We start from the raw sequence: 1,153,433 nt of genomic DNA, 5'->3' as shown, positions 1-1,153,433 counted from the left end.
ATCGTTATTCCACACTTCCTGACAATGAACAAGGAGCGAATTCATTTTTGTTTCCTTGTTTCCCAAAGCGGGACCTTGATCGTCCAATTAGTTCCTCTCAAGCTTAGGTCCGGTGACTTTGCAGGCCATTGTACCATTTAAATTATGGAGTGTCCGCTTGTCACACCTTGGTTGATCAGGATGTGTGGATAAATCTTAGCGCCATTTCCACTTAGTCATTCATAATGTAACATTCTGGAAGCTAATGATGAAAACAAACTCGTACGGTGTGCCAGTGCGTAGAGCACACAGTACATACAGCCTCTCGTACTAACTACCTGTAGCATATGATTTATATCATAGACTAAATGTTGTTGTTTGTTCTACTGCGAAAATTATTAGTTGGATTATTATTATTATTCCCTCCATAAACTTTTAGCATATTTCGTCACTGTACTCCATAATTAATTAATTTAAGAATTCTTTATTTCTGTTGGACAGTGCACGAAGTGTTAGTAAAAGACCAGTTTCAATCAGTACACTTTCTCTCTAGTGACTTAATTATTCAGCAAAGAAAACCAGTCAACGTGATGATAGGAATAGCCTAATTGCAGTGGTGCAGTGAACAGAGCCTGGTCCCTACTACCGTTATTGGGGATTGAACCTTGACCTTCCCAACTGACAAGATAACACTCTGCGTAAGTCCATTCAGTTGATATTCAAACCCAACAGTTCCTAGAAATTTATCGACTTGCTGTTATCACAGTATCTTCATGAATAGCAGTTACAAATAATAATCTAGAACATTCAAGAATAAAAGTAAGTGCAAACTTGAAGCTTTGCATGGCTGCCGATCATGTGGCCATAAGCTACGGGATATACAAGTTTACGTAGAATCCAAGACATGACTTCTCATCTCTAAAATCTCACATTAATTCAACGGGACTCATACCTCAGTTGCGTATTCTACAATATGCTACTGATAACTTCTAATGTTACAAAAAAAGAGGGAACTTTTATATAAATGTAAAAGTTTACATCCTTGTTTTACTGTAAGATTTAGTTTTGTTTCAACTACAACTACTACAAGTCCTTCCTCTCTTCTTACATTACACTTCTTCTTCTTCTTCTTCTTCTTCTTCTTCTTCTTTTCCTGCCGCTTTTTCCCACACCTGTGGGGTCGCGGGTGCGAACTGTGTCGCACATGTGGATTTGGCCCTGTTTTACGGCCGGATGCCCTTCCTGACGCCAACCCTCTATGGAGGGACGTAAGCACTATTGCGTGTTTCTGTGGTGGTTGGTAGTGTAGTGTGTTGTCTGAGAGTGTTGGGACGGACATATACACCCAGTCCCCGAGCCAGAAGAATTAATCAGAAGCGATTAAAATCCCCGACCCGGCCGGGAATCGAACCCGGGACCCTCTGAACCGAAGGCCAGTACGCTGACCATTCAGCCAACGAGTCGGACTCTTCTTACATTACACTAATCACGTGAATAAATTGTCTTCATTGTCCCAATCATTTTCTCTGACGTTTCCTTCTAGCTTATCAATCGGTCATTAACTGGGTCAAAAGCTATATCTAAATCTAACACACCACTTCAGTCGAAATATAACCGAACTTTCACCAGCTTTACCTTGATGTGCAGGCAATTTCTTAACTTTACCTGCGTGGAATATAGCCTATGACCCTAGGCGTAGGGAAAAGTTATACTCGAAGAGCATTCCAGAGAATGGTACACTTCGAATTTTTTCCTGAACATCGAACTGTCACTAAGTATACGTTTGTTGATATTCCTCGGTGTATCTATGATGCAGTGTGACGTAAATGGACTTACTTATGGCAAGGAGAGAATTGAGTTCTCCGTCATGTCAACACTGCAACACACCAGTCGCTCAGTAACATACCTCCCTTTCCTCATCCTCCGTACATCCAGATTCTGCTCCAGTGGATTACTACCTGTTTCCGAAAGTGAAAATCCCGCTCAAGTGGCAGAGCTTCGCGCCAGCCGAAGAGGTGAAGACGAATACAATGCGCTCTGTGGGAAATGAGCGATGATGAGCTGGAAGAGGGTTTCGAAAAGTGGTACAGACACTGGCAGAAATGTGTCACTGCCCAATGGGCTTTCTTTGAGATTGGTGTTTTGTAAATGATTCCATGTCCCGTGTAATAAATTTCTACAAATGATATGTTACTTTTTGACTCTACTGGTATAACGTTTATGTACTGGCGCCTCCCCCCCCCCCCCATCCCTTATTATTTTGTTTTATGAAATCCAACCAAGATTAAATCTCGATATTGTTCTGCATCCTGCCGGTGTATCAGCAATGTAAATGATCTATGGAACTAGGAAAGGAAAAACTACTATGCGCTATTTCCCCGCCCAGTCCAACGGACCATTGTACAAACGTGCGATTTATTGCTCCCTGAAACTGCACATGTACCTGTAATATGTTACCTCACGTGATCTATCACCGTAGAAACTCACTTGAACGCCGTAAACCACGACAGAAAACTCTGGCATGGATATTCATTTTTCGAGGCGGAAGAGTCCTATTATATTACTAAAGTTGCAGGAAACATTATATATGTTGTCTTTGTGGCTGAATTGGTGATGGTGATGTGCTGGTCGAATATGGTATCTGGGTATCTGGAGTGTAGCGGTTAGAATCCAACCTTATGCATTTCTATTTCGAAAGACTGATCATGCCCCATTGTAACGGTGGCACAATATTTATCCACACCTATCAGATCACATCACGGCATTTATTCATTCACTAACGAAATATTCCAGAGACGAGTACCATGATATATTGCTAATTTGTTTATTTGTTGATGTCTTTATTTGTGGCAACGTTAGGGCACTTGGCCCTCTCTTACACTTAACCAAATTATGCGGCTTGATACTGAATACATTATATATGTTTAAACTTAATATACAGTATATACTGGAATATAATAATATAACTTAATATAGACTAAAACTAAAAGATCTACATCCTAAGTCTAAAATAAGCAAAATGAATTCAATTTTAAATACTCTACGTGAAATTCATATAATATAACAGTAATTTATGAAAACATTTGGGAATAATTTACTCAAGATATTCACTCACATATTCACACATAACTACATAATGTAGCCTAGATATTCAAGAGGAAATCTTTAGACTGTCTTTTGAAGGTAATTAATGAGGAACAATTTCTAATTTCAAGCACCCGACACAAGGAAAGAATTACTGAAGGCAGATGGTGTGGATGTATTGCAATTATTGACCCAGCTCGCGTGTCACGGCCATGAAAGGAAGATAGAAAACGGAAATTACTGGAGATATATTCAGGTATATTTTCAGTCAACAGTCGATAGATAAGGGGTGATACATACTGATTTCTCTGCTGCACCGACACAGATATGTCTTATGGCGACGATGGGATGGGAAAGGCCTAGGAAGTGGAAGGAAGCGGCCGTGGCCTTAATTAAGGTACATCCCCGGCATTTGCCTGGTGTGAAAATGGGAAACCACGGAATACCATCTTCAGGGCTGCCGACAGTGGGGCCCGACAATAGTTAAAAATTGGATATATATAAATGTTTGAACCAGTCTTATTTTTAAGGTGAGAGGTAATACGGACTGGTGAATCTTAAGGGGATGAAGTGATGAATGAACTTTTCTGCATACATTAGTGACATGCTCATCCCAGTTTAAAGTTTCATTTATAGTAACTCCAAGGCTTTTTACCGATTTACTGAATGAGATAGCAACGCCATTCCGTTGAATGACTGGAAGTTGTAAACTGTGTAAATGGGCAAGCAGTTTTCTCTGCCCCAGTACGATAGCTTGTGTTTTCGTTGGGTTGATGGAGAGAGAATTCTCAACTGCATAACAGATGATCTGCTCTAAGTTTCGGTTCATATTTTCAATAGCTGTATTTATGCCATTCACTTTTGTGTGGCAGTAAATTTTAAAGTCGTCTGCATAGAGATGGTAGTTGCAGTTTGCCAACTTAGAAAAGATGTCATTCAAATACAAAATAAATAACAGGGGACCGAGTATAGAACCTTGTGACACACTATTAACTTTGTACTTCCACTCCGTTCTCTTTTCATTCACGACAACATACTCTCGTAGTTTAATGAGATAGGAAGCGAACAAATTGAGAGTAGCGTTGCTAAGATGGAAGAAATGCAATTTTGCTATTAATATTTCCGTATTGATAGTGACAAAATCACTGCTAAAGTCTAGGAGAATGAGCACGGTCATTTTACGTTCATTCATTGCTTTCCTTACGTCATCTGTAATTTTTAGAAGAGTAGTAGATGTATCATGTCCTTTCTTAAATTCAGATTGCAAGTGATCAAGTAATGAATGCTGCGTCAAATACTGGAGCAGTTGTTCATGCATGAGTTTTTCTAAAACTTTCGAAAGTGAGGAAAGTATACGGACAGGCCGATAGTCGGATGGAGAATTTGCTAGAGATTCTTCGATACTGGGAAAATTAAAGCATCTTCTCAAATAGTTGGGAAGTAGCCTTCTGAAAGACACAAGTTACATATGTGGGGTAGAATTGGCAATACTGCATCTGTCAAGGTAACGACGAAGGATATCGGGATGTCGTCCACTCCGATTGCTTGTGATTTGATTGATGTTATTTTTCTCCTTACATAAGTTTCATTTACTCCACGAAATGTTAACAAAGGCCGTCGTGGTAATGGAGTAGAGAACTTATTGTTGTTTGTATAGTTTGAGGGTGGGTACTAACTACTCGTATTTCTCTAGTAAAGCGGGCATTTCGTTCATCTGGATTTATGTCATGCATATTGGAGTTTGCCTCCCAATACCTACGGATCTGAGTTGTTGCCAGGTACATTTTTCATTCAAGTTACTGACTAACTGTTGAAAGTGCGCATATCTTTTGTTTCTGATTATTTGTTTAACTCTATTTCTAAGCACATGGTATTTTTCAAAATCGTGAATTGATAAAGTCTGCTTGTAACATCTGCGTAGTGCATCACGTTCAGCCATTACGGACTTAATGTCATTTGATAACCATGGAACAGCTTTGCGAGTCACGCTAGCAGTACGTTTAGGTACATGTTTGTTACACATTCACAACAACAATGTGTTAAACCTCTTTATTTTTCCGTCATTGTCAGTCAAGTGCAGTATCTCGTCTCACGGGCGGAGAATAGCGTCTTGTATTAATTGTTTAGGATTTAACGTTTTCATGTCTCTATAGATTATTTCGGCTTTGTTTTGGGAACTTTCAAAGAATAATGTAAATATATGAGATTGTGGTAAACCGGGGGAGTTGGCCGTGCGCGTAGAGGCGCGCGGCTGTGAGCTCGCATCCGGGAGATAGGACGTTCGAATCCCACTGTCGGCAGCCCTGAAGATGGTTTTCCGTGGTTTTCCATTTTCACACCGGGAAAATGCTGGGGCTGTACCTTAATTAATGCCACGGCCGCTTCCTTCCAACTCCTAGGCCTTTCCTATCCCATCGTCGCCATAAAACCTATCTGTGTCGGTGCGACGTAATGCCCCTAGCAAAAGAAAAAGATTGTGCTAAGATATACCAAGTACCGAAGTTTGTCCGTGTTTTAGTATTTTCTGAGGATTGTTTGTGATGTGTAAATCTATTAGAGTGTGTGAGGATCCGTTAGCTGACATACTGACATGTTACAAGAGGTAAATACGTTCTGTAAACGATTTTCTTCAATGAAGTCTATTAACCGGTTTGTGTTAAAGTCAACAAATATGAGTAGCTACGTGCTCGTAGGCAGTTATGAGTCTTAGTAAATTTTCTTAGAATTCGGTAAAGTTTCCTGCTTTTGGTGGTTTGTAAACAACTCCAATAAGTACTTTAGTCTTTTCAACAGATAGTTCAACAAACATATATTCAGTTAAGGTATCAGCATATAATGTCGAAGTTTGTATAATCTTCCTCGTTAAATTGTTTCTGTAGTATAAGGCTAATCCTCCCCCACGACGTTTCGGTCTCTTGTGAAACACTGAATCAAATCCTTATAGATTTACCATGTTTAGAGGGACCGAGTTCTTCATCTAACGCTCACTAATTGCTACAACCTTTACCACTCTTTCTTCAAAAATAGCTTTCAGTTCAGTGTGATGGGCAATTATAGACTGAGCATTGACATGAGCTCACAGTAGCGAGCGGGGAAATGACAAGAATTCTCTCACAAAACGACTGCGGGTGGGGTGAGAAGGAGTCACGGAAAGAGAGGGGTGGGAGGGCTCAGTATCAAGGTGAAAGTGGTTTGCTCTGCCCAGGGAGAAAGCTACATCACTACCTCTGTTAGTCATAATAAAAAATGAACAGAGAGCAAGTTACCATGGTTTCCTCTGGTATACGTAAGCCGCTAGAATCATTTAAACATTCACTCACACTAAACTCATAATAAAACTACTTATAATTAAAACGTAAATTCATGAGTCATGTACTCTACTAATCTCCTAGCCCTGAAATAGGAGCGTTTAGTTCCACTTTCGTGGTCACTCTAAATTTGTTTTTGCCTAGAAATACGATTCTCCCTTCCAAATGTTACGCACTCCGAGCTGGTTTCGGGTTCGATTTAACATATCTTTTCTTGTAGCAGTCAATGACTCCGTGACCAATAGTTTGGTGCGTTTGAAGAGCTTCTTAGCGCGCCAGACGCGGCTGCAAAAATGAAAACGGACGAATTTTACTGTAATCGGCCTGTTTCCCGATGTCACGACTTCCGCAGCTGATCTGGTTAAGGTCCCAGTCTATGACAGCGTAAATCCACATTTGCAGTTTAGTTTTTACTCTCCCTATCACTTTGACATAGATATTCTCAGTCGGTTCTTCTTTCACCCCGTGTATGAATGGACAGTTCCACCTATTGTATTGTTCGGCTTCGTGCTTGTCAAGACGCTGTTGCACAACTAATAGTTCCTCCTTTACACGAGAAATTTCCGCCGTGATGTACTAGCGGAAGTCTTTGAACTCAAAACAGAGGGAAGTCAGATTTTCATTTGCGTGGTCGTTAGTGTTGGCTGCCCTGCTGGCACTGGCTGATGTGAACTGTTCCAAGCGTTCCACCCATTTAACAAACTTTGTTTCGAAGTCCTACGTACGCTTATTTACGCTTTTTACGGACACATTTTTTCAAGAGCTAGATGTCAGTTGTCTGATGTAATTTTTGACACACATTCACCGGTCCTATCTGCTAATTATCTTGCTAATTTGGGCTGGTAACACGGAGCTCTCCTACACAACACACACAGCACGCGCCATCTTGTAAAACAAGGCAAAATGCACTAGAGTCGCTAAGCCTGTACCATGAGCGATTTTCTGACAGAAGACTACCGACTGTCAATATGTCTCGAAACTTTGAACGACGATTGCAGACAACTATATATAATTTCACCTTTTTTTTGCTAGGGGCTTTACGTCGCACCGACACAGATAGGTCTTATGGCGACGATGGGATAGGAAAGGCCTAGGAGTTGGAAGGAAGCGGCCGTGGCCTTAATTAAGGTACAGCCCCAGCATTTGCCTGGTGTGAAAATGGGAAACCACGGAAAACCATTTTCAGGGCTGCCGATAGTGGGATTCGAACCTACTGTCTCCCGGATGCAAGCTCACAGCCGCGCGCCTCTACGAGCACGGCCAACTGGCCCGGTTAATTTCACCTTATAAAACAGTATTCCTCTTATGACAACAGGGTTTCCATATAGAACAGCTTTGCTCACCAGTATAACGGGAAGATGGTGACACGTACATTTGTGAAACCCACTATTTAATTTTAAGATAAAAGGAAGAAGAAACTAAGATGAACATAAGTTTTATGAACTCAAGCGGTCTGGGGGTTTTAGAGGGGGCTTACATTGGTTTTCACATCAATACGAGAAAAAGGCGGTACTTATATTCCAGTGGCGGCTCGTGGATATCAGCAATGGGGGGCGCGCCTTAGTTTCATAATTCCACAAATATCTCAAGTTCTTCAAACCATGTTATCAAGATACACACTTCGACACTTACGGTAGCAATGCATATGCAATTATTATTATTATTATTATTATTATTATTATTATTATTATTATTATTATTATTATTATTATTATTATTATTATTATTATTATTATTATTATTTGCCTTTTCTTGTCCACGAGCGAATTATGTTTACGAATAGTTTCACTGTAGTGATCACTTAAACAAGACACGACATTGACTTCACCAAGCATTTCAAAGTCCATGGTACTATTGATATCACCCCTGTGGTGATCCATTTATCTCCTTTCCTAGAACGGGAGAATAGCAGGCAAGGAAAGCAGTAAAAGGTTTCTGAGATATCACTTCCACATATCCGCGGGTTCTTGTTATATACGTCAGGAGAATTAATTTGTCTTTGGAAAGCCCTATTTTCATTTTTCTTGGTCTCCGGTTTTTTCAACGAGAAGTCTGGTGTCCATCTACCACACTCCTTCAGTTCGACTTTCTTCTCGATAGAAAGAGAAGAAAACGTTAATTCTTTAATATGTTCGACGGTAATCATACTGTACGAAATGCAAACATAACACTATGCCTACATATAAATCACAACCTTTCTCCTAATTTCACTTTGTCACAGTCACCTCACGAGATCATTCATCAACACAAAGCAAAACATCGCGCTCTCCAGTGAGTATCGCCAACATGAATCAAGTGCGAGGAGACAGTAGTTACAGTCGTTACTCGTTTCGTTAGTTAATAATCCTAGAAATTACAAGACTGTTTTAAATATATACCGGCACATTTAACTCAGGTAAGTGCCTCAGTAAAATAGTTCCTAGTTTTAGGAGAGAAATGGCACAAACTGACCCCTGTTAAATAGAAATCAAATCACCAATGTTTCGGGTAGGTTGGCTGCAACGATAGGCCGCGGCAGGAACGCGCCGGAATCTCCGTTAGAACAGCACATTTCTACGGTGCCCCTGATTGGCTCCCTCAAGGCCAGTCAAGCGAGACTCGGAGTGTTTGGTCCGCTGTGAGAGAGCGCCCTCCTGCGCAGGGCCAGCAGCGTATCGGGCCGCAGTACAGTACAACTCGCGCCCTTGATAATAATCTTATAGTAAAATATTTCGCTTGTTAACATTTAAGATTAAAATTCCCTAATTTAATGGAACCCTGTGGGGGGCGCGCGCCTTAGCGCCTCCCAAACGAGCCGCCACTGTTATATTCATAAAACTCAGTATTAATGTTTAGACAAAATGTAAAAAAATCTAAGCTGAAATTATATTCATGAACTATAGGGGTTAAGCTTAGAGTGGCTTCATTTTGATGTTCACAGCATAACGAAAAAACGGCAAAATATGTGAAATTCAGTTTTTAAGTTAAAGATGAAAGGGGAAGAAAATAAGCTGCAAATTAAGTACAGTTTACTCGTGTTTCTTTTTCAGCTTCATCCATAAAGTAAACAAATCACAGTATTAGTGTTCAAGGAAGAAATCGCACACGTAGCCTAATTATTCACATAAAACTCACTCAACACAAGACAAGTACGGACCTATATAAAGGTTAAAAAAGATACTCAACACAGAAGTAGACGACTTCTCTACAACAGTAATAAGCTGCCAGTGTTCGTAGAGTAACGGATTACGCGTTACATTTCCCAGAGCGATACAGAAGGCTCTTGCCGCCATTGTGCTTCCTCCCTACGAATGTATTTATGAAATAGAAAAGCTCTAGTAGTTATTTTAATACCGCACGGGCAAAAATACTTTATCCTTTCTTCTTTGTTTCATAATACACTATAAAGTACATTATAATATTCCTTAATCACGAAGAATTATTGTTGTCTCAGAGGGGGTGTGTTCGCTTCTTCTAGGTCCATAAGGGCAATACGGTTTTCTTAACACGGAATGATCTATAGCACACTTGGAAGTGTACCTCCTGTTGGAGATGCTCCTAGAACGTCTGGTCCAAATTAAGAGGCTGTTTTGGACGCTGTCCGGAATAATCCTCACATTAGCATACGGACACTATTCTCCGGACCACCTTTTGAGCAGACTAAAGCGGAAGTGAGTGTATAGACCAGGGGATGGCGCGGGTGACAGGGGCAGCGCCATCGGTGTTGTCACACGGTAGGCGAGGGGGCAAGAGGGGTGCGCTACTCAGAGCGAGTTTTGGCAATGGTGCAGTCAATGCGGAGCTGCCATACTTACTCACTCAGTGGATGTCCTGAACACGTGTGCTTCGCTTTTACAAAAACAGTGCATGTGCGTATTGTGTGCTAATTCATAATTCTTGTAGTCTCTTGTACGTTTGTAGGTTTCTTCTTACTCGTTATTGGATATTATTGTGCGATGGATCCGAACAAAAATTCACCAGACTGCTATCAGTTGAAGAAGAAACGCAAGATTTTTACTTCCGGACAGAGAAATATGATTCTGTCTGTTTATAAGCATTTCCGAGCGAATAGTATTGACGGCGGGATTAGTTTACCTCGTGTGCTGATCCCGGTTCTGATTCTGACTTGGTTGTGCAGCCACTCGATAGTGAGACAGATAAACTACTGCGGCACAAGGTAAGCTAACGCTGAAACCTCCTGCATGATAATAATAATAATAATAATAATAATAATAATAATAATAATAATAATAATAATAATAATAATAATAATAATTTTATAAATATATATTTGTAATAACTAATTTATTGAAATTGTACTGGACAAAGCGGAGGTGGGACAGGGTTTTGCCTGGATCCCCAACTTCATCAGTCAGTTCCAAGTTAATTCCAGTACGAGTAGGCCCATATATAATCCTCACTTCACTCCCTTCTTCATAAATCGCTCGTGAGTAGCAACTCATTTCAATCAGAAATCAGGCCATATATTTAGATAATAATAGTGAATAATAAATAATAAAATATTATATATATACTGTATATTGATACTAATAATAATAATAATAATAATAATAATAATAATAATAATAATAATATGTCATAATACTTTTATAGTCCGCCTCTGTGGTGTAGTGGTTAGCGTGATTGCAGCTGAGTCCGAGGGAAAAGCCAACCCTGGAGGGTAAACAGATTAAGAAGAAGAAAAAGAATATTTTTATAAAAATATATTTTTAATAGCTAATTTATTGAAATTGTACTGTGAAATTGTAGTTAGTATATTGAAATTGTGAAAGCCTCCGTTTCTCAGGTGGCAGCGCGTCGGCCTCTCAACGCTGGGTTCCGTGGTTCAAATCCCGGTCACTCCATGTGAGATTTGTGCTGGACAAAACGGAGGCGGGACAGGTTTTTCTCCGGGTACTCCGGTTTTCCCTGTCATCTTTCATTCCAGCATCACTCTCCAGTATCATTTAATTTCATCTGTCAGTCATTAATCATTGCCCCAGAGGAGTGAAACCGGCTTCGGCAACCGGCTCAATTCCTGTCCTCGCCGCAAGATGGGGCTTCATTTATTCCATCCCTGACCCGGCCATTGACTGGAAAACAGATTGTAGGTTTTCACATTTAAAATCTAATTCAGTAAATTAATTGTTTAAAGTTGTAAGCCGTTAAAAAACTGTATGGGATTCTAACACGCATACGTTAGTCTATTAATTATTTTAAATTCTTAAATTCTTAAATTAAAAACTTTGAATCGCGCGCCGGGTCATTTGGCAACCACGGCGAGTGTGACGAGACAATGACGTCACTTCCGCTTTAGTCTGCTCAAAAGGTGGTCCGGAGAATAGCACGACAGGTCGTCCTTCATTCAAATATTTCATATCAATACATTTCTCCCGTACCATCTACAGGTACACCACCTGCTTCACGGACATGATTTAGATGCTCGAATAACATTTTGTCAATGGGCATTAAGCAGTGTGACCATTAATGCAAGAATCCTGGACCTGTTTTCAGATTAATCGCGATTTCACAACAACGGCACTGTGAATCGGTACAATATGCACTATTAGAGCACGGGGTGTCCCCGTTGGGTAAGATAGGGCGTATTTCAAGTGCAGTGGGGAGTAAATATCTGGTGTGGGATCATGGGCGACTACTTAATCAGACCATATTTCTTCGACGGGCATCTGATGGGACCGTGTTCTCTCCATATTCTTCAAAATGAACTCCTCACAGATGCTGGAGAGCGTGCTGCTGATCGGCCGATTACGAATGTGTGTGCTTCATCTATAGGCCTACATAGTATAAAATAAAGTCATCTATCCTGTCTGTCTGTCTGTCTGTCTGTCTGTCTGTCTGTCTGTCTGTCTGTCTGTCTGTCTGTCTGTCTGTCTGTCTGTGACGGCTATTCTCAAGAACCACTGGATGGATTTTGATGCTTTTTCCTCCATTCTATTAAATATTTCTCGAGAAAGGTTTATGTACAGAAAAATTAGTTTATGACTAAAGGGAGACGAACAGTAACGATTTCAGTGGAGCAAGTATAATAAAAATGGCCGTCCGTACGCCTTTTTAGTTTACACTAGCTAAACAGTTTAAGCAACATCTATACTATGCAGGTAAGAATTATGAAGTATAAAAAGTTCTACAAAGTAGTCCGCTACAGCATATATCTGTCTTTAACATATGGCCCAATTTAAGTGTTTTTATATTACGGTAACGATTTAAGTGAAGCAAGTCGAAAAGAAAACAGTCGTCCGTCAGCCTTTTTAGCTTACGCTGGCTAAACCGTTAAAGATACATCTATACTATACGGGTAACAATTGTTCAGCGTACTAAGTTCTACAAAATAATCCCCAACAGCTTATATCTATCTGTCTTTAAAACATAATCACTACAACTGTTTCTATGTTACATTTTTGCAGTAAGAAACATAAAATTGAAGAACAACTTCTTATATTAATCACTTAATCCTGATAAAAATAAATTATTTGCTCCCCTCAAGTAACTAATGTATATTAAAATGTCATTTACAGAGTGTAATTTTCATCTATAATTTCGGAGATATCGTCGTTCACATTTTTCGCTTAATCTCAATAGTGAAATATGGAAATGACCAGCTGCAGAGCGGGTAAGAAATTTGTTAGCCAGCGGGAGAACCTCTCGCCCATGCTATCAACGGCTTTGTCCAGCAGCTAACACTAACAGAGTAGAGTGGATTTTTCATGTAAAAATGAAACTGGCCCACAAAGATATTCTCTACTGTCACAAGACAAAAAATTAATTACTTCACAGAGACAAAGGGAGTCATATCTTCATCGTATTAACCGTCGTTCTTTACATAATTCAAAGAGAAATGCCGCATCATCTGTTGACCGAAATAACCTGATTTCGTGTGATAGAAACAGACATCATTTGCAAATGGAAAGAGAGCCTTCTGTTCAGAATAACATCGCAAATATCCTGACAGAACCAGACAAGTTCGTCTGAGATTGGGAAGAAATGATAGTTGTTTGTGGTCCGATAAATGGTATTCCGCTATGGATTATGATTCGTTCATAAATGATGGAAATGATGCTTCAGTTTCTTTAAGTACGACGTATTTTTCCAGTATTGTTGAGCTCTAAAATGGAAAGACGAATCAAAAGATATATTTTGTTTGCAGGGAAAAGTAGAACGAGAAGAAATCCTCACCTTCTCGAACCTTTGCGTTCGCTTCTTACAGCTGACCAACCGAAAAGAAAAGGATTTATGAAGCACATACATCATTATAATAATGCGTTTCAAATAACTTAATTTGAGAGTACACGTGTAATTGAACGTAACTTTATGCCGATATTTAAGGTAAAAGGATAAGTATACCATTTGGCCGGCATTCTGTATCCTTCTGAACCTAATGACGGCAAGTTCCTACGCATGTATTTCATTACGGATCCTTACACACAAGCTTCTACTCGATGTAACATCACAAGACAACCTCTCAATTATGCCTTAGTGAGGTATTTGCAGAAAATGTTACACTGCCGTAATAATTACGTTCAATTTTTCAAAACTGCGATAGTGTTTTCCACCAAATGTACTGTATTTCAATATTGTTACCCACGCCGCCGAAATGCCTGTTGGTGAACATCGCGGCGGGTTTTATGCCCCTAAAACGAGTGGTGTATCTGTTATAATCGCTGAGCAACAGTTGACAAGGAAGATAGTACTACGTAATCGAGTTAAAAACCTTCAGAAAATTCCAGAAATTCGTAGCTCTTAAGATATCTTGCTATATCCTTTAATATTATGTAGAGGCAAAGACGATTATCCCGTAAAAATTTCTCCACATGGCCCTATAACCAGGGAACCGCTACGTAAAACGCTGTCATGCGTGAATTATTACTGTTACCGAATAATACGGGACTCAGTGATTTCGTTACAATATATAGATTTGGAATCCAAGTAAACCAGTATCTGGTGAATCAGTGTGTTAAAATTGAATCGGAGCATTTAGCCTACATACGAAATAATACGAACGGAAAATTACATTCACTTGCAAGATGCTTTGCGGGAAAATGAACGTATTGGAATATTGGAAATACCGGGCAGTTGGTCATATTGCTATCATCATTTACACGAGCTCCAAGGTATCTTCATGGAAGAACACAAGATGCGAAGGCTTATGTCAGGACATATGGAAAACCAGATTCTTTCATTACATTTACCTGTAATTCTAACTGGACTGAAATTAAAGAAAAGTGTGGCTACTCCGACCACTACTCTTATACTTACATCTCCTTCACACAATATACATAACATTTGTTTGAGCGCCAGTTGCTTTTTTAAGAAAAACAACAAAATTCGGTAGAGCATACCTCTTATATCAATTATCTCAAGGCGTGAGGTGATAAACTCACATATCTGGCAATATACAGGGATATGGATCAGGACAATATTAAATTACTGTTGCATTTCCACAATTGAGGATTGTACATGGAACTGGAATCACTTATTATAATTAAAAATAAAACTGAGTTTATGACTACATTTACGTCACAATGAACAATCATTTACGTCTTTTAATTTAACAAAAGAAATATATTGTGAGATTTGCGGTACAAAGAAAAGGAAAATTTAATCTAAACAAAAAAGCTATTGGCATGAACTAGAAGTGCGATGTGATATCGCCGCTGATTACTCTCTTCTTCATGTTATGAATGCATAAAATGTCTGATGCTTTAATTACCTGTTGTCTGCATACACCGCTGTTGAACTTGAAATTCTTGGGAAAACCTGTGAGCTGAAGTCGGGAGCCGTCTGTTGTAATCTTCTTATATAACAAGGAGTTGGCCTACATACCATGTACGCGTGTAGGGAGCTCCAATGTAATTACGTCCACTCAATATATTTTAAATAATTGGAAAATATTATTGAGACATCTTGTGAAGTCCATCCTCACAAGAAGATGATGTTTCTTTATCAGCATAGTACCCGTCTCTGCTCGGATACAAGCACCACTTGTAGACTTCCTCGATGATTACCTCTTCAAACACAACTCTTAGCTCTGACCATCACACTAAGACCACTTCTTCCATTTGATACATCTGACTGTTACATATGATCTGCACGATATGAACTGAGTAAGAACAGAATAGATATGATGAACTGAGTACTATCAACTGATTGATATCATCTGCACTGAGTACCTCTCCCTACCGTAGCATCACCTTATAACACCTCGCGATGACGACTCCTCTCCCCACTCCCTGTTCATCCCTTCCACTTCCACATACAGTAGCTGGCGAATACTGACACTTGGTCGCAATCACGTGTCCACGCACTGATGTCATCAGTCATGTGTCGTCTAAGCGTACCCAAGCGGTCCGAGAATGACTAAGCCGAATGCGTCACCGGGAAATCTCCTTGCACAGTTAAACATAGCTTCGATTGCAAAATACTATGCCAGCTCATCTAGCCAAAGTTACAAGCCACAGCATGACAATATGAAACCAACAAATCTCACTTACTACAATACAGAATAATTACAAACATATTCACTTAACCTATGATGAAATACAATAATATACGTGATACCTAATTATTACAGTCTAAATGATCAGAAACAGAATATATAAAATCTAATGAATCAGGTTAATAATAATAATAATAATAATAATAATAATAATAATAATAAATACAGAATGGAGTCTGTAACCCTGTTGTACGGTTACAGAACGCCTCCCTCATGAAATAATCGATTAACTGAATCGATTAATTCATGAAATATCTACACAATCACCTGAAATCGAGTACACCATAGATACATGTATAAAAATGCCCTTTACAAATTTGGTACATAGTATCATCCATCTGGATGTTCGTTGTTACACATATAAAACATTGATCAATTATCATTTTCACTTTGATTATACAGTATTATTTACATACAGATTACATTTCTTTCTCACTTCTGTCGTTTCAAACGTTCATTGAGTGTTCAAAAGTAATTCTCGAAGACATTTCATTATATACACTGTCTCCAAGCACTGGAGTTTATTGCCCTGCCGTGCTTCACTTAATATCACAACACACGCTAATTTCACTGAAGTCCTGTTCGCAATGCCAGCTTCATAAAACATGGTGAATTAACATAATAATGAAAATTAATCAACAAACTCACATGATATATTTCTTAAGATTTCTTATATTGTATGTTCCTACGATATTTCCTTCCTTGTCTTCTAATGAATAAGCACATTTCCCAATCCGTTTCACTACGGTGAAGTATCCCTGATATAACAAGAAAAACTTAGAAAATTGACCAGCTTCTGCTGATGACGGGAGTGGCACTCTGAGTAAAACCTTGTCACCAAGTTCAAATTCATCCAATTTAGTCTTACAAAAATTATCATGCACAATCTTACCGTGTTATCCTTCTTAGGTATAATAATAAGTGGATTCAAATTAGGACTACATGATGGTTCAATTATATTATAATCTAGCATAATGTCAATCTGCTCTTCAACAGCGCTAGCGTATTTTAACGGAATGGGATATTTCGGTCCTACAAAAGTTGAGTTATCAATAACATTAAATTTGTGTTCGTAAAGATGTGTTCTACCAGGCCGATCGCTAAAAACATCACTATGTGATATCAATAATTCACACAATTCGTCCTTCTGACTTTCCGCTAAATTACATTTCTCCACTGTCTCATACAATTCATCTCTAGAATCTCTCTGTATAGACACATGGCAGACATCAATATTTTTCCTAATATTAGGAATTTCACAAGATCCTTCCGTACTAGAACACACTTTATTCGCACTAATTTCTGACAAAACATCATATGGTAAACTGACTTCCCTGCTACTCTTTCCCCAAATAAGATTGACATTACACAGATCAAAATTTAATTTAGCCTTGTGACACGTTAACCAGTCGGTACCTAAAATAACGGCATAAACTAAATTAGGCACTACTAAGCATGGTTGGAAAATACATTCTCCACTTATGCTAATGGGGACAGCTATTTGTTTATTCACTCTTTGAGACTTGTTTCCAACAGCTGTTACGATGAACGTATTCCTCACTGGAATTTCCGCTACCTCATACTTCTCTCTCAAAACTTCCTCATACAGCTTGGAATTTACACATGACTTCTCACTACCAGAGTCCAACAAAATCTTAACTTTTCTGCCCCATATCCGCAGTTCAATCGTCGGTGTAACAGTAACACTACTTAAATTATCCTCATTACATAATATAAGATCACTTAGCAAATCTTGCCTTATATCTAAATTTAAATTACACTTATAAAATTTATTGTCTACGATTAAGTCGTCACTTAAAACATTTGAATTATTGCTACTTAGGTCACAATCATGTTCACTTACAACTATAGGCTGGTCGACATTGACATGCTTATCTACCTTATACGTGAACTCACCATTTACGGACTGTCTCAGTGACCTGTTTATACAGTCCGTTGCGCGTTTAAAGTACTAGGTTCGGTTACGACTTGTTGGTTACACACCTCAGTCGGCCTCCCCTGTTGCCTATTTCCTCTAGCGTCATTATTATTATTATTATGGCCTGTATTCTCTCGCCTCCCAGCTTCTGGTTGATTACCATAATCACGCCTCCCAGTCCTGAAATTTTCCGAACTATTTTGATAATTTCTCTCCCTGTGGAAATTATTATTAGGTCTCTCCTGATATTCTCTTCTGTAGTTACGATTATTCATAGTCCTGTCCTGATTATTAGATTGGTTACCCCTTCCTTCTACATTCCTATTTAGTGTCCTACTATTATTCAAGCTACTACCTAAAGCATCAAAACTTTCCAACAAAATCTCCATTTCCTTAATAGTCTCCACTCTTTGCATACAAACAGCTTCTCTTATTCTATCGGGATAGTGCTTAGCCATAAGTCTAACTATATCAGCCTCAGGTCCAATACATTCTAAATTTCTCCACACCAAAACATGAGCCAAAAAGTATTCAGTCATTCTAACACCCTCGTTAGAATTATACCTGCCAAACATTACTCTCTCTCTCTCTCTCTACTCTGAACACCTTCACTCCAAAATTTAGCCACGAATTTCTCCTTAAATTCAGTTAGACTAGACATCGAGCTTTTATATACTTGAAACCAAGACTTAGTCTCTCCTACTAAAGCATTAGATAAGATCTCCAATACAGTTTCCCAGCTAATAATATTGTCTCTTAATTGAACAGCAAATTTCTTCTCTACTACTCTCATAAATTCCATCGGGTTAAATTCTTTCCCAGAAAACTTAGGTAAATCATGATCTCTAGTGATTAAACCATTATTTACAATTATCTCACGTACATTCTTACTATCACGCACTTCTTGCTGGAGTACTCTCTGGCAACTCAGAAATTTTTCTTCCACTGTTTCCTCAGTCTTTTCTTGAATTTTTCTTAATTCCTCCAACTTTTTTTCCGATTCTCTCACCTTCTGTGATAATGATTTCTGCTCACTCCCTAGATCACCTACTTCTCCAAGTTTTCTTTCCACCTGTTCTACCCTACTAATACATTTCCTAGTTTCTTGCCCCACTGTATTGGTTATCTTTTCAAACCTTTCTTCTACTAACTCATTGATTTCTCCTTTATTGGACTCGATCTTGGCGCCTAATTCATCAATCTGTTTGATGCATGTCTCACTAATTTGCTCTATTTCCGTATGGAGATTGCTCCGACCCAATTCCATCTCAGCTCTGATATCACTACACTCCTTATTTACTTTACTTTCTAAATTATTAATTTGCTTACTTATTTCTAACACCTTATGATCTATCTTATTACTAACATAATCTTCTTATTAATACTATTTATGGCATTACTCTGAGCTTCAATTTTCTCACTAATGACCGCTTCAATTTTCTCACTCATAATATTATTCTGAGATTCAATTTTCTCACTAATGACCGCTTCAATTTTCTCACTCATAATAATATTCTGAGATTCAATTTTCTCACTAATGATATTATTCTGCTCAGTCATTTTGGACATCAGCAAATTAAATAAACCCAGGTCAATCACCCCTTTACTTTGATCTTGCGTGACAGCGTTTTCCTCACTTTCTACTATTTTCTGACTTTCAGTAGGTCCCACCTTAGTCACCAACTTCCTATTTATGTTACCACCTTGGATTTCCTTGGACACAATAACCTCAGCTTCATCACCTGACTGCATATTGCTATCCTTGTCCATCTTCGGTTTCCTACTAATTTTTCGCGATCTCAAAGCTATTTCCCCTTGCAATTCCTCTGACATTACCCCTTAAATACAAACTTCAACAAAATGACCTTCCTAACATTACTCGGTGAATTTAACATGTGCGTACTCATTAAAAGAACTGATCCATGTATATTGCCATTCAGAAACACTTTTTCTGAACCTTTCGAGTCCCACGTTGCTGGCGACACGTTGTGGCTACTCCGACCACTACTCTTATACTTACATCTCCTTCACACAATATACATAACATTTGTTTGAGCGCCAGTTGCTTTTTTAAGAAAAACAACAAAATTCGGTAGAGCATACCTCTTATATCAATTATCTCAAGGCGTGAGGTGATAAACTCACATATCTGGCAATATACAGGGATATGGATCAGGACAATATTAAATTACTGTTGCATTTCCACAATTGAGGATTGTACATGGAACTGGAATCACTTATTATAATTAAAAATAAAACTGAGTTTATGACTACATTTACGTCACAATGAACAATCATTTACGTCTTTTAATTTAACAAAAGAAATATATTGTGAGATTTGCGGTACAAAGAAAAGGAAAATTTAATCTAAACAAAAAAGCTATTGGCATGAACTAGAAGTGCGATGTGATATCGCCGCTGATTACTCTCTTCTTCATGTTATGAATGCATAAAATGTCTGATGCTTTAATTACCTGTTGTCTGCATACACCGCTGTTGAACTTGAAATTCTTGGGAAAACCTGTGAGCTGAAGTCGGGAGCCGTCTGTTGTAATCTTCTTATATAACAAGGAGTTGGCCTACATACCATGTACGCGTGTAGGGAGCTCCAATGTAATTACGTCCACTCAATATATTTTAAATAATTGGAAAATATTATTGAGACATCTTGTGAAGTCCATCCTCACAAGAAGATGATGTTTCTTTATCAGCATAGTACCCGTCTCTGCTCGGATACAAGCACCACTTGTAGACTTCCTCGATGATTACCTCTTCAAACACAACTCTTAGCTCTGACCATCACACTAAGACCACTTCTTCCATTTGATACATCTGACTGTTACATATGATCTGCACGATATGAACTGAGTAAGAACAGAATAGATATGATGAACTGAGTACTATCAACTGATTGATATCATCTGCACTGAGTACCTCTCCCTACCGTAGCATCACCTTATAACACCTCGCGATGACGACTCCTCTCCCCACTCCCTGTTCATCCCTTCCACTTCCACATACAGTAGCTGGCGAATACTGACACTTGGTCGCAATCACGTGTCCACGCACTGATGTCATCAGTCATGTGTCGTCTAAGCGTACCCAAGCGGTCCGAGAATGACTAAGCCGAATGCGTCACCGGGAAATCTCCTTGCACAGTTAAACATAGCTTCGATTGCAAAATACTATGCCAGCTCATCTAGCCAAAGTTACAAGCCACAGCATGACAATATGAAACCAACAAATCTCACTTACTACAATACAGAATAATTACAAACATATTCACTTAACCTATGATGAAATACAATAATATACGTGATACCTAATTATTACAGTCTAAATGATCAGAAACAGAATATATAAAATCTAATGAATCAGGTTAATAATAATAATAATAATAATAATAATAATAATAATAATAAATACAGAATGGAGTCTGTAACCCTGTTGTACGGTTACAAAAGATCCCCGAATATACATCACCACAAAACCGATACGACATAGTGAATAGATCATTTCATTTGAAAATTCAAACATTAATGTTATCTATATAAATAAAATTGTAGGGGGTCCGCTGTCTGTAATTTCTTCTGTTTTGCCAATTTTTCAGATATTTATCCGTTTTAGGTCAACTCAAGACCGAATCGGTGGTTTTTACGTTTCGTGTCTGTTTGTTTGTCTGTTTGTCTGTTTGTCTGTCTGTCTGTTTGTCTGTTTGTCTGTTCCACCATCACGTCGAAACGGCTGGATAGATCTCAACCAAACTTCATATTTAGAGTATACGCATCCCGGGGAAGGTTTCGATATGCATATCGTTTTAAAATCTTTGAATACACGGGGGGTTTATAGGAAAACCAGAATGGTTTTTCCACCATCACGTCGAAACGGCTGGATAGATCTCAACCAAACTTCATATTTAGAGTATACTCATCCCGGGAAAGGTTTCGATATGCATATCATTTTAAAATCTTTGAATACACGGGGGATTATAAGAAAACCAGAATGGTTTTTCCACCATCACGTCGAAACGGCTGGATAGATCACAACCAAACTTCATATTTGGAGTACACTCATCCCGGGGAAGGTTTTCATATGCATATTATTTTAGAATCTTTGAATAGACGGGGGGTTTATAGGAAAACCTGAATGGTTTTTCCACCATCACTTCGAAACGGCTGGATAGATCTCAACGAAACTTCATATTTAGAGTATACTCATCCCGGGGAAGGTTTTGATATGCATATTATTTTAAAATCCTTGAATAGACGGGGGGTTTATAGGAAAACCATCCATTTTCTCTTATACTATTGATTTTCTGTAAACTTAGTTTACCGTACGTGAAACGTCTCTTCATTATAAACAACTTTCGTTATGTTCATAATTTACCTTACTCTTCACATGACGGAGAAATTTACAATTTTCCGCTGGTATCATGCTCTGCATGGAGTGACCGACAGACCGACAACGAACCTACAGGTTACCATGGCAACGTCTCTGACTGCATGCCAGCAGGGAAGTAACGTATTGCCATTTTCCTCATCATGCTTTTAAATTCGTGGTTGTTCCTTGGGTAGAAGGCAAGAGAGGCGTCAATCGGCCTATCTGCGGGATATTGGCGGAATATCGTTGGATGTTATAACCGCCCTCGAATAGATTAAGTAATAACACCATTAGTCATCTTCTTATTATTTGTTTACCTAAGAATCACTGGACCTAAATTTCTCCTCTCTTACCGCTTTATTATATCCATAACTCACACTAGCATAATTTATTGAGGGGCATTTGATTTTCCAATACATTCACTTGGCATTTACATATTTGTCGTTATCCGGCTGTCCTCAGTTATAATCCATTTTCTATTACTTTCAACTTTCTTAACTGTATTATTTTCTTCCTTAATTACGCCGTATGTACGCGTGTGCTACAAACTACTGGATGTATTTCCACCAAGACTCACATTTAGAATACACCTGTCCTTGATAGGTTTTGGGCAAATATTGTTTCTAAATCTCTGAACTGACTGGGGGTTTATACGAAACCGAAACAGTGATTTTGCACTTCCACAAATATACACAACCAACGTTAATTTAAATCTATCTACCTTGGTAGAAATTAATTTCTAAACTTTTTTCCTCATGTGCATCATTTCGATACGAGGATTAATAAGGGAGATATCATTAACGGACCGTTTTTCTGTACAAGTCCCATCGGACTTAACTCACGAGCGGGTGCGTGTAAAGCGTATTCCTTACAACTTGAAAACTACTGAAGACATTCGAACCAAACTTTGTATTTAGCATCCACCTGTCCAAAGGTAGGTTTTAAACTTAAATAACATTTCATGTTCCGGAATGGACTGGCGGTTTATAGGGAACCGAAATGGTTATTTTACTCTTCCACAATATATACAGAACAAGACCAACCTGACGAAATCGACCAAACGTGATAGAATTCCACCTCTAAACCCTTTTCTTCATATGCATTTTTTCGTCAGTAGGATTAATAAGGGAGATATCATGAATGGTCACTTTTGCATCTTAAGTCCAGCGCACATAGCCCGAAGGGTGTTTTACATGGAGCAGATTCCTTATCTATATAAATCAAATCGTAACGACTGTGTGCCTCTACACTGACTATTTTGGCGAAATTTTCGTACAGCTTTCCATTTAAGGGGTAATAATGACCATCTGCATAATTTTTGGTTTAGTTACCTGGAAGTCCTAATTTTTACCCGCCTCGCCCAAAATCCAGATTGTGGCATAATCTGCCAGAAGAAAAAGAAGATAATTGAAATTTGAAAAAAATTATGCGTTTTAGCCTGTAACGAACGGAAAACATCCTAGATTATTACATTTTTCACTTTTTATCCCCGAAGAATATCGAAATATGCAGGCAATTTTAATGATGGTGCAGACCTTCGGAAATTCCTATCACATAACAGATTGCACAATCTCCGTTCAATTTGGAATGATCTACAACCTTGGTCTTATGACTTTTTGCCGTATCTGTATCCCTTTTACGCTTGAGTTTTCTCTATTAATCGATGTTAAGTCAGTTTGGAATTTTCACAAGCATAATTCATACTTTCGATTACTTATATGAAATACAAAATCATCATACTCTTCACGAAAATTGGCCCACCCAGTAGCCATCTGTGAGCCAAATTCTATGTATGTAGCTGTCACATAATTATCCGAAAAGTAATGTAATGTGAGTAATCTTACAAAAACGTTACCCTGTTCCACGTTTCTAACTCAATCTGACCCTAGAATAGATGACATATCATAGGACCAGCCATTTAGGGCACTAAATCCGGCGTGTCTTATAGTATAATTCTTTGTCGATATGACGTACGTTTAGTAGCAGTTAATCTGTAAATGAAGGTCTTCAATATTGTAAACACGCATATACTTTCGTATGTCGATCTATATATATTCACTGATGTCGATTTGTAGCGATCGAGAAAGGGTGGGTCTGCTAATGTAATGAGTACTCCCCACACCGACTTTGACTGGCTGTATGAAAGGGCCCTTCTCCAACTCCTGTGTAACTGTCATTAGTAAGGAAGGTCTACAATTGTAATGAATAGTTCGCTTCTCGATTTGACTTGCAGAAGGCAAGTGAGCATGCAGTTTTGTGTAAAACTTCCCTACCCGATTGTGTTTGGCAGAAGGCAAGGGTGCCCGCCATTATAAACAAATGTCCTCATCTAAAATGTGACTGGCATTAGGCATAGTGGCCTGCTATTTTGATGGAAACTCACCAACTTGGTGTGACTGGCAGTAAGCTGGCTGGCAGTAGGAAAATCGGCCTGACATTATAATGATAACGGCACAACTCAATTTTTAATGGTGGTAGGGAATTTGCCTGCCATTATAAGAAAATCTCCTCGACTGTAATCTGTTTGGGAGTAGGAAATGGGGCCTGCCATTGTAACGAACACTCCCAACTTGATTGTGACCGCGCAGTAGGCAATGGGGCCTCCAATTATAATGTAAACTTCCCAACTCGATTGTGAATGGCAGTAGACAAGTGAGCCTGCCGTTATATCACAAATCCGTAACAAACACTTTACATTGGAAACAACGTATGGGGACATCCCCATGCTCTTTCTCTGATAACGCTAAGAGACATGCAATTTTAAAACAATCTTATTTACTGCATGTACACTGTTTACTTCGATATTCGAATACAATGTTGAACACCGTAGCGAAGCACGGGTACATTTGCTAGTGTATTAATAAAGAGAAAATATTTTGCCAACCTCGCTGCCACATGTACACTATCAGTTGACAGAAACTAGGATACCCTCGCATCCATCATCTACTATGCTACATAATAAGATCAGACCAGGCCGAATGGATAGTTTAATTTCAGCAGAGTTACCAAGTAAACATTCGGATCCAATATTACATGATATTGTACCAAAGCACGTGATTCGTGGTCCATGTGGTGCTATAAACGCAAATTCGCCTTGCATGCGTGAAGGAATTTGCACCATTTGATATCCAGAACATTTCCAAAGCTGCACATTTACTGGTGATGATGAGTATCCCAAGCACTGTATGATGACGGCGGGGAAACTGCAACTCTCAGGAGCAATGAAGTAGATAACCGATCGGTGGTTCCTTAAAACCCGGTTCTCCTTTAAAATTTTTACGTGCACATCCACGTCAAATTATTTAATTCCGTCACATCAATTAAATACGTCTGTAAGTACATACAAATGCAGCTATCAGGCTACATTCAGCATTCAACCTACAAATGAGGATCAACAATATCAATCTGGAAGATATATTTGCAATACCGAGGCAGTGTGGCGGAGTTTATAATACCGTGTTCATGAATGAGCACCTAAAATCACTCACTTTGAGGTCCGTTTAGAAAATGGGCAACGCATGTATTTCACTAAAAGTAATGCCTCTTATATTGCCCAATTTCCACGAGATACGACACTATCAGCATGTTTTAAAATATGTGCAAGAAATTGGTTTCCTTACTTATGACAATATTCGAAGTTATTGCATTTGGAATCAGACTAACAGAAAGTTTCAATGGAGGAAACAAGGTGAGCCGGTTAATGGTTACAATGACATTAAAATGACAGATGTGCCTGGTCGAGAGTATGTAGTCCTTCCCAACAACAGTGCATGTTTTCATCTAACTGTTTTACTTCATGTGGTTAAAGGTCCTACTTCATTTCAATCTATATAAATAAAATTGTAGGGGATCCGCTGTCTGTAATTTCTTTTGTTTTGCCAATTTTTCAGATATTTATCCGTTTTAGGTCAACTCAAGACCGAATCGGTGGTTTTTACCTTTCGTGTCTGTTTGTTTGTCTGTTTGTCTGTTTGTCTGTCTGTTTGTCTGTTCCACCATCACGTCGAAACGGCTGGATAGATCTCAACCAAACTTCATATTTAGCGTATACTCACCCCGGGGAAGGTTTTGATATGCATATCATTTTAAAATATTTGAATAGACGGGGGGTTTATAGGAAAACCAGAATGTTTTTTCCACCATCACGTCAAAACGGCTGGATAGATCTCAACCAAACTTCATATTTAGAGTATACTCATCCCGGGGAAGGTTTCGATATGCATATCATTTTAAAATCCTTGAATAGACGGGGGGTTTATAGGAAAACCAGAATGTTTTTTCCACCATCACGTCGAAACGGCTGGATAGATCTCAACCAAACTTCATATTTAGAGTATACTCATCCCGGGGAAGGTTTCGATATGCATATCATTTTAAAATCCTTGAATAGACGGGGGGTTTATAGGAAAACCAGAATGTTTTTTCCACCATCACGTCGAAACGGCTGGATAGATCTCAACCAAACTTCATATTTAGAGTATACTCATCCAGCGGAAGGTTTCGATATGCATATCATTTTAAAAAACTTTGAATAGACGGGGGGTTTATAGTTTCCACCATCACGTCGAAACGGCTGGATAGATCTCAACCAAACTTCATATTTAGAGTATACTCATACCGGGGAAGGTTTCAATATGCACATCATTTTAAAATCTTTGAATAGACGAGGGGTTTATAGGAAAACCATTCTGGTTTTCCTCCATTTTCTCTTATACTATCGATTTTCTGTAAACTTCGTTTACCGTACGTGAAACGTCTCTTCATTATAAACAACTTTCGTTATGTTCGTAATTTACCTTACGCTTCACATGACGGAGAAATTTAGAATTTTCCGCTGGTATAATGCTCTGCATTGAGTGACGGACAGACCGACAACGAACCTACAGGTTACCATGGCAACGTCTCTGACTGCATGCCAGCAGGGAAGTAACATATTGCCATTTTCCTCATCATGCTTTTAAATTCGTGGTTGTTCCTTGGGTAGAAGGCAAGAGAGGCGACAATCGGCCTATCTGCGGGATATTGGCGGAATATCGTTGGATGTTATAACCGCCCTCGAATAGATTAAATAATAACACCATTAGTCATCTTCTTATTATTTGTTTACCTAGGAATCACTGGACCTAAATTTCTCCTCTGTTACCGCTTTATTATATCCATAACTCACACTAGCATAATTTATTGAGGGGCATTTGCAGTGGCGTATCCTGGAATCTCCACTGAGGCATGCAACTAGTAACCATGCAGTTAACACAATGTATTAAGTAAATTTCAATTCTACTCACCCTAATTACATGTAGGTGAACTCGAGCCAAACAGTTTTACTGTAAGTTTCTGGATTGAACGTGCGTACACAATTCTTGTTTTCTCTTTTTAAATTTACGAGGGTCCGCCTCTGTGGTGTAGTAGTTAATGTAATTAGCTGCCACCCCCGGAGGCCCGGGTTCGCTTCCCGGCTCTGCCACGAAATTTGAAAAGTGGTACGAGGGCTGGAACGGGGTCCACTCAGCCTCGGGAGGTCAACTGAGTAGAGGTGGGTTCGATTCCCACCTCAGCCATCCTCGAAGTGGTTTTCCGTGGTTTCTCACTTCTCCTCCAGGCAAATGCCGGGATGGTACCTAACTTCAGGCCACGGCCGCTTCCGTTCCTCTTCCTTGTCTATCCCTTCCAATCTTCCCATCCCCCGCAAGGCCCCTGTTCAGCATAGCAGGTGAGGCAGCCTGGGCGAGGTACTGGTCATACTGTATCCCCGACCCAGAGTCTGAAGCCCCAGGACACTGCCCTTGAGGCGGTAGAGGAGGGATCCCTCACTGAGTCCGAGGGAAAAGCCAACCCTGGAGGGTAAGTAGATTAAGAAGAAGAAGAAATTTACGAGGGAAGGTAGAGGTCTCGCGGCTTTTACTATTTGCATCTTTTCATCAAACGAACGGCCGGTAAATGGCTTTTCAAACTGATTTACAATTATATCCGTTTTAGACTCATCCATCGTAAATACCACATTGCGCAAAATATAACAAAACTCCGAAAACGACGAATAGCACAGGAACAGCACACACAGAATGAACTCACTATCAGAACACATAATGAATTAACTCACTAGTTATCCACAACTCAAGCACTGGAGATAAGTCACCCCAGAGGCATTGGTCAGTTTCGTCACGTTGGGTTCTCGCTAGGGGGTAATCTGTGTGTCCCGTTCGCTGTAAACATGTCGACTTTCTCCAAGTTGCTAACAGATGGCAGAGGGTAGCACGGGTATGGGGTGACAAATTCTGACCAAGTTTCAATTGCAGCGACATCGTTCGGAGGGTTTCAGAACTACGTCTGCCACTGAATGCAATTTTAAGATTGAATGCCTTACGCCGTAAACTCCTCCATTTGCTGTCTCTTTCTTCCGAGAGTGGAGTAGACGGCGAGACTACACCAGCACCACATGTAATCAAGCAAGGGAACTAGTACAGTTGCGCGGACCTTTTGAACTTCTGAGAGATGAAATCGTTAATATTTGACCTGAAACAACCTAAAATCGTAAATCAGACAGTTCTTTGTGTTATCATAACGCATGCAATGAATGCCTTGCATTCAAGGAGAATACGCCCCTGGGCATTTGATTTTCCAATACATTCACTTGGCATTTGCATATTTGTCGTTATCCGGCTGTCCTCAGTTATAATCCATTTTCTATTAATTTCAACTTTAACTGTATTATTTTCTTCCTTAAATACGCCGTATGTACGCGAGTGCTACAAACTATTGGATGTATTTCCACCAAGACTCATATTTAGAATACACCTGTCCTTGATAGGTTTTAGGGCAAATATTGTTTCTAAATCCCTGAACTGACTGGGGGTTTATACGAAACCGAAACAGTGATTTTGCACTTCCACAAAATATACACAAACAACTTAATGGAAATCTACCTACCGTGGCAGAAATTAATTTCTAAACCTTTTTTCTCATGTGCATCACTTCGATACGAGGATTAATAAGGGAGATATCATTAACGGACCGTTTTTCTGTACAAGTCCCATCGGACTTAACTCACGAGCCCTTTGCGATTAAGCGTATTCCTTACAACTTGAAAACTATTGAAGACATTCGAACTAAAATTTATATTTAGCATCCACCTGTCCAAAGGTAGGTTTTAAACGTAAATAACATTTCATGTTCCGGAATGGACTGGCGGTTTATAGGGAACCGAAATGGTGATTTTACTCTTCGACAATATATACAGAACAAGACCAACCTGACTGGAAATCGACCAAACGTGATGGAATTCCACCTCTAAACGTTTTTTTCATGTGCATTTTTTCGTCAGGAGGATTAATAAGGGAGATATCACAAATGGCCACTTTTGCAGGTTAAGTCCAGCGGACATAGCCCAAAAGGTGTTTTTCATGGAGCAGATTCCTTATCTATATAAATCAAATCGTAACGACTGTGTGCCTCTACACTGACTATTTTGGCGAAATTTTCGTACAGCTTTCCGTTTAAGGGGTAATAATGACCATCTCCATAATTTTTGGTTTAGTTTCCTTAAAGTCCTAATTTTTACCCGCCTCGCCCAAAATCCAGATTGCGGCATAATCTGCCAGAAGAAAAAGAAGATAATTGAAATTTGACAAAATTATACGTTTTAGCCTGTAACGAACGGAAAACATCCTAGATCATTAAATGTTTCACTTTTTATCCCCGAAGAAAATCGAAATATGCAGGCAATTTTAATGATGGTGCAGACCTTCGGAAATTCCTATCCCATAACGGATTGCACAATCTCTGTTCAATTTGGAATGATCTACAACCTTGGTCTTATGACTTTTTGCCGTATCTGTATCCCTTTTACGTTTGATTTTTCTCTATTAATCGATGTTAAGTTAATTTGGAATTTTCACATGCATAATTCATACTTTCAATTACTTACATGAAATACAGAATCATCAAGCTCTTCACGAAAATTGGCCCACCCAGTAGCCATATGTGAGCCAAATGCTATGTATGTAGCTGTCACATAATTATCCGAAAAGTAATGTAATGTGAGATAATCTTACAAAACCTTTACCCTGTTCCACGTTTCTAAGTCAATCTGACCCATGAATAGATGACATATCATAGGGCCAGCCATTTAGGCCACTAAATCCGGCGTGTCTTATGGTGTAATCCTTTGTCGATATGACGTACGTTTAGTAGCAGTTAATCTGCAAATGAAGGTCTTCAATATTGTAAACACGCATATACTTTCGTATGTCGATCTATATATATTCACTGATGTCGATTTTTAGCGATCGAGAAAGGGTGGGTCTGCTATTGTAATCAGTACTCCCCACACCGACTTTGACTGGCAGTAGGAAAGGGTTCCTTCTCCAACTCCTGTGTAACTGTCATTAGTAACGAAGGTATACAATTATAATGGATAGTTCCCTTCTCTATTTGACTTGCAGAAGGCAAGTGAGTATGCAATTTTGTTTAAAACTCCCCTATCCGATTGTGTTTGGCAGTAGGCAAGGGTGCCCGCCATTATAAAGAAATGTCCTCATCTAAAATGTGACTGGCATTAGGCATAGTGGCCTGCTATTTTGATGGAAACTCACCAACTTGGTGTGACTGGCAGTAAGCTGGCTGGCAGTAGGAAAATGGGCCTGGCATTATAATGATGACTGCACAACTCAATTTCGAGTGATAGGGTAATTGCCTGTCATGATAATAGAAACCCCTCAACTGTAATCTGTCTGGAAGTAGGAAAGGGGGCTGCCATTTTAACGAAAACTCCCCAAATCGATTATGTCCGCGTAGTAGGCAATGGGGCCTGCAATTATAATGTAAACTTCGCAACTCGACTGTGAATGGCAGTAGGCAAGTGAGTCTGCCGTTATATCACAAATCCGTAACAAACACTTTACATTGGAAACAACGTACGGGGACCTCCCCATGCTCTTTCTCGGATAACGCTTAGAGACATGAAATTTTAAAACAATCTTATTTACTGCATGTACACTATTTACTTCGATATTCGAATACAGTGTAGAATACCGTAGCGAAGCACGGGTACATTCGCTAGTCTACCAATAAAGTTGAAGGGGGGTGTCTTTTTCATTCTTGAAAGGTCTCGAATTTTCCACGAGGGTATAAAAACTGCTAATTTTTTGGTCTCGGAGCCACTTCAGTAACATCTTTCGCAGTGTGTGAACGTATATAGCAAGGGGCGGGAAGCGCCTCTTTCTCCAAGCAGCGGTTCATCTACAAGGTAATGGCCTTTTAACATCTTTATGTCTTGCTAGCTCAGCAGTTTTAACCCGCGGGGGAAGGTTCGAATCCTTTTTAATGTAAACCTTACTGTATTCATGTAAATTAGCCGCAAGTTGGGATAGAGAGTGCTTAACCCTCTCGAACTCCCCTTCATTTTGAATTTGAGGTGACTATGTTTCCGTAACCATTTTTCTCTTCCTTCTTAAAGTCTTAAACTTATTTGCCAACTAGTCACCTCCCTAGTATGGGATTAGCCCCTGTATAACTGGCCGAGTGCCACCTAGGTTTTAAGAAGTTTCATGTAGGAGTGCAAGCTACGCCTCCAGTCAATTTGTTTTTGGGCCATTTAATTAACCCAGTGTTTGTTTTCTTCATGTGAAGGCCCTGTAGGTTGGGTACAAGATACCCCTGTTTCACGGTATGTGTGCCTTAAGGGCAGTTAGGAATAAAGGTTGTTGTAGCCTTTGACAGGCTGGTGAAATTGAGAGCGGGTCTGCTCTTTTCATCTTAACTTTGTAATTAGGAGCAAGTGCTCCTTGTACTTAGGGTTTTTCTGCCCTGTAACTATTGTGGTGGTGAGCTGAGAGCTCATAAATTAATCTTGGGGCTCGAAGCCCAAATCTTGTAACAATTGTAATTTCTTAAATTGTTTTCTGCTACTCGGTACCTGATACTCTGTTGTTGTTATCTGTTGATTTTGAAAAGAAAATATAACCTTTGTTAAAGTTTTAAATTAACTTTAATTTCATAAGTTGAGACCTATTCAAGCCAGCACCTTTTTTCACCTCTAACTACCACGGATAACTCCGTAACAAGTGGTAGCAGAGCGTGGTTGAATGGGTCTCAATTTAGCCCCTTTTGACGGCTAAAGATTGCTTTGATTTGAACTCTAACAATTTTCTCTGTCGCTGGCATTTTTCGATTTTTCCAAATTGGTATTCTTCTGTCATCATGCCCGGTCCTCGCGATGTCCTCCATCCCGGCTATTTGCGCAAGGAGGAGTTAATTTACGAATTAACCATTAGAAATGTTCAATCTGGAGGCACGGTTGCGGTAGATACTAATAAGCTAAAAGACTCCCTTGATTTGCCTATTACCATCCCGACCTTTGGAGAAAAGGAGATCGATGACGCTCTCTCCAAGATCACTGATAATGCTACTGAGCTAGCATCGGTAGTTAGTTTTTTTGAAGGGGGTGATCCATCACCTAATCAACTTAAACGTGTACAAGGTAGATTGTACCATTTTTCCAATAGGGTGAGTGATCTATTGTCTCTTAAATTGAATGATACTCAAGGGAAGGAGGCTAGTGCCGTCCTTGAAAACCTTTCCGATTTATCCAGTAAGGTTGGCCTACTGTTAACGGGGGCAGTGCCTCCCAAAACCGATAATCCCACTCTGGTAAACGTTGTCAGCAAGGAGCGTTCTCCCACCGGGGTAGAAGGTACTAAATCTGTTGGAGCTCAACAAACCTCTGCTCCATTAGACAACGAATCGGAACGACGCACCTCTTTGAATAATGCACGTTCTGAATTAGCTTCTTCGCCACTTAAACCTTTACCTACTATGTCACCAGGGTTCAGCAGTTTGCCTCATCCATTAGCAATGTTGCTCAGGGGTATTTCTAAGTTTTCGGTTAACTCCACCAGTGACGTAATTTCATTCTTAAGGTTTTTAGTTGAGTTTCAGGATCATGCCCTTTCTTTTTCTCTTTCTCCGTGTCAAATTCTGCAGATCATTTATCCCTATGCAATTGGTGTTCTCTCAGACAAGATAGTTAGGGCAATTGCTGAACAGTCATCCACAGAAGACTTCCACGCCCATTTATTGGCAAATTTAATTCCGGCTCGAGCTAGGTCATCTCTAATTCAGAAGTACTATTATAGAGTACAGCGTCTGGATGAAAATCTGGCGGACTTCATTCAAGATATCAAATTCTATACTAAGGTATTCGCCCTTCATTTTCCCGAAGATCAAATCGTTCAAGCCATTGTGGAAGGAATTTCACCACCTTACAGATCATACTTGTGTTTTGCGTCGCGTCCGCAAACTTTTGCCGAGTTAGAGGCAAAGGCTGTCTCAGCCGAAGGAGTAAGATATGCCGATACCTTGCGTGTCGCGAAAGAACCCCCTCCATCCTCTAGTAGTTTTCGGCCTTCACCTCGCCGACCTGTCACCCCCCGTAAATGTTATACTTGCGGGTCTCCTGAACATCTTCGCAATAAATGTCCCTTGATTAAATCTAGTGGGACGAGGAATGGAGCAGGGTCATCTCAAGGCTGTTTTAGATGCGGCGCGTTTTCCCATATGGCCAAGAATTGCCCAAATTCGAATAGCACCCCCTCCTGCTCAACTTCTGGTGCAACTTCCACCAATGTCAAAAATAACAAGTGACTAATGGCTTCGGCTGAGTCGACTAACTCCTCTTTCCGAGGCACAGCCCCAAGTAAAACCGCCGAAGTCCCAAGGAAACTCAGCCTTCGCATTCATCTTCTGAAGGCCCTAAAGAATGTCTTAGGATTGCGGCGGATACCCCCGCACCTGTTCCATTTCTTAAGATTGAATTGAATAATGAGCCTGTAACTGCTCTATTAGATTCTGGCAGTGTTTGTTCTATTATTTCGGCTGAATGGTACTCTAAATTGAAAACTGTTTGCAAACTCCCTGATTTTTGTTCGACTTTGGTTCAATATGTTTCGGCATATTCTTCTCCTTTAGAAATTTTAGGTTATTTAAATGCCAAAATTCGGATTTCTAAATTTACTTGGAAGGTTAAACTGTTTGTGGCAAAGCACTTGTCTTGCCCCATTATATTGGGAGCAGACTTCATGTCTCACTCTGGTCTAGTGCTCGACCTTCAGAGTAAGTCGTGCACATTCAAATTTGCTGCTAATTGTAAAATCCCCTTGTTGAAATGTAGTTCTGTGTCATGTTCATCTATTTCGCCTACCCAGGATGAGATGTTATTAGATCTTAGACATCTACCTGAGGAGCAGGCAGAGAGTATTCGTAAGCTGTGTCAGTCGTTTCCAGATGTTTTCTCCGATACTCTTGGCGTTACTGACCTTATCGAATATAAGATTGAGGTTACTGATTCGATCCCTGTGAGATTTCCACCGTATAGGCTATCTCCACCCAAAATGAAGGCTCTGAAAGAGATCATCGATCAAATGTTAAAAGATAGTGTTATTCGGCCCTCTTAGTCGGCGTATTCATCGCCTATTTTCCTTGTTCCGAAACCCCAAGGTGGCTTTAGGCCTGTGATTGATCATAGGGCTCTCAATCGGAAGGTGGTGTTACAATCTGTGCCCCTTCATGACCTTCATTCTTGCTTTTCCTGGTTTCGTAAAGCTAAGTTCTTCACCATCTTGGACTTCAACCAAGCTTATAACCAGATACCGTTAGCAGAGGAATCCAAGCACCTGACAGCGTTTGCCACGGATTGGAATTTGTATGAATACAACCGTGTGCCTTTCGGACTCCCCACGGGAGCAGCTGTGCTCACTAGACTGCTAGATAAGGTCTTCTCCGACATCAAATTTGAGTACTTGTGTCATTAACTCGATGATGTCGTCGTATTTTCGGAGACCTTCGAAGAACACCTAGATCATCTGAAAGAAGTTCTCAATCGCCTTCGTAAGGCTGGGTTAACTGTGAAGTTGTCCAAGGTAGCCTTCGCTAAGCCTTCCATGTCATTTCTAGGGCATATTGTATCGCCCGATGGTGTCGCTGTAGATCATTCTAGAACACAGACCATCCGTGATTTCAAACCTCCTAAGGACATCAAAGGTATTGCTAGGTTCATTGGCATGGTGAATTTCTTCAGGAAATTTATTCCTAACATCGCTAACAGAGCGGCGCCCTTGAAGCTTCTTCGTAGGAAAGGCGTCAAATTTGAGTGGGGACCTTCTCAACAAGCCGCTTTTGAAGATCTTAAATTAGCTCTCTCTAATGCCCCTGTTCTTGCTATGCTTGATTTCTCGAAGAAATTCATCGTCCAAACCGACACGTCGTCGTCCGCAGTAGCGGCAGTCCTTCTTCAAGAGACTGAACTAGGGAGGCGTCCCATCGCCTATGCCTCTAGGACTCTATCGGCTCAAGAAGCCAAGTATTCCATCTATGAGCTCGAAGGTTTGGCAGTCTTATTTGCTTTAGAAAAGTTCCGTCTCTATCTGGAACATGTCAAATTCGACTTGGAGACAGATAACCAAGCCTTTAGCTAGGCCGCGTCGTACGGGTCGTATAGCCCGCTGGGCCATTAGAATTTCTGCCTTCCAGTTTGACGTGAGGCATATTCGTGGTACTGAAAACGTGGTTGCTGACGGACTAAGCCGCATGTTTTCCAATGATGTAGAGACCCATGAACTGGTTGATAGTTCTTCACCTCCCGGGTCCATACTACCTGAGGTTTATGCTATTCTCACAGATGCTCCCATGTTGTTTAGGGATCTTGAGAAATATCAACGTGAAGATCCAACGCTGGCCCCTATCATGGAAACCCTTTCTTCTGGGGAACATGTTGTCCCTTATGTATTGAGGAATGGTGTTTTATGTTGCCCGTCGAGGCATGATCAAAAGACGAAAGTTGTAGTTCCAGCTGTTCTTGTACCTATGATCTTCAAATACTACCATGAGACCCCAGTGGGGGGCATTTAGGCATCTTCAAAACCCGTGAAAAGATCCGTGAAATGTTCATCTGGAAGGGTATGGACGGTGAGATTCGTGAACTAGTTAAAGCTTGTAAATCTTGTTGGCTTAGTAAACCCACCACGTCCACTAAGCAAGGGCTTTTGTCTTCTCATCAAGCGTCGCGCCCAATGGAACGCCTGTATATTGACTACGTTGGACCCTTCCCCCAGTCAAAGGGGAATGCCAATAAATTCATCCTTGTGTGTGTAGATGGTTTTACTAGATTTTCATGGTTATTTCCGACTAAGCTGACCACCGCTCAGTCCACCATTTCTTGTTTGAATTCCATTTTTGCTTCTTTTGGTCCTTGCCAATATATAGTGTCTGATAATGCTAAGGCTTTCACATCTAATCTATTTCGTAAATTCTGTTTTGATCTGTCCATCTCTCATGTAACTACTTCTGCTTACTATCCTCAACCTTCTCTTGCTGAACGGGTCAATCGTAACTTGAGGTCGGCTCTTATTGCCTATCATCATGAAGATCATTCTAGGTGGGACACGTCCCTGCATTGGTTAGCTTTTGCTTTGAATTCGGCGGTTCATGAATCTCATAAGTTTACTCCAGCTTCGTTGATGTTCAAGTTTGTTCCCAACTCGCCGCTCTCTAACCTTTGGTCTCTGAGTGATATTCTACCTGAGACAATAGATCCTGATGACATTAAAGATCTTTGGAAGAAAGCTAAGGCCAATCTTAAAGTGTCTCATGAAAAGGTTAGGGAAAGATATGATCGTGGACGGAGACCCACCAATTTGAAGGTAGGCGACCAGGTTATGGTCAAGAATTTTGTTCCCGCGGGCAAGCTTGCCCCCAGATTTCAAGGGCCGTGCATTATTTTAGATTTCCTTACCCCGGTGACGTTGTTAATAAGCAATCCAGCCACCGAGAGGATATTTAGGGTTCACCTGTCGCAGGTGAAACCTGTGTAACTTCCGTACTAATTTTGTCCTTATAATTTTGTGACAATCCTGAAGGTTATATTTTTGCTTCATTTTAAGGCCTTCTGCCCTTATATTTTTACATTTGGTTGAATCTGTTTTGTACAAACCTTGTAAAACCTTCCCCCATAGTTACTCTGCTGTCCTGCCTATTCGGCCATTACCACGCTCCCGTCTCCTGCTACTCCAGACCACACCAGTGGCAAATTAAAATGAAATAAAAACTTCCATGTCGCTGGCCCCTCAGCCTCACCACAAAGACTGTACCCTAAAATCATTATGGTCCAACAAAATTCTGCCGCCGAGATCTTAATGTTTCAGTGCCCCCGCAGCCGTGCGGCGCCGTACCGCCATTGTGGTGGAGTACGGGCCCGCTCTACTCCAGTGAGGTCAACCAGTGTTCGGCTAGTCGGAGCCCTCCTTCCGGCCAAGGCTGATGTGCGGCGCACCTCCCGCTAAGTGCCTGCGGACTGTAAACAATCGTCGCGTGTGCGGCGTGCTTCACCACCACTAGACCTCTCATAGTAGCGGGAGAAGTGTATCTCAGGGTACTTGTGGGGTCCGAGCGGCCACCTCTGAACACAAGCAGCGGCGATTGGTCTGGCCGTCACACTTAATCAACAATTAATGCACTTATTCAGCTACATGGACATTCCCTATCCACAATTACGGCGTTTTTGGATTCAACATCAACATCTGGTGGACTTAGAAAAAAAAATTTTCTTCTTCCAATAATTAATGTTTTCCTTTGGAATTCAATTACTACAACCATAGAGAACTTTTCATCATACTCTACTACAAAAGTTTAAAAACTGGACTTAATATCGTCGCACCCACCAATATCAAACCTATTAAGAGATCTCTGACTACTGAAAAAATTGGTATTTTCTCTGCTAAATTTTTCTTCATACAATCTGCAAAAAACTTGGACCTTTTTTTAAACATTTTTTTGTTTTCTCCTGTGTCACCCCTTGGAAGGACTTTGGGGGGGGGGAGGCCTGAACCGGGCGGTACACCTACACGCCGCGAATTCAAATATTGCGCCAGTTGAAATCCCTCTACAGGAGGAAGCCTGAACTTTAACAATCTGTATTAAATCAAAAGTTTCTCGGAAGATGTCTACTGTGAATTTTGAAGTGTTCTGAACTATGTCTGTTTCGATTTGTATTTGTTTGCTCTGTAGTAAGAATTGTGAACATTCTCTTCTAGATGGCACTACTTAAGAAGTATAATTGTGTACCCTAGTTCGAAGTGAAGGAACTTTTTTTTTTTTTGAAGAAATTTGGTATTCATAAGTTTGTTCTTTGTTAAATTTCTTTCAGTCATTTTTTGGGTTGGCAGTATAACCCTTCTCTTTCCGCCAGTTTTGAATTTAACCAATAGGTAATTTCTGTAATTAATTTTCCTCCAATCATACCTTTCTTCCTCAGGTTTCCATGTGTAATTCCTTGTCTACCAATAAAGTTGAAGGGGGTGTCTTTTTCATTCTTGAAAGGTCTCGAATTTTCCACGAGGGTATAAAAACTGCTGATTTTTTAGTCTCGTGGCCACTTCAGTAACATCTTTCGCAGTGTGTGAACATATATAGCAGGGGGCGGGAAGCGCCTCTTTCTCCAAGCAGCTGTTCATCTACAAGGTAATGGCCTGTTAACATCTTTATGTCTTGCTAGCTCAGCAGTTTTAACCCGCGGGGGAAGGTTCGAATCCTTTTTAATGTAAACCTTACTGTATTCATGTAAATTAGCCGCAAGTTGGGATAGAGAGTGCTTAACCCTCTCGAACTCCCCTTCATTTTGAATTTGAAGTGACTATGTTTTCGTAACCATTTTTCTCTTCCTTCTTAAAGTCTTAAACTTATTTGCCAACTAGTCACCTCCCTAGTATGGGATTAGCCCCTGTATAACTGGTCGAGTGCCACCTAGGTTTTAAGAAGTTTCATGTAGGAGTGCAAGCTACGCCTCCAGTCAATTTGTTTTTTGGGCCATTTAATTAACCCAGTGTTTGTTTTCTTCATGTGAAGGCCCTGTAGGTTGGGTACAAGATACCCCTGTTTCACGGTATGTGTGCCTTAAGGGCAGTTAGGAATAAAGGTTGTTGTAGCCTTTGACAGGCTGGTGAAATTGAGAGCGGGTCTGCTCTTTTCATCTTAACTTTGTAATTAGGAGCAAGTGCTCCTTGTACTTAGGGGCTTTCTGCCCTGTAACTATTGTGGTGGTGAGCTGAGAGCTCATAAATTAATCTTGGGGCTCGAAGCCCAAATCTTGCAACAATTGTAATTTCTTAAATTGTTTTCTGCTACTTGGTACCTGTTACTCTGTTGTTGTTATCTATTGATTTTGAAAAGAAAATATAACCTTTGTTAAAGTTTTAAATTAACTTTAATTTCGTAAGATGAGACCTATTCCAGCCAGCACCTTCTTTCACCTCTAACTACCACGGATAACTCTGTAACAATAATAACAACAACAACAATAATAATAATAATAATAATAATAATAATAATAATAATAATAATAATAATAATAATAATAATAATAATAATAATAATAATAAGTAGTAGTACTATATTTTCAAGTAAATGTGGCTAAAGAGCGAAATGAATAATTATCAATATGTAAGGAAAAAACATCTTCACCAAGGAATTCAGGTAAGAAGACATGCATATAAATTCATGCTTTTGACGTCAATCTGTTACATCGTATCAAATTAACATGGAAACTCTTTGTGTTGGACTGGACATATTTCTATTAAACTTACTTGAATAATCAATTAAACATATACCAAATGTAATTATAATAATCATTTTGCCTTGAAATGAACGGTAGTATTTTAATTAACTGCTGAAAAATAGCTCGGCGTGGTTCGGAGTAGATAGCTGATGATGATGTGTATACACAGTACAAATGCATACCGACAGTTCTAATTTAAAAGTACACAAAAGATAGTAGAACGAAAATGAGATTTTGATAAACCAAACAGAATATCATGCACTACAAATCTATTTTGCCAACACGTACACTAGGCCTATATGTATATATCAAAATATTAGGGTTTATGTATCGTTCTTTATATAAGCTGAATTACTATGCCGTATAAAATCTTGGTTATCTATGTATAAACGTACAGTACATGCCATTAATACAATTTTTATTATCACTAACGAGGAAGCTTCCAAATTTCCGCTCAAAAATCGCTCATTTTTTCATGCATTGGACAGCCTATTTAATAATGACAGACATGCAGCAATGTTCTCATGTCTTAGTTGATCATCCTACCAAGTTTCATTGCAATCCATACCTTCAATACACCACGTCCCTTTTAAAACTGCAGTAACAAATATTGTGAAGTGCGGTATGTAAATATTACTTCACGGCAGAATGACTATCACTATTAAGTTAATTATTTCATTGCAATTGGTCTCGATCAATACAAATAGTTCCCTTGTAAGTAGTGCACTCGGACAGATTTTGTCCTTGATTTTTTCAAAATGGCTGGTTCGACTCTGAGTGATGTTGGTGGCATTCGAGGGTATTTGATTTAGAAAACTCCGTGTCGTCTTCCGGTACCTATCAGGGGTAATCAACATACGGCCCGCGGGCCGCACTCGGCCTGCAAATGCATTTTGTGTGGCCATAGCCCAGATTTTATAATTTATGTTTTTCATAGATACCAGAAAAGCTAGATTAAAAAAATTTTGTTGTAATTTATGAAGAAAAATCTCTGAATTATTCGTAGATTTTTCTTGACATGATGTTTCTTTTACAGGGCTGTAGAAAAGTTCTAAGATGCATAATTATTCCCAACTTAAACGCAGATAATGGTTAAACTTGATCCAATCATTTCTTGGAATAGCAGCTGCAGAGTTGCCTGGAGAATGAAAGCCCACCAGCTTTCCACGGGGAATTAAATAGGTACAGTTATCTTGGGAGATCCACGGGAAATTGCCAGTTTATACCCGGAAAGTGCTTTTAAAGGTTCATAGTGGTTTACTACTTTACTGCGAATTACCGTTCTTACGAACTCATGTTATTCAAAGTAGTTTTAATAATTTATTAGTGAACAAAAATGTCCCTTTCCAAACGTAGAAAAGTGGATAGTGAGTGCCGTGTTTTTAAAGAAAAATGGACTGATGACTATTTTTGTATTGAGAATAGTGGGAAAGTAATGTGTCTCGTGAGCAAGGAAAATATCGCAGTTTTTAAAGAATACAACATCAGGCGGCATTATGATTCGAAGCACAAATCTGTATATTAAAAATACGATAAATAGGATGGGGTATTACAGAGGGAAGATGAGGAACAGGGAACTGTTGCTGAGATGTGTGGAAGTAGGAGGAAGTGAAAAGGTAGGAAAGAGAAATGTAGAATAGAGGATAGGAAAAGACAGGTGGAACAGGGTCATGGGGGGAGAAAACCGAGGAGGAAGTAGCTTCTGCGGCTATCAGGAAAGATAGGGTTGACCAGGAAGGGAGGGGATCAAAGGAGGTGGGTAGGGTTGAGGCTCTGGTCATGGGAGATTCCCTTGTTAAACACAAGGAGAAAGTGTGTGGAGGAAAGGGAACCAGGGTAGAGTGTTATCCAGGAATTAGGTTCAGGCAGATGCTGAGAAAAGTAGAAGAGAAGGAGGAGGGGAAGGAGAAGGTGGTAGTGTTTCACATTGGTACCAACAACGAAAGGCAATCTAATATAAGTACCAACGTAGTTGGGGATGTGTGGGATCTGGTAAATGCAGCACGGGTGAAGTTTAAGAAAGCGGAGATTGTTATCAGTGGAATACTGTGTAGGAGGGATACTGACTGAAGGGTGATTGGGGATTTAAATGAGACTATGGAGTGGGGTATGTGGGAAACTGGGAGTGAAATTTCTTGACCCTAATGGGTGGATAGGAGATAGGGGTCTGCGCTCAGATGGCCTTCACTTAAACCGCAGTGGTACGTATCAGTTAGGAAATTTGTTTAGAAGGGAAATAGGGAGGTACATTCAGGGAAACGGAGTTGTCTAGGGAGCAGTGATGAGGGTGCAGAAATCTGGAAGTCAAGTACGGATGACATAAAATGTTAGTGTTGAACTGTAGAAGTATTGTAAAGAAAGGAATAGAATTAAGTAATTTAATAGTTATATATTTACCAGATATTGTAATAGGAGTTGAATCATGGCTGAGAAATGATATAATGGATGCAGAAATTTTCTCACGGAACTGGAGTGTGTATCGTAGAGATAGGATAGGAATGGTAGGAGGGGGAGTATTCATTCTGGTGAAAGAAGAATTTGTAAGCTACGGAAAAGTTAAAGATGAGAAACATGAAATCCTAGGTGTAAGGCTCATTTCTAAAGATAATAGGCAACTTGATGTCTTTGGAGTGTACTGACCGGGAAAGGGTAGCGCTGACACGGATTCAGAATTATTTTATAAGATAATCAGCTATGTGGGAAACGACATGGAAAGGAATGTGATTGTAGCGGGAGATCTTAATTTACCAAATGTCAGTTGGGAAAGAAATGCAAACGACAGAAAGCATGACCAACAAATGGCAAATAAGTTAATATGGGAAGGACAGCTGATTCAGAAAGTGACGGAACCAACTAGAGGGAAAAATACCCTGGACGTGGTGCTGATAAAACCAGATTGGCTCTATACAGAAACCGAAGTAATAGATGGTATTAGTGATCACGAAGCTGTTTTTGTCGTAGTTAAAAATAAATGTGATAGAAAGGAAGGTTTTAGACGTAGGACTATTAGGCAGTACCATATGGCTGAAATGCAGGCATGAGGCAGTTTTTAAAAAGTAATTATGATCGATGGAAAACGGTAAATAAGAATGTAAACAGACTCTGGGATGTGTTTAAAGAAATTGTTGAGGAATGTGAAAACAGGTTTGTACCTTTAAAGGTGGTAAGGAATGGCAAAGACTCACCTCACCTTATTGAAAATTGACAACCTACAACCTGTTTTTCCAGTCATTGACCGGGTCAGGGATGTAATTAGTGAAACATATATAGGCTAGTATTACAATGGGGTCGCCACTCCCAAGGTGATTTATTAATGAGTGATAAATGCTATGAAAAGATAATGGAGAGTGTTGCTGGAATGAAAGATGACAGGGAAAACCGGAGTACCCGAAGAAAAACCTGTCCCGCCTCCGCTTTGTCCAGCACAAATCTCACATGGAGTCACCGGGATTTGAACCACGGTATCCAGCGGTACCTCACCTTATTATAATAGAGAAATAAAGAGACTAAGAAGGAGGTGCAGATTAGAAAGAAGTAGAGTTAGAAATGGCTGTGGAAGTAAGGAGAAATTGAAGGAACTTACTAGGAAATCGAATCTAGCAAAGGAGGCAGCTAAGCATAACATGATGGCAAGCACAATTGACAGTCATACAAATTTCAGTGAAAAATGGAAAGGTATATATAGGTACTTTAAGGCAGAAACAGGTTCCAAGAAGGACATTCCAGGAATAATTAATGAACAAGGAGAGTGTGTATGTGAGGATCTATAGGTGGATGGTCCGCCTAGTCAATACTAAATATTAATTATTTATATTTATTTACATAAGTCAAGTACATGCTTCGAGAATCTTAATACATTCCCTTCATCAGCTAGTCAAATTAAAATTAAAATTCCTGTACAGAAAAAGACCTAATTAAAAGGGGGGGCCCCATTAAGAAATCCAAAACTATTGCCAATACAATTTGACAATAGTCAAGGTGGTGAAGATTATTAATATTATGTGAGGATCTTCAAAAGGCAGAAGTATTCTGTCAACAGTATGTAAAGATTGTTAGTTACAAGGAAAATGTCCAGGTAGAGGAGGTGACTAATACTAAAGTACTGAAATCTACCTATGACAACAATGACATTTACAGTAAGATACAAACGTTAAAATCTAGAAAAGCAGATGGAATTGATGAGGCTTTGAAGGATATACTAAAGACAATGGGTTGGGATATATATCCATATCTGAAGTACTTATTTGATTATTGTTTGCATGAAGGAGCTATACCAAATGAATGGAGAGTTGCTATAGCAGCCCCTGTGTATAAATGAAGGGGTGATAGACATAAACCTGAAAATTATAGGCCAGTAAGTTTGACATGCGTTGCATGTAGCTTTGGGAAGGCATTCTTTCTGATTACATTAGACATGTTTCCGAAATTAATAACTGGTTCGATAGAAGGCAATTTGGTTTTAGGAAAGGTTATTCCACTGAAGCTCAACATGTAGGATTCCAGCAAGATATAGCAGATATTTTGGATTCAAGAGGTCAAATGGACTGTATCGCGTTTGAGCTGTTTAGAGCATTTGATTGGTGGATCATGGGAGACTACTGGCAAAAATGAGTGCAATTGGACTAGACAAAAGAGTGACTGAATAGGTTGCTATATTTCTAGAAAATAGATCTCAGAGAAATAGAATAGGCGAAGCTTTATCTGACCCTGTAATAATTAAGAGGGGAATTCCTCGAGGCAGTATTATTGGACCTTTATGTTTTCATATACTGTAAATATAAGTGATTTGAGTAAAGGAGTGGAATCAGAGGTAAGGCTTTTTGCGGATGATGTTATTCTCTATAGAGTAAAAAATAAGTTACAAGATTGTGAGCAACTGCAAAATGACCTCGATAATGTTGTGAGATGGACAGTAGGCAATGGTATGATGATAAACGGGGTTAAAAGTCAGGTTGTGAGTTTCACAAATAGGAAAAGTCCTCTGAGTTTTAATTACTGCGTTGATGGGGTGAAAGTTCCTTTTGGGGAGCATTGTAAGTGTCTGGGTGTTAATATAAGGAAAGATCTTCATTGGGGTAATCACATAAATGGAATTGTTAATAAAGGATACGGATCTCTGCACATGGTTATGAGGGTGTTTAGGGATTGTAATAGGATGTAAAGGAGAGGGCTTATAAGTCTCTGGTAAGACCCCAAGTAGAGTATGGTTCCCGTGTATGTGACCCTCAACAGGATTACTTGATTCAAGAACTGGAAAAAATCCAAAGAAAACAGCTCGATTTTTTCTTGGTAATTTCCGACAAAAGAGTAGCGTTACAAAAATTTTGCAAAGTTTTGGCTGGGAAGACTTTGGAGAAAGAATAATAAGTGATATGTTCCGAGCTGTCAGTGGGGTGATGGCGTGGAATGACATTAGTAGACGAATAAGTTTGAGTGGCGTCTTTAAAAGTAGGAAAGATCACAATATGAAGATATAGTTGTAATACAAGAGGAAAAATTGGGGCAAATATTCATTTATAGGGAGGGGAGTTAGGGATTGGAATAACTTACCAACGGGGATGTTCAATAAATTTCCAATGTCATTGAAATCATTTAAGAAAAGGCTAGGAAAACAACAGATAAGGAATCTGCCACCTGGGCGACTGCCCTAAATGTAGATCAGTATTGATTGATTGATTGATTGATTGATTGATTGATTGATTGATTGATTGATTGATTGATTGATTGATTGATTGATTGATTGATTGATTGATTGATTGATTGATTGATTGATTGATTGATTGATTGATTGATTGATTGATTGAAAGGAGAAGATTTCAAATTTAATGAAAGGCCTCAGCGCTCAAAAACAGATGTTCACGAAATAGATCGATAATGTATAGCTGCAGTTCACTCTAGTTATGAAGTCGCACATTTATTAGCCGCGAAAGGAAACCATTTTCTGATGGGGAGTTTGTGAAGAACTGTATACTTTATGTAATAGAAGAAATGTCTCCTGAAAAGAAACAACTGATAAATTCGGTCAGCTTATCGTGGAGCACAATGACGAGAAGGACAGAAGAACTCAGGGCTAATTAGTGCTCACAACTACGCGAAAAATCTAAATCATTCGTGTGCTTTTCGTTGGCTTTGGATGAAAGTAATGACTTTTAATCCTTATTCGTGGGATTGACAAAGCGTGTGAAATAACTGAGGAACTGGCATCTTTAAGAGGCATCCATGGAACTACAACAGGCGAGAATTTGTTTCTCCAACTGAGTGAAACATTGAAGGATCTCGATTTATGATGGGATAGATTGGCAGCTAAAACAACAGATGGAGCAAGGTATATGAGTGGTACAAAAACTGGATTGATTGGAAGAATAAGAAACGAATTTGCTAACAGAAATACTGATACGCCTCTTGAATTACACTGCATTATTCATCAAAAAGTGCTATGTGGAAAAGTATTAAATTTACAACATATGACGAACATAGTGACATCTACAATTAATAATATTCAATCACATGGACTCAATCATCGGCAGTTCCAATCATTCCTGGATGAAATTGATTGTGATTACGGCGATGTAATTTATCATAGCAAGGTGCGCTGGCTTAGTCGTGGTAATATATTGAAACGCTTCTTTCATCTTCGTGAAGAAATAAGCACATTTATGAACATGAAACAGAAAGAAGTGACAGAATTTGGGTACGAAAACTGGATGTGGAATTTAGCAATACTGACAGATTTAACGCAATATTTAAATATACGAATAAGGGATTACAAGGGAAAGACGTACTTTTAAATGAAGTGTATAGTTACGTGTTAGCGTTCCAAAGTAAACTGAAATTATTTCGATAGCAGTTAGAGAAGGGCACGTCCCCACGCGTTTCATGTTGTACTGAGCTTCAAACCGAGCTCGATAGCTGCAGTGTGGCCAGTATCCAGTATTCGGGAGATAGTAGGTTCGAACCCCACTGTCGGCAGCTCTAAAGATGGTTTTCCGTGGTTTCCCATTTTCACTACAGCCGCTTCCTTCCCAGTCCTAGCCCTTTCCTGTCCCATCGTCGCCATAAGACCTATCTGTGTCAGTGCGACGTAAAGCAAATAGCAAAAAAAACTGAGCTTCAAGATCGGTTTATTAAGTTGATTGACCTACTGAATAATGAGTTTGAACCAGATTTAAAGACTTTTCAGTCAATGCGGAGAAAATTAATTTGTTCGAAAATGCATTTGCAGTTGATGTCGGTGATGCACCTGTGCAAGTACAGATCGAATTAATTTAACTTCAGTGTTGCTGCCAATTAAGGGACAAGTTCGCGGAAGGAAATCTTATTACCTATTACAGGGTGCTTAGTAATGAAAAATTTCCGGCTTTCTTAAAATTTGCGAGAAAATTCTGGTGCGCGTTTGCGAGTACTTACATTTGTGAACAAACATTTACAAAAATGAAGTTTATAAAATCAAAATTACATTCCCGGATCGATGATGAGCACCTGAGGGTGGCTGTGCCAAATCTATCTCCAGACATTTCAACACTGTCACTTCAAGCCTCTTTGGTAAGTTTATCCCAACTTACAGAGTTTTGATTACTTTTCTCAGTTTGTTTTGTATTGTGGCTCAGGTTATTGTTTATGTTGTCGAATAGCCACGTGAGAGCTTGGTTGGTTAATTGGTTGGTGATTGAAGAGGGAGGCACCTGGGTGTGTGGATGTATTTGTGTTAGGGAATGTTGGGAGAGGGTGAACAATATGGCCCCCGGTGCGTTTAGGAATCTGCCAATCGGCCCGGCCGCTAATTAAGTTGAGCACCCCTGCCTTAAGAGTTCCTTGTCAGGCTGAGTAGTTTAGGCGGTAGTGTGTTGGCCTCAAGAGCTCAAGTTGGCGGATTCGATACCGGATCACTCCGGTGGTATTTGAAGGTGCTCAAACAGCCGGTCTCGTGTCGGTAGCTTTACCGGTACGTTAAAAAACTTCTGTGGGACAAAATTTCGGCACCCTCGGCTTCTTCGAAAACCGTAGTAGTAGTTAGTGGTGTGCTAAACAAATATTATTATTATTATTATTATTATTATTATTATTATTATTATTATTATTATTATTATTATTATTAGAGCTCCTCTGGGGAAATTCCGACATATCGGCACCTCTTATAATCTTTAACAATTGAAGTATCGTTAAACAACGAACTTTATTCTTATTTACATCGCACATACATTGGCATGAAGAAAACTAGCCAGGGACGCACGGGGCATTTCAGTGCTAGGCAGTATGGAACTAAAAAACAGGTGGTTTCGAGTCCCGCTGACAGCTAGACATTCTAGAATTGGTCTTACCATTGCTTTACTGTTAAACTGCAGGAAAATGGTGAATTGTACTTTTATTAAGGCCGCGGCCACTACATTTCCAAATTTAGTTGTACTTAATGATAACTTCACCCACAGGGCAGACTTCTCACTACAGCAGGCCATTAGGCTGAATTCTGCACGCAATGAGCTTTTTATAACGATGCTCTAAGCCACTAAATTTAGACAACAAGATATTCAGAGCAATAATAATATAAATAATTTACGAAAACACCTATAGTGTAACGTTAATTTGAATAACCCACCGGTTCCTTGGCTGAATGGTCAGTATAGAGCCCTTCAGTTCAAAGGGCCCAGGGTTCGATTCATGACCCTGTGGGGGACTTAAACTGCGTATGGTTAATTCCTACAGCTGGAGACTATATACTCACAAAACACCACACTATCAACCACCACAGAAATACGCAGTAGTGAAATCGAATTCCCCGAGCGAGTTGGTCGCGCGTTTCAGGTTTCGGGAGACAGTGGGTTCAAATCACACCGTCGGCTGCCCTGAAGAAGTTTTTCCGTTGTTTTCCATTTTCACACCAGGTGAATGCTGGGGCTGTATCTAAATTAAGGCCACGGTCACACAGCTTCCAATCCTAGCCTTTGCCATCCTGCTATCGCCGAATACCATTTTTGTGTTAGTGCGACGTTACACCATTAGTACAGAAAAAAATTAACATATTCCTCCACATACGGTTGGCGTCAGGGAAAGTATTCGGCCGTAGAACTGGGCCAAATTGGTATTAGATGCCAACGACAGTAACTTGGAAAAAGGGCCAGGAAGTAGCGAAGAAAAATTAATAGATCAACTCTTTCAAAACTCAATTCCTTTCCGCACATAATAATTTCGTGTGGCTGTTTCTAGCCGAATGCAGCCCTTGGAAAGCAGACCCTCCGATGAGGGTGGGCGGCATCTGCCATGGGTAGGTTACTGCGTGTTATTGTGGTGGAGGATAGTGTTATGTGTGGTGTGTGAGTTGCAGGGATGTTGGGGACAACACAAACACCCAGCCCCCGGGCCATTGGAATTAACCAATGAAGGTTAAAATCCCCGACCCGGCCGGGAATAGAACCCGGGACCCTCTGAACCGAAGGCCAGTACGCTGATCGTTCAGCCAACGAGTCGGACCCTTCCACAGGTGAAAAATTATTTTAAAGGAAACATATTCTCATTAGATGACATAAATTTAGTTCTAGGCTTCAAAATTACTTCTTCTTAAACTTTATGCTGATGTTCATGCTGTGTACAGCTTGCACTGATTCACTTAGTTTACACATTTTATTCAAGGTAAAGTATATATGCTCTCAGGGTTTAAAATAAGATTTATTTGCAAACGAATCGATACAATAATTAAATACAATAATTAATTAACGTCATGGTTACTATGTTTCCATCCTAGCGTTTGTCCATCTTGACGTAGCCGAAAACCATCTATGTGTTAGTGCAACGTTAAACCATTAGCATATCAAAAACAGATACGTTATCCACGTCAGGTCCGCGTCAGGAAAAGTGAGCCGTTATTTATTTGTTCGTCTGTTTTCACCAAATCTTGATGGATGGCACTATGTACGTAAGAGCCTTTCCAGTTACAACCATGGAACAACCAGTACAAAGAATCACAATAATCTGTGCACATTGTTGTGGAAACTGGGCATGACCATGTTAAATATCTGTCCTTATTGGTTATTAATATCATATTAAATTGTTAATAAGATAAAAACCAACAAAATATATGATTCTCGTTCGTAATGTGAATGCCACATTACGCGTATTGCTCGAAAGTAAAGAAAATATTGCTATTTATCTAGTTAGCCTGCTGCTATTTCCTGATGTATGCGGTATGCTATCATCTGTCTCTTGGTACAGAATCAGAGAAAAATGTAGCTTCCACCTAAGTCTCAGTCTCATTCATGGCACTGACAAAATGGAAGCGACTAAGGTATGGGCAGCATGACTAAGAAGTGGTTCAAAATTAGAAACTGATCCACCCATTTTCATGTGTTTCCTACAATATATTTTTTTGCTAGAGGCTTTACGTCGCACCGACACAGATAGGTCTTATGGCGACGATGGGATAGGAAAGGCCTAGGAGTTGGAAGGAAGCGGCCGTGGCCTTAATTAAGGTACAGCCCCAGCATTTGCCTGGTGTGAAAATGGGAAACCACGGAAAACCATCTTCAGGGCTGCCGATAGTGGGATTCGAACCTACTATCTCCCGGATGCAAGCTCACAGCCGCGCGCCTCTACGCGCACGGCCAACTCGTCTGGTACAATAATTTTTACTTCAGCACTGCAGAAGAAAAAGTGCTTTACAACAACACTGGACAAGTAGGCTGTCACTGATGTAGAAATAGTTACTTATATCTGGTACCAAAAATAATTAATATCATTCAGTCACATCTTCTGAGTGCCGGGCTGAGTGGCTCAGACGGTCGAGGCGCTGGCCTTCTGACCCCTACTTGGAAGGTTCCATCCTGGCTCAGTCCGGTGGTATTTGAAGGTGCTCAAATACGTCAGCCTCGTGTCGGTAGATTCATTGGCACGTAAAAGAACTCCTGTGGGACAAAATTCCGGCACCTCGGCGTCTCCAGAAACCGAGAAAGTAGTTAGTGGGACGTAAAGCAAATAACATTATTCACATGTTCTGAGTGGTCATTTAGACTTTTCAATAAAAGGATTAAGACTCATTCTTCATCTGTGAACTGAAGAAACTTTTAGTCCAAGAATTTTCCTGAAGAGAATATGATCGAAGGCGGAAAAGAACCTACACTCGGGATCCTCATTGAACGGTGCAGTAACCCAGAAGCGAACCCCTCGCCTTTGCCTTTAAGATGTGCAAGTAAAACGTGACTATAAAACAAGCGCCAATACTTAGAAGAACCAAATTCACTTATGAAGCAAACGGTCTCGGGCAAAGGAGATTTTCAGAGTTCAAACTGAAATTCCATCCCTGTCCTTAATTTCCTTCAACCACCCTCACTGCTGGTAAACCGGAGGATAATGCCCCATTTTTAATTTGAAGTCAATTTTCTCAAACTTAATAAACAGAAGAATTAACACACTAGTATGAAACTGACATCATAATAACACAAGTTACTGCACATGATTCACACTGAGGTGATAGAGCACTGGCCATCTGAGCTCTAGTTGGTGGGTTCGACCTGGGTTCAGTCCGGTATTATTTGAAGGTGCTTAAATACGCCAACCCCGTGTTGGTAGATTTACTAGCAAACAAAGGAACTCTTAGGAGACAAAATTCCGGCACCTCGGCGTGTCTGAGGAACATAAAGATAGTTAGGGTGACGTAAAACCAAAAACATGCTTCTTCTTCTTCTTCTTCTTCTTCAGCTTCTTAGGTCTATTATTATTATTAATTATTATTATTATTATTATTATTATTATTATTATTATTATCATCATTACGTGTTGCACGTACTTGTAAGTATAGGGTGTTGATGGACTCCTATTGCCTCTGAATGTAGCAACAGTGACAAATAAATACCACAAGTCCTACACTTTATATCTATGGAATAACAGCCAAGCATCAATAACGTCTCATACGTACGAAATGTTCCTATCTCAAATAGTAATCCAGTGTGTATTAGGCAGACTTTACTATTTATTGCGAGAAGAATTATCCCTTCATATTAGATCTTTTAGAGTAAGAATCGTCATCATCACCCTCATCATCGTCGTCGTTCGCACTCAGCGATGACGTGAACCACCACTTCACTGAACAAAATGTCTGGTTTCGTGGCTGGTTTCGTGGTTTCAGCGTTTCGACCTTCGGTTCTCGAGGCCTCGGTTTCGATTCCCGGTCGAATCGGGGGACTCTAATCGTGAACGTTTAATTCTCTTGGTTCGCGGACTGGGTATTTGTGCTGTCTTCAGAATTCCTGCAACTCATGTTCCACACGCAACATTATCCTCCACCACAATAACACGCAGATTCCTATACAACGCAGATGCCACCTACCTTCGTCGAAGGGTCCACCTTGCTAGGGCTGCACCGGGTTGCGGTAGCAACACGAAATTATTTTTGTTATTATTATTAATGAATGAAATAATTACTCTTAGATCAATTCCGTATATGTAAACCGCAGTGTAATTTTTGACATGGAATGACGTAAAGTGTGGCATATTGTAGGCTATTTATTGTATTTTTTTAATTAATCAACAGTACCAGTTCCAAATACTTTCTACTACGATGGACGCCTCCATCCTTCGCTAAGATTATCGCAGTCGATCCGTCATGTTATGTCTACCAGAATAACTTAAGCTACTTCACAGCTTCCGGTCGGCCTACGACTCCGCCAGAGCAACACACTAAAGCGTATCCCCTGAATAGTCTCGGTGCATTGTACCTTTTCTACTATTAGAAAGAGCTCCCCTGTCGAAGCCGTGGGGACCTCACGGGGAAGTTCTGACTTATAGTAAATATCTAAAGTAATATTTTGACACGAATAGTCCAATAATTGGAGTAGTCACTAGGCGTAGACGCTAGCCCGTTCTCTGCACCATCTAACACAAAGGATAGCAGTTGTTTATTCACAAAGGCCACAGCATCTCATGAAGCGGCTAGTCTAGCGACGAATATAAAACGGTGTGTGTGCCGTGGGCGTATCATCCCACGAAAATGGTGTAATAATTTCAAAAAAATATGTCTTTCGTGTGTGCAGAGCTTTGTGCACCAAACTGAATGCAATGAACAAAGGCAAAATGTGCTTACCGGAAAGAAAATGGATAAGAAATGGGTTGGAAGGAGAAGACATCTAGGAGCTTCCACACGCCTGTTAAAGGAATTAACTGTAGAAAACACAACTGCATATAAACATTTTTAGATTGACACCGGAGAATACTGAACATCGTGCCATACATCGTTACGACATAGTTTTTGAAGTTTCATTCACAGCCCGCAATAAAACTTGAGGTCACTCTCAACTTTCTTCCATCTGGAAACAGCTACAGGACTACAGGAATTAATAAAATACTTGTAAAGGGATGCTCTATTAATATTACTGTAAATAAATATATTAGATTATTTACTTAAGTTACAATGGTCCATGGTATTGCTTACTGTGATCACTTCCTAGTTCGCGAACGCGGGCAACGGCTGAGTAACCTAGCAAGTGGTCCAGAAAGTTGGGGTACCGGTTGCTATGAAATAGGATTGGGAATCTTAGACATATTCTGAGTCTTACCCCAACTTGTGCTGAGGCTCAGGCGGCTAGGACTATACAATCAACCAATCTCTAGCCAATTAGAGGTTAAATTCTCGCCGAAACTATGTGTACTTAGGGTAGCATCCTGCTTTATAGAATTTACCAAACTCGAAATATTTCATTTCAAGCAAGTCTTCCTATGGGTATGGGTGTAACGGAGTCCCAGTTCGATTACACAGACGAGGGACTCCTTGGAAATAACTTCGCGAACGAAGTGGAATTCCGTAGAGAGTATCAATATCAATGGGGTTTATGGAAGAAAGAAAGCAGAACTGGCTGAGTCAACAAAGTATATACATCTGGGTGTGTTACGAGTTAATGATATTCGGGTAAGGAGAGATAACGTTGAAGAGAGGAGACTATAAAGTTTTCTTAATAGGTGTTGAAAAGGGAAGGGCAGAGTGTCGAGTAAGACTATTTATCGGGAATAACCTACTATTGCATCCAACGTATTTTCTGTTGCATGGCCCTGAGGTTCACTCAGCCTACACCAAAAGTGAGCACCAGTTTAATTCCTGAGGGGAAAGGTGGCTGGGCCTAGAGTTGACAACTCTACTCCACCAAGTGCCGAGGTTGCGGATAGTGGAAGCCTGTACCTTCCACCATTCGAAGGTGCAGTGGCTTTATCGACGGTGCCATTAGCGACGGACGGCTTCCTGGAGAGAGGAGAACTAGTTTGGACATTTGATTCACAGTGCCAGTGGCGTACAAAGGAATGGCGCCAGCTACGATCTGAAGCTTTAATGAAGAGACGCTTAGCGATTAAACTTGATAGAATATCTGTGCGGCAGCGGCAGTGCGAGTGTGCAATTTCTTGTATGCAAGTGATAAAAGAGATCTAAGAAAAAAAGTGTTTAAAATACTGCAAAACTTCACAAGAAAAAAATTTAAAAGTTTAGCGCTAATCAGAACTGTGTGCTCCTTTTTTACCAGACCATATAATCACGACGTGACAGAGGTCAGAAGACCCGCGGACGCCGTTGACCCGCATGTTTTACCGTCTTCGGCCTTAAATGTTAGCCCTAGTTCCCTCAGCAATTGCTTTTTAATTTTTTTATCGCTTTGTCATTTATATATATGTGCGCTTCTAGCATCGTCGTTATATTTACATTGTCTTTCCCTTTACCTATAATCGCATTGTCATCGTTAATATAATTTATGCACCTCCAGCTTTTTCAACGTCATTCCCTCTTCATACTTAATCCAACATTAGTACACATTGCGTAACATCCAAAAACTTTGTAACGTCACCATCTGCTATGTACTTGAAGGCTGATCTTTCGATTCTTTCATCCAGTTCAGAATACTTCCGTTTCCTCTTCGGTCTTTCTGGATTAAGTTCGTGTCTTGCTATTACAAGAATTGCCGACTCCACCTCTTTTTTAAGGGCTTCAATAAGGCCCTTTACTCCCTTGGATATGATCTTCCAATAATTGCTTTGAGTATGCTGTGCTATCCCTCTACTCGGTTCATGATGTGACAGCTTCTCTCTAAACATTTCCGTATGTTGTGAGGTTCGGATTGTTCTCCAACCATTGTTAAGCGAAATAGTCCAAATAATGTGTGATCTGGAAAAAAATTCAGGTCAGTTTCATGATTCATCAAAATATTTTCATTCAGAAGAAATATAGTGAAACCTGAATACCGTTGATTCAAACGTTACGCTAGAAGAATCGCTCCCATCTTATGGGCCGTAAGCCAACAACCTGAAACCGTTGTTTTGTGAAAGTATTTTAAATGAAATAGGAATTTTCTTGACTTAAGACGCACTCTTCTCATAACTTTCGTTTGGAAATTCCACATAACGAAATAAGCCTTAAATGTTCGGTCTATCACTATAACTTTTTATTTGCAGCCAAATTATATAGGCTTACTTTAAAATGATTTCACATTTTGTCTATAAGTACATCCGCCTCCGTGGTGTAGTAGTTAATGTGATTAGCTGCCACCCCCGGAGGCCCGGGTTCGATTCCCGGCTCTACCACGAAATTTGAAAAGTGCTACGAGGGCTGGAACGTGTTCCACTCAGACTCGGGAGGTCAACTGAGTAGAGGTGGATTCGATTCCAACCTCAGCCATCCTGGAAGTGGTTTTCCATGGTTTTCCACTTCTCCTCCAGGCAAATGCCGGGATGTTACCTAACTCAAGGCCACGGCCGCTTCCTTCCCTGTTCGTTGTCTATTCCTTCCAATCCTCCCATCCCAACGCAAGGCCCCTGTTCAGCACAGCAGGTGAGGCCGCCTGGGCGAGGTACTGGTCATCCTCCCCAGTTGTATCCCCGACCCAGAGTCTGAAGCTCCAGGACACTGCCCTTAAGTCGGTAGAGGTGGGATCCCTCGCTGAGTCCGAGGGAAAAACCGACCCTAGAGGGTAAACAGATAAAGAAGACGAAGAGGTTTATAAATACCGGATGATTGAGCCGTGCCTGACGTTTTTTGCTGTTAGGCATTCCACCGAACGTCACTTGTGTCGTTATGGTCTATTCTCCTTTGTCGTATACTAAGCAAACTTTGGAACAACATTTACCACCGACAAGCTGGCCGTTTGGTCAGGGTCACGCAGCTGTGAGCTTGCTTCCGGGAGATAGTTGGTTCGAACCCCACTGTCGGCAGCTCTGAAGATGGTCTTCCGTGGTTTCCCATTTTCACACCAGATAAATGCTGGGGCTGTACCTTAATTATGGCCACGGCCGCCTACTTCCCACTCCTAGGCCCTTCCTACCCCATCTCCGCCATAGGACCTATCTGTGTCGGTGCGACGTAAAGCAAAGTAGAAAAAAAAGACATGTACCGTATGCGACAGGCATTTACACTATGCATCAGACTGTTATACGGTTATGTAAAAAGTACGTGCCAATTATGAGCTTTCAGTAGGGTATTAAATGAATGCTAAAAGCGATGGCATACTGGTATAAAACGTGTGTGAATTTGTGAAGCGGAAGTACTAGTCCATGTAGTAGGCTTTCTGGAAACCTACTTGGTGTCATAGGTTAAGTCTGGTGCTGTTAATACAGCTGCGTTTGGTAGGTGGGTTCGATTCCCATTTGAGCCTCTAAATTTCATTCGCATTTTGTACTTCGAGAATCATCCACAGAGCCAATGTATCCGAATGCCCTCACGTCGTAGGGTAATTAATTAAATTTACTTATTTATTTATTTATTTATTTATTTATTTATTTATTTATTTATTTATTTATTTATTTATTTGTTTATTTTGGCACTGTTCTAGGCCATTAGGGCTGCGTATGTGGATAATTTATAAGCAGGGCTGGACGAGGATAGAATGGTTGGAGTTTTGATTCCGCTTGACTGAGCAACAGCCTGTTAGTGCAGTAAGTGTTCGAATAGATGGCCTTCTGCAGTAATGCACGTTTCAGCACGCCGTTGAACTGCCATTCGGTCTCTTTGTAACATTGTAAGGTGTTACGGATTCACAGGCTTCAGTAATAAGTTTCCTAAGGCTTTCAGTATTTTCCGGCTGCTGAACGTACACCACATCCTTCAAATAGCCCCATAGGAAGAAGTCCAGTGGCGTCAAATCAGGCGATCTAGTAGGCCAGGTGACAGGTCCTCCCCTTCCTATCCATCGACCGGGATGTGTAACATTCAGGTAGTTGCGAACATCTGCTGACATGTGAGGGGGTACCCCGTCGTGTTGAAAGCACATGGATACACCAAGACCAATTACAATATCTCATACCTTAACCGACCTATCGAAACTGTCCAGTATGGCGGATATCGGTGTGCTACCATGTGTTTCTTTTGATTGTAGAAATCGTGTTGTTGCTAAATAATTGGGTGAAATTTGAATATTATTATTAGCTTTAAAGAAGCTATGGAGCCTCTTTCACTGTCGTAAGAATCTGTTTATTCTTAAAAAGCTTATTTATTTGAGCAATTTACGTGGTGATTAGATTATTGTTCTAGTGTTATTTTCTTTATATTTTCAGGTAACTGTGCAGTATGTGTCTAGTTTAATACGATGTGTCGTGTGTGCTGTGTGCCTGGATGTAAGTCCAATTATAGGGGTAGTGTACAAGTTTCGGTGTTCAGATTTCCGAAAGACCCAGTATTAAGGTGCTTTCACAGGGAAAACTTCGAACCAAATGATAATAGTGTTGGGCGCATTAATCATTTTGATCCTATATGTATTGTTAGGGAAGACATTATACCTATAGAAGGTGGTGATTCAGTTCGAGTGCCACGCAAAGTTCCAAAGTTAACTACTGATGCCTATCCTAGCATTTTCTCCAATCAGCCAACGTACCTGACTACAAAAGTTAGTCAGCTGCGGAAAGATCCCGAAATTCATAAGCAAGAGGTACGATTGAGAGATGAAAATAATTTTCAACAGTGGTGCAATATTGATATAATTGATAATTTCAACTGAGGTGCGTAAACGAAACCTAACCCTATTTCTTGTAAGTGAAAATGGGGAATATGCTCTCTTTTATGAATTACAAGAGGATTATGTGCCATCAATTCCGGTGAGTTTTAAGGTGACGAGTTCTTTGGATGTTCAAGTGAACCATAGAAACATCACTATACTTACTCAACAGTTCAGATGGAGTCCGACTCGTTGGCTGAACGGTGAGCGTACTGGCCTTCGGTTCAGAGGGTCCCGGGTTCGATTCCCGGCCGGGTCGGGGATTTTAACCTTAATTGGTTAATTCCAATGGCACGGGGGCTGGGTGTATGTGTTGCCTTCATCATCATTTCATCCTCATCACGACGCGCAGGTCGCCTACGGGAGTCAAATAGAAAGACCTGCACCTGGCGAGCCGAACCCGTCCTGGGATATCCCGGCACTAAAAGCCATACGACATTTCATTTCAGTTGAGGTGGAGTTTGGAGAGTGAAGGACAGGAAGGCCTGAAATTCAATAGATGCAGGAAGTTTGATTCATTGGTAAGTCACCTTGGAAATTTTTCAGGATGTAGTGTTACAGTCAGTGAAAGACTAATGATGTTAGTAAATTTTGTAAAAGATGCTTTCAAAGTGGACAGTGACTCCAACAAACTGAAGGTTAATAAAATAAAATTTGCTTTAGAGCAACTGGAATTATGTGAAACAAATCAGGTGCGTTATTCTGCAGAATTATTAGCATGGGGTGCAACTATTTCATTTTCATTCCCTGGTGCATATCATTTCCTCAGGTTTACAAATGTGATGACTTTGCCTCACCCCGTGTACTTGCGGAAATTTCTGACTAAAATAGGCCCAAACTGTCCTGGCATTGGACCTTAACAGAAAGCATTCTTGCAAGAAAAAGTAAAACTTCTTAAGGAATATGACAAAGTAGTAACAGTGATGTTGGATGAGATGTATGTAAATTCTAAGTTCTCGTACAAAGCAGGTAGGATTTATGGAGTGGCGAAAAACTGTTCGCAAGTAGACTCAGCAAGTACCATGCAGGTTTTCATGTACTCTTCCTTGTCTTCTGATATAAAGGCTGTGATAGGTCTTTTCCCTGTGAAGAATATGAATGCTGACAGCCTTTCAAATCTAACGAATGAAGTTATAAAAGTGATGCATGAAGTAGGAGTTGATGTTGTTTGCCTAATATGTAACAATCATAGGACCAACAGGAAAATGTTTGAACTTTTATATGGTGGTTCCTGGAAACCATGAATACTTAACCCGTACGATTAATCAAAGTGCTTATTTTGTTTGTTTGATAATGTACATTTACTAAAGTGTATTAGGGACAATTGGTTAAATAGACCTAATGAGACCTTTAATATCCCTAATGTTCAGGAAATATTTGATGCCGTTGCTGGCATGTCAAGTATTACTGATGGTGCAGCAGTTAACGGTGAAATATTTCGATTAAGTTATCTCTATTTTTCTGAACCTATTATTATGATTATTATTATTATTATCATTATTATTATTATTGTACCGGGCGGTACACCTCCACGCCGCTAGTTTAAAAATGTGCGCCACTTGAAACTCCTCTGCTGGAGGAAGTCTGAACTTTATCTACGGTATTAATTTTCTACTTTATCAGAAGATGTCACTACCTGGAAATTTTGGAGTTTTTGAACTGTGTCATTTTCGACGTATTTTTGTTTTGCTTGTAGTAAGAAGTGTGAACTTTCTCTTCTAGAGGACACTACTGAAAAACTACAATCGTGCACCCTAGTGCGACGTGAAAGAACTATTTTTTTGGAGAAACTTTTATTTCAAAAGTTTGTTTCTTGTTAAATTTCTTTCTGTTATTGTTTAAGTTGGCTGTATACCCCTCTCTTTCCCCTTGTTTTGTATTTAGCCAATTCCGAATTTCTTTTATTAATTTCTGACCAATCGGATGTATCTTCCCCCAACTTGAATATGTTGCTGTATCCTACCCAATAAAGAGTTTGTGGGAGGGTGTTCTCATTCCCCTAACGCCTCGAACTTTCCGCGAGAGTATATAAACTGCTGATTTTAGGGTCCCCGGGCCACTTCTGTTCCATCTTTTCGTGTGTAAAGTACATAGCTGGGGGCGGGAAGCGCCTATTTCTTCGGCGGCAGTCAACAACAAGGTAATGGCCGATTAATTACTTCTTTTCTTGCTTGCACAGCAGTTTAACTCTCGGGGCGGGTCCGAAGTTTTTCCATTATGTAACCTTCCTTAAATGTAAAGAAACTTGTATCTATTCTATCTTTTAAACTACATATTGGGATAGAGAGTGCTTAACCCTCTCGAGCTCCCACTCATATTGTTTTGAGGTGAACTTGTTTTCTCAACCTATTCTTCCTTAACATTATGTAAATTTGTCAATTTCTAAAGTCACCTCTTTAGTATGGGATTAGCCCTTGCATCAGTGGCCTAGAGCCAAATTAGGTTTTGAAACAAATACATTAGGAGTGCAAATCGCCTCCTCTCAAATTGTTGATTTAGAGGTCATGTAATTAACCTTCTTGTCATTTAACAGACCTCAGTAGGTTGGGTATTTTACCCCTGTGTATATGTCCTGAGAGGACAGCTTGAAAGTAGAATTAGGTGAAGCCTTTCACAGGCCTGAATTTTGAGAGCAAGTTGCTCTCTTCCCGAAAATTTTGTTTTCTGCGCGCCTCAAGGAGGCCTTACTGTGTATTTTGGAGCAAGTGCTCCTAGGTATGAATGGGGTTCTCCCCTCTCTGTTGACACTTGTGTTTGGGGTAAAACTGAGCTGATTGCTCAAGGATTATGATCGCGGGGCTCGAAGCCCAAATCCTGTAAATACTGTAATTGTACTTTTGTTGCCTTGCTACTCTGTACCTGCCATATTTGTTATTTCTTGATTTTGAAAAGAAAATATAACCTTGTTAAATTTTAAATTCACTTTAATTTCGTAGCCTGAGACCTATTCACCACCCCGCACCTTCTTTCACCTCTAACTACCACGGAAAACTCCGTAACAAGTGGTAGCAGAGCGTGGTTGAATGGGTCTCATTTTAGCCCCTTTTGACGGCTGAACATTGCTTTGATTACAACTTTAACTATTTTCTCAGTTGCTGGAATTTTTTGATTTTTTCTTTTTCAAAATTTTTCTGTCATCATGCCCGGCCCTCGCGATGTTCTCCATCTTAACTATTTGCGCAAGGAGGAGTTGATCTATGAGTTAACTATCAGAAATGTGCAATCTGGAGGCACGGTTGCGATAGACTCCAACAAGCTTAGAGAGTCCCTTGACTTGCCCATTTCCATCCCCGCTTTGGGAGAGAAAGAAATTGACGACTCTCTTTCCACGATTGTCGAGAATATTACTGGGCTAGCATCTGTAGTTAGTTTTTTATGATGAAAATGATCCTTCTCCTAATCAAATCAAACGTGTGCAAGCCAGGCTGTTTCATTTTTCAAATAGAGTTAACGATCTGTTGTCTCTAAAGTTGAATGACGTTCAGAGGAAGGAAGCTAGTACGCTGCTTGAAAATATTTCTGAATTATCTAGCAAGGTCACTCAATTGTTAACTGGGGAGGTTCCTCCCAAAACTGATCAACCCGTCACGATGAATGTAGGTAGCGAGGAAGAGCCTCCTAAGGGAGAAGTCAATAGGATAACCGTTGCTGCTCAAACTATCTCTGCCCCATTGGACAACGAGTCTGAACGCCGTAACTCATTGAATAATATACGTTCTGAATTAACTTCCTTGCCACTGAAACCTTTACCTACTATGTCACCCGGGTTCAGCAGCTTGCCTCATCCATTGGCAGTGTTGCTCAGAGGTATATCGAAGTTTTCCGTTAATACCACCAGTGAAGTAATTTCATTTTTAACATTTCTAGTTGAATTTCAGGATCATGCCCTTGTGTTTTCTCTTTCCCCATGTCAAATTTTGCAAATCATCTATCCTTATGCAATTGGTATTCTCTCCGACAAAATAGTAAGAGCCATAGCTGAACAGTCATCTATTGAAGATTTTCACGCACACTTGCTTGCAAATTTTATTCCTGATCGCGCGAGGTCATCTCTGATTCAGAAGTACTATTATCGTGTACAGCGCTTGGATGAAAACTTGGCTAATTTCATACAGGACATTAAGTTTTATACTAGGGTGTTTGCTCTTCACTTCCCTGAGGATCAGATTGTACAACCATTGTGGAAGGTATCTCACCATCCTATAGGTCATATTTGTGTTTCGCGGCGTGCCCGCAAACTTTCTCTGAACTTGAAGCATTGGCCGTCTCAGCGGAAGGAGTTAGATACGCCGATTCTTTGCGTGTCGCGAAAGAACCCCCTCCTTCTTTTAGTAATCCTCGGCCTCCACCTCGCCGACCAGTCAATCCCCGTAAATGTTATGCTTGCGGGTCGCCTGACCATCTTCGCAATAAGTGTCCACTGATCAAGTCGAGTGGGACAAGGAATGGGGCTGGTTCATCACAAGGCTGTTTTAAATGTGGGGCTTTCTCACATATCGCCAAAAATTGCCCAAATTCAAATAGCACCCCCTCCTGCTCAACTTCTGGTGCAACTTCCAACAAGAATCAAAAGTGACTAGTGGCTTCGGCTGAGTCAACTAATCCATCTTCCCGAGACTCAGCCCCGGGTAAACAGGTTGTAAATTCAGGGAACGATCAGTCTTCAAATTCGTCTTTTGAATGCCCTAAAGAGTGTCTTAGGACTGCGGCGGGTTCCCCCGCGCCTGTTCCTTTTCTTAAGATTGAGTTAAATAATGAACCTGTAACAGCTCTCTTAGATTCAGGCAGTGTTTGTTCGATTATTTCGGCTGAATGGTATTCTAAATTGAAATCTGTTTGTAAACTACCTGACTATGTCTCATCTCCTGTTCAATATGTTTCGGCTAATTCATCTCCATTAGAAATTCTAGGTTCTTTACATGTCAAAATTCGTATTTTTAAATTGACATGGCAAATTAAATTGTTTGTGGCCAAGCACTTGTCTTGCCCCATTATATTGGGAGCTGACTTCATTTCCTACACTGGTCTTGTGCTCGATCTCCAGAGCAGCTCGTGCACATTCAAATTTGCGTCCAATTGTAAAATTCCCTTGTTAAAGTGTAATTCTGTATCATGTTCATCTATTTCGCCTACCCAGGATGAGATGTTGTTAGACCTTAGACATCTACCTGAGGAGCAGGCTGATAGTATTCGTAAGTTGTGTCAGTCGTTTCCAGAGGTGTTCTCTGATACTCTTGGTGTTACTGACCTTATTGAATACAAAATTGAGGTCACGGATTCGATTCCTGTCCGTTTTCCACCTTATAGGCTATCTCCACCTAAAATGAAGGCTCTGAAAGAAATCATCGATCAGATGTTGAAGGATGGTATTATTAGGCCCTCTAAGTCGGCGTATTCGTCGCCTATTTTTCTAGTCCCGAAACCCCAGGGGGGCTTCAGGCCTGTCATTGATTATAGGGCTCTCAATCGGAAGGTGGTGTTGCAATCCGTGCCCCTTCCTGACCTTCATTCTTGTTTTTCATGGTTTCGTAAGGCCAAGTTCTTTACTATCTTGGACTTGAATCAGGCCTATAATCAAATTCCCCTTGCCGAAGAGTCTAAACATCTTACAGCGTTTGCCATGGACTGGAACTTATACGAATACAACCGCGTGTCTTTCGGGCTCCCCACGGGAGCAGCTGTACTCACTAGGCTACTAGATAGGGTCTTCTCCGACATCAAATTTGAGTACTTATATCACTACTTGGATGATGTCGTCGTATTTTCAGAGACTTTTGAAGAACATCTAGATCATCTGCGAGAAGTTCTCGATCGCCTTCGTAAGGCTGGGTTAACTGTCAAGTTGTCCAAGGTTGCCTTTGCTAAGCCCTCTATGTCATTCCTAGGGCATATTGTGTCACCTGATGGTGTAGCAGTCGATCATTCTAGAACACAGGCCATCCGTGATTTTAAACCTCCCAAGGACATTAAAGGTATCGCCAGGTTCATTGGTATGGTGAATTTCTTCAGGAAGTTTATTCCTAACTTCGCTAATAGAGCGGCGCCCTTAAACCTTCTTCGTAGGAAAGGCATCAAATTCGAGTGGGGACCTTCTCAACAAGCCGCTTTTGAAGATCTTAAATTACCTCTCTGTAATGCCCCTGTACTTGCTATGCCTGATTTCTCAAAGAAATTCATTGTCCAAACCGACGCGTCGTCGTCAGCAGTAGCTGCAGTCCTTCTTCAAGAGACTGAACTAGGGAGGCGACCCATCGCCTATGCATCTAGGACCTTGTCGGCTCAAGAAGCCAAGTATTCTATCTATGAGCTCGAAGGTTTGGCAGTCTTATTTGCCTTAGAAATGTTCCGTCTCTATCTTGAACATGTCAAATTCGACCTGGAGACAGATAATCAAGCCTTAAGCTGGGTCTTAGGTAGGCCGCGTCGTACTGGCCGTATAGCCCGTTGGGCCATCCGTATTTCTGCCTTCCAATTCGATGTCAGGCATATCAGAGGTACCGAAAATGTTGTTGCTGATGGACTCAGCCGTATGTTTTCCAACGACGTCGAGACCCATGAGCCGGTCGACAGTTCATCACCTTCCGAGTCCATACTATCTGATGTTAATGCCATCTTAACAGATGCTCCCATGCTCTTTAGGGATATCGAGAAATACCAACGTGAAGATCCGACGCTGGCTCCGATAATGGAAACCCTTTCTTCTGGGGAACATGTTGTCCCTTATGTTCTGAGGAATGGTGTTTTATGTTGCCCATCGAGGCATGATAAGATGATGAAGGTTGTCGTTCCAGCTGTTCTTGTGCCTATGATCTTCAAATACTATCATGAGACCCCATTAGGGGGGCATCTTGGAATCTTTAAAACTCGTGAAAAGATTCGTGAAAGGTTCATCTGGAAAGGTATGGACGGTGAAATCCGTGAACTAGTAAAAGCTTGTAAATCTTGTTTGCTTAGTAAACCAACCATGTCCACCAAGGTAGGCCTTTTGTCTTCGCATGAAGCGTCGCGCCCCATGGAACGCCTGTATATTGATTATGTAGGACCCTTCCCCCAGTCAAAGGGAAATGCCAACAAGTTCATCTTTGTATGCGTAGATGGTTTTACAATATTTTCCTGGTTATTTCCGACTAAGCTGGCTACCGCTCAGTCCACCATTACTTGCCTAAATTCTATTTTTGCTTCTTTTGGTCCGTGCCAGTATATTGTGTCTGATAATGCTAAGGCGTTCACATCAAATCTTTTTCGTAAATTCTGTTTTGACTTGTCCATCTCTCATGTAACTACTTCTGCTTATTACCCTCAACCATCTCTGGCTGAACGGGTTAACCGTAATTTCAGGTCCGCGCTTATTGCCTATCATCATGAAGATCATTCTAGGTGGGACACGTCCCTGCATTGGTTAGCTTTTGCTTTGAATTCGGCGGTTCATGAATCACATAAATTTACTCCAGCCTCTTTGATGTTCAAGTTTGTTCCCAACACGCCGCTCTCTAACCTCTGGTCTCTGAGTGACATTCTACCCGAGACAATAGATCCGGACAACATTAAAGATCTTTGGAAGAAGGCTAAAGCCAATCTTAAAGTGTCTCATGAAAAGGTTAGGGAAAGGTATGATCGTGGACGGAGACCCACCCCTTTGAAGGTAGGTGACCAAGTAATGGTCAAGAATTTTGTTCCTGCGGGCAAGCTTGCCCCCAGATTCCATGGGCCGTGCGTCATTCTCGATTTCCTTACGCCGGTTACGTTGTTATTAAGCAATCCAGCAACCGAGAGGATATTTAGGGTTCACTTGTCGCAGGTGAAACCTGTATAAATTCTGTGCTAACTTGCCTCATATTATCTTGAAAGGAATATGAAGGTTATATTTTTTTTGAGTTTCACTTTTAAGGCTTTCTGCCCCTTCTATAGTATTTTGTTTTATATGTAAGCATTTTTGTGAAACCTGCCCCGAACCGTTAAACTGCCATCCTGTCCTTGCCACGGCCATTACCACGCTCCCGTCTCCTGCTCCACTCTATACAGTGGCTTAATTAATGCCATGGATATTTGCACGCCGCTGGCCCCTCAACCTCTCCACTAGCCTGTGCCCTAGGAAAAAAAGATGATGGTCCAACAAATTCTGCCGCCTAGTTTTAATGTTTCAGTGCCCCCGCAGCCGCGCGGCGCCGTGCCGCGACTGGGTTAGAGGAAGGGCCCCCTCGGCCCCAGCGAGGACGACATGTGCACGGCGAGCCGGAGCCCTCCTCCCGGCCAAGGCTGATGTGCGGCGCACGACCTGCTACTTGCCCGCAGCCTGTATATGTTCACCGCGGGCGCGGCGTGCTTCAACACCACTGCTCCCCTCATAGTGCGGGCGAGCGGTATCTCAGGGTACTTGTGGGGTCCGAGCGGCCGCCTTTGGACGCAAGCTGCAACGGCCGGTCTGGCCATCCAACTTAATCAACATCAACTATATGGACATTCCAGATCAACTTTACTACCTTTTCTTGGGTATTCTACTGCAATATTTGGTGGACTTAGAAAATTTTCCTCAACTTTAAAAACTAAAGTTTTCCTTCTGAATTCAACTTCTACAAACATAAAGACTTTACTTCGCCTGTCACAACAAATTATTTTGAAACTGAATCAAACCACATTAAGAAAATCCTATAAATACTTCTGCAATTAATCTCCATATCAACATCAAAACTTGAAACTTGTTTCCAAACAAATTGCCAGTGTCACCCCTGGAGGAACTTTTGGGGGGGGAGGTCTGTACCGGGCGGTACACCTCCACGCCGCTAGTTTAAAAATGTGCGCCACTTGAAACTCCTCTGCTGGAGGAAGTCTGAACTTTATCTACGGTATTAATTTTCTACTTTATCAGAAGATGTCACTACCTGGAAATTTTGGAGTTTTTGAACTGTGTCATTTTCGACGTATTTCTGTTTTGCTTGTAGTAAGAATTGTGAACTTTCTCTTCTAGAGGACACTACTGAAAAACTACAATGGTGCACCCTAGTGCGACGTGAAAGAACTATTTTTTTGGAGAAATTTTTATTTCAAAAGTTTGTTTCTTGTTAAATTTCTTTCTGTTATTGTTTAAGTTGGCTGTATACCCCTCTCTTTCCCCTTGTTTTGTATTTAGCCAATTCCGAATTTCTTTTATTAATTTCTGACCAATCGGATGTATCTTCCCCCAACTTGAATATGTTGCTGTATCCTACCCAATAAAGAGTTTGTGGGAGGGTGTTCTCATTCCCCTAACGCCTCGAACTTTCCGCGAGAGTATATAAACTGCTGATTTTAGGGTCCCCGGGCCACTTCTGTTCCATCTTTTCGTGTGTAAAGTACATAGCTGGGGGCGGGAAGCGCCTATTTCTTCGGCGGCAGTCAACAACCAGGTAATAGCCGATTAATTACTTCTTTTCTTGCTTGCTCATCAGTTTAACTCTCGGGGCGGGTCCGAAGTTTTTCCATTATGTAACCTTCCTTAAATGTAAAGGAACTTGTATCTATTCTATCTTTTAAACTACATATTGGGATAGAGAGTGCTTAACCCTCTCGAGCTCCCACTCATATTGTTTTGAGGTGAACTTGTTTTCTCAACCTATTCTTCCTTAACATTATGTAAATTTGTCAATTTCTAAAGTCACCTCTTTAGTATGGGATTAGCCCTTGCATCAGTGGCCTAGAGCCAAATTAGGTTTTGAAACAAATACATTAGGAGTGCAAATCGCCTCCTCTCAAATTGTTGATTTAGAGGTCATGTAATTAACCTTCTTGTCATTTAACAGACCTCAGTAGGTTGGGTATTTTACCCCTGTGTATATGTCCTGAGAGGACAGCTTGAAAGTAGAATTAGGTGTGGCCTTTGACAGGCCTGAATTTTGAGAGCAAGTTGCTCTCTTCCCGAAAATTTTGTTTTCTGCGCGCCTCAAGGAGGCCTTACTGTGTATTTTGGAGCAAGTGCTCCTAGGTATGAATGGGGTTCTCCCCTCTCTGTTGACACTTGTGTTTGGGGTAAAACTGAGCTGATTGCTCAAGGATTATGATCGCGGGGCTCGGAGCCCAAATCCTGTAAATACTGTAATTGTACTTTTGTTGCCTTGCTACTCTGTACCTGCCATATTTGTTATTTCTTGATTTTGAAAAGAAAATATAACCTTGTTAAATTTTAAATTCACTTTAATTTCGTAGCCTGAGACCTATTCACCACTCCGCACCTTCTTTCACCTCTAACTACCACGGAAAACTCCGTAACAATTATTATTATTATTATTATTGACATTTTGTACAAGAAATGTATTTATTTGCATGTTTTTCTTACATAGTGGACTGTGGGTACTTGTGTTGTTGCATGGTTGTTAATGTAAGGTTAATAATGTTATTTGTAGACACCTGTTTATCTTATTTGCCACCCGGAGTTGCATATGTGAAAATATTATATGGTGTGTCTGTTTCAACCTGACGTGTATAAGGAAATTCTCCCACTGAAATTTAAATTGGATTTACAACAGAATTGTGCGATAACGCTACTTTTGGTGCATAATTATTGATATTTTGAGTTAGTTAATTGCATTTCATGACGTTCGACTTGTGACGTTTCCTTTAGATAACTAGGAATGAGCACGCATAACCTACTCCTCGCCCACCGATATCCACCACGTTTTTTCTGTGTTACTGTCGGATGTAATTATAGTTGGTCTTGGATACACGCTCACCCAGGGGCACATCCTCTAGCAGCAATGGTAGTTGGTCTTGAAGAAACTGTAGATACCGGGCTCCTCCCAAATGATCCTCAAAGAAATATGGTCGAATTAGGTGATCACCCAGTATACCTCACCAACCATTTACTCTCCATCGTGCCTGAAATTCTGCCTGCCTTACCCAGTGGGGATTTTTAACATTCCAGAGTACATATTATGGTAATTCACAAAGCCATTATTATGAAATCGTGCCTCGCCCGAAAATAAAATGTGAGATACTAACGCTGGATCATTTGCCACTTGCGTCAGTATCCACGCACAGGAGTCAACACGAGTTTCGAAATCTCGTCCGTGGAGTTCTTGATGTGGTTGCAGGTGATACGGACGAAAAAAACTAGGGTGCAATATCCTTAAAACAGACGACTGGCGGATGTTGGCTTGTTGGGCTACTGCCCGGGTATTCGTGTGAGGATTCTCCCGTAAAGTGTCCAAAACCATCTTATCAGTTTCTTTGGACGTAACTGGTGTCTCCCTAACAGGACATGTTCGGGAAATTGCCGAAGTTATACGCAAACGTCGCTCCATCCTCCTAAACGTATTTGCGTTTGGTTGTTGTTTGTGTGGAAATCTTTGCTGGTACAGGCGCTGTGCGTTCTGTCTTGCTTCGCCGCAGATGAGGAGCATGTCAACGTACTCATCTGTTGAACACATAGCGAAGAAATGACTAGAACTGCTAGGCTACACCAAGTGTCAGACCAGTACACATCCAACATTTATGCTATTGGTCGAATGTGGCACGAATGGCCTCTTATTTTATCCTCAAATTTTAAAATGTGAATATAAATATTCTTCATCATCTTTATATTGATATATTGATATATTGATACATCTATGTCCTGACCGTTCTCCACAGACATGGAGACATGTGGAAAAACAGCCCTGTGACTTTTCCGTCGGAAAGAATTCAATCAAAGCTTAAATAGTCTCAGTTTCGAAGGCAACATTCACTGTCTTAGGATTCCACCCAGGGACGTCTTGCACTACTCTTCTGAAGAGTCTCGCGTAAGTTTCTCTCTCCTTGTTCGGGAGCAGAACAAAGACAACTGGAACTACGTTGCTTTCTTCATGTGGGCAGCCTAGGTCGGCATGAGTGGTATAAATTTGCTGAAACTGCTTACTGGAAACTCATGAAGGTTCCATCTATGAAACATTATGTATTTCCTTTCAACATTCCTTTCCTCTGCTGCCAGCGAATATTATTGTTCTGTCCGGCTATCAGCCGAGAACATGGTATAGAGGTAGCGTGCATGCCTGTTACCTTGAGGCTCAGGTTTCAATTCCCAGCTAGGTCAGGATTTTTTACCACGATCTGTGCGCTGGTTCGAGGTCCACACAGACTACGTGATTAAAATTGAAGAGCTCTCTGGTGGCCACGGCTGGCCCGTGGTCCGACAGCTCTGCACTCCGACCAACCAAGCGAGCAGAGGACCGGTGACCACGACTCTACCGTGGCTCTACACCTCCACAATTGGTAGACGGAGAGGGGCTCTTCCCCAACTTTGGCTGTCCTGAGAATGGTTTTCCGTGGTTTTCCACTTCCCTGAACTAAGTCGAATGCCGGAAAATGTCCTAGTATAGGCCACAGCCGCCAAACCCCTCACCTTCTCCGAATATCTCCTTCAACGTATATCAAAATCCCCGACAGAGAAACAGCGTTACCGTCTAATAGGCCTACAGTTCCCTTGAAACTTGTGTAGATAGATATACACAGTCACCCTCACTATTTCATTGTTTTTAGTATCAAGGTTGCCACTACTTTTGCTTCCTCTTTTATCGTCGACACACAAACACATCACTACCCCGTCTTGGTTTTTCCTTAGCCTCCTACAGCTATATCCCTCTTACACATAAAGCTCTTAGTTCAAACAAACTCCATAATGAACCGGAATGAAACGAAGTTAGGTACAAAATGACGCGTTATCAAACCAGGGGTGACATTTATATCTCAAAAATGTGCACTTCATTCTCGAACAAGGGTTTTCCAGTGATCTGTCACGATTTATCAACATACCGTCGCTAATGGGAAACTCAGGACTATGACTATTCATACTTCGCCGCTAATGGGACACATAATGAACACTTATGATCCGCCGCTAACGGGAATCATCGCTAACGGGAAGACACGCACTCAAAGGCCCTTCGTGGCCTGTACGAGTATGACTTTGCTTTAATTTCTTATTTTATTGTATGTGTGTGTGTTTGTGTTAGGCATACAAACGGGCGAATGGTGTGGGTGTTTTGGCATTTGAAGGAATTGGACGAGAATTCTCTCGGTCTATTCACCATATGAGAGTTGAAATGGGGATGAAGATGGCACGTTTTATAAATTACGGAGTGATACCAGAGCCAGGGCCAACATCAAGGATAGTATAATGCTAATGGACGATTTCAATGCGAGAGTTGAAACAAGAACTGGAGGATACGAAAAAAGTGATCGAGAGTGACCTCAAACACACTGGTTGGACAAGGTGAGAGATGACATGCGGCTCAACAAACTCAGCCCTCGGGATGCTATGGATCGATTGCAAGAAGGCAGATGCAAAGATGATGATACGCAAAGGTGATGGGTAAATGTGGAAAAGATATGGAAGCTAATAGGAATGGGAAGTGTTTACTGGACTTCTGTGCTAGTATGGGATTAGCAGTTACGAATACATTTTTCAAGCATAGGGTTATTCCCCGCTACACATGAAATGGTAGGAGCACCGGATCCATAATAGACTATATTAAAACCGACTTTGAATTCAGGTAATTCGTTAGGAATGCGTGGGTATTCGGAGGAATTTTCGATTATACAGACCACTGTCTGACCTGTAGTGAACTAAGTGTCTCTAGGACTAGGATAGAGAAAGTGAAATCTGTCTGCAGACGAATAACGATAAGGAATCTCCAGAACGAGGAAATTAGACAGAAGTACATTTATATGTTTAGTAAACAATTATAAATAGTAGATATCAAGTCGGTTAAGCATACGGGGATTCTGGAGTATAAACGGAAAAGCAATGCCTAGGAGCAACTGTTTGATAATATGGGGAAGAAGCGAACATAAACATCTTGGTGGATTGATTAAGTGAAGGTAGCTTAAAATGTAAAGAGCAGGCGTATCAGAAATGGCTCCAAACAGGAACTAATGCTGACAGGGAGTCATATGTAGATGAAAGAAAGGGAGCGAAACAAATAATTGCTGAATCCAAGAATAAGTCATGGAAAGTTTTCGGTAATATCATGGAAAGCTTTTGTCAAGCGTCGGGGAAACCTTTCTGGAGAGTAATAAAGAATATTAGAAAGGGATGGAAAAAGGAAATAAATAGTGTTTCAGATCGATCATCTGAACTCATAGCAGATCACTGGACAGGTTGAAGGAATATTTTGGAAACCTTCTCAACATAAACGGAAATATTTCTGTTGGCGGCGTGAACAGCCAAACTCATGGGGAGGAGTACAACAATGTTAGTGAAATTACCTTTGAGGAAGTGGAAAAATGTTAAATAAACTATATTGTCATAAAGCAGTAGTAATAGATGATATTAGACCTGAAATGGGGGAATACAGGGATGGAATGGCGCCACAGAATAATAAGATAAGCAGGGAGTTTTAGTGAACCGGAAAGTAGTAATTGCACCTGTCTATAAGCAAGGGAACAGGAAGGGTTGCAACACTTATCGAGGTGTTTCACTGATCAGTATATCTGGCAAGGTGTTCACTAGCGTTTCGGAAGGGAAGTTGCGATCAATATTTGATACTAAGTTGGATGAATACCAGTGTGATTTTAGAGCACAGAGGGGCTGTCTGGATCAGATTTTCGTAATGCGCCAGGCAATTGAAAAATGCGAATATACTGTTATGTTTATTTTTCGTAGATCTAAATAAGACATATGACAGGGTATCGAAGGAAAACATATTAGCCGTACTGAGGTATTATGGGATTAAGAGTAAATTATTAAAAGCAATCAATCGCATTTATGTTGACATTTGAGCTGCAGCGAGAATTGATGTTAGGATGATTTCTTGGTACCATGCAGACACCCCAAGCGACGAAAAGTAGGTTTCGTTTCTCTGTACGCTATAGCTTCGAAACTAATCTTGTATGTTACGAGATCTAAACTAGAATGTGCAGATAGGTTCACTTGCTACAAACACCACAGTATGCTAACGGATGCAGTATGCTATCTTCCCAGATAGATGTAATCATTCCCTACGCGTGGAGTATGTACGTATTCTTCTTCTTAATCAGTTTAACCCCCATGGTTTGATTTTCCCTCGGACTCAGCGAGGAATCCCACCTCTACCGATTCAAGGGCAGTGTCCTGGAGCGTGAGACATTGGGTCGGGAATACAACTGGGGAGGATGACCGGTACCTCGCCCATATGGCCTCACCTGCTAGGTTGAACAGGGGCCTTGTGGGGGGAAGGGAAGATTGGAAGGGATAGATAAGGAAGAGGGAAGGAAGCGGCAGTGGCCTTAAGTTAGGTATCATCCCGGCATTTGCCTGGAGGAGAAGTGGGAAGCTGCGGAAAACCACTTCCAGGATGGCTGAGGTGGGAATCGAACCCACCTCTACTGAGTTAACCTTCCGAGACTGAGTGTACCCCATTCCAGCCCTCGTACCACTTTTCAAATTTCGTGGCAGAGCCCGGAATCGAACCCGGGCCTCCGGGGGTGGCAACTAATCACACTTACCACTACACCACAGAGGCGGACATGTACGTATTACTTGATTAAATCAGTTCAGCATAATGTTTCAGGTGGTATTCACAGGGGATTTGTCCGTAGTCGGTGTTTACATGGGGATAATTATTATGTCTGTTTATTATAGCTTCCTTAGAAGAATATCTCAGACTTCAAAAAAGTCAAGTCTTCGTAAAGGATGCTTAATGAAATAGCGTATGGATTTTAGTGCCGGGAGTGTCCAAGGACAAGTTCGACTCACCAGATATAGGTCTTTTGATTTAACGCCCGTAGGCGACCTGCGCGACGTAATGAGGATGAAATGATGATGAAGACGACACATACACCCAGCCCCCGTGCCAGCGAAATTAAACAATTAAGGTTAAAATTCCCTACTCTGCCGGGAATCGAACCCGGGACCCCTGTGACCAAAAGCCAGCACGCTAACCATTTAGCCATGGAGCCGGACAAGGATGCTTACAAGAGTACGAAATGAAAATGTAAAAAGGCATGAGTCAATAACTTTTCGAACCTTCACTGCTCCATGTAGCTTCTCCAGGTACATCTAACATGCCCGATTCTGCGAAGCTACTTCCTGCGTGAATGTCCAGCTCTTACAACTCTGTATTAAAGAGGGAAGCGAAATTTCTCGCTTCGTAAAGTTACTGATATGGTCCAGTTTTACGATTTTATTGAACGCTGTGAAATTAAAATCCACAGCCTGTTTCCAGTCATTCGACCGGGTCAGGAATGGAATGAATGAAGCCCCCATCTAGCGGTGAGGATAGGAAATATGCCGGCTGCCGAATCCTATTTCATTCCCCTGGGGCAATGATAAATGTCTGGCAGATGAAATGAAATGTTAATGAAGAGTGTTGCTGGAATGAAAGATGACAGGGAGAACTGGAGTACCTGGAAAAAAAACCTGTCTCGCCTCCGCTTTGTCCAGCACAAATCTCAAATGTAGTGACTGGGATTTGAACCACTGTATCCGGCGGTGAGAGGCCGGCGCGCTGCCGCCTGAGCCACGGGGACGCTGCAACGGTAGTAATTACATGTCGTAAGCTATCACATCTGATGAACAGCATTTGCTTACCATAGGTTATAAAGTACTATTAAAAACACGCTTCTATCAATTTCGATGTGATGAGACTATATCAAATGGCGGTAAATTGACATGTCTGTATTTGATCCTAACCTATCACGTTTTCTATGATACCGTGACCACCCTTTTCTATCAAAAGAAAATGGTCTCTTGAACCAATGAAGTGCTCAATTCTCTACCGACAGGCAAAGGATTGGCAATGGTTTGTACAGTGCAGTAACATTTCGTAAAAATGACTGGAGTATTGGACTCGGCTGTACATAAAATGGTACAGTGTTTTTAAGATGGGCCTCACTTACTGCCTCTTGTACCGTTTTTGCATTGTGCGGGGAAGTCTATATCGGGCTAACTTCACATAAAATTGCTGTAAGATGTTGCGCAAGATAGAACTAGATGCATTTAATTCCTAACTGGTTGCATATGTTCGGGAAAAAATAGGGGCAGCTGTACCACCCGGTATCATACACATTGTACGTACATAACAAACACATGAATGTTAAATTCGATTCGATGTAAACATTTAAGTGATATTCTAATTAAAAGAATGTATCAAAAAGAGATACAGTTTTCAAGAAGATGCCGAAATATCGCTTTCAATTTAGGGGTAAAGAAACGGAATAGTAGGAAAAGGAAGAAAATTACCTGTGAAAAGAATAGGGAAATAATGTTTAAGAGGATATAGGAGGAGCTGTTTTGAGGTCACAACTAGGTGGTTAATTTATTTTTTCTTAATATTTCGACTCAAACATATTTAAAGACTAAGTTGCCAGACTTGTTTCTTCCATCCATTGTCGAGAGATTCCATTGTCGCTATGCGGTAATGGTGAATGATTTAACGTACATTGTCGTTCTGTGTACTGGAAGGGATAAGCACATGGTGCTGCAGGATGTGGTATTTTTGCTATAGTCTGTGGAGAGGAGTTCGATTCGATCACGGAGATAGACTGCTTGAGATGTTTTCAGAATATTATGCAGAAAACAAAGAGTATGAAATGTGCGGCGCTCTTGCAAGCGAAGCCATCCAAGCCACGTGTACGGCAGTGTGTCATGATCAGCGTAACGAAGCCCACAGGTAAATCCCACACAAGCACTCTGAGTACACTGTAATTTCCTTTCCCATTCTACTCCTAGATTGTTGTAAACTATATCACAATAATCAATATGAGGTAGTATAATTGATTCAAAAAATGTATTTGGTTCATCTCAAGTTCCATTTATGGACAACTGTGGTAACGCTGTTCGATTTAGTTCGCATGATAATTTAGGGTAATCAATAATTGAAGTGCCTAGATCATAAACGGGACATGTCACTGAATAGCATTTTTGAGATATATCAATTTTTTATATATATATCTGTATTTAGGATGTGCTGTATATTCTCCCAGGATTTATATTATGCGAAATTGAATCAAGGTGCAGCAAAGTTATTTTTTTGAGATCGTTATTGTGTTGAATTGTATTTGGTTAGAAAGAAGTCAGCTGCCGGGGAAACTGTCTTTACATCGGTTGCTGTACGGGAGTGAAAGCTGGGTGGACTTAGGAGGGGGGGGGGGGGGAGAGAGAGATTATTCGTAAGTTGGAAGTAAGGGACATGATGATTATGCTTGTTGTTTAAAGGGACCTAACATCTAGGTCATCGGCCCCAGTAAGGGACGTGAAAGTAGTGAGAACTATTGCTGGTGCAAACAGATGGGAACAATGCAGGAGGGTAATAGGAATGAGGACGAAAAGGCTAAGTTAGGAATCAACTTGATAGATGAAGCTGTACGCAGAAACCGTCTTTGGTGATGGGGTCATATTAGGTAAATAGAGGAGGATAGGTTACGTAGGAGTATATGTTCAAGTCATATTTAAAAAATATCCAGTCTTGTTTAGTAAGAATGTGGTTACTTCACACTCGTAGCCTTTCTAGATGACAGGTGTCTATGTTTACTGTAGATTCAGAACTGATAAACAAAATCCGTCGGTGGAAACGAGCTCATACGGGGAAGGGAATCTAGGAAAAACACTGGTGCACAGTTATCAATAAAATAAAATTACTGAAATGCCAACGCAGTGTAGAAGCTCTCTATATCAGTTAGAGGTTATCGCAAAATGAAAAAAATATCTTTCTAAATTAGTGGGCCTACTAAATTATAATCCTAGGATTTCATTCATTTTATAAGTGACTTTAATACTGAAGATGTATGTCAGTGGGAGATCAGATTCCCATTGGCACTACACACATTGCATATTTGACATCAGTAGATCTTGTCGTTATATCAGAGAACTGGGTTATCAGCAATGGATCTTTATTTGTGGAAACCTCCAGTAGTGATATTAAATGTGTAGACATACGTGTATCCGTAATGATGCCGTATTTATTATTGGCTTAGGTTTTCGACGACTGCTGTGAGAATAAAAGTAATTTAATATCCCTGAAATTTCAATGTGTGACCGTAGAAAGCTGGAAAATGTGGGAGCTCGGGATCGGAGAACTCGGTACAAATATCTATCTATCTATCTATCTATCTATCTATCTATCTATCTATCTATCTATCTATCTATCTATCTATCTATCTATCTATCTATCTATCTTAGTGGGTGCCAGTCCCGTGGTGGACAGTAGGGCGTATCTGCTTGCCCCGGAAGGCTCAGCTTCGGTTCCGGCCTCCTCAAAGTATTTAATCCCTGGCGAATTCTGGTATGGGGAGACCAACTGAGGTGCTATAGACATGAGAGGCAACAGGCCCGGATATGAAAGCCAAGCAAGGTGACTGAGTATGTGGTACGCTGACCACGGCGCACTCCAATATCTGCAGATCTTCTGCGACTGGCTAGCAGTCTTCTTAACAAACTAAGGCCTTTAATGGGCTCTACGTGCCACAGAGTATCAATAGAGGGTTCGACCCGCATCAACAGCTGCCCTGAAGATGGGTTTTGCGGGTTTCCTGTCCGTTTTCTGATGATGATGCTTGTCGTTTTAAGGGGCCTAACATCGAAGGTCATCGGCCCCGTCCGTTTTCTACATCAGGCAAATGTCGGAGCTGTGCCTTAATTAAGGCCATGGATACGACCTTCCCAGTTCTGGCCCTTTCTTATCCCATTGTGGAAAACCTGCCTGTGTGCTACAAAAACAGAAAGATTTGTCTACCGTAGAGGTTATCTTGGTGCACTCGTCAAGGAAGGCGAATGCTATGTTGATGCAATTTTATTTTATAGAACTAATACATTATTCAAATTTCACAAACTACACCATATACAGGCTGTCCCACAAACCCAATTCACCTTGTTCTAATAGGCAACACGAATAACAACATAAGATATGGGCAAAGCTGCTGGTATAAGATCTCTACTGTTTTACCATTATATTAAGTAGAATTACTTGCCTCTGTTTCAGTTCTTTTAATTAAAACTTGCTTTCTAGTATTGCTAACACTGCCATCGCGTACAAGGCAAGTGTATTTGGTGTACTAACATTTAGCTTCGAATGTTACATCTATCTAACCGAGGTGTGTTTATTAATGTTGATTCCTATATTACTCTAATGTTAATAAAATAAATACTAATTAAATATTCCGTAATAATAACAACAACAAATGTAACATGAGAAGAAACCCTTCCCCCCGCCTGGTGTTAGGCAATCCCTTGAACAAGTCACCTTAGGGCAATCTAGTGAAGAAAGCTGGAACTCTGCCAAGATACATTTGCTGTAGATTTAGTTTTATAAGTCCGTCAATAGGCCTCGCTTTAACAACTTGGAATGCAACCTAGGACCTGTCTCTAAACTTTCACGAAAATTATACCTGTTAGGGGTTGGCAAACCATTACATTTTCGTTTGGTTTGTTGTTGTCACTCCCTGTGGCCAATCAACAACCAGTGCGCAGAAAATATTAGGGCACTAAAATTGCCTCCCAATGTCTTATTCATCCTCGTCGGCTGGAGTGAGGACCTGTTGAACCGGATGGCTGGCCGCTTGGATGGCAATAGTAAGGTAGATTGATTGTCTCCTAAAACTACTTTCTATCTGGTGGCAGAAGGAGATATTCATTACTAAACCATCATATAAATTCTTCAGTAGGGACCTGGTAACTCTCCGTTTGTAATTAATCTTGTGAGGTGTTTCTCCACAAATGTAGGTGCCAATCTATGGCCATATTCTTATGAAGGAAGCACGAGTGTGGACCATCGTTTCCCTTTGATATTTTTATTTTCTATAACTAGGATTTTTCTGAAGATTGCCTAATATTTTCGGCTGTAATTTTTCTCATTTTGCTAGTCACATCGCAGCATGTGATAAACCCTTGTGTCCTCGCGCTTTCGTGCCCCATTCTTTTTACCTTATTTCATGGGGATCATCTATGACACCTTCGATCTCCCCGTCATCGGCCTTTCCTTAATTTAATTGTTAACCTTGCTTGGTAACTTTCTTTTCTATGGCCTGTTTGTCGGGTGAGCTTATCTCCTGTTTAATCCTCCTGGAAAGTTCCTCTCCCGTTTGATTTTGTTCTACTTTGCTGTTTAAAATGGATAATGAAAGTTGACACGATGCTAAATCACTGCCTGAAGGCATCAAGGCGGATCGGGTAAATCTTTTGAAGAGATTAATACTAAATGGTTATGTGGAAGGTTCCATGCTTTCCGCGACGTCGTTTGCTTTCGCGCCATGTCTTGTGACGCACCAGACTTACTCATCAATCATCAATGATCCGCATTTAGGGCTATGTAACAGTTAAGCAATACTGGCAGCCATCTTGGTGGAAGGGTAACTGTTTCACTACACGGGAGCTGTGAGAGAATTCCCACCCACGTCGACACTAGAGGACGACGAGAGCGCCCCCAAATATTAACACCACCGAGCTCGATAGCTGCAGTCGCTTAAGTACGGCCACTATCCAGTGTTCGGGAGATAGTGGATTCAAACCCCACTGTCGGCAGCCCTGAAGATGGTTTTCCATGGTTGTCCATTTTCACACCAAGCAAATGCTGGGTCTGTAGCTTAAGTAAGGCCACGGACGCTTCCCTCCCACTCCTAGCCCTTCTCTGTCCCATCGTCGCCATAAGACCCATCTGTGTCTGTGCGACGTAAAGCAACTTGCAAAATGATAATAATAATAATAATAATAATAATAATAATAATAATAATAATAATAATAACACCACTGGTACAGTGAGAGGGGTACCGACTGCACTCAGTTACACAACACCGGGCGTGATCAATTTGGGATGGGTACCCGCGCACTCACTCACGTATTTACACACACACACAAGAGCACGGTGAGAGTGTCTCCCTTACAACCAATAACTCAATAACACGCACACACTTAAGTTATAAGTCCGATACTAAAAAATGTTGACCTCAAAATGTATTAAAGATAAATGTCTGCAATTGGAATGCACGCTGTGTCAGCACTGTCTGGAGCAGAAGTAACTTCTCCCCTAAACCCAAAATACTACATCAACTCAGATCTTACAGTGCAGACTCGAATTTTCGGCCGTATGAGACCACAAATTCTTACAGTCAAACACCGGAAGAGGAGAACACCAATACAGCGGGTCGAAAAATCAGCCTCCTCCTCCTCCTGTCCACGCTATAGGGGAAAGGCGGAGAAGGAGAAACACAGTTCACGTGGAAGAGGTGTTTTAATATCCCGGATACAAGGATTTAGGGGCGATAAGAAACTATGATGTCATTATCAGGAAGAATCATCTTCTAGTGCCCGAATCTCATGTTTTGGATATTACGAATTAGAATAAAAATTAACCCTCAGGGTTGTGACATTAGAAATTCCATGGAATACCAAACCAAAACCAAACCCCATGGCACTACAGCCCTTGAAAGGCCTTGGCCTACCAAGCGACCGCTGCTCAGCCCGAAGGCCTGCAGGTTACGAGGTGTCGTGTGGTCAGCATGACGAATCCTCTCGGCCCTTATTCTTGACTTTCTAGACCGGTTCCATGGAATACCCTTATACTAAATAACTATTTGCACCGAACGTAGTATACACCATATTCACTGAATTCAAAGAAATTTAACTTAACTTCATCAGTCGTTCAGGATCATCACAACTTATTTTGACGAAGACAAATTACTGTTCTAAGAGAGCCTAAACTCGTAATTGAAAGTATATAATAATTTCGTGTGGCTATTTCTAGCCGAGTGCAGCCCTTGTAAGGCAGACCCTCCGATGAGGGTGGGCGGCATCTACCATGTGTAGATATCTGCGTGTTATTGTGGTGGAGGATAGTGTTATGTGTGGTGTGTGAGTTGCAGGGATGTTGGGGACAGCACAAACACCCAGCCCCCGGGCCATTGGAATTAACCAATGAAGGTTAAAATCCCCGACCCCGCCGGGAATCGAACCCGGGACCCTCTGAACCGAAGGCCAGTACGCTGACCATTCAGCCAACGAGTCGGACGTAATTGAAAATATTTAATATTTACTACACCTGAAACCCCTGCGACATGCAACCAACATTACCGGTGCGCAACGTGCAACTGTGGGATATAACTCCAAGAAGTTCATGCGATTCGAAGACATTCTGCACACTCTATTTTACTCCTCTGAAATGGTAAAATGAAGTCTGATAACACTACGACCACACTTACCGGTACAAAAGGTGGTAACAGTTTTTATGGCGTCTGGCCTCTGGAGAGGCCTGGTGCAGGTCTTCTGAGTTGACGCCTTATAGGAGACCTGCGGGTCTGCGAGGATGGGGCCCTACCTAAGATGAATTCTAATGATGAAGACAATACTCTAACACCCAGTCCCCAAGCCAGAAGACTTGACCAATGGAAGTTAAAATCCCCAACTCAGCTGGTAATCGAACCCGGAACCCGGCACACTAACCATTTAGCCGTGGAGCTGGTCATAAAAGGTGGTAGTGTGTTGTGAGTTAACTAATAGGAAGACCAGCGTAATGATTAAGTTATTGTGTCTTTACATTAGTACATCACATCAGTAATATACCTAACAGTCCGACTCATTGGCTGAATGGTCAGCGTTGAGGTCTTTGGTTCAGAGGGTCCCGGGTTCGATTCCCGGCTGAGTCGGGGATCTTAATCGCCTCTGATTAATTCTTCTCGACTAGGGACTGGGTTTTTGTGTTTTTCCCAACACTTTCCTCTTCATATTCACACAACACATTACACTACCAACCACCACAGAAACACGCAATAGTGATTACATCACTCCATATAGGGTTGGCATTAAGAAGGGCATCCGGCCGTAAAACAGGGCCAAATACACAAGTGTGACAAAGTTCGCACCCGCGACCCCACATGTGTCGGAAAATCGGTAGAAAAAGCAGAAGAAGAAGAATCACTAATAAACACTTCTCATGTTACTCGAGCTTACTGATGAAAGCGTGATTGTAAAATGGAACGTGAAAGCACAACCATAACAAAACCCCGATCAGATGAACAGCGTTTAATCACAGACAGAGGCCGTCGATCGTTGAAGAAGTCATTTCGAGAAAATCGTCAGATACCGTATGAACACACATTGTCCAGCCAGCACCATGATTTAAAAAATATGGGTTTCAAGACCGTGTGGCTGTCAATGAACCAAACATTTATGTTGTGGTAGATGTAAAGAATCACACCAACGAAGAATGGACAATTAGAAATGTGTGTTTTGGAGTCATGAACACGCAATACCATCTGATAATCCGATGGAAGAATTTGCTTGGAGAGCATTAGCATCCAGCATGTGTAATGTTAAAAGTGAGATTTCTAGGCGGTGACATTCCAGAATGGGAATGTTTTTCATGTTTTGAACTTGGGTCTTTCGCACAGCAGTACTGAATCAAAATGTGGATGTGCACCCCATGAATGGGCAAACCCCGAACGACTTAATAAGCAACTCACAAAGATAGCAAACACTACGTAGTTCGGAACGAACCAGTAGATGGAGGCACAAACGGACGGTTGATTAGTACTTTATACTACAGTAAATAAATAATAAATTTTCAGATTTTACATTTATTATATATTTGCAATTATTTCACTAAAATCGGGGTTTATTTCATTTAAGACTATTTTCAGCTGCATCAGTAGATGTTCGTCAGTCAAATTGTACCTGTATTTTGACTGTAATTTTCGTTTGCGAAAATATTTGCTCACACAAACAATATAGCCAAAAACTCAAAAATATTCAGTACACTTATAGTCTACTAAATGTATTGTGCACAAATTTTCAAAAAACGTATCATGATGCAATGATATCGGTTCGAGCTGCTAATCCGGTCTTACCATTGCAGGTTGTATGTATATATGGCTTAGAAAAGAAAGGTGTGTATGTTGTATGTTGGGTATTCAGCCCGAAGGCTGGTTTGATCCTCTGCAGCTCCGCAAACACCTGTCATAAATAGCCTAGGCGTCAATGAAGAGGCGTACTAGGGAAATGAGGAGTGAGGTAGTTTCCCGTTGCTTTCCTCACCTCAGTCTGCCAAGCCCACTGAAATGCATGCACCAACCGACCCTATGAGCGATATTTTTACACCATTCATAACAGGGACTGGCTGCATAAGGAATGATATTACTAGCATCACTCATACCTGAGTCACTTTCATATTGTCAAAGTCAAGGATGAGACTGAGACAGGGCAATGAAAGTAACAATTTTGATATAGCCCATACCAGAAGACATAGTACACTGTAAACACTATATCTCACCAGAAAAGGCATAAAAGAAAGGATATAAATCATTTTCCATGATCTATTTTGGGAATGCTGAAAGACTTTTTCTCACAATCAACATGCCAGTTGCATTTAGGCGCTGATTTCATTGGCTTTGAATGTCCCATCTCGAATTAGCAACTAGAACAGTACCACTGCCCGCGACTGAGTGTTATTCAGGTTTAAAAAATAGTGATGGACAAAGAATGAACACTGATTACAGTGTCATCTTTTGTAGTTAGCACGAAGGTCAAGAATCTTTTTTGTGGTTCGTAAACCAGTGAATGGTACCGGGCGAGTTGGCCGTGCGGTTAGGGGCTAGCGGCTGTGAGCTTGCATCCGGGAGATAGTGGGTTCGAATCCCACTGTCGGCAGTCCTGAAGAATGTTTTCTGTGGTTTCTCATTTACATACCAGGCAAATGCTGGGGCTGTACCTTAATTAAGGCCACGGCCGCTCCTTCCAACTCCCAGGCCTTTCCTATCCCATCGTTGGCATAAGGCCTATATGTGTCGGTGCGACGTAAAGCCACTAGCAAAATAAACTGGAAATGCCGTTGCATGATCTACAAAAACATCTTGAACAGTTGGGTACTGTAGAAGTAAAATTCTCTGACTATTGACTGCATTAGCATGACAACGCTTCCTGCTATAAAGCAAGGTCTGTGCGAGAATGTTTTGTAAAGAGTAAGGTAACGTAAATGGACAGAAGAGCCTAGAATCCCTTCAAATATGTTTGGGGTGAATTTGAACGTCAACACCACAGCTCGCCAACTGCTCTGGTAAAACCTCTTCAAGAAGAATGGACTGGCACTTCTCTAGACACGTTCAGACATCCAGTGGAAAGTCTGTATGTGAGATTACAGGTCTCATAAGGGAAAAGGAGTTGGCCTTCCACTACTGGGAAGTTTGTTTGATGACAGCATCCATTCGGTATCCAGATACAGTATGTACTTCTGATCATATGGTATAAGTTATGGGACCAAAGTGCTGGTTGCAAATAGAGGATTGTGGAGGAGCGTAGTTCATTCACAGGGGCTTGCAGACCAAGTCCTAAAAAGCGTTGCTGACTACAAACAAAATGTATCCCTGCATCATTTCTTGTTTTATATTTCTTAACTTCTACTTGCCATGTTGCTCTTAGAATCTTGTCAAAATTATAATATCTTGTGTTAGGGTTTATATATCGAAAAACTGGAAGTGGTGGTGGTGCTGGTGGTAATGTTGATGGTTGTGGTGGTGATAAGGAAAGTGGGGTGGTGCAATAGGACATTATCTCAAGAGTGCCACTAATTGTATAGTTCGAATTACTCTTTTATTTCTACAACGTAGATTTGTCATAATTCGTTGCACCCAAAAGTGTTAACTGTAGATGCTAAATGAATCATTTTTGTTTTACAGAAACAGCGCTTTTCCACTTTTGTGGTTACAAATGTAAAAGCTACATGTTTTTCAGAAAGAACGCTTCAACCATATACTTCTGGCTTGCAGACTCGATTCAGTTTTTCAGTTCTGTGCAGGAACAACACTTCTCCTGGAGAGGTGCTATTTCTGCTTCAAACAGATAAGTGTTGTGGCTGTTCATGTCCTTTGTACAATTATAATGAATAGAATCGTGTTATTGGAAAGAATAATATCGATGGACTGATTGTTAATAACTTTAAATTGTTAATTTCTACAAGTAAGATTCCGGTGTTGGCAAATATTCTCGCCTATTCACAGGGGTATGTTGCAATACATGAAAATAAGTTATCTGATATAAAGAAATTGGATCCATATATTTTATCAGAATACCATGACTTTTATGATGAACAATTGGCTTGGCCAGCGACTTCAGCTGAGGAATCGTCACGGTGATACTAAAAAGTTCCATTCAGAGAAATAAAGAGTTTATTATTTCATGCTCCCATTCTTTAACTAATTACTGACCTTTGTTGAACTTTACGATGAAACGGGAACTTGGTAAGTTAACATTTTTGTTTGCAAGCAATGTAACCTGTATAAAAAGTCGTGATTTGTTTTTTCCTTAATCCCTTTACCGCCCAGGGTTTGAGTTTTCCCTCGGACTCAGCGTGGTATCCCATCTCTACCGCCTCAAGGGCAGTGTCCTGGAGCGTGAGACTTTGGATTGGGGATAAAACTGGGAAGGAGGGCCGGTACCTCGCCTAGGTGGCTTCTCTACGGTGTTGGGTTTGTGGTGAGATGAATCTGTCAAGGTGGGCTTTTATGACCTGCTATGCTGAACAGAACCTTATGGGGGAATGGTAAGATTGCAAGGTATAGACAAGGCAAAAGGAAGGAAGCGGCCATGGCCTTAAGTTAGGTACCATCCCGGCAGGTAGAAGAGCAAAGTATGTTCTAAAGCAATGGGTGCTGAGTCAGCATTTTCCCACGCTTTTTTTAGTAGTAAAGCTACGTAGATTCTAGGTCATTGACCTAGAAGTAAAGCTATGTAGGACCTTACCCCGGTTCAATATCCTCTCGGTGAGGTTAAGACGCGTAATAACGTCATAACTTAGCGTACGAGAGCACGCCTAACCTCACAGATTCCATTGGAGGGGCGTAACTAGTCAGGGAATGGTCTGGGGTGCTTTTTACCCCTAAGTGAGGTTATGACGTTATACCCATACGTACGAGAGCAATCCTAACCTCAAGGGCCACTTGGGAGGAAACGAATCGGATGGGCCCCCATGGAGCAGCCGAGTCCGAATGGCTACGGACCCCTTTGGAGGAGCCGAATCGATCGGGAGTCCTTGAAGGAACCATAAATCGGATTGCTGACCTGCAGATGAGGTTAAGACGTCATTATGACGTGTAAACATAACCTTGCGCACGAACGCTAACATAACCTCACACAGGCTCTTTATCGGCTCCCCTTCGATGAGTCCAATCGGTGACTGGTAGTTCAGGTTATGACGTCATGATGACATGTTAACCTAACCTCGCTACGAGGAACGCTAACCTAACCTCAGACAGGCTATTTACGGGCTCCCCTTGGAGGAGTCGAACTGGTGAAGTGACTTGTAGGTGTGGTTAACACATGTGTTAACCTAACCTTGGGCACGGTAACCTAACATCACACAGGCTCTTTGCTGTCTTCCCTTGGAGAAGTGACAGAGCTGTGACGTAATAAGCGCGGGCTATTTAAAATGCATGCTTATATTTACATAACCGAACTCGCAGACCTTCTCCAGACAGAGCTGCGATGTCACAGTGTGGGTGATTTGAAATGAGGACTGCTGGCTAAGGGTGCATGACATTATAACCTAACGTGTATCCATTCCTTGTCCCGCTTCTCTACGGTGTTGGGTTTGTAGTGAGATGAATCTGTCAAGACGGACTTTTATAGCCGGATACCCTTCCTGACGTCAACCTCATCAGGAGAGATAATAAGGTGAAATGAATTGCATGATATATGATAGTAGGAAGGGGGAGAGTAAAACCCGGTAGTGGCATATAGCCTTCTCCTATCGAATAGCATTGAGAGGTCTGTTCAAGGCTTTACGTCTCCATCCGACGGACAAATCACCATCAACAGCATTATATGCCCTCACTCCATATGAGCACTGCGGAGAGGATTGGAACTTAATCGAGGCTTTTTGGCTCACAGTCTAGTAATTAGAAATTGTATACCACCACCTCCCTTACCCTGCCAGGCTGAATGGTTCAGACGGTTGAGATACTGGCCTTCCATCGCAAAAATTGCAAATTAGATCCTGGCTCAGTTGTGTGTGAAGGGGGAGGGGAGACATATCAGCGCACACTCTCGGCGTCTTCGTGAGTTACTGTAAACCAATATCCCGCTAGGGACATAACAGTGCGCTCTTACGACGACTTTCGTGAGTTACTGTAAACAAATGACTATCAGATCCCGCTAGAGACACATCAGTGCGTTCTCGCAGCGACTTCGAGATTTACAGTAATGAAATGACTATCAGATCCTACTAGAGACATAACAGGGCGCTCTCGCGGCGACTTCGTGAGTTACTGTAAACAAATGACTATTAGATCCCGCTAGAGACATAACAGGGGGAAATAACTAGTGCGCATGTACATCAGCTTGAGGCACACTCTGATGGCGAGTTTGCAAGTTACTGTAAAATCGTGGAAAACCATTTCGAGGATTGTTGAGGTGGGAATCGAACCCCCTCTACTCAGTCGACCTCCCGTTTCAAATGTCGTGGCATAGCCGGAATTCGAACCCGCGCCTCAAAGGGTGGCAGCTAATCACAATAGCCACTGTATCACAGAAGCAGACTGAAATGTTGTGATTAATGGACAATATGTTACTATAGACCCTATATTAAATAAAAAGTTTAAAATATTTTCTGTAACAAAGATTATCAAATATATTAAATCAAGCGTTGAGACCTTCGGTTCAGAGGACCCCGAGTACGATTCTCGGCTGGGTTGGGGATTTTAATCACCTCTGATTAACTCTTCTGGCCCGGGGACTGGGAGTTTGTGTTTGTCCTAACACTTTTCTCTTCATATTCAGACAACACACTTCACTACCAACCATGACAGAAACACGCAATAGTGATTATATTCCTCCATATAGAGTTGGCGTCAGGAAGGGCATCCGGCCGTAAAACAGAGCCAAATCCACATGTGAGGACACAGTTCGCACCCGCGACCCCACAGGTGTGGGAAAAGCGGTAAAAATAGAATAAGTGTTCTCCTTTCAATCACAATTTCTAGAAAATTAAAAAGTACTGTTTCTGAAACAACAAATGTATTTATGGGTGGATCTAAATGACTGCTATTGCTTCTAGATACTTGCACTAAAACGCCATTTATTTAGCTAATGTGATCCTTTAAAGTTATTCTGGCATCTAAATGCTTCTGCTATTTAGATTGTTTATATTATAATGGGAGCCTTCGTGTTGTAATCAAGATCTTCCGTCAGATGTGACAATCGTGATTGACCATACTTTACTGATATATTGTGGCATCTAGTACGAAATGCGCGAAGTTTTGTCTCTTGTCACCTTGAAGGCTCTCCATTGTGCAACTCGCATGGCTGTACGCCAAACTACGCACGGACAACGAAACACATTCTAGTTTCTTCAAGCAGTTAATTTAGGCTTGTATTTCCTTCATTAAATCTCTGATTGTAAAATGATTGTTAAAAGAAGCTTACATTTTAAATTTTAAATATAGGTGAAGTATAATAATAATAATAATTTGGTGTGACTATTTCTAGCCGGGTGCAGCCCTTGTAAGACAGACCCTCCGATGAGGGTGGGCTGCATCTACTATGTGTAGGTAACTGCGTATTATTGTGGTGGAGGATAGCGTTATGTGTGATTTGTGAGTTGCAGGGATGTTGTGGACAGTACAAACAGCCAGACCCCAGGCCACTGGAAGTAACCAGTGAAGATTAAATTTCCCGACCCGGCCGAAAATCGAACCCGGGACCCTCTGAATCGAAGGCCAGTACGCTGACCATTCACCCAACGAGTCGGACATAGGTAATGTGCTCGTATGATCAACAATGTGTGTAGTGTAATTTACTTCATGCTTTGTCTTCTTAATTTGTAAAACATGAACCTTCCGCAGACCGGGCAAGTTGGCCGTGTGGTGAGGGGCGCACAGCTGTGAGCTTGCTTCCGGGAGATAGTGGGTTCGAACCCTGAAGATGGTTTTATGTGGTTTCCTATTTTCACACCAGGCAAATGCTGGGGCTGTACCTTAATGAAGGCCACGGTAACTTCCTTCCCACTCCTACGCCTTTAGCATCGCACGTCGCCATAAGACCTATCTATGTCGGTGCGACGTAAAGCAAATAGCAAAAAATAAAACACTTCCTCAGGTACACCATCTGCTATCGCTTCTTAATACTTTCAATAAAACAGCGTTCAAATAGCAAATGTACGCTCACTTTCTACGCTAACTGATTTACAAATTACTGTTAGGCTCACTAAGAAATCTTAATTAAGACTCAGTCAAAAAGTGAGCAAACAACAAGAATTAAAGTTTCAGAAAACAAAAAAGAGCTGTACTACATTCTCAAATTGTTTATTTAAAGATTAAAATACAGTGCCAGTTCTTGGCATGTTTACATGGATAAACTCGTTTCTTTTTATGGACACCGCGTTTATTAAAGAAATTATATTGTATTAACTCGGTCATTTACTGACTCTAGGTTGTCTCTTAACCATTTCTTGTATTAATCGCATTATATTTCCTTCATATAGGCTCATTTGCTTTGTGATTTTTTTGTTCCTAGTTAATGTTCTAAAAGATAATATAATTTAACCTTTTATCCTGTCCATCTGCGTAGTGTAACGGTTAGAGATACAGTCGAACCTCGATATATCGAACCTCCATTACTCGAAATTTCAGTATCTCGAAGTAACATAAATTTCCCGGCCTTTTGTTCTATTCTTCACGTGTACTTATTTCTCTATTACTCGAAATTCGGTTAGACGAATTTCTCTATTTATCGAAGCAAACATTTCCTCCCTTGAAGAAAAACATACTCTGTAACTCGAATTTTATGCGACATTAACTGTTCAGTACGGCATTTGTGGTTTGTGAGGAACAGTTAACAGGTAAGGACCTAATATGTCGGAAACCGAAAAATTAAAACTTCTGGTTATCGGAAAATCGGCGAAGCCTCTGTTTCTCGAGTGTGAATTAATTACCGGTCACGTACGAGAGCAACCCCCCGAAAACACGGATTACAAGCTCCATTTTCGACTCTCAGCTGCGTGGTATTGATGAAAAGTTTCAAAGGTTAACAGTAACGTACAGAAGAGACTAAAGACTTTTTTGCCAAAGGTGTTAACCGAGGTATGTTTCTTGTTTCACTACTGTATCTACTCTGTCCTGTCTTCTAAAACGTTACTATAATAAGGGTTATAATAAAAGTGATGCCGTAAATTAGAGTTTGTTTGTATATTTTAAATACTGTTAAAAATAATGTATTAATTGTAAGCCCGTAGATATGTGATATACTTGCTCAGAAACGGTATTCTCTATATCTCGAAATTTCGATAACTCGAAACAAATTCTAGCTCCCGAGATGATTCGAGACATCGAGGTTCCACTGTATTAGCTGTCGTTCCTGGAAGCGTGGGTTCGAATCACGGCATCGCTAGATTGGCATGAAGGCTGGTATGTTGTTAAAAATGCACACGCGGCTCCTCTCCACTGTAGTTGTGCCCTAAATAAGCTGCATCGCCTGAGGAACACGAGGGTGAGTGCTAGGCTATATCGTCCCTTAAGAAACAATACCACGCATCTGACAATGCTCTTTCTATCAATCATTCCCCTTAAGACCAGTGACGCCTCCAAGCAGTCCATCAGAACAATTTTCGTTCTGGTCATTTCCTAGGCTTTTGTGTAAAGGAAAATGAACCTTACCGTATTGTACTCTAGAAATGTGTGTTTTCATGACGTATTTGCTCAATCCTACAGTAGGAAAATGAACACAATGAAAATTATTCTGATCGACTGCATATCCTGTGGCTGGGAGGCGTGACCAGTCTTACAGAATATCATGAATAGGAATAACATTGTCCAATACGCGGTATTGTTTCTTAAGCGCCGATGTACTATTTGACTAGTAAACAATCGTATCAATATTAACGGGGCCAAAGCAGGCAATGTCGAATTTCTACATTGCATCGAAAAGCTGTTCATAACGAAATTGTATATAATATAAAATCTGGTCATTTATGTTTCACGCGTTTTTATTGTGTAAGGAGTAATAACGTAGATATTTACGATTGTTATATCTCTTACAAACATCCAACTATCTTCGGAAATATTAGTTGTATTGTGGCTACTCCAACCACTACTCTTATACCTTCATCTCCTTCACACCATATACATAACATTTGTTTGAGCGCCAGTTGCTTTTTAAATAAAAACAACAAAATTTGGTAGAGCATACCTCTTATATCAATTATCTCAAGGCGTGAGGTGATAAACTCACATATTTGGCAATATACAGGGATATGGATCAGGACAATATTAAATTACTGTTGCATTTCCACAATTGAGGATTGTACATGGAACTGGAATCACTTATTATAATTAAAATAAAACTGAGTTTATGACTATAATTTACGTCACAATGAACAAGCATTGACGTCTTTTAATTTAACAAAATAAATATATATAGTGAGATTTGCGGTACTAATAAAAGGAAAATTTAATCTAAACAAAAAAAAGCTATTGGCATGAACTTGAAGTGAGATGTGATATCGCCGCTGATTACATTCTTCTTCATGTTATGAATGCATAACATGTCTGATGCTTTAATTACCTGATGTCTGCTTACACCGCTGTTGAACTTGAAATTCTTGGGAAAACCTATGAGCTGAAGTCGGGAGCCGTCTGCTGTTATCTTCTTATATAACAAGGAGTTGGCCTACATACCATGTACGCGTGTAGGGAGCTCCAATGTAATTACGTCCACTAAATATATTATAAGTAATTGACAATATTATTGAAACATCTTGTGAAGTACATCCTCACAAGAAGATGATGTTTCTTTATCAGCATAGTACCCGTCTCTGCTCGGATACAACCACCACTTGTAGACCTCCTCGATTATTACTTCTTCAAACACTACTCTTAGCTCTGACCATCACTCTAAGACCACTTCTTCCATTTGATACATCTGACTGATACATATGATCTGAATGCCTCACACCACCGTTGCATCGACTTTTATAACCTCGCGATGACGACTCATCTCCCTACTCTCTGTTCATCCCTTCCCCTTCAACATACAGTAGCTGGCGAATACTGACACTTGGTCGCAATCACGTGCCCACGCACTGATGTCATCAGTCAAGTGTTGTCTAAGCGTGCCCAAGCGGATTGCAGATGACTAAGTTTCATGCGTCACCGGGAATTCTACTTGCACACAACATTCTCAGTTAAACATAGCCTCGATTGCAAAATACTATGCCAGCTCATCTAGCCAGAGTTACAAGCCATAGCATGACTATATGAAACCAACAAATCTCACTTACAGCAATACAGAATAATTACAAACAAATTTCACTTAACCTATGATTAAATACAATAATATGCGTGATGCCTAATTATTACAGTCTAAATGATGAGAAACAGAATATAAAATCTAATGAATCGGGTTAATAATGATAATAATAATAATAATAATAATAATTATTATTATTATTATTATAAATACTGAATGGAATCTGTAACCCTGTTGTACGGTTACAGTATCTACAATGTGCCACTAACAACAATTTTAGACATTCTAATTACCAGGCAATATATCTGATACATTTTACCGTACGAACTAGAATAATGTAGATATTCGCGAGTTTGTATTTGTATGACCAAGTCCATCAACGACGAGCATTGCTGACGTTGGAATATCGCTCAATCGTCATGGTAACGAACTAAATGGTAGTGGTAATTGTTGTCATGATTGTGATATATTTTGAAATGCGCACAGATATGCAAATACAGCACAACAGGTTTTTTTTACAATTGGCTTTACATACCACCAACACAGATAGGTTTTATGGCGACGATGGGACAGAAAAGGGCTAGGAGTGGGAAGGAAGCGGCCGTGGCCTTCATTAAGGTACAGCCCCAGCATTTGCCTAGCCTGAAAATGGGAAACCACGGAAAACCATCTTCAGGGCTACTGACACTGGGGTTCGAACTCACTATCTCCCTAATGCAACACAACCGTTTAAGTTTGATGTAGGCAACTATAGATTTTTCCTTTCACTACACAGAGTTACATTATGTTTATCACAACAAACACACCCACTAGGAATTTGGTAAATCATATTTTTCATTGTGATATATCTTATAATGATATCCATGAATTGCAAGTCTCCTTAGAACAGACTGCAGGGGTTGATTTTCATGTGTCCGTCTTCTGTCTATCAATTGATCCGTAGTATTCCTTTCTCGTTTTCAGCCTTAGTCCCCTATACGGTAGACGGTAACTCAGAGTAGAATGGTTCCCTCACTAGTTCGTTCACAAGGCGGGATTGGGCATCTGGCTACTCCCAGTGTTCGTTTTAAGCAGCGGGCTTTTAAATTCTCTAGGTTAGTCAGAGATAGTCTACCCCGGATCAGTTCTATGCCGTTTGCCAGGACCGAAGTTATTTTAGCGTAGAATAAGGTGTCTGTAAAGTGATTCCAAGGTACTTATAGAAATTTCCTATTTCAATCTCTTTCTCTCCTTATGTTACTTTTTCAGATGTTGACTCCCCCCCTCCCAACCCCCAACCCCGTTCTGGAACATGACTTGTCGTGATTTTGTCCTGGTTTTGGTTTGAAAAATCATGTGGTCATTACCCCCTATTCATTAAGAAGGTAGTGAAGATGACCACCGGCATGACAGGAGAAAAGTGAAGGAACAATCGTTCGAAGAATGTGAAGAAAAGGAATTACAAAAGCTGGAGAGTGGGCGGGGAGGGTTTGAAAATCGGAAGAAAATATGTGATGGCCTGCAACGTCCCAGTCTACTAAAACTTAACAAAAATAGCATAAGAGTGACTGACTATTACTGCTCATTCCGCTCCCACTTCCTCCGCTACATGGCACAACGGTTGCAATTACAATCAATTACAGGCTAATAATCATATAAATTACAAGAAATCTGCTGAAATAGTGTTATTAACGAATTTGAAAGTCGCAACATTTCAGTATGTATAGCTCAGTATTATTCTGTGCCAGCATTAATATTTACCTTTACACTTGAATATTGTCATTGCATTCGTTTGATTCCCCGCTCTAGGAAGCCAAGGATAACGCCTGAGAGGAATCGTCGTGCTGACCACACGACACCTCGTAATCTGCAGGCCTTCCGGCTGAGCAGCGGTCGCTTGGTAGGCCAAGGCCCTGCAAGGGCCGCAGTGCCGTGGGGTTAGTTGGTTTCATTTGATTCATCTCTTCCAGTTATCTATTACAAAGTTTCATTTAATTTGATGTGGGTACCTCCTTTCATATGTTGTTACCGTGGGCGTCTTCGTGTTCTCTTTAGTGTTCTAATTATTTTCTCAGTCGTTCCTTTTAAATATGGAACGCCACGTAAACCTTTGTATATAAAGGTACAGACTGATTTCTTAATATTGACACTGAAAGGCACAATGTTGAACGGTAAGGAGAATGAGTAAAAGATGAAAATAAACAAATCTAAAACAAAATTAATGGAATACAGTTTTATGAAGTTGAGTGGTGTAACAAATATCAGATTAGAAAATGAAGTGTTAAAGGAAGTAGAAGAATACTGTTACTTTGATAACCGAGCGAGTTTACCGTCCGGTTAGGGTCGCGTAGCTGTGAGCTTGCATTCAGGGGATAGTGGGTTCGTATCCCACCGTCGGTAGGCCTGATTTCCGTAGTTTCCCATTTTCACACCAGGCACATACTGGGGTTGCCTCCCTGAAAATCTTTGATGTGTTAGTGCGACGTTAAACCACCAACAACAAAATTTTACTTGGATAGTAGAATGAGCAGTGATGGGAGAACTAAGGAGGACATAACATGTAGACCAGACTTTGCAAGGACTACCTTCCTTAAGGACTTTTTTCACCTCAAATACGGATAAGTACTGTATAATAGAAATAAGTTTCAGAAGACTATTCATTGTAGCTTGGGACTGCATGGAAGTGAGACATGGATAATAACTGACGCAGACAGAATGCGAATAGACGCTTTTGGGGTGTTACATAAGAATTTAGAAGGTTAGATGGGTATATTGGATCATATGTAGTGGTAGTGGTGGTGATGATTATTGTCTTAATAGGAAGTACAACTGGGCAACCATCCTCTATTAACACTAATCAGAAGGAAAAAAATGTTGGGGTCCGACACTTCAAAAATTGAAGGCATCAGCCAAAGAAAGACAAGGGCCACGAAGTGCGTGAAAATTTAATACTCCCTAAGATTCGCAAACCTAATATCGTTGGGGTTGGAAAAGAACAAAGGTTGACCAAGGGGCGTCGGATAGGATAGATTAAAGTGAGGAGACTGGCACAAGTAAGTGGAAGCAATGCTGGGACGCAGCTAAGGGGTCCGTGGTTGCCAACCCACTCCCAAGTTAAGAGGCCTTTTAGTCGCCTGTAAATCTGTTGTGACTGCCGGTTGCCTCTCTCAAACCAGACTGACTGCTCCCTCCCGGGCGCGCTCTCCTTAAATAGAATCAGGCGAGCGCGTGTAGGGAAGTCAGCACTGCTCGGGAGGGAGCATCAGCCGGATTATCTTGAGAGCCAACCCGCAGCCACGAGAGGCGGATGCCTCTCCGTGCAGCTTTATTAATAATATATACAAAGATTGGCAATAGTGCCGTATACATGTACAACATCGGACCCCTTCCTGTGGTCAGGGTGTACAAAGTTACCATAGAATCTGTATAAACACATATGTCCGTACAACACAAGTTTCTTTCTTGCACTTCACGTAACACCGCAGCTGCCGCGTATAATGCGGCAGCCATTTCAGCACAATTAATGCGAGTGGGAGTGCGGAAGGCCTGTGCCCATGCTGTATTTAGGTCTGGGCTTAGGTAGGCTATGCTGTGCGGGGTGGCGTCCACAAACACACGTATTGGATGGTCTCGGATCTGCATCCTGCGTGACGTAGCAAGCGTGATCGGGGTTAACACTCGCCGTGGCCAGTACGTCTCGCGTGACAAAATATGGCGTATTATGAACATGGGAAGCCTGAGCATATACACCACCCAGGAAATGTAGCCGGCCACCCGGGGTATATCCGTATTCTGAATGCGAGGCAGGAGAGATACATATTGGAGAACACGTCGTTGCACGTCACGAGTGAGGGAAACTGTCTGGTGATTCGTATCTATGATGGCACCCAGGAAAGTTATGGTGGTAGTAGGAACCAATACAGATTTAGTGTAGTTGATTGTAATACTAAACACAAGCTCCAGGTAGCACAAAATGTCCGACACCGGTATCTGTTCACCATACAGCAACCAGTCATCGAGGTAACACACACTGGAAACATGAAACTGGTCTTGAAGCACTTCGGTGACTGCCGTTGCCCATCGTTGCATAATAGAGGGAGCCATTGGTAGACGAGTAAAGGCATACTTCCGGCCCCGGTAGTAGACTCCGTAGAAGCGTTGATGACTTGTTCTGAGCGGAATCTGGAATAAACCTGACTTCAGGTCTATTTTGATCATCACCGAGAATGGTGGGATGCGGGCGATGGCGTCGGCCGGAGACATCAGAGAGAAACGGGGAATGGTATAGAAGTCAGTCCAGCGGCTAATGTCGTGTATGATTCTCGCGGCCCCGTTGGCTTTACTGACAAGGAACATGGGATGCGCATGAGTGATGTCCCATGGTCGTAGAATCTGATGCTGGAGAAGGTCCTTAATTGTTTGATCCATAAGCGAAGAAGGTCTGGTGGGAATGAACACAGGTGGCGCCCCAGTAGGCTTGGGTAAGCTAGCGCCTTCCGTTGCAAGCTGGTAGGCGAAACGGCCCACGTCGGTGTCGTTGTAAGGTACGGGAGCCATGGGTGGTACAGCCACTGATTCATATCGCTGAGGGCGGTGAGTAGTCGGCTGGAATTCTGGAAGTGTTGGTACCACTGGTAGTTCCGGGTCAGGCGGCAGGAGAGGCTGCTGAATGGGCCGGTGGAAACTGCCGTCGTCTTGAATATCGGACCAATCGTCATCAGCGTAGTGAGAGTCGGGGTAGGAATCGCTGACTCTGTCGTCCTCAGGGGGTGAGGACCCACAGTCTCCGTAGTCGGCAATATCCCATGGTGCCGAGTCCCGGGGTATATCCCAGTTGTCGGCCACTATCGGGTGTGTTGAGATGTGAAGCTCGTGCTGTGCCGGGTAGTCTGGATCCTCGGGGTTGAAGGAAGCCCAAAATTGTTGCAGGGTTGTAGACAAAGATGCTTGCGGGCAGCCGGAGACTGTTTCTGCGAGGCGTGTAGGACCGTCCTTTCCCTGGTGTAGCCTGGCCTCCGACAACCTGGCTACTACTGCCCGCCGGTATCTATGAGTAGGTCGACACATCGTTGTTGTGACTGCCGGTTGCCTCTCTCAAACCAGACTGACTGCTCCCTCCCGGGCGCGCTCTCCTTAAATAGAATCAGGCGAGCGCGTGTGGTAGAAGATCGATTTAGAAAAATGTAACCCGAAGAAGATATAGACTGAGACACCTCTGACATTTTCATTTGGTTTTTAGGTAAGTGTAAGAGATAAAACTGGTAGAGAGACACCAAGGCTTGAATAAACAGATTACAGTACATAGAGGATGGTCCAGCTCCTTGGCTGAATGGTCGCTGTCACGGCCTTCGGTACCTAGGTTCTCGGGTTCGGTTCCTGTCCGAGTCTGATAGTTTACTGTAGTTGTGCCTGGTTAATTCCTCTGGTTCGAGGATTGGGTGTTCCTGTTCATCACAGTACATGCATCTTCATTTACACACAATACACTGCATCACCAGCTACCACAGTAACAGTAGCCTAACAGTGGTGTCAAGAAGGACATCCCACCGTAAAACAGAAACAAGTGCACATTGGCGACATTTCACCAGGTGTGGGAAACATGGTAGAAGAAATAGAAGAAGAAGAAGAAGAAGAAGAAGAATACAGTAGATGGAGATTGTAGTAGTTATATAATAATGAAGAATCAGTACAGAATTGGGGTGATATTGACAAATGCATAAAACCAGTCTATCGACAACAACAGCTTCAATGATCCTTTTTTAACTTGTATAATGTCTAATTTGGGTTCTTTACGTCATGGTTTTCAACTTCCTTCATATTGTCTCAAATTGTCATACCAAGTTTCCACTTTCTGCTTCGCAAAACAATCCATACGATACATGCAAATTATGACTGGATGAACGAATAAATATACAGAGTTAAGCGTTTTGTTTTAGACTGTACCATATACTCGTAGTTTACTACGACTTCCCGTTTTCACACCAGGCAGTTGCTGGGTCAGCGTTTTAATAAGGTTACTGGCTCTTCCTTCTGTACTCTGGGAGCGTTCAGTGGCACATCGTGAATACTGATTAATTTAGAAACGTAGGATATCTTTGTTCGTCATCCCCGTGTACAGGTATAGCTGTATGCTATATGTGATTACTTGCGCCTAGGGTTGGGATAGGAGGTGCTTTGGAATTTCAAGAAGTAATTTAGAGGCACTCCTTATTTGCACTCCGAAGTAAAGTAGTCTTTTTCTTAAATAGAAATCACTTAAACTTGACACCAAACCAAAGGATTTTTTTGGCAAAAATAGGATAGGGATAGGATAGGGCTGGAAAGTAAGTGGCCATGGCCCGGCACACGCCTGCTGTGAAAATAAAAAAAACTACGGAAGACCATATGGACGGCTGCCGATATTTGGGCTTGAACCCACCATCTTCTACACCGCTACAGGATCCTGAACTGTGAAGTCAACTCGTTCGTCTTCACCTTATGTGAATTTCTGTTTTTGTTAGTGGCTTTACGTCACACCGGCACAGATAGGTCTTATGGCGACGGTGGGATAGGAAAAGCCTAGGAGTTGGAAGGAAGCGGCCGTGGTCTTAATTAAGGTACATCCCCAGCATTTGCATGGTGGTGAAAATGGAGAAACCACGGAAAACCATCTTCAGGGCTGCAGACAGTGCGATTCGAACTCACTATCTCCCGGATGCAAGCTCACAGCCACGCGCCTCTAACCGCACGGCCAACTCGCCCGGTCACCTTATGTGAAAGGAGTTGTGAAAACATCCTCCACCTAGATATCATAGCCACTGAATTTATGTAAAAAGAGGTTTCAGGAATATGGTAAGCACTACAAAGAATCCTGAAGACTATCCTAGCAGTTTCACCTTGTAGAAGAGATAGAGAACGGGCTTCATGAGGAAGAAATGACGTAGGGAGCACTAGAACATCGTTCTGTCAGTATCCAGTGTGTGAGTGGAAGGAATGAAAGACCGAAACTACTTAAGAACAGAAAATAAGACGTGCAGAGTAAACGATGAATTAAATGATCAAGGAAGTGAGAGGTCAGTTTATTTTGGAAACGGATCATTTCCCCACACGCACGTTTTTCTAACAACTTGTACAACTGAATTTGATTTTGAAGACATTGCTAAATCACGCTTAATTCCATTTATAGCAACACTTTATTGTTATCACTTTTACGGACATAAAATGAATTAATACGCTTTATTGCTTCTCATGTAAAATTTGACTTGACCCCTTTTGAAAATGGCCTATTTAGTTGTTTCTCATATTCTAACGCGAAAAGGCTAAAGACGAAACGGCCATTGGGACTAGAACTCAAAATCCAAGAACTCCGGACTGCTGCGTTAACCAGTTCATCCACGACTGTCAACATACTCAGGCATTTGATGTTGAAGTGACTGTCTTTAAATATCTATTGTTTTAGCAAGATACAAACATCCAAAATATAAATCACGTTACCTTGAATTGGAGCCTTGGGTAGTTATAATTAATCATTTAAAATGAATAATAATAATAAATAAGTAATAATAACAACAACGCAGTGCTTGTTGAAAGAGGAGTCTCTCGCCATAGACGAGCAATCCGAAGATACATATTATGAAAGTTTCATAAAGGATAAAAGTGAGTTCTAACAGTTTAACTCCTCAGTTAACTAAATCTACTTGAACTAGTAAGAACACCACAATGGCACAGGTGAGCACAAGCACACTATTTATACGATGTTACTCCTATTGCGTAAGTTAAGCAAAGAAACATTATTCGGATAATGTGATTTTCAGATCTTTAAACTTGATTTTCAAGTCACGCAACCGTCTCGTAATTCTTGGAAAATTGAGGAGTGCAACATAATGCCTGAACCTCTCTGCAGAGCTTTTATTTAAGTTGCTTTACCTCACGTCGACACAGATATGTCTTATGGCGACGATGAAATAGGAAAGGACTAGGAGTGGGAAGGAAGCGACCATGGCATTAATAAAGGTACGGCCGCAGGATTTGCCTTGTGTGAAAATGGGAAACCACAAAAAATCATCTTCAGGGCTGCCGACAGTTGAGTTCGAACCCACTATCTCCCGAATGCAAACTGACAGCTACGGGATGCAAACCACGCAGCCACTCGCTCAGTCTCGGCACTCTTTACTACCTTGGCTTTTCCATACGAATTGTCAAGTGAGAATTTTCAAAATCTCTTCTCTTTTCTGGTATGACCGGGCGAGTTGGCCGTGTGGTTAGGGGCACGAATCTGTGAGCTTGCATCCGGGAGATAGTGGGTTCGAACCCCACTGTCGGCAGCCCTGAAGACGGTTTTCCGTGCTTTCAGATTTTCACACCAGGCAAATGCTGGGGCTGTACCTTACTTAAGGCCACAACTGCTTCCTTTCCACTCCTAGGCCTCTCCTATCCCATCGTCGCCGTAAGACCTATCTGTGTCGGTGTGACGTAAAGCAAATTGTTGTTGTTCTATTCTGGTGTGGCCTCCGGAGATTTCTAGTACAGATCTTTCAAGTTGATGCCCATGGGCGACCTTTATATCTGTGAGGATGGGGCTCTACCTGTGATGAATTCTAATACTGAAGGCGACACGCACACACACACCAAGCCCCGAGCAATAGGAATTAACCGATGAAAATTAAAATACCCCACACGGCCGGGAATCGAGCGCATAACCCCTTGCATCTGAGGCCAGCTATCCGCAGAGCCGGACGAAAATCTTCTAGAACATTCACTTACAGTAGATTTATGACGGTATTAGTCGTTTTCAGGGACCAGAGACTGTGATCGGTACCTGTACAGTAGGTTCAATGCAGAGAGAATGGAGGGCGAGAAACAAGTTCAGAGAGGGAGACTAGCGTCAAGGATTAACATTTTACTAGATTTTAAAACGTCCATTGTATCAGGAACATGTTCAATATATATCCAGACGTATGGAAATTGGTGCTGGATATAAGAGATGGTTTTGATTCAAGAAACTTTAAAAGTCAACACTCGCTTATTTCCGTTAAAATGTGAAGTGTTTACAGTTTGGAGTTTGGAGTAAAATAAAATAAATAAAATAAAAATAAAGGCGTATGGCCTCCGGAGAGGCCCGGTGCGGGTCTTTTTCCCGTAGACGGCCTATTAGGCGACCTGCATGTCTGCGAAGATGAGGGCCATACCTAAGATGATTTCTATTGCTGAATACACCATACACACCCAGCCCTCGAGCCATTGGAATTAACCCATTAAGATTAAAATCCCCGACCCGGCCGGGAATCGAACCCAGGACCCTCTGAACCGAAGGCCAATACGTTGACCATTCAGCCAACAAGTCGGACAATAAAATAAATAACTTAACAGAACAAATTGAAATGTCAGCCTTAGTAACATTTTAATACCGTTTGCAAATAATTTAAAATATTTATAAATAGTGTATGTATTGAATACAGCTACAGTAACGATTTTAGTTTCGTATGACAAATGTAGCCTATTTAAGCTACCGCACGGCCCAGAAATATCTCGTGTTCATGACTTCTTATCTCAGGGTACGAAATCGCGGGGGGAAGGGAGGGATTCCCCCCCCCCCCCCGCCGACGTATAGTTTATTACTGAAATTAATGATTTTTACTGTGCATTTTTTCATAGAAACGTCATCAATAAATCAAATGACTGCCAGACCTTGAGCAAGGAAAAAACACAACAGTGGCAATCCGCATCTGTAGGCTATTTTCTATGTTACATTCTGGCAAGTCCATCTGAAATGGGGGCAAAAATGTAAATTACGTACTTGAAGCTCTCCTCCCTTGTCGTTGCTGTAAGTAGCTCGAGCTTACACCACTCCTGTTCTTCTTGGAGAGGGCGTGTTTCCGATAGATAGCCAATAGGACAATATTCACTTAAGGTGTGTACAAACCAACGAATGTGTTCCCTCAGCACTCAGCCTGGTAGACGAAGGTTCCTCTAATAAAGCAGTAAATCAGGACAAATCGCGCCTCGTCTGGCTTTTCATAAGAAAAGGACAGTCTATCATAAACTTCTCAGCTGGTTGGAGTAAATTTCTAATGTTTATCATTCTTTTTATCACAACAAAATTCAAACAAAAAGATCTACAATTTACATTTTTCTGAGGGAGGAGGTATTTTATTTACAGGGGAATTTTATACCTCCCCCCCGCCGGATACTATCTGAAATAAACACCCGTATTTAGGCCTATGTTCCTTCTCCACCCCCACCCCCCGCCCACCATTTCTTTCTGATTTCGCACCCTGTTCTTATCTTGATGTCTCAAGTAATATACGAATGGCCTAATGAAAGAGGAAATGAAACTCGATCTATAAACGTGGAAATCATAAATATCGTGGTACCAGCTACCACTCAAGTACACTATTATAGTAGTGTGATGGATTGTGGTGTACAGAACAAACTACGGCACGGGAGAAGTGTATTGTGTCTAGTGGCTTTGTGAATTATTGACCCTAGTTATTTCAGTCTTCGTTAGCATATACCGAGTCTTTGTGAATAGATTAGGTACAGGTAGTTTCATAATACAGAGGTTAAAATTTGTATGACATTCTTGTGTTTATTTGTTCAATTCGTGTAAGAGGAGAAACATATTTGTTTTTTACTATTTACTGTACGTCGCCCCGACGCAGGTTGGTCTTAAGGCGACGATTGAATTCGAACCCACTGTCTCCCGAATCCAAGCTCACAGCTGCTCACCCCTTAACCGCACGGCCGACACGCTCGGTAGAAGAGAAATAACAAGGAAGAGACAGGAGATTATAAAATGTTCTTGACGGGTGTTAAAAGGGGAGGGGCAGAGTGTGGTGCAGGACCGTACGCAGCATACTTTCTGTTAGGCACATAAATGAGCGAATGATGTGGGTAGATTTGCCAGTTCGAGGAATTAAGACGAGAATTGTCTTAGTGTATTCACCACGTGAAGGTTCAGATGATGTGGAAATTGACAAGTGTTGTGAAGCATAGTGTGAAATTGTAGTCAGGGTCAACACCAAGGGTAGGATAGTGCTAATTGGCGATTTTAAATGCGAGAATTGGAAATAGAGCTGAAGGATATGGGAAGGTGATGGGTATATGTGGGCAACGTATAGAAGCTAATAGGAATGGGAAGCTAAATACTGGACTCCCGAGCTATATGGGATTAGCAGTTAGGAATACATTCTTCAAGCATAAGGCTATTCAAGACTACACATTGGAGGGTAGGGGAACCAGGTCCACAAGTTAATGGACTATAACATAACCGACTTGGAATTCAGGAAATCTGTTTGGAATGTAAGAGTTTTCCGGAGATTTTTCTATGATGCGGACCACTATCTGATCTATAGTGAACTAACTATCTCTAGACGTAGGACAGAGAAAGTGAAATCTGTCTGCAGAAGATTAAGTGCAGAAAATCTTCAGGACGAGGAAATTGGACGTACATGAATATAATCAGTGAAAAGTTTCTAGTTATAGACAGTAAGCAGGTTCAGAATATAGGGATCCCGTAGTAGAAATAACAAGGGAATGCCTAGCAACAACTGTGTGTAAAGATGGGAAAAGCGAACATCTTAGTGGATGAAGTAAGAACAGCTTGTAAACCTAAAAGAATCAAAACAAGGACTGATGGTGACAGGGAATTGTTGGTAGATGGAAGATACAGAGCGAAACAAATGGTTCTTGAATCCAAGAAGAAGTCGTGGGATGATCTCGGTAATAGCCTGGAAAGGTTAGGTCAGCTAGCGGAGAAAAATTTCTGGATGGTAATAAAGAATCTTAGAAAGGGAGGGATTTTGGGTAAACCACGTGAACTCAAAACACATCATAGGGAATCACTGGACATGTGGAAGGAATATTTTGAAACTCTTCTCATTGTGAAAGGAACTCTGTTTGGAGACGTCGTGAACAATCAAGCTCATGCGGAAGAGGACAGTGATGTTGGTGAAATTACGCTTGAGGAAGTGGAGAGGATGTTAAATAAATTCCATTGTCATAAAGCATCAAGAATACATGAAATTAGACCTGAAATGATGAAATATAATGGGAGGGCAGGAACTAAATGGCTTCATAGATTAATAATATTAACATGGAATGTTGGCTTCTTTTTTCCTACACTTTACGTTGTACCGACACAGATAGATTTTATGGCGACGATGAGATAGGAAAGGATTAGGAGTGGGAAGGAAGCGTCCGTGGCCTTAATTAAGGCACAGCCTCAGCATTTACCCGGTGTGAAAATGAGAAACCATGGAAAACTATTTTCAGGCCTGCCGATAGTGGTTTTCGAACCCACTATCCCCCGAATGTAAGCTCACGGGACGGCGAACTCGCTCGGTGAACGTTAGGAAGATTCATTCTGATTGGTGGAAAGCTGTAAGTGCACCTTTCTATAACGAAGGGAGTAGGAACGATTGCAACAACCATCGAAGTATTTCATTGATCATTATACCAGACAAGGTTTTCCCTGGTATCTTGGAAGGGAGGGTTCAATCAGTAGTTGAGAGTAAGTTGGGCGAAAACTAATGTCGTTTCAGACCACAGAGGGGCTGTCAGGATCAGATATTCGACATGCGCCAGGGAATTGAAAATTGTTAATAGACAGTCATGTTTATATTTCGTAGGTCTAGAGAGGGTATATAACGGACTTGCGAGGGAAAAGTTGTTCACCGTACTGGAGCGAGCAGGTTTTAGGATTAAGGGTAGATTATTAAAAGCAATCAAAGGAATTTAAGTGGACAATTGGGCTGCAATGAGAATTGGTAGAATGAGTTCTTGGAATGAGTTCTTGGTCCAACGTACTTACTGGGGTTAGACAAGGATGTAATATTTCACCTCTGCTGTTCATATCTTACATGGATCATCTACTGAAAGGTATGAAGTGGCAACGAGGCAGTTTGACCCATGCCGACGACTTGGTCTTAATAGCAGATTATACTTAAAGCCTGTAGTAACAGGAAAATAGGTCCAATATGTATGATATGAAAATTAGCCTTCCCAAGACTATAGTGATGTCAGTAGGTAAGAAACCTAAGAGAATGTCAGGTTGGGAATACAAATCTGAAAGAGGTAGATAATTTCAAGTATTTAGGATGTGTATTCTCCAAGAATGGTGGTATATTAAGTGAGATTAAATCAAGGTGCAAAAAAGCTTATGTAGTGAGTTCACATTTGTGATCAACATTATACTGTAAGAAGGAAGTCAGCCCCTGGATAAAGTTAGCTTTATACCGGTCTCTTTTCAGACCAACGTTGCTTTACGGAAGTTAAAACTGGGTGGAATCAGGATATCTTATTCAGAGGTTAGAACTAACACCCATGAAAGAAGCGAGAATGATTGCTGGTACAAGAAGGTGGGAACAATGGCAGGAGAGCACTCAGAATGAGGAGATAAAGGCTAAATTATGAATGAACTCGATGGATGAAGCTGTACGCATAAACCGGCTCCGGTGGTGAGGTCATGTGACGCGAATGAAGGCGGATAGGTTACCTAGGAAATTAATGGGCTCAGTTATGGAAGATAAGACAACTGGAGGGGGATCAAGACGACGATTGTTAGACTCATTTTCTAAGGATTTAGTGATAAGATTTGTAGAATTAACGAGGTCACAAAACTAATTACAAATAGAGGATTGTGGCTGTGGTTATTAAATTCATAGAGGCTTGCAGACTGAACCCTGAAAGACATAACAGTCTATAATGAAGATGTATGTATGTATGTATGTATGTATGTATGTATGTATGTATGTATGTATGTATGTATGTATGTAGTATGTATGTATGTATGTATGTATGTATGTATGTATGTATGTATGTATGTATGTATGTATGTATGTATGTATGTATGTATGTATTGCACCCATAATCGAATGAGCCTAATGAAAATGATAGTTAAATTATTGAAATTCGCATATGTGAACACTGCACAGGCAGGGAAAAGCTAGCAGTCTCACAAAGCACCACCCAGGAGCCGTGTTGGCTGGAAGTACATCCGTCAAATATGCTTTAAGTCACGAACAGGAAATAGCTAACTAAAAGCCTCCCTCTAATAAAGTTTTATTGCACCGGAGACCGCAGACCTTATATCTGGTTTCTCACGGGAAATCGGCAATATGGAATGTGCCCATCCCTAGTGTGCGACAAAGAAAAAGAAAATACCTGTCACCCCTCGGCAGAAAGTGGTTCAACCCAAGCCACGAGGAGCGGCAAAATTTCAACCAATCACAATTTACAAAATTTATGTGTCATGTCCTAGCGGGAATCTGTATCCAGTTTTCTGTGATATGGTGTCGAAAGTAATAGCGGAATACAGTGTCCTGACTTGCAAATAATATTTAACGAATATTTCACGCAAATACGTGGTTAATTATTTCTCAAAACATAAGTTTTCAACATTCTTTGGAAGAGTGGTTGCGCCCAGAGAGCGGAGTGTCATGGCGGCAAGGCGCCATGTTCCCAGTGTAAATAGGCCCTATGACGCTTTTCAATTTAAAAATTAAGCTATGATCATTCCTGATAACGCAGTACAACACTCAAAGCAAACCAAATTTTGGAGTATTTAGAGTGCATTTCCGAACATTTTAACCTACGGACAAGTCGAAAAATGATCCAAGGTACCGTATTACTACGCCACATCCCCTCCAATCGGACTATTTTGAAGTGGGGGTGTGAGAATTTACAAAAGCAGTAGCCGCAGTGTGGTGATATCTCAGTCCTACTTGAAATTTCAGTGCAGACAGGTGATTCTACAGTGAGTGCAGCGCCAAGAAACGACTTAACATTTGTGTGAGTAGAGGCTTAGGCAAGCAAAGAACACTTAGGGAGAACTCTAAAATAATATCAGACTTAGGAATCAATCAGACAATTATCCTAGCAAAAATGACAGCGGTAGTTGTTTTACGAACTTTTCATAAATGAACATTTAATGTAATGAGGCTGGCGGACAACAGAGACGGACAATAGGAGTTTGCATAATATGTACTTATACAACTTTTCTTAGCTCACAATTATCTTGCACGTTACGATTCTAGTGGAGAAGTGTTGTTTTGGAGGACGGTATTTTCATAAACATTTCTCCATATCTTACATGGGAACATTACAATTAAACGTGAGCAGTCTATAAAATGGTTATTTCATATGAGACATTTGGGAGCAAACATTAGATGAGCTAATTGCAGGGTTAGACTTTATTTACTACTGGAGCTTAACGGTACAAGGACTGGTATCCACTTTCGTTTGTCAGAGAGAGGTCGATTGCTGCTAAAATCCCTTGTGTAAACAAGCGGTAGAAGGAGGGTGCTGAACAGAGACGACCAGCAGCAGATCGCCAGGTAGACGTTTTTCTTCCAGTGCACGTCAACTCATCGAGAGCTATTGCAGTGTAATTTATGTTTTTCTTCATATGATTGTTAAAAGGCGTGTGAAATAATCTTACGTGTGCAACGCAAGCATGAGAATGGATCCAATTCGTGTGTATACAGTGTTGAATAGCCTCCGCAAGATGAAGAAGATGGAATAAAATCATGTAGCGGGGACTGTTCCAGCACAAAGGTAATGTGAGCATATTATAATCATGTAACAATTTACTTGAGGGCTATGAACAATCAGTGGTCAAATTTAGGGTAGCGATTTATGTAGGCTTAATAATTAAAAATTTTACGTACCGGATGGTGTAATTATATTCTTCGATGTTATTAGTAGTTAGAGTTCGATGTGAGACCAGGACGTGAATCTAAAAAGCTCGGTAGATATTTTATGTCCAGTACAAGTTCTGATTTTAACATATAATAATATGGTGTTTTGGTGATATTTTGATTTTGCGGACGCTGCCGAGTTTTTTTTGGATATTTTTAACTAACTGTAATTATAGCGCATCCAATTTAATTATTCATTTTGCACTATCACATTTTAGATGATCGTTTTCGTTGGACATTTTACCTGTTATTTGCGGTATTGTGTTTATTTCGTAAATAAATACTTATTTTTTTAGTTTTGTGTGTACGTGGATTCACATTTTAGATAACTGAGTATTTGACAGGCAAATCCTGTTGTTACAGTCAATAAATAAGGATAGGGAAACCATTGCAGGTCAAATCTGATAATCCATGGCATGTGAATGTGGAATAAGATGAAATAGATGAGCAATGAGATGGTAATACCCCTGATGATAACAATTGAAAAATGGAGAATATGAAGCTTGAGGACCATGTTGTATTATGGTGTCGTAATAAATGAATGCGTACGACACAATGTATTATTAATGATTGGCTCGTATTCAAATGAGCGAGGCTATATTGGCAAATAAATGCCACTTTGAGAATAATGAGATGAATGTGAATTGAGAGGTAAACAATTTAACTAGGATAGTTAAATCTTCGACGATATATGTGACATTTGTAGGTAGAAGGCTTACATATTTATAATTTTTCCAGGGATGAATATAACACTCGGAAATATGCAAATCAAAGACCGAGTTGAAACATGGAACGGACTGACCAAGCAATGTGTGAAATTTTGAAAATCAATTATAATCATAATTGACATGTAATATTCCTAGTTAGAATCCTTGAAAGTTGTGAGAGGTTATGCCCAGACATTTACGCCTGATATCACGAGATTGCCATCAAATTCATCCTATTGTTACTTTAAACCTGTTTGACTACAATTTTTCTGCATCTGGATCTGCGCGTATTTTTATTTAAATTCTGATAGGCAGTGATCACGTCCATTTTATTGTGATTATCCTTATACGGTTTCTTTTTGCTTTGCGCGGATATATTTTTGATCACCGTGTTTTAATATTTTTTAATGTAGTGCCAGAAGGTACGTGAAAGATTGTTCATGATTTAATTGATGTAAATAAGATAGGAGTAGTTAGGTTATTTTTGAATTTATTTGTTTTCTTTTGGAGCACTGTGATTACTCCATTGCCATGTACATTTTGTAAATAATAATTTCAATTGTGTTAGGTTAGCAAGACCACAGATCGTTCATAGCCAATGTCAAAGTAAACATTTATGCTCTAGGACATCGTAAATCACAAAACTTTGAACCACACTACAAAAGTTAAATTAGGTAAATGGTTCGACCTTTGATAAAAAGTTGTGTCATAAGTGCCGTAAAATGTGTAGTCAAGATGGAATCTGCCTCCATCGATGGTGATACCGTATAATTTTAATCATTTTCTGTGCAAATACAGACAGCGGCAAGGTAAATAAAATTTATTTGTAAAAGGGTCGAATTCATTTAATAAGGTAAAACTGAGGCACTTGGCCAAATTTGTTCTATTTCATTTGTAAAGTGTCCAGACTATCACAGCTGGTAATGTGTAAATTAACTAAATAAGTAACTATTCGTCATCAACGTTTGATTTGATAACTTTTCCTAGTTCAGCCAATCTTTATTCAATTTTGTGGTTAAGAAATAGAATGGTGGTGAGACACCGTGTTCATGGATTTTCCTTTTTTAACCAGGGTGATTGTACACAATTATATTTTACAGTTGGGCAGTTATCAACTTAATTGAACTTAGTGTCACAAAGTCTGGGACATCCACATTATGAAATCACCTAAGTAATTAATCATTTTAATGTCAGGCAAGTCCAGCTATTTGAGATATCATTTAAATGCATTTCATGTGCCTTATTTAAATGCTGGATATTAATGGACCCGTAGTCTGTTGTGGTTGTATCTCGTACATAAGAGGCACCAGTTCGATGGTAATGAGTATTATTAGAATTTATCGACCTTCAGTCGAATTCATTAAGGCAGATGTTTTAATATTTCGTTGAGGAGATTTTGTATTGTCATATTTTCATGTAACCTTATTAATTTTAATTTGATTTAACTTCATTTTATTCTACACATTTTTCCGATTTTGTTCAATAAACTATTTTATTATTCAAATTTAATTCAGTCTCTGGGTACCGTCATTTTAGTAGTTTAGTGACCCCTCGTCTTTCACTTCCTCAACCCCGATTGTGTGTGGCCTGTCAACCCCGAGGAAAGCTGAAGGACGTAACCATACCTGAGAAGATAAGAGTCTACATGAGCGGTAAGTATTATGTAATGTCACTTGTTCACAGGAGCAGCCGGCGCATCAATCGAGAAAGAAGACTACCGCATCGTTGGCCTTGGAAGGGGCACAGTATGTATGTATGTATGTTGTTTGTGTCTTTCAGTGCCACCCAACTGGAACATCCTGCATCCTATTCTTTTTGCCATACTGATTCCTAAGTCTCCCTCGGCCTTATTTATCCGAAACACCTCCCTCCAAAGCTAACTGAACTGGAGACAATTTCTGTGTTTGAAGGGTTTTGAGAAAGATCGTGTTATGTGATACTGAGGGGGAACAGTAAGAGGAGCGATGATGTTCGCAAATTCTTCCATGCACGATTGGGCTGCTAGAGGCAGTGGTGGTTTCTTTGTTAGTTTGTTTTTATGGTCCAAACTTTCGGGAAGGGGTGTCCTTGAAGGTAGTTTCACAAAATTGTTTCCAGCAATCCTTATCCCAGTCCTTTAGAAACCGTTTTGTTTCAGCATCTTTTTTCTTGAAGGCTAAGAAGTCGTCCAGGTATATATCTCCTGTAAGTACTGAAACAGAGCTGTCGTATAGCTACCATGTTTTAACATTCAAGGTTCCACCAAGATATCGTGTATCCCTGATGTTTGCGGATAGTTCTTTTCTAACGGATTGCAATCAAAGCGGCTAGATTAATGCTGTCAATCCAGTTATTGTGTTTGTCCAAGTTAGGAAGAGCGAATGAAACAGTGTACCAGTGGCGTGCATTGTTCGAACTTGAGACGGGTCACCAAGACGGAGCACTGTGTACCTTACTGCATATGCAACCGCTGTCACGCATGAGTGGAACGTGTAAGCTAAAATACCCGGTAAGGTAAGGCTGTATTCTGCCCGAAGGCAGGTCCGAACCACCGCAGAGGTATGCCTGAGCCAGAGTTTACGTACGGTAGGGTGGCCAGTTCCTTTCCGCTCCTCCATTCCCTTACCCCCCACCAACAGCGCGTGGCAACCCATCCAAATCTTGACCACGCCCAAGGTTGCTTAACTTCGGAGATCTCACGGGATCCCGTGTTTCAACACGGCTACGGCCGTTTAAAATACCCGAATTTGCTCCAATTTGTTCGGGCATGTTCGAAGCGAAGTTCTGACTATGGCGGATGACCTTGCTTGCTTTACTGACGACGCAAGCAATGTGGTTCATCCAGTTATTAGTAAGCCATTGTTTACAAAGAACATAGGTGGGGAATTCGAAAGCTCTGCCGTGGCTCTACGCCTCTGTATTCGGGAGACGGAGAGGAGCCGGTCCCCACTGTCGGCTGTCCTTAGAATGGTTTTTCGTGGTTTTCCATTCTCCTGCACTAAAGTGAATACCGGAACAGTTCCTGGTATATGCCACGGCCACTAATCCTCTCACCTTCCCCGCACACCTCCTTCCCCGATACAAATCTCCTGACCTGAGCGACGACATCACCGTCTAGGAAGGAATGAAAATATTTAGTAGAAATTGTAGTAGTAGTAGGTGGTGGTGGTGGAACTGAGCCCATTTGTATTGATTAGTTTATATTCACTGCTTCGAATTTTAGCCATAACGCTGGTAGTCGGTCCACGTGGCATGGTGAACTTCAGCTCAAAACTAATGGTCAATTCAACAACAACTACTACTACTACTACTACTACTACTACTACTACTACTACTACTACTTCTGCAGTTTCATGCCCAGTCATGAGTCCACCATTCTGGCAAAAGCATAGTGTTTCGAGGGATAAAGGTACGGGAGACAAACTTAGCCGAGTACGGCTAAGCAAGAACGGAGGGAATTGTGCACTTCTACCTGTAACTGAGAGAGCACATGAAGGAGCGAGTATCAAAAGGCAACGTCGAAGGAATATAGCTCGCCTCGCCTCTGAGAAGTTTTTTTCTTACTATTTGCTTTACGTCGCACCCACACAGATAGGTCTTACAGCGACGGTGGGACAGGAACGGCCTAGGAATGGGAAGGAAGCAGCCGTGGCCTTAATTAAGGCACAGCCCCAGCATTTGCCTGGTGTGAAAATGGGAAACCACGGAAAACCATCTTCAGGGCTGCCGATATTTGGATTCGAACGCGGATGCAAGCTAACAGCTGCACGCCCCTAACCGCACAGCCAACTCGGCCGGTTCCTCTGGAAAGTAACCTTCGGTCATGACCATACTCGACAAATATGAACCGAGCATAGAGAGTGTTTTGCATGACACTATTGTCTACCAGGTTTTCTACTGTCCGGTTATAGGATATCCAATCCGCATTTTTCACGTTCCATTTTGTTGTAGGATGATAAGTGACGCGAGTTGATGGATTAGTGAGAGTTATTTCATTGTGAAAGTGATTGTATCCCGTGGGGTAAGGGCGAACCGGCGAGATCAGTTTGTAGAAATTGATGGAGAACACAGCGTAAGATCAAGAGCTGATTTACGTGTTTTTGGAATAGGAATTAAAGTTTGGGAGCTTCATTTAATATGAATAGTTCAGAATCTTCAACGTGTGTTAGTAATTCTCTACAGCTTTCGTCAGCATACTTACAGCCCCACGTGGTATTATGATCGTTAAACCCTCCACACGATAAAATGGGTGCATTAAGCTGTACCATGAACGCCTGCGATTCTCGTGAAGTAATGTTTCTAGGCTGATAATATATTGACACTAGAGTAATTTCTTGACGATATAAGGTGACTCTCAGTGCTATAACCTGAAAACTTTATATTTCATTGTGGTCGATGTAGACTACAGTATGAGGTAAAATGCTTTTGATAATAATGGCAACTCCACCCAAGCTATCTTCACAGTCGTTGAGCCACACCAAATAGCTGGAAATCGATATATCTCTGTCTTGTTTTAACCGAGTTTCGGAAAATACAGCAATAGAGATACTTCGATGAGCTATTGCGCGCAGAAGCGAGACTCGATTTTCATTGAGAGAACAATGTTCTCCATGTTCCAAGGTGTATTCAACCGCCCGCCCGCTGTGCTTGTAGTATGAAAATGAGTCATAGCCGCCAAACATGAAGCAAGGTAATGAAGCTGTTGAAAGCCCCGACACTGATGCAGCGGAAATCGTCCAGGATCTACAGAACATTCAGCGGGATCTTCAACCCGCCGATGTAGAAGTGTGGCTACCTCAAGCAGACGTCACCGAGATTACCAATGAAAAGCTTAATGATGATCAAATCATTACCGCTGTTCTCCAAGCTGATGTTAGTGAAGGGGATACGAGCAATGAAAATAAAGAAGGAAACGAGAAGAATAGTCACTTTGTGGCCAAGGAAGCGTTCGAGGTCACACTGAAATACCTTCTGTATATTGAACAGAATCCAGCGGCAACGTGTTGTGGGTAATGAAGTGGAAGAATGCATCCACAGAATCAAGAATGTGCCTTTTGAAGCAAAAAACTTTACAAACTTGTTCAAGTGATGTCATTTCTGTCATTTTTATACAATACCGTATGTTTTCATATTTTATCAAGCATTAGGTCTCCTTTATAGTGTTCATTTCTTTAAACATACGAGAGAATCATGGTTAAGTTTGTACAATGTGTCGATAGGCTTTTATGAAGTTTTGTTTTAAATTACTGTAAGACTATTCTACACTCCTTTCTGTAATATAATAAATGTCCGATATGAGACCGAATAAGTGGTTACTTGGTTTGGGAAACGTAGCTGTCAGCTTGCGTTCAGAAGATAGTGGTTTCGAACCCCCATTTCGGCAGCTCTCAAGATGGTTTTCGGAGGTTTCCCATCTTCACACCAGGCTGTACCTAATTAAGGGCACGGTCACACCCTTCCGAGTCCTAGCCCTTTCCTACCCCATTGTCGCTATAGGACCTGTCTGTCCCGGTGCGACGTGAAAAAATTAAAAATATATAGATATGAGAGTTTCTACTCTAATACTTAACACAAAAATGGAAAAATATAGGTTCTTATTACATTAAGAAGTGGGTAAAGCTTACGTGGAGATTCAGTGAGAACGAGAAAATACGACAAAATAGTCATCACTTTCTAGGGAAGTTAGATGCTTAGTATTATTCCTGCAGACATAATTAATTACCGGGTACCTGGCGTTTTTTTTTCTTCGAGGTAACCGCTTCCTTTCTTTACCTGGTAACATTATGTGGCACTGGGCTTGTTATATCGTTAGGCTATATACTGGCCTTGAAAGCTCAAGATGCTGGTTTTAACCCCAACACGGCCTGATTCAGTGAAAGCGACAACCTCGTGTCTGTATATACTAGTACGTAAAAGAACTCTTTTGGTACAACGATTTTGTACCGAGCTTTTCTCATTAATCGCTAGTAGTTAGTAACCAAGTGTATGTTTATTGTTTTGTTTTCCTTTGCTACGTTCTGACTCTGGTGGGTTTTCGGTGACGAAGCGATAGGAAAGAGCTAGGACTGGAAGGCCTTCGCTAAGTTACAGCCTGATGTGACAATGGGAAATTACGGAGGGGGGGGGGGGAATTCGAGGCTGCCGATGGTGGGGTTCGAACCCACAATTTTCCGAATGGAAGTTTACAGCTACGTCACACGTATCACGAAGCCAACTCGCTCGGTATTGAGCATGCCCTATTATTATTATTATTATTATTATTATTATTATTATTATTATTATTATTATTATTATTATTATTATTATTATTATTATTATTATTATTATTATTATTGGGACATGCCCAACCGAGGCAGTAAAGGTATATTCTTACTCGGTTCACTTGGAAGGAGTTTGGTTCGATTATCTGTTCGAAATTCAAAAAATTGAAAGTGAAATAAATTTCAGTTTCGGGAGTGGCACAGTTCCTGGAGTTCCCTCAGCCAACAATAGAAATGATTACAAGGTCATTTTACAGTATGGCGTTAAAGATGGTAGAGCATAGGTCTGACCACTTTATTGTACTTAGTACTGATATTAGCATTAAACGAATGAGATGGCTACGCGGTTCGAGTCACGTAGCTGTGTGCTTCCATTCGGGAGATGATAGGTTCAAATCCCACGATCGGCAGACCTGAAGATGGTTTTCCGTTGTTTCTGAATTTCACAACGAGCAAATTCTGGAACCGCACTTTCCAATCCCGGACCTTTCTCTTCCTTGCGTCGCCGAATACCATCTCTGTGTTAGTGTGACATTGGTAAAGAAAGAGATACCACTTCTTCAGGGTTCTTCACGGCTTTACGTTACTTGGTTTTCATATTTACTACTACCATTACTATCATCATCACCGAGTGAGTTGGCCGTGCGGTTAAGGACGCGCAGCTGCGAACTCGCATTCGGGAGGATAGTGGGTTCAATCCCCGCTGTCAGCAGCCTTAGTGTGGGTTTCCGTGGTTTCCCATTTTCACACCACGCATGCTGGGACTGTACCCATCGTCGCCCTACGTAAAGCAACTCTCATCATGAACACCATTGACTCAAACAACAAATGTTTTGTAGAGATACGAACTGGTTAGTAAAATATCGAGTCCACTTACTTTTCTCTGTTGTAATACAATGCTCGGACTGCTTGTTGACTTTAGCGTACTCCAGCACGGTCAACGTTGATACCATACTCGCTTTCACTCATACTAGCCACACGCACTACACATTGTCACATTGTTGAACACAGAACACTCGCACACATCCGCACTTGTTGCGAACTTCATCATCAATACTTTGTACACTACAGCGAGAACAAATTGGGAGGTAAATTCGATCTAAACAAAGGACATTTACTTAAATGAAGATTATTTACGATCACGCGTGCAATATTTCTTCAAGAAAAGCACGTTTGTATATTTCTTCTGTTAGAATGTTATTTTTAGTTAGCACTAGTGTTGTCCAGCGGGAGCTTCTCACGACACTACATTAGCACATGCGTCACACGAAGACGCTCCACCGCGGCCGCCGTCGGACTATTTTCACCCACTCGCCCATCCGCGTCTCAAGCCTTCCTTCCTTCCCCTTCTCCCCCTAGCGGTATACCTTGCGAAACGACAATTAGCACGGAGCTGCTGTCCAACCGTGTGTTAAATAATGAAGACTAGGCTCTGTTCACGTGCACTCATATCGCTACAGAACAATGTCGACTTGGTTTACATCACTGCTAGTCACCAGTTCAACAAAAGCACATTCCCGTTAACTATTTGTTATTGCTTCATGTAAGGGGGTGGGGCATCGTGGTTAAAGTGGCTTAATGCCGCACTAACTTGGATAGGTTTCTTTATTTTTTCTATTTGCTTTACGACGCACCGACACAGATAGGTCTTATGGCGACGATGGAACAGGGAAGGGCTAGGAGTGGGAAGGAAGCGGCCGTGGCCTTAATTAAGGTACAGCCCCAGCATTTGCCTGGTGTGAAAATGGGAAACCACGGAAAACCATCTTCAGGGCTGCCGACAGTGGGATTCAAACCTACTATCTCCCGAATACTGGATACTGGCCGCACTTAAGCAACTGCAGCTATCGAGCTCGGTGGATAGGTTTCCGACGACGATGTGATAGGAAGGGGAGTGGCCGTTGCCTTAATTAAGGTATAGCCCCGGAATTTGTCTGGTACAAAAATGGGAAACCACGGAAAACCATCTTCAGGGCTGTCGATGGTGGGGTTCGAGCCCACCATATCCTGAATGAAAATTCACAGCTACGCGGTCCTTATCACTCAGTCGACTCGCTGTGTGAAATCTGTCTAACTGTGAAGATGTTATGTCTCTATTGATGAGTTCTTATTCTTGTTATTATTATTAGTTGTAGTGTTGTTGTTGTTGTTGTTTGAGTCCATACATAAATTTGATGCAGCTTTTCATGCCACCCTGTTCTGTCCTAAGTTCATCACCACGTAACTGGTGTATCCTGCAGGGCTGAGTGGCTCAGATATTAGGAGCGCTGGCTTTCCGACACTAAGTCGGTGGATTCAAATCCAGCCCAGTCCAGCCTCGTGTCGGTACAGTTACCGACACGTAGAACAAATACTACGAGATAAAATCCCGGCACCTCGATGTCTCCGAATGCCATGAATGTAGTTGGTGGGACATAAAACTATTATTATTTGGTTCCTTGCCTGAATGGTCAGCGTAGTGACCTTCAGCTTAAAGGGCCCCGGGTTCGATTCACGGCTGGGCCTTGTCTCGTCAATTCCTCTAGCTCGGTGATTGGGTATCGTCTTCATATACATATTCATTTACGTACAACACATCATACTACAAACTGCCAAAGAAACACGCAATATGGTGTACACCCCCCCATGTAGCGTTGCGCCAGAAAAGGCATCCTGCTTTAAAATTAGCCTTAATCCGCATTTAGTGCCAACCCCAGGTAAAGCAAGGCATATTATTATTATTATTATTATTATAAATTGAATCCCATCCGTGTCTTGTTTTCTCCTTATCTTTCCCATCCCGTACACTTCCCTCAAAATCCAACTGAATTCAACCTTGTCTGTCCTTCACTACTTCTGCTCAAATTTTGAAAAATATTTCTTCTCTCACCAACATGATCCATTACTTCCTTGCTGGTCGTTCCATTTACCCACGTTACCTTCAACATTCTTCTGTAACACAACAATTCAAAGGCTCTTTTTCTCTTTTTTCTGCATTAGTTATTGTGGACCTGCATGTTTCACTTCGATTCAGAGCTACGTTCCACACACAAGTCTTCAGTAACATCGTTCTCATCCTGAATCTATGTTCGCAGCAGTAGCGTAGCCAGGATCGGTCGAGGGGGGGGGGGGGTTGTAGTTACAAAATGATGGTAGAACACAATAAACTTGCATCACTGACTTCTCAATACAAGGACACTGATACAAGTGAATTACAGGTCTCTTGGTTCTACAATCATGTCCCTGAATGTTTATTTATTTTATTGTTTATCGTCAGTTTCTGTTTATTTTATTTTTTGAAAAAATTCGATGCTGGGTGGGGGTTTCTAATCCCCAGTAACCGCCCACCAGGCTACGCCCCTGACTTGCAGTGAGTAAATACGTTTTCTTAAGAAAAGAAAGACCGCCCTTGCTTGCGCTATTCTACACTTTCTCTTGGCAGTGCGTTTAGGTGTGCGCAGCTATGAGTTTGCATTTGGGCCATAATGGGTTCGAACCCCACTGTCGGCAGCCCTGAAGATGGTTTTCCATGGTTTCCCATTATCACACGAAGCAAACGCCACGGCCGCTTCCGTCCCACTCCTAGCCCTTTCCTGTCCCATCGTCGCCATAAGACCAAGCTGTGTCGGTGCGACGTAAAGCTAATAGGCTATATTTTCTCTCCTTACTTTCTTCATCATTGGTTATTCCTCCTCCAAAGTACCAATATTCATCAATATCCTTCAAGCATTTCAAAATCTAATATTTCTTCCATCACCGGACTTCATTAGATCCACATTCCATTTTGTCCTTATTATATTTATTCATTTATTTTCAATTTATATTCCATCTCCAAGACTGTGTCCGTAGCATTCATCACCTTTTCCAGTTCCTGTGCAAACTCATCACCCACAAATCTTAAGAGTTTCGATTTCATCTCCTCGCAGTATGGTTCCCATCTCAAATGTATCTCTTATTTCCTTTACTTCCTTTTATCTGATCACTGAACTTTGATGTTTGAACAAACTATAGAAAGCCCTTCAATTTCCGTACTTGGTTTCGATCACCTTGAGACCGAGCGAGTTGGCTGCGTGGTACGAGCCGCGTAGATGTGAGCTTGCATTCGGACATGGAGAGTTCGAGCTCCACCATCGGCAGCCTTGAAGATGGTCTCCCATGTTTTCCCGTTTTCACACCAGGCAAATGCTGGTATTGTACCTTAATTAAGACCATAGCGACTTCCTTCCCAGGCCAAGTCCTTTCCTGCTTCTCGTTGTCGAAAACCTAATTTAAATTACAGTGACTTTAAGCCAGTAGCAAGCAAATACTTCCAGAATTTCGAAGAATTTGGAAAGTTGAATGTTACGAAACGCTTTTCTTTTTTTCAGATCTACAAATGTGAAAGACGTGGGCACTGCTTTCTTTCTTCAGTCTGCTATGATCATACCTAGAGTCAATATTGTTTCACGTGTTTCTGCACTTCTTCGGGAGCCAAATTAAACTGCATGATATGCGCAAGTGAGGCTAGGATTGGGATGAATGTGACCTCTATGCTTGAAATCCTGGAGCCATTTATCTAGCGTTGAAGCACTGTATGGGTTGTAAACTAGCTCTCCTCTCACTTACGGTGCCTGAGACTACGTGCGCAATTCCTCAAAACGGTCCTGAATTCGTGACAGAGCAAGGAATCAAACCCAGAACGTTGCGGGAAGCACTAGCCTCCAAAGTGGCAGGCTGACATAAATTTGTGGTACCGTACTTCTCTCACCGTATACTGCATAGGTCATCAACATTTTGCTCTAAGGACCGGGCATCACTTGCTTCACTCGTGGCGACTGGATACCCCGGGAGACTGGCATACGGAGATGTTCCTTTTATTTTTTTATTATTATTATTATTATTATTATTATTATTATTATTATTATTATTATTAAATTAAATGGCGTATGGCTTTTAGCGCCGGGAGTGTCCAAGGACATGTTCGACTCGCCAGGTGCAGGTCTTTTGATTTGACGCCCGTAGGCCACCTGCACGTCGTGACGAGGATGAAATGATGAAGACGACACATACACCCAGCCCCCGTGCCAGCGAAATTAACCAATGATGGTTAAAATTCCAGACCCTGCCGGGAATCGAACCCGGGACCCCTGTCACCAAAGGCCAGCACGCTAACCATTTAGCCATGGAGCCGGACTATCATTATTATTCCGTCTGAGCTGAGCGCTAGCCGGCCTTCTGAGGCCAACTTGGCAGGTTCGATCCCCGGTGGTATTTTGGAGGTGCTCAAATACGTCAGCCTCGTGTCAGTAGATTTTAAATACGGATAGGAAATAATAAAGAACCCACATTTTCCGATATCGATTATTTAAACAACTAATTACGGTTTGACACACGTCTACAATATTTGTAATACCCTAGGCTATTCTCACTGTCATATACTACGATACGACTGTATAACAATTAGTATGAAGGCACATGCAGGTTACAAATGTAGAGCAGAGTAGCGGTTTATTGTCACAATACATTAACAGTATATGACTCAGTGCCGCAAACATGTGACTCGTCAAATTACCTAATAATTATCAATGACAGCATAGCTACAGCAGAGAATACAGTAATGTACATCTACCGTGATAAAATCCACAGCCTGTTTCCAGCCATCCGACCGGGTCAAAAATGGAATGAATAAAGCCCCCATCTAGCGGTGAGAATAGAAATTGTGCCGGTTGCCGAAACCTGTCGCTCTCGTCTGAGGCAATGATTAATGACTGATAGATGAAGTGAAATGGAATGATATTGGAGAGTGTTGCTGGAATGAAAGATGACAGGGAAAATCGGAGTACCCGGTGAAAAACCTGTCCGGCCTCCACTTTGTCCAGCAAAAAATCTCGCATGCAGAAACCGGGATTTGCACCACGGAACCCAGTGGTGAGATGCCGGCACTTTGCTACCTGTGCCACGGAGGCTACTAATGTACGGTACTGTGACCGTTCACGATAATCGTACATCTCCCGTACCACACACAAAATATTCTCGTTCAGACGACTATGCCTTCTGGACAAAAATAGTGTTATCCTTAAATAACGGCTGGTGTAGAGTAGCAGCGCGTGCTAACCCGCTACGGCTATGCAGCCAAGCTCTGGATTCGGGAGACGCATGAGTTCGAACCCCTGTCCTGAACACGGGTTGCTGTGGTTTAAATTTTCACTTCAAGGCAAATACCACAACAGTTCCTATTCATGGACCACAGTCGATTCAGATTCCTTCCATATCCATATTCAGTTTCATTTACCATTATTTATTTCATACTCATTAGATCCTCAAATGAGGTTGGAATCAGGAAGGTTATATGACCGTAAAAACATGCCATGTGAATACATCTCACCTCATCCCCGACCCCGTATCAGTAAAACTGCTGGTTGTTAATGCTTTTCTGTTGTATCAGCAATCCAGATCTATCTCTGGTGAGAAACAAGTGTCCAGACTGTGTGGTATCTCCTGGTATCAGCTAGATCAAGTTAATTTTATTTTTCTGTCTGAGTCTCATCCTTAGCTTTGACGATACCAAAGTGACTGAGGTATGAGCGATGCTAGTATTGCCATTCCTCATACAGAAGGTCCCTGTGATGAATGATGTGAAAGTGATCATCATAGGGTTAGTTGGTGAATGCAGTTCAGTGGCTACGCAGACTGACAGCAACTTCTGGCCCTGTGAAGACAGGAACGGGAAACTACCGCACTCCTCACTTTCCTGTAACACCTCTTTAGTGACACCTAGGCTATTTATGACAGCGGATTGTGGATCTGTTGAGGTTTCAACCAGCTTTGGGCTGAGAACATATTGCCATACGTTTCATACATCGACAGTATGTACATATTAATGTATTTTTATTCCTTGTGTTATAGCTGTGATCAGCCTGGCTGCTGGAATAGCTATCACGATTGTCATAGATATATGCCTACATATTTATGGCATACAGATACTGAGATGGAAAAGATATTTCAGCATCATTCCAGACGGCTTCAACCTCAAGAAGACGGCATCAATGCGATCTCCAGGTGTCGAGATGAAGACTGTTCAGCCCATATTCTGTGCAGAGATGTGCGGCTAACATAACATGACGTAACGGTCATGTGATTAATCGCTGATGGCAGTAGCTGCGAAAGTTAAGTTTCCTTTGTCTTTTTAGCACGCAAACGTAGTAATTGTATAATAGTTATTGGAAAATTTGATCAGTTATAAACTGAGTTAACGTAAGCCAGAGAGGCATTTGCTTTGTTTTATTTTAATTAATGTAAATGCTTTTCAGGGCTGAAATTGCATGATCGAGCCCAGAGGCAACTGTGTATAGGCTATATTTTAAATAGATGGGATGAGGGATAAATGTAGGATTAATTAGTTAGATGCATATTTTTCTTTGTGATTTTAGTGAACTTTTATTCCCATTTTTTTTTTTTTGGTATGATAGAGTTTGATAGAGTCTTAGCCATGGTAGTAGGCTACATGCCTTTCAGTGTTGCATGTTTAAGGGCAGATTAAGTATATGAGTAGAGCAGGTTGTATTTTTCTTTGCATGACGTCTGTGCAATTTCAGCTGTAAACTACGGTGCGACAAGGTTCCATCCGTCGTTATCATTAGAGTAAAATCTTCAATATTCAGGGCAGGCAGGTATGAGGAATGCTTGTATTGAAATAGCTCCGAATACAATGCACCATTTCCTGTCTCCAAATTGGGCTAAGCTCAGGGTAGAAGCGCGTCGTAATGTTCAACACGAAGCTACTGAATAATACACGGGTAATCGGGCATAATGGATTTATTATTCCAAAAACATGTATATAGCTAATAATAATTTATATGAAAATTTATGAAAAACTTGAAACGCCCTAAAACGGTTTGTAATGGTGACACTCACCCAAATAATTACATAAATCAAATAAAATCAAACAAAGCAACACGGGTACGTCCCGCATATTAAATCATAAATACATTATATTCATACTGGAAATTTGGATTCCCGCTACATTCGCTTATGGGGTAGACTGATCCGTTGTCAGTAGCCTTAAGGCGCGATATGATACCGTCTTTGTGAATTCGCACGTAATAATCGATATAACTAGTTATTGGTATGATTAAACATTATTTACAGTCCGACAATTCAGATACACAAGATATCAGCACTAATTCAGGGCTGTCCCTCATATATCCCTCCATATTACACAGATTATATTAACGGGCGCGATCCCATTGCAAATGGATGAGGACTGGAACCTGAACTTCCCTCAGTTTAGCCTTGCGGGCTAATAATCCCCTTATGCAACACGCAGACAATATGAAAACACACACATGACAAAGCAAAAATGAAAATACAAGACACAAACTATATACAGCACAAAAACACACACATGAAGATCACCTGAAATGAATACACATATAATTACACTGTCGAAGGTAGAGTCGTTGGAAGTCATCCTCGACTCTCACAGGTTCCATAGGCACGTATGTTTACTAGACAATACTTTGACATTTCTCCCCAAGTGGCTCGGGCAAATCAGTTGTAAGGGACAACAAGCAAGTAACTGTGTGAGGGAGCGATATTCCAGGAATCTAGCGGTCAACTTCACAGAATACTCTCTCTTTCAAATGGGCTCACAGTACAATCCGCTGTGACAAAACTACCTGCCTCTCTGGGAACTAACAAAATAAACCAAGTCGGGCCACGGCCGACTTCTTCTATTCTTTCACATAATATCACAGCCCAAAGCATAATAGAGCTCATTCGTAGGCTGGCTCTTTAACATATTCAAATTTATTATTTATTTAGCATATGGCATACGAATACGTTATTACAAATGAACAACAATAATCAATGAATTAAACTACAAACATTTTGGGGTTGCTAACAAGAAGTCTTCATATGGCCCCCCATATGCAAATACAACGGCTTCACGCCTATGTAACATACATTTAACCGAAAGAACATCTTATGGCCTTGCAAGCCTCGCATATGACTCCTCATTTGTTCGATGCCCTAGCATTCCTTATACCTGCCTGCCCTGAATATTGAAGATTTTACTCTAATAATAACGACGAATGGAACCTTGTCGCACCGTAGTTTACAGCTGAAATTGCACAGACGTCATGCAAAGAAAAATACAACCTGCTCTACTCATATACTTAATCTGCCCTTAAACATGCAACACTGAAAGGCATGTAGCCTACTACCATGGCTAAGACTCTATCAAACTCTATCATACCAAAAAAAAAATGGGAATAAAAGTTCACTAAAATCACAAAGAAAAATATGCATCTAACTAATTAATCCTACATTTATCCCTAATCCCATCTATTTAAAATATAGCCTATACACAGTTGCCTCTGGGCAACAGAACCTAAATTTAATTTTTTGAGAAACAACTTGGCCTTATTGTTTTTCAAATTAATATCGTCTGTCAAAATACGTAATCTCACTGAGAGAAACATAGAAACCTGTTATATTATGTTTACATGAAGTATTGAACTTAAAGTACTTAAAAACTGTTGTACTAAATTACCTTCAGCATTTCCTTTATTAAGAAAGTAGTTTCTAAAAGGTTTCCTCACCATGTTGACAAACATTAAATGTCTCGATGACTGCATTCAATTATTTTGCTAACTGTTGTTGTCCATTCAGGCCTATGTGGTTACTTTTTGGGTTCTGGGGCAAAAGTACTCTTCACATATAACACAAGAGTGGTGTTCTTAGGTACTCTAACTAGTTTGTGGATAACCCATGCAGTTAAATAGTACAAAGTGGTAGCGGTGGTGGTGGCGATTATTGTTTTAAGAGGAAGGACAACTGGACAACCATCCGCTGTTAACATTAAACTGAGAGAAAAATCGAAGGGATCCGATACTTCTAAAAATGAAGGTATCGGCCAATGAAAGACAAAGACAACGAAGTTCGTGAAAATGAAAGACTCCCTAGGCCACGAATGTAGCAATACCGTCGGGGTGGGAAAAGAACAAGAGTTGACCAAGGGAGATCGGATAGGATAGAGAAAAGCGAAGAGCCTGGCACAAGTAAGTGGAAGCAATGGCAGGATTCAGCTAAGGGCCTCGTGGTCGCCAACCTACGCTACCAAGTTTAAAAGTCTCTGCAGCTCCATATAGTCACAGACAGGGGATACCGTGGATGTATCCTGCCGGCCCCACAAAATGGTACAAAGCCGACATCTGGATAATGTTTATGTCAAAATCATTTAAAAACTACCAATTGAGTTGGCCGTGTAGGGCCGTGCAGCTGTGAGCTTGAATTCGGGAGATAATGGGTTCGAACCCCCCACTGTCGGCAGCCCTGAAGATTGTTTTCCGTGGTTTCTCATTTTCATACCACGCAAATGCTGGGGCTGCACCTTAATTAAGGCCACGACTGCTTCCTTCCCACTCGTAGCCCTTTACTATCCCATCGTCACCACAAGACCTATCTGTGTCCGTGCAACGTAAAGCATATTATAAAAAGAAAATGAAAACTGGTGATAATAATTTGTAGGGCTGCATTCATCAGTTGACTTTTGGCAAGAAAAAGATCAAGGTAATTCTCATCAGTCATCATCATCATCATCAGAAGAAGAAAAAGACCGAGCAAGTGGCTGTACGGTTTGGGTCACGTAGTTATCAACTTGCATTCGGGAGATTAGTGGGTTCGAACGCCACTGTCGGCAGCCTTGAAGATGGCCTTCCATGGTTTCCCATTTTCACACTAGGTAAACACTAAGGCCACGGTCGCTTCCGTCCAACTCCTAGCCCTTTCCCGTCTCATCGTTGCTATAAGACCTATCCGTGTCTGTGCGACGTAAAACAGATTGTAAAAATTCTAAAAGAAGAATATCTTTTTGGCAGTGGCTTTACCTGCGTTGCTTCTTCTTTTAATATCTTTGTTTGGGAAGTTTCCTAGAATATTTTAAAGACTTGAGCAGATTAGGAGAATTTTTGGGATGGAATTCCACTTGAGTGTTTCTTTCCATCTACCTTCTTCTGTTCAAATTGCCATTCATCAAAATTACATCAGAAGAAAATACGTAATGGAGCCCATAAATACAAAAATCGTTCATATAAACATATGATTCCTCAGGAATAATTTCAATTTAATAACTTATTAACCTCAAACAAGACGGAATTATATGTGGGTTGTCATTTATCACGTCTGCAATTTTGTACCGCACTCACTGAGCTCACTATTGCTTATCACTATAAAGCAAAACGTTCTAAACCCCTCCAGTTGACTTATTCTGAGACTCTGGTGTAGCGCAGTATCCCATTTTCCTTCAATTGTAAATATATTTCACATTATCACATCGGGCTTGCCCATATCAAAACATTGCTTAGGACTCAATATGACCGTCACCGCAAAGGATTGTGGTAACGTGTACAGATCTTCCTAGACTGACCTTGGTCCAGTGTAGTGACTGTATATATATATCGTGTGGCCAAGTCCAATCCATCCACCATGTTTTAGCCAGATACTCAATCAGCTGATAGATGAAAGAGAGTGATCAGTGATATGATTATTGTTTCAGTAAGGAATAGACTACAGAAGTTCATTGTTTTAAGATGTTATTTATTTTGCGTGTAGTGTGTGTATATATCAGCAAGTGTTATATTCAGAGTACTACCTGACGTAAGACTTCAAAATTTAGATTTATACGTGGTGTACAACAACAATTAAACTGACGGTGTTCAGAGTGACACAACACGGGCTGCGATGATCGTAGGAGTCTAAAATTTCGTACAGATGCTAACTAAGCAATTCACTCGTGAATAATGCCACAAAAATTATTATTTCCATGTCTTGCAGCCAGAAAATAAGGTGCTATAAGGGTCAGAATGTGCAATATTCCGTAACTCTGACGCAGAATGTTCTTCCGGTGGAATTGCCTTGTGTCAGTTCTTTGGTTGTTCTATGGCGACTATTGTTGCTTCCTTTCGTGAAGTGAATGTTCGTTGAAACTTAAGAAAGTTGAACTTTACCGTATGAAATGTAATGGCTGTTGAGAAAAAAGACCATGCACTGCTAGTGAAGTTCTTTTATCAGAATGGCAGCAATAGCAACACTGCGTTGCGGGAATATCGCTGGCAGAAACAGCTGAGAAGAGGTCCCAAGTCAATTAATGGGCTGAAAAACATGATTAAGAAATTCGACGACATAGGTGAATTATGCGTCGCACGAGAGAGAGGATGTTGTTGACGAAGTTACTGTAGCTATAGTTGACCGTGCAACACATGCCTACAATTAATTCTACAAACTGTGCTCGATCTGTGTCACGTGGATTTTGCCCCCCCCCCCCCCCCCCCAGGTCAACAATTTACAAGATTTTGGGAATGCATTGTACACTGGTATCCATACAAACTTCATACTGTTCACAAATTCAAACCCCAAGATGTTCCACAACGCCGTGGCTCTGACCTTCGGTTTTTGGCGCGCGTGGAAGTGGACAACATATGGTCGGGGAATATTCTGTGGACTGACGAGGCGAATTTTATTCTGGAGGGTGCAGTGAATGCACAGAACTGTCCACACGTTGTACAAAAACAACCATTCCATTCAGCTTACGTGACAGTTTGGTGTGGTTTTACAAGATCTTTCATTCTTGGTCCGTTTTTCTTTGAGGAGATGAGCCCTCGTGGGCCTGTTAGGTGTACAGTGACATCTGCATGTTATAGGGACCTCCTTGTGTAACACATTATTCCAGCCTTGCAAGAACGCAACTGTGACCACACCGTTATTTTCATGGAAGATGAGACAACACCACATGTCCCTCTCCAGGTGAAAAAATTGTTGCGAGAAACCTTCAGTAACAACCGCTTCATCTCTAGGCATTTTCCGCGTGGCGTTCAAGATCCCCCGACTTAAATCAGTGTGACTTCTGGTTGTGCGGATATTTTAAAGATCATACCCGGTGCCTGCCTGATCTGAAGGCTAACATAGAACGACATGTCGCTCTGATTTCATCCGATATGCTACTGGAAACTGTCGACCATGTCGTGTTGTGAGCTGGGAGGCCATACTGAACAGTGTTTGTAACCATAAATTGTAATAAACGTGACAAAACCACCGTTATCATGTGTTTGATCTTTCCTGCCTTTTTTTGCGACCATGCGATTGCTTACAGCGCCATATTTTTGCCTGGTGGAAAGACATTGAACTAATGATTTTTATGGCATAATATGCGATCGCATTGCTTAGTTTTTTTATCTACAAAATGTCAGAATCATATGATCATTACAACTCGTACTCTGCCGCACTGAACACCGTCAATTTAATTGTGTACATCCTATACATATGGCATATAATAGTATAGGTTGTCTTGAATAATGTATGTGATGACTATAAAGTTAGCCTACATTCAACAAAAAATAACAATGCCACCATATTCCTACCATATACCATATCAGAATATACAACGCAGTGTCATCAAACTGTACATAGAAATGTACATTTTTTTTAAGTATGACCTATCGATACATACAAGAACAGACTCAGGAGACAGAAAATAATTATGATTATTTAACCGATGGATAGACAAAATTACATTACCTAGCTTCATACTTATGTTAATATAAGTTAACATAATATACTGCACCATTCTACTCAAGGTACTAATATAATTAATAACCGAAACCTGCTATGGTACTATTTAGTGGTGAAAACAAGCAACTGCCGTGGTCCCACGCTAGTTGTGTATAGTGTTATGTTAATGATGGCTAAGGTTTGATCCCCGTAATGTACAATATAGTATACTGCGCCCTGGTGGGGGTGTGATAAGCGTCATGCAATTGTAATTATGATGAATTATTGAGGAATATATATTTCATTTTCAGAATAAATAGTATCTTACTGTACATACAGTAAGAACAGGCCAGGCCGAGATGGCAGGTTTCACCATACCACAGACTGTTGTCTCCATTGAGATTAACAAACACAATGAGTGACAGAATTAGAATTCTCAGAAATTGTGACAACGAGGAAAGAGAGAGGATAACTTGTTGCCAAAGTTTTCATAGCCTCGGGCAGTCTTGGTAGTAGCAACAGCGCAGAGAGCCGAGTGCGGGAGTTGAACGCGTGGTTGGCACTGGAAGAAAAAAATATGAGCCTTCCCGGTCACGTGGTTTAGGTGGACCAATGGAAAAATTCACTTGACCAAAGCAAGGCGACAACTTCGTATTGTAAGAAGCACTAGCGAGGCTAACTCCGTGGATTAAACTGATAGAAGGAAGTGAAGTATCGATTCAGAATAAAGTGGAATTTAGGAGCCTTACTATACCATAAAACTCATAAAATGTTAATAATTGCGGGAGATTGCATGGTGTAATTCTGAGAATTCATGGACGCTATTCGTTGATTGGCTGAAGGCAAAGGAAGCCACAAAAGCGCGCGAAATCCCGAGCCGGGATACGGCAGCTAAATTCGCGAATATGTCCATTACCAGCGAACGATAATAGTTGAGAATTGGTATAGAGCATCTGAGAACATAATTACATCATTGGATCATATATTAAAGCCACGGGCCAAACCGCAAAGTGTCGTATGAAGATATCGGGACTGCGCGTCCTAAGATGAACTCCGTTGAACTCGGAAGAGAGGGGATACAAGTTTAAATATGAGGTCGTAGACAAGGACTCGCAACTACTTTTGACAGAGTGTTCGGGCGGATACCACGCCAGTGGTGCGCAACTACTTTTGACAGAGTGTTCGGGCGGATACCACGCCAGTGGTGCGTAACTACTTTTGACAGTGCGTTCGAGCTGATAGCACGCCCAGGGTGCGTGACAACTGATGATATTTTGTTCGAGCCGTGATTACGCCAGGGGTGCGAGTGTGTACTTACTCGTGGAGTAGAGTTCGAAGTATTATATTGTTACATAGTACAGTGATTCATGACGTGATGTAGCTCATATTACAGTCTTGAGCAGTATACTAGTATGAAGTGTTTCAAATAGACAGGACTCAGTAAAGCATAACTTACGGAGTGTGAGATTCTACCAACAGATTAGGAAGTGCGTTACATGAGAACGGTCACGAGTGTTTATGTCACCTAGTAAACAGTCGATTCTAAACTGATACCTGGTCAGCTACACGAACGTGAGACGGGAAATTCAAGTGCGCGCACGGGCCGTTGTAAAGGGAATCCCGAGGTATCCCATGTTCCTAGTGTCCGGGAAAGGAATGAAGAATGTATATCTACATTAAGTGGGCTAGATACAAGGCCGAGAGTGTAAAATTTGTGAATAGAATTTAGGGTGGAAATTATTCCAAAGTGCAACAGTTAATTTATTTGTTTTTATTCAAAATGTGTAAAGTTGAGAAGGGTCAAGGATTAATTTTTCAAGCTGGCATGAATACCAGTGGAATGCATTGCTAAAAACCGGAGGGGCTATGGCTTCTCGTCCGGTTTTAGCAGACTACAATGGCAGAGTTGAGTAACCTTTTAACATATTTGTAGATTGCTATCGTTAGGGGGAGGAAATCATATTATATTATCATGTAACTTGATTGTGAAACGAGCCGTTCCGGCTCGTATAAATTCAAAGATAGATAGACAAAGGGACAAATTAATATGTAGATTAGATCGAGCACTCATCATAATTTTGATTATTAAATAGAGTATAGTAGGGTTGAGTTGTTCATGCAAGTGCTTGAGTTGTTTGATATGATATGGAGCATGTTTCACGTAAAGATAATGTTAATATTCATTCAGAAGTGCTTCCAAAGTGTTCTTCCTTTATCGGAACTTTTATACACTGACTGACAGAGCAAATGCAACACCAAGAAGGAGTGGTCAGAACTTCATGCCAATTGCAGGGTAGACTGGCGTCACTGAGGCATGCTCATGGTGTGAAATGCGCCGCTGTGCTGCGCACGTAGCGAACGATAAATGGGACACGGCGTTGGCGAATGGCCCACTTCGTACCGTGATTTCTCAGCCGACAGTCATTGTAGAACGTGTTGTCGTGTGCCACAGGACACGTGTATAGCTAAGAATGCCAGGCCGCCGTCAACGGAGGCATTTCCAGCAGACAGACGACTTTACGAGGGGTATGGTGATCGGGCTGAGAAGGGCAGGTTGGTCGCTTCGTCAAATCGCAGCCGATACCCATAGGGATGTGTCCACGGTGCAGCGCCTGTGGCGAAGATGGTTGGCGCAGGGACATGTGGCACGTGCGAGGGGTCCAGCCGCAGCCCGAGTGACGTCAGCACGCGAGGATCGGCGCATCCGCCGCCAAGCGGTGGCAGCCCCGCACGCCACGTCAACCGCCATTCTTCAGCATGTGCAAGACACCCTAGCTGTTCCAATATCGACCAGAACAATTTCCCGTCGATTGGTTGAAGGAGGCCTGCACTCCCGGCGCCCGCTCAGAAGACTACCATTGACTCCACAGCATAGACGTGCACGCCTGGCATGGTGCCGGGCTAGAGCGACTTGGATGAGGGAATGGCGGAACGTCGTGTTCTCCGATGAGTCACGCTTCTGTTCTGTCAGTGATAGTCACCGCAGACGAGTGTGGCGTCGGCGTGGAGAAAGGTCAAATCCGGCAGTAACTGTGGAGCGCCCTACCGCTAGACAACGCGGCATCATGGTTTGGGGCGCTATTGCGTATGATTCCACGTCACCTCTAGTGCGTATTCAAGGCACGTTAAATGCCCACCGTTACGTGCAGCATGTGCTGCGGCCGGTGGCACTCCCGTACCTTCAGGGGCTGCCCAATGCTCTGTTTCAGCAGGATAATGCCCGCCCACACACTGCTCGCATCTCCCAACAGGCTCCACGAGGTGTACAGATGCTTCCGTGGCCAGCGTACTCTCCGGATCTCTCACCAATCGAACACGTGTGAGATCTCATTGGACGCCGTTTGCAAACTCTGCCCCAGCCTCGTACGGACGACCAACTGTGGCAAATGGTTGACAGAGAATGGAGAACCATCCCTCAGGACACCATCCGCACTCTTATTGACTCTGTACCTCGACGTGTTTCTGCGTGCATCTCCGCTCGCGGTGGTCCTACATCCTACTGAGTCGATGCCGTGCGCATTGTGTAACCTCCATATCGGTTTGAAATAAACATCAATTATTCTTCCGTGCCGACTCTGTTTTTTCCCCAACTTTCATCCCTTTCGAACCACTCCTCCTTGGTGTTGCATTTGCTCTGTCAGTCAGTGTAGATATTAAGGCATGTTGTTAAGATAATCCAGAGGTAGGATTGCCAAGTGATTTAAATTGTTGTGGGACGGAATGAAGTCCATTGATTTGTTTGTAAATATCGCGAAGGTCGCCAGTGGACAAAATAATAATAATCTGTACAAGTGTCGAAGTTGTACATTAAAATTTGGTAATGTGTAAAGGCGTGTTGAATAATAGTCTTTGAGAATAAAGGCACGGGCCTAGTTGGATAGAATGATTGCAAATTAAAGTAATTTAAATGTGGAGATCACATGTGCCGTGAATAATTATAATTTGTGCAGTGAATCCGGTTTTAACACTAATTGTTGATTTAACGTTTTTGGACTCCATAATAATCATAAATAATTTTGGTAGAAACGAGATAGGCACTTTTATAATATGGTCACGCTATGTTTGAGATCCAGAGGGATTTGAGCCAAAAGTTGAGATTTGGAGTTTTGTGGGACAGAAATCCGGCCCAAAATGAAAGTGAATTGTACTGATGTTGATGAAGAAATAGATGGATCTTAAGGCCCACATAGAGGTTGTATTTATATACCGGTGTATTGAGTGGCAGAATAGAGTCCACACACCGAGGGTTAATAAGTGAAAATATTTTGAAGAGTTCCAGTGGATAAATGGACTTCAAAATGGAAAAGGGAGGAATAATTTAACACTTGCAGAGATTGGAGGTATTTGCCCAACTGCGAGGTGTTATGGGATTTGAGAATTGTCTTAGGAGCATATGGTCTCCATGAATTAACGACAGTACGAAAATAAGGTTGCGGGTTCGAACACTATTATATCCCGACCGATGTGAATTCGGATCTTGGTGATTTCTGTTTGGGAGAGAACGTATGTGACTAAATTATAAAGATGGGGAATAAAAATAAAGATTCTCGACAGAATAATAATACTATTAATAATAATAATAATATTCCAAGTAAATCATATCTGGATTGATTAGTGCCAAAATAAATCGGAATTGTAAAAGGGGTTATGCGTTAAACATATTAAGAGTGGACTACCGTGTAACAGGCGAAATTAATTTTTTAAATTAATAATAATAATTTTAAAAAACTACTTTTTTTGAAGAAGAATTTACTTTTTTTATATTTTGGACATAATAATGATGTTGGGAGTTGAAATGAAAAATTTGAGATTTTTAACAAATAATAATAATAATAATAATAATGAGAATATTTGAAGAAGGAGAAGAAGAATAACCAAAGAAGCTACTTTTATTTATTTCAGATGAAAATAAAAATCGCGAAAAGTTGAAATATTATTCCGAGGATGATTGCGGGTTACGATAATCATGATCCCCACAAAACATAATGATAATAATAATAATAATAATAATAATAATAATAATAATAATAATAATAATAATAATAACAATAATAATATTTAATAAAATATTTTTATTTTATTTATTTTTCTTATTATTTTGGATGCTGATGATGATGATACTAGGGAAGTCAGCTGGCGAATTAACGTAATAATGTCAATTGGTTGTAAATAATAAGTTAAGTTAATATGTGTAAAAAGACGGCAAATCCCTACATCTGGACCATTAGGTTAGAGTCCCTTTGTCGTATTCCTTCAACTAACGATTAGCATATCTTGGTTAGGAACCCGGGGAGAGTTTGTAGTTTCCCGGGTTGGTCTCATCTCAATCAAAGTGGAGGCGATAACATGGTCCATGTGATCGCGCCTACGTAGCCAACAGGTAATTGGTCCATGATCAAATATGGTCATGGTGTTAACGAAGGTAAATCTGATACCTACAGATATCAACGGTTCCGCCACCCAAATGGAAGGGTGGTCAAAAGTGATAAATATTATGTAATCAATTTTCAGGAATAATTTGCCAAATTACCGGCAAATGAAGGGTCAACAGATTTTGATTGTGTGTAAAATTTCATTTGTTTACTTAAATAAAATGCTCCTTTAGCATTTGCAAGGAAACAGTTCCAGGTTCTTGTTCTTGTAGAATAGTAAACCCTTGGTGACCGTTTAAATATCCGTCCCCATTCCTAGGACGGAGCCTTCATAATTTCCCTTTGATCTGAATATATATAATTTGTGTGTTTTATGATGAGCCTTAAAGATAAAGATTAGTGTCCCGTTCAACCCTGTAGTACTGATTGGATGGCGCCCTTACATTTAGTTTGAGATCTTATATCTCAAAATATTTTTTCTTATTGAGTATTAGTTGCGATGGATTCGGACCGTAACACTCCCTGAGATAAATGCTGTTTGGGACTGTTCCACAACGGCGTGGCTCTGACCTTCGGTTTTTGGCGCGCGTGGAAGTGGACAACATATGGTCGGGGAATATTCTGTAGACTGACGAGGCGAAATTTATTCTGGAGGGTGCAGTGAATGCACAGAACTGTCCACACGTTGTACAAAAACAACCATTCCATTCAGCTTACGTGACAGTTTGGTGTGGTTTTACAAGATCTTTCATTCTTGGTCCGTTTTTCTTTGAGGAGATGAGCCCTCGTGGGCCTGTTAGGTGTACAGTGACATCTGCATGTTATAGGGACCTCCTTGTGTAACACATTATTCCAGCCTTGCAAGAACGCAACTGTGACCACACCGTTATTTTCATGGAAGATGAGACAACACCACATGTCCCTCTCCAGGTGAAAAAATTGTTGCGAGAAACCTTCAGTAACAACCGCTTCATCTCTAGGCATTTTCCGCGTGGCGTTCAAGATCCCCCGACTTAAATCAGTGTGATTTCTGGTTGTGGGGATATTTTAAAGATCATACCCGGTGCCTGCCTGATCTGAAGGCTAACATAGAACGACATGTCGCTCTGATTTCATCCGATATGCTACTGGAAACTGTCGACCATGTCGTGTTGTGAGCTGGGAGGCCATACTGAACAGTGTTTGTAACCATAAATTGTAATAAACGTGACAAAACCACCGTTATCATGTGTTTGATCTTTCCTGCCTTTTTTCTGCGACCATGCGATTGCTTACAGCGCCATATTTTTGCCTGGTGGAAAGACATTGAACTAATGATTTTTATGGCATAATATGCGATCGCATTGCTTAGTTTTTTTATCTACAAAATGTCAGAATCATATGATCATTACAACTCGTACTCTGCCGCACTGAACACCGTCAATTTAATTGTGTACATCCTATACATATGGCATACAATAGTATAGGTTGTCTTGAATAATGTATGTGATGACTATAAAGTCAGCCTACATTCAAAAAAAATTAACATTGCCACCATATTCCTACCATATACCATATCAGAATATACAACGCAGTGTCATCAAACTGTACATAGAAATGTACATTTTTATGTATGACCTATCGGTACATACAAGAACAGACTCAGGAGACAGAAAATAATTATGATTATTTAACCGATGGATAGACAAAATTACATTACCTAGCTTCATACTTATGTTAATATAAGTTAACATAATATACTGCACCATTCTACTCAAGGTACTAATATAATTAATAACCGAAACCTGCTATGGTACTATTTAGTGGTGAAAACAAGCAACTGCCGTGGTCCCACGCTAGTTGTGTATAGTGTTATGTTAATGATGGCTAAGGTTTGATCCCCGTAATGTACAATATAGTATACGTATACCCTTCAAGGCGAAATGAAAGGATCAAACACATGAAACAATAGTGGGTTACATAATTTACATGATTACCTGTCCATAAAATAAATTACACCTGACTAGCTGCAACCGGCGAATAGGCGTTGCGGGTTCTTGTGAGGAGAATATAATTGGACAGGGATACTACTCTAATAATATTAATTTTGTAAATGAGGAACTCTATAATTATTTTAGCTATTTAATTGACAAAGCATAGTCAATTCATAAATCTTTGTTGTAACAATACTTCTTTACAATAGGCCACACTCGTGGTGTAAAGATAAAATGCCATAAACGGCTTACACTTATAATTTACAAGGATAAAAATAAAACGATGTCGACGTGCTGACGAATGGATGAATGAACCAATTAGAAATTCCTTCGGTGTACATCACCATTGGACCTACAAAAATAAAAACATGGTGCTAGGATTAGAGACGTTTCGCAGAAATAAATTTACTATTAAGGTTCCCTTATATTTGGGAGATATTTACATATAAACAAAAACACTGAACGCTATAAAAGACAACTAAAATAAAACCAAACATTAAAACTACTTGTTGCCCAATTTCACATAAAAATCATAGGAGTGTGAACTCATATCCTCTGGGTAAACTTCATAATTACCAGACAATCTAATAATCAACATCAACTCTACTAGTACACAAAGATGTCACATATCCAAATACATACCAATATGAACAAGCAAGTGGAAGAAGAGAAAGAAAAAATAATCGTTATCACGAATAACTCTCGGCCTGAAAGAAAGAATGCATTACAGGTTGCAGCTTTTAAAAATGGCCGACACTTCCTGGGGTGCAATATCTGTGCCAATGACCTGGCTGTCAGGACTGTGAGGGTCCCCCGCCACACAAAAAATCGTAAACAACGCTACCATTGACCTCGTGCCCATTGCATTTCTGGACTCGACATCACATAAGGGCTTTCATTTTCCTCTTCTCTCAACAAACATATGAGCCTGTACACAATTCTTACAACAAGTAGGGAGCCAATTCCCTTTCTAAAGATCAGGCTTGATTACCAGACCGCTTGTGGGTCTATTCATATAGTACTATCCCGTATTAATTTTTTTCATAACAACACAGCGCTCTTACACATGGCGCGGCTTCACGCTCTCTAGCCCTTGGTTCGAGTTATATCTTATGCAGTGCGAGACTTGGTCATAAATTTTGAAGACGTGGCAAACACCTGGGTTTCTATACACCCAACAGACTGTACTCGTAGTGAAACATGCAGATAAATCGTGCACATGCAGCATGCAACTGCAACGTTACATTAATCTTACTATCCTATCTGATATCAGAGTGTGACAAGTTTTCCTTAGATGACCCTTATTAATAGCAAAATATAAGTCACGAAACATAGAGAAATGCTGACCTAACACTAAGATAAACAACCTTAAATTACTCCTAGCTCCTGGATCACCCATAAAATAATACTACACACGGTGCAAATTCCCCAATGATAAGTTATGTACATTAAAAACATAAGTGACTTCAAATCATCTTAACAAAAGAGCCTGATAGACTCCTGCGTCATGACTACGTCTTGCTCTAATTGCCAAAGGGCTTAACTGACTACTATTTACATAATTAATTGCTAACTTTCTGCGTAACTGTCTCTAATCCTACCACATGCTTACAAGTTTGGTTCACTTATATCATATTCGGTGACCTTCTCCTCCCTCCTTCAGGACTCGGCTATACCATCTCAGCCAAGCATGGTGACGACGTTGTTCATAGATGCTGGTCCTCTCGTACTGATGTCTTCGAGTTGATCCGTTACCGGCATCATCTTGAGGCTCCGCCTTGGTGTGATGTTCACACGGTCTTGAAACTCGGTTCCTGAATTACTAGAATAAAATGTATAGTTACTCATCCGCACAGCACAGTCGTTATACAGACGCCGTTTCTTGCGTACACTAGGCAAGTCTGAAACGTTCTGAATTTAAAACATCATTTAGTGTAGTGTTAAAAATGAAACACGCACTGGGGTGTGTCTAGGCTTATTTATACACGAGTTCATAGCCTATTCGTTGAGTTAAACTGATTATTCTAACTCAACTATACACGTGCATTCTTCTGAAATACAGAAATAATTTCAGTTCGCAGATTACAGTCTACTGACGTTCTATACCATACTACGAGCTGACCCGTACCACATCTGTGACGAAGGCTATGCCATAGGCAAAGTTTCAAATAAAATTATTACACGCTCATGGCCACACTATGGCGAATCAAATCTTATCTCACTAGAAAAACTATTATTCACATATCTACAGTTCAAATGAAATTATCACGAGCACTCCATAAGTAATCTTAGTCTTTGTTTTAGACAGTGGCTTATGGCGCAATAACACTGACAGACCCGCGACACGCAGCAGCAGCTATCTTACCGTCGAATGAGATGCCTCCGTGCCAATCTCTCATCTCTCATAGGGAGCAAAAATCGAAGCCACGCTGGGTGAACTCTCTCCAAACACTCTTGAGTTTGGTATGCAGCTACTAAACAGCTTCCCACGGTGGTTGGATTAATGCGAAATTATAAATTTCGTCACTTATTAATGGCGTGACACATATTATTAGGTTCACAAAATTCCGGAGATAATTTTCATCATTTTATTATCCTGGAAAACCCTCAGGTAGAGGAGATATCACTCGATTCCCGTGACGTGGTGAAGAACCTGACTCTTCCCGCTTTAAATGTTGTTAAGGTGGCATGGTACTTCCCAAAACAAAATTATTATCCCTCTTTCCTTCTCCAACATATCTTCTGTTCCACTCATGCATGGTCACGCCCTTCCTAGGGAACCACCTCCAAGCTCCCGCGTTCTATACATCACGCCCTAATACTTGGCGTCGTGTTGCGCAATATTACAATTGCGTTAGATATCGCCTATTCAGTAATGAACAGAATGGTTCTATAGTTTGAGAAAATACTAGTTGTTGGTCGGTGAAAAACAAGCAGTTATCCTGGTACCGAAGTACTTGTATTTAGGACTTGGTTACCGACCACCTGCGGTTCAATCCCCGTCATGTGCGACTAACTCTGTACCCAGGTTTGGTTAGTACTAGTAGATATCCGCTGTACTTTAAACATTCTATTTGCTACTATCGGTTTTGCTAATACATTTTTGTTATTGTTATAATTATCTTCTCCTTCTACCGCTCTTACCACAACTATAGGGCTATGGGTGTGAACTGCGTCACAGATGTGGATATTTCCCTGTTATACGGCCGGATGCCCTTCCTGGCGCTAATCACGTACGAAGGGATGTAATCACTATTGCGTGTTTATGTGGTGGTTTTTAGTGTGGTGTGTAGTCTTAATATGAAGAGGAGAGTGCTGGGACAAACAATAACAGCCAGTTTCCGAGCCAGAAGAGTTAATCAGAAACTATTAAAATCCCTGACCCGGTGGGAATCGAACTCGGGACCCTCTGAATAGAAGGGCAATACGCTGAGCATTCAGCCAAGGTGTCGGATTTTTACTTTTATCATTATAACGTATGGGAAAACTGATCTTGATGCTTGGTGGCACTTATAACCTGGTCCTTTAAGAGATGAACAGTCAATTAAACAATTAAACTGACGGTGTTCAGTGCGGCACAGTACGGGCGGTAATGATCATAGAATTCTGAAATTTCGTAGATAAGCAAACTAAGCAATGCGATCGCATATTATGCCATAAATTAATTATTTACATACGGTGAAAATGAATGCGACATAAATGATCGGAAATGACATTTCCTGTAACTTTTGTTATGCACAGGTTTTATATAAAACAGATATTTTCGGGGATTTTTGGACATTTGTGAAAAATATTATAATTCTGAAAATCTCCGTTATGTTTCCTCACACGGTAAAATCGCACCAAACGTTAAAGTTCGGAAAATGTATACTAAAGAACTTTCGTTATGTACAGGTTTTCGATACAGATAAAATTAACGGAGAAATTTGACATTTATTGCCTTGATCTTGTAACTATTTTATGATAATACTGATAAATAAAGTCATGAATAAAATATGTAAATAAATAACATCACTCAAAACTTCATAAAATACTTGAAATAAATTAAATTAATAAAAATAGTTAATCGAAATGTCCGTAGTATGGGCGCCAGAGTTCACCAGAATGGATCCCTCGAATTTTGATAGAGCATGATAAACTTTATATCCCAGGGCGTGTACATAATGCTGCGTACTGGTACATCTGCTGCAGGCCTTACCTAACCTCCTGAAAACGACTAAATAGGTAGGAACTGCACCTAGGTTCATCAATAACTCCACTGATTCTAAAATAATAACTATATTCTTAACAAAATCCGTGCATGAGCACCTCATCAACACACAAAATTATACATATAATACACACATAAAATATTGCTGGAAGACTCCATATTTACAACAACAACAATGAAAACAGTGGGTAAACGAAAGCGAGAACTAAAGTACCATTCGTAGGTAGTCCGATGAACAATGTACATATATGTAGATAAATACCCTTCAATGTCTCTGTATCAATACTACTTGCCGATTCTCATAATCAGCACTTCTAACATCACACAGATACTGTACCTCGTAATACTGTGCTCACAGACTTTAACACTTGTTGTAAAGATATATACATTTGAGCAACACACGCTTATCTCTCCTCAACATAAATTATGGAAAGTCTGAGATAGCTTTCACCAACATATAATGCCAGGCCGCCACAAGTGCTAAAATAATACTTAATGCGCAAGCACTCCACAATCTGTCGATCAGCCACTTTCCACGAACATAACAAGACTACGCTCCACGAAGGTTTGAAGTCCAGTCCATTGCAGCCGTGTCACTCCAGCACCGTGTATCAGCACCATTTCCTTCCCGTACAGTGTGTCAGTTGTGGCTCCTTCTCGTACAGTCTCCCTGGTTCCCGCCGTACGATATACCTTTATAGACATCAGCATTCCCCTTCCTCTCACATAATACGTCTGGATTGGTCCCTGCCAGCCAATCATGAGTGATGCTCTCGTCAGGACCATGCTCTGAACTCATACTTGGTCCCAAGAAATAAACGAACGCTGGGGTATATCACATGACTCATAGAACTTTCCTAGTACTATAACATCAACAACCACATCTCATCAGACACTGGGATGTCCGCATGAGTCATCCAAATTACCAGAGTCCAAGATAGCAATGTTTTCCCAGTACAAAACAAATTCCTCATACCTACATATGTGGATATCTCCCAGCTTACAAATATAAATGACAAAATATACAAATGAAATACTAATAATAATAATAATAATAATAATAATAATAATAATAATAATAATAAATCGAATACTGACAATAATATCTCTAACTTCTGCATATAATTCGGGGGTGTGATATATGTACTATCACAATCTCCATATAATTACTTGCTACTTTCAGAGCTGAAAACAAGCAATGGTACAATTTCATTTTAAAAACCTTTCCGGATCTGTTTCTGTATCCATAAGCACATCAGGCTGGCGTAATTTTCTTCAAAACTAAGACATTAGAAATACGTAAATTCATACACATTTCAAGAATAAATAATCACCCGTGTTTAATAAAAATATATTTTCGCTAATATTATAATTAAATTTAAAACAGGTAGCCTACACTTCAGTGAAATTTCATTGAGAGTGATCTCACGCTGTGCGGAATACATACGTTTATATCAGCTAACGGGACATGTGGCTAAAAGATGGTGAAGCCTATCAGAATGAAGCACTCGTTGGCCACACTGTACATAGAGAGCCACTGTACTATCCTGCCAGTTTATGTAGTATAATATAGGTCGCTGACTGCTCCTGACCTAACAACGCGCCGAGCAGGCTTTCTCCGAAAGTACGAGGGCTGTAATTGGCAGTATTGTAAGTGGCAATATTGATAGAACGCAATTTGTAATGAATGCAAGGGCATTACATTCCTTCAATGTAGTCACACACAAAATCTATTACCTTTTGCCAAATGTCGGGAAGCCGTCGGGGACCGTTGGCAAGGCGTTCTCTGTTGATAACAGCGACGGAGTTCCCTACTACGCGGAGTACAGATGCCACATCAGGAAATCGGAAGCCTAGGAGGGGATTCCTTTAAATTAGGAAGCAGGTCGAAGTCACAAGGACTCCTGTCTGGTGAGTATGGAGAGTGTTCCAAGACCTCCCAATGCCACCGTTGTAATAAGAGCTTGACATTAGCGTTGTCATGCAACACGATAGGGCGATCATCTCGCAATACGCGTGGATGTTTGCACCGCATAGTCGGACGTAGATGTCGCTCCAGGAATCGGCAATAGTAGTCATTCTTCACGGTTTGTCCCTCAGGCACAGCATGCGTAATAATAAAACCCTCATACATGTTTGCCACAATCAGCATAAGCTTCATCCGACTGGGTTCCTATCGAAATTCCTATGGATGTGGCGAACCTGGATGACGCCATTCATTCGATTGACACTTTATTTCAGGCTCGTAGGCTCGTGCTCACATCACATCAATGGCGAAAATACGCTGCAGAAATGCGTCTCCTTCGTTGCAGTGTCTGTCCAGGTGGGTGCCAGCCAGTGCATACCGGTGGCATTTCTGTACGTCGGTGAGTTGATGTGGAACCCAACGGGACGCTATTTTCCTCATGCTGAGACATTTCGTCGGAATGTGCCACACCGTTTGATGACTGAGACCAACCTCTAAGGATAATTCCCACAACACTCACGATGTAAATCTGATCTTGAGGAACGCCCTCTGAGAATCCGCAGTCTCATTCTGACCCGCACGGAACGCCTTGACGCATCATGCAACCGTCCTATACGGTAACGCATTTACGCGACAGGCTTCACGTAATCCTCGATAACATTCCGATGAATTTTTCCCACGGGGAACCTCGATTTTAACCCACGAACGCTGATCACATTTTGAAAATATGCTTTAGAGCGGTGAAAACGATACTCATCACTTCAACGCCACACAGCAACAACATCCCCAACTGGATCCTCGTCAAGTGCACACCGCGCCACCTGACCGCTCCCATGCCCGATCTCATGCGAGTGTCTGGACTACGTTGCCACTACTTTATTTACAGCCCTCCTACTGCGCTCCAAGTTGACGGTACCTGATTACAGACACTCCACGGGCATTTGCTGGTTCACAAACACCACGTGGTTCTTGACCTTCGCACAAATTAGTGTTCATTCTTCGTCCGTCACTCTTTCACAATGATTGTAAACCTGAATAACAGTCAGTGGCGGACGGCGGTGCGGTTCCAGTTGCAAAGTCGACATGGAACATTCACAAAACTAATGAAATCAACGCCTTAACGCAAATTGAATGATAAATGGGACGAAAATTTTTTCTGCATTCTCAAGGGAGACAATGAAAAATGATTTTTTGACATTCTTATAAGTCGTGCTGTATGTACGTCCAACCTGCAAAAGTAAGATTGCATTTTCAGCTCAAACTTTAGCTCTTTTCTTCTACATATTTGTGGGAGCAACTACCGAGCGGAGTGGCCGAGCCAAGCTCTGAATTTGTGAGACGAGTGGTTTCGAATCCTACCGGTGGCTGTTCTGAGAATGTGATTTCCCATTTTCATTTCCAGGCAAATGCCGGGACAGTTCCTATTCATAGGGCACAGCCGTTTCCTTCCACCTCCTTACCCAGTTTCACTCGTCATCATTCATTTTATATTCATTAGCTCCTCAACTGAGGTTGGCGATAGGAAGGGCATCCGGCCACAAAAAGTAACATGCTATGTAAGTTCATCTCAACCCCGTACGAGTAAACGGGGCTAAGGGGTGGGTGAGCAACTGTATTCACAAATGAACTATAGATATCGATTCCATTTGACTAACGAATATCTGTAGTCCCGCGGAAGTTCTATTACGTGCCGATAAATCTACCGAAATGAGGGTGGAGTCTCCGAGGACCTTCAAATACCACCAGCCTGAACCACTATAGAACCTGCCAACTAACAATCAGAAGGCCAGTGCAAACATCTGAGGTACATACCCCGTCAGATGTTTGTGAAATAATTGCAAATATAAAAGACATGTAATTATTAAATATACAATCTCGTAATGTATTATTTGTTTACTATAGTCTTAGGTATATATAAACCTTAATCGGTATTTGTTTAAAATCAGCAACCGCCACTGCACTCATTGTCCGTTTGTGCCTCCATCTACGTGGTGTTTGCTGGCTTTTGGGGTTGCTTATCAAGTGGTTCGGGGTTCGCGCATACATGATATAGATTGTACTTATTGTAACATTTTCTTACAGATAATCTGAAGTTCTAGTAAAATGCAGTGGAAGTGTTGTAGTGGGTTATCGATCAAAAAGCTGTTCTAAGGTGACCAGACGTACCACTTACGTGGAACACTCCCAGTTTAGTTAGTTATGTCCCGCTGTTCCCAGGATTTCATAGGAGGGCGCCTAAACATCCCTCTATAACGGATGATTATATTTTTTCCAAAAATACGACCTTAATTTTGAGAGAAATACTCATCTCGCCCCTTCAGTCTTCACCTTGATCATCGCAATCATCTGCCTTACTGACTGTTTTAAAGGTCAACTCTCCACTCATGGCGCTACAGCCCTCATGATCCTTGGCCTACCAAGTGACTGATGCTCACCCGAAGGGCTGCAGATTACGAGGTGCGCGTGATCACTGCGACGAATCATCTCAATCATTATAGTTGATTTTCTAGACAGAGACCAGGGTTGTTGAAATGGTTTTTAGGTCTGGCCGATTTATGTAAAAATACGAGAAAACGGAGAAAAACATTTTTCTACCGATCAACATTCGCTCTTTGCTTAAAAATTGGATGGATATTTGCATAATGGCAAGGATACTGTTTTGAATATTGCGGTTAGTTTTTGTGGATGAGTTGCCGTAAGCCTTGCCATTTCAAGGTCCTGGTAAAAATTGTCTTAATTGACAATAAAGGACATTCCATATTTAGAAAACAGAATGTGTGGGATTTAAGTTCTCTCCAACAAATTCAACACCGATAGAGCCTACAATTGATGACTACAGATTTTTTGACGAAATTAACAATTTGGAAACATATATCACTGGAAACAAAATTAAAAATGGAGTGACCTCAAAACTCCTTTCGATCAACGATATTTGGAAGTATTTTGAACAAAGTCGCATTTCTCAGATTAATTCGAAAATTCTCACTCAATCAGTTCTTTTTTACTTTCTAGGACGACTGTACCTGTAGAACGAGTTGAAACGTTATGTCAGCTCAATTCGTAACATGCATCTTATTTAATAATAATAATAATAATAATAATAATAATAATAATAATAATAATAATAATAATAATAATAATAATAATAATAATAATAATAATAGGGCCTACAAATCACCTGAGAGGCGGAAATTTAATTTGATGAGGACAATTTATGGTTACGAAATCTTCATGACAAAATTTTCGCCGTGAAAATGCACTCTTATCTTTAATCAGCGGTATTAATCCAAATATCAAACAACACTTCGCTATGTCTGTCAGGCAGCAGGTTTTGTTCCCGTTACTTCTCGTGTCCGATTACCAGATGTTCTAGACATTAATCTTAAGAAATTAGGAAGCTGCAGTGTAGATAGCCTGTGATGAAAAATGCATTCATGCTGTGTTCCTGGTGCGACAATGTACATTGTATCGAAATTGTGTTCTTCAGCTACATCACCGTGAAGTTATTTAGGGTAAGCTTGTTTCTTGAAATCATTCCGAATAGTAAAACTTATGTTAAATGTGACCCGTGTTAGTCTCTTAGAAAAGTTAAGATAAGCTCAAATGCCACCAGATCACATCGAATGCAAGCATGAAAGTTCTGAACAGAGATTTTAACAGTAGTAGGTTCAGCTAGTAGAGAGGAACCATAGCAGTGCAGCAGGTACGGTTTTCATTGGTGACCACATTGCTATGTCCGAATATATAACTTCGCTCCCTTTGAAATATTTCAATTCAATAAATGCAATCATATGTTAACACGATAATGCTAGTGTTTGGTGTATTTAAGTATACGCTGTATTTCAATAATAATAATAATAATAATAATAATAATAATAATAATAATAATAATAATAATAATAATAATAATCATAATAATAATAATAATAATAATAATAATAATAATTTTATTATTATAATAATTATTATAATTAATTATAATTATTATAATTATTATTTATAATAATTTATTATTACTATAGAGAATTTGTCAGTACAGAGATCCCAATACGGTACCTTACACCATGTAAAAACTGGAGATCCTCTTCACCCATTTCAAAAAACACTTTTGACCACAAACCGACCCCAACTTGGACCAATCCGCGATATAATTCTACAACAATATTCTTTCCTCGCCCTCTCTCGCCCCCTCTCCAACTCACACTCCTCATTCTACAGTATCCCTCCCCCATCTCCACAACCCTAATAATGGATGTTATTTCCCACACCAGAAACACCCGCCATGAGACCAGAGCAAATCCAATACAAACACATCCGAGAAGCTCAACCCCCTACTCATGCTCCTAGTCACCCCATACACCTTCACCTTAACCGCTAGCTTCTACGGTTCCTCCTAGAAAAGAGCAACAATGCCCCTAATCCCCAAACCCGGTAAAGAACCCTCCAATCTCGACCCCTATCAACTATTTTGCCTCATAACCATAATAGCCAAAATCCTTGACAAAATCATCGTCCGTTGATTGATTGATTGATTGATTGATTGATTGATTGATTGATTGATTGATTGATTGATTGATTGATTGATTGATTGATTGATTGATTGATTGATTGATTGATTGATTGATTGATTGATTGATTGATTGATTGATTCATGTCTTTAGAAGAAGATGTTTCTATTTCCTTTTCGTTAAACCATATGTACTGAGAATATACTTCGTTTTTTCTCTGAATCATAGATAGTGAGGGAAAATATTACTGTCCAATCATGTACACAGCAGAAAATGTTTTTTGTAGAATCATATACGTTGAAAAAAATGTTTATGTTCAATGATGTATATGGCATATTTGTTTGTTGAACCATGTACAGTTTAGGAATAGCAATTTGCTTAGTCATGTATACGGCAGAATATTTGTTGAATCATGTATGGTTTATGTTCAGTCATATATTTGAAGGAAGATGCTTTTGTGGAATCAGTGAAATGGAGGAAAATGTTTGTAATCAACCATGTAAAATGCAAAAAATATGTCAGTTTCCGTATCTTTTATGTTTTAATTCAAATTTTTATGACGGAAAATGAATAACCATGTATGCATGTAAATTTATTCAGTCCATCAACAAAACAATCATTTTATACCAAATACGCAAATTAAATTAAATATCCTTTCTGTTACATCATATAGGCCTATAGTTATGATAACAGAATTTGTAACTAACTTCCAAATAAAATATAAAACAGCCCACATAGCCAAGAAGCCAACACCACCTACCTCACGAACTCCATAACACCTATCAACCACTTCAAATGTATATTTAGAACATCACCGCATCTCCTTACCAGAACGAGGGCGACATCCTCTAGGTGGCCTACCCCCACACACACTTAGCGGGGGAAGTGAAGCACCTTCAGCAGCAAAACGCATCACCAGCCTCCTACGCAAATAAATTGTAAACAATACTGTGAGAAACGATCCACAGCACTAATATCAGAAGCGAACCCCTGTGGTTTGATATCATGGAAAATGTATCTTAAAAACCATGTCTCTGTGCAAATTTTACTTTGATCCATTGACAGAACAACCATTTTATATCAAATAACCAAATTAGATTATATATCCTTTCTGTTACATTATATATAATTACGATAAGTTACAGTTTTGTAGCTAACTTCCAATTTAAATATAAACAGCCTGCTTAGCCAAAACATGATCAACATTAAACGTGCAACCACTCTAGCAGAATGCATATTGAATCACCGCGCTATGTAAATATGACGTAGTAGTACTTGGTTTCACATCTGATTCGACCTCAGTGGCGCAGTCGGTCGGTCGTTGATCTCTTCTTCTCACGATAGCGAAGTTGATCCTGGTTGAAGTCAATGGCATTTGAGGAGGTTTAAATGTAACAACTCGAAGTCATTCACTTCCGATATACTAATGAACTTCTGAGAGACAAACTTCTGATCCTCCAGCATCTCTTGAAAAAAATAGCAATTGATGGGACGTTAAAGAAATAGCATTATTGGTTCACATTCTGGAGCAACATTCACAATCATGTGTTTTTAAAAGAAGAAAACATCACAAAATGAAGGTAAAGTTGGAAATCAAGTGGACAAATTGGGCTGTTTATAGGTAGAGGAATTAGGGAGTGGAATAATTTACCATGGGAGATGTTCAATAAATTTCCAAATTATTTGCAATTATTTAAGGAAAGAGTAGGTAAACAACAGATAGGGAATCTACGACCTGGGCGACTGCCCTAAATGCAGATCAGTGGTGATTGATTGATTGATTGATTGATTGATTGATTGATTGATTGATTGATTGATTGATTGATTGATTGATTGATTGATTGATTGATTGATTGATTGATTGATTGATTGATTGATTGATTGATTGATTGATTGATTGATTGATTGATTGATTGATTGATTGATTGATTGATTGATTGATTGATTGATTGATTTGAAAGTGGGATGTTTAGCATTTTGGGGTGATTATTATACAGTATAATGAACAGGATTATGTTAATATAATGATAGATATAAAAATGAGCATTGTATAGCTTATAATCAATGTGATGTATGGTGAGAGGACATGCCCAATTTTACAGAAGCTTATGCAAATGTTTCCTGCTAATAACTATTTATATTAATATGTATATTTGTATTTATAACTGAACATATTCTCCTCTTGTTGAAAAAAGTGCAATCTTCATTTTCGTGGCACTGGTAGTATTGAGTGTGTTTTTCTTCTAAGTGGTAATGTGTTGTTTATGTTGATGTTTAAGAATTGTTTCTGGCTAAATTGTTAAAACTGGATAAATAAAATCATATGAGAAGAAGAGGAAGTTAACAGGAAGTCTGTTCACAAGAAAATTAAAGCCAGTAAATAGTGTAATTATTGGTACAATGGGTAACAATACAAATGTTTTGCTGAGGCAGGACCTGGTTTTGAACGAGGTGACAACATGTGCCCACTGTGTGATAACCATGTACCTGCAACTGCGGGTACAAAAAGCAGACTTAGTGGTGGAAGAGGTGCTTAAAAAGGTCTTAAAGAAGAAGGAACCGAAACCTCCAGAAAATCAAGGAGGACACACAAGGACAACACTATGGAGCTTGAATGTTCTAGATTTATCACTGAATAAGGTCATTCAGTCAAAAACTTTAACTCGATTTTTCTCAAAACTGCATTTGTTTGACTTTGGGTACACATTACTCAGAAACTAGCCCACCAAAGGCATAAAACTTTCCATGTGTAGTTTTATCTCATTGAGTAACTGAAATACCTGCAGAACGTGGCATGAGTAAAATAGGAAATAATATAGGCATTTTTATTTTAAAATAATTGGATCAAAAAATTGTTAAATATTTAAAAATCTCACAAAATTAAATCCATTTTGATTTTTTCTGAATACACTGGTATTATTGTTGTAAATAAAATATTAGTTAATAATACCGGAAATTTCCAGGAGCCTAGCATAAACAGGTTGTGTGTGACCTGTACCTGAATTCTTCCAATTTAACATGGGCAGGATAGGCAGTGTCATGTTTACACTAGGAGTGTCTGGCTGTTGTTATGGTGATCTTTGGAAAAAAAAACACGTAGGGCTGACGGACTGTAACGTGTGAAATTGTATTTTCGTAATATAGTGTTTCTTTTGTAGCAGTTGTGAGTGTTTATTATGTGATCAACTGGTTATACCTATACCGGGTAGGCATAGGTCCCTAACAAAATTGTGCCGACCCTGCCAGGATACGTATTAATTTATACAACTTGTAGATTGCGTTGAAATGGAGAAGTTAACGAAAGCTCGGAGGCCGGTTAGAGCGACTTTTACGAAAACGTGCAATTTGCTCTTGCAAAATTTAAGTCAAGAAATACAAGACGGCATTCATGAAGACACGTTGCAATCCTTGATAAATAAATTGGAAAGGTTAGGAAAGGAACTGGCACCGTTGGACGAAAAAGTATTAGATTTGTTGCTGGAAAGAGCAGGAGACGACGAGTATGACCGTGAGTACGAATCTATAGACAGTATTAGAGACAAATTAGATGATGCAAGACAAAAATATGCCCTGTGGTTACAAGCTAACAATGCCAATGTGTTGGAAGTAGTGTCAGGTAGATCAACTTTATCAGCCGAGAATAAAAACAAAAGTCAATTGAAATTACCAAAGATAGAACTCGTGAAATTCGATGGGGAGGTTAGGAATTGGTTGGAATTTTGGGGACAATTTTGACGCACCCATGAGGACTCTGAAATTGAGGATGAAGATAAATTTCAATACCTAATCCAGTCCACGAAGGTTGATAGCCGAGCTAGAGATTTAGTTACCAGTTCCCCCCCACCCCACTGCTGAAAATTACTCTAAGGCTGTAGAATCACTTACGGCTAGGTTTGGAAGAGAAGATTTATTGACAGAATTCTATATCAGGGAGCTCATAAGTCTTGTAGTAAAAAATGTTTCTAAGACAAGGGAGAAGCCTATGCTTGCTAGCTTATACGACAACTTAGAAGCACAGCTGAGAGCTTTCGAATCAATAGGCGTTACTTGAGATAAGTACGGCTCGATGCTCTTTCCGTTAGTAGAATCTTGCTTGCCTGAGGAAGTATTACGTGTCTGGATGAGGAGTTAACCAACGACTTAAACGGATCAGGATAATGGACATGCTGACAAACTGACCGAGTTACTTGGTTTTCTGAAGGGTGAAGTAGAGAGTGAAGAGAGAATTACATTCGCTCAAGCTGGTTTTGGACGCTCTAATAAATCTAGGAGTGCTAAGATTAAAGAACGGGAGCGGGAGGAGCAAGGTTTAGCTACTGCTAGTGTACTTTTCGCTGGAAAAGGAAACAGTTTGGAGTGTGTCTTCTGTTATAAATTGCATGACAGTAAAGGGTGTCATCTGGCTCAAGAATTGAACTTAAGGGATTAACTTAAAAGGTTTTCAGAGAATAAAGCTTCTTTTTCATATCTGAAGGTGGGACATAGGGCTGCTAATTGCATTAAGAAACTAAAATATCTCGTGTGCAGTGATAAACATGAGGCTATTATGTGTCACAAATTAGATGTAAATAAAGGGGGTTATAAGGGTGATGAGAAGAACGAAGAATGGGGTTCAAAGTTGTCAGGTGGCCCAACTGTAACCCTTAACACCCAAACCAAACCAGTGACGTTTCAGAAGTACTGTTACAAACTCTTGTAGTTAGGTTAAATCATCAAGGGAAAGAAAGAACTGTACAGGCATAGTTGGATACAGGCTCGCAGAGGTCCTGTCTATTGGAGAAAACTGCCGTGAAAATGGGGTATGTTCCATCAGAGACTGAAAAAATTGAACACAAGCTTTTTGGGGGTGCTTCAATCGGTGCAAACGATCATAACCTGTATGAGATAGCTATTGTCAACCTACGTCCTTCAATGTCTCAAAACATTAAGGTGCTGGGACAAAAGGTAATTTGTGGTACAATCCCACGTTTAAAAGGGGTCCTTCGATGGATGACATCAAAGAAAATAAAATTTGGCTCTCTGATTATGGTCCAGAGCCATCTGAGGTTGAGTTACTCGTTGGTGCAGACAACGCGGGAAGTTTATTGACCGGGGAAACAATCAAGTTGAGGTCTGGTTTGGTTGCTGTTAGGACCACATTTGGTTGGACAGTGATGGGACAGCTCTGGAAGACAACTGAGAACTCTAACACTGAGTCTATGGTGAACTCTCTGTTTGTGAGAACGGCTTCTTTGGGTGAACTATGGAACTTGGAAAGCATAGGAATTTGTGATCCGACCGAAACGTTGTCGAAGCAGGAAATTGAAATGGCAACGTTGAAACATTTCCATGAAAATGTTAAGATAGATGAAGAAGGACTATATGAAGTCGCGCTTCCGTGGAAAGAAGATCAGCAGCTATTGTCAGACAACAAGGATGTTGCCTTAAAAAGACTGGTTTCTGCAACACACTGCTTAATCAAGGAAGAAATTTTTGAGAAGTACCAGCAGGTGCTCCATGACTGGCAAGATGAAGGGATAATTGAAGAAGTTGGCCAAGAAAGCTCTCAGGATGCTGGGTACTTTTTACCGCACCGAGGAGTTTTTAAGGAAGGATCGACTACAGCAGTGAGGCCGGTGTTTGATGCTTCATGTAAATTGAAAGGAGGACTTTCACTCAACGACTGTTTGGAGAAGGGACCTAATCTATTAGAAGTAATTCCATCTATTTTGAACCGGTTCCGTTTAAACAGGATTGGCGTGATCTCAGATACAAAGAAGGCCTTTATTCAAATCGCAGTCTCCGAAAGGGATCGAAACTTTTTGAAATTCCTGTGGTGGGAGAATTTTGCTGAGGGAACTCTTAAAATATACCGCCAAAACGGGTTGTTTTTGGAGTTAACTTCAGTCCGTTTCTACTTGGAGCGGTATTGGATCTTCATTTTAAAAAACAATTCATGCTTCCGTTAAACCGCAGATAAACTGAGAACATCTCTGTATGTGGACAACTGCGTCACTTCCGTGAAGACAGAAGAAGAACTTAAACTATTTGTGGATGAGTCGAAGGAGCTACTGTTGCAAGGAAAATTTGACCTAAAAGGGTGGGAGTACACGAGGTTGACTCTGGAGGACGAAGTACCTAAAGTGACACCTGTTTTGGGTTTGTTGTGGGACCCCGTAGATGATGTTTTGTCATGTAGAATGGTGAAGTTGAATGACTCTGATGTTCTCACAAGGAGGACAGTTTTGTCAATGACTCAAAGTATTTTTGACCCAATTGGTTTTACTTGTCCGGTTTCCATTGTACCTAAGGTATTACTACAGGAAAGTTGGAGAGAGAAAGTAAGTTGGGATAGTCCGTTAAGTGAAGACATCCAAATCAAATTCAATAAGTGGTTGAATGAGTTGTCCTCTGTTGCTGAAATTAAAGTGCCTAGAAGATTTTCTAGTTGTGAGAACAAATCGTCATGGAGTATGCATGTATTTTGTGATGCCAGTCAAGTGGCTTATGCAGCCGTTATTTTCTTAAGATCTTTCAATGCAAAAGAGTTTGAAGTGCAACTTGTCGCAGCAAAATCAAGGGTAGCCCCCTTAAAGAACATAACGATACCGAGACTGGAGTTATTAGCCTGCACTATAGGCTCACGTCTCGCTTTTTCTGTGAAAGAAAGTTTGAATCTGACGGACATCCCGGAGTACTATTGGAGTGACTCTTCTTCTGTGCTATGTTGGATAAGAAGAGAGGAAGCTTGGGGAGTGTTCGTCACTAACAGAGTGAAAGCAGATTAGATTATTATCTAATCCTAAGCGTTGGTTTCATCTACAAGGCACAGACAACCCAGCAGACCTACCTTCGTGAGGTTGCTCTACTTCGCAGCCGATTTCTTCTCGTTGGTGGGAGGGACCCGCTTGGTTAAAGTTGGAAGAGAACAGTTGGCCATCGCGCGTTGTAGAAATTAATGAAGAGGAGGTCAGTGAAGAAAGAAAAGAAGGCCATGTTACGACTACTATGCTTGTCTCCCAGGAAAAGCAGTGGTATTTAAGATTCTTTTCTCAGTATTCAAGAATCGTCAGAATGGTGGCCTGGATGCTATGGTTCATCAACAATGCGAGAAAGGACGTAGAGCAGAATGTTCCTTCTGAATTGGATTGTTTTGAAATTTCAATGGTGGAGGGACGACTGTTGAAAATTGTTCAAGAAGAGAACTTTACTGAAAGGGACAACCCAACAAACATTGTGCCTTTTCAAAGACCAGCTGCGCCTCGTCAGGGTTAAGACAAAAATCACCAATAGAAAGGATGAATACGATTTCCGTACACCTGTATTACACTGACTGACAGAGCAAATGCAACACCAAGGAGGAGTGGTTCGAAAGGGATGAAAGTTGGGGAAAAAACAGAGTCGGCACGGAAGAATAATTGATGTTTATTTCAAACCGATATGCAGGTTACACAATGCGCACGGCATCGACTCAGTAGGATGTAGGACCACCGCGAGCGGCGATGCACGCAGAAACACGTCGAGGTACAGAGTCAATAAGAGTGCGGATGGTGTCCTGAGGGATGGTTCTCCATTCTCTGTCAACCATTTGCCACAGTTGGTCGTCCGTACGAGGCTGGGGCAGAGTTTGCAAACGGCGTCCAATGAGATCCCACACGTGTTCGATTGGTGAGAGATCCGGAGAGTACGCTGGCCACGGAAGCATCTGTACACCTCGTAGAGCCTGTTGGGAGATGCGAGCAGTGTGTGGGCGGGCATTATCCTGCTGAAACAGAGCATTGGGCAGCCCCTGAAGGTACGGGAGTGCCACCGGCCGCAGCACATGCTGCACGTAGCGGTGGGCATTTAACGTGCCTTGAATACGCACTAGAGGTGACGTGGAATCATACGCAATAGCGCCCCAAACCATGATGCCGCGTTGTCTAGCGGTAGGGCGCTCCACAGTTACTGCCGGATTTGACCTTTCTCCACGCCGACGCCACACTCGTCTGCGGTGACTATCACTGACAGAACAGAAGCGTGACTCATCGGAGAACACGACGTTCCGCCATTCCCTCATCCAAGTCGCTCTAGCCCGGCACCATGCCAGGCGTGCACGTCTATGCTGTGGAGTCAATGGTAGTCTTCTGAGCGGGCGCCGGGAGTGCAGGCCTCCTTCAACCAATCGACGGGAAATTGTTCTGGTCGATATTGGAACAGCCAGGGTGTCTTGCACATGCTGAAGAATGGCGGTTGACGTGGCGTGCGGGGCTGCCACCGCTTGGCGGCGGATGCGCCGATCCTCGCGTGCTGACGTCACTCGGGCTGCGGCTGGACCCCTCGCACGTGCCACATGTCCCTGCGCCAACCATCTTCGCCACAGGCGCTGCACCGTGGACACATCCCTATGGGTATCGGCTGCGATTTGACGAAGCGACCAACCTGCCCTTCTCAGCCCGATCACCATACCCCTCGTAAAGTCGTCTGTCTGCTGGAAATGCCTCCGTTGACGGCGGCCTGGCATTCTTAGCTATACACGTGTCCTGTGGCACACGACAACACGTTCTACAATGACTGTCGGCTGAGAAATCACGGTACGAAGTGGGCCATTCGCCAACGCCGTGTCCCATTTATCGTTCGCTACGTGCGCAGCACAGCGGCGCATTTCACATCATGAGCATACCTCAGTGACGTCAGTCTACCCTGCAATTGGCATAAAGTTCTGACCACTCCTTCTTGGTGTTGCATTTGCTCTGTCAGTCAGTGTATTGCCATCAAATCACCCTCTGACTGAGGTGATAATCAGAAAACACCATTTGAGAGCTTATCATGCTGGTGTTCAGATTCTACTCGCGGGAGCACTACTGGATACCAAAGAGAAGAAGAACAATTCGCAAAGTCATCAGGAAATGTATACAATGTAGAAGATTCGAAATGAAAAAACCGTTCCTGAAACGCTAGTCCTTCCAGAAGATCGTGTGAGAGATGCAGGTGTATTTGAAGTGGTAGGAGTCGATCTTGCTGGACCACTATTTCTAAAATCCAAAGACAAGGCTTGGATTGTGATTTTTACACGTGCAGTTGTTAGAGCAGTCCATTTTGAACTAGTAATGACTTTGTCGACTACAGGGTTTTTACTAGCCCTTAGGCGCTTCATAGCCCGACGAGGCAGGCCTCGTGTGATTTATAGTGACAATGGGACAAACTTTGCTGGGGCTAACAAATTGTTCGGCAACATTGATTGAAAAAATAGGTGCGGATACATCGGTTACTAGAATCGAGTGAAAGTTTAGTCCTCCTTCAGCTCCTTGGTGGGGTGGATTCTGGGAGCGCATTGTGCAAATGGTCAAGAAACTATTAAGGCGTGTTTTAGGCAAGGCTATCTTGACATATGAGGAACTTTTGACAGTTATTGCTGATTGTGAATCCGTAATTAACTCCAGACCTCTCACCTATATTTCAGAAAGTCGTGATGAATTGGTACCTCTAACTCCGTCAATGTTTCTCCAGGACATACTCGTGGTTTGTACTCCAGATTTAGACAAACTAGATCAGGCCAGCCTCCCAAGAAGGTTTCAGTACCTTCAACAGCTGATGAATGAACTGAGGAGAAGATTCCGACTGGAATATCTGGGTAGCCTTCTGTACTGCCCATCGGGCAAGGAGCCTGATCGGCATTGAAAGTTAGGAGATGTGGTCATCATTGGTAGTGATGACAAGAGAAGAATCGACTGGCCCCTGGGGAGAGTGACAGCTATATTTCCAGGTAAAGACAAAGTGATCAGGGTAGTTCGGGTGAAGACATCCTCAGGGGAACTCATAAGTCCTACGAGGCACCTTTATCCATTGGAGGTTGAAGGTGGGAGTGAGGAGATGGCCTTACCCAGTGATACGGTTCCTGAGACAGTAAGTCTTGGCAGCCGCAACTTCACCAGGAGCGGAAGAAGAGTTAAAATACCGTCTCGCCTCTGTCTGTAAACATTGTGTTTTGATTGGTATCAAAAGGTGGGAGTATGTCATGTTTACACTATGAGTGTTTGAATGTAGTTATGGTGATCTTTGGAACAAAAAAAAAAAGAAAACAAGTATGGCTGACGGACTGTAATGTGTGAAATTGTATTTTCGTAATATAGTGTTTCTTTTATAGCAGTTGTGAGTGTTTATTATATGATCAAATGATTATACCTATACCGCGTAGGCATAGGTCCCTAATAGGCAGGTCCTTACCTTCAGACCAAGTCATCAGCATAAGAAAAACTACTTACTATATTTCCATCCAACTGAATCCCTCCCTGCCACTTTATAACCTTCAGTAAATGAACCATGAACAGAACATTATGAACAACAGAGGTGAAATATTATATCCCTGACTAATCCCTGTGACTACTTTGAACCAAAAACTCATTCTACTATTATTTCTCACTGCAGCCCAATTGTCAATATAAATGCCTTAGATTGTACATGTTATCCTACCCATAATCCCATAATCGCCCAGTACAGCCAACGTATTTTTCCCTTGTCACTCTGTTGTATGTCTTCTCTAGATCTAGAAACCAGTAACCTAACTGTCTACACCTCTCATAGCGTTTTTCGATTCCTCCATGCATACTGAAAATCTGATCCTGTAATATCTTTATTATGAGTTATTCACATATAATATTTCTATACCAAACATCGTAATCGCTCAAAACTGTGTGTTAAAGTAAAACTTTTCCATCAATGAAGTACTTGGAAAGCTCTTAAGTAAGTATTACTTGGAGTCAGAACAGGAAGTGAAGGGCAGTTATTTTAAGAAATAAAATACAAATGAGGGACTAAAGAATTAACAAATAGCTCTATTTTCTTAACATAATTAACAGACAATAAAAAACAAAACAGAAACATTAGGTGCATAAATATTATGCCCTTTATACAGCTGTAATAATTTGGACAGAAGAGGCATTTCACATAATATTAACACTATTATTGTAGTGATTTCATTTCTTTCCGGAACAACACTGGAGCATCTTTTTATCTTCCTCAGTAACTCGCAAAGCCGACGTCTGCACTTCCACATCTTCACGAGTGAGCATTTCACTGAAACCAAATACAATATCAAAAGTCATGTAATTCCTCCCAAGAATTTTATTAATATAATATGTATAATATAAACAATGACACAGTAGCACCAATTTGGTAGGCTAGTTAAGATTTTGTGGAAAGGATATTGATTAATTCCATCATCTGTACTGCTGAAAGAATACCATTAGTGTGTCAATACATTCCTGCTGATACACGCATGAAATAAAGTTGCTGTAGATTCAGGGGAATTGTGTATCACAGCAGGAAAATGTTGACACCGTTACAAACATGGAAAGAGAAAGAGACTAATTTTTATCGAGCTAATAAGAGTCATGAAACCTACAACCTGTTTTCCAGTCTTTGACCGGGTCAGGGATATAATGAATGAATCATATATAGGCTAGTAGTACAATGTGTTCGCCATTCCCAAAGTGATTAATTGATGACTGATAGATGCTCCGCTTTGTCCAGCACAAATCTCACATGGAGTAACCGGGATTTAAACTACGGTATCTAGCGGTGAGAGGCCGACGCGCTGCCAGCTGAGCCAGGGAGGCATAATAAGAGTAAACTATTAAAATATCTCGAGAACCTATACTGTGTACCGTATTGACACAGATTGCAAAAATAATCCTACATATAATTTGAATGAGATACTTTAAAAAAATTAATATTCTACTAGAAGAAGTTTTTAAACACAATTTCAAACCACGTATCCCCTAACTCACTCTCCCTCTACCCTACCCTTTCCATAACCCGAACTCCTCCCTCTTACCCACCTCCTGTCTCCTCCTCCTTCCTCCCTACCTCTACACTGGGAGCACGCCGTCCAAAGACCTCAATATTAATTATTACTTACGCCGTCCACTCCAACTTGTTCTCAGCACTGGGATCTCCACCAGTTACATCACACATGCCACTCCGTTGAACCACGAGGTGAGACAACCCCTTCTCTATTTCATAATTTTACACCAAAATCTTAAGTTTCTCCACAATTTTAGCAGATTTTTTCCTTCTTATAGGTTCCACCTCATGGAACAGTAACTCTTATATTTCTTAGAACCTTGGTCCATATTTGACTAAAATATTAAGACTATTAGTCATATAAGGTCCAACAAACTTCTACTACTAACTTTTATGTTTGATTTCCTCAAGAACATAAACCAAAGAGCATTTTAATTGTGTTTAGATATCATAATAAGAGATACGCAAGAACTCTCCTAAAAGAAGATTGCGCTGAGAAAATATAATTTTCTAAAGAGACTTTCTCACACAAGTGTTTTCATATTTTAATGTCCCAAAAATTTGTATGTGCCGGTACTGATAATGGCCCAGAGGGTTGAAACATGTCTACATTTTAGATAATTATTTACTAATTTTAAAGTTTGTTTACAGTGTGCATTGAACAAGGTGGATTAAATCCTATTTTTAACTAGAAGTAGTCAATATGAACCAAAAGACAATTTTTATCACATGTAATAAAGGACTCCTCGAAGAACTGGAGAAAAGGAACTGCATAATAATTAGGGGAATCATGGGATCAATAAAAAAAATCCAACAAGGAAGTCTATAATAAAATAAAGAAAATTACAAACACAATCAACACAAAACAGGCACGATTTTATGGTCACCTCAAACAAATGGGCGGAAACAGATTAACCAAACAGATCTTTCACATATTTGATTTAAAACCTAAAACTATGATCCCGTGGTTTATAAACACCAACGAAGACCTTCAAGTGCTACAGATCAAACTGGAAAATGCCTTTGACAGAGGTCTTTTCCGAAAAATGATAGTGATGAATGGGCTAAACCAAGACCAACAACCAACAAGACAACGGTGTCCCTTGGACAGAGAATCACAAGCAGGCCCACTCAGAAAGATTGAGGAAATTCTGGGCTCAAAATAAAGCAAAGTTCACTGCCAAATGTGCCCAATGGCCATTGGTGGCCCCAGTGAATAAATAATAATATACACTGGTAGAAAATGAAATCCCAACACCAAGAAGACATCAGCTACCTGAACCAAGCAAGTGGCTGTATAGTTTGGTCAGATAGGTATTAGCTTGAATTTGGTAGATAGTGGGTTTGAGCCCCACTGTCGGCAGCCCTGAAGATGGATTTCGGTGTTTTCTCATTTTCACACCAGGCAAATGCTTGGGCTGTACGTTATTAAGGCCATGGTCAGTTCCTTCCCACTCCTAGCCCTTTCCTATACCATAATTGCCATAAGACCTTGGTGGCCACTGATTCATGAACTATTAAACTCCCTGACTAGTGTTGTTTGTTCCATACGGTATTTTCTCTGAGTTTTATATTCCATTATTCTTTTCTAACCTAACCAACATTTGGTATTGAATTTTGTATTATGTGGTTGCAGTAATACATAGTGTAGGCTATATTTAAAAACCAAATACTACATCTGGTGACCCCAACATGATCGAACGATGGTAACATGAGTACATACCGGTAATCAATTACAATGGCTGCAATTGTATTCACACATGTCCAAGTCAACCGTAAACAACGGAACAAGTGCCGGCGCGGAGGTTTCATGGGTAGCGGTAAAAATACCACCATTTTGGCTTAAAACATCAAAGTATGGTTTTTACAAGTTGAATTCCAGTTTGTCACCGCAAATATAACAAATGAGGTAACCAAATATCATTATAGCTTAGGATCTCTCAACAGTGCAATTGCAGAATTACTATAACAAAACCTTTGTCGACTACACTGTATAAGGACTTGAAAGCACGTCTTGTCGAAGAGTCAGAGACCAACAAGGCAAAAAGTTACTTACAGATGTGGAGTTAGGAGACAAAACCAACCTCCTTATTGAGAAATATGCATGCTCTTGAAGGTTCTCAAATAACCAATGATTTTTAAAAGCACTTTTTTACAATGACTTCCCGCCAATGCACAATATATTCTAGCTGCTAGCCAAGATGTAAGACTCATTGCCATGGCCTCCATAGCCGACAAAATTTTAGAAATAACACCGCCTAGCTAGTTCATGTATAGTATTCAAATAGTTGCGCAATCATCACATGATGAAAGATTTTCATGTCATGAAAAGCAACTTTCTGAGGTAACAAGTTATATCCAAGAGCTCCAAACCCAATCACCATCACGGAATACACCCGATTCACTTCAGCACATCCCCAAGTACTCCATCTGCTGGTACCACCACAAGTTCGAGCAGAATGCTAAAAATTGCACTCTACCATGCTCGTTTGTTCATCAACCATCTATGAGTAGTAACACATTGCCGGAAAACTTTTAGGGCCATCACCTGGTGTGGCACAAAGTGACGAGGCTGAATTATCCCACAACATGTTCATAACGGATCGCAACAAAGGGCTAAGATTTTTAGTGGATTCTGGAGCTGATGTCTCAGTTCTACCTGCAACCACACTAGAACACAAACACATTTAGAAGTGGCAACTACAGGCAGCAAACAGTTCCACAATACATAACTATAGTGAACGCCTACCTAACCTTGAAATAGGCTTTCAGAGAAAATTTCCATGGCCATTTCTTCTTACTGATGGGTGATTTTGGCCTCTCATTAGATGTTAAGTCAAAGCAATTGACTGACAGACAAACTGAAGTCTCAAGCACAGGCTTTATAAATTCAATAAGTCACAAATCAGTGCTCTTGATAGATCCACAGCACAAGTAGGCTATTGGGATTTATTGAAGAAATTTTCTAACCTCCTCAATGAGAAACCTAATTTCATCTCCCCTGAAGTTACTGTTCATCACATGGTCACCGCCACGGGACCTCCACTACATGAACGAGCCAGGCACCTACCACCAGATACCGTAAAATGTCCCAAGCGAAACTGGAATTCCAAGAGATGGTCAACCTCGGTATATATCAACCTCCTAAAGGCTGTTCGTCCAGTCCTCTCCATGTCGTCCCTAAAAGAGATGGAACTTGGCGCCCTTGTGGGGATTATCGTGCACTTAATGCCATCACAATACCCGACTGGTACCCAATTTCTCATCTACAGGGTTTTAACAGTCAGCTCCCAAACAAAACCAAAGAGCTTATCATCACATCCCTGTGGCACCAGAAGACACCCCCAAAGACAGCCATCATTATTCCATTTGGTCTTTCTGAATTTTAAAAAATGCCATCTCAGTGTTATATTCATAGTGTTTTGTAGGACTTGCCTTTTGCTTATTCTTATCTTAATGATATCCTGATAGCATCGTCATCAGAGGATGAACATATATGATCCACCTACAACAACTTTTTGAATGCCTAGATGAACATCACCTTAATATCAATGTAGGAAAGTGCATTTTTGGTGAAAAAGTCATTTCTGGGTTACCTTGTGCCAAAATGCAGAATTTCCCCTCTAGGAGATGGAGTGCAGGTCATCAAAGACTTCCCACGTCATACAACAGTAGCAGAAATTCGACAATTTTTGGTACTTGTGAATTTTTACAGACGCTCTTTACCACACACTGCAGAAACTCAATAAACCTTATTTGACCTTTGGAAAAATGCGAGGAAGAAGGATAACCGTCCAATTGCATGGAACCACATAGCAGTTGCATCGTTCACCAAGTTGAAAGAAGACCTAGCTAATGTTGCCCTTCTTGCTGACCCATCACCTGATCTGCCCCTAATCTTAATAGTTGATGCATCGGACTGTGCCATAGGAGCCTCACTACAGCAGCTGAGGGGGAAACGCCAGAACCACTCGCATTCTTTACCAAGTCTCTCACAGACATGCAACGCAGTTATAGCTATCTACGGTCTTGAATTGTTAGCTGCCTATTCTGCTGTGAAACATTTCAGATATCTGCTAGAGGGCAGGCAGTTCACAATATTTTCAGACCGCAAAGCATTATTATTTGCTTTCAAACAATACTTGGACAAAGCAACATCTAGACAACAGCGACACTTTGATTTTCTTTCACAGTTCACTACGGTTATTAGATATCGCCCAGGTGAAGAGAATGTCCCTGCTGACACATGCTCTAGGATTGCAGATATTATGTTGCCAACAAGTATTTCATATGAAGATATAGCTAAGTCACAACAGAATGATATAGAATTGGAAAATCTTAAAGAATCAGAATCCTTTTAATTGAAATTCACCACCATAACTTTATCTGATGGATCTAAGTTGGTTTGTGATAATTCTACAGAGAAACTCAGACCTTACATCCCGCCAATCTACAGAGAAAATGTTTTCCATGCATTGCATGACTTAGCTCACCCTGGCATCAAAGGAACAGTGGATTTAATATGTCAGTGCTTTGTTTGGCCTTCAGTGAAATGAATGAAAACCTACAACCTGTTTTCCAGTCATGGACCGGGTCAGGGATGGAATGAATGAAGCCTCCACCTTGCGGCGAGGATAGGAATTGTGCCGGCTGCCAAGGGCAGTCGCACTTCTCTGAGGCAATGCTTAATGACCGACAGATGAATTGAAATGATAATGGAGAGTGTTGCTGGCATGAAAGATGACAGGGAAAACCAGAGTACCCAGAGAGAAACCTGTCTCACTTCCACTTTGTCCCACACAAATCTCACATGGAATGACCAGGATTTGAACCACGGAACACAGCGGTGAGAGGCCGATGCGCTGCCGCCTGAACCACGGAGGCGTTGCCTTCAATGAAACAAGATGTAAAACTGTAAGCAAAGACGTGCATTCGTTGTCAAAGAGCAAAAGTTTTCAAACAAACAAATAGTGCCATCGGAACATTCAATCAAGTCAGTGTTCGCTTCGCTCCCGTCCATGAGAACACAGTAGGACAACTACCTTGTTCTCAAGGCTTCACATACCTACTTACGATGATAGACAGATTCACACATTGGCCAGAAGCAGAACTACTAAAGGACATTACCACAGAAACTGTTGCTAGTACTCTCTTGCCATCATGGACTGCACGTTTCGGTTTCCCTAAATTCATCACTACCATTGGAGAATGACAGTTCGATTGCCAGCTGCTCACTCACTTCACAAGAGCTTTGGGAACTCATCACATAAAAACTACTACTTACCATCCCATTTCCAATGGGAAAGTCAAACACTGGCATCGCAATCTCAAGGCTACCTTAAGGGCTCGCCCATCAGAGGACTGGGTCAACAACTTACCTACGATATTAATGGGACTCCATGCATATGTGATATAGAATACAATGTCACTCCAACAGAAATGACTCTCGGTGTTGCAATCAAACTTCCAGCTGATTACTTTGATTCAACACAATTGGCTTGCGACATTTCCTCTTTTGTCTTCAATCTGAGGCAGTACAGGGCCTCACTGAAGCCAATCAACATTCGACATCACTCTGAAAAATATATTTTAATCCACCCAGAACTTGTGACAACTTCTCATGTATTCTACAGACAAGATGCAGTTAGATAAACCTCTCCAAACTATTTACAATGGAACGTATCTTGTAATCAAACATTCTGAAAGAACTTCACTCTGGAAACGCCTCATGGTCAACAAACAGTCTCCATCGACATACTTAAACCAGTCTTCCTACCGGTACTGCACAACGTGGAACCTACACCACCCATTACTTGAACACCAGTGTAACCCAGCTCTATTATCAACCCTGAAGATAACCATCAGTTCAGCATGCGGATTACACATTCTGGTCGCAAAGTGCACTTCCCAAGTACACTTATCCATGTTGTCACTGGGGAGGGAGTAGTGCGTGGTAGCCAGTGATTCATGAGCTATTAATTCCTTGACTAGTGTTGTTTGTTCCATATTTTCTCCGAGTTTTATATTCGGTTACTTTTTTGTTCTAACCTAGCCAATATCTGGTATCGATCTTTGTTTATGTAGTTGTAGTAAAAATAGTGTATATTTAAAAACCAAATACTACAAGACTTGTCTGTGTCCATGCGATGTAAAGCAGATAGTTTTATATTAAAAAGAGCTACTATCTGATCCAAGCCATCATATTTAGCTTATTCCCAAAATATTTATTTTGAGTCTTTCCATTTCTCTGATGGTTTTGATTTTAATAAAATTATATCTTCAGTTCAAATACATTTAATCACTTACTCTAACATTCTAACACCAGGATTACTTGTTTCAAGACCTGGGAAAAATCCAAAGAAAAGCAGCTTGATTTGTTCTGGGTGATTTCTCACAAAAGAGTAGTGTTACAAAAATGTTGCAAAGTTTGGGCTGGGAAGACTTGGGAGAAAGGAGATGAGCTACTCATCTATGTGGTATGTTCCAACTTGTCAGTTGAGAGATGGCGTGGAATGACATCAGTAGACGAATAAGTTTGTGTGGTGTCTTTAAAAGTAGGAAAGATCACAATATGGAGATAAAGTTTGAATTCAAGAGGACAAATTGGGACAAATATTCATTTATGTGAAGGGTAGTTAGGGATTGGAATAACTTACCAAGGGAGATGTTCAATAAATTTCCAATTTCTTTGAAATAATTTAAGAAAAGGCTAGGAAAACAACAAATAGGGAATTTGCCACTTGGGCAACTGCCCTAAATGCAGATCAGTAGTGACTGATTGATACTGGGAAAAACTGGATTATGTATGTACTGTAAAACTTGGTTAATTAAAATGCTTTTCTTTCAAATTTGTTAATAATTCAAATTTTTCACGCTGTCCCTTGACATTCCTCCTGTGTTCACTTCAGACATTATATTGTTCAATTTGAGGTGAACATGTCCCATTAGAACTATCATATTTTCAAAACATTATGTTTAAGGATGATGGACCTGATTGGCTGAAGGAGAAAAGTAGCGTAGAATCATGCTGGTGATGGGACTGTGGTTTATGAAAGTTAAGAAAGGGTTCAAGCTCTTGGTTGCCCAAGGTAGCAAATTTCTCTTTTGCTAACTGGAAAAAGCCATTCATTTGGGCTCCATGTGGAGTTGGAGATGATTGACAACTCTAAGCAGATGAAATGAGACATTCCACTGCCTATTAAAGGCTTTGAAGGTGCAGCATAGGGACTCTTGGTACAATATCCATCATTAATCGCAGTTGGATGAAGTGACAACAGCCAGGCTTTGCTGCCAACCAAAAACTGATAAGGGACTGCTTTTATTTTTGAAGAGTTTGTTATGATAAAATGCCATGTACAGTTTTATGGTCTGTTATTACATTACATAAAATTTACCTAGGTATTATTGAACCACTGAGAAAGTAAGTAACAATTATTTTGAAGTCAATATTAAGGTAAGTACGCTGTGCAATATTGCTTAATTTGAATTTTCTACTGGAACTTTCATGTTCAAATTAACCAATTTCTACTCTAATAGAATGGTATATAAAATAATAATGAAATGAAAATAGAAGTGACTATCAGGTATGTACCTACCGACAAAGTGTTATCACAGCATCTATAACGTTCTTCCCAGTTTTAGAACTAGTCTCCACAAAAAGAGCACCACAGTCTCGAGCGAGTTTATCACCTTGAGATGACTCTACACAAGTAACTCCTTGAGCTCGGTATTCATTTCTGAGGTCCACTTTGTTCCCACACAAGACAATAGGAACCTGGTGATTTGTCACTTCCTACAAAGAAAACAAAGTTATATACTGAAGTTTTATGTGAACATTGTTTTGCTGTTTTTGAAAATATAACCTTAAATGCCATTTTAATCAATATCTCAGCTTTGTAGTTAGACCCATTCCAGCCCGCACCTTCTTTCACCTCTGCATTCCACGGGTAACCCCGTAATAATAATAATAATAATAATAATAATAATAATAATAATAATAATAATAATAATAATAATAATAATAATAATAATAATAATAATAATAATAATAATAATAATAATAATTCTCAGTACCTATTAATCAATACACTATTATTAATTAGTATTAATTAGCATTAATTATAATTAACAAGAACTGACATAACATAATAATCAAAACAAGTGTACCATGCAAAGACATTACAAGAAATGAAAATTGCAAGCTGTGTAGGGATGAGAAACTGAACGAGCATCGGACATGACAAAATGTTAAAGGTCGGGCTAAGAAACAACAAACAGGATAAGGAAGTTGTCCTGACTAGCATCTATTGCCAAATTGAAAAATACATTTACTTAATTTACCAAACAGTTCCCTATAATACCATCCAAATGATAATAAGTTGAAATCAGACTTACCAGCACTATTTTATATAAATCTTTTGGATCAGCTACAATCCCTATATAAGCTAAAAACATAGTTTTTAAATATTGATACACTGTTAAAGTACTTAAAAACCGGTAAACTGGCACGCTGCCCCAGCCTTCGCTTTATCAGAACTAGAAATTCTACAACGATATTGATATATTTATGTTTCTTGCTCTCATGTTCATTGCTTGAAAGTGACAGATCACTAAGATGCACTTGACCCATCATGCTTCATAAATGAGCTTTTATTAGCTTCAGTTTGGGGAAATTCCTCTCTGCATTGGCTGTTATGACAGGGACATTAGGTACAGCTGTAGCACAGCTACTTACAAGGTAGGTATTTGCAGTTAACAGGTCTGGACTTGACTGAGAAGACTTTCTGCCCCTGAGAGATATGAATGGAATTTGCTGGCAAATCTTTGCATTTTATTTCTCATTTTCTCCCAAGTAAGATTAATTAAATGTATGGGCAAGAGAATATAAAAACTTCCAGAATGGATCACAGGCTTGAAAGTCGATTGCCTAATAGCGTATAATTATATCCAGAGAACCGCTGATTACTTCATTTCGTGTCTATGAACAGTTTCCTAATAGCATTAGATAGAATAACAAATATACACATTACACACTATATTTTGATATTTAACAATGCTAATTGCAGGACAGAAAATAGAGATAGGAAGAACTAAATTTCAAAATACAAGGGAACAAAATGACCGTGCCCCCCACCATAATGCAGGGTCTGCAGGGTCCTTTTTGCTGCCACTGAATGTGAAACAGATGGTGATGAAGCTTCTTGCATGTATTGTAATGAAAAATACAGGATTACATAAGAAGAGTGCCGTATGTGCAACAGTGGGCATATGAACAATATACACAGATGTTGAAAATTAGAAGGTACATTTTACATATTATGATGTGTGGAGATTGCGGTATATTTGAGGCCCTATGAACTCATGTTGAGTTAAAATGTAACTTTTTTCAAGTGATATACTCTGACATACTTTCATTTCTGTCATATAGTTTTATATTACATGTTCATTAACATGAGTATGTTGGAATTTTGAAAAATATTAATTTGCTGCTGAACTTGCCCCTAGGTGTGCAGCATATTCATCAATTAGGACACTTTCTCAAAAACACATGCTTCACCAATATGACTGTTTTCCATAAATTTGATTATTTGCAATTAGTTTCAGTGTATCAAGGATAATACTGATACAGAAAATGTTATCTTTAGCCGTGTACCTTTTATTTAACCATCAGCAGATCAACAATGCTGTGTTTAGTTTATTAGTTATTATTAATTCTAACTCTTTTATTTCACTAAGAAATGACTCCGTAGAGCAGTTATTAATATATATTTGAAATATCATGTACCTAATATCTACTTTGATAAAGTATGTCAAAAGTATTCAAATGAACCTCTTAAAGACACTCAAAACATTTCTAAATGTGTTATCACAATATCAATAAAGGTCCCAACAATGAAATAATGAAATGATTTATTCAAAAACAAAGTTATGTGAAAACCAGCAGATCTTATATATTTTACGGTACGTAATATTTCACACAGTCATTTATACAAACACCTGAAAAATTAAAATATATATTACTCATAACACCAGAATGAAATGTATAAATCTGTTCTTTCCCCATTAACCTCAATCGAAAGCTAAAACATAGTTTAATTTGAAGATCATCTATAAGTCTGAACTTGAGCTGTGATCACTTTGTATGTAATCAGTATCATCACTGCCAGAATCCTCTACGCCACTGGTGCACTCGTACAACATCGCCAACACGTCTTCAAAAGAAGCAATGCCAATACGCAACAATGATGGTTCGGGTTTAGCCATAGTTTATAACTTCAAAACATTTTTTGGACAACAATAAAGAAAGTCGCATCAGAACAGAAAATTTATGTAACTGCCGTTGTAGGATCCAGCGGACTGCTCGAGTTATTTAGTTAGTACAACAGAGCACATTCTGATTTTATTGTAACAGTTCCCTGAAGCTGAGTAACTTGAAGGTACTGAGACTGCCAAGACCATTGCCCGAAAGAAATGGCATAGAGAAACAAATAAAAACTGCGGGAGGTTTCAGGGATCTCACAACGCAGGTTGAGGGTTAAAATAAGCTGTAAGGTATCCTTTATGTGCCTATGCTGTCCAGCCTTCTCGTATAATTGCTACTTTAGTCACCTGTAAAAGAATGTTTTTATCATCTTGTCACTTGTATATGCCATAGTAAGACACTGTCTTAATTTTGATTATGACTTGTCTGAAGGGGCCTAACATTTCAGTCATTAGGCCTGACTTAATTTTCAACATCAGCAAGCATTTCTATGCTCAGAAACCTTTGATATAAATATACTTACATCTATGTCTTGCACCCATTGCTGAACATTTAAGAAGGATCTTTCATTTGTCACATCATACAGAAGCAACACTCCATCTGCTCGTCGGAAGTATGCTTTTGTCATTGATCGAAAGCGCTCCTGGCCTATAAGGATAATGTCACAAATATAGTTCAAGTTTTCTATTACATTTCGCAGATAAAAGAGTAAAATGCTGATTTGTGATTTCTGCCACTTAATAATCATGACTCATGCTTGGAAAATGATACTGGTACATATAAGTTCATCTGACTCAACAGAAGGATTTCACAAATTTTCATATGTTAGGATACATGTTGAGAAACATCACAACACTTATTTGGGAAAGTATGGAGGGACATGTTAGCCAAGTGGTAATCACTGGCTTCTCACCATAACAGCCATGGTTAACCCAACCAATGAATTTGAGATTTTTGAAATAATAAGTCTTCATACCTGTGGTTCAGATTCTACATAAAAATGGAGATTCCATGACTATGATCACATCGTTTACAATATATAAAACTACAAGCTTGTATTTTAGCTTTTAAAAGTGTAAATAACTTACCTTGTTGGAGTACTTCTTGAATGATGTCTAGGGCAAGAACACTTGGTGTTGTATACCCTAGCCACCTCAGTTATAGTACGAAAGGCATTCATATATGGGTAGAACAAGGTCACATAATGGTTAGGATTTGAATTATATTTGTTAACTAAGAACACTGCTGCCGTGGGATATAGTGTGTTTGTTTCTTTCATACTATTCTCTTATGTTAATGATATGTTCACTGGGAGCGATGCGATAAATTTCCATTTTTGTGTTGAAAGTCCATGTATTTGTGCCTTATGCTTATTACGTGTTAGCAAAGACAGAATCTGTGTCCACATGTTTGTGTCCTATGTTTAATAAGTGTTTAGCAAAGACAGAATCTGTAAATCTGTTATTTAAAAAAATAAACAACAGAAACCCTAAAACATACAATGATAAAATCAAGGACTTTTTATATGGATCTGTCATACTGCTATATTTCACTGTCGTCATCAGGGGCGTATTCTCCTTGAATGCAAGGCATTCATTGCATGCGTTATGATAACACAAAGAACTGTCTGATTTACGATTTTAGGTTGTTTCAGGTCAAATATTAACGATTTCATCTCTCAGAAGTTCAAAAGGTCCGCGTAACTGTACTAGTTCCGTTGCTTGATTACGTGTGGTGCTGGTGTAGTCTCGCCGTCTACTCCATTCTCGGAAGAAAGAGACAGCAAATGGAGGAGTTAAGGATGTAAGGCATTCAATCTTAAAATTGCATTCAGTGGCAGACGTAGTTCTGAAACCCTCCGAATGATGTCGCTGCAATTCAAACTTGGTCAGAATTTGTCACCCCATACCCGTGCTACACTCTGCCATCTGTTAGCAACTTGGAGAAAGTCGACATGTTTACAGCGAACGGGACACACAGATTACCCCCCCCCCCCCCCCCAGCGAGAACCCAACGTGACGAAACTGACCAGTGCCACTGGGGTGACTTACCTCCCGTGCTTGAGTTGTGGCTAACTAGTGAGTTAATTCATTGCGTGTTTTGCTGATTAGTGAGTTCATTCTGTGTGTGCTGTTCCTGTGCTATTCGTCGTTTTCGGTGTTTTATTATATTTTGCGCACATGTGGTATTAACGATGGATGAGTCTAAAACGGATATAATTGTAAATCAGTTTGAAAAGCCATGTACTGGCCGTTAGTTTGATGAAAAGATTCAAATAGTTAAAGCCGCGAGACCTCTACCTTCCCTCGTAAATTTCTTCTTCTTCTTCTTCTTCTTCTTCTTCTTCTTCTTCTTAATCTGCTTACCCTCCAGGGTTGGCTTTTCCCTCGGACTCAGCGAGGGATCCCTCCTCTACCGCCTCAACGGCAGTGTCCTGGAGCTTCAGACTCTGGGTCGGGGATACAGTATGACCAGTACCTCGCCCAGGCTGCCTCACCTGCTATGCTGAACAGGGGCCTTGCGGGGGATGGGAAGATTGGAAGGGATAGACAAGGAAGAGGGAAGGAAGCGGCCGTGGCCTGAAGTTAGGTACCATCCCGGCATTTGCCTGGAGGAGAAGTGGGAAACCACGGAAAACCACTTCGAGGATGGCTGAGGTGGGAATCGAACCCACCTCTACTCAGTTGACCTGAGCGGACCCCGTTCCAGCCCTCGTACCACTTTTCAAATTTCGTGGCAGAGCCGGGAAGCGAACCCGGGCCTCCGGGGGTGGCAGCTAATTACACTAACTACTACACCACAGAGGCGGACCCTCGTAAATTTGAAAACAGAAAATAAGAATTGTGTACGCACGTTCAATCCAGAAACTTACAGTAAAACTGTTTGGCTCGAGTTCACCTACATGTAATCAGGGTGAGTAGAATTGAAATTTACTTAATACATTGTGTTAACTGCATGGTTACTAGTTGCATGCCTCAGTGGAGATTCCAGGATACGCCACTGGTCGTCATCATCACCATATCTGACTCTTTGGCTGAGTGGCCGCCATTTTACCTTTCGGTCCTCGAGTTTGATTCCTGACTGGGTCGAGGGGGTTTTAATCTAAAACAATTAATTTACTTCACTTGGTGTCTGGATATGTATGATGTTCTCAACATTCCTGCAACTCAGATGCTACAAACAAAACTATTCTCCACCATACTAACATGCAGTTTCCCATGCACAGCAGATGCTCCTCACCCTCACTAGTGAGTCTGCCTGACAAGGGCTGAACTAGGCTACAAATAGTTACACACATTTGTTATTTTTATTATTAATATTGTCATCATGTCCTCCTGTCCAGTTCATTCCAGGTTGGGGCTAATATGGTTCCTCTCTATTTTCCTGGGTTATTCCACCACTCTTCCTTCCATACTGTGATCCAGTTTGCATTGCACCTTTTTGAAGCTGTTCTTCATTAAATCCATGCATCTTTTTCCTGCTCTTCCTCAACCCCTCTTTCTCTTTTGCTGCATTTCCAAAACCAGTTTTGTCATCCTTTCATTCGTCACCGATTTGGTGTATTATCTCAACCTGTTCCTCCCTATCTTGTCATTCAGCTTTCCTACTTTAATTGATTTCCTTATGTCTTCATACTGAACTCTGTCCCTTTATGTCTCCTGAGCCATACTCCTCAAAAATATAATTTCATTTGCCTGAATATGGCTTTTTTTCTTTTGTCAAGTGCCAAGTGTCTGCCCCATACGTTATTATAGGGGTGATATATTTCTTGTACATTATTTTCTTAGCCCTTATTAGTACAAGGGTTGGAACTTGAATAGTGTTAACACTGCTGTGGAGACGCTATGCAATGGAATCTAATATTGTCACCGATAGCACACGTTGGTTACATACCTACCTTACCTCAGAGCAAATGGACTCGCCCTTCCCACATCACCTGCGTGCGCACAAGCGAGAGAAACACAGTCACTTGTGAGCTAGCGGTCTAACGTAACATTGTCACTGTGTTTTCCAAACAGGAACAACGGAGTTGGATCAAAATTGAATGTGCCAGAGGTCGTACAGCACGACAGTGTCATCAAGGTCTTCGAGAGGCTTGCGGGGAATCTGCATTGCCTTACAGAACAGTGGCACGTTGGGTAAAGGCCTTCAACGATGGTCGGCAAACTGTGGTGGACATTCATCGGGCAGGTCGTCCTACGAGTGAAGAAGAAGTGCATGCTCTCGCCGCGTTACTGGACAGTGATCGAATCCAGACGATTCGTGAGCATTCGCTTCAGAACTGTTGCAGAGATTCGACAAGCGAGTAGACCGCTCCATTCGCACCATCAACAGAACAGGCTCTGCTAAAAGTATACTACGACTTCCACATCGCTGGCAATGGGTTATACACAACGCTGGTGACTAAATTGAAGGACAGTAAAGGTTGCTAACATGTAACTCTTTTGTATCTATTGTAAATAAATAGTTGCCACTATTTAAGTTCCAACCTTCGTATATATTCCACAGCTGATATTTTACACTGCGCTATTCTCCTGCTGATTTCAACATCGAGTCTAGCATTTGCCATTAGTTCACTTACTAAGTAGGCTACTTAAAATGCTCTACAATTTGCCTCTAAATTTTATTCCTCCTCATCCTTCCCTTCGTTCCATCTTTCCTCCTGTCATTGCCATTGTTTAACACTCTTCTACACTGATTTTCACTTCCCAATGTTGAATCTTCCCACATAACATGTCTACCTGTTCCTGCACCTCACACTCATCCTATCTCCAGATCACAATATCATATGCAAACTGCATGACATTCATTTTTGTTCCTTCATACATACGTTTTATTACAAATGTAAACAGCAAAGGTGACAGAACACTTACTTATCTCAGTCCCGTTTCTATTTTATACTATCCTGCCTGGCTAGTAGCTCAAAGTTGCCAGATTTTATCATTATTCAGTGCGGTAATATATGAAGGTGCTCAAATACATCAGCCTCATGTCAGTAAATTTACAGGCGCATAAAAGAACTCCTGAGGGACAAAATTCTGGCTCATCAGCATCTTTGAAAACCATGAAAGTGGGACATAAAACCAATATTATTATTATTATTATTATTATTATTATTATTATTATTATTATTATTATTATTGTTGTTGTTGTACCTGCGACTGAGGAGGAGCCCTCCCTTTGGACGCCAGGTGAAGCCTTTGTATAGGAAATGACACTGGAAAGGAGAACATGGCCAATAGTTTAGATGGCAGAAGAGGACCCCAGTTACAACAGCAGATAAAGTGGAAGAACATTCTTCTGTCAGCAACGTCTGTACTCCGTCAAACGGTTGTAAAAGGTGTCTATACTCCTGAGGAGCGGCCTAAAGTTACACCTGGCAGTAGGTATAAAATGCCTTCATGAGTGGAGACTCCACCATAATAATAGCCTAAATAAAGTGTGAAATACTGGGTGAGTTGGCCGTGTGGTTAGGAGCATGCAGCTGAGAGCTTGCATCCAGGAGATAGTGGGTTCAAATCCCACTGTCGGCAGCCTTGAAGATGGTTTTCCGTGGTTTCCCATTTTCACACCAGGAAAATGCTGGGGCTATACCTTAATTAAGGCCACGGCCGCTTCCTTCCGAGTCCTAGGCCTATCCTCTCCCATTGTCGCCATAAGACCTATCTGTATCAGTGCGACGTAAAGCAAATTGTAAAAAAAAGAAAACAGTATGATATGGTACTTCTGAACTTGCCTCTGAAAAGGTTAGGGACAGAGGCATAACAAATATGATACGGGCCCACTTCAGGAAACAAAACTGGGCCGACCTCAAAATTGTTTTAAAGCCTATCAATAGAACATAGCTGATTTTAAAACAGCAGATACATTAATACAATCTATATCCATTTAATACATTGAATAGCCGAAAGTCATGGGATGACACTGAATGGGATGTTAATAATGAGTTCCTCCTCTGCGACCCCTCAAAATGGCCTCAATACATCGAGGCATCGAATCTACAAGGTGTTGGAATGATTCTGGAGGGATCTGGACCCACGCATCTTGCACTGGTACCCACAATATTGGTCTTGTGTAGTTGGTGTGGGGTTCACGGAGCATGCACCAGCATCGACAGTGTCCCACAAATGCTCGACTGGATTAAGATTAAGATTAAGATCGGAGGATCTGGAGGCCCAATCCATGGTCGTATCTTTACTGGAGTGCTCCTCCAACCACCCGCGTGCCACCACAGAGCGGTGACACAGCGTATTGTCCTGCTGAAGCATGGCATCTCCATCAGGGTACCCTAGGGCCAGAGCGGGATGCAGATGGTCTGAAAGGATGTCCAAATAACGTTCACCTATCAGTGCTCCCTGCATCCAGATAATAGGGCCTAATTTCAACCATAAGAACGCCACCCAGGCCAGAACTGAGGCACCTTCCACCTGGACACAACCGTGTTGACACGCAGGATCTGTAGCTTAATGGTGCAAACGCCATACTCACGCGCCCATCAGCTCGATAAAACTGGAACCGGGATTCACTGGACCATACCACACACCGCCACTGTTCCATGGTCCATTTCTGATGTTCAAGGGCCCATGCACGTCGTTGAGCTCTGTGTCGAGGTGTCAGCAAAGGGACATGAGTTGGTCGTCAGCTGGTAAAGCCTATGCGGTGCAGTTACCTTCTTACAGTCCTGGTAGAAATGGGTTCCTGACTCCAAACATTCAACTGGGCAGTGATCTGACTCGCAGTAGCCCGTCGAGCACCCAGTATGGTTCTGCGGAGGCGACGTGATGTCCGTGATGTCCGTTCGTTACACACCTGTGATCTTACTGTGCGGCGGTTTACGCGGGTGGTAGCATTCTCTCTGCGATATTGAAGATCAACCTTCACACTGTTGACCTCGGAAACCCGAATTCGCGTGTAATCTCCGCAATGCTATGACCCATGCACCGGGCGCCGATGATCATCCCACGTTCAAAGTCGGTTAACTGGCAACGTGTTGCCATTTTCACGACACTGGTGTCTGTGCCATACGCTGCAGCTAGCCGCAATGCTCAGGGGTTATACACGGCACATTTTCTAATGGGACACACCTTCCAGTGACTTTTGGCCACTCAATGTACATACAAAAGACTTACTATAAGATTACAAAACTAATAAATTCATTAATAGATCTTTATTTTGAAAGTTAAATATTTTACAGGGATTGAAATACAACATAAATAAATATGTTTCTAAATTTTGATTTACAGTTTTAAAACTTTACTGACCGAGCTCGATAGATGCAGTCGCTTAAGTGCGGCCAGTATCCAGTAATCGGGAGATAGTGGGTTCGAGCCCCACTGTCGGCAGCGCTGAAGATGGTTTTCCGTGATTTCCCATATTCACACCAGGCAAATGCCGGGGCTGTACCTTAATTAAGTCCACGGCCGCTTCCTTTCTTTCCTAGGCCTTTCCAATCAAATCGTCGCCATAAGACATATCTGTGTCGGTGCGACGTAAAGCAAGTAGCAAAAACTTTACTGGATCACACTTGATTCTACAGAAACTGGGCCATGCAACATATTTTCTGGGATGCAAAGGCATCGACTATTTCAATGATATCCATGGAAGATGCATTTGATGCTGAGAAGGCTGAGTTCAGAGAATCTGTCTTGGGTCATAACATTCGTAGGATTTCTTTTCTTGTTTGTTTGTTAATAACAAGAACATACTTTCCAATGTCAAATTAGTTAATGTAACTTAAAAGCCTTTCAGTCTGTCAAAACACAAGTTCAAAATAACACTATAAGATATCTGTAAAATATTCACACTGTTAAACAAAGAATGCAGTGGCAGCTCGTGAAAAAATTGACCTACATGCTACAAAAAAATACTAAATACGCTGTTTTAAATCTGCATATTGCCATAACATGATAAACAACTCATACTTCAAACTTGTTAACAACAACAATAATAACAGTAGTAATAAATATAAATAATTTTTAACAGCTTTTCTCACAATTTGTAACACAGAACGACAAAAAAACATTAATTTGGAAGCACATGCACACTTGGACAATTGTCTATGAGACAAATAATTCATTCGAGAAATATTGTTTTTACTCACTTAACGGCAAAATATGAAGTCCATACAGTGATCTTTCTTGCTGAAAAACTTGTCGATCACCTTTTGGTTGAAGTTCTTTATTTCCGAGATAGCTTTTCTCAATTGATAGCATCACTAATGCATTCAAACGTTCCTGACACATAGTATTTTGTTTTAATCCTTTTATGACTTGAAAAGAATCTGTGCGGATCTTAAGTGGTCATTGGAATCGTAATCAAAATCCTGAGCAATTCTGTTATTTGGGCAAAGGTATCTTGCAGTTAGTTCTTCAAGATCAGTTGAAGCGAAGGAACTGCACCATCAGTTTCCCTGAAATCATTTCTTTCATACAGAATGCTAGACTCTATCATTAGTCTGTTCATGTTTGGGAGTCTGTATACGTCACACACGGTGTTAACTCCTTTTACAGGGAACTGTTTTGAATATTCACTAAAATTCATTGAATTGAATAAATTTGCAACTTTTAAATAAGAAGTAGACTCAAATCTATGACCTATCTACTCAGTGATTTGATAACAAACATCCTTAGCATGAGCCGTCCTGTAGGATTCCGTTCTGCGTCTTTTGCTTTGTGGCATTTCTGAAAAAACTTCATTTGCTATTTTATCAACAGATTCCCTGACTGAACCAACAGTCTTAGTAAAAATGCCAAAGCATTTCCTATTTTGATTGCATCTGTTGCTCTGCTTGTAGCTGGGAATACAAAATATCCACATGAGGCATTATTCTGTGAAAGATGGACAGCCAAAATAAGAACTCTTCGTCCTCCAAATTGTGTTTGAGTCCACATTATAATTGAACTACCCTTATAGATTTGGACTTTTCCAGATCCAGAAAGCATTGCAAACAAATCATCTTTGTTTTTATACATAACACTGACAGTTCTAGACTTGAAGTTCCATCATGTTGATAAACATCCTGGAATTCCCTACTCCAATAAATTCACCATTATATTTGAAATCAGCCTTGTCAATACTTAAAACTACTTATTTATTTATTATCACATAATACACCATACATGTTTCAAGGAGCTTAGTGTACTCTTTCTCAGCAGTTTATTCAAACTACCAAATTTCTCTTTGACCTACTTACCTTTAATTATTATTAAAAACCAATCACATTCCAAACAAGTCCTCTTATAACCTGTACAACATATTTAATTCTAAAGATCTCTTAACTGATGTAAAATGTGTGTCATAAATAAACTCAAAACTACCCTCTTCTATTTACAATCTTATTAAGACATCAGCCTTGTCTATTACCTACAAATAATCAGTTTATTAAAATCAGCGTCTCTTAAAAGTTACTGAAAACTTCCAACACAGAGTTTACGTCTGCTAAATGTTGCGGCTACTTTGCGTATAATAACCATCTGTCACGAACACTCCCTAGAGTAGTAGCTTCTCACTCCACAATAAATGAATATTCTGTTGTACCCACATAAACATAGTTAGCCTTGGCCTTAGTTTCTTTATCATGTGTGGCAACATGCTAGCCATCTGAACATCGATACCAGGATCTATATCTTACTCCTCCACTTGCGTATTGGAAATTGATTTTTACCAACCAACGAAAGTAAAGGGCAAGGTGGATGCACAAACTTTAAAATAGAGCAACTGGTAGAATTTCCGATTTATTATTATTATTAATATTTCTAGCTGAAACCCATCAAGAAATGACGGTCAATTGGGTAAATATTTATTAAAAGATTTCCTTATGTACGACATTCCTTGTACTTTTTTTTACAATTTTCTTTATGTCACTTGGACACATATAAGTCTTACGGCAACTATGGGATAGGAAATGGCTAGAAGGCGGAAGGAAGTGACCGTGACCTTAATTAAGCTACAGCCCCAGAATTTGCCTGGTGTGAAAAGGTGAAACCACAGAAAACCATATTCCAGGCCGCCGACAGTGGAGTTCGATCCTACTATCTCCCGAATACAAGCTGACAGCCATGTGACACAAACCATGCAGCCCCTTGCTTGGTGCATTCCTTGTACCTCAAACTTTGCACCTTTCGGCACAATGGCAAATTTTAAATACTGGTCCCTTGACATTGCAGCATTTAACTGGCCATGGCTAAAAACTAGCTGAGGTAAACAGAGACCTTCATGTCCCTTGTGGTTTATTGATCATGATACAAAATGCCAAGCAAATTGGAAATTGATGCCTCTTGAAAGAAAATGAAAGTGTCTTATTGGACATTATTAAGTCAATTCGAGGATCAGAGCTCTCTGTCCAGCTTTATCTTCACTTGTTTTTTCCAAATCTAAACAATTTTCATACATACTTCTTGGAATTAGACCCTAACATGCTTCTGTTTAAGAGCCATTGGAAAACATTCCTATTTTTAAGGAGTGTAACTATAGCTCCAATTTTTAAAATAAGAATATGTGGAGGCAAACCATTAACTCCAAGGAACCCAAGAGTTATGTGGGAAACTGAAGTAGCTAGCTTTCATCTTCAGTATTAATTTGTTGATGCTAGTGTATGGTTTTGAACTGCCGGATATAAGCCCAATGACTTTAAAATTGTTTATTTAATTAATTAATTAAGGATAGCAACTTTTGAGAAAATGATACCTTTCCCAGAAGTGAACGTTTTGCTATAAATTACAATTATAATATCATCATGTGCTAGAATTCTGACTGGAAGTTCAATAATATTTGATCCATCACCATCTACAGAGGAGGGGTCACTATTACTGATTTCTTGCAAAACAAATTAGCGAATTCCATTTCTTTTGTGGTTTTGCCCCCACATTTTTATGCAAGTTAAGTGGCATATTTTGAAAAAGGTTCAAAGAGGAGATTATTTAATACAGTTATAAATATGGTCTAGAAAACTAAGAATAACAGCTGAGAGAATTTGGCGAGCTGACCACACAACACCTCGTTATCTGCAGGATTTCGGGCTGAGCAGTGGTCGCTTGGTAGTCCATGGGCCTTTGGGGTTGTTACACTCTGGGGTTTGGTTTTATAAAAAAATAATTGTTTGGTGATAGGCATATGGCAAAACAGACAAAACCTTTATGAAATCTCTCTCAGGAACAATAAATTTCCCACCAGAAGCAATGTCGTTACCTATGATATATTTTAAAAGCCAATTCACACACATTAATGAATAACTATTCGCAATTGGGGCTTTATCCCCTGAGCCGTGCTAATTGAATATTGCCAACTACTTTGGAATTTAATTTTAAACCAGACACTGAATTCTCAATTAAATTTAGAGGAATGTTGAATGTTATGTGCACTGTTCAACAGATGAGCAGCAAAATAGCAGTATTCCCTATCCGCGAATGGTAAGACAACGACTGTCCATGAGTGCCTACTCCCCTTCCACCTCCCCTATCGTGCCTGCTGCTCAGCGCTCTCACGGTTCAGGCGGGCTTGGGTTTGCCAATAGGCGAGCGCATTAGCCAATCAGAATGCTACATTTTTATTTAATCATTTAAAAATATATACCAAGAAATGTTTATGCTTTCAAAGACACTCTACAAATTTACAGGCCAAGAGCATTCGTCAGAATGCTTTATGATGTCCATCAGTTCATCCATTCTCTCAAAATCGATGTTTAAAAAATCAGCCTAGTTTTTTAAATATATAGATTATTATTGACACCTTGCCATTGTGCGTGTAAGTGGAAACATCGTTAAAACTCTCGGAAGGAAGCCCATTCTGAGCAGAGATGAATTGAAGGAATTGGTTGGTATATTGCTGGATACAGAAAATATATTTTCTGTGTAAATGTTGCAAACTTATGATCATATGTCTACCAGTACTTTGAGTTAAATAATATTAACCACTCTTTCAATAAAGATAAGAAAACAGCAGAAAAAGGCTGGGTACAGGCGTTTCTAAAATGCAATCTTGAGCTCTTGATGCGAATGCCCGAAGCTACATCTATTCACAATACAGTAGGTTTCAATGAAAGCAAAGTCAATATTTTCTTCAAGACTCTCAAATAAATTCTCTTTGATGAACATGGTAATAGAAAGTTATCCCCAGATCAAATTTTCAACGCAGATGAAAGTGTTTGCACAGTGGTTCACAAACCTGGGAAGATACTGGCTCAGACTTAGAGAGGTAGAATAACGGTTGGAGCCATACCAGCACCATGAAAGGGAAGACAGAAACGGTTCCTGTACTATGTTGTGTTGGTGCAAGTGGACAATATTTCCCACCTACGTTCATCTTTCCCTAAGTGTGAGTGAGGGAGGATTTTATGGATAAAACACCAACTTCCAGTATTGGCACTGTATCACCAACTGGGCAGATTTCAAAGGAATCTTTTGGCTTGTGTCTCAACCATTTTTTGGAAAATGTTTCTCCCAAATCTCGTCTTGCACTCACTTTGCTCATCATGGATGACCATACAAGTCATACCAGAAACTTATCAGTTATAATGAAGGCTCATGAGAATAATGTAAAACTCCTTTCTCTCCCATCACATTGCACCCATAGGCTACAGCCTTTAGATCCATCCATTTTCGGGAGTATCAATATGTTTTACAATCAGGCTGTCTCAACTTGGGTTTCCAATCATCTGGGTAGAATTGTAACAGAGAAAGCAATCCCAGAAATAGTTGCCATTACTTATGGGGATGGTGAAAGTGTCAGCAATGCCCAGTTTGGGTTCCGTAAGATGAATATACACCCCTTCACTCCCAACGTGTTTTCAGAGCAAGATTTTATCATCACAGTACTCACTGCTCAACCAACTAGCCACAGCCACAGGGATCTCCAAGCCAAGGATTCTCTTCCACATCCTAACCATAAGCCACTAGCACCATTCACAGAGAACAGGATAATGTCACCAATATCAGGCCAATATAAACAGCCAGAATCATCCTTGCATCATGCCCCAAAAATTCGAGACCTTTTTCTAGTTCCAGCTCATGGTATCAGAAGACTTTCAACAAGGTGAGTTGCACATGCTATTGTGCTTATGGACAGTCCTCATAATAATATTCTGGAGAATGCTCAGAAAAAGCAAATCCCAGGAAAACATGCAAGAAAGTCACTGTATAGTTTGTCTGTTAAGAAGACTGAATGTGCTGATGCTGACTACATGTACTGTGGTGAACTATTTTTCATTACTGGTGGCAAATGGGTGCAACGTCAGGTATGCAAAAGATGGGCTCAGGAAGGATGCAGTAGCATTAACAAGAGCCAAAAAACTACATCTGCAAATATTGATCTCAGTAAAATGTATGATTGGTACTGCACATGTCCGGGATTCCAGTGCATAATAATCTATATATATAAAGTAGCTTGTCCTGACTGACTGACTGACTGACTGACTGATTCATCATCGCCGAGCCAAAACTACTGGACATAATGAAATGAAATTTTGGGGATACATTCATATTAGGATGTAGGTGCTCGCTAAGAGAGGATTTTTGGATATTCTGTCGCTAAGGGGGTGAAAAGGGGGGTGAAATTTTAAAATGAGTGAATCTATATCTCAAAACTTTAAAAGTTTACAAATGTAAAAATTGGTATTTAGAATCTTCTTTAAAAATAAGGAAACACGTATTTTTTTATTTTCAGAAAATCCCAATAGGAGGGGTGAAAACGGTGAAAAAGGGGTTGAATGCCTTTAATCAGGATACTGGTACTTATATCTCAGAAACTGTAGGTATTAGAGACCTGAAAATTGGTACTTTTGATCTCTTTTAAAAATAAAGAAACACGTATTTTTTTGTTTTTGGAAAATCCAATTAATGGGAGTGTGAAAAGGGGGGTGAATTTTTAAAATCAGTGTATCTATATCTCAAAACTTTGAACGTTTACAGATGTAAAAATTGGTATTTAGAATCTTCATTAAAAATAAAGAAACATGTATTTTTTGTTTTCGGAAAATACCAATAGGAAAGGTGGAAAGGGGTGAAAAATGGGTTGAATGCATTTAATGAGGATACTTCTATCTCAGGAACTGAATATATTACAGACCTGAAAATTGGTGTTTTGGGTCTCCTTTAAAAATAAAGAAACACGTATTTTTTTGTTTTTGGAAAATGCAATTAATGGGGGGGTGAGAGGGTTGAATTTTTAAAATGAGTGTATCTATATCACAAAACTTTTAAAGTTTATAGATGTAAAAAATTAGTATTTAGAATTTCCTTTAAAAATAAAGAAACACGTATATTTTTGTTTTCGGAAAATCCCAATAGGAAGGGTGGGAAAGTGTGAAAATTTGTTGAATGCCTTTAATGAGGCTAATTATATTTCAGAACCTGAAGATATTACAGACCTGAAAATTGGTATTTATGATCTACTTTAAAATAATAAAGAAAGAGGCATTTTTTGTTTTTGGAAAATCCAAATAATGGGGGTGTAAAGGGGAGTGAATTTTTAAAATGAGTGTATCTACATCCTAAAATTTTAAACGTTTACAGATGTGAAAATTGGTATTTAGAATCTCCTTTAAAAATAAAGAAACATGTATTTTTTGTTTTCAGAAAATCACAATAGGAGGGGTGTAAAAGGGTGAATAATGGGTTGAATGCCTTTAATGAGGATACATATATCTCAGAAACTGAAGATATTACAGAACTGAAAATTTGTATATGGGATCTCCTTTAAAAATAAAGAAACACGTATTTTTTTGTTTTTTGGAAAATCCAATTAATGGCGATTAAACAGGAGTGACATATTTGGGTGAATTTTTTGAAAGACAGTATCTACAGAATATCTGAGAAACGTAGAATGTTACAGACGTAAAAAGTGATATTTGGAATCTCCTGCAAATGTAAAGAAACATAGGCGATTTGTTTTTGGAAACTCCTCTTAAGGGGAACTAAAATGGGGGTTAAATTTTTAAATGAGAATTTATACAGTATATCTCAAGAAACTTAACATGTGACAGAAGTGAAAAATGGTATTTTTATCTCTATAAAAATAAGGAAACGTGTATTTTTTGTTTTCGGATACAGCACTTGGGCGCAGGGGGGGGGGGGTAAAAGTGACTGAAAATGGTGTTGAATTCTTTTAATTAGGCTACTGTTATCTCAAAAATGAAGGTGTTACAGACGTGAAATTTGATATTTGGAATCTGCTTTAAAAGTAAAGAGCACGAATTCTCGTAAAATCCAATGAATGGGAGGGGGGGGGAAGGGGGTGAAAGAATTGAAAACTTAATTGACCTAATTGTATGAGAATACTTACATCTAATAAAAGCTAAAGTTGTTAGGGCCTACAGACGTGAAAATTGGTATTTGGATCTCCTTTAAAGACAAAGAAAAGCCCGTTTTGTGGGGGGGATCATCTTGGGAGGCTTGAGTGAAAAGGAGTTGAATTCCTTTCATGAGGACACATAAATCAAAAACTGAAGAAGTTAAAGTCGTGATAATTGGTATTTAGAAGATCCTTTACTATTAAAGAAACAAGTATTTTTGCCGGAAAATGCACTTGGGGGGGGATGGGAGGAGTGTGAATGTGAAAAAAAGTGAATTATTTTAATCTGAAAACTGAAGGTAATAGACGTAAACAATGGTGTTTGGAATCTCCTTTAAACATAAAGAAACACTCCTTCTTTTAGGTTTTTTTGGGGAGGGGGTAAATAAACTTAACGGCGGTGGGGTGTAAAAAGAGTTGAGACCAATTGATTTTACTGTTCATAATGTATTTATAAGGAGCCTCCGTTGCTCAGGCGGCAGCGCGGCGGCCTCTCACAGCTGGGTTCCGTGGTTCAAATCCTGGTCTCTCCATGTGACATTCGTGCTGGACAAAACGGAGGTGGGACAGGTTTTTCTCCGGATATTCTGGTTTTCCCTGTCATCATTCATTCCAGCAACACTGTCCAATATAATTTCATTTCATTCGTCATCCATTAATCATTGCCCCAGAGGAGTGCGACAGGTTTCGGCTGCCGGCACAATTCCTATTGTCGCCGCTATATGGGGGCTTTATTCATTCCATTCCTGACCCTGTCGAATGACTGGAAACAGGCTGTAGATTTTCGATGTACTTATTCTGATCATAAACCGATCATTTTTAATCTTTCCTGGGTTCGTTTTCAAGAGCCATCTTTCCCTTCGGAGAACGTTCTTAGATTACAGTACCTTCTCCTGGCATATAAATAAAATTTTAAACACATTTGAAATAAACGATAGGAATGAGATTGACCGTCCAGTTTTTCACCTCTATAATAAGGTCAATAATCCACTGAAGTATGTTATTCGTATGGCCAGAAATCCCCCACACTTGCCTACGCGCGACAATGGTGCTGGTCACATTCTCAACAATGACAATGGCAGCAGATGTAATTTACCGCCAAGTAGCGGTCTTGCATCTTGCTGTTGGGTCCAGAACATCTATAATAATAATAATAATAATAATAATAATAATAATAATAATAATAATAATAATAATAATAATAATAATAATAATAATAATAATAATGTTCTGGACCGTCGTCAAATGTGGGGACCGCGCTGGAAACGGGTCCTGGACGGGTAATGACTACTATTGCAGTCTGGCCGCGGGTTCAGTACCGCCAAGGCACCCAGGATCTCCTCAAGGATTTGATCCATATTAAAAATGCTTATAGGAAAAAATGGCAAAGTTTTAGGGAGCCAACTGATGGGTGGAATACCTGGACCTAGCCCGGGAAGTACGAAATCGATTGCTGGAAATAAAAATTGAAAATGGGAGGAACTTTGCCGTAATCTCTCAGAAAACGAGTCAGATTGCGAATTTCGGCGGATTATATATCAAAAACAATATGCATTCAATTATAAATTTCAGTATAATACCGTAGCGAAGCACGGGTATCTTGCTAGTCTATATATATAAAATAGCTTGTCCTGACTGACTGACTGACTGACTGATTTATCATCGCCGAGCCAAAACTACTGGACATAATGAAATGAAATTTTGGAAATACATTCATATTAAGATGTAGGTGCTCGCTAAGAGAGGATTTTTGGATATTCCGTCGCTAAGGGGGTGAAAAGGGGGGGTTAAATTTTAAAATGAGTGAGTCTATATCTCAAAACTTTAAAAGTTTACAAATGTAAACATTGGTATTTAGAAGCTTCTTGAAAAATAAGGAAACACGTATTTTTTTGTTTTCAGAAAATCCCAATAGGAGGGGTGGAAAAGGGTGAAAAAGGGGTTGAATGCCTTTAATCAGGATACCGGTACTTATATATCAGAAACTGAAGGTATTACAGACCTGAAAATTGGTGCTTTTGATCTCTATTAAAAATGAAGAAACACGTATTTTTTTGTTTTTGGAAAATCCAATTAATGGGAGTGTGAAAAGGGGGGTGAATTTTTAATATCAGTGTATCTGTATCTCAAAACTTTGAAAGTTTACAGATGTAAAAATTGGTATTTAGAATCTCCATTAAAAATAATGAAACACGTATTTTATTGTTTTCGGAAAATCCCAATAGGAAAGGTGGAAAGGGGTGAAAATGGGTTGAATGCATTTAATGAGGATACTTATACTGTATCTCAGAAACTGAATATATTACAGACCTGAACATTGGTGTTTTGGATCTCATTTAAAAATAAAGAAACACAAGTTTTTTGTTTTTGGAAAATATAATTAATGGGAGGAGGCTGAGAGGGGTGAATTTCAAAAATGAGTGTATCTATATCAAAAAGAATTTAAAGTTTAGAGATGTAAAAAATTTGTATTTGGAATCTCCTTTAAAAATAAAGAAACAAGTATATTTTTGTTTTCGGAAAATCCCAATAGGAAGGGTGGAAAAGGCTGAAAATATGTGGAATGCCTTTAGTGAGGCTAATTATATTTCAGAACCTGAAGATATTACATACCTGAAAAATTGGTATTTGGGATTTACTTTAAAATAATAAAGAAACAGGTATTTTTCGTTTTTGGAAAATCCAAATAATGGGGGGTGAAAAGGGGAGTGAATTTTTAAAATGAGTGTATCTACATCCTAAAATTTTAAACGTTTACAGATGTGAAAATTGGTATTTTGAAGCTCCTTTAAAAATAAAGGAAAATGCATTTTTTGTTTTCAAAAAATCCCAATAGGAGGGGTGTAAAAGGGTGAATAATGGGCTGAATGTCTTTAATGAGGATACATATATCTCAGAAACGGAAGATATTACAGAACTGAAAATTTGTATATGGGATCTCCTTTAAAAATAAAGAAACACGTATTTTTTTGTTTTTTGAAAATCCAATTATTGGCGGTTAAACAGGGGAGACATATTTGGGTGAATTTTTTGAAAGACAGTATCTAAAGAATACCTGAGAAACGTAGAATGTTACAGACGTAAAAAGTGATATTTGGAATCTCCTGTAAATGTAGAGAAACACAGGCGATTTGTTTTTGGAAACTCCTCTGAAGGGGAACTAAAAAGGGGGTTAAATTTTAAAATGAGAATTTATACAGTATATCTCAAGAAACATAACATGTGACAGAAGTGAAAAATGGTATTTTTATCTCTATAAAAATAAGGAAACGCGTATTTTTAGTTTTCGGATATAGCACCTGGGTGGAGGGGGGGGGGTAAAAGTGACTGAAAATGGTGTTGAATTCCTTTAATTAGGATACTGTTATCGCAAAAAGGAAGGTGTTACAGACGTGAAATTTGATATTTGGAATCTGCTTTAAAAGTAAAGAAGCACGAATTCTCGGAAAATCCAATGAATGGGGAGGGGGGGAGGTGAAAGTATTGAAAAATTAATTGACTTAATTGTATGAGAATACTCACATCTAATAAAAACTTAAGTTGTTAGGGCCTACAGACGTGAAAATTGGTATTTGGATCTCCTTTAAAGACAAAGAAAAGCCCGTTTTGTGGAGGGGGGGGGGGAAATCATTTTGGGAGGCGTGAGTGAAAAGGAGTTGAATTCCTTTCATGAGGACACATAAATCAAAAACTGAAGAAGTTACAGTCGTGATAATTGGTATTAAAGAAACAAGTATTTTTTGCCGGAAAATTCACTTGAGGGGGTGAGGAGTGTGAAAGTGAAAAAAGTGAATTATTTTAATCTGAAAACTGAAGGTAATAGACGTAAACAATGGTGTTTAGAATCTCCTTTAAACATAAAGAAACACGCCTTCTTTTAGTTTTTTTTTGGGGGGGGGGTGTAAATAAACTTAACGGCGGTGGGGTGTAAAAGGAGTTGAGACAAATTGATTTTACTGTTCATAATGTATTTATAAGGAGCCTCCTTTGCTCAGGCGGCAGCGTGGTGGCCTCCAACAGCTGGGTTCCGTGGTTCAAATCCCGGTCTCTCCATATGACATTCGTGCTGGACAAAACGGAGGTGGGACAGGTTTTTCTCCGGATACTCCGGTTTTCCCTGTCATGATTCATTCCAGCAACACTGTCCAATATAATTTCATTTCATTTGTCATCCATTAATCATTGCCCCAGAGGAGTGCGACAGGTTTCGGCTGCCGGCACAATTCCTATTGTCGCCGCTAGATGGGGGCTTTATTCATTCCATTCCTGACCCTGTCGAATGACTGGAAATAGGCTGTAGATTTTTGATGTACTTATTCTGATCATAAACCGATCATTTTTAATCTTTCCTGGGTTCGTTTTCAAGAGTCATCTCTCCCTTCGGAGAACGTTCTTAGTTTACAGTACCTTCTCCTGGCATATAAATAAAAATGTAAACACATTTGAAATAAACTATAGGAATGAGATTGACCGTCCAGTTTTTCACCTCTATAATAAGGTCAATAATGCACGGAAGTATGTCATTCGTATGGCCAGAAATCCCCCACACTTGCCTACGCGCGACAATGGTGCTGGTCACATTCTCAACAATGACAATGGCAGCAGATGTAATTTACCGCCAAGTAGCGGTCTTGCATCTTGCTGTTGGGTCCAGAACATCTATAATAATAATAATAATAATAATAATAATAATAATAATAATAATAATATTCTGGACCGTCGTCAAATGTGCGGGCCGCGCTGGAAACGGGTCCTGGACGGGTAATGACTAAGAATGCAGTCCGGCTGCGGGTTCAGAACCCCCAAGGCACCCAAGACGACACCACGCCGGATCCCCTGAAGGATTTCATCCATATTAAAAATGCTTATAGGAGAAGATGGCAAAGATTTAGGGACGCAACTGACCGGGTGGAATACCTGGACCTAGCCCGGGAAGTACGAAATCGATTGCTGGAAAGAAAGACTGAAAAATGGAGGGAGACTTGCCGTAATCAATTAGAAAACGAGTCAGATCGCGAATTTTGGCGGATTCTCGCAGAAAACGAGTCAGATCGCGAATTTCGGCGGATTATATATCTAAAACAATAAGCATTCAATTCTAAATTTCAGTATAATACCGTAGCGAAGCACGGGTACCTTGCTAGTTTATCATAATTAGCTTATGAAGTGGCTGAAAGGATTTCTTTGATGAGACCCTCGAATAGACCCTGGAATCGAAGTCCATCACCCCTACTTGAGTCTTTACTCGGCTGGCTCAAGAGCTTGGGTATGTGGTATTTCCGGAGAGGGGCATAAACTATTTAATTCTAAGTAGGGGGAGGAGTCTCAAATATCAGAGGAATACGAATATACTACTAAGTGAGAAGGACGATCATCTATTTTTTGCAAGTACACTTTTAATTAGCTAAGGAAACACATGCATAATACGCTACATAAAGGTATGCCGAGATATTTCCATATGCAACACATTAATTCATAAATTAGGTTTTGAGTTTCGGATGTCTCTTTTTGTCCATCATATTCGCATCTATCACTTCATATCCTTCTAAAATTATTGAATATACATCGAAAGGGCGTCCCCTTTCAGAACTACTTAACACACGGAAGACGTTATCTGACTGACTGACTGACTGACTGACTGACTGACTGACTGACTGACTGACTGACTGACTGACTGACTGACTGACTGACTGATTCATCATCGCCGAGCCAAAATTACTGGACATAAAGAAATGAAATTTCGGGGATATATTCATATTAAGATGTAGGTGCTCGCAATGAGAGGATTTTTGGATATTCCGTCGCTAAGGGGGTGAAAAGGGGGGGTGAAATTTTAAAATGTGTGTATCTATATTTCAAAACTTTAAAAGTTTACACATGTAAAAATTGGTATTTAGAATCTTCTTTAAAAATAAGGAAACACGTATTTTTTTGTTTTCAGAAAATCCCAATACGAGGGGTGAAATGGGTGAAAAGTGGGTTGAATGCCTTTAATGAGGAGACTTATATCTCGGAAACTGAAGATATTACATACCTGAAAATTGGTGTTTGGGATCTCCTTTAAAAATAAAGAAACGCGTATTTTTAGTTTTTGGAAAATCCAATTAATGGGGGGGGGGTGAAAAGGGGGTGAATTTTTAAAATGAGTGTATCTATATCTCAAAACTTTTAAAGTTTATAGATGTAAAAATTGGTATTTAGAATCTCCTTTAAAAATAAAGAAACATGTTTTTTTTTGTTTTCGGAAAATCCCAATAGGAAGGATGGACAAGGGTGAAAAATGGGTTGAATGCCTTTAGTGAGGCTACTTGTATTTCAGAACCTGAAGACATTACAGACCTGAAAATTGGTACTTGGGATCTACTTTAAAAATAAAGAAACAGGTATTTTTTCGTTTTTGGAAAATAATGGGGGGTGAAAAGGGGTTGAATTTTTAAATGAGTGTGTCTACATCTTAAAACATTAATTGTTTACAGATGTAAAAATTGGTATTTTGAATCTCCTGTAAAAATAAAGAAACACGTATTTTTTAGTTTTATGTAAATCCCAATAGGAGGGGTGTAAAAGGGTGAATAATGGTTTGAATGCCTTTAATGAGGATACATATATCTCAGAAACTGAAGATATTACACAACTGAAAATTTGTATGTGGAATCTCCTTTAAGAATAAAGAAACACGTATTTTTGGTTTTTGGAAAATCCAATTAATGGCGGTTAAACAGGAGTGACAAATTGGGGTGAATTTTTTGAAGGACTATATGTACAGAATATCTGAGAAATGTATAATGTCACAGACATAAAAACTGGGTACCTGGAGTCTCCTGTAAATGTAAAGAAACATAGGTGATTTGTTTTTGGAAACTCTACTTGGGGAACTAAAATGGGGTGATATTTTAAAATGAGAATTTCTACAGTATATCTCAAAACACTTAACATGCTACAGAAGTTAAAAATGGTATTTTTATCTCTATTAAAAATAAAGTAACGTGTATTTTTAGTTTTCGGATATACCACTTGGGTGAAGAGGGGGGGGGGGGTAAAAGTGACTGAAAATGGTGTTGAATTCTTTTAAGTAGGCTACTGATATCTCAAAAATGAAGATGTTACGGGCGTGAAATTTGGTATTTGTAATCTGCTTTAAATGTAAAGAAACACGTATTCTCGGAAGAATTAAAAAATTAATTGACTTAATTGTATGAGAATACTTACATCCAATAAAAACTAAAGTTGTTACAGACGTGAAAATTGGTATTTGTATCTCCTTTAAAAACAAAGAAAAACGCGTTCTGGGGGAAATCATCTTGGGGAGCGGAAGTGAAAAGGAGTTGAATTCCTTTCATGAGGACACATAAATCATAAACTGAAGAAGTTAGAGTCGTGATAATTGGTATTTAAAATAACCATGACTATTAAAGGAACAAGTATTTTTTGCCGTAAAATTCACTTAGTGGGGGGGGGAGTGTGAAAGGAAGTGCCAAAAAAAGTGAATAATTTTTATGGGGATACTTATATCTTAATACTGAAGGTAATAGATGTGAACATTGGTATTTGGAATCTCCTTTAAACACAAAGAAACACGCCTTCTTTTAATTTTTGTTTTGGTGGGGGGTGGGGGGGTAAATGAACTTAACGGCGGTGGGGTGTAAAAGGAGGTGAGACCAATTGATTTTACTGTTCATAATGTACTTATAAGGAGCCTCCGTTGCTCAGGCGGCAGCGCGCTGGCCTCTCACAGCTGGGTTCCGTGGTTCAAATCCCGGTCACTCCACGTGACATTCGTGCTGGTCAAAACGGAGCAGGACAGGTTTTTCTCCGGATACTCCGGTTTTCCCTGTCATCATTCATTCCAGCAGCACTGTACAATATCATTTCTTTTCATTTGTCATTCATTAATCATTACCCCAGAGGAGTGCAACAGGCTTCGGCAGCCGGCACAACTCCTATTTTCGCCGCTAGATGAGGGCTTTTTTCATTCCATTCCTGACCCTGTCGAATGACTGGAAACAGGCTGTAGATTTTCGATGTACTTATTCTGATCATAAATCGATCATTTTAATCTTTCCTGGGTTCGTTTTCAAGAGCCATCTTTTCCTTCGGAGAACGTTCTTAGATTACAGTAGATTCTCCTGGCATATAAATAAAAATTTTAACACATTTGAAATAAACGATAGGAATGAGATTGACCGTCCAATTGTTCACCTCTATAATAAGGTCAATAATGCACGGAAGTATGTCATTCGTATCGCCAGAAATCCCGCACACTTGCCTACGCGCTACAATGGAGCTGGTCACATTGTCAACAATAACAATGGCAGCAGATGTAATTTACCGCCAAGTAGCGGTCTTGCATCTTGCTGTTGGGTCCAGAACATCTATAATAATAATAATAATAATAATAATAATAATAATAATAATAATAATAATAATAATAATAATAATAATAATAATAATAATAATAATAATAATAATAATAATAATATTCTGGACCGTCGTCAAATGTGCGGACCGCGCTGGAAACGGGTCCTGGACGGGTAATGACATAGAATGTAGTCCGGCCGCGGGTTCAGTACCGCCAAGGCACCCAAGACGACACCACGCCGGATCTCCTGAAGGATTTGATTCATATTAAAAATGCTTATAGGAAAAGATGGCAAAGATTTAGGGACCCAACTGACCGGGTGAAATACCTGGACCTAGCCCGGGAAGTACGAAATCGATTGCTGGAAAGAAAGATTGAAAATGGGAGGAAACTTGCCGTAATCTATTAGAAAACCAGTCAGATCGCGAATTTTGGCGGATTCTCGCAGAAAACCAGTCAGATCGTGAATTTCGGCGGATTATATATCTAAAACAATAAGTATTCAATTATAAATTTCAGTATAATACCGTAGCGAATCACGGGTATCTTGTTAGTATATCATATTAAAACACTTTACACATATCTTTCACAAAGGCATATCTCCTTTACGGCATGAATTATTTCACTCTATTTATCCTTCAATTTATATATCACAATGCCCTGAGATCAAGTTAGCTGAGGGTTACTACAAAATTCCCTAAGCGCATTTTAAACGCATGATAGTTTTGTCACATTGTCTACGTTAATGACTTCGTCTAACTTATCGTACGGAGTATTAACTCAGTCATAACGCCTGCTTCAATGGGATTATCTATGCACTAATACTAACACTCGACATTTCAATTCAACGATGTCCCTATAAACGATAAACATAGCAATCGACAACCAATATCTTACATCATATGACACATGATAAACACTCAAATAACATAACACCCTGCATTGCATCTCATTGTAGAGAACAGGATCTGGCACGATCCATCTCATTTGCCACTGGTGGGCAACAATCCTTGCCAGAATCCGGGACTTGAACCCAAGGAATTCGACATGTGGGGGTGTAACAACCTGAAAATCCTCTAGCGGTTCTTACTTTAATAAAACTAAATAACAGAAAGGTGGGAGGATTTCATTCATTTATAAGATCAGGGATCTATGCGACGGTGTTGTTTTCTTAATTTATGCATGTCTCCGTTATACTCGACGAGGAAAAGAGCGAACTAAATGTATCTCCTTTCACGATGTGGTGAACAAACTTCGCTTGAGGTCTCCCCTCATAAAACTGTCAGACGGCTCGGCCGAGACAGCCCGCTCTTCTCCCCTGCAGGCAGAGCTTCAGAATTTACCTGCTATTCTTAAATATTCTCTTTCTCCGAACCATTAACGCTCTCAGCGTAACATCATATACCAGCCTACATTTGGCCTCAATTGTCTTATTCACGAGGCGGCATTCTACATCGCCATACATATATATTTAACAGTGGAATTCATATATTTAAACACCACTGTACTCTCAGAATACGAGCCTACAAATTAAGTTCCGTCTTCTCATCCCTCATGCCCCGAGAACATGCATATTTAAATAGAAGATCCTAGCCTTCAGAATTTAAAAAAATGTACGGTTAATCGCGATCTATATAATTCACTTACAGCCCCACAGTTGACCTTGTGTTGTCTGGAAGTTTCCAGTCTTAAAGTCTATACAGAAGGAATTTCTACCATTATGTGACGTGCAATCGAGAATGAATAATCGGAAAATCTTATGATGAATCGTAGCATTTAATTGTAGCTTTAGGACGACAGGATCATACTATGAAAATTTATCCCTTAACGTTACGTCACTTCACCTTATGTTATACTTGGGCCTTATAACTACCATGCAATATTCCCCCATAATGAAAGAAGTGGTTCAACACCACGAAGAGAATCTTACAGAAAAATCTTTAAAATAACTACAATCCCTCTGAAACGCCGTTATGGTCAAATAATATTCAACGTATTTACATGCAAGTTATTTATTTACATGAATGTGACCTTAACTGTCAAGCCTAAAATTTCAAAATGTACTCAGCACTCAGATATCTGCGATCAGCTTTCCTCGGGGAGTACAGCCATGGATTTAAGCTGCCATTAAGATGTCTTCACTTGCGATGGCCCCCAGAATCGTCCTCTGTCGGTTCACCTGCATGTTGGTTGGATATTCATCTGGTGTTGGAAGTTCTCGAATATCTCTGCTGTGTTGGAGTAACTGCACGGCGGATAGCTCACAGGCCGTCTTCAAACCCGACGCTCTCGGAGGTCAAATATGCAAATGAGGGAGAACTAATTTGTCATAAATGCACTAATTTTGTCATGCGTTATAACTCTGTTATGACTAAGCATACCTATAAACTCAGGCACCCTAGCCCTATATCGGTATTTGTCCTGTAGCCCGATATCGATACTTTCATTTGCATACTCCAGTTCTCCACAAGTAATTTAATCTCGGAACACCTCACACTAGCCGGTCATCATCACAGGATATGAATGTTAGATATTAATATTTTTTTACTGGTCATTAGTCGACCCACTCCATTTCACCAATCATTGATATGATACACAACTCACTACGTTTGAGAGAATACGGAGGGCACTGCCCGTTCTACAGAAATGGTAGCTAATAAGCCGCTCACTGTTATTCTAGGTTGAAGCCTCACTATAGCACTGTTACCGAACTATCTCTTTATTGGATCACTTCCTTCATTTAACCTCATTTATACGATAATTTATATAACTCGTATAATGCGGCACAATCCACTATATTCACTCAGATCAACTTCGTAACTGCACACGTAATAATTCACTTCAATCGACCACCTCTTTTTACAATCCCGCGCCGCTCTGACACATAATCAAAATGATGTTATCACATACAGATCATAGCAAACTGAATTAAAGACGTAACAAATATTTGGTACGCAGCGCACTGTCACTCACTATATATTACCATTTACCATTACACTAAGAACCTTCACAATGTGAAAACACTGAATATTGAAACCGAATGTTTACTAAAGTATGGGTCTGCTGATTAGACCGAATGCACTGGATATACTGCGTATACTGCAGTCTCGTCACCAGCCTTTATAGTGAGAAGCCTTATTTCACGGAGAGGGAGTCAGACCACGCCCCCTTGTCTAATAACCGTCCGCTGAAAGGTAGACTTAAAAGTTGAATTTGATATCAAATTGAAGCCTGTACATCCTTCTTTCCACTAATTAACTTTCGTTTCGAGTCCTTCGCGGGTTCGTCTGCAATCATCAAAGCGTCAGTATCAATTCTCAGTGGGTGGAGCCTCACTCCTGGGATTTTAAAGTTTTCCTGGTCCTGTCAGAGTCGAACGTCTGGTTTCAATCTCCTCATGCCATCAACTATCTGCGTACTTCCTGTTATTATTATGTAGAATGGTTCTTGGCATGATAAATCCTCATTAAATCTCTTCATTCACTGAAGTCGTAACTCGAAATTATCCATCAAGTATTTCTGAGTTATTACTGTTAATATCACTGAAACAGTTGAAAGCTACGCATTGCTACCAATGGATTTTTAGGGGAATACCTAAGGTGATATCATCTCATATGTTGAGACGACGTCTGCTTCGTGACCTCACTTCTCAGTCATGTGCCACTTCCCTCGTTCCAGCTCTCTCGCTCAGAGGAGGAGCGAACTTCTCGTATAAGCGCTTGTACTCTCTCTTTTTCCAGTTACGCGCAATGAGAAGAGGGGCACGCGACTCTACGGCGAGCAGTTCGAGTCCCGGAACCGTCAAGAATACCCTCGTTTGGTAGCTATTTAACGTAGAACTGCGCGGAAAACGGCATATTCTTTATGCAGGATGTCTCTATATACATATGACGATGTCGTGAACGGTTACAGTACACTGTACCATTTCTTCTTGTACCATACCAATTATTTATATTATTTTTCCAAAGATATTTTATATTTCACGCAATCAATCCTACCACATACATGACATTTCATTTTACTATATATTGACAATACTTTGCATCTTAGAAATGGGTATGCTGCTGTTAAAGGAAGTGCTTATATTACCCTAGAGTGCTCATATTTCCCACCCATGTTTCTAATATGAGCACTTGCAACAGTTTGCTAAAATCGTAATTTCTGCTTATTAACTCATTGCTTAAAATGTTCACTTTTGATTTTGTAAAGCTAAATAAATGGGATGAAGAATACATTAATCAGAATTTACTTAAAATTCATACGTCCCCTACAAAAATGAATTTTCCGTAAGGTGCTCACAATGACTCACTCTCCCCTACATGGAATGATAGGAACATGAACTGGTACACACAAAATATAATAAATAAATTGAGAGTTCAGGACTGAAGAGGGAGCATTAGCAAAGGAAATAAGTACAAATATGAAAATATAAAAGCATAAAGACTGACTCCACATCTGCTTACAATCCAAACCAAACCCTATGGCACAATAGCCTTGAAGGGCCTTAGCCTACCGAGTGACTACTGCTCAGCCCTCAGATTACGATGTTTCTTGTGGTCGGTGTGATAAATCCCCTCGGGCATTATTCTTGGCTTTTTAGCCCGGGATCTGCATACAATGCCATCTTCTCCTTCATCCACTTCTTCTTAGACCACGATGAGCTCATTTCTACTTCCCAGCTTCATTAAGATTACGTGCTTCAAGGCTCATTGAAAACTTCAGTTTTGTGGTGGGGATTGTAGCATGAGAAGAAAGCTGGATAGGCACAGGAGAATGGAAAAGGCAGAAAGATAAAGATGATTACAGATGGTAAAACACTGGGCTGTTGCTAAGATTGTGAGATGTTGATCAAGATACATGGAACAACAACAACAACAACAACAACAATAGGCACTAAAATATTCACTTGAATACTGTGATGTCTTTCTCTCTCATAGTACCCATATTTCTTAGTAAAAAGATCCAATTCAAATTCTGTACAAACTCTACAAACATATTGTACAAAAATACAATTCTGATTTCAGTAAGTATCTGTATTAATTGCCAAGATGGCAACATGATTATCAAAATAGCTGTAGCAATGTCAATATAATTAGTTGTATAAATGAATACTTTTATAATGTAATTCAATAATTTGTGAAATTGGTTTACATAAGTACTAGTATCTCTGACCCACAATTCCTCATGGATTTCAGAGTTTTAAAATTAAAAAGAGCTTTGAAGTCTGGGTTTAATGCAGATATATAACATATTTAGCATCATATCCACCCAAATACTGCATACTTTCTATTTTGAAGTCGTAAGTCTGAGATTTCTACATAATTTCTGCAGAATCAAAAGCGATAATGAACACTGATGCCCAACCCTTAGTCCTGTTTCCTGGTATAGGGTCGGGGATGAGGTGAGATGAAATTGTATGATATGACTTCACAGCCGGATGCCCTTCCAGTTGCCAACCTCAGTTAAGGAGCTGATGAAGATGAAATGAATGATGGTGAATGAAACTGGGTAAGGAAGTGGAATGCATTGGTTGTGACATATGAATGGGAACTGTCCAGCATTTACCTTGAAGTGAAAATAGGAAACCACAGATAACTACCGTCAGTACAGCTGATGATGGGATTCAAATCTAAACATATCTGTAGCTATAGCACATTAACATGTGTGGCCACTCTGGTCGTTAAAAGTAATAATGAAGACTATTGTGAATAATTGTCTATACAATATGCTGAAACTGGAGCAATGGCCTCAGTTTGTGATTTATGATAGGTACTGTAGTAGTCATTTTGAACCTAGTAAACTACTATGATAAATTATTCTGAAAAATATCAGGTTTGGCAATGAATACAGATACTTACTGAAGTCAGAATTGATCACCCATGAGAATTAACCAAAAAAATGTTTGTACCCACCTGCTGTGTCCCAGAGCTGAAGGGTAACATTCCTGTCATCCACTCTTATTGTTTTAACTTGGAAATCTACTCCTGAAAGTAAATAGAAAATACAATTTTACTCATGTTCTTACTAATAATCCATGCAACATAAAACTATTTAGTGATTGTCAACATTGTTATCTGAAGAGCTATTGTCTTTGTTTTGTTAAGTGTAAAATACAACCTTTTAGTTCAAGATAAAAATAAATCTCAATGTAAAACAAAGGTGTACTCTGTAAGTTTCTGTTACAAGTCTGACCATGACAATGTTTATAGATCCTGAAAACTGAGAGGAGGAGTTGTGTGTATCCATTCAAATGGAGAACATTGAACAAAAGCTCAGCACATTTTCAATATATCATTGCTTCTTTCTTTCCAAGCTTCTCCATTCTCTTTGAATATTCAATCTTAGTGTCCATTCCAGAACCATAATGCTGAAAGATAGAACCCAATTCTCGAATCTCTCTTTGACGGTGATGTTTTCAACACAATGCTTTTCCATACAGTGTCATGGTCACAGATTTTGAGCTTGCCGTTGTGGGAACAGCAAGGGGAAACTCTTAAAATTCCTTGAAAGCTGAGTGTAGTCTGCTTTCAAAGACTCTAGGGCCTAGTAACAGTGCATTTTCTGAGATTCTGAGATTCTCTGAACTCACAAACAATAGTGACATATCGACAGCATCCTTGACATAACTCTTGAGGGAATTGACACATTATGTAATATTAGCTGATCTGGAAGATGAACCATAAAGAGGTTCTTTAGTTTTAGTTCACTATAACTAATCTAAGACTGAGGCAACATATCATTGAGAAAACAGCAGATAACAGCACTGAATGAGGTGGAGCCTCATCTTTGGAAAATGAAGTCATCTGAATCATCATTCATTTCAGAAAATAACTAATTCTGCTGCATTTCCAAACAAAACACATGGCACATGAGGCAACTTAGGTGAATCATGCCTGAGTTTGACTGTTACATGTAGATTTTGCATTTACTATACTTTGTCATTTAATTGAAATACTGCATTGTCACAAGCATTAAGCAAAATCATCATTCCCCTTCCCAGATGGAACTGTCTAAAGTTGCTACCATTTAATTGTCCACTAGTCTCAAAATATTCAATGTGTCTTTTAAACATACCCAAGTTTTGTCTGATAACACTCATACCCTTTAATTCTTCCAATTTATTATTTGATATGCCTGCTTGTCTGGTGTCCTTTCCTTTATGTATTCTGAAAATGTGAATGAACTAAGCACACAGTAAATCTATTCTATATTGTCAATGAAACATGGTGCATGGTATTAGCAATACATGCTTAAAGAATTGGATCAAGAAGGAAGTATTTTATTGTTGCTTGCTATGTTTCTTTGACACTACATGCTGGAAGAGCTACATGCACAATGTTCCGGGTTGTATCTAGTAGTGTTATATGTATTTTCTAGTTTCTGTTTTGAAGTGAATAAGTCTTAGGGCTGGGGGTAATCCAAAAATTTGCATGACGTGACATGATGCGACAAAATGTGTAACAGAAGTGACATCATGAAATGTTACCTAGCAACAGTGACCTTGAGAGGTGTACAGGCTGTAGATTTGTATAGAGTGTGTTGAAATAGAAGGCACCAGTTTAAGATAATAGTGTAGTACCATGGCCAACTAGACCTACAGTCGGCTGTGATAGTAGTAACATTCAGATGAATGTCCTCCCTCTTATGGTACACACTGTAGAACTAATATGTAAATTCACAGCCTCCTGTTTAGGCTATGTCTTATGGCTGGCAGTTATCTTAATTTTTTAATTCCACTTTGGCAACTGCAAACCCAAATTATAAGGTCATTCAAAATTTGATGAATCATTTTTCAAAAGAAAAATAGCAATAGTACACCTCATCTTCCGTTAAGTATGTCTTCCACCTACCTTGCTACAAAGCGTTATTTGCTGGAGTACTGACTGACAAAACTGTTTAAAAATATTGTGTGAACATCATCAGCTGTGATGACAATTCTTGCTACCAGCACTTGTACACTTTCAACGGCATTGTATAAACAATGCTCTTCATGCATTCACAAAGGAATACATCAAGAATATTCAAGTCCTGAGATTGGGTTGACCAGGAAAGGCATCTGTTCTGGAAAGCAAAATTGATGTACAGGCACTCCAGAAGAGAGTAGTGACCTGGGGCCTCATTCGTCTGAGACCACAGTCACTGTCTTATTGCAAGAGTTCTCTAGGAGGAGTTCCTCAAGAAATATCCTGTACACTCTATCACCGAGGTGACTGGATGGTAGGTATGGTGCAATCAAGTAGTTTCCAACAACACCCCCGCCCCCCACATATTAACAGAGAATTTGTATTGGTTGCTACATTTAATAGTAGCCTGTTGATTCTCATAGGTTCAGATGTGATTATTATGAGAATTATGCATAACCTCCTGATTAAACATAACTCCATCAGTAAATAAAACAACTGATGCAAATTCATGTTCATTTAATGTGCACTGCAAAAAGGAGTAGCATTACAAAAATGTTGCAAAGTTTGGGCTGGGAAGATTGGGAGAAAGAAAATGAGCTGCTCGACTAAGTGGTATGTTCCTAGCTGTCAGTGGAGAGATGGTGTGGAATGACATTAGTAGACGAATAAGTTTGAGTGGTGTCTTTAAAAGTAGGAAAGATCACAATATAAAGATAAAGTTGGAATTCGAGAGGACAAATTGGGGCAAATATTCATTTATAGGAAGGGGAGCTAGGGATTACAATAACTTACCAAAGGCGATGTTTAATAAATTTCCACTTTCTTTGAAATCATGCAAGGAAAGGCTAGGAAAACAACAGATAGGGAATCTGCCACCTGGGTGACTGCCCTAAATGCAGATCAGGATTGATTGATTGATTGATTGATTGATTGATTGATTGATTGATTGATTGATTGATTGATTGATTGATTGATTGATTGATTGATTGATTGATTGATTGATTGATTGATTGATTGATTGATTGATTGATTGATTGATTGATTGATTGATTGATTGATTGATTGATTGATTGATTGATTGATTGATTGATTGATTGATTGATTGAACCACTCAACAAAGCATACGTGAGCATGATTTTCACTGTGGCCTCATAGCCTGACTGAATGGATGGCTTTCACAGAGAACCTTCCAAATGAATTGCTAGAAGCTCCCAGTTCTGTTGCAATCACTCACATGCTAGGTGAAGCATTTTATCCAATCATATCTAGCACAACCTCGTAAAAATGAACAGTACGTGCATCTCTGTCATGAGCATTGGCTTGTGAACTACACCTTTGGAAAAAGTGTATTCCCTTGCAGGGATATCACCTCCCCATATCTGCCATGAAGTGGCAGCCAAGAAAGAAAAGAGAAAGACGTTGACATCTGAAGCCCACCCTTTGGATATGAACCACCACGCCAGCACCTTAAGTCTAGGAAAATCTTCTCGAGAGTAACCAAAACACTTGCAGGAACAGTGCAGCAAGCAAGAATTCAAGAATGGTGTGCCAGGAGTCAACATATGAGTATCAGTCAATGGATGACCCCAAAATAGGAACTACCTCCTGGCCATGTTACAGATTAGGTGAATTGGAGAGTGCTGAATAAACGGCGTTCTGGTGTTACGCGGTACACGGTCAACCAGAAGAAATGGGGTTTCAAAGTGGACAGTACCTTGTGTGTATGTGTAGAAGAGCAGACCACAGCCCATATGCTGCAATGTAGTTCATACCCATTCAGCTGCACAACAGAAGACCTGGTTAAAGCGAAGCCAAATGGACTTGATGTCACAAGGTTTTGGGTTCACATAGTTTAATGTGGCTCTTCTTCACTGAGGAATTTATATTATGTTTAATGTTTTATGTTCTTTCCTCATATTTAATTTAAAACTTATGCATGTTTCTGACATTATATACATAACATATAGGTGTTTAAAAGTGAGCCAAGTTTTGCAAGGATATTTTTCACATATATGTTCAATGTGATCACTGAAATTCAGGGTATTTGTGAATAATAGACTAAAGTCATTTATTTGTTCAACAGTACTCATAAGAATTTTGGAATTTAATTGATAATCAAAGAAGATATTACATTTGCTTTTAGAAAAATGGATTATCTTACACTTCAAGTTGATTTAAGTCTTTTTGTAATCTAAGGCAATCACTATGTGAATTGGTTCTTGTAAAGAATTTTACATTGTCTGCAAACATTAGGAATTTAGAATTTGCAAAAACAACCTCCTTAATATCATTCAAATATTTCAAAAACATTGATGGAGCAAGGTGGGCACCCTGTGGGACACCACTAGTAGTATTATAAGGCATAGGAAGGTGATTGTGGATCTTAACTCTAAATGTACGACCTTGGAGATATGATCGAAACCATGATGAAGAGGTTTATGAATACTGTCTGCAGAAAGTTTATTTAGGAAAAACCTATGGTCAACTGTATCAAAAGCTTTGGAAAAATCTGTATAAACGCAGTCAACTTGTCCATGACTTTCCACAACATCAACAAGAAATTGATAATATAACATGAAATTAGTACAGGTTGAGTGTCCAGAAAGAAATTTATGTTGCTCTTCTATCACGACTTGTTTGTAAGGAGGTGTTATTTTATTAGTTACTAGCAAGATACCCGTGCTTCGCTACGGTATTATACTGAAATTTATAATTGAATGCATATTGTTTTTGATATATAATCCGCCGAAATTCGCAATCTGACTCGTTTTCTGAGAGATTACGGCAAAGTTCCTCCCATTTTCAATTTTTATTTCCAGCAATCGATTTCGTACTTCCCGGGCTAGGTCCAGGTATTCCACCCATCAGTTGGCTCCCTAAAACTTTGCCATTTTTTCCTATAAGCATTTTTAATATGGATCAAATCCTTGAGGAGATCCTGGGTGCCTTGGCGGTACTGAACCCGCGGCCAGACTGCAATAGTAGTCATTACCCGTCCAGGACCCGTTTCCAGCGCGGTCCCCACATTTGACGACGGTCCAGAACATTATTATTATTATTATTATTATTATTATTATTATTATTATTATTATTATTATTATTATTATTATTATTATTATTATTATTATTATTATTATAGATGTTCTGGACCCAACAGCAAGATGCAAGACCGCTACTTGGCGGTAAATTACATCTGCTGCCATTGTCATTGTTGAGAATGTGACCAGCACCATTGTCGCGCGTAGGCAAGTGTGGGGGATTTCTGGCCATACGAATAACATACTTCAGTGGATTATTGACCTTATTATAGAGGTGAAAAACTGGACGGTCAATCTCATTCCTATCGTTTATTTCAAATGTGTTTAAAATTTTATTTATATGCCAGGAGAAGGTACTGTAATCTAAGAACGTTCTCCGAAGGGAAAGATGGCTCTTGAAAACGAACCCAGGAAAGATTAAAAATGATCGGTTTATGATCAGAATAAGTACATCGAAAATCTACAGCCTGTTTCCAGTCATTCGACAGGGTCAGGAATGGAATGAATAAAGCCCCCATATAGCGGCGACAATAGGAATTGTGCCGGCAGCCGAAACCTGTCGCACTCCTCTGGGGCAATGATTAATGGATGACGAATGAAATGAAATTATATTGGACAGTGTTGCTGGAATGAATGATGACAGGGAAAACCAGAATATCCGGAGAAAAACCTGTCCCACCTCCGTTTTGTCCAGCACGAATGTCACATGGAGAGACCAGGATTTGAACCACGGAACCCAGCTGTGAGAGGCCGCCGCGCTGCCGCCTGAGCAACGGAGGCTCCTTATAAATACATTATGAACAGTAAAATCAATTGGTCTCAACTCTTTTTACACCCCACCGCCGTTAAGTTTATTTACCCCCTCCCAAAAAAAACCTAAAAGAAGGAGTGTTTCTTTATGTTTAAAGGAGATTCCAAACACCATTGTTTACGTCTATTACCTTCAGTTTTCAGATTAAAATAATTCACTTTTTTTCACATTCACACTCCTCCCATCCCCCCCCAAGTGCATTTTCCGGCAAAAATACTTGTTTCTTTAATAGTAAAGGATCTTCTAAATACCAATTATCACGACTTTAACTTCTTCAGTTTTTGATTTATGTGTCCTCATGAAAGGAATTCAACTCCTTTTCACTCAAGCCTCCCAAGATGATCCCCCCCACAAAACGGGCTTTTCTTTGTCTTTAAAGGAGATCCAAATACCAATTTTCACGTCTGTAGGCCCTAACAACTTTAGCTTTTATTAGATGTAAGTATTCTCATACAATTAGGTCAATTAAGTTTTCAATTCTTTCACCCCCTTCCCCCCCCCCTCCCATTCATTGGATTTTCCGAGAATTCGTGCTCTTTACTTTTAAAGCAGATTCCAAATATCAAATTTCACGTCTGTAACACCTTCATTTTTGAGATAACAGTAGCCTAATTAAAAGAATTCAACACCATTTTCAGTCACTTTTACCCCCCCCCCCTGCGCCCAAGTGCTGTATCCGAAAACAAAAAATACACGTTTCCTTATTTTTATAGAGATAAAAATACCATTTTTCACTTCTGTCACATGTTAAGTTTCTTGAGATATACTGTATAAATTCTCATTTAAAAATTTAACCCCCATTTTAGTTCCCCTTAAGAGGAGTTTCCAAAAACAAATCGCCTATGTTTCTTTACATTTGCAAGAGATTCCAAATATCACTTTTTACGTCTGTAACATTCTACGTTTCTCAGATATTCTGTAGATACTGTCTTTCAAAAAATTCACCCAAATATGTCACTCCTGTTTAATCGCCATTAATTGGATTTTCCAAAAAACAAAAAAATACGTGTTTCTTTATTTTTAAAGGAGATCCCATATACAAATTTTCAGTTCTGTAATATCTTCAGTTTCTGAGATATATGTATCCTCATTAAAGGCATTCAACCCATTATTCACCCTTTTACACCCCTCCTATTGTGATTTTCTGAAAACAAAAAATACATGTTTCTTTATTTTTAAAGGAGATTCTAAATACCAATTTTCACATCTGTAAACGTTTAAAATTTTAGGATGTAGATACACTCATTTTAAAAATTCACTCCCCTTTACACCCCCATTATTTGGATTTTCCAAAAACAAAAAATGCCTCTTTCTTTATTATTTTAAAGTAGATCATAAATACCAATTTTCAGGTCTGTAATATCTTCAGGTTCTGAAATATAATTAGCCTCATTAAAGGCATTCAACAAATTTTCACCCTTTCCCACCCTTCCTATTGGGATTTTCCGAAAACAAAAATATACGTGTTTCTTTATTTTTAAAGGAAATTCTAAATACTAATTTTTTACATCTATAAACTTTAAAAGTTTTGTGATATAGATACACTCATTTTAAAAATTCAACCCTCTCACCCCCCCATTAATTGCATTTTCCAAAAACAAAAAAATACGTGTTTCTTTATTTTTAAAGGAGACCCAAAACACCAATTTTCAGGTCTGTAATATATTCAGTTCCTGAGATAGAAGTATCCTCATTAAATGCATTCAACCCATTTTTCACCCCTTTCCACCTTTCCTATTGGTATTTTCCGAAAACAAAAAATACATGTTTCTTTATTTTTAATGAAGATTCTAAATACCAATTTTTACATCTGTAAACGTTCAAAGTTTTGAGATATAGATACACTGATTTTAAAAATTCACCCCCCTTTTCACACTCCCATTAATTGGATTTTCCAAAAACAAAAAAATACGTGTTTCTTTATTTTTAAAAGAGATCAAAAGTACCAATTTTCAGGTCTCTAATACCTACAGTTTCTGAGATATAAGTACCAGTATCCTGATTAAAGGCATTCAACCCCTTTTTCACCGTTTTCACCCCTCCTATTGGGATTTTCTGAAAATAAAAAAATACGTGTTTCCTTATTTTTAAAGAAGATTCTAAATACCAATTTTTACATTTGTAAACTTTTAAAGTTTTGAGATATAGATTCACTCATTTTAAAATTTCACCCCCCTTTTCACCCCCTTAGCGACAGAATATCCAAAAATCCTCTCTTAGCGAGCACCTACATCCTAATATGAATGTATCCCCAAAATTTCATTTCATTATGTCCAGTAGTTTTGGCTCGGCGATGATAAATCAGTCAGTCAGTCAGTCAGTCAGGACAAGCTATTTTATATATATAGACTAGCAAGATACCCGTGCTTCGCTACGGTATTATACTGAAATTTATAATTGAATGCATATTGTTTTTGATATATAATCCGCCGAAATTCGCAATCTGACTCGTTTTCTGAGAGATTACGGCAAAGTTCCTCCCATTTTCAATTTTTATTTCCAGCAATCGATTTCGTACTTCCCGGGCTAGGTCCAGGTATTCCACCCATCAGTTGGCTCCCTAAAACTTTGCCATTTTTTCCTATAAGCATTTTTAATATGGATCAAATCCTTGAGGAGATCCTGGGTGCCTTGGCGGTACTGAACCCGCGGCCAGACTGCAATAGTAGTCATTACCCGTCCAGGACCCGTTTCCAGCGCGGTCCCCACATTTGACGACGGTCCAGAACATTATTATTATTATTATTATTATTATTATTATTATTATTATTATTATTATTATTATTATTATTATTATTATTATTATTATTATTATTATTATTATAGATGTTCTGGACCCAACAGCAAGATGCAAGACCGCTACTTGGCGGTAAATTACATCTGCTGCCATTGTCATTGTTGAGAATGTGACCAGCACCATTGTCGCGCGTAGGCAAGTGTGGGGGATTTCTGGCCATACGAATAACATACTTCAGTGGATTATTGACCTTATTATAGAGGTGAAAAACTGGACGGTCAATCTCATTCCTATCGTTTATTTCAAATGTGTTTAAAATTTTATTTATATGCCAGGAGAAGGTACTGTAATCTAAGAACGTTCTCCGAAGGGAAAGATGGCTCTTGAAAACGAACCCAGGAAAGATTAAAAATGATCGGTTTATGATCAGAATAAGTACATCGAAAATCTACAGCCTGTTTCCAGTCATTCGACAGGGTCAGGAATGGAATGAATAAAGCCCCCATATAGCGGCGACAATAGGAATTGTGCCGGCAGCCGAAACCTGTCGCACTCCTCTGGGGCAATGATTAATGGATGACGAATGAAATGAAATTATATTGGACAGTGTTGCTGGAATGAATGATGACAGGGAAAACCAGAATATCCGGAGAAAAACCTGTCCCACCTCCGTTTTGTCCAGCACGAATGTCACATGGAGAGACCAGGATTTGAACCACGGAACCCAGCTGTGAGAGGCCGCCGCGCTGCCGCCTGAGCAACGGAGGCTCCTTATAAATACATTATGAACAGTAAAATCAATTGGTCTCAACTCTTTTTACACCCCACCGCCGTTAAGTTTATTTACCCCCTCCCAAAAAAAACCTAAAAGAAGGAGTGTTTCTTTATGTTTAAAGGAGATTCCAAACACCATTGTTTACGTCTATTACCTTCAGTTTTCAGATTAAAATAATTCACTTTTTTTCACATTCACACTCCTCCCATCCCCCCCCAAGTGCATTTTCCGGCAAAAATACTTGTTTCTTTAATAGTAAAGGATCTTCTAAATACCAATTATCACGACTTTAACTTCTTCAGTTTTTGATTTATGTGTCCTCATGAAAGGAATTCAACTCCTTTTCACTCAAGCCTCCCAAGATGATCCCCCCCACAAAACGGGCTTTTCTTTGTCTTTAAAGGAGATCCAAATACCAATTTTCACGTCTGTAGGCCCTAACAACTTTAGCTTTTATTAGATGTAAGTATTCTCATACAATTAGGTCAATTAAGTTTTCAATTCTTTCACCCCCTTCCCCCCCCCCCCTCCCATTCATTGGATTTTCCGAGAATTCGTGCTCTTTACTTTTAAAGCAGATTCCAAATATCAAATTTCACGTCTGTAACACCTTCATTTTTGAGATAACAGTAGCCTAATTAAAAGAATTCAACACCATTTTCAGTCACTTTTACCCCCCCCCTGCGCCCAAGTGCTGTATCCGAAAACAAAAAATACACGTTTCCTTATTTTTATAGAGATAAAAATACCATTTTTCACTTCTGTCACATGTTAAGTTTCTTGAGATATACTGTATAAATTCTCATTTAAAAATTTAACCCCCATTTTAGTTCCCCTTAAGAGGAGTTTCCAAAAACAAATCGCCTATGTTTCTTTACATTTGCAGGAGATTCCAAATATCACTTTTTACGTCTGTAACATTCTACGTTTCTCAGATATTCTGTAGATACTGTCTTTCAAAAAATTCACCCAAATATGTCACTCCTGTTTAATCGCCATTAATTGGATTTTCCAAAAAACAAAAAAATACGTGTTTCTTTATTTTTAAAGGAGATCCCATATACAAATTTTCAGTTCTGTAATATCTTCAGTTTCTGAGATATATGTATCCTCATTAAAGGCATTCAACCCATTATTCACCCTTTTACACCCCTCCTATTGTGATTTTCTGAAAACAAAAAATACATGTTTCTTTATTTTTAAAGGAGATTCTAAATACCAATTTTCACATCTGTAAACGTTTAAAATTTTAGGATGTAGATACACTCATTTTAAAAATTCACTCCCCTTTACACCCCCATTATTTGGATTTTCCAAAAACAAAAAATGCCTCTTTCTTTATTATTTTAAAGTAGATCATAAATACCAATTTTCAGGTCTGTAATATCTTCAGGTTCTGAAATATAATTAGCCTCATTAAAGGCATTCAACAAATTTTCACCCTTTCCCACCCTTCCTATTGGGATTTTCCGAAAACAAAAATATACGTGTTTCTTTATTTTTAAAGGAAATTCTAAATACTAATTTTTTACATCTATAAACTTTAAAAGTTTTGTGATATAGATACACTCATTTTAAAAATTCAACCCTCTCACCCCCCCATTAATTGCATTTTCCAAAAACAAAAAAATACGTGTTTCTTTATTTTTAAAGGAGACCCAAAACACCAATTTTCAGGTCTGTAATATATTCAGTTCCTGAGATAGAAGTATCCTCATTAAATGCATTCAACCCATTTTTCACCCCTTTCCACCTTTCCTATTGGTATTTTCCGAAAACAAAAAATACATGTTTCTTTATTTTTAATGAAGATTCTAAATACCAATTTTTACATCTGTAAACGTTCAAAGTTTTGAGATATAGATACACTGATTTTAAAAATTCACCCCCCTTTTCACACTCCCATTAATTGGATTTTCCAAAAACAAAAAAATACGTGTTTCTTTATTTTTAAAAGAGATCAAAAGTACCAATTTTCAGGTCTCTAATACCTACAGTTTCTGAGATATAAGTACCAGTATCCTGATTAAAGGCATTCAACCCCTTTTTCACCGTTTTCACCCCTCCTATTGGGATTTTCTGAAAATAAAAAAATACGTGTTTCCTTATTTTTAAAGAAGATTCTAAATACCAATTTTTACATTTGTAAACTTTTAAAGTTTTGAGATATAGATTCACTCATTTTAAAATTTCACCCCCCTTTTCACCCCCTTAGCGACAGAATATCCAAAAATCCTCTCTTAGCGAGCACCTACATCCTAATATGAATGTATCCCCAAAATTTCATTTCATTATGTCCAGTAGTTTTGGCTCGGCGATGATGAATCAGTCAGTCAGTCAGTCAGTCAGTCAGGACAAGCTACTTTATATATATAGATTATATCTTCAAGCAGTTTAGGTATTTGAGGCTTATTTGTGACAGGCTTGTACAGTTTTATTTCTGTTTTATCCACATTTTTAAACAGTGGAATAACAATGTGATCACCATCTTGGAAATCTGGCAGGCTGCCTGAACCAAATGCATGCACCTCATATGGACTTGGCAGTAAACCTCACCAACTCAATCTCCGGACTCTCACAAGCTGCCCAGTCATATAGAACCATCAAAAGAAGGCACACTGGATATTCCAGTATGTTTTATTTTTAAGATATCCCAAATGGATCATCCTGTATATTGTTTCATTATTATCTAGCAGTTACCCGCAGCTTCACTCGCGTGGATTTCGTAATCTGATAAAAGTAATCATGCCTCGGTACTGTACTAAGACATTATCTGAAAATCCCTAAAGTGTAAAAACTCACCGAAAAATTTATTTTCATTTACCCTAGAAACTCTTTGTAAACCACCTTTGTGGTATTGCCTTTCGAGCTAGGATGACCATGCGACATAGAACTGTACATGTGAGAAACAGTCTTCACTCAATAATAATGTTCATTTTTTAAAGGAGATTTCAAATATCTATTTTCACATCTGTAATATCTTCAGTTTTTGAGTGAATTTTCCGAAAACAAAAAATACGTGTTTCTTCATTTATAAAGGAGCTTCCAAGTACCAGTTATCATGACTGTAACATCTTCATTTCTTGAGATATGTGTCCTCATAAAAGGAATTTAAATCCTTTTCACTCCCCTCTCCCGAAGTTCATTTTCCCCAAAAAATGTGTGTTTCTTTATTTAAAAGGAGATTCCAAATACCAATTATCACATGTGCAACATTGTTAGTTTTTGAGGTACCGTGGAACCTTGGACTGAGAGCATAATTCGATCCGGCAACACGCTTGTAATCAAAAGTGCTTGTATATCAAAGCAAATTTTCCCATAAGAAACAATTGAAATGCAGATGTTTCATCCACAACAAAAAAATATTTACTCGCATAACATTTCTGAAACAAAATATAACGTAAAATAAATTAAACTGTACTTTACCTTACAATAGAATCATTGTTGATGTGAGGGAGATGAAAAATGACGTGAGAAGAGTTACTGTGTGGCACGAATTTCACTAACGGAATCACTCCTATCTGTTGGCTCACTGGAATTGTTTTCTTTTCATACAACTTTAACGAGGAACCTGTCCAATGACTCTTGCTTTTGCCTCTTTTTAAGGATTTCAAGAAAATGTGACATTGCATTGTCATTGATCAGATTCACTTCTCGCACTGCTACAGCCTTATTCGGGTGGTGTTTTTCTACAAAGTTTTGCACCGTTTCCCACATTTTGTACTTCTTCCGAATCTCAGTTGAAGTGCGAGATTCCATTGACTTTTCCTTCTCCTCTTCCCCGGACGAGATCTCCATAACCTCCTCCTGTTCTTCGAGATGCAGGTCCATCAGTTCGTTGGTGGTGAGTTCCTGGCTATGTTCTTCCACCAGCTCTTGAATGTCCACGTCGTTCACCTCCAGCTCCATGGTCTTCCCTAAGGACACAATTTCATTGACAATCAGTGGCTCATTTTCACCAACAATGCACTCAAAGTTACGTCCAGGAACTCAGTCAGGTGACAGCTTTCCCCAAGCGGAAGTGAGAGTTCTTTTAGTGACCCCATCCCAGGCTTTATCGATGATCTTCAGGCAGTTCACGGTGTGGAAATGATTTCTCCAAAACTCTCGGAGGGTAAGGTTTGTTCCTTCGGTCACTTCAAAGCATCACTGAAATAGAGCTTTGGTGTATAGCTTCCTGAAGTTCGAAATGACTTGCTGATCCATAGGCTGGAGAAGTGGAGTGGTGATGGGAGGAAGGAACTTAACCTTAATGAACTTGAATTCCTCCAGTAAGTTGTCCTTAAGGCCTGGAAGATGAGAAGGAGCATTGTCCATAACCAGCAAGACTTTGAGCGGCAGATCATTTTCTGAAGGGTATTTCTTCACTACAGGACCAAAGACCTCGTTCATCCATTCAACGAAGAAAATACGAGTGACCCAAGCCTTAGTGTTGGAGCTCCACATAACATTTAACTGGCTCTTCTGCACCTTTCATTTCTTGAAGGCTCATGGGTTCTCTGAATGATACACAGGCTTTACTTTTAACCCTCACAGCAACACGTCTATAAATATCGCTTTAGTTACACCACACGGCTCGAAGACGTGCCACTCAAAGCCTATTATTTAAAGTGACGTTAAAGTTACCAGACGGAATAACCAAGGAATATAGGTGCTGGAGGGGATAATTCTCCCCCCCCCCCCCCCTTATGAGGATTAGATGGTATTCATTCGCACAACACGTCAGAAAATCGTATGGTGTAAATGTCAGGGTTGAATCCCCGCTCGCATTAGCACACAATAACAGGGTTAAACGGACTTTCATGGGCTTGTGACCGGGCATTGAATTCTCTTCTGCTGTAATGTAGGTCCCCTTAGGCATCATTTTCCAAACAAAAAAAAAGTCCCGTTTCATCGCAGTAAAAAACTTGCTGTGGCAGGTAACACTCGTAACAATGAGCTTCTGGAACTCAGCAGTGAATGCCTCAGCTGCCTTAGCATCCAAACTGGAAGCCTCCCCAAGCCTAACAACACTATGGATGCCACTTCTCTTCATACCCAGCTGGCCTTGAAGATTTCTTCAACTTCTGTTGACGTACGTGAACTACGTGTACATGGTAATTTACTTACGAGGTCGGCGTACAACGTCTTTGCCTTCTCGCAGATTAAAATCTCGGTCACAGTTGCTTATCATTTTTATCCAAACGAGAAGCAACTTTTCTACATCTTCCAGAACACGTGGCCGTTACTTTGAGACTCTTGTGACTCCTTTTGCTGCATCTACTCCTTTTATTTCCTCTTTAACATGGTGCAAATCGTTGATGTAGACTTGTTATAAAATCTCGCGATGTCAGCCACTCGCATACCTTATTCGTGCTTTTCTATCATTTCTGATCTAACACTCATTTGAACCCCATAAGGAAGAATTTGAATTTTTTTAAACAACCACTGAAATTTTGATTTTGTACGTCGGACATTAACGGAGGAATGAATACATTTTTAAGGGAAGAATGCTTTTAAATATTTATTAACATCTAGGATATAGAAGACCACCCTTCATTTAAAAAAAAAAAGTTCGTGCCTGAAACGGTTTTTGAAGACTGGATATTGTGTTTCCGAGAGTTAACCACCATCTAAACCCATTAGGAGGGAAATATTTCGAAGTAGACAATATTTTACACCAAGGACGTAAAAGAAGACCTCTCTCATAAGATTACAACTTTGTACTTCCAACGGTTTTGGAGGGATGAACAATTGTGTTCACTCAGGTACTCTCATTTAACACTATAGGGGTGTAGCGTTAAAAATATTTCGTATTTCATACCTAGGATTTAAAATATATTTGGAATTTTGTCTTCGTGCGTTAAACCGTTTCGGAGGAAGGAATTAATATATTTCTTTTCGGATCTTAACCCCCATTTAACTCTCTGAGCGGTCAAATTTGTTTCAAACCTTCTGTTATGCAACACTTACTGTAGCATATCATTTGAAATTTTAACTTCATAATTCAAACGATTTCATTTAAATGCATATTTTTGTCATCATTTCCCACCCCCTAGTCAAAGCCCCCTTAGAAGTGTATTGTCTACTTCTTATTTGTATCCCCATAAAAAAGAACTCAACTCCTTTTACACCCCCTTAAGTTGATTCCAGCACCCCTCTCCTTCCAAAATATGTGTGTCTTTATTTTTAAAGCATATTGCAAATACCAATTTTCTGGACAGTAACGTCTTTTGTTTTTGAGATATAAGTATCCTTGAAGAAATAATTCAACTCATTTTTCAATTCATTTATTCTCCCCACCCCCCCTCAATTGGATTTTCCGAAAACAAAAGAATATTTGTTTCATTATTTTTAAAGGAGATTCCAAATACAAATTTCCATGTCTGTAACGTCTTTAGTTTTTGAAGTATAAGTATCTTCATAAAAAGAATTCAACCCCTTTTCAGGCCTTTTTACAACACCCACTCCTTAAGTATATTTTCCTAAACAAAAATACGTGTTGCTTTACTTTTAAAAGATATTATAAATACCAATTTTCACGTTTGTAATATGTTAAGTTTTGGAGTTATTTTAAAAATTCACTCTCTTTAGTACTTTCCCTTAAGTGGATTTTAAGAAAACAAATAATGCATATTCCTTTACTTTTACAGGAGATTCTAAATACCTATTTTCATGCCTGTAACATCTTCAGTATTAGATCTATAAGTATCCTCATAAAAGGAATTCAGTACTTTCTTCACTTCTTTTCACCCACTCCACCCCCTTTAAGTGAATTTTCCAAAAACTAAAAATACGTGTTTCTTTATTTTTAAATACGATTTCAAATACCAATTTTGACGTCTGTAATATCTCCACTTTTGTAGATACCAGTACCTGTCCTAATAAAAATAATCAACCCCCTTTTTCAGTCATTTCACCCCCCTTAAGTGTGTTTTCCAAAAACAAAAGAAATACGTGTTACTTTATTTTTAAAAGAGATTAAAAATACCGATTTTTACGTCTGTTACGTTTTTGAAATATACTGTAGATATGGTCATTTTAAACACTCAGCCCCTTTAATATTTCCCCTTAAGTGGATTTTCAGAAAATGAATTATGTGTGTTCCTTTGCTTTTACAGGAGATTCTAAATACCAATTTTCACGTCTGTAACGTGTTACTGTTTTGAGATGTACCGTAGATGTACTCGTTTTAAAAATTCACCCCCTTTGTCACCCCTGTTCACAACCTCCTTAAGTAGATTTTCCAAAAACAAAAAATACATGTTACTTTATTTTTAAAGGATATTCCGAATACCAGTTTTCATGACTGTAATATCTTCAGTTTTTGAGATATAAGTATCCTCATAAAAGGTATTCAACCCATTTTTGACCTTTTTGCACCCCACTTACGAGGACTTTGTGAAAACAGAAAATATATTCGTTTCCTTATTTTTAAATAAGATTCTAAATATCAATTTTCACATCTTTAAACTATTAAGTTTTTGAGATATAGATACACTCATTTTAAAAATTCACCCCCTTTTTCAACCCCTTAGCGACGGAATATCCAAAAATCCTCCTTTAGTAAGCACCTACAAAATTTCATTTCTTTATGCCCAGTATTTTTTTCTCACTGATGATGAGTCAGTCAGTCAGTCAGGACATGTTATTATATATATACCATATATATAGAGAGAGGTTATTGATATTACTTTCAAATTTTCCAACTCCCTGGTCTAAGAGTTAGTATTGAAAGCAGGAATCCAGGTGTAGCAAGGTTCAATACCCAGCACTGCATCATTTTAAAAGTAGGTTTGAGGGTCGGAATGAGAATGAGCATCATGAGGATGAGTGACAAACTATCTGATTCACAATGATGACCACAAACTTATAAGCTAATACTAAAAGAAGTGATATCTATTATCCAGATCAAACAACATCCAGTCTTGTCCCAACGGCGTTCAGGACTCGGTCAGTAGATGAATGGAACATGAGATATTTATTATCATAAGATAAGGCATAAATATCTTATCTATAACTGATGGACTGTTGTGTGAGCCTTTTTATTTTGCTTTTGTTAAAAAGGAAGCCATACTTTCCAGTGTTGACTTTGTTAACATAACTTTAAGGTGTGTATATTTCTACAGGTATGTTATAGTGTTATGTGTGTTATAAGTGTTTTCGACAGACTGAAAAACCTTAAAGTTTAATTCTGTTGTGTGAGTTAGTTGGGTCAGTTGTGTATTTGTATTTAAGTACTAGCATCATAATGCTGTGGAATATCCCCACTCCTGGAGACTCTCCATGAGTCATAAATATGGATAAATATATAGGGTCATAGCCGAGCATTGTGAGTGAAGACCTTAGCACAATAAAGACTTTTGTATGGTAAGTGAAGCAGAAGAGACAAAACACACTTATAGGTAGCATCTGTATTCCAGCAGATAGACTACAAAAGTTATCTATATTGCATGTTAAGAGTGGCCTAAATTCCTACTGATAGTAGTTTTGAATGCTTCCTGGCAGGGTGTATGACACACGAGCTGTAATAAAATTAATCGTTGCATTTCTAGGGAGTGTTGCTGAAATATTCTTGGTCTAAGTCTAGGGCATCCATCATAATTGATGAATGTCAGCAAAATCCAGTCAAACTGATAAATATTCAAGTGTTGCCATTGAATGGAACCAACAGTTAAAGAAGCTAGTCCCTACATCTTGTTTTTGGATACTCGACATTGGTACCATGCCTGGATGTTGACAAAAGCACCTGAGAAACTCTAGATTGAGACCTGTGTTGTGAAGGAAACCCACTGAAGCAGAAAGAAATTTTATGATGTTGGATGTTTTTAAAAAAATGATACACAACGATAGGCATAGAATGACAAAGAGCATTGACATTGTAGTATCAGACTGCCTAAAGAAGATCATCTGCATCACAGTTGTAAGAAAAATCCACTTCTCTAACACCTACACCCTGCAAACAAATCTACCTGCAATGACAAAAGATGCTTTCTAAGTAGTACTCAATGTGCAACTGCTGAAGTGCCTCCAGAGGGGTACCTCATTATTAATGGTGATGTCAACAGATACAGATATATCAATCAAAGAAAGAAAAATCAAAATTCATACAGTAGCATGGGTAAGGACAGAAGAATAACCTAAAAAAAATTACAAATTACTTTTACTTACATAACACAGTTATACAAAGGCAACACAAAATGAACACAGTTATACAAAGGCAACACAAAATTACTACTCCATCAGTGGGATAACAAAGGCATGCTAGACACAAAATTCATGCCATACAAAACATTCACAAAGCAGCATCGATCAAATGTCCGCAAGTTATACATCAAGTCACCAAAAAACCAAACACATAGCATCAAGAGGACCAGTGAGAATCAAATGGTAGCACTTTAAGGAGAAAGAGGATGACCTTATAGCATGAATAACACTGACACATATTGTAAGAGTCCAAGGCAATGATAGCTTTCCTAATTGCATTTGTGCTAGTAGCCAATACACCTATTCAATTAATTAACTACCAGATATTTCATTATTTTAATTAACAAGAAAGAAGAACTTGATTGGTATCCAGCCGATCATTTATTTGTATTTATAGTTAGAACTACAAAGTGACATGCTATGTTCTGTTGGCAGGTTTTGTTTATCTACTACATAAAGTCACAGGTTGCAATAGGTTGAATCTCAGCCACATGCTTTACTCTGAGTTTCACTTTCCTTCTTCATTCTTTAACGTACCTACCACATGGTGGTTTCTTTGTCTATGTCATCATCAGATCTACATAATGTGTATTCAGTCAGTTGTCATTTCTTTTTGGTAGTGTTTTGATGTTGCACTAATGCACAGACGGTTTTCAGTGATGCAAGGATAGGAAAGGTGTGAAAATGGAAAACCACAGAAAGCCATTTTCAGCACTGGCAATGTTGTGATTCAACCCCACTATTTCCTTTGTTTTGTTTTGTTTTTTGTTTTTTCAAGAAGGAAGCCATACTTCCCAGTGTTGACTCAGTTAATTGTAATTTTAAAGCTTTTCAGTCTGCCAAACATACAAGTTCAATATAAACATCAAACTAGAACATACCTGCAAAAAAAACACTGTTAAACAAGGAATAGTATGTATTTTAATTCCACATTATTAAACAAGGCACAGTGTGTATTTTAATTCCTTGTTTAATAATGTGTTTTTACAGGTATGTTAAAGTGTAATGTTTATATTGAACTGGTGTGTTCGACAGACTGAAAAGCTTTTAAATTATACCCACTATATCCTGAATGCAAGCTCACATCTACATAACACAAATCTCGTAGCCAAATTAATCTTTCTTTTTATTTTTCAACCTGCATGCAGATGATTGGTCATCATCAAAGATTCACAGGCATATAGGAACATTGAGTTTTCACTGGTGCCAATGGCCCAAAATTTTATTTGAAAAGTAAGTTCTTTAGACCTTCATTTGAAGCACCTTATCTATATAGCTGACTACACCCTTATCTGTAACTCTGCTAATTGTTATAATGCTTCCCAGAAAGCAAAAAAACTGAGCTCGATAGCTGTAGTCGCTTAAGTGCGGCCAGTGTCCAGTATTCGGGAGATAGTAGGTTCGAACCCCACTGTCGTCAGCCCTGAAAATGGTTTTCTGTGGTTTCCCATTTTCACACCAGACAAATGCCGGGGCTGTACCTTAATTAAGGCCACGGCCGCTTCCTTCCCACTCCTAGCCCTTCCCTGTCCCATCTTCGCCATAAGACCTATCCGTGTCGGAGCGACGTAAAGCAAGTAGCAAAAAAAAAAAAAAAAAAAAAAAAGTTCGCCTTCTCTATGAACTGGACACCAGTGCAATGGTGCATTGTTGTGATTTCTAAAGCTTACCTCCATTGATCCTTAGTCCAACCCTTCCTGCTTCAGCTTTCAGATCTCTAAGCTTGATTTCCATAGCCTTGCAACTATGAGTCCCCAATCATAAGTCTTTGGAAAAATTCCAGTCTTCAAGGAGATCTGCAAGATTTTAATGAATATCTAATCTGTAATTCATTCCTTCCCCTTCTTAATCGGAATCCATCAGCTAATGGCCCCGTAGTCGCCAACATTTGCTTCCAAGTCACCTCTTTTGACAGATATAGAATACTGCATGTGTTATTCTACCACCCCACCCACAGGGGGTAAAGATTATGAAAGGCTACTACAAACTGGTTCGCAGTTACCTACCACATGTGTTATACGACTCTTATAAAAGTGAGACGTAATTTGAATGATAAACGAAGCCCAATATTCACATAATGCCTAAGTATTCTTCTTCTTCTCTTTTTACAATCTGCTTTATTTCGCACTGACACACATAGGTCTTATGGAGACGATGGGAAAGGAGAGAGATAGGAGTGGGAAGAAAGCAACCGTGGCCTTAATTAAGGAACATCCACAGCATTTGCCGTGTGTGAAAATAGGACATTTGTCGCCATAAGACGTATCTGTGTCGGTGCGACGTAAAGCAGCTAGCAAAAAAAAAAAGTGGGGGGAAACAAGAGAAAAGCATCTTCAGGGCTGCCGACAATTGAGTTCGAACCCACTATCTCCCGAAATCAAGTTGATAGTGACGAGAACAGCACAGCCACTCGTCGGTATTCTTCTTCTTCTTCTTCTTCTTCTTCTGATGATGATGATGATGATGATGATGATGATGATGATGATTATGAGTATTACCTTGAATTTTTTCCTTGCTAAAAGTCAAATGAAGACTGTAGCCCTACAGATTATGATCACCAGTTTTCAAATGATGTTGACATAAACATAGTACAGATGCCAGCTTTGTACCATTTTGTAGGGGTAGTAGAATATATCCACGGTATCTCCTGCCTACCATAAGAGGTGATTAAAAGGGGCTCCAGGAACTCTGGGAACACAGGTAGATGACCACGAGGCCCTTAGTTGAGTCCTGGCATTGCTTCCACTTACTTGTGCGAGACTCCTCACAGTGGCGTATACTGAGGGCTACCAAGGCTATCAGTGAAGCCCAAGCCTCAAATGAGAACGATTGAAATCTGAGAGCAAGGCATTTCGGTCCGTCAAATCGCCACCGCTAACGAGGGAGACGGCGGTGGAAAGAGAAGGCCCAAAGACCCGAAGTTCTCCGGAAGTGTCCGAATTGATGGGATTACCCCATATGCTACAGTATCACGAGTTTGTTTTTGCATGTGCAGGACATCTTATGGATTGCTTATAGTTGGAAATTATTGGTATATTTCAGTTGATCTCAGAACAATTTTAGTTTATCTGAAGTTATAGTGTTTAACGTGACTGTGACCTTGTGATGTTACTTTTGTGAAATGGCTGAACCGTGTGTAAGTTGTTGGATAAACCATTCTCGCAACTGAAATATGAAAATTAATTGCTGATAATTAAAAATGGTAAGCCTACCCCACCTCTTACTCAGTTACAGTGTGAACAGGAGGAGAAAACAAGAATCCATACAAAGGGTATTTCAACGTAAAAAGTATAAAAAGTATTTGTCGTTATGTGGCTGATGCGAACTTCACAAACTTTATTGTTGGCCATGCTTATTGTTTGCAACTGAGATAATAATAATAATAATAATAAAAAAATAATAATAATAATAATAATAAACGCCTCTGCGGTGTAGTGGTTAGTGTGTTTACCTGCCACCCCCGGAGAGCCGGGTTCGAATCCCGACTCTGTCACGAAATTTGAAAAGTGGTACGAGGGCTGGAACGGGGTTCACTCAGCCTCGGGAGGTCAACTAAGTATGGAGGGTTCTATTCCTACCTCAGCCATCCTCGAAGTGGTTTTCCGTGGTTTCCCACTTCTCCTCCAGGCAAATGCCGGGTTGGTAACTAACTTAAGGCCACGGCCGCTTCCTTCCCTCGTCCTTGTCTATCCCTTTCGATCTTCCCACCACCCACAAGGTCCCTGTTCAGCATAGCATGTAAGGCCGCCTGGACGAGGTACTGGTCCTCCTTCCCAGTCGTACCCCCGACCCAAAGTCTCACATTCCAGGACACTGGCCTTGAGTGTAGAGGTGGGATCTCTCGCTGAGTCCGAGGGAAAAACCAACCCTGGAGGACAAACGGATTAAGAAAGAAAGAAAGAAATAATAATAATAATAATAATAATAATAATAATAATAATAATAATAATAATAATAATAATAATAATAATAATAATAATAATAATAATGCATAGCCCCTGGAGAGGCTTGATAGTGACCTGATGAAATGAATGGTGAAGACGTCATAAGCACCCAGTCTCCGAGCTAGGGGAATTAAGAGTACGAGGAGGCTGATTCTTTAGCTACTATCTACATTGATCAGGTGTTGAGTATTGGCAGTAGCAGAGGCTAGGGCTTGTGAACCATCCATAACACAGCAGGCTACTCTGATGGCTATAAGCTGCAGCTCAAAACCCTTAAGCCTTGACATTCACTAAACCAACTATCGGAAATGGGTAACCTAAGTCTAGTGATAGCCCATGTCTTGATTACAGCATACGCCACTGGGAGTCTTTTTCTATCCCATCCAATCTCCCTTGGTCAACTCTTGTTCTTTTCTAACACTGACGGTATTAGATCATTCAAGGCCTAGGGAGTTTTCTATCTTCACGAATTTTGAGGCCTTTGTCTTTCTTTCTCCGATACCTTCATTTTAAAAAGTGTCAGATCCCTTCCATTTTTTCCCTCTGATTACTGCGAATAGCAGATGGTTGTCCAGTTGTACTTCATCTTAAAACAATAATCACCACCACAACAACCACCACCACCACCTTGTACTATTTAGCAACATGAATTATCCATAAACTAGCCATAGCTCTGAACATCACTCTTGTTGTATATGTGAAGAGTATTTTTACCTCTGAATGCAAAGAAATTACTACATACATGGATAACAACAGCTGGCAAAAATAACTTAATGCACTAAACTCAAGAGGCATTCAATATTTGTCAACATGCTGGGGTAACCTTTCCGAAATTCAGTGCTGGTAACCTGGCCTACTTTCTTATTAAAGGAAATGCTGAAGGTAATTTGCTACAACTGTCTTTAAGTACTTTAGGCTAAGTTCAATATTTCATGTAATCATAATATAACAGAGGGTCCGTGCAGATTTTTGTGTTTCTGTCAATGAGATTACGTATTTTGACAGATTATATTAATAAGAAACACCGTAAGACCAAGTTTTATGGAAGTAAAATTGTATACCTCAATGAGCACTGCTGCTGATTCTTGTTTCTCAAAAAATGAAACTCATGTTCTGTTAATTATCTTCCTGTTCAAGTAGCTGAGGATGTATTCATGCAATTTAAGTGTTATACAGTTATACAACCTGTGACAATAAAATTCGGTGAATGAAGTCAGAACGGTCAATCCGGCAACACTGGCGACATGCAACGCTGCACCTGCGTAGCAGCAGTTTTTTACCATCTGCTCCCAATGTTGTTCAGTTGAGCATCGTGTGTGTGTGCAATGTAAGACCTGTGCGTGTTTAGTGCGTTGGTTTTGAACTGCGAACAGGAACATGAACGACCAAAAGATCAATGGTACAGTTTTGTTTTAAGCTTGGCAAGACACCGAAAGAAATGCATGCGATGCTGGTACGTGCATATGAAGATCAAGCACTGTCCTTGAAGTGTGTGTACGAGTGGTTCGCCCGTTTTTGAGGAGGCCGGGAAAGTGTTTCTGACAACCCCCGTAGCGGAAGACCGGCGACCGCCGTCAGTGACGAAAACATTGAGAAGGTGAGGACATTAATCATGAACAATCGGCGATTAACTGTGTGCATGATAGTGGATGTACTGCATATTAACCGGGAATCTGTGCGATAAATCGTTACCCAGAAGTTAGGGAAGATTAAAACATGTTCTTGTCTTGTGCCACATCACTTGACTGACGATCAGAAGCAGGCACGTTTAGAGGCTTGACAGGATTTTGTCGAAACGGCGGATGCAACATCAAATTTCTGGAACTGTATCGTCACTGAGGATGAAACCTGGTGTCTTAGGCACGACCCTGAAATGAAACGTCAAAGCATGGAATGACGTTTTCCGGGATCCCCTCGTAGGAAAAAGGTCAGAGCCGAAAGGTCACGCATCAAAACGATGCTCATCACCTTTTATTGACGATATTTCTGACATCCAACGAAACGTGACGAGGCTTTTGAACACCATTCCAAAGGAAGCCTTCTTGCAAAGTTTCCGGGACATGTATCGCCAACCTCAGCAGTGCATAGTTATGGGAGGGGACTATTTCGAAGGACAGTAAGGTCACTGTCGTCCATTGTTCATCTATGTTGATTGTACAGGACTATTCACCGAAGTTTATTGTCACAGGTTGTATATACATGAACAATAGATGCCCAATTAAATCCTACATGAAAAGTGACTGTTTGGTTGCTTTTATTTCAATATTTGGTACCTAAATCCTCCAAATTTCAATAGACTTGCCTTTGGTTACGCACACTTAAAGACTCAACATGGCAGCTCCATAAGTAACATTCATGTCTTGACCTCCCTAAACTGACCTTGCAACCGGAAAGTGACATTACCGTTTACTTATTCTCTTTGGTGACAGTCTTAACTCACCGATTGTGGAGCTTGTTAGTGAATATTTATCGTGGGGAAAGTTAAGAGTTACAAGGCTTCATTCAAACTGCAAGTGGTGAAATTCACAGAAGAAAACTGTAACGGAGCAGCGTGCTGTGAGTTTTCTGTTCATGAAAAACAAGTGAGAAATTGGAGAAAACAGCAAGCGGAATTGAAGAACACTAGTCCATCCAGGTGTGCATTTCGTGGACGAAAATAGGGCAAGTTCCCTGGTGTTGAGGAAGTATTAGTGGAATGGGTGAGAGAGATGTGGAACAACGATTGCAGCGTTTCCCATGGAGTGTTACAACTAAAAGCACGGGAAATTGCAAGATCCCGCGATATTCCAGAGAAGTTATTTAAGGCAAATCACGGTTGGGTACTTCAGTTATATTTTACTGGATATACTCAAAAGATTTAAACTTATTTACAAACTTACAAAACACAAAGAAGAATTAAAACTATAGACAACGCAAATGATTTAGGGAACAATATAACATCAAAAATAAGATTGTATGCAGATGACATAATTGTTTATAGGGAAATAAATAACATTGAGGATTGTTCAGAATTACAAAGGGACCTTGAGGGTATCCAACAATGGGTTGAAGAAAATAATATGAAAGTTAATGGAGGCAAATCAACTGTTACAACATTTACAGAAAGGAGCTTTAAAACTGAATTCGAATATACTGTACTTTGGATGGGGCAGTTATCCCAAAAGATTGCAAGTGCAAATACTTAGGTGTGAGATTTGAAAGTAATTTGCACTGGAGGGGTCATGTTAATGACATTGTTGGGAAAGCATACAGATCGATACATGTCATAATGAGGCTATTTAAAGAATGCAACAAAGAATTAAAAGAGAAAAGTTACTTAAGTATGGTTCGTCCATTATTGGAATATGCAAACAGTGTTTGGAATCCTCACCAAGAATACCTAATAAAAGAAATAGATAGTGTGCAGAGGAAAGCAGCAAGATTTGTAACAGGGGATTTCAGGAGAAACAGTAGTGTATCAGAATTGTTAGAGGAACTTGGGTGGGAATCTTTAAGTAAGAGAAGGGAGAAAACTAGACTTACAGGATTATATAGAGCCTATAAAGGAGAAGAAGCATGGGAAGATATCCGTGAGAGGCTTCAGTTGGAAAATAATTATATCGGCAGGACTGACCACAAATATAAAATTAGAAGGAATTTGGGGTAAATTGGGGTAAATTTTCATTCATTGGGAATGGCGTTAAAGAGTGGAACAGTTTACCAGGGGTAGTGTTTGATCCTTTTCCAAAATCTGTACAGATATTTAAGAAGAGAATAAACAGCAACAGGGAAAAAAATGAAATGTTAGAGGGCATTTGACCAGTGCAGGTTATTGTAAATAAAAAATGTGTGTGAATAAATTAATTCCATCCCCTGGTCTATGGAGTTTGGACAGCCAGTAGGGAACTGCCTGTAGGGGTGAAGTACAGTGGGGGACCTCTAGGGCCCTGGGACTGCTACGGTAGCTGTGAAGGCCCTTCAGGAACTCTGAAAAGTGGTGGCAAAGTGGCTCTGGTTAAGACGCAGCAGGTCGTTATGCTACTGAGCTTCCAAAATGGGTAAAAAAATAAACAAGTAAATAAATGCAATGTAAATTTTAATCTTATACCAGTTGTATAGTATTATTTGAAGTAATTCCACATACTGTATATGAGTTGACTATGTTTGTAAGTTCAGGAGATATTATAAATAGAATTTTGTAAACAATATAAATTTAATAGAAAAAATTGTTAGCGTAAGTTGTATAATATTGTATTCTAGGAAAATTTTCTTCTTCTCTTGTTAATTTAAAATTTAGTGATTGACAATACAGTAATGTATTTTAGTGTACAATTTGCCACCGAGATAAACACCTCATTTGCAAATAAAGAGATTTTGATTTTGATTTGATTTTGACTTTTTTGTCGTGATGATATGCAAGTAAACTGGTCAAAACACGTCCTTTGAACATGTTCCCTGAGTAACGTTTTAAGTTTAGGCTATTATCTCGGCATGTTGAGCATTTATTATCGTTGTTTTAAAGACACATGGTAATTTGTCCCAAATACTTGGTCTGGTCACATATGGTTGGATATTATAAACTTGCAATTAATTTCTCCATAGCATGTGATGTAAAAAGCTATAGAATCACCGTCTACTCCCAGTCTGACAACATCATACAGTACGTAATAATAGACCATTAAATTCCATCACGACATTCAGTGGAGTTATATTGGAATAACTGCTCGTTTTAACAAAATGTTCGCACAATATTTATCACGCTTGATTTAACAGTGGGTATATTGGTCTCAGTCTGCCTCCGTAGTGTAACGGTTAGCACTATTAGCTGCAATCCTCGGGGGCCCGGGTTCGATTCCCAGTACTGCCAAAAATTTAAGAACGGCAGGAGGGCTGGTATGTGGTTAAAATGGTGCATGCAGCTCACCTCCAATGAGGGTGTGCCTGAAAAGAGCTGCACCACCTTGAGATAAGGATATGAGTTTACTTAGTCCATTAATAGAATTGTACTGGCAACTGTACGCTATCTCTTTGGTATTAGGCCTACTCCGAAAACCATAAAAGTAGTTATTGGAACATAAAATCAATACAATTATTATCTTTTATTGTATAAAAACCTTTGTAATAATAGTTTCAATGGATACAATATGTCCCAGGGTTTTTAAATTTTTTATGATAATTGTTCGCATAATAGCCGCACTCCCTACTTTGGGACTTTAAAATTGACAACAAAATCAAAAGTACGACCGATATGCGAGTATATACAGTACCTAATCAATAACTACACTACACAGCTGGTTTTACAGGGTATTTCAGGAGGAACTGTAAATATTTCAGTAGGCAGTTGTATGAACTATTTCAAGTAAAAATACATCTGTCCAGTGTGCAATATGTGAGGAATCACAGCTGTTTGTAAGGTTTGCATAAAAACAACTGTATAAAAAAAATTATTACAAGTTGCTTTTCATCGCATTGACACAGGTAGGTCTTACAGCGACAATGCAGTAGGAAAGGGCTAAGAGTGGGAAGGAAGCTACCATGGCCTAAAATAAGGTACAGGTGCATGGTGTGAAAATGGGAAGCCACAGAAAACAACCTTCAGGGCTGCTGACTGTGGGATTCAAACCCACTATCTCCCAAATGCAAGCTGACAGCTTTGTGACCCAAACCGCACTACCATTTCCTCGCTACAAAAATATTAAAATCACTCTGATGACAAACCTACGTCCTTTAGAACAGTTCGCAATACATGTACACAAACTCCACCATTGCATTTTTCAGCTCTCTTGGCAATAGTATGTGTAGCTTGTCAGTGGTCGTTTAGTTGGGGGGTTTCTTAATCAAGGCAGAACTGTGCTTAATGTGGGCAATCAATTCATCTTAATTGTTTTCTTTTTCTTTGTAGACTTCTTTTACATCCATCCATTGAAAATTGTTCCAAAAGACATATTTTATGCATCAATAAATCACCTGAGTCCATTAAATCATTTTTGTAAGTTGTTCTTGATACACATAAACAGCTGTATTCCACCACATTGACACAAGTTTTTATTACCTTTCTTACTCAAAATAGACATACTACTGCCTCCCAACATATTTACTGTTCCTTCTGAAACACTTTTTATAACTTTAAATGACTTTATTTGACACTTGTTTACTGCTTTCCAGTACTTACATTATCCCATTGAGATCCTTTTCTTCTGTGGTGTTTTCCCAGTGTTCCTAATATTTTACCACCTGTATTTATCGTCGTCTTATGTTGCTTTCCTTTTCCTGTATTTATATGGCTTTCTTCTTATCGTACACTTCCCACATCAAAACTGGAGTCTGTCAGGACGGCCCCTCAATGAGTATTAATGCCTGCCCTCCTGATGAAGTTGGGAGGCAGAAATGAGCTTGTCAGGGGCTGAGAAGAACCGGGATTGGTGAGGAGAAAGCCAATCTATTTGTAGACGGCACTGTATGAAGATGTCGAGTTGTCTGTGTCATTTTGTGTCCTTGTCTCCAATTTCTCTTGCTTCTTCTTCCTACATTTACCTTCATTCTATTATGTGTCCCTTTCTTGTTCCTGTTCCTCTATACGGGTGTCTCAAAATAATTTGCTGAAAATTTATGGGCAATTATTCCCAATAATGAAAGAGAGGATCCGCTATGACTATTTTCCTAAACCGCCTGGTTAGTAGCCATTGGTAACTGCTTTATGTCTTTTATGTTCGCAAAAAACTTTAGCGGTGAAGAGCATTAATATTTGCATTAACAATTCCCAAGGTGAATGCATATGTTACTCAGAAATTACTAGTTATGTTAACTAGTTAAAAAATGCAGGCATGAGTGCATGACTTTAGACCGCACAGTACTGCTTGCTTACATGCCCCCTGCAGCTTGCAAGCAGCACAGTTGCGTGACTCAAGGCATGTAGAGGAGTGGGGTGTGACCTATCTAGCGCCGAGAAGGGAAAGTACAAACAGCATTTCCTTTTAAGCGACCTTCCTTGACAACATTTACAGTACAAGGCAAGGAGTTCTCACACACTTCACGCATTTGTATCGGATCGTGGCAAGTCGAGCGTTTGACGTCTACATTTTCAGGAGAGGAATATACCAACATGCACCTCCTGTATGGATGTGCCGAGAGGAATGCAGAAGATGTGTGGTGTTTGCTTACTGAACGTTTCCCACAGAGAAGGCTACCGAACACTCAAACTTTCTACAACACATACAGGAGACTGCAGGAATACGGACCATTTGTTTTCAGTGTCCATCGAGGTCATCAAACAACAAGTACTCAAAATGAGGAACGTGTTCTCTGTATGGTGAATGAAGACCAAGGACAAAGCATTTGCCAGATTGCTGCAGCTTTGAACATATCACGGGACATGGTGTGGAGCACTCTCCACACTGATAGATTTCATCCTAACATGTACAGCACATCCATGCGTTAATGCCTGGTGACTATCCTCGGCGGCAGGAATTTTTTGAATGGATATGCAAGAGATATTCCATAGACAAATGGTTTGTTAGACGAGTGTTATTTACTGATGCAGTCACTTTTTCTCGTAATAGCTTCATGAACATTCACAACGTGCATGTATGGGCAACAGAAAATCCACGTGTGTTGTAGAGAGACACCACCAGGTTCAGTTCAGTGTAAACATATGGTGTGGTATTGTGGGCAGTTATCTGATTGGTCCGTACATTCTCCCTCCATGACTATCCAGGAAAGATTATCACCAGTTTCTGCAACACAATCTACCCATTTTGCTTGAAGACATCTCCCTGGAGACAAGATTATAAATGTGGTTCATGCATGATGGGGCCCCTCCTCACTTCAGCCAACATGTAAGAGAAAATCTGAATGACACTTTTCCAAACAGGTGGATAGGTAGGGGTGGATGTGTCCCTTGGCCAGCACGGTCATCGAATATGAATCTCTAGGACTTCCTTTCATGGAGCCACGTAAAGAACATAGTGTACGCATCCATAGTTATGGATTGTGATGAGTTGGTTTGATGGATCAAAGAGGTATACAGTATGTTAATTACTATGCACAATGTACAGTATGTATTAATTGTAAAGGCACAGGAATATTGTTATTTGGTTGAATCATTTGGTTCAATGCCATAAATGCTTGGATGCATTCATCAATCATTCATACAGCAAGTGCAGATGTGTCTCACAGTTGGAGGGCGACAATTCCAACATTTATTATTAAGTATGTTGAATAATCAAGAATTCAGCCATGCAAACAATACTGAAGTGACCTCCACCAAACACATACAAACACAAAGGAAATGAAGTTAGTGCAAAGAGAAATGTGAATTTATAGACTGTATACTACAGTAGTGTGTTAATTTATTTCCAAATACAATGGAAAATGGCCATCATTTATGTTATTTCAAATTTACCTAGAATAAAGAATAAAGAATGGCTAAGCAGGCAGCAATTTTTAGTGATGAGACAAAGTCTCTTAGTGCATTGGCACTGCCGGTGGCTCCAGTTAGCCTACGCAGTGGCCTCCACGGTATGCACTGGCCAGCGTATTGGTGGGTGTGCTAGGTACCAACTGATGAGCCCACCCTAGCACACGAGGGCGAAACGCTGGCAACCAAGAATGAGTTAGCTGGAAAATTTATAATGTCCAATAACGGACCATTTATATTGGTATTAACATCATACATGCCACTCCACCGGTCCATGAGGCTTCACCTCACAGAACACTGGCTCTCAATGCTTTTAGAAAATTAGCCACTACATAGCTATGGTTCACATTTGACTTAGCAGTAAGAACAGTAGCCACAGAAAGAACATTAACTTCCACCATCATATTTCGATAATATTCATCACAATAATCTAAGCAACACTACACTCAAGTTTTATGACTTAGTCAATGAACGATTTTAAATTCATCCAATGCATTTCAACAATAGAAAAGCAAGAACTTTTACAACAGGAGATTATAATGATAAACTGTAGTTCTCTAAGGAGAAATTTCTTAACTTAATTTAATTTTAGTTTTAACTTACTTTTTTTTTATTTTATTGCGTTGAAACATGTATAACGAAACATGTATACTATCAGATAAGATTTTGTATCATTCCTAAAGATTGAAGAGCAGTGTACTGAACTAGATGGAATAAAACCCGCTTTTTAATTGTATTGATGCTATAGCCTTAAAAATATTGGCGTGTCAGATTTTTGTCCTAAAATGGGTTTTTTAAGGGGCAGTAAACATGATCGTATTGATCTCTTGCATTTAAGCATTCTTACAAAATTCTGACAAACTTTATCGGGACTCTATTCCAAAACCTTGGATGCAGGGGTAACCAACAGTGCCATACTACAATTATCTCTCTTAACTAGTCATGAATGAACAGTGAAATGATAATGCAACCATCTCCACCATATTATGATTTCAGGAAGAAAAATATTTTTAAAAGAAAATTCCAAGGTAAGAATCTATTTATTCTCACCTAATGTAGACCCAAGCTTGTTAAGAAAAACACCTTTGCAAAACCGAACAATGAAACAGCTCTTTCCCACTGCAGCATCTCCAGCAAATATGATTTTGAATGTTCTATCTGGAGGACCTGTTGGTTCTAGTTCACTGGCACGGATAGTACTCCTTGTAGCATCAGTATTGACCTAGAAATATCATGTAAAGGCATCAAATGTCTGTGAGCTTATTTTAGTTCATTTCATTTATTTTCATTCTCTTGGAAATTAAATCAAATTTTAGTAGATAAAACTAGGGAGGTTTGACCCATTTCCACTAAATATGTTTCTGCTTGAGCAAGTTTCCAAACTGAAGTAAACCTATATCATCTGTTAGATATCTTAACAAGCTTCACAAAGTGACTAGAGTAGATATGTTTACAATATTCTTCCTCTCTTTAAAGTACTATATTTACATGATAAAATAGCATAACAAGAGAAGTAATGCTTATTGTACAGAGGGACATAATTTGTTTTACTTAGTATGACATATGTACTGAAGTTATTACAGTGGTAATCAATTATTGGATGTGGAGTTGTTCAAATAGTAATGATAGTACTTATAATAGCCTGTAGTGTTTTCGAAGGAGTTATCGCACTATAAATTAAAAGACATTTAATACATTGATGCTGACTTAAATTTTACAGCTTTTGGATTTTTTTCTGTAAATGATAACAGATTAACAAATTAGAACTCATAACATGAAAAGCTTGATCAATAAATGTTAATATTTGCAAAATTTACTGGAAATTTTAATCTGGCTGCCATTCTCTCAGAACCTTCTTATGACAGAGGATGTGCATATTTCTATATAACACAGATTGGATTTTAAAAAACAGATTTAATTTTGCATTCATCATCCTTATCATAGGTATCATTCACTTTTTCTCCATAAGGGCAATCATTTGTCATTGTGGCAAACTAAACCAAAACAAAGTCTCCAATGTCAACTGAGATGACACCCCAGTCTGGCTTCTATACTGACGTCATAACAACATGTCTTCGTTATCTTGCCAATTGCCGTGGCCGTATTGAAACAACGGATCCTGTGAGATCTCTGAAGTTAAGCAACATTGGGCATGGTCAAGATTTGGATGGGTTGCCACGTGCTCTTGGTTGGGGGGCGGGTAAGGGAATGGAGGAGCGGAAAGAAACTGGCTACCCTACTGTATGTAAACTCTGGCTCGGGCATACCTCTGCAGAGGTTTAGACCTGCCTTCGGGCAGAATACATCCTTACCTTTTCTTTATCTTCAGATTCATTCACTTTTATGGAAATACTTTTTTGTAACTGCTTTTCATTTGGACAACAGAAGTCTTCCTCCCCTTTTAATGACAGTGTTCATATTCTAATTCAATTCAAGTGTGTGTCAGTTACCACTCTATTTTCTGCTCTTTTACCACCTCCTCGGATTAAAAGAATGAAGGAGGGTGCCCATGTAGGTTCAAATTTAGCTGAAACTGCAAAACCGACTTCATCTTCTTGTATGTGACTGATTGTCCCTAAAGAACTCATACAACTGCAATTGCAATTGCAAATGGTTTTTTGTTAAGCCTACAGGTAGGGGATGTGTTAGGCTGATCATCTGTCTGAATGGTGGAAGTTCCTGATAGGTCAATTGCAGTTGTATGAGTTCTTTAGGAACAATCAGTCACATACAACAAGATGAAGTCGGTTTGGCAGTTTCAGCTACATTTGAACCTACATGTGCACCCTCCTTCATTCTTTCATTGACTCTCCACTGAGGACAAACAAGAGGTGGTGGCACAGCTGTCCCAACAGCACTCAATGAACAACACAACGTCACTAATGTTTGAACTGAAGGACCACATATTCCTGTACATTTGAAACCTTCAATTATATATGAAGGATTGAAAGCAAGCATAAGTGCCACTCCAACCAGTATAAGATTGTTAAAAATTGTCACAGCCTCTGCTGGTTGAGCAGCTATAAAATCATCAATGGCTAGATTGTAAACAAACTTGTAGCTACCAAACACTGTGCGATCTAGGGACTGTAACTTATGGCAGGTATGGGTGGTAAAGTTAGCAGAGTTGTGCCATTATCCTGCATTTCTGCAAAGAATGTGGTGTTATATGGGATTCATGATTGTCGATAATGACCAAGACTAGGGGCTATTTCGAACATTTTATATGTTAAATGAAGTGATTGATCCCTATAAAGTTCAATTGTCTCTCCCATCATCCATCTATTTGCATTTGAAGCTACATTCAAATCTACAGGGGCACCCTCTGTCATTCTATCATCAACGTTCAACTGAGGACAATCAAGGGATGGTGGCACAGCTGTCCCCACATCGCTGAATGAACAGCACATGTTCACTAATGTTCCCCTTTCAGCAGAAGTCACTTTCAAACTTATTATTCTTCTCTTTCACTTATCACTTTCCTGGGTTTTTGCACAGTTATTACCCCAGTTTCATCCAGGATAAAATAGACTTGGGGACAAATTAATGTTTTTTTTTAACACAGACCTCAAATTGGAAAAATGTTCTGAAATTGTTCTCTTGTTGAATGCAGATGTTCTACTTAAACAAGTAGCCTGCAGATTTCTCAGCAATAACTTTTCATGCCTATACCAGGAGTCTAACCAACGGGCTTGCAGAGCCCACCGAGTGGTGGGACCCACAATGCTATTCTACAGGGTGTAACTTAATTATACCATCAAAAAAGTCAGGGAATCTCTTCGCATTATGTAAAGAATGATGTTACAATCGGAATGGCAGAGAAAAGTTTTCATTTCAAGAAAATGAAGTTAATTTGTTACTTCCAGGACCGCGATTCTAATTTTCAGTGCTAGCGCGCAAGCTGCTACCCACTGCTATGCTTCAGAGGAGGAAAGGGTAGAGAGGAGAAGTGGGGTGTATTATAGACGGAGACAGAGATAACGGTCAGTTCGAATGCACAAGTTTCTCATTCATTTCGCGCAGTCGCTTCCTAGCCCCAGTAGGCAGCATTTTTTCTGCATACAATGGCTATTACATTTGTAGCAGAAATTGGTGAGAATGGCTCCGTTTCGGTACACCAACAATGAATGATATGCACCTGGCCTATATGGCAGAAAATGGCAACGAAAGAGAAGCCGCAGGGATATATGGCATCCGGTACCCTAATCACCACCAACCTCATCTTTCAACCTTGGTTCCCTTGACAGGTAACTGTGTTCCATAGATCCTTGGCACTGCCAGAGTGGCGTTGGTACAGAATCCAGAGTTTGAAGAGGGTGCTTTAGAAGAAATAAATGATAATCCATCAACCCGTATGAGGTCTGCCATGAAGAATGTTGGCGCTTCTCATATGACAGTATTAAGGTTATGGAAGGACAAACAATTGTTCCACACTTACTATTATCAATTGGTGTAAGAACTAACACTGCTGGATTACCCACTGCACCTAACCTTTGCAAGGGGGGTCTTAAACAACTGCAGAAATATTCCACACTTATTTCCACGTATGAAGCCACATTTACAATAGAATATTTGGCAAACTCCGTAAATCATCATTTCCGGGTGGAAGAAAACCCTAATGTAACAGTAGTGAGCACATTTCAGCAGAAGGGTTTTTTTGGTGGTTTCCTATTTTAAGACCCTCCTTGGAAAGGTTAGGTGCAGTGGGTAATCCAGCAGTGTTAGTTCTTTCATCAATTGATATCAATAAGTGTGGAACAATTGTTGGTCCTTCCATACCCTTCACACCTTAATTAAGGCCATAGCTACTACCTTCCCAATCCTGGCCCTTTCCCATCGTTGCATGTCTGAAAGGCATTGTTGGTGGATATTTACTTCGGCAGTATGTCCTTCCTCTCCTGAATGATAAAATATACTACTGTTTCTTGGTAGAATCACTGCCTGGATTATTAGAAGTTCCTCTGGGTATTTGGCAGCAAATGTGGCTGTGCCTTGATGATGCTGTACCGCATTTTATTCGTCGTGTCATGCATCGCTTAATGATCATTATCCATGGAGATGGGTAGGCCGTGGTGGGCCAGCCAAATGGTCTCTATGGTCAGCCAGTTCAACTTCCATGATTATTTTTGTAGGGTTACGTGAAGACTTCACTGTATTCAAACACTTTTGAAAGAGAAGATGAACTTGTACCAAGATCCATGCAGCTTTTCAGGTTGTTCACGACACCACATATCCTGAACACAAGTCCAAAGGTCACTACTACGCCATTGTGATCTGTGCTTTGAAGTAGAAGGGGGGCATATTGAACATTCACTGCAATCAAACCATTCAGCATATTGTTTCTTTTGTTCAGTATTCATTCCATTTACAATGTGAGTAAAGGAACACATGTTTGTGGGGCAGTAGCGTAAAATTTTCATGCATGTTAAATGATGAAATGAAAATCCACAGCCTGTTTTCAGTCATTCGACTGGGTCAGGAATTAAATGAATGAAGCCCCCATCTAGCAGCGAGGATAGGAAATGTGCTGGCTGCCGAAGCCTGTCGCATTCCTCTGGAGCAATGCTAAATGACTGATAAATGAAATGTAAATGGAGAGTGTTGCTGGAATGAAAGACAACAAGGAAAACCGGAGTACCCGGAGAAAATCCTGTCCCGCCTCCGCTTTGTCCAGCACAAATCTCACATGGAGTGACCGGGTTTTGAACCATGGTATCCAGCGGTGAGAGGCCGGTGCGCAGCCGCCTGACCCATGGAGGGGTCATGCATGTTGAATGATAAAAATGTTATTCAGGCCAACAGACAAGAGAAGAAACAATCAGGTGCTTTCCTCGACTGACATATGCATCTTAATTACTGTGTACTTTTTTACTGTATTGTGCCCTGACAGCAATACCTGTGACCATTTTTGTAAATTTTAATTCTGTATCTCAGTGTTGGGTTAGGCCGCGGCGAAGCAATGCAGTCGGAGATCCATGAAGGCTCCACTCAAGGGACGTGCAAGTCCGACGAGTTGGGTCACAGTTTAATTAAGTGGACTGTTATCATCGTGGTTTTAGCGTAGAATGTAATCATCATTTCTGCCTAAATTACGTGAATATTCCGCAATAGAGTATTAAGAGATCGAGAATATTGGCATATTCGTTAAGATACATTGACCATCATTTAATCTTATCTTAAATTAAATAACTAATCTAGTGTTCCTACGCTACTTTAAATGAGAACTCCGTAAAATGTTTTATTTATGGAAGGATTCTCCGTTTAATGATTTTTAAATAACTTCAGAAGTATCAATTACATTAAGAGCAAATTAATGGCAACTCAAACGGATATAGGAAGGAAAATATTATGTTAAATAGAAAATAAACACCTAACTTCAAGCTCTTGTTACAAATAAGTTATAACATCGTCAATCGAAAAACAAAAAAAAGAGACAAAGTGTCCCTCTGCTGAAGGCTTACAGTGAAAGATCAGTTATCAACCTTGCATTTTTCTAAAATAAATCACTGGGAATTATAGAATCATCCACTTCAGAATGCTATTTTCTACCCAAATATCTCATAATATTCCGTCATTTCTCTTTTAAAAATCACCGCATTATATGTCGGTATCTGTCTATCTAGCAACTTGAAAAATACCGTTATTCTAACTTCATAAAATCACCATAAATGCAATAGAAATGTTTGAAAGACACAGGATCGTACAAATCATGCATTTAAAAGACAGACTCGATCCTCCCATACATTCATCGGTGACTGCGCCTAGATAAAAGACATCAAAAGACATTGCAACGTCTACAATACCCTTGTCTAACTACGTTGATTCTGCGCCTCCGGATACCACTGCGACGTTTGACCTGGAATACTACATTAGCACTAGGCGTCAACTCAAATGATCTACAAAATCCAACTAGCAAAGAAATGATTTACTTACCATAGAAGATCATATTTCCTTTACGACATGACCTCAATATCTTTACGTTACCGATTATCTTGCGAAGATCCTAAACATCCCTTTAATATCGTGCGCTCTGGTCAATCTTGTATTTAAATAGGATAAATGTGACGACCAACTACTAGTGTTCGTGAGTGCAACATCCTATAACATTATTCTAAAATACGGCCTCGTACCTAAATAAATTATTCATCACGACAACATCAAAATTCACGCATGACCGACATAGTTCCTACCATCAATACCATCATCAGGACCTTCACATAACATCATCATAAAATTCGCAATCCTAATGACACGTCTATAATCATCACATCTCTCTATCCACGTAAATACTTTCAAAGATCCTACCGTAACTAACACCTTATTACATCGCACAACTCGTCATGCACAGCGAATTCACAATACTAAAGAACAATCTATTCAGGCAATTACATAAAATTACTAAATACGTTGCCGCATTAACTCCATATCACCACAATAGTATCACACTTCTATTATCAAAACACTGTATTTCCACACAAGCACATAACATTTTCTGAAGACCACAGAATCGCACGTCGCAAAATACCGAGCTCCTCCGAGGTATTCTGAGCTACAAGTTAAATTAACGTTCAATACCATAACACCATTACGATACCAATAACATCCATGTCGAAAAATCTTTCCGTAAAACCTTGCTAACAAACATTAAAGAAATCTTTCACAACCATCGCATATTATCACAACGTAGTCTGGCTCACCACATTAGACGTGACGATCATAAGTATTACAACGCAATGTCCAACAAATAACGGTCGCTTTCAAGTTAAAATTGTTCATGTCAAATCGACAACAAAATAAGTACTACTCTACAACTACAATAAGCAATTACGTGGCGGAATATATAAGATATTCAAGTACTCATCCTGGGTTGTTGCTCCACGACGGTGTCACCTTCCGAGTTCAGCTCTCACTCAATAACATTATCAAGTATTGTCCATCACATTTCTGGACAGATCCTTTGAGGTATTCTATTTAGTTGTTCATGTTGATACGTGCATTCATTTCATCTGAATAATTAATTGCTGACGGTTCCATATTACCTGAAACTCAGAGATATCAATTAGAACAAGGTTATACACCTTAATACAATTTTTACAGTTCAAATGATACACTTGCCTTTTTCATTCAATAACAAGATATCTTGTTTTACAATATTATATGTTTATAATATGCCAATATCTCTCTAATATTTCCTTTCAATACAATCTTTTCCCTATGAACTCTTGCTTCCGATCTTTTTGAGATGCAGATTGAGAGTGTCAACTTCTTCAGAGACAAAACAGATTCTACCACAACATAATAATTGCAGACGGTTTGCTTTTCAGAATTCTTCTCAGCTTCTAGCTTCCATATGTTCCTGACAATTGGAAACATTTGACACATAATGCAAGACGATCTCGTACAAATCGGCTGTACTAGCAAAGGAACTTATTTAATAATTGCCGCCTCGTATTTAGGTTAGTAATCGACAGTTTCTTTTCTTCATCTCGATCGTCGGATCGTGCGAGACTAGATGTACAAGGTATGGCCCTCTCATATGAATTTATTATTTACATATTTCATGGCCCTCAGTAACATTTTGTCATAGATATTCTGCCGTTCATGCATTTCGGAAAGTTTACTTGAGGAATACGTATTATTCATTTAATCCTGCCCTATGTTTCCCGATGTTTAACTTTCTACTAATATTTCCGAGATACCACGGGGTTTAGAGCTTGTTATCAATCCGCTGATAACTTCAATTCAGCGATGCCGTTCACGTAATTAGACAAATCAACTGCCTTCTAATTCATCTGGAGATGTGATAACCGGACATAAGATTTCATTGACATTATTTCTCGACATAAACTTCCAATGTGTTCACCAATCTCATCCTGACATACATTGGAAGGTTATAGTATGTGTATTACGGCTGTTTAATAAACAAACTGTGGACATTGCCTGTAAGAGATAAGGACAACCCAGAGCAAATCAAACAAGGAAACTTGTGCATTCGCGTGGAGCATTATCTCTGTCTCTGTCTAACATCCACCTCAACTTCCCTTCTCTTCCCTTCCCATCACTGATGCACAGCAGTGGGCAGCGGCTTAAACTCTGGCACAGCAAATACAGCAAGTTCATCAATTTGAATCGTGTGGGCGGAAGTAACAAAGTAACCTCCTTTTCTCGAAATAAATATTCTCCACCAATCGTATTAGGCCATTGTTCTTTACATAACACACAGAGAGCCTCTGAAATTTTTGTTGGCATGATTTAGATACACTCTGTATAGTACAGTAGTACAGTATACCGGTACCTGAATTCGTAATTTCATTTATATTTGAAATTAAGCCAGTGAGCATATTTTGTTGCCAAATTAAATTATGCAATGTAAAAAATAATTCTCTTCTTTGTTCTTTTTTTAGATATTGATGTACCGTAACATCTAAACATTACCTTCTTACTTATGTGTTTCATGTTGCACATGATGATGCAATTGTGTATTAGAACATTGCATATACTGATGAAGCACAGGGTTGATACAATTTGGTGAATCCCCAAACTGTATATAACCAGACAGCTGGGCTAGGCTGGACTGGGATGGAAAATGCACACCAAAGCACAAAAATATCAACGCAGCGAACCTGAATTGTCAGGTGTCCCCAAGGTACTTCCAGCATTAATTGTAAGTTGCAGGCTCGGATTACATCATCTCCCCCCTCCTGTTGAATTTAAAACTCACACTCGGTTGCATTGCATCATTCAAAGGCAGGGTGACCAGGACAGTCCAGTTTTTTTTAATTGTCCCGGTGTCCCAAAACAATTTCTCAGGATGTCTAAATGTCCCAGTGTTCATTTTTAAATATCAATACAAATTCAGTTTCAGCAGCAACATTCTAATCTAATTGGAAAGTCGCTAGAACCACCTTGATTGTTTTCCTTCAAGAATTATCATTATGAAGACAGAGTCCCAAGTGTTGGCATGTTGGTTTGTTGATGACGGCATTTCTGGTTCTACTGTCCATAGCGAAACCAATAACTACAAAACGTAGAGCAAATGTGGAGTGAGTTTACAGCTCGTTAACAAGTGTAACACGTGCTCTATATTTTTTACTTGAAATTGAAAGAAATAACTGTGGAAAATTCAGGAAAGTAAAGTTTTTCCAACACACATAAAAGAAATTGTACATTCAGTGCAATGTTACCATCATCACCATAAAGACTGATGGATTTTTGCAAGCCCACTGTTGCTGGGAAAGAAGAACTGAAAGTTGCAGCAGACTTATCATGCCGTCAGACATAACCATAGCTTCCATTCTATGGATTGCACTTCTTCAATTGTAAGAAACGTTTTTAACTGACGCATTTTACATGCAGCCGTACCAAGCGTGAAAAGATTTTAGCGAAAGTATTGGAAACTTTTGCTTTCAAAGCAGTTGTAAAAGAGCTGGAAGCTACCAGGTTCATTTATGTGTTGATTGATTCCTCCCATCATATGCAAGTAACAAGATGGCGACTACTATGTGTGAGTCTGTGATATCCGTGGTGGATAATGGTGTAAGATGCAGTGAAAAATGTGGCAAATGCAGAAGAGTAGTTGAAAATGGGATTCTGTGTCGTAAGTGTGATGAATGGTACCATTTTCGTTGTGCAAATATTGGAAATAGGACTGATATTGAAGAAAGTGTGTGGCTGTGTCCCGAGTGTAAACAAACTGATAGTGAGGCAGAACAACAATCATATCATATCATATTCTTTATTCTTTCTCCAGATCTACATAATGTGTATATGATCCATTTATGTGGAGAAAAAATAACAAATCTTACCTAAACCAGCTCACAAAGGAAAAGGAAAATACTGTCACCTGATAAACAACAGACCCATGAACAAATCATAATTAATAATAATAATAATAATAATAATAATAATAATAATAATAATAATAATAATAATAATAATAATAATAATAATAATAATAATCATGGAAAAAAGCAATAGGCAGAATAAACACTGTTGCCTGACCCGAGATCCACCCCTATTGATAGTCTGTAGGCCATGGCAGAAATGTAGTCTGTGAGTACAATAATCAGAAACTAAAACAATAACGCATTGCTGCATATAGATATTAAACAATAACATACTGCTATGTAGAGTGCGAACTAAACATTGCTGTGGAGAGTGTCTACACAATAACATATTGCTATGTATGATGTAATAGTGTAAGCAGACGGTGTCTGTTCTTTAAACACGCGGCATGTCTCTTCCGGCCTGGTACGTTACTCAGCACAATCTTTTCTGAACACTGACCTTCCTGTATTTCTACTTACGTTGCGAACCCAGCTATCTTGTTGCCTCCATTGCCATGTCCTTGAGCACTCTTTCTCCTCCCGTTTCGTTGTTACCTCCACTGCCGTGTCGCTGTGCACTTTTCTCCTTACGTTTCATTACTATTGTCTGTTCTTGAATTCCACTGTCTCGCTACACTTGTTTTCTTTTGTCCACACACACTTCACCTCCTACTAATTTAATACTTGATCACTCTTATTTCCACTGCGAATAACACACATCCTCCACTGTTCCCTTTAGCTTAAACAATTTACTTGCTGCTACTGCTTGTATTTTTACTTCTTGTCATTACACCTACGTCCAGGTTACTCGTCTTCTCCCACATTTCTTTCAGGCTCAAGCTCCTCCCTTTTACCAAGCCACCTCGTGCTTCTGTCTTCTCCCTTTCACTCCGTTTATGTGCACTCGTCACGTCTTGTGGTTCCTCCCACCCCCCATTCACTCCGTGTTCCTTCCTTTCGTCTCTGGCACCGAACTCTGACCTCAGCTCCTCAATCCTCGTCTTGGACTCCCTCCTCATCTCTTCACTGATAACCTGTATGATCTCCTCTACCGTGGTGTCTCCTTCTCGTTGCGAGCCCTATTTTCCTTGGTTTTTCCTTTATTTCCATGCCCGTCTTCACCAACTATACTATCTGTAGTTCGCATTTCTTCTACCCTCTTCCCCATTACCACTTCCTTCTCATTCTGCTCCATTTCACGTAATTGCGTTACTGTCCAATATTTGGTCCATTGACCATTGGTTACCACTAATAATTGACCGTTGATGTAGGCTCCTAACCCTTGCAATTGCGCCCGGACCAAATGTCTTTTCAGGGTGTTTATATCCTTGATCCCATCTCTTCCCATATCTCTTTTAATCCAAATTTTTGCTCCCTGTATATTATCCGCTCCTCTTATCACTATTTGCGCCATCAGGGTGGAAAACAACTTCATTTTTATCGGTCTGTTTCCCCGTGCTTTACCTACCCTTCCCACATCGTCAATATCAGCTTCGCTAAAATTGATTTTCATCATTTTTTGGACGACTTCCACTACTTTGTATATAGTCAGCACTTTGTCCTCACCTTTTTCCTCCGGGACCCCATATATGAATAAGCATTTATTCCTGCGTTCTTGGTTACCATCTTCTACTACTGACTTCAGCTTTACCATCTCTTCCTCCATCTTCCTTATTTTCGTCTTGAGTGATGTAATTTCTCTCTCGTTAGTTTTCAATTTGGTCATTGTTTCCTCCGTTTTTCCCTGTATCCATCGCCTTATATTTTCAAGTTCTTTAACTTGTTCCTTCATCACATTTTTAATCTGTTCAAACGGACAAACTTCTTCTACAACTTCTTTGACCACTTTTCTTATAACCTCCACGTCTTCCCAGTTCATGTAGCCACTGTGAGTCGGACCTGGATTTGCTTCCACGCCCCCTATAATTAACAGTACCATAATCGCCGCTGCCACCTGTATTATCTCACCCATCATTCTCGTTTCTACTTTACCTCCTTCACTCCAGGCTGTTTCCATCTTCCGTCTTCCCTGCCATCTTCCAATAACCACCCGATATTGGTTCACACCAATCATCTTCCTCTTCCCTCCCGTCTTTCTTCCCACTCGCCGCACACACTGCGCTCCCGCTCTACCGGCACTGTCCGCTCCTAACGTCTGTTTCCGTCCGCTGCTTAGGTAAGACTGTGGCAGAACAACAAGAAAGAGAGACTTACGAATCTATGCTTAAGATTTTAGGAGTGCTACAAGAAGACTTATGTGCTCTGAAACTTGAAAGTGAAAGTTTAAAGGACAGAATAAAGAAACTGGAAGATAAAGAAGACTTTGGAGAAGAAAGAAGTGACGTGTAGCCATTTTAGGTCCAATGTTAAACATATGGGAGAAACTACGTTCAACTTAAAACCGGGAAAAAACTCTTTGCAGTGCCAAAATAGATTTCAATCATTGCAACAAATTCCAGAAGAAGACACATCAAGTTTTCCGAATAATTTTAAATCCAGTGGAGGTAACCTACAGAAGAAGAAAACCAACCAAAAGTCAAGATCGCCAAAAATTCATGTTTACGCAGACAGTCAAGGGCGTGGTATGGCAGAAGGTATCAAGGATGAGCTGCATAATCCAGAAACGGAGGTTTTAGGACTAATAAAACCAGGTACCAAAACTGAAGACGTCCTTTCAAGTTGTGATCCTGTGTTAGAAAAGGACAATTATGTGGTGATTGTGAGTGGTACAAATGACATTGCTGCAAATGAAGGTGAGGAACTAATTACAACCCTCAGAGGTAAGATTTCCAAACTACCTGACTCAAAAGTTATTGTAGGTAGTTAATGTGCCCAGTCGTCTGTGAGACAGTGAGCTGAGCGGATGTGCTGAGTAAAGCGCGGAACAGTGGGTATCACGTTGACACAATATAGGATAGCGACCGGCAGATGGAACTGGAAAAAGGGAAGCAGAATGGAAACAAGAATGGAGTTAAAGGGTGAAAAAAGGAAGATGGTGGCTACGTTACTGGTGGCGGCGGTGGTGATGGTGTTGCTGATAATAGGAGGAGTAGAGATTAATCCCGGCCCAGGTCCAGTAGGTTCCATTGGATGGGAAGAGTACGAGGCGATTAGAGAGATGATAAGAGAGGCTTGTCAGACGGAGCAAATAAAAGAAATGTTCCGAGAGTTATCCAGGGAATTTATGGACCTAAAATTGAGTGTTAAAGAAGATGTAAAGAAGATATTGGAAGAGGAAGGGTGTAATAAAGATGAATTAGACCTATTGAAGCAGAAGGTAAGAAGTCTGGAGTGGGACCTAAGAGAAACGAAGAGAGCAGTCGAGAAGAGTTTACAAGATAACGTAAGAAAAAATATCTTCGTATACGGTGTCCAAGAAGAAGAAAGAGAGTCTAAAGTTCAACCAGTGTACAAAGTGGTAGAAGTGATCCAGAACAGGATGAAGATCAACTTCAGTGAAGTTGATATTGACGATGTACAGCGTGTGGGGAGAGTGAAAGGAAAGAGACCAATTAGAGTGAAATTACTATCGACACTGATGGCGGACATTGTAATAAGAAATTCGAGTAATCTAAAAGGAGAGAAAGTGTGGATAAAACGGGAGATGGACAGGGAAGCCAGAGAGAAGAACAGAATTCTGAATAGACATTTAAGAGAGGCAAGAAAACAAGGTCTTAAGGCATATATTAGAGGGCAGCAGCTGGTGGTTGGAAACGGAAGGTGGAATCGAGTGTGGGGGTTGGGAAGGCTGAAGAAACTTGATGAACACCAACAGCAGCAGAACGTGTCTTTGGCAACAGTGGAAGTAGCAAGGAAGGTCAGTGACGTAGAAAGGAGTGATATTGCGGAAGTGAGCGAAGTCCACATCACATCAGGTGCGGGAAGTAGGGATGTGCTGAACAGCAGTGCCAGCAACCAGGTGGGCGGAAATGCAGAGACTTTGAAGAGTCAGCACAACACAGAGAAGGAGGAAGCAAGTAATGTGCCACAACTGGTAAGGAGTGCAGTGAAAATTGTGAATGAAGGTAACAGTTGGCAGGGTAAGAATGCATCCTCTCCGAGTAAAAGGAACACAGAAAATAAAATGGAAAAAAGACAGGCACTAAATAAGGAAAGATCATTAAGTTTGAAAGATTTGTGAGGAAAGAAAAAAGGCGTACGTATGGAGAAAGGGAAGGATGACGGGAAAAAAGAGGATGAGGAGAGATCTGGAGAGGACTCACAGGGAAGAGTGACAAGGAGTAGAGGTGGAAATGGAGAAGCACAGGTGCAAAGAGTGGGAGGGAATAAATAACTAGAGATGGCGATAGGGTTGTGGAATATTGAGGGGTTGATGGGGAAGATAGGGAATAAAGAATTGGAGAAAACAGTAAAGGAGTATGAGATTATTGCCCTAGTAGATACGTGGTTAGGGAAAGGGATAGAAATTGAATGGGATGGGTATAGAGTAGTCAACGTGATAAAGGAAAAAAGGGGGAGAATGGGAAGAAACCCGGGTGGGATAACAGTTTTAATAAAAATGAGATAGTAGAGAGAGTAGAGAGAATACAGAATGAGGTAGAAGGGGTGGTATGGCTGAGAATTAAAATGGGAAATGATGCGAAGGAGGCAATTTGCCTGGCTCTATTATACAACCATCCTAAAGACTCAACTTATGCGAATAAAACATTTTTTGAAGAACTGATTGAAGAAATAAACAAAATGAAAGGATTATATGTGGAAGATGGAATGATATTGTTAGGGGATTGGAATGCAAGAGTGAGTAACAGGGTACCCGATTATGGGAGAGAGGATAATGAAGTGAGAGAGTACAGAAGAAATAGTAAAGACAAAGATATAAATAGCTATGGGGTAAGATTATTAGAGTTATGTGCTATAGAAAAATTATATATTTTAAATGGATGGATGAAGGGAGATAGTAATGGTGAACTGACATTCATCACATCGAAGGGCGGGAGTGTAGTAGATATTGGAGTAAGCACGGAAATAGCTCTAAAGAAGATAATACGTTTTGAGGTGACAGAATGCGTGATAACAGAACATATGCCCATCAAGATTAAATTAAGAGGGGAGTATGATGGAGTGAAGAGAAGGGTAGGAAAAAGAGACAGGTATAAGGAGGGATGGAAGTACATTTGGAATGATACTACGATCGAGAGATTGAGAACAGAGTTAAAAGAGAGTGAAGAAAGCATAAGTGTTGAAAGTGAAAGGATGTTGAAAGGAGGGGATGTGGATGAAGTTTTAAAACTAATAGAACGCCCAGTATGGAAGGTGGGTAAGAAAGTGAGAATAAGGGAAGAGATAGACAGAAACATAGGCACGGAGTGGTTTGATGAAGAGTGTAAGAGGAAACGAGTGGTTGTAATGACAGCTCTAGCGGACTTCAAGAAAGGAGGGGAACAAGGGAAAAGAGAGGAATATTGTAAATTAAGAAGAGATTACAAGAAGTTACTAAATGAGAAAAAAAAGTGCTGGAAAGAGGCGGAAGCTGAGAGAGTGAACAGGTATTGTAAAGAGAAAAGATTTGATAGGGTTTGGGAAACTATAAATAAGATAAAGAGAACTAGATCGACAGGGGGAGGAACAATGATAACAGAAAATGAGTGGATAGGATATTTTGCAGAGCTTTTGGGTGGAAGGGGAGAAGGACAGGGGGGTATGGAAAAGACGTATATTGTAAAGGAAGTACAAATAGGAGTACAGTTACTAGATGAGGAGATAACAAGTCAGGAAATAGTTAGGGTGTTAAGTAAAGTAAAAACCAAAACGGCGGGTGGGGCAAATGGTATTACTAACAGGATATGGAAGGAAGTAGGAGCAAATGAAGTAATGTTGAAAGTGATGGTGAAATTTTTTAACAAGATATGGGAAACGAATAAATTCCCTAGAGAGTGGAGAAAAGGAGTACTTTGTCCTATATATAAGAACAAAGGAAGTCGAAGTGATCCAAACAACTATAGAGGAATAACACTCCTGGACTCGCTGTCGAAGGTATATACAGGAATTTTAGCTAATAGGATTATAAAATGGGCAGAGAAATATGGAAGGATTTCGGACTATCAAAATGGATTTCGAAAAGAGAAAAATACTGTGGATAATGTATGGATTTTGGATACTTTAATTACGAAGTATGTGAAAATAGCAGGGAAGAGATTATATGTAGCAGCAATAGATTTAGAGAAAGCCTTCGATGCAGTGAATAGAGAGGCGTTATTTACTAGATTAAGAGAGGTTGGGTTATCGAAATTAATGAGGCTGGCAATAGAAGGAAAATATGAGAATGTATTGGTGATGATTAAACTAGAAGGGGGTTGGTTGAGTAAGTGTATGGAATCGAAAAGGGGTGTGAGGCAGGGTTGTAAGCTATCACCGATATTATTTCTAATGTTTATAAATAAAATATTGGATAGACATGGAGGCGAGAGATGGCAATGCCCTTGGATTGGGAAGAGAGAGATACCGGGGCTGCTATTTGCAGACGATTTATTGATCTTGGCATTAACAGCAAAGGGGTTGCAAGAAGGGCTAAATGAGGTAGTGGAATATACTAGAAGATGGGCACTCAAGATAAATGTACGGAAGACGCAGATAATGATGTGTAGGAAGAGGAAAGCCAAAAAAGAAAAGAAATTTTGGACAGTCGAGCAGCAAGAAATCAGACCAGAAAAAAATGGAGTACTTAGGAGTTATAATTAGTAGTAACGGCACGTGGGAAAATCATATCAGAAGAGCCAGATATAAAGGGAGGGGAGCACTGGCAGTAGTGGGGATATTGGAAAATAAATTTCCGGATATAAAGTACAAAATACAGAGATTGGTGTTCCAATCAATGGTCAAAGGAAAAATGTTATATGGGGTAGAAATATGGGGATTAGAGGAAAATAGAAAAGAACTAAACCAGGTGGTGGCGAAATTTAGTAAGATTATTATGGGAGTCCCAAACTGTACTGCAAATGTGGGGGCTAGATTAGTATGTAAAGAATCGATAGACACTACTATAGCCAAGAGGGTGATGAAGTATTGGATGAGATTGGAAGAACGGAAGGGAGGGGATTTAGTACAAGACACATATAGGTTCCAGAAAAATATGGAGAACGAGAGGTATTGGGTAAATAAGTGCAAAAATAAATTACGAAAACTGGGGTTAGGAGATATAGGATATGAGAGGTGGAGAGAGAAGAAAGAATGGGTATGGAGAAGGGTTATAAGGAGAGTTGCCGATATAGAGAGACAGAGTTTAATAATGGAATGTAGAGAAAGAGCCTCACTATCAGTATTAAACAAATTGTTAGAAACCATGAACCCGAAAATCGAAGTTGAGGACCGGAAGGGCAAAAGAGATCTATACTGGTGGATTTTTGGAATTCCTAGAAACAGAGGGTGGATAGGTACAGAAAATGCGGGTAGATGTATTCTGTGTGGAGAAAGATGGTCGGACCTACATATATTCATCGAATGTGGGGAGTTAGAAGAGTTGAAAAAGAAAGCGTTGAGTAAAACAGAGATAGAAAAAGTAGAAAAATTGAAAAGATGACGGTATGGCTGGCCAGAGAATGGGGAAGAGGAACAAATATTTCCAAATATTTAAATATGGTTAGAATGAGATTTATAAAGAAATTAAGAGAATGAGGGGTAAAAGAGGGTTACAGAGGAAGGAGAGAAAGGAGGTAGACGAAACTGCTAGGTTATATAAAAATTTATGACAATAAGAGGAGTTCGGAGTACAATCTTATTGTATGATGAAAAGAAGATTTGTATATATTTGGAGAGGATTGCATATGTGAGAGAATGGAGGTGGTAGTTAATGTTAGGGAAAAAAGGGGATAATAAAGTAACGAGGGCTGTGAGTAAGAGGAACTGTTGGACTGTTTAGAAACGGAAATAAGCGGAAGAAAGAGAAGGAATAAGGGAAAGACAGGTTTGATTGTTGGCAATTCGATGGTTTAAGATGTAAGTTAAAAAAATTAGAGAGTAGTTTTTAGTTTTAGTCTAAGAGTCGTAAGAAGAGAAAAGAAATGTAAGGAATAAGGAGCTAGAGAATTGTCAACAAATACATTTGTAAACAGTGTTTGAATATTAACTATAGGGTTAGTGGACAAGAAAAGATGTTTGGATAACATAATAGTAGATAATTTTCAACACTGGTTTAAAATTTTAATAAGTAATGAGTGGCCGTGAGGAAGAGGAACTGTTGGACTGTTTAGAGATGGAACGGATTGATAAGTGATGTAAGGAACAAGGAAAAGTCAGATCTGATTTGTGTCAATTCGGTGGTTTAATATGTAAGTTCAACTATTAAAAAAAAATTAAAAATGCAATTAGGAAGTAGCTTTAGTCTAAGAGACGCAAGAATAAGAAAGAAAAGTGATGAACAAGGAACTGGAAATTGTCAACAAGTACGTTTGTATATAGTGTATAAATATTAACTATTCGGTATAGTGGATGATTATCTGTAAAAGTTAGCGAATAAGTATTATAAGAGAGATGGACAGAGGCAAGGAAGATTGGAGATGGAAGGGGGAGGGGTATAAGAGACAGACGGGTGGGATGGTACAGTCCCATCCCTAGGTGAAAGAGGAAACATGTCCGCTCACAGAATAACAAGTGAATCAAGATGGTGGCAGGAATGAAGTAAGACGACATGATTATAGGCGGAGCAGTAGATAAACGCGTGACGGATCGTATGATGGACCGGCAACCGCCTCTACGATTCGCCACGTAAAATGAGGAGAGAAGTACAAGTTATAGGTGGGGGTAATATCTAACCCGGGAGGAGTGGCTGATAGCGGTGCTGGGTGGGATGGGTCTCTCCTCACAGGGAATGCCGCGTGCAGCCAAAGTTTCTTTTTCTTTATGTTTAGTTAGCTGTAGAGAGTAGATATGGGTTAGTACATTAGAATTAAGGTAGGGGATGCCCTAACATGCGGAGGTGTTCCTCGCATACCAGAGGCATCTCAATAGTTTTAGACAAGTTGGTGCAGTGCTAGGCTGGAATCCGCTGGCACGGACACCACTAAATAAGTAGAGTAGATAGTAAATTGTTTTGTTTGGTTTATATTATTTTGTGTGGTTTTTTGGGTTCATAGTGAATAGTTTTAGTGTAGATAGTTAGAGCTTTACATTATATATAATAGTATGTTAGTTTATATTGTTTTGTTTGGTTTATATTGATTTGTTTGGTTTCTTTGGGTTCATTTTATATTCTTTATTGCCTGTAACCGATGGTGCAAACTAGGGTGGCAATAAAGAGTTATCTTATCTTATCTTACCTTATCTTAGTTAATGTGCCACCCAGGTATGACCTTTTAGAGGACTCGTGTGTGAACAAAGCTGTACATGATGTAAATATAAAAATCAAGAGATTATGTAAGAGTTTTAGAAATGTTTTTGTAGTAGACACTTTAGGTCTTGGCAGGCAAATGTTCACTAGGCATGGGCTACGTCTGAATGGTAATGGAAAAGCAACCCTCTGTAGACAAATTGCTACAATTATTAACAGAGATTTGCAAACTAATATGCACTTAAGAAAACCCATACCAGTACCACTAAACTGGCATATACAGGGAAACTTGCCAGGAAACTCAGATCCTTAAATCAAGATCTATGTACAAGGATCTGGGTTCCAGGGACGTTCTCAACTCATGAGTCAAATGTTACCCAATTGCAACAGTCAAGTTTTAGGGAGGAAGGGGGTCTGAGATTGCTCTTGGTGAACTGTCAGAGTGTAGTAAATAAACAATTAAAATTCGGTACATTGATGGAATCTTATGAGACTGATGTGGTGATAGGAGTGGAATCGTGGTTGAGAGAAGGGGTGGGTAATAGAGAAGTATTTCCAGAAGGGTATACAGTCTATCGTAGAGACCGAGGAGATAAAAAGGGAGGGGGGTGTTTATTCTGGTGAAGGAAACTTATTGTTCACATGAATGGTTTACCGATGAAAGGGATGAAATATCAGGGATAAAATTAGTTTGTGATAATATGAAGGAGGTGGGAATTATAGGAACATACAGGCCTGGAAGAGAGGAAAGAGACATGGATATATTTGACAAAATAATAGATAATACTCATAAAAACAATAATAATGATATGGTAATAATTGGGGAGATCTTAATTTGCCTGAAGTTGAATGGAATGGAGCTGCAAATGAAGCCCATGAACAGAAACTGGCAAATAAGTTAATTTGGGAGGGAGGATTTACACAAGTAGTACAAGAACCGACTCGTCTCAATAACTTACTAGATGTATTCTTGGTTAAACCATGGGAAATTGTTGATAAAAGTGAGGTAATTGAAGGAATAGGTGACCATAAGGTTGTAATAATGGATGTAGGACTCGTACCAAAAATGCTTAATAAGAGGGTCACACAAGACAAGAAATTATACAGAAAAAGTAAAGTTGATAAATTTGGGACTTACCTTAAATCACAACTCAGTTGTTGCATAAGTGAAGGGAGTAATGTGGATACACTTTGGGCTAAATTTAAAGGAATCATTTGGGAAGGAGAGAAGAGATTTGTACCTGTTAAGAAGGGTAAAATGACCTCAGACCCTGTTTATTATACAAGGGAAATAAGAAAATTGAAAAGAAAATGTAGAATAGTAAACAGGAAAATCAAAGAGGGTAGGGAGAACAGAGAAACAAGAAAACAGCTAATGAGGAAACTGAATAGAGTGAAAAAGGAAGCAAAAGAGAAATATATGAATGGCATACGTCAAGAGGGTAATGACCACAAAGGGAAATGGAAAAAGTTGTATTCATATATTAGGAATCAAAAAGGAAAAGTAATCCAATTTCCTACAGTGATGGAGGAAGGGGGTGAACACTATTTAACAGATACTGAGAAAGCTAATCTATTTAGTAGGGAATTCAGAGATTCAGTAGATGATTGTCAGGAGTAGGAAACAGTAACAGAAGATAGACAGGGAGAGAGACATAGGGAAGCAAGCAGCTTCTCATTTACAAATGAAGATATTTTCAGAGAAATCCAACTCCTTCAGCAAGGAAAAGCCACAGGAAGTGATCAAATTACTGGGGAGTTATTAAAGACAATGGGGTGGTACATAGTGACTTATTTAAAATTTCTCTTTGACTATGTCATAAATAATAGTGTAATACAAAACGAATGGAAGGAATCTATAATAATACCAATTTATAAAGGAAAGGGTGATAAAAGGAAACAAGAGAACTACAGACCAATCAGCCTGACTAGTATAGTGTGTAAAATACTGGAGAGTTTAATAGCAAAGTACATCAGAGGGATATGTGATGATAAAAATTGGTTCTTGAGGAGCCAGTATGGATTTAGAAAGAAATTTTCTTGTGAGGCACAACTGGTGGGATTCCAGCAGGACATATCAGATCAGTTGGATTCAGGAGGCCAGTTAGATTGCATAGCCATAGATCTTTCCAAAGCCTTTGATAGAGTGGAACATGGAATATTATTAAAGAAATTGGAGGGAATAGGATTGGACGTAAGGGTTATTTATACGTTGGATAAGATCATTTCTAAATACAAGGGTTCAGAAAGTCAAAGTAGTAAATAATATATCACAGGAAGAGAAAGTTTGGAAGGGAATTGCACAGGGTAGTATAATCGGTCTGTTACTTTTTTTAATATACACAAATGATTTGGGGAACAATATAACATCAAAAATAAGATTGTACGCAGATGACATAATTGTTTATAGGGAAATAAATAACATTGAGGATTGTTCAGAATTACAAACGGACCTTGAGAGTATCCAACAGTGGGTTGAAGAAAATAATATGAAGGTTAATGGAGGCAAATCAACTGTTACAACATTTACAAACAGGAGCTTTAAAACTGAATTTGAATATATGTTGGATGAGGTAGTTATCCCAAAAGATGGCAACTGCAAATACTTAGGTGTGAGATTTGAAAGTAATTTGCACTGGAAGGGTCATGTTGATGGCATTGTTGGGAAAGAATACAGATCGTTACTTGTCATAATTAGGCTACTTAAAGAATGCAACAAAGAAATAAAAGAAAAAGTTACTTAAGTATGGTTCGTCCATTATTGGAATATGCAAACAGTGTTTGGAATCCTCACCAAGAATACCTAATAAAAGAAATAGATAGTGTGCAGAGGAAAGCAGCAAGATTTGTAACAGGGGATTTCAGGAGAAACAGTAGTGTATCAGAAATGTTAGAGGAATTTGGGTGGAAAACTTTAAGTAAGACAAGGGAGAAAACTAGACTTATAAGATTATATAGAGCCTATAAAGGAGAAGAAGCATGGGGAGATATCCGTGAGAGGCTTCAGTTGGAAAATAATTATATTGGCGGAACTGACCACAAGTATAAAATTAGAAGGAATTTTAGCAGAAGCGATTGGGGTAAATTTTCATTCATTGGGAAGGGCGTGAAGGAGTGGAACAGTTTACCAGGGGTAGTATTTGATCCTTTTCCAAAATCTGTACAGATATTCAAGAAGAGAATAAACAGCAACAGAGAAAATAAATGAAATATTAGAGGGCATTCGACCAGTGCAGGCTATTGTAAAAAAAAATGTGTGTGAAAAAATTAAATCCATCCCCTGGTCCATGGAGTTTAAACAGCCAAAGTAAGGGACTGCCTGTAGGAATGAAGTACAGTGGGGACTTCGAGGGTCCCGGGACCACTACGGTAGCTGTGAAGGCCCTTCAGGAACTCTGAAAAGTGGTGGCAAAACGGGCTCTAGTTAAGACGCAGCAGGTCATTATGCTACTTAGGTTCCAAAATAGGTATTTAAAAAAATCAGTAAATAAATGTAATGTAAATTTTAATCTTATACCAGTTGCATAGTATTATTTGAAGTAAGTCCACATACTGTATATGAGTTGACTATGTTTGTAAGTACAGGAGATATTATAAGTAGAATTTTGTAAACAATATAAATTTATTAAGAATGATCTGTTTGTTTAACAGAAAAATTGTTAGCATAAATTGTATATTATTGTATTCTAGAAAAATTTTCTTCTTTTGTTAATTTAAAATTTAGTGCTTGACAATAATGTATTTTAGTGTACCATTTGCCACCGAGGTAGACACCTCATTTGCAAATAAAGTGATTTAGATTTGATTTGATTTGATCATAAACATTTAAATACTTTCCCCTGGTAGATATTTCATTTCTACCTTGGGGATCAAAGTCAAGATTATTGAACTTAGCAATCTTGTTAACGAAACTGCTGAAACTCAGATAGCATACTTGACTGAAATTTTGATGAAACATACTTGTTGCAATATTTGCTGATAACACTATTTCAGACTTCAGTGGCACAGAAAGGAAGAGAAGGAACAATGTTTACTGCAAATTAGGAAATAAAATTGATAAACAAATAATTGGAATAGCCTGCAGTGATGTACTTCACAATAGCATTCTGACAGGTGCAGATTCACTTCCAGTTGTGTTGGTTCCAGTATGGTTGTCTGACGAGAGGTTTTTTGGATGCATGGTAAGGGGTGCAAGGGGTAAGCATGGCTGCCATGCACATGCCAGTCTCAAGTCTCAAGGCCTGACTATAAACATACCTTCTGTCTGCAGTAACTCTTGCAAATTGAGATGTTCTTGTGAAGTTTTAAAATAATAAGACAATTGTGCTCTAGTTACACATTTTCTATAATATGTGTACTGCATAATGAACATGGATCTGTTTCTTCCATCACAACTAATGTTTGTAATGAGTGTAGTACTCGTGCCATACCCACAAACAGCTGCGACCTCTCGTCACACGCAGATACTAGTAGAAGGCGGATCTGTAACAGCGGCTGCAGTTCGAGAAAAATGCCAGTACAAGAAACATTCCCTTCAACTGTGATGCCTTTCAATGTCTCTCACTACTCAGTCATTGCTCTCTAACGTCCAGTTTCATGTGTGATTAGTTTCACTTTTCTGTATTGGTGGTTTACGACTCGCAATTATATTAGGTGGGAATGTCAGAAAACTCCGCAACTGTGAAATGTCCAGTTTGTTGTACTGTATAGCCTCTCACCAGTGGTGTAATGTTGGAGCCTGCAAGGCCTGCAATGCAGGTGGGCCTGGCTCTTAACAGGGCCCACAGAGACTTCCACTGAAAATATAAATACATTTTTAAAAATACATTTTTAGCTTAATGTCATTCTGCAATGGAAATGACGTTTTTGTTGAATGGATTGAAAAATGTTAATTTTACAGTTCATAAGTAGAGGAATTTTCATGTGGTTGCATTTAACTGCAGTTATTATTGTACTGGATTTAGCACATCCCTCTCTCACACCACGAGCTGTAAGGAAAGTCAGCTGTGACCGATTACAAATCCTTTAGTAGTAGAAATTCAATCATAGTTTTATCTATTTATAACTGTTCCTGTGACTGTTTCTTCCACAGAACAACCATTTTACGAACTGGAATATGTAAGGAACAATCTACAAAATTATGTGATCCAACACAGACTCGGTGAACTCAGCCTTCTCAACATCAATTATAATGGAGAAATCATTGATACATTTGCATTCCAGAAAGCACATCACATTGTCTAGTTTCATCAGAATCTGATGTGATTACAGTGAAGTTCTGAAAATATTAAAACCAAAAATAGAAGCAATCATTATTTCTGCTGTATTTCAATCCTATAAAATAAAATATAAAATATTTAATTTTTTAAAAAAATCCCTTGATTAGGTTTGTAATTTTACAGTACTTTTCTGTACATATATTAAAGGTATATAGACTACATTAAAGTTTTGCTTATATCTGCTGCTGTAAAATGTACATAGGTTATTGAATGGTTTTACACATTTTCTTTGAGGAAGCCCAATTTTATTTCCTGCAGGTGAGCCTGTACAATATTCATTACTCCTCTGTCTCTCACTAGCTGTTTATCTGTACAGAGCAGGTTGTTGTGATTTTGTTACTAATTACATACAGAGTCCTTCAGAAAAATGTATACACGATTTTGTTGGACGATATCGGGATATAGACAATGTCAACTGTTATCATTATTTTTAAATGTTGTAGTATGGTCTTTCGCTCAACAGATGTCGGTACTTGCATCACGATAGTGAGAAAAGAAAATGGCTGGAGCACGCTTGAGGTTCAAGCAATGAAAGTACATTCTGAAGTGGTTTATCAAGTTTGATAATGCCATTGAAGAGCAACGTCAGTAGAGGAGGGAGTTTGAAACAGAACCCCTAACATGCCTAACAATTAAACGCATTACTGGGAAGTTTGAGACGCATGGAACGAATTGTGATATTCACAAAGGAAAATCGGGAAGAACGCTCACAGCTACCAGTCCTGCTTCGTCGGCTCACGTGTTGGAAAGTTTTGCTATTTCTCCACAGAAGTCTGTTACGCAATGTGCATGGGAAGTGGGGATTAGCAGTACAAGTGTACGACGAATTTTGAAAACAGCTAAGTGGAAAGTTTACATCCCACGATTACTGCATGCGCTTAATGAGGACGATCCCGATCATCGAATGCAATTTTGCGAGTGGTATCAGCAAATGCTAACGCAAGATGAACAATTTCTGATGAAGTTAGTGTGGTCTGATGAAGCCCAATTGGAACAGTGAATCGACATAAATGTGTCTACTGGGTTCCGGAAAATCCGCATGTTCATGTGGACAAGGCGTCAATCTACCAGGGGTTAATGTCTGGTGTGGACTATCATCGAGGGGCTTACTAGGACCCTTTTTCTTTGATGGTACTCTCACTGGCGCAGTGTACTTGGAAGTGTTACTCACATTAATTTCACCAGCTGTACGTGCGCTTTATGGTGCCGATGATGAAGTCTTCTACCAACAGGACAGGGCACCACCACACTACCATGTAGCAGTACGAGCTTTCCTGGATGACAATCTGCCGGAACATTGGATTGGATGACGAGGGCCCATTGAGTTCCTCCCACGGTCGCCAGATCTTACCACTATGGACTTTTACTTTTGGGGAACTGTAAAAAATCAAGTCTGTCAACGTAAGCCATGCACGCTGGAGGCCCTTCGGCAGGAGATTACAGCGGCATGTGCAGAGATCCCCATTCAAACATTTACAGACGTAGTTTCAGCAACCGCTTGTTGTTCTGCTATGTGTCTGGCAGCCAACAGTGAACATTTTGAACATCTCATGTAACCATATGTTTAACTGAAGACAGTACTACATGTGTAATCAAATTTTAAATGTAACAAAAACACACAATAAATAGTTTTTGTTCCGTAAAGAGTGTATACATTTTTCTGGAGGACCCTGTGGGTATGTTGTAGTGTTATGACATTTTAGTATTTCTTCCACTTGTTTTATTCAGACTTAGAAATGCATGATTTAAGCACACCTGATCTTGCTGCCAGTTTATTAATTCAAGTGTTTTCCTAATTAACATATGAAGAGAAAAGTGAACTAAAAAATGAGAAACCTAATCTAATTTTAAGTCAGCACTGTGATAAAATACTCAAAAAATTGAAATTTCAATGGTATTTGAAATACAACTGGTTGATGAAAATCATTAAAAGAAACAAATTCTTCTGCTACTTCAGTCTTCTTTTCGCAGTGAAGCTGAATGGATCAAATGCGGTATTGTGACTCTAAAACTTTTGCAAAGAATGCAAACATGAGGCTTCACAAGAAACATCTCAGGAATACCAAAAGTTTTCAAGTGCTAGGCTGAGCTCAAATAGAGTATAGAATTTCTGCATGCTTGTGCCTTACTGCTATTCAGTATAATGGAAATATGGCTGCGAACGGAAAGATTCTAGACCGTCTTGTCCAGGTTATTTGTTTATCTTTTTATGTCACACTAATACATTTAAGGTTTTCAGCAACAGATAGATGGTAAAGAGCTAGGAATGGGAAGGTAGTGGCGATGAAATTTGCCTAGTGTTAAAATAGGAAACCATGGAAAACAATCCTCACGGCTGCCGATGGTGTGATTCGAACCCTGTATCTCCCAAATGCAAGCTCACAGCTGTGCGACACTTACCACATGGCCAGCTCAGTCAGTATTGTTATTATTATTTCCTGGATAAAGAGGAACTATCCCTTCATGATCTGGAGCTACTGGATTTACTCGCTCAAGAAGAACATGAACTCAGGGTAAATTACTTATAAGGTAATGTTGCAATTGTTTTTTGCCATTTGTTTTACGTCGCACCAAAACAGATAGGTCTTATGGCGACGATGAGATAGGAAAGGCCTAGGAATGGGGAGGAAGTGGCCATGGCCTTAATTAAGGTACAGCCTCAGCATTTGCCTCGTGTGAAAATGGGAAACCACAGAAAACCATCTTCAGGGCTGCCGACAGTGGGGTTCGAACCCACTATCTCCCGGAAGCAAGCTCACAGCTGTGCGCTCCTAACCGCATGGCCAACTCGCCCAGTAATGTTGCATTTAAAGGAATATCTAGTACCATTCAGAGTGACATAATTGAATGTATGACACAGGTATTGCAGGTAAATGCACGGCCAACTCGTTCAGTAGTTTTACTTTTGAATGAGGGAATATGATCTCTTGACAGGTGGAAATCTTTTCCATTAACTTGCACCCCTCTAATACTACATCCATATATGTGTGATTTGGCTGTTGAAGGAAAATATCGAAATACACTCTTTTCTTGTCACACAGGCTTTGAATTCAGAACCTTTCTCACTGCTCTGATAGCTCATTATTTTCAATCAATTGTTTGTGTAACTTCGCTGTATACTTGCTAATTTTAGTGTGGTATTGGTTATAACCTGAAGCAATGATGTGTTGTATGATTAGGAATTCTAAAACAAATACCACGATTTTATTTTTGGATGGATCTTTCAGTGTGGCCGTTCATTAATCAATGAAGCTACTTACTGTTAGTAGCTCTACATACCACATTCTGATCAAAATCTGGGTCAAACTGTATCATACTAGGTGGACTTCCAATGGAAGAAAGTTCTTCTAGAATGGACTTGTCACTCTCATTATCAACTTGATCACGGAGGGTAGATCTTCCAGAATCTGTAACATTCAAGTAAATTGTTGTATTTTATTATATTTTGGATACTTTACATAATAAATTTTATATATTCATTCTCTTATATTTCTTCTTTCTAAATGATAGTCTCAATAATCTGAAAGTTTGAAGAGAATTAAATAAGCAACTCCTTATAAAATGTGTCTAGTTAAAGTTATTTAATGGATGCAGAAATTTTCTCACAGAATTGGAGTGTGTATCGTAGAGATGGGATAAGAATAGTGGGAGGGGGAGTATTCATTCTGGTGAAAGAAGAATTTGTAAGCAACGAAAAAGTTAAAGATGAGAGACATGAAATTCTAGGTGTAAGGCTCATTTCTAAAGATAATAGTCAACTTGATATATTTGGAGTGTACAGACCGGGAAAGGGTAGCACTGACACGGATTCAGAATTATTTGGTAAGATAATCAGCTATGTAGGAAACGACATGGAAAGAAATGTGATTGTAGCAGGAGATCTGAATTTACCAGATGTCAATTGAGAAGGAAATGCAAACGACAGGAAACATGACCAACAAATGGCAAATAAGTTAATATGGGAAGGACAGCTGATTCAGAAAGTGATGGAACCGACCAGAGGGAAAAATATCCTGGATGTGGTGCTGATAAAACCAGATGAGCTCTATAGAGAAACGGAAGTAATAGATGGTACCCTATTAGTGATCATGAAGCTGTTTTTGTCGTAGTTAAAAATAAATGTGATAGAAAGGAAGGTCTTAAAGTAGGACTATTAGGCAGTACCATATGGCTGATAAAGCAGGCATGAGGCAGTTTCTAAAAAGTAACTATGATCGGTGGAAAACGGTAAATAAAAATGTAAACAGACTCTGGGATGGGTTTAAAGCAATTGTTGAGGAATTCAAAAACAGGTTTGTACCTTTAAGGGTGGTAAGGAATGGTAAAGACCCACCTTATTATAATAGAGAAATAAAGAGACTAAGAAGGAGGCGCAGACTGGAAAGAAATAGAGTTAGAAATGGCTGTGGAAGTAAGGAGAAATTGAAGGAACTTACTAAAAAATTGAATTTAGCAAAGAAGGCATCTAAGGATAACATGATGGCAAGCATAATTGGCAATCATACAAATTTTAGTGAAAAATGGAAAGGTATGCATAGGTATTCTAAGGCAGAAACAGGTTCCAAGAAGGACATTCCAGGAATAATTAATGAACAAAGGGAGTGTGTATGTGAGGATCTTCAAAAGGCAGAGGTATTCAGTCAGCAGTATGTAAAGATTGTTGGTTACAAGGATAATGTAAAGATAGAGGAGGAGACTAGGGCTAAAGAAGCATTAAAATTTACATATGATAACAATGACATTTACAATAAGATACAAAAGTTTAAAACTAGAAAAGCGGCTAGAACTGATAAGATTTCTGGGGATATACTAAAGACAATGGGTTGGGATATAGTACTATATCTGAAGTATTTATTTGATTACTGTTTGTTCGGAGGAGCTATACCAGATGAATGGAGAGTTGCTATAGTAGCCCCTGTGTATAAAGGAATGGGTGATAGACATAAAGTTGAAAATTACAGGCCAGTAAGTTTGGCATGCATTGTATGTAAGCTTTGGGAAGGCATTCTTTCTGATTATATTAGATATGTTTGTGAAATTAATAACTGGTTCGATAGAAGGCAGTTCGGTTTTAGGAAAGGTTATTCCACTGTAGCTCAACTTGTAGGATTCCAGCAAGATATAGCAGATATCTTGGATTCAGGAGGTCAAATGTCCTGTATCGCGATTGACCTGTCTAAAGAATTTGATAGGGTGGATCATGGGAGACTACCGGCAAAGATGAGTGCAATTGGACTAGACAAAAGAGTGACTGAATGGGTTGCTATATTCCTAGAAAATAGATCTCAGGGAATTAGAGTAGGTGAATCTTTAACTGACCCTGTAGTAATTAAGAGGGAAATTCCTCAAGGCAGTATTATAAGACCTTTATGTTTTCTTATATATATAACCGAGCTCGATAGCTGCAGTCACTTAAGTGCGGCCAGTATCCAGTAATCGGGAGATAGTGGGTTCGAGCCCCACTGTCGGCAGCCCTGAAGATGGTTTTCCGTGGTTTCCCATTTTCACACCAGACAAATGCCGGGGCTGTACATTAATTAAGGCCACGGCCGCTTCCTTCCATTTCCTAGGCCTTCCCTACCCCATCGTCGCCATAAGACATATCTGTGTCGATGCGATGTAAAGCAAATAGCAAAAAAAAAAAAAAAAAAAAATCTTATATATATAAATGATACGAGTAAAGAAGTGGAATCAGAGGTAAGGCTTTTTGCAGATGATGTTATTCTCTATAGAGTAATAAATAAGTTACAAGATTGTGAGCAACTGCAATGTGACCTCGATAATGTGAGATGGACAGCAGGCAATGGTATGTTGATAAACGGGGTTAAAAGTCAGGTTGTGAGTTTCACAAATAGGAAAAGTCCTCTCAGTTTTAATTACTGCATTGATGGGGTGAAAGTTCCTGTTGGGGATCATTGTAAGTATCTAGGTGTTATTATAAGAAAAGATCTTCATTGGAGTAACCACATAAATGGGATTGTAAATAAAGGGTCCAGATCTCTGCACATGGTTATGAGGGTGTTCAGGGGTTGTAGTAATGATGTAAAGGGGAGGGCATATAAGTCTCTGGTAAGACCCCAACTAGAGTATGGTTCCAGTGTATGGGACCCTCACCAGGATTACCTGATTCAAGAACTGGAAAAAAATCCAAAGAAAAGCAGCTCGATTTGTTCTGGGTGATTTCCAACAAAAGAGTAGCGTTACAAAAATGTTGCAAAGTTTGGGCTGGAAAGACTTGGGAGAAAGAAGAAGAGCTGCTCGACTAATTGGTATGTTCCAAGCTTTCAGCGGAGAGATGGCGTGGAATGTCATTAGTAGACGAATAAGTTTGAGTGGCATTTATAAAAGTAGGAAAGATCACAATATGAAGATAAAGTTGGAATTCAAGAGGACAAACTGGAGCAAATATTCATTTATAGGAAGGGGAGTTAGGGATTGGAATAACCTACCAAGAGTGTTGTTAGATAAATTTCCAATGTCTTTGAAATCATTTAGGAAAAGGCTAGGAAAACAACAGATAGGGAATCTGTCACCTGGGCGACTGCCCTAAATGCAGATCAGTATTGATTGATTGATTGATTGATTGATTGATTGATTGATTGATTGATTGATTGATTGATTGATTGATTGATTGATTGATTGATTGATTGATTGATTGATTGATTGATTGATTGATTGATTGATTGATTGATTGATTGATTGATTGATTGATTGATTGATTGATTGATTGATTGATTGATTATCTTAGTCTTTTCAGTAGGTTGATACTTAACTGATCAACTTAAAAAATATAAAATTGCTCATTGGATAGAATAAAACATAAAAGTGTTGACTAGAATCAAAAATGAAAGTCATAAAAGAGCATGACAGATTAAATAAATGAAATACAAATGATAAGTGCCTGGGAGAGAAAGTCATATGATATACACTATCATCTTATATTAGATGGGGTAAGATGAACAGGCATATTATGTCAGTCTGTTAGTCCTTTAAACTGGCTGAAAATGTAAACCTACCTACAGTCCGGCCCCGCGGTGTAGGGGGCAACCCAGCGGCCCTGAGTTCGATTCCCAGCTGGGTCAGGGGATTTTAATTGTAAATGATTAATATCCCTGGCCTGGGGACTGGGGATTTGTGTCATCTTTAATGTTCCTTTCCTCACATTCAACACTCTACACTTCCGCAATTCCAATCACACACAGGTTCATATCATATGATGCAAGTAGTGGCAAAAGATCCACAGGGGTCGATGCCACGAACAAACATACTTTTTTTTTAAGCATACCTGCATGTAACATTACGTCTTAAAAAAAAAAGTGAAATCAAATGATGGGAAGCTTATTATCTGAAGTCATACATTCAGGTAGGAAGCATTGCCATCCTGTTCTGAATACTATAGCCAGGCTGAGTAGCTCGGACGTTAGAGTGCTGGCCTTCTGAGCCCAACTTGGCTGGTTCAATCCTTTCTCAGTCCTGTAGTATTGGATAGTTCCTCAAATATGTGAAGAAAGCCAATACATTCAGTCCCGTGGTGTAAGGATAATGTGCCTGCCTCTTACCCGGAGTTCCAAGATTTAATATCCGGCTTGTTCAATGGTTGTAATCCCGTTTTAAAGGCTGAAATTGTGTTCATTCAGCCAATTAAGGATCTGCCTAATGTGAGAAGAAACAGCCCCATTTGAGAAAGTCAAGCAATACGTCTGCAGAACTTGTGAAGCTGACAATGTTGGCAATGTGACATTTTAATATCTGCCGGCTATCTGACTTGGCAGCATTTGTCTTGGCAAGCTAAGCTCCTCAATAGACCAAATGTGCCAAGGTAGGGGAAAATACTAATAGGCCTACTAAAATTTGATCATAACTGTATTGCCACTTTTTGCCATTAAAGACTATCAACAAAGGAAATTGTCAGATGTCTAAAAATGAATCAGAGTGATATGTCTCAAACATGGAATCACTACTAAAAAATCTTGTGTTGAGAACTTGGTTTGCATGAATCTGCTACAGTCAATGACCACTATGAATGAATGAATGATATTTATGCCCTAGCAATCTTCCTAAAGGAAAGCACCCTTCTTTTCACTTTTCACTTTAGCAACTCAGTGGTTCAATGTTTATTCTTTTGTTTACAAAACAGTTTATCATTATCGATGCAGTTATTTAGATATAGGTGGTTGCAGCAATATTATTAGGACGTAGAATAAAGCAAGCATTTTTTGAGAGTCTTTAGAATAAAAATATTTCTCTTATGTGTCAGAATGACTGACAGCTAAGTATATACTTGTTTGAGTGACATATTATTTAAATATTTCAATGATTTGTTCTCTGACGGAATAATTGAATTGCTCCCTAACTTGCTGTAGAAACAAAAGAGGCTTTGAAGACATTTCCAACTGTTTAAGGACATGAACTGCAGGATTTTGTAGGCATGTAAGATAGTGAAAAATTGCGATTGATTCAAATTGGATTAGTCATATATCAACCATTATCCCTTCATTAGAAATATGTTTGTGGCTCTTTGCAAACCACTATGGAACCCTAAAAGGAGGTATCAGCTTGAACATGCAGGTAGGGCCTAAGTGTATCTCTGAGAAACCTGAGGAAGAATTCAGGGATATGTGGGACATCAATACAAACACCCTATTATGTTTGCAAAGTTTATGATACAACAATTTTCATGGTATTTTTTATTGTTTATATTGTGATAATTTTTGCAAGAACAAGTAGAAATAATTGATTGACTAATGTCCTTTGTTGTGGAACCTTTCTGACCTGGGGTCCAATGCCACCTCATCTGCAAGCCACGTGGAAACCTATAGATGGGGTAGCAAATGCCCAACTGGCCATGTGAGGTTCGAATGCACATATCTCTACTCAACAATCTATTCTGGCAACCTGGGGCATGAATTGAATCTAACTTACAGGCTTAAAAGAGCAGAGGAAAACATAGGTATACTCAATTCTACTAAAATAAATGAATGAGTGAATTAATTAATCTTTGTAGAAAGAGAAAAAAATACATATGAAAAACCATTGAACATTACATGGCATTTTACATTTGGTCAATGGACCTTAGATTGGAGGCAAATCTCCAACCACAACTTAGTAAAGGCCTTTATCGAGATGATTTATCATTCACTTATATGAGTACACCTCATATTTATGAGTATTAAATTGAAGATAGCAAACGTGAATATGATGAGTAATTACAACTCTCTATCCACCACTTGGAGAAATTTAACACAAGAAAAATAAAGCTAACTTTGGGTGGTTCTACCTTAATTAACATTTAACCCAAAAAGGATAATACACTGACTGACAGAGCAAATGCAACACCAAGAAGGAGTGGTCAGAACTTTATGCCAATTGCAGGGTAGACTGACGTCACTGAGGTATGCTCATGGTGTGAAATGCGCCGCTGTGCTGCGCACGTAGCGAACGATAAATGGGACACGGCGTTGGCGAATGGCCCACTTCGTACCGTGATTTCTCAGCCGACAGTCATTGTAGAACGTGTTGTCGTGTGCCACAGGACACGTGTATAGCTAAGAATGCCAGGCCGCCGTCAACGGAGGCATTTCCAGCAGACAGACGACTTTACGAGGGGTATGGTGATCGGGCTGAGAAGGGCAGGTTGGTCGCTTCGTCAAATCGCAGCCGATACCCATAGGGATGTGTCCACGGTGCAGCGCCTGTGGCGAAGATGGTTGGCGCAGGGACATGTGGCACATGCGAGGGGTCCAGGCGCAGCCCGAGTGACGTCAGCACGCGAGGATCGGCGCATCCGCCGCCAAGCGGTGGCAGCCCCGCACGCCACGTCAACCGCCATTCTTCAGCATGTGCAAGACACCCTGGCTGTTCCAATATCGACCAGAACAATTTCCCGTCGATTGGTTGAAGGAGGCCTGCACTCCCGGCGTCCGCTCAGAAGACTACCATTGACTCCACAGCATAGACGTGCACGCCTGGCATGGTGCCGGGCTAGAGCGACTTGGATGAGGGAATGGCGGAACGTCGTGTTCTCCGATGAGTCACGCTTCTGTTCTGTCAGTGATAGTCACCGCAGACGAGTGTGGCGTCGGCGTGGAGAAAGGTCAAATCCGGCAGTAACTGTGGAGCGCCCTACCGCTAGACAACGCGGCATCATGGTTTGGGGCGCTATTGCGTATGATTCCACGTCACCTCTAGTGCGTATTCAAGGCACGTTAAATGCCCACCGCTACGTGCAGCATGTGCTGCGGCCGGTGGCACTCCCGTACCTTCAGGGGCTGCCCAATGCTCTGTTTCAGCAGGATAATGCCCGCCCACACACTGCTCGCATCTCCCAACAGGCTCTACGAGGTGTACAGATGCTTCCGTGGCCAGCGTACTCTCCGGATCTCTCACCAATCGAACACGTGTGGGATCTCATTGAACGCCGTTTGCAAACTCTGCCCCAGCCTCGTACGGACGACCAACTGTGGCAAATGGTTGACTGAGAATGGAGAACCATCCCTCAGGACACCATCCGTACTCTTATTGACTCTGTACCTCGACGTGTTTCTGCGTGCATCGCCGCTCGCGGTGGTCCTACATCCTACTGAGTCGATGCCGTGCGCATTGTGTAACCTGCATATCGGTTTGAAATAAACATCAATTATTCATCCGTGCCGTCTCTGTTTTTTCCCCAACTATCATCCCTTTCGAACCACTCCTCCTTGGTGTTGCATTGTCACTGTCAGTCAGTGTAATATAATTAAGATCTGGTATTGGCCAGATCAAGGATCATTTAGGATAGGAAGCAATTCTGAGTATATTATAATTTGTTTAGTTGTGTAGAGGTAGTTTCTTTGGATGTGTTGCCATACTGTATCTTGTTAATCCTCAATTAAGTTTAATTTGGGAGTTAAATGATATGCTTCTAAAGAGGGGCAGTTTAGCTAGAGACATCGTAAACTTTGAGAGTGCTTCAGATAGGTAAAAATAAGTTAGCTTTGTAAATATCATATCACTAGGGAGCTTAATGGATGATTCAGTAAGTTACCATTGTATGATGAACAGTGTCGTCACTAGATATACAAAATAAGATGTGTAGAATTTAGGGATAGGGAGGAACTAAGTCTGAAAGTAATTTGCATGCCTGGAATCTAGTTTCGTTGGTTATATGATTACTGAATAACATGTGGCATGCCTGGACTCGACTTCCATCCTCCAAATTAGCTAGCATTCCCATGAGGGGGGTATATTTGTGAACCATTCCCATGATAGGATATTCAGTAAGGGAAACAACAACAACAACAATAATAATAATAATAATAATAATAATAATAATAATAATAATAATAATAATAATAATAATAATAATAATAATAATAATAATAACGTTTTAGTGATTAGAGGGAAATCGCTATTCTTAAACGTTCAACAGATTTTAACTCAGGACTGGAGGTTGGAAGACTTAGAGGATTGGGTTGTTTTGAGAGATAACGTCATGACAAAGATGTAGCGATGTATAGAAAATGATCATGCTAGAGGAATTTGCACAAAAATCTATACTAAATGTTGTCCTTGAATCCTAATGAGATACGAGCAGCAACATATTTGGAAGTGATAGGCCTACTGAGTGTGTGTTAAAATGGGCTTTGAGTAGAGAAGAAATGTGAGAATCTGCAGACAGGCCTTGAGAGTGTGTGCCTGTCATATGTCAATGTCAAGCCACAGCCAGTTAAGACAAGGGGAAAATGTAGCCCTTTGAGTGAGAAGGTTGAGGCGAAAAAACTAAGCATCCACTACTAAGTATTCAAATATCTGTTTGGGGACAGAATGAAAACCTTTCATTTAATCCAAATATATATGCATGGTTTATTGTATTGTGATTTAAGAAATTAATGAATGCCAGTTGATAGGAGCCTTTTTCTCTGCCTTAATTTAATTATACAGGGGTTTCAGCATCCATGTTGGTGAGAGCAGAATGTTGTCAGTTCGCATCCATAACCTTGTCACACACAGTTTCTCCTGTTGAACAGCTGCAGTATGTTTGTTTTTCTTTTCAGCCAAGGATTTATGTGTTTGTGCTTTGTTTTATATTCATTTCATCATGTTTTAGTGAGGTTCTCCCAGCTATATTCGTCTTATATGTCATGGGTTTTATTTCCTATCCAATTTTGTTTGTCTTAACTTTTGTTTGGTTGATTTGGCATTTTTACACTGACTGACAGTGACAATGCAACACCAAGGAGGAGTGGTTCGAAAGGGATGAAAGTTGGGGAAAAAACAGAGACGGCACGGATGAATAATTGATGTTTATTTCAAACCGATATGCAGGTTACACAATGCGCACGGCATCGACTCAGTAGGATGTAGGACCACCGCGAGCGGCGATGCACGCAGAAACACGTCGAGGTACAGAGTCAATAAGAGTGCGGATGGTGTCCTGAGGGATGGTTCTCCATTCTCTGTCAACCATTTTCCACAGTTGGTCGTCCGTACGAGGCTGGGGCAGAGTTTGCAAACGGCGTCCAATGAGATCCCACACGTGTTCGATTGGTGAGAGATCCGGAGAGTACGCTGGCCACGGAAGCATCTGTACACCTCGTAGAGCCTGTTGGGAGATGCGAGCAGTGTGTGGGCGGGCATTATCCTGCTGAAACAGAGCATTGGGCAGCCCCTGAAGGTACGGGAGTGCCACCGGCCGCAGCACATGCTGCACGTAGCGGTGGGCATTTAACGTGCCTTGAATACGCACTAGAAGTGACGTGGAATCATACGCAATAGCGCCCCAAACCATGATGCCGCGTTGTCTAGCGGTAGGGCGCTCCACAGTTACTGCCGGATTTGACCTTTTTCCACGCCGACGCCACACTCGTCTGCGGTGACTATAACTGACAGAACAGAAGCGTGACTCATCGGAGAACACGACGTTCCGCCATTCCCTCATCCAAGTCGCTCTAGCCCGGCACCATGCCAGGCGTGCACGTCTATGCTGTGGAGTCAATGGTAGTCTTCTGAGCGGACGCCGGGAGTGCAGGCCTCCTTCAACCAATCGACGGGAAATTGTTCTGGTCGATATTGGAACAGCCAGGGTGTCTTGCACATGCTGAAGAATGGCGGTTGACGTGGCGTGCGGGGCTGCCACCGCTTGGTGGCGGATGCGCCGATCTTCGCGTGCTGACGTCACTCGGGCTGCGCCTGGACCCCTCGCACGTGCCACATGTCCCTGCGCCAACCATCTTCGCCACAGGCGCTGCACCGTGGACACATCGCTATGGGTATCGGCTGCGATTTGACGAAGCGACCAACCTGCCCTTCTCAGCCCGATCACCATACCCCTCGTAACGTCGTCTGTCTGCTGGAAATGCCTCCGTTGACGGCGGCCTGGCATTCTTAGCTATACACGTGTCCTGTGGCACACGACAACACGTTCTACAATGACTGTCGGCTGAGAAATCACGGTACGAAGTGGGCCATTCGGAAACGCCGTGTCCCATTTATCGTTCGCTACGTGCGCAGCACAGCGGCGCATTTCACATCATGAGCATACCCTAGTGACGTCAGTCTACCCTGCAATTGGCATAAAGTTCTGACCACTCCTTCTTGGTGTTGCATTTGCTCTGTCAGTCAGTGTATTTACATATGTATAAACCCCCGCATTCACTAGCCACATAATACTTTAAGGTGTTCTCATCGTATTCCTGTGTTGTACTTCACTCGAGCCTTGGAGGTTCATGGGATGATTTACGCTTCCACAATGGCTGCGCTAATCACTGGGAAGTCCAAATTTATGGCTTTGGTTAACATCTGCTGATCTATGTTGCTAGGCTGCTTCTCAATTGTAATACCTGTTGTAAAGGAACACTTCTTTAAACGCAACATCTCCTCTGGTCAGTCACGCCACTGGGATACACAATTATATGGGAGTAAACATTGCCAGCACTGAATGATGGCACCATTCATAGTTTGAAAAACTCCCGCACCTCTCTGTTCTAGCCTATCTAGCTTATTGGGGCTAGTCTTCTTACTCCCTTTTGCTCTTAAGCCCACAGCGTAAACTTTTCAGTATCTGTAATCAGTTTTTAAGAGGTACATGTCCTATTCACAACCAGGCTGCTAATAGTCATCTTGTCACTTACATGGTACACGTTTCTGAATTTGTTCAGACTTTCCGTTCATATCACAGAGTTCCTAGTAATAATAATCTGTACAGAAGTCTTGAAGAATTATCAAAGTTCATATTCAAGACACACAATTTTGACACAGGAACATTGTGAGTTCTCAAATTAGCTCATAAACATAGACAATTCTCTTCTGATGCCATACAACATGTCCCATCCATCTGAACAACTAGAGAGCATATTAGTCAATCTCTCTTGGTGTAGAGGGGTGCTGCCTTTAGTAACCTCAGCAAGAACAAATGAGGAGAGCTCTTTTTTTCCCACACAAACTGGTGTAATTCTTTATCTTGGGGTCTTATGACCCAGATGAAACAATCAACATGTAGCCGGTGGTCCTCAATGACGAATAGTACTTGGCAGGTTATAATTCAATCACTGATTAATCAAAGGCATTGTGTCCTTCACTTTCTGAGGGTATTCAACTCCTTGGGATGCCTGGGCACAAGGTTAGCATCTGGTCTGTGGAAATTCTTCAACCGCTGTTTTGTTTAGTTTCACTGTAGCTGAATTACGAGCACCAAACATTGTTAACTTTTGTGCAAAATTCAGATGTTGCCATTACAGACTTTTATGTTTATATGAAATATCAAACTTTCAAAATAATATTAATACTTGGCTGTATTTCAATGTTGGTACTGTGTTTTGGCACATCTTGTATGCTCTCTTTCTTCTCTGAGACTGCCAATATCCAGTTCAAACTGCTTTAAGAGGAATTCATTTCTGGCCTCAACCCTTGACTTCAGATGCTTTCCCTTGTCCTGTCTCTTGTCCTGACGCCTCGCTATTGTGGCTTTGAAACTCTCATGCACACTACCTCCTGTAAAGTGTGCAATGTTAAGAAATATATCTTGGGATACTAATTCATTACCCATAATCGTTTCAGTAGATGATAAGTATCTCATAAACCATAGTATATATGGAATCATTAACAGCCTTTTCCGGCAGGTGCACCATGACAAACAAAACACAGGTTGCCTAATTTACAACAAAGATATACAGTAACAGTATTTCCCATTTACTCCTACAGGATTTTCAGTGAAGGACACATACTGTATGCCGAAGTTTCAATGAGGATTAACACCTTTGCTCCTGTTGAGGAGTATGGTCATTTAAGCATACGTCTTCCTGGGCCCATAGAGGAGTTAAGTGGTTTAGCACCTGTTCAGTGTAGCACACTCTGATATGCTTGTGTTTTTGGAGACCAGAAGAGTTCTACCTAACAGTTTCTTTTTTTTCTGGTAGATGACTCGAGTGTCCTATTTTCTCGACACTGTACAAACCTACCTTTGTGTTCTTTTATCTCATTGTTTACAAGCCAATTTTGGTACTCCTCAAACTGATTGAAACTGCAAGTACAGTGATTGCGTAGTAAACAAAGCTTCAAACGAGTAAATTTTGTAGTAATAAGAGTGATTCCAGAAGAAGAAATATGTGATAGTTTGCAGAGTAATGATAAGTGATGCTTCCAATAGTGAAACTAAGTAATGTTATGCATGCAGTTAAAGCGATGGAAGGGTAAATAGTAATCTAACCAGGTACAATGAGCGAGTTTCCTTTCTATCATCCATTGGTTCCAATATTTGACATACAGTACATACGAGTGTAAATAGAAAAGTGGAAAACGATGTTGTGCCTTTTGTACCTTTTTTTCAATAATGATCTCTTTAATATGCACTAGTGTGGAACTCAACAGTCAAGTAAGTGGCTTCTTAAAAATGGCTGGGTCCCAACAGTGGCAGGCTGCTCAGGCAGTTGGTAGTGAAAATGTTAAAACCTTTCCTTAGTTTGGTCTGAGGGCGATAATCAGTTATTGCACATTCTGTTCAGCGATGTTAATCACTTACGTATTTCTATTTATTCTTAGCAAAATTATTATATTATAAACAATAAAAATGCAATGAATGTTGCTGTATTTAATTTTAAACTTAGCAGATATTACAGGATGTTTGTACTGATGTCCCTCATATCCCTGATATGTTGCAGAATTTTTTTATCTCAGGTTTTTCAGAGGTGTTCAACCTGATACTTACTTTTAGAGTACTGATACTGGTTTGCAAATTGGTGTGAATATTTCTCTAATTAAGGGGTATCAATTGGTTTACAACTTGTCTGATTTTGCTCAAGGAAAATGTTTTGCTATCATTCCTGGATATACAATTACTTCACACTACTACACAGTTCAAAATTATTAAAAGACAAGGAAGCAATTATGCAAAGGTAATGTAAATAAATGTATATGCATTCTACATAGTGTAACATAACACATTAGTTAAGTGGTGGATGGATTCAGATGACCCATATCCATGACGAGGCACACTGTAATTCAGTTGAGAATTGTCTGTTTGTCCGGAAATACTTGACATTCAAAATTTTACATGACATTTCTGTCATATTATTGTCAGGAAAAATCTTATCTCAATGTATGGTGTTTTCAGCTATAAGACTTTCTTCATAAACCTGTTCTCCACTTCATTTTATGAATATACATTCATAGAACAGGTATCTCAGATATTCTGTATCATTTTGCTTATGAGTAATATTATAGTACAATATGGGTCAGAAAAGGAGCAAGGGATATTGTATATTGGAAAGCTAGGTTCAGGATGGTTTATTTACCTACCAAGATCATCCATAAGTCTCTGAATTCCAAATCGAGTTTCACTCCTGTGGTCTAAGCGAAAAGGACCTAAGCTGCTTGGAGCAGAATCCACCACACTCCCAATGTCTGATGACGTCCCACTGGGAGCTTTATATGGTCTGAAAATTTATAAGATACTTTTACACATCAGAGAAAGCTAAACAGTATTGCCTTAGGTTTCATATCTAGTGGCTAGTGTACAGTATGTTACTAGATATTCGGTGTTCTGGCAGAAGTTGCTAAGTCCAAAAACATAGTTTTGAGATAAATGGGTTTTAAGAAATCAGTGATGTATGGTTCTATATTACAGCGAGGCTTTCGCACTGTTTGGGCTAGTTCTTTGTGCAATGCCTTCTACTACATTACATATTAAGTGATTAAGTCCACTTAGTCACTTTTGCCTGAACATCAATCTTCAAAAATGGTTTCCACATTAGAGGGTAGGGTACCCTTACCCCCAAAATGGTTCATTCTATTAAAATAACGACCACATCATCATGTAGAATGTTTTATTTACCCCAGTTGTGCAATTAACTCAAATTCATAAAAAAATGGTCTTAGTCACTTCTGCCTGAACGCCGATGAAATAAGGAACTTGCGTATTTTGGAATATTATAAGAAACATCAGACTATAGTGTACTTAACAGATAATGAAAGGCATATTAGGAGTATAAAATTACAAAACAAGGAAACCATTAGTTATAATGCTTTACTATCACTGAAGTTTCCAAGATACCTTCCTGCATGCACAAGTCGTAGTCGATGAAAGTAAAATTTCTAAGGAGAAATAATGTAAAAGAATTGATATTTTTGGAACCACTGTTCAGTTTGTAAGACTAGAATCTATCACTGAGATGCATCCTACTTTATGAATTGATTGCTCAATTGGTTTTCAACATTTCTTGATGTAAATCAATTTATGGACCTCAGTTCTGTTGAATATCTTAATTTAAAAACTGCTTGGCTCCATGGCTAAATGGTTGGCACGATGGCCTTTGGACCATGGAGTCCCAAGTTTGATTCCCAGCTTGGACAAGTATTTTAACCTTTGTTAGTTAATTACTTTGACTCAGGAGCTGGGTGTTTATGCCATCTTCAACATAATATTAGGGAAAGGAAGGGGGATAGATTACTTTTGTATTCTCATTATGAATCTCTCACAAGTTAAAGTCACATCCCTCTCACTGATCTACATGAAGCAACTCTTCAAATGGTCTTGAGAGAACTGATCAACTTAAGAGCTTACCTGTGATGCTTGGAACCTGAGCCAGCTGAACTTGCCCTACTACAGCAGCAAGGAGATGATGGACGAGGCGATGGTACATCCAAGACACTCAACAAGCTGTCATTTGTATCTTGCAGTTTGCTATTTGCTTCACTGTAATCATAAAAGGGATATGCTTAAACTGTTATACAAACATGCCATAATCTTTCCTTTCAGTCCCAATGTCTACATTTTACAGGCAGTTACCAGTTATGGAATATATACCAATGTGACTAGATGAATTGAATATTTGTTGATTACAACTTATGTTCCTGATTTCAACTCACGGTGACTTTATGTAGCCTTCTGTCATCAGCCTAAATTAAGTCAATAAATGTGACTTGATGTCTCAATGAAATTTTGTAAGAATTATATGTGATGATTTGATTGTAAAATGTAGAATGTAGGCAATGAACAAAGCTGGATAAGAAAAATTTAAAGAAGGAGGGCAACTTACCTTAGAGCATTTTAAAGCTTTATTTTGTAGCCTTTTTCATTAATAATCTCTCACAATTCTGCATATAGAATTTTATGTGCTTGACTCTACTCCAATTGGCTTTACTTTTAATTATTTAATATCCATCCCAGTACTATTGTTAAGCTAATTTCATTGAAGTGCCTTTTTGGAATTACGGTACATTGGATAGTAATATACAAAGTTTGAAATGAGTGTAGGAACTTGTATAAGACCAGGAAAAACATGATGACAAGTCAGTATGGGTAGATGGAGTAACAGAAAAAGTATACAAGGAAAAATACGATAACACAAAAATATAAGGCCAAACTTCACATCTTCATACAATGTCATACTTAAACAGATAGGCTGACTCCTCATTAAACCAAGTTTTTCTTCATTAATTTCTTCTCAGCCCCTGATGACATTGGTTCTATTACTCACACACTTTTTAGTGATAGATTTTGGTATAGGGGTGAAGAGTAAGGAAGGAGCTCTCCCGGTTCTGGTAATACCGCCAACTGAATGGAAATGAAATCTGAATTGGATCAATAACATGATCGATCGATATGAATTTTCCTAACCTTTATTATCTTAAGCCAACAACTGTCACACACACATTATATAATATTATATAACATTTCTCGATGTGAATCTTGTTTCTAGCATGAAATCTATAGTTTGGCTTTGATATGTAAACAACAACAGTACTAGTACGTAAAGTGTACACCAGATGTCGCGCAGTAATGCATAAGCGATTCATAGTTTGTATTTCAGAGGTTGCCAATACTAATCTCGAAGATATCCAAGGACGACCGATTCAACACTAGGATGTCCATCTGTCACGAAAAAGTGTGCGAGTAATACTACCCACTTTCATCAGGGGATAGGCATTCACAATCACTCAGGGAGTCGTTCTTGAAATATTTTTCCATGTTGTTGTGCAGTGTGTAGTGTAAGAAGGATGCCAGATAAACACAGAGAAGAGATTAAAAAGAAAATGTTTATGCAATTAGTAGAAGAACAAGAATGCAGGACAAACATAGAAAGAGAAAGAGGACCCAATAAGTGATGGGAAGTGAACAATTAAGAGACAAATAAAGTCAACTATGAAATACTAGGAACTTGGATAGGAATATATACCAAGATAACAAAACTAGGGCTTTATTTCTCCATTTTATTGTTCCATCTACCCACCCTGACCTATGTAGTTATCACCCAACCCACAATATACAGGAGTTGACCGTACTAGTTGAATTCCCATGACTCAGTCTGAAATCAAACCTGGAATCCTGTGTTCCAAGGAAAAGAACACTGACCATTCAGCCGTGGAGTGAGATGCAGTCTATATTTTTTTTCTAGAGGCTTTATGTCGTACCGACACAGACAGGCCCTATGGCGACAGTGGAATAGGAAAGGGCTAGGAGTGGGAAGGAAGTGGCCATGGCCTTAATTAAGGTACAGCCCCAACATTTGCCTGGTGTGAAAATGGGAAACCACAGAAAACCATCTTCAGAGCTGCCGATTGTGGGATTCGAACCCACTATCTCCCGGATGCAAGCTCACAGCTGTGCGCCCCTAACCGCATGGCCAACTCACCCGGTAGTCTATAATTACATTGAATGTATGTAATAATAATAATAATAATAATAATAATAATAATAATAATAATAATAATAATAATAATAATATAACAGTAATCGGTTTTACATCACACTAACTACTTTTATGGTTTTTGGACATATGGAGGTACCTGAATTTTGTCCCAAAAGAGTTACTTTATTAAGTGCCAGTAAATCTACCGACATCTGACTGACCAGGGATCGAAACCGCCAACTTGAGTGCAGGAGGCCAGTGCTTAACTGTCTGAGCTACTCCGGATTGCGGTATGTATGTATGTATGTATGTATATATGTATGTATGTATGTATGTATGTATGTATGTATGTATGTATGTATGTATGTATGTATGTATGTATGTATGTATGTATGTATGTATGTATGTATTGAAACCGTACACACCATCCATTGTGTACATGCTTGAGCCTGCACGTGGAATATCTGTGATATCCACAGTGCAAAACTTTCAAATGTACTGATGTGTTATATCTTTCTTAGCCAACTCTTATTGAGGTGAGTTCACACCTTTTGAATGGCAGGCAGGTAGAACCTATCAGAAATGCTTGCTGAATGAAATTTAAATTGCCTTTAATTCTCTAAATTATTCTACATGCTACGTAGGTGGATCAAAAGGTTAGTTGCACTAACGCGCTGCTGCAGTGCGCTGTGTGTCGCAAACATGGGCACAGCGGAGAAAGGGACAGACACTGCCCACACGTCTGTTAGGCAGGTCGCTGTGGTGTCTCGTCTAGTATTGTGTGAATAGCGGCCAAATGCAATGGCGCATCAACTGGACGTTCACTCCAAATATGAGGTGCGTGCGACAATCCGATTCCTATGGGCCAAAAGGTAGAATTGAATGGACATTCATCGTGAAATTAGTGCTTTGTATGGGGAGCGAGCCATTTCCCGGCAAGGTATCGTAAAGTGATGTCAGCAATTTGAAGCCGGATGCACGGATATCACAGACAACCATCGTGAAGCCAGGCCCGCAACGTCCAGGACCCGTGCAAAGGTCAACAGTGTGAATGCGATCATTAGACAGAACCGGCGCATTAAACTGAGAGAAATGGCGACGCAGCTGAACATGTCGTATGGCAGTGTGTTCGCCATTGTTCACAAGGACCTTGGATATCGTAAGCTGTGTCAAAGATGGGTCCCACGTCTTCTCATCGATGAGCACAAGGGACAACGTTACCAATCCTCCCTGGCATTTTTGCAACACTATGCCGCAGACGGCAACAGGTTTCTGCGGCGAATTGTCAGAGGCGACGAAACGTGGGTCCACCACATCACCCCCGAAACAAAGCAAACATCAATGGAATGGGTGCACCCCTCATCACCACAACAAAAGAAGGCCAAGGTTCCACCTTCAGCCGGTAAGGTTATGGCGACAGTGTTCTTTGACATGGAGGGTTTGCTGCATGTGGAATTCGCGCCGAAAGGAACGACAATCAATGCGTCGTCGTATTGTCAAACGTTGCACCGGTTGCGTAAAGCGATTAATGAGAAGCGCCGGGGGAAATTGAGCGCTGGTGTGATTTTCTTACATGATAACGCAACACCTCGTAAGTCCCGCCAAACGAGAGAACTGCTGCAGCGTTTCAAGTGGGAGGTCTGGCAACATCCACCATACAGTCCCGACTTAGTGCCATGTGACTTTCATCTCTTCGGTAAGCTCAAAACGGAGCTCGGTGGTCGACATTTCGAGACCGATGAGGAGGTGAAGGCCGCTGTCTCTGAGTGGTTGCAGAACACTGGAGGAAATTTCTATGCACCCAGCATTAACAAGTTGGTTGTGCGTTCGCAGAAACGTTTCGAGTCTCTTGGAAACTATGTGGAAAAGTGGCGTTTCAGTGTATGTCGTTATAGTCGTGTTGCTGTTGTATAGGTGGTATAATAAATGGCCATAACTGGGAAGTGCCACTTATTTTCTGATCTGCCCTCGTACCAGTTATAAATGCTACTTAATTAATCATCTGGATGTTGGATTATGAAATGTTAAGTGTTGTGTGGTCTACCATTGGTCAATCATGATGGAAAGCAACACCCCAAATGGACACATTATCACCCATTTTTAGAAAGTGGACACTACTCTAATACTGCATGACTACAGCAAGTCAGTCCTTCTACAGTACAACAAGCAGTGACAGGGTGTGAGGAGTATTAGGAACGACTGCTGCATCATCAAGAACTTATATGTATAAATCTTATTGTCTTAATAGACTGGTCTGTGTTACCTGGTATACTAAGGTTATAATAACTAGACTTGAAATTTGTCACACAGTGATTAACTGAATTTATACTGTATATGTGGACAAATAATACGCGTATCAGAACAGTTTGCGACATGTGTCTTCATTCCAACTTCGTCGTTAGGATTCAGTCCGGGATGGATATACGTGAATGTCATGAACAATGATAATTTTCACGATGTAGCAGCACACAGTGTTAGATCTCAGAATAGTGTTTGTGGTGATTTAACAGAACTTCCTATGGCAAGCCTCTGAGATAATAAAAATACAGCGTATTCCGTGTACAGTTATGATAATCACAGTACGGTCATAAAGTATATTTAAACAATTTAATGGAGTCAGAATTTTCAAACATATGGTGAACAGACTGTATGGACAGAGTTCTTTTCTAAGCAATGCTCAGTGTGACAGGTAGTAAATGAATCACTTCATGAGTTTTCTTTTCCTTTTAATTGTAGTTCTACAGGAATGGAATAAGTGAAGATGTTAGAATTGATTCCAAATCTAGTCTTATGCATTCACGGTTGTTGTGATGTGATTTAAATCTCACATACCATTTGGTTGTCTAATAGGTTATGTCATTATGTGCGTCACTACCACGTCATATTCAAATGTAGTCATGGTATCTAAACAGTGCATTTCACAAGGTCCTCGATTCATTCCAATGCTCATAGATTTATTTTGTGGATGTTTATGTTATTATATTTTGTAAACTGTCTGACAACTATGGTCTTCTTTATACAGAGTGTCCTAAGAAAGCACCGACAACACTTAGTATGTTGTGCAGTAAGGCCTACATCGGTGGTGCTGAGCCTCATGCACGTGACCAAATACGTGCGGTTGTCTTTGAAAAATTTCAAACGCTCTGTGGACTTGAGCAATAAGGCCCTCCACTGACGTTACGTGAGTGTCATACACGATACTCTTCATACTACCCCACAGAAAGCAGTCAAGTGGTATCAAACCTGGTGACCATGCTGGCCAAGGAACTGGTCAACCTCTACCAATCCATCAATTTGGATATGCGCCGTTGAGGTGGTTCTGCACATTTACATCAAAGTGTGCTGGAGCTCTGTCCTGTTGCAGCCACATTACCTGTCAAACATTTAGTGGCACCTCATTCAGTATGGCAGGCAAAACATCTCTAATAAATGTGAGGTAGATCTGTCCTGTCAATCATTTTGGCAGTAGATATGGTCACCAATTATCCCAGCCCTGATGTTAATACTGAACCTTTGTTGATCATTTCGAATCACCTCTCTGATCTCTTTGATCATTGTCAGCACGTCCTCCTCAAACTGTAGTGTTCGAGCCGAGTGTGGACGACCCACATCGCGTTTTGGCACCTAATACAGGACAAACAGTAGAATGGGGACAGTACATATTCACAAGTAACAAGGACAAAGTGCTACTACTTTACTGTACAATGGATACACCTCTGGCAGAAAGTACCCACGTGGAACTGTCCGGCTTCTCTTAGTCATCTCCTAATGGCCACGAACATGGAATGATTTGGGGTACGTCTGTTTGGAAAACGTTCCGCATAAATCTTGAAGCAACTCTACCATTGCGATCCGCTTTGCCGTATGCAAGCACCATGTTGGTCATTTCCACAGATGAGTACAGGTACATGTCGCACTGCTTTTAACAACATTACTGCACTGGTAGTAATGCAGTAGGATGCGCACCAAGGACTGTGGGAGGAATAAAGCGCATGTGCAGGAATGTTATTAGGCTGAGGTCGTCCATCTGCAGTACACAGATGGCTAAATGGTTGTATACCATCCGTATTAAAACACCAAATTGGAACGCATTGTCACAACCGTTCTCAGAATTCGACGCGCACCAGCGCCCAAAACATGCATTTCCGGGCAGGGGCTCCTTCTTGAAAACTGATCAGTCTGGCATTCCACACAACACACTAAGCCTTGTTGGTATTATTTGGGGACATCCTGTAAATTTATTGAACTAACTGTAATTAATTCATGTTGTGGTGCAAGCAATATATATTGAAGAGAGATGCGAAATGCCACAGTATTCAAGTATGGAATGAGCCTGTCATTGCTCATGATTGTTATTGGAAGTCATATGGAATAGGACGACATTCCCTTTATTAATTGGTGTCTTTAGACAGTGGCTGTTGTATGGAACAGGATAACATTTTCAGATGTAATATTTCTGAATGTGGCTCCAAAGTTGCGATTCATCATTGAAGAATTTCTTAGCATTATTATTACGATTTTGATATTCCATTTTTTATCATCTACTGACATGCTCACATGTATTGTGGCCACAATTAAATATCATTAACATAATTTTTGGAGCAGTGTGTCATGCTTGGAATCTTGAATGCATTTGATATTATGTTGCAATTTACCCGTTCATCCAAATTACTGTTAAGAACCCGGGATCTATGCCTTATTGAGTGGTATGCTTGTGCATTTTGCGGAGAAGACTATGAAATGAACAGGTTGGAATCTTCATATTCTACTTGATAACCTAGCATAATTCTTCACCTGTGGATCAATGTTATGTATATAATTGTTTTGTGTCTTTGACCTCAGCTCAGTATATAATGGCGTGTGACCTCCGAAGAGGCCGAGTGCAGGTCATTCGAGTTGACGGCGTATAGGCGACCTGCGCGTCTGTGAGAATGGGGCCCTATCTGTGATGAATTCTAATGCTGAAGACGACACACATACCCAGCCCCCGAGCCATTGGAATTAACCAATGAAGGTTAAAATCCCCGACCCGGCCGGGAATCGAACCCGGGGCCCTCTGGACCAAAGACCAGCACGCTAACCATTTAGACATGGAGCCGGACACCTCAGCTCAGTGATAGACCTATAGGACACTTTGTATATTTGTGCCTGTTTATGTTAGAAAGTGATATATTAAATAGTGAGACTAGATTTGTTTAAGTGAATTACTTCATATAATGTCTCCGAATATACACTGACTGACAGAGCAAATGCAACACCAAGAAGGAGTGGTCAGAACTTTATGCCAATTGCAGGGTAGACTGACGTCACTGAGGTATGCTCATGATGTGAAATGCGCCGCTGTGCTGCGCACGTAGCGAACGATAAATGGGACACGGCGTTGGCGAATGGCCCACTTCGTACCGTGATTTCTCAGCCGACAGTCATTGTAGAACGTGTTGTCGTGTGCCACAGGACACGTGTATAGCTAAGAATGCCAGGCCGCCGTCAACGGAGGCATTTCCAGCAGACAGACGACTTTACGAGGGGTATGGTGATCGGGCTGAGAAGGGCAGGTTGGTCGCTTCGTCAAATCGCAGCCGATACCCATAGGGATGTGTCCACGGTGCAGCGCCTGTGGCGAAGATGGTTGGCGCAGGGACATGTGGCACGTGCGAGGGGTCCAGGCGCAGCCCGAGTGACGTCAGCACGCGAGGATCGGCGCATCCGCCGCCAAGCGGTGGCAGCCCCGCACGCCACGTCATCCGCCATTCTTCAGCATGTGCAAGACACCCTGGCTGTTCCAATATCGACCAGAACAATTTCCCGTCGATTGGTTGAAGGAGGCCTGCACTCCCGGCGTCCGCTCAGAAGACTACCATTGACTCCACAGCATAGACGTGCACGCCTGGCATGGTGCCGGGCTAGAGCGACTTGGATGAGGGAATGGCGGAACGTCGTGTTCTCCGATGAGTCACGCTTCTGTTCTGTCAGTGATAGTCACCGCAGACGAGGGTGGCGTCGGCGTGGAGAAAGGTCAAATCCGGCAGTAACTGTGGAGCGCCCTACCGCTAGACAACGCGGCATCATGGTTTGGGGCGCTATTGCGTATGATTCCACGTCACCTCTAGTGCGTATTCAAGGCACGTTAAATGCCCACCGCTACGTGCAGCATGTGCTGCGGCCAGTGGCACTCCCGTACATTCAGGGGCTGCCCAATGCTCTGTTTCAGCAGGATAATGCCCGCCCACACACTGCTCGCATCTCCCAACAGGCTCTACGAGGTGTACAGATGCTTCCGTGGCCAGCGTACTCTCCGGATCTCTCACCAATCGAACACGAGTGGGATCTCATTGGACGCCGTTTGCAAACTCTGCCCCAGCCTCGTACGGACGACCAACTGTGGAAAATGGTTGACAGAGAATGGAGAACCATCCCTCAGGACACCATCCGTACTCTTATTGACTCTGTACCTCGACGTGTTTCTGCGTGCATCGCCGCTCGCGGTGGTCCTACATCCTACTGAGTCGATGCCGTGCGCATTGTGTAACCTGCATATCGGTTTGAAATAAACATCAATTATTCATCCGTGCCGTCTCTGTTTTTTCCCCAACTTTCATCCCTTTCGAACCACTCCTCCTTGGTGTTGCATTGTCACTGTCAGTCAGTGTACATACAAAATAGTACAGGTAATTTCTTGGATAGTAGCCCATCAGTTCATGTCACGATAGGCCTATCTGCTGTTTGGTTTTGGGGTAACAATAATAATCAAGATACTGTATAGGCTTTTGGGCTTATGCCATGTCAAGAAAATAAGGTGAATTTCTTTATGTTTCGCAGAGAACTGTGCTCTGTGTCATCAATGGAAAATCTCGACTGTGCATGAGAAAGGCTTTTTAAACCATGACTTTTTAAAATTTAAACTTTATAATAGAAGTGGAAATGGTACGTTCATTCATCACCAGATGGCTCCCCGGATGTGGCACAGCACTAGCGCTCGAAGTGGAAGCTGACCGAACCATCAGAATCCGTCCTAGAGGGTCACATAACATGTGTACGTAACATATGACATTGACAGGCGTATGACATTGATACAAGCCTGGAATGAAACATCTAGCGATGAGGAACATACGAATTTGGAAAACACTGAGACGAAATAACAATAGTGAAGGGTCAGGAAAGGGAACTACCTATGTAAATCCTTAATGGTTGGCAACCAGGTATTACTTAATTGATAGCCAGTGTCCCTGTTAAACTGTTAGGATTTCTACGTATTTCCCCAGCTTCCTGTATAATCATGGACCTGTAGTGTCTATTTTTTGTTTTTTGCTATTTTGCTTAACGTCGCACCGACACAGATATGCCTTATGGCGACGATGGGATGAAAAAGGTCTAGGAAGTGGAAGGAAACGGCCGTGGCCTTAATGAAGGTACAGCCCCGGCATTTGCCTGATGTGAAAATGGGAAACCACGGAAAACCATCTTCAGGGCTGCCGACAGTGGGGCTCGAACCCACTGTCTCCCGATTACTGGATACTGGCCGCACTTAAGCGACTGCAGCTATCGAGCTCGGTCCTGTAGTGTCTAGTATGGGCAAGAGCTCAAGCATCTTGGAACATGACATCATGACCCGAGGATAGAGCTATTGCCGGTTTGTCTGGCTGGTTGAGATGAATATTTCGTTCATGTTCCTTGATACGGGTACCAATGGACTGGTATGTTTGGTCGATATATACCTTACCGCAAGTACAGGGAATTTCGTATACCCCAGGATATAAAAGTGGGGACAATTTGTCCATGCTTTTACTCAGACTGTGAGCAATTTTAGTGGCAGTGCCAAATACAGTTTCTATGTGGTGTTTGCAGAGGACTTTGGCAATTTGATCTGTGGTGTTGTGAATGTAAGGCAAGTAGGCAGTTCCCTTCTCTTCTTCCTTCTGTGAGCTTTGCTTGGTCATTTCTGTGGGATGCAGGCCTATATGAATCTGCAAATCGCTGTAACCATTACCCTTGAACGTGACTTTGAGTGTGTCCATCTCCATCTGGATATTTGATGGCTCACAAATTCATCTCATCCTCTTGGCGAGTGTCATGAGAATGCCTTGTTTTTGTGCTGGATGGTGGTGAGAATCTGCATGAAGACAGCAATTTGTGTGGGTAGGCTTACGATAGATGGTATGTCCTAAGGAGCCATCCGGGTTCTTTCTTACTAGAACATCCAAGAAAGGAAGGCATCCGCCCGACTCCATCTCCATAGTGGACTTTATTGAAGAATGTTGCTGATTTGGGTGGTTTAGAAATAGATGAAGTTTCTCAGGACCTTCTGTCCACACCACAAACTCATCATCAACATATCTCCACCATATCATAGGTTTGACGGACGCCGAAGTAATAGCCTCCTATGGGCAAAAGTGAACTTCCGATAGCCACTCCGTCCGTCTGTTCATACAAATTTCCACCCCACAACAAATAGCTGGAAGTCATGCAGTGGTAATATAGGTTAGCAATGTCCTCAGGGAGCAGGTGTTCAATGAGAGAAATGACTGAGTCCATCGGCTCTTTAGTGAACAAGGACTCCACATCGAAACTCACCGAAAGTGCATTAGGTTGAAGGGTTACGGTTAACAGCTTGTTGATGAAATGCCGAGAGAGCCTGACATATGATTCAGTACGTCCTATGTGTGGTTGAAGGCTGACACCACAAACTCATCATCAACATACCTCCACCATATCATAGGTTTGACGGACGCCGAAGCAATAGCCTCCTATGGGAAAAAGTGAACTTCCGATAGCCACTCCGTCCGTCTGTTCATAAAAATTTCCACCCCACAACAAATAGCTGGAAGTCATGCAGTGGTAATATAGGTTAGCAATGTCCTCAGGGAGCAGGTGTTCAAAGAGAGACATGACTGAGTCAATCGGCTCTTTAGTGAAAAAGGACTCCACATCGAAACTCACCGAAAGTGCATTAGGTTGAAGGGTTACGGTTGACAGCTTGTTTATGAAATGCCGAGAGTGCCTGACATATGATTCAGTACGTCCTATGTGTGGTTGAAGGCTGAGTTACGATGTGGAGTCCTTGTTCACTAAAGTGCCAATTGACTCGGTCATGTCTCTCATTGAACACCTGCTCCCTGAGGACATTGCTAAGCTATTTCACCACTGCATGACTTCCAGCTATTTCTTGTGGGGTGGGAATTTTTACGAACAGATGGCCGGAGTGGCTATGGGAAGTCCACTTTCACCTGTAGTGGCTAAGTTCTTTATGGAGCATTTTGAGGAGTAGGCTATTGCTTCGGCACCCATCAAAACTATGATTGATGCGTTTGTGGTCTCGTCAGAATGTTCTGAGAAACTCCATCTATTCCTAAACCACCTAAATCAGCAACATCCTTCAATTAAATTCACTTTGGACATGGAGTCGGACAGATGTCTTCCTTTCTTGGATGTTCTAGTAAGAAAAAACCGGACAGCCCCTTAGGACATAAGTAAAATTCTTTCTTGAATAAAATGACTGTGTCCACCTATTCAATACAATTATATTTTGTCTATTGTAAGTCTACCCACACAAATCACCATCTTCATGCAGATTCTCACCACCATCCAGCACAAAAACAAGGCATTCTCATGACACTCACCAAGAGGGCAAGACAAATTTGTGAGCCATGAAATATCCAGGTGGAGATGGACACACTCAGAGTCACGTTCAAGGGTAATGATTACAGTGATTTGCAGATTCATAGATCCCTGCATCCCAGAGAAACAACCAAGCAAAGCTCACAGAAGGAAGAAGTGAAGGGAACTGCCTACTTGTCTTACATTCACAACACCACAGATCGAATTGCCGAAGTCCTCCGCAAACAAATATAGAAACCGTGTTTGGCACCGCCACTAAAATTGCTCACAGTCTGAGTAAAACCAAGGACAAATTGTACGCACTTTTACATCCTGGGGTATACGAAATTCCCGTACTTGCAGTAAGGTATACATCGACCAAACATGCCAGTCCATTGGTACCTGTATCAAGGAACATAAACGTAATATTCGTCTCAACCAGCCAGACAAATTGGCAATAGCTGAGCATGCTCTATTCTCAGGTCATGATGTCATGTTCGAAGATGTTCGAGCTCTTACCCACACTAGACACTACAGGTCCATGATTATACAGGAAGTTGTGGAAATACGTAGAAATCCTAACTATTTCAACAGGGACACTGGCTATCAATTAAGTAGTACCTGGTTGCCAGCCATTAAGGATTTACGTAGGTAGTTCCCTTCCCTGTTACTTCACTATTGTTATTTCGTCTTGGTGTTTTCCACATTCGTAATTTCCTCATTGCCAGATGTTTCATTCCAGGCTTGTATCAATATCGTACACCTGTCAATGTCATATGTTACGTACACATGTTATGTGACCCTCTTAGACTGATTCTGATGATTCGGTCAGCTTCCGCTTCAAGCACCAGCACGGTGCCGCATCTGGGGAGCCATCTGGTGATGAATGAACGTACCGTTTCCACAACTATTATAATGTCTAAATTTCAAAAAGTCATGGTTTAAGAAGCCTTTCTCGTGGAGAGTCGAGAATTTCTTCTGATGATGCAGAGCACAGTTCTCTGTGAAACGTAAAGAATTTCACCTTATTTTCTTGGCACGGCATAAGCCCGAAAGGGTATACAGTATCATGTCTATAAGTACGGGCCGTGAAAGCATCAATGGCAACAATAATAATCAACATTATAAAAATCAAATAGAATTTGAACTTGCTCAGTTTTGTTTTAGTGATAGTCAATTAGATTTAACAATTAGTTTATTTGAACTTTATAAGCTCATCCAAGTGAAAATCTAGCGGAGTAATGAAAGTTGTAATCCTAATTTCGATAGGGATTTGACTTTGTGTATTCAAACTTCATGTATAAGGTCAGTGATCATTTCATCATTAGCCACATTAAGGCTGGGATTAATATTTTGAATAAACTATATTAGTATTTTATTTCCCTCTATCTCCATTGAACCCATACACTTATTTGTATACCCATTATGCCCTGAACTTAAGAGTTCTGTACAACTAGGCAACCATCCTTTCTGAACACTAATAAGAAAAGAGAAAGGAAGAGGCCCAACCTCCCTTTGAAGAGTTAAGGTACCAACAGAAGAATGGGAAGGGGTAAAATAAATGTACAAAAATGAAGGGCTCCCTAAACGTTTGAAACCCAGTAACATTGTGGTTTGAAGAGAACAAGAGTTGACCATTGAAGGTTGGACAGGAAAGATGAAAGCAAGAAGGCTGATACAAGTAAAATGAAGCAATGCCAGACTCATCTAGCGAACTTGTGGCTGTCAGCACGTCATATGCCTCAGTTTTCCCCTTTTAGCCACCATTTACAAAATCACTCCATCACTCCGGCTACCCTTTAGAATCTCATCAAGCAGCTTGGCTAGCTGCTCAGTTTTGGTTTTCAACACTGGCCCACTAAGTGCAACCCCAGCAGATCTCTGAATAGTGAACCATTTCAGCAATGCTTGATCAACATCATCTCAATCAGCTGTACAAAATCTTTTTGTTTGCAGCTTGTTTGTATCCAAGGCACCAAGAACTTTGTCCTTGTTTTTAATGATGTTGCTTCCAGTAGATTTATTCAAGTAATACTCCCGTTTGATGAAGTCCATTCTCTGTGTCACTGATAATGTTTGTATTACCTTTCAATGAAAACACATAACGCTTCAACATTTTTTATGCTCAATTTTGAGAACTTTAATTAAACTGAGCCCCACATCACAGCTTGCTTTCAATTGCCTTCTATAAGCACATTCCTTCACCAAATTGGATGGGATTAATTACTCGGCGCTTGAGCTTGGACATTCCCTGGAATGACATTAGGCCCCTGCTGGTTCCATATTATCAGCCACTTACCAAAACAAGAACTTAAGAAGACAAAACACCTCTTGAACTCATCAAGTTTATGAAAGAAAATCTGCAAAGAAAAACTGTAGTCTTCTCGTTACAGTGACAATCTTCCTTAGATGTTATAGTTCGTAGGTCCATATAACTGACATCAAGGGTTCAATTTAAATGTTGTAATGTAAGCAAATTGGCTCCTATAATTTTAGTTCACTGTAGTCGATAGTTCACTACAGCCAAGTACACTAAAACTAGAATTGACATATTTACTTTAAGCTGAGTGTTAACGTCCAAAAATAATTTTTTTTCTGAATATCACGGACTTTGAGGGGGTACACAGTTTCACATTTTAGCCTCTCCACCCAGCCATAAAGTGTAGTGTGACACTGAAATTATATTCTCATTTGTTGCTATCATATTTTATGAATTGATACCAGTATTGTATGTCTTCATAAAAGAATTGAATTTTTTAAAACTTTTGTATGTACCTTTTAATGCAGTCCTGGTCAATGCTTCGAAGTTTAAAAAGTTGTTTATTATTTGATATTTAAAAACATGATTTCCTAATTTTATTTTTTAACTAAAAATAAGTTTCAGTTAAAAGAATAAAATAAAAATTTAAAATTAAGGAAGCAACTTAAGAGATTTTACTTGCTTACTGTAACAGCTGGAGCTGGCGGTGAATATGATCGTTCTTCTGTATGTATCCAGTCACAGTTTCCTGTTGCCTGGAATCAGACATAATTTTTTTTTTTTTTTTTAAGGCACTTGTATTAATTTATTTTCTAACCAATAAAAGGCATTTGCCTGAATCACTCCTCAGTGTTCTGCAATATTTTATTATAAGGAGTGATCAAAAAGTTTCCGTTTGAGCTGCAGCGGACATGCAACGTAGCACGACTCCGATGCAGGTATATAAGGACGGAATGTAGGCAAAGGGATTAGTGTGGCAGTCGTGTCATAATGGGGTGCGTGCATTAAATGCAGCCATTTGAACTATGGCGATGTTATTACCAAATGCATCCAAATAGGACCAACGTGCTGTTATTCTGTTCTTGGCTGCTGAAGGACAAACACCGGTGGACATCAATCGGAGAATGAAGACTGTATATGGGGCAGCATATCTATCGAAAGCACGGTAATGGAATGGTGCACCAAGTTCCGCGCGGGTCGTATTTTAACACAAGATACTAGTCTACCTGGGAGGCCAGCCTCATCCATTACCGACGACATCCATTAGCGTACAACACATTATCCCCAAGCAATTATCACGCCTTCGGTCCCCTCAAAAAGGCCTTGAAGTTTTGACATTTTCTGTCGGACAAGGATGTGTAGCAGGCGGTTACGGACTTCTTCGGGCAGCATGTCACGGTGTTTTACCACACGGGTGATCTCCAATGTGGTGCATCAGTGGGACGAGTGCCTCAATGCTCATGGCAATTTTTCCTGATTGGTATCCTGATTCAGGAATGTATGGCTATTGAACAGAAACTTTTTAATCTCCCCTTATATAATGAAATCTTGCTTTTCACACAGCATACTCTGTTAATAATTTGGGGGAATATTAACAACCATGTTTCTTAGTGATTTATCATAAGATATCTAATCACTAGAAACTGACATTTTTTGGTGACTTGACAACCTAAACAGTGGTATTTTAAAATATGAAATTTGGTGTTTTTATACAAACAATTCTGTATTTATATAATTCAAAAACAAATAATTACATCTAAAAGTACACAGAAATCACACCTAAAAGTACGCAGTTAAAAATATTTCATACATTAAGAGAAGGCTAAAGAAAATGACATTTTAATTTTCAAAATAAATCTCTGAAAAAATGTTTACGTTGTTCTCAGTAAGGTGATGGTGCTTATCTGAAAGAACATTACTGTAAACAGAACAAGAACAATCATAATCAACATTTGCTCATGGCATCCATAACAATTCAAGAATGCTGAGTGAAAAAATCAGCATAATTCATGGTCATCCTGATTAACTTTGAAATAATGTCCACCTTTTCCCTACAGTCAAATTTGATTACCATTATCCTTTGTAATTCTTTCCTGCCTATGGTAACTGTACTTTCACTCAGATGGAAACAAAGGTTTTTTGTTTTTTTCATCCCAAAGTCTTGATTAACTGCTTACTTAACAGTTTATGCAGGGTCAAACATACTCACCATTTTATAAAATTTACTTGCAGTATCACTGGAATTAATAAATTTCATTGAATTACTGTGAAAAGCAGCATTGGTATGGTAAGCATTGTTTCAGTCTTAAATCTGGTAGAGATGGGCAGTAGCAGCCATGACAGAAAGATGGAATGGAGTGCTTTCTCTTCATTAGAAAAACTTTTAACCACTGCAGACTCAGCAAGTGCTTTCTAAAATAATGTTTAAATCCTACAGCAGCTGTTTCAGCTAAAATGATTTTGAGATTAAAAATTTGCATGTTCACTTCTGAGTTTGCTCTTCATATTATTTTGCAGCAACATTAGCATTTTATTACTATGTATGAAATTCTTGATTTTTGCAAGTTTATTTTCAAGTTACAATACTAAAGTTGTTGTATAAACATGACTTGAACATAACAACTGATTTTATCACAATTTTCAAAATTCTAGGTCAGTAAAATTACAATTATAATGACAATTACAATTACTTTACAGAATGTTAGTCTTAATGAAATCACTGATTTCTCTTCACTTGAGGCTGAAATAATACAAAAGCTTGTGACAAAAGGAATATATTACTTCATTTTGTGTGGTTTTTTGGTATGGAGGCATTAAGCGGCTATTATCACTAGGTGAGACTAAACATGATACCTTGGAATTTTCGAAATGATCTTTTCCCATGGTTTTAGCATTTGAAATTAATTTACTTTTCAGTTAACTTAATTGGTTCTTAAAGTTCCCATTGCTAATACTCAATGTCTAAAGTGGAGAAGTACATCTTTGCATTTACCGAAAAGATGCTCTATCACGGCACTTGAAGGAATACCTGTGTTTAATTTCATGAACATCATTGGAATGTCTTTGAAAATACTGGAGAGGTAAGAAGTACCTCATCCAGAACTGGTGAAGCTACTTGTTCTGCAGTAGTAGAACTGAAAATGTTAGCTTCATCATAATTTATTTTTTCATATTTCTGCTTCTGTGCAATGTGTATTACTAGAATGTAACGATTACTAGAATATAACAATTACAATTTCATTTCAAGAAGTAAATTACACATAAAAAGTGCAATTTGTAAAAGGTAACAATTACAAGTAAAAATTACTAAGAGTGTAATCGTTGCAGGTAATCATTACTGTTACTCATTTACTTCCCAACTCTGATAATAATCATGATAATCAATAATCATGCTATGTATCATAATAAAGTGAAATTCTTAATGACACATTGCCTCTGGAAAAGTAGACTAAATGTAGTGCATACCATAGCTCTAAAACATTTGAGGAATAATAATAATAATAATAATAATAATAATAATAATAATAATAATAATAATAATAATAATAATACTAATAATAATAATAATAAGTCAGAGTATGAAATACATTCCTATGTTTCCTAGTGCATATATATGTCAGTGATAAAACAGCTGGATGAGAAAGATTATCCAAAAAGCATGAATGTGTCTGCACACGTACGGTGTTCCAATACAAAATTATTACTGCGAAGCAAACATAGCCTAAGAATCTTTTAAATGTTTTTCTAATATTGTCAAGTTTTTACTGCAGTAATGTTCACGTCCATAGTGTAACAGTTAGCACTATAAGCTTCCATCTTTGAGGGCCCGGGTTCTATTTCCGGAAAGCTGGAAATTTAAGATTGGCAAGAGTGTTGGTATGCGGTTAAAATGGTACAAGCAGCTCACCTCAAGCAGTGGTGTACTTGAAAAGAGCTGCACCCTATCAAAACGAGGACATGAATTTTTCTTAACTACTGTATAGTAATAACACTGTTAGAAGTATTGCTGTATTATGTTTAAAACTATTTTGGTTTCATCCTTGTTTAGCAAAAAGCTATGAAAATTCAAACATTTTAATAAATAAGCACAATTTAAAATTGCTCATCCAGCAAGTGTGTGTAAGCAATTTCAATGTCCATCGTTAAAAGGTAGTTAATAATAATCAATAATAATGATAAGAAGAAGAAGCACTGTTGTAGATGCTGTATAGCACAATAAATTTGTGTTCCACATAAAATATATCATGGAATTATATGAGATGTATGTGGTGACTTTAATAACTCCCCTTTTATAAATATAAAATTAACAGTTATTGTCGCACAATTTCAGATATTACGGATTTTCAACTGATATAGATGAACAGGTAATTAAAGCTTATTATATTGGAATTGGATGGATTTGCCCTTTATTATTGTATTAAGGCACCTTAAATTTATGCAAAACCACAGTACTTTTGTATCTCTTTAATAGCATTTGTTGAGGCTTCTAAAAGTGCTCCACAAGTGATGGATAGGAATCCCATACAGCATTAACAGTTCTTAGACATGAAACTTCCCATCTAATGGCAAAAATTTTACATAGCCCCTATTTTTTTAATTTGCTTGACATTGCACCAACACAGATAGTGGTAGGAAGGGCCTAGGAGTGAGAAGGAAGTAACCATGCCTTAATTAATGTACAGCCCCAGCATTTTCCTGGTGTGAAAATGGGAAACCATGGAAAACCATCTTCAGGGCTGCCAACAGTGGGGTTCAACGCACTATCTCCTAGATGCAAGCTCACAGCTGCACAACCCTAACTGCACAGCCAGCTTGCCTGGTAGTCCGTCATTTAACAAAGCAGCACACTAGTTAAGGTGACACTCTGGAGATAAAAATTGATATTTAGTAATTTTGGTGAATTTTTTATGACTAAAATTGAAAAGATTGAGTTTCTTTTTTCTTATCACAAAGTTATTCCACTGAATTCAAACAATTTATCACTGTAATAATGCTTTGTTTGCCAATTGTAATTTTACATTTAAACCCCACTTTTCTCCCATAATATTCTGTCAAATGTAACAAAATTTGAATGGTATATGTATCATAGCTATGTTAAGAAACCTGCATATGGAACTTTCAATTGCAGAATTTTTTCAAGTAGTAGGGATTTTTAAGTCCAAAATTTTAGAACATAAAAATTACTCAAACTTTAGTACGATATATCTCCCTATATGAATTACTAGCTGATGTACCCGTGGAGTGCTATGGAATTCTACATTGTATACATTATTCTTGGTTAGGTAGCGTACACGTTGTGAGCATGATTGTATTAAACTGCATAGCTCTTAACGTTACCCTAGAAACGCAATGAAGAAGTCACCAAATGTCTTTTCTCATATGAAGACTGGATTAGGAAATTTTCATTGTAATGATAGACCTGCTTGCCTACCATCAGTCACAATCAGGTTGGGGAGTTTTCATTATAATGGCAGACACTCACTCTCCATCTGTCTTTTTACATCCTCAGAAAAACTGTCTTAGTGGTTTTCCCAATTGAAATAAACATAGGTCATTACAATGATGTCAGTAGGAATGGTGCAATTAAAAGCAATGCTTTCATATGAAGTACCGGTACTCAATCAAATGAAAAAACACATTTTTTTTCACTTCTAACTAACAGTACTACACTGCTGATCTATCAGCCCAAAGTTCCAGAGCTGGAATAACGAAGCTGCAGACAGCTGTGATCCGTGAACACTCTTCCTCTTTTTTCGGTGGGAGGGGGGCATGGGGGGGTTGAATAGTGGAGAGTACCAGGGAAAAACTATGCCCTTTTACTAATCTGTTTTCTAGGAATACCTGATGAGTCTGAAAATCTCAATTCACACTGCAGGCGAAAAAATCTATCTTACTTGGAGGCAAATTTTTCCTCAAAGCCAGAGGAGAAACCCCCTCTCTACTGCTAATTTGGAATAAAATGAATGTAGAATTTTAATAAAAGTGAAGATGAAGAAGCTTTTTTTAAAAACACGGCTCTTTTCATAGTTTAATTTTGACTTATTTAGTGAATTGTGGTGCTATAATTTGGAATAGACCTAAATTGTAATTCGAGACCAGGTCATTCTACTACTACTAAGTCAGCATCTGCCTTAAGTGTGCACATTGCTCATTCAAAATAACGCATCAGAGTAGGGATCGAATAGCTGGAATAGTATGATGAACCAGTGTGTTACGTACCAGCAATATCAGAAAATGTATGAACCAGAGGGATGGCATGCTAAAGAAGAAAGTTTTCTAACTCCCCTGCTATTTCCCGCCAATATTCAGTCAGGCTGTTATACTCGGTACGCAGCAGTAATCCCATCTATCGGAGTAGAATGACAGCATAAGAGACAAAGAACATCACAACAAACAATGGTCAATGTAATGTTATTATTGATAATGTTATTATTGATCAGTGTTATGTACTTTCGATATTGTAGGCCTTCACATTTACTTTTCTTCCAACTCTGAACTACTGCTCTTATCATAGTCAGTACGGTAAAACTGAATAAAACATAAATGGTCGGAAATTGTATTCTCTATAACTTTTGTTATGTAATACTTTACGATAGGACCAATAACATAGGTATTTAAAGATTAAATTTTAGGCGCCTTCCCTTAAACTACAATTTCATCCAGGGTGAATAAAATGATTTATGGCCTAGATTGTAGTGATTCATTCCCCGACTTTACATACCAATTTTCATTAAATTCTGTTGAGCCGTTTTCTCGTGATGCGTTTGCATACACACATACATACATACATACAGACAAACAGACAGAAATTACAGAAAAGTAAAAAGGTGCATTTCCTTGTTACTGTGGATATGGCAGATACAGAAATACCATTCTTTACAAATTCTGAGCAATGTACAGATAAAACTCTGATTTTATATGTACAGAAAAATCAATGTGTAGTACTTTTAAAAGAAGTATTATCTACCTAATTGCGAATTTACATTAACATGTTAATTAAATTTCATGAAAAAATGGAATTAAAAAGTTCAAAAGAAAAAATTTATTTTGGAAAAACTATTAATTGGATATGAAAGAAATGTTTGTGATGTATCTACTGTACTTTTATGTAGGTGACATTCCCACAAAGTTTCGTGAAAATTCATGCATTAGGTACAAATAGTCTTTTATCTCCAGAGTGTTGCCATAAGTTCAGTTTGATTGTTGGGAGACATACTGTATAATGAATACAATTTGTCAAAAACTACAAAATTTGGCAACACCTGTAACCTCCGTGGTTTTCCATTTCACCTCTAGGCAAATGCTGGAACAGTTCATTCTTTAAAGGTCTTCCCAAATTCTTACTCAAAAATCCATTCTTTCTTCAACTAGACTAAAGTTAGTGATTGCCTCATGTATTAGAGGAATGAGAGGTCCACCTTGGTGATGGATAATGGTATGGCTCTCCATTGGAGGGTTACGGGAGGAATCCCTCTTGAGGCAAAACTGGAATTGACTCATTATTGTTCATCAATGTGTGGGATGGAAGGCACCATATCAAATTCTACCCTGAGCATCATAAACCTTAAACGTGGCCATGCCTACAGGTCATTTATGAAATTTTAATTTGAGAAATCACAAAGCCACATTCTTACACTGCACATGAATAAGATAAATTGGTGTTCCTCAGTACAAATTGTGTTTTAGTTTTGTTTATCATGACTGATGTGGACAATATGAGTACCACTCTGGTGATCACCATAAGGAAACAAGAACCTTAGGATCAGGAGCAGTGTTATTGCTATGATATTTAACTTTGAGTGCAAATTATAACAAACAAATTCCACAAATCAGGTCTTAAAGTTTTGAAAGATATCACTCATATCAGATATTCTTTCTATGTGTCTTTCTTTTACAGTGCTAGTCTCTTTATTTTTATCTCATTCTACTTTGTAGCTTGTATTTGCAAGTCCAACATGGAAATTACATTGCTGTCATTAGGCCATAGACTTTTATTTCTCATGTTATATGGTTCAGTTACTTGTTTATATAAATACAGTGAGAGCAGTTGGGCAAGAGCCAGCTGCACAGAGTTTTTCCTATTGACAAGCATGGCAGTCATTGCCAAATTCAGTGGGTAGATGGTGTGCATACATCTGTCCTGGCCTTGGATGTAAGGCAAGCTTGTTAGTTGGGGAGTGCCTATCAAAACACACATTTGTGAGCTGTGTTTTGTTCTGTTTTGTGTATTAAATGACAAAGTGTATTATGGCTTAGTGTACGTTTACTACTGCACACTGTCTGTGTATTTATGATTCACTTGTGTTCACTCAGACAGCCTGATTTCAAGAAAGATTCCAGGTATAAAAGTTCCTGATCATATTGCAGTCACTGCTCTTTATAATGAGTTTCATGCTATAGAAAGTGTTCAGCCTAAGAAACCAGACAGACATTGTAGAACTCTCACCAAAAAAAAAAAAAAAATTAAATAACACTGGTCATCACTTGGAAAATTCTCCAAAAATAATCCCTTCAACATCTTTCACAAGAAGTATGGATTTCTTATGGCTCTGCGTGAAAAGCTACTAATTGTTAAAGTTAAAACCATATAAAATATCCATTTTCCTTCAGTTCATGAGGCTTTCTTCATTACAAAGACTGTCCCACTGTACTGGTAGAGCAGATAAGTTGCCGACACATCAGGTGTTTGGACCCAAAATCTATTTTTCCAAATCACCTGTTTCTTTAGGCCATCCACTTGTGGAGCTTTATGTGTATGGAGCATGTAGTACATTAGAGAAAGAATAATGTGATTCAAACACTAGAGTCAAATTTTAGAAAAGAGCATTATTATTAAAAATGGTGAAAGCCTTTTTAACATTAATGTGAACCATTTACTTTGTCTTATATACAATTTAGACTTTCTAAGTGATAATAGGCAAAAAAAATAATGTTATACTTATGTTATAAATCATGTAACTTACTGGTTTAATTGGTGGCATTTCTCTTCATACGTTGATTTTAAATGGGCCATCTCTGAGCGTAATAGTGCAAGGTTGGTTTTAGTATCAGCAAGCATGTTTCTCAACTCTCTGTTCTCCATTTCTCTCTCCTGTCTAATGACTGAATTCCGCCTACCATGTTTCTCTGTTTGATGACGGCTTAGCACATTGTTCACCTAAATAAATAAGAAGATGAATTGTTTATATTTTAATGGGGAAACCAATATTATGTTTTAGAAGCTCAAGACAGTAGAGTTTCTAGCAGTGATGACACCATCCCTCTGCTGTATATCTGATGTGAAAGTACAAGAGATAGAAAATAAGATATTGTACAAAATCAAACAATTGCAACATATGAAATTGAAGTTGAATGTTATTAAACTGAATGTTATCAGGTTATCACTAAAATAAAATTTTCCATTTCCAGTTCTGTCTTCTAGTTCCCAAAATATCCTCAACTATGTGTGCATTGTATATTTCATACTCATTCTAAATGACTTTTTAGGTTTTAGTATTATTATTCTCGTATCAGAAACATACATGTTGTACACAGTTATAATTACTATATTACATTTGCCCAAAACTTGGCCACTTCCAATGCATTTTTTGATGCTTGATATAGTTCAACTTCTGTGCAGGAGGCTGGACATAGACAACACTGGAGCATATGTTGGATGGTCTGGTCTTCTCCGCAGTCACATTGGATTTTTTCTTGATCTATGTAGCCCCATCTTGCCAAAATAACCTTGGATCTGCCAACTCCAGATCTCAGTCTATTCAGGGACTTCCAGGTCATCCATTCTTCATCGTAGCCAGGAGGTAGAGTTTCAGAAAATCTTATCCAGCCAGGAGGAAGGTAGGATGTAGCCCTCCATAATTGCAACCTGGCTTTTTCAGTAGTGGTTCTAAGTTCCTTTGAAGTTCTGAGAAAACTCTTCCTTGACTTTAAACGTTGCAGATGCGGTTCATGCCCATATAGAGGATGGGTCCTTTCCTGTTCCACTGTCTTTCTTTCCTTGTTCGCAGCTATTTCTCTTCGAACAGAAGGAGGTGCTATTCCTGCAAGGTGGTAGAGCCATTCAACTGGAGTGGATTTCAAACAACCTGTTATAATTCTGCAAGTTTCATTGAGAGCTATATCCACCTGTTTGGCATATGTTGAATTATACCAGACAGGACACGCATACTCTGCCGCAGAATAGCATAGTGCCATTGCAGAAGTTCGGATGGTTTCAGGTTGGCTACCCCACTGTGATCCGGCCAGTTTCCGTAAAAGATTGTTCCTGGTGGAGACTTTCAATTTGTAGTTCATGCAGTGCTTCTTGAAAGTAAGAGATCTATCAAGTGTCACTCCTAGATATTTTGGAGACTCGCAGTGTTCCAGTTCGACTCCTGACCATACTATCTTTAACTTGCGAGTAGCTTCCCTGTTTCTCAGATGAAAAGCACACACTTGTGTCTTTGAGGGGTTCGGTTTAAGCTGGTTTGTGCCGTAATATCTAGAAGGATCATTAAGGGCATCCGTGAGGGTGATCTCCACTGTTTCAAAATCTCTTCTCTGAGTGGCTAGAGCGAGGTCATCAGCATACAAGAAGCTACTGCAATTGGGGGCTATGGGTTGGTCGTTTGTGTATATATTGAACAGAACTGGAGCCAGAGGTTTTAGTCTTTCTTATTTTATATTTTAGTACTCATGCTTTTTACACTGATTTTAATTTACATATGTTATATTAAATATTTATTAAATACACTGTGTATGAAAACTTAATATATGTTATAAACAGCAACAGCTCATGGATTTCTCTTTCAGTAGGGCTGCAGCTAACTTTGCCATATGATTAATCTCAAGAACATACTTAAATTATCCATACTATTTATTAAACTTTTGATGAATCAAACACTACTGATTTCTAATTTTAAAGTCTACATAAATTGTAACATTATTTAATCCACAGAAATAATATACACTTAATTTAACAAAGCTGTTTCTTTTTTCACTTTCACATCTACTTATACACAAAATCCATTCTTCTTTCTTTACAACAAGCAAATTTGTCTATCACTGTGTTGTTGAAATTGATAATTCTCTCCATCAGATTCTTTTCTACACTAAGGCCGCTATAAGCCGCGGGTGGCTAGTGGTGCAAATAGTTGCTCAGGTGAGTCAGGGATCATTGAATCAAATGGGACCTATTAGCCGTGGGTGACTAGTGGCGCAACTGACATCTAGTTGCCGGCTATCATCTGAGCCAGCAACTGCTCTGGCGACTTTTAGTTGCTCAAATGCTTGATGGGGCATTGCAGTAAATGTTGCCTATTAGCCGTGGGTGACTAGTGGCACAACTAGTCGCCTGGTGTACCTGCCCGCACATACGGAAACGTCACTCAGGTTTGTGTTCTCACACCAGCTTGACGTAATGTGGAAAATGGTATGCAATTAAGGCAGCGATCCGCCTAACCCATTATCTTTCTTCATTACCTTGTTTGGTCTCGTGCTGTGGTAGAGTGAATATTTTACTTATTGTGATAGTTTATTTATTGAACGTCGAGATATCAAATAAACTACAATAGCAAATGAAGGAGATGGCAAAATTATTTAAAAGTCGAATAAATACCGAGGACTTCATTTTTGAGGTAGAAAGAAAACCCACCATTTGGGATTCCAGAACTAAAGCTTGCGCTGACAAAATAAAAAAAACTGAATTCTCGGAACAGAAAATTTAAAGAACTTTATTCCAGAATTTGAAGCAAAACTTGTAGGCAAGATGAATACTCTAGCTGGGTATTATAAAATGTTTACTATTGTTATATGGAAATATGTAATACCCACAAAAATTCTTTAATTGTTTACATTTACAAGTACCATTGATCCATTATATGGCTATATTAGTGAATTACAGCTCAGCTGGGAAACACTTGTTTAGTCCTGTGTCATTCCCCGTTATTTCTTCTTTTACGTAGCTGAGCAATTCGTAAAATGGTGACTTTGACATGCGCAGGTAATTGAAAAATTTACTGTCATACTTATTTAGATCGCCAAACAATGTATAATATAATCCTCTAGTCAGTCGAGAAACAAATATAAGATATTTCCGCATTTTCCTAGCCCTTCGATTATTCTTTTTTAATTGAAGAGCAAGGAAAAGAGGTTCTTCATAGGATGCCATTCTCTCAACTGACTATTTCCCGGTGTGAACTGAGCAATTATTCACAAGTTGTGCCACTGATCGCCTGGTACTAAAATTATCTGGCAACTAGTGGCACAACTAGTCGCCCATGGCTAACAGCGGCCTAATCATTGCCAATGCTGAAAGTTGTTCTTCTGACATTGTACTCCTTAAAAATGTTTTCACACATTTTATAGTAGAGAAGCACCTTTCAGGTTCAGTCGTCATGGATGTGGTTAGTATTATTCGGAACATAGTAAATCCTTCTATGTAATTGTACCTCCGCGCCGCTAATTCAAACCTTGCGCCAGTTGAAACTCCTCTACTGGAGGAAGCCTGAACTCTAACAACCATGTTAATTCTAAAGGTTATCAGAAGATGTCGCTATCTGTAAATTTTGAAGAGTTCTGAACTGTGTCTTTTTCAATTTATTTTTGTTTTCTCTGTAGTGAGAAGTGTGAACATTCTCTTCTAGATGGCACTACTGAAGAAATACAACGGTGCACCCTAGTGCGAAGTGAAAGAACTTTTTTTTTTTTTTTTTTTTGAAGAATTTTAGTATGCATAAGTTTGTTCTTTGTTAAATTTCTTTCAGTCATTGTTTAGGTTGGCTGTATAACCCTTCTCTTTCCGCCAGTTTTGAATTCGACCAATGAGTAATTTTTGTAATTAATTTTCCACCAATCCTAGATGTCTTCTTCAGTTTTGACTTGTAATCTTTTGGCCGTCCAATAAAATGCTTGTGGGCGGGTGTTATCATTCATGAAAGGTCTCGAATGTTCCGCGAGGGTATATAAACTGCTGATTTTCGGGTCTCTGCGCCACTTCAGTAACATCTATCATAGTGTAAATTATGTAGCAGGGGCCGGGAAGCGCCTCTTTCTTCGGGCAGCGGTTCATCAATAAGGTAATGGCCTTTTAATAACTTATTTTCTTGCTAGCTCAGCAGTTTAACTCTCGGGGCAGGTTCGATACCTTTTATCATGTAACTTTCCTCTAAAATGTAATAGACTCTTGGTATAAATTCTATCTCTTTAAACTACAAATTGGGATAGAGAGTGCCTAACCCTCTCGAGCTCCCTTTCATATTGTTTTTGAGGTGACTACGTTTTCTCAACCATTTTTCTTCGTTTCGTAATGTAATAAGTTTTCCTATCGTGTCACCTCTTTAGTATGGGATTAGCCCTTGCATATGCGGCCTAGTGCCAAGTAGGTTTTAAAAAGGTGTATTAGGAGTGCAAGTACGCCTCCAGTCAAATTGGTATTTTGGGGCCATGTAATTGTCCTGTTTCTTTATTGAATAGGCCTCAGTAGGTTGGGTATTTTTACCCCTGTGTTATTGTACTTGGAGGACAGCTTGAATGTGGAGTTTGGTGTGGTCCTTGATGGGTTTGAACTGTGTGCCTCGAGCAGGCTTTACTGAGTAATAGGGAGCAAGTGCTCCTGGGCATGATTGGGGTTTTCTGCCCCTTTGTCAAACCTGGTATTTGGCTAATGTTGGGCTAGATGCTCAAGAATTGTGTGTCTGGCTCTCGGAGCCCAAATCCTGTAACAACTGTAATTGTACATTCTCGATTTGTTGCTAGGCTACTAAGTACCTGTTATATTTGTTATTTCTTGATCTTGAGAAGAAAATATAACCTTGTTAAATTTTAAATTAACTTTAATTTCGTATATTGAGACCTATTCATCCCAGCACCTTCTTTCACCTCTGCTAATCCATCAAACCACGGTAACAGTAATATTCACTAACTCCAGTACTCAACATTGTCTCATAGATCTTCATAAGTCCGGAGAGACTTCAGAACAGCTGTCCTTGATATAAAACAGTCAGTTCAGTCACTAGTCGCTCATTACACAAGAACGGGTAGGCTTCAATAGTGTCATAGAGTTCACTGGAGGAAAAGTTGTGTGTCAGTAGATCCTTCAAAAAGTGATGCACAAAACAACTTCACAGTGTACAAATGCTTAGTGAAAGCAAATCCTTCTTTTGTCTGACAGGGAACAGTGTCACACACCTCTTTTACAGGTATGTCCTCATTGTTTCCCTTCCTCTTCCTCAGGTTGATCGACTAATAAAGGGATCTTGTTTCGCTCTATATTGATAGCCTGGAGAAATTCATTCACTGCCTTATGAATACTCAATGAGTTAGCAAAAAATGTTGTAGCTGGCTATACAATATGTCCACATGAGGCATGATGCGGTGGAAAAAGGTAAGCCAGAAACTGAAGGCATGATCATTTATCATGTGTAAGAGCCCTGTGGTTGCTTGTACAGTTGTTTGAATCCTGCTATTTTGAAGTTCCTGGAAAGACTCTTGAAGAGACTCTTTATTTTCACAAACTGTGTTAACGTGTTGGCTGTTAAAATTCCATCTGATATTACATCCGCCCTTTTAATTATGTTCTTCAACATGGCTAACCGTGAAAGTGATTTGGAAAAAATGCTGGTATCGTGGCTAGACTGCTGAAGAAAATTCGGGCTTGTCAATTCTGTGATGCGGCTTTCTCCATAATTAAATTTAATTGGTGTGCAGGGCAATGCACAAAATGTGCATGTTGGTAGGACTTTTAAATTATTGTCTGTAACCACCTATATCACCACTCATTACTGCTGCCCCGTCGTATATTTGTGCGATAAGTTTATCAGTTTCACCATTCAAAACAACCTCTAACTGCTCTAAAATACACTGTGCAAGTCCTTCTGCATTCTGAGTTTCAGGATTAAAGAATCCCAAGAATCTCTCATACACAGCACCATCTATTACATGCCAGAAAACAATAATCCATTGACTAAGTTCAGAAACATCCATCACATCATCCGACCTTACAGCTAAAAATTATGTTTGTTTAATTTTACTTCGTATTTATTTTTTACACACTTCAAGAATACATTCTAGAAGCTCGTTCTGGATAACCTAACCTTGGATGTTCCCCTAAAGATGGTGGACTTCAATAAATGGGCTTTGAGAGAATCATCTAACTTCCCAGCAAATTCTAATAATCCTCGTAAAATGCTGGGATTTGATGAATGATCACTCTCATCATAGCTTTGTAGTGGAAGTTCAAATTTACCACAGAATTTTATACAGTCAATTATTTTTGAGAGTATTTCTCATTTTTTATGCACTTTCTCATGATATCTATTTGTTTCTTTTGTGTAGGCCTCGCTTAGTTGTGAAGCAATATTCACTGTTCCTAGCACAGCTAAGCCAACCTCATTCTTGAGGTGTTTAGCTGATTGTTCATGTTTTTTAGTCTTTTCACCTAAATGATCCAAATCTACCACTTCACTTTTTGCCCTTCATACAACAAACACGGAAAGCAAAGCAGAGCATTTCTCTCATCGCAACCAGTTAAACATTTCCAATTATTATACACTGAAGAATTAAACTTTCTCATGTACGGTAAGTTTGTTGTTTACTTGACGATAGTTGACATATAGACAAATCAGGTGTAGGACGACCAGCATTCTTCACCACATTCTTCTCAGTGAGCGTTAATTGTGAAAATGAAATGCTTGTAAATACCTAACACTATTCTTTTCATGTCTATTCATAAAATTTTAACTACAATATAACTGTCTCCTTGAGACTGGTAAGTGCACACTGTACAGTTTATAATAATTGACACTTTGTAAATACTGATTTTTAGAAGGCGCAACAAACACGACGCACTACCGCTCTTCAAGAATACTGCAACCGTTTAGCTAGGGACTGGTCAGGCTGCAGTCTGGCTGGCACACTGACGCGCTCGACTCCCTTTCCACTTCCTCCATGCGCAGAGTGAACTGCGCAGCATGCGGGTAAGGCACAGCCCGAACAGTGGGAATCCAGCCTTGCTACTTGCTAGTGACAGTGTGTCACATACTCTTTGGAGTGCCACTGCATGCAGCCTCTCTAGCCCTGGCAGATTTAGAATGAGTTACACTAGTTTAAATACTTCAAAGGAAGTAAACATTTCGGATATGCAATTATATTTTTGTTCGCCCTCGCCAAGCACTGGGAGGGACTGCAGCCCTGCAGCCCTTATGGACAAACCACACCTGGTTATAAACCTCTTATGATAGAAAAGCATTTCAAAGCATGCAACAATGTTCCTGACCTTAGCACTGAATAATTACATTTATATACACCACATCACAATAACACAGATATATCAGGCATGTTTCATACACATGCAGTTGGAGACTGGGGCATTGTAAGTACCTAACTGATCCAAAAATAATTATAACAGTACAAGATGATGACAGTCAAAGGTGTACAGTGGATGCCATGAGTTCCAGTAATAATATTATTGGTTTTATGTGCCTCTTACTGCTTCCCTTTGCTTACCAAGGAAGAAAGGAAAGGAAAGGAAGGAAATAATCTTGAAGGTATAATACTGTTGTATATAAAAACAAGAACAAACTAGCAAGCTTATAGATTTTTGTGTCTGTTAATATTGTGATTTTAGCCACACCAGTCAGGAAGGGCATCTGGCCATAAAAGCATGCCATGTAATTTCATCTCACCTCATCTGCATCGGGTAACAGAACTCGGGGGGGGGGGGTTGACATTCACATGTAGCCACACTATCTTATATGACAGAAGCAGTAAGCCTCTAGTGCAAAGCAATATTGTGTGAGATTTAATTTTCTTTCTCCTCCTGTTCTAATTAGCAGGCGAGATGGCCATGTGGTTAGGAGTGCGTAGCTGTGAGCTTGCAAGCGGGGGATATTGTGTTCAATCCCTACTCTTGGCAGCCTGAATATGGTTTTCCTTGGTTTCCCATTTTCACACCAGGCTGTACCTTAATTAAGGACATGGCCGCTCCCTTCCCATTCCTAGGCCTTTCCGATCCCATCATTACTGTAAGATCTATCTGTGTCGGTGCAATGTAAAGCCAATTCTAACAAAAAAGAAAGAAACCTGCCCTAAATCCTTCCAGAACACTCATTCTGCTGAATCAAAAGTACCTTTTTCTCAAGCATAAATATTGGCCATGCTACTCAATAGGTAGAGGTGAAAATGTTTGCCCAATTTTGTAATTTTCTAAAGGTTATTTGGATACATTTCTCGCTTTTTTTTTTCATCAATAATTGCGATAAATTTTCTTTCCTTTTCTCAGCAATAACAAATCTAAACTAAAAGATAGTTGATAGCCCATTTGCAGTAATTTTTTTACATATATGTAAGAAAAATGAGAGTTATGCTTTTGTTAAGAACACATATTATACGCATGGATGTTTTAAAAATTTCATCCTGCCACTTTAGTAAGCAGGGCTTAGCCTAGCCTACGTACAGTATATTATAATTTGTGCATCAGAGATACGCTGAGTTCCATATTTCTTGGAATCACAGCTGTTCTTCTGTCAGATATTTTATTACACTATCAACATTACTTACTACAGTTTACATATTCTGATTTCAGGGAAAGAAGAATGGCAATCTCGACAATATCTTTACCTGCTTTACATGATCCATGAACACTGTGGATGGTTCAAGATATTCTCATGTTTAAAGTTCTCGTAGGATGGGAAATTGCTCTATTAGATGAGATACTTCATTTTCTAAATCACCTCTCATTATGCTTCTCGGATCACAGAGTTATTCCACATAATTTCGTGATTTTGCTTAAAAGGTGAAAAGTTTCATTTTTTGAGCAGAATTTTTTGCAAATATTTTGCGATTTTGCACTTTGCAAAACACAGGTTCCTCTACTAATAGGCTATCAATTAAACTCTTCTACTTTTTACAGACTGCATGCCTAATCACAGTAAACCCATTGTTTTTTAGAATAATGTGATGAAGGTTTATAACCTGGGGGAGGAGGAAGCTCTACTTGACTCTCAACTTACCTGTAGCCTGAGGATGTTTACAGTGATAGAATGCTATAGTGTAAAGTTTGCTCAAGCAAGCAAAGATGATGTGATAGTTGCATTTAGTAGGTAATTTACCACTCATCTTCTATGCTCAAGGTTGGGGAGTTGAATGTCATTGCAGCTCGTTGACATTTAAGTGAATCAGTACACTTACTGGCACAGTAAGGATTCCTTAACAGGGTGGAATTCTGGCAATCCAACATCTCTTACGAATGTATGTTAAACACTCAGCATTATTGCTAACAAAATTTAGCATACTGTACCTTCTGGAATAAATGAAGCTGTGTCTGTAATTCAGCCATTTCTGCCTCCATTCGATCCGTGAGAGCCTTTTTGTCATTCTCATACTTCATGCGTGCTTCGTCCCGTGCCTGTTGCTCTACGCGTGCAACTTGAGCATCCAGTTCGTCTTCAAGGCTCCGCAAGTGTGCCAGATGTGCCTCCTTCTCTCTATGACAACCATAGAAACATTATGTAGTCTTGTCCAACTTACCTACCTAGTTGTCATATTTCGGTCTTTGTCTCATATAAACATAAGTAATTCCTATAACGTTAGTAGGCATGAGTTAAAAATGTTCAGCTCCCTCACAGTTTGGTTTACGATCCTCACAAGTTTCTGGACAGCAGTACAGACACGTGACTCAAATCTGGTTTGGGCTGTATGTGTGGCCAAAACAATTTTGTATTCTGAGTTACATGCAATCAATTATTAATACAATGAATTTTGTCAGCAAAACATATTTATATCACACCACTTTCTCATGGAAGAAATGGTGCTCAAACTTGCAATGTAAATATGAGTAAATTAGTGCAGTAAGCCTAACCACCATTTCCCCCAAGAGATGCTAGATTAATGTATGAAAAATATAAAAAAAATATATCCAAATATAACACTGTATCAAATAAGCTGCCACCTCATCAGTACAGACTTTTTATACAAACACAAAATCCATTCTCCTCTTCCTTAAATTTAATGGAAATTTCAATTACTCTGTCATCAAAATCCTGCCTTTTACTGATAAGATTCTTATTTATAAATAACATTTGCTAAGTAATTCACTTTATTTGTCACTGTATATCTTTAAAAAATTCTTCATCCTCTTCAAAGTTGAAAATGCAATGTTCCAGTTCCACAGTTGTCATCAGTGTGATTATATTATTGTCAAAAATGTTGTGAAGTCAATAAAAACTGATGAAAGATTGTTTTTGTTTACGAATTGCAAAATTTGCAATCGCCCTTTAATGTTAAAGTCATTTTACTTGTAAATTAGTTCCGACTCAGTACACAGTTTTCTCTACTCATATGAGAATTTCTGTGGGGAAACTTCGAGAACAGAAATTCTGTGGAGTATTCACCACTTGAGTGATGATAATAATCATATGGTCTCAGCTACCGTGTGCAAACATTTTGATTTGATACCATCTATGCTGCCTAAATGTCAATTTTGGCATTCAGTTTTATTCTACCAAACGGCAGGGAAATGGATCTCTGTTTGGCGATCTATGGCTGATTTTTAATTAATTTTATTGAGTGAGCACCTAATGTGCGATCCAAGGATTTTCCATGCCAACATCATAGAATATAGACTTTTCTCTACACTTCAAAAATCTGATCACCTCTCCATGTTTGAACCCACGATCTTGGGATCTGGAGGCTGACATTCTACCATCGATCTGCAGAGGGAGCTACTTGACTGGCTACTTGTGATTTATCTTATCCATTTTAATTCAGACTAAAAATTATTCTAGGCTTCATCATCATCTTAATTTCTCTTTTCCAGCTTCCTGGGTTGGGTTGTGAAGCAAGGACCTCCATTGCTGCCTATCTCTCCACAACTCTTCTCCTTTATTAAGTACATCTTCTGATTTTCCTCCCCTCTTCTCTATGCACTTCCACACAGAATCTGTCCACCTTTTTCAGGGTCTTCCTCATGGTCTCTTTCCTCTTAACTTCTCTGAAAAAGCTCTCTTTGGCACTCTCTCTTCTCCCATTCTCATCATATGCCCATACCACTTTACCTTTGTTGTTTCGATCCTATCTTGAAGTTTCAAGATTCCTGTCCTTTTCCTTATCTCTTCATTTCTAATTCTATCCTTTCTGGTCTTGTCCTCAACACCTATTAGGAATTTCATCTCCACTGCCTGTATTCTACTCTCCACTCATTTTGTTGTAGTCCACAATCAAGCTGCATAGGTTAGTATGGGTTCATAATAGGTTGAATATAATACTTTCTTACATTTCTTTGGGACATTTTGGTTCCACAAAATACCCCTTACACTCTGGTAGAAGTTGTTTGCTTGTTGTATTCTTTTCCCAATTTCCTTGGTTATCTTTCCATCTTCTGTGATCACACTTCTCAAGTACCGTACTTAAAACTTTTAACCACTTCCAGGATTTTACCATTCACTTTTATCTTTCCTCTTCCTTCCTCTTGTCATCACTATTGTTTTACTTTTCTCTGCACTTACTTTCATCCCAAATTTTTCTATCTCCTGATTCCATACATCTACTTGTTTTTGCACTTCCATTTCATCCTCACCCCCTATCACTATATCATCTGCAAACAACATGGCTTTTGTTGCCTGTCTTCCCAATCTCTGTTTAATGTTCTTATGAATTTCATCCATGACTATGATTTGAAGTGAGGAAGTGGAGAGACAGATAGAAGATAAGGAAGTGCTATTGATGGGAGATCTAAATGCACAAGTTGGAATGGAAAGACAAGGAAAGGAAGATGTTGTAGGGCCCTTTGGATATAGAAATGTAAATCCAGAAGGTGAGTTGTTGGTGGATTTTTGCATGAGGAATCAAATGATTGTTGGAAACACCTGGTTTAGGAAGAAGAACAGTCAGAAGATTACAAGGTATGGCTGGGGAGACAGACGGACAAAGACCATGATTGATTATATAATCAAAGAGAAAGAACACCGGAAGAACCTTGTAGATGTAACAGCCATGCCTGAAGAAGCCTTTGGTGGAGATCATAGAGTTGTGATAGGAAAATTGAAAGTTGGAAAGATTGAAAAACCCCAATTAAGAAGAGAGAAAAGAATTAAAGTATGGAAGTTGAAGGAGAAAAGCATACAAGAAGAATTTCAAAGGGAAATAATACCCTTGGTACCCAGGACAGAGGTGGGGAATGTTGAAGAGGAATGGAAATGATTTAAGGAAGCACTGGTTGGATGTGCAGAAAAGGTGTGTGGTAGAACATCAGGAAATGTGAAAGACAAAGAAACACACTGGTGGAATGATAGGGTAAAGATTAAAGTGAAGGAAAAGAAAATGGCATGGAAAGCATGGAAAACATCTAAGACTGAAGAAAGTAGAAGAAAATATGTGGAGGCAAAGAATTTGGCCAAGAAAGTAGTGGAGGAAGAAAAGAGGAAAAGCTGGGCCTTATTCACACAGACATTGAGAGATGATACACAGGGCAGCAAGAAATTACTGTATGGTATCTTAAGAAACAAAAAGAGAGATCAAGTAAACACCAGATTTGTGAAGGATGAAGGTGGCATAATTTTAACAAAGCCAGAAGAAATAAGAAATAGATGGAGAGAGTATTTTCAGAAGCTGCTGAACATAAGAACGGATGACAGTCATTCAATGGATGACCAGGAAAGGCAATTAGTTGACGAAGAAATGGATAAAGAAATTACAATGAATGAAATTGAAATGGCAGTAAGAAAGATGAAAAATGGAAGAACTGCTGGAATAGATGAAATTTCAGTGGAGATGATAAAGGCAGCTGGAGCTGTAGGCCTGCAGTGGACATATCGGGTTCTCAGGAATGTCTGGGAGAATAAGGAGGTCCCTGAGGATTGGCAAAAAGGAATAATCATCCCAATTTTCAAGAAAGGTGATAAGAAAGTTTTGAAGAACTACAGGGGAATTACTCTAATATCCCATGTTGCTAAGATAATGGAAAGGATACTGGAAAGTAGAATAAGGTTGAGGGTTGAGAAGCAGATACAGGAAAATCAGTTTGGTTTCAGAAGTGGAAGGTCAACAATAGAGCCCATTTTCATTATGAGACAACTAATGGAAAAGCATTGGGAGTACGGGAATGATATGGTGATGACATTCATTGATATTGAAAAGGCATATGACAGTGTCCCTAGGACGAAAGTTTGGGACAGTCTGGTGCGAAAAGGAATTGGACAGGGATTAATAAAAATGATCATGGCATTGTATAAGGAATGTTGTAGTTGCGTGCAAACACAAGTTGGCAGGACAAGTTGGTTCAAAATAACTAGTGGGCTGAGACAGGGAAGTGTTCTATCACCAATCCTGTTTACAATAGTAATGGATGACATCATGAGAATGGCAAAAGCAGCATATGGAGGAAGAGAAATGAACATGATGTTATTTGCAGATGATATTGTGATTTGGGGAGAAGACGACAGGAAGGTTCAAGAACAGTTGAATGTGGTGAATGGGAAGATTGAAGAATGTGGATTGAAAATAAGTGTAGAAAGGAGTAAAACTCTTGTTATGACTAGAGGGGAGAAAGAAGGGAAAGGTCAGATTAGACTTGCAGACAAGTCCCTGGAAGTAGTGGAAACGTTTAAATACTTGGGGAGTGAATTAATGGAGAATGCTCGACTGGATGCTGAGATTAGTAAAAGGATTCAAGCTGGAAGTTGTTTCTATCATAGTGTAAGAAATATGTTATGGGACAAAGATGTGCCAATGGAAGCAAAGGATACTATGTACAAGATGTATTACGTACCCATAACAACTTACGGAGCAGAAACTTGGACAATGACAAAGAAGGATGAGAGTCGAATACAGGCAGCCGAAATGAAATTCTTGAGGAGTATGATACAGAAGAGTAGAAGAGACAAAATAAGGAATGAGAAAATCCGGGAAGAAATTGGAGTGGAAAAAATTAATGATAGAATAGAGAAGAGCCGACTAAGATGGTTTGGGCACATAAAGCGAATGAGCGACGAAAGAATGCCAAAAAAGGTGATGGAAATGCAAATTCAAGGAAGGAGAGGCCGTGGACGACCACGATCGAGATGGAAGGATACCATCCAACGCAGCATTATAGAAAGAAACCTGGACTGGGACACAGTGTTAGAAGAGGAGTGGTGGAAAGACCGAAGAAAGTGGAGAGGAACCATATTTGCCCCTACCCGGCTACAGCTGGATAAAGGGAAATGATGATGATGATGATGATGATGACTATGATGAATAGAATGGGGGATAGTACACTTCCCTGTCGGAGACCAGTTTGAACTTTAAACCATTTTGTTTTCCCTTTACTAGTCTTCACACTACTAACACAATTTTTGTACATAGCTTTTATCATTTGCACTTCCACTCTGTTAACTTGTTTTTTCCTTAATGTGTCCTATACCAACTGTCTGGGCACACTGTCATAAGCTTTCTCAATGTCAATAAATGTCATCACTCTGTCTTTTCTGCATCACAGGTCAAACATTGATCTGTCTTTCCTAAAACCATAATGTTCTTCTTCCATTCAATACTCTCTCAAATATCTTAGCTACATGGGCAATAAGGGTGATCCCTCTGTAGTTATTACGTTTTTAAATATAGGGATAATTAAACCCTTGCCCCACTCTTCTGGGAGGGATCTCTTTCTTCCTCCAGCTTATTTTAAATAATCTATACTGCCACTGTAGCCCTATTGGTCTGCTGCTTTTATAATTTCCGTAGTTACCTCATCCACTCCTGCTGCTTTACCATTCTTCATCTTTTGTATGGCTTCCTCTATTCCTAACATTGATATCTTCTTTTCTTGTTCTTCTTTCTCCATTGTTTCTTCTTGCTCCTTCTCATCTACCAGTTCACTGTATTTAATATTTAGCAATTCTGAGAAGTATTCTTCCCCTTTTTTTAGTATGTCATCTCTTTGCATCAATATCTGCCCAGTTTCTGTTTTTACGAAATTTGTATCTTTCCTGTTTTGTAAACTATTCTTCACCAAACCATACAAAACCTTTTTACTTCCCTTTATATCTTCCTGTAAAGATTCTGTGAAACTTTCCCAGCTCTTCCATTTCTCTTCTTATATTATTTTCTTACATACCTTTTTGGCTTCTTTACATTTCTGCCAATTCTCTGTACTATTGCTGCCTATCCACTTCCTCCAAGCCATTTGTTGCACTTTAACTGCTTCCTTTACCTTGCTGTTCCACCAAGGAGTCTCCTTTTCCTTTCTCCTCCCCGGTAGTCTTCCACGGGCATTTAAACACCTATTTAAACACTTATTACCTATTTGTAAACACCTGTTGTAGACTTATATGCACAAAAATATCATTTTATTATACCAGGTGGATCAGTCAGATTTCTTTGAATTTATACAACCTGCAGTTTATAATTTAACGGGAAGGCATCTCCCCTGTCATTCGATAAAAGGTTCTTGTATAGGTGGCTTAAAATATATGTATTTGTTGCTGAAAAAACCAGCAGTAAGGAGATAATTATGAATGCATGCATAGAACCATAAAAGGAACCTGTGTTGACACTGAAATGTTAAGGTATGAGAACAGCTGCGAACAAATTCTCCATGGCCATGGTTGTTAACAGCCAGCATTTTGACATGTGTTCAGAGGTTCAAACACAGTGTTGGCTGAACATTTCCATGCATTTATTTCAATCTTATGTGAGCCTCAATAATTAAGACCATTGGTAATTATGATCACAGTTCGCATTTGACGTACACAATTTATTGTTATGCAATATGCGTGGTACAGATGTCTGACTGATATTCAGATCATGTGCTATGGTTCATGAGCTGATATGCAAGTGGATCTCTATTGCTTTTGCACAGCTTTTTTGTTACCAAAAGGCACCAATGGTGCATCCCAAGCAAGTCCCTTCCAAAGGATATCATTTCATGCAGACGTCTTACAACCCTTCAAAATGAATCTGAAGACTGTATTCTTCATGCAGGAAATTGTTCTTGGTACAAGTACCGTGCTTCTCATGCGTTACATCTTGCTTCTCCATAGAGTAACATCATATTCATGTACACATCACCTTACATATAGTGGTTGCCTGTACAAGAACAATGACTCGAGTGTGTAGACACTATCCTTACCCTTTCCCATCTTTGTGGAGCTGAAAACCTTCAATGTGTAAGTGTGGTATTCAACCACTAACAAATGTAAAATAGAATGCATAGCCAGACTTGTCTTGCACCAACAGCCACAGTGCATTTAATCATGCCTCTTTTAAGCCGTGACAGTTCTAACCATTCACAGTGAGTGACATATGACATTGTATCTGTTACTTGATTGACAGGGTCCAGCGTAATGTTGATGATGGTACACACAATGCGTTTGTCTGTAGTCAGTATTTTTTATGACTACCAGTAACTTATTTATTATAATTTCAATATAAGGATATTCAAGACTTAAGGAATGTCAAATTTTCATAAAGGACCACTTGAAAGAAGACAAATAAATAAATAAAGGGTGCATACCCAAATAATAAATGAAAATACAAAATTTGCGAGTGAAGAAAAATCTTAACTTATACTGCTCCAAGATGCCAGGTATTTAACCTGCATAATTCCACTTAGCTATCTGAAGCATGCAGATTTGCATATTACAGGTCTGCATCCACCAGGAGACTGAAGTTTTCACTTAAAAAATTGCAGTAATAATTGCAGTAGTAATTACATGGTGTAAGCTTCCACGTACCATTTTCTTGCCATAGTTTACACTAATATTTAATGGGCACTTTTCTAGCAATGTCAGTGTGACAGGACTGTACAAAATGGTGGTGAATTGACATGTCTGTAACTGGTCCTAGCCTGTCACATCTTCTATGATAATGTGACCATTCTTTTCCCTCAAAAGAAAACAGCCTCTGGATCAATCGGATATGCAAATCTCCAGCGCCAGCTTTAGGGGAGGTGTACAATTCCTACAGTACAGTAACATTCCATAAAAATGATTAGAGAAGTGGACTCTGCTCTTTACTGAAAGGGTATAGTATTTTTTAAAAGGGCCTCACTTACTTCCTCTTGTACAGTTTTTGCATTTTATTGTGAAGCCTATGTCAAGTTACATGTACTTGTACATATATTGCTGTAAAATGTCATGTAAGATATGACTATGAGAGATTTACTATTGTTGTTAGCAAGTTACATATGTTCAAGAAAATGAGGTAAAGCTGATCCACTCGGTATGACTGTATGCTTCTTCGAACACTCACCTTGAGGCAATATGCAGTCATACAATGTTTAGTCACTAAAAAAGGAATGAGTGCATGGTATTGTATTTTCCTCATATTTAATATTTTATCAGACTTAATTTTACTTATCAAAATACAGTATAATTTACTTCCCATGTACTGTAGATACAAACCTTGTGGACACCCACAACAAACATTATGTCTATAGATTTGCTTCTGATAGAGTGTACCTTTGAAGAACTTATACAATAAAATACACTTACCCTATTTTTAGTGAATGTACATGTCAAATAACCATACCTCGTAAACATTTCCTCCAAATTTTTGTTTTCTTCATGAAGTTTCTTAACATCCTGCATAAGGCTGCTGAATGCCCCTTCAAAATGCTGGACAAGCTCAGGACATGTTTCTGAAGCCTGCAGTTCCTCATACAAATCAGCTAGCTTTGGCGCGCTGGAAATAGAACACACAGAGTAGAATTAGCAGTAAGGAAAGTTCAGACCGACATGAATGCTGGGCTAATTCCTTTGGAGATTTCAAAACCAGCCAACTTACAGTCTGTACTGTTGTTATAATTGTCCAAGATCTAACTAATAGCGTACATCAGATCGCAGCGTGAGAAACTTAGGGAGATATTATTCCAGAGTACTGAAGTTCAGAGACCTCCCTTAAGTTTTCCATGCTCCCTTCTGGGAAGTGGTGGTCATTTACCTGAACATCCTTTTTAGTCTCAGTGTTTAATAACTGTAGCTGTACACACAACAAAAACACATAAAGATAGCACTGGAATGATGACTATATACCCCTGGGTGCTAAGCAAGAATTCTATACAAGCATTCAAAAGTCAACAACAGCAAATGAAAAAAACTGTTTCTTATTGCAAATAGAACTGGTGGAATGGCATGGTAGCTACAAAGTTCATCTTACTGTGTGTCATCTCATCTCCTGTGGAAATAAACCCTTGAAACGTGTGAAAGTTAAATCTGTGAAAAAGCCGGTAAGTAGATGGTTTAATAAATTTGGGGTGATGTCTGTCACCCATGAAGAGAACTGAAACTTCCACTTGAGTAAAAAAGAAATAATTTTGTGTGGCTATTGCTAGTTTGGTGCAGCCCTCCAACAAGGGTGGGCTGTGTCTGTCATATACAGAAAACTGCATGTTAGTGTGATGGAGGATAGTATTGTGTGTAGTGTATCAGTTGCAAGGCTCTTGTGGCCAGCACTAAATCCCAGTGATTGGGAATTAGAAGTAGGGGGGCAAAAAAAAAATATACAGACAACAGAAAGTAGCTGGGTTGAGGGATATAGCAGAGGGAGGGGGGGGGGGGGGGTTATAAACATCAAAACTGAACCAAAAAGCTACAAAATTATACATTTTTTATGCTCTTTGAGCGAATTTTGACAGAAAGGTAAAGGTTGACAGTTTACTAACTTAAGTGTTGCAATACTAGTTTTTTGAGATTTTGATTCAATACTGTACAATAAAACTTACACCAAAGAAATAATATTACACATGTATTACAATTAAATAGAAGTATGGCATGATTATAAAATTAAAAATCATTTAGTATTTGACTACACACTGAAATGAAATGTTGTATGGCTTTCATTGCCGGGAAATCCCAGGACGGGTTCGGCTCACCAGGTGCAGGTCTAAGAAACTAACAGACAATATTAAAGAGACTGCCAGACTGACGAATGCATGCAGCAAGCAGATGAATCATAGCTCAGTGTCCACGACCTTGGCAAAAAAAATATACCCCTGTTACCCTTCCTCACAGCATTTGCAAAGTCTCCACTACTTGCTGTGGTGCTATACAAATCGGTTAGCCATGAGAAATGACATTTTGTGCGTATTTTCAATAATAATTTTGTTAATAATTAAAAATTTGCACATATTGTTTTTTAATAATTCCTAGTTTCATCTTGCTAAAAAGGAATAAAAATGTAATGTTTTCTCCACAAAGTGGGGGGGGGGGCAACAGAATTTTACCCAAGTATCTTTCCTTTGTCACAATCTTGAACAGAGTAGTACCATACCTACTATATGAAATCATAACAATGAACCTTATCACCCATATGTTGGTACGTTTCACTTCAGAGCTTCAAATGACAGATGAATGCTCGTTGTTTCCAATCTCATCATATCCTGGCCGCAAGAAAGACCTCATTACAATTCTGCATTTCTGAACTGGGTAAATATGATGATGATGATGATTGTTGTTGTTTTAAGGGCCTAAAGTTTTGGTCATTGCCCCTTCTACTATGTAAATGGCTTCCCTTGTTAGTCAGATATATTTGTCTAGCATGCCCCTTTTGAATCAAACAATTGACGTAAAACTTCTATTGCTGCATAGTGTTCTAGCTGTTTAATTCAGTATGGTAATTTAGTTTACTAACCTATTTCTTTCTTTTTTTTGCTAGTTGCTTTATGTCACAAAGACACAGATAGGTCTTATGGCAACGATGGAACAGGAAAAGCCTAGGAATGGGAAGGAAGCGGCCATGGCCTTAATTAAAGTACAGCTCCCAGCCTGGTGTGAAAATGGGAAACCACGGAAAACCATATTCAGGGCTGCCGACAGTGGGATTCGAACTCACTATCTCCCGAATGCGTGCGAGCAGATAGCTGAGCACCCCTAACCTCACAGCCAACTTGCCCGGTAAACCTATTTCTAGGTTTTCAAGAATTTTACCCAAATATCATCCTTTTGTTACAATCATGAAGAGAGTAGTTCCATACCTATTATTTGAGATCATAACAATGGACATTACCACCCATTTGTTAATAATCTGCTTTTAAGGAAATGTTGAACAATCGACTCTCCTTATATTCCAATTATTATTATTATTATTATTATTATTATTATTATTATTATTATTATTATTATTATTATTATTATTATTGTACTGGGAAGTACACCCCAACGCCGCGCATTCAAATTCAGCGCCTAAACGAACCCCTCTTTTGGTAAAACAGTGAAACTGAAACTATACCAACTTAGAACTTTACTCAGAAGATGTCACCACAGAAATATGATGTAATTTTGTTATTGTGCAGTTGCCTAAACTGAGTGAATTTATCCTTGTTTTGTTTGCCATTCATCAAGAAGTTTGGACATTCTTCCACAGATGACACTACTAAACTATGATCATGCACCCTGGTGCGAGGTGTAAGAAGTTATCATTTAAAGAAGTTTTGTATTTCTAGGTTTTTTGTAACCGAATGATGTTCATTTATTTTTGGGTTGGCAATATTTCCTTTTTGTTTCCACCAGTTTTGAATCTAGCCAATCCCTAATTTCTGTATTTAATTTTCAACCTATCACAGGCTTCTTGTTCGATTCTAAGTGTAATTTTGAAATTCATCCTATAAAATTGAGAGGGTGTGGCTGGTTTAGTCTTGAATGATCTCGAACCTTCCCTGAGGGTTTATAAACTGCGTATTTTCTCGTTTCTTGGCCAATTGATCGTCATCTTACTGAGTGTGTGTGTGTCGAAGCAGGAGGTGGGCGGCCACTTTCATCGGTCAACAGAACATCTACAAGGTAATGGCCACATAACTTCTTTCTTTCTTGCTACCTCCGCAGTTTAACCCGAGGGAAAGGTCCAACTCTTTAGTTATGTAACAAGCTTTTCTAAAATGTAACTTTCTTCCGGCTAATGTAAAAACCTTCATAAAATCTTTAACTGTAAACTGAGGATAGAGAGTGATGTACCTTCTTGAGCTCCCATTCATCTTTGTTTGAGGTGACTACGTTTTGTAACTTTTCTTCTGTAAGGTGTTAAAGCAATTCCTATACAAGTCACCTCAGTAGTTTAGGAATAGCCCCTGTTTCATCGGCCTAGAGCCCTTTAGGTTTTTAGTGTTCATTATATTGGAACGCCGTATGCTTCCATTCACCTTGTTTTTGGGCCAGTTATTTAACCTGTTTACCAGTTAGGTAACTCAAGTTACAGTTACCAAGAGCACTATTGCTCCAATTAATTACAAGTCAGGAGACTGGGCTCCCAAACTTTACAACATTGGAAAGAGCATGTTTGGTATTAAATGTCCCTTTAAGTTCAATTTGTAAATGGTGTTTTGAGAGACCAGAGATTGATGTAATGTTGTCTTGAGTAGGCAGTAAGAAACTGAGAGCCTGTTAGCTCTTTTTGAAATTTTTTAATTGTAACGAGAGCCTCTGGAAGGCTAGGTATTGTATTTTGGAGAGCAAGTGCTCTTGAATTAGGGGATTTCTGCCATTGAATAATTTGTGCTCTTTTGTAAATTTGAGCTGGGGGCTCAAGAATTGTAAAGCGAGGGGCTTGAAGCCCAGGACCTGTTGAATTCACTAATATTGTATTTTCCTTGACTTGTTTCAAAATTGCTAATTGTATCTGTTATGTTGTTATTTGTTGATTTTTGAAATTCTAAAGAAATATAAACTTTGTTAAAGTTTTAAATTAATTTTGAGACTGTAGTTAGACCCATTCAAGCCCGCACCTTCTTTCATCACCTCTGCGTTCCACATATACCCCGAAACAATTATTATTATTATTATTATTATTATTATTATTATTATTATTATTATTATTATTATTATTATTATTATTATTATTTGTTGTTGTTGTTGTTGTTGTTGTTTTTGGATTCTCACTGATAATTGCTGCGTTAACTCTAACTAAAATTTTGGTATACCCTACATTATTCTGGGCCATACAGGGTGATCTGGAGTGGAAGACTACAAAGTGACATGAGTGATTCTGATTATTTCTTATTTGTAGAAGACTTTCTAAAGTTTCTGTCCACTGCTATTGAATTTTTGCCTGGGCTTAAGCACCCAGCAAGAAAATTTTACAAGGTGCATAAAAATATATTGTATGTTAATACGGAAGAAGAATATAAACTAAGTTGAAATCCGCAGAGGACGGCTAATAGGGATAGAGAAAAAGGATGGGGGGATATATTTATATCAATTAACATAATTCCAGTTCCATAATCAATGTAGGAAAGCCATTAGAATGATCCTACATGAAAACTGTTCCGGGGATTTTGTGGAACGCAGAGGTGTAAGAAGGTGTGAGCATGAATGGGTGGATAGAGAGAAGATCAAATTTAAATTTAAAACTTTAAAACACAAAATGTTATTGTTTCCTTTGATTTTTTCTTCAGAATTTAAACTTTGCTGGACAATAACAAATAACACTTTGATATACATAAGGGGAGCTATACTGCTCTAGAAACAATAGTTATTTGGCATTTAAGAGTAATCAGGTACATTAAAGAGAAGAGTTAGGTACCGGTAACTCAAAAGTTACAGTTACCAAGAGCACTATTGCTCCAATTAATTACAAGTCAGGAGACTGGGCTCCCAAACTTTACAACATTGGAAAGAGCATCTTTGCTCCACACAATTGTTTTCTAGGAGACTACTCTCCAAATTTTACAAGATTCCAGCCTTTCAAAGGCACAATTTACCTTTTACATTAGGTAAACAACAACCAATTTCCGCTGTCTTATTCGCTCAACAGTCTAAGTTACATTTAAATAGTTAAACATCAACAGAGGCAATAAATGTCTATACTGCATGGCCTTATTGAAAAAGAAAAGGTTAAAGTTATTGGCCAAACATCAAAATGTTAGGAGGTGAACACTTGCACTCCTTTGAAATTCACTAGAACATCATTAAAACCCTATGTGGGCTTATGGCCCGAAGTTACAGAAGCTAAGCCTTACAGAGGTGACTAGATGGAACGAAAATTTTAAATTACAAGAAGGGATAAATTTTAAATATTATGAAATCCTAGTTACTCTAAGGTCTTTAGGCTTGTTTGAAAAATTACAATTAAGATTACAGTACAAAAGAATTTGAAACCTTCCCCTCAAACTAGCTTTCTGAAGCCATTACATGATTACAAGGTGTCTGCCATTACCTTGAGCTGGTGGACCTTTCGAAGATGGATGAGGCAAGCCCTCCCCTGCGAACACACACTACTGCCGGACTGGAGCGATCAAAAGACAACATTGCCCAAAAGCATGGGCGCCCGCAAGGGGGGGCAAGGGGGGGCGCTTGCCCCCCCCCCTGGAATTCTAATAAGGTTGATGTTCAATTGTTTAATATCATACCATATTATACAGACAGTCATCTAAACATTTGTTATAACCGGAAATTTCTGTAAACAATTTAATGTTGCTGACGTTATATTGGTTTTTATATTCAAGAAAAATATTCTAATAATGTCATACAGTAGGCTACTAATGGAAATATTGCTTCAGTTTCCAATGTGGTTACGCCTACCCTAGTTTTAGGTACCGTATGTTTCCATTACACTAATCATCATCATGAGTGCCGACTAACTACTTTTGCCACCCCTCGTACGCTACCTTAGGAATTTGTCCTCGGCAGTGACCATAAGGGAAAGCACGTTCTGGAGATATTTTTATACATTACCACACCTCTAACGAAGTTCAACCCCGATAAACCAAGGTCGTGTTTGCTGACTGGTAAGACATTAGTCCAGTAAGGTCGTGCTTACAAAGCGGATTATTTATTGTGCTCTCGCCTAATTTTACGCTATTTCATCTTACCGCAATCTTTGTTCGTGCTGCGAAATTCTGTACATTGTTATTTTTAAGGCGTGCAATAATACGGTGGCTAATTTTTTGTGAACAAAGTGACGATTGCTATAAGAGAATGGCAGACTGTCATTGTTGTTGTACAGTATGTTCTTAACTTGTAGTGTTAAATCATCTACAATCGAATCATTGTATAATAGTTCATTGATTCTGGGATGTTTGTGTTGTTATCAAAGCGGCTATTATAGTGAGAAGTGATTTAGTAATTTTTATCTATTTGACTTAACGGTTATAAGTTATTGCTAATACAATCAAACGATTTAGCGACTTTTATGCATTAGAAATGGATATAAGACGGTTTTTCAAAAAGGCTAAACTTAGTAACTTAAGTGAAGGGGCCATGGGCGCCCGCAAGGGGGGGGCAAGGGGGGGCACTTGCCCCCCCCTGGAATTCTAAAGATGTTGATGTTCAATTGTTTAATATCATACCAGATTATTTCATAAACTGAAATTACTGACAGTCATCTAGCATATGTTATAACTGGAAGTTTCTGTAAACAATTTAATGTTGCTGACGTTATATTGGTTTTTATATTCAAGAAAATTGTTAATGTGCCCCCCCCCCTGGAAAAGATCCTGCGGGCGCCCATGGAAGGGGCTGTAAGTTCTGAGGAAATAAGTGCGTCAAGTGACAGTGTTGAACAGAACAAAGAGTGCAGTGTTCGCGAACTGGAATCTTCACAAGATATAGAACAATGCTGTGATAAAGCGGAACTTCAAGGGGGAATTATTAACGAAGTATTTCTGAAAGATAAAAAAATGACAGAAAAGACATTGGCATGTTCTTAATGCAGGAAAATATATGTGACACTCTTAAGTATGAATTATTGTTAAAACCATGGATCCCACAAGTAACCTATGATTTTAAAGGTGATTTGCGAGCTGGAACCAGCCGGGCTTTCAGACACCAGTGGTTGAAGGATTATTCTACGTGGCTATGCTATTCTCGTGAACTGAAGGGTGCTTTATGCCGAACGTGTGTTCTGTTTAAGCCGAGCGTTAAAAGAGGTCTTCAAGGTTCATTCATTACGAAACCTTTCACAAAATATAAGGACTTCAATGCCAGCGCCAAAGACCATATAAAATCAAACTGGCGTAGAGAATCATCAGAAAAGGCGAAAAACTTTGTGGACATCTACGAAGGAAGGCAACTCACGGTAGCTGATCAAATAAATAGTAGTCTCCACCATCAGATTGAACAAAATAGAAAGAAGCTGGAACCAATTTTGTCAACTATCATTTTCTGTGGCACCCATGATATCTCACTTCGAAGGAAAACGTCAGACAGCGGAATTTTCCATGATTTATTGGAATTCCGCCTGGAGGCGGGAGATGCTCAACTACAAGAACACCTCTCAAATTCTGCAAAAAATGCCAAGTACACTTCTCATCGAATTCAAAATGAAATGATGATGATTATTATTATTATTATTATCATCGTATGGCATTTACAAGCATAATCTGTAAAAATATACAATTAACATACACATTAAAATATAGAGGTAATTAAACTAGAATGTCCAGCTTCGACAACCAGTCCACTGCACTTGGTGTCAATTCATGCAGAGTCCGTAAACCGTCCTTAAATGCTGACAGTGGACAGCTCTCAACAACATGAAGCAATGTCTGCTTCTCAGCACCACACTCACACGCAGCACTTTCACAATATCCCCACTTTTTCATCATATATCGGCACCTGCCGTGGCCTGTTCTGAAACGGTTGAGTTTTGACCACTCATGTCGAGGAAGATCGAAACCTGGCACTTTCTTCGTTGGGTCTTTAATCAGAAAGGCGTTAGTGGGTGGACATTGTTCCCATCGCTGTCTCCATTCTGCTGTTACACTGAATTTTTCATAGGAGTGTAGATCAGTCCAGAGTGGATTCCTGGATTTTAACCTCATCACAGGTGGATCTCGTAAGGCATTGAACAAAAGTGAGTTCCTGTGTGCAAAGGTCTTCTTGAGCAACTGTACTTTTGCTGCTTTTCTCCTCAGATCTGGAGGAGCAATGTTTGCTAAAACAGGCAGCCACTGAGTAGGAGTCGACCTCACTGTACCAGTAACAACTCTCATGGTTTCATTGAGCTGTACGTCAATCTTGCTCGAATGTACGCTGTTTTTCCACACAGGAGCGCAGTACTCACCAGCCGAGTATACTAGAGAAAGTGAAGCAGTGCGAAGAGTGTTTGCATCTGCACCCCAGTTGCTGCCCGCTAGTTTATGCAGTAGATTTACTCTTGTACTCAGCTTCTTTGACAGATTCGAGCAATGCTGTCTGAACGACAAGGACCGATCCAGTGTGACACCCAGATATTTTGGGAAGAAGTTGTGGGAGACTTCTGTTCCGTTAAAAAGCACATGTAGCTTCCGATTAGCTTCCATGTTATGCAAGTGGAATGCGGGGAACACGGAAGGAGCCTCCCCGAAGAGTGCTAGATAAGGCATTCGGGCGTTCCCTGGGCAACGGTGATACACCGGCTGATTCTTCCACGAAGGCGCTGCTACACAGCAACAAGCAGATGATAGCAAGTACTATGTCCACTAACAGTCCTTTTCAGGACCAACCAGAACACTTGTCGATCAGACTTGGTAACAATCTCCGCATTTGTCACTTAAATATCGAATCCATATCACCACCAAAGAGTCAGTATCTGTCTCGCCTTATGCTGGAGAACAAAGTGGATTTGATAGCACTACAGGAAACACATACCAGTGACAGTGAAGATCTCTACAGAAGAGGAAAAATAGGTGGTTACAATCTTGCTGGAGCAATCAATGATGAACGTTATGGGATCGCAACTTACATCAGATCCCAGTTAACTGATTTTAAAGTTGTTTATGAAGACAACTCAACAGATATCTCTGTCCTGGCAGTGGAAATCTCAGGCATTACTGTTGTGAATATCTATAAACCACCAGCAGTCAGTTGGTCCAGCTGTTCATTAAAAGTTTTTGATCACCCTGTTTTGTACGTCGGAGATTTCAATAGTCATAGCCCAGCATGGGGATACGAATTTGAAGATGACATTGGGTCCAACCTAAATAACTGGATTGAAGCAAACTCCCTACAACTCGTCTACAATGCTAAACATCCTGGCACATTTCATTCTGGCAGGTGGCTAAAGGATTATTCTCCTGACCTGTGCATAGTGTCACAGTCAACTCCTGAGAAACATCACATGGTACAACGAAAGGTCATCAGTTCCTTTCCTCACAGTCAACACAGACCAGTTATTATTTACTATGGCACTGAGATCCCTCTTGTGTCTTCAGTACCACAACCTCGTTGGAATTTTCGACTAGCAAAGTGGGATAAATTTGCAGAAGGACTTGATAACACTGTACAGTGGATACGACCAGTTCCTGAAAATTACAATAGATTTGTCAACGCCATAAAAGCTAATGCTAGGAAGTTCATTCCCCGGGGATATCGCAAGACGTATATACCAGGATGGTCAGAAGAATGTAATCAGCTCTACACCGAATATCAGAACTCTCCTAATAAAACAACAGCTGATGAGTTGCTAAGGGCTCTAAATAAATCTAGGAGAGAGAAGTGGCACAGAAGTGGACACGAGAATAAGATGGCGACTACTGTGTGTGAGTCTGTGATATCCGTAGTAGATAATGGCGTAAGATGCAGTGAAAAATGTGGCAAATGCAGAAGAGTAGTTAAAAATGGGATTCTGTGTCGTAAGTGTGATGAATGGTACCATTTTCGTTGTGCAAATATTGTAAATAGGACTGATATTGAAGAAAGTGAGTGGCTGTGTCCCGAGTGTAAACAAACTGAGAGTGAGGCAGAACAACAAGAAAGAGAGACTTACAAAACTATAATTAAGATTTTAGGAGTGCTACAAGAGGACTTATGCGCTCTGAAACATGAAAATGAAAGCTTAAAGGACAGAATAAAGAAACTGGAAGATAAAGAAGACATTGGAGAAGAAAGATCGCCGTGGACGGAAGTGACGAGTGGCCATTTTAGGCCTAATGTTAAACATATGGGAGAAACTACGTACAACTTAAAACCGGGAAAAAACTCTTTGCAGTGCCAAAATAGATTTCAGTTATTGCAGCAAGTTCCAGAAGAAGACACACCAAGTTTTCCAAAAAATTTTAAATCCAGTGGAGGTAAGCTACAGAAGAAAACCAACCGAAAGTCAAGATCGCCAAAGATTCATCTCTACGCAGACAGTCAAGGGCGGGGTATGGCAGAAGGCATCAAGGATGAGCTGCAGAATCCAGAGACTGAGGTTTTAGGACTAATAAAACCAGGTGCCAAAACTGAAGACGTCCTTTCAAGTTGTGATCTTGTGTTAGAGAAGGACAATTATGTGGTGATTGTGAGTGGTACAAATGACATTGCTGCAAATGAAGGTGAGGAATTAATTACGACTCTCAGAGGTAAGATTTCTAAACTACCTGACTCAAAAGTAATTGTAGTAAATGTGCCACCCAGGTTTGACCTTTTAGAGGACTCATGTGTGAACAAAGCTGTAAATGATGTAAATATAAAAATTAAGAGATTAAGTAAGAGTTTTAGAAATGTCCATGTAGTAGATACTTTAGGTCTTGGCAGGCAAATGTTCACTAGACATGGGTTACATCTAAATGGTAATGGAAAAGCAACTCTCTGTAGACAAATTGCTACAATTATCAACAGAGATTTGCAAACTAATCTGTACTTAAGAAAACCCATACCACTAAACTGGCACATACAGGGAAACTTGCCAGAAAACCCAGACCCTTAAATCAAGATCTATGTACAAGGATCTGGGTTCCAGGGAAGTTCTCAACTCATGAGTCAAACATTACCCAATTGCAACAGTCAAGTTTTAGGGAGGAAGGAGGTCTGAGATTGCTCTTGGTAAACTGTCAGAGTGTAGTAAATAAACAATTAAAATTCGGTACATTGATGGAATCTTATGAGACGGATGTGGTGATAGGAGTGGAATCGTGGTTGAGAGAAGGGGTGGGTAATACAGAAGTATTTCCAGAATGGTATACAGTCTATCGTAGAGACCGAGGAGATAAAAAGGGAGGAGGGGTATTTATTCTGGTGAAGGAAACTTATTGTTCGCATGAATGGTTTACTGATGAAAGGGATGAAATATTAGGGATAAAATTAGTTTGTGATAATATGAAGGAGGTGGGAATTATAGGAACATATAGGCCTGGAAGAGAGGAAAGAGACATGGAAATATTTGAGAAAATAATAGATTATACTCATAAAAACAATAATGATACGGTAATAATTGGGGGAGATCTAAACTTGCCTGAAGATGAATGGAATGGAGCTGCAAGTGAAGCCCATGAACAGAAACTGGCAAATAAGTTAATTTGGGAGGGAGGATTTACACAAGTAGTACAAGAACCAACTCGTCTCAATAACTTACTAGATGTATTCTTGATTAAACCATGGGAAATTGTTGATAAAACTGAGGTAATTGAAGGAATAGGTGACCATAAGGCTGTAATAATGGATGTAGGACTGGTACCAAAAAGGCTTAATAAGAGGGTCACACAAGACAAGAAATTGTACAGAAAAACTAAAGTTGATGAATTTGGGACTTACCTTAAATCACAATTCAGTTGTTGGATAAGTGAAGGGAGTAATGTGGATACACTTTGGGCTAAATTCAAAGGAATCATTTGGGAAGGAGAGAAGAGATTTGTACCTGTTAAGAAGGGTAAAATGACCTCAGACCCTGTTTATTACACAAGGGAAATAAGAAAATTAAAAAGAAAATGTAGAATAGTAAACAGGAAAATCAAAGAAGGTAGGGAGAGTAGAGAAAGTAGAAAACAGCTAATGAGGGAACTGAATAGAGTGAAAAAGGAAGCAGAAGAGAATTATATGAATGGCATTCTTCAAGAGGGTAATGACCACAAAGGGAAATGGAAAAAGCTGTATTCATATATTAGGAATCAAAAAGGAAAAGGAATCCAAATTCCTACAATGGTGGGAGAAGGGGGTGAACACTATTTAACAGATACTGAGAAAGCAAACCTCTTTAGTAGGGAATTCCGAGATTCAGTAGAAGATTGTCAGGACTTGGAAACCGTAACAGAAGATAGAGAGGGAGAGACACAGAGGGAAACAAGAAGCTTCTCATTCACAAATGAAGATATTTTCAGAGAAATCCAACTGCTTCAACAAGGAAAAGCAGCAGGAAGTGATCAAATTACTGGGGAGGTTTTAAAGACAATGGGGTGGTATATAGTGCCTTATTTAAAATTTCTCTTTGACTATGTCGTAAATAATAGTGTGATACCAAAGGAATGGAAAGAATCTATAATAATACCAATTTATAAACGAAAGGGTGATAAAAGGAAACCAGAGAACTACAGACCAATCAGCCTGACCAGTATAGTTTGTAAAATACTGGAGAGTTTAATAGCAAAGTACATCAGAGGGATATGTGATGATAAAAATTGGTTCATGAGGAGCCAGTATGGATTTAGAAAGACATTTTCTTGTGAGGCACAACTGGTGGGATTTCAGCAGGACATATCAGACCAGTTAGATTCAGGAGGCCAGTTAGATTGCATAGCCATAGATCTTTCCAAAGCCTTTGATAGAGTGGAACATGGAATATTATTAAAGAAATTGGAGGGAATAGGATTGGATGTAAGGGTTATACGTTGGATAAGAACATTTCTAAATTCAAGGGTTCAGAAAGTCAAAGTTGGAAATAATATATACCAGGAAGAGAAAGTCTGGAAGGGAATTGCACAGGGTAGGATAGTCGGTCCGTTGCTTTTCTTAATATACGCAAATGATTTAGGGAACAATATAACATCGAAGATAAGATTGTATGCAGATGACATAATTGTTTATAGGGAAATAAATAACATTGAGGATTGTTCAGAATTACAAAGGGACCTTGACAGTATCCAAGAATGGGTTGAAGAAAATAATATGAAGATTAATGGAGGCAAATCAACTGTTACAACATTTACAAACAGGAGCTTTAAAACTGAATTTGAATATACTTTGGATGAGGTAGTTATCCCAAAAGCTGGCAAGTGCAAATACTTAGGTGTGAGATTTGAAAGTAATTTGCACTGGAAGGGTCATGTTGATGACATTGTTGGGAAAGCATACAGATCGTTACATGTCATAATGAGACTACTTAAAGGATGCAACAAAGAATTAAAAGAAAAAAGTTACTTAAGTATGGTTCGTCCATTATTGGAATATGCAAACAGTGTTTGGGATCCTCACCAAGAATACCTAATAAAAGAACTAGATGGTGTGCAGAGGAAAGCAGCAAGGTTTGTAACAGGGGATTTCAGGAGAAAGAGTAGTGTATCAGAAATGTTAAAGGAACTTGGGTGGGAAACTTTAAGTAAGAGAAGGGAGAAAACTAGACTTATAGGATTATATAGAGCCTATACAGGAGAAGAAGCATGGGGAGATATCCGTGAGAGGCTTCGGTTGGAAAATAATTATATTGGTAGAACTGACCACAAGTACAAAATTAGAAGGAATTTTAGCAGAAGCGATTGGGGTAAATTTTCTTTCATTGGGAAGGGCGTGAAGGAGTGGAACAGTTTACCAGGGGTAGTGTTTGATCCTTTTCCAAAATCTGTACAGATATTCAAGAAGAGAATAAACAACAACAGAGATAATAAATTAAATGTTAGAGGGCATTCGACCAGTGCAGGATATTGTAAATAATAAATGTGTGTGATTAAATTAATTCCATCCCCTGGTCTAAGGAGTTTGGACAGCCCAAGTAGGGGACTGCCTGTAGGGGTGAAGTACAGTGGGGACTTCGAGGGCCCTGGGACCGCTACGGTAGCTGTGAAGGCCCTTCAGGAACTCTGAAAAGTGGTGGCAAAAGGGGCTCTGGTTAAGACGCAGCAGGTCGTTATGCTACTTAGGTTCCAAAATGGGTAAAATATAAATATGTAAATAAATTCAGTGTTAATTTTAATCTTATACCAGTTGTATAGTATTATTAGAAGTAATTTCACATACCGTACTGTATGTGAGTTGACTATGTTCGTAAGATATTATAAGTAGAATTTTGTAAACAATATAAATTTATTAAGGATGATGTGTGTGTTTAATAGAAAAAATTATTAGCATAAATTGTATAATATTGTACTCTAGAAAAATTTTCTTCGTCTCCTGTTAATTTAAAATTTAGTGCTTGACAATAATGTATTTTAGTGTACCATTTGCCACCGAGGTAGACACCTCATTTGCAAATAAAGAGATTTTGATTTGATTTGAACTACAGCAGAGATAGACTTCACACACTCTAGTCGTAACGCCTGGAACCTCATAAGGAAACTTGGTAGTGACCCTACAATGAAACGCAGAAGTTTGCCAATGAACCCAAACACCATTGCCTCCAGACTGACACAAATCTCTAGAGCGAAGATGGACAAGGTACACGCAAGGAGTGTTAAGAAGCAACTAAGAACGGGAAGATCACAGTTGACATCCCATCCGGAGTATTCCTGTGACTTCAGTACTGAAGAACTGGACAAGGCTCTATCCAAGATAAAGATAAATAAAGCTGCTGGTCTGGATGAAATCTATCCGGAGTTTCTGAAGGCCATAGGCCCTGGTACAAAACAATGGCTAGTCAACTTCTTCAATGAAATTCTACGAACTGGTAAATTACCTAAGTTGTTAAAACAAGCCAAAGTAATTGCAGTCTTGAAACCAGGAAAGGAAGGAACTGATGCTTCACATTATCGACCAATTTCACTCCTTAGTGTAATCTACAGGATGCTTGAAAGAATGATACTTAACCGTATCCAGGAAGCAATAGAAAGAGTCATCCCAGTTGAGCAAGGGGGTTTCAGAAAGAATCGTAGTTGTGATCAGGTGTTAACACTGACAACAGAGATTGAAGCAGGATTCCCGAAAAGACTGAAGACTGCTGCAGCTTTTGTCGACCTTACATCAGCCTATGACACGGTCTGGAGAGAGGGACTGTTGCTCAAGTTTGTTCAGGTCATCCCTTGTCAGAAGCTAGCATGCTTACTAAACAACATGTTATCCAACCGTCGACTTGCTGCATTTCTGAATGAAATGATAAGATTTTGTGAACAGGAATTACGAGAGATACTGGTTACGGTAGCAAATTCATGCATTGCTTTCTCTGTTATTGCTGATGAGACAGCTGACATATCTGGAACCGAGCAGCTGTCTATTGGAATTCGGTTCGTCAAGAATACATCTAGTTATGATTTGAAAGTATGTGAAGAATTCCTTGGGTTTCAGCCTTTGGAAGAAATGAATGCCAAGTCAATCGCAAATTCAATTTTGAAATTTTTAACAAGCTCTGGTCTGGATTTAACCAAACTATGTGGTCAAGGATACGACGATTGTGCTACTATGGCAGGACGTGAAGGTGGAGTTGCAAAATTAATACAAGATAGGTATCAAAAGGCTATTTTCTGTCACTGTGCTAGTCATAAACTTAACCAGGTAATAAACGACCTCAATGAACTCTCTGTTGTGAATAATGCGGCAGGTACCATCAAGGAAATAATTCACTGTTTTCGTGAAAGTTCACTCCGAAGAAAGCAGATCTGTAACTTGCCTCTTTTCTGTGAAACAAGATGGTCCTCAAAGTACAAAAGCATTAGGCTCTTTTCAGAAAACCTTTCCAGTATCATGAAGGCTCTTGAAAATATTTCTAACTGCCCAAGTTTCAATTACAAGACTCGACAACGTGCACATAATCTTCATTGTTCAGCATCGAACTCGGCCTTTATTGTTGCAATTTACGTAATGGCAAAATACAGTGGCATTTTAGAACCCGTAACAAACTCCCTTCAAGCCGAAGGACTGGAGCTCTTCAAAGTTAGAAAACATATCTTGTTGCTACTGGACCTTTTTAAAAAGCAACGATCAGACGCAATTACCCACTTTCAAAAAATAATGATAGATGCTGAGGATACAGCTTCTAATAGTGGATTTGAAATAATGATCCCTCGCCTCGCTGCCAAGCAGCGTCACAGGGCGAACCACAATGAAACTATAACTCAGGACTATTACAGAGTTTCAATGTACATTCCCTACATGGACTCACTGATACAGTCTCTAGAGTTGCGTTTTGGAGAACAAAACAAAATCATACTGATGCTGTATTCTCTCCATCCTTGTGTTATGAAGACATTAAGAAAGGAAGATTTTTGCATTCCATGAAAGTTGTTTCTAATATCTACAAAATAGACAGGTTAATGGCGGACGCAGAGTTGTGGTATGACGTGTGGCAAACCAAGGACTGTAAACCAGATATGAATTTCCTGGAACTTTTAAAAGAAAGTAAGGATTTTTACCCAAGCGTAGGTGTTGTTTTAGAAATTTGTATTTCCCTGCCCGCGACAACTTGCACAGCGGAGAGGAGTTTCAGCACACTTCGTAGGCTGAAATCTTGGCTTAGATCAACAATGACAAACGATCGACTTAGTGGGCTTTGCATGCTGTCTTTGCACCATGAAAGAGTGGCAGAGGGCAAGCAGAAGTTTATTAAAAACGTTCTTACACGATTTTCCAGAGAAGCTCCTAGAAGAATGCAACTTCTCTTACCCGATTCTCTTGTTTAAGGACATATTACTTAAAAAAAGTAATTTAAACTATTAATGAGATTTAAGCGTGGTTTACGTCCATTTAAATAAAAATGATGGATAATATTTGTCATGTGATAGATAGGTTTTGATTGAATGAATGTGTATGCTGGAAATCGTATTACGAAACTAAGCCTTCATATTCCTAATGCTGCTAAATCAGTACAGATTTTTTGATTCGTACTTTTTTCTTCTCTATTAAAGTAGACAGAACATTTGCGTAGCTAGTGCTTTTTATCACTGCCGTGAAACTAAGTGCGTGAGGAAATAAAATGAACATTTCAAAGGTTGTCATTCCGTACAAGTGTTTCATTATTCTAACAAGAGCACTGCAAGATATTTATGATTGGCTGTGAAGAAGAGGAAAAACGTGATGATCCACTGTAACGGTGAGTACAAAACTAGATTTTTTTAAAAACATTTGGGAATATTATTTTTAAGTAACTGACAAATTATCCCATTGTGTGTGCTATTCGAATAATTAGTCAGGTTGAGTTTTAGAGATATTTCTACAGTTGAATTTAACATAGTGACTTGGTATTATCTCAAAATATATCCATTTGTTTAGAAAATCCGCCAACTTAGTTAACATTACCATTTTAAGAATTGCTTGATTTCTAATTTTTGGAAATACGAACTGATCCATTATATCATTTGTAACCATTTTAAGAACTCAACCTTTTGATAATGAATCACAGAAGAGGAAACACAAACTTTTGTGGTCAAAATCTCTGAACTAAAGGCTAAATATCCATTCATTTCGGCATAAAGTAGCCGACGGTTTCAGAGCAGCAAAGTGCTGCAACGAAAATGGGTGGGGGTGGGGCTGCTTGCGCATCATCGTCATCTAGGTAGGTAATGAAACGAAATAATTTATCTTCTTTATAACAGGAAAGTTGATCTAGAAAAGTGTTAATGTGCGCCCCCCCCCCTGGAAAAGATCCTGCGGGCGCCCATGCCCAAAAGGTCCCAGCTTTTAATGCGGAGAGGAAGGTTCCAGAGTTCTCTAGGCCAAAGTTCTGAATGCATCCATAATTTCTATTGGTTGATTAAATAAATTTCAAAATTTCCTTTCAATAACTTCTTTGTTAAGTAAAGTTAAGTAAAGTTGGAATTTGTTGGAATGCTGTGATTTCTCATAAAAATAAATAATATCATACCGTACATATATATCTTGTGTCAGTTGAAAGAAATCTACATTAAGGTTATGTGTTGGTCACTCAGGTGTATGATTTCTTGAAGAAATTAAGTCAATTGGTTTACCTTGTTTCTTATTCTTTGAAATGCTAGCTGTGTGTGATTTGTAGTTGTGGGCAACAGTTCGCAATAAAAGATGTGTGTGATGAAGCTGGCGTTTTTATCGTAAAATTTGCCTGTCTGAACTGGTGTTATGAGCTAAAAATGAAGAGATATTAACAGAATTCAGGAGGAAAAATTGGGGCAAACATTTATTTATAGGATGAGGAGTAAGGGAATGGAATAAATTATCAAGGAAAAGGTTCGATAAATTTCCAAGCTCTTTGAAAATGTTTGAGAAAAAGCTAGGTAAACAATTGATAGGGAATCTAACACCTGAGCAGCTGCGCTAAATGCAGGTTTTTTGATGACTGATTGAAGTGAGATGATGGATGCTGAAATTTTCTCACAGAACTGGAGTGTTTGTTATAGAGACAAGATTAGAACAGTAGGAAGGAGAGTATTCATACTGGTGAAAGAAGAATATGTAAGCTATGCAATAATTAAGAATGAGAAGCATGAAGTTCTAGATGTAAGGCTCACCTCTCTCACCTCTGAAGGTAATATGCAACTTGATGCTGTTGGAGTGTACAGCCCTGACAATGGTGGCACTGACACTGATGCAGAATTATTTGGTAAGATAACCAGCTATTTGGGGAAAGACACAGAAAGGAACGTTATTGTAGCAGGTGATCTCAATTTACCAAATGTTAACTGGGAAAGTAATGCAAATGACAGTAAGCATGATCAATAAATGGTAAATAAGTCAATCTGAATCAGAAAGTGATGGAACCAACTAGAGGTAAAAGCATTTTAGACATGGTGCTGATAAAACCAGCCGAGCTCTGTAGAGAAACTGAAATGATAGATGATACTCTATAAGCTGTTTTGCCATAATTAAAAATAAATGCAATAGAAGGAAAAGTTGTAAAATTAGGACTATTAGACAGTACCATATAGTTGATATGAGAAGCATAGGGGAGTTTTTAAAAAGTAATTATGATCAGTGGAACATGGTAAATGAAAATGTAAACAGTCTATGTGATGGGTTTAAAGCTGTTGTTAAGAAGTGAGAAAACAGATATGTACTATTAAAGATGGTAAGGAATGAGAAAAATCCACTATATCAGAACAGAGATTAAGAAGGAGGTAATGGTTAGAAAGAAACAAATTTAGGAATGATTGTGAAAGTTAGGAGAGATTAAAGGAACTTACTAGGAAATTGAAGTTAGCAAGAAAATCAACTAAGAATAACATGATGGCAAATATTATTGGCAGTCATATAAATTTTAGTGAAAATGGAAGGGAGAGTATAGGTACTTTAAGGCAGAAACCAGTATCAGGAAGGACATTCCAGGGATCATAAATCATTTGAAGATTTACAATGAAGTATTCAGTCAGCAGCATGTGAAGATAGTTGGATACAAGAATAATATCCAGGCAGAGGAGGTAACCAATACTGTTGAACTACTGAAGTTTACCTATGATTATAAAAATATTTACAAAATAAACTAAAGTTGAAAGCTAGAAAATAAGCTGGGATTGATAAGATTTCTAGGGATGTGCTAAGTCATAAAGGTAATGGGTTGGGATAGACAGTAGCAGCGACCAAGGGGGCGAAGGGGGGCAGTCGCCCCCCACTTTGTAGAGAAAACATTATATTTTTATTCCATTTTAGCCGGATGAAACTAGGAATTATTAAAAAATGTGCACATTTTTAATTATTAACAAAATAATTATCGAATATGCGCACAAAATGTCGTTTGTCGCGGCTAACCGATTTGTATAGCGCCACAGCAAGCAGTGGAGACTTTGCAGGTGCTATGAGGAAGGATAACAGGGGTATATTTTTGCCAAGGTCGTGGACACTGAGGTATGATTCACCTGCTTGCCGCGTGCATTCGTCAGTCTGGCAATCTCTTTAATATTGTCTGTTAGTTTCTTCAGAGTGTAGTCAAATACTAAATGATTTTTTAAAATGTTATAATCACGCCTTACTTCTATTTAATTGTAATACGTGTGCAATATGGTTTCTTTGGTGAAATTTTTATTGTATAGTATTGAATCAAAATCTCAAAGAACTATTATTGCCGCACTTAAGATAGCAAACTGTCAACCTTTACCTCTCTGTCGAAATTCGCTCAAAGAGCATTAAAAACTTACAATTTTGTAACTTTTTGTTCAGTTTTGATGTGTATACCGGCTACTTTCTGTTGTCTGTATATCCCCCCCCACCACTTCTAATTCCCAATTGCCGCTACTGGGGATAGAGTGCCACATCTGAAATATTTATTTGATTACTATTTGCATGAAGAAGCTACATCAAATGAATTGGGAGTTGCTACAGTAGCCTCAGTGTATAAAGAAAAGTGTGATAAATTACAGGCCAATCAGCTTGACATGTGTTGCATGTAAGCTCTGGAAAATCATTCTTTCTGATGATATTAGACACATTTGCAAAATTACTAACTTATATAATAAAAGGCAATTCAGGTTTAGGAAAGGTTATTCCAGTAAGGCTCAACTTGTAGGATTCCAGCAGGGTACATAAGATATTTTGGATTCAGAAGGTCATCGCTATCGCCCAATCCAAGGCTTTTGATAAGATAGATCATGGAAGACTAATGACAAATTACGAAAATGAAGGCTATTGGACTAGACAAAAGAGTGATTGCATGGGTAGCAAAATTTTTAGTATATAGAACTCAGAGAATTAGAGTGAGTGAAGCATTATCTGGTCCTATAGAAATTAATGGGGGAGGGGTTCCCACAGGGCAGTCTTATTTAGAAATTTAGGTTTCCTTAGGTATGTAATATCAGTAAAGAACTGTAATGACAGGTAAGGCATTTTGCAGACAATATTATACTGTATAGAGTAGTAAATAAGTTACAGGTTTGTGAGCGATTCCAAAAAGACTTCAACAATGTTGTGAGATGGACAGCAGAAAATGGTATGATGGTAAACAGGATGTAAAGTCAGATGGTAAGTTTCACAGAAATGAAAAGTCCTCTCAGTTTTAATTACTGTGTTGTTGGGTGGGTGTATCTCATGGGGGTCACTGTAAGTAGGGCATAGTTGGGTAATATAAGGAAAGATCTTCAATGGGGAAATCACACAAACAATGTTGCAAATAAAGATTACAGATCCCTTCATATGGTTATCAGAGTATTCAGGGTTAAAGGGACATAAAGGAAAGGGCATATAAATTTCTGGTAGGACCTTAGATAGAGCATGGTTCCAGTGTATGGGACCCACACCTGAATGACTCGATACAAGAACTGGAAATGATCCAAAGGAAAGCAGCATGATTCGTTGTGGGTGATTTCCGACAAAAGTGTACTGTTACGAAAATTTTGAAAGCTCGGGCTGGAAAGACTTGGAAGTAAGGATACGAGCTGCTTGACAAAGCAGGATGTTCCACACTGTTAGTAGAGAGATGACATGGAGTGACAGTAATAGATAAATAAGTGAGAGGAATTAGGGACTGGTGGTATTATTACCAAGAGAAATGTTTGATAAATTTCCAAAGGAAATCTTTTAAGAAAGGACGAAGTAAACAATCTATAGGGAATCTGCCACCTGGGCAACAGCCCTAAATGTAGATCAATGATGACTGATAAACACAGAACTCACGGAGTTTCCAAATTATCTCAAATTGTCAGTGGAATGAAAGTATGCTTATGTTCGCTGGACGGCAGCTGGAATGTCTTGTATTTACGAGGCCAAATTTTGATATTGCCAGATGATCTATAGCTTGTTGTTACCAAGTCTAACCCTTTCCTATGCCTTCTATGTGGGATGTCCCCAATAAATGAGTAGGGCCTACACAAAACAGTAACATTTTCATAATCTATATATATAAAGTAGCTTGTCCTGACTGACTGACTGACTGACTGACTGATTCATCATCGCCGAGCCAAAACTACTGGACATAATGAAATGAAATTTTGGGGATACATTCATATTAGGATGTAGGTGCTCGCTAAGAGAGGATTTTTGGATATTCTGTCGCTAAGGGGGTGAAAAGGGGGGTGAAATTTTAAAATGAGTGAATCTATATCTCAAAACTTTAAAAGTTTACAAATGTAAAAATTGGTATTTAGAATCTTCTTTAAAAATAAGGAAACACGTATTTTTTTATTTTCAGAAAATCCCAATAGGAGGGGTGAAAACGGTGAAAAAGGGGTTGAATGCCTTTAATCAGGATACTGGTACTTATATCTCAGAAACTGTAGGTATTAGAGACCTGAAAATTGGTACTTTTGATCTCTTTTAAAAATAAAGAAACACGTATTTTTTTGTTTTTGGAAAATCCAATTAATGGGAGTGTGAAAAGGGGGGTGAATTTTTAAAATCAGTGTATCTATATCTCAAAACTTTGAACGTTTACAGATGTAAAAATTGGTATTTAGAATCTTCATTAAAAATAAAGAAACATGTATTTTTTGTTTTCGGAAAATACCAATAGGAAAGGTGGAAAGGGGTGAAAAATGGGTTGAATGCATTTAATGAGGATACTTCTATCTCAGGAACTGAATATATTACAGACCTGAAAATTGGTGTTTTGGGTCTCCTTTAAAAATAAAGAAACACGTATTTTTTTGTTTTTGGAAAATGCAATTAATGGGGGGGGGTGAGAGGGTTGAATTTTTAAAATGAGTGTATCTATATCACAAAACTTTTAAAGTTTATAGATGTAAAAAATTAGTATTTAGAATTTCCTTTAAAAATAAAGAAACACGTATATTTTTGTTTTCGGAAAATCCCAATAGGAAGGGTGGGAAAGGGTGAAAATTTGTTGAATGCCTTTAATGAGGCTAATTATATTTCAGAACCTGAAGATATTACAGACCTGAAAATTGGTATTTATGATCTACTTTAAAATAATAAAGAAAGAGGCATTTTTTGTTTTTGGAAAATCCAAATAATGGGGGTGTAAAGGGGAGTGAATTTTTAAAATGAGTGTATCTACATCCTAAAATTTTAAACGTTTACAGATGTGAAAATTGGTATTTAGAATCTCCTTTAAAAATAAAGAAACATGTATTTTTTGTTTTCAGAAAATCACAATAGGAGGGGTGTAAAAGGGTGAATAATGGGTTGAATGCCTTTAATGAGGATACATATATCTCAGAAACTGAAGATATTACAGAACTGAAAATTTGTATATGGGATCTCCTTTAAAAATAAAGAAACACGTATTTTTTTGTTTTTTGGAAAATCCAATTAATGGCGATTAAACAGGAGTGACATATTTGGGTGAATTTTTTGAAAGACAGTATCTACAGAATATCTGAGAAACGTAGAATGTTACAGACGTAAAAAGTGATATTTGGAATCTCCTGCAAATGTAAAGAAACATAGGCGATTTGTTTTTGGAAACTCCTCTTAAGGGGAACTAAAATGGGGGTTAAATTTTTAAATGAGAATTTATACAGTATATCTCAAGAAACTTAACATGTGACAGAAGTGAAAAATGGTATTTTTATCTCTATAAAAATAAGGAAACGTGTATTTTTTGTTTTCGGATACAGCACTTGGGCGCAGGGGGGGGGGGGGGTAAAAGTGACTGAAAATGGTGTTGAATTCTTTTAATTAGGCTACTGTTATCTCAAAAATGAAGGTGTTACAGACGTGAAATTTGATATTTGGAATCTGCTTTAAAAGTAAAGAGCACGAATTCTCGGAAAATTCCATGAATGGGAGGGGGGGGGGGAAGGGGGTGAAAGAATTGAAAACTTAATTGACCTAATTGTATGAGAATACTTACATCTAATAAAAGCTAAAGTTGTTAGGGCCTACAGACGTGAAAATTGGTATTTGGATCTCCTTTAAAGACAAAGAAAAGCCCGTTTTGTGGGGAGGATCATCTTGGGAGGCTTGAGTGAAAAGGAGTTGAATTCCTTTCATGAGGACACATAAATCAAAAACTGAAGAAGTTAAAGTCGTGATAATTGGTATTTAGAAGATCCTTTACTATTAAAGAAACAAGTATTTTTGCCGGAAAATGCACTTGGGGGGGGATGGGAGGAGTGTGAATGTGAAAAAAAGTGAATTATTTTAATCTGAAAACTGAAGGTAATAGACGTAAACAATGGTGTTTGGAATCTCCTTTAAACATAAAGAAACACTCCTTCTTTTAGGTTTTTTTTGGGAGGGGGTAAATAAACTTAACGGCGGTGGGGTGTAAAAAGAGTTGAGACCAATTGATTTTACTGTTCATAATGTATTTATAAGGAGCCTCCGTTGCTCAGGCGGCAGCGCGGCGGCCTCTCACAGCTGGGTTCCGTGGTTCAAATCCTGGTCTCTCCATGTGACATTCGTGCTGGACAAAACGGAGGTGGGACAGGTTTTTCTCCGGATATTCTGGTTTTCCCTGTCATCATTCATTCCAGCAACACTGTCCAATATAATTTCATTTCATTCGTCATCCATTAATCATTGCCCCAGAGGAGTGCGACAGGTTTCGGCTGCCGGCACAATTCCTATTGTCGCCGCTATATGGGGGCTTTATTCATTCCATTCCTGACCCTGTCGAATGACTGGAAACAGGCTGTAGATTTTCGATGTACTTATTCTGATCATAAACCGATCATTTTTAATCTTTCCTGGGTTCGTTTTCAAGAGCCATCTTTCCCTTCGGAGAACGTTCTTAGATTACAGTACCTTCTCCTGGCATATAAATAAAATTTTAAACACATTTGAAATAAACGATAGGAATGAGATTGACCGTCCAGTTTTTCACCTCTATAATAAGGTCAATAATCCACTGAAGTATGTTATTCGTATGGCCAGAAATCCCCCACACTTGCCTACGCGCGACAATGGTGCTGGTCACATTCTCAACAATGACAATGGCAGCAGATGTAATTTACCGCCAAGTAGCGGTCTTGCATCTTGCTGTTGGGTCCAGAACATCTATAATAATAATAATAATAATAATAATAATAATAATAATAATAATAATAATAATAATAATAATAATAATAATAATAATAATGTTCTGGACCGTCGTCAAATGTGGGGACCGCGCTGGAAACGGGTCCTGGACGGGTAATGACTACTATTGCAGTCTGGCCGCGGGTTCAGTACCGCCAAGGCACCCAGGATCTCCTCAAGGATTTGATCCATATTAAAAATGCTTATAGGAAAAAATGGCAAAGTTTTAGGGAGCCAACTGATGGGTGGAATACCTGGACCTAGCCCGGGAAGTACGAAATCGATTGCTGGAAATAAAAATTGAAAATGGGAGGAACTTTGCCGTAATCTCTCAGAAAACGAGTCAGATTGCGAATTTCGGCGGATTATATATCAAAAACAATATGCATTCAATTATAAATTTCAGTATAATACCGTAGCGAAGCACGGGTATCTTGCTAGTAACCGTATATTTTATAGTCCTTAAAGACGACATGGCTAACACCGTATTGCAGTGTTTTAAATAGTCTTTCTCTAAATGAAATATCCTCGAAGAGATTCACGTTTCTTGCGTTAAGAGTGCATTAGTCTCCTCCGGACCGATGCAAGGGGACTTGGCAACCTAGGCAAACACTTCAATGGTGACGTCCCCACCCCTCTTCCACCATGTAAAATGAGGAAAACACACATTTAAAAATGTTAATTGTGGTTGTATTGTCTATATACAAAACATAAACACATTGCACGTATTATACATCCAACCCATGTCCCATTTCCCTACGGAGTCGCGTATGAAGTGAGATTAACCTTCATAGCGAGTCTTTACGACCGGATGCCCTTCCTGACGTCAACCTCATCACAGGAGTTAATGAGGTGAAATGAATGACGTGATATATGGGAGTAAGAAGGGATAAGGTTAAAAACGGCGCCGGTACATAGCCTTCTCCTGTGGAATAGAAACAAAGGGTCTGCTCAAGGCTTTATGTCTCCATCCGACAGACGAATCATCATCATCATCAACACCGATATATTCCCTCACTCCATTTGAGAACTGCGAATAAGTTTGGAATTAAATCCAGGCTTTTGGCATTAATTTTTTTTTTGTTAGGGGTTTTACGTCGCACCGACACAGATAGGTCTTATGGCGACGATGGGATAGGAAAGGCCTAGGAGTTGGAAGGAAGCGGCCGTGGCCTTAATTAAGGTACAGCCCCAGCATTTGCCTGGTGTGAAAGTGGGAAACCACGGAAAACCATTTTCAGGGCTGCCGATAGTGGGATTCGAACCTACTATCTCCCGGATGCAAGCTGACAGCCGCGCGCCTCTACACGCACGGCCAACTTACCCGGTGCCATGAAATCTAGTGATTATAAATTGTATACCGGTACCACCTGCTGCCGGCCAACATTCTGATGGTGAAAATATTTTCCACCAATAGGACACGAACCGGCTGACCGCGGTATCAGACCACGCCTTAACAATCATGGCCACCAGACAGGCTACATTGCAAATACATTATAAATAAACAACATAAAGTCATTAAATTGTATAGAATCAGAAAATGGTTGACGCAGTCCTGCTCATCGCATTGATGTCTTTCTGTGAAAGAAAATTAAAATAAAATTTGCTTTTATATTTACACATTATTTCATCGAGGTATAACAAATAATTCACTAACTGAATCAATTAGTTGTGCGAATGTATATTTTTGATATAATTCACTTAAACAATGACAAGTAATACTAAACGTATTTTTTGTCTTAAATAATTTCACCGCTGTGGCGCCCGTCCGTCGTTTTCGACGTCGTTGTCGTCCCCCTCTTCCCCCCAGATTCTGACACCCGACAAGGTCGCCTAGTTCGTGTACCGTATATGGGCGCACCTGAAATCTTTTTGTCTACAGATTTGAAGGAAAATCTACCTTCAGCAAAACATTTTTTCTCATTTCCGTTTTTATGGTCATTTCAATATTAATTTCAATATTTTAACAAGATCTTATTGGTGAATCTTCACAAACCCGACTGGTGGGATAAAGTGTGCACGTTTCTCATGTCAACCGGTAGGGTTGAGACAGATTTCTATTAAATTTTGTACAACATAATTATTGTTTCTAGCAGTAGCGGCGATTGGGGGGGGGGGGCGACGGGGGGCAGTTCTGTATTATTATTATTATTATTATTATTATTATTATTATTATTATTATTATTATTATTATTATTATTATTATTATAGTACATGACCTACTTCCATAAGTTTTATCATGTTTTCTTGTCAGTAGCTGCTTTCTACGATAAGTTTGAAGTAAACCTATTCCTTGACCCAGTTTGTTTATCAGGACACTAGCATTCAACAGACAAGTAAATGCATTAGTTAGTTTCAAAGGGGTCAGCTGCACTGAATAACATTCAGCTGCAGTATTTCACAAGAATAACTGTTTCGTACATATTCACCCCTGTTGTGTGCGAACATGGTTGGTCATGGCTGGAGAAACTCGGTGAGCGTTTCTTCTTGTACTCAGTGCATTAAGGAAATGATCACAATACCTTGAGTTATGTTTTACGATGCGACTTGGAGAGATTTTATCAAATCTTTGTTTACTTCTGAATTCTACCCACCCCTTGTCGTATTGCTGGAAGAATTTTGATCACGCATCGGGTAAATGTTCTTGTTTCATTGGGGACTACAACATGTTGGTACTGGAATAAGTTACTGTGCCACACACACACACAACTGCTATTGGTAGCAAGTAACAAAGGATGGACCTGTATCCGGTATCTGTGACTTGCAAGGAAAGTTTCTTGAACTCATTGTTCTCTTCTCTCTGGCTGAGAGATGGTATTCTCGAGGTTAAAAATGGCATTTCTCAGCTCCTACTGAATGCATTGAGATAAAACCAAGTGTATGGAAATTCTGAATGTCTCTTCTTTAATACCGGTAATTTCCATGAAGGTCCGCCTCTGCGGTTTAGTGGTTAGTGTGATTAGCTGCCATCCCCGGAGGCCCGGGTTTGATTCCCGGCTCTGCAACGAAATTTGAAAAGTGGTACGAGAGCTGGAACGGGGTCCACTCAGCCTTAGGAGGTCAACTGAGTAGAGGTGGGTTCGATTCCCAGCTAAGCCATCCTGGAAGTGGATTTCCGTGGTTTCCCACTTCTCCTTCAGGCAAATGCCGGGATGGTACCTAACTTAATGCCACGGTCGCTTCCTTCCCTCTTCCGTGTCTTTCCTTTCCAATCTTCCCATCCCCCACCAAGGCCCTTGTTCAGCATAGCAGGGGAGGCCGCATGGGCGAGGTACTGGTTTATCAGCAATCTGGTCGGTGGCATGTAGTTAAATATCAGTTTTAATTATTTTAGTGTAACATGGCGGCCCCGCAGTCTAGGGCTAGCGTGCCTACCTTTTATCCGGAGGCCCCGGGTTCGACTCCCGATCGCCCAGGAATTTTTATCTGGATCGGATGGCTAGTCCGAGGTTCACTCAGCCTACATGATTAGAACTGAGGCGCTATTTGACGGTGAGATATCAGCCTCGGTCTAGAAAGCCAAGCATTACGGCCGAGAATTATTCATCGCGCTGATCACATTGCACCACGGCAGTAGCGTAGCCAGGATTTCAGTTTGGGGGGGGGGGGGGCATTCATCCAGAATTTCATTTTGATAGGTGTCCAAACTTCCAGAATTTAGGTGGTGTAGAATACCTAAAAAGGAAATGAGTGTCCTTGGATCCAAGTAAGAGTGGCGGATTCCGGAAGCTAATAGTAATCTTCTTCTTCTTCTTCTTCTTCTTCTTCTTCTTCTTCTTCTTCCCCGCTTTTCCCACATCTGTAGGGTCGCGGGTGCGAACTGTGTCGCACATGTAGATTTGGCCCTGTTTTACGGCCGGATGTCCTTCCCGACGCCAACCCTATGTGGAGGGATGTAATCACTGTTGTGTCTTTCTTTGATGGTTGGTAGTGTAGGATGTTGTCTGAATAATAAGATAAAAGTGTTGGGACAAACATCCAGTCCCAGAGACAGAAGAATTAATCAGACGCGATTAAAATCCCCCACCCGGCCGGGAATCGAACCCGGGACTCTCTGAACCGAAGGCCTCAACACTGATCATTCAGCCATTGAGTCGGACTCCGGAAGCTAATATGAATACACATTATATATAAATTGCTTAATACAAGTACATTCGTTAAAACTCCTCGGTTGTCTGGACTCTTTGGACGACATGCCCGCCCCCCACGGCTACCTCTGTTACATCCCAACATAACTGCAGCATTTCATATATTTCAAGTACAAGTGAAATGAATGCAAGAATAAACAGTTTGAGTAAAAGTGCAATATTCTGGTTTAGAATAAATACGGTAATGCTATTATTATAATGGCCATGTGATAAACAATAAAGAAGTGACATTTTATACAAATAATGTGGCAAAGAAATACATACACACACACACACACACACACGTCGAAGACAGGTTTCTCGCCCTTCTTGTCCATGGCTAGATGATGATAGCCCACCGTGACTCGTTATTTCGACATTATAAACAAACCCTAGATGACACAGACTTCGAATCTTACCGCATCTTAAGAAATCGCGCAAAGCAGTTAATCAGAAATTAAAAAATGTATATATTTCCGGAATTTAGCTAACAACTTAAATTCTAATCGCGTATGGGACCAACTTAGAGCTCTGGGAATAGGAAAACATCAGCAGAGACAGACAACTCCTGACATTCCACTTGACGAACTGAACAATTACTTTAGTAGAATAAATATTCAACCTACCCCAATTAATTGCACCGACTCACCGCCCTCCCCTCCAGCCAATCCACCATTCACATTTCACAGTGTCACGGAAAATCAGATTAAAAAGCCCTTTGTACCGATTCAATTAAAGACTAAATGCGTAGATGATATTCCTATTACTTTTATACATGACATCATGGGTGCTGTCCTGCCTATACTGACGCACATACTGAACTACTGTTTACTAAGCGGAATTTTCCCTCCTGACTGTAAAACAGCCAATATTATACCGGTACCTACATAGACCCACCATCACCCTCTGACTATCGTCATATGTCCGTACTCCCTGCGCTTTCTAAGGCCTTTGAACGTTTAGTATACGAGCAAGTTCTGGAATACCTAAATAAAAATGCTCTTTTAGACCCTCTGCAATCAGGATTTAAGAAGGGTCACAATAAGGCGACAGCACTTTTTAAGATTACTGAAGACATTAGAAACGCTATGGACAAACGACTGCTCACTATACTTATCATTTTTTATTTCAGTAGCGCCTTTGACACTATAGTGAATCCGACAATGATGAAGAAAATGGAACTGCTAAATTTCGACCTGGCTGCGCTTAAGGTTATTAGTTCTTACTTCAGTAACCGTCAACAGCGTGTAACAGTAAACGACAAGGCCTCTAAATAGAAAATGAAACTTAGTGTTGCCCCACAGGGCAGTATTCCAGGGCCCCTAATTTTCTGCATTTGTATCAATGACATACCATCTGTGAGAGGAAATAACACACACCACCTCTATGCTGACGATCTTCAAATATATCGATACTGTAAGACGAGATATTAACAATGACCTCCGACGGCTCAGTGTATATGCACAACGAAACGCTGTTATACTAAACTGCACAAAATCTCAGGCAATCATAATGGGATCACGAAAATTACTGAGCTGCTCAAACAATGTCGTAATCCCGCCTATCCTACTGAATGGTAACTTTATTCCCTACAGTAAAACGGGTAAAAATCTCGGCGTAATGATGAATGAAACAGTTGATTGGTCTGATCACACGAAAGAAATACGTAAAAAGATTTTGAAGTTCTTCACCCTCCTAAACGGCAGAGAGATGTATTTCCATTTGAGCCACAGGCCAAACTCATACAGACACTCATTCTCCCTATTCTTGATTATTGTGACGTTGTTTTAGTTGACATGACGGGAGAAAAAACACTTAAACTTCAACAAGCACTGGATTCCTGACTGCGATTTATTTGCAATATCGGGTACGATGTTCACATTACCCCATACTATTAGGCTGTCTCATGGCTGATGTCTGATAAACGTCGGCAGATACACACTTTAACGATGGTATTTAGAGTGGTAGCTGAAAGTCAGCCACTGTACATTTCTTCAAAATTCATCTTTTTATCATCATTTCACAACTTAAATACACGTTCTAGATTCATTCTTTCTATTCCACTGCACCCCACAAATAAAGTTAACAGATCATTTGTGGCGGCTGTCGCCAGAATATGGAACACCCTGCCAGCTCAGGTCAGAGAAACTGGCTTTTTTTAAAATCACGATTTCAGGTCACCTGCCGAGACTACCTGCTGAGGACAGCTGACTTAATGGTTGAACTATGAATGTGTGCGTGCCTGAGGATTAGTCATTTTAAGAGTTTTTAATATTAATTATTTTTAATATTAATTTAGTTAGTAACATTTAAATTTACTATCAATTCTATTCATTTATGTAGTTTTAACTATTTTAAGTATCTCAGTATTTTATTTAAGATTCTGATTAGTATGTGGTTAAGTGTACGAGCGGGCCTGGAGCCCTAACTTTGCCACTGTACAGAAGGTACTAAATAAATAAATAAATAAATAAATAAATAAATAAATAAATAAATAAATAAATAAATAAATAAATAAATATAGAATGTAAAGCGTATGGGTATTGATATTTTGTTAGTTGGTAAAGAAAAATACACGTCACAACATATGCCAGGTAGGGTTTACCTTGCCGGATTAGTTTCCCTCGCGGTTAGGGCCACGCAGCTGTCAGCTTGCATCCGAGAGATAGTGGATTCGAACCCCACTGTCGGCAGCCCCGAAAATAGTTTGCCGTGGTTTCCCATTTTCACACCACGCAAATGCTGGGGCTGTACCTTAATAATTAAGGCCACGGCCGCTTCATTCCCACTCCTAGGCCTTTCCTATCCCACCGTCGCCATAAGCCCTATCTGTGTCGGTGCGACGTAAAGCAAACTGTTAATTACTTTCCCTCGCAAGCTTGGGATACAGAATATAGTACCGTAGTATAAAGTTATAGTTTTGTGACACTAATATTCGTGTGTATAATTTTTATTAACGTGCCAGAAACCAACGACATGGAGCTGTTGCCATTTCAACACCGTTTTAAGGGCCACCGACCCAAGCCAGGATTTGAACCTGCCAACTCGGACTCAGAAGAACAGTGTCTCAACCAACTGAGCCACATGAAAAGGATGCGTTTTTTATTATTGTTATACATAGATGCAGTTAGTATTTTTAGAAAGGTTTTATGAGGAGCATTTATCAAGGCGTACGTTTTCCAACTGTCCTAAATGCACGAGGCCGGACAGAAGAACTAGCTGGAAGCTAGAAGATCCATGCAGGGGTATCGCTTCCTTTTCTGTTCACTTTTCCAAACCGAACTCCATGGCGTAACAGCCCCGAAGGGCCATCGCCTACCAAGCGACCGCAGTTCAGCCCGGAGGCCTGCAGATTACGAGGTGTCGTGTGGTCAGCACGACGAATCCTCTCCGCCGTTATTCTAGGCTTTCTAGACTGGGGCCGCCATCTCACCGTCAGGCGTCAGATAGCTCCTCAATTATAAACACGTGGGCTAAGTGTACCTAGAACCAGCCCTCAGATCCAGGTAAAAATCCCTGACCTGGTCGGGAATCGAACCCGGCGCCCCCGGTAAGAGGCAGGCACGCTACCACTACACCGCGCGGCCGGCTGGTTACTTTTAGGTCTCCTTATTTTAGAATTTGAAGGCATCCTGCATTCGATTCCCGGCACTGACAGAGTTAAGAAAGACATGGGATTGGGAAGATACAGCCTTGTTTTTGGATGCAGTAGAGTTGACTTTCAGTCTCCCGTAATTGAAATATCTACGACCTGGAAGTTAGTCACCTTCACGGGGCGTAGTACCAAAGTGGTTCCTTTTTATAAGACAAATTAAATGAAAATTCTACTTCCTCACAAACGGAGAACGATATTATCAATTTTACGAAGAGTTTCAATAATGCAGCCGGTTTATGTTAAGAGTACGATAGGAAAGGAAATGGCTAAGCGTGGGAAGGAAGCGGCCGTGGCCTTAATTAAAGTACTGCCACAGCATTTGCCTGGTGTGAAAATGGAAACAATCAAAACCATCAATATCTACTGAAGATCCGTCACCGCACTACGTAAGGCCGGCTATCTTTTCATATCCACCGGGCGAGTTGGCCGTGCGGTTAGGGGCGCACAGCTGTGTGCTTGCATCCGGGAGATAGTGGGTTCAAACCCTACTGTCGGCAGTCCTAAAGATGGTTTTCCGTGGTTTCCCATTTTCACACCAGGCAAATGCTGTGGCAGTACTTTATTTAAGGCCATGGCCGCTTCTTTCCCACTCTTAACTATTTCCTTTCCTATCGTCGCCATAAGACCTACGGTGTGACGTAAAGCAAATTCTAAATAAAAATTAGAAAATCTTTTCACAACCCCTTCCAAGGAAAAGTTGTATCCGCGCTACTGGCCTGGACTTACACCCTATCCACTGAAATTATTTTGTGGGTACGCCACTGCATCCACTTTCCATTTAAGGTAAGCCGGAAAGATGGTTGGATACTCAAAATACACCACCATAAATGGCTAAAAAGTACAAAGAAAAGTAAGGGACGGGATCTTTTTTTAAAAGTAGAATCCGTAGCAATAGAACGTGGTTTCCCGTTTTAAAAACGTTTCATGCATCGATTGCGATTCAAGCCTGGGCCGTCCTGATGAGAAGATAGAAAGAACAATTGGAACCGAGTTATCACGCCCGCCAATTACAAAATAGTTTTGATGGTGCCATTTGAGGTTCCAATCAGTTCCCGGGCATTTGACAAAATATATAGGCCTACCTATCGAATTTAGGCACGCATCCACGATTGTCTTGCTACTGTTAGAATTTTTTTTTTAAACTTTTTCATAACTTACCGAGGATGCACATACTTTTGGCTTCTCAGTGACACAACGGTCCCTCTTCGAAAAAAAAGTTACTTCAATGGCACCAAATGGGGAACTAAGTGCAGCTCACAATCCTGTCAGTCTTCCCAACGCTGCAACTTAAACACAGCACATCCCTCAACCACGGTACAACCCGATGATCCCTAGGACATTGTTGTTTCCGGGAACCGATGTGCAAAACCTGACACGATGTTGTAAGCTTGCAACTGTTTCTGGCCGTGGCCTGCATTATTTCGGTAATCATGTTCCGGCCCCCTACTGAGTAATCCCTTGCTAATTGTCCCTTTCCTCGTGTCTTGACATTCGTCAACCCACGGTTACATTCCCAATACTGAGGCCTCTACAGGGAAATATCCCCACGCATCACAATCCTAAGTGTTTTCCTTTCATTCAGGCAGTACAAATATGGATAATTATGTATGGCCCCTTTGTCGCTACGTTAATTTAACATTTCGGTGTAAGATTTAAGTTGTTTGTACCGTACGTAAAACAACGGCTAATCCTCGCTCTTGTTTCAGAAAACATTTTGGTGGGGGCCCGGCCCCTCTGGGCCCCCTCCCCCCATTGGCTACGCCAGTGCACCACGTAACCTGCAGACCTTCGGACTGAACATCCGTCACTTGGTAGGCCTAGGCCATGGGGTGTGTTTGCCTTTTGTTTTTAGTATAATATACTGTTAGAACAATTAATTAAAGGAGGTAACTCTAATGCAGGGCCTCTCAGGGTGCATGCGCCGTGCAGTGCACGGGCGCAAGGTGCAGGAGACGACTACACTAGGTTGACCAGAGTGCAAACTCCCACTCCACTTCCCCTACACCTGTCTGACCCGTTCGGCCTGTCTTCACCTTCTCCACCTTTCCCGCTGATCCACCCCTCACTGCGAAATGTTTATGTGCGGTGAGCGGGGACACTGTTGTATGGGACAGCGTTACCGTTACTCTTCTTTCAATTTGGTTTGAACAGACAATTTATCTTCTGTAGCTCTTCTTTTCCTGTATCTTTGCAATGATACCAGTTATGCCTGGAACAAGGGACCGGCTGAGAGCAATTTGAGAGCCTTCTTTAAATTACAATCAGAAATAGGCCTACTCGCACGCAATCTAGTTTTCGTACAAGTCAAAGCAGGAAAAAATACCTTTCGCATATGCATGTGGAACCAAATATAGAAATAATCTTAGCTGCTTCTCGATGCAGCTTAGGAAAATCTTCCTTCGACAAATTCTCGTAGAATTTGAGCTAAGCCTTTGTATTGGAAAATCTTTTTGATTAACTTATCACATAATTATTGTCCCACGGATTAAGCATTTGGCTTTATCGTCACAACTGGCAAAGAAATACGAAAGTTCCCATTTCTATTGAAATGGACTTTCGGAAGTCTTTGCTTTCTTTGAAACAGGTCGCCCCATTATTATGTTGTTGTCCTGCGCTTACCTATTTCACTGATAAACAAGCCGTCTATCACCGAACGCTTCGTCGCTCTCAGCGGACTACACCATCCGAGTCAAGCCGAGTTGAGCCGAGACGGAACGATGCACAGTGCACGATGTTTCTGCTCCTCGATGTGCACGCGTGAGATTTTGAGCTTTTGAGAGGCCCTGCTCTAATGGCATAAGCCACTTCATTGTATTACATTAGTTTGGGATGACCGAGAAGTTCCTAGCGTTCACTGAGTGAAAATAAAGCAAATAGGCCTATCGTGTCTTGACGAAAATATCTTTATTTGTTAAAGATCCTCCTGTTTTTACGCCATTATACGTTATCTTTGAATTAGGGTGACCAGACGTCCTGCTTTTCGCAGGATACTCCTTTTTTAACACCCTGTCCTGCGGTCCTCGAAGAGCCTCGAAAATACATCCTGCATTTTAAAAAATACCCTACGAAAATACTGCGAAATAATATTGCATTATAAATCGTTTTATCCATTTTGCAGAATGTGGCATCTGCAGTAGCGTAGCCATTATCGACCGATAGTGGGGATTATTGTTACAAAAGGATGACAGAACACAGCGACGGTGCGCGCATGCTTGATATGGATACGAGTGAAATATGTTGATATTCAGATTGCAGTACCGGTACAGAACAAGAACAATATGATCAAGGTCAACAGTTTTACAGCGAATGGTATATTCACCTTTCGAGTCTTCTTAGAAACTAGATGCAAGAGATCTGTTGGTTTTACAATTGTCTCTGTGAATGTTCAAAAGAGCCAAACCCACTGAGTCAACTTTCACTTTTTTATTGTAAATTTCTGTTTATTTAATTTTCTAAAAATTCCATGGGGGTGGTTCTAACCCCCCCCCCCAGTAAACCCCCATCCCCCCGGCTACGCTCCTGGGCATCTGTAATAAATTGTTATTTAAAAGAATGAAAGGGAACTAGAAATAACGCACATTGAATTTAAGATGGTTACAGCTGAAAACATCCGATTTCGTGAAGAATTTCATAACAAGGCCTCTTAAGTCGGAAAGTGCTAAAAATTATGATTCACTGTGCTGCAGTAGAGTACTGAAATGTATTTGACGTTTATTATTAATACAATTATTTATTAAAATGCTAATTGAAAGATTTTGTTCCCAAAACTTTGTTGTATCTATTAATTTAATTCGAATATGATAAAACTAGCAAGATACCCGTGCTTCGCTACGGTATTATACTGAAATTTATAATTGAATGCATATTGTTTTTGATATATAATCCGCCGAAATTCGCAATCTGACTCGTTTTCTGAGAGATTACGGCAAAGTTCCTCCCATTTTCAATTTTTATTTCCAGCAATCGATTTCGTACTTCCCGGGCTAGGTCCAGGTATTCCACCCATCAGTTGGCTCCCTAAAACTTTGCCATTTTTTCCTATAAGCATTTTTAATATGGATCAAATCCTTGAGGAGATCCTGGGTGCCTTGGCGGTACTGAACCCGCGGCCAGACTGCAATAGTAGTCATTACCCGTCCAGGACCCGTTTCCAGCGCGGTCCCCACATTTGACGACGGTCCAGAACATTATTATTATTATTATTATTATTATTATTATTATTATTATTATTATTATTATTATTATTATTATTATTATTATTATTATTATTATTATTATAGATGTTCTGGACCCAACAGCAAGATGCAAGACCGCTACTTGGCGGTAAATTACATCTGCTGCCATTGTCATTGTTGAGAATGTGACCAGCACCATTGTCGCGCGTAGGCAAGTGTGGGGGATTTCTGGCCATACGAATAACATACTTCAGTGGATTATTGACCTTATTATAGAGGTGAAAAACTGGACGGTCAATCTCATTCCTATCGTTTATTTCAAATGTGTTTAAAATTTTATTTATATGCCAGGAGAAGGTACTGTAATCTAAGAACGTTCTCCGAAGGGAAAGATGGCTCTTGAAAACGAACCCAGGAAAGATTAAAAATGATCGGTTTATGATCAGAATAAGTACATCGAAAATCTACAGCCTGTTTCCAGTCATTCGACAGGGTCAGGAATGGAATGAATAAAGCCCCCATATAGCGGCGACAATAGGAATTGTGCCGGCAGCCGAAACCTGTCGCACTCCTCTGGGGCAATGATTAATGGATGACGAATGAAATGAAATTATATTGGACAGTGTTGCTGGAATGAATGATGACAGGGAAAACCAGAATATCCGGAGAAAAACCTGTCCCACCTCCGTTTTGTCCAGCACGAATGTCACATGGAGAGACCAGGATTTGAACCACGGAACCCAGCTGTGAGAGGCCGCCGCGCTGCCGCCTGAGCAACGGAGGCTCCTTATAAATACATTATGAACAGTAAAATCAATTGGTCTCAACTCTTTTTACACCCCACCGCCGTTAAGTTTATTTACCCCCTCCCAAAAAAAACCTAAAAGAAGGAGTGTTTCTTTATGTTTAAAGGAGATTCCAAACACCATTGTTTACGTCTATTACCTTCAGTTTTCAGATTAAAATAATTCACTTTTTTTCACATTCACACTCCTCCCATCCCCCCCCCCCAAGTGCATTTTCCGGCAAAAATACTTGTTTCTTTAATAGTAAAGGATCTTCTAAATACCAATTATCACGACTTTAACTTCTTCAGTTTTTGATTTATGTGTCCTCATGAAAGGAATTCAACTCCTTTTCACTCAAGCCTCCCAAGATGATCCCCCCCACAAAACGGGCTTTTCTTTGTCTTTAAAGGAGATCCAAATACCAATTTTCACGTCTGTAGGCCCTAACAACTTTAGCTTTTATTAGATGTAAGTATTCTCATACAATTAGGTCAATTAAGTTTTCAATTCTTTCACCCCCTTCCCCCCCCCCCCTCCCATTCATTGGATTTTCCGAGAATTCGTGCTCTTTACTTTTAAAGCAGATTCCAAATATCAAATTTCACGTCTGTAACACCTTCATTTTTGAGATAACAGTAGCCTAATTAAAAGAATTCAACACCATTTTCAGTCACTTTTACCCCCCCTCCTGCGCCCAAGTGCTGTATCCGAAAACAAAAAATACACGTTTCCTTATTTTTATAGAGATAAAAATACCATTTTTCACTTCTGTCACATGTTAAGTTTCTTGAGATATACTGTATAAATTCTCATTTAAAAATTTAACCCCCATTTTAGTTCCCCTTAAGAGGAGTTTCCAAAAACAAATCGCCTATGTTTCTTTACATTTGCAGGAGATTCCAAATATCACTTTTTACGTCTGTAACATTCTACGTTTCTCAGATATTCTGTAGATACTGTCTTTCAAAAAATTCACCCAAATATGTCACTCCTGTTTAATCGCCATTAATTGGATTTTCCAAAAAACAAAAAAATACGTGTTTCTTTATTTTTAAAGGAGATCCCATATACAAATTTTCAGTTCTGTAATATCTTCAGTTTCTGAGATATATGTATCCTCATTAAAGGCATTCAACCCATTATTCACCCTTTTACACCCCTCCTATTGTGATTTTCTGAAAACAAAAAATACATGTTTCTTTATTTTTAAAGGAGATTCTAAATACCAATTTTCACATCTGTAAACGTTTAAAATTTTAGGATGTAGATACACTCATTTTAAAAATTCACTCCCCTTTACACCCCCATTATTTGGATTTTCCAAAAACAAAAAATGCCTCTTTCTTTATTATTTTAAAGTAGATCATAAATACCAATTTTCAGGTCTGTAATATCTTCAGGTTCTGAAATATAATTAGCCTCATTAAAGGCATTCAACAAATTTTCACCCTTTCCCACCCTTCCTATTGGGATTTTCCGAAAACAAAAATATACGTGTTTCTTTATTTTTAAAGGAAATTCTAAATACTAATTTTTTACATCTATAAACTTTAAAAGTTTTGTGATATAGATACACTCATTTTAAAAATTCAACCCTCTCACCCCCCCATTAATTGCATTTTCCAAAAACAAAAAAATACGTGTTTCTTTATTTTTAAAGGAGACCCAAAACACCAATTTTCAGGTCTGTAATATATTCAGTTCCTGAGATAGAAGTATCCTCATTAAATGCATTCAACCCATTTTTCACCCCTTTCCACCTTTCCTATTGGTATTTTCCGAAAACAAAAAATACATGTTTCTTTATTTTTAATGAAGATTCTAAATACCAATTTTTACATCTGTAAACGTTCAAAGTTTTGAGATATAGATACACTGATTTTAAAAATTCACCCCCCTTTTCACACTCCCATTAATTGGATTTTCCAAAAACAAAAAAATACGTGTTTCTTTATTTTTAAAAGAGATCAAAAGTACCAATTTTCAGGTCTCTAATACCTACAGTTTCTGAGATATAAGTACCAGTATCCTGATTAAAGGCATTCAACCCCTTTTTCACCGTTTTCACCCCTCCTATTGGGATTTTCTGAAAATAAAAAAATACGTGTTTCCTTATTTTTAAAGAAGATTCTAAATACCAATTTTTACATTTGTAAACTTTTAAAGTTTTGAGATATAGATTCACTCATTTTAAAATTTCACCCCCCTTTTCACCCCCTTAGCGACAGAATATCCAAAAATCCTCTCTTAGCGAGCACCTACATCCTAATATGAATGTATCCCCAAAATTTCATTTCATTATGTCCAGTAGTTTTGGCTCGGCGATGATGAATCAGTCAGTCAGTCAGTCAGTCAGTCAGGACAAGCTACTTTATATATATAGATTATGTATCTCCGCCTAATAAAACCTTACGGCATAACAGGTCTAAACAGTGCGATCTAGTAGTGCGTACTCGAACAACGTTGAGCCGCTTCTCAGAACATCTCTTTCACGGCTTTGTGTATAACTTAGGAAACGGTACTGGTGGTTATCCAGATGACCAGATAGTGTGGTTAAAGCTGGGGCTGTACCTTTTCCCCCAGGAATTAACCTTGTACTCATTTTCGGTGCAGGCTGTGTGAACCTCATCGCCGGTGACTCTTCAGAAGTGGAAATTTCGTTCCTTAAATGTTTCGACTTTCTGACGTGGAATCAAACCCACGTTCTTCCGGATGAACCGAGCACGCCTTTACCACCTCGGCTCGGCAGCCTCTGTATCTGAATAACACTAGTGTACATAACGAGATGAAAGCCAGCTAAACTATATTATGTAAAGAAAACAGTTGCAGGTACATTGCTTGTGCAAACAAAACATTAGGAAATTATTCATTGTGTTCACGGTCCCTTTATAATTAACGCCAGTTGCCACTATTGGCACATGCTAATTGCTCTTAGAGCATGACGTCTTCGCCCACTTGCGAATTCTCACAGCATTGTACCCAAATTGATAATACAAAGACTAGATATCTGCGAATACTCAAAATAACCGGAGACGTGTATTATGGAATTTGGAGTATTCAACAGTCTTAAGCGGTGGAGATGATGAAGCTCCTCACTATCACCAATCGAATTACACTCACTCCTGCGTGACGATGAACACAATCTACGTCACCTGCGACATGCTGTTAATTCTAAGAAGAGAAAGAGACAGCAGGAAGGATTGGGAGTAAATGATACCGTACTCAAGGAGTATCGGCATGCTACCAGGCAGATAAGGTAAATAGTGGTGGAATCAGGTAGTAAGGGCCAGGGGAAAAACTAATAGGCAGATACAGAAAGATGCCTACATGTAAAACCTGACATTTTGTAGATAGCACATGCAAGGATGTGGTCTGGCATAAGTACAGGTAATGTTAGGTAGGAACAAATGGCCGCGCCGAACACAATCTTTATATTGACGCTAAGGAAGCAGTAACTTAGCGTACCGTACTGCAGTAATGTATGTTTGCATGGCGTATTTACGCATTCATACAGTTTGATGTACGATATTTAACATTCAGTTTCCTTTAAACATAAGCATAGGTAAATGAACAGAACGAAATATGTTCTGATGGACTACGTGTCCATACGTGGTTGAGAGGCGTGACCAGTCTTAAGGAATATAATGGGTACTGGTAGGAAGAGGCGGTATTGTTTCTTCGGCGACGATATAGACCTCCGGGCAATAGACTCGCCTCCCCATGAACAGATGGTATATCTCAATTTCCCAGTGTTGTCACTGATGATTTACTGAACATTCCGGGTTATAGCTAGAATTCATTTCCACATATTCTGTACAAATATACACAAGCAATATGTACTATGGACAGCTTTCCAACTTCTATATATTTAACATATGAACTGAATCATTTAACACAGGATAGACGTAATAATAAATATAATGTGGAGGTGTGATATACTCTATGTACTATCACAAGGACTGGAGAAACAAAATATATAAAATAGGTAGTCTAATTTCCTGTGCTTAAAGGTCTATGAGGCCCTTCAGAAACTTACAAAGGACTCAGTAGCGGCGCTAAGAAGCTCTCCCCCCACCCACCCACCCCGCAATAATTGAAAATGGGCTCCTCGTTTCCTGATGAGGAAAGGTACAAGTGTATTTCGTAGTACAAGGTTGTATATTATTGCAATGAACAGCAACGACAATAATAATAATCATTTACACAACTTAGTTTTCAAATCCGAAGAAATAAAAATAATACACGTATATGGTACGAACACACACACACACACACACACACACAAGAAATGCATATTCCAATATAGTAACCAAAACACGCTGACCGTCACAATATTAAGAAATAATCTCGATCCTAGGACCAAATTATTTACTACTATTTACAACTCAACCGTCCATCGTAGACCTACTTACCTACACTGATTGCTGAGAGTTATATACAGGCTCGAGTCTCCAGTATTTAAAGTTTAGGTAAGGAGGCTGTCCTTGTTATCCCATATTCGCTGACTACTGGATTCTCTTCTCAGAACTGGCTAATTACTTCAGAAGCCTTGTTCATTGTTGTGAGTGGCAGCAAGGGGTGGTTATTATTGGAACAGTTTGGAAAACTCACATTCTTTCAGAAATAACTACCGTACTCCTATTGACGAAAGAAGCTCTGCACTACGACGACCTACATTTGGAATAATCCTCTGTAAATACAAACAATACTGTGTTGTGTGCTGTAGTTTTATCAATATGTAAAATCACTCTTCAGCTACTGAATTAAGAAACAGTCAATGGCCCCTCACAAGTAGTAGGGCCCCCCGCCCTGCGGGGTCAGCGGGGTCCTTATCGCCGCCACTGAAAGGATTGCTTAACAATCGCTATCCTGTCGTACTTTAACGTAAACTATTTGTGAGAAGGATAAGCGATTTTAAAGTTAGTAGCCTACTTGTGACAAGGGAGCATTGCGTTCTCTTAAGCTGTCATAATTTATCTTAGTAACACCATTCAAAGCACGTACAACTGCCTCTTTTTTCTTCCGAGTTCCTCAGAATGTGCCTCAGAATGGTCCTTTCAGTACAAAGGCAATCGCAGAAGTGAGGATAGAAACTCTTTTACAACATGGACGAAAACTTTATTTGCCACTCTCACGTCACGATAGATGCTGGAGCGATCTGAAGAGCGCTCATGAAAACTGAACTGAAATGAAACAATATTCTTTCATCGATCACGCTGGATGTACTGCGAGTTCTCATTCTAACGAAAGTACTAGATGGCACCTGATAAACAGACGGAGTATCTCTTCTATCTCCTGAGGATAGGCGTGTTTTCATATACGATTCAGTACATACATATTAAAATTCCACAATTTTATCTGTAGTGCTCACGAAACATAGAGTTGAAGTGTTGACTGAATGACCACTTATCCATGAAATTCGTTGGGAGAACTTGACACAAGAGCATTTGACGTTATATTTAAACAGGGCAGTGTGTACAATGAATATTTAATTATTTTTATTTATTTATTTCTTCTTCTTTATCTGTTTACCCTCCAGGGTCGGTTTTTCCCTCGGACTCAAGGAGGGATCCTACCTCTACCGCCTCAAGGGCAGTGTCCTGGAGCTTCAAACTATGGGTCGGGGGTACAACTGGAGAGGATCGCCAGTACCTCGCCCAGGCGGCCTCACCTGCTATGCTGAACAGGGGCCTTGCGGGGGGATGGGAAGATTGGAAGGGAGAGACAAGGAAGAGGGAAGGAAGCGGCCGTGGCCTTAAGTTAGGTACCATCCCGGCATTTGCCTGGAGGAGAAGTGGGAAACCATGGAAAACCACTTCCAGGATGGCTGGGGTGGGAATTGAACCCACCTCTACTCAGTTGACCTCCCGAGGCTGAGTGAACCCCGTTCCAGCCCTCGTACCACTTTTCAAATGTCGTGGCAGAGCCGGGAATCGAACCCGGGCCTCTGGGGGTGGTAGCTAATCACACTAACCACTACACGACCGAGGCGGACATTTATTTATTTATTTATTTATTTATTTATTTATTTATTTATTTATTTATTTATTTATTTATTTATTTATTTATTTATTTATTTATTTATTTATTTACAAGACTCCACAATGTACTGCTTTATACCTTCTACACTTAACACATCAGACTGAATGAGAGGTTCTAGTACATTTCTAGGTAGAATACAGTAGGCTATATTTCATATGCTTGAGAAAAGTTTTTATTTACCAAAGAATCCTTCACTTTTTCATTACTTTATTTCCATCTTTCTGGCAATTTTTAAATTTCTTTAACATAGTTATATGAGCTAGCTCTGGAGACGAAATTCAGGTGCATTCTGACAGCGATGAAATCACCAAATCAAAGCCTTATGCTGAGGCTGAAACAGACAATAGTCGGGTAATGTGGTATCCGATCAATGTTGTGGGTGTGGCAAAATATTTCAACCAACCCTAACGCAACTTTCTGCGGGAGACTAACGTTGTCTGGTCGAATACAACACTCTCTTCTTACTTACAAATTCTGCACTCTGCTATCTCTTGACGTGCTTTTTTCTTAACTGTAATACGTGTACGAACTGACCACTTCTTTGTGGGATCGTGTCCACCTCCAGAGTGTAACGGTTATTTGCCGTCCTCGGGTGCCCGGGTCCGATTGCTGGTATTGCCAGAGATTTAAAATTGGCAGGACGACTGCTATGTGGTTTTAAAGGTACACGCAGCTCACCCCCATTGGAGGTGTGCTGGAAAATAGCCGCACCACCCCGGGTCCAGGATACGGATTTTTTGTTTGCTGGTAGTTTGTAATAAATTTCTACCAGGCACAGAGAAGGAATCTTATTATTATTTTTCTATTTCTTATTCTTCCTCCTCCTCTGTTCGCCAATTATCTGTGGTCAACACTAATATGGATTAAGCCTAGTGTTACGGCCGTACTGTAGCTCTGATGACGTCACACATTGGGTGGGACTTGGAGGCGATACGCATTCGCTCTGCTTGAATAACATACTTGTTTAAATTACTTAAGAAACGGTCAACACATTTTACAACCAAAAACTATCCACAAATATTTATTAATTCTGACATACAATTCACATCTTTCCCCGTAACGTTGTATTTCTCGCGTATATCCGTTCGTTTCCGTGAGTACAAGCTTATACTTTGCCGACATATTCTTGCGATTTCTATCCGTTTTCTAGTCAACTGAATATTCACATCATACACATTGATAAAAAAACATGCAACCAGTTACCAATACAATATACTACAAACGTAGCCCAAATGTAAATAATTTCTGTACTTCACTGTTTCCACTCCATGAACGTGCAACCTCCAACAATAACAAAAGAGAATGTTTACTGTCACTGCCATCAAAGTAAGTTATTGTTAAAAAATGTAGATTTTGAAACAGAAAATTACGCCTATACAAGTACGTTCATATTCAGTTCTAATGGAATAACGGAATACCGTAGCCTATGATATGCAGTCCAGACAGATGCAACGTACGACAAACAACACACGACTCATAAGAGTAGTACCGGTATTGAAAGAGCTTGCACTCACAGTCAAAATAGAAATAGTAGCCTACAGTATAATAATAAGAATGTTCCTTTGCTGGTATGGGCTAGATCAAATTAGTTATTTCCATTGACCTGTCTCAGTCTCATCCTTGGCATTGACGACATGAAAGTGACTGAGGTATGAGCTAGGCTAGTAATGCCATTCTTTATGCAGCCAGTTCCTGTTATGAATGGTGTGCACATATCACTCATAGGGTCGGTTGGTGCGCGGATTTCAGTGGGATTGGCTGACAGATATGCAATAGCAACTTCTGGCTCTGTGAGGAAAGCAACGGGAAAGTACATCACTTCTCCTTTGCCTGGAACGCCCCATCAGTCGCTACCAGTTCATCTGTGACAGCTGATGATGGATCTGTTAAGGATTAAAACAGCCTTTGGGCTGAATACCCAACATACATACTGTACCAAGAACGCACGGTAGCCTACATGCCGTATTTATTGAGAGCGATGTCGTATAATAATCACGCGCGCCGAGAACTCCAAATTCGATGTGTTTACATCTACCAGGACGAGCCGGCGTGTGAGCAAAACAGCTGTGAGTGACGTAGATGCAGGAGCGTCAACTTGCCTCGTGACAAGGACTGGATTTCTGGAACAATGAGTCAGGCATTCGAGAAATTTCGATTCAGAAATTTTCAAAACATTTTTACTAATGGTCGTATCGTCTTGGGAGACACGCCATTTTGTAACCAATTACAAGAACGTCTCCATTATCAAATATCAAGAAAATCCATCGAAGGATTTTCGAGTAAATCCCCTTTTAAATAATCACGTTGTCGTATGACGTGTAGGCCTTGGCCATATAAAAGGTGGAGCTACACAGCTATAGGAAGGCATTCTTCGACAAGGGCTCTGCATGGCCAGACCTCCTGTTATTTTGTCCGTCAACAGTAGAGTCGTCCGCCTCTGTGGTGTACTGGTTAGTGTGATTAGCTGCCGATCTCGGAGGGCCGGGTTCGATTCCCGGCTCTGCCACGAAATTTGAAAAGTGGTACGAGGGCTGGAACGGGGTCCACTCAGCCTCGGGAGGTCAACTGAGTAGAGGTGGGTTCGATTCCCACCTCAGCCATCCTGGATGTGGTTTTCCGTGCTTTCCCACTTCTCCTCCAGGCAAATGCCGGGATGGTACCTAAAGGCCACAGCCGCTTCCTTCCCTCTTCCTTGACTATCCCTTCCAATCTCCCATCCCCCTGCAAGGCCCCTGTTCAGCATAGCAGGTGAGGCCGCCTGGGCGAGTTATTGGTCATTCTCCCCAATTTTATCCCCCGACTCAGAGTCTGAAGCTCCAGGACACTGCCCTTGAGGCGGTAGAGGTGGGATCCCTCGCTGAGTCCGAGGGAAAAACCAATCCTGGAGGGTAAGCAGATTAAGAAAGAAAGAACAGTAGAGTCGAGTTACAACGTAGTGATTAATCAATGAATATTCAAGATAAACTTAAATATTATAATTGAGCGGTCCGCCTATTTAATACAATATATAATTTATTAATATCTAGGACATGTTTCGTCCCCTAAGGGACATCATCAGCTAATAACAAATTAACATTAATATATCAGTAATAAATATTAAAATTGGAAAGACACATTAAAATGTTTGACAATTTAAAATAAGATCTTCAAATTTTGTTAAAATTGTAAAATTTAAGTGCTTCAGAATTTAAAATCAAATCAAATTCTGAAGCACTTACATTTAAATATACCATCTAAGGAATGCTATTTAAATTTTTAACAAATCTTTCACCAAGGAATACAATCAAGTGTGCTTTTTACAACAAATGATATTTTAAGATTTTATAAGCAAAACTGGTATTTTCCAAGTACATCAACAAGAGAAATATGGACAATTTGACTGTTTTACCTGTCTTATGACTTACAATTTTAACAAAATTTGAAGATCTTATTTTAAATTGTCAAACATTTTAATGTGTCTTTCCAATTTTAATATTTATTACTGATATATTAATGTTAATTTGTTATTAGCTGATGATGTCCCTTAGGGGACGAAACATGTCCTAGATATTAATAAATTATATATTGTATTGAATAGGCGGACCGCTCAATTATAATATTTAAGTTTATCTTGAATATTCATTGATTGATTATAGTCAATACGGGATTAGTATTACTTGAAATGAAGCTGTTAAAGCTGATCACTTGTAACGTAGTGATTATCAAGCGCGACATGTAAGTTCTCACGCCGAGAACCGAACTCAGTATAATTCTCGATACCGCGGAACTTATTATTTCTTCGGTCAAAAACCAAGTGAAGTGTTTAACTTATTCCATTGCTACGCAAGTGTTAGAACATTATTTCAGTAACTGTGATATTTAAAAGTGTTTGACATATTTCATCGTGATAACACACGTGTTTGCCTATTTCTTGCTGTTCAGTCCGGCTCCATGGCTAAGTGGTTAGCGTGCTGGCCTTGGGTGACAGGGGTCCCGGGTTCGATTCTCGGCAGGGTAGGGAATGTTTAACCATAATTGGTTAATTTCGCTGACACGGGGGCTGGGTGTATGTGTCGTCTTCATCATCATTTCATCCTCATCATGACGCGCAGGTCGCCTACGGGAGTCAACTCAGAAGACCTTCATCTGGTGAGCCGAACTTGTCCTCGGACACTCCCGGCACTAAAAGCCATACGCCATTTCATTTCATTTCATTTCATTTCATTTCATTTCATTTCATTTCATTTCATTTTTTTCTTGCAATTCAACACTTAAGTGCTCCTTAACTAGTGATAAACTTCGAGTACGATAAAATGTGCCAGCCGCACCGTTAGAAGTGAGCGACGTAAACTGATAATCAATTATAGTGTTAATCTTAACCCTCAAATACACGCGTATGGGGTGGAATCCACCCCAGGTCATTTTATTTCCTAGTGATGTGTACAAATAACTTTTCTGTGCTCTCCCCGCTCTTTTACCTTTCTGGCTGGATCCCCGCAGAAAGAGTCATTCATACATAATCCATGTTAAAATCTCCAATTAATACAGTAATTCATATTTTACAATGCAATGATATGTGGGGTGGAAAGCACCCCTACGCGTGTGTCTGCGTCCTAAGATCTGGCGCGTGTGCTTGAGGGTTAACTGGATTCGAACTGAAATGTCGTATGGCTTTTAGTGCCGGGATATCCCAGGACGGGTTCGGCTCGCCAGGTGCAGGTCTTTCTATTTGACACCCGTAGGTGACCTGCGCGTCGTGATGAGGATGAAATGATGATGAAGACAGCACACACACCCAGCCCCCGTGCCATTGGAATCAACCAATTAAGGTTAAAATCCCCTACCCGGCCGGGAATCGAACCCGGGACCCTCTGAACCGAAGGCCAGTACGCTGACCGTTCAGCCAACGAGTCGGACGGATTCGAACTGATTTCTGCACATAGTTGTACATAATTGCTTCTAAATATTCTTCAGTGATTTTATCATTTTACGAGACTCACTGTGCTAAGAGTGATTGACAAGTTATTTATTTCATCGCTATTAGCAGTGTCTTACGGATAAACTCTTAAATAGCCATTTTTGTGTCAAGTGCGACAATATTATTTTACGTTGTGGCAAGTAACCGCAGGCAGTGCACTACAAGTGAAGGGTATTTAGTTTCATCATTTTCAGTGGTACATAACCATGAACTATGTTCCATCATTTCGTTTCTTAAATCAATGTTATCCGCATTTTCAACTTTTGAAGTAACATCCAATAATTTCTATCTGCAAATGTCAAGTGAAGTTTTTTTTTTCTTGGGCATATTTTAAACTACGGTACGTGTTGTTAGCCTACTTCAATTAAAGTCGGTTTTTGGTGTCAAGTGATTCTGAACCTGTCGGGGGACTGTACGACTGTGGACACTCGTATAAAGTTCAGTCACGAGTGATTACCCCGCATCGAGATCGCCGCAGACCTTCGAGAAATTCCAGACTTTCAGGTACGAGGTACGGGTTCGATTCCATGGTGGTGAGTGGACTTGGGGATACGAGTCCAATTCCATGGTGAACAAAGGATCCTGAAGTACGAGTCCAATTCCATGGTGACGAGAGGATCCTGGAGTACGCGTCCAACTCCACGGTGACGAGAGGACCCAGGAGTACGAGTTTGCCTGGTGAAGCATTCGGGAAGACGATTCGGGAGATGGCGGTTCACTGCACTAAGGTGATATGAATTTTAACTTGCCAATATTTTGAAGAAATTGAACATTCAAAATACATCTTCACTTAATGTAGATAGAACCTATCCTCCTGTACCAAGCCCTAGGGAGCGCCTTGAGTACTTTCATCCATGCTCTTTAAATAACAAGTTAGTACGGGCTACCTTTTACTGGTACAATACCTACATACATACAATAATCAGAATAAACTGATAACACATTTCCGTGTCCTCGCGAACAGGCATCACGCTTCGAATCAGAGTACGAATAAGAATGGGAATGAGCTTCTAATAAGACGTTATCTGATCACATGGTACCCACGAGTAACGACAGACCAGAATAGCTTCACTTCCTTATTCACACATTCTATGCCTAGTCCTCACCAAAATTAACATAAACGTTAACAAAACAAAGTTAATAAACGACGTCAATGAAAACATTTCTCAACATAGTTAATGAACTTTTGTTAACAAACTTCTTCAACATTATGTCCATACCAGAAAAGCTGCCTGTGAGGTTACGATACATAGGGTCAGAAAGAAGAAAATAGACGCACAGTGTGGCCAAAAAAATATATATATATTGGAGAGGCGTTTAGAGTTAAGTTTGGAGAGAACACTTATATCAGAACTTTTAATTCATGACGCAGCAGGCTTTCACAATGTTCTTGAGAATGCCTCTACATGACTTTCAGTTCTTGTTGACAGTAATTGGGCCTGAAATTGCAAGAAATGATACAGATTATCGGAAAGCCGGCTCCACAAATGACAGGCAATTTTTTTACACATATAACTTTAAGACTCCTAGTAACTGGTGGCTCGGACATCTCTCTTATATATTTGTCTAGAATATCAAAACAAGCAATTTCAGTTATCGTGCCTTTATACAACAATCTCAAGAAATTAGTAAAGGTACGAAGTAAAGAAAATCTGCATTTAACCTAGTTCTGACAGTATTATTTTGATGATATACAAGTGATTATGGAAGGCTAGGTAACTCAGCGAGGATTGAAGCTGGAAATGAAACTACATTAGAACACAGCTAAAAGAATGTCACACAGAATTAAAAAGACTGTATATTAGAATTTTCGCTTGCGATTTGACTGTCAATTTTTAGAAGAAATACGAAAGCATCGTTTTCCGCGCTTCGAATTTACGTGCTCTAATTGCGTCGTTGCGCATATGCGAACCGAAATATTAACGAAAACACGAACAGTTTCATTCACAAAAGTTAAAGATATTTTGTTTATCAACATACTCGAAACGTCAGCGAACACGCTATTTTTTTTTTTTGCTAGTTATTTTACGTCGCACCGACACAGATAGGTCTTATGGCGACGATGGGACAGGAGAAGCCTAGGAGTGGGAAGGAAGCGGCCGTGGCCTTAATTAAGGTACAGCCCCAGCATTTGCCTGGTGTGAAAATGGGAAACCACGGAAAACCATTTTCAGGGCTGCCGACAGTGGGGTTCGAACCTACTATCTCCCGAATACTGGATACTGGCCGCACTTAAGCGACTGCAGCTATCGAGCTCAGTATTTTGTTTATTAACAGTCAAAAATATTCATAAACAATGTAGGTTAACAGTCCTTATTAATGAAGTTAACGAAAACATCTTGGTGTGGACAACCTTTATGTGCATTCGCAATTCGAACCATATCCATTTACGTGCCTTTCTGTAACAACGGCTTGTAGATGGTATTTCAACTGACAATATTTCAACCTGACAATGCTTAAATTGTCCAAAAGCATCCCTTGTGACACAACTTTTAAATATTTTCAGTTAATACTAATTTCCTCAGGCATTTCCTGTACTTCAACGGCCGAGTACAAAATTGTTTAGTTACACAAATATGTCCCAATCTAACTTTTAAAATAATTTCTTTCTAATATTGAAATAACACTACTATCATTATATTTAAAATCGTAATATATTTACAACGTTAAATCTGAATGAATTTAAATTAGGCAGGCTTCATAAAATACAGAATATAAAAATATAATGTACAGTATATTATTAAAGAAATATTTCTTTCTTTCTTAATCTGCTTATCCTCCAAGGTTGGTTTTTCCCTCGGACTCAGCAAGGGATCCCACCTCTACCGCCTCAAGGGCAGTGACCTGGAGCTTCAGACTCTGGGTCGGGGGATACAACTGACCAGTACCTTGTCCAGGCAGCCTCACCTGCTATGTTGAACAGAGGCCTTGCGGGGGCATGGGAATATCGGTAGGGATAGACAAGGAATAGGGAAGGAAGTGGCCGTGGCCTTAAGTTAGATACCATCCCGGCATTTGCCTGGAGGAGAAGTGGGAAACCACGGAAAACCACTTCCAGAATCGCTGAGGTGGGAATCGAACCCACCTCTACTCAGTTGACCTCCCGAGGCTGAGTGGACCCCGTTCCAGCCTTCGTACTACTTTTCAAATGTCGTGGCAGAACCGGGAATCGAACCCGGGCCTCTGGGGGTTGCAGTTAATCACACTAACCACTACACCACAGAGGCGGACAAAGAAATATATAGGGAACAAATTGCTGTATAATATTTTGTAATATTGTACATGTTACAATAAACCAACACAGAAGTAATGCAAAAAAATAACTGATCTCTGACGGCAATTCACAACGAAAATACTATTCCTGAGACAGTTGACTAGTGTTGTCACTCTGTTTACAGCGAGTAGTTCCGCTCGCCGCCACCGGTAAACACTCTTCAGACGCCTAATAAATGAAGATGTATATTAAGACAATCATAAACACTCAGCCCCCGAGCTAGAGGAATTAACCAGATGCAGCTAAAATTCCCGACCCAGCCACGAATCCAACGCAAAGTCCTCTGAGAAGTACACTGATCTTTTAGCCAAGGAACCGTACATACACAGAGTAGGAATATTCAGCAGAATCACCTTCGAACACACTCTCCGTAGACTTCATAGAGGTGTTCTTTAAGAACAGCGCCACAATCAAGCTCGAAATATAATGTTTGTTTATTCCTATTCCATACTCAGTTAAAACGCACAACTTCTATCGAAGACAGTAGAACTTCCCTGACAGATGCAATCACCATTTATTTTACTTTTTCTGGTGGTTCGAGGTTGCACCAACTCAGTTAGGATTTTTTTGGCGACGATGAGGTAAGAAAAGTCTAGAATTGGGAAGGAAGCAACCGTGGCCTTAATGAAGGAACAGTCTCAGCATTTTCCTGGTGTGAAAATGAGAAATCACGTAAAACTATCTACAGGGCTAGGCCCTATCGACAAAGGAGTCCGACCTCACCATCTCCCGAATGGAAGCTCACAGCTACACGCCCCGGAGCACACAGTAAACTTGGTATGAGATGTTACCGGCACTATGTAAGTCCAAACAGCCTGCACACTGGACAACCGGAAGAACCGTTAAACATGGCTTAAGATGTGGAAATAATCGAAACGAAGAACAAGGGGGAACATAATAAACATGAAATCTGCGGGCATGTGCTACACTTAGGGTTGCCATACGTCTCGGAAAACCGGGATTGTCCCGGATTAGAGTGGTATAAATAATGTCCCGTCCGGCTGACTAAAAGTCCCGGATTTTTAAAAAGGAATCCCTTTACTCCTAAAGGAAATACAATTCAAACGCCCGCCCAATCTCTTAAAACTTCGAGTAAATTGAATGGCCGAGACTCAAGAAGTATCCAATAAATTTTACCTTATCGATCTTATCCATGAAGTAGTCAAAGTAAAGTATTGAATTATCGCTTCTTTCTACGTACTTCCGGCGTTACAGATTGTTTTCAATATGAATACTGGAAAGAATCTTGTTCTATTCTATGTTCGAAGAAGAAGAAGAATCTGTAGGAATCGATTAAATTCAGTGTGATATTCTGAGTGAGCCAATATTTAACATTTTTAAGCATGGCATCGAAACGGAAAACGAAATTGAAAGATGAATACGCCAAAGATTTTCCTTCAATAAAACGCCGTAGAAGTGAATATGAGGCGGAATGTAAACTATGCAAGTAAATTTCTTTTATTTTTTTATATAATAGAACAAATGACTGATGAAAGAATTTCGTTTACGGTTTACCGTTTACCTGAAGTCAGACTTGGTAATTTAAAAATAATATTTTTCTTTACAGTTGCTATTTTTCGATTGCACATGGGGGGAAAAGTGACATCAAAGATCACGTAGGTACAGTGAAGCACAGGAATTCCTTAAGTTCTGCGTCCTCCAGTAAGCAACTGGCGAATTATTTCAGTAACGATAAGTCAGAAGAAAGAAAAGTAGCTGCTGTAGAGGCGACGTTTGCTTTTCATTCAGTACGGTACCATCACTCATACAACTCCAACACGTGTACGAGCAAGTTATTCCCAACTATGTTCAACGATTCGAAAATTGCAAAAACATTTTCCAGTGCAAAGACAAAAACTAAAGCAGTAGTAAATAATGTAATTTCGCCTTTAATACAAGCGGAAGTGAAATAAAATATTTTCAAGTGTGATTTTATTAGCATTAGTACAGGGCTAGCAATCATAAGCATGATAAGATCTTTCCTGTAATTGTGCAATATTTTGACAAAGAGGAAGGTATCCAGTCAAAACTATTAGATCTTGTTGAGTGTAGCAGTGAAAATTCTGACACAATTTCTGAATTAATTCATAATGTTATAGGACACAATAACATCAGTGAGAAAATTAGTGCATATGGGGGCGATAATGCAAATACAAATTTTGGGGGTCTGGCTAGGAAAGGTGAAAACAATGTTTTCACAAAATTGAAGTGCAAATTAAGTAGACCAATTGTAGGGGTTGGGTGACAAGCCCATATTTTACATAATGGCCTACAAATTGGTGCCGACTGTCTCTCTGTAGATGTTCAGGCTTTAATAGTGAAAGTGTACAATTACTTTCTATATATTGTTAGATTTGCATCACTCATGGAGTTTTGTGAATTTCTTAATGTTACATATCAAGACCTCCAAAGGCATGTAAAAACAAGATGGTTAAGTTTATTTCCGGCAATTGAAAGAGTTTTACGTATGTTTTAGCCATTGAAATCTTATTTCATGTCACAAGACAAATGTCCAGTTCTCCTGAAGTCTTTTTCCTCAAATGAAGTTAGTGAGGCTTATTTCTGGTTTCTCATGGCACAGACGAAACTGTTTCAGAAGTCCATTGCCAGGACTGAAACGAAAGAGATTTCAGTAAATTAGGTTAGGATAGAAATACAGGCAGTAATTGACACTTTAACAGAAAGACAGAATGCAGGTTTTGTTAGTTCAAAAGTGAAGGATTTCCTACCTGACCTACCAAAAGCACAATGTCAGACGTTACAAGATGAATGTATGTCATTTTATGAAACAACTATTGAATATCTGTTGAAATGGAGCGAGTCTCTGTCACAATTGCAACATTTTGATTGCTTGCTTCTACACATTACAATTACATGGGATCAGGTAGAATATTCTTTCAAATGGCTACATGAGCATAGTAACTGAAAATTGAATGAGAGCATTTTGTTTGATCAGGTCATGAAATTAAAGTCTTTTATGAAAGAAAATAAATGAAATGAATAATTCAGTGGCTTCTTAGCAAGCAAGAAGTGTGGGTACTGTTCCTTAAAAGCTGTATGTCAGAAGAGCAATGCTCCGAATTGCTGAATATAGTCCAGTTTTACTTCTAACTTCCTGCACACAATGCTAATGTAGAGGAAGTATTCTCACTAATGAATGCTCACTGGACTGAAGAAAGAGATAGGTTACATTTGTTATCAATTAGGGCCATTCTTGACATAAAATATAATACGACAAATGTAATTTGTTCTGAATTCTATACATTAATCACCAGTGTCAAATTGTTGAAGTACCTTGACTCTGTACAGTCATCACAAAAGTACAAGTGCCATAATAAAACATAACTTTTGTAAAGAGTTTCACATTAAAAGTATGTCAAATACTAGCCTACATTTGAACTTATTTGCTAATATGTATTTGTCCCGGTTTTGTGGCAGACAATTATGGCAACCCTGGCTACACTGCATTGATGGGAACGAATTAATTACCAGTTAATTCTTGCAAAGGAACGTGTAGCAGGATACTTCTGTATTTCTTAGTTGTGGGATGGAGTACAACACCAGTGTGGGTGTAACACCACACGCCTCGAGGCTCTGTTATGTGGTTTCTGAGCCCGCATTTTCTTAGTAATGATAAAGCCTACCGTAAACTGGGGTTACTTTGTGACAGGTGCGCGCCAAATATTTATTTCATATTTCACGGGATGTGCAGCGATCGTCTGACGATGAACGGCATGTGTTTTCACTCCTCAATTACGCTGCTACCTGTGCGTACAATGCCAACTTCTTAAGTGTTGAATCGTAGCCGACAGAGAACATTTTGCTGTATTGTAGTGAGCGCGTTGTCTTGTGGATAGCGGGAAACTTTTGTTGACGGCATGAAACGTCAATGAGGTACACACATCAAGTTTAGTGGAAATCTTCATTTCATGCTTTCTGATAAACATGCACAATTCTCATGTCACGTGGAGCTTTCTTTCAGTTATTTCTGTTAAAATAATATCAAAACGAGAACTCTCTTCTTCTTCTTCTTCTTCTTCTTCTTCTTCTTCTTCTTCTTCTTCTTCATGTGTTTACCCTCCAGGGTCGGTTATTTCCCTCGGACTCAGCGAGGGATCCTACCTCTACCACCCCAAGGACAGTGTCCCGGGCTTCAGACTCTGGGTCGGGGATACAACTGGGGAGGATGACCAGTACCTCGCCCAGGCGGCCTCACCTGCTATGCTGAACAGGGGCCTTGCGGGGGGATGGGAAGATTGGAAGGGAGAGACAAGGAAGAGGGAAGGAAGCGGCCGTGGCCTTAAGTTAGGTACCATCCCGGCATTTGCCTGGAGGAGAAGTGGAAAACCACTTCGAGGATGGCTGAGGTGGGAATCGAACCCACCTCTACTCAGTTGACCTCCCGAGGCTGAGTGGACCCCGTTCCAGCCCTCGTACCACTTTTCAAATTTCGTGGCAGAGCCGGGAATCGAACCCGCGCCTCCGGGGGTGGCAGCTAATCACAATAACCACTACAACACAGAGGCGGACAACGAGAACTTAAGGGAGTAAATTGTGACAACAATGTCTCTCTCTGTGTCTAAAATTCCCTTTTTTATAAAAATCTGCAGTCGGATGATGTTTCACTATACCGAAACAAGAATGTCCATTTCTTTTTAAGATCTAATTGAACTAGATAAAAATCGTCCAATAATCTGCGTTATGGTTTCAGGAAATGTGGTACTTGCCCTCTGAACCGGGAAGAAGTGCTGAAGCACCTGTACAATAGGGCAATGGATGTAGAAGTTGATGCTGTGCTTTTCTAAATAAACACTACCTTTGTGCTCTCTTTTTGGACATATCCGCTGCGTATGACAATGTACGAATACCAATACTGATGGACAAACTGATTGCTCTTGGATTGCCTCCAACTTTTGTGTCTGGTATATATCAATTTATACATGTTAGATGGCTTTATTTTCGTTATAACCATAGACTTCTCGGGCCACGACGATCGACCCAAGAACTACCTCAAGGTGCAGTACTTAGTCCCCTACTGTATACCATTTATACCCGAGATTTGGAAAATATTCTGCCTCCTAGAGTTAGCCTTCTTCACTATGCTGATGACGTATGTATGTTTACCTCAGCGACGACAGTACCTGCTGCCAAGTGTCGTCTTGCAGATGCTATGCAGCATGTAAATCAGTGGTTACATCAACATGGGTTAGACCTCTCTGCAAGTAAATCCTCGGCAGTAATATTCACAAAAAGAAGAATTGAACCACCAACTTACAACTTCATCCTGGGATCACATAGCATCTTAGTTCAACCACAAACCAAATTCCTCGGACTTGTGTATGATTCCCGTCTCACGTGGACTGCTCATATGCAACATATTATTCCAAAATTGGAACAAGGGATCAATATCCTACGCACGTTAACTCGAACTTGGTGGGGAGCACACCCATCTGTCCTCTTAGTGCTATATCGCACGCTGATCCGATCGAAGATGGAATATGGAAGCATGTTTTATTACAGTGGCAATAAACGCCTACTAAATAAACTAGATAGTATTCAATTTCAGTGCATTCGCATTTGCCTTGGAGCTATGAAAACCACACCAACTAATGCTCTACTCTTGGAAGCCGCAGAGATGCCCTTGACTATCCGTGCACAGTTTCTTTCAGATAAGTTCATACTAAAGCAAACTCACACTAAAAATTCAACAGTTCTAATACCTCTTCGCAGATTACAACATTTAGCAGACGATCAAGTCCGGCTTTCTTTGAATCAAAGATATCTCCTGCTGCAAAGTGTCACATATATAGATTCACTACTGACCCAGAACTGTCAGAAGAGTGTGGCAGACGTATATGATATTCCATTTGAACACTGCATATGCCCTATGGAAGTGGACAGATCACTAACATATCTACAAAAGGATCACAGATTGGCGCAGTTATGTCAAGAGGATTTGACTCTCCGGTATCCTTCGTCTGTTAAAATTTATACTGATGGCTCAAAAATACCAATAAGTGGCGTAGGATGTGCATTCTATTGTCCTGATCAACATGAAGCTCAAGGTTTTCGTTTGCCAGAACATATTTCTATCTATGCAGCAGAAGCTATTGCCATTATAGAAGCGCTCAAATATGCCAGACGATTCTACCGTAAGAGTATCACTATCCTTACAGATTCATTGAGCGTCCTTTCCACACTATCTACACCGCTTATCCTCCAGAAACCCAATATCTACCATATCAGTATTATTCAAAAAACATATGAACTCCAAAGACGCGGTTCAAGGGTAAACTTCGTATGGGTACCAGCCCACATCGGGATACGACATAATGAATATGTAGATGACTTAGCGAAGAAAGCATGTGTCAGTGGACAGGTCCTGAATACTCCCAGCAACTTCATGGATTATACAGTGATTATGTTCCTACGAGCCCATAGTCAGTGGTCACAGAAGTGGGAAGAAACAAAGAGCCACAAAGGTAAATTTTACTCAACGATTGAACAGAATCCCCCGCGACGTCCTTGGTTTGCACAATGGAACACTCAACGACGATTCATCTCGACTATCACCCGAATGTGCTTCAACCATGGAAGTTTTAGAAGTCACCTTTATCGCATCAACGTAGTGGACACACCATACTGTTCCTGTGATGGTCAGTCGATTCAGGACTTAAACCATCTCTTTTTTGCATGTGCTCATTACCACCAACAACAAAATGTGTTTCTTACAGCTCTGCTTCACGCTAAGCAACAGTTACCAACCTGTGTAAATACACTACTGGCGACCAAAAACAGAAAAGTGTGTACTATTATTGGGAACTATTTAACAACAACTTGTCTACAAATTTGATTGATTTTTTGTGAAATTATGTGATTTCAATGTAATGATGTGCAACGTCTATGTCTTTTATATGTATATGTATATATTTCACACTGTGACAATTACTTGTCATGAATTGTAAAGTTCAAACCAGCGCACTGTAATATCCAGGTGGCTGTTTAGTCTGTAACTGATCTAAAGCCAAATAAATTTTTAAAAAAAGTTGATGCTGTGAAACAAGCTGTAAGTACAATAGGGCAATGGATGTAGAAGTTGATGCTGTGAAACAAGCTGTAAGTAAGGTTCATTGAGCACCTGAATCACAAAATAGGTGAGGTAACAACTATAGGCCGAAGAAAGGGGAGACGTATAGATGTGCCACCTAGAAGCAGCTTCAGATTTCGACATTGCAGATGGAATTCCTAGCTGTATTTTGGCACCAACGAGAACTGTTGCTCAAAGAACAGCTAAAACACCCCGACTGAGGATTCACGTAAAAAAGACGATGATATATGTACTAAATCAAAAGACAGTTCAGTGCATGAAGAAGAATCTAATTCTGACTCTGAAGAACTTCCTACTTGTGAAAATCGTACTTCCAATCCGAAAATAAGACTGTTGGAACACATGTAATCGTAATATTCGAAGGCAAGTACTATCCAGGCATCGTAAAAAAGTATACAAGCGGTGTGCAGGTGGCAGTGCAATGGACAGCATTGAAGTGGCTGGATATCAAGGAAGAAATCTAGTACGCACATGACAAAATATTTCTTTCCCTACCGCTTTTCCCACACCTGTGGGGTCGAGGACGCGAACTGCGGAGCACATATGGATTTGACCCTGTTTTACGACCGGTTGCCCTTCCTGACGCCAACCCTATACGGAGGGATGTAATCACTCTTGCGTGTTTTTGTGATGGTTGGTAGTGTGGTATCTTGTCTGAATATGATGAGGAGAGTTTTGGGACGGTCTAATATACCCAGTCCCCGAGCTAGAAGAATTAATCAGAAGCTATTACCCTGACCCGGCTGGAAATCGAACCCTGGACCCTCTGAACCAAAGGCAAGTACGCTGAACATTCAGCCAATGAGTCGGGCGCAGATGACAAAATATGGCGTAAAATTAATCCAACCACACAAAGTGGAAAACTTGTAATCTATGACATTCCAGAACTCTCAAATCACAGCCCTAAGTTAACAGTCCGTAAATTATTCTCCCTTGAATGATGCGAATATTTCAACTGTTTATATCTTTCTTTCTTTCTTTCTTTCTTTCTTAATCTGTTTTCCCTCCAGGGTTGGTTTTTCCCCGGACTCAGCGAGGAATCCCACCTCTACCGCCTCAAGGGCAGTGTCCTGGAGCTTCAGACTTTGGGTCGAAGATACAACTGTGGAGGAGGACCAGTATCTCGCTCAGGCTGCCTCACCTGCTATGCTGAACAGGGGCCTTGTTGGGGATGGTAAGATTGGAAGGGGTAGACAAGGAAGAGGGAAGGAAGCGGCCGTGGCCTTAAGTTAGGCATTTGCCTGGAGGAGAAGTGGGAAACCACGGAAAATCACTTCGAGGATGCTTGAGGTGGGAATCGAACCCCCTCTACTCAGGTGACCTCCCGAGGCTGAGTGGACCCCGTTCCAGCCCTCGTACCACTTTTCAAATTTCGTGGCAGAGCCGGGAATCTGAGGGTTAAAAAATATACTGTGTGTTGTATTATCATGGTTGTGAAAGAAATTCTCCTTTCATATTTAGCCGAAGTCTTCAGTAACCACTTAATGGGGGTACTTTTGTGACATTTGACCAAACGTGGAAATGCAATGTTAAAATGATGGTGTCACAAAGTTACCTAATGGCGTAACATTGTGACATATTTTTCTTGATATATTGAGTGATTAAAAACAAAAATACGCTAAAAAATTGTTTCAAAGCATGACCAAAGAATGGCCGCATACGATAATATAGGGAAAAAATTATATCTTAATTAATATCTTAATTTTAAGTCCTGCCGGGCAGAGTGGCTCAGACGGTTGAGGCGCTGGCCTTCTGACCTTCTGAAACCAACTTGTCAGGTTCGATCCTGGCTCAGTCCGGTGGTATTTGAAGGTGCTCAAATACGACAGCCTCGTGTCGGTAGATTCTCTGACAAGTAAAAGAACTCATGAGGGACTAAGTTCCGGCAGTTTGCCGTCTCCAAAAACCGTAAAAGTATTTAGTGGGACGAAAAGCAAATAACATTATTATTATTATACGAGCTGATGTACCCGTGCTTCGCTACGGAATTTTCCATTGTATACAGAATTCTAGGTCAGCTAGTGTACGCGTTGTGAGCAAGATTGTATTAAATTGCATAGCTCTTAACGTTACCCGACGCGACGGAGAAGACACCAAACGTCTTTTCTTATACGAAGATTGAGTTAGGGAATTTTCATTGTAATGGTAGGCCCGCTTGACTACCATCAGTCACAATCAGGTTAGGGAGTTTCCATTATAATGGTAGACACTCCCTCTCCACCTGCATTTTAACTCCTCAGAAAGACTGTCTTAGTGGTTTTCCTAACCGAAATGAACATACGTCATTACAATGACGTCGGTAGGAATGGCGAGAATAAATGCAATGCCTATATATGAAATACTAATTGAAATGAAAAATCACACATTTTCTCACTTTTAACGAACAGGAATACGCTGCCGATCTAGCAGTCCAAAGTTCCAGAGCTGCAACTTTTGCTATGTAGCTTAGTACTTTTCGATAGGACCAAAAACATAGGTATTTAAAAATTTAATTTTAGGCGCCTACCCCTAAACTACAATATCATCCAGGTTGAATAAATTTGTTTATAGCTTAGACGATTGTTTCTTATTCCACGACTCTATATACCGATTTTCATTAAATTCTGTCAACTCATTTTCTCGTGGATCGGCGTTGATATGGACTTAGCAACAAAATTACAAATCCATGAATATCTGTGTTATAGCCGGTACGGTAAAAATGTAGAAGACATAAATGGTCAAAAATTTAAATCTTTATAACTTTGGTTACGTACTATTTATCGATACGACCACTAATAATATAAATTTTTGAGCATAAAATTTTAAGCCTTCCCAACTACCATTTCAAGCAGAGTGAATACAATATTTCATAGCCTAGATTATAGTGGCTCATTCTCCAAGTATGCATACCAATTATGATTGAGATAGGAGCACTCATAACGTAAATATTTAAGAATTATATGTTTGACCTTTCCCTAAACTACCATTTCACTCAGCGTGAATAAAATTATTCATAGCCTAGATTGTAGTGACTTAATTCCCGATTTTGCACACCGATTTTCATTAAATTCTCTTTAGCCGTCTTCTAGTGATGCGTGTACATTCATACAGACAGACAGATAGACGGACACACAGACAGAAATTACGGAAAAGTGAGACATGCTAATATTTAAAGACAAGAACTTCATTAATATTTCCGTATTGAATTGAGATTAACGATAAGATATCTATTAGGTTCAACCTTTTCAATACTAATTAGGTACGTGTTTATGTTACAAATACCTTTTATTCAACTTTGGGACCGGTTTCGACATATATAATTTCATCATCAGCCATAAAAGGATCACAATATATAAGCAAGGACACAATCTGTAACTGACTATTCACACCACGTGTCATAACAGAAGAGTAACGGCTTAATAATTAAATCTGGCGCAGTGACACATTGAAGTAAACATAAAGTCTCTCATTATTCAAGGAATAAAAGAAGGTTCTTCGATATTTAGTCTTTGTGCATCCGTTCAATTGAAGGCTCCGATAGGCTTCGAAAGTAAAGAGTCGTTTAAAACACACACAAGTGATATGCGTCAACCAGAGTGTCGAGAACATATTTGAGTCACTTGTAATTTATACCTGATAAAAATTTAATACTGATGAATATGAAATCAGTCAGTGGTAAAAGACGTTCGTCGTGTGGGAAGGAGATATAAAACGTGGTAGGTCTGGAGGGGAGGAAGATGGTGGAAGAAAAACATCTTGTTAGGGGATTAGTAGGTTTAAGGTGGGTCTTGTGAACAATGTGGTGAGGGTTTGTTACATGATAGGTACTGTGTATCGCAGTAAATATTGACCTCCTATTCGGAATATTAAAATACTTAAATACTTTCATTAAATATCAAATAGGATATTAGTTTTTTCTGAGACTTCGTGCAGTTTCGAATTGGAGTTGAAGAACTGGTCTAAGTAAATGAAGCAATTTTCTGCGACGTCAAGAATAGGGCCTTTATCCATATTCATGAGCACCTCTATATCTTGTTGTATGTTGCTGAAGCTATGCTTTGAATCTTGAATGTGCTGGCCAACCGCCGTGTATCTATTATATTTTGTAGCATTAACATGTTCCATGTATCTAATTTTGAAGTTCCTCCCTGTTTGACCAATGTACGAGGATTGACAGTTTTGACATTGGAATCTGTAGACACCTGATTTTTGATAAATGTTAGTCTTGTTAATTGAGCTGGTATTATATAAGATATCCATATTTCTACTGTTAGTTCGATATGCAATTTTGGTGTTATGTTTCTTGAGAATATTTGTAACTACGTAAATATCTTCGTTGAATGTGAAGGTTGAAAAATAATCAGGTTTAATTTTCTCTCTAGTTAGAGTTGAATTTAGGCGAAATTTTCGTTTGTTGATAATGCGCTCTATAAATGCATTGTCATAACCGTTATATTTGGCTATGAAGCGGATTGTATTCAATTCTTTATTTAGATTTACTGCATTAAGTGTATACTGAATGCCCTGGCTACCATATTGTTGTAGGTAGCATACTTGTGTGCTTTAGGATGAAAAGAATTTTTCTTGATGGTAGTGGCTGTCTGTGTTGGTTTTCTGTAAATTTAGTATTCTATTGATGAATGAAGTCTGTTTAATGTGAGGTCCAGAAAATGGTATGCTTCTTTTGGTCTCAGATTCTAGAGTGAACTTTGTCTGCGGATCAATATTGTTTAAATTGCTAAGAGTGGTGGCTGCATCAGAAATTCCTTCGTCAAAAATAACGAGTGTATCATCCACAAATCTGGCCCAAAATTTTATGTTTGCAAAGTCACTGCTGTTGTTAATTGCTGTATGCTCTAAATGGTCAATATATATATATCAGCTAAAATTCCTGAAGCCGGTGATCCCATAGCTAAGCCATCTTGTTGGTATACGCAATTATTGGAACTGAAGAAATTATTCTTAACCACTAATTTCAAGATTTCAGTGAAATCCTGAACCTCAAGTTTACTGAGGTTGCTATACTTATTTAGATTGTTTTGGATTATAGGAAATTGTTTTAGTATTGATGCTTGGATACATATTTATGTCAAAAGAATGCATCGAGTAGAAAGGTTGCATTTCAAAGTCATCAAGTTTTTCGACTAACTCAGTGGTATTTTTCACTGATTTATTTGATAGAAAATAATAGTTATTTTTCAGAAATTTCTGGATGAATTGTGTTAGCTTATAAAATGGACTTGGCCTATAATTTATGATGGTTCGTATGGGGACGCCTGTTTTATGGATTTTGGGTAAAACTTTCGCTATTGGAAGTCCCAGGTTCCTGGTTATTAGTTTCGTCTTCTCCAGTTCTGTGAATAAAAATGACGTATTTTTAGGGTTGCTTTCAGGAGATGTTGTAATTTTTGGGTCGGGTCTTTTTTATCACTGAAAAAGAGCTATTGTCGAAAAATTCTTCCGTTTTTTCAATGTAATTAGTTTTATCCATTATTACTGTCATGTTCCCTTTATCTGCTCTAGTGACAATAAGATTCATATTTTTCATTTTCTTTTTGAGTTTAATTATCTGTTCCCTTTCTACAGAATAATCTTGGTTTCCAATGTTCAGTGGTGGTTTTGTTTTTGACGCATGGATTTTATTCAGTTTTCTCCTAATATCAAGTCTGATTTCATCCTGTATTTCCAGGGGCATTTTATTAACAGCTGCTTCTGATTCAATAATTAATTTGGTAGTGGCATTGATTATGTTAGTGTTCGGCCAATTCTGTTTCGGACCTTTTTCTAGAATCTTGTTGTCTTGTTCTTTTAGTAATGTTTTCGACAAATTAATTTTCTGGACCTCACATTAAGCAGACTTCATTCATCAATAGAATACGAAATTTACAGAAAACCAACACAAACAGCCACTACCACCAAGAAAAATTATTTTCATCCCAAAGCATACAAATATGCTACCTACAACAATATGGTAGACAGGGCTTTCAGTATACCACTTAATACAGTAAATCTAAATAAAGAATTGAATACAATCCGCTTCATAGCCAAATATAACGGTTATGACAATGCATTTATAGAGCGCATTATCAAGAAACGAAAATTTCGCCTAAATTCAACTCTAACTAGAGAGAAAATTAAACCTGATTATTTTTCAACCTTCACATTCAACGAAGATATTTACGTAGTTACAAATATTCTCAAGGAACACAACACCAAAATTGCATATCGAACTAACAGTAGAAATATGGATATCTTATATAATACCAGCTCAATTAACAAGACTAACATTTATCAAAAATCAGGTGTCTACAGATTCCAATGTCAAAACTGTCAATCCTCGTACATTGGTCAAAGAGGGAGGAACTTCAAAATCAGATACTTGGAACATGTTAATGCTACAAAATATAATAGTTACTCGGCGGTTGGCCAGCACATTCAAGATTCAAAGCATAGCTTCAGCAACATACAACAAGATATAGAGGTGCTCATGAATATGGACAAAGGCCCTATTCTTGACGTCGCAGAAAATTGCTTCATTTACTTAGACCAGTTCTTCAACTCCAATTTGAATCTGAACGAAGTCTCGGCAAAAACTAATATACTATTTGATTTTTAATTAAAGTATTTAAGTATTTTAATCTTCCGAATAGGAGGTTAATATTTACTACGATACACAGTACCCTATCATGTTACAAACCCCCACCACATTGTTCACAAGACCCACCTTAAACCTACTAATCCCCTAACAAGATGTTTTTCTTCCCCATCTTCCTCCCCTCCAGACCTACCACATTTTATATCTCCTTCCCACAAGACGAACGTCTTTTACCACTGACTGATTTCATATTCATCAGTATTAAATTTCTTTCAGGTATAAATTACAAGTGACTCAAATATGTTCTCGACACTCTGGTTGACGCATATCACGTGTGTGTGTTTTAAATGACTCTTTATTTCGAAGCCTATCGGAGCCTTCAATTGAACGGATGCACAAAGACTACATATCGAAGAACCTTCTTTTATCCCTTGAATAATGAGAGACTTTATGTTTACTTCAATGTGTCACTGCGCCAGATTTAATTATTAAGCCGTTACTCTTCTGTTATGACACATGGTGTGAATAGTCAGTTACAGATTGTGTCCTTGCTTATATATTGTGATCCTTTTATGGCTGATGATGAAATTATATATGTCGAAACCGGTCCCAAAGTTGAATAAAAGGTATTTGTAACATAAACACGTACCTAATTAGTATTGAAAAGGTTGAACCTAATAGATATCTTATCGTTAATCTCAATTCAATACGGAAACATTAATGAACTTCATATCTTTAAATAACGAAGCTTACCAGGCAAAACTCAAGGCCTATCATTATAGGAACCTTAGAATAAAATTTGCGAAAATAGGCAAAGACATTCATTTCTTAAAACAGTGCTTAGAACATAACCTGACTCCTAACTTCCTCAAAGCGAACACCAAAAGACACCAAAACTCGCCTCTACACAAGAGTACACAGAATAAAGTTAATAAGATATGGATTTAAAATGAAATTAAATTCTTATATAAGAAGAATTTTTTTTCTGAACAACCAGCTATACGCGGCACACCCTGAAACAGCATGCCCCCTTTCTAAAGCTCAATAGAACATTTTCCTTGACGAGATCGATAGTAAAATGTTTGAAGAGTTAGCTCAGAAACAACTCACATTAGACAGGAAGCTCAACACACATAACGCCAATGCGACGAAAAACCGGAGTACAAAAAGAGAAAAAAGCATATCCATTTAAACAACTCGATTGTAGAATTTCATCCTCCCGTTATAAATTTTTCGAAAACAGTACTAACAGAACAAGACAACAAGATTCTAGAAAAAGGTCCAAAACAGAATTGGCCGAACACTAACATAATCAATGCCACTAAAAAATTAATTATCGAATCAGAAGCAGCTGTTAATAAAATGCCCCTGGGAAAACAGGATGAAATCAGACTTGATATTAGGAGAAAACTGAATAAAATCCATGCGTCAAAAACAAAACCACCACTTAACATTGGAAACCAAGAATATTCTGTAGAAAGGGAACAGATAATTAACCACAAAAAGAAAGTTAAAAATATGAATCTTATTGTCACTAGAGCAGATAAAGGGAACACGACAGTAATCTATATATATAAAGTAGCTTGTCCTGACTGACTGACTGACTGACTGACTGACTGACTGACTGATTCATCATCGCCGAGCCAAAACTACTGGACATAATGAAATGAAATTTTGGGGATACATTCATATTAGGATGTAGGTGCTCGCTAAGAGAGGATTTTTGGATATTCTGTCGCTAAGGGGGTGAAAAGGGGGGTGAAATTTTAAAATGAGTGAATGTATATCTCAAAACTTTAAAGTTTACAAATGTAAAAATTGGTATTTTGAATCTTCTTTAAAAATAAGGAAACACGTATTTTTTATTTTCAGAAAATCCCAATAGGAGGGGTGAAAACGGTGAAAAAGGGGTTGAATGCCTTTAATCAGGATACTGGTACTTATATCTCAGAAACTGTAGGTATTACAGACCTGAAAATTGGTACTTTTGATCTCTTTTAAAAATAAAGAAACACGTAGTTTTTTTGTTTTTGGAAAATCCAATTAATGGGAGTGTGAAAAGGGGGGTGAATTTTTAAAATCAGTGTATCTATATCTCAAAACTTTGAACGTTTACAGATGTAAAAATTGGTATTTAGAATCTTCATCAAAAATAAAGAAACATGTATTTTTTTGTTTTCGGAAAATACCAATAGGAAAGGTGGAAAGGGGTGAAAAATGGGTTGAATGCATTTAATGAGGATACTTTTATCTCAGAAACTGAATATATTACAGACCTGAAAATTGGTGTTTTGGGTATGCTTTAAAAATAAAAAACCACGTATTTTTTTGTTTTTGGAAAATCCAATTAATGGGGGGTGAGAGGGTTGAATTTTTAAAATGAGTGTATCTATATCACAAAACTTTTAAAGTTTATAGATGTAAAAAAATTAGTATTTAGAATTACCTTTAAAACTAAAGAAACACGTATATTTTTGCTTTCGGAAAATCCCAATAGGAAGGGTGGGAAAGGGTGAAAATTTGTTGAATGCCTTTAATGAGGCTAATTATATTTCAGAACCTGAAGATATTACAGACCTGAAAATTGGTATTTATGATCTACTTTAAAATAATAAAGAAAGAGGCATTTTTTGTTTTTGGAAAATCCAAATAATGGGGGGTGTAAAGGGGAGTGAATTTTTAAAATGAGTGTATCTACATCCGAAAATTTTAAACGTTTACAGATGTGAAAATTGGTATTTAGAATCTCCTTTAAAAATAAAGAAACATGTATTTTTTGTTTTCAGAAAATCACAATAGGAGGGGTGTAAAAGGGGTGAATAATGGGTTGAATGCCTTTAATGAGGATACATATATCTCAGAAACTGAAGATATTACAGAACTGAAAATTTGTATATGGGATCTCCTTTAAAAATAAAGAAACACGTATTTTTTTGTTTTTGGAAAATCCAATTAATGGAGGTTAAACAGGAGTGACATATTTGGGTGAATTTTTTGAAAGACAGTATCTACAGAATATCTGAGAAACGTAGAATGTTACAGACGTAAAAAGTGATATTTGGAATCTCCTGCAAATGTAAAGAAACATAGGCGATTTGTTTTTGGAAACTCCTCTTAAGGGGAACTAAAATGGGGGTTAAATTTTTAAATGAGAATTTATACAGTATATCTCAAGAAACTTAACATGTGACAGAAGTGAAAAATGGTATTTTTATCTCTATAAAAATAAGGAAACGTGTATTTTTTGTTTTCGGATACAGCACTTGGGCGCAGGGGGGGGGGTAAAAGTGACTGAAAATGGTGTTGAATTCTTTTAATTAGGCTACTGTTATCTCAAAAATGAAGGTGTTACAGACGTGAAATTTGATATTTGGAATCTGCTTTAAAAGTAAAGAGCACGAATTCTCGGAAAATCCAATGAATGGGAGGGGGGGGGGGGGAAGGGGGTGAAAGAATTGAATACTTAATTGACCTAATTGTATGAGAATACTTACATCTAATAAAAACTAAAGTTGTTAGGGCCTACAGACGTGAAAATTGGTATTTGGATCTCCTTTAAAGACAAAGAAAAGCCCGTTTTGTGGGGGGGATCATGCACTTGAGGGGGGATGGGAGGAGTGTGAAAGTGAAAATGTGAATTATTTTAATCTGAAAACTGAAGGTAATAGACGTAAACAATGGTGTTTGGAATCTCCTTTAAACATAAAGAAACACGCCTTCTTTTAGTTTTTTTGGGAGGGGGTAAATAAACTTAACGGCGGTGGGCTGTAAAAGGAGTTGAGTCCAATTGATTTTACTGTTCATAATGTATTTATAAGGAGCCTCCGTTGCTCAGGCGGCAGCGCGGCGGCCTCTCACAGCTGGGTTCCGTGGTTCAAATCCTGGTCTCTCCATGTGACATTCGTGCTGGACAAAACGGAGGTGGGACAGGTTTTTCTCCGGATATTCTGGTTTTCCCTGTCATCATTCATTCCAGCAACACTGTCCAATATAATTTCATTTCATTCGTCATCCATTAATCATTGCCCCAGAGGAGTGCGACAGGTTTCGGCTGCCGGCACAATTCCTATTGTCGCCGCTATATGGGGGCTTTATTCATTCCATTCCTGACCCTGTCGAATGACTGGAAACAGGCTGTAGATTTTCGATGTACTTATTCTGATCATAAACCGATCATTTTTAATCTTTCCTGGGTTCGTTTTCAAGAGCCATCCTTCCCTTCGGAGAACGTTCTTAGATTACAGTACCTTCTCCTGGCATATAAATAAAATTTTAAACACATTTGAAATAAACGATAGGAATGAGATTGTCCGTCCAGTTTTTCACCTCTATAATAAGGTCAATAATCCACTGAAGTATGTCATTCGTATGGCAAGAAATCCTCCACACTTGCCTACGCGCGTCAATGGTGCTGGTCACATTCTCAACAATGACAATGGCAGCAGATGTAATTTACCGCCAAGTAGCGGTCTTGCATCTTGCTGTTGGGTCCAGAACATCTATAATAATAATAATAATAATAATAATAATAATAATAATAATAATAATAATAATAATAATAATAATAATAATAATAATAATAATAATGTTCTGGACCGTCGTCAAATGTGGGGACCGCGCTGGAAACGGGTCCTGGACGGGTAATGACTACTATTGCAGTCTGGCCGCGGGTTCAGTACCGCCAAGGCACCCAGGATCTCCTCAAGGATTTGATCCATATTAAAAATGCTTATAGGAAAAAATGGCAAAGTTTTAGGGAGCCAACTGATGGGTGGAATACCTGGACCTAGCCCGGGAAGTACGAAATCGATTGCTGGAAATAAAAATTGAAAATGGGAGGAACTTTGCCGTAATCTCTCAGAAAACGAGTCAGATTGCGAATTTCGGCGGATTATATATCAAAAACAATATGCATTCAATTATAAATTTCAGTATAATACCGTAGCGAAGCACGGGTATCTTGCTAGTAATGGATAAAACTGATTACATTGAAAAAACGGAAGAATTTTTCGACAATAGCTCTTTTTCAGTGATAAAAAAGACCCGACCCAAAAATTACAACATCTCCTGAAAGCAACCCTAAAAATACGTCATTTTTATTCACAGAACTGGAGAAGACGAAACTAATAACCAGGAACCTGGGACTTCCAATAGCGAAAGTTTTACCCAAAATCCATAAAGCAGGCGTCCCCATACGAACCATCATAAATTATAGGCCAAGTCCATTTTATAAGCTAACACAATTCATCCAGATATTTCTGAAAAATAACTATTATTTTCTATCAAATAAATCAGTGAAAAATACCACTGAGTTAGTCGAAAAACTTGATGACTTTGAAATGCAACCTTTCTACTCGATGCATTCTTTTGACATAAATATGTATCCAAGCATCAATACTAAAACAATTTTCTATAATCCAAAACAATCTAAATAAGTATAGCAACCTCAGTAAACTTGAGGTTCAGGATTTCATTGAAATCTTGAAATTAGTGGTTAAGAATAATTTCTTCAGTTCCAATAATTGCGTATACCAACAAGATGGCTTAGCTATGGGATCACCGGCTTCAGGAATTTTAGCTGATATATATATTGACCATTTAGAGCATACAGCAATTAACAACAGCAGTGACTTTGCAAACATAAAAATTTTGGGCCAGATTTGTGGATGATACACTCGTTATTTTTGACGAAGGAATTTCTGATGCAGCCACCACTCTTAGCAATTTAAACAATATTGATCCGCAGACAAAGTTCACTCTAGAATCTGAGACCAAAAGAAGCATACCATTTTCTGGACCTCACATTAAACAGACTTCATTCATCAATAGAATACGAAATTTACAGAAAACCAACACAGACAGCCACTACCATCAAGAAAAATTCTTTTCATCCTAAAGCACACAAGTATGCTACCTACAACAATATGGTAGCCAGGGCATTCAGTATACACTTAATGTAGTAAATCTAAATAAAGAATTGAATACAATCCGCTTCATAGCCAAATATAACGGTTATGACAATGCATTTATAGAGCGCATTATCAACAAACGAAAATTTCGCCTAAATTCAACTCTAACTAGAGAGAAAATTAAACCTGATTATTTTTCAACCTTCACATTCAACGAAGATATTTACGTAGTTACAAATATTCTCAAGAAACATAACACCAAAATTGCATATCGAACTAACAGTAGAAATATGGATATCTTATATAATACCAGCTCAATTAACAAGACTAACATTTATCAAAAATCAGGTGTCTACAGATTCAATGTCAAAACTGTCAATCCTCGTACATTGGTCAAACAGGGAGGAACTTCAAAATTAGATACATGGAACATGTTAATGCTACAAAATATAATAGATACTCGGCGGTTAGCCAGCACATTCAAGATTCAAAGCATAGCTTCAGCAACATACAACAAGATATAGAGGTGCTCATGAATATGAACAAAGGCCCTATTCTTGACGTCGCAGAAAATTGCTTCATTCACTTAGACCAGTTCTTCAACTCCAATTCGAATCTGAACGAAGTCTCGGAAAAAACTAATATCCTATTTTAAATAAAGTATTTAAATATTTTAATCTTCCGAATAGGAGGTCAATATTTACTACGATAAACAGTACCCTATCATGTTACAAACCTCCACCACATTGTTCACAAGACCCACCTTAAACCTACTAATCCCCTAACAAGATCTTTTTCTTCCCCATCTTCCTCCCCTCCAGACCTACCACATTTTATATCTCCTGCCCACAAGACGAACGTCTTTTACCACTGACTGATTTCATATTCATCAGTATTAAATTTTTATCAGGTATAAATTACAAGTGACTCAAATATGTTCTCGACATTCTGGTTGACGCTTATCACGTGTGTGTGTTTTTTAAATGATTCTTTACTTTCGAAGCCTATCGGAGCCTTCTATTGAACGGATGCACAAAGACTGCATATCGAAGAACCTTCTTTTATTCCTTGAATAATGAGAGACTTTATGTTACTTCAATGTGTCACTGCGCCAGATTTAATTATTAAGCCGTCACTCTTCTGTTATGACACATGGTGTGAATAGTCAGTTACAGATTGTGTCCTTGCTTATATATTGTGATCCTTTTATGGCTGATGACATTATATATGTCGAAACCGGTCCCAAAGTTGAATAAAAGGTATTTGTAACATAAACACGTACCTAATTAGTATTGAAAATGTTGAACCTAATAGATATGTTATCGTTACATGCTAATATAGCATGTCCGTAAAAAGCGATGTTTCCCTTATTGCTAAGAGCTTGTATCAGTTTTAGCTTGATTGACTTGACTATTTCCAAGGTTGTACTACAGAGGGCAGCCCCTCAGTTGTGAACACAGAGGGTCATTCTTTCCGGCGGGTCTGTAACTTTATCTCTTTGACTCGTATGTTTGTTGTGGTTATGAGAAAGGAATATAAAATGGACTCCCCGCAGATCGGAATGGCTTTTCTGAGCTACAGATGGGTATTTAGTCGATTTAAACTCAGCCTATACAGCCATCCTTCTTTTTAATTTGACGGCTGATATTGCAGGTATGGTGATCCTTGTATTTATATTGGTCGCATGGTTATCTCGTGGCTTTCTTGTGCCTTTAATTATAACTGATTGTCATGCATCCTTCTGCTCTGCGGCGTGAATGGACCGTGTGTTTGTGATTTTATTGTGATGGTGTGATATGAGTAACTGGGTCTCTGAACAATTCTATTTATGTGCACTGCATTCTAATGTATTTTGCCCTCAAATGAATGTATGCCCTGCGTGTCGACGCGGAGATCCATTCGTGTCGTACGGAGTGCGTATGCTGATGGGCCTATGCGTAACCAATGAGTACCTATTATCCTTCTGATGAAATATTTGCGTCGTGCACGTTACTCTGACACATGTGAGACCTTTGTTTGTGACCATGAGTGTCATACTACATGAGTTTGTGACCAACTTATTGAATGGAGCTACCGCTCGCATTGTTGCCCGATACCGGCAATGTCTAAATGCTTGGGGGTGTGTTCGTGAGTGTGGGGAGTAAAAAGATGACGTATCGGTCATTTTAATTTTTCCTTTTGATCTTGTTTCCGTACCTTGTGTTTGTTTTTTGGTACAGCGTTAATTATTTTGCCTTGGTCCCTGTTTTGACCGTTTGCCTCCGAGCGAGGCCACCATGTTTGTTTACTTAAATTCAGGTGATTCCTTCGAATTTTCTTTTTCCAAGGAGAGAGGAACATGTACCAGGAACCGCCAGCGGTCTGGAACATAATTTATTTCAGCCCGAGGTACTGCGAAGTAAACAAAGTCACTGCTGGAACTTTTGGTGAGAGAGCGAGTAACAACGTCACGAGCTCCACGCAAGGAAGTGACATTGCTGTAACGCGCCGATCACGTGTACAGCGCGTGATTGCATGGAAAGGAATGGAACTTATTTTTACGATATCTTGATCCGGATAAGCTGTCAAATAATGGAATATGTCATTTTATACCCCATCATTTGAAAGCAAGCATAACCAAATTTCAAGTGAATCGTCCCACAGATTTACGAGTATTTCCACCTCAAAGGAGATCAATCCTGCCTCGGCAGAATGATATAAAAGGACAGGGATTCGCCAAGTAAAAGTCAGTTCATAACTAGCAGCTGAAGGAACAACACAATGTTGTACGCGAATGACTGCGCCGAGGTTCGAACATAGCCGCCACGAGTGAGGTTCGCCGGTAAGAACTCTGCCGTAATTGTCGTCAAAAGACTTGTATTCAAAGTGCTACTTTTGGACTTACAAATTTTTCGAAAATTAAAATACGAACTATTTTTCACGAACTACTATTACTATTTTGAGAATGTGTGACAATAACTTAAAATGTGGAATAATGCCTTTGAACTTCAACTCAGTTGAAAGCGATTGTGCAGAACTTGTACTCACACCAGATTTATTTTTAACTTGAAACATTTGTAATTTAAAAGCGTGTGCATATTAACGCAATTGCCCAGTGAAATACTTAAATACTTAGTCTGTTGAAACCAATAACGCAATAAAAGTGCTTAATGATTGGTATTTAATTAAAGTGTGATTAACTCTAAACAGCATCAAAACATTCGTCGCGGGTGAACAAGACAGTGCCGCATTAGACGATCTCTTCTTTGTAACACTCCAACTATTTGAACATACAAACATTCATGAGTTTAAAACACTTCTACTGTTGTAAATAGAACTTTCCTTCTTGTGTCATACCAATGATTATATTGGGACTGTGTTTTCCTCTGAACAGTTCTTCCGATAAATGAGCTTTCATAATTTTGCTGCCAGTGTTAAGAACAGTGAACAAGTGTGCATTACAAAATACCATGCATACTTTTATGAAGCGCAAATACGAGTTATTTGAATAGGACACTACTAAGCAATCATAGTCAGTTGAACTTTCACGTGTTCGCTAACACTACACAATGACGCGTGAAATCGTGACAGGTGCCTATTTCTCGTAATCATGATATGCCTGCCGATACACAAGCTGAATCTCGAATCGACATAGGACATGTCAACAAGGGAATGGAACTGCGGTATCAACGTTGGATATAGAGCGTGGTGCTATGGTGATGACTTCACGACATCGGCTGCCTATGGTAACAACTTGCTGTTCGCTGACCAGCAGCTGTCTACATTCCAGTCCTGAGTTCCAGTAAAAACAGGTGATATGAAGTGCATTTTAAACCACTTTTAAAACAAGTGCATAAAATTCCACAAAAACTAACTTTCTTCTTGCCAAGTGGAATATAGTAAAATCAGTGACTTCGTTTAGCAGCTTTACGAACAATTATTACAATGCTCATTGGAAACTAGACTTTTACTAAATACTATTTTGCCTTATTTTCGAAGTGTTAAATTTTTCATACGTATAAAAACTTTCAGGGAGAACTTCACAAAGTTTGAAAGAGTATTTATTTTGAAGGAATAATTATTATTATTTAAAACGACTGTAGGAAACAAGTGAAATGTATTATTTAAAAAGACTGTAGGAAACAAGTGAAATTTATTATTTAAAAAGACTGTAGGGAAAACAATTCAGTATTTGGAATTTGATCTTCTGGCGAAAGATATTCATTTCAATTAATTTTTGGTGACTTACGTAAAATTAAATTATTTTCAAAACATCAAGATAAAGGCAATCTTTTGTGGATATCATGTTTTTAAATCAGGCAAACATTGCCTTACGAAAAGTTCGTAAAATAACTTGCTTTAATGTTTAAATAATTTGCCAACGAAACAAATATTTGGTGAAAATGAGCAGGAATAATACAGTAGGAAACATTGCCCATAAATACATGGTGGTGAATAAATTGATTTTTAATCCCCACTATTATTTAGCTCAGCGTACGCCTCTCTGTACCTGCTCCATAAGAGCCGTCCACCCCTACGTGAAGATTCTCATGCCCAGATCCCTGATCGTTTCCCGGTACAATATATATATATATATATATATATAGATAGATACTAGCTGATGTGCCCGTGCTTCGCTACGAAATTTTCCATTGTATACAGAATTCTAGGTCAGCTAGTGTACGCGTTGTGAGCAAGATTGTATTAAATTGTATAGCTCTTAACGTTACCCTAGAAACGCGACTGGGAAGTCACCAAACCTCTTTTCTCATATGAAGACTGCGTTAGGGAATTTTCATTGTAATGGTAGGCCCGCTTGACTACCATCAGTCACAATCAGGTTGGGGAGTTTCCATTATAATGGCAGGCACTCCCTCTCCAACTGCATTTTTAACTCCTCAGAAAGACTGTCTTAGTGGTTTTCCTAACCGAAAAGAACATACGTCATTACAATGACGTCGGTAGGAATGGCGCGATTAAATGCATTCCCTACATATGAAATACTCATTGAAATGAAAAAACACACATTTTCTCACTTTTAACGAACACGACTACGCTGCCGATCTAACAGTTCAAAGTTCCAGAGCTGGAATGATCAAAACCGCAGACAGCCCTGATCCGTGAACACCCTTCGTCTCTTTCGGCGGGGAGGGAGTCGAATGGTGGAGACGCCCAGGGCAAAACTATGCCCTTTTACTAATCTGTTTCCTAGGTGTACCCGATGAGTCGGAAAATCTTAATTCACTACACTGGCGGCGGAAGAATCTATCTGACTTGGAGGCATTTTTCTTCCAAGCCAGAGGAGAAACCCCCTTCTTCAGTGCTAATTTGGAATAAAATGAATATAGAATTTAATAAAAGTGAAGAGGAAGAAGAAACGGCTCTTTTCAATGTTGAATTTTGAGTTATTTAGTGAATCGTGGTGCTATAATTTGGAATAGGCCTACACTTTTATTCTAGATCAAGCCATACTACTACTACTACTACTACTAAGTGAGCGTCTGCCTTAGGCCAAAGTGTGCACACTGTTCATTCAAAACAGCGCGTCAGATTAGGGATCGAATAGCTGGAATGCTATGATGAACCAGTGAGTTACGTACCAGCTGTGTCACAAAATGTATGAACCAGAGGAATGGCATGCTAAAGAAGAAAGTTTTCTAACTCCCCAGCTATTTTTCGCCAATATTCAGTCGGACTGTTATACTCAGTACGCAGCAGTAATCCCATCTATCGGCAGCATAAGAGACAAAGAACATCACAACAAACAATGGTCAATGTAATGTTATTGTTGATCAATATTATGCGCTTTCGATATTGTAGGCCTTCACAATTAGTTTTCTTCCAACTCTGAAATACCACTCTTACCATAGTCGGTACGGTAAAACTAAAGAAAACATAAATGATCGGAAATTGTATTCTCTATAACATTTGTTATGTAATGCTTTTCGATAGGACCAATAACATAGGTATTTAAAAATGACATTTTAGGCGCCTTCCCCTAAACTACAATTTCATCCAGTTGAATAAATTTGTTTATAGCTTAGGCGGTTGTTTCTTATTCACCGACTCTATATACCGATTTTCATTAAATTCTGCCAACTCATTCTCTTGTGTCTCGTCGTTGATATGGACTTGGCAACAAAATTACAAATCCATGAATATCTGTGTTATCATAGCCGGTACGGTAAAAGTGTAGAAGACATAAATGGTCGAAAATTTAATTCTATATAACTTTGGTTACGTAGTATTTATCGATACGACCACTAATAATATAAATATTTTTTTGAGCATTAAATTTTAGGCCTTCCCTTAAACTACCATTTCACTCAGAGTGAATTAAATTATTCATAGCCTAGATTTTAGTGGCTCATTCTCCAACTATGCATACCAATTTTCATTGAGATAGGACCACTCATAACGCAGGTAAATATTTAAGAATTACATTTTTGACATTCCCCTAAACTACCATTTCACTCAGCGTGAATAAAATTATTCATAACCTAGATTGTAGCGACTTGATTCCCGACTTTGCACACCGATTTTCATTAAGATAGGGCCACTAATAACATAAATATTTGAAAATTAAATTTTATGCCTTTTTCTAAACTACCATTTCTAACAGCGTAAATAAAATTATTTATGGCCTAGATTGGAGCGACTTATACCCGACTTTGCTTACCGATTTCCATTAAATTCTCTTTAGCCGTTTTCTAGCGAGCGTGTACAGACAGACAGACAGACAGACAGACAGACAGACAGACAGACAGACAGACAGACAGACAGACAGACAGACAGACAGACAGACAGACAGACAGAAATTACGGAAAAGTAAAAATTGCATTTCCTTGTTACTGTGGACGCGACCGATTCTGAAATACCATTATTTTCAAATTGTGAGCAATGTACAGACAAAACTCTTATTTTATATATATAGATTACCGGTGGTACACTCGCTCCATGCATTTAAATTAACCGCTGTTTAGAAGGCCATCTATAACATGAACAATGAAACTCATTTCGGAAGGAGTTTGAACATTCATCGACAGATGTCTCTACTATCAACTAATGTGCTCCCTCTAATGAGAGGACGGACAATTAATTTTTAGGAGAATCTTATAAACATTGATTTCCTAAACTGTGTTGTTTGTAGATTGTTTTGGGGGTTCTAAGGTTATCGGCACTTCTATCTCTTCCCGCCAGCATAAAATTCTAGCCAATAGGAAATTTTGTACATTTATTTTAGTAACCAAACAGGGTTTTGGATATTTATTTGATTGTCCAATGGAAATAGTGGGTGTGTCAGGGCTTCGGCCCAGAGAAATCTGGAACCTTCCTCTCGGGTAAAAAAGCTGGGACCGTCCGGGCCATGTTGTCTTTTGATCGCTCCAGTCCTTAGTAGGGTGTGTTAGTAGTGGAGGAAGGGGAGGGCTTGCCTCGTCCACCTACGGAAGGTCTACCAGCTCAAGGTAATGGCAGACATATTTTAATCATGTATTAACCTCAGAAAGTTAACTCGCGGGGAAGGTTTCAAATATTCCTTCATAAGGTAATCCGGGCCATGTAAATTCTACATCTGGTTTAAGATCTTCATTTAAATTAAAGAATAAAGAGTGGGGAACCTCTTATATTCCCCTTCAACTTGGTCTTGAGGTGACTATGATTTCGTAAACTTTAAATTTATATTTCCCTTATAATTTAAACTTTCTCTCCATCTAGTCACCTTCAAAGGCTTAGCCTTTGTAACTTAGGGCCATCAGCCCAAATAAAGTTTTAAGTGTTTTTCAAGCGTATTTGAGAGAAGTGTAAGATTTCGCCTCCTAACATTTTGATTTTCCGCCAGAAACATTAATCTTTTCTTTTTTAACTAAAGGCATGTAAAATGGCTACTTGTTACCCTTGTTTAACTCCTATTATTCATTTCCTTTTAAATGTTAAACTGTTGAGCAGATAAGACAGTGAATACTGTTTGGTTTTGGTAAAATCTAGATTGTGTCATTAAGAGGCATGAACTTATAAAATTTGGAGAATAGTCTTCTAGAGAGTAATTGTGTGGAGAAAAGACACTCTTTCTACTGTTGTAAATGTTGGAGCTCAGTCTCCTTGAGGAGTTATTGAAGGGAGCAGTAGTGCTCTTGTTGAAATTGTAACTGGGGAAATTCAAGCCCATGTTTTTAAGTCACGGTGTCTGTTCTAGACTTTTCTCGAGCTCATGAGCTAAACTTTTGTACCTGACTATTTGTTATTGCTTAGCAAACTGTAAAACCCGAAAAGAAAAGAAAAAACCTAGGAAAGAAATATTTAATCTTTTCTCTATCCACCCATTCATGCCCACAAATTTCACCTCTGCGTTCCACAGAATCCCCGGAACAATCATTATTATTATTATTATTATTATTATTATTATTATTATTATTATTATTATTATTATTATTATTATTATTATTATTATTATTGAGGTATTGATGGCTGCAAGTAGCTTGGGTAGGCAGGGAATACGTTCGGGAAGGCATTCTCTCTCAGTCTCGGCCCGGATAAGTATGTATTATTCACTTGGTCAGGGTTGAAGTGCTCCGTAAAAATAACGCTATGAACACCAGTTGTCGAGTTCTTCCTCTTAACTGGCTTCGTCCACAGGGCCTGACGGTTTGGATTCGTAGGGAATCTACATCAATCCACAATTTAAAACAATGAAGTTCTCTCCAAAAAAAGAACAAACATGCGTGTCTTCGTTTGATACGTACTAGCCTACGAGAAGTTAAACGAAAAACTTACCGATGAAAAGCCATGCCGGATTTTCTGTTCCTGTCACTTCTATTGTTGCAACCATACACACGAAGTCCTATGATAAACAACGATTCCATTAGGCAACTTGTCACAGGTAAATTACTGGATGAATTATAAACTTATGTTTAGCAACTAGCTCACACTGCTCCCCAGCCGGCCGTGGTGCCGAACAATATGGCTGCCACTTTCAAGGAGTGGTCCCTTTTGGCCTGGCTAAGGGCCACTCCATTATTCTTCTCACCTCCCTGGGCTGCAAGAGGCAGCAGGTGTAGTGGATGTGCCTCCCAAAAGTTGACCTGCAACTTGTATTATGTTAATTTTACATAGTTATACTCCAACCTAATACTACACTGTAACGGATACACAGGAAAATGATACCGGAAAGTAACCGTTTGTCCCATCCCTACTTCTTACCCCGCATGACCTCTTTCATTGCATCTTGCGACGAGGGCTCCCAGTATGCTTCCACTCCACAGACTGGCGTTTCTTTTCTGGAGTCTCGTGGAAGAACCATGATTCGCCGACGGTGACTAGACGCTCAAAGAACTCCGCTGGATCTGCGCTGTACTGTTGCACCAACTGGTGGCATATCACCACACGCTTCTGTTTCTGAGCAATGGCGAGGGATTAGGGCACCCATTGTGCACACACCTTATTCACCTTCAAATCCTCATTGATGATGGTATGGAGGGTTCCTAGTGATAGACCTGTTGCCTTCTCTTGTTCATCAAATGTTATTCGCTTGTGCCCCATTATCAAGTAATTGACACGCTGGACATTGTTTGGTTTGCGTGCACTTGCTGGACGCCCAGTACTTTTGAGTTTTCAGCACAGTTCCTGCCGTCTCTGAACTCTGATACCCTACGAAACACGTACCTATGGCTTGATGCTGTTTTCCCATATATGTCTACTGATCTCTTATGGAAGTCTGAAGCAGTCACTTATTTCCTCCTGAGCAACCACACTGCCCACCGTTGCTAATGCTTGCCTGCTTTCATGTTGTCTTATCGATGTCCACCAACGTACTCGCAAGCCGAAACAAGTGGCATATGCTACATTGGACAAGCATTGACCACCGGACCTGCATCTCCAGCTCCTGTGTGCGCTGCTCCAACACCAAGCGTTGTTCTTTTGGTATTTATCCGGGGATTCTTTTATACCTGCCATGCCACCCCTTACCGTCGTCCAAAATAATGTGTGCACTTGAGTTTGGAGGTTGTTTATGAAATAATCAATAGGCCCACTGAAAATCAAATAAGACCATCATTTTCCTCGTTTCATTTCACGTTAGGTCATGTAGGTTTTGGAATTTTTAATTCATATTGTAATATTTTTATCGCAAGTGGAACGCAAAAAGTGCCCGTTTTTAAGCGTGTTTCAACCATGCGTCAAATTTAAGACATCCTTTCTCCAAAGCCCGTCATCTGATCGAATCCAAATTTTAACACAATATACAGTACATTAGGATTAGGATGTTTTAAATATAGTCTATAAATTTCAGAATTTTATGTTTCCAGGAAAAAATTATCAGTTTTCTAAGGTAAATTTTTCTCGGCTCGGGCTGGTTGAAAAATTGCGTTCTTGGTCGCGTTGTAATCTTTACGTATCCAATACTTATGTTGTATGACTGTTAAATACGTAAATTATTTCACTTTTTTATATCAGTTTGTATTTGTAGTGGGCAGGACAACATAAATGCGAAGCAGGCTTGTGCTGGGAAGACCAAGCGACGTTGCCGCGATAGTGTCAGACACCGCGCCACGCTGGAAGTTGTGTCTACTGATTACAGTTGGATGTACAATGGCATTTGCTTCGCCGTATGCTTATAAAGTTCCTCCGGCATTTAATAATTATCTGGAATTAGCTTGGAAGCAAATGGCGTTATGAGGTAATGAAAAACATTTTTCATCAGCTTTTCTCATGGGGGCACTGGACATCTAATGGCAGCTTTAAAATGCTTTTTGATACTTTTAATGTTATTTTGGTGTTTTATTTTTAATTCTTTTCGCAGTTTTATTTACGTATGTCTATGTATTTACAATATATACATTGATTTTATTTAGCTTACAGTTTATCGTCAACAATTGCTTTCAGAGTCAGAACTTTCAAGACTGGCTGCAACTGGCTGTATTTGAATCTCGTCAGGAAGGTGGTATTTTCCCAATAACATTTTTCTATTTCTATAGCATGTTTTATAGAATTTTTTCCTGGGCTCAGGCGTTACGAAACGTAAGGATTCTTGTCGCATTTATGCTTCGTCCCTTCTCTTCAGCGTTAGTTTTGCAATTTGGTTCTTCACAAAGGCACAAATCATTTCATTTCACAGGGAGCTACTGGCAGCCAGATAAGTTCAATATATTTCCTTATTTCTTTAGTGATTCGTTCAATTTTCTTTTGAGGCATTCAGGAGTAGGGGTTGGCATGATGGAGTAGTACTGCTTTTGTTAAGAAATTGAAATCAATAGCATCAGGCGGCAGTGGGGTGTTTCTTTTCTCAATACACGCAATAATGCCGGCATTTAACCATGGCTTGGTTGGGTTCTTAGTTTCTACGTGTGTGGTAAGGTGCTTGGTCTATCTCTACAGCAGAGTTTGGAGGGATTAGACTTAAAAACCTTCCTGAACCATTCTTCAAAGTGGAGTGAGTTCATTTCCTGGTGATAATCACCTGTTCCTTTCTTTTCCACGAAGCAAAGCTCGGCATCCCTGTTCACTGCCCATGTGTAGTATTATGACACGGTATCCAGCTCCTGTCGGAGTTTTAAAACCTCCCCTCTATCTGTATATTTCCTGCAGGTGACATCGATATTGTTCATAGTTATCATGCCTATTCAAATCTTCAATAACTTTTCTTGCCACGCGTACGTCATCGTATTATTTTGGGCGTACCTGTGTAGAAAATCTTGTAGCCTGCTTCGCGAAGTTGGCGAATTCGTCTTATAAACATGTGTCTGGAGGCTGCGAGTGATAACGATTCCATAAGAACAGGCTTTTTGTTCAGATTTTTAAAGCGAAATCCGATACTCTGAACAATTTGCCTAAGTTTTTCAAGGGACATTTCTGGAAAGTCGGTCATTGAATGCTGAAGCCTCTCTTTTAATTTTAAAATTGTCGGGAATGCTTTTTCAAAACAAAAAGTGGAGGGTACACCTGATAACTCCAATAGTGAACTGATCTAATACAATGCGCTATCGTCCTGCTGACAGTAGTTCCTCCTTAATGGGCGTTGGAGTACCTTGAATGTTTTCCTTGCTGTCGTTTTATTTTATTCTTCTTCACTGCGTATTTGACAGACCGATGTGATATTCCAAGGCAATCAGCTGTTCGTTGATGAATGGGAAACCGCTTTTCACCTATCTTCTTGCCCTCTGAGGCAAAAAATAGGCAGCTCAAATTCATTGAACGAGGTCTTAGAGGAATCTTATAGGAATATGCAATCGCCAACAAACTGAACAGGAGTGAACTGAAGTTAGTTAATACAAATACACCGGGCGAGTTGGCCGTGCGTGTAGAGGCGCGCGGCTGTGAGCTTGCATCCGGGAGATAGTAGGTTCGAATCCCACTATCGGCAGCCCTGAAAATGGTTTTCCGTGGTTTCCCATTTTCACACCAGGCAAATGCTGGGGCTGTGCCTTAATTAAGGCCACGGCCGCTTCCTTCCAACTCCTAGGCCTTTCCTATCCCATCGTCGCCATAAGACCTATCTGTGTCGGTGCGACGTAAAGCCCCTAGCAAAAAAAAAATACAAATACAGTAGAGACAATACGCGACACTCAGCGAGATATCGAGGGACAGCTATTAGAGCTCTCTCTAGCGGGTAGACCTGAGAACTACTGATACTGTCATAAGAGCACGTGTATTTGTGTGTGAAGTTTTTGGTGTTATTTATGCGTTTTCAGTGAGTTGGCATAATTAAATAGTAGCGTGTGTCATTCCTTCATATCTCCTCTCAACATGAGGGGAAAGGTATGTGCTGTGTTTGGCTGCAGTAACTATGAAGTAGAGAAGAAAGCGCGGTCTTCCTTTCGCTTCCCTCGTGACAAGAAAATGTAAGTAATATTGTGTTTGCATATTATATTCTTCCAGTGACAAAGAGATTTTTATAGTAGTTCATAATCTTCTGACCTGCTCGACCCATATTTTAACTGGCTTAAAATATAATACTCATATTTTATTATATAGTGCAGCAGTTAACCTTCAATACTGATGTGTTGTAGGTGTGATCTGTGGGTTTTGAAATGTCACAGAAGTGATTTGGATAAGGTGTACAAGAAAGAAGGGACGTTACGGTTATATAAGAATTTTTTTTTTTTTTTTTGCTAGGGGCTTTACGTCGCACCGACACAGATAGGTCTTATGGCGACGATGGGATGGGAAAGGCCTAGGAGTTGGAAGGAAGCGGCCGTGGCCTTAATTAAGGTACAGCCCCAGCATTTGCCTGGTGTGAAAATGGGAAACCACGGAAAACCATCTTCAGGGCTGCCGATAGTGGGATTCGAACCTCCTATCTCCCGGATGCAAGCTCACAGCCCCGCGCCTCTACGCGCACGGCCAACTCGCCCGGTATATAAGAATTATAAGATCTGTTCAGATCATTTCCAGGCCAGCGACTTTAAAAATCCTCGAATATACAGCCAAGGGTATATTACATTTTTACTCTAATTGTACGTAAAAAAGTATCACTATCAACAACATTTTCATAATTTTCTTTCTTTTATCCCTCTTCTCAGATTAAAACCGGGAATTTATAGATTTTCTTTCTGTTAGTAGGCTTCATGTTAAGAGGAAAACTGTCCAGCTTTTAAATGTTAATTCATTGCATCATGTGTGTAAGTAATGTGCCGATATTTTTATCGAGAATTGTCTTAATGTGATGATACACCATTTCAAAGTACTTAGACCACATACCTGAATCAGGCAACCTGATAATTTATGCGGTTGTTCCATCGGCCGATGACCACTCGGTAGAGTTCTAAGCCTATTCCCATTTCGCTTACGCAACAAACACTCGGCACTCCCGCACACACGTCTGCTTCGCTTGCAGGGCTCCAATCGACTCGGAAGAGATATATGAGTTCTCTCATTTAGTTATTTGTTCGTATAAAGTATAAATAACACAACACCGACAAAAGGAAACATGTAAATAAATAAATAAATAAATACATAAAAATGAAAAGGAAATGGCGTATGGCCGTGCGCGTAGAGGCGCGGGGCTGTGAGCTTGCATCCGGGAGATAGTAGGTTCGAATCCCACTATCGGCAGCCCTGAAGATGGTTTTCCGTGGTTTCCCATTTTCACACCAGGCAAATGCTGGGGCTGTACCTTAATTCGCATGCTTAGGATCATAAGGGCGTATCTACATTTCGGCCATTTTCAGAAAATCAGGAATATCACTACACAATTTATTTAAAAGTATATCACCAGTACAAGATAAGTACCAGCACATGATGATGCAATTAAATGGTTTCATTTAGGTTTGAATTAAGCAAAAAAGCAAGAAATTCAAAACAATTTCGAATAATATTGTTCCTAACTTTATTTTAAAATTATTTTCCCTGACATACGCCCTTTTGTTAATCACAGTTTTCAATGAGTCAGGTGGCGTAAGTACTTGTCTGATACTTTAAAACTTAAAATAAACGCAAGGCATAAGTCGAACTGTCCAAGATAAATGAGATAATAATAATAATAATATATTTATTGTTACGATACAGTAACGTGATCATTACATTATTAACACAACACTGACTGAAAACTTGCGTTTTACATGAAAAAATGCCTAATAAACTCAATATGTTTGTGATACAGAACACTCCAAAGTTACAACAGAACATCCATACAATATTATATCTAGACTATGCTAAATTCAGACTGATAATAAGACTAATAGTTACTACATTAAACTTTGATAAATATGTAGAGAATTGCTGATTTAAAGCATAACAAAACTACACTAAAGCAATATGCCTAATACAGTAGACCAATTTTGAATATTTTTCATATTGCTAATAAAAACGGCACTGAAATAACATTTATGAAATCCGTAAGCAATAATTGCAAGAATCAATAAAGTAAAAGGATACTCATTAATTGCCAACATCATCTAGATCATTGTCACTCTCTTGGCTTGTGGTGACTGACTTCAGGGACATATAAAATTTATGATACTGGGATTTAATAATACCTTGTTTGCAAAGTTCTTGTAAATCTTTTAACTTTCCAACCGAAATTGGAAGAGGTTGTGAATAGATCCTCTTTAAGACTGTTACAGTTCTGTTTCCTCCTAAGTAATGATCATTTGTTTCCTACAATATGCATTTTGTTGAATTTTTCATGCATGTTGTACTTGAAGTAAACATGTTTGGGATCCTCTTTCAAATACTTCAACCACACAATTTTCATCTATCTTAATTTTGACCACTAACATCTACTGTTGTATTGTTTATAGGGGCCTGCTTTACTTTTCTAAAATCAAAGAAATCATCTTGTGACGTAACTTCTACTTCGTAAGGTGATTTCCTTGCTAGGCGGGTGACTGTCTTCCAACCAGATGGCTCAAATATGTGAACACTCTTCTTCTTTTTTCGTTCATAGAATGTACCAAATCAACCTCCGTTTGTGTGTGGCCTGGAGTAAGATATTTGTGGTTGATTTCAGGTATATTTAATTGTTTTACAGCAAAGAGACACATTGCACAGATATACGCATTCCTATTTTGGCCACTGCATGTATCTGTATAAAAACAATCTCTTTGCCATTTGCATTTTGAGTAAGAATCTTATAAACACATGATACTATTTCAGATGACCCTCTCTTAGCTATAGTCTCATTCCACGTATAATAGACAGCACTATTTGCAACTGCATTTAACACTGTTAGGTTGTAGAAAGCAAGTCTTATTTTGTAAAACAATGCTTTGGGATTTGTATGTGGACAGTTCAGTACAGCTTGTAAATCGAATTCAATGAGTAGCCACTCACCTTTACATCATCATCATCACATTTCTTAAATCACCCATATTTTCTTCAGTGCTTGACAACGCATTACGGCATTCCAAATGGGGTAACTTGGAACAAAACCAGCCACACACATATGCATGTTCCTTAATTAAATCAAAACCCACAGATCACACCTACAACAATACATCAGTATTGAAGGTTAACTGTTGCGCTAATACAATAAAATAAGCTTATTATAATATTTTAAGCCAGTTAAAATATGGGGCGCGCAGGTCAGAAGTTTAGGAAGTAGGCCTTCTATAAAAATATCTTTGTAACTGGAAGGATATATATGCAAACACAGTATTCACTTACATTTTCATGTCACGAGGGAAGCGGAAGAAAGACCGCGAATCCTTCTGCACTTCATAGTTATTGCAGCCAAACGCAGCAAATATCCTTCCACTCATATTGACAGGAGATATAAAGGAATGACACACGCTACTATTTACTTATGTCATCTTAATACAAACGCATAAATAACCCCCAAAACTTCACAAACGAATACACGTGCTCTTATGACAGAATCAGTAACTCTCAGGTCACTCCGCTAGATTGAGATCTAATCGCTGTCCCTCGATATTTCGCAGTGTCGCATATTGTCTCTACTGTATTTGGTAATGTACTTTGCTGATTTGTGTGGCTCATATTTTAGACTCACCTTCTTCATTGATAGTATTATTCTAGTTTTAAAACACTATCAAGTATTTCATTACTCTTATAGTGCTCTAAAATAGAGAAACTAATTCACCCCACAAAACGGTGATATGTTTAACACACGCTAGTCACACAGGTTTCCATAGAGAATAAACGAAATAATAGTTAGAGTGAAAATGGCGTATCAGGTGTTACGCCATTTTGTTCCTAATGTATGTGCCTCATATCTTACGTGTTTGTGAGTAACAAATGGGCGTATACTGATACGCCCTTTTGTTATTTACTAAAACAAAACTCTTAATGACTTACGCCATGCAAAATTTAAAAACTAGCATAGTTAGAGATACGCCGTTCTGTTACTCAAATACAGCAATCTTTCCGCATTACAATGATATCATAACCTCAAAATGTCAAAAATTGTAGATACACCCTTATGATCCTAAGCATGCGAATTAAGGTACGCCGGGAGTGTCCGAGGATAAGTTCGGCTCGCCAGAAGCCAGAAGCAGGTCTTTTGATGTGACTCCCGTAGGCGACCTGCGCGTCGTGATGAGGATGAAATGATGATGTAGACGGCACATACACCCAGCCCCCGTGCCAGTGAAATTAACCAATTGTGGTTAAAATTCCCGACCCTGCCGGGAATCGTACCCGGGACCCCTGTGACTAAAGGCCAGCACGCTAACAATTTAGCCATGGAGCCGGACGATAAATAAATAAATAAATAAATAAATAAATAAATAAATAAATAAATATGCAATATATCATTTTTATAAATCAAACATCTATCCCTAAGCATGCAGTTGTTAGGACAAAATTGGTAATGAATAAAGGAATGTAAATAGCAGTTGAGCTTAAGATCCTTGCAAACATTTTGCTTCAAAGTACTCGGTAGTCTATTGCTCCTTTCCACCTGTTCACTGCACAGCATTTTAGCAATATCCTTGGAGATATGTTTGCCATGTAGAACTTCAGTGTTGTTATTGACGAAAATGTTGGGCAGGACTTTCATACATTTTTTTTTAAAAAATTAATTAATGGCACACGACACTTGCAAATATTTTGTATAATAGTTAGTGTGTTTTCAGCCATTTGGAGACCTAGTTTTACTACATCATCTTTGATGGTATAATTCAAAAATGTTCAAATGTAGCACTGATGAGAGTTTGAGAAAGGCAATAAATATCTAAAATAAGGGACAACGGGAAAGCCGAAGGACGCTTTAATCCACGTCTGTTTAGCTGCGTAAAGTAAGAATAAAGAAGTAGTGCTTCATCATAACTTGACAGTCCAAATACATCTCTCTTTTCCTTAGCTTTCCAGGGCAGTCATGCTCATACACAGGTTGATCAGATCCTCATTTTATGATCATGGATTTCAGCAGTGACCGTTTGCAACCTTGTGGTCATCGATTATTATTATACCGTTTCGTTGAAGTTATCTGAACACACCGACGGTTTAATTTCACGTCAATATTCTTTTAGGATTTAAGCTGGAGGTGATTGTTAACACTGATATTTTATTTTTCTTGGTCGTCAACAATGGTAGTCGTGAATAGGGCTCTCATTGAGTAATGTCATAGGTTAGTGCAAGGTCTCTCAAACGCCCAAAATCTTACGCGTGCAAATCGAGGCCCAAGAGCTCCGTGCACTGTGCATCGGTCCAGCTCGACTCGGCTCAGACCAACGCTTCGCCCCTGGGCTATTCGGCTAAGCTCGGCTACGCTCGGCTCTACTCGGCGCAACTCAGCTCGCATTTGAAGCGCTACGGAGCAAGTGTGGCAGAGGGAGACAGGGGGAGCGAGCGAGACAGGCGTGAGGAAAGAGAGAGTAAGCGCTATTGCTCCAAATCGGGGAGTGGGGGGTCTGCACTCTGGTCAACCAAGCCAAGTCGTCCTTGTCACCGTGCACCGTGCATGCACTCTGAGAGGCCCTGGGTTAGTGTTTGAGTTATGTCAAAGGAATAGCGTTAGTGGAGTACATTTAAGTCATGGTAGGTGCGATTACCGTTACAGCTAGGATGCTTATTCTGATCTAGTGTTGGGAGACCTATCTGACGTACAATGGTCGTAACCACAGGAAACCCCACACAACATTTGAGCAGTTCGCCACAAGTCTATGGATATTTCGAGTTTGTTGTACATACTTTTAATATTATTGTTGATGTTAATGTAGGATTATGGTGTATTCCCAGGATTTATATTGCGGATTAGTGAGTGTGGTTTGACTCTTTCAGTGGAGATATTTATTTAGGGGAAACTCATACATTATTAAGATTGATATTTTTAGCTGTGCTTTTGTTTAACGTTATGGAACGTCAGCACGATAAGATTTAGTAATCACGCAAATAATTTTTACAAACGCATCATCGAAGACACCTGTATTGTCTTAAACCGACCCAACCGACATAACCGCTTTGTAAATATTGGGAGTTAACCATTTCGACGAAAACCATTTTCGATATTTGAATGTTATTTTATTAGTCGTCCAGTGTTGAAATCAGACGTTTGTTCAGTGTTAGACTTACTCAGTTAAAACCGCGTGCATTTAATAAACTAAGCACAAGTGATGAACTTGGAATTAGCCTGAAAGTCAGTGATTTTCTTTGCTTAAGATTGTAGTTGGAAGTAAACTTGTGCTATTCTATTCTTGAAACATAGAGAGTGTGTTATATGCGTTGATGAGCATCATCAGTATTTTGCATTTTCACTGTGTCAGTTTATGACCCAAGTGGTGCAATCATAGCCGGCCCCGTGATGTAGGGGCTCCGGGTTCGATTCCCGGCCAGGACAGAGATTTTTCTCTCGACCTGAGCGCTGGTTCGAGGTCCACTTAGTCTACGTGATTAGAATTGAGGAGCTATCTGACGGTGAGATGGCGGCCCCGGTCTGACCACACGACCCCTCGTAATCTGCAGGCCTTCGGGCTGAGCTGCGGTCGCTGGGCAGGCCAAGGCCCTTTCAAGGGCGTTAAGTGCCGTGGAGTTTGGTTTGGTTTAGTTTGGTGCAATCATAATTTAATGACCTTCAATCATTTAACTTAACTTTTTGAATGCCATGTTTTTCCATAAGCACAATTAACTTCTTCAAATAATAATGATAATGAACAGTTAGTTCACAATAGAACAGGAGGTTACTCCGATTCAATTAAGGGTCCAGGTGACGGATTCTATGTTGGTATTACGTTAGTGGATAACCTTAATTTTAACGAACGTCTGGAGCTCGGTCCCCGAGAATTAAGGAATCAAGTTACAGATGTAAGCCGAGTCTGACGACTTTCAGGTTGTTATTTCATTGTTAAGGTTTACAAATGATGGTTTTCGATTCATGCAGCCTCTCAGGTAGTAAAATACAGACGTAATGAAGAAGCCGTGCGGCTGTCGAGTAAATTTGTCAATGAATGAATTATTGGTTCGATATTTGGTTTGTTAAACCTTCCTTCTTTCGTCGTTCAATGACATTTTCCTTTTGATCAATAAATCTGAGTCAGTACCATTCTTGCCTTTAATTTCAAGTAGTTAGGCCTTTATTGTTACCCACCGATCATGTCCGCAAGTGACGAAGAGCCCGTAAACACTCTGAGATCACAAGATTCTACGAATTCATGCCTCCGACTTAGCTGAGGTAATTGACTGCTGCTGGTCGTCCAAGGGTTCAATGGAAACAACTCTTAAACTAATTTTTGACAGTACGTAGACCATCCTATTGACCCATCTTTTCTATACCTTAGTCTCATTTCTGATTCTGCCAACTTGAGTTCAGAATCTAACATCTGAGCCATTCGGCCCGGCTGCTGCTACGTTAAATTATCAACGAATACACACTCTGCAGTAAATCTCATAAAGGACAGGTGTACGGCGAAGGCTCATCGGAATGCGGGCAGCTCGAATTTTGTAAACAGGTCATGGTTAGTAGTGCAATCATGTAGGGGTTATACTAAACACCACGAGTGAAATCGTTTCATATACGTAGATACTGATAAAAGGAATTTTCCGCCGATCGGCAGTTTCCATTAAAGAACAAAAAAGAAAAAAGGAATGGACAACGGGAAGGCCAATGAGTTCATACGTGAAAAGGAGTATACGTATTGGTGTATTTAACTTCCTAGAAAGTGGAGTGGCATTCGCATGATTTGTTCCGGAGGGCATGTTTGTAGAGGTCTTGGGATATTTTTCTTGCAGGTTTTGGGTTTATTGTGCTGACACTCTAATACTGTATCTTTCGAATTGAAACAATGGATGTGAATCAGTTCTCTCAAGTACTGTAGGCCTAATATGTTTGTGATTTGTGAGTGCAGATGCACTCGTTATAGTATACCACTCTATTCTACAAATGTTGAAGATTCTTCTTTAAGAAGTAAGTGATAGTCAACTTATTGTAAACATTGAACTGAAAGAAATTAGAAAATATGGTCTCTTAAGATTTTTCAGACCACAGGAGAAAGGGTCATGGTATCGCACGGGAACGAATGTACTATGCCAACATGAAAAAAAGGACAGCAGGTGCTGGCGATGACCGCAGGAGGGATGAGGTGTACGGTGACTCGCGCTGCCCTTCAACCCATGCTTGTCCACCCACTCATAGAATGGGATATCCCATGTATTGTTAACAGGAATTATCACCCTACCGCAGACCAGATTCTGCAAGTATAACGCTGATCTTTACTCAGTTATTCTGCTTGGTGTCATCGAGCAATGCACAACATGGAATTCAATACTTCGCAAAAAGGTAAACTAAATTTAGTGTAGGCCTACAACGGTTACAGGTTTTATAAGCAGCGAGAGAACAAGTAGGGAGAAACAGTATGGTTTTGCCATAAAAGACTGTCATCCGCGTGTACCGGAAAAATTTATAACTGCAATTGGCAATAGTGGTTTTAGTGAAACAGCCCACCACTGTGTACCTGATGAAGCAAACCTCGATGTGAACAAAACAGTCAGCCAGGCCAAAAAATCAGTTCACAAAGGACATGGAACATCAGTCACACAGATAAGTTAAACTTTTCTTTTACAAGTGGGTTTTTGTCGCTCCGAAATACACAGGTCTTATGGCGACGATGAGATAGGGAAGGACTAGGAGTAGGAAGGAAGCGGCCGTGGCCTTAATTAAAGTAAAGCCCCAGCATTTGCCTGGGGTGAAAATGAGAAACCACGAAAAAACATCTTCAGGGCTGCCGACATTGGGGTTCGAACCCAGCTGCGCGCCCCTTAACGCACGGCGAACTCACTCGGTTATTTTTCATTAGGGTCCGCAGACAAAACTAAAAACCGTTATAAAATCGCGCGCGTGTCTGTCGTGCATTTTAGGTAACTGTCTATTATCTGTGTCGTTTCAATTGAAACTGGGCCAATGACCTAGATGTTAGGCCCTTTCAAACAACAAGCATCAATATAAATTGTTTATAAGTTACATTCGTTCCGCGTCAGTGAGTACATAAGGCATATTGGTACTATTGAATATTACTATAAGTTAGGTACAAGATGGTAAACAATAATATTTTCTGTTGCAGGTCTACACAGAAGAATTTGAATCCTTGCAACAAAGAGGATATGAATTGATCACTAGGGTACCTCAATTGTTCAGTCTAAAAACAACACTCTACAGGCAAAGAAATAAAGCCCGGGCAGTCCAAAAAGAACCAACACATCGAAACGATATTAATTTAGACGAAAACACTCTACGCATGACCGATGGTAGTACATTTCTTCTTGCAGACAACAGGGATGGAGAAAGAATGTTAGTATTTTCAAGCGCAAAGGGAAGAGAATGTCTCAAAGCACATAGCACACTTATAATGGATGGTAATTCCGAAAGTTCCAGCAGCCAGTTTTCACAGCTATATACTATACATGCTGATCTCGGAAACACCAGTGAGGAAATAAACATAACAGCTGTGATATTTGCTTTTCCCTCTAATAAGACAACAAAGACATACACTAGATTATTTAATATCATAAAACATGAGATCCCAGAATGGAACCCAAATTAATTAAATGTCGACTTTGAGGCAGCCGCTATCGAAGCTGTAAAAGTAGTTCCTTCTGTCAAAGTGCAAGGATGCTTCTTCCATTTATTTCAAAGTCTCCGGCCAAAGATTCAGGAAGTCGGCATCACTTAAACCTACAAAACGAATCAGAAAATCCGACAAAGAATTACAATGTGCGCGGCACTTGCCTTCCTGCCACCTGAGGACGCAGACGAGGGGTTGATTTACATTCACAGTAACCCCCCCGAAGTCCAAATGTTGATAGTATTTTTTGACTGTTTTGTCGATCATTGGCTACAAAATCCACTAGTGCACCTGAAAATGTGGAACTGCTATAACAGAAGACACAGAACAAGCAATAATGTGGAAGGGTGGAATCACCAAATAAACAATGTTCTGGGAAGACCTCACCCTCGAATAAAAGACTTAATAAGAGGACTTAAGCAAGAAGCTGAGGAATTATATAAGAATATTATGAGGATGGAGTTGAACCCAGTGGGTTTATAAAGAAGAAACAAATACTATCAACTTGATAAGAGGATCGAACGAAATACAAAAATATATGTGGAGACAAGAGATATATGTGCATTTCTGAGAGTCACTTTCTTCACCCTTAAGATGGGTTAAACAGAAAGTAAATATTTCCTTGTTAAATTAATCGTGTAAATATGTAGATCAAAGTAATGGAAATAGTTAAAAAAAAAGACCAACTGAACCAAATTAAGCATACTAAACCAATTGACAGAAATACATAAATAGTAAAAAATTCTAAATATAATAATACATAAAAAATGCATTAAGAAAGACAAAGCCTTATAGAGGCTTAAGGGACTAGGCCTTAATTTGAAAGGTCGAGTGCGGTTATCCGCGCGGGTCCATGGCGTCCGTGGATTTCTCAACCCCTGTCGCATATACTTTGTGCAAGGCTACACGAGAGGTGATGAGAGGGGTACCAATTACTAGAGGGCACGCAGTTCCGGCTGGCGCTAACAATGGTCCTTGTCGCACAATTCCGATTAAATTTTTAAATATCTACAGTCGTTATGTGGGTACGTTGTAATGATTGGAAAATCGAATATGAATCAATCGCTTATTCGATTATTTCATTTGCTTATTTTTTCGGTTATTCAATTGTTTCTTCCATGCGATTATTTTTTCGATTATACATTTGAAATTCCATTCGCGTGACTGCGGCAAATGGATAGCGAATGCTTTTGAAATAAGGGAACGGAAAGCAATCCTAATGTTGTCATCAACACTCATCAGTCTCATCACTGGGAAGTTAAAATCACCTATCTCCACTCCCTTACAGGAAGTGCACGGGTAGGACGAACAGTCTCAGATAAGCTTTCCAAAAGTAAAACGAACTCATGCTGCACACGTATGAATGAGTCATGCACTCACATACCATTACTATTAGAGATTAAGATATTGCATCACGCGCCCACGCGGTTACGCGAAGTGCAGTGCTACAGAACTGGCTACTTGGCTCACCAAATTTATCAAGTCATAAATTAAGATTCGTCAGAATTTTCTTTAAAATACGGCGAACTCATTGGTTGCTATCTTCGAAACGATGTCGGTAAATGACTTCAATAAGGCTCCAGATCGATGATGATATTTTGTGATATTGGTTCTTTTCCCAGCCAGGAAAATGTGTAAATGGTGAATACAAATAAATAAGGGTTGAAAACAATGAAGGAAGTAATGATGGTGGTACTGCAAAAAGGAAGTGGCGTGTGGCTTTTAGTGCCGGGAGTGTCCGAGGACGTGTTCGGCTCGCCATATGCAGATCTTTTGATTTGACAACCGTTGACGACCTGCGCGTCTTGATGAGGATGAGATACTGATGAAGACAACACATAAACCCAGCCCCGTACCAGCGGAATTAACCAATGATGGTTAAAATTCCCGACGCTGCCGGGAATCGAACTCGGGACTCCTGTGACCAAAGGCCAGCACGGTAACCATTTAGGCATGGAGCCGGACTTGGTGGTGGTAGTTACTGTTTTCACGGGAAATCTAATACCGTCGGAGTCGGAAATAACAAGAGTTGACTAAAGATAGTTGAAAGCAAGGAGCCTGTCACAAGTGAATGGAAGCAATGCCTGGGCCCCGAGGTCGCCGACCCACGCTCTGTCGATCAATCAATCAATCAATCAATCAATCAATCAATCAATCAATCAATCAATCAATCAATCAATCAATCAATCAATCAATCACCACTGATATGCATTTAGGGCAGTCACCCAGGTAGCAGATTGCCTATTAGTTGTTTATCTAGGCTTTCCTTAAATAATTTAAGAGCCCCTGAGATCCCTTTTTAGTCGTACCTTACGACAGGCAGGGTATACTGTGGATGTTATTCTGCCACTCCAACCCACAGGGGAAAAGTAATGGTTAGTGAATGAAAGAGACCGAGGTGTATTATTATTATTTCTAAAATATTTTGCTGTTGTCTTAAAGCTAATATAATGTATGTTTTCCCTTTCACATAAATTTATAACAATGACGTGTGGTCTCCGGAGGGGACTGGTGCAGGTCTTTAGAGTTGACGCCGTATAGGCGACCTGCACGGCTGTGAGGATAAGGTTATATTTAAGATAAGTCTAGTGCTGAAGACGGCACGAGCACCCAGTCCCCAAGCCATAGGAATTTACTAATTAAAGTTAAAATCTCCGACCAAACCTGAAACCGAACCCGGGACACCCTGAACCCTTTGTTCCAAAGGCCAGCATGCTAACCATTTATGCATGCAGCCGGATGACATAAAATTAAAGTAGGTATATTGTCCGCTGATAGTTTAAAGAGACTGTCAGTTGGAAGTACTGGGGCTTTGTTCTATTATGCGGCCAGAAGGCGGCAGTTACTTGAATGAGGAATTTTATTTTGAGATATGGAAGATCAAGACAGTTAATTCACTCATTTAATTTTAACATTTGGAGATTCATTTGGAAAAATGCGTATTTCTATTTTTCATAAGAGTTCATCTATTCGCTTAGTTCAATCGATTATCTACCCGACGCACTTAAACCAAAAAATGTACTCATGACGCATCCGATTATTCTGCGCGATATAACTGAATGACATATGAAACTCATTCGATTATTTGATTTGATTATTCGCGGGTGGAAATTATTCTTTCTTCTTAATCTGTTTACCCTCCAGGGTTGGTTTTCCCTCGGACTCAGCGAAAGATCCCACCTCTACCGCCTCAAGGGCAGTGTCCTGGAGCGTCAGACATCGGGTCGGGGGATACAACTGGGGAGAAGGACCAGTACCTCGTGCAGGTGGCCTCACCTGCTATGTTGCACAGGGGCCTTGTGGGGGGGTGGGAAGATTGGAAGGGATAGAAAAGAAAGAAGCGGCCGTGGCCTTAAGCTAGGTACCATCCTGACATTTGCCTTGGGGAGAAGTGGGAAACCATGGAAAACCACTTTGAGGATGGCTGAGGTGAGAATCGAACCCACCTCCACTCATTTGACCTCCCGAGGCTGAGTGGACCCAGTTTCAGCCCTCGTACCACTTTTCAAATTTCGTGGCAGAGCCGGGAATCGAACCAGGGCCTCCGGGGGTAGCAGCTAATCACACCAACCACTACACCACAGAGGTGGACATGGAAGTTATTCGATTATTAAAATTATTCCATTATCAAATCATTGATAGGTTAGATATTTATCCCTCCAAAGAAGAACTGGCCCTGCTCGTGAGTTTTGAGACTGGCCCAGACAGAGAAACTTACTCTTCTTGGAATTCGTGAGTTTTGAGACTCATGGGTGCTTAGTGGATCTGGTCCTGTTTTACGGCCGGCTGCCCTTCTCGACCCCAGCCCTACTGTATATAATCAAACCCCATGCGCTACATCTCTGACGGGCCTTGGTCTACCAAGCCCTGTCCTATCTCCCGAATCCAGAGGCGTACAGCCACGTTAGAGCCGTGGCCACCCCTCCTCTGCACGGTTGGCCGATCAGAGTGCAGAGCTGTTGGACCACGGACCAGCCGTGGCCACTTATGGGCGAAGACCCACTCTGCATCTGCCGACCGTAATCGTTGTACAGGTTTTTTTTTTTTTTTTGGCTCCGTGTGTCATTGGAACATGCACTGAAGGCGATAGCGCGGCCGGGTGACTCATTTGCCGAGAGATACAGTATGTACCCATTCTATTCGTACGGGCTGTTTGATTTACTACTTCAACGCACTGCCAGAAAATAATAAACTAAAAAGGACTTTATTCACTCAATATACATTCAACAAAGCCTTCAGAAAACGTATATCTACTGTATCTGTCTGCAATCATCTTAACCAAACATGCAGATTCTAATAAAGAAAAACGCGCCCATGATCTTGTACCATTCCTATTCGTACAAGCAAACAGAACACTTGAAATAAACAAAACAAATAAAGGGTTCCTGGAACATGTTAGTATCTAATAGAATGTCCCCAAGACTTTTTAATTGCCTGACATCGTCGCCGCATAGAATACACTAATTTCTTGCACATATCGGGGCTGATTTTCTGCCATTCCTGAAGAATCACACTTTTAAGTTCCTGCTTCGTACGCATACGTTGCCTATGGAGATTTCTCTTCGACGTAGCTCAGAGATGTTCGATGAGATTTTAATCCGGAGACTGGGAAGGTGTTCTAAGCTGCTTAGGAATGTTCCAGATCAACCATGTCTTTTTAATATCAGCAGTGTGTTTTGGGTCATTATTATGCTGGGATATATAAACAGGGGGCATCCCTAAATTTTCGGCACTCTGCTTCACGTTTGCCCACGAGATTGCATTATAGCCCTCCTTTGTCATTATTCCGTCGATAAAATGTATCTTACGCACATCTCTGGCTGACATACAGCCCCAAAACCTTACAGACCCACTACCGTATTTTACAGTTGGGAGTGTATTCGCCACATCATTGCCCGTACCAATTATTTTCCCTATTCTGTGGATGCTATCTGACCCAAGAAAGGTTTATTTTTGTCTCATAAGACCAGATAACATCATTCCAGAATTCTTTCTCCTTATTTATACGCTCCTTAGCGAATGTCTGTATAAGCCGTCTGTTTTTTATAGTTACATATGGCCTTTTTCGAGGGATTCCTCCATAGTACCCATGCCGATACAGGATCCGACGGATGGTGGAGTTGCTGATCTTCTTTCCAGTTCATTCCTCCGTGAGTTGCCTCAATACTGGTGCACTTAATTTGGAATCCGACTTTATAAGCTGAACAACAAGCCGTTCTTTCCTTTCAGTTAAACACTTCCTCTCGGGTTTCCTTGGCGTGTTCTTAATAGTGTCTTTGTATTTACATATATCAACCACATATTGCACCGTAGAATGTGTTCTATTGACCAGCTGTTCAATCTTCCGTAATGAAAGTCCTTTAAGTGCCGGTTTAAGTATAGTGTTCTTGAGTTCCGTACTTAAATCTGCACTCCTATCAATGTCCACCACAGATACACTAGGAAGGAGACTATCGCACTTGACCAGTCGTATGCCCTCAATGAGACTTTTCCGTGCATCGCTACCAAACGGTGGGCATCATGCTGTCCATGTGTACGAATACAAGTGACACACCCGTTTGTCGATGCTGGCACATTAATATCAAATTTTCTTGCCTGTATGTAAATAAGTATGGTTTTCGCTAACGAATTGTCATTGACAAACCATGCTTTTACCCGTAATGTACGTTTTATTTCACTCATTCAATCGTTAATGTGAATATACGAGACTTGATAAGAAATTGAAGCCTGTACGAATAGCAGAGACATATACTGTATATTGCTTCATGACCGGCTAAGATGATCTAATGCAGTACGGTGCCGATAACCATTGCTTCACAGCAATAGTCTAGTTTAACATCTGTGGTATTGGTAGCGTGCCCAATGTGTTCGCTTTAAAATAGCGTCGCTTTCTGTAGGAATATTTTCTGGCATCCTCCCTCCCCATAGGAGTACGGTACGTAAATTATAAAGAGGTTCCGCATCACCGGGTCCATTCTTAACAAGAAATCACGCAGGAGACGAACCATTTTAACAGAGGAAAAGCTTGACGAAATAGGAGCTCTCTTGGAAAAAAACTCCAACAAAATCCCTGTCGCGTCTCGCCGTACAAGCTAATGTGTCATTATCTTCTGCCCACAAAGCAACAAAAGTGTTAAAATCAAAACCATACAAACCCATCCCTGCCCAGCATTTAAGAGGACCTGACAGTTTCGCTAGGGTTCGGTACTGTAACTGGTTGCTTCAGTCAGTTCACGATGGGCATGCTGACCAAGAACTTTTATTGTATGGTGATGAAGCATGGCTACACTTAAGTGGCTATGTAAATAGTCAAAACAATCGCTACTGGTGTGCAGAAAGTCCCCACCAGATGCATGTCCATCCACTTCATGATGTAAAGATAGGAGTTTGGTGCGCAATAAGTGCTCGCAGAATTATAGGGCCTATATTTTTCCGTGAAACAATAAATTTTGATCGATATATAGACCTCATTCTCAGACCAATCTTTCAAGAGCTGACGGAAGAAGAAAGGAGTAATGGTTACTTCATGCAAGATAATGTGACGGCACACACTGCTAATCGGTCTATAGAGGTAATACGGGAAGTTTTCGAAGATCGTGTGGTTTATTATCCCCCTAGATCTCCTGATTTAAATCCCTGTGATTATTACCTGTGGGGGAAGCTGAAGGGAAAAGTGTATGTGAACAACCCTCACACAAGAGAAGAACTATAAGAGAACATTACACAAATTACGTATTTCGAACATCACACGGGCTGAGATTCGCTGAGTGTCTGCAAACCTATGTACGAGGTGTCAGGCGTGTTTGACGGCTGAGGGACAACATTTTGAACATCAAATGTAATACCAGGTAGGTTTTAGACAAATAGTTTCACTAGAAATGGATTTCTATAAGTGTGAATTGCCGTGAGTAGTGGGGAGGAAAAGCGCGCATTATCCCGGCTAGCGACGGAGTGTCATTGCGCCAGCAGTGCCGTACTCTGAGTGGTGCTGCGGAGCGAGCCAAAAAACAGACCCTGTAGTATACCACTCTATTATACAAATGTTGAAGATTCTTCTTTAAGAAGTGATAGACTGTAAATACTGAAATGAAAGAAATTATAAATGATGTTGTCTTAAGATTTTCAGATCACAGGAGAAAGTGTAATTAGAAAACTCAGTGGTTAAGATTGTATTGACACAGAAGTATTATTTTACTATTTTATAATCCAGCAGGTCTGTGATAACCAAGTGGATGTAATGATTTATTTAATTCGGATGACGAGACACTTCGCGTGCGATTTCTTGGCTGAATGGTTGCGTACTGGCTTTGAATTCAGAAAATCTTGGGTTCGATTCTCGGCCAGGTTTTAATTGTTATGGTTAATTCCTCTGGCTCGGAGACTTGTATTTGTGTTCGTCTTAATGCACTTCTCTTCGTTTACATACAGAACATCACACTACTAACCACTACAGAAACACGCATTAATGAATAGCCTGCATACCTCCACGTATGGTTGGTGTCATAAAGGGGATCCGTTCGTAAAGACGGCGAAATCCATGTCAAGTGCCGATAACTCGGAAAAGGGCCAGGAGGAGGAAGAAGGACGATTGGACCCCTTTATGTGCCTGATGGTGATTCTTCGTAAAAGTTTGGAGTAGAAGGAAATATATCCTGGAACTACATCCATTAATTTCTACCGTGTTTCATAATTGTATGAAAATATACGCAAAGAAGACATGAAAGACCCCTGATACCACGCAAGAAATAGAACTTGGACACGATGTATTTCTTTCTTCTCCTGGCCTTTTCCCCATTTTATCGTGGTTGGCACTCGATGTATATTTTGTCCATTTTTACGGCCGGATGCCTTTCATAACGCACAGCCTATTTGGAAGGATATATTCGCTATTGCGTGTTTCTGTGGTAGTTAGTAGTGCGGCATGCTGTGTGTGTATATGAAGAAAAGTGTATTAACACAACACATAGCGGGTGAGTCATCCCTACGAACGTCAGTGGGGTGATGGTTGATTTACCTTTGTCGTATACCAAGTTGCAGTCGCCTTAAAACACTTACTGCGCCATCACTGCACGACTTTGGCAAAAACATGTATGCGACAAGTATTTACACAATACATCAAACTTTCATACGGTTATGCAAAATGTACATCCCAATTATAAGCTTTCGATCATCATCATCATCATCTGTTTACCCTCCAGGTTCGGTTTTTCCCTCGGACTGAGCGAGGGATCCCACCTCTACCGCCTCAAGGGCAGTGTCCCGGAGCTTCAGACTCTTGGTCGGGGATACAACTGGGGAGTATGACCAGTACCTCGCCCAGGCGGCCTCACCTGCTATGCTGAACAGGGGCCTTGTGGAGGGATGGGAATATTGGAAGGGATAGGCAAGGAAGAGGGAAGGAAGCGGCCGTGGCCTGAAGTTAGGTACCATCCCGGCATTCGCCTGGAGGAGAAGTGGGAAACCACGGAAAACCACTTCCAGGATGGCTGAGGTGGGAATCGAACCCACCTCTACTCAGTTGACCTCCCGAGGCTGAGTGGACCCCGTTCCAGCCCTCGTACCACTTTTCAAATTTCGTGGCAGAGCCGGGAATCGAACCCGGGCCTCCGGGGGTGGCAGCTAATCACGCTAACCACTACACCACAGAGGCGGACTAAGCTTTCGATTCGTTTTGAAATGATCGCTGAAAGCAATGGCGTACTGATAGGAAACGTGTATGAGTTTGTGAAGTGGAACGTAGTTTCACACCAAGTGAGTTTTATGATAACCTGGAGGCAACAGTTATCGTAGTCTAGTGGCCTAACCACAGACGCGTTGACGTATGTCGCGTTGGTAGGCGGGTTCGAATACCACGAGCGATAAATACCGTATTTTTATTCACATTTTACATTGGGGCTCAAATAAGAGGCCATTCGTGCCATATTCGACCAATATCATCCATGTTGTTGAATGTGTAGTGGCTTTACACTTGTAGCCTAGCAGTCCTGGTCATTTCTTCGCTATGTGTTCAGCAGATGGGTATGTTGACATGCTCCTCATCTGCGGTGAAGCAAGACAGAACGCACAGGAAGCACAGCGCCTGTACCAGGAAAGATTTCCGCACAACCAAGTCCGCCTCTGTGGTGTAGTGGTTAGCGTGATTAGCTGCCACCCCCACTTTGAAAAGTGGTACGAGGGCTGGAACGGGGTCCACTCAGCCTCGGTAGGTCAACTTAGTAGAGGTGGGTTCGATTCCCACCTCAGCCATCCTGGAAGTGGTTTTCCGTGGTTTCCCACTTCTCCTCCAGGCGAATGCCGGGATGGTACCTAACTTAAGGCCACGGCCGCTTCCTTCCCTCTTCCTTGCCTATCCCTTCCAACCTTCCCATCCCTCCACAAGGCCCCTGTTCAGCATAGCAGGTGAGGCCGCCTGGACGAGGTACTGGTCATACTCCCCAGTTGTATCCCCCGACCAAGAGTCCGAAGCTCCAGGACACTGCCCTTGAGGCGGTAGAGGTGGGATCCCTCGCCAAGTCCGAGGGAAAAACCGAACCTGGAGGGTAAACCGATGATGATGATGATGATGATGACAACAACCAAACGCAAATACGTTTAGGAGGGTGGAGCGACGTTTGCGTATAACTTCGTCACTTTCCTGAACAGGTCCTGTTAGAGAGGCGCCAGTTACGTCCGGCGAAACTGCTGAGATGGTTTTGGACACTTTCCAGGAGAAACCTCACACGAGTACCCGGGCAGTAGCACAACAGGCCAACATCAGCCAGTCGTCTGTTGTAAGGATATTACATTCCAGTTTTTTCGTCCGTATCATCAGCAACTACACCAAAAACTCCAGGGTCGAGATTTCGAGACTCGTGTTGATTTCTGTGCGTGGATATTGACACAATTAGCAAATGATCCAGCGTTTCTATCTCACATTTTATTTTCGGACGAGGCACGATTTCATAATAATGGCTCCGTGAATCGTCGTAATATGCACTACTAGAGTGTTGAAAATCCCCACTGGGTAAGGCAGGCAGCATTTCAGGCACGATGAGGAGTAAATGTCTGGTGTGTTATACTGGGTGATCACCTAATTAGACCAAATTTTTTTGAGGATCATTTGACAGGATCCCGGTATCTACAGTTTCTTCACCGGGCTAGTTGGCTGTTTGGTTAGGGGCGCGCAACTGTGAGCTTGCATCCTTGAGATAGTGGATTCGAACCCCACTATCGCCAGCCCTCAAGATGGATTTCCGTGGTTTTTCATTTTCACACCAGGCAAATGCTGGGGCTGTACCTTAATTAAGGCCACGGCCGCTTCCTCCCCACTCTTATGCCTTTTCTATCCCATCGTCGCCATAAGACCTATCTGTGTCGGTGCGACGTAAAACAAATTGTAAAAAAAGCAGTTTCTTCCTGACCAACTACAATTGCTGCTAGTTCTCTTCATCTACCTACAGCTCACAATACTACCAAACACCAGAGAAATAGGCTATAATGAATACAGGTGTTTTATGGCTGAAGCGCGTGCACACATACTGTTATATGAGCAAAAGTGTCTCTCTTAATTCTCCTAGCGACCTGAGTCCCGCGATCCAATACACGTTGTCCATGAGTTCGATCCCGACTGGGGTCGATGGCATTTGAGCACGATTAAATGCGATTACAACATATCGTTTGTCTTTAACATGTTATGAAACTTCTGACGGTCAAAATTGCAACATCTTGGCTATTTCAAATACTATATAAGTCGAAATTTTAATAATAATAATAATAATAATAATAATAATAATAATAATAATAATAATAATAATAATAATAATAATAACCTTTCTTTCCGTTCTTAATCTGTTTACCCTCCAGGGTCAGTTTTTCCCTGAGACTCAGAGAGAAATCCCACTTCTACCACCCCATTGGCAGTGTCTTGGAGCGTGAGACTTTGTGGCGGGGAATACAACTGGGGAGGAGGACAAGTGCCTCCCCAGGCGGCCTCACCTGCTATGCTGAACAGGGGTCTTGTGGGGAATGGGAAGATTGGAAGGAATAGACAAGGAAGAGGGAAGGAAGCGGCCGTGGCCATGTTAGGTACCATCCCGGCATTGCCTGGAGGAGAAGTGGGAAACCACGGAAAAGCACTTTGAGGATGGCTGTGGTAGGAATCGAACCCCTCTCTACTCAGTTGACCTCCTGAGGCTGAATGGAGCCTATGCCAGCCCTCGTACCACTTTTCAATTTTTTTTTTTTTTTTTTTTTGCTAGTTGCTTTACGTCGCACCGACACAGATACATCTTATGGCGACGATGGGACAGGGAAGGGCTAGGAGTTGGAAGGATGCGGCCGTGGCCTTAATTAAGGTACAGCCCCAGCATTTGCCTGGTGTGAAAATGGGAAACCACGGAAAACCATTTTCAGGGCTGCCGACAGTGGGGTTCGAACCTACTATCTCCCGAATACTGGATACTGGCCGCACTTAAGCGACTGCAGCTATCGAGCTCGGTACTTTTCAAATTTAGTGGCAGAGCCAGGAATCGAACCCGGGCCTCCTGGGGTAGCAACTAATCACGCTAATCACTACAACACAGAGGCGGATAATAATAATGTTATTAGTTTTACGTCCCACTAACCACTTTTACGGTTTCCAGAGACGCCGAGGTGCCAGAATTTCGTCTTGCGGAAGTTCCTTTACGTGATCATAATGGTGTATTAGAGCACCTGCAAATACAACCGGACTGAGCGGGGATCCAACCCGCCAAAGGCCAGCGTTTCATGATCTAAACCACTCAGCCCGGCCTAGAAATTGAAAGATCGTTAAACGATTGTTATTATTATTATTATTATTATTATTATTATTATTATTATTAGTATTAGTATTAGTATTAGTATTAGTATTATTATTAAATACAAGAACATACAGGTATTAATATTAATTTCATCACCCCCACTAAATACTTCCCGTATTTGAATGAAAATCTTTACTTATGCATGGCTGCTCTCTCTAGAAAACATTATGGAAATTGTGTCCAGTGCATGGCCTGTTTCCTCTGCAGTAGAACGATGGCTATTATGTGTACGAGTATTGTACAATGAGGGAGTAAGGTAACGTTCGCCTGAAGTGAAAAACTGTCGACCGTTGTAATTTTGTACTTGTCTGTCATGCTAGAAATCTACAGGCGCAAACAGTGCAATGGGAGCTCAATAATTGACCAATTTTAGCCTCAGTGAAAAGTCAGGTTACCTCGGAATCGTTCGCACTACCACAGTATAACATCGGCACATATCACTGGGTTATTAATGCTTTGATACATGATGTGTTATGCAGTACCTAATATTTTCTAGCCTTATACGCACACACGCATCATAAAAGAATTCTTCGATTCAGAGGCGGCTATCGAACAAATCGGTAGTGTCTCGATGAGCAAGTCTGGCCACAGGAATTTTGTCGCCCGGTGCGATTATATGCAGGTACCACCTCCCCCGACCCCCACCCCGCTCGTTTCACTTTTACACATACAATAATTTTTTTTTTTTTTTTTTTTTCCAAGCGCTTACGAACGAAGTAGACAGTTCTCTGGGGCAGCAAGAACAAGAACAACAGCGACAGTAACGATGACTACGGCGATGACGATAATATGAACTCATGCGGTCGTCCGCCTCTGTGGTGTAGTGGTTAGTGTGATTAGCTGCCACCCCCGGAGGCTCGGGTTCGATTCCCAGCTCTGCCACGAAATTTGAACAGTGGTACGAGGACTGGAACGGGGTCCACTCAGCCTCGGGAGGTCAACTGAGTAGATGTGGGTTCGATTCCCACCTCAGCCCTCCTAGCAGTGGTTTTCCGTGGTTTCCCACTCCTCCTCCAGGCAAATGAGCTCCAGGACAATGCCCTTGAGGCGGTAGAGGTGGGATCCCTCGCTGAGTTCGAGGGAAAACCCGATCCTGGAGGGTAAACAGATAAAGAAGAAGAATAAGAAGATTTTTCGCTAGTTGCTTTACGTCGCACCGACACAGATAGGTCTTATGGCGACGATGGGATAGGAAAGGCCTAGGAGTTGGAAGGAAGCGGCCGTGGCCTTAATTAAGGTACAATCCCAGCATTTTCCTGGTGTGAAATTGGGAAACCACGGAAAACCATCTTTAGGGCTGCCGACAGTGGGGTTCGAACCCACTATCTCCCGAATACTGGATACTGGTCGCAATTAAGCGACTGCTGCTATCGAGCTCGGTAGAAGGAGAAGAAGAAGGAAATGCTGGGGCTGTACCTCAGTTAAGGCCATAGCCACTTCCACTCCTAGGCCTTTCCTATTCTATCGTCGCCGGAAAACCTATGTGTGTCGGTGCGACGTAAATCAAAATTGTGCAGTTATTGTCGTAATGTTTACGTGACTTACTTCATACTTTTATGAAATATATGCGTTTGTCATTGCATGCGGGAGTCTGCTGCTATCGATGGCAATTAAATTGTGTGACAAGGAGATAATGGAATAAATAAATAACTAAGCAAACTTTTGGTGCGCCTCTGTAGTGGTTAGTGTGATTAGCTGCCACCCCCGGAGGCCCGGGTTCGATTCCCGGCTCTGCCACGAAATTTGAAAAGTGGTACGAGGCCTGGAACGGGGTACACTCAGCCTCGGGAGGTCAACTGAGTGGAGGTGGGTTCGATTCCCACTTCAGCCATCCTGGAAGTGGTTTTCCACTTCTCCTCCAGGCAAATGCCGGGACGGTACCTAACTTAAGGCCACGGCCGCTTCCTTCCTTCTTCCTTGTCTATTCGTTCCAATCATCCCATCCCCCACGAAGGCCCCTGTTCAGCATAGCAGGTGAGGCCGCCTGGGCGAGGTACTGGTCATCCTCCCCAGTTGTATCCTCCGAACCAATGTCTCACGCTCCAGGACACTGCCCTCAAGGCGGTAGAGGTAGGATCCCTCGCTTAGTCCGAAGGAAAAGCCAACCCTGGAGGGTAAGCAGATTAAGAAAGAAAGATGTTTTGTCTGATGCAAAAAATGTTCTCTCTTCACTTAATTAAAAAAAAATTATACCGAGTGAGTTGGCCGTACGATTGGGGTCGTGCAGCTGTGAGCTTGCATTCGGGAGACAGTGGATTCGGACTCCACTTTCGGCAACTCTGAATATGGTTTTCCGTGGTTTCCCATTTTAACACCAGGCACCTTAATTAAGACTATGGCCGCTTCCTTTCCACTCCAAGCTCTTTACTAACCCATCGTCGCCGTAAAACCTATCTGTGTGAGTGCGACGTAAAGCAGATTATAGAAAAAAAATAATTAAAAAACTTAATGACCCCAAAAGTGGAATTGTTTAACTGTAATAGTATCAGGGGTGAATTAAAATGTTTATCCAGGATTCTTTAATTCACTGCTACGAATAATCCCACTGGTTACATTGTTTTGAGCAACGAATTAAAGAATACCTTATAACGTGGTAAAGGAAAACTAAAATTTACTTTAACTTACATCAGACCGAAACTTGTAGCCAGGCTGAGTGGCTCAGGCGGCTGGGGCGCTGGCCTTCTGACCCCAACTTGGCAGGTTCGATCCTAGCTCAGTCCGGTGGTATTTGAAGGTGTTCAAGTACGATAGCCTCGTGTCGGTAGATTTACTGGCACGTGAAAGGACTCCTGCGGGACAACATTCCGGTACCCCAGCGTCTCCGAAAACCATAAAAGTAGTTAGCGGGACGTAAATTAAATAACATTGTTATTACTGACACTTGTAAATTTTTTTAAGTGGCCGTGGTTTTTTTCTGACGTATCATCGCGGCATTCACCTGACGTTGAAGAACAAGCCCACGAAATATCACTTCCAGAATGTCCAAGACACCGATTTCAAATACTCCCTCTGGAGACAGAGCGCACCTCTTTCCTATTCTTATACCTAACTCAGAAATTGGATCGGGGGCCTATAGGCCTACCCTAACGCTTGAATCACAGCGAGGGCAAATATAATCCCTGACATAATCCAAGGGTGATTTCAAACTTAGACACTAAAAGACTTGTACGAGTCCCGTTGGTCGAAAAAATTTTACCATCAGAATGTTGGCTGGTAGGGTAGGGGAGGTGGTGGTACACAATTTCTAATCATTAAATTACGAGCGAAAATCCTGGATGTAATTCCAAACTTTTCTGCACTGTTCAAATGGAGAGAGAACATATGACACTGTTATTGGTGATTCGTCCATCGGATGGAGACGTTAAGCCTTCAGCAGACCCCTTGATGCTATTCGACAGAAGCAGGCTATGTGCCGGCACTGGATTTCGCCATCTCCCTTCCTACTTTCACATATGACGTCACTGATGTCAGGAAGGGCATCCGGTCGTAAAAACTCGCTACAAACATTCATCTCACTTCATACACGACCCCATGGAGAAACGGGACAAGAGTTGTATAAGCATACAAAGATTTAAGAACACATTAGTTATTGGGTATTTGATCAAGATTAAAATGAATGTACGATAGTCTTCAAAACGCGCGTTCAGAAAGGTAGCTATAAAACCAAGCGATTTGGCTACTCGGTACGAGTCGTTTAATTGTGAGTTTGCATTCGAGAGTTGGTAGATTCGAATCTCACCTTCGGCAACCCTTAAGTAGATTATGTGTGATTTCACATTTGTATACCAGGCAAATGCCGGGGCCGTACATTATTAAGGCCACGTCTATTACCATCCCAGTCATAATCCTTCCCTTCCCACCGAAACGTCACCGAAAAGCCTTGTATGTTTGCCCCATGGCGATGATATGAAAAGTCGCTGTACTACAGGAATTTTGCCCTGAAAGAAGTAATCGAGTTTGTAGTTTTACATGACTGCTGATATCGTGATCACAGTCACGAACCTCTTGTTTTACGTCGAAACCGAGCCATAAGACGTGATTTTCTTTTTAATTTTTTTTTTGCTAGTTGCTTTCCGTCGCACCGACACATATAGGTCTTATGGCGACAACGGGAGGGGAAAGGGCTAGGAGTGGGAAGGAAGCGGCCGTGGCCTTAATTAAGGTACAGCCCCAGCATTTGCCTGGTGTGAAAATGGGAAACCACGGAAAACCATCTTCAGGGATGCCGATAGTGGGGTCCGAACCTACTATCTAACGAATAGGCCTACTGGATACTGGCCGCACTTAAGCGGCTGCAGCTATCGGCCTCGGTGATTTTCTTTTTAAAATCCCACGTGTATTGACCGGTATTCGAACCGCAACTATCGCCAGTGACTATGCCACTTAGGTATCACGCTCCACAATTTATTTTTTGTCCTTAAAGGGGTACTTAAGGAGTCAGTAAATCTAACGTCACCCGTAAATGCAAATCGACTGTGTAACAGCCGGTCAAAAGATTAGAGGATAGCCTATTAGAGGATTTAATGTTTAAGTATTTCAGGTGCAGTAAGTTACATCCTATTGTAGAAGATTACAGTAAATTAATCCTTAACTGTCTATCGATGCAAGGGTGAACAACTGTTTAATTATCTTTCAAGGAGATTTAATATAGTCTTCTTATAATAGAGGAGGGGGGGCATGCTCGAAAAGGATTAAGAGGGATTTAATTTTGAAGGAGCCTTATGATATGAGAATAAAGAATCAGCTCAGAGATTTTAAGATCTAATAGGATTTAAGGTGTAAGTAGATTGAAGATTCAAGACTTAGGCGCAAGTTTAGTACGCCTATACTCGCAAACCTTTATCCAAGAAGAGATTTAATAACTTTGTACAAGCCATATTATTGGGACATCTTAGTCTACAGTCCCGGGCACATTAAGTATGTAAACATACGTAAGTTTCAATGTGCAGCAGTTCAACATTGTATTATTTCCTAGACTACTATCAGTGTGAAAAATGCGATACGAATATAACTGGCCTACCTCGTATTTAGAAAGCGATTAATGGTGGTCAAACCAACGCTGGAGACCAAGTTGGACCATGCATGTTGTGCCAAGGAATGTCGCCTCTCTAATTCTTGCTGTTTTTGAAGTTCTTCAACAACGACGTCAACCGAGGGGCGTCTTGAACTGGTTGAGTCAGGATTTAAGAAATCACGGAATCCCCAAGCAAAGTCCTCTAAGCTGACTTTACCATCACCATCGTGGTCCAAGTCCACGAAAATAGCATCGGAATCTGCAGGTCCAATATCGAAACCTGTGCATAGCTCTCGAAATTCGTCTGGACCGATATGACCTGAGCCTTGTTTATCGCAGGCTCGAAACAATTGCTGCAGCTGTCGTTCTCCAGACGCCATCGTACTTGCGACTGCCAACACTTTACAAGTGACGGTACGCAGGTGGCACGCTTACGGCGGACAGCTGGCTGTTTGACGTCACAAGGTCGCCGGATGGGTAATGTGGAACATGGAAATTATTAGGTTATGGGAGGGGTATTGCCTTAAGTTCACTCAGACGTGTCAAATGAAATAGTATGATGTCAGAACAGATAATGTAGCACCGAACTGTTGAAAGCAATTAAGTAAATGGGTACCTGCATACCTTAGATGTTCTCATATAGTGAGAAAATGACTACAGAGATAAGTAATCTAAATATTTACTGTAATTGTCGGAAAAAAACATTACATGTTTAGTGTTTATTTAACTCGGCGGTTGGTATCTCGCCACACAGTTCTAGCGGAGCTACAAACTTCTGTCGTAATGATGGAAACCATGGGCGCCCGCAAGGGGGGTGGGGAAGGGGGCAAGGGGGGGCACTTGCCCCCTCCCCGCCTGGAAATCTAAAAATGTTGATGTTCAATTGTTTAATATCATACCAGATTATTTCATAAACTGAACTTACTGACAGTCATCCAGCATCTGTTATAACTGAAAATTTCTGTAAACTATTTAATGTTGCTGACGTTATAATGGTTTTATATTCAAGAAAATCTTGCGGGTGCCCATGATGGAAACTCATCGTGTATTCCATAGGAAAGTTAAGACGCAGCCCCCTCCACGAAATTTTGACGAAGGGTATCATCTCTAGCAGAACTACATACGTACCTTCACCGCCAGAGCAGCAGACATGACGGTGAGAATAATCCGCCTGTAAATTTTCGTTCAGCACGGTAATTGGCACTACTGATGTAATTTTCTTAGCCAGCAGTCTGGTGTATCTACGGTAATCAAATACTTCTTCTCCGTACCTATGATTACACCATTGCATTTCAGCACACTCCGTCGGTATTTACTATTTAGAAACCCTGAAATGCGAAAGGTTAAATGTAAAAGAACAACCACCGAACGAAGTGACAGCGCAGTTCAGGCCGTGTAGTTCTTAGCTTGCGACGTAAAGCCAATGACAAAAGAATCTTCCTTTCATGGCAAAAGTTCGGTAGCACGGGTTATTAGTCTATTATTATTATTATTATTATTATTATTATTATTATTATTATTATTATTATTATTATTATTATTATTATTATTATTATTATTAATTAATATTTATTATTATTTATTAATTATTATTTAATTAATTAATTACTAATGAATAATAATAACATGCATACATTTTCATAATCAATTTTAAATATCTTTCAATATTCAGTCTCCAGCCTCAATGAATGTACTAAGCGCTTCCAAAATTACTGTAGGCCTATCATATAATTATTTCTAAAAAAAATATAACTGTTCAATCAATGTAAAAATCAACCACGAGTTTCGCAGCGAATACGTATACTTTTGTATTTAAAATTTACTTTACGTCGCACCGACACGATGCCACATCTATATCCCTGCAGGTGCAGTAAATCTGAACACTTCTATGGGCGTGTCACTCCATTTCAGGCTTCCACCGGGAGGTCACGAAGTTCAGCATCTTTCTTTCTTCTTTTTCTATCACTTTTCCCACATCTGTCGGGTCACGGGTGCACACATGTGGGTTTGGCCCTGTTTTACGGCCGAATGACCTTCCTGACGCCAACCCTGTATGGAGGGATGTATTCACTATTGCGTGTTTCCATGGTGGGTGGTAGTGTAGTGTGTTGTCTGAATATGAAGAGGAAAGTGTTGGGACAAACACAAACACCCAGTCCCCATGCCAGAAGAATTAATCAGAGGCGATTAAAATCCCCGACCCGGCCGGAAATCGATCCCGGGACCCTCTGAACCGAAGGCCTCAACGCTGACCATTCAGCCAATGAGTCGGACTCACGAAGTATAGCATATTCATCCGAAATTCTTCTTTAGAAGGGTACGCACGCTTTACAACCGCCAAAGCCATCAGTGTTTTTTTTTCTATTTGCTTTACGTCGCACAGACACAGATAGGTCTTATGGCGACGATGGGATAGGAAAGGCCTAGGAATATGAAGAAAGCGGCCGTGGCCTTAATTAAGGTACAGCCCCGGCATTTGCCTGGTGTGAAAATGGGAAACCACGGAAAACCATCTTCAGGGCTGCCGACAGTGGGACTCGAACCCACTATCTCCCGATTACTGGATACCGGCCGCACTTAAGCAACTGCAGCTATCGAGCTCGATAAAGCCATCAGCGTAGCGACGAGCTTGAACAGTGAGAACAGTAGTGTTGTATTTCTATGAACATGTGCATGCGTTCATTTAATCTTATAAGTTCTATTAGCTGATGTACACGTGCTTCGCTACGGAATTCTCAGAAAGACTGCCTTCATGGTTTTCCCAACTGAAATAAACATAGGACATTACAATGACATCAGTACGAATGTAGCGATCAAAAGCAATGTTATCATACAAAATACTCGACCAAATGAAGAAATCAAGTCAAGAAATGAAGTGAAGAATCGCACATTTTCTCTCTTTTAACGAGCAGTACTACGCTGCCGATCTAACAGTCCAAAGTTCCAGTGCTAGAATGACCAGGCTGCAGACAGCCCGGGAACACTGCTCTGCCATTATTCCGTTAAATGTTCACACTACTCATTCTAATCAGTGCCTCAGAGTAGCGATTGAATAGCTGGAATGCTATGATGCGTAAAGTAGCAATAGTATTAGAAAATTTATGAATCAGAGGAATGGCATGCTAAAGAAAAGAGAGATGTAACTCCCCAGCTACTTCCCACCAACATTCAGAAAGGCAGTTATACTCGGTACGCAGCAGTAATCCCATCTATCGGAGATGAGTGGCAGCAGAAGACACAAAGCACATCACAACAAACAATGGTCAATGTAATGTAATTGTTGATCAGTTTTATGAGCTTTCTATATTGTAGGCCTTCACATTTAGTTTTCTTCTGACTCTGTGATATTAGAGCAGCTTATAAAATTATTTTTAGCGTAGACTGTAGTTCCTTATTTCCCGACTTTACATTTCGATTTTCATCGAAATCGGTTTACCCATTTTCTCATGACTCTGCGCTGATATGGACTTAGCAACAAAAATCCAAATTCATGAATATCCCTGTTATCATAGCCGGTAGGGTAAAATGTACAAGACATAAATGCTCGAAATTTAATACTGTATAACTTTAGTTATGTGGTATTTATCGATGGGACCACTAAGAACATAAATATTTGAGGATTCTTTTTGTTTGCTAGTGGCTTTACGTCGCACCGACACAGATAGGTCTTATGGCGACGATGGGATAGGAAAGGCCTAGGAGTTGGAAGGAAGCGACCGTAACCTTAATTAAGGTACAACATCCCCGTCAGAAAGTCGTAAAATTTAAAAAGTGAGTTTTCCACTTCCGGAGCTGCACATGGCCCTGAGGTTCACTCAGCCTACACCAAAAATGAGTACCGGGTTAATTTCTGGGGGCAGAGGTGGCCGGGCGTAGAGCTAACCACTCTACCCCATCAAGTGCCGAGCTTACGGATAGTGGAAGCCTTTACCTTCCACCCCTCCAAGGGCCTTCATGGCCTGTACGGAGATGGCTTGGCCCAGCATTTGTCTGGTGTGAAAGTGGGAAACCATGGAAAACGATCTTCCAAGGCTGCCGACAGTGGGGTTTGAACCCACTATATCCCGGATGCAAGCTCACAGACGCGCGCCCATAACCGCACGGCCAACTCGCCCTGTCCGGATTAAATTTTAAGACTTCCCCTGAACTACCATATCACTCAGCGTGAATAAAATTATTTATAGCATAGATTGTAGCGACTTATTCCCCGACTTTGCATACCGATTTTCATTAAATTCTCTTCAGACGTTTTCTCGTGATGCGCGTACAGACACACAGATAGACAGACAGAAAGAAATTACGGGAAATTAAAGAGTTCACCAGAATGGATCCCTCGAATTTAGATAGAGCATGATAATTCTTTATTTCTCAGGGCGTGTACATAATGCTGCGTACTGGTACATCTGCTACAGGCCTTACCTAACCTTCTGAAAACGACTAAATAGGTAGGAACTGCACCTAGGTTCATCAATAACACCACTGATTCTAAAATATCTAACAATATTCTCAATAAAATCCGTGCATGACCACCTCAACAACACACAAAATTATACATATAATACACACACAAAAGATTGCTGGAAGACTCCATATTTACAACAACAACAATAATGAAAACAGTGGGAAAACGAAAGCGAGAACTAAACCACCATTTGTAGTTAGTTCGTTGAACAATGTACATATATGTATATAAGAACCCTTCACTGTCTCTGTATCAATGACTTGCCAATTCTCATAATCAACATTTATAACATCACACAGATACTGTACCTCGTAATACTGTGTTCACAGACTGTAACACTTGTTGTAAAGATATATACATTTGAGCAACACACACTTGTCGATCCTGAACATAAATTATGGAAAGTCTGAGATAGCTTTCACCAACATATACTGCCAGGCCGCCACAAGTGCTACAATACCTAATGCGTAAGCACTCCACAATTTGTCGATCAGCCACATTCCACGAACATAACAACACTAAGTTCCACGAACGTTTGAAGTCCAGTCCAGTATATTGCAAGCGTGTCGCTACCGTACCGTATATCCAGTTTCACTTCCGTGTGTTAGCACTACTCCGTTCCCGTACCGTGTGTGGTCTCCTTCCTTCTCGTACAGTGTATCTGGTTGTGGTTATTACGCTGTGATGTCAAACTATATAAAGACCTCAGCATTCCCTTCCTCTCACATGATACGTCGAGATTGATCCTCGCCAGCCAATCATGGTAGATCCTCTTGTCAAGACCATGCCCTGAACTTCTCCTTGGTCCCAAGACATAAACAAACTCTGGGGTGTTTCACATTAGTCATAGAACTTTCCTAGTACAACAACAAGCTCATCTCATCAGACTGGGATATATACGTGACTCATGCAAAGTTTCCAAGTTCCAATATAGCAATGTTTTTCCACTCGTTGTTCAAAACAAATTACTCATACTACATATACGGAGACATCCCAGCTTACAAATATAAATGACAAAATATACAACTAAAATACAGATAATAATAATAATAATAATAATAATAATAATAATAATAATAATAATAATAATAAATCGAATACGTACTGACAACGATCTCTCTCACCTCTACATTAGAACTTCAGTCTATGTCACGCAAGATTAGTTCCGCGGTAGTACCATGGTTACCGCTTTCATCGGCAATATATACGCGCGGTATGACTGTTGTATGTTTATTTTTATCGTAGACGACTCGCACGATTCGCCGATGCTGCCAACTGCTGTACTTAGGAACTAGTCCATCTGTTAGCAAACGGGGTCTGGGGGCGTTAGCCCCCAGTGTAAAGTCGCGACCACGCCCCCAGACCCCCTTCTCTGGGTCATGACCCCCTAGTCCATCTGTTAGCAAAGGGGGTCTGGGGGCTTAAGCCCCCAATCTAAAGTCGCGACCCAGTGGAGGGGGTCTGGGGGCGTAAGCCCCCAGTCTGAGGCCGGTTAGCCCTGGACCACAATTACTTTTCTTTTCACATGTTACGGAAATTAGCCCTGGACCAAAATTACCCTCATTTTCAGATATTAGGATACTTAGCCCTGGACCAAAATTACGTTTCTTTAACCCTGGACCATAATTACATTTCTTTTTACATGTTACGGCATTCTATGTCGGTTACTGCTGACCAAATGATAGGATTGATAGTAGCAAAGCCTACTACTTCCTTCTTCGTACATAGCGCATCGAGTTCATTTGTTCATTGTTGATACGGAAAACATATATTAACATGGCATCGTGTGATGGATGTATTATTAATATAACGAGTTTTTCAGCAAATTATAAGAACAATTTGAAGGATTTAGTTCAATTCTACGTATCTCATAATTTGCTTACAAATAGCAGAGTATGTGAAAAGTGTGGTCGTGACGTTAAGTTACTTGTTAATGAAAAGTTCAATCGTGTTGCTTTTTCATGTCGTCGACGAGTACAAGGCGGTCACGAATGCGGTTGGTATGCCACTGCTAGAAAAAATACTTTCTTTGGTGAGTATGTTTTGAACTTGTACCAAATAAGTTGTTTTGCTGTACTTTGGTGTGTCTTACCTAAGCCTCTGGGACCTGTTATCAAGCTCGAATTGGGTCTTGCTCCGGCGACTATCGTCGACTGGTGCAACTTTTGTCGCGAAGTTTGTGTGGCATGGGTTGACGCCAATAAGAAAAAAATTGGTGGACCAGGAATTGTCGTTGAAATTGACGAATCTAAATTTGGGAAATCCAAGTACCACAGAGGGAGGCATGTTCAAGGCCAATGGTTGTTCGGAGGAGTTGAGGGAGATAACCATAAGAACTTTTTCGTTGTACCAGTCGAGAAAAGAGACAGAGAGACTTTGCTGGAAGTTATTAAAGAGTGGATTTCACCCGGAACAATTATCATTTCGGACTGTTGGAAGGCCTGCGACTGCCTTGAACACGAGGGATTTGTGCATCTTCGGGTAAACCACTCCATTCAGTTCGTGGACACCAGCAAGAGTGGTAAAGTTAATATGGCAAACAGAAGGGTTATGCCAGACAACAGAGCAGAAGTGCACACTCAAAATATCGAGAATAGGTGGAGACACCTCAAGCACGGCAGCTACTCAGTGCCAGGGTTCGGGAGGAGAAGGCATCATTTCGTCGGATACCTCGCCGAATGCCTATTTAAAACAACTTTTCCACTGGATACGAGGGTGCATGAATTCTTCAAGGCTGCCAGTGTACTGTATCCTCCACTACATTAAGGTTGGTTCCATTTACAAACATTCTTCTTGTTTATTATACATTGCATAACATCCACGTTACATTTCCTTGTGTTTTTTTTTCTTCCGCTACGTACTAGTAATAATCATGTCTCTATTCTCTTTTAATATTCAATCATAAGTTGCGCGGATTTAAGACTCTATTTCCTATTCATATTTCAGCGTAATTACCGCTATCTATGGTTTATAGTGTTTAGAATTGTAATTACTGCATTGAAACTTCTCAACTATTTCATCACATGCTTATTTAATCATCGATTTCATCACGTGCTTATTTAATCGTGGCCGGCGTTGGCACGAATAGACTCTCCATGGCCTGAAGATTTGCCCTATGAAATGTCACTACCATAGTTCAACATACCAAGATATAGTTACTCTTATTTGTTTCATATGCTCATTCTTTGACATTGCCTCACTCTTAGGTCTTTTCATCGCGTAAGTTGGTCATAACTTCTCTCTCTATTGAATTATGGGAACGACATTTTATTGGACTAGCCTTCAACCAATGAGAGTGTCCATTCGCCCACCGTCAGCCATGATTAATGTAATACAAACTTGCGTGACAAGGTCTGAAGTTTTACCACCTCTACATATAGTGCGAGGGTGTGATATATGTACTATCACAATACTGCCACTAATATGTGAGCCTCTGCCTTAAATGTGCGCACTACTCATTGAAAACAGCGCGTCAGAGTAGGGATCGAATAGCTGGAATACTATGATGTACCAGTGTGTTACGTACTAGCAGTATCAGGAAATGTATGAGCCAGAGGAATGGAATGCTAAAGAAGAAAGTTTTCTAACTCCCCAGCTATTTCCCGCCATTATTCAGTCAGGCTGTTATACTCTATACGCAGGAGTAATCCCATCTATCGGAGTTGAGTGGCAGCATAAGAGACAAAGAACATCACAACAAACAATGGTCAATATAATGTTATTGTTGATGAATGTTATGCGCTTTCGATATTGTAGGCCTTCGCATTTAGTTTTTTTCCCACTCTAAAATACCATTCTTACCATAGTCGGTACGGTTTCTTTAGGACCAATAACATAGGTATTTAAAAATGACATTTTAGGCGACCGTCCGCAGAGGTGTGCCTGGGCCAGAGTTTATGTGCGGTAGGGTGGCCAGTTCCTTTCCGCTCCTCCATACCCTTCCCCCCCCCAAACTGCGCTTGGCAACCCATCCAAACCTTGACCACGCCTAATGTTGCTTAACTTCGGAGATCTCACGGGATCCGGTGTTTCAACGCGGCTACGGCCGTTGGCAATAAAACATAAATGATCGGAAATTGTATTCTCTCTAACTTTTGTTATGCAGAACTTTTCGATAGGACCAATAACTTATTGTAGGTATTTAAAAAAGAAATTTTAGATGCCTTCCCCTAAACTGCAATTTCATCCAGGGTGAATAAAATTGTTTATAGCTTAGACTGTAGTTTCTTATTCCCCGACTCTATGTACCGATTTTCATTTTATTCTGTTAACCCATTTTCTCCTGGTTCGGCGTTGATATGGACTTAGCAACAAAAATACAAATTCATGAATGTCTCTGTTATCATAGCCGCTACGGTAAACGTATGAGACATAAATGATCGGAAATTTAATTCTATATAACATTAGTTATCTAATACAGTATTTATCGATAAGACCACTAATGATATAAATAATTGAGAATTAAATGTCAGGCCTTCCCCTAAACTACCATTTCACTTGTTTGGTGTCCGGCTCTATGGCTAAATGGTTAGCGTGCTGACCTTTGGCCATAGGGGTCCCTGGTTCGATTCCCGGCAGGGTCGGGAATTTTAACATTAATTGGTTAATTTCGTTGGCACGGGGGCTGGGTGTATGTGTCGTCTTCATCATCATTTCATCTTCATCATGACGCCCAGGTCGTCTACGGACGTCAAATCGAAAGACCTGCATCTGGCGAGCCGAACTTGTCCTCGGACACTTCCGGCACTAAAAGAAAGCCATACGCCATTTCATTTCATTTTTATTACTTGTTTGGAAATATACACCTTAATAAATTCAAACAGCTCATCGAATGAAGCACCTGACATTCTATAATATTGAAAAAGCATTTCCGGATAACTCCTGTGTTCGCAAAACGTTAAATGAAATTGTCCAGTGGTGAGCCGGTTCGAAAATGCAGGGTGAGTCTACCAACGTCTTTTGTTACTAGGTTTATTTTTTAATATTGCTAACAACTGTAGAACAGCTCCGACAACACAACCTATTTGTACGACATCCATCATTAGTATAGTATGGCAGGTTTATCGCTGGTGGAGAATGGCTGCGCGTGACGCCGGCGTTTTTGGCGCTGGTTACAGGCGTTAATTCAACCGCTCGTTTAGAATAGGCAAAAAGCTTTAGCGGTCAGGCGATCGAAGAGAGGCGTTTTACCTGCTCGTGGAGAATCAGCCTTTCACTACACTGGCGGCGGAAAAAATCTATCTGACATGGAGGCAATTTTTTCCTCCAAGCCAGAGGAGAAAACCCCTCTTCACTGCTAATTTGGAATAAAATGAATATAGAATTTAATAAAAGTGAAGAGGAAGAAGAAACGACTCTTTTCAGGGTTGAATTTTGAGTTATTTACTGAATTGTGGTGATATAATTTGGAATAGGCCTAAATTTTTATTCTAGATCAAGCCATACTACTACTACTACTAAGTGAGCGTCTGCCTTAGGCCAAAGTGTGCGCACTGTTCATTCAAAACAGCGCGTCAGAGTAGGGATCGAATAGCTGGAATGCTATGATGAACCAGTGTGTTACGTATCAGCTGTGTCACAAAATGTATGAACCAGAGGAATGGCATGCTAAAGAAGAAAGTTTTCTAACTCCCCAGCTACATTCCGCCAATATTCAGTCAGACTGTTATACTCAGTACGCAGCAGTAATCCCATCTATCGGCAGCATAAGAGACTAAGAACATCACAACAAACAATGGTAAATGTAATGTTATTGTTGATCAATGTCATGCGCTTTCGATATTATAGGGCTTCACATTTAGTTTTCTTCCAACTCTGAAATACCACTCTTACCATAGTCGGTACGGTAAAACTAAAGAAAACAAAAATGATCGGAAATTGTATTCTCTATAACTTTTGTTATGTAATGCTTTTCTTTAGGACCAATAACATAGGTAATTAAAAATGACAGTTTAGGCGACTTCCCCTAAACTACAGTGTCAACCAGGTTGAATAAATTTGTTTACAGCTTAGGCGGTTGTTTCTTATTCCCCGACTCTATATACCGATTTTCATTAAATTCTGTCAACTCATTTTCTCGTGGATCGGAGTTGATATGGACTTAGCAACAAAATTACAAATCCATGAATATCTGTGTCATCATAGCCGGTACGGTAAAAATGTAGAAGACATAAATGGTCAAAAATTTAATTCTATATAACTTTGGTTACGTAGTATTTATCGATACGACCACTAATAACATAAATATTTTTTTGAGCATTAAATTTTAGGCCTTCCCTTAAACTACCATTTCATTTAGAGTGAATGAAATTACTCATAGCCTGGATTATAGTGGCTCATTCTCCAACTATGCATACCAATTTTCATTGAAATAGGACCATTCATAACGTAAATATTTAGGAATTAAATTTTTGATCTCTCCCTAAACTACCATTTCACTCAGCGTGAATAAAATTATTCATAGCCTAGATTGTAGCGACTTAATTCCCGACTTTGCACACCGATTTTCATTAAGATAGGACCAATAATAACATAAATATTTGAAAATTAAATTTTATGCCTTCCTCTAAACTACCATTTCTATAAGCGTAAATGAAATTATTCATGGCCTAGATTGTAGCGACTTATTCCCCGACTTTGATTACCGATTTTCATTAAATGCTCTTTAGCCGTTTTCCAGTGATGCGTGTACATACATACATGCATACAAGTAGAGTAATAGGCGGATTCGGGGGCCGCCTCCTCCTCCGGCTCTCGGGAGAGGCCTCTGCCTCCCGCGGGAAATTTGAATTTTGGCGGGAAATTTGAAATTTGGCGCGAGATTTGAATTTGTAAACAAAGCCACGTGCTTTTTGACAGCTGTCATCGACAACAACGCATCGCTAACCTTACTGCTGCCATCTTGACGGGTCTAAACCTCAGTGGTACCAACTTAACCTAACTAGCGCGAGATTTGAATTGGTAAAAAAATCCACGTGTTTTTGGCAGCCACGTGCTTTTTGACAGACAACAACGCATCACTAACCTCAGTACTGCCATCTTGACGGGCCTAAACCTCAGTGGTACCAACTTAACCTAACTAGCGCAAGATTTGAATCGGTAAACAAAGCCACGTGTTTCTTGACAGCCACGTGCTTTTTGACAGACAACAACGTATCGCAAACCTCAGTGCAGCCATCTTGACGGGCCTAAACCTCAGTGCTACCAACTTAACCTCACTAGCGCAAGATTTGAATTTGTAAACAAATCCACGTGCTTTTTGACAGCTGTCATCCGCCATCTTTAAACTACAGAGCACCGTGCTGCCCTCTTTATCGCAGTAGCTGCAAATTCGTCACCTGTCATCCGCAGTGCTGCCATCTTAACGGGCCTAAACCTTAGTGCTACCAACTTAACCTCACTAGCGTGAGATAAACAAATCCACGTGCTTGTTTGACAGCTGTCATCCGCCATCTTCAATCTATAGAGCACAGTGCTGCCCTCTTTAGCTACTTACCTTTGAAATGTGGTGACGGATAATTTGAAAAATGCTTTTTGACAGCAGCCATCTTTGAGCACCGTGCTGCCCTCTTCAGCTAGATACCTGTGGTGGCAAACAATTCCACGTGACAGCAGCCATCTTTGAGCACAGTGCTGCCCTCTTTGTGGTGGCGGGAAATTCCACGTGCTTTACAAACTCACGTGCTTTTTTCTGACAGCTGTCATCCGCCATCTTGCATCACAAGCCTCAGTGCTGCACTCTTTAGCTAGATACCTTTGAAATGTGGTGGCGGCTATTTGAAAAATTCTACATTCTCTTGTTTGGAAACAAACCTATGCGCTTTTTTGACAGCTATCATCCGCCATCTTTAATCCAGAGAGCACCGTGCTGCCCTCTTTAGCTACTTACCTTTGAAATGTGGTGGCGGCAAATTCTACGTGCTTTACAAACCCATGTGCTTTTCTGACAGCTGTCATCCGCCATCTTTAATCCAGAGAGAACAGTGCTGCACTCTTTAGTTGAAATGTGGTGACGGCAAATTCCACGTGCTCTTGTTTGGAAACAAATTCTACGTGCTCTTCAGCTGTCATCCACCATCTTTAATCAAGAGAGCACCGTGCTGCCCTCTTTGTGGTGGCGGATAATTTGAAAAATTCTTTTTGACAAGCAGCCATCTTTAATCCAGAGAGAACAGTGCTGCCCTCTTTAGCTACTTACCTTTCAGGCGGTTAATTTGAAAAATTCTATTTGACAAGCTGCCATCTTTAATGAAAAGAGCATCGTGCTGCTATCTTGCGGGTAATTTTTACGTCACAGCTGTCATCCACCATCTTGCATTGCTAACCTTAGTGCTGCCCTCTTTAGCTACTTACCTTTGAGGCGGACTATTTAAAAAAAATCTATTTGACAAGCTGTCATCCGCCATCTTGCATTGCAAACCTCAGTGCTGCACTGTTTAGTTGAAATGTGGTAGCAGATAATTTAAAAAAATTCTTTTTGACAAGCAGATATCTATAAACTACAGTACACCGTGCTGCTATCTTGCAGGTAATTCAACCCGCTGTCATCCACCATCTTTAATCAACAGAACACCGTGCTGCTATCTTTATCGTAGTAGCGAGAAATTTAATATCTAGATGCTTTTCTAACAGCTGTCATCAGCCATCTTGCATCGCAAACCTCAGTGCTGCACTCTTTAGATGAAATGTGGTGGCGGATAATTCGAAAAAATATTTTGACAAGCAGCCATCTTTAATCAACAGAGCACCGTGCTGCCATCTTTAGCTACCGCCATCTTACATCGCTTGCCTCGCTGCTGCACTGTTTAGTTGAAATGTGGTGACGGTAAATTCGAACAAGTTTAATCATACATCGGGGGAGCTAGAGTAAGCACGTGCTGCAGTGATGGCGTCATCATGCATGTTTAGACTTGCCCGTTTTCTTAAAAGTAAGTCGGTGTAAAGGAATGTGGTGGCGGTAGATTCGAACAAGTTTAAACATGCATCGGGAAAGCTAGAGTAAGCACGTGCTGCAGTGATGACGTCATTGTGCATGTTTAGACCTGATCGTTTTTCTTAAGAGTAAGTCGGTGTAAAGCAATGCAATAAGTACAACATTTTGGAATGTGTTCAAATATTTATTTACAAATGTACTACAACAGTGTTCGTTTTTGCTGCTGACAAGGTTGGTATGCTTCTTAACAACGTATGCTTCTGAAATGCCTCCTGTAACATTCAAATTAAACAAAACATTTAGAAATATATTATACTAAGTATGTTATGCTTTACAGAGAAGATCATATACTTCTTACCTTGTTGTTATTCCTTTTCGGAATCATCATCATCATCATGAAGTACTAGAGAAAGTTCATTCATACACTGTGTACAGTGTTCAATCCTCGGATTTGGTCCATCCCAATCATCATCACCATTTTCTCCTCGATGCTTGTAATGTCGTTGACAAGTTCTGCATAAAGCTACTTCGATCGACATCTTACTGTGTAGAGGAAGGATGCCCCAAAAATTATGTACGTAAGAGGCAGCGTACGTAGATAAAAATCCTGGTGGTAAGTATTGAATAAGATGTTTCGGCATCGACGATCTATGTTTATAGAACATCTTAATAGCCTCACTTACTCGTGTAAGATAAATAAGATGTTGCGTATGAGCATGCAAACAGCACGCACATTTATAGTTTTGTTCCATAGCGTACGATGTCGAAGCACACACTAATGTTGATGATAAAGAGTTATCCTTATTTATAGTCTGATAACAATATTCGTTAGCGGATGGTAAGTAACATCACTTATATGAATAATAAGACAGTAGGCTGCTGTGTTAGCAGGAATGTTTTCAGATGTTTCAAATTCTAAACGAATATCAACTGGAGATTCTTTTATGGATTCTTCTTGATAAGAGCAGTCTATAACTACAATCGGTGCTTTATCTTTAAATTCTTGAGGTGTAAATAGCGGACGATCTTCTTTCTGATAATACGATGATTGAAATTTACAAAACATGTCATAGAGCATCCCAAATTTATTTTTCTCAAAGTTAATATCTGTGTTTTCGTAGGGATACGTAATTTCGTTGAGATATAGTCTCACGTGTCTTAATTTACAGTGACCAAACAGTGAGCTATCTTTTTCGTGATTGAATTTACGATTGGTTGAAATCCAAAAATAATATACAAGGGCTTCTCAGTAAAACGTGATGTTTTAACAGCCTAGCTATGCTCGTCTGTAGGTGGTAACACAAGATATTCATGCAGTTCCCAACTTCGAAAATGTATAGGTCATGGTGTATCACTTTCTACAATCTTGAGCAATCGAAGTTTTTCACGATCAGATAAGGTTACATGTGGAATCCTCCACAATATACGATGAAGTGTAATTTTCGATTCCACTGGTGTTTCTGCTGGTTTAAGAGAATTGTAATCACTTCGATCACGGATTAGAATAAGCTCTTGTTTTGCGTTGATTATAATACGTGTAAAGTCTTCTGCGAAGCCAAAAATATGTTTCAGTGATAACATACCCGTAAAAGTTCCATCCTCATTAATCATCCAGTTGTTAGTAGCTTTTGGAAACCATCCTGCCATCCGCAAAATATTACTTTCTTCGTCACCACAGTAAGAAGGGTAGAGTTTCATTGCACTTGTAATTCCAACATTCTTCGTTCGATCTATTTCAACATTATTTACTTCATATCGTGCTTCAGAAAAGAGAAAAGCTAGAGCATGGTTGTTTAGTTGTGAAGTGCTTGGTCCTCTTCCATCCGACTTTTCTAATCGTCCTTCAATATAGAGGTAGCTTTCGTGTGGTAAGGTGTATACATCTTGCTGATTAATAATAAAATGAATTTCATTATTGTTATTTAATCCAAACGTAAAAGGTTGATAGGAATGAAGCTCACTTCGTACTACACCTTCACGAGTTTCTACTGTATTCGTAATGTCTAGCATTTCTTCCATTCTGTTGTAGTAGTGTATATCCTAAATCTTGGAGTATCTGCTTATGGGTATCTGTTAACTCGATGAGTATCTGCACACATGTAGTATGTCTTCGGAATGTACACCGTGTTTTATAGATGGTTTTCATACTGGTTTAAGATGTAGTTTGTAAGCTACGTACGCGTGCTGATCTAAATGAATAAGCTGATTATGTTTATTTACAGGCCTAAGAGTAATGTTGCTAATGTGTTTTACAGACACAGGATGATAAAGAACTACTGCTGGTTTCTCACAAATAGTATATCCACGTTCCTCTGTAACAATAAAGTCGTGCAGGACGTGCGAAGGTTGTAGATTACTATTCAAGTCTGTAATAATATTACATGTAATGTTCACATTATAATCATCGAAGAGTTTTATAGGTTGATCAGACTCGTAACGTACGTTCGGTAGGAGCTCCCTCGATGAAAATCCAAGCAGTGGTCCAATCGAATCCGGTTGTGATTTGAAGTCAATCTTAAATGATGATTCAATAACACATTTATGTGTAATGTTGCTTATAGTGATTGAGAACTTGTAATTATGATTACTAAAACTATCTTCCCCAAACTGATCAATTAACGTACTTTCAATATAGTCGTGAATATCGACTACTGTATAACTACCTGAGGGTAGTGTTAGCACATACTCATCGTAATAGAACTTGTTTACACCATCACGTACATTATATATTTTATTGTAGCTTTCAAACGATACTAGTCCAAGAATATGCGGCCGATAACCAAGTTCGGTTGGAGGATTAAAATAGACGGTTGTTTCACGTCCTTCACCACGTACAGCAAACGTTCTTTCACTGTTCGTCATCACGTAGACACTAATGCACTTTCTCTACTGTCTGGGTTTGATATAAGAACATAAGACATAATCGTCCGCACATGCGTGTATTAAAGTTTTGCACACGGTTTTTATTGTAAACAATGTCTGCACTGCTTCCGAAATAACGTATGAGCTCAAAAGGAGGAGGTAAGTCTCCATAGCTATCAAAATACCATACTTTCGATTTACGTTTTACATAAGCAACGTAATGAGTTCCAGGTCCACGACTGTCGTCCAAGTTAATTACGGCACTTTCACGTTCACGTGGGCGCGCTGGTAGTTGATCGCGCATATACACTCCTCGAAAATAATGAATTCCTAGTTGTTTAGCAAACGTAAAAACTTCATCATGCGTTAGAGCTCGATGTGGCAGTGCATTCAGTAGACGTTTTTTGGAGAAATGTAGATACCAAGCCCTTTCTTGTATGGTGCTAGCTTCATGTTCACACCTTTGCCTCGTAACGCAATTGCCTCCATCGTCTTGTTATGACGTTCACTCTCTTTCAACTGTTGTTTCGCTTCTTCTACAGCTTTGACAGTCCTCGCTACAGCACAAGCACCACCTAGCAATGACCCTAAAGCTGCTAAGCCAGCAAACAGCGCAGGAAGAAATCCTCCTCGTTTTGGTACAGGAATAATTCGTGCACGTTTACTAAATTTTGCTCTGCACTTTGGAGAAATTCTCGCTCTTGCTGCGCGTACCGCCTTAGTAATAGCTACACGAGGATTGTATTCACCCTGAATAGCTTCTTGCGCAGCCTTTATAACATCTTTCCATCCAACAGTTTTTACTTTCTTCTTCATGTCGTTTGGATATCGTTGTTTGACCATGCTGTACACGACTTTACTAGTCAAGAGCAAATCATAAACTAACCGTTGCCTCTTGTTTTAGTTTAATATATATATTACTATTACCTACTTTATGATTCAGATATCATGAAGATTATAAAGCAGCAAGACACACTACCTGTTACCGACATTGTACCACATCTCTTACCTAGTTCTAGTACAACTACAAGAAAACGTCATGGAACGTTGTTTCCTTTTACTGTTCGATGTATTATTTCAGGTCCGTCGGGATGCGGGAAAACAAATCTTTTACTCACACTTATTACTTCTGTAAATGGTGTACGCTTCGAGAATATTTACGTTTTCGCAAAGTCACTCTATCATCCGCTATATACTATTCTACAAACTGTAATGCACGATCTAGTTAAAGATGGAATAAGATATTTTAAATTTAATTCGCATGAGCAAGTACCATCACCAGACGATGTGCTTCCTAATTCTCTTATGATCTTTGATGATGTCGCAACAGAACAGCAAAACCTTATTCGTGCATTCTTTAGTATGGGTCGGCATAAATATGTTGATTGCATCTATTTGTGGCAAACCTATTCTCGTGTGCCTAAGCAGTTGATACGCGACAACGCAAATGTTATTGTGCTTTTTCGGCAAGATGAGCGCAACATGCGACATGTGTATAACGATCATGTTAATACTGATATGACATTCGATGACTTTAAACGTATGTGTGCTAAATGTTGGTCATTACACCGTTACAGCTTTTTAGTTATTGATAAAGAAAGTGATGTACAGCATGGACGATATCGCATGGGTTTCGATCATTTTATATGCATTAACACAGAATTACAGTAACTACCTGATTAAAAACCATCATCATGTTAACATCTAGCAAGGAGATCACAAAACATATCATCCAAGCTCGAAACAATATTCGACGGAAATTTAAAGAGCTTAAATGTATTCAAGCAGACAGGGATTTATTTTTAAAAACACAACTAAGTACACCACTCAAAGAAATTTTTAATTCTACTTCATTACCGCAGTCTACTTCAAGTTTTGCTTCTATGCAAACATCATATCATAAAGAGAAGCATGAAGAAGAAGAAGAAGAAAAGCATGAACAAGATAAGGAAGAGATGAAGCAGGATGTAGATCAAGAAGAGGAAGATAAGGAAGAAGAAGAAGAACTTAATGATACATCACCATCTAAGCGTGTTGAGTTTTTAACTACAGATGTTATTGCTGAAACACCTACTACATCGACGCAAAATCTACCATCTTTGTCTGAGGTTATGATTACACCAGAGTATCGGAATCAGTTTAGAACTTTTATTCAAGATACCTATGGATCTCTCTTTGCACCTTATATAGAAAAACGTTTTACAGGACAAACTGACACTACCTACGGTATTCGCTACGAAGATGACTGTTTCTGGATAGGAAATTCAAATGTTAAGGTTAATAACAAGGAACTCATTGTAAAAGGTGCTACCTATAAACCTACGAAAAGACTCTTAGAACTTCTTTTCTCACGAATACCTGACAAGGATATAATTTTACAAGATGATCTCAAAAAATATAAAGCAATACTTTTTGCTACTGACGCAACACGACGTAATTACAAGAGAACAGAAGCTGTAAGTGCGAATAAGAGTTACAAGTATCGTGAGTTTATTTCTAAGCTGTTTCCGACTGCACGTGGTCTTGATGTTATCTACAAGCCTTTGTTGCCGTATGTGGATGTAAGATACTGGAATGATCCAAACTTACTCGTTGAACGATTACTACTTTTAAGAGCATCGCAAGAGGCTGGTCACACTGGTCACGGATCAGATATCCTAGAAATAGAAAGAGAACTACGTTATGCCGGTATTATTTTGTAATGGCTCGTCAAGAGAAAATCTCACCTGCAAAGGTAAACATCGCACATGAGTTACATAAACCAGCACGTTCGCCTACTGTCGCAGACGCGTTATTACACGAGAAAAAGATGATCTCTGGCAAGCAGACTTAGTAGAAATGATTCCATATGCCTCTAGTAATAAGGGGTATAAGTATCTACTTACTGTTATCGATGTGTACCCGAAGTTTGCTTTTGCACAACCCGTGCGTTCTAAAACAGCAGCTCAAGTTAAAGAAGCATTTAAACATATTGTTGAAGAATCGAAACGCTGCCCAAGACTTCTTCAAACTGATCAAGGTAAAGAGTTTTACAACAAGGATTTTTCTTCTTACCTCAAGTTACTTGGCATTCAACACTACTCTACGTTCAGAAATCTCAAAGCAAGTGTTGTAGAACGCTTTAATCGTACACTCAAAACAATGATGTGGCGAGAATTTACAGCGCAAGGTTCATATCGTTGGATTGATCTGCTACCTAGACTTTTATCTACCTACAACGATACACCTCATCGCACTATCGGAACAAAGCCACGTCTTGTTACAAAGAATACATCTCGTATAAATGCTATTCATCTTGTAGTTAAAACAGCTGATCCACGTCGCCATCGCTTTAAAGAAGGTGATTTTGTTCGCATCAGCAAACACAAGTCTATCTTTGCAAAAGGATACACACCTAACTGGAGCACTGAAATTTTTCAAATCAGAAGTGTTAAGCTTACTAATCCAGTTACGTATTTACTTCGCGATCTCAGAGGACAGCCTATTGAAGGAGGATTATACCTCGAAGAACTGCAGAAAACAAAATATCCTGATCACTATTTAGTTGAACGTGTTATTCGACGTCGTGGCAATAAACTGTATGTTAAATGGCTTGGTTTTAATAACAGCTTTAATTCATGGATTAATAAAGAGGATGTACTTTAAATCTTATGTGTGTTTTCATTTAATCCTCTACGTTTCCTTTCTTCTAAGTCACTAGGACATGCTGTAGGATTAAACAACACCTGTAATATGTTTTGACATTACATATTTATTTTAAAATATATATACATATTTATCCTTTGTCTATTTTACGGTCTTTTTCACTCAGTTTGCGTTTTATTGCACCAACAACGACAAGTGCTGCTATCTTCTGAGCAGCTAAAGCACTAGGTAATAACACACACACACACAGCATAACTTTACGAAGCAGATTTTAACAGCTACACGACATACTCTATGCAGGCAGCATGTAACTACGTGTCAGGCGAACGTGTTCTAGGGCCACAGGGGAGATGAAGCACGAAGAAAAGAAGATCAATCACTCTATTGATGAGTCCACGCCCAACATGCTTCCTTATTTTTTCCCAGCACGTTTCTTCACCTTTTCCTTGTTTACTCTCTCCACAGCCATGATAAGTGTTTATAAGCGAAGACAACTCGTTAGTATTAGGTCCGTGATACAGTTTAATTAGTTGACATGTACGGCACTGTCTCACAGAAGGTCTTCTACCTAAACTCACGTGTTCATGATGTAAACTACACGTTTGAAGCTCTGACAAGCCCATTCACGAGGCACCTTATCCCAAATCTTCTTTACAGCATTCGCAGCTACATTAACCAAAAATGCCTTCGGTAATGCATTTAACACTCCTTCAGTAAAAGTGTTTAGTTTCTTTTTGCATGCATAAAACTTTACGATCGCCTTTTGAACTGCGTTACACTTAGTATCTGTTAGAAATGACATGATGTCCTTACTCTACAAATGTTTCTTTTACACTAAGGTTATTTCGGCACTGCAGTTTACATATGTTGTTCACTTCCCGACATGCACTGCAACACAACCAATCAAAGAGCATGCATACATGTTGTAAAGACTGTTTACTTGTTTCTCTACTATGCTCCTTCGGAAGAGTTTTAAATGATGGGCACCCCAATTCATGCATGTCGATAATTTCACACGATGATGGTAGAAAATCACGCAACCATTCTTTCTTTTCACAACCCTATAAAAGAACAAGATCTGCTCTTGACAAATGTGCATTCATCATTAAAGGTAGAAAACGATAAGGTATTCCTTTTTCTTCCCCCTTCAAACCTAAATTGTTCTCAATCCACTGAGTCTGCTTTTTATCTTCATCTGTTTGCAAACAGTAAGGGAACGGCGGGCTAAATACTAAACTAACAAGTTTTGGTGCCCACAACACACTGCAATCTAACACAGCCACCTCTTTAAACACAAATTTGTTTCCGTTTACTTTAAAGCCTTGCACATCAACTATTAATGTTTTCGTCATGTCTGCACTCTACTCTCTAACACTGTTTCTTGAAGAATAAAGCTTTTAGTCAACGAACGGGTTTAAACATGCGCACCTACAATAACGTCATCGCTGCAGCACATGGAAACTCTTGTTTTTATGATGCATACTTACTGCATTCCTTTACACCGACTTACTCTTAAGAAAAACGATCAGGTCTAAACATGCACAATGACGTCATCACTGCAACACGTGCTTACTCAAGCTCCCCCGATGTATGATTAAACTTGTTCGAATTTACCGTCACCACATTTCAACTAAAGAGTGCAGCAGCGAGGTAAGCGATGTAAGATGGCGGTAGCTAAATATGGCAGCACGTTGCTCTGTTGATTAAAGATGGCTGCTTGTCAAAAAGATTTTTTCAAATTATCCGCCACCACATTTCAACTAAAGAGTGCAGCACTGAGGTTTGCGATGCAAGATGGCGGATGACAGCTGTTAGAAAAGCATCTAGATATTAAATTGCTCGCTACTACGATAAAGATAGCAGCACGGTGTTCTGTTGATTAAAGATGGTGGATGACAGCGGGTGGAATTACCTGCAAGATAGCAACACGGTGTACTGTAGTTTATAGATGGCTGCTTGTCAAAAAGAATTTTTTAAATTATCTGCTACCACATTTCAACTAAACAGTGCAGCACTGAGGTTTGCAATGCAAGATGGCGGATGACAGCTTGTCAAATAGATTTTTTCAAATAGTCCGCCTCAAAGGTAAGTAGCTAAAGAGGGCAGCACTAAGGTTAGCAATGCAAGATGGTGGATGACAGCTGTGACGTAAAAATTACCCGCAAGATAGCAGCACGATGCTCTTTTCATTAAAGATGGCAGCTTGTCAAATAGAATTTTTCAAATTAACCGCCTGAAAGGTAAGTAGCTGAAGAGGGCAGCACTGTTCTCTCTGGATTAAAGATGGCTGCTTGTCAAAAAGAATTTTTCAAATTATCCGCCACCACAAAGAGGGCAGCACGGTGCTCTCTTGATTAAAGATGGTGGATGACAGCTGAAGAGCACGTAGAATTTGTTTCCAAACAAGAGCACGTGGAATTTGCCGTCACCACATTTCAACTAAAGAGTGCAGCACTGTTCTCTCTGGATTAAAGATGGCGGATGACAGCTGTCAGAAAAGCACATGGGTTTGTAAAGCACGTAGAATTTGCCGCCACCACATTTCAAAGGTAAGTAGCTAAAGAGGGCAGCACGGTGCTCTCTGGATTAAAGATGGCGGATGATAGCTGTCAAAAAAGCGCATAGGTTTGTTTCCAAACAAGAGAATGTAGAATTTTTCAAATAGCCGCCACCACATTTCAAAGGTATCTAGCTAAAGAGTGCAGCACTGAGGCTTGTGATGCAAGATGGCGGATGACAGCTGTCAGAAAAAAGCACGTGAGTTTGTAAAGCACGTGGAATTTCCCGCCACCACAAAGAGGGCAGCACTGTGCTCAAAGATGGCTGCTGTCACGTGGAATTGTTTGCCACCACAGGTATCTAGCTGAAGAGGGCAGCACGGTGCTCAAAGATGGCTGCTGTCAAAAAGCATTTTTCAAATTATCCGTCACCACATTTCAAAGGTAAGTAGCTAAAGAGGGCAGCACTGTGCTCTATAGATTGAAGATGGCGGATGACAGCTGTCAAAAAAGCACGTGGATTTGTTTATCTCACGCTAGTGAGGTTAAGTTGGTAGCACTAAGGTTTAGGCCCGTTAAGATGGCAGCACTGCGGATGACAGGTGACGAATTTGCAGCTACTGCGATAAAGAGGGCAGCACGGTGCTCTGTAGTTTAAAGATGGCGGATGACAGCTGTCAAAAAGCACGTGGATTTGTTTACAAATTCAAATCTTGCGCTAGTGAGGTTAAGTTGGTAGCACTGAGGTTTAGGCCCGTCAAGATGGCTGCACTGAGGTTTGCGATACGTTGTTGTCTGTCAAAAAGCACGTGGCTGTCAAGAAACACGTGGCTTTGTTTACCGATTCAAATCTCGCGCTAGTTAGGTTAAGTTGGTACCACTGAGATTTAGGCCCGTCAAGATGGCAGTACTGAGGTTAGCGATGCGTTGTTGTCTGTCAAAAAGCACGTGGCTGTCAAAAAACACGTGGATTTGTTTACCAATTCAAATCTCGCGCTAGTTAGGTTAAGTTGGTACCACTGAGGTTTAGGCCCGTCAAGATGGCAGCAGTGAGGTTAGCGATGCGTTGTTGTCGATGACAGCTGTCAAAAAGCACGTGGCTTTGTTTACAAATTCAAATCTCGCGCCAAAATTCAAATTTCCCGCCAAAATTCAAATTTCCCGACAAAATTCAAATTTCCCACGGGAGGTGATGGCCTCTCCCGATAGCCGGAGGAGGAGGCGGCGCCACAATCCGCCTATTATACTACTCATACATACATACATACATACATACATACATACATACATACATACATACATACATACAGAAATTACGGAAAAGTAAAAAGTGCATTTCCTTGTTACTGTAGACATGACCGATACAGAAATAACATTATTTTCAAATTCTGAGCAATGTAGGCCTACAGACAAAACTCTTATTTTATATATATAGATACTAGCAAGATACCCGTTCTTCGCTACGGTATTATACTGAAATTTATAATTGAATGCATATTGTTTTTGATATATAATCCGCCGAAATTCGCAATCTGACTCGTTTTCTGAGAGATTACGGCAAAGTTCCTCCCATTTTCAATTTTTATTTCCAGCAATCGATTTCGTACTTCCCGGGCTAGGTCCAGGTATTCCACCCATCAGTTGGCTCCCTAAAACTTTGCCATTTTTTCCTATAAGCATTTTTAATATGGATCAAATCCTTGAGGAGATCCTGGGTGCCTTGGCGGTACTGAACCCGCGGCCAGACTGCAATAGTAGTCATTACCCGTCCAGGACCCGTTTCCAGCGCGGTCCCCACATTTGACGACGGTCCAGAACATTATTATTATTATTATTATTATTATTATTCTTATTATTATTATTATTATTATTATTATTATTATTATTATTATTATTATAGATGTTCTGGACCCAACAGCAAGATGCAAGAGCGCTACTTGGCGGTAAATTACATCTGCTGCCATTGTCATTGTTGAGAATGTGACCAGCACCATTGACGCGCGTAGGAGAGTGTGGAGGATTTCTGGCCATACGAATGACATACTTCAGTGGATTATTGACCTTATTATAGAGGTGAAAAACTGGACGGACAATCTCATTCCTATCGTTTATTTCAAATGTGTTTAAAATTTTATTTATATGCCAGGAGAAGGTACTGTAATCTAAGAACGTTCTCCGAAGGGAAGGATGGCTCTTGAAAACGAACCCAGGAAAGATTAAAAATGATCGGTTTATGATCAGAATAAGTACATCGAAAATCTACAGCCTGTTTCCAGTCATTCGACAGGGTCAGGAATGGAATGAATAAAGCCCCCTTATAGCGGCGACAATAGGAATTGTGCCGGCAGCCGAAACCTGTCGCACTCCTCTGGGGCAATGATTAATGGATGACGAATGAAATGAAATTATATTGGACAGTGTTGCTGGAATGAATGATGACAGGGAAAACCAGAATATCCGGAGAAAAACCTGTCCCACCTCCGTTTTGTCCAGCACGAATGTCACATGGAGAGACCAGGATTTGAACCACGGAACCCAGCTGTGAGGGGCCGCCGCGCTGCCGCCTGAGCAACGGAGGCTCCTTATAAATACATTATGAACAGTAAAATCAATTGGTCTCAACTCCTTTTACACCCCACCGCCGTTAAGTTTATTTACCCCCTCCCAAAAAAAAACTAAAAGAAGGCGTGTTTCTTTATGTTTAAAGGAGATTCCAAACACCATTGTTTACGTCTATTACCTTCAGTTTTCAGATTAAAATAATTCACTTTTTCACTTTCACACTCCACCCATCCCCCCTCAAGTGAATTTTCCGGCAAAAATACTTGTTTCTTTAATAGTAAAGGATCTTCTAAATACCAATTATCACGTCTTTAACTTCTTCAGTTTCTGATTTATGTGTCCTCATGAAAGGAATTCAACTCCTTTTCACTCAAGCCTCCCAAGATGATCCCCCCCACAAAACGGGCTTTTCTTTGTCTTTAAAGGAGATCCAAATACCAATTTTCACGTCTGTAGGCCCTAACAACTTTAGTTTTTATTAGATGTAAGTATTCTCATACAATTAGGTCAATTAAGTATTCAATTCTTTCACCCCCTTCCCCCCCCCCTCCCATTCATTGGATTTTCCGAGAATTCGTGCTCTTTACTTTTAAAGCAGATTCCAAATATCAAATTTCACGTCTGTAACACCTTCATTTTTGAGATAACAGTAGCCTAATTAAAAGAATTCAACACCATTTTCAGTCACTTTTACCCCCCCTGCGCCCAAGTGCTGTATCCGAAAACAAAAAATACACGTTTCCTTATTTTTATAGAGATAAAAATACCATTTTTCACTTCTGTCACATGTTAAGTTTCTTGAGATATACTGTATAAATTCTCATTTAAAAATTTAACCCCCATTTTAGTTCCCCTTAAGAGGAGTTTCCAAAAACAAATCGCCTATGTTTCTTTACATTTGCAGGAGATTCCAAATATCACTTTTTACGTCTGTAACATTCTACGTTTCTCAGATATTCTGTAGATACTGTCTTTCAAAAAATTCACCCAAATATGTCACTCCTGTTTAACCGCCATTAATTGGATTTTCCAAAAAACAAAAAAATACGTGTTTCTTTATTTTTAAAGGAGATCCCATATACAAATTTTCAGTTCTGTAATATCTTCAGTTTCTGAGATATATGTATCCTCATTAAAGGCATTCAACCCATTATTCACCCTTTTACACCCCTCCTATTGTGATTTTCTGAAAACAAAAAATACATGTTTCTTTATTTTTAAAGGAGATTCTAAATACCAATTTTCACATCTGTAAACGTTTAAAATTTTGGGATGTAGATACACTCATTTTAAAAATTCACTCCCCTTTACACCCCCATTATTTGGATTTTCCAAAAACAAAAAATGCCTCTTTCTTTATTATTTTAAAGTAGATCATAAATACCAATTTTCAGGTCTGTAATATCTTCAGGTTCTGAAATATAATTAGCCTCATTAAAGGCATTCAACAAATTTTCACCCTTTCCCACCCTTCCTATTGGGATTTTCCGAAAACAAAAATATACGTGTTTCTTTATTTTTAAAGGAAATTCTAAATACTAATTTTTTACATCTATGAACTTTAAAAGTTTTGTGATATAGATACACTCATTTTAAAAATTCAACCCTCTCACCCCCCCCCCCCATTAATTGCATTTTCCAAAAACAAAAAATACGTGTTTCTTTATTTTTAAAGGAGACCCAAAACACCAATTTTCAGGTCTGTAATATATTCAGTTTCTGAGATAAAAGTATCCTCATTAAATGCATTCTACCCATTTTTCACCCCTTTCCACCTTTCCTATTGGTATTTTCCGAAAACAAAAAATACATGTTTCTTTATTTTTAATGAAGATTCTAAATACCAATTTTTACATCTGTAAACGTTCAAAGTTTTGAGATATAGATACACTCATTTTAAAAATTCACCCCCCTTTTCACACTCCCATTAATTGGATTTTCCAAAAACAAAAATTACGTGTTTCTTTATTTTTAAAAGAGATCAAAAGTACCAATTTTCAGGTCTCTAATACCTACAGTTTCTGAGATATAAGTACCAGTATCCTGATTAAAGGCATTCAACCCCTTTTTCACCGTTTTCACCCCTCCTATTGGGATTTTCTGAAAATAAAAAAATACGTGTTTCCTTATTTTTAAAGAAGATTCTAAATACCAATTTTTACATTTGTAAACTTTTAAAGTTTTGAGATATAGATTCACTCATTTTAAAATTTCACCCCCCTTTTCACCCCCTTAGCGACAGAATATCCAAAAATCCTCTCTTAGCGAGCACCTACATCCTAATATGAATGTATCCCCAAAATTTCATTTCATTATGTCCAGTAGTTTTGGCTCGGCGATGATAAATCAGTCAGTCAGTCAGTCAGTCAGGACAAGCTATTTTATATATATAGACTAGCAAGATACCCGTGCTTCGCTACGGTATTATACTGAAATTTATAATTGAATGCATATTGTTTTTGATATATAATCCGCCGAAATTCGCAATCTGACTCGTTTTCTGAGAGATTACGGCAAAGTTCCTCCCATTTTCAATTTTTATTTCCAGCAATCGATTTCGTACTTCCCGGGCTAGGTCCAGGTATTCCACCCATCAGTTGGCTCCCTAAAACTTTGCCATTTTTTCCTATAAGCATTTTTAATATGGATCAAATCCTTGAGGAGATCCTGGGTGCCTTGGCGGTACTGAACCCGCGGCCAGACTGCAATAGTAGTCATTACCCGTCCAGGACCCGTTTCCAGCGCGGTCCCCACATTTGACGACGGTCCAGAACATTATTATTATTATTATTATTATTATTATTATTATTATTATTATTATTATTATTATTATTATTATTATTATTATTATTATTATTATTATTATTATTATTATAGATGTTCTGGACCCAACAGCAAGATGCAAGACCGCTACTTGGCGGTAAATTACATCTGCTGCCATTGTCATTGTTGAGAATGTGACCAGCACCATTGTCGCGCGTAGGCAAGTGTGGGGGATTTCTGGCCATACGAATAACATACTTCAGTGGATTATTGACCTTATTAAAGAGGTGAAAAACTGGACGGTCAATCTCATTCCTATCGTTTATTTCAAATGTGTTTAAAATTTTATTTATATGCCAGGAGAAGGTACTGTAATCTAAGAACGTTCTCCGAAGGGAAAGATGGCTCTTGAAAACGAACCCAGGAAAGATTAAAAATGATCGGTTTATGATCAGAATAAGTACATCGAAAATCTACAGCCTGTTTCCAGTCATTCGACAGGGTCAGGAATGGAATGAATAAAGCCCCCATATAGCGGCGACAATAGGAATTGTGCCGGCAGCCGAAACCTGTCGCACTCCTCTGGGGCAATGATTAATGGATGACGAATGAAATGAAATTATATTGGACAGTGTTGCTGGAATGAATGATGACAGGGAAAACCAGAATATCCGGAGAAAAACCTGTCCCACCTCCGTTTTGTCCAGCACGAATGTCACATGGAGAGACCAGGATTTGAACCACGGAACCCAGCTGTGAGAGGCCGCCGCGCTGCCGCCTGAGCAACGGAGGCTCCTTATAAATACATTATGAACAGTAAAATCAATTGGTCTCAACTCTTTTTACACCCCACCGCCGTTAAGTTTATTTACCCCCTCCCAAAAAAAACCTAAAAGAAGGAGTGTTTCTTTATGTTTAAAGGAGATTCCAAACACCATTGTTTACGTCTATTACCTTCAGTTTTCAGATTAAAATAATTCACTTTTTTTCACATTCACACTCCTCCCATCCCCACCCCAAGTGCATTTTCCGGCAAAAATACTTGTTTCTTTAATAGTAAAGGATCTTCTAAATACCAATTATCACGACTTTAACTTCTTCAGTTTTTGATTTATGTGTCCTCATGAAAGGAATTCAACTCCTTTTCACTCAAGCCTCCCAAGATGATCCCCCCCACAAAACGGGCTTTTCTTTGTCTTTAAAGGAGATCCAAATACCAATTTTCACGTCTGTAGGCCCTAACAACTTTAGCTTTTATTAGATGTAAGTATTCTCATACAATTAGGTCAATTAAGTTTTCAATTCTTTCACCCCCTTCCCCCCCCCCCCTCCCATTCATTGGATTTTCCGAGAATTCGTGCTCTTTACTTTTAAAGCAGATTCCAAATATCAAATTTCACGTCTGTAACACCTTCATTTTTGAGATAACAGTAGCCTAATTAAAAGAATTCAACACCATTTTCAGTCACTTTTACCCCCCCCCCCTGCGCCCAAGTGCTGTATCCGAAAACAAAAAATACACGTTTCCTTATTTTTATAGAGATAAAAATACCATTTTTCACTTCTGTCACATGTTAAGTTTCTTGAGATATACTGTATAAATTCTCATTTAAAAATTTAACCCCCATTTTAGTTCCCCTTAAGAGGAGTTTCCAAAAACAAATCGCCTATGTTTCTTTACATTTGCAGGAGATTCCAAATATCACTTTTTACGTCTGTAACATTCTACGTTTCTCAGATATTCTGTAGATACTGTCTTTCAAAAAATTCACCCAAATATGTCACTCCTGTTTAATCGCCATTAATTGGATTTTCCAAAAAACAAAAAAATACGTGTTTCTTTATTTTTAAAGGAGATCCCATATACAAATTTTCAGTTCTGTAATATCTTCAGTTTCTGAGATATATGTATCCTCATTAAAGGCATTCAACCCATTATTCACCCTTTTACACCCCTCCTATTGTGATTTTCTGAAAACAAAAAATACATGTTTCTTTATTTTTAAAGGAGATTCTAAATACCAATTTTCACATCTGTAAACGTTTAAAATTTTAGGATGTAGATACACTCATTTTAAAAATTCACTCCCCTTTACACCCCCATTATTTGGATTTTCCAAAAACAAAAAATGCCTCTTTCTTTATTATTTTAAAGTAGATCATAAATACCAATTTTCAGGTCTGTAATATCTTCAGGTTCTGAAATATAATTAGCCTCATTAAAGGCATTCAACAAATTTTCACCCTTTCCCACCCTTCCTATTGGGATTTTCCGAAAACAAAAATATACGTGTTTCTTTATTTTTAAAGGAAATTCTAAATACTAATTTTTTACATCTATAAACTTTAAAAGTTTTGTGATATAGATACACTCATTTTAAAAATTCAACCCTCTCACCCCCCCATTAATTGCATTTTCCAAAAACAAAAAAATACGTGTTTCTTTATTTTTAAAGGAGACCCAAAACACCAATTTTCAGGTCTGTAATATATTCAGTTCCTGAGATAGAAGTATCCTCATTAAATGCATTCAACCCATTTTTCACCCCTTTCCACCTTTCCTATTGGTATTTTCCGAAAACAAAAAATACATGTTTCTTTATTTTTAATGAAGATTCTAAATACCAATTTTTACATCTGTAAACGTTCAAAGTTTTGAGATATAGATACACTGATTTTAAAAATTCACCCCCCTTTTCACACTCCCATTAATTGGATTTTCCAAAAACAAAAAAATACGTGTTTCTTTATTTTTAAAAGAGATCAAAAGTACCAATTTTCAGGTCTCTAATACCTACAGTTTCTGAGATATAAGTACCAGTATCCTGATTAAAGGCATTCAACCCCTTTTTCACCGTTTTCACCCCTCCTATTGGGATTTTCTGAAAATAAAAAAATACGTGTTTCCTTATTTTTAAAGAAGATTCTAAATACCAATTTTTACATTTGTAAACTTTTAAAGTTTTGAGATATAGATTCACTCATTTTAAAATTTCACCCCCCTTTTCACCCCCTTAGCGACAGAATATCCAAAAATCCTCTCTTAGCGAGCACCTACATCCTAATATGAATGTATCCCCAAAATTTCATTTCATTATGTCCAGTAGTTTTGGCTCGGCGATGATGAATCAGTCAGTCAGTCAGTCAGTCAGTCAGGACAAGCTACTTTATATATATAGATAGACTGTATGTTGCAGTTTTGTGAACAGTTCTAACGCGTGTCTTTGGGCAATCAACGTATAAATAGGCCTATACATTGTGTGCTTCAGTTAATAATAATAATAATAATAATAATAATAATAATAATAATAATAATAATAATATTAATAATAATAATAATAATAATAATAATAATAATAATTCTTACCGTGTTTTGGTGGTAGTTATGCATGAAAGAAGGTGCTGGGTGGTGAATGGGTCTCAAGCTACTAAAGTGAAATTAATTTTAAAATTTAACAAGGTTATATTTTCTTTTCAAAATTAGGTAACAACAAATAGAACAGGTACTTAGTAGCCGAAACACGATTGACAAATACATTTACATAGGTACCCCATTTGGGGCTTCAAAAGTCAGAAACATAATTCTTGAGCAATGAGCCCAACCTTACAATGAACACCATACAACAAAGGGGCCGAAAACCCCCAAACATGCCAGAAACATCAGCTTCCAATTACATCCAAAAGCCTCCTTGAGGCAGAAACACAATTTTCAAAAAGGGCAACTTCCCCCTAAAATACAAGCCTATCATAGGCCACTCCGAACTCCACCTTTAAGCCGTCCTCAAAGGACATATACACAGGGGCAAAATACCCAACCTACTGAGGTCTGTTAAATAACAAGAAGATTAATACATGACCTCTAAAATACAATTTGAGAGGAGGCGAACTTGCACTCCTAATACACTTTGCTTAAGACCTACTTGGCACTAGGCCGTTAATACAAGGGCTAATCCCATACTACAGAGGTGACTTAATAGCAATTTACATTACATTACGGAAGAATTGGTTGAGAAAATAAGTTCACCTCAAGACAATGTGAGTGGGAGCTCGAGAGGGTTAGCACTCTCTATCCCAATATGTCGTTTTACAAGAGAATAGATGAAAAGAGAAGTTACATTTTAGGAAAAGGTTACATGGTTGAACGCTTAGAACCCGCCCCGAAAGTTAAACTGCTGAGCTAGCAAAGAAAGAAGTTATTAATCGGCCATTACCTTGTTGTTGACCGCTGCCGAAGAAAGAGGCGCTTCCCGCCCCCTGCTATGTACTTAACACACTGAAAGATGGAACACAAGTGGCCCGGAGACCCGAAAATCAGCAGTTTATATCCTCTCGCGGAAGTTTCTAGGCGTTAGGGGAATGAAAACACCCTCCCACAAACACTTTATTGGGTAGGACCCCGCAACAGATTCAAGTTGGGGGAAGATACATCTGATTGGATAGAAATTAATTGAAAAAATTCGGGATTGGATACATTCATAACAAGGGGAAGAAAGGGGTAAATATTGCCAACTTAAACAATGACAGAAAGAAATTTAACAAAGAACAAACTCTTGAAATTAAATTTTCTCCAAAAAAATAGTTCTTTGACTCCGCACTAGGTTGCACTATTGTAGATCTTCAGTAGTGTCCTCTAGAAGAGAAAGTTCACACTTCTTACTTCAAGCGAAACAAAAACACATCAAAAGTGACACAGTTCTAAAACTCCAAAATTTACAGGTAGTGACATCTTCTGAGAAGGTAGAAAATTAATAACGTCAATAAAGTTCAGACTTCCTCCAGCAGAGGAGTTTTAACTGGCGCGCATTTAAATTAGCGGCGTGGAGGTGTACCACCCGGTACAGACCTCCCCCCCCAAAAGTTCCTCCAAGGGGTAACACAGAAGAACATAAACTTTTGTTTGAAAATAAGGTCCAAGTTTTGATGTTGATATTAAAATAAATTGCAGAAGTATTTGAGAAATTTCTTAATTCAGTTCCAAAATTTTTGTTGTAATTGGTAACGTAAAGTATTTATGTTGGTAGAAGGCGAATTTCTGAAGATAATCTTTTAAACGGTGATGAAAAATTTTGCAATGTCCACCAAATTTGTTGTTGAATTCCCAAGTGTAGTCATCTCTTATAGTGACTGTCCATGTAGTTGATGTAGGCTAAGTTGGATGGCCAGACCGGCCGTTGCAGCTTGCGTCCAAAGGAGGCCGCTCGGACCCCTCAAGTACCCAGAGATACCGCTCGCCCGCACTATGAGGGGAGCAGAGGTGTTGAAGCACGCCGCGCCCGCGGTGAACATATACAGGCCGCGGGCAAGTAGCAGGTCGTGCGCCGCACATCAGCCTTGGCCGGGAGGAGAGTTCCGGCTCGCCGTGCACACGTCGTCCTCGCTGGGGCCGAGGGGGCCCGTCCTCTGCTCCAGTAGCTGCACGGCGTCGCGCGGCTGCGGGGGCACTGAAACATTAAAGCTTGGCGGCAGAATTGTGTTGGACTATCATCTTCTTTGATGGTACAGGCTTGTGGAGAGGTTGAGGGGCCAGCGGCGTGCAAATATCCATGGCATAAGTTAAGCCACTGTGTGTGTTGGAGCAGGAGACGGGAGCGTGGTAATGGCCGTGGCAAGGACAGGATGGCAGTTTAACAATCGGGGAGGTTTACAAGAAATGCTTACATATAAAATAAAATAGAAGGAGCAGAATGCCTTAAAGTTGAACTCAAAAAAAAAATATAACCTTCATATTCCTTTCAAATTATATGAAGCAAGTTGACACAAAATTTACACTGGTTTCACCTGTGACAGGTGAACCCTAAATATCCTCTCGGTGGCTGGATTGCTTAATAACAACGTAACCGGGGTGAGGAAATCGAGAATTATACAAGGCCCATGAAATCTGGGGGCAAGCTTGCCCGCGGGAACAAAATTTTTGACCATTACTTGGTCACCTACCTTTAAAGGGGTGGGTCTCCGTCCACGATCATACCTTTCCCTAACCTTTTCATGAGATACTTTAAGATTAGCTTTAGCCTTCTTCCAAAGATCTTTAATGTTGTCCGGATCTATTGTCTCGGGCAGAATGTCACTCAGAGACCAGAGGTTAGAGAGCGGCGTGTTGGGAACAAACTTAAACATCAAAGAAGCTGGAGTACACTTGTGAGATTCATGAACCGCTGAATTCAAAGCAAAAGCTAACCAATGCAGGGACGTGTCCCACCTGGAATGATCATCATGATGATAGGCAATCAGTGCGGACCTGAGATTACGATTAACCCGTTCAGCCAGAGATGGTTGAGGGTAATAAGCAGAAGTAGTTACATGAGAGATGGATAAGTCAAAACAGAATTTACGAAATAAATTAGATGTAAAAGCCTTAGCATTATCAGATACAATATATTGGCACGGACCAAAAGAAGCAAAAATAGAATTTAAGCAAGTAATTGTAGATTGAGCGGTAGCCAGCTTAGTCGGAAATAACCACGAAAATCTTGTAAAACCATCTACACATACAAAGATGAATTTGTTGGCATTTCCCTTTGACTGGGGGAAGGGTCCTACATAATCAATATACAGGCGTTCCATGGGGCGCGATGCTTGATGCGAAGACAAGAGGCCTACCTTGGTGGACATGGTTGGTTTACTGAGCAAACAAGATTTACAAGCTTTTACAAGTTCACGAATTTCGCCGTCCATACCTTTCCAGATGAACATTTCACGAATCTTTTCACGGGTTTTAAAGATTCCAAGATGCCCTCCTAATGGGGTCTCATGATAATACTTGAAGATCATAGGTACAAGAACCGCTGGAACAACAACTTTCATCAACTTATCATGCCTCGAAGGGCAACATAGAACACCATTCCTCAGAACATAAGGGACAGCATGTTCCCCAGAAGAAAGGGTTTCCATTATCGGAGCCAGCGTCGGATCTTCACGTTGGTATTTCTCAATATCCCTAAAAAGCATGGGAGCATCTGTTAAGATGGCATTAACACCAGATAGTATGGACTCGGAAGGTGATGAACTATCGACCGGTTCGTGGGTCTCGACGTCGTTATGAAACATACGGCTGAGTCCATCAGCAACAACATTTTCGGTACCTCTGATATGTCTAACATCAAACTGGAAGGCGGAAATACGAATAGCCCAGCGGGCTATACGACCAGTACGACGCGGCCTACCTAAGACCCAGCTTAAGGCTTGATTATCTGTCTCCAGGTCGAATTTGACATGTTCCAGATAGAGACGGAACTTCTCTAAGGCGAATAAGACTGCCAAACCTTCGAGCTCATAGATGGAATACTTGGCTTCTTGAGCCGACAAAGTCCTAGATGCATAGGCGATGGGTCGCCTCCCTAGTTCAGTCTCTTGAAGAAGGACTGCAGCTACTGCTGACGACGATGCGTCGGTTTGGACAATGAATTTCTTCGAGAAATCAGGCATAGCAAGTACAGGGGCATTACAAAGTGCTAATTTAAGGTCTTCAAAAGCGGCTTGTTGAGAAGGTCCCCACTCGAATTTGATGCCTTTCCTACGAAGAAGGTTTAAGGGCGCCGCTCTATTAGCGAAGTTAGGAATAAACTTTCTGAAGAAATTCACCATACCAATGAACCTGGCGATACCTTTAATGTCCTTGGGAGGTTTAAAATCACGGATGGCCTGTGTTCTAGAATGATCGACTGCTACACCATCGGGTGACACAATATGCCCTAGGAATGACATAGAGGGCTTAGCAAAGGCAACCTTGGACAACTTAACAGTTAACCCAGCCTTACGAAGGCGATCGAGAACTTCTCGCAGGTGATCTAGATGTTCTTCAAAAGTCTCTGAAAATACGACGACATCATCTAAATAGTGATATAAGTACTCGAATTTGATGTCGGAGAAAACCCTATCTAGTAGCCTAGTGAGCACAGCTGCTCCCGTAGGGAGCCCGAAAGGCACGCGGTTGTATTCATATAAATTCCAGTCCGTGGCAAACGCTGTAAGGTGTTTAGACTCTTCGGCAAGAGGAATTTGATTATAGGCCTGATTTAAGTCCAAGATGGTGAAGAACTTGGCCTTACGAAACCATGAAAAACAAGAATGAAGGTCAGGAAGGGGCACAGATTGCAACACCACCTTCCGATTGAGAGCCCTGTAATCAATGACAGGCCTGAAGCCTCCTTGGGGTTTCGGGACTAGAAAAATAGGCGATGAATACGCCGACTTAGAGGGCCTAATAATACCATCCTTCAACATCTGATCGATAATTTCTTTCAGAGCCTTCATTTTAGGTGGAGATAGCCTATACGGTGGAAAACGAACAGGAATCGAATCCGTGACCTCAATTTTGTATTCAATAAGGTCAGTAACACCAAGAGTATCAGAGAACACCTCGGGAAACGACTGACACAGTTTGCGAATACTATCAGCCTGCTCCTCAGGTAGATGTCTAAGGTCTAACAACATCTCATCCTGGGTAGGCGAAATAGAAGAACATGACACAGAATTACACTTTAATAGTGGTATTTTACAACTAGAAGCAAATTTGAATGTGCACGACCTAGACTGGAGATCGAGCACAAGACCAGTGTGAGAAATAAAGTCAGCTCCCAATATAATGGGGCAAGACAATTGCTTGGCCACAACCAATTTAATTTTCCATGTAAACTTAAAAATACGAATCTTGACCAGTAAGGAACCTAGAATTTCTAATGGAGATGAATTAGCCGAAATGTATTGAACAGGAGAAGAGACATAGTCAGGAAGTTTACAAACCGATTTCAATTTAGAATACCATTCAGCCGAAATAATCGAACAAACACTCCCTGAATCTAAGAGAGCTGTTATAGGCTCGTTATTTAACTCAATCTTAAGAAAAGGAACAGGTGCGGGGGTATCCGCCGCAATCCCAAGACATTCTTTAGGGCATTCAAAAGATGAATTTGAAGGCTGATCGTTCTCTGCATTTACAACCTGTTTACTAAGGGCTGAGTCTCGGGAAGATGGATTAGTCGACTCAGCCGGAGCCACTAGTCACTTTTTATTATTGGCATAGGTGGAATTTGCACCAGAAGTTGAGCAGGAGGGGGTGCTATTTGAGTTGGGACAATTCTTGGCAATATGTGAGAAAGCCCCACATTTAAAACAGCCTTGTGATGACCCGGCTCCATTCCTTGTCCCACTTGACTTGATCAGCGGACACTTGTTGCGCACATGGTCAGGCGACCCGCAAGCATAACATTTACGGGGATTGACTGGTCGGCGAGGAGGAGGCCGAGTGTTACTAAAGGAAGGCGGGGGTTCTTTCGCGACACGCAAAGAATCGGCGTATCTAACTCCTTCCGCTGAGACGGCCAATGCTTCAAGTTCAGAGAAGGTTTGCGGGCACGCCGCGAAACACAAATATGACCTATAGGGGGGTGAAATTCCCTCTACAATAGCCTGTATAATCTGATCTTCAGGAAAATGAAGGGCAAACACCCTAGTATAAAACTTAATGTCCTGTATGAAATCAGCCAAGTTTTCATCCAAGCGCTGTACACGATAATAGTACTTCTGAATAAGGGAGGACCTGGCCCTAGCCGGGATGAAGTTAGCTAGCAAATGGGCATGGAAATCCTCAATAGAAGATTGCTCGGCAATGGCTCTAACTATTTTGTCAGAGAGAATACCAATAGCATACGGATAGATAATTTGCAAGATTTGACATGGAGAAAGAGAAAAAACAAGGGCATGATCCTGAAATTCCACTAGAAATCTTAAAAATGAAATTACGTCACTGGTGGTATTAACGGAAAACTTAGAAATACCTCTGAGCAACATTGCCAATGGATGAGGCAAGCTACTAAACCCGGGTGACATAGTAGGTAAAGGTTTCAATGGCAAAGAAGTTAATTCAGAACGGATGTTACTCAGCGATGCGCGGCGTTCAGACTCGTTGTCCAATGGGGCAGAGATAGTTTGAGCAGCGATGGTTTTCCTATTTACTTCTCCCTTAGCAGGTTCTTCCTCGCTACCTACATTCACTATGGTGGGCTGATCAGATTTGGGAGGAACTTCCCCAGTTAACAATTGAGTGACCTTACTAGATAATTCGGAAATATTTTCCAGGAGCTTACTAGCTTCCTTCCTCTGAACGTCATTCAGTTTTAGAGACAACAGATCGTTAACCTTATTCGAAAAATGATATAGCCTGCCTTGCACACGCTTAATTTGAAGCTAGCCCAGTAATATTCTCCGTGATCGTGGAAAGAGAATCGTCAATTTCTTTCTCTCCCAAATTGGGGATGGAAATGGGCAAATCCAGGGACTCTCTAAGCTTGTTAGTGTCTATTGCAACCGTGCCTCCAGATTGCACATTTCTGATAGTTAATTCATAGATCAACTCCTCCTTGCGCAAATAGTTAAGAAGGAGAACATCGCGAGGGCCGGGCATGATGACAGACCAATTTTGAAAAGGTCAAAAAATTCCAGCAACTGAGAAAATGGTTAGAGTTCGGAACAAACAATATTTAGCCGTCAAAAGGGGCTAAATTGAGACCCATTCAACCACGCTCTGCTACCACTTGTTACCGTGTTTTGGTGGTAGTTATGCATGAAAGAAGGTGCTGGGTGGTGAATGGGTCTCAAGCTACTAAAGTGAAATTAATTTTAAAATTTAACAAGGTTATATTTTCTTTTCAAAATTAGGTAACAACAAATAGAACAGGTACTTAGTAGCCGAAACACGATTGACAAATACATTTACATAGGTACCCCATTTGGGGCTTCAAAAGTCAGAAACATAATTCTTGAGCAATGAGCCCAACCTTACAATGAACACCATACAACAAAGGGGCCGAAAACCCCCAAACATGCCAGAAACATCAGCTTCCAATTACATCCAAAAGCCTCCTTGAGGCAGAAACACAATTTTCAAAAAGGGCAACTTCCCCCTAAAATACAAGCCTATCATAGGCCACTCCGAACTCCACCTTTAAGCCGTCCTCAAAGGACATATACACAGGGGCAAAATACCCAACCTACTGAGGTCTGTTAAATAACAAGAAGATTAATACATGACCTCTAAAATACAATTTGAGAGGAGGCGAACTTGCACTCCTAATACACTTTGCTTAAGACCTACTTGGCACTAGGCCGTTAATACAAGGGCTAATCCCATACTACAGAGGTGACTTAATAGCAATTTACATTACATTACGGAAGAATTGGTTGAGAAAATAAGTTCACCTCAAGACAATGTGAGTGGGAGCTCGAGAGGGTTAGCACTCTCTATCCCAATATGTCGTTTTACAAGAGAATAGATGAAAAGAGAAGTTACATTTTAGGAAAAGGTTACATGGTTGAACGCTTAGAACCCGCCCCGAAAGTTAAACTTCTGAGCTAGCAAAGAAAGAAGTTATTAATCGGCCATTACCTTGTTGTTGACCGCTGCCGAAGAAAGAGGCGCTTCCCGCCCCCTGCTATGTACTTAACACACTGAAAGATGGAACACAAGTGGCCCGGAGACCCGAAAATCAGCAGTTTATATCCTCTCGCGGAAGTTTCTAGGCGTTAGGGGAATGAAAACACCCTCCCACAAACACTTTATTGGGTAGGACCCCGCAACAGATTCAAGTTGGGGGAAGATACATCTGATTGGATAGAAATTAATTGAAAAAATTCGGGATTGGATACATTCATAACAAGGGGAAGAAAGGGGTAAATATTGCCAACTTAAACAATGACAGAAAGAAATTTAACAAAGAACAAACTCTTGAAATTAAATTTTCTCCAAAAAAATAGTTCTTTGACTCCGCACTAGGTTGCACTATTGTAGATCTTCAGTAGTGTCCTCTAGAAGAGAAAGTTCACACTTCTTACTTCAAGCGAAACAAAAACACATCAAAATTGACACAGTTCTAAAACTCCAAAATTTACAGGTAGTGACATCTTCTGAGAAGGTAGAAAATTAATAACGTCAATAAAGTTCAGACTTCCTCCAGCAGAGGAGTTTTAACTGGCGCGCATTTAAATTAGCGGCGTGGAGGTGTACCACCCGGTACAATAATAATAATGTATATTGGGTATTCAGCCCGAAGGCTAGTTTGATCCTCTGCAGCTCCGCCAACAGCTGTCGTAAATAGTCTAGGCGTCACTGAAGAGGCGTACTAGGGAAATGAAGAGCGAGGTAGTTTCCCGTTGCTTTCCTCACCGAGCCAGCCGTTGCTATTACATATCAGTCTGCCAAGCCCACTTAAATGCATGCACCAATCGACCCTATGGGCGATATTTTCACACCATTCATAACAGGGTCTGGCTGCATAAGGAATGGTATTACTAGCATCACTCATACCTCTCACATTTATATTGTCAAAGCCAAGGATGAGACTGAGACAGGTCAATGAAAGTAACAAATTTGATATAGCCCATACCAGAAGACATAGTGCACTGTAAACACTACATCTCGCCAGCGCATAATAATAATAATAATAATAATAATAATAATAATAATAATAATAATAATAATAATAATAATAATAATGTTACGCACGTCTTTGGAACTGACGTCCATACTGCCATTCTAAGCGAATTCAACGTATGCGCAAATACTTGTTTTGAGATCATTGAGATTTTAAGCTATTTATATTTCCCTTACCTTATAGCATAATGTGTCATTTCCTTAACGCACTTACGGTATTTACTACCAGATACGTTGGTTAACCCAAGGAAATGCAAGATACTCCATTTCGGCTATTTTTTAAGTCATCGTAAACATCGATTTTGTAACATACGCCAGACGAAATACGTCTAATATCTCGAGTTTTGTTGTAAACATGTTAATTTGGCTGTAAAAAATCGTTGAAGACTACCTCCAAACCCACAGGGTTAAATTTTGCAAATATATTGAATTCGCTTAGGACGGTAGTGAAGGCGTCCTGCATGAGTGTGAGGGTAACTATGATGAATTCTAATCTTTAAGACGGTACAAAACATCCAGTCCCAAAACCAGAGTAATTAACCAGTTACAGTTAAAATCTTCGATCCGGTTGGGAATCGAATCCGGGACCCCTTGGACCACAGATCAACACGCTAACTATTTAGCCATGGAGCTGGGCAATCTCGTCTCATCGTCCCCAGGTTGTGCAGCACTTTTCAGGCGCAGCTCCAGTGGAGGTGAGTTGTATGTTCAATTTTAACCACATACCAGCCCTCCTGGCATTCTTAAATCTCTGGTAGTACTGAGAATCGAACCCAAGTCTTCGAGGACGGCAGCTAATAGTGGTAACCGTTACGCTACAGAAGTTTAATAACTGATATGAATGAAATTAAAAATATTCTTACTGAACAACCAACGTATAATGACATGAAGAAATAAAAAATAGGACCATCTAAACCAGTCCTTTCTATTCAACGCAAATATCACAATAAGAATGAAACATATAATAGACAATTTGACCATAATATTTACAATAAAAGTGAATGAATATGTGGCTGTACAGATCGCAGTACTTTATTTGGCTATCCGTGTACGCTGTTTGGAATTAGTGATGCTAACAGTAACAATGTAACTTTTTCTGCTTAGGGTTTCTGTATTTGACAAGTGAAAATTCGGAACACTTTACTTTCGTTCTTAGCACATGGAAAATAAAAAGTTTACTTCCTTGAATTATGGTGTAGGGAATATTAAAAATTAAAACCATGAAATATCAAAGTACTTTAAAATTGTTGTGGAGGGGTGGAAGTAAAGGCTTCCACTATCCGTAACCTCTGCACCTGATGGGGTAGAGTGGTTAGCTATATGCCCGGCCACCAATGCCCCGAGGAATTAGCCAGGTACTCATTTTGGTGAAGGCTGAGTGAACCTCATGGCCATATGCACCTCCGGAAGTGGAAAACTTGTTTCTTAAAATTTACCACTTCCTGACAGGGAATCGAACCCACGTCCTTCCGGACGAGCCCTGCACGCCTTTACCGTTTCGACCAGGCAGTCCCTTAAAATGTTTTACAAATATAAAAATATGTGTTATATACTAGCAGGTGGTCATAATAATGTGATTTGGCTGTATATATTGTCACTAGACAAACAATGATAGTGACATCCCTCTGGTCTAACAATTTGCGTACCAAGTTGCTGTTCATAAGGCCCTCAAGCTCTGTGCTCGAATTCTGACTTTGCCATGAATTTAAGACTGGCTTATGAATACGAGAATTCAATTTTCTTTAGGATAAAGTCATGTGATCCTAAAATAAAAGTGATCTGTGTTTATAAAATTTGTATTAACGGAGGTGGAATCTGTCGACCTGAGTTCATGAAACTCACGAGGAATCCATCTCACTTCGAAGTCGTCAAAGCACAATGTTGCTGATATCGTTGAAAGTATCATACACATCTAGTTAACTTACGCTATATTAGCTGCCTTCCCTGTGAACCATGTGAACTTGCCGTGGTGGGGACGCTTCCGTATAGGTTTAACCACATCAGATGTGTATCTGTCTATACCCAAGACTACCAATGGTTCATCGAAAGGGGGGCAGCAGCGTTTCGAATTTTTCAAGGGTGGCAGTCTGGATGATTGACTGATATCGTCTTGCAATTACATATTTAACATGACTTAGCTGTGTTGATACTGCTACATCGCAGAAAGCAGCGGAAAACTTCAGCTGTAACTAACTCCCGAGGACATGCAGCTCTCTGTATAAATGAATGATGTAATTATGATGGCTTCCTCCCGGGTAAAATATTCCCCCATTCGGATATGCGGGTGGGGATTGCACGGGAGTGGGCATTCTTCCGAAAGGTGAATACTGACATTCTGCGAGTTGGAGCGTGGAATGTTAGAAGTTTGAATCGTTGTGGTAGGTTAGAGAATCTGAAAAAGGCAATGGATATACTAAAATTAGATGTAGTTGGTTTCAGTGAAATACGTTGGCAGGAAGAGCAGGATTTATTGTCAGGTAACTACAGTTTTATCAACACAAAATCAAACATGGGAAATGCAGGAGTTGGTTAAATAATGAATAAGAGAATAGGGGAGCGGGTACGCTAATACGACCAGTATAGTGTACCAATTATTGTTGTAAAGATAGACAATAGTCACAGTAGTGAATAGTGCAGGTCTATATGCCTACTAGTTCAGCAGATGATGAAGGCATCGAAAGAATATATGAAGAGATAGGAGATTTAATGCAATATGTAAAAGAAGACGAGAATCTACATGTAATTGTGATGGGAGACTGGAATGCAGTGGTAGGCCAAGGAGAAGGTAATGCCGGAGGAGAATTAGGACTGGGACATGAAATGAAGGAGGAAGTCGGGTGGTTGAATTCTTCACCGACCATAATAAAGTCCTTGCTAATACTTGGTTCAAACACCACAAGTGACGGTTGTATACGAGGATGATATCTGGAGACACGGGAATATAAAAAATAGACTTCATTATATTTAGGCAGAGAGTCAGAAACCTGGTGTTGGATTGCAAGACATTCCTAAGAGCAAATATGGACTCTGACCAAAATTTGGTGGCCATGAAATGTCATCTGAAGTTGAAGAAATTGAAGAAAAGAATGCGAGAAGGTGAGGTCTAGATAAATTGAAAGAAAATGGTGTGAGGGAATGTTTTAAGGAACATGTTGCACATGGACTAAATGAAAAGGCTTAAGGAAACACGATAAACGTGTAGTGGGCAGTCGTGAAGGAGGAGATCAGTAGGGCTTGCGAAGAAAGGTAATATCAAGTAAGAATCAGATTGATTGACGAACGGTGAAATTACAGAAATTCAAAAAACGGGAGGGCAGAAAAGATCACGGGTGATTAAAGAATGAAGTGGATAGAAAGTGCACGTCAGCTAAGGAAGAGTGGCTGAAAGAGAAGTGCAAGGATGTTGAAGGTTGTATGGTTGTAGGAAAGGAAGATGCTGCACACAGAAAAACCAAGGAAACGTTTTAAGAAAGGAAAACTAGCTGTAAGAATATTAAGAGTTCAGATGGAAAACCACTTCTAGGGAAGGAATACAAGAAAGAAAGATGGCAGGAACATATTACCTGAAAAATTGTATGAAGGGAAAGAAGTAGATAATAAGGTTGTGGAACAAAAAGAAGCTGTTGATGCTGATGAAATGGGAGACCCAATTTTGAGGTCAAAATTTGACAGAGCTTTGAGAGATCTAAGTAGCAATAAGGCGCCTGGAATTGTTGACATACCCTCAGAATTACTGACCGCGTTAAGAGAAACCAACTACTACACCATTAGTTTAGAATCTCACGCTTGCAAAATTTTAACACGTATTCATGTTTGTGGGTTACTGTAGTCACGTCCTAGTTCGTGAACCATGGGCAACGGCTGAGTGGCCTAGTAAGTGGTCCTGAGAGTCGAGATACCAGTTGCTATGGAATGGGAGTGGACATATTCTGAGTCGTGGCCCTCCTTCTGCTCAGGCGGCTAGGACTATACAATTCACCGGTGGTCCAAAATCCGTTAGAGGAGAGATCCTCACATGGACTATGTGCAAGTAGGGCAGCATCCTGATTCATGAATTTACCGAGCTCAGAACACTTTAAGCAAGCCCCGGACCTATGGGAGTAATGGAGTCCCACTCCCATTTGACAGGCGAGGGACTCCTTGGAAACAACTTGGCGAACGAAATGGAATTCGATGGGGAGCTATCAATATTAACGGGGGCTTATGGAAGAAAGAAGGTAGAACTGGCTGAGTCAGCAAAGAGGATGCATCTGGATGTGCTAGGAGTAAGTGATATTCGGGTAAGGGGAGATAAGGAGGAAGAGATAGGAGATTATAAAGTGTACTTGACGGGTGTTAGAAAGGGAAGGGCAGAGTCTGGGGTAGGGCTCTTTGTCAGGAATACCATTGCACGCAACATAGTTTCGGTTAGGCACGTAAATGAGCGAATGATGTGGGTAGATTTGTCAGTGGGAGGAATTAGGACAAGAATTGTGTCTGTGTATTCACCATGTGAGGGTGCAGATGAGGATGAAGTTGACAAGTTTTATGAAGCATTGAGTGACATTGTGGTCAGGGTCAACAGCAAGGATAGAATAGTGCTAATGGGCGATTTCAATGCGAGAGTTGGGAATAGAACTGAAGGATACGAAAGGGTGATTGGTAAATGTGGGGAAGATATGGAAGCTAATGGGAATGGGAAGCGTTTGCTGGACTTCTGTGCTAGTATGGGTTTAGCTGTTACGAATACATTCTTCAAGCATAAGGCTATTCACCGCTACACATGGGAGGCTAGGGGTACCAGATCCATAATAGACTATATCTTAACAGACTTTGAATTCAGGAAATCTTTTAGGAATGTATGAGTTTTTCGGGGATTTTTCGATGATGCAGACCATTATCTGATCTGTAGTGAACTAAGTATCTCTAGGCCTAGGGTAGAGAAAGTGAAATCTGTCTGCAAACGTATAAGGGTAGAAAATCTCCAGGATGAGGAAATTAGACAGAAGTACATGGATGTGATTAGTGAGAAGTTTCGAACAGTAGACAGTAAGCAGGTTCGGGATATAGAAAGTGAATGGGTGGCATACAGGGATGCTGTAGCAGAAACAGCAAGGGAATGCCTAGGAACAACTGTGTGTAAAGATGGGAACAGGCGAACATCTTGGTGGAATGATGAAGTGAGAGCAGCCTGTAAACGTAAAAAGGCTTATCAGAAATGGCTCCAAACAAGGGCCGAGGCAGACAGGGATTTGTACGTAGATGAAAGAAACAGAGCGAAACAAATAGTTGTTGAATCCAAAAAGAAGTCATGGGAAGATTTTGGTAATAACCTGGAAAGGCTAGGTCAAGCAGCAGGGAAACCTTTCTGGACAGTAATAAAGAATCTTAGGAAGGGAGGGAAAAAGGAAATGAACAGTGTTTTGAGTAATTCAGGTGAACTCATAACAGATCCCAGGGAATCACTGGAGAGGTGGAGGGAATATTTTGAACATCTTCTCAATGTAAAAGGAAATCATCATGGTGGTGTTGCAAACAGTCAAGCTCATGGGGAGGAGGAAAATGATGTTGGTGAAATTATGCTTGAGGAAGTGGAAAGGATAGTAAATAAACTCCATTGTCATAAGGCAGCAGGAATAGATGAAATTAGACCTGAAATGGTGAAGTATAGTGGGAAGGCAGGGATGAAATGGCTTCATAGAGTAGTAAAATTAGCGTGGAGTGTTGGTAAGGTACCTTCAGATTGGACTAAAGCAGTAATTGCACCTATCTATAAGCAAGGGAACAGGAAGGATTGCAACAACTATCGAGGTATCTCATTGATTAGTATACCAGGCAAATTATTCACAGGCATCTTGGAAGGGAGGGTGCGATCAGTCATTGAGAGGAAGTTGGATGAAAACCAGTGTGGTTTCAGACCACAGAGAGGCTGTCAGGATCAGATTTTCAGTATGCGCCAGGTAATTGAAAAATGCTACGAGAGGAATAGGCAGTTGTGTTTATGTTTCGTAGATCTAGAGAAAGCATATGACAGGGTACCGAGGGAAAAGATGTTCGCTATACTGGGGGACTATTTAATTAAAGGTAGATTATTAAAATCAATCAAAGGCATTTATGTTGACAATTGGGCTTCAGTGAGAATTGATGGTAGAATGAATTCTTGGTTCAGGGTACTTACAGGAGTTAGACAAGGCTGTAATCTTTCACCTTTGCTGTTTGTAGTTTACATAGATCATATGCTGAAAGGTATAAAATGGCAGGGAGGGATTCAGTTAGGTGGAAATGTAGTAAATAGTTTGTCCTATGCTGACGACTTGGTCTTAATGGCAGACTGTGCCGAAAGCCTGCAGTCTAACATCTTGGAACTTGAAAATAGGTGGAATGAGTATGGTATGAAAATTAGCCTCTCGAAGACTAAATTGATGTCAGTAGGTAAGAAATTCAACAAAATTGAATGTCAGATTGGTGATACAAAGCTAGAACAGGTCGATAATTTCAAGTATTTAGGTTGTGTTTTTTCCCAGGATGGTAATATAGTAAGCGAGATTGAATCAAGATGTAGTAAAGCTAATACAGTGAGCTCGCAGTTGCGATCAGCAGTATTCTGTAAGAAGGAAGTCAGCTCCCAGACGAAACTATCTTTACATCGGTCTGTTTTCAGACCAACTTTGCTTTACGGGAGCGAAAGCTGGGTGGACTCAGGATATCTTATTCATAAGTTAGAAGTAACAGACATGAAAGTAGCAAGAATGATTGCTGGTACAAACAGATGGGAACAATGGCAGGAGGGCACTCGGTATGAGGAGATAAAGGCTAATTTAGGAATGAATTCGATGGATGAAGCTGTACGCATAAACCGCCTTCGGTGGTGGGGTCATGTGAGGCGAATGGAGGAGGATAGGTTACCTAGGAGAATAATGGACTCTGTTATGGAGGGTAAGAGAAATAGAGGGAGACCAAGACGACGATGGTTAGACTCTGTTTCTAACGATTTAAAGATAAGAGGTATAGAACTAAATGAGGCCACAACACTAGTTGCAAATCGAGGATTGTGGCGACGTTTAGTAAATTCTCAAATGCTTGCAGACTGAACGCTGAAAGGCATAACAGTCTATAATGATAATGTATGAATGCATGTTATTTACAGAAGAATGGAAAGACAATTTGAAACTGAGTTGGGAGAAGATCAGTTTGGCCTCAGACGAAATGTAGGCACACGTGAGGCAATCCTGACTTTACGTCTGATCTTAGAGGATCGAATTATGAAAGACGAGTCGACGTACATGATATTTCACACCAGTCAAATGCTGGGGCTGTACCTTAATTGGGGCCATGGCCGCTTCTTTCCCACTTTAGGCCTTTCCTAACCCATCGTCGCAATATGACCTAACTGTGTCGGTGTGACGTAAGGCAAATTGGAAACAAATATACATGACATTCGTAGATCTAGAAAAGACATTCGATGGTGTGGATTGGACCAAGCTATTTGAGATTCTGAAGGTGATCGAGATCAGATACCGAGGAAAATGGATTATCTATAGTCTATACAAAAATCAGTCTGCAGTGATACGAATCGAAGGCTATGAAAAAAGCAGTAATTCAGAAAGGAGTGAGACAAGGCTGCAGTCAAAGAGGCGTTCGGAAAATGAATCACAATCCAAGGAAATTAAATCTCTGAGATTTTCTTATTATATTTTTCTTTTTTTCCTGTGTCCGCAGAAGATCTGTAGAAATTGCTGAGTGGTATGGGCACAGTCTTGGAGCAGGAGTAAAAGATGAAAATAAATAAATCCAAAACAAAAGTAATGGAGTGCAGTCGAATGAAGTCAGGTGTTGAAGGAAATATTTGGTTAAGAAATGCAGTCTTAAAGTAAGTAGATGATTATTGTTACTTGGGTGGTAGAATTACTAATGGTGGCGGAAGTAAGGAGGACACAAAATTCAGATTAGCACAAGCAAGGAAGGGCTTTCTTAAGTTAAGAAATTTGTTCACTTCGAACGTCGATATAGGAATTAGAAAGACGTTTTTGAAGACATTCCTCTGGAGCATGACTTTGTATAGAAATGATGCACGGACGATAACTATCCCAGGGAGAATAGAAGCATTTGAAATGCGGTGGTAAAGAAGAATGCTGAAGGTGTGATGGGTTGATCGAGTCACGAATGAAGAGATACTGAATCGAACTGGTGAGAGAACGATTTGGAAAAAATTGACTAGAAAAAGAGACAGAGTGATAGGACACATATTGATACACTCAGGGTCCGGCTCCATGGCTAAGTAGTTAGCGTGCTGACCTTTGACCACAGGGGTCCCGGGTTCGATTCCCGGCAGGGTCGGAAAATTTTAACCATCATTGGTTAATTTCTCTGGCACGGGGGCTGGGTGTATGTGTTGTCTTCATCCTCATCATGACGCGCAGGTCGCCTACGGGAGTCAAATCAAAAGACCTGCATCTGGCGAGCCGAACATGCCCTCGGACACTCCTGGCACTAAATGCCATTCGCCATACTCAGGACTTTTTCAGTTAGTGTTTGAGGGAATTGTAGGTGGTAAAAACGACAGGATTAGACCAAGGTAGGAATACAAGAAACAGATTAGAGTAGATGTATGATGCAGTAGTTGCGTAGAAATGAAAAATTTATCACAGGATAAGATGGCATTGAGGAGAACTGCATCAATCCAGTCTATGGACTGATGACCCAAACAGCAACACATTAGCTGCTCATGGAACAAATTTTCCACAGGATAACGAAGGAAAATTTACCGTAGGGTAGAGCGGAAGGTATTTTATTCCGAACTGGAACATATTAATATGCGAGAGCGGAGTAATATTTCACAAAGTGGTCATCGTCAGAATTCACAAAATGACCAAAGCAGACTTTTACCTTGCACCATGAGCAGCGAATGAAGAATGAGACCCAACAACCATCACAAAAGTTAACTCTATCAAAATAATCAAGAACGAACTCCTTAGGAGTGGCAAACCATTCGGAACTATCGTATTTGTATACTGGTATTCCTCGACAATCACCAGTGCTCCTCGAGAACGCTTAATGTATCATCAGTGCTCCACGAGAACGCATAGTTTACCACGAGTACACTTCGAGAAGGCATATTGTGTCACCAGTAGGCAAACAAGACAAACAAACGTATTTGATGTTTTATGGAGCTTTCAATGATATCAAAATTACCCATGCCGATCTCAAAGCGATGTCCTATAGGTTCCTCGGCAGCCTTATCCCAAGGAAGACAGCCATTGGTTAGAAAGATAACAGCTCAGACGACCAATGGTACCAAGATAGTAGGGGAGCAGTGAGAGTTCTGAACCCACCACCGCCACCGGCTCTACGCAGAGGCCTCCTCCGCCACCTCCTCCTCACGCTCTCGGGAGAGTCTTCCTCCTCCACCACCGCCACACGCTCACGGGAGTGGCCTCCTCCTTACGCTGGCTAAGAACGCGACCCTAACCTCACACCCGCCATCTTGAAGGGGCTTAACCTAACTTTTTATGCGTAAGAGAGCTGGTCTAACCTCATGGAAGGGCCTAACCTCTGTATTACAGCCGGATTCCCTTCCTGACGCCTGAGAGCGCGACCCTAACCTCACACGCACTATCTTGGAGGGGCTTAACCTAACAAAGAGAGGTAGCCTAACCTCACGGAGGGGCTTAACCTCAGTTTTACGGCCGGCTACCCTTCCTGACGCCGAAGAGAGTGAGCTTAACCTTATATCTGCTATCTTGAGGGGGCTTAACCTAACAAAGACAGCAAGCCTAACCTTATGGAAGGGTCTAACCTCAGTTTCACGGCTGGATACCCTTCCCGACGCCAATTGCGCAAGATGGCGTCTATAAATGGCTCCTTATGAGACACCGCCTAACCTCACATCCGCTATCTTACAGGGGCTTAACCTAACACAAGGCAGCAAGCCTAACCTCATGGAGGGGCTTAACCCCAGTTTTACGGCTGAATGCTCTCCACGACGTCAATTGCATAAGATGGCGGCTATACATGACTCCTTATGAGACGCCTTAAAGGTGCTTGCGCAAGATGGCGGCTGCAAGATGGCTGCTATACATAGGTTCTTATGAGACGTCTTTGGGATGCTTGAGCAAGATGGTGGCTACAAGATGGGGGCTATACATGGCTCCTTATGAGACTCCTTAAGGGTGCTTGCGCAAGATGGCAGCTGCTCTTATGATACTCCCCTGGGATGCTTGCGCAAGATGGCGGACACAAGATGGCGGCTATACGTCTCTCTTTATGAGACTCCTTAAGGAGGCTTGCGCAAGATGGCGGTCGCAAGATGGCTGCTGATTTTATGAGACTCCCTTGGGATGCTTGCGCAAGACGGCGGACACAAGATGGCTCCTAATGAGATACCTTAAGGGTGCTTGCGCAAGATGGCGGCTGCAAGATGGCTGCTATACATAGCTTTTTATGGGACTTATTAAGGGTGCTTGCACAATCGTGCTGCTACATACCTTTGAAATGTGGTGGTGGCAATTTGAAAAATTCTGGTGCTTAACAAACCCACGTGCTTTTTTGACAGCTGTTATCCGCCATCTTGCACCGCAAACATTGGTGCTGCACTCTTTAGCTACTTACCTTGGAAATGTGGTGGTGGCAATTTGAAATATTCTATTTGACAGCAGCCATCTTTAATCAACAGAGCATCGTGGTGCTATACCTTTGAAATGTGCTGGCGGGAAATTTCCACGTGACAGCTGTCATCCGCCATCTTGCATCGCTAACCTTAGTGCTGCCTTCTTTACGGCACTGCTGGTAATTTAAAAAATTTCGTCAGCTGCCATCCTCTATCTTGCATCGCAAACCTCAGTGCTGCACTCTTTAGCTACTTACCTTTGAAATGTGTTGGCAGATAATTTGAAAAATTCTTTTTGACAGCAGCAATCTTTAATTAACAGAGCACCGTGCTGTCATCTGTAGCTACCGCTATCTTACATCGCTTACCTCGGTGCTGCTATCTTTAGCTACTTACCTTTGAAATGTAGCGGCGGACAATTTAAAATATTCTACGTGTTTATTTGACAGCAGCCATCTTTATTCAACAGAGTACCGTGCTGCTACCTTTACGGCTACCACCTCGCTAATTAGCACTTAGAGGCTACTACACAAGATGGCGGTGGCTGTTATAGCCTCCTCCTCTACCTCCTCTGCTAAAGGATAGCTTTATCGAACAAGTTTAAACATGCATCGGGATAGCTAGAGTAAGCACGTGCTGCAGTGATTACGTCATTGTGCATGTTTAGACTGCTTTTTTTAAGAGTAAATAGGTGTAAGGAATGTAATAAGTATGCATCATGAAAGCAAGAGTGTGCATGTACTGAAGCGATGACGTTATTATAGGTGTGCATGTTTAAACCTGTTCGTTATCTAAGAGCTTTAGTCTTCGAGATACAGTGATAGATAGTGGAGCGCAAACATGGCGAAAACATTAATAGTTGATGTGCAAGGCTTTAAAGTAAACGGCAACAAATTTGTGTTCAAAGAGGTGGCTGTGTTAGATTGCAGTGTGTTGTGGGCACCAAAACTTGTTAGTTTAGTATTTAGCCCACCTTCCCCTTACTGTTTGCAAACACATGAAGATAAAAAGCAGACTCAGTGGATCGAAAACAATTTGGGTTTGAAGTGGGAAGAAAAATTAATACCTTATCGTTTTCTATCTTTAATGATGAACGCACATTTGTCAAGAGCAGATCTTGTTCTTTTAAAGGGTTGTGAAAAAAAAGAATGGTTGCGTGAGTATCTACCATCATCGTGTGATATTATCGACATGCATGAATTAGGGTGTCCATCATTTAAAACTCTTCCGAAGGAGCATAGTAGAGAAACAAATAAACAGTCTTTACAACATGTATGCATGCTCTTTGATTGGTTGTGTTGCAGTGCATGCCGGGAGGTGAACAACATATATAAACTGAGTGTCGAAATAACCTTAGTGTAAAAGATACATTTGTAAAGACATCATGACATTTCTAACAGATACTAACAAGGGAACACATACATTATGTTTCACTCGGATTCGGTTGAAATTTGGTAGGAATATTCGTGGGAGGCAGTAGAATGCTAAGGTGAATACTGCATGTCCCCAGCGCAAGTTTAAACGCCAAAATAGAACAAATAAATAGTCGTAAAATTAGAAGTGCCACGGGAGTATCTGGGTGCGGCGGAGAGGGAGGGAGGAGCGAAGCAGCGGACGTGAGCAGCGTATAGTCGGGCTGCTCGCTCGAGTCGAATGAATGACCACCCACCCCCACCCTCCCGGCCACTCTTGTTTACTACACCGCACTTCGCACATACCTCGTATCTTCCCGATTAGAAACGTCAAAGCAGATCAAGAGGTGCACATTGATTAGTCGACCTATGAGACAACGTTCTTACAATGACAGGTAAAATCTGACGTTCTTATAGTCATTTTTATGAATGGTGACTGTATATTTACTTTAACCATGTATGGTAATAATTTATTTTTTACACCTAGATACAAAAAAATGCCCACTACAGAAGTCATTCAATCCGTGGAATGTACTAGTGTGCCTTCAGAATTGTTTTGCAGAGTGTGACAAAAAAGACACCCCATTTTCTGAAGATGAAAGGAATTTGGGATTGGAATTATATCGTAAGTAGATCAATGTATTTATATATACACTGACTGACAGTGACAATGCAACACCAAGGAGGAGCGGTTCGAAAGGGATCAAAGTTGGGGAAAAAACAGAGACGGCACGGATGAATAATTGATGTTTATTTCAAACCGATATGCAGGTTACACAATGCGCACGGCATCGACTCAGTAGGATGTAGGACCACCGCGAGCGGCGATGCACGCAGAAACACGTCGAGGTACAGAGTCAATAAGAGTGCGGATGGTGTCCTGAGGGATGGTTCTCCATTCTCTGTCAACCATTTGCCACAGTTGGTAGTCTGTACGAGGCTGGGGCAGAGTTTGCAAACGGCGTCCAATGAGATCCCACACGTGTTCGATTGGTGAGAGATCCGGAGAGTACGCTGGCCACGGAAGCATCTGTACACCTCGTAGAGCCTGTTGGGAGATGCGAGCAGTGTGTGGGCGGGCATTATCCTGCTGAAACAGAGCATTGGGCAGCCCCTGAAGGTACGGGAGTGCCCCCGGCCGCAGCACATGCTGCACGTAGCGGTGGGCATTTAACGTGCCTTGAATACGCACTAGAGGTGACGTGGAATCATACGCAATAGCGCCCCAAACCATGATGCCGCGTTGTCTAGCGGTAGGGCGCTCCACAGTTACTGCCGGATTTGACCTTTCTCCACGCCGACGCCACACTCGTCTGCGGTGACTATCACTGACAGAACAGAAGCGTGACTCATCGGAGAACACGACGTTCCACCATTCCCTCATCCAAGTCGCTCTAGCCCGGCACCATGCCAGGCGTGCACGTCTATGCTGTGGAATCAATGGTAGTCTTCTGAGCGGACGCCGGGAGTGCAGGCCTCCTTCAACCAATCGACGGGAAATTGTTCTGGTCGATATTGGAACAGCCAGGGTGTCTTGCACATGCTGAAGAATGGGGGTTGACGTGGCGTGCGGGGCTGCCACCGCTTGGCGGCGGATGCGCCGATCCTCGCGTGCTGACGTCACTCGGGCTGCGCCTGGACCCCTCGCACGTGCCACATGTCCCTGCGCCAACCATCTTCGCCACAGGCGCTGCACCGTGGACACATCCCTATGGGTATCGGCTGCGATTTGACGAAGCGACCAACCTGCCCTTCTCAGCCCGATCACCATACCCCTCGTAAAGTCGTCTGTCTGCTGGAAATGCCTCCGTTGACGGCGGCCTGGCATTCTTAGCTATACACGTGTCCTGTGGCACACGACAACACGTTCTACAATGACTGTCGGCTGAGAAATCACGGTACGAAGTGGGCCATTCGCCAACGCCGTGTCCCATTTATCGTTCGCTACGTGCGCAGCACAGCGGCGCATTTCACATCATGAGCATACCTTAGTGACGTCAGTCTACCCTGCAATTGGCATAAAGTTCTGACCAATCCTTCTTGGTGTTGCATTTGCTCTGTCAGTCAGTGTATTTACTTTTACGAGAAAAACAAGCGTTCACAGGAATTGCGTTCTTGTCTCCGTTTTACAGGTCTAATTGCCGACAGGGTTTTGGATACCGATATGACAGTGGAACTGGATGGCACATTGGATATGTCAGATGATGACTTTGATTTCGAGGAAGACAATATTGAAACACCGTCATTTGACCTCGTCTCCAAAAATGTTGCTCCTAACCCTGCATCCACAACAATGGCTGAACGATGCCTATTCCCAATAACTTAAAAGAAGAAGGTCGTCGAATATTGGCGAAACAAAGGTGGGAAACAGAGGAGCTTCGTATCAGTGAAACACAGGTTTTATAAATTAAAGATCCGGAAAGAGCTTTACACGTGGGAGCAACAACTGGAAAACGGTGGCACAATGGGAGAAAAAAATAAATTTGTTACGAAGAAGACTTATCAAAAGTTCAAAGAAAGTACACAACGAAACCAAATTGTTCACGATATAAATATTTAAAAATGGGCCTTAAAGTACGCTCGTCTAGTGAACTACGACACGTTTCGAGCGTCTCATTCCTGGGTAATGAGTTTTAAAACGAAATTCAAAATTGGATCAAGAAAAAAATGCAAATTCGTATCTAAAATGTACCAAATTGAACAAGAAGGTACTAATTGTAACGCGACACTGTTTGTTGAAGAAGTGTGGAAATTAATAGAAAATCATGGCATGATGTGCGTGTTTAATACAGATCAGTCTGGTTTTCATGAAGAGTTCCATTCTGGCAGGACCCATAATGAACGAGGAGAAAAAGTCGTATTAGCAGAAGCACAATCTATGAATTCACTAACTCATAGCTACACAATACAGCCAATCATTTCGGCAGATGGACAACTCCTGCCGAAGTTGCAAGTGGTGTTGAAAGAAAAAATGGCAAATTTTTTCCTAATATAGAAAAACTATTTACCGCACCAAATGTGTACACTTTGCCTTCAAAGTCTGGAAAACTGACCAAAGAACTTGTACAGAAATGGTTTAGTTCTCGATTCCTGGACCGGACAGAAAGAAGAAAATATTTTAAATGCTAAAATTGGGAGTAAAAAAATCATTAATGTTCAAACAATTCCGAAAGGAGCCACTGGACTTGTCAAGCCGTTAGACGTTTTGGGCTTCCGCATTTGAAAGCAATTTATACGTATTTTGTACGATTTAATTTTGATAAAAACTCGTTAGACATCAAGGTACATTTAAGGAACAACATTTTAAAAGAGCAATCTTTGACGCACAATCAGTTCTCCTCTCCGCGTTTTCATAGCATGTGGCAGTAAAGTTGGTACAAATGTGGCTATATTAACAAGAAACCTTCACAATTTGTTAATCCAGTCGATTATTGTTTCAAAGAGTCCTATAATCAATGTAATACTTGTGAAAGCGACAGCGCTGTAAGATGTGCATGGTGCACACAGTATCTGTGCCTTGTACACTTTTTTAAACAATCACTATTGCACTAATTACAACGAGTAACAAGAACTCGGGCGTGAATTCTTCAAACTTTATTGGCATCGTTGTTCAAACATCGTCCTTTGTACACTTGATTCATGTGCTGTTTTCATATTTATGTTTTGCACATCTAATCGGGAAGTTAAGGGGAACGCGCAAACTATACGCTGCCTGACTGCTGGCGCAGCTCGACACAGCCCGGTTGGCTCACGTCCGCTGCTTCGCTCCTCCCTACCTCTCCACCAAACCCCGATACTCCCGCGGCACCTCTAATTTTACGACTAATTATTTGTTCTATTTTGGCGTTTAAACTTGCGCTGGGGATGTTCAGTTTTCACCTTAGCATTCTACTGCCTCCCACGAATATTCCTACCAAATTTCAACCGAATCCGAGTGAAACACATGTATGTGTTCCCTAGTAAGTGTAACGCAGTTGAAAAGGCAATCGTAAAGTTATATGCATGCAAAAAGAAACTAAACACTTTTACCGGAGAAGAGTTAAATGCATTACCGAAGGCATTTTTTGGTTAATGTAGCTGCGAATGCTGTAAAGAAGATTTGGGATAAGTTGCCTCGTGAGTGTACTCAAGATCCTGTTTTGTCAGAGCTTCAAACGTGTAGTTTACACCATGAACACGTGAGTTTAGGTAGGAGCCCTTCTGTGAGACAGTGCAGTACATGTCAACTAATTAAACTGTATCATGGACCTAAAACTAATGAGTTGTCTTCGCTTATAAACACTTATCATGGCTGCGAAGAGAGTAAACAAGGAAAAGGTGAAGAAACTTGCTGGGAAAAGGATGAGGAAGCATGTTGGGCATGGGCTCATCAATAAAGTGATTGATCTTCTTTTCTTCGAGCTTTATCTTCCCTACGACCCTAGAACACGTTCGCCTGACACGTGGTTAGATGCTGCCTGCAAAGTGTATGTCGACAACACAATCCTAAACTAAGACGTGTACCTGATAAAAATCTGCTTCGTAAAGTTATGCTGTGTGTGTTTTATTACCTAGTGCTTCAGCTGCTCAGAAGATAGCAGCACTTATTGTTGTTGGTGCAATAAAACGAAAACTGAGTGACAAAGACAGTAAAATAAATAAAGGACAAAAATATATATTCTAAAATAAATATGAATTGTCAAAACATATTACAGGTGTTGTTTAATCCTACAGCATGTCCTAGTGACTTAGAAGAAAAGAGAGGTAGAGGATTAAAAAACACACACAAGATTTAAAGTACATCCTCTTTATTAATCCATGAATGAAAGTTGTTATTAAAACCAAGCCATTTAACGTACAGTTTATTCCCACGACGTTGAAAACACGTTCAACTAAATAGTGATCAGGATATTTTGTTTTCTGCAGTTCTTCGAGGTATAATCCTCCTTCAATAGGCTGTCCTCTGAGATCGCGAAGTAAATACGTAACTGGATTAGTAAGCTTAACACTTCTGCTTTGAAAAATTTCAATGCTCCAGTTAGGTGTGTATCCTTTTGCAAAGATAGACTTGTGTTTGCTGATGCGAACAAAATCACCTTCTTTAAAGCGATGGCGACGTGGATCAGCTGTTTTAATTACAAGATGAATAGCATCTGGACGAGGTGAATTCCTTGTAACAAGACGTGGCTTTTTTCCGATAGTGCGATGAGGTGCATCGTTGTAGGTAGATAAAAGTTTAGGTAGCAGATCAATTCAACGATATGAACCTTGTGCTGTAATATCTCGTCACAACATTGTTTTGAGTGTACGATTAAAGCGTTCTACAACAATTGCCTTGAGATTGCTGAACGTAGAGTAGTGTTGAATGCCAAGTAACTTGAGGTAAGAAGAAAAATCCTTGTTGTAAAACTCTTTACCTTGATCTGTTTGAAGAAGCCTTGGGCAGCGTTTCGATTCTTCAAAAATATGTTTAAGTGCTTCATTAACTTGAGCTGCTGTTTTAGAACGCACGGGTTGTGCAAAAGCAAACTTCAAGTACACATCGATGTCAGAAAGTAGATACTTATACCCCTTATTACTAGAGGCATATGGAATCATTTCCACTAAGTCTGCTTGCCAGAGATCATCTTTTCCTCGTGTAATAACGCGTCTGCGGTAGTAGGTGCGACGTGCTGGTTTATGTAACTCATGTGCGATGTTTACCTTTACAGGTGAGATCTTCTCTTGACGAGCCATTAACAAAATAATACCAGCATAACGTAATTCTCTTTCTATTTCTGGTATTTCTGATTCGTGACCTGTGTGGCCAGCATCTTGCGATGCTCTTAGAAGTCGTAATCGCTCAACGGGTAAGTTTGGGACATTCCAGTATCTTACGTCCACATACGGCAACAAAGGCTTGTAGATAACATCAAGACCACGTGCAGTCGGAAACAGCTTAGAAATGAACTCACGAAACTTGTAACTCTTATTTGCATTTGCAGCTTCTGCTCTCTTGTAATTACGTCGTGTTGCGTCAGTAGCAAAACGTATTGCTTTATATTTTTTAAGATTATCTTGTAAAATTATATCCTTGTCAGGTATTCGTGAGAAAAGAAGTTCTAAGAGTCCATTCGTAGGTTTATAGGTAACACCTTTTACAATAAGTTTGTTGTTATTAATCTTAACATTTGAATTTCCTATCCAGAAACAGTCATCTTCGTAGCGAATACCGTAGGTAGTGTCAGTTTTTCTTGTAAAAAGTTTTCTATATAAGGCGCAAAGAGAGATCCATAGGTATTTTGAATAAAAGTTCTAAACTGATTGCAATACTCTGGCGTAATCATAACCTCAAAGATGGTAGATCTTGCGTCGATGTAGTAGGTGTTTCAGCAATAACATCTGTAGGTAAAAACTCGACACGCTTAGATGGTGATGTATTATTAAGTTCTTCTTCCCTATCCTCCTCTTCCTCTTCTTGATCTACATCTTGCTTCTTCTCTTCCTTATCTTGTACATGCTTTTCCTCTTCTTCATGCTTCTCTTTATGATATGATGTTTGCATAGAAGCAAAACGTGAAGTAGACTGCGGTAATGAAGTAGAATTAAAAATTTCTTTGAGTGGTGTACTTAGTTGAGTTTTTAAAAATAAATCCGTGTCTGCTTGAATATGTTTAAGCTCTTTAAATTTCCGTCGAATATTGTTTCAAGCTTGGATGATATGTTTTGTAATCTCCTTGCTAGATGTTAACGTGATAATGGTTTTTAATCATTTAGTTACTGTAATTCTGTGTTAATGCATATAAAATAATCGAAACCCATGCGACATCGTCCATGCTGAACATCACTTTCTTTATCAATAACTAAAAAGCTGTAACGGTGTAATGACCAACATTTAGCACACATACGTTTAAAGTCATCGAATGTCATATCAGTGTTAACATGTTCGTTATACACATGTCGCATGTTGCGCTCATCTTGCCGAAAAAGAACAATGACATTTGCGTTACCGCGTATCAACTGCTTAGGCACACGAGAATAAGTTTGGCACAAATAGATGCAATCAACATATTTATGCCGCCCCATACTAAAGAATGCACGAATAACGTTTTGTTGTACTGTTGCGACATCATCAAAGATCATAAGAGAATTAGGAAGCACATCGTCTGGTGATGGTACTTGCTCATGCGAATTAAATTTAAAATATCTTATTCCATCTTTAACTAGATCATGCATTACAGTTCGTAGAATAGTATATAGCGGTTGATAGAGTGACTTTGCAAAAACGTAAATATTCTCGAAGCGTATACCATTTACAGAAGTAATAAGTGTAAGTAAAAGATTTGTTTTCACGCATCCCGATGGGCCTGATATAATACATCGAACAGTAAAAGGAAACAACGTTCCATGACGTTTTCGCGTAGTTGTACTAGAACTGTGTAAGAGATGTGGTACAATGTCGGTAACAGGTAGTGTGTCTTGCTGCTTTATAATCTTCATGATAACTGAAGCATAAAGTAGGTAATAGTAATATATATATTAAACTAAAACAAGAGGCAACGGTTAGTTTATGATTTGCTCTTGGCCAGTAAAGTCGTGCGCAGAATTGTAAAACAACGATATCCAATCGACATGAAGAAGAAGAAGAAAGCAAAAACTGTTGGATGGAAAGATGTTATAAAGGCTGTACAAAAGGCTATTCGAGGGGAATACAATCCTCGTGTAGCTATTACTAAGGCATTACGCTCAGCAAGAGCGAGAATTTCTCCAAAGTGCAGAGCAATATTTAGTAAACGTGCACGAATTATTCCTGTACCAAAACGAGGAGGATTTCTTCCTGCGCTGTTTGCTGGCCTAGCAGCTTTATGGTCATTGCTAGGGGGTGCTAGTGCTGTAGCGAGAACTGTCAAAGCTGTAGAAGTAGCGAAACAACAGTTGAAAGAGAGTTAACGTCATAACAAGACGATGGAGGCAATTGCATTACGAGGCAAAGGTGTGGACATGAAGCTAGCGCCATACAAGAAAGGGCTTGGTATCTACATTTCTCCAAAAAAAAGTCTACTGAATGCACTGCCACATCGAGCTCCAACGCATGATGAAGTTTTTACGTTTGCTAAACAACTAGGAATTCATTATTTTCGAGGTGTGTATATGTGCGATCAACTACCAGCGCGTCCACGTGAACGTGCCGTAATTAACTTGGACAACAGTCGTGGACCTGGAACTCATTACGTTGCTTATGTAAAACGTAAATCTAAAGTATGGTATTTCGATAGCTATGGAGACTTACCTCCTCCCTTTGTGCTTATACGTTATTTCGGAAGCAGTGAAGACATTGTTTACAATAAAAACCGTGTGCAAAACTTTAATACACGCATGTGCGGACGATTATGTCTTATGTTCTTATATCAAACGCAGACAGTAGAGAAAGAGCATAAGTGTTTACGTGATGACTAACAGTGAAAGAACGTTTGCTGTACGTGGTGAAGGACCTGCAACAACCGCCTATTTTTATCCGCCGACCGAACTTGGCTATCAGCCGCATAGTCTTGGACTAGTATCGTTTGAAAGCTACAATAAAATATATAATGTGCGTGATGGTGTAAACAAGTTATATTACGATGAGTATGTGCTAACGCTACCCTCAGGTAGTTATTCAGTAGACGATATTCATGATTACATTGAAAGTACGTTAATTGATCAGTTTGGAGAAGATAGTTTAAGCAACTGTGGTAGTACATATATCACACTCTCGCACTACATGCAGAAATGAGAGATATTATTGTCAGTATTCGATTTATTATTATTATTATTATTATTAGTAGTAGTAGTAGTAGTAGTAGTATTTAATTTGTATATTTTGTCATTTATATTTGTAAGGTGGGAGATATCCACATATGTAGGTATGAGTAATTTGTTTTGTACTGGGAAAACATTGCTATATTGGACTCTGGTAATTTGTATGACTCATACGGCCATTCCAGTCTGATGAGTTGAGCTTGTTGTTGTACTAGGAAAGTTCTATGACTCATGTGGAACACCCGAGAGTTTGTTTATGTCTTGGGACCAAGGAGAAGTTCAGGGCATGGTCTTGACAAGAGGATCTACCATGATTGGCTGGCGAAGATCTATCTCGGCGTATCATCTGAGAGGAAGGGAGAAGCGGATGCTTATATAAACTTCGACATCACAGCGGAAAGGAACGACAACTGACACACTGTACGGGAATGAAGTAGTGCTGATACACGATACTGGAGTGAGACTGCTGCAATATACTGGACTGGACTTCAAACGTTCATGGAACGTAGTCTTGTTATGTTCGTGGAATGTGGCTGATCGACAAATTAAATATTGTAGCACTTGTGGCGGCCTGGCAGTATATGTTGGTGAAAGCTATCTCAGACTTTCCATAATTTATGTTCAGGATCGACAAGCGTGTGTTGCTCAAATGTATATATCTTTAGAACAAGCGTTAAAGTCTGTGAACACAGTATTACGAGGTACAGTATCTGTGTGATGTTATAAATGTTGATTATGAGAATTGGCAAGTCGTATTGATACAGAGACAGTGAAGGGTTCTTATATACATATATGTACATTGTTCAACGAACTAACTACAAATGGTGGCTTAGTTCCCGCTTTCGTTTTCCCACTGTTTTCATTATTGTTGTTGTTGTAAATATGGAGTCTTCCAGCAATTTTTTGTATGTGTATTATATGTATAATTTTGTGTGTTGATGAGGTGCTCATGCACGGATTTTGTTAAGAATATAGTTAGCTATTTTAGAATCAGTGGAGTTATTGATGAACCTAGGTGCAGTTCCTACCTATTTAGTCGTTTTCAGAAGGTTAGGTAAGGCCTGCAGCAGATGTACCAGTACGCAGCATTATGTACACGCCCTGGAATGTAAAGTTTATCATGCTCTATCTAAATTCGAGGGATCCATTCTGGTGAACTCTGGCGCCCATACTACGGACATTTCGGTTAACTATTTTTATTAAGTTAATTTATTTCAAGTATTTTATGAAGTTTTTGAGTAATATCATTTATTTACATATTATTCATGATTTTATTCATTAGTATTCATCAAATTATTACACAACATTACACATAAATGTGTTATTGAATCATCATTTAAGATTGACTTCAAATCACAACCTGATACGATTGGACCATTGCTTGGATTTTCATCAAGGGAGCTCCTACCGAACGCACGTCACGGGTCTGATCAACCTATAACACTCTTCGTTGATTATCATGTGAACATTACTTGTAATATTATTACAGACTTGAATAGTAATCTACAACCTTCGCACGTCCTGCACGACTTTATTGTTACAGAGGAACGTGGATAAACTATTTGTGAGAAACCAGCAGTAGTTCTTTATCATCCTGTGTCTGTAAAACACATTAGTAACATTACTCTTAGGCCTGTAAATAAACATAATCAGCTTATTCATTTAGATCAGCACGCGTACGTAGCTTACAAACTACATCTTAAACCAGTATGAAAACCATCTATAAAACACGGTGTACAATCCGGAGACATACTACATGTGTGCAGAGACTCATCGAGTTAACATATATCCATAAGCAGATACTCCAAGGTTATACGCTACTACAACAGAATGGAAGAAATGCTAGACATTACGAATACAGTAGAAACTCGTGAAGGTGTAGTACGAAGTGAGCTTCATTCCTATCAACCTTTTACGTTTGAATTAAATAACAATGATGAAATTCATTTTATTATTAATCAGCAAGATGTATACACCTTACCACACGAAAGCTACCTCTATATTGAAGGACGACTAGAAAAGTCGGATGAAAGTGGACCAAGCACATCGCAACTAAACAACCATGCTCTAGCTTTTCTCTTTTCTGAAGCGCGATATGAAGTAAATAATGTTGAAATAGATCGAACGAAGAATGTTGGTATTACAAGTGCAATGAAACTCTACCCTTCTTACTGTGGTGACGAAGAAAGTAATATTTTGCGGATGGCAGGATGGTTTCCAAAAGCTACTAACAACTGGATGATTAATGAGGATGGAACTTTTACGGGTATGTTATCACTGAAACATATTTTTGGCTTCGCAGAAGACTTTACACGTATTATAATCAACGCAAAACAAGAGCTTATTCTAATCCGTGATCGAAGTGATTACAATTCTCTTAAACCAGCAGAAACACCAGTGGAATCGAAAATTGCACTTCATCGTATATTGTGGAGGATTCCACATGTAACCTTATCTGATCGTGAAAAACTTCGATTGCTCAAGATTGTAGAAAGTGATACACCATGACCTATACATTTTCGAAGTTGGGAACTGCATGAATATCTTGTGTTACCACCTACAGACGAGCATAGCTAGGCTGTTAAAACATCACGTTTTACTGAGAAGCCCTTGTATATTATTTTTGGATTTCAACCAATCGTAAATTCAATCACGAAAAAGATAGCTCACTGTTTGGTCACTGTAAATTAAGACACGTGAGACTATATCTCAACGCAATTACGTATCCCTACGAAAACATAGACATTAACTTTGAGAAAAATAAATTTGGGATGCTCTATGACATGTTTTGTAAATTTCAATCATCGTATTATCAGAAAGAAGATCGTCCGCTATTTACACCTCAAGAATTTAAAGATAAAGCACCGATTGTAGTTATAGACTGCTCTTATCATGAAGAATCCATAAAAGAATCTCCAGTTGATATTCGTTTAGAATTTGAAACATCTGAAAACATTCCTGCTAACACAGCAGCCTACTGTCTTATTATTCATATAAGTGATGTTACTTACCATCCGCTAACGAATATTGTTATCAGACTATAAATAAGGATAACTCTTTATCATCAACATTAGTGTGTGCTTCGACATCGTACGCTATGGAACAAAACTATAAATGTGCGTGCTGTTTGCATGCTCATACGCAACATCTTATTTATCTTACACGAGTAAGTGAGGCTATTAAGATATTCTATAAACATAGAACCTCGATGCCAAAACATCCTATTCAATACTTACCGCCAGGATTTTTATCTATGTACGCTGCCTCTTACGTACATAATTTTTGGGACATCCTTCCTCTACACAGTAAGATGTCGATCGATGTAGCTTTATGCAGAACCTGTCAACGACACTACAAGCATCGAGGAGAAAATGGTGATGATGACTGGGATGGACCAAATCTGAGGATTGAACACCGTACACAGTGTATGAATGAACTTTTTCTAGTACCTCATAATGATGATTATTCAGAAAAGGAATAACAAAAAGGTAAGAAGTGTATGATCATCTCTGTAAAGTATGTTACTAAGTATGTTATATACTTAGTATAATATATTTCTAAAGGTTTTGTTTAATTTGAATGTTGCAGGAGGCATTTCGGAAGCATACCGCAAAACGTTGTTAAGAAGCATACCAACCTTGTCAGCAGCAAAGCGAACACTGCTGTAGTACATCGTAAATAAATATTTGATCGCATTCAAAACGTTGTACATATTGCATTTCTTAAACCTACTTTCTCTTAAAAAAGATCATGTCTAAACATGCACAATGACGTCATCACTGCAGCACGTGCTTACTCTAGCTATCCCGATGCATGTTTAAACTTGTTCGATAGAGCTATGCCTTAACAGAGGAGGTAGAGGAGGAGGCTATAACAGCCACCGCCATCTTGTGTAGTGGCCTCTAAATGCTAATTAGCGAGGTAGTAGCCGTAAAGATAGCAGCACGGTACTCTGTTGGATAAAGATGGCTGCTGTCAAAAAAGCACGTAGAATATTTTAAATTGTCCGCCACCACATTTCAAAAGTATGTAGCTAAAGATAGCACCACCCTGGTAAGCGATGTAAGATAGCGGTAGCTAAAGATGACAGCACGGTGCTCCGTTGATTAAAGATGGCTGCTGTCAAAAAGAATTTTTCAAATTATCTCTCACCACATTTTAAAGGTAAGTAGCTAAAGAGTGCAGCACTGAGGTTTGCGATGCAAGATAGAGGATGACAGCTGACGAAATTTTTTAAATTACCAGCTTTGCTGTGAAGAAGGCAGCACTAAGGTTAGCGATGCAAGATGGCGGATGACAGCTGTCACGTGGAATTTTCCCGCCACCACACTTCAAAGGTATAGCACCACGATGCTCTGTTGATTAAAGATGGCTGCTGTCAAATAGAATATTTCAAATTGCCACCACCACATTTCCACGGTAAGTAGCTAAAGAGTGCAGCACTAAGGTTTGCGATGCAGGATGGTGGATAACAGCTGTCATAAAAGCACGTGGGTTTGTTAAGCACGTAGAATTTTTCAAATTGCCACCACCACATTTCAAAGGTATGTAGCAGCACGATTGTGCAAGCATCCTTAAGCAGTCCCATAAAAAGCTATGTATAGTAGCCATCTTTCAGCCGCCATCTTGCGCAAGCACACTTAAGTTGTCTCATAAGGAGCCATCTTGTGTCCGCCGTCTTGCGCAAGCATCCCAAGGGAGTCTCATAAAAGAAGCAGCCATCTTTCTACCGTCATCTTGCGCAAGCACCCTTAAGGATCTCATAAGGAGCCATGTATAGCCGCCATCTTGTGTCCACCATTTTGTGCAAGCATCCCAAGGCTGTATCATAAGAGCAGCAGCCATCTTGCGGCCAACATCTTGCGCAAGCACCCTTAAGGAGTCTTATAAGGAGCCATGTATAGCCACCATATTGTAGCCGCCATCTTGAGCAAGCACCTTTAAGGCGTCTCATAAGGAGTCATGTATAGCCGCCATCTTATGCAACTGACGTCGGGAAGGGCATTCAGCCGTAAAACTGGGGTTAAGCCCATCCATGAGGTTAGGGTTGCTGTCTTGTGTTAGGTTAAGCCCCTCTAAGATAGCGGATGTGAAGTTCGGCGTTGTCTCGTAAGGAGCCATTTATAGCCGCTATCTTGTGCAATTGGCGTCGGGAAGGGCATCCAGCTGTAAAACTGAGGTAGACCTTTCCATAAGGTTATGCTTGCTGTCTTTGTTAGGTTAAATCCCATCAAGATAACAGATATAAGGTTAAGCTCGCTCTCTTATGCGTCAGGAAGGGCAGCCGGCCGTAAAATTGTGGTTAAGCCCTTCCGTGTGGTTAGGCTAGCTCTCTTTGTTAGGTTAAGCCCCTCAAAGATAACGCGTGTGAGGTTACTGTCGCATTCTTAGCCAGCATGAGGAGGAGGCCGCTCCCGAGAGTGTGTGGCGGTGTTGGAGGAGGAGGGCTCTCCCGAGAGCGTGAGGACGAGGTGGTGGAGGAGGCCTCTGCGGAGAGCCGGTGGCGGTGGTGGGTTCAGAACTCTCACTGCTCCCCTACTCAAGATGTTTTATCCTGGACATACATACACATTCTCTACGTGCAATGAAGTCCGATGGAGAAGAGGAAGCTAGAAGCTTCGACTATTCGTAACTACGGCGCTTATGGAATAGAGTGATTTGTCTCAAGTAATTAAAGTAATTAACCTAAACATACGTATTGTTGACTGATTTAACCTCAGACACATGTGCCTTTCCAAAAGTGGAAATTCTAAATTGGATTTTTTAAATTTCCTAACGGGAAATCGTTCCCACTTCCTTCTGGGTGAACTGAGCACGTCTTTACCGCCTCGGATGGGCAGCATATATACTGTAGGTACTAAAATTAAACTGTTACGCGCTTCAAGTTTCTATGCCTAATCTCTTATGTCCATCTAGCATTGAAGCTGCTACTACACCTTTTCAACTTAATGATGATTTCGTGGGGCTAATCCTAGCCTGTTGCTAGATAGACCTTCCGCCTAGGGTGCGCGGCGTTTGCGTGTATCTGAAACTGCGTGACATGGTGGCAGAGGATAGTGTTGTGTGTGTTGCAGGGATGTTGGGTACGTCAACACCTAAACCCCGAACAAAGGGAATTAACCTCTGAACCTAAGGTCACTACGCTGACCATTCAGCCAAGGAGCACGACACCGTTCCAACTTGAAGCAATAGATAACTTTGCACGCTAGTTTCCTAGGCAAATTCTCATCACAGTGTTTTCTTCTGGTAGGTTATGGAGCAAATAATCTTCTGAGTTTGTTTTTATAACCGGGCTATTTTACAGGCCTAACTGCTCCACTTAACCGAATCCAAGTAGATCAATCCATTTGTTGAGTCGTCATCGTCGTAGAGAGGTAAAAATAGTAGCTCCCCACTCGGTTGCCGTGAGTTCCACTTCTGCCTCTGCTGTGAATTTAAGAATTAGGTTTGTAGGAACTTAGACAGTGTAAATGAGATGAAAAATGAGTTAAAATCCCACCTTTTACAATCCTAGAAGTAGTTTCCCACCTCATCAAGCAGTGTATGCCATGATGGTATCTATATTATTTGTTCAAGTGAAAATTAATGGTCTCTACTCAAACTTCTATGAACAGGATATTAAATAGTTTATGCCGGTATGTAGGTACTTCGTGATTTTTTTCTACACGTTGATTTACGTCGCACCGATGCAGATTGGTCTTATGGCGACGGTGGGATGGGAAAAGCTAATAGTGGGAAGAAAGCGGCTGTGGCCTTGATTAAGGTACAGCAGCAGTATTTGCCTGGTGTGAAAATGGGAAACGACGGAAAACGAACTTCAGGGCTGCCGACAGTGGGGTTCGAACCCACTGTCTCCTGGATGCAAGCTCACAGCTGAACGCCCCTAACCGCACGGCCAACTCGCCCAGAACCAAGAAAGTAACTTTATTTTCTCGAAATGAAAAATTTTCTCCGCCAGTCCGATTGCACCATCGTTCTTAACACGAAGAGCATCCCTGATTTAATGTTTTCTTGTCGGTATAGTTATGATACACCCTGTATACCTTTCATTCTCTAGAAAAATGAACCCGGACCATAGCCATAGCTCATTATGCTAACCAGTTAGCCATGGAGCTAGACGGATTCTAGAGAACCACAGACCGCACTTAACGTACCCATGAAGTAAGCACAGGACGAATCTTATGGGATATTTCTACCTGGAGACGCAATTTACGGTCTCTGGTTCCTCTCAGACACAAATTTAAGAAGGGGTTGAAAGGCAGGAAGGGTAAACCTCAGTCTCACTTATAAGAGACGTTTAGTAAAATCCCAGCTCCGACTATCCTGGCAGTACATTTTTCTATGACCTCCACCATCTTTAGGTATTTTCCTATTTCTTTCCAAAACAAGTTGATAATACCATTACTCCCCCCTCCCCGCTGACCTACCCCTAAGTTTACCTATCACCTCCAGTACTTACTCTATTAAAATTTCTTTATCAAGTTCATATATACTAACTTCTACGTTTGTACATGAGACCTTCTCCGTAATCCCATTTGTCCTTCCCTCCTGATAATTCGCTGAAATAGATCACCCACTGTTCATAATCAATTCTTGGTTTATCAAACCTCTTCCCTCCTTTATTCATTTTGTTTATTCTGTCCCATACTCTCTCATTTTGATTCATCCTACAGTCTCTATTTATTAACTCTGTTTGTTCCTTCATCAATAACTCCTTCCTCTCAACAATATTAAGTTTGTACTCTTTCCTTAATTTACGGAATGCTTCTCTTTGTTCATTCCCTCCGCTTTTTCTATAATCTTTTAACGCTTTCATAACTGTTCTCTTTAAGCCTCGCACTCCTTATTATACCACCCTCCCTCTCCTCTAGTTTTTCTTCTCTTGCCTTTGTCTATCCGTGCAACCCTTTTAATTAGATATTCAATCAATCCAACGCTCTGCCGATATTATTTTCCTTCAATACTACTTCCCATCCACAGCTCATTAATTGTAGCTCGTTTTCTGTACGGGCATCTAATTCCCGTTTTGTATTTTCTGACCATTTGTATTTAATGAAACTTCCACCCTTCTCAATATTCCTCTTTGTATCTCCATCATTTACCTCCTCCACACTTCTTTCTATCATCACCCAGACTGGTGCATAGCGAGAACCAACCCAGCCTCCTACCTCCAAAGTAGATGAGTTGTGGTGATTCAAACCCCGAGCCAATCAGAGGCCGCGGAGCGGGTCACGTGACTGCTCATCAGCAGGGCGGGAAATTTGAATTCGGTGTGCGCGAAATTTAAATTTGTAAAAGAAGCCACGTGCTCTTGTTTGTAAACAAAGCCACGTCCTTTCTTGACAGCTGATAGCTGTAATCCTTAAACAAGAGCGCATCACTTACTTCAGTGCTGACATCTTTACGGCACTAAACTTTACAGCTACCACCGTATGTACCTGGCGGCGGGCAATTTGAAATTCCACGTGCTTTTTGACAGCTGTCAAGGTGACAGCTGCCATCTTTAAACAAGACAGCATCGCTAACTTCAGTGCTGGCATTTGACGGGGCTAAAACTTAATGGCTGCCACCTTTTGCACGTGGGCGCGCGAAATTTGAAATTCCACGGCTGTCATCCTAGGCATGGTAGGCTAACCTAAGTAAATGGTTATGCTTTGTTGACTTGGGGGGAGTAGGGGCGGTTTAAAGTGGTAGTCTTCTTGCCCCTAACTCCCCTTACCAAAAGTAATTAATGATGAGTGAGGGATGTGCTCTCTCTCTGCCTAGAGGTCCACCGACGAAGCCATGTCTCCTCTACAAAAAAATATTGCCCTGGACCAGGGCACGGCCGCCTCTAACGAGGCAAGCGAGGAACACTTTGCCTTACACTCGTATTTATACTTACGTTGAGCGGGTGGGGGAGGAATGCAAAGATCAGCATACAGTGCGCGCGCAGATCGATGAGCAGTGGAGGTGCGTGTGCACATGCGATGTTTGCACACTCTGTCCGAAGAAGTTTAGTACGATAGTCGATGTGTACACATATCGATAGGTGCGCGTGCACACATGCGATCGTTGTACACTCTAGCGGAAGAAGTTAAGTACGATTGTCGATGTGTGTATACTTACCGATAGGTGCGTGCACAAACGTGATCATTATACACTCTAGCGGAAGAAGTTTAGTACGATAGTCGATACATGCACAATCGATAGGTAATGCGTACACGCTCTAGCGGTAGAAGATTAAAAACCTAATGCTGCTATGTCCGTGAGATTTTTAAACATCGCTATTCTTACTGCTGCTATGTTCACAAGATTTTTAAACATTGCTATTCTTAGTGCTGCTATCTTGACAGATTCTAACCTTATTGCTGCAGTGTTAACAAGACTAGAATCGAACACTATACTCGATGTTGTTACCTACAACACGTGTTCAGAACACTGATTGTTGTGTTCAGAACACAAAATAACTGATTAAAACATGTTTACTGCTTAGCAGGGGATACCTTTGTCGTAAGAAGATGGATTCGAACAGAAAAATTCTTACTGCTGCAATGTTCACAAGATTTTTAAACATAGTTATTCTTAGTGCTGCTTTGTTCACAAGATTTTTAAATAATAAAGATTTTACTGCAGCCGATGGCCATTAAAATATGTTTACATGACTAATTACATCAAACAGAATTTGGTTAGTCCCATCTGTCTTTTAGTACACGTCATCACATGATATAAGTCGCAAGTTTTCTCGCACAGAACACATATACATTCCTTTCTCGGGGTGTGGAAAGTTTTGTTATCACACACACGATGATGAAAACCGTGTGTTGCTAATCTAGTCACTATGTGCCTGAGTTCATAGTTTGCCTTCATCCAGTCCGTACTGGTCATAGCCTCTGTGGTGTAAAATGTTTCCCATATATCTCCCTTCTTGGTTTGCAGCTCTGTTTGTAACTGGTTGAATGCACCTATAGACGGCAATATTAGTTTGTGACGTAGTTCTTCTGTATAGAAGAGTTCTCTTGTCAGCTCGTAACATAGTCTTGAAGGAGTGAATTTGGACAAACATAATACCTTTTTCATGTAGATTGCTTTTACACTTTCAATGTCTCGAATATTTCCTTTAGTGAGATGTTCCCATATCAATTCTAGTCCATACGTCATTTTCGGAGATATTTTTGCATGGAACAATTTCATAGCGACTTCAACCGAAAGTTTGCGTAAGATCAAGATGTCATTCATTGCTATTACGGCCGCAGCCACTCTATCCTTGATATGTCTGGTATAAGTAGTTCCTGACGTCTGTAATGTAATGCCCAAATATTTAAAGTTGTTTACTATTGGTATAGTTTCTCCTCCATTTTCATACTGAATTTTCTCTTTTAATGCTGTTCTGCCTCCCTTGCGGAAGATCATCTGTACCGTCTTTTGTCGATTAATTCTGAATTTATTGTCCTCTGCCCAAATGTTCAGCTTGTTGAAAGCAGCCTGTAGTTTTTCGTGTGTTTTTGATACGAGTACCATGTCATCTGCATACATGTATATATGTACCTCGTCGCCCTCGACCTTTATAGTGGGTATTAGGTCGAAAGTGAACTTCTATTGGATATGTACGGAACTAGCGCACACTTCCCGGCCTTGTATATTGAAGTTGTAGTCAACTCGTAGTGTTTTGTGCTGTATAATTTTCTTATAATTTTCACAAGATTTTTAAACATAGCTATTCTTAGTGCTGCTATCTTTACAGAGTCTAACGTTTTTGCTGCTACTGTATGCTGCAATGTTAACAAGACTAGAATCCAACAATATACTCGATGTCGTTACCTACAATACGTGTTCAGAACACTGATTGTTGTGTTCAGAACACTAAATAACTGATTAAAACATGTTTACTGCTTAGCAGGGGATACCATTGTCGTAAGAAGATGGATTCGAGCAGAAAAAGATTCTTACTGCTGCTATGTTCACAAGGTTTTTAAACATAGCTATTCTTAGTGCTGCTATGTTCACAAGATTTTTAAACATAGCTACTCTTAGTGCTGCTATCTTGACAGATTCTAACCTTATTGCTGCAATGTTAACAAGACTAGAATCGAACACTATACTCGGAGTCGTTACCTACAACACGTGTTCAGAACACTGTTTGTTGTGTTCAGAATACAAAGTAACTGATTAAAACATGTTTACTGCTTAGCAGGGAACACTATAGTAGATGGCGACACACGCTCGGTGATCGCAAATTTACAAAATATAACTACAGCTGACGTACACCTTCCATCATTTGCTAAGTGCAAAAATCAGAAACCACGGAAACACATAGTGCACTAGCCGTGTGGCCAACTCGCTCGGTAAACGCTAATTTACAAAATATGAACACGGATAACGTACATTTTCCATCATTTGCCAAGTGCGAAGATTAGAAACCGCGGAAACAAATAGTGCACTAGCCGCGTAACCAACTCGCTCGGTAAACACTAATTTACAAAATATGAATACAGCTAACGTACAACTTCTATCATTTGCCTAGTGCGAAAATCAGAAACCACGGAAACACACACTGCTCTAAACGCGTATCTAACTCGCTCGGTAATCGATAATTTACAAAATATGAATACAGCTAACGTACATCTTCCATCATTTGCCAAGTGCGAAAATCGTAAACCGCGGAAACACATCGTGCACTAGCCGGGTAGCCAACTTGCTCGGTAAACTCTAAATTTTACAAAATATACCTCACTCCTTATATAATACACTAATATACGCACAACCATCACTCCTTTTTCGAAATACAGAACACACACGGACAAGAATGTTGCGAGGTGGCTCTTAAGGCCGGTCTCCACTGTTTAACATTTAACAACAACATGTTAAATTTAACATGTTACAGTTGACATGTATATTGTGATTGTGTCTTCCAATTGACTTTGCATGTTAACTCAGAATGTTGAGTTAACACTTTTAACATGTTGGCGTGTTTTCCGCTCCAAGTGGAAAACATGTCAAGTCAATTCGTTGTTCGTGCGATGTCGGCACAGCTTCGGCAACTTCCATGATGTTTCCATGCCAACACATAACCTAAACGACGCAAACGACGTGCTCCTCATATAGTAGGATTATAATTAAACACTCCGCAACACTCCTTCTCTTTGTTATAAGCTACAAATACAGTACACGCACGTGTGTCGTTCTCTCTGCACTATACTAAAATGTATAGTCAGAAATGGAGTAGAGCAAGGAGATTACTCTGGACTTAATTAATGATATAATAGAAAGGCCTTATTTGTGGGATGTTTCATCAGAGGAATACAGATATAAAGCGAAGAAAGCCGACAGTTTCCTGGAACTCGAAAATATCTATAATTGTTCCCGCGAGTAAATCGAAAAAAAAAAAACTAGCGTCCCTCCGCTCCCAGTACAGTCGAGAATTGCAGAAAGTTCAGAAAATTCGGTAGTCGGGAGCGGACGAAGCTTATACTTCAAAGTGGTTTGCTTTTGAAGCAATGAGCAGAGTGAGGGGAGAAAATGTGCCTAATAAAACTGCATTTCTAAATCATAACAAGAAGCAACAGTGGCAATAACAAAGGCCAATTCCTCTTCATCTGAGTCCATTGTCCTTATTTAAAAATACTAGACACCATCTAAATGTATTACCATAAACTGATATGATGAACTTCCTGTATATAAACAAACAATGTCAAGTTTAACATGTTTATTAAGTGTGGACACAATGTTAAATGAAGCAGTTTTTGACATTTAACATTTAACATGCTAATGGTGTCACCAGTTAACATTTAACACTTTTAACATTTAACATGTTGTTGTTAAATGTTAATCAGTGGAGACCGGCCTTAACACACACTTTATACCACTTACACATGTGTTTTAATTTACTCTACACACAGATATACGAATTACCTAAGATACTTACTGTATATGTAAAAAAGGGGGGAAAAGATCAAATCATAATTTGTTGTATGGATGCATGTAGTCTGCTCCAAGTCATAAGAGCAAATGAGAGCGATACTGTGAGATTCTGCTATTGCTCGCAAACGTGAACGGAAGTCACTTGACAACGCAGCAAAGTACTCTTGACTTTGTCTGGACATAGTTTAGTTTGAAATAAAATAGTGGATACCGTGCTTCAAATCCCGGTGATTTAATGTCCTGTTACGTGATATACCTAGTAGGTGCATTGTTCAGTCTGCAATGAACAGTCCTTAGTTTATTTGACAGTTAGTCTGCAATCATCAGTCAGACTTACCTGCGTAGCTTGTTCAGTCGCAATGAACAGTGCTCAGTTTATTTTTAGTAACTTTAGTTAGGAAAACGGCAAGGTCAGTCTTTCTGAGAATACCGTAGCGAAGCGCGGGTATATCAGCTAGTCTCAATATAAAGAAGAAAGTTTTGGAACAAACATGAACACCTACTCCTAGAGCCAGGAGACTTAATTACACAAGATTCATAATAATCATTCTACTACTTTTCTCTACATGTACAGGTCACGTGCGCGAACTGTGTCGCACATGTGGATTTGGTCCTGTAGAATCAAACTCGGCGCTTTCGAGTAAGAGGCATTAACAGACGTGTGTATATAACGTCGTATTTGAATAACAAACATATTGTGCCCCGTTTGTTGTAAGAGCTTTTAGTTTCCAAGCCAGAATCAAAGCTAGTGCTTTACCGCTCGATGCCCTTCCTGACGGCAACGCTAAGATGTAATTACTAGAAACCAGGTCTATCAAGTAACAGAGAACAGAAAGAAACACAAGAATCAAACTCTCTGTTTTACGGCCGGATGCCCTTCCTAACGCTAAGATGTAATTAGTAGGTCTATCAAGTGATAGTACATTAAGTCGCCGGGATTTGAACGGCGGTATCCACTATTTTATTTTAAAACTAAATGTGTGTGTCTTACTTGTCTATGTCAGGACATTCTCCTCTCCTTTTCTCATCCACTGACCCTGCATTATACTTTACCTCTATTTTCACCTGCCCCATACCTTTCGCTCTTTAACAATTAAATCGTCATACCATAACTTAACTAGTCGTTCTTCCTCAAGTGGCTTGCCTCAAGGAGATATATTAAGTGGCATCCTTTTTTCATTATATATTAGTGATCTGGAACATAATATTATTTCGCAGCATATTTGTATACTCATTTATGCGGATGGCATTCTTTTATACGCATCTCATAATTGTATTGATGAGGCACGCACACTTATGAGTAACGTCATGAGTGAGGTATATATGTGGTTTCATGATGATGGACTCCAGTTATCTCTCGACAAGTGCGCCGCAATGCTCTTTACACACAAGCGCTCATATGATCGCTCCCCTCTCACTTTCCAAGGACATAGTATTTCCTTTACCACCCATTACAAATACCTTGCAATAATCTTTGACCAAAAGCTTACTTGGCAACGACATCTTACATCATTATGTCAAAAAGCTGATAGATAGCTTCAAGTTCTACAAACGGTTATACGACACCAATGGGATGCGGATCCCTTCATCGCCCTCTCATTATATAAAGCAACTATTCGCTCATATTTTGACTATTGTTCTCATAGTAGGAGCCTTCGTGGCTCAGACGGCAGCGCGTCGGCCTCTCACCGCTGGATACCGTGGTTCAAATCCCGGTCACTCCATGTGAGATTTGTGCTGGACAAAGCGGAGGCGGGACAGGTTTTTCTCCGGGTACTCCGGTTTTCCCTGTCATCTTTCATTCCAGCAACACTCTCCATTCTCATTTCATAGCATCTATCAGTCATTAATATATATCACTTTGGGAGTGGCGACCCCATCGTACTAACAGCCTATATATGCTTCATTCATTACATCCCTGACCCGGTCAATGACTGGAAAACAGGTTGTAGGTTTTCATTCATTTTCATTCTCATAGTAGATACAACATCGCTTACATCCCTTACGCTACTTAACCCCTTAAGCGGGGAGCTCGGTACACACTAGCTCACTCTCAGGTGGGGGAGCGATTTCCCTGATTGAAGAAAATACTTAATTACTTGATTAAAACAATCTTAGACTAAAACGAACTATTGAAGGGCCAAAAGAGAAATATTTACTTGAATATAATGTATTTAATTGTTGAAAAATTCTATTACCTATTTTAATTTCTCAATACTCTGTGCAAAAACGTACTAAGTGCTTTCACACTGTGAAATCGAGATTGCTTCTTCCTAACAGCAAAGCATTAATTTTTGTTTATACAGAAACTTTTACCTGAATATTTTAGACAGTTTACTATCAATCTCTGCCTGTAAATAAATGTTTCTGTATATGTAAATTGTAGATTTATAAAGTTTACATGTACTTAAAAGATGTACAATGGAATAAATTATAATACTCACGAAATTTTCTGTTATGTTAGTTAGCACTTTCGAGGGATCACGTTTATATAGCCTCCCTACAATTCATAAGTGACATGAACGGACTATATTACACTACAATACAGGTAATACAGTATTTACAGTCTTCACAGTGTTATTTCTTTTACAGCTGTTTATTATGATACACACGGAAGCAGGTCATGTTATATAACCTGTCTCGCCTTCGCATAATTTATACAATTCCATTTCGAAACGCGATCGTTTCCTTGTTATATAAACTTTCGACCCTAGTCACCTTTTCCATAGCAACAGGTTCCCATCAATTGACATTTTGCCATCAGGGGTATAAGCTTCCAAAAATTTGGCTAACAGGTGGCCAACTACTGGATTTATCTCGTATATTTTGGGAGGAACTTGTGCATTATTCACCCCATTGTCAGAGATATGTAAAAAGCTGTGGAGGAAAATCTAATAATAATAATAATAATAATAATAATAATAATAATAATAATAATAATGTTATTGGCTTCACGTCCCACTAACTACTTTTACGGTTTTGGAGACACCGAGGTGCCGGAATTTAGTCCCGCAGGAGTTCTTTTGCATGCCAGTAAATGTACTGGCAAGAGGCCGACGTATTTGAGCACCTTCAAATACCACCTGTCTGAGCCAGAATCGAATACCTGCCACTCAATCTGGCGAGAAAATATATCTTCTTTGTCATCAGCTCATAGAAAATAGTCGTAGTGAACAAGCGATTGCGAGAAATGGTGTCCTAATTTAGGTTTCTGTAAAATCCCCTGCGGCAACAGTATGGCCATAAGAAGCTTTATTTCGTCCTTATTTGTCCGGACACGGTCTTGATCTCGATTCCTTCCTTTCGTCTTACGAAACGGGATTTTATGTGCAATTTCCTGCTCGGCATCTTTTGTCTGTTCAACTATGTTCTGGCATATCTCGTCATAAAAAGTAATTAAAATATTTCGCTGTTTTGTTTTCCATAAAAGCACTCTCTTTACATCACGATGGAAATTTGGATCAAGACGGGAATTTCTTTGTCCATTTTCACTATAAGCAATGGTTGGATTGTAATCAGTATTATCGTCACAACTGCCTCTGTCATGATCGCTACTTGAACTGGAATCGAACGCTTGTTATCTCTTTTGCGACTGCTGAACATTCACATCAGCTACACCCAAACCCTGTATATTCGAGCCTGCAGTACTTATTCCAGGTAATTTCTTGTCACTTACGAATTCCCCTTCGGCAGAACTTACTTCACTAATATCACAATTCTCCCCCCTAAATTACAACATTTCGTTTATCATGACCCGTAAATCATCTGCCTCTAACAGTGGGGGACGGTAATTCGTTATAGAAATTTTAGGGTCAAAAATGTAAGAAAAAGGATCGAATAGAACCCCAGTCTCAGCAGTTTGGACGGAAAATATGAAATATGACTGTGTTACGGATGCGTACGATAATGAAATGTTGTGTAACCAGCGATAAACACACACTCCACTCGTGAAGGAAGAACTCAAGACTGGGGATAATAAATCAGGTCACAGTTCTAAAATGTCATCAGAGAGGTCTGTTCAGTGTGATAATCTCTAGAAATCCCTTCTACAGCAATATTATTACATCCCAAGGACGATTAGGTGATGAGCTAGAGCTTCAGCGCGGAGCTATTGGGCCTTAGGTCGTTCTTGCCCGGACTCAGTAGCGTTCTTTATGTTGCAACTCATGGATGACACATTGGTATTGGGAGAACATAGTTGAAAAAAATTCACATCGGAGGGTAGAGTCATACATAATACGCTACTGAAAAGGAAATAAACCTCTGCAGGCAGGCAACTGAGAAAAAAATATAATTTGAATCGGCGGATCTATCCGCGTTCCCCACCGAGCAAGAGACTTGTAGCCGCGGATCACGCCGCATCGCCCACCGAACGGGTTAATACCCTTCAATTTCGTGCTTTACGACTTTGCCTTGGAGCTCTCAGGACTACATCAACCAATGCATTTTGGTAGAGGCAGGTGAATTTCCCCTAGTACTTAGACGGCGTATGCTTGCACAGAAATACCTGCTTAAACACCTTGCCTTTTCCTCCAGCCCCTTATTCCCGAAGCTATAGCTCTTATATGAATATTATCAATCAAGCCCTCCCCGCACTGGACGATTTCCCGCTATATACACAGCTTATATTACCGTTAATAATTTTCGACCTTCGCTTCTTAAAACACCTACGCTCCCTATTTTATATTTTCCCCTATATCCCTAATGTAATTTATTCTAATAATTCCCTATTTCCCGTATCCACGACTGTTTCCAGTCTACCTTGTCCATCCTTGAAATTGAAGCGCCTCACCACTTTCGTATGTGGCATGAATATATATACTGATGGTTCTAAAAATTCTCAGGGAGTTGGTGCTGCCTTTTACATTGCTCACTCCCACGCCATAGAGCGTTTTCATCTCCCAGCAACATTTTCCGTCTTCTCGGCCGAATTATTTGCTATCCAACAAGCCTTACTTTATACTCAACAACATTCCTTCCGCAAAGTCACCGTTTATACAGTTGCTCAGAGTGTTTTACATACCATGTTAAATCGTTACTTTTTCATCTTGAGCGTGATGGAGCATATTTAACGCTTGTATGGATCCCAGGGCATTTTAATATTGCAGGTAATGAACTCGCCGATTCCGCTGCCAAGAAGCCTGTCGACTTTGCACCTCTCCCCTCCCAGTAGCCTTGATTACTACCCCTGTTTACAGGAGCCTGCCTACCGGGCTTGGCAAGTACAATGGAGTCAATCCGCACGTTCCAAAGGCCACTACTATGACCAGCTTCAACCATCCATCCCCTCACAACCTTGGTTTTATAAGGGAACAACGTCATAACGACATATCACTAACAGTATTCACCTACGGTTCAATCATGCTCTTACACCCCAATATAAATATAGTTTTCGGCTCGCGACTTTACCTTATTGTGTGTGTGGTGATTCGGATGGCGACTATAACCATGTCTTTTTCCAATGTCCTGCCTATTCACCTACGGTTCAATCATGCTCTTACACCCCAATATAAATATAGTTTTCGGCTCGCGACTTTACCTTATTGTGTGTGTGGTGATTCGGATGGCGACTATAACCATGTCTTTTTCCAATGTCCTGCCTATTTACACTCTCGCCGTAAATTTCTCCATACCCTCATACGGATGAAAATTCCCTTTCCTACTAGTATTCCTTGTTTGTTATCTGAACCCTCTCCTGCCAAGATACAGGTTCTTAATCAATATCTCGATGTCGCCCAATTGACTCCGTAAATTTCATTCTCACTCCTGCTTCCATTCGAACTGTGTGTACAATCCCTTCCATACGAGGCTTATGTATCCCTTAGTAATACTGCTCATTACATAATAGTTTTTTGTATTTTACGTGTTAATCCGATTTATCCTATGTGTGACTTTATAGAACCATACAGTTTCTCGTGTATTTTTCTATATTAAAAGTGTAGTGACTGGGTAAAAGTACAAGAGCCCATAAGCATCAAGGAAGAGGAATACGAAGAGCTAGCTAGCGCTACGCATCAAGGCGGCCGTGCCTATGTCGTCACACTATTTCTATTTGTCCTGTATCGTTGCCTACGAGATATACAAGGCCGGGAAATACAGCATACTAGATTCGTCCTCGAGATACTTCCGGCGAGTGCCGCTAGAGTTCTCTTTACTGATCTGTCTCGCCCGCTCATTACAGCACGTTCGAATACGAAAAACTATTAAAATTCATTAAAACTAGTAATTTCAGAAGGCAGTAAAAGGATATGAGATCAAAGATAGACGAAGAGCAATTATTTGACTTATTTTCTACAACGTATTTCTTACAATATGCTTAAACGAAATAAGTACCGTCAACTGGGGATACTTTGTGCTCTCAGGGTATACTTTGTGCGATTGTGTCAACTTGGAAAGTTTTGGAATTTATTCACCTAAGCAGTAGTTCCCGAGAATTCTAAACTGCTCGAAATACTCGATATACTCGTAAGATTCTTTTACGATAGCAGGGAACTTACATAAATGTATGATGTAGATTCCCTGGAGTGAGAAATTCTGTGGTTCACAAACGCGGCAAGAAGTGTTTATTTTTGGTCATTTATTACAAACCTAGGAAGACAGCCGTAATCATTTGTAACTTTAGGTAAGTGTTAACCTAATCATAAATGTACTCTGTAATCGCATGGTGATGTTAGTTTGGTGGAATGTATGTCCCTTAATTTATTTTTCTATTGTAAATGAAAGAGGTTAGGTCGGTGTAACTTTGTGCCATCTTGTTTTTTCGTAGATATTGGTTTAAAATGGCAAGGATCCATAAAATGAATATTGGAAGTAGAAAATACAAAGACTATTCAACAGGAACATTACAGAAATGCATTAATTTAGTCCGTGAGGGTGCTATGACCCAGCGGCAAGCTGCCAATGCTTTCAGAATTCACCGGAATACCATAATGAACAAGCTTAAGATAAATCATGGCCTGGAACCTGGTAAATATTGCTCTATTTTGTCTTATAAAAGGTTATTTGTGTATTATTGACAATCATATTTGTAGGAACCAGTACTTACGTGATTAATAATACCTGTTACAGTATGTTGCTTTCTAGGTCGTCCTCCAGTTTTCACCAAAGCTGAGGAAGAAGCATTTGTCTATTACTGCATCACCATGGCAGGATGGGGGTATCCATTAGATCGCTTTGATTTGAGGTGTATTGTCAAATGTTACCTTGATCGGGAGGGAAGAACTGTTAGCAGGTTCAAGAATAATCTTCCAGGAGAAGACTGGGCAAAATCGTTCATTTCAAGGCAGTCGGAAATCCTCATAGAATGACTTGCCGCTAATATTAAAAGAAACCACGCTGCGGTGTCAAAAGTCACCATAAGTGAGTATTTCGACAACTTGGAAGCAGAAGTGGAAGAAGTACCTCCGACAAATAAATGGAACCTTGATGAAACCAATTTGTCAGATGATCCCGGAAGAAAGAGTGTGACAGTCAGACGCACATGTAAATATCCCGAGAGAGTCTTGAACTCGACTAAGGGCAATGTGTCAGTCATGTTCTGTGGTAGTGCTGCAGGCCAATGTTTACCACCATATGTGGTATACAAGGCGGAAAGTCTGTTTGACACATGGACAGCTGGTGGTCCACCAGGAGTGCACTACAATGCTACAAAATCTGGCTAGTTTGATGTCAGGTATTTTCGAGGACTGGTTCGAATGTACTTTCCTTCCAGCAGTGAGGAAGTTGGAAGGAAAGAGAATTTTGATAGCAGATGAAGATTAACATCAATTTCGTGTTTCTGCCACCCAATTCAACCCATATCTTGCAACCACTGGATGTGGCAGTTTTTGGCCCACTCAAAGAAGCATGGAGAAAGGTTCTGTCTGGATAGAAAATGACAAGCGAGGGTAGGCATTCATCATCCATTCCAAAATCTAAATTCCCAACCCTTTCGAAGAAGCTGATAACACAAATTTCTTGTAATTTGACTGAGAACTTAAAGTCAGGGTTCCGAGCAACAGGCATTTTTTCAATGGACAAGAAACATGTTTTAGATAAATTGCCACGTGATGATGTGCAAGCTATGAATAATTCAGTTTCTCAGGTGTTTATAGACCACATTAAGAAGATGAGATATCCAGAAGTGCATGGAAAAGCACAGAGGAAGAAGAGGATCAATGTTTCCCCAGGCAAAAGTGTGGCAGCAGAAGATTTGCAAACTGAAGGTGATAATGATGAGGATGACCATTACTCTAGCAGCATGAGAAAAGCGGATAAGGTGCAAGAATGTAGTGGCCTTTCTCGGTTAGAAGTTGATAAAGGAAATGAAAGACGATCTGCTGCTGCTGCTGCTGCTGTGAAATCCAATCTCCGAGCAGATGATTTATCAGTAGGGTGGCATGTTGTAATAGACTATGATGGCTCATTGTTTCTAGGAGTGGTTTTAAGTGTAAATGCAGCACAACAGGAAATAGAAGTGAAGTGCATGCAGAAGAGTGAGAAAAATTAGAAGTGGCCAGGAGTGGATGATTTAATTAAGGAATACCCTGTAGAGGACATTGTTATGAAAATTAATGATCCTGTCATGGTGAACAAAAGGGGCATTTTCAGAGTGAAGGAATTGGAGTACATGCGGGGAAAATAGACCTTTGCTATGTTCCATTATGTGTTGTCATTGTAAGAACTGCAAATGTGTAGTAAGGAGCACGTTTCTGAACATTGCTAACAAGTCTAAATTTATTATTATTATTATTATTGCTCATTGTTTCCCTTAGATGTTGTAATAAATGTTATTTGAAGACTGGAGTCACATGTAAATTATTTACATAAATAAAACTGGCACAAATTAAACCCATTCGCGGTTTACTTTGTTCAAACAGTGAAATGACATAGGCGGCCTAAAGTTACCCCAAACCGGGGTAACATTAGGCCGCTATCAAAATTCACCATAATGGGATATTTTTTTTTTTTGCTAGGGGCTTTACGTCGCACCGACACAGATAGGTCTTATGGCGACGATGGGATAGGAAAGGCCTAGGAGTTGGAAGGAAGCGGCCGTGGCCTTAATTAAGGTACAGCCCCAGCATTTGCCTGGTGTGAAAATGGGAAACCACGGAAAACCATCTTCAGGGCTGCCGATAGTGGGATTCGAACCTACTATCTCCCGGATGCAAGCTCACAGCCGCGCGCCTCTACGCGCGCGGCCAACTCGCCCGGTAATGGGATATTTCTAACAATTATGTGACAGATACTACTTGATATGGAAAGCACAATATCTAAGCTATATTTCAACATAAAATTAAGTTAACATATCATTTATCTCGGTGTACTAAAATTATGGCAAAAACAAAGATGTTAAATATATGGCACAAAGTATTCATGAAAGAAGCAGAGAAATCTGATAGCGAGTTTGTCACTACTTACCAATTCCTTTAATTGTGGCTCAGAGTATCCGATAAGCGGATCGAGATTGCGGTCATAAATAACTTTGGATTTAATCGCCCTTTCACCAATTATCAGCGATTCAATCTTTTCCTCCGCACATCTGATATTTTGACATTCGTATTGAAGCCGCTGTTTGGTGAGCGATGTTATGCCCGTTACGCAAATATTTAGCGTCGTTTCACCGTATTTCTCTTTTTTCTTCCCGTAAAATTAAATTTGTGTTCGCCTCTGTGGTGTAGTGGTTAGTATGATTAGTGGTCACCCCCGGAGGTCCGGGTTCGATTCCCGGCACTGCCACGAAATTTGAAAAGTAGTACGAGGGCTGGAACGGGGTCCACTTAGCCTCGGGAGGTCAACTGAGTAGAGGTGGGTTCGATTCCCACCTCAGCCATCCTCGAAGTGGTTTTTCGTGGTTTCTCACTTCTCCTCCAGGCAAATGCCAGGATAGTACCTAACTTAAGGCTACGGCCGCTTCCTTGCCTGTCCTTTCCAATCTTCCCATCCCTCCAAAAGGCCCCTGTTCAGCATAGCAGGTGAGGCTGCCTGGGCGAGGTACTGGTCATCCTCCCCAGCTGTATCCCCCGACCCAAAGTCTGGTGCTCCAGGACACTACCCTTGAGTGGTAGAGGTGGGATCCCTCGTTGAGTCCGAGGGAAACACCGACCCTGGAGTGTAAACGGATGAAGAATGAAGAAGAAAATTAAATTCGTTCCAACAAGAATAAAGCTCCTAAATTACCAATTTTAGCATGCTTTTCAATTTGGTTTGCTTTTGGGTCAAGTTCAGATACCATGAAGTTTTTTTTTTTCTGATTTCATTACCCGTATCATACTTCTCAATTTACAGGTTATTTTCTGTAATCTGGTATTTAATTTTCTCATCCGTTTATTTTTTAGATTTAACAGAGATACTCGTAGATACGTCACAGCGACACAGATAGGTCTTATTGCGACGATGGGACAGGAAAGGGCTAGGAGTAGGAAGGAAGCGGCCGTGGCCTTAATTAAGGTACAGCCCCAGCATTTGCCTGGTGTGAAAATGGGAAACCACGGAAAACCATTTTCAGGGCTGCCGACAGTGGGGTTCGAACCTACTATCACCCAAATACTGGATACTGGCCGCACATAAGCGACTGCAGCTATCGAGCTCGGTCCATCAAAATTTAGTAAAAGTTCCAATTCAGATAACGATGAACATTTGCCTGGTGTGAAAATGGGAAACTACGGAAAACCATCGTCAGGGCTGCCGACAATGGGGTTCGAACCCACTATCTCCCGAATACTGGATACTGGCGACTGCAGCTATCGAGCTCGGTGTTATGGAACGTCATGCTTTTTTAGTGTCATCCGAAATACATAGAGGTACACAACAGTACACCTTCTTCTCAACCTCACAGACACTCACCGACAGAAACAATATTTACAATAATTTACACAAAATCAACACAGCATCACAATGTTAAAGTCCGCCAAGAACCAAGGTCAGTCTAGGAAGGTCTGGTCACGCTAAAAAATCCTTTGCGGTGGCGGCCATATTGGGTCTTAAATATCGTTATGTGGGCGTGTCTGACGTGATGATGTGAGTTATTACTTGTATTTTGAAGGAAAATGGGATACTGTGCCGCACCAAATTGTCAAAATAAGACAACTGACGGAATTAAACCTCTTCGCTTCCCTAGAGATAAGCAATGGATAGCTCAGTGGGTACAGAACTGTAGGCGTGACAAATGGCAACCTACAGATAATTCCGCCTTGGGCGAGACTAATGAAGTTATACATTCTTATTATTTCTGAAGAATAATATGGTTATATGAACGATGTTTTATATTTATGGGTCTAATTATGTATTTGGTATTTCTAATGTTATAAATAAGTGGAAATTAATGAAAGCTTACTTGGAGTGCGTCTCAGAGGAGGGATGTGTTCATTGCGGTGTCCAGGAACACACCATCCCGTCCCAAGAAGTAAATTTACTTTTATAACCTAATGAAGAATATTACACGCCATTTTCATTTCTGAAGTAGCTACTTGCATTCCTATTGGCCAATGTAAGGTGGCACGTGATCTCGTTCCCGTCAGTAATGTTAATCATAATCCTACCAACCCCAGCACAATAAAAGCGCACAGATAGGGAATCTGTCACCTGGGCGACTGACCTAAATGCAGATCAGTAGTGACTGATTGATTGATTGATTGATTGATTGATTGATTGATTGATTGATAACAAGAGTTGACCAAGGGAGGTCGGATAGGATAGAGGCAAGTGAGGAGCATGGCACAAGTAAGTGGAAGCAATGCCGGGACTCGGCTAAGAGCCCCGTGGTCACCAAGTCACGCTCCCAAGTTAGGAGCTCCTGAGGCCCCTTTCAATCGCCTCTTATGACAGGAAGGAGGCACCGTGGGTGTTATACTACTGTCCCCACCTACAAGGGGAAATCTATTCTGAGTTTTGACCACGAGGCCCTTAGCTGAGTCTTGAAATTGCTTTCACTTACTTGTGTCAGGCTCTCACTTTCATCTATCCTATCCGACCTCCCCTGGTCAACACTTCTTCTTTTCCGACCGCGGCGGCATTAGCGCATTCGAGGCCTAGAAAGTTTTTCATTTCCACGCACTTTGTGGTCATCTTTTTTTTTGCTGATACCTTCATTTTTCGAATTGTTGAACCCCTTCCATTTGTTTTCTTCTGATTAGTGATTGCCCAGTTGTACTTTCTTTTAAAACAATCAGCACCACCACCACTTTGTACTATATAGCTGCTTAGGTTATCAATAAACTAGTTAAAAGTAGTTAGGAACATCACTCTTGTTGCATATGTGCAGAGTATTTTTGCCTTAGAACACAAAGAAATGACCATATGAATGGATAACAACAGTTATCATACATAATTGAATGCATTCAACTCAAGAGGCGTTCAGTGTTTGTTAACATATTGGGGTAACCTTTCAGAAACGCAGTACGGTAATTACTTTCTTAATAAAGAAAACGCTGAAGTTAATTTACTACAACTGCCTTTTAGTACTTTAAGTACAGTACTTCAAGTTCAGTATTTCATGTACCGGTAATCATAATATGGCACATGTACTGCACAGATTTCTATGTTCTGTCAATAAGATTATGTATTTGACAGATGATATTAGTAAGAATCAGAGTACGATCAAGTTGTAAGGAAGTAAAAGAGTAGGACATGAGCTTTCATGTTTATTCTTGTTTCTCAAAAAAGAATATATATATATATATATATATATATGAAATTCAATCTCTGTTCCTATTCAAATATCTGTGAATGAATTCAAGTCATTTAAGTGTTATACAGTTATATATACATAAACAGTAGATGCCCAATTAAATTCTATATGAAAAATAGTTGATATATTGTTTTTATTTCAATGTACGGTACAGAAATCCTCTAAATTCCAATACGCTTGTCTTTGGTTATGCTCGCTTAAAGACCCAATATGGCGGCTCCCTAAGTAGCATTCGTGACTTGACCTCTAGGGACAGACCTTGCCAAGAACAGAACGGAAACCTGACATCTAGCGGCCAAACAGTAAACACGGTCGGGCTGCTTTTGCAGCGACAAATTAGTAGCTATGTCACGGCCTTGTATATCTCGTAGGCAACACCTGTATATACCAAAGTTAGGTGAATTTATTGCGTGCTATTGGTCACAGTGTTAAAACGTGATGTTTATGTTTCTAATGATGAAAGTTCTATTAAAAATTTCGGATATGTTCATCGCATAACTAATATTATACTGTGCAAGATGGAGCATGACAGCACTTTTTGATTTTGCACACGATATTAAATATAAGTAAGTAACATTAAAAGACGGCGAGACAGATTTACTACTCATTTTTCTCTCTTGCTGCAGTAGTATCAAGGTTGTGGCACCATGCATTGAGCAGGCGTAAGAATTCTGTATATTTATTTGCTACTGAGTTTGAATGTTTGCATTCTCCTTGGTGCTTAATTCGTGAATATTTTCCTTATATGTTTGTCTGAAATGTATTTTGTCTAGGGCACAAACAACTAAAATGACTGTCTTAACCCTATATTTTAACTTTCAGCAATAAACCGGTATTCGAACGACAGACGATTTTTCTCTTAATACGGCAATGCGAGATTCCTTATTTTGAGTGAGTAAACAATTACATTTTTTTGCCGCATTGTATAACTGTAATCACGAAACTATATTACGATTTCGTGCGGTGTTCCCAGTATTATTTTTTTTAGTACTTTTGTATTTCATGTTTCGGAAAAGTAATGCATGAGAGTAAAGTATCATTTGTTAGATTAATAGAACTGAACCATGCTTCTATTTGTACAGCGTTATGCAATAAATCAGTAGGAAGTTGCAAACATTTCTCAAAATTTGCAAAGATTGTCAGAGCAGCACAGAAACATCATTCTGTACCACAACACTGCCTGATTCAAGATTAACCTACACAGTGGAATTCAACTCGTCATATGCTTCCCACCCTTTTGTTAAATCTTACAGTTTCACATTGGGAACATATTGATTTATTGATCAATACATTAAATATCTTCAATCCAACAACGCTTACTGTAAATTCTTCTACAGTGACAGTATTGGAGACAATCCCCATAGTGAACAGTGTCATATCCCATCTTCAGACACCATCACAAAATGGATCAGGAATTTTGACAGTAAGACCGTTATTGCTGGTTGAAATTAGTATGCAGTAGGCCTACATAGACATTGAAGAGAGTGAACTATGTTCTTTTGCAACACTGTTGGAGCTGTGCTTAAAAGAACAAGTTTTTTGGAGTTTCGGTACTCACTGCTGTAACTTGCTAATCAACCGGAGGGTCTGGAATCTACAACTGAAGATGCACCAAATCTTTGGCAAGAGTATAGGTTGCACTTAAATACTTGCTAAAAATAGTAGGCTTATATTAACCTTATTTTAGTTGACCCATTCTTGGTTATGTGAACAAATCCGATCCACAAAATGTCACTGTAATGTTTGCCCCAAATGGAAGGTAATAACTGCGTTTACTCAAATAAAGTGTAAAATCTGCGATAAATTAAGAAATACCATTGTTACTAGAGAAATATGTACTTACGGGCTGTAGACAGGACTCCCTTATGTTGCATTCTGCTGCTCGTGCCGGTTTTTGTTTCTTTTTTGTTCCAGGGCTATGTCTGTGAATTCTCATTATCTTTGTCCATATAACTAGTGCGGGCAGTTCAAGCAGCAAAATAACATTATCCATGTTGAAGGGACCAATAAATATATCACTTAATGAATGAGTTAGGGCACTAAACGAATGAAGAACATGAAGAAAAGACACCTAAATTCAAACAAATTCAGTGAGCAAAGACATCACACACGAAAGTGTTAGGCAAACAAAACACACACGGAAGCGCTGCGACGTAGCAGAAAAAATAGTTGTAAGGTAGTAAAGTATGTATCCTTATTATTCTCTACAAGTAATATATTCCATACTGTTTTTTAATTTACTGCAGATTTTACACTTTATTTGAGTAAAAGCAATTATCTTCCATTTGGGACAAGTATCACAGTGACATTTGGTGGATCGAATTTGTTCGCGTAACCCCATTCTTCATAGACAGCAACATTGCCTTGTATGTGGTGCTTGTACGGTAGCATTATGAAAAAATGACAACAAATTAATTGTCAGTCAACACTTCTGCAGATGAAATCAACCGCATACCCGAAAGACGACCTGTTTTATACTAGGCTGAGTGGCTCAGACGGTTGAGGCGCTGGTGTTCTGACCCCAGCTTAGCAGGTTCGATCCTGGCTCGGTCTGGTGGTATTTGAAGGTGCTCAAATCCGTCAGCCTCGTGTCAGTAGATTTACTGCCACGTAAAAGAACTCCTGCGGGACTAATTTCTGGCACTTTGGCGTCTCCGAAAACCATCAAAATAGTTAGTGGGACCTAAAAACAGTACCATTATTATTGAAGACATGTTTTACTTCCCCCCCCTTCAAGTGTTTACAATTATTGGAAAGCAAATACAAAGTTGCCAAAGCTGTGAAATATTTATGTATACCACAGCAACACATTTTCTGAGAGACTGTTTAGCTCAGCGGGACTCATGTGATAGAAAAATGAAGTAGGCTCGACACCGACAGAGTGAGAGCTCTTATATTTTGAACAAAATCGTATAACACTATTACCGGTAAGTTACTTTATCATTAATTTGATTTTGATTTTTTAAAACAGCATTCAAGACTTTTATTAACATTTGTTTTGTGGAAAGATGCGTGACTAACTACTAACTAGAACTACATGCCACGAACCTACTATGCTGGCGTAGTAGGGGGAGAGGTGATACTCCCACGTGGCGCGTCCCAGGTGGCAGATTGGGGGTTACTAACCGACTTGCCGGTGGACTTGAGCAAAATAAAATAGCTGTCGCGGGCCAAACACACATCCACCTGTGGCTGGGGGACGCAGGCGAAGAATACACCCACGGTACCCCTGCCTGTCGTAAGAGGCGACTAAAAGGGACGACCGAGGGATGATTGAATTAGAACCATGAGACTACTTATAATTGGTACCTCCACGCGGGGAACACCGTGGGTAGCTTTTACTTGTGCATAGTACCACTATGTTAGGTATACAATAGGTTTGTGATTATTAGCGACAGTGTGTGAATCGGTGAGTTTTACAGCACCTGTGATTAGCACTACTCTATGAGCGACACCCTGGGTCTGCCTTGCCTATGATTAATACCCAGTATGTGAGGAACACCAGGGATAGTAAGAGTCCCTGCGATTAGTACACCTATGTGAGGACCACTTTAGGATTGCGTTGACTGTAAATGGTGCCACAATGTGAGAAACACCATAGGTCTGTGTTACATGTGTGCATTACATTACCTGTGAGTTGTACCATAATGTGTGGAATACCGCGAGAGTACGCTACTTTTGACTAGTACCGCAACATGACAAATACCATGGTTCTACTTTCGTAGCGATAAGTACCATCATGAGGGGCCGATGACCTGGATTTTGGACATCTGTAGACTACAAGCATCATTGATTCAGGATTGTGCTTTAGCAGCAGTCCCTTGATCAGTAATACTATTGTTTAACGCTAGTTTCTGGGAATGTGGGGCATTGCGGGTCAGATCCACTGATTGTTTTAAATTGATTTGTTTTAAATTAATATCCATCCATTCATTCTTAGTCATCATGTTTTGAATTCTGCTCAGTAGATGATTTTGGACTTTTAAATTGTCATATTTAGTATCATTTCGTACCATGAGGGGCCGATGACCTAGATGTTAGGCCCCTTTAAACAAGCAGCAGCGTCATCATCATCAGAACTACATGCCACAATATAATTTAATTTACAGTTATACAAATATTGAAGTGTTCACATTAAAATTCCTACTTGGTAGGAAATAAATAGTAATGTATATGTATTATATTTACAGTATCAAAAATAATATTGTATTTAGAAATTAATGTTTTACTATTTTATTGCATGAATGAAAGTATCAGAGTATTGAGACAAAAATGCTCACGTTTGTATCAAGTATCGACAAAAACTGGTATCGACCCACCTGTGATAATAAACATCAGGTTAATTCCTAGAGCTAACTATTACTCTTTGCACAGGGATGAGGAGTAAGGTGGGAGCTAGCCCGGTTCTGGTAATACTGCCAACTGAATGGAAATGAAATCTGAATTGAATCGATAGTATGATCGATCAGTATTAATTTTCTAAACCCTTATTATCTTAAGCCTACAGCTGTGTCACACACACATTCTGTAACATTATATAACATTTCTCGATGCGACTCTTGTTCCTAGCATGAATTCTATCTTTTGGCTTTGCTGTGTAAACAACAACAGTACTAGTACATAAAGTGTATGCCAGATGTCTCACGGCGGCTCATAGTTTGTGTTGAAAGGTTGCCAATACGAATCTCGAAGATTGTTGAGGTCTACCGATTCAGCACTAGGGAGTCAAGGTATCCCTAAAAGTTTCGCGAGTAATACTCAGTTCCATTCAGTGTTTGTTACAGATGGTCTTTGCTAGGTGCTCCTGCAGAGGCTTACATGGCTGGTTTAGAAATGCTTTTCCTATTATTTTTTTATTTTGTTGTGTTTTCCATTATTTCCTCTGCTACTTGAAGATGTAATACAGTATTTTATGAAGATGAATTAAACTTGGGGTGTAGCTCCTTGGCTGAATGGTCAGCATTGGAAGTCTAGGCTTCAGAGGGTCCCCATTGGGGTTGGGGATTTCAATTGCATCTGGTTAATTCTCTGACTTGAGAGCAGGGTGTTTGTGCTTGCCCCAACAGACTCCTCATATATGCTTTATACTATCAACCACTGTAGAAACACAATAGTGAATGCATCCCTCCATATAGGATTGATGTCAGGAAGGACATCCAGCTGTAAAACAGGGCCAAGTCACATGCACCACAGTTCTTGCCCATTAACCAACCAGCGTGTGGAAAAACAGTGGCAGAATAATAATAATAATAATAATAATAATAATAATAATAATAATAATAATAATAAAAACTTGGGGCTGATTGCTCGGTAAGAACAGAAAACTCTTTTGTTTTCAGTTGCCTTTCCTCTTACTTGTAGGCTTTACTTTGTTTTTGTTATGTCTTTTCAAGAGCACTTTATTTTTGCCCATCTGTACCGGTATGTTCATTACATTTTTTAATATCTTTCTCAGCTGATGACTTAATGTCCTTAACTTCTAAATGAACCATATAATTAAATACCTGCAGGTATTTTGCTTACAGTTAGCAGGCTAGACAGGATAAATCTCATCTCTTTAATTATCTAGTAGGCCTATTTTTAATTTTTAGAGATTTTATTTTAGTTTCTGTCTGTAGTCTCATGAATCTGCTCTCCTTCTTGCTGTACATTTTGATACCTTATATCCTTCTTGTCATCCTTTAATAATCCCCTGTGTACAAAGAATACAAAAACAATTCAGTAAGGAGTTTCAAGAATGGGTCTACCGGGCGAGTTGGCCATGCGGTTAAGGGCGCGCAGCTGTGAGCTCGCATCCGGGAGATAGCGGGTTCGAATCCCACTGTCGGCAGCCCTGAAGATGGTTTTCCGTGGTTTCCCATTTTCACACCAGGCAAATGCTGGGGCTGTACCTTAATTAAGGCCACGGCTGCTTCTTTCCCATTCCTAGGCCTTTCCTGTCCCATCATCGCCATAAGAGCTATCTGTGTTGGTGCGACGTAAAGCAATTAGCAAGAACGGGTCTTGTCTTCAAAAAGCCTGAACATTTCCATTATCTTTGATCAACTGGAGTATTGAGGTCACTCCATTCATTAATTTTCTCATCAGTGACATCTTTTCAAGTAGTTCCAGGCATTACTTGTTCTCAAAATGAGACTTCATTTAATGCCTACAAAGACAGATTTTCTGCGTCCTAGACATGGAAAGACCATTGTTAAGGTAATTCATGCGAGTATATTAGAAACTAACTGCAGTGTTCAGAACAGTCTCTGTGTTCATATGTCTAGATTATTTATTTAAAAGACATAAACAGAGATGGGCAGAAAGCCATTTTACTCCCTTTTCTCGTATTTCTGACATAAATCGGTCAGAATTAAAGCCACTTCAACAATGCTGACACTTTGTTCTCCAATCTTGAAAACTATGTTCTGGCCTTGGAACGACAATGATCAAGGTGAGATTTTTTTTTCCTCTTAATTTTACGTTTTATGAAAAACAAAAAGGATAATCTTTAGGAAAAAATATTTTCACCTGTCAAAGCTAGAGACAGCAGCACATCTACGTGTCCCGCATACAATTTTGGGGACAGAACAAGCAAAAATGGGATTGGTCTGGTCACTTTAGGTATAAGTTACAATTAGGCTGAACTGTTGGCAGGTAGATTGTTTATTTTTTCGTATTTTGAAAATTATAATCCTGTACTCCAGGTTGGTCCCAGGAGTCAGTTGCCTGATTAACAGTAACAATGTTATTTGGTTTTACATTCCATTAGCTGCATTTTTGATTTTCGGAGATGCCAAGGTTCCAGACATTTTGTCTGGCAGGAGCCCTGTACTTATTGGTAAATTGACCTTAACGAGGCTGGCAGTGTCTCTAAATCTCTCCCTGTGTCCCTTTCACCATTGGACTCAGCCATGTTAACACCCACCAATTTGGCTCTAGCATTTGTCTCAGCCTGGGTATTCTCTTGTTGTTGAGACAAGTTTTTATCACATTGTGATGTCATTGAGACAAGATTTTATCACCTTGTGACATTGACTTTATTATAAAATGTTACTAGGCCTACCCCCCCCCCCCCCAAAAAAAAAAACTAAATCATTGCAGGAGTTTTGTATTGAAACTGTTTTCATCACGTTGTCACAGTGGTCATTTCATTTATAACTGTGAGGTACAGATGGGGCAAATCATTGCAGTGTATACGTTACATTGTAGTTCCAGGTCAACTTTTGGAAGGAACAGTCACCTCTTGCCTTCATTCGACTCCACACATTTTCGATGGGGTTCAGGTCGGGTGATTGTGGTGGAGTCTCCAAAACCTTCGGGCAGTTGTACAGCAGCCACTCCCTGCCAAGTTACGACTTGTGCTTGGTAGAAGTTGAAAGTACGCTATGTACCAGATTATTTTTGAGGATAGCCAAATAGTCCTCTTTTATCAAAATATGTTCAGTGAAACTCGGTGCACCAAGCACATTCGATGCAACACATCCCCACCCCATTGCACTTCCTTCACCATATTTTACTGTTTCTTGTAAATTGCTTGTTGTCAGTTCCTCATGACGTTTCTGCCACATCAATTGCTTTCCATCGGATCCGAAGACGTTGAACTTTGAGTCATCAACATAGAACACATCCTCCCACCAAGCACTGGGTTTGCTTACGTAGGTTTTTACGAACTCTAGCTACTTCTTTTTATTTGCCGCACTAATGTATGGTTTCCTCCTAGCTCTTCTCTCAAAGAACTTGTTCCTTCGCAGTGCTCTTCACACGGTTTCAGTGCCCACATTCTTTTCACTCTCCTCTAAAACAGCTGCTGCCAGTTTCAGGGCACTCGTTTTCGGATTTTGTTCCACGTTCCGAAGCACAAACCGCTCCTCTCGTTCTGTCCGCCTTCTCGGTCTGCCAGTCTGGGGAATTGAATCGTTCTGTCTTCATTTTGGAATCGTCTTAAGTGTATCTCCAACTGTTGCTCTGCTTATTTTAAGCATTTGCGATAACTTCCTATGCAATTTACCTCGAGCACGGTGAAATATCACAAGCTGGAGTTCTTCAAACGTGGTAGTTTGTTGTCTTTTGCACCCCATTTGATACCAGTCCGCAACATTGTAGCATATGACTTTGGCACGACATGTCTTGCGGCAACGTACTACTGAAATGAACGTTTTGCAACACTATGTGCCTCGTCGCTGTCAGTGAACAAAGTGGCAGTCCCGGCCTTTCTGAGTGATCAAATATATTTGAGGCGTGTCATTTCACCTATGTGCGCAATGTCCTTTTTTTTTTTTTTTAGGCCTATAGCATACTGTACATCAATGCTCCGTGATTCCTCTTCTGCATAAGCAACCACATGTAGTTCCATTATTTAGACACATTTGGTTTCACATTCTGCTCATGGTTACGTTATTGTCATCACTTTTCAGCAGAAATTTGAAATGTTATTATTGATGATGATGCTTGTTGTTTAAAGGGCCTAATGTCCAGGTCATCGGTCCATTATTATTATTATTATTATTATTATTATTATTATTATTATTATTACACAATATTGTGTGTATCTAAGGAGCGTGATTGAACTTAATTTAGCAAATGAATTTGCTTTCTTCTCTTCCCAGAATCTCTTCATACTCTATGATTTTTCTTCCATTCTTCTGTCCATGCGGTGTTGGTTCTCATCTTGGGTTTATCAGCAAAATGATGTTCACCAACGTTCTAAAGCTAGTCCTGTCCCATATAATTTAGTCTATTATGTTGATTTCTTGAAGGTCTTGTTCAATTTCAATTATCCAGTTATTCTCGACTTTTAGTGAGGAATATCCTTCTATAAGTCTTTCATTGTCCATTCTTTGATTATGGCCATAAAATTTCAATCATCCTTTTCTGATAGTGTCTTGATATTTTCTCAGAATGCTGGTATAACACAGGAGACCTTGTTTTCATCCACATTCCTTCTGTGCATGCTGGGCAAGAGAATTTCCTAAAGATTATCCTTTTTGTTTTTCTAAATCTTAGTTGCTGATCTGTCTTGTATGATCAGGTTTCTGATGCATATAATGCTTCAGGCTTATTTACCGCAATATGGATGTTTCGTTGTACGTGTTCCATGTTATTTTATAGGGTTTTTGTAATTCAGAAATTTCCTCTCTTTGAAGTACATGAAATTATTTACCTGAGGGATTTTGTCAAACTTAGTTACCAGAGGCATTTTGTACCAGTATCAAGGAGATCCTTCCAAGTGTCGGGTTACCTCATGAGATTGAGAGTCCAGTTTTAGATGTAACTTATATGAATTTTTAAATTATTATTATTTTTATTACTGGGTGCCTTCTTTCAACACCCCCACCTTTTTTTTTTTTTTTTCAAATTAGAAACAGTTTCCTTATAACTGAGTTCTTGTCCATATGAATCATATTGGGTCTTTTGCACATTGTCCACAACACAGTGTGAAACACGAAATGCAAAGTGGTAAGGCCATGTGGAACTGTTCCAGGAAGCTACCGTATGTATTAGCACTAATACAACTAATACAACATACAACTAATACAACATACTTCATATAACTAAAGAATATCTGGAACTGGCCAACAAATTAACAGAGTACAGTAGGAATGTCAATACTACCTCGTAAAGCTGTTACGAAATTATAACTTGCGCCTGCGCAGGAGTGCATGCTTAAGTGAGCTGGTGTGCTTCCTTATGGAGACTAATATCCGTTAGCCAATCAGAAACTCTCATCCCATCCCATGGTTTCGCTAAGACTTTTGTAACTTGATATTTTATAACATGATATTTCTGTAACAGCCTACTGTGGTGGAACAGGATACATGATCATGTTAAAATATTTAATTCCCAGCTCTATTATGAGGATCTTAAGTCTGTGAAACTAATAAATTTAGAAAATATGTGAAAAAGAAAAACTTTGCTAACAGATTAGGTATACTTTAAAATGATACTATCAGATAAAAACAGAATGACATGATTTGTTGTTAACTTTAAAGTTATAACTTACCTTAAGGAAATGCTCCAGCAATGCTTCCTCTTTATTTTCTAATCCAGCAAAGAATGCCTCAAGAACTTCAGTTATAAATTAAGTGGAAACTGAAGAAAAATGGCTTCCATTATAAAAAAAATCACAGTGATCATGCTTAATAATTTATCCATCTGTATATAATGAAACATGCAGAATTTTATCACTACCTAAATAAATAATTGCCAAAAGTGTAAACTAGAAAAATAGGATAAATCGTCAAATATAATGTAGGCTAATATGAATAGTCAGAGTTAAATCTGTCAGCCTATAAACACTAACTTAACTTTAAAAATAAACTGATTTTAATAGTAAGTTTTCAGAAGTTTTTATTTTCTGTTATTTGAGAGCTTTATTTGTGTGTCTCCAGGATGGTTAGATATGTATTGGTAGCGTGCGTTATGTGATGTATGGATGTATGGTGCTCTAATTAAACACAAAGCTAAAAATTAGAACTTTTTGCAAGTTGTTTAATGTAGCACTAACACATTGAGGTTTTCGGCGATGCAGGGGTGGGAAAGGGCTAGGATTGGGAAGAAAGCAGCTGTCGCCATCATTAAGGTACAGCCCCAGCATTCGCCTGGTGTGAAGATTGGAAACTACAGAAAAAAAATGTCATGGCTACCGAAGGTGGGATTCGAATCCACTATCTCCCAAATGCAAGTTCACAGCTATGGGATCCTAACCGCACGGCCAACTCACTCTGTAATAAGAAAATTACTTCAAGAATTTCAAAATTGAATAAAACTCTGTTAAATTTTAGAACTTGGATAATATCTGCAATAAACAACCAGCCTTGCTCTTGCACCTTTAGAATGTTACGTGCAAAATGGGGGGGGGGAGGTTTGGTTTCACAGAAAGCAATATAACAACTAACAAAGAAGTTTCACAGGGTTTTTTTTTTTTTCCAGATATTCCTTTAAAGAGTGATATATTTTAATGTTTTCACACTTGATGACTAAGGAAAAGTGGCACATTGAGAAGAGCACAGTGTGTCCTACCCTTCTGGGAACCTATTATTGGATGGTTCTTATTGATTAGGTGTGTTACACTTTTATTCATACTGTTGGGTGGCCAACATAATGTGTACATACAGTACGTATGGTTACACACACGTGCACGCACACACACACACACACACACACAGAGGGGGAGAGAGAGAGAACCTCATACACAAAGAAAAGGGCAAAATTGCAACACTGTTATCATTATCAAAATTCAGAACACAAAGATGCATGTCACATTAACATATTTCATTGCATGCACACATCAAAACTTGCCCAGTAGCTTAAGAAACAGCATAAAAATAAAATTTAGAAGAATGAACTGAACCCTTGACAGCTAGCACTGGTTAATACTTGAAGAATCTTCTCTCTGCTTCCACATATGAAACTTAATCACCATAGAGATGCAGTAAATGATTTAAATTCTATGTTGGGCAAACAGGTCAGAATTTCAAACAGAGGTATACATCAAAGTACTGTGATATAGAATCTGCATTTGCCAACTTGTTACTAGATACAGGACATGATATGCAGACATCAACATGAACATTTTGCATTACAGCAATAAAGGACACAGTCTTCATGCTCTAGAACAGTGATTCCTAAATCTAGGTCTGCAAGAAGACCCCAGGTGGTTTGGGAATAATCTTCTCCTTACTCTGCTACTTTTCTCATATCCTGGTAGGATTGCAAGTGTGGACTATGGCCCGGTTGTTTATGACCAAATAAAAAAAAAATTAAATTTATATTAAAATGATATTATTATTATTATTATTATTATTATTATTATTATTATTATTTCTGTTAAAATATTACTCACTAATCATACCTTAGTTAACATAGCAATACACCACCATTAGTCATCCTCAAGTTATCAGAAGTGGGGGATTGGTGGTTGACAACTAACACTGGTTAATACTTGAAGAATCTTTTCTCTGCTTCCACATATGAAATGGTACTATAAATTGTTTTCAAAATGTCCGTTCTGAATTAGTCTTCTGACAAAATACAGGCTATACCTTTTATTTTTATCCAACACAGTATATTTTCTAATCTGTGTCCCCAATTTCACCTTTTACATTTTGTATACAATCTTCAGTGTTTCTGACTTTATTGACTTGTCCAATACCATGCCACTTTCTTCTAGGTGGGTTATTGTTGTGGCTAAAAATACAAAATTTATTTTAATGCAAGCCAATTTACCTTCTATTTGAGGTCCTGTGCACTTGTAGCATCCTTAGTATCTGCCCTATCAAAACTATTCATTTAGAATAGAATGTCCCATATCTTGGTTCCAGTTCTCCTGAAACTGAGGAGAGGGTAATCATTTATTGCAGTTCAAATTATTTTAATACGTGCATTCTTTTCTTTTTAAATTATCTACTACTCCATGAAACATTATAATTACACCTAATCACTGTTTACACCCAATCTCTAAATTGTAGTATTCAAATTTTTATTTATTTTGTCTTAGACATTAACAGTGTTATAATCCTGGGACATGTATCTTACCCTCATTCTTAATTAGTGCAAGTATAATATTTGTTTTTGTTACGAGAGCAAATAGATTTCTCCTTAGCTTGTGATAGAAATGGTGAATTAACTGAATGACTGTACGAATTAATGACTGGATGGATGAGTTGCATGATTGGATTGTATTCTTGTATGCATGAATGAACAGACACTCCCCTCTCCCAGACAGCAACAACACAACCATAATACTAAACATTGACTTCGTGCTTGGTTTCTGTTCATTCTTTTAGTTAGTGCTTTCCTTTTTCATTTTTATTTGCCACATCTAAAAATATTAAAAAATCTATTCTTTGTGGTGTAATCCATTCTTTGTTTAACAATTTAAATAAAGTATAGAAGTCTTTCTCTTCTCCTATTTTTGATTTATATTCATCACTCAAATATTTCATTCTAATTGCATTAGTTCCCATATATACTCTCAATAGACGAGCCTCTTCCATTATTTCTCCACAGAGTAAACAATGATTTCCATTATATTACTCCTTTAGGCCCTTATTTATATATATAACCCCATTAGCCACCACACTACACCTTTTAGTTCTATATTTATCAAAACTATTCACTACTTCACTCACTATATGAACATTTTCTCTGTGGTATATACATGCAGTCAACCTTGTATCCTAGTGTGTTAAATCTGGCACTGGGGAAAAACTAGCTCAGGAGCCTTGTTTCTGAAATACTGTATTTTGTTCAGGACAAGCTTTCACAATTTTTCTCCACTGTGAAAATTTATCTAAATCTGAAAATTTTGATATGGCTTCCAATATTCGGAGAAGACATATAACACACATGCAGTTTCTCACATATGATATGTTGTTGAAAGGTGAACTGTTCATCTATGGCAACTTTCATTTTGCACATATTACGGAATAACACAGGGTGAGACATAAAGCAGTTAATTGAAAACGAATAGTGTAGCATTCATTGTTTATACAAAAACAGTTGTCTTGCAGAAATTGCTTAAAGTGACCTCCATTCTTATTTAAACATTAAAGACAGCATTCAAATACTGATTTACATATATTGTTACACAAGTCCATGCTACCAAACATGTTTTCAAATTCTTGTTAAATTAAATCCCTTAAATGCTGCGGGTATAGTAGCTTTGTAGCAGAATCTTCGCCCTTCAGTATCCACACAGTGAAGAATCACATGACCAGTCTCTATTTTACCCCGCTTTCCTGTCCATTCTTTAAAAAGGTCGTTAAAAAATGAATGAATATTTAATCCGTAGTGTGGTGGAGTATCATCTTGCTGCCAAGTAAGGTTGTTTTGTGCTGATTCAAATACAGGGCTATTGTCTAATTCTGTCATAACTTCTCTTAACAATCAAAGGTGTCTATTCTCAGTCATGGTCCCATTTAAAAGATAAGGACCTATCACTGCTGCATATACCTGCCCAAACTGTAACTGCAGGAGAATTTAATTCTTCTTCAGTTACAAACTGTGGATTTTCATAAGCCCATTATGTTTGTTAATTCTTCCATTTATATTAAACATGTACATATGACCAAAAAATTGTTTTGTAAAAGTTAGGATCATTTTCCCTTCAGATTACATATCAGTGACAGAATTCAAGTCTGCAACAGGATCATCCTTGTTTAGGGCGTGTAGCAATGTAGGCGTATAAAGCTTCAGATGTAATATTTCTTAACACTCTCCTTGCACATCTATCAGAGAGTTGTAGTTCCTTAGTTGCTGATTTCTTACGTGATTGAGTTAATGCCTGTGGAATGACCTGTAGGTATTTGTGTGGCCACTGCATGGTAAGTCACCCACAGGACCTATCTCCTGGGACCTTCGATTTAATTTGTAGATAGCTTACCTGCATGGCGGTTGAATATGTGGGAACTTGTCAGCAAAAGATTCTTACATCTTCATAAATTCGACTGTGTTGCCACCACATATGTAAAACAAATACACACTGTACTGTGGACAGTTTTCTATTCATAATGTAAGCTTCTCTCACTAACAATAAATGCACAAATGAAGCCAGCTTGTCACTTGTTACTAACAAGCCAGTCCTTCCATTACTCTTGAAACACCTGGAGATGGTTTTCCTTGGTTTCCCATTTTTGCACAGGCAAATGCAGGGGCTGTACCTCAATCAAGGCCACAGTTGATTCTTTCACACTCCTAGCCCTTTCCTCTCCCATTGTCGCTATAAGAGCTACTGTTCGTGCATTTTATATTTTAACTTGATAGAGTGCTGCAGACTGGTGGAGAAACTGCTAATTAACGATTGGCCAATCGACAGCGGCCATTTGCGTGTGCAGATGAGTTCCTTTACCCAGTGTTGCCTGGCTGCTGTCAGCCATTTTGAGTGATCAAGTGCTACTAGCCATGGTATTGTCTCCTGTTCTTTTGGGCGGTCTTAATGTTTTTATTTCACAGTATTTTTATTATTGTTTAGTGATAATATTACATATGTAGTATATTTTAATGTAGCATGATATATATAAGTGCCCAATTTAAACGCTTAATACATAGCTTTAGATTAGTATTTATTTCTTTGTCTTTAGGTTATTTTTAAGGCCCTTGATGTGCTCCTCAGGAGCCAAACGTGTGAAATGTTCAGTGTGAAGGAGAATTTTGAGAAGGAATTTTTTTTTCTATTTGTTTTACGTCGCACCGATACAGATAGGTCTTATGGCAATGATGGGATAGGAAAGGCCTAGGCGTGAGAAGGGAGCGGCCGTGGCCTTAATTAAGGTACAGCCCCAGCATTTGCCTGGTGTGAAAATGGGAAACCACGGAAAACCATCTTTAGGGCTGCCGACAGTGGGGTTCGAACCCACTATCTCCTGAATGCAAGCTCACAGCTGCGCGCCCCTAACCGTATGGCCAACTCGCCCGGTAGGAGAAAGATAACGGGGCTCCTCTCTTAATTGTTGCACAAGTGGTTCAGAGAACAGCTGAAGCCACAAAAGTCAACAAAAGTACTATAATTAACATTGCTATACAAAAATACCTTGCTGATGAACAAGCAGCAAGATCATCCAGATGACAATTTGGGCTGTACCAATTCGGATATATTCCTTTATAAAGGACTGCTAGGAAAACTATCAGGGTCTTGAGAACTGTCAATGGTTAAGAGGAAATTTCATCGATATTTCATACCCTTCAGCATTTGTTTATGCGGTATCTCGCCTTGATACCCACTGTGCATTATTATTCACGTTAGAATTCACCTTTTCATTCATTGTTTGATTGTTTTTATATTGTAGGCTACCTTATTATTCTTATCCTGTATACATAATTACTCAATAGTTGTACTATTTCAGGTTTTATAACATTCATTTTGTTTTCTGGGTATTTCATTTCTGAATAAATGTATTTGGTTCATCTCACAATCTCATCTGAAGTATGTTATTATTCGTGATAACTGTATTATCTTGGATTTGATTACATGAATTTTATTCTGAACACTAGGTCAGGTTAGTGTGGTTCTGTTCTAACATTTCATCAGCTGACTGTACTCTTTAACAACATGCCACCACTGTTCCGACCTCCGTTGAACTCAATATGGACCAATCGAGGACCAAAAATGATGAAATTGGTTGATTCCAATGAACTGTCGAGTTGAATGTGAGGGTGACCCAACTGTATCTGTGTTGGTGGATATAAAGCAAATTGTTGGCAAAAAAAAGAACCTCTTGAAACAATTTCCTTCACTGCACAGAGGTTCTGCCATTATTTAATTAGCTTAAATTTTACTATTGATAATAATGTGCAGCAGTTGACGGACTTACACCCCATCATGTGTTCATCAGTTGAAAAAAAAATTTCACCAAATTTTGACACACACACACACACACACACACCATCTTGAATGGCTTGCAGATAAGTGTTTGTTTTGGCACTTCAGTTGCACTCCACAGTAAAGTGGTACATACACTGTGATCTGGAATACTTCCTCCCTGAGGCTGACGTAATGCAGAGTAAGCGGTTACAAAACATTTCCATGTTAGTGAAACGGAAAGCCTGAATCTTGAGTGGAGGCACTACACTGTGGTTTCACATGGAGGTGTCCTACTTGGTTTCAGTTCTGCTAATACACAGGGTAGAGCTGAGTTTCTTTACTTGAAAATCCACAGCCTGTTTCCAGTCATTCGACCGGGTCGGGAATGGAATGAATGAAGCCCCCATGTAGCGGCGAGGATAAGAATTGGGCCGGCTGCCGAAGCCTGTCGCACTCCTCTGGGGCAATGATTAATGAATGACAGATGAAATGATATTGGAGAGTGTTGCTGGAATGAAATACGACAGGGATAGCCGGAATACCCGGAGAAAAACATGTCTTGCCTCCACTTTGTCCAGCACAAATCTCACATGGAGTGACTGGGATTTGAACCATGGAACCCACCAGTGATAGGCTGGCGTGCTGCCGCCTGAGCCACAGAGGCAGTTTAGTTACTTAAAGAGAAAAAAAAATTCCCACTGACTTGAGCACAAAAGAAACAAAATTTCACCCTAAAAGACATAATGAACATTTAAACACATGCCATTAAAAAAACCTATAAAAGTATGAAAAATGAAGATTACCCAAAACTACACCCACAATGTTAAAAGTGACAAAATAAAGTTCGAAGTTAGGAAATAATTAAAAAGCACGTGCAGAGAGCAACGTTCCACAAAGTCTGCCATTTCTAACAAACCCATTTCAGAATAGAAACAGAAGGTCAAGAACAACAATATAGTAATATAGTAATTCCAAAAGTTGAGAAAGAAAATACTGTTGTATTGACCAAGAATTATTGCATCAATAAAAACAAACAATTCTGTTCTGACAGCAGTTTCCCTAAAATTAACAAACATCCTACTAATGAAATTTTTAAAAATCTAAAAAAAATGAACAATGCATTCTCTATCTTCAATGCAAAACAAATCTCCAAATTCAAAAATATGAACCACAGACTTCCCACTGCTGAATGCTCTACCAAAAATTCATAAGATTGATGTCCCAGTCGGGCCAATCATGAACTTTAAAAACAGTCCTACCTACAATATTTCCTGCTTTATCAAAATATTCTCGACGAAACTTTATACCTTTCTTAATAGAACTGGCATAAAAAATTCAGTGAAATTCAGTAAAATTACCGTAAACTTACACCACACCATGCATTCTTTCAACATCACCAACATGTATGCCAACATCCATTTATCCAAAGCTATTAGTTTAGTCAAACAGTCATTTAAGCTGATTAGAAATAGAGAAATTTTAGTATTAGTTCTCAACAACTATTATTTCACCTATAATAACACCATTTACTAGCAAAAAGGGCTCCCTATGGGGTCTTCTACTTCCGGAATTTTAGCTGAAATCTTTATTAACATGTTAGACAAAAACAAATAATATAATCAATAACTTTAATGGAATATTTCACGTAGACAATGTTTTTATCTTCATCGATCAGCGCATTACCAACAGTAATACTCTACTTATGCAACTTAATACTTGGATTCCCACATAAAATTTATTGTTGAATCGGAAACCAACAAGGCGTTATGTTATATTCTCTCAACCTCAAAATCAAGTGGAAAAAAAGTTCTCTGTTTTGAAATTTGCAGAAAACCTACTTAACCAGTAAACTTAAACAAGATTCTCTCCACCCTGGCATGCACAAAAAAGCGATGGTACTTTCTACTGTATGATACACAGAGCCCTTAATATCGCCCTTTCCAAAAACATTTAAAAAAATAAAATTAATGTCATATACACATTAGCACATAGTAAGGGTTACAATCCAATGATAAAATCATCTATAAAATCACCACACTGAAAGAAAAGCTTGCTGGTGAGACAAGCTACGCACCGGTAGAAACTTCCTAACCCGATAGAATGAACACACAAACGGGGTAAAACACAATCATTATTCCTCAATAGGCCAACATGTCGTAGACTCTAAACACAGTTTCCCGAACATCGAGGACGACGTGCAAATCCTGAACATAAACCCCAAAGGCCCCCTGCTCAACATAACAGAAGAATTTTACATCACTCTAGATCAGTATACCAATCCAAATTACAACATAAATGAAATTACAGAAAAAACTTTTTTTTTTTTTTTTTTTTTTGCTAGGGGCTTTACGTCGCACCGACACAGATAGGTCTTATGGCGACGATGGGATAGGAAATGGCTAGGAGTTGGAAGGAAGCGGCCGTGGCCTTCATTAAGGTACAGCCCCAGCATTTGCCTGGTGTGAAAATGGGAAACCACGGAAAACCATTTTCAGGGCTGCCGATAGTGGGATTCGAACCTACTATCTCCCGGATGCAAGCTCACAGCCGCGCGCCTCTACGCGCACGGCCAACTCGCCCGGTACAGAAAAAACTAACATCATCTTCAATACAGTTATCCCCGCCCTAAAAAACTCTTACTTTAAGATAATTAATAAACAGAACACGACACGCGACAGAAAAACATCAAACAACACACCCAGCTCCATCCCCACAACAGCAACTCTCCCTACCCGTCCTTCCCTTCCTCTCACAGCAGCTAGTATGAGCCCAAGAAGAACACGAAGTAGTACACAACAAGCTCGCATATCAAACACAACTCAGCCACACCAACAACAGTAAGTACATATTCAAATTAGCACACACAACCCTTAGACATTCCTCCAACATAAATATCACTCATAGCTCAATCTTATCTTCCACAGATAAATATAACATCACTGCACAGCTACAAATGGGAAAGGAGCCACTACTTTGAACCCATTGTCACTCAAATTTTATGGACGTCACAGGACAACATGATTCGATTTTAACATAGCGCAACAGATTCAACACACAGCAGAGCTGAACATATTTTAGCCTAATTCTATCCATACGTCTGGCACCTTTTTAAAATTGGGAAGTGTTTTATTTTATATATATACATGAAGACAAAATTTTTTACTCACACAGTTTTACAAGCAAATCATATCATTTAAACTCCAGGAACAGCAACCAAGTGTACAACTATGTAAATAAGACTTGAACACAAAAGTCAACAGGTGAATTGAACATCACGCAAGACACGAACGTTCGTGTGCATGAAGTGTTCATATATATTATAAGTTAGTTTTAAGTAGAGATGTGTTTTATAAACTAATTTTAAGACCTTAAACATATTATTTTAGACATACAATCGCATTGTTGCACATATACGCCAGTTCATATTATGACATGCCCTATTTGGATGCGACCAAATGTTTATTATCATATGGCATTCCTTAGATAATACAATCTTAATCATAGCTTCATCGCATAGATATGAATGTATGGTTCAGCTGAAGATGACCTTATATAACGGGTCAAAACCGGTCCTGTAGGATAATAAGTGCAATAAACAAGTATTGATAGGTGGAAATCCTTTCCTATTTCTAATTACGCTACTCTTTTATCGGAAATCACCCAGAACAAATCGGGCTGCTTTTATTTGGATTTTTTCCAGTTCTTGAATCAAGTAATCCTGGAGAGGATCCCATGCACTGGAACCATACTCTAGTTGGGGTCTTACCAGAGACTTCTATGCCCTCTTCTTTACATCCTTACTACAACCCCTAAATACCCTCATAACCATGTGCAGAGATATGTACCCTTTATTTACAATCCCATATCTGTGATTACCCCAAATGAAGATCTTTCCTTATATTAACACCTAGGTACTTACAGTGAACCCAAAAGGAACTGTCACCCCACCAATGCAGTAATTAAAACTGAGGGGACTTTCCCTATTTGTGAAACTCACAACCTGACTTTTAACCCCGTTTGTCACCATACTATTGCATACTATCCATCTCACAACATTATCTGGGGCATTTTGCAGTTGCTCACAATCTTGTAACTTATTACTCTCTCTGTACAGAATAACATCATTTGCAAAAACATTATCTCTGATTCCACTTCTTTACTCATATCATTGATATATATAATGGTCCAATAATACTGCCTTGAGGAATTCCCTTTAATTATTACAGGGACAGATAAAGCTTTGCCTACTCTAATTCTCTGATTTATATTTTCTAGTAATATAGCCACCTATTCAGTCACTCTTTTGTCTAGTCCAATTGCACTCATTTTTGCCAGTAGTCTCCCGTGATGTACCTTATCAAATGCCTTAGATCCCTCAATCGCTGTACAGTCCATTTGACCTCCTGAATCAAGGATATCTGCTCTATCTTGGTGGAATCCTAAAAGTTGAGCTTCAGTGGAATAACCTTTCCTAAACATGGAACTGCCTTCTATCGAAGCAGTTATTAAAACATGTCTAATATAATCGGAAAGGATTCTTTCCCAAAGCTTACATGCAAAGCATGTCAAACTGACTAGCCTGTAATTATCAGCTTTATGTCTATCACCCTTTCCTTCATACACAGGGGCTGCTATAGCAACTCTCCATTCATTTGGTATAGCTCCTTCATGCAAACAATAATCAGATAAGTACTTCAGATATTGTACAATATGCCAACCAATTATTTTTAGTATATCCCCCAAAACCTTATCAATTCCAGCTGCTTTTCTGGTTTTTAACTTTTGTATCTTACTGTAAATGTCATTATCATAGGTAAATTTTAATACTTTTTTAGTATTAGTCACCTCCATCTGGACATTAACCTTGTAACCAACCATCTTTACATACTGCTGACTGAATACTTCGGACTTTTGAAAATCTCTGCATACACACTCTCCTTGTTCATTATTCCTGGAATGTCCTTGAAACCTGTTTCTGCCTTAAAGTACCTATACATACTCTTCCGTTTTAACTAAAATTTGTACTGTTACTGTATAATCCCGAATACCACCCGCCACCGAATAAGACCCACACCCTAAATTTAAGACGGCAGAATATGGAAAATAATAATAAATTAAATAACTTACATACCTATTTAATTTTCTTCAAGTATACCACAAATATAATTTCAAACAGCTTACAATTAATAAAATCAATCACAAAAATTGCAAATAAAATCGGTCCAGTGCTCATCATTCACAATTCACCGTCGTAATCTGAATCTTCACCAAGGGAACTTTCGTGGCTGGCATCTTTCCACAAATAGTCATCCTCACTACCATACACTGAATTTGTATTTCCACATTTCTTAAAGCTTTTGGACACCAGATCGTTGGGAATGCGCGCCCATGTGATCTTGATCCAGCTGCATATTAGTCCCACTTAAGGCCTCTTCACTCGTTTGGTTGGTGTTAACACGTGATCACCATCAGACATTCATTTGGTGTACAACTGTTTCATTGCAGTTTTGAAAGGCCGGTTCATGCATACATCCAACGGCTGTAGAATAGAAGTGAGTCCTCCAGGAATTATCCCAAGATCGTTTTTTCCTTTCCTCATCATATCTTTTACGGCGTCAGTTGTATGTCCTTGGTAAGTGTTCACCACAAGCATGTTTCGTTTTTGTAACAAAGCTCCCAGGCGATGTTGCCAAATCCTCAACTAACGCACTGCCAATCCAGTTGGCCTCGTGTGTTCTAACAATAACACTGGACGGCAGGTTTCCTTTTGGAAGTGTTTTCCTTTTCAGAACCACATGTGGAAGGAGTTTGGTTCCATCCGCTAATACGCAAAACATTACTGTGCATCGTTGCTTTTCATTACCACCTGTTCGGTATTAATTTACGCCGTGGGCCAACATTTTTCTAATGTTATAAGTAAATGGAAATTAATGCAATCTTACTTGGAGAGCGTCTCAGTGGGGAGATGTGTTCATTGCGATGTCCAGCAACCCATCATCCCGCCCTTAGAAGTACATTTACTTTTATAACCTAATTAAGATTATTACACACCATTTTCATTTCTGAAGTAGCTACTTGTAAATGTTGAGTGGCAGGTGATCTCCTTCCCGTGAAGAAAGTTAATCATAATCCGTTACCAACCCCAGCACAATAAAAGCGCCAATCATGTTTCGTCACAAAACTAGAGGCCTAGGGCTGCTTTGCGGCTTCTAACCGTCCAGACCAATGGTCTTGTCCAGATCCTATCCTAACCGTCCGCACGGCAAGAATCTTTTCCAGATCCTATCCTAACCATGTGTAAACATTAATCACCGCCACCAGGTATCGAAGCATACTTCCTAAGTACAGAGGTTGGCAGCACTGAGCAGTGCTGGAGAACATCCTTTCCGAGAAAGCCGCGAGCAAGTAAACAAACGACAGTCGTTACGCGTGTGTTGAAGTCTTGGCCCACGGGCTACACTAATGATACTTGTTTTGATGGTTACACTTTTAGAACCCTTCGTATCCACTGTATTTTCCAACGGCATATCAAAATAGACAGGTGTCTGGTCAGCATTCCCAATTTGCGACAGAAATAAGAATTTTGCTTCCTCAGATGAATAATGTGATGCTGAAAGGTCGTTAATTTTTCTTACTAAGCCCCAGGGAGACGTTGTGGAATAGACGTATGTCTCCGAATGCACAATATCTTTCTCCGATAAAAGTTTCGGATTCATCCGCAGCTTGCTCTAAAACCCTGTGTTTTGGGTTATTTTGAGATCTCTAGTGCTTTCAATTGACACATTTCACTAGAAACACCATATCCTATTACTCACGTTTTTCTATCACAAAGAGTCGTTCTTCAATTTCTGGAAACACTGCACTCCGCCCGCAGAACTTTCTGTGATCGCCCTCCGCCTGTGGAACTTTCTGCGGTCGATGTTACTTTTTAGAAGTTTTTCCTTCTTCTTTCGCCAGTCATGAATACATGATTCATCAATATTTTACTTTCTGCCAACGGCATGATTTCTGTACATTTCAGCTTCGCTTACAACTTTAAGTTTCTCACACACAGTAAATGACCGCAGATGCCGTTTTGAATCCATCACTTACTATCCAGACAGCACTTTCACGGGCAAATACGGAACTCGAATGTGAGCAAGGTAGATTTCCATAACCAACAATCTCGACTCTTGCAAAGTACGATATCCACCGGGCGAGTTGGCCGTGCGGTCAAGGGCATGCGGCTGTGAGCTTGCATCCGGGGGATAGTGGGTTCAAATCCCACTGTCGCCAGCCCTGAAGATGGTTTTCCATGGTTTCCCATCTTCACACCAGGCAAATGCTGGGGCTGTACCTTAATTAAGGCCACAGCCGCTTCCTTCCTACTCCTAGGCCTTTCCTATCCCATCATCACCATAAGACCTATATGTGTCGGTGCGATGTAAAGCAACTAGCAAAAAAAAAAGTACGATATCCCGTGAGATTAGCTATTCGCGCACCCATCATGCCAGCAACACTTGTGAAACAAATGACGATCGAGCATCCGCAGCAGCGACTTTCATATTTACGGCATATTTACCCATATTCTTTAATTTACCATATTTCATTACCTTACATTTCGCATTTACATGCCACTTTAACCGTATTGAGAAAAATAGATCTTGTTTTCTAGAACACAACTAAAACACAGAAAGACCTGAATGCCCGTTTACATGTGGTATATTGAGTATGGTAACCAAATTCAAATCTATTTTAATACTCCATGTAAACGTAGTAAATATTTACGAGAATGAGCGGCTTTAATACGACCTGCACCCAAGATTTAGAACCAATATTTTTGGGAGAAAAGTGCGGGTGGTATTCGGGATTATACGGTATGCTTGCCGTCATGTTATTCTTACCCGACTTCTTTGCAAGATTCAATTTTGTAGTAAGTTCCTTCAATTTCTCCTTACTTCCACAGCTGTTTTCGAACTATTTCTTTCCAACCTGCACCTCCTTCTCAGTCTCTTCACTTCTCTGTTGCCGGGCTGAGTGGCTCAGATGGTTGAGGCGCTGGCCCTCTGACCCTAACTTTGCAGGTTCGATCCTGGCTCAGTCTGGTGGTATTTGAAGGTGCTCAAATACGTCAGCCTCGTGTCAGTAGTTTTACTGGCACGTAAAAGAACTCCTGCGGGACAAAATTCCGGCACCTGGGCATCTCCGAAAACCGTAAAAGTAGTTAGTGGGACGTAAAGCAAATTAAAAAAAAAATCTTATCTGTTTTAATATAGTGGATCTTTACCAATCCTCACCACCTTTAAATTTACAGACCTGTTTTCACATTCCTCAACAATTGCTTTAAACCCATCCCAGAGTCTGTTTACATTTTTATTTACCATTTTCCACTGAACATAGTTATTTAAAGACTCCCCCATGCCTGTTTTATCAGCCATATGGTACTGGCGATTGTCCTAATTTTAATACCTTCCTTTGAATCACATTTATTTTTAACTATGACAAAACCAGCTTCATGATCTCTAATACCATCTATTACTTCGTTTTCTCTATAGAGCTCATCTGGTTTTATCAGCACCAGCATAATAAACAGACAGCTCCCAACCCTCGAATTCTCCTCCTGTACCTTTCTCCAATCTTTCCCCTCATAAACAACAGCTCTAAGTAATTGCCGATCAGCGCTCATTCAAACTTCAACACAACTTAAGGAGCCCACTCAAGGAGCTGGAGGAGAGAGAGTACTTGTCTTGTTAGTTTGACTAATTTTCGATAGCATAGTATTTTCTCATTCTCATTCTTCTTGTTTCTTATTCTTCTTTAGATTACATTTCACCTTTCATGGAAGAGGAATAGTGTCTTTGTGCATAAACATCATACTCTTGTTCCATATTGATGCCTCCACATTTTACCATATAATCTGTATGACAGAAGGTCCAACATATAACACAAACACCTCCTCCAGCCAGGCGTAGTTTATAATTAGCATTGGGCTGTAGCTTCCAATATGGACCATAAGGATCATCACTATCTCTTCGTTCTCATGTTAGAATTTTATTATGACTGTGAAAAACAATTCATGATGTTTAAAAAAACTTAACGTGTCAACACTAAACTTTTCCATTAATCATGTTTGTTTGTCCACATATTTCACTTTGGAAATTTTAAGATTTCTTTATTTCGTGTATACTAGTTGAAGATGATCCATAAAGTGTTGTTGAACCATGTCCTAGTGTTACTAGTTTTATGTGTGTATATACCATTTATTTTTAAATGGCTTGTATCAACATTGTATTGAACAGGTGGATCAATACAAATGTATTCTTTTAAAGAATTGTACCAAAAATATATACATATATCTTTATTGTAGACTGCTATACCTTTTAGCACTCAGCCTAGAGTAATCAGTGATTTAACTATGCCCCACAATCCTCTGTTTTCAGCTAGCTTTGTGGCCTTGTTTCGTTCCACGCCTCTAATCACTAAGTCATTAGTCCAACCGTCGGCGCCTTGGCCTCCCTCTGTTACTCTTGTCCTTCATAGCCAAGTCTATTATTCTCCAAGGTAACCTATCCTTTTCAATTTGCCTCAAGTGATCCCACCACTGAAGCTGGTTTATACATGCAGCATCATCCTCGGAGTTCATTCCTAATTTAGTCTCTGCCTCCTCGTTCTGTGCAGCCTCCTGCCATTGTTCCTACCAGTTTGTACTTATACTCATTCTCGCTCTTCCATGTCTGTTACTTAGAACAAACTTACCTCTTTCAACAGCAACAAGCCAGTTGACACACATTAAGGCTTTTGCAGTAGAGACCTGTAAGCAATGCATTTAAGAATAATAACTTTGTACCCTCTGTGGGGGCGGGGAGTCACAGACAAAGAATACACCCATGGTATCTCCTGCCTGTTGTAAGGGGCGACGTAGGCGTGGAAATGGATTGTGGCTTTAGTACCATGTGTTGGTCCCTCCTGTGGATCAGAGGGGCTGAATACATCCACGGGTAACGTCTGCCTGTCATAGAAGGCAACTGAAAGGGTTATGTGGCCATTGGTCCCATCCTTTTTTTTTTTTTCCTCGAGGGTTACTTGTAGACCGATTCAAAATTATGTGTGTGCTGCTTGGAGAGGGACCTCGTACGTGTGCAGTTATGCTCAAAAGCCTGATGGTATCCCCAAGACACTATTTAGGTGGTAGCGCCATGTACTGAGCAGTAGTATCCACCCGACAACGCATGTCACTGCACAGCCGAATGCCAGAAGGACATATTATTATTATTTTTTATGTATTCTTATCACTCTGTACACACTATGGGGTACATGCTATAGGTGATTTGGGGGAAGGGAGTCCTACTGTCCTTGGCCTCGGTCAGCCCATATTAGGCATCATCCAACATCAGACCCCGGGCAATACCTGCTATGACAAGGTGGGTATTGCCTTGGCAGCTTGGTTCAGCTGCAGAAGCCCCTGATCGGAGTGGGTGACATTCGGAGAGGATTTTTCTGGGCATGGCTGGAAATAAGCTTCTACAGTTTGCTCAGGGATGGTCAGCCACCTAAGTCTTTAACATTTAATTCCCTGAGGGAGGGCGATCCCCTTGGAACAAACACAGGGTGTGATTATGGAATCCAGTTTCCCTAGGTTCCTGGTTGCTATCAGATGGGCAAGATTTTAATTTAAGCTGGTGAAGTCTATCTAAATGCACAATGGTAGTTTGCTGATCATTTGCTCAAGTGCGACCACTTTGGCATAATCCCCGTCGAAGTGGAGGAGCACAAAACTTTGAATCTGGTCTGTGAAGTTATTTTCCACTGTGATGTCATTGTGAGCGCTTGACGATGAATTGATGGAAGACATCAAGCACTGTGGCTTGATACACATCCGGCGCATTATGCGCGAATTCAGTGGTGAATACGTTGCCACAGGTGCGTTCATTGTCGCATTCAAATCATCAGTGTTGCCAGAGAAAGTAAAGGTTACAACCTATCGTTGCGATGTGAGGCTGTACATCCTCCCTTCCACATGGTGCTATCATTGCCAAAGATTTGGGCACATAGTATCTTGCTTGAATCAGTCTGTGTGTGTTACATGTGGAAGAGGAGCTCATAGTGCAGAAGAGTGCACACCTCCTTACAGGCGCACTAACTGCCGTGGCCTTCATTCTCCCCAAGATCAAAACTGTCCGGTATATTATTACATGTAATAAATATCATTTTTGGTCCGTATTGATGATATTTGATTGAAATAATAACATTAAGTTATTTATTAGACCACCTAATCAATACAAAATCGTCTTGGATGATTTACATAAATTTGTTAGCTATTAGTGGTACATGTTTCGCCTTCCCTGAAGGCATCATCAGCCATAGTCTTAACCTTAAATTAAAAATAAGCGTCTAAATAACATGTAGTAATGAAATGAATTTTAAAATCTTGAAGAGATTTGAAGTAAAATAACATTAAAAATAACAATGATGGTTTGAAAATACAATGTGATGAGATATAATAGTGGAAGTATTAACAAAATTAACATTAGAAGGCTGCTAAAATAAGTACAATGGATAAAACAACAGATTGTTATACAACAAGTAGTAAGATTGCATAAAAGTAAAGTTGATAGTCTGGCGGTTATAATTAGACGATGGCGAAAAATCATATATAATCAAAGTAAAGAAGAGAGAATAAAAGTCACAGTTAGTCGAGAGATCCGAAGTTAATCATGATCTTGAAGATAAAAGACGAAAGTCAGATGCATATGGTGAAGTTGTAGAACACGTTGAGGATATGAAGTTGGTGAATAGAAGTTGAAGAACAGTTTCAAATAGGATCACTATGGACCATCTCAAAATTTGAAGTGATGTTCAAATGTTGTAAAATGTGAGTTTGTAGATATTCTAGTTGAAAAAGCATATGAAAGTGGAATCATTTGACGGTGACAAAGATAGCTTGTAACATTATGAGTTAGAAGTATTTGCAACAGTAGACTTCTTGCTACGTGTGTTATAACTGAAGTTTTAGAATTGAAGTTTGAAAATACAATGTGATGAGATGAAGTTTTTCTTCAGTTATAACACACGTAGCAAGAAGTCTACTGTTGCAAATACTTCTAACTCATAATGTTACAAGCTATCTTTGTCACCGTCAAATGATTCCACTTTCATATGCTTTTTCAACTAGAATATCTACAAACTCACATTTTACAACATTTGAACATCACTTCAAATTTTGAGATGGTCCATAGTGATCCTATTTGAAACTGTTCTTCAACTTCTATTCACCAACTTCATATCCTCAACGTGTTCTACAACTTCACCATATGCATCTGACTTTCGTCTTTTATCTTCAAGATCATGATTAACTTCAGATCTCTCGACTAACTGTGACTTTTATTCTCTCTTCTTTACTTTGATTATATATGATTTTTCGCCATCGTCTAATTATAACCGCCAGACTATCAACTTTACTTTCATGCAATCTTACTACTTGTTGTATAACAATCTGTTGTTTTATCCATTGTACTTATTTTAGCAGCCTTCTAATGTTAATTTTGTTAATACTTCCACTATTATATCTCATCACATTGTATTTTCAAACCATCATTGTTATTTTTAATGTTATTTTACTTCAAATCTCTTCAAGATTTTAAAATTCATTTCATTACTACATGTTATTTAGACGCTTATTTTTAATTTAAGGTTAAGACTATGGCTGATGATGCCTTCAGGGAAGGCGAAACATGTACCACTAATAGCTAACAAATTTATGTAAATCATCCAAGACGATTTTGTATTGATTAGGTGGTCTAATAAATAACTTAATGTTATTATTTCAATGTCCGGTATATCTCGGTGAGAAGAAGATCCAGGAGATAAAGACCCTGGATGGTCTTTCCTGCCAGGAAGCGCACTGTAAGTTCAATTCTAAAAATGCACCTGCCAAGAAGACTTCGGCATGATAGCAAAGAGTCTACCAGGTTTGTCATTAACTTCGGCAATACCTGTGAAGATTGCTGCGCCCAAGGCGGCTGCTGTTCCTGTGAGCAAAGCTGCAGAGAGTATAAGCTTGAAGGTTGGGATTACCCAACCTTTGACCACAAAGAAGCCTGTACTGCCTGGGAATCTTAAGCCAGCACAGCAGTGGGCGAAGGCCAACTCTCTCCTCCATGAGTTCGGCAAAAGCCATGCCCAAGCCAGCGGAGGCTGCATTGTCGACCGGGACTGGGAAAATATTTCCCAGCCCGTCTAAACAAGAAGAGACAGCAGGGAAGTAAGGAGCCCTTATCAGGCTCTCCCCCACTTCTCCTGTGAAAGGGGAATTGTGCCCTCCATCTGGAGGATATACATAAACGCCGGCAGATCCATCTGCTCCTAAACCTGTGCGCTTCCCTCGTAGGAGGAAACCCGCTCCTGAAAAGCGTCCAAAAAGCTCAAGGTGTGCATTATTATAGGTTAGAAAGTGTATTGCCGCTCAAAACCTAACACTCTTTCTCAAAAAATTCACACTGTGGCACTGTTACAATAGAATTATAATGGTTATGACAAGCATCTTACTGGACTGCATCAGCTAATCAGTCTGTTCATGGCGTGTATAGTCTGTAATCAAGAAACTAATCCCAGACCAGGTCATCAAATGGTCCTGTGAAATTGTAGACTATACCTGACACAATGGTATTATGCCAACCGGGATTCTGGTGGCGTTGGTGTTTTCACTTGTTCTGACATCTATAGCGAAGCAGTTCCATTAAGAACCCGGGTGGAGACAGTAGCGGCATGTGTTTTGTTACCTGTTATAACTACAGTTTGTAATGTTTATTTTCCACTAGACCTGCCCCTTAATATCATTGATGTAATTGGTTTTATAGATCACATCCCTTCTTAATGGGTGATTTTAACACCCATCATACTTTATAGGACTCTGAAATGCTTTGGATCAGAGGGAAGGAGTTGGAACAGTTAATACGTGTGCTGGATTTATGCATTTTCACTACAGGGGAACCAACACATTTCAGCGTAGCGCACGGTATGTTTTCCCGTATTGACGTTAGTCTCTGCAGCCATGCGCTCATTTCCCTGCTTCGGTGAGATGAACATGATGACCACTGTAACAGTGACTATTTCCCTATTACTCTTACTCTGTTGAAATGGAAATCCATTGAGGCTCCTCTTTGATAGATTCTTAAACGTGTTGATTAGCCAAAGTTCACATCAGTAGCCATCTTTACTGATGCAGAGGGCCAGAATGTAGACAGTGATATAACTTACATCATGCAAGTTATTGTTGCTGCTGCTGCTGCCGAGAAGTCCATTTCATCTTTTTCTGGGACTTCTCGACGAAAGCTCGTTCCTTGGTGGAAGGAAGAAATTGCAACAGCTATAAAACAATGCAGCCGTGCTCATAAATACTATCATAGGCAGCCTACTGTGGCCAACTTTGTAACCTTTACAAAACTCCATGCTACAGCGGCAGAGTATGAAAGCTTCACGGGACATGTCGTCCATGACGTCGCATTCACAGTCATCTCAAGTGTAGTCTAAACGTAGATACATTTCCTGTGTACAAGAATCATCCTCAGTACTGGGAATTTCAATTGCAGGCAGTATCGTCGCTGATCCACCCAGGGTTGCTAACCATCTAGCAAGCCATTTCGCTGATGTGTCTGGTTCTGGGAATTATCATAGTGATTTCCTGGCTCTGAAGTGGGAGGCAGAACGTCATCATCTTTGTTTTGCCATACAAACTTTGGAGGAATATAACGTGCCTTTGACAAAATGGGAATGCCGCAGCACCGTGGCACTTTGCAAGGACATGGCTCCCAAACCAGATAATATCCATAATGAGAAACGAGATGTTGAAGCACCTCAGTGAGATAGCCTCTTATATCTTTTTGAGGTGTTCAACCGAATCTGGGTAGAGGGTGAGTTTCAGTCACAATGGTGAGAGGGAATAGTAATTTCCCTTCTCAAACCTGACAAAGATCCCACGTATGCAGGAAGTTACAGACCTATTTTGCCTCGCTAACTGTCTGTGCAAACTCTTCGAGAGGATGGTGAATCGCAGACTTGTGTGGTGTTTGGAGGAGAGAGGACTTTTGTCCGAGTACCAATGTGGTTTTCGAGCCGCCCAATCTACTACTGACCACTTGATATTCCTGGAGAGTTCTATCCAGGATGCATTTCTCCAAAAACAGCATTTGGTGGCTGTTTTCTTTGACTTAGGAAAGGTGTATGACTCCACATGGCGATGTGGCAACCTTTCAGTTTTGCATCATTGGAGATTCCAAGGTAACTTACCAGTTTTTATTGAGAATTTTTTGTCCCTTGTCTATTTAGTGTCCGAGTAGGGAGGGCATATTCGCAATATCATTTGCAGGAAAATGTAGTCCCACAGTGATCGCTTCTCCGTGTCACTCTGTTTGCGATTGCCATAAATGATAGTTGCATTATATAGGTAGTCGCAGAGCAACAATTGCAGCAAGCTGTTAGGAGAGCAGAACAGTAGACCTTGGAATATGGCTTCAGTTTTCAACTACAAAGTCCTTTGTTCTTTTTGCCGGAAGCGCACTCTTCATCCCCATCCTGAGCTTTATTTAGATGTCGCCCTTTCTGTAGCTGACACAGATTTCTTGGGCTCCTTTTCAATAGTGTGTCATTTAAAATCCAAATGTACTAACTAACCGAATACTTTGAAGTTCCTTGGAGGCACTTCTTGTAGGGGGCAAACCGCACAGTGTTCCTACAATATTTTATCCAGGTTAGAATACGGCATTGCAGCATATAAGGTAAGGGGGGCATATAAGGCCCACTTACAGAGTGCCGTTTGCCCTTAAAGTAACAGAGATACAAGAATTTGTTTCAAATGAAAAATGTTCTTTGATATATCTTTTCACCAGATATCACAAATAAATAATTGTAAATATATCCGTGGTTCCCACATAGCTCACTTATGTAATTGGGCCTTATTTCCTGCTCTAACATATAATAAGACCCGCAGTGGAGAGTACCTTAACCTCATCTCTATGGGCAATTACGAGGTCAAATTTGAAGATGAAATGGCATGATTTGTAGATAAGAAGTTTTAAAAGACATGTTCATTAATTCAAAAGTATTTATGTTGAAATTTTAAAATTGAAAATATAATATGGAACATTTCACCATGCTAAGTTAGGAGATCTGAATTTTCCTCTTTAAAAGTTACAGGAAGCATCATTTCCTCTCATCTTACTCCAAGAAACTAAGCTAATGTATTTTAAAAAACTAATCATAACCACTAAATATAAAATACTTGAAATTTAAATCACACAAACATTCAAAAACACTTAATTTTCAAAAAAAAAAAAAATTTTTAACTTTTCTTTCACTTATTTAAAAAACTAATTTACTTTAAGGTAACATTTAATTTTGCATGAAATAAGAGTCTTTGATGTTTTGAAAACGAAGTCTGAAAACAATCATCCTTGTCGTTTATAGTCAGTCCAACACACACTTTCATCTCTTCCCTTGTTACTTCAGTAACCGTCACTGCGAGTGGCACAGCTGAAATCTCGAACAGCGAACAGGAGTGAGCGGCTCCTGACGCTCCGCTGGTGGTACGGCCACATGCATTTTTTAACGCAGGTTTGAGTTTCATCTATGCCTCCACACAACGCAACGCTCCGCTCGCCACTTGCACTGTGGCCAAAGCCTAATGCTTCCCTCGGTTTTTTGACCGAAGCCCCTACTCACAATTGTTCTCACAATGCTGGGATAACGCCACTCCAGATCTCCTGGCCTCCTCCCCCCGTGGGTGGGGGCGGTACAATAACACCCTCAGTATCCCCTGCCTGTCGTAAGAGGCGACTAAAAGGGGCCCCAGGGGCTCTGACCTTCGGAGCGTGGGATGGCGACCACGGGGCCTTTAGCTGAGTCCTGGCATTGCTTCCACTTACTTGTGTCAGTCTCCTCACTTTCATCTATCCTATCGGACCTCCTTTGGTCAACTCTTGTTCTTTTCCGGCCCCGACGGTATTAGGTTTGCGAGTCCTAGGGAGTCTTTAATTTTCATGCCCTTCGCGGCCTTTGTCTCCCTTTGACCGATACCTTCATTTTTTGAAGTGTCGGACCCCTTCCACTTTTTCTCTCTGATTAGTGTTATGTAGAGGATGGTTGCCTAGTTGTACTTCCTCTTAAAAGAATAATCACCACCATCTCCTGGCCTCCTGGCTTTTCTAAATTACATACCAATACTGGGAATCTAATCCAGGCCGAGGAGCTAGCATGCTACCCTGAGACCACCGCGGTAGTCTTTAATACAAAAGTCATGTGCAAGAACATGTCTTTGACTTCAAATTCAGATTAATACCAATCTGTACACTGGATAAAAAATATAAAATTGTTTGCATATTTAAAATAATCTTAGTCTATTTAGTATATTTGTAAAACTTTACAACCTAAAATAACATTGGGTTAGCATATTTTTGTATGAAAATGAAAATAAATCTTTCCTGCATCGTGACCTAGAGGGTTTTCGATTGCATCATCTTGTGTTCTTAACCAAATTCTATAAAATGTACACCGTTTCATTAATTATTTAATGCACTGATGAAAACCTACAACCCGTTTTCCAGTCATTGACCGGGTCAGGGATGACTAATTTACAAATATATATATAAAAGTGGATTAAACTGAAAAATCTGAATATCTGCATTTAACATGAAAATTATGAAAATTAACATTCATTAAATAAAATACACACTTGTTGGACCTTGTACTCACACTTACTTGTTACCTGCTTACTTACACATACGTTATTTGAAGGGCGCCAGCTGCCACTCAGTGCAGCAATAATAGAATGAGACTCTAGGGTGTGGGGTAATAAGCTTACTTTTGACAACATACCGTATAAGTTCTGGGAAAAGGAGATTGGCGTTCGGTTTCCCCATTAATTTTGAGGTTAAGATATTTTACTGTCAATGAAATGAAACTATGAATTCGTTTGATAGAACAATATATATTCTTTAAATAATATATCAAAAAATAGCGAGTCTTGTTGCGATAAAACAGATGAAAATATGAAATTATGACATTGCAACTGAAAGAAACTAGGCATGAATTTGAATTCTTCTTGACCGGACATTTAACAATTTATACGAAATATTTCCCTCACTGATTCACTTGACTGTACCTTCAACACTTTTAGTGTAATTACGACGTATTCCTTTGATCTGGTGTTTACTGTAGATGTGTCACGCCTAACTTGGTGATACATCCTTGTGACTGCTTCTTCTCCATCTCATCTGACTTCTTTGTAAGTCAATATGGTATTACCTCTTGGTAGGTCCTGGGTTGCCCTCTCTGACTTCATGGTAAGCCCTTGCGTCCGTGTCTTCCACTAAGTGACGGACGAACCATTTGGTCTCACTCTCTCAATGACCAATAATTAATGGCTCACTGAGTCTTCACCATCTCTCGTTCACACTGGTTGACTGACCAACTAAGGCCTCTTGATCTAGTAGACTTCTTCACTGTACTGCATCCGTATAACTAATGACTGACGCTACAATATGCACCCACCTTTTTTATAGACGTTGGTTGACACCGCTACGTAATCTCCAGAAATAACAATGACATACTCCCACAACGCGGCAAATATTACATACAGTGGTGAAATAGCCCGGAGGCGGCTGACTCTCTGAGCGCATATTCTAAATAAATACGATGACATAGCCATGGCGCGGCGTTGACTTGGCAGAATCGCCACTAATCTTGCACGATGTCCCAACGTCACACCCAATCTCTGATATATACAACAATTCTCACTGTTCAGGTATTGAGTGTTTTTCTACACATACGTATATATGCATACATCTAAGTACAATCTTGCAAGCAACAGGCAATTGCAAAATCGAATTAAATAAAACGGATAATTACAATAATAGTAACAATATCACAGATAAAATAATAATAATACTGACATAATAATAATAATAATAATAATAATAAAATACAGATAAAATCAAACAATAATAAAAATACAGATATCATCTTGTAACGGGATTTGAACCGTTACAGTCTATTTAGTATATTTGTAAAACTTTACAACCTAAAATAACATTGGGTTAGCATATTTTTGTATTAAAATGAAAATAAATCTTTCCTGCATCGTGACCTAGAGGGTTTTCGATTGCATCATCTTGTGTTCTTAACCAAATTCTATAACATGTACACCGTTTCATTAATTATTTAATGCACTGATGAAAACCTATAACCCGTTTTCCAGTCATTGACCGGGTCAGGGATGTAATGAAGGAAGCAGATATAGGCTGTTAGTACAATGGGGTCGCCACTCCCAAAGTGATTTATTAATGAATGATAGATGCTATGAAATGAGAATGGACAGTGTTGCTGGAATGACAGGGAAAAACGGAGTACCCGGAGAAAAACCTGTCCCGCCTCCGCTTTGTCCAGCACAAATCTCACATGGAGTGACCGGGATTTGAACCACGGTATCCGGCGGTGAGAGGCCGACGCGCTGCCGTCTGAGCCACGGAGGCTCATTTAATGCACTATTAAATACGTATATTATTTTAATGCTATCCTAGCACTAACATTCCTTTTTTTACTTCCCTTTCCAAAGAAAAGTTATTAAGATGAGATAAAGTCCCCTTCTCCAGTCTTGACTCTGGCCTAGCAACCAACTACTGAGGAGAGCCGAGTTCTCACTTTCTCCAACATGTAGCAGGCATAGACAATAAGCAGACGTGTAGGTTCAGTACCGACCAAAGAAGCGGAAAATACGAAAATCAAACAGTGGGCCTTAATACCTGCTGGGCCTTATTACCTCAGTCTACCTTAGATCAGCAAGGCAAAGCGTTCTTGCGAAACTGAATAGAAATTACCACAGCGGAATTTGGTTGTTAACCGAAGTATTCCGTACAAGCCTCATTGCTAGCCTGCTCGCTGAATCTGGTGTGCCGCGTTTACACCTAAGGCACCAATAAATATTATTGTCCTATGCTGCAAATTTGCGACAGATACCACTTCATCCAAACTGTCGCTGCATATTCCAAAATGGAAACTGTTGGCTGTGCGCTGCTTATCCACCAGCAACGTAGCCAGTTGGTGTACGTGACTGCTATCTACATGGATTGTTTGATGTACTTTTAGTTCCTTTTCTTGTCAGATGACCAAGTAAAGTGCCTCCGTGGTTAATATGACGATCTGAAATAAACCTGGATTTGCATACCGGCCCAAAAGAGAACACTGACCCCTCCGTATATCGGGGGCTCTTCTTGTCCGTTGGCCGGTATCCAGATTCAGAACATGTGTGGTTCGAAGGCAGAAGCTAAAGTAGGCTATGCGTTCGTTGTCGATAGTAACAGATTTCTGTTTCTTCTACCAGAAACCGGTAGTGTGTACACAGTAGAACTCTATGCTATCCTGGAAGCTCTGTGGTACATGCTGTCCAATGTACGCTGGCACTTTCTGCTGTGTACAGACTCCTTGAGCCCGCTAAAATCTATTGATGTATGTTTTTCTCGGCACCCTCTGGTGCAGCGGATCCAGGACAAGAGGGTCGGATGTTGGCGTTCTAGCACCAGAATCACGTTCTTGTGGCTCCCAAGCCACATGGGTGTAGAGGGAAATGAGTTAGCTGATAGGGCTGCCAAGGAGACGGTCACATTGCCCTTGTTGCCTTACAAGGTTCCAGCTAGTGATATTCGTTCACAGCGAGACATGTGGATATGTCCCATTGGAGTGGCAGGCCACCCCTCTTCCAAATAAGCTGAGAACAATAAAAGGAACTGTGAAAGTATGGAAGACTCCTTCAGGTTTCTTGGAAAGAAGCACTGATATTGTGTCTTCTTCGGATCGGCCACGGTATAGCAATGCACTTCTACTTACTGAAGGGAGAAGCCCCTCCCTGGTGTGTACTTGCGGCTGTCATCTTACCGTAGCATGTATCCTTTCGGAGGGTGTGGACCTGGCTGATGTGTGCCATAGTCGAAAACTTGCGAGCACCATCTTTCTCATTCTGCGAGATGATGAACAATCAGCAGACCTTGTCATCTGTTGTATGAGGGATAGTGGCCTATTTTATCCATATATAAAATAACATGTCCTGACGACTGACTGACTGATTCATCATCACCGAGCTAAAACTACTGGACGTAAAGAAATGATATTTTGGGGATACATTTATATTACAGTGTAGGTGCTCATTAAGGAAGGATTTTTTTGATATTCCATCGTTAAAAGGGGGAAAAGGCGGATGAATTTTTTGAATGAGTATATCTATATCTCAAAAACTTAACAGTTTAAAGACGTGGAAATTGGTATTTTTAATCGCCTTTATGAATAAATACGTATTATTTTGTTTTCAGGTGGGTAAAAGTGAAAAGGGGGTTGAATCCCTTGTATGAGGATACTTACGTCTCAAACACCGAAGATGTTACAGACGTAAAGATTGGTACATGGAATCTCCTTTAAAAATGAAGAAACACGTATCTTTTTGTTTTAGAAAAATCCACTTAAAGGGGTTTAAAAGAAGAAAAATGTGATGATTTTTAAAAATTAATATGTCTCAAAAACTTAACATGTTACAGACGTAAAATTGGTATTTAGAATCTCCTTTAAAAAAGAAGCATGTATTTTTTGTTTTCCGGAAAATCCACTAATTGAGGGTGGGGGGGGGGGGGGTGGAAAGAAGTGACGGAGGAGTTGAATAATTTTTATGAGGATACTCATATCTCAAAAAATGCAGATGTTACAGATGTGAAAATTGGTATTTGGAATCTCCTTTAAAAATAAAAGAAAACACATTTTTATTTTCGAATAGTCCACTTAATGGGGAGGGGGTGAAAAGCATTGAAGGAGTCTAATTCTTTTTATGAGGATACATATATCTGAGAAACTGAAGATGTTACAGACATGGAAATAGGTAATTGGAATCTGCTTTAAAAATAAAGAAAAACATATTTTTTTGCTTTTGACTTGAGAGAGGACCATTTCTCACATGTACAGTTCTACGTCGCATGTTCCAGAGTAGCTCTGCCAGTAGCTTGGATACCTTGGCCCTAAAAGGCAATACCACAAACATTGTTTACAACGAGTTTCTGGGGTAAAAGGAACTAAATTTTTCAGTGATTTTATATTTGAGGGATTTTCAGATAGTCTTGGTGCAGTACAGAGCAATGATTGCTTTGATCAAATTATGAAATTCACGCGAGTGAAGCTGTGGGTAACAGCTAGTTGTGTATAAAAGTGTATTTTCTGTTCATTCTGATTTTATTGTTAACTATGTTAACTATGTTATTTTATTGCTTCTGTTTTAGTTAGTCTTTGTGTATTTTAATGTGAAATTACCGGGCGAGTTGGGCACGCAGCTGTGAGCTTGCATCCGGGAGATAGTGAGTTCGATCCCCACTGTCGGCAGCCCTGAAGATAGTTTTCCGTGGTTTCCCATTTTCACACCAGGCAAATGCTGGGGCTGTACCTTAATTAAGGCCACGGCCGCTTCCTTCCCTCTCCTAGCTCTTCCCTATCCCATCGTCGCCGTAAGACCTATCTGCGTCGGTGCAACATAAAGCAACTAGCAAAAAAGAAATATGAAATTTTTAATTTGAATGATTTATGTGATATATCAAAGTCAATGCCTTTTCCTATTCAGTCTATTTTTATGTAATTTTATAAGGAAATAAGATATTGCAAATTAGATCCACACCGAGCTCGATAGCTGCAGTCGCTTAAGTGCAGCCAGAATCCAATATTCGGGAGATCGTGGTTTCGAACACCACTGTCACCAGCCCTGAAGATGGTTTTCCGTGGTTTCCCATTTTCACACTAGCCAAATGCTGGAGCTGTACCTTAATTAAGGCCACGGCCGCTTCCTTCCCACTCCTAGCCCTTTCCTGTCCCATCGTCACCATAGGACCTATCTGAGTCGGTGTGACGTAAAGCAACTTGCACAATTAGATCCACTGATTATTTTAAATGCATCATCATTCATTATCACTTTTTAAATTGTAGTCAGTGAATAAATTTTAAAACTTTAATTATCATTACATTTCATGACATACCATTAGAGGCCGATGGCCTAGATGTTAGGCCCCTTTAAACAACAATCATCATAATCATCAATAACCTTGTATTCGAAACTAAATAAATGTATTGTTACGTGTTGGTGGGGTAAATAAATGGGTACATATTCTAAGATTTATTAACTAGGCTTTAAACTGCACACATAACTTTCTCTCACACACACACACACTTACACAGTTCGGGTGTGCTCTCTCTCTCTCTCTCTCTCTGTTTCTCACTTGTTCTTACACTACACAGTTTTACATTCACACACAAGATAAACAGTTATGTCACCAAGTCACACGACCACACGCTCTCTCTTTCGCCATCACTCCGCACTATAGCACGCTAGTCTGACAATCACTGGCGGTCACTGGCTGACTGAGCTCACGACTGACTACAACTGCAACCCAGGGAAGTCACTGCTCCCTTATATATCTGCGCCAGTCCTTCCAGAACAGTCCGGATGTTGGATGTGTCCAGGGTCCTCGTGAAATGGAAGACTCCAGATTAATCATCTGGTAATTTCCATAGTTCATGCGGCGCTACTCGTGATTGGCGCGGTTGAAGCGTAAGCAGGTGGGCCGATACAGTGACGTCCCCCACCCATTGCAAGTTGGCATGGCAGACACCATAACCATTACATTGCCCCCTCCTTGAGACTGTTCGTCCCGAGCTGCTCCACGGTATGGGGCCGATGACCTAGATGTTAGGCCCCTTTAAACACAACAACATCCACGGTATGGTGCCAGACGGTTTGTTCAGTTGGCCACCACCTTCCCATGGGGGATCCGCTGGTTCCGGTCGAATGTGTCCTCGTTCCCAGTGATAACGATCCACAAGTGGCAGCCGGAACTTTGGTGGTTTTAATTTTGTCCACACCCGCATTTACTTTCAGGGCTTGAGCGCCTTCGTAGTCCTCCGGTGTGATGCACGGGACTGGTTTGCTTGTCCCAGATTTAGCCCTACTGAATTTCCTCTTCTTCTGGGGTGTGGAATTCGATGTTTGTACCGGCATGCAGTGTCCTGGTCAGGTGGCATCCTCGTTTGTTGGACATCGGTTCGTCTTCCATTGGTGCTCCGTCTCTTAGTAGGGTGTCCCTCCAGCCGCGTCGTTGCTATCGCTGCCTCCATCTCCTGGGACGTCGTCAGAGCCTCTTCGTAGTTCCGCTTCCTGCCGATCATCCTCTCTGGGTAGATCTCCGCGCCGGACAGCTTATCACAGGTGTCGGCCGACTCGAGCTTGGTGTCGCCTTGGGGTTACTCGTCTGAAATCACATCTCCTGTTCGCTTGATCTCTGCGCCGAATACCCGCAGCATTCTATCGGCGCGCTTAGCCCCTCTAGCAGCTGGACTCGGTAGGCGGCTCTCCATTGATGGACACCGCAGCACTTGTCGAACACTCCTACAACCTTCTCGTAGGTCGAACATGGCCTTGGGCTGCATCTTACCATCATCTTCTGTACACATAGTTCGGCTATCGCGTGTTTGGCTCTCTTCATGGACGTCGATCCGGTCTCGAACCGGGTCCGGCATGTTCTCTTGGAAGTAGCCCCATCATCCCATGGGGTTTCCACCTTCACGATGGTGGAGGTGCCACCGCTGCTAGCAGGATTCATCCGTGTCTCCACAGCCATCGTGTTCGCACGCGCAGGGCATTCGCTTCCTCCGCTGGGCCTCGAACTCTGAACTCCACAACCGCGAGCAACTCTTCGGACCGCTTCTCGTCCAGTTCGTTGTTCTGCACGATGTCATTGTCGACCTCAGTTTCAGGAGACCGCACTTTGTCTTCAACCTTTAACTGCTCGCTCTTTTGTTCACTTAAGTCTGTTTTCAGTTGGTCCGGGTTAGATCTCCGTTCAGATCTCACTTCACTAATGAGTTCGTCATAGCTGGATAAGATTTTATTTTCAAGTTCACTAAACTTAGAAAAATCTGGAGCTGTTTGGAATTCATTTCACTCGTAGAAGTTCCTGCGGACTACAAAATACATTACCAGATACTCGATTCGGGCACTAGTTTCAACGTAAGAGATTATCCACTAGTTCATCTCGCTTGTCGATCCCACTTTTGATGCCAGTTGTTACGTGTTGGCAGGGTAAATAAAAAGTACAGAACCTGGTAGCATCCTATTTCTAAGATTTATTAAATAAGCATTAAACTACATATTACTACACATAACTTTCGCTCATACACATACACAGTTCGCATGCGCTCTCTCTCTCTCTCTCTCTCTCTCTCTCTCTCTCTCTCTCTCTCTCTTAGTTTCTCACTTGTTCTCACACTACACAGTTTTACATTCACACAAGCTAAACAGTTATGTCAGTAAGTCATAAGTCATACGTCATATGGCCACACACTCTCTCCTTCGCCGTCAGTCTGCACCGTAGCACGCTAGTCCGACAATCGCTGGCAGTCACTCACTGACTGAGCTCATGACTGAACTACAACAACTGCAACCAAGGCAAGTCACTCCTTCCTTATATATCTGCGCTGGTCCTTCCAGAACAGTCCGGATGCTGGATGTGTCCAGAAACGTCGCGAGGTGGAAAACTCCAGATTAATCGTCTGGTAATTTCCATAGTCTCATGCGGCGCTACCACGGACGGAAGTGACGGGGGGCGGTCTAGCACTTAAGTCTTGCTCGTGATTGGCACGGTCGAAGCGTAAGCAAGTGGGCCGATACGGTGACGTCCCCACCCATAGCAAGTTCTCATGGCGGACGCTATAACCATTACAGCATATCTTTTCTATTTGTTCATGTTTTCCCCATGTGTAATTCTGTCATTTCTTTTACTGGTTTTAATGGTAATTCTAAATTCCCATGGAGGGAAATTGGTGGAAAAATATCTAATTCCCTCCATGGGAATTTAGAATTACCATTAGGAATTGCTAGGCGGGCATTAATTCCATTGTGGAGTTTTATCTCCTGTATTCAGTTATCAGACTGTGCCACATAAGAGGCTTCTGATAAGTTAACCTGCATACACCCCAGCATCAGTGGGTAGGGTCTGACACATCCCACTCTGACGAGTCTAGTGTCAGACCTAAGACAAAATGCTGGTTAATAGAGCAAACGCCTGAAAAGCCAACATCTAATTTTTGATCTGATTTACTGGTTTTCCCACATCCATGGGGTTGCGGCTGTGAACTGTGTTGCACGTGTGGATTTGACCGTTTTTCACACCTGGGTGTCCTTCCTGACGCCAACCTTATATGGAGGGTATAATCACTATTGCATGTTTCTGTGGTAGTTGGTTGTGTAGTTTGGTGTTTGAGTATAAAGAGGAAAGTTTTGGAACAAACACACCCCCAGTCCCCGAGCCAGAAGTATTCATGTTGCAATTAAAATTCCCGACCTGGCTGGAAATCGAACCTGGGGCCCTCTGAACCGAATGCCTCAATGCTGACCTTTCAGTCAAGTAGTTGGACAAGTGAACCTTCTGACTGATTCATCAAGAAAGTTGTTCTGCTTAAATATAACCTATGTGAGTTATATATTAGAGTGGTAGTCAACAATCATTCACATTTCACTGCATTCTTTTACATTTTAAAACTATTTTTTGTAAAGGAAATTCTTACAAAACCCCTTTCACTGGTGTTAACCTATCTCCTTGTTCTACTTAGCTTAGTTAAGAAAATATATCATATGCTGTAGAAGTTAGCCTTCGCATATCCGGTTTTTCCTTTACCTAGTACCGACGACGATATTAAAGGTTTTAAATCCTACATTATCATAGTGTGTTTATGTGCACATTAGAGTGAATACCGGTATCTAGCTTTCAGAAGAAGATGAAGGATCTCTGTATGTCAACAGGCCTGGGAGTCATTTGTTGGAAGTGCCTTGGCCTCCTTGTTAGTGTTTATAAAAAATTTAGCTAGCAAATGACGCATGTTTGAAGACATTCCATTTTCTCAAGATTTTTTCTTTTCTTGCGCTAATGGCTTTACGTCACATTGACACAGATGAGTATTATGGCGATGATGGGATAGGAAAGGCCTAGGAGTTGGAAGCGGCCATGGCCTTAAGTAAGGTACAGCCCCAGCATTTGCCTGGTGTGAAAATGGGAAACCACGGGAAACCATCTTCAGGGCTGCCGACAGTGGGATTCAAACCCACTATCTCCTGGATGCAAGCTCACAGCCGCGTGTCCCCAACCGCACGGCCAACTCGCCTGGTTTCTCAAGAATTACTTGCTAGATTTTGTAAATAATCACACCTCTGAATTTCCAATAGCCTGTTTATGGCTCTGATGCTAGATGTAGAAAGTGGTATAGTTCCATTTGAAAAGCAAAGTAAGTACCGTTATCTTGGCAGATATTGACATTTGGGACAAGTACTGCATATATTATTATGAGGCCTTTTCTAATATTACTATGAATGAAAACAGCTTTCTGATACCTTTAATAGTTTAAAAAGTATTTTAGGTGAACATTTCAGTTCAGTTCATGTTTGTGGGTTACTGTAGTCACGTCCTAGTTCGTGAACCATGGGCAACGGCTGAGTGGCCTAGTAAGTGGTCCTGAGAGTCGGGATACCAGTTGCTATGGAATGGGAGTGGGCATCTCGGACATATTCTGAGTCGTGGCCCTCCTTGTGCTCAGGTGGCTAGGACTACACAATTCACCGGTGGTCCATAACCCGTTAGAGGAGAGATCCTCACTTGGACTATGTGCAAGTAGGGCAGCATCCTGCTTCATGAATTTACCGAGCTCAGAACACTTTAAGCAAGCTTCGGACCTATGGGAGTAATGGAGTCCCACTCCCATTTGACAGGCGAGGGACTCCTTGGAAACAACTTGGCGAACAAAATGGAATTCGATGGGGACCTATCAATATTAATGGGGCTTATGGAAGAAAGAAGGTAGAACTTGCTGAGTCAGCAAAGAGGATGCATCTGGATGTGCTAGGAGTAAGTGATATTTGGGTAAGGGGAGATAAGGAGGAAGAGATAGGAGATTATAAAGTGTACTTGACGGGTGTTAGAAAGGGTAGGGCAGAGTCTGGGGTAGGGCTCTTTATCAGGAATACCATTGCACGCAACATAGTTTCTGTTAGGCACGTAAGTGAGCGAATGATGTGGGTAGATTTGTCAGTGAGAGGAATTAGGACAAGAATTGTGTCCGTGTATTCACCATGTGAGGGTGCAGATGAGGATGAAGTTGACAAGTTCTATGAAGCATTGAGTGACATCGTGGTCAGGGTCAACAGCAAGGATAGAATAGTGCTAATGGGCGATTTCAATGCGAGAGTTGGGAATAGAACTGAAGGATACGAAAGGGTGATTGGTAAATGTGGGGAAGATATGGAAGCTAATGGGAATGGGAAGCGTTTGCTGGACTTCTGTGCTAGTATGGGTTTAGCTGTTACGAATACATTCTTCAAGCATAAGGCTATTCACCGCTACACATGGGAGGCTAGGGGTACCAGATCCATAATAGACTATATCTTAACAGACTTTGAATTCAGGAAATCTTTTAGGAATGTATGAGTTTTTCGGGGATTTTTCGATGATGCAGACCATTATCTGATCTGTAGTGAACTAAGTATCTCTAGGCCTAGGGTAGAGAAAGTGAAATCTGTCTGCAAACGTATAAGGGTAGAAAATCTCCAGGATGAGGAAATTAGACAGAAGTACATGGATGTGATTAGTGAGAAGTTTCGAACAGTAGACAGTAAGCAGGTTCGGGATATAGAAAGTGAATGGGTGGCATACAGGGATGCTGTAGCAGAAACAGCAAGGGAATGCCTAGGAACAACTGTGTGTAAAGATGGGAACAGGCGAACATCTTGGTGGAATGATGAAGTGAGAGCAGCCTGTAAACGTAAAAAGGCTTATCAGAAATGGCTCCAAACAAGGGCCGAGGCAGACAGGGATTTGTACGTAGATGAAAGAAACAGAGCGAAACAAATAGTTGTTGAATCCAAAAAGAAGTCATGGGAAGATTTTGGTAATAACCTGGAAAGGCTAGGTCAAGCAGCAGGGAAACCTTTCTGGACAGTAATAAAGAATCTTAGGAAGGGAGGGAAAAAGGAAATGAACAGTGTTTTGAGTAATTCAGGTGAACTCATAACAGATCCCAGGGAATCACTGGAGAGGTGGAGGGAATATTTTGAACATCTTCTCAATGTAAAAGGAAATCATCATGGTGGTGTTGCAAACAGTCAAGCTCATGGGGAGGAGGAAAATGATGTTGGTGAAATTATGCTTGAGGAAGTGGAAAGGATAGTAAATAAACTCCATTGTCATAAGGCAGCAGGAATAGATGAAATTAGACCTGAAATGGTGAAGTATAGTGGGAAGGCAGGGATGAAATGGCTTCATAGAGTAGTAAAATTAGCGTGGAGTGTTGGTAAGGTACCTTCAGATTGGACTAAAGCAGTAATTGCACCTATCTATAAGCAAGGGAACAGGAAGGATTGCAACAACTATCGAGGTATCTCATTGATTAGTATACCAGGCAAATTATTCACAGGCATCTTGGAAGGGAGGGTGCGATCAGTCATTGAGAGGAAGTTGGATGAAAACCAGTGTGGTTTCAGACCACAGAGAGGCTGTCAGGATCAGATTTTCAGTATGCGCCAGGTAATTGAAAAATGCTACGAGAGGAATAGGCAGTTGTGTTTATGTTTCGTAGATCTAGAGAAAGCATATGACAGGGTACCGAGGGAAAAGATGTTCGCTATACTGGGGGACTATTTAATTAAAGGTAGATTATTAAAATCAATCAAAGGCATTTATGTTGACAATTGGGCTTCAGTGAGAATTGATGGTAGAATGAATTCTTGGTTCAGGGTACTTACAGGAGTTAGACAAGGCTGTAATCTTTCACCTTTGCTGTTTGTAGTTTACATGGATCATATGCTGAAAGGTATAAAATGGCAGGGAGGGATTCAGTTAGGTGGAAATGTAGTAAGCAGCTTGGCCTATGCTGACGACTTGGTCTTAATGGCAGACTGTGCCGAAAGCCTGCAGTCTAACATCTTGGAACTTGAAAATAGGTGCAATGAGTATGGTATGAAAATTAGCCTCTCGAAGACTAAATTGATGTCAGTAGGTAAGAAATCCAACAGAATTGAATGTCAGATTGGTGATACAAAGCTAGAACAGGTCGATAATTTCAAGTATTTAGGTTGTGTGTTTTCCCAGGATGGTAATATAGTAAGTGAGATTGAATCAAGGTGTAGTAAAGCTAATGCAGTGAGCTCGCAGTTGCGATCAGCAGTATTCTGTAAGGAGGAAGTCGGCTCCCAGACGAAACTATCTTTACATTGGTCTGTTTTCAGACCAACTTTGCTTTATGAGAGCGAAAGCTGGGTGGACTCAGGATATCTTATTCATAAGTTAGAAGTAACAGACATGAAAGTAGCAAGAATGATTGCTGGTACAAACAGGTGGGAACAATGGCTGGAGGGTACTCGGAATGAGGAGATAAAGGCTAATTTAGGAATGAACTCGATGGATGAAGCTGTACGCATAAACCGGCTTTGGTGGTGGGGTCATGTGAGGCGAATGGAGCAGGATAGGTTACCTAGGAGAATAATGGAGTCTGCTATGGAGGGTAAGAGAAGTAGAGGGAGACCAAGACGACGATGGTTAGACTCTGTTTCTAACGTTTTAAAGATAAGAGGTATAGAACTAAATGAGGCCACAACACTAGTTGCAAATCGAGGATTGTGGCGACGTTTAGTAAATTCTCAGAGGCTTGCAGACTGAACGATGAAAGGCATAACAGTCTATAATGATAATGTATGTATGTATGTATGTTTCAGTTGACTCGTCCTGTGTGTACAGTATATACACTGCTGTTTGAAGAAAGTGAAACACCAAGACCGAGAACTGTGATCACAATGCAATTTATTCCACATATTAGGGACATGACAAGACACAAACAATTACAATTACAGAACTGTTCCTGCACGGTGACCGTGGAAATTCAGTACAGCGTAGCGCCACCACGCGCTGCAGTCAGAGCCACTAGATGTCGTGGCATTTAATCACAGAGCGCCTGCATATGCTGCTGGGGAACACTCTGCCACGCGGTTTGTAGGCGCATCCATAAATCATCAACAGTGGCTGCAGGAGGATCTGAACGAACAATGTGCCGACCGACCATATCCCAGGCATGTTCATTGGGTGACATATCCAGCGAACGGGCAGGCCAGGGAAGCAGTGGTATCCGTTGTTCTTCGAAGAAGGCTTGCACATTTCTTGCCACATGCAGCTGGGCATTATCCTGGTGGAATATGGCGTCTGGAATGGCCTGTGGGAGGGGCAGTGCCTTGGGCTGTAAAACCTCCCCGATGTAGTGGTAGGTATTCATATTGCCCTCAAGACGTAGGAGGCGAGATCGCATGTTGACGCAGTCAGTGTTGACGTGCCCATTGCAATCTACGGTGTTGGTTGGGTCTGGTCGATGGAAGCCGGCGCAATGGCATGCATGCCACCAGTCCGGCCCTCAGGCATTGAACCGTCGACGCAGACATCCCCACACCTGTTGCAGTGCTCCAGTGCGCCCCAGACCATCGCACTTGGCGTTTGTCCGCTATGCCGTTCAACAATACAGTCTACCCGATGGCATTCAGCATGGCGGCGTCTAACGCATATGCGGCCATCACTGTAGGACAAGTTGAGGCGGGACTCGTCCGAAAACACTACATTTTGCCACTCAGCACACTAGTGTCAGTGTTGACGTGCCCATTGCAATCTACGGTGTTGGTTGGGTCTGGTCGTTGGAAGCCGGCGCAATGGCATGCATGCCACCAGTCCGGCCCTCAGGCATTGAACCGTCGACGCAGACATCCCCACACCTGTTGCAGTGCTGCAATGTCGAGCAAACACCGTGGACAAAGCTGTTCTGTCTGTTGCGGACAAGATGGCGGTCATCTCGCGCTGTGGTCACATTGTGTCGTCCAGTACCCTGTTGGCGCTGTGTATGGCCCTCTTCTCTCCACTGGTTCCACATATGCCTCACTGCTGAAACAAACCTGTACGAGCCGCAATGTCACGGAACGACAGACCCATCTCCCGGAGCCCTATCATTCTGCCCCGTTTGAACTCACTCGCATGCTGATATTCCCTCCTGTGATGTCGGCGAGGCATAGTGGCACTTGGGTACACGTTTCCATTTCATATGATGGCTCCGCACTGACTGAGCGTTGCGTAACACTGCCCTGGCCGGTTACACACAGAAGGGCACTGCTGGCTCTACGTGCACGCCATGTCTCTGCAATTTAAAACACTTCTTAAGGTTCCACTGTTCTACACGTCTTCTGATTTTGGCGAGTTTCAGACCATTGCTTCTGAGTGTTCCACTTTCTACAAACAGCAGTGTATAAAATCTTAGTATTTAACTGTGTTTTTACATTTCAGTTTAGTAATCAGCAGAAAATACCTGATCATGTGTTGTGGAATTTTTTTGATATTTTATTCAAAAGACATTAGCCAGGAAAGGTATAAAAGTGGGGAAGAAATTTATGAAACCCGTTCTGTTATTAACTATGTTAAAAGGAAGTGTCCCCTTTGTGTTTCTGTGTGTTCAATCATTTCAGTTATTTTTAGTTGCTCTGCCACAATTGAACTACAGTATGGTGTGCATTGCTATTTTCCTTAAGAGCACATCATTATTAGGGATGGAAGCTCTTTGAATGAGTTACCTGATTAGGTACTGAATTAGCATTTAACTAATTTCTTAATTCTGTTAGAAACAGGACGTACCATCTTGTATCTCACTTGGATGCCTTGAAATAAGAAAGTCCAAAACGTTTTACGCTAGTAATGAAAATAGGTGTATTATTGCTTATGTGAGAAATATGAGATATTATCAAAGGATTGTATTATTTGTGAATGCATTACTTTGGCTTCATTTTTAGTTTCTTCATTTACAGTGAGGAAAGCTAATGCCACTATAATTATTTCTCTCTTTTTCAGAAGTGTCTCCATGGTTTAGATGAAACCGAGAAGATGCCCCGAAATAAGCAGGTCCTTACTTGATCTCTCTCCTTGCTTATTGCTTGATATAAGTTGGTTCATAGATTGCAATTGTGGATATTAAAATGCTTCATCCTTTTATTTTGGGTGGATAAACTGTAACCTCTTATTTTGTTTAAGATTTATATTGTACCCTAGACTTTGAGAGTTTAATGTTGTTTCTGTTAGACTGCTCTCTTGTTCTTCTACTGCAAATTGTCATATACTTTTCCCATTCCTGGTTCCACAAACATACAAGTAAGCTTCAGTCATAGCATACGTAGTAAAAATACACCCCTTTAGACTGTAGAATGACTAATACAATGCCAGTAGTCTTGCTAGTACCTTCGTTTACCATTTATTTCTGTTGGACAAATATGGTATGTGTGTCAAATGGTCTGTTTGTACAATACCGTATAGTATAGTATCCATACAAAAGGAGCATTGCATTGTTGAGCCTTGTCCTTTCTTCCTTTCCAGACATCCTGGACTGAATCTGCTTGAATTTCTATGTCTTCTCCAATGTGTTTTTCCTTACTTGGATTTTAGCTTCACATTACCAGTCCTGAAGATTAGGGCTAGATTTTCTTGTATTGTTTGAGGCCTCCAAACCCAAATGAAAGTTTACTTTCAGACTGTTTCATATTACATGCATCTTTACAGTTATGTTTATTTCATTCAGTTTTATAAAAATATAAGCATTTTGGCATATTTTGAGATATAGCGTAGTATGTTTAAAAATTAGTACTTCGATTATTTTTGAAGGGTTCGAGATGGCATTCAAAACAAAACATGGATTTAACTCCAAAACATCATCTATCACACAAACAAGTATAACCCACCTGGCTCGAAATTTACTATGTAACGAGTTGTCTTAAACGTCTGATCTATTCCCTTGCTGCACTATACAAGACATGAGGAATATTGTTCATTACTACCGAACAAGTTGCCTGCATGGTATGGGCCGTGTAACTAGAAGCTTGCATTTGCAAGATGGTCCATTTGAACTGCACCATCGGTAGCCCCGAAGATTGTTTTTCTGTGGTTGCCCATTTTCACTCCAGGCAAATGTTCGGGCTGTTCCTTAATTGCCATGGCCACTTCCTTCCCAGTGCTGACACTTTCCTATCCTGTCATTGCCAAAAACTTACTGTTCTCTTGTTCTTCTACTGCAAATTGTCATATACCTTTCCCATTCCTGATTCCACATACATACAAGTAAGCTTCAATCATAGCATACGTAGTAAAAATACACCCCTCTAGACTGTAGAATGACTAATACGATACCTCTTGCAAGCAAAACGTGCCCACTACTACTCTCCCTATGCCGCTAGCTAATGTTAATTTCCTTCATTAGCGGGACTTTAAATATTCACCTTCAAAACTCATAATAACAGAAGCTTCTGAATGTATAATTTTTTTCCTACAGTACAAGTACCATTTTTGTTTGCCATTGAAATCTAATGTGGTTTAAAGTTGTCAATATTTTAACCGTTACTTTCTGGAAACCAAAACTGTGACTGTGTGGATAGTGAACTTCATCTCCTTGTGTAGAATTGGACTTTGCTTCAACTTAAGTGTGACTGACTCCTCTTTAATTTTTCCTGTCAGGGAACTTTTGGTAGTTCCTGTTTCATTCTAAACATAATACTGTTATTTTTCAATGGCAAACTCGCATTCATTTCCACCCTTCATAGCTGATCTACAAGGGCACTTTCATTCATTTGGGAATTGGTTGGATTTTAAACCTGATGGAAATCATTTCCTTACTTAAAAAGCACATTATTATTCCTGTTAGAACTATGACACATTGATGTGATTCATCTTATATAAATTACTAATTAAAGTACTCAAATAATCATTCCTTTTGTAACATTCTTCATCAGTCTTTTAAGCAGCCCATTTTCACTTGACTAGCCAGTTCTTTGCTTGGGTGAAACACATCAACTAATATTTCCAGTGTGATTCCTTGTAATCTTCGGGCATCGTAGATAATTAAATATTATGATCGTGAATTGAAACCTTTGTCATTATTTCCTTCTTTGGAGGGCCCATTTGGGCTTTCATATTTATATAGGAACTTCTTGAGAGATTTTTTTTTTTATTTTTTTTCAATTTCATTGTAGTTGTGCATTTCATGAGTACATTCAATGTACATTCGATTTTGTAATTATCTTTTTGATGGTAATATTTTCTAACCATACATACATAATACATAGACTGTTATGCCTTTCATTCTTCGCTCCACAAGCCTCTTATTTCTAGCTAGCTCCGTGGCCTCGTTTAGTTCCACATTTCTTTTCATAAAATATTGAAAAATAGTTTAACCATATTCTCCTTGCTCTCCCTCTGCTTCTCTTACCCTCCATGTCTGAGTCTATTATTCTCCTAGGTAACCTATTTCCTCCATTTGCTTCACATGATCCCACCACAAACTAGTTTATACTTACAAATTTTTCAATAGAATTCATTTCTAACGTAGCCTTTATCTCCCCCCCCCCAAATTCTAGGTACCCTCCTGTCATTGTTCCCACCATTTAGTACAAGCAATCGTTCACACTACTTTCATGTCTGTTACTTCCTACTTGATAACCAGAGTTGACACCGCTTTCACTTCCGTACAGAAAAGTGGTCTGAAAGTAGACTGATGTAAACTTAGTTTCATCCGAGAACTTGCTTCTTTCTTACAGAATATCAATTGCAACTGTAAGCTCACTGCATTATCTTTGTGGCACCTTGTTTTAATTCAACGTAATATACTACCATCCTGCAGCCTCCGTGGCTCAGGCGGCAGCACGCCGGCATCTCACCGCTGGGTTCCGTGGTTCAAATTCCGGTCACTCCGTGTGAGATTTGTGCTGGACAAAGCGGAGGCGGGACAGGTTTTTCTCCAGGTACTCCGGTTTTTCCTGTCATATTTCATTCCAGCAACACTCTCCAGTATCATTTTATTTCATCTGTCATTCATTAATCATTGCCCCAGAGGAGTGCGACAGGCTTTGGCAGCCGGCACAATTCCTATCCTCGCCGCTAGATGGGGGCTTCACTCATTCCATTCCTGACCCGGTCGTATGACAGGAAACAGCCTGTAGATTTTCATTTTCATACTACCATCCTGAGAAAATACACATTGTAAATGTCTGATATGATCCACCTGTTCCAGTTCCATATTCCATACCTGGCATTCAGTCCTCTCATGTTTCTTGATATCACTTTAGTCTTAGAAATGCTAATTTTTATATCATACTCCCTGCAGCTCTCTTCAGGCTCCAAATTATTAGACTGCAGGCTTTTAGCACATTCTGCCATTAAAGTCATCAGCATAGCCAAACTGCTTACTACATTTCCACCAAACTGAACCCTCTCTGACATTTTATGTCTTTCAGCAAATGATCCAGGTACACTATTAGCAACTGCTTTGAACCAAGAAATTGTCCTACCATCAATTCTCACTGCAGCCTAATTGTCAGCATATTTGCCTATTACATTGTACCTCTAATCCAATAATCCCCCAGTACAGCTAACATCTTTTCTCTGAGTACCTTGTCATATGTCTTCTCTACATCTATAAAATGTAAACGTAACTCTCTATTCTTTTCTTAGCATTTTTGAGTTACTGGATGCATTGAAAGTTAGAAACTTCATTTTGTTCCGTATTGAATGCATTTTGTTCCGTATTGAACTGGGATTACAGTAAAATGAAAATGTTAAAGGTCCACCTTTACAATACCATGAATGTTTATTGATGTGAATATATATCACATAACGTCTAGAGAAGGTTGGTACTAGTTTCGACCCTCATTGTGCGTCGTCATCAGCCAACAAATCAATTGAGCAAAATGCAACTTATCGAATAGCAATATATAACACATGATAGCACCTACAACACAAATGTTAAACTATGACTAGTTGAAATATAAAACACATGACAGCAAATACAAGGACTAATGTTGAAAGCTAAATTGTCAGCTCCCCTCCTTTCAACATCTATGCCATCACGCTACTGAAGGTGAGTTCGCCTCCTTTCCCTTATGTTTCTTTTGGCTATGTACATTTATATCACGCCTAATTTGGCTTTCAATCTTTTCGTCAGTTCTCCACATTTCCATACTGAACTGGGAATCGTGACGTTAATTCAAATTATGATCTTCCCAAGACCACATTGTTGGCTTCGAAACCACCTGAATTAAGCCTGTTAATTACCGCAACTTAAGAGAACAAGATTATTCTTCCCACTGGTAACATATGAGGTCTTATGATTTATGCACTTCAAGCTGGACTATTCTCTTGTTTATCAAGACTCAACAACTGGGATACTTTCTCAAAATTGTTATGTTTTACAGTCAGACACACCACATCATTTCAACTGGTTATAATCTAACAGTGACTTTATAGATGCTGTCATATGTTTTAGATGATTATATGCACCATACCCTCACCATTTTAATGTTACATTTAAAATTTGCCTTAGTTGGTGCATTTAAATGTTGTATATAGATACGCCTTATGTTCTACAAACCTCAAGCTGGACTACTTTCTCGTGTATCATACCCTAACTAATGTTACCTTCTCTGTTTTGATTTCATTGTTTTAATTTTTGACAATTTAGCTTTCAACATTAATCCTTGTATTTGCTGTCATGTGTTTTATATTTCAACTAGTCATAGTTTAACAATTGTCTTGTAGGTGCTATCATGTGTTATATATTGCTATTCGATAAGTTGCATTTTGCTCAATTGATTTGTTGGCTGATGATGACGCACAATGAGCGTCGAAACTAGTACCAACCTTCTCTAGACGTTATGTGATATATATTCGCATCAATAAACATTCATGGTATTGAAAAGGTGGACCTTTAACATTTTCATTTTACTGTTACTGGACGCATACTGAAACCTAGTCCTAACAGTCCCTCTGTGGTAAAACACACTCGTTTCATCAAACTTTCACTCTGCCACAGACTGCATTCTCCTTTCCAAAATGCCATTGTACACCTTGCCTGGTATACTAATCAATGAAATACCTTGATATATGAGTATAGGAAAGAAACAAGTGTCGAATCGAGTTAGAGAGGGGGGAAAGGGAAAAGAAAGGGATACATCCCTGCTCTTGTGATGAAGCTGGGAACAGAAACAAGCTCATCAGGGGCTGAAAAGAGATGAATGTAGAAGAACTAGGATTGATGAGTGAAAGAGCCTATCTGTTTGAAGACAGCAGTATATGAAAATGTGCTTCCTCTTCCCACACTAACCTGCCATTGTGTTTGTCCTATTATGTGTGTTCCTTTCTTATCCAATCCAACACCCCCTGCCCCTCCTCTGACTTGAAATACCTTGATCGTTGTTGCAATCCTTTGTTTCCTTGCTTAGGTGCAGTTACCACTTTTGTCCCATCTGAAGGTATTTTACTCACATTCCATGCTAATCCTATCGTTCTATGAAGCTATTTCATTCCTGCCTTCCCACTATATTTTCATATAAAGAGTTACTATTTTTTATAAAATTACATGTATAGTTGATATCTTCTCCCCTTCTGTCTCTTGTAATGGAATTCTGAAGGTATAATAATTGTATAGATGTATGATAAGTGGTTTTGGATCTTGCAATTTTGGGCCTACTGTTGTCACCACAGTGAACAAGTTGAAGCAGATTGTAACAGGTATTTTCACACTTTAGTTTTCCCTTCAATCATTGCAGTGAAGGTGGTATTCCTCTTGACTGAGGGTTGTTTACATTTATTTTGATTTTTTTTAAACGTTGAATAAGATGTTAAGCAGGTTTGTTATCTATTTTACGCTTTTATTTAAGACTTTTATAGATTATAAACTGCTTAATTCTTCCACCCAAAGACACGGTTAATTTCAGAAGTATAATGTATCCATCCTATGATAAGACAGAAAATTACTTAATGATTTTTACATGCCCAATATTCACTTTTAGTGAACGTGAGTAAGTTGACAGTTGATGGTAAATAAAATGGTACTTAAAACCCAATCCCATACTACACATTTTTCCTAATCTGATGGAGATATTTAGGAAAAACTGAAGAGAAAATCCCTCAACCACGAAGAGATCAAACCCATCTCATAAAAATAGTTCATTAGGGACAATTACATGCACACTTCAATAATGGCAAACCCAGATTAACTTATTGCAAACATCTCTGCTGTCTGTGAATGAATTAATTAAAAATAGATATTTAAACAGAAAATTACTATTATTAAACAAAATTGGGACCATAGTCAAAACAAGAATTATTACAGCCAAGGCTGGATTAACTTGTTTGAGAATTAAATGAAATTAAGAAACATAACGAGGGTTGTAAAAGTAGTTGACCGAGCTTGATAGCTGCAGTCTCTTAAGTGCGGCCAGTATCCAGTATTCGGAAGTTATCGGGTTCGAACCCCACTGTCAGCAGCCCTGAAGATGGTTTTCCATGGTTTCCCATTTTCACACCAGGCAAGTGCTGGGGCTGTACCAAAACTGAGGCCACGGCCGCTTTCCTCCCACTCCTAGCCCTTTCCTGTCACGTCGCCATAAGACCTCTCTGTGACGGTGTGACGTGAAGCAACCTGTAAAAAAATAAGTAGTTGAAGAATTCTGAGCAAAAAAGCAGGTTTGATAATACATGCAAGGATTAAAAATTGTCAGGTGATAGCTTTAATTTATTTTAGAAAAAGTAATTGCTTAAAATCTTTGAAAGCTTATAAGCATTGTTTAAAGCATAAACTTCTCTTTGAATTTTGTACTGTCCTACCTAAGAGCTGTGAAGTATTCATATTAATTTGGTAAGGATTTGGTGCAGTAAACTACACTAACAAAACTTAGGAAGAGAAATCAGTTCATGCTATCCAAGTGTTCATTGCATAATAATGGTAGGCATGGCTAGAAGCACTGGTTACCTTCCCCAAACACCCTCCTGACAAACACACAGAGACTGGCTATTAACCCAATGGACTGTCATTTAAATACCCCTGCGTGTTGCACCGACTCAGATTTAAATCCCAGTGGAAAAGCTGTTTGTGCAGCGCAACGGAAAATATATTGTTAAAAGAAAACTATACAAGATACTATCCTGAAATTTTGGCATAAGCTGAATGAATACATTCACTAACCTGAAATGATGTTCTTGTGTGCTAGATTTCAAAACATGTTTAAGTTTTGGAGGCCTGGCGCAAAGGTTTTGCTCATCATCACTCTCTACATTTTCTGACTCATTAACACTATTTACACTCAACACTTCTTCACACAAATTATCGTCTTCTAATTACTGAAGATGTTCACTTACACTATCGTTGGAATACCAACTAAAACTCTGTTAATTAACTTCACTAATTCTTCATGTTCAGAAACGCGCACGCTGCTAGTTGCCATATTGACTACTGGCTTGAAAGGAATTTGGAATATTTCCGAGTCACCCTACACGTGATGTGAAGGTCAAACAAGGGGAACTTCGACATGCCCTCGCCCCAACCATCTAGTATACGAAAATAGTAACGCAAGAGCCATTTCTCACAAACTGAGCGGACTATAGAAAGATATCGGAGCATTGGCAATGCGCGGGCCCATCTCGTCATCCGTGTTGTAGGACATGTGCTCGCAAGCGCGCGTGTCTCGTCATCCGAGTTCATTGGGTTAAGAAAGAACAAAGGAATGTCTTACAAAATTTAATGAATGAAATAAAGTACAATGCAGTAAAGTCCTAGATCACCCTCCTGATTTCATTATCCAGGGCCTCAGGAATTCGTGGTTGTTCCTGAAGATTTTGTTTGAGCTCTCCCTAGGTAGAAATGCACATACCGAGGTTGGAATGAGTGGGCAATAAGCGCATACTAATTACTCTGTCATTTCATTGGTTGCTTAGATCTGAGTAGTATGGTCCATTGTTCTTTCCTTACCCTGATGGTGTTAGGTTTGTGAGGCCTAGGGAGTCTTTCTTTTTCACACCCTTCATGGCCCTTCCCTTACTTTTAACAATATATTCATTCCTTCAAAATGTCTGACTTCTTCCATTTTTCCCCTCTGATTAGTGTTAATATAAGATGGTTGCCCAGTTGTACTTCCTCTTAAAACAAGAATCACAACCACCATCCCAATTTTTACTTCCAGGCAAATTCCGGGGCAGTTCGTATCCATAGGCCACAACCGATTCCTTCTGTCCCCTTGAGGGAAAGGTTCCATTTAAGATCCTAATGCTGACTGTACTGTATTTATCATGCAACATCGTAACATATTTGTGAAGAATGAGATTTGGTTCATTAACCCATTACCATACTTTGACAGAACCTTCCGTCCTGCGATCGTAAGGTGGTAACATACTTTGACGGACACTTCCGTCCTGGTGCACAGAACATTTATAAGTTCATTATTGTGGTTAGCTGGTCAGAGAGATTTATTCTGTTGGTTTTACAGCCTACCCGATAGATGTCACATGATACATGAAGCTATTTTCTCTGTGTAAATACATAGTAACTCTGAGCTGAAATACGTAAAATAAAAGGCGCCTCAGTTTGCCGCTAGTTGTAAACATCCAAGCGCGCAATGGATGAGGCTATTCATAATTGGCTTGAAAATAGTAATGTTGAAAGTGGAAATGTTTCTCTGGAAAGTGAAAATACTTCAACTGACAGTGATGAAAGTGATTCCAATTTCAGTTCCAAGGTAATAGTGCCAATCGAAACTATGGGACAAAACCAGAATGCAACAAGAGCGGGTGAGAACTCTAGTAATGATACTTGGAATCGGGATCTTGTTGACGATAAGACTGTTTCTGTAACATGCAAACCAGTTTCTGAAATTTACTCTATAGTGAGGAGGAGGTTGGGGAATGATCCAAAAGAAATGGACGTAGTGAATGAATTTCTAACCCCACAGTTCCGGGATCAAGTTACAAAGGAAACCTATGCCTATGCTTCTACATTTCTTGCTAATTTATCTGCTTCCTTGAAACCAGTAATACTTACGAACAAAAAAATTGGTTTCCTGTTACTATAGACAAACTAAAAGCTCACTTTGCTCTGTGTATTCTTATTCTTACTGTATGTATGTATGTGACTCTCTAAATTTATGTTAAAGTGACTGAAAAATAAATGGTATATAAGGGACTATTTCCTTTCACAAGTAATGGTAGGCCAAAGGGTTAAGTAACATCTCAAATTCTTACTTTCCCTAATCTAAAATGTGTTATTCTGTTATCGGAGTGATTATAAATATGGAAAATTAAATGTAGAGCACAAAGTGAAGAAATAAATTTATCTACAAAAAAAGAAAGTGGAATTAAAATATTCTCAGTTTTTGTTTTTTCATGAAAGAAATTTCAGCATTTATGTTGCCAATTGGGCTGCATTGAGAATTGATGGTAGAATAAGTTTTTGGGTGAAAGCTCTTACAGGGGTTAGAGAAGACTGTTATCTTGCACCTTCATTGTTCATAGTTTACTTGGATCATCTTGTGAAAGGTGTAAAGTGGCATGGAGGGATTCAGTTAGGTGGAAATTTAGTAAGCAGTTTGGCCTATGCCTACAACTTGGCCTTAATGGCAGATTATGCCAAAAGCCTGCAGTCTAATATCTTGAAGCCGTTCTGGGAAGCTCATGCGGTAGAGCGCTGGCCATCTGAGCTTAGTCGGGTGGTATTTGAAGGTGCTCAAATTTGTTAGCTTCATGTCTAGATTTACTGGCACGTTAAAGAACTCCTGCAGGACAAAATTCTGGCATTTCAACATTGGTGAGAACAGTAAAAAAGTATTTACATGGCCACCACCTTCCCAATCCTAGCCCTTCCCCATCCTTGCATCACCAGAAACCTTTCATTTGTTAGTGAGACTTTGAACTCAGTCATGGACGGTAAGAGAAGTAGAGGGAGACGAAAACGATGGTTATACGAAATTCCTAATTTTTTAAATATAAGAGGTATGGAACTAAACGAGACCACAGAGCTAGTCACAAATAGAGGTTTGTGAAGGCATTTAGTAATTCACATATGCTTGTAACCTGAATGCTGAAAGGTTTAACAGTGTGTAATGTATGTATGTATGTATTTATGTATGTATGTATGTGTGTGTGTATGTATGTATGTATTTATTGGAAAACAAGGACTCAAAATTCTGAAGTAAATAAAATATTCCTCTAGTTATATAAGGAGCAGTAAAATAAAAACCGAACACCCGCCATAACACACATTCTGCAAGCTGTCCACTTCATGGCCGTATCGATGAGTTTAATCAACAAATTAATCTAAAAAGCCACCTAATCGATACTTTATTTCTTTTGCCTTTGGCAAACTTAAAACTTGTTAATGTATTTTTAAGTTTGCCAAAGGCAAAAGAAATAAAGTATCGATTAGGTGGCTTTTTAGATTAATTTGTTGGATAACACACATTCCGTGTGAAATATGGCAACACTGTTGTTACGTATCGATACTGGCATCGCTGTGGTAAGAGAACTGCATATTGACAACACACAGCTGCATGAAGTTGTTGGGTTATGTCTTTCTTGGTACGTGGACTGGTCTAAGGTGTTCGTCCAGCTGTAGAAGTGGAGGCAAGCAAAGAAGAACAGAGAAGTGCGGTTCGTTTACCAGTGACGCAGCACTGTGAAGACAGTTTGCAGAAACTGAGACATGCCATAAAGTCAAAATGCCCTGGAATGCTTTCGTAGGGTGTCATCCTATCGCATGATAATGTTTGCCCCCATACTGCCAATCTGGTGAAGGGTACACTTTAGCGATTTGATTGGGAAACGCTTCAGCATCCTCCATATAACCTGGATATTTCCCCTTGTAATTTTCATGTTTTTGGTGACCTGAAGGAAGACATTCGTGGACATCGGTTTCATTCGGACGAGGAAGTGCAAGAGTGGGTGTGGTTGTGGATCCGTCGTCGATCTATCTCTTTCTACAAAACTGGAATTGGTCGTCTCGTCTCCCAGTGGGATAAGTGTATTAATGCTTTTGGTAATTACTTTTGAATAAAACCATCCCATGTTGAAGTTGTAGCGGGTGTTTGATTTTCATTTGACCGCCTATTATAGTTGCCAGAATGTTTAGAACATGAAAAGTCTAAGCGTGTTATTCAGTGCAAATATTCATTAGTAATAATGGCATATGGCCTGCGGAGAGAGCTGATCTAAGTCTTTTGAGGTGATGCCATGTAGGTTACCGTCTGCAAAGATGGAGACTTACTCAATAGTGGTGATTAGAAATTAGAAGGGAGGGGGGGGGGGGGCACTAGTGTAAAGACAACAAAAAGTACCTGGGTTTATGGGGTATAGCAGGTGGGGTATTACATCAAAACTGAGGGGAAAAATGAAGCTACATATTAGTAAGTTTTTTAATGCTCTCTGAGCGAATTTCGACAGAGAGGTAAAGGTTGACAGTTTACCAGCTTACATGCGGTAATAATAGTTTTTTGAGATTTTGGTTCAATACTATACAATAAAATTTTCATCAAAGGAACAATATTACACTTGTATAACAATTAAATACAATTAAGGTGTGATTATACAATAAAAAATAATTTAGTACGAAGGCTGTTCTATTTTTCTCTACCTCCGATGGGTCATAAATAAAGGACAAGTGTTACATAGCCAAATGAATTTATTACCAAATGTGGTTACTTTTCAACATAATCACCATGAAAATGGAGGCATTTACCATACCTGTGGACAAGCTTTTTGATCCGCTCTGTACGGTATGTTGCTGCCAGTGAATTAAGATAGGCACGACCGTTGGTTTGAAGATCTTCATCCTCCTCGAACTTCCGCCCTCCCAGCAATTTTTTCAGTCCTGGGAAGAGGTTGAAGTCGCTCTGTGCTAAATTGGGGCTGCACGGTGGGTGGTCAGAAACGTCCCATTCAAATTCCTCAAGAAGTTCTTGGGTGAGGGTGAGCGTTGTCATGAATCAAGGGGTCACCAGACGTCAGCACGCCTCTTCGTTTGTTCTGTATGGCTCTCCGCAGTCATCGTAAAGACTGGCAGTATACAGCTGAATTGATTGTAGACCCCCCATTCTATAAACTCAACAAGCAACACAACTTTTTTGGGCTCAAAAGATTTTAGCTATCATTTTCTTGTCGTTGAAGGCTTGCTTAAATTTTATCAGTTTGTTTGGTGAGTGTGATGTGATTGTTGTTTTGTTTTTGGGGGGACATAACGAACTCAAGTCTCATCGCCATTCACAATTTTCTTCAAAAAATCTCCACCTTCAGCCTCATAACGGGTGAGGAACGTCAACGCTGCTACCATCCGGTGACTTTTGTGGTCATCAGACAACATCTTTGGAACCCATCGAGCACACAATTTCCTGTAGTGCAGGTGTTCTGCTAGGATCTTGTAAACAGATAACCTTGTAGCTGCAGAAAATTTCTGACACAACTGGCTTACGGTAAATCTTTGGTTCTTGTAAACCTGTTGGTCATTTTGTTGACGAATGTCATCTGTAGTGACAGACTTGCGTCCTTGCCTGCTTCGTCGTGAACATCTGTCTGGCCTTCTTTACAGTTCCAGCACTATTCACGCACAACACTGTCACTCGTACAGTTTTGAACATATTCCCGACTCATTTGTCGGTGAATGTCAGCTGCACTATTCCATCTGCTTCAAGGAAACTAATCACACTACGCAACTCGCATTTGACAGGAGCATCAATCCTAGCGACCGTGTTTCTGTGCCAATAACTTGGCTCACAATGGCGTGATTAAGTTGACTCTGGCCACAGGTAGAGTGGAGGACATGCGCTGTCACCCTCCATGCGCAAACAGTTCCCACCACTTCTGTGGTTGTCTACCTGCGCGATCAGAGGTTAAACAAAAAAAATAAACAGCCCTCGTATTTGATGACACGCTAATAAACTAATGGACGCTAAAGAGACTGCCAGATTGACAAATGCACGCGTCAAGTGGGTGAATCATATCTTAGTGTCCCTGACCTTGGCAAATATACCCGTGCTACTCTTTCTGACAGCACGTGCAAAGTCTCTGCTGCATGCTGTGGTGCTATACAAATCATTTAGCTACGACAACATTTGCGTGTATTTCCGCTAATAATTAAAGAAATTAAAGGAAAGAATTAGCTGATAAGACAAAGGGGTTTGTACAAATTGCTTTTAAAAAAATAATTCTTAGTTTCAGGTGGCTAAAATGGAATTAAAATATGTTTTCTCCACAAAGTGAGGGGGCAGCTGCCCCCCGCCATTCCCCCCAATCGCTGCTACTCGCCCTACCTAAGATGAATTCTGATGTTGAGCAAGGTACAAACATTCAACTCCCTGACCAAAGGAATTGACCAGTGAAAATTAAAATCCTGGACCCAGCCTGGAATTAAACCTGTTATCTCTTGATTTCTCTAGCCATGGAGCTGTACAAAAGAAATATGAGTTTGCAAGGCATTCTGTTCCTGTTGTGGGTGATGGTTCATTGGAACTGGAACTGGTGGGCAAGTTGTATGCTGGGATGTTTGGCTCATTACTATCCTGTGAAAATGTATCTGACATTTCATCACTACTATAATTTCTGACATTCCAACATAACGTGTGTTTTGATAATCAACAGGCTTGTGTTTGAACTCAACTACAGGGAATGGCTGAGCAAAGAGACTGGTGCTTGTGTGGCAACGTCTTCATCAATTTGTTGCTCCAGAGGGCTATACGACTCCCATACTATTTTTCTCTCGGCATACATTAGAACCGTGTCGTCCGCTTGGTACTTCTATGTCACTTCAGTCACCAGTGTTTGTGATAATAGCAAGATTGTTATAAGCCATTAAACTAAATACACAGCTGTGCAGTTTGGAGCATGTAGCTGTGAGCATGCATTCAGGACAACCTGTTTCGAACCCCACTGTCAGCTGCCCTGAAGATAGTTTTACTCGGTTTCTGATTTTCACATCATGTGTATGCTGGGTCTGTACCTCAATTAAGGCCATGGTCGTTTCCTTTCCCGTTGTAGCCCTGCCGTATCCCATCGTTGCCATAAGACCTGTGTGTGTCATTGCAGAAAAAACAATAGAAAAACTAGTCCACACACAATTAGCATATGATCATGTCTATGCTGTATTTCATTATTGAAGCAGGAATAACTGCCAGACACAACGTAGGTCACCTGCATAATGCAAAGACATATCCTGCAGTTTTCATGTTTACATTAGTGTGTGATAGCTCGTGCCTATAAGCATTGTGGGCGTTCACCCAGCTTCATAAGCGTTGTTCTAGATGGAGATGGGGAAGTGTAATATTTCATGTGTTGTTTTGTTCACATGCCTTTTTACCTCCAAAAGGCTTGTGACAGTTGTCCTTGGGAGGTGTGATAACTTCTCTTATAAGCATGGTGATGTTTATTAAGTGGACATTCAATACAGGACACTTGTTCTTTGGCTCGATCCCAGTCCCCAGCATTATGATGGAGATATGGTTTCCTGTTTCTCATGATCTATTAGCTGAACATATTCTACAAGAGACGTCTGTTCTTTAGGTGTTTTGTAATCCTCAGCATCTTGAAAACCGAGTGGTTTACTATGTTTAAGGCTAGAAATATGAGGAAATATCAGTATTGCACGGAGAGAGATGATTCCTGCCTGATGTCTGAAACATGAACCATACTACTGACAAGGCTACTTTCATTTTATTGTGTTTGAGGCTAGAAATATGTCTGAGGATATTTAACACTATTACATGGAGAAAGAAAATTCTAGCCTTGGTCCTGGAACATAAACGATACTACTGACAAGGCTACTCTCATTTTTCATAGAATTAATCAATCAATACTGATCTGCATTTAGGACAGTCACCCAGGTGGCAGATTCCCTATCTGTTGTTTTCCTAGCCTTTTCTTAAATGATTTCAATGACATTGGAAATTTATTGAACATTGCCCTTGGTAAGTTATTCCTGTCCCTAACTCCCCTTCCTATAAATGAATACTTGCCCCAATTTGTCCTCTTGAATTCCAACTTTACCTTCATATTGTGATCTTTCTTACTTTTAAAGTCGCCACTCAAACTTGATTCGTCTACTAATGTCATTCCACGCCATTTCTCCGCTGACAACTCGGAACATACCACTTAATGCACATCCACCAAGACGCATGGCTAGTGCATTTAAAGTTAAGAACTTCATTTTGGTCCGTATTAAATTTAGATTTACACTATAAATTGAGGATAGTTATGTCCACCTTTTCAATACAAAAACAATGTGAGGTCATTAACACACCACATATTTATTACCTTTCAAACATTGGGACCGGTTTCGGCATTATTTGTATGCCATCATCAGCCATAGGAAACTTAGTGAAAAGGCCTAAGTACAATATTAACATAACTTACAACATACATATATGTATATATAAAAATGAACATATTATTACAATGACTATTAAGAAATTTTTGGTGTACACCATAAAACCTTATATTAAAATTGGTAGCATATTTTATGCGATATATTATGACTTTATACAATTATTTGACTAAAGTTAAAGCTTATTGTCAGTTTTTCTAAATGTTACAAAATGTTAAAAGAGCATCCAGATAACAATTTTCAATATTTAAAAACTTTTATAACTCCTAGGCGTTAAAGATAATAGTACATTTGTTTGGTCGATAGTACTAAATTGACATGCATTAAAATGAAATCGCCTACTGTCAGATGGGAAACAGTGACCTATTTGTACTAGGTATGGAGATAAGTTACATTATAAGTCTGTAGTAATTCTATAACTTGTGTTAATATAGTTTGGTTATTTAATAACAAGTCGAATAAAATGATAAATTCGGCTGATATTTTAAACTTTAAAATATTAATTGTCCATTGTAGAGGTCCCTTTTTCAGTGAAGATATATAGTGAGCAAAGCAGTTCCTCTTAGAATCTATTGCAGGTTCACTCTATTTTAGGTGGATTTTGGATTGAATAAATTTCTTATTTCGTAATGTAATGTCGTTGAGCAATGATCGTAATGTAATATTCCGTCATTTATGCTAATGTTCATAAAATGTAGATCGACTTGGTCGAAGTGGACTGGTGAACCAAATTTTCTTGGACCATAACATTCAAGGTCTTTGAGGTTCTAGAAATATCTCGATCCAAGACGGACCTAAGAAGAAAGAATATATATACTATGTATTAGCGTAAGAATAACTAAGTTTAATAGGCATTATTTTCGTTTAAGTAGAAACTCACCCTAAGCACTGTGTTGTCGAGAATGAAGCCGATGAGGAACTGTCTACCGGAAAGGCAGAAAGCAGACTATGAGTATTAGAAGAGGGGCGGAGCATGTTATGTAGGGGAAGGGGGATCGCGATAATGCGAGGTTATTGGTCGGGAGGGCGTGGATTACGGAGGGGATGGTATATGAGCATATTGCGCACCATTTTGTGTACTGGTTGATTTATTGGTCTTTTTAGACTGTTGATCACTGAAATGAGCGTATCAAACAATATCGTGGGTTTTTCGGATACCTCATTCAGATTATAATTCGGGTTAAAATACTGATCTAATGATATAAAACATTGTTCTGTTATGTCAAGTAAGGGCCCTTTTTCCATTATTTCTACAACGTCATTATCATGGTTGATGTCATGAAAACTGTGTTTATAGTCATTGATGTGTTGTCCTATAGCTGAAAATCTCCTGTATTTAATGGCGTTGACGTGCTCATTGTACCTAACCTTAAAGGATCTCCCTGTTTGTCCAATGTATGTACTATTACAGCTGTTACAGTGAAATCTGTATACGCCCGATTTATCATATGGGTTTGGTGCGTTGACCAGTTTAGCGTTATGAAATATGTCAAGATTTCTGTTGTTGGTTTTAAAAGAGATGCTAATCTTATTCTTCAAAATGTTTGTGATTCTATAGACATTAGGGTTAAATGTGAATGTTGAGTAGACTTTTGGTCTAATTATTTCTTTTTGTAGGTTTGATTTCGGTCTGTGCTTGAACTTATAAATTATTCGTTCTATGAAACTACGATTATAGCCGTTATGGGCTGCAATACTACGTATTGTTTTTAATTCTCTATTTAAGTCTGATTTTGACATGGGAATGCTAAAAGCTCGGTGTATCATACTATTATAGGTTGCTCGCTTTTGGCTGGGTGGGTGTATGGAGTCCTTATGAATGGTTGTAGCGGTGTGTGTTTGTTTTCTGTAGATCTTATATTTAAAGGAATGCGGGAGCCGAGTGATTGTTAGATCTAAGAAGTTAAGGGCTCTGTTGTCCTCGGATTCTATTGTAAACTTAATATCTGGATCAATATTATTAAGGTGTGCCAGGGTGGTAGGTGCGTCTGAAAGATGCTGGTCCATAACTATAAACGTATCATCAACAAACATTAACCCTAATGTCTATAGAATCACAAACATTTTGAAGAATAAGATTAGCATCTCTTTTAAAACCAACAACAGAAATCTTGACATATTTCATAACGCCAAACTGGTCAACGCACCAAACCCATATGATAAATCGGGCGTATACAGATTTCACTGTAACAGCTGTAATAGTACATACATTGGACAAACAGGGAGATCCTTTAAGGTTAGGTACAATGAGCACGTCAACGCCATTAAATGTAGGAGATTTTCAGCTATAGGACAACACATCAATGACTATAAACACAGTTTTCATGACATCAACCATGATATTGACGTCGTAGAAATAATGGAAAAAGGGCCCTTACTTGACATAACGGAACAATGTTTTATATCATTAGATCAGTATTTTAACCCGAATTATAATCTGAATGAGGTATCCGAAAAACCCACGATATTGTTTGATACGCTCATTTCAGTGATCAACAGTCTAAAAAGACCAATAAATCAACCAGTACACAAAATGGTGCGCAATATGCTCATATACCATCCCCTCCGTAATCCACGCCCTCCCGACCAATAACCTCGCATTATCGCGATCCCCCTTCCCCTACATAACATGCTCCGCCCCTCTTCTAATACTCGTAGTCTGCTTTCTGCCTTTCCGGTAGACAGTTCCTCATCGGCTTCATTCTCAACAACACAGTGCTTTGGGTGAGTTTCTACTTAAACGAAAATAATGCCTATTAAACTTAGTTATTCTTACGCTAATACATAGTATATATATTCTTTCTTCTTAGGTCCGTCTTGGATCGAGATATTTCTAGAACCTCAAAGACCTTGAATGTTATGGTCCAAGAAAATTTGGTTCACCAGTCCACTTCGACCAAGTTGATCTACATTTTATGAACATTAGCATAAATGACGGAATATTACATTACGATCATTGCTCAACGACATTACATTACGAAATAAGAAATTTATTCAATCCAAAATCCACCTAAAATAGAGTGAACCTGCAATAGATTCTAAGAGGAACTGCTTTGCTCACTATATATCTTCACTGAAAAAGGGACCTCTACAATGGACAATTAATATTTTAAAGTTTAAAATATCAGCCGAATTTATCATTTTATTCGACTTGTTATTAAATAACCAAACTATATTAACGCAAGTTATAGAATTACTACAGACTTATAATGTAACTTATCTCCATACCTAGTACAAATAGGTCACTGTTTCCCATCTGACAGTAGGCGATTTCATTTTAATGCATGTCAATTTAGTACTATCGACCAAACAAATGTACTATTATCTTTAACGCCTAGGAGTTATAAAAGTTTTTAAATATTGGAAATTGTTATCTGGATGCTCTTTTAACATTTTGTAACATTTAGAAAAACTGACAATAAGCTTTAACTTTAGTCAAATAATTGTATAAAGTCATAATATATCACATAAAATATGCTACCAATTTTAATATAAGGTTTTATGGTGTACACCAAAAATTTCTTAAGTCATTGTAATAATATGTTCATTTTTATATATACATATATGTATGTTGTAAGTTATGTTAATATTGTACTTAGGCCTTGTCACTAAGTTTCCTATGGCTGATGTTGGCATACAAATAATGCCGAAACCGGTCCCAATGTTTGAAAGGTAATAAATATGTGATGTGTTAATGACCTCACATTGTTTTTGTATTGAAAAGGTGGACATAACTATCCTCAATTTATAGTGGCTAGTGCATACCGTGGAGGTCACTGTGTAGGCTACTTGAAGCCACCGGCAGTGCCAATGCACTATGAGAGAATTTGTCTCCTTACCAAAAATTGATGCCTGCTTGGCCATCAGATGATATAGATGTTGATTCCCATAGGGAACCTGAAATATTTGTCCTGAATGAATAAATGTATAATACCAATATAAATGGTCTGTTATTAGACATTGTAAATGTTTCAGCTAACTCATTCCTGGTTGCCAGCGTTTTGCCCCCGTGTGCTAAGTTGGGCTCATTAGTTGGTACTTAGCACACCCACCAAGCCGCATGGCTGGTGCATACAGTGGAGGCCACTGCGTAGGCTACTTGAAGCCACCGGCAGTGCCAGTGCACTATGAGAGACTTTGTCTCTTTACCAAAAACTGAGGAATGAGTTAGCTGAAAAATTTATAATGTCCAATAACAGACCATTTATATTGGTGTTATAAATTTACTCATTTGGGACAAATATTTCAGGTTCCCTATGAAAATCAACATCTATATCACATACCACTTAGTCGAGCAGCTCGTCTTCTTTCTCCCATTTCTTCCCAGCACAAACTTGGCAACATTTTTGTAATGCTACTCTTTCATTGGAAATCACCCAGAATAAATTGAGCTGCTTTTCTTTGAATTGTTTCCAGTTCTCGAATCAAGTAATCCTGGTGAGGGTCCCATATACTGGAACCATACTCTAGTTGGGGTCTTACCAGAGACTTATATGCCCTCTCCTTTACATCCTTACTACAACCCCTAACCACCCTCATAACCATGTGCAGAGATGTGTATCCTTTATTTACAATCCCATTTATGTGATTACCCCAATGAAAATCTTATATTAACACCCAGATACTTACAATGATCCCCAAAAGGAACTTTCACCCCATCAACGCAGTAATTAAAACTGAGAGGACTTTTTGTATTTGTGAAACTCACAACCTGACTTTTAACCCCGTTTATCATCATACCATTGCCTACTGTCCATCTCACAACATTATTGAGGTCATTTTGCAGTTGCTCACAATCTTGTAACTTATATATTACTCAATACAGAATAACATCATCCGCAAAAAGCCTTTCCTCTGATTCCATTCCTTTACTCATATCATTTATATATATATATATGTAAGAAAACATAAAGGTCCAATAATACTGCCTTGAGGAATTCCCCTCTTAATTATTACAGGGTCAGATAAAGCTTTGCCTACTCTAATTCTCTGAGATCTATTTTCTAGAAATATAGCAACCCATTCAGTCACTCTTTTGTCTAGTCCAATTGCACTCATTTTTGCCAGTAGTCTCCCATGATCCACCCTATCAAATGCTTTAGACAGGTCAATTGCAATTCAGTCCATTTGACCTCTTGAATCCAAGATATCTGCTATATCTTGCTAGAATCCTACAAGTTGAGCTTCAGTGGACTAACACCCACCCTTGATTCTGGAGCAGTACAGTTCCTGTTTAATCAGACACAGTTTCAGTTTGTAAATACAGACTGGAAAAGAAAGAATGGATACAGTCCTTTAATTTACACATGATTGGTGATAACTGATATGTAGCATGCCATGTTCCTTTCAGAAGATTCTGAGTGAAAGAGCAACTTATCTGTGAGAACTGCATTTGCAGAAGTGTCTGGCCTCTGCTCTGAGCTGAGAGACTTGGACTCCTAGCACATTCAGGACACCCACGTGGAAAATTCATCCCTTCAACTCATGAATTTATGTTGGTTTCACTTTAATGTAAAGTAACACCTTACTTCTTGCTGCTTGTTGCTAAGATGATTTTGTTCTGGACATAGTGATCCCAAGCTTGAAAGGACTAATCTGATTGTTTGCATGCATTGATAATGCTTCCAGTTAGTTTTTTTAACATTAGAAGGATAATTGAATAGAATTACATCAAATAGTAGGTTGTTGAAATTGAAAAACTAATACTTTTCAAGTAAAAAATTCTTTTTCTGGGTACTTTAATACAGTACAGTGAAACATCTCCAGATGACCACCTCATTAACCAGGGCCAGGCTGAGTGGCTCAGACTGTTGATGCGCTGGCCTTTTGACCCCAACGTGGCAGGTTTGATCCTGGATCAGTCTCATGGTATTTGAAGGTGCTCAGATATGCCAGTCTCCTGTCGGTAGCTTTACTAGCACGGGGCAAAATTCTGCGTCTCCAAAAACTGTCAAATGTAGTTAGTGGGACGTAAACACAGTAATAATAATTATTGTTATTAACCAGACCCCTTCTTTCCACGGTGATTTTCTTCTGGAATGGGATTATTATTCCATTAGGCTAATGCATTTTTCATCTCTATCAGATGACTACCCCTTTTGATGACCATTAATTTGACACTTAAAATGTCTTGTGGAGCACCTTGAAGATGACCACCTTTGGCAAGTTACAAGCCTCTTGTATAGCATGAATTTTGTTTCCTCAGAAAGAATGGAATCTGCACGTACAACAATACGGTGGTGACAGTGGTTAAGTATACATAGTTGCAACAGCTTCACAGGAATACAAGACAGTGACAATAACAATGAGGCAGAATCGCTCTGTAAACGGGCCTGTAGTTGTTGTGAGTTGTTGCTTGTATCGTCTCGTGGCAGGCTGCTTTTTCGTACAGCACCCTTTAATTCCATTCATTCTAATGGTAGTGTACTTTCCCCTGTAGTCTGCCCTCTACAGACTCAAGGTCACTGGAAAACATCTCTGTTGTAAGAGTTAGCTGTAGGTCATTGCTCTTCTATTGTAAGAGTGTGGGAACAGGCAATAAACTACTGTACTTGTGTTAAGTTCTTATGAAATCCACTATCAATCAATCACTAGTGATTGTTCTGTCTTCAAAGTGAGGGCAAATTGTCAAATCACAGAGAAAAATTCATGTTCTTTCTCTAGAAGAAAGAATTTCCATTATTAATGAAAGTGAAAAAGGTGGTTGTGATTATCTTGGCAGCAATTTGACATTTCCCTTGAAGGAGACTACACCTCTAAAAGACCAATTTTGTAAGTTTTTTCATCTGATCTGTTCAAAGGGCTTTCATTTTGCATTGTTTATAGAGTAATGTGTAAGAAAACAAAAGAAGTTGAAGAATTTTTTTTTTTTTTTGCAAATATTGTTGATTTTGTGGACAGATTAGGTTTGATCTTTGTAATGACTGAGTTGTTCCATGTCTTTAAAATGAAAAAACTGCAAAGATTTGTTCAATCATATTTGTTGTAGAAATCCTTTATTCAACATAGCTCTACTGGTACATTATATATTATGGAAGGGATTTTTAATGTCCACAGTTGTGCAGAATCAGTCTTTGCATGCAATGTAATATTTTTAGCACTCATAGTAGACTATGCTTTAAGAAACATCAGCCTAATCGTAATGACGTATTATTCTGTAGCGAGTATTTGTGTTGAATGTGCCATTAATACTTGTAATTGCTTTGTTTTATTTTATGTTAATTTGTTGCTGCATTGCGGTAGATAATGAACCTACTGCTGAGATTAAACCCATTAGAAATGGAGAAAGAAGGCAAAGAAATGACTTAGATATGTTGTTTTGCCTGCTATGCTGTTATGTGATTTTTGAGATTTCTTTTGCATTACTTTTCTGTAATTGTTGCCTCTTTAAAGTTTTCAGTAATTAGACTTTCTTGTTGAAATTTATTTTACTTATTTTTTATGTTGCAATGGCTTGCTGGATTGGAGGATAGATGTTACTGAGGTGAGAATTTTTCAGGTAATTTTCATGTGAATGATTGAAAATAAGTGTTGTGAGTTATTACTCAAGCAGTCCTACATAATTTCAAATTTTCCACTACTTTGAAACCAACACTACAGTTTATGTGCCCTGTTTGTAAAGAATGTGATTCCATTTCTGTAACCAATTGTTGTCCTGAAATATTAGGCACAATCTGCATCTGACAAATAATTTATCCAACAATTTGAGGCATATATTCAACATGAGATTTCATTTTTTATTGTTCGAGCTGTTCAGTTATTTCTTGTGAATTTTCCTTTCCATACCAGGTGAATATGATAATATTCGTCTCAACCAGCCAGACAAATCAGCAATAGCTAAGCACGCTCTGTCGTCTGGTCATGATGTCATGTTCCAAGATGCTCGAGCTCTTACTCACACTAGACACTACAGATCCAGGATTATATGGGAAGCTTTGGAAATACATTGAAATCCTAACAGTTTCAACAGGGGCACTGGCTATCAATTAAGTAATACCTGGTTGCCAGCCATTAAGATTTACGTAGGTAGTTCCCTTCCCTGTCCCTTCACTATTGTTATTTTGTTTCGGTGTTTTTCCAAATTAGTACGTTCCTCATCGCCAGATGTTTCATTCCAGACTTGTGTCAATGTGATACCTTCATATGGGTGTACGCCTGTTATGTTATGTGACCCTCTTAGACTGATTCTGATGGTTCCGTCAGCTTCTGCTTCGTACGCTAGCACTGTACCACATCCGGGGAGCCATCTGGTGATGAATGACCACACTATTTCTACTTCTATTGGGTAACGTCTAAATTCAAACCTCATTGTTTTAGAAGCCTTTCTTGTGGACAGTCGAGATTTTCTTTTGATGATGCAAAGCAAAGTTTTCTGCGAAACTTAAAGAATTTCACCTTATTGTCTTGACACTGCATAAGCCCAAAAGCCTATATCATGTCTATAAGTGCGAGCCGTGAAAGCATCAATGGCAATATTAAAATGTTAATGACAATGCAATGGTCACATTTCAAATTTTGAAATTTTCCTATTGAAAATTAACTTCACACAATTGATCACTGAGTAAAATGTATTTAAAATGGTGAATCTTGAAAAGGTTTAAAAATACCATGTACTGTCGACTCGTGGTTAACCAAGGCTCTAGGTTAGCCAAGAGAGTTCTTGGAAAATAAACATACTCCTTTTTTTTTTTTTAATCCTTCATACTTGTACTATGTGCACTGCTTGGCAGTGTGTCAATGAAGCTGCATGGTAGCGTAGTGAATCGCACGTCCTGACCACTAATTAAATCAAGCAGTGGGTGCTGAAAGATCGAGTAGTGATGCACCGGCCCTCGCTGCTGCTAGATCAAGCAATGTTCTAAGAATTCACACCGCCCATATCCCTCCTCCTCACCACCTCGTGATTCATGGAACTCTGGTCATGTCTCGTCACTCTTCTAACATTGTGCTTCATTTATTTTTTACTGTTGGTTGGAGTAAAATCTCTGGTACATTGTCAGTGTATCAGATTGTTTCAGTAGTGTTTACATCATTGTAGTAACACCAGGGGAATGCTGGGGCTGTACCTTACTTAAAGTCACGGCCGCTTCTAACTCCTAGGCCTTTCCTATCCCATCGTCGCCATAAGACCTATCTGTGGCGGTGCAACGTAAAGCCACTAGCAAAAATTCTACGCAAGAGTAGTGCAGCATAAGTGACGAACAGAAAGAAAATTTTAATGCAATAAGAAGGTTCGATAAAGGCAACCCTATGAAAAATATTGCTGCTGAATGGAGTTGAGGAGGTGTGTGTTGGAGATTGGAGACTTAAGAGGAAGGACATTGAAAAGTGGGTGAGTCAAAGAGTGGAGCACGGAAAACAATGAAGAAAGATGAATATGAGCAGACGTCTAAAGTTTTATTTTTGTGGGTTTCACATTTGCAAAGCACGGAAAGTGCAGTAATTGGTCCTATGGTGCAAGCTAAGACAACAGAATTTAAAAACAAGTTTAAGGATGACGACGGAGGTTTTACCGCGAGGGATGGATGAGTGGATAGATGGAAGAAGAGATACAGCATTAGACGGCTTAACACTACTGGGGGAAAAAAAAAAAAAAATCATCTAATTCATCTGAAGTTGCTGAATTTCAAACAGAAATTAAAGTTGTTGTTCAATCATTGTCATCAATGATCTGCATTTAGGGTGGTCGCCCAGGGGGCAGGTTCCCTATCAGTTGTTTACCTCCTATTTACATTTATTTATAATTGTTTAACTAGCTTTTTCTTGAATATCTTCAATGAACTTGGACATTTCTCGAACATTTTCCTTGATAATTTATTCCAATACCTTATTCGTCGCCCTATAAATTAATGTTTGCCCCAATCTGTCCTCTTGAAATCCAACTTCATCTTTATATGATCTTTCTTACTTTTAAAAGCTCCACTCAGATTTATTCTTCTACTTACCAACTCACCACTGACAGCTCGAAACATACCGCATAGTTGAGCATCTCGTCTCCTTACTCCCAAGTCTTTCCAGCCCAAAGTTTGCAACATTTTAGTAACACTACTTATTCCTTTTTTGGATATCACCCAGAACAAATCGTTCTGCTTTCCTTTGAATTTTTTCTAGCTCTTGCATTAAGTAGGCCTGGTGAGGGTCCCATACACTGGAGCCAAACTCTAACGGCAGACTTGCCAGAGACTTACACGCCTTCTTCTTTACATCCCTACTACAGGCCTTCTGACTCCAACTTGGCAGGTTCGATCTTGGCTCAGTCTGGTGGTATTTGAAGGTGCTCAAATACATCAGTCTCGTGTCGTAGATTTACTGGTATGCAAAAGAACTCCTGCGGGACTAAATTCCGGCACCTCGGTGTCTCTGAAAACCGTAAAAGTAATTAGTGGGACATAGGCCAAATAACATAATTATTAAATATTCCCCATTCCCCTCTTATCAGCCATATAGTCCTAATAGTCCTACTTTTACAACATTTCTTTTGAACACATTTATTTTTAACTCTAAGACTGCTTCGTAATCACTTATACTATCAGTTTCCGTAAAAAACTCATCTGGTTTCATCAGCACCACATCTAGAATATTTTCTCCTCTAGTTGGTCCCATCACTTTCTGATTCAGCTCTCCTTCACATAATAACTTATTCACCATTTGTTGGTCATCCTTTCTGTCATTCGCATTCCCTTCCTAGTTAACATTTGGCAAGTTCAGATCACCTGCTACAATAACGTTTCTTTCTATATCTTTCCGCACATAGCTGATATCTTATCAAATAATTCTGCATAAACATCAGTGCCAGCCTTGCCAGGTCTGTACACGCCAAAAACATCAAGTTGCCTATTGTCTTTAGAGATGAGTCTTACACCTAGAATTTAATGTTCTTCATCTTTAGCACTTCGAAGACGATGTCACCCCATGTGGGGTGACAGACCCTCATACAAAATATAGTATGTCACTATGTCACCCCTCATGGGGTGACACGGTAGTGTGTCCAGGCCTCTCAACTTTAGGCTATCGCACGAAACTAGCGCTACCATTCGCTGTTGTATTGCATTGCTTGTTCACGTAAGGTGTTCATAGAGTGCAGCGCAGTGCCCATTTCTTTCTCAGCACGCTGTGCATTACGCAACAGACAGTGGAATTTCTCTGACATTTTGGGGTGACATACGCAATCATCAGAATTCGATTATTAATGGCAAGGAAAATAATGTGAAATGGAGTTTATTATTGCTTTATTCTTACATACTGGTTGAAATTTAGCACTCGGATGAAATTGTAAACCGGGGCTACGTGTGAATAAAAAATGTTTCTGCAAACCTGAGAATGTTCCCCAGTAATTGTCACTGGCTGGTGATTTGGTTGAATCATTGCCCGATGCAGCACCGGAATCTTTTCTATTGTCCTCACTACACAAACTACTGTTGAATTCTGACTCGGAAAAGGTGGCATCACATTGCAAATCCTAAATGTCGACCTCTCTTGATTGAACATTCGAACCCTTTTGAAGTTGTTCTTCTATCTCTCTATCGGTAATCATGGCTTACTCAACACAGAAACACATAACATGAATTAAATTCTTGTCACAAAACTGTAAATTACAAGGAACTCGTTGAAAGGCATGTAAATCAAGAGCTCACAACACAGAGCACAGTGTTCCACAACAACAAAGGTAAAAAGGACGTCACCCCTGTGCGCTTTCTCTGTTGCATGTCATCCCAATGGGGGGACATAAATTATGTCTTTGATTATCATCTACGAATGAAATTACGAACATCCGTAGCCCACAATAACCTGAAAAATGTATATCGCATTTCAGCAGTTTACCACAAAAAAAGCAAATGTACACGTCGACGCTAAAGTGTTAACTTTTTCGTAGCTTACAGATTCTTCATTCAGCTGTATAAATACTCCCCCTCCGATCGTTCTTAACCTGTCTCTACGATAAACACTCCAGTTTCGTGACAAAATTTCTGCATCTGTATCACGTCTCAGCATTAATTCAATTCCTTTTACAATGTCTGGTAAATCTATATCAAATTACTTAATTCTATTCCTTTCTTTACAATACTTCTACAATTTAACACTAACAATTTTATGTCTTCCTTACTCAACTTCATGCTTCCTATACTGCCTGGTCCATCCCGTTTCCCTGAATGTACCTCCCTATAACTCTTCCGAACAAACCACCTAACTTATATGTACTCTTGCAGTTCAAGTGAAGGCCACCAAGCTCGATAGCTGCAGTCGCTTAAGTGCGGCCAGTATTCAGTAATTGGGAGATAGTAGGTTCGAACCCCACTGTCGGCAGCCCCGAAAATGGTTTTCCGTGGTTTCCCATTTTCACACCAGGCAAATGCTGGGGCTGTACCTTAATTAAGGCCACGGCCGCTTCCTTCCCATTCCTTGGCCTTTCCTATCCCATCGTCACCATAAGACATATCTGTGTCGGTGCGACGTAAAGCAAATAGCAAAAAAGGCAAGTGAAGGCCATCTGAACGTAGATCCCTATCACCTACCCACCCATTAGGATCTAAAAATCTCACTCGCAGTTTCCCACATAATCATTCGATAGTCTCATTTAAATCCCCAATTACCCTCCATTCAGTATACCTCCTACACAGTATCCCACAGATAACAATTTCTGCTTCCGTAAACTTCTTCTGTACTTCCATAACCAGATCCCAAACATCTCCAACTATACTAGTACCAGTTCCTGCTTGCCTTACATTGTTGGTACCAACATGGAAAATTACCACCTCCTTACCCTCCTCCCTCCCTTATATTTACCTCAACATTTGCCTTAACCTAGTTCCTGGATAATACCGGGCGAGTCGGTCATGCGGTTAGGGGTGCGCAGCTGTGAGCTCGCATCCGGGAGATAGTGGGTTCGAACCCCACTGTCGGCAGCCCTGAAGATGGTTTTCTGTTGTTTCCCATTTTCACACCAGGCACATGCTGGGGATGTACTTTAATGGCCACTTCCTTCCTATTCCTTGACCTTTCCTGTCCCATCGTCGCCATAAGACCTATCTGTGTTGGTGCGACGTATAAGAAATAGCAAAAAAAATTCCTGGATAACACTCCACCCTGGTTCTCTTTCCTCCACATACTTGCCCCACATACCTGACAATTGAGTCTCTCATGACAAGAGCCTCAACCCAACAATCATTAGATCCCCACCACTCCTGGTCCCTTTATTTCCCTGATGCCTGCAGAACTCACTTCCTCTTCTCTTTTCTCCTTCTCGCTACCCAGTTCCACCTCCCTCTTCCTTTCCTGTGCTCAACATTTCCCTTATCTATTTGTCGCTTTCCTCTTGCCCCGCTCCACCTCTGTTCCTTCTTCCCTCTGATGTTCTGCCTGCAGTGATTCATACCAATTTCTCACTGATACCTCTCCTGGACCTACTTCCTGAGGAAAACCCTTTACTCTTTTTGTCCTTGACCTTAAGACATTAGCCCACCTATCTTCCCCGATATCTCCCCTTCTTCCCTTCCCACTTCCCTACCTACCATATCCTGTACATTGCTTGAGAGAGACCTGTCTTCATTCCTGTCCTCCATTACAAGTCTCATTATCTCCCTTAAGCTTGCTATCCCTTCCCTCATCCTCCTTAGTTCCCTCTTACATCCACAGTCCTTACACCTACCTCTCTCAGCCATTCTTTTATTTCTTCAAAGAAATGTGAAATAATATGGAAGTATCAACAGAAGTAAAATAGCGTATTCTATGATTAGAAGTAGGTATATGTGTCGGAGGAAGGAAATAATTTACACTACACAAAGGTTTCATGATGGTAATACAATCGGGAAACAAACTGCTAGAATAACTACACTACAGTTATACTAGTTAAAAGTATCCGGATTATAAAATACTAGGAATAAGAGGCTGACTGTAGAAATGTTCAAATACACGAAATATGTATAGTTATGGACATATTATTATTATTGTTATTATTATTATTATTATTATTATTACTACTTGCAAACAAAAAAGTCGAGCAAGATACTGTCTAATAAGAATAGTTACACTACAGTTTTAAAATGTCAATAGAATTTTAATAAGAGTAAAATTTCTACCTTGGTAGATATATTTCCCCTACTACTTACACAAATTTCCCGTACCTAGTACACAAATATTTTGCTATAATAAAATATGCACACTAATTTCTACTACTACACTACAATAATTGTAAAATATGTTCTAACGTATCCTAATTACAAAAGGTTATTAGGTCTACTACATGGAAACAGTAATTATAATTTCCGTTAAATGTTAAAATTTGGAAGAAATGAAATGGCATATGGCTTTTAGTGCCGGGAGTTTCCGAGGACATGTTTGGCTCGCCAGGTGCAGGTCTTTTGATTTGACGCCCGTAGGAGACCTGCGCATCGTGATGAGGATGAAATGATGATGAAGATGACATATACACCCAGCCCCTGTGCCAGCGAAATTAACCAATGATGTTTAAAATTCCTGAACCTGCCAGGAATCAAACCCAGGACCCCTTTGACCAAAGGCCGTAACGCTAACCGTTTTGCCGTGGATATGCTCAAGGATCACACAACAAAGCTAAATACATACACAGATTATTATAATTACTATTTTATCCTGTGCTATAATAGAAATGTAAACTGCTGTTAGTTAAATGCTGAAATATTGAAATTAGTTTCCATACATGAGAATAACACATGAATATAACAGGCAAGTTACTGTGTAATAAAATAACTGTTGGTTCATTTTAAACTTCGGTTTATCTGTTAGTCATGTTTTATAAAACTTAATATTAAGTTTAACTAGAGATTAATTTTACTGTCACTCATCTACCGTTTAAACTGAAGTTTAAGAATACATAACCTTACCACATGGCAGAACGAATCGATCTTGAATATATTTTTGAGGTGTTTGAAGAAATACTAAGCGATGACGAAGAAGTGGTTCAAATTATTGAACGACCGCGGGCACCACGTGTTTCTTCGAGCAAGGGCACGTCACCTTCATATACGGAGTGAAAAATAGTTTTTAAATAGGTTTAGGCTTTCAAAACAGACTGCCATAACCCTATTTCAGCAAATTGGTGCTAGAATAAAACATGCAACGAAAAGGTAAGAATGTAAAAATGACTTTTTGAACTGTTTGAAAATGTCAAAAGTGTAAATTTTAGAAAGTAAAGTAACTTCCTTCTTTTTCAGAAATCATGCTGTAGAACCCCTCGGTCAGCTACTAATAGCATTACGGATTTATGCCTCCCATAGTATGTTTATTACAATGGGAGATTTCGGAGGAATTCATAAGGCCACTGTTTCACGGACTATATAAATATTTCTGTACTAATTGCACAAGCAATTCTATTTCCTTACAAGTAAAATTAGGAAAATGTTTATTGCTTTTATCCATCCGCCATTTTACTTACAAGAAGTGAACAAACACTATCGATAGCATCTTTTCTTGCAAGTCACTACTACCAAGATCGTATTTCCTTCTTCACCTCAGTTTAACTTAGGCTGTCCATTATAAGACTCAACATCGGTTTAAAGTAAAGTTACAGTTTAACTCAATCTTCAGTTTAAAGCCTCATTAATAAGTGAAACAATACCGCTGGAATTAAAACTGCCTGATAGGTCCTGCTTATTCGGTTTATTTGTTGTACCTACGCGCTAACAGGAGAGAGATTTTTCCCTACTAGATAAATATTATGCAATGGTATGTCTACAGAAAGGGTGATAAGCACCATTGGTGCGGTATCCTAATTATAACAGTTTAACTGAAACAACAGGACTGGAGTTAAAACTAAATAATTGGTATGTGATACTAATTCTAAACTGAGTTTAGATTTTCCTAATTACAATTTGGATAATTGACACAACTGAAATGTAGTAAAAAGTAAAGGCTTTTGTTTTATTCCTACAAGCTAACTATTCTTAAATACTGGAAGATCGAGGGTGCAAAATATAAATTACGGAGACTTGAACTACCTACTCAGAACTACAAATGATCGAAATACAGGAATCAGCTAATTTTTATTTATATTTTCTTGACTACACTATACCTTTGTTCACAATTGTAGCCAACATTGCAATATTTGAATACGAAGAGGGACGATAATCAATAACAATACGTCGACTGTTAACTATTTCGCCAGTGAAATACTGTATATTCTGTTGAGCTCTTTTCTTTAAACAAAATTTACAACAGTATCATGTTATTTAAAGAAATTATTACCTTCATGAATAGTTGAACTGCTATTTGAAATACCCCGTCTATTTCCTGCACTAATATAACCACTGCGGAAGTTACAGTGCTTTTTAATATCCTGTCTTTGTAAGTATTCTATCAACAAACCTACTGATATTTAAATGATGATGATAATAATAATAAAGGATATATCTTCTTTCACGCAATCCTAACCTACAAATTGTAATCTAGCAAACGTCTACGGAACTACTCAGTGTAAAAATGTAAATAAAAACCACTAATCTCAGTTACTACAAACAAACTTGTTTTGCAGTAGTGGACTGACATCGAATCAAATCTTCATCTGTGACGAGACCGGGCTGAATTTCAGAATGCTACTTATCCGGACTTTCGCTGCAAAATCGAAAAAAAACTACTCATGTGGTCAAAAAGAGTAATGAATGAGTGATCACTTAAGCCTGTAGTAATGTATCCTCCAGCTGTCTTAAGTCAAGACCCTTCATGATTGGAAAGCTGGCGATTGTCATCCAGCAGTGTACAGTTTTGAAAACAATATCTGTTGATAAATCAAGTTTCCAGAAGGAAATGATAATTTAATTTCATTGAATGTGAATATTGAAGTAGCCAGTACTCTAGCCCTTTTCAGTCATGAAATTGCCATTTTTTTTTTTTCCCCAGTGTGGCAGTTGGATTACCACACCTTTCTATGACACTGGCAGCTACTGTATTTTGTTGAGACACCACTTCAAACTATTGCAGGACAGTGCAGTGACAGTATGCTAGGGGAGGGAAAAGTAATTCCATTTGTTTATATAAAGAATTGAAATGGAAACGGCGTATGGCTTTTAGTGCTGGGAGTGTCGGACGACAAGTTCAGCTCACCGGATGCAGGTCTTTTGATTCGACGCCCGTAGGCGACCTGCACGTCGTGTTGAGAATGAAATGATGATGAAGACAACACATACACCCAGCCTCCATGCCAGCAAATTTAACTAATTAAGGTTAAAATTCCCAACCCTGCCGGGAATCGAACCCGGGGCCCCTGCAACCAAAGGCCAGCACACTAACCATTTAGCCATAGAAACGGACTATAAAGAATTAAGTTCCCAGAAGGGAACCTTGAACATTGATTATGCTGTGTCAGCTGGTGCACAATCTTGTTAGAAGTATACGTTATGTTTTCCTTTCTCCATGAATATTTCAAAAATAGCCACAAAATGCAATTCACCTTCCACCTGGCCTTTTCCCAATTACTTGGGTTTGATGCTAAATGTGGATTAAGCTCATTTTACAGCCAGATGACTTTCCTGACGCCAACCCTATGTGGAGGGACATTCCCTATTGCCTGTTTCTGTGGGGGGGGTCTTATTGTGATGTGTAGAATGTAAATGGCAATGTGTATTAAGATGAAAAAGAAAAAAAAACACCTCGGCCCCAAGCTGCAAGAATTAATCATACATGCTAAAATCTCTGGCCTGAATATCAGTATGCTGACCATTCAGCCATGGAATCTAACACAAAATATCATTCACCTACTGTACGTCTATGAATTCTATTCATAAAAACTAATCCATCTCATATTATTATACATCATACCCCAATTTTTTTCCCTTAATAAAACTATGAATTGCAAGTGGGTTCTTGGGTGACCCTGTATTGTATAATCTCAGCATTGAGATAACAGTTACGATTGAACTAAGCTTCAGCACTCTTAACAAGAAGCATGTTAAATCCTCTTACGAAAATTAAGATTGATCAGCCAGATTAGTGGAATATGGCTTATGAACTGTTATCTTTTTGAGCAAAGTGCATGAGTTTAAATGCAGCTCATAAAGTTATGTTGACAAATGGCACTATTATCATTATTTTTTTTCTATTTATTTTACGTTGCACCAGCACAGATGGGTCTTATGGCGACGATGGGATAGGGAAGGCCTAGGAGTGGGAAGGAAGCAGCCATGGCCTTAATTAAGGTACAGCTCCAGCGTTTGTCTGGTGTGAAAATGGGAAACCACAGAAAACCATCTTCAGGGCTGCCGACAGTGGGGTGGGATTCGAACCCAGTATCTCCTGGATGCAAGCTCACAGCTGCGCGACTCTAACCACACAGCCAACTTGCCCGGTATTATCAGATTTATATGTACTTCTGTTCTTACTCAGAATATTTTGAATCATCTCATGAGTCAGAGCTTGCTCTTGGAATTGCCGTTTTAAAATAGGAAAAAGACCCTGTTTCTTGACACTTCTTGCAAGTGCACTACAGTAATTTTCAATGTGAAGTGGCCTCCAGATAGCATCATTGAAACTCATGTAAGCAATTTTTCATGTGCCTTTTTCTTTAACATATGTGACTTCAACAACAAATATCTATTTGTTACTGTCAAGTATATAGCAAAACACTTCTCTCATTCAGTTGTTGTTCTCAACTGGCTGACGTAGAGCGAAGGGTGTATCTCAAGTGTGCACTGGTTGCTTGGGTAAACCCTTTCCTGCCCTGCCTGAGAACCTATGTGGCTCATATTCACACATGAAAAACTGCTGTTAATACATTTCTGGGTCTTTACATTTGTCTGAAACCTGTATCACAAGAGCCCATTATGGGCCTTGGCTTGCCAAGACAGTTGCTGCCCACCACGTTTAGCATGATGACATCCTCAGCTGTATTGCTTGGGTTTTGTGACCGAGCCACAGCTTCTCATATCACACACCTCTTCAGTTGATCTCACAAGGTTGAATGAACTGCATTCCAGCCCTCAGTTCAGAATTGATTTTCCTGGACTGGCCGAAAATCAAATGGGGGGTCCTCCTGGTAAGAGGCAGGCACTCTACCTCTGTACTACTTGTCTTGCTCTGTATTATCGAAGGAAGTTAACCTGGATCCGCCCAAGATTGAATTTTTTGAGAATAAAGTTGTAACTTTTAGCGTTGGATTATGTGCATGTGAAGATCCCGGAAAAGCTTTCATTTTATTCATTTGGCGTGTAACTTCCAAGAAAAGGCCCGTGCCATATATGGCACGCTGGGCAGTAGTGCTGTCTTTTATTTCATATACGGGAGTTTATATGCTATTCTGCATTTTACTTATTCATCCAATACCTTCTTTGTAAATTATCAGTATACAAGTTTTTCTTCAATATTTGCACATATTACAAAAATAATATTCTTCCAGAACTTAAAAATACCTAGATATTTGATTTTTGGTGCTAGGGATGATTTTATAGGGGTTGTAAATGACCTGAGTTGTTAATGTTATGAGGAAATGAATTTATATTTTAAATAATAATGCTAGAATCTCATAAGCTATGCAGATCACTTATTACATTACTTATTACATTACATCATGAGGCAATCACTCTGTACGAAGAATTATATCAGCGGTATGTAGAAAGGAAAGTCACTTGTTCATATAAGTACGGCACTAACGGTGATATTCTGAAAGGCAAGTACACACTACTTATTTCCTTTGCGCATATGATAATTGGTAAAACAGTCTACACATAAACCTACATTGCACTTGGTGCACTGGGTTCTAGGACTAGCAAGGCAATTTTTTGACTCGCATCTTCTTCTCTTCGCTCCTGGAATTGTAGAAGGCCAGTGATGCATTCCATCGTACCGAAATTCCTGCACTGCATTATGCCCAAAACAATGAGATCTGCTGAAGAAGGGAGCAGCTTTGTAGCGTGTGAGGTAAGTCTGGACAATTGCTCATCGAAAATCAAGGAGAGAAATGCCTTCTCCAGACATGTTTTTCAGCTGCCATGCATTATGCATGCCTACATCGACGAGCCAGGAAAATATTGCCCACCACAATTTTTTTCCTCGTATTGCGATTCGCACATCTGTCAAGTTACGACCCATACGATCAGTACCTCCCATACCCACATTGTACTGAGAAATCATGTATGGCTGAGACACTCTTGACTTTTCCACCTCTAGCCAGTCCTTTTTCTTTCACATAACGAGATACCTGTTTTTCAGGGTGCACTCCATAGCATGTAGATGCTAGGGTTACTACTGAATTATCCACCCAACGGCAAACCTGAACACCTTCCTCCAAGCTCTTTAGGTAATCACAAGTACCCCGCTTTTCCTTCTTCACGGTAGTGGAAGATTTCAGATTACAATCCTTAGGAATGCGATTTTCTCGAAGTGTGCCTGTAGCACCATATCCCCGTGCACCAAGATGTGTTAGCAATCCCATTCCAGTGAAGAGATTGTCGAAGTATAATTTGAAGGGCAAATTTTTCAGGACCGCTCGAAGATTATCCAGCATTGTTACAAGGGGGGCTGCGCACTTCCCAAATTCTGCTTCATACTGGGCATTCGCTTTAGGATTTTTTCCTTGGTATACTTCAGAATCTACAAGATATCCATGACGAGTGTTTAGACACCATACCTTAAAACCAAAACGAAAGGGTTTTCCTCTTATAAATTGTTTGCAGGAATGCCTCCTGAAATATGGCACCATACACTCATCATATGACAAGTGCTCCTCAGCTGGAAAGTTTTCCGTGAAACTGGTACGTAGAAGGTCAATCAGAGGTTTCAGCTTCCACATTTTGTCATTGAAATTTGCTTTCATGTTATCAGCACAGTGAATGAAACGGCAAATTTCAAGAAACCTGTTTTGCCGCATAGCACTTGCCACCACAGAATGGTGCACAACACACGCGTCCTCCCAATATGATCTCTTCGATGGAACGGTATTGTATTCAGATAAAATCAAAATTGTAATGAAAACTTTCATTTCTTGCCTAGTAATATTCGGGGAAGGACAGTTCAAAAAGCTGGCATATTTGTTAGATTCAGAAACTAAGTGATCAAAAATGTCATCTGTAAAAATTGACTCGAACAGTTCAGCGCACGATTTTTCTCGAAGTTCGGTGAAGTCACTGTTGGGAAATATTCCTGAACGTGTGATAAGGTTTTGCTTTTCCCCCTCTTCAAAGTCTTGATAGTCAGTTGGAGTTTCACGGGTCACTAAATCTGCGTTCGCTAGAAGCTGGCTACCAGGTAAATTGTCGGCGAAGCCACCTCCATCTTCATTCCCGCTGTCTTTGTCCAACAAAACTGCAGCGTCTGGAGGCTCGATGAATACATTTTCTATGTCAGAAAGTTCATCATTTTCCAACAAGTCGAGTACTTCTTGTAATGAAATTCCCCTAGAAAAATGTACAAACCCATAAATGTGAAGCACGTGAAAAGACAGGATGAATAACTGCATAAAAGATACATTTAAACAAGAAAACCGCAGTGAAGTGTCAATTTTATGTGAAAATTTTACTCTGTGTGATTAAAGATGGTTTAATTTAACCATATAATTTATAGCCCGCACTATTATGCATTGCTAGGTTGATAATGAAGAATGAAATGAACGGAAAGTAACTGCAGAACTATAACAATTATAGCTGAGTTGTGCCGGACAGAAAGACAGCACTTCTGCCCAGCGTGCCAGATAAGTACCACCAAATTTCTACTTCAAATGAAAGGACACCAATCATCGTCAAGACGTGCCTAAGCTAATCCCCATACACATAACCACCTTAGAGAAAAATCTAGCACAACAGGGTCCATATAAATAACTATAGAAGGAAACAGGAATTACTAACTTCAAATGTGCAGCCATTACTGGCACTCGTGAAAACAAGTATTTTTTTATGTAACTATACCACACAAATGAGCACGATATACTAAAACCAAGCCATGTAAGATGTTAGGCGGGACTTCTATGAACACGACAATACCGTAGTAAACAATACAGTGCGCGCGGTTTCAATAATAAGAGTCCAAGAAGACTGTGTAGTTTGCCGTGCCATATATGGCACGCTGGGCGGATTCAGGTGAATTTTATGCAGAGTGGGTAAAATTATTCACATAAAATAGATATCATACTCTATGTATAAAGCCATAAGCTATAAACCAAATTTTCTAAAATCGATGAAAATTTCAATGACCAGACAAAAATCTGGTATTTTTAGGATATGAGGATATGACTGCATTGCTACTATAATAGTCCGATTACTAGAGCTTGGATTTCCATGCACTATCAAATCTCAAAATATGCATGCATTCATGCACTATCATATGGCGAATCATGCACAATAAACTGGAAAATATGCACTATCAAAATTCAATTCCTTTGGAACATTGTATAACTACCATAATTTCTCCAAATTATCCTGATTTAAGCTCATTCGTTTATCTGTCAGCATATTCTTAAACACAGAAAATGATCTTTTTACGTCACAAGAAGTGAAAAATGCATACATAAATGAAGACATTTGGGTAAAAGTCAAATTGTAGGTCTTTTGCATTTTCACCACGTCTTATATAAGCTTGAATTCAGAATCAGGATTCGGTTTACTTGGTTCCACCTATCTCTAGCTGCCGCAGCTCAATGCAGTGATTGAAGACACTTTTGAATGTCCTCAATAACTGGTAACGATTGCCTGCTGTGATAACGAAGACCTGTGTCGAGTGAGAGTTCCGGGTAGGAAATTCCAGGATAACAGCGGATGAGAGTTCATTGCAAAACCAAGATCTGTAAACTGCTATCTCAGTAACACAGCGCCACAGAACTGTGATACAAGTTCTGTTTTGTTTGTCTAACATAGATGAACAAATGAGCCGTCGATGAGTAATGGACAATATAAGGCTTGATTTATAACAATGTATAACTGGGACACCTTATTCCTAAGAATTGTAGAGATCGACGACAGGACTTCTGGCTTATGTCAGTGTTTACTCGAGCAACAGATAAGAAAGTGCTTGCTTAATTGGATTATAGGACCTCTACCATATGTACTAACATTGGTTGTAACATAGGCATAGGATGCCAGGAATACATACTCTCGGTCTCTCAGTAATAGATATGTGCAACTTGCAAAAAAGAAAAAAAAGTAATAGATATACCTACTGTATACATACATAATCATTATAGACTGTTATGCCTTTCAGCGTTCAGTCTGCAAGCCTCTGAGAATTTACTAAACGTCGCCACAATCCTCAATTTGCAACTAGTGTTGTGGCCTCATTTAGTTCTATACCTCTTATCTTTAAATCGTTAGAAACCGAGTCTAACCATCGTCGTCTTGGTCTCCCTCTACTTCTCTTACCCTCCATAGCAGACTCCATTATTCTCCTAGGTAACCTATCCTCCTCCATTCGCCTCACATGACCCCACCACCGAAGCCGGTTTATGCGTACAGCTTCATCCATCGAGTTCATTCCTAAATTAGCCTTTATCTCCTCATTCCGAGTACCCTCCAGCCATTGTTCCAACCTGTTTGTACCAGCAATCATTCTTCCTACTTTCATGTCTGTTACTTCTAACTTACGAATAAGATATCCTGAGCCCACCCAGCTTTCGCTCCCGTAAAGCAAAGTTGGTCTGAAAACAGACCGATGTAAAGATAGTTTCGTCTGGGAGCTGACTTCCTTCTTACAGAATACTGTTGATCGCAACTGCGAGCTCACTGCGTTAGCTGTACGACACCTTGATTCAATCTCGCTTACTATATTACCATCCTGGGAGAACACACAACCTAAATACTTGAAATTATTGACCTGTTCTAGCTTTGTATCACCAATCTGACATTCAATTCTGTTGAATTCCTTACCTACTGACATCACTTTAGTCTTCGAGAGGCTAATTTTCATACCATACTCATTGCACCTATTTTCAAGTTCCAAGATATTAGACTACAGGCTTTCGGCACAATCTGCCATTAAGACCAAGTCGTCAGCATAGGCCAAACTGCTTACTACATTTCCACCTAACTGAATCCCTCCCTGCCATTTTATACCTTTCAGCAGATGATCCATGTAAACTACGAACAGCAAAGGTGAAAGATTTCAGCCTTGTCTAAACCCTGTAAGTACCCTGAACCAAGAACTCATTCTACCATCAATTCTCACTGAAGCCCAATTGTCAACATAAATGCCTTTAATTGATTTTAATAATCTACCTTTAATTCCATAGTCCCCAAGTATAGTGAACATCTTTTCCCTCGGTACCCTGTCATATGCTTTCTCTAGATCTACAGTCCGGCTCCATGGCTAAATGGTTAGCGTGCTGGCCTTTGGTCACAGGGGTCCCGGGTTCGATTCCAGGGAGGGTCGGGAATTTTAACCTTAATTGGTTAATTTCGCTGGCACGGGGGCTGGATGTATGTGTCGTCTTCATCATAATTTCATCCTCATCATGATGCGCAGGTCACCTACGGGTGTCAAATCAAAAGACCTGCATCTGGCGACCCGAACATGTCCTCGGACACTCCCGGCACTAAAAGCCATACGCCATTTCATTTCATTTCATTTCGTTTCTAGATCAACGAAACATAAACACAACTGCCTATTCCTCTCGTAGCATTTTTCAATTACCTGGCGCATACTGTAAATCTGATCTTGACAGCCTCTCTGTGGTCTGAAACCACACTGGATTTCATCCAACTTCCTCTCAACGACTGATCGCACCCTCCCTTCCAAGATGCCAGTGAATACTTTGCCTGGTATACTAATCAATGAGATACCTCGATAGTTGTTGCAATCCTTCCTGTTCCCTTGCTTATAGATAGGTGCAATTACTGCTTTTGTCCAATCTGAAGGTACCTTACCAACAATCAACGCTAATTTTACTACTCTTTGAAGCCATTTCATCCCTGCGTTCCCACTATACTTCACCATTTCAGGTCTAATTTTATCTATTCCTGCTGCCTTATGACAATGGAGTTTATTTACCATTCTTTCCACTTCCTCAAGCATAATTTCACCAACATCATTTTCCTCCTCCCCATGGGCTTGGCTGTTTGAAACACCACCAGGATGATTTCCTTTTACATTGAGAAGTTGTTCAAAATATTCCCTCCACCTCTACCTCTCCAGTGATTCCCTGGGATCTATTATGAGTTCACCGTAATTATTCAAAACACTGTTCATTTCCTTTTTCCCTCACTTCCTAAGATTCTTTATTACTGTCCAGAAAGGTTTCCCTGCTGCTTGACCTAGCCTTTCCAGATTATTACTAAAATCTTCCCATGATTTCTTTGGATTCAACAACTATTTGTTTCGCTCTGTTTCTTTCATCTACATACAAATCCCTGTCTGCCTCGGCCCTTGTTTGGAGCCATTTCTGATAAGCCTTCCTTTTACGTTTACAGGCTGCTCTCACTTCATCATTCCACCAAGATGTTCGCCTTTTCCCATCTTTTTACACAGTTGTTCCTAGGCATTCCCTTGCTGTTTCTACTACAGCATCCCTGTATGCCACCCATTCACTTTCTATATCCTGAACCCGCTTACTGACTAGTGTTTGAAACTTCTCACTAATCAGATCCATGTACTTCTGTCCAATTTCCTCGTCCTGGAGATTTTCTACCCTTATTCGTTTGCAGACAGATTTCACTTTCTCTACCCTAGGCCTAGAGATACTTAGTTCACTACAGATCAGATAGTGGTCTGTATCACCGAAAAATCCACGAAAAACTCTTCCATTCCTAACAGATTTCCTGAATTCGAAGTTGGTTAAGATATAGTCTATTATTGATCTGGTACCCCTAGCCTCCCATGTGTAGCGGTGAATAGCCTTATGCTTGAAGAATGTATTCGTAACAGCTAAACCCATACTAGCACAGAAGTCCAGCAAACGCTTCGCATTCCCATTACCTTCCATATCTTCCCCACATTTACCAATCACCCTTTCGTATCCTTCAGTTCTATTCCCAACTCTCGCATTGAAATCACCCATTAGCACTATTCTGTCCTTGCTGTTGACCCTGACCACGATGTCACTCAATGCTTCATAAAACTTGTCAACTTCATCCTCATCTGCACCCTCACATGGTGAATACACGGACACAATTCTTGTCCTAATTCCTCCAACTGACAAATCTACCCACATCATTCGCTCATTTACATGCCTAACAGAAACTATGTTGCGTGCAATGGTATTCCTGATAAAGAGCCCTACCCCAGACTCTGCCCTTCCCTTTCTAACACCCGTCAAGTACACTTTATAATCTCCTATCTCTTCCTCGTTATCTCCCCTTACCCAAATATCACTTACTCCTAGCACATCTAGATGCATCCTCTTTGCTGACTAAGCCAGTTCTACCTTCTTTCTTCCATAAGCCCCATTAATATTGATAGCTCCCCATCGAATTCCATTTTGTTCGCCAAGTTGTTTCCAAGGAGTCCCTCGCCTGTCAAATGGGAGTGGGACTCCATTACTCCCATAGGTCCGAGGCTTGCTTAAAATGTTCTGAGCTTGGTAAATTCATGAAGCAGGATGCTACCCTACTTCCACATAGTCCAAGTGAGGATCTCTCCTCTAACGGGTTATAGACCACCGGTGGATTGTATAGTCCTAGCCGCCTGAACACAAAGAGGGCCATGACTCAGAATATGTCCGAGATGCCCACTCCCATTCCACAGCAACTGGTATCCCGACTTGCAGGATCACTTACTAGGCCACTCAGCCGTTGCCCATGGTTCACGAACTAGGACGTGACTATAGTAACCCACAAACATGAACCATACTGTATAACGTGGAAAAATGTTTCCAAATTCTGCACACCAACATTCATAAAAGGCACTATCATGGGTGAAACTCAGCGAAAAAAGTCATATTATGCAATATTAAACGTCCAAAATTCGCTATTAAATCCAAAATCTTCATAATATGCATTATGCATGAATTTTCACATAAAAAGGCCAATATATGCAAACATTCAGGGAAAGAGAACGGTTAATTGGAATCGTTAAGCCATAAAATGAATATTTGCAAAGTTTGAGAACTGTAACCAGCTTATTTAAAAACATGCATTTGCATGGAGATCCGGGCTCTAGTGATCACTAAATAAGTTTCCAGTCGGCATCAAAAAGAGCACCGTTCTTTTAAGGATTAAGTTAATGAACATTTTATGAATTGGTTGTTTTAGGTGTAGGTTTTATGGGAAAGCATATTGATAACCTATGTTAGGGTTGGTAACATAAGAACAGTGAAGTATACAACATGATTTTGTCTCTCCCGCTTTTCCTTGCTGTTTCAGGTAAACATATGTTGTCCATATTTCAACAACCTGATGGTTTTGCTCCCTCATTGAAACCTGAGTAGATCTTCAGAAGTGCTAATTTAATTTGACAAAGTGTGTTGTGAGTTAACTCGAGTTTTAATGTTATATTTTTGAAAACTCATTTAATTATGGAAAAGTGGCTTAGAGCAGACTTTGAAAAGAAAAGTAACTGATACAAGCAATACTAATTCTAACTGTGAAACATGTGTTGTAATGGCAAGTAAATTTGTTAAGTCTACTATCAAAGTTGAAGCAAGCAGTGACAGGTTCGTATTTGCAGTTAGGATTTACTTCTTACGCTGATGAAACCACAGTTTGTTTTGTGTTATGAAGTGTTGTTGAACGAGTGCATGAAACCTGCAAAGCTCTGATGACATTTAGAAATAAAGCATTAGGAAACATTTCCAGGGACACTAAGGAACACTAAGTTCTGTGAAAGGAGCGTGCGGCTGTGAGCTCGCGTCCGGGAGATAGTGGGTTCGAACCCCACTGTCGGCCGCCCTGAAAATGGTTTTCCGTGGTTTCCCATTTTCACACCAGGCAAATGTGGCTGGGGCTGTGCCTTAATTTAGGCCACGGCCGCTTCCTTCCCACTCCCAGGCCTCCCCTGTCCCATCATCACCATAAGACCTATCGTCGGTGCGACGTAAAGCAACTAGCAAAAAATTTTGGGAGAGATAAAGTTTCGGCCATGGATTTTATTAATAACAAAACACTGGAAATCCTACCTCTTAAGTTTGTGCATGGCTAGAAAAGGGAAACCTCATTCTGTTGGGGAACATTTACTATTTCCAGCAATAAAATATGTGGTGAAAACTACGTTTGGTAACAAGTTACTAACAGATATGGATTTGATTCCTCTTTCAAATGTTGCTGTCGATTGTGGAATTAACGTTATGGCAGGTAACGTAGAATCTCCATTAATTGTAAGAGTCCTTATTATGCATTACAAATAGACTAAACTACTGATGTTACTAATGTCGCACAGTTAATATGATACGTTAGATATGCACATGTTGATATTGATGATATTTTGTTTTGTGGAAATTGCTGACCCAAACAACTGAAGAAGAAATATTTCACTCTCTCAATACACTAGAGTCCCGCTTATCCGAACCCCATTAATCCGAAAGTCCAATTAATCTGAACTGAAATATTCAATTTTCTTAAAAAAATCTCCTTATTGAAATGAAAGAACATGTTATAGAATGAATATTTACTTGCATTTTATTGGCCACATTTTATGAGAATAACTTAATGTAAACATAATTACACATTATAAACCATCAATCACTGGTCGTTTATCTTTACAAAGTCTGTTAGTTTCTTTTGCCGCAGTGATTGGAACCCACTCGAAGATGCAGTGTTAAACCAGCGTCTCATAAATATCACATCAGTGGGTGTAGCAGCGGAGTGTTGCTCAGCGTAGTGTACGGCAAATTCTAAGGCGGCCGCGGCATCTGAATGTGACACTAGTTGTTCATTGTGGTCTTCTTCATCACTCTGTTCCTCATCAACTCCAGATTCTTTCTCCACCATACCTACAATTTCTTGTTGCTAATGTCATTGTCGTTTTCTCCTCTATGAGTTCTTAACTACCCTACTAATTTTATACAGTATTTTATTAATGTAAACTGCAAAAGAATGGACATTTCAAATTACAGTATCTACTGTACTGTATTGTAGAAACTATTTTCCTCAGACTGTTGAGGCGCTGGCCTTCTCACCCCAACTTAGCAGGTTCGATCCTGGCTCAGTCCGGTGGTATTTGAAGGTGCTCACATACATCAGCCTTTGTCGGTAGTTTTTCTGGCACGTAAAATAACTCCTGTTGAAAAAATCCCGGCACCTAGGCGTCTCCGGAAACCGTAAGAGTAGTTAGCGGGACGTAAAAACAAAACATTATTATTAGAAAATATTTTCCAGTTAATCCGAAAATTTCATAATCCGAACAGACTCCGGTCCCAATTAGTTCGGATTAATGAGACTCTACTGTAGTTACATAAGAGACAAAGGAATCCAATGGAGAAAATGTGTGGGCTTCTGTACGAATGGAGCTCATTCCTTATAGGCAGGTATTGTGGGGTTGTAGGAAATAGTTCCAGTTATGAATTAGGTGCATTCATTCATACACTGGGAAACAACCTATCCCAGTGCCAAATTCCAGGATATTGAGGGCTAGTTACAACTGCTGTAGGTCAATATGCCTCAGGAGGAGATACAACACCTGTATGACACTCTTCCTAACCAAATAACTCAATGCATCTTGGCTCAAGGGGGTGTGACATTTCAAAGCATTTTATTTAAAGATTATTTTCCATATTGTGCAATGAAATGTGCCATGAATACACACAACTTTTGCTTCATTCTGAAATTCACTGGCTTTCTTCATTCTGAAATTCACTGGCTTTCCAGGGGCAAAGTATTAGCAAGGTTATTTCAATTAAGGCATGAAGTTTTATTGTCTATAAATAAACTGTTCTGATTTTGCATCACTCAATGTTGACGGAACATGGTTACTAACATTATCCCAACTTTCAGATATTTTTCTAAATTAGATGAACTAACTCACTCTCTCCCTTCAGGGAAAAACTTCAACTCTTCTTGATGCCTCTGACAAAATAAAGACATTCAGGAAAAAACTGGTGTTGTGGATTAATTGCATAAAAAACAGCGAGTAATAACATTATTTTATCTTTCTTTCTTTATTTTCTGTAGTTTACTCTCTACCTTTGTAGGTTCATAATGTTCATTTGGTCAATAAATATTAAGGGTCTCTTCAATATACACTGTCACAAAAAAAGTTAAGCACCTGGAAGGAATGATCAGATGTTGTCATAATTTCGTACACGTTCATACCATCCGCAATTATGAAAATGATTAGACAGTGTCGTTAGGCCTGATGGGGAATATAAGTGGCATGCAAAGCATCAGATGTTCAGTGAGCACTGTGAAGAACAACGGAGAATGCCGCATGCTCGTGTAAGATGTTACCAGCACTTGCCAGATTTTGAAAAAGGCCTCATTGTGGGTGCATGTGGCTGGCTGGACTAGTCGTGCAATATCCAGGCATGTGGGGCATTCAGATGAAACAGTGGCCTGATGTTGGACTGGGAACGTGAGGGGAAATGTCATGCGTCATCAAGGTTCCAGTTGACCAACTCTGACCACACCAAGGGAGAATCACTGTATTGTGCATCAAGCACGTCGTAACCCCTTCACATCTGCGCCTGCCACCTGGGTGCAAGTAATGGACTCCCTACAACACTCCATATCATCCCGCACATTTGGTCGGAGACTAGCAGCTGCCTGATTACTGAATCACTGTCCAATGCATAGGCTGCCGTTAACACCACAACACATATGGCTGTGTTTGGAGTAGTTCTGTACCCAGGAAGCATGGACTGCTGACGTGTGACATTGCATCTTTTTCAGCAATGAATCTCGGTTCTGCACTACCTCAGATGGCCATCGCCTACAAGTACTGGGTGTCAAGGGGAGAGAACACATTCTGCCGATGTTTTGTAGAGACAAACTGGTGTTACACCTGGCGTCGTGGTGTGAGAAGCCATCGGGTGTTACTTCAAGTCGCCTCTGGTAGTGATTCAGGAAGACTGACGGCTAAACGGTATGTGACAGACATCCTGCTTCCTCTTGTGTTACCTCTTGTGAGACAGTATCCTGGTACAATTTTGAACAGGACAATACTCATCCACACATGGCACGTGTGTCTATGAACTGCCTGCACGATGTTGAAATACTCCCTTGGCTGTGAGCTTGCATCCGGGTGATAGTAGGTTCGAATCCCACTATCGGCAGCCCTGAAGATGGTTTTCCGTGGTTTCCCATTTTCACACCAGGCAAATGCTGGGGCTGTACCTTAATTAAGGCCACGGCCGCTTCCTTCCAACTCCCAGGCCTTTCCTATCCCATCGTCGCCATAAGACCTATCTGTGTCGGTGCGACGTAAAGCCCCTAGCAAAAAGAAAAAAAAAAAAAAAACTTTATGAAAGAATTATAGAGCGTAAAATCAGACCCCTTATTGAAGAGAACCTCTTCGAAGAACAGTATGGATTCAGGAAGGGGAGATCAACAACTGATTTAATCTTTACAGTCCATCAGTTAATGGAAAAATACTATGAACACAACCGAGATTTGTGGTTAGCCTTTCTGGATATCAAGAAAGCATTTGATGCAGTGAATAGACAGAAGGTATGGGAAGCACTGAAGAAAATTGAAATACAGGATGACATGATACACCGGATCAAGAATTTGTATGAAGATACCCGAAGTAAAGTCAAAACACCTGTAGGAATGACTGAAACCTTTGATATAAAATCTGGGTTAAGACAGAGTGGTATTCTGTCTCCTCTTCTTTTCATCACTGTGATGAACGAGATTCAGAGAAAAGTTCACCAAACCATTGGAGGTAAGAAAATGAAAGTTATATTGTTCGCGGATGATATATGCTTGTGGGGAGACTCTAAAGAAGATTTTTAAGGACAAATAAACTCCTGGGCAGAATCTGCTAAAGAATATGGACTCATCTTCAGCCAAGAAAAAAGTGAGGTTATGGTCATGAAGAGATACGGGCAACCAATGGGACACATTGAAATGGAGGGGAAGCAGTTACAGATGAACCGTCAATTCAAATATCTTGGAAGTGTTATCTCTGATACTGGTTCTATAGATAAGGAAATTTCTCACAGAATTCAGGCAGGTAGCAACTTTTACAAAATAATTTGACATAATATGGAACAAGAAAATACCAACCGAATGTAAGAGAGTCATATATGAAACTCATTACGTACCAATCCTGACCTATGGTTGCGAAACATGGACCATGAGAAACAAAGATGTTAGTAGAATCCAGGCAGCAGAAATGAAATTTGTCCGTAGCATGATCGGCAAAACACGGAGGGACAGAGTCCGTAATGAGGAAATCCGCAAGCAGGCTCAAGTTGTAAGACTGCAGGACAAAATAACAGTGCAGCGACTGAGATGGTATGGACATATGCGACGCGTGGGTGACAACAGATTACCAAAAAAAATGTACGATCTAAAACTTGAAGACAAAAGACCAAGAGGGCGACCAAAACTCAGGTACAAGGACATGGTGAAGATTGACATTCAACAGAGAGGATATACTTTGGAAAGCATTGAAGAAGGAGAGAAGTTCAGGGACCGCAACTGATGGAGAAGCCTTGTTTGCCGACCCATCGCTTAAGATGGAACAACGTGGGATATGTATGTACATTTGCTCTTAGTATAATAATTGGTTGTTTGGAGGAGAGGGGGGAGATCAATGAGGGCTCACTTGGTTTTTCTTTTTATGATTTGCATGGGGGGGGGGGGGGATAGTCAGGGAATTGTGGAGTTGGAGTGAGGGTTTGGTGTCACAGTTTTCATATTTTTCCTAGGTGGCACTACCTTCAGGTGGGGGAGGGGGAATGGAAAAGGTGTTTGGGTGAAGTGAGGGGAGGGTGTAGGGGGTCCGCAGAAGAGTTGGTTCAGGGTAGGATTATCGCGGTCTAGGGCTCGGAAGGCGCATTGGAATTGGTTGAGGCTGTAGTAGTCGAGTGGGGGAAGGGAAAGGTGTCGAGTAGGTTGGTCATGGGGTAGCGGAATGGGAGTCGTAGGGGGCGGTACAGTTTCAGGTTGGAGTTGGCACCGTCTACCCAGATGGTGAGCCCATAGGTGATAGGGGTGGGATGAAGGATTTATAAGTGTGAAGGAGGAGTGTGGGTTTAAGAGCCCACAGGTTCCCAGCTAGGCTACGCACTAGTTGGGCTCGGGCGGCAGTCTTGGTTTAAGGTACTGGAAGTGGGGGCGGAAGGTTAAGTGTTGGTCAAATAGGATACCTAGATATTTCAGGGTGGGTTGTGTTCGGATAAGGTAGTGGCAGATCTGGAGTTGGAGGTGGTCTGGATTGCAGGATATGCTAGTTTATCCACGTTTGCGTCGGAAGAGGATGGACTGGGTCTTGTGATTCAATTTTAGGTGCCACTGGTCGCACCAGGAGAGGAAGGTGTTGAGCTAGGGTTGGACGGAGCAGTTGATGGCTTGGACAGAGTGTAGGGGGGCTAGGCTGGCGGTGTCATCAGTAAATTGTAGGAGTTGGCCAGGGGGAAGGTGGTTGGGGGATATCGGCGAAGAAGAGGATAAATAGTATGGGAGGGATGGGGTGATCCCTGCGGGATGCCGGGTGTGAAGGGAAAGGAGGAGGACAGTTGGTTGTTGATGGAAATCTGGGTTGAGCGATTCGAGAGATAGGAAGAGATGAAGCGGACGTAGGAGGTGGTGAGGGCGAAGAACCTAAGTTTGAATAGTAGGGCGTCGTGCCAGACAGAGTCGAATGCAAGCTGGAAGTTGAAGGTGATTAGGAGTAGCAAATGATGGGATTGTAGGTGGGAGTGAAGGCGGCGGACTAGGATTTTGTCTAGGATTTTTGCCAGGACTGTAATGATGATAATGGGGCTGTAGGTGCTTAGTTCAGAAGGAAGTTTGCCTGGTTTGGGGAATAAGACCATTGTGGTGTGTTTCCAGGATGAGGGATAGAATCCATTGTGGAGGATGAAGGTGTAGATGTCTCCCAGTAGAGATAATAGGGTGGGAGGGGGCATGACTGATATGGAGGTAGTGGGTTTGTCTGGGCCAGGGGCTGTTTTGCAGGATTTGGAGAGTACGGACTGGATTTCGGTTGGAGTGATAGGCACGTCGAGGGTATGGTTTGAGAGAGTGTGGGTGTTAGCAGGGATGGGGGAGGGGGGGAGGCATGGTTTAGGTATAGAAAGGGAGGAGTTTTTTTTTTCAAAGTCATAGAGGGGCAATATTTATATTTATTATTTTTTTCAATATAGAAACTTTTGTATCCAGTAGATTTAGCTATATTACGAATGGTGTTCATATATTACGAACACCGAGCTCGATAGCTGCAGTCGCTTAAGTGCGGCCAGTATCCAGTAATTGGGAGAAGCCTTGAAGATGGTTTTCCGTGGTTTCCCATTTTCACACCAGGCAAATGCTGGGGCTGTATCTTAATTAAGGCCACGGCAGCTTCCTTCCAATTCTTAGGCCTTTCCTATCCCATCATCGCCATAAGACGTGTGTCAGTGCGACGTAAAGCAAATAGAAAAATATATATATTTATATATATTACGAATGGTGTTCATATAGCTAAATCTAATGGACACAACAGCTTATTTATTTAAAAAAAATAATCAAGAAATCTACCACTTTGAAAAAAGATAAACAAAATAAACAAGATAAACATGCTTTCTCTCTTTACGTTCGACGAACAAATTTACAAAGTCAGCAACATCTTTAGAAAGCACGATGTAAAAGTAGTTTTCAAAACCAACAATAGGAATGCACAAGTCTAACATAATGCCACATCCATAAACAAGTTCAATAGTTTTTCAAAATCAGGGGTATACAGGATTATTTGCAACAGTTGTAATTCTTCTTATGTCGGACAGACTGGGAGAAATTTTAATATATTGTACTCAGAACACGTCAATGCCCTGAAGTACAATAAATTTTCAGCTATAGGACAGCATATGCCCGACTATAATCACAAATTCACAGACATGAAACAAGATACAAAAATTCTCAAAATCATCAAAAAAGGACCTCTCCTTAACATTACTGAAAGCTGCTTCATACATATAGATCAATATTTTAACCCAAATCATAATCTCAATGACATTTCAGAAAAGCCAAATATCCTATATGACCTTCTAATCCCCATTTTTAGAAACGTCAAACCAACAAGTAATAATTCAGTTTTTAATAATTTTCCCAGCACCTTTCCTCAGCAGTCATCTCTTTTCCCACATACTTCGGCCCTGCCTTATCCCCCCCCTCCCGCTGGCTCCCCACCACCCCTATCACCTTTCCCCGATCTCTCCCCTTGCCCCACCACATAACCCCTTGCCGCGCCTCTCTCTCCTTGAACACATCCCTTCCTTTTCCTTTGAATCTCGCAACCGTTAGTATGAGGCACACAAGAATAGGCCATGCACCACGTGCCGCAATGAGAGGTAAGTCTCATATAACCTATGTCATTTGACTAACGCTTTCTCCTTCAATTCATTAATTTTATCTAATTTTATCCATCATTTATTTAGTTTAACTTCATGGACACCACAATGAATTGCGAATTTCTACCAGCCACAAATTAAGAATTATCAGTTTTAACCATGTCTTCATGTGCTGTCCTGACAATGTCCAACAGCATTTCAGCATAATTTTAAGAAGTACTACGGGAACATTTCATTTTATTTACGTTGGTTGATGTGGAAACACCATCTAGCAGTTCTGCGTCAGCTGGTGGTTATTTACAGTGGTGTCCAGGGGCTTGCATATTGCTAACACCACTCAAGTAGATTTGGTGATTGATGATCTGACGACAGAATCAACATTTACCAGTTCCCGTTTTACAATTGAAATTGTAATGATTAGCAGTGATGGAACTAACAATTCTATGAATATTATGCAAGAAAGAGTCTAGATGATGAGCATACTCCTGATGCTAAGAATTTAGAGCCTAATTTATTTATTTTTCAAATTTTACACATAGTTCTTCCCAGATTTTAATGTCAGTTGTATTTTTGTACATTTGTTTTTATGTCAATTGTGTGTTTGTACATTTGTTTAGTTATTAGATGTATTACATTAAGGCTGAAGATAGCCAGCCAAGGCCGAAACTAGTCCCTAGTTTAGTTGTTGTTGTTGTTTGAGTCATCAGTCCATAGACTGGTTTGATGCAGCCCTCCATGCCACCCTATCCTGTGCTAACCTTTTCATTTCTACGTAACTATTGCATCCTACATCTGCTCTAATCTGCTTGTCATATTCATACCTTGGTCTACCCCTACCGTTCTTACCACCTACACTTCCTTCAAAAACCAACTGAACAAGTCCTGGGTGTCTTAAGATGTGTCCTATCATTCTATCTCTTCTTCTCGTCAAATTTAGCCAAATCGATCTCCTCTCACCAATTCGATTCAGTATCTCTTCATTCGTGATTCGATCTACCCATCTCACCTTCAGCATTCTTCTGTAACACCACATTTCAAAAGCTTCTATTCTCTTTCTTTCTGAGCTAGTTACCGTCCATGTTTCACTTCCATACAATGCCACGCTCCACACGAACGTCTTCAAAAACATCTTTCTAATTCCGATATCAATATTTGAAGTGAGCAAATTTCTTTTCTTAAGAAAGCTCTTCCTTGCTTGTGCTAGTCTGCATTTTATGTCCTCCTTACTTCTGCCATCGTTAGTTATTTTACTACCCAAGTAACAATATTCATCTACTTCCTTTAAGACTTCATTCCCTAATCTAATATTTCCTGCATCACCTGCCTTCGTTCGACTGCACTCCATTACTTTTGTTTTGGACTTATTTATTTTCATCTTGTACTCCTTACCCAAGACTTCATCCATACCATTCAGCAACTTCTCGAGATCTTCTGCAGTCTCAGATAAAATAACAATATCATCGGCAAATCTCAAGGTTTTGATTTCCTCTCCTTGGACTGTGATTCCCTTTCCAAACTTCTCTTTGATTTCCTTTACTGCCTGTTCTATGTAAACATTGAAAAGGAGAGGGGACAAACTGCAGCCTTGCCTCACTCCTTTCTGGATTGCTGCTTCTTTTTCAAAGCCCTCGATTCTTATCACTGCAGATTGATTTTTATACAGATTGTAGATAATTCTTCGTTCTCGGTATCTGATCCCTATCATCTTCGGAATCATATATAGCTTGGTCCAATCAACATTATCGAATGCCTTTTCTAGATCTACGAACGCCATGTACGTGGGCTTGTCCTTCTTGATTCGATCCTCTAAGATCAGACGTAAAGTCAGGATTGCTTCACGTGTTCCTACATTTCTTCTGAAGCAGAATTGATCTTCTCCCAACTCAGCTTCAACTTGTTTTTCCATTCTTCTATAAATAATACGTGTTAAAATTTTGCAGGCATGAGATACTAAACTAATGTTGCGGTAGTTTTCACACCTGTCAGCACCGGCTTTCTTGGGAATAGGTATAACAACATTCTTCCGAAAATCGGATGGGACTTCTCCTGTCTCATACATCTTACGCACTAAATGTAATAACTTTGCCATGCTGGTTTCTCCTAAGGCAGTCAGTAATTCAGAGGGAATATCATCAATTCCAGGTGCCTTGTTCCTATTGAGGTCATTCACAGCTCTGTCAAACTCTGACCTCAAAATTGGGTCTCCCATTTCATCAGCATCAACAGCCTCTTCATGTTCCAGAACAAAATTATCTACATCTTTACCTTCATACAACTGTTGGATATACTCCTGCCATATTTCTGCTTTGTCTTCTTTCCCTAGAAGTGGCTTTCCATCTGAGCTCTTAATATTCATACACCTAGATTTCCTTTCTCCAAAGGTTTCCTTGATTTTCCTGTATGCAGCATCTACCTTTCCCAGGACCATACAGCCTTCGACATCCTTGCACTTCTCCTTCAGCCAATCTTCCTTAGCTACCTTGCACTTTCTATCCACTTCATTCTTTAATCGCCTGTATTCTTTACTGCCCTCTTCATTTCTAGCATTCTTGTATTTTCGTCGTTCATCAGTCAGGTCTAGTATCTCCTGAGTTATCCACTGATTCTTAGTTCATCTTTTCTTCCTTCCTAACATTTCTTCAGCAGCCCTACTGACTTCATTTTTCATGACTTTCCACTCTTCCTCTATAGTGTTTCCTTCGGCCTTTTCATTTAGTCGTTGTGCAACATGTTCCTTGAAACAATCCCTCACACTCTTTTCTTTCAACTTGTCTAGATCCCATCTTTTTGCATTCTTTCCTTTCTTCAATTTCTTCAACTTCAGATGGCATTTCATGACCAACAAGTTGTGGTCAGAATCCACGTCTGCTCCTGGGAAAGTTTTGCAATCCAACACCTGGTTTCTGAATCTCTGCCTAATCATAATGAAGTCTATTTGATACCTTCCAGTGTCTCCAGGTCTTGTCCACGTATACAGCCGTCGTTTGTGGTGTTTGAACCAAGTATTGGCAAGGACTAAATTATGATCAGTGCAGAATTCAACCAGCCGACTTCCTCTTTCGTTCCTTTGTCCCAATCCAAATTCTCCTACTGTACTACCTTCTCTTCCTTGGCCTACCACTGCATTCCAGTCTCCCATCACAATTAGATTCTCGTCACCTTTTACATATTGTATTAAATCTTCTATCTCCTCATATATTCTTTCGATTTCTTCATCATCCGCTGAACTAGTGGGCATATAGACCTGCACTATTGTGGTGGGCATAGGTTTGGTGTCTATCTTGACGACAATAATTCTTTCACTATGCTGGTCGTAGTAGCTTACCCGCTGCCCTATTTTCTTATTCATTATTAAACCAACTCCTGCAGTTCCCCTGTTTGATTTTGTGTTGATAATTCGGTAGTCGCCTAACCAAAAATCTTGTTCTTCCTGCCAACGTACTTCACTTATACCAACTACATCTAACTTTAGCCTATCCATCTCCCTTTTCAGATTCTCTAACCTACCACAACGATTCAAACTTCTAACATTCCACGCTCCGACTCGCGGAATGTCAGTATCCATCTTCCTGATGATCGCCCCCTCTCGTGTTGTCCCCACCCGGAGATCCGAATGGGGGACTAGTTGACCTCCGGAATATTTTACCCGGGAGGAAGCCATCATCAGTACATCATTCATACAGAGAGAGCTGCATGTCCTCGGGAGTTAGTTACGGCTGTAGTTTCCCGTTGCTTTCAGCCGTGTAGCAGTATCAACACAGCTAAGCCATGTTGAGTATTATTACAAGGCCGTATCAGTCAATCATCTAGACTGCCGCCCTTGCAACTACTGAAAGGCTGCTACCCCCCTTTCGATGACCCATTCGTTAGTCTGGTCTCTCAACAGATACCCATCCGGTATGGTTGCACCTGCGGCTCGGCTATCTGCATCATTGGGACATACAAGCTTCCCCACCACGGCAAGGTCACATGGTTCGCAGAGGAGGCCTAGTTTAGTAATGTAATTAAAAAATATTGCATATTATATAGTATTGAAAAGGTGGACCATTACGACATTAATTTAATAATTATTACTGTGATCACAATTCAGTACGGATCAAAACTATGAAGTTTATATCCCATTTATTAATGTGTAAGTAGTACCAATATCTCGAGCATACGTCTTGTATGGTGCATTCAGTCTTGAAAGAAATCATTTAAGAACAATGGAACTTGGGCAAAGTGGTATTGGATGTCATCGATTAACACTGTATATTTGTGATGCATTTCTTCGTTACTCTATATGAAGCTTTATCATCGGATTAATTGCCAGTGTTGCCAACAGTGCATATATTAGTTGTTCATTTGTTTTATTCCAAGGCTAGCATGCCAAACTGGACATTGTGTTGCCATCTATTGTGGGAAATTTAACTATTTGCGCTATCTCGTTCGTTCCTGGAAGTAATGAAGAGCCATCTGCCCTAAACCGCATGAACGAATGAATGAACCTGGAGGCGGAGAGCGGCCTGACTTCCTCAGCTCGCTCCAACCTTCCCGCTCCCAAGAGTCGACTCTTTTGAACGACTCTCATCTGCGAGCTAGCTCCCTCGAAAGTGGTGGTGAATGTGGCAGAAGTAGTGGCTGCAGTGGTGGTGATGGACATGGTGGAATGTTCCAGATCACAGTTCACTTGCTCAAAAATTTACACCACTGTTCACTAGGCACTTGCACTAATACTACGGCGGAACTTATATGTCCACTTGATTCTCTATAATTAGGTGGTGCTAAGCGAGGTTGGCACCCCTGAGGTTCCTTGGGTTGCAACCAGATGGTCCGGGGGCACCTCTAGCTGCCGTCTATAGGCACCTACACCAAACAATATTGTCCTGGGGTGAGACCCCCCGAGAGGCCACTCAGTCCACCTGTCTGAACGCATTTTTAAGCTCCTCTGGGGAGCTGCGCCAGCGTACGCTGTAGGTGCCCTCGCTGGACGGAGAGAGTAGTAGTAGAAGACAGCTTACCAGGCTTACCGGGAGTCCACGGTAGTGCTGGGATCCACTGCTTCGAGGCGTATCAGTACCGGCTGTCCAACTGGGTAGCGCTGGTTGGGGAGAGTAGTTCCGTGTAATCCGCTAGACCGCTCTAGCTGGCGAGGTCTTTTGAAAGCCATATCCCTAGAGGGCAACAAGGTATTGCTTCTAATCTGCATGAGCTTGTGATGAGAGTGGGAGGTATTATCACTGTAACAGGTACAAATTTACATTTAAGCCAGGTTGTTGGAGTGCACGAGTACCAGCATACGTATGCATGCTTATTAGTTTTGTTGTATGCAGTGCGAGTTTTATTTATTCGTGTATGACTCACTTCAAGTGATAGAATGTCAAAGGTAAAGCTTTAGTCGTCCATTGAAGGAAAATATTTCATAATTCGGCAAGTTCTTCAGATGGTCAGATACCTTTCCGAGAAATATGTGAAATGAAAGGGGCAACAGATAAAATATTCACCATTCAGCAACATGTGAGTCCCGACAGACATGTGGTATCCATAATATCAGTGGATGACATATAAATGCTCAGTCAAGCATTTTGGTTGTAAGAACTGCATTTAAAAAAAAGAGGACTAAAATACAATTGTCTTATTATTATTATTATTATTATTATTATTATTATTATTATTATTATTATTATTAGATATTTATTGTATTCACTCCATTATGAGTTAAATGTAATGTGGATAATGCACGTTTTTACTATTACTTTATTTTTGCTTGTTTTCAGTCATTTTTGAGGATTTTAGGCAATTTTATAGGTCATATTTTGGCATTTGTAAGGTCATCAAAATCTGGGTCCTGGCTGTAAGTGGGAAGATGAAAACATTGGAAACTATAGAAACTGGTAGACCTTGCAGAGACCAAGTGAGTTGACTTTGCGGTAGGGGCCATGTAGTTGTAATCTTGCATTTGGGGGGGAAGTATTATTCAATAAGTCTTGCAATTCTGCAGCGATGGTGCGAGTGGGTCACATGGATGTTATTCCCGACACTTGGATTCTTAGCATTTGGGGCAAGTTTTGTCATCATGCAAGTATTGCGTTCTTCATGCACACAGTGTAAACTGGAGGAGAGTTCTTCTTATTGTGTATTCATGTATAATATAAGCCCAGTTCATAACATCAAGGTATGAAGTTCCATAGGTTACAACTCGTGCTCATTTTTAGCGTTTGCAGATGGTACGTAGACCAGTTCCAGAAAAGTTCAGGAGCTTGTTCAATCTGTTTCACTGCTGATCCTGCCGCTGAAAAGGATGAAGTATTCCAGCAGAATATTTCCTATACTCGTAATTGCTCATGTCAGTAAACGTGTTCTTCGGAACATTCAGCATCACTGAGCAAGTTGACCATGCAGTTGGGGTCATGGAGCATGGAGCTGTGAGTTTGCATTCGGGAGATAGTAGGCCTGAACCCCACTGTCACCAGCCCTGAAGATGGTTTTCCATGTTTTCCCATTTTCACACCAGGCAAATGCTGGGGCTGTACTTTAATTAAGTCCACGAACACTTCCTTCCTACTCGTGATCCTTTCCTCTCCCATCATCGCCATAAGACCTATCTGTGTAGGTGCAATGTAAGTAAAATCTTAAAAATTCGCTATCTCCTAAGTTCCTATAGAAACTTATATTTGCATGAAGGTCTCTTCTCTAGTTATGAATGTGTTTAAGGGTTCTAGTAAAGATGTAAAGGCTTAAGTGCGGCCAGTATCCAGTAATCGGGAGATAGTGGGTTCGAGCCCCACTGTCGGCAGCCTTGAAGATTGTTTTCCGTGGTTTCCCATTTTCACACCAGGCAAATGCCAGGGCTGTACCTTAATTAAGGCCACGGCCGCTTCCTTCCACTTCCTAGACCTTTCCTATCTCATCGTCGCCATAAGACATATCTGTATCGGTGCGACGTAAAAGCAAAATAGAAAAAAAAAAGATGTAAAGGAGAGGCCATATAAGTCATTGGTATGAGCCTAGTTATAATTCCAGCGTATGAGTTGGTACGGGAGTACTCGATTTGAAGACTGGAAAAATCCAAAGGAAAGCAGCTCATTTTGTTCTGGGTGATTTCAGTCAAAAGAGTAGTGTTAGCAAAATGTTGCAAACATTATGCTGGCAAGACAGTAGTAAGGAAATGAGCTGCTGAACTAAGCAATATATTTTGAGCTGTCAGCGGAGAGGTGGTGTTGAATGATATTAGTAGATGAATAAGCTTGATTGGAGTTTTTAAAAGTAGGCAAGTTGACCGTATTCCTTTTAAGATTAAATGAACAATGAAGATAAATTTGTAATTCAAGAGCACAAACTGGGGCAAATAGAGGTTGGAATAATTTACCAAGGAAGTGTATGTTAAGACCCATTAGATGAGTGGTGATTGTATATTATTGTGTTGCATGCTTCAGACTATTGGTTTTCGGACTTTTCTTAATAATAATATAATGTTATTCGTTTTACGTCCCACTAACTACACTTTTACGGTTTTCGGAGATGCCGAGGTGCCGGAATTTAGTCCCGCAGGAGTGATTTTATGTGCCAGTAAATCTACCGACACGAGGCTGACGTATTTGAGCACCTTCAAATACCACCGGACTGAGCCAGGATCGAACCTGCCAAGTTGGGGTCAGAAGGCCAGCGCCTTAACCGTCTGAGCCACTCAGCCCGACCTGAACTTTTTTATATGCCTAATAATCTGGTTGGTTAACTCTTGTAGTTTGCCTGTTAGAATTTGTTAATGATGCTTAGTTACATGCTGTTCTTTGTTCTTCTCTCTCAGTATGAATCCCCGTTTTCTGTTTCTTATCAACGTATATTATTATGCCTGAGTTTTCAATTTTTCTGTGCATTCCGTTGTGGGATGTTAATCATGTTAGCGTTATAAATCTGTGGAATTGGCTGCTTGAGGAACTAATCATTGTTTGATTGAATAATTTAGCATATTTCTTATGATCTAAAGTATTACTTTTAAGATTAAATGAACAATAATAAGTAGCATGATAGATACCAAATATAGCTTAAGTTTGAAGGATTGTTGCAGAAGAAAGGACAGGACGACAAACACTAAATAGAAGAGAATAATGACTGAATTATTTGCAAATGCTTAGTTATTTTTGCAATGTTCTTCAATATGGAATATCATACCTGTCAACTCTTCCGATTTACCCGGAAACTTTCCGTTTTTAACTCGTCTTCCGATTTATTTTCAATTCTCCCTATTTTTGACCAATATAACCTCCAGTACAGTCAATACTCTTCCCCTAGGATAAAGGACAAATTTGTATGTGCTTGTGTAATTTACCCAACCTCATTTTAAAGCGTAATTTTTTTAATGCTTTATTTTGCGAGTGTATCGTCTGTCGCCTTCGTGTATCGTTTTACTTTATGAAGGTAAAATTAAGTGTGTCCTCCCAATTCAATACATCATATAATTCCATCATTAGATGGAGTAATCAAATTCAGACATGTTTCAGCCCGTTTGAGCCATCTTCAGTGAAAAAAGCGAGGGGTTGAACTAATTAACATAATACAAGCTAAAAATGTGCCAAAAAACATAATGAAGGAACAAATAAAAAAACAGAAGAGACATGATAGAAATAAAAACAACCCAGTATACAATATTTACATCATGTGGCTTGGTTTCTCAAACTTTTTCGCTCCTGCTTCCCCCCTAGCCATTTGATGTGATGGTGTTTCTACAAAGGCAGACTTTCAACCTGAGTTTTCGACACAGTGATTTCATCCTGTTTTGAATTGTTATAAAACCAAATTTTGTAAACTAAGAGGTCTGCAACCTTGCTATGTGCACTTACTGTTCGTTTCCATCTGTATCATTTGTTTTCATTTCTTTTCTTCTTAGGTAACACACTTTTTAGATTCAATTATGTTTTGTTTTAACCTCTGTTTTCACTGAATTTTAATGCAGCGAGCTGGTTGTACATTGCGTTGTTTTTATTTCCGTCATGTCTTTCTTTTGTTCTTTCATTTGTACCTTCATTATGTTAATTGGCACATTTTTAGTTTGTATTATGTAAATTAGTTCAACCCCTCCCTTTCTTCACTGAAGATGGCTCAAACGAGCCGAAACATGTTTGAATTTGATTACTGGAATTATATGATGTATTGAATTAGGAGGATATATTTAATTTTACCTTTGTAAAGTGAAAACCATCTATACGGAATGATTCTAATATCTTGTCATTCGTGTATCGTGTTTCCTGCTCGCTACAGCAGCATGTGTGCTTTACTTCTGGGGATTTGGGACAGCATTCATTTTACAAGCAAGAGAGGCTAACGCACGCTAGTGACTCAGTTAATCGGGTCGAAGGAATGAGTTATTATTGTGTGGTTCAAAGAGGTCAAAGAGCATCAGCAAACTGCTACTGATATTATCCTAACCAAGTTCGTAAGACCTCTATTAGGCCCTAAGTGATATTGAGTAGGCAAGAAAACAAAAAGTACGGTGCCACTCCAAGCCTTCGTTCAGGAAAATCTTTAAATTGTGCATGAAGAGGCCAAATGTGACTTCATACAGGTAATATTGCCGATATTTAATATTATTGATGTAATTTACGAGCTTCAGTGAACATATGACCATACTGCATACTGTTTTGTAGGCTGTCGTCATTAGAATAAGTTTGGAACATTGTGCGTCTATGCCTGCCATCTGGCGGAGAAATTTTGTCGCAGCCTAGTTGCAAAAAACCTCTCATAGAGCAGGCAGTAGGAGGATCGAGATGGCGGTATAGGGTTATCTTGAACTAGTACCAATAGGTAGCGAGCGTGTATTGCTCGGACTATGCCATTCCACCTTCATTTGTTTCAGGGCTTGAAGGTTAGATTATCTCTGTCATTTAATGCATGAAATGACTCATAAGTACTATTGTGGTGCCCTGAGATTCAGTAAAAATGCCGGATTACTGTTGTGTGCCACTGTGCAAAAACCGAGGCATGCTATTTTCGTTTTGTCAGGTTCCGAAAGATGTGGAACTTAGAAAACAATGGATACATTCTATCAGAAGGAAGAATCTGAAACTGAGCCAGATTACGAAGAATGATAGAGTCTGTTCAGCACATTTTAGGAGCGATGATTATAGAACGTTATTAGGTACATAGATAAGTATATAAATTATTACTAGTACGCCTATAGGTTATTTAACATTAAATGTGTTAAAGTGTGTGTAGAGGTACAGCAGAGATGCCACTTGCAGTTGAATTTGTAATCGTAATATTATCGTTCTTCTCGAAGTAGCAGTGCCAGCGCTCTCTTGCTTTCCTCCAATGTTTTTCAGATTCGCGCCTTCCTGTGTTAAACTATTAGTGGCATAGAGCAGGCACTATAAGAGGATCGAGACGGCGGTGCCCTATTAACATCGTTTCTGTACGTAATTTCGTTGGAGTTTTAGGTCACTTGTTTTTTCTAGCAGTTCTGTGCTTTTCCCCGTGTCAAAGTCGTATGTTAATAGTGTATGGGACATACCGATCAGTTTTCTATGTGGTAGTTTCGCGTATTTCAGTGCATTTTTGTTTATTCTTACTTCATAATTTTAATGGGTTGAATGTATTTCAGGGAGTTGTGTCGGTGACAGTTTTTGGTATTTTATATGGCCAAAAAACATAACATACGTTATCTCCAAGTGTTCAGAGATAAGTTACCTATAAAATTAAATTTCCGTTCATTTTACAGTCTAATAAAGGAAACTATTGTGCGAATCACTTCGGGAGATAAATATTATTTCGAGTTATGGAAATTCCGTTCATTTTACAGTCTAATAAAGGAAACTATTGTGCGAATCACCTCGGGAGATAAATATTATTTCGAGTTATCGAAATTTCGAGATATAGAGAATACCGTTTTTTGGCATGTATAGCATATAATTGAATCATATGTATCTACGGGCTTTTACGGAATACATTATACAAAGGAACTCTATTTTACGGCATCACTTCAATTATAACACTTAGTATACTAAATTTTTAGAAGACAGGATACAGTGCATACAGTAATGAAACAAGAAACATAGTTCCGTTAACACCTTTGGAAAAAAGTCCGTTAGTCTCTTCAGTTTGTTGCGGTTAATCTTTCCTCCCCTCACGTTGAAACTTCTCGTTAATACCTCGCAGCCGAATTTCATAAATGGAGCTTGTCATTCGCGACTTCTGGGCTTGCTTTCGTACGTGGCCGGTAATTGAACCCGAGAAACGGCGAGGCTTTGCCGATTTGCCGATCACTAGAAGTTCGAGTTTTCCGGTTCCCGTCATATTACCGTAGTTTCCAGCTTTACTGTAACCCTTTCTTTATTTGTTGACTGTTCCTCACAAACCGCAAATGCCGTATTGCACAGTTAATGTTGCACAAAATTCGAGTTACCGGTACAGAGTATTTTTTGCTTCAAGGGAAGAAATGTTTGCTTCGAGAAATCGAAAAATTCATGTAACCGAATTTCGAGAATAGAGAAATAAATACACGTGGAGAATAGGACAAACGGCCGGAAAATTTAAGTTACTTCGAGATACTGAAAATTCGAGTAATGGAGGTTCGATATATCGAGGTTCGACTGTATTATTATTCGTATGTATGTGTCATAAATGAGTGATAGGTACATTTTCTTGTAACCAATTTGTGTTTTTTAAGTTTAATATTTTAAATTTAATGGTCAATTCACATTGTAACTGTAGATATGTATGCTTTTTATCCTGTCCTTTTTTCACTTAGACCGTGGTGCAGTACATCTGATGAAATCCAAGAAATAAATAAACTTCCTATTTTTGATTTCTAAAAGTTGGCAGCTATGGAATATGGAATGTTTACTCTTTAAGTAATCTGAATATGGCAGATTAATATTAATTTCAAACTCTAAGGGTGAAATCAAAGTTCAGTAGGTATTATATAGGAAGAAGTAGGCCTACTGTAGTTTTAATATTCTTGCTAGTTGTGTTATCAGTGGTCATCAGGAGAGGAAGGTGAAGTTACTCCAGCTGATAGGTTTTCATTACCTCAGGCTAGTGTAGCCAGAGACAGAGAATAAATAAGTTTGGCCATTGATAGGGTGATTACTAAGCTTTAATTATTTGATTAAATTTTTGTACAGCTTCACTAGGATTTAATTTCTCTATTGTTTGTATTCAGTAATTAGATACACATCTGTTAATTGCATGTTTTAATCATCAGATGTGATCATAACTTCACAGATATATTCCACAAAGTGTTATTTTAATGACATTTTTCTTTTACATTGTTCCAGTGAGTATTGTAACTTGCCCTTCACTTGCTTCCATTGCCGAAATGTACCTACCATTTTGCTTTAGAATTGAAAAATGCTTGTCCAAGGCTCCTCCTCCCCCCCCCCCCCCTCTCTCTCTCTCTGCGCGCGCGTGTGTGTGAAGTATTTAGCACAATATTGTTGATTCATTGTTTTGGCTTCTTTTATGTGATTTTTGTTTTTTTGTTTTGTTATTTCAGTTTGCATTCCTGCATGAGCACAACTTAGTAGTGTTGTAATGGCTGCCTATGTAAACCGCACACTGATGGCTGGGGATGGTCCGGGGGTGCGAGTGTCCTCTTTATTGCCTGCTCCAGTTGATGCACGAAATTCACGTGATGCCTCTCCACTTCAGATCTTCGTCAAGGCTAAGAAGAAGATCAACGATATCTTCTTGGAGATTGAAGACTATGTGCGAGATACAGTTACTTTTGTGGAAAGTAAGTAATCTTTTAATGAGTAATAAGAATTTAATTAGCTTTCATTTAATTTTGGTAGTATAGCAGTGACTGAAATTTACTTCTGGTTTCATTCCCTTTCCCTCCTGCCATTAATTATCAGATTTTTATCAACATTTTATTTTTTTAATTTTAGAAGGGCTCCTTAACAGACTACAAAATTATGAAGTGGTTAGTGCGTTGAGAGTATAGAATGGGGTTCACTCTGCCATAGAGAAACTGAGAATTCAATATGAATGGTAGCCATCTTTTTCCCTTGAAAGTGTCTGTAGGATCCAACCTGCTATCCACATGAAATCCTGTCCTCTCTCTAAGGAAAGTAGCAGTCAGTAGCAGTACTAAATATTGAAGAGTACTCCGAGATATTCAGTTTCGATCTTAAAGTCCGAAGTGATTTTTATGTTTTTTTTATAAAAGTGAAACGTTTCTCAGTGCAGTAACAAGATAAGAGCATTATGTGATGGGTGGTTGATTCCAGAATATCCGGTACTCTATAAAGCAGATAATTTGAATGCTCCTTGCATTTGTTACTTGGATTAAGATTCCTTATTACATCATTACTGAACTTCTTACACTTCAATGCAAAAGTTGTGGCATTTCTGCTTGTCCTTTGGTTTTAGTGCATGGGGGTACAAACTTACAGGACTGCTGCTTCTGTAAGGCATGCCATTAAATGGGTTGGGTATGTACCTGTGCAGTTCCAAGTTAGCCTACATTGTCATTTTTTTCTCACTTTTAATACACCCTAGATCAGATTTGTGCAGCTGGGCACCTGTTGAGACCAACGCAGTGTGGCCAGGCTGGCTTGACTGAAATACAGGCAACTTAAATGCCAAGTGTAAGAGCACACACACACAATGTACAAATACATGGTTTGAGAGTGCAAGCTGTGACTTACAATTTCTTGGATATGAATGACACAATTTCCTTTAAGAAAAGTGAAATTTCTGTTATTCATTCACTAAAACATAATACAGTTACATAATTCAACAAGTTTAATGCTTGATTTTGCACAGTATTGTAGTGTTTTAAGACTTTCCCTTTTCATTGGGCTTCTGAAAAAAGTGTTTAAAACTTACTCAGATGTCTGATGATGATTATAGCTGGTCTCTAAATGGTGAGTTTCATCATGAGTGAAGACAGATATTTACTATCCAAGATTAAAGTACAATACTATAAATGCAATACCAAGTAGATTATACAGTATTATTCAATTAAATAAACTATACTTTTTCTTCCGTGTTTGTCTCTCCTGCTGGCGGGGTCTGCTACATGGATTCATTGTCTCAATTTAGTTCTGTCCTGGGCCATGTCAGGGTGGAGATTGATACTCTTCAGATCTTTGTGAAGGGTATCAGCCCATCGCTGTTTTGGTCATCCTTTTGGTCTCCTACCGGCGACTTCTAACATATAACAGGTCTTCGCGATAGTGTCGGCATCTGCCCTTAGTACATGTCCAAATCATCGTAGACTACTCTCGTGCATCTTTTCTTGATTCGGTGCAACGCCAAATCTCTGCCTGACGGATTCATTGGAGATGCGATCTAGTTTAGTGATGCCAGCTGTCCATCACAGCATCTTAGTTTCCATGACACCCAGTCGACGCTCTGTCTCAGTCGTAGTCGGCCAACATTCGCAACCATACAGTGCAACAGGGCGGATGACAGTATGTTAAATTTGTGATTTGAGATTATCTTTCCTTCTCTGGTGCAAGTGATACCGGTTGTTGTTGTTGTTGTTGTTGTTTTTCTCAATTTCATCCAGGTTACGGGTTGACCTCTTCGACAAGTCGGCCACCGTCAGTGATCATAGAGCCAAGATACTTGAATCTTGTTACTCACGGCTGGTCCTCGCAGTCTACCTGAATAGTTCCGATTGCTTGTGGATCTGATGTCAAATATTCAGTCTTCTTGATATTTAGGCACAGGCCGTATTGCACCAGCTGATTGCTTCATTCTTGGATTTAGCATTGCAGATTAACCTGGGTCTCAGAGGCCAACATAACATCATCTGTGTAGAGAAGCATCTATGGCAAAGAACGGTGCAGGCCTGCTGTTACAGTGTCCACCACTAGAATGAACAAGAGCGGTGATAGCGCTGAACCTTGGTGAGTGCCGACGGTGATGGGAAAGTCACTGAATGCTCCTGCGGCAGTCTGAACATAGCTCCGTGGATCTACATAAAGCAGTTGATAATGTATTTTGGTATGCCATGCTCTCGCAGTGCTAGCCATATGAGGTCATGCGGTGCGCATTCAAAGACCTTCTCAAGGTCCAGGAAAGCTGGATGTATGGGCTTGTTTATCTCATGACGCTTTTCAACCAAGAGCTTTGCAGCATGGATTGCATCGGTTGTGCCACAATTCTTCAAAAATCCAGTTTGGTTTCTGGAAGGCTTAATGATTTTGCATATCCTTTTATCGAGAACCCTTTCGAATACCTTAATCGCATGACACGAAAGTCGGATTGGTTAGTAATCAGCACATTCAGCTGGGCTCCCCTTCTTTTTGAAGATGGGTACAGTGATGCTCCGTTGCCAATCACTCGTTTGACCCTCTTAAATGATCTGCTTGAAGAGTCATGCTAACCATACTGCCGCATCCCACTGTTGAGAGTACCAGAGTTCTGCTGGAAGATCGTCTGTGCCAGTAGCTTTTCTGGCTTCATTTCTTTTAAAGCAGCTTTGACCTTTTCAATATCAGTGTCTCTGACAGGTCCTTCCACAGCAGCAGTGACTGGGATTGATAGATGGGGAAATTCCTCAGTTGAGATCTTCTCGAAGTAGCAGTGCCAGTGCTCTCTTGCTTTCCTCCAATCAACCAAGAAGTTTCCTGCTTCATCGTTGAACCATAGAAGCACTGGATGTTTCTTGTTTTGCGATGCCTTGTTTTGGTAATTCCCTTCCGTGTCCCATCATCGCCATAAGACCTGTCTGTGTCGGTGCGACGTAAAGCAACTACCAAGAGCCATGTATCTTTGACAAATTTTCGCCGTCCTTGCTTTGTTGATCCAAGAACAGTACATGCGGTGTCATGAGCAGCCTCCTTCAGTTTGATCCAACTCTCTTTGACTGTATTAATCGGTGGTAGCATTATTCATGTGAAGATATCGGCCTATTTTTCCTTGACTTGCCACCATTTGATTCTCGCTGGTCCTATATGAAAGGCGTGTTCGGGATTCGGTGATTTAATACGCAACTTGTAGATGACTGGTTGATATTGCGCCGCTACAGTTTCATATGGTACAACCTCAGTGTCTGACACGTCTTGAAGGTCTTGACGCCTGACGAGGATGTCCTCGATCTGCGTTCAAATAAATATCACATCATTTAAACTCAAACAACCACAAGCTACAGCTTATCCGCTTAACTCCTTAGTACGAGGGTTGGAACTTAAATAATGGCAACACTGCTGTGGAGACGCTGTGCATCATCATCATCATCATCATTTCCCTTTATACAGTGTTAGCCGGGTAGGGGCAAATTATGGTTCCTCTCCACTTTCTTTGGTCTTTCCACTACTCCTCCTCTAACACTGTGTCCCAGTCCAGGTTTCTTTCTATAATACTGCGTTGGATTGCATCCTTCCATCTCAGTCGTGGTCGTCCACGGCCTCTCCTTCCTTGGATGTGCGTTTCCATCACCTTTTTTGGCATTCTTTTGTCACTCATTCACTTTATGTGCCCAAACCATCTTAGTCGGCTCTTCTCTATTCTATCATTAATTTTTTCCACTCCAATTTCTTTCCGGATTTTCTCATTCCTTATTTTTTCTCTTCTACTCTTCTGTATCCTACTCCTCAAGAACTTCATTTTGGCTACCTGTATTCGACTCTCATCCTTCTTTGTCATTGTCCAAGTTTCTGCTCCGTAAGTTGTTATGGGTACGTAATACATCTTGTACATAGTATCCTTTGCTTCCATTGGCACATCTTTGTCCCATAGCATGTTTCTTACACTATGATAGAAACAACTTCCAGCTTGAATCCTCTTATTAATCTCAGCATCCAGTCGAGTATTCTCCATTAATTCATTCCCCAGGTATTTGAATGTTTCCACTACTTCGAGGGGCTTGTCTGCAAGTCTAATCTGACTTTTCTCTTCTTTCTCCCCTCTAGTCATAACAAGAGTTTTACTCTTTTCTACACTTATTTTCAATCCACATTCTTCGATCTTCCCATTCACCACATTCAACTGTTCTTGAACCTTCCTGTCGTCTTCTCTCCAAATCACAATATCATCTGCAAATAACATGTGCATTTCTCTTCCTCCATATGCTGCTTTTGCTGTTCTCATGATGTCATCCATTACTGTTGTAAACAGGATTGGTGATAGAACACTTCCCTGTCTCAGCCCACCAGTTATTTTGAACCAACTTGTCCTGTCAACTTGTGTTTGCACACAACTACAACATTCCTTGTACAATGCCATGATCATTTTTATTAATCCCTGTCCAATTCCTTTTTGCACCAGACTGTCCCAAACTTTAGTCCTGGGGACACTGTCATATGTCTTTTCACTGTCAATGAATGTCATCACCATATCATTCCTGTACTCCCATTGCTTGCTTTTCCATTAGTTGTCTCATAATGAAAATGGGCTCTATTGTTGACCTTCCCCTTCTGAAACCAAACTGTTTTTCCTGTATCTGATTCTCAACCGTCAACCTTATTCTGCTTTCCAGTATCCTTTCCATTATCTTAGCAACATGGGATATTAGAGTAATTCCCCTGTAGTTCTCCAAAACTTTCTTATCTCCTTTCTTGAAAATTGGGATGATTATTCCTTTTTGCCAATCTTCAGGGACCTCCTTATTCTCCCAGACATTCCTGAGAACCCGATATGTCCACTGCAGGCCTACAGCTCCTCCACTGAAATTTCATCTATTCCAGCAGTTTTTCCATTCTTCATCTTTCTTACTGCCATTTCAATTTCATTCATTGTAATTTCTTTATCCATTTCTTCATCTACTAATTGCCTTTCCTGGTCGTCCATTGAATGATTGTCATCCATTCATATGTTCAGCAGCTTCTGAAAATACTCTCTCCATCTGTTTCTTATTTCTTCTGGCTTTGTTAATATTATGCCACCTTCATCCATCACAAATCTGGTGTGTACTTGATCTCTCTTTTTGTTTCTTAGGATACCATACAGTAATTTCTTGCTGCCCTGCATATCATCTCTCAATTCCTCTTTTCTTCCTCCACTACTTTCTTGGCCAAATTCTTTGTCTCCACATATTTTCTTCTACTTTCTTCAGTCTTAGATGTTTTCCATGCTTTCCATGCCATTTTCTTTTCCTTCACTTTAATTTTTACCCTGTCATTCCACCAGTGTGTCTCTTTGTCTTTCACATTTCCTGATGTTCTACCACATACCTTTTCTGCACATCCAACCAGTGCTTCCTTAAATCTTTTCCACTCATCTTCAACATTCCCCACCTCCGTCCTGGGTACCAAGGGTATTATTTCCCTTTGAAATTCTTCATGCATGCTTTTCTCCTTCAACTTCCATACTTTAATTCTTTTCTCTCTTCTTAATGGGGGTTTTTCAGTCTTTCTGACTTTCAATTTTCCTGTCACAACTCTATGATCTCCACCAAAAGCTTCTTCAGGCATGGCTATGCAACGGAATCTAATATTGTCGCTGATAGCACATGTTGGTTACATACCTACCTAACCTCAGAGTAAATGGACTCACCCTTCCCACATCACCTGCGTGCGCACAAACAAGAGAAACACAGTCACTTGTGAGCTAGTGGTCTAACATAACGTTGTCACTATGTTTTCCAAACAGGAACACCGGAGTTGGTTCAAGATTGAATGTGCCAGAGGTCGTACAGCACGACAGTGTCATCAAGGTCTTCAAGATGCTTGCGGGGAATCTGCATTGCCTTACAGAACAGTGGCACGTTGGGTAAAAGCCTTCAACGATGGTCGGCAAATTGTGACGGACATTTATCGGGCGGGTCGTCCTACAAGTGAAGAAGTGCAGGCTCTTGACACGTTACTGGACAGTGATCAAAACCAGATGATTCGTGAGCTCAGAACTGTTGCAGAGATTCGACAGGCAGTAGACCGCTCCATTCGCACCATCAACAGAACAGGCTCTGTTAAAGTTACACTATGACTTCCACATCTCTGGCAATGGGTTATATACAACACTGGTGACTACATTGAAGGAAGTAAAGGTTGCTAACATGCAACTCTTTTGTATCTGTTGTAAATAAATAGTTGCCACTATTTAAATTCCAACCTTCGTATATTAGGAATGTTTCTTAAGCGTACCTCTCTTAAAATATAACTACAAAAATTGTAAGTTTTTGCATTCAGTACAAAGATCTTTTGAGGTTTTAACTGTTTATTGTATGCATCAATATGCATTAACTGCAATGAACAGAAATAACTAATTTCTTACAATAAATATTCTATTGAAAATTACCTGGGTTGCTGTCCGCTGGTTATTAAACTATTACTATTCCCTTAATACTTAAAAGAACATTCACCATTCATTGACTTCCACAGCTTGTGAACTAACCACATCATCACTATGGCTGAAGCACTCATACTGATTGCCCACCCACCCACCTACCACTTGTATGCCGAGTGCATACCTGCCAACTTTCCCGATTTAGGCGGGAGACTCCCGATTTTCGACAGTTTTTCCCGCCTCCCGATTATTCTATTATTTCTCCCGATTTTAGCTTATTTTTTGGTGAACTTCAGACATTTGTTTTCAAATCCCGCTGTTTCAGCTTTTTTTTTTTACGCCAGTGGCCGGAAGTCCTTCACTCATTGGCCGCTTTCAAACGAAATATCGACGTTTATTAATGCGCGAAATGTGCGCGAATGTGCGATGTTTATTGAAACCTGTATATCGCGACGCGTATATCGATTGTCAATCTCTCGTTCTTGCGTGCTATTTTCGTGTTCGTTCACATCAGTCTAGACGATTAGAGAGACTAGTCGTTATATACGGAGTCTTTTTTAGTAATTTAGTGACAGAATTTCAATGATAACGACTAGTGACTTTTCTAGGGATTTTAGGAGCCATTTGGAGAAAATTCTGACTAATTTTATCTCAATATAAATAGAGAGTTTTATCTGCACATTGCTCACAATTAAGAAAGAATATCTCCATACCAGCCGTGACCGCAGTAACAAGGGGAAATGCAAGTTTTAATTTTCCGTAATTTCTGTCTGTATGCATATATATATATGTATGTATGTATGTATGTACGTACATATGTACGCCCATCACGAGAAAACGGCCGAAGGGGATTTAATGAAAATCGGTATATAAAGTCGGGGAATAGGTTGCTACAATCTAGGCCATAAATAATTTTATTCACGCCAAGTGAAATGGTAGTTTAGGGGAAGGCCTAAGATGTAATTCTCAAATATTTATATTTTTTTATTGGCCCTGTTGATAAATACTATATAACTAAAGTTATATATTATTAAATTTCGTATCGTTTATGTCTTATACATTTTTACCGTACCGGCTATGATAAGAGAGATTAATGAATTTGGATTTTTGTTGCTAAGCCCATGTAAGCGCCGAGGTACGAGAAAATAGGAGAACAGAATTTAATGAAAATGGGTATGTTATGTCGGGGAATAAGGAACTACAGTCTATGCTATACATAATTTTTCACCCTGTTCGAAATGGTAGTTAGGGGAAGGTGCCAGAAATTTAATTTTTGATTACCTATCTTAGTCTATCGAAAATTACTACGTAATTAAGTAATAGAGAATACAATTTCCGATTATTTATGTCTTATTCAGTTTTAATGTACTGACTAAAATGAAATTAAATTGTGAAGATGATTATATGAATGAGAAAAAAGTCATGAAGGAACGATCGCTGGAATAATAACACAAGAGGGAGTCATGAAAGAAAGGACTCGCTTTACATTAGATGCTCTAATATCACAGAGTCAGAAGAAAACTAAATGTGAAGGCCTGCAGTATAGAAAGCTCATAAAATTGATCAACAATAACATTACATTGGCCATTTTTTGATGTAATGTGCTTTGTGTATTCTTCTGCCATTTATCTCTGATGGATGGGATTACTGCTGCGTACTGTTATTGAGTATAACAGCCTGCCTGAATATTGGCGGAAAGTAACAGGGAAGTTGGATGTCGCTCTTCTTTAGCATGCTATTCCTCTGGTTCATAAATTTCCTGATACTACTGGTACGTAACACACTGGATCAGCATAGTATTCCAGCTATTCAATCCCTACTCTGGGGTAGTGATTGGAATGAGCAGTGTGCACACTTAAAGGAGTGTTCACGGCTGTCTGCGTCCTGGTCATTCTAGCTCTGGAACTTTGAACTGTTAGATCGACACCGTGTTTTTTTTGGTTAAAAGTAAGAAAATGTGCTGTTTTTCATTTTTTCGAATATTTCATATGGCAGCGTTGCTTTTAATCGCAACATTCGTACTGACGTCATTGTAATGACCTATGTTGGCACTTCAGTTGGGAAAACTGTAAGGACAGTCTTTCTGAGAATTCCGTAGCAAAGCACGAGTACATCAGCTAGTTATTTGATACAGATAGTATTGCGCTTCGCATAATCGCACGGAAGCTGGATGCAATACTATATTAATCTATGCATTTGCTAAGTAATGGCATCTAAGTGCATGACTGATTCACACGTGTGGAGCATGAATTCATGCTATTTTGGGAAATATTATCAGAGACCGATCATCTCACTCACATACTTCCTGTGAGGGAATAGAGATGTGTAATTTTTAGCGTTGTAGCTTCGTATGGCAACAGTCGGGCTTTGAGACAATAAGTGTTATAAATATATCATAGTGCTGTACTGTGCTAGACGTAGAATAAGCAGTTTTGACCAATAATGTATCTCCTGATTTTTCCTGATTTTCATATCAAAATCTCCTGATTTTTGGTTTTGTAAAGTTGGCAGGTATGCGAGTGCCCTCAGGACGAAAATCTCAGCGTGAGCTAGACTGGTCTAGATCATCATCATTTTATTTGTTGTAGAAATAGCTAGTAGCTTTGCGATGCACATTTCGGAAACTGGTCTGAAAATCTCATTCCTCTGTCATAGCAGACCCTATTCCTGCCAAATTTATCACACAGAATGCCTTTTCCTACTTTAAACTCTTATCTTTGAATAAGGCATCTCTGTAGACAATTCTGATGACAAATGTTACTGTGCTCGGGGAAGATCTTTTTGTTATTCCTCTTGTTTCATCTGTGATTGCTCAGTAAGTTTTATACTGGACAAAGCAAATGCAGATCAGATTTTTCTGTTATTGTAATGCTCTTTATTTGTAGGATTACTCTATTCATGTTAACATGATATAAGTATATGCTATTACCTCATATACGCAAATAATCCCTGCGTATTTTTTACAAAATCTGGCGGTGAAAAGTCAGGGTGCAGATATTATTTGTGTCAAGATTAGTACAGTGCTCCTGACATACAGAAATCTGGAGGTTGGTATTTCTCTGCCCGCTTGATTGACAACTGTTTCTGCTACACCCAAGAAGTGTGCTGTGTTTATATTGCGTCATTTGCATGGCATCAGTTTAAGTAGTAGCACGTGATCTTTGTTCTCATTATAGGCCATTCATGGCTAAAGAAATGCTTCTCATTATTGAAGAGGCAGAGTAAATTGGTAATTGTTTTGCGGAAAGAATGTGCGATGAAGACGAGAGCTGTGGTACGGTACGTGATTGGGAGAAAAATAAAGTTTGTCATGAACAGACAAACAGTGTCTGTTAGGCATTTTGCAGACAAAAAGCATAGTGTGCAGAAATTGAGAACAGTATCTGCAAATATATGACTGAAAAGAGACATTTTTGAGGTGTAGTCACGAGTGAAATGTTTTGGTTGAAAGGTAAATTACGCAGTGTAAGGCATATGGATGTCTCATACATGTTTTTGAAAGGAATGACTTCAGTTTTCATGAGAAAACCAACATTGCATGTTTCCCAGCCAATTATAAAGGAAAGATAATTTTCACAGATTTGTTGTAGGTTTGCACAAGAAAAGTTCATGTGTGCTCTTGCACATTGGCAGTGCAGACTGGAAACCAATATATTTTGAAATACCACTGGACTAGAGTATTGGCTACTGACAAGGCATACAATGTGAGGAATACTTCTTTTTCTACTGCTTTCCCCACACCCTTGTTGGGTCAATAGTGTGAACGTTGTCGAACAGGTGGGCCTGGCCCTGTTTCGCAGCCGGCTGCACGTGCTCATGCCAACCCTGTTTGAAGGGCTGTATTCAATATTGCGTGTTTTTCATGTTTCTCTGGTGTGTTGTGTGTGTGTGTGTGTTTGGATTTGGTATTTCTCTGCCCATTCACTTGACAAACTCTCTTTCTGGCACACCCAACAAGTGTTCCTCTGGTGTGTTGTGTGTGTACGAAGAGGAAAATATCGGGGCAGTTCCCGAGCCAAAGGAATTAGATGCGATTAACATCCCTGACTCAGCCAGAAATCAATTCTGGGATCCTCTGAAACGAAGGCCTCTGTGTTGAACATTCATCCATATTGCTTCATAATTATATAGGGTAATTCATTGCTCTGTAGTATTTAATGTTTTCCATATACGGTAAGACATACCTGCCAACTTTCCCGATTTAGGCAGGAGACTCCCGATTTTAGACGTTTTTTCCCACCTCCCGATTATTCTATTATTTTTCCCGATTTTAGCTTCTTTTGGCTGCTTTCAAGTGAAATATCAACGTTTATTAATACGAGAAATGCGCGCAAATGTGCGATGTTTATTGAAACCTGTATTTCGATTATCAATCTCTCATTCTCACGTGCTATGTTCGTGTTCACATCAGTCTGGTCGGTTCTAGAGACTTGTTGCTAGATTTAGTCTTTTTTAGTAATTTAGTGACAGAATTTCAAAGATAGAGACACGTGACTTTTCTAGAGATTTTAGGAGCCATTTGGAGACAGTTCTGGCTAATTTTAATTTATTACTTCATATAAATAGCATTGCGCTTAGCATAATTGCGTGGGCGTGTGATGCAGTATATTAATATCTGCATTTGCTATGTAATGGCACCCAAGTGCATGACTCACACGTGTTGAGCATGAGTTCATACTATCTTCGGAAGGCTTATGGGAGACCAATCGTCTTACTCACATACTTCCTGTGAGGGAATAGAGATGTGTAATTTTAATTTTTTGCCATGTAGCCTCGTATAGCAATTGTTGGGTTTTGAGACAATAAGTATTATAATATATACCATAGTACTCCTTTATGTATAGCGCAAGACATAGAATAAGCAGTTTTGATCAATTGTATCTCCTGATTTTCATATCAGAATCTCTTGATTTTTGGTTTTGTAAAGTTGGCAGGTATGGGTGAATACTTAGCAAAGCTATACAAACACTCAAAACATATTTTTCAGAATTTTCTCTCTTAAAATTAGGGTGTGAGTGTTATTCGATTTGGGGATTATTTGCATATATACGGATTATACACTGACTGACAGAGCAAATGCAACACCAAGAAGGAGTGGTCAGAACTTTATGCCAATTGCAGGGTAGACTGACGTCACTGAGGTATGCTCATGATGTGAAATGCGCCGCTGTGCTGCGCACGTAGCAAACGATAAATGGGACACGGCGTTGGCGAATGGCCCACTTCGTACCGTGATTTCTCAGCCGACAGTCATTGTAGAACGTGTTGTCGTGTGCCACAGGACACGTGTATAGCTAAGAATGCCAGGCCGCCGTCAACGGAGGCATTTCCAGCAGACAGACGACTTTACGAGGGGTATGGTGATCGGGCTGAGAAGGGCAGGTTGGTCGCTTCGTCAAATCGCAGCCGATACCCATAGGGATGTGTCGGCGGTGCAGCGCCTGTGGCGAAGATGGTTGGCGCAGGGACATGTGGCACGTGCGAGGGGTCCAGGCGCAGCCCGAGTGACGTCAGCACGCGAGGATCGGCGCATCCGCCGCCAAGCGGTGGCAGCCCCGCACGCCACGTCAACCGCCATTCTTCAGCATGTGCAAGACACCCTGGCTGTTCCAATATCGACCAGAACAATTTCCCGTCGATTGGTTGAAGGAGGCCTGCACTCCCGGCGTCCGCTCAGAAGACTACCATTGACTCCACAGCATAGACGTGCACGCCTGGCATGGTGCCGGGCTAGAGCGACTTGGATGAGGGAATGGCGGAACGTCGTGTTCTCCGATGAGTCACGCTTCTGTTCTGTCAGTGATAGTCACTGCAGACGAGTGTGGCGTCGGCGTGGAGAAAGGTCAAATCCGGCAGTAACTGTGGAGCGCCCTACCGCTAGACAACGCGGCATCATGGTTTGGGGCGCTATTGCGTATGATTCCACGTCACCTCTAGTGCGTATTCAAGGCACGTTAAATGCCCACCGCTACGTGCAGCATGTGCTGCGGCCGGTGGCACTCCCGTACCTTCAGGGGCTGCCCAATGCTCTGTTTCAGGAGGATAATGCCCGCCCACACACTGCTCGCATCTCCCAACAGGCTCTACGAGGTGTACAGATGCTTCCGTGGTCAGCGTACTCTCCGGATCTCTCACCAATCGAACACGTGTGGGATCTCATTGGACGCCGTTTGCAAACTCTGCCCCAGCCTCGTACGGACGACCAACTGTGGCAAATGGTTGACAGAGAATGGAGAACCATACCTCAGGACACCATCCGCACTCTTATTGACTCTGTACCTCGACGTGTTTCTGCGTGCATCGCCGCTCGCGGTGGTCCTACATCCTACTGAGTCGATGCCGTGCGCATTGTGTAACCTGCATATCGGTTTGAAATAAACATCAATTATTCGTCCGTGCCGTCTCTGTTTTTTCCCCAACTTTCATCCCTTTCGAACCACTCCTCCTTGGTGTTGCATTGTCACTGTCAGTCAGTGTATAGTCTGAGTCTGTTTTTTCTCCTATAGTATTTCCTAAGAAAGGAAACCGAAGATTAAATAAGATGTTCTAATGTCAGGTATTGATTAAATTCTGTATAAAATAGTACATATTTGTTTATTTTTCTAAATACATATAGTTGATGTTGAGTAATTTTTCTGCTTCTTTGTTATGCAGAGAACGTAGTCAAAATTCAACAGACATTCTTGCATTATTGTTCTTGATGTTTTTCATGTGACTTGCATTATTGTCCTTGATGTTTTTCATGTATAAATGGATTACTTGGTGGTGACTGCTGTTCCAACAGGCAAAACAACTGGATTATCAGTTTATTTCTGTGATACCCAAGTGATATTTACTGTACTTTCTTGCGTAATTAACGCTCTTTTCTGATGAAAAATACAGGTGAAGTCTTTGGATGCATAAATTATTCAAGCAATTCAGATATTTAAAAATTATTTACAATTCATTTACACTTAAGAGGTACATCAAATATGATATAAACAGAATTGGTTCAGTTCATTTGTGGTTATCGTCATTTGGTGTAAAATACCGGTGTGAGATTTTTTTCTGGAAAGTCACATAGGGTACCAGTACATCAGGTAAGTTAGACACGTGGGTTTGAAGTACTGACATTGGAAAATATTCTACCCATTAGGAGCTGACAATACGACCTGAAGGGAAATAAACATCAACTAATAAAATTAAAATTCATGTAAGTACATAATAATGACATACTGGCAAAAAAGAAAACTGTCCAACACGAGAAGGGCTGGGCATCGAAGTAGGGACCCTGCTAGATTGCCCCAAACCGTTCGTATTCAATCTTGTATGAGTGGCATGTCCATCTAACCTTTTTCTTGTACACGAACGTGGATCCCTTACGGAAATTTTACTTTGGGCGTTGTTTTTCGTTTTAGACAAACGTAAGGCGCAAGATTCCTGCCATCAGCTGTTACTGCAAGCATTGCAGTACATCGTTGTTTTTCGCTTCCGGTAGTGCGTACGATAACACACTGTATTCCTTTCTTATCGATTGTTAGACTTTGTGGCTTATGGAAACTGATTGGCATTTGATCTGAGGTTCCTATTTGGGAGATCAAATATTCCCTCGCTTTACGCTTTTCAATCACAAAGCGATGAAAATCAATTACTTTTTGGTTGAAATAATTCAGCATTTTTTTGGCATAATGTTGTTCTTCGTCAAAGAGAAAGTCAATTTCTCTTCATAAAATTAATCATCCAGCCGCGGCTAACCGTCAAATCTGAGACACTGATTCCATGTGCTGCAGCGATTTCTCGTCCTTTAAAATACAGCATTTCGTGAGAAACAGCATGTCCAACATTGCGCAACGAAATCATACATTTATGATGTAGATGTTGATTCCCGTAGGGAACCTAAAATAATTGTCCTGAATGAGTAAATTTATAATACCAATATAATATAAAATTAAATTTAATTAGAATTTGGACTTAAAATCAGAATTAGAATTGGGGATTAGATCAGGAGATAAAATTCAATAGTTAAAACCTGAAAAACTCAGAATTGAACTAGGCCTTTTGCAAACATTGAGATAAAAGTTGGGGGAAATTTATTCAGAGAATTGGGGCCAAGTTCTACAAAAGGTGTAATATACAGTACAGTTTTCAACACACTGTACAGTGTTCTCCCTTGAAATTTTCAGCAGCTGGGTGGCAGGAATGAGTAGCCGGGTGGTGAATACTACATAAAAATGAATACGATAAAATTTAAATTTATTCCCCTCAGGGCATGATTATTATTATTATTATTATTATTATTATTATTATTATTATTATTATTATTATTATTATTATTATTATTATTATTATTATTATTATTATATGACCTCAGCTGCTGTGTGTAGACAGTTTAATTTGACGCCATCTGGCTGCTTGCTCATCAATTTCGGCGGTCCGTTTTAATCTAGGCCTACTAGATGACAGACAGAGTAAACCAAATCTCTTTTGGGCGTCTGAGGCTGAGTTTTAGTGAATTTTGTTGGGTAAACACCAAATATATCACCAGGGATCTTTTACATGCTGACATCGTACGACGTGGAATGTTGCCCTTCAAAAATCCGACTACCTCTGCCGGGTTTGAACGCATTATCTCTACTACAGTAATATCAGACAAGTAAACATAAACTACTTTAGTGTTATAATCACAAAGAAGGTGTTCTAGTGTTCTACTGCTTGTTCATAATCAAACACAGTGTCTTACTACTCGGTTGCTGTAGAGTGCCATACGGGTTTGTGACGTCATGAGGAATCGAGTATTCTCGTGCGATTCCACGCTAATCCAGACACTGCTCGCGCACAACACAACGTTGTAGTCAAGCTAAACATTTAAACTTCGATGTAATTAATGCGATCTGCTAATGATAATGATTTATCATTTAAATTAACAATTTTACAGTATTTACATTTAAACTTGGAGCATGCAAGGACTCGAATATGTATTAATATTACGTAACTAGCATGTATCTGGTTTACATTAGCCGGGCGGTCTGTAAGCATGGCAGGGCGGTGGGTGCGCCCACTAAAATGGTCATCGGGAGAACACTGCTGTATAAGTTTTTCAGAACAGTTTGTAATATCATTCATATATAAAATAAGTAACCAAATAATAAAAAAAGACTAGTAAATAGAAAACTACACTGAAAAAATTAGGTTAAGTACAGGAGGTATCAAACAAAGAATAGAAAATGGGAGGGAAGTACAGTGAGAGTTTGAATTCTGGGTAGGATGAGCTGAGCAGTATTGCCAACCCACATGCTTGCTGGCATACGTCTTCACCCATTATAGAGCCCACATACTACAAGAACTTCCTGACATACATTTATATTATTTTAGAGTATGATTTAAAAAATTAATATTTTTAAAATATTTAAAGTTGAATGAAAAATAACTTAAAATACTTTTACTAAGCATATTTTTAAAATGTCCTTTCTATTGAATATATTTTGTTACCTTTTGAGTTTTGCATACACATATTTCAATTAATATGGATATAGCCTACTCTTACTACAAAAATAGCTTTGCCCTCCCACATCTTTGTTGCTCATTTCCACTACCATAATAAAATTCGACCTCAGTTATCTTGGTATTTATTAAAAATTTAAAACACAAAACAAACAAAAGGTTTTATCCAATATTTTACTTTAGTTTAAGGAAAAAACACACTTTAGGAACTAAGAAAGACAAGGTTACAGTGCCAGAATATATAAATACCCAAAAATACCCAGCCGTCCATTTTCCTTTTTTTTTTAGTTTTGAAGGATCAATATTGTTCCTGATTTCAATTTAAGGCATCAGATAAATACCTGTGTTTCAGTCCCTGTTTGTCCATCACTTCATTAACGCATCAGAAAGTGTTGTACAAAGCTCAAAACTGAAAATACCCTCATTTTGGGTATTTAAATAACCACTGGGTATATACCCGGATAAATACCGAATTTATATTTACCTTCCCACTGGGTATTTACCTGGCCAACATCGCTAGCCTTGTACATTACTTCTTCAGCCTTCATTGGAACATCCTTTTTCAAGATTAATCTCTATACCTGGCAGTAAAAGGCTCTCCCCAGTTGTATCTTTCTACTAATTTCCATATCCAGTCTTCCATTTTCTGTCAGTTTACTTCCCAGGTATTTGAAGTGTTCCACTCTTTCCAGTTCTTTTCACCAGTTTTGGCAGCTCCTTTTCCCTTTTACTTCCTCTACTCATCACCGGTATTTCTCAGTATCATCCTTTAAATTCATTTAGAGGAGTAAAATAATTATAATTGAAACATTTTTTTCATTCATACATATATTTGTATATTATTCTTGTTACCTGTTTGCAGAGATTTCTAGGCACCATTTCTTTTGCAATGCTGTATTTCTAACGGGAAAGGAGAAATTCCGATTTTGTAGTTGTTCAGTTTGGCATTACACCTTCCAACGGAAAGTGGATTCCACATGTTTTGTGTGAACTTTTGCTGGGCTGAGTAGCTTGGACGGTAGAGCGCTGGCCTTCTGAGCCCAACTGGGCAGGTTCGATCCCGGCTCAATCTGGTGGTATTTGAAGGTTCTCAAATACATCCGTCTCGTGTTGGCAGATTTACTGGCACATTAAAGAACTCCTGCGGGACAAAAGTTTGGCACCTCAGAGTCTTCAAACACCATAAAAGTGGTTAGTGAGACATAAAATAATATTCATGTTTATTTGTTCCAGCTCTAGAACAAAACAAGAATGCTGCATTACCTGAGGAAGCTTTACAGGTTAACAGTTATGTCCAGAAAGTTAAAGGGATCAGGGATGTCCTTGCAAGAGATCACATGAAAGTGGCTTTCTTTGGCAGGTAAGGTTTATATCGAACTTGTATATTTTGTACCTTTACTTTTAGTCTCCCCACAGAATACAAATTTGTATAAAATATTATATGAAATTATTTGATATTATCCATAAATTGCTTATTGAATATCTGTGAAACCATGCCTTTTCTCTTTACCGGGATCTTCTCTGATGTTTCTGGAAAACTTGAAATGCAGAGAATAATCAAGCTAAAAGATAAAATTGTAAATATGGAATTATGATTTTTACAAAGCTAGTGTGCAAAAATGACATTAGTTCAGACCATGAAATAGAATTTATCTCTCTCATATTTGTTTAGAAAGAAACCGCTAGGAGAACGTATTCACATGCTTTGTTCAGATTGGTAGGATTGTGTAGTAGTTTTATGTAATCTCTCTACATATTCAATCTGCTGTACACATAAAATCTTCTTTCTGTCTGTACCTCTTGAATATTGACCTAGTACTTTGCTTTTACACCAGAGAGGACAAAAATAATAACCTGTGTCTGGTTCATTTTAATTTTTGTCCATTTGTTACGGTATCACGAAATAATGGATTGGTGGATTTTCATGATACTTTAAATTAATATCAGTTTAGGATAAGGGCAAGTAGGACCCTGGCTGTAATTTGTTCAGAAAAGTTAATCAGGAATGGGGGGGGGGGGAGGTGGGGCCTTCAGAGGGGGTGTTAAACGTAGAACTCTAATCTCTCTTGTGGTTGGTGGTTTTCCGGGAGTTCTGTACATTGTACTGATAAAGTGAAAAATAAGGGAAATAGTGCCTGTCATGTAAAAGTTGTAGTCCAAGAGCTGATAACTAATTCTATGGGGTGTTGCTATGGAAATCATTCAGCCAACATTTAAAAGGCTTTCTACATCTGTGTGTAGTTCACTTTCACTTTCTGATAGTTAGTTTTTATACCAGAAGGAAGATATCAAATAATGAGCAACAGTAATGCAATAATATGGTGAAAATGTGAAGGGCCACAGAGCCAGAAAATGAGTAGCCTCCATGGTGATAAGTCAATCAAAGACTCATGTCTACCTGTGTGCCTCAGAATCTCAAGAGCGACTTGAGGGGTCAGAAAAAAAAAGTAATCATCCACATGGTAAATGATTGTCTGGCCAACGACAGATACAACAGCTAGTGTTCAAATACAGTATAATATTTATTTTCAAGATGCCTGAAATACCCCTGCTCAATTCTAGGTATGGTAAATCAGCTGCCTCAGGTGGGTAAATATTGACCATACTGTATTTACTATTTTAATTAACGCACGTTTTTGACCAAAAATATTGGTGAAAAATTTGGCTGCATTAATTATTTGCATAATTCTAACATACAGAAAAAGTATTTACAAAGAAAGGATGATGCATTAAATATATACATAACCTTTAAAGAAAACTCAGATTGATCATCATTTGGCATAAAATTATCGCATCAGTTTTCTTCTGAACGGTCAAGAGCCGAAGCTGGCTAGTTGAACACAAAGATTTGAACTAGCCTATGGGTACTGCAAAATATATTCTTCCCCTTATGAGCTGATAATAGCACCTAAAGCATAATATATAAAAATTAACTAAGATTCCAGTCACAACTATATATAGACTGAAACCTCGATTATCCATATTTGGAGGGCCCACAGAAAAAAATTTCAGTTAAGGGAAAACAGAAAATCTGGGAATGAATTAAAACCATAACAAAGTTGACTGAACACCACAATAATGCAATATTATATGTAATTATAATCTTACAAAAGTTACAAGAGTTAAAAATCTCGATACTTTAAATTAAGTTTTACCGTAGAAGCTACGTCACTTTCCTGTGAAAACTTCTTTCAGGTCAGTAACTTTGATCAGCCAAGTTCATCAGAAAATATGCTACTAAATAACGCCAAGCCAAGCAACAACCGATCACAGGTAGTTTTTAAGTTCTCTAGTCTAATTAAATAAAACCATCAAGGATGAAAACATTCTGGGAGGGGAAGAAAAGACGAACCAGTAAGCAACTTGCTTCCTGGAGTACGAAGTAGGCCAAAATTGGAAAAGAAAGAAGATTCAATACAAAAGTCACACATGATGGGAAAATCCCTACTTTTTTGAAATTGCCCCTTGTTATTTGGCCACTGGTATATGTAGTAAGTTTTTGTATGGTAAATCTTGTTCCTCATAAATTATCATTAGGTCTCCTCAAATCTAAAGTGTGTTTTACTTGAGAATATGGTTTTGAATGAAAGTAACCATTCTCAAAAGTTCTTGAATGCATTATATTCAATTCTGCCCGTCACTAATCACAGGCCACAAAATTAGTTGAAAAACTAATCATAACTCAATAAATTTTAGTTTATTGGTGACCTTGAGCTCAGCTGCAAAGCGCATTGAGATACAGACCGCACAAGCCAGTAGGCTACGGGTGGGAAATGATACAAACATTTTTAAATGTTCGGCTGCATATATAAAACAAATGCACTTTTTATAAGGACATTTTAGCGTAACAGCCTCCTGTATGGTAATAACCCAAGACCTCCCATGGCTTTATGTATGTAAGGTGCAGCATCTGTTCAGATCCTTGATGGTTCTGGAAGATGGAGCGCATCATTGAAAACTGTAGCAACTCTGAAAGGTTCACCTTTGAGTAACGTGTAAAAATGAGTAAAAGTGTCAGGAAACTGCTTTTTGTAGTAGATTGTCCCACTTACTCAGAAATGAGCCATGACCAACCACAGTGGTAACAAAATCTTAAATGAAAAATCATCCAAGCATATTGCAAACTCTTAAGACATGATTCCTGTCTGAAAGCCCAGTGAGTAGTGCCCTGAGAGAAGTGCCGAAAACCTGTTCGGCGATACAGTAAAACTGAGAACAGTAGTAAAAAGTCAGTCAAAAATAAACATCTAACTCTGGATAAAACGTAGATTTTTTACAAATGTGAATATTTGACAAAAAAGTTGTCGGAATGCACTCTGTTTCCTTCCAACTGTTGCAGCCACTCTGCTTCATGGCTCCCATGGTTTCCCCAAAGAATACCAGGCAAATGCGATGTGAAGATGATCCTATAAGCAATTTCACCGCCAATCACTTTTCCGGCACATGCTGTAATTATCACAATGAGGGGACATTAACCAGATCCATAGGCATGATGTTGCTGCCCTTTCGATCTTATTTGATCACCGGCATATGTAGTAAGTTTTTGTAAGCCTGGCACCACATAAATTACCATTAGGCCTACTTGACTTTTATGTTGTACTCTTAGAATATGGTTCTGAGTGCAAGTATCAATTTTCAAAAGTCCTCGAATACATTAAATTTGATTCTGCCCTTTTTAAAAAATGCTTGATCGAGAATTTAGTGTTGATGTGAGCAAAATTTCTGGACGGAGGATATGGGAAATAGTTTCTTGGAAGAACGGAATGCAGGAATTTTAGAACATGATTCGATTAGGGTGTTCATGAGACCACGTAATTTGAAGGAATAATCTAGGAAAACTTTACTTCCAGGAATGGATAATCGAGGTTCCACTGTACAGGTATACCAGCAAAAGGAGAAAATCCTTGTCTTTATATCCTATTTGTCGTCACTATTGCAGGGAGAACTGACTGCTGCATCTTTCCAAAGCACGTCATCTTTGTTCCCATCTAATGTGTTCATGATTCTCATTTTTGTGAAACTGTTTTCTACCACCTCTGAAGAAATACTGTCCCAAGCTCACAGTATCCACTGGCAAAGAAGTTCTTCTGATGGAGTTTGTGCACACTTTGCACCATCTAGCCCTCATAGAACTTCTGTACATTACCAAATTGGTTTTCATCATTTCCAATAACTTCTTAGTATCGTCTGTCATGTTGCCATGGAAGTTGTCCAACAAGTTAGAGGAGAGCCAAGCATCGAAGGCAAGATCCATGTTGAGATCCAAAACATTCGTATCCGTTAATCTATTAAAAATGGGTCCACCTACCCTTTTTCTTGTACACGAATGTGGATTGCTCGTGTGTATTTAAATTCTGGCATGGAAGTTTTCTGTCGTGAGCTGTCACTGCAAGCATCATCATGCATCTTTGTTTCTCGCTTACAGTTGTTTGTACAATAATGCTTGTTTTACTTCTCATATCGATTGTTCAACTTCGTGGCATATCAAAGCTGATAGGCATCTGGTCTGCATTTCTGGGAAAGGAGGCAATTGTTCTCTTTACGTTTCCTTATCACATAACTATGAAAGCTGATCATCTTTGGCTGAAATCTTTTGTCATTCTTTGACACCGTGACATTCTTTGTCACAAAAAAAGATTATTTCTCCTCATAAAATTTACTATCCAGCCTCGGGTTACTTTAAATTTGAGACACTGATTTCATGTGCTGCAGCCATTTCATAGCCTTTAAAATATAGCAGTTCGTGAGAAATGTCCTATCTGTTATTATGCAACAATATCACTTATTCCAGAGGTTCCTTTTCTACTTGTGTAAACTGGCCCCTTTTTTGGCCACGAACACTCTACAGTGCTTGTTGATAGCTTGCTGTGCATTTTTCTGTTTCCACCAGTACTGCACATTACTCTCATACACTGAAAACTACGACCCACTGCCCTATTCCTTTTAACCTTGGCATAATTGATTACCACAAGTTTACGTGATTCACTACTGTAGAACCTCGTGAATTCGAAGTGCTTGGGACTCAATAATTGGATTTTGAATTATGTGACTTCTTATTAACCATCAATCTCAAATCCCCTATAAGGTCTATTCACACACATCCGTGACGTGTCAGTGCCGTGACATATCAGTTCCGTGACATACGCGACATCTCAGTGATGACTATCCACACCTTTCAGTATTGTTTCAGTTTCAGTTCAGTGATTGCCGAGACGTCAAAGTTTACGGATGTGGAATTGGCGGCTATTGCTATACTTCTAGATGAAGAGGAACGGTGTCAGTTTATAAAACGGAAGTGGGTACATGAGGCATGGCAAGATAGAGAACGTGATGGCGAATTCGCTACCCTGTTCAAGGAACTAATTGACGATGAAACTAAATTTTTTGAATATTTCAGAATGTCTGAAAATATTGTTTTAACATATTGCTGAGTAAACTGTAAGTTCATTTAAAATGACGAGAGACACGCTGGAGAAAGGCGATAACACCGAGAGAACGGTTAGTACTTTGTCTGAGGTAACTGAATAATACAGTACAAATACAATGAAACAAATATTTACTTAACCACACACATTGAACTTGCGTACAATAATTTGTAGTATGTAAGTTTATTGAAAATCTTGAAAATAATTAGTCAATAAGGAATTGTCTGTGCTGTTTGGAATTGCCATACATGGAGATGAGTTTTGTTGATGATCTTGAAATGAGAATGCATTTTCGTGGCGTAGAAGTTGACGAGGAGAACGAATCTTTCAAATGAGATGTTTTTTCATAGGAATGTCTCTCCATGAACATCTTCATCTCACACTTCTGTATTGAAGCAATTATTTCAGATTTCGCTAAATTTAAGTAATACGGCTTAGTCTTCAAATTTGGAGCCACACCAGCTAAAAATGCATCAACAGGATGTGGTATGATGAGGTAGTGGCTGCGTTTTGTTCTTTACTAATTAAGTATTCCAGTCATTTTGCAGAACCACTCTGTTGGAGAGCCACTTTCTTTCCTGATGATTTTCATGAAATTTCAGAATTCAGGTGGCGGGGTTTGAAACTTCTGATTCAAAACCGATTCGGTGGGTGCGTCTTTGTCATCCTGTCTGGTCTCCTGTATGTCTTTGTGTTGTTGTGTACCGGCATCACCTTCTTCTTCTTCTTCTTCTTCTTCTTCTTCTTCTTCTTCTACTTCTTCCTCTTCTTTGTCCTGTTGACTGTTAGGTTTCCTTTAGTTACCCTCTACTTGAAATATCTCTTCAAGAAGCTCAACTGTTCAGAATACTTGTAAAGTTTTATCTGTTTTGCCCTTTGTCTAGTTTTCATTATCGTAGATTTCCTATAATTGTCTCTTATGTTATTCCATCTGATTTTGCAAGATGTACCTAAAAAGATATTTGAGAGACATTAGTTTATTACCGTGTATATATATATATATATATATAAAACATACAGTATATATTGCACCCATAGTATGAATAAACTGTAATGAAGTGGGTTGTGTTTTTTTTTTTTAGGTACCTATCTACTGGAGATACCCTACAAACGATTTCGTTCAGTTACCGCTTGCGGCATAGCACAGTGCAAAAGATCGTCACAGATACTTGCCAAATCCTACAATAGCGTTGCGGAAATCTATTGCTAATGACTTTCGTACATGTTGGAATTTCCCAAATTGTTTGGGAGCCTTGGATGGCAAGCATATTACCATCCAAGCTCCCTCAAATAGTGGATCTCTGTACTTTAACTACAAGAAGACTGTCTTGTTGGCACTTGTTGACGCGCAGTACAATTTCATTGCTGTCGATGTCGGCGCATATGGAAAAAACAGTGATGGCGGAATTTTTGGAAATAGTAATCTAGGCAAAGCACTTCAACGAGGCACATAAAAGTATCTATACCAGGAAATGCTGCATTGCCAGGCACATCTATTAAGACTTCGCATGTCATTGTGGGTGACGAAGCATTTCCTATAAAAAAATATTCAGTGCGACCATACCCACAGCAAGACGTGAATCATTCTAAACGTATATTCAGTTACAGCCTATGTCGTGTCAGAAGGATTGTTGAGAATACATTTGGCATTTTGGCCCAAAAATTTAGAATTTATAACAGGCAAATTGAGGCCAAACCAGAAAACGTAGATTAGATAGTACTTTCAAACTTTACTCTACATAACTTCATCAAAAAATATAATCCAAATACGTTTACATGCGAACAAACAACTACAAGTGAATGTACAGAAGACACAAGACTTGAAAATTTGCCTATGCAGGGTGGAAATGCAACAAAAGACGCCTTTCATATACGAGAAATGTTCAAGGATTACTTCACTTCAGAGGCTGGATCTTTTCCATGGCAAGAAGAGAGAATCAGTGCATGATGGAAGGTTACCTAAGACGGTGATATAGGCCTATTGGGAGCCATACGTCTAAAAATATTGTGTATACGCTATTTGTAAGAACTGATTGGTTGAGAAAATGCACGGAAGTGTGCGAAACTCCAAGTAATGAATATTGATCAAATTGTATTTTGATATAGATTGTACTTTCAATACATGACCTACTCAATATATTATTTAATCGCTTCATTCAGTATGTTGATTGAAAATATAAATAGTTCATGCATATAACAATACTTAAATACAATAGGTACTTACCATCTGCATTCATTTCCTTTCCTATTTTATTCCAAATATCATTTTTGAAACCGCTATCCATGTATTTCGGTTGTGATAAATCGTAAAGAACAGGATGATTGTGAACCATTTCAATAAGTTGTTTGTCACTCATTTTATATTCACAAGCGCGTACAAACTTCACAGCAGAACACGTCCGTGAAACAGCAAAAATATCGTTGGCGACAATACCCAATATCACGGAATGGATACTGCACTGATACTGACGCAGAAAATACGGAACTGCGCCGGACAAGACAGTGTGGACATGACAGTCAGATTCAGAGGAATGATATGAATCATCACTGACACTGATGCAGTTTCACGGAACTGACACGTCACGGCACTGACACATCACGGATATGTGTGAATAGACCTATATTCTTTCACTGATCGCATAATAATGTAACAAAATTATTTTAACCCTATAGCAAACGATTGTGCACTGTTAAAAACAATATATAAAAAAGCCGCATGACACAGTATAAAGAACTGTTTCCACAACGCAGTTGGTAACAAATAAATTCAATAAAAGGATAGGTTAACTTTGTTACGTATGCCACCATATTAACCATTTTAAAAGAAAGGTTATCAAGGTATCTGTGTTCGTTATCGTGGCATTTCCCTACTATCCATAGCAGGAAAAGTTCTGGCAAGGAATTTGTTGAACTGTCTTCAGACTGTTTCTGAAATGGTACTGCCTGAGTCTCAGTGTGGGTTTCGTGCCTCAAGAGGTACCATTGACATGATCTTTTGTGCTAGACAAATGCAAGAGAAATGCAGAGAACAACAAATCCCGCTTCTTTTAGTATTTTACGATCTGGAAAAGGCCTTTGTGATTCTGTTCCTAGAGAAGCTATGTGGATGGTATTACAGCACTTTGGCTGTCCTGACCATTTTGTAGGCTTAATCCACGCTCTTCATGATAGATGGGTGGACAAGTTCTTCACATGAATGAGCTATCAGAAGAATTTTGTACCACAAATGGGCTTAAGCAAGGCTGCGTGCTTCCCCCATCCTTTTTGCCCTGTACTTGGCAGCCATGCTTCACGAGATTTCTACTATCAACCATGTAGGTGTGGAAATTGTTTTGGTATGATGGCAGACTGTTCAACCAAATCAGGCTCCGTTCTCAGAGATTGACTTGGATAATGGAGCTTCAATATGCTGATGACAATGCAACACCTGCCCATACACCTGAGGAACTTCAAACATACATCAACTGTTTTAAGGGAGCTTTCTGCGAACCATGTGACCTTGCCGCGGTGGGGAGGCTTGCGTGTCTCAATGATGCAGATAGCCGAGCCGCAGGTGCAACCATATCGGATGGGTATCTGTTGAGAGACCAGACTAACGAATGGTTCATTGAAAGGGGGGTAGCAGCCTTTCAGTAGTTGCAAGGGTGGCAGTCTAGATGATTGACTGATACAGCCTTGTAATAATACTCAACATGGCTTAGCTATGTTGATACTGCTACACGGCTGAAAGCAACGGTAAACTACAGCCGTAACTACCTCCCGAGGACATGCAGCTCTCTCTGTATGAATGATGTACTGATGATGGCTTCCTCCCGGGTAAAATATTCTGGAGGTAAACTAGTCCCCCATTCGGATCTCCGGGTGGGGACTGCATGAGAGGGGGCGATCATCAGGAAGATGAATACTGACATTCTGCGAGTCGGAGCAAGGAATGTTAGAAGTTTGAATCGTTGTGGGCTACTACGACCAGCATAGTGAAAGAATTATTGTCGTCAAGATAGACACCAAACCTATGCCCACCACAGTAGTGCAGGTCTATATGCCTACTAGTTCAGCGGATGATGAAGAAATTGAAAGAATATATGAGGAGATAGAAGATTTAATACAATATGTAAAAGGTGACGAGAATCTAAATGTGATGGGAGACTGGAATGCAGTGGTAGGCCAAGGAAGAGAAGGTAGTACAGTAGGAGAATTTGGATTGGGACAAAGGAGTGAAAGAGGCATTCGGCTGGTTGAATTCTGCACTGATCATAATTTAGTCCTTGCCAATACTTGGTTCAAACACCACAAACGACGGCTGTATACGTGGACGAGACCTGGAGACACTGGAAGGTATCAAATAGACTTCATTATGATTAGGCAGAGATTCAGAAACCAGGTGTTGGATTGCAAAACTTTCCCAGGAGCAGACGTGGACTCTGACCACAACTTGTTGGTCATGAAATGCCATCTGAAGTTGAAGAAATTGAAGAAAGGAAAGAATGCAAAAAGATGGGGTGTAGACAAGTTGAAATAAAAGAGTTTGAGGGATTGTTTCAAGGAACGTGTTGCACAAGGACTAAATGAAAAGGCTGAAGGAAACACTATAGAGGAAGAGTGGAGAGTCATGAAAAATGAAGTCAGTAGGGCTGCTGAAGAAATGTTAGGAAGGAAGAAAAGATCAACTAAGAATCAGTGGATAACTCAGGAGATACTAGACCTGATTGATGAACGACGAAAATACAAGAATGCTGGAAATGAAGAGGGCAGAAAAGAATACAGGCGATTAAAGAATGAAGTGGATAGAAAGTGCAAGGTAGCTAAGGAAGAATGGCTGAAGGAGAAGTGCAAGGATGTCGAAGGCTGTATGGTCCTGGGAAAGGTAGATGCTGCATACAGGAAAATCAAGAAAACCTTTGGAGAAAGGAAATCTAGGTGTATGAATATTAAGAGCTCAGATGGTAAGCCGCTTCTAGGGAAAGAAGACATAGCAGAAAGATGGCAGGAGCATATCCAACAGTTGTATGAAGGTAAAGATGTAGATAATTTTGTTCTGGAACATGAAGAGGCTGTTGATGCTGATGAAATGGGAGACCCAATTTTGAGGTCAGAGTTTGACAGAGCTGTGAGTGACCTCAATAGGAACAAGGCACCTGGAATTGATGATATTCCCTCTGAATTACTGACTGCCTTAGGAGAAACCAGCATGGCAAGGTTATTTCATTTAGTGTGCAAGATGTATGAGACAGGAGAAGTCCCATCCGATTTTCGGCAGAATGTTGTTATACCTATTCCCAAGAAAGCCGGTGCTGACAGGTGAGAAAACTACCGCACCATTAGTTTAGTATCTCATGGCTGTAAAATTTTAACACGTATTATTTACAGAAGAATGGAAAAACAAGTTGAAGCTGAGTTGGGAGAAGATCAATTTGGCTTCAGAAGAAATGTAGGAACACGTGAAGCGATCCTGACTTTACGTCTGATCTTAGAGGATCGGATCAAGAATGACAAGCCCATGTATATGGCATTCGTAGATCTAGATAAGGCATTCGATAATGTTGATTGGACCAAGCTATATATGATTCTGAAGATGATAGGGATCAGATACCGAGAACGAAGAATTATCTACAATCTGTATAAAAATCAGTCTGCAGTAATAAGAATCGAGGTCTTTGAAAAAGAAGCAGCAATCCAGAAAGGAGTGAGGCAAGGCTGCAGTTTGTCCCCTCTCCTTTTCAATGTTTACATAGAACAGGCAGTAAAGGAAATCAAAGAGAAATTTGGAAAGGGAATCACAGTCCAAGGAGAGGAAATCAAAACCTTGAGATTTGCCGATGATATTGTAATTTTATCTGAGACTGCAGAAGATCTCGAAGTTGCTGAATGGTATGGATGAAGTCTTGGGTAAGGAGTACAAGATGAAAATAAATAAGTCCAAAACAAAAGTAATGGAGTGCAGTCGAACGAAGGCAGGTAATGGAGGAAATATTAGATTAGGAAATGAAGTCTTAAAGGAAGTAGATGAATATTGTTACTTGGGTAGTAAAATAATTAACGATGGCAGAAGAAAGGAGGACATAAAATGCAGACTAGCACAAGCAAGCAAGAACTTTCTTAAGAAAAGAAATTTGCTCAATTCAAATATTGATATCGAAATTAGAAAGATGTTTTTGAAGACTTTGGTGTGGAGCGTGGCATTGTATGGAAGTGAAACATGGATGATAACTAGCTCAGAAAGAAAGAGAATAGAAGCTTTTGAAATGTGGTGTTACAGAAGAATGCTGAAGGTGAGATGGGTAGATCAAATCACGAATGAAGAGATACTGAATCGAATTGGTGAGAGGAGATCGATTTGGCTAAATTTGACGAGAAGAAGAGATAGAATGATAGGACACATCTTAAGACACCCAGGACTTGTTCAGTTGGATTTTGAAGGAAGTGTAGGTGGTAAGAACGGTAGGGGTAGACCAAGGTATGAATATGACAAGCAGATTAGAGCAGATGTAGGATGCAACAGTTACGTAGAAATGAAAAGGTTAGCATAGGATAGGGTGGCATGGAGGGCTGCTTCAAACCAGACTATGGACTGATGACTCAAACAACAACAACAATGAACGATTTGGTCTGACCATCAACACCCATAAACTAAAGTACTTGCACAGCCGGCACCAGGTGGTACTGTCCCTGAACTAAATGTCACTATAGCAGGAACACCTTGAACAAATAGACCAATCTACTTACCTCGGTAGTATTCTAACTACACTCTGCGACTCAGAAAAGGATGTGGAAAATAGAATATGCTCTGCCCATGCAACTTGCAGCTGCCTCTCCCACTGAGTTTTCTTGAATAAGGATTTCAAAAGATATACCAAACTAATGGTGTACAAAGCTGTGGTCATAACATCATTACTATATGGATGTGAAACCTGTACACTCGATCATCGTGACATAAATAAACTGGAATGCTTCCATCAGCAGAATCCATCATGAACATCAAATGGGCAACAGTTCTTGACAAGGCGCATATGAACAGCGTAGAAGCCTTCATTACATATCGACTTAGATGGTTTGGTCATATCCAGCGTATGAATGATAGCAGACTGCCTAAACAATTTCTCTTCGGTGAGATTGGTCATAGCAAAAGACCTCAACGTGCTCCTTTGAAACGTTATAAAGACCAGCTTAAGAAGACTATGAATAGCACCAACATAAATGCGTACACCTGGGCAACAACTGAACAAAACCTTGTTCTCTGGCGCAAAGCTACTGCAGAAGGTGTCGCACTGTTTGAGGAGGCACATCACGGACAAGAAATTGAAACACATGACATGCGGAAACTACGTCATATCCATCCGCGTCCTCCACCCACCTTTAGATGTGACTTGTGTGGCCGCATGTTTCATGCGAAGATTTTCTTGATCAGTCTTCAGCGACATCTCCACAGAGCCAACTGACTTTAAGAAGAATTGCAGGAGAAAAACGTATTCTCAGAAATGAGTAGCGGCCACCGCCACGGACCGTATAACACTCACGTGTGTACAAGTGTCATCACAAGTCGTTCTGATGAATGAATCAAAAGCAGCAACAACACAGGCAAAATTTGTAACCTTGTATGTGAGATCAAAATCAGAACACCCTGAAGAATTCGTAGATTCCCATGTTGAGTGCATTTACAGTGGTTGCATTAGGTGGTTGAAGTTTGTGCAGAGATATTTTCTTTGAATAATTTTCTTAAAATAGTAAAAATTTGCACTTGAAGATAACATTGTTAATCCATTGTACTTAGAAATATGTTCTCCAGCAATCTTAGAGCATCAATCAGCTTAGCACAGTTCAAATCTCTGTCTTTGATCTTGGCTCTCATGCTCCTGCAGACAACAGCACTATCTATAGCAGGCAGCTGTTTCTCCTTGATACAAGTTATGTAACACGTCTATGAAAGATGCTAAAAATCTCTAGTATTGCACCAGTGTATAGGCAAAAAATTCACAGTGATCTACAAAATGTAAAATAAAACTGGAAAACCAGCATAAAAATAAGTTTTTATAGGTGTAATCAGGGCAAGCTATGTGGAAACTAAGTCTTTCAGCCCAATTAATTTTTGAAAAGGTCACTATTGAAAGGTTGCATTAGCTGTTTCCTGTACACACTACGTACGAACTTTGGAATTTGATCCTTCGCTTTAATTACTCTATCATCAGTGTCACCATCTCTGACAACAGAGTTCAGCACAGAAAAGATTGCTGGGCAACAGCTACTTTCTTCGGCAGCAGGTCTTCTGTTCCGTCTTCCTGTTCTTCATTTTCTGCAGCAGTAACTTCTAACATTAGCTGATCCTCAGGTTGCCTGGAATCTGTTGGCATTGGTGGCTCTTTATGCTCTGACATCATTTTGAACTTGTCCAGTTTGACATACTCTTGCAAATTTGCTTCAACCACAGATATTTTGTTCAGTTGGAACTCTTTGTCATCATCGACATTAGTTACACTCATGTCTTGGGCATTTCCACATTTTACAACAGTTCCTGATGACTGAAGAAGAAATAGCATCCCATACGACAGCAGTTCTGCGAATAGCATCCGTAATATTCCATTTTCTTATTTCTCTTCATGGAATATTTCTTGAGATTACTGGCAGAAAGAAATATACCAGATGTTTCTTGTACAGAAATGGTGCTTTGGTCAGGAGGCAGAAGGTAGCTAGTCATATTTGTGGATAGATGAAAAACGTGCACATTGTTTAAAGTCAGGTTGTGTTGATGTGCGGTAAACTGGTCTAATGGAAGAAGAGTTTCTCTGTTTTGGCAGGCCATTTTCCTTTCCAAACAAATCAATTAGTCTAAATAATTTGCCTGTTACTTGCGCATTTTTGATGCCCTGTAAATGCAAACTCCACAAATTTTATAATCACAAGTGAAGTTTATTTTTTGCTTCCATCAGAATGCAGCACAGTAGGACAGTAATCCTATATGTATAAGACTTCCCACTGTGATGCTTATTCCCTTTAAAAGCAAAGGTCCTTGTAAGTTCTGCATTGAAGAATAATGCAGTTCTACCCATTTTGGAAACATTCTTCGCTGCACGAGTTTGATATGTACTCTGTTTTCCCGCCATAACTCAGTATCTACTATACTAACAGATTCCACTTGCCCATGCACAGCTTGTCACATTATATTACACCACTCTTTGAATCTCTGGAACCCTCCATTCGAATAATGAATTTCTAGCTCCAGCCTCAGTGTCAACTCAGGGCCATCCTATGGGTGAGGCAAGTGGGGCGATCACCTCAGACCCTGCACCATGCAAGGAAATGTTATGTCCTTTCAGGAAATGTGTACTGTTTCTACTTCATTCTTGGAATTCGAGATGTTCAACTGTCATTTTGTAAGACTTTTTTTATGACTGTACACTACGAGCTTTATGTTGTGAAGTGCACTCGAAGCATAACGACAGCTACAATAACTCCATAGTGGAAATCCAACTTAACCTTTAGTATGCAGAACTCTGTTGTAAATTTCACATGGAAAAGATATGAATTTGTTGATTATTAAACTCTAAACCTGGAAGTTCTATATTCAACAAAATATAAAGCTGGGCATCGAAGTATTTCCATATGTCAAAGGAGTGATAATTTATTCTGTGTTATGACTGGTGTGGTTGAACAAGCCATACAGTTTCAGGTATGCTGATACTAATGTACTGTGCCGTCACAATTTGACCTCGATCAAACTTGAAGAGATCACCCACTTTTCCCATTCTGATGCCAGAGACACAACTAAGAGAAAACCTGTAAATGTGCTAATTAATTGGAACCCGACAATGACATACACATTTTTTTTGCACTGATTCAGCTAATACATACCTTTAAACTTTGCTAATAGCTAATATACATCATCCTTTCTGTTTTATAATTTTCTTTACATGATTTGGCCTAGATTCCACAAAGCTTTGAGCACATACTTTTAAGTTCATTGTTATGAAACCTCACTGTAACTAGAGACTCTTTCATGCGTACTTTTATGGATTAGTCAAGATTTTTGAGTCTTGTTTTGCAAATAGCCCACAATTTTCTATTGGATTAATGCCAGGGGAGTTCTCTAGCCACTCTGAAGTTAATGTTGTTGTCACTGAAGTTTCCAGATGATGATGATGAAATTTCTTCACTTTCTTCGATGCTGAAAAATTTCATCATCATCTGGAAACTTTATCTTTAACTCACCCACTGACTAATTCTATTTATAGGGCCTACACTCACCAAATTTAGTAGCTAACCCTCCTTTTGTCATGGAAGTATTCTCATGTAATGCTGCAATCGCACTATGCTTCCTGGGAGTTGTATCCATTGAAGACATACATATTACTAATTGCACAGGGAAACCTCAAAATTCCTCGAAAGTGACACACATCAAAATAAATCCATTTTTATCCTAAAACATTTGTTACATTAATTACCAATGAATAACAGTGTAAAGAATGCATAGAGTTCGGGATCTAAGAATAAGTAATGTGTTGTACACTGTTGCCAACCATTGGGAAAATTATGAGAAAAATCATCTAGTTCCCATTAATTTTGCACGATACTGTATACTATGTTGTAAGTGTGATGCGTACCTATCCACACTTTAGGCACGGTAAATGTTTCCCGGGTTGGGGTGGTTATATTGTAGTGGCTTATTGGTGTATTTCTCATCACAAACAGTAGATCTTGTAATAACGGCCTACCACTACCTTAAGTAGACTTTTTGTTTTCTTTTTGCAATGGCACATTCTAATACACTGAAAATCTCATGGTATTGTAATCAGAACGTTTTGTATTTTTCAGATTTATCAGAACCTTTTGTTTTATTGCACAGACTTAACCGATAGAAAATAAGGCAGTCCAGTCACCTCTTGACTTTCTGAACACATTTTCTTGTTATACAATTATTAAATGACTTAATCACTTTCAATCATACAACTTATGCCATGAATTCAAAACAAATGTTTTCACACCTGAGCGTCAGTATCTGTAAAAAATATATATATATAATAAATTGTCCTGACTGACTGATTCATCATCGCTGAGCCAAAACTACTGGACATAAAGGAATGAAATTTTGGGGATACATTCATACTACAACGTAGGTGCTCTCTAAGGGGGTGAAAAGGGGGGTGAATTTTTAAAATAATGATATCTGTATCTCAGAAACTTAAAAAGTTTACAGACGTAAAAATTGGTATTTGGAATCACTTTTAAAAATAAAGATACACATATTTTTTTGTTTTTGGAAAATCTCATTAAGGGGAGGTGAAAAAGGGGGGGAAAAGGGGTTGAACACCTTTTATGAGGAGACACATCTCAAAAACTGAACATGTTACAGACATAAAAATTGGTATTTGGAATCTCCTTTGAAAATAAATATGTATTTTTGTGTTTTTGGATAATCTGATGAATAGGGGGTGAACAGGAGTGACAAACCCTGTAAAAGTAAAGAATCATTAATATTTTATTTCAGAAAATCCACTTAAGGGGAACTGAAAAGGGGGGTGAATTTTTAAAATTAGCATATCTACAGTATATCTCAAAAGCTTAACATGCTGCTGACGTGAAAATTGGTATTTGGAATCTTTTTTAAAGATAAAGAAACTCATATTCTTTGGTTTTCGAAAAGAAAAAAAAAAAAACGCTTAATGGGGGGGGGGGGTGAAAGAATTGGAAAATTAGTTGGTTTATTTGTATGAGAATGTATATACACCAAAAAATTTCAAAATGTCACAAACGTGATAATAGGGATTTGGAATCTCCTTTAAAAATAAAGAAACACGCTTTGGGGGGGGGGGGGGGGGTGAAAATGGAGATGAATTCCTTTTACGAAGATACATATCTAAAAAACTGAAGATGTTACAGTCGTGATAATTGGTATTTGGAAGCTCTTTTAAAGAAACGGGTACTGTTTGATTTGGAAAATTCACTTGAGTGGAGAATATGAAAGGAAGTGAAAAAAATTGAATTCTTTTTCTGGAGAAACTTATATCTAAAAACTAAAGGTTACAGATGTGGAAACTGGTATTTGGAATCTCCTTTAAAAATAAAGACACATTTTTTGGGTGGGGGGAACCAACTTAATGGGCGGGGGTGAAGTGAAAAAGGAGTTGAATTCTTTTCATGAGGATACTTTTATCTCAAAAACTGAACATGTTACAGGCATGAAATGTTGTATTTGGAATTTTCTTTCAAAGTAAAGAAACACATAATCTTTTGTCTTTGGAAAATCCACTTTAGGGAGGTGAATTAATTGAAAAATTAGTTGAATTTTTTTGTATGAGGATACTTAAATCTCAAAAGCTAAAAATGTTGCGTACGTGAAAATTAGTATTTGGAATCTCCTTTAGAAATAAACACGCATTTTGTGGGAGGGGAATCAACTTAAAACTTAAAATGAGCTTACTCAAAATTTCCTTGAAATATGCATCTCTCGCTTAATTTGTTCAATTTGTTTATAATCGTCTTTTCTTTTCATTGTTAGACCATTAGATGGGACCATACCACAATATTCCATCATAAGATGGTGGATTAGTGTCATAAAAGTGTCATAAATTTAGAATAAATTTCAGTTTTTGAAAGAAATTGAAGTGTTGCGTTTTTCATGCCTCTATATAGGTTACCATATTTCTCCGAATCTAAGGCAACATTCTTTTTCTCAGAATTGCATGTGAAAAATCAAGGGTAGTCTTGCATTTGTGACCTAACTGTAATGAACACCACTGGCAGCTACCATGATAACCACGCTGCTTCACTTCACCCCCTGAGCATGCTGAAGACTCTACCTTCAACGTCCGTGTGTTTATTATACATCGCTAGTTGCGGCAGTCGATTGTACAGTGCTTCTGTGTAATGTCCCCTGATCTCGGATAATAGTGATGACAGAATGATATTCTACCAGCCACTACAAACAATTTTCTCAGATCTGCAGAATGGCATCAAAACATTAGGCCTACTCTCATAGGCTAATTGCAAGGTCGACCATAATGTACAATACTTCCGAGCCCCATCTGCACAGGAAATGTCATTCGAATTGGGATAGCAAGGATGCGGCCCTTAGAAAGGCCACGGCTAGTCGGTGACAGAGTTATAACATGTCTGCTGTACTTGACGCTTAGTAAAAGTAACCCCTTTATAGACAGCAGAAATATATTCGCGATAGATCGTTGTATTGTAGAGACATGTTGGACAAATATTGCTGGCAAATTTTCAAAAGGTTCTCATCTATATTATGATGCCAAATTTAAGTTAATGGTTATAAAACATGTACAAATTAAGAATAATTGTGCAGCCACAAGAAAATACGGCATACTAAAGCCAATGTTTGGCATTAGCATGAAGCCAGAGATAGCTTAAAAAATGCGTACTGTTAAAAAAATGCATTCGGTGGACTTCTATAAAGTGTCCTTGTTGCGGTCCTAAAGTATAAAAACTCACCGAAAAATTGAGTTTCATTTACCCCAGAAATTCTTTGTAAACCAGGTTTGTTGTATTACCTTTTGGGGCTAAGACGACTATGCAACATAGACCTGTACATGTGAGAAACAGTTCTCTCAAGTCGAAAAAATAAATACATGTTTAAAGGAGATTCCCAATACCTATTCCCACATATGTAACATCTTCAGTTTTTGAGATATACATAATTATCCCCATAAAAAGAATTCAACCCCTTGATCAGTCCTTTCCTCACCCCCACCCCAATTCAAGTGCATTTTCTGAAAACAAAAATAAATGTTTCTTTATTTTTAAAGGAGATTCCAAACGCCAATTTTCACGTCTGTAACATCTTCAGTTTTTAAGATATAAGTATCCTCATAAAAATAAATAAACTATTTTTCACTTCTTTTCACCCCTCGTTAAGTGCCTTCTCCGAAAACAAAGAGGTACACGTTCCTGTATTTTTAAAGGACTTTCCAAATACCAAGTTTCTTGTCTCTAACAGGTTAAGTTTTTGACATATAATGTAGATATACCAGTACTCATCTTAAAAATTCACCTGCTTTTCCAATTCTTTTCAGCCCCTTAACTGGATTTTCCAAAAACAAAAAAATACGCATTCCATTATTTTTAAAGGAGATTCCAAATACCAGTTTTCATGTCCATACGTCCGTGCCAGTGGTGTTCATTACAGTTAGGTCACAGATGCAAGACTACCCTTGATTTTTTACATGAAATTCTGAGAAAAAGAATGTTTCCTTGGATTAGGTGAAATACGGTAGACTATATCTATATATAGATATATACTATACTAGGAATTAACCGCTTGCGTGGATTTCAAAATTTGGGCATCAATCTTTGAATCCGTCTGTTGGCACGATGGATGAACGTTGTCAAAGTTATTGTTTGTTCGTTTTTGTTAGAAGTTGGGTTTGCTGCCACTTGTTGTAATGCTTATATAATGGGCACCTCTCAAACTTAATGTTGGATGATGGAAAATTTTTGCTTCTGGTTTGCAGAATGTAGTTTATTCAGATGTACCCTCGTCTCTTGTGTGGCTGACTTGTTTTGTTATGTTGAGCATCACGGTTGACAGTTGTAATTGTCTTTTTTGTTACTCTCTGCGGAAGGTCCATATCAAAAGATATAAGTTGCTTGCAGGCCTTACCTTCAGAACTTGAGTAAAATTATGAAAAACTAATGACCTAGTGCTACATTTGTTGATGCTTATTGTAACAGAGCTATCCGTGGAAGTCAGAGGTGAAAGAAGGTGCGGGCTGGAATGGGTCTAACTACAAGTCCGAAAGATGAATTTAAAATTTAAATAAAGGTTATATTTTCAATAGACAACAAGAGTTAACCAAAGTTTACATAGAATTTGAAAACTTAACAAGTCAACAATAAGCCAAAATCAGGTACAAAGAAATTACAAGTGTTAGGGGATTATTACAAGATCTGGGCTTCGAGCCCCAAGTATAATTTCTGAGCTCTCAGCTCACAACCACAAATTACTAAAGGGCAGAAAACCCCTAATTGCATGGAGCACATGCTCCCAACTTTTAACCTCAAGCCTCCCAGGGGCACCTTTCATACACAAGAAAGAGCTGACCCGCTCTCAAATTTTCAAGCCTATTTAAGAGGCCATAAACTGACTTTACACTAACTGCCCTCAAGGCACACATATAATGGCACAGGGGTACCTCGTACCCAATCTACTGGGCCTTCTCAGGAAGGAAAACAAAACGGGTTAAATAAATGGCCCAAAATACAAAATTGAATGGAGGCGATTACTTGCACTCCTACACTAAAGTTTTTTAAAACCTATGTGGCGCTAGGCCGATAATACAGGGGCTAATCCCAAGCTAGGGAGGTGACTCGTATGAGAAACATTAAGGAAGAGAAGAAACGGTTATGAAAACGTAGTCACCTCAATTACAAGATGAAGGGGAGCTCGAGAGGGTAAAGCACTCTCTATCCCCGCTTTACAGTAAAAGAGATTTGTAGTTTTTACATAGACTGAAAAGGAATTTACATTTTAAAGAGATGGGTTACATATTAAAGGTTTCGAACCCTCCCCGAGAGTTAGACTGCTGAGCTAGCAAGATATAAAGATGTTAAAAGGCCATTACCTTGATGAAGAACTGCTGTCTGAAGAACGAGGCGCTTCCTGCCCCCTGCTACATATTCCCACACGGAGTTAGATGTTATACGAGTGGCGCAGAGACAAGAAAATCAGCAGTTTTTATACCCTCGTGGAAAATTCGAGACCTTTCAGGAATGAGTAGACACACCCCCTCAATTTTTATTGGTAGACAAAGAATTACACATGGAAATTTGAAGAAAGCTATGATTGGAGGAAAATAAATTACAGAAATTACTGATTGGTTAAATTCAAAACAGGCGGAAAGAAAGGATTAATGTTGCCAATCCACAAACCACAGAACAAAATTTAGTAAAGACAAAACTTATGAATACAACATTTCTCCAAGAAGGTTCATTCCTTTACACCAGAGTGCGTTATCATAGTTTTTGGTAGAGACATCTGTCAGAGAATGTCCACACTTCTTGATAATTGAAAAACAAAAGCAAATCAAAAACACTCGGTGACATCTTCTGATCAACCGTTGAGTTAGTTCAGTTTTTAAAGTTCCGGGTTTCTCCAGTAGAGAAGTTTCAATTGGCGCAAGATTTGAACTTGCGTCGTAGAGGTGTACCGCCCGGTACACTTATTATCAAATTCCTCTCTGTTTGTCCAACAAGAGTGGCATGTGGATTGCACAATTTTGTCTATAATTACCTGAGATATAGCTGTTGGATGTTTCAAGAACAAGGGATATATTTTTAAGTAAGAACCATTTTGGTATAAAATATGAAGTATTAAATTATTTTGGGGGGGGGGTAATTTATATTTTACCAGATTCTGCATACAAAGAGCTATGTTTCCACATATTTTCCATTGTAATTTAAATTATGGTATTTGTCATAGCACATGAAAAGTCTGCTGCCTGTAAGAGAAGCTTTTCCGTAACCTTCATTCACTTCTTGACTGATAATGAAGCAATTATTGGCTGGAACCTCTTTAGGTGCTCAAAAGATATGGTAGCCACCAGGCTCAAGGTTAGTGCTGTAAGGGAAGATGATCCAATTGCAGCCAGCTGAAGGATTCTATTCTAACTTGTGTTTAAGCATTAATGTGGGGCCTTGGATTGTCACAGAGCAAACAAAACTGATAGGTAGTAGGTTGCAGCATTTATTCTGGATTGTGCATCAAAGTACCTTCAAGTTCTGCCAAGAAGCAGCTGTATTTGTTGTCCATTACAGCATGAAATCCTTCAACAAAACACTATCTGTTTCAAAATGTGATTCCCATACTCTTGAGTTGAGGATGTCTGTTTGAATTTCACTCTCCTAGGGTGCTTGATCGTCTTCAACATTTCAGTCTCACTTTACAATGCACACATTACTAACATGGCTAAAAATGGTGTGTGCAAGGGATACACAAAATCAGTGTGAATATACAAAATTACATTGGACTTTTCTCTCATCTTTTTAGCTATGATCGTCGCCATAAGACCTATCTGTGTCAGTGCGACGTAAAGCCCATAGCAAAAAAAAAATATTTTTAGCTATGTTTCCCAATATTTTCTATGTGTAGAATGAGGATATGGACAGTAAAAGTGATTCTTTGTGTGACATTGTGTGGTTGTAATGCTGGCATAGTTTGCTTCCCAGCAGTAGCTGCCATTTTTTTGCAGTTAATTTTTAAGAAGTGTAAGAACTTCTCTTAATAATAAATATGCATTACTTTGTATGTTCGTATGTATACTGTATGTAAAGAATTCCTTTATTGAAGATCCACTAATTAATTATGAAATGAGCAGGATGTGGTAAAGTGAACCTCTTAGAAGCATAGTTTTCTTGAATGAAATAATTATTCTGTTGCCTATGGATTTACTTCAAAAGTTTCTTTAGACTATCACTTCCAAGTGAGCTGTTTGTTAGTTAACCTATACTTTCATAGAATGCTGAAATTTAAGTATAATGAGATATAAGAACTGTTGCCAGAATAACATTCTTGGATTTTGTTGCATGGTAAATATTAGATTTCATATTTATGGGCAATAATGGATGGTATAACAAACGTTACATTGTCACAAACTTTTGAAATTTTTAAATATGCCTTTGTCATGATATGTATACTGTAATAACTTTCATAGTTGTAAGGAGTAACAGTTGGAGGTGCAGCTGTAAAGGGAATCATCATTGAGGAATTTGTAGACATTTAATCATAATTATACAAGATTCAGGCAGAAGGATATAGCAAGGAGTTTTTAGTTTATGTTAAAAGATATTACATATAAGGAGATTAGAATAGGTTTAACGTGCCTAAGAGATAGACAGCAAACAAGCTAAGAAATATTGGTAATTTTTATACATCAGAATTTAAGTTTTAAATAATGAAACCTTTTGCAAATACAGTCATTTTTTTAGTAACTAGGCTCCTGGTGGTGATCTGTCATATTTGAATGGGATTTCATGCTAGAACTTGCATCACATTTCTTGCCGTTTATAGGAAACTACTAAAGCAAAAGTCTTATTTTCAGTGTTGTAAAGAATTCTTCCTAGTCGTATGCTGAAACATGTTTCTAGAAGCAGTGTTCAATTTTTTTCCTATCTTGTCCCTTTTCAGCTTTGCATTTATGTCTTGAGTTTCATGTGCATCTTCTGGTGCACATGGTTTTGTATGACGACATGAGTATTGAATAAAATTAATGATTTACAGGACGAGTAATGGGAAAAGTACTGTAATTAATGCCATGCTACATGACAAGATCCTTCCCAGTGGTATAGGACATACCACAAACTGCTTCCTGCAAGTAGAAGGATCAGATAATGGTGAATCATATTTGATCACAGAAGATTCTTCTGAGAAACAGAATGTTAAAGTAAGTTAAAAATGCACTTATCACTCATGAACCTCCATTAATTTTTGCAATGTATATTGAAGTGGTGACTTGCTTTGTTTTAACGTGATATCTGTCTTTAAATCTGAAATGTATTTGTTAATTTATGCCCTGTAAACTATGGCTCAAGAATCATTTTAAAGCCCATGTCAACAAATATACTGTACATATTTCCTGTATTTCACAGAAACCACATGAGTGATGTGATAGTTCAGAGATAGGGGAGAAAGGGGCAAGTGAGTCATACGGGGCATGTGCATGCACCTCATCTAATTTTCAAAACTCAGGGATATTGCCCCGTGTGAGGCTGCAGAAAACTTAGATGTTACACGTATTTCTTAATTTTAATTGTTTTTTCTCTAAAAACCAAGATATATTTTTTATTCATAAAAATATTAAGCTAATTTTAGTATGGTAGTTTGAAAACTCAATGTATTATGTCTCTCAGGGTGATTTTGTAGCAAAGCTGACTGGCTATCATCTAAGATGAGCCAATTTATTTGAAACTGTAGAGCGAGACAAGCGAGTCCAGAAGAATGATGAAATGAATTCGCTTTCTCCACTCTCAACTGAATCAAATAATAGAAGTGAAGCTTCCACGGTGTGAAGAATTATTTAATTTAATTTCCGGGTTGAACCGTGTAGTACTTGTACGCATATCACGTACAGTTTGCCGACGTTTCGAATACATTGCAGTATTCTTTGTCAAGGCGACTGAAATACCCCTACTCGATCCGAGGTAAACAGTCTCCCAGGCAGAAATTACACTACTAGAGTGGCCTTGATCTTGGCCTTTTATATCCTAGCCTTTCTGGCTGACGTAAGCCCTGGCTGTCTCGCGAGACTTCTCGAAAGTATTTGTCACAGCCAGGTAGTGGGGGCTTGCCCGCGCTGTTATGTAATGGGGTTGCGGCCCGTGTGTTGATGTTGTGGTCTGTATGTCCTAAACTATGAATGATAGGCATCCAGGAATTACTGATTTTGTATCCTTCTTCTAAATTTATGTTGTTCGGATGTTTCTTGATTTCGATAGCCTCGCGGATTTTCCTTTCCAGATTCCAAGGGATAGCTGCTAGGATCTTGGTCTTGTCAAATTATATTCCGTGCCTAGTTTCGTAGGAATGCTTGGCTACTGCTGAAATATCTGTGTTTTGGTTCTTGGTGTGACGGATATGTTCTTTTAGGCGGGTGGAGATCAGACGTTGTTATGTAGGTGAGACAAAACGTCTGATCTCCACCCGCCTAAAAGAACATATCCGTCACACCAAGAACCAAAACACAGATATTTCAGCAGTAGCCAAGCATTCCTACGAAACTAGGCACGGAATATCATTTGACAAGACCAAGATCCTAGCAGCTATCCCTTGGAATCTGGAAAGGAAAATCCGCGAGGCTATCGAAATCAAGAAACATCCGAACAACATAAATTTAGAAGAAGGATACAAAATCAGTAATTCCTGGATGCCTATCATTCATAGTTTAAGACATACAGACCACAACATAAACACACGGGCCGCAACCCCATTACATAACAGCGCGGGCAAGCCCCCACTACCTGGCTGTGACAGATACTTTCGAGAAGTCTCGCGAGACAGCCAGGGCTTACGTCAGCCAGAAAAGCTAGGATATAAAAGGCCAAGATCAAGGCCACTCTAGTAGTGTAATTTCTGCCTGGGAGACTGTTTACCTCGGATCGAGTAGGGGTATTTCAGTCGCCTTGACAAAGAATACTGCACTGTTTACCTCGGATCGAGTAGGGGTATTTCAGTCGCCTTGACAAAGAATACTGCAATGTATTCGAAACGTCGGCAAACTGTACGTGATATGCGTACAAGTACTACACGGTTCAACCCGGAAATTAAATTAAATGAATCAAATAATACTTTGAAAAAATATTCTAATATCCGAATTATAACGCTGGGATAGTGTTGTTCACCATTTTCTGCATCTTCTTTGCAGTAATGGTTAGGAATTATATAAAGAAGACAGATAGTGGAAAATCTGGCATTAAATATATTATACTGCAAACTACATTACTTTCCCGATTTAGTCAAGGCATTAAAAATAGAGTGGTAAATATGGGAAGATTTGAACAAGTTTTCACTTTAAGGATGGAGGAGGAATTGAGAGATCATTTGATTTTATTAGAAAAGCTGTTCTATGGTTTGTCATCTTCTGATCTGAGAAGGCTAGCATTAGAGTTTGCTTAAAGAAATGGAGTTATTCATCCTTTCAACAAGAACAAGAGGATGGCAAGTAAAGATTGACTTCAGGCATTTCTGAAAAGGTGTGGGAATCTTTCAATTTGGCAGCCTGAGGCTACTAGTATGGCAAGAGCTGTTGGTTTCTCTAAAGAGCCTGTGAGTCACTTCTTTAGTTTGTTAGTAGAAGTTACTAACATATTTGCATTTACAGCAGACAGAATTTTCAATTACGACGAGTGTGGAATTTCTACTGTGCAGAAGCCAGCAAAGATAATGGTGAAGAAGGGACGGAAACAAGTAGCGCGAGTGATCATTCTGGAGCGAGAGAAGAATATAACCCTTCTTGCTCGTGTGAGTGTGTTCGGATGTTTATCCTGTCATTTCTTATATCCCAAGAGTCAGAATGAGCCTCCAACTATTAACGGGCTCGCTTCCTGGTACCATTGTGTACGCTAATCCATCTGGGTGGATGGATTCAAATTTATTTGTTAAGTTTGTTTGCACGTTATAGGCTGCGCACATCCTAGTATTGAGAAGCCCATACTTCTTGACAGGCATTGTAGTCATAAGTCCATTAAAGCCATAGAACTTGCAAGGAAATTGGGCATCGTAATGCTCACATTGTCACTTCACACAACCCATAGGTTGAAGGTGCTTGACATTTCTGTGTTTGGGTCATTCAAGGCTTATATGGCTCAAGAAATGGACTTGTGGTTGACATACAACCAAGGATACGCTGACAGATAATGAACTCGGACCCATTGTGAAGTCAGCATTTATCAGCGTCTGCACTCCCAAGAATATTATTTCTGGTTTCCAGAAAACCGGTATAGTTCCCTGGAATCCAAATATATTTGAGGGAAGTAACATTGGGGCAGCAAAGGCTCTCACAAGTGCTCCAATAATGTCAGATAGCAATCAACAGGTTGGCAAGGTAAAGGAAGTAGGGAAAGTAGTCGTTGCACCAGTCCCTCTTTTTTTTTCAGCTAGGGATTTCAAGGTCAGAAAATGAGCAGCAGGCAGAGGGTTTGGCAGGGAACAATTCACCAGCTGTTTGTACGTTTCTGTTTCACAACTATCTCCTGTGCTGAAGCAAACAGAAAATGGTGGAGAGAGACAGATCTGTGAAAAGAGAAAAATCAGAAATTCTAACGAGATCCCTGTATGAAATGAAATTAAAGGAGAAACTTCAGAGCAGGACAAGCAAACATCCTCAGTACTCTGCCCCAAAGAGCAAAACTGTTGAAAAATCCTTCACCAGCCTTTTCAAAGAGTGACGAGGATAATACCATGTGCATCTATTGCTCCAAATGCTATGCAGGCACTTACATGGAGGAGTGGATCCATTCTATTAACTACAAATAGTGTATGTAAGAGGAATGCACAAACAATGAACCCGAAAATAATGAATTTCTGTGTGGCTCTTGTCGTTAGATACCTAGAGTAGTTTCTTGAGGAGATCACAGGAACAAACCTTGGATTTTATCATATACTAGCTGATATACCCGTGCTTCGCTACGGGATTCTCAGAAAGACTGACCTGGTGGTTTTCCTAACTGAATTCAACATAGGTCATTACAAAAACATCAGTAGGAATGTAGCGATTGAAAGCAATGTTATCATATAAAATACTCGATCAAATGAAAAACCGCACACTTTCAAGGAACAGTACTACGGTGCCGATCTAACAGTCCAAAATTCCAGAACTGGAACAACCAGGTAGCAGACTGCCATGAACACTCCTCTGCCATTATTCCATTAAATATGCACACTACTCATTCCAATCAGTGCCTCAGAGTAGGGATTGAATAGCTCGAATGCTATGATGAACCAGTGTGTTACGTTCCTGCAGTATCAGAAAATGTATGAACCAGAGGAGTGGCATGAAGAAAGTTTTCCAACTCCCTAGCTATTTCCCGCCAATGTTCACTCAGGCTGTTATACTCGGTACGCAGTAGTAATCCCATCTATCGGAGTTGAGCGGCACGAAGAACATCACAACAAACAATGGTCAATGTAAAGTTATTGTTCATCAGTGTTAAGCGCTTTGGATATTGTAGGCCTTCTGAAATACCACTCTTATCATAGTCGGTACAGTAAAACTGAATGAAACATAAATGATCGGAAATTGTATTGTCTATAACTTTTGTTATGTAGTACTTTCCGATAGCACCAATAACATAGATACCGGTATTTAAAAATTAAATTTCAGGCGCCTTCCCCTAAACTACCTTTTCATCTCGGGATAATAAAATTATTTACAGCTTAGGCTGTAGTTTCTTATTCTCCGACTCTATATAGCGGTTTTCATTAAATTCTGTTAACCCATTTTCTCGTGGCTTGGCGTTGATATGGACTTAGCAACAAAAATACAAATTCATTAATATCTGTGTTATCAGAGTCGGTACGGTAAAAATGTATAAGACATAAATGATTGGAAATTGAATTCTATTTAACTTTAGTTATATAGTATTTATCGATAGGACTGCTAATAATATAAATATTCGATAATTAAATTTAAGGCCTTCCCCTAAACTACCATTTCACTCAGCGTGAATAAAATGATTTATAGCCTAGATTGTAGCGGCTCATCCCCCGACTTTACATACCGATTTCCATTAAATTATATTCAGCCGTTTTCTCGTGATGCGTGTACATACATACATACATACATACATACATACATACATACATACATACATACAGACAGACAGACAGACAGACAGACAGAAATTACGGAAAAGTAAAAAGTACATTTTCTTGTTACTATGGACATGACCGATACAGAAATACCATTCTTTTCACATTCTGAGCAATGTACAGACAAAACTCTTATTTTATATATATAGATTTGCCTAGAGGAATGTTTTCTTTAACACCAAGTATTTTAGTCGTTAGTTGTAATATTCTTTATTTTATTGTGAAGTCAGCTGGGGCATATGGAGCATGACTTTACAACGTGAGCAAGGGATTTTAAAGTTTTTCCTGCCTGGCAGCGATAATGAATTTAATTAAAAACCTGAAATAATTTTCAGTCTACAATACTATACGTACTTTTCAAATACATAAGAGTTCAATTTTCTTTACATTTGACATATTAACGAAATAAAAATGAAAATCAAGTCCAGTGGGCCAAGTTGCCCCCAGATAATGGGGTAACTGGACCATTGGGGGATCTTGACTTCTTATATGCTATTGCATTTTGAAATGGGTCATTTGGGCCTGTAGGCACAGATTTGAGCTTTGTGAAAAAAATAAATAAATCCTTATCAATACAAAAATGATAAAAAACCAGTTACTTTAAAATTACTAATGGTTACACAAAACAAAATCATCTCTCTAATGTTTATAAGATTTCTTATTTAACTAAATACAACTTGACCGAACTTAAACACAGTTTCAGTTTAATAAATCTGGTCATCAGAGGTGAACTATCGTAAGTGAAATGTCACTAACTTCACGGGAGAGCAGAAAGAAGCTGCTGAGATGCATATTTTGTTCCCTTTAAGGCAGGTCGAATCGACAGTTCTGACCACAGTATACTATCGTAAGAGCCATACGATAAGGAGTGTGATGGATGGCATAAGGTTGAACTATTGTATGATCACTTACCATTCTTTACCCAGAAATGTTTGTCAAGTCACTTAGGTCAGTTGTGAAACTAATAATGCCCTTAAAGCTAGCCAAGCTGTTCTTTAGGGGCTTTGACAACTTTTTTACTACATCCTTCTTTCAAACATATTTGCGCTTACTTTTCGCACCTATGGCCCCAAAAACTTTAGTTTTTAATGGGTTATTACAAAAACGATGTTTCATCACGGTTATAGATTATTTCTGGTTTTCTGTTAAGATTCAGGTCTGTCACTGTTTTATCTAAAACTTCAAGAAAGTTGCACACAATCCATGGTTTGACTTGGTCACATCTTATGTCTTCAGTGCTTAGTGCTTTCTTGATTTACAAGCGATGCCTAGCTTCAGAAGATATAAACCGGTATACTCCAGGCCACTGGTCTTTAAACCTACATTTGTTGTAGTTTTTGACACCCTGTTGGTGGGGGACACAAAGAATACACCCAAGATATCCCGTGCATGTTGTAAGGGGCGACCAAGATATGATCAAATTAGAAGTACGAGACTACTTGTAATTAGTACCATTACGCGGGGAACACCATGGGTCACCTTTACTTGCGAGTAGTATCACTATTACAAACCATTATTCTCGTCATTGTTACATATTGAAAACAGCCATATCACTAAGTTTACACAAGGAGTACATTACATGTTGTTCAAGTTTTTTACAAAAAGGATCCATTTCAGAGTCAGACATGAATTATTTTTAAGGCATAATGTGACGCAAAATTCTTTTAGACGAACGTGTTAATTTAATGGTTTTTAGTATGTGTACATATGTTTTGTCTAATATCATTGTAATGCAAATATAATTCGTCCACAGTGTCAATACTATTTGAGATTGTCAATACAATTTATGTAAATTTAATAAGGTCTTCAGACCAAGTTTCGTTTTTAGGTTTAAATAAGGCTGTGGGGCAAAACATGTACCTTAAAAATCTGGTAGTTTCTATGTTCATTTGACCATGCAACAGTGGAATGAATTGTATTGAATAGGTAGTGTAATAAAGTACTCCTTGTGTTTAGTATCACTATGTTAGGTACACAATAGGTTTGTGATTAGTAGCAAGAGAGTGTGAATCAGGATGGGATTTACAGTAGTCTTGATTAGTACCACTACATGCGGGAACACCACGGGCTTACGTTGCCTGTAATTAGTGCCATTATGTTAGTAACACCACGGGTCTGGGCGTTGCTTGTGATTAGTACCACTATACGAGAGACACCGTGGGTCTGCGGTGCCTATGATTAGTACCCACTATGTGAGGAACACCACAGGATAGTACGAGTCCCTGTGATTAGTACACCTATGTGAGGAACACCATAGGTCTGCGTTGCATGCGCGTTTTACGTTACCTGTGAATAGTACCATAATGTGTGGAATACCGCGAGTCTATGCTACTTGACAAATACTTTGGTTCTATTTTACTAGTGATAGGTACCATTATGAGGGGCTGATGACCTGGATTTTGGACCCCTTTAACCAACAAGCACCATCGATTCAGGATTGTGCTTTAGAATTAGTCCCTTGGTCAGTGATACTATTGTTTTATGCTAGTTTCTGGGAATGGGGGGGGGGGGGGGCATTGCGGGTCGGATCCACTGATTGTTTTAAATTCATATTCACCCATTCATTCTTCATCATGTTTCGAATTCTGGTCAGTGGATGATTTTTTACTTTTAAATTGTCATTACATTTCATCTCATTTCGTACCATTAGGGGCCGATGACCTAGATGTTAGGCCCCTGTAAACAACAAGCATCATCATCATCATCATCATCATCATCATCATGTTGTTTTGTCTGATATGATGTTGAACTAGTATACATCCAAAACTTCATGTCTTGATAAACCAAACCCAATTTTTTTTTTTTTTTTTTTTTTTTTCATTACTTTTAAGCATTCCACAGTTTCTTCCTCTTCATCAGATGGGTAGGATTGAGCACCCCCACCCTTACCTTCTTTTGAAGTGTATCCTTTGCCATGTGTGCCCAAAATGCAATGTTTTAGTGTGAATCATGGGACATTATTTAGTATTAAAAACTTCATTTTTTGTCCGTATTGACTCAAGATTTTACAATGCTTAGTAAAGCTAAAGGTTCCACCTATTCAATACGTTATCGTAATGGTCTATTTAGAACATCACACATTTATTTAACTTATCATAAAATACATCTTTGGGACCGGTTTCGGCAATCCACTATGCCATCATCAGCCATTGAGTTTTTTTTATAGCAAGGAACATTCAAAAATTTAAAAATATGCAATAGCAAGTCCTATTCTTACATGAAAAACATTAAAAATATAGCTAAATAGCATAGGCCCATTGTACTATACAAATAACATGTCTTTTTTGAAAAATACAATATTATTTAGTGCATCTAAAATTATTTTTTATATATAATTGGCAAAGTCTATGATTTGGTATACCTTATGTACAATAGAATCATGTAAAATTGATAAAAGAATCTACTTTTTGCCATTTAACCCGTTTTTAAACCAACAAGTCCTATTTTACATGGAAAATATTAAAACTTGGCTAGTTAGTATTAACCCTTTTTTTATGTTATACAAGTAACATGTTTTGTTAAAAAATATAGTATCTTTTGGTGCGTCTAGAATTGTTTTTTAGGTGCTTAAAAAGACTATGGTTTGATATAGTTGATACACAGGAAATTTTCTATAAAATTGATGAATGTTTCTATAAAAACCTCTGTCATTTTTTAACACAGTTTCTTAGTTCCTCATAATATGCGACTTGTACTGTTTTAGATAATAAATACAGGTTCTTCTTCCTTAAAACTTATTGACACAACAGTCTGTTTGACTATGTAAGTTCTGATGTGTTTTTTTCTTGTTTGAGTATTTGAACCTTGCTTCTAGTATTTTCCAATGTAAATAACTGTGTGGCTGAGGCCGAAACTATGGTTAAGATCTTGAATATTATTTTATGTGCCAGATGGAAATGGGCCGTAAATAGTGTTAATCTCGAACCAGTACGGACCTCAGGTTGAATGTAACAGCGTGCAGAGAGAGTGAATCAGCAGTTGTTCCTCACTCTCTCTGCACGCTGTTACATTCAACCTGAGGTCCGTACTGGTTCGAGATTAACACTATTTACGGCCCATTTCCATCTGGCACATAAAATAATATTCAAGATCTTAACCATAGTTTCGGCCTCAGCCACACAGTTATTTACATTGGAAAATACTAGAAGCAAGGTTCAAATACTCAAACAAGAAAAAAACACATCAGAACTTACATAGTCAAACAGACTGTTGTGTCAATAAGTTTTAAGGAAGAAGAACCTGTATTTATTATCTAAAACAGTACAAGTCGCATATTATGAGGAACTAAGAAACTGTGTTAAAAAATGACAGAGGTTTTTATAGAAACATTCATCAATTTTATAGAAAATTTCCTGTGTATCAACTATATCAAACCATAGTCTTTTTAAGCACCTAAAAAACAATTCTAGACGCACCAAAAGATACTATATTTTTTAACAAAACATGTTACTTGTATAACATAAAAAAAGGGTTAATACTAACTAGCCAAGTTTTAATATTTTCCATGTAAAATAGGACTTGTTGTTTTAAAAACTGGTTAAATGGCAAAAAGTAGATTCTTTTATCAATTTTACATGATTCTATTGTACATAAGGTATACCAAATCATAGACTTTGCCAATTATATATAAAAAATAATTTTAGATGCACTAAATAATATTGTATTTTTCAAAAAAGACATGTTATTTGTATAGTACAATGGGCCTATGCTATTTAGCTATATTTTTAATGTTTTTCATGTAAGAATAGGACTTGCTATTGCATATTTTTAAATTTTTGAATGTTCCTTGCTATAAAAAAACTCAATGGCTGATGATGGCATAGTGGATTGCCGAAACCGGTCCCAAAGATGTATTTTATGATAAGTTAAATAAATATGTGATGTTCTAAATAGACCATTACGATAACGTATTGAATAGGTGGAACCTTTAGCTTTACTAAGCATTGTAAAATCATGGGACATTGCAAATTGCTGCTGTTCCACGGGTGGTCCTATTTCCATTCTTCACATCTGTTGTAATCAAGCTAGCGAAGTGAGAGGTCGTATTGAGTGAGAGTGCTGAGCTAGGAATTTGGATATTGCTGTTCAGCAGTATTGGGTGACTAAGTCAATGGCACAGATGTGTGAAGTGTGAGCATGCAGCATCTGTAAAGAATTGTAACATTGGATATGTTGTTGTTTAAGTCATCAGTCCATAGACTGGTTTGATGCAACTCTCCATGCCACCCTATCATGTGCTAACCTTTTCATTTCTACGTAACTATTGCATCCTACATCTGCTCTAATCTGCTTATCATATTCATACCTTGGTCTACCCCTACCGTTCTTACCACCTACACTTCCTTCGAAAACCAACTGAACAACTCCTGGGTGTCTTAAGATGTGTCCTATCATTCTATCTCTTGTTCTCGTCAAATTTAGCCAAATCGATCTCCTCTCACCAATTTGATTCAGTGTCTCTTCATTTGTGATTCGATCTATCCATTTCACCTTCAGCATTCTTCTGTAACACCACATTTCCAAAGCTTCTATTCTCTTTCTTTCTGAGCTAGTTATCGTCCATGTTTCACTTCCATACAATGCCAAGCTCCACACGAAAGTATTCAAAAACATCTTTCTAATTCCGATATCAATGTTTGAAGTGAGCAAATTTCTTTTCTTAAGAAAGCCCTTCCTTGTGCTAGTCTTCACTTTATGCCCTCCTTACTTCTGCCATCATTAGTTATTTTACTATCCAAGTAACAATATTTATCTATTTGGTTTAAGACTTCATTTCCTAATCTAATATTTCCTGCATCACCTGCCTTCGTTCGACTGCACTCCATTACTTTTGTTTTGGACTTATTTATTTTCATCTTGTACTCCTTACCCAAGACTTCATCCATACCATTCAGCAACTTCTCGAGATCTTCTGCAGTCTCAGATAAAATAACAATATCATCGGCAAATCTCAAGGTTTTGATTTCCTCTCCTTGGACTGTGATTCCCTTTCCAAATTTCTCTTTGATTTCCTTTACTGCCTGTTCTATGTAAACATTGAAAAGGAGAGGGGACAAACTGCAGCCTTGCCTCACTCCTTTCTGGATTGCTGCTTCTTTTTCAAAGCCCTCGATTCTTATCACTGCAGATTGATTTTTATACAGATTGTAGATAATTCTTCGTTCTCGGTATCTGATCCCTATCATCTTCGGAATCATATATAGCTTGGTCCAATCAACATTATCGAATGCCTTTTCTAGATCTACGAACGCCATGTACGTGGGCTTGTCCTTCTTGATTCGATCCTCTAAGATCAGACGTAAAGTCAGGATTGCTTCACGTGTTCCTACATTTCTTCTGAAGCCAAATTGATCTTCTCCCAACTCAGCTTCAACTTGTTTTTCCATTCTTCTGTAAATAATACGTGTTAAAATTTTACAGCCATGAGATACTAAACTAATGGTGCGGTAGTTTTCACACCTGTCAGCACCAGCTTTCTTGGGAATAGGTATAACAACATTCTGCCGAAAATCGGATGGGACTTCTCCTGTCTCATACATCTTGCACACTAAATGTCAGTAATTCAGAGGGAATGTCATAAATTCCAGGTGCCTTGTTCTTATTTAGGTCACTCACAGCTCTGTCAAACTCTGACCTCAAAATTGGGTCTCCCATTTCATCAGCATCAACAGCCTCTTCATGTTCCAGAACAAAATTATCTACATCTTTACCTTGATACAACTGTTGGATATGCTCCAGCCATCTTTCTGCTTTGTCTTCATTCCCTAGAAGTGGCTTTCCATCTGAGCTCTTAATATTCATACACCTAGATTTCCTTTCTCCAAAGGTTTTCTTGATTTTCCTGTGTGCAGCATCTACCTTTCCCAGGACCATACAGCCTTCGACATCCTTGCACTTCTCCTTCAGCCATTCTTCCGTAGCTACCTTGCACTTTCTATCCACTTGATTCTTTAGTCGCCTGTATTCTTTTCTGCCCTCTTCATTTCTAGCATTCTTGTATTTTTGTCATTCATCAATCAGGTCTAGTATCTCCTGAGTTATCCACTGATTCTTAGTTGATCTTTTCTTCCTTCCTAACATTTCTTCAGCAGCCCTACTGACTTCATTTTTCATGACTCTCCACTCTTCCTCTATAGTGTTTCTTTCAGCCTTTTCATTTAGTCCCTGTGCAACATGTTCCTTGAAACAATCCCTCACACTCTTTTCTTTCAACTTGTCTAGATCCCATCTTTTTGCATTCTTCCCTTTCTTCAATTTCTTCAACTTCAGATGGCATTTCATGACCAACAAGTTGTGGTCAGAGTCCACGTCTGCTCCTGGGAAAGTTTTGCAATCCAACACCTGGTTTCTGAATCTCTGCCTAATCATAATGAAGTCTATTTGATACCTTCCTGTGTCTCCGGGTCTCGTCCATGTATACAGCCGTCGTTTGTGGTGTTTGAACCAAGTATTGGCAAAGACTAAATTATGATCAGTGCAGAATTCAACCAGCCGACTTCCTCTTTCGTTCCTTTGTCCCAATCCAAATTCTCCTACTGTACTACCTTCTCTTCCTTGGCCTACCACTGCATTCCAGTCTCCCATCACAATTAGATTCTCGTCACCTTTTACATATTGTATTAAATCTTCTATCTCCTCATATATTCTTTCGATTTCATCATCCGCTGGACTAGTAGGCATATAGACCTGCACTATTGTGGTGGGCATAGGTTTGGTGTCTATCTTGACGACAATAATTCTTTCAATATGTTGGTCGTAGTAGCTTGCCCGCTGCCCTATTTTCTTATTCGTTATTAAACCAACTCCTGCATTTCCCCTGTTTGATTTTTTGTTGATAATTTGGTAGTCGCCTGACCAAAAATCTTGTTCTTCCTGCCAACGTACTTCACGTATACCAACTTTCTCTAACCTACCACAACGATTCAAACTTCTAACATTCCACGCTCCGACTCGCAGAATGTCAGTATCCATCTTCCTGATGGTCGCCCCCTCTCGTGTAGTCCCCACCTGGAGATCCAAATGGGGGACTAGTTTACCTCCGGAATATTTTACCCGGGAGGAAGCCATCATCAGTACATCATTCATACAGAGAGAGCTGCATGTCCTCGGAAGGTAGTTACGGCTGTAGTTTCCCGTTGCTTTCAGCCGTGTAGCAGTATCAACACAGCTAAGCCACGTTGAATATTATTACAAGGCCATATCAGTCAATCATCTAGACTGCCGCCCTTGCAACTACCGAAAGGCTGCTACCCCCCTTTTGATGAACCGTTCTTTAGTCTGGTCTCTCAACAGATACCCATCCGCTATGGTTGCACCTGCAGCTTGGCTATATGTATCATTGGGACACGCAAGCTTCCCCACTGTGGCAAGGTCACATGGTTCGCAGAGGAGGAACATTGGATATAGTTATAAATAAATTTGCCAAAATAATGACTGGGTTACCAAACTGTACTGCAAACAATGGAGTGAGAATGATGTGTGAAGGGATGATTATACAAGCCGATATTGTTAAAAAAGAACCAAACCCCATGGTGCAACAGCCCTGAAGGGCCATGGCCTACCAAGCGACTGCTGCTCAGCCCGATGGCCTACAGATTGCAAGGTGTTGTGTAGTCAGCACAACAGATCATCTCGGGCGTTATTCTTGGCTTTCTAGACCGTGGCCACTATCTCATCATCAGATATCTCCTCGGTTGTAATCACGTAGGCTGATTCAACCTCAAACCAGCCCTCAGATGCAGGTAAAAATCCTTGACCTGGCCAGGAATCTAACCCGTGGCCTCCGGGTAAGAGGCAGGCATGCTACCCCTACACCGGGGGGCCGGCTAGATGTTGTTTAAGGAATAATCAAATATTGGTTGAGCCAAAAGATGGGGGCGCGGGGTGAAATTCGAAGGATAACCTACCAGTTCCAAATGCAACATCAAAATGAGGGTTACTGGGTGGGTGGGGCGAAGAAAGTACTGGGTGACATAGGAATGGGAAACTGTTGGGAAATAATTGATCAAAGGATGGTACGTGATTGCGTTAAACCCTGGTCCAAAGGGTGACACTTGTTGAATTTTGTAAAGTAAGTAAAAATATGACGGTAAGGAATGAAATGCTAATAAAATGGGAAATGAGAGGGATAATTTGGTGACTGATGGGAGTCTGTGTCTGTCTGTCTGTCTGTCTGTCTGTCTGTCTGTCTGTCTGTCTGTCTGTCTGTCTGTCTGTCTGTCTGTCTGTCTGTCTGTCTGTCTGTCTGTCTGTCTGTCTGTTACGTCATCAGCCCAGAGGCTGGTTGGATCCTCAAATAGCACCACCAAAGGCTATGCAGTTACAGGAAAACCACAAAAACAAATGGCAGAGCCCAAATGAGGCATACTAGGCAAGATGAGGAGTGAGGTAATTTGCCATTGCTTTCCTCACTGGAACAGAAAGTGCTACTGCAGCACGACTGATCCTGTCATAAATCTGACCTTTCATAACGCTCAGACACTAGTCGTGCTCCAAATGTCATTACTCAGCCACACCCATACCCCAGCAGCTTCCATATTGTCACAGCCATGGATGAGACTGGGACTTCGGTGGAAGCTACACTTTGCTCTGGCCTGTGCCAAGAGACAGATACAAAAATACTGCATCCATCAACAAATGGCAACAGGTGGTAGTATATAAGAATAAATCTGTAAGACAAAAAATCGATGCATGTTATGCAATAAAGATATGGAAGTGACTCACGTACTAACATACTGTAAGGAAACAATGATAAGAGAGAAATATATCGATGGGAAGGAGATGGGTAAAATGAACCTGAACTTTACACTATTGTTAAATAATTAAACAGGGATTGGAAGACACCAGGGAGAACAGTAAAACTATGTAAGAGGGATTTGTGAAAATAATTTAAGAGGTTGATAGTGTTAAGAGGAATTTGAGAAAAGGTAGCCAGTAGTAAGAATATATATGTGGAGGTATCTTAGACTCTGACAAAGGGTTTCCGGGGTAAATGAAACTCAATTTGTCGGTGAATGTCTATACTTTAGGGATTTTAAGATAATAATCTTAGCACAGTACCAAGGAACAATTACTTTTTATTACTTAACGAAATCCACGCGAACGAAGCCGTGGGTTACTGCTAGTAATTATATAAACTTAGCGTTTAAGGTACTTCCTATAAACCACGTTTATGTTTTTGCCTTTTGGGGCTAAGAAGACCATGCATCATAGAACGGTACATATGAGAAACAGTCTTCTCTCAAAAATTTAAAAAAAATGTTTATTTTTAAAGCAGACTCCAAATATCTATATCCACTTCGTAACATTTTCAGTTTTTGTGATAGGCTATAGGAATCCCCATAAAAGGAATTTAACCCCTTTATCAGTCCATCCCATTTTCCGAAAAAAAAAAAAAAAAAAATACATGTTCCTTTACTTTTAAAGGAGATTCGAAACACTAATTTTCGTGTCTCTAACTTCTAACTAAGGGGAAGGAGATTGCAGGCTAAGGGCTCTATTCAGGATCAGAATTCAGGACAGGTGTCTGTGCGAAATCGGTACGAGTCACTCCAGGTAGAACAACAGAGGGAAGATGAGAGACAGGAAACTGTTGCTGAGATGTGTGGAAGTAGGAGGAAGGGAAAAGGTAGGAAAGGAAAATGTAGAGTAGAGCATAGGAAAAGACAGGTGGAACAGGGTCATGGGAAGGAGAAAAGGGAGGAGGAAGTAGCTTCTGCAGCTATCAGGAAAGATAGGGCTGACCAGGAGGGGTGGGGATCAAATGAGGTGGGTAGGGTTGAGTCTCTGGTCATGGGGGATTCCATCATTAGACACGTGGGGAAAGTGTGTGGAGGAAAGGGTACCAGGGTAGAGTGTTATCCAGGAATTAGGTTGAGGCAGATGTTGAGGAAAGTAGAAGAGAGGGAGGAGGGGAAGGAGAAGGTGGTAGTGTTTCACGTTGGTACCAACAACGTAAGGCAAGCTGATGTAAGTACCAACATAGTTGGAGATGTGTGGGATCTCTTAAATGCAGCACGGGTGAAGTTTAAGAAAGCGGAGATTGTTATTAGTGGAATACTGTGTAGAAGGGATACTGACTGGAGGGTGATTGGGGATTTAAATGAGACTATGGAGTGGGTATGTGGGAAACTGGGAGTGAAATTTCTAGATCCTAATGGGTGGGTAGGAGATAGGGATCTGCGCTCAGATGGCCTTCATTTAAACCGCAGTGGTACGTATAAGTTAGGAAATTTGTTTGGAAGGGTAATAGGGAGGTACATTCAGGGAAACGGAATGGCCTAGGGAGCGGTGATAAGGGAACAGGGAACTGGAAATCAAGTAGGGGTGACATAAAATTGTTAGTGTTGAACTGTAGAAGTATTGTAAGGAAAGGAATAGAATTAAGTAATTTCATAGATATATATTTAACAGATATTGTAATAGGAGTTGAATCATGGCTGAGAAATGATATAATGGATGCAGAAATTTTCTCACGGCACTGGAGTGTGTATCGTAGAGATAGGATAGGAAGGGCAGGAGGGGGAGTGTTCATTCTGGTGAAAGAAGAACTTGTAAGCTACGAAAAAGTTAAAGATGAGACACATGAAATTCTAGGTGTAAGGCTCATTTCTAAAGATAATAGGCAACTGGATATATTTAGAGTGTACAGATCGGGAAAGGGTAGCACTGACGCGGATTCGGAATTATTTGATAGGATAGTCAGCTATGTGGGAAACGACATGGAAAGAAATGCGATTGTAGCGGGAGATCTGAATTTGCCAGATGTCAGTTGGGAAGGAAATGGGAACGACAGGAAGCATGACCAACAAATGATGAATAAGTTAATATGGGAAGGACAGCTGATTCAGAAAGTGATGGAACCAACCAGAGGGAAAAATATCCTGGATGTGGTGCTGATAAAACCAGATGAGCTCTATAGGGAAACTGAAGTAATAGATGGTATTAGTGATCATGAAGCTGTTTTTGTGGTAGTTAAAAATAAATGTGATATAAAGGAAGGTCTTAAAAGTAGGACTGTTAGGCAGTACCATATGGCTGATAAAGCAGGCATGAGGCAGTTTCTAAAAAGTAACTATGATCGGTGGAAATTGGTAAATAAAAATGTAAACAGACTCTGGGATGGGTTTAAAGAAATTGTTGAGGAATGCGAAAACAGGTTTGTACCATTAAGGGTGGTAAGGAATGGTAAAGACCCACCTTATTATAATAAAGAAATAAAGAGACTAAGAAGGAGGTGCAGACTGGAAAGAAATAGAGTTAGAAATGGCTGTGGAAGTAAGGAGAAGTCGAAGCAAATTACTAGAAAATTGAATCTAGCAAAGAAGGCAGCTAAGGATAACATGATGGCAAGCATAATTGGCAGTCATACGAATTTTAGTGAAAAATGGAAGGGTATGTATAGGTATTTTAAGGCAGAAACAGGTTCCAAGAAGGACATTCCAGAAATAATTAATGAACAAGGGGAGTGTGTATGTGAGGATCTTCAAAAGGCAGAAGTATTCAGTCAGCAGTATGTAAAGATTGTTGGTTACAAGGATAATGTCGAGATAGAGGAGGAGACTAAGGCCAAAGAAGTAATAAAATTTACATATGATAACAATGACATTTACAATAAGATACAAAAGTTGAAAACTAGAAAAGCGGCTGGAATTGATCAGATTTCTCGGGATATATTAAAGACAATGGGTTGGGATATAGTACCATATCTGAAGTACTTATTTGATTATTGTTTGGTCGGAGGAGCTATACCAGATGAATGGAGAGTTGCTATAGTAGCCCCTGTGTACTGTATAAAGGGAAGGGTGATAGACATAAAGCTGAAAATTACAGGCCAGTAAGTTTGACATGCATTGTATGTAAGCTTTGGGAAGGCATTCTTTCTGATTATATTAGACATGTTTGTGAAATTAATAACTGGTTCGATAGTAGGCAATTCGGTTTTAGGAAAGGTTATTCCACTGAAGCTCAACTTGTAGTATTCCAGCAAGATATAGCAGATATCTTGGATTCTGGAGGTCAAATGGACTGTATCGCGATTGACCTGTCTAAAGCATTTGATAGGGTGGATCATGGGAGACTACTGGCAAAAATGAGTGCAGTTGGACTAGACAAAAGAGTGACTGAATGGGTTGCTATATTTCTAGAAAATAGATCTCAGAGAATTAGAGTAGGTGAAGCTTTATCTGACCCTGTAAAAATTAAGAGGGGAATTCCTCAAGGCAGTATTATTGAACCTTTATATTTTCTTATATATATAAATGATATGAGTAAAGGAGTGGAATCGGAGGTAAGGCTTTTTGCGGATGATATTATTCTCTATAGAGTGATAAATAAGTTAAAAGATTGTGAGCAACTGCAACGTGACCTCGAAAATGTTGTGAGATGGACAGCAGGCAATGGTATGTTGATAAACGGGGTTAAAAGTCAGGTTGTGATTTTCACAAATAGGAAAAGTCCTCTCAGTTTTAATTACTGCGTTGATGGTGTGAAAGTTCCTTTTGGGGATCATTGTAAGTATCTGGGTGTTAATATACGGAAAGATCTTCATTGGGGTAATCACATAAATGGGATTGTAAATAAAGGGTACAGATCTCTGCACATGGTTGTGAGGGTGTTTAGGGGTTGTAGTAAGGATGTAAAGGAGAGTGCATATAAGTCTCTGGTAAGACCCCAACTAGAGTATGGTTCCAGTGTATGGGACCCTCACCAGGATTACCTGATTCAAGAACTGGAAAAAATCCAAAGAAAAGCAGCTCGATTTGTTCTGGGTGATTTCCGACAAAAGAGTAGCGTTACAAAAATGTTGCAATGTTTGGGTTGGGAAGAATTGAGGGAAAGAAGAAGAGCTGCTCGACTAAGTGGTATGTTCCGAGCTGTCAGCGGAGAGATGGCGTGGAATGACATTAGTAGACGAATAAGTTTGAATGGCGTTTATAAAAGTAGGAAAGATCACAATATCAAGATAAAGTTGGAATTCAAGAGGACAAACTGGGGCAAATATTCATTTATAGGAAGGGGAGTTAGGGATTGGAATAACTTACCAAGGGAGATGTTCAATAAATTTCCAATTTCTTTGAAATCATTTAGGAAAAGGCTAGGAAAGCAACAGATAGGGAATCTGCCACCTGGGCAACTGCCCTAAATGCAGATCAGTATTGATTGATTGATTGATTTGATTGATTGATTGATTGATTGATTGATTGATTGATTGATTGATTGATTGATTGATTGATTGATTGATTGATTGATCCATAAGATTGTGAGATAAAACCATCCTCATTAAAAAGTATTCACCTTTTCCACTTTTTTTCAAACCCCCGTTAAGTGCCTTTTCTAAAAACAAAAAGTACGTGTTCCTGTATTTTTAAAGGACTTGCCAAATACCAAGTTTCATGTCTGTAAATAGTTAAGTTTTTTACATATAAAGTAGATATACTGGTACTAATTTTCTAAATTAACCCACTTTTTCAATTCTTTTCAACCCCTTAGCTGATTTTCCGAAAAAGTACGTGTTTCATTATTTTTGAAGGAGATTCAAAATACAGTACCAAATTTCACGTCTGAAACATCTTAAGTTTCGAGATATAAGTATCTTGCTATTGGCTTTACGTCGCACCGACACAGATAGGTCTTGTGGCGACGATGGGAAAGAAAAGGGCTAGGAGTGGGATGGAAGTGGCCGTGGCCTTAATTAAGGTACACCCCCAGCATTTGCCCGGTGCAAAAATGGGAAACCACGGAAGACTATCCTCAGGGCTGCCGACAGTGGTGTTTGAACCCACTATCTCCCGTATACTGGATACTGGTTGCACGTAAACGACTGCAGCTGTCGAGCTCGGTAGAAATATAAGTATCCTCATAAAATGAATTCAACTTCTCTTTCCCTTTTTTTGCCATCCGCTCTCAATTTCAGTGGACTTACTGAAAAAAAATAAAATATGTGTTTCATTATTTTTAAAGGAGATTCAAAATACCAACTTTCATGTCTGTTAACATCTTCAGTTTCTGAGATATAAGTAACCTCTTAAACAGAATTCAACTCCTTCTTTACCTATTTTCACCCCTCGCGACTCCCCCCCTCCCCCCAAGTCGATATTCCGAAAACAAAAAAATACGTGTTTATTTTTAAAGGAGATTCCAAATACCAAGTTTCACATCTCTAACATCTTTATCTTTTAGAGATATAAGTATCCTCATACAAATAATTAAACAAATATTAAAATTCTCTCCCCTGTAAGTGTATTTCCGAAAACAAAGGAAGATGCATTTCTTTTTTTTAAAAGAAGATTCCAAATACCAATTTTCACGTCTGTATCAACTTTAGTTTTCATAAGATATAAGTGTCCTCATAGAAATAATTTTAAAAAATTTTCAATTCTTTCACACCCCTTAATTGGAATTTCCGAAATCAAAGAAATGTGTGTTACTTTACTTTTAAAGGGGATTCCAATCACCAATTTTACGTTTGTAACGTCTTCAGTTTTTGAGATATCAGTATCCTAATACAAAGAATTCAACTCACTTTTCAGTCCTTTCTACCCGCCCCTCCCACCTTCCCCAAGTGGTTTTTCCGAAAACAAAAAATACGTGTTTCCTATTTTTGAAAGGGATTAAAAGTACCAATTTTCACTTCTGTAACATATTAAGTGACTGAGATATATTGTAGACCTAGATAGGCTATATACATTTTTTTAATTCCACCCCGTTTGTCACTCCCGTTCATCTCCTATTCATTGGGTTTTTCAAAAACAAATATATATGTGTTTCTTCATTTTCAAAAGACATTCCAAATTCTAATTTTCATGTCTGTAACATCTTCAGTTTTTGAGATATAAGTATCCTCATAAAAGGTATTCAACCAATTTTCCCCCCCTTTTCAACCCCTTATTAGTTGGATTTTGCGAAGAAAAAAAAAGAAAAAAAAACACGTATTTTCTTATTTTTAAAGGAGATTCCAAATACCAAGTTTTACATCTGTAAACGTAGAAGTTTTTGAGATATAGATATCCTCATTTGAAAATTTCACCCCCCTTTTCACTTCCTTAGCAACAAAAAGATATATGTTTCTATATTTTGAAAGGAGATTCTAAATAGCAGTTTTTACATCAGTAAACTTTTAAAGTTTTGAGATATACAGTTGATACTCATTTTAAAATATTTCAAAAATTCACCCCGATTGTCACTCCTGTTCATCCCCTGTTCATCGGATTATCCAAAAACACAAAAATACGTATTTCTTTATTTTCAAAGGAGATTCCAACTACCAATTTTCATGTCTGTAACATCTTCAGTTTTTGAGATACAAGTCTCTTCATAAAAGGTGTTCAACCCATTTTCACCCTTTTTCACCCCCTTAATGGGATTTTCTTAAAACAAAAAACTACGTGTTTCTTTATTTTTAAAGGAGATTCCAAATACCAAATTTCATGTCTTTAAACTGTTCAGTTTTCGAGATATAGATACAGTCATTTCAAAAATTCAGCCCCCCTTTAACCCCCTTAGCGACGGAATATCCAAAAATCCTCCCGTAGTGAACACCTACATTGTAATATGAATGTATTCCCAAAATTTTATTCCTTTATGTCCAGTAGTTTTGGCTCTGTGATGATGAATCAGTCAGTCAGGACAAGTTATTTTATATATATAGATTAATTTAAGATATGTCCAAGTACTATTTATGGGGAATACTGTGTATTAAAACAAATTTGTAATATTTTTCTTTAATATTGTACCGATATATTGTAAAAGAAAACTAACTGCATGTATCATTTTATGATTATAATAAATGAATACTTGCTCCCCAGTAGGTGTCCATGCGTGACTAGGAGAGAAGAGTATTCTATTAATTCATTCATTACATCACTGATGGCTTTTTCTTGGTCAGAGGAGATTGAATCAGCCCCCCTCTGAGTTTTTCTAACATAAGTTCTCACATTGTCAGAAAAAGAAAAAACAGCTTAAAATAAATTGAAGTTGGTTATTTGTAATATAGGTTTGACAAACTGGTTAAGTTATGGTTAGGTTAGACAGAGTAAGATGAACACATGTATGTTGGCTTTTTGTTGACATTTAGCCAAGATTATTTTTTGTAACACTTTTTAAAATAGTGAAAAAATCAGACATTGCTTTGGGCACCTTGGCCACTTTCAATTTTTAGGGGCCTTAAATGGACCCCCCCACCCCCAACCGACCAATAAACTAATCAAGAATACATGCTGGCGTTAGCATTTCATGTTTACATCATGCTCAGATTTTTTGCTGAACTAAGAGTTAAAATAACAACACTTATCATGACTTTGTAGATAATGTTTAAAATGAGAATTACAGTAAAACCTCGTTAATTCGAAGTCGTTGGGACTCAAAAATCGGACTTCGAATTACGTGATTTCGAATTAACCGCCAATTCGCAATTCAGAAATACCAACCCTTGCCGCGTTACGAAATATTCTAAGCCCGTTACTGCATGCGAGCAGTTAACCTTGATTTACAGTTTATACCTTTCAAATGCCATGAAAAAAGAACTATTTCCAAAATGTATGCAAAAAGGTGCATTTACAGTATTCAAATAATGCACTTGCATATCTCACTGGCAAATATAACCTCATGCAACGAAAGAAAGAAAAAAAAAAGCACGATTCAAAGACGAGGAGAAATCTATGCTGGCTCCCATGTGCAAGTGCTTTATTCATTGGAGTGCTATACTGTATGCATGCCTTGTATTTACACAGAAAGTACCCGATGCCCTTAAAATCAAACTTTCCTATGACTCTATCCTTGTACGATTTCCCGCCATGGCACTTTTCTCGTACTTCAGAAATGTAAACACTTGCCGCGTCACAAAGTATTCTAAAGGGCCCCATACACGCGCAGACTTAGTCGGAGGTAAATCTGCGCAAACCAGTCTCTTCAGACATGTCTATGTGTGTGTGGCCGATAAGTCTGCCGACAAAAAGTCTGCAGGCAAGTCTGACATTCTGGCGCCGCTTGAATTCAGCCGGAGACTTTGCGACGAAAGCGCCATGTCAGAGTTGCGGCAGATGTAAATGTGGTAACCTACAACACCGCCGTCTCGCACGGCGGTGACCTACAAATATAACTGATTTTTTTTTTTTTTTTGTATGTGTGTGTGTGTGTCTTCTTCGTGCAGAGCGCTATATTGTGTCCAAATAACAACTCATCTTCCATACCGAATATCTAATTAATTTCAATCCATATACATTTTTCAAGCATGCGAATCTCAAACAGAAAACAGCTGAGCGCGTCGTATTCAACTTACTCGGTAAATTATAATTTGGTCTGAGCGTGTGTGGGCAACTGCATACTTCCGACTTACCTTCCGGAGGCAAGTCTGTGCAGGTAAGTATTCCAGAAGTCAGCGCGTGTATGGGGCCCTTAAGACCCATTAATACATGCAATCACCTCGATTCACAGTTTAAACCTTTCCAATGCCATAGAAAAACTATTTCCGAAATGTATCCAACAAGGTGCATTTACAATGTTCAAATAATGCACTTGGATAAATCACTGACGAACATAACCTCACGCAACGAAAGAAAAAAGAATCACACAATTCAAAGACGAGGATAAATTATGCTGGTTCCCCTGTGCAAATGCATTATTTTTTTGGATATCTGTACTGTTTGCATTTTTAGATGCTTTGTACTGAGATGGAAAGTGCCCGACGCCCTTAAAACGTAGCTTATCGAACTTTTCTATGATGAGGGGATACTGGGTTTACATGCAGGATTCAGATCGATCTGAGTACACTTCCCGTATTGAAAACACCATGTAAACGGGGACTCAGTTCGGATTGAGTCTCAAGGTCGATACGGTAAAATTTGGGATCGTATCGTACTCAGTTCGAATTGAGTTCCATGTAAACGCGGATCGTACTGAGATCGAATTGAAAACGACTGCGCACACACTCCATGTTTGTTCTGACAAAATCATCATCATTATAGCTCTGTCGAAATGACAAATATAATAAGCCAATAAATATATTACCTATATAAATGATCAGCAACTGCAATCATATTTATAAGGCGGCCAGCCCTGGCGATTAAGAAAATCACGATAACCTTCTGTTGGGGGTCAAATTGGAATGTGCGTTCTATCTATTGCACATTTTGAATACCACACATACTTTTAAAACTGGAAGTTATCTCCTAGGCTTCTACTATTTATTTCTACTGTACTGCATTTGGCGTTTTTAAATTTTAAGAGGTGATATCGATTTTACTACAATTCTGCATCGTTCGTATACGTCGGCGGATTCAATACGATACTCAACTACTGTACATGTAAACGGGGATCGTATTCAATACGGTAAGTGTGCTCAAATCGATCTCAATCCCCATGTAAAGTTTCTCGCTTCCATGTGCATTGCAATTGCAACGCACTACAATTACCCCCATCCCCGACCCTTGTACGATTCTCCGGCTGGCACTTTCTCCTTTAAAACCATAAGACCGTTTGGGCTCGCATTAAAATAAAGCAATGCAGTTTCATCATCAAGGACAGTATTGTTCGGTGCCTACGAATTTATTATATGAGCCACGCTTTTTCGTCAACTGTCGGCATCGCCAGTGTTCGCGCATTCTGTTTTCCCGCACACTGCCTGTTGCGTGATATTACGGCGTTCCTGAAAAGGTTGAATACAAAAGAATTCCGATTTCATTCAACTTGGCAATCATGAAGCGCACTGTAGACCCACCGAAGTGAGTGTAAGTGCAGAAAGCTACCCCTCCACGTTCCGGAACACGCGTTCTATTATGACGCGGATAAATTTCGAGTTGAAATTACTCTGTAACATACTATTGTTTTAAAATGTAAAGGCAGTTTCGAATTAAAAGTCTGAATTTCGGTAATGGGGCCGACATTGTACTTCGAATTACGAATTATCCGTATTTCGAATTTAAATAACATGGTACCGTATCTCATGTTTCCGGGAACGAGAGCTTCTTCGAATTACGTGGGATTTTGAATTAACCGATTTCGAATTATCGAAGTTCTACTGTATACCATGTTGTTTATGGAATTCTCCAGCACAAAATTGAAAAATTCACTACATGTCATTACACACAGAGAGGTTACACCTGATGTTTGAGAAGGGTGGGATTGTCCTGCAGTGTGACCATCCACTACAAATGAAATTGCCCTCATCAGCTTACGAAAGAAAACATATGGCCCAGTTACCCTCTGGGCCCAGATACCCCAACTGACGTTACATAAGCCCAAAGTTGAGCGGAATATTGCGTTTCACAACCAGTAGTAAAGTGACGCACTTGCCCCAGCCTGGTGGACGCATTTGCCCCACTAGTAGGGGCAAGTGAGCCCAGGTTCACAGTCTTGTTGAGTTTATTACTTCAAGTTTACATATATTTTATTATCTACTTTTAATTGCTAGGTTGCATTAAGAAGGTCTTAAGCTATGTTTACTGTGTTTATTATTACTTTCAGATACAGTAATTATTCTGGTTGTTATGAGATATTTTGCCTTTAGGTGATTCACTTTCCCTCTCTCCCCTATTGGTTTAAATCTAGAGAATTGATTGTAAAATAACAACTCACATCCTTGAGATTTGGATCTTATATTGCATAAAATTCCAAATCTGCTTTTTAAGTAATTGAAGGAAATCAGTTACTTATTCAAAATTGACCTAGTATTGTGAAAACATAAAAGATTTTACACTTTTGATTGTATGTTTCATAAGTACAATTGCAGAAGTATTTTTTCTAGATTTAAATTTCAAATAATATTGCTCTCAGTCAGGAAAACACACAATTAAAATTTTAGTACTTAATTGTTCTTGTGTGTCTACAAGATTTTTTCAAACTAAATGTATTTGGGTTGTGTTTATGGATGCTGTAATAACTTCTTATAAACTTCTCTAATTAAGGAATACAGTATATTTCTGTGTTGTGTTTATGGATGCTACAGCATCTTTGAAAATAAAAATAGACATCCCATGTCTATGGTCTGATAATAAAAATGTTACATTTCATAAAACCACCAAACCTTCACCACAAACAGCATTTCTACAGATTCCTGAGAAGTGTAGGTTATTTGCAGTATTATGTTTATTTAATAGTAACATCTGCTCACAAAAGGAAACACAATTGAATGTGGATGTTACAATTTTGAGTGGTGTTGATTATTGTTTTGAGGGTAAGTACAAGGTGGCCGAAGAACATGTCATTTTCAGTTACTACTACTAATTCTCCTCTATCACATAACATAAATACAGTTTGGAATAAATAATTACAGTTCTTTAATACACCTTAAAAGTTATTAGGCCTACTCGGACATATTTGCTATTATTTATTCTCTGTTATGTACCTATACCGTACATAATTGATTTACCTTGTTTATACACAAAGAATGTTGCAGTCAATTGTTCAGCTCTCTTCAAACTGACTTATTTGTGTAGGCCAGTGGTTCGCTGTCTCGATTTCTCCAAGAGCAATTATACCTGTGGAAGTAATGCTGAGAGCATATTTTTCCTGTGAAACTGACACATGACAGCTCATGGTTGTTCTTACCTCTGCAGCCACTGGCGAGTATGCAGTGATTCAAAGTCAGGAATCATTAATATTATTAAAACTCGACCTGATATGTGTATGAACAACTCTTCTCAATGATGAAAATGAATGAGTCTAAACGTTAAAATAGATTCACAGATTCTAGCATGCTTCTTGCTATTATTTGTGACCATTCCTTGACACTAAATATTGAAAAACTGGTGAAGCAAATGGTCTTTTCTAGAGTAATATTTCTCTCTCTCCCCCCCAGATTTCAGTTGATGTTATGCATGGTGAATTTTATTATTAACTTACAGTCATTTACAGTCAGCCATGGAAGATCAGTAACGTTCTATGAGGCAACTATTCCTCAAGATTCAATGTTGATAATTTCTGTACATAACTTTTTGATGCCTTCTGCAATCCGTTTACTGTTCTTCTTGACATCATCTCACCATTCCACATTGATTTTACTGACTGTTGATTGTGTTCGGGAGTGATCTTTTTTACAAATTCTATGAAAAGTTTTTTCTGAAATATTGTGATTTTTAACTTGTACTCTTATCTTGTACAGAATTTCATTTCTGTTACATTCATATGATCGATGAAACTAATTTTGACGTTACTGGTATATCTCTCTTTTAGTCCAACCCTTCTTAAGGGTGCAGTGGCATCACGCGACGATCCTTTTGGTGATCTTCCTCCAGGAGTCTGCTTTGGGCATGGTGACTTGCTTGCTGTAAGCTCATACTGGTAAAGTTCTTGATCTGGTCCATCTATCGTGACGGTGCACGTCCTCTAGGTCTTCGGCCTTCGACTTTTCCCTCTATGATAAGTATTTCCATTGCCTCCTGTCTTCTGGCAATATGACCAAAATATCTGAGTTGTTTTTGGTTGATAAGGGTCGACAGTCTTGTTCTGATGCTGAGCTGTTGCAGGATCGATTCATTAGTACGGTGTGCTGTCCATGGTATTCGTAGTAATCTCCTATAGCACCACATTTCTAGAACATCAATCCTGCAGCGATCCGCCGTCTTCATCGTCCAAGTTTCTGCTGCATAGGGCGCGATAGGGAAGATCATAGTTCGAATGAGGGTGAGCTTTGTCTTGGAAGTGATGGTGTCCTTCCAGATGCGCGGAAGTTTTGCTGTTGAATTTCTCACAATCGCAATGCGCTTGCGGATCTCATGTTCACAGTCTCCAGTATTTGTGACAATAGATCCTAAATATTCGAAGCGACTGACAACCTCATAATGCGGAATTCTTGTTATGGCAGGTCTGTTGTTATTAAAACGGTCTACAATCATCACTTTGGTCTTTTTATTGATTTCAAGACCATATTCTCTGCTTCGCTCGTCTAACCTCCGCATGATGGCTTCTAGTTCAAGATCATCTGTTGCAATTATCACAGTGTCATCCGCATATCTGGGATTGTTAATTTTCCTGCCACCAACTGTGAATCCGTCACTCCAGTCTTCGAGAATCTCCCTCATAATGTACTCACTGTATACATTAAATAGGAGGGGGGAAAGAATGCAACCTTGTCACACTCCAGCACTAGCAGAAAAGATGTCTGAGAAGTCGCCGTTAACTCTTACTGTCACAGTGTTCGAAGAGTACAATTGGTGAATCAGGTACACTAAATGTCTCGGCGTCCCCATCTCAATGAGTATAGCCCAGAGCTTTGAACATTTTTACCTAGTCGAAGGCTTTTTTGTAGTCAACGAAGCACAGGAACATCTTGATATTGTACTCCCTTGCCTTCTCTATGAGCTGTCGGATGTTTAGGATTTGCTCACGAGTTTCTTTGCCTAGAACACACCCGGTTTGTTCCTCTGAGATTTGTGGAACTAAGAAGGTCTTCAGCCTCTCGTTCAACACCATGAGCATGATTGTACTGGAGATGAGAGCTATGGTTCGATAGTTGGCACAGTCAAGTGGAGAACCTTTCTTGAACAGTGGTACGAAGACGGAGTGGCACCACTGGTTTGGCCAATTTCCAGATGTCCATATCTTCTGACATAACTCATGGAGGATGTCGACACCTAAGTCACCCATGTTTTTTAGGATTTCAGCAGTAATTCCATCTTGGCCTGGTGCTTTCCGGTTCCGAAGCTTTTTTATTGCATGTTCCACTTCTCTAAGGACCATTGGTTCAAAGTCTGTTGGGTTCTGGTGACCTGGCATTGGTTGTGGGTCATCAGTGAACACCTTGATGCAGTATTCTCTCCATACTTTGGTGATGCCCACTGCATTTGTGATAATTTTCCCTTGGTCATCTTTAATAATCTGAGTCTTAGGCATAAACTCTCGTGCGAAGTATTTCACCTTGTACAGTTCTGCACTGTGATTTTTGGTCGGATGTGCCTCTGGTTCTGCACATAGTTTCTTAATGTGTTCAATCTTGTCTCTTCTACAAGCGTGTTTCATATCACTGTTCATTTTTTTCATTAGTCGTTCTTGTTGTTCTGGATCTGTAACTGTGAGCTGGTTGTTAAGTCTCATTTCAACCAATGTCAAAGTTTCGTCAGTCATCCAGTGTTGTCGCTTCACTACGGTGTTCATCTTTGGGACCTTGTTTGCTGCATCTGTGATCCATTCTTCAATTCTCTTCCAAGCCATGTCACAAACATAAGCATAATCTTACTGATTGTTCTCCTGATCAGTTTTCTGTTGGTGCAGAGTAACTCAGTGATGAATTATTTTGTTATTACCTGAAGTAGCTGCAATACAGAACAATATTTTATGCAGTCTGCATGGAGTTCAGAGGCAGTATGCCTAGCTGCACTCACTATTTGAGCAACATTGTCTGGCCCTTACACTATGTCCATTAACCTCCCCTCCTCTCTTCTCTTTTTCAAGCCCTGTTGTGCGCTCTGAGCCTCAGAGTAGTGCTCTGAAGTGTAAGACTGATGTAGGTGTTATGCAAAGAATACACAACAAAGCTTTATATCCTCCCCCTTCTTCGTAGGATTCTCAGTAAGCATTTTCTGCTGTTCTGTGTTCATTACTTTTAAGATATAAATCATGTGGCAAAACCTTGTAAAACTTTCCCCTGTGTTATGTCCCTAGTTCCTTGACTAGTTTTCAAGTCTTCACAAGTGTTTTCCAAACAATATTTTACCAAAATCCACTGTGTTATTCTACCTTCCTTTCTTATGATACTACAGAGTCTTTATTTTAAAACTGTGGGAGGTGCGCACGATGTTGGTCATATGGTTACCTCACTGCGTACAGCCTCAGTAGCAGAGTTATCTGCTGCGTGAGGTTGATAGCTAAGTGCAGTGATGTAATCATGTGAGACTGATAAATAAAGTCATCTTGTTGACAGCAAGAGTTTAGGATCATGGCTATTGCTCTTGTGTTAATATGATTGTTTTCGTAGTGTAGTTTCTATATGAATATTTTCAGTATAGTGTTGCTTAAAAAGCAACTTTTACGTTGAAATGTCTTTTTATTGTGGAGTGCTATGCAAATAATCTGTCAAGGAATACCAGTTTCAGTTCATTTGCAGATTTTCTGGTATCCATCCTACAAAAACGAATTTGGTAGGCTACATAATTTAGTGAGGAACACCATTCAACCAATCAGTCGGTCATCAGAGATCTGCTGTTGGCTTTTCTTAAATGTTTTCAAAAAAACTTGGAAATTTATTAAACATTTACCATGATAAATTATTCCAATCCCTTACTTCTCTTATAAATTAATATTTGCCCATATTTGTCCTCTTGAATTCAGACTTGATCTTCATATTTTGATCTTTCTTACTTTTAAAATCTCCACTCAAGCTTATTCATCCACTAATGCCATTCCCCACAATTTCTCCACTGTCAGCTCAGAACATACCACTGCTACTTAAAGTAACTTGTATAAAAAATAATATAAAAAAATAAACCACTTTGTCAAGCATCTCGTCTCCTTACTCCCAGGTCTTCCCAGCCCAAAATTTGCAACATTTTTGAAGCACTACTCCTTTGTCAGAATTCACCTAGAACAAATCGTGCTGCTTTTCTTTGGATCTTTTCCAGTTCTCATATCGAGCCGTCCTGGAGGGGGTCCCATACGCTGGGACCATTCTCTAATTGGGGTCTTACCAGAGACTTATATGACCTCTCCTGTAAATCTTTAATAAAACCCTAAATACTATAATAAACATGTCAAGTAATGTGTAATGTGTTAGTAGTTTGTACTACTGTTGGGTAGTAGTTTGCATTGTTTGGATACAACTTTGTATAACCAGGAATCATTGATGGATAGTTTGGATTAGATTTGTATAAACTTCACAAACTTCTGTAGCACTGTTTCGGTGATGCCAAGTGAATGTTAGCATTTTATTCTTTAAAGGAGAGATTTCATGAAATTCTGCACCCCCCCTCCCTTCCTATTCTTTGATTTTAAATCATTATCTTGTACCTAGCCACTCCATCATATTTTGTAATAGACTATATTATTTGCATGCTTCGTCTGTGCAACTGTTCTCTCACTGTTGATATCTTTTGTTTCTTTTCTTCAGTCTGTAGGACAGCTGGCCCATGCACTATGCAAAGAAAAACTTGGAGAAAGTCAACTGGTGCACATCCACTGGCCAAAAGACAAATGTCCTTTATTACGAGATGATGTAGTATTCGTGGATTCACCTGGGATTGATGTGTCGCCAAACTTAGATGAGTGGATTGATCGTCATTGTCTAGATGCAGATGTTTTTGTGTTGGTTGCCAATGCTGAATCAACACTCATGAGAACGGTAAAGTATATACCTTAAAAATGTTTGTTCCTTATTCCACAACAGGTCTGGGCACCTTCTCCGTTCTCCCTCAAACGTGCAGGTTTCTTTGCTCTTTTGTGCTAAATCCTAAAACTGCCTCAAGTATCAGTGTCAATATAGGAATACAGTAGAAGTCCGCTATAGCGAGTACAGCATATAACGAGAACTCCGTTATAGCGATGACTTTTTTCTGTCCCTTCAAAATTCCTATATTAAACTGTGTATCGTCCTTCGGTTACAGCGAGAACCCTATCACTGGCGCTTCCGTTATTACGAGCGATTAAGCGTGCGCGCGTTTTCCGTTACCGATATTTATGCACTCCAGCGACGATATTGCTTGCGATCGATTACGTTAGACATCGTTTCCTCGCTATGTGCACTAGCGATTTCTCTCGTCGACATTCGAAGGCGATGTCGGAGTCGATTAGTAATACCCATCGACAACTGTTCTGTAAAGAAAATTCGAAGTGAAAGAGAACATATTTTCGTAATAAATGCGTAAATAACGTGTCCGATAACGGTTGTTAACTCGTTAAAAATTAAGGCTGACTAAACCACCGCTTAATTTTGGGGCTAAATACTGCACTTAAGTAAGAATGGGATACACGTCGAGATATGACAGAGTGCTTAATTGATTTCAGAGGTTAGTTTATATTTTGTCGCGTCTGGTTAAATTATGGAAAGGCTATTATGAAAATTTATAGCGAGAAAGTTATAATTTCTCTACTGGCGCTTGAAGTGTGTTTTCATCATACGTATAGTACGGTTAAGTTAGGATACGTGACGCTGTTTGAATAAGAAAACTGAAACGTTTTCAACAAAATGCGATCAATCATCTTCGGTACGGTATAGTTTTTTCACTTTGTGTATTTGCGAGCTCTCTCGTTGACATTCAAAGGCGATGTTGGAGTCGATTAGTAATACCCATCGACTGCTGTTCTCTAAAGAAAACTCAAAATGAAAGAGGATAACATGTTTTAGTAATAAATGCGTAAATAACGTGGCCGATAGCAGTTATTAACTCGTTAAAAATAAAGACTGAAATAAACGATATCTTAATTTTAATGTTATATACGGAAATTAAGTAAGAATGTGATACACCTCAAGATATGGCAGAGTACATCACTGATTTCGGAGGATATTTCATATCTTCTCGCGTCTAGTTATGGCTATTTACATGTAAATTTTTCGCGAGGAGGTTATTTCTCTACATGCATTTCAAATATGTTTTTTATGATAGGCTACTTATACGGTTATGTTAAGTGACGCTGTTTGAAGAAGAAAGCTGAGGTGTTTGCCACATAAATCTCTGGAGTGATACCATATTTTTCCGAATCCAATACTTTTTTTCTCAGAATCTCATGCGAAAACTCAAGGGTTGTTGCATTCACGGCCTAACAGTAAGTTAATTGGATACCACTGGCAACTACCGCGGTAACCACGCTGCTTCTTTTCACACGCGCACAGAACTCGTTGACAATAAATGACCGCCTCTTTCCTACACATCGCTAGCCGCGACAACCGGTTTTGCAGTGCCTGTGTGTTTCTCAAATCTGCAGAATGGCATCAAAACGTGAGACCCTTCAAATTCTTAGAAAAGCCATGGCTACTCAGTGGCAGAGTCATAACGCGTCTATTGTACTTGACGCTTAGTAAAATTAAGATTTATACACAGCAGGAATATTTTCGTGATGGATATTGTAAAGATACGTGGAAAAGGTATTGCCGGCAAATTTTCAACGGGTTCTAGTCGATATTATGATGCCAGTTTTAAGTTAATGTTTATTAAACACTCGGAAATGTAGAATAATTGTACAGCCGCAAGAAAATACGGCATAGGCCTAACTAAAGCCAATATTTGGCGGTAGCGTGAAGACAAAGAGAAAAAAAAATGCGTACTGCACAAAAAATGCATTCAGTGGTCCGCAACAAGGATGCTTTAAAGAAGTCGAAGGTGAAATTGTGAGGTATGTGCACGAAAAACGCAAGGGCGGAATGGCCATACCGTGGCGCAATAAACTCGTTCGTTGACTTTCAACGTTCGCGATTAGGCCTGTACATCGCTAGCCGCTGAATTTGGCCGAACCCGACAAGCGAGACATGCGTGTAGCGGTAGCCGGTCATATCTGACGCTGCGTGAAGTAACAGTTTTATAGACAGCAAGAATAATTTCCTGATGGATCGTTGTATTGTAGAGACGCATGGAATAGTTATTTCCGGAAAATTTTCAACGAGTTCTCTTCGGTATTATGATGCCAATGTTAAGTTAATGGTCCTTAAACCCGCGGAAATACAGAATAAATGTGCAGCCGCAAAAAAAAAAAGCTGCGTGACGAAAGTGAATGTTCGGCATTTAAAAATAGTCTAAAAATGCGTAGGCCTACTGTACAACAAGGCATTCATATGATTTTACACACATCTTTTTGAGCCTGATTTAAATTTTTTGAAGGGAAAAGTGGGGTTCATCTTGGATTCGGAGAAATGCGCTACTTTTTTTTTTTTTTTTTTTTCAGAAATAAATTGAACATACACTTTCACCTAGTATCGAATTACGAAAAATAACAAACATGTAAGCCGTAGTGTGGATATCATCTGCGGAAACACAAGTTTTGGACAAACTGATTGCCGTTTCATACTGATTTTAGTGTACATGAAGGGTTTTCCGACTTTTATACAAAAATCGGATATAACGACAATCCGTTATAGCAAGTGAATTTTTCGCTGTTATGAATTCTCGCTATAACGGACTTCTATTGTACTTGTTTGTGGGGAGGGAAATACTTAATTTTATGGCCTTATTCACTGAGATAGTTACTATGAAGGAATCTGGAAGGTAAAGTTGAACAAGCAGACACATGGATAGCGTATTTTGAAGTCCCTGGATTTTTATACATTGTCCCAAATGCTGTATTTATATGAAGAATCCATAGGTTTTAATATTTTATCCTTTCATGGTGCTTATGAGGAAGAAATCAAATAGAAATGTCATCAGTTTAATCTGTTAGACATTAATCAAATGCCGCTAACTTATGGTAGTAACACAGTGAAATATCTGTGATGATGGATGGGTTGAGTACACACAAATTAATGTAGGAATTTGCACCTAAATTGTCCCAAATTTTCATCTTGTGATCTGTTGATTGCATCTGAAATGTTGCTTATCTGAAAGCTATTCACAATTATTGCACCTGCCAAAATCAATGGTGAAGAAGTCTTATATCTACTTGTACATCATCTTAATTGCTATTCATTTCATCCTTCATGAAGGCTTGTATTGAACATTCACCAGACCTTTTTTCCTGATAAAAATTTAACCCGTGCACACTTGACCCTTCCCAGACGTAGAATACTGGAGTCGCTGGCTACAGTTTCTATGGTATCATAAAATCATGTTGTGAAGAGTTGGTGGGGTAGTAAGATAAATTAACAGTAGACTGGTAGTTTCTATACTAAGATTTATTAACCATTTGAGCGCCGCGTGCTATTACGTTTTACCTACCGCTGAGCGCCAAGGCCAGTTTCCGTTTTTTGCAAGCTTTTGTTTGATCACTCACAGTTCAGCTGTTATTGTAGCTAGAAACTTGAAATTTTTGTTACTTTTTTTTTACTAATATGATTGCCTATATGAATAAAGCCTTACTCAGTTCATTTATGACCATTAGCAAACATTTGGCATCCAAAACCCAAAAATATTAATTAAAAATAAAACAAAACAAAAGTTTAGCAATAAAATTTAGGTAGAACAAACATTTTTTTATACATCGCGAACATATTTATTGAACAATACAACCTTTTGTGAAGCTATATTGAAAATTTCATCCATTTTGTGCCTAAAATAAATCTGTAGTAAAAATAATTAATTTATATACACAAATGAGCCAAAAATACAAGTCTAATTACAGTTATTTCATTTACATATCAAAACTTACTAAATACGGTACAAACGTCTTTTATATAACACTTACGTAACATACTACAAATACTAAATAATAATAATAATAATAATAATAATAATAAAATTCAGTACAAGTATATTTTCAAAGACCTCTCAAACACACTTATGTTTTGTCAAGCACAATGGATATACAGTAGAACCCCGCTTAACCGAACTTTCTCTTAACTGGAACCCGGCTTAACCGAAATGCTCTGGCAAAATTGTATTTGAATATTTTGTTTTTTCCCTCTCATTCTTAGCCGTCAATATTAGTAATTCTCTTGCTATATGTGCTGAGAGCTACTAGGCAAGCCCTATTTTTATGTTATGACTTATGCCAGAATGCATGTGTAGCATAAAACGAAACAGTTTCTCACCCTCTAGTTTGTTCCATGATACATATTTTCTTGAACAAGCAGGAATTATTATCATTATTATTATTACTGTATTATTATCATTATCATAATTATTATTACTGTACTATTAGTCATGAAGATTATGCAGACGACTCCGACCTTGACAATAGCAGTTCTGAGAATCGAGTTGCATTCGATGATGGATTTAATGCATGCCGGGCTGAGTGGCTCAGACGTTTGAGGTGCTGGCCTTCTGACCTCAACTTGGCAGGTTCGATCCTGGCTCAGTCCGGTGGTATTTGAAGGTGCTCAAATACGTCAACCTCGTGTTGGTAGGTTTACTGGCACGTAAAAGAACTCCTGCGGGACTAAATTCCGGCACCTCGGCGTCTCTGAAAACCATAAAATCTACTGGCTTTACGTTGCACCGACACAGATAGGTCTTATGGCGACGATGGGACAGGAAAGGGCTAGGACTGGGAAGGAAGCGGCCGTGGCCTTAATTAAGGTACAGCCCCAGCATTTGCCTGGTGTGAAAATGGGAAACCACGGAAAACCATATTCAGGGCTGCCAACAGTGGGGTTCGAACCCACTATCTCCCGAATACTGGATACTGGCCGCACTTAAGCGACTGCAGCTATCGAGCTCGGTAAACCATAAAAGAGTAGTTAGTGAGACGTAAAGCGAATAACATTATTATTATTATTATTATTTATTTAATGCATTGGAGGTGAGATTGATTTCAAATTTTTATTAAAATACAGAACCACACGCTTTAATTGCAGTGCTGTAATAAAATTACTGTATACAGTGTTCAATTCAGTAGTAATAAAAAAAGTTTCATTATTTCAGATTGCTTAGGGCTTTGTTGAACAAAGTGATGAACCTACACCAGCTGATGTATTGTTGATTAAACTGTGGCGCGACATAGCTGCACATCAGCGCTGCACCGAGAAAATTCAGAACAAAATCACTGATTTTATATGAGTGACATTATGTAAACATTTTAATGTTAATATACAGTATGTACCTTTGATTAACAGAGTTTATGCATTTTTATTTCAACATTTAATTTCCGAAAATATTTACGATGTGTCATCCGAAAAAGCGCGTCAACCGAAGTGGTTCCGTCCCCTTTATTTTGGATAAACGGGGTTCTACTGTATAATCATTTTCACAGCAATAAATGAACAAGTAAAAGATCAAGAGCAACTAGACACAGAGCCAACAAGGTGCACAGCTGCGCCAAGTAAAGCGCGCCAATAAATATGCCTGTTGATTGGACTAATATACTCAAAGAATGGCCTGTTTATTGCAAAAATAGTAAGTCTTTAACTAACTATATTGGGAAATGACTTAATTTTAATAATAAAATATAAATACTGAACGTCCTTTTGAAAGGACTTTGGCATTTTTCAGATGAATACCAAAGAGGCTTTCAAAAGGATGTTGGCGCTTAGAGGGTTAACTAAGCACTAAACTACACAAGACTACACATAACTTTCGCTCATAACACACACTTACATAGTTCGCGCTCTCTCTCTCTCTTTTAGTTTCTCACTTGTTGTCACACTACAGATTATTCTTACAAGCTAAACAGTTATGTCACAAAGTCACACATCGCATGCAGTTGCACCCCAGGGCAGTGTACTCTGCATTTCAAAAGCGGCCGCTCACTACACAGTTTGCGCTCGTCTACACACATTCACACACAAGGTCGCACGGCTACACGTTCTCTCCTTCACCGTCACTCCACACTGTAACACGCTAGTCCAACAATCACAACAGTTCACGCACTTCACAGTACTGGCAGTCACTCACTGACTGAGCTCACGACTGAACTACACCAATTCCAACTCCGGCAAGTCACTCCTGTCTTATATATCTGTGCCAGTCTTTCCAGAACAGTCCGGATGCTGGATGTATCCAGGAACCTCGTGAGATGGAAGACTTCAGGTTAATCGTCTTGTAATTTCCATAGTCCTATGCCGCGCTACCACAGACGGAAGCGAGAGGGGGCCGGTCTAGCACTTAAGCCTTGTTCGTGATTGGCGTGGTCGAAGCGTGAGTGGGCCGATACGGTGACACCCCCAGCCCATAGCAAGTTGGAATGCGGACCCTATAAACATTACACTTATTATACTACTACTGTAGCTAGCCAGTTGCAGTAAATTAGTTAAAAATTACTTTAAAACACATAATGTACTATAATGTCTGACCCCATTTATATGGCAAGACAAAACTTAACCTAATCTTTACATTGACATTCAGACTTCAGCGTAGGTAATTAATATGTCGGTAAAAATGAAGACATGATATTAGTACCTTTTCCATTACAGTAACTTTCAAATTGGAACCATGATGTTGGTGCTGCCATCTTCATGTGAATGTTCTTTGCTCTTTGCGTTGGTTGCAGGATATCTTCCTTTCAGGTACGGTACCAGGATTTGACATATGATAAAGTGCGAAAATCTCATAGAGGAATACCTACTAGCTTGATAAACATTAATGAACATACAGTTGTCAGGTGTAGAGAAGCCTTTGTTGGTGTCAGTATTAAGTTCATTTGTGAGAAACTGCATTCACATTTAGAAGTAAAAATAGGAATGCTGTTGATGGTGTTTTCACTCTCAACTGAATGTTCGGTAGCCACAATAATATGTTCAGCTTTTATAGGTCGAATGCAGCATTTTCTCCCAAACTTGTTTTCAGCGCACTACATTCACTCGATTCACACTCAAAAAAATTTCAGTTTCTTACCTGTCGGAGCGGAAGACAAGAACCGCATGATTTTCGGGTTCGTTGCGTTTGATAAAGACCCTAGGAAACAAACCAATTCACGTATAGAATGCACAACAGATGCAACCACAGCACACAAAGCAAAAATTGCTGATCACAGTCACACGAAGGAAGTTCCCAAATTTTACGCGGCAAGCATGTACAGTCGAAAGAGTAGTAATATCTAACCGGATCAATATCATATACTTATGATACGGTCAATAACAGTGGATGGGAGTTAATCTATCGAAATTTCCTGATGCCATAATTTGACATCAAGTGATAATGGCAGCACCTATGTGGAGACACACTTTTAAACAATAAATCCAAATCATCACAGTTTTTACAATCGAAAGTTTACCGGTATGCGTAGCCGAGCTTACTGGCAGAAAAAAAGCCCTGATGTTCACCATTTACAATCAATCCACTGAATATGCAGATGTATTGGATGTGAATAGAATATTAGTGCAAACATTTGGAAGTTAAAGCACAGATGTTAGATGTGACTGCAGTAGCAAATAAACAATTGTTAGCAAGAACAAGGTGGCACAGCAATAAATATGGGACATTACCAATTATAAGCTACTCACCAAGGTAAATTCATATCGGGAGACATTCAAAAGTAAACACGTAGAATGCATTATAGCCATGGTATTTGGCGTGATTAATGACCTTTTTACCCCTTAAATGTAATTGATTGATAAAAACCTTTAAAATTTAATATATATCAGATGTGATGAAATAATTTTAACAAATTAAAATACTGTATCTAGTTCCAGGTGCAGTATTATTGACTTCTTATAAAATTTATTCATTGTGGAATAAATTTCAAACAATGAAGGATTATTAATTGAAAAATAAATAAATAAATTATCAAGTTTTCTTGGTCTTCTTATAAACTAAAATTAATTCAGCAATGTCTATGAAAATGATAGTAATTAAATTTAAAAGTTTTCAAATAATAATTGAAAACAATATAATTACATAATATTTAAATAGTGGTTAAAATGATCAAATCTCATTATAATCAGGTGTTTAAGTCCACGGTCATGAAATATATAGGCAATGTATCTAATAAATAATCTGCTATGAACTAATTGATTTTTTCAAAAAATATCTTTCAGTGATAATTCTAATCACGACCCAGTCAATTAATCAATTGGGAACTAGTCAAAACTGATGGTGCTTCACACCACAAAATCATGAATTCAGTTCACAGGGAAATCTACAGCAACATGTCTATCTTCTACCAAGACCAAATACAGAATCCCCTTCGTCATGATAAAAACTAAAATATATTCTTATCATTAATAAGGGTAACTAAGATGACTGGATAACAAATAATAATGAGTGAATAATAACATGTGAATAATTACTCATTTAAAGCAAGGTCAATGTGAAATATGTTTCACTTGATAATGGCACACTTCTTTTCTTAAAATTATTATTACAGTACTTTTCTCACGAGGTTAGATATCTAAGGTGCAGTGTAATTAAAGGAACTATTTGTACTAATAACTAAGGATGAGCACAACTAAACGATTTTTGTTTAGAATAAGCCAGAGGAAGAGTGAGAACTTCTGATCTCGTTAATTATTTGTTGACCACTGGGCTAATTAATCAAAAGAGTGAAACCAATTTAGAAAACTGTCAAGATTAAAATCTTTTAAAATGGCATTTAGAAGCCTTCAAGGAGTGATATTGATGCTTTTAATACAATTGAAATTAACAGAATTCAGATTAGCTTAACACATAATCAGGTGTTTAAGCCCATGGTCATGAAATATGTAAGCAATGGATCTAATATATAATCTCCGAAAACATTGGGTTTCCGACCAATGTTTATAGGACCTTTTTCCTTCATTTATTGTGTGGTACCTCCTCTGTAAATATTGGAATCTTTTTCAAGGACATCCTGTATATGTAAAGGTCTGTTGTAAATATTGACCCTGTTGCTGCTCTGATCTTGTACTTTTTGTTTGCCTTTTGATCTGTCTATATCTTACATTAAGTCATTGTCTATGCCTATTGTAGTGATCATAGTTTTATCCACTGGCAGAAAAAAATATCCAAACACCATGAAATAAGGAATGTAGAATATGGAAATTTTGGCAATATATTTGTTGAGGTAACATATTTAATTGATTAATGTTACAAGACTACAGGTTAATATCGGCGTGAGAAAAGCCATCGCAAATGTGCCATGCTGGTCCATTAATAACCGGTGTAATCGCATGACTATTGAATGCAGGCCATGCAAACATGTATGCATTGTGTTATACAGGTGCCGGATGTCAGCTTGTGGGATGGAGTTCCATGCCCGTTGCTCTTGGTCGGTCAATACAGGGATGGTTAATGGCGGTTTTGGATGACACTGGAGTTGTCGTCCAATGATGTCCCATACGTCCTAGATTGGGGACAGATCGGGGATCAGGCACGCCAAGGCAACATGCCGACACTCGGTACAGCACGTTGGGTTACAACAGCGGCATGGGGGCGTGCATTATACTGTTGGAAAATACCCCCGGGAATGCTGTTCATGAATGGCAGCACAACAGGTCGAATCACCAGATGGACATACTCATCTCCAGTCAGGGTACATGGGATAACGAGAGTGTGCCTGCTGTCATAGGAAATAATTCCTCAGACCAGAACTCCCAGTGTAGGTCAAGTGTGTTGATGCCGTAGACAGGTGGAATGCAGGCGCTCACCTGCCAGCCTTCTAACCAACGCACGGCCATCACTGGCACCAAGGCAGAACCGGCTTTCACCGGAAAACACTGCGGACCTCCACTCCATCCTCCAATGAGCTCTCACTTGACACCACTTGAAGTTGCAGACAGCAGTGATTTGGGGTAATTGAAATCACACCGCAGGGTGTCTGGCTCGGAGCTCTCCTTCAAGTAACCGATTTTGAACAGTTTGTTGCGTCACTGTGATGCCAACTGCTGCTCAAATTGCTGCTGCAGACGCAGTCTGCTGCACCACAGCCATATGCCGAATACAGCGGTTCTGCCTCTCGGTTGTACCACTGGGACATCCGGTGCCTGGTCCTGCGAGCGTACCTTCTCGTGACTACTGCTGCTAGCACGCATGCACAGTAGAGACATTCCTGCCAAGTCGTTCTGCAGTAGCGCACAGAAGGGAAACCCACCATCATGTAGCTGTATTATACGGCCTCGTTCAACCGCAGTGAGCCATTGATACAGGCCTCTTCGTCATCATAAAGGCATTCTTGACCCACTCGCAGTCACTCCGTCCAATCTCACAGGTAACTAATGCTTTCGCACAGTACAGCCCGTATTTAAAGCAAACCTGATGTGCAACGTCATGCGGCCGCTACTAGCGCCACGCTAATACGATTTGTGGGAAAGTAGAATAAACGTCATCCTGCAGAAGTGTAAACACACCTACAAATTTTTGTTAACCTTGCAGAACCCCTTCTTGGTGTTTGGATATTTTTTTCTGCCAGTGTAGAATTCTTATCCCTCACATTTATGGGGGTATGATAGTTGTGCAGTAATTTCCCTGGCTCCTCACCAAAGAGGCTATGGTTTGAATTCTGGCCAGTGCATGTTGGATTTTTAAAATGAAAAGTCACATCGGTGTAGTTTGGATTCTATGTAAAACTGGAAGTTTTGTGGCTATAATCACGATATCAGCAGTCATGCAAAACTGCAAACTTGCTTGCTTCTGATCCACACAATATCTCTTTATCTACAGGAAAAGAACTTCTTCCATAAAGTATCCACCAGACTCTCAAAACCAAACATCTTCATCTTGAATAATCGGTGGGATGCCTCTGCTACAGAGCCTGAATTTTTGGACCAGGTAAACAGCTTCATTGTTCTATTTTTATATAGTTCTGTTTCATACTCTGTAGTTTTGTAAATTAAGAATATGATTGATTCGGGGCTTTCACAGTAGAAGCATAGAGTAAATTCATTGATCCTACTTAAGCACATTTTTATTAATTTTACACATATAACATTTATAGAATTACAGTATGCATATGAATAAACCACTCACCCAAATTTTAGGGGAGAGAATAATTAAAAACAAGAAAATTGGCCTTCAATTTGTGTTATTTACAAGAAATTAATCGTACATAATGATGTAATCCAAAACTGAATAAAATATAAATTTGTTTTAAGAAATGTCATAATCTTCACATGCTTTTGCAGAAGAATCCAGGAGTCTACGTACCATACAATATCAAAATTTTGTGAATTACAATTTTTATAAGTTTAATGTTGATATGTGCAATAAAATATTAAAGTCAATTGCATGCTTCCTTACCTCTCTTCGCCATCACTTACATCATCACTAGCAGAAGAAGTCATATTTGTCATCACTACCTTCCATCAAGTGAATTTGCTATATCACATTATTTGAAGGACTTTTCCACTAGTGATAGCGGAATGGAGCCCTATGCACGTGTTATCCACTCACAAATTTGAGTCGCATCCAGCCACTAGATTTTTTTCATATCTGCGTGAAACTAGTCTTTTTTATCAGCCGTCCACTGTGTAGGCTATATTGCTGTTTCAGTGCTGCTTTGAATGGTTGTTTATACACTTGTCTATTTTTTTTTTTTTTTTTTGCTAGTAGCTTTACGTCGCACCGACACAGATAGGTCTTATGGCGACGATGGGATAGGAAAGGCCTTGGAGTTGGAAGGAAGCGGCCGTGGCCTTAATTAAGGTACAGCCCCAACATTTGCCTGGTGTGAAAATGTGAAACCACGGAAAACCCATCTTCAGGGCTGCCGACAGTGGGATTCGAACCCACTATCTCCCGGATGTAAGCTCACAGCCGCGCGCCCCTTACCGCATGGCCAACTCGCACGGTACACACATCTACCTAGGTATAGGTTGGAGGACAGATGTTAGGCCTACAGGGATAATTAACAAACCAGTTTTCCCCTTTGTTGCAACTTTTGTTGCACTTCTTGAGTTGTGTGTCCACAGAAGCTGTGTAGGACCAACATGATACGTAAATTTAGCAGCGCGCCTGCACAATGTTGCCAAACATGTGCCACCCAGTCAACCACATGGTCACTGTCCATCTACCCTTTTGGATTCAATCTCACCAATGCGCCTTTCACTGATACTTTCAGAATGTATTTCCTTTTAAATATCATGTAAGGTGGTGGTGGTGTTGGCTTTTGTCCATTGCCAGTTACACATCTGACTGCACACCCTTATTTTTCATTGCCACTATTCTTTATCATTTCACTAGATTCCTTGTTAGTGTTGACAGCATTTCAAAATAGACAGGCATTTGATCTGCCTTGCTAATTTGTGTTGGTATATATGAATGTTCTTGGCACAAATTTATTACATAGTGTTGTTCTTAATCACCTGGAAGTTGTTCAGCAATGCTAGTTCTTCTCTGGAGGCCAAATCCACTGCAGTTAAAAGGTATTGTTAGGCAGCCCCAGTTAATAATAATAATAATAATAATAATAATAATAATAATAATAATAATAATAATAATAATAATAATGTTATTGGCTTTACGTCCCACGAACTACTTTTTCGGTTTTTGGAGACGCCAAGGTGACGGAGCTTTGTCCAGCAGGATTGTTTTTACGTGCCAGTAAATCTACTGGCAAGAACCAGTCCCAGTTAGTTTTGAATCCTGTGATGTGTAGTTCCTTGGATATAGCTAAAGTTTCAGTTGGCACATTTCACTTATAACTGAGTATCTGTATTATTTCTTAATCTACATAAAACACAGCGTTTTTTTTTTAAGGTCCCGATTTTTTTTTTTTTCAGCCATACTTTTACCATGCTGCATGGTATCCAAAGTTTTCTGCACCTTCAATAATGCTAAGCTTTTCTTTAGCCATGACCAACTGATAGCGAGAACTTGCGTCCATACTTAACACGTGGTTCACACTTCTGATGTGACCGACACCACAGACAGAGGCTGGACAGCACTATAGTATAATGGGATCCATGCAAAGCGGTACCAAACTTATTTCAAATCATGCACGCATCCCGGTTCCCATTGTTTTTATCGGTAAGCAAAGCTTCTTTTAGTTACCTTTTGCACCAGCTACTTTATATTTAGAATCTTCTTGTCAATAATAATAATAATAATAATAATAATAATAATAATATTGAAAAATGGGGACTAAAAGGAACAACATTTAGATTAAGTTATGAATTTTTCAACATCAATTCGATTTGTATTATCCATTTTACAGACTAAAAATCAGACGGCTCAACTTCAGTAATGCTAATATATATCAGCCCATGTCGGAACATATCAACTAAGCCAACAGTGTACAGATACCAGGTGAACCAACCACACACGCACACACATGCGCGCGCGCACACACACACACACACACACACACACATTGAAACAAAAAGACCTCCAGCTCAAGACTGTTTTATTTATTTATTTATTTATTTATTTATTTATTTATTTATTTATTTATTTATTTATTTATTTATTTAATAAATATGCCACCAACAGAGAAACGCTCCAATTATAGGTGGCTTTTACAAATTATTTGAACAAATAACATAGAAATACCAAAAAGAAGAAAATGTGAAAACGCTATGTAAATGAGATGACAATGCTCTGTATGAAATGGATGAAACAATATATCATATACAGAAGCCTGCTAATAAATCAAACAAAAAATTGTAGCAAAATCATGTAAATACACTAACTGACAGAGCAAATGCAACACCAAGAAGGAGTGGTCAGAACTTTATGCCAATTGCAGGGTAGACTGACGTCACTGAGGTATGCTCATGATGTGAAATGCACCGCTGTGCTGCGCACGTAGCGAACGATAAATGGGACACGGCGTTGGCGAATGGCCCACTTCGTACCGTGATTTCTCAGCCGACAGTCATTGTAGAACGTGTTGTCGTGTGCCACAGGACACGTGTATAGCTAAGAATGCCAGGCCGCCGTCAACGGAGGCATTTCCAGCAGACAGTCGACTTTACGAGGGGTATGGTGATCAGGCTGAGAAGGGCAGGTTGGTCGCTTCGTCAAATCGCAGCCGATACCCATAGGGATGTGTCCACTGTGCAGCGTCTGTGGCGAAGATGGTTGGCGCAGGGACATGTGGCACGTGCGAGGGGTCCAGGCGCAGCCCGAGTGCCGTCAGCACGCGAGGATCGGCGCATCCGCCGCCAAGCGGTGGCAGCCCCGCACGCCACGTCAACCGCCATCCTTCAGCATGTGCAAGACACCCTGGCTGTTCCAATATCGACCAGAACAATTTCCCGTCGATTGGTTGAAGGAGGCCTGCACTCCCGGCGTCCGCTCAGAAGACTACCATTGACTCCACAACATAGATGTGCACGCCTGGCATGGTGCCGGGCTAGAGCGACTTGGATGAGGGAATGGCGGAACGTCGTGTTCTCCGATGAGTCACGCTTCTGTTCTGTCAGTGATAGTCACCGCAGACGAGTGTGGCGTCGGCGTGGAGAAAGGTCAAATCCGGCAGTAACTGTGGAGCGCCCTACCGCTAGACAACGCGGCATCATGGTTTGGGGCGCTATTGCGTATGATTCCACGTCACCTCTAGTGCGTATTCAAGGCACGTTAAATGCCCACCGCTACGTGCAGCATGTGCTGCGGCCGGTGGCACTCCCGTACCTTCAGGGGCTGCCCAATGCTCTGTTTCAGCAGGATAATGCCCGCCCACACACTGCTCGCGTCTCCTAACAGGCTCTACGAGGTGTACAGATGCTTCCGTGGCCAGCGTACTCTCCGGATCTCTCACCAATCGAACACGTGTGGAATCTCATTGGACGCCGTTTGCAAACACTGCCCCAGCCTCGTACGGACGACCAACTGTGGCAAATGGTTGACAGGGAATGGAGAACCATCCCTCAGGACACCATCCGCACTCTTATTGACTCTGTACCTCGACGTGTTTCTGTGTGCATCGCCGCTCGCGGTGGTCCTACATCCTACTGGGTCGATGCCGTGCGCATTGTGTAACCTGCATATCGGTTTGAAATAAACATCAATTATTCATCCGTGCCGTCTCTGTTTTTTCCCCCAACTTTCATCCCTTTCGAACCACTCCTCCTTGGTGTTGCATTGTCACTGTCAGTCAGTGTATTATACATATAAACAAATCACTTCGACGAGAAAAATTCTTTTAATATATTTACATATGTGTCATATTCATAAGCAAAGTCAAGATCTATATGAAACTTATTAATTCAGTTATTGTATCTTTCACACATATTGATAAACGGAGAGTTCTTAGAAAATACAGTTTTGGAGACTGGAGTAATAAAACAATTGCCGAAATCTTAAATTTCCTTTTCTAACATTAAAGCATAACTCGTGAAGCGAACTATTATCATCAATTAATGCATTGACTATCTTATAGAGATAAATTTGTTGAGCTATTACACGCCTACTGGCTAGCGATACATATTTAAATTCATTCAACAAAAATCCATATGAAACATAATTTCTAAAGGGGAATATCTTATATTTTTTATAATAAATATATCTTAAAAAGCGTTTCTGCACCCTTTCAATTTGATTTTGATAAGATTTATAACATGGAGACCAAATTATACATGAATACTCAGGTTTTGACCGGACAATACTATTGAATAATAAGGCGAGTGCATACGTGTTAGAAAAATCTCTTGAATTTCTAATTATAAAATCCAATTTCTTATAGGAATCATTAACCATTGTATTAATATGCTCCTTGAAAGATAAATTTCTTGTAACTATTACCCCTAAGTCATTAACAGAGTGAACAACTTTGAGTTCTTCATTATTAATTTTATATTTATAATTCAATGTATTTTTCTTATTTGAAATCTGAAGGAAACAGCGTTTATTTATATTAAGTTGCAAACAGTTTTCAATACTCCATGCGTATAGGTAATTCAATTCATACTGTAATTTCAACATTTCATCAACATTTTTTATCTCTTTATAAAGTTTGACATCATCAGCATATAATAAACACTGAGAAAACCTAATTCTAGTGGGCAAATCATTAATATATAAAATAAAGAATAAAGGACCAAGGTTAGACCCTTGTGGTACACCAGAAGTAATATTGTATGCAAAAGACTCATGTTGATGATAGTAAACATATTGTTTCCATGCAATAAGATAAGATGCAAGCAGTTTTAACCAAGGAGGGGTCAGACCAAAGCATGACAATTTTTTCATTAAAATGCCGTGATCTAATTTGTCGAAGGCTTTGGAAAAATCTGTGTATATTACGTCGACCTGTCCTTGATTATTCAAAACGGCATACGCATATTGTATAAATTTTAATAGATTAGTCGTAGTTGATCCACCTGGCATAAAACCATGCTGATTGATATGTATACCGACCCTCACATGATTAAATATATGCGTGTACATTATTTGCTCAAATACTTTAGCCGGTGCACACAAAATACAAACAGGGCGATAGTTTTCAATATTTTTACTGTCCCCACATTTTAAAACTGGACATACTTTCGCTAACTTCCATACTTTTGGAAAGGTTTGCGTTTTTACCACAATGTTATATAAGGCTCGTAAGGGAAAATCCAGCACATTAGAACATGCTTTCAGTACGTACGGCGGTATTCCATCAACACCACATGACCTTTTAGGTTTTAATTTTTTAATAGCTAACATATATTCCTTTTCATCCACTAATTCTAAAGATAATGGATAATTAACATATACATCAGATGAATCAGGAATATCGTAGGTTGGTGGAGGTTTCGAATATACCGATCCAAAAAAGGTTGCAAAGCCATCAGCTATACTTTTATTATTATTAAGTAAGATATTGTTAAACTTCATGCCCTGTTGCAGACCCTCCTTGGTATTTCTTTTGCATTTCATATTGCTCCAGAACTGATTAACATCACTTTTGATATTCTCTTGAAGTCTAGAAATATAATTCTTATACGCTTTACTGATCATATGTTTCGTTTCTCTCCTTAACTGGTTAAATATTACCGTACTATACTCTGAATGTTTCCTTCGCTTTCTGTGGATTTCCTTCAGTTTCAAGTTATTTATTATGTCTTTAGTAAACCATGGAGGATACTTTTTCTTTGTGTGAAAATTCTTCATTGGTACCGTTTCACAAAATACAGAGTGTACCTGAGCATAAAAATACTCAACAGCCTGGTCAGCGTCTGTAAATTCTACAATCCTAGACCAATCCATTCGCTCGAACATTTTATACATTTGAAAGAAATTAGCCCTTCTAAAGTCAAATAACTGCTTAGGTTGTTCAGGTTGTTGTGAAACATGGCTACGTTCTCTGTTTAATAGTAGCGTGATTGCAATTGCAGGATGATAACTATCCTCCTTAATTAAGGGGCACTCATCTCTATATACTGTTAATGTGTTAACATTCGTAATAATAAGATCAAGTGTATTTCCATTTGCATTAAGAATATTATTGACCAAGTGCAACTGATAGAGTGACATAAACTCAGCTAAGGATCTATATGCAGGTCCAAAATTTACAAGATTACTTTGCTCACCAGTAATTAATGGCAAATTAAAGTCACCAGCTATAATAAGATCTAAATTGGAAAGGTCCTTATTAACTTCAAACAATCTATAGAAGTCCAAATATGCTTCCAATTTGGTTGCAGGTGGAAAATACACTGACATTATTACATAACTGTGACCATTAACTATAATTTTTACACAAACTGCTTCAGTATCACCAAAATCTAACGTTATTTGTCTTGATACTGTAGAACCTTTAACAGCTATTAATGCGCCTCCTCCTTTCCTTGTACCTCCACGATCTTTTCTATACACATTAAAATCCCTACTAAACAGTTCGCTGTTAGCAACATGAGATTGTAACCATGTTTCTGTAATCAACAGAATATCGTATTCTGATTCACTATTGTTAACATAAAACTCCGAAATTTTAGTGTTTAATCCTCTTACATTCTGGTAGTAAATATTAATTGCATTAAAAATCATTTTTCTCAAAACACAAAAGTTACACAGTCTCATTTAATCCATTCACATCGTCCAGGGTTTTTAGATTAAACACCTGCCGATCACCCTCTCTTTTTCGGAGTTTAATGTTACCTCCATGATCTACCCATAGAAAAGCATAATTTCTCTCCTTCTTAATTTTTCGAGCTTGGCCAAGGACCTTTCTTCGTAGGGACGTCAAACTGTGGTTTATATACACCGTCTCATACTCAGAAAATCCGAGATGAGACGCATTTAAATCCCTTTTAACCTTGCGTTTTTGAATGAGTTCATTCTTGACACTATGGTGTACAAACTTCACTACAATGGCACCTGAAGCTTGATGCAATTGCCTCTTCAACCTATGACATGCATCAATCGATTCATTCTTGATCTCCACATGTAATACTTGACCTACATGCTTAACAGTTTCATAAACATCCTCATTAACTCGTTCAGGTATGCCTAAAATTTCAACCGTGTTATGACGACCATACTGATCAAGTTCATCTAACTGTATTTGTGTCTCTTTTAGTTGCTTCTTAAGATTTAAATTTTCTTCTCTCAATTTTTCCATTTTCTCCATGCACTGATTTATTACTTCCGACTGCTTTTTAATAAATGTTGCATTCTCATCCAATCTTACGTGAGCTAACTCCAAACTTTTGCCTAACTCTCGCTCAGCCTCTATACTTGATTTCTTAACCTCTGCAATTTCCTTCTTCAACTCAAGTAAGAGCTGATAGATGTCGCCAATAGATGGTGCTGTTGCTAGTTCCAAGCCATGTACACTATTTCGTCTTTCCTTTTCACAACGAGCACACCTCCAAACTTGATTTTCAGATTATAAGAAATTTAATTCAACGTCTCCTATATTGACACATTTGCAATGGAACCAACCTTGACAGTTACTGCACTGAATCTTAGAATTTATATCTTGCCTAGAAACAGCCTTCTGACATGCTATACAAGAGCTCATGGTGGCGAAGAATGGTATCACGATCGATATAAGAATCGATTGTGTAAGTTGACGGTAACTGCTCTTCACTACTCTTTGGAAATATGTTCAAGTTGGTAGCACTTCACCTCAATGTTTACATTAACAGATTCTTCCTCTAATAACTTAAACTTGGCTCGTAATACATCACTAATTAAGATCTAATAAAAATGTAATACGTACATCAATTCTTCAAACCTTAGTAATCCAGAGGCACACGGTTTCACTTCGTTATTCAAGCTACGTACAACCAAAATCACAAGATATTGAGGACCACTACCGTCACACACCCACTACTCAGCCATGTTCAACCAAATTTTAACGATCAACATTTCACAGCTTTTTAACCTTTACATTGCTGCGCTCGCAATATTGCGAGCGCGGAGAGTAACTGCTGCTCTGCTGCGCCCTTAATATTGCGTGACATTCTTCTGACTTTATCAACGCAATACTCCCAATGTTGACATAAGTAGTCATTCAAACTCCGTGAGCGGATACACGCCTCTCTCTGCAGTAGATAGGAGCTTACGAAATGACAATCTGTTGATTCATTTGTGAGTTATTTAGATAAATACAACACTCTGCTTTATAAGCTACTCTGCGGTATGCCCGGCGTGCAAGCTAGCAGTGAGGCCCGCATCAGGGATGAGTAAGCTACAGTATGTCGACCGCCAGTAAAGCGCGTGATCTTACTGAATCCGAGGTTGTAAGAGTGCTATCCACATTAGAATCAGAAAATGAATATTCTGATTTTAGTGATTTCGAGAATAATGATGATAGTAATGACACCGATTATAATGAAAGTACAGAAGTTGTCCAACCAGCCGGGGACAAACAGCTTGGACTGACAGAGAGACATTTTCCTTCCCCTGTACCACCCACCCCGAAGAAGAGATTTCCTGCCAGGTACTGACATGTATGTTCAAACACCACACTTGATGAGAAAAAGAGGAAAGAAAGTAGATCTGTGTGAAAAATGCGACGTTGGGCTCTGTGTACACCCCTGCTTCAGAAACTACTATACCCTAGTAAGGTACTGAAGGAGATGAACTTGTTTTGTGCGAATGAACACAACACAACAAAGAAGACATGCGATTTGAAAAAATGTAGGCTACCCACAGTTTTGGAATTACCAGTTTTGTACAACCCTTGATTAACTGGTCTGGACCATTTTTTATTTTGATATCAAACCAAGATGTATAGGAATTTTTAATGCATTCTCAGTGTTTTATCTTGAATAATAATTTACCGTAAAATTTAGATACATTTTTAGTCATTGTAGACACCCCTGAAGTTATAGTCTTCAGTTTAGTTATATATTGGTGCTTGGAAGTGGACAGCTAGGACCACCTGTAGCCACTGAAACATGTAAGTTGAGCTTTTTACTGTTATTTTTAATTATTAGTTCGATTTTCTTTCAATTGTTGGCCTTTTATGTTGGACAAACTTGAATTTCCTGCGCAACGTATACTTAATTTTATGTTAGAAAAATCAGTTTAGGACCTTCCATATTTAGTATAAAAATATATGGCAAGCAGACAAGAACCCTCTGGTTTTTCCCATCTTATTTCCGACTTTTATGTATTGAAGTTAATTATTAAAAATAATTCAGCACAGGGCTTTTACAAAAGAGAATTTATCTCAGCAATGAAAAGGTTCACTTTCATCATGCTTTTTAAAAACTTTTTAACTAACATTTCATTTTGTGTGTTTCCTTTGTTTTTAATTCATCATACATGTCTTACTGAGGATGACCCAATGGCGGGTCGGAACATGTCTGTGTGTGAAGTTTCGTCTTAATTGGGCGTAAAATATATAGTATTGACTACAAGGATTAAAATAGTTTTGAATAAATTTGTAAGATACTTCTTTAACATCATTTCGCATACATTTTCTTAAGAATGCTGCTGTTTAATACTTACATTGTGTCTTAAGATAGTTACCAAGTTTCGCTAAGAAAGCTTGTTTAGTTCTTTTTAAATTGCTTGAAAGAAAGTTTTGATTTCCACCACTGTAGAGATGTATTGTGTTTTGGAAGTGTACTTGTTTATACAGCGTAGCTGGAATGAGCTAAGTTTAAAAAAAAAAGTCAGTGGGGATGTGGCTGGAGGCAAATTCAGAATCTAAGCTCAGTATTATGATCAGTTCACATTTTTTTACTTATTTCTTTTTTACTTGCTTAATGTAGAATTTCCTGGATAAATACATCTGTTTAACGTTAAGAATTTCATACTTAGGTTCCGTATTGAATCAAGATTTACATCAAAGAAAAGACGATAAGTGCCACCTTTTCAATACTATATATTGTGTGAAAGTTTTACATTTCTGTTAAAACATCACAATTTATGTATATTTGGTACCGGTTTCGACAGATTCTCTGTCATCATCAGCCAAGAACAATTATACAAAGACAAGTTACATTGATCATGACTCTTATGTTAAGATTACAATAGTAGTTATATACATGATATGGTTAAAATAGTATTTACATATATAGATTGGAGGTCAGTAAGATAAAAAAGTCTTATTTCTATAGGTGTACACCTTAATATTTCTAATTAAAAGGATTAACTTGTTGAAAGAAATTCTGTTCTTGTAATATAAAATTGTAGGGTGTGATTATTGGCTTAAGTCTATAATATTTTAACTGATGACCAGCCGGTTCATTTTTGAAGGCATGTAGCCATGTTTGACACATTGAAAAAGTGAACAAACATTTAGTCATGTATTGTTCCGCATAAAATATGCACAATAAAATTATATACAAAATTCGAATGGGGCTTCAACTTGGACTTGAGAAAGAAGATTTATATTAAAATGTTCAATGCAAACAAAAATAGATGCATTAATTTGTCACTGCATGTTGATGTTGACAGTCAAATAGTCCATTGAAAGTTCTATATATTGGCTTGTACTTGGTGTGTTTGTTTATGTTATATTGAGAGATGGATTGAACGTAGTAACTGAGGTTCTTGTTAAAGTGGTACTTGAAGATCTTATGATAAAAGTTGTAGATACATAAATTGATTTAGAAAGATCCTGAACCAAGCCGGAACCTATGAGAAATGAACGCGATTTAGAATTATATGAAAATCGATAAAAAGGGGTAATATTAGCGAAATGACTCACCTCAGGTGCCAAGTTGGTAGTAGATATATCGGAGAAGAACTAACAGACTGAATGTGGAGAGGCGGACATTCGGAGGGAGTAAGGTGGGGCGGAGTTACTAAGTAGGGGGAAGGGGAAGAGCGGTGGTGGCAGGACTACGATCGGGTGGGCGCGGACGGCGGTAGGGGTAATATGTAAGCGTGTTATGAGTTGTTTTGAAGATTGATCGATTTTTGGGTATTTTAAGATTATTCAATATTTTAATAAATGTATCAAACAAAATCGTAGGTTTTTCAGAGAGGTCATTGAGATTAAAATTTGGATTATGGTACTGATCGAGTGAAATGTAAAATTGTTCAGTTAAATCAAGTATAGGGCCTTTGTTTATTACTTCAATGATGTCTATATCGTGGTCTATGCCATAAAATTTGTGTTTATAGTCGTGCATATGTCGACCTACTGCGGGGAATTTTCTGTATTTAATTGCATTTACGTGTTCTGTGTATCTAATTTTGACTGATCTACCGGTCTGTCCAAGGTAAGTACTGAGACAGTCGTTACAATGAAATCTATAGACACCTGACTTTTCAAAAGGGTTGGAAGTGTCAATTGAGTTAGAGTTGTGTAAAATGTCTAGGTTTCTATTATTGGTTCTAAAGGAAATGTTGATGTTCTGCTTCTTAAATATGTTTGTAATTTTATGAATATTGCGGTCAAAGGTAAAAGTTGAAAAAGTTTTTAATTTAGTAGTTTCTTTAATTAGGTTTGATTTTGGGCGATGTCTGAATTTATGAATTATATTTTCTATAAAATTCTTATTGTAGCCATTATGAACTGCAATATTGCGTCTGTTAGTTCTTCTCCGATATATCTACTACCAACTTGGCACCTGAGGTGAGTCATTTCGCTATTATTATCCCCTTTTATCGATTTTCATATAATTCTAAATCACGTTTCATTTCTCATAGGTTCCGGCTTGGTTCAGGATCTTTCTAAATCAATTTATGTATCTACAACTTTCATCATAAGATCTTCAAGAACCACTTTAACAAGAACCTCAGTTACTACGTTCAATCCATCTCTCAATATAACATAAACAAACACACCAAGTACAAGCCAATATATAGAACTTTCAATGGACTATTTGACTGTCAACATCAACATGCAGTGACAAATTAATGCATCTATTTTTGTTTGCATTGAACATTTTAATATAAATCTTCTTTCTCAAGTCCAAGTTGAAGCCCCATTCGAATTTTGTATATAATTTTATTGTGCATATTTTATGCGGAACAATACATGACTAAATGTTTGTTCACTTTTTCAATGTGTCAAACATGGCTACATGCCTTCAAAAATGAACCAGCCGGTCATCAGTTAAAATATTATAGACTTAAGCCAATAATCACACCCTACAATTTTATATTACAAGAACAGAATTTCTTTCAACAAGTAAATCCTTTTAATTAGAAATATTAAGGTGTACACCTATAGAAATAAGACTTTTTTATCTTACTGACCTCCAATCTATATATGTAAATACTATTTTAACCATATCATGTATATAACTACTATTGTAATCTTAACATAAGAGTCATGATCAATGTAACTTGTCTTTGTATAATTGTTCTTGGCTGATGATGACAGAGAATCTGTCAAAACCGGTACCAAATATACATAAATTGTGATGTTTTAACAGAAATGTAAAACTTTCACACAATGTATAGTATTGAAAAGGTGGAACTTATCGTCCTTTCTTTGATGTAAATACATCTGTAATCTACACCTCATACTTGCTTGTTTAAAGCCCTCCATATTTGTTGTTATGAAGAGAAGGGCATTGGCATGTGGCTTGGTTGTAGATGTTTGAAACTGCCATTATTATGAATAAAAGTGACATGGAAAGTTAAATAGGAGTTTTAATCAAAGATAAAAGCGAGCTAATTTTAAAATTATTTTGTTGCAGAAGACTTTGTTTTACCTCTTGACAGAAGAGACAAATGTAGGGACAGAGTTTAAGTTTGTATGTTTATTGGACTCCTGTTTCCCAGTCACATATTACCAGCAACTGGGTAGAGAATTCAGTCATTGTAATATTTACTGATTCATTGAGTTGGTTGTTCCATACAACCTATTATCCAAATTTGCTGGAAATGATCACATGCCGGGCTGAGTGTTTCAGACAGTTGAGGCACTGGCTTTCTGACCCCAACTTAGCAGGTTCGATCCTGGCTCAGTCCGGTGGTATTTGAAGGTGCTCTTATACGTCCGCCTTGTTCCGGTAGATTCACTGGCATGTAAAAGAACTCCTCCTCCTCCTGTTTCCCAGGTGTGGTATATGAGCCCCTTTCATTTTGTTCGGTCCATGAACCATTCTTTGTTCACAATCTGCTCCCAATCCTGACCTCTCTTCTCTGCATCCTTCTTCACTAAGTCTCTCCATTTTTCTCTAGGCCTGCCCACTGGCCTCTTTCCCCTTATTTCTCTTTCATACTCCTTTCTTGTAGACCTGTTGGCACTCATTCTTTTCACATGACCAAACTACTTCAGTCTTGCCTTTTGGATCTTCTGGAATAAGGAGTCTTCTAGTCCTACGTCTTCTGACTTTTCCATTCCTGATTTCATCCCTCCTGGTCTTCTGGATCATTGTGCGAAGGAACTTCATTTCTGCTGCTTGGAGTTTTGAGTTGTCCTTTCTTGTTAATGTAGCAGCTTCCAGGCTGTGTGTGAGGATAAGGGTGTAGTTTGATTTATACAGTGTCATCTTGGTTTTGAGTGGTACTTGTTTATCCCATAATAGCTGTCTTACTTGGAGGTAAAAATATATTGCTTTGCTGATTCGACTGTTTACTTAATATTTAGCTAAGTTATCCTTGGACATTATACTACCCAAGTACTTAAATTCTAGCTTAGTGCCATTTAGCATGATTTCTGACTGATTGTCACCCTTCTGTACCTTCAACACCACCGTTTTAGCTTTGTTGATGTTTAATCCATACCTCTCGAACTCCTGACTCCACCCCTGCAGTCTCTCTTCCACATCTTTCTCTGAGTTACCCTGTGGGACTAATTTTCAGCACCTCGGCATCTCCGAAAACTGTAAAAAGTCGTAAGTGGGACGTAAAGAAAGTAACGTTGTTGTTATTATTGTTATTATTAATAATATTAATGTTGTTGTTATTATTATTATTATTATTATTATTATTATTATTATTATTATTATTATTATTATTATTATTATTGGAAAAAGCATACGAATGAGATACCCATCCTGAGTCAATCCTGCTTTCTCCCTTACAGCAAAGTTGGCTTGAAAACAGAGCACTGTAAACCTCTTGTGGCTTCAATGGCTATAGTTGAAGAAATGGTGAATCTAATACCGTAAATTGAAGCTGTTCGAATACATTCCCAAGCCTCTGTAAATGAACTGTGCACTTCTACGGTCCTCTATTTTTGACTAGCACTGTGACCTTATCTATTTCTATACCTCTTACATTGAAATCCTCTTAACCATTTACTGCTTAGTGTTGCCATGAGGCAACATATCACTGTTCACCTATGTAAGTGAGTACAGATTGTAGACAGAGGTAGTTTTACAGCACACCTTCAACTGTACAGTCACTCGAATGCAGATAGTAGTGATGCCTGTTTTTTATTTTTACATAAGACGACAAAACAGACCTGCAACCAAAAATGCTTCTTCCACCCCGCCAACATCCACGCGTATCAACCAACATTATTTTCCGGGGGCCCTCTCCGTCACATTACCACAGGCTTCAGGAGAACCTCTGACTCACCCTCAAAGACATTACCGATCTACGGTATATTTGCACCTTGCAATACATATCCATGGCCAATGGGCAGCAATGATCATTCTTTGTATGTTAAAAACTTAGCGTAAATTTGTATAAAGTCATATGTATACTCTATTATGGCAAACCACATCACATACGAGTGTTATGGTGTTAGCCCCAGTTAAGAATTGTTGGTAAATGTAAGACACTGAATGCTAGTTGAAGTTTAAAGCTTGAAATTTTCATCACCAAATGCAATAGAAAAATAATTAATGAAGTAGAGGGTTAAGGATTTTCTGGAAGTGATCACATAACTTGAAAAAAGCTTATGAATAAGATAGCCTGAGTTGATCCAGCTTTTGTTGTCTTGCAGCAAAGTTGGCCTCATTGTAGAGAAATGTAAAGATAATTTTGTCTGGGAGATCACTTCTTTCGTACACATACCTGCCAACCCTTCCGATTTATCCGGAAGTTTTCCGTTTTTTAACTCGTCTTCCGATTTTCCGATTTATTTTTATTTCTTCCTATTTTTGAACATATATAACCTGTACGGTCAATACTCTTCCCCTAGGATAACAAGGATAACAGGAGCCTTTTGGGGGAAGGAAGTGGCCGTGGCCTTAAGTTAGGTACCATCGCGGCAGCGCGGAGAAGTGCTGAGCAACCTCGTTTTCAAACGAATTTATTTGGCAAGTGTATCGCGTTTTCCGCTCACTACTGCAGCTTGTATACACCGCTGAGAATTCGAGACAAGTGTGAGGGTTTGGAGCGCGCTAGCGACTGCGTTAATCGGGACGAAAGAATGAGTTTGTTATTGTGTGGTTCGCGCGCTGTTAAAATCGTTTCTATGCGTAGTTTCGTCACGTTAGGCCACGTGTTTTTTCTTGCTGTTCTATGCTTTTTCCCCTGTCGAAGTCGTCTTCTTTTCCTACCGCTTTTTTCCACACACATGTAGGGTCGCGGGTGCAGACTGCGTCGCACATGTGGATTTGGCCCTGTTTTACGGCCGGATGCCTTTCTTGACGCCAACCCTATATGGAGGGATGTTATCATTATTGCGTGTTTCTGTGGTGGTTGTAAGTGTGGTATGTTGTCTGAATATGAAGAGTAGAGTGTTGAGACGGACACAAACACCCAGTCCCCGAACCAGAAGAATTAATTAGAAGCAATTAAAATCCCCGACCCGGCCGGGAATCGAACCCGGGACCCTCTGAAACGAAGGCCAATACGCTGACCATTCAGCCAATGAGTTGGGACTTTCTCCCTGTCGAAGTCGCATGTTAATAATGTATGAGACCTATTGATCTGATTTGTATGTGGTAGTTTCGCGTATTTCAGTGCATTTGTGTATATTCTTAGTTCTTAATTTTAATGCTTTGAATCTAATGCAGAGAGTTTTATCGGTGACAGTTTATGGTATTTTTTTCTTCGCGTTATGGCCACAAAATGTTATCTCCAGGTGTTCAGAGATAACTATAAAATTGAATTTCCGTTCATTTTACAGTCTAGTAAAGGAAACTATTATGCATTTTGTTCCGTGTTTTGTCACATTTTCTTGTAACAATTTTTGTTTTCTTAGTGCAAGTTTTTAAATTTAATGCGCAATTCGCATTGTAACTCTAGATAGGTATGCCTTTTATCTCGTCATTTTTCACCGAGACCGTGGCGCAATATACGTGATAAAATCTAAGAATTAAAAATCTTCCTATTTTTGGTCTCTAAAAGTTGGCAGGTATGCGTACAGAATGGCATTTATTACAAATGCAAGCTCACTGCATTATCTTCACCCGTTACCTTCAGTCCTCCAATTTTTCCTTCCCAATTGCAGGCTTCCAGCACAGTCTGCCATTAAGATCAAGTCATCAGCATAAGCTGGACTGATTCCCTCCCCCCTACCGGGCGAGTTGGCCGTGCGCGTAGAGGCGCGCGTCTGTGAGCTTGCATCCGGTAGATAGTAGGTTCGAATCCCACTATCGGCAGCCCTGAAGATGGTTTTCCGTGGTTTCCCATTTTCACACCAGGCAAACGCTGGGGCTGTACCTTAATTAAGGCCACGGCCACTTCCTTCCAACTCCTAGGCCTTTCCTATCCCATCGGCGCCATAAGACCTATCGGTGTCGGTGCGACGTAAAGCCCGTAGCAAAAAAAAAAAAAAAAAAAAAAGATTCCCTCCCTGTCATTTTATACCTTTCATTGAATTATCTGTGTGAACTAGGAACACTAAGGGTGATGAAATTTTATAGCCTCTTCTAACCATTGTAACTACTTTGAATGAAGAACTCATTCTACCATCAATTCTCACTGCGGCCAGATTGATGGCATTCTGAGCTGAAGTTGGCAGGTTTGATTCTAGGCTAAACTGGTGGTATTTGAAGTTGCTTATATACACCAGCCGTATGTCAGTAGGTTTACTGGCACATAAAAGAACTCATGCGGGACAAAATTCCAGCACCTCAGTGTCTCCAAAAATCATAAAAGTAGTTAGTGGGACATAAAACTAAAACGTTATTGTTGCTTTTGTCAACGTTAGTGCCGTGATTTATGAGTTTCATGTCCATATTGACAGGTTACACATATACAGATAAGAAAGGATTTCCACCTTATCAATACTGTTTGTTGTAAAAAAAAAATTATATCTTACAGTACCGGTTTCGACCTATCAGCTGAGCATAGTTTGTACCTTTACAGAATTTTTACAATAAACAGTATTGATAAGGTGGAAATCCTTTCTTATCTGTATATGTGTAAACGTTAGTGCCATCGATTGCTGTAATAACCTACCTTTGATCGTGTAATCTCTTTGTATAGTCTACATCTTTTCCCATGGTACTCTGTTAGTTGCCTTCTCTGGATTTACAAAAAGAAAGAATAATGGTCTCTTGCTCTCACAGAACTTTTCAGTTACTTCACACATACAGAAAATATGCTCTACAATCCCTCTATGGCCTGAATCCGCAGCGGTTTTCATCGAACATACTCTTCTGTACTGATCGCTGTCCTTTCTAAAATGCCTGTGAATACCTTGCCTGGTATACTGATCAGTTAAAGAGGATTAAGTAAGGATAAAATAAATCTTTTAGGGAGAGATAGCCAGCCCCATATTGTAGGGGTAGCATGCCTGCCTCTTACCCGGCGGCCCTGAGTTTGATCCTGGAAGGTCAGGGTTTTTTATCTGGATCTGAGGGCTGGTTCGAGGTCCACTCAGGCTGTGTGATTAAAAATGAGGAGCTAACTGATGGTCAGATAGTGACCCCGGTCTAGAAAGCCAAGAATAACAACTGAGAGGATTAGTCATGCCGACCACACGACACTTCATAATCTGCAGGCTTTCCTGCTGAGCAGTGGTCGCTTGGTACGCCGAGGCCCTTCAGGGCATCATGGGGTTTTGGTTTGGTGTACGTATAGAGATAGGAAAATGAAAAGAAACACATGGGCCTAATAGGACAAACATAATGACAGGTCATTGTGGGAAGAGTAAGCGGAGACGAGGACAAACCTGAAAACGGTTAAGGACAAGGACATTTTCGGCATCTTTATACACTGTCGTCTTCAAATAGATAGAGTCTCTCATGATCGATTCCATTTCTTCTACATCCATCTCTTCTCAGACCCCAACTAGTTCATTTGTGCTTCCTAGCTTCATCAGTAGTACGTGCATCAATGGTCACTGTGGGGCCTTCTCGACAGATCTTCAGTCTTGATGTGGGAAGTGTAGAATAAGTAATAAATACAGGAAAAGGGAAGAAATGCAAGATAAATACAAGTGGTAAAAGATTAGGAACAGAGGACAAACACAAAAGGGGAAAAAGGATCCCAACATATAAGTATTGGAAAGGAACAAACAAGTGCCAGATCAAGTCATATATAGAGGGACAGGAACATGAAAAGGAACACACAATAGGACAAATAATGGCAGATTAGTGTGGGAAGAGGGAGCAATAGAAAGAGAAGAGGAAAAACTTGAAAACACGAAAGGATAAGGACATTCTCCACATGTTCCCTCTTCGTACACTGACCTGCCATTATGTGTCCCGTTGTGTACTCCTTTTCATGTTCCTATTTCTCTTTATATGACTTGATTTGACACTCATCTGTTTACTTACAGATAAAGTAAAGTGTGCTTTTCCAAAGAGTTGTATTAAATGACTTGCACCAAACTCGTACGTTATTCCTGGCAACCATTTAGTGTCCATTGGACTGTCATAAAAATTTCACTTGCATCCTCATATAAAATATTTCCTATGTGTTTTGAGTCTAGGAACTAAACTGTTGCACAGGCTACCAGTGTTCTGCTGCTTGCATGCATATGTAAAACAACTGATAAATCATAAACCTTTCTAGAAGCCTATCAATCAGTACTTTTGTTCTTTTGTTCTTTGCTGGAAATGAATATCCAAGATTATAAAATTGTGCTGTAATTGTCTTACCACCTCTTAAAATTATGAATCTGAGATGTACAAAATAATCTGTGTTGCTTTCTGACTCTTAGAAGGTTTTGCTTATCTTCCTCCAGTATATTTGCATGACCTGAATGTATATTTCCCTCCTTCTGCTTGATTTCGATATTTAAAATATTTTACTGGGGTGAGTGACTCAGACAATTGAGGCACTGGCCTTCTGACTCCAACCAGGCAGGTTCGATCCTGGCTCAGTACGGTGGTATTTGAAGGTGCTCAGATACCTCTACCTCGTGTCAATAGATTTATTGGCACGTAAAAGAACTCCTGCAGGGCTAAATTCCAGCACCTTGGCATCTCCGAAAACTGTAAAAGTAGTTAATGGGACACCATCCTTTATTTCTCACTGGTTTAATAGGATGAATGATTACAAAAGTTAATATTGAGCATGGATTGGTGGTATGACTTGCTAGCCAATGAAACAGAGCAGGAAAGTTATAAGGTATACATAAAACACACTACTTTCTGCATGAATGTATATCATAGACTAAACTTGATATAATAATACACTAGAGTGGCATTAATGACTGAAAGACGATGTCATCCGTTCAGTCAGATCTGACCCTTGGCGATTCTATGAATTAGCTCTCTCCAAGTTGTCCTGCTCCACACTTCCTCCTTTAGTTCCAGGGTGAGGGTTATGTCTGTTTTAATGGTGTCTAATGAACGAGTCCTCTGATGACCTGTTCTTCTTGTACCGCTGATCATTCCTAGCATGATTGCTTTTTCCAATGCATCTGATTGCACAACGTGGCCAAAGTATGCTAGTTTCAGCTTCATAATCTTACCAACTAATGACATACGGGGCTTGATGCGCTCTAAAACTGCCTTATTGGTGATTTTTGCAGTCTGTGGTATTCATAAGATTCTTTGCCAACACCATAGTTCAAAAGCGTCGATCTTCCTTTTGTCTGCTTGTTTCAGCATCCAGCTCTCGCATCCGTACATGAACAGTGCGAATATAATCGCATTGACTAATCTGTACTTGGTAGCCAAACTGATATCTCTGCTCTTCCTGATCAGGGACATAGTCCCAGAGATGTTCATTTATGTTCACATCAGAGCTTTGCGCCAGCTGTTAGATTTCATTCACTCCCTATTCAACAAATAACTTGTTTATGGCCTTCACTTTATAAACAGATGAATTTTTATGTTAAAAAATGAACATGTTACAAATTGTTCTCACAAGGTGGATAGCATGGAAGTCCCTGATATAGCTGATAGGCTTCGGCATTCATAGTTCGAGGATCTAAAACCAGTAGACCAAGATCAGGCTATGAAAAGCAGGTTTATACACATCCATCAGATTGTTGTAGCATGTGACATAATTCTTCCATTATTCTAGAATCCACAAGGTGACATGTTTTACACCACTACAATCGGCAGTGATTTTGAGGTTTTTACCAGGTGTATGCATAAGTTTTTGCCAGTTTTTGTGGTAAAGGAAACATGTCATTTTCAAGGGAAATACATTTTTTGTTTATTCAAAATATTGGCCATCGGCTTCTACACACATTGTCCATCTTTTAGGTAAGTTATGAATACCATGCCAGGAAAACTGCTCGTCTTTTGGGGCAAACCATTCGTCAAGCCATTTTACAACTTCCTCGAAATTGCTGAAGTGCTGCTCTGCGAGCGCGTGCCCCATTGATGGAAAGAGGTGATAGTCAGATGGTGCCAGGTTGGGGCGATATGGCAGGTGCGGAAGAATATCCCATCCAAGCGATTTCAAGGTGTCTTTCATGGGTTTTGCTGTGCAAGATGGCACATTGTCGTGTAACAGAATCACTTTGCCATGTCTTCTGGCCCATTCCGGTCGTCTTTCGATCAGTGCGTGATTTAAATTAATCAGTTATAGACGATAGTGTTGTGCATTAACGGTTCAGCCAGGCTTCAAGAGTTCATAATATAAAATACTGCTCTGGTCCCACCAGACACAAAGCATGGTCTTCTTGCCGAAGCGATTTAGCCCTGGTGTTGAAGGACCGGCTTCGCCAGGTGACAGCCACGATTTTCTCCGCTTTGGGTTTTCAAAATAAATCCATTTTTTTTGTCACCCATCACAATTTGTTACACAAATGGTTTCTTTCGTGGAGTTGAAGCAGCATTTCACAAGTGACTTTGCAATTTTCAATTTGTTGTTCATTCAAATCGTGTGGGACCCATTTACCAAGTTTACTGATCCTTCCCACGCTCGTAAACGTCTGCTGTTTGTTTCTTGTGACACATTTAATGGTTGTGCCAATTCCTGTTGAGTTAGAGTTGGATCATCATCCTGAGCGTGCACTGTCTTTCATATTGAAATCATAAATTGTTGAAACCATGCCTCACATGTTCTAATCAATGGAGATTGTTCACCATATGTTTCTACCAGAAAACGATGACTTTCCACAGCCTCTTTCTTTTAATTAAATAAGAAAAGCAATCCATAGGTTATGAATTTCATTATGGTCCATATTGACAATTGATCACTATCGAAGGATAGAGGAAGGTCTACCTATTCATTAAAGTATGAAGGCTTTCACGGCCGGTGTCAATATAATAAAATTCTTCCGGGCTGTTATGCTGTGGTCCACTCCTCTCGCTTCTCCCAGACGTTTCGACTACTGCTGCGGTAGTCATCTTCTGTGGCGTCGTGTAGATACGCTCTCCTGTATCCCGCTGGCGACTGCAAAAGTTGTTTGGGAAGCAGCTGTATTTTATGTAAGTGTGTGGCCTCCAATTGGTTCGCGCTGTGCAAACCAACATCTGATTGACTAGAGGAGTGGACCACGGCATAACAGCCCGGAAGAATTTTATTATATCTACCTATTCAATTCCATTAGATCAATATAGTGTCCTATGATCGTAAGATAATAAGAAAAGTAATGCGTGCCACAAATGTTCTTTTTCAGGCACAAACATCGAAACGATCACCGAACGATACAACACAGACGCTAGTGTTTGGCAGACTCAACTTGTATTTGTTGGTCGGTTAATGTTAGATGAACAAAATTACGTATGTGTCAAATTCATATGCTGCGTACTGTTCACTGGTGCCATCTCTTAGTGAAGTCTGTGTTTTGTATACTTAAGAATGTCTGCCAGCGCAATGGTTAGCACAATTAGCTACATACGCATGGTATCATATGTGACTTGTTTTGGTTGAACCTTCTTATGGGTGTGCTACTGCATGTGTATGTTTCGCAGGAATGAAGATATGCTATGTGGTACTATCGTATGTGCAAGGAGAAACCAACATTAAACAATGATAAGTGATCATATGACAGTTCAGCCTTCATGTGCCATAGCTCATCTATGGAATCCAAGTCCAAACACCTCCTGGCGAATAGTAAAAGAACTAGCATCACTTCTAGATGCAGTCAAAAGTCTGTAGCCATGATTTCTGATGGAAGCTTGCCGGTTTGACCTTACCACATGTCGAATGCATCAGTGCTCACTATGTGTTAGTTGTTTGGCTTCCCTGGTCAAGGTGAGTTTTTTATAACTCCCTGGTATTTCCATTTCACCACTACATCATGTACTGTTGAATGTGGTATCTGAAACTTGCCAGAAACCTTATATGAAATGACTGAATTGGTGGACACCAATAATCAAATCGTGTCCCCATTACCGGATTTACTCGTGTATTAAGACCCCCCCGCTGGCTTTTCAAGACCGAGAAAATGAAAAAAATAAATAAAAAAAATAAAATTCACCAGAGAAGAACAAGGATTCCGCTTTGAAGCGGGTATAAGCTTTATTGCATCTCTGATGACATTGCACAGATTTGTGAATAGTTTCATCCATACGACCCACGCAATGAAAACATGTGTTGAAGTCACACAGTACATCTGTGTTTCATACTTAAGAAGTATCCACCTCTGTAGTGTAGGCCTACTGCAGCTCTGACGACGTCACACAAATAGGTGAATAGTTTCGTATCAGACCCGCGCATTGCAAGCATGCATCAGTCATGCTATATGTCTGTGTTTTGTACTTAAGAATGTCTGCCATCGCAATGGTTAGCACAATTAGCTGCGGTTCTTGGAAATCTCAGTTTGATTCCCGGTACCGTACTGTGCCATTTCCTGTCTTTGTTGCCGACTAGACTCAGGGTTCGGTGAAGCGGTGGTCCTGTTCGATGAATTTGGGCGACTCAAAAAACTAATCTAAACTTATTTGAATGAGTATATTGACAGGAACAATGGACATATTTCTTGGGGTAAAATGGATTTATCCATCCCGAGAAAAACATATAAATTGGTCCATGTTAAATGGAATAGTATAAACATAACTGAAAGTCGACCTCAAATCAGTCGTTAAAGTAAAATAAAGTACACTGCTTAAAGCGCTTACATAAAATATTACATTTTAAACAAGCAAACAAAAATCGGGTTCAGGCCCGTTAAATTACATTGAAACCTTGTGATTATACAGGGGAATTAGTCGTTAATATCGTTACAATGATTAATTAAAATTTTCACAATTGCAGGTTAATTGATTACAAGCTGTTGATCCAACAGCTGTCATACAAATGGTCTTCACAATCACAAAGAATGGGTACCGTCCACCTAATCAATACTTTATTAAGTCTAGTTACTATGCAGTACCGGTTTCGACCTTCACAGAGGTCATCCTCAGCTGGTCATGAGATCTAAAGTTAACTTAATATATAATTTTAAAACATTACTAAATCTAATGAATATCACATGATATGAGTGATAATATTAAAATATACAATACATAAAATATACATTGATATGATGTGTCTTCTGGTTTAAGAAACAAGCATCAATATTCTATGACATGTATATGTTACATAAAGTTCTGGTGTACTGTTCGTGAGTAATAGCTAATTTGGTGAAATACAATTTCTACACTTAAAATGTTTATAGTATCCTTGACGTACACTTTGAAGTTTAGTTCATATTGGTGAATCGTTGCATACATTCATTGGTATGTTTGTACTAAGCATTCTAGAACATTCTAGGATATGGATGTGATAAAAACTAATAACATATAATACATTAAAATATGATAAAATGTTCACTGTATTCTTGCGTATGCTTTGAAGTTATATTAATGTTGGTAAAGCATTATGTACGTTCACAGGCATGTTTGTACCAAGCATTCTGGAACGTTAAACGATGTGTATTGTTTATCTTGTAAGTTCATATAGTTAAAAATGTTGGATGATTTACATTTCCTTGGTACTAATCTCGTTAAAAGACATTGAGTAGGTGCAGATGTTCCCTCTTTGTAGTTTTGATGTTGGACATGCAGTAATATAGTACTGTTGACTGGTTGATTGTTTACAGTAAGGGAGACTGGTACCAGCCCTAGACGCACACAGAGCAGTGCCTCCTTAAACTCTTCATATGTGCTAAACGTATATCTGAACGCATTCATCCAATTTAGGGCGACGTCTCCTAGAAATTTCTCCACAGTTCTGGCCTTTCTCTCGGGAGGTATCTTCAAGTCTGACATATAGTCCTCAGGCTCACGTAAAAATGCCCGTTGTATCCTATCATCTATCCCCGTGAATATCTTAGGTTTGTCCTCAGGAGCACGAATAATATTATATACAGGCGTCCCTCCTGTCGCATTGGGAGTCAAGGTACGCTCTTCGGGTCTAGGGAGATGTAAAAGATGGCGGAATAATGCGGGCTCACTGTTCTGGCTTGCAGATCTCTCCATGCTTTGCTGCTGTATCGAGCATTTAATACGTCTGAACTCTTTATTAGTACAAAAATCAATCAGCTCAGTTTTATCCTTCATATGTGCTAGTTCCTGCTCCATCAAGCTCAGCTTGTTCTGATTCTTCTGTGTTACTTCACTCCAAGCCTCTATACTAGCACCTACTTCCTGATTGTTTGCCCTCACTAATTCACGGTGTGCCATTATCATTCTACTCACTTCCTTCCCTTTTTCAGCTATTTCATCCTCGATTTCATCCCTCAATTGTTTCTCCAAACTGCAACATCTTTTCCTCAGTTTCCCGTTGCTTTTGCTTAATCTTGACTTCTAATTTGTCTTCCGTCTTCTGCTGGGCGTTAGCAATTTTGATACTGATCTGGGCCAACATAGTCTCAAATCAAGTCTCGGTATCTGTAGATAATTTATTTATGGCACTGCGGTTTAAACCTATTTCCGTTCGAGCCTCATCCAAGCTTGATGTCATCTCATCTAAGCGCTTGTCTGTCTTAATAGCATTTTCCGCCACCTTGCCAGATAATTCCTCAACAGAATTCCTTATCTTTTCAACCTGCATTTGAGTCTTAATTTCTAACCTCGTCTAATCGCTTCTCTACTCTCTCTAACCCTTCAGGACAGCATTTTTGCACAGTGTCAATTCTCACTTCTAAATCTCCTGTCGCCTGTTTTAATTGCGCGCCCAGTTCCTCACATAATTTCTCACTAGTGTCCGCCACTTTATTAGATAACTCCTCTGCCTTTTTGCCCATCCTATTCAAAAGTTCCTCTCGTAGCTTTCCTACTGCCTCATCCATATGACGTGCACTCTCTTCCGCATTCAGTTCCAACTTCGCCAACAATTCCTCCAAGGTCATTGACATGATTATTTTTATACGAATGCGACGGCGCGGCTGGGTCGCCGAGACAAACGAACTATACGTACGGGTCAATTTTCCCTGTATTTCACTTTACTTTAAACTTTTAGAAAATTTAAGCTTCTAATATCTTACGTTAATTAGACAGCAATCAATGTGGCTCAATAACTGACCACTTAGAAGCCTCCTATCGGACCAAATTTGTTTTCCTAATATCGCGATAACGCAACGAAAATAAAATTGCGAGAAAATGATTATTTAGAAAAGATTACATAGATTGTAGCCCCAGATATCTTAGCCAAAATCTCTAAAAATCCTTCGGGCTCAGTGCTTAGTGCTAGACAACAGCACATGACCCTGCTTATAACACATCTCCGACTTGAGGCGAATATTCCAAACAGAGGTTTATCGGCCACAAACCTTTGATATAGATGCAAGCATTGTCATAATATTTCACATGGGACTGAGGTCATCCCATGTATCTAACTTTATTCTATTTAGAAAACTATATAAGGTACTTGCAATTAACATTTGTTATGCATAACAAATGTTCAAGCTATGTCTGTGTCGATCCATATCTGAAGGACATGTCATCGTCCAGCTTTACCTCATTGCGAAATAATTTTATTGTTCTCAGACTCGAATGGAGTCATTCAATTTGTCTGACATGCCTTGCTTATCGGCTCATGTTTCTCAGTTCCCCTAACATTAAATTTTAAATGCCGATTCACATCTAATGTTATCTGATGTATTTAGGCTGTACTGATTGTTCCTAAACACACGATTGCAATCGAAGCCTTGCCCTTATGTCTGCATATTACCATGTATACTCGAACATAGGACTGCTAGACTCAAGATGTCTAACGCTAGATTGCCAGTTTTTAGTGCGGCCCCTGTTCGAAGTTGACTACACCTATATTAAACTCTAAAATGCCTGACAAAATGTCTGGCATCAGGGTACCATCTATGGTCATTCCCTGACTTCGAACCATTGTCCTAACATGATCATGAAATAAATGTAATGAACTGCACTTGTGGGCGTCTTACATTATGGCACTATAGAAAAGTAGACACAGCTCAACTGGCAGTTGCCTCATGTTCGTATTCCATGGTATCCTCCGAACAAGATTATAAGCTCAGTCCAAATATTAATAATCATAATAATGCATCCATACTTAAGGTCATTCCATTAATATCTTCCCTAAAGATGCGCGCTATCAAATATGTCGCACAGTGGATACAATATTATGGCCACGCACATTAAAAATAATCCTAACATTACGTCACAAAAAAGATACGTCAGGTGCCGCCCAAATGACGATCGTCCCAACGTTGCACAGGCGCCAGAAAATATATGTGCCATTTCCCGTCTTCGTTGCCGACGAGACTCAGGGTTCGGTAAAGCAGTGGTCCTGTTCAGTGAATTTGGGCGACTCAAAAAACTAATCTGAACTTATACTGATGAGTATATTGACAGGAACAGTGGGCATATATCTTGAAATGAGAAACGTTTATGGGGTAAAATGGATTTATTAATCCCAAGAAAATCATAAATGGTCCATGCTAATGGAATAGTATAAACATAACTGAAAGTCGACCTCAAATCAGTCGTAAAACTAAAATAAATTACACTTTGTAAAGCGTTTACATGAAATATTACATTTTAAACAAGCAAACAAAAATCGGGTTCAGGCCCTTTAAATTACATTGAAACCTCGTGATTATGCAGGGGAATTAGTCGTCAATATTGTTACAATGATTAATTAAAATTTTAACAATTACAAATTAATTGATTACGAGCTGACAATCCAACAGCTGTCATACAAACGGTCAACGACCTAAAGGATAATGACTAAAATAACTGACGACATAAACAGCTACTCAAGATTTGGATAGAAGCCCCCCCCCCCTTTTAACTTCAACTACATTAATACAATCTGCTACCAATGGATATTCAAGTCGCAATAAACAAGAACTAATTATTCTAATACTTTCACTGATCAAATCACCAAACTGCAGCAAGCCTCGAAAATTCTAGAAGCTGGTCTCCAACGGTTCCAAGATTTTAATTTTTAGAATATAATTTTGATTCAAATTACACATGGAGTCAAATCATAGTTGTTTTTAAATAATTGTATTGGAGATCACAATTATTAACCAAAATTTTTAATATCTGAAGTTACTGGGTTCCAGAAATCAATGGATTTTAGAAAAAATGGCTCCTATATATTAACCTTCAGTTTATATTTATGACTGAAATTTAAAGCCATATTACAGTTGATTCAATCAACCACAGCATTGTGAAAACAGTTTTAGCCAAAATTTTTAAATTGTAGTTACTATGTTTTGGACGTCAATGTATTTTAGAATTAAGGGTTACTTCAATTCAGCATTGTAATTCATATTGTCATACTTTCAATGTGTACATAATTCCTATGTTTTTTACATATTATTACTAAACATGAATTTATACTCAAGCAAAAAATTTGTAAAAACAATCCAAATATGACAGGTCTTAACCTTGAGACAATTATGTAGGTTGAAGATGCTTGTAAATAAAGCGAAACATGTCCCTGTAAATTCGTATTGTAGTATTATGAACTGGCAACACAAAAGCAATTTGTATTGAATAGGTGGATTAAAATAATCACTATATTGTAAGCATTTATAGCAAATTTCAATACGGGTCTAATCATGAGATTAGTTACATTTAATAACATAAGTTTGGCGACTGAAATACTTGACGACTAAAATAATTGACCTATCGTATTTGAATGATCGTCTACTCCGGACGAGAACCATAAATCCAATATTATTGCCGTAGGTATCGTCAAAAAACAATGTCTCTATGATGAATCGGTAGGACTAATACATTCATAAAAAATAGCTAATACAAATAATTACAGTCCGTCTAATTGCGGATACAAACAAATAAAAACACTATTGCATAGGGTGGTTCCCTAATTAACACTTATATACTAACACAGACTCACCATGAGCTCGCGGGCTCACACAAACACAGTCCAGAGAGAACTGGATAATAAAGAAATCAGCTGACATGCCCCAAATTACACAAGACATAGAATATACAAAAAACACAAAATAGATCACACTTGTGGAAAGAAACACACAAATATATATACACACACTAATGATGATATCTGGGGAGTCGAAGTCGTCATCTGTAGGCTGCGTCAGATTTCGTGTCTTTACAGGCACAAAGTTGTCAGTATTCTCGGCTCTTTAACTATCCGCTGTAAAGGAATACAAATACTTGGCTGGCGAGGGAAGGCACCCTCAGGGCAACTTTCACTTTCACGGAGAAGGGGAGACATATTCTCTGTCAGTGGTTCACTGACTAACAGGATCGCAAGTAGTCAGGTCTTCTGCCTGCTACACAAAAACATTCTCGAGGCAAACAAATGAACAACACATTCTCTACTCAGCCGTTGCATTCTTTGCATCCCTCAGCTGACTAAATTAGCACTCACATATGTAAGGCTCCCTCAATTATCAATGGCATATCTTGCCTTAACACAAATATTAGGCCTCATTTCAACCCTCTGGCATATCAAGCCTCTCATTTCAAATATCCTGGGTTCATCCCCAAGTTGCATCCCTGACTTGCCTTCTCGCAATTTAAAATGAAACTAAACTTTCCCAACGATGGACAGACTCCCACAGCAACTCCTGTGACAGCTGAAATAATATTAATATAGCATGCATAGAAATACCTGACTAACATTACGCTGCTAATTACGTGAATTACCCAACCCTGATGGCAGGTGGCCTTTGTTCATAGCAATGACTCTCTTCCCCAAATAATTACAGAAAACGTGGAATAACATAAATTACACACAAGCAAAAGTAAAAAAATAAACAGACTAGATAATCCTCAGGCGCAACCCTCTCTCCCTTCTAACTAAAATAAAATATGTACAAATGGCCTGGGCATAAAGCATGCACTACGTGTTATCAGCACCACCAATTTCAGAAGAGTGAGGAAGCTTTCCCCACCAGGGTTCCTTAAATGAACTGCCTGTCTCTTTGTATCACAAGGTGCATCCCCGGCTAACAGCGGCTGGGTAATGGTTGACTGGCTTTCTCCTTCACAACGACTTTTCATTCAAATGAAATTATTAAATAGAGACTCAAGAAGACATTTTTGTGCTCCAGGAGTGAATGATAATTATATCTGCAGGTGATATTTAGTTTGGAACTGTAGAATTCTAGCTTAGTGAGGAAATAATCGCTGAAAATCTCGAGATGCATTACTGCGAATTTGAAGTTGGTCATCCTGGAATCTTGTTGTGGAGTTCCCTTTGTTTGAATCTAACCACTCCCACACACAAATCAGATGAATTTGAAAGTTTGAGCGCAGGTGGCGTGCTTAGTAACCATGGCAATAACTTGCTTTGAATTCAAACTGGAGAGCTTCGCTCTGGAAAATTCCACTCCGTACCGCTCCCAGCCTGCCTATAACGGAACTTAAGAGCTCGTACCCTGCTTCTTGCATGTGATTGATGCGTTGATAAGATTGCCATATTAAATATATTGAGGCATTCAGGGAATGGCTCAGTACTGCCTGAGATTTACGAATGGCAGGAAGGTTATATGCGGTAAAAATAGTACATGTATCTCTCCTCAAATGGGGGGTGTGTCTAAAGAGAGCTGTACCATGTCGGGATGACGAAACGAATTTACTTTAGTTGAGAAATATTCATGGTGGTTGTTATTAATATAGCAGGCGAGTTCATTAACAAAGTGATCATTTAATATCTTGTAACTCGGGCCAATATAGGTATTTTTTGGAGAGAAGCAAGTTTAAAACATGATAAAAACAGTCCGATCGTAACAATTGTTTTACTCGACAACATACCTAACAAATAATAATAATAATAATGATTTTATGTCCCCGCTTACTTTTAACGATTTTTGGAGACACCAAACAAAACATTCTATGAATTAATAAAAAAAATTGAGACAATGAGCATACGAAATTAAACATTATGATAATAAAAAGCATTTACAGCCACACCTGTAGATATCCATAAAATATGGCAGACTTTCCTGTTTGTTTTTGTTTTTTTTCCTACCATCATGGAATTTCTGGCACTATCCGGGCACTTGGTAGAATACCTAACCTAACTGTCCGGTCTCTCTTATCTCATTTACAGCTGTTTAGGTAAATCCTTATGTGGTAAATGTAGAGAACAAGCATGAAATATACTTAAAAATAAGGATCTGGCTTTCAACAGTTGCAGTTATGAAAAGAATATTCCTAGTCACTATGTATTACATTCGGAAGTACAACTCGTAACATACACTGGTTATCAGCTGGTGGTTCAGCACACTTTCTTGCAGAACGGCTTTATTTGGAATGTGTGGCTTATGCTACACATGCACCAACTGGGAATATCAGAGACCATCTCCAGAAACCATTTGTGATTAGATTGACATAAAGCAAATTGAAAACAAACAAAAGAATTAACAGAAATGCTCTTGATTTCAATTTCAGGTTCTTCGTAAGTCGTCCTGTGACTTTCTGTTGTTTGCTTCTATTCCTTTCCTCTAACAAGGGAAGGGTTTGAAATGTGACACATTGATTTTGAAAAGACTTGGTATGACCATGGTCATTTTCAGCTTAGTCCCATTGTGGAATAAGTTTTTGCAGACATGAAAGATAATCATGATACCTATCACCGTCCAGGTGAAAGTGTTTCCAAAGGTGATTACAATGCAAGATAAATTAAGGTGTGTTACGTATTGGAAAAGTGGCAAGCGAAAGAAAGAAAAAAATTAGGCTTTTAATAGTGTTTCCGATTTTGTACCATACAACCTCTTCTTTACTGATGGAAAGAGCAAATCGAACAGGCAACGAGTTAAAAAACAAGCTGCAGTTTGTCATGCAGGAGACTATAAGAAATAAATTGACCTTTGCAGTACAATATATTGTGGACCCTCTTGTGAATTGATTTCTAATAATTGCACTTCAACACGGAACAAGAATGAAATTTGTAGCTTATAATGCAGGAGACTGTTAAATGATGGATGATGATGATGATGATGGCACTGGAGGCTGCTGATCATGTAGCTCTCAATCACTGCACCTTCACTGCTTCCTTATTGTGGGTAAAGTAGTTGAAAAAAGTATTTTGGATCTTTTCACATAAGAATATGATAATTGTGATGATTAGACCTTGGATTTTCAGGTGCTAAAATTTGTATTTTAGGTGCCTAAAATAGGTTCTCAAGTATGTATAAATAGGTTCTAAAATTGTGTTTTAGGCAGCTTCAGTTTTACATATTTTAATAAGCACTTATCAATTAAAATACCATTTTTATTTTTCTAAATTGATAATAACTCTAAATGCATACAAGTAATAAGGCAATAACATGTTAAAACAATATTTATCGATCTGTTGAGGTGACAGACTCTAGTTCCCTCCATGTTACTGGCTATCCTTGGACCAAATGCCTCAGACTACATGTTATTACTCTTCCATGATTCCTGCCAAATTACAGTTGGAGAATTTAATGTCTACATACCCGAAACACACAAAAATTATTAACATCTAAAATTATTATTATTATTATTATTATTATTATTATTATTATTATTATTATTATTATTATTATTATTATTATTATTATTATTACAAGATATTAGAATCATTCCGTATTGACGGTTTTCACTTTACAATGGCGAAAAATGAGAGTATCCTCCTATTCAATACATCATATATTCCGTCATTAGACGGAGCAAACAAATTCAAACATGTTTCGGCTCACTTGAGCCATCTTCAGTGAAAAAAATTAGGGGTTTGGAATAATTTACATAATATAAGTTGAAAAAATGCTAAAAAACATAATGAAAGAGCAAATGAAGAAACAAACAAAAGAGAGCCTAGACGGAAACAAAATTAGCACAAATATACAATATTTACATCAATATGCAGAGCAAAAGCAACTTATTGTGACAAAATTCAGTGAAACAGGTGTTAATTTAAAATAATAATTGAAACTAAAAACTGCGTTAACATAAGAAACAAGGGAATGAGAAAACATAATTTGTAAAATAATAAACAAATAAACAAATAATTTGTAAACTATGAGGTCCACAACCTCACCATGTGCTATTATTATTCATTTCCATCTGCATCATTTGTTTTCTCATTCCCTTGTTTCTTAGGTTAACACAGTTTTTAGTTTCAATTATTATTTTAAATTAACACCTGTTTCACTGAATTTTGTCACAATAATTTGTTTTTTTGCTCTGCATATTGATGTAAATATTGTATATTTGTGCTAATTTTGTTTCCGTCTAGGCTCCCTTTTGTTTGTTTTTTCTTGAGCCGAAACATGTTTGAATTTGTTTGCTCCGTCTAATGACGGAATATATGATGTATTGAATAGGAGGATACTCTCATTTTTTGCCATTGTAAAGTGAAAATCTAAAATTATATTTTTTAACCTAGATATATTGTTAATAATTTATGGAATATCATTGTCCTTAAATATAGTGTAGGTTTATTCTCAGGCCTGACCAACACTAAATTTTGGAAATGTAGCTTCACTCCAACACTATACGACCACAAATCATAGGACTTTCCCCAATCTCACTTCTCGGATTTTTCTGTCTTAAATTATCTCCTTGGTTGGTGATCAATCTCCTCCTTTTGAGGATAATTTATAAAATACACAGTTATTTATCTGAAAGTACAACTATTTATTTGTTGATCTCCGATGACATTTTCAATCTTTCCGCTGATATTTCTTTTCTTCACTTTTCTGTATAATAATTAAGAGCACCTGTTTCTTTTTTTAAATAATTGTCGGCCATCTTGTACTTTTGTTAACTATCATGAAAGAGGATAGCTATCCTTTACACTATCAGTGTTAGTTAATCATAGCCTCCTAATATGTAATTCTCAGCCGCCATTCTGTTGACCGTATGAGATCGTACGTGATTATTACCTCACTACTGTGAGTGAAATAGCGCAGCATATGCTTTGTCCCTCCGAGCAGAGTAGGAGGTGCCTTTGTCTTCAGCATCATAGACAAGCTTCATGTTTTCCGTTTTCATCTAGCCGCAAAGTGCTGCTCCATTTTGGTAGTTTTTCTTGTATCTCCATAGAGTACTGTATAAATGGCTATTGAAGTCCCTACAATAACACATGGATGTTCTTGGGTTGGGAGTGGTAGAGTTGGCCAGTTGATAATATAAGTTTTGTAAAGGTTGACTGTTGTTACCACCAGTTTTTTAAATTTTATTTTATTTTATTTTTAAATTCTGCCTTACGTCACACTGATACAGATAAGTCTTATGCCGATGATGTGGTAGGAAAGGGCTAGGGGTGGGAAGGAACGCGACCATGACCATAATTAGGTACAGCCCCAGCATTTATCTGGTGTGAAAATGGGAAACCACGGAAAACCATCTTAAAAGCTGCCAGTAGTGGGGTTCAAACTCACTATCTCCCGAGTGCAAGCTGATAGTTATGTGACCTAAACCGCACAGCCACTTTGCTCTGTTCTTGATTGTGATGGAGAATACATTATTATTGGAACTCGAAGCCATCACTTTATAATTGCAGTTGTTATTCCTTACGTAACCGAGCTCAGTAGCTGCAGTCACTTAAGTGTGGCCATTATCTAGTATCCGGGAGATAGTGGGTTCGAACCTCACTGTCGGTAGCCCTGAAGATGGTTTTCCTTAGTTTCCCATTTTCACACCAGGCAAATGCTGGTGCTGTACCTTAAATTAAGGCCACACCGGCTTCCTTCCCACTCCTAGACTTTTCCTGTTCCATGGTCGCCATAAGATCTATCTGTGTTATCTGTGTCGGTGCGACATAAAACAACTTCTTAAAAAAAAAATACATTCCTTACGTAAGTTGTTTTTCATATCTTTCTTTATGAAGTTCTTAAATTCTTTGAAAATGTCTTGAACAGAAAACTACTCACTTTATTATTAAAACGCTCAGTGAAAATAAATACATTTGATGATCATCAAGAATGTCCAATTGGAATGCGACATTTGTAGGGAAAAAACCCACACCCACCCACTCCCTTGTTGACTACTTTTGTCCTCCGAGAAAAATCCTTTCAATATATGTGGTATTCTCATAGGCTAGAATATTTTTGCTTCTTTTCTTGTCAAACAGAAATAATTACAAAACAAGGCTTAGGATGTCTCCAGGTAGACTTGTAATAAATTTAACGGATAAATGCTACAGTTTAATTAAGTTTCCAAATACTTGATAAAGTAATTTCTATCGGTGGAAAGAAAAATAGTATTTCCCAAAATAGCATATTTAATTACTCGAGAAATAGAATATTGTAAATAAACTCCTCTTGGAATTTTCTGGAAATGTAAGAAAGAAAATGGCTAAAATCCTGAAGAAATTCCTTTCCTTATTTATCATCCTCTCCTCTAACTCAGAAGTGCTTGAAAGAACTTTTGCTATCCTCCTTGTTTGTGTTGATACATTATGTAGATTTTGCTTTGGGTACTGTATAGTGCAAAAACTTCATAACAGAGTGTTTAATTTTATACTTCAATTATGTGGATCAGAAACTGCACATCGTCCTATGGGAAATATTTCCATTTATGTTTTTATTTTAAAAGGTTTCATGTACTTAGCAAGTACATTTGTTAAAACAAGATTGGCTTGAGATTTTCCCATTAAAAGGAAACGAAAGTACCCTGCCTCAGTACGTTTTCTATAGTCCATTATTTAAGTTATATTTGAGATTATTTATGCTGATGGTAGTAGATCTACAGAGCATATAATGGTGCAGTTTTCATTGTAAATCCTATAGTTATTTATGAAATGGACTACAGTATATATACATATATATAATACAAGTTATTACAACATGTTAGACTATTATAAGTTGAATTAGACGTTAAAACCGTGTACTTTGCAACCTTTTCGCATTACTCGTAAGAGTACTTATGTAATGTTGTGACTGTCATGTATACTAGTATAGCAAACAAATAGGTTAATTTTTACGCTTCAGCATTATGCCAATTCAATAGAGTAGGAAAAGTGATATTTTATTCTTTTGTTTATTGTCTCCCTGTGCTGAAAGTCACTGCATTCCTAATGATCTTTTTCTCCCTTCTGCTCCCTGCTAAAGCCAAATGAACAGAGTGAGGTAAGACTATTCAGATTATAGTAGTTAATTGTTCTTGTGGTTTGCTTTCTTGCTTCTGTCTTGACCATCGGGTATCCTAAAATCCCTTTTACTCAGCTACATATTTCTGAAGAGACCAGAGTGGTTCTATTATTTCAGCCTCTGTATATTAGAGTATCAATCATATATCTTTATGTTCATTATCATATTTTCCTCGCTCTTTGTCTATCTCTCTTGCTCTGTCTTTGAAAATTTTGTCTCAGACAATTGAATCGATAGCTATGCACACTTTATCCACTGATTAGCTTTATTGCTGTGTGTTTTTTGTGGATTTTGTTTCATTTTGCATCTAAGTTCACTATCTTAGTAAATTTCATAGTACAATTGTTAGCTAATGTGCATACTTATATTTCGTGTTTACATTCTTGGAATTATCAGTGAAGTTTGTCGAATATGATTTGTGGTTCAGCTGCTGAAAGACATACATATTTTCTGTTTCGTATTTTATTGATCTGTGGTGTGTATTAAGTATATAACATATTCTCAGCTACCTTTTTTATCAGGTGCTTAGATCTGTAATTGTATAATCTGTCTGTGAATCGCATATCCATTGCTGTACACAGACTTAATCTGCCATTTGGACTATAACTTTGCTTGGACGTCATTAGCAAAATAACAGTTATAACAGACGGTTTTGTTACTGAAGCAGTCTTTTTTTAAGTAGATTAATGCTCATATTTAGTTTGGTATCCCTATGGATGCTTGCCTTCTGTTACAGTAAACATAAGTAGACTCTTGTCAATTGATGTTCAGTTTTCAACCATTTGGTACCTGAGTATATTGAGGAGCTGGCCAGTACTGCTAGGTAGTCATGAACTCAGGAGACAAGTGGATTTGAATCTGTCAGTGAGCCAAACATGTAATCATTCCTGTGTTTCACTATTTCAATTACAGAAAACTGCTGGGTTGATGCTGTTCCCAAAGCCAAAACAACTTTCATTTTAATCCCAGGCCCATGTAATTTCATACATGCACACAACATTAATTCACATTAACATATTCTCTGCCACCTTAATTAAACATATAAATCACCCCAGGTGCCAATAACATACATTCTTCAAAGCTGCCGTTCGAAACTATATGACAATTGCATTTGAAATTTATAGTAGATTCAGTATATATATATACTAGCAAGATACCCGTGCTTCGCTACGGTATTATACTGAAATTTATAATTGAATGCATATTGTTTTTGATATATAATCCGCCGAAATTCGCAATCTGACTCGTTTTCTGAGAGATTATGGCAAAGTTCCTCCCATTTTCAATTTTTATTTCCAGCAATCGATTTCGTACTTCCCGGGCTAGGTCCAGGTATTCCACCCATCAGTTGGCTCCCTAAAACTTTGCCATTTTTTCCTATAAGCATTTTTAATATGGATCAAATCCTTGAGGAGATCCTGGGTGCCTTGGCGGTACTGAACCCGCGGCCAGACTGCAATAGTAGTCATTACCCGTCCAGGACCCGTTTCCAGCGCGGTCCCCACATTTGACGACGGTCTAGAACATTATTATTATTATTATTATTATTATTATTATTATTATTATTATTATTATTATTATTATTATTATAGATGTTCTGGACCCAACAGCAAGATGCAAGACCGCTACTTGGCGGTAAATTACATCTGCTGCCATTGTCATTGTTGAGAATGTGACCAGCACCATTGTCGCGCGTAGGCAAGTGTGGGGGATTTCTGGCCATACGAATAACATACTTCAGTGGATTATTGACCAGTGGATTATTGACCTTATTATAGAGGTGAAAAACTGGACGGTCAATCTCATTCCTATCGTTTATTTCAAATGTGTTTAAAATTTTATTTATATGCCAGGAGAAGGTACTGTAATCTAAGAACGTTCTCCGAAGGGAAAGATGGCTCTTGAAAACGAACCCAGGAAAGATTAAAAATGATCGGTTTATGATCAGAATAAGTACATCGAAAATCTACAGCCTGTTTCCAGTCATTCGACAGGGTCAGGAATGGAATGAATAAAGCCCCCATATAGCGGCGACAATAGGAATTGTGCCGGCAGCCGAAACCTGTCGCACTCCTCTGGGGCAATGATTAATGGATGACGAATGAAATGAAATTATATTGGACAGTGTTGCTGGAATGAATGATGACAGGGAAAACCAGAATATCCGGAGAAAAACCTGTCCCACCTCCGTTTTGTCCAGCACGAATGTCACATGGAGAGACCAGGATTTGAACCACGGAACCCAGCTGTGAGAGGCCGCCGCGCTGCCGCCTGAGCAACGGAGGCTCCTTATAAATACATTATGAACAGTAAAATCAATTGGTCTCAACTCTTTTTACACCCCACCGCCGTTAAGTTTATTTACCCCCTCCCAAAAAAAACCTAAAAGAAGGAGTGTTTCTTTATGTTTAAAGGAGATTCCAAACACCATTGTTTACGTCTATTACCTTCAGTTTTCAGATTAAAATAATTCACTTTTTTTCACATTCACACTCCTCCCATCCCCCCCCAAGTGCATTTTCCGGCAAAAATACTTGTTTCTTTAATAGTAAAGGATCTTCTAAATACCAATTATCACGACTTTAACTTCTTCAGTTTTTGATTTATGTGTCCTCATGAAAGGAATTCAACTCCTTTTCACTCAAGCCTCCCAAGATGATCCCCCCCACAAAACGGGCTTTTCTTTGTCTTTAAAGGAGATCCAAATACCAATTTTCACGTCTGTAGGCCCTAACAACTTTAGTTTTTATTAGATGTAAGTATTCTCATACAATTAGGTCAATTAAGTTTTCAATTCTTTCACCCCCTTCCCCCCCCCCCTCCCATTCATTGGATTTTCCGAGAATTCGTGCTCTTTACTTTTAAAGCAGATTCCAAATATCAAATTTCACGTCTGTAACACCTTCATTTTTGAGATAACAGTAGCCTAATTAAAAGAATTCAACACCATTTTCAGTCACTTTTACCCCCCCCCCTGCGCCCAAGTGCTGTATCCGAAAACAAAAAATACACGTTTCCTTATTTTTATAGAGATAAAAATACCATTTTTCACTTCTGTCACATGTTAAGTTTCTTGAGATATACTGTATAAATTCTCATTTAAAAATTTAACCCCCATTTTAGTTCCCCTTAAGAGGAGTTTCCAAAAACAAATCGCCTATGTTTCTTTACATTTGCAGGAGATTCCAAATATCACTTTTTACGTCTGTAACATTCTACGTTTCTCAGATATTCTGTAGATACTGTCTTTCAAAAAATTCACCCAAATATGTCACTCCTGTTTAATCGCCATTAATTGGATTTTCCAAAAAACAAAAAAATACGTGTTTCTTTATTTTTAAAGGAGATCCCATATACAAATTTTCAGTTCTGTAATATCTTCAGTTTCTGAGATATATGTATCCTCATTAAAGGCATTCAACCCATTATTCACCCTTTTACACCCCTCCTATTGTGATTTTCTGAAAACAAAAAATACATGTTTCTTTATTTTTAAAGGAGATTCTAAATACCAATTTTCACATCTGTAAACGTTTAAAATTTTAGGATGTAGATACACTCATTTTAAAAATTCACTCCCCTTTACACCCCCATTATTTGGATTTTCCAAAAACAAAAAATGCCTCTTTCTTTATTATTTTAAAGTAGATCATAAATACCAATTTTCAGGTCTGTAATATCTTCAGGTTCTGAAATATAATTAGCCTCATTAAAGGCATTCAACAAATTTTCACCCTTTCCCACCCTTCCTATTGGGATTTTCCGAAAACAAAAATATACGTGTTTCTTTATTTTTAAAGGAAATTCTAAATACTAATTTTTTACATCTATAAACTTTAAAAGTTTTGTGATATAGATACACTCATTTTAAAAATTCAACCCTCTCACCCCCCCATTAATTGCATTTTCCAAAAACAAAAAAATACGTGTTTATTTTTAAAGGAGACCCAAAACACCAATTTTCAGGTCTGTAATATATTCAGTTCCTGAGATAGAAGTATCCTCATTAAATGCATTCAACCCATTTTTCACCCCTTTCCACCTTTCCTATTGGTATTTTCCGAAAACAAAAAATACATGTTTCTTTATTTTTAATGAAGATTCTAAATACCAATTTTTACATCTGTAAACGTTCAAAGTTTTGAGATATAGATACACTGATTTTAAAAATTCACCCCCCTTTTCACACTCCCATTAATTGGATTTTCCAAAAACAAAAAAATACGTGTTTCTTTATTTTTAAAAGAGATCAAAAGTACCAATTTTCAGGTCTCTAATACCTACAGTTTCTGAGATATAAGTACCAGTATCCTGATTAAAGGCATTCAACCCCTTTTTCACCGTTTTCACCCCTCCTATTGGGATTTTCTGAAAATAAAAAAATACGTGTTTCCTTATTTTTAAAGAAGATTCTAAATACCAATTTTTACATTTGTAAACTTTTAAAGTTTTGAGATATTGATTCACTCATTTTAAAATTTCACCCCCCTTTTCACCCCCTTAGCGACAGAATATCCAAAAATCCTCTCTTAGCGAGCACCTACATCCTAATATGAATGTATCCCCAAAATTTCATTTCATTATGTCCAGTAGTTTTGGCTTGGCGATGATGAATCAGTCAGTCAGTCAGTCAGTCAGTCAGGACAAGCTACTTTATATATAGATATTTTTTGGGGCAATTCAAGAGTGAATATTGTCAGCAGCTCACAATCAGTTCTTTACTTTTAATTCTTTTCTTTTAGTGAAAAAATATTCTTAAATTCTGAATCAATAATGTAAACGTGACCACATAACAGTGAAATAATCAACCTTGACAAAACATCTGCTACATTACGGTTTTTTGAAATTTAATTGTTCATAACAGCATTCCTTATGGTTTTCATTAATTTCAAAAGGTACTCACTAGATAGCAACCTTAGGCAAGTCACTCACTCTCTGTAGTAGGCTGTGAAATAATGAAAAACAAATTTGTGCCCATCACCGAATTGATCATGGTCAATTTGGGCAAGAATAACAATTCATAAACAGTAAATACCTGTACACTTTAAGAAGCAAAATAATGCATTACCACCCAAGCAAAGTAAAGCATCTGACTGTCTTGTTTTTTAAATTACAATTTTGGTTTTTCTATTGTATGTCTTTCAAAGAGCAGTTCGTCATTGAACAGGATCACTTTTGGGAATGTGAACCTTGAAGTAAACTTAACCTAACATTCAGAATGAGCTGGAAGTCAAGTGTATAATACAGTTCCGTGAAATGTGGAACTTGAAAAGAAGTGATCATTTCTTGTTTAAAAATATATATTTTTTCCTGTGAGGTTAGGTTAGGAGTATTTTATTTGTGATCTAGACTTTTAGTTTAGGTTAAATAAAGAATAACAGAGTCGTTCTTCACAAGTTGCCATTGGTTCAAAAATGGTGGATTCCCGATTTGGCGATATGAATCGGAACGAATCAAGGGAGGAGGAACCAAAGAACGAGTTGCGGCTGTCATCTCTCAATTCAGCTTTTGATTCACTAACGAGTCGATTCATTTCATACACTGAATCATAATTCAATCATTCAGTGCAATGATTCATTCATTATGAATCGCTCATTCAGAATCTCCCCGTCTCTACATCAGCGTGCATGTTATTAAAACAGCGTATTTATATTGTATTTAGAATAATGATGCTACATTGTTATGTAATAATCATTCGCCCAAGCATATCCTTCAGTAACTGATTTTTATGCAGTAGTGAATATTATTTTAGTCATTTGCATCATGTATAGCACTAGCAGTAAATCCTAAAGCAAGGCTCTAAGCAAAGTGCGGGATTTTCAGGGAACTGAAGACAATAATAAATTAAGAGAGTTCTTTTCCCTTTGTGGCACAATTTACATCACTTTCACATTGATTTGCCTTTCCCATTTACTTTTGGTGGTAGAATTTGATGGACCAGTAAAATTGTCATTGCCACTTTCATTCATTATTACACCACGTTTGAAAGCAACCAACCAATAACACAAACACAACCTCTGAGTGCCGTTGCAGATCAATGAAGCCCAATCATTGTGCCGACCAGTAAAGACAAGCAGAACAGAATCATGTACAATGATGCACATGTACATCAACGGTGTGTAACGTGAGAACGACATGACGCACATGCATTAGGCGGCAGCCACCGTGTTAATATAGGTTGTTATGCAGTTCACGTGTTTTAGTGCACAGGACTATTGGCTATGATGTTCCAAACCTTGAAAATAGAATAACAGAGACAAACTATAATTAATCACAATGCTGCAATTGAGACTTCATCTTAATCATTATGGTCTGTTACAGTTTTTGAACATGTAAGCAACGAGGTATTGTCTCATTTTTTGGCAGTAGAGAAATTGATTTTCAGCCTGTAGTATTAAACTGCAATTTCATTGTAGAATGCTGACTATAAAAAGTGTATCATCATGAATTTTGATAAGCAATTCTTTATTCAAGATATTTTTCAAAGCATTGCATACTCTGCAGTTTTCCTTATATATTGGGCATATGGAATACGAGAATAGAGGTTCTGGATACCTCATAGACGGAATCATTTAAATGTATTGTTTAATGATTGTGTAATACGGTAATTTTAGTTTCATGTTTGGGTATTAATTAGAAGTAGCTTAACATTAAAAATGCGTTTTTAGTCGTGACTGTTTACCGGGTGAGTTGGCCGTGCGGTTAGGGGCACGCGGCTGTGAGCTTGCATCCGGGAGATAGTGGATTCGAATCCCACTGTCGGCAGCTCTGAAAATGGTTTTCTGTGGCTTCCCATTTTCACACCAAGCTGTACCTTAAGGCCAAGGCCTCTTCCTTCCCACTCCTAGGCCTTTCCGATCCCATCATCGGCAAAAGACCTATCTGTGTTGGGTGACGTAAAGCCACTAGCAAAAAAAATAAATAAATAAATAAATAAAATAATTAATGACTGTTTAAAAGAACTGATAGGAAAGGAATCCCTTGAATTGATGCTGCTAGGCTGTGTGCAACAAATGGTAAAGCATGTACCTTCTGAGCCTAAGTTGGCTCAGTCTGGTAGTATCTGGAGGTACTCAGATTCACTAGCCTAATATCAGTCACGTTTAAGAACTCCCATGAGTTAAAACCTTGATATCTCCAAAAACCAGAAAAATTAGTTATGGTGATGTAAAACCAATAACATTATTACCACTTCTTAAATCAATAATGATGGTCGAAGCATGTATGCCAACTCATATGTTGCCTTATTATTGGCCAGTTTGTAGCATAATTATTCACTATGCACTTGCTACCTCTGCTCAAGGCAGCATAGTTGATTTCCATTTAAGTCAGTCATTTGGCATTCTAAGAGTGCCAGTAGATTTGCTGGTACAAATATCAACACTAAACCAATGCTAAAATGTGTGCACTACTGTCACATGTCTAATTTATGTAGTATTAAACTGCAATTTCTTTGTAGAACACAGAGAAATTTTCTCTGCCAGTCCGATTGTGCCATCGTTCTTTATATAACACGAGCACCCCTTATTTTTTTGTCCACCCTCCTTCACACAGTTACCTGCCAATGGACACGAAGGTTGAATGAGGAGATTGGCAGTGATTAGGGTGCCAGATGCCATAAATTAGTGCAGCTTCTCTCTAGTCATTTGCTATGCCATAGACTAGTTGCGTATCTGCCATTTATTCGTTGGTGTACTGAAATGGAGCCATTCTCACCAATTTATACCTCAAACTTAGTAGCCAATATGGACAGAAGAAACTATATACTGTCCATTGGGGCTGGGAAGCAACTGCGCTAAACAAAGGAGAAACTTGTGCATTCGCATCGAGCATTACCTCTGTTTCCGTCTATCATACACGCCACTTCCCCTCCCTTCACTGAAGCAAGCACAGCGGTGGGCAGCAGTTTGCGCTCTAGCATAGCAAATACGGCGAGTTCATCAGCTTGAATCATGTGACCGGAAGTAACAAAATATCTGTATTTTTTTTAAAAGGAAAATTTTTTCTGCCAATCCGATTGAGCCATCGTTCTTTATATAACATGAAGAGCATCCTTGATTTTTTGTCGGTATAATTTAGATATTGAACTATACATTGTGTTTAGGGATCTAGTTGGTAGTTCATGTAGAATGGGTAAAAATATTGATATGATTGCCATTCTTCTTTCGCTCACATCAGAATATGTGCACTTTGTGGAAGCTGCAGTGAATGCTTTATGGATCCCAGACAGTAATATTGATGGTGAGAGGTCATTTTCAACATATTGTAATATGACGAGAGAACAGCTCTTGATTTCCAGCAATATGGAACTTGCGGTATCTCTGTATTTTACAGACTCATGTGTAAATTATATACATAGGCATGGGCCTACTTAAAGTTGCAGGATGATTTTTTTACCCCAAACATTCATGCTTTAATATATAATATGAGTTTTCAGCAGAAGCATAACTCTAATTTTTCTTATACATATGTAAAAACAATATATGTTGTTTCACTGCAATTATGCTATCAACGAAAATGGAAATAAAATTGAGCAAAATTATCAACAAAATAAAAATAGCAAAAAATATAACAAAATAACTTTTTTTAAATGATTAAATTAGGCAACATTTTTCACCACAAACAGGAGGCTCTAACCATTATCATTGTACAGTACTTATCTCACTCTGTAGAGCAGTGGCAATGTGTTGGCCTCCCGATTCCAAGAATGCAGGTTCAAACCCAGCAGAGGTAGTTGGATTTTTGAAGGGTAAAAAGACAGTCCTTTTAATAGTCCATGTCTTACAATATCTGCATGCAGAAGATCTCTGATGACACATTTGGTGCTCACCAAATTAAATTAACTAAAAACTCAATCATAGGTCACCTGTGTTACTTTACAATCTGGTAGAGTAACATGGAATGTCAACATGGATGAGCAGGCAGTTTAGTTGTCATATTAAAATGCGTACACATGGTAGTTGAGGCTTTACTGTTGTTGTTGTTGTTGTTGTAGTAGTTGTTGTTGTTGTTGTTGTTTGCCGAAAGCCTGCAGTCTAATATCTCGGAAGTTGAAAAGAGGTGGCAATGAGTATGATATGAAAATTAGCCATTCCAAGACTAAAGTGATGTCAGTTAGTAAGAAACTGAATGTCAGGTTGGAAATAGAAAGCAGGAAGAGGTAGACCATTTCAAGTATTTAGGATGTATGAATTTTTGAAAAAGGACATTTACAGCACAACCTTCATTACAGTGACCTGTGAAATAAATATTTATTTTTTTCCTCTTCTGTCTCCATTGTGAAAAGTAATTTCAAGTAATTTTGAGATGCTAAGTTGAAGTCTGCTTTTCTCTATCAGTAAGGTCTTCTTGAAAATCACAAAAATAATGCTAAAATATGGATATTGGTGTAATAAAGAGCATTGAAATTGAATACAAAATTCAGAACTTTTGGTACTGAATATAACTGACTACACACCTTATAAAAAAAATATCTGTTGCTGAAGGTAAGAATTTTTTCTTTGCCTCGAAGGAGAACCGCTTCTGTTTACGTTTTTGTTGAGTATCATCTCTTTTTAAGCACCAACAATAGACCGCAAACAATGCTGTGTTCCATCTTTCCTGGCGCCTTCTCTCCATCTCTTTTATATCGTAGTAGAATTTACCACCCTGCTCGTCAGTCAGGGTTCCGCAATTATCATGAAAGTAGTCAGGGTGAAAGTGCAAAAAACAGAGTTTTAAACACATATTGCACCCAAGTACTTGCAGTCTTCTTAAAATTTCTCACAATTTCTTTGTACTGCACCAAGCGAGTTGGCCATGAGGTTAGGGGCGCGCAGCTGTGAGTTTGCATTCAGGAGATACTGTTCGAGCCCCACTGTCAGCAGCCCTGAATATGGTTTTCCGCAATTTCCCATTTTCACACCAGGCAAATGCTGGAACTGTACCTTAATTAAGGCCACGGCTGCTACCTTCACACAATTAGCCTTTCCTGTCCCATCATAGCTGTAAGACATGTCTGTGTTGGCGCAACGTAAAGCAACCTGTTAGAAAAAGGGTCTTGCTACTGCACATCTTTCTATTTTTACAATTTTGATTTACGTTGCCCCGACACAGATAGGTCCTATGGCAACGATGGGATAGGAAAGGCCTAGGAGTGGGAAGGAAGCGGCCGTGGCCTTAATGTACAGCCCCAGCATTTCAATGGTGTGAAACTCGGAGAACACGGAAAACCATCTTCAGGGCTGACGACAATGGGGTTCGAACCCACTATCTCCCGGATGCAAGCTCACAACTGCGTGCCTCTAACCACATGGCCAATCGCCCGGTACTGCACATCTTTTACAGTTGTAAGAAACTTACTGACTACGTCTGTAAAAGCACACTATGCTTGATGTTCTATGTTGTTCATAGTGTCCAAGAATGCAGTGTCCTTCATAGGCTGTCTACTCTGCGGTATGTTGAACACTGCTCCCTTAATCTAGGGCTTTCGTGAGTTGATTCATGATCCCAAGTTTTACATGCAAAAGTGGCAGTAATATTTTTTGGGGATCAGCTAGACTGGCACAAATGGCATTTTGTTTTTCCTAGGGTTAAACTTTTTCTCCTAGACCATTTACCATTTCTTTATTGTCCAATGTTTATCCGTTTTTTTTACCGGGCGAGTTGGCCATGCTGTTAGGGGCGCACAGCTGTGAGCTTGCATCCGGGAAATAGTGGATTCGAATCCCACTATCGGCAGCCCTGAAGATGGTTTTCCTTGGTTTCCCATTTTCACACTAGGCAGATGCAACGTTTGTTCCTTAATTAAGGCCATGGCCATTTCCTTCCCACTCCTAGGCCTTTCCTGTCCTATCGTCGCCATAAGACCTACCTGTGTCGGTGCAACATAAAGCAAAATTGTAACAAAAAAGAAAATTTTTCTGTTCCTTTTATGTAAAAAAAAAAAAAAAAGCAACATTTTGTATGCCTTTGTTGGCCTAGTAAAATACTGGGAACCTTATGTCTCCTCCACACAATAGCCACTGCTGTTCTTATATTTTCATTAACATGTTATCTAACACCAGTTGAAGATTTTCATATGATTCTTTCAGAAAAACAGAATGTGCAACTGGAATCAATGGAAATGTGCTTCTGTTATACTATAAAACTTGCTTTGAGACCTCTTTTTGAAGAGGTAATTAATAAACACCTATCATTACTATCATAACTTAGTTCTCCCAGCTGAAGAACGAAACCAGGTATGTCACGACAATAAACCAGCTGTTCTTCCATTTTAAAGAACTCGGTAAATTCTTGTTTTCAATTCATATACCAGTAAGATGTGACTTTTGGTGCACGGAAATTGTTTTCTTATGATCTAGAGCCCAGTATTTTGCTCTTATCCTTGGGAAGACCTAACTCCTGCACTATTTCATTCAACTTGGTTTGAATAAAAAGTTGGTGCTTACCTTCATGAGTGGGTGATGAGAAATCTTAATCTACATTAAGGTTTACTATAGACTCCTCTAGTTGAGCCGATGGGATAGGAACTGGGACGTCCAGTCCGTGTGACACAGGTTGTACAGCTCGTGCACGGCCTTCTGGTTATTTAAATTTAGACATTAATTTTGTTATACCCTGATACCTTACTCAAACAGAAGTAACAGCTACCATAGTATTTTTTATTCACACCATATCATAGGAATCCCAAACAACATGGATTTCCATTGTACCAGTGCGTTAGTCCTTTAACCCAAGATTTACATGCAGTATGTGGAGCTCGCTTCTTATTTCCAAGTTTAACTTTAAAATACGCAAAATCTACGAACCTACTATACTGGTGTAGCAGGGGGATAGGTGATACTCCCACGTGGCGCGTCCCAGGTGGCGGATAGGGGGGTCCTAACCGGCTTGCCGGCGGACTTGAGGGAAATAAATTACCTCTTGGAGACCAAACACACAAACGCCCTGTGGGTGGGGGATGCAGACGAAGAATACACCCACGGTATCCCCTGCCTGTCGTAAGAGGTGACTAAAAGGGGTGACCAAGGGATGATTGTCTTGGAACCATGAAACTACTTGTGATTAGTACCACCACACGGGGAACACCATGGGTCACTTTTACTTCACGTATTACCACTATATTAGGTACCAAATAGGTCTGTGATTAGTAGTACACAGGAGCACCGTGCGGTCGGCTTTTGCAGTACCTGTGATTAGTACCACCATATGAGCAGGACCATGGGATGATAGCTACCATAGTTCTCCCTTGCCTATGATTAGTACCCACTATACGAGGAACGCCACGGGATAGTGCAGGTCCCTGAGTTTAGTACTCTTATGTGATGAACACCATAGGGTTGCGTTGCCTGTAAATGGTGCCACAATGTGAGAAAATGCATAGGTCTGTATTATATGTCGAATTTCATAACCTGTGAGTAGTACCATAATGTGTGGAATACCGTGAGTCTCTGCTAATTTTGATTAGTACCGCAACATGACAAATACCATGGTTCTACTTTCCTAGCGATGTACCATTATGAGGGGCCGACAACTTGGATTTTGGACCCCTTTTAGACTGCAAGCATCATTGATTCAGTGTTATGCTATAGCAGCAGTCTCTTGGTGAATAATCCTGTTGTTTTGCCATCAGTTTCCGTGAATATAAGGCATTGCGGGTCACATCCATTGATTGTTTTAAATTCATATCCATCCATTCATTCTTCGTCCTCACGTTTTGTATTCTGGTCAGTGGAGAATTTTGGACTTTCAATTTATCATTCCATTTCGTCTCATTTCGTACCATTAGGGGCCAGTGACCTCGATGTTAGGCCCCTTATAAACAACAAGCATCATCATCAAAATACGCAAAATACTCTCTTAATCATCATCGTCAATGTCTCACTCCAGTCACCCGGGTGTGGTTAACAAGCTTCCTCCACTCCTTTCTGTCTTTCCACTTTTCTTGCTCCATTGCTTCCGCCACATCCAATCCAGCTTCTCTAATGTCCATCCAAATCTGATCCATCCACCTTCTTCTCGGTCTTCCAACTGGTTTCATTCCCTTAACTTCTCTTTCCAGTTCCCTTCTTGCTACCCGTTCGTTTCCCATTCTTTTTACATGTCATGACCATCTCAGTCCTGCTTTCTGTATCTTCTGTACTAATTTAGCTCTTCTCTGATTTTAATATTTTGAATTCTTTCTTGTCTTTTTAACTGATGTTCTTAATAAATGATGTAATATTATTTTCTGCCTTTGCAACAAGCATGAACCTATATATAACAGAAGTTATTGGAATTGTTTACACACTGTAGTACTGAATACAACACAAAGCAAGACTAAAAACTGCACTGAGTAATTAACATTTAACATGTTGAGTGCCAGACCGAAATTCACGGGATTGCCGTCTCGTGCTGTGAGCTAATAACGTCAAGTTACTCCCTGTTAGCAAAATGTGCACAGGCTTAACCAAGCAAGCGATCGCTCAAATGAGGATATATTTATGATATATTAGGTTAACTTATTATTTATATTATACTCTGCACGGCCATACTTCTAAATTGAAGTTTCGCAAAACAAATGAGCATCGCCTTTCCTCTGTTGCCAGCGCACTACTGCCGTGAGAACAGCTGATGCAATACGACCATGTTAAAACGCCCTTGTAAAATGTAATACCGTACTCTGAAAAATTAATGAATATGGATTGAAAACAAATTCACAATAACTACACTCACTAACAACATCTGACTCTAGAAGAGAATATATTGTTAAGAATAAAAGAGAATGAGGAAATAACACATTACTCACCGCAAATGGCTGGCACAGGAAGGAGATTATGGCCTACAAAGGGAACACTCTACTAATCTCAGAGTCACTGGAACCCTCCAACAATATGAAAAACACACTAATTACTGAAGGAAAACGCAAAAGATCGCGAACCGTACCGGATAGCATACACGCTGAGCGAGAGAGGTTAACCACGTGGTGAATGTAAATATTAGAGTTGGCAACTAAGTTTCGAGATCGTGCTCTGCCGATATAAATCGATATGAATGACAGCTTGGGATTGGTTGGATGTCTATGCTTCAGCGCATAACCACCAGGCAGAGCCAAAATCTGCCAAAACGTCAATTTAGAAGTAGAGCCGTACGGAGTATAGGTCAAATATTGCGACCCCATATGGGGTTGTATTGGTCATTACAAATTGTACACGTTCACTCGCCCCCATATAGGGTCGCTTTTATGCAGTAGTTAATGTCCTGGCGCTCAGCCATACTTACCTTTTCCTTTGCAGGGACGTGTTAGCTTGTTCATACTCCGTACAAAATTACGATCCCCAATTTTAGGTAGGAAATGTTTGTAAATGACGATCTTCTGGTTTTAGATTAGGAAATTTTCGTATACAATTTTGTTATGTAAAGTAGTGAAAATCGTGTGAATTTGGTAAATTAGGATGTAAGAGCATAATATTATAAGAAGAATTTATAGTTATGGAATATTGAATATGTAAATCATTATGCTTGTATAACTTTTAATTGGGGTAAGAGTCTGTACATATGGCCTAGCAGTGACGATTGTGCAACATGGGAAACAGTGACTGTCGCTGAAGATGGCTGAAGTCAGTTAAAATTCTTGAAACAGATGTATTTGAAACCAGTTATATGGGTAGCAAAAAGGGAATTGGAAAGAGAAGTTAAGGGAAAGAGACCAGTTGGAAGACCGAGAAGAAGGTGGATGGATGAGATTTAGAAGGATGTTAGAGAAGCTGGATTGGATGTGGATGTGGTACAGTGTACAATGTGGATGAATGTGCAAGATCGCTGTTTGCTCTGTACTGGGTGCAAAATCACTATAATTGTATTCTTCCTCTGCATCATTATTGTCTGACTTGTTCAGTAAATTGTCCAGACTATCTGCACTGAGTCTTTTACTGCTCGATTTACTCATAATGACTTAAAGATGGTAACGAACAAACTAACCACATAAAAGGAAACTCATAGCACTGCACACATACATAAATAATTCATGCACAAGATAGACAATGCCTTCGTTACCCTAAAAAAACACTCCTGACATACTCACATGGGGTCGCGCCAAAACAATGTTCCAATTTCTTTGCAATCACTTAAAAAAATGCTAGGAAAACAACAGATAGGGAGGGAATCTGCCACTTGAGCAACTGCCCTAAATGCAGATCAGGAGTGATTTAATTTATTTATTTATTTATTTATTTATTTATTTATTTATTTATTTATTTATTTATTTATTTATTTATTTATTTAATTTCATTGTGGAAATCAAGCTAAGGAAATTTTTCTACACTGAAACCTCGCGGTATCAATGAACAATTTATGTTTCGGACAATAACACTGTTTAAACAAATGGGTACAACTGTTCATCGTGTCAGATCATGCCGTCCTAGGTGTGTGTGCAGAAAAGAAGTCATGAATGCTGTTCTTGCAAGGATTCGGCACAATCCTTTGCGTAAACAAACAATTTTGTCTCATGAAGTGGATATATCTCCATGAACTATGTCACGTATTTTGAAGGATGATTTACGTTTTGGTGCATATAAAAAATACACACGGTATTTACTAACTGAAAAATTGAAGGAGGTACGCTGAGTTCGATCCAGCTTTGCTAACGACGTACGGGGCGAGGCAGTATTGGGACATCCTATTGACAGATGGAGAAGTATTCACTGTGGAAGAGTCATTTAACAAGCAAAACGATTGTGTGTGCATACAGTCCTCCGAGGAAGCAAGAGAGAAAGTTCCATATGTGCAGCGTGGACATCACCCTTCTGTCATGGTATGGTGGGCGGTTTCCTGGCGGGGAGCATCGGAGGTGCACTTTTGCAAAGGTGGAGTAAAGACTTCTGCAGCTGTCTACCAGACATTGTTGTAAAATATGATATCACATATCAATTCAAAGCTGTTTGAAGAGAAATCATGGATTTTTCAGCAGGACAGCACTCCTGCACACAAATAAAAAATGACACAGCGGTAGTTGGCAACCAATGTCCCACGATTCATTACTGTTTGTGACTGGCCTCGTGGAAGTCCGGACCTCAATCCATTGGATTATTCTCTTCGGCAGAAGCATGTCTAAAACGGCACCACAATATTGAGATGTTAAAAAAATCAATCGCGCCAGTTGTCAAAATTCCACTGGACACGATTCCTGGAGTTATTGATGAATGGCTTCAGAGTCTTCGCCGCTGTGTTGCCGCACAAGGGGATCATTTTGAATAAGAGTATGTTCATTCTGTAGCATTTTTTGTATTTTTTCAGAATATATGTGTATTAATGGGTTATTTTATTTAGTAGTTATATGCATTGAAAGTACTGACAGAACTTACGGCAGTATCATGTAATAAAGGCAGGAATGTTGGTGGACAGGGTTGTGACGTCTCTGGGCCACCTTTTAAGCAGACTAAAGCGAAAATGAGGGTGTAGCCCAGGGGAAGACACGGGTGAGAGGAGTTGCGCATACGGTGTTCTCACATGATAGGAGAGGGAAAAGGGGACGCGCGTTTCATGCCTTTTGTAAACGCTAGTTTCGGCAATGCTGTTGCCAAAGCAGAGCTGCCATACTTGCTCAGTAGATGTCTTGACCACGTTTGTGGAGTTACTATCATAGTCCGTTTAATATCAGTGTAATTCGCTATCAAAAAACAGTATGTCCATATTGTGTGCTAATTATTAATTCTTCGAGCCTCACGTACGTTTGTTGGTTTATTCTTTCTCGTTATTGTGTATTATTGCAAGAGCGAATACATGAAGTTACTTCAGAACAATGGCACAAGTATGTAGAACACATGAAACAGACAGGGAATGACTTGTGGGAATCTGATGGCCTCAATAGAACTTCTTCTCGACAAAATAGTGATCAACCTCAATTATGACAGCTCCAGCTCCAATGATGTTACTTCATGTGCTGACCCCGACATGAATGTGCAACCACTCAGTAGAGATAAGTTGATGCTTAAATATGCTGCATTATGATATAAACATATTTTATGTCAGTCTAATAGTCCGATGATAATAATAATAATAATAATAATAATAATAATAATAATTGGGGGTTTTGCCTGTTCCCCTATCGGGCGCGTCCCAGGTGGCGGATCGGGGGGCTCGCCGGACTTGTCCGGAGGGCTTGAGGGAAATAAAATACCTCTCGCGGACCAAAAACAGGCACAGCCAGAAAACATCTTGAGGCAACCTCTGAGGCTCAATACCTTAGTTGTAACTATGAGATTGACAAAGATCAATCTCCCCATTATCTTCAACTTACTACCATGATGGCAACGTCAGTTAATGATACTACTACCCCAGGCCCTAGTATTCATACTAGGTTTTCTCGGTCATCGGATTCTGGGGGACCGAGAACATCATGCGGGAATGTATCGGAGCTTCCCAAATCTCTTCGCCCAAAGGAAAAACATTTTATTGGCACTTTAAACATCAACACGCTTCGCAAAATTGGAAAGTTGAAGCACTTAACAGACACATTAGACCAACTCAACATCCAAATTCTGGCACTCCAAGAAACTAGGTACAGTGACGAAAATCATTTTGAATCAGGAAACTATAGAATTTATAAAGGTAAACCAGCTACCCTCCTCCCTAACAAAATATTACAATTTGGCACTGGTTTTGCAGTGAGAAAAAATATCACAAATTCGGTATTATACTTTGCATCTCCTTCTGAAAGAATTTCGCTAATGACAATCAAATCAGGAAACAAAGCTTATACACTAATCAATGCACATGCACCTACAAACAATTACAATCAAAAAGACCCACAGAAGGTAGATGACTTCTGGGAATTACTAGAAGAAACTACAGCCAAAGTTCCAAAACATCATGTCAAAATTCTGCTGGGGGACTTCAATGCACAAATTGGCAAAGAGAAGAAATTTAGGACCACTGTAGGACTTTACCCTGCTCACAAAAGAACCAATAAAAATGGAGAACGTTTAATTGGCTTCTGCGAGAATTTCGATCTAAAATTGATGTCAACTCATTTCCTGGCACTTCCACAAAAGAAAATGACATGGAGATCCCCGAACATGCATTTAGGAGAATTTCAACTAGACCATGTGGCTATTTCCAAGAAAAACCAAAAAGAAATTATGAACGTTAAAGTCAAAAAGGGAATTATTGACTCCGACCACCACCTATCTCTTGTTAAAGTAAAGTTTCAACCCAACAGGAAGAAAACCAAAACAATCAGAAACCCAAGAATCGACCCTGAATTTCTGAGACAGAACTCAGACAATTTCCTTGCGAATATCTCCAACGATGCTCCTTCAAACTGGCTAGAACTCAAGGACACACTCTTGAAAGCTTCACAAAACATCAGCAATCCCCCAAGGAAACGCAAACACAGGTGGTGGAATGACACCTGTGACAAGGCCATAGAAGTCAGAATTAGGTCCTGGCTAAACTGGAGTTCCCATAAAACTGATCAAAATCGTGATGGATTCTTCAAAACACAGAAACAAACCTCAAAAATCATCAGATCTGAAAAACGAAAATATGATCAAAACAGACTGGTAGAAATAGAAGAAGATTTCAAGAAAAACAATACACGGAACTTCTACAGAACATTCAGAGAAGAATTATCCAATTACCAGGCACCTAGTCTCTGTTTCAAACGTACAGATGGGACTTTAGAAACAAGTAATAAGGGAAATTGTGAACTCCTAGCAAACCATTTCATGGACCTTTTAAACTGTGAATCTCCAAAGGAACAATTCACCTATGAAAAACCAACACCTAATCCAGATTCAGAACCCCCCACATTACAAGAAGTCAAACAAATAATCAAAGATTTAAAAGACAACAAAGCACCAGGAGAAGATGGAATAATCGCTGAAATGTTGAAAATTGGTGGTGACAAACTGGCCCAGAGTATTCAAAAAATCTTACAGGACATTTGGTTTTCTGAAGAAATTCCGGAGGATTGGAAATGTGCATTGATTCACCCACTTCACAAGAAAGGAGACAAATCAGATATTAATAACTACAGAGGAATTTCTCTCCTCTCACTCGTATATAAAATCTTCTCTAAAGCTCTACTTAATAGATTAGAGAAACAAACAGACCACCTGATCGGAGATTATCAGGCTGGATTCCGAAAAGGGAGATCCTGCGCAGAACAAATCCTAAACCTAAAAACCATACTACAGATTCGCAAAACCAAACAAACAGTAATCACCTTTGTTGACTTCAAAAAAGCGTATGATTCCATAGATCGGCAGACCCTGTTCAACATACTAGAGGAATTTCAAGTCGACAGGAAAACGAGGGAATTGATTAAACAAACTCTGACCAACACAACATCAAAAGTTAAGTTCTTGGGAGAAATTTCTGAACCGTTCGAAATCAGAACTGGCGTCCGACAGGGAGATGGACTATCCCCACTACTATTCAATTTAGTTTTGGAAAAAGTGATTCGTGAATGGAGAAAAGAAACTAAAGGTATAAACATTGGCAGACTTCTTAAAGACAAAATTCACCTTGACTGCTTAGCTTTCGCAGATGACCTTGCGATCCTTTCGAACAACAGACAAGAAGCAATCCAATCCATAGAAAAATTGAATGAAATAGCCGCAAAAACCGGACTTCAAATTTCATTTGAAAAGACGCAGTTTATGGAAGGAACTAAATCAAGATTCGACAATCAACCATTAATCACCAATTGTGGAATAATTTCCCAAGTAGACAAATTCAAGTATCTAGGTGAAATTATTCAGCCAGCAGGGTTAAATCAGGAAGCTAACAAAGAAAGAACTGCTAAACTGCAAAGGGCTTACAAAATCACATGGAACAGATACAACAAAAGATGTATATCAAAAAATGCAAAATTACGACACTACAATACAGTCATCAAACCAGAGACACTTTATACATCTGAAACACTGATCATTGGCGGCAGGTCACAAATGAAAAGCATTGAGAAACAAGAGAGGAAAATTCTCAGAAAAATCCTAGGACCAAAGTTCGAAAATGGAATTTGGATGAAAAAGAAACCACACGAAATTTTTCAATTCACAGAAAAAATCACAGATACCATCAGAAAGAGACGACTAAAATTCTACGGACACCTACACAGAATGGATAACAACAGGCTGACAAAGAAAATTCTTAACCTAGCTCTAACCCTGAAAATCCGCAACAATTGGTTAGCAGAAATACATGAAGATCTACAAGAAATGGGTATCGAGGACGAAACCATTCAAGATAGAATGAAATTTAGAAGCTTAGTAAACAAACATAAATTTGCAGAGAAACCAACAAGAAAAAATACAGGCTGGACAGAAACACGCAGAAAGGAACACAGTGACAAAATGAAGAGATATTGGGAAGAAAAGAAGAAGAAACATTGTGCAAAATAAGTTCAAATGCGCTCCACAGCTGGGCACAACGAATCAAAAAAAAAAATAATAATAATAATAATAATAATAATTAAAAAAAACATTCTTCAGCTTATCCCAGCTATTTTTGGGGTCGCTGGAGGCACCCAGGCTCATTTTTTTGTTTTTGGCCAAGGGTTTAAGACTGGATGCCCTTCCTAACTCCACTTGATACTTGAAATGAAAATCTCGATGCAGAACTGACCGGTATTCAAACTCAGTCTTTCGGCTCTCCTCCCCTCCAATCAGATGATAATAACAATAATTTTTATTTATTTATAAAAATATATATGTTTTGTGAATTTGTGCTGGACAAAGTCAGTTTCAAAGTTCATTCCAATACTGGTACTTCATTACTTCTTTTGCTTACTCATCAATTATCACCTGTGAGTAGTGTGACAGACCTCTCCAACCAGCTCAATTCAAATACTTGGAATTAGGTGGAGCATCTTTCTGTTCCTGGCCCAGTCTTAGACTGGAATCATGTCACATATTTGTATAATAATAGTGATTGATAAATAGTATGCTGTGGGCCTAATATATATTATGATAATTATTCATTGAATGATGTGAAAAGAACTTGTTCGCAATGCTTTAAGCATTAAATTGTAGTTAATACATAGTTTATTTCAGTAAATTCATTGTTTTAAGACATAGCCGTTAAGTGGCGTTATGGTATTCCACTAGCACGAATTTGTTGATGCATTAATTCTTTTAAATGTACTCAAGTTTACAGTCGGTGATCTGTGCTGTGTTATAATGCCGAGTATAACTTTCTATCGCACGCCAGTTCATTTGGCAACAAAGTTGAGTGCGACGATTCAGTGCCATTACTTCCACTTTAGTCTGTTCAAAAGGTGACCTGGAGAATAGCCACTCTCCACTCATGCTCGGACAGCTGATCATCAGAACAAGTTTCAGCCGTATGCTGTGGTTTTAGCCTATACATATTTCTTTCTTGGAACTAAAATGCCAGGAAAATGTTGTGTACCAGGCTGTACGAGTAATTACGCTGTAAAAGGTGTTGTGAGTACGTATCATGTTTCAGTTCCCACAAAGAGCAAATGTTACATTAGCAGTAAGTACAGAATATTCCAAGAAAAAATGGGTTGCCTTTGTCCTAGAGTGTTGTATGTATTAAGCATTTTTAGTTGGAATGATTACAGCATGAAGTTTTGTATATGGATGCTAATGGTGAGGAAAGGTATTTGTGTATGACAGACCAAAATTGAAAGCAGGTTTTTACCAACTTTTTGTTGGATTGCCTACATGTCTGTCCAAAAAATGTCAGTTACAAGAAAGCATCCAGATGATAGAGCCTAGGAGATTGAAGAAAGGAAAAGGATGCTGAAGAAGGGATATTGAAAAAAGGCAACTACAGATGATAAAATCAGTGACTTTCAACAGTGTGTGCAAGAAATTTCGGGTTAAGTTAACAGATACAATGGAACTTTCATTATCCGTTCACGCTTTCCCGAATTATTTGTTTAAATTATGTGGTTCCGTGAGCAACTCGATTAATTTTTTAATTATTATATACTGTATATTATATAATATAGTATAATAAATAAATTGTATTGATTTGGAGGAACATCCACCAATCTTATTTTTATTTATTTACATTCTGATTAAATCAGGTTTAAAAATCCTGCATTATCCGTTCCTCAAAAAAAAAAATTCCCGCATCAACTGTCCAGAAATTTCAGTCCAATCAAATGCTCGATCAAGCATTTTGTTCAAGGAAAATCTCATGAATGGACAACTATGACATACCTAGGGATCTTGCAGGTTATAAACTTCATTTTCCTTGTCCATATTGAAGATCTACTTGTGATAAAATTCCTTTAGTTTTGTCAATTGCCACCTTTTCAATACAATAAAAATATAGTACAAACTTACACATTTATTATGATGTTTATATGGTACATGTTTCGCTCCTTTTCGTGAGCATCATCAGCCAAACTATCATTAATCTAAGATTGTATAAGATCGTAAAACAATTCTTTTGGTTCAAGATTGTTCCTATAAAACTAATGGATATTCTTATAACATTTTAAAAGTCACACAACAATAAAAATATGTCTTAAGCTAATACTTTTTTGTCTAAAATCTTCTTCAGTCTAACATTTTATTGCCGAAACTCATCTGGGTGAACATCTTTTAAAATTGTTTAAAAATAAGAATAAAATAAAAAACTTTTGAGATCTGGCTAGTTGAGTTGATTCCTGTTGCTTGTATAATTGTCATTAAAACTTCATAACTGTATTGAATATTTTCTGCAGTTGATAATTGTCATTATGGTCGATAGACTTGTTCTCGTAGCTGGAGTAACATTTATAAAATGTATTGGTATTAATTTATATTGTCAGTTGGGGTAAAATTGTTCGTGAACAAACTTGTTGATGAAACACTTTCTGATGTGATATTGGATTAAAAATGTTCTCAAACGTTCCATAATGGCTCGTTGGTATATCTGTAATGAAAGATAAAAATTATATGTTTATGTTTTTGATTGTATTTCTGTATAACATCTTATTGGAAGAATTGTCACTTACTTTCTTTTCTACTGCGTAATTGTTTGGTGTTACTCCTAGCCTCTTGAGAACTACTTGTTGTCCTGTTTGCACTTCTTGTGTTGTATGATGTATGAGTGAGTGTCACGTAAACTCATCCACACTCACTCATACAACACAAGAAGTGCAAACAGGACAACAAGTAGTTCTCAAGAGGCTAGGAGTAACACCAAACAGTTATGCAGTAGAAAAGAAAGTAAGTGACAATTCTTCCAATAAGATGTTATACAGAAATACAATCAAAACCATAAACATATAATTTTTATCTTTCATTATAGATATACCAACGAGCCATTATGGAACGTTCGAGAACATTTTAAATCCAATATCACATCAGAAAGTGTTTCATCAACAAGTTTGTTCACGAACAATTTTACCCCATTGATAATATAAATTAATACCAATACATTTTATAAATGTTACTCCAGCAACGAGAACAAGTCTATCGACCATAATGACAATTATCAACTGCAGAAAATATTCAATACAGTTATGAAGTTTTAATGACAATTATACAAGTTAAACAACAGTAATCAACTCGACTAGCTAGATCTCAAAAGTTTTTTATTTTATTCTTATTTTTAAACAATTTTAGAAGATGTTCACCCAGATGAGTTTCGGCAATAAAATGTTAGACTGAAGAAGATTTTAGACAAAAAAAGTGTTAGCTTAAGACATATTTTTATTGTTGTGTGACTTTTAAAATGTTATAAGATTATCAATTAGTTTTATAGGAACAATATTTAACCAAAAGAATTGTTTTACGATCTTATACAATCTCAGATTAATGATAGTTTGGCTGATGATGCTCACGAAAAGGAGCGAAACATGTACCATATAAACATCATAATAAATATGTTAGTTTGTACTATATTTTTATTGTATTGAAAAGGTGGCAATTGACAAAACTAAAGGAATTGTATCACATACCTAGGGATCTTCTTGTTAACATTTCATCATCGTTGTATTTACTGTAACTACTGTACTGGGAAAGTGATTGTTGATGAAATTGTGTAAAGACTATCTTCGCATCACATTGGGCTGGTATTAGTTAGTGATACCTCAGAAATTATAAAGCAGAGTGACCGCATTAGAACAGGACAGAGCACATTCCGACAGCTGTACTTGAAGACTGAACAAGTTTTGTCAAATGTTTGTAGTTGTAAAAATCTATATTATGTCCAGGGTTAGATGTTTATTTTAGATTTTTTTAACACTAGTCTAGTACTTTAATATGGTCAGATTCATTACTTTAGTCTTGATTGTTTGCAATATGTTTGGAAGCTTTGTCATATCTATTGACTTGAGATATTCTTACCGCTATGGTTGGCCAATGCTCACTGCATTCTTGGAATTTTTTACCAAGATGAACCTTTCACAGCTGCTGCAGGCATTATACTGTATATGGTACAATTGTGTTCTCAAGACCAGCATAGATGCTGTACCTTACAATTATGCCATGGGAGGCTTTGGGATAGCTTATTATTGTTCCAGTCTTAATATAAGACTGGGAATTTTATGTTGGTTTTTTTTTGTTAAAATGTCCTTATTATAACCTCAGTCATATTATATGCACACCGTAACATTTAAAAAGTTTCTGTCCCTCTCATATAAGCCTGTGCAGCGAGTGTCTCAGCGTGCTTTCCATCCAAGCTTAAGGTCACAAATAAACCAAAATTTCTGGACTTTTGATTTTTTTAAATTTTTTTTTTATTTTTTTATATATTTCCAATTTGCTTGTGATGTGCAATGGGCAGAATTGAATATAATGCATTTTAGTATTTTGAGAACCAATGCATTAGAAACCAGTTGAAAACCATATTCTCGAGTTCAACATAACCTTTAAAAATCAATGTAGGCCTAATTGTGTGTGGTACGAGACTTCCAAAACTTACTGAAAACCATGCATATATATAGACTAGCAGTGAAGTCGGAAACGTGCAGCTGCCGCAATATGTTTGCCGCCATCTTACGCCATTACCGATTTTTTCAGTGCAATAATATAAAATCCTAGCTGAAATAGGCATATTGGACGGAAAAAAAAACGAAAAAAACATCAAAATTATTATAATACTGATTATTTAGGTCTGTTATGGTTTTATATTAATGTACAAATGCTTAACAGCTTACCTGACCGGGCGAGTTGGCCATCCGGTTAGGGGCACGTGGCTGTAGGCTTGCATCCGGGAGATAATGGGTTCGAGCCCCACTGTCGGCAGCCCTGAAGAGGGTTTTCCGTTGTTTCCCATTTTAAACCAGGCAAATGCTGGGGCTGTACCTTAATTAAGGCCATGGCCACTTCCTTCCCACTCCTAGGCCTTTCCTATCCCATCGTCGCCATAAGACCTATCTGTGTCGGTGCGACGTTAAACAAATTGTAAAAAAAAAATATAAAAAAAAGCACACAGCTAACCTGTTGACCGATCTATTGTGAAATCCTGTCATCTCTCACAGTATGATTAGGGTTGCCAACTTTTTTTTTTTGAAAAATTACAGGAGATTAGGGACTCAACAAGATTTCACTAGAAAACTCTACTTTTGGAGTTGTGAACAGCACGTAAATCATTCTGTATGCACTCAGTAAAGACATACAAAGCACATACCTTACCAAGGTTTAAATTTGATACCAGTAGCATGAAAGGTGCTTATGGTATTGATACACGAAGAAAATAATCTACAATTTAATTACTGGAAATACTTTACTTCTTGAAATCATATTTCTATACTGATTTTGCCTCCCATCATTTCTAACAAACTAAAAGAAATCCCTACATGAATAATCAAAATGTGTTAAAATTTCCAGTTCACATTTGATCAGATGTGTTGTGCTTCTGTTTTGAACATCTGTCCACTTGTTACTGCCCGGTATGCTTGAGAACAAAACTCATAAGTTTTCCAAAGTTTTTAAGCATCTCTGGAACAACAAAATTCTCCATACAATTCATCCTCATTTACACATTCTACTGTAAATTAAGATGTTCAACAGTTTTTAGCAAATCAGTAAATTCTACTTCCTCTTTTCAGGCACATTAATAACAAACACTTAAATTTGTCAGATGTCCCAAAACTATTGACTAATTATGGATAGATGGAATCATAGAATTGAATGAAATTATTTTCAGTATTGCATTGAATGTCTGAACTTACAGAGAGTACCTGAAATTTGATCAGTGTAGCTACTAAAAATCTGTCTTCTTTTTGCTGCTTGACTTCACTAATTAATGGCTGCACATATTCCTGGGATTCCATAATACTGAGATCAGAATTCTTGAAGTATTTTGAGGAAACACAGAAAATATTACCAAAATGCACAAGAAAACTTAAGTAAGATTCAAAAACAGTTTCAATTTCTGGACATTCATCACCACTGAATTTATCTTTAATATTTTTGGACAGTCTTCCATACTTATAAAGTAACTTTTTATGGGCTCCCAGGTTTTCAACAGTCGTTCTACAGCAGGTGTAATAGAAAGCCACATAGTTCGAACATGGCGAAGGATTTCTGACCACTCGTCATTCACAAATTCAAATAATTATGTTAATGCATGTCTTCATTTGGTAGAACAGGAAAAGTGACTGTACATTTTCATGTACCTATAAACTATCAGATGCATGTTTCATGGCATTATGTACAACATGATTAGAACAGGGATGAGTTTGGAGTTTTGGTGTTAATTTCATACCTCTCGGCTTATTTAAATTCATTCTGTGAAAATTTAGTTACATATGCTACGATACAATAATAGTTTTCCTGCGATTTTTCATTAACTATATAAAATCTATGATAACCCATCATGCTTAGTGAATATAGGTTGTAGAACATTGCATTCAAAATAAGTAATCCACACCTGCCAAGATTATGTAATGGGGTGCGAATGATAGTGAAAACTTAAAAAATGGTTTGGTTGAAGCTACTAGTTTAGCAGGCTGTGGCACAGGAGAAATGGTCTTAATACTGAGAGTCCTAATGCTTCCTTCAAATTTGCATTTTGATTTCAAGAAAGTCCAATTCCCGGCAAGGCCTGCGTTGGCATGACAATAAACAAAACACAGGGTCAAACACTTAACATTGCTGGAGTTGATCTCAGTGGAGACACTCTTATTCATGGACAGCTTTACATGTCCCTTTCGCATATTACATCAGAACAAAATGTTTTAGTGTTCACTTCTGGAGGAAAAAGTAATAATGTCGTATACAAGGAAATCATGTATATGGCGCCAATTTACTGGAATTCCATTGCACCTAAAATCTAAAGTCTACCGCAAAGTGATTAAACCGGTGGCTCTATATTATAGATCTGAATGCTGGCCTACAACAGCGAAGCATGAACAGGGACTTCATGCAATGGAAATGAAGATGCTGCGGTGGTCTAATGGCTTGACTCAAATGGACAATATCAGGAACGATGCTGTGCGGAAGAAATTCAAGGTCGTCTCAATCACAGAGAAAATGAGTGCATCACATCTGCAATGATATGGGCATGTACTCCATAGCAGTGAAACCTCAGTTGCACAGACTGCCCTTCAACTGAACGTGGAAGGTCGCCGACCTCAAACATGCTGGGTGCATAGGGTGAGAGATGAGAAGTACCTCACCAGACTCAGACCACCGGACACTATGTATCGATTAAAGTGGAGAAAACATTGCAAGAAGGCAGATCCCACGTAAATGGGAAAATGCAAAGATGATTATGTCAAGGAAATTGTAAAATCTTCTCAAAAGTGGCCTATTGTCTTAAATTCATAACTGCCCCCATACGAAGCTGGGGTAGGTAGCTAGTTTCCCATGTAATCATTCATTTTCACCAAGACAGCAGAATCATCACAACCCATTGTTTTCTATTCTAAATAGACAGTACATTGTAACTGGTTAAACAAAGGACACGGATAACCCATATTCTCTACTGAAGGTTGACAGTGGTGAGTGTTGTGCAGGTCTCAGATTCTTGTCAGTTATTAATATAGTGATAGCAAGCAGTATACGCAAGCTTTTTGAAGTGCTGTAAGACTTCTTCCAAATGTTTTCCTCCACTGTGTCTTCTTAATAAACATTTTATCAAAATAGTCAGATATGGACTTGCGAAGTGATGTTATCTAATATTTGTCCAGTGAAGGTAAATGTAGTGGGCACATAATTCGGAACCTAGTGAATTAAGTTATTTCTTTAATCATTTAAAAAATACTTTAGTAAGTGAGGAATAGTTACTCAGATAAGAAAACTAGCAGAAGCAAAATATACAGGGTTATTCACCTAACATGTTACCCGCAAATAACTTCTAAACCATTAAAGATATCAGCATTCTGTTTTCATATTCGTAAATGGTATGCAGGATATTGTAAAATAACGTGCTACTTAGTCTCATGGGGTGATTAACAACCGAGATATTGATACTAACTCCATATTTTAAAATGGAATGGCACAAATTCATACAGCTGGCCTAAAAGATCAACTGCGTACAAGTTCAAATATGTAAGTATTTTCAAAATCGGACAATTACTTTTTGAGATATAAACAAGAACAGCATGCGCGGTTTTGCTGCCGCATCAGACGGCGTGAAGTCGGGCAAGGACATATTGATTTGCAAGCTGCTTCCTGGCCTTGATTCCAGCCACAGAACGGGTACCAGGCAAGTACTGTAAATTTTAAAGTAATAAACTTCATGGTTGGGTATTGAGTTAAGACACAACTTAAAATGAATACAAGATTTATTGCTCCACCTTCTCAATACTTAAAATCATTTAACGTTTATCAAAACATTACAATATGATAGTGTCAGGTAATAGTTTCGATCCGTGGTTTTTTTTTTTTTGTTTTTTTTTTTTCTTTTACCATCATCAGCCTAGCCAAAATTACAAGCAAAAGACATAATCTAAAATGATATGGATGAACAAGAGGATGGATGGTGATGGAATGACATACAGTTAAAACTTTATACATAAATTACACTGAATGTAACCAAAATATGTTAAAATTAACAGATGAATAAAATCATTGTGATGTTGCTTAAAATTTCTTGATGCCAAAGCCTTAGGTTGACGGTTGAACTCGTGTTGCACACTTAAATTCAAGTGAAATCTTAATTTTCTGGAAAATTCTGAGAGCGAGTTCCACTTTGGCGCAGAGGGAAATGTCCAATATGACCAATGTAAACTTGACGAATTGAGAAAGCTTGACTTGTTCTATGTAGCATGAACAATTGCTGTGTTTAAAGGAAATCTCAATTCAGTCGGAACCCGAAGAACCTGAAGAACAAAATTAGAATTAACTCAAAAAATCTAATAGAGAAAGTAGAAAGGGAGGGAGGAGGTTAAAATAACGAGTACTCACCTTGCGCTTTTTTTTAAACAAGCTGCTGGAAGGAGTGCAACAGGCTGAGCCCGATTCGAACACAACCAACTCAATCATCACAATGATAACAGAATCGGAACTGGCCATTCCCAAAAATCCTTCAGACACACAAAATGAATTAAGATACAAAATCAAAAGGAAGCTTAATAACATCCTCTCGTATAAGAACTCACCTAATCTTTCTAATTCTAACAACAAGAACACACAAACTGACCTGAAACTCTTACATGCCCTAAAAAACAAAAAGATAACGACTTAATTGTAACCAAGGCTGACAAAGGTAACACGACGGTCATCATAGATAAGAATGAATATATAAAAAAAAACCATCAGATTTCTTTAAGGATAGTTCTTTCTCCATAGTTAAAAAAGACCCCACACAAAAAATCCAGAGACTCCTAAAACAAACCTAAAAAAAATTCTTCCTTTCTGTTCACTGATCAAGAAAAAAGCCAGCTTATTAATATGAACCCCGGACTTCCTACGGCCAGGGCCCTCCCCAAAATTCATAAAGGTACCAATGCGGTATTTGCCTGGTGTTGAAGATGGGACACCATGAAAATCACTTTCAGTTTGGGCGAGGCAGGACTCGAACCTACGCTCTCCCGAATGCACGCTACTACAGTCGCACAATTATCAACTTTAGACAGAGTCCCCTGTATAAAACTATGCAATTTATTCAAAAGTTTATAAGTAAAAATTACCTTTTTTCATCTAAGAAGTCGGTTAGAAACTCCTTCGAATTAATAGACAAACTTAATAATTTCAACATGCGACCTGGCTATTCACTCTATTCTTTTGACTGTTAATTTTAACATATTTTGGTTATATTCAGTGTAATTTATGTATAAGGTTTTACTTGTATGTCATTCCATCACCATCCATCCTCTTGTTCATCCATATCATTTTAGATTATGTCTTTTGCTTGTAATTTTGGCTAAGTACTGTAAACATAATGTGATGTACCGTAACATATCCTGGGTGTGCAACGTTATTGTATGACTGGCGAACACACAACGGGGAAGGGAGTTTAAAGTTGTGTTGTTTTGTTTTGACATGTAATAGGAATGGGAATAGGAATGGGAAGGATTTGGAAAGGAAGTCGGCTGTGGCCTTTCACAAAGGTACCAATGCGGTATTTGCCTGGTGTTGAAGATGGGACACCATGAAAATCACTTTCAGTTTGGGCGAGGCAGGACTCGAACCTACGCTCTCCCGAATGCACGCTACTACAGTCGCACAGGAGCTCTGCGGAGATTAATGCGTGTAAAATAAAACAATAAATAATAGTGTTGCTGCCATCTCACCACGATCAGCTCTGACCATTTGCTTTTCTAGAAGGAGGTCTTCCGGTGTTTTGTGTTACGTTTATTTCTCAACTCATAGAGTAGTATGAACTGTACACTAAAGCCAGTGACAATTATAGCTTTCGTTATGTTCCTTTCAAGGCAAAGTACTTATTTTATTCCTTTTAAACACATCAACCCTTTCTGTCCTGTCATGTGTTTGTCATACACACTTTGCAAACCCATCACATGTGTACGAGGTGCTTACATGCCTGGTATCCATTCTGTGGCTGAACTCACTCCCAGGAAACTGCTTGCGCCTCAATATGTCCTTGCCCGACTTCACGCCGTCTAATGCGGCATGCAAACAAGCACATGCTGTTCTTACTTATATCTCAAAAAGTAATTGTCCGATTTTGAAAATACTTGTATATTTGAACCTGTACGCAGATGAACTTTTAAATCAGCTGTATGAATTTGTGCCATTCCATTAAAAAAATATGGAGTTAGTATCAATGTCTCGGTTGTTAATCACCCCATGAGACTAAGTAGCACGTTATTTTACAATACCCTGCGTACCATTTACGAATATGAAAACAGAATGCTGATATCTTTAATGGTTTAGAAGTTATTTGCATGTAACATGTTAGGTGAATAACCCTGTATATATATATATATATATATATATATATATATAATCTTGTAAACAGATCAAGAACAATAGCTTACCATGTAAGAACTCATGGGTAGAAGACACACACAAGAAAAACATGAGTCCAAAATTTTTGGCTGCAGCCTTCATCAGTGGAGGATAGAATAAGAATGGTAGTGGTCTTAATTGACAAGTAGACTCTTTTGTGAGGTAAAGGGAGTGAGGAGACAGACAGACAAAAGAACACTCCTCACCCTTCTTGCAATCATCAGAAACTGCATTATTTTGCCCATCTTGAATCATTTGAGCTACTTCATTGGAATGGGGTCTTTCTGCTTTCCTAGTCTTTCCTGTTGTGTCGGTGGTTGCAACTTTTCTTTGCACTTTGTTCTTTGTGTTCATTGAGATTTCTCTTTTGTTGGAAATATTCTCAGGAGTGGTTAACTCAGTGGCTGATAACTTTCTTTTTGTCACTTCTGGTGCCATCAGTTTTGGAATTGGGCTGAAGATCGACGTATACGTTTAGTTGGCATAGAAGGGATAACATTGTTTCAAAGAATATCGCGCCATCTCACCCAACGTTTTGGAACTGTGTTGGCCCAACATGGCGCATTTCACACCATCACAGTCGTTGACTAGCCTACTCACCCGTCTGTGACAATGCAAAGTTAATTTAGCCTGAATAACCCAGTCAGTGGGCTTTTATATTTTGCATTAGCAAAATTTCGAAGGTAGAGAAGACGTACCCACCAGAAATATCCACATTTCAAGTGAAATCAGTTGCACCGTGCGACATAGAACAAATAGCTTTAGTTCTCACGTACACACTGTACACACTGTACAAACTGTACACACGGGAAGCAATGGTCGTGGGATCTAGTGGGCAACTGCGGCACTGGTCTACCCTGCGCCTTCTCTCCCAGACTCAGTATAATAAGAGACCATATATATTACCGGTAAAATTTTTTTGGGAGGAGCATAGTTGCTTAGTGTGTAAAATTTTAAAAGATCAGTCAGAGAAAGAAGTTCTGCTTGTCTTGATGATAGCGATTTCTGCATTGAGAGTTAAAACAACCCCTTTAACATTATCTGCATTAGGAGGAAAGGGATTTCTGACAGAATGGCAGGAAAATAAGACAATGAAGGTCTTGCAACCTAAAGCTGTTGGGGTTGGAAGACAATTGTTGATCAAGATATAAGATAGTAAGAATGAAGTAAATGAAAGCAGCAACAGATTCAGTTGGTCTCCACATGTCTCACAACTTTAACCTTTGGTGGGGGAGGGATGGTATAATTTGAGTTTTATCTTTCATTCATTTTAAAATATTTTTATTTAGTTGTCGGGCCACGTGAAGTAGTGAAAGGACTGAGTTTATGTGGATGGCATTCGAAATGCCACTGATACTGTGAATATTGACTTTTTCTTCTAATTTTTAAGAAGCTGATTAACAGTAGAACTATTTATGCAAGGATTATGTACAAACAGTATATACAATGCTGTGATTCTTTGCAATATTTTCAGTTCAGAATGACTTTAACAAACATGGAACAGATATACCTGTGATATTATAGTCTGTATCAAATGGGAAACTGTAGACATGACAGAGGCTTTTGGGCTTATGCCGTGTCAAGAAAAAAAGGTAAAGCTCTTTATGTTTTGCAGTGAACTTTGCTCCACTTCTTCAGAAGGAAATGTCGAATGTTCACAATGAAGACTTCTACGATAATGAGGGTTTGAATTTAAGAATGCTATACCGTTGGACACTGTAGTGCTCGCTGTATGGTGGCACAGTGCTAGCATTCCAAGCAGAAGCTGATTACACATTAAGCTCCAAAAATATGTTCCTATCACACCGTGTTTGCGTTAAAGTAACAGAGAGATCATCAGATGAATAAGGGACAAATGTTGAGAAGAAATAGATAGAAAATAATAAAATAAAATGAAGTGAAATGAAAGAGACCCTCAGCCAGCCAGACAAGTCAGCAATAGGTGAGCACATCCTATCATGGGGTCATGTCGTGTTCCAGGATGTTTGAGCTCTTACCCACACTAAATATTACAGGTCGAGGATTATACAGGAAGCGGTGAAAATACATAAATATCCTAACAACTTCAACAGGGGTGCTGGCTATCAATTAAGTAATACATGGTTGCCAGCCAGTAAGGATCTCCTGTCCTTCCCTCTCCTTTCACTATTGTCATTTCGTCTTGGTGTTTTCCAAATTCGTGCGTTCCTCATTACCAGATGGTTCATTCTAGGCTGTGTGTTAAGTGTCATACTTACACAACATGTGGACATCGGTTATGCCCCTTCCCACACCGTCTCACATTATCATCCTCTAGTTTTCTCTGCACACTTTCTTTCCACTCTTCAGCTTGGTTATATTCTATCCAGGGTGTCTTTTGTTTCACTTTATTTCATTTTATTATTTTCTATTTATATCTTCTAGAAATTCTTCCCTTATTTGTCCGATGACCTCTGTTACTTTAATGTGCACACGGTGTGATAGGAACACCTTATTAGAGCTTAATGTTGTCATCAGCTCCCGCTCGGAATGCTAGCACTGCCATCATACAGCGAGCCATCTGGTCACGAATGAGCATACCACTACAGCAACCAATGGTAAAGCATTCTTAAATTCAAAGTTCAAACCCTTATTATTGTAGAAGTCTTCCTCTGAACATTCAGGATATTCTTCTGAAGATGCGGAGCAAAGTTCTGTGCGAAATAAAGAGTTTCACTTAGTTTCCTTGTCACGGCACAAGTACAGGGTATGAAAGCGTCGATGATAACAAATAGGAAACTGCTTCCGTTGTGGTAATTTTTATGAAGTAAACATATTTTGAATTAGTGCAAGTGATATTTAACAGAGAGGAAGTTTCTGCAGAGTGTACCGCATTGATTGGGTTGAATAATCCAACCACATTGCAGCTACTTGGTCGGACAATTTACTAGCCTCTCGAGGCCAAGACTGTTCAGATTTGACAGAGCTGTGAGCTTGCATCCGGGAGATAGTAGGTTCGAATCCCACTATCGGCAGCCCTGAAGATGGTTTTCCGTGGTTTCCCATTTTCACACCAGGCAAATGCTGGGTCTGTACCTTAATTAAGGCCACGGCCACTTCCTTCCAACTCCTAGGCCTTTCCTATCCCATCGTCGCCATAAGACCTATCTGTGTCGGTGCGACGTAAAACCCCTAGCAAAAAAAAAAAATTTGACAGAGGCTATAAAAACCATCCTATGTTTAAAAAAATGTGCGTATTGTGTGAGATGCACACTTACCTCAGTAGAAGTGAGTCCTTCTCTGCACATCGGGGCCAATAATAAGGAATAAAATTATATCCATTACCACAAAGAACTTTACCACTATGGCCCTGAGCTGACTTTAAATTCTGAAGCATTCAATATATTATACTATCAAAGGAATGCATATTAAAGTTTTAACAAATCTTTCATCAAGAGATACAAATCAAGTGTGCTATTTACAACAATTGATCATTTAAGATTTTATAAAGCAAAACTGGTATTTTCCAAGAATATCAACAAGAGTAAAATGGACAATGACACTGTTTAATCTATCATATGACTTATAATTTTAACAAAATTTCGAAGACCTTATTTTAAATGTCGTAACCATATATCAATATTTTTAATGTGTCTTTCCAATTTTAATAATATCCTATTTGCATTTCTGATATATAAATGTTAATTTATTATTAGCTGATGATGTCTCTTAGGGAACAAAACATGTACTAAATATAATAAATTATATATTGTATGAATAGGCGGACCACTTAGTTATAATATTTAAGTTTATCTTGAATATTCACTAATTGATTATAGTCAATACGGGATTAGTATTACTTAAAATGAAGCTGTTAAAGTTTATCACTTGTAACGTAATTTAAATGCATTAATACTTATGTCGTCAGCCCCACTGGCAGGGAATAGAGATATCATAGCACATGACTTAAAGCACTACATAATCACAACAACAGAATGTCTCCTTGTCTGACACTGATAAAACAACATCTCTAGTGAGTATCATCACAAGAAATTTCATCCATTCATGCATTTCGTACAATACTTCATTTTGAATATTTGTATAATTTCTTAATCTAGACATTGCAGTGCTTTATGTATTAGAACTGATCAGTGTGATGAGAGACATTACTTTTAAAATATAGAGCTGTCTTTTTTATTTTTCGAACCCCCTCAATCAATCAATACTGATACTGATCTGCATTTAGGGCAGTCGCCCAGGTGGCAGATTCCCTATCTGTTGCTTTCCTAGCCTTTTCAGAAATGATTTTAAAGAAATTGGAAATTTATTGAACATCTCCCTTGGTAAGTTATTCCAATCCCTAACTCCCCTTCCTATAAATGAATATTTGCCCCAGTTTGTCCTCTTGAATTCCAACTTTATCTTCATATTGTGATCTTTCCTACTTTTAAAAACGCCATTCAAACTTATTCGTCTACTAATGTCATTCCACGCCATCTCTCCACTGACAGCTCAGAACATACCACTTAGTCGAGCAGCTCGTCTTCTTTCTCCCAATTCTTCCCAGCCCAAACTTTGCAACATTTTTGTAACGCTACTCTTTTGTCGGAAATCACCCAGAACAAATCGAGCTGCTTTTCTTTGGATTTTTTCCAGTTCTTGAATCAGGTAATCCTGGTGAGGGTCCCATACACTGGAACCATACTCTAGTTGGGGTCTTACCAGAGACTTATATGCACTCTCCTTTACATCCTTACTACAACCCCTAAACACCCTCATAACCATGTGCAGAGATCGGTACCCTTTATTTACAATGCCATTTATGTGATTACCCCAGTGAAGATCTTTCCTTATATTAACACCTAGATACTTACAATGATCCCCAAAAGGAACTTTCACCCCATCAACGCAGTAATTAAAACTGAGAGGACATTTCCTATTTGTGAAACTCACAACCTGACTTTTAACCCCGTTTATCAACATACCATTGCCTGCTGTCCATCTCACATTTTTGAGGTCATGTTGCAGTTGCTCACAATCTTGTAACTTATTTATCACTCTGTAGAGAATAACATCATCCGCAAAAAGCCTTACCTCCGATTCCACTCCTTTACTCATATCATTTATATATATAAGAAAACATAAAGGTCCGATAACACTGCCCTGAGGAACTCCCCTCTCAACTATTACAGGGTCAGACAAAACTTCACCTACTCTAACTCTCTGAGATCTATTTTCTAGAAATATAGCAACCCATTCAGTCACTCTTTTGTCTAGTCCAATTGCACTCATTTTTGCCAGTAGTCTGCCATGATCCACCCTATCAAATGCTTTAGACAGGTCAATCGCGATACAGTCCATTTGACCTCCAGAATCCAAGATATCTGCTATATCTTGCTGGAATCCTACAAGTTGAGCTTCAGTGGAATAACCTTTCCTAAAACCGAATTGCCTTCTATCGAACCAGTTATTAATTTCACAAACATGTCTAATATAATCAGAAAGAATGCCTTCCCAAAGCTTACATACAATGCATGTCAAACTTACTGGCCTGTAATTTTCAGCTTTATGTCTATCACCCTTTCCTTTATACACAGGGGCTACTATAGCAACTCTCCATTCATCTGGTATAGCTACTTCGACCAGACAATAATCAAATAAGTACTTCAGATATGGTACTATATCCCAACCCATTGTCTTTAGTATATCCCCAGAAATCTGATCAATTCCACCCGCTTTTCTAGTTTTCAACTTTTGTATCTTATTGTAAATGTCATTGTTATCATATGTAAATTTTATTACTTCTTTGGCCTTAGTCTCCTCCTCTATCTCGACATTATCCTTGTAACCAACAATCTTTACATACTGCTGACTGAATACTTCTGCCTTTTGAAGATCCTCACATACACACTCCCCTTGTTCATTAATTATTCCTGGAATGTCCTTCTTGGAACCTGTTTCTGCCTTAAAATACCTATACATACCCTTCCATTTTTCACTAAAATTTTTATGACTGCTAATTATGCTTGCCATCATGTTATCCTTAGCTGCCTTCTTTGCTAGATTCAATTTTCTAGTAAGTTCCTTCAATTTCTCCTTACTTCCACAGCCATTTCTAACTCTATTTCTTTCCAGTCTGCACCTCCTTCTTAGTCTCTTTATTTCTCTATTATAATAAGGTGGGTCTTTACCATTCCTTACCACCCTTAAAGGTACAAACCTGTTTTCGCATTCCTCAACAATTTCTTTAAACCCATCCCAGAGTCTGTTTACATTTTTATTTACCGTTTTCCACCGATCATGGTTACTTTTTAGAAACTGCCTCAAGCCTGCTTTATCAGCCATATGGTACTGCCTATCAGTCCTACTTTTAAGACCTTCCTTTCTAACACATTTATTTTTAACTACCACAAAAACAGCTTCATGATCACTAATACCATCTATTACTTCAGTTTCCCTATAGAGCTCATCTGGTTTTATCAGCACGACATCCAGGATATTTTTCCCTCTGGTTGGTTCCATCACTTTCTGAATCAGCTGTCCTTCCTATATTAACTTATTTGCCATTTGTTGGTCATGCTTCCTGTTGTTCGCATTTCCTTCCCAATTTACATCTGGCAAATTTAGATCTCCCGCTACAATCACATTGCTTTCCATGTCGTTTCCCACGTAGCTGACTATCCTATCAAATAATTCCGAATCCGCATCAGTGCTACCCTTTCCCGATCTGTACACTCCAAATATATCAAGTTGCCTATTATCCCTTATTTATTTGTATTATTCATTCTCCTTTCAAAAACATACTCTTGATCCTTCGAAACTTCTACTTTGCTGAAGCACAGATTAAGTAGAAAATTGTGCTTCATTGCAAAAGAAAACTTGTATATTTTAATGAAAATTTGGTTACTCTAATTGCTTAGCAGTTTTCAGACCTTTTTCATGAATGGTCTCACTTGATATAATACATTAAAGCATTGCAACATCAATAACTTGTTAGTACCAAACCATTTCTGTATAGGTTATTGTAATCACATAGATGCACACAGGAGATGCTGTCAGTTGTGTGCACATTTTATTTACAAACTACACACACACTCTCTCTCTCTCTCTCTCTCTCTCTCTCTCTCTCTCTCTCTCAATACTTCACTCGAAAAGAAGAACAACAACTGCCACATTAACATGGCAACCAATTTCCAACACAACAAAATCACAACATGAGTGCACACACTCAGCTAAGGACTTGCACTCTCAACTCAACTCCCAAGACTGTCTTTTTATATACCTTGCCTGGCCAGGCTTCTAGTAAAGTATAACACAACATGTTTTCTCGTGTCTTCTCGAGTCTCCAATAACCTGTGTACAAATGGATAGAATATTCTGTAAAACTCCAGTGACAAAGATGCATTGTTCTGTTGCACAACATTACATTGGATTTATACATCATATTTACAGGTAATAATAAATGATGTACTATTAGTTATGTGTTCTTACATTAAATAAAGTCTCATTAATGTACATACAGCAGATGTATTGTGACATAACCTCACTTGTTTTGTTGACAGATCATACAGCACGCAAGTAATAAATGATACGACCACAATTTATACCAAATAAAGTCTGTACATAATAATATTTATAATACTAATAGACATATACAACTTCATAGTCACACCTCACAAGTAATAATAATAACAGCACAACCTACTAATTGAGCTCGATATTTCTACACTTTACCCTTTACCCATGGGTTTAGAGAATTGTTTCCAAGTTATACTAGTCCATTACACTTTCATCAATATCCCCACTATAACTCGAAACAATTTCAATAGTCTATGACACTCATCGACTTTGCCTTGGTCATAGATTATATCCTCTCTTCCTCGACGTTGCTGGATGTGCTCTCCTCATCTTGACCGGATCGTGCCGTGTCGGGGTTCGGTGTCTCCTCATTGCCAGCCTCCTCCTGGGTGATAGTCGATGCGTTCTTCTCCTCATGACTGGATTGTGCCATGTCATTAGTAGCCTCTCCTCCAGGTGGACCCGTGGCAGTACCAGGCTTAACCCCTGTGGGCGGGGGACGCAGACGAAGAATCCACCCACAGAATCCCATGCCTGTCGTAAGAGGAGATTGAAAGGGGCGACCAAGGGATGATCAGATTAAAACCATGAGACTACTTGTAATTAGTACCACTATGCGGGGAACACCGGGTCATTATAACTTGCGCGTAGTACCAATATGTTAGGTACATAATAGGTTTGTCATTAGTAGCGACTGTGTGCTTTCGGCTTTTACAGTACCTGTGATTAGAATCACTATATGAGCAACACCATGTGTGGGCGACACCATGGTTCTACCTAGCCTATGATTAGTACCCACTATGTGAAGAACATCATGGGATAGTATGAGTCCCTGTGGTTAGTACACTTATGTGATGAACATCATAGGTTTGCATTGCCTGTGAATGGCGCTACAATATGAGAAACACCATAGGTCTGTGTTACGTGCACATTACATATTACATTACCTGTTAGTAGTACCATAATGTGTGGAATACTGCGAGTCTACGCTACTTTTGATTAGTACCGCAACATGACAGATACCATGGTTCTACTTTTCTAGCGATAAGTACCATTATGAGGGCCGATGACCTGGATTTTGGACCCCTTTAGACTACAAGCATCATAGATTCAGTATTGTGCTTTAGAAGCAGTCCCTTGGTCAGTAATACTATTGTTTAATGTTAGTTTCTGGGAATGTGGTTCATTGTGGGTCAGATCCACTGATTGTTTTAAATTCATATCCGTCCATTCATTCTTCGTCCTCGCGTTTTGAATTCTGGTCAGTGGAGGATTTTGGTCTTTTAAATTGTCATTATATTTCATCTCATTTCATAACATTAGGGGCTGATGACCTAGACGTTAGGTCCCTTTAACAACAAGCATAATCATCAGTACCAGGCTTACTCTGTATGTGCAGTGGTTGGGTGACTTGCCGCAATTCCGATGCGTGGACCTTGACAGGAAGGTGGTCTTTAATAAGTACACTCCATGGCCCAGCTGCTTATCGAACTCGACAGGACCAACCCACTTAGGTGCTGAGACCTGTGTGAAACCCTCCAGTCTTATTACTGACTGGGTGGTTACGTCGCAGTACTTGTTGGCCTGGTAGGAAGATCTGTATTTCTTCGACATCTTGAGCCATGGCCTGGGTAAGGGATCTCTTCTCGGCCAATGCTTGCTTTTCCTTGATGTCCTGCTGCTGCTTATGCTGCCACTGTGCTAGGGAAACAGCTGCATCATCTAGATAAGAAGTGGGTGGTAGACGAATCTCCCAATCCCTTGTGCCATATAGCTGTCGACCAAGGAACAGCTCCGCAGGGAAGTAGTCAGTGACATGGTTGGTGCGTCGTCGCAGGGCTAAGAGTGACTGCGGTATCTGACGGTCCCACAGTCGATGTTCCTTGTCTATTAGGTGGACCCTTAGCATGCTTTTTAGCTCCTGGTTCTGTTGGATTGGCCCTTGGGTTGTAGATAGGGGTAGTCCAGTGTTCCACACCCCATTCGGTCATCATTTGCTGCCACTTCCTTGGCGTGAACTGACTCCCGTTGTCTGACAGAATGCACCGTGGATAACCATAGCATCTAAATACCTCATCCTGTAGAAGATTGGTGATGCATCCCGTCCTGGCTTCTGGTATCGGAAAGACTTCAATCCACCTTGTGAAGAGGTCTGTGATTACTAGGAGTCCTGTTTTACCCCTTGGTGTTCTAGGGTAAGAACCAATCAAGTCCAGGGCTATGACCTCCCAAGGGCACTGCAGCTGTCTTCTTCACTGACTGGAATCTGCCTTCCTGTTGCTCGCCTTGGTGCAGGCACAGATGTAGCACCCTTTCACATAGTTAAGGATGTCTTTTTGCATGTTGATCCAGAAGAATCTTTGTCGGATAGACAGATATGTCTCTTCACCTCCTGGACGTCCGGCTTCAGTGGTGTCTTGGAACTTCTCAAGGATGTCCGCCGTGTGCTGTCTAGGGATCACCACTACTGCAGGCATGTCGGAGAGGTGAGATCTGTACATTAAGTGACCTACGTCAAGCCGGAAGTTCTTGTAGCACCTCTTGAATTCCGTCAGGAGAAGTCGACTATTGGTGTTCTGTCTCCTTATCCACTGCGTCATGGTCCTACAAGGCTTGTCTTGATATTGCCATTGCTTGATTACTCCCAGATCAAGTTCCTTCTTGATGGTCATAAGAATAGGTTCATTGGGTTTGCTCTGGTGTTTTCATGGAAACTCCCTCTCGACAATGGTACTCCTAACTTGAGATTCCGTCGCCAGGTGCTGGGATAAATTGTCTGCTCCTATGTTCATTGATCGTGGGACGTGACACACATAAAAGTCTGCGATTAACAGATCCAAATCGCATCAGTTTAGATTTCGAGCCAGAGACAGAGTTCAACCATTTGAGAGCTGCATTATCAATGTACAGCTGGAACTTCCTTCCCTCCAAGTAGCCTCTGAATTTGGCCATGGCCTACACCACGGCTAAGGCTTCTTTCTCCGCAGTGCAGTAGCGTTGTTCGGTGGGAGTTAGCTTTCTGCTGGCGTACTCGATGATGTCCCTTCCGCCGTCACTCCTCTCCTGGAATAACACTGCTCCTAAGCTGGAGTTGCTGGTGTCCGTTTGCAGGCACATCTTCTGTTGAGGGTGATGGACTAGACCGGGAGCGTTGCATATCTCAGCCTTAATGCTTTGGAATTCTGCCTTTTCCTTGCTGGTCCATCGGAACGGGCGGTTGTTATGGAGTAGATCGGTAAGTGGTATTGCCTTCTCTTCAAAGTGTGGCACGAAGCTGCTATACCATCCACACAAGCCAAGGAACTGACGTAGTTGTCACTTGGTCTGCAGGCGTTCAGCTTCTCTGATAGCTCGATTCTTCTCCAGTTGCCTTTCTAAACCTTCAGATGTTAGGATATGGCCAAGATATTCTACGCGTGACTGGGCGAGATTACACTTCTCCAGTTGGCAACTCAGTCCATGAATATTCAGTCGTTCCAGCACAGTACAAGGTGTTCTTGAAAATTCTTGCTGTGGATTAAGATGTCATCAAGATACACTTGGCAGAAATCTCCAACGTATCCTGACAATACGTTATCCATCAGTCACATAAAGGTTGCAGGAGCATTCTTCAATCCAAAAGGCAGTATCTGGAGTTGAGATCCAGTTGAAAAATTAGTTGATTATTTGATGAGGATACTTATATCTAAAAAACTGAAGATGTTATAGACATAAAAATTGGTATTTGGAATCTCCTTTAAAATTAAAGGAACAGGTACTTTTTGTTTTTGGAAAATCGACATAGGTGGAGGGTGAAAATAAGTATAGATGGAGTTGAATTCTGTTTTTGAGGATACTTATATTTCAGAAACCGAAGATGTTACAGACGTGAAAGTTGGTATTTTGAATCTCCTTTAAAAATAAACCTTTTTTGGGAAGTCCACTTAAGAGAGGAGAGGTGTGTAAAGAAGTAAAGAAGAAGTTGAATTCTATTTATGACGATACTTACATCTCAAAAACTGAACATGTTACAGACGTGAAAACTGGTATTTGAAATCCCCTTTAAAAATTAAAGAATTTGTTTTTGGAAAATCCACTTAAGGGGGTGAAAGAATTTAAAAAGCAGGTGAATTTTTAAAATGAGTACCGGTATATGCACAGTATATGTCAAAAACTTAACATCTTACAGACGTGAAACTTGGTATTTGGAAAGTCCATTAAAATACAGGAACAAGTTTAATTTTTGTTTTTCGGAAATGCCACTTAACAGGAGTGAAAAGAAGTGAAATAGGAGTAAATTTTTTCTGTGAGGGTACATTTATCTCAAAAACTGAAGATGTTACAAAATCGGTATTTTGAATCTCCTTTAAAAACAAACATGTATTTTTTATTTTTGGAAAAATCCACTTATGTGGGGGTGGGGAAGGACTGAAAATTGGGTTGAATTCTTTTTATGGGGATGCTTATATCTCAAAAACTGAAAATGTTACAGGCATGGAAATAGGTATTTGTAATCTCTTTTAAAAATAAAGAAGCATAGATAATTTGTTTTTGGAAAATCCCTCTAAGGGGAGCTGAAAAAGGGGGTGAATTTTTTTAAAATGAGCATATCTACAGTGTAAAGAAACACTTATTTTTGTTTTTGGAACATCCAATTAGGTGGGGGTGGGAGAAGGATTGATAATGGGGTTGAATTCTTTTTATTCGTTCTACTTATATCTCAAAAACTGAAGATGTTACAGGCGTGAAAATAGGTACAGTATTTGGAATCTCCTTTAAAAATAAAGAAAGATTTTTTTAAGTTTATATTTTTTGACTTGAGAGAAGACTGTTTCTCGCATGTACAGTTCTATGTCGCATGGTCATCTTTTCGCCAAAAGGCAATACCACAAACGTGGTTTACAAAGAGTTCCTCGAGTAAATGAAACTCAGTTTTTTAGTGAGTTTTTATACTTTAGGGATTTTCAGATAATGTCTTAGTACAGTACCAAGGAATGATTACTTTTATCAAATTACTAAACCTTCGAGCAAAGCCGCTGGTAACTGCTAGTATAATATGTTTGTGGATACATGTGAGTCTCTTAAAATGATGTTGCTTGCATATGCGTCTGAAATTTATTGGGGTCACTTGTCCTTGTATGAAAAAATGTGGTCTTGATGTAAAACAGTACATATAGTGCAAACACTGCACAGTTAAAACGGGGGAGATTAAAATAACACATTAAAAATGTTCCTCTGATATACGTACTTCTTACGATGCCATTTGATGTAGTTCTAATCTTGCGTCAGTGTTGGTATTAAAAAGATGACCTATATGTGATGGTTACCTTTGGTCCTCAAGTTGTAATTATTGATAAGAACATGGAAACTACCATTTTTGTAATACTTATGGGGACATTCACAGTATGAAAATGTAGCCTTCTGATCTGGTGGAGCGATCCATCAATATTCCGTATAGAGTGAATGTCTGGAAAGGTAAAGTGAAGGATTGTTAAACCATTCTGGTCTGAGACTGAATATCCCTAACAAACATTATGGACTGGGGATTTTGAAGGGTTTAAAAAACTTGTATCTCTGTACCTATAAGAGATATTTACATGGTTCTTTTTTCTTTATGCTTGTTGGAGCATCTAGTGATGAATAATGTTGTTTGTTTCATGCCAGCTAACACTTGAGGTATTAAAATTGTTTATATATCGTGTTTTGCGAAGGAAAAGAGCTTTGACGGTCTACTAAATATGTACAGTTTTCTGAAATACTATTATATTTACCCTAGTTTGATCATGTAACATGCGCATTGCAATTACAAAACTACAACAATCTTGAAAATGATATAAAATAATAATTGTTCAAGGATATAAAATAATAATTGTTCAATAATATTAGTAATATGCCTTTGCTGGCGAGATGTAGTGTTTACAGTGCACTATGTCTTCTGGTATGGGATATATCAAATTTGTTACTTTCATTGACCTGTCTGTCTCATCCTTGGCTTTGACAATATGAAAGTGACTGAGGTATGAGTGATGCTGGTAATACCATTCCTTATGCAGCCAGTCCCTGTTATGAATGGTGTGAAATATTGCTCATAGGGTCGGTTGGTGCATGCATTTCAGTGGGCTTGGCAGACTGATATGTAATAGCAACTGCTGGCTCGGTGAGGAAAGCAACGGGAAACTACCTCACTCCTCATTTCCCTAGTACGCCTCTTCACTGACGCCTAGGTTATTTATGACAGCTGTTGGCGGAGCTGCGGAGGATCAAACCAGCCTTCGGGCTGAATACCCAACATACATACACACATACAATACTAGTTATAACAAAAACGCGACCTCTTATGAAATTTTCTTTATAAATATTTATGTAACAATAATGGCTCGGTAGGCGATGTTAGCAAAGATTCTCGGACTGAAGATGATATTGAAGGTATGTAATTATAATTTTATGCAGAAATGGAAATATATCATTGACATCCGAATGTGAATTTGAAAAGAACTCTTTCATTTCATTATGATTGGAATTAATTTTACAGCCTACCGCATCTTCCCATGTGTTTCATATTTGCGTTCATATGTAAGAATATCTACACGTTAGTAAAGTTTTCTGTTTTTTGTTAGATTATGAGGGATTACAATTACGTAAACTATCAAAAATATCACTTTCATCAAGCACTTGTTGTTTGCCGTGAAAAGCCATGATTTAGAGCACGTTCAGTGGCAGCATCTACTAATGCACACTTGTCGATAATATCATAAATTCTCCAATTTTGACAGATAATACTGTCATCTGTTGAAATAATCTTGTAACTAAAACATGAAGAAGCACAGTGTAGTCACCAGAATGTGAACATAGCTCGTTCTCGGTTTTTGGTGAATTGTCAAACCTTACTTCAGGCTATGCTCGCAGCACTGCCTGAGTGTAATTTTGGCCACTGCAAGCACTCGCAGTTAGGCCAGAAAGGGAAATGGATTATCAAGAAAAGAAGTATGAAACTGTATGGGACTTACCCCCAGTGTGTGGACACACAAAACCAACATTAGACTGACCAGCCTGTGGGATTAGAGGAATGGCTTATGTTGTTGAGGAAAGGGGAGGGTCATATGGATGGGGGTATATGAATTGGAGGGTTTAATGTTGTACTCATTTTAAAGTTTTTGTTTAACATAAATAGGAAGAATTATATCAACAAGGATGGGAAGGTCAACCCATTCAGTATAGTTATTTTGATGTTAAAATTTATTACATATCAGGACTAGTTTCAACCTCATTGTATTGAGTCATCTTCAGCCTTAATTTCATAAATAGAAAAGACATTACATGCAGATTGCAATCACTAATAACATAATATAGTATTACTAGCAAGATACCCGTGCTTCGCTACGGTATTATACTGAAATTTATAATTGAATGCATATTGTTTTTTATATATAATCCGCCGAAATTCGCAATCTGACTCGTTTTCTGAGAGATTACGGCAAAGTTCCTCCCATTTTCAATTTTTATTTCCAGCAATCGATTTCGTACTTCCCGGGCTAGGTCCAGGTATTCCACCCATCAGTTGGCTCCCTAAAACTTTGCCATTTTTTCCTATAAGCATTTTTAATATGGATCAAATCCTTGAGGAGATCCTGGGTGCCTTGGTGGTACTGAACCCGCGGCCAGACTGCAATAGTAGTCATTACCCGTCCAGGACCCGTTTCCAGTGCGGTCCCCCCATTTGACGACGGTCCAGAACATTATTATTATTATTATTATTATTATTATTATTATTATTATTATTATTATTATTATAATAGATGTTCTGGACCCAACAGCAAGATGCAAGACCGCTACTTGGCGGTAAATTACATCTGCTGCCATTGTCATTGTTGAGAATGTGACCAGCACCATTGTCGCGCGTAGGCAAGTGTGGGGGATTTCTGGCCATACGAATGACACTTCAGTGGATTATTGACCTTATTATAGAGGTGAAAAACTGGACGGTCAATCTCATTCCTATCGTTTATTTCAAATGTGTTTAAAATTTTATTTATACGCCAGGAGAAGGTACTGTAATCTAAGAACGTTCTCCGAAGGGAAAGATGGCTCTTGAAAACGAACCCAGGAAAGATTAAAAATGATCGGTTTATGATCAGAATAAGTACATCAAAAATCTACAGCCTGTTCCCAATCATTCGACAGGGTCAGGAATGGAATGAATAAAGCCCCCATATAGCGGCGACAATAGGAATTGTGCCGGCAGCCGAAACCTGTCGCACTCCTCTGGGGCAATGATTAATGGATGACGAATGAAATGAAATTATATTGGATAGTGTTGCTGGAATGAATGATGACAGGGAAAACCAGAATATCCGGAGAAAAACCTGTCCCACCTCCGTTTTGTCCAGCACGAATGTCACATGGAGAGACCAGGATTTGAACCACGGAACCCAGCTGTGAGAGGCCGCCGCGCTGCCGCCTGAGCAACGGAGGCTCCTTATAAATACATTATGAACAGTAAAATCAATTGGTCTCAACTCCTTTTACACCCCACCGCCGTTAAGTTTATTTACCCCCTCCCAAAAAAACTAAAAGAAGGCGTGTTTCTTTATGTTTAAAGGAGATTCCAAACACCATTGTTTACGTCTATTACCTTCAGTTTTCAGATTAAAATAATTCACTTTTTTCACTTTCACACTCCTCCCATTCCCCCTCAAGTGCATTTTCCGGCAAAAATACTTGTTTCTTTAATAGTAAAGGATCTTCTAAATACCAATTATCACGACTTCAACTTCTTCAGTTTTTGATTTATGTGTCCTCATGAAAGGAATTCAACTCCTTTTCACTCAAGCCTCCCAAGATGATCCCCCCCACAAAACGGGCTTTTCTTTGTCTTTAAAGGAGATCCAAATACCAATTTTCACGTCTGTAGGCCCTAACAACTTTAGTTTTTATTAGATGTAAGTATTCTCATACAATTAGGTCAATTAAGTTTTAAATTCTTTCACCCCCTTCCCCCCCCCCCCCATTCATTGGATTTTCCGAGAATTCGTGCTCTTTACTTTTAAAGCAGATTCCAAATATCAAATTTCACGTCTGTAACACCTTCATTTTTGAGATAACAGTAGCCTAATTAAAAGAATTCAACACCATTTTCAGTCACTTTTACCCCCCCCCCTGCGCCCAAGTGCTGTATCCGAAAACAAAAAATACACGTTTCCTTATTTTTATAGAGATAAAAATACCATTTTTCACTTCTGTCACATGTTAAGTTTCTTGAGATATACTGTATAAATTCTCATTTAAAAATTTAACCCCCTTTTTAGTTCCCCTTAAGAGGAGTTTCCAAAAACAAATCGCCTATGTTTCTTTACATTTGCAGGAGATTCCAAATATCACTTTTTACGTCTGTAACATTCTACGTTTCTCAGATATTCTGTAGATACTGTCTTTCAAAAAATTCACCCAAATATGTCACTCCTGTTTAACCGCCATTAATTGGATTTTCCAAAAACAAAAAAAATACGTGTTTCTTTATATTTAAAGGAGATCCCATATACAAATTTTCAGTTCTGTAATATCTTCAGTTTCTGAGATATATGTATCCTCATTAAAGGCATTCAACCCATTATTCACCCTTTTACACCCCTCCTATTGTGATTTTCTGAAAACAAAAAATACATGTTTCTTTATTTTTAAAGGAGATTCTAAATACCAATTTTCACATCTGTAAACGTTTAAAATTTTAGGATGTAGATACACTCATTTTAAAAATTCACTCCCCTTTACACCCCCCATTATTTGGATTTCCAAAAACAAAAAATGCCTCTTTCTTTATTATTTTAAAGTAGATCATAAATACCAATTTTCAGGTCTGTAATATCTTCAGGTTCTGAAATATAATTAGCCTCATTAAAGGCATTCAACAAATTTTCACCCTTTCCCACCCTTCCTATTGGGATTTTCCGAAAACAAAAATATACGTGTTTCTTTATTTTTAAAGGAAATTCTAAATACTAATTTTTTACATCTATGAACTTTAAAAGTTTTGTGATATAGATACACTCATTTTAAAAATTCAACCCTCTCACCCCCCCCCCCCCCCATTAATTGCATTTTCCAAAAACAAAAAAATACGTGTTTCTTTATTTTTAAAGGAGACCCAAAACACCAATTTTCAGGTCTGTAATATATTCAGTTCCTGAGATAGAAGTATCCTCATTAAATGCATTCAACCCATTTTTCACCCCTTTCCACCTTTCCTATTGGTATTTTCCGAAAACAAAAATATACATGTTTCTTTATTTTTAATGAAGATTCTAAATACCAATTTTTACATCTGTAAACGTTCAAAGTTTTGAGATATAGATACACTGATTTTTAAAATTCACCCCCCATTTTCACACTTCCATTAATTGGATTTTCCAAAAACAAAAAAATATGTGTTTCTTTATTTTTAAAAGAGATCAAAAGTACCAATTTTCAGGTCTGTAATACCTACAGTTTCTGAGATATAAGTACCAGTATCCTGATTAAAGGCATTCAACCCCTTTTTCACCGTTTTCACCCCTCCTATTGGGATTTTCTGAAAATAAAAAAATACGTGTTTCCTTATTTTTAAAGAAGATTCTAAATACCAATTTTTACATTTGTAAACTTTTAAAGTTTTGAGATATAGATTCACTCACATTAAAATTTCAATCCCCTTTTCACCCCCTTAGCGACAGAATATCCAAAAATCCTCTCTTAGCGAGCACCTACATCCTAATATGAATGTATCGCCAAAATTTCATTTCATTATGTCCAGTAGTTTTGGCTCGGCGATGATGAATCAGTCAGTCAGTCAGGACAAGCTACTTTATATATATAGATTGATGTTAGTATGCCTTGACTTATATGATAATATGTTTGTGGATACATATGAGTCTCTTTAAATTGATGTTGCTTGCACATGCATCTGAAATTTATTGGGGTCACTTGTCCTTGTAAGAAAAAATGTGATCTTGATGTAAAACTGTACATATAATCCAAACACTGCACAGTTAAAACGGGGAAGGTTAAAATAACTCATTAAAAATGTTCCTTTGATACATGTATTTGTTATGAGGTCCTTTGATGTGGTTCTAATCTTGCTTTAGTGTAGGTATTAAAAAGTTGCCCTATATGTGATGGACACCTTTGGTCCTTAAGTTGTAATTATTGATAAGAACATGCAAACTACCATTTTTGTAATACTTATGGGGACATTCACAGTATGAAAATGTGCCCTGCTGATCTGGTGGAGTGATCTGTCAATATTTCGTATAAAGTGGTTGTCTGGAAAAGAAATATGAAGGACATGTGTTATTTTAATCTTCCCCATTTTAACTGTGCAGTGTTTACGTTATATGTACCGTTTTACATCAAGACCACATTTTTTTCTTACAAGTACAAGTGACCCCAATAAATTTCGTATACCAGTGTGTGGACACACAAAACCAACACTAGACTGACCGTCCTGTGGGATTAGAGGAATGGCATATATTGTTGAGGAATTAGTTAGGAGGGAGTGAGTGGAGAGGGTCGTATGGTGGGCGGATGGGTGGTGGTATATGAATTGGAGGGTTTAATGTTGTACTTCTTTTATGTTTTCGTTTAACATGAATGGGAAGAATTATGTCAAAGGAACATTAGGTTTTTCATTAATTTCATCAATATTGTAATTAGGATTGAGGTACCCTCAATATGAATGTAAAGGTTCTCCAAAATGTTGAGCATTGGATTTTTCCTTTCTTAGAATGGTTAGATCTTGGTTGATAAGATGTAAAATTATTCTGGGAGTCTGCCGTAAGTTGTCCTATTGGTGAAAACTGAAGATACCTAGCATCATTAACGTGTTCCATATATCTTATTGAGAAACTGTGACCTGCTTGTCCCAAATGAGGTCTTGCTTTCTTGATAACATAGTTTGTAGACGCCTGATTGAGAAAATATGTTGCTTCAGTTTTATTGTGCGTGTATTGTAAAAAAAAATGGAAAAACTGTTGTTATGAGTTTTAAAAGCTATTCGTTGATTATACTTCTTGAAAATATTGGTAACTTGATAAATGTTTGGATGATGCTTTCTTATGAGATTAGGGGTGGAGGGGATCCCTTTGAATGTTGGTAACTGTTTGAGTGGATTTTCTGAAAATATGATAAGACAGCTGGTTTAAATGTCTTGTGATGTTTAAGTCCAGATAATTTAGACCCTGTTGAGATTGAGATTCTATTGTAAAAATGTTATGTGGGTCTATGTTATTTAAATTAGATAAAGTTGAGGTTGCATTTTCTAGATCTTCATTCAGTATTGCTAGCACATCATCCACATAACATGCCTAAAACAGACATTGTTAAACTTGGGATTGTTCAGAATTTTAGCATGTTCTAAGTTATCCAAATAAATTTCTGCTATAAGATCCCAGAGTCCAACGACCCCATGGCCAAACCATTCTGCTGATAAATAGTATTGTTAATGCAAAAATAGTTGTTGTTTAGGACTAATTTTAAAAGAGAAATAAATTTGTGGATTTCTTGTATGGACAAATGCAAATTACTATATATTATATCTATAGTTTCTCTAATGGGGATACTTGGATACATGATTTTGATATACATGATTGTATGGTGAGACTTTTTAAATTTAAAATTTTTAAGATTGTGAACTAATTCTAGTGATTTTGATGGATATTTTTAACTTGAAACTGATTTTTCTTTAAAAACATATAAATTGTGAAGTTTTTAGAGTGGGCTCTGTCTGCAGTTAATAATCAGTCTCAGGAGCACGTCAACCTTGTGGATCTTAAGTGATGCCCTTGCCTTAGGAAGTCCTGGGTTCATGTTTATTAATTTATTGCTTTCTTGTTCGTTCAAGAGGAAGGTTAAATTTTTAAGCAAATGTTTAAGGTCCTTTTGGAATTTTGCTGTGTGATCTTTTAATAATGGTGAAATAGTTTTCTGAAAAATAAAAGTGTTAGTTTTATTAATGTATTCCTTGTTACTTACAACAACAGTGTCATTGCCTTTGTTGGCTTTTGTTAGAATAAGGTTGTTATCTCTGATCGTCTTTTTAAGATTAGAAATATATTATTCCATTTCCCATTTAACAGTCCTTCAAATTTCTTTTCCATACGGAATATTGACGGATCACTCCGCAGGATCAAACAGCCACATATTCATACTGTGAATGTCCCTATAAATATTACAGAAATGATAGTTTGCATGTTCTTATCAATAATTACAACTTGAGTACCAAAGGTGTCCATAACATTTAGGTCAACTTATTAATACCAACACTAACGCAAGATAAGAACCACATCAAAGGACAATGTAGCAAATACATATATCAGAGGAACATTTTTAATGTGTTATTTTAATCTTCCCCATTTTAACTGTGCAGTGTTTACGTTATATGTACCATTTTACATCAAGACCACATTTTTTCTTACAAGTACGTGACCCCAATAAATTTCAGGTGCATGTGCAAGCAACGTCAATTGGAATAGACTTATATGTACCCACAAACAAGTAAGTCAAGACATAACAATACCAATTGTACTATATTATGTTATTGGTGATTGTAATTTGCATGTAATGTCTTTTTTATTTATGAAATTAAGGCTTAAGATGACCCAATACAATATGGTTGGAACTAGTTCCGGTATGTGATAAATAGTAATAATACCATCAAAATAATGGTATTGAATAGGTAGTACAAGAAGATGGTAATGATCTTTGAAGTCATGACTGCCAGTGAGAACAAACTCGGTATAAAAGTTAAAAGGGCTCTATGTACTGTACAGTCAAAGATACAAGAAGGGGCATGAAAGTTAAGAGATTTTGTAGCTCTCATTCAAAGCTGCTATTGTCACAATCTGGGTCAAGACTTGTAAACATTTTTGGAATGAAAGGACACATCCTTATAATATGAATTCCTCACATTATATCAGCACCTTTGGTTATGGATATCTGACTTTAATGTAAAATTTTGTCTTATCCGTGAGATTTGTAGGATGGTAAAATTGTACATTATTCAAAAACTCCAGTTTTGCCACAATTTTTTCTTTCCAAATACATCTAAACAACCTATACAGCCGTTGTAGCCCAACAGGTCCTGCTACTGTTATAATTTCCAAATGCAATTCAGCCAATCAAGCTGTTTTTCCTACTTTAATTGGTTTGGCAGCAGTTTCTACCTCTTCCATTGTGGATTTCACTCTCACTCGCACACTACATCTCATCATCTCCTCTACACCCATTTTCAACTTCAGGAATTCACCAAATTAATTCTTCCATTTTTTTCTCATCTCCACTGGTTTTGTTATTGTCTCTCCTTTTTACCCTTTCACCTGCTTTGTGTATACTCTTTACTTTCTCATCCTTCTTACAACTCCATGTAGCATCCTTTTACCACTATACACATCCCCTTCCAACTCTCGTATAAACCCTTCCCTTCTTTTCTACACTTATGACTTTCTTGCACCGTCTATTCATCCTGATAATTTCTTGTACTTCCATTTTATCCCTGTTCCATTGTTGCCATTCTTCTTATTTTTCACTGTTTCCTTTACCCTCTCATTTCATCATGAGTATCTTTATCTTTCATATTTTCTGCAACAAGCACTCTGCATAGCTTAAAAATTCAGTCTTGAACATGTCCCACTTCACTTTCCACACTCTCCACCTCAGTTCTGGGTATGTGTTTTTCAATTTATTTTGGTGGAATTTTTCTTTTACTTCTGTATTTTTTAATATCCATACTTTGTTTTCTTCCATCTTATTTGTTTCATTTTCACTATTTTTCCTTCTTTCATTTTTGCTACCACTACTCTATGGTCTCCCTCAAAGCAAACCTACTTCCGGCAAGGTTGTTACATCTAACGACTGTCTACAATTTGCTCTTGCCACCAACAAGTTACTGTCTTTTTCTTCTTTTTCCCCATCTGTATCTTCTGAACTTTCTACTATTCTTTGTCCTGAATGACGTATTGCCCACACTTAACCCATTTCTCACACAAAAATCTACCAACTTCTCTCCCTCTTCATTTCTCTTTCCATATTCAAAAGGTCCAATTACTTCTTCCACTCCTTTTTTGTTTTATCCCGCCTTTGCATTAAAGGCTCCCATGTCAGCCACTTCCACATCCTTTCTCTCTCTCCAATGTCTACAGGAATTAGGCCATATTTTCTTCTTTGCATCCAGTCTGGGGTGCATACACTTGGGTGAAATCCTTTATTCCATTCTCTGTTCTTAACTGTATCTTGATTATTCTATCATTTATGCAGTCCATCTCATCTACATGCTCATCTATGTTCTTGTTAGTTATTAACCCCACTCCATTCTTTGCTGTATGTTCTTCCTCAACTTGTTCTTTCCTTTTCCCCTCCACTTAATCTCACTCAATCCCATTGTATATTCTCGTTCTGCATGAAATCAGTCGCCTCTTCTTACCTTCCAGTCATTGACATGAGGTTAATTATTGCCATCTTCATAATATTCTCCACTTGTTGCCCACTTCTCACATTTTTCCCAACATGAGAACTGCGCTTCGCTTCTGGGGAATGCCCTAGCCATTTCTGAGCCTGACTTAAAAGTGCCATTTTCATTTTACGCTTTTATTATGAGGTGGTCGCCACTGTCAAAAGCATTTTGAGCTACTGCCAGTGGGTGATCAGGCCACTCCTAACATGGAGTACAGATGTCCTTTGCAGCTGCCCCTAACCTGAGGTCTCACTACTCGATGGGTTCCAGTACTATACGCTGAGGGGACCATCACCCTACTCAACAGAACTCATCTGCCTGGGGCTCTTGGTCACCTTAGAGGGTTCCCGCTGCCTGATACTTGGTGTTGAGTTGCTGGCTGTATGGTCTACTCATTACTGTAGTGGTGTAACCAGACAGACAATTTCATTCACTCGGATTCTGTCTCCTCACAACTACCTCTATTGTCTCATCTGCATCCCTTCTCATATTCAGGAGTTCATCAGAGTAGTCCTTCCATCTTTTATTTGTATCTGCTTGTTTTATTATCTCTTCTTTTTTACCTTCTATCTGCTTCACTAAAAACTTGCTCTAGAGATTAAAACAGAACATTATTTTCCCCATTTTAACAGAAATATCATGTTGAAGTATATAATGGTTTTTATTGGAATGATCTGATGGTTGGGTGTAACATTTTCCTGTACACATATAAAAAGTTGAATATTTACTACAGTTTCTCGGCATTTTTATCACCTATCAGATGAAATTTGAAGAGGAAAAAGTTTTGTTTATGATAATGTAATTTTCAGTGGATCTGACATCATCAAATATTATTGAAATTCTCTGAGCTAATCTAAGCCCGGATGAGTACACTTCTTTTTCTAAACGTATTCATCAAACAAAACTGAAGTAATTCAGAACTAAATGAAGTATAAATTTAGGAGTATTAAGACTGTAAATTTTATCATTACTAGACTTGATATATGGCAAGGAGCGTTAACAAGACTCCGCATTTAAATTAATTTCCTACAGACCAATTCTAGTGCAAAGTTTAGAGACCAAAAGATTTAGGTTTGTAGAATCCTACCATAAATTATTTTATTTATAGCTCTTTGTGTAACTTGATAAATCTTGGCATTATAGATAATAGCCTGATATTACTCATAATTACCAATGAAATTGTTTGATGTGATAAATATGCTGAATGCATCTTATTTCATCATATTTACTGGAAACTATGAATAGCTTGATGGTAAAAATAATAAATTATCCTGACGTGATATGTACCAGATTTTCTTAACAAACGAAGCACAATATTTTCTTAGCTGGGAAGTTAGTTGTCTGTTAGCAGTCAAGTTGTTCAATTTTTCTCTTGTTCACTATGGTGTACTGTAATTTTATTCTATCTAGTGAATTAGTAAGTGTTTTGAACACTATGGGTTGAGTTGATAGGGAAGTAATGATTCAATGTTTTAGCAACAAATTGCCTGATAATTTCTGTTTTAAAGGTGCAAAATCATGACATTTTGACAAAGGTAAAGCATACTGCGTTAAGTGATAATGTGAAAGGAAACAAATCCAAATCAAGTGGTAAATCTCCAGAAGAATATCAGAGACTGAAGAATTGATATTGTGAGAGTGGGCGAATATGATATGCTTATTTATCTGGTGAATAATTCAGTTTGTTAAAGAGTTACATTTCTCAGATACTTGTCATTTTTAAACATACTCTGTATTTTCACATATTTAGAATGTTAATTTGATTTTAAAGTTTAGATGTCTTTTTCATTTTCAAAAAACTATTTTTTTTTAATGAGCCAACCTATTTTGAAAATTGTTTAAAATGGCCGGTAAAAGTTTTTGGGTGTACTTATCAAGCTAAATATATTATTTGTGGTGAAATATTATTATGGCCTATTAAGCATAAGCATATTTGTCAACTAACTATACTTACTATTAACATACACATAGAATTCTAAACAGGAAATGTTTTGGCCCTAAAATGTTCAGGAGAGATCAGTGAATTGTAAATTAGTGAAAAAGGGAATATTGGATGGTGGAATGGTCTTTCATTTATGAGGATTACAGTTTTGTAATTGAGCAGATGATAGATATTGTATATGTTTTTAAGTATTTCTAGAGTGTCTTGAATGAACTGTGGACTGTTTTGTTCTAATTGTATCATTAGAAAGCTCTTTTTTTTTTCTTTTCTTTTTCTTAAATTCAGGTGCTCCAAGCTTCCTGAAAATGTTACTGCCACCTTCCAAATGAAGCAAGTGCTTAATGTAAAAGATCAGTTGATGGTTTTCATGTTCTGAACATTGGACAAGCACAGTACATGATGTATTTGTAGAATGTGTGGTGAATATTTTCTTGGCTCATTATCTGATTCTTGGCTTTATCAGCAGCGTACTGATTACCATTTGATCCTGACTTCATATTGCCTGATTTCTTTTGGACCTTGAGTTTGTCGTTTGAGAACATTGCATGCGACTGTTTTAATAAGCATGACCTAGTGATGTTTTTAAATTTTACTTTAAAAATTTACATTGTAAACATCATTACACAGGGTAAAATTCTGTGTGCTGTTGGTTTTCAGGTCCGTACTCAGCATATGGAACGTGCTGTGGACTTCCTGGTGAAAGAACTGAAGGTCTGCTCTCAAAAGGAAGCCACTGAAAGAATATTTTTTATATCAGCCAAGGAAGCTCTTCAGGCTCGCCTAAAGGAGCAGATAGGACAACCAGCCCATTGTAAGTTTTGATTGTGGTTTTATCATCTTATGGTTGGTTACCAGTAAACTGGCCAATCCGGTCTACACTGCATTAATAACTTGCTTGTTCATGATACCATTACAACTGCATGTTAAAGGAAAGTAAACAACCTTTTCAATTAAACACAGGCTGTCATTGCACCCTTTAGAGATAGCCCCACCTGAATTACCCAGTCATGGAAACTGGATTAGATTGTCTGCTCATTTATTAAGACCAATATTCATTGAAGGGATATTAAATACACAGAATTATTATTGGAAAAAAAAAACCATTGTATATATTTTTTGTACCATTTACTCCATACATACATACACTGTACATACATACATACACTATACATACATACATACATACATACATACATACATACATACATACATACATACATACATACATACATAGTCTAATTGAAAAGTATCAAGACTGATTTATTATTTCCAAGTATGAGAAATGGCAGCACTATTTATTTTGATGAACGTAGTACTTCGACACAAGTGCCCCTGCAGTTGAAGAGTCATGACCTTGAGTACTGTAGAAGGAAAGTAACCAGTCATGGCAGACGAGAAAGATGTGTCTTAAAAGTACAGCAGAGATGTGTTATTGAATTCTGTGTTAAGCTTGGAAAGAGTGGTGGTGAAAAAGTTTGCAATGCTACAAGAAATAAATGGTGGTGAAACACTAGCCATGCTGCAACATTTCATTGGTGGAGGCACTTCGAGGATGGCAACATGCAAGTGATTGACAATGCACGATCCGACAGGTCATCAACCCCTGTAGTTACGGAAGTCATTTTTGCCAATCATAATGAGTTGGTGGAAAGTGATTGAAGTGTAATATTATGCCAAGTTTCTGCTTCACTGAACATCTTTTTTTTTTTTTAACACACTCAACTCGTAATGCGACACGTACTGCAGAGGCATCATGTTTGTTCCATGCGAGTACCCAGGTGGCTCACAGACGAGCAGAAGCAATGACGAGTTCAGTTGTGCACGGAAATCTGAGACAGTACTTTCTTTCCTAACTACGATTGTGATGTGACAAATCATGGATTCGTCATTATGATTCACTAAGAAAACAACAGTCAAGTATGTAGAAACGTGGATTCTCCTCCACCCAAAAAATTTGGAATTACTTCTTTGATGAGTAAAGTCATAGTTTTGCTGTTCTTTGATACACAGGGGATAATCCTACAGCACTGTGTTCCCAATGGAATGACTGTAAACAGTGGATGTTACGCAGATGTGCTGTGGAACAGGCCTGTGCACTTGATACATTACGTTATCATGCCCCCTTCCTTCCTTCCTTCCTTCCTTCCTTCCTTCCTGCAGAAAACATGGTGGAGCTGCTTTCAAGTTTCTTCAAAGAAACTACCGATCAGTCTCTGTAGTATAATTTAAGCCTTTGTTGTTAAATGTCGATCCCCGTAACTGACTGTTCTACAAGCTGTAGTGATTTCATGGACAATCAATCAATCACTACTGATCTGCATATAGGGCAGTCGCGTAGGTGGCAGATTCCCTATCTGTTGTTTTCCTAGCTTTTTCTTCAATGATTTCAAAGAGATTTGAAATTTATTGAACATCTCCCTTGGTAAGTTATTCCAATCCCTAATTCCTGTTCCTATAAATGAATATTTGCCCCAATTGTCCTCTTGAATTCCAACTTTATCTTCATATTGTGATCTTTCCTACTTTTAAAGACACCACCCAAACTTATTTGTCTACTACTGTCATTCCACGCCATCTCTCCGCTGACAGCTCGGAACGTACCACTTATATTAAATTAATGACAATGTATGTTTATTGAGCGACCACATTTCAATACATTAAAGTCATAATATTAGGATTTTATCCTTAATAAATAGAAAGAATGATACAAGTTTCGCCTCTCTTAGTAGGCATCATCAGGCATTGTATGATCTAAAGTGACCAGACGTCCCGTTTTGAATGGGACAGTACAGTTTTTCAACCTGTTGTCCCGGTGTCCCGACAGATTTTGTCGAGGCGCCTCTTTGTCCCGCTTTGTTAGAAAATGAATTTTAATTTTAGGCTCTATTTTCGTCAACGTAATATTTTAAATTATTATAGATCCTGAAATTCGTATATGGCAAGGTAACTGTTTTTATGTCCATAACAACTAAGCTAGCTAAGAGTAAAGAGGGAATATAGGAGGCTGTGACAATATTCGTTACGAGCAACAACAAATATGGCAACCCTGCTACTCTGCCTGCATTTGTTTTCCTTGCTTGAAGAGAGTCCCTGGTTAATTCTCTCCACAACAGCAGTTGGAGTGTTTTATGATGCAGGATTAAAGATGCCGAAACGAAAATGTATGTTCACTACTGCGTTGCAAGAAAGGTAAGTGTCTTATTAACTTAGAATTTATAGCAAATTTAATGCAATTCAACTCCCAGTAATTATGTATAGATAAACAAATACTTTTTTTTTCTATCGTAGGTACACGTTCATAAAGAAAACACTGACCGATTGTGATTGTTATATTCATTGCACCATTTGTAACACCGAATTCTCTGTGTCCCATGGAGGGAAAAGCGACATTGAACAACATCTAAAATCAAGGAAGCATAAAAACGCAGAAATTGCGGCATTGTCATCCAAAAGTGTAACTTCATTTTTTCGGCCAACTTCAGCAACAGACCGTGAACTGCAGTTGGTTGCAATTGAAGGAGCCTGAACTTACCACATGGTTGAAGAAAATCATAGCTTTCGCTCAAATGACTGTGCTTCGAAACTAATAAGAAATTGGTTTGAACAGAAATTCTCTTGCGGTCGTACGAAGTGTGAAGCCATTGTTGTGAACGTACTTGCACCTCATTCTTATGAAATATTGCAGAAGGAATTGAATGATGCTTCTAATCATGGGGAGAAAAAGATATTTCCTGTTATGGTTAGGTACTTTTTACCACTATAGGGTGTCCGTGTTCCAATTTTGGAAATTGATGAACGTCCTGGCAAAACAGCAGATATTGGTACCGATTATCTGATTGACGTGTTTTCAAAAATCAATCTTAACAACAAGATAATTGCATTCTGTAGTGACAGTACTATTTTCCACAAACTTAGGATGTTATTACATCGTGAAATCCTTGGCGTTGGATGTGCAGCGCATATAGTGCACAACACAATTAAGACTGCTGTTTACCTATCAATGCAGAACTTGTTATTCACAAAATATATTACCATTTTCTCTCATACACTATTAGAGTAGAATCACTAAAGGATTTCTGCAATTTTGCTGAGATTTGATTACAGGAAATTGTTAGGTTATAGTAACACCAGGTGGTTAGCATTGATGCCAGCACTTGGAAGAGTTCTTGCAATTTTTGAAGGACTGAGGTCATACTTTCTGAGTCAGGAAAAATGTCCAATGATAATGAAAGATTTTTTTGAAAACCCATTGGCAAAAATTGTTCTTTTTCTGCACAACCAAGCTACAACTTTCCACCAGGCAGTTCTCCATGTAGAAGGTGAGTTAACAATAGGAGTTGAAGTAGCCATGGCACTTTCTATGTTGAAAGTAAATATGACTCAGAAAAAGGAGAACAATTTTATCCCAGATATTGTAAAATGTGCTTTGCATTTACTACAAGATGAGGGTAAGGTAAAAGTACAGGATTTCCAAAAAATTGCTAATACAGTGAAACCTCGATTCTCCGTTTTTCGAGGGACCATGAAAATAAAACGTACAATACGGGAAAACGGAAAATCCGGGAATGAATGAAAACCATCAACAATTTGGCTAAACATCACAAAAATGAAATATGTATAATTATAACCTTACAAAACTCCTAAACCAAACCAAACTATAGCCCCAGTGGGACTTTGCCTGCCAAGCGACCGCTGCTCAGCCCGAAGGACTCCAGATTACGAGGTGCGCATGGTCAGTGCGACGAATCCTCTCGGCCGATATTCCTGGCTCTGTAGATCGGGGTCGCCATCTCACCATTAGATAGCTCCACAATTAAAGGTAATCACGTAGGCTGAGTAGACCTGGAACCAGACTTATATCCAGGTAAAATTGTCTGACCTGGTCGCAATCGAACCCGGGCCTCTGGATGAGAGGCGGGCATGTTAGACCACGAAACCGCATTAATTACTGGTACGCGAGTTCAAAATCTCGATACTTTATATTCAGTTTTACAGGGGAATCTTCGTCAGTTTCCCGTGAAAACTTCTTTCAGTTCAGCGACTTTGATTAGGCTAGCCAAACTCTTCGAAAAATCTAATAACGCCAAGCCAAACGACAATCGACCACAAGTAGTTTTTAATTCTCTCATCTAATAAAATAAAGCACATTAGATACGAAAGCACCCAAAATGAATGTGAAATCCGTTCATTTCTTAATCTTTCATTGTAATTTGGTCTCCGGTATACTGTTCGTAGTCAGTTTCTGGAAATCTCGTACCGCGCAAATTAGGCCTACGTCGACTTTTAAAGGTTATGTTGAACTCGAAAACATGGTTTCGAATATAAGTATCGATTCTTGAAAGTTCTCGAATGCATTATATTCAATTCTGCGCGTCACAAAGCCAATCAAATTGGAAAGATAAAAGAAATATCAAAACTTCAGAAATTACGGTTATTCGTGACCTTGAGGTCATCTGGAAAGCGCGCTCGCTGCACATGTCAGTGCGAGTTTGAAATTATACCAACCATTTAAAATGTAACGTGCGCAAATAAAACGACTGCGGTTTTTGGTATTTTAACACGAAAACGTAAAATTCCCAGTCTTACATTAGGACCTAAACAGTAATAGGCAATTCCAAGACCTCCCATGGCTTTCTTTTTTTAAAATTACATGTAGGTGCAACTTGTGTTTTGGTCTCGCTAACATAATCATGTACGATAATATCAAAAATACTGAATTTGTGTTAAGAAGCAGTTTCGATTCCTGCCTGAAAGCCCAGTTACTCTGCAGTGCCCTGAGCAAAGTGCCAAAAACCTCTTCGGCAGTACGATCGAAAAAAGTAAAAATATAAACATCTAACCCTGGACGTAATATGGACGTTTTATAAGTGCGAACGTTTGACGAAACTCGTTCCGTCTTCAAGCAGAGCTGTCGAAATGCGCCGTGTCTCCTTGCAATTGTTGTCGCCACTCTCTGCTTTATGATTTTCCGAGATTCTCTAAACAATACCACCCGAATGCGATGCTAAGATGGTCCCTTATGCAAGTTCACCGCCGATCGCTTTTCCAGTACAGGTACAGTACTTGCTTTAATTATCGCAGTGACGGGGCGTTAACGCCAAGATCCATAAATATGCCATAGCCGTCCTTTTGTGAGATACAGTTTATTAAAAAACGATTGATCGAGGATTTAGCGTTGATGGGACTGGAATTTCTGGACGGTTGATCCGGGAAATCGTTTCTTCGAGGAACGGATAATGCGGGACTATTACAACGTGATTTAATTACGATGCTCGCGGGACCACGTAATTTGAACGCATATTCTGGGAAAACGTATTTTCCGGGAACGGATAATCGAGGTTCCACTGTAGTTTCTATGATTCATGTATTCAGTACTTAAAAGTCTGGACTGACAGATTTGAAGTATATAAGAAATTTGAATGGATCTTGCTTAACAATGTCCTGAAATGGAATGATGTTGAAATATGTATACCTACGATTAAAATTGTATCTGGAGAATCAAATGTTGATGATAATGCTATTTTCAGTGAATTTGTTTATGTTAAGCAATTTGCTACTGCAGACAAAATCACTCAGTGGAATAATGAAGGGAAAGAAGCCCATCTGAGATGGGTAGAAATGTTTCAGTATTTCTCTTCTCAAAACTATCATTCAGGCCCGGTTTCTTCAACCGTATGTTAAATTTTACTTAACAAATGTTAACTAACAATTGTTATTAATTTAACACTTTGTTTAAAAGTGCCCTGTTTCACGAACACATTTCAGTGAGGTTTCTGAACGCGTGACAGTGAGCGTCTTTTGTTTCTTTACATAAAGCGCTCCTAGTGGTGTGTCGAAATAGTATTTTGTCACACAGACACAGGGTTGACATTATTATAGGTTATGGTTAGCGGAGACCGATAAGACGTAAACATGTCAAGTAAGAGGCAACAAAAGCGTTGTGATGAATGCGAGTTTTAATTTCATTTAATTTAAAATTATGCGACTGTGCTTAAAAAATGAAAGAACAGACTGTTATATCACAACATTCGATATATGCTATTATTATATTCTTAACACCGGGAAAATGTGATAATTTATGTGTTTTGAATGGTTTTCAAGCATTATTTTATTGTGGGGAAAATAATGTAATGCTTTGTTAATGCTGCAGCGGCAGCAGAAATCCTTTGCAGGATTCTACACACTTTTTCTTGCACTTGTGAACATAGTCGCCTACAATTACATGAAAAGTGTCTCAAGCATAATATCTAATAAGTATAGCCCAGACCCTGCGATCAACCGATTTCACCGAGCTTCAATGTACCTGTGGGGAGACACTCAATGGTAACTCGTGTATGAGGGTTTAAGTCAAAACGCTTTCGTTTAAAAAAAAAAAAAAAATGAGGTCAGATGTCATTACACAGAATCCGCTTCGGACAAAGAGGAGGAGGTGGTGGAACACAAAAAGGCGAACAAAGTTTACTTAAACATGTCACGTCCGCAACCTAATAACTTCTGAAAAGTTGATGAATCCCCGATTCCTATGCAAGGCATATATACTTGGGAGTTACATCACAGTGGAACGGAGTGGTAGCCAAGGGGTCACCGTATTTGTCTGCGAACCTCGTAGACGTGAATTTGAGTCTCGTCGCAGTTATGATTTTTGCACAAAATAAATTAATATGTCCGGAGGCCCGGGGTGGATTCCCGGCTCTCACACGAAATTTGAAGAGAGGTACGAGGGCTGGAACGGGGTCCACTCAGCCTTCGGAGGTCAACTGATTAGAGGTGGATTCGATTCCCACCTCAGCCATCCCGGAAGTGGTTTTCTGTGGTTTCCCACTTCTCCTCCTAACTTAAGGCCACGGCCGCTTCCTTCCCTCTCCCTTGTCCATCCCTTCCAATCTTCCCATCCCCCAGCAAGGTCCCCGTTCAGCATAGCTGGTGAGGCCGCCTGGGCAAGGTACTGGTCATCCTTCCAAGTTGTATCCCCAACACAGAGTCTGAAGCTCCAGGACATTGGAGGGTAAACAGATAAATAAAAAGAATAAGAAGACAATTAAATTAATATTTGAGGGAACGTTAAGATAAAAATTGGAACAAAAATATTACAGAAGTTGCAGTGCAGTTTATTTTCTACCTGAAATTAATATAGGCCTAAACGTTCTCACAGTTACTGCTGGATCTCTTTCTATATATATATATATATATATATTTGGATCTCTTTCTATTAATTTTAGGTAGAAAATAAAGTTCCACTGAAATTTGATTATTCATTTTATTCACATTTTACCTTCACATTCCCTGAAACAGTGATTTAATTTGTATTAAAAAAAAGTACGTCTATGGCTGGACTTGAACTCGCGTCGTCCCGGTTAGGAGACAAGTACGATGACCACTCACCCACTGCTCCACTTGTCGGGGTTGCAACTCTTCAAGTATATAGATATTGTATTAGAATCGGGGAATTCATAAATTTTCGGAAATTATTAAGTTGCAGACCTGACAAGTTTGAGTAAAATGTGTTCGCATTTTAGTGTTCTATCACCTCCATGTGGTCCGAAGCGGATCCTGCCTCATGATATTTGTCCTCACTGTTGGAAACTCTATAACGTATTTTCAATATTGTCTAGTGCCTTGCTCATTATGACTTTGGTAATTAGAAATATATCATCCGACAACTCTAGAAAGTAGTTATTTCTTAGTATGGGTTGTCATTTGCCTTCTTCAGCTTATAAATAGTCTTCATACAGCAGTAAAGCTTCAAACGTATGTCTTCTACATGCCTCCATTTTGAAATTTTAGCAGTTGTTAAGAGGTTTAACTCAGGGCTGCTGCCAGTTTAATTTAACACAAGTATTAACATTTGTTAGAGTTAACAATTCTTGATGAGACGACCATTTTGTTAAATTGTGTGTTAGCTCTCCTTAACAGCTGAGTTAACACTTAACATTCGTTGAAGAAACCGGGCCTCAGTACTTTTTCTAAGGTTGTAGAATTTGGGTTTTCCTTGCCAGGTACTAATGCATCTGTAGAGAGAGTTTTTGCAAGTATGAACAAAATATGGACATCAGAAAAAAAAACAATTAAAAGTTGGAACGCTGAAAGCATTGTTGCTTACCAAAGTCAATCTAAAATACAGTTGCTTTGAGTTTTCCATTACTTGAAGCAAAATGAGAAACTTCTGAACCGGGCGAGTTGGCCGTGTGCGTAGAGGCGCGCGGCTGTGAGCTTGCATCCGGGAGATAGTAGGTTCGAATCCCACTATCGGCAGCCCTGAAGATGGTTTTCTGTGGTTTCCCATTTTCACACCAGGCAAATGCTGGGGCTGTACCTTAATTAAGGCCACGGCCGCTTCCTTCCAACTCCTAGGCCATTCCTATCCCATCGTCGCCATAAGACCTATCTGTGTCGGTGCGACGTAAAACCCCTAGCAAAAAAAAAAAAAGAAAAAGAAACTTCTGAAGATAATCCATTCTTCAGAAAAAATGTGTCCTCTAGGCTAACTGTATAACCTGATGTAAAATGTATGCGATTTTTAAAGTAATTGTAATGCTTTATGTTCTGCATTCATTAGGCCTATTGTAATAATTTTGCCTTATGTTTGTAATAAATAGATAAACAGGCTTATAGTTATCAATTTGCTTTAACTTATAGACCAAATAATACTTTTTTTAAAGTCAGTTGATAAATGTCCTGTTTTCAGCTTGAGAAAATATGGTCACGTATCATCTCAAGAATAAATCAGGTACCAGATTGAAATTAACATGTAAAATGCTAAAATGTACTTCCGTGGACTTAAACTAAATAAGCAGTCATATTACAAAAATTGAAATATTAGTTGTAGTACAAGAGCCTCCGTGGCTCAGACAGCAGCGCGTCGTCCTCTCACCGCTGGATACCGTGGTTCAAATCCCGGTCACTCCATGTGAGATTTGTGCTGGGCAAAGTGGAGGCGGGACTGGTTTTTCTCCGGGTACTCCGGTTTTCCCTGTCATCTTTCATTCCAGCAACACACTCCATTCTCATTTCATAGCATTTATCATTCATTAATAAATCACTTTGGGAGTGGCGATCCCATCGTACTAATAGCCTATATCTGCTTCATTCATTCCATCCCTGACCCGGTCAATGACTGGAAAACAGGTTGTAGGTTTTCACAGTTGTAGTACAATATAAAATTCACATAATGTGGTTTTATAGTGTAATGTAAAAAACTAATACATTTAATCAATTTGACGATAGGAAACACATTCCAACTAGGGTATCAATTATGTATTATTTAAAAAAATTAAAATCATCTGACTAAAGTCCTTGGTTCGAGGACTTGATGTGTGTTCTAAAGTTTAAATGCAAATGTGATTGAAATTCTTCTTATATGACATAGTCTTCATGTTACATATTTTAAGCAACATCATAATTGAAGTATATGGAGGACTTCATTGGGCCATCTTCTTTTAATGTGTGGTGTTTGTGAAGAAGTTTGATACGATTAGCATGATTTGTTGTTGTTAGAACATACTGAATAACAAGTAGGCTGGTCTAAAGGGAACGACAAATTGTAGCAGATGTTCTGAGAATGAGAAGCAGAGTGTATGTTGAAAGTCTGTAAAAAGGAAGAAGTTCTTATTTATTGAACGTTGAGTATTGAAAATGAAGGAATTGACAAGTGGAACTAATTCAATGATAGCACTTACCCCTTAGACCACTGAGATGTTAACTTCTCGTGTTGAGTGTTTTAAGACATATGCAACATACCACTTAGTCGAGAAGCTAGTCTTCTTTCTCCCAAGTCCTCCCAGTCTGCAGTTTTATAGAGTAGAAAGAACATAAGCTCCTGGCAGGGTCTCCCAAGCCATTGTTGTATGTTCACCATCCTACTCATAACCTAACTCTTGTAAAACCTTAAATTATTATGTTAATACATTTTAATTATCCTTTATTAAATGCTAAACCCTGTAAATATGTATTGTACATTTGTATAACCTCAAATATGTATTGTGAATACATCTGACCTCAAAAACTGTAGAAAAGTCTGTAATATTTGTATGTTGGGTATAATCCACTATCATCCTGATACATATGGAGGTTTCTGGAAACTTGCAGTAATGATTGGTTATCCAGATACATGTAGAAACATTTGTAAATGGTAATTCAAACATTCGAATTTGATCTACTCCAATCGAGAGGCCGGTCGATCGATTGTCCCTTGTATGTTTGGATGGGTTCAATTTAGTGTGTTGCAAGAACATTTCCAGAAATGGATATAGCTAGACTGTTTGTCGAACAGTATATATATCGAGCTGACAGGCTGAGAAGTCAGTCAGACAGAGTCAGTCAGTCAGTCAGTCAATGTTGGGTTCCGTGGTGGAGACAGTGGTGGTGCTGGCCTCGGGGTCAGTGTTGGACTCTGTGGTGAAATCAGTCAGTCAGTGAGACAGTGTAGTAAGAGAATGCAGAATGTGGGTTAGAGTGAGTTGATATCTGTATTTGTCAGAATCGACTTGAGTGGGAGGGTAGTCAGTTTTGCGTTGTGATGGTAAAGTGAATAACCAGTGTATAGACTTCTTGATATCTGTACTTTCAGAATCGACTGTGTGATGGTGAAGAGACTAACCAGAGTAAGAACTTGTTGATATCTGTACTTGACAGAGTAGAAAGTAAATTGATTCAGTGCCTTTCCCTTAATTGTGTAGTGTTGTGTATAATTGTGTGTTGTTAAGGAATAGATGTAGCAGCAATAAAGTAGTTTTATGCAAGAAAGTGAACGTACTTCATGTGATATTTACAGTGAAATGAAATTGCATTGAGAACGATACTAGACCGGTCAAAGATGATCGGCCAGACTATGAGGGATACCTGCATCCTTCAGGTTGTGGGTTGATCATGGGGTTAAAAACCCCATATCAGAAAAATAAATCGTTAAGGAACTTGACGATAGGAATGGCCAGACTTATGTTATTGGTAAATGACCCGTGTAAACAGAAATGATATGTATATAGTAACTTGGAATGTACAGAACCTTGAATAAACCAGGAGCTCTAGAGACAGTCTGAAACAAGAAATTAAATGTTGGAATAGCAGCGATTCAGGAAGTCGGGTGGAAACGAGAGGTTGTATTGTGGAGGAGCTAGAGGTACAATATGTGGCACAGGCTTTCTTGCGGATAACAGATATAAGTCAGTGGTTTTGAAAGAATATTTTGTAAAAATTGACACTTCGAGACAAGATTTTTCTAGCGTTATAAGTGGAAATTAATTAAATCTTACTCGGAATGCATCTCAGGGGAGAGATGTGTTCATTGCGATGTCCAGGAATCCACCATCCCACCCCCAGGAGTAAATTTACTTTTATAGCTTAATGAAGAGCATTACATGTCATTTTCAGTGCTGAAGAAGCTACTTGCATTCCTGTTGGCCAACGTAAAGTGGCATGTGATCTCATTCTCGTCAATTATGATAGTCGTATTCCGTTACCAACCCCAGCACAGTAAAAGCACAGGTAAATGTAACATGTTAAGGAACCAATGGTGTTTCCACAGGAAAGTAGAGGCCTAAGGCCACTTCGTGGCTCTAACCTTGGAGCTTACGCCCCCAGACCCCCTTTGCTTGTTCCTATATCACTGGTCTTGTCCAGGTCCTACCCTAACCATCCGCACGACCAGAATCAGTCCAGGCCAATGGTGTAACAATAACCACCACCACCACCACCACCACCACCAGTTAGTTCCTCAAGCACCAGCCATTAATTCCTAAGTATCCAGTATTCGGGAGATAGTAGGTTCGAACCCCACTGTTGGCAGCCCTGAAAATGGTTTTCCGTGGTTTCCCATTTTCACACCAGGCAAATGCTGGGGTTGTATCTTAATCAAGGCCACGGCCACTTCCTTCCCACTCCTAGCCCTTCCTTGTCCCATCGTTGCCATAAGACCTATCTGTGTCGGTGCGACGTAAAGCAACTAGCAAAAAAAAAAATTAATTCCTAAGTAGAGAGACTGGCAGCATTGTGCAACGCATGACAACACCCTTCGCGAGAAGTAAACAAATGGCAGTCGTTCCGCGCGTGTGAAAATCTTGTCTCAAGGGAGCAGGTATTGATGAATATTTACTTTTAAGGATGAAGGCCCATCTTTTTGTCAGTATCACCTTTGTGCATGCATGCGTGTGTATGCTGAGGATGAAGGAAAAAGATATGCTTTATGGTCAATTGGAGCAAGAAATAGAATGCATCCCAAGACAATATTTAAGAATCATACTTGGGAGCAATGCTAAGCTGGGGAAAGAATTTGAAGCCTACCGGGAGACAATTGGGGAGGAAAGCTTGCATAATAGTCAAATGATGATGGACAGAGGCCAATTGATTTTGCTATGGGAACTCAATGGTGGTGAAAAATACATGGTTTCAGGGAAAGAATATCAGGAATGCCACTTCATCCTCACCAGATAGTAGAGCTTTGATCAAAAAGACCATGTAGTAATTGATAGGAAAGACGCATGTGCTATCTTGCAAGTTGACAGTTGTAGAGGGGCTGAATGTGATTCGGAACATTATATGGTACGAGTGAAATCCAGGCAGTGTATTGCTGTCTGCAGTTCTTCCAAGAAAGTAAAACCTCGAATGAGATATGTGGTCTCAAAATTGAAAGATAGGATCTTCCATAGGAATTTTGTCTCTTTCATTTGGTTGCTCTCCATCTCACCATGATGTGCGAGGGCTGAGCATTCGGCAGGATAATAGGCTTCAGGACAAACTACTGTAGTGTAGTGTAGTGGTGGTATTTTTTCTGTCATGTAATAGACCTGAACTAATAAGTGAGTTTACAGAGGTGAAAAATGGTTTCCATGCATTTAGCCTGATATTTTAGAGCTTCTTTGTCTGATGCATTCAAGGAAATGATCTCGCCAAAATACTTCAAATGAATGCAATATTTGATTATTCCATATTTGGTATTGAGAAATGCAGTGTTGTTATGACAGTCAGACATCATTACTTCAGTTTCTTCAAAAGATATCTGGAGACCTACAGCTTCAGCTAGTTTTTGTAATGTTTCTACCTGATGTTGGTGATGGTGAGGTCTTCTGCCATTAGAACTGCACCATCTGCAAAAGCAAAGCAGGCAATGTTCACTGCTTTGGATTCAGTGCCCATCCTAATACCATTATTGTGTAGTCTATTTCCCCACTCACTCACAGATGACCTTTTCAGTAACACACTTGAAAAGAATGGGTGAAACCATGATGCATACTAGCCTTAATCACAAAGGATCTGCGAATTATCCCTGTGAATTTAACTTGTGAATACATGTTGGTCAGAGTTTCTTTGATGATGGAATGAGTCTTGTCATCTATGCCCATCTCCTTAAGGATATAGAGAAGACTGAATCGGTAGGTTGATTCATGGGCTTCTTGAATTCAACAGAAGTCAGTATAAGTGGTTTTTCACAAAGAAATCTGATTTTGATGATGCTCTTTGCCAAAAAGATTTGTTCGCTGCAGTAGCAGGTTTTACAGAAGCTGGCTTGATATTCACCAAAATATGGATCAAGGATAGGTTCGGTGCAACTTTGAAGTGCTTTTGACAGGTTTTTATGGGCAACTGAATGAAGAGATGTGCCTCTGTAGTTACATGTGCCTTATTGCCTTTTTTATGGAGAGGATATATAAGAGTTGATTACCACTCTTTGGAAATAGTTTCTGATTCCTATATATCATATGAAAGAGTTCTTCCATTTTGGCAACAAAATTGGGACCAGCCATTTTCAGAAGTTTGGCAACTATGGAATCCTTGCCTGATGGTCTTGTAGTTGGGGCGAGATGCAATGATTTGGATGATTTCTTCCCAGTCAAGAGGAAGAGAATCAGGTGAAATGAAGGATGGACCAAAAATTGTAATCTTTGATGCTGGAGGAGGGCTGTTGAGTAAGGACTCAAAATACTCAGTTAATCGTTAACAGTTGTCATGATTCTTCAGAATAGGATTGCCATTATTGTCCTGGAGACATAGTGAAGGGGCTTGGTAGCTGGTAAGTTCAGATTTAAAAGTAATGTAAAAGTCTTGAGTGTAGTTCCTCCTGAAGGTTTCTTCAGTGATCTTGAGCTGAGGCTTTTCATGAGCATGTTTTGCTGTATGGAACATTTCAGCAGTCTGTTAACATTATATGAAGAACTCTTCCATTTTTCCTATCTCATTCCAGTGATTGAGATCATTTTTTCAGAGCTTCACCACACTGTTCAGTCCACCTGGGATGTTTCCTTTTTCCTGCTAAATTGATCATTAGAGTAGCAACACCTTGAATCTTTGTGGAAAAATGTGTTCCTATGTGTATGATTTTACAGCCTTAAACTCTTTCTAATAATCATGAATAACATTTGATTTATCTTGAGTTCAATGATCCAAAATCTGTGGATCTTCTGCATTTGGGATCTGTGATTGGCCTGAGATACAAACCGCATTCTAACCTTGTTTAGATAGTGGTCCAAGTCAATATTAGCTCCTCTAAGCATTTTCACATTCCATATCTCATGGAAATTACAGTGGGAGATGGCAACATCTGACATACATCAATCAGTTCATTAGACGAGTGCCACATCATACATTTAGAAGAATTCTTTTTGAAGTGGGTGGACATAATTTTAAGGTTCATGTTCTTGCAAATGTCGATGAAGCGTTCCTCATTGTGACTGGTTCGGGCGTGAACTGGAATATAACCTATTGTGTACCTAAACTTCCGCTCCTTACCCAACTGGGCATTGAAGTCGTCTAAAAGAATGATTGGAGCTTCAATTCCAGATAGGACATTATCAAGTCAAGTCCAGAAGGTCTCAACTTTCTCAGGATTGCTGGAGTTGTCTTGATTGATGGAAACAAGAGCATTGATTAGGGTGTAATCCTTGTTAGTGCGCTTGATAGTAAGAGTTGACAGACAGGGAGGAATGGCTTTTAAGTCCACTACAGATTCCACCGTGGATGTGCCTGGAATAACTGAATTAACAGATGTGATCTTTGCCTTGGATTTGAATGTATGGTTCCATGTATAATTGAGATCTTCTGATAAGATGTATGTCTCTTGAATTGCAAGAATTTTGGCTGTGTTTGTCCAGATTTTTATAAGATTCCGTTTACAAACTTGAATAAGTGTGCAGATATTGCGAGTTCCTATATAAAACCTCTATTTATGCCTGATTGTTTGAGATGAGGGACTCTTTGACTGATCATTGGTGTTTACAGTAGGTGTAGTACCCCCAGAATCCAGTGTGCTACTTTTACCGCTCACTATACGACCCTGTGTTCTCTTGTAGACGTTGCCTGCTGGGATATCATTTCATTTTATACTTTATTAGTAATAATGTTTTTGGTCCCAAGAAATACTTGTACAGTTTCTTGTACAGTTTTGGGAGATGCTGAGGTGCTGGAAATTTTCCCCTCAGGAGTTCTTTTAGGTGCCAGTAAATCTACCAACACGAGACTGATGTATCCTTCAAATGCCACCGGACTAAGCCAGGATCGAACCTACCAAGTTGGACTCAGAATGTCAGCGCTCTACCATCTGAGCTACTCAGCCTGGCGTTTTTTTTGGTACTTTTTCAGTAGTGCTGGTGCAAGTGTTTAGAAGGTAATGGAGAGAACTACGTTCCCAAGGAGAACCATGATGGGTAGTCATGGAGCTGAGGTTCAATTTTTAAGTTCTATTCTCCTAGGCAAACTGCTTTCCCTACAACTTTCAGAGCTTTGCCTGCCCTGGATTTCATTCAGGTAGGTCTTCGGTCCCTGCTATGCTGTTAGGATATTATCCTCTTCTGCCTCCAGGTCATTGATTTAGGCACCATGTTGGACGTGCTAGTAGCACTGCTCAGCGTTACTGAGGCGAATTAAATATAAACCTTGCGTCTACTAAGGAGTTTTGGAGTGACATGAAATTATGGATCTGAGCATTGAATGCAGATTTGTACCCTTCAATAGTACAAAATTTGGCTGTGCATCATTTTATAAGGGTGAATATTTGTGCATAAGTAGACATGTGAATGAAGCGAAGGAAATAAGAAGAGATGATGTATCAGTTATTTCTGCAAATGTGATATGGCAAACGTTTGTGATACTAACTCTTGTGTCACACTATTGCACAGCAAAACTCCAGGTAACTGTATAATTGTGTATATTTTTGTTATCCATTCCACATGCTTGCACTAAGTGAATATGAAACTTCTAACTTTTATTCAGATTTGTTTAGATTGATTTGGAGCACAATGTTTTAAGTGAAGAATGCCCCTGTCATGTAGGAGGAGGAGGTTTATATAAACACATTGCAGGCATATTTTATTATATTGAAAATAAATATTCCAAGACTAGTCTGCCACAAAGTACTAGTGCTACCAAGATTCAGAAAGAAAAATATTCAAAGGGAAATTGAATGGAGAAGCTCTTCCTGAGAAAAAATTGAAGTGTACATTTCCTATCTCCCCTTTAACAAAATATTATCTTCAAGGTATCAATTGCGCCTTAACCCGAATAACACAAGAGGTAAATAAAAGAGAAATGGAGAGGACTTGCAAAAGTGTAGGGCGCAATACGCTAGAACAAGTCTGTAAAAGTGTTGTTTCTGATCGTATTATTTGGTGTGATTCCTATGAGAAATTTCAATGTGTAACATCCCTTGTAATGACCCTTTGCCATTCTGTGGTCAATTCTGCTTGGTTGTTCACCTCTTATTTCTGTGTAGTCCATATTACTCTGCAATGGGGATATTCATTTTGAAATTCTGAGGGCATAGTTTCTTTGACACTTTCTCTACTAGGCCAGAAAAAGTTTGCCTTCGTCACTTGCTGCAAGAGTCATAAATGTCACCATAAAAGTTCTAGATACTATTGTGCGATGAATACCAAACAAAACTCTCAAGAACTCCATTGTCGGGAACCCTGGAAATGGTTTTCCCTTTCCCATTTTCACACCAGGTAAATGCTAGGGCTGTACCTTAATTAAAGCTACGGCTGTTTCCTTCCCACTCCTATCCCATCATCATAAGGCCTTTCTGTGTTGGTGCAACATAAAACAACTTGCAAACATTTAAAAAGATCTCATTCTCTTCTTTTACTTTTCTTTCTATTCTATTTAATGACCCTTTGAAAATCTCAGCAGCCAAGTCATTTGAAATATTCCTTTTCTTATACCTCTTCAGTGACACCTAGGCTATCTATGACAGCTGTTGGTGGAGTTGTAGAGGATCAGACCAGCCTTTTAGCTGAATACCCAACATACATACATGCATACTTACATACATACATACATACATATATTCTTTTGAAAAGATCATAGGGACATATGGACGATTTTAAGGATGACCAGAACACCTATTACGAATGAAGTATACACTGTAAATTCTTGAGTGTGGTGTTGGTTCCCAGCATAAACCGTATGGGCTAAAAGAAAGAATGTATTTTAGTGTAGATCTGTAATTTCTGTCTAAAATATTTATACTATCAATGAGTGAAAAAAGACAAAAGTTACTTTTTACAATTCACTGCATGAATCATTTTTTGCTGCTTTTTGCCTCATTTATCCTCTTAGAAAAGGAATAGAATATCACATTAGTAGTATTTCCGTACCTATTGGAACACCCTGCAACACAGCACAGTACAAAACTTCCCCTTCCTTTTTCTTCCTGCATTTTGTTACACCCTACATTCATGATTCCATTTAACTTAATGAAGCAGCAAGTCCACATTTAATTCATCCGGTGGCCACAAAAGTGTTGCGCATGCAGCATATACAGTGTCTTTGCTGTTGTTACCCAAGTGATCACCCACCTTAGATATTCTCCTATACTGCTGCTGCCCCGTACAGGAGATGTAGCCACCCCTAACCTGAAGACTCGAGTGGCATTTCCTGCATCCAGCAGACCATCCCATCTGAAGGGGCTCATGCGCCCAAAGCCGTTAGTCCCCTTAGGGAATCTTTATTTACCACCGCTTAAAACACTCTGCATTTTTTTTTTTTTTTTTTTTTTTTTTGCTTTACGTCGCACCGACACAGATAGGTCTTATGGCGACGATAGGTCAGGAAAGGGCTAGGACTGGAAAGGAAGCGGCCGTGGCCTTAATTAAGGTACAGCCCCAGCATTTGCCTGGTGTGAAAATGGGAAACCACGGAAAACCATCTTCAGGGCTGCCGACAGTGGGGTTCGAACCCACTATCTCCCGAATACTGGATGCTGGCCGCACTTAAGCGACTGCAGCTATCGAGCTCGGTACTCTGCATTTAGACACTGGCTGTGCAGTCTACTCTTATTACCATAACAACCTAATCTGCCCAGTCAGTCATTGTTGTTGTTATTATTATTATTATTATTATTAATATAAATATATTAACTGTTCTCTAAAACTGCTGGTCCCGTGTTGTAGGGGTAGCATGCCTGCCTCTTACCCTGTGGCCCCGGGTTCGATTCCTGGCCAGGTCAATGATTTTTACCTGGATCCGAGGGCTGGTTCGTGGTCCACTCTGCCTGTGTGATTACAATCGAGGAGCTATCTGATGGTGAGATGGCGGCCCTGATCTAGGAAGCCAAAAATAATGGCCGAAGGGATTCATCGTGCTGACTACCTGACACCTCATAATCTGCAGGCCTTCGGGCTGTGCAGCGGTTGCTTGGTAGGCCATGGCCTTTTGGGGCTGTTGCACCATGGGGTTTGGTTTGGTTCCTTAAAACTTCAGTATTACTCTTGTTAAAGTAATAACTCATGTGAAATGTTAAGTTTTATTGAAATGATCCCTGTTTTGGGCTCACGTTTATTCATTTCCACTCTATATTATTTTAAATTTAACTTATTTTCATTATGATGAGATTATTTTCTTCAGGCTCAGGGGTGAGATATATTTTTAATTCATTTTTTATGGCTTGTTCAACATGATTTATTCTAATGACTTTTCTAGTTCTCTAATGATTTGGATTTGAACTAAGGGGCAGTCCATATCTTCATCCAGATTGAGCAGTGGGAAGTAAACTAGATTATTACCCACATTCAGAATGGCATTTGTATTTCCAAGAAATAAAGTTACACACAAGTTACTGCTCTTCATTTGATAAATTTCTTTTGTTGGATACATTGTTTTTTTTTTTTTTAAGGCAGTGATCCGCAAAGTGGGGGCCACAGGGATTACATGCAGGGATGCACAATGATAGTTTGTCATGTTGCAAATATCATATACTTTTGTGAACAATGATTTCTATTCTTGATTTCCTAGTACAGTGGATGCAGGCAGGAAATTCTACTGCTCCAATTCAAAACATCCAATTTAAAATCTGAGTGGCTCAGATGATGGAGTACTGGCTTCCTGAGTCCAAGGTGGCAGTTTCAGTCCCCAGCTCAGTCAGATAGGATTTGTAGGTGCTCAGACACGTCAGCCTCGTGTGGGTACATCTATTTGTAGGTAAAAGAACTCCCATGGGATAACATTTCTGGCATGTGAACATTTCAAAAACTATGGAAGAATAGTAGTTGGTGAGATTTTCATCACACTGTAACACTGAACTGAATCAGCCCTGAAGATGGTTTTCCATGGTTTCCTTATTTTTCATATCAGGCAAATGCTGGGGCTATATCTTAATATTAAGGCCACAGCTGCTTCCTTCCAACTCCTAGTCCTTTCCTGTCATCTTCATTATCTGCAACCCGACAAAGATAAAACAAGAAAGGTAATTAAAACCCATAAATATCACCAAATGAGCACAAGAAGCAAAATACTTACCATCGAGTAGCAGCAGCATTAACAAAACCTGCGTGGAGGGCACGGAAAATAAGGGAAGAGGACTGGATCTTACGTTAACGTTTGACAGGTTGCCGGGTCAAAACCACTAACTACTAAATGAAAGCAAAATTAAATTTCAATAATTTAAACTTACTTAAAGTTCAGGAAACCAAAAATAAAATTAATGAAAATTATAACTTTCTGAAATATGTTAAAAGGTGAACAAAATCAAGAACAATTAATTGAAAATTAAATAATCTCTCTGAATTATACATTTAAAGAACTATTTTTTTTATAATAAAATAGTGAGTGTACACTCAGATAACAGTGAAAAATAATTCTTATGCTGTAATAAATAAGTACGTCGAAGAACTTACACCCTAAAAAGAAAAATTTATTTTTAATTCATAAAAGAGGAGATGAATGTCCCTTATTTTTAAACAATAATAATAATTAATATCATGAAAACTCACTCAGACCGCACACTGGAGTAAATCTTACAGTACCAAGAAATGAGCGGAGTCTGCAGCTCGCATCAGAATTCATTCAATAACAAATTTTTAAACGGATCCGTGTATTAAATATTAATCATGTAACTGGCCAGGTTATCTTTCTAAGTAGGTAGAAAACAATCTCATTCCACTGAAATTTGTTCCCAGGACTTGTACACAAGGATATCAGTCATCTAGAAACTCGGAAGCACACTCAAAATTTAAGAGAACGATAGCCAACCAAATATTTCACACGAAAATAATTTAAATAACACAAGAGAACAGGCACGAACTCGAATAAAAATATGACTCAAATAGTTTACAATTTACAAAATGGAAACTCTTAAAATTCCACAGAAAACAAACAATGGTACACACGAAGCATCCAGCTTCCCAAAACCGAAGCCAACATCTCACTACAAGAGACAATAGGCAAGGCCCCCACAAAATTAGCGTACCTGAGATAAGATAAAAATACGACACGCAATAATGAAAGAAAGAAAGAAAGAAAACACGGATGCGAATAATCTGAGGAGGGTGAAAGTATCTTTAGGGAATAATTGGAACAAATTTCAGCTTCGAGCAACCACAATATTACAATATAATTATAATTTAAGATTACCTCCAACCAAAATTAAATAGGGAATATAAACGCCGGTTATTAAATATTAATTTTAGGAGGCCCTGGAAGACGGTTATGCCCGGACGAGACCGGAAATAAACCATCCCATTAAGCAGTTAAACAAAGATCCATCACGAAAACAATACAAGCACATAACGTCTTTCAAAACACTGATACCAGTGCAATAGATATCACAAATATGAACCAAGAAAAGTAGAAGGAAATGCACCAACAAAATAATAATAATAAAAATATTAGGAAACAGAAAACAGAATCATAACGATAATCACAATTAAATGAGGAGATGGAATAATTGGCCTTTCGCCCGTGCATCTACCGCGTTCCAGAATTACTCCATGATAATAATTTGAATATAGAACTTTACCAAAATCACGTTAAGTTACATTTGAATATTTAGCAAATACAATTTATATCATTAAAATATCCAACGAAGAAGTAATTCCAGCTTAATTTAATAAATAAACGGTGGTCGACATGTCCATAAACTGTAGGCCTAATTTCAAATTACCGGTACTAGGTTGGCAGATACGATTCAAATGGTGTTGCCGAAATACTTCACAAAATTAATGTCACACAGATACTTCTTTTCCAAATAATCCGGCAGTAGAACAGTTTTGAAACCACTAAGTAGATACTGTACTTACATCCTTGGGTATCCAATTTAATATAATCGCATAGCTTACGTTGTTAGGCCATCTTGCAAGAAGGCACACTCACTCAGATATTCGTATTCCATTAAAATAAAAGAACAGTAGGTAGGAAATACATTAAAACTCAAAGTACACTACAACTAGGGCAAATGCCCTGGTTACACAGCTATCAGCCAGGAGTATTGCACTCCATTCTACCAAAACTCAATTGGGTCTTATACGCTACACTTCTCCAGAAGCGTTCATCTTGGCGAGCTGCTGGTAACAGACTGGCGTTCAGTGCAGTCAAGCCGCGCGTCGCTCAGTTGAACATCGACACTGCGCACGCTCAAGTCAAAAATTTGCTTATTGAGCCAATCAGAATTTCGAAGCAACCGACGTAACAATGGCAAGAAGATGCATTTTAAATCGCCACAGTTTCAGGCATATAATTTAATGGCAATGCAACCAATAGCCAATATTTGCAGATAAAGTCCCCACACACAAATATACATGTCCAACAAATGAGGGTATCGTAAATTATTGTCTCATTATCATTTCATCTTCATCACGACGCGCAGATCGCCTACGGGTGTCAGATTAGAAGCAACCCAAACTTGTCCTCGGACACTTCCGGCTGAAAGCCATACACCATTTAATTTCATTGCCATAAGACCTACCTATGTTGGTGCAACGTAAAGCCAATGGTAAAAAAATGAAATGAATCACAAGCTTCTGGAATACGCTTATTTGTTTCCTACACAGATTGGTTATAACTGTTATTATTTTTCAGTTATTTATAATATTACATTTTCAGTCCCTCTGAGTAATACTGATTGACCATCATTTTACACATATTTATTTAATTGATGGTCATGTTCTCTTTCTTCTTTCCATTGTGAAGTGTATCATTTTATCCTATGATCAGGCATAACTGTAACATTCATCAGATAGGTTGTGCAGTAGATCTCATGGGCCGACTTTTTTTACAAAAAAGGTACGAGTAAAGGAGGCACTACATAAAAAGGTCTCATACCACTAGGCATAGGTGCAATATCTTATGCATGGAATTTTGCTGAATTGTTGGAATACACAAATAGATTTTTTTTAATTTTTTAGTTTACATAGTTTATATTTGTACTATACATGTTTTAATTTGTACTTTTTATTTTTGTTGATGTTTCAGCTGGTGCATTAGCAGAGGGGTTCCCTAATCGTTACTTTGAATTCTTGGACTTTGAGAGAAAGTTTGAAGAATGCATCTCAAAATCTGCTGTAAAGACAAAATTTGAACAACATTGTCACCGTGGGAAACTAATTGCATTAGAAATCCACTCCACAATGGATAGTATCTATGAACGTGCCCAGCAACTACGCAATGATAAAGCTATGGTGAAGAAGGAAGTATATGACAAGGTCAACTTCACTGAACAGCAGCTCCTGTTGTTGACTCAGGAAATGAAAGATAAAATTCACCAGATGGTGGAGGATGTTGAACAGAGGGTAAGTTTAGTTTATTTAACGTTGTTCAGAAAAATTGGATCCTTGGCTTCACATCATGGCTCGCAAAGATTCTTGCTCATTTACACTATCTACATGTGGTACTTCACAATGAAAACTTGAAATACAGTGAGTTTCTCTCATCGGTTGGCCGACAGGCGCGCCCAAGTTATCTGCCTCCCGTTGCCTCATCACTTCCCGTTACACATCGCAGCGACAGCACGGGAATGCCTGCACTTCGCAGTTCAGGTCTGTGCATAGAACGTGTATTAAGTGTTGTTCTGTCACTCATAATGCCTCCACATTTGTACACAGTAGAGGAAAGGGTATTTATGTATGATAATTGCAGTCTTGCAGGGAAGTCGTTAGGGTATTTGTAACACAATTTCCAGGTGTATGCCCTCCACATAGAGAGACCATGCAGAAACTTACAAACAAATTGAAAGGAACTGGTTCTTTACTTGATAAGAAGCAGTGTTAAAAAATGTGTACTTAACGAGGAAAAAGTAACTGAAATTGCAGAAAGATTAGAACATATGCGTACAAAATCCCTAAGACGATTTGGGCAGGAAGCTGGGGTTTTGAAGAGCTCAGCATGGTGGACTACGAAAATGTTAAAATTGTTATCATACAAGGTAACTAGCACACAAACTTAATTCTTATTTTCTTAATTTTAATTGTTATCTAATGTCATGCACAGATAAAGCGAGCAAAGTGCTGTCCTTGTTGCTGTGCCGCAGAGCGGGGAGTGATAAGTCAACAGGTGGCAGGTAAGCTGGGCGTACCTGCCGGCCAACCTTTGAGAGAAACTCACTGTACTTTCCTAAGGATGAGAGCAGTGTGATGTCTAATTGTACAAACCTGGATCCATGGATCATGCTTTTTACTTTTTTTATGCTGTTAATTTTTATGTCAAATAAACTTTGTACTAGAGACAACTGCTATGCGATATATTACGCTCGTATAATAGTAACCATAGCTGTTATATTTCATTTTATGAAACCAAGCAAGTAGGTTGCGTGAATGTGAGCTTCCATTGGAAGAAATGGTGGGTTCACGTCATACTGTCAACAGTCATGATAATAATTTTCTGTGGTTTCCTTTTACAGTACATTACATGTGATGAAAATCATCTTTTGGTCCGTATTGACTAGTTCTAGTTAAAAATAGGATTTAATCCACCTTGTTCAATACATACTGTTCAAAAACTTTAAAATTAATACATAATTTATCTAAAATGTAAACATGTTTCAACCCCGTGGGCCATCATCAGTACATAAAAATTTTTGGAACATAAAAATATAAAAGCACTTATGTGGGAAAGTGTCTTTAGAAAATTATAATTTCTCAGTGCAATCTTCTTGTAAGAGAGTTCTTGTGTATCTCTTATTACAATATAATTATTAAATTAACGTAGTAATGGTCCACCTTTCAATACTATAATCTATATATATAATATAAGAGTTTTGTCTGTACATTGCTCAGAATTTGAAAATAATGGTATTTCTGTATCGGTCATGTCCATAGTAACAAGAAAATGCACTTTTTACTTTTCCGTAATTTCTGTCTGTCTGTCTGTATGTATGTACATGCATCACGAGAAAACGGTTGAAAAGAATTTAATGAATATCGGTATGTGAAGTCGGGGGATGAGCCTCTACAATCTAGGCTATAAATCATTTTACTCACGCTGAGTGAAATGGTAGTTAGGGGAAGGCCTAAAATTGAATTCTCAACTATTTGTTATTAGTGGTCGTATTTTAAAGAAAATGGGTATGCAAAGTAGAGGAATAGGTTGCTACAATCTAGGCTATCAATAATTGTATTCACGCTGAGAAAAATGGTAGTTTAGGGGAAGGCCTAAAATTTAATTCTCAAATATTGTTGTTATTAGTAGTCCTATCTTGATGAAAATCGGTATGCAAAGTCAGGAAACAAGTCGCTATAGTCTAGGCTGTAAATTATTTTATTCACGCTGAGTGAAATGGTAGTTTAGGGGAAGGCCTAAAATGTAATTCTCAAATATTTCTTATTAGAGGTGTAATCGATGAATGCTACATAACTAAGTTTATATAGTATTAAATTTTCTATTATTCATGTCTTATACATTGTTACTGTACTGGCTATGATCACAAAGATATTACTGAATTTTTATTTTTGTTACAAAGTCCATATCAGCGCCGAGTAACGAGAAAATGGGTAAACAGTATTTAATGAAAATCGGTATGTAAAGTCGGAGAATAAGAAACTACAGTTTATGGTATAAAATATTTTACAAATCACAGAGTCGAAAGAAAACTAAATGTGAAGGCCTACAATATAGAAAGCTCATAACATTGATCAACAATATTACATTGACCATTGTTTGTCGTGATGTGCTTTGTGTCTTCTGTTGCCCCTCATCTCCGGTAGATAGGATTACTGCTGCATACAGAGTATTTTTATTTGATTTACGTCGCACCGACATAGATAGGTTTTATGGCGACGATGGGATAGGAAAGGGCTAGGAGTACCTTAGGCCTTAATTAAGATACAGGCCCAGCATTTGACTGGTGTAAAAGTGGGAAATCACGGAATACCATCTTCAGCGCTGCCGACAATGGGGTTCGAATTCACTATCTCTCGGATGCAAGCTCACAGCTGCGCACCGCTAACCACACGGTCAACTCTCCCAGTCGTACAGAGTGTAACAGCCTGCCTGAATATTGATGGAAAGTAGCTGGGGAGTTAGATAACTTTCTTCTTTAGCATGCCATTCCCCTGGTTTATAAACTTTCTGATACTACTGGTACGTAAGACACTGGATTATCATAGCATTCGGGCTATTCAGTCCCTATTCTGAGGCACTGATTGGAATGAACAGTGTGCATATTTAGCGGAATAATGGCAGATGAGTGTTCATGGCAATCTGCGGCCTGGTCATCCCAGCTCTGGAACTTTGGACTATTAGATTGGCACCGCAATCTAACCGCAGCACTGTTCGTTAAAAGTGATAAAACGCGCGGCTTTCCATTTGATCGAGTATTTTATATGATAGCATTGCTTTTAATCGCTACATTCATACTTACGTTTTTGCAATGACCTATGTTGATTTCAGGTTAGGAAAACCACAAAGTCAGTCTTTCTGAGAATCCCGTAGCGAAGCACGGGTACATCAGCTAGTATGCAATATTCTAAATTACATTAATTAATTAGGGACTAGTTTCGGCCGGGGCTGGCCATCTTCAGCCTTAATGTAAAACATCTAATAACTAAACAAATGTACATGCACACAATTGGTATAAAACAAATGAAACGAATATACACATTATATATCATATATAATATACGTATAATACATATATATATCGTATATATTGTATTGTATTGAACAGGTGGACTTAAAAACATTGTAATAATATTTGAGACAAACTTATATATGTAAAAATGTTCTCTGAAAGGAAGAAAATGTTACACAAATGCATATTATTAATTTATAAAATGTCACTGGTGGGAGACTTGGCTGCTCTTTGTTCCACAACCAACTCTTACACACTTCTTTCCTCAGCAGTTATAATCCACCCAAAGAAAGTCTTCAGTAGTGCAGTTTGACTGCAACCTTCCCCCTACACAAGGAAACAGACCACCTTCTTCTTATTCTTCTTCTTCTACTACTACTACTTCTTCTTCGGATGATTCTTGAAGAATCCTACTCTCAAGAAAGAATTTGAGATGGTAGTCTGCTTCGAAGCCTTCCAAGACTTTGCAATGAAGTGAAGCATATCCAGGATAGAAACTTTAAATAATGCTGGCTCTTCCTGTGAAGTGACTTAAAGGAGTGTATAACCCCTAAACCCATAGACTGCAGCTTGCTCGTGCATTTACCAGGCAGAAATTCTTACTGCACATTCCTCAAACATCCATGGGATGTACAGGACAGTGGTTGATAATCTTCCTATTTTGTGCATCCATTTTTCCATCCAGAGCAACTAACTGGTGTCAAAAAAGATCTGAGGTCATCCAAGTTTTACAGTTGGCATCGTCAGCAATGCTTTAAGCAGCAAGGTTTTTCTAGATTTTCCTATCACAAAGGGATGGAGGAGTTTCTCAGAGACATCAGCATTGGCTTCCAACAATGCTATGAGCCCCATTTTACTGTGTTTCCCACCATGGCATGTATCCACTTTGAATGCCAAAGTCTTCCTGGGCATCACACTGAAAAACAGTCCATTTTCATATACGTTAAAAATGTTCCTGGATTTGTACTTGTTGGTCAGCTCTGTTGATCCACTCCTCTGCTGTTTTGTCACTAACTGCATTTGTTTCCCCCACAAACAATATTATAGGTTGTGTTCCGTCTTTTCCTAAATCGGTCAATTCAGCCATTGGACCCGCTGAAATTTACAATACCAAGTATGTTTGCCACTTTCTGCGCATTTTCCCCTTATGTGCATACCACCAATTTGAATGCATGTGGCTCTTAAAGTTTCAAACCAACTTTTTACTTTATTTTCCAATTCCTTGTAGCTGAAATATGACTCTTTTCATCTGCATTCTGAAGCACTTTGTGATATGCTTCCTCTGTTTTCCGCCATTGTATTCACCATGGATGTGGATACAGAAAGCTGCAACTTGCGTGCCAGTGCAATATATGTTCCACGGAACTAATCAACTTTTTTCAATAGTGAAAGTTTTCCTTTCCATGCTTTTTTCCTCATTATTAACCAGAAAAGCAAACATAAATGATAAAGCAATAAGACAGAAGAATAAAACAAATGATGCAACAAGAAGATAGAGACAAATGACTTACCCAGTCAACTTAGATAAGGACAGAAAACATAACAAAAATTCTGTATATACGCGAATAATATGTGCTATCGAATAATCCACACACCTTACTTTTAGGAGAGAATTTAAAGAAGGCTTGGCCTTTCTCTGTGATTTATTTGCAAGAAATTATTCCTACATAATTGTACTCCAAAACAGAAATATAATTTTTTGGGAGGCAACCCATTTGTTAGAATTGTCATACAGTTTGCATAGCTTCCCGATATTTGTAATCGGCCGGTTTCACCCATATGTTGTAAATAAAGGTCTGCATTCCCCGTTTATGGTCAGTCGAATGAAATGAAATCCTGCTCCACTAGCGAGTGTGACCTGTCCAACCGCTTGGCGTTCGACAGTCTGAGCGAACGCACCAGATTCAGTCAGACTTATTCACTTTCTTGGTCACTACGACATTCAGTGCGAACGGGGCACGGGAGTCCAAAGATAGGGTGAAAGCAAAACATGAGAGAAAGCAATATGGATTACTAAATAAGAAAGAATTGAAGAGTGAAGTGTGGGAATACTTCTTACTAGTAACAACTGCGAATGGTCAACATGCGGGATATATTCCATGTAAATGTTGTGCTTCCTTATTGTTGTTTGCATCTGCTACCTCACATGTAAAAGCACATGTGTAATGTGTGGCTAAATACAGTGCGTCCATCAAGTATAGTACCGCATGATATCAAACAAAACCTTACACAGAAGTGAGTCAAAATGTGTGCAACCGATCTCAGTCTCTTTACGGTTGTTTCAGGAATAGGTTCCTAGATCTATGTCAAAAATGAGTGTATGGATGAATAAACATTGTTGACATTCTTTAGTATTTAGTAAAAGATCGCCTTTCTGATGATGATCCCCTTGCATAGTGGAGAAATAACAGCACAGAATATCCAAGGCTTGCTCTGCTAGAAAATATTGTCCATTCCAGCCTCCAATGAGCCAAATGAAAGGAATTTCAGTTCCTTGGTAACTTGATTAGTAACAAAAGGAGCTTGCTTAACCAAGATATATCAAATTATGTTCTCTTGATTCATTCTGTACTAAAACAGACAACACAGTAATGATGAATGTTTGTGAAGATGTGAAAGACAGTACAAGTTAATTTTCCAACATCACTTCAATGCATATTTCATTAAAATATTTGCAAGGTGTCCAACATTTCATAGTCAGCCACTCTTCTTTCTTCGCTCCTTTTAAGTTTATTCATACTGTCCATAAGGGCTTCAGCCATCTTTCCTCAGAATACGCGCTGCTAGCCAACCCACTCAAGGTCGACGGAGGCACGGTTGACTGTATGAGGTTCGAATGAGCGTGAACGAGGAACTGGTTCGTTTGCAGACCCCACGTTGTAAAGTGTATGCTGTCCGGCTTGTCATCATGCTGTGATTTCTCGAAACAGTATTGGTTAGTTGCAACCGTTGCAATGCCATTTTACTTTGATTTTCTTCCCATCATGAGCAGCCCTACATGGCATAAATGGTGGGAAGCATAAAATGTCCCAAACATTTTAATGCATTGTGAGCATTGGAAATCTGAAGGGACCAACAAAAAACTGTGTCAAACGACAGGAAAACATTGAATACGGGAATTTAAAAGCAGGGTAATACTGTATATTGAAGTAATTCAGCATGTCTCTTTATTCTCAAATATTTTCATTTAGTTTCCCTGAATGTTGTGCCCTTCATCTGATATCGAGGTGCTCTAAGGGTACGAACATGCCGAGTGGATTACTCCTCGCTCAGCGCTCATCACTCCTATCTCTTCACACAGGAAGCTGAGAGATGCAAAACAAACCCATACATTTCAATAGTAGCGTTCCTGCCGGCACTTCACTCATCCCTCTTCTCTCTGCTCCTCCTTCAAGAATCAAATCGGTTTGATTTTGGAGCGATGTGCTTCTTGAGCGCTGTTCTGTGATTGGTTGGCTCAAGGCCACGGCCGCCTACTCATAATATTATCGGCCTGCGTTCACTGAAGGTAAAATATCCATGTTGAATATTATCTTTATACTCGGTAAATTTAATCTTTCGATGAAGTACAGATTGCTTTATTGAAGTGGAGAATAATATTATATAATGCTTACGTTATTGTAATGACCAGTTCTTCTTCAATGCAAATATGACTAACATAGTTGCTGACGTCAACCCTATGTGGAGGGATGTAATTACTATTGCGTGTTTCGGTGGTAGTTTTTAGTATGGTGTGTTGTCTGAGTATGAAGAGGAGAGTGTTGGAACAAACGCAAATAACCAGTCCCCGAGCCAGAATAATTAATGTCGCCATTAAAATCTCTGACCCGGCCGGGAATCGAACCCGGGATTCACTGAACCGAAGGGATCAACGTTGGCCATTCAGCCAAGAAGTCGTATACTGAAATGTCTGCATTGACATTCTTCAATAGTCTTGACATTTCTGTGGGTCTTTCTTCACTTCTTGGTATAAATGATGGAATTCACCCAATCTCTGCCTTCTCTTATTAATTGGATGTGCGCTGTATCTTCTGTCAGAACTTGAAATCAAGTACAGTTTGCTTGCTATCATAAGTTCATCATCACTTCTGCTACTATACTTAACTATTATGTTTGCTATTTTGCTTTACGTCACACCGACACAGATAGGTCTTATGGCGACGATGGGATAGGAGAGGCCTAGGAATGGGAAGGAAGCGGTCGTGGCCTTAATTAAGGTACAGCCCCAGCATTTGCCTGGTGTGAAAATGGGAAACCACGGAAAACCATCTTCAGGGCTGCCGACAGTGGGATTCGAACCCACTATCTCCCGTATGCAAGCTCACAGCTGCTATCTTCTCGTGAATGTTGCACAATCATAACTGGATGGAGAAAGTTTCCTCATTAATGAAGAAAGAGCGAGGGTCTCCTACCCGGTATGTGCGCCTTTGAATGATGAGTGATGAGTGAGGAGCAGTGCTATGAGCACTGAGTGAGGAGTAATCCACTCGGCATGTTCGTACCCTAATACATTCACGTCTTGTTGGTAGATACACAGATGTAATAGAACTCTTATGGGACAATATTCCAGAACCTCAGCATGTCTGAAAATCAGAAAATGGATAAATGGGATGTATATAATTATTATTACTCATATTATTTCTTGATTATCTTTCCTTGATTAGAACATAGTTATGTGGCAAGATGATTCCAAAGATTAAACTTGCCAGTTCCGTAATGTAGTAAATGCTAGTAATGAACAGTAGACCCTGACCTGATTTTCTTGCCTCATGAATGTTTGCTATATTGTATTTTTTAAAGGCATTTATTTGCAGTGTATGAGGTGTTAGAAAACTAATTTTTTTTTATGTTACCTGCATTTGTTGCTGTATTCTAAACTGTATTATAACCAGTTTTGTATTTTAAAATAAAAGAAACTGGATATATGCAAATACTTGGTTTCCTCACCAATACAATCTTCAAGGTGTATGTTTTATTATAATATGATCGTAACCAAACCCAATAAATTATCCTGGTTGATAACTGATTGTCAGCTATTATTGTGTCTCGCTGCATGAACAATTTAAAGCAAAGTGGCACAGACACTGGAGCTTCTAAAGGTAGAAAAGCTTGTAATATGAAGATAAAGTTGGAATTCAAGAGGACAAATTGGGGCAAATATTCATTTATAGGAAGTAGGAAATAAAATAATTTACGAAGGGAAATTGAAGATAAACATCCAGGTTTTTTGAAATCATTTATGAAAAGAGTAGGTACACAGTTAATAATAATACTAATGTTATTGGTTTTTACATCCCCCTGACTACATTAATGGTTTTCAGAGATGTTGAGGTGCTGGAATTTAGTCCTGCAGGAGTTTTTATGTGCCAGTAAATCTGCATACACGAGGCTGACTTATTTGAGAACCTACAAATACCACCGGACTCAGCCAGGATTGAACCTGACAGGTTGGGGTCAGAAGGCCTGGTAAACAATTAATAGGGAATCTTCACCATGCGCAACAGTCCTTAATGCAGATCAACTATGATTATGTTGGTCGGTTGGTCGGTCGGTCGGTCGGTCAGTGAAGCTAGAAGATTTTGTACCCAAATAATGAGAGTAGATTTTCTTTTCATCTCCAGGCAGTAACTTCAAGCTGTTTCATAATTAATTCAGGGATGAGAAAGTGACCAGCGACTACACTGTGGTGCATATTTTTTAGTTTGAACCCAAAGATGTTCCTGTAAGAAACCTTTGTATCGCTGCCTTGCCTCTGTGTGTGCTGCTTTGATATTGTAGTTCATTAATAAGTGACATTCACAACTGTGCTTTAGTTTTCATCTTGATTAATTCTGAAGTCCTAAAGATGATCAGAAAGGTTTCTTTTCACCTTGAGCCGGTTTTAAAAATATCCTGACCGAGCTCGATAGCTGCAGTCGCTTAAGTGCGGCCAGTATCCAGTATTCGGGAGATCGTGGGTTCGAACCCCACTGTCGGCAGCCCTGAAGATGTTTTCCGTGGTTTCCCATTTTCACACCAGGCAAATGCTGGGGCTGTACCTTAATTAAGGCCACAGCCGCTTCCTTCCCACTCCTAGCCCCTTCCTCTCCCATCGTTGCCATAAGACCTATCTGTGTCAGTGCGACGTAAAGCAAATAACAAAAAAAAAATATCCTGTCCATTTGTCGTGCATTTCCCCAGAATCCTCTACTAGTTCACCCAACTTGCCCAAAATGCTGTTTGTTTCCCCCTTTCTTCTTCCTCATTTTTAAGTTTAACATACAGTACATACATACATATAAACAACTTCATTGAAGACTGATATGAGTTCAGCATTCTGTGTGCAAGTCTCTGTGAATTTACTAAACACTGCCACAATCCTCTATTTGTAACCAGTTTTTTGGCCTCGTTCAGTTCAATACCTGTTACCTTAAAATCATTAGAAACAGAGTCTAACCATCATCATCTGGCTCCCTCTAGTTCTCTTACCCTCCATGACCAAGTCCATTATTCTCCTAGGTAACCTGTCCTCCTCCATTCACCTCACAGGACCCCACACCAAAGCCAGGTTATGCGTACAGCTTCATCAGTCAAGTTCATTTCTAAATTACCCTTTATCTCCTCACTCCAAGTGCCCTCCTGCCATTGTCCCCATTTGTTCATACGGCACACATTCTCACTACCTTTATGTTTGTTACTTTATGAATAAGATATCCTAAGTACACCCAGATTTCATTCCTGTAAAACAAAGCTGGTCTGAAAACAGACCGGTGTAAAGGTAGTTTCTTCCTGGAGGTTAGTTACTTCTTACAGAATACTGTTGATTGTAACTGCAAACTCACTGCATTAGCACTATATTCCTGGGAGAATACACATCCTAAATGCTTGAAATTGTCTTCCTGTCCCAGTTTTGTATTCCCAACCTAACATCCAAATCTCTTAGGTTTCTTACCTACTGACATCACTTCAGTCTTGGAAAGGCTAATTTTCATATCATACTCTTTGCACCTATTTTCAAGTTCCAAGTTCTGCCATTAAGACCAAGTCGTCGGCATAGGCTAAACTGCTTACTACATTTCCACCTAATTGAATCCCTCCTTGCCACTTCATACCTTTCAGTACAGTAGAAGATCCATGTAAACTATGTACGACAAAGGTGTCTAACCCCTGTAAGGACCTTGAACCAAGAACTCATTTCATCATCAATTATCACTGTAGCCCAATTGTCTGCATGAATGCATTTGATTGCCTTTAATAATGTACACTTAATCCTGTAATACCTCAGTACGTTGAATATCTTTTCCCTCGGTACTTCTCTAGATCTACGAAACATAGCTGTCTATTCCTCTCATAGCATTTTTCAACTACCTGGCACATACTGAAAATCTTATAGAACCTCTGTGGTCTGAAACCACACTGGTTTTCATCCAACTTACTCTCAACCATTGATCATACTCTCCCTTCTAAAATGCCAGTGAACACCTGGCATGGTATACTGATCAATGAAATACCTCAATAACTGTTGCAATCCTTCCTGCTCCCTTGCTTATTGATAGGAGCAATTACTACTTTCATCCATCAGAAGGTAATCTTACTAAAATTCCCTGCTTATGTTATTATTCTATGAAGCCATTTCACCCTTGCATTCCCACTATATCTCATCATTTCAGGTCTAATTTAATCTATTCCTGCTGCTTTATGACAATGGAGTTTATTTACCATCCTTTCCATTTCCTCAAGTGTAATTTTACCAACATAATTTTCCTCCTCCTTGAGCTTGGTTGTTTGCTACATCACCAGAAAGATTTCCTTTCACATTGAGAGGAAATTTTCAAAATATTCCTTCCACGTGTTTAGTGGTATCCTGGGATCTATGAGTTCACATGATGTATGCAAAACACTATTCATTTCCTTTTTCCCTTCCTTTCTAAGATTCTTTATTACTGTCCAGAAGGGGTTCCCTGACACATGACCTTGCCTTTCATGGTTATTACTGAAATCTTCCCACGAGTTCTTCTTGGACTTGACAGTTAATTGTTTCCCTCTGTTTCCCCTCTGTTTCTTTCATCTAAGTACAATTCTCTGTTTATATCTGACTTTGCTTGGAGCCATTTCTAATATGCCTTCTTTTTACATTAACAAACTGCTCTCTTTTCATCATTCCACTATGAGATTTGCTTTTCCCTATCTTTACACAGTTGTTTAGGCATTCCCTTGCTGTTTCTATTGAGGCATCCCTATATGCCACCCATTCCATTTCTATATCCTGAACATGCTTACTGTCTATTATTTGGAGCTTTTCACTAATCATTTCCATGTACTTCTGTGTAATTTCCTCATGCTGGAGACTTTCTACCCTTATTTATCTGCAGGCAGATTTTACTTTCTGTTCCTAGGCCTAGAGATACTTATTTCACTACAGGTCAGATAATGGTCTGTATGATCAAAAAATCCCTAGAATATCCATACATTCCTGATAGATTTCCTGAATTCAAAGTTGGTTATGATAGTCTTATTATGGATCTGGGTTCCTCCCATGCATACCGGTCAATAGCCTTATGCTTTGAAGTATGTATTCAGAACTGCAAATCCCTTACTAGCACAGAAGTCCAGTAAATGCTTCCCATTCTATTACCTTCCATATTTTCCCCACATTTACTCATCACCTTTTTGTATCTTTCAGTTGTATACCCAACTCTTGCATGGAAATTCCCCATTAGCACTGTCCTATCCTTGCTGTTGATCATGACTACGATGTCACTTAGTACTTTATAAAATTTGTCAACTTCATCCTCATCTGCACCCTCGGACGGTGAGTAGACTGAGACAATTCTCGTCCTAATTCCTCTATTCGCTAAATCTGCCCACATCGTTCACTCAGTTACATGCCCAACAAAAACTATGTTGCATGCAATATATTCCTGATGAACAGTCCTACTCCCCACTCTGCCCATCCCTTTTTAACACATGTTAAGTATACTTATAATCTCCTATCTCTTCCTCGTTATCCCCCTTACCTAAATATCATTAACTCCTAAAACAACTTAGATAATAATTAAAATTAATTTTGGGATGGGTGATGCAGGCGAAGAATACACCCATGGTACCCCCTGCTTGCCATAAGACGTGACAAAATGGGCGACCTTAGAACCATGAGACTGTGTGATTAGTGCCATTATGTGAGGAACACCCTGGGTTGATGTTACTTGCGATTAACATCACCAGGTGAGGAACACCCTGGATCTATCTACGTTACCTAAGAGTAGTACCCTTATGTGAGGAACACCACAGGTCGGGGCATTGCCTGTGGTTAGTACCATTGTGTGTATCCCACCGAGGCGGGGGGCAGGCACTCGGTTTACAGATTTCTTGAATTTAAAATGGGAAAGCTATTTGTGAAGCAAGGTGCTGCCTTACACAGAGCCTAACAGTTTACACCAGAGGTGTTCGGCGCTGGGCATTTCGTCCTGCAGGCAAACAGTATTGTAAGCGGGCGGGCAGGTGATGGGCATATGTTATTCAGCTCCAGTAACTTTATGGTTAAGTCACAGGCTGTGATGATGAGTGCCAGGCGGAGGCCTGCTAGTCAGACTCCATCATTGGGGCGAGTCCCGAATTCAAAATGGTGGCAGAAACTAATGAATCTCACTGCAAAGAGCAGTGGAAAGAACTTTTTTTTTTGTGCTAGCAGTGGACCATGTAAAATGCCTACTATGAGGGCAGTCTGTTGTATCGAAAAGGTATAATGTACAATGCCACTACAAAGTGAAAGACGCTCATTCGCATGATGCTGTTGTAGGGGATGTCTATATAAAAAGACTGAAGATAGATTTTAAATACTACGGTATTTTAAGAAACTCAGCAAATAGGGAAAATCACAAAACACTGGAATACTGCGCAAAATCAAGCATTACATTTTCTGAATTATGCATTACATTTTACAAGTGCATAATAGTGATTTTACTTTTCTTAGTGAAAATTCTGTCATTCCCATCCAAGAAATTGTAAATCGTAGCTTTCACACTTCAACACTGTATCTTTGTACAGTCGATTTCAAAAGAAGTGCATAGATGTGATTGTTGTGGGTATTCACAGGGTTTTTATCTACATGGAAGGTGAATTATACTTAGATAATAATTAAAATTAATTTTGATAAAATATTAAATACGAGGAACATACATTACCATGTGCTCGTCCTCTTTGAGTGACTGTGCATTGTAACAAAAATTGTAGCATGTCAGTTTTCTTTGAATGTGAAAATGTAGAAAAATAAAACCATGTCTCCAATATCGAAGACAGTATAAATCAAACACACATATTTTAAGAAAATAGATTTTCTTTGCGATTGTAGTGTCTTTCTTTATGCTTTATTCCAGTCAACATTTAATTGAAAATGATGCTAGGAAAGTTTTGCAGTCACAATCAAACAGCACTCCTCCTTTACCATACCGAATGCGTTTGCTCTCTCGCTTGAATGTGAAATGTGCTTGACACGTAAGCTGCCCACAGTTAGTTGAGCCTGCCCTGCCACACTGGGCTAGTCTCAACGGGTGCCCAGCTGAGCAACCCTGGTTTACACTCTATGTAAGACTTTAGTGTTTAGGCTAGAATGAAACTAGTGTATCCAATTTATGTAACTTCCTTTCTCAAAATCTGAGTAGACTCTTGAATGGAAGAATTAACATCAAACTTTGTATACCTTGTCCTGTGTTATAGTCTTTCATAATAAATATTTCTTATCTCTCTGTTAAATAATTTGCTCAGTAGGCACTTTACCAATAAACATGGTTTTATTTTTCTACATTTACACAAACTCAAATAACGGCAAGTTGTACTGAACATTATCATTTAAACTTGTTCTAAAAGTGTAATGGCAGTACTGGGTATCCGGGCAACACATGTCCAGCGGGCCAGTACGGCCCACTTCTAATGCTTCGGACACATCGCCATGAGAAGTGATACTATGGAGATAATTGAGGTAAAGGGTATGATTAATAGCAAGAGACTCCAACAGAGGTATCCAGTTCAATGGGTAATTCATCTACTGCTTGTGAGAGAGAGAGAGAGAGAGAGAGAGAGAGAGAGAGAGAGAGAGAGAGAGAGATAACCAAGGCTAACCACATGGCACTAGATCACTAGGCCTGGCATATTTATACAATATAAGTCAACAACTGAGATGTCATCATGCCCTGTCATGGTGTAAGAATTGAGGAGGAGATAAACCTCTGGGTATTAAATATCCAAGAAATGTATAATGTGCTCCTTCCTTTTTGACATGTTTGTACTCGGGGATTTTCATTTCAGCTGATCACATACTAGATGCCTTTATAGAGGCATTTGTGATTAAATTCCACATAGTATGCACCTCCTCACTTAAGAGTCCTGTTCGCACCCACTATCATTTGTTTATACTTAGGTTGATTTTTCTTTAGTAGTGGCAACTATTTGTTTTCTAGATACATACAAGATTCTAGGTTCTACAGGCCTTCGATGTAGCCACCATCATTGCGTGCAATGTGTTCCCTGCAGCGCGGGAGCTTTTGGATACTGTCGGCACTGCCTAATCTCTGGATGGTACAAAGAGAGGAATTGATTTCCTACAGAACATCTTCAGCTGTTCGCGAGCGAATCCCATGCAGTGGTTTTTTCATTTTAGGTATTAGGTCGAAGTTGGAGGAACTTAAATCTGGAGAGTATGGGGGTTGGTAGAGAACTTCCCAGCCCCAGCGATTGCACGCATCCGTACATAGTCATGCAGAATGATGGGTGGGTTATGCTTTAAGCGTTGTCGTTTTCTTCTCAGTGCTGCTTGCAGATCATTTTGCAGAATAGAACGGTTGTACTCCAGATTAATGGTCTGCCTTGGAGGAATAATATGCTTTACGGGAACATTATCCCTATTGTAGGCAAGAATCGCCATGATTTTCACATTGGTGTGGGTTTGCCAGATTGCTCTTCGCGGTGACCCATAATGACTGTTCTTAGTCAATTGGCGTCTCAGCTTTGGTTCATAAGACCTGGGCCAGGTCGCATAACTGGTAATACAGTCCTTGGTGACAATGTCTTGCATTGTCACCTGTGGCTCATTCAGTTTTTTCCACCTCCTCTGCTGTTGCTTCAAAAACGTTGTGACTGTATACTGTGATGGTTTGTTCACAACTGCTCTGTTCCTGTTATCACTGAACACATGGATGGAGGGCAAAGGGCACGTTCGCTTGCTCTGAAGGAATGTAGACATTTAACCTTCCTGTGATACAAACGACATTACGTGGCTCAGTTTTATGGCAGCGCTACAGTATTGTTGTCTCTATTAAAAAATCAGTCTGTGTATTTGTTCGTATAGGCTTTCCTGCTTCTCGACTATCAACTATGTTAGGATTTCTTGTGTTGAGGTGCAATTAGTTCCTTCTGCGGTTTCTTCTAAAACAGTTGTATTTCTCATTAATATTCATTGCAGGTATCTAAAGCCCTCAGTGAAGAAATTCGCCGCCTAGCAGTTTTGGTCGATGAATTTAATGTGCCTTTTCATCCTGAACCCTTGGTATTAAATGTGTACAAGAAAGAGTTGCATTGTCATGTTGAGAATGGATTAGGCAGCAATCTCAGAGCACGCTTATCAACTGCATTGGCTATGAACATGGAAAATAGCCAACGAGAAATGACAGGTAAGCTGAACTAATTGCATCATTACCTGGTTAATAACTGCTGTTTGTAGAACATTAAACTTTCCAGGAGGGATAAATACTCCACCAGTGTTGTGGGAACTTTGGATCATAAAGTGTGTTGTGGGATCAAGAGATGTCACATAAAATTTTATGTATTTTTAAAGCTTTTCAGCCAGTTCTACCTTCTTTCTTCCATAAGCCCCTTAATTAAAACATATGCAGGGTGGTCAGAAATAACATGAACTGCGTATATGAGCGGCAGAGGGTTGGTCATGCTAATAAATAATTCGATACCTGGCACCGTTGTAATTTTATCAGCTGCTGAAATTAGCTAATCAGATCGCTACAAGGGCAAATTCAAATGTGCTTTGTAGACCAGTGTTGCTAAATCTGCACATGACTTTAGACTGGCTTGAGAGCCATGATGAGAAATCAGCATCAAACACACCGTTGGTTTCAGCCAGTGTTACCGTGTCAGCTTGAAGGTCTGTATTAAAACCTCTCCCCTGGCGAAGTCTTATTCTTTGACTGGTGCTCTCATGCCGATCTTAAGGCACGTACAGATTTATCAACACCGCCTCATAGAGCCCATTTGAATTCATCCACGAAGTGATCTGATTGGCTAATATCAGCAGCTGATAAAATGACAGACGCGAGACATTGAATTATTTCTTTCAAATTATTTATCAGCATGACCAACCCTCTAATGCTCATATACCCCGTTCATCTTGTTTCCGACCACCCTGTATAACAGTATAACATATCAGTAAAAGAAATACACACTGCTGAACCAAGAATGACATACCTTGCTGTACAGAAACATCCTCAGATCCCATCAAAACACTTTAAATCATGCGCAAAGATTTACAATATTGTTTGCATTGCATAAACTTGTCAGTGATTATGAATTGGTAACCGACCGAGTAAGCTGTGTGGTTAGAGGCACACAGCTGAGAGCTTGCATTTGGGAGATAGTGGGTTCGAACCTCACTGTCAGCAGCCCTGAAGATGGTTTTCCATGGTTTCCCATTTCCACACCAGCCACAGCCGCTTCCTTCCCACTTGTAGCCTTTTACTATCCCACCATTGCCATAAGACCTATCTGTTTGTGCGACGTAAAGCCAATTGAAAAAATATAAAAATATTGGAGATGTTATGAATAAGTACAAACAAATGATTATTGTAGTCCTCCATTGTCACTTTAGTAAATTTTGGAAATTTTTCTGTACCGAGGGCTCATCCGGTACCTTCAGCAACTGTGTTTGGACTGAAGCCTGTTTCTTTGCTCTGGTTTTGATCTTAATAGCTAAATAGGGTGGTGAAGGGAAAATTCTGTTGGTAAAAACCTTGCTTCGTGGAGAGGAGAGGGAAATGGGGTGAACATGGACTCTACGTTGGTGAGGGGAGGGGATAGTGTGTTTTTGTTTATTAGGGAGTAAATGTAAGTTAATGATTTTGATGGAGTAAAATTCATGTTTGCGGGTTACTGTAGTCACGTCCTATTCCGTGAGCCATGGGCAATGGCTGAGTGGCCTAGTAAGTGGTCCTGAGAGTCGGGATACCAGTTGCTATGGAATGGGAGTGGGCATCTCGGACATATTCTGAATCATGGCCCTCCTTGTGCTCAGGCTCCATAACCCGTTAGATGAGAGATCCTCACTTGAACTATGTGCAAGTAGGGTAGCGTCCTGCTTCATGAATTTACCGAGCTCAGAACATTTTAAGCAAGCCTCGGACCTATGGGAGTAATGGAGTCCCACTCCCATTTGACAGGCGAGGGACTCCTTGGAAACAACTTGGCGAACAAAATGGAATTCGATGGGGAGCTATCAATATTAATGGGGATTATGGAAGAAAGAAGGAAGAACTGGCTGAGTCAGCAAAGAGGATGCATTTGGATGTGCTAGGAGTAAGTGATATTGGGGTAAGGGGAGATAACGAGGAAGAGATAGGAGATTATAAAGGGTACTTGACGGGTGTTAGAAAGGGAAGGGCAGAGTCTGGGGTAGGGCTCTTTATCAGGAATACCATTGCACACAACATAGTTTCTGTTAGGCACATAAATGAGCAAATGATGTGGGGAGATTTGTCAGTTGAAGGAATTAGGACAGGAATTGTGTCCGTGTATTCACTGTGTGAGGGTGCAGATGAGGATTAAGTTGACAAGTTTTATGAAGCATTAAGTGACATCGTGGACAGGGTCAACAGCAAGGATAGAATAGTGCTAATGGGCGATTTCAATGCGAGAGTTGGGAATAGAACTGAAGGATACGAAAGGGTGATTGGTAAATGTGGGGAAGATATGGAAGCTAATGGGAATGGGAAGGGTTTGCTGGACTTCTGTGCTAGTATGGGTTTAGCTGTTAAGAATACATTCTTCAAGCGTAAGGCTATTCGCTACACATGGGAGGCTAGGGGTACCAGATCCATAATAGACTATATCTTAACAGACTTTGAATTCAGGAAATCTGTTAGGAATGTACTAGTTTTTCGCCGATTTTTCGATGATACAGACCACTATCTGATCTGTAGTGAACTAAGTATCTTTAGGCCTGGGGTAGAGAAAGTGAAATTTGTCTGCAAACTAATAAGGGTAGAAAATCTCCAGGATGAGGAAGTTAGACAGAAGTACATGGATATGATAAGTGAGAAGTTTCAAACAGTAGACAGTAAGCAGGTTCAGGATGTAGAAAGTGAATGGGTAGCATACAGGGATGCTGTAATAGAAACAGCAAGGGAATGCCTAAGAACAACTGTGTGTAAAGATGGGAAAAGGCGAACATCTTGGTGGAATGATGAAGTGAGAGCAGCCTGTAAACGTAAAATGGCTTATCAGAAATGGCTCCAAACAAGGACCGAGGCAGACAGGGATTTGTATGTAGATGAAAGAAACAGAGCGAAACAAATAGTCGTTGAATCCAAAAAGAGGTCGTGGGAAGATTTTGGTAAAAGGCTAGGTGAAGCAGCAGGGAAACCTTTCTGGACAGTAATAAGGAATCTTAGGAAGGGAGGGAAAAAGGAAATGAACAGTGTTTTGGGTAATTCAGGTGAACTCATAATAGATCCCAGGGAATCACTAGAGAGGTGGAGGGAATATTTTGAACATCTTCTCAATGTAAAAGGAAATCATCCTGGTGGTGTTGCAAACAGCCAAGCTCATGGGGAGGAGGAAAATGATGTTGGTGAATTTATGCTTGAGGAAGTGTAAAGGATGGTAAATAAACTCCATTGTCATAAGGCAACAGGAATAGATGAAATTAGACCTGAAATGGTGAAGTATAGTGGGAATGCAGGGATAAATTGGCTTCATAGAGTAGTAAAATTGGCGTGGAGTGTTGGTAAGGTACCTTGAGATTGGACAAAAGCAGTAATTGCACCTATCTATAAGCAAGGGAACAGGAAGGATTGCAACAACTATCGAGGTATCTCATTGATTAGTATACCAGGCAAAGTATTCACTGGCAGCTTGGAAGGGAGAGTGCGATCAGTTGTTGAGAGGAAGTTGGATGAAAACCAGTGTGGTTTCAGACCACAGAGAGGCTGCCAGGATCAGATTTTCAGTATGTGCCAGGTAATTGAAAAATGCTACGAGAGGAATAGGCAGTTGTGTTTATGTTTCGTAGATCTAGAGAAAGCATATGACAGGGTACCGAGGGAAAAGATGTTCACTATACTGGGGGACTTTGGAATTAAAGGTAGATTATTAAAATCAATTAAAGGCATTTATGTTGACAATTGGGCTTCAGTGAGAATTGATGGTAGAATGAGTTCTTGGTTCAGGGTAACTTACAGGGGTTAGACAAGGCTGTAATCTTCCACCTTTGTTGTTCATAGTTTACATGGATCATCTGTTGAAAGGTATAAAATGGCAGGGAGGGATTCAGTTAGGTGGAAATGTAGTAAGCAGTTTGGCCTATGCTGACTACTTGGTCTTAATGGCAGACTGTGCCGAAAGCCTGCAGTCTAATATCTTGGAACTTGAAAATAGGTGCAATGAGTATGGTATGAAAATTAGCTTCTCGAAGACTAAATTGATATTACATGTTATAAATCTCATTTTTGGTCCGTATTGAAAATTTACAGTTCAACAACAATAAAGGTGTTTTCATTTAATCCACCTATTCAATACTTTTATTTTCACTTATAGTGGTTACATAAATAGACTCACAGTTAAATGGGACATGTTTCGCCCTCAATTAAGGGCATCTTCAGCCTAAAAACAATCATCAAGAGTACAACTAAATACTAAAAGTGTAAGCGAAAAGTTTAGCCAGTTATTAAAATTCGGGACATAAAAATGTAAAGGAATGATACAATATATAAAGATGCTAATGGAAACACTGTCAGTGATTAAACTATAATCTTGTCGGAGACTAAAACTTCTTCCATTAAAATTCAAATTAAAACAGTTCATTTGAAATGTTAGTGGAAAACCAAAGTAGTAATAATATAAAGCCAATGACATGAGGGTGTGAACACAAGCATTAACATGATTGTCATAAATACAATATGTCCAAGGCCTCTGATGAAATTCGTCAGCATGAAGTGAGACAGAAGCATCAGTTGAAAAATTGTAAGTGGCCCTTAGCACCGGTAGGTAATACTATTGGCTGAAAGCTTGCCAGGAAATGTCAGTAGATACTGAAAATAATGTTTTCTGTAAGAGAAGGAAAAGATGAAATAAGAAGTTGAACGTAAGGAGAGAATTCGGATTACAAAAATTGAAACAGATGAGGACTTACATGTTAGTTGAAAGTTGTTATCTACTGTTGTGTTGGTTGCTGCCCTTCTGTTGGCTCTGAGTCTGGTGTTGTAACTGTGCTGCAGAGGCGGCAGTGAACTCAGAGGGGAAGGAATAGGGGAGTGTGAAAGGGAGGAGAGGATGGGTGGAGTCAATTGTGACGAGGCTGACAAAGGGGCGGAGTCAACCATATTGCTGGAAGTAGGCCTAATATCTGTAGGTATGGGAGGAGTATTAGAGTATGAAGAATTAAATATATTAGGTATCCTAAATTTATTCGAACTAACTGACTTTAACAATTTCGGTATTAATTCATATAACAATCTTTTACTGTTGCTTATTGTACGTCTGATCTAAATAGGTATATAAACTTTCTAATTCATTCAACATTCTTCCTTTTGCTATGATTCTAATTATCGCTAGGTCTTTCTCTATGGATTCAAATCTGTGACCAGTCTCCCTCATATGCAAACTCATCGCTGAGTATTTCCTATGTTTTTCTGCGTTAATATGTTCCATGTATCTTGTCATAAAACTTCTCCCAGTCTGTCCAACATATGAAAAATTACACTGAGTACATTTGAGTCTGTATACTTCTGATCCCAAATAACGATTTTTATCATAATTAACTTTTTTGTGATTAAAGAATATGGACTGGTTAGTATTAGTAGTTCTAAAAGCTATATTAAAATTATGTTTCTTGAATATGTTAGTAATCTGGTGTATAGCTGGATTATTAAAAGTGAATGTAGCATACACTTTTTTTTTTCTGGTATCAGATTTGTGGATAACTTGTTCTTAATTTTATTGATTAATTTGTTGACCATTTCTATTTTGAAACCATTTTGTTTAGCGAGGTACCTAATATAATTTAATTCTTTCTTCAAATTTTTGGGAGATATAAATCAGACTGTGAAAAGATGCTTGTTTATGTGAATTCGGGTGTAAAGAAAAATTGTTTATAGTTGTAGATGATTGTATCGGTTTTCTGAATATTTGGAAACCAAAAGTGTTAACCTTATACGTAATTGTTACATCTAGAAAATTCAATGAGTTATCGACTTCGTCCTCTTTCGTGAATTTCAAATTAGGTTTGATTTCATTTAACTTATTTAAGATTTCTTGACTATTAGCGACATCTTTGTTTATGATTACAAACGTATTATCTACATATATCAACCATAAATCAATTTCTTTAATTTTTGCTATTATTTCATTGTGTTTGATTGAATCCATAAATATGTCGGCAAGGATACCCAATATTGGGTCACCTATTGCTAATCCATTCTGTTTATAAATATTATTGATAAATGAGAAGTAATTATTGTCTAATACAAAATTTAACAATCTAGTGAATTCTTCTACTTCCATTTTACTAAGATTACTGTGTTTACAAATATTATCATGAATGATATTAACAGTTTTATCTGTCGGAATATTCGGGAACATATTCACTACGTCATACGAACACATCATCTGGTTTCGACGCACGCCAAATTTAAGCAAAATGTCACAAGTCAATGGAATTTCTTAATGGTTGTTTATTGATAAAAGTGTAATGTCTTTTCAAAAAACTATTAATGTATTTGGAGACCTTATACGTAGGAGAATTTCGGCAATTGATAATCGGATGAATCGGAATATCTTTTTTATGTATTTTGGGCAAAGCTTTAGTTTCTGGGAGCCTAGGATTCATATTGATAAGTTTTAATTGTTCTTGTTCGGTAAAGAGAGATGTGGATCTTTTAAGTAAGGCCTTAAAGTTGCGTTGAATTTTAGCTAATGGATCTTTAGTCACTAATGTGTATTTATTATTATCAAATAAACTTCAGTTTTCTTGATATATGTATCTTTATCCATCAAAACGATCGCACCCCCCTTGTCAGCCTTGGTTACTATAATATTGTTATCTTCAATTTTCAATTTCATGTTTTTTATTGTTTTCCGTGGTTTAGGATCAAAATTGGTATAAATCTCTTTAGCTAATCTGGGTAATCTCTTCTTTAACTCCAATCTTACTTTGTCTTGTAATTAAATAAAATGAAATCGAACCTAATCTGAAATTCACGAAAGAGGACGAAGTCGATAACTCATTGAATTTTCAAGATGTAACAATTACGCGTAAGGTTAACACTTTTGATTTCCAAATGTTTAGAAAACCGATACAATCATCTACAACTATAAACAATTTTTCTTTACACCCGAATTCACATAAACAAGCATCTTTTCACAGTCTGATTTATAGAGCACTTAGAATCCCTCTATCTCCCAAAAATTTGAAGAAAGAATTAAATTATATTAGGTACCTCGCTAAACAAAATGGTTTCAAAATAAATATGATCAACAAATTAATCAATAAAATTAAGAACAAATTATCCACAAATCTGATACCAGAAAGAAAAAGTGTATGCTACATTCACTTTTAATAATCCAGCTATACACCAAATTACTAACATATTCAAGAAACAAAATTTTAATATAGCTCTTAGAATTACTAATACTAACCAGTTCATATTCTTTAATGATAAAAAAGTTAATTATGATAAAAATCGTTATTTGGGATCAGAAGTATACAGATTCAAATGTACTCAGTGTAATTTTTCATATGTTGGACAGACTGGGAGAAGTTTTATGACAAGATACATGGAACATATTAATGCAGAAAAACATAGGAAATACTCAGCGATGAGTTTGCATATGAGGAAGACTGGTCACAGATTTTAATCCATAGAGAAAGACCTAGCGATAATTAGAATCATAGAAAAAGGAAGAATGTTGAACGAATTGGAAAGTTTATGTATCTATTTAGATCAGACGTACAATAAGCAACAGTAAAAGTATGTTATATGAATTAATACCAAAATTGTTAAAGTCAGTTAGTTCAAATAAATTTAGGATACCTGATATATTTAATTCTTCATACTCTAATACTCCTCCCATACCTACAGATATTAGGCCTACTTCCAGCAATACGGTTGACTCCGCCCCTTTGTCAGCCTCGTCACAATTGACTCCACCCATCCTCTCCTCCCTTCCACACTCCCCTATTCCTTCCCCTCCGAGTTCACTGCCGCCTCTGCAGCACAGTTACAACAGTAGAAAACAACTTTCAATTAACATGTAAGTCCTCATCTGTTTCAATTTTTGTAATCCGAATTCTCCCCTTACGTTCACCTTCTTATTTCATCTTTTCCTTCTCTTACAGAAAACATTATTTTCAGTATCTACTGACATTTCCTGGCAAGCTTTCAGCCAATAGTATTACCTACCGGTGCTAAGGGCCACTTACAATTTTTCAACTGATGCTTCTGTCTCACTTCATGCTGACGAATTTCATCAGCGGCCTTGGACATCTTGTATTTATGACAATCATGTTAATGCTTGTGTCCACGCCCTCATGTCGTTGGCTTTATATTATTACCACTTTGGTTTTCCACTAACATTTTTAATGAACTGTTTTAATTTGAATTTTAATGGAAGAAGTTTTAGTCTCCGACAAGATTATAGTTTAATCATCGACAGTGTTTCCATTAGCATCTTTATATATTGTATCATTCTTTTACATTTTTATGTCCTGAATTTTAATAACTGGCTAAACTTTTCGCTTCCACTTTTAGTATTTAGTTGTACTCTTGATGATTGCTTTTAGGCTGAAGATGCCCTTAATTGAGGGCTAAACATGTCCCGTTTAACTGTGAGTCTGTTTATGTAACCACTATAAGTGAAAATAAAAGTATTGAATAGGTGGATTAAATTAAAACACCTTTATTGTTGTTGGACTAAATTGATATCAGTAGGTAAGAAATTTAAATAGAATTGAATGTCAGATTGGTGATACAAAGCTAGAATAGGTCGATAATTTCAAGTATTTAGGTTGTGTGTTCTCCCAGGATGGTAATATAGTAAGTGAGATTGAATCAAGGTGTAGTAAAGCTAATGCCGTGAGCTCGCAGTTGCGATTAGCAGTATTCTGTAAGAAGGAAGTCAGCTCCAAGACGAAACTATCTTTATATCAGTCTGTTTTCAGACTAACTTTGCTTTACAGGAGCGAAAGCTGGGTGGACTCAGGATATCTTATTCATAAGTTAGAAGTAACAGACATGAAAGTAGCAAGAATGATTACTGGTACAAACAGGTGGGAACAATGGCAGGAGGGTACTCGGAATTAGGAGATAAAGGCTAATTTAGGAGTGAACTCGATGGATGAAGCTGTACGCATAAACCGGCTTCGGTGGTGGGGTCATGTGAGGCTAATGGAGGAGGATAGGTTACCTAGGAGAATAATGGACTGCTATGGAGGGTAAGAGAAGTAGAGGGAGACCAAGATGACGATGGTTAGACTCGGTTTCTAACGATTTAAAGATAAGAGGTATAGAACTAAATGAGGCCACAACACTAGTTGCAAATCGAGGATTGTGGCAACGTTTAGTAAATTCACAGAGGCTTGCGGACTGAACGCATAAAGGCATGACAGTCTATAATGATAATGTATGTATGTATGTATGTATGTATGTATGTATGTATGTAACCGTAATATTACCGCCAACAATTACTTGGTCTGTATTGAACTTGTGTTAGTACTGAAAAAATATACAAGGTAACCTACATAGGGACAATAAGGAAGAATAAAAAGGGAAATTCCTCCTGCATTTCAGCCGAACAGAAAGCATATGTGGGTCTCTACAGAATATGGCTTCACAAAAGACCTTACACTAATTTCTAAATGATCTTAACAGAAATGGTGTGATATTAGTGTCCAGACTGTAAAACATTGCAATGCTGTAGACTCTGACACTGGTAAAGAGGAAATCAAATATTTTTATAGTAGTACCAAAAGTGAAGTGAATACACTTAATCAGAAGTGTGTTACCTACAACACAAGTAGGACATACAGATGGCCTCTCGTGATTTTCTTTACCATCCTGAATATTACTGGAGTCAACTCTTTCATTACCCAGACATCACTTAAGAACTAATACACGCATGTGACCCGTTTTGAATAAGGAAATATTATTAATTTTTGCAAAATTGGAAAGTTATGCACTACTAGTACCGGTATTGATTTAGTGTTGCTGAAATTTTAAGAAAATCACACTTCAATGAGCTACCCTTAATGAAGCCAAACTTAAGCCTTTCATTTCTGTGAAACACGTTGAAGGTTACCTTAAAATATCATAGCTTACACAAAAAAATTAAAAATATCAAATTTCTCTGGCAACTATATCATTTTCACAAACACTACAAGGTAGGTTTGTATGTATGTATGTATGTATGTATGTATGTATGTGTGTATTGTGCCCTACATACTCCAATATCCATCAAGTGAATGCTGAGAATGAATCAGAAGTTCTGCAGTGACGTTAAATACCTTCCTGCGTGAGTCACTAAGTACAGGCACATCTTACCAACTATTCCTGTCCACTTCTGTCCCTGGCTGCACATCAGTGAGCGTGCGTGGTTGCTTCGGTGACCAATCAAATTAAGTTAAATCTTAAAGTTCTAATTGGATAGGACTTGCTGTTGTGTGAGTGAAAGAAGGATCACATTTTACAAACCAACCTTTAATTACGAAACATAAGGTTGGATAATAAACAATTAAACCCCTGAATCAAACAAGATGAATTAAACACAAATCATACAGCCATGGAGTGGCAATATCTAACTGCAATCTGCGGAATCTGTGTGATGTTTCACATGCACTGGAGGTGGTAACTAAGTTTGAGCAGGCTCGCTTCTAATCTCGTTGACTAAAATATCCAACAGAAAATGCATAAATCGGGGAGGGAATACTTGGCACATAAACTTACACTACACTGTTCCCATACATACGGGTAATATACACAAGTACACTGCAGGACTGTAGGTTTCCCCCAAAAGAAAAAAAATAGAACATACTGAAGTTAAATGATCCTGCGCAGATGAGATGTAAACTCATGACCCTGCTTCGCATACGTGCGACACCCCTAATGCGACAAAAACAAAGACAAGTACAGTAAACACAAATCCACTACACACACTCAGTACATATGCCTTCATCAGGACCTGAAATAAAATATACAAGTAAATGTGGTCATCTTGCAGCTTTGGGAAGAAACACTCCTCCTGGAGACTCAGAATTGTGGTTACGGTCACAACCTTGCCAGGAGGGGTGGCTGTCAAGGCCTTCTCACCCGCCAGGACAAACAAAACATTACGTCGTCAGAGCTTCCCCTTACAGTCAAGTTCTCAAGCATATGGCATCCATCACTCGCTCTCGCCCTCCTCATCAGCTGAGCGAACATTCTTTCATAAATACAGGCAACTAACAGGCTCGTCCTTGGCCTTCTCAAATCACAAACATTATTTCACTTCTTTCCTTGCATTCTCATGCTAACAATTGGCTCCAATGCTGGGCCATCTATAAGGCTATTCAGATATAAGTGAGTCATGTCTGTAAACTCTTATATCTTGACTCTTCAGTCCAGGGTTCATGCATACCTATGCCCAGGAGAAACTTGGTGTAAATACTTAGATGATCCTCAATATCGCAACTTTTTGGACATCTGCCCCTATCAGAACTGCATCTGAAGTCCATGCAATAAAAATAACATGCAAACCTACACTTACGCCGCTCACTATTCCATTAAAGGTCTCCCCTTCGATGTTGTAGGGTTGCTCTGGTCCCTTCCTTTTAAAGATCATGTTACCGCAAGACACTACACTGATTCCCCGAGAAATAGCATGATCTAGCAAACATTGAACAATACCACATCTAACCTAACTCCCTCATAACCAACAAGAAAAATCTAATATGCAACCTTACCAATTAGTAAACAGAACATCCAAATGAAAAGCACAAACATCAAGAAGAAAACAAGCACAATACTTACCGAAGGGCAGTAGCATAAAATATGAAGCGTGGAGGGCAAAGGTGAGAATAAAAAGGCCAGGGTCTTACATAACTTTGACAGCTTGCCAGGTAAATATTGCTAGCTACTAAATGACACACGAGATAAATTTAAAATGAAGAAAATTTACTAAGTAAATGTAATTTGAAAATGGTATAAAATAAGAACAATAAATATATATATAGATATATCTTTTTCCAAAAATTTAAAATGCAGTTAAACTAAATGAGAGAAACAGTATTTTAAAATAAAGTTGAAATTAAGATGAAATGAAGCTGACATAGGCTTTCCACCAAAATTAAGGTTTGAAAATTCATTACTAACTCATTACCTCACATACAGAAAGATTAAAATTTATTTTAAATTTGGTTGCAACCGATATGCGGGCCCGCGTTATAAAATCTCTTTAAAATTGAAATTTGCTACACTACTAAAATGCTAAATTACAAGACTCGCACAAAGACACACGAAAAAGGAAAAAAAAATTAGTGGCTCCAACCGCGAATTAACATTACACCAAAGAAACGAGCTAGATGAAAACACAATAAAATAATAGCGCACAGCAACCCCAACAAAAAGAAGTATATTAAAGGAAATTTACAATTAACGGTGCGCACATAATAATAATAATAATAATAGAACACTGAAGCACACAACAGGAGCTACCACTTACCGACGCGAAGCCAAGGTCCCATTATAATCATCAAAGCCACCCAAAAAAAAAATAACGTATCATCAGATTAGATAAGAAGGGATGACATGATGCAATAAAGACAAAAGCAAGGAACACAAACAATGGGAGAAAAGTTATAAGACAACGAAAGAAGACCCCCATTATTAAACTTAATTTCGACCAGCAAATTTCAATTTTAAGATTTTAAGTTATTAAAAATAATAATAATTATTATTATTATTATTTATCCAAGAGGTGATAGTACCAGTTTAGATTAGCTTTAGTTAATCAATTCCCCTGCGGCTTACATACTTTAGAACAGAGGGGGCCCTGGATTGCGCTACGATGCGAATATGAGGTGTCATTAATTAACGCCCGTAACAATGCAATAATAATCACGTACAAATAAGCAGCCACGAAGGCAATAGGACAAAAATCAGACAGCAAATACCACCAACCAGGAAAAAATAAAGGGAGAAAACACGCACCAAAATGAATTACTAAAAGAATAAAAGTAATAATAATAATATTCATCATCCTTATGAACATCAAGAAGAACAGTTGGCAATAATGCACACCGACAAAACCATAAGATAAAATCACTTACACAAAATACCACCTCATAGACGCATAACTAGCGATCCCGATCTCCCTATATTACATTAATTTTCTTTTTCCAATGGATTCAGTTCAAATATATATCAAATTTTGCTTACAAGGTTACACTATCCCAAAAGTTGCGTTTATGATGTTGGTCATTTCCACAATGAAATTACTCACTCTAGTGTCTGAACGAACGGAATCCCTTCAATAAATTATAATTTTCAGTACTTACTTGGAGTTAAGATATCCAACTTACAAGACACTTAAAACTTTTCATACCGATAACGGTTAACTCGCAGCACCAAGTTTACATGTTACATTAAGAAAATATTAAGGTTGGAGCACACTGGATAACTTTCAAAAGAATAACAGGGCCTAGCCCTAACATCCTCATTTAACCACCGGAGTCAGGCTCCATTGTAATCGCTTTCCCTTCTTGCCAAGCCGTCCACTTGGGAGCTTCACACAACACAGCCATCTTGGAGTGTAGCGGCGAGCAGACTACTGAGCTCACACTGATCTGGAAAAGTAGCCAGTCCCATGATTCAACGCGTGCACCGCGAAGGTGCGCAGAAGTTACAAATGATAATTCAGCGCATCACATAGTCCAGTCAAATGCGTGACAATAATGGACAAGTAACTTGAATTAAATTTGTCTGGTAACCTCGACAGTTAGGTAACAGTTCCAACAATGGCCGATAATATTGATAACGGCTTGATACCCAAGTCGACACAACAGATGAATAAATAAATACTCTTAGATGCTTTGATGTTATAATTCAGTTATGTCCAGTAAATATTAGTTCCCATTTTCACATCACAGTCCTCCCCTCCCGAAGCCAGAACACAGGGGAGGCGCAAGTCCAAAACAATGGATAGCATGCCATAGGTATAATTTCAATGTCCAAACAAATCTTCATACCTTGGATACAGGAAGAGACACACCAAATTTTTTTTTAAGTTCAAATAACAAGGGATGGTCTTACTTGGTTGCAGGAATGTTGACCTTCACACAATACTAGCAGATTACATGTTGAGTGTGAACAGAATGGGATGCAACGGGGCCAGCGTCTCATCACGCACCACACAAGTTGACAGTACATTATTCAGCACATTGATCACACCAGTACCGAGTGCAGTAGGGAACCATAGATATCACACACATTAGATCTCCGATCAGCAGATGCATGGGTGCTCGCGCGCGCAAATAACTGGAACACCACACACAGGAGCAGAAAGAGAGGGTCCAAGTGTACATAGCAGACCATAATAAACGGAAATGCTTCAACCACTAATGTTAGGGACCACAAAATTTTTCCAACTAGGTTTCCAGGACACCTTAGTAATATTTCATTATGTTTCGAGGAGTTACACAAGTTCCACATGTCCAAATTTACCAGAGATAACAGTTCAAATTTTGCACCCGAGTTAAACATATAAGTAACACCGTTAAATCATTATACCAGACCACATAGTTTGCATCGGCATTTGAAGAATTACCAAAATAACGAGGTTATTTTACATTCTTTTGTTGGCTAGTAGGCAAACATACACAAATTTTTGAATTACCAATTCATGAGTTATAGTATTACCCATCCAACCTTTGAATAAGACTTACATATTAAGAAAAGGGAAAATAACTCAACTGAAATATTCCAAGACTTCAATATACTAGTATCGAGACTAATCACAAGAGATCAGAAATGTAATTTTGAATATTTAAGGTGGCTCATGGAATCCAGTGGCAAGTTACAGCGGTTTTAGTCCCAGCAAGTTAAGTAAAATTCAATAGACTCAACAATTTGATAGATCGAAGACCATTATAGTTTACACATTCTTTTACATGAAATACTAGCATACTTCCACACATTGCATAATTCTACAGGACAGTACAGATACCAGAAGGATCATTAAGACCAAGAACAGGAAAGATAAATGACCAGGGGGTACAGGGGGGTAACAAAGCAAAAAGATATTACTAGATGGAGGCAGCAGAGCACATACTGACAAACCATGTACAGAAAACAGGTAGCCCAGAACATGAAGATTAGGGAAAAAAGAGACAAAAGAATTACAGCAAACAATCATCCATAACCATAACGCAGCAACCACACGGAAGATTGACCAGAATAAGGAGCTAGCATTAGCAATAACTGGAGACTTAACTGGTATAATAATAGGTGGAGGGGTGTACACAATGTGTGTCCGCAAGAGATCACCATGCAACCATTACCGAGGCCAACAACCACATGAGAGCCAACAATTACAGTCAGGACGATAGAGAACAACTGAAAAGACATGGAAAAGATATTACATCCACCAGAACCAGCTCAACGCAGTATAACAAGGGCCAAAATTCAGGGAAAGTTACCTCTCCATATAAATAATCTTTGAATATACTGAGCACAGGTGTATTATCACAATCATCAAGTGTTCAGAAGAACCTCTGGATAACCCAGGACTAATAATATGGTGGCAAAACAACAGTCCACCCTGTGTGATTAGGCCAATCACCACAGACACCCTACCAGCCAGTCGGAATACACGGGATATAATAAAACATAAACGATGAAGAAGTGATAGGTTACACGATTACAAAGCACATAAGTTGATGGAGAAGAACCTTCAGTCAATCAGTTGGGTCCCATACCCCAACGACGGACAAGGAATTTTAGCGACAGTTCCGGATTTACCCCAAATGATCTCATACTCATTGGAATAGAACCCAGAACAGTCAGATGAAAACCAGGCAACAATATAGAGTTGCAAAAACATGCAGGGTGGAGCCAGAAATAACTGAATTACAAGAGGTTACCTTACTAAACCAGATGAAGAACTACAGAAGGCATGAACAAAGGAATACCTTATGTAAATAAGACAAATCGGAAGACATTACACAGTGACAACCACCAGATGCAAGGAAAACTTCTTGTACACATTTTAAAAAAAAATAATAATACTGAATCACATACATCATATCCACGGATACAAATCAAAAGAGACATAAGCTCCCATACCACTAGACATCAAATGAAGATATGATCAGGACAGTGTACATTCACAAAATGACAACATTTACCAAATACACTCCCATAACCCATAGAAAATAACCAGGAAGGAAGATTTATTGCAGAAGGTTAATTTCAGAACAGATTCCACAATTATTAGGCAACAAACAGCACCAATAACCACACAACAATTGCGAGACCCATAACCAAAATCCCAACATGAAGACACAGTAAAAACGAGGGGTCGTTTAAGCGATAAGCCAGCTGTACTCCACACCAGAACTCAGAAATGAGCCCACACAACCGCCATGAAGTACCAGTAACAACACGTGGGTAAAGCGACAAGAGATAAGGGCAACCAAGAATCAACACATGCAGCAACCCACCAGGACTAGCAATGAAAAATCAGGAAGAATGAAAATTCACTCAAGCACATGGCCAAAACTGACATCATTAACCAGCAGCAGAAGATCACACACATGCGTGACACTAGTCACACATAATGAGCAGCAGAGAATGAAACCCAGAGCAAGAGTTTAGTACCCAGACACCTGGCAGAAAATATGCAAGGGGAAGAAGCTAATACACAATGACTACAATTAACCAGGTCAAATAAACCACAGATTCACAAGGAAATTAAGACCATACCTAATTACAACAAGACCACATGAGTGAAGTACATGCACACAGCAGAAAAGGTGAATAAAAGGTGATGAGTAGTACCAAAAGGACTAAGACATAAATAACATCAGGTACTGAAATTAATCACTCCACAACAGAACTGACAGAGCTACCTGACATGGACACAACAAATTAAAAAGATAATACCATCTCAGATGAACCATACAGACGTAGCCTATCACCGTTCAATCAGGACACTCATTTCAGAGCACATGACAACAAGAACACTGCCCAAGGTTACACTAATAGCATTAAACACAACAAATCCAAGTGAGATTCCCATCAATACACCATAATCACATGACATAATCATCCACGAGTTCGATACAGACCTACAACAACACCATATCAAGAACGGGAACATGCACAAGACCACATAAGGCAAAATAGGAAGAAATCCCACAGCACATGTCCCAGATATGAACCAATATACACAAGCAAGAATTATCAACACATGAGAACTCACCACATTAAATAAACTCAGAATAACACCACATGACACATCGTAACCTGGACAAGGCAGGACAGTAAAATTAAAGTGGAAGGAGAGAGTCACCATGGGTCAAGATTGTAAATCAATTTCACATGTTCAGGCCAAACATCGAGGTGGGTGCACAGTCACTGCAAGAGAAAATTTTATTACAATACAATTTCATATCACATACTCTGGACCATGGATGAAACTGGAATAAAAACATCACTTAGAATTTAAATCAGGGTCACAACAGCAGTTCCAAAACCCAACACAAATTAATCCAAGTAAATCCCACCAAGGACAGGCACAGCAATTCCAGCAAGACCTATAGTATACCAAAAAGCTGCAGATAACAAGGTCAAAGAACATCACATCATTAAGGTAAAATGTGGAAGAAACTTTCAATTATTTAAATCAGAAAGCAGATTAAGTAAATATTTCAAATTAATTATTAATAAAAGTGAGAATGGTCTTCAACTTACCCCTACATGGCAGGTATAGAATAAGCAGACCCCAAAACCAACAGGATTCCATGACCACGGAACATGGTAAACAAAACAAGCAGCAAGTGCACAGATACAGAGCCACGCCATACTCCAAGGCCAAGAAAGCAGCGACAAGCAAGTCTCGATGAGACATGTAACACATATTAAGCACAATTACTTGGATCCATTTCAGTTTTACAATTTTTAAGTTTAAAAGGTTGGTCTCCTTTGGCAGCCAGCAACACTGACCCGGGCAACTTATCAAGTTGTTAGGACAACAACAACAACCACCACAGCGAAAGCTACCAATCACTACTGCAACCTTACCAATTAGTAAACAAAACATCCAAATGAAAAGCACAAACATCAAGAAGAAAACAAGCACAATACTTACCGAAGGGCAGTAGCATAAAATATGAAGCGTGGAGGGCAAAGGTGAGAATAAAAAGGCCAGGGTCTTACATAACTTTGACAGCTTGCCAGGTAAATATTGCTAGCTACTAAATGACACACGAGATAAATTTAAAATGAAGAAAATTTACTAAGTAAATGTAATTTGAAAATGTTATAAAATAAGAACAATAAATATATATATAGATATATCTTTTTCCAAAAATTTAAAATGCAGTTAAACTAAATGAGAGAAACAGTATTTTAAAATAAAGTTGAAATTAAGATGAAATGAAGCTGACATAGGCTTTCCACCAAAATTAAGGTTTGAAAATTCATTACTAACTCATTACCTCACATACAGAAAGATTAAAATTTATTTTAAATTTGGTTGCAACCGATATGCGGGCCCGCGTTATAAAATCTCTTTAAAATTGAAATTTGCTACACTACTAAAATGCTAAATTACAAGACTCACACAAAGACACACGAAAAAGGAAAAAAAAATTAGTGGCTCCAACCGCGAATTAACATTACACCAAAGAAACGAGCTAGATGAAAACACAATAAAATAATAGCGCACAGCAACCCCAACAAAAAGAAGTATATTAAAGGAAATTTACTATTAACGGTGCTCACATAATAATAATAATAATAATAATAATAATAATAATAATAGAACACTGAAGCTCACAACAGGAGCTACCACTTACCGACGCGAAGCCAAGGTCCCATTATAATCATCAAAGCCACCCAAAAAAAAAAAATAACGTATCATCAGATTAGATAAGAAGGGATGACATGATGCAATAAAGACAAAAGCAAGGAACACAAACAATGGGAGAAAAGTTATAAGACAACGAAAGAAGACCCCCATTATTAAACTTAATTTCGACCAGCAAATTTCAATTTTAAGATTTTAAGTTATTAAAAATAATAATAATTATTATTATTATTTATCCAAGAGGTGATAGTACCAGTTTACATTAGCTTTAGTTAATCAATTCCCCTGCGGATTACATACTTTAGAACAGAGGGGGCCCTGGATTGCGCTACGATGCGAATATGAGGTGTCATTAATTAACGCCCGTAACAATGCAATAATAATCGCGTACAAATAAGCAGCCACGAAGCTAATAGGACAAAAATCAGACAGCAAATACCACCAACCAGGAAAAAATAAAGGGAGAAAACACGCACCAAAATGAATTACTAAAAGAATAAAAGTAATAATAATAATATTCATCATCCTTATGAACATCAAGAAGAACAGTTGGCAATAATGCACACCGACAAAACCATAAGATAAAATCACTTACACAAAATACCACCTCATAGACGCATAACTAGCGATCCCGATCTCCCTATATTACATTAATTTTCTTTTTCCAACGGATTCAGTTCAAATATATATCAAATTTTGCTTACAAGGTTACACTATCCCAAAAGTTGCGTTTATGATATTGGTCATTTCCACGATGAAATTACTCACTCTAGTGTCTGAACGAACGGAATCCCTTCAATAAATTATAATTTTCAGTACTTACTTGGAGTTAAGATATCCAACTTACAAGACACTTAAAACTTTTCATACCGATAACGGTTAACTCGCAGCACCAAGTTTACATGTTACATTAAGAAAATATTAAGGTTGGAGCACACTGGATAACTTTCAAAAGAATAACAGGGCCTAGCCCTAACATCCTCATTTAACCACCGGAGTCAGGCTCCATTGTAATCGCTTTCCCTTCTTGCCAAGCCGTCCACTTGGGAGCTTCACACAACACAGCCATCTTGGAGTGTAGCGGCGAGCAGACTACTGAGCTCACACTGATCTGGAAAAGTAGCCAGTCCCATGATTCAACGCGTGCACCGCGAAGGTGCACAGAAGTCACAAATGATAATTCAGCGCATCACATAGTCCAGTCAAATGCGTGACAATAATGGACAAGTAACTTGAATTAAATTTGTCTGGTAACCTCGACAGTTAGGTAACAGTTCCAACAATGGCCGATAATATTGATAACGGCTTGATACCCAAGTCGACACAACAGATGAATAAATAAATACTCTTAGATGCTTTGATGTTATAATTCAGTTATGTCCAGTAAATATTAGTTCCCATTTTCACATCACATAATACAAGAAACTATACACTTCCTAAGCATGCCAAGTCCTGAGTAAAAATCATACATGCCTTAAGGGCTAATAATTACTATATACAAACATATGCGCAGCTGATCTGGTCCCCAATCCATGCAATAATAAAGTCTGCCCAAACTTATCTTGTTATGTTGACCTCGCCGATCCTCCAGTGTGGACCCACCGATGCATTTAGCCAGCCATCACTCCATCGTCGTCAGTGGCAAACAGTCCTTGGTTCGGCTTCTAGAGTCGTTCCATGGTTCTGCTTCCGCTTGACCGTGTTGAGTTTGTAGATGTGCTGGCCGCACCTGTTGTCTTCTCTACGCCTATTAACTGCACCTGTATACGCAGTTAAACGTCAGCTTGCTTCCGTCGATCACTCCTATGCGGATATCGCACTAACTGAAAGGAGATACATAATAAAATGTCTATCCTCGTCTTTGACATTCTCTCCTCATTTAAACACAGCGTTAGTGCTCCTACATTTCCTAACCATGGAAAGTTATGTGGCAAAGTTTAATGCTCAACCGCACACGTTCTCCTAGTGACCACCCATTTACTGTTCTAGTCTTAGTTCAAATGAGCTATCCTCTTCGGCTCTGCTTGCAAGTGCTTGTGTTAACTACCAGACACAGTCCCAGCTATCGTCAAGTTTCATAGCCCCAGATTTTGGCATCCTGATTCCTATCCCACACAAGAGAGAAAAACGAATGAGAATTATTACTTGTACTGCTTTCTTTGTTAATGAGCACAGTTCTTAATAATCATACAGTTCGCGATTTAGTTTCACTGTGATGGGCTTTTCACAGCACGCAACTTTGACCAAATGGAGATGGAGTTTTACCAATCAAAGCACTGTTCTTTAGATACTGATCACTTAGCAATTCAGCCTCTCCATGGTTGGTGTGCGTCCCGCACCTTCAAAAAGAGTGGAATGCATCTCATATATCAAAACACTGTCCTATAGTTACTGATCACTTCGCGATCCAGCCTCTACACTGTTTTATATTTACTGATCACTTTGCGATCCAGCCTCTCCGTGGCTGACGTGCATCCCGCACCATGAAAAGGAGTAGAATGCTCCCTCTTCACTCGGAGCTCACTGTTTATTAAGCCATCCAGACATGCCGCGCCAAGAAAATCCCCGAGATGCACACTTGAAGTCCATTTGACTTCTTTATGTAGAGCGGTGTTAGTTCCCATGGCCTTGCCGTGAACAATGTATTACTGAAGGCAATGATAACTAGAGTTAAAAATCATATTATGACATTCAGAAAATTATGCTTGATTTTTCTATCTTTTTATATTTCCTGAATTTTGTCTGTGGGTGAAGATATGGTCCATGTTTCCAATCTAGTCAACCCTGCATTCTCCCGCCTTTCTTTCTAGTGAAATGATACGGGTGAATCCCCTGACAGCATCCAAGTAGTTTCATCTCCTTTTGGATTTCTTGACTCTCTCACACAGAGCACCACACCCTCTCTGACACTCCAATTCTCCCTCACGCACTTTGACTACAGTTGGTGCCTTTATCTTATCGACTCCCAGATTTTACATTTGATGGATTAAATGGCGTATTTCTCTGACCATGAATGATACGGTTCATAGCCCTCATATGAAGTTTAAAAATGCAAATTTTATTTTTTGTAGAGACCAACAAGGTTATTCTACGCTGTCTTCCTCACATCTCTTCACTGCTATCAGATCTCCTAGCCTTTCTCAACAGCTCCTCGTTTTCTCTCCTCTGGTAGTAGTATACGTCTAACAGAGCAAGGAATTTACGCTGGTTCCCATGACATTTGGTACAATCGTTCTACTCTTTGCCTTCCTTGTCCTCCTGCATGTTCTTGACTGGAGCAATGGTGTTTACAGCTTCTTCATTGCCGTCTCCTTCTTCACCTCCTTGTGGGCTGAAACGATTTCTTGTTTGCCTTTGACTGCACTCTCCCTCATTATTCCAGCGAGAATATAGACTTCTCTGTTCGTTATACACCTCATACTTGTTTTGATAAGGCATACCATGTAGGTTATGATCAAAGTACGATGGTCTCCCATCTCTTCTTCCCCTTGCGTTCCTGTACTCCCGTTTGTCACTCCAATGCCAAAGTCTCCACTTCGACTCCCTATGGTATCGGTCTCGGTTTTCCTCCTCATTTCTAGATGACGTCAGAGTCCCTGAGTTGTGAGTGTGTTTCTCTCCCTTTCCCTTAACTTGATTAATTGATCAGTAAAGTACTCTGCTAATCTAGTAGGCAACGTCGTCGCATACTGGCATGAATAGAGTTCCATTCTTAGATTTTGCTGAGTCTACTGACCCCAGTATTTCTTTAAGAATGCCTGCTTGAACTCATCATATATTTCAAATGTGTATCTGAATGCAGTCATCCATTGCGATATAACTCTTCCTAAGAATTTCTCCACTGTGGGCAGTCGTTTCCCCCTCGGGATACGATACTCGTCCATATATTCGTCTAGCTCTCGTAAAAATGATCTAGGAGTGATCTCTCCATTCGCATAAAACTTTTTAGGTTCATCGTCCGCCGATCTCATGAAGTTATACACGGGTATCGCATTTATCCCTTCAGGCGTCGGCGTACGTCCCTCCGGTCGCCTTGAGTTAAAGGGCTCGCCCACTAATACTGGCTCGCTTCCTTGGCTTCCTTCTAGCGCCTCATGTTCCAGCATTCCTCTCTGCTGCTCACTAGTCTTTCTCTCCTTTACCTCTCCAATATCACGTATGTCTAGAAGTTCCAATCTATCTCATATTCGCTCTACTTCATTTTCTAATCCTGTCATCCTAGTCTCCATTGTCTCCTGTGTCCGTTCTCTTCAGTTCTCCAATCTCGTTATCTTGGCCTTCATTTCCTTCCATGTCTGCTCGATACGAATCTCCATACAAGGAACCTTAGCCTTGGTTTTCTCCCTTATTTGTTCCATCTTATCTGCCATGTCCTCAGAGATATTCCCGAGCTTCAGTTCTGTCTTCCTTTCTAACGACTCCACGTCCTCTCTATTCATATCTATTTCTTGCACTACTCCTAGCAGCTCATTATTCACAGTCTCTACCTTCTTGTCTGTGTTCAGCTCGCTTTCTTTGATTTTCTTCTCCTAAACAATCATTGCTCCCCTGAACTCTATAATTTGGTCTTGGGTTCCCTTCTGAGCTTCAGTTAACTATTGCTTAAGTTCGTCTGCGCTCGCGATACAACACATTCTCTATTTTCTGGGTCTAACTCTATGAGTGTTTTCTGTGTGGCCTGATTATCTACCACTAATTGATCTAATTGCGTACTAGTGTGCTCCTTCAGTTCGGATAATTGTTCGGTCATGCGCTGCTTACTACTGGATAATTGTTTAGTCATACGCTGCTCACTACTGGACAATTGTTCGGTCATACGCTGCTCGCTACTGGATAATTGTTCGGTCATACGCTGCTCACTACCGGATAATTGTTCGGTGATACTACTGGATAATTGTTCAGTCACACACTCTTCGCTATCTGCCACTTGTCCCTTCACTTCTACTAACTCCTCTTTCATACCCCTTAATTGTTCCTCTATACCAGGGGTGGCCACTAACCTTACTTCTGGGAGCCGCAAATTTAGGAGACAAAAAATTGGGAGCATGTTTAGAAAAGAGTTTATAAAATGAAGACAAGTTTTTCATTTTATAACCAATGAAGGAACATTTATTTTCTACACTACACAGAACATTATTTTTCAGGTGCACATCAAGGAATGAGATTTCACTTTTGAAAAGTGCTTTCTTTTTAGTGTTCATTTTTGCTGTTAGTTTTTTGAAATCTGGCTGATAATTGGTAAGCGCAGTTCGCACAAGTTCACTTAAATGTTCATCAGTTCGTTCAGATCGATATGTAGATTTAATGAATTTAATCGTTGAGTACAGTGATTCACACAAATAAGTAGTCCCAAAGATTGAGATTAGTCTTTTGGTATACTGTTTCGTTAGTGTGTATTTTTCTTCTGGACCATTCTTCCAAAATTCTGTGGTAGAAATGCCACTTCGTTTGAGTCCTTTTAGTCCTTCGTCCTCTAGCAGTTCTTGTAGCTCCAACTCTACAGCTGCTGTATCCTTTGTTATTGGTGATGAAACAGGACTGCCATCGCCCACAACATCAACAGAAAGAGGATTTTCCAGAAATGAAAATGAAGGTTTCAGTGATCTCAAATCATTAAATCTGCCATTGATTTCTTCAGCAAGGCCAGACATTTTACTCTTGTAATCTTCAGTTTCCACCTGAACGTCAGGAAGGCTTTCAGTATTCTTCAAACATTTGAAGTGAGAAAATATTTTAGTCTGAAGGTCTTTCCCAAAAATCTTTAACTTGCTATGCAAGCTAAATACAGTCTGGGCCAATTCAGAAATATCTTTACAAGAAAGATATTGCTTTGAGCGGGAGAGTGTGTCAGTGAGCCAGTGTTTGAGGTGAAGCCAGTCGCGTTCACGTATAGGCAGTAGCGAATGTCGATACTGTACTGAAACAGCACACAGAAAAGTATCGACACTCGCTACTGCCTATACGTGAACGCGACTGGCTTCACCTCACGACACTGGCTCACTGACACACTCTTCCGCTCAAAGCACTTTCGAATGTAAGGCGCCGGAACTATCTTCACCTCCCATGTCTTACCACTGACCTATAGCGCTAATAACGTTAAGCCATACATCACTGCTACTGACTGCCGCCAGCCGAGAGATGTCGTTAGATTCCATTAATTATATCATTTAATTTTAATCTAAGGTTGGTGTCAAGAGCCGCACAAGACTGACTCAAGAGCCACATGCGGCTCGCGAGCCTCGTTGTGGCCAGCCCTGCTCTATACCCTCCATAAACTCATCCATCGTCATCAGCATACTAATTACTTTATTGCAATATGTGTCCACCTGGATGATCATGACATCTGTGTTCATGAAATTCATGGCTCCGCTCTCTAATAAATGTCTAGCAACCCTTGCAGCTCCTATCACTTACTTAACCCCAAAAAAAAACCACAAACTCAGTCCTTAAATCAACCATATCAAAGCTGCATAAATGAAAAAAAAAAATCTTCCTCTTATGTTTTCATCTCACACCAATAAAACCCAACAAGAACATGTAAATTTAGAAAAATTTAATTAATCAGCCCGTACATATCAACTAATAAAATCTTCAGGTCTCATCCTACTAATGGGCTCTAATCTTACTGTAAAATGTCCAGTAGACGTCAAGCATTACCCTCATTACTTTCAATCCGGGCCACCTGATCCGAGCATTGTCCAGCCAGCCACATATTGCTAATACTGATTGTAATCCTTGCCCTTCACTATTTATCAAGACTGAGGTTATCTCGATTTACCCGATAACTAATCTACACCCATGCAGTTATCCATCATAGCTTCGTTCATGATTATAACTTCTGACGGAAATTGTACTCGCTACCTCATTAACAGGAAGACATTGTTCCTGACATCCGTAGGATGCACTCAATGACTAGCGCTAAAACAGAACAGATCCATTACCAACTACTGGTTCCTCTGTTCGAAGATCCTCTTTCACACCGTAACTCACAGAAGTAGTCAAACGATTGGCTCACGTTCGGGTTGCATTTTTATACTCTTCAGTAGCTATAATTTATGCTCAATAAAGTCACAACAGCCCCACGGGTAGGGTCACCAATTGAGGAGCATTTTTCAAAACTCGACATTTGCAGCAAACATCATTTTTCAGGAAATGTGTTTTTTTTTATTTTCACTTAGAAGCATATGCATGAAACATTTCAAATTTTCGTCGATATTAGTTCCAATAGAGACAAGCACGGTACCTGAATAGAACTTGTTGAAACTTAAGGTGGATGAGGTAAGATTAGAAGATAATTTTCTCAAGTTTTTCAAAAGTCGATATATGCAAATATTCTGGTAAAATGGAACTTCACATTAGTACTCTAACTGAATGATATACTTTTGTTTATTGAATTATTCACTTGTTTTTATTATTTTGTGAATAATATTTTTTGAATATTTATTGATTTTTAAGCTCCATTGTTAAACATTTTATAATATAAGCTACTTGGTATTGTAAGATTACATAATATTATTAGATTCTAATATACTTAACATCAAGCAATGTAACATAAAACAAAATGAGGTATTAACCTATATTATCAATCATATTGTAATGAAAGAACACATTAATATCACACAGGTTAAATTAAAATTAAGTCTTACAAAATAAAGTCTACTCAATTAATATTTAAGAACTCATCAAAACACATAGCCATCAGAAGGCTGTTACTTGTCTTCTAACATAACCCTGTAGAAATCCACAGCATCATTTGGTATTTCAAAAAATTTCACCAGAGCTTGAACATCCTTCTTCTTTTCTTTCTTCACCATATTTTTCTTTGGCAAAACAGAGGATTTTAGCAATGCTTTATGGCTGGATTTCATTTTCAGAACTTCAACTTCCACTGGGTATGCGAAGTAGGTATCCTGTACTGATACGGAGACACTCTTATGTCTCTTATTATATGTGATAACACGTTGATGATTCATTTTAAATGGCAACCTAGTACATAGTACCTTCTCTGAACTCTCTTTTAGACCTGTGATTTCCCAGTCCCTGCTCAGAATTTTAAGGGTGCCATGCTTCTCTAAGATATCATAGTATTGTTTGGGAAACAGTATGTTTTCCCGTCTTCTACCGAACACTCTGTCTGGAGCTATGTAGCTGTATCCCCAGATGGGAAAGGAATGGAAAATATTATTGAATAATGTGCTCTTTTTTTTTTTTTTTTTCTCAAGAAAACAGTAAGTGTGGCCAGGATGACACTTTTTATTTTGGCTGCTACAAGAGTGTGAGAATAAATGTACCATGGTAGGGCCATCTTTGTGCAGTTCCTTTTCTAGCTTGAAAAGAAAGTCCAATAAAGCTGAAGCAACTTGATTGCAACCTATTGAGGATTCTGTTTCTTGCCAAGTATAGAAAAATATGTCTTTCTTTCTCTGCTCCTTTGAGTGAATCATGATGCAGAGATTGTATAACCACACTTGTCTAGCATAGAAAACCTCACTCACTGATAACTTAGGAATTGGTTGATTCTGTTGCATGTCAAAACATATCTTGATGACACCTGGGTTTTCTTCTTTCATTATTTGACAAAACCGCTTTGCACGAAGTTTATGAAATCTATAACTTGTCCTGAGTTCATTCTTCTTCTCTAGGCATGTTTCTGTCTTTATTTTCATCAGCCTAATTTTACAAGTGGAACAGGTATTAGTGTGAGGAGTTTTGAATGACAGATTGAAACACTTATAGAATATATACTTGTATTTTGACAGCAAGCACAGTTTCAATCCAGAACTTTTCCTTACTTCACAGAATGTCTTCCACATCTTATTAACTGAGAGATATGACGGTAAATATCCTCTCTTAGACTTTCCTCTGCCATGATGGCTCTCTCTGCATTTATACCTTTTGATGTGATTCTTAATGGCAACCGTTATGTCCTTGTGTTCCTTGCCTGCTCTGTCACCACCTCAATTTTCCTTAGGTAACTTCCCGTTATGACAAAACCTACTAGCCAGATAAGATAATCTGTCCTTTGACATGCCAGAAATTCCTTGAAAAGTTGCAGCACAGACAGGAAGTGTTTCACAAATTTTTTTCCTAATGCTGTACTTCACAGAAACAGTTTTCTTCTTCCTAGCACTTTCAGTGTTCACTACCCTGCGCTGAGGTGTGGAAATGTGCATATACTTCAATAGAAACTTGCCTTGATCGATCTTATTTAAAGAAGTCACATGATGATGGAATTCTGTGATATCTTCATAGCAGAGTTCAGCAGCTTTGCATTGTTTCATCCTATTAGTTTCTGTAGTTGTGGGCAAGTCTTTGAGTCCATGAATGAATTTAGTATTAGGTTTGCTTTTAGTTCTAGCCAGCTTTCCAGGTAGGCCTACTCTATTCTTGTATCTATACTTTCTTCCACCGACAGATTCCTGAACCGGTTAAATACCTACTTGCATGGGTCGCTAAGTACAGGCACATCTTACCAAGTATTCCTGTCCTCTTCTGCCCGTGGCTGCACATTGGTGAGCATGCACGGTTGCTTCAGTGACTAATCAAATGACTTGAAGACTTAAAATTCTAATTGGACAGGACTCGCTGTTGTGTGACTGAAAGAAGTTTCAGAATCTTCAGATTTATTATTCATACTGTTGTAGAGTGAAATAGTTCCCTTCTTGAGAAGTAAGTTTCATTTTGTTGACGACAATGAGGGCTAATCGCGGGAACATGTGGCATGCAGTTCCAAGAATACATCCTTTTACGTAAAAGAGTCCGGCGTTCCATTGTCCCACAGAATAACACTTCCGATTATCCATGAGAATGCCACGTGACTAATAGTTAACTGCATATATCGATATTTGCAAAAACCTAGTGATTTCAACCACTTCTTTACTCGGCAAATATCGACTTACACAAAGGACAATTGCACAGGATGGTAAGCAAGGTCAAACTGATAACAAGAGCATGCATAACTCAATTTCGAAAATTTTTGCATTTATCAAGTTTTGAAAAAACGCTCCTCAATTATATGTTCCCTACAGACTCCAATACCCATCAAGCGAATGCTGAGAATGAATCGGAAGTACTGCAGTAACGTTAAATACCTACTTGCATGGGTTGCTAAGTACAGGCACATCTTACCAACTATTCCTGTCCTCTTCTGCCCGTGGCTGCACATTGGTAAGCGTGCGTGGTTGCTTCAGTGACTAATCAAATGACGTTAAGTTCTAATTGGACAGGACTCGCTGTTGTGTGACTGAAAGAAGGATCGCATTTTACAAACCATCTTTAATTACGATAACATCAGGTTGGATAATAAACAATTAAACCGCTGAATCAAACAAGATAAATGAAACAAATACAAATCATACAGCCATGAAGTGGCAATATCTATCTCCACTCTGCAGAAGCCACGTGAGGTTTCTTATGCACTGGAGGTGGTAACTTAGTTTGAGCAGGCTCGCTTCTAATCTCATTAACTAAAACGTCCAACAGAAAATACATGAAATCATGGAGGGAATACTTGGCACTTAAACTTGCGCTACACTGTTCCCATACATACGGGTAATATACACAAGTACACTGCAGGACCGTAGGTTCCCCCCAAAAGAAAAAAAAAGAAAACACACTGAAGTTAAATGATCACGCACAGATATGAGATTTGAACTCATGACCCTGCTTCACGTACGTACGACACCCCTAATGCAACAAAAACAAAGACCAGTACAATAAAACACAAATCCACTACACACACTGAGTACATATGCCTTCATCAGGACCTGAAATAAAATACAGTAGAGTCTCGTTAATCCGAACTAATTGGGACCGGAGACTGTTCGGATTACAAAATTTTTGGATTAACCGGAAAATGTTTTCTAATAATAATGTTATTGTTTTTACGTCCCGTAGGAGTTCTTTTACGTGCCAGTAGATCTACTTACATGAAGCTGACGTATTTGAGCACCTTCAAATATCACCGGACTGAGCCAAGATAGAACCTGCCAAATTGGGGTCAGAAGGCCAGCGCCTCAACTTTCTACAATACAGTACAGTACATACTGTGATTTAAAATGTCCATTCTTTAGCAGTTTACTGGGCAGCAGAGGCATGGGTGTCAGTAAGCAGTTCACGAGGAGAACGTGGAAGAAATTGTGGCCGAGTCTCGCATTCGTGGAGAGTCCAGCAGAAGCGTCTGCAAAAGTCAATCTCCTTGAAATCGTTCAGCAACTTCCTGGCCAAACAGACCAAGAAATTGTAGCTATGGTGGGGAAAGAATCTGGAGTTGATGAGGAACAGAGTAAAAAATGAAATGAAATGGCGTATGGCTTTTAGTGCCGGGAGTGTCCGAAGACAAGTTCGGCTCGCCAGGTGCAGGTCTTTCTATTCGACACCCGTAGGTGACCTGCGCGTCGTGATGAGGATGAAATGATGATGAAGACAGCACATACACCCAGCCCCCGTGCCATTGGAATTAACCAATTAAGGTTAAAATCCCCGACCCAGCCGGGAATCGAACCCGGGACCCTCTGAACCGAAGGCCAGTACGCTGACCGTTCAGCCAACGAGTCGGACGAGGAACAGAGTGATGACGAAGAAGACCACAGTAAGCAACTAGTGTCACATTCAGATGCCGCGGCCACCTTAGAACTTGCCGTACGCTACGTCGAGCAACACTCCACTGCTACGCCCACTGATGTGATGTTTATGAGACGTTGGTTTAACACTGCATCTTCGAGTAGGTTCCAATCACTGCGGCAAAAGTAACTAACAGACTTTGTAAATATAAACGACCAGTGATTGATGGTTTATGATGTGTAATTATGTTTACATTACGTTATTTTAGTAAAATATGACTTTAAAAAATGCAAGTAAATCTTCATTCTATAATAAGTTCTTTCATTTTAATAAGGAGGATTTTTTTTTAAATTGAATATTTCCGTTCGGATTAACCGGACTTTCGGATTAACGGGACTCTAGTGTATACAAATAAATGTGGTCATCTTGCAGCTTTGGGAAGAAACACTCATCCCGGAGACTGGGAATTGTGGTTACGGTCACAACCTTGCCGGGAGGGGTGGCTGTCAAGGCCGTCTCACCCGCCAGGACAAACAAAACATTACGTCATCAGAGTTCTCAAGCATATGGCATCTATCACTCACTCTCGCCCTCCTCATCAGCTGAGCGAACATTCTTTCATAAATACAGGCAACTAACAGGCTCGTCCTCGGCCTTCTCAAGTCACAAACATTATTTCACTTCTTTCCTTGCATTCTCATGCTAACAACTAGGCTCCAATGCCGGGCCATCTATAAGGCCATTCAAATATAATGGAGTCATGTCGGTAAACTCCCTATCTTTTGACTCTTCAATCGAGGGTTCATGCCATACCTATGTCCAGAAGAAACTTGATGCAAATACTTAGATGATCCTCAGTATCACAACGTTGAGGACATCTGCCCCTATCAGAACTGCATCTGAAATCCATGCAACAAAAAAACAAAAAAAAAACATACAAACCTACACTTATGCTGCCCACTATTACATTAAAGGTCTCCCCTTTGATGTTACAGGGCTGCTCTTGTCCCTTCCTTTTAAAGATCATATTACCACAAGAACTGATTCCCTGAGAAATAACATGATCTAGCAAACATTGAACATTACCACATCTAACCTAACTCCCTCATAACCAACAAGAAAAATCTAATACTAGAAACTATACACTTCCTAAGTCTTGAGTAAAATTCATACATGCCTTAAGGGCTAATAATGACTGTATACAAATATATGCAAAGCTAATCCAGCCCCAATCCTTGCAATAATAAAGTCTGCCCAAACGTATCTTGTTACTTTGACCTAACCGATCCTCCATTTTGGACACACTGATGCATTTAGCCAGCCATCACTCCGTCGTCACTGGCAGACAGTCCTTGGTTCTGCTTCTGGAGTCGTTCAATGGTTCTGCTGCTGCTTGACCGTGTTGAGTCCGTAGGTCTGTTGCTGGCCGCACCTGTTGTCTTCTCTACGCCTATTAACTGCACCTGGATACGCAGTTTAACGTCTGCTTGCTTCCGGATATCGCACAGCATTAGGGCTTCTACATTTCCTAACCATGGAAAGTTATGTAGCAAAGTTTAATGCTCAACCGCACATGATCTCCAGTGACCATCCATTTACTGTCTATTCTTAGTTCAAATGAGCTGTCCTCTTCAGCTGTGCTTACAAATGCTTGTGTTAACTACCAAACACAGTCCCAGCTATCGTCACGTTTCATAGCTGCAGATGTTGGCATCCTGATTCCTATCCCACACAAGATAGAATAACGAATGAGAATTATTACTTGTACTGCTTTCTCTTTAATGAGCACAGTTCTTAATAATCATAAAGTTCGCGATCTAGTTTCACCATGATGGACTTTTCACAGCACGCAGCTTTGATCAAATAGAGAATGAGTTTTACCTAACAAAGCAGTGTTCTTTAGATACTGATCACTTCGCGATCCTGCATCTCCGTGGCTGACGTGCGTCCCGCACCTTCAAATAATAGAATGAATCTCGTATATCAAAGTACGGTTCTATAGTTACTGATCACTTCGCGATCCAGCCTCTCCGTGGCTGACATGCGTCCTGCACCTTCAAAAAGAGTAGAATGCATCTCATATATCAAAACACTATTCTATAGTTACTGAACACTTCGCGATCCAGCCTCTCCATGGCTGACGTGCGTCCCATACCTTCAAAAAGAGTAGAATGCTTCATATATCAAAACACTGTTCTATTGTTACTGATCACCTTGCGATCCAGCCTCTCTGTGGCTGACGTGCGTCCCGCACCTTTAAAAAGAGTAGAATAAATCTCATATATCAAAACACTGTTCCATAGTTATTGATCACTTCGCGATCCAACCTCTCCGTGGCTGACATGCATCGCGCACCATCAAGAATAATAGAATGCTCCCTCTTCAGTCCTAGCTCACTATTTATTAGGCCATCCAGACAAGCAACGCAAAGAAAATCCCCAAGATACACACTTGAAGTCCACTTGACTTATTTGTGTGAAGCAGAGTTAATTCCCACTGCCTTGCCGCGAATATTGTGTAATTGTAGGCAGTGATAACTAGATTAAAAAATCTATCATGACATTCAGAATGTTATGCCTGATTTTTCTATCGTTTTATATTTCCTGAATTTTGTTTGTGGGCAAAGATACGGTCCATGTTTCCAATCTAGTCAACCCTGCATTCTCCCGCCTTTCTTTTTAGTGAATTGGTACAGGTGAATCCCCTGACAGCATCCAAGTAGTTTCATCTCCTTTTGGATTTCTTGACTCTCTCACACAGAGCACCCTATCACATGCTCCAAATCTCCCTTGCACACTTTGACTGCAGTTGGCGCCTTTTTCCTATCGTCTCCCAGATTTTACATTTGATGCATTAAATGTTGTGTTTCTCTGACCATGAATGATAACGGTTCAGTATTATCTTTTCCACAGTCATTAACACGCAATGGAATGGCATGTTTGGCAAGTTGGATGTTCACATTTCACACAAAACTGATTTGTCTTTTTCTCAGTAGAATGGGCATACAGTGCTCATCACTTCCGTTTTGTAATGTCTTGTTTACTTGTTCCTTTGGAACAGTCTTCTTCAAAATTCTTGAAGTTAGCATTCGTAGTTCAAGCTGAAGTCTCCTATTGACAGTTCTTTCATCGAGGTAGGGTTCAGTTAGTTGATTGGTCAATGTTTTCAGAAATTCAAAACAGGTCGCATACGTGTATTAGTTATTAAGTGATGCCTGTATAATGAAAGTTGACTTCATTAATAATCAGGATGGTAAAGATATCATGAGAGGTCATCTGTATGTCCTACTTGTGTTGTAGGTAATACACTTCTGGTCAAGTGTATCCAGTATTGGATATTAGTGTAAAAATATATGATTTCCTCTTTACCAGTGTCAGAGTCTACTGCTTTACAATGGTGCATTCTGGGCAATAATATCACTTCTTTTCTTTTAAGATCATTTAGAAGATAGTCTATGGTCTTTTGTGAAGCCATATTCTGTAGAGCCCAACATATACTTTCTGTTCAGCTGAAATGCAGGAGGAATGTTTTTTTTTATTCTTCCTTACTGTTCCTATGTAGGTTACCTTGTAGTTTTTTTTTAAATTCAGTACTGCCACAAGTTCAATACAGACTAAGTAATTGTCGGCGGTAATATTACGGGTTTTGCCATAAATTGGTTTTGCTAATCTAATTAGGGACTTCCTATCTTCTGCCGTTAAACAAACTCCATCACCGTTTTTCCCAATAGATAAATAGACATTCAATATGGAGTATATGAGCATTATCAGAATTAACTTTAGCCTGTTCTTTCTGGGCTTATTTTGCATATATACTCAAAATTTGCAATGAAATCGAACAAGCAGTTATCTATACATTCATGAGCACTGATGCAACAGTTTTGAGAATTTTTAACCATTGTCTGAAATGACCATGATACTACTGTAGCGGGATCACGCTTCTTTCTTTCATTTTGGCACGCCCGATTTTCATTCCTTAGACAATATAGCAAATTCAAGAATCTCTTCATTGATAACATGACATGAAAAATATCCATTCCTGATGCGTCTTTGAAAAACATCGATTCAGCATAATAATGATTGGATTTGAAAATACTGTAACATTAAATAAAGTAACCCATTAACTCATTGGGCCCGAGCCACGGAACCGTTCCGTGCTTTGTCTTTGTGGACCAAATGCCGGACCACGGAACTGTTCCATTGTCTCACTTTACAACGTAATTCAACTTTTCCTCAAGAGATGGCAGAGTGAGTTGCATTTGTGATTTGTGTACGGACTCTTTCTTCGCATGTTATATGCTCTCTGCTAAAATATATCGAAAATGTGCTTGGTTATATTAGTTTGAAGTGGGCTATCTCTATACTTTGAGTTCTGCTTGTAAACAAGATGGCTGCCAATCAACGAATGAAACTTACCGATTTATATTACCCCTTCTAGAAAATAATGTTGTTTAGGAATGTCATTTTTTCAGTGAAATTAGTAGTAATATTAGTAACAGTGTGAGCAATGCTCCTGGAGAATAAAAATAGATGTGGAAATTGAAGAGGAAGTGCAAGGAGAAGACTGTTACAGCTCAGCAGGCAGACTGAGTACGGACCCGTGATGACAATAAAATAAAATATTTTCAATGTATTCCTTGTTCTGCAGTTCATGGTATGAAAGCCATTTATTTTAATGTATATTTAAATCCTTAATGGTCTTGTAAGTAAGAAATTTCTCACGATATGAAGCGACACTATATTTCCTCCTAAATAATCCCAGCCCCAATCCAGTTTCAATCCAACAAATATGCTGGGCTCAATGGGTTAAATGCTCTTAGTTCAGTGGCATTAGTATCTCTGGGTTTCATTTGGGTTTAATCAGAATGATGTAATCAGTATGAAGCTATTTTCTCGTTTGTGTGCAGCACAGTTTTATTCAACATATTTTCTATAATCAAACACTTCCAAGCTTCTAGTGGACTCCTTATATCTCCAACCTTTTTCCAGCCCCCTTTAGGGATGGGAGTTTTATAATGAGGTAGGAGTCCTAACAGTTCTCCTGGGATCAGAAACTGGCCTTTTATATCTGTTACTGCCATAGAAACTGGATGACTTTTTATGGTCATATAAATTGTCCGTAGAACGTTCTTGTTCGTTTTCTTCTTCATCTTCTGCTTCTTTGTCCTAGTCTTCCTCCAAATTGATATCATGCTCAGAATTAAAATCAGGATAGTTTTCATCCATGAGATTGCTGGTGTCCTTCCTTCATCATCTTCATCTAAAGGCCAGTCTCCACTGATTAACATTTAACAACATGATGTTAAATGTTAACTGGTGACACCATCAACATGTTAACTGTTAAATTTTAAATACTGTTTCATTTAACATTGTGTCCACACTTATAAACATGTTAAGCTTGACTTCACCGGGCTGAGTGGCTCAGATGGTTGAGGCGCTGGCCTTCTGACCCCAACTTGGCAGGTTCGATCCTGGTTCAGTCTGGTGGTATTTGAAGGTGCTCAAATACATCAACGTCGTGTCGGTGGGTTTACGGGCACGTAAAAGAACTCCTGTGGAACAAAATTCCAGCACCTCAATGTCTCCGAGAAACCATAAAAGTAGTTAGTGGTCCGTAAAGCAAATTAAACTTGACCTCCTTTGTTTATATACAGGTACTTCATCATATCAGTTTGCGGTGGTAAATTCAGGTGGTGTCTTGTATTTTCCAACAAGAACAATAGACTCAGATGAAGAGGATTCGATCTTTGTTATTGCCACTGTTGCTTCTTACAAGATCTTGAGAACAAAGGAAAGGAGAATGTGGGTACGACAATATCTCAACAAAAGGCACAATGTGGATGACATTCTGAATGAGTGAAAAGTAGAAGACATGTTTGGATTTAAAAAATTTCTGGGAATGTCTGAGCATGATCTTAATGTAGTTTTGGAAAAAATACTTCCTACCATAAGAAAGGAGGGCTCACAATTATGAGCAGCTATTCCACCTCACCTGCGTCTTAGGATAAATGTGCGCTTCTGCACAGTATAAACCTCATCCACTCGCGCCCCCAACTTCCGACTTCTCTGAAATTTTTGCAATTCTCAACTGTACTGGGAGCGGAGGGAGGTTAATTTTTTCAGTGCACTCGCGGGAGCAATTATAGATAATTTCAAGTCCCTGGAAACTGTCAGCTTTCCTCGATTTATGTCTGTATTCCTTCGATGAGACATCCCATAAAGAAGGCCTTTCTATAATATCATTAAGTCCATAGTGATCTCCTTGCTTCTCTCCATTATTTCTGATTATAAATTTTAATATAGTGCAGAGAGAACGACACACATGCACGTACTGTATTTGTAGCTTGTAACTATAATCCTACTTTTTGGCCTATACATGAAAACTCCATTTAAGCTATCTGTTGGCATGGAAACAGCAGGAAGTTGCCGAAGCTGTGCCGACATCTCACGAACAACGAATTGACTTGACGTTTTCCACTTGGAGCAGAAAACACGCCAACATGTTAAAAAAGGATAACCTCAACTTTCTGAGTTAATATGCAAAGTCAATAGGACGATTCATGACAACATACATGTCAATTCTAACATGTTCAATTTAACATGTTGGTGTGAAATGTTAAGCAGTGGAGACCGGCCTTAAAGCATACATACATACATACATACATGCATACATATATCAACATTATAGACCATTATGCCTTTCAGCGTTCAGTCTGCAAGCCTCTGTAAATTTACTAAATGTTGCTACAATCCTTTGTTTGCAACTACTGCTGTGGCCTCATTTAGTTCTATACCTCTTATATTTAAATCGTTAGAAACTGAGTCTAACCATCGTCATCTTGGTCTCTCTCTACTTCTCTTACCCTCCATAACAGAGAACATTATTCTCCCAGGTAACCTATCTTTCTACATTCGCCTCACATGGCCTTACCACCGAAGCCAGTTTATGCACACAGCTTCATCCATAGAGTTCATTCCTAACTTAGCCTTTATCTCCTCATTCAGAGTACCCTCCTGCCATTAATCCCACCTGTTTGTACCAGCAAACATTCTCGCTACTTTCATGTCTGTTACTTTTAACTTGTGAATAAGATATCCTGAGTCCACCCAGCTTTTGCTCCCGTAAAGCAGAGTTGGTCTGCAAACAGACCAATGTAAAGATAGTTTCATCCGGGAGTTGACTTCCTTCTTACAGAATACTGTTGATCACAACTGCGAGCTCAGTGTATTAACTTTACTGCACCTTGATTCAATCTTGCTTACTATATTACCATCCTTGGAGAACACAAATCCTAAATACTTGAAATTATCTGTCTGTTCCAGTTTTGTTTCACCAATCTGACATTCAATTCTATTCTGACATCAATTTGGTCTTTGAGTGGCTAATTTTTGTATCATACTCATTGCACCTATTTTTAAGTTACAAGATATCAGACTGCAGGCTTTCTGCACAATCTGCCATTAAGACGAAGTCGACAGCTTAGGCCAGACTGCTTACTACATTTACATCAAACTGAATCTCTCCCTTTCGTGCAGATGATCTATGTAAACTATGAACAACGAAGGTGAAAGATTACAGCCTTGTCTAACTCCTGTATGTACCTTGAACCAACAACTCATTCTACCATCAATCCTCACTGCAGCCCAATTGCCAGTATAAATGCCTTTGATTGATTTTAATAATCTATACTTAATCCCATGGTCCCCAAGTATAGCGAATATCTTTTCCCTCAGTACCCTGTCATATGCTTTTGCTAGATCTATGTTGAGAAGATTTTCAAAATATTCCAACTGTGCAGTTATTCCCTGGGATCTATTATGGTTAGTCCACACCAAAGTTAATTAACAGTGTTAACGAAACAAAGTTAATAAACAATGTTAATGAAAGCGTTTCTCAAAATGTTAATAAACTTTTGTTAATAACCCTCTTTAACATTGTGTCCACACCAAATAAACTTTTGTTAACAAACTTCTTTAACATTGTGTCCACACCAAAATTTGTTTGTGAGGTTACAATGGATAGGGTCAGGAAGAAGAAAGTACTTACAGCTGCAGCTTTCATTATTTTAATGAGTGCAATTAGAGAAAAGCGTAGACGCAAAGTGTGGCAAAGAAAAATATTGGTAAAGCGTTCAGAATTAAGTTTGGAGAGGACACTTGATGTTTTAATGTAGATAATTTTGAACATTTTGTAAATAAAGTATTGATTAGGTGGAAAACTCATCCTTCATACTTGTGTTCTGATAGATTATAGAGGACACTTATGTCAGAACTTTTAATTACTGGGCGAGTTGGCTGTGCGGTTAGGGGCACGCAGCTGTGAGCTCGCATCGGGGAGATAGTGGGTTCAAACCCCACTGTCAGCAGCCCTGAAGATGGTTTTCAGTCATTTCCCATTTCACACCAAGCAAATGCTAGGGCTGTACCTTAATAAAGGACACGGCCGCTTTCTCTCCTTTCCTAAGCCTTTCCTGTCCCATCGTCATCATAAGACCTATCTGTGTCGGTGCGACGTAAAGCAAATAGCAAATAGAAAAAAGAACTTTTAATTCATGATGCAGCAGGCTTTCAAAACTTTCTGAGAATGTCCCCATACGACTTTTAGTTCTTGTTGACAGTAAGTGGGCCTGAAATTGCAAGAAATGATACAAATTATCGGAATGCCATCTCCATTAATGTTGTGATAGTACATATATCACACCCCCGAATTATATATAGAAGTTAGAGATATTATTGTCAGTATTCGATTTATTATTATTATTATTATTTTATTTTTTTTTTGATTCGTTGTGCCCAGCTGTGGAGTGCGTTTGAACTTATTTTGCACAATGTTTCTTCTTCTTTTCTTCCCAATATCTCTTCATTTTTTCACTGTGTTCCTTTCTGCGTGTTTCTGTCCAGCCTGTATTTTTTCTTGTTGGTTTCTCTGCAAATTTATGTTTGTTTACTAAGCTTCTAAATTTCATTCTATCTTGAATGGTTTCGTCCTCGATACCCATTTCTTGTAGATCTTCATGTATTATTATTATTATTATTATCATTATTATTATTATCATTATTATTATTAGTATTTCATTTATATTGGTAAGCTGGAAGATATCCACATATGTAGGTATGAGTAATTTGTTTTGCACGAGTGGGAAAACATTGCTTTAATAACTCTGGTAATTCGAATGAGTCATATGGCTACCCCAGTGTCTGTTGTGATGTACTTGCGTCGGGAAGTTCGTATGAGTCATGTATATATCCCAGCCTGATGAGATGAGCTTGTTGTTGTATTAGGAAAGTTTGGTGATTCATGGAATATACCCCAGAGTTTGTTATTGTCTTGGGAGGAAGTAGTAGTTCAGGGCTTGGGCTTGAGAAGAGGACCACCCATGATTGGCTGGCAAGCACCAATCCAGACGTATCATCTGAGAGGAGGGGGATGTTGATGTCTATAAGGTGGATCATACGGCGGCAACCAAGGACATTGTGCGAGTGATTGTAAAGGAACGAGAAGTAAGATAACTACAACTGACGCACTGTACGGGAAGGAAGTGGTGCTGATGCACGGTACTGGAGTGACACGGCCGCAATGGACTGGACTTCAAACGTTCGTGGAGCGTAGTCTTGTTATGTTTGTGGAAAGTGGCTGATTGTGGAGAGTGCTTGCGCATTAAGTATTGTAGCACTTGTGGCGGCCTAGCATTATATGTTGGTGAAAGCTATCTCAGACTTATCTTTACAACAAGTGTTAAAATATGTGAACACAGTAGTACAAGGTACAGTATCTGTGTGATGTGATAACTGCCGATTATGAGAATCGGTAAGTCGAACTGATATAGAGACAGTGAAGGGTATTTATCTTCATACATGTACATTGTTCATCGGACTGTCTACAAATGGTAGCTTAGTTCTCGCTTTCGTTTTCCCACGATTTTCATTATTATTGTTGTTGTTGTTGTAAATATGGAGTCTTCCAGCAATATTTTATGTGTGTATTATATGTAGAATGTTGTATGTTGATGAGGTGCTCATGCACGGAATTTGTTAAGAATATAGTTAGCTATTTTAGAATCAGTGTTATTGATGAACCTAGGTGCAGTTCCTACCTAATTAGTCGTTTTCAGGAGGTTAGGTAAGGCCTGCAGCAGATGTACCAGTACGCAGCATTATGTACACGCCCTGGGATATAAAGTTTATCATGCTCTTATCTAAATTCGAGGGATCCATTCTGGTGAACTCTGGCGCCCATACTACGGACATTTCGGTTAATTATGCTTATTAACACGTTCCCTGCGGCAGTGAATTTCGATGACTTAATGTTACGTCGTATCGGCCCACCGGTGACCCGATGCTGCCTTTAGTTATTATCGGTTCGGGTCACCGGTGACCTGACGAATTTGACTTTGTTTACTCCCTAGTATGACATCCTAAACCATGCATGTGCACTTGTTGTGTGCGTTATTGTTGAGGAGACATTCCAGCATATTTACCTGTGCGACAGTGTTCCGATTCAACAATTGCGTGAAACAGAAATGACCCCGGAAATAATTGGGTCACCGGTGGGCCGATCAAAACTAGCAGTATGCCTCGATCCTTTACTTCAATTGGAACACTATGTTGCCATTAGTTAACAGAAATTCGTAACTAGGACGTAGTTACTTACTTCGCAATTCTGGGAAGTTCGCACCGACGGATAAGAGTAACATGTTTCGGGACACATGGTGACCCGAACCGCACGGAACGTAATATAGGCCCACCCCAGTGCTGTCCTAACCCTCTTTCTTTTCCGTGCCGCCGGTGTGTCAGAATGTGAAATCTCCATACCTAAAAAAGGACGTGAAATTGCTTGTAAATATTATATACGGAAGATAGTAAATATGTCAATAACTATTCCAATAACTCCAATAACCTCTATTGGCTTTCCTAAGAGCAATGTAGAAAGCAGATATCAGAAGGGTGGTACTCCTTAAACAACAGTCTACGATCTGCGGACAGCAACACTCTAGGCTTCATTCACCGTAACCGCGCTAAGCGATTCCCGCGTAAAAATATAGGTCAGACAACAATCGGGACTCAGGGTGACCCGATGCGATATGAACGGAAGATGAAAAAAACTTCCTTCGGGTCACCGGTGGGCCGATCAAAACTAGCAGTATGCCTCGATCCTTTGCTTCAATTGGAACACTATGTTGCCATTAGTTAACGGAAATTCGTAACTAGGACGTAGTTACTTACTTCGCAATTCTGGGAAGTTCGCACCGACGGATAAGAGTAACATGTTTCGGGGCACATGGTGACCCGAACCGCACGGAACGTGTTAATTTTATTAAGTTTTTTAGAAATATTTTTATTTATGATATATTTTATATTTTTTATTTATTATTATCATCAAAAATGTTACAATGTTAGGCTAGGTATAACTTTAAGATTCGTAGCAACTGGTGACTCCTACACTTCATATATTCGTATGGTGTTTCATGAGTCGGTCTTTGGTGTATACGAGTTGCTTGCGATTCGATTTTGAGTATTCCGCGCTACGAATTTGTGTGTTCTAATTGCATTTTAGCGCATGTGCAAACCGAAATGTTAACGAAAACACGAAATGTTAATGAAAAGTTTTATTCAAAAAAGTAAAGAAATTTTGTTTATCAACATGCTTGGAAAGTTAATGAACACGCTATTTTGTTTATTAACAGACAGAAATGTTCATGAACATTGTTCATTAACAAAGTTTATTAACAAACTTAACGAAAACATCTTGGTGTGGACGCACCATTATGAGTTCACCTGAATTACCCAGAACACTGTTCATTTCCTTTTTCCCTCCTTTCCTAAGATTCTGTATTACTGTCCAGAAAGGTTTCCCTGCTGCTTGACCTAGCCTTTCCAGGTTATTACCAAAATCTTCCCACGGCTTCTTTTTGGATTCAACAACTATTTGTTTTGCTCTGTTTCTTTCATCTACGTACAATTCCCTGTCTGCATCAGCCCTTGTTTGGAGCCATTTCTGATAAGCCTTCTTTTTACGTTTTCAAGCTGCTCTCACTTCATCGTTCCAGCAGGATGTTTGCTTTTTCCTATGTTACACATACAGTAGTTGTTCCTAAGCATTCCTGTATGTCACCAATTCTCTTTCTATATACTGAACCTGCTTACTGCCCACTGTTCAGAACTTCTCACCAATCATTTCCATGTACTTGTGTCTAATTTCCTCATCCTGGAGATTTTCTATCCTTATTCGTTTGCAGACAGATTTCACTTTCTCTATCCTAGGCCTAGAGATACTTAGTTCAGTACAGATCAAATAGTTGTCTGTATCATCGAAAAATCCCCAAAAAACCCTTACATTCCTAACATATTTCCTGGATTTGAAGTTTGTTAAGATATAGTCTTATGGTTCTGGTACCCCTACCCTCCCATATGTAGGGGTGAATAGCCTTATGCTTGAAAAATGTATTCCTAACTGCTAAACCCATACTAGCAGAGAAGTCCAGTTAACGCTTTCCATTCCTGTTAGGTTCCATATCTTCCCCACATTTATCAATCACCCTGTTCTATCCTTCAGTTCTATTTCCAACTCTCGCATTGAAATCGCCCATTAGCACTATCCTATCCTTGCTGTTCACCCTGACTATGATGTCATTCAATGCTTCCTAAAACTTATCAACTTCATTCTCATCTGCACCCTCACATAGTGAATACACTGACACAATTCTCGTTCTAATTCCTCCAACTGCCAAATCTACTCACATCATTCACTCATTTACGTGCCTGACAGAAACTACGTGCAGTGGTGTTCCTGATAAACAGCCCTACCCCAGACTCTGCCCTTCCCTTTCTAATACCCGCCAAGTTCACTTTATTATATCCTATCTCTTCCTCATTACCTCCCCTTAACCGAATATCACTTACTCCTAGCATATCCGGATGCATCCTGTTTGCTGACTCAGCCAGTTCTACTTTCTTTCTCCCATAAGCCCCATTAATATTGATAGCTCCTCATCGAATTCCATTTTGTTTGCCAAGTTGTTTCCAAGGAGTCCCTCACCTGTCAATTGGGAGTGGGACTCCGTTACTCCCATAGGTCCGAGGTTTGCTTAAAATGTTCTGAGCTCGGTAAATTCGTGAAGCAGGATGCTATCCTACTTACACGTAGTCGAAGTGAGGATCTCTCCTCTAACGGGTTAGGGACCTCTGGTGTATTGTATAGTCCTAGCCTTCTGAGCACAAGGAGGGCCACGACTCAGAATATGTCCGAGATGCCCACTCCCATTCCATAGCAACTGGTATCCCGACTCTCAGGTCCACTTACTAGGCCACTCAGCCGTTGCCCATGGTTCACGAACTGCACTAGGACGTGACTACAGTAACCCACATCATGAAATGTTTATAAAGTCTATGATCCTAGGATCAGACACTGGAATACCAGTCTCAGATGTAGAGACCATAGTAATGCCTCGCATGAATAAAAAGTTCTGAACAGGTGTCTGGCTCCATGGCTGAATGGTTAGCGTGCTGGCCTTTGGTCAGAGGGGTCCCGGGTTCGATTCCCGGCAGGGTCGGAAATTTTAACCACAATAGGTTAATTTCACTGGCACGGGGGCTGGGTGTATGTGTCGTCTTCATCATCATTTCATCCTCATTATGATGTGCAGGTCGCCTACGGGTGTCAGATCGACAGACCTGCATCTGACTAGCCGAACTTGTCCTCGGACACTCCCGGCACTAAAAGCCATACGCCATTTCATTTCTAAACAGGTGTTCCAAATGGAATGATAAAGCTTATATGTCAAAATCAACTTCGTAACACAAGTGGTGTTGTGGGGTCATAAGCAGACCACACAGTATTTGAGGAGAGCCATTGAGAAAACTGCTGGCTAATGAGCATATTAACTCCAACTGTGAGTTGGCATTGAACTGAAGGAAATGTACAGGACAGGGAGAGAACAAGAAAGGAATTTGGAGGGAATGCTTGGGGTGTACAATTTAACTGGTCTCTTTATGATTCCACCGCATGTTTTGAGGATTAACCTTTTTTATTTTCAGTTATTCTGATGTGTATTCACTTAGAGATCACAAACTCTTTTCTGGTCTCTCTCAGCGAGACTTTAGTGCCCGTAGAAATGCAGTTCTGTATCAGTTTGGCTTTTATCAGTATTACTGTAGTCTTTATTCTGCAATTTTTGTTATATATATTTCATTTTGTGTTTCAGAACGTATGTCAGCATTGTTGCCAGGTGATAAGAAGCAGGTCTCATTAAATATTCTTCCACGTCGCGAACCATTTGAGATCCTTTATCGTCTGAATTGCGACAACCTGTGTGCAGATTTTCATGAAGATCTTGAGTTCCGTTTCACTTGGGGTATCACAGCTCTCATTAGTAGATTTGCTGGCAAACATGGTCATCATATAGCTACCAAAAGTGGATTTCAGAGAGTAAGTAGCAGTGTGAGTTGTTGTAGAGAAGCACTTAATATGTAGTATTACTAACTTTGTTTTGGATATAGATAACGTAGAATAAATAACTGAGAGTTTTGTTAGATGGATTTTATCTCTACTTTTACCATGAGTAGTTTGAACTTACTACAGTGAAACCCCCTATTTAACACCACACTGAGGACTGTTTTGAAAAAGTGTCAAATCAAGTAAAAAGGTTTATTCATTTATTTTTGGTGCAGATTTTTTTTGTTTGCCATGCAATTAAAAATATTAACTTCATGGAATGTTAACTTATGGACTTGAGATTACAAAGGGGGTAGAAAGAACTGTATGGTTTTCCGTGATTTCCCATTTTCACAGCAGGCAAATGCTGGGGCTGTACCTTAATTAAGGCCACGGCCGCTTCCTTCCCACTCCTAGCCCTTTCCTGTCCCATTGTCGTCATAAGACCTATCTATGTCGGTGCGACGTAAAGCAACTAGCAAAAAAAAAAAGTGTAAAACAGAATTAAACAGAATTGTCAGTCTTTAAAAATAAAGAGTGCAAACATAAGTGACTTGCCAAGAGAAAAATGTATCGTATTCACAAAGACCCATACACGAAATGCTGTCAATTGTGTAGACCTTCACTGTTTTATTTACAAATTATATACACCTTAATAGTTGCACATCAAATGAACCACCACCTTGAACACAATCTACTGCCACATTAGCATTTCATCCAACGACGGAAACCAACTACGGAACACTTGACATGTGGTACCAACACAACATAACCACTTCAACGGCAAAACCATGACATGAGTTCGTAACTTAACTCGACTAACGATTGTCACTAACAACTCTACTAAACAACCCAAGACCATCCTTTATATACCTTGCCTGGCCAGGCTTCCAGAAAAGTTGTCGTGACCTACCTGTCGTGCTGAGCGGAAAGTAGGGAGGTAATTGTAGGTGTGACTCTGTCCCGCAACTCACGAAATGAAAGAATCGATAATCTCCACTGCTTTTTATTTCCTAAGACGACTAAGTCTACTATATACAAGTATATACAAGTTGGATATGTCGTTCTGAAAAAGAAGAGAGCTTGCTCCACGCACCTACTCTACGACTACGCGTTTATCTGACTTTTGCCCTGCGGCACGTATGACTTCCTGACATGAACAACTGCTCGAAAGAGCCTCGTTCTGAAAGTACGAATTACTGGTCGGGAGAGAGCCCCGCGCCATCTTGGCCTAGGGTTGTGTCTGCTCTCCTGAAGCAAAGGTCGGTCCCTTCCCACCATCCTAGGGGTTGGGTCTTATGGGCGTTACTTAGCTATTCACCTTGTCGATGACGCCCTCAAATAATTATCCCAATACGTGCTGCCCTCTGGGCACTACTGTCTCTGTCTCACTTTGTACGTTTCTTTCCTCGTCTCTCTAAAGTGCAACTGTACTGGAGCTTGTTCCCTGCCTTGTCCCTTTGTCAGATGTCGGCAAGCTGCTTAGCTCGCATACCAACTCTGTTTGTCCACATCAAACAAACAAGTAAATATCCTTTCTTGTCAACAGGCTTTCGTAAGCGCATTTCACAAGCTGCTTTCCACTACATGTAACTTCTTGAAAAGTTCCTTCTTCTTTCTAAATATTAATTCTGATTATAATTATTATACAATTACTCTGATACTACAAGGCGTCTCGTATCGATGATTATTATTCTAATACTAGTTTGTTTCCCTGGACACCTTGAGTTCGAGTCTCGACTGCGAATCCCGGCTGCCGTCCATCTGGCAGTCCGCCGGTTCGAGTCCCTGGGGAGGTCGGTACATGACATCTCCCCCCTTAGGGAAGAAATGGATGCAACCATACGTTGCGTCTATTTCTGTCCTACACTATTTACACTCTGATGTCGCCTGTGCGTAAGGATCGGCGACCGTTGGTGAAGGGGAAGGTTGTTCTCTACCCTGATTAACACTTGTATCTATTTCTACTGCTTCTATAGATCTCGCAGGCGTACTAGGGCGTCCCCCAGCAGGCCTGGAGTGTAATTCCATGATCTCCTCAGACATCTCCGAGCGTCCCCGGATCCGCCTGGGATGTTGGAATATAGTTAAATCTTCGTTTGAAGTCTTAACCTTGTCACCCTTCGTAATAACCATTTGTTTTATACATATATTTGGGCAATGAGCCCATGCATCTTTGAACCATCTCTTTGCTGGAAACCCTAGTTTCGGACAGCAACAATTACAACAGTAACATCCTAAAGTTAAACCTATGATACTAATAACTATCCACACAATATATTTGTACACATTAATATGCTGATAAATCATTTGTCTTTGCATTTCTTCTTTTTGTTTCACCGTTTCTTCCACTTCCTGTGTCTTATGGGTAGCCCATTTTAAGTCGTCAGTGTGATTTAATAGGTTATTTAATGATAACTTATTCATTTCAGGAGCTCTTCTAACTTGATTTCACTACCTATCTTCTCGCAACAGTCATGATCAAGTGTAACTTCTGGTACAAAGTCTTTACTTTGTGTGGTGTTCACTTCACCCAAACCTTGTATTTTACTATGCGGTCCATATACTGTACAGCCTGCACTTAAAACAAGGATACCAGTGCCTGCTAACTTAATATCACTGGTGGTATCTTTTTCACATACATGTTACCTTGGTTTCCTTTGGGGATACATATATGTATCTATTAGCCTAATAGGTATCCACATGAGCTGTTGAACTTGAAGTACTCTCTTATCACAATTATCTGGAATCTGACTAACTCCTATAAGGAGCTTTACTGCTCAACTATTTTGCGTGTACACTGTATTAATGGGGAATTTAACATGACATAGTTTCTAACTGGATGTTACTACTTTACATTGCTTTATCTGATCCTTATCTAACTGAACATAAGTTTGTTTCTCTTTGTCCATAAGGATATAATCCTTGGTCTCTTGAAGGTAAACAAAATGGTGTGGATTACTTCTCATATACGTGGAGAATGGAATCATGTGATACAATGTATAAGTTACCCTGTCCGTAAGGGGTGTCTTGATGATGTACACTAGATAATTTTTGTTAGCGAACACTTCCACTGTGGCTACTTTGTAAATGAAGTAGCCGTAAGCTGATTTTAAATCAAATGGCAAGGACAATCCTTTAGGGAAATCTCGTTGAGCTTTCTTATAACATTTAATGATATCCTCTGGTGAAATTATCTGCACTCGAATGACTCCTACATATGCATTCATTATACCTGACAATACAACACTGTAATGCTCATACAGTTGTATGAGAAAGCCTTCAATTTCAATTAAATGTCTATTTATTGAATTTTCTAATTCTACTTCTTTAATTGCTTCTGCAATCTGAAGCGTGCTATTGGCAAGATAAGATCTAATTTCTGCAATGTTCTGAGTTAATCTCTGCTCATTTGCTGTGACATCATAAATGGTGCTCTTCATAGATTGCAATGTTGTTTTTACGACTATCATTTGGTCTTTATCAATTTTCATAATTGATATTTGTTCTTGTTCTAACTCGCTAATTTTTGACTCATATTTGTCTGCATCATCCTGACTTAATGTTCCAAATAATGCCTTTGCGATGGAACCTACTGCATTAATTAAGCCTCGCTTCGTCTAGTGTTATCAGTTTCCCCTATTGGGTTAGTAATCCATGTAATTAATTCCTTTGATTCCTTAATTCTATCCAATTGTGCACTTAGCATTTTAACATCTTGCTGACACGTTAAGTTAGTACTTCTTTCTAGCTGCGTACATATTGAGTCCAGTGTATGTGTCTTTTGACATTTGAAAATACGTCACTTAATTGATTCGGATTCACATAGGTAACTAGTGTCCATTCAGTATGGTATAATTATATTTCACCTTGATTTTCGAAGTACGCTCCTGGAGTACTTTCATATGGTGTCACCTTGACATCCAGTACTTCTCCGGTCGTTCCGTAGCGGTGTGACGTCACAACTATCACTGTTACTACGAAGGAGAACAATCCTAGCATTCGCGCCATATTCAGTGCCATGGTAGACGGAAGATCATGGCTACTTTTCTACTTGTGGATACTTTCGCTTCCCAGTTCTCACTTCACTCATCTACAAATACAATTTCAAACGGTTCTCATGTACCTTAACCCTTTTTCCTTTCTTGTTCATCTGTAGGGTGCAGTTCACCCCTGAAACATCTACTATCTCGTAAGGGCCTTTGATTGGTGGGCTTAGCTTCCTAGATTTTCCTCTTCACAATGCGTCATTGCGCAAAAGAACCTTGTCACCTACCTGGAAGGTGATCTCATTCTGCTTTTTGTCATAGTGCTCTTTCCCTAATTCTTATCGCTCAATTAAGGTCTTTCTGGCGGCCTCGTGATTTCGCCTAAGCTGTGCCGTCAGTTCCTCCACCACGTTCTGGTGTTCTTTGTAACTCATCTCAGGTGGCTATTGCAGCACACCTAGTATATTTGCCTTCTTTCCGAAAATTAATTCGTATTGTGTGAACCCTGTACTTGTGCTCTTCGTGGTGTTATACACAAAACTAGCCGTGGGCAAATACTTGTCCCAGTCATTTTGCTCTCCTGAGCAGACATAATGCCTTAGGTACTCCGTGAGTACCTTATGGGATCTTTCTATGCTACCGTTCGACTGTGGCCTAAAGGCCGTAGTATGCGTTTTTCGAATGCTCAGCGTTTTACACAGCGCCTTGAACACATCACTCATGAAATTACTGCCCTGGTCAGTGAGAATCTGTTCTGGTATCCCGTAGATATTTATCACATTATTAATTAGCGTCCGTGCCACGGTTTCTGCCTCCTGATTGGGCATGGCACTCGCCACTAGGTACTTCGACAGCTGATCTTGGCATGTCTGAATGTACCTATTTCCAGCCTCTGTCAACGGAAGAGGTCCAACCACGTCTAGGGATATTTTCTCAAAGACCGTGCTAGGTGTATCCGTAATCCTCATGGGAGCCCTGACGTCTGGTCTGGTCCCTTTATTCTTTTGGCAAGAGGGACATGTGCGTACATAGCGCTCAATGTCTCCTTTCATGCCCTTCCACTGAATCCGTTCACGTACCCTGGCGTACGTGCTCGCTTTTTCGTGGTGGCCTCCCACCAAAGAATCATGACATTCTTTCAAAATGGCTAGCTTTTGAGCTTCGTCTAATTCATTCTCTTCCTCAGATGAGCTATTCTCGGACGAAATTTCCTCTGCGTTAGCGTCCTCGGAAACTTCGCTACCATCTGCTTCAAGTCCCTCTGCCGTAGCGTCCTCGGGTTTTGAAGACAATACCTCCTTTCTTTTCTCGTCTGAGGTCTGAGTTTTTCCTGTTGTCTCCTGATGAGACATGTGCTTAGCCGAGTTAACCACTCGTGCTTGGCACTTGGGTTCAGTGGGATTCCTACTCAGGGCATCTGCATTGCAGTTCTGTTTGCCCTGCTTATATACGATGTCAAAGTCGTATTCCGCTAGCTTCAGCCTGAACTTTAGCAGGCGTGAAGACAGATCTTGCACGTTGAAGACCCACTTCACGGCTTATGGTCTGTCACAACAGTAAATTTTCTCCCAAACAAGTACGGTCTGAAGTATTTTACTGCCCACACTTTTGCCAACAATTCCTTCTCAGTTACGCTGTAATTCATTTCTGCTTTATTAAGCGTTCTACTTGCATAGGCAATTGGAAGATCTTTCCTGATAGGTCCTTGTGACAGTACTGCCCCAACCGCTTCGTTGCTCGCATCAGTGGTAACAACGAATGGTTTTTCAAAGTCCGGATACTGCAGTATAGGTTCCTCAATTAGCTTTTGCTTTAGTGTCTGGAACGCTTGTTCCTGATAGTCTCCCCATACAAAGGGAACATCCTTTTTCACTAACTGATACAGCGGTTTCGCAATTTTGCTGTAGTTAGGTATGAATTTCCTATAGTATCCACTCAGTCCGCAGAACTGCTTGATCTGGCGGCTAGTGGTCAGCCTCGGAAAGTCCTTAACGGCCTGTACTTTATGCAGGTCTGGTAAGACTCCTTCATCAGTAATTACATGTCCTAGGAACGCTACCTCGGTTCTTAGGAATTCACACTTATCTGGCTGGAGTTTCAGCGTGTTCTCTCTCAGCTTTAGAAATACGTCCCTTAGCTTCGCATTGTGCTCCTGGATTGAACTACCATACACAATGACATCATCCAGGTAACACAGACATTTTATACCTGTTAGCCCTGAGAGCACAGCGTTCATCAGTCTCATAAACGTGGCTGGCGCGTCTTTCAAACCCATGGGCATCTTCCTGAATTCGTACTTGTGCCCTAGCGCAGAGAATGCCGTCTTTGGCCTGTCTTCAGGCTTCAGCAACACCTGGTGATAGCCACTCGCGAGATCTAAAGTTGAAAAATATCTCGCCTTGCCAAGGGAGTCTAACAGTTCTGAAATTAATGGCAGGGGATAACTGGTTCCTATCGTTATCTTGTTCAATTTTCTAAAATCGATCATGAGCCGCCACTTCTGTTTCCCTGGGGCATCTAACTTCTTCGGTATTAAAAGTAATGGTGCATTCCAACCTGATGTGCTAGGCGTGATAATTTCATCATTCAGCATTTTATCTATCTGAGCTTGTATCTCTCCCTTCTGTGCTTTGGGAAGTCTATACGGTCGTACATTAATTGGAGGTTGATCTTGGGGTGTAGGGATCTCATGCTGTAGTACGTCAGTGTGAGTCAGTTTGTCTCCCTCGAGATGGAAGATATCATTATACTCAGCGCAGACGGCGTATATCCCTTCCCTATCTACCTGCGTGAGGTGATCAACTCGCAGTCAGTCTATCACCCGCTGTGACCGGGGCTTCTGGGTGGCCGGTTCTCCGTTCGCCACTCTACTGTTCTGCTCTACCTTTCGCAATTGTGCTAGGCAGGTCTTATGTACACTCGTGGACTGTGTAAAGTCACCGCCTTTTCAGTGGTATTCATCATGCTAACCATTGCTTCGTGGTGCTCTGATTTGGTTAGGCACCCTGCTAGGTACACCCCTGGAATCACCTCTTCCTTCTCAATAATTCCTAAAGGTAGATTTCGATCTACTTGTATGACAACGACCTTCTGGGTCCTTGGTTCGAGACGGATCACCTTCGTCTCTCGCGCCCCCATAGGGTATTGTCATCCTCGCATGGTGACATGACCCTCCTTATAGTCAATCACGCTATCTGTCAGGATGTCTCGTCCAACTATACCATCCTGAGTTAATTGGAAATCACTCCCTACGCATGAAATGTATGACTTGTATTTCCAATGGCAAATTGCACAGTAACTTGAGTGTAAATTATTCCTTTACTTACACCCGCTAATTCAATTGATTTGCTCCCGTCAATCAGGCATTCCTTGGGTTGCCTCTTTACCGATTGCCTCTTTACTAGGCTGACATCGGACCCAGTATCTATCAAAAATCCCAACGCCTTCCTTGATTCGCAACCTGAATCAGTATGCCTTCTATGTCAGAGTTCTTGGGACCTTCTGGTCTGCGGGCCTCCGTAACTGTCCCCTTGCTACGAGCCCGTTCTAGTTTGCCACCTTCGTGGCATGCGTACTGCCGCCCTTCTTTTTGAACCAACAGTCTTGGGTTTGGTGTGACCGCTTATCACAGTGTTCGCATTGGGCTCGGTATCTTACGGCCTTGCCCCCTATGCGACCACCTTGAGTTTGGCTTGTCATGGCCCTGTTGCCCGTGGACTTGCCTTGGGCTTTTCGGCAATTTCTCTGAATGTGGCCCTGTTGGCCACACGAATAGCACCTACGACTATCCGTTCGCATCACCGGAGTACGTTCACCTTGAGTGCATGCACCTCGTCGACAATTCACCTGTATGTGCCCTTTCCGGCCGCAATGATAACAAGTTCTGTTTTCCCCTGTCACTGGATTTGGTCGTGTGCGTACTATGCGCACTGTTTCTCGTACCTCTGTTTCCTTATCCCTTTGTTTCTTTCTACAGTCATGTTCAATGTGGCCTGTCTTTCCACAATAGTGACATTTTAATTTACTGAATGTGCTCCCTGTAGCTGTATTGGAACTAGCGGTCTTTGTGGTGTGGGCCCCTTGCGTTCCCGTGTTCTTACAGTTCTTTCCTGTGTGACCTTCTTCGTTACAATTGTAGCAGACCACCCTAACACTAGCATGTGTTGTCTTAGTGTGCCACTTTGGTGCTGTACTGCGCTCCTGTTCTGGTTTGTGCTCTAAACCCTGAACTATGTTTGTGTTGTAGGCCCTCTCGTGCCTTCTTTTACATTATTACGGTTTCTTCCTGTTGTGCAATTGCAACTCCTTTCTCAAAAGTAATGCCCTTTTCTGACTGTACCCTAGCTTGTATTCGAGGGTTGGCTAACCCTTGTATGAAACTAGCAACACATATTATTCTCGTCATTTTCAACTGTGCATCACAATCTTCCTCTAATTCGTCCTCAAGTATTGCCTCTCTAAAAGAAGCTGACAATGTTTCTATCTTATGAGCCCAGTTTGCGACTGTCTCTCGCGGGTCTTGCGCAGTTTGGAACATTTGGCATATGTACAAATCTAACGTGCCTTGCTGGCCGTAATATTCTGTTAATGCCCGGTTGGCTTTCTCCCAATTATATATATCACGTCTGTACAATAATTTATCTCGGGCTCTGCCCGTAACCTTTGTTAAAATATATTTTAAAAACAACTCTTGTTCTTCATCCTTTATCATACGAACAGCAGCATCTACGTTTGCTATAAATTCATGCAATCTGTCTGGTTGACTGCCATCAAATTCTCGTCCAATGAGGCAATGTCCTTCTACTACTGTTACAAAAGGCCCACTCATACTTACTGATTCCACCTCGTCAAGCATCTCAGTGCCTTGGTCTGCTGGTACTGAAATATTCTGTCGTGCCATTTGAAATAATGTTCAGCTTACCTTAATCTTCAATGGTACTTTACTGCTGGGCTGGATGAGTAGTTGTCTGTAGTGCTGCGTCTCCACCGGATGGCGTCGTTTGCTGCTGGACTGCTATCCCTCTGATGGGCTGGCTTAGTAGGCTGCGGTAGTGATGCTCCTCTTCTGCGATGCGCGGCACTCAGAACGAGAAATAAACGGTAGCGCGGTTCGGACAATCTTCTGCGAAGTCACGGTTTTCTCACACGGAAATCTTCTACGAAGTCGCGGTTCTCTTACGGACAATCTTCTACGAAGTCGCGGTTCTCTCACGTTATTTCGGTGAGTTGACTGTTCGAGAATCGAACTCGGGACCCTGCACTACCTGACACCTAATTTTTATGTGCCTGTCTTGACCTACCTGTCCTGAGAGACGTTCTTGTAGGTTGGTCACCAGGCAGTTGGAAGTTGAAGTATTACCTGTCCTGCCGAGCGGAAAGTGGGGAGGTAATTGTAGGTGTGACTCTGTCCCACAACTCACAAAATGAAAGAATTGATAATCTCCACTGTCTTTTATTTCCTAAGACGACTAAGTCTACTATATATAAGTATATACAAGTTGGATATGTCTTTCTGAAAAAGAAGAGAGCTTGCTCCACGCGCCTACTCTACGACTATGCATTTATCTGACTTTTGCCCTGCGGCACGTATCACTTCCTGACACGAACAATTGCTCGAAATAGCCTCGTTCTGAAAGTACGAATTACTGGTTGGGAGAGAGCCCCGTGCCATCTTGGCCTAGGTTATATCTGCTCTCCTGAAGCAAAGGTCGATCCCTTCCCCCCATCCTAGGGGTTGGGTCTTATGGGCGTTACTTACCTATTCACCTTGTCGATGGCGCCCTCAACTAATTATTCTCAAATAATTATCCCAATACATGCTGCTCTGGGCACTACTGTCTCTGTCTCACTTTGTACTTTTCTTTCCTCGTCTCTCTAAAGTTCAACTGTACTGGGGCTTGTTCCCTGCCTTGTCCCTTTGTCGGATGTCGGCAAGCCGCTTAGCTTGCATACCAACTCTGTTTGTCCACATCAAACAAACAAGTATATCCTTTCTTGTCAACAGGCTTTCGTAAGCGCATTTCACAAGCTGCTCTCCACTACATGTAACTTCTTAAAAAGTTCCTTCTAAATATTAATTCTGACTATAATTATTATACAATTACTCTGATACTACAAGGTGTCTCATATCGATTATTATTCTAATACTAGATTGTTTCCCTGGACACCTTGAGTTCGCGTCTCGGCTGCGAATCCCGGCTGCCGTCCATCTGGCAGTCCGCCGGTTCGAGTCCCTGGGGAGGTCTGTACACGACAAAGTATAACACAACATGCTTTCTCATATCTTCTCATGTCTCCTGTAACCTATACACGAATGAATAGAAAATACTGTAAAACTCGAGTGACAAAGGTGCATTGTCCTATACTCTTACCCTGTGTTGCAGAACATTACATCAGATTTATACATAGTATTTACAGGTATTAATAAATTATATACTATTAATTACGTGTTCTTATATAAAATAAAGTTGTATTAATAAACATACAGCAGAAGTTTTGTGACACGACCTCACATGTTCTGTTACACACGACAGATCATACAACACACAAGTAATAAATGATACAACCACGATCTGTACCAAATAAAGTCTGCTGACAACCTGTCATACATAACTATGTAGATAATAATCAGAATATTAATATCACCACCTACTAATCGAGCTCAGTAATTTCACTATTTACCCATGGATTTAGAGAATTGTTTTTTAAGTTATACTAGTCCATTACACACTTTCATTAATTTCCCCCCTATAACTTGAAACCATTTCAACAGTCTATTACACTCGTCGACTTTGCCTTGGTCGTAGATTATATTGTTTCTCCTCCTCGACGTCGCTGGGTGTGCTCTCCTCCTCTTGACCGGATCATGCTGTGTCATCAGTAGCCTCTCCTCAAGGTGGACCCATGGCAGTACCAGGCTTACTCTGTATGCGCAGCAGTTGGGTGACCCGCCGCAATTCTGATGCGTGGACCTCGACAGGACGGTTGGTCTTTACTAAGTAGACACCATGGCCCAACTGCTTATCGACCTCGACGGGACCAACCCACTTAGGAGCGAGACCTGGTTAAAACCCTCCAATCTTATTACTGACTGAGTGGTTATGTCGCAATACTTGTTGGCCTGGTAGGAAGATCTGGGTCTCCTTGACATCTCGAGCCTTGGCGTGGGTAAGGGATCTCTTCTCGGCCAATGCTTGCTTTTCCTTGATGTCCTGCTGCTGCTTATGCTGCCACTCTGCTAGGGAAACAGCTGCATCATCTTGATCAGAAGTGGGTGGTGGACGAATCTCCCTATCCCCGGTGCCATATAGCTGACGACCAAGGAACAGCTCCACTGGCGAATGGCCAGTGACACGATTGGTGCGTTGTCGTAGGACAAAAAGTGACTGTGGTATCTGATGGTCCCACAGTCAATGTTCCTTGTCTGTTAAAAGGACCCGGACCACCTTTTTTAGCTTCTGGTTCCCTCGTTCTGTTGGATTAGCCCTTGGTTTGTAGATAGGGGTGGTGCAGTGTTCCACACCCAATTCATTCATCATTTGCTGCCACTACCTTGGCGTGAACGACTCCCATTGTCTCATAGAATGCACCGTGGATAACCATAGCTGCTGAATACCTCATCCTGTAGAAGACTGGTGATGCATCCAGTCATGGCTTCTGGTATCGGCAACCTTGTGAAGAGGTCGGTCATTACTAGTAGTCCTGTTTTACCCCTTGGTGTTCTAGGGTAAGGACCCATCAAGTCGAGGGCTATGGCCTCCCAAGGGCGCTGCGACCTCCTCCTTCGCTGACTGGAATCTGCCTTCCTGTTGCTTGCCTTGGTGCAGGCGCAAATGTAGCACCCTTTCACATAGTCAAGGATGTCTTTCTGCATGTTGACCCAGAAAATATCTGTCAGATAGACTGATATATCTCTTCACCTCCAGGATGTCCGGCTTCAGTGCTGTCGTGGAACTTCTTGAGAATATCCTTCGTGTGCTGTCTAGAGATCATCACTACTGCAGGCATGTCAGAGAGGTGAGATGTGTACATTAAGAGTCTTCTGTCAACCTGACATTTCTTGTAGCACCTCTTTAATTCCCTCGCAACGAGTCGACTATCGGTGTTCTGTCTCCTAATCCACTGCATCATGGTCCTACAGGGCTTGTCTTGTTCTTGCCATTGCTTGATTACTGCCAGATCAAGTTCCCTCTTGATGATTATAAGAACAGGGTCATTGGGTTCGCTGATTGGATATGAGAGTTGTTTGATGGGTGAGGAAGTGCTGCATTCAATGGTGTGTGTTATAACTTGGTTTAGCATTAAATCAGCAACCTTGTGGCATGGCTGTTGGGAAAGTCATTTTTGAGGAGCTTCTTTTTTTTTTGCGGGATCTGTTCCTTCTCCATGGTATGTTATATATTATTTTGAATAATATTGAAATATATCATCTCCGAGGTAAACGGGATGGTTATGCCAATAGTTTTTCTCCCTTTGAAGGAGTGAATGGGGACCCTAGCCCATCTCTGGTACTGAAGTTCGCAAATTGTATTATCTCAGGAAGGTCACTAGGAACAACCTTCACACGCAATCATTTGTGAGTACTCCAAAACAATTTATGATCTGTGGTGTTTTTCCTTTTTATGAATTTATTTCTCTTTCATTTGAACCTTTGATTTTTAGTAAACTTATGTTTAAGTCATCCCTTTCTGTCCTTTGCTAGTAGTAAGGTTGGTCTAGTTGGGTGTATATACACTGACTGACAGTGACAATGCAACACCAAGGAGGAGTGGTTCGAAAGGGATGAAAGTTGGGGAAAAAACAGAGGCGGCACGGATGAATAATTGATGTTTATTTCAAACCGATATGCAGGTTACACAATGCGCACGGCATCGACTCAGTAGGATGTAGGACCACCGCGAGCGGCGATGCACGCAGAAACACGTCGAGGTACAGAGTCAATAAGAGTGCGGATGGTGTCCTGAGGGATGGTTCTCCATTCTCAGTCAACCATTTGCCTCAGTTGGTCGTCCGTACGAGGCTGGGGCAGAGTTTGCAAACGGCGTCCAATGAGATCCCACACGTGTTCGATTGGTGAGAGATCCGGAGAGTACGCTGGCTACGGAAGCATCTGTACACCTCGTAGAGCCTGTTGGGAGATGCGAGCAGTGTGTGGGCAGGCATTATCCTGCTGAAACAGAGCATTGGGCAGCCCCTGGAGGTACGGGAGTGCCACCGGCCGCAGCACATGCTGCACGTAGCGGTGGGCATTTAACGTGCCTTGAATACGCACTAGAGGTGACGTGGAATCATACGCAATAGCGCCCCAAACCATGATGCCGCGTTGTCTAGCGGTAGGGCGCTCCACAGTTACTGCCGGATTTGACCTTTCTCTACGCCGACGCCACACTCGTCTGCGGTGACTATCACTGACAGAACAGAAGCGTGACTCATCGGAGAACACGACGTTCCGCCATTCCCTCATCCAAATCGCTCTAGCCCGGCACCATGCCAGGCGTGCACGTCTATGCTGTGGAGTCAATGGTAGTCTTTTGAGCGGACGCCGGGAGTGCAGGCCTCCTTCAACCAATCGACGGGAAATTGTTCTGGTCGATATTGGAACAGCCAGGGTGTCTTGCACATGCTGAAGAATGGCGGTTGACGTGGCGTGCGGGGCTGCCACCGCTTGGCGGCGGATGCGCCGATCCTCGCGTGCTGACGTCACTCGGGCTGCGCCTGGACCCCTCGCACGTGCCACATGTCCCTGCGCCAACCATCTTCGCCACAGGCGCTGCACCGTGGACACATCCCTATGGGTATCGGCTGCGATTTGACGAAGCGACTAACCTGCCCTTCTCAGCCCGATCACCATACCCCTCGTAAAGTCGTCTGTCTGCTGGAAATGCCTCCGTTGACGGCGGCCTGGCATTCTTAGCTATACACGTGTCCTGTGGCACACGACAACGCGTTCTACAATAACTGTCGGCTGAGAAATCACGGTACGAAGTGGGCCATTCGCCAACGCCGTGTCCCATTTATCGTTCGCTACGTGCGCTGCACAGCAGCGCATTTCACATCATGAGCATACCTCAATGACGTCAGTCTACCCTGCAATTGGCATAAAGTTCTGACCACTCCTTCTTGGTGTTGCATTTGCTCTGTCAGTCAGTGTATTACATATGACAGGAGGAGTCCAACTTTGAACAGTTTCTTGTTTGCTCTGATGGACGATTTATCGGACCTGAATACTTTTCCACCACATTGCCCCTCTGCATACTAGACTCTGGTATCTTATTCATCGCCTCGTATTATCACGATTTCTTCATTTGCGTTTTTCTCCGTGTTATCTCTGCTGTTTGGTAATGTCATGTTTGGACTAACAGAGTAACCGCGGATGGGGTGACACAGTAAACTATCGCGCCTAGCAAAAAAATTTATCAGGGTTTCCTTTTTTTTTTTTATGTCCTGCACCGTTATTTCACCCACACCAAACTCTCCGGCTAGTTTGGATGTCAATACACCAACTTGTTGACTTGTCTGTATAATTTTCAGCTTTTCACTGATTGGTTAACCTTCTGTATTTAAGTTTACAACCATTCATATTGAAAACTGACACAGCCACAAATCACAGTTGATAACTCGCACAACTGACTTTGATTCAAAACTTCAAAAACACTCCTGCAGGTATGTTCATATGTTTCAGATATCCTGTTAGCACTGTCTCTGGATCTCTGGTGCACCTACCCTTCATAACTTGGTTTAGCATTAAATCAGCAACCTTGGGGCATGGCAGTTGGGAAAGGGAAGTTTATTATGGTTGCAGTGTACAAGTAGGCCTACTGTTACACTCCAGAGCACTTAATTCCAGTCATTTCAAATTGCTATAATTTCATCTCCATGCATCGTAGTGCATAATAATTCCTTTTAAACGACTTGGAAATGATTTTACTATGTGTGATGATTAGTTACTGTAAGAATGACTACTTAAAAAAATAACTCTTCAAGACCCGCAAAGCAAATTATCCTCGCATGAATTATCAGGAGTACACTACAAATATGTACTCTATACATGTTTTGGCATTAGGACTAAAGTCTCGAATATTTATTTTGACATCTTCTATTCAGGTGATTGCTTCTGGAGAAGAACCACAAAATGCATACAGGGGACATTCCTGCACGATGTGATTGATGGTCTGCAGTTCAGCACCACAGCCACAACAAGGGAAATCTACCTAACCCCACTGATGTAGAGCTGAACCAATCCTGTTGGTGATGCACCTGATTCTGTTCAGCTTGGGGCAGACTGAAACTGGCTCGTTTTACTCTTGGATCAGAGAAATGAGTGAGGCCCCTGGGAGAGTACTTCAACCATTCTTCTCTCCAAGCATTCCTAAGGCTGAAATGGATAGATGCGACATCTAATGCTGTTCTCCTTGCTGATTTTCGAGATTTCATTGTAGTTTTAGTGGACTGTATTGTGTTCTGGAATATAGGGTTCACCTCATTCTTAATCTCTTTCCTACCATGTTGGGCAGGAGTTTGCTGTTTTCTGATGCGAGGAGGCAGAACGTTGCTAAATGCTATACCGGGTGGTACAGCTGCCCCTATTTTTTCCCGAATATATGCAACCAGCTTGGACGTAAATGCCTCTTAGTCCCATCTTGCGCAACACCTTACAGCAATGTTGTGTGCAGTTAACCCGATGTAGACTTCTCTGCACAATGGAAAAATGGTACAAGAGGCAGTAAGTGAGGTCCATCTCAAAAACACTGTACCATTTTATGTAGAGCAGTGTCCAATACTCTACTAATTTTTACGAAATGTTACTCTACTGTATAAACCATAAACACGCCTATAGCTGTCGGTAGAGAATTGCGCACCTGATTGGTCAAAGAGGCCATTTTCTTTTGATAGAAAGGGCGGTCGTGGTATCATAGAAAACGTGATAGGGTAAGACCAATTACAGACATGTCAATGCACCACCATTTTGTACAGTCTCATCACATCGAAATCGATAGAAACGTGTTTTGCACTGTAGTTTATAATCTGTGGCACGCAAATGCTGTACAGCAGATGTGATAGCTTACGCCATGTAATTACTACCGTTAGAGCGATCAAAAAAGGCATAAAACGGGACCATAAGGCTGTAACTCATCAGTAACTTGTCGAAGCGGGGACTTCCGCTCTCCTCGTGAATACAGAGTTACAAGGATGGCGCTTGTACGTTGCAAATAGCTGCGCGGAATTACATATGGAAAACGTACTTCGATAGGTTACTTGAAGCAGGAAGGGTTCCAACCATTCTTGAGTCATGCATTTTTTTATGTCATTTCGTATTCGCCTAGGCATCGTTTACGAAGACCTTTCTGAAGTCTCCGATATTCTTCTACGGAAGTTATAATAAACAGGTATCATAAATATCGCCACATACGCACCGATTGTGAATACCACCTGAAACATAACGCTGGACTCATTCAACCAAGTAACGCGTAGAAAATGGTTGCAACTATCTGGGCGTAAGAGAGACGCGATTCTTTAGTTCACTGTGGTATTTCACATTCGAGTTCAGAACTTTTAACATCAACGATCAGTATCGAAGCGATAGCCTAGGTAATTCCATTAGTACAGAGCTACGAGACCAATTCTTTGTTGCCTGCAGTGGCTACATGGCTCCAATCGCAGCGAGCATACGATATGTTAGCAGGCATTTGGAGTTCGAATCTAGTTACGAGCTTTTCAATTTTATTTTTATATTATACCTGTAAGGCCATTCGTAATAAATATTTAACGTTCTTAAGTCTCAAAAGTAATTTGCCACCTTTACAAAAAAAGCATACATACGAAAGGAATAATAACATGCGACTTCCATATGGCAAACGACTACAGGGAATGAAGCGCAGTGCACATGTTGTCAACATTCTGACCCACCCATTCAACCAAGCAACTGCGCACGTTCGACTCGAAGACCAACTAACAGCGGTCTACACTTCATACGTAGGGCACATGAAACAGCATATCGTAATCCTAGCAGCAACGTGTGAGCACGTACTGTACGGTTAGCACGAAAGCAAACATTATGTATTCACGAGATGATTATGTGAATATGGTACTACTTTATGGAGAAGCAAGGCAAAATGCACGGGAAGCCAGACGCTTGTATCAAGAACGATTTCCTGGACGAAGGCTGCCAACTGCAGATACATTTCGACGTGTTGAAAGACGGTTGCGTGCAACGGGGTCATTTCATACATTACCCCCCGTTTGGGATGCTCCAGTGACGTCTGGAAATAACGACGAAGCTGTTCAAAATGCAATTGCATACAACCCGCACACAAGCTCACGGGCCATAGGAAATGAACTGAACATCAGTCATGTATCTGTACTGCGAATATTGCACCGCCATAAATTCCACCCTTTCCATCAACAGCTGCACCAGGAACTTCACGGAGATGACTTTCCAAAACGGATAGAATTTTCGCAATGGATATTACAAAGAGTTGAAGCGGATGCGAATTTCTTAATGGACATTCTCTTTAGTGATGAATCCAGATTTCACAACAACGGAACTGTTAATCGTCACAACTTCCATTACTGGAGCGTTGAAAATCCTCACTGGATCAGGGGAGCTCGATTTCAGGTACAATGGGGCGTCAACGTGTGGTGCGGGATACTAGGTGACAAGATAATTGGACCATATTTCTTCGAAGGGAACCTCACGGGACGACGCTATCTAGAGTTTCTTCGTGAGTACCTCCCACTCTTATTGGAGGATGTGCCCCTTATGACACGGTTACGGATGTGGTTCCAGCAGGATGGAGCTCCCCCACACTGGTCGTTGGCAGTACGGAACCATTTGCATAGGACATATCCTGGACGATGGATTGGACGAGGGGGTCCGGTCACATGGCCGGCTAGATCACCTGACCTTACTCCACTCGACTTTTTCCTCTGGGGTTATTTAAAGGAAAGAGTCTATGAGCAGGAGCCTGAGAGCCCGAATCATTTACGGCGGCTCATCACGGAAGCCTGCAGGCAGATTCCACCACATATGTTGCAGCAAGCAAGAATGTCTCTCCTCCACCGTGCTCAGATGTGCATTAACGAAGCAGGTGGTCATTTTGAACATTTGCTTCATTAATCGAATGGCCATGCATAAGCCCATCGCACCGCTGTCGGTACAATCTCACTTTATTGCAAATAGCTCTTTTAAGAGCTCCTTAAAAAACAAACATAGCTGAGTACCTGCAATATGAGAACTGATCATGATTTAGATTTGTCGTCAACAACACGACTCTCACGAACATCAACACCGCAATAAAAATATTCGTCGTACACAGGACTCGAACCGCCTACTAACGAACACCGGTACTCTCCTCTAACTTTCAGCAAGCTCGGCTATCACGAGTTGCTGTTTAGCGCTGTTGTGTTGCTGCTACTTCTAGTCATTCACCAATAATATTCTCTGTACAGGACGTTTCTGCGACACATAATTTTCACGATTCTTTACCATCAATCGGTATTTTATCATTAATGCTGATTTGCTTGACACAAATAAACGAATTATGGAAAGCGTTGTAAGAGCAGACATTGTAGTGAGTAGTCAAGGTCAATATTTTTAGGTTCGACTATAATCTGCAGGTTGCATAAAACTGCGTGAATAGGGGGAGCTGTACCACCCGGTATATCAATATTGAGCAAACTGAAAGTGTTGCAACTAACAGTTCTTTTGATTACAACATTGTTTCTAATTGCATCACATTTATCTTTTTGAATTCTTTGTGATGACCATTAATGATAGCTGAAGGTTTTAACCTCTTTTTTGACCTTATTTCTAAAATAGCTTTTTAATCTCCGGAGCATTGAAAAAGAGCACTCGGTATGTATGGGAATGGTAAGAATTATATGGCCTGAGTTTCTTATGTTGTGTAAGTATATCAGAGTCTGTATGAATTTTAAAAACCTTCATAAAAACTAAAACTAAATGTGCTTGCTTTCACTTTTTAAGATATCACAAAACTTATCATTATGTTTTAACCAAACAAGCTGGCCATGCGTAGAGCTCTGCGCGGATATACAAAATATTATCTGCATCCGCTCTTCCTTCATCCACATCCGCGAGTGGTTACCCGCATCCGTGAATGCCTATCCACGGATATTATAAATATTTAACTACAGCATTTTACACCCAAGGTATTGAAACGGATAAATCTGTTAACGTGATACAATAGCCCTGCTACCTGGCACCAGTCACTGGCAATTTGCAACTTGCTTTACGTCGCACCATCACGGATAGGTCTTATGGCGACGATGGGACAGGAAGGAGCTAGGAGTGGGAAGGAAGCAGCTGTGGCCTTAATTAGGTACAGCCCCAGCATTTGCCTGGTGTGAAAATGACAAACCACGGAAAACCATCTTCAGGGCTGCCAATAGTGGGGTTCGAACCCACTATCTCCCGAATATTGGATACTGGCCGCTATTAAGCGACTGCAGCTATCGAACTCGGTACCAGTCCCTGGCTTAAGAGGGATTTTCTTATGCGATAACTACCGATGTATTGACCTTTGTTCCTTGTTTCCATTAACTGCGGGGATCCGACTCGTTGGCTGAACGGTCAGCATACTGGCCTTCGGTTCAGAGGATCCCGGGTTCGATTCCCAGCCGGGTCGGGGATTTTAACCTTAATTGGTTAATTCCAATGGCACGGGGGCTGGGTGTATGTGCTGTCTTCATCATCATTTCATCCTCATCACGACGCACAGGTCACCTACGGGTGTAGAATAGAAAGACCTGCACCTGGCGAGCCGAACTTGCCTTCGGACACTCCCAGCGCTAAAAGCCATACGCCATTTCATTTCATTAACTGTGGGCAGGAGCTGGTTAGGGTTGGTCAGATTTATGGCTTTATGGTTTCAAGGCTCTTTATATATCACCATTCTCCCATACCAGTGTCAAGGGTTGCCTAACAACAAGCAAAAATAAGAGCATATCTGAGCGAAAATCAATAAACTTCATTATTTAGAAATTATCTGCAAAATTACGCACACTGACATACAGTTTGCATCTGCCAAGATACCAACTTAGCAGATATCTGCATCCGTGCAGGGCTCTAGCCATGTGGTTATGGTCGCGCAGCAGTGAGCTTGCAGCCCTGAAGATGGTTTTCTGTGGTTTCCTATTTTCACTCCTGGCAATTGCTGGGACTGTAAATTAATTAAGGCCATTGCTGCTTCCTTCCCACTCCTAGCCCTTTACTGTCACATTGTCAACTTAAGACCTATCTGAATTGGTGTGATGTAAAACAAATTAATTCATGTTTTAATATTTATGTTAGATTTTTTTCTGCTTCTTCTTGCAGAGAAAGGTTGGTATTCTTCTGAAGATGGTCTATTGTATTTTCTAGGCTATGTTCTTTCCCTGGGACTCTATAGTTCATCCAGTTCAAATGGCTGATACATTCTCATTCCAAAAGAAGAACTACTGCTTGTTTGGGAGATCCACTGGGAAAAATGAAATGGCATATGGCTTTTAGTGCCGGGAGTGTCCGAGGACATGTTCGGCTCGCCAGGTCCAGGTCTTTTGATTTGACGCTTGTAGGCGACCTGCGCGTCATGATGAGGATGACATGATGATGAAAACGACACACACGCCCAGTCCCCATGGCAGAGAAATTAACCAATTAACCCATTCGCCTCACATTTAAATACCATAGGAGTTCACTAAGAAATCACATTTAAATACCGCTCTATGGCCGTCGTCATCACACTATTATTTAGAAAATCATACAAAACCAACTAGTAAATATTCCTTTCTGAAAATTTGTATGCATGATAAAGAAGTAATAAACTTACCAATGCCGCTATTTTAGTACGTCTGCTGGGTGTGGTACACCTCAAAACATTCTTCTAATTGACGAGCTATGCCACACTTTTTGCACTGCCAGCAACTTTCGCTTCTTTTACCCCGGCTGTAGCACACAAAACACACCTTCTTGTGACTTTTGATTTCTTCTCTGTAGGGGGAATACGCATGGGAAAGTGGGCCCATGATTTAGCTTGTAATCTGGTTGGGGTGGTGCTCGCTGAAGGTCGACCTTGAACCGAGTACTCCGGCAACTGAACAGTCTCTAGTAGCTGCTGCGCAATGCTAGTTCAGAAGTCCGTGTAGCTCGTCTTTCTGTTAGCAGCGATCTTGTGATACACAGTGAAGGAATTGAAAATACACATATCTAGGAGGTAAAAGAATATTTTCCTGTATCCTTTCACTGTGCGTCGCATGACGGGGAACAGAGCTGTAACCTGATCCTGAAGGTCAACACCACCCATCCCCTTCTGGTATTCAAGGCCACACTTGGGCTTTATCACTTCTTCCCTCGGGGTATGTCCTCTCTTTCGTCTGAGTTTGCCTGTCGCTGTCATGTCAGCTGATTTGTGTTTAGTGGTGAGAAAGCAAACATCCTTGTTATCTTTCCACTTCACACACAACATACTGTTGGCAGCCCACATCTCGTACTCTCCACGTTTTAGTTTCTTCTTACTGTTATCGTGAGGCATGTCTTTTCGGTTCTGTCTAACAGTTCCAATTATATTCATCTGCTTGTCGTGTAGCCTTTTGAATAAATCTGGGGAAGAATACCAGTTATCTAAAAACAATGAATGTCCTCGGCCTAACAAGGGTTCACACATGTCGAGCACAACGTTTGTACTTGCTGGCAGACTTGGATCCGTTACATCATCGCCTACATAAATTTCGAAAGACAGACAGTAGCCAGAACTTGATTCACAAATTTTGTAAATTTTTATTCCAAACCTAGAATGTTTAGACCTATTACACTGGACATATGAAAGGCGGCCTCTGAATTTCATTAGACTTTCATCTAGAGCAATTCTGAAAATTTGGAGCAGAAATGTTGTATTATAGGCATAATCTTTCTTAGTTTGTCACTACTATCGACTTGTTCATCGTCAAAAAAATGTAAAAATCGTGAAATTATAATAAATCTTCCCCTGCTCATGGTTTCACAAAAAATAGGAGTGTTTATACACCTGTTTTTACTCCAGTATAACTGTATTCTTGACTTTCGCACTTGTGACATTAGTATAACTAACGCAAAATATCCCCTAATTTCGTCGGGTGTAGTCTCAAACCATTTTTCATCGTCTTTCAACTTTTTTTCTGTCAGGATTGCTCAACTGTTTTGCTTCACATGAATTTGTCTCAACAGATATTTTGTCAAACAAAGGGTTCATGTATTCACAAAAACTGAGAGTTCAGATAGTGGCTGCATATCAAACTTTTTCAATAAATTTTCACTAACCCCACTGTATTCACTAAACTTATGTACAACAGGTTTATTGTCACTTTTTGTCCAGTTCCAGTCAGTCAAGTTAGTCTGTGCCGAGGTACGAGCTCGTTTCAAAAGACTCGGCACACCGTCGTTATTTGCTTCACTTCCCGTGTCATCAGAACTATTATACGCATCGCTAGTACTCGAACTAAGGACTTCAGGGTCTATTTCATCGTCACAAACATCACTGCCTTCAATATCACTCTCTAAAACACTATCTATTAGCTTCCGTATTCCTTCTTCATCAGCACCAGCATATCTGCTTGACGCCATGATGGCAACTGACAAGAGCGAAATTATGTGAAAAAGATTCTCTTATCTCTTGTTTCGGAAGTGTGCGAGAACCTGGTGAAGGGGAAAAACCAAAGCCACATGTGTAAACTTCAGCTCAGAATGCGTACAAGTGGCGTCTGTGGGTTAGTGACCGAACTACATGGATTGATGTACAGCTGTGCATCGCCGCGAGCAGAACTCGTCATTTGATTCATATGCCACGAATAACTACGACGAGCTAGAGTCGTCAAATGATGCGATTGATTAAGGTTAAAATTCTCGACCCTGCCGGGAATCGAACCCGGGACCCCTGTGCCCAAAGGCCGGCACGCTAACCATTTATCCATCGAGCCGGACATCCACTGGGACATCTGATGCTAATGAAATGTTTGCTCTGGAGCATGATTCAATAGAGAGAGTAAGCAGCATACTTTCACCATGAAATACTCCACTATGTCAGTCATTTGGCCATCCCCAATCATCTCATTGCTGCATGTCCTGGTCATTCAAGATGTATTTTCTGGCTTGCCAGGTTACCCTACCTAATGGCTTTGAACTTTTTCTTGTGAGGCTATTTAAAAGAAATACACAGGAGGCAGAAGATAAGTTATATTCAACTATTCGTTGTTCAGGTGATGCAGCAAGTCTTCAGCTGGAGCATTTGCTGTGTTGAAGAATGGGTTGTCCGGTATCATGTTTCTCACCTAATAGCTATCTTGTCCATGTCCAACCCTACTACACCGGGCAAGTTGGTCTTGCGGTTAGGGGCGCGTGGCTGCGAGCTTGCATCCAGGAGATAGTGGGTTTGAATCATATTGTCGGCAACCCTGAAGATGGTTTTCCGTGGTTTCCCATTTTTGCACCAGGCAAATGCTGGGGCTGTACCTTAATTAAGGCCATGGCCGCTTCCTTCCAATTCCTAGGCCTTTCCTGTCCCATCATCGCCATAAAACCTATTTGTGTCGGTGCGACGTAAAGCCACTATCAGAAAAAAAGAAAATAACTCTACTACATCAACAGCCTATTTCAAGTTTTCAGAAATATCGATTCACTGGAAATAAGTGAGACACATCCTGCTCAGAATAAAAGAAAATACCAATTATAAATCAGGGCAATCCGACCTATTATGAGAATCTGCCTCTTCATGGTGCTGCTATTCCCTAACATCGCCCATGCCTTTTCCAACCAAGCCAAGAAGGAACATTGCAAACAAACTTCAGCCTTTCAATAAAATCTGTATGGTCATGTTGTGTACTTCCTGTTGTATTTAGTTTTTGTTTGCACCTACAAGCATGCAGCAAATGCATTCAGAATAACTACTTACAAAATAATAATATAAGAATCCATATGTCTGCTAGTCTGTTCAGGCAAAAGCATCTGTATTATGGTGTGTGCATGTCGAGTTGGACAAGTCTGTGCAAGTTGTATGTAAAACATGCTGGTGTCCTAAAACCATATATTAGAGGTTAGGTGGCTGGCTTGCCTGCTAGAAGGGCCAAGTCGAGAACAAGTGTTCATTTTGATTGATTGATTGATTGATTGATTGATTGATTGATTGATTGATTGATTGATTGATTGATTGATTGATTGATTGATTGATTGATTGATTGATTGATTGATTGATTGGGCATCAAGAGATTAAGAGATTCAGTCCTTGACATTACTTAAGTAGTCAGTGTCAGTTAATTTTTCATGTCTTAGTTTTAAACCAAAGTCTCTTTTTTTTTTCATAATATGGTATATTTCGTATTACATTTACAGATTCCAAGAGATTTGTTATCTCCTGTCGAAAGTATGGATGTAAATCAGGTGAAGTTTCCACAGCGACCTTCTGATGATTGGTCCCTTCCATCTCAGATTGTGATGGCATCACTTGGTTCCCAAGGAACAATGGGTGGACTGCTTGTATCAGGATTTGTAAGTAACTTGACTAAAAATGAAGCCCATATCATTGTCATGTTTTCAGCACCTTTTTAGCATTCATTACAATATTTATGTTTTGTTTAGAATTACGGCTATGTCCAGGGATTTGTGAGAACTTCCACTGCATGACAACAAATATTGATGTGGGTGCCTTTGAATGAGTACTTGAAATATTTTTTGCAAGACCCTCAATTTGGTCCAGAAGCTATAAAAATCAACCAGTCCAGTTCTGAAGGAGTCTGCTGAAATGGAATTTAATTCTGAAGTTATTGCCTCTGTTTTGCTCTTTTTAGTCCTGAATATTACTGTTGCGAGCTCGGATGAATATGATATATTTGATTATTCTAGAATTGCATCACTCTGAATGGTACTTGGAGATGGAAAAGTGGGCTTATTATAGTGTTGAAATGTGAGATGGCCATATCCTGTAGCACAGTGCCTGAATGTTACAGCAATTTTCACCAATCTGTTAAATCTTCCTTGTCTGCTTCTGATCCACTTGTCAGCCTGAGCTGGATGTTGGACTGATAATGGTGGTATGTGCTGCTTTGAGGGGGGAGAACAACAAGACTATCAGCCTTCTAAACACAGGACTGCAAGGTTCAATCCATAGTGACTCCAGTGGCCATTATCAACAAGGTTTTTCACATGCAGAAAAATTGAGTTTTTCCAAATTCACTTCAAACTGTAGATAAGTTTGTGCGTGGAAGACACTGATAAACATCATATCTTATTGTCTTCAGAGCTCGGTAACAGGAACCTCTTCCCTTCTGCAGAGAATTACAATGCAATGAGATTTTATTCCTTGTGCTTATGATCAGAAATATGGGTGAAGATATATTTAATCAGGAAACTGCTTATTTGCATCAGAGGCAGTTAGTCATTTCCATAAGCATCTTTGAACATCAGAATTCCTGAATTGTATGGACCATTAAGTAAATATATGAAAGAATGGTGTAAACAATGATTAGCCCAATGGGAAGGATGCCACTTACAGAAATAGCAAGAATAGTATCAATAATAAATTGCTGAGTGATACAATAGAGCTGTTTATTTCATTTGATGATCTTGCAACTTCACAATGTTATTCTTTCACCTCTGCTATAGAATTTTTCATAGCACTTTTCTCTTGTAGTAATAATGGGTCAATTAACCCCCAGTAGTAGGAGTTTTTGAATTGTTTGAAGGACAGATATGAATTCTCTCTCCAATCATAGCTTTCTTATTTATATTTGAGAAGATTTCTTACATGATTCTGTTAATGTTTTCTTAATCCCAGTATCTTAGAATATTAAGCTGTATGCCAAAGTTCAACCCGGACCATCTGAGTGACAAGACTGCAGTAACTGTGTTATCACCCAACACCTGAAGCTGTATACCAGTACCAAATGAAATGTAAAGTAAATCACATAAGTCTGCTTCATCACCCTTCTGATTAGGTTGATCTTGTGCACGAGAGGAATTGACAATGTAGAGAATATCAGTATACAGTGTACACTTACCATATTCAGAAAATGAAAAAGAACCGTATAAAGCCCTTGTTCCAGAAGATGAAATTGTATTCACGAATACTATAGGTATTGTACCATACACAATAATCACATTAGGCCATATTCCAGTAGATAGTCTACAGAACATATCAAAGATTGCTTCAGTACCCCTTCAGTAATAAAATAAAACAATTTGTTTCATGTGGCATTCTTGCAACACTGTACTATGTCATTTTCTCTTATAAGGTCAACTCGAAGTGATCATTCTGCAGAATAGAGTTCCATGTAAATTCTATCTGGTGGTGCAGTTGGACATGGATTGTCACTGGTGTTGAAGGGCAGACCAGGCATTGTCCAATCTAGTCCCACACTTGTGCATTAGGAGACCATGCTTCCATGGGGAATTGACAAACACTTTCAAAAGTGCAATGGATTGCAACAGACAGACCTCCTGTTGGATTAGTGTATCTTCCTATTGTTGCATGAATGGTTGCATATTGGGATGGTTGGTTGGTTCACTCTTAGCTTAGTGTGGTGGCATTTGAAGGTGTTCATATACCCCAACCTTTTATCGGCAGATTTGCTGGCATGTAAGAGCACTCCTCTGGGACACAATTCGAGCACCACAGCTTCTCAAGAAACCGTGAATGTAGATAGTGAAACTTAAAAGCAGTAATGTTAGTATTATAGAATGGGATGGATGATGATCTGGATAAATTGTGCACTGTTCAATCTACAAACTCTGATGGCAAATGGACATTGTAAGCTATGGTTCCCCACTCTACAGTATGAGAGATTGATCTTTTTCTGTCACTATTGTATACATTACTGAAGATGTTTCTCACCTGGCCTCACGTGCATCTGACTGTCAATACCGTAGAGAATCTGCTTTTACAACTGAACAAACTCAAAGTGACAACATTTGCCCTCCAGATACTCCTGATTCTCACACAGCAGGAACATATAAGATTGCTACCAGGAAAGGCATCCAGCTGTAAAATTGGGCTAAATCCATACAAAAATGCTGACCCCAGGAAACTGGGAAAAAAACAAAGAAGAAAATTATTTATTATTATTATTATTATTATTATTATTATTATTATTATTATTATTATTATTATTTCTAACTTTACAACATTTTCTGTTCATATTTCCTGTTACATGTGTTAAATTTGAATTTTTTAAAATTATTGTGATCTGTACTTTAAGGTACTCTTTAAATATGTAAAACGTTTGGACTGAATGTATTTATATTTATTACTCCTAAAAAATATTCAAATATATTAGTAAAATCTTTCTTAACTTATTTTGCTGCTACCTTCTAGAACAGAGTTGCTCAGATGGGTGCCCATTGTGGCTAGCCCAGTGCTGCCAGGCTAATTTGTTTGATATGAGGGCGGCTTATGTACCACGTTTACATCGCATTCACTTGAGAGAGCAAACACACTTGGCACGGGACAGCAGCAGTGACATTAGATTGTGACTGTGAAGCTCCCCTCGCTCCATTTGGTGAAATGTTTATTTACAGGTTTTTTAAAAAGACTCTAAAATCGTAAGAAAAATCTACATTTTGAAAATACTGAAAATACTATGCCCGATATTATTAGGCCTTATTTAATTTTCCTACAGTTGCACATTCAAAGAAAACTGACACGTTACAAGTTCTGTGTTACAATGTTCATATACACAGGGTTGAATCATGCAAGCTACGATCTACAATTTCTTTGATGGGAAAGACAGAATTTCCACTAAGTAAAAGTCCTGTTATTCATTCAGTAAAACATAATATATTCACCTACTTCAAGTTTAATGCTTGATTTTGCACTGTGTTGTGATTCTATTTGACTTTCCTTGTTCTTTGAGTTTCTGAAAATAGTATTTAAAATTTATCATCAGACATCCATTGATAATAGCTAGCCTCTAAATAGTGAGAGAGTTTTATCACTAGTGAAGACACAGATATTTAGTATCTGAGTACAACACTGTAAATGCATTACCAAGTAGATATACAGTATATCTTGAAATGAATAATCTAATGTTATTTCCAGTTTATCAAATCATTTAAACTCAAGGAAGAAACTACAGCTTATCCACTTTACTCATTATAATATTAAGAATGTTTCTAATGCATAGCCCGCAAAGAATATAATAGTGAAAATTGTAATTTTGAATTGGTATTTTGTAACACTCTAACCGTGAAATTACCGAATTACCAATATTACGTCCCGTTGAATCATCCACCAAGCCTGGGATAGACAACACTGAGCTATCTATCTTTCCCTGCTTTGCCACAAAACAGGTGACGACAATGGGGGTAAAGCTTAGCATTACCATTATTGCTCCCATCAGTAGCTAAAGAAAATGGTTCATGTTGCATATAACCAACGAGTTCACTTCTTGAATTCGTAGCCATTTTTTTCAAAATGTGTCTGGTTTTCGTACAACCACAGCCATATTTTTTTTGTAATTTCTTAACCTGGAAACATTTTGCTAAACAGAGCATCAGCATGATCGACAGCAGCTAAAGGGATATTGGAGTGAAAGAGCATTCTACTTTTCTAATTTTCTAATTTTCTGACTGCCATCATTAAATTTTGTATTGGAGATGTGTTTAACAGATTTAATCCTTTCCCACGGAATATCTTTGACTCACTGTCGGGCAAAACCTAGAGCAATAATTTGCTTGTCAGGAATAGTTGTGGAGTACCTTCACTAAACAATTTATTCTGAAAAAACCACTTAAGATATCACTTTCAAATTTTGTAACAATGGAAAATACACTATAGTTATTCTAAAATGATACAATGAGATCACCTAATTACACACAAGACACACACACACACACACACACACACACACACACACACACACACACACACACACACACACACACACACACACACACACACACACACACACACACACACACACACACACACACACACACACACACACACACACACACACACACACACACACACACACACACACACACACACACACACACACACACACACACACACACACACACACACACACACACACACACACACACACACACACACACACACACACACACACACACACACACACACACACACACACACACACACACACACACACACACACACACACACCCCCCCTTGTTCAGAATGATACATCAGAAGGCATCCAATATGTTGCATCATGTTAAATTGCTTGTTCTTGAAGTCAGTCTAAATTGCTGGACATGATGGGGCTCTTATTTTCTTGGTAATGCAGAGAACGCAGGAATTTACCCTGAATCTCCCAATTTATTTCATTTTCGGGATCAGTCGGATGAAGATATTTAGATAGCAAATCGTGCTTCCTCTCGGACATACAAACTATAAACAATTTTTGACTGAATGGGATTGGAAGATAAATTGACATTAGTTGGAATAGGCTATTATGTAATTAAGTAGAGGCTCATATCTGAAACAGAATTAACTGAAGAATTAAAACTGATAATTATGTTTTTTACAAGTAGGCCTAATATTTTAAAAGGAGACTACCTGAATGAACATTTACTGTCCTATGCCGTATTTCAATTTCTCTCAGATTCATATCCTGTCCCAAATACTTCCCATACCATTTTTATTATCATACCTACAACTTCAAACTCATTACCATTGCATTTGTCAACATATTGATCTAATTTGTAACAAATATCCTCCGCATTCAACTGGTTATGAGCAGCCATGTTGCTGCAATGTGTTTACATTCAGTCAGCTGTCTGTTCTATCTGAGAAAACGTATAGAAGAACGCTTTATTTTAGGATTCCGTGCATGCCAGTAGTATCTAGGAAGCGTAGGGAATTCACTGGTTCCAAAAAGTTATATGTTTAGCAGACAGATGGCAGAGGAAGTCGTTTTGAAAGTCGAGTACGCTTTACTACGCAACCCACGGGAGACTATGTGCGACTCCAGTACGCTTTACTACGCAATCCGCGGGAAAGAGTTAATGTGATTTACTAATTCTGTTCTTCCTCTGTGAGAAACGTTTATATCACACAAGCACATAGAACAGTATAAGAATGGCTGTCTTGCGTTGCACAACCTATAACTCATTAATGGGAACTCAACAGTCCGAAAGGTGTGATGATTGCCTTTTTCGGGATGCAACTATATGTTCTCCTCAGAACCTGATTGGTGCCACCAAGGAAGTGTGTGAATTGGCTAGACACTGGGCACACTACATTGTGTGGGGTAGGCCCACGTGATGTGATATTACCTAGTTACTAGAAATGATAATATGCTTGTAGTAACGTCACCTTAGGGGTAACGCAAGTGTAATCAAAGTGAGGTTATGACTTCAATGGGGAGTTCGTAGAATCCCAGTAAAGTATACATATATGCGCAGTGGAAATAAAAGGAAAATAAGACGGACCCAATGCTAGAGAGGGAGGGCCGATGAATATAAGGGCAAGAACAAGATAATGGAATATCAAATAACGTGTGTATATATATATTTTTTTAAATTCGAACCAGCAGAAAAGTATAACAATTTATGATCAAGCAACAACAGTTTAATAAGGTTTTTAACAACAATTTGAAGAATTGTACAATAAAAATGGAATGTACAAATTGGTATAAATTAATTTAGCATTTACAGTTTTTTTCATGCAATACGTTAATTGCCAAGACACAGCTGATGATAAATAACAGGAGTACCAACGTCAAGAAAAGATAGTCTATCTAAAGCTTACAGGTGAATAATAAACTTTACAAATAAAATGGCAATGAAAATAATAATTAAATTTAGAACCAATGCTGTAGGTAAGAAGCTGCTTGATAATGCAATAGTGGATAAGAATGTGATACACAAAAGGAAAACCTATTCCAAGCGATCAAAGTGCATGTTTAGAGAACCAATTGTGGTTTTAACAACCTACTTGTTAACATGAGTGTGTGTGAAAATGTGAAATATGAAAAGAGAAAAACTTATTCCAAGGGATCATAATACATACTTGGAACTAATAGTGTTGGTAACAACTTGCTTAATAACAGGAGTGTGTGTAAAGATATGAAACATGAAAAGAGAAAATTTGTACAGAATACAAAGCTTGTATAACCTACAGTTTAAAAGAGTCAGGATGGGAGAGATAGGATCCAGGAAAACACGACGCGAGATGTACGTCAGGCATGTAGATAAAGAGGTTATGAAAGACAGTCATTCAGGTTTGTGATGTAATTTGACATACATAATGCAGGGTTTTACTGAAGGTTTTCTTGACTGTCCACAACACACAGACCCCTCCCCCAACTCCTGACAAGTTACCCGTAGCAAAGAATTAAGTTAAAATTTAGATGGAATAGTCTCCATGTCCCTCACCTAAAAATACAGCTGCAGATTGATGGGGCAGAGAAACTCTCATGCCACAATGAGATCCTTTGTGCTCATTACAGTCTCGATTCCACCTGCCGAAATAGGCAAGGTGGCGAGAATATATAGGTAGTAAGATGGTTCCAGAAGGTAAGAGCATGACAAACAGCCGAGCCAATGACGTATTGAGAAAATGAAGGAAACAGATGAACATCCAATATGGCGACCAGTCAAATTTCAGTGGGAGTGAGTGGAGGAATAAACTTCAAAACACTAACAGTATAGACATGAAGAAGTAAGTTTTTAAAAAAATTTAAAGTCTCTGTATAGAGCACACTTGTCTCTATCTGGATTAAAGAAGAACTACCAGAACACTGGACAACAGCCCGCATTCATCCACTGCACAAAAAAGGGGACAAAACCGACCCTAATAACTACAGGGGAATCTCGCTCCTAGACATAACATACAAAATATTTTCAATAATCATCCTTAATAGGATAAGTTTACAACTTGAGAAAGAACTAGGAGAATATCAAGGAGGTTTCCGACCCTGGAGGAGCTGTCCTGATCAGATCATGAGTCTTAAGTTGATAATGGATTATAACAGGGGAAGAAACAGAGATATGGTGATAACATTTGTAGATTTCAAGAAAGCTTATGATTGCATCCATAGAGAATCTCTGTTTAAAATTTTAAGACACCTTGGACTACACCCCAAATTAATAAACATGATAAAATTGACTCTCACCAATACCAAATCAAAAGTGTAGTTTAGGGGTGAAACATCAGACACATTTGAAATTAAAACTGGACTACGGCAGGGAGATGGGCTCTCACCATTATTATTTAACTGTGCTCTAGAAATGGTAATGAGGGAATGGTTTAGAAAATGTCCCCCCCAAAATAAGATTGGCCGAAAAATCAAAACAACTTGCCTGGGTTTTGCTGACGATTTAGCATTACTAGCAGTGGACATAAAAGAAGCAAAAACCCAGATATCAGAACTTCAAAACATTGCAAATAAAATTGGCCTGAAAATATCATTTGAAAAAACAGAAATTATGCCCCAAAAACCAACACAGCGAAAAGAAGTCGCCATAAATGGTAATAAAATCAAAATAGTAACTCAGTTTAAATATCTTGGAGAAGTAATAACACATAACTTACATGAAAAAATCTCAATCCAAGTAAGAACAAATAGATTAGCTAAAGCACAGAAATTAACATGGGATATCTACAAAAAAGAAATGTCTATCAATAAACACAAAAATAAAACACTACAACGCAGTTATAAAACCGGAAGCTACATATGCAGCAGAAACACTCTTTTACCTGAATAAACAATCAAAGACTGGCGGACTTCAGAAAATTGAAAGGATGATTGGAAGAACCTGCATCAACAAAAAATACCAGAAAGATGGACAGTGGCGGTTAATACCTAACAAAGTCGTGCACAAAGAGCTAGAACCCATTACAGATACTATGCGTAAGAGGAGACTGGGATTCTTTGGACATATCATGAGGATGCAGGATTCGAGACTTCTGAAACAACTAGTACAACACAATCTCGTCTCAAAAAATACCACAACAGGATGTAAATGGATCAGAGAAGTAAGAGAGGATCTGAAGGAAATAGGCCTTACAATAGAAGACACCACAAATAAGATAAAATTGAATACAAAACTCAAGAATACAAACCTCCGCTTTACCCTTACACAAAACAAACCAACAATACGCACGTTTTCAACTGAGGAAAGGGCACGAAGATCAGAGCGTCTGAAGAAGTACTGGGAGGACCGCAAAGCCCGAACAATCCCTTCAAAGAGACCTGAACGACGGACTGACTAAAGTGATCCTATGTGGTCATAAAAGAAGAAGAAGAAGAGCACACGAAGTAGGATGGCACAGTATCTTCACACATGCCCAAAGAAAAGTTCAGAAGAACTTTTTTTTGTAGCAGCAATGATGTGATCTTAGATCTTCAATGGTGCAAGTACAGTGTAGCCAGATGATGCAGGTAGAATCTTGAAGAGTAGACAGAAAAGCTCCAATGCTGAAATGTGCTGAATCAGAGGTGGCGCCAACCAGGAACAGCTGCACGTGGAAGTCCGTCGATAGATAGAAAAGTAAAACGCATACACACTGCAAGAAGAAAATAATCAAAACAGAAAAGATGTACGACAAAATCGCAGGAGTGTTCCTGGAGGAATGGGTAAAAGAAAAAAAGGACAGGGGGTTGGGATAATGGAATGCTCCAAAGAAAAAAGAAGTGGGGGGGAGGGCGGGATAACAATGAAGGGTACATAGTTAACATTTACAATATTTCGGTATTAACATGATCCCAAAGATATATCTAATCTATATAAATAAAAATGAATCGCTAAATGTGTTGCTAAGCGCAAAACTCAGGAACGGCTGGACCAGTTCGGCTAATTCTTTTTTTCAAATATTCATCGAAGTCCGAGTAAGGTTTTTACGAAGAGAAAAATTGGAAAAAATGCCAGGAAAACCGTAAAACCCCATTTCTCTTTTTTTCCATTCAAACTGTTCGTCTCTTTCCTTCTCCCACGTTTGCGCTTAGCGCTGTCCTCCTCTAATCCAGCGCGTTTGCCAAATGTCCATAAATTTCATTGTTATCGGTTAAAATGGGTGAATATCAAATTATGTACAAAATTTCAAGCCGCATTTGATGCCGTTAACAGAAAAAAAGGTTTACAAAATAATTGAGTGTGAAAATGTTAATATAATGGAATGTTACCTCAAATGCAAAATCTTCATTGTGTAGAACTTATCATGTCATAACTCTTATTTTATATTCACTATATTTGTAATTTTTTCACTGCTGGTAAAGGAACATTTCAGCTCGACGTAGATAAGTTTGTCTTTAAATTTAAATGATAAGAGCATGCTCTATTTGTGTTTCCTTTCAGTCATGTTCAGAGATTTTTATGTGCAGGCATGAAAAAGTCAGTCGCTGGCCAACTTCTTTGCTATTGAATTTGCATGGGGTGTCAAAGTGAGGCAAATGGTCTTCAGATATGAAAGTTATTTTTGAAATAAACCCAAAGTTCTTATCTTGTTTAGTTCTCAGTTTGTGACAGGAAGAATGTCTCCTTGGGCTTTGGTTTCGCACGTACGCTCTCCAGACAGTCGCACGCAGTGTCGTAGTTAGAGACTTTTGTCTACCTTGATTGTTTTTAAATCTTCGCTTCTCAACAAACAAGTTCATCGATTTCTTTGGTTGATTGGTTTATTTTGTGTGTGCTTCCATATACAGTATACTCATTTCAAGACTCATGCTGCCTATAAGACGCGGGCGGAGCAACTTTGGTCAAAAAACTCGAAATGCTGCAAGCCAAGCCAATTTTCAGTCTAATCGGACTGCACAAATTTACAAATCTGTGAAGAAATGTACAGTGAGGCGTTTATATCAATTAAGAACATGTGCTTGATAATGTCAAACAAAGTATTATCTCAATTAGGCATGGCCACACCCAATCGCCCGATGCACAACGCTTTTAATCAAGAGTTGCAACGCGAAAAACTGTTCGATCTCGGTGCTTTAAGAGAATCATTCTGAATAAATCTTCCGCTGTTGAACCAACAACAAAAATATGTATTTGATACTCTAATGAAAGTTGTAAATGATGGAACTGGAGGGATTTACTTCTTGGACGCTCCCGGGGGTACAGGAAAATCTTTCTTAATTTCATTGATTTTAGCAACAATTCGCTCACACAATGAAATTGCACTCGCACTTGCTTCATCAGGCATTGCAGCTACATTGTTAGAAGCCCAAGCTCTCAAATTTCCGTTGAATATGCAAAGCAACGAAACTCTGACCTGCAACATATCAAAGAACTCTGCAGTGGCAAAGGTGTTGCAACAATGTAAATTGACAGTGTGGGATGAATGCATCATGGCACATAAAAAGTCTTTGGAGGCATTAGACGGAACCATGCAAGATCTGTGGAACAATCAAAACCGATTTGGTGGAGCGATGATTTTGTTAGCAGGAAATTTTCGTTAAACATTGCCAGTGATTCCACCGTCAACGCCAGCTGATGAACTTAATGCATGTTTAAAGTCATCAGTTTTGTAGAAACACGTCAAGATACTAAATTTAAGCCAGAATATGCGTGTTGAGTTGCAAAATGATCCATCTGGAGAGAGAATTTCAAAACAACTAATTGACACTGCTGTCCAGCTCCCTGGCTAAGTGGTTAGCGTGCTGGCCTTTGGCCACACGGGTCCCGGGTTCGATTCCCGGCAGGGTTGGGAATTTTAACCATCATTGGTTAATTTCGCTGACACGGGGGCTGGGTGTATGTGTCGTCTTCATCATCGTTTCATCCTCATCACGACGCGCAGGTCGCCTACGGGAGTCAAATCTGAAGACCTGGCGAACCGGACATGTCCTCGGACACTCTCGGCACTAAAAGCCATACGCCATTTCAGTTATTTTTTATTTCATTAACATTGGTAATGGCAAATTCCCTTCAGACGATCTGACTGGCTGCATTACTTTTCCTGACAATTTTTGCTGGTTTACTGAATCCAAAACCGAACTCATTCAAGAGGTGTTCCCAAACATTGCTCAAAATCACACAGATCAAATTTGGTTGAGTGAACGAGCTATATTGACTGCCAAAAACATGAATGTAAATGAATTAAATTTCAAAGTTCAAAATGAAATTGCTGGTGAATTGAGGACATACAAATTAGTTGATTCCGCTACTAACCAAGATGATGTCATCAACTATCCACCTGAATTATTGAACTCACTGGATTTGCCAGGATTGCCACCTCACATTCTTCAATTAAATGTCGGATCAGTGGTCATAATGTTGCGAAATATCAACCAACCGCGCCTTTGTAATGGCACGCGGCTAGCGGTGAAAATATTACTGAACAACGTGATCGAAGCAACCATTCTAACGGGGAATAATAAAGGAGACGTTTTGATACCACGCATCCCTATGATTCCGACTGACATACCATTTGAATTTAAATGACTGCAGTTTCCAGTGCGGCTCGCTTTTGCTATGACCATAAATAAATCCCAGGGGCAGTCATTGAGTGTTTGCGGCATTAATCTTGAAAACCCATGTTTCTCGCATGGCCAATTGTATGTTGCCTGTTCCTGTGTTGGGAAACCATCAACTTTGTTTGTTTACGTGCCAGGTAATCAAACAAAAAATATTGTGAACCTTAAAGCTTTACAATGAAAAATATATTCACAGTCTTGATTGGAATCAGTGTTTTCTATGATAGTTATTTCCTACGAAGAAAGAGGAGTAAGTTTTGCCACATTGTCTTCACACCATCAACTTATCAAGTTACTTGATTTGCAACGGGGGATAGTTATGGCTCTGTGAGGCATTTGAAGACCTGCTGAACAGTTCCCATCTACGTTACAGTCAATCAGGGTTATTTATGGGTAGTGATATGCTGTGACATAGTTGAGCATTTCCTTATTCACAATCAAGATATTAATATTGCAGGTAATGAAAACACGTTTTTCCAGTAGTTTGTTACTAACTTTTAGTAGCAGTAGAAAATTAACTCATTTTATGTTGATGATTCATCATTTGCATTCTGATTTTTGCGTGCAGTACAGACTGAATTTACGTTCGTTCCAATGTCATTTATTTTTGACAGAACGACGTCTGTCGGGTCAGCTAGTAAATAAATTTAAAAATGAGGTAGAATCGAGAAGATAGTATAAGATAGTGAGAACAGTGAGGAATGAGACTTGAGATATAGAGACATAGATATGTTAAGACAAATATAATTTAAGTTGAGAGAGGTGAGCTCTCTTTACATCATAAGGAGAGGACACCAGTGTTGTAAATGGACGTTGACCGGAGTTGGGAGAGCGATCACGCGGTATGGCCCAGTCCAAGAAAGAGAGAGCTTAGCGGAAATACAATCTGGGGCAGAGCTCTGTGAGAGTGGGCCTGTAACAAGACCAAATCTCTGACTTTAAAGTTTGACTGATCATGATGACGATTGCAGCGGGTTTGGTGAATTTTCTGGTCAGTGTAGGAGTTCTGAAGGGCAGTCCCCAATAAAGTTTTAGAGGAATGAGATTGATCAGACGGAAGGGAGGAGAGGTTCCAATTCAAGGATAATGGAGAATTCAACTCCCGATCTAAAAGTAATAGAGCAGGGGAATAGCGTGTAGATTCATTAAGGGAAGAATTAAATGCAAGTGTTAACCCCTTATCTGGGGAATAGTTTCATAACGTCAACCAGCCAGTGGGTAATTATTCAGCGCAACGTGCCCTTTTGAAATGGGTACAGTAGCGTGCGGCAGATGTAAATACTCAACAGAAAAATATATTTTACTTAATTACTTGAATTATTAGTGATATAGTAGAAATTCAGTAGCATTATGTTATTACCGTTTTTCTTGTAAACCCGTAAATATATACATATATATACACAGTGTGTTCATACAAAAGTGAATATAAAAAGTGTTCCTTTCATTATTATGACGACATTTTTCAAGTTTTCAGATATGCATCAATAGGTTCTACATACTTTCTGGTTCATAGGTCATTCAGAAATTGCGCACAGTGTGATAAATACGGAAGCATGGGCAAGCACAAAGTGGCACGTCACATTCCTCACAGCAGCAGTAGACAGTTTCCCGTCGCCTCTGGTTTGACAGGCACACAACACAACGTTTTCTTGAGTGATTCCTACTTCCGGTTGGCGTGTTCTCAGAAAATTCAATGTCTTTCCTACCCAAGCCATGTTCACGTCACACGGAACAGTACTACGATGCACAGACCAATTTACAGAAAGTTATCAGAACATGGACAATGGAGTTTGCAGAACTGTATCGTAACAACAACAACGATGACGACAACAACTCGCAAATTTAGTAATTTCAATGTACATATGCACAAATAAATTCCTTATGAAGAATTTGGCGTGGGCTGCACAAGGCAACACGTAGCATAAAAATAAGGTACACAGAACATACGAACGCAATTAGATATAATAGATTTTCCGCGGTAGGCCAGCATATTCACGACGCTAAGCACAAATTTTACGGAATAGACCAGGATATTGAGATCCTTGAGACACTTAGCAAGGGCCCTCTTTTAGATACTACCGAAAGCTGCTACATTCACTTAGACCAATTTTTTAATTCAAACTTTAATTTAAATGACATCTCTGAGAAACCGAAAATCCTGTTTGATGTTCTCATTGGAGTGCCTAATTTGTTCAATATTCCGAAAAATAGCTCAGTCCTTCAGATAGGGCGAAACTCTTTGACGCAATATTCTCTCCCTCTTGCAAAACCTACTGATCCCGCCCCGTTTGTCGCCCCTTCCCCTCCTACCAAACACTCCTCCCTCTCCCCTTCCTTCCCCAGCCGGTCTACTCGTTTCCCTTGTCAGTTCCTCTTAAACTCAACTCCGCAATACATGCAACCAGTCAACCAAAAAGGTGAGTCTCTTCATAAAACTTTACTTTCTTGCCCCATTTCCACTGTCCGAATTAACTCGTTTTTATCTTTCACACTACAGGCCCGCATTGGATTGAGAATATTTTAACTTCTTCAACATACAGTTCCGGTTACAAGATCCACTCGCTCCAAAGAAATACGACATAACATCGTACTTACGAAGATGGCTTTTATATGTTTTATCTACTGACTTAATATTGTTTTTACGCTCACAGAGGAACATCATCCAATTCTCTCTACGTATTTAACATTACTGCATCGCAATAAACATACATTTCTCTACATACGTTGATGCCAATGCTATACAAAGCACCCAAATCTTTAAAAATTTAAAACTGTCAATGACTTCAAACTTATTTCTACGAGGCTTCACAACTTCAGATTTTTATTTTATTAGTGACTAACAAGTTGTCAATCTTGTACTAATTATATAATCAAACCTGGACATTTAGCATAAATATGTTTTATATTTTAACTTGTTATAGCTAATTTTAATTATGAGGATCAATTTTATGTGTTTTAACTTTAATGTGTATCTTTGTATAATGACCTTATCTGGCTGATGATGACATCCATGGATGTTGAAACCGGTACCATTTAATAAATGATGTAATTTTTATCAACAACATATCTTGTATTGAAAAGGTGGATCTTGTAAAATTTAACTTATTGTTTTGTAATCAAATTCATTGGAAATCCAACAATAGGAAACACGTGTTTGGTGAAGACATTATAGATGGTTTTACGCATGTTAAGCCAAAAAGAAAGGATGAGATACGTGAATGTGTTTTTGCCATTGTAACCCATTAGGGTTATACATACATACAAATAATAATAATAATAATAATAATAATAATAATTGTGCTAAGGCAAGATCCCAATATATCGACAACACCAAGTAATTTCCAAAACTGTAGGTTATAGTATTCACGCCATCCTGTTATGCCAATTTGAGAATAGAGGCCATGGTAATAAAGATTTCCTACTATCAAGATAATTGCATTCAAGAGGAACTAGCACATAGCGCAGTGGAAATCGTACGTAAGAACATTAGGGAGGGGGGGGGGGGGGGGAAACCGGGAGTGTCAAGTGAAATTAGGGACATGACAGGTGAAGAATAGATAAGAAAGCATAATAAACTTTTGGAGACAGATATATTGAAATAAACAAACTAAACCTCTCACAAATTTTCACAAAAAGAAGAATATACAAATGTGGTACTTTCCCAACCAGTTATACAAAAATTCAAATCTTTATACAAAATAAAATATCAAAGGCATACCTGCCAACCCTTCCGATTTACCCGGAAACTTTCCGATTTTTAACTCGTCTTCCTGTTTTCCGATTTATTTTTATTTCTTCCTATTTTTGACCAATATAACCTCCAGTACGGTCAGTACTCTTCCTCTAGGACGAATTCTTATGTGCTTGTGTAATTTACGCAACCTCATTTTTAAGCATATTTACCGGTATTTGATGCTTTATTTCGCGAGCAGATCATCCGTCGCCTTCGTGTATCGTATTTCCTGCTCACTACAGCAGCGTGTATGCTGTTCAGGTGGGAATTCGGGACGGCAATTGTCCTACGAGTCAGAGAAGGTCATGCTCACTAGCGACCGCTAGGGACTCCGTTGATCAGGACGAAAGAGTGAGTTTGTTATTGTGTGGTTCGCGCGCTCGTTTCTGTACGTAGTTTCGTTGGAGTTTTAGACCACGTACTTTTTCTTGCGGTTCTGTGCTTTTCCCCCTGTCGAAGTCATATGTTAATAATGTACGAGACATATTGATCTGTTGTGTATGTGGTAGTTTCGCGTATTTCAGTGCTTTTGTGTTGATCAGAGTTTGTTAATTTTAATGACTTCAATGTATTTCAGAGAGTTGTGTCGGTGACAGTTTGTGGTATTTTCTCTTCACATGATGACTACAAAACATAACAGACGTTATCTCGTAGTGTTCAGGGATACCTATAAAACTGAATTTCCGTTTATTTTATAGTCTAATAAAGGAAACTATTATGCATTTTGTTCCTTGTGTCGGTGTGATATTAATCTCTCGCATGGAGGGAAAACAGATATTGTAGCTCACAGTGTCACACAGAAACACAAAGATAGTGCTAGCTGTCTCAAGAGGAACAAAAAATTAAGAAATTTTTTTTGTAGGTGGGAAGGAAGATGATGCAGTCACTTGAGTAGAATGTTTGTTCACGGCATTCATTGTCGAACATAACCTTGCATTGTCTTGTTCTGATCACGCAGGGCCATTGTTCAGAAAGATGTTCCCAGATTCAGACATTACGAAGAAGTATGCATGTGCTAGAACAAAAACATCTGCCATAATTAATGAAATGGCCCGTGATGCAGATAGTAAGGTGATTCAAACTTTAAAAACTGAACCTTTTGCGATTTGAAGTGATGGTAGCAATGATAAAGATAGTAAGTTCTATCCTATCGTTGTCTCGTTTTTCAACAAAGAATTGAAAAAGATTGAAAATAGTTTGCTATCCATAGAAAATTTGGAAGGCAATTCTACTGGTATTAATATTGATAATTTGCTCCTGGATGTTCTGAAAAGATATGACGTTCTGATGGCAAACTGTATAACTTTTAGCGGAAATAATGCTCCTGTTATGATGAGAAGAAAAAACGGTGTTGCTGCTAAATAAAGAGAGCAATGTGAAAACATTATTATTATGGGATGCCCATGTCATTTGATTAATTTGGCTGCCATGAAGGGTGCAGACTCCCTTCCTGTCAAAATTGATGAGATGCTAATTGATATTTATTATTATTTAGGCAAAAGCTCGAAGAGAAAAGATCATCTCAAAATGTATCAAGCTTTGTACCAAACTGATGTTAGAAAAATATTAAAGCATGTGTGTACACATTGGGGAAATATTTGGAAAGATTGATTTCAGAGTGGGTGCCACTTCAGAGTTTTTTTTAAGGATGAGGTCAAGCGGTCCAATGGCACAGACACATCTCTGAAGTATTTCCAAATTCCCAAGCTAAAGGCACATGAAGATACAGAAATGGAATGTGGTCCTTGTGTCAGTAGAGTACAAGACCAAGCTTCTGTTATTTCTGGAAAAAGGAAGGCAGAGAGTAGTTCATCTCCATCTGTAAAGAAAATAAAGGGGTCTAGTTGCACTGCCAGTATTTCACGAGAGGAGAGACTATTTCTTTTTCTGTCTTCAAACTTTAATAAAGCATTTATCATCCCTACATTTGAGAAAACTAATAAAGTTCTTCAGTCGCAAGCACCTCACATTCATGTCATAAGATCAATGCTGACGGATATGTTGAAGGACATTCTGTGTAGGTTTGTTAAGCCAGTGGTTATAAAAAATATCCTACAGTTTTAGAAGTGGTCTATCACACGAGAGAGAATCAGAAAGCTGATGATGATTTAGTAATTGGCTGTTCAACATCTCATCTTGTAGAAAATCTGGCACCTGAGGAGAAGAAAAACTTTTTATTTGCACGTCAGGAACTATTTTATTGCAGTTTGTGATTATATTATTCATAAATTTAATTTGAATAGTGATGTTTTTGTTAATGCTCAAGTAGCTCAGATAAATTCTTTGCAGACTTCTTCCTTCAATGCCATAAAGTATTTTGTTTCAAAGTTTTCTCTTATATTGCCAGTGAAAGATGGTGAAGATGACCAAGAAGCAATGGATGCATTACAGTGCCAGTTTTGTGCTCTCCAAGTGGAAGATTTACCATTGTCTGTTGTGCAAGAAGAAAGAGTAGATTGTTCTTGGTCTGCTATAGGGGATATACGAGGTGCAGATGGGTGTTTCAAATATGATAGAATCGCAAAAGTAATGCTCTCAATATTGACAATTCCATACAGCAATGCTGAGTGTGAAAAATTGTTCAGCCAGGTAAAAAAGACGAGGACACAATTCCGATATTCTCTGAATGACGAAAATCTCGGTAAACTATTGGTGGTCAAATCAAGTCTAAGTGGAAAGTGTTATGAGCAGCAGTATGACAGTGCATTGTTGAAGAGGGCAAAGTTAGCTGTCATTTCACTGCTAAACAAGTAAACACAGCAGTCTCTATCACCTACATGTGTATATTCTTCACCATTTGGTAAGTTGTAGTCATTTCTTGACTTATCTGTCTAAATGTTACTATTCATATGTATGTGTCATAAATGAGAATGATTATTAGGTACGTTTTCTTGCAATCGTTTTTGTTTTCTTAGTTTAAGATCTTAAATGTAATGGTTTATTCGCATTGTAACTGTAGATATGTATGCCTTTTATCTTGTCCTCTTTTTACCGAGACCGTGGCGCAATACACTTGATGAAATTCAAGAATTAAAAAATCTTCCTATTTTTGGTTTCTAAAAGTTGGCAGGTATGCAAAGGGAAAGAGAGCGAATGAGGAAGAACAAAGCAGAAATGGAAAGGAACCAGCAAGGAAAAGGAAAAATACGCCTATCTGATGAGAAACCAAGAGTAGCAAGAAATATAAGGGAAAAGATATACACAATTACAAGATCAGAATACAACAGCAAGAAATCTTTGAAGTAAAGTCCAAATATATAAATCAGAACTGCATCAGTTACCGTTAGTTACCACACGAATAGACACCAAGTAAAATTATTGTGCAAGCCGAAATCACAATATTGTTCAAATAAAGCTGTTCCAAGACAGTCGCTTTCAAAGTTAACCAACTACAACCACGAATGGCGAAGCACTGTTTACGTATGAGCGTGTGTAGGACTTGCGGAGTTCCAAATACAGCACACGCACAGCTCGAAAGAGAGTTGTGACTAAGTTCTTCAATGGAAACTTTAAATAGTTTAAAAGTGAGTGGAATCTTGGCCTGGAAATGCCATGCTCCCTATCAGAATTTCAAAGGAAAATTGTTCCTGGTGCAACTTGAAGTTTTACAGAAAATAAATTAACAGTTTGTCATACCTCATCATGAAATACGTAGTACTGCCCCAAAATGGAGACTCCTGGGCACATGTCCCTAAGGATGGAGACGACGTTTGGTGTTCCTCCCTCCACACAGGCTAAAGTCCATCTCAAAATATCCAGAGAAAGGACAGGTTTTTATACTGTAGAGTAGAGGGGAAATAATGAGGAGAAATATGTCTGGAAGATTCCAGATGTTACGGGAGCATGCACAACAAACCAAATGGTGTCATATGACGTCAGTAGGCAAGAAGGTAGTCAGTAGATAGCAGATCGTCGAGATGGATAGAGCGGAGTTCGTGCAAAGAATGTGATGTCCAAATAAATATTCACTGAAGTATGTAAGTCCCAGTTGCAGAGAAAATACGGTGTATATCTAGATGAGGGTGAGTCCAAATTAGTACTAGAAGAAAGGTTATGTGCATGGTGAATTTCATGGATGCCAGTGAAGTGACGAATTCGTTACACCATCCCAAAATGTCAACCGACTGGTGAAGAATGGTAATAATGTAAAATCATGGCATGTAGGGATTTGGGTAAAACAACTTTAGGATTAGACCTAGGAGTTGGTTTAAAGATGATTAAACCTTTAAGGAGGCGAAAAGGACCTTTGTATTGCGGGTCAGAAATGGAGTTATTTAATTGTTGACAATAAGGATCAGTGGCTTGGTAAGAAGGACAAGATTCAAATGAAGTAGGAAATTGAGTCAACAGTGATATGGTATTAACACAAAATGTAGAAAGATTGGAATCAGAAACAAGGGGATCAGTATGAAGATAATGAAACTGCAAATCTGGGAGCGAGACAGAAAGGCGAGAAAGAGCATCAACGACGGGATTATCATTACCAGAAACAAATCGTAATGAAGATTTAAATCTGGAAAGGCGCAGTAGCCAGCAACTGGTACGTCCAGTTTTGGGGGCATGATTTAACAACTAAGTAAGAACTCTGTTATCGGTCTTGACTACGAACTATTTGTGTTCTAAGCAGAGGTGCCAACTATTACGGAATGTCCGCAATTATTATGGATTTCACCTCACGATTACGGCATTACGGTCAAAGGGGAAGTTATTATAAAAAGGTGACATTAACACAAAAAAATAATTTTCTACGGAAACAAATAAAGAAGGAAAGAAGTTCATTCCTTTGCAGCATTTCGGCTCAACCTCCCTCTTCTTAGTGCTTGTGAGTTGGCAACGATACTTCTATTTGATTGATTGTCACTTCCTTTTGTTAATGGTAATGCTATTGGCATTACGTCCCACTAAGTAATTTTTTTTTACAGTTTTCGGAAAAGCCAAGTGCCGGAATTTAGTCCCCCAGGAGTTCTTTAACATGCCTGTAAATCTACCAATACAAGGCTGCCGTATTTGAGCACCTCCAAATACCACCGGACTGAGCCAGGATCGAACCTGCCAAGTGGTTGTCAGAAGGCCAGCGCCTTAACCGTCTGAACCACTCAGCCTCGCTTTTCTTTTCTTATCCATAAGCGTTGTTAAATTCGTTGTGTGAATGAAGCGACTCTACTCTGTTCTTCTCCACTATCAGTTCTTAAGTAATGTTGTATTTACACTGGAATCACTTAATGGTTCAGAAGACGAAAGTATCATCACGGGAAATGGATGCTTCAAGAATACCTACACTGAAAAGCAATTTACAAAGAATGTTTTATCACTGAATTAACAGGCAGTGTGCAAATGTTATTGTGTAATGTGATATACTGCTGTAAAATAGATTGCCGACGGGAAGGAAAAGGGGGTATTATTGACAAGTAGAGTTGCCATACGTCGTGGAAAACCGGCATTGTTCCGGATTAAATTTTTATAAATTATGTCCCTTCCGGCTGACTAAAAGTCCCGGATTTTTTAAAAGTAATCCCTTTACTCCTAAAGGAAATACAATTCAAATGCCCGCCCAATCTCTTAAAACTTCGAGTAAATTGAATGGTCGAGACTCAAGAAGTATCCAATAAATTTTACCTTATCGATCTTATCCATGAAGTAGTCAAAGTAAAGTATTGAATTATCGCTTCTTTCTACGTACTTCCGGTGTTACAGATTGTTTTCAATATGAATACTGGAAAGAATCTTGTTCTATTCTATGTTCGAAGAAGAAGAATCTGTAGGAATCGATTAAATTCAGTGTGATATTCTGACTGAGTGAATATTTAACATTTTTAGGCATGACAACGAAACAGAAAACTAAATTTAAAGATGAATACACCAAAGATTTTCCTTCAGTAAAACGCCGTAGAAGTGAATATGAGGCGGAATGTAAACTATGCAAGTTCCTTTTATTTTTTATATAAGAAATAGAACAATTGATTGGTGAAAGAATTTCGTTTACGGTTTACCGTTTACCTGAAATCAGACTTGGTAATTAAAAACGTATTTTTCTTTATAGTTTCTGTTTTTCGATTGCACATGTGGGGGAAAATTTACCTCAAATATCACGTAGATACAGTGAAGCACAGGAATTCCGTAAGTTCTGCGTCTTCCAGTAAGCAACTGGCGAATTATTTCAGTAACGATGCCAGAAGAAAGAAAAGTAGCTGCTGTAGAGGCGACGTTTGCTTTTCATTCAGTACGGTACCATCACTCATACAACTCCACCACGTGTACGAGCAAGTTATTCCCAACGATGTTCAACGATTCAAAAATTGCAAAAACATTTTCCAGTGCAAAGACAAAAACTGAAGCAGTAGTAAATAATATAATTTCACCTTTAATACAAGCGGAAGTGAAAGAAAATATTTTATTTGATTTTATTAGCATTAGTACAGGGCTAGCAATCATAAGCATGATAAGATCTTTCCTATAATTGTGCAATATTTTGACAAAGAGGAAGGTATCCAGTCGAAATTATTAGATCTTTTTGAGTGTAGCAGTGAAAATTCTGACACAGTTTCAGAATTAATTCATAATGTTATAGGACACAATAACATCAGTGAGAAAATTAGTGCATATGGGGGCGATAATACAAATACAAATTTTGGGGGTCTGGCTAGGAAAGGTGAAAACAATGTTTTCACAAAATTGAAGTCCGAATTAAGTAGACCAGTTGTAGGGGTTGGGTGACAAGCCCATATTTTACATAATGCCCTACAAATTGGTGCCGACTGTCTCCCTGTAAATGTTTAGGCTTTAATAGTGAAAGTGTACAATTACTTTTTATATATATTGTTAGAGTTGCATTACTCATGGAGTTTTGTGAATGTCTTAATGTTACATATCAAGACCTCCAAAGGCATGTAAAAACAAGATGGTTAAGTTTATTTCCGGCAATTGAAAGAGTTTTACGTATGTTTTAGCCATTGAAATCTTATTTCATGTCACAAGACAAATGTCCAGTTCGCCTGAAGTCTTTTTTCTCAAATGAAGTTAGTGAGGCTTATTTCTGGTTTTTCATGGCACAGACAAAACTGTTTCAGAAGTCCATTGCCAGGACTGAAACGAAAGAGATTTCAGTAAATTAGGTTAGGATAGAAATACAGGCAGTAATTGACACTTTAACAGAAAGACAGTGTCACAAGCGAAATATGTAGTACAAGTGGAAAGTGTTTTTAAAGACTTTATTGGTGAAGTACTGTATAATGTTTATTTTTAATGACCTAACCTGTACTGTATAATATTGTAACATAGGCATTTGTAAATAGTAGAATTCTGTTCTATAGTTCCTGGAAAGATCCAGAAAGTTACATAACTTTTGTACAGGGTGTGTTACTTTGTTTGTAATGTATTCTAGAAAATATTTCTGACTGTTCTGGAAATACGACATTCGCGATCAGGCGTATTCTAGAATGTTACTCAAAGTTCGCGATCGAAAGTAAGGTTGTGATTGGTGAGTCTAGGTGGCGGTAGGGAACTCGTGCACGCTGATTGGCTGCCTCCAAGGCCGGAATTTCTTATATATAGTGAGCGAGGCAGTGTTAGAGTTAATTCTGTATCCTGAATTCTGTCGGTCTTGGTCGTTCTGTCTGCGAGCAGCCTAATCCGGTTGACGTCCCCCGGTTTCCGGGATGGCACTCTCCTCGGGTAAGCACTCTTGAATTCCGTTCCTGCTAAAATTTCCGTAATGTTCCGATTTGCTTTTCATACAGGAGTCTGCCCTAACCTCGCCTAGATTCACCAAATTAGTTACTTATGACACCTTAGTTTTTCAGCTGGACTTACCTGTTCGTTTCCGAGGCATTCCCATTTCTTGTTTCACTAAAATATGTATATTGTAGTTTAACATTATTTCCCTTGGGGGTTGCCTCTGGTAGTTCTGTATCACTTGAGGTACGCTAGGTTTTGGATAACCTGTAAATTGCATTGTACTACCGCATTGGTAACTAGATGTATAGTTGATTTGAAATTTGAATTTACACTGCTACGAAATAACCTATGTATATCACTGAACTTATAGCTCATAACTTGGAATGTATTTGTAAAATTATCTTGTAAATAATATTTTTAAAATCTAAGGATCACAGTGATTTATTTCGGAATCCACTATCTAAGCCATGTCCATGCCTTTGGTAGGTTCCCAGCCTTTTCATCTTCCCGGTTTGTTGTTCACTAGTTGGCCCTACTGATATTTACGTACATGTTTTTTTGGAGATCCGAGTAATGCCAGCTACTGTTTTTCCGAGTGTGTAGTGATTTCTTATATTGTGTAGTTTGCTCTTACCTTCCCCTTTTAACTCTGTTTGTGCCTTGTTTTGTGTTACCCCTGTAGTCTGAGGTAGCATTTTGGTAGCAGAGCGTGGTTAGATTGCGGAAGAAGAAAAGTGAGCCGTGATCATACCTAACCTAAAACTCCGTAAAAATTGTGGTTCGTATATCGCTTGAAATCTTGTTTCTACCTGTCAGGATGGCTCGCGCTGTTCCTAATCCTTTCCATTTAAGAAAGGCAGAACTGATTTACGAGTTAAAAATGCGAAAAATTAATTCGACAGGGAATGTCAGAGATGACACTAGCCTGTTGAAGCAGTCCCTTGACCTACCTATAACCATACCTGAGTTAACTACAGACGAGTTGCGTGAGTCTTTGGCCGTGATTGAAGATAGGTTACCCGAATTTAATGCCTTTCTTGTGTCCTTTAGTGCTTCTAAGCCTTCGCATGGCCAATTAGCGCGGGTTAAGGGGCAGTTATTACATTATTTCGACAGGATTAAGGATTTGTTGTCTATGGAATTTCCGGAAGTTGAGCGGCAGAAATGTCGAACCTTACTAGAACAATTTTCCACAATTTTCAACAGAATCAGTGGTTTGTTTGAAGGCAATAAGTTAAATAACACCATTTCTCAAATTCAAGTGTCGATCCCATCTGCAATGAGTGACAGTGTTAATTGTGGTGAGGCATCAATTGCTGCTCAAGTGGGCGATCTGACACCTAGTGCTGGTGTTAGGCCAATTCAGGAGCCTGAGGTGACTAATGCTGCCCTGGGATCTTCTGTTTCATTGTCTGAAACTAGGACACCTGTAAGTCATCCTAATGATACATCTCTTTTGCATGTTGGTAACCGTACAAGTTTTCCTATGATTCCTGCTAATTCCGTTGAAGCTCAGTGTTTACCTTTTATTCCTAATCAACCCGGTTCTGATTCAATGGTGCAAAACCACCCACCTGTCCTAGCGCCACTCGTATCGAGTTGCATAACCTCTACACAACCGGTTAATGCCCAAATGGTCTCTCAGATTAGTGAGAACCTTTCTCAAATTAGGTTGTCTGCGCCCGTAACATTGCAGGATAACGTTAATCCTAACCTATCCTGTACTCCGTCCTTTTCACAAGGGCACCTGAATCAAAGGCACGAGGCCTTGCTAAACCCTCTGGACTATTCTAAGCCTTCCCAAGCACCCCCTACACCTGTCTTCCCCCAGATTTTCTCCATTCTGCCTCACCCGTTGACCACTGTGTTTAGGGGTATCTCTAAATTTTCAGCTAACTCCGTTGATGAAGTTATTTCCTTCCTTCGCTTTCTAACCGAGTTCAAGGATCAGGCAATAGTGTATAATCTCAGTAACGACAACGTATTTCAAATTCTATACCCACATGTCTCTGGAGCTCTTTCTGAGCACATTGTCAGGGCCATTACTGAAAGATGGTCAGTAGATCAATTTCATGCCCATGTTCTTGAATATTTCATTCCTGCTCGTGCCTTGTCTGCATTAGTGCAGAAGCACTATTTTAGAGTACAACATTTTAATGAGTCCACTCTCTGAGTATGTTCAAGACATTAAGCTCCAAGCTAAGATTTTCCGGCTCCACTATTCAGAGGCTCAGATGGTTGCCAACATAGTTGAAGGTCTCGCCCCGAACTATAGATCATATCTGGCTCTTTCACCCCGACCTGCAACATTCGCCCAGTTGGAAGCAATTACAGTGTCCGCTGAAGGCATTCGATATGCTGACCAGCTACGCCTGGCATTAGCCCCACCTCCTATAACCATACCCCCTACTCAGGATTCTAAAACCGCCCCGTCACCTGCTTCCAACTCGCGTAATCCCCGTTCATGTTTCAATTGTGGCTCCACGGCTCATCTCAAGCGGGACTGTCCCAAGGCCGGGACATTTGGCAATAGGAAACCTGCGATGGGTGGTGGCTCTTCCACCAATACTTCTTGCCGTAACTGTGGATCAACTAGGCATTTCTCTAGGCAGTGCCCACGGAACACTTCTGGCTCTGGACCGCCAGGCCATAGTAGTGCTAGATGACTAACTGCCTGTTCTGATGACAAATCCCAAAGCATGGCTTCTTGTCTTGTCGATCATGACTGTACCTTGGTTGATTTACTTTATTCTGAGGCTAATGATTGCTCCCAGGCTGACTCGGGTCTTCATTTCTTACAGTCTTGTAGGATTTCTGCCATACCTTCTTGTAAACTACCACATTTATGCATAGAGGTCAATAATGAACCTGTCTGTGCGTTGCTAGACTCTGGGAGTAGTATCACCTTGATGAGTGAGGCCTGGTATGATTCTATGAAAACTGATTGCAAGCTACCTACATTACAACCCGTGTCCTTAACCTGCCATAGTGCTAATTCCAATTCATTGAATTTTGAAGGGTCCCTAGAGGTCAAGATTAGAGTCCGTGATTTCACCTGGAAAATGCCAGTGCCAGCGGCAAAAGATTTGTCCTGCCAATTCATATTGGGTGCAAATTTTATTGCAAAAACAGGCATGATTTTGGACCTCCAGTTCAACAGATTCCATTTTAAATTTTGTGCAAGAACATTTGAGCTGTGTGATCGCTCCCCTATTCTGCCTTGCCATGTTAACGCTGTTCCCGAAGATTCTGATGAACCCAAGGCTTTTGATTTTAATAATTTACCCGAAGAGCAGGCCAATCAACTTAGGAAACTCTGCGATAAGTTCCCTGATGTCTTCACCGACAGGTTAGGCGTCGCCAATGTATTGGAATACAAAATTGAGGTTACAGATAACATACCTGTTCGCTCCCCTCCGTACCGGTTGTCACCTCCCAAAATGAAAGCCCTGAAGGCTATCATTGATCAAATGCTCGCTGACGGAGTGATACGGCCTTCCAAGTCAGCCTATTCTTCTCCAATGTTTCTGGTCCCCAAACCGCAAGGTGGTTATCGGCCTGTAGTCGACTATCGGATGTTGAACCGTAAGGTAGTCCTCCAATCTGTCCCACTTCCTGATTTGCACTCTTGTTTTTCTTGGTTCACTAATGCAAAAATTTTCACCACTTTCGATTTAAATCAGGCTTATTACCAGATACCCCGTGCCGAAGAATCCAAGCATCTCACTGCATTTGCAACCGATTGGAACCTATATGAATTCGAACGCGTCCCTTTTGGCCTAGCATCTGGAGCGGCTGTCCTTACACGGTTACTAGATTGTCTTATCGGACGTTAAGTTCAAGTTTGTTTATAATTACCTTGACGATCTCGTAATTTTTAGCGAAACCTTCGAGGAACACCTACTCCATCTCAACGAAGTGCTGGAAAGAGTGCGTAAAGCAGGTCTAACCCTCAAGGCATCCAAGGTTTCCTTCGCACAACCCCAGATGTCCTTCTTAGGACATATCGTGTCGGGGAGGGGTGTCTCAATCGATCAGTCTCGTACTGCCGCCATCCAGAATTTTCCCCCTCCAAAGGACTTCAAGGTTGTAGCCAGATTCATTGGCATGGTGAATTTCTTTCGCAAATTCATTCCTAATTTTGCTGAACGTGCAGCTCCATTGAACGATTTGAGAAGAAAGGATGCCAAATTTGTGTGGGGTGATGCCCAACGTGAAGCCTTCATGGACTTGAAATCTGCCTTATGTAACGCCCCTGTACTGGCTGTGCCAGACTTTTCTAACCGCTTCATTTCAGACTGACGCCTCTTCCTCAGGCATATCCGGAGTTCTTCTACAGGAATTTCAAGAAGGGCGTCGTCCTATTTCTTATGCTTCCCGTGCCCTGAATCCTGCTGAGCGCAATTATTCCATTTATGAGTTGGAAGCCCTGGCTGTTGTCTTCTCCTTAGAACGCTTCAGAATGAACCTGGAACATCTCCATTTCGATCTAGAAACTGACAATCAGGCGTTGAGTTCGGTACTGACCAAGCCGCGAAAGACCGGTCGTCTAGCACGATGGGCAGTGCGCATCTCAGCCTTCCAATTGGAAGCCCGCCACATCCGTGGCACGGAAAACGTTGTGGCTGATGGCCTCAGTAGGATGTTCCATCCAGACAGCTCTGACCCACAATCCGAGCCAGTTGACTCATCTCCCGAACAAGTATCAGCTTTTGTCAATGTAGCTCTCACGGACTCTCCCTTCCTTTTCAAGGATATTGCCAAACATCAAGAGGATGATCCTGAGTTAAAAGCCATTGTTGACAGGATTAAATCTGGTGAGTATGTTAAGCCCTATATTATTAAGAATGGTGTCTTGTGTTGTCCTGCTCGTGGTCGCAGAGACCCCAAAATTGTAGTCCCAACTAATCTGGTCCCGGCTCTCTTCAAATACCTTCATGAATCCCCATTGGGCGGTCATTTGGGCGTTTTCAAAACAAGAGAAAAAATCCGTAACCACTTTGTTTGGAAATCCATGGATAGTGAGATCCGTACCCTTGTCAAGTCCTGTAAGATTTGCAACATCAGTAAACCTGCCCCGAATACTTGTCTAGGTCTCTTGTCTTCTGAGCAAGCTTCTCGCCCCATGGAAAGACTGTTCATAGACTATATTGGTCCTTTCCCGAGATCTCGGAATGGTCATCGTTTCATACTCGTGTGTGTTGACGCCTTTTCGCGTTTTACGTGGCTGTTACCCACTCGGATGGCTAACGCCAACACCACCATCTCGTGCTTGAAACAGATATTCGCCTCGTTTGGACCCTGTCAATTCTTGGTAAGTGATAACGCAAGAGCCTTTACTTCTGCCCAGTTCCAGTATTTCTGTTTTGACCTATCCATTGCTCATGTAACCACTACTCCGTATTACCCGAAGCCCAATTATGCTGAGAGAGTGAATCGTAACCTGCGATCTGCCCTCATCGCTTATCACTCCTCAGACCACTCCAAGTGGGATTCCTCACTGAATTGGTTGTCATTTGCATTTAACACTGCTGTCCATGAAAGCCACAAGCAAACCCCTGCTTCGTTAATGTTGGCTTTTACTCCAAATTCTCCTCTATCTAACCTATGGTCAATTAATGATTTTCTGCCCGACGATGCCAGCCCAGAAAAGATCCGAGCTAATTGGCACCGTGCACGAAAGAACTTGAAGGTTTATTACGCTAAGGTGCAGCGTAATTACAACTACGGGCGAAGATCGCACAATCTCTCTGTGGGTGACCAGGTATTTATTAGAACACATCCGGTCAGTAGTGCTGCGGACCATGTTATCAGTAAGTTGGCCCCCAGATTTCGAGGTCCATACACCATCTTAAAGTTCCTTACCGCGGTGACATTATTGGTGAGTGATCCCGAAAGGAAAAGGATCAGCAGAGTACATCTCTCCCAGATCAAGGTACCTTAAGTCTGGTAGGGAAGGGTAAATACCATTGTCGGTGACCTTGTAGATTTAATACAGATGCTGATTCCCATAGGGAATTTAAAATATTTGTCCCGAATGAGTAAATTTATAATACCAATATAATGGTCCGTTATTGGACATTATAAATTTTCCAGCTAACTCATTCTTGGTTGCCTGCGTTTCGCCCTCGTGTGCTAAGTTAGGCTCATCAGTTGGGACTTAGCACACCACCCAAGACGCAAGGCTAGTGCATACCGTGGAGGCCACTGCATAGGCTACTTGAAGCCACCAGCAGTGCCAATGCACTATGAGAGCTATGTCTCATTTCCAAAAAATTGATGCCTGCCTGGCCATCAGATAATACAGATGTTGATTCCCATAGGGAATTTAAAATATTTGTCCCGAATGAGTAAATTTATAATACCAATATTATGGTCCGTTATTGGACATTATTTTCTGGAAATGAGACATAGCTCTCATAGTGCATTGGCACTGCTGGTGGCTTCAAGTAGCCTATGCAGTGGCCTCCACGGTATGCACTAGCCTTGCGTCTTGGGTGGTGTGCTAAGTCCCAACTGATGAGCCTAACTTAGCACACGAGGGCGAAACGCAGGCAACCAAGAATGAGTTAGCTGGAAAATTTATAATGTCCAGTAACGGACCATTATACTTGTAGATTTAGTTGTAAGTTATTTGTAAGAATTTAGTTATATAATAATTTTATTGTAAGGTTATTTATAAGGTTTTAGTTATACGGTAATAATTTTTATTGTAAGTTAGTTGTAAGTAATTGTGTAAGTGAATACTTTAGGTATCCTCTAGTGTAATAGATTTAGTATTAGGAATTTGGAATTTTCTTCCCCTTATTGTCAGGTTTAGGGCACCCTCCTGTAGTTTCTTTTCACCCCCACCATAATCTTGTCATGTGAATTGTAGATAGCAGTGCTTTCCCCACGGCTAGTGCCCTAATATCCCTGGTGTGCGATGGAAAGTCCCTTCTGCATACTTATTAAGCCACCCATCGGGTGACTCTACACGAGATCTTGAGCCCAGCAGCATACTTTTACCGCAAAGTATTCCCCTGTCTGCTGCGGTTTGTGTGTGTTACAGCGGCTGCAGTGACCAGCTTCTTCGGGCAGGAACATGAAGTGCCAAATTGGGAGGCACACTGTGTGCCTTGGGCGTCACCAGCCGCCACCACTATCCTGCGGGGAACATAATATTGGTGGCAGGCGGACTGGACGGTGTCTCACCCCTGCTTATTTGGTGGAAGAGACCACTGAACTGCATCTCACCTAGGTGTCGGGTTTGGACTGACATTGAATGGAGGCTGGCGGCAAACGGCCGTGTCGGCAGCCGCATTATCAGCAAGAACCTGTGGCCTAGCTGTGCTGTGACTGTTGTTTGAAAGTAGTGCAAAAGTGTTAGCAACAAGTGAGAAGTTTTGGGATTTCTAACATTTGGCAGAAAGTATGGTGTACATGATTTGGTGGACAGAGTACAGATTGTCTAATCATCTGTGAAAGAAGGCGTTTTGAAGTGCAATGTAACATTCCATGTGGATTTTGTGATATTTATTCAAGAGGTGGATCTATATTATTTTTGAAAATTATGTGACAGTTTGTGTTGGTTGGTTATCACAAAGGTTACTTCAAGAAATTGTGTGTGTTAAGGTAATGTACCTTTACTATCGGTACTGTGTGAGAACGTTTTATCGCTTGCTCCCCAGTGAGGTTATGTTAATGGTCTAGCAGGGCTCAACTTTCGGGGGGAGGAAGATGTCACAAGCGAAATATGTAGTGCAAGTGGAAAGTGTTTTTAAAGACTTTATTGGTGAAGTACTGTATAATGTTTATTTTTAATGACCTAACCTGTACTATATAATATTGTAACATAGGCATTTGTAAATAGTAGAATTCTGTTCTATAGTTCCTGGAAAGATCCAGAAAGTTACATAACTTTTGTACAGGGTGTGTTACTTTGTTTGTAATGTATTGTAGAAAATATTTCTGACTGTTCTGGAAATACGACATTCGCGATCAGGCGTATTCTAGAATGTTGCTCAAAGTTCGCGATCGAAAGTAAGGTTGTGATTGGTGAGTCTAGGTGGTGATAGGGAACTCGTGCACGCTGATTGGCTGCCTCCAAGGCCGGAATTTCCTATATATAGTGAGCGAGGCAGTGTTCGAGTTAATTCTGTATCTGTATTCTAATCTGGTTGACGTCCCCCGGTTTCCGGGATGGCACTCTCCTCGGGTAAGCACTCTTGAATTCCGTTCCTGCTAAAATTTCCGTAATGTTCCGATTTGCTTTTCATACAGTAGTCTGTCCTAACCGCGCCTAGATTCACCAAATCACAACCTTACTTTCGATCGCGAACTTTGAGTAACATTCTAGAATACGCCTGATCGCGAATGTCGTATTTCCAGAACGGTCTGAAATATTTTCTAGAAAACATTACAAACGAAGTAACACACCCTGTTCAAAAGTTATGTAACTTTCTGGTTCTTTCCAGGAACTATAGAACAGAATTCTACTATTTAAAAATGCCTATGTTACAATATTATACAGTACAGGTTAGGTCATTAAAAATAAACATTATACAGTACTTCACCAATAAAGTCTTTAAAAACACTTTCCACTTGTACTACATATTTTGCTTGTGACAGACAGAATGCAGGTTTTGTTAGTTAAAAAGTGAAGGATTTCCTACCTGACCTACCAAAAGCACAATGTCAGCCGATACAAGATGAATGTATGTCATTTTATTAAACAACTATTGAATATCTGTTGAAATGGAGCGAGTCTCTGTCACAATTGCAACATTTTGATTGCTTGCTTCTACACATTACAATTACATGGGATCAGGTAGAATATTCTTTCAAATGGCTTTATGAGCATAGCACCTGCAAATTGAATGGGAGGATTTTGTTTGATCTGGTCATGAAATTAAAGTCTTTTATGAAAGAAAATAAATGAAATGAATAATTCAGTGGCTTCTTAGCAAGCAAGAAGTGTGGGTACTGTTCCTTAAAAGCTGTATGTCAGAAGAGCAATGCTCCAAATTGCTGAATATAGCCCAGTTTTACTTCTCTCTTCCTGCACGCAATGCTTATGTAGAGGAAGTATTCTCACTAATGAATGCTCACTGGACTGAAGAAAGAGATAGGTTACATTTGTTATCAATTAGGCCCATTCTTGACATGAAATATAATATGGCAAATGTAAGTCGTTCTGAATTAATCACCAGTGTCAAAATGTTGAAATACCTTGACTCTGTACAGTCATCACAAAAGTACAACTGCCATAATAAAACATAACTTGTAATATTTTGTAAAGAGTTTCGCATTGAAAGTATGCCAAATACTAGCCTACATTTGGATTTATTTGCTAATATGTATTTGTCCCGGTTTTGTAGCAGACAATAATGGCATCCCTATTGACAAGGGAAGAACATTATATGGACTTGATTCGAAAATTTTGCTAAGGGATAGAGTTTGATTTCTGATAACCCACTTCAGAGGTTGGCACCTCTATCTAAGTAATGGGACCGGGCGAGTAGGCCGCACGGTTAGAGGCGCATAGCTGTGAGCTTGGATCTGGGAGATGGTGGGTTTGAATCCCACTGACGGCAGCCCTGAAAATGGTTTTCCGTGGTTTCCCATTTTCACACCAGGCGAATGCTGGGTCTGTACCTTAATTAAGGCCAAGGCCGCTTCCTTCCAACTCCTAGGCCTTTCCTATCCCATCGTCGCCGTAAGACTATCTGTGTCGGTGTGATGTAAAGCCACAGCAAAAAAGAAATTGGGAAATTTTTCTAAAGTCAAAATTAAAGCTAGGGCTTCACGCTTATAAGTGGAATATTGTTGTTCAGTAGGAGAGAGATGATTAAAAATGGCTGTCATTCAGTAGGAGAGAGATGATGACTAAAAAAGGCTATGAGTAAAATCTTACCATGTTTAACTGGACGGCGGGCACCTCCAGTAGCAATGTTTGAAGCATCAGTGTGAACCGCAAAGTGTAGTGTAAAGTCTGGAAATTGTAAAATAGGAATTTGTACAAGGAGTTCTGACCAGCAAAATTTTATCCCTTTATGCTTCAAGTAATTGAGCGGTTCAGTGATTTAAGGGCTGGTTGTATAAACATCATTGACTGGAGATCAGTTTTATCTAAGTTCAGAAAATCATCTGAGATTAGACCAGTGTCGTGTTGTAAAACACTGATCTAAGATCAACTAATCGAAGTTCAATTTTGATCCCAGTTCATATGTGAGCGCTTGGCAACAGCGCAGAAACAGCTGAGTATCTCGAGTTGCGTTTAGCAGTGTGAATCTGTTTTCCTTCGTATTTGTGCATAGCGAAAGAAAAAAGAAAATGACTGAAATGGAGCAGAAAAAGGACCGTTCTCCTAATTTTTCTAAGGAGGACAAGGGTGCCCTAGTTGAAATCGTGCCGGGCGAGTTGGCCATGCGGTTAGGGGCGCGCAGCTGTGAGCTTGAATCCGGGAGATAGTGGGATCGAGCCCCACTATCAGCATAAGACCTATCTATGTCGCGACGTAAAGCCAATTCTAAAAATTTTTTGAAAGTTGAAATCGTCTTGGGAAAATACAAAGACATGGGCTCGATTATCAGCTCGCTCTGCAGTTGTTTTGGAGTCAGCAGGTAACAACAACATTGATAGCCATTGTCTCCCAGGAGTATGCCTTCTGAAATGTCTCCTGTTTCAAACTGAACATGTACTTGTGAATTAACGAAGATATTGCTATCATGAGGAGATCCTGGCCATCTTGCAACGATGTTTAGGGACCTGAGCCCAGTATCACAAATAACTTGAATATTTAATGAAAATCACCCGTAACGATTCCTATAAACTTCTGTGTTATCGCTCCCAAGAGATATTATAGGTATGTGGGTACAATCTATAATGCCTAGAACACCAGGGAAGTGTTTTACATCGAAATAATCGCACACAATTTTCCTCACGTCAATTTGTTCGGAAGGCATTTTGATAAACTCATGTTTCAGGGCAGCAATAAGGTTAGATACACGATGAATGGCTCTGCAAACTGTCTCAGAGTCTACATGCCGTAAATCACCAACGACTAACTGAAAACTTCCCGTGGCAAGGAATCTCAAAGTTAGTAACAACATGTGCATTGGAGACAGAGGCTTGTTTCTCGTAGGTTTAACTAGAATTTCACTCAACCAGAGTTCTAGCTGTTCTACAGTAGGCCTGTCTTTTCCGAAGCGATATCTCAGTTTAAACTTCTTATCACTCAATTCTCCCATTGGATTTCCTCTTTCACAGAACACACGGGGAGCCCGACATAATTCATCATTTTCATCATCAGAAGATATATCCGAGAAAATCAGAGGAGTCAGGCATCTGTAAAATACGAGCAAGATGATAACATAAGCAATTTATCGAGGTTATGTTATAGAATTATGACATTACACTGCAGTAAGAAGCGTAATATTGCCTATACAGGGTGTTAGGTGTATACGTGCAGATATTTCTTCTAGCAATAGAGAACGATGTGACGAACCACTATATATCAAACTTTTAGTAATCCGCGGAAGTTATTTTCGAGAGCAAAGGGATACGATATTTTTAGAATAGGTAGTATACCTTGTTCTGTGAATGAATAGCTTTCTTTGGTAACAGGCAAGTCACGCGCCATCCATGCCAAACTGGTTTCTGTTTACGTTTCAGAGCAAATGTACTACCGTAACAGCTGAACGCTACCTTTGCAATGCCATGAGTTGTTACGTAATATACTTGCCAAACTGATTTTATGTTTACGAACAACTGAACTACGATAACAGCTGAAGGCTGCTACCGGCGTACACCATGTTACGTTACATTCTCGCCAGACTGGTTTTGTTGTTGTTAGTATTTTGTTTCCGTCTTAGGGGCGTCAGACAACCCTAGTTATCGGTTTCGGACCCTGGAGCTGTATCGAATTGTCAGCGTTAATACTGGTTCATTTGCTGTTACGTCATTTAGGGGATTGGGATATCTGTGGTCGTCAGCCCCGTGGTCTAGTGAGTATGGAAATGACCTGAAAACCTGTGTCTTTACGCCAACGAAAGCAAGCATGGGATTGAATTGAATTAGGCAAGCACAGCCAACGATTTACTCCAAACGAATAACGGACATGTTATACAAATAAATAAATTAAACGTACCTACATTTTGTGTTTCCTGCCGGGCTGTGTGGCTCAGACGGTTGAGGTGCTGGCCTTTTGACTCCAACCTCGCAGGTTCGAACCTGGCCCAGTCCGGTGATATTTGAATGTGCTCAAATACGTCACACTCGTGCCGGTAGATTTAGTGGCACGTAAATAGAACCCCTGCGGGACTAAATTCCGGCACCTCATCGTCTCCAAAAATCGTAAACGTAACGCAAATACCATTATTATTGTTACCGTGTTTTGGTGGTAGTTATGCATGAAAGAAGGTGCTGGGTGGTGAATAGGTCTCAAGCTACTAAAGTGAAATTAATTTTAAAATTTAACAAGGTTATATTTTCTTTTCAAAATTAGGTAACAACAAATAGAACAGGTACTTAGTAGCCGAAACACAATTGAAAAATACATTTACATAGGTACCCCATTTGGGGCTTCAAAAGTCAGAAACATAATTCTTGGGCACTCAGCTCAGTTTTACCCCAAACACAATTTTAACGGAGGGGCAGAAAACCCCATTCATACCTAGGAGCCCTTGCTCCAAATTACACTGAAAAGCCTCCTCGAGGCATACAATATACAATTTTCAAAAGAGCCACTCGCTCTCAATTTTAAGCCTCTCCCAGGCCACACCAAACTCCACCTTTAAGCTGTCCTCAAAGGACATATACACAGGGGTAAAATACCCAACCTACTGAGGTCTATTAAATGACAAGAAGGTTAATACATGACCTCTAAAATACAATTTGAGGGGAGGCGAACTTGCACTCCTAATACACTTTGTTTAAGACCTACTTGGCCTTAGGCCGTTAGTGCAAGGGCTAATCCCATACTACAGAGGTGACTTAAGAAAATAACAATTTACATTACATTACGGAAGAATTGGTTGAGAAAATAAGTTCACCTCCAGACAATGTGAGTGGGAGCTCGAGAGGGTTAGCACTCTCTATCCCAGTATGTAGCTTTACAAGAGAATAGATGAAAAGAGAAGTTACATTTTAGGAAAAGGTTACATAGTGGAACGCTTAGAACCCGCCCCGAAAGTTAAACTGCTGAGCTAGCAAAGAAAGAATTTATTAATCGGCCATTACCTTGTTGCTGACCGCTGCCGAGGAAAGAGGCGCTTCCCGCCTCCTGCTATGTACTTAATACACTGAAAGATGGAACAGAAGTGGCCGAGAGACCCAAAAATCAGCAGTTTAAATACTCTCGCGGAAGTTTCTAGGCGTTAGGGGAATGAAAACACCCTCCCACAAACACTTTATTGGGTAGGACACAGCAACATATTCAAGTTGGGGGAAGATACATCTGATTGGATAGAAATTAATTTAAGAAATTCGGGATTGGTTAGGTTCAACACAAGGGGAAAGAAGGGGTGAATATTGCCAACTTAAACAATGACTGAAAGAAATTTAACAAAGAACAAACTCTTGAAATTAAATTTTCTCCAACAAAATAGTTCTTTGACTCCGCACTAGGTTGCACTATTGTTGATCTTCAGTAGTGTCCTCTAGGAGAGAAAGTTTACACTTCTTACTTCAAGCGAAACAAAAACACATCAAAAATGACACAGTTCAAAAACTCAAAATTTTCCACGTGGTGACATCTTCTGAGAAGGTAAAGAATTAACAGCGTAGATAAAGTTCAGACTTCCTCCAGCAGAGGAGTTTCACCTGGCGCACATTTTAAATTAGCAGAGTGGAGGTGTACCGCCCGGTACAGACCTCCCCCCCCAAAAGTTCCTCCCGGGGTGACACATGAAATTGTTTGCAAACATGGTCCAAGTTTTGATGTAGATATGGAGATTAATTGCCAAAAAATAATTTATAAGATTTTCATGATTTGGTTTGTTTCAGTTTCAAAATTTTGTTGTTGCAGGAGAAGTATAGTCTTTAAGTTTGTAGAAGTAGAATTCTGAAGATAAACTTTTAATACTTAAAAGTGATGAAGAATTTTGCAATGTCCACCAACTATTGCTTGTTGGTTTCCCAAGTGTAGTCATTACTTATAGTAACTGTTCATGTAGTTGAGGTTAATGAAGTTGGATGGCCAGACCGGCCGTTGCAGCTTGCGTCCAAAGGAGGCCGCTCGGACCCCTCAAGTACCCTGAGATACCGCTCGCCCGCACTATGAGGGGAGCAAGGGTGTTGAAGCACGCCGCGCCCGCGGTGAACATATACAGGCTGCGGGCAAGTAGCAGGTTGTGCGCCGCACATCAGCCTTGGCCGGGAGGAGAGCTCCGGCTCGTCGTGCACACGTCGTTCTCGCTGGGGCCGAGGGGGCCCGTCCTCTGCTCCAGTTGCTGCACGGCGCCGCGCGGCTGCGGGGGCACTGAAACATTAAAGCTTGGCGGCAGAATTGTGTTGGACCATCATCTTTTTTGAGGGCACAGGCATTATGGAGAGGTTGAGGGGCCAGCGGCATGTAGATATCCATGGCATTTAATATTATGAAGCCACAGTGTGTGTTGAAGCAGGAGACGGGAGCGTGGTAATGGCCGTGGCAAGGACAGGATGGCAGTTTAACAGTCGGGGGAGGTTTACAAAAAATGCTTACATATAAAACAAAATATTATAGAAGGAGCAGAATGCCTTAAGTGTGGAACTCAAAAAAAATATAACCATCATATTCCTATCAAATTATATGAAGCAAGTTGACACAAAATTTACACTGGTTTCACCTGTGACAGGTGAACCCTAAATATCCTCTCGGTGGCTGGATTGCTTACTAACAACGTAACTGGCGTAAGAAAATCGAGAATTATACAAGGCCCATGAAATCTGGGGGCAAGCTTGCCCGCGGGAACAAAATTCTTGACCATCACCTGGTCACCTACCTTCAAAGTGGTGGGTCTCCGTCCACGATCATACTTTTCCCTAACCTTTTCATGAGACACTTTAAGATTGGCTTTAGCCTTCTTCCAAAGATCTTTAATGTTATCCGGATCTATTGTCTCGGGTAGAATGTCATTCAGAGACCAGAGGTTAGAGAGCGGCGAGATGGGAACAAACTTGAACATCAAAGAAGCTGGAGTAAACTTGTGAGATTCATGAACCGCCGAATTCAAAGCAAAAGCTATCCAGTGCAGGGACGTGTCCCACCTGGAATGATCTTCATGATGATAGGCAATAAGTGCGGACCTGAGATTACGGTTAACCCGTTCAGCCAGAGATGGTTGAGGGTAATAAGCAGAAGTAGTTACATGAGAGATTGATAAGTCAAAACAGAATTTACGAAATAAATTAGATGTAAAAGCCTTAGCATTATCAGATACAATATATTGACACGGACCAAAAGAAGCAAAAATAGAATTTAAGCAGGTAATGGTAGACTGAGCGGTAGCCAGCTTAGTCGGAAATAACCAAGAAAATCTGGTAAAACCATCTACGCACACAAAGATGAACTTGTTAGCATTACCCTTTGACTGGGGGAAGGGTCCTACATAATCGATATACAGGCGTTCCATGGGGCGCGACGCTTGATGCGAAGACAAAAGGCCTACCTTGGTGGACATGGTGGGTTTACTGAGCAAACAAGATTTACAAGCTTTTACAAGTTCACGGATTTCACCGTCCATACCTTTCCAGATGAACATTTCACGAATCTTTTCACGAGTTTTAAAGATACCCAGATGCCCTCCTAGTGGGGTCTCATGATAATACTTGAAGATCATAGGTACCAGAACAGCTGGAACGACAACTTTCATCATCTTGTCATGCCTCGAAGGGCAACATAAAACACCATTCCTCAGAACATAAGGGACAACATGTTCCCCAGAAGAAAGGGTTTCCATTATCGGAGCCAGCGTCGGATCTTCACGTTGGTATTTCTCGATATCCCTAAAAAGCATGGGAGCATCTGTTAAGATGGCATTAACACCAGATAGTATGGACTCGGGAGGTGATGAACTGCCGGCCGGTTCCTGGGTCTCGACGTCGTTAGAAAACATACGGCTGAGTCCATCAGCCACAACATTCTCGGTACCTCTGATATGCCTGACATCGAATTGGAAGGCAGAAATACGGATGGTCCAACGGGCTATACGACCAGTATGACGCGGCCTACCTAAGACCCAGCTTAAGGCTTGATTATCTGTCTCCAGGTCGAATTTGACATGTTCCAGATAGAGACGGAACTTTTCTAAGGCAAATAAGACTGCCAACCCTTCGAGCTCATAGATGGAATACTTGGCTTCTTGAGCCGATAGAGCCCTAGATGCATAGGCGATGGGTCGCCTCCCTAGTTCAGTCTCTTGAAGAAGGACTGCAGCTACAGCTGACGATGACGCGTCCGTTTGGACGATGAACTTCTTCGAGAAATCAGGCATAGCAAGGACAGGGGCATTACAAAGCGCTAATTTAAGATCTTCAAAAGCGGCTTGTTGAGAAGGTCCCCACTCGAATTTGATGCCTTTCCTACGAAGAAGGTCTAAGGGCGCCGCTCTATTAGCAAAGTTAGGAATGAACTTTCTGAAGAAATTCACCATACCAATGAACCTGGCGATACCTTTAATGTCCTTGGGAGGTTTAAAATCACGGATGGCCTGTGTTCTAGAATGATCGACTGCTACACCATCGGGTGACACAATATGCCCTAGGAATGACATAGAGGGCTTAGCAAAGGCAACCTTGGACAACTTAACAGTTAACCCAGCCTTACGAAGGCGATCGAGAACTTCTCGCAGATGATCTAGATGTTCTTCAAAAGTCTCTGAAAATACGACGACATCATCCAAGTAGTGATATAAGTACTCAAATTTGATGTCGGAGAAGACCCTATCTAGTAGCCTAGTGAGTACAGCTGCTCCGGTGGGGAGCCCGAAAGGCACGCGGTTGTATTCGTATAAATTCCAGTCCGTGGCAAACGCTGTAAGGTGTTTAGACTCTTCGGCAAGGGGAATTTGATTATAGGCCTGATTCAAGTCCAAGATAGTGAAGAACTTGGCCTTACGAAACCATGAAAAACAAGAATGAAGGTCAGGAAGGGGCACAGTTTGCAACACCACCTTCCGATTGAGAGCACTATAATCAATGACAGGCCTGAAGCCTCCTTGGGGTTTCGGGACTAGAAAAATAGGTGACGAATACGCCGACTTAGAGGGCCTAATAATACCGTCCTTCAACATCTGATCGATGATTTCTTTCAGAGCCTTCATTTTAGGTGGAGATAGCCTATAAGGTGGAAAACGGACAGGAATCGAATCCGTGACCTCAATTTTGTATTCAATAAGGTCAGTAACACCAAGAGTATCAGAGAACACCTCTGGAAATGACTGACATAATTTACGAATACTATCAGCCTGCTCCTCAGGTAGATGTCTAAGGTCTAACAACATCTCATCCTGGGTAGGCGAAATAGATGAACATGACACAGAATTACACTTAAACAAGGGAATTTTACAATTGGACGCAAATTTGAATGTGCACGACTTACTCTGAAGATCGAGCACAAGACCAGTGCGAGAAATAAAGTCCGCTCCCAGTATAATGGGGCAAGACAATTGCTTGGCCACAAACAATTTAATTTTCCATGTAAACTTAAAAATACGAATCTTGACCAGTAAGGAACCTAGAATTTCTAATGGAGATGAATTAGCCGAAACGTATTGAACAGGAGAAGAGACATAGTCAGGAAGTTTACAAACCGATTTCAATTTAGAATACCATTCAGCCGAAATAATCGAACAAACACTGCCTGAATCTAAGAGAGCTGTTATAGGCTCGTTATTTAACTCAATCTTGAGAAAAGGAACAGGTGCGGGGGTATCCGCCGCAATCCTAAGACACTCTTTGGGGCATTCAAAAGATGTATTCGAAGACTTATCGTTCCCTGAATTCTCGACCTTTTTGCCAGGGGCTGAGCCTTGGGAAGCAGAATTAGTTGACTCAGCCGCAGCCACTAGTCACTTTTGATAGTTGTTGGAAGTTACACCAGAAGTTGAGCAGGAGGGGGTGCTATTCGAATTGGGACAATTCTTTGCGATATGTGAGAAAGCCCCACATTTAAAACAGCCTTGTGATGAACCCGCTCCATTATTTGCCCTACTAGACTTGATCAGAGGACACTTGTTGCGCAGATGGTCAGGCGCCCCGCAAGCATAACATTTACGAGGGGTGACTGATCGGCGAGGTGGAGGCCGAGTGTTACTAAAGGAAGGCGGGGGTTCTTTCGCGACACGCAAAGAATCGGCGTATCTAACTCCTTCCGCTGAGACGGCCAATGCTTCAAGTTCAGAGAAGGTTTGCGGACACGGAGCGAAACACAAATATGACCTATAGGGAGGTGAAATTCCCTCTACAATAGCCTGTACAATCTGATCTTCAGGAAAATGAAGGGCAAACACCCTAGTATAAAACTTAATGTCCTGTATGAAATCAGCCAAGTTTTCATCCAAGCGCTGTACACGATAATAGTACTTCTGAAGAAGGGAGGACCTGGCCCTAGCAGGGATGAAGTTAGCTAGCAAGTGGGCATGGAAATCCTCAATAGATGATTGCTCGGCAATGGCTCTTACGATTTTATCAGAGAGAATACCAATAGCATATGGATAGGTAATTTGCAAGATTTGACATGGAGAAAGGGAAAAACAAGGGCATGATCCTGAAATTCCACTAGAAATCTTAAAAATGAAATTACATCACTGGTGGTATTAACGGAAAACTTAGAGATACCTCTGAGCAACATTGCCAATGGATGAGGCAAGCTGCTAAACCCGGGTGACATAGTAGGTAAAGGCTTCAATGGCAAAGAAGTTAATTCAGAACGGATGTTACTCAGCGATGCACGGCGTTCAGATTCGTTGTCCAATGGGGCAGGGATAGCTTGAGCAGCAACGGTTACCCTATTAACTTCTCCCTTGGGAGGCGCTTCCTCACTACCAGTATTCACTATGGTGGGTTGATCAGATTTGGGAGGAACTTCCCCAGTTAACAATTGAGTGACCTTACTAGATAATTCGGAAATATTTTCCAGGAGCGTACTAGCTTCCTTCCTCTGAACGTCATTCAGTTTTAGAGACAACAGATCGTTAACCCTATTCGAAAAATGATATAGCCTGCCTTGCACACGCTTAATTTGATTAGGAGACGGATCATTTTCATCACAAAAACTAACTACAGAAGCTAGCCCAGTAACGTTCTCCGTGATCGTGGAAAGAGAATCGTCAATTTCTTTCTCTCCCAAATTGGGGATGGAAATGGGCAAATCAAGGGACTCTCCAAGCTTGTTAGTGTCTACTGCAACCGTGCCTCCAGATTGCACATTTCTGATAGTTAATTCATAGATCAACTCCTCCTTGCGCAAATAGTTAAGAAGGAGAACATCGCGAGGGCCGGGCATGATGACAGACCAATTTTGAAAAGGTCAAAAAATTCCAGCAACTGAGAAAATGGTTAGAGTTCGGATCAAAACAATGTGTAGCCGTCAAAAGGGGCTAAATTGAGACCCATTCAACCACGCTCTGCTACCACTTGTTACCGTGTTTTGGTGGCAGTTATGCATGAAAGAAGGTGCTGGGTGGTGAATAGGTCTCAAGCTACTAAAGTGAAATTAATTTTAAAATTTAACAAGGTTATATTTTCTTTTCAAAATTAGGTAACAACAAATAGAACAGGTACTTAGTAGCCGAAACACAATTGAAAAATACATTTACATAGGTACCCCATTTGGGGCTTCAAAAGTCAGAAACATAATTCTTGGGCACTCAGCTCAGTTTTACCCCAAACACAATTTTAACGGAGGGGCAGAAAACCCCATTCATACCTAGGAGCCCTTGCTCCAAATTACACTGAAAAGCCTCCTCGAGGCATACAATATACAATTTTCAAAAGAGCCACTCGCTCTCAATTTTAAGCCTCTCCCAGGCCACACCAAACTCCACCTTTAAGCTGTCCTCAAAGGACATATACACAGGGGTAAAATACCCAACCTACTGAGGTCTATTAAATGACAAGAAGGTTAATACATGACCTCTAAAATACAATTTGAGGGGAGGCGAACTTGCACTCCTAATACACTTTGTTTAAGACCTACTTGGCCTTAGGCCGTTAGTGCAAGGGCTAATCCCATACTACAGAGGTGACTTAAGAAAATAACAATTTACATTACATTACGGAAGAATTGGTTGAGAAAATAAGTTCACCTCCAGACAATGTGAGTGGGAGCTCGAGAGGGTTAGCACTCTCTATCCCAGTATGTAGCTTTACAAGAGAATAGATGAAAAGAGAAGTTACATTTTAGGAAAAGGTTACATAGTGGAACGCTTAGAACCCGCCCCGAAAGTTAAACTGCTGAGCTAGCAAAGAAAGAATTTATTAATCGGCCATTACCTTGTTGCTGACCGCTGCCGAGGAAAGAGGCGCTTCCCGCCTCCTGCTATGTACTTAATACACTGAAAGATGGAACAGAAGTGGCCGAGAGACCCAAAAATCAGCAGTTTAAATACTCTCGCGGAAGTTTCTAGGCGTTAGGGGAATGAAAACACCCTCCCACAAACACTTTATTGGGTAGGACACAGCAACATATTCAAGTTGGGGGAAGATACATCTGATTGGATAGAAATTAATTTAAGAAATTCGGGATTGGTTAGGTTCAACACAAGGGGAAAGAAGGGGTGAATATTGCCAACTTAAACAATGACTGAAAGAAATTTAACAAAGAACAAACTCTTGAAATTAAATTTTCTCCAACAAAATAGTTCTTTGACTCCGCACTAGGTTGCACTATTGTTGATCTTCAGTAGTGTCCTCTAGGAGAGAAAGTTTACACTTCTTACTTCAAGCGAAACAAAAACACATCAAAAATGACACAGTTCAAAAACTCAAAATTTTCCACGTGGTGACATCTTCTGAGAAGGTAAAGAATTAACAGCGTAGATAAAGTTCAGACTTCCTCCAGCAGAGGAGTTTCACCTGGCGCACATTTTAAATTAGCAGAGTGGAGGTGTACCGCCCGGTACAATTATTATTATTATTATTATTATTATTATTATTATTATTATTATTGACTACTCGCCTATAATGTCTGCCCAGAAAAGACTTCTCATCGTTTATAACTATGGATCTCGACAGTTGTATAATGTCCTAATTATGATGATTTTCAAAATTGGCTTTACGTCGCACCGACACAGATAGGTCTTATGGCGACGATGGGACAGAAAAGGGGTAGAAGTGAGAAGGAAGCGTTCGTGGCCTTACCAAAGGTTCAGCTCCAGCATTTTCCTGATGTGAAAATTTGAAATCACGGAGAACCATCTTCAGGGCTGTCGACAGTGGAGTTTGAACCCATTATCTCCCCAATGAAAGTTCACAATATCGCACCCCTAACCGCACGACCAACGTATTCCAAGCTCTAATGCTGGGCTGAGTACCTCGGACGATAGAGCGCTGGTATTCTGATCCCATCTTGGCAGGTTCGATGGAGGCTCAATTCGGGGGTATTTGAATGTGCTGAAATACGCCAGTTTTGTGTCTGTAGAATTACTTGCTTTAAAAATTCCTGCGCTACAACATTCCGGCACCTCGGCGTCTCCAAAACCCGTCAAAGTAGTTATTGGGACGTAAAAAATTACATTATTATTTCGTGCTTGCAAACGAAAAGCATATGTATAATGGTGAAATAAAGCATAACTTACTGCTGCCATTGCAGTGCTCAACAAATTTACCGAAATAGAAGTGGCCAGTCTGAGTTGCTCAGACGGTTAAAGCACTGGTTTCTTGGTTCCAACTTAGCAGGTTCGATCTTGGGTCAGTCCGGTGGCATTCGAAGGTGCACAAATACGCCAGCCTCGTGTCGGTAGATTTACTGGCATGTAAAAAGAACTCCTGCGGGACTAAATTACAGCGCCTCCAGAAACAGTACGAGTAGTTAGTGGGACGTAAAGCAAATAACATTACCGGTATTATTATTATTATTATTATTATTATTATTATTATTATTATTATTATTATTATTCATCTGTTCATACTTTCCTCTTATTCCTCTTTTTACTCTCCATTTAAGTCGTATACTTGTTATTCATATTTGATGTTTTGTTATTAATATTATTGTTATTTTTATATTATTATTATTATTATTATTATTATTATTATTATTTAGATTTAGTTTATTTCGTTTATTTATAACTTCTCTCATGTGACACAATACGTTTTCCGTCTTTAATTCACCTTTTGTGTCGTGTGCCAGTGTACATCTATGTTTCTGTCCTGTGCTTCAAGACAGTGCTGCAAGATCTGTGTTTGTTTCCCTAGCCCGGGTTGCGTTTCGTTTCTGATGTGTCACCAGTTACATCTTACGTTCTGTTACATGTTTAAGTTTGGCCTCGTGATACATCGCCTTTAATCTGCTCTGTAGCTTTTAAGAGTGTAGCATGGTCAATGACCTCAGTGCTTGTTTTGTTCACATATCTGGACTAAGAACTTGTCTCACTCGGCACAGCAAGTCAAGGCCAACCACTTCTCTCCGTTTGTTTGTTTATTTATCCAGGTATGTATGTCAACATTGTACTATGTCAACATGGTACTATGAAAATTTACTCAATAAACGGGGTGTTTGGGGGGGGTCTCTGTCCTGGGTGGTGTGTTCTGCGGGCCTCCTCTGGGGTCCGTGTTGTTGCTGCGGTTATCTCTCTGCGCGGTCAGGTATTTACTAACATGTTCAATTCAATTTATTGTATGTACAAGACATACGTCCAACTTGAATTATTTCATCCTCACAACTCTACTTCCTTACTCCATGGCCCAAGAGCTACACATATAGCTGACGGCCCACCCACCCCTCTACGAGGTGTGGGAATTAAATAACTAATTTGATTGAATTTTTTCCTATTTCGTAGTGCTGAATATAAAACAAGCATTTTTTTGAATTGTTATACGTGTTAATGATGATGATGATGATGATGATGAAGATTGCTGTTTTAAGGTCATCGGCCCTTAAAAACGCAAAGTGTTTTGTGTTTTAACTCGTAGTGAATAAGAAACAAAATATAAGTTTCTCGAACACACATAAAGAACCAAAAACCGAGCTCGATAGCTGCAGTCGCTTAAGTGCAGCCAGTATCCAGTATTCGGGAGATAGTAGGTTCGAACTCCTCTGTCGGCAGCCCTAAAGACGGTTTTCCATGGTTTGCCATGTTCACACCAGGCAAATGCTGGTGCTGTTCCTTAATTAAGGCCATGGTTGCTTCTTCACGATCCTCGCCCTTTCCTGTCCCGTCGTAGCCGTAAGATCTATCTGTGTCGTGGCGACGTACATCAACTCGTAAAAAAATGGTAATCAGGTGTCAGAGACACTGCACCCGTTGAATATGGTCAGGATGCACTCGCTCTTCATGCAGTCTCCTACGTATGGTCCAAGTTGGTACACCAACGGCACGTGTTATACTACGCGTACGGCGCCCGGGATCATCGTTTACTATTGTTAGGATGCCCGGCTCCATGGCAGAATGGTTAGCGTGTGGCCTCTGGTTACAGGGTCCCGGGTTCGATTCCCGGCAGGGTCGGTAATTTTAACCATCATGGTTAATTTCCCTGGCATGGGGCTGGGTGTATGTGTTGTCTTCATCCTCATTTCATTCTCATCAAGATTCGCAGGTTACCTACAGGAGTCAAATCAAAAGACATGCACCTGGCGAGCCGAACCCTTCCTGGGATCTCCCGGCACTAAAAGCCATACGCCATTTCATATCCATTGTTAGGATGTCTTCTTCCGCGTCTAGAATTGCACGTGGCCGTTTAGGCCATCACTTCTGAAAGCGTGATATAACACAACCTGTATCGCGATTACGCTGCAGTACAGCAAGTATCGTTGCTGGATTCGGCACCCGTCTGTTGGGAAGCCTTTTCCGATAGATTCATGGAGGGCGACCCGTGTTCTGTTCTGCCACACGATACACAAGTAGCATATCATGGTATTCGTGGTATTCATACACTGGCATTATTCATATAATACTACTACTACTACTACTACTACTACTACTACTACTGCTACTACAAAGTAACTCGCGTGCTAGTACGGACGATAATTTGCCTCTCTGACAGCTGTTATTCAGGTCAAGGTCAGACAGACAGACAGCTCATACCTCTAGTCCGGTGGTTTCGTGTAGGGGCGGGAACCCGTCCTACCACATCCCCGTCGCTAGGAACAGCAGACAACCGAACCGGCACGTGACAGGTCTAGTGCATTTGTCAAACTGCTTACGTGGAATATTCTCCCACAGTGTGATTTCAATACCATGGATTCTTGGGAGACCAACTCGCCGTATGCAGAACCACCCCGTGTTGACGTGTACGTAAATAAAGTTTCTTACGTCAACGATAGAATGCATGGGATAGGATTTCCAAGTGAGTAGTATCAGAATTGAATTGTCAAAGCACATCGAACGTTTTGCTTCATACCAATAAGGGACATGTTATGAAAATAAATAAATTAAACGTACCTTCCTTTCGTGCTTCCAAACGAAAAGAACATGTTTAATGGTAAATTAAAGCATTCTGCTTTTGCAGTGCCTATTAAACGTATCAAAATAAACGTTGCCAGGCTGAGTGGCTCAGAAGGTTCAAGCTCTGGTTTCATGAACTTAGCAGGCTCGATCCTGGCTCAGTCCGCTGGTATTTGAAGGTGCTCAAATACGTCCGCTTCTGATTGGTAGAATTACAGGCACGTTAAAGAATACCTGTGGGCGAAATTCCGAAACCGCGCGTCTCCATTGGCACGTAAACATTTACTATTATTATTATTATTATTATTATTATTATTATTATTATTATTATTATTATTATTGTCCGACTCGTTGGCTGAATGGTCAGCGTACTGGCCTTCGGTTCAGAGGGTTCCGGGTTCAATTCCCGGCCGGGTCGGGGATTTTAACCGTAATTGGTTAATTCCAATGGCTCGGGGGCTGGGTGTTTGTGAAGTCCTCAACATCCCTGCAACTCACACACCTAACATAACACTATCCTCCACCACATTAACATGCAGTTACCTATACATGGCCGATGCCGCCCATCCTCATCAGAGGGTCTGCCTTACAAGGGCTGCAATCGGCTAGTAATAGCCACACGAAATTAATTAAATTATTATTATTATTATTATTATTATTATTATTATTATTACTACTACTACTATTATTATTATTATTATTATTATTATTATTATTATTATTATTATCATCATTATTATTATTAATGGTTCATGTTTGTGGGTTACTGTAGTCACGTCCTAGTTCGTGAACCATGGGCAACGGCTGAGTGGCCTAGTAAGTGGTCCTGAGAGTCGGGATGCCAGTTGCTATGGAATGGGAGTGGGCATCTCGGACATATTCTGAGTCGTGGTCCTCTTTGTGCTCAGGCGGCTAGGACTATACAATTCACCGGTGGTCCATAACCCGTTAGAGGAGAAATCCTCACTTGGACTATGTGCAAGTAAGGCAGCATCCTGCTTCATGAATTTACCGAGCTCAGAACACTTTAAGCAAGCCTCGGACCTATGGGAGTAATGGAGTCCCACTCCCATTTGACAGGCGAGGGACTCCTTGGAAACAACTTGGCGAACGAAATGGAATTCGATGGGGAGCTATCAATATTAATGGGGCTTATGGAAGAAAGAAGGTAGAACTGGCTGAGTCAGCAAAGAGGATGCATCTGGATGTGCTAGGAGTAAGTGATATTTGGGTAAGGGGAGATAATGAGGAAGAGATAGGAGATTATAAAGGGTACTTGACGGGTGTTAGAAAGGGAAGGGCAGAGTCTGGGGTAGGGCTCTTTATCAGGAATACCATTGCACGCAACATAGTTTCTGTTAGGCACGTAAATGAGCAAATGATGTGGGGAGATTTGTCAGTTGAAGGAATTAGGACAGGAATTGTGTCCGTGTATTCACTGTGTGAGGGTGCAGATGAGGATTAAGTTGACAAGTTTTATGAAGCATTAAGTGACATCGTGGACAGGGTCAACAGCAAGGATAGAATAGTGCTAATGGGCGATTTCAATGCGAGAGTTGGGAATAGAACTGAAGGATACGAAAGGGTGATTGGTAAATGTGGGGAAGATATGGAAGCTAATGGGAATGGGAAGGGTTTGCTGGACTTCTGTGCTAGTATGGGTTTAGCTGTTAAGAATACATTCTTCAAGCGTAAGGCTATTCACCGCTGCACATGGGAGGCTAGGGGTACCAGATCCATAATAGACTATATCTTAACAGACTTTGAATTCAGGAAATCTGTTAGGAATGTACTAGTTTTTCGCCGATTTTTCGATGATACAGACCACTATCTGATCTGTAGTGAACTAAGTATCTTTAGGCCTGGGGTAGAGAAAGTGAAATTTGTCTGCAAACGAATAAGGGTAGAAAATCTCCAGGATGAGGAAGTTAGACAGAAGTACATGGATATGATAAGTGAGAAGTTTCGAACAGTAGACAGTAAGCAGGTTCAGGATGTAGAAAGTGAATGGGTAGCATACAGGGATGCTGTAATAGAAACAGCAAGGGAATGCCTAAGAACAACTGTGTGTAAAGATGGGAAAAGGCGAACATCTTGGTGGAATGATGAAGTGAGAGCAGCCTGTAAACGTAAAATGGCTTATCAGAAATGGCTCCAAACAAGGACCGAGGCAGACAGGGATTGGTATGTAGATGAAAGAAACAGAGCGAAACAAATAGTCGTTGAATCCAAAAAGAGGTCGTGGGAAGATTTTGGTAAAAGGCTAGGTGAAGCAGCAGGGAAACCTTTCTGGACAGTAATAAAGAATCTTAGGAAGTGAGGGAAAAAGGAAATGAACAGTGTTTTGGGTAATTCAGGTGAACTCATAATAGATCCCAGGGAATCACTAGAGAGGTGGAGGGAATATTTTGAACATCTTCTCAATGTAAAAGGAAATCATCCTGGTGGTGTTGCAAACAGCCAAGCTCATGGGGAGGAGGAAAATGATGTTGGTGAAATTATGCTTGAGGAAGTGTAAAGGATGGTAAATAAACTCCATTGTCATAAGGCAGCAGGAATAGATGAAATTAGACCTGAAATGGTGAAGTATAGTGGGAATGCAGGGATAAATTGGCTTCATAGAGTAGTAAAATTGGTGTGGAGTGTTGGTAAGGTACCTTGAGATTGGACAAAAGCAGTAATTGCACCTATATATAAGCAAGGGAACAGGAAGGATTGCAACAACTATCGAGGTATCTCATTGATTAGTATACCAGGCAAAGTAGTCACTGGCATCCTGGAAGGGAGGGTACGATCAGTCGTTGAGAGGAAGTTGGATGAAAACCAGTGTGGTTTCAGACCACAGAGAGGCTGTCAGGATCAGATTTTCAGTATGCGCCAGGTAATTGAAAAATGCTACGAGAGGAATAGGCAGTTGCGTTTATGTTTCGTAGATCTAGAGAAAGCATATGACAGGGTACCAAGGTAAAAGATGTTCGCCATACTGGGGGACTATGGAATTAAAGGTAGATTATTAAAATCAATCAAAGGCATTTATGTTGACAATTGGGCTTCAGTGAGAATTGATGGTAGAATGAGTTCTTGGTTCAGGGTACTTACAGGAGTTAGACAAGGCTGTAATCTTTCACCTTTGCTGTTCGTAGTTTACATGGATCATCTGCTGAAAGGTATAAAATGGCAGGGAGGGATTCAGTTAGGTGGAAACGTAGTAAGCAGTTTGGCCTATGCTGACGACTTGGTCTTAATGGCAGACTGTGTCTAAAGCCTGCAGTCTAATATCTTGGAACTTGAAAATAGGTGCAATGAGTATGGTATGAAAATTAGCCTCTCGAAGACTAAATTGATGTCCGTAGGTAAGAAATTCAACAGAATCGAATGTCAGATTGGGGATACAAAGCTAGAACAGGTCGATAATTTCAAGTATTTAGGTTGTGTGTTCTCCCAGGATGGTAATATAGTAAGTGAGATTGAATCAAGGTGTAGTAAAGCTAATGCAGTGAACTCGCAGTTGCGATCAGCAGTATTCTGTAAGAAGGAAGTCAGCTCCCAGACGAAACTATCTTTACATCGGTCTGTTTTCAGACCAACTTTGCTTTACGGGAGCGAAAGCTGGGTGGACTCAGGATATCTTATTCATAAGTTAGAAGTAACAGACATGAAAGTAGCGAGAATGATTGCTGGTACAAACAGGTGGGAACAATGGCAGGATTGTACTCGGAATGAGGAGATAAAGGCTAATTTAGGAATGAACTCGATGGATGAAGCTGTACGCATAAACCGGCTTCGGTGGTGGGGTCATGTGAGGCGAATGGAGGACGATAGGTTACCTAGGAGAATAATGGACTCTGTTATGGAGGGTAAGAGAAGTAGAGGGAGACCAAGACGACGATGGTTAGACTCGGTTTCTAACGATTTAAAGATAAGAGGTATAGAACTAAATGAGGCCACAACACTAGTTGCAAATCGAGGATTGTGGCGACGTTTAGTAAATTCTCAGAGGCTTGCAGACTGAACGCTGAAAGGCATAACAGTCTATAATGATAATGTATGTATGTATGTATGTATGTATGTATGTATGTTATTATTAAAATTATTATTACTGAGCGAGTTGGCCGTGTGATTAGGAGCGCGCGGCTGTCAGCTTGCATTTGTCGTAAAGCCACTCACCAGTATTATAATAAAAACTGTGTTAGTCCATTATTACTAACTATTATGAAAATAAAATTTAAACGCCCCACTCAAACTTCGTAGCTGGTAATCTGTCGGAAAACACTAAAGAAAATAGTGAACTTTTAACAAGTCCGAATTATTATTAATCTTATAATTGCTGACATGTCTCCGAAAGTACTGAAACATGTACTTACTAATTGTTTTACGTCGCACCGTCACAAGTAGGTCTTACGGCGACGATGGGAGAGAAAAGGGATACAAGTGGGAAGGAAGCGTTCGAGGCCTTAATAAAGGTACAGTCCCAGTATTTCCCTGATGTGAAAATGGAAAATTACGGAAAACCATCTTACCGGCTGCCGACAGTGGAGTTCGAATCCACTATCACCAAAATGCAAGCTCACAGCTGCGCGCCCCTAACCGCACGACCAACTTATTCTAAGCTGTAATGTCTGTCTGAGTAGCTCGGATGATAGAGCGCTGGTCTTCTGATCCCACCTTGGTAGGTTCGATGGCGGCTCAGTTCGGTGCTATTTGAAGGTGCTCAAATACGCCAGTCTCGTGTCTGTAGATTTACTTGCATTAAAAAAACACTGTGGTAAAATATTCTGGCATTTCATCGTCTCCGAAAACCGTGAAAATTAGTTAGTGGAACGTAAAGATATTATTATTATTATTATTATTATTATTATTATTATTATTATTATTATCATTATTATTATTATTATTATTATTATTACGGAAGTTCTAATTAAGCGAGTCCATTACAGTCATCATTTTACCTATCGGCACTTACTGTCCTGTAATAAGCCTTCCGTCCTCCTCTGTGGTATAGTGGTTAGTGTGATTAGCTGCCACCCCGCGAAGGCCCGGGTTCGTTTTCCAGCTCTGACACGAAATTTGAAAAGTGTTACGAGGGCTGGAACGGGGTCCACTAAGCCTCGGGAGGTCAAATGAGTAGAGGTGGCTCGATTCGCACCTCAGCCATCCTGAAAGTCGTTTCCCGTAGTTTTCCACTTCTCCAGGCAAATGCCGCGATGGTACCTAGCTTAAGACTACGGCCGCTTCCTTCCGTCTTCCTTGTCTATCCCTTCCCATCCCCCCGCAAGGCCCCTGTTCAGTATAGCAGGTGAGGCCGCCTGGGCGTGGTACTGGTCATTCTCCCCAGTTTTATCCCCGACCCAATGTCTCACGCTCCAGGACACTGCCCTTGAGGCGGTAGAGGTGGAATCCGTTGCTGAGTCCCAGCGAAAACCAACCCTGGAGGGTAAACAGATTAGGAAAAGGAAGAATAAGCCTTCTATTACAAATGCCCGGCGGCAATTCCACAGTAGCTCTTTTTCCCTCGAGCAATGTTCACGATGGATGCAACTACGGTTTTTTGAAATTTGTCTCAATAATAACAATTTCGCTGAATACTTATAGCCTGTTCTTTCAGTGTCCACCGTCCTTTCATTGACCTGAAAAGTTTATGAATAAGCATAGACAACTCGCATTGTCTATTGTCAGAAATTCATCATAGACTGTCGCAATAACAGCACAGAAATATTGCGCTCATTTTTCATTTACTTATTAACTATTTCCTTTCATTTTGTCAGCTTGGATCACTGTGTAATGCCATTGTCGTCTTATAAATCACACACAACTACACAACACTTGATTCGCATGCATGTGCTGGTACGGATCTTCGACGTCACTCTAAGGATTCTGTGTACTTTTCACACAGACTACCCTAGACCGGTTTTCGAGTACAGCAAGTGGCCAGGCACGTGAGTCAACCTCTCCTACTTGTCAAGCCTTTAGGGGAAGTGCACAACAACATGTGTTGGCCTGCGATAAGAAACAGGTTCAGCAAGCCCTATACTCTGCTACTGTACTTCCACTACGCGTGGACAGAATGACGTAACCGGCGTATCCTGCTACGGCCGTTCAAAACACATTAGGCCCTGAAATATTTGGCTCAGTTTTGGGAAAACTAATAGGACAAGGTACAAAGTACATAGCATATATTGTGAGATGTATTTTTCTTTGCCGACTAGCTTAATATCTGCACGTATACCCCTAACACCCTGTATATAGACAGCTATAGCTAGCAACGGATGAGGTTAGACTTCAGTGTATTTGTTTGCTATTACCGAGCTCGATAGCTGCAGTCACTTAAGTGCGGCCAGTATCCAGCATTCGGGAGAGAGTGGGTTCGAACCCCACTGTCAGCAGCCCTGAAGATGGTTTTCCGTGGTTTCCCATTTTCACACCAGGCAAATGCTGGGGCTGTACCTTAGTTAAGGCCACAGCCGCTTCCTACCCACTCCTAGCCCTTTCCTGTCCCATCGTCGCCATAAGACCTATCTGTATCAGTGCGACGTAAAGCCAATAGCAAAAAAAAAAAAAAGATTGCTCGTGGTCGCAGAGACCCCAAAATTGTAGTCCCAACTAACCTGGTTCCGGCACTCTTCAAATACTTTCATGAAACCCCAGTGGGCGGTCATCTGGGCATTTTCAAAACAAGAGAAAAAATCCGTAACCACTTTATTTGGAAATCCATGGATAGTGAGATCCGTACCCTTGTCATGTCCTGTAAGATTTGCAACATCAGTAAACCTGCCCCGAATACTCGTCTAGGTCTCTTGTCTTCTGAGCAAGCTTCTCGCCCCATGGAAAGACTGTTCATAGACTATATTGGTCCTTTCCCGAGATCTCGGAATGGTCATTGTTTCATACTCGTGTGTGTTGACGCCTTTTCGCGTTTTACGTGTCTGTTCCCCACTCGGATGGCTAACGCCAACACCACCATCTCGTGCTTGAAACAGATATTCGCCTCGTTTGGACCCTGTCAATTCTTGGTAAGTGATAACGCAGGAGCCTTTACTTCTGCCCAGTTCCAGAATTTCTTGTTTGATCTATCCATTGCTCATGTAACCACTACTCCGTATTACCCGAAGCCCAATTATGCTGAGAGAGTGAATCGTAATCTGCGATCTGCCCTCATCGCTTATCACTCCTCAGACCACTCCAAGTGGGATTCCTCACCGAATTGGTTGTCATTTGCATTTAACACTGCTGTCCATGAAAGCCACAGGCAAACCCCTGCTTCGTTAATGTTGGCTTTTACTTCAAATTCTCCTCTATCTAACCTATGGTCAATTAATGATCTTCTGCCCGACGATGTCAGCCCAGAAAAGATCCGAGCTAATTGGCACCGTGCACGAAAGAACTTGAAGGTTTATTACGCTAAGGTCCAACGTAATTACAACCACGGGCGAAGACCGCACGATCTCTCTGTGGGTGACCAGGTGTTTATTAGGACACATCCCGTCAGTAGTGCTGCGGACCATGTTATCAGTAAGTTGGGCCCCAGGTTTCGAGGTCCCTGCACCATCTTAAAGTTCCTTACCCCGGTGACATTGTTGGTGAGTGACCCCGAAAGGAGAAGGATCAACAGAGTACATCTCTCCCAGATCAAGGTACCTTAAGTCTGGTAGGGAAGGGTAAATACCATTGTTGGTGACCTTGTAGATTTAGTTGTAAGTTATTTGTAAGAATTTAGTTATAAGATAATGTTTTATTGTAAGTTAGTTGTAAGTAATTGTGTAAGTGAATACTTTAGGTAGCCTCTAGTGTAATCGATTTAGTATTATAAGTTAGATGAATTTTAGTTTAGGGTCACTACTTGGAATTTTCTTCCTTTTACGGTCTGGTTAAGGGCACCCTCCTGTAGTTTCTTTTCACCCCCACCATAATCTTGTCTCGTGAATTGTAGATAGCAGTGCTTACCCCGGGGCTAGTGCCCTAATATCTCTGGTGTGGGAGGGAGAGTCCCTACTGCACACTTATTAAGCCACCCATCGGGTGACTCTGGTGCGGTTTGTGTGTGTTACAGTGGCTGCAGTGACCAGCTTCTTCGGAAGCAACCTGAAGTGCCAAATTGGGAGGCACACTGTGTGCCTTGGGCGTCACCATCCGGCACCACTATCCTGCGGGGAACATCCTATTTGTGGCAGGCGGACTGGACGATGTCTCATCCCGGCTTATTTGGTGCAAGAAACCACTGAACTGCATCTCACCTAGGTGTCGGGTTTGGACTGACATTGAATGGAGGCTGGCGGCAAACGGCCGTGTCGGCAGCCGCATCATCAGCAAGAACCTGTGGCCTAGCTGTGCTGTGACTGTTGTGGGAAAGTAGTGCAAAAGTGTTAGCAACAAGTGAGAAGTTTTGGTATTTCTAACACTTGGCAGAAAGTATGGTGTACTTGATTTGTTGGACAGACTACAAATTGTCTAATCATCTGTGAAAGAAGGCATTTTGAAGTGCAATGTGAAAATCCATGTGGATTTTGTGATATTTATATTATTTTTGAAAATTATGTGACAGTTTGTGTTGGTTGGTTATCACAAAGGTTACTTCAAGAAATCGTGTGTGTTAAAGTAATGTACCTTTACTATCGGTACTGTGTGAGAACGTTTTATCGCTTGCTCCCCAGTGAGGTTATATTAATGGTCGAGCAGGGCTCGACTTTCGGGGGGGGAGGAAGATGTCACAAGCGAAATATGTAGTACAAGTGGGAAGTACTGTATAATGTTTATTTTTAATGACCTAACCTGTACTGTATAATATGGTAACATAGGCATTTGTAAATAGTAGAATTCTGTTCTATAGTTCCTGGAAATATCCAGAAAGTTACATAACTTTTGTACAGGGTGTGTTACTTTGTTTGTAATGTATTCTAGAAAATATTTCTGACTGTTCTGGAAATACGACATTCGCGATCAGGCGTATTCTAGAATGTTAGTCAGAGTTCGCGATCAAAAGTAAGGTTGTGATTGGTGAGTCTAGGTGGTGATAGGGAACTCATGCACGCTGATTGGCTGCCTCCAAGGCCGGAATTTCCTATATATAGTGAGCGAGGCAGTGTTCGAATTAATTCTGTATCCTGTATTCTGTCGGTCTTGGTCTATCTGTCTGCGAGCAGCCTATCTAGTTGACGTCCCCCGGTTTCCGGGATGGCACTCTCCTCGGGTAAGCACTCTTGAATTCCGTCCTGCTAAAATTTCCGTAATGTTCCGATTTGCTTTTCATACAGGAGTCTGCCCTAACCTCGCCTAGATTCACCAAATTAGTTACTTATGAGGCCTTAGTTTTTCAGCTGGACTTACCTGTTCGTTTCCGAGGCATTCCCATTTATTGTTTCACTAAAATATGTAGAATGTAGTTTAATATTATTTCCCTTGGGGTTTGCCTCTGGTAGTTCTGTATCACTTTAGGTACGCTAAGTTTTGGATAACCTTTTTCACATCACTGTATATTGCATTGTACAACTGCATTGGTAAATAGATGTATAGTTGATTTGAAATTTGAATTTACACTGCTACGAAATAACCTATGTATATCACTGAACTTATAGCTCGTAACTTGGAATTGTATGTGAAATGTATTTGTAAAATTATTTGGTAAATAATATTCTTCAAATCTAAGGATCACGGCCAGTTATTTCGGAATCCGCTATCTAAGCTATGTCCATGCCTTTGGTAGGTTCCCAGCCCTTTTCATCTTCCCGGTTTGTTGTTCACTAGTTGGCCCTACTGATATTTACGTACATGTTTTGTTGGAGATCCGCGTAATGCTAGCTACTGTTTTTCCGAGTGTGTAGTGTTTTCTTATATTGTGTATTGTGCTCTTACCTTCCTCTTTTAACTGTGTTTGTGCCTTGTTTGGTGTTACCACTGTTGTATAGGTAACAGATTTCATAAGGAAGGGTCTGTGAAGGGTATTGCACAAATCTTCCCAGAACTGTAAACTGTTCATATTCTCTAACCAAAATTTGCCCAAACATGTAGAAATCATAGAACGTAATAATGTAAGAAGGGGAAATGGAGCTAAACTGAGTTTGGAAAAATTTATGGGCAGAAAATAACCATAAGATTAAACTTCTTGGAACAGTGGCAGTTAACTGTGGGACTTGAAGAGCTTGTTTTATTAGGCAAGGCTGGAAGAATTAAATAAATGAATTGGAAATAGGAGGAAAATGCGTCTTCTGAGATTGGTGTCCAGGGTCAGATTGCATAGGGTGTATTGAAGGAAATGCTCCTTGTACATTAGATGAAGGACTCGAATGTTTAATGGAAAGCTCTACCTGTTCGTAGACATGGAGTGTATACGACAATTGAAATTTTGAAGAAGTATCCCTGAAATTAGGGGCATTAAAATTTTGTAGACTGAGTCTGTGGCTGACCAATATTGGAAGTAGACAAATCTAAAAGCTGTACATAGTCATCAGAAAAATGTGCCATGATAAATGAATTTTAAAAAAATAACTGTAGTGAGAATAAATATACAAAAGAAGAAGTAAAAGAACAACAGAGTTTTGACAACCATACAACAAAGTTACAAAAGTGGTTTGCTGCACGATTTAAAAAAAGGGGTAGCTGATTGACGTAAGAATATTAGATGTACTCTTGCTACCAGTTGTAACGTCATCTTAGAGATAACGCAAGTGTAATCAAAGTGGGGTTATGACTTCAATGGGGAGTTCAGTAGAATCCCAGTAAAGTATACATATATGCGCCGTGGAAATAAAAGGAAAATAAGACGGGTTCAGTGCTAGAGAAAGAGGACTGTTAGGACCAATGAATATAAGGGCAAGAACAAGATAATGGAATCTCAAATAACATGTATATATATATATATATATTTTTTTTTTTTAACCAGCGGAAAAGTTAAGCTTGTCATGCAAGTTTTATTTGCATTGCTGGTTCACCAACAGCTCTGAAATGAAAGGGAAAAAAAAGGTAAATAAAAATTAAATTCAATATGTGTATACATAGAGATTCATTAAGATTGTGAATTCCAAATAATGTCAGTTACTTGCCACCATAGAAGTCGTGTGGAACATGCTGCACTCTGACAGAAATAGTTAGTGATTCTGCCATGAAGGCATTGGTCAGGAAATAGGATTTTATTATTTTATTTACTTTGTTGATTCAGTATTGTCTCCTTGCATATTTTGTCTACTGATCTGTGAGGACATGTACGCATGTATGTATGATGAGATAAAATGGGATTGATGTGGTGATAGCCCACCGTTTTTGTAAAGGTGGTAAGATATGAAGGTGTGGTGACCTTTTGTGTTTTCATGTTTGGCCTTCTCTTGTCTTTCTTTGGCTTGTTGTGTTTATACTTTTATGTTTTTCTTACTCATGTGCCTATCATTCTGTGTATGACTTGTTTGTTCCTTTCTTCTCAACATTGTTTTAATCATAAATTTTATTAATGTCCATAGCTGTTGAAGACTGTTGGTTGGCGGCTGATACTGGTGACTGCTGCTGTTTACGGCTGTGTGTACCTTTATGAAAGACTTATGTGGACCAACAAAGCTAAAGAACGTGAATTCAAACGTCAATACGTTTCTCATGCTACCAAAAAGCTGCGACTTATCGTAGATTTAACATCTGCCAATTGCAGTCACCAAGTGCAACAGTAAGTTTATCCTTAATTATGTTTCATGAAAGTTAGTGTAAGAGATATATAGATTTGCAAACATTTGTCATGAAATCATTGCAATTGTGGAGGAATAAATTACTGGACTGGAAAATTTTGCAATATGTGATAAATGCAATTTTTAAAATTTCATGCAATATAACAAAATTTTTTTCCTTTCATTTTCAGTACATTGAATCACAGTATCCTGAAAACAAGTGTGTGATAAATGTGAATGTAATTTATAATTGCCAATTTGTATGAAAATGTGAATTCCTTCAAAACCTTTGTTGTAACAATTTTTAATGTTACTTTGTCAAAACGCAGTTTCTACTTCTGATAATTTTATTAAAAGAGCCGCCATTTTAGTCGTGATGATAACGCGAGAACACCTCATTGGCGGGCTGCATCTTTGGCGCTGTAACTGTTGAAGCTGGTGACGTGGCCTGCTTTGGTGCCAAATGTTAGCATACATGAACAAAGCCATAGTGGCCAACCTTAGCAGTAAATTTCTAGCACTCATGAGTTTATATCTCACTGTATAATTCAGTGTTTTTTTTTATGTTGGCTAATATATAAAAATCGAGTAACTTCTACCATCCCTTTAGTAACAAAAATAGCAATACTACATGAAAATATGGAATTTGAAAAGGTTTACACTGTCTCTTGATGGTGACAATGATGGTAGTGTATCAAGTGCAGTTTTTTTATGTACGTTTTTTAATTATTTGATATGGGTGATCGAAGCATAGTCAGATTTTGTGGCAAGAGTTGCGAAAAGCATATTTTGTGGAAAATGGGAAGACCTAAAATAACTGTGTATGAAAGTGCTAAGCAGTGTGAATCCCAGGGTTTATATGCAGTGGATCATAAACAAAAGAGTAATCTGCAAATTCTGCAGCTGCTCAGTATTATGGGAAAAGAAATACATTGTTAAAACATGCAATGCCACTTAAACATGTGGCAAAAAAAATGCTATGTTCAACAAGTTCTTAAAAAACAATAGAAGTTGGGAAGAGATCACTCTGCAAAGATGACTGTGGAAGCTTTTGCAGAGGCTAACATCCCACTGGAAACTGGAGAACGCAACATTAAGAGCATATATTCAAAAGTTTCCTGGCAAAGTTGGGGATCTATCAAGTTCGAAAATTATGAGGAAAATATCTACCAGGTATGGTACACAAAAGTTTAATAATAATAATAATAATAATAATAATAATAATAATAATAATAATAATAATAATAATAATATGCTTCGGCTACAACATAGACATCTGAAATGAACTACAAATTAAATCACCTCCTCTACAATGATGAGATTAAGCTATATGCTGTCAGCAATCAACAACTGACCCAGCTTCTAGCCTTAATGAAGAGATTCTCTGATGATGTACATGTAGAGTTTGGAATTGAGAAATGTAGAGAAATTCATCTGAAACAAGGAAAACTCGAGACTGCTAATGGATTTCAGATCCCTGAAAAACAAGTAATGAATGGACCTGAATCAGGAGAATTTTACAAGTACTTGGGGTTCCATCAACTTAAAGGGATTAGTCACTCAACCATCAAAGAAAGACTAAAGACTGCTTTCCTTGAGAGAGCCACAGCTGTTCCAAAATCATTCCTAAATGCAGGAACCAAAGTAAAGACAATTATCTCTTTTGCAATCCCTGTTCTCATCTACTCACTTGGTATCATTAAATGGTCTGAAACAAATTTAATTGACTTGGAGAGACAACTGAGGACATGTCTGACAGCATACAGAATGCTTCATCCTAATTCTCCTATTGAGCGAATGAACTTGCCTCGTCTAAATGGAGGAAGAGGAATACTTAACCTCAGGGATATATGCCTTGAACAGAAAGGAAACTTGCATAGCTACTTCCATTCCATGCGGAAGTGTGGTGATGTTATTCTGGAACATTCCGTAACTAGGTGTGAAAGAACAAGAAATAGCATCGTCTGCGATAATGAACATCGAAATGCTTTCAAAAGGCAATTTGGATGTGTGGAAAATCCATATGAAAGCATTACTCATTAAAAAAATATGCGTGACCTACGTAAGTGGTGCAAAAATAAAGCCCGTGGCAAATGCAAAGAACGCGGCCGCAATGATGGCATGGGAATCAGGAGATAGCAAGACCATGTCAGACATACTTCTGGGAATCTCTTCAACAAAGTTGAAACAGGTGAAGGATTGTGAGACGTCGAGAGAACTTTGGCAAAAGCTGGAAAATGTGTACCAGTCCAAAGGCCCTGCAAGAAAAGCTAACTTGCTGAAACAAATGGGCTTCAGCGCATGAATGAGGGCAATGATGTTCATGATGTGAAGATTATTTGATTCTGTTGACCAACTCACCAATATGGAAGTGCCCATAAACAACAACCTTCTGTCGATATTGTTACACTACTTAATGTTATTATTTCAATCTACAGTTTACTGTCGAGTTTTGATAGTGTTTGTATCGCGATTGAGTCATGTGACGAACTACCAAATCCCAAACCTTCCGCATAAATATAGTTAGCAATCGAGTAATCGACAGGCTATGTGCAGAACATGATGTTGGTGCAGAAACAGGACAGTAACAACATTTGGAACTATGGCAAAACAGGTAAATCGAATAAGCATGACGGTGACTCATTCAGTTGTTTCAAGTGCAAACAACTGGGTTGCAAAGCAACGAATTGTTGATCTGAAGTGAAAAGTGATCAAACAAAAACAAGACAGAAAACACGTTGTCTTCCACTGCGCTAGTTTTGAGTGTGTGTCACGAAGAAGACTTCGCACTGGCTTATTCGATAGACAAGAAACATTGGTGTATGTATAGTGGGAGTACCACAAACATGGCCGAGGACATTGACAGTTGTAAGTGTGTTGAATCAGACATTTGTGAAACATTGAACTTGGCGAACTCCACTTCCACAAAAATCAGTGTTAAAGGTATTGCACAGTTGGTGACACTAGTGAACAAACGCAATAAGACTGTTGACTTGAGTGAAGTTCTGCATGTGCCAGATTTACAAACCAATCTTCAGTCGGCCGGGAGGATTGTTGACAAGGGTTATCGTGTGACATTCGATGAACACAAGGCTGTAGTTATCAACAAAAAGGACAACAATGTAGTTTTGCACGCAATGTGAGTTGGTGGACTATACTTTGTGAGTGATTCGCACGGGATCGAGCAGGAAAAAGTTGCTCTGACAAGCTGTGAACACAAGAAATCTTTGATGGACTGGCACAGGGAAATGGGACATACGAAGGTCAAAGATCTTCAAGAAGCAGCGAGAAACCACACAGTGCAAGGAGTTGAAATTAGTGACAACTCAGTCATCAAATGTGAGGTTTGTTTTCATGGGAAAATGACACTTCAGCCGTTTCCAAAATCGTCTCGAAGGAAGTCTGCTCCTGGTGAATTCGTACGCATGGATGTGCTTGGGCCCATGAAGGTGAAATCAAATGGTCATGCCAGATACCTTGTTACATTCATCGACTACATGTTGCAGTGAAGTTTGTTTTCTACAAGACAAGAACAGAGTACTTGATGAATTCCAGGCCTTCAAGACCATGATTGAGACGCAGCTCAACAAGAAGATGAAGTTCCTGCAATCTGATAACGGAATGGTGTACATCAGCAGGCAGTTTGATGACTTGTTGAAGAATTCCGGCATTAAACGTCGATTGACGATCCCGAACCATCTTAGTTGAAATGGCTCTGTGTCTACTGATCCAGTCTGGACTTCCACCTTCTTTCTGGGTAGAAGCATTGTCAACTGCAAATAACATCTGGAATCACTGCCCAACTTCTGCATTGGATGGAAATACCCCCTTTGAAGTGTTGATGGGAGAAAACCAAGATGTGGGTAACTTTCAGGAATTTGGTTTATTGGTCTTCTGTTTAAATCAAACCAAGAGCACAGGCAAGTTTGAGCAACGTGCGCAAAAGGGCATGTTCCTGGGCTTTGCTGCATATTCCAAGGCCTTCATAATTTGGACCACTGAGGAATCTCAAGTGGAGATTTTGTGTGATGTCCAGTTCCTGAAAGAGCTTTGAAAAGTGGATGGTCATCGTTTAGAAGATTTCCACCCAAATCAGATGACTGATATCGTCGAGACTGTTGACTGTATGAGAGTTGATGTGGGAGCAGAGGAACATGTGTCGACAGTGGAAACCTTTGATGTCGTCGTCAACAGGGATGACTCGATCGATGTTCAAGTTCAGCTAAAAACAAATTTGACAGATTCAGACGACAAACCATATTTCTTGGGCTTTGTTGTGGATCCAGTTCCAGTTGAAGTTACACCCGCGTAGGCCTAAGAAGGTTCTCACAGGAAAGCCAGGCCGACCAAGGAAGCATCAGGTTACGAAAGAGGAAGTCGGAGATCATCCATATGGTGTGTGCATAGCAGAAGTTCCCAAGTCCGCAGTCTCTGGTCTTGATGAAGAAAAGTGGATCCAGGTGATGGCTGAAGAGTTTTCCTCAATAATAAAGAATGATACCTGACACTTGGTGGAGCGTCTGAAGAATCGTTCAACTGTCGGGAGTTGGACAGTATTGAGAAATGAATATGGGGATGATGGTTCTATGACTAAAAGGAAAGGTAGGGTTGTCGCAAAGGGATTTTCTCAACATCCTGGGATGGATTACAGTGAGACCTATGCTCCCATGGCGTGACTTAGTTCTATTCACCATGGCATGACTCACGCAGTACAGCATGGGATGGATGTGTGGCAGTTCGACATCTCCACTGCCTTCCTTTATGGTATCGTTGTCTGGATCCATGGCTGTTAGCATGCTGTCCTTTGGTCACAGGGGTCCCGGGTTCGATTCCCGGCAGGGTCTGGAATTTTAACCTAGTTTGTTAATTTCGCTGGCACAGGGGCTGGGTGTGTGTGTCGTCTTCATCATCATTTCATCTTCATCACGATGTGCAGGTAGCCTACAGGCGTCAAATCAAAAGACCTGCATCTGGCGAGCCAAACTTGTCCTCGGATACTTGCGGCACTAAAAGCCATACGCCATTTCATTTCAATGATATTGTTGACGAAGAGATATGGATGGAATTTCTGGAGTACATTGAAAGACTTCCGAAGTATGTCATTGGAAGGAAATATGGCACTGAAGATGTAATTGACAAGACCAAGATGTTATGCGATATTCTGAAGGGAAACAGAATATGCCACATTAGGAAAGTGGTATACAGATTGAAACAGGCTGGACACTGTTGGTACCAACGTTTGGATCTAGAGTTACAGAAGTTTGGAGCAAAGTTGACTTCCTGTATCAGAACCTCAGAAGATTGAATGACCTCTACGAATTCCTGAAGCCTTTCGAGATTAATGATTTGGGTGACGTATTGTAGTGTTCGGGAATCGAGTTCACTTGCACTGATTTGACAATCACCATTAGTAAACGAGGATACTTCTTGGACATACTTGATCGCTTCGGAATGTCATTATGCCACACAGTCTCCACGCCAGATGATCCAGGGACGAAGCCATCAAAGACAGACAATTGGACCAACGAGGCTGGAGAGGAACCACCGTACCGTGAGCTCATCGGTGCTCTCATGTACCTGCCTGTTGGGACACGTTGGCAGGCTGCAAAGCGTGTACTACATTACCTCAAGGGAACACTGGACTTAGGTATAACCTTCACAGCGAGAAGGGGCAGTCCAGCTGGTTATGTTAATACTGACTAGGCTGCCTGCATCGATGACTGGAGATCCTACACTGGATACACCTTCACAACGATTGGAGGTCCTGTTTCCTGTGAATCAAGAAAACAGCACACAGGTACACTTTAATCTACAGAGTCTGAGTATGTGACTCTCAGCACTGCCTCCAAGGGGGCATTACACCTGCAACGACTGTCCGAGGAGATTAGTAAAAGTATACTGCCAGCTGTCATTCTGCACATTGACAATCAAGGAGCCCAGAAATTGGCCGAGAATCCTGTGTTCCACTCAAGCACAAATCATATTCATGTGCATCATCATTTTGTGAGGGAAGCTCTGTGTGCAGAGTAAATCAATCTAAAGTATCTTGCAACAGAAGAGATTCCAGTAGATGTGCTCACAAAAGGATTGCCTAGCGTCAAGCATTGATTGGAAGTGTTTGAGCAACCTCAGTCTCAAGAAGTGAACTGTTCATGCGATCATCTCTTTGAGAGGGGATGTTATTTATGATCCAAATCAAGGCGCCCTCTAGTGTTGCAAGTCATTGGTGTTTTCTCTTTGGTTACGAGCAGCCATCTTTTGTTCAGTTCGTGCCAGTCACTTGTCTTGTTCAGACGGATTCATTGTATTAAATTTGTTCCTTTTTGTATTCAATAAACCTGCACTCTAAAGTAGCGGGCATCCTATTTCATTTCGTAATCCCCAGCCTTATTAATATTATTGAGAAACAGCTCAGGAAGACTGATCTTCTGGATGTGGCAGTCCCGTCAGTTCACAATGTCTACCAGGCCTGTGTCTAGAAGATTAAAAAAAGAACACTGGCCTTGCAGCACAAGTTCGAAAATTGAGGGAAATGGACATGGCAACAACGAGGGATTTAGTCGTCTCTGCCACAGGACTTGTGCACAGTAACCTACAATAACAACTGCAGGATCTGGACATCGCCTATACACTTCCACAACTGGAACCCCTGCTGCATGACAAGAACCTCCCTATCACAGCAATAGATGTCAGGAGAACTTGACAACATTCTATTTCCTGATTAGTGAACTGCTACGGCGAGTGAAATGTGAATAATAATTGATAAAAATTTGTTTCCGTAATTGAGCATGCCAATGACATTAGTGGCCTTCATTCAGGAATGTCGGTATGTTCACTCTCCAGTAGGGTTTAGCTTAGATCTTGTTAAAATTCATGCTCTCTTTTCAGATCTTGCATTAGATTACCAGATAGCAATTGCAGCTGTACTCAGTGACAAGGTGATTGATATCTTGTGCGATGAAATAGCTGACAAGAAGGTTCATTGTGTACTTGTTAGTTTTCATATAACAGACAGTAAAGAGAAACTATTTGTTGACTGTGTGTCCTATATATATGCTTGCAGTGCGAAAGCCATTTCTGAGCAGTCTTAGATACCTTAGGAGACTATGAAATACTTTAAACTTATGAAGAGTGTGCAAATATAACTGACAGTGCTGCATACGTAAGCCTTTGTTCTGAAACTCTAAAAGTTGTAATTGGAGATCATTTATAGCATGTGCATTGCTGGGCACATAAAATTCTAATGTTCAGGTGTCAAAAATGTTGTACGTAAACAAGGCTCTTGCAGTAAAATCTTAGTTTCCTAACACAAGAAAGAGGAAAAATAAATATTTCAGTTGCTTGGAGGACAAGCATGGAAGTGAGAAAAAAGCCAGGCTTTTTCCTTCACCAGTATTCACACGTTGGCACAATTGGTTTTATGATGTTAACTGTTTGGCTGACATTTTCTATGATAACATTCATTTCTATCGAACACCAGTGGTGTTATTTTCTTATCTAAGCTTGTTGAGAAGTGCTGCATTTGTGAAAGAACATGTCAAAGCTTTGATTGACATGTTGACCATTCTTGAAGGTTCGAAGTATCCCTCCATACATTTTCTTTTGCCAAGATTAGATGAATTGACCATTGCATTTAAAAGCTTTTATCTGCCCCAAAGGAAGTTCTGGCTAAACAGAGTCCCTTAATGTGGTCTTCAGTTGTTGGCAACGAGTGAGTTGGCCGTGCAGTTAGGGGTGTGCAGCTGTGAGCTTGCATTCAGGATATAGGGGGTTTAAACCCTACTGTCGGTAGCCCTAAAGATGGTTTTCTGTGCTCTCCCATTTTCACACCAGACAAATGTGGGGGCTGTAGCTTAAGGCCATGGCAGCTTCCTTCCCACTCTTAGCCCTTTCCCATCCCATCGTCACCAGAAGACCTATCTGTGTCTGTGTGATGTAAAGCCAGTTGTACGTTTGTAAACAAAAAATCAGTTGTTGGCATTTTTTAAAAAATGGCTCATACAGTAATGCACAAGCTTGCTACTCTTAGGAAGAAGGACCCTTACATGAGACATTTTCCAAACATTACAAAAGTACTATATCCAAAATTTGTCATTCTGAACAGAAAAGAAGAGGATACTGGCCTGTACAAACTTCCTGAGTTTTTAGATGTACTCCAAGGCAGAAGTTTCTGCTGGGTGCAGGGAAACTAAATCTCTGACAGAAAATGACACACAAAAAAAAAAAAAAAAGCACAAAGAAATTGACATAGAACAAATACTTTGTGCGATGTCAAACGGTCACAAAGTTTTTGCTAAACAGTGTCTCCTAACCCTGTGTAAACGAACAAATAACAAAAACTGCTGAACTTTTCACCATGTTAGGGGCTGCCTGGCCGAGGCGGTAAAGGGGTGCTCGGTTCGCCCGGAAGGACGTGGGTTCAAATCCCCGTCAGGAAGTCGTAAAATTTAAGAAACGAGATTTCCACTTCCAGAGGTGCACATGACCCTAAGGTTCACTCAGCCTACACCAAAAGTGAGTACCAGGTTCATTACTGGGGGCAAAGGCAGCCGGGCGTAGAGCTAACCACTCTACCCCACGAAGTGCCGAGGTTACAGATAGTGGAAGCCTTTACCTTCCACCCTTCCAAAGGCCTCCATGGCCTGTACGGAGATGACTTTGCTTTTCACCATGTTGTCTTCTCATTCTAACCCGCACCATGATTTCTAAATGCATTGCTTCTACATTTTGTTCATTTGTAAATAATAATAATCAACTTTTCAATCAGTCAATCAATCAATCAATAGTGATCTGCATTTAGGGCAGTTGCCCAGGTGGCAGATTCCCTATCTGTTGTTTTCCTAGCCTTTTCTTACATGATTTCAAAGAAATTGGAAATTTATTGAACATCTCCCTTGGTAAGTTATTCCAACCCGTAACTCCCCTTCTTATAAACAAATATTTGCCCCAATTTGTCCTCTTGAATTCCAACTTTATCTTCATATTGTGATCTTCCCTACTTTTAAAGACACCACTAAAACTTATTCGTCTACTAATGTCATTCCACACCATCTCTCCGCTGACAGCTTGGAACGTACCACTTACAATTTATGAACATCATCATATGAATCTGTATTGATACAGTTAAAATTAAGAAACAATGTTGGGTTTATGGTCCACTCAATCAATACACATCACTTTAGAAGTGAAAACTTTTAATATAAAAACATACTAAACATATTTTGGGACATGTTTTGTCTCTATTTGAGACTTCTTCAGCCTTTTCATTCTAACCTGCAACAGGATATCTAAATGTATTCCTTCTATATTTTGTTAATTTGTAAATAATAATTGTCAACTTTTCATATCAATCAATAGTGATCTGCATTTAGAGCAGATTACAAAACTCATTGTTCAGAAATTGAAAAAAGTGGAAGAACTATTTGAGACAATTGCTTCTGGATGTGAAAGGATCTGCCGTCAGCCCATTTCGTGACATAGCCTGACGTTCAGGAGTCATCTCATAAATCCATCCTCGGAATAGGATGAGACCAAATCCACATCAGAACATTTAAAAACTTTAACTCATATAGAATTTCTTTCAAAATTAAGTTATTCTGGTAGAAGAAATCTGAAGCCTTTTTGAGATAGCCTGTCGTATGGCAGATACCAACCAGATACCAATTTTATGCCAAATGACTATAACCGCAAATAAGTTGAACCAATTGTGTTTATATTATATTTAATATATCTTTTAAATGTAAATGAATTGTAAATAATTTGTAAATATCTGAATTCCTTGAATAATTTAAGCATCCGAAATTTTCACCTGTATTATTAGTCGAAAATGTGCGTTAATTACGCGAGAAAATACGGTATTATGCAGTTTGTTGTGTGTGTCGGTATGACATAAATATTATTTGTATGTGTCACAAATGAGAATGAATAGATACATTTTCTTGTAACCATTTTTATGTTTTCTTAGTTTAAGATTTTAAATTTAATGGTCAATTAGCATTGTAACTGTAGATATGTATGCCTTTTATCCTGACCTTTTTTCACCTAGACCGTGGTGGAATATATGTGATGAAATCCAAGAATTAAAAATTCTTCCTATTTTTGGTTTCTAAAAGTTGGCAGGTATGTACTAAGCACAAACAGAAATGAAAATTGCAAGTTTGAAATTTGCAAGAATTACGCAGAGATTACCAACAAAGCTAAATGCATGGACAGATTTTTATTAATACTATGTTATCTTACTATGCTCTAATAGATACACACACGAAAGAAAGTTATGCTAATTTTGCAAAAATGAAAGACCTTTCTTAGAAAATAACTAACTTCTAATTCCTGGGAGAATACATGCTTAATTTTCCAGGCCCTAGTCATTACTCATTTGCAGTAAATAATAAACATGGTTTGTTTTTTTGTTTTTCCTCAAGGCTTAACAAGGAGTGTAATAGCCCTACTTTTTTAAATTTTATCCTTATTTATTACTACTATCATTGCGTTGGATTTTACAGATGACCTCAATTCTGGTGTGGATATTAAGTTCCAAATTAGAATAGACAGAAGAACATAAAGTACAAGAAAATGAAATAATTGTTATGTATTGATGTTTCCAATTTACAACTATTCTCTGATAGCAGATAGTAAAACGATATGTCTGGCCCACATTACATCATTACATTATGGCGTTGAGACTTAGACTGTGATTCAGCATGCAGTTAAGTAGCTAGAATCTTTGAAAATGTAAGTATATAGAAGAAAGCTAAATATTACTTTGGTCTAACATATTAACAATGAACAGCTTTTATAATAGTGAAGAGTAAAGGAGAACTATTCACAACAAATTCAAAAAGATAAACTATGTAGAACTTGTACTTTTTGGTAAAAATACAATATCCTTCTAACCCACTATTTTGATCCCATGGCCAACTCGCCCGGTACTCATGTCTGTAAGGAGAAAGTGGAGAATATAGGTTTGATTATGACTTAGTCGATAAGGTTGAAGGCTATATTGACAGATTTACCAGTACACAAAATAATACCTCAAGGTAAAATTGTATACCGTGTAAACCATAAAATAAAAAATATGAATGGAATGTTCAAAACTTGTGAAGTGCTGGGAATCCCATCTATGACAAGAATTGAAGAAATAATAATTATACAGAAGGTTGTTCAGGATATCCGGTTACGAGTTTGAAGGCTTCTGGCGGCGCTGTTATCACCTTGAGCACATCAGAACGGGGAGTGATTATTCACGTCAGAACTGAGACAGTGTATGTAGAGTTTTGTGACATTAACTGCAACGATGCCGAAGCAGAGGGCTGGGAGGGCTACATAACAGCCCTTTCCGATGCTAAATATAGCTGTTCTGCAATCCAAGGAATGTACAAGAAGTGTGATTTCTTGATATCAAAGAATGGGATCAGTGCTCTATTGAATGAAAAAGGCAAAGGTCGCTTGGGCTTAATTCCAGAGGGGAAAAGACAGGCACCAGCCATATACCATAGGTGGTGAGGAAAGTGAAGACCGTTGTCTCAGGTAGTAACTATCACACATAAGTTGGGGATGTCTGTTTCAACATTTAACACCATAATCAACAAGGACCTGCAATTAGAAAAGCAGCAAAAGCGCAAAGTTCACAAGCTGTTGCCTCGTCACATTTTGGAACGTCACACTAATGCAAGAAATCTGTACGAGGGCTATCTGGCAGGGGACAGATGGAAAAATGTGGTGACATTAGATGAAGCATACAGTATGTTGTACCTTAGTGAATGTAACAAATCCCGCTTGATTTACTACCACCGTAGAGACAAAAAAAAAAATCAAACATTGTATAAAGAATGCCAGGAACGTTTACCAAGGGATTTCATGATCATCGCTGGATACTGCTACAATGGCATGATAACCATTCGCCATGTTGCTAATAATGTGAAGGTGAACTCTACATACTATCAGCAAGAGGTTTTAACACCCATTCACAACACAGATATCCTAGCACTGGGAGGGCGAAAAATCAGTTATGGATACATCAAGATTAAATCATCCAGCCACACCTCTCGTTTAACTCGTCTGTTCTTAGAGAGATTGGAGACAGAAACTGGAGTCCATGTAATTCCTTCTACTGACATTCCGCTGAAGGCACGCGTTGAGTCACCCATGGACTTCTGAGCATTTGGACCCCTAAAAAGGGCCTTAGAGAAATAGACGTGGAATAAGATAGACATGCTAGCTCTGCAAAAAAGTCTACTGCAATGGAAATTACTTTTTTGGGCTACAGCTAGAAATGCTGGCTTTCCAATTGAGCATGATCGTTGGTAGAGACATGGCTTTTCATAAGCTAATTACCCTTCAAACATTGTCCCCAGGGATCCTGAACGACCTTCTGTATGACTCAGTTGGACACAGAGGAGGGAAAGAAAGCTAATCATATTATATGAACTGCATATTATGATGCTTAATCTAGATTCTGATAAAATAATAGATAGGTAAATAGTGCCTCTGTTTAACTTGGCTATCCGAGGGTACTACTCAAACCAAACATTCCCTACAATAGTTTTTACGAAACCATACGAAGAAATGAAGTTAAGCATAGCAGTTCATGCTTCATTGTAAATGATGGGAAAATGTGTAGTGAAAGAATGACAAATTTTTGATGAATACTATGAGAAAAGTGAGTTGATTATGGTTATTAAACCTGATGTAACTCATAGGCAGTAGTGAAGAGTTGTATTATGAGATAATATTGAGGCTGTAGATAAATACTTATGGACTTGATGGATGGTGGTGATTATAATGGTGATACGTGGTTGTTTGCACCTTCCCTTACGTTACTTACATTTGAGGTTATCGTAAGAAAAGGGTGCATCATTACACACCAGTCATACATCTTCAGAACTGGAAAGCAAAATCTCAAAATAATAATTATTCCACTGGAAAGAATGAAATTTGGTGCGTGTTGCAACATTTTTTAATTAAATTTGAAAAACTGTATTAGATTAGGAGGAGGATTTTCCAGCGTATCCTGTATGTAAGCCAATGAATTTCATAATGTATATGTCTGTATTGTCATGCCTGATGATCAGACTTAATTTGACAAGAATCTATCCGTTGCTACACTTCTCTTTGACATTTGTTGGTTCTGTAACGTGATTATCATATTTTTTACTTCAAATATGAATTGTCAGCAGGCCTACCATTTATTTGTGTGAGGCATCTAACAGTTCAGTGAATATTTAAAAAAATCATCTGAGTGGATTATTCACTTTGTCACTTTGCTACTTTTTCAGGGAACTCTCGAGTACATTCGCTCGTCTTTGCCACCTGGTGGATGAAGCTACAAGTGAAATGCATGCTGATATTAAGGTCCTTGACCAAGAAGTGAGACGACTGGAGGAAGCTGCCAACTCTTCCAAGGTCCTTCGTAATAAGGCAAACTACGTTACCAAGGAACTGGAGCTGTTTGAGGATACGTACCTCAAAATGCAAGGCTGAATTGCAGGTTGGTTACTATTCAGAAACTTCCAGAAAAATGCATGATGGATATATGCAGAGAAATAAATGCTCTTTATATTTTGTGCTCCTTTGCTTTCACACATCTCTCTCTTTCTCTGTCACATTTATTTGTAATTGATCTCTAAATATGCTTTGCACTCCTCCTCCACTGCTCTTTTCATCAGAATTTCAGTATGTGACTCTTTCAACCTAAATACCTTCCTAGAATATGAGTATGAGGGACTTGTCAGTTTATTTTTATGAGATTCAGTAATGTAAAGCATTCATGGTGAAGAAGAAAAAACATTAAAAACATGTGCCCCGATGATAAAAGATCACCTTGCCAGTATTCTAATTACTGTTATAAGTCTTGCTACCGAGTCTTACTATAAATTCTATGGTCTTTTTTTTTTGCTAGGGGCTTTACGTCGCACCGACACAGATAGGTCTTATGGTGACGATGGGGATAGGAAAGGCCTAGGAGTTGGAAGGAAGCGGCCGTGGCCTTAATTAAGGTACAGCCCCAGCATTTGCCTGGTGTGAAAATGGGAAACCACGGAAAACCATCTTCAGGGCTGCCGATAGTGGGATTCGAACCTACTATCTCCCGGATGCAAGCTCACAGCCGCGCGCCTCTACGCGCACGGCCAACTCGCCCGGTAAATTCTATGGTCTAGGTCAAGAATTGATGAAAAGGCCTGTACATATTTTTGTCAAGACATTTTAAAAGAATAGCATAATACTTTCAGTTGAAGCTAGTGAAAAAGTTGTTTTAGATGCATACTTTTGCCTGCAAGGCCATTGGTATCAGTTGTCTCTACAGCAATGAATATTGATGTTATATTGCCAATTGATCCTTTGAGGACATAATCAACTGAAACCCACCTAGGCCCATTTATTTATACTGTAGCAGCAGTTGTTGTGCGCATAATAATAATAATAATAATAATAATAATACTAATAATAATAATAATAATAATAATAATAATCAAAAAATAATAGAAACAATAAGGAAGGAAAATAATATTGGAATAAAAACAAATATTTAACGCCATGTTTGCATTGCGACAACTTTTAAACTTACAGGTCTAACGACAACAACTACAGAAGGATTATGAAACGTGAAGGGTACACTAATGTGGTCGTGAGGTCATATCTCGTTGTGGGGAAAGAGAAACGTGTGGTGATCAACCTTGAGGTCGAACATATTATAATTAATAAAAGATACACAAAATCAAATAAACCAAAACAAAAGACATAGCCAATGACAAACATGTTTAAAATATATTTAAATAAGTTTATAATGCACAAATTTTAACATAAAAGTTGGTGCTGAATTACAGTAAGTTAGGTTACACAATTCTGGACAAGAAAAGAGAGTTGCCAATAACAAGATGCTGTGACTGTTTCTCAAAAGCATAGTAATTCAGAAAAGCGAAATTGGTGAATGCGGGAATCTAGAGGAAACTCTGGCATACCTAAATAAAATGATACATTACCACAGAAAGTTAAGTTAAATGAGAAACGGCCGAAACACAAGAGTGGGCTAAGTAAAATCAAACGCAATAGAAATAGCACTAACCAAGAGACTGAAGTCCCCAGAGGGGAACAGACTCCGAGCGCATATGCTTGCTAGGTCGGTCAGATGGAAAAGACGTGGACCACATGCATCACACACACAAAGCCGGCAGATGGCCGGAAATGAACAGATCATGAAGTAACCAATAGGAACACCGAATTTCTCTAGATTCCCGTTTTTGCCAATTGGAAAGGTTGTTATTCTGACCAATCCAAATACATGACCTTTTATGGCCAGTTTCTAAAGTGCTGATGCAATTAGAATTACATCACCTATTTCCTCCACGAGCCAGCACATACTGCTCCAAAAGCTATGTACTGCACGCGTTTTACCAAGACACAATATTTCAAATTCTCTTACATTTCCTAACATATAATTTTCTTCAAATTACATTTTTTAAAAAATTCTTCTTCAAAGTCAGTTTTCTTCATAGGCCTAAATATTGATAATTTTAAATATCACACACAATTGATTAGTTTTTCAAACAGATTAAAATGATGTAATATCTTTTCTTGAAGCTTCTTGAAATTAATTTAAATGATACACAAAAAAGCAAAGCAAAGTCAACTCTGTACAGGCCATGAAGGCCCTTGGAGGGGTGGAAGGTAAAGGCTTCCACTATCCGCAACCTCGGGACTTGATGGGGTAGAGTGGTTAGCTATACGCCTGGCCGCCTTTGCCCCCAGGAATTAACCTGGTACCGATTTTTGGTGTAGGCTGAGTAAACCTCAGGGCCAAATGCACCTCCGGAAGTAGAAATCTTGCTTCTTAAATTTTGCGACTTCCTGATGGGGATTCGAACCCACGTCCTTCCGAGCGCGCCTTTACCGCCTTGGCCAGGCAGCCCCTAAATGGTACACTACCTTTTCAAAATTCAATAAAACAAACTACATGAGATTTAAATACAAAGGTCACTTGAAAAATAATTCTTGCAATGTTCATTTACAGTTCCAAATAATAGGTAAATAATTTCTTGATCTGTCCAGAAAAATAAATTGGTAAAAACAAAATATTAAGCAATTCCATAATTGATAATTTTCAAAAGTTCATGAGCTCCAAAATCTTTTCTTGAGGCTTCTTAAAATAAAAGGTGAATAGTTTACATGTCCAAATTTAGATAAGATAATTTTACGAAACACAATGATAATCTCCAGTTTGCCGTCCCACCACAGGTGACATATACAAACCATTGCAATGAAACTGCAACGTAAACAGAAATGGTAATATTCAAGGAATAAAAATGCATTGGAAATTTTTTGTGATATGTGAAGCCATCTCTTTTCAGTTTTGACTCAGTTAATTTATAACTTTTACGTTCTTCAGTTTGTCAAAACTATTCCAGGACGTGGGTTCGAATAAATTTATAAACTACTTGGAAAAGAAAACACTTGGTAACAAAATTATGCATGAAAAAGAAACAATTGATGATAATAAATTTGTTTCTTTTTCAGGTATAATTTTCTCACCATACGTTTTCTTTTTCAGGTAGTTTATAAATTTATTTATTCAAGATTAGTTTCAGCAGACTGAAGAACCTAACAGTTATAAATTGCAAGCAAAAAGTTGCATTGTGTATTCACACATTCATTCTAATGCTTCACCAAATGTCTGAGACTGTCCAAGTAGAATGATCGTAGTTGGAACTATTCCAGCACCGCCACCTTAAGTTCATCATTGTTGTAGAAGTGTTTGGAAATTTTGTGAGAGGCCTGAAGAAATGGAACTCTCTAGGCACAGGTCAAGGCTATAGGGTAGTTGGTCAAGAACATCCTACCATTTCTTCACTGATGCCTGTGGCATGTTCTTCGCAATGTGTGGACATACATTGTCGTGAAGAATATACTGTAGTTTAATAGCGGACCCACCAACCTAGATACTTCAGTGATCTATGGAGTTCTCACTTCCCTTGAACACTTGTAATCCAGTATAATCTTTTTAAAATCAATTAATAGAACATTAAAAATGCTCTAGACAATAAAATTAAGACCATACATACATACCATACATACCATACATGTCTTCCTTATAGACTGTTTTGCCTTTCAGCGTTCAGTCTGCAGTCTGGTTCGTGGTGTGGGTTACTGTAGTAACGTCCTAGTTCGGGAACCATGGGCAATGGCTGAATGGCCTAATAAGTGATCCTGAGAGTTGGGATACCAGTTGCTATGGAATGGAAGTGGGCATCTCGGACATATCATGAGTCATGGCCCTCCTTGTGCTCAGGTGGCTAGAACTATACAATCCACCGGAGGTCCCTAACCCATTAGATGAGAGATCCTCGCTGGGACTCTGTGCAAGTAGGGTGGAGTCCTGCTTCACAGAACCTACTGAGCTCATAACATTTTACGATATACATGTGGGGAAAAAATTATACTACAAATAATTGCAAAGAATATAAAAGTTTATGATCACCTTTCTATTTAGTGTGAAACATGACAGGATGTTTTCTCATCAATAAACTTTATGTTGGATAAATAACGCTGAGTTGAATGCACAATTCTTTTTTCTTTAAAAAAAAAAAAAAAAAAAATTATATCTGAAGCCATTTCTTTTCAATTTTGACTCAGTTAATTTATAACAACTGCCTGTTGCCATTTCTTGATGGATACAGTATTTTTGTATCCATCTCTTGGCACAGGCCAGAGCAAAGTGTAGCTTCCACCGAAGTCCCAGTCTCATCCATGGCTGTGACAATATGGAAGCTGCTGGGGTATAGGTGGTGCTGAGTAATGACATTTGGAGCACGACTAATGTCTGAGTGTTATGAAAGGTATTGCTCATAGGATCAGTCGTGCTGCGGTAGCACCTTCTGGTCCTGTAACGAAAGCAATGGCAAACTACCTCACTCCTCATCTTGCCTAGTACGCCTCATTTGGGCTCTGCCATTGGTTTTTGTAGTTTTTCTATAACTGCATAGCCTTTGGTGGTGTTATTTGAAGATCCAACCAGCCTCTGGGCTGATGACCTAACAGATAGACAATTTATAACTGTTTCAAATTTTCATCAGTTAACAAAGTTCTGTACCAAATTTTTCATGAAATTCATGATTGAAAATAAGGATTCACAAAAGTATGTGTAAGTAAACAAAGCTGTCAAAGTGTAATGTCAGTCGGTAAAGTAACCTTCTCTTATGGAATCGCAGACCAACCTTTCTTAGGTCCTGCAATGCTTTTCACTCGCAGAATGGATAAATATGACAATTGTGACATACCACAGCTTCACTACATCATATACATGTCTCCATGGCTAAATAGTTAGCATGGAGGCCTTTGGTTTAAGGGGTCCTGGGTTTGATTTCTGGCCAGGATAAGGATATAAAATATCATTGGTTAATTCCTCTGGCTGAGTAGTTGGGCCATCTTCAATATTAGAATTTATCTTAGGTAGGGTTCCATTTTCACAGACGCACAGGTCACCTATAGGGCATCAACTCTAAAGACCTCCACCAGCCCTCTATGGAGGTGACACACAATTAACCGAGGAAGATTATATTTTCAGCCATTGCAGAACCTGCTTATACGTGAACAAGAGAAATTCAAAATACAAAACAAACTTCTCCTGCATGGTAACTGGATGCAGGAGATATTAATGTTTTCTAGAAATCTGTTTTTATGTCCTTATAGCTTGCAATCTACTAAGGCTTTTCTCATGGTCTGCTGGTAGATAACATCAAGTAGCAGACCCTGGATTTGATACCTTATACTAGTATTCCTCTACCCAATGAAACAGTCTAATTGCCTTATTTATTAACTAAGTTGTGGCATCATAATACTGATGTTAGAAATTTATCTTCTTGAAATATGGTAAATTTTGTCTTACAATGTCAAACTACGGCAAATGCTCTATTTTCAAGCTAAAAGCTTCTGGTTTTCAGGAAAACAGTTGTTATACAGCGCTCGGTGCTCAAAAACAGTTTTGCATATTCTGGTTTAGTGCATTTTTTATTTGGACTTATACTGCACATTATGAAAAACAGCGTGCAGTCAGTTATGCAAAAACAACAGAAATGAAACAAGAATATGAAGTTGGTTGGCAATGTGGGATTTTGAACTCAAAATGATTGTTCATTTTGTGGCAGATCAGTATAGTGTATAGCTGCCTGAGGCCCTGAGGCATGCTTGAACACAAAAAGGAATACTCAGCACAGAAGAATCAAACTTGTTTTAGGGCTGATTACCCCACCTTTTGAAAGCAGTTGCTAAATATACCACACCTTTTGCTGTATTCTGTGAGAGTCAGGGAACTGATTGACCACTGTGGTTTGATGGACCTGAATTTTATTATCCACTAGTGTAATGCCCTTGACCACAGTGGCAGCAGATCCTGTAATTACAGCTTGGAGGACATTTCTCTATGTACCATACCAGTCATATTACCCAGGATAGGAGCTAGAGGCACACGTCGACCTAATATGATCCCACCACAAAACATATCGGAACCCCTTTGCTGCTGATGGCACTCCAGGATGAAGGGCCCATATCTCACACCAGATCATCTCCAGATGGTGGTCCTACAGGTATCCTGGCAGAACGAAGTGGCAGTAGTTGTGAGCCTACAATGTACTGAAAGCAACAAATACCAATCCTCCCTGTGAGATCGGCATCCCATCTGTTGATCAGCAACCAGTCATGTCTCCCTCAAATTTTCCAAAAATCTGGAAACATCACTCTGAATCAATCCAACTGCAGTGGCGACATCTACTTTTCGCCATCCTTCTTGCAGCAATTTCACAATTTGAATGTGATCTTGCCATGTTTACCTCAATCCTACATGTACTCCCTATACTCCACCGACCTGACAAGTGACAAAGTGACCAACAAGACTAATGCCTCCTTTTGAACATATTGTAACGTGTTGATGGGTAGGTAACTGAACACACAACTGTTAGCATATACTCTAATGTTTATTAACTCTAATAATTACTTACATAACTGCTCAAGCACACAGCCTCACTAGTTCGCGATCTCTCTATTTGTTCAATCATATTGATTGTTCACTTATTCGCTACATCTAGAACAGTCTCGGTACACACTCTTCCACAGCTGACACTTATAGTTTAACTCAGTTCCACAGTTATTCTTGCTGTAGCTATCACAGGCAGTCAGTTCACAGCCCTCGCACAACAATCTAACAATCTGGTATGTCACACACACTATCCGTTCACTCACAACAGTTTTCATTCACTGTCCTTTGCTGGTCCCATGTCGAACTCTCCCATGCTGCACCAGACACAGTATTCATTTCACATCAGCTGGTGCAAGAGACTCAACTCCTTGAGAACAGACAGAATGAACACCGAGTTCCATGGACAGAACACTTAGAGACTGATACACAAACTGCCTCCTTAACTCGGGCTGAACCTCATCGCGAACTCTCACTGCCCACAGCGGCACTCATCGACAACACTCTCTCCGAGTGAACTGACTGCACTGTCACCCAGACTCAACTGGGCAGCCTTAAACAGGGAGGCCAGTTGTTCCAAAACAGTCCAGAAGCTGGATATGCCCACGAACCTCTTGCCCCCCCACCAGTTATCTTAATGTTTCATGTAATCTCCTATGGTTCCCAGGGAGACCCCAGAAAGAGGCCGGCACATCCCACTACCAGCCCCTCTTTCCTGGAGTAGACTCGGAGGCAATGGTCAGTAGCCCAGCTGTGATGTTGCTCTCTTGTGGGCAGGGCCAGACCAGCTTGCTCCTCACGGCTCGGAATCAGTGTATTGGGCACTGTCACATTGCCCCCTCCTTAAGGCAACTCACCTCGAGTTGCTCCATAATACGGCATCAGACAATTCAATTGGCTGGACCCTTCCCATGGGGGATCCACTGAGTCAGGTGAGTGACGTCCTTGGTCCTGGTGATGACAGTTCATGGGCCCTCACATATCAACCAAAGCTCCGACAACTTTGCCCTTGTCTGCACCTCCGTCTACCTCCAGGGCCTTTGCGCCTTCATTATTCACCACAGTGATGTGTGTGACTGGCTTGCACATCCCAAGGTTGGTCCTGCCGGATATCCTCTGTTCCTGCGGTGTCAAAGTCTCCATTCGTACTGGCACGCAGCTTCATGCTAGAACGAGCATCCTGGTCAGGTAGCACCCTCATTTGGTGGTAATCAGTTTAGGCTCTGTTAGCATGCTGCCTCCTAGGGAGGAGGGCCTCCAACCATGCATTCAGCATCACTGCCTTCATCCTTGGGACCATCGTCAGAGCCCTCTTAAAGTTCTGTTCCCCAGCAAGCATTATCCCTTGACGGATCTCGGTGTCATAAAGCCTTATTCCAATTCCAATATATATATATATATATATATATATATATATATATATATGCAGTAGAACCCCGCTTAACCGAACTTCACTTAACTGGAACCTGGCTTAACCAAAATTATCTGGCAAAATTGAATTTTAATATTTTGTTTTTACCTCTCATTACTAGCCGTCAATATTAGTAATTTTCCTGCTATATGTACTGAGAGCTATTAGGCAAACCCTATTTTTATGTTATGACTTATGCCAGAATGCACATGTAGCATAAAACAAAACAGTTTCTTACCCTCTTGTTCGTTCCATGGTACATTTTTTCTTGAACAAGCAGGAATTATTATTATTATTATTATTATTATTATTATCATCATCATCATCATCATCATCATCATCATCATTATTACTGTATTATTCATCATGATTATGCAGACAACTCCGACCTTGACAATAGCAGTTCTGAGAATCGAGTTACATTAGATGATTGATTTAATGCATTGGAGGCAAGATTGATTTCGAATTTGTATTAAAATACAGTACCACATACTTTAATTACAGTACTGTAATAAAATTACTGTATACAGTATTCAGTTCAGTAGTAACAAAAAAAGTTTCATTAATTCAGGTTGCTTTGCGCTTTGTTGAACAAAGCAATGAACCTACACCAGCTGATGTATTGTTGATTAAACGGTAGCACGACATAGCTGCACGACAGCGCTGCACCAAGAAAATTCAGAAGAAAATCACTGATTTTATATAATGAGTGACATTATGTAAACATTTTAATGTTAATATACAGTATGCACCTTTGCTTAAGAGAGTTTATGCATTTTTATTTTGACATTTAACTACCGAAAATATTTACCATGTGTCATCCGAAAAAATGCATCAACCGAAGTGGCTCCACCCCCTTTCTTTTGGATAAACGGGGTTCTACTGGATATGTACACATAGCATTTATATTGGAATTATATTGTTTCCCATAGGGAACCTAAAATATTCATCCTGAATGAGTAAAATCATAATTCCAATGTAAATATACATTTATATTGGAATTACGAATTTTGATTCCCTCAATATCTACATCGTCATAAAGCTTATTGAAAATGATGTCGGCTGCCTTGCACTGTGTCTCATCCCAGGGTGGAACATCCAGAGTCATGTCGGCTGGTCTCTCGACCTAAGCAGCGAATTCCTACAGTGTTGCTGTAGTGTTCAGTGTTCGTTAGAGTACTCCCACATCCTCTTCGTAGGTGACACCTGGCTGGGGGCTGTGTAGTACCTCCACCTTTTGTCCACATAATCCGCCAATCAGGTGTTCTGTTCTCTCCTCCGACGTCCATCCGTTGTCCATGCAGGCGGTCTCAAACTGAGTCCAGCATGTTCTGCAGGAAGTGGTCCCGTCGAAACGCGGAGTTCCTACCTTCACAACGTTGGAGCTGCCGTCACTGTTGGTGGGCTTTATTCTGTTCTCCATGGCCATCATCTTTTCGTGCAGGACTCTCACTTCCTCCGTTGGGTCTGGAACTGCAGACTCCACAGCCTTGGGTATTGCTTCAGATCACTTACCGACCGGTTGTTGTTATCCTGCACGATAACAATCTTCAACACTGTTCTAGTTGAAACTGTGCCTCTTTCGGTTCCGATTTTGGTTGGTCCTTGTTAGATTTCAGTTCACTGATGAATTTATCCAGCTTATTGAGAAGAGTGTGGAAATGTTCAGTATTCATTTTGTATTCACTGCAGATTTTTACCCAACTACAGATTACGCTACCTATTTGCTTCTGACACCAATTGTGACATACCAGTACAACCCACTTCTGACACCAGTTGCAACGTGTGGGCAGGTAGGTAAATGAACACGCAACTGGTAGTATTTACTCTACGGTTTATTAACAAATTGTAATAATTACTTACACAACTACTCAGGCACAAAATCACGCTAGTTTGCGCTCTCTGTTCTGACTATTCAGTCACACTAATTGTTCACTCATTTGCTAGAACTAGAACAGTCACTTTACACACTCTTCCACAGCTGACACTTATGGTCTAACTTGATTTCACAGTTATTCTTGCTGTCGCTATCACAGCCACTTGGTTCACAGCCCATGCACAAGAGTCTCACAGTCGCATTTGACACACACTGTCCATTCACTCCCAACGGTCTTCGTTCACTGTCTCCTGCCGATCCCACATGGAACTCTTCCACGCTGCACCAAGCACAACTTCAACTTCACAGCAGGTGCACCAAGAGACTCGACTCTTCGAGAAGAGACAGACAGAATGAACACTCGCTTCGATGGACAGAACACCTGCAGAGACTGACTTGCACACTGCCGCCTCAACTCAGGCTAAACCTCAACTGGATCTGTCACTGTCCATAGCGGCACTCACTCTAAGACTGAGCTGACTAGACTCTGCACTCTCACCCAGTCTCATCTGGCCAGCCTTAAATAGGGAGGTCAGTTGTTCCAGAACAGTCCAGAAACTGGATACATGCAGAAACCTCTTGGGCCCCCATTTGTCTCGATGTTTCAGGTAATTGCCAGAGACTCCCATGGAGACCCCAGAGGGAGGCTGGCACATCCCACTACGAGCCCCTCCTTCCCGGAGTAGACTCACAGGCAGCTGCCAATAGCCCAGCTGTGATGTTGCTCACTTGTGGGCAGGGCCAGACCAGCTCGGCTCAGAATCAGCATGGCGGACACCACCACAATATGCAGTGCATAATGTGAACATGTCTTAGGTACCATGACATATACCACGTGAAATTGTAATATGCAGTTTTTTTAACACTGTATTATGTACTATCAAAACATGAAATACACAGAAGATGGGTGACATTTTCCAACATAGGATAGTGATGGGCAGTCTGAGACGAGATCTTGAGATTTCTCGCAGGCACTATTCCTCGCAAGAAATTTAGAGAGATCTTGAGAGCGTTGTCTCCGCGTTGTGTGGCGAGCAGCATATCGTTGGCTTACAGGTAGACAAAGCTGAATGTTGTTAGTGCCGATTATGCGAATAGCCAACTATGGGCCTTCTCCATTCCATAGATATGTGTCAACAAGCGACTAAGGCGATAATTTCTTTCATTTCAACCAAGGTCTATTTTTACTCATTATAAAGTAATTATAATAATTGTATGCAGCGGTAAGTACACGAATGAGTAGGCTAAGTACAGAATCTGGTGGCTACTGTAGGTACACCTACCTGGATACTAGAGGCGTGCATTATTTGAACTCGAGACGAGGCAAGATGCGCTTTGCTGCATATGCAAACACCATTACGAATGAGTGGAACGTGTATTCCATACCTGCCAACTTTTATGGTTTATCTGTAAAATTTACGAAAATTGCAGCATTTTACAGTTTTATGGATGGACGGTGTCATTTTACGACTTAGCGGACAAAATTTCAAACAACATTCAATAATCGCTCCACTTCCATACAATCGATTGTCTGCATGGGTCGAAGCACACTCAGTCTTGCTCGAAGGCAAGTCCATGATAGTCGATAACTCATTTTTTTATATGATTGGTATTTTTAACCATGTGATGTTTGTGTCGTTATTGGAATTGAATTTAAAGCCGGGATAACAGTTCTTCCATGTGAATCTTAGGTACCAATATAAATGGTCAGTTATTGGACATTCCCTATGGGAATCAACATCTATATCATCTGAATCTTAGGTGTCGACGGGCTCTGCTCCGCAAATTCTTTGTTCCGCTCTGTTCGCTTTATGTGATTTAACCGATATTCTTTGACCACGCGAGTGTTGTTCTTTGTTTACGAACAGTACTTCCAGATATTTAACGAATCATATTCTGTTGATTTTCTGTGCATACTAAAATCAAGAATGTTTTGGCCTTTTAAGGTTATGATATTTTTTTTAAGTGTTCGAGTTTTTGTGTTATAACTTCATGCTTCGCAATTTCCTGTATTCGTTGGACTACTTACATTTGTTCCAGTGACTGGGTATACTGCTGTTAGCGAAGCCCATTAAGTTAAAAAGAAGAAGAATTACATACATTCGTTCCGTGCGCGCGCGCGCTTTTTACCCTGTGCATATTCCTTGTTCACGAGGTTGGTGTCGTGTTCATTTAATTGTTTAAGACTTTGTGTGCTTTGACATGTTTTAATGAAGTGTTTTACTGCCTTGAGTGTTTGTTATAATTTTATGTGATGTTCAGTGGTCCAGGTTCCTTTCGATGTTTCAGTTTTTTCTCTGACATTTTCATACACTATATTCCTATTGTAGATTATCGTGAATAAATCCAGCAAGAAACAGTACCTCCAGACATTTAAAGAATCATATTCTGTTGATTTTACATGCATACTAAAATGAAGAAAGGGAGAAAAATTTGCCATTTTACGGTATGTGGGTGTGATATTAATATTGCACATGGTGGACACAATGATTTAGGTGATGGTTGGTTAGTTATTGGCATTCAGACTTCCAACATAGTGAATGATCTCCAGGATACAGATAAATCCCTTTCCTTTTCATCAGTGAGAAACTACTTTTGTAGTCTACTGCCTGTGACTACATCATCAGCAAGTTTCCACTCAAGGTTGATGTGTTAAAGCATGCTCAAGTTGCTAGGTTAGACAAAATTTAAGATGCACAGTTTTCTTTCATTTATTTCATTCTTGGAAAGGTTTCCTGTCATATTATGCAAGGAAGAGAATGAAACTACAGATGAGGTGGTGAATGAGTTCAGGTTGATGACACTTTGGTTGCAAATCATGATGCTGCAAGCGATTCCATTTGGGCACAGATATCAAGAATTCGTTGAGCCGATGGACTTCTTAAGTATAACCGAATTTGTAGAGTAATGCTGTCTATTCTCACCATACCCCATAGCAATGCAGATTGTGAACCTGATTTCAGCCTTGTGAAGAAAAATAGAACAGAGTTCAGATCATCCATGTCCAATGAATCTCTGGAGTCTATTTGTATTTTGAAGACCAGGAGGCAATAGACTTGGTCACTTTGTCACTTGTGAGGTCGGTGGAGTATAGGCAGTACATGTAGGTGTAGGACTGAGGTAAACATGGCAAGATCACATTCAAATTGTGAAATTGCTGCAAGAAGGATGGCGAAAAGTAGATGTCGCCACTGGTGTTGGATTGATTCAGAGTGATTTTTCCAGATTTTTGGAAAATTTGAAGGAGACATGACTGGTTGCTGATCAGAACTCTGGTCCTTGTTATGGCAAAACATTTTCTCAAGACTAATATTCTCCACGCCTGCTGCAGTTTAACATGGATTTCTTCTTGATTGATATATTCATCTACAAATCATTGCCCTATGATATAAGTAGATAGGATTTCTTTGAATTATCCTGTTTAAAGCATGAATTCTTGTATTTTGTAGCTCAGAAGTATTATTATTTTCGTCAAGCCGGGGTACGTCGAAAATCGTTAGATTTTTTGTCGCGCGTGACTTTTGCTGATAGCCCTTTTCATGTTGGCAGTTATGGTGTAATCTAAAATGCCTGAGTTTGCTCCAGTTCTTTCGACAGGTAGATCTGTACATCGTTATCAGACTCCAGATTCAGCATCATATGACCACTGCTTGTGTTTACCGATATTTTGGTGACGAAGGAAATAATTCCCTACAGTGTTATAGAGTATTCGTGTCCTAATTAGGTACTTCAGTATATAATGGTGCAATGTGTAATTTTGTCTAATTGTACACGACAACTTTAAGGCGATGTTCCGAAACGCAACATAAGTCGTGAATGTCGGTTATTTTGAAAGATGCCACATAGCGCAGCCCGCTGTGTTGTTTGTTCAAAAGAAGTGAAATATGTCTGCAGAAATACTTCTGGAATGATCCAGCACTTAAAAACACATAATATCAATGAAGGGGAATCGTCACAGAACACCTCCGGCCCAGTCTGCATCACAAGAAGCTACCCTTTCGACAACAATTGCGAGGTATCCAGGTAGGTGTACATCCTATCTACAGTTATTAAAAAATTATGCAAGTTATTCAGCTAAGATATCCACCTGAAAAAAACTTGTGAACCATTTAAATTACATTCTGTTTTCACTTTCATTAATACTATTAAGGGGCTCATAGTTCAACATGTAGTACTTTCCTAGGGTATCGACAAAATTTATCGACATGCGTTTCCATATGAGAACTGCTGATGATGTACAATCAAGGTTACGCTCGTAATTAGTGGGATGTCGCACAGCTTGCACCACAGGAGAATTGGACTCGAGCGTTGCCCATAATCCCTGTTGAAAGAATTGGGGCAAACTCGGGCAATTTAGATTACACATTCCACTCATGCGTAATGGTGGTTGCATATGCAGCAAAGCACATCTTGCCCCGTCTCAAGTTCGAATAATGCACGCTTCTAGAATCCAGATAGGTGTACATCATATCTATAATTATTCACGAATTATACAGGGTTATTCATCTAAGATGTCCACTTCAAATAAGTTGTGAACAGTTTAAGATACTGACATTCCATTTTCACTTTCGTTAATGGTATTAAGGGGCTCATAGTTCAACATGCAGTACTTTCCCAGGCTTTTGACAAAATTGATCGGCTTACACTCATAGTTACTGGGACGTTGCACTGATCTCAGCACAGGAGAATCAATCTCGAGATCTGTGACATCAGTCTCGAAAGTCTCGAGCAAGAGCGTTGTCCATCACTTACATAGGGTATAATTCCATGGTGACTGTCACATATAGTGAAATACAATATTTTGAGTGCATCTTAGATGTGTATTACTTTGAATTTTAAATTAAGTAGTATAAATCTGCGCTAAAAAGGTATCCATCGACCCTCCAGTACAGTCATTTTCAGGAAAAGTTTACATTTGTTTACTGGCCCATATTACATTGTATTTTCTCTAGTTTCCAGAAATATATGGTTATGCTTGTTTTCTTGTTGTTTAGTTTAAATTTAAATTATTGGATGCGTATGATTTTCTTTGCAGCTGTCACTTTGACAGCTGGACGTTTCTTTTTCGGTATTTCAATATGGAGGATATATTTGAACAGTTTAGTTCTCATACTCTGAAGTTAGTCTTCCTGGCACGCACCAGGTAGCAGAACTAACCAGTTTGTATTCTTGGCAAAATGTTTACATGGGAATACACAGAATATCATTGAATCTTTCCACGGTTTGATTTGACAATGTTGCTCAAGGGATGTGTATATAGGAGGCAATACCCTACACCTTAGGGTAATGGAGAGTATTTGCCATTTTAACAATGGCAGTACATCTGAACTGGACATCCTGAAGAAGGCTGGAATCAATCTTGGCAAACAGATAGTGTCCCGCATAGGTACCACAGGTAAGGACACCTCGATTTGGCTTTGAAGCAGTTTACTCTGGAGCAAAAACATTGGATACGTATAGGCCATGAAAAGGCACAAGAATAAAGCAGTACCTATGCAGCAGGGGGGTTTTTTTAGGAGAAGAAAAGTAAGCGACCTCTACGCTAAATGTGTACCTCAACTTTGTGACTTTTTCTCACATTTTTTTTTTTTTTTTTTTTTTCAGTATTTGTCATTACTTGGGCAAATGAAATTTCCACTTAGAATTAAGATATTAAAATTAATATAAATAATGCAGCTTTGTTGTAGTCCAACTCCTTGGCTGAATAGTCAGCGTTGAGGCCTTCGGTTTGGAGGGCCCCGGGTTTGATTCTCAGCCGGGTCGGGGATTTTAATCGCATCTAACACTCTCCTCTTCATATTCATACAACATACTACACTACCAACCACCACAGAAAACACGCAATGGTGATTACTTCCCTCCATATAGTTAAACGTAAGGAACGAACTTCATCTTTTGGTCCGTATTGAACTGAGATCACAATTAAATTAGAATCAAACGGATTCCACCTTTTCAATACAAAATACAATGTTGTTGGATGGTATTTACAACATTATTTATTACAGAACATGTTTCGGTGTTCAATTTTTGACACCATCATCAGCTGCTCAGAAAGTGCGAAAAAACTTGGCAATCTAAACATTAAACAACATATTGTCATATGTAACTCCTTAATATACATATATACAAACAATAGAATATTGCACTAGTTAAATCCTTAAACATCTACAGTAAATTATGCTATATTAAAACTCTAATATGTAACAAGAGAATTCTTGTAAGTCATAAATATAAAATTTCTCGTCTGTTTGATGAGTTGTCTTCACATTCCTTAATGTCAGTGATTTTGTACTATTGTACTATCGAATTCAAATGCGAACTTAAGCTTGAGGATTTAAAATTGTATGCAGTCCATTTGATGTTAAAATGTTCATTTACCGAGCTCGATAGCTGCAGTCGCTTAAGTGCGGGCAGTATCCAGTATTCGGGAGATAGTAGGTTCGAACCCCACTGTCGGCAGCCCTGAAAATGGTTTTCCGTGGTTTCCCATTTTCACACCAGGCAAATGCTGGGGCTGTACCTTAATTAAGGCCACGGCCGCTTCCTTCCAACTCCTAGCCCTTCCCTGTCCTATCGTTGCCATAAGACCTATCTGTGTCGGTGCGACGTAAAGCAGCTAGCAAAAAAAAAAAAAATGTTCATTTCATGTATATAATAACCACTTAGATGGATTAAAAGCTCGTTATATACAATATGATTGTTAAAACTGGGCCGTCTTCTTAAATTTATTAAGTACAAAAACTTCGTATTTTTAATGCTGTATGCGTGGTTGGAACTGTAATTTCATTTGTCCTACATTTGTTAGGCGGACATGTCTTCTCAGTTCAATAGAACCGTGCAATAATGAAACCCAATGTTAAGAGAAAAGCGGGAATATTGATAAAGAAAACTAATTGAATCTAACTGTTGATACGGCTGACTCACCTCTAAAGCTGTGTAATTCGTGTGACGGCTGCGGCGCAATGAGTGTGTCTGCTAGTATCTTGTGCTCTGTGATGAAGCACAGGGAAGGAGAAGGGGAAGTTTCTAGAACGTTGAACGTTTTGGGAGAGAGTCCGGGGGCGTTGTGGACGAAGACAGTAGTAAGCAAAGTTGTTATGTAGAGTTTGGAATATGCTCGAATTTTCTGGAATTTTTAACTTGTTAAGTAATAGAATCAAACAATCAAATAAAATCTTGGGTTTTTCCGAGATTTCATTCAAATTCAGGTTAGCGTTATAGTATTGGTCTAGATATATTAGACATGCCTCCGTAATGTCAAGCTTCTGTCCCTTAGACAGTGTTTCCATGATCTCGAGGTCTTTATCTATGTCTGTGAATTTATGTTTGTACTCAAGGATATGCTGGCCTACCGCTGAGAATCAGTGATATTTTACAGCGTTAAGGTGTTCCTGATACCTGACATAAAAGCTACGCCCAGTTTGCCCTATGTATCCGCTTCCACAGTCCCTACATTCGAACCCCTATACCCCTGATTTAGAATATGGATTGACTTTGTTGACAACCGAAACATTATGTAAAACTGTTGTACTTCTATTATCTGTCTTGAATGCGATCCTAATGTTACGTTTCCTGAAAATATTTGTAATTCTGTATACATCTTTATTAAACGTGAAGGTTGAAATTTCCTTTGCTTCTATTTTATTTTTCATCAGACTCGTGTGAGGGCGATATTTGAATTTGCTTATTATTCGTTCTATAAAATTCTCTTTAAAACCATTAACTTTAGCCATAGCTCGAATGATGTTCAGTTCCTTGTCCAAGTTTTGTTTGGACATTGGTATACTAAAAGCGCGATTCACCAAGCTGTTATAGGTCGCGCATTTATGAGCTAAGGGGTGTATCGAATCATTACGTATTGTAACTGCAGTTTGTGTGGGTTTTCTGTAAATACTAAAAGAAAATGAAGAAGCATGTCTATTAATCTTTAGGTCTAGATAATTAATGGATTTTTCTATTTCGGATTCTAAAGTAAATTTTATATCCATATCTATTGTGTTAAGATTATTAAGAGTCGTAGAGGCGTTGGTTATGCGTTCATCCAAGATAACAAAAGTATCGTCTACATACCTAGACCAAAATAGAACATTCTTGAATTTTTCATTATTAATTATTTGTGTGTCCTCTAGAAAATCTAAATAAATTTCTGCCAAAATTCCTGAGGCCGGAGATCCCATTGCAAGGCCGTTTTGTTTATAAATGATCTGGTCGAAAGTGAAATAGTTGTTATTGATCAGCAATTTTAAAACTGTCATGAATTCATCAATTTCAAGCTTGCTTAAGTGACTGTATTTTTTCAAATTTTTGGCAATAATGGGGAGCAATTTATTAGTTTTGATATTAGGGAACATATTTACTATATCAAAAGAATGTATTGTGTGGTGATCCTGTAATCGAAATTTAATTAATTCTTTAGTGAATTCTACGGCATTCTTTACGGATTTATTTGCAGTGTATCTGTAATGTTGTTTTAAGAATTTTTGAATATACTGCGCTAATTTATAAATGATAATTGATAATTGGCCTAATGGGGACTCCGGCCTTGTGGATTTTTGGCAGCGCTTTAGCGATAGGAAGGCCGGGGTTCATGCTAATTAATTTCTGCTTCTCATATTCATTAAAGAGGAAAGAAGATGTCTTCAATGTTTGTTTCAATTGCTTCTGCAATGACTGAGTCGGGTCCTTCTTAATAATAGAAAAAGAGTCATCATTAAAAAAGTTTTTTGTTTTTTGGATGTAGTCAGCTTTATGCATGATAACGGTTACGTTGCCTTTATCTGCTTTAGTGACTATAAGCTCTTCGTTTTTTATTTTCTTTTTAAGTTCAAATATTTGTTTCCTATCCTTGAAAGAATCTTTAGGGATGACAAACTTATTATTATTATTATTATTATTATTATTATTATTATTATTATTATTATTATTATTATTATTATTATTATTATTACTACTACTATTATTATTAACTGTTTTGTTCAGCTGTTTCTTTACTTCTGACTTCATCCTGTAAGTCGAGTGGCAATTTTCCGAGTGCGATTTCTGTTTCTATAATCAGATTTTTAGTTACTTTAGCTTGATTGAAGGTCGGCCAATTATGTTTAGGACCTTTCTCAAGGATAAGTCTTTCCCCTTCGTTCAAGTTGACATTGGAAAGATTAATGAGTGGAGTATGAAACTGTTTCAATGGATCTTCGTTATGTGTAAAATTGGACCTTTGAATCGGGGATGAAGATTGGGTTCGACCTTTTTCTGCTTCCTTCCTTAGTCTTTCTAGTCTTTCTAGCTTTCTAGCTATAACAGCTTGGTGAATCACGCTTTTAGTATACCAATGTCCAAACAAAACTTGGACAAGGAACTGAACATCATTCGAGCTATGGCTAAAGTTAATGGTTTTAAAGAGAATTTTATAGAACGAATAATAAGCAAATTCAAATATCGCCCTCACACGAGTCTGATGAAAAATAAAATAGAAGCAAAGGAAATTTCAACCTTCACGTTTAATAAAGATGTATACAGAATTACAAATATTTTCAGGAAACGTAACATTAGGATCGCATTCAAGACAGATAATAGAAGTACAACAGTTTTACATAATGTTTCGGTTGTCAACAAAGTCAATCCATATTCTAAATCAGGGGTATAGGGGTTTGAATGTAGGGACTGTGGAAGCGGATACATAGGGCAAACTGGGCGTAGCTTTTATGTCAGGTATCAGGAACACCTTAATGCTGTAAAACATCACTGATTCTCAGCGGTAGGCCAGCATATCCTTGAGTACAAACATAAATTTACAGACATAGATAAAGACCTCGAGATCATGGAAACACTGTCTAAGGGACAGAAGCTTGACATTACGGAGGCATGTCTAATACATCTAGACCAATACTATAACGCTAACCTGAATTTGAATGAAATCTCGGAAAAACCCAAGATTTTATTTGATTGTTTGATTCTATTACTTAACAAGTTAAAAATTCCAGAAAATTCGAGCATATTCCAAACTCTACATAACAACTTTGCTTACTACTGTCTTCGTCCACAACGCCCCCGGACTCTCTCCCAAAAAGTTCAACGTTCTAGAAATTTCCCCTTCCCCTTCTCCTTCCCTGCGCTTCATCACAGAGCACAAGATACTAGCAGACACACTCATTGCAACGCAGCCGTCACGCGAATTACACAGCTTTAGAGGTGAGTCAGCCGTATCAACAGTTAGATTCAATTAGTTTTCTTTATCAATATTCCCGCTTTTCTCTTAACATTGGGTTTCATTATTGCACGGTTCTATTGAACTGAGAAGACATGTCCGCCTAACAAATGTAGGACAAATGAAATTACAGTTCCAACCACGCATACAGCATTAAAAATACGAAGTTTTTGTACTTCATAAATTTAAGAAGACGGCCCAGTTTTAACAATCATATTGTATATAACGAGCTTTTAATCCATCTAAGTGGTTATTATATACATGAAATGAACATTTTAACATCAAATGGACTGCATACAATTTTAAATCCTCAAGCTTAAGTTCGCATTTGAATTCGATAGTACAATAGTACAAAATCACAGACATTAAGGAATGTGAAGACAACTCATCAAACAGACGAGAAATTTTATATTTATGACTTACAAGAATTCTCTTGTTACATATTAGAGTTTTAATATAGCATAATTTACTGTAGATGTTTAAGGATTTAACTAGTGCAATATTCTATTGTTTGTATATATGTATATTAAGGAGTTACGTATGACAATATGTTGTTTAATGTTTAGATTGCCAAGTTTTTTCGCACTTTCTGAGCAGCTGATGATGGTGTCAAAAATTGAACACCGAAACATGTTCTGTAATAAATAATGTTGTAAATACCATCCAACAACATTGTATTTTGTATTGAAAAGGTGGAACCCGCTAGATTCTAATTTAATTGTCCCTCCGTATAGGGTTGGCATCAGGAAGGGCATCCGGCCGTAAAACGGCCATATCCATATGCAACATAGTTTGTACCCGCGACCCCACTAGTGTGGGAAAAAGCGGTAGAAAAAGAAAAGAATGCAGCTATATTGTGTTGCAGAATAATACAATTATATTGAAATTAAGGGTCTGGTCCCCCACAATTAATTTTCCTCCTCCAGAATAATTTAATTTATAGAAAAACTTTAATAAATTTTCACCTATCAAAGCCACAAAAACTATTCTGCTATACAACAGTCGGAATATGTTGCGGAGCAATTTGCAGCAACAATTAGTCCTTAACATTAAATAAGAACTGAGATATACAGTTCTAAGCATGCATGTTATTTGTATCTTTGAAAATACCCCACAGATATTAATGTTTACTCATTTTATGCCAGAAACCCTCTAGTCTATATCCCTAGATTCTGTGACATCAGTTTAAAAAAGAAAAAGATAACTTTTTATGGAAATTTCATCATTGGTTTCTATGAATATGTTAAATAAAATTCACTGTATTTTAGTTTTATGAATTTGTTCTGAGCTGTGTTAAATTTTCTGTTTATAGATACTGCAAGGAGTGAAAGGTGATGTTACCAGAAACAGTAAAAAGCAGCTGTCTTTACGTACATCTCAGGTTATCACTTATCGTGTGGTTAGTTTGAAAACTAGATATGAGAATTTAACTTGTATGTGGAGATTGATAACATGGTAGAAATTTTATAGACTAAATTATGGTAGTCTGTTGTAAGAAGGCTGTGTTCATTTATAACTTTATGTTACATGGTTCACTTCTTTTTTCTTCAGATTTTGTTCTTTTTTTTTTAGCAAAAGAAAAAATGAATTCTGTCAGAATAATATTGTTCAAATGGCATTGCAATATTATATTCTCAGGTTCTAGACTTTTTCATGGTCTAAGTGTTATTAAAAAGTTGTGACTGATACTTCTTTATATTTTGAATAGCACATGAACCATTATAAAACTCCCAAGTTTTTGATGATGATCTTGTTTTTTAATGGGCCTAACATGGAGGGCATCCGTCCCTGTCTTGAGTTTTTCTCAGTATTGCTGTCATCACAAGTTATAAATTTCATAGTCAGATATTATTATTCAGTAGAAAATTATAGCTCTGAGCTGACTCAAATACAATCCTGTTATAGCTATTCTGTTAGTACAGCAACTCTAATTTTTAGCTTTGTGATCAGACTAGTGCTTAGAAATTTTGTTGTTCTTAATCATAAGAATATGACAGTTGTTGGTTAGTGTGTTATAATCCAGCATTAAAGTTTAGCCAAATTTACCCTAAATTTCTCTGATTTTCAGAATTGAAGAGTGAATGATCAGTCAAATTTTTAGTAATATGATGTAATGAATCATATTGCAACACTCAAATGCACATTCATTAATTTCTTACCTAGTATTTTCTAGAAGTATTAATACCTGTTGTAATTTTTCCTTTTCTTTCATCCTCAGTTCTGCCATGGTTGACATTAGTATTGATTACTTGCAAACAGAAACGTTAGAGAGGGCATACTGAATATGCTTAACCCAAGCACACCGTAACTTGGAATATATGTCTAGCAGTTTTTATATTTTGTCTTTTGATGAAATATCACCATAAAATGGATAACACACAAAATTTTAAATCTATTTAGGTATTATTGTAGGTTTGTGCCAGATGCAGTCCTGTCAGCATGAATTTAGAACAACTGCCTTAATAATGAAAAATCTTCAGTTGTTTTCAGCAACAAATTTGTGGCTAATGCTGCAGTATTACTCTTCATGGTGATAATTTTATTGTGCAAGTTTTTTCATAAAAATTAGTCATGTGACTTCAAACTATCTTCGTCCCTGCTCTAGCCTAGAATGTCAAATTCCCATTAAGTGAGCAACTAGAAATTCAGCCACAATACTGTTAATAAGAATTCATAGTAAGTTTGGAAATTGACAATACCATTTCAACTAAGAATGTACAGGGTTGAACCATTTAAATCATTAATGCAAGAATATCTCGAATACAATACATTTGAGAAAGATATTGTTTCAATACTAGTTAACTGACAGAAGAGGCATAGCTAAGAGCATGTATGTTTTATTTGGAGAACATTGTCATTGTCATCTGAAGGTCAGTAGACCTTCTAAACAATGAAACAGTTTTCGAATTAATGATTTTCTCATTTAGCACAGAGTTAAACGGATATTGGAAAAGTAACAATTGAGATAAAGTAATGTCATACTGTACACTATTATCTTCCTAGGCAACTTAAATTTAAAAGTTTTGAATCACTATTACAATGGTTGTTGAATTAGTTGCAGAGGTCTAGAACATTGGCCAGTTCAATCTCCTGACAATGTTTTTGTCCTGAGGCTACCTCGAAGAGAAAATTTATATCAGTTTCCCAAGAACACTGGCAGCTTCCCTCAATTTTTTTTTTTCTCCTGAGGCTACCTAAAAAAAAGTGTAAGTGTCCCAATACACTGGTGATATCCCTCAATATATATATTTTTTTTCTCTTTGTGGCTACCTCAAAGACAGAATTAGTCAGTGTACCAAGAAAACTGATGGAGCACTTATTACATGCTTGTACCAATATTGATGAAGACGTACTTTTACTCATGTATCAGTTGTTTCTTCTTGGAGCCTCCGTGGCTCAGCTGGCAGCGCGCTGGCCTCTCACTGCTGGGTTCCGTGGTTCAAATCCTGGTCACTCCATGTGAGATTTGTGCTGGACAAAGCGGAGGCGGGACAGGGTTTTCTCCGGGTACTCCGGTTTTCCCTGTCATATTTCATTCCAGCAATACACTCCAATATCATTTCATCTGTCATTCATTAATCATCGCCCTGAGGAGTGCGACAGGCTTCGGCAGATGGCACAATTCCTATCATTGCCGCTAGATGGGGGCTTCATTCATTCCATTCCTGACCCGGTCGAATGACTGGAAACAGTCTGTAGGAATGATCAGTTGTTTCTTAACCCATTCCAGTCTGGGCCTTAATATCCCTAAGAAACGTTCTGGACTGGACATTTTTAAGGATCTTTAAAACATTACATCTCTGTACCTGTAGTAGATATTGGCATGATTCTTTTTTCGGTGTGCTTGTTTGAGAATCTAATTTTCAAAAGCGCTCTTTGTATCATGTCAACTATCACTTGAGATTTTAAAATTGTTTATATATTATACCATGTTTTGCGAATGGAAGAAAAGTCTGACGGATAACTAAGCAAGTACAGTTTTCTGAAATACAGTTATATTTACCCTATTTCGCTAATATAAAATGTGCATTGCAATTACAAAACAACAACAATAATCGAGTACGATATAAAAACAATAATTTTTCAATAATAATAATAATAATAATAGTAATAATTGCAATAACGAAAATGGGAGCTCTTACGAAATTTTATTTTAATTGGTAAATTTTGTTAAAACTTACTCAAATGTAAAATTATTGTTCCATTTACCACAAAATACTTCTGAGAAAGAGAAAATAAGTCTTCTAAACAGACTTTACGAATATGTAGACAATCTTACGTATTCACGCAAATATGAAATACGCGGGAACATGCGCTAGGCCGTAAAACGATCACCAGTCATAATGAAATGCAAGAAGTTGTTTCGAATTCATATGTCAATAATATCTTCATTTGTGCATAAACTTATAATATATCATAAAATATCGAAAATATCACTTTCGTCAAGCACATGTTTGCCGCGAGAAACCATGTCTTGGAGCTCACTGAGTGACAACATCTACTGATGCATGCAGTTCAAAAATATCGTAAATTCTCTGACTTTGACATATAATACTGCCATCTGCTTAAATACTCTTGTAACTAATACATGAAGAAACACGTTATAACCACCAGAATGCGTGCATAGCTCGTTCTCGATTTTTAGCGAATTGTCAAACCTTACTACGGGCTATGCCCGCAGCGCGTCCTGACGATGGGGCAGGAAAGGGCTAGGAGTAGGAAGGAAGCGACCGTGGCCTTAATTAAGGTACAGCCTGGTGTGAAAATGGGAAACCACGGAAAACCATTTTCAGGGCTGCCGATAGTGGGATTCGAACCTACTATCTCCCGAATACTGGATACTGGCCGCACTTAAGCAACTGCAGCTATCGAGCTCGGTGTTTTTATTTTAGTAGAACATCACACTTTGGAAGAATGCTTGGTGGTAGTCATTAGTGGTAGACCTCAGGTACACATCAACACCTCCATCCTTTTCCTGCCAACAGCTTGAAAGAAGAATGTACTAAGCATATTGTTGCCATCTTTGGTGTTCAGAACTATTTCATTGTGCAAACTCATATTTGAGCTGTGATTCCAGATCTAGATTTACTGCAGAGAAGGAACTTCATGTACCTTCAGCCAAACCCAAGAAGACTTGACTATATTCCAGATATACCCAAGGCTAGGAAAGGAAAAATCTGTTTTCCATCAAAGAAATCATGATTGGTTTTCTTATTTGGTCACTGATGTATAGGATAGTTTTATCCATACATGGTGACATGATGAGCCATATAGAGTGAAACCTCAATTCTCCATTTTTGGAGGGATGCCAAAGAAGAAATGTACAATACGGGAAAACAGAAAATCTGGGAATAAATTAACACCATCATCAATTTGACTAAACATCACAAAAATGAAATATTATAATCTTACAAACACTCCCAAACCAAACCAAACCAAGCCAAACTACAATATATCCCTAATGGGCCTTTGTCTACCAAGCGACCCCTGCTCAGCCCAAAGGCCTACAGATTATGAGGTGACGCATGATCAGTATGACTAATCCTCTCAGCTGTTATTCCTGGTTCTCTAGACCAGGGTCGCCATCTCACCATTAGATAGCTCCTCAATTAAAGGTAATCACATAGCCTGAGTGAACCTGGAACCAGCACTCATATCCAGGTAAAAATTAATCGAAACCGGGGCCTCCAGGTGAGAGGCAGGCAAGCTGGACCGCTAGGCTGGCTTCGAACATTAATTACACAAGTTAAAAATCTTGAAACTTTACATTCAGTTTTACCAAGGAAACTTCATCAGTTTTCAGTGAAAACTTTAAGGTCAGGAACTTAGATCAGACAAACTCATCAAAAGTCTAATAACGCCAAGCCAAGCAACAAACGACTGCAAGTAGTTTTTAATTCTCAAATCTAATAAAATAAAGCACATTAGATACAGAAGTGCTCAACATGATGGCAAAATCCCTTCTTTTTTAAATCTTCAATTGTAATTTGGTCACTGGTATACTCTTCATAGTAAGTTTCTGGAAGTTGTACCACATAAATTAGGCCTGCATCAACTTTTAAAGGTTATGTTGAGCTGAAGAATATGGTTTTAAATGTAAGTATCGATTATCAAAAGTTCTCGAATGCATTATATTCAATTCTGCCCATCACTCATCACAAGCAAATTGAAAAGAGAATAAATGTATTCAAAACTCAGAAATTTCATTTTCTCGTGACCGTGAACTGGGCTGGAAAGCGCACTCGCTTGTATAAGCCAGTAAAAACGGAAAATGTACAAACTTTTTAAATGTTACACTGCAGATACAAAACGACTGTGTTTTTTATAAGGACATTTTAACACAAAAAAGGTAAACGTAAAATTCCCAGTCTTATATTAGGACAGTAATAGGCGGTCCCAAGACCTCCCATGGCATTATGTATTTAAGGTGCAACATCTCTTCTGGTCTCAGAAACATCATCATATCTGATAATATTAAAATACTAGGTTCGTGTTAAGAAGGAACAATTTCGATTCCTGTCTGAGACCCTGACCCCATGTTAGTACATACAAATAAATAATGAATTTGTGTGCTGAAGACCTGCTTGATACTAAATTCATGCCTAGTACAGGGTTTTGTATGTAAATATTGTGTGCTGTCATCTCCTATATTGCCCATTTACTTAACATGAGAAGCATTATACTTCTAGGGTGTTCCTTAAAGGTTTGCCTGTGGTGAGATTTATTTCTCTAGGCCTGTGTGTCTTGTAGGCTGATCATTCCATGATGTAATTATTATTTTTATATAATTACCTCATGCATGTCTTTTATATTTATGAAAATGAACTGTCTAACAAATTGAAACTCTATGTAATTGTTTGCAAAACACTTAGATTGTTCTCTTGGATCAGTTCCTAATGAACAAGTAGCTAAACATGCTGGATTATATAGAGAATATAAAGTAATTTGATTTTTGGTACGTCATTATATTTCCCTTAACTGTTGACTAAAACCTCATGTAAGTTTGTCATTTATTTGCTCTTTGAACATATTTGATACTGCTAGTACTTGGTCTGAAGTAAGAAATTACCTTTTCATAATTAGTTCTACTTTTAGGGTAGAAGTTTGTTGACGTAAGATTTCTTAATTGTTTTTATGGTAGTGTTCAGAATACAAATTTAACAGCTCATTGAATTTCTGTTAAACAAATTTGATTATGGCTCAAGGTGCAATTAATTAAAATAATTTCACTCTACTGAACCTGTTATGTATATTTTGAGTTATTTTATTTTATTCCTGTGATTAATAATTTGTGTTGTTATTTATAATACACTTCCAGGAATTGATTGTAAAAATTGTGTACAGTGTTAAATTATGTATATATGTTTTAATTTAACTTTATCACAATTTCTTTCATGAATTACATTTGAAATATTAACATTTTATATTTCAAATTGAATGTAATGTTTATTGGAGAGAATATATGGGGAAAACTATGTGGTTTCAGCCCAGATATTAAAGAATTACCGTTTGTATTGAGTGCTGTATAGATGATTATGTATCAGAATTGAAATAAAGAAAGTAAACTATATACTAAATACAGTATAATGCTTCACAAGATATTTTCCACACTTTATACCCATTATAAAGTCCTTGCAATACTCTACTCAGAAAAATAAATTTGGTCACTTCTTATGTGTTCATGACTCCATGATACATGTACATATTTAAATGACAACAGATAGCAATCAAATCAAACCACCTCCTTTGCAACAATTAAGAATTGAAACAATAATAGTTTCGAATAGCTATTGCTAGCCTGGTGCAGTCCTTTTAAGGCAGACCCTCCGACGAGGGTGGGCGACATCTGCCATATATAGGAAACTGTGTGTTATTGTGGTGGAGGATAGTGTTGTATGTAGTGTATGAGTGGGAGAGATGTTTGAGACAGCACAGGCTCTCAGTCCCCAAGCCAAAGGAATTAATTGATTAAGATTAAAATCTTCAATCCAGCCAGGAATTGAACTGGGAGTCCTCTGAACTGAAGGCCACTATGCTGACCATTCAGCCAAAGAGCCAGACAAAGATTGAAATGAAAAGTGTTCTTTGGACACTAAATAAATTGCCATTTCACGTGTCGTAAAGTGGCCCCTGGTCATACACCAAAATGGTCATGTGGTAACTGAACATGTTAATAAGGAGTATTGCCACCCCTTGCTTGGATTACAGCTTCACAATACCTTCTCATGCTTCTAACGTTCAGATGAGGAAGACGTCCCCACTTTTCCGAAACTACATCTTCAATTGCTTGTAGTATTTGAGAGGGGGGTGGGGTGGATTTCTCACTCGGATGCATTACTCGAGTTAGTCCCAGACTTGTTCCATCAGATTCAAATCGGGACTTCTGGATAATCTCTCCATTCGTTCAACTTTGGGCTTTATCAGGATTCTCTAAAAGATGTTGGCATCATGTCACTCGAGCATTATCATGCATGAATACCTCATTTTCTCCAAGTTGCCTCATGTAAGGAGTCACTTGTGGGACTAAGATCTCATCAGTGTACCATCAAGCAGTTAGGGATCCATTGTAAATGATCAGGAGATAGTTTTTATGTCAAGCCTTATGGCTGCCCACATCAATCACCATAAGAAATGTTAGATTGTACAGCTTTTGGATAAAATTGGTATCCAAGTCTTCTCCTGACTTCCAGGATGACCATCTGAATAATATAACACAAAACTGGATTCATCCAAGGACAGCACAGGACACCGTTGCCTTATCTGCCAGTGCAGATGATCTCGAGCCAACTGCAGCTTGCTGCCACGATGTCATCTGTCCAGTGCAGGTACTTGAGCAGGTTGTCAGAATCTTAAATTGGCCTCTCGAAGCCTTTTCTGACTGTTTTGATACTAACTCGTGCTCCAGGAGTCCACTGTAGCTCCACCTGCAGTGTCCGTGCTGTAACTTAGCAGTTTAAGAGAGCTTGTAGATGCCCAAAGCGATCCTGTCCTGGGATAGGAATTGTGCTGGCTGCTGAAGCCTGTCGCAATTGCCTCCAGTGAAACCATGTCATGAGAAATGGCATATCCATTGTTACACAATAATGTAACGTAATCCAGAATTTCCTCTTCTACTTGCAGAAACTTACTAGTTTTTGGACTGCAAAATGCTTGCAACACTCGATAGCAGGAAGAACAGTTTTTGTTTTCCGCCGATACTACACATTGCGCTCGGACACTGAAAACTTGCAGCCGTGTTTTATCTTTGTACTTTTCAAGAAAAAGTTTCCACATTATCCCAATGCTCGGATGACTGCAAGTACTTCCTGTTTGGTGTCTGAAAGAAAGAAAAAATGTGATGAAAAAAAGCAAACACGTTTTTTAAAATATTTGCATTAAGAATGGGCCTTGAAAAGATGAGAAATAGAAAATATTTTCATGACATAAATAAAATTAAAATATTATCCTTTACAGGAAAATGAAACTGCAATCCTTGCATGCCATCCATGAATAAATTAGTAACATACCTTCTCTCATCCATAATGTCCAGACCTGCATTTAAAACTCTTGATGTGTTTGTGAGTTATGTCCCTAATGTGGTCAGTCGTGGAATGCTGCATATACAGTCTCTCCTTTCTCCTCTTGCATATCCATGTTCAAAATAGAATGCAGCAAGGCGAACTAATTTGGCATCAATTCGTAAAATGCTGGTGAATGTCACTGCACAGACCTTTATGCTGTCAATATCTTCCGTTTGCACGAAGTGGCATGTAGAAAATGCCTGTGTTCGTGCACTAATGTTTCCCCTATGAAGTACAGTTTTCTGCATTTGAATCACATTTTTAATGAATGCAACTTGTTCTGCTGTTCTTTCATAAAATAATGTATTAAAACTTCTGGAGTCAGCATGTAACAACGCAGTAGCCCAGCAATGGCCATCATTATGCTTACACGATACTTTCGGAACAGAGCCATCACTCGCATATTTCTGCATTTTCTATTATTTTTCATCCATTGGGAAGGTGTACATGCCCTTTTCCTGGCTGTCTGTCCAAACTGATGTTCTGCATCTTCTTGCATAGTAGTATGACTATGTTTACTGTGTCAAAATCACTACTGAAGTCAGGGGGTGTCAAGACTGTCATTTGTCCATTGCTAGTCTTATGTCGTTCGTTACCTAAAGAAAGGCAGCCACAGTGTTCTGAAGCCAGATTTCAATGGGTCCAAAAGAGAATGGCTGGTTATGAATTCTACACTGCCTACTCTTTTACATGTCGTTCAATAACTTTTGAAAGATGGGGGAAATATGGAAATTGTTGCTATGGTTTGCTTTAATATTGAGGTTGTTAGAGCATCCTTCCATGCAGTTGGAAATGTCCCTACAGTAAACAGTAGTTTACAATGTGCGTAATGATTGGTGGGACAGCGCCAATAATGTATTTTGTATAAACTATTGGCATGTTATCTGCATCTTTAGCTTGTGAATTAACTTAATTCCAAACAGGCTTTACATCCTTTATGTTGACAGGGTGAAACGAGAAATTGTTTCTTTTCTGAGGGCTCAGTGATTCCTTTATTTAGATGGATATGATTTTGAGGTTGAGGTTCTTTTATTGGATTAATTATGAGTTGAGAGTTTAATGTATCAAGAGATACAGTTGACAAGGCTATTTGCATTTTCAAACTTCAATACCATGAAGTTGGTTCCAGGTGTCACATGCATTTATGTTTCCTGTATATTTTTAATGCAATTAAATTTGCTATAACTAATTCATTGCTTTGTTCTGTTACGTAAAGGATGATACTGTTCAAAGTCTATTTCATTATTGGTTCCCTTGTATTGGTGGAATAATGTGTCGCAGCGAACCATAGCTGCCTTTATATTGCTAGTTAACCAAGGTGTGGGTGAGTGAGCGACTCTAGCTTGCCTAACAGGAGAATGCTTGTCATATAGTCCTGTGAGTAGTGCGTTACATCTTGTCACTTCCATGTCTGCTTTATATCTTTCCAAGATAAACTGTACGCATCATTTTGGAGTTGTTGTAGATAGATATTTTACAGATCCTTATAACTAATGTATTTAGATTTGTACTTTGGTACACATAAAGAGTGAATGAAATGAAAACCTGCAATCTGTTTTCCAGTCAGTGACCGGGTCAGGGATGGCATGAATGAAGATTGCAAGATTCTACACTATAGTATTGTTCGTCTTCTTTAGTTCAGCTCATCCATTGTTGTTACATGGTATCTGCTTTCCCCCCTCCCTTTTTTTTTTTTTTTTTTTTACAATGCCTCTCTGCGTAGATGAGACAGATTTCACTCCAAACCTATCCACTGCCGCCTTTAATGTTTCAGTGTGAGCCGCAGTCAGACCCTCCTTTATGGTGATTCCACTGCCTGTTAGCCTGTGCTTGTTACGGAAAACTTCCTCTGTGATTCCACTGCCTGTCAGCCTGTGCTTGTTACGGAAAACTTCCTCTCTCTTCCAATAGCTAACGAATTTCACAATGATAGACCGCTTCACTCCGGGCTCCGACCTGCCCACGCGGTTAGACTTATCAACGTCTTACACAGTGATGTCAAGGCCAAGTTTTTCTTTAAACAACCTGACTGGAAGTTTGTCCGTATTCTCTGATCGGTGACTCTGGAATACCAAACGAATACTCCTCCCTCTACCTCTAACAACCTTCCACTATCTTGATGAGATCAGTTACACCTTTGGATAGTCATTTCAACCAGTTGCTACCAAATACCTTATATAGAGGAACATTTCAATAATTATTTTCTCAACAACATCAAGAGGAAGAAATATAGTGAGACATCAGCTGCTAGAGTATGCTGAACTAGTAAAGAAAATAACAGCTTACGTCCATTTAATGCTTCATATTCTGATGTTCGCATCGTGAGTTGACAATTTGAACATCTCGTATATTGGTCATTGGGGAGAAGCAGTACAGATCTTTCTAGAAATGAAAATGATTTTGATTCCAGTCTTGAGTACAGTAGATGCATCATTTTCAATGAAGGTAAACTGTCTGGCTGCAAGAAAACACTCATGCATGATCAGTGACTGAATAGGTTAATGAGGGTGATTGCCAGAAAGCTGGAGGTGACTCAGAATATGATTTGGTATCTGTGGAAATGTTCCCAGAAAACTTGAAGTGTTGCCAGGTGCTGTGACATGGGCTACCAAAGAAAAACAATATTCCGATGCTGACAATGTTGTTGAGTTGTTGTACAGCTTAACATAATTTGCTGACTTTCTTGGTGAACATTATCTTAAGCAACTGTGCCAATGGATCCTGTGCTGGCGAAGTCTGTTTACATTACATTACATTACATTACATTACATTACATTACACGGACATTTTGTTCTCCCAGCCTTGACTGCTAACAGAAATTATTTCTGTAGATCTTTAATGTACTGTATGGTGAAACCAATGGATTGGCTCTTGAATTACTACGAGGAAAAGTGAATAAATATCTGCAATTTTGCTCCAATTGTCTTTAGGTTGGCTCTATGGCATTGTATGCTCACCAGCTGTTAGATGGCACTGTTGTCTACGTCTGTGGTAGGTTTTAGCGTTATCAGATCAGTACTGCTTGCGCTGTGGTGATGTAAAGATGGCCGCGCTATTCTCTATTTCTAAAACTTATTGTCACTAACACTTTCTAAGACTCATATCTTATGTAGATAGTCCTGGTACACTTTTAATTAACATACAAATATTAATTAACATGCAAATACTTACGGAGCTTTGTTTCTTCTAACAATACCATAACCAAGAAATAGGCAACAGAATACAAGCTGCATCAAAATTCTACCACTCTGTTCATCAATTACTTTGGGATGACTCATTTCCCCAAGCTTGCAAGTCACGCTGTACAAAACATATCTTGTACCAATTCTAACATACGGACTGGAAGAAGCAACATTGACTAGATCTGCACAAAGTCGCCTACAGGCCACTGAAATGAAGTTCCGTCGGTCATGTCTCCAAAAGACAAGGAGAGACAAAATAAGGAATGAAAGTATTCGGCAACAACTGGGATTGGACAGGAACTTGTTAGAAACCTTAGAATTAAGCAGATTAAGTTGGTATGGACATATAAGAAGGATGGCTCCAATTAGGACCCCAAGAACATACTATGAAAGGAATGTTGTTGGTAAGAGGCCCGAAGGGAAGCCTCGTGATAGTTGGGAAAAGCAAATTTTCAAAGACCTTGCCAAACATGATGTAAGCAAAAGGTAGAACATCAGCTGTGGACGGACAGGACAAACTGGAAGAGGCTCGTGAACACCCACACCCAGCTTGCTGGAGGGGAAAATCGATGATGATGATGATGATGATGATGATGATAAGAAGTTAGATTATTTTCTTAATATTTTGACACTCATTCACAAAACTGACATCGCGGCTGATCAGCAATATTTTTGATGGTCACAACCACCAGCACATTCCAAATAACAAATGATGAATCATAATTTGCCACCACAATTAAGATATCCAATAAATCACATGCATGAAACACTATTATTCTCTAAAATATGTTTACCTTTTTTAAACAAGGGAAAGGGCCAATGACCTTCGATGTTGGGCCCCTTAAAACAACAAGAAAACAAGGGAAAAGTTATCTGTCTTTCAATATTATCTCATATTTTCACGATTGCACATCATTAAAAACAAATAGCATTCTGTTTTCATTCCTGGGAACTCTATGAGGTAATGGTTGAAACCATATGAATTTTTTTAAACCAATGTTTTAACAGTCGCAATTGCAATTTATATTCACTCTTCACGTTTTGATTTATTAACAGCATAACGTTATTAACAGATAACCTGGCACAAAAGTAAGTTTACTCATATTTTGTTAGGGAGTTTCGTTCAACACTATCAAACCAATGTTTCACAGTTCACACATTTTCAAATCTTTCAATAGTATATCATAAAAATGCACACCATCAATTCAGTCACACATTAAAAGTAGAGTCCTCTGATGATATTTCTGATTAACTTTCGTTGAAGTAGTAACTTCTCAGAACAAAATTAAATGAACTATTCAGTGTATCCAATAAATCACATGCATGAAACATTCTAAAATATATTACCTTTTTAAACAAGAGAAATGTAATCTTTCTTTCAATATTATCTCGTATTTTCATGATTGGACATCATTAGAATTTTACCGAGTAACATGTATCACGTAATTACATAGTGGTTTTTTTTTTTTTTTTTAAGTAACAAATAACGTTCTGTTTTTAATTCCTGGGAAATGTATGAGGGAATGGTTGAATCGTACCATATGAATTTCTTTAAACAAATGTTTAACAATTGCAATTACAGTTTGTATTCACATCTTCATTTATTAATAACATATCATTATTAACAGATAACCTGGCACAAGAGTCAGTTTACTCATATTTTGTTAGGGAGTTTCGTACATGACCATCAAACCATTATTTCACAGTTCACATATTTTCAAATCTTTCAGTATTATATTGTAAAAGTGCACACCATCAATTGTCGCACTTTAAAAGTAGAGTCCACTGATGATGTTTCTGACTAACTTTCATCACTTTCTTTGAAGTAGATCCACTTGATATAATGACACCAACCACTTCTCAGAACAAAATAAAATGAACTATTCAGTGTAAATAACCAGAAAATAACACAGCACTTTCTATAACACCTTTTGTAAACAAAAGCAAGATAGGGAAGTCTTTAATGAAAGTCCGTTAACTGTTCTTACCCAGCTTTGAATATCATGTCGCTTTTAATCAGAGACAGGATATTGTAAGAAGTTGTAACTTCTGCAGATTTTACATTCAAGCAGGCAATAGACACAGTATTTCGTATACATACGTATAGTAATTTAAGAGCCGATCCACTCATTCCACCAATCAGTACATTAAAGATCTGCGGAAATAATTTATATTAGCAGTCAAGGCTGGGAGAACAAAATGTCTGTGCAATGTAAATTGACTTCTTGCTGGTGCAGTAAAGTGTCACGGCAGTTGAGAACCACAGGATCTGTATATCTAAAGAAGACACTTTGCCTACCAAAGACTGCACTCTCAAGACTAGTATATGAGCTAACTCTAGAACCTTTCTATTTCAAAGAAATCAGACTGCAGCTCCTGCTGCCATCTACAGCCCAGTACCAAGCAGTAATCAGCAAACTATATACAAAGAAATCAAGCATCTGAAGCAACTTTTATATCACAGATGCAATGACTACAGACCAGTGGAAGAACACTGGTTACAAATTAGGACAAACCATGACCCAATTTGGAGTACACGGCTTCCACACTAAACTGTTCAGCGTGTGTGAAATGTGTGGAGAAAAATTGTGACAGATATCACGCTACAGTGTGCAGGAATGGACTAATATCTGTGACTGGACTGTGTGCATAAACTTATGATCTGTGTTTAAAATGTAAAATAACCTTACTTGGCCGTTGACTGCTATAAGTACCTATATTTATATTTATCGATTTATATAAGGCAGAACTATTTGCTCAGTAGTGTAAAGATCTTTGGTTACAAGGATGATGTCCAGGTAGTGGAGGTGACTAATACTAAGTATTCAAATTAATCTATGATAACAAAGATATTTATGATAAGATACAAAAGTTGAAAACTAGAAAAGCAGCTGGAATTGATAAGATTTCTTGGGATACCAAAAGCAATGGGTTGGGATATAGTACCACATTTGAAGTACTTATTTGTTAACTGTTTACATGAAGGAGCTATACCAAATGAATGGAGAGTCGCTAACCCCTGTGTATAAAGGAAATTGTGATAAACATAAAGCTGATAATTACAGGCCAGTCAGCTTGACGTGTTGCATGTAAGCTTTGGGAAGGCATTCTTTCTGATTATATTAGATTTGTGAAATTAATAACTGGTTCGATAGAAGGCAGTTCTGGTTTAGGAAAGGTTATTCCACTGAAGCTCAACTTGTAAGATTCCAGCAAGGTATAGCAGATATTTTAGATTCAGGAAACCAAATGGACTGCATCACGATTGAATTATCTAAGACATTTGATTGGGTAGATTATAGTGGACTACTGACAGAAATGAGTGCAATCAGACAAAAGATTGGCTGAATGGGTGGCTATATGTCTAGAAAAAGAACTTGGAGAATTAGAGTAGGTGAAGCATTGTCTGATCCTGTAATCATTAAGAAGGAAATTCTTTAAGGCCGTATTATTAGCCCGTTATGTTTTATTATACAGTAGAATCCCGCTTAACCGAAACCCGGCTTAACCGAAATGCTCTGGCAAAACTGTATTTTAATATTTTGTTTATCCGGCTCCATAGCTAAATGGTTAGCGTGCTGGCCTTTGGTCCCAGGGGTCCCGGGTTTGATTCCCGGCAGGGTCAGGAATTTTAACCATCACTGGTTAAGTTCGCTGGCACGGGGACTGGGTTTATGTGCTGTCTTCATCATCATTTCATCCTCATCACAACGCACAGGTCGCCTACGGGCGTCAAATCAAAAGACTTGCACCTGGCGGGCCAACATGTCCTTGGACACTCCCGGTACTAAAAGCCATATGCCATTTCACATTTTGTTTTCACCCTCTCGTTCTTAGCCATCGATATTAGTAATTCTCTTGCTATATGTGCTGAGAGCTAATAGGCAAACCCTATTTTCAAATCATGACTTATACCAGAATGCACGTGTAACATTAAAAAAAAAACAGTTTCTTACCATCTAGTTTGTTCCATGATACATTTTTTCTTGAACAAGCAGGAATTATTATTATTATTATTATTATTATTAGTATTAGTCATGAAAGTTATGTAGACTGTGATTAATGTTGCTTGAGTTGCGGGAGTTTCACCTTGTTTACTGCCGGACTATACGGCAGCTTCTGTTAGGAAACGAGGGAAGTCCAGCGACTCTTATCCATTCATATTTTTCTTTCACCCAAGGTTGTTCCACTGGCCTTGTGGTTTTATACTGTAGTTCCAATGCTTTCCTTACCCCATTGCAAAAGAAATTGTTTCATTATTTCAGATTGCTTTGCGCTTTGTTGAACAAAGTGATGAATCTACACCAGCTGATGTATTGTTGATTAAACGGTGGCGCGACATAGCTGCACGACAGCGCTGCACCAAGAAAATTCAGAAGAAAATCACTCATTTTTACAATGAGTGGTATTATGTAAACATTTTAATGTTTATATACAGTATGCACCTCTGCTTAACAGAGTTTATGCATTTTTATTTCGGCATTTAACTTCCGAAAATATTTACCATGTGTCATCCGAAAAAACGCGTCAACCGAAGTGGCTCCGCCCCCTTAATTTCGGATAAACGGGGTTCTACTGTATATTTATAAATGATTTTAGTAAAGAACTGAAATCAGTGGTAAGGCCTTTAGCGCATGATGATGTTATACTGTATAAGGTAATTAATATTATACAAGATTGTGAGTGACAGCAAGAAGACCTTGACATTGTTGTGAGATGGACAGCAGGCAATTGTATGATGGTAAATGGGGTAATTATAATAATTGCATGACCTCAGCTACTGTGTGCAAGCATTTTATTTTGACGCCATTTGGCTGCTTGCTCGTCAATTTCAACGTTCCGTTTTATTCTAGGATTGGGGCGAAAAGTCAGGTTGTGAGTTTCACAAAGAAGTCCTCTCCTTTTGAATGAGTGCATTGATGGGATGAAATTTTATTGTGGGGATCACTGTAAGTACCTAGCTATTATCAAGATAACGACCGAGCTCGATAGCTGCAGTCGCTTAAGTGCGGCCAGTAGCCAGTAACCCCGTTTTAATCTTCAAAAACAGTTAATTTACTCTTTTTTAACATACTTTGGTACATTATCGTTGTTTTAGATGTTATTGTATAATGTCTTACGAAATCATTTTTCAACATTTTAACCTATAATTTATAAGATGAGAATGACTCCATATGTATTATTTTTAAGATTGATATAGGCTGATGATGCCCGTAAAGAGGGTGAAACATGTACCATTGACTTTTATGTGTTATGTTAAAAAAAAAATTTTGACCATATGAAATAGTGGATCATATTGTATTGTATTGAACAGGTGGACTTATAATAATGTAATAATATTTGAGACATACAGTATCCAGTAATCGGGAGATAGTGGGTTCGAGCCCCACTGTCGGCAGCCCTGAAGATGGTTTTCTGTGTTTTCCCATTTTCACACCAGGCAAATGCTGGGGCTGTACCTTAATTAAGGCCACGGCCGCTTCCTTCCCACTCCTAGCCCTTTCCTGTCCCATCGTCGCCATAAGACCTATTTGTGTCGGTGCGACGTAAAGCAACTAGCAAACCTATCCCATCGTCGCCATAAGGCATATCTGTGTCGGTGCGACGTAAAGCAAATAGCAAAAAAAAATTAATATAATGAAAGATCTTCATTGAGGTAATCGTATAAATGTGATTGTAAATGAAGGTTACAGATCTCTTCATATGGTTATAAGGATGGAAAAAAGAAGCCATATGTCTCAATTGGAGTATGGTTCCAGTGTGTGGGACACTTACCAAGATTACTTGATTAGAGAACTAGAAAAAAATCCAAAGAAAAACAGCCAGATTTGTTCTGGATGATTCCTGACAAAAGAGTAGTGTTACAAAAATGTTGCAAAGTTTGGGCTAGGAAGACTTAGGTGAAAGGGGACGAGCCTCTCAACTAAGCTGTACGGTCCGAGTTGTCAATGGAGAGATGACATGGAAATGACATTTGTAGACGATTAAGTTTTTAAGTTGTGATTCTAAAGGAAGAAGAGCCTCCATGGCTCAGACGGCAGCGCATCGGCCTCTCACCGCTGGATACCGTGGTTCAAATCCTCGTCACTCCATGTGAGATTTGTGCTGGACAAAGCAGAGGCGGGACAGGTTTTTCTCCGGATACTCTGGTTTTCCCTGTCATCTTTCATTCCAGCAACACACTCCATTCTCATTTCATAGCATTTATCACTCATTAATAAATCACCTTGGGAGTGGCGACCCCATTGTAATAAAAGCCTATATATGTTTCATTCATTACATCCTTGACCCGGTCAATGACTGGAAAACAGGTTGTAGGTTTTCATTTTTCATTTTCTAAAGGAAGAAGAAATGAAGACAGTATGAAGATGAAGTGGGAATTCAGGAGGACAAATTGAGGCAAATATTTGTTTATAGGAAGAAGAGTTAGGGAATGGAAAACTTTACAAGTGGAGATGTTCAATAAATTTCCAGATTCTTTGAAATGATTTAAGAAAAAACTAGTTAAACAACTGATAGGCAAACTGCACCTGAATGACTGCTCTAATGGCAAATCGGTGGTGATTGGTCGGTCGTATGAAACATGAACCACTACTACTACAAGCAATGATGTGCCATGACACTAAAGTAATAAAACAGTGTTCCTTTAGTTGCTTTTTCACACACAAAAGAGTAATTCAAATATATAGTCTAACTAGTTCTGAGGCTTCAGACCAATGTATTAGAATTCATTTCCATTGCTTTTCTATGATAGCTGTACTATGAATGCAATTCCAAAAATGCGTCTACACGGCGACAGTCCATAGCAGCATATGGGCCTTGATAGCTTGTACATGTGCACAGTACATGTACAGTGATTAAATTCCTCAAGTACCATGAATGAGACTTTGTCTGGTATGTCAAACAAGCTCTTAAAGGTACAAAACTGCTCATCACTGAATCTCTGATGTCTACATGAAAGGTAGTTCTAAATAAAGCACAGGATTTCTGAGATATGCACCAGGTTTCAATGCAGGATGGCCCGATGATCACCTAGAAGAGGGAATTAAGCTGCATGTTTGTACACCTGGTGAACTGAATTCACTCGTGATCTGGTTAGGTGGATTATCAGAGTGATAAAACCATTGTGATGCACCTTCTCAATATTTTTATTATTTTTATTAGGATTGTATGTGTTTGATGTCTTGACCACCCAGTGATCCTGTTCACTAGTTAATCCAGGTAAGATTTCCGCCTTAAATCAATCATGTCTGTTAGAGAGTTAGTTGTGGACTCTTCCTGACATTGACTGTAGCTCTAAGAATAGTACTCCACTCACTCCACTCCAGCACATTGATGCTGGCAGTGTTCTGAAACAATAACTTTTACTGTATCATCACACACTACAGTGTCATCACTTGAACAACCTAAGCGTATCTGCATACTTGGTTTAAATTCATGCCATATGTAGCAAAAATTGCATCCATTTAATAGGAATCTGAGAAAATTGGCTGTCTTCCTCAATTCCAAACAGCTAGGTTCGCCTTGATGGTTATAATCTCCATTGTCATGTCCGCACCAATTTTGAGGGGAGCAGGTCTTGTTCTTTACTATAGAGGTGACCACAGGAGCCATGCCATTTGTACGCCATCAACTAGTGACTTGCCAAGGGCGGAGTTCACGTTCATGGAGGTAATTGCAAATGGATGGAAAATACTTATTGGAGTAACTTATCAGCCATCTAAAAATCTTCTTAACTTACGTTGTGATCTGGATATCAAGGCAGGTTGGGGACTTGGAAGTATATAATCACATTGGCAAATATTAATTTCACTTATATTCTAAGGCACTTGAATATATATATATATACACACACACACATACAATTACATATACATTTGTGACACCATTAACTCGTAAGTTCTCCCTTTATCTCTTAAGCTTCAACTTTAAGTCTTCTTGTAAGTCTTTCAAGTCTCTGTATTGTAATACAATAATACATACATTCACTGGATTGATACTTAACTACGGGATGTAGCAGATCCCGTCCAACAGATCTTTCTTCTGCGCAGACGTCCCAGGAACTCGTTACTTCGGTGGCGAGGTGGTACTTCCCCAATTAAGAATAATTGCTGGTTTTTATATTGATTAGATTTAAACACCTAATTGAATACTGATGTGGAAAACCCTGTGACTGTCCAATGACAAGTTACACTTAGTCTGAGAGCCTAATATTACTCTGACTTGCTACTGCTTTAGTTAACACATTTGCAGCTCTGTCAAACTCTACCAGCACCCATAATAGGCCTCTCTGTCTGTCTGTCTATCTATCAGTTTGCGCACGGACAGGGCCTTCGGCTGACACACGGAAGAAGTTGAGAGTCAAAAGCCTCGTTGTTTACAAGATGTCACTTTATATACCTTCTCCAATTCTTTCTAGAACAATCTACTGCACAATCCATCACTACCACTAGTCACTCGTACACGTCACAGTATCACTGTTATTTGATTGGTTCCTGCTCATGGAATACTTCAGTCACATTGAACTTAGACACAACATTCTAGAATAGTTTTTGGAGTTCTCCCTATGTCTCATACACATGACATCATACACTCCCAGAAGAAATGTGCACTTCGCTTACACAAATATCTTTCATAATATTGCTTCACAACCAACTCAACATCGAATATTCGAGTCTTTCCTTTAAAATATCATTCTTATTATTTTTATTACTTATCAATTCTACAGACTCTCCTGTGATTTCCCTTTATATGTCACAAGCTTTTTATAGCCTGGAGGTCGCGGATTCGAATCCCGTTCGAGTCCGTTTGCTTACTCATAAATACGCGAGAGGCACGTCGCAAACCCTGTTCACGATACCTCCCCCGCCCGGGAAGAAGTGCTTTGCATCCTCTTGATGCAAACACTTCTGTCAGACACTTCTCTCATACCTTTCTTGGATTTGGAGTTTCCCCCTGTGTGACAGTATTACCATTAGACTCTACTCTTTTCTTTATATCTCAGGCTACGGGGTGTTTGCACTGATGCAATCTTCAATCTCAATTACATTAGCTTTCTCTGATTCTCGTATACTAGAGCGACTACCCGATAATCTTGGCCTCTCAAAATGGTCCCCAAGTAATCATCTGATGACTTTCCTTTAACTCTATTCTCATTCACTATTTTCTGCTTAAAGCAAATTTTTTTCACCGAGCTCGATAGCTGCAGTCGCTTAAGTGCGGCCAGTATCCAGTATTCGGGAGATAGTGGGTTCGAACCCCACTGTCGGCAGCCCTGAAGATGGTTTTTCTGTGGTTTCCCATTTTCACACCAGGCAAATGCTGGGTCTGTACCTTAAGGCCACGGCCGCTTCCTTCCCACTCCTAGCCCTTTCCTGCCCCATCGTCGCCATAAGACCTATCTGTGTCGGTGCGACGTAAAGCCAGTAGCAAAAAAAATATAAAGCAAATTTTCGTGCAACAACCAGTAGTGTGATCCCAATGCTTTTTCGTAAACATTCCCAAAAAACATGGACAGCATTTACAACATGTCAACAAAATTACTAATGCTACTATTGTCCACACTATGATTTTATACACAGTTATATCAGCGTGTAACTGTTTTGTCTATAATTACTTTTTCTTTTCTAACACTAAATTTTCCTCATCCTCTGTTTTGACACCTGCATGTTTAACATCATCAGTGTGTGTGAGTAGACTGTGCAATGGCACCTCTTTCAAATCAGGTAAGTCCTGCAATTTTATATCACTATTAAGATGTTCACAATATTCATATTCTAACCATAAATTGGGGATTAGATCTTTTTATAAGTCGTGTTAACACTACCTGTGGACCGTATTTTACTAAATGGTCCATAAATGGTGCAAGGTTGATACGTTGTAACTATCCCTACATTTACTAGATTTACATTTTGTGTTTTCTGCACAAACTACAGTTACCTTTGTAAGTTCAGGAGTCAAATATAGATACCTATTGTCATTTACAGGTAACCATACAAGTTGATTTTAATTATGTCTTTGTTACACTCTTTTGGTATTGTGTTGTTCCCTTCAACAAAGTTAAAACACAGTCTTCTTCTCCGTGCACCAATTTTAACACATACCCGGATTACACACTGTGAATTTCATCTACCTGTTTACAGTGTCTCACTTGTTCTTTAGTTAAATGTGCATATAACTGCTGTTCTTAGTCAATAATAATAAAGTCCTTTTCCACCCTGATGTGAACATATTCTTGTACATTATTTACATTATTATTACTGCCTTTGATTAGCATGAGGAAAGGAAGTATTTCATACAATTGAAAGTTTCTCTTGCCGCTCAGAGGTATAACCACTATGTACACCAGCATGTTTTTGTTTATGAATGCATTTACAGTTGCAAACTTGTGAAGTAAATAATCTTGAGTCATATCCAACTCTAATGGTGGAAACTGACCTTGTGATTTCCTATAAGCTTTCAAATTCTCAGAAGGGCTTCAATTTTGCATATGAATTATCCCTAACTCTGCATACATTATCCCAAATGATATCAATTGATACTGATCATACACTTGCGAAATGACATCCTCTGCCATTAATCGGCATTTAATAGAAACAGTCTCAATATCTGAGTGAACTCACTTCTTAACTGATTGTTTCCCAAAAACCCTTTTATTTGCTCTAAATTTTTATTAAATTTTAATTCATTAGCTGTTACGTCATACAAGGATTTATTGACTGTAGTGTAGACTTTACTACAATCATTTGTTCTTTCGCAAGTTTAAGTGCTGAAAGGTGTTCTTTCTCTAATTCCAAAATTTTGCCTTGATAAAACTCAGCATCGTCACTGGCTAATGTTCCAAACAGCATTTTCGATAACGCGCCAATAATATTAAGTAAGCCTCTCTTTTCTTGTTTTACAGTATTTTTAGTGAACTGTTTCAGTCTATCCCATGATTTTTGTACTCTCTGTAAACGATTAAACTTCATTTGTACCTCATGCTGGCAGGTAAAATTTAGTTCACTCTGTAGTTGATAAATAACACTTGAGTCTTTTGTATGTTTCTCCTAATTACTCTGTAGGCCTCTGCTAATTTAATTAATTTAATTTAATTAAGAAGGTAGAACTGGCTGAGTCAGCTAAGAGGATGCATCTGGATGTGCTAGGAGTAAGTGATATTCGGGTAAGGGGAGATAAGGAGGAAGAGATACGAGATTATAAAGTGTACTTGACGGGTGTTAGAAAGGGAAGGGCAGAGTCTGGGGTAGGGCTCTTTATCAGGAATACCATCGCACGCAACATAGTTTCGGTTAGGCACGTAAATGAGCGAATGATGTGGGTAGATTTGTCAGTGGGAGGAATTAGGACAAGGATTGTGTCTGTGTATTCACCATGTGAGGGTGCAGATGAGGATGAAGTTGACAAGTTTTATGAAGTATTGAGTGACATTGTGGTCAGGGTCAACAGCAAGGATAGAATAGTGCTAATGGGCGATTTCAATGCGTGAGTTGCGAATAGAACTGAAGGATACGAAAGGGTGATTGGTAAATAGTGGGGAAGATATGGAAGCTAATGGGAATGGGAAGCGTTTGCTGGACTTCTGTGCTAGTATGGGTTTAGCTGTTACGAATACATTCTTCAAGCATAAGGCTATTCACCGCTACACATGGGAGGCTAGGGGTACCAGATCCATAATAGACTATATCTTAACAGACTTTGAATTCAGGAAATCTTTTAGGAATGTACGAGTTTTTTGGGGATTTTTCTATGATACAGACCACTATCTGATCTGTAGTGAACTAAGTATCTCTAGGCCTAGGGTAGAGAAAGTGAAATCTGTCTGCAAACGAATAAGGGTAGAAAATCTCCAGGACGAGGAAATTAGACAAAAGTACATGGATATGATTAGTGAGAAGTTTCGAACAGTAGACAGTAAGCAGGTTCAGGATATAGAAAGTGAATGGGTGGCATACAGGGATGCTGTAGTAGAAACAGCAAGGGAATGCCTAGGAACAACTGTGTGTAAAGATGGGAAAAGTTGAACATCTTGGTGGAATGATGAAGTGAGAGCAGCCTGTAAACGTAAAAAGAAGGCTTATCAGAAATGGCTCCAAACAAGGGCCGAGGCAGACAGGGATTTGTACGTAGATGAAAGAAACAGAGCGAAACAAATAGTTGTTGAATCCAAAAAGAAGTCATGGGAAGATTTTGGTAATAACCTGGAAAGGCTAGGTCAAGCAGCAGGGAAACCTTTCTGGACAGTAATAAAGAATCTTAGGAAGGGAGGGAAAAAGGAAATGAACAGTGTTTTGAGTAATTCAGGTGAACTCATAATAGATCCCAGGGAATCACTGGAGAGGTGGAGGGAATATTTTGAACATCTTCTCAATGTAAAAGGAAATCATCATGGTGGTGTTGCAAACAGCCAAGCTCATGGGGAGGAGGAAAATGATGTTGGTGAAATTATGCTTGAGGAAGTGGAAACGATAGTAAATAAACTCCATTGTCATAAGGCAGCAGTAATAGATGAAATTAGACCTGAAATGGTGAAGTATAGTGGGAAGGCAGGGATGAAATGGCTTCATAGAGTACAGTGGAACCTCGATTATCCGTTCCCGGAAAATACGTTTTCCCGGAATATGCGTTCAAATTACGTGGTCCCGCGAGCATCGTAATTAAATCACGTTGTAAAAGTCCCGCATTATCCGTTCCTCGAAGAAACGATTTCCCGGATCAACCGTCCAGAAATTCCAGTCCCATCAACGCTAAATCCTCGATCAATCGTTTTTTAATAAACTGTATCTCACAAAAGGACGGCTATGGCATATTTATGGATCTTGGCGTTAACGCCCCGTCACTGCGATAATTAAAGCAAGTACTGTACCCGTACTGGAAAAGCGATCGGCGGTGAACTTGCATTCGGGTGGTATTGTTTAGAGAATCTCGGAAAATCATAAAGCAGAGAGTGGCGACAACAATTGCAAGGAGACACGGCGCATTTCGACAGCTCTGCTTGAAGACGGAACGAGTTTCGTCAAATGTTCGCAATTATAAAACGTCTATATTATGTCCAGGGTTAGATGTTTATATTTTTACTTTTTTCGATCGTACTGCCGAAGAGGTTTTTGGCACTTTGCTCAGGGCACTTGCAGAGTAACTGGGCTTTCAGGCAGGAATCGAAACTGCTTCTTAACACAAATTCAGCATTTTTGATATCGTACATGATTATGTTAGCGAGACCAAAACACATGTTGCACCTAAATGTAATTTTTAAAAAAGAAAGCCATGGGGGGTCTTGGAATTCTCTATTACTGTTTAGGTCCTAATGTAAGACTGGGAATTTTACGTTTTCGTGTTAAAATACCAAAAACCGCAGTCGTTTTATTTGCGCACGTTACATTTTAAATGGTTGGTATAATTTCAAACTCGTACTGACATGTGCAGCGAGCGCGCTTTCCAGATGACCTCAAGGTCACGAATAACCGTAATTTCTGAAGTTTTGATATTTCTTTTATCTTTCCAATTTGATTGGATTTGTGACGCGCAGAATTGAATATAATGCATTCGAGAACTTTTAAGAATCGATACTTACATTCGAAACCATGTTTTCGAGTTCAACATAACCTTTAAAAGTCGACGTAGGCCTAATCTGCGCGGTACGAGATTTCCAGAAACTGACTACGAACAGTATACTAGAGACCAAATTACAATGAAAGATTAAGAAATGAACGGATTTCGCATTCATTTTGGGTGCTTTCATATCTAATGTGCTTTATTTTATTAGATGAGAGACTTAAAAACTACTTGTGGTCGATTGTCGTTTGGCTTGGCGTTATTAGATTTTTCGAAGAGTTTGGCTAGCCTAATCAAAGTCGCTGAACTGAAAGAAGTTTTCACGGGAAACTGACGAAGATTCCCCTGTAAAACTGAATATAAAGTATCGAGATTTTGAACTCGCGTACCGGTAATTAATGCAGTTTCGTGGTCTAACATGCCCGCCTCTCATCCAGAGGCCCGGGTTCGATTGCGACCAGGTAAGACAATTTTACCTGGATATAAGTCTGGTTCCAGGTCCACTCAGCCTACGTGATTACCTTTAATTGTGGAGCTATCTAATGGTGAGATGGCGACCCCGATCTACAGAGCCAGGAATATCGGCCGAGAGGATTCGTCGCACTGACCATGCGCACCTCGTAATCTGGAGTCCTTCGGGCTGAGCAGCGGTCGCTTGGCAGGCAAAGTCCCACTGGGGCTGTAGTTTGGTTTGGTTTAGGAGTTTTGTAAGATTATAATTATACATATTTCATTTTTGTGATGTTTAGCCAAATTGTTGATGGTTTTCATTCATTCCCGGATTTTCCGTTTTCCCGTATTGTACGTTTTATTTTCATGGTCCCTCGAAAAACGGAGAATCGAGGTTTCACTGTAGTAAAATTAGCATGGAGTGTTGGTAAGGTACCTTCAGATTGGACAAAAGCACTAATTGCACCTATCTATAAGCAAGGGAACAGGAAGGATTGCAATAACTATCGAGGTATCTCATTGATTAGTATACCAGGCAAAGTATTCACTGGCATCTTGGAAGGGAGGGTGCGATCAGTCGTTGAGAGGAAGTTGGATGAAAACCAGTGTGGTTTCAGACCACAGAGAGGCTGTCAGGATCAGATTTTCAGTATGCGCCAGGTAATTGAAAAATGCTACGAGAGGAATAGGCAGTTGTGTTTATGTTTCGTAGATCTAGAGAAAGCATATGACAGGGTACCGAGGGAAAAGATGTTCGCTATACTGGGGGACTATGGAATTAAAGGTAGATTATTAAAATCAATCAAAGGCATTTATGTTGACAATTGGGCTTCAGTGAGAATTGATGGTAGAATGAGTTCTTGGTTCAGGGTACTTACAGGAGTTAGACAAGGCTGTAATCTTTCACCTTTGCTGTTTGTAGTTTACATGGATCATATGCTGAAAGGTATAAAATGGCAGGGAGGGATTCAGTTAGGTGGAAATGTAGTAAATAGTTTGGCCTATGCTGACGACTTGGTCTTAATGGCAGACTGTGCCGAAAGCCTGCAGTCTAACATCTTAGAACTTGAAAATAGGTGCAATGAGTATGGTATGAAAATTAGCCTCTCGAAGACTAAATTGATGTCAGTATGTAAGAAATTCAACTGAATTGAATGTCAGATTGGTGATACAAAGCTAGAACAGGTCGATAATTTCAAGTATTTAGGTTGTGTTTTTTCCCAGGATGGTAATATAGTAAGCGAGATTGAATCAAGGTGTAGTAAAGCTAATGCAGTGAGCTCGCAGTTGCGATCAGCAGTATTCTGTAAGAAGGAAGTCAGCTCCCAGACGAAACTATCTTTACATCGGTCTGTTTTCAGACCAACTTTGCTTTACGGGAGCGAAAGCTGGGTGGACTCAGGATATCTTATTCATAAGTTAGAAGTAACAGACTTGAAAGTAGCAAGAATGATTGCTGGTACAAACAGGTGGGAACAATGGCAGGATGGTACTCGGAATGAGGAGATAAAGGCTAATTTAGGAATGAACTCGATGGATGAAGCTGTACGCATAAACCGGCTTCGGTGGTGGGGTCATGTGAGGCGAATGGAGGAGGATAGGTTACCTAGGAGAATAATGGACTCTGTTATGGAGGGTAAGAGAAGTAGAGGGAAACCAAGACGACGATGGTTAGACTCGGTTTCTAACGATTTAAAGATAAGAGGTATAGAACTAAATGAGGCCACAACACTAGTTGCAAATCGAGGATTGTGGCGACATTTAGTAAATTCTCAGAGGCTTGCAGACTGAACGCTGAAAGGCATCACAGTCTATAATGATAATGTATGTATGTGTATGTAACATAAGTGACCAATCTCCACTCTGTAGTAGACAATTGTACGTTTCCCTCATCTTTGAAATATATACCCGGAGTTTCCTCATAAGGAGTCACCTGAAAATCCAATCCTTCCCCAACTATATTTCCCAAAAAGATGCACTATAATTGCTACATAAATTGATCAATACATCTTGAATGTAGTTTACGCCTTCTTGTTTCTTCCAGGTGACCTGTAAAGAAAAGTTTACATTGTACTGTACTGTAGGAGTACTATATTTATGCAAAATTTGCAATTACAAAAAATTTACTGAGCTACAAATGCTATAATAGTAACTCACTTCTAATGCGGAGTTATGTTCACCATGTGCAAATCATGCACATTAGTATTGCCCTCATGAACGATTCCTATGTCGGAGTTCGTATCCCGCACGTGTTGTCGCTAAGTGAAGACACCATAATAGTTCAGACAGCTGCTCTAACTTGTCTACCCCTGTTGGGTTACTATGTCATTTCACTTCCGCACAGTCAATTGTTGAGGTCAAGTTCGTTCGACTCAAGCTCTTATCAGCAGCAGGGCATGCTGTGTTTATTAAAAGCAGGGCTACGGTCTCCCCTTATCTACTGGAATACTGTTATGTTAGCCTTGACTTGTAAAGTAAGTCAGTCATTCATTTGCCCTTCCAATATTGTAAGTCCTTATTCAGCAAACCTACTCTCACATCATATCATGGGTATAATTTTAATTTTTAATTCGGCTGGAAATTTTCTGTTCATCTTGTCACATACACACGTTAAATTGTCATATCTCCCTGTTCACTTCTCTTCTGTGGGATCGGACTCTTGGTCCCGTTATCCCAAATGTGAGATTGACATACAGGCTGGGGCTCTCATGGACCACAACCTTTCTGGCAGGTGTTACGATAGCACGCACTGTGCTCTGTTCAACCATTTATATATTTATCGGCCCATTAGTTCACCAGGTTCGAATCTCCAAATTCTTCTCGTGAAATTTAGAACATGACTTGGCAGGGTATTTCAAATTAACCCTACCAGCAGCCATCGCGATTTCCGAAGCGCCGTTGGGGTAGTGAAAGTGTACCTACCACGACCTAAACTGGAGCCAATTCTCAACCCTTTAGCTCATACTTCAACCCGTTACACATATAGTTTTAGCCTTTTATTGTGTACTTTGATTAATTTTCCCTTCTTATTAATCTTGAACAAAGATTACACCATCAATTCGCTCTATCTCGTAGGGACCTCTGTAGGGTTTTTCAAGCTTCTTCGACCTTCCATGCCTTAAAGATTCATCCCTTAATAATACATTGTTGCCAACCTGAAAAGTTATTCATGTTGTGTCTTGTCGTGCCTCTGTTTCTCTTTCTCTTTGCTCTGAATTAGAGTCTTTAATGCTATCTCATTATTTTCTTGCAATCCACAGGTTAGTCTCTCGATTACATCCTGGTACTCATTATAAATTGGCTCTGGTTTCCTCTGCAAAATTCCCGGTATGTTAGTATGTTAGCCTTTTGCCTGAATATTAATTCATATGGTCTGAATCCCATATTGCTATGTTTTGAAGTATGGTGCACAAAGGTAGCTGTTGGCAAATACTCATTCCAATCATTCTGATCTTTACACACGTAGTGGTGCAAATATACTCCCGTTTGATTGCGGCCTAAATGCCGTTGTATGGACCCTTTCAATTCTTAAAATTTTACATAACCTCCTAAATGTTTGGCTCATGAAATTACTTCCCATGTCTGTCAAGAGTGTACTGGGAATCCCGAATATACTGATAACATTTATAACCAATTTTTTGCCACAGTATCAGCTTCCTGATTGACCATCAGACTGGCAATTAAATTTTCGACATTTGGGCCTGGCAGGTATATATATACCTGTTTCCCTTCTCTGCCGTGACTGGTAGTGGACCCTGACCTCTCTGCTTCCGCGTCCACGAGATCATTCCACTCATTGTTCACTCTTTCAGTTTCACCTGCCTCAGCTGTCCCTTGGGATTTCATTCCCTTTGAATCCAACAGTTGCACTGCCCTCTCAGGCACAACGGGAATCCTACTCGATGCATCAGCATTTTTGTTCGCCTTGCCTGTCTTGTACACTATCGTGAAATCATATTCAGCTAACTGTTATCTGAACTTTATTAATCTGGATGACGGGTCTTGGACATTGAATAGACATTTCAGTGGCTTGTGGTCTGTCACTACTGTGAAGTGCCGTCCGAACAGGTATGGTCTAAAATACTTCACACCCCATGCAATTGCAAGTAATTCTTTCACCGTAATTGAGTAGTGTTCTCTGCTTTATTCAGAGCCCTACTCGCATATGCCATTGGTAAATCTTTCCCTAGCTCACCCTGCGATAAGACTGCTCCAAGGGCTTCACCACTCACATCCGTGGTTAGGACGAATGGTTTCCCGAAGTCTGGGTATTGTAATATGGGCTTTTCTGTCAATTTCTATTTCAGTATGTTGAAAGTCGTCTCCTGCTGTCTGTCCATACATAAGGGACATTGTTTATCAGAAGTTCATACACAGGTTTTGCGATCTTGGTATACTCAGGTATGAATCTACGATAATACCCGTCAATCCTAGAAATCCTTTTAATTGTTTCGTGGTTGTAGGCCTCGTAAAATTCATTACTGCCTCAACCTTTCGCTCATACGGCTGTACACCATTTTCGGTAATCACGTGGCCTAAGAATGCCACCTCCGTTCGCAGAAATTCTCACTTGTCTGGCTGTAATTTTAGCCGGTGTTTCCTGAGCCTCTGGAACACTTCCTGTAATTTCTAGTTATGGTCTTCGATTGAGTTTCCGTATGTTAAAATATCATCCATGTAAATCAGGCATTTTACACCGTTTAGGCCTGACATCGCTGTCGTCAGCAGCCTCATAAAAGTACTAGGTGCATCCTTAAGTCCCATTGCATACGTAAGTATTCGTAATGCCGCCCTAAGGCTGAGAATGTCGTCTTTTCACGGGCCTCTGGCCTTATTAACACCTGATGGTACCCTGATGCTAGATCCATGGCAGAGAAGTAACGTGCTTTCCCTAAAGCATCTAAGAGCTCTGATATGAGAGGTACTGGAAATACTGTTCCTATCGTCACTTCCTTCAATATTCGAAAATCTATGCAAATACGGTATTTTCGCTTCCCCGAAGCGTCCATTTTCTTTGGGTTTTGGGACAATGAGTAATGGTGCAGACCATGCACTGATACTAGGCGCGATTATTTCGTCCTCTAACATCTTGTAAGTTGCCTTTGAATCTCCTTCTTTTGAACCTCAGGCAATCTGTAGCGTCTCACATTAATTGGAGGTTGATTTTCCCTGACCCGGATTTCGTGTTGTACCACATCAGTGTAGGTTAATTTATCCCCTTCTAAGTAAAAAACGTAATTATATACTGCACGAATAGCATACAACTCTTCTCGGGACTTTGTGCTCTCATGTTTTACTTGGGGTCACCTGGTTCGCTTTCTTTCGTTCAGCCACGAACCTGCTACGCTGGCGTAGCAGGGGGAGAGGTGATACTCCCACGTGGCGCGTCCCAGGTGGCGGATAGGGGGGTCCTAACCGGCTTGCCGGCGGACTTGAGGGAAATAAAATACCTCTCGCGGACCAAACACACTACCCCCTGCGGGTGGGGGACGCACATGTAGAATACACCCGCGGTATCCCCTGCCTGTCGTGAGAGGCGACTAAAAGGGGCGACCAAGGGATGACGGAATTAGAACCATGAAACTACTTTTGATTCGTACCAACACGTGGGGAACACCATGGGTTGCCTGTACTTGCGAGTAGTACCACTATATTAGGTATGAAATAAGTTTGTGATTAGTAGCAGCTGGAGGGGGTTCTCCTGTGGGTTTCCAGTACCCGTGCGTCGTACCCATGTGAGCAACACCGCGGGTCTGGGCGTTGCCTGTGAGTTGTACCACTATATGAGCGACACCGTGGGTCTGCGTTGGCTGTGATTGGTACCCACTCTGTGAGGAACACCACAGGATGTGTGGTTAGTACACCTAGGTGAGGAACCTTATCGGTTTGCGTTGGCTATGAGTGGCGCCATTGTGTGAGAGACACCATAGGTCTGCGTTCCCTGTACGAAGTGCAAAACTTGTGAGTAGTACCTTCTTGTGTGGAACACCGTTAGTCTTCGCTACTTTTGATTAGTACCCCGACATGACAAATACCATGGTTCTACTTTACTCGCGACATGTACCATTCTGAGGGGCCTTAGATCTGGATTTTGGACCCCTATCGACATCAAGCATTCTCGATTCAGGATTGTGCTTTATGAGTGGTCCCTTGGTCAGTCATACATTACTTATGATCTTTTTTGAATTGGATCCACTGTTTTTTTTGTTTGCTCGTTTTTTGTTTTTTTGGTTCATGTCCATCCATTCTTTCTTCACGACATTTTTATTTTATTTTGGTCAGTGGATGAATTTGATTTCTTTTGTTATTTCATTTCGTACCATTAGGGGCCGTTGACCTCGATGTTAGGCCCCTTTAAACAACAAGCATCATCATCCTCATCTTTCGTTCAGTTCGTTCCGAAACTGTCACAGGTTCGACCTCTTGTATAGTGAGTACGGGGCTTTCAAAATTTATTTCGGCATCCTTTGTTAGGCACGCTCACTACTGCCTTGTGATTACGTGCCTTTGGTAAACAACTATGTATACCCCTGGCAGAATTTCTTTCTTTTCAATTACACATTCAGCCACTCTTTTGTCCGTTTTCACGCCAACAATCGTCTCCGTTCTAGGTTTGAGACAGATCGTGTGGACAAGACCGGTTTTTTTGGTTATGTGATATTGCTCTACCTTTAGTATGACATAACCCTGCTTAAAATGTATTATACTGTCCTTGAGTATAATCCTTCCTATAATTCCGCAAAACTTGAGCTATATATCGTCGCCCACTGTATAAAAATCTGCATTCGACTCTCCTATTGGAAGTCGTACGGTGCCTCTAGTTCTGATTTTCTCTGAACCAGCATCCTTTAACTTGAGGGCAGGTTTTCTAAAAATCTTGGCTTCCTTTGGCACCACCTGTCTCTTTATAAGGGATACTTCGCTCCCAGTATCCAGGAGAAATCGAAGCACGTTCTTCTGACCTCGCATTCCAACTTCTACCGTGCCTTCTAATGCACTCAAATTATCCCTATTAGTAACACTTATCTGACACATCTTCCGTAGACTTGAGCCCATTGGGTTCTCCACGTACCCATCTCGGTAATTAATTATGCTCTCCTGCAGAAGGTCACTCCCTATGAGGTCATCTGACGAAAGCCGAAATTCATCTCCGACTACATGAAATTCAGGGGAGGAATCCCGTATGTGCAATATAATGCACTACATGGCGTGTGACGTTCTCCCTGTCACACTCGATAGCTCCACAATTGGTTAACGGTACACACTTTTCTCTCGAATTAGGCTGATGTCAGCCCCTGTATCTACCAGAAATTAGAAGATCTTATCCCGCTCTTTAGCGTGTACCAATATTGAACCCGTTTTGTCGTGTTCCTTTCGTGACCGTTCCCATTGTCTGACCGATTGATCTATATTCATTTGTCGCGGAGGACTACGCGACTTTTCTGTGCTCCTCCATGGGCCTTTGCTTCGTCGGGACTCGTCCTTAGGCCCGTTTTGGCGGTCCTGCTCAGTTTAAATCTTCATCACGGGACCCTTTTCCCTTCACATATTGTTTCAGCCCATCTACACATTGATTATCCTTCTCATATCCCCTACTCTTATACTCCCGGGGTTTAGATTTTCCGTTTCCATTCGCGCTATTTTCTTTTCCCTTTTTGAACCTACAGATTCTCTGTAAGTGACCCTTTAATCCGCAAATGAATCATTTTCTCTCCTTCAATTGCTTCGGCCTTTCGCGACACTGGGGTTGTTTGTGTCCCATTCTTCCGCAATTATAGCACCGGATTATTGCACAGACTTCAATTTCACGTGACCTATTTTCTTCCTTCTCCCTAGATGTTTTTCTACAGTTTTTCTCTGAATGTCCTACCTTCTGACAATATTGGCAGGTAGGTGGACCTCTCTTGGGAACTTTCTGCACTCTACAATCCCTGGCTATATGCCCCTCACGATTACAATTATAGCAGACTATTCTAATATTGCCTATTTTCCTGACGCTTGTCCGGTCGCTCGCGGTAACTGTCTTCTCTTTGGGTACGACTTTGTTCTGATTTCTGTGGGCTTCCTAACTTAAGTCATAAGTTGCTGCTTAGCTTGCGCCGAAACTATTGCCAACTCTTCCTCTTTCGCGATATTAACAGCTTGTTCTGAAGTTTGCGCGTCCCGGCTCTTAATAAGAGCTTGTGTTCCTTCGCCTCTGATACCCTGCACGAATCTGGCCTTTACAAACTTTCGTACAGCTTGTCCCTGGTGTTCCGTGGCATGCAGCGGCTCGCCTTAGACCATCGCGTTTCGCAGTTCTGTTCCCATATGATCAATTCGGTGCGCCCACTGTGCTATGTTCTCGTCCTTGCCCTGTCACGCGGCAAACAGTTGACACGCATGAAAGTCTACTGTTCGTTTCTCGGAGTAGTATTCCTCTAAGCCTCCTTAAATATTCTCCCACGTATATATATCATATCTCACTAACCATTTACTACGCGCATCCCTCGTAAATTTTGTGAGTATTAATTTGTAAAATAATTCATGCTCTTACGGCCTAACTAGCCCTATCGCCGTTTCAACATTCTCACATAATTCTTGTAACCTCTCTGCGTGTAACCCATCGAACTCAGCCCCTATGAGCTTTAGAGCGACTGTTACAGAGAAAAAGCGGCCATGCCGCACTCCGCTTGTTTCATGCATTGCACCCACATTGCTGGGTGTAGGACTATCACTTCTATCTGACCCATTATGAGTTGGCTTTTGACTCGCCCTCAGATAATACACCACTGGCCTCGAGCTGGATCGACTACTCCCGATAGCTGCTGCTATCTGCTTTCTTTTGCCGATTCCGCCTCCAAGTGACTCGGTCTTCTTCCTTTTCCGTTGTTGCTTTCCTCACAATGTACCTGAAACAGCAATCATATACAATTACGATTCAATGCACTTATGCTCTTGATCACTCGAGTGTTGCCTGGTGATCATAATATGCTTATATCTCTGTACATCAAAAATTTATTGATTTATCGCGAATTAATGATTACTCAACAAGCTGACACCAAATTATTTCGTTATTTATCCCTAATTATTTATGCAGTACTCCACATCTTACACCAGATTTTTAAGTCCGCCTGTCGTGACCTGGAAATCAAGGCAGGTTGGGGACTTGGGAGCGTATAATCAGATTGGCAAAGATTAATTTCACTTATATTATAAGACCCTTGAATATACACACAGACACACATATATAATGTAATGGTTATAGCGTCCGCCATGGGCGTCATCGTATCGGCCCCACCCCCCTTACGCTCGAGCGCGCCAATCACGAGCAACACTTGAGTGCTAGGCCAGCCACTCTCGCGTCCGCCCGCGGTCCCGCAGCAGAGGACTACGGCAATGACTGGAAGATTAATATGGAGTCTTCTATTTCGCGAGGTTCCTGGATCCATCGAACATCCGGACTATTCCAGAAGGGTTGGCGCAGGTATATAAGAGCAGTTACTTGCCTGCAGTCAGTCAGTGAGAGTTAGACGGAGTTAGTGAGTAAGAGTGAGTGAGATTGAGTTCGCTGGAGCGCAGTCAACGATGGCCTGGGAGAGTGCAGCCTGATGGATTATCTGCCTGTTGGAGCCGATGACTCGTTCCTGTTCCCCTGACGTCGCGTGTGTGTGAGTCCCTTGTGGCTGGCTGCTGGAGAAGAACCTTGGGTGTTCTGGAGCGGCGATGAAGGGAACACTGGGTACGACGTGTGTAGACTGCGAACGGGGTTCGACGGATTGAGTGAACAGCGGATACTATCCCGACCTGCGAGACTGACGTGTAGGCCGTGGACCGTGACAGCGATAACGAGTGTGACTGAGTGGCTGAGAGAGTGTACTGTAAATAATGTGTGTCATTGTAGATGGAACATGAGAAACCAAGAGAGAGAGCGCGAACCGTATAAGTGTGTAACCGTGTGCTTGTGTAAGTTGTGGTTCGGCTATCGCCTGTGTGTGTGTGTGTGTGTGTGTGTGTGTGTGTGTGTGTGTGTGTGTGTGTGTAAATCTGTAATTGTAGTGCTTAGTTAATAAATCTTAGAAATAGGTTGCTACCAGGTTCTGTACTCATTTATTTACTTATTTACCCCGTCAACACGTTACAACTGGTGCCAGAAGTGGGATGGACAAGTGTGATAAACTAGTGGATAAACTCTTACGTAAAAACTGATGTCAGAATCGAGTACCTGGTAACGTATTTTGTAGTCGACAGGAATTTCTACTAGCGAAATGAATTCCGAACAGCTTCAGATTTTTCTAAGCAAGTTGAGTGAGCTTGAAAACAAAATCTTATATACCTATGGCGATCTCGTTAGTGAACTGAGATCTGAACGGAGTTCTATCCCGGACCAGCTGGAAACGAGACTTAAGTGATTGGAAGAATGAGCAGTTAAAATCAGAAAACGAAGTGCGCTTTCTCGAAACCGAGGTCGACGATGACGATGACGATGTGCGGGATGACAACGAACTGGACGAGAAGGGATCCGAAGAGATGCTCGCGATTGTGGAGTCCGGAGTTCGAGGCCCAGCGGTGGAAGTAAGTGCCCTGCGTGCGGAAACGATGGCTGTGGAGACGCGAATGAATCCTGCTAGCAGCGACGGCAGCTCCACCATCGTGAAGTTGGAAACCCTACGCGACGACGGGATTACTTCCAAGAGAACACGCCGGACCCAGTTCGAGACCGGATCGACGTCCAAGAAGAATGCCGAATAACCGATCGCTGGACTACGTGTACAGAAGATGACAGTACAGCGCAGCCCCCAGCCAAGTTCTACCTACGAGGAGGTTGTGGGAGTGCTCGACATGCGCTGCGGAGTCCAGCAACCGAGAGCCACCTACCGAGTCCAACTGCCGGAGGGGACTCAGCGCGCCGATATAACGCCGCGGGAATTCGACGTCGGGATCGAGCGATCAGGAGACGTGATTGTGGAAGAGTTATCCCGAGGTGACATCAAGCTCGAGACGGCTGACGGCTGTGATAAACCACTTGGCGCTGAGACCCGTTCAGGGTGGACGACCGGCAGGAAACAGAACTCCGAAGAGGCTCTGACGATGGCCCATGAGACAGAGGCACCGATTGCAACGGCACGGCTGGAGGGACCCCTACTAGGAGACGGAGCACCAATGGAAGACGAACCGATGACCAACGAACGAGGATGCCACCTGATTAGGACTCTTGTTCCAGCACAAAGCTGCGTGCCGGTACGAACATCAAATTCCGCACCCCGGAGGAAAAGGAAATTCAGCAGGGCAAAATCTGGGACGAGCAAACCAGTCCCCGGCATCACACCAGAAGACTGATAAGGCGCTCAAGCTCTGAAAGTGGACGCGGGTGAGGAGGAAAGGAAAACCACTGAAGTTCCGGCTGCCACGCGAAGACTTGCGGATTGTTATCAACGGGAACGAGGACACCGTCGACCGGACCCAGCGGATCCCCCATGGGAATGTGGTGGCCAACCGAACAAACCGTATTGCAGCGTATCATGGAGCAGCTCGGGACGAGCAGCCTTAAAGAGGGGGTAATGTAATGGTTATAGCGTCCGCCATGCCAAGTCGCTATGCGCCCGGGACGTCATCGTATCCGCCGCACCCCACTTACGCTCGAGTGTGCCAATCACGAGCAACACTTGAGTGCTAGGCCAGCCACTCTGGCCTCCGCCCGCGGTCCCGCAGCAGAGGACTACGGGAATGACTGGAAGATTAATCTGGAGTCTTCTATTTCGCGAGGTTCCTGGATCCATCGAACATCCGGACTATTCCAGAAGGGCTGGCGCAGGTATATAAGAGCAGTTACTTGCCTGCAGTCAGTCAGTCAGTGAGAGTTAGACCGAGTTAGTAAGAGTGAGTGAGAGCGAGATTGAGTTCACTGGAGCGCAGTCAGTGATGGCCTGGGAGAGTGCAGCCTGATGGATTATCTGCCTGTTGGAGCCGATGACTCGTTCCTGTTCCCCTGACATCGTGTGTGTGTGTGTGTGTGTGTGTGTGTGTGTGTGTGAGTCCCTTGTGGTTGGCTGCTGGAGAAGAACCTTGGGTGTTCTGGAGCGGCGATGAAGGGAACACTGGGTACAACGTGTGTAGACTGCGAAGGGGGTTCGACGGATTGAGTGAACAGCGGATACTATCCCGACCTGCGAGACTGACGTGTAGGCTGTGGACCGTGACAGCGCTAACGAGTGTGACTGAAGGGCTGAGAGAGTGTACTGTAAATAATCAATGACTCTGTGTGTGTGTGTGTGTGTGTGTGTGTGCGTGCGTGCGTGCGTGCGTGCGTGTGTGTGTGTGCTTTTTGTTTTTTTTTCATTGTAGATGGAACATGAGAAACCAAGAGAGAGAGAGAGCGAACCGTATAAATGTGGAACCGTGTGCTTGTGTAAGTTGTGGCTCGGCTATCGCCTGTGTGTGTGTGTGTGTGTAAATCTGTAATTGTAGTGCTTAGTTAATAAATCTTAGAAATAGGTTGCTACCAGGTTCTATACTCATTTATTTACTTATTTACCCCGCCAACACATTACAATATATTCACTCACACATTTACATATACATTTCTGACACCATTTACTCTTGACACCATTAACTCCCATGTTCTCTCTTTATCTCTTAAGCTTCAGCTTTTAAGACTTCCTGTAAGTCTTTCAAGTCTCTATATTGTAATACAAAAATACATATATTCACTGGATTGATACTTAACTACGGGATGTTGCAGATCCCGTCCAGCATATGGTCTTTTCTTCTTTCTTCTGCGCAGACGTCCCAGGAACTCGTTACTTCGGCGGCGAGGTGGTACTTCCCCAATTAAGAATAATTGCTGGTTTATATTTATTAGATTCCAACACCTAATTGACTACTGGTGTGGAAAACCCTGTGACTGTCCGATGACAAGTCACACTTAGTCTGAGAGCCTAATATTACTCTGACTTCCTACTGCTTTAGCTAACACACTTGCGGCTCTGTCAAACTCTACCAGGACCATAATAGGCCTCTCTGGCCTTCTAACTATCAGTTTGTGCCCAGACAGGGCCTTCGGTCGACACACAGAAGAAGTTGAGAGTCAAAAAGCCTTGTTGTTTACAAGATGTCACCTTATATACCTTCTCCAATTCTTTCTAGAACAATCCACTGTACAATGCATCACTACCACTAGTCACTCGTACATGTCGCAGTATCACTGTTCTTTGATTGGTTCCTGTTTATGGAGTACTTCAGTCACGTTGAACTTAGACACGACATTCTGGAATAGTTTGGGAGTTCTTGCTATGTTGCTTACAAAAGTGTCTTTCATAATATTGCTTCACAACCAACTCAACATCGAATATTCAAGTTTTTCTGTAAAATATCATTCTTATTATTATTATTATTATTATTATTATTATTATTATTATTATTATTATTATTATTATTATTATGAATTATACAGACTCTCCTGTGATTTCCCTTTATATTTACATATGTTCATATACCTGCTACTCCTCATGTCACAGGCTTTTTACACCCTGGAGGTCGCGGACTCGAATCCCGTTCGAGTATGTTCGCTCACTCATAAATAAGCATGAGGCGCATTGCGAACCCCGTTCACGACACTTACCTGCATATTAACATACTAGTATATTGAGGTGACTCTAACACTATCTTAGATATGAAGACATACAATACTAAGAAATTAGCAGCCTTTTTTCCACATATAACATGTCTATCCATCCCTCTGATCCTACTAACCAACATCATTTCCCACACCTTAATAGATCACAAAGTGACTCACAACCCTCAGAAAAGAATTACTCCTGACAAATTTCATCTCTTTGGTGACATTATATGCAACTCAGATCCCGTTCGGTAAAATAGTGAAAAACCTTGGCATGACTTCGACTGAAACTCTTGACTGGTCTGCGCATGTAAGAAGTATATGAAACATGTACGCTTCACTACACTTGCCCAAATGCCACCAGGACGTTTTGACACTTCTTCATGCTCTGATACTAAGGTACCAACACTTAACTAGTAGGATGTGGTCCCCTTTCTCTAAACTTGATCATATTTATGGCCAATATTGGTTTGAGTTGATTACTAGAATGAAATAAGGAATTTAATTTGAATCCACTTTGTCGGTTTTAACATACTGCAATGGCAATATAAGTAATAGTTGAACATCATATTAAGTTTGCATTCTAATCAAGTCAATTGGGTTATTTAAGATGATATTTTTGTTGAACAGTAGAATTATAATTCTCAAAACATGTACGATGTGAAATAAACATTTTTACTTTATTACAGTATATTTTTACGATGTGAAATAAACATTTTTACTTTATTACAGTATATTTAATATTGACAAGGCAGATTGAAATTAAATTCCTTGATTCACTGTGGTCCTCACTGACACAAACTATCAAACTTCAACGGACACTGAGCTCTGGTCTATGATATAATTTTAGTTACAATGTGCATGAAAAAACTGTGCCATGCAATGTTTCTATTATGCAACTCTCGCTAACAGGCAAAAAAATATTGCAAGATAATGAGGGGATTTCCCTAGAGCCTCCGTGTCTCACGGCGGCAGCCTCTCACTGCTGGGTTCTGTGGTTCAAATTCCGGTCACTCCATGTGAGATTTGTGCTGGACAAAGCGGAGATGGGACAGGTTTTTCTCCGGGTACTCTTGGATTTTTTCTCTCTCTTCACCTGGTAGTCCTAGAGTGGAGAGTCTGATTCTTCCCAGCACCTTAAATTCGAAAAGTATGTGTTCAGCTGATTCCTCTGCTTTATTACATTTCCTACATACATTGTCTCTTATTACTCCAATTCTATGTAGGTGCTTTTTCAGATGGCAGTGTCCTGTCAACAGTCCTACTACCCATCTTATAGTTTCTCTGCTGAGTTTCAACAGTTCTTTAGTATGCTTCTTGTTTGGTCCTTTCATCAGTTCCTTTGCAAGCCTGCATCCTGGAGTATTTTTCCAGTTCTCCATTTGTTTCTCTTGTACTCATTTTCCAATGTAGTGTTGGGCTTATCCATAGGAAATCCCGCATACAGGTTCTGGGCCTACAAAATGTGTTTCTGCCCCTTTCCTGGCCAGTTTATCTGCCTTTTCATTTCCTTCTATACCTGCATGCCCTGGTACCCATATTATTTTGATAGTGTTGTACTTTGAGAGCTTTAGGAGAAGTGAATGGCAATACCAGACAATTCTGGATATTATCCAGACTGCTTCTAGTGCCTTAACAGCCACCTGGCTGTCCATAAAAATGAAAATGTTCATATTCCTATAATTCATTTTCAGATTTTCTTCAAGACATGTTGTGATAGCTATCACTTCCGCTTGAAGGACTGTAGTGTGTTTGCCCAGGCTCATGTGGATTGATCTCTCAGGTCTTCCCCGTTGATCCCTCCTCCTGTGCCATCCCCAGTTTTTGAGCCATCAGTCCACCACACTATATCTTCTTTTTCAGTATTCTATTTGTTGATATTCCAGTCTTCTTTTTTTATTATCTGGGTCTCAAACGGTTTTTCAAAGTTCTACTTTGGTATCATATGATCAGAAGGCATGTGTAGAACTTCCTCTGTTATTACTCTGTTAATTTTACAGTGTCCTAGGTTGGGTCTTTGTGCATTCCCGCACTCTGATTGTGCCAATCTATATGAACTCATTCTAGCCTGTCCTTTTATGAAACTGCATAGTAATGGGAGGTTTAGTAAAGTATTCAAGGCTTCTGTTGGCGTTGTCCTCCTAGCCCCAGTTATGGCTATTCATGCCATTCTCTGTAGGCTATCCAATCTAATACTGAATTTTCCTTGGCTTACTTTCTGCCTTCAGATGATTGCAGCATAGGCCATTGATGGTCTTAGGCCCCATGTCTTCCCGACGGTTCTTTTACATGCATACAACAAGTTCTTGGCCCGGGTTATGTTCCTTTCTATATGAGGATTCCAGGTTAGATTTTTATCTAACACTACACCTAGGTGCAGTGCATGTTCTTCCATATATGTATATATTGCCCAAACAGCTTCAGTGATCTCTTTCCCCCTAATTTCCTCCTTCTTGTAAAAGGGACGAGAGTTATCTGCCTGGTCTATATGCAAACTGATTTCCATGTAACGTTGAGTTCAGTTGCACCGTTCTTCTGATATATTTATCCAGAATTTTTTCCATTGCTTTTAGCATGAAGGAGGTTAAGCAGGAGGTTGTTCAGGTTGACTGATAGTTGTTCTTCCCGACACCAGTTCTCCACAAGGTTAAGTGATCTTTGCATGAGGTCTTGGATAACACTCATCACCTTACCTCGTACCACAATCACTAGGTCGTCTGCGTATTATTGTGTATAAAAACCTTGTTCGTTGAGCATAGCTATGATTTTGTTCACCACGAGGTTCCACAGCAGAGGAGGAAAAACTCCTCCCTGAGCACAGCCTCGGGTGGCCCTAACCGTCAGCGTGCCTTCAAAAGGGTTGCTTTTATCTTCCTTCCATCAAACATGGATTTAATCCATTTGGCGACGGTTTTACTCACCTTGCTCTTTTCCAATGCTTTGATCATAGAGTCAAGGGTGGATTGATGAAGGCTCCTTCTATATCTAGAAATGCTACCAGTGCAATTTCCTTATATTCTAGGCTTTCCTCTAGTTTACAAACCAACTGGTGAAGTGCTACTTCAGTAGATCTGCCTGGTCTATATGCAAACTGATTTCCATGTAACGTTGAGTTCAGTTGCACCGTTCTTCTGACATATTTATCCAGTTTTTTTTCCATTGCTTTCAGCATGAAGGAGGTTAAACAGAATGGTCTGTATGCTTTGGCTTGAGCATAATTTGCCCTGCCAGGCTTAGGTATGTAGGCCTATTCTGCTTTAGCTTCAGACCATGATTTCAGTACCTGCCCTAAAGCTAGACTAGCTCTGAAAATGTCCGTCAGGGCATTGACGAGTATCTGCCGTCCTTCCTGTAGGAGTACCGGAAGTATCTCTTCTGGCCCCAGAGCTTTTATAGGATGAAACGTGTCGATTGCCCATTTTACCTGGTTATGTTTTATTATTCTGTTGGCACAGTTCCAGTCTGCTCTTCGAGCTCTGGTCTCTGTTCCAACCGTTTCTTCTTCTGTCATCTCCTCAGCCACAGGAAAGTGACACGCGATTAGTATCTCTCATTCCTAGGCCTTTCGTACCCCATCATCACCATAAGACCTATCTGTGTCGGTGCGACGTAAAGCAATTAGCGTTTAGCAGAATTAACCAAGCAAAGACAGCCTTCAATAAGAAAGATAAGCCCTTGATGTCTGACAACATCAACTTGAGACTAAGAAAACAACTGGCCAAGATGTGTGGAGCATGTACATCTATGGAAGTGACACCTGTACACTAGGCATGACAAGCAGAAGGAAAGTAGAAGAATTCAAGTTATGGCATTACAGGAGAATGCTCAAGATATCCTGGACAGATGAAGTTAGCAACCAAAATGTACTGAGCTGGGCAGTCAATCCTACATGCATCGTTAAAAATTAAATTGTTATCGATATTGTCAGTTATCGGTTACGAAAAAATCATTATTTAAGGCCAACCTAGTCAATGCTTGTTTTACTCCTGATGAGTTAAAATTGGTCAGTATATGTTTCGGCTTGTTTCAGTCCATCTTGAACTGAAAAATAATAATGGTATAGAATAATCATTCTCTTATAAACTAATGGTAAAAAAGTGGTTCATGTTTGTGGGTTACTGTAGTCACGTCCTAGTTCGTGAACCATGGGCAATGGCTGAGTGGCCTAGTAAGTGGTTCTGAGAGTTGGGATACCAGTTGCTGTGGAATGGGAGTGGGCATCTCGGACATATTCTGAATCGTGGCCCTCCTTGTGCTCAGGCGGCTAGGACTATACAATTCACCGGTGGTCCATAACCCGTTAGAGGAGAGATCCTCACTTGGACTATGTGCAAGTAGGGCAGCATCCTGCTTCATGAATTTACCGAGCTCAGAACACTTTAAGCAAGCCTCGGACCTATGGGAGTAATGGAGTCCCACTCCCATTTGACAGGCGAGGGACTCCTTGAAAACAACTTGGCGAACGAAATGGAATTCGATGGGGAGCTATCAATATTAATGGGGCTTATGGAAGAAAGAAGGTAGAACTGGCTGAGTCAGCAAAGAGGATGCATCTGGATGTGCTAGGAGTAAGTGATATTCGGGTAAGGGGAGATAAGGAGGAAGAGATACGAGATTATAAAGTGTACTTGACGGGTGTTAGAAAGGGAAGGGCAGAGTCTGGGGTAGGGCTCTTTATCAGGAATACCATTGCACGCAACATAGTTTCGGTTAGGCACGTAAATGAGCGAATGATGTGGGTAGATTTGTCAGTGGGAGGAATTAGGACAAGAATTGTGCCCATGTATTCACCATGTGAGGGTGCAGATGAGGATGAAGTTGACAAGTTTTATGAAGCATTGAGTGACATCGTGGTAAGGTCAACAGCAAGGAGAGAATAGTGCTAATGGGCGATTTCAATGCGAGAGTTAGGAATAGAACTAAAGGATACAAAAGGGTGACTGGTAAATGTGGGGAAGATATGGAAGCTAATGGGAATGGGAAGCGTTTGCTGGACTTCTGTGCTAGTATGGGTTTAGCTGTTACGAATACATTCTTCAAGCATAAGGCTGTTCACCGCTACACATGGGCGGCTAGGGGTACCAGATCCATAATAGACTATATCTTAACAGACTTTGAATTCAGGAAATCTTTTAGGAATGTACGAGTTTTTCAGGGATTTTTCGATGATACAGACCACTATCTGATCTGTAGTGAACTAAGTATCTCTAGGCCTAGGGTAGGGAAAGTGAAATCTGTCTGCAAACGAATAAGGGTAGAAAATCTCCAGGACGAGGAAATTAGACAGAAGTACATGGATATGACTAGTGAGAAGTTTCGAACAGTAGACAGTAAGCAGGTTCAGGATATAGAAAGTGAATGGGTGGCATACAGGGATGCTGTAGTAGAAACAGCAAGGGAATGCCTAGGAACAACTGTGTGTAAAGATGGGAAAAGGTGAACATCTTGGTGGAATGATGAAGTGAGAGCAGCCTGTAAACGTAAAAAGAAGGCTTATCAGAAATGGCTCCAAACAAGGGTCGAGGAAGACAGGGATTGGTATGTAGATGAAAGAAACAGAGCGAAACAAATAGTTGTTGAATACAAAAAGAAGTCATGGGAAGATTTTGGTAATAATCTGGAAAGGCTAGGTCAAGCAGCAGGGAAACCTTTCTAGACAGTAATAAAGAATCTTAGGAAGGGAGGGAAAAAGGAAATGAACAGTGTTTTGAGTAATTCAGGTGAACTCATAATAGATCCCAGGGAATCACTGGAGAGGTGGAGGGAATATTTTGAACATCTTCTCAGTGTAAAAGGAAATCATCATGGTGGAGTTGCAAACAGCCAAGCTCATGGGGAGGAGGAAAATGATGTTGGTGAAATTATGCTTGAGGAAGTGGAAAGGATAGTAAATAAACTCCATTGTCATAAGGCAGCAGTAATAGATGAAATTAGACCTGAAATGGTGAAGTATAGTGGGAAGGCAGGGGTGAAATGGCTTCATAGAGTAGTAAAATTAGCGTGGAGTGTTGGTAAGGTACCTTCAGATTGGACAAAAGCAGTAATTGCACCTATCTATAAGCAAGGGAACAGAAAGGATTGCAACAACTATGGAGGTATCTCATTGATTAGTATACCAGGCAAAGTATTCACTGGCATCTTGGAAGGCAGGGTGCGATCAGTCGTTGAGAGGAAGTTGGATGAAAACCAGTGTGGTTTCAGACCACAGAGAGGCTGTCAGGATCAGATTTTTAGTATGCGCCAGGTAATTGAAAAATGCTACGAGAGGAATAGGCAGTTGTGTTTATGTTTCATAGATCTAGAGAAAGCATATGACAGGGTACCGAGGGAAAAGATGTTCGCTATACTGGGGGACTATGGAATTAAAGGTAGATTATTAAAATCAATCAAAGGCATTTATGTTGACAATTGGGCTTCAGTGAGAATTGATGGTAGAATGAGTTCTTGGTTCAGGGTACTTACAGGAGTTAGACAAGGCTGTAATCTTTCACCTTTGCTGTTTGTAGTTTACATGGATCATATGCTGAAAGGTATAAAATGGCAGGGAGGGATTCAGTTAGGTGGAAATGTAGTAAGCAGTTTGGCTTATGCTGACGACTTGGTCTTAATGGCAGACTGTGCCAAAAGCCTGCAGTCTAACATCTTGGAACTTGAAAATAGGTGCAATGAGTATGGTATGAAAATTAGCCTCTCAAAGACTAAATTGATGTCAGTATGTAAGAAATTCAACAGAATTGAATGTCAGATTGGTGATACAAAGCTAGAACAGGTCGATAATTTCAAGTATTTAGGTTGTGTGTTTTCCCAGGAGGGTAATGTAGTAAGTGAGATTGAATCAAGGTGTAGTAAAGCTAATGTAGTGAGCTCGCAGTTGCGATCAGCAGTATTCTGTAAGAAGGAAGTCAGCTCCCAGATGAAACTATCTTTACATTGGTCTGTTTTCAGACCAACTTTGCTTTATGGGAGCGAAAGATGGGTGGACTCAGGATATCTTATTCGTAAGTTAGAAGTAACAGACTTGAAAGTAGCAAGAATGATTGCTGGTACAAACAGGTGGGAACAATGGCAGGAGGGAACCTGGAATGAGGAGATAAAGGCTAATTTAGGAATGAACTCGATGGATGAAGCTGTACGCATAAACCGGCTTTGGTGGTGGGGTCATGTGAGGCGAATGGAGGAGGATAGGTTACCTAGGAGAATAGTGGACTCTGTTATGGAGGGTAAGAGAAGTAGAGGGAGACCAAGACGACGATGGTTAGACTCTGTTTCTAACAATTTAAAGATAAGAGGTATAGAACTAAATGAGGCCACAACACTAGTTGCAAATCAAGGATTTTGGCGACGTTTAGTAAATTCTCAGAGGCTTGCAGACTGAACGCTGAAAGGCATAACAGTCTATAATGATAATGTATGTATGTATGTATTTATTATAAACTAAAAGACATACATTGAAACATTTGAACCTTCATGAGGATCCCTAAAATTTATGTCTCTTGAAAAAATGATATACCATGTTAAAACCAGTGCGCATTAAAATAGTTGACCCTTCTTAAGGGATCTTAAAATTAATGTCCTTAAAAAAGAAGAATGTCATGATAAATCACTGCACATGAATTTAGTGATGAGTGCGTGAATCTTCTTTTCCATCATAATTATCACGAAGGCAGATGTACATTTTCATGTGGTTTGATGTTAAAGAATGTGTGCTGTTTAATGCTATGGGGCTAAAACACATTAAAACGTCTGCACATCTTAGGAAATCCTTAAAATTGAGTGCCTCTTGATGAAGAGAATGTCCTGTTTATAAACACTGTGCTTCATTGAATATGTAGAGCATATTACCTTTTAAAAGAACATAACCCTTAGCCTGATTAAATCCTTTAAATATAAATGAAATCTCAAAGTTGAGATGCTGAAAAATGTAGTTATTAGGTATGATGTGGTCAACATGTTGTTGACTTGACAAAATAAATTCTTGAGTAATAATAATAATAATAATAATAATAATAATAATAATAATAATAATAATAATAATAATAATAATAATAATAATCTAGTGCTTGATAAAGTCATCAAGAACTGGGAATGTACACTGAGGAATCTAGAAATCAAACCAGTTGCCATTGGAGCCGGGACCCGAAAGATTGAGATCAGGTGCCTAGCATTCGCAGATGACATTGCAATCCTAACCAACAACTCTAAGGATGCTGTCATTGCTATCGAAGCCCTGCACGAGATAGCGGTGAAGGCAGGATTACACATATCGTACGACAAAACTAAGTACTTTGAGACTCGGCATCCTGGAAACCCCCCTTTGACGACCATACATGGAACGATTGGGAAAGTCAATCGCTTCCGCTGTCTTGGTGAATGGGTCCACCCCAATGGTAGAGACGGTACATCCATCCTAGAAAGGTGTAACAAACTCAATGCAGCGTACCAACTATCCCACAACCATTATAATAAGAGGTGCATTTCAAAAAATTCTAAGATCTGTCATTACAAAACTGTTGTCAGACCACAGTTTTTGTACGCCTCAGAAACCCTCCTGATGAACAAAAAAGGCACCATGGATGATCTAGAGAAAGCCGAAAGACGTATCCTCAGGAAAATTCATGGACCGAGATTGCTCCCAGATGGAACCTACAGACTTAAATCGAACTCTGAGCTGTACCGACAGTCAGAATCAGCCAATACCAGCATGCGACGTAGGAGGCTTAAGTTCTACGGACACCTACAATGAATGGACAGCAACAGGCTTACTTAGAAGATCTTTTCTTTGGTTAAAAGCTTCAAGACTGGAAGCTTGTGGCTTAATCAAGTACAGAAGGACTTAAATTCGGTTGGGATTTCAGACATTGATATAGAAGATCGTTCCAAATTTTGTGCTATGGTACAGTCTTGGACCCCACCACCTAGAGTTCCTAGAAATCGGGAGCCCCTTTCACAGGAGAGAAAGGAGAAATTATCAGCAGGGCTCAAGAGATATTGGGAACAAAGAAGATCATCGAGGAAGAACTAGTCATCAGCGCTCCTTAGTGGGCTTAAATCAATAATAATAATAATAATAATATTGTTATTTGCTTTATATCCCACCTCAACCATCTGAACCACTCAGCCTGGCAAAATTCTTGACATGGATGATCTTGGAAAACGAAATGGATACTTTACTATCTTCTGATATTCACTCGGTATGGCCCAAATTATTCAAACGGATGAATTTTGAAAGCAGATGAATGCCTGAAAGCTAAGAGCACAAATAAATATAGATGCTAGAGAACTTTACTTTAAATTATAGATTGGAAACTCACTCAGAAGATGGCCCCGCTGGATTATTAGTCGTCCATAGCTTGTGGATGTGTAACAGTTTGAGTGCTATTGTTGTCAGGATTTGAATTCCCATTATTAGAATGGAAGGGGTTCGGGGAATATAAGGAGCAGGTTGTATCATAAACGGGACTGACATGTGATGTATTGATCCTATTCTTTTGTAATCCTATGTGGAGCTTAACAGATTGGCACAAGATTGTGACTCTTGGAGACCTGCTACCAGTCAACATCTGGGTTAACAACCTTAGAAGGTGATGTTGATTATCATTATACAGATGTCATTAACTCCACTCTTGGAGATTAAATTAGCCAAAATGATTTTACGGTAAAATAGAAACTGTGTTTCTTTTATAGAAATCGATGCCCTGAGTCCGAAAATGTTGTAGTTTTTCCATAACACATCTAGTTTTGACTCAGTTCTGTTTTTTGTACCTGCATTCGTAAGATGTAATGATGAGTGATGTTCTCATACAACTCACTTTGGAATAATATTATATTATGCATCAAGGGAAGGAAACATGTGATTATTCCCGTGTGTAAAGATGATAAGTCGAGATGTAAGTGAGGACCGAAGTTCTGGGTTCGGTTTTCTAGAATTTTAGATACACAATATTAAAAGCACAAGGATAGTTGGATTGCAGATAAGACAGAGTAGAGTTGCTACCTCAGACCACTTGTATAAACAGAAGTATTTTAAACCCCAGTTGTTATCCGAAGTTTATGTTGCGCTGTCATTCCTTTTCAAGATAAACTACAATGATATAGTCAGCTGTGGATGAGACATGCCCCAACAAGTACGCATTTAGTGCATCTTTTACATTCATGTGTATTCGTGCATGTGAGCATTAATGTTAATATAGAAACTGTGTCTCAATCAATTGTTATTCATGAAACTTGTATATTAGAATTTGAAGGCCATCATGGCTAGTGTATCAAGGTGCACAGAAGGCAGTGTCAACAAAGTCCTCAAAAGGTTTGCAATATTTGCGGTATGTATGTGTTTGATTCCAAGGTGCGTCACCTACACTCATTTGTGAAGAAACTTTGTTTTTCTTATTTCCAATTGAAATTTGGAGATCAAGACAAATCTTTCGCATCCCATATTGCAAGCAATACCTGTGTTGAGAGATTTCATTACTGGTATGAGGGCAAACAAAACGCAATATAATTGTCCATACACACGCAATGGTGAGAGCAGAATAATCATTATGACGATTGTTATTTTTGTATGACCAACGTCTTCGGTTACAATAAGAAAAAAAATCAAATATCCAAACCTCTTGTCAGCTATTCAGCCCATTACTCATGGACCTGACTTACCAGTAACTACTCCACGTGGTAACTTGAGTGATGAAACTGAAAGCAGTTCCTTGCAATCAGACGCTGAAGAAATAGATTTTGAGCCACATCAATATGACACTAACAAACTAATTTACACAATCCGAATTAAATGAGTTAACCAAAGAAAAGAGCGAGTTACTTGGCTCAAGACTACGCAGAAAGAATATGTTGGCATCTGGGGTTATATTTCCCTGGTACAGAAATCATGAGAGAGAATTTGAAAAATATGTTTGCAGATATTCAAAATCTTCTGCATCAATTGGGAGAGAGAGAGAATATGATCCTAGCAACTGGCGTCTTTTTATTGACTCTTCCAAAAGAAGTCTTAAGGCTGTTTTACTTCACAACAGCAACGTTCTGGCTTCCATGCCACTTGCAGACTTCACAAAGCGGTCCGAAACATACAAGACATTGAAGTTGGTGCATGAAAGTGTTCCGAACAGCAGAGGTGAAAGAAGGTGCTGGGTGGAATAGGTCTCAACTTACGAAATTAAAGTTAATTTAAAACTTTAACAAAGGTTATATTTTCTTTTCAAGATAAATAAGAGAATATAACAGGTACCAAGTAGCAGATCAACAAATTAAGAAAGTACAATTTTAGTTCATTACAAAATTTGGGTTTCGAGCCCGACACTCACGAACCTTGAGCTATAAGCCCAACTTTACCTATATACCAAGTTCAAACAAAGGGGCAGAAAACCCCAAACATTCCAAGGAGCACTGGCTCCTGATTACCATATTAAGCCTCCTCGAGGCGCACAGAAATCGAATTTAAGAAAGAGCAAACCCACTCTCAAGGTTCAAGCCCATCAAAGGCCACAACAAACTATACTTCAAACTGCCCTCAAGGCATACCAAGAACAGGGGTAATAAATACCCAACCTACTGGCCCCAAAATACCAACTTGACTGGAGGCGTAACTTGCACTCCTAATACACTTTTAAAACCTACTTGGCACTAGGCCGCATACACAAGGGCTAATCCCATACTAAAGAGGTGACTTGTATAAGAAGACTTTATTACATTAAGAAAGGAAGAAACAGTTGTGAAAACAAAGTCACCTCAAAACAATAGGAGTGGGAGCTCAAGAGGGTTTAGCACACTCTATCCCAATTTATAGTTAAAGAGACGAAGATTTACAAGTGTCTATTACATTTTAAAGATAGGTTACATGAGAAAAGTTTCGAACCTGCCCCGAGGGTTAAACTGCTGAGCTAGCGAGAAATGAAGTTATTAAATGGCCATTACCTTATGGATGAACTGCTGCCCGAAGAAAGAGGCGTTTCCCGCCCCCTGCTACATAATCACACTAGGAGAGATGTTACTGAAGTGGCACCGAGACAAGAAAATCATCAGTTTATATACCCTCGTGGAACATTCGAGACCTTTCATGAATGATAAGACACACCCACAGCAGTTTATTGGTTACAGAACACAGTTACAGAGCAGGTTGGGGAAAAAAGCCCCGATTGGCCGAAAATTAATTTAAGAAATTCGGGATTGGCTAATTTCAAAACTGGCGGAAAGAAAGGATTAACATTGCCAACTCTCAAACCACAGAACAAAATTTAGCAAAAACAAAACTTATGAATGTTAAATTTCTTCAGGACAGTTCATTCCTTTACACCAGAGTGCGTTATTATAGTTTTGTAGAGACATCTGTTAGGGAACGTCCAAACTTCTTGATCCGGAGGAAACAATCACAAGTCGAAATAGACACCGTTCAGACACTTCAAAATTACCAAATTTACTGTGGTGACATCTTTCGAGAAACCATTGAATTAATATAGTTTGTTAAAGTTCTGGCGTTCTCCTGTAGAGGAGTTTCAACCGGCGCAATATTTGAATTTGCGTCGTGGAGGTGTACCGCCCGGTACAGAAAGAATTAAATTTCACAATCGTGAATGGCAAATTTGCGGTGATTTGAAGGTCATTGGTTTGCTGCTGGGACAACGAAGTGGCTACCCAAAACTTCAACCAGGATCCAAAAAGGTCTTCAATTTAAGTCTTGTTGACCATGAAAACATTTTTCTTCCACACTTGCACATCAAATTGGGAATCATGAAATGGTATCTTAATAGTCCATGCTACAAATATTTATGCACAAAATTTTTCACATTATCAAATGCAAAAAAAAAAAAAAAAAAAAAAAAAAAAAATGAAAGGCATATTTGATGGACCACAGATTCGAAAACTGTTGATGGACAAAAATCTCACAGAAACGATGGCCAAAATTGAGGAAGATGCATGCAACGCATTCAAAGAAGTAGTGACAAAATTCCTTGGCAACATCAAAGATCTTCCATACAAAGAAATTGTAAGAAACATGTTGGACTTAAGTTGTCCAAACTTAAGTGGTAGAGAATGATTTAAAAAGTACAACCCACATCAGTAATGAAATACAGCACATGTATATAGAATCAATTCACAGTGGTCAAAGGCATAGTCCAAGGAAGACACCTAAGTCATCAGTAAACAGATTAGTTGAAAACTTTAGATAAGAAGTGCTCACACTGGGTATTTCGTTCCGTGGGCGCACAGCAATGTAAGCATGCGGGCAGACAGGTGATGAGCATATGCCATTTATCCACAGTGACATTATGTTTACGTCACAGGCTGTGAAGGCTTGGCGAAGTTCTCTCAGGTACCCTCGATAACTGCGGCGATACCTTAGTTTGAAATGGAGGCAGAAAATAATGAAAGAACGAGGGCAGAAATACATGTCATTTTCAATTTACATTGTGGGAAATATGTTATTTCTGTTCATTGCAGTTTATGTATTTTGACTGGATACAATAAAGAGAGAAGAAATAACCTCAAATATTTTTGTATTGTACATAATGAATTACAATTTCACTATTATATTTTAAAGGGATCCTTAGAAACATTTCTAACATAATATGAAGTTAAGGTGGATAAGGTGTGGCTCTTCCGGTTGCTTCAGTTGTAATTATCTGATGAACTCGCGAAGAGTCCAGTCCTGCTTATTGGGAGTAACATCAGTTACGTTACTTATTTGAAGACATACTGTAGGTATATTTATTTGGTAAATGCATTTACCTTGTTGTACACTAATCTTGGATAGTAAATATCTATTTTCTCACTCGTGATGAAACTCCGTCACCATTCAGAGGCTAGCTATTAACATCGGGTGCCTTATAAGTTTAAAATATTATTTTCACACTAGCTATTACCCGCGGCTTCGCTCGCGTGGATTTCGTAATTTGATCAAAGTAATCGTTCCTCGGCATTGTACTAAGCCATTATCTGAAAATTCCTATTGTATAAAAACTCACCCAAAAATTGAGTTTCATTTACCCAAGAAGTTCTTTGTAAATCAAGTTTGTGGTATTACCATTTGGGGCTATTCTCCCAAGTTGAAAAAGTAAATACATGTTTCTTTATTTATAAAGGAGATTCCAAATACCTATTCCCACATCTGTAACATTTTGAGTCTTTGAGATGTACATAAATATCCCAATAAAAAGAATTCAACCCCTTGATCAGGGCTTCCCGCATCCCCACCCCATCTCAGTGTATTTTCCGAAAACAAAATTACATGTTCCTTTATTTTTAAAGGAGATTCCAAATACCGGTTTTCATGTCTATTATATCTTCAGTTTTTAAGATATAGTATCCTCATAAAAAATAATTCAACTACTTTTCACTTCTTTTCACCACCCGTTAAGTGCCTTCTCCGAAAACAAAAAGGTACATGTTCCTGTGTTTTAAAGGACTTTCCAAATTCCAAGTTTCTTGTCTCTAACATGATAAGTTTTTGACATGTAATATTGATATACCGGTACTCATTTAAAAAATCACCCACTTTTCCAAATCCTTTCAGCCCCCTAACTGGACTTTCTAAAAACAAAAAATAAGTTTTCATTATTTTGAAAGGAGATTCCAAATACTAGTATTCATGTCTATACGTCTGTAACACCGTCAGTTTTTGAGATAAATGTATACTCATGAGAATAATTCAACTTCTCTTCTTCTTCTAGACTTATTTCAACCCCTCTCCTGCCTTAAGTGGACTTATGTAAGGCGTTTCAGGCGTTTGCTTTATTAACCAGCGTTTCGTCTTAGGTCTGACACTACGGTAGACTCATCAGAGTGGGGTGTGTCAGACCCTACCCACTGACGCTGGGGTGTATGCAGGTGAACTTATCAGAATCCCATTATAAAAGGCACAGTCTGATAACTGCATACCATTGTGGAGGTACATACATCCCAGCGTCAGTGGGTAGGGTCTGACACATCCCACTCTGATTAGTCTAGGGTCAGACCTAAGATGAAACGCTGGTTAGTAGACCAAACGCCTGAAAAGCCTTACATCTGATCTGTTTTTGACATGCTCTGTTGGTGAAAAATATCTAATTCCCTCCATGGGAACTTAGAATTTTCCATTAAGTGGACTTTCCGGAAACAAAAAATACGCGTTTCTTTATTTTGAAAGGAAATTCAAAATACCAATTTTCACGTCTCTAACAGCTTTAGTTTTTAAGATAAATTATTCTCAAACATATTTCAACTCGCTTGCTTGCTTGCTTGCTTGCTTGCAACCCCACACCACTTCGTCAATTTTCAGGAAAAAACAAATGTCTGTTTCTTTATTTTTAAAGGAGATTCCAAATACCAATTTTCACATCTGTAACATCTTTAGTTTTTGAGATATAAGTATCCTCATACAAAGTATTCAACTAATTTTTCAATTAATTCACCTTACCCCTTAAGTGGATTTTCCGAAGACAAAAGAACACGTGTTTATTTTCTTTGAAAGAAGATTCCAAATACAAATGTTCATGCCTCTAACATCTGCAGTTTCTGAGATATAAGTATCCTCATAAAAAGTGTTCAGCTACTTTTTCACCCCAGCCTGTTAAGTTGATGCGTGTTTCCTTATTGTTTAAGGTGATTCGAAATACAAATTTTCACGAGTGTAATCTTAAGCTTTTGAGATATAAGTTTCTCCATAAAAAATTAAAGTTTTCATTTCTTTTCACCCTTCCCCCTTAAGTGAATTTTTCGAAAACCAAAAAGTCTTGTTTTTTAATTTATAAAGAAGCTTCCAAATACCCATTATCACGACTGTAACATCTTCAGTTTTGAGATATAGGTATCCTCATAAAAAGTATTAAACTCCTTGGTCACCGCCTCCATCCGTAAGTTGATTCCTCCCCGCCCCCTCTTGCCAAGGCGTGTTTCTTTATTCTTAAAGGAGATTCCAAATACTAATTTTCACGTCTGTAACATCTGCAGTTTTTGAGATATAAGTACCCTCATACAAAGTATTCAACAACTTTTTCAAATAATTCACCCCCTGAAGTGGATTTTCCAAAGACAAAAGATTACGTGTTTGTTTACTTTGAAAGAAAATTCCAAATATAAATTTTCAAGTCTGTAACATCTCCAGTTTTCATTCCACCACCGTCCGCAAAGTTGGTGCCCCCCGCCCAAAAAATGTGTGTTTCTTTATTTTTAAAGGAGATTACAGATACCAATTTCCACGTCTGTAACCTTCCGTTTTGAGGTATAACTTTCTCCAGAAAAAGAATTCAATTCTTCCTTTCACACTCCCCACTCAAGTGAAATTTCCAAAAATAAACTGTACCCGTTTCTTTAAAAGAGCTTCCAAATACCAATTATAATGACTGTAACATCTTCACTTTTTGAGATATATGTATCCTCGTAAAAGGAATTCATCTCCGTTTTCATCCCCTTCCCTACCAAGTTGATTTCCCGCCCCAAATGCGTGTTCCTTTATTCTAAAGGAGATTCCAAATACCAGTTTTCACGGTGTTAACATCCTCAGATTTTCGGTAGATATACATACATCCTCATACAAATAATTCAACTAATTTTTCAGTTCTTTCACCCCACCCCCACCCCCGCCCGTTAAGGTTTTTTTTCCGAAAACCAAAGAATACGTTGAACCCATAATCCTACGATGAAAAAGAAATTTAATTCCAAATATTTATTTCAGCTACAAACAACTTTTTTGAGAGTAGCCATGTTTTTATTTCAAGAGCCTCTCTGTCTCGTGGGAACAAACTCTTCGTGACAAGCGAGCCGCGAGCACGTGAAATGCCGGGATACTTCGGTGTACCTCGAGAAATGAATAATTTGTCAATTTCGAGAAATCCTTCATAACGAGAGATTTTGGCGACATGGTAAATCCAGGAATAAAGGATTTAAATTATTTATAAACCGTATGTGAAGACAGAATCCCCATAGTAAATATGAATGCAGTTAAGCCTGGAGGAAAGTGCGTCCTGCTCGCGGATTCTGCGACACGTGGCGAGGTCAATTTCCTGAAGAAGAAGCCGCGAAACTCCGTGACAGAAATAATTCATTACATCCGTTGCAATTATGGGGAAAATATGAAATTAACACCATAATGAATTGTAAGTCTGTCCGAACCCCAATCATGCCAAGGAGCACTTGCTCCCAATTACCCAGTAAAGCCTCCTCGAGGCACACAGAAAATCCACTTTTAAGAAAGAGCAAACCCGCTCTCAAAGATCAATCCTATACAAAGGCCACGCCAAAGTCCACCTTCAATCTGCCCTCCAGGCACACAAGAACAGGGGTAATAATACCCAATCTACTGAGGCCTATTCAGTAAAGAAACAGGTCAATTACATGGCCCAAAATTCTGATTTGAATGGAGGCGTAACTTGCACTCCTAATACATTTTTAAAACCTATTTGGCACTAGGCCGCTTATGCAAGGGCTAATCCCATACTACAGAGGTGACACGATAAGAAAACTTATTTACATTACGAAGGGATGAAAAATGGAAATGAAAACGTAGTCACCTCAGAACAATATGAGTGGGAGCTCGAGAGGGTTAGGCACTCTCTATCCCAATTTATAGTTAAAAAGCCAAAATTTTACCAAATGTCTATTACACTTTAAGGATAGGTTACATGAGAAAAGTTTCGAACCTGCCCCGATGGTTAAACTGCTGAGCTAGCAAGAAATGAAGTTATTAAACGGCCATTACCTTATGGATGAACTGCTGCCCGAAGAAAGAGGCGCTTCCCGCCCCCTGCTACATAATCACACTAGAAGAGATGTTACTGAAGTGGCCCCGAGACAAGAAAATCAGCAGTTTATATACCCTCGTGGAAAATTCGAGACGTTTCATTAATGATTACAACCCGCCCACAAAATTTTATTGGATAACAGCAAAAACTAATACACCAGACGAAGAAGAAACACCTTTTTGGTGGAAAATTAATCACAGAAATTCCTGATTGGCTACATTCAAAACAGGCGGAAAGAAAGGATTATATTGCCAACCTACAACTGACAGAACAAAATTTAGTTAAGACAAAACTTATGAATACAAAATTTCTTCAGGAAGGTACATTCCTTTACACCAGAGTGCGATATTAGTTTTGGTAGAGACATCTGTTAGAAAATGTTCAAATTTCTTGATATGGAGCAAACAAATCGAAATAGACACAGTTCAGAACACTTCAAAATTGACGGTAGTGACATCTTCCAAGAAACCTTTGAATTAGTACAGTTTGTTAAAGTTCAGGCGTTCTCCTGTAGAGGAGTTTAAACTGGCGCAATATTAGAATTTGCATTGAGGAGGTGTACCGCCCGGTACAATAATAATAATAATAATAATAATAATAATAATAATAATAATAATAATAATAATAATAATAATAATAATATTTACCGCGGGATAAAATTTTCTATGTTAAAAGTGTATTTAACAGATATGTTCAGTAAAATTTGCGTTCATCTCGAAATCTAGTGAAGTCTGATAAAGTTCTATTTATTCGTAGGGAGTTAAATTTTGTGACATCGTGTATGTCGCTGATATAGGGAATCACGGTGTGTTCTTGTATTCCTGAGGTATGAAAGTTGTAGTAAAAATAAATGAAAAAGGATTTTTATAAAAGTTGTTTGTCACGAGAGGATTGAGGTTTGAAAAGCCTTGAAACAGAAAAAATGGATCGTGCCGGAATGATATGTTGAGATAAGATGTTGAACGCAGAGGAAGCCTGTATTTTATGTGTAATGCCGCCGTGAGAGGCGATAAAAATGAATTTTTGAGGCAGGCTATATTTGCTGATGTCGAAGAATTTTTGAGACAGGCTGTATATTCAATGTGATATTTCTGGGGCAGGCTGTAGTATATTCCGGTAACAATCCGGAACAGGTGACCGGGCGAAGGTTGGTTCGAAGTGAGTGCTCTATGACGCACATTATGATTTCAAGTTAAGATCCCCAGTGAAAAACAATTTCTGTTGAAGATTGTAGCTCTTGGCAGTTAAGTCCATGTGACGAGTTTACGTAAAGTCAGCATAATGAATATTATATTATATGACCTCATGGGTAGAAGAGCATTCGGAATACACGGTTGGTGTTATTTGACTGTTATAACAAATTTCCACTCAGTAAATTTCATAATTACGAGACGATAATTTATCATTAAATCGGAAACATTGTTGGAAGAGATATTGAACTTTCTTAAAGCGATAGTTTGGCTGTGTAGATTCATTGAATTTCGCTTCACTGGATAGTTTATGGATATGGATATATGAATGGTGAGATGGTAGGCGAAGTGTGGGCCTCACCCTAGAGTTACCGTGTGGATTTTTGCGATGGTGATGATTACTGTTTTGGCGATATTCACGTAATGTTAGAAGTGTGTTGCAAGTCATTATTATTTTTCCAAACTTCATTGCGCATGTCGAGATCGTGTTTGAGTTGTGGATTGCTTGCCACGCGTTATTTATTTTTCAATTTCACGTCTTATTAACAAGATGGGGTCTTAGTTGCATTTCCCAACTTGCGTTCATTTGGTGGCAAGATTTGTTTCATTGTGTGTTATTAGTTTCGACAAGGCTTACAGCTAAAATATCTAGGAGTGTGTTTGAAGTTACGATTTCGCCTATCATCCTAGAGGAAGCGTAGACAACCCAGTTTCCGCTCGACAGTAGATTTAGGACGTCACATGTTATCCTAGGAGTTTACTGATGATGAGACGTCCTAGTTCACACTCAACGATAGGTTTAGAAAGGTGTGTGTGTGTATGTATATAGAGGTTAGTGTTAGGGTGTGTATGCATTAGGTAGGCCCGACGATAGGTTTAGGGTGTCGGCTGCATATACTCAAGTTTTAGATGAGGTGTTTTTGCGAAGTGACTTGAACGATGGTAGTGTCTGCAGTAGTGTATGCAGTGCGAAGAGTGTTAGCTAAGTAATATAGAGGCCATGTCTTGGCACAGCCTTTACAAGCTGGAAGGTTTTTACCTAAGACTATGAAACCACTAGTGGCATGAACGTTTGGGTTGTCCAATATTGGGAACTGAGTTAACGGTGATTGAATATTTATTGCAAGTGCCGCGCGTGTTTGAGTTCATTGAACTTCAGTATTTTATTTTATTTACGGACTTAATTGTTTTGTCGTTCTGACGTCCGATTGCTTTGCTAGTGTGCGTGTTGACACTCAGCTTATTTGTGTGAGACTTGAGTTACGAATGCGCGTTCGATTCGTCAGCCGGTAGTATATTTTATTTTCAACTTTTGTCGTTCTTTCATTTATATAATAGTTGATTGTGGTCGATCAATAACTTTGTAGTTAGTTTGTTGGGGCAAACAATAAGTAGATGGATCTGTAATGGTAGTAGTTGCTGTAAAGGAAAGAATTCCTATATTTTAATTTTATTTTACCATGTGGACTCATAATTTTATTAAGTGTAACGTAACCGTTTATAACCTGAAAGTTGGTTTTGTAATAATATTTTTCAAGTGATTTACCACTTTTTTTATTTAACTTCAGTGTTCGGCATTTCTTCTAAATGCGTGATGAATAAGTGTTTCCTGCATTTCGCAGTTTTGTTCCTTCAGAACGACGTAACGTAAGATCCTCTCGGATCGAATTGTTGTTGTTCCTTCTGAACAGATGTTTTTGGTGATGCACGCAAATACAGTAGAGACAATACGCGACACTTACGGATTTTGCCTTGTTAAAATGGGAGACAATTCGACGGTGGCGCTCCTAGTGACTTGACCTGAAAAGTCGTGCTAAATTCAAATATCAATGGAAATACATATACGAAAATGGATAAATAAATTATGTCTAGAAAGAAAGTATTATTGAGATATTAACTTCGAAGTTGCTAAAGCAATTCTGGATAAATGAATGAAGAATGGTTTAAAAGGTTATTATATAAAGACTGAATTTAGACATATAAATAAGATGTGAAATGGACTGCTGTGAAATGGCTTGATCTTTCATTTATGCATTACCGTACTTTTTTTGCTTTAGCATTCCTGCCTGAACTTTTACAGTTAGATTTGTCTTTTCTCATGTAAAAAATATTGTATCATCGCATTAAGACACTTGTCAATAAAAATATCGGCACATTCCTTACACACATGATGCAATGAATTAATATTTAAAAGATGGACAATTTTCCTCTTAACATGGAGCCTACTAACAGAAAGAAAATCTATAAAATCCCGGATTTAATCTGAGAAGAGGGATAAAAGAAAGAAAAGTGTGAAATTGTTGTCGATAGTGAATCTTTGAGGAATATTTACGTACAATTAGAGTAAAAATGTAACAAACTCTTGGCTGTATAGTGGAGGATTTCTAATGTCGCTGGCCTGGAAGTGATCTGAACAGATCTTATAATTCTTATATAAACGTAACGTCCCTTCTTTCTTGTACACCTTACCCAAATCACTTCTGTGACATTTCAAAACCCACAGATCACACCTACAACAACACATCGGTATTGAAGGTTAACTGCTGCACTATACAATAAAATATGCGTATTATATTTTATGGCAGTTAAAATATGGGTCGAGCAGGTCAGAAAATTATGAAGTGCTATAAAAATCTCTTTGTCACTGGAATAATATACATACAAACGCAATATTACTCACATTTTCTTGTCACGAGGGAAGCGAAAGAAAGACCGCGCGTTCTTCTCTACTTCATAGTTACTGCAGCCAAACACAGCACATACCTTTCCCCTCAAGCTGAGAGGAGATATCGAGGAATGACACACGCTACTATTTAATTATGTCAACTCACTGAAAACGCATAAATAACACCAAAAACTTACACAAATACACGTGCTCTTATGACAGAATCAGTAGTTCTCAGGTCTACCCGCTAGAGAGAGCTCTAATAGCTGTCCCTCGATATCTCGCTAAGTGTCGCGTATTGTCTCTACTGCATTTGATGCTCGTTTCAGCATCGGGATTATTTTATAACGTAAGGGTGGCACGAGATGACAATACATTGTGGAATTTTATTTTCAATTGTGAATGCTGCTGTTAACTTGTAGTGAACACCATGCTTTCCAATAGTATTTTGCAACCTATCCAAATAAACTGATAGTCAATTTGGTTCGATTAAGGGTCCTTTCGGCGGGTGTTCCCATATCCGACAGGGTATTTGACTGGTGGATAACCTTAATTAAGAGTAAATCTGGAACTCTATTTTTTGAAGGTCAGATTTTCCACGGATCGTGTGGATTAATTCTCAGTTATCGTTTGGATCAATAGGTGCCCGATTTTCAGGTTACTTTTCATTTTTCTAGTTTTCGCTGTCCACTAATCTGTGATATTTCTACTTTCTCCGAAGAAAATTCTTCGATAATGTAATCAATAAAACTAACGCCATGCAATGTGACTGCGTATGAAACATTAAATAATTAATTTTTTTCTTGATCAAGGATTTTATATGTTATAAATGATTATTTTGTTCAGTTAATTGATTCAATTAAAGTTAGTAAGCACATATTTGCTCCTTATTTCAAGTAGTTAGGCTCTCTTCTGAACCCCAGTTTGGTTAAGATCGTGACCGATATATTCCCGCTACGAGCCCAAGATTTAAGAGTTCGATATTGCTATACTGCAGCAGCTGTGGACGACCAACGATGGAATGGTAAGTTAAAGGGTTCAACGCGTTTCCTTATTTTTAAAGGAGATTCCAATTACCAAGTTTCACGTCTGCAACACGTTAAGTTTTTGAGATGTGCTGTAGGTAGGCTAATTTTAAAAATTCACCCCCCTTTTTCAGTTCTCCTTAAGTGAATTTTCCGAAAAACATATTTATGTTTCTTTAATTTTACAGGAAATTCCAAATACCAGTTTTCTGATCTTTAATATGTTACGTTTCTGAGATAATTTGCAGATACATTTTTTATTTCACCCCGTTTGTCACTCCTGTTCACCCCCTATTCTCCTCATAATAGATGTTCAACCTCGTTTCCCCTTTTCTCATCCCCCCTAGTGAGATTTTCCGAAAATAAAAAATACATTTTTCTTAACTTTTAAAGGGGATTCCAAACACCAATTTTCATATCTGTAAACGTTTAAGTTTTTGAGATATAGACATCCTCATTTTTAAAATTCACCCCCGTTTTCACCCCTTTAGCGATGGAATATCCAAAAATCCTCCATTAGCGAGCACCTACATGTTAATATGAATGTATCCCCAAAGTTTCATTTCTTTATGTCCAGTAGTTTTGGCTCATGATGATGAATCAGTCAGTCAGTCAGTACAAGTTATTATATATATAGATAACACTACAAGTGTGTGGAAAATTAAGCAGTAAAATTGTTGAATATTGTAAACATATGTTTTGCTGGATGAATTACAGGAATTTTACTTTTCTGAATGGAAATACTGTCACTCATATCCAAGGAATTGTAAAATGTATGTGGTACGCTTAAACCCCGTAACTTTGTGAATTGTAACACAAAAATGGTAACGTACCAGTATTCTTTGAGTGTATAAGAAAATAACATTGACTGCTTATATCAAGTGCAGTATGAATCAAACCGGGATATCTCGAAAAGATCAGTTTTGTAGTGATTAGATCATCTTTTTAAAAGGAAATACTGTACACCAATCAACATTTCACTGAGTAGTGGAGGATATCTTCGTAGCCACAATCGAACACCACTGCTCTACTACCCTGCAAAGTGTGTATGCCCTCTCGCTTCACTGTGATGTATGTTTGCTACGTAAGCTGCCCGCATTTACGTCAGGCCAGCACGGCCACACTGGACTAGCCGTAACTGGCACCCAGCTGAGCATCTCTGCCTTAGAGGATATTATGAAACTGCAAATGGACTTTAAAGCAAACTAACTGAAGTCAGAATTTCTTCGTGTTCGGCTGACTATGACTTTATGATATTAACTGAAACAAATGTATATGATGAAATTAGTGATGAGGAACTAGGACTCAGTACATATTCAGTTTTCAGATGCGGTAGATTTTCCTTTCGCATGTATGAAAGAATCCCATTGGGGGTGTAATGATCTGTATTTAGTAAGAAGTTTAAACCTACTCTGATATATGCAGTAGCACAGTTGAACAATGGTTCGCATCCCTGACTTTAAACAGTACAAAGTCCAGCCGGCTCCATGGCTAAATGGTTAGCGTGCTGGCCTTTGATCATAGGGGTCCTGGGTTCAATTCCCTTTGGGGTCGGTAATTTTAACCATAATTGGTTAATTTCAATGGCAGGGGCGCTGGGTGTACAAGTCGTCTTCATCGTCATTTCATCCTCATCACGGCGTGCAGATCACCTAAGGGCGTCAAATCAAAAGACCTACATCTCACGAACTGAACATGTCCTTAGACATTTCCGGCACTAAAAACCATACGCCATTTCATTTCAACACCAAAAATGTAGTCATTGTTGCTGTGTACATTCCACCGAGGTCTCCTGTCCAAAAATATTTTGACCATTGCGTAGCTGTCGAAAACATGATCTTAAATCTCGGTTACTATTTATTACTATTTATTGAAGACTGCAATGTACCACATCTGAATTGGATGGTAAATGATGAAATATTTCCTGCCCTTATGTCAGTAGGTAACCACACACTGCAATCCAGTTTAGCTGTAGATGCATTTTCTTATCTCTGTTTAATTTGTTTTAATTATATCCCAAACTAGAAGTTACCCGTGGCTTCAATCGCGTGGATTTCGTAACTTGATAAAAGTAATCTTTCCTCGCTACTATACTAAGACATTATCTGAAAATCCCTAAAGTATATAAACTCACCGAAAAATTGAGTTTCATTTACCTCCATAAACTCTTTGTAAATTACGTTTGTGGTATTGCCTTTTGGGGCTAAGGCAACCGTGTGACATACAACTGTGCATGTGACAAATAGTCTTCTTTCAAGTCGGAAAAAAATGTTTCTTTACGTTTAAAGGATATTCCAAATGCTTATTTCCACGTCTGTAACATCTTCAGTTTTGAGATATAAGTATCCCCATAAAAATAATTCAACCCTTTTATCAATCTTTCCCCCACCCGCACCTCTACCTAAGTGGATTTTCCAAAAAAATACATGTTTCTTTATTTTTAAAGGAGATATTCAATTACCAATTTTCACGCCTGTTACATATTCAGTTTTTGAGATATAGGTTCCATCATAAGAAATAATTCAACTCTTTTCACTTCTTTGACAAAAAGAAAATACATGAACCTATATTTTTAAACGTCTTTCAAAATATCAAGTTTCACGTCTGTAACATGTTATGGTTTTGACATATAAAGTAGATATACCAGTACTCATTTTTAAAATTCACCCACTTTTTCAATTCTTTTCACCCCCTTAATTGGATTTTCGAAAAAACAAAAAATATGTGTTTCTTTACTTTTAAAGGAGATCACAAATACCAGTTTTCGCATCTGTAATATCTTCAGTTTTTAAGGTATAAGTATACTCATCAAAATATCTCAACTCCTTTGTCAGCTCCCTCTCCCCGTTAAGTTGATTCCCCCCTAAAAAGTGTGTGTTCCTTTATTTATAAAGGAGCTCCGAAATATCGATTATCACGACTGCAACATCTTCGGTTTTTGAGATATATGTATCCTCAAGAAAAATTCAGCTCCTTTTTCACCCCCCCCCACCAGGTTGATTTCCCCTCCAAAAATGCGCGTTTCTTGATTTTTAAGGAGATTTCAAATACCAATTTTCACGTCTGTAATCTTCAGTTTTTGTGATATAAGTATCCCCATAAAAAGATTTCAAATTTTTTAATTCCTTTCATCCTCCCCCCACCTAAACTAAGTGAATTTTCCAAAAACAAAAATATGTGTCCTTTATTTATGAAGGAGCTTCAAAATACCAATTTTCACTGCTATAACATCTTCAGTTTTTGAGATACACCTACATATTTTCATGAAAAGAATTCAGCTCATTTTTCAATCCCCTACCCCCAGTTATTTCCCCCGAAAATGCATGTTTTTTTCTAAAGGAGATTCCAAATACCAATTTTCAGTCTGTAACATCTTTAGTTTTTAAATATAAGTTGCTTCATACAAATAATTCAACTCATTTTTCTATTCTTTAATACCCCCTCCCCCTTACGTGGATTTTCCGAAAACAAAAGAATATGTTGATCCCATGACCATTGTGCCCTAAGAATATTATGCATTAAATTGTCAACTGGAATAAGAAGTTCGATTTCTCGATATCACGGGAGTGACGCGTGGCATCCTTCTGTCCCACGCGGGGGGGGGGGGGTAACGTGACGTCATTCGCACGTGTCGACCGTGGAAGAATCTAAGTCATTTCGGTGGATTATATCAGAAGGACGCGCGTGTCTCGCTTACCCACGCCAAGTCGACAAAATATAGTGCCTATAAAATGAGGTCATTTATCCAGCTAATTGAATATGTATAAATTTTAAATATCCATGAACACTACCGCCGGCAATGTAGCAAGTATGTGGTTACCTTCAAAACCCTTGTAATTACAGTTCAGTTAAGTCAGAAAAGTTACGGAAATTTTCTTGGCGGCAAAGAAAAATGCCCGGAGAGAGGGGTAGTTTCTATAAATAAGAAGGGACGCCATGATGAAGTCCCTGCATTTGTATCACGAGGCTGAAGACGGAGGGTTGAACTGCTCTGTAAAATCGAACGACAAAAGTAGACTAAGTCCAACCAACAGATTTAGCCGATGTGGCTGGGGTCTTGACTCCAAGTGGAGTTAGTTTTTCTTGAGTGGAAATAATTGTACAAGAAGGACGGTCAAGGTACCAAATAAATTTGTATTAATTGTGTGTGGTAAAGAAAGTAATTCGTGTGCGGGAAATAATTACACTTCGTCGTGTGCGATCAACAAGTACAAGTGAAGGGCATTTTCTTTTTTTATGCTTTATTTCCAGGAAACCGAAAGAATATGATGATCTGTACAGCCAGAAATGTAAAAATGGCTAAATAAAACTGCCAGGGTCACAGGCGAGCCCTAAGATGAATGCTGGCGTGACTTAAGGTATGTGACTTACCATCTTACCACCTACTATATCTTGTTTCATGATGTCTAACTTGTAGTTTATTTTATGGGGTATATACGACGCAGTTGGTCGCCCCTGTGTGGTTTTTGTAAATGTCAGAATACGACGAAAAAGGGTCATTTGTTTTATTTTTCACTTGGATACATTTTTGAAGTCTTGCGAGTGCTGTATGATGTAAAAAGTTATGAAATAGGGTTTCGAAGTGATATCACGTCCAATGTAGATCGTCATTTCCGTGTGTTTATTGCCTATATTTTGTGATGTCAAATTAAGATGTTCATTCGATGTAAAATTTTCAATTGGAATTTTGATGGAGTTGGTGCAGAAGGGATCCGTGGTTACCCATTTTTATTCGGATGGAAGCGCTGTACGTAGTGTTGAGTAACGCATGTCGGTGAATTTGTCATGAGTGTAGGGTATTCTATGTCCGTTTAAACCGTTTCTGAGTGACAATAATATCAGGAAACTTGTAAGTAATTTTCGTGAAAATCCAGTTATCAAAATACGATATCATTTTATGCGAAGTTATTCATTATTAAAGCACTGTGCGTTATTAGACGTCGTGGATTCTAGTAAGGATTTTTATCCCAGTTCTTTTGTCAGTGATAGTCGTTGAGTTTGGGAAACAGAGGTTAGTTTTGTCATGTGAGTCGTGATGAGATTTGTGAATCAGGTGTTGGAGACCTGTCAATGAAGCCAGGACTTGTGGAAGCCCGAGGAAGATTTTATAATGTTGGCAATGGAAAGCAGAATACGAGAATCCGCGCCGGTATTAATTTGCGATGTGTACAATTATTGTGGGACTTTTAAAGGTAAATCTATGTGCATATTTGGTTGGTCAGAATATATCGTATTTTGTATTTAGTCTTTTTGCGAAGTTAAATGTTTCGTTCTTTGAGGTCAGTCAGGCATGATGAACAGACGTTTCATATCGAGACTGACAGACAGGGAAGGGTCGTTTGTATCGAAACCGGCAGCTGATCGAGGGGGAACAGTTTGTATAACGGAACATGTAGTGGTTTACGTGTAGGATTAAGATTGCATTCGTGGCAACAGATAAATAATTACGGAATCTAGTTGAAATTTCCATCCAGGAATAACGTGCGAGTAGTTGGATACTGTGAATTTGTTTAATTGAGGTCGTAATGTACATTTGAGACCGCGAACTTAGAGTATAATGAGTAAGGTTAGCCAATTTCAGGGTTGTCCAAAATATAGAGCGGTGGTAGTGATGATTAGTTGTTTTTTGTGAGGGGTGCGCAAACTTTATAAAATGTTATGACGAGATATGACATCGTAATTATACGGCGAGTTGCTTTTGGTTTGTACGTAATTATTAGGGTTATCCAAGTGTTAATAATGGCTAGGGTTAGATTAGATTTAAAGTGTGAGGTCATGAAACAAGATATAAAACTGGACATGAATGATGCAATAGTTCTTTTCCAGCTACAGGAATCAACAGATAAACATCAAACATGATTAAACGAATACGCCAAAATGGTTTAGGAACTTGTGAAGAAACCATTCGTCCGTGGAAATAAAATTTGTTGTTCTTTAAGATTTCATTAAACCATTTAAAATTATTTAATTATTAAATTCAGTGAAAACCGTATTTTGAAATAACTTTAAAATCACGCGAATAACTTGCAGATGCATTCTGGAAATCGTAGTTTATTTTCTGGGTATATTTAAATGTTAACGTAACGATTAAGGGGACATATCCGAAGGTAATTTGTTTTACTGCCACAAAGTATTGTGAGCATTGTTGTTGTTGCATTATTTGACTTTGATTGATGGAACAGTAAATGTGCTGGGGATGGTAAAGTGGAAACTTTGGTCATCAACCGATGTAACTTAATTGTGTTTAGACTTCAGCTTAGAAACTTGGATGGTCAGGGGGTCATCAACCTCAGTGACTTAGATTAGGGCCATATGCCACCGTAAAATCATTTTCCTTGCGGTCATCATCCACAATGACTTTAAAGTAACTTAGAGGTTTAGATGTCGGTCCATGACGTAGTCGCAGGTCACATCGATTCAATTAAGGGTCCATGCCGTATAACCACGGTGTGGCACACGCCGATTGGACTGCCTTAATTATACCCAAAGTCCAGAGTTCGTGTTACGAGGGCTGGACCATAAAGAATCACTATGACGGTACATGTAGTCTCACATGGAAGCCGAATTTAAGGATTTCCAGACTTCCTTTCTTAAATTAATGATTGAGACAATGGTTTCTTGTAAGGATGCCCATCAGGCAGTTACGTCAAAGGCTCACACCAGTGTTCTCACCCTCTTTGTAAAAGTAATTGTGGTGTCCAGTGGACACGATTGAGTTCAATGATACCGTTGATAAATCATAAATGCTTCAGGAATTACTTGAATAAATAGGAACATCTTTTTTAACAAACCTTTCATTTCAGTAGATAGATCAGAATTACTGAAACCTACCTTTACCTCAGCAAGTCACGAAGAACCCGATAAGACCCAAGAGACAGATCTCATGAACTTTTACTGATAGATAAGAAAGGTAGGTATTCTTCAGTATGGACCAAAGGGTTCAAAGTATTTATTTATTTTTAAAAGAGACTCGAAATACCAATTTTCAAGTCTGCAACATCTTTAGTTTTTGAAATATAACTAGCCTCATATAAAGAATTCAACTAATTTTTCAACACTTCCACACCACCCCATCCCTTTAAGTGGATTTTCTGAAAAAACTACATATTTCATTAGCTTTAGAGAAGACTGAAAGTACCAATCTTCATGTCTGTAACATCTACAGTTTTTGAGATATTGGTATCCTAATAAAAATAATCCAAATCCCTTCACAGAAATTTTAACCAATTACCTGAAAACAAAAAATACATTTTATTTCTTTTTTAAAAGAGATTTAAAATACCAATTTTCACTTCTGTAATGTGTTACGTTTTTGAGATGTACTCTAGACATGCTCATTTTAAAAATTAACCCACTTTTCTAATTCCTCTTAAGTGGGTTTTCCAAAAAAAATTATGTTCCTTTACTTTTACAGGAGATATCAAATACCAATTTTCATGTCTGTAACATGTTACGTTTCTGAGATATACTGTAGGTATAGTCTTTTTAAAATTTCACACCCCTTCCTCACTCCTGCTCACCCTGCATTAATTGGCTTTTCCAAACACAAAAAATACACGTTTCTTTATTTTTAAAGGAGATTCCAAATACCAATTTTCATGTCTGTAATGTCTTCAGTTTTTGAGATATGAGTATCCTCATAAATGGAATTCAACCCATTTTTCACCAGTTTTCGCCACCCTTAAGCGGATTTTCTGAAAACAAAATAATACATGATTCTTTATTTTTGAAGGAAAATCCAAATACCAATTTTTATGTCTGTAAACATTGTAGTTTTTGAATTATAGATATACTCATTTAAACAATTCGCCCCCATTTTCACCCCCTTAGTGATAAAATATCCAAAAATCCTCCCTTAGTGAGCACCTACATTCTAATGTAAAGGTATCCCACAATTTCATTTATTTATGTCCAGTAGTTTTGGCTCGGCGATGATATATTTTATATATACACTGACTGACAGTGACAATGCAACACCAAGGAGGAGTGGTTCGAAAGGGATGAAAGTTGGGGAAAAAACAGAGACGGCACGGATGAATAATTGATGTTTATTTCAAACTGATATGCAGGTTACACAATGCGCACGGCATCGACTCAGTAGGATGTAGGACCACCGCGAGCGGCGATGCACGCAGAAACACGTCGAGGTACAGAGTCAATAAGAGTGCGGATGGTGTCCTGAGGGATGGTTCTCCATTCTCTGTCAACCATTTGCCACAGTTGGTCGTCCGTACGAGGCTGGGGCAGAGTTTGCAAACGGCGTCCAACGAGATCCCACACGTGTTCGATTGGTGAGAGATCCGGAGAGTACGCTGGCCACGGAAGCATCTGTACACCTCGTAGAGCCTGTTGGGAGATGCGAGCAGTGTGTGGGCGGGCATTATCCTGCTGAAACAGAGCATTGGGCAGCCCCTGAAGGTACGGGAGTGCCACCGGCCGCAGCACATGCTGCACGTAGCGGTGGGCATTTAACGTGCCTTGAATACGCACTAGAGGTGACGTGGAATCATACGCAATAGCGCCCCAAGCCATGATGCCGCGTTGTCTAGCGGTAGGGCGCTCCACAGTTACTGGCGGATTTGACCTTTGTCCACGCCGACGCCACACTCGTCTGCGGTGACTATCACTGACAGAACAGAAGCGTGACTCATCGGAGAACACGACGTTCCGCCATTCCCTCATCCAAGTCGCTCTAGCCCGGCACCATGCCAGGCGTGCACGTCTATGTTGTGGAGTCAATGGTAGTCTTCTGAGCGGACGCCGGGAGTGCAGGCCTCCTTCAACCAATCGACGGGAAATTGTTCTGGTCGATATTGGAACAGCCAGGGTGTCTTGCACATGCTGAAGAATGGCGGTTGACGTGGCGTGCGGGGCTGCCACCGCTTGGCGACGGATGCGCCGATCCTCGCGTGCTGACGTCACTCGGGCTGCTCCTGGATCCCTCGCACGTGCCACATGTTCCTGCGCCAACCATCTTCGCCACAGGCGCTGCACCGTGGACACATCCCTATGGGTATCGGCTGCGATTTGACGAAGCGACCAACCTGCCCTTCTCAGCCCGATCACCATACCCCTCGTTAAGTCCTCTGTCTGCTGGAAATGCCTCCGTTGACGGCGGCCTGGCATTCTTAGCTATACACGTGTCCTGTGGCACACGACAACACGTTCTACTATGACTGTCGGCTGAGAAATCACGGTACGAAGTGGGCCATTCGCCAACGCCGTGTCCCATTTATCGTTCGCTACGTGCGCAGCACAGCGGCGCATTTCACATCATGAGCATACCTCAGTGACGTCAGTCTACCCTGCAATTGGCATAAAGTTCTGACCACTCCTTCTTGGTGTTGCATTTGCTCTGTCAGTCAGTGTATATACTAGCAATTACCGCGTCTTCGCTCACGTGGATTTCGTAATTTGATCAAAGTAAATGTTCCTCGGCATTGTACTAAGACATTATTGAAATTTCTTTAAGTATAAAAACTCACCTAAAAATTTAGTTTCATTTACCCCAGAAATTCTTTGTAAACCATGTTTGTGGTGTTACCCTTTGGGGCTAAGACGTCCATGCGTCATAGAAATGTACAAGTAACAACTCTCATTATTGTTCCTTATTGAAGATAACGCTAGGCGTAGAATCTCAAGGATAATTTAGTAAAACCACCTATTCAGTACTTTCCACGTTTAATGTGGTTTCATTCAAAACAACGTTCTTGACCAGTCTATATATAACAATCAGTTTTAAATCGCCACTAGTGTTTGACAACACATTTCAACATGAGTTACATCAAGAACATGAAAATGAAATATGTGGGTCAAATAAGCCACAGTATCAAAATCCTCTTTTCTCAAGGCTTATGTTAGAGGAAGAAGAACATATTGTTAAGTTAAGAACATATTGTTAAGTTAAATAGAACAGGACTGACAAGTTTTAACTGTGTATAAAACACCGTTAATTTAAATTTATATTTTCATTCACAACAGTCTTGACCAGCCTACAATTAACAATCAGTTCTAAATCTCCACTTGTGGTTGACAACACATTCTGACATTAGTAACGGTACGTCAAGAACATGAAATGATATAGGTGGGTCAAATGAACCCCGGTTTGTAATATCCTCTTTACCCAAGACTTATGATAGAGGAAGAAGATCCATTCTAATTTTCGACGTAAGTTAGATAGAATATGACCGACAAGTTTTAATTGTGTTAAAACACCATTAATTTGTTACCCACAGGTATGTTTTGTTCACATTTTTAAAACTATTATCCTAGCATGTTAGTCTTAAGAGATTATTAACGTTTGTATACTAAACTATATTTGGTTAAAACGGTCCCAAACCTTTACCTAAAGGTAAAGAAGATGCACAAATAATGGGCGAAACATGTACCTGACCTGATAAGTCTACATAAATTCATGTAGATTCAACCAACATTAAATGTGGAAAATATTAAATAGGTGTTTTTATTAAATTATCCTTGAGATTCTATGCCTATATAAATGTACATGTGAAAAAACCTCTCTCAAGTCAAAAAGTAAATACATGTTTCTTTATTGATAAAGGAGATTCCAAATACCTATTTCTACATTTGTAACATCTTCAGTTTTTGAGATATACATTTAAGTATCCCCATAAAAAGAATTCAACCCCTTGATCAGTCCTTCCCCCATCTCCACCCCATCTAGGTGTATTTTCCGAAAACAAAAATACACGTTTCTTTATTTTTAAAGGAGATTCCAAATGCCAATTTTCACGCCTGCAACATCTTCAGTTTTTAAGATATAAGTATCCTCATAAAAAAAATAATTCAACTAATTTTCACTTCTTTTCATCCCCCGTTAAGTGCCTTCTTCGAAAAAAGGTACATGTTCCCATATTTTTAAAGGACTTTCCAAATACCGAGTTTCTTGTCTCTAACTGTTAAGTTTTTGTCAAATAATGTAGATATACCGGTACTCGTTTTAAAAATTACTCCACTTTTCTAATTCTTTTCAGCCCCTCAATTGGATTTTACGAAAACAAAAAATACGTGTTTCATTATTTCTAAAGGAGATTCCAAATACCCGTTTTCATGTCTGTATGTCTATAACACCTTCAGTTTCTGTGATAAATATATACTTATAAAAATAATTCAACTTCTTCTTCATCACTTCCTGCCAACCCTCTCCCTCCTTAAGTGGACTTTCCGAAAACAAAATATTTGTGTTTCTTTATTTTGAAAGGAAATTCAAAATACCAACTTTCACATCTGTAACAGCTTCAGTTTTTCAGATAAAGTATCCTCATAAAAATATTTCAACTCCTTGTAGTTATTTTCAACCCCACACCCCTTACGTCGATTTTCCGAGAAAAAATGCTTGTTTCTTTATTTTTAAAGGAGATTCCAAATACTAATTTTCACGTCTGTAACATCCTCAGTTTTTGAGACATAAGTATACTCATAAAAGTAATTCAACTCCTTTTTCACCCCCCTCTTACCCACTGATTCCCCCTCCCCCAAATTACGTGTTTCTTTATTTTTAAAGGAGATTCCAAATACCAATTTTCACGTCTTTAACATCTTTAGTTTTTGAGATATAAGTATCCTCACACAAAGAATTCAACTAATTGTTCAATTCATTCACGCCCCTTAAGTGGATTTTCCGAAGACAAAAGAACACGTGTTCCTTTACTTTGAAAGAAGATTCCAAGTACAAATGTTCATGCCTCTAACATCTTCAGTTTTGAGGTATAAGTATCCTCATAAAAAGAATTCAACTCCTTTTTCACCCCAGCCCGTTAAGTTGATTCAACCCTCACCTCCAAAAAATGCGTGTTTCTTAACTTTTTTAAGGTGATTCCAAAAACAGATTTTCACGTGTGTAATCGTAAATTTTTGAGACATAAGTTTCTCCATAAAAAGAATTAAATTTTCTCACTTCGTTTCACCCTCCCCCCTAAAGTGAATTTTCTGAAAAACTTGTTTCTTTATTTATAAAGGAGCTTCCAAATGCCAATTATTACTACTGTAACATCTTCAGTTTTGAGATATATTTATCCTCATACAAAGGAACTAAACTCCTATTTCACCACTCCCGCCCCCAAGTTGATTTCCCCCCCCCCACCAATGCGTGTTTTTTATTTTTCAAGGAGATTCTGAATACTAATTTTCACGTCTGTAACATCTTCAGTTTTTGAGATATAAGTATCCTCATGAAAAGAATTCAAATCCTTTTTCACTCCAGCCCTGCTCGTTAAGTTGGGCCCCCCCCAAAAATGTGTGTTTCTTTATTTTTCAAGGAGATTCCAAAACCACGTCTGTAACCTTCAGTTTTGAGATATATGTTTCTTCAGAATAAGAATTCAATTTTTTTACTTCCTTTCACACTCCCCACTCAAGTGAATTTTCCAAAAACAAACAGTACCCGTTTCTTTAAAAGTGCTTCCAAATACAAGTTTTTGAGATATATGTATCCTTGTAAAAGGAATTCATCTCCGTCCCCCCCCCCCACTACCAAGTTGATTCCCCCACCAAATGTGTGTTTCTTTATTTTTAAAGGAGGTGCCAAATACCAGTTTTCACGTTTGCAACATCTCTAGATTTTTTGGTACATTCTCATACAAATAATTCAACTAATTTTTCAATTCTTTCAACCCCCCTTTAAGGGTTTTTCCAAAAACCAAAGAATACGCGTTTCCTTATATTTAAAGGGGATTCCAAATATCAATTTTCATGTTTGCAACATGTTAAGTTTCTGAGATATACTGTAGATACGCTAATTTTATAAAATTCACCCCCTTTTTCAGTTCCCCTTAGGTGGATTATCCGAAAAAAAATATTTATGTTTCTTTACATTTACAGGAAATTCCAAATGCCAGTTTTCAAATCTGTAATATTTTACATGTCTGGGATAATTTGCAGATATATACTTTTTAAAAATTCACCCCGTTTGTCATTCTTTTTCACCTCCTATTCATCGGATTATCCAAAAACACAAAAGTACGTGTTTCTTTATTTTCAAAGGAGATTCCAAATTTCAATTTCCATGTCTGTAACACCTTCAGTTTTTGAGATATAAGTCTCCTCATAAAAGATGTTCAACCCCTTTTCCCCTTTTTCATCCCCTTAATGGGATTTTCCGAAAACAAAAAATACGAGTTTATTTTTAATGGGAAATTCCAAATACCAATTTTTACGTCTGTAAACTTTAAGTTTTTTAGATATAGATATCCTCATTTTAAAAATTAACCCCTTCCTTTTCACTGCCTTAGCGAGCACCTACATGTTAATGTGAAATTATCCCCAAAATTCCATTTCTTTATGTCCAGTAGTTTTGGCTTAGCGATTATGAATCAGTCAGTCAGTGAGTCAGTCAGGACAAGTTATTTTATACTAGCAAGATACCCGTGCTTCAGTACGGTTATTATACTGGATTTTATATACAATCCACCAAAATTCGTGATCAGATGGAAAAATTCCTCCCATTTTTCAATCTTTCTTTCCAGCAATCGATTTCGTACTTCCCGGGCTAGGTCCAGGTGTTCCGCCCGGTCAGTTGGGTTCCTAAATCTTTGCGATCTTTTCTTATAAGCATTTTTAATATAGATCAAATCCTTCAGGAGAACCGGTGTGGTGTCGTCTTGGGTGCCATGGCGGTACTGAAGCTTTGGCCGGACTGCATTCGTAGTCATTACCCGGTCAGGGCCCATTCCCAGTGCGGTCCCCACATTTTGACGATGATCCAGAAAATTATTATTATTATTATTATTATTATTATTATTATTATTATTATTATTATTATTATTATTATTATTATTATTATTATTATTATTATTATTATTATTATTATTATTATTGATGTTCTGGACGCCACAGCAAAATGCAAGACTGCTAGTTGGTGGTAAATTATATCTGCTGCCATTGTCACTGCTGACAATGTGACCAGCACCATTGTCGCGCGTAGGCATGTGCACGGAAATTTTGCCGATACGAATTATATACTTCCGTGCAATATTGACCTTGTTATAGAGGTGAACAATTGCACGGGCAATGTCATTCCTATCGCTTAATTTAAATGTGTTTACATTTTTATTTATGTCCTGGGATGATCTACTGTAATCTAACTGTAAGTTCTTCAAAGGAAAAGATGGCTCTTGAAAACGAACACAGGAAAGATTAAAAATTATCAGTTTATGATCAGAATCAAGTACATTATGAACAGTGAAATCAATTGATCTCACTCCTTTTCAACCCTACCGCCGTTAAGTTGATTCCCCTCCATCTGTCCCAAAGAAAGAAGGAATGTTTCTTTATGCTTAAAGGAGATTCCAAGTACCAATATTCACGTCTGTTACCTTCAGTTTTGATATATAAGTTACCCCACAAAAGTAATTCACTTTCTTTCACTTCATTTAACACTCCCGACCCCTCATTAAATAAAATTTCCGGAAAAAATACTTGTTTCCTTATTAGTAAAGGATCTTCAAAATACCAATTATCACGACTGTAACATCTTCAGTTTTTGAAATATGTGTCCTTATAAAAGGAATTCAACGCCTTTCCACCCCTGCCCCCTCCCAGATGCCTTACCCCCAAAAATGCATTTTTCTTTGTTTTTAAAGGAGATCCAAATACCAATTTATACCTCGGTAACAACTTCACTTTTTATTAGATGTAAGTATCCTCATACAATTAATTCAATTAATATTTCAAATCCTTCACCCCCCCCTCTTCGTTCGATTTTCCGAAATCAAAGGAATACATGTTTCTTTACTTTTAAAGCAGATTCGAAATACCAATTTTCACGTCTGCAACATCTTTCGTTTTTGAGATAATAGTATCTTCATAAAAATAATTAAAATAAGTTTTCATTTCTACCCAAAATCCCCTTTAAGTTGATTTCCGAAAAAAATACGTATTTATTTATTTTTAAAGCAGATTCAAAATACCAAATTTCACGTCTGTAACATCTTCAGTTTTTGAGATATCATTATCCTAATAAAAAGAATGCAACCCCATTTTCAGTCATTTTTACCCCATACCCAAGTGGTTTTAGCGAAAAAATGCGTATTTCTTTATTTTAATAGAGATTAAAAATACCATTTTTCACTTTTGCAACATGTTCAGTTTTTTAGATATACTGTATACATACTCATTTTAAAATTTCACCCCATTTTTAGTTCCCTTTAAGTGGAGATTCCAAAAACAAATCACCTATGTTTCATTACTTTTACAGGAGATTCCAAATACCAATTTTTACGTCTGTATTATTTTACGTTTCTGAGATATACTCTAGATACAGTCTTTCAAAAATTCACCCCATTTGTCACTCCTGTTTAACCCCAATTAATTGGATTATTAAAAAAATATACGTGTGTTTTATTTTTAAAGGAGATTCTAAATACCAATTTTCAGTCTGTAATATGTTCAGTTTCTGAGATATAAGTATCCCCATTTAAGGCATTCAACCCATTTTTCACCCCTCCTAGTGGGATTTTCCAAAAACAACAAATATATGTTTCTTTATTTTTAAAGGAGATTTTAATTACAATTATTTACATCTGTAAACTTTTAAAGTATAAAAATTTTTAAAATTAACCCCCCCGCTTTTCACGCCCTTAGCGACAGAATATCCAAAAATCCTCCCTTTGGGAGCATCTACATTGTAATATAAATGTGTCCTCAAAATTTCAATTTGTTATGTTCAGTACTTTTGGCTCAGCGATGATAAATCAGTCAGTCAGTCAGTCAGGACATGTTCTTTTAGGTATATATAGATATACGAGGGCAGATCAGAAAATAAGTTGCACTTCCCATTTATGGGCATTTATTACACCACCTATACAACAGCAACACGACTACAACGACATACACTGTAACGTCACTTTTCCACATAGTTTCCAAGAGACTCCAAACATTTCTGCGAATGCACAACCAACTTGTCGATGCCGGATGCATAGAAATTTCCTCCAGCGTTCTGCAGCCACTCAAAGACAGCAGCCTTCACCTCCTCAACGGTCTGGATATGTCGACCACCGTGCTCCGTTTTCAGCTTCCCGAACAGATGAAAGTCACATGGCACTAGGTCGGGACTGTAGGGTGGATGTTGGAAGACCTCCCACTTGAAACGCTGCAGCAGTTCTTTCGCTCGGCGGGCCTTGTGAGGTGTTGCGTTATCATGCAACAAAATCACACCGGTGCTCAATTTCCCCCGGCGCTTCTCTTTAATCGCTTTATGCAACCGGTGCAACGTTTGACAATACGACAAACGTCCGTGGGGAGTTGGTCGATTTTCCTCTGCCGTATACCAAGCTACAGTCACCTCTAAAACACTTACTGCGTCACCACTGCACAACGTTTACAAAAACATGTATGCGACATGTATTTACACAATACATTAAACTGTCATATGGTTATGTGAAATGTACGTGCCAATTATAAGATTTCGATTGCTTATGAAATTATCACTAAAAGCGATGGCATCATCATCATCATCATCTGTTTACCCTCCAGGTTCGGTTTTTCCCTCGGACTTAGCGAGGGATCCCACCTCTACCGCCTCAGGGCAGTGTCCTGGAGCTTCAGACTCTTGGTCGGTGGATACAACTGGGGAGTATGACCAGTACCTCGCCCAGGCGGCCTCACCTGCTATGGTGAACAGGGGCCTAGTAGGAGGATGGGAAGATTGGAAGGGATAGGCAAGGATGAGGGAAGGAAGCGGCCGTGGCCTTAAGTTAGGTACCATCCCGGCATTCGCCTGGAGGTGAAGTGGGAAACCACGGAAAACCACTTCGAGGATGGCTGAGGTGGGAATCGAACCCACCTCTACTCAGTTGACCTCCCGAGGCTGAGTGGACCCCGTTCCAGCCCTCGTACCACTTTTCAAATTTCGTGGCAGAGCCGGGAATCGAACCCGGACCTCCGGGGGTGGCAGCTAATCACGCTAACCACTACACCACAGAGGCGGTGTTAAAAGCGATGGCATACTGATAGAAAATGTGTGCGAGTTTGTGAAGCAGGACGTAGTTTTACACCAAGTAAGCTTTCTGATAAACTGGAGGCAACAGTCACCGTAGTGTAGTAGACTAACCGCAGACGTGTTGACGCACATTGTATTGGTAGGTGGGTTCGAATCCCATGAGCGATAAATATTTTTGTTCGTATTTTAAATTTTGGAGATCAAATAAGAGGCCATTCGTGCCATATTTGACCAATAGCATGCATGTTGAATGTGTAGTGGCTACACCAAGTGTAGCAGTCCTGGCCATTTCTTCACTATGTATTCAGCAGATGAGTGTGTTGACATGCTCTTCATCTACGGTGAAGCAAGACGGAATGCACAGGAAGCACGAAGCCTGTACCAGAAAAGATTACCACACAGACAACATCATCATCATCATCATCATCATCTGTTTACCCTCCAGGGTCGGCATTTCCCTCGGACACAGCGAGGGATCCCACCTCTACCGCCTCAAGGGCAGTGTCCTGGAGCTTCAGACTCTTGGTCGGGGATACAACTGAGGAGAATGACCAGTACCTCGCCCAGGCGGCCTCACCTGCTATGCTGAACAGGGGCCTTGTGGAGGGATGGGAAGATTGGAAGGGATAGGCAAGGAAGAGGGAAGGAAGCGGCCGTGGCCTTATGTTAGGTACCATCCCGGCATTCGCCTGGAGGAGAAGTGGGAAACCACGGAAAACCACTTCCAGGATGGCTGAGGTGGGAATCGAACCCACCTCTACTCAGTTGACCTCCCGAGGCTGAGTGGACCCCGTTCCAGCCCTCATGCCACTTTTCAAATTTCGTGGCAGAGCCGGGAATCGAACCCGGGCCTCCGGGGGTGGCAGCTAATCACGCTAACCACTACACCACAGAGGCGAACACACAGACAACAACCAAACGCAAATACGTTTAGGAGGGTGGAGTGACGTTTGCATATAACTTCGTCACTTTCCCGAACAGGTCCTGTGAAAGAGGCACCAGTTACGTCCTATGAAACTGCTGAGATGGTTTTTGGACACTTGCTGGGAGAATCCTCAAACGAGTACCTGGGCATTAGCACAACAGGCCAACATCAGCCAGTCATCGGCTGTAAGGATGTTGCATTCCAGTTTTTTTTCATCCGTATAACCTGCAACTACATCAAGAACTCCATGGATGAGATTTTGAAACTCCTTTTAATTTCTGCACGTGGATACTGACACAAGTGGCAAATGATCCAGCGTTTGTATCTTACATTTTATTTTCGGATGAGGTATGATTTCATAATAATGGCTCTGTGAATCGTCATAATATGCACTACTGGAGTGTTGAAAATCCCCACTGGGTAAGGCAGGCAGCATTTCAGGCATGATGGGGAGTAAATGTCTGGTGTGGTATACTGAGTGATCACCTAACTGGACCAAATTTCTTTGAGGATCATTTTACAGGAGCCCGGTACCTACAGTTTCTTCAAGACCAACTACCAAAGCTGCTAGTGGATGTGCCTCTGGGTGAGCTTGTAACCATATGGTATCAACACGACAGAGATCCCCCTCACATGTCAGCAGATTTTCGCAACTACCTGAATGTTACACATCCCGGTCAATGGATAGGAAGGGGAGAACCTGCCACCTGGCCTGCTAGATCGCCCAATTTGACACCACTGGACTTCTTCCTATGGGGCTATTTGAAAGATATAGTGTACTCTCAGCTGCCGGAAAATTCGGAAAGCCGTCGAAACCTTATTACGGAAGCCTATGAACCCGTAACACCTACAATGCTACAAAGATCCCGAATGGCAGTTCAACGGCGTGCTGAAAAATGCATTACTGAAGAAGGCCATCTATTCAAACACTTACTGCGCTAACAGGCTGTTGCTCAGTCACGCGGATTCAAACCCCCAACCATTCTGTCCTCGTCGAGCCCTGCGTATAGAACATACACATCATCAACCCTAATGGCCTAGAACATTGCCAAAATAAATAAATAAATAAATAAATAAATAAATAAATAAATAAATAAATAAATAAATAAATAAATAAATAAATAAATAAAATAATACACGATGTGAGAGCATTCGGATACATTGTGTATGTGGATGATTCTCGAAGTACAAAATGTGAATAATATTTACAGGGTCAAGTGGGATTCGAACCCACCTACCAAAATACAGCTGTATTAACAGCACTGCACTTAACCTATGACACCATGGCGACTCCAGCGAGTGGGATTCCAGAAAAACTACTAGATGAACTTCTACTTCTGCTTCACAAATGCACACACATTTTTTTATCAGTATGCCATCGCTTTTAGCATTCATTTCACACCCTACTGAAAGCTCGTAATTGGCACGTACTTTTTACATGGCCGTATTGCAGTTTGATGCATTGTGTAAATGCCTGTCACGTACGGTAGGTACCTGTTTTTTGCAACGGTAATGGTGCAGTGGATGATTAAAAGCAATTGCTGCTTGGTATACGGCAAAGGAGAATAGACCATAATGACACCAGTGACATTCGATGGGATGCCTAACAGCATAAAACGTCAGGTGCAGCTGACTTGCCCGGTATACTGTAGTACCACATCTGAAGTACAGGGAGTATTTTTAAAACTTCATAGTGGAATACCAAGGCATGGGAGTACAGAGAAGTGGTGACAACGAGTGCAATGCCAGCAATGACGAGCAAACGTTGTGGTCACAGAGAAGCAGCATGATTACGCCAATAGAAACTAAACGATACTGAACTCACCAGCTATATACATGCTCAGGATAAATAAATCAAACAAATCAACTAGTAAGTGAAACTGAACTCACCAGTGCTTACAGAAGATGCTAAAAGTGATCTCCCTGAGCTGCAATGCAAACTTCACATATTTTAATGAGATTTTGAAGCACACTTTGCAGTTCATGGACACTGCTGGAATGCACAGCGTTCCTAATTTCGATTTTTAGTTCTTCTGCACTTCGAGGATTATTCCTGTTAACTTTCTGTTTGAGATTTCCCTGTGGATAAAAGTCACAGGTGCTCAAATCGTTCAAACGAGGGGGCTACAAGCCTTTACTGATGATCTGATCATCATCGACCACTTCCTGCAACTGTCACAAAGAGCTACATGCTGCATGGGCCGTCGCACCACCTCATGGAAATAGCCATACCCGTACCTTTTTCCTTCTTTAGTCAGTTCAGCACAAAATGGTTCAAGAATGTTGTCAGTATAACGGTCGGAGGTAATTTTGTCCTGAAAAAAAGATCAGACCAATAATTCTTCGGGCACTAATATCGCACCATACACATAATTTCACATCGTGCCGAGGTCTCAGCTGTCAAATATGCGGGTTTTCTGTATCCCAGATCCTGTTGTTCTGTGAATTTGCATCTCAACTCAAATGAAACCCTGCTTCATCACTCATAAAAAGAAAGTTCGGATCCACGATACCATCATGGTCACTATACATTAGCCAATGGCAAAATCTTATTCTTGCAATGAAATCTGTAGGCTGTATGTTATGGACTGAACGAGTCCAGTAAGATCATAAATGTAATAATTTTGTTGCATAATGTGCTGAAGAATGTGAAATACTACTGTAGTTTCCTAAGCTACTCTCCGAAGCATCTTATGTGACCTGACTTGCAGTCTTGCCTGTATATCCCCTAATCTCTCTTGTGTGAGAGCTGTTCTTCTTGTAACTTGTAAACGAGTTGATGCACGTAACATTTTTATGGTATTGCAGACTCAGGAAACAGTCTATGGAATTTTTGATGGCACCTTGTGACTGGTTTCTTCTTCTTTTGCAAATAACCCTCGATCAAAAATATTCTCACTGCTGTAGTGTACTTAACCATCGTGATGATAACCTTCAAACACACCTTAAAAGACCAGTTGTTACTAGTGAACTGAGCGACAGAGCTAAACATCCTGCTGCCTCAGCTGTCAACATTTCTTATCATGTCAGGCGTGACACAAGCCATATGGCATTGACTTGGGGATTCCCATGGCCTGTGAGCAGAAGTGGGAAGTCTTAGACTATACTTCCTGTACTTATTTGATTACTGCTTGCATGAAGAAGCTATATGAGATGAATGTACAATGGAAAGGTTGATTAAAATAGAGTGTATAATTACAGGCCAATCAGTTTGATGTGTGTTTCCTGTAAGCTGTAGGATAGCATTCTTTCTGATTATATTAGACACATTTGCAAAATTACTGACTGGTTTGATAAAAGGCAGTTTGGGTTTAGGAAAAGTTATTCCAGTGAGGTTCAACTTGTAGGATTCCAGCAAAATACAGAGTGGTCGGAAACAACAGGAAGTGGGTATATAAGAGGTTTAGATATACTGATAAATAATTTGAAAAGAATAATTTGATATCTAGCGACTGTTAGTGTCGCTACGAAATTTGCACGGTACAGCGCCCAACTTTACATCCGAGGCCATGTGAAACCAAACTGGGAGAGATACCGGTGCGGGGTATGGGCCTGCCTCATTCCGACTAAGACTCCAGAATTTACCTCCTTTGGGCCAGTCATCATGGGAAGATGCTGAGATGCAGTACTCCACCTCCCACTCTGTCCTTGGGCAGGACCTTACTATTTGGTCTTGGGCTCTCTTTACCTCGGCTTCAACCCTCAATATATTGGGAGGATGGTATACCAGGGTACCCAAGGGGTCCGAGCGTCCCATCCAGACGTCGTTAGCGGCGGCCGTCATGCCATCAACACTGGGCACTACAGCCCGGACTTGGAATAATTTGGTGCTGTAATTAGGACAACTATACTTCAAGAATCCGAAACAAACAAACAAACAAGAATGGACTCTTCAAAAAGATATTTTCCAGCCTACCAATGTATTTCTAGAAATTAATGTGCTAATATACTTCAAGATCTCAAAACCATTCTCTCCACTGTAAAACATTAAGGGGTACCAGTGGTACACCTTCCCTCGTTACTTAAACTGTGCGCCTTCTCTACGGTCATCTATGCCAACTGACTTGAACTTGTAAACTCTCAAAAAATTTCATCTTCTACTGTTAGATGGCTCTACCATTGATTTATTAGTACACCCTTATGGACAAAAACTAACCTAGAGGTTAGGAAATTTCATTTTTGTTATTGGTAAACCTTTTCCTAAGAATTTTTTTTAATGTTCTGAATTTGTCAATACTTCTGCTGGTTCCTTCTCTATTGTAATCTACCTGTCAGAGGCTTGTAAATAGGTTCTCTAGCCTATAAAAACCAGGGGTGTGTACAGGAATCCAGCCTATCAGCTAAGTGTTCTGGAAGCTTCCCCTTATGGAACTATAAAAGCAGGGCACTTTAGGGCCATCTTGTCTGAATTGCTCCAGCTGTTGGGAATGCGACTTGACACGAGCCCAGGAGGCAGGGGCGAGGCCTGCTTTAGGAACATCCAGCGACACAAGGCAATGGCAGAGTTTACCTAGACATGTGATAGCATCTGCGGGTAGTTTGAGAGGAAAGATTCAAATGTTTTCCTTTTAATGTAATTTTGTAAACTGGTGGTTTTAATGTAGGATTATTGGCAAAATCTGAGGACTCTATTTCTATTCCCTACTGGGAAATATGTAATGTAAGGGAACGAAGAGTGATGACCCTCTGTCGTTTCCCATTCAACCTTGCATTGGATGACTAAAGCTTTCAACCTCAAAATTTTGTAAGTCTGGTCTTGGGATTAAATGTTCCTCCTTTTGTCACCCCCTCCCCCTTGTAGTATAGGATTAGTCTCTGTATCTTCGGATAGTAAACCAGCTTTAGGGTTTTAGAAATTTATATAAGGGGTGCTGGTGTTTCGCCTCCTTGCTGGTTATATGCAACTTTTTCTTTTATCATTAAGGCAATGCTGCCCCTGTTTACTAGGTGCTATTCTTAGGTAATCTCTTTCTCAGTTTTGGTTCCCTTTTGGAACGGTTATCAATCTTATTCTGAAGCAATGGATAAGCCCACAACAGGGCCACTGTGTATGAATACTTTAATGTGAAGCCAACTGATAGGTTGTCTGGTGGAATGTTAGTGCACCATAAGAAACTGAGGCTAGACTATGGTATCTTTTGGAGCGCAGACTCCTATGTAGTGTAACTGATCAGAGCAAATCCTGCTCCTGTAAAAACTATTGTACCTGTCTGGAGCAATAATGCTCCTTCCCCTAATAATAAATCTACCGGGCGAGTTGGCCGTGCGTGTAGAGGCGCGCGGCTGTGAGCTTGCATCCGGGAGATAGTAGGTTCGAATCCCACTATCGGCAGCCCTGAAAATGGTTTTCCGTGGTTTCCCATTTTCACACCAGGCAAATGCTGGGGCTGTACCTTAATTAAGGCCACGGCCGCTTCCTTCCCACTCCTAGCCCTTCCCTGTCCCATCGTCGCCATAAGACCTATCTGTGTCGGTGCGACGTAAAGCCCCTAGCAAAAAAAAAAAAAAAAAAAAAAAATAATAAACTACTTGTTAAACTATCTTAAAATTTTGTATCTGATGTTCGGACTTCTAAGTCGCTGATATTGTTATAGCTGATGAGCTCATTAATAACTTATTCTATTACTTGCTATTCATTCAGATTTTCTACCCATCATTAAAAAAAGGAAAGAAATAAAATTTTCAAATTTATGTTAAATTCTGCTCTAGGTAATTCCTTGTCCAGCCATTCAACCCAGCGCTTCCTCTGTGAGCCATGCAAATCCCGGAACAATGATTATTATTATCATTATTATTATTTAAATATTGGTAGGTTTGTTGATAGAATACTTAGACAGACAGGATATTATAAGGAGTAGTAACTTCCACAGCGGTTACATTCGTACAGGCAATAGACACGGTATTTCAAATACCAGTTCAGTGGTTCGACCTATCATGAATGTTATAATTTCCTTAAATAGCGTGATACCCTTGTTAATTTTGTTTAAAAAAAGAATTTCAACAGAATATACAGTATTTCACTGGCGAAGTAGTTAACAGTTGTTGTACTATATTGTCACTGATTATTGCTGTCCGCGTCCATGGCTAAATGGTTAGCGTGCTGGCCTTTGGTCACAGGGGTCCCGGGTTCGATTCCCGGCAGGGTCGGGAATTTTAACCATCACTGGTTAATTTCGCTGGCATGGGGGCTGGGTGTATGTGTCGTCTTCATCATCATTTCATCCTCATCATGACGCGCAGGTCGCCTACGGGTGTCAGATCATAAGACCTGCACCTGGCCATCCGAACATGTCCTCGGACATTCCCGGCACTAAAAGCCATACGCCATTTCATTTCATTTACTGATTATTGCTGCTCTTTGTATTCAATTATTGCATTGTTGGCTACAGTTGTGAACAAAGGGTATAGTGTAATCAAGAAAACAACAAGAAAAATAGCTGATTCCTGTATTCTGTCTATTTATTTGTAGTTCTGAGTGGGTAGTTCAAATCTCTGGCATAATTTAAAATTTGCTCCCTCGATCCTTCAGTATTTACGAGCAGTTTTAAAATCTGTTAGCTTGTAGGAATAAAACAAAAACTTTCTAATAAGGATTTAGTTTTACCTACCTACATTTCTGTTGTTTCAGTTAACCAATTTGTAATTAGGATAAGTCTAAATGCAGCTTAGAATTAGTACCCCAAAACCAATCTCCATGGCGCAACAGTCCCGAAGGGTCACGGCCTACCAAGCGACTGCTGCTCAGCCCGAAGGCCCGCAGATTATGAGATGCCGTGTGGTCAGCATGACGAATACTCTCGGCTGTTATTCCTGGCTTTCTAGACCGGGGCCGCCATCTCACCGTCAGATAGCTCTTCAATTGTAATCACGTAGGCTGAGTGGACCTCAAACCAGCCCTCAGATTCAGGTGTAAATCCCTGACCTGGCCAGGAATTAAACCCGGGGCCTCCAGGTAAGAGGCAGGCATGCAATCCACAATGGGGCCAGCTAGAATTAGTATCACATACCAATTATTTAGTATTAACCCCAGTCCTATTGTTTTAGTTAAACTGTTATATTCAGGATACGTGCTTACTGTATCACTGCGTAGTATTTGTCTACTAGGGGTAAAATCTCTCTTCTGTTAGCGCGTAGGTAGGGGAAAAAAGAACTAAGTATCAAGTATTTAATTTTAACTCCAGCTCTATTGTTTTCACTTAACCTCTTATAATTAGGAGAAACCTAAATGCAGTTGAGAATTGTAGTGTAGTTATTTTATTAGACAGTATCATGCCAGCTATTTCCGTACTTATGTTATCCTCATGTATGATAACACTTTCAATATTTAAGCATTTAACTAACGGCAGTTTACATTTCTATTAGAGCATAGTAGAATATAATAATAATAAGAATAATAATAATAATAATAATAATAATAATAATGATAATAATAATAATAATAATAATAATTGTTCCGAGGTATCTGTGGAACAGCAGAGGTGAAAGAAGGTGCGGGCTGGAATGGGTCTAACTACAAGTCCGAAAGATGAATTAAAATTTCAATAAAGGTTATATTTTCAAAAATGCCAAAACTTAACAAGATTTAACAAAGAGCTTCAGACTTCAACAAATAACAGCAAGTCAACCAATAACCAACAATCCGGTCCAAGACCAAGAAAACAATTTTCCACTAGGTGGAATAATAATGAAAGGCAGGTACAAGAATAATTTTACCAATTCAGGGATTTTTACCAGTTTTGGGCTTCGAGCCCCACTTTCACAATCCTTGAGCTATTAGCCCAACTTTACCAAGGTACAATTTTGAACTAAGGGGCAGAAGACCCCATCATACCAAGGAGCACTTGCTCCTAATTACCATGTTAAGCCTCCTATAGGCCCCCATCAAAATACAAGAAAGAGCAGACCCGCTCTCGATTTTCCAAGCCTATCAAAGGCCACAACAAACTTTACTTCTAACTGCCCTCAAGGCATACTTACAAGAAACAGGGGTATTTGTACCCAACCTACAGGGCCTTCGCATGAAGAAAAAAAAAAACATCAGGTTAAGTTACTGGCCCAAAATACAGAAAGGACTGGAGGCGTGAACTTGCACTACTAAATACACATTTTAAAACCTAAGTGGCGCTAGGCCGATACACAGGGGCTAATCCCAAGCTAGGGAGGTGACTTGTATGAGAGAACTTTAATACATTAAGGAAGAAAAGAAACGGTCGCGAAAACGTAGTCACCTCAATTTCAAATGAAGGGGAGCTCGAGAGGGTAAAGCACTCTCTATCCCCGAATTAAAGTTCAAGAAAACTGAAGTTTACCAGGAAAAGGGTTTACATGTTTAATAGTTTACATATTAAAGATTTCGAACCCTCCCCGAGAGTTAAACTGCTGAGCTAGCAAGAAATAAAGATGTTAAAAGGCCATTACCTTGTTGGAGATCTGTTGCCCGAAAAAAGAGGCGCTTCCCGCCCCCTGCTACATATCGACACACTAAGCTAGATGTTACTGAAGTGGCCCGGAGACAAGATAATCAGCAGTTTTTATACCCCCGTGGAAAATTCGAGACCTTTCAGGAATGAGTAGACACACCCACTCATTTTTTATTGGTTGACTAAGAATTACACATGGAAATTTGAAGAAGAAAGCTATGATTGGAGGAAAATTAATTACAGAAATTACTGATTGGCTAAATTCAAAACAGGCGGAAAGAAAGGATTAATGTTGCCAACCCACAAACCACAGAACAAAATTTAGTAAAGACAAAACTTATGAATACAACATTTCTCCAAGAAGGTTCATTCCTTTATATCAGAGTGCGTTATCATAGTTTTTGGTAGAGACATCTGTTAGCGAATGTCCACACTTCTTGATCAATGAAAAACAAAAGCAAATCAAAAACACACAGTGACATCTTCTGATAAACAGTAGAGTTAGTTCAGTTGTTAAAGTACTGGGTTTCTACAGTAGAGAAATTTCAATTGGCGCAAGATTTGAACTTGCGTCGTAGAGGTGTACCACCCGGTACAATAATAACAATAATAATAATAATAATAATAATAATAATAATAATAATAATAATAATAATAATAATAATAATAATAACAATAATAATAATAATAACAATAATAATAATAATAATTTATGTAGCTTTGTTGTGTAATCCTTGAGTAGTTCTTCTGAATTTAAACTTTTAATGGAAGTTTCAATTTCTAGACATGATATAGGCTTTAGAGATTATGCCGTGTCAAGAAAATAAGGTGAAATTCTTTACGTTTCACAGAGAAATTTGCTCTGTATCATCAGAAGAATATCTCGAATGTACGCGAGAAAGGCTTCTCAAGGAATGAGGTTTGAATTTAGACATTATAATGTAAGTGGAAGTGGTACGTTCATTCATCACCAGATGGTTCACCGGATGCTGTACATCTGGTGATGAATGAATGTACCACTTCCACTTCTATTATAACACCTAAATTCAAACCTCATTCCTTTTTTTCGTGTACAGTTGAGATATTCTTCTGATGACGCAGAGCAAAGTTCTCTGCAAAATGTAAAGAATTTCATCTAAATTTCTTGATATGGCATAAGCTCAAAAGTCTATAGGCTATCATGCTTATAAGTACGGGCCATGAAAGCATCAATGGTAACGTTTTAATTTCTGTTTGCACATACTATAGTAGGCCTAATAACCTTTTGTAATTAGGATACATCTGAATGTAGTGTAGAATTGTTGTAGTGTAGATATTTTATTAGAAATTAGTGTGCTTATTTTATTATTGCAAAATATGTGTGTATTTCGGGAATCCATTGTTGGATGCGGTAGCGAGTGGTTGTTTGTTCCCAGAGCTCTGTATTATCTTAGTGCATGCATCATACATTTAGGTCCACAAATATTGGTGTTTAGTGTTTGTTTTCAGTAACTGAGATTAGTGGTACCGTAGGCTTATTTATTTACAATTTTTACACTGAGTACCGGTACTTCTGTAGGCATTCGCTATATTACAAGCTGTAATTTAGGACTGCATGAAGGAAGAAATATATATCTCTTTCCTTTTAATATTATTATTAAAATATCAGTAAGTTTGTTGAAAAAATACTTACAAAGACAGGATATTAAAAAGAGTCGTAACTTTGGCAGTGGTTATATTAGTGCAGGCAATTGACAGGGTATTTCAAATAGCAGTTCAATTGTTCCACTTATCACGAAGGTAACAACTTCTTTAAATGATGCGATACTGTTGTAAATTTTGTATAAAGAAAGGATTTCAACAGAATATACAGTATTTCACTGGCGAAATAGTTAACAGTCGTTGTATTGTTATTGATTATTGTCGCTCTTCATATTCAAATATTGCATTTTTGGCTACAATCGTGAACAAAGGTTGTAGTGTAGCCACAAAAATATAAATAAAAATCAGCTGATTCTTGCTTTCCGATCATTTGTAGTTCTTAGTAGGCAGTTAAAGTGTCCGTAATTTATATTTCACACCCTCGATCTTTCAGTATTTTTAAGAGCGGTTACCTAATAATAATCAAGTTCCTATATCCCAATAATTGCAATTCAAGTCCCTAGTGTAGTTTTGACAGAAGTATTTTTGAGAAATTATTGTAGACAACCTCATATTTTTCAGCATTTAATGACACTTTTATCCTCCGTCCCACGGAGTAGGGAAAATATTAGTAATCCACCACCTGTAATAATTACATAACCACATTTCAGTTCAGAATTGTAGTGTAGATACGGTATATTAGATAGTACCGTATCTTATCTGTTATATTTATGTGTACCTTTGTGTACAGTAACCCTTTCAAACCGGGCGAGTTGGCCGTGCGCGTAGAGGCGCGCGGCTGTGAGCTTGCATCCGGGAGATCATGGGTTTGAATCCCACTTTCGGCAGCCCTGAAGATGGTTTTCCGTGGTTTCCCATTTTCACACCAGGCAAATGCCGGGCCTGTACCTTAATTAAGGCCACGGCCGTTTCCTTCCAACTCCTAGGCCCTTCCTATCCCATCGTCGCCATAAGACCTATCTGTGTCGGTGCGACGTAAAAGCCCGTAGCAGTAACCCTTTCAATACATTAGCATTTAACCAAATGGCAGGTTTCATTTCTATTACAGCTTAGTAGGATAAAGTAGTACTAATATTAATCTGTCTACACATTTAACTTTGTTGGTAATCCTTGAGTATTTCTTGCAAATTTCTAAATTTTGGCCTAATTGAAATTTTCATTTCTATTTGTGGTTAGTAATAACCTATTGTAATTAGGAAACACCTGAATGTAGTTTAAAAATTATTGTAGTGTATTGTAGTACCTAACTTAAATAAGTGGAATAAGAGTTAAGGCTTTTTGCAGAAGATGTTATTCTGTACAGAGTAATAAATAAGTTACAAGATTGTGAGCAAAATGACCTCGATAATGTTGTGAGATGGACAGTAGACAATGGTATGATGATAAATGGGGTTAAAAGTCAGGTTGTGAGTTTCACAAATAGGAAAAGTCCTCTGAGTTTTAATTACTGCGTTGATGGGGTGAAAGTTCCTTTTGGGGATCATTGTAAGTATCTAGGTGTTAATATAAGGAAAGATCTTCATTGGGGAAATCACATAAATGGGATTGTAAATAAAGGGTACAGATCTCTGCACATGGTTATGAGGGTGTTTAGTTGATTCAAGAACTGGAAAAAATCCAAAGAAAAGCAGCTTGATTTGTTCTGGGTGATTTCCAACAAAAGGGTAGCGTTACACAAATGTTGCAAAGTTTGGGCTGGGAAGACTTGGGAAAAAGGAGATGAGCTGCTCGACTAAGTGGTCCAATAATGGACAATTTATATTGGTATTATAAGTGGTATGTTCCAAGCTGTCAGTGGAGAGATGGAGTGGAATGACATCAGTAGACAAACGAGTTTGAATGGTGTCTTTAAAAGTAGGAAAGATCACAATATGAAGATAAAGCTGGATTTCAGGAGGACAAATTGGGGCAACTATTTGTTTATAGGAAGGGGAGTTAGGGATTGGAAAAACTTACCAAGGGAGATGTTCAATAAATTTTCCATTTCTTTGAAATCATTTAAGAAAAGGCTAGGAAAACAACAAATAGGCCTATTGAATCTGCCACCTGGGTGACTGCCCTAAATGCAGATAAGGATTGGTAGGTCAGTCGTAGGGGAAATATATCTCTAGAAATTTGGCTCTTACTAGAATTCTATTGTTAAATTAGGATAGGCTTAACTAAAGTTTAGAATTGTATGATAACTATTCTTTTATACAGTATCTTGCTTGCCTTTTCTGTATTTTCTGTATGCAAGTAATAATAACAATAATAATTTGTCTATAACTATACGTATTTAGTGTAGTTGTACATTTCTATAGTTAGCCTCTTATTCCTAGTATTTTATAATCAGGATACATTTACCTATTATAACTGTAGTGTGCTTATTCTATAAGTTTGTTTGTTGATTGTACTATCATCATGAAATCTTTGTGTAGTATACATTATTACTTCTATTCGCAGAATACACTATTTAACGTCTGTTGATATTTCCATATTACTTCACATTTCCTTGAAGAGATAAAAGATTGTTTGCAAAAGGCAGGTGTAAGGACTATGGGTATGAGTGGGAACTAAGAAGGATGAGAGATATGATAGCAAGTTTGAGGGAGATAATTAGACATGTAACGGAGGACAGGAATGAAGATAGGTCTCTCTCAGTCAATATAAGGATACATTAGGCAGGCAAGAGGGAGAGGAAGGAATGGGAGATATTGTGGAAGACAGGTGGGCTAATGTCTTAAGGTTAAAGACAAGGAAGGCTAAGGGAGTGAACCCATGAGAGGTATTGGTGAGGAATCAGTATGAGTCATTGCAGGTAGATCAGCAGAGGGAAGATGTATTTGAGTGTATGTGGGGAAAGTATGTGGAGGAAGGGGAATCAGGATATTGTGTTATTCAGGAATCAGGTTAAGGACAATAGAAGGGAGGGAGGAGGATGAGGAAAAGATGGTAATTTTCCACATTGGTGCTGAAATGAAATGCCATATGGCTTTTAGTGCCGGGAGTGTCCGAGGACAAGTTCGGCTCGCCAGATGCAGGTCTTTTGATTTGACACCCGTAGGTGACCTGCGCATCGTGATGAGGATGAAATGATGATGAAGACGACACATACACCCAGTTCCCGTGCCACGGAAATTAACCAATTAAGGTTAAAATTCCCGACCCTGCCGGGAATTGAACCCGGGACCCCTGTGGCCAAAGGCCAGCACGCTAACCATTTAGCCATGGAGCCGGACACATTGGTACTAATAACACAAGACAAGAAGGAATAGGTACTAACATAGTTGGGGATGTTTGGCATCTGGTTACAGCAGCACGGAAGCAGTTTAAGGAAGCAGAAATTGTTATCAGTGGGATACTGAATGTAGAGTGATTGAGGATTTAAATGATACTATCAGTGGCGGCTCGTTTGGGAGGCGCTAAGGCGCGCGCCCCCCACGGGGTTCCATTAAATTCGAGAATTTTAATCTTAAATGTTAACCAGGGAAATATTTTACTATAAGATTATTATCAAGGGCGCGAGTTGTACTGTGCTGCGGCGCGATGCGCTGCTGGCCCTACGCAGGAGGGCGCTCTCTCACAGCGGACCAAATACTCCCGAGTCTCGCTTGACTGGCCTTGAGGGAGCCAATCAGAGGCGCAGTAGAGATGCGCTGTTCTACGGAGATTCCGGCGCGTTTCTGCCGCGGCCCATCGTTGCAGCCAACCTACCCGAAACATTGGTGATCTGATTTCTATTTAACAGGGGTCAGTTTATGCCATTTCTCTCCTAAAACTAGGAACTATTTTACTGAGGCACTTACCTGAGTTAAATGTGCCGGTATATATTTAAAATAGTCTTGTAATTTTTAGGATTATTAACTAACGAAACGAGTAACGACTGTAACTACTGGCTCCTCGCACTTGACTCATGTTGGCCATACTCACTGGAGAGCGCGATGTTTAACTTTGTGTTGGTGAATGACCGTGATGTGACTGTGACAAGGTGAAATTAGGAGAAAGGTTGTGATTTATATGTAGGCGTAGTGTTATGTATGCACTTCGTACAGTATGATTACCGTCGAACATATTAAAGAACTAACGTTTTCTTCTCTTTCTACCGAGAAGAAAGTCGAACTGAAGGAGTGTTTTAGGCCGACACCAGACTTCTTGTTGAAAAAACCGGAGACAAAGAAAAATGAAAATAGGGCTTTCCAAAGACAAATTAGTTCTCCTGACGTATATAACAAGAACTCGCGGATATGTGGAAGTGATATCTCAGAAACCTTTTACTGCTTTCCTTGCCCGCTATTCTCCCGTTCTAGGAAAGGAGATAAATGGATCACCACAGGGGTGATATCAATAGTACCATGGACTTTGAAATGCTTGGTGAAGTCAATGTCGTGTCTTGTGTAAGTGATCACTACAATGAAACTATTCGTAAACATAACTCGATGGTGGACAAGGACAGGCAAATATTATTATTATTATTATTATTATTATTATTATTATTATTATTATTATTATTATTATTATTATTATTATGTATGTTCAGTCTTCAGCCCTAAGGCTGGTTGGATCCTCAACAGCTCTGCCATCAGCTGTCATAGATGGCCTAGGCATCACTGAAGAGGCATACTAGGGAAATGAGGAGTGAGGTAGTTTCCCGTTGCTTTCCTCACTGAGCCAGAAGTTGCTGTTACATATCAGTCTGCGAAGCCCACTGAAATGCACGCACCAACCGACCCTATGAGCAACATTTTCACATCATTCATAGCAGGGACTGGCTGCAGAAGGAATGGAATTACTAGCATCGCTCATACCTCAGTCACATCCATATTGTCAAAGCCAAGGATAAGACAGAGACAGATCAATGAAAGTAACAAAATTGCTCTAGCCCATACCAGAAGACATAGTGCACTGTAAACACTAGGTCCTGCCAGTAAAGGCATATAATAATAATAATAATAATAATAATAATAATAATAATAATAATAATAATAATAATAATAATAATAATAATAACAATCAAAACAATTGCGTATGCATTGCACCGTATAGTGTTCGAATTGTGTATCTTGATAACATGTTTTGAAGAACTTGAGATATTTGTGGAATTATGAAACTAAGGTGCGCCCCCCACTGCTGATATCCACGAGCCGCCACTGGATACTATGGAATGTGTATGTGGGAAATTGGGAGTAAAATTTGTAGATCCAAATGGGTGGGTAGGAGATAGAGATTTACGCTGAGATGGCCTTCACTTGAACCGCAATGGCTCATATAAGTTAGGGGGAGTTATAGGGAGGTACATTCACGGAAACGGGATGGACCAAGGAGCGGTGATGGCAGTAGAGGAAGCATGAAGTCAAGTAAGGATGACATAAAATTGTTAAACTGTAGAAGTATTGGAAAGAATGGAACAGAATTAAGTAATTTGATAGATATTTATTTACTAGATATTGTAATAGGAATTGAATCATGGCCCAGAAGTGATATTATGGACGCAGAAATGTTCTCTTGGAACTGGAGTGTTTATCATAGAAACAGGATAGGAACCTTAGGAGGGGGATTATTCATACAGGTAAAAGCAGTATTTGTAAGCTACAAAAAAGTTAAGGATGAGGAACATGAAATTCTAGGTGTAAGACTCATCTCTAAAGACAATAGGCAACTTGATTTTTTGGGGTGTAGAGACCTGGCAAGGTCAACGCTGATGCAGAATGTTTCAACGAGATAATCAGCTATATGGGGAACGATACAGAAAGCAACATTATTGTAGTAGGTGATCTGAACATGCCAAATGTTGCTGGGAAGGAAGGAAATGAAAATGACAGAAAGCATGAGCAACAAATGGTCAATAAGTTAGTATGGGAAGGACAGCTGAATCAGAAAGTGGTGGAACCAACTGAAGGGAAAAGAAGTGATAGATGGTATAAGTGATCATGAAGCTATCTTTGTCGTAGTTAAAAATGAATGTGTCAGGAAGGATTGTTGTAAAAGTAAGACTATTAATCTGGGGAAATGTTTAATAAGCAATTATGATCAATGGAAAATTGTGAATAAAAATTTAAGCAGCCCATGGGGTGGGTTTAAAACAGTTGCTGAAGAATGTGAAAACAGGTATGTACCTATACCTGGGAATGGTTGCAGGAGTAAATAAAGATTGCTGGAGCTCACTAGGAAACTGAATTTAGTAAAAAAAAAAAAAAATGGCAGCCATATGAATTTTAGGGAGCAATGGAAGGACATGCATAGACACTTTAATGATGAAACAGGTTCCAGGAAGGACATTTCAGGGATCATTAATGAACAGTGTATATGCAAGGATGTAACGAAAGCAGAAGTATTCAGTCAGCAATACATAAAGATAGTTGGATATAAAGATAATGTCCAGTTAGAGGAGGTGCTTAATACTGGCAAAATACTGAAATTTATGTTTAAAAAGTCATTTATGAAAGGATACAAAAGTTGAAAGCTAGACAGGCAGCTGGGATTGATAAAATTTCTGGGGATATATTAGAGGTTACTGGTTGGAATATACTGTAATGCCATATCTGAAATACTAATTAGATTACTGTTTGAGTGAAGGAGCGATACCAAATGAATGGAGAGTTGCAATAGTAGCCCCAGTGCGGCAAAGGAAAGAGTGACAAACATAAAGCAGATAATTACAGGCCAGTCAGCTTGACAAGTGTTGTTTGTAAGATCCTGGAATGCATTCTTTCTGATTATATTAGACATGTTGCAAAATTACCAACTGGTCGTATAGAAGGCAGTTCAGGTTTAGAAAAGGTTATTCCAATGAATCTCAACCTGTAGGATTCCTGCAAGATCTAGCAGATATTTTAGATTCAGCAGGTCAAATTGACTGTATCGCTATTGACCTGTCCAGCACTTCTGATGGGGTAGATCATAGGAGATTTATATATATATATAAAATAAGAGTTTTGTCTGTATATTGCTCAGAATTTAAAAAGAATGGTATTTCTGTATCGGTCGTGTCCATAGTAGCAAGGAAATGCACTTTTTAATTTCCCGTAATTTCTGTCTGTCTGTCTGTCTGTCTGTCTGTCTGTCTGTCTGTCTGTCTGTCTGTCTGTCTGTCTGTCTGTCTGTCTGTCTGTCTGTATGTACACACATCATGAGAAAACGGCTGAAGATAATTTAATGAAAATCGGTGTGTAGTGTCCTGGAATAAGTGACTACAATCTAGGCCATAAATAATCTTATTCACACTGAGAGAAATGGTAGTTTAGGGGAAGGCCTAAAATTTAATTCTCAAATATTTATGTTATTAGTGGTCCTATCTTAATTAAAACCAGTATGCAAAGTCAGAAAATAAGTTGCTACAATCTAGGTCATAAATAATCTTATTCACACTGAAAGAAATGGTAGTTTTGGGAAGACCTAAACTTAAATTCTCAAACTTTTATGTAATTAGTGGTCCTATCTTAAAGAAAATCAGTATGCAAAGTCAGGAAATAAGTCACTACAATCTAGGTCATGAATAATTTTATTCACACTGAGTGGCATGGTAGTTTAGGGGAAGGCTTAAAATTTAATTCTCAAATATTTGTGTTATTAGTGGCCCTATCGACGAATACTACATTACTAAAGTTATATAGTATTAGATTTTTGATAATGTATGTTTTATACATTTTTACTGTACCGGCTATGATAACAGAGATATTAATGAATTTAGATTTTTGTTGCTAAGTCCATATCAGCGCCAAGTCACGAGAAAATGGGTAAACAGAATTTAATGAATATCGTTATGTAAAGTCGTGGAATAAGGAACTACAGTCTACGCTATATATAAGTTTGGAAGACACCCTAATATCACAGAGTCTAAAGAAAACTACAAGTAAATGTGAAGGCCTACAATATGGAAACTCATAACATTGAACAACAATAACATTACATTGACCATTGTTTGTTGTGATGTGCTTTGTGTCTTCTGTTGCCAGTCATGTCTGATAGATGGGATTACTGCTGTATACCGAGTTTTTTAAAAAATTTTCTTTACGTCGCATCGACACAGATAGGTATTATGGCACCGGGCGAGTTGGCCGTGAGCGTAGAGGCGCGCGGCTGTGAGCTTGCATCCGGGAGATAGTAGGTTCGAATCCCACTATCGGCAGCCCTGAAGATGGTTTTCCGTGGTTTCCCATTTTCACACCAGGCAAATGCTGGGGCTGTACCTTAATTAAGGCCACGGCCGCTTCCTTCCAACTCCTAGGCCTTTCCTATCCCATCGTCGCCATAAGACCTATCTGTGTCGGTGCGACGTAAAGCCCATAGCAAAAAAAAAGTTATTATGGCGACGATTGGATAGGAAAGGGCTAGGAGTGGAAAGGAAGCGGCCCTGGCGTTAATTACGGTACAGCCCCAGCATTTGTCTAGTGTGAAAATGGGAGACCACGGAATACCATTTTCAGGGTTGTTGACAGTGGTTTCCGAACCCACTACCTCCCAAATGCAAACTCACAGCTGCGCGCCCCTAACCGCACGGCCAACTCGCTCGGTCGTACCGAGTATAACTGCCTGCCTGAATATTGGCAGGAAGTAGCTGGGGAGATAGATAACTTTCTTCTTAAGCATGCCATTCCTCTAATTCTTAAATTTTCTGATACTACTGGTATGTAACACACTGGTTCATCATAGCATTCGAGCTAGGCAATTCCTACTCTGAGGCACTGATTGGAATGAACAGTGTGTATATTTAACAGAACAGTGGCAGAGGAGTGTTCACAGCTGTCTGCGGCCTGGTCATTCCAGCACTGGAACTTTGGACTGTTAGATTGGCATCGTAGTACTCTTCGTTAAAAGTGAGAAAATGTGCGGTTTTACATTTGAGCGAGTATTTTATATGATAACATTTCTTTTAATCCCTACATTCCTACTGATGTTTTTGTAATGGCGTAAGTTAACTGTAGTTAAGAAAACCACAAAGATAGTCTTTCTGAGAATCCCGTAGCGAAGCACGGGTACATCAGCTAGTTACTGATAAAAATGAGGGCTATTGGACTAGATAAAAGAGTAGTTGAATGGGTGGCTACATTTCTAGAAAGTAGAACTCAAAGAATTAGAGTAGGTGAAGCATTATCTGATCATGTAATTATTAAGAGGGGGGTCCTGCAGGGCAGTATTATTCGACTTTTATCTTTTCTTAGAATGTAAATGATATGAGTAAAGAACTGGAATCACGGGTAAGGCTATTTGCAGACGATGTTTTACTGTATCAAGTAGTAAATGAGTTGCAGGGTTGTGGGACAGCAGGAGGACAATCTTGTGCGATGAATAGAAGACAACGGTGTGAGTGTAAATGGGATGAAGTCAAATTGTAAGTTTCACTAAGAGGAAACATACTCTCAGTTTTAATTTCTGTGTTGATGGGTTGATAGTACCTCATGGGGATCACTGTAAGTACCTACGTGTTAATATAAGGAATGATCAATGATCTTCACAGGAGTAATCATACTAGTAAGGTTCTTAAGAATGGTTACAGATCTCTTCACATGGTTATGAGGGTATTTAGGAGTTGTAGTAAGGATGTAAAGGAGAGGGTGTATAAGTCTCTGGTAGGACCGCATTTAGAGTATAGTTCCAGCATATGGGACCCTCACCAGGACTGCTTGATGTAAGAACTGGAGAAAATTCAAAGGAAAGCAGCACAATTTGTTCTGGATAATTTCCGATAAAGGTGTAGTGTTACAAAAATGTTGCAAACTTCGGGCTGGGAAGACTTGTCAGTAAGGAGATGAGATGCTCGACAATGTGATATTTTTTGGGCTGTCAGTGGAGCATGAGCGGAGCTTTTAAAAGTAGGAAAGATGATAATATGAAGATAAAGTTGGAATTCAAGAGGACAAATTGGGGCAAATATTCATTTATAGGATGGGGAGTAAGGATTGGAACAAATTATCGAGAAACATTTTCGATAAATTTCCAAGTTTTTTGAACATGTTTAAGACAAAACTAGGTAAAATGTTGATAGGGTATCTGCCACCTGGATGACAGCCCTTTATGCAGATTATTGATGATTGATAAGCATTTTTCTAAATTAAAATATTTTTTCTAACCCACAGAAATTCTGGTCAATCCATCTGTTACCAATATCAGTAAGGCAGAAATGTAAAGCAAACTGAAATCTCTTGAGTTAAAGAAAGCTGTAGAATCTGACAGTGTTTCAGCTAACTTACCCAAGAACTGTATATTTATTTTATGTGAAGCACTCTTTTATCTTTTATGATATCATTGACCCAAGGTGTTTTCTCAGAGGAATGGAAGAAATTATTAATTTGCCCAGTATTTCAAACTGACATAAGACAGTATAAAAAGCCTCCATGGCTCAGGCGGCAGCACGTCAGCCTCTCACCGCTGGGTTCCATGGTTCAAATCCCAGGCACTCCATGTGAGATTTGTGCTGGACAAAGCAGAGGTGGGGCAGGTTTTTCTCTGGGTACTCTGGTTTTCCCTGTCATCTCTCATTCCAGCAACACTCTCCAATATCATTTCATTTCATCCGTCATTGCCCCAGAGGTGTGTGACAGGCTTCGGCAGCCAGCACAATTCTTATCCTCGCCGCAAGATGCGAACTTCATTCATTCCATCCCTGACCTGGTTACTGACTGGTAAACAGGTTTTCATTCATAAGATAATATAGACCCGTTACAATTTCATCTCATATTCCCAAAATATTTTACTCAATAAATCTTGATAAGTTTATATTTCTCTTTAAAAACATCATCATTGATGAGCAACAAGGATTCTTTTCAGTGTACTTTTACTTGTAGTAACCGTGTTTTATTCTATCAGTTCCTCTTACAAGAGAACATTAGCAATGGTTAAGTCGCCGATCCCGATGAAACTTGGAAAACACATTGAGGTACACGTAAAAGAGATGTCAGCATCAATTTTGGGGGCCGACATTCATTAAGGCGTTAACTAAGGGGCCTAAAATTTGCGACATTTTAAGTTCTGCATGATCAGCAATGAATACCTGCTGGCCAATGCTAAGCCGGCACACTGCCTGCCTGGACACGCACCTCTGCAACTCCTCCCCTCCCCTCCCCACTCCAACTGGTTCGCCACCGCACGTTTCCATTTTCCCCACACTTGCGGGCTGCTTAGCTGTTGAACGGGACCGGTGCTATACTTTGCTTCTTTTAGTACTATAATAATTATTGAAATCCTTTAAATAACGTTCTGTTTCACACATAATGTAATAAATATCCTAAACTAATATACCCATATTTTATTCAAAGGTTATATTTTCATTCCTGATAATTCCGGTGAGTTGTCACATTCGTGGGTACAACCCCGAGTTATGCACCATCGGGCGTGGTGAAACGTGGGATGGTGTACCACGTCCGACCTATGCCTAAATTATTATTTCTAAAACACCTTAAAGCTGTTGGTAGTGTCCTTTAGAGTGGATATACATATGGAATTAATTAAATTAAATCACCCACCGCTAAATAAATCACCCACCTTTAAACAACATTAAATATCTTTTTATTTAAAGAAATTACATAATGGTTATAGGTCCAGATCTTTTTATGTCCCCTTCCCCCCACCGATTTAGTGTACGCTATCAGTTGTGTCATAACGAAACAAAATCGCGGATGATAACAACATTTATAAACTCCGAGTTTGAAACTACTGGTATTTTCCGTATTGCATAATCTGGCATAAGGAATAGGCCAATAGGTAGAATTTTTTTAATTTGTGTTTGTACTGAACGATTTATATGTTTTCCAGTGACAGACACAACACATTTCAATTGCAGCGATGGTTGTCTAATATTAATCAATTTAATGCATAGGCAATTTTGATATGAGTACGACATGGAATGTAGTAAAGTTTGACGGAATAAGAAAAGCCTTGAAAAATAAAAAAGATGTGCATTTATAAATGCAGTAGATATACAGTAATCACAGGCAGACCTGTAGTCTTACTTTACTGTTACTTTTGTGTTATAGCTGACGAAGGTCTATGTATTCAACAAGTACCGATATTGAAGTATCACACTACAGTCTTCTGGGTTCAATGGCAGTTACATACGCAAAAATTTAAATGGCTAATTTACGAATTGGTACAACAACAAATAATTACAAGGCAACAAAATAAGTGACTCCGTATACATTACATCGGGCAAACTCCCTTTCATTAACTGACAGTAAGTAAGGGTATATTCTGCCTGAAGGCAGGTCCGAACCTCCACAGAGGTGTGCCTGAGCTGGGGTTTACGTACGGTAGGGTGGCCAGTTCCTTTCCGCTCCTCTATTCCCTTACCCCACCAACAGCGCGTGAAAATCCATCCAAATCTTGACCACGCCCAATGTTGCTTAACTTCAGAGATCTCACGGGATCCGCTGTTTCAACACGACTATGGCCATTGGCATTAACTGATAGTAAACAAAAAACAATCTTTGGTCTATTTGAAACATAAAAAAATAGTGAAAAGAAAACTGAAACAAAACACAATTAACAACAGGCACCATATTTTTATCACAGGACGTATGCTTTACAATAGTGGTGTTCCTTGGGTGTTCAAATTATCCAGGATGATCATCAAGGTATCCACTGTGGTACCATGAGTACTTTCACATGTTTTTGAATCGAGGAGATGTCAACTGGCCCCCTGATGTAGGGGTTGCGTGCCTGCCTCTTACCCGGAGGCCTCGGGTTCAATTCCCGGCCAGGTCAGGGATTTTTGCCTGAACATGAGGGCTGACTCGAGCTCCACTCAGCCTACATGATTACAACTGAGGAGCTATCTGACCGTGAGATAGCGGCCCCGGTATAGAAAACCAAGGATAGCGGCCGAGAATATTTGATGTGCTGACCACATGACACCTCGTAATCTGCAGGCCTTCAGTCTGAGCGGGGGTCGCTTGGTAGGCCAAGGCCCTTCAAGGGTTGTAGTGCCATTGGGTGGGGGGGAGTGTCAGCTGGAAATGTAACAGTGATTGCAACGTTAAGATGGTGTTACGATGGTGCAGCACCATACCGGTATTCATAAGTGCAGCCCAGAATACATTCATCTTGTGTACATTTTCCAAATCCGAAACCCATACACGTCAAATGGCTGACAAACTGCTGTAGCACCGGCTGGAATCATCATAACTTTTACTTCCATGCCATGAACAAGCGCATTGTGGCCAGAGACAGAATCTAACAATAAAATGTTTTGTCCATCAGGTAAACTTGGTTTCACAATGTCATTATACCAGCTGTGAACTTCTGCTTTGCCCATCTTTCCAGACGTGGTGCACATAACATTAATATTTTCATGTGAAAATATTATTTTCTTAACAAGGGAACAAAAAACAAAATTTCTTTCCTTTAAAACTATTAGCAACAGGGAGAGTAGCTCACCTTCTGCTGACATGGTAGGCAAAATCGTGTAAGTGTGCTTAGTAGAGGGAATTGATTGGACCACTGTGCTAATCAACTTTTCTCCTCAGCTTGCTAATATTCTGCTGGTGTACATTTCGAAATTAAAGCCACTTTGATCGCTTTTAAAAACATGTGATGGGCTGTGTAACTGTGTTTTTTCTCTTATGTTTTCCATAAACATTTCGGCTTCCACCATAACGTCAGTTTCCCCATCAAGTTTTTTTGATGTTTTCACAACAGTAATTTTTGGGGATGTGATTCCAAATTTGTTTTTGAAGTCATACAACCAGCCTGAGGACGCTTTAAAGTCATGGATCCCTCGAGAACGGACACTCTGCATTGCCCACTGTTTGATTGTGGACGTACGGTACTCCACGTCAGATTTTTCCTTGCAATCCATCGCAATAAGATCAAATTTGTCTCCGAGAGAGCTTCCTACATCCACTACTTTTTTCCAGGCGGAGAGCTGTGCCTCACTATGCAAACGATGGAATTTCTTTTGCACAGTTGCAAATTTCAGATTTTTCCATTATCCACTCCTCCAGTAGTTGACTGCTCTTGTTTTATACCGTAAGTCTGCAGTCCATCGAATTGGCACTGTCTTAGCTTTGTCCCAGTTCTGGCTCACTATATTCAATATCCTTTTCGTGTTCCTCCGACTGATCAGACATGTACGTCAAACTTGTAACATTCTCCAAATAGAGACTGTCACCTTCATGACAGTAACTTATAAGCTCTGAAAAACAAAATAAAAATAATTAAAATACATGTTGTTATATGTATATTTATTGACAAAAGTAACGGAGAACACAAATGTTTGTTTAAAAAAACCGAGAGAGTTATTGGTATCAGCATATCAGATGGTCCAATGCTGAAAACTAAAACCTAGAATGTTGCATGCAGCGCAAAAGACCATGCTTCAATCTACGTTATTACGGCCTATGTCATGCAGTGTGACATCACCTCGTGAGTGTCAAAACCTATTTGAAAACAGTTGACTGCTTCACACTCACCCTCAGTTGCGTCATAAAGCTGCAGCTCCTGAAGTTCACTGTGACTTCCGTGATTTCCTTGAAGTTGAAAAATAATTTTTGACATGCTCAATGACATTGCGCTTAAGGAAACATCGCAAACATTTTCATAAACATTTCAGAAAATGTAAACTAACTAATACAATGCGGAAATTACAAAGGAGAGATATGAGGAAGGCTGATAGTGTACGCAAAGTGTAGCACCAGTTCTCTTTGACAGCTAAGCAGACAGGCAGGTGCGGGGAGAAGGGAAATGTGTGGCGGGGAACCAGAAGTAGGGGCAGAGGTGTGGATGGGAGGAGGTGCAGAGGTGTGGCACACGGTAGACAGTATGCCGGCTAAGCATTGGCCAGCAGGTATTCATCGCTGTTCACGTGGAACTTGAAATTTCGCAACTTTTAGGTCCCTTAGTTAATGCCCTAATGAATGTTGGCACCCAAAATTGATGCTTACATCATGTACCTCAATGTGTTTTCCAAGTTTCATCATGATCCGCGATTTAGCCATTGCCGATGTTTCCTTGTTAGATGCAGTAGAGAATGTATGTGTATGTACCCCTTAGCACAGCTTCTTGATCCAGAGTTAGGAATGTGGTTAGATGAATGCATATGGCATATTTTTACAGCCAGATGCCCTTCCTAATGCCAACTTCAGTTGAGGAGCTAATGAAGATGAAATGAATTATGGTGAATTAAATTCGGTAAGGAGATGGAAGGAATTGGCTGTGGCCTCTGAATAGGAACCATTCCGGCATTTGCCTGGAAGTGAAAATGGGAACCCACAGAAAACCATTTCGAGGACAGCCGACGGTGGGGTCGGAACCCTCTTGTCCCCTGAATGCAGAGCTTGGCTCCTTAGCCATAGTGCACTAACTGCATGGCCACTCCACTCTTTACATCATCTGAAAAAGTATTGTACACAAAATGGCTTGAGACTTATTCGTGAACCAAACCAAACTCCATGGCACATAATCCCAGAAGGGCCATGGCCTACCAAGTGATCACCGCACAACCTGAAGGCCTGGAAGTGACGAGGTGTTGTGTGGTCAGCAAGATAAATACTCTCGGCTGTTATTCTTGGCTTTCCTGACCGGGGTTGCTATCTCACCATCAGATAGCTCCTCAATTATAATCATGCAGGCTGAGTGGACCACAAACCATCCCTCAGATCCAGGAAAAAATCCCTGACCAGCCCGGGAATCGAACCCAGGTCCTCCAGGTAAGAGGCAGGGATACTACCTCTATACTGCATGAAGAATGTAATATTTTAAAATATATATCATTTCAGTACAAATTTAGTTAGTAACGTCATTCTACAGGGTGGCATAGGGAAACGGGAAATTTTGAATGTTAGTGTTGTCAACACTGCAGTGCCGACATGTTTCCGGAACCAATGCATAGTTGTGAACGCGTTGCCGTTCAGTAATCATGCACCATTGGAGTGGTGTGGAACGTGCTGTCGCTGTGAGAGCATATTATAAGCAGGGTTATAGTGTAACTGCTGCGCAATGCTTATTTCGACAGCATTACCAGCTCACATGTCAAGGACGTGTGCCATCTGCTCATGCGATTACAATGTGGGTGCGTAATTTTGAAGAAACTGGCTGAGCCTTGAAACGTAAGTTCCAGGAAGTGTTTGAACAGTACATACACCCAAGAACATTGCAGCTGTTCAAGTTTCCATTGAAAGGAGCCCTCGCCACTCCGTTCGACAACATGCATCTGTGCTAGGGATTGGGTGATGAAGCATACAAAGAATACTGCATTAATTCAGGTTCCATCCCTACAGGTTACAGATTGTGCAGAAATTTAATCAATGAGACCCTGTGTTTAGCGAAGAGGTGTTGGCTAAAATCAACTAGGACACCAGTTTTCTTAACATCATATGGATATCAGAAGAAGCCCACTTCTACCTTAAAGAATACGTAAACAAACAGAATTTTTGTTACTGGGCACAGGAAAATCCTTGTGACTTGCACAAGCATCCATTACATAGTGATAAGGTCACAGTACGATGTGCTGTTTCATGTCATGGCATCATTGGGTCTTACATTTTTGAAAGTGAGGATGGCTTTGCAACAACAGTAACATCCGCTCGGTATGTTGATATGCTTGAAACATTTTACACCGAGACTGCACGCTCTGAACATTGAAACATGTGATTTCAGCAGGACAGAGCCAGGTCACATACTGTTCGACAACCGGTGGAAGCCGTTCGCCAGCTGTTTGAAAGGAGCATCATTTAGTGTAATGGCGACATTCTATGGTCTAGAGATCACCTGATCTTAGTGTGTGCACCTTCTTCCTGTGGGGACATCTTAAAAGTAAAGTGTACCACTCACATCCTGCAACTATCCATGAACTGAAACAGAAGATTGAAGACAAAATCACTGTCATTTCCCGAGACATGCTACCACGAGCATTCAAAGGTTTCTGTAACAGGTTATTGTGGTGTGAATGCCAAAATGGAGCATATCTTTCCGATGTCATTTTTAAGAAGTAAAGGGACAGTTTGTGAGATTTTGTAATGAAAACATAAACAGCATACTGTATACATGTACTTTTGTCAATAAACATACTTTTTCCTGTGCTTATTCGTGCAAATTATGTTTCTTCATAATTTCCTTTTTCCCTGCACCACTCTGTACCTCCTGTTTCACAAGTTTTTGAATATATTTGTAAGAAATCATTACAAAGACTGAGTTGCATTACTAGATATTCTGGAGAATTTTCCAACTTAGTTACCTATCACTTATTGCATGTATCCATGGTACATTCCATACATGAATACTGCATGTCTGTGTGGAACCCTTCTTATCAGACTTTTATCCATAGATTAGATTCAGTAAAATGTAAATTTCTTTTTTTTCTATATTCATTTAGAGCTAGGTTCCCTTATGATAATGTTAAAATATAGCCTTAGAACAGTCATTAGATCTGCATAGTCTATTACAGTGCTGTGAATTCCTGGATACAGTTTTCAGTTCTAAATTGTTCCACTCCTTGGTGAACACCTTGTAATTCCTAGAAAAAATCAGCTTCCATACTCCAAACAGGCATACGAGTTTTAATCCATACACTGTCAACAGACTGGCATAGAACTAACTCTACATTTCATGGCCCAATTGAAAGAATGGCAAGGTCCACAAATAAAGTGGATAATGATGTATTTTTGTATAGTTTTTTTCCTTATAATGCATTGCTTCTTTGCTTTCTTTTCACCTTCTGTTTTATCTCTTGTGTTGTAAAATAAATTGCTGCTAATAAATTATTATTATTATTATTATTATTATTATTATTATTATTATTATTATTATTATTATTATTATTATTATTATTATTATTATTATTATTATTAGCTGGAGAGAGGTATGGTAATAAATAAAATAAAAAAAGAAAGAGAAATAATATGAAGAATTTGTATGTCATTCAAATGGTTGATGTTGCATTTTCTTCTCTCATTTCATGAAGGAATAACAAAGTACTCTTTTTCTGTGAATGTCACGGGTCCACTTGTTGTTTGCCATATGAAGAACAAATTTTCCCAGGTTTCTACAGTTATAGAAAAAGTACAGTACATTCAGAACATAGTGCCATGCATGCTCCTTCAGGCCGGGCCTCCGCCTCCTGGCGGACAACACGGGCAGCTTTGCCAAGTCAGAGCATAAGGGGAGCCAGTGGCAGTAGCTACCAGATTGACATTCTATTTGTAACTTTCACAGGATATGTTGAAAGTGGTCACTGTATTTTTCCATGCACAAGATGCAATGGTGCAGAAGGTTCTGGAAAACATGTTACAGTTCATCTTTGGTTTTACTCCATATAATGTGTGTGATCTCCTCCTCAAGAGCCCAAAGAGTATGCAGGTTGTTCCTGCAGACATTCTGTTTAAGGTTACCCTAAAGATAAAAGTCACAAATCATTAAATCGGCAAAATGAGAGTGCCCAGGTCCACAGGCTTTTCATAAAAAATCTCACAGACAACTTGCAGTGAAAATGCAAATTTGTGAGTTGTTGCATTGTCCTGTTGAAACTAAGTGTAGTTTTTCCGTCCTCCACGAACATTTGAGCAGATAGTGCTAAAAGATTTGCACTAATCATGCAACATGCACTGATTTTTCGTCATGCAATGTAACTATGTGAACTGGATGAGGCTTTTCACCGTCCCAATGCAAACTTGTGACCATTCACATAACCACTCGGATAAAATCAAGCTTCATTATTCATAAAAAGAAGTGTGGGATCCACAATTCCATCGTGTAGGGAATGTAAAATCCAGCTGCAAAAATTAGTGTGCATCCAGGTCAGTAGAATGATTTAGTTTATGAATCACATATATTTTACAGGGCTGAAACTTGATTATCTTAAGATTTTTATGGACAGAACCTATAGGCATAATGCATTCCTGGGAGAGCCACCAGATCAATTTTTTTTTTGGACTCCGTTCCATCCTTGCTCAGATATTTTGAAGCAGTTCATCAGTGAGAGCTTGTTTAGGACACCACTAATTCCTATCGGAAACTGAGCTAGTTTCTCTTTAAACAACTGCATTACAATGCTTTTTGATTGCCAAGGAATCTCCAGGTAACAACGGTAAAATTTACTTAAATATCTTCCATATGACTTCTTCTTTTAACGATAACTCTCGACGAGAAATATCCGCTACCCTCTAGACGTTCAAGTAACACCACTCATCTGCAACTAACAAGATGGCATGGTACAGCTTGGCCTTGAGACCCCCTTGTCTGTCATCCGCTAGATGCGAGGCCAGCACAGCCTGGCATTATCAGCTAGGCAGCAGAGGCCTAGAGGTGAAGCATGCGTGGCTCTAGGTTCTGAACACCCTACTTATAAATTACATCATGAATGTATGGAAATATCCTGGTTGGTAAAGTGCAGTGATTTGTTCCTAGATCCACAAAAGCTTCACTGTTGTTGAAGCCTTCTTTATTCACTGTTACTATGACCATTATAAATATAACTCTAAAGTTGTAAATAATCTCCTTGACTTTCCTGCATTAGTACAAACTTCTCTCCCTAAGAACTAAAATAATCAACAAGAAGACCACTTCTGTAATAGCCATACCAAATGTCTCATCTCTGATAGCCTGGTGATCCCAAGTAACATTTCTTGTATCATCTAAGTCTCTTTGTGCATTATTAAGTTCAAAAAGCTCTTTTCAATTCTTTTCAAAATTCTTAGCAAGTATAAATAAATAAACTAATGTATCTGAGGTTTCATGCACTTCATGGTGTTGTACCATCCATATCTTCTGTGATCTGAAATTACGTATAAAACAATTTTAAAGTGGGAATCATCTGGCTTTCTGTAGTGCAAATGCACACCAGCTGACTGGATATTCTTAACAAATGGGCTCAAAAGGTATTTTATTTTTGTGGTTCATTGAATGTGTGCAAATACCCTGCCCTAGTCTCCATTTAAAATTCATACCATGCAGATCATACCCACGCCAACTGGGTGTGAAGCTAGTATGCAAATTCCTTGACCAGAAATATGTACTAATACATATTTTAATGAAACTCATGAAACTATTTTAGTGGTGTTTATTTCCTTTACACCATCAAGAAAACTCCATCTTTTTGTACAGTTAAATAACAACATAGCACATACACACACTAGGAAATACCATACATATACATTTAAACAAAGAAGATTAACCACAACAACACATCCTTAATGTAACAACATGAAGAAATTTTTCTATGTATTATGTTTATTTAACACATTACTAAAACTTAAATGGTAAAATTGATACTTGCCTTCAGCGGACCCTTGTTTAAACGGAAATATTTGATGGTCCCATGAGTTTAGGAGTGAAAAATGTGTTTAATTCCCTTTATTAAACAGAAACTGTGTTCCATGGATAGCGGAAATCAAAATACACATTTTAACAGAAAATGTATAAGTTCCCGAATGCAATGTTTAAAAAATGTTCAGGTGCCCTGTGAAAGTCTACCTTGTCTACTGTAACAGTTGATTCTGTAGCTAACAAGGAATGGGCAAATAAGTCTTCATTCATTCCTTTCTTCTCCAACTTACACTTTAAAGTGTATGGTTAATTGCCTCTTTACTATTGTCCAAGCCTTTCCCAATTCTTGCTTTAATGAGCTGTCAATCAACAAATGGCTGTCTTTGCCTTGGCTCTAGTCAATCACCTTAGAATTCAGCTTTTAACTGAGCACTTCTAAACTCACAATAGTGACACAGTTTGGCAGTAGTCATTATGGCTTTGAAAGCAAGAGTTGTGCTTGATCTTGACACGAGAGTAAAAGTGATTCATACTAGTGAATCAGATAAATTGACTGAAGATGTTCAAAAAGATAAAACTCAAGTGTATGAGATTGTAAAGGAGGAAACAGAAATTTTCAAGCAGTGGGAAAACTATGCTAATGGAAAAAATAAAGAGTGAACATAAGAACACTGAAAACCAAGACATTAATGAAATAGTGTGGGAGTATTTTGTTAGTGTCAGGGCAAAAAATTATTGCAATTTGGGTCTTATGTTACAGGAATATGCTAAAATGGTGGCTGAAAAACTTGGTAAGACTGGATTCAAAGCATCTAATGGATGGTTGAAGAGTTTCCACAAAAGACATCAGATAGTTTTTAACAAACTTTGTGGTGAATTGAGTGCCATCAATAGTGAGACTGAATGTATTTCTAAACTACCTTCCATAATCCAAGGATATGAACCTGAAAACATAGCAGACTGTGACGAGATGGGACTATTTTTCTGCACGTTACCAAATAAATTGTGTTTGAAAGGTGAGAAGTTTTCAGGAGAAAAATTGTCCAAGGAAATTGACTTTTTTGTAATGTGGTTTTATGACAGGTGAAATGGAAAAACCCTTAGTGTTTGATAAGGTTGCTAAGCCACGATGCTTCAGAAACATAGACCCATTGATTGGAGATTCAACAAAAAGGCATGGATGACATCAAATATCATGGAAGAATGGTTAATGGCAATTAATGGAAGAATGAAATGGCAAAACCAGCATGCTTTGCTTTTTTGGATAACGCAACATGTCACCCTCGCTTCGAACACTCCAACGTATGACTTGCTTGGTTCGCTCCAAACACCACAGGTGTTACTCAATCAGTGGACCAGAGCATTATTCCGAATGTTAAAGTGTATTATCGTAAACTGTTAATGCATTATTTGCCAACATGAATTCTATGTCATCTGCCTCTGAACTAGCTAAAACTGTCTCGGTGCTAAATGCTGTATTTTGAATAAGCCAAGGTGTAATTAAGATTTTACCAGAAACAGTGACAAAGTGTTTTGGAAAGGCAGGGTTTCCAAAAAGAAATGTTATTGCTAGCAAGGAAAGTGAGGATGAACAGCAAGAATTACAACACTGCACTAATGAAGCTGCTTTCAGTTGCAGTGCTGTGGACTATGTAAACATAGACAGTGATGTGCAAACTGAAACAGACACAGTGGATATAGGTGGCTTAGTTAAGAACTTGACAGAAAATCAGAAAGGACAAACACGAGGCAGAAGAAGAAGGAGAAGAAGAAGATGCAGTAGAATATGGCACTGAGCTGGATGAAGAGTGTAGGTTAAAGATGTGTCAAGATGCTGTGAAGAGTTTAAATGAACTACAGCAATTTGACCTGTGCCAAAATGATTTTGATATGTTTGGTGTAGTTTTCTAGGCTAAAGTGTTTGTGGAAAGTTAAGTAGCTAAGCAGCAATGCGTGCAGGAAACTCCTTGACTGTTGGAAAAAATAAATGAATTGTGTGCACAGTGGTTTTCTTTTTCTGTTCGTTGTATGGTCTACTTTTACTCTATTCATTTGTGGCAGAAATATGTAAATACAACACAGAATAAGGTATGTACACCATTTTATTTTTTCTCAGTATGTCCATTATATGCATGTTTATGGTTTAATTATTTTAGCATAGGCCTACCTTCATTAACCAGAAATCTATCTTTGATGGAAAAATTTGTGAGTCCCATTTGATTCAGCTGAAGACAGGTTTTACAGTATTAGTATCAGCAAAACTCAGACCTTTTCATAATACTTTTCCTTTCCGGCAGACATATCTACTGGATAAAGAAATGTTAATTTGGCAGTAATGACATATATCTATATTATGGATGGAACTTTCATTGGCCAGATTTAGTTAGAAATTCTATGTTTTTAACAAATATTATCTACACACACAAGTTTACAATACCATCACATTCGAACAATAGTCTCCACAATTCCTCTCATAGCATGCTTACATGGCGCAATGAATTCCAGGATACTATCTATTAACTAATATGGTAATCACTAGCAATTCTAAACCTGACTGTAATTTACAAAACTGTACCTAATATTTATGTTTGTTATTAAAAATTATGTTAGTTCCTTCAAAATATTTCTTATAAATTACATCACAAGGTGTCCTTCAAAATGAGTACAAATTCAGCTGTATCTATAGTAGAAGCTACATTAACATCACCTTCCTTTTGAAATAAATGTAATAGTAAATTAACTGGCACTGACTGAGGATGTGGAATTAAGGAGTGTACCTTGTTTGTAATGAAAGAGGTGTTCTTTACTTTAAAAAAACTTCAATGGCTCAGGCAGCAGCATGCCGGCCTATCACTGCTGGGTTCCGTGGTTAAAATCCCGATCACTCTGTGTGAGATTTGTGCTGGACAAAGTGGTGACAGGACATGGTTTCCTCTGGGTACTCTGGTTTTCCCTATCATCTTTCATTCCAGCAACACTCTCTAATATCATTTCACTTCATCTGTCAGTCATTAATCATTGCCCAAGAGGAGTGCGACAGACTTTAGCAGCCGGCACAATTTCTATCCTCGCTGCTTGATGGGGGCTTCATTCATTCCATTCCTGACCTGATCAAATGACTGGAAACAGGCTGTGGAGTTTCAGTTTCTTTATTAAATAATAATAATAATAATAATAATAATAATAATAATAATAATAATAATAATAATAATAATAATAATAATAATAATAATAATAATAATAACTACTTTGACTGTTTTTGGAGGCATGAAGATGCTGGAATTTTGTAACATGGAAGTTGTTTAGCATGCCAGTAAATCTACCATCACTAGGCTGATTTAGTTGAATACCTTCAAGTACAGCAGGACTGGGCCGAGATTGAATCCGCAAACTTGAACTCAGAAGGCCAGTGCTCTACCGCCTGAACTACCAAGCCGGCTCTATTAAAAATATACATGGTGGGAAAAATAAAAATGTACTGGAAAATATTTACAATAGGACTGTTACGGGATTGAACCTTGTTAATGAACATCACAGAAAATGTTGGAAATGGCCACCGTTGACGTCGATGCAACACTGTGCTCGATTGATCAAACTTGAGGGATAGCAGTAAAATTGTTTTCAATGTTCTGCTGTAACTCTTCCAGTGTGTGAGATTTATTGGAGTACAGCTGATTCTTCGTTTTGCAACACAGGTAAAAATCACAGGGGGAGAGATCAGGCGATCGAGGTGGCCACTCAGTTGCACTGCCTCTGCTGAATATCCTCTCCTCATCAAACACCTCATACACTAGTGAAAACATTGTTAAAACAGTGTGTGCTGTTGCTCAGTCTTGATGAAAATACCCATGCAGTCGTTCATCATCTGTGAGTTGATCCACATATGGATTAAATGGTGTCGAGGCACACCAGTTAGCATTAACAGTTTGGTGAAACAATCGTGTTACAATGAGGACACCAAACATTGTGCACCACACACCGATTTTGATACTATGCAATGGCTTTTCAACGTACTGAGGGGGATTTTCTGATGCATAATGACGTCTGTTCAGTGAGTTTACCTATCCTGATAGGCTGAACCAGGCGTCATCTGAAGAAATGAAAAGCTGAGTATCCAAAAGTCCTAACTCCACATAGAAACTGCCAGCAGAACTCATCACGCTAACGTTCGTCTGGATGCTTTAACGCATGCACAACAATAAATTTGTAAGGATACAGATGCAGGTCCTTTTTGATAATTTTTCAACACGACGATCGTTTAATTCTCACTTGCATAGATAAATGGCGTTGAGATTTAGTTTGACTTTTCTTTTCCAGGCTTTCCTTCACTCAAGCAATGTTTTCTGGTGTTTGAACTCTTTTCAGATAGTTACGGTTTTTATTCACTACAGAGCCCATTTTATGCCATTTAGCCACCAAGTTTTATATTGCAGATTTTGCCAGAGGTCTTGCTAAAACTCTTCCAGTCGTAAACTCATGCACAAACAATTCCACACAGGTTTTCCATGAATCGTGCTTCACATAACACTCGACAATGAACACGCGCTGTTTTATCGTGTGCACCACTTTGTGTTGCATGCAACTTGGTCACTAAATACGTCTGCTCCTCTCACTCGCTCATTGTGACGTACTCGAAACAGAGCATGTGGGAGATGGTGCATGCACAGACATGTGACAGCAACCCACTGTTGCATCGAAATTACGGTTTCGAGCATTTCCTGTGATTTCCTGTTCATTAACAAGAGTCAATTCCATGTCAATATTATAAGTATTTTCCGGGCCAGTTTTATTTTGACCACCCAGTATATATGTAATGTTAAATTGTGAATTGTAAAATGAGCATCCTGCATCCAGTAATGGATGTATAGGATGATGAAAGTTTCATCTGCATAGATCTTTTACTTCCTATATATAACTTTGAACTACTATACCTATTAAAATTATGTACAGACACAAAATCGTCCATCTCTTAAAAGGAGGAAAAGAGCTATACAATGGATCTTTCATTAGACACTCGTGCATATTCCTTACTTGTCTTCGCTTTATAACTAGAGTTCTTACATTTAATTTGAACTGGTTTGAAGTCTAGAGTTGGACTCCATTACACACAAATTCCCAGGAACTGGATTTCTATTTCTTGAGTTCAGAAAGAACACAAACACCTCACTTGCATCTTTCACCCTTTAATATTGTTCAAGATGATCTTTTGTAAGTACATTATCTTCAGTGTATCATTAAACTTGAAGACACTTGTTGCATATTACTGTGTACATAACTCAATCTTACAGGTAAGGTAAGGTTATCATAAATACATATATCATTTCAGAGTAATAACTTAATATTAATGTAAAGGTAGACCTAATGCAAGAACCTATAATAAAGTGAAGTTCTAATATTTTACTCTAAACAACTGTATTGGGGAGACTGTTGTACCATGGACTACCTTTTTACATTTTTACACTAATTTTAACATTTTGGGTGGTAACATTTTAATCCTGTAAATGCTGACAGTAAGTATTGAAGTTTTCTTTGTAGCTTCCTATCAGTATTAATGGGGCTTATAGAAGAAAGAAAGTAGAACTGGCTGAGTCAGCTAAGAGGATGCATCAGGATGTGCTAGGAGTAAGTGATATTCGGGTAAGGCGAGATAACGAGGAAGAGATAGGAGATTATAAAGTGTACTTGACGGATGTTAGAACGGGAAGGGCAGAGAATGGGGTAGGGCTGTTTATCAGGAATACCATTGCACGCAACATAGTTTCTGTTAGGCATGTAAATGAGGAAATGATGTGGGTAGATTTGTCAGTTGGAGGAATTACCACGAGAATTGTCTCAGTGTATTCACCATGTGAGGGTGCAGATGAGGATGAAGTTGACAAGTTCTATGAAGCCTTGAGTAACATCGTGGTCAGGGTCAACAGCAAGGATAGAACAGTGCTAAGGGCGATTTCAATGCGAGAGTTGGAAATAGAACTGAAGGATACGAAAGGGTGATTGGTAAATGTGGGGAAGATATGGAAGCTAATGGGAATGGGAAGCGCTTGCTGAACTTCTGTGCTAGTATGGGTTTAGCTGTTACAAATACATTCTTCAAGCATAAGGCTATTCATTGCTGCACATGGGAGGCTAGGGGTACCAGATCCTTAATAGACTACCGTAAAACAGGGTAACTTCGGCCACTTTCTCGTATATTTTAAAAATTAAAATGTGAAATATTCCCTGTAATTTTCTGAAACATATAAGTTCTTCCATATTTGTTCTTCATTTTTAAATATGAACATAATTCTAATTATTATTCAATAATGAATTATGATTATCGAAAGAGTGCCCAGTGTCAACAATCACAAACAAATTAAAATGATTTGTGGTGAAACAGATATGTATTGATCAAATTCACATTTTCCCCAAAGAGGAAACTATTTTATTTAGCCTAAGCATACAAGCATTGTATGGTATTGCAAATTACATGTTGCATTGCATAAATATTTGTAATGGTACAAAGGATAATAAATAAAAGTTATGAAAATCATAAAGCTCAATTGTATGGAGAGAGGAGGAGGTCGAAAAAGAAGCAATCTTGTAGACTGTCCTCAAAATACATTGTCGTCTAAATTAGGAAATATCTGGGCCATCAATCAAGTTCTTAAATGTGTATCGCCCATGTCAACTGATATCCATCTATTTATCATTCGAAATGGGAACCGTCTTTCCCCTTCCTGTCGATATAAACTTCCCCATTTATTGTTATTGTGCCTTTATTGATCTCTTCTAAAGTGTTCTTGAAGTAAACAGGATTGTAATTACAACACCTGCGGCCACGATATATTTCCCTGTACGTTCTTGGCATGGCCGAAGTTACCCCGGAAGGGGAAAACTTTTATCACAGAACTATTCCCTGAAAAACCTATTTGAATAAAATGCATCAAATTGTGTAGATCGGTTACCAGATGGACTTACATTTTGAACCCATAAAGCACTGGAATAGAGAATCGAATGCTGGGGCTAGAGAACAGTTCATTTTCTGCTGTTACCAGACAAGTCAATAGTCGGGGCTGCGAAAAAAAATCGATTGACTCAACAATGAGCCCACCAATGTTTCTTGGACTACCGAGTGTTGATAGAGCATTCTATTGTATGTGCATTTTAGTTGTTGCAAGTGGTTCATCTTTTTCAGTATAGGAGGCAGGAGAAAATAAGTGTTGCTATTTGTCAGTGGCCGAAGTTACCCCATATGGCTGAAGTTACCCCACTTCATGATACATCTTAACTGACTTGGAATTCAGGAAATCTGTTAGGAATGTACGATTTCCAGGGATTTTTTGATGATACCGACCACTATCTGATCTGTAGCGAACTAAGTATCTTTAGGCCTAGGGTAGAGAAAGTGAAATCTATCTGGAAACGAATAAGGGTAGAAAATCTTCAGGATGAGGAAATTAGACAGAAGTACATGGATATGATTAGTGAGAAGTTTCGAACAGTAGACAGTAAGCAGGTTCGGGATATAGAAAGAGAATGGGTGGCTTACAGGGATGCTGTAGTAGAAACAGCAAAGGAATGCCTAGGAGTGACTGTGTGTAAAGACGAGAAAAAGTGAACTTCTTGGTTTAATGATGAAGTGAAAGCAGCTTGTAAACGTAAAAAGAAGGCTTATCAGAAATGGCTACAAACAAGGGCCGAGGCAGACAGGGATTTGTACGTAGATGAAAGAAACAGAGCGAAACATATAGTTGATATATCCAAAAAGAAATCGTGGGTAGATTTTGGTAATAACCTGGGAAGGCTAGGTCAAGCAGCAGGGAAACCTTTCTGGACAGAAATGAAAAATCTTAGGAAGTGAGGGAAAAAGGAAATGAACAGTGTTTTGAGTAATTCAGGTGAACTCATGATAGAACCCAGGGAATCACTGGAGAGGTGAGAGAATATTTTGAACATCTTCTCAATGTAAAAGGAAATCTTCCTGGTGGTGTTGTGAATATCCAAGCTCATGGGAAGGAGGAAAATGATGCGGGTAAAATTACCTTGAGGAAGTGGAAAGGATAGTAAATAAACTCCATTGTCGTAAAGCAGCAGGAATAGATGAAATCAGACCTGAAATGGTGAAGTATAGTGGGAAGTTAGGGATGAAATGGCTTCATAGATAAGTAAGATTAGCATGGGGTGTTGGTAAGGTACCTTCATATTGGACAAAAGCAGTAATTGCACCTGTCCATAAGCAAGGGAACAAGAAGGATTGCATCAACTATCGAGGTATCTCATTGATTAGTATACCAGGCAAAGTATTCACTGGCATCTTGGAAGGGAGGGTGCGATCAGTAGTTGAGAGGAAGTTGGATGAAAACCAGTGTGGTTTCAGACCACAGAGGGGCTGTCAGGATCAGATTTTTCAGAATGCGCCAGGTAACTGAGAAATGCTACAAGAGGAATAGGCAGTTTTGTTTATGTTTCGTAGATCTAGAGAAAGCACATGACAGGGTACCGAGGGAAAAGATGTTCACCATACTGGGGGACTATGGAATTTAAGGTAGATTATTAAAATCAATCAAAGGCATTTATGTTGACAATTGGGCTTCAGTGAGAATTGATGGTAGAATAAGTTCTTGGTTCAGGGTACTTACAGGGGTTAGACAAGGCTGTAATTTTTCACCTTTGCTGTTCGTAGTTTACATGGATCGTCTGCTGAAAGGTATAAAATGGCAGGTAGGGATTCATTTAGGTGGAAATGTAGTAAGCAGTCTCGCCTATGCTGACGACTTGGTCTTAGTGGGAGATTGTGCCGAAAGCCTGCAGTCTAATATCTTGGAACTTGAAAATAGGTACAATGAATATGGTATGAAAATTAGTCTTTCGAAGACTAAATTGATGTCAGTAGGTAAGAAACTCAACAGAATTGAATGTCAGGTTGGTGATACAAAGCTAGAACAAGTTGATAATTTCAAGTATTTAGGTTGTGTGTTCTCCCAGGATGGTAATATAGCAAGTGAGATTGAATGAAGGTGTAGTAAAGCTAATGCAGTGAGCTCGCAGTTGCGATCAGCAGTATTCTGTAAGAAGGAAGTCAGCTCCTAGATGAAACTATCTTTACATCGGTCTGTTTTCAGACCAACTTTGCTTTATAGGAGCGAAAGCTGGATGGACTCAGGATATCTTATTCATAATTTAGAAGTAACAGACATGAAAGTAGCGAGAATGATTGCTGGTACAAACAGGTGGGAACAATAGCAGGAGGGTATTCAGAATGAGGAAATAAAGGCTAATTTAGGAATGAACTCGATGGATGAAGCTGTACGCATAAACCGGCTTCAGTGGTGGGGTCATGTAAGGCGAATGGAGGATAATAGGTTACCTAGGAGAATAATGGACTCTGTTATGGAGGGTAAGAGAAGTAGAGGGAGACCAAGACGATGATGGTTAGACTCAGTTTCTAATGATTTAAAGATAAGAGTTATAGAACTAAATGAGGCCACAGCACTATTTGCAAATAGAGGATTGTGGTAACGTTTAGTAAATTCACCGAGGCTTGCAGACTGAATGATGAAAGGCATAACAATCGTTAATGATAATGTATGTATGTATGTATGTATGTATGTATGTATGTATGTATGTATGTATGCATGTATGTATGTGTGTATGTGTGTATGTATGTATGTATGTATGTATGTATGTATGTATGTATGTATGTATGTATGTATGTATGTATGTATGTATGTATGTATGTATGTATGTATCAAGGGTTAAAAAAGGAGACTGTGGTGAGGTATAATGTGTTCATGATGCAACATAACCATGAACCATGGAACATATCCTCTTGTACCTTGGAACACAGGGAACATATGTGGGAAATATGTGTAAGTATAGATTTGGAATCAATTTTAAATTTGGAAGCCATTTTTTTTGTTCCTAGGAGTTGGTGCACATGGACAAGCTGTTGCCATACAGTGGCGTATCCTGGAATCTCCACTGAGGCATGCAACTAGTAACCATGCAGTTAACACAATGTATTAAGTAAATTTCAATTCTACTCACCCTAATTACATGTAGGTGAACTCGAGCCAAACAGTTTTACTGTAAGTTTCTGGATTGAACGTGCGTACACAATTCTTGTTTTCTCTTTTTAAATTTACGAGGGTCCGCCTCTGTGGTTTAGTAGTTAATGTATTTAGCTGCCACCCCCGGAGGCCCGGGTTCGCTTCCCGGCTCTGCCACGAAATTTGAAAAGTGGTACGAGGGCTGGAACGGGGTCCACTCAGCCTCGGGAGGTCAACTGAGTAGAGGTGGGTTCGATTCCCACCTCAGCCATCCTCGAAGTGGTTTTCCGTGGTTTCCCACTTCTCCTCCAGGCAAATGCCGGGATGGTACCTAACTTCAGGCCACGGCCGCTTCCTTCCCTCTTCCTTGTCTATTCCTTCCAATCTTCCCATCCCCCGCAAGGCCCCTGTTCAGCATAACAGGTGAGGCAGCCTGGGCGAGGTACTGGTCATCCTCCCCAATTGTATCCCCCGACCCAGAGTCTGAAGCTCCAGGACACTGCCCTTGAGGTGGTAGAGGAGGGATCCCTCGCTGAGTCCGAGGGAAATGCCAACCCTGGAGTGTAAGCAGATTAAGAAGAATAAGAATAAGAATAAGAATAAGAATAAGAAGAAATTTACGAGGGAAGGTAGAGGTCTCGCGGCTTTAACTATTTGCATCTTTTCATCAAACGAACGGCCAGTAAATGGCTTTTCAAACTGATTTACAATTATATCCGTTTTAGACTCATCCATCGTTAATACCACATTGCGCACAATATAATAAAACGACGAATAGCACAGGAACAGCACACACAGAATGAACTCACTAATCAGCAAAACACACAATGAATTAACTCACTAGTTAGCCACAACTCAAGCACTGGAGGTAAGTCACCCCAGTGGCATTGGTCAGTTTCGTCACGTTGGGTTCTCGCTAGGGGGTAATCTGTGTGTCCCGTTCGCTGTAAACATGTCGACTTTCTCCAAGTTGCTAACAGATGGCAGAGGGTAGCACGGGTATGGGGTGACAAATTCTGACCAAGTTTCAATTGCAGCGACATCGTTCGGAGGGTTTCAGAACTACGTCTGCCACTGAATGCAATTTTAAGATTGAATGCCTTACGTCGTTAACTCCTCCATTTGCCGTCTCTTTCTTCCGAGAGTGGAGTAGACGGCGAGACTACACCAGCACCACACGTAATTAAGCAACAGAACTAGTACAATTGCGCGGACCTCTTGAACTTCTGAGAGATGAAATCGTTAATATTTGACCTGAAACAACCTAAAATTGTAAATCAGACAGTTCTTTGTGTTATCATAACGCATGCAATGAATGCCTTGCATTCAAGGAGAATACGCCCCTGTTGCCATATCACTCCCCATTCCATAGATGTTGAAGATTTGTCCTGGATGATTGACAAACTATGAAGCTGCTAATTGATTGTATGAAGACCTCAGATATGAATGAATAGACAGTGCAATCAACAGGCTGTAGTTTATGGAAGGTATGGGGAAAAGGTGAGTATTACCTTGCCCGAATCAGATACCATATCAAGACCTTCCTTTCTGAGATGAGTCCTGAGTCCCGTAGTTGTCCACCAAAACAGAATGCTGTCCTTTCGAGAAATATACAAATTTAATAAAATTCCTCACAAATCCTAGGAAGGTTTTCTTTGTTTGACTACCCAGAGGGGTTCTTGTTTATTCCATAATTGAGATTATTTATTATAGCTGGCTCAGGCAAATTTTAAAGCCAATTCCCTAACACCCTTTTTGAATATAATGCAGTTCATTTTTTAATTGTTTTCATGAACCTCAACAAATCACTTTCGTTGGTCTTGGAAAATACTGTACTTCTCTGCTGTCTAATCTTATGTTGAAATAGAAAGTTTCAGTTTCAGGGTTTTGAAATTTTAAAAAATGTCTTGACAGAGAAGCTAACTTCACACTGTACAGTTTACAAGATTCTATGATATAAATTTTGGTTTCCATAGCTACCATAGCTACCTCAACAGCTTTCTTCATGATATCTGGAACCCTTTGAATGTCCAGCTTACTTCTTGGCATAATCTAAAGGAAAGGACAAACCATGGCCAAGAATAAAATCCAGGGCCAAGACAGGCTTGTTACATTTAGAGCATGAGGCAGGCGTTATCTTTGTCAATAGCCCTGAGTATGTACTGTGTGTGAAATCTGCCTGATATGCTCCTACTAAATACTGTATATGATCTGTGCATCCTTATGTCAAAACTAGCAAGATACCCGTGCTTCGCTACGGTATTATACTGATATTTATAATTGAATGCTTAAGGTTTTATATATAATCCTCCGAAATTCGCGATCTGACTCGTTTTCTGAGAAAATCTGCCAAAATTCGTGATCTGGCTCATTTTCTGAGAGATTACGGCAAAGTTCCTCATATTTTTCAATCATTCTTCCCAGCAATCAATTTCGTACTTCTTGGGCTAGGTCCAGATATTCCTCGCGGTCAGTTGGGTCCCTAAATCTTTCCCATCTTTTCCTATAAGCATTTTTAGTATCGATCAAATCCTGAAGGTGATCCGGCGTGGTGTCGTCTTGGGTGCCTTGGCGGTACTGAACCTGCGGCTGGACTGTATTTGTAGTCATTACCAGACCAGGACTCGTTTCCAGCACGGTCCTCACAATTTGACGACGGTCCAGAACATTATTATTATTATTATTATTATTATTATTATTATTATTATTATTATTATTATTGGTATTAGATGTTCTGGACCCCACAGCAAGATGCAAGACTGCTATTTGGCGGTAAATTACATCTGCTGCCATTGTCACTGTTGACAATGTGACCAGCACCATTGTCGCGCGTAGGCAAGTGTGCAGGATTTCTGGCGATATGAATGACATACTTCCGTGCGTTATTGACCTTATTATAGAGGTGAACAATTTGACGGTCAATCTCATTCCTATCGTTTATTTCAAATGTGTTTCAATTTTTATTTATATGCCAGGAGAGTCTACTGTAATCTAAGAACGTTCTCCAAAGGAAGAGATGGCTGTTGAAAATGAACCCAGGAAAGATTAAAAATGATCAGTTTATGATCAGAATAAGTACATCGAAAATCTACAGTCTGTTTCCAGTCATTCGACAGGGTTAGGAATGGAATGAATAAAGCCCAATCTAGCGGCGACAATAGGAATTGTGCCAGCTGCCGAAGCACTCCTCTGGGGCAATGATCGATGAATGGCAAATGAAATGAAATATTGGACAGTGTTACTGGAATGAATGATGACAGGGAAAACCGGAGTATCCGGAGAAAAACCTGTCCCGCCTCCATTTTGTCCAGCACGAATGTCACATGGAGTGAGCGGGATTTGGACCACGGAACCCAGCTGTGAGAGGCCGGCGTGCTGCCGCCTGAGCAACGGAGGCTCCTTATAAGTACATTATGAACCGTAAAATCAACTGGTCTCACCTCCTTTTACACCCCTCTGCCATTAAGCTTATTTAACCCCCCCCCAAAAAATTAAAAGAAGGCATGTTTCTTTATGTTTAAAGGAGATTCCAAACACCAGTGTTCACGTCTATTACCTTCAGTTTTGAGATATAAGTATCCCCATAAAAATAATTCAACTTTTTTCACTTCCTTTCACACTCCTCCCCCCCCCACCCCCCCACCCCCGTAAGTGAATTTTCCAGCAAATATACTTGTTTCTTTAATAGTAAAGGATCTTCTAAATACCAATTGTCATGAATCTAACTTCCTCAGTTTTTGATTTATGTGTCCTCATGAAAGGAATTAAATTCCTTTTCACTCCCGCCCCCCAGGAAGGTTTTCCCCCAAAACGTGTTCTTCTTTGTTTTTAAAGGATATCAAAACACCAATTTTCATGCCTGTAAAAACTTAAGTTTTTATTAGATGTATGTATTCTCATACAATTAAGTCAATTAATTTTTCAATTCTTTCAGCCTGCCCTACACCCCCCCACTTCGTTGGATTTTCTGAGAATACGTGTTTCTTTACTTTTAAAGCAGATTCCAAATATCAAATTTCACGTCTGTAACATCTTCATTTTTGAGATATCAGTAGCCTAATTAAAAGAATTCAACACCATTTTCAGTCACATTTACCCCCCCCCTCCCAAAGTGGTATTTCTGAAAACTAAAAATACAGGTTTCTTTATTTTTAATAGAGATAAAAAATACAATTTTCCACTTCTGTAACATTTTAAGTTTTTGAGATATACTGTAGAAAATCTTATTTTAAAATTTCACCCCTTTTTTGTTCCCATTAAGTGGAATTTCTGAAAACAAATCACCTATGTTTCTTTACACTTACAGGAGATTCCAAATACCCACTTTCTACATCTGTAACATTTTATGTTTCTCAGATATTCTGTAGATATAGTTTTTCAAAAATTCACCCTAATTTGTCACTCCTGTTTAACTGCCATTAACTGGATTTTCCAAAAACAAAAAATACGTGTTTCTTTATTGTTAAGGGAGATCCCATATACAAATTTTCAGTTCTGTAATATCTGCAGGTTCTGAGATATATGTATCCTCATTAAAGGCATTCAACCCATTATTCACGCTTATTGGAATTTACAGAAAACAAAAAAATACATGTTCCTTTAATTTTAAAGGAGATTCTAAATACCAAATTTTACATCTGTAAACTTTTAAAGTCTTAAGATGTATACACACTCATTTTAAAAATTCACCCCCCTTTTCACCCCACCATTATTTGGATTTTCCAAAAACGAAAAAATACCTGTTTCTTTATTTTTAAAGTAGATCCCGAATTCCAACTTTCAGGTCTGTAATATCTTCAGGTTCTGCAATATAAGTGGCCTCATTAAAGGCATTCAACCCATTTTTCACCCTTTTCCACCCTTCCTATGGGGATTTTCCAAAAACAAAAGATACGTGTTTCTTTATTTTTAAAGGAGATTCTAAATACCAATTTTTACATCTATAAACTTTAAAAGTTTTGAGATATAGATACACTCATTTTAAAAATTCACCTCCTTTTCACCCCCCCATTAATTGGATTTTCCAAAAACCAAAAAATACGCGTTTCTTTATTTTTAAAGGAGATCCCAAACACCAATTTTCAGGTCTGTAATATCTTCAGGTTCCGAAATATAAGTAGCTTCATTAAAGGCATTCAACCCATTTTTAACCCTTTTCCACTCTTCCTATTGGGATTTTCCGAAAACAAAAAAAATACGTGTTTCCTTATTTTTAAAGGAGATCTAAATTCCAATTTTTACATCTACAAACTTTAAACGTTTTGAGATATAGATTCACTCATTTTAAAATTTCATCCTCTTTTCACCCCCCGCATTAATTGTTTTCCATAAACACAAAAATACGTGTTTCTTTATTTTTAAAGGAGATCCCAAACACCAATTTTCAGGTCTGTAATATCTTCCGTTTCTGAGATATAAGTATCCTCATTAAAGGCATTCAACCCATTTTTCACCCCTTTTCACCCCACCTATTGGGATTTTCCGAAAACAAAAAATAAGTGTTTCTTTACTTTTAATGGAGATTCTAAATACCAATTTTTACATCTATAAACTTTAAAAATTTTGAGATATAGATACACTCATTTTAAAAATTCACCCCCTTTTCATCCCCCATTAACTGGATTTTCTATAAACAAAAAAATTTGTGTTTATTTATTTTTAAAGGAGATCCCAAACACCAATTTTCATGTCTGTAATATCTTTAGTTTCTGAGATATAAGTATACTCATTAAAGGCATTCAACCAATTTTTCACCCCTTTTCACCCCTCCTATTGGGATTTTCTGAGAACAAAAAAATACGTGTTTCTTTATTTTTAATGAAGGTTCTAAATACCAATTTTTACATCTGTAAACTTTAAAAGTTTTGAGATAGAGATGCACTCATTTTAAAAATTCACCCCCCTTTTCACCCTCCCATTAATTGGATTTTCCAAAAACAAGAAAATACCTGTTTCTTTATTTTTAAAAGAGATCAAAAGTACCAATTTTCAGGTCTGTAATATCTTCAGTTTCTGAGATATACTGTAAGAACTAGTGTCCTGATTAAAGGCATTCAATCCCTTTTCCACCCTTTTCCACCCCTCCTTTTAGGATTTTCTGAAAACAAAAAAATATGTGTTTCCTTATTTTTAAAGAAGATTCTAAATACCAATTTTTACATTTGTAAACTTTTAAAGTTTTGAGATATAGATACACTCATTTTAAAATTTCACCCTCCTTTTCACCGCCTTAGCGACAGAATATCCAAAAATCCTCTCTTAGCGAGCACCTACATCTTAATATGAATGTATCCCCAAAATTTCATTTCATTATGTCCAGTAGTTTTGGCTCGGCGATGATGAATCAGTCAGTCAGTCAGTCAGTCAGTCAGTCAGTCAGGACAAGCTATTTTATATATATATAGATGAGTCCTTTTGCCTTCTCTTGAGAAGAAAGGATCAATCAATCAATACTGATCTGCATTTAGGGCAGTTGTCCAGGTGGCAGATTCCCTAGCTGTTGTTTTCATAGCTTTTTCTTAAATGATTTCAAAGAAATTGGAAATTTATTGAATATCTCCCTTGGTAAGTTATTCCAATCCCTAACTCCCCTTCCTTTAAATGAATATTTGCCCCAATTTGTCCTCTTGAATTCCAACTTTATCTTCATAATGTGATCTTTCCTACTTTTAAAGATGCCATAAATACATTATTGCAACACTTGAATGTTATCGCTTTGAAGTACTTACCTCATTTGCTGGCAAAATTAACCAATTATGGTTAATGTTGCAAGAGATTATCCTCATTCAAGTGCTTAACAGTTGCGTCAAATTAATGCAATGCATTTTGATGAAGAGACATTGTTCTTTATTGCATTTGTCAGATAAATCAGGCAGAGATCACTCCATTCAAAGCACTCCAATTTTTTTTTTTTTTTCCTTTTGGGACAATCATATACTGAGGTTTAGCCCCTTTTATGCTAACATTTTCATGAGGGACTTCCTTTCTTCTGTGCCTCTCCAGCCTCTCCATCCTCTACTCTGGCAGAGGTTTATTGATATATTTTTCCTATGTCACCATGATCTACACCTGCCTACTTCCTATACTACCTCAACTTCAATTACAGTATGCTTTTCACTTGGCAGACCTGCACCACTTCCTCCACTTTCTTCAGCATAAACTTGTACTGTCACAGTTCAGTATGGACACCTCTATCTGATCAAATCCATCAATCTATATATATATATAAAATAAGAGTTTTGTCTGTACATTGTCTGTACATTGCTCAAAAAAACGGCTGAAGAGAATTTAATGAAAATCGGTATGTGAAGTCGGGGGATGAGCCACTACAATCTAGGCTATAAATCATTTTACTCATGCTGAGTGAAATGGTAGTTTAGGGGAAGGCCTAAAATTCATTCTCAAAAATTTATATTATTAATGGTCCTATCGATAAATACTACATAACTAAAGTTATATAGAATTAAATTTCCGATCATTTATGTCATACATTGTTACCGTACCAGCTTCTATAACACAGATATTCATGAATTTGTATTTTTGTTGCCAAGTCCATATCAATGCCGAGTCACGAGAAAATGGGTTAACGGAATTTAATGAATCGGTATATAGAGTCGGGGAATAAGAAACTACAGTCTAAGTTATAAACAATTTTATTCACCCTGCATGAAATTGTGGTTTAGGGCAAGGCGCCTAAAATTTAATTTTTAAATACCTATGTTATTGGTCCTATCGAAAAGTACTACATAACAAAAGTTATAGAGAATACAATTTTCTACCATTTATGTTTTATTCAATTTTACCGTACCGACTATGATATGAGTGGTATTTCAGAGATGGAAGAAAACTAAACATGAAGGCCTACAATATTGAAAGCGCATAACATTACATTGACCATTGTTTGTGGTGATGTTCTTTGTCTCTTATGCTGCCGCTCAACTCCAATAGATGGGATTACTGCTGCATACCAAGTATAACAGCCTGACTGAATATTGGCGGGAAATAGCTGGGGAGTTAGAAAACTATCTTCTTTAGCATGTCAGTTCTCTGGTTCATACATTATGTGATACCGTACTGCTGGTACGTAACTCACTGGTTCATCATAGTATTCCAGCTATTTGATCCCTACTCTGACATACTGTTTTGAATGAGCAGTATGCACTCTTAAGGCAGAGGATCACTTAGCAGCAGCAGCAGCAGCAGCAGCAGCAGTAGTAGTAGTAGTAGTAGTAGTAGTAGTAGTAGTATGACCTGGTCTAGAATTACAATTTAGGCATATTCCACATTATAACACCACAATTGACTAAATAACTAAAAACTCAACCCTGAAAAGAGCCATTTCTTAAAAAGAGCTTCTTCCTCTTCATTTTTATTCAATTCTACATTCATTTTATTCAAAATTAGCAGTGAGAGGCGGTTTCTCCTCTGGCTTGGAGGAGAAATTGCCTCCAAGTCATATAGATTTTTCTGCTGCCAGTGTAGTGAATTGAGATTTTCCAACTCATCGGGTACTCCTAGGAAACAGATCAGTAAAAGGGCATAGTTTTTGCCCTGAGACTCTCCACTATTCAACCCTCCCCTGCCGAAAAAAGAGTAAGAGTGTTCACGTATCACGGCTCTCTGCGCCCTGTTCATTCCAGCTTTGGAACTTTGGACTGTTAGATTGGCAGCGTAGCACTGTTCGTTAAAAGTGAGAAAATGAGTGGTTTTTCATTTGATCAAGTATTTAATGCGAAATCATTTCATTTACTTGTGCCATTCCTATTGTCGTCATTGTAATGACCTATGTTCATTTCAGTTGGGAAAACCACTAAGACAGTCTTTCTGAGGATGTAAATAGGCAGGTGAAGAGTGAGTGTCTGCCATTATAACACAATTCCCCAACCTGACTGTGACTGATGGATGGCAAGCGGGCCTACTATTATAATGAAAATTCCATAACGCAGATGTTATATGAGAAAAGATGTTTGGTGATTTCTCTGTAGCGTTTCTAGGATAATGTTAAGGGCTATGCTATTTAATACAGTCTTGCTCACAACGTGTACTCTACCTAACCTACAATTCTGTATACAATGTAGAATTCTGTAGCAAAGCACGGGTACATCAGTCACCAATAGTAACTCCACCATAATAATTTCCACCCATACCACATCAAACAATCATTACCTTTCTGGGGAAGCAGATTTGCTCAACCCCTAAAGCTCATGTCTCCTAACACAACAACCTGAGAAAGACCATGGGTACTAGAGTTTATCCACGCAATTGCTTGACTGCCAGTTTGTCAGGGCTATGAATTCAGGCCCTAGGCTTCCAAGGGACCGAATCCAGTACCATTAATAACTACATAACATCCTGGTCACCCTACAAATCAATCAATTTTAAATGAGCATTCAAGCTCCTCTCATCCTCATTCATCATTCCAAGATCTTCTCCCGATAAACCCCATGATTACACTATGGTATATAGAGCAAACCTCACAAGACATTCTTACTTGCAATGAACCACATCGAAACCCCACCAGTTCTGTGAACAAAACCATTGTAACATGTGCCATCCACATGTATTTAGAAATACTTGTCAGCAACACTTTAAAAATATCTTTCCACATACAAGGTCATCAATACTGCTCTTCGTTCAGTATCGTTTACTAGCTTTAATGCAGTCCAGCCTTATACAATTATCAAAACTATTGCTTAGCCAAATGAAGATGTGGTCACTGCAGTACCTCTAAAACCCGTAACACAGATCTTCTTAAACACTTTCATACCTGTATCTGCCAAACCACATTCAGTGAATGTTTTATTGCTAAAGTCATATTACCTCATCTTATCATGCTTTTTCCCTTTGAGATTCTGAAGTTGAAAATCAGCTGGTACTCAGGCTTAGAGAAGCACCAAGACCTAACATCATATAAACACTCCTTTTTTTCTCTCTCTCTTTTATTCACCACCTTACCTCAGAGGAATATCTAGTTTTCACTGATAAAGATGGTCATCACAATTCATTTTCTATCCTCCACTGATGAAGACTACAGCTGAAAATTTTGGGTATGTGATATTTCCTTTTGCGTGTGCTCTGCCTACGCATGCTTACCTGGTAAGTTGCTGCTCTCCATCCCTTTCCTATGTATGTTGCTGAGATTAGATGAACAATAAATAAGTGTACAATTTGTTTTCATCTCATTCAACTCTAGTATTATTTTATTTCTTTCAACTAATTGACAAGTTCAGGTATTTACATCTGGGATAATGCAGTGTGAATTACAAAATCCAATTAGCTTATTTTCAAATTGTTTAAGTTATCACAATACCTGGTAGAATGTAGGCTACCATGATGGAAAGTATGTACACTAGAGCATATTTTATTAGTTCGTGATCTACAATTTTAAAATCTAAAAAACTAAAGTATATAGCTTCTTTAAGCATTTTATTAACACCAATCTATATTTTCATGTAAATCAATTTTATTGGTGTATATTCATAGAATTTTATTTTAAAGAACACTTTTATGAATTTAAAATTCAATTTACTGGCAGTTTAAAACCAGAAGATATTGCTATAGGAAGTCAAACTTGAAATATATGTTTTCAAAACATGGACTATATAACTTTTTAAGAAAGCAAGGATAAATGTTTAAGCTCAACACTTGGATGATACACTGGACTTTCTTAACCAAGTATTAAAGAAAACAACTTATGTAGGGAAGATTGTTAAGCAGCTTATTGTGTTATCAGTTGTTTTCCATGTGCTTGCCATAGAAGTATTTTATTAAAAGTAACAAATTCATAACAAAACATATTGCTTTGTCTCTTACAACTGACTGCTCATTGCTATATCAATAAACAAAATGACTGGATGAAATTTTCTACGGATGGAGTCAATCCTTTAGAATGTAGTACAACATTGACAGTACACAAGCAACAAAAGTGGAACAAAGTAGTATACAAAAGTGAATGATCAAAAATGGGAAGCTAGACAGGATAGTAACCTACACAGAAATGAACAAAATATCAGGCTAATGTAGGCAACGAGAGATGAGGACAACTTGATAGTACTAAAGGACAAGGCATACTCCACTTTTTTTTACGTTAACTTCTGACAATCATATTTTTTATTTAGTATTGAGGTTTTCTGTTAATTTTTTTCAAAACATTAGCTGATTAAGGTGGATGTTGTAAGGATAAAAGTTTACATTTCTGTATAGAATACAAGAATAATGATTATCTGTGTTTTGGTGAGATAATATCATGGACTAACATAGAGAAATTGTAAGGACTTTCTAGTGGAACAACTTGTATACTTCCAATATCGCTAAAAAAGATAAGTTAGGAAGCCGGATAAAACATATAAGTTGCAGGAAGGAACAACATTATATGCTAGTGTGGGCAGAGGAAATAACACAAAGGAGAGAAAAGGAGTGATATGATAACACAAAAGTACAAAGACAAACTCCACATCTTCATATAGGTACTGTCCAATTCTTCCAGATCTATTTCTTCTCATCCCCCAAAACCTTGCTTCTACTTTCAGACAGCCCATTCTTGATAACAAACATATTTGGTTCCTTTTCTTCTTCTGTGTTTTTCTTATTTTCCTTGTGTTTTACCTCATATTTTTTCCTATCCCCATATTTGTTTGGATTTTATCTTAACCTACACTTCTCATATCAAGAAAGAAGAATTCTCAAGAATGGTCTTCTTAATGGGTAAATATGGCCTCACTCCTGATGAAGCTAGAAAGCAGAAATGGGCTCACTGGTGGCCAAGAAGAAACAGAACTGGAAGAAATAATATTGATGAGGGAGAGCTCATCTGTGAAGATGTGGAGTGTGTCTTTGTCCTTTTATATTTTCATGTTTGTCCTTGTTTCTTAATCCCTCTGCCTACAGTAGCCTATCATGTGTTCTTTCCTGTAGGTGTTACAGTCTTCCTTCTAACTTCGTATTTTACAGAACAATTTACAGAAAACTTGAATACTACTTTTAAAATATTCTGTTAGATGAAGTTCATGGTCCTTTAAATTAGTAGGTTAGATATATAGGCAAATTTCTGATTTGGTATTATAGGGACTCTTTGCACTGCATGAAGTGTTGGAGATCAGTTATTGTTTGATAATTTAGTATGATATTACAGCAACTAATATTGCAACAGACAATGGCTATATACTCAGAAGCTTTGTGGTTCCATAGAGAAATAATATTGTAGAGGCAAGTACCACAAACTGAAGATGGAATGACCCTTAGACTTGGAGAAAAATAATTATTTATACAGTGCTTTTAATAAATAGCTTCGTCGCCATAAGACCTATCTGTGTCAGTGCAACGTAAAGCCCCTAGCAAAAATAAAATAAAAATAAAAATAAATAAATAGCTGTTATTCATTACTACCTGCGGTTTAATTCCCAGTATTGACACCTGTGATTCTGAATGCAGTTATTCCTCAAGTTCCTCTCCAGGCTATTCCAGGACATTATTGAGATGGCTCCTGATCTGAATTTCTAGATAGCTCTCATAATCTAAACCTGTACATAGTATAAATTAACCATAAGTGATAACAGCATCATAATGATTTTGATGGGAAATATGTTACCTCGTAAGAGGTACTATCAACCAAACAAAGAACAAAACACACAAACATACAGAATTTATTTACAGATGCAAATGATGTGAATGTTCTTAATTCTATGTTGGACAAAAGGATCAAAATTAACAAACAAGGTGCACAGAACACATCAAAGCACTCAAACAGAAGATAGAATCTCCATATGCCAATCGTTTACTAGATACAGGACACAAATTTGTTGACATCAACACATTTACAGAAATTCTCCATGGTCCTGGCTCAGTCCGATGGTATTTGAAGGTGCTCAATTATGACATCCATGTGTTGGAGGAATAGAAAATGACACTGCACACACACATTCTCTCTTTGAATATATACCTCAAAACAATACTTTCTACTTGAAGAAACGCAATTAAAGTTACATGCATTACACAACCAAGGCACCTGGGAAGTGGCCTAAGAAGAGTTTCCCTAACCACCTTGAGACGTGATCTGAATATAAGAACACGAAAAGAAAGTTCTCTTAACCTCTCTCACCTCAATTCTCCAATTCCTACCTACATGTTGTCCCCCTGTTAAGCCGAGTAAACCCCGGAAGGTTGGGCATCTAACACAAGTGGGAAGTTGGATCAGTGAACAGACAGGCATTGGGGGTCAGTTGAAGGCAATGGGAAACTACCACAGTTTCATTTTCCCAAGATAACCTCATGGCTTTACTAAATCATAAATTAGATTCCGGAGAGGGGCCTCAAAACATGGAAATCAATCCAAACCATCCCTGCACATAGTTAGAAAGATTGCAACCTGGAATGCACGAGGTCTCTTCGAGACAGGAAAACTTACTATCATTGAAAGAGCAATGAGCCTACGGGATCTGGATGTACTTGGACTCGGTGAGACACATTGGAAAGGTTGTGGCCACTTTGGTCTTTGTCCCTCATGCAAAGAATTACATATATTTTTCTAGAAGCGAGGATCTGATCCAGAATGGTGTCACCGTAGCGAATCCTAAAAGTGTAGCTAATGCTGTCGTGGGATATGAGCCATTGTGCAACAGAATCATCTCCATTAAAATGAATGCATTCAGGGAAACGGGGTGGAGTAGGGAGTGGTGATGACAGTACAGGAAGCAGGAAGTCAAGTAAGGATGGCAAAAAAATTGTTATTGTTAAACTGTAGAAGTATTGTAAAGAACGGAATAGAATTAAGTAATTTATATTTTAATAGGAATTGAATCATGGCCGAGAAGTGATATTATGGATGCAGAAATTTTCTCGTAGAACTGGAGTGTTTATCATAGAGACAGGTTAGGAAGGATAGGAGGGAGAGTATTCATACTGGTGAAAAAATTTGTAAACTGTGAAAATGTTAAGGATGAGAAATGAAATTCTAGGTATTTTATCTTTAAAAATAATAGACAATGTGATGTTCTTGGGGTGTACAGACCTAGCAAGGCTGGCATTGACTCTGATGCAAAATTATTTGATAAGATAATGAGCTATGTGGGGAATGACACAGAAAGGAATGATATTGTAGCTGGTGATCTCACTTTACCAGATGTTAACACGGAAGGGAGTGTGAATGGCAGAAATCATGACCAACAAATGGTGAGCAAGTTAGTATGGGAAGGACAGTTGAATCAAAAAGTGATGAAACCAACCAGAGGGAAAAATATTCTAGATGAGATGCTGATAAAACCAGATGAGCTCTACAGAGAAACTCAAATGATAGATGGTATAAGTGATCATGAAGTTTTTTTTTGTAGTTAAAAATTAATATGATAGAAAGGAAGGTGGCCCTCCCGAAGATGGGCGACAACAAGTGGATGTCGCCGCTGGTGTTAGAGTGAGTCAGAGTGATGTCTCCAAAGTTAGGAAAAACTTCAAGGAGATACAAACGGTTGATGATCGACAACAGGAAGGACGTCCATGCAAAAAGCTCACAGAAAGGATCATAATGTGTTGCTTTCAGTGCATCATAGGCTTACTGCTTCTGTCACCTTGTTCCTTTCTCTCCTTTCTGTAGTCGATGATCAACCATTTGTATCTCCTTGAAATTTTTCCTAACTTTGGAGACATCACTCTGACTCACTCTAACACCAGCGGTGACATCCACTTGTTGATCTTACAGCAATGTCACAATTTGAATGGGTACTCTTGCCACATTTACCTCAATCCTACACATGCTGTCTTTACACCACTGACCTTCAAGTGATGTTGTTAAACTGAATAACTTGATAAATGTCTCCTATGGGACAAATATCAAATCTGATCTGGCTTTATTGTCATTGTGTGTCTGAAACATTGAGCTACCATGCATAATATGAACATGTTTGAGATACCTTGACAAATCGTAATATGCAAAGCACTTTTTGAGCACTGAATATCAAGGTTTTGCAATAGAGTTTGCTTCATGGTTTGGGCAGTGTAACTGTTAGCTTGTATTCGGGAGATGATGGGTTTGAAACCCATTGTCTGTAGCCCTGAAGATGGTTTTTGGTTGTTTCCTATTCCATACCAACAAATGTACGTCAGTTAAGGCCATGGTCGTTTTTTCCCTGTCCTATCTCTTCACCATCATAAGGCCTGTTTGTGGCGGTGCAACATTAACTGACCCCTGTAGAACATTCAACACTTGTTTAGTTTGTTTACATTCATAAGAAACTAAGCCTAGTTGATAGGGCCTACTTGCTCTTCATCCATCCTCGATGATATTAGATTTACGAAGCCTACAGAGTCTTGTAATTTTCACCCATTTCATAGACCCTGCCTTTCTTTGGCCGATACCTTCATTCTATGTAGGGTCTAGATTGTTTAGCTTTCTCTTACTGGCTGGGATGAAGATGGATGGTTTTACAGGATGCTTGGGAGAGAAATATAAATATTTTTCTGTTGGTTATTGGTAGGGCCATGAATACATAAAACGTCAAAGTAATGTCCTACTAAAAAACTACAAATTGACAATAAAAACTGAATTGATATTTTCATAAATATGATTTCTAGTCTTATCAATGCCCAGTAAAGTTTGTCAAGTATGTAGATAGCTCATATCCTTAAAACTATGTTGTATGATACAAGCTCTTTTGACATAAATATGTCTTAGAGCTGGGGATCATCCGAAAATGTGTTTAACAGAAGTAGTAGAAGTGTAACCTAGCAACCATGCAGGTTGTGATGTCAAGTATCGATGGAAGGCCAGAAAATGTTATAGCAACTGTGCAGGCTATGTCTTTTGGTTGGTAGTCATCTGAAATTTGTAATCGTTTATGAATGGCCATGATTGAGAGACATATAACATATATTTATGATCATTTGATTTTCCCATTTGGAATTCTGACACCACTTTTATTACAAAATTTCTTATATTTATTCCTTTGTAAACTGTTATGTCTTCTGGATGACCACAAGGGGCCAGAAGAAACTGGCACAAATCCTAATACATGCAAATACCTAAAATTACATTCACCGAGCTCGATAGCTGCAGTCGCTTAAGTGCGGCCAGTATCCAGTATTCGGGAGATAGTAGGTTCGAACCCCACTGTCGGCAGCCCTGAAGATGGTTTTCCGTGGTTTCCCATTTTCACACCAGGCAAATGCTGGGGCTGTGCCTTAATTAAGGCCACGGCCGCTTCCTTCCCATTCCTAGGCCTTTCCTGTCCCATCGTCGCCATAAGACCTATCTGTGTTGGCGCGACGTAAAGAAAAAAAAAAATTACATTCTCCATTTATAATCTAAAATGTTTAAAAAAGTGCCATGCAAAATATTTAGTGATTTTTTCAAAATATTGGCACAGATGTCATCTGTCTCATTTTCAGTGATGCCGAGTTCCTTCAAGAAGGCTATCATGTACTTGAAAGCAGTTCCTCGAGCTCCAAAGAGAAAACCCTTTACCACCCATGCCTTTGTGTTCAGGTTATATCTCTCACTGAAGTGAGGTATGCATGGTTGATAGATAGCCTTCTTCTCCTCATCAATGCAAACAGCTTGTCCTGTTCCATTTGCAACATTGGGTTTAAAATCAGTCCTCGTTTCTCTTACCTGTCAATACAAATTACATCAGCCCGACGATTACTGCTGTTCTCTGAAACGCAGTGCACCTCCGCATAAACTTCCCATTGCAATTCTTGTAGTGATGTGGTATTGAAGGGCATACTCTATGATGACAAGTGTTTCCCCCACTGAACACCTCCCCAGCTCATGACCCAATGTCTCTGGTTCTGTTCTTTCTGGGTGTCTGCACAATATTATGGGTTGGTTCCTTCCAGGAATCGCTCTCCCCATTAACATGTTACGGGACATCTTGTTGTCTTGATATAGGTGTTAACAATGAATAACTGACAGAATTTCCTTCAGGAGCTGGTAACATGCCTCCCGTGTTGGCTGGGTCTTTGCTTATTGTTTACGATTTTGTGGGAAAGATGTTGAGGCCCTTAATTTAATCGTACAATGGTTTTTTTTTAACAAGGTAACTCTATATCAACTATTTTGAATACACCCTTATTAGCCAAATGTAGCCAGATCTTTTTAATAGACAATATCCATAGTTTTCATGTACATTTTAATATAGTACAGAATATAGGAAACAGGTAGGGACTCTCTTCAGCGGCAGCTCTTCTCAGGGAATGGTGCCCCTACTTATGTGAGTCCCAGAGCACACTGACCTGGTGCGTATCATCTGGCAAGGGTCCCAGCACAGGGATAAGAGTGAAGACCTCAGTGAAATCTACAGCAGAGAAGGTACAGTGGAGATGGTGCAAGAGGCAACCCTGTACTCAGTGGTGTAATATGAGTACATTCACCATGGGAGGTGTGGCTGTTTCCTATTCATTTTATCTTGAAAAGTAAGGAGAATCTGATTGGCTAAGGCCAATCATCAAACCCATAATCAATATGGATAAGAAGGCTTTATGTAAACAAACAACCCCAGGGTTACAATACCCCATCATACCCAACAGTACAGTGTCAAGTGGTCATTCGGACTCTGGGGGACCACAATAAAGTTTTGGGTGAGTCGGAGAACCTTGAGGATCACACATCCAAAATAAAATTCGAACATCAAAATTACATAGCAACATTAAATATTCAGTCTCTGATTAATCTGGGAAGTTAAAAACAATAACGAATTTCCTAGACAAAAAAGAACATAATGATTACAGCAATACAGGAAACTCAATATGTAGACAATGAATCCTTTGAGTCAAATGGATACAGGATCTATAAGAGCAAATTAACCAACAGGATATTAAAAGGTGTACCTATTTTCGGCAGTGGATTCATTGTTTCTGATTAATTAATATTGCCTCAATAGTCCGGCTCCATGGCTAAATGGTTAGTGTGCTCGCCTCTGGTCACCGGGGTCCCAAGTTCGTTTTCTGGCAGGGTCAGGAATTTTAACCACAATTCGTTAATTCCACTGGCACGGGGGCTGAGTGTATGTGTCTTCTTCATCATAATTTCATCCTCATCATGAAGCGCAGGTCGGCTACGGGTGTCAAATCCAAAGACCTGCATCTGGCAAGCTGAACTTGTCCTCGGACACTCCCGGCTCTAAAAGCCATATGCCATTTCATTTCATGGACTCAGTAGTGAGTTTTGATCCAATTGATGAAAGGACATCATCCTTAACATTCAAATACACAAATAAAGCACACACCATTTTAAATGTTCTTGCTCCAGTTAATGGTAAACAAGAAAAGAAAATCAGACATAATGTAGGTGAATACTGGGAAAATTTTTTGTAACTAGTTGAGTAAAATACCATCAAAACATACTGTTATTTTATGCAGTGATTTCAGTGCACAAATGGGAAAGAATAAAAGACACGGAAAGATAGTGTGTATACATTCTGCTGACATGCATAGTAATGGGATTGGGGAAAGACTAATAGAACTATGTACTAAACACAACATAGTCATAAAATCCACCTTCTTTGAAAGGAAACCTAAGAAATTAATGATGATATGGGTGGCACTGAATCCATTATGTAGTGAAAAACAACTAGACCACATAGCAGTAAGTTGAAAGTCATTGACAAAACTTGTGCCAATGATACAAAATTTTATCAACAGCACTATTCAATCGTGCAGAACCCCAACTAGACCCACAAATAGTGAACTGAATATCAAGGTGCATTTCAGAAAAAAAATTTATGCATTGAACAGATCTGGAATCAAAAACTATAGGAAAATTTACTGAACATCAGCCTTGGTAAGTTATTCCAATATTCCAAGACAATACAGTCCATTTGACCTCCTGAATCCAGGATATCTGCTATTTCTTGCTGGCATCCTACAAGCTGAGCTTCAGTGGAATAACCTTTCCTAAACCCAAACTGCCTTCTATCAAACCAGTTATTAATTTTGCAAACATGTCTAATAATCTGGAATCTGTACTTAATTTTCAATTCGTTAATCCTGTGGAACTCAATTGGATTTTGCACATCTTGTATAACTCAACTGGATTATGTGTAGAATGTTCGCCATTGTATTATACTCTATAGTCGACTTTGTGAAGTTTAGGAGTCCTTGAAGCAATGTCTCGGCAAAAGTCTACTTTGCAGGTTATAAATTTCATTTTTTGTCCATATTGAAGATCTACTTGTGATACAAATTCTTATAATTTTGTTAAATACCACCTATTCAATACAATAATGAAGTAATAAAAACATATTTATTAAGTTGTTGATATGGTACATATTTCGCTCCTTTCTTGTGAGCATCATCAGCCAATTATCATTTACTTAAGGTTATATAGGATCATGAATCTATTCTATTGGATTAAATTATGCTTGTAAACCTGATTGACAAGTCTTATAATATTTTACAAGTCATATAACAATAAAAATTCTGTCTTTAAGTTAAAACGTATTTGTCTAAAATCTATCTAACATTTTATTGACGAAACTCATCTGGTGAACATCCTTTAAAATTATTTTAAAAAACCTTTTGAGATCTGGCTAATTGTATTGATTCAATGTTGCTTGACTTGTATGGTTGCCGTTGAAACTTCGTTGACTATATTAACAATTTTCTACAGTTGATAATTGCTTGTGTTATGAACATTTAACTTGTTGTCGATGTTGCTGGAGTAACATTTGTACAAAATGTATTGGTATTAATTTTATTTTGTCAATATGAGAATATTGTTTATGATCAAACTTGTTGGTGAATAAACACTTTCTAATGTGAGGTAGAATTTGAATGGTTCTCGTATGTTCCAAATTGGGCTTGTTGGTATATTTTTCTTTCTGCTGCGTAATTGTCTAGTGTTACTCCTAGCCTCTTGAGAACTATTTGTGGTTCTTTCCCATTCCTAGGCCCTTCCTATCCCATCATCGCCATAAGACTTATCTGTGTCGGTGCAACGTAAAGCAAAAAAAAAAGTGGTAATTTCTATGTTCATTTAATCATATAACCATGGAATTAATTGTATTGAATATGTGGGGTAATGAAATACTCCTTTTGTAAACGTGGTGAGATAAATGGTACGTTCCAAGCTGTCAGTGGAGAGATGGCATGGAAAGACATGAATAAGTTTGAGTGGTGTCTTTAAAAGTAGGAAAGATCAATATATGAAGATAAAGTTGGAATTCAAGAGGACAAATTGGGGCAAATATATATTTGTAGAAAGGAGAGTTAGGGATTGGAATAACTTACCAAGGGAGATGTTCAATAAATTTCCAATTTCTTTGCAATCATTTAAAAAAGACTAGATATGAAATCTGCCACCTGGTCAACTGCCCTAACTGCAGATCGAGGTCGGTCGGTCGGTCGGTCGGTCGGTGTGAAAATAGGAAACTATGGACTACTGTGGAGTTACTGTACCCTGTGCGGGACATAAACTAAGAACTTGCAGGTTAACCATCCCTCCAGCAGCTCGTTTCCTATCACAGTTACGTAGGTGCTTTGAAAAGTTCTCGTAATGTACTAGAATTATCTTACCTCGGTGGAACTGCTTTTATTTTTCAACATAGGCTCCCTGTAGACTAATGCATTTGGCCCAGCGATATTCCAATGCCTTGATCCCATCTCGAAAATGAAATTCCTCCAGGCCTGAAAAATACCTATCCAATTCGGCTGTCAGTTCTTCTCTTGTAGAAAATTTCCATCCACCGAGGAAAATGTTCAGCTTGGGGAATAGATGAAAGTCTGATGGTGCCAAATCAGGTGAATAAGGTGGATGTGGCAACAATTCATACCCCAGTTCATGAAATTTTGCCATGGCAATAACACTTGTGTGCGGCGGAGCGTTGTCCTGATGAAAGATGACCTTTTTCCTTGCCAAACCAGGCCTTGTTTCGCATATCCTTTCCTGTAGTTGGTCTAGGAGGTTTGTATAGTATTGTCCCGTAATTGTTTGGCCAGTAGGAAGATAATCTATCAGCAGAATGCCTTTTGCATCCCAGAAAACTGAGGCCATGACCTTTCCGGCCGAACGCACTGCCTTTGCTTTCTTTGGTGGTGGTGAATCAGCATGTTTCCACTGCTTTGACTGCTGTTTTGTCTCTGGGGTATAGTAGTGGACCCAAGTTTCACCTGTAGTCACAAACCGGTGCAAAAAATCTTGTTGGTTGCACTGAAAACGGGCCAGACTTTGTTCGGACATTTCCAATCTGGTGCGTTTATTGTCCAATGTCAAGAGCCGCGGCACCCATCTTGTGGATATTTTCTTCATACCCAATTCTTCGGTTAAAATATAATATACTCATTCAGAAGACATCCCTACAGCTTCAGCAATCTCCCGCACTTTCAGTCGACGATCCTCCATGACCATTTTATGAACTTTTGCAATAAGTTCTGGGGTCGTAACACTTTTTGGCCGTCCACTATGCGGATCATCATCCAAGCTCTCCCGACCAAATTTAAACTCGCTGGTCCACTTGGCAACAGTTGAAAATGAAGGAGCAGAGACCCCCAGTGTGTTCTAAAAGTCGGCATGAATTTCCTTTGCTTTCATACCTTTCTTTACAAAGTATTTTATCACTGCTTGAATCTCAGTTTTTCCATTGTCACAAATCACTATGCGGGAACAACAACAAAGAGTCTTCACTACCACACTCCTGCAGCTAGAGCACTGACGCGCCATGTGTTCACTCACAAAGGATGTGTGATTATTGCGCAGGAACCTCATTGATCTAGAACTGACATCTAGCGGTGATTCCGAGAACTTTTCAAACCGTCCTTGTATATGAAGTATGAAAGACCTAAACCTTCAGCTTTCATGTCATACTGGATATGAATGAATTATTAAAAGATTAACAGCAATACCTCATACCTTGTTGCTGGGATTCTAACAACAACACAATGCATCACAAGAACTAAGTTCGACACTTATAGAGTTGAAAATTTTTACCCTAAATTAATTCACTTGATGTCTTACTCGAGGTTTATATCATGTCACTGAAACTGTTAGAAGCTAGTGTAAAGATGTGAAACTTCTTGTCTCCAGTATGAAGAAAGTGTTTGCATAGTCACCATTTAAAATTTGAAAAGTTTGTGAACTGCTTCCTATTCTGTCTTTACCTCCTCAGCCAATTTTAAAGCTATGGGGTTTGTGGTTAGGGGCTGTGTCATACTATACAGAACATTCTGGTGAATCAAAAACAATTTGGTATTTGCCACAGCCCAGGAATGTTTTGCTGAAAACAGCATTCAGAAAATGATACAGTGCATCTTGAAGCATTTCACCAATTTGCCTAACACTGTAACACAGTTGGAAGCTCAAAATAACTCCTTGCAATAATCACTTTTTCTGATAGAAAAAATTTCCCTAATATTGTCCTCAGAAACTTACTGTGCTACTAAAATTGCATTCAACAAGCTCAGTCAGGTATTACTGAAAAATCCTAGTTATAAAACACTGTATCAAATTTCTAAAATGCTTTCTGGTAAAGAAACATGCTGAAGACAAATTCACCAAAGGAAAACTGTGGTGATTTTCATATGAGGCTGTTGATATCATGTGATGTTGAAATAATGTTTTCACTGTACAGATCGTTCTTCACTGACAGATGCAGGAGTTTCATACCAGTGGCGTATACTGAGGGCTACCAAGGCTATCAGTGAAGCCAACCTCAACTGAAAATGATGGAACTCTAAAGCACATTATAATGTAAGCATCTGACACATCGTTCCATTTACAAAACTTGAAAGCAGTGAGAAAAAACGTTGCATGTATTTCTGAGAACAAGGCATCGGAGACTGATATCGCAGCCCAGACTCTCGTCTCTCTCCCCTCTACTCGCCCCGAGAAGCTTGCTGCTGAAAATCAGATAGGAGCAGTAACCAGGGAGAGGGGATAGGTGTGCTAGGCTTCAGTCGGTCAGATCGCCACTGCTATCAATCATGCGTTACTCATCGTATATACTTCCTCACCCCAAACTTCTGACTTAATCATATAGATAACAGAATGCTGGTATTTCACTTCCATTTACTTTTACATACTTGTAGGAAGACACTGCAGCGCTGCTGTTATAGAAGTAATATAGTTTTCTTTTCATAGGTAGATCTGCTAAAATGGAATGCAATCTTTCAGGTTCTCTTTTGTTGGTTGGAATCAAACCCGTGATCATGGGTTGGACACTACCACTGATCTCCCGAGGAAGCCAATAAACCAGTGAACAATGGGTAAAACTGCTGTAAAATTCAGCAGTTGTATTTACTAATAATAATAATAATAATAATAATAATAATAATAATAATAATAATAATAATAATAATAATAATAATAATAATAATAATAATAATAATAATGGTGCATGGCATCTGTATAGGCTTGGTGGTTTCCTAATGAGGATAAACTGAATGGCGAAGACGTCATAAACATCCAGTCCCCGAGCCAGGGGAATTAACAGTGTGAGGGGGTTGATTCTGAAAATTGATCCAGGGCCATCAGACCAAAGGCAAACATTCTATCCATTTAGCCACAAAACTGGACTTTATTTTGCTAAACCTTAGGCTACCATCTCCACTGATCAAGGTGTTGAGCATTGGTAGTAGCAGAGGCTAGGGCAGTAGCTTGTGAAGCAGCCTTCACAACACAGAAAGTTTCTCCGTTGGCTATTGGTTGCAGCTCAAAATGCTGAAGGTTTGACGTTCACTAAACCAACCATCGAAAAGGGAACCTGGTGTAACCTAAGTCTAGTGGTAGCCCATGTCTTGATCCCAGCATACGCCACTGCTTCATACAATAAAATCCCAGGATGTCCTTCCAAATATACTGTAACAACCTCGAATATGGTAAGAGTTCTAGAAAACAAATACATAATTTATCAGGTTCTTCTGTATTCTTTGCTTATTTTGGTGCTTGTATTTTGTACATACATGCTTCCTTATTTTACTGTTTGATTATATTTATAAATCTGGACAATAATAATAATAATAATAATAATAATAATAATAATAATAATAATAATAATAATAATAATAATAAATAAAATAAATATGTAGGCAGTTTATGTATCTTATTACCTAAAATTTTCTAAATTGAAAAGGCATATGAGAGATTTTCTCCCTGTTAACATTAAAACAAATGCACTTATATAATAATTGTGTATATATCACAACAGATGTAGTTAATTTAAAGCCTATAGGAAGTGTACAATGTTTCTGTATAGAATCAACATTTCCAAGTATTTCATGCTTTGGATTTATGAACTGAGTTAAAAATATAAGGAATAAAAAGTATATATATTTGTAAACTGATGCATGCTGGAACAAAGTTGACATAAGTTGGTTAAATACAGTGTTTACAATAGAATACAGGGTTTACAATGAAACAGAAGTGCACTGGGAAGATTTTCACATAAGCACATAATATTTTTAAGCAGTTAAAGTCACAAATATAATAAAACATTCAGTTACTGTTACCAAATAAAGAAAAATGACAAGATGCATGCTAAAATTTTATCACGTATCTTCTACACTGTGGACATTAGTAACTGTCTTCACTATTCAGATAAATGTAAACACAAAAATTATCATTTTTCAGATAATATAATTTTCGGATTCTTCTTCTGTGAATGGCAACTATGCATTTTTCTTTGGAAATTATCTAAAACCGTCATGCACAATTTTGGGCCAGAAATTTGTAACCAATTTGAGATATTTTAAAAAATTGACATTTTACTAAGTTATAGGTAACACTTCCCTGTTGCATCTCCATTTATGTAACTGTATTTCTCCCAGATTCTAGCTAATTGAGAATGTCTATAAAACTTATGTATAATTTGTATGAGATGAGTCCAATCATTATGATTTCATTAGGTGATAATTTAGCACACTGATTTCCTTTGGAAAATATCTTTGAATGTATCTTAGTAGAACTGAATATCTGCTACAAAATATTGGTTTTCTAACATTGCCAGTCTACAGTGTACTTATTAATATAGTTCATATTAAAACTGTACAACAGATGTGAAAATTTCAGTCATTGATGCCACAGTAAGGAAGTTTAAAAAATATATATACTTATCAGTATGCAGTCTTTTAGATAAACTTTCCCTTCAGCTCACAGTATAGAACTGATGTTTCATTGGTGTAATGAAAATACTTAGGCAAAAGAGCCAAGTATGGGATAATTCAAGTTAAGGAAACAGGTAGTGTCTTACCAGATTGGTAATTAAAATGGGGTGGACAGCATACATACTGAAGAAGAAACCTCACTTGTCCCCAAAACTTTTGATTCCATTTAAATCTTGTCAATGAAAGAGAATTGTTCTGTGAAAGGTTGCATACCTGGATGCTGTTAGGAAGGAGAAGGGAAATCAGAGGGAGAGATTAAATGAAGTTGTGGCAGCATCCAGAAGAATGCACTCGCCCCACATGCAGAACGCATCCTCGAGCATGATGCAACATTGCACCTGGTTGTATAGACTCTGAAACGAGCGTCATTCGGTGGTGTCAAGTGTGTTTGAGCATCACGTCTCTTTGTGTCTTGTTTGGTTTAACCAATATATCTTATATGCTAAGTGTACTAAAACTGTATGTAGTGACTGTTTGTGAATAAATCTATTACCCATGAGGACTGATTAGCTGTAATGAGAAGACTTTAACACTAATGATAGGTAACAAGGAAGTAGTAGTGAGTACAGACCATGTGAAGCCTGCATACATAGAAACAAACCTTGCTGTTCCTACCTGCACCAACACACCTGACATATCTACTACCCCCACTTCATCCAGTCAACCTAGCACTCCTTTTACACTTGATTTACCCGGTGCATCATCACCGCCCAGAAAGTACACAATGCGATCAGGACGAATAGTTCTCTTTGCCCGTCCATTCGATTTGTGAACTTTCTTTCTCCGTGCGGAGGTGATGTGGCGGCATTCGCAAGAATGAACTCGCCCCACATACAGAACGCACCCTCTTGCATGATGCAACATTGCATCAGGCTGTATAAACTCTGGAACGTGCGTCATTCAGCGGCGTCGAGTGTGTTTGAGCATCACGTCTCTCTGTGTCGTGTTTGGTGTAACCAATGTATCTTATATGCTAAGTGTATTAAAACTCTATGTGGTGACTGAGTGACTATTGATCAAAAAGAGCATTTCTTTCAACTCTATTTCCATTGACTATTATGAGCAGAAATCATTTCAAGGCAATTCTTTCAAACTTTCATCTGAATAACAAAAAACATACATTCCTCATGGGCATCCAAACCATGATTCATTATATTGCCCCCCCTTTTTTTTAACAATCTCATTCAGACATTTTGCTCTTGGGGGTAGTAGATATGTCAGGTATGTTGGTGCAGGTAGGAACAGCAAGGTTTGTTTCTATGTATGCAGGCTTCACACTCTAACAGTTGAGGAAGGAATGTGTGGTTTTTTTGGTCAAATTGAATTCAAAGTGTACATGAAAAACAAAATAGATTTTTTCAGGGTATATTTTGAAAATGGAAGTTTATTCAAGAAAAGGTGCTGCAGACACAGGAATTTTTCCACTTCTTACAAAATTGCTAGCCAACTACTTGGACAAAGGCCATACAGTTTCCATGGACAGATATTATAGCTCCCCTGCAGTTTTTGACTTTTTATGGGGAAGGAAGACGAAAGCTGCAGGAACTTGTATGTCCAACAGAAAAGAGTTGCCTCAGAATAACTTGTTCAGAAGAAGATGAAGTGGTATTTATGCACATAAACAATCTTCTTTGTTTGAGGTGGAGGGACATATAGGACGCCTTTCTTTTGTCAAGTCGTCACAAGGATTTCATCTGACATTGTTGTTTGCACAAGAGAGGACCCCAAAATCAAATCTAAACCATACTATACTTTTGGAAGAAAGCAACTGAAATGGTGAAAATAAAACCTGTTCTTCCATATGTTTCTTGAGGCAATCACAAATGCATTTGTTTTGCATCGGGAATCACGGGATGTTTTGATTATGTAAATGTATTACAATTGCAAACTATCTACTGATATCCACATTTTTTAAACCTTCAAAATTTGCTGGTCTGCTTGTTTCATTGCCAACTTAAAGGCATTGTTTTCAATGTGTTCACATCTCTTCAGCGTACTATGTGTACTCGACACAGCCTAATTAACTAAAAGTCTATTTCACATATCTCTCATGATTATTAGCTTCCTTATCTCACTCTTACTTGCCCATTTCTTTCGCATACCATTTCCATACATTTTCATTCCTTGCATATAAATTACCTTTTAGTTCTGCTGACTCTCAATAGTGCATCATCTCATAAAAACTCATCCTCATCTGCTCTTAACCATTATTCCTGTCTTTACCAAAACCATAATAATTTCTGTGCCTTATAGCAACTATTTTGCAGCTAGGAATTTTTAAAAATAAATGGTACCAATCTGGACTCTGCCATACCACCTGTAAAGCAATAATCAAATGCTTTATCCAATTCTGAAATTTGGCAAACTGGTCGATATCCTCACACAAGACAGATGGTTACTAATTAAGCTTCCGTAGCTGGAGAATACTTGTAATGAGGTGGCCAGTTACTTTCTGGTCTTCCATCAGTCAATAGCACATGATTTGCCTACCCAAGGACTAAGAATACTCAATATTACTCAACTCTGGAGATCTCATGGGGTCCAATATATAATTACAGCCACATCATAGGTCACACCTCTCAAGAACACCTTTGAATATGAACTTTTCCCTTTTCTCCCATGAGGGCAAAAGCCCAGTGACCGTGTCACTGACTTTACATGTTTGTTTATTTGCTTGTTTATCTGCTTTTCTCTCCTTACCTGAACATCTCCAATATATCCTGTTTGCTGAGTCAATCATTTTTAATTTTTTTATTTTTGTTTTCCATAAGCCTCAATAATATTAATGGCAACCCATTATAATTCTTGGTCATCCGTTGGATTATTTCCAAGAAATTCTTGTCTGTCATATGGACGTGGGAGTTTATCACTTCTGCATGTCTCAGGTTTGCTGAAAACATTGATCTGAAATTATTGAAATTGAGTCAACAGGAGGAAGTATATGGAAAGCAACCAAAATATGGGTTATATGACATAGGAAAGAAAGGTAAAAGTCTGACCAAAAAATACCTGTGTAAAAGGAAAGATTGAATTGATATGAAAAAGTTATATTACTTAAGACAATGATTTATGTGAGAATATATAAAAATGAGTGGGTTCTCAATTCTTAAAATTTTCCATTCAAATACTACAAGTTTATAAATTACTAACAGAGAGACTATTAGTTAAACTTAACCCTCTGGTATATCCAATGTGTTTTTCCCACTGGGTGTGTGAAAGGGACAAGCCCCATTTTCTTGTTCTCCCACCTATTCCTTCAGTGGAGTGTCTGTTGTTCAGTGTTGAAGGCATATTTGTTACGGATCCATTTGGTGACACACTAGAAACGTATTTCCTTTCCAATAGGACAAAATACGGATTGAGGAATGTTTCACTCTGTGATGCTAAAACATTTTACACCAGCAAAGTAGAATCAACCAGATGACCCCTTTTTCTGCAAAAAGAAAAAATACACCATCTGCAACTGTCCACAGATTAGTGGACCCACTCAAAGGCTCAAACCAAAACATGGCAATTGACAACTGGTGTACTGTACAAGGAGTTACTTGAAAAGAGCATAATTTGTATTGAAAATTTTAGAAAAAATAAGAAAGAACTGCCAGCTGAGTTTCTACTCAAAAACAAAAAAGGTAGAGAGGTTGGATCATCAGTATTTGGTTAACAAAAAGATTTGACTCTAGTATCCCAAGTTACTAAAAAGAAAAATCAAAGTTGTTTACTCTCTACCATGCATGACACTTGCACAATTGATGAAGCCTCAAACAAGTTGCAAATTATTCTGGACTACATTGCTACTACAGGGGGTGTCAGATGTGTTCATCATACACAGTGACAAGGGTCATGAAAAGATAACCTTTGGTTCTCTTTTATGTTGTGATGAATATGGCTAATATAAATTCTCAAATTGTTTTTCAGATCAATGAGAACAACCCTAAGGAGGATTTCCCTCAGAAATCTAGCTCTTCAGCTGATGAAACAGCAATTGAGTGATCACACAATGAAGCCAAGCATACCTGCAGATATAAAGACACTTCTCATTGGGTACCATCCAGAAGTTGTAGAGGAACCTGTGCAATCTATCCAGAAAAAACAAGGCTGATGTCAAGCATGTGGGCGAGCAAAGAATGTTAACACGTCCATTGTGTATGATCAGTGCAGGAAGATTATTTGCAAGAAGCATGCTAAGATAAACTATCTCTGCGAAAGATGTGTTGTCATGGGTAACAATATCTGTAACTTACATTATTAATTCTATAAATAATGCATTTGCCAAGTTACCTCAACATTGTCACCATCATTTTCATTTCTTCCTCTCCTCCATCCTCATAACATGTCCAAACCATCTAAATTTAATCTTCTCCATCCTATCAATCAGTTTTTATACAACTATTTCCTTTCTGACATCAACATTTCTTACTCTGTCGCTCCTTGTCTTCCCTACCATACTTCTCAGGAACTTCATCTCACTGGCCTGAATTTTACTCTCATCTCTTGCTGTCAAAGTCCCAGTCTCTGATGCATACAGTATGTTAATATAGGGGCATAGTACATCTTGCACATTATCTCTTTACATTTCATAGGAACTTCTCTGTTCCTTACCTAGTTCCTTATATTTCTGGTAGAACGTATTTCCCACTTGTACCCTTCTGCTGATCTTCTTCTCCACCCTTGTATCTTGCATTATATCACTTCCCAAATATTTGAAGCACTCATCAACCTCAAGGTTTTGTCCCCTGATACTAATGATTCCTTTTCTTTCTCCTCTTCCCATTACCACTGCTTTTCTCTTCTTCACACTGATTTTCATACCATATTTCTCTTCTTCTTCTTATCTGTTTACCCTCCAGGGTCGGTTATTCTCTTGGACTCAGCGAGGGATCCCATCTCTACCGCCTCAAGGGCAGTGTCCTGGAGCTTCAGATTCTGGGTCGGGATACAACTGTGAAGGATGACCAGTACCTTGCTCAGGCGGTCTCACCTGCTATGCTGAACAGGGGCCTTGTCGGGCAATGGGAAGATTGGAAGGGATAGACAAGGAAGAGGGAAGGAAGCGGCCGTGGCCTGAATTTAAGTACCATCCCAGCATTTGCCTGGAGGAGAAGTGGGGAAACTACGGAAAACCACTTCGAGGATGGCTGAGGTGGGAATTGAACCCACCTCTACTCAGTTGACCTCTCGAGGATGAGTGGACCCCGTTTCAGCCCTCGTACATTTTGTCAAATATCGTGGCAGAGCCGGGAATCGAACCTGGGCCTCCGGGGGTGGCAGCTAATTACACTAACTACTACACCACAGAAGCGGACCCATACTTCTCAATAATGTCAAATTAAAGCTCCTAGTTAGATTTGCGCTTCTGTATTGATGTTATCCCAGCCAACTATGTCATCTGCAAAGAACAATATTTTCATATCCCCTCTATATGTTGCCTTTTTTTTCCTTTAGAATTTCATCCATAACCATTATAAGTATATGCGGAGACAATACTCCTCCGTGTCATAGTCCAATTTGGTTTCTAAACCAATCTGTTCTCCCCACTTGAATCTGGACACAACTGGAACAGTTTTTATACAGTGCTTTCAATAATTCCCTTGATTACTTTACACATCCTTTTCTCTCCAGGGTTTATCACAGCTTTCCTCTATTAAAACTTTCACTAAATGAAGGAATACCATCACCAGATCTTTTCCATATACCCACTTTTTCCCATCAGTTATCCCATGGTAAATATGCAGTAGGATCTATCGTGTCTGTCTGTCCTGTTGAAAGCCTTACTGCCCTTCTTCTAAATTTCTTTCCACCCAACATTGTGTCAGCAAATAAATAAAATAATTTAAAATATAATTCAGAGTTTTTTATAACTCAAATATATGAATAAGGAAAACTAATTAAGAACATTCCTAAATAAAAATATTCAGAAATAAATAAACAGGAAGCCAATTTAAAATGAAAACTTACATGGCGTACAAAGTGCACTGTGCACCTGCTCATGTTACAAGAGAAGGTATACCTGCTGAAGGGTTGAGGAAAAATGGAGAGCAGCGACTTATCATGTAAGAACGCATGGAGAGAGTCATTGCTCTGCATCTGTTTCCTATATATACTGTATATATTGAACCAGGAATGCTGATACAGCTCCCAGTCTTGAAGTATTTAAAGTTTAAAATACCTGCTGCAAGCAAGATTAGCCGACCGGAGCTGGTGAACGAGGAGTGAGCTTGTTCTGGTTGGTCAAGGACACGCTACATCATATAGAATATTCTATAGTTTCATGCCTGATAATTCAGTACATAAAATTAGCATCACGGTTTGGACTACATCACCATATAGCCAATGCTAAACCATGCATAATTACTAAGTCTCAAGCAAATCCACAGAAAAACTGACAAAGTTATGGGAAAATCTTGTGATGCGACCAACTGATTTTGTATAAATTGACGACCAGGGAACACGATAGCCAGTGTATGATCCCACAGCATAGCTGTGCTGGCTGACTGTAGGACGGTCGATGATGGAATTCTACCAGTGTGTTACTATGAACTTTGACAGAAATTCATCATATAAAGGTGACTGAATATTTTCTATCGGTTCATACTCCGAGTAGTGTACGTTGGACTTACGTTATTCAAGTTATATTAGAACTGTGCAATAACTGAACTTAGATTTTGGAACTGTGAATTCAAACTTAGTTGAATGTCGAGTTCTAATCTTAGGACTTGTATTCCCAAGTGTAATTCAAATTCTTACCTCGAGTGGGGATGTTGAATCAGTCTTTTTTTTTTTTTTTTTGCTAGGGGCTTTACGTCGCACCGACACAGATAGGTCTTATGGCGACGATGGGATAGGAAAGGCCTAGGAGTTGGAAGGAAGCGGCCGTGGCCTTAATTAAGGTACAGCCCCAGCATTTGCCTGGCGTGAAAATGGGAAACCACAGAAAACCATCTTCAGGGCTGCCAATAGTGGGATTCGAACCTACTACCTCCCGGATGCAAGCTCACAGCGAATCAGTCTTTAGGCCAGTGCATAATACTAGGTGTTCATAAATACAGCTCAAAAGCTCATTAACATTTATTCTACATTAGAGCTGAATAGACTTAACCAAGTAGCTTCCTCGTACAAGTGGTTGAAGGTCATGACAATACTGTGTGCAGTAAGTATTAGACATAACAAAGCGATCTCAGTGAACAAAGCTTTATTTACCTTTGTGACTAAATATCCCATATTATCACATGTGAATGGAACTAAATTCACATTCTGTAAATATCAAGTGTCATGATACAATAGCATGTGAATGGAACTAAATTCATACATCTGTACTTAACATATTGTAGTCTCACCGTCTTGCAAATAATTCTGACAATAGTAGGACGTAACAAAACTTCTTATGCATTTGTGTCCTCTTACTTAATGTACTGTGAAATGCACAAGTGAATCATTATTTTGAATTTATTTAAAATTGTGCCTAGTGAAATTTTAAAAAATGTGCCAATTGAATGATTCATTTTCAAAACTGTGCTAAATGAAATGTTTCTTAGAAAATCTTTAAAAACTGTGTCGAGTGAATTTTGCTTTGAGTGTGCGTTTGATCCCATTAACATTCAAACAGCAAAATCATATCTTTATTTTCATAAGTGCAATTACAGTAAAGAAGTG

At 39.4% G+C, this 1,153,433-nt stretch overlaps 2 protein-coding genes across 8 annotated transcripts; one reads left to right on the top strand and one right to left on the bottom strand.

The window, feature by feature from the left end:
- Positions 1 to 156,778: 156,778 nt before the first annotated feature.
- Positions 156,779 to 423,640, bottom strand: LOC136863176 (ras and EF-hand domain-containing protein homolog). The gene is made up of 13 exons (XM_067139527.2): positions 423,258 to 423,640; positions 312,289 to 312,441; positions 304,082 to 304,268; positions 294,771 to 294,964; positions 286,494 to 286,562; positions 271,886 to 272,017; positions 270,622 to 270,758; positions 257,131 to 257,258; positions 229,514 to 229,685; positions 197,586 to 197,657; positions 168,553 to 168,677; positions 165,364 to 165,560; positions 156,779 to 157,039 (listed from the first exon to the last, which is right to left on the bottom strand). The coding sequence occupies exons 1-13, from the start codon at positions 423,629 to 423,631 to the stop codon at positions 156,940 to 156,942; spliced, it is 2,040 nt and encodes a 679-aa protein (XP_066995628.2). The 5' UTR covers positions 423,632 to 423,640; the 3' UTR covers positions 156,779 to 156,939.
- Positions 423,641 to 510,153: 86,513 nt separating this feature from the next.
- Marf (Mitochondrial assembly regulatory factor) lies at positions 510,154 to 1,111,560 on the top strand. Of its 7 annotated transcripts, none has more exons than XM_067141663.2 (16): positions 510,154 to 510,292; positions 510,549 to 510,617; positions 558,969 to 559,019; positions 622,068 to 622,307; positions 639,464 to 639,590; positions 662,879 to 663,041; positions 693,999 to 694,229; positions 705,043 to 705,150; positions 798,264 to 798,417; positions 821,274 to 821,590; positions 837,302 to 837,509; positions 881,939 to 882,162; positions 906,514 to 906,669; positions 965,975 to 966,171; positions 979,444 to 979,655; positions 1,111,436 to 1,111,560. In XM_067141663.2, the coding sequence occupies exons 4-15, from the start codon at positions 622,106 to 622,108 to the stop codon at positions 979,646 to 979,648; spliced, it is 2,292 nt and encodes a 763-aa protein (XP_066997764.2). In that variant the 5' UTR covers positions 510,154 to 510,292; positions 510,549 to 510,617; positions 558,969 to 559,019; positions 622,068 to 622,105; the 3' UTR covers positions 979,649 to 979,655; positions 1,111,436 to 1,111,560. The 7 variants fall into 7 exon arrangements, with proteins under 7 accessions (XP_066997764.2, XP_066997759.2, XP_066997761.2 ...); XM_067141658.2 differs by lacking the exon at positions 1,111,436 to 1,111,560 and adding an exon at positions 1,000,933 to 1,002,995; XM_067141659.2 differs by lacking the exon at positions 1,111,436 to 1,111,560 and adding an exon at positions 1,000,933 to 1,002,995 and having other exon boundaries at positions 510,250 to 510,388.
- The last annotated feature ends 41,873 nt before the right edge of the window (positions 1,111,561 to 1,153,433 follow it).

Source organism: Anabrus simplex, chromosome 2, assembly GCF_040414725.1.
Source record: "Anabrus simplex isolate iqAnaSimp1 chromosome 2, ASM4041472v1, whole genome shotgun sequence".
Lineage (NCBI taxonomy): Eukaryota > Metazoa > Arthropoda > Insecta > Orthoptera > Tettigoniidae > Anabrus > Anabrus simplex.
The sequence above is the reverse complement of the archived record's forward strand: the minus strand, read 5'-3'. Positions and strand labels throughout refer to the sequence as shown.

What these genes read in the sequence shown, in the direction of transcription:
- LOC136863176 (XM_067139527.2), bottom strand. Translation starts at nt 423,631, where the DNA reads ATGGCGTCTGGAGAACGACAGCTGCAGCAATTGTTTCGAGCCTGCGAT. An exon ending in AATCGCTTTCTAAATACGAG is followed by an intron (nt 312,442 to 423,257) that starts GTAGGCCAGTTA and finishes TTCTATTTCCAG; the next exon opens with CGCGCCAAAGCTAGCTGATT. An exon ending in CGCCAGCTCCAGCTGTTACA is followed by an intron (nt 272,018 to 286,493) that starts GTAAGCAAGTAA and finishes TTATGATTACAG; the next exon opens with TGAAGCAAATAGCAAACTGC.
- Marf (XM_067141663.2), top strand. Translation starts at nt 622,106, where the DNA reads ATGGCTGCCTATGTAAACCGCACACTGATGGCTGGGGATGGTCCGGGG. An exon ending in AATCAACACTCATGAGAACG is followed by an intron (nt 694,230 to 705,042) that starts GTAAAGTATATA and finishes CTTTATCTACAG; the next exon opens with GAAAAGAACTTCTTCCATAA. An exon ending in AGCCTGAATTTTTGGACCAG is followed by an intron (nt 705,151 to 798,263) that starts GTAAACAGCTTC and finishes GTTGGTTTTCAG; the next exon opens with GTCCGTACTCAGCATATGGA.